The sequence below is a fragment of the Lissotriton vulgaris genome, chromosome 8, assembly GCF_964263255.1.
Source record: "Lissotriton vulgaris chromosome 8, aLisVul1.2, whole genome shotgun sequence".
Lineage (NCBI taxonomy): Eukaryota > Metazoa > Chordata > Amphibia > Caudata > Salamandridae > Lissotriton > Lissotriton vulgaris.
Genome location: NC_141696.1, coordinates 816,654,694 through 817,808,126, shown reverse-complemented (window position 1 = coordinate 817,808,126; position 1,153,433 = coordinate 816,654,694). Strand labels below are relative to the sequence as shown.

Sequence of the window (1,153,433 nt, the reverse complement as noted above, 5' to 3'; positions counted from 1 at the left end):
AGAAGGGCAAGACATTAGGCAGTTTGTGGTAAATCTTCTAAGGTGGGCCTTTCCAGAATCTCAGAGGCAGTGGGAAAGAGAGGTACAGAGGGCGCACCGGTTCCCTTTTACACAGAAGAAAGGTCAAGCTTCGGGGGTGTAGGGGGTGAGGGTCAGGGCGCACTACCTATCGCAATTCTTGTCAATATAGGGAACTTCTTACTGAGACAAGAGATTATAGACAAAGCAAGACCAGACAGCAGGCGATCATTTGAAGGTACCACGTTCTTTGCTAGACCTGATTTCTGTCATGTTACTGTTGAGCGGAGATGGATACTTAGACAGATGATAGCACCCTTCCAGGCCCTTGGCTAAGAGGCATTTCTCCTCTTTCCTGCAAGGCTCAAGGTAGTGGTAAAAAGGAAAGTATGGATGTTTTCCTCAGAAACCAAAGCCCAGCAATTTTTTGAAGAAATTAGGAAACAGAAAGGCGGGTAAGGGGCAGGTTCTACAGATGCTCTGATTTCTGTTCAAAATACTATGAAGTATATAGGTATATAGGTATAAGAATCTGGGGTAGCACAGCACAGGATGGTGGAAGGTGGGAGAGGGAAGCGAATTGCACAACTTAAGGCGACCACACATAGGTCTTGCGACCTATTTGCCTGTAAGGGGGAGGGGGAGGGGGGGAGCTAGGAGGGTGGGAATGGTTTGGGGGGCACAGGGGGGAAAGAGGGAGGAAACGGTACACAAAGTTATGGTGTCTGTTTGATGGCACAGCGCACTTGGATAGGTAACAAGTTACAAGATATACAGTACATGAAAGGTAATGCATGGTATCAACAGTTGTGGTTATTCCTCAATGAGCTAGTAGTATTATCTGTCGGATATAGGATGTATTTAGATGGCATGTAGAATAGCCTTGATCAATGTTTGTGGGCTTAATGAAATAAATAAGAGACTTAGAGTCACTGCACTTCTTAAAACACTGCGTTTGGACTTGGTTTGTCTACAAGAAACCCATATAGAGGGTACCAAAGCATATCTTCTGGAGCAGATGGGGTTTTCAGTTTTAGCGAAAACTAACCAAGGGACCAAAACTAGAGGGGTGACAGTGCTGGGTAGGAATAGAGATACAATAGTGAAAAGGAAAAAAGAAGATCAATGGGGGAGATGGGTGTTGTTGGAAATAATTTTTAAAGGGGAGACAATCACATTGGTTTCAATCTATGGGTCCACAGAGGACGACCCGGATGTCTTTCAGTATCTGGATGTTGAATTGGCACAGTGGCCTGAACCAATTATCTGTTGTGGTGATTTTAACTTGCATGATCCAGATAGTTCATTCTTGCAACCTGGGAGACAGTATCTAGGGAGGAAAAAGAAAACCTATAGAGCACTCTCAGATATGGCGTCTCATAACTCCTTGGAAGACCCATGGGTAAAGGGGCACCCAAATCTAGACGGTAGTACCTATTTTTCAGCCCCCACCAGGTATTGGTTAGACTTGATTATTTTTTAATCTCAAATAGTTTGATTGCTGGGTCAAAAATTGAAAGGCAACCCCGTATTATATCGGATCATAGCCCGTTAGTTTTGACACTAAGTTTGGGGCAGGCTCAAAGAAAAGAGGTGCAATGGACTTTTGAAAGGGCTCTGCTGCAGAATCATGAATATCTGGCATATATGTCCAAATGGATAAAGGATTTTTGGGATATAAATAGAGGGACAGCACCTCGAGGGGTAGTTTGGGAAACTTTCAAGGCTGGGGTCAGAGGGGAGACACTGAGTTTTGTACTGTCCACTCAAAAGAAGGAGAAGCTGAAGGCAGAAGAATTACGTAAAAATCTGATGAGAGCTGAGGAAGATTTAGCAGCAGCTATTCGACAGTATTCCCCGCTAGATCAGAATATGTTTAGGGTTATTGCGCTTAGAGCAGATGCCCTGGAAGGAATTGCCAAAAAAACAACTGAGAAATACCTGGCTAAAAAGGAGAATGCATACGAGCTTAGCGAAAGAGTGGGCCATATTCTAGCCCTTCGGACCAGGCAGAAGGGAGCGACATCTGATATTAAGGAAATCATGGATGCTCAGGGCAATTCTGTTACAGAAACAGATCAAGTAAGGGAAGTTTTCAGACAATTCTACTCAGATCTCTATACTTCAGATAATACTGGGCGTGTTGTGGAGATAGAAGGATATTTGAGGGAGGTGTTGCCCTCAGAGCTCCCTTTGGATGACAAGATGGGGTTAGAAGCTACATTTCAACTAGAGGAGCTGGCCTCGGCTCTGGGCAGCCTTCCCTCGGGGAAGGCGGCGGTCTGGATCAGATTCCGGTGGAATTTTTTAAAGTATTCCAAACAGCGCTCATAGGAGATATGTTTAACATCATGATGCTGGCACAGAAGGGTGAATCGATTCCCGAGTCCTGGGGAGGGGCTGACATCATTGTAATAGCAAAGAAAGGTAAACCTCTAACTGCTCCAGGCTCATACCGCCCAATTACATTGATGAATGCCGATGTAAAGGTGTACTCTAAAATGCTTGCTAAAAGATTATCAAGGGTCGTTGAGAGTCTGGTAAGCCCCTCCCAGCATGGGTTTATCCCAGGAAAAGGGACGAAACAGCATGTCAGGCAGGTGATTACTATGTTTGATGCAGCAGGTACCCTGGGAGACCCCATGGCAGCGCTATTTTTAGACGCAGAGAAGGCGTTTGACAGGGTCTCCTGGGGCTACTTATGGTCGGTTATGAGGTGGAGTGGCATAGGGGAGGGCTTCATAAAGGCCATACAGACTCTATATAAAAATCCGACGGCTAAGATTAGGGTCAACAGGGGACTTTTGACAGCAGTTAAGATCAGCAGAGGGACCAGGCAGGGCTGTCCGTCATCTCCCCTGTTATTCGCACTGTATTTGGATCCGTATCTGCACAGGTTAGAAAGGAACCCAGAGATTCCGGCAATGAATATAAATGGTTGCCTAATAAAAACGCTGGCATATGCGGTGATGTGGCCATTTTGACATCCAACCCCACAGTCGCTATTAGGGCAACGGAAATAGAGGCTCAATGTTTTGGACAGGTTTCGGGGTACAGTCTGAATAGTTCTAAAACACAGATTGTGAAAAACAGTTACTCTAGATGTAATGATGCTAGGGTTGTTGGGTCGGCGATATACTTGGGGGTGGCAATATCAGCAAATTTGGATGCGGTGGTAGGAAATAATATGGCTCCACTAATATCACGGGTAAAAGTAGATTTAGAGAGGATGAACAATTTACATTTGTCGCTGGTGGGCTGTACAAATATGATCAAGATGATGATTCTCCCCAAATTTCTTCACTTTTTTAGATCCTTACCTTTATTTTTTTAAGCCAGTTGGTTTAACGCACTGGAGGCAATCTGCAATAGGTTCATTTGGGCGCAGAGCAAGACTCGCAAGGCTTACAGGTTTATTTCCCTCCCGAGAGAGAGGGGTGGGTGGGGAGCCCCTGACTTCAGACTCTATTACATGGCAGCAGTGTTGCAATATATGCAGGGGTTAATAGGAGGGACTGACCTTGATTAAAGAGTTAACAATTTTCTACAGAAGTATATTCAGCAGTATTAGGGACAGAGGTGGGAAACTGTTTTTTAAACTGCATTGATTTTGGATTTTTTAAAAGAACAAGGTTCAAGACAATTACGGCCGCTGTCAAGGTCTGGAAGGCTTTCTTGAAGAAATCTAAGTTGGGGAGATACAATAGATATATCAGACTGTATAAAAGCAGGTCCTTCCCTCCAGCAATATTTGCAGATCAAACAATGTCAGAATGGGCGGTAAGGGGGATTGCCCAAATTGGTGATTTATTTAATTCTGAGGGGATGGTACAGTTTACAGATTTAAGAAATAAATATGGTATTGGTAATAGAGGTTTCTTTAACACCTTGGCTGCTAGAGGTTTTCCCCTGCGGTGCAGCATTCTCTGATTTCCCATTGTTCATGACGAGCTCAGCTTGTCATAAGCACACGACCAGTGTACTGCATGACGAGCTGAGCTCGTCATGAGCAGCGAAGGGGTTAAGTACCTCCAGATTAGGAGTTTTTTAAACAACAAACAGGGAGGGCCAGCTGGATTTAATAGGAATGAGATTTTGGAGAAAATAAGACTAACGGGGGATCGTACAATCCGGTCTTTCTGTGCAAGTTTGGTCAAAGGGAAAACTGATGATTTGGAAAAATATGGTAACAAATGGGCGGAGAAACTGGGTGGGGAAACAACCGGGTTTCAGGAATCATTACACTTAGGCCAAACAATTCTGTGCTCATCCCCCCTGCAGTCTCAACACTATAAAACCTTATACTCACTCTATTTTACTCCAGCCAGGATAGCAAAATGGGGCGGTACTACGGGTATCACCTGCCCCCGCTGTAATGCTTTTGAAGCTGATAGTGTGCACATTTTTGCTACTTGTCCCCAATTGCATACACTGGTCAGAGATATAGAGGGCTTTTTCGGTAGGTCATTGGGGATCCAAACTAAACTCACTCCATCTTGGATCCTTCTAGGGGTTGGGTTGGACGGGGATGACACACAGCGGGAATTCATGTTTGTAGCAATGGCAGTGTACAGACTAACTATAGCTAGGGCTTGGCTGGATAAAAACCCGCCGGCATTACAAACCTGGCTGGCTAATTTGCTGGCTCTATATAATATGGAGAAGAATATTTATGCACGGAAAGGTAGAAGAGGAAGGATCTTAAGTTTGAGAATATGGGATCCCATAAAGAGATGTAAGCTGGGACTGGGGTTATATAGAACTTGATGGCAGGAATGTATGTCTTTAATGAAATTATTATAATTTAGTTTGTTGGACTATGTAATGAAATGTACTGTATATATATATAAAGGATATGAATTAATGGAATATGAAGTAATCAATGATGAATAATGTACAATGTATAAAGTGTGCATAATTTGGAAAATAAAAATATATTTTTTAAAAAAGAGAGGAAAATAGTTTTAATTGACTGTCAATGTAGAGCATTGAGTTTTTTCTTTATTATTTTTTGTCATGTTTATAAGAAAAATACTTATTTAAAAACAAACCAAAAGCAGGATTTTCTACAAAAAAGAGTACAAGAAAGTGATTAAAGAACAGCACAGATAGGTGGCTAGACACAACCCTGTGATCTGCTATTAGAAGTATGAATTGTGAATGAACAGAGCTAAAAAAAAAAGCGTTGTCCTGTTTCTCGCGCCCATCCCTTGGGCCTGTGTATGACTTCCGGAAGCCTCCTGACAAACAGATTCTGCTAAAAAAAAAAAAAGCCTGAGTCAAATACCCAGAGCTGATGGATATGGCCAGGAAGTAGGTCTCTTCGGGCTTTTAAAAACAGGATAGAAAAGACGCAGAGGGAATCTGCAGCCTGACCAGAGACCGAACTCCATCAGGGCATTTCGACTCCTACCGGAAGTTAAAGAAGCTGAGCACGAAAGAAACCCGGATGTCAGCAAACAATTGCTGAAGTATTATGAGGCTTTCCTGGGCTCGTAACATTTACAACACTGGTGTAGGGATGACAATCCTGGCCAGCTAATCAGTGTTTCCTTCGCCACTGAAGCACGTTATGAAACATCAGTCTGAGGGGTGAGCTGCAATGCGCACATTGCCTTCTTGGAAACTGTATTTTTCCAAGCTTTATTGCCTGAAACTATCTCCACATGTGAAACAGTAAACCGTTATCATCTTTTCCATATGCGCTCACAATCACAGTGAGACCCGGTGCCTAGTAGTACGTTTCTAGAATGCATTGCTTAAGTCGGATTTGAGAAATTTGTATTTTACTTTCTTGCGTGATCTTTGCTTATGTTATGTAAAAACTCTTTATTTGGTAATATGACCTTAAAAAGAGTAACATAAATTAAAACCATGCAATGCCGTGGCAAGGATGCCATGGGCCCAAGAGCAGGTAAGGAAAGTAGACCCCCTATCTGCTACCTGGTTGGTATAGTACAGCAATAATCCGGCTTCAGTGTAGTAGTAGTAGTAAAAATACTTTATTGTATTGATCATTTGTTACAATAAAAAATGCAAGCATTGAAAAAAAGTTGTCAATAATTAAAAATGTCAATAATAAAATGTTACTATAAAGCCAATACACACTTCATAATACAACGATTCTGCAATAATCGGGCTTCAGTGGCCCCACAGGCCTCTGGGACTTGGACACCTGCTGTACCCTTGACAGAAAAGCTCCTGAAATCATACCAGGTAGACCTGAGATCTTTTTCTCACGTGAATAGATGGGTTATACCTAGGGCTTTGCTATGACTTCCGCTGTAATCCCGATGGGGCGAGTAAAAGGTTTTAGTGGTCTCATCGGAATTATGAGCACCTCTGTATCTCTGTGGCTCAGGAGAATTCCATCCAGTGGCTTTGCCTGCTGCAAGCTGGTGACGCCTCTAGGTGAAATACCCGGCAAGAAATTGCGTGGAATACTGCAGGAACATAGACTCCCACTTTTTTGTTGTTGCAAAAACGTTGACAGGCCTCCAACAGGGGCAGTGCTTCCACCACGCCAGCCGCAGACTGTCCTGCTGCTTGTGATGTGGGTAGTGCTTAATTTGTAAAATAAATAAGTGCCAAAGCCCATCTCTGGAGGGGACTGCACCCTGCCCCGCCCATTGCCCCTGCCAGCGCTGCAACTGACATAATCAACACAAGTACTAACCACAGGACTCCTACAAATATGACAATTCAAACTATTCCAGGCCACCAAAAACTATAATAATGGTGTAAGCAACAGGTGTTATTCATTTTTAATGTATATTAACATATTAAACACTGTTGTTGTGCTTATCTCAAAAGTTGACAGACAGTGCCACCATGTGGTGCACTGTTATTAGAGCCGGAGTAGAGAATTAAGTGCTGGTGCTGAGCACAGGAAACCACCAACTCAAATTAAGCACTGGTTGTGGGCTTTTAAAACAAAAGTATTTCTGGCAATACAGCAGTAGAAATCGCACAATACCATCCTGATGACCTGCCATGTCATGACAGATTGGTCGGGATTGTTTTTAAACATAAGCGCCAGATCGTGAGCTTGTTTTTGAAAATTTTAAAACACGAATGCCCTTGATGTGCTCCCAGCATTCAAGGTACATAGCTCATATTTTCCACTTCTGGAAAAAGGAGCATTAGAACACCTGCCTTAAAGAGAGAGCCTTTTAACAACATAGAGGTGTAGATGGCTGTCCTGCAGAGGCTTCCAGCTGAGAATAGGGCTCTGGCGGTGGAGCAGGCTGAGGCCCTGCTGGTGGAAATGAAGATGCCCCCGCCCCCTCTAAATGAGGCAGTTAACCATGAAAAGAGGTCGAACAAACATCTACTGATTTTTGACAAGTTTTTTGATAACGGAAGAAGTGAGAAAGATGCACTCACTTGCTTGTCGCACACAATGGAGACCAAGTGTGGAGCGGCATGGTTCCACCACATGTCTGTACAGGGTGCTCAAACAAATACCAAGTACAGCATTTGTTGGTGTGGATATAGGGGATGTATGACACAATCACACATGGTTTTACAACACATGCCATTACAAAGCGGGCAATACAGCAAACTCGTTGTTACCATGCATTCCATTATCACGCAAGCGCTTACAACCACTTGCCTTAGGGAAGCGCTGGGCTTTCAAATAGTATATATTACTATTCGAACTCCAATCATGCAACAGTAGGGAAGGTGTTGGATTTATAATCCAAGAAAACGTTCCCTAATGCAAGTCATTGTAATGACTTGCATGGTAAGGGAACACGTGGTAACAATGCGTTCGTTGTATTGCCCGCGTTGTAATGGTAGTGCGTAGTTCTGGCTGCGTCGTAAAGGCTGTTTCCCATATATAGGAGGTGGATGGTCCATTGTGTGTGGATGGATTCCTCAGTACAGTTTTTCCTCATTCTTTGAGTGGATGTTTACTGCCACAAACAAAGCGATAGAAAGAATGCTTGAATTTATCTCAGCCAAGGGTAAATATTCAGGGCCACATTCTAGTGCATTGTTTTTCACCCACTACGCCACGCTAGCCAGATATATGCCATAAGCAAATCACTCTCGGTCCTGCTCCAATAGAAACACTCCAGTCCAAACTGCCTGGTCTGGTTCCTTCCAGACGAGGACATATGTAACACCGGACTGGTTCTGACTTAAATATGTCTAACCACCGAGGTATAGCGTGGGTCGGACCCACATCTTGGCACATCCGTTGCACTTATAGCATCTGCTGCATCTTAGGACATTTACTGCAAAAAGCAGCAAGTGATGGAAGAAATACTTGAATTAATCTCAGCCTCGGGCAATTGCTCAGGGACGCATTCAAGTCCATCATTTTCCAGCCACTTAGCCACACTAAAGACCTGATACAGACAAATTAATATTGGTTCTGCTCCATGGGAACAATCCAGTCTGAACTGCCAGGACAGGTCATTTCCAGACAGGAACACAAGCAATCCCAGACTGTTCCAACCAACTTAGGTCTCACCAGTGATATATAACTTGAGTCATGTGACACAGTGAGCACGAGGCCCACATCGGGCCATACCTGCTGCACATAAGGCATCCACCACAACATACAATAAGGTGATGGAAGGAATGCTTGAATACATTTCAGCCTATGGAAAACAACTGGGCTGCATTCCAGTCCGTTAATTCTATTCCTTTAATAAGCAATGTTATTAGCATTTCAAAATAAATAAAACAGTAAGAAATAAGCACCAGGCCATTAAAAGATACCACAGTTAAATGCAACTATAATCTGAAGCATTGGAATGGCTATTTCTAGGACAAGGTAAGGGCTACACCATCTGGAACGACTATCCAAAGGGAAGTGGTTCCACCAGTGCTCCCATAACTCTACAAGTTTTTGAGTGGACCCACGAGCTTCAAATATGAGGCTCTCGAGCAACATACATCTATTCATTCCTCTGAGACAGCACCTCAAGGAAAGGAGATCTGTGGCTGTCCACTACTGAGTACAAACCAACCCATGGTTTATGCATAGGGGTTGGCATTCAAGTCTTCCAACACTTGTAAAAGAGCCTGCTAAGGAGTAGGTGGGACTGGCCATCAAAAAGAAAGCCTTCAATAAAGAAACCTAAAATAGGGAACCTAGAGTATGATCTGAAAAGAGGTGAACGGGGCACAGGAAAAGACCACTGCAGTGAGTTGTGGAAGATTTGACAAAAACAATGCTTATTAATAGCAGAGCTCCAAAAAAAGTCTGAGGCCTTGGCCAGAGGTGAGGCTTTTGCGGTTGCAAGGATGCAGCTGACTTCCCTTTGCATCATTGTTCCACATGAACTCATCATGGGGAAACAGACGGAACAATGAGAACATGCTTGAGGTGAGGGGAGAGGGTGGAACGCAGAGCATGCAGCCAACCCATACATAACTCCTATACCTCGCGTTTGGCGCGTTTTTGACAATTCTGTCCATTAGAATTGCACAAGTGATTTGTGGCACGTGGTCAGTTTTATCCACTCACGTATCGAACAGCGCAAAGATCATACATAAACAACTTACACGTACGTTTGTCTTACTGGAAGCAAAACTAAGTGAATGTGCCAAAGTACTGTGCATTGTCTGAAACCCACAAAGTGAATCATTTGTTTCCCTTAGCCAAGACTGGCTTGCATTGCTGTACTACAAAAAATAACTAGCACCTATTTATCACAATTGGGCACTCAACCTGAGCTTTAGCTCATCCATGTTATTATGGAAAGCAGACAGGCAGTGTTTGTATTTTAAGCCCTTAGCTACTGAAGCTTTTCTGGCCCAAAAGCTGAGCCTTTTTGTGATGCTCGGGGTGCTTTGCACTTACCCCATCATAACTATTTTCCTACAAAAGGTATCCACACCAAATTTGCATCCTTTTTCTCACATCTTGGGGATTCTAAAGGTATCCATGGTTTGTGGACTCCTCTGCGGAGAACTGAGAAAATAGCCAAACTATGGCAACACTTACTTTTTGATTAAGACGTACTGTGCAAGAAAGTGTATTTTGTTTCTGAAAATGGCATCAATTAAAGGTTTGCTGTGCTAAGATCACCATCGTCCCATTGTTTAGGATTAGGGAGAGTTATAATATATTACCAATGTTTTGCATTTTTCCAAGCGGTAGCTTGTTGTTCCTATTTTTATCTGGTTTCCACCTGATTTCAATTTGTGGTGTGAACAGATGTGAAATCCATAGGTGACTCCCGAAAACTATACATTTCTTAGATGAAATTCTGAATTCAGTAAAGGGTCATTTATGTTGATCACTCTTGAATTTAAAAAAGTGATGAAAATAAGTTGGAAATGTGCCAACATTTTAATCTATGTTTTGTTTCAATGGCTGATTTACATAAGTAATACATCGTTAGGTTCTTCAGACCCTTCTGTTCAATGCAATATAAGTTTGTTGTCCAAAAAACATGTCATATCCAGACCCAACAACTAAGCTGCAGCTTGTAATGCTTTTTAATTTTGTAACTACTATGCTTCAATTTGTATGGTAAAACATAATGAATGAAAAATGGGCATAATGGAAACCAGTGCCTTTTTCAAATGTGACCACTTTTCTGAATTGAGGAAAAGTTGTTATTTGTACAGCTCTGAATTTTGGTTCACCCATACTATCAAGTGATTCAGAGGGCATTTTGAAAAATCTGTCCTTTTTGCATACTAGGTTACATTTAGAAGCCAACAAGGGAAAAAAGTTACAGTGATAATAGCAAATATTAAATTATTCTGTTCACCCATACTATCAAGTGATTCAGAGGGCATTTTGAAAAATGTGTCCTTTTTGCATACTGGGTTACATTTAGAAGGCAACAAGGGAAAAAAGTAACAGTGATAATAGCAAATATTAAATTATTCTGTGTTCCCACACTTCTCTTGATAAATGGTACTCCACTTGAACATGTGGGCCCATCTGTGAGAAGTTGGCCTGGTATATGATGATCACTAATTCTAGTGAGCACCTTGCACCAATCCAAACGACCCTTATGATGATTGGTTGTAAGTCAACCTTATAGACCAGCTATCCTAGGGGTAGCATGGACAAAAGAAGTCTTAGGCTAAACTCAAGAGGGCATGTGAAGCCAGCTGTTTTACCATATGCAATCATTTTAACATCAAATGAAAGAACACCACACAAGTTATATATTATAAAATATATGTATTTATTTCTAGAATAATCCCCTATACTCTTTATGAGCACAGAAGCACAAGCGCTAAACAAAGAACTTAATATAAAATACAATAAGCTGCACAATTATGGATAGACAGGGTGGCCACTCCTTGACCACAAGGTAGATTCTTCAGTCTTCTACGTCGAGTAGGATGTCGAAGGGTCCAGAGATTCGTTTCAAATTTTCAGTCAGGATGATCTGATGTGCCATGGCACAGCTCCTACCTTTATTCCAAATCAAGGGGCTGGATCACCTGCTAGGTCCCTCCTATGGGTGGGACCCAGGAAGGGGGTGGTTACACCCCTTTCCCTTTGTCCAGTTTCAGGCCAGAACTGGGGCTGGAGTGCCCCAGCACCGGTTCGAACTGGACTTTGCATGGGACACCTTGTGTGCCCCAGGCAGTGTCTAGTTTCATTCAGCCATCCCTGCCCCAATCTACTATCTCCTGTCTGGGGTGGTGTAACACCTCCCTGTGACAGGAAACCTATTGTCCAGGCCTCCCCTGCCGGAGTTTCGGTCAGCAGCAGGATGCCAGACTCGTGTCTGTGGCAGCAGCATCCATTTTGTGATGCTGATGCTCTGGTTAGATTTAACCGCATTTAAGGAAAGTAACATGTCTTCTCCCTCTAGAAGGGTGGAATGCTACCCCCGTCGCCAGGACTGGCAAGGGGGTAGTATTCCAAAGCGTATGACACCTTACACAACACTTTTTAATAAAGCCAAACCAGAGATAGCATTTAACCGCGAGGTTCATAATGCACTTAAGAGTATATGGTATGGCAATATCCCAGAACAGCTATAAGGACATGGTTCCGAAAGCTGCAGCCAGGCTCAGCTCATGCTAGAGCACCATCTCACATAAAACCAAGCACTCTGCTTCCAGGATTGTTAAGGCCTGCCATAGGAGTGACTTATATGTGTATATGTGTCCAGATATAGGTTTAGATATAGGTATACTATATCTAAGCAAAGTGTGATTACACCACCTTGTCCCAGCTGAGTGATCAGCCAGTTGTGTCAGTTTGGATGGCCAGCCAGGGGTGGCAAAATATATGCTGCAGCCCCTGGTAGGCCTTGGATGCACCTATGCCCTGGGTACCTATAGTACACTGTACAGGGGCTGATAAGGTGACCCAATATCCAATTGGAGATGTACCTAGGGTACATGGAGTCCATTTTAAAGAGAGAGCAGATAGCCTGGGGCCCGGATTAGCAGGATCCCAGGCCAACTAAGTTGAAAACCAGCTAAACACTAGGCAACAAATCTGGGGTAACCATAGTCAGGTATCCACCTTCCTACACCATCGCTGACACGAAAGGCCCCAAAATGCACATGGAGATATGACATTTTCACCATGGAAATCCATTTGCACCACCCAGGCAAACCTACCAAACATAGACATTTCTGAAAACTAGATACCTAGGAGAGTCCAGGGTGGTGTGGCTTGCTGATGGATTTAATATGAATCCTCAGCTAGGGCCAGATGCGACAAACTTCCATTCACAAAAAGTGGTTGCAAATTGCACACCAACTTTTTGTGAATGGATTTAAATTTAGCATACCGACTGATTACTATTAAGTTGATTCCCAAAAATCACCATTTGCAGCAGGTCACAGAACCACCTGCCTAATTATTACTCATTAGCCAAGTCGAAATTTGTTACTCCTTGTGATTCCATTCTAAAACAGATTTTCTTTAAAGCAGCCTACAATTCTAAAAGGTATCGGTGCTACTTAAAAACAAGCATTGGCAAATCTGGCGCCTACTTACAGGCAATTATTTATTTGCCATAGTTTTTGCATAACATTATTGTTTGGGAATATGTCAGGCCCTCATCAATCTCAACAAAAAATCCTTAGCTACAGTTAAAAAATAGATTTTGAAGTCACTGATCACCACAGTACTCCCTGGCATTGAAGGAAACTCCTTAGAAAGTCAGTGAGTCTGACACTGTCTACGTGCCTCTTGCCTAAGAAAGAAAGAAAGAAAGAGACAAAAAAATATAGCAGGAAAGAGAGAAGGATAGAAAGAGAGCAGAAAACGGAGAAAGAAATAAAAAAGAGAAGGAAACAGAGAAGGAAAAAGAGAAGGAAGAAGGAAAGAGAAAAACAAAGAAAGAAGGAAAAAAGGAAAGAAAGTTGGAAAGAGAAGGAAAGAAAAAGGAAAAACAAAGAAAGAAAGAAAGAGACAAAATGGCAAGAAAGAAGAAAGGAGAAGGAAAGAAAAAAGGAAAACAAAGAAAGAAGGAAAGAAAGAAAAATGACAAAAAAGAAAAAGGAAGGAAAGAATGAAAGAGAAAGAATGAAATAAAGAAGGAAAGAGAAAGAGAGAGGGAAAGAAAGAGAAGGAAATAGAGCAAAGAAAGAAAGGCAAGAAAGAAAGAAAGAAAAAAGAACAAAAAGAAAGATAAAGAGAGAGAGAATGAAAGAGAGAAAGAAATAGAAAGTATAATGAATGAAAGGAGGAAAGGTAATTAAAACAGCATTGGCAGGAGATGGGATGTGAGAAAGATTGAACGGACATTAGAAGTGTCTTCCTAAAGTAATTATAAAGTAAAAACACTGGCATGAAAGGGAACTAGTTTGTGTGCACATGTGCTCCTCTTGAGAGAGAAAAATGTAGTCACTCAAAGTGAAGTTAACCAGTAGCTTAAGTAGGCTGACCCACTCCCCAGGCTATATTCTGTATAGAGAGGAAGCGGATTGTGAATGACCAATGGATGAAGAGAGGGATCTGAAAGCCCATATATGTAAGTACAGTATTCATATTTTAGTAAAATCAAAGGGTCTTGGCTAACGCAAGACCTAAAAAAAAGTATTCTGTTTTGGCAAACGTCAGTGGGAGCAGGCAGTTGTCCCCTTGACTGTTGCCTGCTCCCCCTGAGGCTACCACCCCGATTTCCAAAAGGGAAGGGGTCCCTTTGACGAGTCGGTAATTCTTTATTAGTTTGCGACCATAATTGTGGCCACAAACGGTTGAAACATACCAGATCAAATAGCAGTTTGGAAGGAATGCCGCTTTCACACCACTTACAACTTGAGATGATGTGTCACAAAACCCATTTTACGCGTCAAAAAAGATTTGGGCTTTGCACATGACAAAAATGGATTTTGCAGTCACAAAGTCCTTTTGTACATCTAACCCCATGTGATTAGATGCAAAAGATATGTGTGTATTCTTTGGACAAAGTTTAGCAGTTCTCTGCTGGCAGCAGTTTACATTTTCGGGGCCATATCAGAAAGAAATGAAGTATGTAAACGGGAAAGAGATAGTAGACTTAAAACTTTTAACATCACAAACAAACAGTCAAAAATTACTACAAAGGCTGAATTCTACAGGCTCGTTAGTAATCAATCTCACAAAAAGAATATTCATGACAACTGAGGGTACCATGTGAAAACACAGACTGCAAAAGCTTAAACTACTAAACTACGTCCTGCTCGAATATCGACCATACATAAATAAATTCTTACAAAATGTTTGACATCATTAACTCTGTATCAACCACTTGCCTCTAAGTATGGTTAGACTGGCATATAAAGCAAGTTTAGCAGGATTAAGTAATTAAATTGTGTCAACATTTTTGTGGGGAGATATTTGTTTTGATAATATTTTGACAGTGTATATTATATGTCTGCGTTACATTACTGCAGACTTTGGGAAAGATTTACAGCTCCCAAGTTTAGAGATGCTCGTCTCCTGCATCCCTTGAGGGAGCTGCTTTGGGGGGATAAAAAACTATTGTGGAAGTTCTGCTATGCTATGGCACAACAGTGGTCCTTCACTTATGCGCATCCCCTAGATAGTACCCCAAAGCGCAGATCTATCACCATGACATACATAAGTAATGTCCCCTACAGGCAGGGACGTTTGTCTTGTGTGTGGAGGACATTTGAAGTATTTTCTGTTTGGGCAGAACTACCATGGTTACAATGGCTTTCTTGGACAGTTCTGCCAGTTGCAATGAAGCTGCAATTAAGTCAGAAGTGCCACCATTAAGTGGACAACCCCTCCAACACTTTTCCATTGGTACCATGACTCTGAATGGGTACCACGACCAATGTCCCCTCTAATTCTGTTCTTCTGTGTGCAGCAATAAAGGTTCTCTGTGCACAGCAGCCAAAGCTGTGTGTGCCAAAGACATTTAAAAACTCACTATGCAAGCAATTGCAGCGTCTGAGCAACCAAAATCGGTTGGTTTTAACCACATCAAAGGCTCATTTTGACTCACTCTTAGTTGCATGTAATAACCATATTTACGTCAGATGCATTGTCATGTCCTTGTTCTAATGAGGACAGACACATGTGTTGTATCAAGAGCTTTATTCAATCCAACTTGCTCTCACCCTGTCCCTACACTAACCGCTCTTCATCCGGTACGACTCCTCCTCTTCCCCTCACCCTGCTAACTCCGCCCACCCCAACTACTAGACTGCTAACAATGCTATATCTCCCCATTTCTTAACAATAAAGAAAACAGTCTTTAGTCCATCTCTACAATGAGTCTCTTTGGTGGCTTGATATCTCGGCGAGGCCGCAAGGACCTGTCTGCATTCTGATCATCACCCAGCAGTTCGCTTGACTGACTTCTGCTCTCCGGGACACTACGGTCAGACTCCTCAGAGGTGGGCATGTCAGTCATATCTCTCAAGGGTCCACTCACGTCCCGAGGGCACCTCTTGAAGTGTGAAATGTTTCTCGTAATTCGGCGGTGATCCGATTCCGCTGTCAGCATGGTGCCATTCTGTTGGGTGACCAGCAGAGGTTCATTTCGGAATCGACAGTCTGTTTTCCGCTGTTGCTCCTGTTTGACAAGGACGTAATCTCCTTCATGTAGGGATGAAGACCGCGCTCTCCTCTTGGTATCTGCATACGACTTCATCTTTTCTTTGTTATGTTTGTCAGACACTGTTATCTCTTGGTGATTGCGAACTGGAGACACAGCTCGCAGGGCTCCTTCCTAGGTGGGGATGCGATTTCTCATCGGACGTCCTAGCATGAGTGTTGCCGGGCACTTTCCGGTGGTCGAGTGGGGAGTTGTCCTATAGGCTCGGAGGACCTCGTTGAGGGCTACCTGCAAGTCTCTCTTCTCAGCCGTGGCCTGCTGAAATGTCTTCTTGATAGTGGCCATAAATCTTTCAATGGTGCCATTCGCCTGAGGCCAGAGAGGCGTGATCCTCCTGTGATTGAAATCCATGTGTTTCGCAAATGCACTGAATTCCTGCCCATTGAAGGGGGGTCCATTGTCTGTTTTCACCTCTCTGGGGACGCCCCATTGCGCAAATACTTCATCAAGCACCTTGAGGGTGCTGGCTGCATTGGTGGATGGTACGAACCGAGCGATGGGATATCTAGAGTATTAATCAATTATGGCAACCACATACTTGCCAGAGGATAGTGGCCCATAGAAGTCCATGGCGAGTTCTTGCCACACTCCCTTAGGTAAGTCAGTCATTTGCAGGGGGGCTGGCGGGTCTCCTTTGTTGGTCAGCTGACACAGATGACAGTCTTTCAGGGTGGACTCTACCATTTGGTCAAGGAGAGGAAACCATACACGTTCCCTGAGGGCTCGCTTTGTTGCTACTATCCCTCGATGACCCTCATGTGCAAGATCAATGACACCTTGCCGCAATTGTTTGGGAACCACGATCCGTTGGTCTCTTAGTATTATTCCGTCTGCGGTGGCAGATAGTTCGTCACAGACGTGTCGGAATGCTTGCATTTCTTGTTTGCTCGCTAGGTTATTGTCTTCTTCTTGAGGATCATGTCTCCACCGATTGGATTGGATCCTGCGAAGCACTTTCTGCAGGATAGCATCTTGTGCCGTGGCTTCTCGGATAGCTTCCATCGGGATAGCGGGTGGCAATGCTCTGTCGGCCACAAAGTGGATGTATTCCTCGGCAATGGAAGGGCCAGAATCCGAAGATGCATGAGGATGACGAGACATATAGTCGGCCGAGTTTTCAGCCTTCCCGGGTTTGTGGACAATAGTAAAGGTATACTCCTGGAGTCTCAGGCCCCACCTCTCGATTCTCTGAGGCATTTTGGATCTGGGGTTGCCGTAGATGGTGACTAGCGCCTGGTGATCAGTGATCAAGGTAAAGTGCTTGCCGTAAATGAAAACATGAAAATGTTTACATGCCCACACCACAGCTAAGCTTTCCTTCTCGGGTTGCGAGTATGCCTTTTCAGGATCGGACAAGCTGCGACTGGCATATGCAACAATGCGCCGCTGGTCAGAGTCATCGTCATATTGTGCCAGAATAGCCCCCAGCCCCACGGGGCTAGCGTCGACAGGGATTTCCGTCTTCCGTCTCGGGTTGAAGTACGAGAGATTGTTAGCGGACTCCACTGCATGTTTGATCTCCCTGAACGCCTGTTCACACTGGGGGGTCCAGTCGAACGGCTGGCCTTGTTTAGTGAGGATGCGAAGGGGATGACTGATGGTCGCGTAATCCCGGATGTAGCGGGCACAGTAGCTGGCCATCCCTAGGAACGATCTTAGTTCACTTACATCCTGAGGGCTCTTGGTGTTATTCAGGGTTGCAATCTTGTCCGGATCAGGCTTCATTCCTGCGCTTGAGAATATGTGGCCGAAGAATTTTAAAGTGGACTGATGGAACTCACACTTATCTTTGTTTAATGTCAGGTTTGCGTCTAACAGGGCGTGACATCATGTTCACGGACATCAGAGCCATATACTAGGATGTCGTCACTGTAGTTTAGTGTATTGGGGATGTGTTGAATAATTTGCCGAATTGCCTCTTGAAAGATTTCTGCAGCCGATGACACCCCAAAGCTCAGTCTCTTGTATCTGAAAAGCCCTAGATGGGTTGCAAACGTTGTAATATAGCAGGACTTGGCATCCAACTCCAGCTGATGGTAGCCTTTGTTTAAATCCAATTTTGAGCACACCCTCGCCCCGTTCAGAGCAGAGATCATGTCGCTCAGGTGTGGCCCAGCATGACGTTCTCTTTCGATTGCGGTGTTGGGCAATCGCATGTCCACACACAATCTCACTTTGCCAGTGGTGCCTTTCTTGGGCACGATGACCACTGGTGAAACCCATGGGGTCGGGCCCTCCGTCCGTTCGATGATGTCAGCGGACAGGAGGTCATGAAGTTCATCCTTGACGGCTTTCTGGAGATGAAATGGAACCCGTCGAGGGTGTTGGGCTACTGGTCTGATCTGTTCATTGATGTGTAGATGTATTTGACAATCCTTCATCTTCCCTAGCCCTTTAAACAACCTGGGGAATTTGTTGACAATGTCTTGATTATCGTTGACTTTGAAGAGGATCTCCACAAGGCGGAGACGCTCTGCTGTTGGTAGGCTGAGTAGACAGTCAGCTTCCGGACCTTTGATGACGTGTATGACTGCTGGTATGGTGATGTCGCCATGTTTTAGTGTCGTGGGGAATTTTCCCAGGCATTGGAGTGGTCTTTTAGGCATCCAGGTAAAGACTCGGACTGGTGCATACGTCAATGGCGGCTTAGGGCTCATCCTCTCGTATTCCGTTACTGGGATATAGTTCAACGATGCCCCGCTGTCTAGCACGAACTTGGTGTCATGATTCCCCACCTTTATGTCTAGACGTGGATATTTTTTTAGTTGGTCAGGGTCCGCAATCATGTTCACATATTCAATGGTATGTACGGAGTCTCTGGACGATGATCTAGAGTCTCGGGATGGTGATCTACGTTCCCATCTGGATCTTCGCGATTCTCGGCTTGAATGAGATGAGCCTGAGGACACAGTGGATTTTCCTTGAACGGCCCTTATGTGGTGTTTTCTGGTGTTCGAGCAGGGCGACCTGGTCGGTTCACTTCGCCTCTCTTTTTGATAATCCCCACACATGGCTTCGAAGTGGTTCGTCCGCCCACACTTCCTACATCTCTGACCCATGGCAGGGCAGGCATCCACATGAGGGTAATCATACCCACATCTGTAGCATTTTCTTGTCCTTTCCGGTCTTCTTTCTCTCCGCCCCGGTTCTCGCCTTTTATTCTCCGAGCGTTTGATAAGACGATGGCTGCGACCTCCACTGCTTATCTTTTGAGCTTCTTCGACTGTTGCCCTTAGCTTGGACGCGACGTACATGTTCATGGCTCACATGGCGCCCAGTTTCAATTGTGGTGGCGTGTTCCTCGGCTTGGTCGTATATTCTCGTCATTTCTTCTATCTCATCTATGTTGTGAGGTTTTCTTAGCAGCCGCCTCCTAAGGGTTTCTGAGTGACACCCATCTATGATTTGCGATTTTATGGCAGCATCGGTTGAAAAGGTGTCAAATTCGCAATGCCTTGATAGCCGTCGCAGTCGGGTGATGAAGGCACTCATCGCCTCATCCTTTCCTTGGCGTGCTTGGTGAAATGCGTGACGCTCATAGTCCACATTTCTCTTATGGAGGAATTTCTTGTTCAGCGCTTCACGCACTTTGTCGTAGGTATCGGCGTCTGCAGGAGGAAGGTCCTTAATTATTTTGTTTATTTCTCTACCTGCTAGGTTGCGAAGTGCGATTAGCTTTTCTTTGTCAACGGTCACATTAGATCCCTCCATATAATTTTCGAAATCATCAAGCCATTCTTGCCACATGGGGCCCATGCCCCCTCCTGTGGTTAGTGTTAGGGGTTCCGGGGCCCGCAAGTGTGACCCTCCTGTCACAATGGGTTTGGCTTCATTTCGCTGTGGCGAATTGTCAGGAGTCTCCATGTTGGTGGTGCGCGCTTCCCGCCTTTTTATGCCGTGGACTAGTCTGCCCACTGATGCTTGAGGATGGCGCTCGCAGTCGTCTCTTCCCTAGATTCGTTTGGGCTTGCTCGTGCTTATTTATTAGTATTCTGGTTCCCTTGTGTTGTCTCACATTTGATAAAGGTCTCCCTGTACTCCGCGTGTCTCGTTTCCACGTGTTAGACACTCTGCCTGACTTTAGGATGGCCGCCCCACATTGACCAATGGGTCTGTCCTTAAGTCTGCCTGACTTCAAGATGGCCGCCGTAGTTGTCTGCATGCACTACTTTCTCCCTGCTCCCTCGGCCCAGCTCCTTCACTTTGGACTCACCGACGGTCGTTTTCAGGGGAAACACCTTCCGGATTCAGCTCCCTTTGGTCACCGCTGCACTCAGGTGAGGTTGGGGTGGGCTCCCGCCTTATTTTGCAGGGTCCCGCGCTCCTTCAGCGGCGCCGTGCCAAAGCTCACGCATCGGGCGTGAGGTTTTCCGACGTCGGACCTCACTCGGGCTCAGACTTCAACGCGCTCAGCAGCGCTTAGCAGTAGACCTTTGTGGGGGCAACAGACCTTCGTGGGGGCGATGTCCTCCACGCTGAGGCACTCTTCCTCCACTTTTGGGGCTTGGCAGAGTCGGAGTGGGCTCCCGACTTCTGCTTGTGCAGCGCTCCCCAGTTCTTGCACGCTTCACGCGTGAGCCGCGTTTCGGCGCGAACAGCGTCTCTTCTTCGAGCGAGTCAGCGCTCGGTGCTTCGGCTCCCTCTTGGGTCCCTCTCGACTATTGGAGGGATAGGGTCACCTGCTGCTAGCTTCTTTTCTCAGGCAGCAGCTTTGTCTCCCTGGGGCAGCGTTCTCTTCTCCTCGAGGCTGCCTGGAACAGGGCGCTCTTGTGCGGTATTGCAATTAGTGGGTTTGCCTGATCCCACCCTCGTCGCCAGTTGTCATGTCCTTGTTCTAATGAGGACAGACACATGTGTTGTATCAAGAGCTTTATTCAATCCAACTTGCTCTCACCCTGTCCCTACACTAACCGCTCTTCATCCGGTATGACTCCTCCTCTTCCCCTCACCCTGCTAACTCCGCCCACCCCAACTACTAGACTGCTAACAATGCTATATGCATTATACACTATCTTGATCATACCAGTACCCCATGACAGTCACTCCACCATCACCTGGATTTAAACAGGTACAGACATGACAAGAACTCAAATATTTGTACCATTAGGTACATTTAGTGTGAATAGTGTGGGAAAGCATTCAACAGAGCTCTCAAGTTTTGCCATGTCAGGCATGATTAACTGATCGAGTCATGTTTATTTCTTGCCATTGCATAACATGTATATTTTGCATCACATTATAACAACAAGACTACAAGTAGTAGAATGAAGATTGAAAAAAAGGATTGGATGAGCAAGCTATGCCTATTATTGGACAACAGGAGATGAGCTAACCATGCCCTGACTCTGTACGGCAACAGATATATACATCTGCTGCCTGGAGCCCAAAGATAACTCTGGGTCATTTGAGAAGTGCAACTTCATGCACACCAAGGACATGAAGGAGTGGAAAGTGGGGCTCTTCATGGCACACGCTTAGGATAACTGCTGAGTGCATCACAGCTGCAGGTCATTTCCTGATTCCTGGGCATCAATATCATCCTGGTATCTGATTTTCATAGCGATGCAACTGGATCTTGGCCCAGAGCCTCCTGCTTTCTAGCTAGAGTTTCCATCTTCTGGGATGGACACCACACAGTATGTTGTCTTCATACAGGCTATGCAGGCAATTTTATCCTCCAGCTTTCTTTGGTGCACCTGAAATTCCCAAGAGCCCTTGGGGCCTCTGACTAGGACTAGGCTTCTACCAGAGACTTCAACCCTGGCCAACCCTTCTCAGCCTCTTACAGACGCAGCTGTTGGGCTCTCCAAGGTTTCATCCATCACTGATCTGTTACAAAATGTGGCAAATTTCTGAAAGGTGAAGGCCATTTTGATATGATCCCAGTCCCATGCCCAATAGTTAATGGAGAAAGAGTTTCTTGCAGGGCTTTACCTTGTGTTAAGTACTTTGACAGCTTTGATGGGATTTTTGGCTCTTACTCAGACCACATTCAGATGGCCAATATTATCAACCATGGTGATAGTAATGAAACTGGTAAACTTGTTCCCCATACTAGAACAGATGTTGGGGTCATTTTGGCGGTGCAGAAACCAAGAGGTCTGGGCACTGTACCTGAGGTAGATCTGGAGAGTCCATCAGCACCTCCTAAGGAGGAGGTTGCCTCCTTCATGGCTGTGCTACACAAGATTGTGGTGATTATGGAATGCCTTTGCCTGTAGATGAAAACAAAGCTAATCACACAGAGATTCTGCAGCTTGCCTCCTCTGATGTGAATCTCTTGCTCCCTTTCTACAAGGCCTTCATAGATTTCATGGAGTAAACACGTTTCTACTCAGATAGTGAATCATCAGGTCACCCAACTTCATAATCCTTCACCTCAACTTTCTCTGCATCACTCGCAAACAGTCTTGTGGTGTAGGCTTCCACTTCTTCCTATCAGAATCCTGGCTCTTTTCTCTCTATTCTATGGGAGGGAATCTAAGAGGATTGAGGAAAGGAGGAAGGAGTTATTCTTTTCGGGGAGTCTTGCCCTTTTGCTACAAGAATGCAACTTGCCTACTGGCCTGTTACTTTCATGATCTTTAGGACATTGCACAAATGTTTTTCCTGAACCTCCCTGATCACCTTTTCGACCATCTTGCAGACTTGTTGCATGATAGTCAGGACACAGCTAAAGAGAAACAAACCTCTTCTGCTTTGACCAACATACTGTGGAATGGCTTGTGAGGTCCATGGCTTCTTTATTGTCATGCGCCACTTTGCCTGAATGCACTAATCTGGCTGGTAATGTCCAGTTGATTCTCATAAACATTCCCTTTGATGATGCTCATGTTTTTGGCAAGAAGGCTGACTTACCCTTGGAACATTTTAAACAGGGTTGTGTCATGGCCCAGTTATTCGCCTTGGCTTTCCCTGCTCTTCAGTTCCGCAGATAATACTGTAAGTTCGGGTGTTGCTCTCAATTTATACCCTTTTGGAAGCGCCAGGCCTCACAACCTGTGCAGTAGCAGTCCAACCAGTTTGTTCCACAATACAGAGGACATGGCAATGCCAAGGGTGTCAAAGAACAGCAGCAACAATCCTCCTCTGCAGAATTGCAAAACCACTTTAGATCGCCCTCGAGGGAACACATCTGGCATATAGGGTGCCATTTCACTTATATCATTATTGTCCATCTCTACAAAACATTGGTTCCTCCAGAGTGTCAAGCAAGGCACACCCTTCATTTTCTCTCCCATTATGCATTTCCTCCATCCCCTCAAAGGACCATGGTTTCACTCTCTCCATTACAATGTATTTTCTTTTCCTTTGGTACTGTCAACATTTCGTAGTGGTGGGCGAGCCAGTGGAGGCTTGAACCAGATGCCTGACTCTGGCTCACCTTGAGGTCCTCTTCAAACCTTAAGACCAACACAACCTGAGCTTTCATGTGGCTTCTGCCTGCCACCCACACTCTAAGCAAATGAGCCAAAAATTGAAGACAAACATTAACACTTGATGTAAAGTAGGAGAGAGAATAAGATTACTATCTAGTACCAGAATTGCAAACTGTGAAAACAAAAAACCTGGGATCAATCTTGGCTTCTATGTTTGACCAGATTGTGTGATCTTAAACAAATGTTTAATTTATGTGGCTCTCTTTTCTTCTTTATTTCATATGAGGGCATGCTGAAATATGTAAGCTTTGGATGTGTGCTGTACAAAACGTATCTTGTGTTTGATTTAATAGAATATAGGCTATATGTAGGGTGTAAATAACAACTGACATACCTCTTCACTAATAACATTGTTGCGATGGCAGGAGGCATAAATGTTTCTAAATTCATATTTAAAAAATTTCAATTTTATTAAATGCTTTTTAATGCAGTGATATATTCTGATGTACTAAAGTGGAACGCTTCCATATGTTAAAGAAATATGCTTTTTGGAATTTAGAAGATATCATCTCATATTTTTGCATGATGTTTGTTGCATAATTTACATGCCACACATTATTGGGACTTGGCTCATACACATGCTCTTAGAGTCAAGCCAAACACTTCCCTCGGACCGCCCTGTTAATTTTTGGACCCTCCCACCTCTAATACTTCACTCTCTATATCTCAACAGGTTTACATCTCCTTTGTTCCAAATGGCACAAGTGAGACCTTCACTCTATGCTTTACAGAGAGGCCAAAGATTGATTGAGCATTTTTTTCGGAACCCCTTATGGCCCAGTCAGAGGCACTAAGAGAAACTCACACTGCTTTCAGATGCAATTTCGGAGAGCTCAATCTTGCCCCATCATAAACCCCATCCACACCCTTAACTCACCCCAAAACTTGGAGGCAACTCAACTTGCATGATGCCGCTGTACAAGATCCATAAGCTGCATGAACAAATAAATTACTGCAACACAGCTGGGAAAATAAAATACTCCTAGGAAGCAGAATTACATATACAATAGAACATGAAGTCAAAAAGTGAAAGGAAACAGGGACTGCATTGCTGACCTCTATTACTTTAAGAAAACAAAAATGTTTGCAATATTAAGGGCATGAATATAGTAGTTGGGATGAACTCATTACGGCTTTCACTTGACCTTCCCCACTTATACCAGAGTCATGCAAAATGCACTTTGATTCCCAAAAGAACTGCTAAATATCCTATTAACTTTAGCAGACTCTCCTCAGCAACACTCACACAAAACTGCTTACCCTCCCACGATCCCCACAGCTGGGTCTCAACCAAAGGCCCATCAGCACAGTGCCCAATTACTTGCCTCCCATAGCTTAATATTTTTTTAACAAAAACACCCCAGCAGCAGTCTCAAGCTGGCATCGTGTGTAAAATCAGCAGGTTTCTGCATAAAATGCCCCGAGTGCTTTCATACTTCTCTTAAGAATTCTCATGGAGTGTGAGTGCCATCGTGCACCAAGAAAAACTTTCAAGACACTCGTTTTAAATGAACACTTGAATTCTCTCTTTCTGCATGTTCAGCATGCGCGCACCAAAAGAGAGCCTGCGCGCTTTTAAAAGGAAAGGTGCGAGCGCACGCGGGCGCACCCTAAAGGGAACATAGACCACGACTCTGAATGGGTATTTCGGATAACTGAGCCACCCAGGGCTTGCTGTAGAGAAAGGCGTAAATGTGAACTCTGTGAAAGTGGTACTACTTCAGTAGATGGGTGGCTGGGACATCAGTAGTTTTCTGGCAGATGTCTTGTTAACACCCCTTTCTAAATGGGGTCCAGTGCTTTAATTTTATCCAACTAGTCATTGACTAATAAACTAGTCAATGCACATTGAAAGTCATTTTATAAGATCTCTCATACATTGAAATAAATTAGATCCTTCACTGTTCTTCAGATTACTTTTACACTGTTGCTGGTAAGGAAATGAAACCTTTTATCAGCAGGATTATTCTGGATACAAAGACTTTTATTTAGGACACTGAAAACGCACATTCTCCATACAAAAGACTACAATTGTATTAGATTTGGACATAGTGACTTTATCCGTTCAAAAGTTAAATCCCTTTGTCCTATATTTACTGAAATATAATCTTATAAATACATTTCACCAAGCTTTTATAAGTGACCTAAAGAAATTTGAAATTCAGAATATGCGAAGTAGGAAAATAGATCACAGGAATCCCACCTGTAATGATTGTCTTTTCCTGAGAAGTCTACATGATGATTGTTTAATAGTAATGATAAAGGTAAGCAAGAGCGACATTTTTTGTCATCAAAAGAGAGAATTTAGTTAATAAGGCCCATCCTCAAATACAACGGACAAACTCCAGCACTATTTTTCCTTGGGAACCTTGAACCAGGATGCAACACACTCCCACAGAAAATAGCGGAGGTAGGAACTTAATAGAACACCCCACTGAAAATAATGTTAAAATAATTTTATTATTTTGACTCTTAAATTACATTCATTCTTTTAGCCTTGATTATACAAAATGTCCAAATATTTTATTTTAAAAATAGTTAACTTACATTCTTTAAAACTATATTACATGTTTAAACTTTTATTAAGAATTATTGGGGACGTAGTCACAGCGGGGACCCATGCGGACGAGTCAATTTTCAATTTTTAATTTTTTCAATTTCTTTATTGACCATTCAATTAATTAAAATCATTTCAGTAAAATATGCGTTGCTGTTTAGAACCCCCCCCCCCCACCCCACCCTCCATTCTCGTATATCTTCAAAGCTGCAATGGTCCCCCGGCATGCGTATGCTCAGAAGTCCATGTAATTTACACTTCCAGATTGAAAAGGGCAACAGATGGAGAGTAAGACCCTTTGAGGGTGAGGGTTGGTTACATGTCATAAAAAAATGAGGCATGTCTACCCAGGTTAGGCCTATACTATACTATCCTACTTGAGGCATAGCTCGTCCTAATAACCTGTAAATAGACTAGGATTATAAAAGTCCAAAATTAATTAAGCTGGTAGTCAAGCAAGCCCTTGCTATTCATACCTTCTAAGCCTAATAAAAACATACTGTACAACAACGTTAAAAAAGATAAAGTGCAAAATGCTAATTTATACTGCTATGTGCTATCCTATCACGGCCTGTTGTTCATCTGTAGCAGCTAAGTAAGTGCAAACCATTAGGTATTAGAGACTTAAAAGTCCAGTATTGTTCAACTAATGGTTGGTGGCCCTCGTTATACACCCACCTAGAACATGTTGGAAACCTTCCATGCTACCCCCTAAAAGGAATATAATGTGCTGTGCAAGTACAAATGTGCAATGTTTAGCCTGTCGAAGGACTAGAGTTTGTCTGTAGCAACTCATTGAGTGCTACTCCGGTTAAGTTTGTGAACTTCCCCAGTCTGGCTAGATTGTGTGCCATGATTTCAGTGAAGCACAGATCTGAAGGCTCCTTGCAAGTACTAACTCCCTTTGCCCTAAAAATAGGGAAAAGCAGGCGGTGTTGATCATCGAACAGTTTGAGGCAGCAGCACAGTAGATGCAGCCACATTGCTTGAGAGTATGAACATAGTCTGCACAACACAGTTTCCCCCTTGTTCGCCTATGCTGGATTAGAAATTGAGATTCGTAACACAGAGAGTCTCATGTAGAGTATTTTCCTGTGGACATGGGATATAAGTGCGTCGCGAAGATAAGGTTGAGCCTTCCCCAAGGTTTACGTCATATCCAGTGGCGATGTAATCGAACTGGGACAAAATGTTACAGAGTCTTTTTCAAACAAGGTTAGCAATACCTATCTATTCACCACTTTTTTCCAGGCGTAAAGAGGAATGTTGGGTAAATGCAGGCTTTCTGCTTCAGTCTTCAAGCTGCTGAGTGCCTGACCGAGCCCAGTGTGCTAGGAGGAGCCCTCTTCCTCAAAAGAGTTTCTCAATTGGTATTTGAGTGAGTCTTGTGGAGCTCTTGAGATCCTAATGAAGAACGTTATTAGGTCCTCCTGACTTGCCAAGTCCAGCCACCAAGGCCAAACTCCAGCCTCAACCTTGCTTTTCTGGTGTGCCATAGTGCTAGCAGCACTGACTTGTATGCCTTGGCCTGTGCGGCAATTATGGTGATGGTGTCATCCAGGGCTCCAGAAAATGCTAGATGACCATAGCTGATGGCCGGTATCAATTTTGCTTTTAGAACTGTCAGCGTTGGCTCAGTAGTTGGACTTGATAGGCCGCAGTTCAATTGGCTCAATGTATGGTTGACACAGTTGGCCTTTATGCTAAGGTGCTTTAGGTTGGTAGCCAAATTTGCCCTTTCTGAAAAACAGACCTCAGGAAGTTATAAGCTGTTGCTGTCCCAATTTGCAGATCTCCCAAATGCCAGTGAACTTGCCTTTTATGTGGGTATTTTCCTAATACTGCTACCTTGGTTTTACTCTAATTTACCCATAGGTGGTTCTCTTGGTTATAACGTTCAAGTGTGTTAAGGTCTCGCTGGAAGCCCACCCTGGTATGGTCCATTATTGCCATGTCGGACGCGTATTACAAAATGGGAAGTCTCGCACTGCCCGGCCTTGGAGCTACTAGGCTGGCACCTTGAAAGGAGTCTTCCAAATCTGCAGTGTAGAGGTTAAAAAGGAGGCTAGCTAAACACAGCCCTGTTTGAGCCCGTTGTGTGTAGCGACTCTTGAAGTTACTGTGTTTGGGCTTGTTTTGACCTGGACCCATGTCCCCTGTTTAATGATATTATTGCCTTCAGGAGCTTAGGCGGATTCCCCCATGCGGTCAATTTCCCCCATAGTCTACTGCTGATTCATTTTCTTTTACCCATGACTCCAGCAACTCTTTGAAGATGATTTGGGCACAAGCCTTTGCTTCTAAATTGAGAAGGGCAACAAGCTTGTAGTTTGCAGGGTTGGGAATGTCACCCTTTTGTGAATGGGAAAGAGTATGGACACCTCCAAGAGTGCGGTGTCATTTCAGTGATAAAAGCATTAAAAAGAAGGGTTAAAATTGATTCCCAGAAGACCTGTGCTGTTTTGAATTCTGGAAAAAGAACAATAGATGAACAGTATGCAGAACAATGTCATACATCCACCCCAGTACAGAGTTCTGGGCCCAAATCCATTGTTTTTTTGCTCACCATGCCACCCAAGTTTAGAGCCAGCCATACGCAAATCAGTTTTGACCCTGTGCCTCATGTGAACAGTCCAGACCCCAGACCGAACGGCCAAGCAGGGTCCTCCCTGGACCGGAAACAAGCATCCTTGGATCGGTTTCTGGGTATTACCCTTCATCAGCCAGGCTAGCTTGATTCCAGTGGCACAGTGAGCAAAGGACCCACGTCTGGGCCTACCCATCCCACTTAGGGTGAAAAGGTCTACGCAAACAAATGATGGACGGAAAGCTGAAAAATCATTCATTCAACCCCAGTCAAGAGATCTGGGTTAAATCCATCATTCTTTTGCTCACCATGCCACCCCAGCCATATGCAAATCAGTTTTGACCCTGTGCCTCATGGGAACAGTCCAGACTGAACTGCCAATCCAGGTCCTCCCTGGACAGGAAAAAAGCATCCTGGGACCAGTGTCTGGGTATTACCCTTCATCAGCCAGGCTAGCTTGATTCCAGTGGCACAGTGAGCAAGGGACCCACGTCTGGGTATACCCATCCTACTTAGGGTGAAAAGTGCTAAGCAAACAAATGATGAACGGAATGCTGAAAAATCATACATTCACCCCCAACCAAGAGATCTGGGTTGAATCCATCATTCTTTTGCTCACCATGCTACCCCAGTTTAGACCCAGCCATATGCAAATCAGTTTTGACCCTGTGCCTCATGGGAACAGTCCAGACTGAACTGCCAATCCAGGTCCTCCCTGGACTGGAAACAAGCATCCTGAGACCAGTTTCCGGGTATTACCCTTCATCAGCCAGGCTAGCTTGATTCCAGTGGCACAGTGAGCAAGGGACCCACGTCTGGGCATACCCATCCCACTTAGGGTAAAAAGTACTATGCAAAGATATGATGGATGAAATGCTGGAAAATCATACATTCACCCCCAGTCAAGAGATCTGGGTTAAATCCATCGTTCCTTTGCTCACCATGCCACCCCAGTTTAGACCCAGCCATATGCAAATCAGTTTTGACCCTGTGCCTCATGGGAACAGTCCGGACCGAACTGCCAATCAGGTCCTCCCTGGACCAGAAACAAGCATTCTGGGACCCGTTTCTGGGTATTACCCTTCATCAGCCAGGCTAGCTTGATTCCAGTGGCACAATGAGCAAGGGACCCATCTGTTCATACCCATCCCACTTAGGGTGAAAAGTGCTATGCAAACAAATGATGGACCGAATGCTGAAAAATCATACATTCACCCCAGTCAAGAGATCTGGGTTAAATCCATTGTTCTTTTGCTCACCATTTCACCCCAGTTTAGACCCAGCCATATGCAAATCAGTTTTGACGCTGGGTCTCATGGGAACAGTCCAGACTGAACTGCCAAGCCTCCTGGGACTGGTGTCTGGGTACTACCCTTCATCAGCCAGGCTAGCTTGATTCCAGTGGCACAGTGAGCAAGGGACCCGCGTCTGGGCATACCCATCCCACTTAAGGGTGAAAAGTGCTATGCAAAGATATGATGGACAGAATGTTGGAAAATCATACATTCACCACCAGTCAAGAGATCTGGGTTAAATCCATTGTTCTTTTGCTCACCATGCCACCCCAGTTTAGACCCAGCCATATGCAAATCAGTTTTGACCCTGTGCCTCATGGGAACAGTCCGGACCGAACTGCCAATCAGGTCCTCCCTGGACCAGAAACAAGCATTCTGGGACCCGTTTCTGGGTATTACCCTTCATCAGCCAGGCTAGCTTGATTCCAGTGGCACAATGAGCAAGGGACCCATCTGTTCATACCCATCCCACTTAGGGTGAAAAGTGCTATGCAAACAAATGATGGACCGAATGCTGAAAAATCATACATTCACCCCAGTCAAGAGATCTGGGTTAAATCCATCGTTCTTTTGCTCACCATTTCACCCCAGTTTAGACCCAGCCATATGCAAATCAGTTTTGACGCTGGGTCTCATGGGAACAGTCCAGACTGAACTGCCAAGCCTCCTGGGACTGGTGTCTGGGTACTACCCTTCATCAGCCAGGCTAGCTTGATTCCAGTGGCACAGTGAGCAAGGGACCCGCGTCTGGGCATACCCATCCCACTTAAGGGTGAAAAGTGCTATGCAAAGATATGATGGACAGAATGTTGGAAAATCATACATTCACCACCAGTCAAGAGATCTGGGTTAAATCCATTGTTCTTTTGCTCACCATGCCACCCCAGTTTATGTCAGGTTTTGCTTCGCGGAATCCAGATGCAGCGAGTAATGGCCCACCTCCTGATATCACCAACACTCCAAGGTATATATATACAGGGTTTTCGAGGAATCAGGCGAGGGAAGGAGTAGCATGGGAACAATAGGACCTGAAACAACAAAGACAGAGATATAAATAGTGCACACAATTGTCTACTCTCAATAATTCTCACTAGACTAAGATAGGCATACCTCTTTAAACCTACGTTGTCTCCCCGTATGATCAAGCTACGCCAGGCTCTGCATAGTCCATAAGTGTCCTTACAATACAGAACTCACACAGGTTAATACCCAGTTTACACTGCAAAACAACTGTATGTTAAGTATCCTGTAACCACTCATACATACCAAGATTCCTGAAATAGCAATCCTAACACAGCAATCAAAATATGAGTGGAATCTCAAATACCACTGGAAGACTCCTCCTTATCCAAGAAAAGGTAAAGTAATTGAATCCAGAAAGGTGCAACTTAATATATAGTTCTTGAGAAATGCCATAGCGCGATGTTTACTCAACACACATAATATGCTCAGTCTGAAAAGACCCCTCCAATGGGTTATGGAATAGCCAGTCCTTTCAAACATGGACAGGTGGGGTTAAAAAGTCAACACTCAGTTCAGCTCAGATAATCCAAGAAGCGAGACATACACAGTAACGCGTGGACAGGAATAGCCACAGCGCTCCGCTATGCTGCTTAGTCAACTCTTGTCAATAAACGGTAATGCGTGGCCAGGAGTTACCACTGCGCTACGCTAATGATACGGTCCAGAACCCAAGGCTCGTTAACTCCACAAGCAGACTTGTTTGAAGCACAAGCCTGGAAACGGTAATGTGCGGCTCACATTTGCTCACCGCTACATCCCGCTCACACAATACGATACAATGCCAACAACCTTGTCTGCCCGGTATCGATAGCACCTCAATACTCACAGAAACGCGAGGACAGAATATCCAGGAACAGGTACAGAACGGCTCCAGTAACAGCTGCAAGGACGCTCTCACTCAGCCGAGCGAGAACCGAACGTTCCAATCAGAATTACGCACAACGGCGTCGGCGCTATAGCGTCTAAAGTACTTCCTCCCACCAACGGCCTCATGGGAGTTGTAGTTTTATCACTAGGCAGGCGCCGCTAAGGATGAATCCTGACAGTAGGCCATCCCTCCTAGCACCTCCTAGGTCCAGTCTTTGTGGGATATCTTCTATGGAAGGAGTGCACAGCCAAAGGCGCATGAATGTTACCCAAGAGTCGTCCTCGGCGGTATACCCCTTGCAGGAGACCAGGTACCATAGACCTCCCCTCCTCACCCTGGAGTCCTTAATGCTCTTCACCTCATATTCCAGGTTCCCATCACACATCACTGGAGGGGGAGCATGCCGTCTCGCCGAAAGGGCAGACTTCAAGAGATTACAATGGAAAACGGGGTGTATCCGAAGAGTACCAGGCAATTTCAGTTTGTACGCCACAGGATTAATTTGCTTCAATACAGTGTCAGGGCCAATGTACCTAGGATGGAACACACTGCGCAACTTAAAGCAAATGTTCTTGGTGGACAGCCACACTTTGTCGCCCACTTGATATGTAGGACCATCCATTCGGTGAAGATCCTCCCACTTCTTGTAGCTCTGCTTGGCTTTTATCAGATGTCCCGCACCTTTCTGTGCAACCTGCGTAAGTTCTTTACTTGTTCCAGCACGGCAGGCTGAGAAACTACTTCCTCTGGAATACTGATGGGGAGGATTCTGGCATTGTACCCATAGTTCACCTCTTCCGATAGAAAGAGAAAATCACGAAGGCGGTGAGACTGATGGATCCCCTGGTGTTCAGGTGTTCGTCCCTGCCATAGTTCCAAGCCGTATCAGCCTCAACCCTGGCTACATGCAAATTGCTAAAGATATCCAGAGACTACCTGAGAAACCCTAAGATCTTGTATCGCTGAGGGTTATCAATACACCTGTTCTTTGGCTATAAGGAAAAAACAGCCCCCATCACCACATATGACACATGAAGAGTCAGTGACACTCTTGGGTCTCGAGGATGATTCCTGTCCCACACAAGTGCAACTGGACCATCACCACCCAGGATTGAGAAGGCATCAAACTAGGAAGAAGAGACGTGAAGCCGGGAATAACCTTCAGATCGCCTCCCCCTTCACAGAGATAACCTGCATGCTCACACTAATTGGCTTACCTGGTGGTAGCGGGTCCTCCACGTCCTTTGCCTGACTCGAAATAACATTACTGGGCTCCTAACAAATAAAAAATAACTGGAGGGTTGCAAAAGGATTAGTGGACAGACCCAACCCAGAGGGGCCCACTGGGACTGAGCCAGAAAGAGAAGCAAACCTAGAATCCCGAGAGCTAACCCCATCATTGTCGCCAGTAACCTACAGTTAATAGGTTCCTAAATGTTGTGTTGTTTTGATTTGTTTTGATGTTTGTGCTTCTGTTTTACTATTTCCCAGCACCAGAATGTAGACCATAGAAAGGTAAGCAAATACTAAGTGTGTCAGCTAACACTGACCCAATGGTGTTTGAATGGCAGGACAGGGCGCAACACTTCCGCCCTCTGTAACGGTGGCCATTGAAAAAGTGTGCTTCCCAATACTTCCCCCACCAATTCTTTCCGTCTGCATCCAACAAGACGAAGGGAGTGGCTATCCTATTCTTAGCAGGTGTTCCTTTCTGCCACAACTCGACCCGTAGGGATGGGAGAGCTGTCCTGGTAGGGGGATCGATAGGAGGCGAGACATTGATGATAGTCCCCGTCTCTGGACCTAATGACCAATTCTATGCTTGGTTGTTCCCTTTCCTGGAGCCCATGCCAGTGACATTCTGGTGCTGGGGGTGACTTTAATGTAGCAATGGACCCGGCCATATATAGATAGCATCCCACTTGACAGCTGATGACACCTCCACCCTCCCAAGTCCAGGGCCTTAAAGATCTAAAACTGATAGACGTGCAGTGCAGTCAACACATGGGAGCGAGGGATTATAATACTACTCGCATGTTCATAGATCCCACTCTAAGATTGATTATAGGTTTGTTTCTTCACCGGTCTTTCAAGGAAGAACTAGGGCGGGAGATAACAGAAGAGGAAATATTGATAGCTATAAAATCTCTTCCGCATAACAAGGCCCCAGGCCTTGATGGGTTTCCCAACTCCTTTCACAAGGCCTTCATCTGCCTACTCGCCCCACATCTCAAGAAGGTGTTCAACTCTTTCTTGGACACCCAGGAGGTGTTGCCCTCAATGATGGAATCCATTCTTACACTGATCCCCAAGTCGAGCAGAGATGTCCAGCTGTGCGGGTCATACTGCCCAATAGCATTACTAAATAGTGACGTAAAGATTTTTACAAAAAACTTGGCCCGCCGATTGGGCAAGGTATGGCTGCGTTTGGTGACTCTGTATCAAGCAGGCGTTTCCAGGAACAGACAAACGGGGAACAACATCAGGTTGGCCCTCAACGTTGTCGACAAAGCGGAGGTCATTGGAAAGGAGGTATTCCTGCTGTGCCTTGATGCAGAGAAATCCTTCACCTGTGTTGACTGGACATTCTTGGTGGAGACTCTTGATAAGACAACTATAGGACCGCGGATAAAGCGTTCATTTTAGCTAACTATGCTAGACTCTCAACAATGTTTAGGATAAATTCTCGCATATAGACTTGATTCCTCTCACAAGGAGCACCTGGCAGGGCTGCCACCTTTCGCCCCTGAACTTCTACCTCACAATGAAACCTTTATATCACAGGATCATACCCAACCCGCTGATCAAGGGCATTTCCACTAAACAGGGACCGCACAAGCTGGCACTCTTTGCGGATGATGTTTTATGTTTCTTGACAGACCCAGCAAAATCGCTACCTGCTCTCTTGAAAGACCTTGAGTGCTTTCAGAAGATGTTGGCCTTTATATGGGTACAGTTGGAACAGCCCCATATGGCTCATTCCTTGTTGATGAGGGGACCAGATGAAGGGGTCTAGGAGTGCCTGATATTTTCACTACAGCTTGCCAGTTTAACTTGGTCACCAGATGCAGATAAGCCCTGGTGCAGGATGGAACAAGAATGTAACCCAGTGGTCTATTACCACCTGCTTTGGCAGGCCAACTCAGGTGCATGGCCTAATCTTGACCCTGAGGTGGACCTCCACTTCTGGTTGAGGGCTCAGAGGACAAAGGCGATAACAACCCATCCCTTTATGTTGACCCCATCATCAGAAACCTGACTTCCCACCAGGAATCGCAGACAAATCTTTGGCTGCCCCCACCGGTGTGTGGCCTAACCTCGACCTTGAGGTGCACCACAAGGGTAACCCTCCACTGCTGGTTGATGGCTCAGAGGACAAAGATGATAACTACTTATTCCTCCACGCTGACCCCCATCATCAGGAACCTGAACTTCCCACCAGAGATTACAGATAAACATTATCAGACATGAGGATGGGGAACTGCTTTGCCTAAGACAGTTATACACAGAGGGGTTCCCTAAGGCTCGGGCCTGTGAGCTAATCATTTTCAGGTAGGCCCAGGGGACTTATACCCAATAACTCAGCTATTGCATTGGGCACGATCACCAAACGTCCACACATTAGGGGCATGCAGCACTATTAAATTTGAAGACATGTTTACCGAGGGGGATACCAGTGAAGTGTTGTCTCGCTTATACAGAGCGCTGGACAATCAAACCATGTAGGAAAGTAGGAAAGTGCCCCTTTTTGCATGGTTGCTCCCCACTTTTTGCCTGATGTTGCTGCTCCTTGACTGAGTGTGCCCAGTGTTCCTGCCAACCAGGTACAGAGGGCCTATGCTCTTTCCCTAAACCTGTACTGTGTACCCACAAATTGGCACCTCTCTGACCACATGTAAGTCCCTTGTAAAAGGTACCCTAGGTACCAAATGCCCTGGGACCATAGAAGGTCTCTAAGGGCTGCAGCACGTATTGTGCCACCCTTAGGGGTCCTGTACCTTAACACACAAAAACTGCCATTGCAGGCTGAGTTTTTGGTGCAGAGAAAAGTGAAGAGTCAACATGGCACACACCCCTGTGTGCCATGCCTACAACCCACTGCCTATGGCATAGGCCAGCCACCCCTCTGGCCGGATGCACTATGCCACTGGTGAGGGTACAGGTGCATGAGCCCTGTACCCCTACAGTGTCTAAGTCTATTCTTAGACATTGTAAGTGCAGTAAAGCTATAAAGAGTATATGGTCATTACGAACTCCCCAGCACCATAATAGCTTTACTGAAATCTGGGAAGTTTGGTATCAAACTTCTCAGCATATTAAACCCACAATGATGCCAGTGTGGGATTTAATGAAAAATGCACTCAGTGGGCATCTTAGAGATGCCCCCTAAAAAACAACCTAACTCTAGTGTCCTGACTGGCTGGCTGCTCATCAGCTGCCAACCACAGACATGTTTCTGGACCCCTGGGTCGAGAGCCTCCCGCTCTCAAGGTCTGGAAACAAAGCACATCATCGGCAGAGATGCCAAGCCCCCTCCCCCAGAATAGGCAGGGTCCATGAAGGGGAAGCTTCAAAGGCTTGCCACCTTGGTGAGCTGACCCAGCCATTTGCTGCTCCCAGCAACTGGCCCCCACCTGTTCTGACCCCCACTTTGGGAGAGAGAATCGGCAGGAAAACCAAGGCAGGAGGAGAGGTGTGCCCACCTTTGCCAACCCCACAACTCAGGTGAGGGAGGCAAGGTGAAGCACAACTCTCAATCCCTGCCATCTTGAAGATGGGGAGACCCAGCCAACCTGTGAGACTTATGCCACCCTCCAGTGGGGAAGGAAGGGACCCATTGGTCCCAACCTGTACCTACCTGAAATGCCCCTAAATCTAGTATTTAGGAGCAACCCCGAGCCATGCCTCATCGGACAAGAAGAGAGAAGGAGGACTGAAGAGCTGTGCTGAAGGAAGAAGAGGAGGACACCAACTGACTTGGCCCCAGCCCTACCTGCCTGTCCTGACCTCAACCTGCTCTAGCCGAATCCCAGTGTGTCCTGCAGCCAGCAGCCTCCCAGACCCGGAGAACCTGCCCTGTCTTCACTGAAATGATTTTGTCTCCCATGAGCACTGAATTTGCTCATCCAACAGGCTCAAGCTCTGTCCAAATCTGCGAGTCTGTGCCACTCTGCACCCGACGCCCACAGCCCGAGTTCGAGTGGTCCAACACCAAGAGGAGGTCTCCCCGGCGATCCTGACCTGAGATCTGGTGATCCCTGATCTACCTCTACTCCCAATCACGCCTGCAGTCTCTCTCTGGAGGACCCCCCCCCCGACCAGAGCCGGTAAGGAAATCCCGACTGCAAATGACACCGCTGCACCCAAATCTCCACGGCCTTGGGTAGCCCAACTGACAGTGTACTGGTATCCCACGACATCCCAACTTACCTCTCCAACCGTTGGTCGCGTCCAGAAGATCTTAGTGCCCTAGACTGCAGTGTTTGTTGAAACTGGAGAATCTTAATTGAAAACAACAGGGCACCCGACTCCAAAACAGCACCCGGCACCCGGGCGCCCCTGTGCCGCTGTGGGTGTACTTTGTGTGATCAAAAAACACAAGAGGGTCCCTAAACACACAATACTAGGAGGAGGAGGCAGGGAAAAACTATAATCATAAACGAGAAAACCTCCCCTAGAACACAATATACATATGGGTACTAACTCCAATTCTTTTCAAATATAAACATTGTCCCACACAGAGAATTTTATTTGAAAAGCATATGTCTATTTATTATTTTTTTCAAATATCATTAATAAGTCCAATAGCAATAAAGACTTGAACATATATAGACTCTATTTACATCACTATACATATATAATACAGCCCTCACACAACCTCAATACATCCAGCAATCTCATACCCATCCACACCAACATCAATAACAACACTAAACAATATTCAAAAACCAAAAATTACAAAAAAACAAACAGTTTACAATCATATATATACAGAAAAAGCAAGCAAAAGAAGCGCCGACGCACGTTTCGGAACAGGACCGATATCCACCAATCCTTCGTCAGGGCGCAATGAAAGTAAATATTTCTTTAATATCTTCTCCGGAATAGAGAGTATGACATTGAGTCCAATTAGGCAGTTTCATATAACATAGGTGGATTTTAAATCAGGGCTGTTTCTTCAATTCCTTTAACTGTATGCTTATATAGTATCACTGAATCAGTACTGGAGATACAATTAGTAATTCAAATTCAGATACATACACTCACAGGTGTAGAATGGTAAAATCATGAGAAATTTGTGATTATTGTACTTTGTGTGATATCTTGACCCTACTTTGCCCTGAGCTTAACTCTTGGAGATTTACTCCCTCAACCTTGTGGCCTGCTCGTGAGCAGCCACCAACCTAAGGATCCCTATCCCCCATTGGATAACATTGGGCCTCAGTACTCTGCACCCGGCCACCCTAGTGCCGCTGAGGGTGCTCTTGGAATGCATCCTTGACCCTGGGGGAACCCTTGATCTAACCACAGAAACCCAACTCCCAAAACCAAGTACTTACCTGTAAACCGATAACTTCATTTCCTCCCATAGGATTGCAAACTGCTTTTCTGTGAAAAAGTTCGAAGTAAGGAGTTGGAAATTCTATGAAAAGTCATACAAGTGTGCTTTTATACCAAATTGCAGTACTTCCTGTTATCCAGGAATTGTCCCTATGTGGTATCTAGGTACACCACACTGAGTAAGAAAAGTAATCTGAAAAGTAATCCAAGCACTACTCACAAAGTAATTACAATTCTTTATCAATATTTGACTTACCAGTAATCAAACCAATTGCATTCAACTGTATTTAACTGCATTATTCTTGCAAAGTACTATTACACTTACCTGTGCCAGGCCTTGCTTGGTTCTAGAAATTAAATACAACTAAATAATATTTTTATACAAAACACATTGGTCAGAGCACAGTCTTTGAGTGTGTGAAATCATTTCTTGCCTGAATGTGTACAATAAATGCTTAACACTACCCTCTGATAAAGCGTTACTGCTCGCCCACACTACCATAAGTAGAGAGTAAAGTATTATTTACTTTTACCTCTGTAAGCCTTTGGGTATCCAATGGAATCTGTGCACACTATACTTTACTTTGGTATAGTATATACAGAGCTAGCTTCCTACACACACCCACACTACAGCTTTCCTATATGCAAAAATGTGCCGCTGATCTCGTTAGGCACTGACTGTGGGAGATTGGCAAGAGAGAGACTGCACATTCCTCACTCTACCTCCAACACAGACAAATGTTTTTCAAGCAATGCTTCGCTACCTGACACCTGTTCAACTGAAAGCTATGGTGGACCCCCCGACACTTATTAGAGGGGTACTGGAGCAAGGGGGACATCCTTGTATGTGTGGTGGGAATTCCCGTACACACAGCCGTACTGGAGTCAGGTAAAGGAGGTTATTAGAGACATTACCAATGTATCCCTCCCCATGCGGCTGGGATAGCCCTGCTAGGAACGATAGACAAAGGGTGATTGTCCCCACTTTCCCCATCAGTAGTTAGCCTACTCAAACCATTGCTGCTGGAGGCTCGCCTGATAGTAGCACGGCATTGGCAAGCACCGACTCCATTAACCCTAGACATGTAGTGGACTAAAGTCTGGAACATTCATGCAATGAAAGACTGACTCCACTGGTACAAGACACCATGTCGAAATACGAGAAGATTTGGACTCCTTTTCAAAAATATATTAAATGTACCCGGGGAATCTCATGCCTACCTGACCTAATACGTTTGGGGATTGAACAGGCCCCTTGTGGCGATTAAAGGGAGCCCTGTGCCAGGAGGATATTGTGACTGGGGCTGAGGATATTGTGACTGGGGCTGCTTCATGGGGAATGTCTATGTGCTGCTCTTGTAAAGTGTAGTTCTGTGGCTGATGTTCGGGAAGGGGTCAGATCAGATTTATGAGTTGTTGTCTACAAGACATAAACAAAATGTGTTCCTAAGTAATATGTACCGGGAACTTGAAAATGTTAAACAGAGTAAAAAAAAACGGAATGATTAACATTAAACAGTACTTTTAATTAAATTTTCTACATATTGTTTAAAAATAAAAATGGTCATGAGGGCAGATTTATTTTATTTTATTTAAAAGTGTATATTTATAAAATAAATTGATATATTTAAATGATTTACTCGTTTAATAAACATTTATTGTGAAGCTTTAATGTGCTCTAATAATATATTAGTTCTAGGTTAAAAATATTTATTTTACATTTATACATTAAAATATTTGTACTGTTTAAAAAATATTTTTTTCTTATACTTTCCTTAATTAAGATCTCTGACATGGTGGCAGAGATCTTCACCTATGTGTCAAATGTTAGTAGGAGTAACTTTATACTTAATGTAAATTCAGTATAGGATGATTGCACCCCATGACGTGAGGGGGTGCAGATATGTAAGAATACATCTACACTCAGAAATGGGGAACAATAAAACAGTGCAGACTTAAGGCTAGGTGCAGGAGTAGATTTACACAGGAGTAAATATACATGTCTAAATATACCTTTGTCTATAGGGCCCAATGACTCTAGGCTTTGAACATTTGTGGGACAAAGATGCTGAAGACTTTGAATGAACAAAGGAACCCTTTACGTTGACTGTGAACTTTTGACAGTGTGTCAACAGAATATATATACTTATTTATTCATTGGTTAGGAAAATATACCCTCTTAACAATTAAATAAACTGGGCACTGAAAGAAGCCAGGATGCGGTGGCAAGACGGTGTTTACGTCCTTATATATAAAACTGTTTGAAGAAGGTACTATTGTCTTCTCCACATTTGCTTGACTTTCCTAATGTTACTTTCCATCACTTTATTGCTCCCCTCTCCCCAAGGGGATTGTGTGTCCTCCATTTAACCTTGTGTTGCACTCTGTGACTGTCCAAGCTTTGAGTCAAGTGCTGATGGGAATTTGTTGACAACTGCAAAGTGGAAGAATATGTGTGCATATCACACAACTACAAGAAAATTGTGACAGCCCATACCAATGCCCTGGAAGCAGAAACACCTTTGTAGTTTGAATGTAAACATTATGTCAGAGGGAGAGAAAATAAATAAGACATTCACTGTAATTCACCTCAAACAAATAAGCAGAAAAAGAAACCGCACTTTCTAATCCTGAGATTGACTCAATAGCACTTGAAGAGTAGAATGCCCCAAAAATTCTGCTATAAACATGTCTTAGACAGTTATTACATGAGAAAACCCCCAAAATCTAGTAATCTAAGGTGAATAGCACTTAACTGGAGCGAATGAACAACTAGGATGAGGAAAGCGAGGAAGAGAATGAATATCTGCATACTCGAGTGTACATTTATACTGGACTTTCTGGGGATCAGTTTTCATTCTTTCATAATATATATTCCACCTGCAGTTGGAGATGATTATAACAGAGGCATACCCATTAATAGTGCATCAGGGAGCGCCCAAGGGTTTGAGCACCCCAGTTAGGCTGTTTTTTTAATCAAACCAAGTGATAGGAAGATATTTTCCTTTCTTGCATTAGTGTCCTAAATCCCTTGCTATGCCAATGCCTTATAATATGCCAATACATTGACTGTGCAGGTTACCCCCAACCACACCCATACACAAGAGTAGTAACCGAAAGGAAGTAGGCAGGGTCACAAAGCTTTTAGGGCAGTGGTTCTTATCCTGTTGTCTGGGGAACCCTGGGAGTCCACGAAGCCTACTCAGGGGGTCCGTGACTGCTTAGAAAATTAAATAATATTAAAAGATTAATAAAGTTATATAAATAATGAAGATAAATGTACAATTTGAAATTTTTAAATGTCCTGTAAATGTGAAGAATTTTGAAACTGGAAGCTAAAAATTAAGTTAGAATCCACAGATTGATTTGTGGGAGCCGTGCAAGTGAATCCAACGGAATATAGTATGGACAATGAGTGGACTCAATTGAATTTTAAAAAGCTCCAATTGTCCTCAGAAGTGAAAAGATTAAGGACCAATGAACCAATGGCTTAGGGAATACTAGGGTACGCAATTCATAGTTGTTAGATCTGGGAGTCTCTAGTTGGCAATGGTTTTCACCTTTGTCCAAATAGGGACTCTTACTTGTAAGTCAGGAAAAGGGGATTACACTCCTTAATAACCCCTGCTCACCCCCTTGGTAGCTTGGCATGTGCAGACAGGCTTATCTCAGAGGCAGTGTGTTAAGCATTTGTGAATATAAACAGTAATACAGTGATAACATTACAGATGGACACAACACAGGTTTTATAAAAATAAGTATTCTTTATATAGACTTAAACACAAGACCACAAACGACAAAAATCCACAATACTACACTAAAAGTTGACTTAAAAGATGATTAAAGTTGCTTAGTTCAAGTTGATGTAAAATGCGACAAAGTTCTCAACAAAGTACCTGGATGCCCAACGTAAAGTAAACAAAGGGCTCGTAAAAGGGGAGATGCGTCGGTTCCGTGATCTGGGGGAACGGTTGCATCCTGCCTCAATGCTTGCGCAGAGTAGGGGACTCGTCGTGAGCCTTATCGGTGCGGAGGTGATGCTTAGATTCTCGGCCTGCGGGCCTGCTGCTGTGCGCAAGATGGAACCTTGATGCGATGCGATGAACCGGTTGCGATGCGAGAAGATGGCGCCCTTGATGCGTCGATTGCAGTGACGCCCTGGCAGCCTTGCGATGACTCTGTACTTTGGAGCCGCGACAGACCCTGCGACACGCTTCTCCGGTGATGCGATGGCGACTCTCACGATGGCGTCACTCTTCTCCGATGATGCAACAGCAGGCAGCTTCAATGAACACACGCATCCAGGGAGATGCGGCGAAGGCTCGCTTCTCCGGCGATGCCACGATTTCAGCTGCAGCAGCGACACGCTTCTTCTCGATGCGTCGCGCTTCCAGCTTCCAGCTTGCAAGTGTCTGGAGTCAGAATTCCCAGCAAGGAAATTCAGGGGGAGCTGGAGGTGAAGTCTTTTGTCCCTGAGACTTCAGCAGGAGGCAAGCACAGTTCAAGCCCTTGGAGAATATTCTGTAGATGAAAATCCTTACAAAGTTCCTTCTCCTTTCCCTTGGCAATGAAGCAACCACTGCAGGCCAGCCCAGCAAACTGCACACTGGCAGAGGGGCAGTCCAAACTCCTGCAGCTTCCTTGGTTCTTCTCCTTGTCAGAAAGGTTTCTTGTTCCAGAAGTGATCTAATTTCTTGGGATCAGGGTCCCAATATTTATACCACAAAATCCTTTGTTCTCTGAAGGCAGAGAGGCCTCTGCCTAGTCCAAACCAGTTCCTGAGCACTTTGTTTACATGACTCTCTTCTTCCTTTCACTGTGCAGGGCAGAGACATCAGCCGCCCCACAGGAGCTGAAGCTGATGGAGCGATGTGGAATTGCTAAATTTTGCGTACCCCTTGTGAAGTCATACTTTAATAACTATAATTTGTACTAATGGAATGCTATATGTGACTAACCAACATAGAATAAGGAACGCACCTACATAAATACACGCGAGAAACTAATTTTGCTTATGTTGCAATCATAATCAACTAATTATGTGATTTTGTCGTGTTCCAAACGGATGTACGTTGTTACAACGCATGCTTTTACCACGCATGCTGTAACAACGCAAGTTTTAAAATGCATTCCATTACAACGCATTACACTGGGGTGGTGCTGGATAGTGAATATTTTAATTTACTATTCCAACACCAGTCCCCGTGGACACTAGTGAAGGTGTTGGATAGTAAATTGAAACTATTCCCTATTCTAGAGCGCCCCCCAGTGTAATGCGTTGTAATGGTTTTTGTTTTAAAGTCTGCGTTGTAATAGCACTGCCTGCTAAAAGTTGCGTTATAAAGGTTGTTCCCCGTTCCGGACTAATGAGCAGCTTTAAGATAACGGAATGCAGCATAAATGTGCTTTTGTTTATGTGTTTTTATGACAAAACGCAAGTTAAAGTGAGTATATCGCGTTTTATGTGTGGCTATTTGCTAGGTAACTATTAACAGGGAAAACCTTAGTAAGGGGGAGGTAAACAGAAAGGTTAAATCACTTAAAATTAATGTTTCTTTGTGTTTGTTTCTATGATAGTTCCTATTTTTACTTGTGAGGCCTAAAAGAAAATGGAGTCACTCGATTATTGTGGTTAAATACAATAGTGGTTCTGTTGGGTAAGACAAATCACTTTGACAATGCTAATAAATGCAAATTAAAGTTTAGAAACTCTCTGAGACACATATGCAATGAGAAAATAAATGCTCAAGCACTCTACTGATAAAGTTCATATAGCCAAGTGATGATTTCATGTGATTTTATATCAGAATTCATTCATGTTACATCTGAATTGATTCATTCAATGATGACATTGGATTCATAATTAGACCGTCAATCACAAGTGAAAATTACGTGACAATTGGTGAAAGGTGCTCGGTGCATGAAGCAATGTACAGTGAAATAAAGTAATACATATATACAATTATATACAAGGGTTAAATTTGGCCAGAATCTATTTCACATCCAAGGAGTCCTAGTATTCATGTAATGGATCCTGGAGTTTCTGGACCACAGGTGAGCGTCGACGTTTCGACCCTAGTGCGCCCCAGTTGGTGGTCGCGGACGGTCTTTTTCAAGACAGGTGTGTGGGGGTAGACAGTCTGAAATGTATAAAGAGTGTGTGTTTCAGAGAGGTTTTCAGTGTGTACAGGGCGTTACACTTATAATGAGACGGTGAGCAGTGGATACTCACATGAAAATCAGTAGGACAGGTCTCTGCCTGATGGGGTGCCGCACGGTCAAATCTAGGTAGGGAGGAAGGGGAGATCAAGTCTTAGATCCTAGCCCATAGTGAGATCACGGTAGTTGAGCCCAGGATCGATTATTGTGGCTACAAAAGAAATACGAATGCGCGATTCTGAAAGCGAGCTGCTTGTGCCTGGAGTGACTATGGTTCAAGGACATGTTAGCCTGGAAGTGCAGATGGCTGCCAAAAGGATGAGCACAATGGTACAGAACGTGGGAACGAAAGTCAAAGTTACAAGTAGGGAACAGGACTAGGCCTGACTCTTGTTAAACAATGGACTCATTAGAAAACTGCGGACGGAAGGAAAAAATTAATTTGTGATGACAAGATGGTGTTCATCCACCCCAAAATTGTCCAATCAGGACTTGAATTCAGGTTGAAAGATACAATTTTAGACGGATAGAGCTAGTAAAAAAAGGTATAAAAAGTGCTGTTTTTACTGAAGAGAAGCGCTCTTTTCGATTTCATCCAGCGATGCTGCCGGAATGCTGTTTTTCCTGATATGTAAGATTTCAATAACTCTTAATTCTTTCCACAGGGAGATGCACCTTAGATTGAGAGCCTAGTTTGGGATGTTAGGAAAATTTATGATTATTTGGGAACTATCTGTCTTTTGCTAATTCTTGCTATACAAAACAAATGAAAATGTCTTTCTGTGAGTTTTTCTTACATAAATGAATCTAACTGTCCTGAATTTCAACCTGATATTAAATGTTGTATTTTTGAAATAATGAAATAAATAAAGTAAATAATCTTAGACATGCTGAATTTGCTCTTAATAAAAATTAGATGAATGGAGAATTAAGCTGGTCTTGAGTTTTCCTACGCCTAACTTTTTACTAGCAGATCCATTGATGTCAATGGTGGTGTGTCTAAACAAAAAAATCCGTATTAAAATGAAAACCATGGTAAATGTATTTTAAACTGCAGGTGTAAATAGTATAAATATTTAATTTTAGTTTTAGATACTCCACTATGATTCAGCAGCTCTTCTTTTGAATTTCACCAATCCATGAAGTAGAGTGTAAGTGGTTTTTTGATGATTTGCAGTGTTATGGGCCCCACTGTTTGAGAATATGTTAGAAATTGCACTTCAGGGAAAGGTGACATGGATTTAGAAATTATTTCCTGAGGAGCGATGCATTAGTAATTAGCTTGGTAGCAGAGCATTGGTTGCTATAGAATTAGCTAGGATTATGTATAAAGTACTAAAAAAGAGTTTTGATGTACAAAATTATGACTAACATCTGTTGAGTTCGTATTGCGTTATATGTACTCCTGAAAAGGCTTCCGAGTATTGCGTGAAGCTGGTGCCTCTGTCTGCAGGCAGAGGAAGTGTGACAAGAGAAGTCACACATCGCATAGTCTGTTTCAAAAAAGTAGTATCGTCGTATACTGCAGTGGTATCGTCGTATATCACTGTTTAGGGACACTACGTGTAAAAGGATAACTGTATAGCGAGGACAGTCTATAAAATCTTGGCCTTCAAGTATAGGGATCATTGCGTGTCCTGGTTTAAAACTTATCGCTGAGAGAGTAATAGGGCTTAACCAGAGCTTGTAAGAAGGGTAAAGGCAGAGGCAAGCGCTGCTTTATCGGCGAGTGTAAAATTCTGTGGTAGAGTAGAGGTAAAACGCTGTCTACTGGAAATACAGAATACTTGTATAATTGAGAAAACTATTACTTTGTTTAGCGAAACAGACGAATGAAGTTGTTTTAGTGTAAGTTACTAACTGATTTTGTCAAATATCTTGTAAATACGGCTTCTTGAAGAAAAAAAAAATCCTGTAATGGAGGGGTCAGTCGGCGCTGCACAAGCCGGAGCGCTGGTGACGTCAAAAGTGTTGCGCTGGGATTGGTCCTCGTGACCAAGACAGAGTAGGAGCTGATAGGTTCATCACGAAAAAGCAGCAGTATTATTGGTTAAGCACTAAGAAGACGTATCTTGTTCTAATTGGTGCATTTGTGTAAACCGCGCTGTGATAGGTTGGTGATTCGGAACAGCTACAGGGAAGTACGCGATCTTTTGAAAGACAGGGAATTTATCAAAAATTGATTACTATTACGGAGAAGAAAAGGAGAAACCTTCATGGTTTAAGAAGTTGAAGAGTGTATTTGTAAAGGATAAAGAAATTACCACAGGAGAGGGTAAAATACTTCTGCCACCAAAAACGCCTGCTTCTTATATGTTGTCGAAATATGGTTACCAAACTTGTGTTTGGTTAGAGAACTGGGTAAGGTTACTAAAAATGATGGTGTATTAGCTTTCCCAGAAGGAGGATCACTTGATTTGGCAGTTTTGAGAAATTTGAGAGAGACGATGATGAATCTTGACCCGAGACCTAGACCAACTCAATTTGAAGCTTTAGCTGAATGGGAGGATGAGATGCATGAATTGGAAAGTGAAAGATTGTTGGGACATATCAGACCTCAAGGTAGATTTAGAAATCTTTGGGGAGAGACACATGAGACTAGAATGCGCAGATGGAGAAATGCTAATATGTGTGATGGTATGTATCCAGTCAGATTAGTGAATGATTATGAAGGACGGAAAGGTACAGAAAAGAGAAAGAATGCAGAAACAGGGAATCAGAGCTTTGGTGAAAGTGAAACGGAGGATGCTGCATTGGAGGAAAAATTAAATAGAAGACCACCACCGTATCAACCAGGTTCTTTATGGACTACACCTAATGCTCCAACGGTAGAGGAGGGAATTAATATGACCCAAAAACAATTTTCTAATTTTAATGATGTACCTGAAAGAGTAGAAGTGAGATATAATCCAAGTACCTCAAGAACAGAACCAAGATTTACTGGTACCCCCAAGCAAAGTAATGAGCGAGGAAATGAAGATAGTGCAGAAAGGCAAGTTGAAGAACAAGTCAGTACTTCTGAGTATATAAGATCTACAAATGCATTGACAGAGCAGATACAGGAACTTACGAAAAACATGGAAGCAGTAACAGTTCCAGTAACAATAGGACCTCTAATTCCAGTATTTGAGAATCAAAGAATAAAAGAGCCAAGTTTGACAATTCCTTTACAACAGAGTTTACAGAAATTAAAAGGAAATATCTATCCTGATTTGTCAGAAATTAGACGAACCAACAATGTAAATCCACCTGAATTGACTTTTAATCAGAGTTTACCCTATATATATGCGACCGGAGCAGAATCTGATTCCGCTAAACCTGAAAAGAGCATATAGAGAAAACAGATTTGACACAGACACCTATAGGACCATCAGACCAGGAATTAAGTGATTGGATTAAAACTTTGAAACTAAAAGAGCATGAATCTGAAGTATTGGACGTACCAAAACTAAAAGTAGACATGGAAGAATTAATTATTGGGACAATTCGAACAGATAGATTAAAAACGTACCAAGATGATGAACTTATGTTCATGTGTAAAAGTATAGCTTGGAAAGCGAAATCAGTACATGATCAGCTGGAAAATCTGGCAAATGAATTTGAAATAGAACTTGCAAAGAATAAATCGCTGCAAAAATCCTATAGAGTAGACTTTTCAGAAAAGGACATTGAAAACATGAACACTGCAGGAAGATTAACGCAAATAAAATAATTAATTGTTTTGTTACGAAAATGGGGAGATGTGAATAAATGGAGACTAAGATGGTCAAAGAAGAAAGAAAAGACCAGTGACAAATCAACGTTAGCATTTCTAGTTAGGGAAAAGGAGACAGTTGCAAATGAGTTCCCTATGAGAGAAATACCAGGAGGAGGATATGTACATGTTCCATGGAGTAGACAGGATATATTATCCTTCACGAATGATTTTTCTAGATTGAGAGAAAATCCAGTAGAATGGTATCGACAAGTAGATAGATTTGTGAAAGTTTCAAAAGTATTATGGGTTGATCTGGATGGATTGTTTGACATAGTTGTGCCAGCAGATTTGTGGAAGGAGTGTAAAATCACTGTAGACTGTCCAAAAGAGGGATATCCTCGAGACAAGGTAACAGGTGCTCCGTCACCTGATGTGATGAGAAAATATGAACAAGTAATTGTATTCTTGAAGAATGAAATGCCACCAAAAGCGACAGATTGGGTAAAAATAGACAGAACCACACAGGGACCCAAGGAATCTGTACACTCATTTTATGAAAGACTGTTAGTTTTCAAACAATATAGTGGATATGAGGAGTTGAATGAAAGGGACATGAGTCATTTTATTTATAGATTTGTGTATGGATTAAGACCAGAAATTGAAGACATGATACGACATAATATGATAGGTTGGTAGTCAGGTACTGTAGACGAAGTTTTGAGAAAAGCAAAATATTGCAGTGAAGAGATCGATGCTAAACAAAAGAAGCTGAAGGAAAAGAATATGTGGGCACGAGTGAAGGTAGCAGAACACCAAGTGGCACAAATGGAAAATAAAAATAGTGATGTGAATCAAGGGAAACCGAAAGGAAATTTCCCAAAAACCAAAATTAGTAGGGACTATAGATGAACTTAAAAAGAAGTTTCCTTGTCATAATTGCGGCAGGATAGGGCATTGGAAGAACGAGTGTAAGTATCCACCAAGAGTTAATCCGGAAAATGCATCGTTAAATCCACAGGTACAGAATGAGGTAAATCAACAGCAACCGCGACAACAGCAGATAGTTAATCAGCAAAGTCAGGTGCCACAGCTGCCACTTCCACACAGTGTAAACCAAAAGAGATACAGTGCAGAGACAGGATTCAGCGGAGTCGAGCAGATAAATAGATCACCTAGAGTGAATGTGAGTCCTCAGTATTGGTTGCAAGCAGGGCCGGACTGGGAACGAAAACTGGCCCTGCCAAAGTGCTCGGCCAGCCACCATTGCGGGGTGACCGTGCTCTGTGCCAGGGCCGCTTCTCGGACGATTTTGTTACAGGGCCGATTTTGCAGCTATGCTGCAAAAACGGCCCTGTACAAAATCGGTCTCCAGGGGGCCTAAACCGGCCCCCACCCTTGCGGAGCACCAGGGGATTGCCCGGTGCCCGCAACGGCCAGTCCGGGCCTGGTTGCAAGAAGAAGGTGGGAGTGAGTCGGATGAAAGTTTCTGACGGTGCTTGAGAGAGGAAGAAGAGTGTGTGCTTGGAGCCACTCTTGAGGTAGATCAGTCTGGTCCATTTGTAAGCGGAAAGGTGAATGATGTAGAAATAACTTTCCTAGTGGACACTGGCGCTACCCGTTCTACTGTTATATCAGTGGATGTCCAAAATCTTCCTCTCTCAGGAGACTCCATCCAAGTTGTATGTGTTGCTAATAGACAGATTAAAACATCCTTGACACAACCAGTTGAAGTAGAGATTGGAAATTTCAAAGACATGCATCAATTTGTGGTGTGTGATAGTAGCCCTGTAAATTTGTTAGGACGAGATATTTTGTGTAAGATGAACTGTGCCATATACTGTTCACCAGATGGCATAGAATTGCAAACCCCAGATGAAGATAGTCTATACAAAATGACCATGTTTATGATTGAGGCAGAACAAAATAAATTGTTTCCTGTATTTGATCGGGAAAGGATACCGGATGAATTGAAAGAGGTAGTAACAGAGAGGGTGTGGGATTTCACGGGTGAAGATATTGGACTAATGAGAGATGTATATCCTGTAAAAGTCACTATAAAGGAAGGTGCAAGTTACCCGAAGGTTCCTCAGTACAAAATGACTACAGAAAGAATTGAAGGAATAACCCCAGTGATAGATAAAATGATTGAACAAGGCATACTAAGAGAAATAGAGAGTAGTCCTTGTAATTCGACAATAATGGGATTGAAAAAGCCAAATGGAACCTTTAGAATAGTACAAGATTTGAGAAAGGTTAACAAAATAGTTGAACAGCTAAAAACAAGTTTATGTGAAGCACCAGCTTTAGGGATGTCCGATTACGAGAAGGAATTTGAACTGTATTGTAGTGAACAAGAAGGATGGGCATTGTCAGTACTGATTCAGAGACATGGAAAACTGAGAAAACCTATTGCCTATTTCTCAGCAGTTTTGGACCCAGTTGCAAAAGCATTGCCAGGTTGTCTGAAAGCAGTAGCAGCCACAAGCGTTAGTCTAGAACAAAGTGAAGGAATAGTGATGGGATTTCCTGTAAGAGTGTATGTACCTCACTCTGTGGAGATTCTCCTCACTAGAACGAAAACTCAGTATTTGACCAACAATAGAATGACCAAATATGAAAAGGTAATTCATGGAGCAGAAAATGTAACAATTTCTAAATGCGTGAATGTGAATCCTTCCACATTGTTGCCTGACACAATGGAAACAGAAGTAAAAAATTAAGTTGATCACAAATGCTTAGATGTTCTTGAATATTGTACCAAGCCAAGAGCAGACATTAAAGATGAGCCATTGCCTGAATCTGATTATGTAATGTTTGTGGATGGTTCGTGTCTGAGAACAGATGAGGGTGCCTTGAGCGCAGTGTATGCTGTCTGTACGGTGGCAGATATATTGGAAGCTTCTTGTTTGAAAGGAATTCATTCTGCTCAGTTAGCAGAGTTGATTGCCCTGATTCGAGCATGTGAGTTGGGAAAGGAAATTAAAGTGACCATACCAGTGATAGTCAGTATGGCTTTGGAGTTGTTCATGACTATGGACAGCTGTGGTCCCAAAGAGGTTATATGACTTCTGCAGGAACACCCATACGTAATACTGAGTTTGTGCGAATGTTGCTTGATGCCATCCATCTGCCAGAGAAATTGGCTGTGGTAAAATGTACAGCACACAAAAAGGGGGATGACTATATCACCCGAGGTAACAGGTATGTAGACTCAATTGCTAAATACTGTGCCAAAAATCTTGCATCCATCAATAAGGAAAGAGCGAAAGAACATGTTCCAATTCCTTTGATGCTAACAACTGTAGTTGACACTTGTAAGGAAGTGAGGCAAATGCGGGAAGAAGCTGATGAGAAAGAGAAAAATGTCTGGTTAAAAGCAGGATGAAGACAAAGAGAGGAAGATGAGATCTGGGTTTACAAAGATGAAAGACCAGTAATGCCTGATAGCATGATCTCACATATGGCCCGGATGTACCATGGTCAGGCTCATATTGGAAGAGATGCCTTGCTTCCTTTATTTAGACAGGCGTGGTATAATCCCAAGTTTAAGATGATAGCTGAGAGCCTGTGTCATAGATGCTTGGTTTGTCAGCAATGTAATCCAAACAGAAGAACTATTGTGAGTTTGGGAACCATTGGATGGGAGGGAGGTCCATTTACAAGAATGCAGTTGGACTTCATTGAGTTGCCACCATGTAACAGACTCAGATATCTTTTGGTGATCATCTGTTTGTTCTTTCGATGGGTAGAAGCCTTTCCTACAAGGAGGAATGATGGGCTAACTGTTGCAAAACTACTTTTAAGGGAAATAATACCTAGGTTTGGTTTCGCAGTGACGATTGAAACTGATCGTGGCCCTCATTTCCAAAATGAGCTCATACAAATGGTATGTGAAGCATTGTACATTCGCCAGAGACTGCATTGTGCTTACCGACCTGAGGCTTCAGGAGTGGTAGAGCAAGTTAATGGAACAATAAAAAACAGAATTGCAAAGATGTGCTTAGCAACAGGATTAAAGTGGCCTGATGCCTTGCCACTTGTTTTGATGACCCTAAGAAGCATTCCTGACAGGAAAACTGGATAAAGTCCACATGCAATCTTGATGGGAAGGGTGATGAGACAAGCATATGTACCAGTTAGTAAATTGTTAACAGTTAATGATGACATCATACTGGATTACTGCAAAAACCTGTCTGACGTGGTAACTTCTGTGTTCCATCAGGTGGGAACTGAATCAAACACCAAAGAGAAAAGTCCAGCACATGATCTAGTCCCTGGAGACTGGGTGAGAATAAAGGTACACCATAGAAGAAACTGTTTGGTACCTTGTTGGCAGAGACCAAGACAAGTTGTTTTGGTTAGTACTACTGCAGTCTAATGTGCAGGAGTAAAGAGATGGGTACACGCAAGCCATACTGTTTGTGTGCCTGAACCTGAAAATTTAAACGAAGAAGGTGAAAGCACAACTGATTCGGATTCTGAAGGTGAACCAGAGAAAAGTCCAGATACTGAAGATCGACAGGAACGTCGATATCTGGAAGTATCAGATAATAGTTCAGCGTCTGAAGGAGAGGAAGAAAGTCTTGAAATACCAAATTCTGAAGATCAATCTGAAGATTGAGAATTGGTAGAGACTGATACCAGTAAGAACACTGAGCAAAGAGAAGATAAAACTGGTGAAGAGGAAACTCTTGAAAGACAGACTGGAAGCTCTGAAAGCAGGAACGAAAATCTTGAGACTGGGAAGAAGGAAACAGTTCATGAAGAAGATGAAATTCCGAGTACCAGCTATGGAGATGTTCCTAACAGAGTGAAAGAACTGTCGAAAGAGAAAACTGACCCTGAAAAGGAGAAAGACGCTGTGAAAATCATTATCAACGAAACTGTTGAAGACACTGAAAGTGAGACTGATGAGAGTGCAGATGAAACTCCATTAAGAAAGAGTTCAAGGAAAAGGGCTTGGAGAGTGGAGTATAACACCACGGAGCCTAAGACAAATAAATTTTGCAAAGGAGATAATTGGCCTAAAGGAAATGATGGACTGAGATTTAAACTGGTTAACAAAGAAAGACAACAAGAAGAGCAGGTCAATGAGATAACCAGTCAAAGAGAAGCATTGGGAAAGAAAATAGAAGTTGTGCAAAGGCCAAAGAGAGTAAGAAGACCAAATCAGAAGTACAAATCAGCTGAATGGACATATATTGTCCTACCTCCAATTGAAGAAGTGAACAGCAGTCAAGAAAACTTAAATTGCGCAAAGACAAATGGGAAAAGTGAGTAAAGAACTGTGCTACAAAGAAAAGTGGTAATTGATCAGGAGGGACAAAGTGGAAAGTGAATCTGAAATTCAGAAGGGGAAAAAGAAAAAGAGGCATTGTAAATAGAAAGAAAATTTTGTAAGTGACACTAGGTCGAAGAAAATTTTGTTAGAAAACTAAGATTTTGTAAGTGACACAAGGTCGAAGAAAACTTGTTAGAAGAAAAGAGGCTTATAGGTGACATAAGGTCAAAGAAAAACTTAGGAAAACGTGCTGTGTAAAAAAAAAAAGTTGTCTTACGATCATAAAACGAAATTTTCTATTTTTAGAAAATGGTGCAGGATGTACCTAATATGTACTAGTTTATTAATATTGATATGGATAATTTTAGCTATTATTATACCTTTCCAAAGTAATTTAGTGAAATTGAAACATAATGAGAGTTCATGTGAGAAATATGTGGAATCAAAACTGAATAAACAAAATGTATATAGGCCAGAGTTACATCAAGATAGTTCAATAAGTGATTTTACGAAAAACACATTTTCAAAATTGTTAACCGAGTATGTTAGGACAATGGACCCAGAGACTGCTATGTATGTGTGAAATTACCTGCATCTGTTTCTGAAGGGATGACATATCACCACCTTCCACTTACATATGGAGTCACGTGTAGTGTGATTGCAAGCTTGTTTTATCAGACAGGCAAATTGGAATACCATTATTCCAATTCAGATGAAGTGTTCGCAAAACTGAAAATAGATAGTGCACTGAATAAGAAAAAGCCTGCTACACTTTTTGGAGAATATTTTTTAGAAGTAGATGAGTTAAGTCACGATTATACGTTTAAAAATAATTTAACATGTAAAATGAGAGTAGAAGAAAAGGCGTTCTTAGATATGGTTGAAGAAAGACGCATTGCTTATAAACGTAAAGAAAAGATGAAGCATGAAAAAGCCAAATATTGGACATTTAATGACGAAAATATTGATGAAAGAAATGTGAATGTAGCAATAAACATAGACACTCCATTGTTAGGTAAAATTTGTAAAAGGAGAGACAATACCATGTATGACAATTATTTTGTGGGAGCAAGTCAATGTAAAGATACTTATCAAATCCAAGGGGGATGGGGATTTAAAGGAGGAAATTATCCTGTTTTTCCAGGTGTGTATTTTATCTGTGGGAACAAGGTGTATTATAGATTACCTGACTACTGGTACGGGACATGCTATGTGGGTTTGGTCTTTCCTAAAAAATTTCATGTAGATAGAGGTACTAATGGAATACATGAGATAGGTAAACCTTTAAGTCATAGAAAAAGAGAGAGTGTCATAGAAATAATAGGTGATGTTTTTGGAGCACTGATACCAGCAGTGGGAATATCTTTCAATGCAAAACTAATTCGAAAATTGTCAACAATAGTAGATCATTTGTCAGCAGACACAGCAGGGGGATTCCTAATGGTAAACACTGAAATGATTGCTATGAGAACTATGGCAATGCAAAATCGTCTTGCACTTGACATTATATTGGCAAAAGAAGGAGGAGATTGTGGGATCTTGAAGGTACAGCATTGCTATCCATACATTCCAGATAAAAGTCAAAACATTGAGAAATATATTACAAATATTACAGAATTGCACAGAGAAATTGAACGACTGGAGGTTGATGGTATTCTTGAACGACATGGGAAAAGTTTTACAGCAGTTAAACATTGGTTTCAAGAAATAGGTAGTTCAATTATAGGTAAAATACTAATTCCAGTAACAGTAATAGTATTAGTCATTTTAATGATTAGGTTATGTTGCATATGCAGGAGAAGATGGAATGTTAGCAAATAATTAAAGAAAAGGATACAAGAAAGACGAGAAAGAGAAAGAGTTCAAGTTCAAGTTCAGAGATTTGTATAGTGCACTACTCACCCAGAGGGTCTCAAGGCGCTTGGGGGAGGGGGGGGTACTTTACTTATCGAATATCCAAGTTTTTAGCTGCTTTCTGAAGGAGAGGTGGTTCTGTACAAGGCGGAGGTGGGTGGGGAGAGAATTCCAGGTTTTGGCCGCTAAGTAGGAGAAGGATCTTCCCCCCATGGTGGATCTATGGATGCGCGGAATTGCGGCGAGGGCTTGATTGGACGATCGTAGTTGGCGGGTGGGGGTGTAGATGGACAGTCGCGTGTTGAGGCATTCGGGTCCTAGTTCGTAGAGGGCTTTGTGTGCGTGGGTGAGGGGACGGAACGTTATTCTTTTGTTGACGGGGAGCCAGTGGAGGTCTTTCAGGTGACCGGAAATGTGAGCTTGACGGGGGATGTCCAGTATGAGTCTAGCTGAGGCGTTTTGGATGCGTTGGAGTTTTTTCTGTAGTTTGGCTGTGGTTCCGGCGTAAAGGGTGTTTCCGTAATCCAGACAGCTTGTGACCAGTGCATGGGTGACCGTCTTTCTCGTTTCGGTGGGGATCCAGCGGAAGATTTTTTTGAGCATGCGTAGGATGTTGAAGCATGAAGATGAGACGGTGTTCACTTGTCTGGTCATCGAGAGGGAGGAGTCAAGGATGAAGCCCAGGTTACGTGCGAGGTCCGTAGGTATGGGTGCGGTTCCCAGGGCCGGTGGCCACCATGAGTCGTCCCAGGCGGAGGGGGATGATCCTAAGATGAGGACTTCCGTTTTGTCCGAGTTCAGTTTTAAACGGCTGTTCTTCATCCACTCGGCTACTTCTTTCATTCCTTCGTGTAAGTTGGTTTTGGCGGTGTTTGGGTCTTTGGTGAGGGAGAGGATCAGCTGGGTGTCGTCTGCGTAGGAGATGATGTTGAGGTTGTGTTGGCGTGCGATGGATGCGAGGGGACTCATGTATATGTTGAAGAGGGTGGGACTGAGTGATGATCCTTGTGGTACGCCGCAGATGACTTCGGTGGCCTCTGATCTAAAAGGGGGGAGGCGGACTCTCTGGGTTCTTCCGGCGAGGAACGAGATGATCCAGTCCAATGCTTTTCCTTGTATTCTGATGTTGCTGAGGCGTTGTATGAGGGTGCTATGACAGACTGTATCGAAGGCTGCGGAGAGGTCAAGTAGGATGAGGGCAGCTGTTTCTCCGTTGTCCAGTAGAGTACGAATGTCGTCTGTTGCTGCGATGAGGGCGGTTTTGGTGCTGTGTTTGGCTCGGAAACCGGATTGTGAGGGGTCGAGGGAGTTGTTGGATTCAAGGAAGGCGGCGAGCTGACTGTTGACGGCTTTCTCAATAACTTTGGCGGGGAATGGGAGGAGCGATATGGGGCGGTAGTTCTTAAGTTCAGTGGGGTCTGCTGTGGGTTTCTTCAGAAGGGCGCTGAGTTCAGCGTGCTTCCAGCTTTCCGGGAAGGTGGCGGAGTTGAGGGAGCAGTTAATGACGTCTCGGAGATGGGGTGCGATGATGGAGTCTGCTTTGTTGAAAATGTGGTGGGGGCATGGGTCGGTTGGAGATCCTGAGTGGATGGAGTTCATCAGGCGGATGGTGTCTTCAGTGGTGATTGGGTTCCAGGCGCAAAGGTTGTTAGAGGGGGGTTTAAGTTCGGAGGTGGGTGGAGTGGACTGGTCTCCGGACTGGTTCTCAAAGCTGTTATGTATGTCGGCAATTTTGATGTAGAAGAAAGAGGCTAGGGAGTCGCAGAGGACTTGGGAGGGAGTGATGTTGTTGGTGCCGGCGGTGGGGTTGGTAAATTCTTTGACGATGTTGAATAGTTCTTTGCTGTTGTGGGCGTTGTTGTCGAGTCGATCCTTGAAAGCTGATTTCTTGGTGGATCGGATCAGTTGGTGGTGTTTGCGGGTGGCGTTCTTGAAGGTGGTCAGGTTGTCAGTGGTTGGGTTTTTTCTCCAGGCTTTCTCGAGGGTGCGACATAACTTCTTGGATTTTTTAAGGTCATCGTTGAACCAGGGGGCTTTTTTGCTACCTTGCTTGATTTGATGGTTTTTCAAGGGTGCTAGTTCGTCGGCGCTGTGGGTGATCCATTGTGTGAGGTTGGTGGCTGCTTGTTTTGGGTCCGATGTTTTGGCAGGAGGGTTTTGGTGAAGCGATGTGAAGAGCTGGTCGGTAGTAATTTTGTTCCAGTTTCTTCGGGGATTAGGTTGTGGGTCGCTGTCTTTTTGTAGTTGAAGTGAACGCAGCTGTGGTCCGTCCAGTGGAGAGCTGTGGTGTGATTGAAGGAGATGTGCTTGCTGGAGGTGAAGATTGGGTCGAGCGTGTGTCCGGCATAATGGGTGGGGGTATTGACAAGTTGTTCGAGTCCAAGGTTGTCCAGGTTGTCCAGAAGGGTGGAGGTGTTGAAGTCGTTTTTCTTTTCCAGGTGGTAGTTGAGGTCTCCCAGTAGAATGTAATCCTCGGAGGGGAGGGCGTGTGGGCTGATGAAGTCAGTGATGTCTTCGCTGAATTGTGTGCGGGGTCCTGGTGGTCTGTAGATGAGGGTGCCTCGGAGTGTGGTATTGGGGTCGATGTGAATCTGGAAGTGAAGGTGTTCGGCGGTAGAGAGGTGGTCGCCGAAACTGGTAGTGATGCGGATGGTGTTCTTATGGACGATGGCGATGCCTCCTCCTGTTTGGTTGGTTCGGTCTTTTCGGATGATCTTGTAGCTGTCCGGGATGGCTATGGCGATGTCGGGCGCTGATGACGCGTTCATCCAGGTTTCTGTAAGGAAGGCGACGTCCGGCGATGTAGTGTCGAGTAGGTTCCAGAGTTCGATGGCATGTCTGTGGACCGAGCGGGTGTTGAGCAGGATGCATTTCAGGTGATTAGTGTCGGGGCTCTGTTTGGAGTTTGTGGATTTGGTGTTGGTCCTGGTGCAGTTGAACTTGCAGGAGTGGCAGGTGAAGGGTCCGTGGGTGTGTCCTGGGGCGGCTTGGTAGCAGTTAGGTGGTCGGCCGGGGTTGAGGGCTGAGAGGGTTGAGGCGTCATAAGTTATGCGGGCGGAGTGGATTTTGCGGGGGCCAGGGGGTCGGGCGCTGGGCGCAGACGGGCGTAGACGGGCTTACCTTTGGCGCACCTTCGGCGCGCTTGGGGCGCGTCTGCTGCACGTGAACGCTGCACGCAAAAGCATCTGTCATAAGTGGAGAGTGGAGGGGGAGGGGTGAGGGAGGAGCAGCTGGGAGGCGGGAGCGGGGTGGAGAGGACGGGCTCCGAGGCACAACAACAACAAAATGGCTGCAAAAGCGAAACCGGAACAGGTTGGGGCACAGATAGGAGTTACGCTGTGGGCAGAGGCACTGGCACAATCAGGCGGTATGAATTACACTCAATCAGTCAATGCGAGCGCAACGCTACAAACTGGCTACACACTCTAAAGGCAAAGCGGGCAATTAATACAATGGTAAATACAACTAGAGAGGCAATGCGATATAAATGCAGCAAAGCAATGTGAGCAGCACAATGGCAGATGTAAGCAAAGAGGCAATGCGAGCAACGCAGGCACCAGACCGATTCAAATGCAGCAAAGTAAAGCCAGCAGTACAACGATACCCAGGAGAGACCAGGGGCCGTGGGGAGCGACCGCTTCTGATGGAATCAGGACGGTCACAGCGCTTCACAGGACGGGGCGAGCCTTGGCAGTCAGTGGGAGGGAGGAGCAGCTGGGAGGCGGGAGCGGGGTGGAGAGGACGGGCTCCGAGGCACAACAACAACAAAATGGCTGCAAAAGCGAAACCGGAACAGGTTGGGGCACAGATAGGAGTTACGCTGTGGGCAGAGGCACTGGCACAATCAGGCGGTATGAATTACAGTCAATCAGTCAATGCGAGCGCAACGCTACAAACTGGCTACACACTCTAAAGGCAAAGCGGGCAATTAATACAATGGTAAATACAACTAGAGAGGCAATGCAATATAAATGCAGCAAAGCAATGCGAGCAGCACAATGGCAGATGTAAGCAAAGAGGCAATGCGAGCAACGCAGGCACCAGACCGATTCAAATGCAGCAAAGTAAAGCCAGCAGTACAACAATACCCAGGAGAGACCAGGGGCCGTGGGGAGCGACCGCTTCTGATGGAATCAAGACGGTCACAGAGCTTCACAGGACGGGGCGAGCCTTGGCAGTCAGTGGGAGGGAGGAGCAGCTGGGAGGCGGGAGCGGGGTGGAGAGGACGGGCTCCGAGGCACAACAACAACAAAATGGCTGCAAAAGCGAAACCAGAACAGGTTGGAGCACAGATAGGAGTTACGCTGTGGGCAGAGGCACTGGCACAATCAGGCGGTATGAATTACACGCAATCAGTCAATGCGAGCGCAACGCTACAAACTGGCTACACGCTCTAAAGGCAAAGCGGGCAATTAATACAATGGTAAATACAACTAGAGAGGCAATGCGAAATAAATGCAGCAAAGCAGTGCGAGCAGCACAATGGCAGATGTAAGCAAAGAGGCAATGCGAGCAACGCAGGCACCAGACCGATTCAAATGCAGCAAAGTAAAGCCAGCAGCACAACGATACCCAGGAGAGACCAGGGGCCGTGGGGAGCGACCGCTTCTGATACTAAAGTTCTAAAATAAAAATTTTGCAAACATTTTGGGAGGTATTTGGTGATAAATCACCAAAGGGGGGAGTTGATGGAGCGAGGTGGAATTGCAAAATTTTGCGTACCCCTTGTGAAGTCATACTTCAATAACTATAATTCGTACTAATGGAATGCTATATGTGACTAACCAACATAGAATAAGAAACGCACCTACATAAATACACGCGGGAAACTAATTTTGCTTATGTTGCAATCGTAATCAACTAATTATGTGATTTTGTCGTGTTCCAAACTAATGAGCAGCTTTAAGATAACGGAATGCAGCATAAATGTGCTTTTGTTTATGTGTTTTTATGACAAAATGCGAGTTAAAGTGAGTATATCGCGTTTAATGTGTGGCTATTTGCTAGGTAACTATTAACAGGGAAAACCTTAGTAAGGGGGGAGGTAAACAGAAAGGTTAAATCACTTAAAATTAATGTTTATTTGTGTTTGTTTCTATGATAGTTCCCATTTTGACTCGTGAGGCCTAAAAGAAAATGGAGTCACTCTATTATTGTGGCCACAAAAGAAATACGCATGCGCGATTCTGAAAGCGAGCTGCTTGTGCCTGGAGTGACTGTGGTTCAAGGACATGTTAGCCTCGAAGTGCAGATGGCTGCCAAAAGGATGAGCACAATGGTACAGAATGTGGGAACGAAAGTCAAAGTTACAAGTAGGGAACAGGACTAGGCCAGACTCTTGTTAAACAATGGACCCATTAGAAAACTGCGGACGGAAGGAAAAATATAATTTGTGATGACGAGATGGTGTTCATCCACCCCAAAATTGTCCAATCAGGACTTGAATTCAGGTTGAAAGATAAATTTTAGACAGATAGAGTTAGTAAAAAAAGGTATAAAAAGTGCTGTTTTTATTGAAGAGGAGCGCTCTTTTCAATTTCATCCAGAGATGCTGCCGGAATGCTGGTTTTCCTGATATGTAAGGTTTCAATAACTCTTAATTCTTTCCACAGGGAGATGCACCTTAGATTGAGAGCCTAGTTAGGGATGTTAGGAAAATAGATGATTATTTGGGAACTATCTGTCTTTTGCTAATTCTTGCTATACAAAACAAATGAAAATGTCTTTCTGTGAGTTTTTCTTAAATAAATGAATCTAACTGTCCTGAATTTAAACCTTATATTAAATGTTGTATTTTTGAAATAATGAAATAAATAAAGTAAATAATCTTAAACATGCTGAATTTGCTCTTAATAAAAATTAGATGAATGGAGAATTAAGCTGGTCTTGAGTTTTCCTACGCCTAACTTTTTACTAGCAGATCCATTGATCTCAATGGTGGTGTGTCTAAACAAAAAATTCCGTATTAAAATGAAAACCATGGTAAATGCATTTTAAACTGCAGGTGTAAATAGTATAAATATTTAGTTTTAGATTTAGATACTCCACTATGATACAGCAGCTCTTCTTTTGAATTTCACTAATACATGAAGTAGAGTGTAAGTGGTTTTTGGATGATTTGCAGTGTTATGGGCCCCACTGTTTGAGAATATGTTAGAAATTGCACTTCAGGGAAAGGTGACATGGATTTAGAAATTATTTCCTGAGGAGCGCTGCATCAGAGCCAGCACAGGGGAGGGAAGATACAGCTCTGGAGCACTCAGTTGACATGATTTCTCCTCTTTTTTCACAGTGCAGGGCAGAGACATCAGACAAGCCACAAGGGGTGGAGCCAGCATTGTAGAGGGAAGGCCCAGCCCTAATCAGGTCCTAGATGCAGATCTCTCTATTCACCACCGGCAGCCCTAGCCTGTCTCCTGGAATCCCCCAGCCCTGTCACTCAAAAACCCAGACAAGGAGTACACAACCCAGCAGAGGCAGGCCTGGATAGTTAGGCAAGAAAATACCTACTTTCTAAAAGTGGTATTTTCAAACACAGAATAGTAAAACCAACTTCACTAAAAGATGTATTTTATTATTCTGAGTTCAGGCATACTTAATTCGAATTTCACTGTGTTCCCTGAGTCAGTTAGGATTATAAGAAGGTAATAATCTAACTGCCCATTCTGGCCTATGAGAACAGGTAGCCTTCAATAGTGAAAAACGAAAATGGCTGTAATTCACTATTAGAACATGCTACACACATCAGAGCATGTCCTACCTTATATTTACAATGCACCCTGCCCTTGGGCCTACCATAGGGGTGTTTAATATGAAGCAAAGGGAAGGTTTAGGGACTGGCAAGTGGGTGCACTTGGCCAAGTCGACATGGCAGTGCTAGACTGCACATAGGCCTTGCAATGGCAGGCCTGAGACACATTTTACAAGCTGCTTCTGTGCGTGGCACAACCAGTGCTGCAAGCTCACCAGCAGCATTTGCTTTACAAGCCCTGGGCACATATGGTGCACTGTACTAGGGTCTGACAAATAAATCAAATAACTCAATCATGGAATCCAATTAGTATATCAATTTAACATAGGGAGCACTTGCACTGTGGCACTGATTAGCAGTGGCACAGTGCCCAAAACATATAACCAGCAAAAACATATCAAAACAGAGGAGGCACTCCGCCAAAAATGGAAGGGAGACTCACGCCAATGATGTCAGGTCTAACAATAGTAATAAGAGTATACCAATATTTGGAGGCACAGGATATAATAAACCTTGAAGCTTTGTTGTTTTCACTGAGCAGCCTTATTGTATTTCTATGTATATTCACATTAAGAACAAAGAACATTAAAAGCCAAAATCTCTATGAAAAGATATTAAAATACATTTTATAACAAATATAAATGTAAAGCATAAACGAATAAAGTTCCTGGGTAAGATTGATGACCTCATAATATGTATTCCAAATCACAGGCATTGATTATTTTACCAACTCAATGATCAAACACGAAAGGTGTGCAAACGGGATTCAGGTTAGTGTCTGAAGACTACAAATCGACCAGCACAGCATGTGCTCAACGCCTCAACCAAATTCTATTTCAGGACAGGAGGCTCCGATTATGCTTATACTCATTTCTTTACTGACAAATAGCAGCCAATCACAGAACAGTAAAGAAAAAACAAAACTACGTTACCCATGAACCCAGGGTAACCATAGAGTACACCAATAGTATATAAACTGTCTCAGAGGTAACCACTTCCTCTTTCTTTGCTGCTCCGCAGCCAGTTAAGTGCATATTTGTTATTACATTGTTCTTTAACTTGTATTTTGCATGTAATTCATACCGCTTTGTATGCGCTGTGTGCTGTATTGCTTCAGCGCTTATCTCGCGCTCTTGCTGCCGTTTTGGTCGTTCGTTCATTTCTCGACCGGCGCGCGCGGTGGGAGCGTGTGTCACCTCCCTGGGTCGGGCACTTGCTGCCGTTTGTCCCGTTTCTGGTGGAGGGAGTTTGGGACGGTCCTGCCTCGCGCGCGTTAAGCGCGAGCAGGTTCCTTGGCTGTCGGGCGAGCCGAGTGACTGCGCATGCGCGACCTTTGTCACGCAGGGCTTCCCTCGCGCAGCTGTGTTTCTTGACATCGCAGCGCCGGCTCCTGACCGCGTCTGACGACGTTAACGCCCACTGCCTGTCAGCTGGTCCCGTTTGACACCGGAGCTTGCAAACACGGTCCCGGTTGATAATTAGCATAGGCTTTGCCTAGAGTGGTTGTATTTTTTGGTCAGCAAGCCTCCCTCCACGCTCTATATCTTGTTTATTACGCAGTTTTTTCTGCTTAAACTTGCTGACTGTGAGGTTTTTCACTCCCTCGGACTGTGTCACTGACATAACAGATTCCTTGTCACCTGGTGGGCTGTATTAACACGCTTCCTGTGTATCATGAGTGGCTCCTGTTATTATGAGGAGGAAGGTGACTATGAGGAGGAGGGGTCTGAATTTTTTGAGCAAGACCTTGTTGAGGCACTGGACAAAGGGGTTCAGCATTCTATGAACAAGGCGATGGCTCGCGCCATTACACCCCTGAAGCGCCATTTGACGCAATATGCGCAACAGCAAGGTTGGCTTCCTTCCAAGAAGTCCTCATCTCCTGGTAATCCCCATTCTTCTGATTTTCGAAGGCTAGCTCGGTCATTGTCCTCCAAGTCAAAGGCTGTCCCTGTAATTGTTGAGAGCGACGACCATGATGCTTCCTCCTCCTCCTCGGAGGTTTTGCCTCCTCCTCCCAAAAAACGTAAATGTAAAGAACATTTTGTTGACGCTTCCTCTCAGCCTCCTGTCTTGACTTTTGAGCCTGAGGATATTGTGCATCCTAATTCTTCTGCCTGGCTCCCCTCCCCGGCTGTGGCGGAGTATGTTCAGCAGTATATCCGACATCCTTTTGATAAGGACGTGCGTGCACGCCTTCGCTCGGAGTGTCCGCGGCCAGATTTAGCGGATAACCTGGCGGACACGCCTGAGGTCGACCCTACAATGCTGACATACATGAAGAAATTTTCTAAGGACCCCAAGAAGGGTCTGGACCGTTCCTGGCGGGCTTGCCAGGATAAAGTCTTGGACCTCCTAGGTCCTATCACTAAAATGTTAGATCTGGGCTTCCGTGCCAAGGAAGCATCTTCCACCGTTGATCCTGACGAGCTCATTGAGTGGGCCCAGCGGGCCGTCTGCTTTTTAGGGAACGCCAACTGTGCCCTCTCAAGTGAACGTCGACGTTCAATTCTGTTGAAACTGGACCCAAAATTGTCTGAACTTTCTTCTTCAGAGGCAGGGGCTGCTGCTCAAGGTCTTCTTTTCGGCCAGCCCTTCTTAAAGGAGCTCACACATTTTGTCAATACTTTTAGTAGTATTGACAAGGCACAGGCCACCTTAAAGCGGGCCATGCGTCCGGTTTTCAGCAAGGCCGGACGAAACAGGGGACGCTCGTCCGGCCGTGGTCAATACCAACCCAATCAACGTGGGTACCAGTCCCATAAGGGAGGCCAGCAGGATTCCGGTTATGCCCAGCGGTCTAACTTCTACCCTTCCAGGAAAGGACGTGGGCAGTACAGGAAAGGAGGTTCAGGCGGCAACTCCGGCGGATATCAAGATTCCGCCACTTCAGGTGAGGCTTCTTCCTGCATGCAGTGTTGTTCTGGGGGGCAGGATTCGCCATTTTCTAGACAATTGGCGCGCAATCTCAGGCGATGCTTGGGTACTGGAAACGGTTCAGGGATTCAAAATCGAATTCTATCATCCCATCCACCAGTCTCGTCCTCCCTTTCCTCTTCACTTCTCAAGGCAAAGTCAGGAGTTCATCACAGAGGAACTCAAGTCTCTGGTATTGAAGGGGGCCATTGTGCCGACAGTACGCCATCCTCAGGGGTTTGCCAGTTCGATTTTTCTGGTGGAGAAGAAGGGAGGGGGATCACGGTTGGTCCTCAATCTGAAGGATTTCAATGCGGGGGTAGTTTACAGGCACTTCAAGATGGAGGGCATCCATCTGTTGCGAGATCTCTTGAGGGAACGGGATTGGATGGTTCGTCTGGACCTCAAAGATGCTTATCTCTCGGTCCCGGTCTTCCGTCCCCATCGCCGTTTTCTGCAGTTTCAGTGGCTGGGGACTTGGTATCAGTATCAGGTCCTGCCCTTCGGCCTTTCGTCAGCACCGTGGTGCTTCACGAAACTGTTACGTCCTGTAGTGGAATCTCTCCGCAGTCGCGGGGTTCGGTTGATCATTTATTTGGACGACATCCTCCTTCTGGCGGATTGTCCGGTCAAACTAATGACTCATCTAGACTGGACCATAGACCTTCTTCGGTCACTCGGGTTTCTGGTGAATGTTCCCAAATCTGTTCTTCATCCTTCTCAGGTGATCGATTTCTTGGGGTTCAGAGTCAACTCCATCACTTGTCAACTTCTGCTTCCCCAACAAAAGATTCGATATATCAAGAGGGAATTGAATTCCATTATCTCGAGTCCGACTGTGTCTTTGAGGTTGTTAGCACGAGTAGTCGGTCTTTTGGCGTCTTCCCTGCAAGCGATATTTCCAGCCCCGCTACATTATCGGGCCCTTCAACGTCTGAAAATTCAACATCTTCAGCGAGGCCTACGGTACTCCGATTTGATTCCTCTCTCGGAGGAGGCCAGATTGGAGATGCAATGGTGGTTAGATCACATGGAGGCCTGGAACGGCAGGGCCCTTTTCGGCTCCTCTCCGGAGATTGTGATCGAATCGGATGCCAGTCGTTGGGGCTGGGGTGCTCGTTGCGGTCCAATCTCGACGGGGGGACGGTGGTCTCCGCAGGAACTTTCACTCCACATCAACTGTTTGGAGTTACTGGCGGGGTCGTTTGTGATCAAATGCCTGTCGCCTCTTCAGTCCCACTGCTGCATCCTTCTCCGGATGGACAATGTCTCCGCAGTGCGTTACATCAACAAACTGGGGGGGACTCGGTCGAGGTTGTTGGCAGAGATTGCCAAGGAATTCTGGCATTATTGCCTTCAGCACAAGATCACAGTTATTGCAGAGTACCTTCCCGGGTCTCGCAATCTTGTGGCGGACTGGAACTCCAGGTATCTAAAGGACTTCAGCGACTGGAGACTCCATCCTCGGGTGTTTCGCCAACTACTTCGCAGTTGGGGCCCGTGTCTGATCGACCTCTTTGCATCCCGTCTCAACACCCAACTTCCCCAGTTTTTCAGTTGGAGACCGGACCCGGAAGCTTTGGCCACCGATGCTTTCCTCCAGACGTGGCCGTCGACCCTCTGTTATGCGTTTCCCCCATTCATGATGCTCCCGAGAGTTCTGGCCTATGTAACGCGCTTTCAGGCGGAATTGATTCTGATTGCCCCTCTCTGGAGGGCTCAGCCGTGGTTCCCTGTTCTTCTGGAGATGGCATGCGACCTGCCCTTTCTTCTTCCTCAGAAGGCGAATCTCCTTCTAGATCCACTGCAGAATCCGCATCCCCTGGTTCAATCCGGATCCCTCCTTCTCCTGGCGTGGCGAATTTCGGGGAACGTTGGTCGGTGCCAGGCCTTTCTGCGGACGCTACCAGATTCCTCAGCAACGCCTGGGCCCCTAACACTCACAAGCGTTACAGAAGCTCCTGGAAACGTTGGAGTGATTGGTGTACTCAACGGCAAGTTGATCCCACATCGGCTGATATCTCTTTGATATGCAATTTTTTGTCTTCTCTGTCCTCTTCTTCGGGTTTGGCTTACTGCACAGTCAATAATTTTCGTTCCGCCATTTCGGCGGGTCATCTTCCTGTAGATGGGAAACCTGTTGGTGAACATCCTCTCGTGGCCAAGATTCTAAAAGGTATTCGTATGGCTACTCCACCTCGGCCTAAATATGTTTCCTTATGGGACGTTTCAGTGGTCTTACGTTTTCTGGAGGCTTGGCCGGTTAATTCCTTATTGACTCGTAAACAACTTTCGGCCAAGCTTACTATGTTATTGTGTTTGCTTTCCTGCAAACGAATCTCAGACGTCCGCGCTTTAGATCTCGCGGGTCGTAGCTTCACGCCTGAGGGTGTTTCCTTTCGCCTTTCCCGGCGCACTAAAACTAACACGGAGATCATTTCTTATCCTTCTTTTCCGGCTCGACCTTACCTTTGTGTGGTTCAATGTCTTAAAGATTATGAGGTGAGTACTTCTCTTCATCGATCTGATATGCAGGGCCAATTGTTGATTGACTTGCAAAAGCCCTTTCGCCCCGTTGCTCCAGCCACTTTGGCTCGTTGGGTGCGATGGCTCATGGGGGAAGCGGGCATTGATGTTTCTGTGTTTGGTGCTCACTCGGCTCGGGGAGCCATGGCCTCTAAGGCTTTTTCGTTGGGTGTCACTTTATGTGACATTATGAAAGCTGCTGACTGGTCCTCAGATTCTGTGTTTAAGACATTTTACTTCAAGCCTGTTCCTACTGTTGCTTCTGTTGGTGTGGAGGAGCTTTGAACAAGCATAATCGGAGCCTCCTGTCCTGAAATAGAATTCAAAATTTGCTAACATTCGTGACAAGAATTTTCAATTCTATTAAGGACAAGGAGGCGAGGATTATCCCACCCATTGTATATGCATGTATCTATTTATATTTTACTATGCAATGATTCATGGATCTTTCCTAATGTAATGTGATGATTACCTTGTTTTTCTCTACCCACCCTTTATTTGCTCATGATTACACGGAATGTGTATTACGGCTTTGTGTCTCTTTTCAGGCTCTGATCCCAAGTGAGGTTCCTCTGGCTCCGTCCTTGTGGAAGATATGCTGCGAATTTCTTCTCCTCGTTGGCCTGCTTCTGTTCCTGTGGCTTTTGGAAGTTCCTCCGCCTCCTCGTTCGGATTTTGGTCCTTTCGGATGATGTTCTTCTTGGATTTCTGATGTTTAACTTGTTCTGCCTAATGGATTTTGGACAAAGAAAGAGGAAGTGGTTACCTCTGAGACAGTTTATATACTATTGGTGTACTCTATGGTTACCCTGGGTTCATGGGTAACGTAGTTTTGTTTTTTCTTTACTGTTCTGTGATTGGCTGCTATTTGTCAGTAAAGAAATGAGTATAAGCATAATCCTCGCCTCCTTGTCCTTAATAGAATTGAAAATTCTTGTCACGAATGTTAGCAAATTTTGAATTATCTATCGAAATGGGCAAGCGTTCTGAGGTGTGGGATTAAAAAAAAAACACCCTTTAAATCAGTAAACTCTATGCTCCACCATTTTATCAGATGAAGAGTGTTTGTATTCTTTCTACAAATACGTTTCTCTCGTTGTGCTAGAAAAACTTGGTTGGCGAGTTTCTATTGTGTAAGGTCACACCCTAATTCGTATCGACCGCTGGCAAAGACGAGCAAGCACGAGCTTTGCGAGATGCGAGTGATTTAAAGTAAATACATAAAATCATACTTGTATCTACTTAGGAGAACTCCAGGAACGCACTCCAAGTTGGTAGTGAGGTTTAGAGACTGGTGCATATAACGGTGTTTGGTTTTTAAGACTCTTTGACCATTCTGGTGAGAGCACATTTTCCCGTTAGGGAACGGAAAGTGTTTTGTATCGATATTGCGTCTCTTTTTTTAAAATGTGTCGTTGCCTCTTACTGCAGGCTTTGACTCGTAAAAATGCTGCTATGGGTCACAAACTCTGCATAGTAACTGCACGGTGTCTGCCTAAGTGTTGCTAACGCCCATGTCAGGAAGCTCTTCCACAGCCGAACAGTAACAGTTGCATCTGAGGCTGCTACTGAAAAGTCTAAAACAAAGCGACAATGTGAAAACCACTCATCTTTGATAGGATCTCAAGGCTGATGTCTCAGCCAATGGCAGAGAAGGAGGGGCTGGCTTTCTTGTAATTCACTAGAGGCAACTTCCACGCCTTCTTAATAAATGTGGCGGCCATCTTGCAATTGCTATGTACACTGGTAGCGCCGGAGTTACTTAGAATTTGTAGTCCTAGGATGTTGTGCGTTATAAAGTACTGTATTCAGCTACATTTCCAAAGGACCGTCAATGTCATTAATAAAATAAGCACTGGCAGTGCCAATTGCTTTGGCTCTTGTATTTTGAAAAGCTGTAGGAAGCTTCAGTATGCACCAACACCAGTTGCTACAAGCGGTAAGGGTGTAGGTAACACTAAGTGTTAGATGTAAGTAGCACTGGTCGCAGTTTGTGACCAGTATTTTTGCAACAAGTGTGGTAATTTAAGAACCGCCCTTTGTAGAATAAGGTTGGTTGGCAGATTACCAATTCTTAGGGTTTTTCTTTTTCTGCATTTTTATATAGTGCAAATAGAGCAGTTTACATGAGTGCCATTTACATTACACAAAATCACATTCCTTTTTTTGTAGATACAGAGTGATTAAGTGATTTGCACATAGTCACAGGAAGTTGAGCTAACGCGGGGAATCCAACCTGGATCCCCAGTTCCAAAGTCAGAAGCTCTGACCATTACACCACATCCTCTCTCCTAGTGGGTTGCAATTCGACCTACCTCATGAATATTAATGTGGTAGGTCGCAAATTGTAGCCCACTAGGCCTTCACAGAGATTGTGTCCTGTTCGGGTCAGCAGACCAGCATGTTGTGATTGATTTTAAGCTGTAGGAGGTTTAATGAAAGTCCACAACTCCTGTACGACAAAGATTATATGCCCGTTACTTGAGATTTATAAAGTCCAAGCTAGGGCGGCTGCCACTTACGGGGCAGAACGCTGGGGCCACTGCTCGCCTAAATGCCTCCAACTTACGGAAAATGAGCTTATAAGAAACATTCTAGCTTTACCAACAAGAGCCCCTCTGGTCCCACTACGAATGGACTTGGGAATTCTCCCAATAGAAGATCTTATCTCGGCTAGGCCGCTGCTAAATTGGCGGCGACTGTGGAGCACACCGGAATTAAGGTATTATAGGGATGAACTGAAAGCGGTACTTTCAATGTTGGGGGCTGCAGGTCGTATACCATGGTTTTTGTTTATTAAGGACTCCTTCCGTGCCCTGGGCATGGAGGACCTATGGACCACGCCCGAGGAAGCATGTCCAGCTATCTCCAAAAGTCAATTAGCTAAGAGTGTGAGAGCTTATAGCCTCACAAGAGTAATACAGGGAGTAGCTACGACAAGCTTAACACAGGTGTTTTGGGATTTTAAGTCAGTTTATCAATTTGAATTGATTTTAGACCAGATTCCGCCACCGTTAGCAAGGAGGCTATACTTGCAATTCAGATACGGAACCCTCCCGCTTTATGCAGTAACTGATAAGTGGGCTGGACACACAGAGTCTCTCTGTCCAGGCTGCATGGTGGAGGAGGAACCTCTGACCCATGTAATATTCTTTTGCCCTGCGTATAAATCATCTAGGGCAAAGTGGATCATCCAATTGTGTAAGAACATGGGCATTAGAAACTATCGAGATCTTCTAGGGATTCTGAAATCTGATACTGCATTAGTACATGCTGTGGTGTGCTCAAAATTTCTCTTTACAATGTGGCTTAAACGTATGTTTTAGGTAAAGGAAGCTATATAGTTACTAGTGATTTCCTTCCTCTGGATACATATTTTATGTATTACGTTGGGATGTTTTGCTCTCTTTTAAAAATTATTGTTAGCTGATTTTTAGACTCTCTTTTTAACTTTTTATCTTAAATTATGTTTTTATATTGCCTTAACTACATGGTTGATTCACTGCACTCCTACTGCGACTCTTTGCACAATGTATGAATTTATAATGAAGTGAAACTGCAATTGACAATGCTGACACTGATTATGTTTTAATGTATTTTAAAAATTACTTTTGTGCTTTTTTGGCTGAAATAGCCGCAATAAAGCTTAATGAATGAATGATTGATTTTAATTAAAGCTTTTTTTTATCTAAACCGTTTTCTTTAGAAGAAAATGGAATGCGTTTGAAAAAACAATGAAAAGTGTAAGATTTATTTTTTAAGAATAGGCAGTACTCTTAAAAATGTTTTTGTCAACATTCACCAAGGGAAACGGGTCACTTAGGGACCCCTTCCCATTTGTGAATGGCTTGCCACCTCCTTTGAAGAGGTGGTGAAAGATTAATGTTTTGCGTCTGCAATTCAGTTGCAAAACATTAATACCAACCAATCTAATTCAATATTTGGAAGGGATGCCCTACACACACCCCTTCCAAATACCAAACCGTTATTTGTTTGCAAACCTAAATTGCGATTCTTAAACATGTTATTGAATTGCAATTTAGTTTTGTACATAAGAAAACGCTTTTTTTGCAGTTGCAAACAACCTGATTCTGTGAATTGGACCCTTTGTGACCACAAAAGCTCTTTGTACATCTGGCCCTTAATTTCTAGGTGGGGTTATACCAACAGCACTGCAGAGAGCCAAGGCAGAGATCTGGATTGGCTTTAAAAGCCAAAGCAGGAGCCAAGTCGTTAAAAGATGAAGACCTAGCAACGCATGTCATGGAAAAATATGATAAAGACTTTAAAATGAAACAAATATATTTTTCAACACTTCTCAGTGTCTCAATTACATACTGTTAGAAATTGTGTTAGTGGTTGAGGGGGTGATGCTCTTCCCAAGGAGCAGCCACAGTCCTTGTCAGAGTTTAGCCACAAGCAAATCCCAAATTAACTTGTGCTCAACCCTCTGGTAGGTTGTCACAGAGCAGTCAGGCTTAACTTGGAGGCAATGTGTAAAGTATTTATAAAGCACTTCATACAGTAATAAAGTGAAAACACTATACAAGAAAAATCCCACACAACTTTAGAAAAATAGAGTAGATTTTAATATGTAAATTAAGACTAAAACACCAAAAAGCCAATCAGTAGAACTGTAGATATGCAAGTTTAAAGATTTCAGTGAAAATAGCATCAAAAAGCACCAAGCACCAACTGTGGTTATCTGGTCGCTTTAGACAGGGACAAAGTGACAAGTTCAGGCTGACAGCGATGGATCAAGGGCCGGCTACTGAGACCCAGTTAGGCCAGATGAACACAGTACCTTAATCCTGATTGCAAAGAGATGCAGAGTCCCGCGTTGAGTATGCGTCACGCAGCAAAGGCCACGCGTGGTCCGGGCGAGGAGATGCATTGTACAGGGGTGGTTCGGGAGAGCTGCGAAGTGTGATGTACTTACGTGGAGATGCGTTGTGTCGTCTGCTTTCCAATGGGTAGTGTTGGGTGAGCGCTGTCCTTGCCTGGAGATACGTTGCTCAGCAGCAGTTCCAATAGGCTGCTATGGGCAGTGCGAAGTTCTTGTTTCGAGGAAGTCCATGCAGCAGATTTGAGGCATTGGTTCTGACGAGGATGCATCGAGCATCAGAGGTGATGCACCAGTTCTGCGGGAGATGCGCCACCACACGGAGGAGATGCATTGGTTCTGCTAAATCCACAGATGGGCTGGCAGAGCACTTTCAGGCTCATTTCCAAGGGTGCCAGACTAGGTTGGCACCACTTGAGAGGGCAGGACTCACAGATGGCAGAGTCCATGTGCTGGGTTCAAGGTTGTTGGAAGCCTTTTCTGTACCTGAGGCTTCTGATCAGGACGCCAGCCTGTGGAGTCACTCTAGGGAACTGGGTTTAGAGATGCAGGTCCAGTCATTCTGACCCTGGTAAAGGGCAACAGAGCAGCAGGTCAACATAGCAGGGCAGCAGTCTTTCTGGGCAGGGTTCCAGCAGAGTGGCAGTTCTTTCAGCAGCACAGCAGTCCTTCTTCCTGGCAGAGTCCACAGGTCAAGACGTGCACTGAAGAAGTGGATCTAAGGGTCCAATATTCATACCTGGTGCCCGCTTTGATGTCGAGAAATCTTCTGAAGGCTTCCAATCCCCTGAGGTGTTAGGCACCCATTCCTCCCTGTCCTGGCCCCAGATTGTCTAGAGTCACAAGAGACTAGTGACTGTCACAGGTATACTGTTGGACCCGGCCCTTTAGGCAGGTTCACCCGAGACTTTTTGCTTTTTCCTAGCCTGTTTCTGTGACCTGGTGTTGGTGATTTTAGGCCTCTGCGCACTTTTTCACTGTGGTACAGTATAAAGTGCTTGAGCTCTCTGTGTATGTGAGGTGAGTGACCTGCCCTCCCATAGGAATGAATGGGGAATATGTATGCCCATGGTAGTTCCTGATGTGTGGGGAGTGCAGGGTCGAGTTTGATATGTACGAACTTGTGAGATTGAATGCTGTGTAATGATATATGCGACATGACTGTGTCTAGTCTAGAAGTGCCACTTTTAGAAGTTGGCATATTTGTATAATTTGTGTCTGGCGTGTGATTGGCTGGTGAGCCTGGCCCAGGAGTGCCTGGGCCTGCTTGTGGATTGTACACAACCAGAATTTGAGTGGTAGCATAAAATCTTGTAGGAGCGAGATGAGTGTCCAGAAGCCAAGCCTCCTGTATCTCCCAAGCCCTGCTATAACCGGGAGCATTGTTCCACTCTCCAAGTCACAACAGCCCTAAGAGGAAAGGGGAACTTGAGAAAAGGAAAAAGAACATATGAAGAAAATGAATCCATGCAGAATGTCCACATGGAACCTGAATGTATTAACAACCTCCTAGCATCAGTAATCTCGAAAATACAAAAAAAAACACTGTTAATATTCCCTAGTATCTCTGTTGTTCCGTTTTTAAATGGTTCACACACAATGCTAAACTCTTACCCAAGATTTCCTTCTCTCCCCTCTGATAACACAGAGTACTCAAAAAGCAGTATGTCCAGAACATTCAAGAGCGATGACCCTAAAGAACAAAAGTGTAGGACAATTCTATTATATATACATGTATTATATATGTTTTCTTCTCTTCAACCCCGCCCCTTCCCAAAATGATGGCACCTTGACAAGTCTCCACTCACAAAGGATTACTTCACTCCTAAAAAATAGAGTAAAGACCAACCAAACTGATTAAACAAACATTGATTCTTAAAGGTTTCCAGACGGGAAAACAAAAAGTTAGTAATAAATGTTCCATACGCGAAAGTCTCTTGATATTAGTTTATGTTCAATAGACCCTTTACCAATGTAAAGTCTGCTATTTTTGTTTTGTACTTTTAGGTTCCAATATACAAGTGCTATAAATTCAAGGTTGATAGCCACAATGAAATGCCAGTATGGATCACCAGTGGACGGTAAGTACTTTCGTGCTAATAAATTGAAGAATGCGCTGATAGAGCAGAGGTTTTCCTCTTACTAATTGGCGACAATTTACAAAGAAAACAGTTTGTGACACTACTTTACATGGAGGATGACAAAACATGTGTTAAGCGCCACGTTTCTAGAAAATAACAAAACATAATTCTAATTTAGATACTTAGAATTGTAGCATTGTAAAAGCATGCAGAGTTTTTGAATGAGCTTTGTTTAAGCCCAGGCAGAGACCTCCGCTCCGCCCACGGAATGTGTGGAGATTTGTCTCCTCCGCATTCTGCGGAGGAGGCAAATCTCTGCACACTCCGCGGCAGGGTGGAGTTGGCCAGCCCGTGCCTCCACCTCCCCTATTAACAATTAATCATAAATAAGGTAAGTGGTTTTTATTTATTTTTATGTCATTTATAATTAATGGTTAATAGGGGGGGGTGGAAGCGGGTGGCGTAGCGGAGAAAAGCGGAGTTTGTTCTCACCTCCGTGGCACTCCATATAGCCCTGCTTCACACAGTTCGCCCCACATTTTATATTTAATAAATAAATGTGAATTTTAAAACTTTAATGACACTTGATCCTGTGACTAGATAATTTGATAACAACGATAATTAAAACATTCATATGTGGAAGCTAAACGTTTAACTTGCTAAATAGTACATTAAATTGTGTAACGTGTGCACTGAAAATGACAATAGAAAATTAAGTGCTACTCGATTTTAGTTAAATCTGTATTTTGTGAATCTATCTTATGATGTGCCTATAAAAAAGAGTACTCTAATAACGTATGTGCAAAGAAAACTCATATAATCTTTATGTGAGTAACAGTGACATTTTCAACATTTTATGAGTACCCCATACTTGCATGAATTAATTATGATATATTTGAAATGATACTAATGCCACTTGTGTTCTATCAATTGCTTCCTTAGACATCTCTAGCATAATTTGACTGAACTTGCATCAAAGACAGATACATGCTAGAATAGATGTTTGAGAACTAGCAGACGGAAAGAGAGAGCATGAACCTGTCTATTTTCTGAGTGTCACATTGTTCATATAACTAAACGTGTAATAGTTTCAGGAAACAACGTACCCTGGATCACTTAATTCTTCCAAATTGTATACTTTCTACCTACGACATCATCTCATCCTATTGAAGACGACCAATGGGACAGAGTGGTCTGACAAGTTTGGTGATGTCAAGGGTTGTCACCCTGGAACTAATGAAGTATAATTGCTCAAGACTTTTGAGCTGAAAAGGGATCTTCTGCATGATTTGTTGGTTCGCTTACTCACCCATTTTGCAGTATTGAGACTGACCGCTTGGACATCTAAAGACAATGCGAACGGTTACGTAATACTATGATCTGCTGCCGGCCGGTGTGCTAGTGTAGTGGAACTTTTTTCATCTGAAAGGTTTGCGCCATACTGCTGTGACTCTGACTTTACAGATTTCTTTCACGAACTGGAACTCGTCATTTGGAACTCACTGGACTCTCCTACAGGGTTTGTATGAGGCTCAACTGTTATCCCATTGATCTAAATATTATAGATGCCCATGATCTCCTATGGCTGAGGAAAATTCATATCAATGCCATCCTTGTATGTTGCAGGCTTTGGTTTTACTTATTAAATCTAACAATAATTATGGGTTTAGGATTCAGAATTTGTGTCATTTAAATGTTCTTTGCCCTTAAATCCGAAATACTAAACTTTGATATTTAACCTAAATCTGCAGATTTTATCTCATTATTTCCTTATTGGTAAATTACTTGACTAACATTTTCCTTTCTGTTCGATAAATTGGGTTTCTAAACCTTATGAACATAACATTTGAAAGCAGCAATTATCTTATTCCTGGTCCTCATTCAATAATTGCTTATCCTCCGAGCATTCCAGTCCCTTTTAGCATAGAACAAGATCCATCGGAGGACCAAGGAGATTTTTGACATGTAGCAAGAGGTTAAATAAAATAAGAATAGAATAGTTACATTTGAAAACCAAAAGGCCAAGCACGCCAACGCAACAACACGCCTTACCCAAGGTTGGAAGAATGGTTGCTGTTGGTGAATGTTTTTACATACTTTTGTTTTGCAGAAAAAATAACTGCAGAAACCACAAGATTCAAGAAGAAAGTAGCTGCCTCTAGTCACTTACTGGAGCAGGAAAATCCAGCAAAGAGTAAACCCAGGAAACAGAATTAGCCAAAAAAATAGACAAGGGAAGTAATATTATGTGTAGGATGGTAGGATCCTTGTGCATTGTTACCCCAACTTTTTGCTTGATATAATGCTGTTTCAGACTAGTCTGACTGGGATCGTGCTAATCAGGACCCCAGTCTCTCTGCTTTCTCCCCTAAATGATAATGGTAAGTACTTAGGTACATTCCAGATTGGATACTGTGGCACCCTTATCAGTCCCTAGTTTATGGTAGTAAGGTACCCAGGGCATGGGTACCCCAGAGATTCCCCATAGGCTGAAGCATGTATTATGCTACCTATGGGAGACCATTCAAACTATCTGTGTAGGCCTGCAATTGCAGCCTGTGTAAGCTGGTGCGAGCACCACTTGCAAAAGATATAGGTTTACCTATATCTAAGGTCACTGCACTTAAAAACTATAAGTCACCCCTAGAGCAGGCCTTTCAATCTTGAAGGCAGGGTGCTCGGTTCTAAGTGTGAGGTTGCTCCTGCATTAGCAGGACGCCACTACAACATACAGAGTCTATTCTACCGGGCTGTAAGTGAGACAGTCATATGCCATATAGAGGGGCACCACGTCATTACACAGTGAGCATCTCGAAACTGGCTGCAACGAATCCTATCATTATTGGTATCAAACATGTTGGAATCATACCCCACACCATAAACAGTGTGGGAGGTATGATTCCACGCACTGGAAAAGCCCTCCATTAGGCCCTCAGTACCCCCGGTACCAGTCTTCCAGACCCAGACAGCAAGCAAGGACTGCTGTCAGCCAGAGACACGTCTCTGCCCTCCTGCTGCTGAGTCAAGCTCGGGCGGGGGAAGGCAGAACAATATGTATCCTGTTACAGGGAGGTGTGACCACCTTCCAGACAGGATTTAGTGTATTGGGGCAGGGTGGGAGTGCTTGGCAGAGCCACATAGTCCATGTGCAGGGCACACTTGGTGCCCTCCATGCATATTCCATGAAACTGGACAAATGACAGGGGAGTATACTCCCCCTTGTCCAGCCCACCTTTGGGAGGAACCCCTGATTCATCCCAACCTTTTCCTTAGGGTATTTAAGGGCTTACCTGTGGGTGGGTCCCTAGATTCGTTGTGGGACAAGATTCATTTCCAACACCATTTCTTTGTCGAAAGTCTGGGCACTCTGGACTTCGCTGGATTTCGCTCTGGGCATCAAGGCTGCAACTAGGAAGACTCCTGCTTCTCCTGAGCTTGTCACCCTGCTCGTCTGCTGCAACATTCGTGCTTGTGCACCATACAAGAACCTTCCAAGGCCTGTGGGCATCCTAAACACCTGAAAGAATCTCCCTTAAATTGAAGGAGTCACTTCCCTGCTTCTGCAGGCACTGCAACTAAGCTGACCGGTCTGATGATTCCGAGCTTCCACAGACTCCAAAAAGCTCAGCAACACAGGAGGTGGTTCTTCACATCCCTCCAGGCCTGCCCTGTCCTCTCACCAAGTTTGAGGCCAGTATTCCTTACCGGAGCCAGGATAACCGAACCCCTGTGCAACGCATTGACGTGCAGTTGCAAAGGCTTGTTGGCTTCCTTCCACCAAGATCTTCGAGCTCCAAGTAGCCCCAACCTCAAGCAATTCCAGTGACCAAGATCTTCATCCATACTGCATGTCTTGCATCGTGGGCTTGCATCTTTGGTGAGCTGCTCACCAAAGTGAGCTGATGAGTGCCTCTTGCCTGTGGGTCCCCTTGAGGGTAATCTTCATATTCTTTGGGCTTCCCTAATTGCTCAGGGCCTGTCCGACCCCCCCCCCTGCTTGTGGTGAGTCTCCTGGACCTTGCTGGTCCTGACATTGCACCTTTCTCCACTGCCACGTTGGATGCAGTTGCCAAGGCTTTTTGGTGCGCCTGCTGGACACCGACCAATCAACTCTCGACATCCGATGTGAGACATCTCATGTACAGCTCCTGGTCTTCCACAGCATCGCCTGGTCCGCACATCTGCAGTTCTAAGGTCACCGTCAGCTCCCCTGTGCACCCAACATCGGTGGGCATTCGTCTTCCGTGTCTCCTGGTCACTCCTGAGTGGCACAGACTCTGTCCCCTCTGCTTGCAGGTTCTTCACAGCTTGAATCCACCTTTGGGTTCCACCGGACCCTTTCACCTTCTCCAGCAGCAGCATCTTTCTGAAGTCCTCCATTGGAATCAACAGCGGTTTCCGACGCCACTTCACACCTATGCACCTGGCTTCCCTGGGGCAGGTATCCTGGTTCCTAAGGTATCCACGGGTGGGGTGGCTCTCCAACCTTCTGTCTTACACAGGGGTTCTTCAGGGTCCTCTGGTAAGGGTCCTTCTTTAAAATTGCAACTGCGACTTACCCATTGACTTGTATTGATCACGCGGTCGTGTTCCCACTTATCACACAACCTCTGTGGGGCTCGTAGTTACCTACCTCAGGTGGTTCCTTGGGTCCCCAATTATTCTACGTCTTCTGTTTCTATTGAAAAATATTGTGTGTATCTCCAGCTAGGAGATACCTGTATGTGTTAGTGAGTGTTATATAATAAATACATATTTTTATGACTAAACTGTGTGGTTCCTTTTCACTTAATTTATATCAATAAGATTATTCTGGTAAAACAACCTGCTTTACACTCTTCTTCTGGACTAAGCCTGATGCTGCTCTCCACAGCGACCACTTAGAGAACTTTCTAAGGTTGTCTAAGACCACTAAAATCACCACAAGTGTTGTCTGGATTGATGCAGGGGGCCCACTAACATAAGTGGGCATCATATACCAAGCCAGCTTTTCACAGTAGGTGTATGGGCTTTTGCCAATGGGTCAATGAACGGATGGCATGCTAAGGTATTCCAATAATTGCAGGCAAGCGTGGGCTGCGAATTTCAGCGTTTGCGATGCAATGTAGGAAGGCAAATACCTACGCACAAAATAAGGAATCGCAAAATTTGCAATTCCTTATTTTGCGCAAGCATTTAGATAATCGCAATATGCGATTCCCTAAATGCTACGCTAGTAGGCATTGCAAATTGCGATATTGCCTTAAGGAATCGCAAATTACCACCAACTTCAAGTTGGTAGTAGTTTGCGATTTCCTTTGAAAAAGCCCTTTTTTGCTTTTTTACAAGTGCCATGTGGCACACAATCCTGGCCTTAGATCATGTATGTGCGCCACATGTGCATTCATGCACATTTCAGGGGTGCACCCTTGAAATTGCGCAGGCAATTTGCGAGTACCTGTTGGGTACTCCAAATTGCGTGCGCAATTCCTATTCATTCCTATGGGCCTCTAGGCACATAGGAAAGAATGGGAAGGTATTCATTGATTGCGAATAACAATTTGCAATTCGCTATTAAGGAATAACAAAAAATATTGCAATTCCTTCCTACACAGCATTTTGCAAACCCTTAATAGCGATTCTCTAAAAATCATTATTAAGGACTCGCTAAACTGCTTTTACCTACATCTGGCCCTATGTATTTTCTTGCTCAGTCATCCCGCGTGCCTCTGCTGGAATGGGGATTGCCGGTCTGGGTTTGGATGACAGAAGGCCGTGGAGCAGGAGGGCTCCAGTTAGTCTAGGTAGGGTCAGGAAAGGGCTGAATAGACCTGGACTGCAATGGAGGAAGGGGGAGGAGATTTCCTTGCTCCTCAAAGGGTCTGGTCTGCCTCTGACAATGCAGTCTCCACCTCCTGCCAGGAATTCACACCAGAGAAGGCAGAACTGGTTCTGGCTGGGCACAGACACCATCTGCCTAGAGGATCAAAGGATTTTTTAAGCTCTTCTGCCCGCAGCACTGGGGACTGTGTGTTTTGTGCTGTATCAGAGGAAAAGCAACTCAACGACGTCTACGATGCCACTGCCGACTCTGTGTCCTGAAGGCACCGCAGAGGGCACCACCGCAATGCCGCACCCCAACCTTGGTCTCACCGACGACGCCTGTCGACGCTGCCACCGAGCCGCTGCTTGCACTGCGACCTGTGGCCAACCCCCTCCACACCGCCTCGCTTCACAAGGACGCCTTGGCTTCCCCAACGCTGCCGCTCCAAGCCAAAATCGTCACCACTGCTTGCACCGCCTCGCTTCACGCCGAACCCTTGGCACCGCCAAGAGCACCGCTGCAACGCCGCACCGGGACCTCAGTCTCACCGATGACGGCTGTTGATGCCGCCATCGAGCCGCTGCTCGCACCGCGACCTGTGGGCACTGCACTCCGCACCGCCTTGCTTCACAAGGACACCTTGTCCTCCCCAATCCATGCCGAAATCGAGGCCGCTGCTTGCACCGTGGTTCGAGGGCACCGCTCATAAGACACACCAAGCACCGCCCTCATCCCGCACTGCAGCCTTGGCCCACCATCGACTCCCGCTCGTCAGCCAACGACAGCGCTTCAGCAACGACGACGAAACGGCTTAAACCGTGACCTACTAGCACCGTGACGAGCACTGCCTTCATCTCGCACCGGGACCCTGGTTTCACCGCCATCCGACTGTGCCACAGAGATGCTGCTCGCACCGTGACCTGGGGCAGCGCACAGCTGTACTTCGCACTGCAGCACCCGATGCCTGCCAACGCCAGCACTCCATCAGGAGTTGCAACGCGAGTGACTTTGAGGGCCTCAACTCCCGGCATTTCTCACAGGTACTATATTCCGACACCATAGCTGGCCCGCGACCAGCCAGAACTGTTGGATTTGTTCGTTCACAACGCCGTGGTAACCCCGGACGGAGCTATCGACATTCAGGAACTTTGTTTGAAACTTGTTTTGATAACTACAGACTTTTTTTTACATATAGTATTGTGGATTTTTGACGTTTTTGGTCTTGTTTTATTTATATAAAAATATTGAACATTTTTCTAAACTGGTGTGGTGTCTTTTTGTAGTGCGTACACTGTATTCCTGTGGGTTATGTGCAAATGCTTTACACACTGTGTTGGACCTGGGGTCACCAGACCACATAGGGTAGCCTGACACAGAGGGGGAAGGACTGATCCAAAGGCCAAAACTGTTTAGCTTGCGTCACACTCTCACAGGAGTCCAGCGTCCATCCACTCAAAAATGACACCACACCAGTTTTTCTAGAAAAGTAGAAAAGTTTATCTTTTCCTCTTAAGGTTTATTTTCAAGTGCGTTTTTCCTATTGATTCCTCACTCCACATTCAATACTCTTAACTTCTGTGGAAAAACACAGCATCAAATCATGTGATGCCAATGAATCTTATTTAGTCATATTATTACTCCATAGATGGGTTGCAGATCAGTTTCTATTCCAAAATCTATCTCATTCTCATAGAATATTAACTAAAGTTAAGTCTTGAGATTTTTAACAATAAGTCACCTATTAGTAATAATCAAGCAGAAAATAAATCATTCAGGGCCATATGTAGGTGGCCAAATACCGATCGGTAACACCGAAAATGGCTCATTTTCGGTATTACCGACAAATATGTAGCCATGTGAGATGTAGGTAATACCGAATAGGATCGATAATAACGAATCGGTAAAAACCTTCCGTCACCGAATCGGAATTACCGAAACAATGAGATCCGAATCGGTAGAAACGAATCGGTAAAACCCCCAAATATGCTATGTAGCAAACCCCGGTATTACCGAATTTGGCCAAAATCGGTGATAACGAATCGCTAATTACCACGTTTCTGGAGCATGTGGTAATCAGGAGGAGTCTATATAAACACACCCAAAATGCATCTGTATGACCACAATGGCAGGCCTCTATCTCATAGCAAGGCGCCTACGGCTGGGAGCAGCAGGAATGAGGATCTGGAGACGTGAGGAGCAGGTGTACAGAGTACGCATCACTCTGTTCCAGTTGACAGACGCTGAAATACACGAGAGATACAGATTGCACCCAGACACCATCCTGGAGCTAATACGGGACCTAACACCCTATCTGGAGCATCAGACACCAAGGGCCCACGCAATCCCCCCCATGTCCAAGTACTCTGCTGCCTGCACCTGCTAGCATCAGGAAGTTTCCAGGGTGTGATAGCAGCAGTGGGTGGAGTATCACAGAGCTGCCTCTCCCGGATCTTTAACACCTTCCTAGACGCCATGATGGACAGAATGGAACATTACATATCCTTCCCCAGTACGCAGGTGGAGCTGCAGAGAACCAAGCTGGAGTTCTATCAAATTGCCCACTTCCCCCACGTGATCGGCTGCATCGATGGGACCCACATTCCCATCTGCCCACCTGCAGCAAGTGAATACATTTACAGGAACCGCAAATCCACCCACTCAATCAATGTGCAGGTGATCTGCAATGCCAAACACATTATCACAGACATTGTGGCCAAATACCCCGGGAGTACCCACGATGCTTACATCTTCAGGAACAGTGGCATACATACACGTCTGCTTGCTGGTGAATTTGCCGACGGACACATACTAGGTAAGTAAATGTCACACACCCTGATGTACACCCTGCCACAAGCTGTTGGTCACACCAATCAATGCCACTTACTTCTCTTCATAGGTGACAGCGCATATGCCCTCCGGCCGTATCTCCTCACACCATATCTGAACCCAACCACCCGAAGGGAGAGGAGATACAATGTGGCACATAGGAGCACACGCAACGTGGTGGAGCGCACTTTTGGTATGCTCAAAAGCAGATTCCGTTGCCTCCACAAAACAGGAGGTGCGCGTCTGTACAGCCCCTTAAAATGTTGCAAGATTATTGCTACGTGTGCAATGCTACACAATCTGGCCACCAAAAAAGGAACTGCAGTGGAACTGACTGAGTCAGAGGACGAAGACGAGGACAACCCTCAGCCAGAGCCCAGCGCGGCTGGTGCTGCAATTGAACATGATGGGAGACATAGACGGGCAGAGATAACATCACACTACTTCTGAGTGAGTAACGACACTGAGGCATTTCCAATTACATGTACAGGTGTTTATTTGGCACACCTACAGCATTCTGAGCAATGTCCAATTGGACATGGGTTACATCACCCATCACATGCATGTGGACAGCCAGAGTCCTTCACTTCTTGCGTCCCCGTGCTGCACGTGCATGTTCCCCATCCACACTGACTTGTGAGTTGGACCATTCCTGTGCTGGGACAGTACGTCCACTACGCCTCCTGCACTCGGTGGGTGAGGGTGTGACGCTACCACGGCTGGAAGCCTCCTCACTGTCCCCCCCCCCTCCATATTTGAGGCATTAGCATTCTGCATGAGCTCTAGCACTGAGGTCATGGACACCATCCCCCTGGCCACATCCCTGCTGCAATGCGACATCTTCTCCTGCATGGCGATGGACCGGCGACACATCAGTGCTGTCGTACTGGCCAGCCGGTTCACCGACGAAGTATAGTCTTGGAGTCTCACTCTCAGTCGGCGCATGCCAACACGGTCCTGCTCCAGCTGGCTGCACAGGTTGTCCACCGAGGTTGCTACCCTCTCCATCCCTGCAGACATATTCTCCCCCATGGCACTGATACCCTCCTCCATCTTGTGCATATGTCTGTTAATGTCTGCCATCTCCCTCCATTGCAGGCGCTGGACCTTCAGCATCTTTCCTTCCAGTCCAGCAAACACACTGCCACCCTGCTCATATTCCACTGGACTGACCGGCCTTGCCCTGCGGCGTCGTGATGAGATGTTCGCACCCTCGGATGCTGAACCAGCCCGCTCCCTGTTGGATCTCTCTACAATGGGACTTTGTTGGCGCTGGCTGCCCTCCTCCTCCGACTCCTCCATCTGCTGGAGGGTGATCACGGCATGCCTCCTGCCTGACTGTGGTTGTGGTGGTGGTGGTGATGGTGGTGGTGGTGGTGTAGGTGAACGTCGCAATGGTGACTGAGTGAGAGGGGATTGCGGCCCTCCCTGGCGCTGTGGTGATGTCTGTGGTGAACGATTGGCTGGCTGCGATGGCGCAGAGCTGGTGTTCCCTGCAGCCATGCTGTCTTCATCGTGTTCACTCCCCTCTGGCCTGGCTGACCTGCCTCTGCTGCCCTCAGCTGCACTGCGAGATGACTCGCCTGAAATGACACAAATGTAAATTTTCTCAATGCTCTGTCTGCAATGCCATTGCATTAAAGTACATGCCAACAGTGCACAGTGGTTATCCTGACCTGTCCAATTATGTTACCATGCTATTGTGTTAGCTGCCCTGACAGTCCTGATCATGATTTCACACTGACTACATCACCCAGTATGCATTGCAGGTAAGCAGTAAGACATGGTGTGGAGTGGGAGCACTTTTACCACTATGGGGGTTGGGGTTTGGGAGGGGTTAGGGCAGCATGCTGGGCATGCTTCTTACCTTGTTTTCTAGCTGCTCTGGCGGAGCTGTCTGCGTCTCCTATGCCACTCACACTCTCCCGCTGGATGGTGGACTCCACCATCTGTTCCAGTGGTGTTGGTACTGGGGCTCGATTTTTTCCTCCTCCAGTTTTCCCTGCCAGCCTATGTCTCTCTGCCATCCTCTGTTTTGCAGTTTTTCTGAGGTCGTACCACCTCTTTCTGATGTCCTCTATGGTGCGCAGGGTCACACCTATGGCATTGATCTTGTCCCGAATGCCACTCCATATTTGCCTCTTCTGTGCATCTGGCACTTGGTGGGACTGGGCTCCAAACAGCTTGTGGTACACTTGGGTGACTTCCTCAATCAGGATCTCAAGCTCCTTGTCGCTGAACTTGAGTTTTCTTTTTCTATCACCTCCCTCCTTCTCCTTGTCCTGGCTTGCCATTGCAATGCTTGTTCTGTTTTTCTTCTCTTTTCTTTTTCTGGTCTATGTTGCTGCTGCCTCCTCAGCTCTCCTGCCTGCCTGTCTGCCTCACAGTGAGCTCCAGGCCCTGTGCACCTGGCTGGGTGTGGCAACTTCCTGTTTGGGAAGTAAATGGGTGTATCAGGATTGGCTGATTCACCAAAACGCTGTTTTTCGAATTACCGATTCGGTATTTCCGATTTTGGGTGTGGATTCGGTAACATCGAATCGGTATTAGCCTTTCGGTATGCATTTTTATTACCGATCTGGTCACAATCGGTATTTAATACCGATTAGGAACGAATCAGTAATGTTTAACGAATATTTACCTACATCACGTTTACCTCATTCTTAATACCGATTCGGTATGAATCGGTATTACGGAGTCGGTATTTGGAATTTACCTACATATGGCCCTCAGTAAGCTATATGCCAAAATTTGAGATAGGAGTTAATTTTCTTTAAAACACATCACTCTGATTCCAGTTATACATTACTTACAACTTGGCAGCCTAATCATAAATTAGGTCAAAGGAAAATTTACAAAACATGCATTTACACAAGTGAATTACAGTTCTACCCTCGTGAATGAGCTGCCTTAAGTTGGTTATTCCTCAATAGTTCAGTTCTATAATTAGCCTTTGGTTCGCTGAATCTTGGTGAAGATTGAGGAAAATCTCTTCTGTCTGTCTTGCCGATTACAGCTTCTCTGTTGAACCATACATTCTTTTAGCCCGGGCAAGAAGCCTCACAACACACCAGGCTCAGCAGAGGAATTTAATGAACCAAAATACCTTTCCCAACCCCGCAGCCAGAATCCCTGCTTACTGTACTTTTCTGGACGCTGCTTTATCCAAACCGGCCGTTATCTGGCGGCGGTGTTGTGAAGGGTGTTCCCTCGCGGTTCACAAATGAAATTTATGGCCCAGTTCCAAGGGGAGGAGGCGGCAGGCCTCTGGAGGCAGGGCTTTCGCTGAGGCAAGACGCTCAACACCGCCAGCTTCCTGTTTTGCTTCCGCGTTTCTCTCCTCCCACCTCAAGGAGAGCGGGCTCCTCCCTCGCTACCTTCCTCCGGACCCGCCTCTCTCCCTCCAGACGCTCCTTTAGTCAGCGCCAGCACAGGGGCCCCTTCCCTCTCCAGTCAGTGCTGCTCTCCTCGCAGGTTCCGGACCACAAATGGGGCCGGACACCAATTCCTGCTTCCTGCCGAAGCGATTGGGGTTCTGTCAGGCAGCCGCGGAGAGCTCTGATTCTTGAGCCCCGCGTCCCCGTCGACCTCCGGAGCTCCCACGGACCAACAACTTTGAGGCTATACCAGCACAGGGGGTCTACAGCAATGACGGGAGGGGGGGTAAGTTTCTTTCTCACCATCGGAAGATTCAGGCAGTGCCTTGAGGATTCGCTACTTCCAATTCCCCTTCAGTCCATGTCCTAACTGCCCCCCTTGAAAGTGGTCACACGTCTCTTCCACGTCAGGGGTTTCAGTTACCGATTTCTTCGCTTGGCCAGGTCAATAGGAGAGGGACAGCATCAGAAGTGGGGATTGCAGCCCCTAGAGGCAGTCAAACCCCGCACAGCGCGCCAACCTCCTCGCCCCACAGCCTTCACTCCAGCTTGGACAATCTCCACCTCAGTCGAATCTAAAATGGTCGCCCAGCATTCCAATATTTATAGCCCAGGACCAGAGGGCCTAGAGTGGACCAGAAGGTTCTGGAACCCCTCACTTTACCCAATGGCCCTAAGCCCTGAGGTAGCATTTGGCAGTTGGTAGGACTTCATTTTGTGACTCTGTATAGGCAAGATTGTGAAGGCACCAGTGTCATAAAAAAAAGGGGGTTAAGGCACAGTAACACCTAGCCCCAAGGACAACACCATAAAAAATGTAGTGGACATAAAAATGAAAGGTACTAGGAGGCAAAAAGGGACAAAATAAATAAAATAATAGGAGGGACCACCCAAAGGGCTGTCAGGTCTAACACACTGCCTCTAAGATGAGCCTGACTGCTCGTGCCAAACTATCAAGGGGGTGAGCAGGGGTTATTTTAGGAGTGTAATTCCCTTATCCTGACAAGAGTGGAGATTTTTGCCTGGCTTCCGCCCTTGCCCTAGCCTACCAGAAATCCTATTTCTAACATTGGTTGTCAGTGGTGAGGATAGGAATTGCGTTTGCACTTGACTTACAGTAATTGGTATGCACTGCTACCATATCGCAGACCATTACGTGCCACATACTAATTCTTTTTATTTTTGGCCTATTTTTTGATCTTGCCAGTTTGAAGTTGCTACTTCATCATGCCGGACTCAGGAACATCATCCGTTGCATCCCTGGAAATTGCCTTTGAGGAGGATAGGTTGGAACTCTACAATGTTAGGGAATTGAAATTCATTTGCAAGAGCCTAAAAGTCCAAGTCAGAGGCCTCACTAGGAAGGACGAGCTACGAAAGGCGCTGAGGGCCTGGGTAGCAGCTAGAGATGCAAGTGGGCAATCTGGCGATCTTAGTGGAGAGGCGGAGGGGCCTATTCCTAGGGTGGGTGTGCTTTTGGGAGGGGGGAACCCTTCCGGCCAGGCAGCAGTAGCCTGTCCCCAGAGGAGCTGGACGACAGGCGGGAAGCAAGGAAGTTCGAGTTGGAAAAACTCAGGCTGGAAATGGAGGAAAGGAAGATGATATTAGACCATGAACGAGGTCTTAAGGAGCTGGAGCTAAGAAGTAAGCCCGGCTCAGATGTTGGCAGCAACTCATCAAGACAGGCAGACAGAATCGTGCACATCACTAAGAATGCGGGCAAGGAAATCAAGAAGGGGATGACATACAAAGGTGGTTTCAGGGGTACGAGGCAGCAATCCACATGAATGGGGTCCCTGAGGAGAATTGGGGAGCAGGATTATGGCCCCTCTTCCCTGAAGAAGCGAGAGACACTTTAATAGCTTTGGGTAAGGGGTATCACCTCACCTATCCAGACATGAAGGACGCCCTCCTCACTAATTATGGTCCTACTCCTGAAAAGTACAGAGATCAGTTCAGGTCCAGTAATAAGTCTGATGCCAACACTTGGTTGGAATGTGTGGATGTGTTTTGGCGGTCACTGGATGGCTGGGTGAAGGGCTGTAATGTAACAGATTATCAGGAGCTCTCCAATTTGATTGCATGGGTGCACTTGTCCAGTCTACGTTTTGCAGATATGCGCCAGCACCTAGTTGATAGTAAGCTGACTGACCCTAGGAAGCTTGCTCTGGAGGCGGACCTCTGGGTGAGTACCAGGGTCCACAAGAACACGTTTGGGTGGGACTCAGCCAAAGGTGGGCAAGGTCCCCAGCAGAAAAGTGGGGGGGACAAGGGTACAGCACAGGAGTTCTCTAAAGCGCCCCAAACTAACACCCAGGGTAAAGGTTCCCATTTCCCCGGAGATAAGAAACAGGGGATTTCATCAGGAAAGCATGCTGAGACCAGCCCCACAAATGTTTTGCCTGTGACCAGGTGGGGCACATAAAGCGGGACCCCAGGTGCTCCCAGGGGGCACAGCTACCCGCTGGTGGGCAGTCCAAGGTGTTGGCTAGTGTAGCGCTTGGCGATGAGGAGGAGTACCCACAGGAGGGTGGGGACCCCGCAGAAATGACCCTTGTCTCACTAGGGGACAGCAAGATGGTCCCAGGGGCCTAGGTGCCCCCTAACACAAAGAAATACAGCACCTGGGTGACCATCAAAGGGAAAAGGGTAGAGGCTCCACGGGATACCGGCATCAGTGTGACCTCAGTTCGGTGTTACCTGGTCTCTGAGAGGCAGGTAGTCCCCAGGCATTCCACCAAGTAATTGCAGTCGACAATTCAGAGCACCAGTGTCTGGATCCCTTCGAGTGGGGAGGGGGGTCTCAGGTCCTTTGAGGGTAGTTCTGAGCCCTTTTATGCCTGTGGATTGTCTGCTCGGTAATGACCTGGAGCAGTCCTTGTGGAAGGATGTACAGCTCAGGTCCCACTTGAAGATGCTTGGGTTGCCGGAGTGGGCATGCGTGTCCACTCGGTCCATAGCGGCCAGAGAGGGTGATCACAGGGACCGGGAGCCTGAAACAGTGGGCCAGGTCCCTGCCAAGAGAAAGGGCCGGGGACGGAGAAAACCGGACCCTGAAGCTCCCACGGCCCGGGAGGAGCCGGACCTTGAGGGGGACGCCCTAGTGCCTACAGGGGAACAGGTAGCCAAACTGGGGGACATCTATGAGCTGACCCATTGGCAGCAAGAAGGGGGTCCCACCAGGGAGGAATTCTGCCAGGAGCAGAAAGAGTGCCTTTCTCTAGAGGGTCTGCGGCAGCAGGCCACAGCCCAGGCGACTGGTGATAAGTCCGGGTCACATTGGATCTACTGGGAGAATTATCTCCTATACAGCGAGCCTAAGGTCGCGGAACCTGGGTCCGCCCATGTGCTAGTGGTACCTCAGCGCTTCCGGACCTTCCTACTGGGTCTACCTCACGACGTGCCTTTGGCAGGACATTTGAGGCAGGACAAGGCCTTTGACAGGCTTGTCACCCACTTCTTCTGGCCTCAAATGTAAAGGCAGTTGGATGTGTATTGTCTGCAAGGGTAGGAGGAAGGTCAAAGCGCCTCTCCAACCATTCCCAGTTGTTGAAACACCCTTTGAAAGTGTAGGGATGGACATTGTGGGGCCACTGGATCCCAAGATAGCCATGGGCAACATGTACATCCTGGTCTTGGTCACCCTACCAAATAGGCTTTCGCACCAAAACTAGTACATGCGATCAGGTGTTTAGGCTTATGTTACTTATCTGGATATACGTGCAATTAAAAAAGCAAAAATGAAACGTAGCTTTTGTTGACCTCCATGCCACCGTTGACCTGGTACCACGGAAAATGCTTTGGTTAGTTCTAAAAGAAATGGAAACCCCATAACAACTGGTGAATCTGCTTGTAAGGATGCATGAGAACAACTACACACAGGTTAGACGGGGGAATTCCGGCAAATTAACTACCAAGATCTCAATTCAGCGAGCGGTATGCCAAGGCTGTGTCTTTGCGCCCACACTTTTCTCCCTCTATGTAAATGGGGTGGGCAACGATCTGCAGGATTGTGAAAGAGATTCTCCAATGTTAAATGGAGAAAAGGTATAAACCCTGCTGTTCGCTGACAACTCTTTACTTCTATCCAGGACCCCAATGGAACTCTAGAGGCTAATCAATACATTTCAGTGATTCTGTGAATCCAGGGGCCTGGAATTAAATGCAGAGAAGACAACATATATGGTATTTGATAAGGTCAGGGGGAAATTTAGACCAGTAAAGATAATGGGGAAACCACTTGAGAGAGTGTTTAAAGTTGATTATTTCGGATTAAGGTTAATCAAAACTCTGAGCTGGGATCCCCAAATTGTCAAAAGCCAACTAACTCTTTGCTATGAATCCAAATTCTTATTTCTTTATAAATAATGCGTTTTTAAAAGCAGTCTTGGTCTCGGCCAACTACTACTGCTCTGGAGATTTGCAGAATGAAAGCCAACATTTTTGCACTATATGGTGCAGAGTTATGGGGTCATGGTGACCTGCACAAGCTAGTGGTGAGTGAAAATACATTTGCTAGGTCCCTGATACCTGTCCCAGCCAGCACTCCATTGACTCCACTTTTCTTTGACCTAGGGTTGAAGAGATTTGGCGTTTTGGCCACAATTAAACCACTGATCTACTAACTACGTATTTGGTCCACTCTGGAGATAGGTCAATACAGTGAATCCTTGAAAGAAGTCTTAAATCTGAATGGTGCCAAATGGATCCCTTGGCTTTGCCATGTAAAATTCTGGTGTAGTTCGCTGGGGTTGACTAGTTTGTGGGAATGTCTGGAATGTAATAGTAAGAATGATTTTGCCACTGTGAAAGCTAAGTACGGGGCGTTCGTAGAAGAACAGTATGTGCCTAATAGACCAGCAGGGCGTCTGACTACTGAGTTTCTAAATATCAAACCCTTTCTTGAGTTTGAGCCATTTTATGACCAGATCTCATCACCTATGTCGAAAAGTCTCTATGTGAGATTCAGTTTTGGCTGTTTACCCTTAAGGTAATTTAGTGTATGGGAAACGAACACAGATACAACTGCACATTCAGCTTGTGGTTATGCACTGGAGACAATAGAACACATCCTTTTTTCTGTAATGAATATCATTCTCTTCGCAAAAGATGGATTTGCCCCATTTGTGGTAGATTAGGAACCTGACAATATAAGGTGGCACTAAGGATATTCAAATCTGACACTATACTACTCATTGTATTTGCCGTAAGCAGATTTCTGTTGAGCATCTGGTTCAGGCACCAGAAGTTCATGTCCCAGGTTGTTCATGAGATTCCAGCTTTAACTGGATTGTAAGTGTAGTCAGTCTTTTAATGATTGTCAACCTAGGATCTCCTATAGAGGAACGCTGATGCCATGGAATTCACTGCACTTTATGATTATGAGTCGCAGTTGTCTGAAGACAAATTGACTAATATTATATTAATATCTGATAGCACGGATTGACCATTATTGAGGCACTTAGTATTGATAGACTTGACAATGTAATACTGATATGTTTTTATCTATGGATGTTTTATATTGCTTCAAATGGAACATTGGTGACGTCAATGTATAGCAGATATATGAGCTGCATATTGACCGGAAAAAATCAAATAATTTTGTACTAGTCAATTTTTGATGTACCCTGATTGCATAGGTCTGAAATGTGAAGATGAAAGTCACCTTGCGCATACTGGTCAATAAGCAGATACTGCTTACGACAAATGTATTTTACTGCTGTGTATATTAAGGGCGTTTTAATATGAATATCAAAAAATCTTTTTATGTCTTAATGAATTTATTACTGTGCACTTTAATGGTTGTATGACCGAATAACGTTACATTGAAAATTAGATTGATCAAACAAACACATTTCTAGTTACCTTAAAAACAAAAACTGCTGATGTTTATTGTTGGTTGAGTGGCCCAGTAGTAGAGGCTGGTCAGTGCTACTTTTCTGAGGACTTCTGACTTGGTGCTGTTGAACACATGAACTCTGAAGAGCTTTAGCCCCACCGGGTGGATTAAGGAACACATTCTTGTTACATGCTCAGTGCTGAGAGATAATTCAGATAATTAAGGAGCAGATTCTGGAGGTGAGGGTGTATGACAGTGTAGGCAATTTAAGGCTACCAGAACAAGGTCTTCTATAAATCTGGTGAGAGAAAGCTGGGTCATGATTTAGTAGCCAAGTGCCTTGACCCTTTATTACTTTGAACCTCAGGATTTCCAAAATCATGAATCCACATTGTCATAGGCAAAGCCAGACTCAAATTAAAGCAGGCAACTCAGCAACTATCAGTATGCTTAAGGGCCGAGTCACAGGAGAAAAAAAGTCCAAGTTCCCAACATGAGGCTGAAAGTTCTAAAGTGATCATCTACACAGAGAGGCTACAACAAAGGAGCTCCGAGCTCCTACTGGACCCTGGTACCAGTAGACTTCAAGGTTGGGTACCTATGCGTTGGAGTCTGGATAAAACTATGTGCAGATCCTGGAGGCACTGTGTGTCAGACAAGCTAGAATAGATTTAATTAATTATAGATAAGAACATGTGAAGGAGGAGAAGAATTCATGAGGAGAGGGAAAAAAAGAAGCTGTAAGCGACATAAGTGACTATCCATTTCGTCCATTATCCATATAAAAAGTGATGTCAGTGGACTGGCAAATGAAAATAGAAGCAGGCTTGGGATATGATAGATGGGAGATGCTGCAGCTCCACAGATGGAGCAAGAAGAGCAGAACTGGCACACCATGAAGGAAAACAGTTATCTAATTTATCAACAAACCAACCTAATAGCAGTAATAATAATGATAATATTTGTTGACCTGACTGAAAGAAGAGGATTTAGCAATCTAATCAAAAGCAGGGAGAATCAGAAGCACATAACCTTAGCCACAACTGGGAGCCATTGTGGGAGGAGGAACTGTGAGAAATTAGAAAAGAGCCAGTTGCAATTGCTTAACAGCCCACCTTACATGGACTCCTCACCCAAATCAACAGTGGGAATATTTAGAAGCGAAGGACAAATGGAGGTGTACAGAGAATATATTAAATCCCATAACAAAAGAAGTTCTGAATTAGTCAAAAGCTGAAATGCCCATTATATAACCCTGGTCCATGATAAATATAATAACATAAGTAACAATGCCCGAAAAATATAAAGTAGAGAACCCAGAGATACTCTAGGGAATAAAGTACTAGTGTGGTTGCAATCTAGACTTAGAACTGCTCAGACCACAAGACATTCCAAAAATATGAAAGAGGCACCTAGATTAGTGTTGCTGTTCAGACCACCAGGACTGTTTTATAGTGGACTATGGGGAGAGCAACCTCCAACCCCACCTGACCTTGTTCAACAACTTAGCAACTAAGGGGGGTGGCCAACAGCATGGCGGCCTAGACACGTCCGACCAGAGCTTCGATGGCCTAACACAAATCCTGACAAAATCCTACCTCGCATAAGCAATCCGAGTGTAAGCCGAAGGTGACAAAACAGCAGAAACCACTAAGATGAAGAAACACCAGCTCTTACAGAAACAAAAGTGACAAAAGCATGAATAATAGAATTGAAAGGCAAGGGATGCCGCAAGTCAACCGGGGGACGGCCTGTGGAACACCGAACTAGCTGTGAGGAGGTGAGCCCAAGGGACTGTTGAGCAGGCGGGCTCTTCCACGATGCAAAGACGAACCAGGAGAGGAGCTCTCGGGTACCTGTAGTAAGTTGATTGTAACAATAAATCCAGAACAATCCAGTATGAGCTGAAGAGGTTTTTAATTGAGCATCCACCTTCTGATGATCAGCAGTATAACTGGAATCTAACGGACTTTCAGAACATGGAATAAACAAACATATTCAAAGAGATACAAGCCAATCACAAGGATGCATTTCAGAGAACATTCCAGGATGGAGTTAACAAGTACAATTCCAAGAGGAATTCTCAAACAATTAACATTCTATATAAAACACAATGTATCTTAATACTACAGATCTCCTTCCTTTATGAACAAAAAGAAAACACACAATAAAAACAAAGAATTATTTGAATAAAACAAAATCATCAAATTTCTTTGGTACATCTTTTCTATCTCTTGGAATGAACATACGTCATGAACAGGAGAATCGACATGTAACTGACCTGAAGAAATAATAGAAGCATCTGAAACATTAGAATCAATTACATCAGAATCATCAACAACATCATAACCTATTCCTTTTTCTAAAACAACAAAATCACTTGAAAAATCTGGATCCAATGACCATGCAAAACATTTATAAATAGATGCTTTAACTTTAGCAATTTTAGAAATATTCCACCAAGAACCATTATCCAAAAGAACAGACGTTTTTCCTACTTTAAGAACAACAAAAATATCTGAAAAGTTGGACTGACTTGTTTTACAAAGACAGGTAATTTAATTTTAACTTTATCTCCCACACGTATGGTAGAATTCCTCAAAGGAACAAAAGCATTAGAGCAATCAGAATTGTGTTTGGTTAATTTATAAATAGTATTCATGTCTGTTTGAAAATCAACATTTTTGCCCAAGAAAGAGACAATTCTTGTTGTGGTTTCCTGCCTTTAAGTGAAAGAAAAGGTGAAAATGTTGTGGTGCAATGTGGAGTACATAAATAAGACCAAACCAAATCTGCTACATGAGCTTTAACACCAATGCGAGCTTTAATTGCTAATTGTATACATTCAACTAATGTTTTATTACATCTCTCTACAAGACCATTCATATTAGGAGAATATAAAGCAGTTTTAATATGCTTGATGTTAGCTTTCTCAATAAAAGAATTAAAAATATATGAAGTAAATTGTGTTCCATTATCGGACACAAGAATAGAAGGTAAACCTCTTTTAAAAATTTCTTTAAGAAAATTCACAACAGAGAGAGAATCAGTTTGTGTTAACCATTTATATTCGACCCATTTTGAGAAGTAATCTATAGCTACAATAATATACATCCTTTGTGATGAAATTCCTTCATAAGGACCCAATATATCAATTGCTATTTTTTTTCCAAGGAGTGTCAGGAATTTCAACTTTCACTGAATGAGAATGTTGAGGTTTCAAAACTTTGTCAGAATTGGCACACAGCGAACATTTCATTACAAAATGAATTATACAATTATCCACATAAGGCCACCAAAAAATATCTCTGACTTTTTTAATCGTACTAGATTGACCCAAATGACCTAAATGAGCAATAGATATGATCTTTTGTCTAAGAGTATTTGGAGGAACAAAACAATCTCCTTTTAAAATCAAATTTTCATTAATCAAAAGTTTGTCTCTAATTTTCCAAAAAACAGCAAGATCTTTTGAAAGATTTCTCTCAAGTGGCCAACCATCCTTAATATATTTACGTTCCAAAATGAGATCTTCATCCAAATTCATCGCTTTTGACCACTCATCTTTTGAAATAAGATCTGACATAGAAAGAACCACGTCATCAACAGACGCCACCACACACTCATCAAAATATTCAGAATGATTAGTGAAATTAACCTCAGGTAATAATCGAGATAAACAATCTGCTCTTGTATTTTGAGATCCTGGAATATAAACAATTTGAAAATTATATTCATAAAGTTTTGCAAGTATCCGAACCAATCTAGCAGATGCTTTCCCTACTCCATTGTTTGACAACAAGGAAATTAAAGGTTTATGATCTGTTTTGATTTTAAAAGATGTCCCCCACAAATAAGTTTTTAAAATGTTCAACTGCCCAAGAACAACCTAAAGCTTCCCTTTCAATAGTAGAATATTTAGACTCAGCTTGAGATAAAGGTCTTGATGCAAAAGCAATAGTAACCTCATTGTTAGCTTTGATTTGACTCAATACGGCTCCAAGTCCAGTAGCACTTGCATCCACAGTAATCACATTAGGTGCAGATGGAGAAAAAGTAGATATAGGTTTACAGTCAACAATGGCAGATTTTATAGACATAACAGCTTGAGAATGTTCATTTGTCCATAAAAACGTGCATCCTTTTTTAAGTAACAATCTTAAAGGCAACACAATGTCAGAAAGATTTTGAACAAATCTAGAATAATATTCACACAAACCTAAGAAGGATTTAAGTTGATCTTTATCTTGAGGATTGTTCATATTCTTAATAGAAGAAAGAAGGTCTTTTTTTAGGAAAAAAATCTTTAGCATTAATCGTGTGTCCAAGATATTCAACGTCAGATGCAAAGAATTTGCATTTGTCCAAACGAATCGTCATACCTTTATCATCCAAGACAGATAAAACTTTATCAAGAGTTTCCTTATGTTTTCCCACAGAGTCAGAGAAAACTAAAATATCATCCTGAAATGCAACTACATTTTCAGTGTCTTTGAATAAGCAATTCATTAGCTTTTGAAATATTGAAGCTGCAGAAGAAAACCCAAAAGGCATCCTAATATATCTAAATGTACCATCAGGTGTGATAAAGGTTGTAATATCTCTAGAATCTTCAGTCAGTTCTACCTGATGGTAAGTGGACTTGAGATCTATGGTACTAAAAATATTTGCACCATCAGGTTTTGCTAATAAATCCTGTATCTTAGGCAAGGGATGACATTCCATGACAATTTGCTTATTCACAGACTTTAAATCCGTGCATATCCTAAGCTCGCCATTCCATTTTTTAACTAAAACAATGGGAGAAACCCATTCTGATGCACTAACAGGTTCAATAACCCCTTCACTGCATAATTTTTTTATCATTTCAGACAACTCATTTCTAACGGATAATGGTACATTTCTTAACTTATGCTTAGAGGATATAGCATCTTTCTTTAAAACTATTTTATGTGAAAACCCTTTCACTTTACCTAGTTCTTTTTTTAAAACATTTTTGTGTTTGTCAATAATATTTTGCAAAATACTGACATTAACTTTGCATTCATCTTTAACCCTTGTGTAAATCTTCAACAAAACACACCTGAGTTTTTGCATTGGGGCGTAAAGTAATATCAAATTTACCTTGATGTTTCCAACCTAATACTTGTAAACCATCAACAGCCACATAAACCTTTCCAAAAATGTTTTTTTGTTTAAATTTAATATCAGAAATGAAATAACCCAACATTTCAATTTCCTTACCACCAAAACCAAAAACTTGAATGTCATTGGGTTCTAAAGTTTTATTTACCCAAGACTTGTAAAAGAAAGAATCAGAAATAATTGTATAGGGAGAGCCGGAATCAGCCACGACCTCTATATCTTTGCCTTCAACAGAAATTGTACACATAGGAGGAATGTAAGGTTCAGAATCAATATCCTCATCATTGTGAGAAACTTGACCTAATCGATGAACCTCTGTAATAACGAGAATTTCATTCTCAAAGTTAGGTTCTGTAGGTATTTCTTCTTCAATATTTATGTCGGAAACAACAGATACTCTTTTATTAGATACACAATATGTCCCAAAATGGCCAATTTTCTTACACTTAAAACATTCTTTACCCCTAGCAGGACATTGTTTAAATTGAAAAGAATGTGTCTTAGAACCACAACGATTACAGAACAGTTTCCCAACATTAGAGTATTGCTTAAAATTATTTTGAGCACCTTTAGTGACATTTTATTTTTGACATTAACTTGAGACTTGACATTAGAATCTTTTAAGTTAACTGCAGCAACACCAGTGATACCTTTATCAACATATATGGTGTTAAATGATATAATGGAACGTTCCACGCTTTTTGCAATTTGAATAGTTTCCTGCAAAGTTGGATTACGTTGTCTAAGTAGTTGCTCTTGAATTTTCTCATTAGAACAACAAATAATTAATTGATCACAAATATATTTGTCAACTTGATCCCCAAAATCACATTCAGCAGCTAACACTCTTAGACATTCAACATAAGTATCAACTGGCTCATTAAGAAGTTGATTTCTTGTATAAAAATTATATCTTTCCATAACAATGTGAGGTTGTTCAGTAAATCTCTTTTTAAGTCTATCAATTGCTTCTGAAAAACAATCATAATCGCCACTGTCCATTCCAGAAGGAGTCGGGGAAGGTGGCAAGTGTATAAAAACATCCTCAGCATGACCCCCTAAAGTATTTAATAAAATAGCTTTTTTCTTGAAGAACTAAAATTGTCACCATCAATATCTAATAGATAGTTATTAAATTGCCTATACCATTTTCCCCATTTCATGCTAGGCTGATTTGGTCCGGAATAAAAGGGGGGTGGAGGAGTGCCACATACTGTACTCATAATATCTATAAATAAATATAAGTCAGAAGAAATAAAGAAATAGCACTTAAACACTTAAAATGTAATAATCCACATAAAAACAACAAATCAAAATAATTACCATATGCGAAGCAAAACACTTTTTAAATTGCCTGCGAAGAAAATAAAGGATTGTGAGTAAGTTGCCAAGGTAACTAAATGATGCACAAAATGGCCGCAAATGCGTGATGACCAAACACAACGTGATGACGATGTGCGCGTCCAAAGTATTTGAGGTGTGACCGAAGCGTGCCGGAATAACAGAGTAGAGGTCTTGAATGAAGGTAGAGAAGTGTTCTAATGGCCGAATACCTGAAGATTCGTGGATGGAAGGTGAGTTCATCGTCCAAAATAAACAGCTCAGGTTTCTGTTAGCGTGCTGGATGATCAATGCCTCGTTGCAATGGCAAATAGTTCCCCGCAAGAGCAGCTGCCAAGCGGCACCGATCACAACAATGCCAAAATCGCTGCTGTGACGTACCGCTTACTGCTACGGCAGTTTCCTTGCAATAAAAAAGCAGGTCCTCCAGCAAAACTATTTTCCTGTGAATTTCTGTTCCAAAGTACAATCAGCAGACAAAACCGAGAAAAACTGTAAAAACTGCTTCTCACATCGAAATGTCAATCTTTCTGACGATGAGATCCAAGTAACATTAATAGCTCCAATTTCTTCGCAAAAATAATTATGTAAAGCTGAACGAATTAAGGTAAATCCGAAAGCCTTACAAAAATGTAGAGTACACCGCAGGGAAGTTCATTTCCAATAAAATAGCATTTAATGATGACAAAAATTTCTTGCCAAATGTTCCTTGGATGAGAAAATAAATAAAACTTCCCAAAATCGATCTGTGGGTTCTCCATTACAAAGGAAAAAAATCCCAAAACATCGCCAATAATGTAGTAAGTTGATTGTAACAATAAATCCAGAACAATCCAGTATGAGCTCCACCTTCTGATGATCAGCAGTATAACTGAAATCTAGCTGGCTTTCAGAACATGGAATAAACAAACATATTCAAAGAGATACAAGGCAATCACAAGGATGCATTTCAGAGAACATTCCAGGATGGAGTTAACAAGTACAATTCCAAGAGGAATTCTCAAACAATTAACATTCTGTATAAAACACAATCTATCTTAATACTACAGTACCTCCTAGTCTGGAACACAGCCGGGACTTCGTCGCGATCCCCCCTGGAGAGAGCCATTGCCAGGAGGCCCAACACGGAGGATGAGCCGCGCGAGTCCGGAGGAACGGCGGGGAGAAGTTGAGAATGAGGCGAGGCCACAGCGAATCTCGGAGGGGCATACTCTTTGCCCCCGTGAGAAACAGACTGCCCGGTAGCTCGTAGAGTGAAGAGGTGAGCAGGAGGGGGGGAGGCAGTACATAGCGAGGATCGGCCTGACATTGCCAAACCAGGTATCCCTTCCCTCCTCCCCCCTGTTCACTGCCGGAAGGGGGGAGTGGGTGTCAGACCGGGTGGCTCACCGAACCGCAGAACTCCGGGAGAGTCCGGAAGCACTGTGGGGCCGAGAGGAAGACTCTGACCGTGGTCTAACGAGACAGAGGCCAGCACCAACTAATAGGGCAGGAGCGCCTGCACAGCCACAGGGGAGAGATTGACGATGGCGGACACACACCCGCTCCACAGAGCAGACCCGAAGGGCCAAAAGCACAAGCGGTGGGGGCTCAGAATTTGAAAATGGACCCCATGGGAAAGAGACCAGGGACTTCCCCCTGAAGCTGGGACGCAACTACAGATGAAAGGCCCCTAGCTTGAGAGACCACAAGTAGGCCCGGAGGGCCCCTGGGGGTCAAGTGGCACACTTCCTGGCAGAATAGTGTACCCCGTACTCACATGCCCAAGCAGCCTGGAGGGGCCCACTTGAACACAGGGCGGGGATCGTTTGTGAGCCTTGTCTGCTGTGTGGAAGCGGACCGAGTGTCCCTGTGAGTGAGCTGGGTGGAGCCCGGAGTGCCCCACCGCACCCCACAGAAGGAGACACCGGCCCACCTTCTGAGAAACCAAGTCAATTTTCACCTCTACGACCCTGACACTGTGACACCGCAGGAAGGACCGGGAAGCCCAGGGTATCGGGAGGGGGAGTCTCCTACCTGCTGGTGGGATTGCGGCCCTCAGGGCTGAAAACCACAGAATAACCAGCACAACTGAAGTGCAGCAAGACACAGTGGGCCTCGCCCATGGAATGGAGGTGAATCAAAGGACCACAAATCGAAGGGGGCACTAACAGGAAGGGACCATGACTACCGTTACAAACCCCTAGAACAGTGTCACCGCCCCCTCTCCCCTGAATTTAAGATACAGCCACAGAGGAAGTGAACAACGAGTCAACACTCTACCCCTCCTGGTTTGCCACCTCGCCAAAAGATATTGCCAATATGGATCGGGTCAACGGGGAACCAGGCGGCAGCCGCCAAACAGATTGGGACACAAAACCTTGCAGTGAAAGCAGTGTGCCTCTCAAGCGTATCCTAAACCCATCCACGGGAGCAGCACACATCCCATTACAGAGACAGAAAGGAAGACTACACTGCCTGCCTAACTAAGGGGAAACAGATTGCACTGCGACTAAGGTATTGCCCCCTGTGGACTCATGACAAATGCATCTACCTGGCCTTGGGTGCAGACACGCTTGATTCAGAGAAAGAAACCCCAACGTGAAAACAGAGAGAGCTGTGGATAGACCTGAGGTGAGATATCCTAGGAGACTAAAGGTCACAGCTGGACTCCTGACCAAGTGCACTCCCGGGAGCGGGTGAAATGCAAAAGCACTGAGTTGGGTCGAAAGAGAGGGGGGTGCCTGGGAGAAATGACTCAAGCAGCAACATCAGAAGGCCCCCTACAGGTCGGGGCCACCAGTGGATCCCTTCCCCCGAGCCACACCTACAGTCGCAGCCAACTGAAGAACTGTGGACGTCGAGCCCAATGGCAAAAGATAAGGAACCACAAAGACAGGGGAAAATGGACAAGTATGCAAAGGTAATGGGTCCTCCCTCAGGAACTGCAGTGGCGACGGTAGAGGTGCCCGACAATACAATACTACTACAAGCAATTCAATCTTCCAGAGAAGCTCTAGAGGGCAAGATTGACAAAATCCGTATTGATGTCACCCTGTTGAGGCAAGACCACTGTAACATCTCTAGCAGAGCAACAAATATCGGAAGTAGAGGACACTTCACACACCTTGCGAAAAGAGATTACGTCTTTATCGGCCACAATGAGGGAAGTCGGTAGGAATGTTGATGATGCAGAAAACCGCTTGCGCAGAAATAACTTGCGATTAATAATCTTTCCGGAAGCCATTGAGGAGTCAGAGGTGGGAAATTTTCTGCATAAGTGGCTTACAGACTCGCTCCCAAATGCACAGTTTTCGTGATTGAAAGAGCCCACTGGATGCTGAGTCTGAAACCCCCGGCAGGGGCACCTCCAAGACCTTTAATTGCGCATTTTCTGAACTATCAAGACCAGGACTTAATACTCTGCGAATTGAGGTGGATAAGAGAGATCCGACTTGACAACACCAAAATAATAGTGTTCCTGGACTACTCAAGTGAGGTGCAAAAATAACGGAGAACATTCGACTCGGTCAAAGAAAAACTTCAGAGTCTCCAGATTCAGTATATGTTACTCTTCCTGGTCAAATTAGGTAATGTTCCAAGCCAAAACGTTTCCCTTCAGAACACCAGAGGAGGCATGGAATTGGTTAGAAGAATGCCCTCTCAGACGACAACCAAGAAACCAGAAGGCTTTGCTGAAGGGGGGCCGTGCTTTGGAAAGTAGGCCCAGGTTACAAGGACTACAATCAAAACCTAGCTCTTGTCCTTCAGGCGAGTCAACTAGAGGCACCCCGTTCAAAGGAAGAAGAACCACATAAACCGCAATCCAGGCCTCAGACTCCAATGAAAACCAACCATGGGATCGATCCGGGGAATATCTTTCTGAAACCAGGCTGAGACGACAACTCACCCCGAATCCTACAGAATGGGAACTTTTGATTGACTCTGAAAGCGATCACCCGCTATTGCAAAACATTGCTCATCTGGAGGAACCAGATCCAGGCAAAACGGCGTACAAAATACCACCACATACGTGACAAGATGGAAGCAAAGAAGAATGAATCACTCTGGGCCAGCCAAAGGCAGAAGGGACAGTACGCTGCCTTCAGCTGCCTCACCCCCTTGTGTGTCTTTTTTCTTTCTGTTACTCTGTTTTCTTTTGTTTTTCTCTTTCTTGCTCCTCTTTCGTACAGAGACTCTTCTGATACAAAAGAGGGGACTCAAAGCAGAATCAAAAGTTGTTTTCCAGTTAAAGTTGATATGCACTGCAGAACTGTAGGGGTAGGAAGATAGGAACACATTAAAGTTTGAGGGAGGGAGGCGACAGGCCTCTCCAAACCATCCACGACACAGTTGGTCATGTTGACTAATTGGAGAAAGTGGGTGGAGGGAAAGTGTGGGGGGAAGGGCGGGGGGAAGTTGGGGAATTGGGAAACAGACTGATAGGCTAAAGTTGAATTCAGGCAGCAACACCAAACAAGAGCTCAATAGACAAATACAGCAAACGGGAAGCATACTAAAACATGTCATTAGATATCCAAGCAAGAAATCTAGTGATACAAGATCATGGTAGATACTCAGTCATGTCCTGGAACGTGAACGGACTGGGAAACAAGGGGAAGAGAGGCCTAGTAGCAGCATAAATTAAACGACTGAAGCCTGAGGTGATATTCCTCCAAGAGCCTCACTTGAAGGGAACACAGTGTAGATTCCTGGAACGGGGGCATATAAAAAGTTGGCACAAGCAGGTTGTTCCACAGGTGCCCGGGGAGTCGCAATTCTAATGAGGAAATCTCCACCATGTTGGTTAGAATGCACATGGATAGACCCCAATGGGACATATGTGGCGGTAAAGGTGATCTCGGACAGGCAAGATATCACACTGATTAGTGTTTACACAACCCCATGCCTGCAGCACACACTCTGGAAAAACTCACAGTCATTCTCTTGCAGGAAGACAGGTTTATTTGTCCACTTGATAGGGAGAGATTTCAATGATGTCATGGACCCCCAGATAGACCGCACCACATTGATTACTGGCACGCACAGAGACTCCCAGCTTAGACGACTCACCAATACGAATGGACTAACAGATCTCTGGTGAAGGCACAATCCCCAAACCAGGGCATATTCATACTACTCAGGGGTGCATAGAGTCTTCTCCAGAATAGATTATATTTTAGCCCTGGCCGGGGAAGTGACAGAGATAGACAAAGCAGAATACCTGGCTAGAGGCCTCTTTGACCACTCTCCCTTGTGGCTTACAGTGGGCAAGAGACAGCAGTCAACCTACTGGGCTGGAAGCTTAATGCATGGGAACTCAGAGATATCAAGGTAGCCCAAGAGATTAGAATAGATACGGAATTGTTTTTCAAGGAAAGCGTAGGCCCGTAGTGTCTGCAGTTACACATTTGGGAGGTGTATAAAACACTCTTGCGAGACAGGGCCCAGAACATAATTGCGCACAAAAGGAGAAGAGAGAAAGAAGAGATGTAGGAAATAGAATCACAGCTCCTCCAAATTGAAAGTTAAACATTAGCAATTGAGGACACTGCACTATTGCAGAAGATGCTAGTCTTCTGTAAGGAATATCAAGCCCTAGCCCAACGAGAGGCGCAAGTGGCAATTGAGGCCATGCACCAGTGCCTATAAGACGCGGGAGACAAATCAGGCAGACCGTTGGTGTGGCTAAGCAAAAAAGAAACTGAAGCACAATGGTTAACACTAATAGCTTTAGAAGGGGGACAACAGTATACAACACCCACCAACATAGCAAATGAATTTGCCCCCTTCTATGAGGCTCTCTATGTGGAACGCTCACTAGCAAAGGTTCCACAAATCGAAAGATATCTCTCAGAAATCAATATCCCTACCCTAGATAAATCAGTTGCCCAAACACTAAAACAGGATATAATACTAGTGGAAAATAGAGAAGCAATAGGCTCTCTGAAACCTGGGAAAGCCTCTGACCCCAACGGCATACTGTGTGAACTTTCAAGCAAAATGTGGATCTGCTAAGCCCCCACCTGCTCAGCGCATATCAGGAATCCAAAAAAACGGCCACCCTCCCACATGACCTCAGAAGTGGCACAATAGTAGTAATCCACAAATCGAGTAAGACACACAGGAGATGTAGTTCATATCGACTCATATCGCTACTAAACATAGAAAACTAAATCCTGGCACGCAGTCTAACCCATAGACTAACAACGGTAATAACTAACCTAATACATCAAGACCAGTCCGGTTTCATGCCTAAAAGGTCCACAAGATTAAATCTATGCCAATTACATAATTGGATAGAAGTGGCAAGCAATAGGACTGAACCGCACCTAATACTGTCATTAGATGCTGAAAAAGCTTTTGACACGGTACACTGACCCTTCCTGAAATTAACCCTCCCGAATTTTGGATTCGGGCCTACATTTTTGAATTGGATAGATCTCCTATATGGAAATCCAGTCACTCATGTGCGAGTGAGTGGGGCAATGTCAAGAGAGTTCCCTAATGCTCATGGTAACAGACAGGGGTACCTCTTATCCCCGCTGCTCTTTCCACTAGTATTAGAGCCTCTGGCATATATAATATGGACACACCCAGGGATATCTGGCTTTCCAGAGGATACACATAGGTCAGAAGACAAATGCATATCACTATATGCGGATGATGTCCTTCTCTACGTCACTAACCCCAGAGATACCCTCCCATGCATCTTTGACATATTTGAAAAGTACGGGAACATGCGGGCTATAAAATTAATTGGGAAAAATCCTATCTATACTCGGCAACTCAAAGTTTCGAATCAAGTGCTGCTCTTGGGCAACTCAAGATGGAAAAGGAAGGGATAAAATACTTGGGTATGTATGTCTCAGCAAATAAATCAGAAAGTCTTAGCATAACATATGCATTGCAGAATTTAACATAGATGTCGAGAGATAGAAATCCTTGCCCTTAACACTCCTCGGGAAGAAGGCAATGAATAAAATGATAACACAGCCAAAATTATTATATGTACTTCAAAATGCATATCACCCCTGCCCCAAAGAGGCTTTCTCCAAGGTAGATGGGACACTTAAAACGTTCCTGTGGAACGGCAGCACTCCAAGGGTGGCAATTACTACCCTGCAGCTAAACCAATATTATGGTGGTATATCTCTTCCAGACATTAGGGCTTACTACTGTGCGACACATTTAATAGTCTTTAGTGACTGGGAACACATGCCAGGAGATCACCACATAAGCACTGGAACGAAATCAATTCGAGACAAGCCCACATACCCACTACCTATATGGAGACAAAGGTGTTAAGCAACTGCTTGCAGCCACACAAGTCACGATAAATGCATGGAAGAGGGCAGAAAGGCAGATGAGATGGAACGACCGAGTAACAAAAGAAACACCACAATGGAAAGGGGCGAGACTGAGAGAATTTGCTAAATTAAAGGGTTTCAGAAGGTGGAATATGCTGAGCATCTCAAAAGTAGGGGACATATTAGAGAGTAAGGAACTTTCTACCTTTACGACTTTACAGAGGGAATATGAGCTGCACTGGAACCAATACTACAAATATCTACAGGTGGCCAACGCCTGGAGGATCCTAGGGGTAGACACAGAGAATATCCCAGAAAATGCTCCACTAGAAGGGAGATTGCTCATGGGAGAAATCAGGGAAAACGCTGTCTCGTGGACCTATAAAACTCTCATAAATAATAAGCCGTACAATCTGATAAAATTGAGGGCAAATTGGGAAGTAGAGGTGGGAACCATGGATAACCTTGATTGGGTGGCAGTGCTGATACATCCACGTGAGGTTGCCTTCAAGTCTCGTCTCCGCCTAATACTATTTTAAATAATACACAGGACATATTCTGACAGGGCCCATTTACATATAATGGGAAGGGCTGGCACACCCAAGTGCCACCGATGCAAATATGAAGAGAGTACCTTTATGCATACACTATGGGAATGCTCAGCGATACAAGACTATTGGAAGACCTTAACAAAAGAGCTTGGCGAAATACTTAGTAAAAGGGTACCCATGGACCCAAAATTCGTAATCCTGGGAGTATCCACAGAAATAGACCTCCCCAGAGTGTTACACTTTTCTAAACCTTTCGGCATACAACAGAGTATGCTGCCGATCCTACGAGGGGGAGCAGACCAGAATCCTCCGACTGACTTGGATCGAGTCCTACGAGGCAAACTACATTTCCCAGCAGCTTCGAGCCATACACCACTGATGCACAGTGATGACACTGTGAACCAAATGTTAAAAGATCCATTCGGGTCATCGTCACTTGCTGCGTATTCTGTGCTGATGCGGATGTATTTCACGGCATGTTAATCCTTCCTGGAGTCTGCAAGAAGGCGTTAAGGGTGATGCGGTCACCATTCTCGTTTTCTTTTCCTTGAACGTGAAATTGCTTTCATCCCTCATGAACGCTCCAGAAGCTATGACTCTTCAACTAGAATCCTAGAGCAGGAGAGGCTAATAATTAGAGGTGGTGGCTTCCCCAGAATAATCCCTAAGGTCTGTCCAGATCAAGTCTGATCAAAGGGGCTCTATATACAAAGGTTCAAGAGTTCATTTACGATAAGGCTGTACCTAATCGCATATCATTCAATGAAAAAGCAATGTGATATGATGAGAACTTCACTTACAGATATCAATACCTCTCAGATCAAAACTGACATTTTCATTATATTTTTAGGTCTCGTAGAGAGACCTAATGCCGTCCATCCACTTTTTACGATCCGGATTTTCAAAAGTTCACGTGAAATCACGTGACCACAAGCTCCTTCGTGCACAAGCTTGCATTTCCCCACAGGCTTCCCCATGCCAGCAGCATTTGCATCAAAGGCTTCCGCTGCCCCGCCCCCGCCGTCACTTATTCACGGCCTCAGGCCGTGACTGCAAAGGGTTCAGCTGCCCCGCCCCCTGCTTCACGGCGATCTGTTCCCCAGCACCTCCCCTCTCTCTCCCCTAATTATTCACTGCTGGCCGGCCGGCACATCTAGTTTTCCACGGCTTTCATTTTCCGCTTGTTTAATTTCATTTCGCGGCCGCGAATGCTTGTTATTTCTTTGTTGCCCGGCCAATGCTTGTTTTATATGGCGTGTGATTGTCTCCCAGCCATGTACATACCGGGCGAGCGCTTTTATTCCTCTGCATCAGACAGAATGGCTTTTCCCCGGCATGGGAATACGAGGCTTCAGAAAATCATGCATCTTTCAGCTTTAATTTCATCTCCAAATACTTTGCACTTGAAAACGTTTTAAGTCGCACTGCACAGGAACATGATCATTCTCTGGTTTTATTGTTTATTCAGTAATCCTGCTCCATATGCGCGTGTCTACAAGCTGATACCTTGTGACTAACAGTGGTAATAATAAATCATTGTTAAACACTGTATAATTGCGAGTGAAATAACAATCTCATATGGCGGGGGATCCGCCGTGAGCAGATTAACTAGTTTGGAGGGTTCCTGGGCTGACTATTTTAAATGATTATTTCTGCCTCTTGTTAGACTTTCTTTCGCGGCAGCCACGCGGCCAATGCTTGTCTATGTCTTGTCTCCTTTCTCTTCCTTCCTACGTAATCCTGGTCTTCTCAGGGATCTGTTTCCCCGCCCACTACTTCACACTCGCATTTCTCCTTCCTTCGTGCCCAGCCCCCCTCCCAGCGCTGCCTGGCCGGCACATCAAAGGCTGCTGCTCCCCTAATTAAATTTCTGAAAAGCAGTTTGCATTTGATTGTGCTTTTGTTTGTCAATGGCCCGAAACAGAATTGCCGCCCAGTGTTTCAGTCGTGGCTATTGGCATCAGGATAGCCGTTTTAACCAAAAATCCTACTTGATAAAATTCGATTATCAATATCAAATTGCATAATATCAATGAGAAACATTGTAACCCCAAAGTAATAGACGTTGTGTAGCAGGAGGGCATTGGCTGTAATGTAAGGACATAGTGATATTGTATGTGCACGTAGGGAAATACGTTCCTTAGTTTTTTTCTTCTTCAATGTAGACAGTTGTATAAAAATAAATATCTGAAATAATGTTCCAACATTATTGTAGAGTGGATGGAAGTAGCACAAAAGTGGCTGTATTTTGTTTTCCCGTTGATGCTGATGTCACAGTGAATGATGGGTTTTTTGTGGTTCATTTGCCACCAGTCTGGTTATTCCCAACAAGAGACCTCCTATAGCTAGACATTGTTTGAAGAGCGTAAAACCGGAAACACTTCTGAGTTCTAAGTCATTATTTATACACTGGTGCTTTGAGGAACTATCTAGCTCATTATTGAGTAACATCAATTACACTCGATTTATGCAGCTTCTTTCAATATAATGGTTTTGTAGTGGAGGCTAAGTGCTAATGCAGAGTCAGAGTTCTAACGCACAGTTTAAAGGCTTTTTTTCTGTCGGTTACAAACTAGTGGATAGGAGGTTCATATGACTGAAGAACGTACATTTTTCTCACGTAGTGCATTGCTTGATTGTTCTACATTGTTGACGAGGACTTCAGCTCCTTTACACAACTGTTACAGAAAGCATTTGTCAGTGAAACATTGAAAACAATAAAAGATGCAAATACACACCCTCACACCCGCACTCACCCTCACTCACCTTCACCCCTCACACACCCTCACCCTCACACAACCTCACTCACTCTCACACCCTCACCCTCACACACATCACTCACCCTCACACCCTCACCAACACTCACTCACCCTCACACACCCTCACCCTCACCCACCCTCACACTCTCAACCTCACCCTCACCCACCGTCACATCCTCACACACCCTCACTCACTTTAACACCCTCACCCTCACACCCTCACCCCCTCATCCTCACACACCCTCAAACCCACTCACACACCCTCACACCCTCACTCACCTTCACCCCTCACACACCCTCACTCACCTTCACCCCTCACACACCTTCACCCACCCTCACTCACCCCCTCACCCACCCTCACTCACCCTCACACATCCTCACACCCTCTCACCCTCTCACACCCTCACCCACCCTCACACCCTCACCCACCCTCACTCACCCTCACCCACCCTCACCATCACACACCCTCACTTCCTCACACCCTCACTCACACCCTCACCCTCACCCACCCTCACACCCTCACTCACCTTCACAGCCCCTCACCCACCTTCACACCCCCTCACCCTCACACCCTCAACCCCTCATCCTCACACACCCTCACACCCGCACCACCCTCACAACCCTCACCCCTCACACCCTCACTCACCATCACACCCCCTCACATACCCTCACTCACCATCACACCCCCTCACGCACCCTCTCACCTCACACACCCTTTCACCCTCACACACCCTCACACCCTCACTCACCTTCACCCCTCACACACCCTCACCCTCACACACCCTCACTCACCCTCACCCATCCTCACTCACCCTCACACACCCTCACTCACCCTCACTCACCCTCACTCACCCTCACACATCCTCACACCCTCTCACCCTCACACATCCTCACACCCTCTCACCCTCACACACCCTAACACACCCTCACCCCCCTCACTCACCCTCACACCTCCTCACCATCACACCCCCTCACATCCTCACACCCTCACTCACACCCTCACGCACCCTCACTCAACCTCACACCCTCACACCCCCTCTCACACCCTCACACACCCTTACCCTCACACCCTCACCCCCCTCACCCTCACACCCCCTCACCCGCACACACCCTCACACACCTTCACTCACCCTCACCCTCACACCCCCTCACCCTCACACACCCTCACCCTCACACACCCTCACTCACCCTCACACCCTCACCCTCACACCCCCTCACCCTCCCAACCCTCTCACCCTCACACACCATCACACCCTCGCCCTCACCCTCACACCCCCTCACACACCCTCACTCACCCTTACTCACTCACCCTCATACACCCTCATCAGCATAGCATAACAAAACATAGCATGGAATAACAAAAAAAGCATAGGATACACAACCTCACAACCCTCTCACCCTCACCCTCGCTCTAACACACTCACCCTCACTCACCCACCCACCCTCACCCACCCACCCTCACTCACTCACTCACTCACCCACCCTCACTCACCCATCCTCACTCACCCACCCTCCCTCACTTACCCACTCTCACCCACTCACCCACCCACCCTCACTCACCCTCACCAGCATAGCATAACAAAACATAGCATAGCATAACAAAACAAAGCATAGGATAGGAAAACATAGCATAGCATAACAAAGCATAGCATAACAAAACACAACAAAACATACCATAGCATAACAAAACATAGCATAACAAAACAAAGCATAGCAAAACAAAACATAGAATAGTATAACAAAGCATAGCATTGCAAAACAAAACATAGCAAAACACAACAAAGCATAGCATAACAAAGCATAGCATAACAAAGCATAGCATAACAAAACATAGCAAAACAAAACATAGCAAAACACAACAAACCATAGCATACATAACAAAACATAGCATAGCATAACAAAACACAACAAAGCATAGCATAGCATAACAAAACACAACATAGCATAGCATAACAAAACAAAGCATAGCATAACAAAACATAGAATAACAAAGCATAGCATAACAAAACATAGCATACCAAAACAAAGCATAGCATAACAAAGCATAGCATAACAAAACATCTCATAACAAAGCATAGCCTAGTAAAACACAACAAAACATAGCATAGCATAACAAAACACAACAAAACATAGCATGGCTTAACAAAACATATAATAGCATAGCAAAACACAGCATAGCATACCAAACACAACAAAACATAGCATAGCATAACAAATCATAGCATAGCAAAACAAAGCATAGCATAATAAAACACAACAAAACATAGCATAGCATAACAAAGCATAGCAGAGCAAAACATAGCATAACAAAGCATAGCATAGCATAACAAAACATAGCATATCATAACATAGCATAGCATAGCAAAACATAGCATAGCATAGCATAACAAAACATAGCATAGCATAACAAAACAGAATAGCATAGCATAACAAAACAAAACATAGGATAGCAAAACAAAACATAGCATAGCATACAGCACCACTCAGCACCACCACAGCATCACTCTGTGGCACCACAACATCCCTGAGCTCCACCACGGCATCAATCTGTGCAACCATTCAACAACAACTGGTTCACATATGTTATCTCAATGTTTCAAGCTTTATCACAAATGTAAGAAAAAGATGTTAATATTTGACATATGTTCTTGGATTTTCGTCACAATAAAATACACTGAACATAATCTTCACAAATGTTATTTACAAAAGTTTAAGCTATTGCCATTATAAATTACAATAACTTTTATTTAAGTATTAATTATTTTAAAAAATTATAAACCATTGTTATTTGTAATATCAAGACATGTAAGTCACGTAAATACAACACATATTGCATTACAAATGCTATAGATGTCACATTTGCAAAAGTTATAACTATTGGCATGGTAAATGACAAAGCTATTAATTTCGCTATTTTCAAAAACAAAACCTAAATAAAAAATTTGTCATTTACAATACCAATAGCTCAAATTTTCCTAATACGAGACCTATTGCATTGCAAATGCTTGTTTATACTTCCTATTGGAGCAATACTCTTGTGAGAATCTGCTGTTGTGAACCTTAAACAACAGTGTCTTATTACTACTAATGGACTATAAAGGGCATTGTTTTTTAATGCCTTATAAATCAGAATAATCATGATGTGGTGAGCCATGTAGAATCATATTTTTTCCTTTTCTTAGCAGGGGGATTTGGTGTGAACAATTTCAACCCCCCTGTGATGCAAGATCATTTTATATTTGTGGTGGTTAAGAATCAGGCATGATTATGTGTGAATGGTTACCTGGTTGTGTAAGTCATAGCTCTAAATGTGTTTTTCATTCATAGACAAATGATTTAAGAAAAGAGAGAGCTTTCAGATGTTGGAAGGAACTCGCCTACTGGAGTGATATACAGCTCAGCGTTATTTTCTTTTACAGGTATTTAGAGACCTATAAAAAATAGTAAAAAACATTCTTGTGATATCAATAGTATAGTGATACTGATTGCTTTTTTATGTTTGTTTAATTTATAGGTCTCCCTCCCCGCTGTCCCCTTCCTTTCCTTCCCTCGCTTAATCTCCTCTACCGTCTGTGCTATTATAGCTTCAGAGGGTGAGGCGATTGAGAGGTGGACCCACTTCAGTATCTAACCGATCCTGGGAGTTTGGAATAAAACCTTGACACAGAGCCAAGTTACTGTTAGCAAATTCAGGTCTAGTAGTGGCCAAGCGAGATGTGGCATGTCATTGGGGGACGAATAAACCGCCCATGCTGGAGAGGAGGGATCGACATTTATTTGGCCTGGGAAAAAACGACATACAAAGCCCGTAAATGCCCCAAGAAGTTAAAAAAATATGAAGTCTCCCTCCCGCTGTTCCCTTCCTTTCCTTTCCTTCCCTCGCTTAAGCTCCTCTACCGTCTGTGCTAGTATAGCTTCAGAGGGTGAGGCGATTGAGAGGTGGACCCACTTCAGTATCTAACCGATCCTGGGAGTTTGGAATAAAACCTTGACACAGAGCTAAGTTATTGTTAGCAAATTCAGGTCTAGTAGTGGGCAAGCGAGATGTGGCATGTCATTGGGGGACGAATAAACCACCCATGCTGGAGAGGGATGAACATATATATATGGCGGGGGGAAAAACGACATACAAAGCTCGTAGATGCCACATGAATTTAAATAAAATATGAAGTTCCTGAATACAACACTATAGGCTCCTAGACGGGTAGGAACAGGAGTTGACACAAGTTGAAACGTAAGACAATACAGAGTGGATAGGGGTGGGCGGGACAGAGAAGGGGAGTGTAGGGGTATTTACATCACTTTGTTGGATAAATGAAGAAACTGTAACAATGCCTTCTGTTGATTGTGTTACAAGAGACTTGCAAAAGTCAAATGTTTATACTATACCTGTAATGAAAATAATAAAAACTGTTTAAAAAAAAGAACTTAGCAAGTAGGGTGTGGCCTGAGCAGCAAGCAAGACAGTAGCAGATTTCTAGAGCTCAGTTCGGGTGCCCAGCTATGATCCCCCTAGATCTGCCATAATTCTGTTGGAGCCTGCTGCCTCTGCCCCCCTGGTTTTGGGAGTGAGCGATGCACCTTTCTACCAGCCGCAGGCCACGTACATGAGAGGAGGAGGAATGGGCGAGGACCTGATGCACTCACAGCCTCCCATGTCGGAGGGCGCATTGGCCAATACTTGCTACTTCGAGCGGTGCTGGTGGCTCTGGCCCCGGATCGCAGCTGCAGGCTGAGGACCTGTGAAGGCCTGAGCCTCGGACCACACTGACAACCCTGACCAAAGGGCCCCTGTCGGGGTTAGGGTGCATTGACCAGATGGGGCTGAGCCAGGCCCAGAAGCGGGGCCTCACGGCACTGGAGAGGGGGACATTGCAGTCCCCCTTGACATTAAGGGGCCTGGAGATAGCTGGCTGCTCTTCTCACCGCCGGCTTAATGATTGTGTTGGAGAAGATTTATGCCAGTCTGAGGGCCAGAGGGGGGCCCCCGCAATGCTGCACATCTGTGGACTGGACCAAGGTAAGGAGGCCATACTGTGGAAGCAGCTGGGGGGAATGTTGAACCCCACTGTATATGTGCTCTGCCACACTAAACCAGCACAATGGTGCCCTGAGGTAGGAGGCGGATGGACCGTGACTTAGCAACGGGGGCGGTCGGTCGGGGGGTGGGGGGTGGGGGGGGGTGGAGCGACAGACCATGGGGATGCAGGACCTTCTGGCTGGAGGCCCCCTTTTCCACCATGTAGGTGATGTGGCTGGCCCCCTGAAGGCCGCCTGCCTCAAGCGTCCTGCGGGGATGGATACAAGTATATGGGGGATCTCTTTATGCAGAGAGGACACCCAGTGAGAGGCTGGTACAAGGAGCATCTATGAGTAAGGGAGGTCACGGAAATCAGCAGCAAACCAAGATGGAAGAGTACACCACCCCTCATGGTGGCGGCTGGAAAAGCATACAGAGACAGAGACCTAGTGGGGGTGCTGTGGAGCCCTCTCTCAGGAACATTATGGCAAACATCCGTGGCATCTGGACAACACTAGAGTCCCTGGAGTCCAAAATAGATATTGTTGCTATGGAGGTTACTCTACTGCAAGCTGATTTGAGAGCAGATAATGAGCGAACTACGCAGGCTGAAAATGATTTGGCCCAGCTTCAAGAGGAGTCAAAAATCCCTCAAAGTCAAGGTTGACCAACTGCAGAAGGAGAGCACAGCGGTGCAGGCGTGATTGGAGAACAGTGAGGGCAGCTTACAACACAACAACATCCGTGTGGTAGAAATCCCTAACTGGGTGGAGGGGAGCTGTTCATGCAAGACTTCATACTCAATACGCTGAAGTCAAAGAGGCTGTCAAACTTTTTCTCAGTGGATTGGGCTCATAGGGCACTTGTACCTCCGCCGAGGCCTGGGGCACCTCTGAGAATGATCATTGCGTACATTTTTTATTACAGACAGGGTTGCGATTCTACAGGCCAACCACACCAGGGAAAAACTTCAGTTTGAAACCGCGATGATTCAAACCTATCCTGACTTCACCCTTAAGGTTCAGCAACAGAGAAGGAATTTCTGGAAGGTGAAGAAGAAGCTCTGAGAGAGGGACGTGAAGTACATAATGCTGTTCCCTGCTTACCTCAAGGTGCTTCATGAAGGCAAGTCTTTGACTTTTGGAACGCCTGAGGTGGTGAGGGGACGGTGCTTGGTGGTGAGGTGATGAGCTGAGAACACAAAGAGTGAACGTCAACCGGCAGATCTGAGACCAGATGTGTGAGGACGGGCTGAAAGAGTGGGTCCACCAAGGTGTGGCCAGTCGGAAGGTGGTAGGTTTGCAGTGTTGAGCCTGCCTGATGAGGACGGAGAAGTGGCTAAGGTCCAAGGAGAGGATACTGATGTGTTTCTGGAGGGGAATAGGACTGAGGAGGGCTCTCCACCCTCTACTCAGAGGGGTGGGGGTACAGGATACTACTGGGCACCCCTTGAGCATGATCTCCAAATGTTTGTTAGGATGCCTGTCCTGGCAATGGTGCAGACATATGACTGCCCTTTGTAAGTACTCTATAAGTTTGCTGTTCACTGCGGAGCAGGGGTATTGGTGTGGGCGCTACAGCTATAACTACCAACAGTGATTGTTGTTGTTGTGGAGCCCTGACTGGCCAGGAGAAGGGGCTCGTGTTAGTATGAGGGGTTTGCTGTTTTTGAGAAACAGGCACCATGTGAATTAAGGTTGGTGGACAGTTGGAAGCATGTTTTGCAGGGGAGGGGAGTATTCTGCACTCCTTACGGGACAATGGGGAGGCGGATGCCCCGGTACTTTGTGGACTTTCTTTTCAGTGCTTCAACGAGCTGTGCCCCTTTAATGGTGCGGGTGATACATTACCTTTTATGTCTTGCAATGTTAAGGGCCTGCGGAACAAGATTAAGAGAGGGGTTGTTATTCAGAGCCTGGGCTGTCATTGCCCAGGTGTTGTACTGCTCCAAGAAACTGAACTGAAGAGTACTGAAATTAAAATGTTAAGCAGACAGGGATATAGAACGGTGGCTCTCATGGTCTTCACCTCAGATTCAAGAGGGGTTGATATCAGGCGAAAAAAATGCACCCCATTCCCCCTGTAGCGGAACAGGTTGATGGCCATGGGAGGTATGTGGCCCGGATTGGTACATGGAATGGATTGACTCTAAATGTATGTGTGGTGTATGTCCCTTTTACATCTAAGTCGCAGACCCTAAGGGAGTTGGGGGAGGTCCTGCTTCAATTACTGGAAGGTGTTCTTTTGCTGAGGGGGGGGGCATATCCTTGATGCTGCAATTGACTCGGGCCCCCAGTGAGGGGGACCCTCAACATGGGGAATATTAGCTTTTCTAGATGCCATGGGTTTGCGAGACATTTGGTGGGCTCTTAACCCTGGCAAGAGGCGTTTCACCTATCACTCTGGGTATCACCACACCCTCACAAGAATTGAATACTTCCTCACCACTTGCACATCCTTGGCTTGTTTCCGTGAGGCCAGGACTATAGCATGCAGAATTTCAGGCCATGCATCCCTGTGGGTGGAGTTCCTGGGCCCTGTCTCAGGGACTAGGTGCAGATGGAAACTGGATCCCTGGTACCTGGAGAAGATCATGGATAATATTAGGAAAAGCACCCCAAACTGTACTTCCAGGAAATATGGGAACAGGGCATTCCAAGGTTACGCTGTGGGAGGCCTATATGGTAGTCCTCACAGGGCAGGCCATGTCACTGATAGCAGGGGGGATAAGGAGAAACAGAGAATGGGCTGACAGATTAGAGGGAGAAATACTGGACCTAGATACTAATGGGGGGGTCTCTTTATGCCAAAGCACCGACATAGGCTTCAGCTTAAGAGAAATGAATTTAGGGACAGGGCAGAGAACTCGGCTTGCAGCATTGCTCTGGCCATGCAGAGTAGAGTATAAGACGTTGGCGATAAAGCGAGACATCTACTAGCTTGTTTCGGCATGAGAGAGAGAGAGAGGAGTTGGGTCCATGAAGTACAGACAGTACCAGGGGAGGTGATCAGAGGTACAGGGGAAATTGCGGCTGAATTTGCGACCTACTATTCTTTCCTCTATAGTAAGTCCACCACAAGGTCGAATAGGGATATCATGGAGATCCTAAAAGACCTAAAGGTACAGGAGCTTACAGTGGAGGCGCAATGCAAGATGGAAGTGGATATTAGCAAAAAGGAGATTATACTAGCCATTTGAGAGGTCTAGACTGGGAAAGCCCAGGGCCCTAATGACCTACCAAGAGAGCTCTATCGGAAATTGTCAAGTGACCTGGCCCCACATCTCTGTAACACATTTTGGGCTGCTTGTCATTCCCTGCAATGAGCGGCTGGTGATTATCATAGTGATCCATAAAGAGGGTAGGTTGCACTCGAATTGTACCTCCTGTAGTCCAATCTTGCTCCTAAATATGGAGTGCAAAATTCTTGCAAAACTTCTGGCCACCCGGCTGTGCAGGGTAATACAGGCTCCGGTACACCCGGATCAATCGGGCTTTATGCCTTTTTGGAGGACATGCCTAAATTTGCAACAATTATGTGCCTGCACTGAGGGCATCAAGATGGGGACTGATCCAGCGGCAGTCCTGTCCCTTTACGCAGCCAAGGCTTTTGACACCTTATAGTGGGATTTCTGGTGGGTAATCTAAACAGATGGAGTTTGGCACTAATTACATAGGATGGATTAACCTGCTGTATTGTGAACCTCTAGCACATGTTAGAGTCCACAGAGTGTGATCTGGTCTGTTCATGCTGCATGGGGTACTTGGCAGAGGTGCCCACTGTCACCACTGTTATTCACCCTGGCACTGGAGCCCCTGGCATGCTGGGTGCGGACGGACCCACTGGTTAGCAGGCTGGACTGGGGAGGGGACTGAGACAATAGAATCTCCCTTTATTCTGATGATATCCTCCGGTATTTGACTAGTCTGCAGTGGCGGCTCACATAGGGAGTGCTGCGGGTTGGTGAGGCGGGGTGGGGAAGGGGCAGAGTGGGGGGCTGGTGGAGTCAGACATACGACCGCCAGGAGTAAAGTAAGTAAAAAATAAATAAACTATTTGCCTTGCGCTCACTGCATCGCAAACTTCGGCAATGCAGGGAGCGGAAGTTAATAGTTTTATTTATTTTTTTACTTATTTTAATCCTCACCGTCGTATTTCCAACTCCACTACCCCCCACCCTGCCCCTCCCCTGCCCCTCCCCTGCCTCACCGCCCGCAGCACTCTCTCTGCGAGCCTCCACTGCTAGTCTGGAATCTACCCTCCCCCGGCTCTAGCATATATTCCATCTCTATGGGACTTACGTGGACTTCCGAATCAATTGGGATAAATCCCTCTTTTAACCCCTATGTGCCTGGCCTATGGGATGGCACATCCCGAAGGCATAGTGGTGGAGGTAGTGGGCTTTAAGTATGTCGACTATTATGATATCAGGCAGTCTAAAGGCTCTCTCTCTCGGTCAATTTGCAATCTGTACTTGACCGATTCAAAGCTGATGTGCAACATTGGACGAAGCTGCCACTGTTGCTTCTAGGCAGGGCGGTTATGTATAAAATGGTGACTCTGCCAAAACTCCTCTATGTGCTGAAAAATTGGCAATATCGATTTCCACCCAAGTTCTATGGAAAGGTTACACAGATAGTTGGACAGCTTCAATGGCATGAAGGTCAACTAGGACAGCACTCCCTAATCTCGTGAGGGAGTGGTATTATGGGGACATTGCCCTCCCTGACATGGAGAAATATTACTGGGCTTCCCAATTAATACTTATGAATGAGTGAGTTTTTGCCCCTCAGGAGGCACCCTCAATAAGGGCGGATCATAAAGTATTAGGCTCGCAGGGCTACCTGAGAGCACTATATTGCAGTGGAGTCTGCAAGTCACTGACACCTCTGACGCAAACTATGGCCTCTGTATGGTGGGTGGCTTCTAAGTTTCTTGGTTGGCAGGGGAAACTCACATCAATGACTCCGCTCTGGGACTCTGACACGCTAGCGGAGGTTATGAAGCTCAAGGGGCCCTCTAGGTGGGGCTTAATCATGATCTCCGCTCTAGGGGATATGTGGATGGAGGGGCAGACTTTACGGGAGGAGCACAACATGGTATTTGGTGAGTTCCTCCATTACCATCAACTGTGGCACATCTTGCTGGTGCATATGGAACACAACTACTTACCTATAGTAAATTGATGCACAATGCTCCTGGCCCCTTGGTGAACCTACGAGAGGCCTGTGAGATGGATGTGAGATGGATGTAGGAACCATGGAGGATGAGGAATGGGAGCAGGCCCGGTTCTAGAGGGTGGGCCGGGTGGGCCAGGCCCACCCAAACATGAGCCTGGCCCACCCAAACACGAATCTTGGCCTTTGCAGTGACGTCAAGAAGGCAATAGAACATTTGCACTATAATTTAAAACGTTCCTCTGAACGTAATTTATCATCTGCTTCTAGGAGTTGCATGATTGGGCCTGGGCTCTCTCACAGGCACCCCAATCACGCATCTCCTTTGGAAAGGTGAGTTGTGTCCCCGCCCACTTGTGGTAGAATAGGGACATGGTGAAGGGGACAAATCCCTTCTTTGGCACCAGGTGACCTTTGTGCTGCATGGATATTTCCTTCTTTTCAGTGCTGGAGAAAAGGAGTTTGTTTATCCTGATTCACCTTTCCTGACCCCCTTCAGCTGCTTATCAGATCGGGCTGTGAGACAGATTTCCAACCCAGCGCAAGAGAATGTGTGGCTATTTCGTTTTTTAAAAAAACCCGCAAAGGCCCAACAAGATACATACTTCATGTATGCTCCGAGAATGTGTGGCTATTTTCATATTTTTAAAATCTGTGAGGGCCCAGCAAGACACATACTTTGTGTATGCCGTGTATATTTCTCTTAAATTACTTGTATCATTTTCATGACTGGCTCTGCCACAAATGCAAGACAACAGTGCAAATGCCCAGATAACTCTGGTGATTAATGGTCCTGCTGGATAGAAATCTTTTGTCTGTTTGTAGTTTTGGGATGCAGATAAACTGTAGTTTATGTGGATAGCTCAGTGGGTTACTGCCTTTGTCACAGAGATCCTTTTGTTACTTTAAGTTCAGAAGTTACAGATCTAACATAGGACAGTGACATATGAACTGTATTCTAAGAGCTGCATACAAACCTGAATGATATAATTAGAAAGTTTTTTGTGTATTGCGATATAGTTAGAATTTCCCCACTCTTTCATTATTCTAATATTGCTATAAAGAGTTCGTTTTGGCAGATGTACATTTTTTATCAGTAAAGACAAACCCTAACCACTGGGGTATGCTTTAAATCCTGAGTTTGTGCTTCTCCAGACCTATCCCTCTTAACACATACTGGCCACCAGTATGGCTGACATGTTTATCCTACACCTGGTAATCCTCATTGGCTTATGTGACATTCCCTATAGGCTGATTTACATATTTGTATGATTCATTGTCTCTGCATAATGTGTGAATTATATAAAGTACTGTGAAACCCTACACTATGAGTAGCAATATACCACAAATGAAAAGCATATGAGAGTGGCTACGGAGAGATGATGGGCACTGTTGGAGGGTGGCAATAAGGGCATCCGAGGAGGAAGTGAATATGGGGAGAGTCTATGCAGAGATGAGGGCACTGTTGGAGGGTAGCAGTGAGCTAATCAGAGGAGGAGGTCATGGAGGGCTAGGCAGCGATGAGGAGCACTTTTGGAGGGTGGTAGTGAGGGAGTCTGAGGAGGGAATCATGAGGGGGAGAGGCTACAGAGAGATGAGGGGCACTGTTGGAGAGTGGTAATGAGGACATCCAGGAAGGAGGTCAATAGGGGAGAGTCTAGGGAGAGATGAGGGGCACTGGTAGAGGGTGGTAGTGTGAGAGTCGGAGGAGGAGGTCATGAGGGAGAAAGGCTACGGAGAGATGACGGACATTGTTGGAGGGGTGTAGTAAAGAGAAAGAGGTCAATGGGGGGGCACCAATAAAGACTTCCACCCCAGCGCTAAAGCCAACCCTGTCATGGCCTTTCTGTTTTTGTTTATTAAATTAGCAGTCGGGTCATTAGGGCCACTGTGGAACATATTTTAAAGTGTGTGCTAATTATATTTACTGGTATATTTATTGTTTTAAGTTTGAGGGGGATTTTACTCATTTTTTTTACCAGGAATAATGAAAAAGGATCCGGATGGTGGCTGATATGGGGCTGGGGCCCAAGGTCAGCTGTGAGCTAAGGTGCACAAGAGATGGATGGTAGAAAATGGATAATCAGGGATGGAAGGGAGTGTGCTGCAGAGTCCGGGGTTAGGTGGCTTTAGTAATGAAGAGAGATTCTCCCTGAAGGCTGGCAACGAGGGAGGCTGAGTAGTGTTACTTGCCTGATACTCCCACCTCAGAAACCTCCTTTTCACATCAAAGGGACCTTACATGGGATGCATTTTAAAAAAGAAAAATGAAATGTCTGTTTCATTTTTGTTAAGAGCAGGCAGCAGTCCGTGGGACCACTGAATGCTCTTAAAAAATATTTTCACATCCTTTCACAAAGGGCAAGGGCTCCCCTGGTGACCCCTTCCTCTTTCAAGTAGATTACTACCTATTTGGAGTAGGAGGTAAACTGCAAGTGTTTTGTGATTTTAATTGTGGTCACAAAACAATGATGCAAACAAATGCGGCTCGCTATTAGGAAGGGACGAAGCTTGTTAATACCGTCTTGCACAATAGCGTTTGTACATGCGAGCAGGGCAGGGTCACATAGGCCCCTGGCAGGGTGGCATACTGACCAATCACAGCGCTGCTTAGAGCATTGTGATTGGCTTAGGGGAGGAAGCCTGGCTGCCTGCTTCCTGTTTTTTTTAATGAATATTATTAAATTGAACCCCTCCCCACCAGACCTCTGCGCGCGACCCCCCGCTAACCCACTATTCCTCTCCCCCCACTCCCTCACGCGAGTCACGACTGCCGCAGTGGCCCACCCGAATGCACTCTTGGCCCACCCAAATAAAAATTCCTGGAGCCGGGCCTGAATGGGAGGAACGATTCAGTAACCCACGGAGGTGGCCATTAGAGTGCATATTTGAATAGTGCAGTTGCGCTTAGTGCACAGATCCTACTAAGCAAAGGTGATTCTGCACAGGATAGGATTGGCTTCCTTCGATAGGTGTAACAGGGGATCTGGTTTACAGGGGGACTTCTTACACACCCTTTAGGACTACCCAAGGTTGAGGGGCTTCTGGGTTGGGGTTCGGGGGGTTCTTAGGCAGATCTCGGTTCTGAGGCCACAGTCAAAATGGTCCTTTTGAACGTTTGGGGAAAGATAATGTAGGCAAGTTCCCCAGACTCCTGCCCATGCTGGGATTCGCTGTGAAATGTAATTTTGTATGTTTGTGAGAAGCGGCCAAACCACTGAGTGTGGAACAGTGGCAAAGGGGCATGGAATGCTGCAGGGTGGCAGAGTGCCAGGTCTACGAGGGTAGAGGATGCCACGAAAAGTGGAAAACAATCAGGCAAATGTGGGGGAGCTACAGGGGCCTCCATCATGGTCCACTGGTGACAGAATGAGGGCATGCTGGTTATTGTACATCAGGAATGTAACATATCCTTTGTCTGTAAGGAGAGGTCTGGAGGGTTGGAGGGGCTCATCTAGGGCGGTTATGAGGTATATAGTTGTGGTTTCTTGCATGATACAAAGGTCTGACATGAGTTTTGGTTGTGTTTTTTCTTTTTACAAAATAAAATATGTTTAGGAAAAAAAAAGATTTTAGCAGGTAATCTTTATACCTGAAGATCATTCTGGATGTAAGTTCTAAAGATCCAGGCAGGTGTTGACCTGATTTAAATTGTTATTAAAAGGGTGAAATCAAAGAAGTCTTAAGGAGATACTGTACATGAAGATAAGTGGTTCCTACAGCTTGATCTTGATATGATGTCGAACAATTTTCAGGGCAAAGGTCAATCAGGACAGGTCAGTGTCCACTGAGCACAAGCACATAGCAACATTCATAACAATTCAAAGAGTACATTATTGAACAGTGCTCCAAGATATATTATGATTGATATATGATATTATTCCAAAATTCTATTTACGTCATTACAGGTGGTAAGTGAAATGGTGGCTCAGAGCACTAGAGTAGTGAATCACATTCATGACCTTTCTGTAGAGTTACCAAAGTGTTAAAAGCTGTCTGCACAGTGTTTTGATAGAACCAAAGATCAGTCTAAAATTAACTGGTCCAATTTCCTAAAATGGAAAAGAGTGTAGTCCGTCAACATCTTTGTTCACTTCAGTGCTCCACAAACAAGTCATAGACGCTATGGAAGGGCCCATTTTAAATCATCACATGGCAGTGTTTTTTTTTGTTCAAATATTTTGTTTTAGGGTTTTAGAAAATATACATCAGAATAAAAAGAGAAAAAAGTTAGGCAGCCATAGTGTGTTGCATCTACCATTAGCCAGGAACATCATCAAGGAAATCAAAACATATACAGGTATCATGTATTTTTTAGGTGCATTAAACATTGCTGACAGTAACGGAGAGGTGAGAATTATCAAAGGCAGGATACCGAGTCAATGAACCGGAGATATCCGTGGTCTTAAAACCAAGTCTTTCCTGTGAATTGAAGATATCCTGACTTCGGTATTGATAAAGCTACTCATGTTCACTATGGGAACTAATAAGTGCACAGCAGTAATAGAGAACGTTAAGGAAAAGAAGGTGAAGTAAGAGGAAAACAAAAAAGAAAATAAGAAAAGAAAAGAGAAGTCAATGGAACATCATGATGTCCAATTACTACCTTTGAGGTTATCTTCAACGGGCCTCCTGACATGAGATAAGTGCCGCCTAAGGCGGAGTGGGTATGGGGTATTATACATGGATAATGTATCAGATACTCACGGAGGTTTGAAGACAAGGGAGAAGGAGTCCATAGAGTGCCTCAGCTTTATATGGGATGAGTGCCATGGGGAGAGTTGTAGGGCTATGTTGTGTGCACCTCTTATCAAGGTTAACCATTCTTGCCACATCTTGAACAATATTATTTTCAAGTTCTTCCAGTTACACAAGATGATTTTGCACACCAGCGTAAGCATTGGATCAACCAGAAGGTGTGATCATTATCATTTTGTATCTGAGTGTCTAGGGAGCCCAGAAGCATGTATGAGAACGCCCTGATCGGATTCATGTGAACGGAGTGTCTAATGCACTCACAGATATTGTCCCAGAATGATTGGAGCATTTGGCAGTGAAATAGCATGTGTGCAAATCACCTACCTGCGTGTTACAGTTCCAGCAAAGAGGTGACTTAATCAGGTTAATCTTGTGTAATCTGGTTGGCATCCAGTAGGCTATATTGATGATCATGAACTTTGTTTGGGGGAGTGTAAGAGAGATTTTGTTCCTGTAGGGCATCATGTGTATTTGTTCCCAGTCATCCTTGATTAAATTAGAGTTGGTTTCTGCCTCGCATTTCCTCTAATTTTCCTTATGGGACTTACGAGGTTCTGGTAGGAATAGTTTGTATAATTTGGATACCATATGCCCCACCTTGTTAAGTTGGGATAGCTGGGACGGTAGTGAAGGGGCTGTCAGTATTATAGGTAGTTTAGAAATCTGAACTTTAAGCTTCAAGAATTTATAGAAATCTATTGCACTCAGTTTTTTCCCGTTTTGAGGATGGTGAAGGACTTGGGTGAGGTCTCGTCATACAGGTCTTTGATAAAGTTAATGCCTTTTTGTGACCACTCCTGCCAGAATATTAGTTGACCCTCTTTTTTTTATTTTGGGGTTGTGCCATAATGTCGTCATATTTGAAGTACAAATTTTAATGTTGGAGAGCGCCTCTAAGCGGGAAACTGCCTGCTTTGTATTTTGGATAATGTTATGTTATGTTATGTTAAACTCATTTATTACGCGCACAAATGCTCCAGCGACGGAGCGTCCTGGCGCCCGACAAGGTAGCAACACAACATTACTGGACATAACAAAGCAGAAAAGAGAATTTAAGGAAACAAGAAAGTTTTTTCAGCTCGACGAAAAGAGAGCAAATCCCCAAGGGCACGAATCGCAAGGGGGAGGGAATTCCACAACACTGCGGCGCGAACTTGAAAAGAGCGGCCGCCAGCCCTGCAACGCTTGAAACGGGGGACAACCGCAAGTTCTAGGTCCGAAGATCTTAAAGCACGGACCGGAACATAGCGGGACAGAAGGTTGGAAAGGATCAAAGCAGGGGATCCCTTGAGAATCTTGTAAGCTACACAAAGAACCTTGAACTGAATCCTTTGCGCAATCGGTAACCAATGCAGCGTGCGCAAGATGTTAGAAGTGGAACAAAATCTGGGTAGGCCCACAACAGCTCTCGCCGCAGCATTCTGTACACGCTGCAGGCGGGTGATTTCCGACTGATTTAATCCCGCTAAAAGGGAGCTGGCGTAGTCAAGCCGAGAAATCACAGTTGCCTGAATCACAAGTTGCCTGGTGGTGGCATCAAAAATTTTTAGTACAGGCCGTAGTCCACGTAAAATGCCAAAGCAGCAGGCCGCCGTGCGCTTAGTATGACAAACAAAGGTGAGAGTTGGATCGAGCCAAACCCCAAGGTTTTTTAACTCAGCGACCGGGGTTGGCGTAGGACCCAGATCCGACGGCCACCACCTGTCTCCCCAGAGTTCCGTTTGCTTGCCAAAGATCATAATCTCCGTCTTGCTTGCGTTCAGCTGGAGACAGTTGGAAGTCATCCAGCTGGCGACCGCCCGAAGTCCATTCTGGAATCTAGGGGCATCCACATCCGCATCCCCGCTGATCGTAACCGCTAACTGGGTGTCATCGGCATATGACACCATGGTCATACCCCAATGCCTGACAACCTCAGCCAGCGGTCTCACGTAAAGATTGAATAACGTGGGACTCAGCGAGGAGCCCTGGGTGACCCCCAGATCCAGTGGATGGAGTTTGGACTGATAAGGCGGGACGGCCACGCAAAAGGAACGGTTGGCAAGAAAAGAACGGAACCACTGGAGAGCAAGGCCAGTAACACCAGCTTCCTCCAGACGAAGCAGAAGGATAGGGTGGGACACGGTGTCAAAGGCGGCGCTCAGATCTAATAGCACCAGCGCCGCCGTTTGACCCGCATCAAGCACGGAGCGCAAATGCTCCACCATATACAGTAGAGCTGTCTCCGTGCTATGCCCTGGCCGGAATCCATTCTGCGTACTGTTTAAGATGTTGGCCTGAAGAAGATGGTCCGAGAGGACAGAGTTGACATGCGCCTCCGCAACTTTGGCAGGCCACGGGAGAAGTGAAATTGGGCGGTAGTTCTCGGGCTTACCGACGTCCAAAGTAGGTTTCTTAAGAATGGGCGTAACCACTGCCTGTTTCCACTTCACTGGAACCACGCCGGATGCTAATGAGGTGTTGATCAAAGAGCAAACCGGCGAGAGACCGTGAGATGTTAGGTCTCTAAACAGAGCTGGCCGTATAGGATCAGCCGGTGACCCTGACTTAACCTGCTGGGCCAGTTTACTGAAGCTTTCCGGTGTTAAACTCGGGAAAGAATGTAAAACATCCAGAGTTAGGGGCTTAAGAGGTCTACCGACAGAGGGTACAACCGAGGGAAAGGCGCTATAGATGGCGTGAACCTTTTCCAAAAAGAAAGCCGCCAAGGTTTCACAGTGTGAGATGGAACCCTGATGAGTCGCAACCACCTTTTTGGCAATAAGGTCTTTCAGGGCCTTAAAGATAGTTTTGGAGGGGTTAGTGCTGGTACGAAATTGCAAGGCGTAATAAGCCGCGCGGGTTCTGCAAACTGCTCGATGGTAAAGTTTTACAGTGGCCAAATACAAAACTTTTTTATCGCTGTTATAAGTTTTGCGCCATTCCCGCTCAGCACGCCTACAGGTGCTTTTAAGCACCCGCAGCGAGTCATCGTACCAAGGACTCGGGTCCCTTGACCCACATTTACACGAGACTATCGGAATGAGGGAGTCAAGGGCCCTAGAGACCCACTCACAAAAGCGATCGTAGCCCACATCCACGGTCTCAACTGGACCTAGCGGGTCAGTAGACAAAAGATGGAAAAAATCATCAAGTTTCAATTTATTCCAACGCCAATGTACTTGGAATGATTAAGAATTGAAGTGTTCCATGTCATGAATGTGGGTAGGGGGAAGCCCTTAATGAGGTTTTTTTCTACATCCAGCCACAGAGGTCGATAAACCGGGTTTTCAATAAACCAGGCTGCTCCTTGCTTTCATAGGAAAGGTGTTTGTTATACTCTAAAGTTTGGTAGACCCACCCCTCCTTTGCTTTTAGCCAGTTTGTGTTTCACCAGTGAGAGTCTTGGTTTCTTTCCTTGCCATAAAAGATTATTAAATACCTTGTCCACTTTCCAAAGGAAGACTTCTGATAACGTCATTGGAAGCATACTGCTTAAATAATTAATAAGGGGAGGTGATCATCATTTTAATTGCTTCTACTCTACATCACCAGAATATAAATTTGGTGACCAGCCAGTCAGTAGTTCAGTGATTTTCTTCAGTAAGATATTTTGTTCTTTTCTAGTGTAGTGATGAGGTTGTTAGTAAATTCCAGACCTAAGTATATAATTGTACCTGGTTGCCATGTCAGGCCCGTATCTCCTAATATTTCCCTGCTTCCCTGGTTGTTAAGTAACGTAACTTCTCTTTTATCTTTGTTTAGTGTGTACCCCGAAACCTCTGAGACTTCCTGTATCGACTCCATAAGAGCCAGGATAGCCATTTCAGCATGTTCTAAGACAACAAGGACATTGTCCGCATAAGCAGCTACTTTAAAAATCGTACTACCAAAATCTAGGCCTGTAATTTCACTATTCTCCGTTAAGTGCTGCAGGACTGGTTTGATCCCTAGCAGAAAGAGTGATGGGGAAAGAGGACATCCTTGTCTCATCCCTTGCTTAAGTGAGAAGTTAGAGGAGATTGCCCCCCGCTTTGACTTTAGCTGACGGATCTTTGAAAATCATACGTATTAAAGTATCCCCCAGGTTAAATTTTTCAAGCGTCATATGTAGAAAAACCCAGTTTACTTTATCAAACGCTTTGTCAGCACCAAGTGTGATGGCTACCGTCAGGGAATTGGATAAGTTTGCCTTTTCAATTGCATGGCAAAAGATCATTTTGTTATCCCTAGGCAGTCTGTGTTTAAGGAAGCCTACCTGGGACGGGTGGATACGTTTAGCAATGTGTTTTGTACCCGCTTAGCTAAATCATAGCGTATAGTTTACAGTCAATGTTTATTAGGGAGATCGGCCTAGAGTTTTTGGTGAGGAGAGAATCTTTACCTTCTTTGGGTATGACAGATATAATGGCTTCTGCTGGAGTGCCTGTTACTTGTCCGGTTGAGGCAAATTACCCATAAAGGAGACCTGCAGGCTATGTAACTCCAATAATGGTGACATCCTACACGTAATCTGTCTATGTGAATAGCTGCAACAAGCACGCCAACTGCTCCTTAAAGACCAATTCAAGCAGAAAGGGATTGGCACCAGAAGGCAAGTGGTGCTTGCCTGCCTCAATCCATTTAATACCAAACTAAACTGCAGACTTGTGAAATTTCTGACGGTGGCCGAACAGAGAATGCCAAAATTGGTGGAAATGCTATAGACTAAGGCCGATTAGCAGATGGCAAATAGGACTTAATGACATTTTATTGCACATGTCTGTCTAGCACCAGTGGGACAACTTTGTGTAAGCAGAGCCCATGTGGTAAACACAGTATATGGTGGAACAGGACAAGAGCAAATCGATACGGGGAGCAGCACTCTCCAGCAGTTAATGGGAAAAAAGTGTCCTTCAACCACTTTTACCGAGTTATCTTTTTAAATTGTAAGGAATTTCTATTTCGTGATCTATTTTAAGGGTTTTAAACAATGATGTTTTAAGAATTTTGTAATATTTGTTGCAATGGTTTTAATTAACTATGCAAATAATAAATAAACTTCAAACTTCATAAAGGTTTAGCAGTGGTTGTCTTAGCTGGTCAGCAAATGTTTTTAAAAAGGTGGCGTTATATCCGTCAGACCCTGGAGCCTTCCCTTCTTCGATAATCTTAATGGCATTATCAATTTCTTGTAAAGTAATAGGACCATTAATGGAGATCATTTCTTGATCACATAAGGTATTAAGCAATATCTCCTCTAGGTATCTCTTATTATTCAGCTGGTGTAGGTTGGTGTTAGATCCGTTTAATTTTTGGTAGAAGTCTTTAAATGTATCTGCAATCTTGTGTGGGTTAGTATGTATAATACCAGCATTTTCTTTAATGGGCGTTCGTAGCGTACTTTTGAATTTTGAATTTTAAATATGAATCTAGTGAATTCCCCGCTTTATTATCATCACATATCCGCAGTCTTTTGTGTTTGTTTATCCATACTCCTGCTTTGGTGCTGATTATTTTATTGTATTCATATTTTTTTGTTTAGCATTTTATTTAAAGTCAGAGGATCATTTTTTTTTTTGTCAAAGGAGTTTTTATTAAGTTTTTTAACAAAGACTCATGGCACAATCCGCCCAAAATCCCTCGCAGGGGAAATCTGGTCATTAGTCAAAGCAATCAAACATAAAAAGGAGGAACCCCAAAGCACAGATCAACGTACCCCAGTCCCAATTCGCAGCTCAACTTGAGGGATACAGATTCTAAATTTTATGGGTACTTCAGCGAAAACTTTCTCAGAGGAAGTGTCAATAGGAGTTCACGTTAGCCCCGTCGCCTTCTCTGCAAGAGACAGTGCTCCTCACGGGTCCATCCTTGGGCATAGTCCAGTGTGTGTGAATACAGAGGAATTTTCCCCTAGGGTCAAAGAAGAAGTCAAAGGTGGAAAGCGTACCAAGAGGTAAAACATTTCAACAGAACCACCCCCCACACCCCTCCAACCTCCCCCCCACCCCCTCCCTCCCCCCTGGTGGTGTCTATATCCTGACCTAGTGTCACCAATGTGGAGCCTACTTAGAGCTGGAAAAGATGTAGGGCCCGAACTGTAGGGGGACAAACTGCTGATGGCAACCCCCGGGAGAGAAAGGAAACCAACGGCCCCATCTAAATTCGAAGTTCTTAAAGTCTTTCTGGAAAATGTCCGACATGCGTTCTAGGCTGAGCAACCTCCAGAGCCGGGAGAGCCACAGGGACATTGCTGGCGCCTCTCTGTTCTTCCACGCCGCCGCTATAGTGATCTTGGCTGCCCCTATGCACAACCACATGATTCTCTTGTCCGCCCTAGTTTGATGTTCTAACATAGGATCACGGACGCCCAGAAGTGTTTCAGCCATGGATGTCGGGATAGGAAACCCCAATATGTCTTTCACCTGAGCTAAGATTTCCTCCCAAAATGGCCTGATGGACGGGCAATCCCACCAAATGTGTTAGAAGTCTCAAGCAATCCGCACCCTCGCCAGCACCTATCCGACGCACCTGGGAAGATTCAAGCTAGCTTGGATGGATATAAGTACCATTCCATCATTGTTTTCAAGTGTGCCTCTCGTAGATCTGTAGATTGATTAAATTTAAAGATGTCGGACCACAAATGGGCCCATTCTTTGTCAGAAATGTCCCCCTGAGCCAGCCCTTCCCATGTAGCCATGTACCTCGGTCGGGGAGAAAGTGCTGTGGACAGTAGGAGTTTGTATAGAGATGAAATTGCACCCTTCATGGATGAAGATTTAACAAGGAAGGACTCAAACTTAGTGAGGGATCGGGTAGCCCCCTCTCGAACCTGGGGGCCTATGGCCCAATGCAACAACTGGGCGTGGTGATAGCGTTCAGAGTCCCCTACCCCGAACTCTCTTTTGCAATTGTCAAATATAAGGGGGTCATAATTGTGGAACAAATGGGTCAGCGCAAGGCATCCCCCCTCCCTCCAGGCGTCACAGGGTCCCTCTTGGAGCGCTGGGGGAAACGCAAAATTGAAGTTTATGGGTGTAAAGGGCAAAGGGAAGGAAGACTAGCCCACCGGCGTCGCCACCGAGTCCCAGACTTTTAAGGTAGTACGAGTAGAGGTGCTAAGATAGGCATTTTTGTGTCTGTCTTGTCTCGCGCGCCAGATTAGGTCCCAGATCGTTCTCCCTGCTACGCTGCGATCCATATGGAGACAGTGTTTCTCAGACTTTTTCTGTGACCATTAGACTAAGATCCTGAGTTGTGCTGCCTTATAATAGAGTTGAATGTCAGGGAGACCTGCTCCACCCTCCCGCTGAGGGCGACGGAGCATAAAGAAGGAGAAACGTGCACGCCCCCCTTGCCAGATAAAGCGTAGGATCATTGCTTTCACGCGCCTAAAGAAATCCTTTTCTAAGTCTATGGGAAGCACCTGGAATAAATACAGCAATTTAGGAAGAAGGGTCATCTTTATGGCGTGGATATGACCTAGCCTGGAGAGAAAGAGCAGCTTCCACCTTGTCAGCTCTGCCTGAATGCGAGCAATAGTAGGGGGAAAGTTGGCCGCGTATAGCTTCTCCACCGTAGGCGTCAATTGCACGCCCAAATATTGAATGGAAGAGGGTGCCCATGCTAGAGGCGTAAGTGATTGAAGGTGAAGGGCCTCCGCTTCTGAGAGGGTGAGATTGAGTATATAAAATTTATCTAGATTAATCTTAAAGCCTGCCGCCTTTTCAAAGCGATCTAGCTCCTCCTGTAGGTGCGGGAGAGATACCGTCGGGTTGGACAGGGACAAGAGAACGTCGTCTGCAAATAAGGAGATCTTATGGGATTCTCCTGTGAAGGGGAGACCCTCAATCTCTGGATGTTTTCTGACAGCTATGGCTAATGGTTCTATACTGAGGGCGAACAACAGAGGGGACAAGGGGCATCCCTGTCTAGTTCCCCTGGAGTGGATGAAGGGGGAGGACTGAACGTCATTAACTGAGACTTTAGACCATGGGTGCCTATAGTTGGCCTGGAGCATGTTTATGAATTGAGGGGAAAAGCCAAACGCCAAGAGTGTGGCGAGGAGGAACTTCCAGTCGACGCGGTCAAATGCCTTTTCGGCGTCTAGTCCGACCAAGACTGCAGGTATCTAAAATTTGTTGGCCTTCTCAATTAAGTGGACAATGAGGCGGGTGTTGTTGTGAGTTTGGCGCCCCGCAATGAAGCCAGATTGATCTGGATGGATAAGAAGCGGCATGAGACCATTCAGTCTCTTAGCCAGAATAGAAGATTACAGCTTTGCGTCGATGTTTAAGAGGGCGATAGGCCTGTAGGAGGCGCATCGCGTGGGATCTTTCCCTGTCTTGGGAATCTCTGAGATCACTGCTTCAGCCATGGAGTCAGTCGTGTCCCCGTCCGCGGCCATTCGATTAAAAGGCCGAACCAAGTGGTGACCGATGTCGGCTGCGAATGTTTTGTAAAAAATTGCGGTGTAACCGTCAGTGCCCGGCGCTTTGTGGGGTTCCATAGCCTTGATAGCCGAGAGCACCTCGTCAAGTGTGACCAGAGCTTTAAGCTCTTCATTCCAAGCAGGAGAGATCTGTGGGATGGGCAGATCCCTAAGGAAGTCCTGTTGTTTGTCAGTGTCCAACTGGTCCACCGAGTATAGGGTCTTGTAAAACTCCCCAAAGAGGTCTGCCTTGTCCTCGTCTCTATGAACAATCACTCCCGAGGGATCTTGTATACCCCCTATATACTCCCGTTCCCTTTTATCTTTCAGTTGCCTCGCGAGGTGTTTCCCTATTTTATTGCCTTGAGTATAGGACAGATTGCGCAACTTGAGAAGAGTGAATTCTGCTCTATTGTTATAAATAGCTCGAAGTTTGCCCCTGATTGCCGTGAGTTTGCATAGGAGGATCATTTTTTAATACTTTTCCAGTTTAGATATATCCTTCTCCAAGTTCAGCAGTTTAGCATTTGCCTCTTTATTCATATTTTTATTACTACCCCTCTTATGGTGGATTTCAGCGCTTCCCATTTGGTGAGGTGCCATGTATCATTTTCTTTGGTTTCCTTTAGGAAATTTTTAATCTTCTATTCAATTATTATTTTATTTTGTGGAGTAGTGAGGACATCATCATTGAATCTTCATAAGGGATCTCTGAGTGGAGGGGTTGAGTTTGTAATAGTAAGTGTGATACATGAGTACTCAGAGATCTCCCTTGGTTCTATGGTCCTTGGGTCTATCCTGCTGGTAGAATTGCCTGAAATTAGAAAGTAGTCAATACGGGAGTGCGAATTGTGTGGAAAGGACTAGAAAGTGTAGTCTTTTTCTGTTGGGTTCTGTAGTCTCCATGCGTCTATCATGTTGTATTTACTACAGAGTTTCTTTAATGCTTTATGAGCTTTGTTTGGTCTAAATTAAAATGCAGACTTTCTGTCGAAGGTGGGATCAAAGGGGAGATTAGAACCACCAGCAACTATCAAGGTGTCGGAATCTGGGATCGATTTGATCTGTATCGCTAGGTCTTCCCAGAATTCCGGGTCATCACTTGTGGGAGCATATATGTTTGCTATTTATAAAGCAGGATTTTGCCTTTCTAATTTTGATATCACCGATCTACCTTGTTTAACAACAAAGAATGAGGTTATTTCTGTTCTAGCTTTCCTTGTCACCAGCGTTAGTACACCGTTTTTCTTTTCTACAGCTGCTGAGTAAATTATATATGTAAATTGATTGTTTTTTAGGGATTCCGCAAGTGTAGCATCCAGTTTTGTTTCTTGTAGAAGAATAATGTCCGCATTTTATTTATGAATGTAATCAAAGATCTTTTTTCTTTTAACTGGATGGTTCAGGTCCTTAACATTCAGTGATACTATTTTAATATTTTGTTGGGACTGATGTGTCATTGTTGTTGTTTAGCAAATATCGTGAACCTCATTTTTATGGCACTAGTCTTATTAGTCTGTTATCGTAGAGCCTTTTGGTGTCTGATGTAAGCTATTGTTCACTTCTGTATTCTGGCTAATGGTCGGCATTCGCCAGGGTCTAGTGTCAGACAATGTTTATGAAGGAGATCCCTCACCTCGGGTTTGCTTCTGGTTTAGTTGTGAAGCATGTATGTTCCATTGGCAAAAAGCAAAATATAGAAAAGAATTAAAGAAAATCAGGAGAACCGAAATAAGTAACAGTGGCAGTGTTTGAAAGTATATTGTATTACAACTATTACAGATGAAAGAATAATTACTATCTACAGGGCTCAGGAACTTCTGTGGGTCACCAGTAGCCATGTCATACACAAATATTTATATGTAGAAATGTGAAATGGAAAAAATATTGCAGACACATCAGACGTGCCCCCTCCCTGAACACCTTCAGGAAGACCCTCAAGACCTGGCTCATCGGCTGAACAGATCAGCAGACTTCCCCCCTCCACGCCTTGAGACCCTCACGGGTGAGTAGCACGCTTACAATTCTCTGATTGATTGATTGAACAAGAGCCAAAAAAATATGAAAGTGAGAAAACTGACTGACCATCTTCTGAAGAGCAAGTAATAGGATATGAATTTCTACCACTTGTACAGTGGAATCAACTACAACGTTAGCATGTGTGCAAATCAGCCCGAAGTCATTATCTTAAAAAAGTCCATACACCACAGTGCAAGCCATGGAGCTTTTTTATGTAGTTCAAACCATGGGCTGTGCACAGCCATCCATGTAGCACATGCTCTTTTATTTATGTATGGATAACATATTTGGAGTTTGTGGAATTTTTTGTGCATATTTTAGAAATTCTTGAGTTCAAAGTGTTGACCATTCTCAAACTTTACATCAGTGATGTATTTGTTTTTTCTGCAATACCCAGGGCCTGATTTAGATCTTGGCGGACTCTTTCTCCATCACAATGGTGACAGATATTCCGTCTGCCGAAATATAAATGGCATTATATCCTATGGGATTCATATTTCGGCGGTTAGGGTACCCATCACCGTTGTGATGGAGGAAACTGTCCGCCAAGATCTAAGTCCACCCTCAGTCAATCTCTCCTTTTTAACCTCGTACTCGCCCTATAATCCTGCAAAGAACAGGAAGAAAGGCTCTTAGTATATCGATACCAATCCAGATTTTTAATGTTATCATGGTCCCTCAAATTATATCCACCTCTGCTGAACCCTCGCTGTGTATGGAGCTTCTATCCTACTTTTCTGTTTAGTATTCTGTTTTTTCTTAGTTGCCTGAGCAGCCTTCTTTTTACCAGAATCCTCAGACTCATTTTTCTGTTTTGCGTTGCGTGTTTGTGGTTTGAGAACCTAAAGTATCCTGACTGACTGTGGTGTATCCTTCTGAAATAATTTTAGGAAGAACCCATTCAAGATCTTAAACAGGAAAAACAACCAATTGCTTGGCCAATGCCAGACCCCTGCTTCTCCTGCTATGTTACTAAAAACTATTGAAGAGACTTTCTTAAAATAGCCTATTCTTTTCCCACCTAAATTAAGAGCTTGTGCCGCTCCATACTCATTCTGTATTTGTTTTAACACCTCCAGTAACACCGTCAATGAGGGTGTGCCATGTGTAGTAGTTTAAATACTCACAAAGATTATTCCTCACATAGTACACTCTTCTATAGGTGGTATCATATTAGGTAGAACGCACATAGTTAACAGTCTATGTTTATCATGGGTTGTTGTACAAGGATAGAGAGCTTCCAACTGATTAATTTTGAGAGCAATACAAAATTGTCTGAGGACTAATTGCCAGCACTGCATGGTGTACATGTTGTACAGGACCAGGACCTATTGTCCCAGATGGTGTTGACTGTAAAATATACTATTGAAGTCACCAATAAATTGCCACTAACTAGTTTACAAAGTGTCTTAAATTTGGAGCAGGGAGATTTGCTCATTTAGGATGCAGGGATACCCAGCTAAAACTGGCCAAGGAGCCCCTTCATTACTTAAGAGACTCATTCTAATATTCTGAATTAGATGAGGTACTTGTCCATTAAACCATGCTTGATGTTCCTGATAGCATGGGATTTCCTAATTTTGGTAAGGTCGATAGTTTGCAGTTGTTGCTGCAGCTCTGTACGTATGAAGTTGCCCAATGTATGGGTCTACAGGATCTGACTCTATCCATGATTACAATATTTCATATTTACAATGAAAGTTCCTTTATTCCCAAATTAGGGAATTGTGTGTCATGCAAAATAACTCAAAGATAGGGCACACAGTTGCTACATTTTCTGATCTATTCAGAATACTGCCCAAGCGTTCTTATCTATGGACACTCTGGGATCACAGACTTGGGACCCAATTATGAGTTGGCGGTCTCGCAGCGGGCTGCTTTACCAGCCCATCGCTGTAAGACTGCCAAACCTGTACGCTGACAGCCTGCCGTATTCCGACTTGAAAACAGGTAGATGCAAAAACCACAGTTGATGGACAGAATGCAGAACAATGTCATACATTCACCCCAGTACAGAGATCTGGGCCTAAATCCATCGTTTTTTTGCACTCCACACCACCCCAGTTCCGACGTGGCCATATGCAAATCAGTCTGACCCTGTGCCTCATGGGAACAGTCCAGCCCGAACTGCCAAGCCATGCCGTCCCTGGACCGGAAACAAGCTTCCGAGGACTGGTTTGGGTATGCTCAGATGTGAGTTCCATGCACACCACTGGTTTCAAGAAAGCCGGGTGAAGACGGCTGGAATGCCAGAAACCGGTCCTCGGAAGCTTGTTTCCGGTCCAGGGAAGGCATGGCTTGGCAGTTTGGGCTGGACTGTTCCCATGAGGCACTGGGTCAGACTGATTTGCATATGGCCATGTCTGAACTGGGGTGGTGTGGAGTGCAATAAAACGATGGATTTGGGCCCAGATCTCTGTACTGGGGTGAATGTGTGACATTGTTCTGCATTCTGTCCATCACCTGTGGTTTTTGCAATTGAAAACAGGTAGGGCGGTCCTGCAGCAGCTTTCCCATGGTGGTGCCTTTCTAAGGTTCAAAGAAGAGCCTTTAGAAGGGCAGTGTCGTTGGAGCACCGAAGCAGGTTCCTGCATGGGACACAATGCACCATGATGTGCATTTTGTCCGGTTCAGGAACCGGGGATGCAGAAATACAGGGGGCACACCATGTGCCCCCCTGCATAAACCCTTGGTCCCAGAGGCAGCAGGGGGGCCTGCAAGGGTCCCCTGAGTTGCCTCACTTCCATCCTTCCATGGCGGGGCTCCCTGCCATGGAATGTGTTGCAGTGAATCAATTCGATATATGCTCAGCAGTGCTGCAGCAGCACGTCAGCATATTACTGCCTTTGACCACTGCGCACGGCTGCATAATCTAGGATTCCCGGTGGTTGCAGCAGTCCTGTGACGGTCCCACCGCTGCACTCAAAATACAGAAGTGCATGGACTGCAACCACAGGTTTGACGGTACCATTGACTGCCGAACACATAATCGGGCACTTAATCAGCATACCATCATGAGACAGAAAATCTCATGGACTGTTACCCACAAGCCCTCTGAACATTACATGTAGGGTGACCAACTGGCATGGGTGCAAATTCAGGATGGTGAGTGTAAAAATTCAGGACAAAGGGTCAAAATTAAGGACAAAAATTCAGGACAGGGGGTCAAAATTCAGGAGAAAACTTCGGGACAAAAGGTATGTTTTACAGACACATCAGAGGAGGTCCCACAATAGTATATACGTAATCCCATCTCTATTGCAAACCTATCCATCATGTATTCTTCCTACCATCATTTCACTCATCCATCCCTCCATCCACACTTTCACTCATCCATCCATCCACACTTTCACCCTACCCATCCATACACTCATCCATCCACTCTTCCACCCATCCATCCACTCATCCATCCAGCCATTTACCCTTTCACCCATACAGCCATCCTTTCACTAACTCATCCATCCACCCAGTCACTCATTCTTCCACCCATTCACCTTGTCAGTCATCCATCCTCCCTTTCTCTCCCCATTGACCCTTTCACTCAGCCATCCTTCCTTCCATCCATCCACCCATCCTTCTCCTCATCCACTCATGAATCCATCCATTGACCCTATTACTCATCCATCATTTCACTTATCCATCCACCCAGTTACTCGCCCATCATCCACCCTTTCACTCATCCATCCATCCTTTCACTCATCCATCCACCCATTTACCCATCCATCTACCCTTCCATCCATCTATTTACTTTTTCTCTCATCCACCCACTCACTCATACATCCATCCTTTCGCTCATTATCCATCCATTCATCCATTCACCCTTTCACTAATCCATCCATCCATGCCTTCACTTATTCACTCGCCCACCTTTTCATATTGATAAGGAGGTGAGCCTTTGTCTGCAGAGTTGCAGACAGAAAAGGTCCATCAAGAATTTCACCCTTGCAGTAGTTCCTAAAGCAAGGGGTGGGGTGAGGGTAGGGTTCACTATGCCCCTGCACATAGGCAGTTTAAAAAAATAGAAGTCATGAGTCATGCATGATGCACAGTGCTATGCCATGAGGTGACTGTGTCATGGTGTTGTTTCCAGGGCTTTCAGCTGGATGAAAAAAAAAGGGCGGGGGTCTCTCCAAAGGGACTGGTTGATGTAATTAAGGGCGTAGCTTAAAACACCTAAGCTAAAAATCTGTGCTTAGCATAGTGTGCTGCCAGACTGGTATTTTGTCTCTTCTGTCACTGCATCCAGATATATAACACCAGTAACGTTACACCTACAACAAGCCAGAACTATTGGCTTTGTCAATGGCTGTTAGTTACATAAAATAGCAAGCATTTGCAATGCAATAGGTCTCGCATTAAGAAAGTTTCAGCTATTGGTATTGTAAATGGCACATTTTGTACTAGGTTTTGTTTTTGAAAATAGCGAAATTAATAGCTTTGTCATTTACAATGCCAATAGTTATATCTTTCACAAATGTGACACCTATAGCATTTGTAATGCAATATGTGTTGTATTTATGGGACTTACATGTATTGATATTACAAATAACAATGGCTTTAATTTTTTTTCAATAATTAATACTTAAATAAAAGTTATTGTAATTTATAATGGCAATAGCTTAAAGTTTTGTAAACAACTTTTGTGAAGATTATGTTCAGTGTATTTTATTGTGACGAAAATCCAAGAACAGAAATGAAATATTAACATCTTTTTGTTACATTTGTAATAAAGCTTGAAACATTGAGAGAACATATTTGAACCAGGTGTTGTTGAATGGTTGCACAGATTGATGCTGTGGTGGCGCAGAGTGATGTTGCGATGGCGAACGAGTGATGCTGTGGCGTTCAGTGATGCTGTGGTAGCGCATAGTGGGGTTAGAGGGTGTGTGGGGATGTGAGGGGGTGATGGGGTGTGAGGGGGTGTGAGGGGTGGGTGAGGGTGTGAGGGGGTGTGAGGGTGGGTGAGAGCGTTTGTGAGGGTGAGAGGGTATTTGAGGGTGAGAGGGTGTCTGAGGGTGAGAGGGTGGGTGAGGGTGAGTGAGAGGGTGATTGAGGGTGAGGGAATGGGTGAGGGTGAGGGGGTGTGAGGGTGAGAGTGTGAAGGAGAGTGAGGGGATGTGAGGGTGAGGGTGTGTGAGAGTGAGGGGGTGTGAAAGTGAGGAGGTGTGAGGGTGAGAGGGGGTGTGAGGGTGAGAGGGGGTGTGAGGGTGAGGGGGTGTGAGGGTGAGGGTGTGTGAGGGTGAGGGTGTGTGGGGGTGTGAGGGTGAATGAGGGTGAGGGTGTGAGGGTGTGAAGGTGAGTGAGGGTTGTTGAGAGGGTGTGAGGGTGTGTGAGGGGCAGACATCATAAGACAGAGAGATGAGACTGCGTGGTGACTGCGTGGGTCAGTTTCAGAATCAGGAGGGGCAGAGTCAGCACAGTCTGCAAAGGATCAACGTGTCTAGAGGCAAAGCATAGCGGATGTAGCATTGCAGCTAGCAAGTCGAGTGTTTTCAAGCTGAGTGTCCCTAGAGAGATGGCAACACAGCAACTGCATTTGAGGATCAAGAATTAACCAGAGCCATTAAAGAGGTAAAAAGCTCCACGCCCCTCTAGTGCCCAGACAGGACCCAGCTGTGGAAGGATTAACTTCCCCTAAGGAGTCCGAGCAACAACGTGTTAAATACATCACTGCCGTGACTCAATGCCACCTAGTAGGTCCTTACATACTTATGTTTCTATATTGTATAGTAATTGCATTTATATAGCGCTTACTGCCTCTAACAAGGAGTCAACGAGCTTATATTTCCTTTTGTTTGACAAGGCTGTATCAACTGAACTGCGCAATTAGCATACTACACTTGTTATAAAAGCCACGGATCCGCCATGGAGATCTATACAAAGTATGTGCGTCTCGATTGTAACTGATTTCCGCCATCTTGAGCCAGCTACACCAATTCGTATATTAAGAGCACGAGGGACATGTAAGCAAACTATTGTCTTATATCGCTTCTCTAGCATGACTTTTTTTGCCCATCTGCCTTTATTTCGCGGCTCACCCAACTCCACATTTTTGTTTGATTTGCCCTTTGCTGAGAAAAAGAAAAGGCTTGGATTTTAGAAAGCAATCACTGCATCAGTCACAAAAAAACATATTTACTCAAAATAACCAGAACTCTCATTCCTTCGTACATTTTCCCATCAGCCCTCCTTTGCCGTTTTCACCTTGCCTGTTGGGAAACATTTTGCTGTAACCATCGTAAAGCATGGCGACCATCTTTTAGTGTAGATTTTACAATGTGTTAATTCCAAATGTAAATGTCCTGAGATTTAAATTTTTATAATGAACAGCTTTTTACATTTTTTGACACCACGACCTTTCACTACACTAGCCTGTCCATTTTCGAGGAACGATGCGTTGTATAATGATTTTATTGTTCCAAGTGGCACCCTCCGCGGTCCCGCCAGCCTATACTCCAAGCCCTGTAGTAGGTCTACTTCTGAACTCTGATAACACTACATCGTCCCTACTTTATAACTCGCCCACCCTGCTCGCTCAAGTCTATTAGAAGCGTCAGCGATCAGGTGAAGTGAAGCTCGGAGGGTTATGCAGGCTGACAGCGGGCCAGGGCCTCCACGCCTCCCAGCTGTTGGGCAACGTGCACCCCGAATCTAGCCTTCCCTCTGATCCCTTAGTGACACGAGGTGTTTGTCTTCGGGCAAATCTTTGTTAGCAGGTCGATAGGCAGAATAAGAGAGCCCTGTACTGTCAGGGAGAATAATTAATTGAGACGCTGGGGAGCTTTCTCCGCTTGCCGAGCTATCTCTCCACACCGGCTGGCTCGCCTTGTGCCGAGGCTTGGACGGCGGCTTACCAGCTCTGCTCAGTGGTCAATAAGGTTCACGTAAAGGAGTTTGCGTGACTAAAGAACCCTACCCCCCTCCCCCCTCACACGTTATCCAGCTCTGTTGTTCTACGTCGAACAAAGGACAACTTTACTTTACACTGAGACTGGCAGCACTAATGAAGAAAAAAAAACATTGACAACAAGCCTGTTGTGACAACCGCCCGTCATCTGTTTGGCGCACGTCCACCCCTATCTTATATGAGGCGCATCACAAAGCACACTGGTTCAGCAGCCATCGCAGCGAACACGGAAGACAGCGAAACAGAAAGCTGTGACTGAGAGGGCGGGGCTGGCCGCGCATGCGCGCTATCTGTTATGAAGAGGGAGCCCCGGCGCCAGCAGCTAAAGTCCCGGGCAACAGAAGGGGGCCCGGGTGAAGACCCGGTGAAGACCATGCTAGACTGACCCGCTGGCTGTCGAGGTAGAGAGGGACACGCGGAAAGAGCCCGGTGAGTGGGGGGGAAATGTGCGCGCGTGTGTCTGTGTGTGTGCGAGTGTGTCTGTGAGCGCGTGTGTCTGTCTGTGTGTGTGTCTGTCTGTGTGCGCGTGTCTGTTTGTGTGTGTGTGTGTGCGAGCGTGTGTTTCTGTGTGTATGTGTTATCCGTCTGTGCTTGTCAGCAAGTACTGAAAATGCCCTGTAGATTCATTCGTTTACTATAAAGCCGTAATGGAAAGTGTTTGAATTGAAACAACGTTGTGTACATTGTGGTAAATAAATTATTTACACTATCATAATTTCTATAAATACCAAAAGGGTCAAGCATAAGTGAGGAACAGAGTCCGTGGTGTTAGAGTCAATGGGCTTTATTTCATTAACTCGAGTTAAGGGAGAGCTCCTTCACCAAGCGGGTTCAGGAGTGGTCTGAACTTTATTCACAGAGTGCAATATTTATACATTCTTTGCATACATAGGGAGGAGCCCTCCAAGCAGAAGAGAAAAAAAGATATGAGCATGTAGGAGTTCACTTTAATGAGTCATAGGTGGGTGGGTGCATAGTGGGGGTTGCGTGGTCAGCTAAAACTCGCACTGCCTGTTTGCGCAACTTATCTGAGCTTTCCTGGAGGGCTGCATTCTACCTATCTGTTAGGGAGGGTCTTGGGTGTCAGGGTGACCAGTATGTCTGGTTTTATCTCTAGCCTGGGGCATGACCCAGATGGCTCTTATCTGTAGGAGAATGGTTGCTTCATACCAGTGGACTGGTGGGGCGGGTCGGTTAGGCCCTTCCTGTTCGTCCTTTGTGTAGCTGCCTTGGAGGTTTCCCTTGCCGTGAGCTCTGCTTATCTCTAAGTGGTGGCAGGAAAGCTGGGCCCTATCTCTGCAGATGCATTTCTGTGGGCCTCCTGCTCGAGGCCCAACTGTAGTCTGTTAGGTTAGCAGATAGCTCTTTTGCACACTGCTATCTTGTCACCCCAGGCTGGGCCTCTTCTTAGAATCGGCTCAACCACAAATATGCGAGGTCAGAGGAATGCAACTGCAGCCCCCAGGGTATCTGAAGGAGAGAAACTTACAGCAGAGGCTGGGCACTAAAATGGAGGAACAGGTTTACACAAAATGGCGAGGGTACATGCAGGGGACACGAAGGCCTTAGCGCCGTTAGATATTTCGTTTTCCTCATTCCCTCCTTGTCCCCTAGTGTACCCTCTAAGTCAAGTCCATTCTCATGAGGCTATCGATGTGATCTTGCACCATAATTTTCTCATTTTCTCTACTCTGAATATGTGGGCAGGGAACGCAAACAGTGGCACATAAGCCACAGATGGCCGGGCCACACTGAAGACATAAGCAGCAGCTGAAGATGATAAGCAATATCAACCCTAGGGCAGTCAATATTTTCCATCCCCATGCTGATACCAATCCCCAGAACCAGCTGGACCAGGTCCAAGTGCCAGGATCTTGGTGCAAATTTTCGGCAATCTTATGGAGCTTAGTTATGGCTGCATATACGGAGGGAGAATTATCCGGAATGAAAACGCAGCAACTAGAGCCAATCACCCTACAGGCCCCCTCTATCAGCCAGGATGACGTCAAGGACAAGGTGATTCTGAAGGGCAACCAGCCTTATGGCAGCCTGTTCCTGGGTTAAGTTCCCCAGGGCAGATGCTGTCTGATTCACCACTGCCTCCAGAGTCCTTGTCAACCTGCGTATGAGCTTACTGTTCTGGACGGGGCCTATGAAGAAGAAAAATCCTTTGTTGAAGTCTGTGTATTGTTCCCAGGTAGTCTCAGTCTGATCAACCCCAGAGGTGTCGATCCCCCTCTTATGCCTGATATGGGCTACTTGTAGATCTCGATGATAGGTGGATGGGGCCAAGAAGACAGGTGGTAACAGGAACGCTATATAACATGTTCCCCCCAAATTAAAAGGCAGACGCACATAGGCCGTCTGTCCGCAAATAAAATAGGTATGGCGAGATGCTTGGAAAGAGGATTTTCCTTTATCCTTAAAATCCACTACATCGTGACATTCGCTGTGCCCCACCTGGACTGTGCCCTTTTTCCGGACACACAAGTTACCCTTCACCGGTAGGACCGAGATAGAAGTTGGACCCACATTTTTCTTAGGCTTGACATTCAGCATTGCATAATGGAGGGACGCATTTCCTTGTTCGTACTCTTCACTTTCAAGGGTGGTCCCTCTCCCTTGTGGGTCTCCTTCATCATCTGGGTAACAAGCCTCATTCAGGACCATATTCAGGTTTCCCCACGGCCACTCCCCTTTACACAACTTATTATCTTCGGGACAGACTGTGGACGTGAAATTATAGAGTCCTGCACTTCTTAGGGCAGTCCAAGCTTCACATGTCCCATTATAAGAGAATGGGAGGGGGAAGAGGGGCATACCTCCCTTCACCTTTTGATGAGGTGGGAGTCGGACACATATCCAGCAGTTGGTCGCATTGCTAGTTTGGTGGGAATAATGCAGCATCTGTATGAAAGAATTGTTGCGCAGGGCCAGCCGATATATCAGTTCATGAGGTGGCAAATCACTATGTGTGTGCTCTTTGGTATCATTAAGTGAGGAATGCACAGGTGAAACAGCAGGAGGAAAAACAATATGCAGTATCCAGCCAACACTCATTATCACAATACAACTTAAAGACAGAAAGATCAGGAATACTATATATCTGCCACGCAGTATTTTGCAATATTTTTGTTTCATCTTAGTCTTTTTGCTCGTACTGTTCATGACCCATTGTAAGTCAGTAATCATGTTCAACCGTTTCACCACCGGGTGGACTTAGACAATCAAACATTAACCGACTTCCTAGCTCTTAGTTTAGAGGTATACTCTTGTTGGGTAGTGTTCTCTAGCAAAGGGGGCTCAAAGTCTATACTGTCTTTGTTTTTGGCAAAAGTTCCAGTATCTCCAAAGTACTTTTTACAGTGACTCGCGTGTAGCCACCCTTTTCTTCCCTCGACTTTGACGGCCGTCCTAGTCGTCAGCAGGACTAACTTTGGCGCCTTCCACCTGGGGTCCAGAGGGCTCGTCCGGTCGAAGTTCCTCACTAGCACCCAGTCCCCTGGGGCTATGGCATGGTCCTCGACCTTGGTGTTGTCAGGGAAGGCAGCGGCAACCTGTGAACGGCAAGAGAGTAGTGCAGACATCAAGGAAGCCAGGTAATCTGTAAGCATATTACTGTCAACATCAGTTATTTTCTTAGGCATCGGCGTACCCCACACATTCGGTGGTCTGCCAAAAAACACCACATATGGGGATAGGCCAGTTCTAGAATGAGCTACCATACGCATGTAGAAGAGGGCAACCGGTAAGGCCACCATCCAATCCACGCCCTTGTCTGCACAGATCTTGGCTAATTTTGTCTTGAGTGTCTGGTTGTGTCTCTCTACCAGACCTGCTGCTTGTGGGTGCCTCACACAATGGAACTTCCAGGTATATCCTAACAGAAGGGACACCTGCTTCATGAGTTTGGAAGAGAAGGGCTGGCCATTGTCTGAGTAAATGACACGGGGTAACCCGTATCGTGGGAAAAATTCCCTTACCAACTGTTTGGCAGTTGTTACTGCGGTGTAATCTGGGACGGGGTAAGCTTCTGTCCATCGAGTTAGGGCACACACCACTACCAGGACGTACTTGTAACCTCTGCATCTGTCCATTTGGATGTAATCCATCTGGAGAACCTCGAAAGGGTGGTCAGGGGGGTGGAATCCACCTTGCTCCACTGGGGTACCCTTTCCTGGATTGAACTGACTGCATATCATACATGTCTTTACTTTTTGTTTTGCTGCAGCACGTAAGTTTTTGTTGAACCATATTTTCTGCAGGCTGTCCAACATTCCCTTCTCTCCCAGGTGAGCTGGGCTATGCGCTGTATCTATTATCACCTGTACCATAGAATCAGGAAGAAACCATGTGGCTTTGCTTTTTATCATCCAACCCTGGTCAGTCTGGGCCCCTCCTTGTTCAGTCCATTTCTTTATTTCATCTGGTGTTGCATGGGTCTGTATGTCGTGTACATCTTTGGAGGGATCCCTGACTGCCATAGTGGTAGTCAGTAATGATGCCTGTGAGTGTGTTGTGTCAATTGGGGTCTGAGCTGTCTGTTTCGCAGTTCGGTCTGCCAGGTCATTGCCTTGGGAAATGACATCAGTAGCTTTGGTGTGTGCTTTGCATTTCAGGATAGCTATGGCTGCTGGTAGATGTATAGCTTCTAACAGGGCCTGTATGAGAGGGCCATGCTGTATCTTGGCCCCGTGCGAGGTCAAGAAACCTCTCTCCCTCCATAGCACTCCGAAGTCGTGGACAACACCGAAAGCATATTGTGAATCGGTGTAAATGTTAACCTTTAACTGTTTTGCTCGTTTACAGGCTTGCGTCAAAGCAATGAGTTCTGCTGCTTGCGCTGACAGGATATCTATTCTTTGTGTCTCTATGATCTCATGGTCAGTAGTCACGGCATATGCTGCCACCAGTTCTCCCGCCCCTGTCCTCATGCATGATCCATCTACATAAAACGTTATGTCAGGGTCTGGGAGTGCAACGTCTGTCAGGTCTTGTCTTGGTTTTGTCACTATATTTATTACTTCCACACAGTCATGCGGTGAGGTGTCATCTGTGTTTGAAGGTAAAAGAGTGGCAGGATTGAGTATGTTGCATCTTCTGATCTCTATGTGTGGTTGGAATAGTGTCAGCTCGTATCCTGTCAGTCTTGCTACAGTCAGGTGTTGCGTCTGTGTCCTATTCAGGAGAACTTCCACTGCGTGTGGTACTTGTACTGTCAGGGGGTGTCCCAGCACTATCGAGTCACTTTGTCTTATTGCCAAGGCTGTGGCCGCAACTGATTTCAGACATGCAGGCAAAGCCTGGGCTACTGGGTCCAGTGTACTAGAAAAATAAGCACAGGGCTTGTGTTTTCCTGCTTGGTCTTGTGTGAGGACAGATAATGCTGTTCCATCCCGCTCAGTCACGAACAGGGTGAACTTTTTATTGTAATCAGGAGTTGCTAAAACTGGCGCTTGACATAAGGCCCGCTTTAATTCTTCAAATGCCAGGGTGTGCTCTGGTGTCCAAGGGAGGACAGTAGAAGTGGCTGCCTCCTGTGTAGTCAACTGTATGAGGGGCTTGGCTATGTGAGCATACTGGGAAATCCATTGCCTGCAATAGGAGGTGAGGCCAATGAATGTGCGTACTTCCTTCTGTGTCTTGGGCTGTGTAAGGTTGGAAATCAATTGAATTCGTTCTTGTGTCAGCTGCCTACCCTCATTGGACAGCAAGTGCCCTAAGTAAGCCACTTGCTGTTCACAGAACTGTAACTTTGAAGGGGACACTTTGTGCCCCTTGTCAGCCAGAAAATGTAAGACTGTGAGGGATGGCTTTTCGCAGTCAGATTCTGATCTTGCTGTGATGAGAATGTCATCCACGTACTGTAGCAATGCTGTGTTGGTAGGCATACTAATACTGTCAAGTTGTCTCTTCAATGCCTGACTGTAAACACTTGGACTTTCTGTAAAACCTTGGGGTGCTCTCGTGAATTTAAAGCTTCGACCTTTTAGACTGAATCCGAAAAGGTATTGGCTGTCAGGATGTATAGGAATACTGAAGAATGCATTCTTCAGGTCAATGACCGTAAAGAATGTTACCTCAGCATCAATAGCAGTCAACAGTGAAGAAATGTCTGGGACCACTGGGTATTGTGGGACCACACATTTGTTCAATTCCCGAAGGTCAACCACTAGTCTGTAAACTGGGAGTGCTTGAGGGTCTGTGCGTTTAAGGACAGGAAGGACGGGTGAGTTACACACATTTGAGTCGGTCTCCACCACCACCCCCTGCTCAATGAGTTCTTGAATTATTTTCAATAAGGCTGTTTCGGCCTCAGGTGGGATCCTGTACTGTCGTATCCGGGGTAAGACTACTCCTGCCTTGAGAGTGACCTGGTGTGGTGTGATGTTCATGTAACCTACGTCAGTCGAACCTTGTGCCCATAGATGCTGTGGGACGTTCTTAAGCCTGGGATCAAAATCTCTTACTGTAAAGTGTCCTTTAAAATCACGCAGAAACAGTCTGACTCCTTCTGGTGAGCAACAGATAACTGCTCCCAGTTCCTTTAGTGTCTTTATACCGAGCAAATTTTCTGGACATGTTTTAGTCAGTAGTAGGTCTGTGATGCGTGTCAGTGGACCCACCCCAATTGAGACTGGTTCTGATACTTTGTTAATAATCGGCTTACCAGAAAATCCCAGGGATATATTCTGTGAGCCCGAGAGAGGTGCCGCTGGGACCTCATCATGACTGATTGTAGTCCTGCTCGCCCCTGTGTCAATTAGAAACTTTCTGTCCTGTCCCAATAACTGAGCTTGTACATAGGGACACTCTTGGTCCACTGGAACTGGGATAAGGGGCAAGCCATCTACCCTCTCGAGGCTGTTTCCTGAAAAAGATTGGTATTCTGGGTAGTCTGACTGTGTGTACTGATACATTTGAGGTGCAGCAGCAGCGGGCGTCTGGACCTGCTGTGGGGTGGGGGCTTGTGTCTGTTGAGTGTTGTTCTGTCTGGGTGTATAGGGCCGTTCCTTTGTTTTGCCTGTGGCTATATTGTGCTTTAGGACGGGGCATTCCTTTACAAAATGACCCTGTTGTTTACAATAATTGCAGGTCCCTTTATTGGGTGCTGTACCATTTTTGTTCGTCTGTGCAGGTACTGTTTGGGCAACTAGCACCTTCATTTTTGTATCCTTCATGCGCTTCTTTTCTTGTTCCTGCTCTTCCCTTATTCTATTTTGGTGGTATTGCAACATTTGTAACATTTGTGAGGGGCTATTTGCTTGCCAAGTACTTTCAACCTTCAGCACTCTATTCCTAATCTGAGGAAGGGCGTTATCTACCAATTTTGTCACAAAAAGGTGGGGATATGCCTCACTACCGTGTTTTAAACCACTGTTGACAGAGAAGCATTTCTCCAACCTAGTGTAGTAATCGCTTGTGTCTTCCTCTGGTTTCTGTTTACACGCTGAAATTGCATCCCAATCTTCCTTTTTAGTCGTCAACAGTCTTGGCAAAATTTGTATAAGGAGTTTGGGGAGTTCCTTAGCTTTATCACCAAGACCATCCCCTGGGGCCCTACCTGTATCTTCCGCTTCCAACTCTGTCCATTTCAGTATTTTATCTCCCACTTCCCAGTCTTTCTCTTTAAGTTTCTCGTAAATGCCTACTGGTAACAGTACCTTTAGTAGCTTTATGATGTCAGGATATGTATAGTCTCCTATGCGGAGGATGTCTTTTATTTCTCGATGGAACCCCCCCGGATCTTTATCATGGGAAGGTAACAGCTTCTTCATTTCCAATATTTCTAACTTTGTCAAAGGGGTGTAAACATATACCCGCTGGAAAGAGCCATCTGTCTTTTTTCTGGGGTGAACCTCTCGCAAAGGGTACTGAACAGAATGCGAGCCTCTGGGATGAGTGTCTTGTGGTAGTACTGAAGGGGACAGGAATTGTTCATAACGATGACGCAGGTCCAAAATGATGTTAATCAATTCCGGGCCCTGTGTCATCCATCTGTCCAGTATCACATTTTCCAAGAGTTTGTATAATTTACCAGGGTGGTGGTAATGACTCTCATACATAGTGATCAGGTGCTGGACCATGTAGATACTGGCCAGGCGTTGTTCGAGAGGGGTGAGATTCAAAAACATTTGGGACAGTATGTCAGGATTATATACATATTGTTGGGACATCCACTGGGTAGCGGACCGGGCCAACTCCTTCTCTTGTGACGTGAGGGGTGGCTCGTCATCTATCCAATTGTCTAGTGCCTTTTCAGTTCTTTGGAATAGGTCCTCAGGGGAACAACCCAGTTCTTTGACTAATCTCTTTTTCTGAGGACGGGGGCACCTTGCAACACTACCGTGCCGTGCCATGCCCTGGAAATTCATTTTGTCTATCATCTCGTTGTCATCCCCCTCCTCTGGCGCACCATCCCTGACATCATTCTTGGCTTCACGTATTGCTAGTATTTTCTTTTTAATCTGGTTTGTCATTTCTTCTGTCTGCTCTCCCTTATCATGTTTACCGTTATTGATGCTGTCGCTCCATTCTATCAAAGTAACCTCCACGTCCCCATCACCCTCATCAAGTTCCCTGATCAGACAGTTGGTAATAAAACGGAGGATGTTGTTCCTAGCCTTTACTTTTCTATTTGTCATGGCTCTAGCTACGCATTCATGGTTCTGCCCTGTTCTGATGAACTCGTACAAGGCATCTAAATGCGTATTTATATCTGGTAGTCCATCTAGTTCTGCGATGGCTTGCCTTAGTCGTATTGATATGGCACGCATTTGATCAGTAGTACCTGGTTGCAAATCATATATACATCTAGGGAGTTCGACATCATCCTTTATTTCCTTATTCCCCCCTTCTTCTGCCCCTCCGCTATGTTGTTGGTGATCCTGGGCCGGCGGGAGCATGACATCTGGTGGGGGTGGGGGAAATGGCAGATCAATATAAGCTGGGGGACGTTCTACTAGGTATGTATAAAGAAACGCATCAGGTGCCGTGGGTTTAGTTTTAGGGAGTACATCTTGGGAAGCTACCTCTGTAACTTCTTCTGAGAGGACGGGGTAAATATCAGCAACAAGAGCATTCCTCTCCCTATCCATTTGCTCTGCTCGAACCTGTTCACCCTCCTCTAGTAACTCTTTTTCTTTTGCCTGTTCTGACATTTTCCTGCTTTTCTCGACTTGGTTAAGTTCTTTCATGGCCCTCCTATTAGCCTCTTTGCGCCATAATTCAATGGCCTCTTTTTGCGAGGGTCTCGACTTCCTTTTCCATAATTGTTCCTCTACTCTCATAATACATTCCGAATCCCATGTGCCAGTAGCAGGCCATCTATGCATCGCCGCTAGATCCTTTGTGTAATCTACCCAGAGATCTAAATAAAGAATGGCATCTAGGCCATGTTTGTTATACATGAAATGGCCGGGGGTATCTCTTGGCGGGACATTAACTGGCTCTTCCAACAATCCCTTTTTAGTGCCTATCTTACGCAACTTTGAAAACAGCGGCATGCTGAAAATCTAATTAAAACAATTTCAAACTCAAAACATAAATGACATATCCTTATGCACTGGAATACAGTACAACTATACCGGTCTCGTGAAGGAGACACGTCTTTACCGTGTTCATTAAATGAACCCGTCTTTATGCGTTCTCAGTGGTACTCACCGGGAAGCAGAAGTTGAGGACCTGGTCATCGGACACTTGACGCTTGCGCAGGAATGGCGGATCTCTGAAGACCTCGGACTCGGCGCTCTCACTGGTTGGGCTCTGGGTCAGGACGCTCCGCAATCTTCCTCACCGCCTCGTGTGGATGTCTGGTCGCAGTCCGGCTCCTCCGTGGGCCTGAGGGAGTAGGCGGGCAGCCCCGCTGGCATGTACACTTGAAGTCCGTCGAGGCTGTAGAAGGGGCGGGGTTGGACCTACATCACCGGCGCGTGGGGAAGGGGATGCGTCCCTGTTCGGGCGCCAGAATTGTGGTAAATAAATTATTTACACTATCATAATTTCTATAAATACCAAAAGGGTCAAGCATAAATGAGGAACAGAGTCCGTGGTGTTAGAGTCAATGGGCTTTATTTCATTAACTTGAGTTAAGGGAGAGCTCCTTCACCAAGCGGGTTCAGGAGTGGTCTGAACTTTATTCACAGAGTGCAATATTTATACATTCTTTGCATACATAGGGAGGAGCCCTCCAAGCAGAAGAGAAAAAAAGATATGAGCATGTAGGAGTTCACTTTAATGAGTCATAGGTGGGTGGGTGCATATTGGGGGTTGCGTGGTCAGCTAAAACTCGCACTGCCTGTTTGCGCAACTTATCTGAGCTTTCCTGGAGGGCTGCATTCTACCTATCTGTTAGGGAGGGTCTTGGGTGTCAGGGTGACCAGTATGTCTGGTTTTATCTCTAGCCTGGGGCATGACCCAGATGGCTCTTATCTGTAGGAGAATGGTTGCTTCATACCAGTGGACTGGTGGGGCGGGTCGGTTAGGCCCTTCCTGTTCGTCCTTTGTGTAGCTGCCTTGGAGGTTTCCCTTGCCGTGAGCTCTGCTTATCTCTAAGTGGTGGCAGGAAGGCTGGGCCCTATCTCTGCAGATGCATTTCTGTGGGCCTCCTGCTCGAGGCCCAACTGTAGTCTGTTAGGTTAGCAGATAGCTCTTTTGCACACTGCTATCTTGTCACCCCAGGCTGGGCCTCTTCTTAGAATCGGCTCAACCACAAATATGCGAGGTCAGAGGAATGCAACTGCAGCCCCCAGGGTATCTGAAGGAGAGAAACTTACAACAGAGGCTGGGCACTAAAATGGAGGAACAGGTTTACACAAAATGGCGAGGGTACATGCAGGGGACACGAAGGCCTTAGCGCCGTTAGATATTTCGTTTTCCTCAACATTTCTAAGTACGGAAAATGGCATGTACAAGTATCCGTTTTATGTAAAACTGTAAGCATTTCATGTGTTTTCACGGGCGCGCTCACAACAGCAGAACGCCAGTGCCCAGCAGTACACGTGATTCGAAGGACAAAAGCAAAAGCGAAAGCGTGCACACACACTGAAATCTCCGATGGCCCTACGCAAGCGGCAGCAACAAAAGCGCGCACACACGATCAAATCTCAGACAGCAAAGCGCTTGCCCATCCCCTGTCTCAGATTCCCAAGAAGTGAGTCACAATAGATACTTCGCTGGACGCAGTGCTTCGCACTGCTTTCACCAGCTCGACCTAAAAATGAATATAATATTGAAAATGCACTTTTCTAAAATGATGAGACTGAAAGAACGCTAGCCACGTCTTTTTAACTTGTTTCACCAGCTTCTTTTCATGAACTGGATTCCGTAGCAGCATTGGAGTGTTTGCGCATTTTTCTTTTTTTTTTAATGCAGATTTATATAGCGCGAACTCGCCCCGAAGGTATTGGAGCGCTTTACATGAGCACCAGTTACGTTCCACAAGGACAAAGAGACATTAAGTGATTTGCCCAGAATCACAGGATGTGGACGCCACATCGAGGCTGGAACCCTGGTTTCCAGCACCAAAGTCAGCAATCTAGCTGACAGACCACATCCTCTCCCCTCATTTCGAGGACATTCCCTTCAATCAGGGGTATCAAAAATACAAGATTAGAGCAGGGAACAAATTAGCATCATCAGCACGACCTTAACTAAACTAAAGAAACAGGTGAACCTACCAACTCTGTGAACACTATCCCTAGTGCAATGAAATTCTTAAATACTGCACGTAACCCGTAACGTGCTACATCCAACTAAAAGTCTGTGACCTACTAACCCCTCCAGCCTCAAATGAATCCTCATGAAAGAAAACAAAACAGTGGCAGTGAAACCCATATTTATGTAATAAAATAAAACTTCCAGAAAAGACCAGCTTAACAGGTGCGTGAAAACCACTTACCACTGCATATTTGCAAGTGACACCCTGTGACTCAGACAAGACAGCCCATTAAACCAATATCCGATAATGTACTCACCGAATCTTGTGCTTCACTACACTTGTGACTCAAAATGTAGCGATACAACAAAGTCCAGTCTTATTCCTTCCATCTGACAGAATGCGCTGCCCTGGACCGTGGCAGGAGGAGGCCACTGCATGCAGTAACACTCCAAACTGGCCCATTGTCATTTTGTATGTGGCAATCAGCCGCAGACAGAATGACAATGGGCAGAGTGGGGCTGCCCTTGTGCTCTGTGGAGGAGTATGAGGTGGCCCCATTAGGGTGCTGAGGCTTCATGCAGGGAACAGTGCTGTTCCCTGCAGTACCCAAAATTACGGACAAAAGGCGTCCGTAAAAGGGATCCTCACGAACAACGGACGTGAGGTCCAAATTACGGACGGTCCGTGAAATTTACAGACGGTTGGTCACCCTAATTACATGATGAAGGTGCCTATTGGGCAACAATCAGTCCTGTAAGGCTCACAGGAATAGTCACTGTTGGTAGGTTACAAACTTCCTTTCACCAGGAATAAACATACTCAAGAATATGCACTAAGAATGTATGGTTATGAATTTTTATTGTTACTAGGAAAACAAATACAGTAGTGGTAATAATAGCAGGTAACAAACAGAATATTAGTAACAATTGCAGCAGTATAATGGAATGTTAGAGTATCCATGGATCTATTCTTCAACCCCTCCTCCTAATTAAGATAATCTCAGCACCAATAAGAGCTTGTATGAGCTTCTTAGGAGGTCTTGCCTTTTCATTTGCATACCATAGCAAGAACAATGGATTTACTGTTCCACATTAAGACAACTGTTGCTTCTGTCACTGCACTCAACACCTCTGGTGTCCCCAGACAAACCAATAAGGCCCACCTGGCTGCTTCAACCTTTGAAAAACTTTTCACTCCCTGGAAATGAAGATTCCTCTCTGCCTAACTTTTGTCTATATGCAGTTTAAATACTCCGTTTAGCTTATTGAATATTATTAAACTCAACAACCAATGCATGAGCCCTAATGCGCTTTTACCTCCCTATGCTTCCATGAAAGATAGCTGACTGTTTAAATTACATGTATCAATGATTACTGAAGCACTTAAAGCAAATATTAATCAATGTGAAACATTGTTGAAAGTTTGAAAAAACAAATGTTGACTATAAAAAAAGTCAAACAATACATACTTGCAAAATCAATTTATGAGATTGTTCTGAAACAATTCATAAATTGTATATTCGTGTAAGATGAATGATCAAACTTGGGGGTAGACTATAGTGGCATACAGTTCAATAGCATAGATTAGAGTGGCATAGAGTTGAGTGTTACATAGCGTAGAGTGTAGTACAGTAGAGTGGATTGGCTTAGAGTGTAGTGCTGTAGATTGGAGGGATATACAGTGTAATAGTGTATAGTAGATTGTCATAGAGTGTATTGTCGTAGAGTGGAGTGCTGTACAGTGGAGAGGCATAAAGTGCAGTGGCATACAGACAAATAGTATACAGTGGTGTAAACTGAAGTGGGATACAGTTGAGTGACACACAGTTGAATAGCAGAGAGTGTGGTGTTGTACAGTGGGATAGCATACAGCGGAGCAGCATAAGGTTTACGGGCGTACAGTGTAGCTGCATTCACAGGAGTGTCATAAAATGGAGTGGCTTAGAGTGCAATAGAGAAAAGTGTAATGGTGTAGAGTGGAATGGTGTAGAGTGGAATGGGGTAGAGTGGAATGGAGTAGTGTGGAGTGGCATACAGTGGATTACCATAGAATTAAGTGGTGTATACCTGAGTGATGTAGAGTGGAGTGGTGCATATTGGAGTGGCATAAAGCATAGTGGTATAGAGTGTAGTGGCAAACAGTGAAGTGTAGTAATTGAAACAGATGTAGCGAAAAATTGCGCTAACAGATGTAAATGTAATGTGACAGGAAAATAGATTATTTGGTGTAAACAGTCATTTTTGGTAGTATGCGTGAATAGTGTAAGTAGTGTTAATGTGAAAAAATGTTTTAATAGTTATATATTGTGCTGCAGTATACCATGGTATGTTTACAGTATACCACAGTACATGCGCGTGATAAGGCAGTATGTGATTGACTAATGTCTGTGTTTAACAAAGGTGAAAGGCAGCTCCGTCGATTTGAGCACATTTTGCGGGATTTTTATTTTTATTTTATTTTATAAAGTTTTATATAGCGCAAACAAGATCCCGAGGGATATCAGAGCACTTTACACAAGGATGAAAGGGAGAATAAGACTCCAGTAACGATATCAAGTAAAAGTACCAAACAGTTGTAGTCACAATAATCACAGACAAATGGTACACAGCGAGTAATAAAATTAACAGGTAAATAACAGGCTGCTACGGGGGGTGCACCTTACAACCGAAAGGAGCAGAAACACAAGTTGGTAAAAAAAAAAAGTTGTAAGGTCAATGCAACACATGTTGGTGCACTAGTTGAAGGATCAGTGGTTACAAGCAAATGCACATAGCCCAAATTAAGGTAAGAATTTGTTCATTAGGAATCTTTTGGCTTCTAGTTTGAAAGCAGTTATTGATGAGATTCTGCGCAATTCAGGAGGAAGAGAGTTCCAGATCTTTGAGGCAGCACCTGGGAAGGCTCTACGACAAGTTCTCTTTTTGTTCATGATACGTGGTTTCAGGAGGAAATTGTTAGCGCTTCTTGAGGCTCTTTCGTCACAGGATAATTCAAGCTTTTGTACTAGGTACCTGGGGGTGTTGGAGTGCAGGGCTTTGTGCGCTAGAACGACAATCTTTAACTGAATTCGAGCTTCGTTGGGCAACCATTTAAGAGATTTTAGGACTGGGGAAATGTGCTCATTTTGTTTGGTACCAGTAACTAGTCTGTCTGTAACGTTCAGTGCTGACCTTAGTGGAGCCAAGGTGTATTTGGGAAGGCCACAGAGCATAGCACTGCCATAATCTAGCCGTGGCAAGATCAGTGCTTGGACCGCCTGTTTGCAGTCATTTTGAAGAAGGAAGGGCTTGATATTTCTAAGTGTCCTCAGCAAGTGATTAGCTCCATTACATACATTGCTGATATGATTTTTCATATTCAGGTGCTTGTCCAAGGTGATTTCGAGAGATTTGGCAGAGTCTATGATGATGGTATTCTGCTTTTCACTGTGTTTTTGTTGTTTTTCCCTACCAAGTACAACTTTCATTAAAGTGTTAATAGGTAGAGAAATGTATTTATAATTTTCTATATATTTTTACAGCAATTTAGGAAGAACTGCACTTTAAAAAAAAAGTTTTTTAGGTATTACTGCGGTACTGTGTAGACTTTTTGCTGAAGACTTAAACGTTAAAAATGGACAATACATTGCAGAATAGTATATTTTTAAAATATAGGATACTACGGTGTATTTTAAATTTTTTAACATATTCATTTTTTTTACATTTATGTTTGGTATCACAGTACTCTTGAGGCAGTATTGCAGAACTCCATAAATTTTTTAAAAATATGTAGAAAATTATAATAATTTTACCTACTTATTACCACTTTAATAAAGTGGTGATATGTAGGCTAAAAATATCAAGTCTAATACTTACCTACATCTAAGCCGAAATACAGTACAAAGTTAGGGTGTACCTAAAAACAACATGGCTGATGTTAGCTATGGGGTTTCTGGTTGGCAGAATATGCACCCTGTACAAGCAAGAGATACAATCCTATCCAGGGTTAGTCACTACACAACCTACATTATCATGTTATCACCCTCTGGTAGCGTGCTACATAGCAATTAGACTTAACCTAGGAGGTAATAAGTAAAGTATTTGTGCAACACTTTAACTGTAAAACAGTGGTGGAGGCGACAGACATTAAGATTCCTCTGACTTTGTTTGCCTGCCTCTTGAGGGTCGTGGTGAAAACCAGGGGGCAGAAGATTCCCTATAGGAGGCCCAATTGCCCTCCTCTTGGTCAAAAGGCAAGGGGCCATCAATAGATGGGCACCGCGTACCCTTGGTGTCTTCTTGGCAGCATGATCTCCTTGAATGGGGGGTGGCGGAGGAGATGCATATGTGTTTTGCCAGTACTGATGAGGGTGCCTCGGATGCGATCGTGTTGTGGGGGTATCTTCTCAATAACTTTGCTGCTGAGGATGGGACTAGCTCGGGAGAGGGCTCTGATGTGAAGGCGTGATGTTTGTGTCCTTTGTTCCTAGGTAATGTGACTATGACAGACAAGCATGCATAATTGTACTATTCACTGTATATTTAGTTTGATGACTTGGCTTCGATGTGTTCTTGTCCCCTAGTCGTTATATGCGTCTGGTGTCTCAGTTCAGCTGTGTGAACCGCTATTCTAAATGTATTGTCATGACATGTGACTGGAATTTCTCTTCTTCTCAGAATGGAGCCATACACTGCTTGTGTGTTCACTGCTTATTGTTTTGTTACATAAAATCAATAAAAAGAGTTTTTTTAAAACTGTCTAACAGTGAAAACACCACAAAAAAACTCCACAACAGTTTAGAAAAATAAAGTGTGATTTTATAAATAAAACAAGATCAAAACGATAAGAATCTTTTCAGTAGAAGTTAAAGTATGAAGTTGTATGGAATCCAAAAGTCAGAAGAGTGCTTAGAGACAATAAGCTCTTAAGGGAATTATCAAGTTGCTATAAGCTAGGACAAAGTCTGGAGTCCAAGGCGACCGCAAGAGAGTGCAGGCTAGCAGCAGGGACCTCTTTGGATCAGCTGAACAAAAGTACTTTTGATCCAGATGATGTAATCGGTACGAGGGTTCGTACATCACGATGTGGACGCGATGCACAGATGTCTTCCAAGTAACTGTGGCGATGCGCCGAGTCCACTACACGGAATGGTGAGAGTGCACTGGTTCTGACCCACACTGCAGCAGAGTGGCACCAAATCCGATTCGGAAGTGTGAGTGTGGGTTGTTAAGCACCTTATAGCCTCTGTTTCAAGGGTCCAGGAGTGGGAAGGCACTACTTGGCAAGGCAGACTCACGGCTTTTGGAGTCCAGGTACAGATGCAGGTGGTTCAAGTCTTTGTTATCCCTGAGACTTGGGAACAGGAGGCAAGCCAGCAAGCCCTTGGAGTCACACTGGGTTCAAGTGATGCAGGTCCAGTCCATCTCACCCAGTCGGTTGAACAGCGGCAGCAGAGCAGCTCAGCATGGCAAAGCAGCGTTCAGCAAAGCAGCAGTCCAGCAGCATAGCAATCATTTTAACAGCACCACAACTCTTCATCCCGGTAGAGTGGTCACAGATCAAGAAGTGTACTGTCCTGATGGGGTCAGAGACCCAGTACTTGTAGCCAAATGTGCCTTTTAAATGGAGGAAATGAATTTAAATGTGGATGAATGTCGCACTCTCTCATCAAATTACTCAATGTTACGCGATATGTGTGCTGCTCTGTATTAATGCCTGCCAAGCATTATTGAATGAACTTTGAATTATGGCCTAACACCGCATGGACTGCTAGGACTACAGTGCGCACTACTTAAATGAAAATTCAAAATATTCGAACACCTTTTCCAATTAACCCAGATTGTATGCAATATAATAGCATTTATTTAGATCATCATTGAATCATAAACATAAACGCTGTTCATAGAATCACTTCATATATCAACAATATACATTATTTTTTGAATATTTCATGAACCACCACCCAATGCATTTCGGGACATCCTTGTCCCTTCGTCAGGGGTTCCAGTTGTCAGCTAAAAAGAACAAGGAAACAATATAAAACGATGCCCTGTCGCATATTATAAATCAAATCACAATTGTACATCAACTTTAAGTGTCAACATTATTAAAAAGGAAAAACATGTCTTCAATGTCATCAACAACTACATTGGCCACAGGTACAATCTCAAACAATGCATAAATGATCAAATGTAAACAGACGTATATGTACATATGTGAAAAATTCACCCATCAACCAATAACCAATTGCAAAAATGGTTGAAGCATACCTTGCAAATGTATGAGGAACTCTATCTGAAACGGAAATAAATCCAAACCGTCACTATAACTAATAGAAGTGAATTACTAGAACTGCTAAATAAATTAAATTAGATCCACGTGCTCACCTTAATGAACAAACATATGTCCTGGTTCAAAAACCAAATCACGTTATCAGATGACGATTCTGTAAAGGAACGAAGTATCCCCAATCAGTGACAACGTGATGATGTAATATTGCATATCGCTATTATATCAACCATGCGCTCACCTCTATATCGACTAAATGTCTCCAAACCGAGAATCAGTCATTTCAATACAATCATCGGTGCCTAAAAAAATAAAGGTAACATCAGTACCTTTGAAATATCAACCGGTCATCGAGCCACCACTCAAACTAACAAACCGAGCTTACCTGCAAGGCACGCCGAGTAGTTCCAAACTAACCCGCCTGGCTGTGTGATGCACTTCCGTGTCATCGCGTACAGCCTATAAACAAAACTACCGGGTGAACGGACAACATGGAAAACAGACTACGCCAGAAGAGTTCAAAAGCTCCGATTCCAAAAGTTATTGCCTGTACCTATATTCATATTTTAAACAATCGTATGAATGTGAGTGGATGGTATTTTAGATCTCCCGAAACTATTCACTGAAATCAGTCGTCACTAATATAAATCGTCAACCATGAAAGAGCGAGCATCCTGATTCAAACTGAGATAACTTTATGTGATGAACAAAGAATCACCATCGTGGCTGCGTAATGATAACAAAAAATTCAAACATAATAAAAAAATGAAATAAACTACATAAATGGACATAAGAAATATCTGCCTGCTATTTACAACTTATGATCATGGGAATAACATAGTGAATTACCTGCCTACTATTTACAACTGATACATTCACAGTGTATAGACTTTCATGCATCAATGTCATTGGTCAAGCCCTGTCCTTTGTAATTACCATGTGATGTGTGACCGCATGTGTTTGTTAGTGTATTTATGGGGTTCATAGAGGTTATTTGAGGCTGTCATCAAGCCTGTGTTTAAAGAAAACAGCTAAATTCAAATTTGTCGTTCAGCCCCCCTGGGGTCAAAGTTTGTAATTTTTTGATCCAGAAAGCCTCTCTCTGGAGAAGTGCCCGATCATTGTCTCTGCCTGCATAACAGGAAACTGCTTCAATAATCTGACATTTGATTTGTGCAATAGTATGTCTTTGTTCAATCCAGTGTACAGCCAATGGTGATGTGCGGTTTTGATTCCGTATGCGGCTCTTGTGTTCTGATACTCGTGTTTTAAATTTCCTTGTGGTTTTACCAACATATAGCAGTCCACATGGACATTTGATTGAGTATACAATAAATTCAGTGTTACAATCAGACGTATGGTATAGTGGTATTTTTTCGCCGGTCCTGGGGTGTAATAATGTGTTCCCTGGTATCACATTATTACAATTGTTACAATTCCAACATTTGGTAGTGCCACGAAAAGAACCACCTTTAAGTTTGGCTTTTACTGGCTTTGTGAGAAATTCTTTAAGATTTTGGGCTCTTGAGTATGCACATAGTGGTTTTTCAATGAACAAATTACCAAAATCAGGTTCCACTTCCAATAATTTCCATCTATGTAAGATAATCTTTTTGATATCTCTGGATGCTGAAGAATATTTTGAGACAAAAATCATTCTATTAGTGTTGGTTTTTTCTTTCTTGGTAAGCAACGAACTCCTTGTCATGTTATTGACCTTTGTGATTTGTCTGTCAAGTGTGGATTCTGGATACCCTCTTTGGATATACCTTGCCTTTTGTTCAAGTAATGATTCTGCACAATCTGTTTCATTAGAAGAGATACGTTTGATCCTCATGAATTGAGATGTGGGCAAATTGTCAATCAGATTTTTTGGGTGAAAACTGCTATATAAAAGTGCATTGTTTCTATCAGTTGATTTTTTGAATAGCTTGGTTTCTATGGCTAGATCATTCAGTTTTACCACAACATCCAAAAAAGAGATTTCATCATGACTGATCGTGGAAGTGAATTGTATCCTTGGATCTACTTGGTTAAGACGAGTGATGTTCTTCACAAGTGAATCTTCTGAACGTCGCCAAATTACAAAGATGTCGTCAATGTAACGTCGAAAAAACACCAGACCTTCTTGCCAAAGTGAATCCGTCAATATGTGATCATGTTCAAATTTCGCCATGAATGTATTGGCATACATGGGTGCCCCTGGAAAGCCCATAGATGTACCATTCATTTGATTATAGAATACATCTTGCCACTCAAAATAGCTATTCATTAGGCAGAATTCTAATAGTCGTAACACCAAACATTTTTGGCTGTCTGTTCCTTCTTCTTGGAGTAGTGCCCATTCAACTGCTTCCAATCCTGATTGATGTGGAATTGATGTATATAATGCCACGACGTCTATCGTGCATAATATCCAGTCATCATGAGTATTTGGGATCGCTGTTAGACTCCTCAAAAAATCCGAAGTAGGAGGAGGAGCCTAGCTGGCAACCGTTATGGCCGCCTGAACCCTCGGCTCCGCCGACTACTCCGCTTCCCTACCGAGCCGCTCTTCCTCCTGTGAGCTATCCTGTCTTCGTGAGGCAGTATCGGACTTGGGAAGCGACGCCGGTTCCAGCGATGTGCTCCCCGTCGGTCTTCCTGCGGTAGAAGTGTCTGAACGTCCTTGCTCTCTTGCTGGTGTTTGCCGACGGAGACGGTCCTTTGTTCTCGGAGGCGGCCGTTTTGCTCCGGATACCTTCGGCCATTGAGAGCGGGACGGAGACGGCCGGCGGGACGCGGCAGCTGTTCGAGATTCTCCGCAGCAGCGCGACACTTCTCCATCGGCTGCCCACGCTTCCACGGCTCCATCGCCCCATTGCAACAATTGTATCCGCTTCCCCGGATACCTCCGTCAGACCATTGTCTTCCAGCGACTTGAAGGGGGCCATTTTGGACGGAGTGCTCGGAGCTGGTAACTGTTGCGGGCACTTGTTACAATCGCCGCTGTCCTGCCACTGTGTATGGCGCTGGAATGAGGGGTGCTACCAGCGGCGGTTTTCTTTCAAGGGCGGCGGGGCTCCGCCCTCCCTATCAACTCGGCTGGCATAGAAGCAAGGGATTTAAAATGCTAAGTAACAGCAATGTTACTTAGCATTTTAAATCCGAACCGGAACCGCACTGCCGATCAAAGCCCCGGGCCATCTGTCATCTGACCTGCTGCCTGCCTGCCATCAGTTTAGCACGCACTCGAGCGAGCGTCACTGCAGCAGCAGGCAGGCCAGGCAGGAAATGGAGGCAGCGCGTGGAGTGATTTGTGACACATGCGCTTTGCGCATGTGTCACAAGTTAATGCTAAAAGAATGCCGGAGTGTAAACAACAGGCGCATTAGGTGCCAGCCCGGGAACATAAAGAATGGCCCTTTTGAGGCCCGCCCAGAAATGACGCAAAGCAGCCACATAAATTTACAGCAGCCTCGGGCGGGTACAGTGTAAGCCCGAGGCTCAGGCTGCATTGAAGTCTATGGTGTACTTGAAGGCTGGGGCATGATGACGAGTACACCCTCACCCCACCCTTTGATCAGTCGTCACTGGAGGGGGTGGGGTCATGCATAACTGACCCCAGCATTCTAAAAACGACTCATTTGGGAAAGGTAATTTTTTAAATTACAATAATCATTACACTGAATGATTATTGTATATAAATTTTTAACTTTATTTAGAAAAAAAAAAACGCTGGAAGCATTTTATTTATGTCACAGAGTCATGAGACTTAACTCATGACCCTGTGACGTGGTGTCACATGCTGCACAGAGTAGAGCTTTCACTTTCATCCTGAAAGTGAAAGCTTTACTGTTTCAGCTCTCTCTGAACCATTAGCTCTTGAACAACAAAAGGAGAAGCACAGCCAGCCAGCAACTAGCATCAACCGGCTGAGACCGAAGCTGCCTGATAACTGGGGTAAGTGTGAAGTATTAATTATTGTTCTTTTAAATTATTTTTGCAATATTTCCATTATTTAAATATACTACTTTATAATTATTTTAACATATAGCACACTATAGTCTAGTATCATGACTCATGAGTGCATTTAAATAAACTTGCAAGGGTTAATGTGTCTCATGCAGTGCACTTCATGCTAAATGCTATGTAATATGCAGATGACAGATTTTTATTTTATGAAACTAGATAAGTGGGTTACTGCTTTGAATACAGAGCTCATTTGGTTATGTACAGTCCATACATTTTAATCCTTCCCATATAGCACAGTGAGCTATAAACAACATGCAACTCTTCAACCTTGTAACCGTTACTTACTTTTGTTATTCAACCTGTACATTGATTTACACTCTTCATTTATTGTCAATATATGTGTACATGTGATCTAAAGCGCTTTGACACCCTACATGTGGATGAGTAGCACTATAAAAAGAAATAGAAACAAAATAGTGGTATTTAAATTTAAAATGTTTGCAAATACAAATTCAAAAGCAAGCGTCTTATGATGTGATAAGCTTTAAGCCTTTCTTTCTGCTCCATTGCTTCAAATCAATTACTATTTAAAGCAAGACTACTCACCCGTAGGGTCTCAAGGCGCTGTGTGTGGGGGGTTGAGGGGAGGGGATCTGCGATTGATTTGACGAGCCAAGTCTTGAGGTCCTTCCTTAATTGCGGACGTGATGGTGATTGCCTGAGGTGCAGAGGCAGGACGTTCCAGAAGTTTAGACAAGGATCTTTCTCCAGCACTGGTCTACAGATGTGTGATGGTGGCCTGCGCCAGTTGGGCGGAGTGGAGATGTCAGGGGAGAGTGTAGAAGCAGAAGTGGTGGTTGAGCTATGTATGTCTGGCGTTGTGGAGGGATTTGTAGGCATGAGTGAGGCGCTTGAGCTAAGGTAATTCTTTTGTTGAAAGATAGCAAGTGAAGGTCTCTCAGGGAATATATGACGTTATATCGCATGCCAACACAAAGAATGCCATTATAACGCGGTTGTAACAACACAAGTGCTGTTACAACGCATTACCATTGCAAAGCACACTTTTACCATGCATATGCCTTTACCACGGATGCCATTACAAGGCAAAGACATGCGTGGTAAAGGCATATACTTGGTAAAATTGGTTAAGGTAAGTAATTGTGTGTCTCTGTTTGTGTGTGTGTATATATATATATATATATATATATATATATATATATATATATATTAATACCCTCAGGCAACCCCAAAATTACCCTTCGTACCAGTGCCAATAGCCCTACCCCCTTAAAATTCTAAAATTACCCTTACCACCCTAATACCCATACCCCCTAAACCCTAAAATTACCCTCACCACCCCAAAACCCAAACCAACCCTGAACCCTAAAATTACCCTTACAACCCCAAACCCTAAAACTTTAAATTACCCTTGGCACCACAAAATCCAAATTTGTCCGAGCCCTAAAATTACCCTGTGCACCCTAAAATCCAAACCCACCCTAAATCCTAAAATGAACCTTGGCACCCCAAAACATATACCCATCCTGAACCCTAAAATTAACCTTGGCAACCCAAACCTATACCCCTAGACCTCAAAACCCAAACCCACCCTAAACCCTATACTTACCTTATACTTACATGTAAAACACATATGCTTTTACCATGCTTGCCTATACAAAGAAATTCATGTAAAGGCATGTGTGGTAAAAGTATATGCATTATAATGCTTTACATTGTAATGCTATGCATTGTAATAGCATTGCGATGTAATGGTACTTGCGTTGTGTTGGCATGCGTTGTATTGGATATTTCCCTTCTCAGGTGGCCGGTGATGTGGCTGCGGCGTGGGATGTTCAGGATGAGTTTGGCGGAGGTGTTCTTGATGTTCAGCAGTTTCTTATGGAGTTTCTGGGTGGTGCTGGATAGAGTGCTGACAAGCTCATGGGTGACAGTTTTGTTGTACTCACTGGGGACACACTGGAAGATTTCATGAAGTAGATGGAGCATGTGGAAATAGGAGGAATAAACAACATTGATTTGGTGGTTTATTGAGAGAGAGAAGTCCAGGAGGTTGCCAAGGTTTCGCACATAGTCAGTGGGCGTGTGGGGGAGGGGGGGTTCCAAGTGCTGCAGACCCCCTCTTCCTGGGCCACCAAGAGTCAACCAAGGCAGAGGGGGTGGCAACACTTGGGGGTGGATCCCAGGTTGAGGACTTAGGTCTTGTTTGAGTTAGTTAAGCTTGAGGCAGCTGTCCTTCATCCTGGTGGTGACTGCATTTATCCTGTTGTGGAAGTTGCTCTTGGCAGCTGTGGGTTCTTCTGTGAGGTAGAGAATCAGCTGGATGTTATCGGCGTAGGAGACAATGTTGAGTCTGTGGTTCTTGACGATGGCTGCAAATGGGGCCTGAAGAGCTTGGGGCTCAGGGAGGAGCCTTGAGACCCTTTGCAGCTGATCTCTGTGGGTTTTCAGTTGAATGGTGGAAGTCGTACTCTCTGTGTTCGGCCGGTGAGGAAGGAGCAGATCCATCTAGGGCTTTGTTCCGGATGCTGGCATCATGGAATCTTGTGCAGAGGGTGTGGTGGGAAACGGTGTTGAAGGCGGCTGAGAGGTCCAGCAGGAAGAGGGAAGCTGTTTCCCATTGGTCGAGGCATTTGCTTTTAGGTTTGAGGCTCCAGATATCTCCTTGGCCCTTTAACTTCGGCCTTTGTTATGGGCCCAGGTGAAATCTGATAAGCTGCTGCCCCCCTCCACTTGCACATTGCAGCTCGGAATGATAGCAGGCAACGTGCAGCAGCAGGCGCGGCTGAATGTGTCAGTTACAAATGGGGTTTTTGTTTGGCTACGGTATACACCTAAGCCAAGCAGTACCCACCACCACTCAGGTTAATTCAGATGCAAGATTACCTGTGCTCCTCGTCTGGTAGCTTGGCGCAGAGGAGGCTTATCAAAGAGGCAATGTGTAAAGTATTTCTGCAACGCATAGTAAAGTAACAGTGAAAGACAAAGCAAAACACTCCACACTAGTTCTAGAAAAATAGACCATCTTTATCTAATTAAAACCAGGCCTAAAGGACAGCAATTCAATAGTCTATCAAGAGTTATGCCAGTACTAGTAACGTTAATAGCTCATCACAGTGCTCAGGAAACTTTAAGGGAATTACAGTAATCCTCAAATGAGCCCACCGGCCTCCTCCGCCTCGAAAAGATTTTCAATGCAGTGGGGGTTGAAGTTAGCCTGCACAGGCCTTCGGGACAGTACCTGGGGCTTGGAGTCACTGCTCTCGTTGTCGGCGGTCTCGCATACGGGGTCCACGTGGTAGGAAGAGGAGTTGGGCTCTGGCTTGGCCGCTGGAGCACAGGCAGGTCTGTGGCCCCATACTGCTGTGTTGGTGGGCATCACACATGGTGCTCGTGTTGGTAAGAGGTACAGAGGCAGGCAGGACTGGTGTTCAGCCGCAGTAGATGCAGTCTTGTGAATCTTCGGCCCAAAGAGCCTGGAGAGAGCGAGCTCAGATCGTTGTGTTGCTAGGCAACCAGAATGCGCTCACGCCACTCGGTGCTCCCGGCGCTGACTGAGGGTAAAGGTCTACACCGCTGCGGTATCTTCAGAAACAGTAGTGTCGAGTACGACTAGTAGCAAAAGGTGACTGAGCGCCAACACAGCAGGCGCTAGACAATGTGAGTGTGTCTGGTGGCCCAATAACATACAAATAGCCCTGATTCTTCCATAACAGGAGGAAAGCTAACAAGTTCTTGGGAACTTGTAGGATATAGAGGCCCAGTTGTCCCTCATTGCAGAGGTAGCAGGGAGCAGGCCAACATAGCTGAGCAGAGTGCATAGGGAGTACAGCAAAGCAAGTGACAAAGGGGCAGTCCTTCCTAGCAGCGTTGTACATCATAGTTGCAGAGTCTCCTCCAGACCCCAAAGTGAACCAATTTGGGGATGTTACAGCGAGGTCCAGTACTAATACCAAAATGTCTTTGAAGTGGGGGAGACAACAAAAGACAGCTGTCTTTGATCCTCAAAAGTCCCCTGCCCTTTCTTCTCTGGCTCCAGGCACACTACAGGCGGTTATATAGCTATTTGTGTTGGAATAGGCATAGCCCTATTCAGGTGGAGGTGTCAGCCCCTCCCTCCTTCTATGTTTAATGAAGTCTTAGTGCAGTGCTATAATTTGACTTGATAATGTCAAAGCTTTCAAATGTTAAAAAGATACACTTTTTAAAATTTTGAAGAGCGTTCACTTTCACATTTGTAGTCCTGTCAAGTACCACTCATTAGTGGTCATACTAGTGCTGGTGTCCGCATCACCACACTAGAATGCTTTATTCATTCAAGCTATAGCACACCTGGGCCCTAACCACCTTGCATGCTTTCTGAGTAGCTGCATTTAGGCAGCAAGCACGCTGGCAGTACGTGCATCGTGGTCATGAAAAGCATGCAGTCTGTCCCACTTATTTTCTTGCCAAAATCACATTTCGGCACTGCCTGGAAAAAATAATCACCAATCTCTTGCCAAACTGCCTGCTTTCCAACAGTGTAAAACACTTTCTTCAGTTAGCGCAAGTCATAAACAAAAAAAATTCCTGACCCGGCTGGTAGAGAGTGCTCCACGTAGAACCAAGGGGTCGCCCTATGCCAACTGTTGTTTTCCAGAAAGGCGATGGACTATAGGCTACTTAGAGGTGGCAGTGGCCTTGGTGCTGAAAGTTTTCAACCTTGGGGTCTGGTTGCTGGAAATGATCACTGGCTTATCTGTCCTTTGACTCTCTAGCCCCCTGAATGTAGCCGGTGTAAAACCTTAACCCCTTCCATGCTGATGACGAACCCCAGCCGTCATGCACTACGGTGCTCGTGTGCTGATGACGGCTGGGGTTCGTCACGGCCCGCCCCTGTTCATGTTGTTTACAGCACACCAGAGGAATCGCGGCCGCATGGAAGGGGTTAACTCACCATCCCTCCTCTAGTCACATGAGGTGTTCCCATACCTCTGCTCACTACTTCAACAGGATTCTAGAGTTCGGGCCAGCGGCACAGGTGCTCACTGCAATGCACACATACTCAAACATACACACACATTTGTTCACATAGATTCATGTTTAAACATGGGCATGCACTTCTTTGCAGAAATATTCAACTCTACACAAAATTTCACACATCACCATGCTTGCAGAGACCCAGGAGCTCACTTGCACTCATGCACATTCCATTAAAAAACACCTGAATTTATTATTTTTATTTGTTTTGTGTAAAACATTATTATACAGGAAGCACATTGGCTTGAAACATTACATGAATGCAATGTAATTGCTGGTAATAATTATTGTTTTAATTCTTTTAGCACATGAAAAATTGGAGTTAAAACTGGTTTTATATAATCACATTCAAGATCAGTACTGAGAGATATCAAAAGAGGACAAGTGGTAGTTCTGACTCTGCTGTACCAGGACATTGATCAAAACTCAGCTTCGTGGTCCTTAATCTCAGGCCACAAGGTAGGACATGGTTCTCTGTTTACGGCAAACGTCCACATTCAGCTGCATATGGATGCCAACTGTGTGGTCTTTAGGTGTGGAGGACTGCCTGTTGGCTTATCCTAGCAGAACAGTTCAGAGAGTGTGAGCTTGTAGCGAGTTGAAAGTTCAAGGGAATCATTTTTTGTTTTTCATCATAAACTATGAAAATTCCCAAAATGTTGATTTTGAAATCTTTTAATTTGTTTTATACATTTTCATTTATCTAACTGTGGCCTGATAATCCCTTACTATCCCTTAACGCTTTTCACCCTTAAACCCTTTAAACCCCAAACTGCCCATATATTTTATCCTTTCTTCCTGCTTAAAAAAGTACTACTCTAATTCATTATAGCCCTCTACTACTACTTAGTGCTACCCTAAAATCTCCTAACTATCCCTTAAAGCTAACTATACTTGAATTGTTAAAATGCATTGCTAGTCTCCGGCCCCTTTACCCCACCTCATTTTAAATGCTCCTGTCTACTTTAGGAGGATGCCACTTACCCCTAATCCCAGTACACTCATCTTTGCTCTATAATGCATGGCATTTTACCATGTTTTAGGCCACTGTTTATTTTCATTCTAGTTTTTTCAGTCGACAATATTTTTTACAGCAATGTTTTTCAGCCTATTTTTTTGCACACAATATTTTTACTGCACACAGAGTATGTACAGTGAGTTGGATATATAAAATCGATCTAATGTGTTGTGACAGTTTTGCATGTTGTCCATTTAGTAATAGGATCACTGATAGGATTAGCACTGTCTATAGGCTGTAATTTTAGTCTGTCTTGTGTGTAAAATAGGTCATTTCATCAATGTGTAGAATATCAAAATGGTCTAACTGCAATGTTAAACTCTTAATTGAAAAAATATGCATTTATTTTGCTGTGTTGGGTACAGATGAGTACTGAATATACCAGAGATCTGCCTAGAACCCTTTTAAAGGGTATTGCTCATTCTTTTGAAGACATGTTTCAATATGTTTTGTATTATTTGCCATCTAAAGTCAAGTCAAAATTTATAAGTACACCCTTTAAATTCTAGGCAGATCACTGAATTGACATGCTCAAGCTTTTCAATCACCACTGGTGTTGTGCATGCTATGGCACCTAGCCTCGAAGCTCACACCATATTTTAATTATTAACAGGATCCCAGGAGAAATTCTGCAAAAATTTACAAGGATATACCGCTTGGGGAACAGCTGTACGTGCTGCTGCAGTTGCATTCCTGTCAGACTGAAGATGGATGTGGATGAATAATTGCTGTTACTTGTGTGTGCATGACAATTTATATTAGTGTTTATTTAGTATTTTGCGTAATATCGTTTTTGTGTCTTCAACCAAGGGAATTTTAAAAAACAGCCTAGGTTTTCTAATTCCAATATGATATATTGCTGGACACAATGAACACAGTTGACAGTTTACTCATAAACCCATTTTTGGGTTTGACACATGCAGATAAACTGCAAGTGAAAACATTAGGAGCTGATAAACCACAAATTAAAATTGAGCAGTCTACAAAAGATAGGGGAAAGGGGTACACACGTCGCTTTACCAGTACATGGTATGATAGGATTGAATGGCTTACTGGTAGCGCTTCTAAAAATGCTTTATTCTGTTTCCCATGCTTACTCTTTGGAGGTGAAGTTACCTGGACAAAAACAGGAGTTACTGACCTAAAGCATCTGGCTGAAAAAATAAAAAAACATGATTCCTGTAAATCCCATTTGACAAATATGTTAAAATTATCTCTTTTTGGAAAATCAGACATTGTACAGCAATTAAACGAAGCATACCGTGTGGGAGTAAGAAAACATAATGCAGAAGTGGATAAAAACCGATACATTTTATCAAAATTGATTGACTGTATTCGATTTTGTGGTGCCTTTGAATTAGCATTACGAGGCCATGATGAAACTGAAGAGTCTCTAAATCCTGGCGTGTTCAGGGGCCTTGTTGATTTTGTCTCCAGCATTGACAGTGCTATGGAAACACATTTAAAAACAGCCACCGTGTTTAAAGGCACTTCTAAAACTATTCAAAATGAATTGCTGGACTGTATGCTGGAAGTAATAAGAGACAATATTATACAGCAGTTGAGAACCACTGATTATGTAGCTATCCAAGCTGATGATACAACTGATGGCTCTACTAAGACACAGTCAGTTCTGGTCTTCCGCTACATTGATGGAAATTGCAAGGTAGCTGAAAGATTTTATTGTTTCACACATCTAAAAGACTCATCTGCAGAAACAATTGCCTCAGCCATTCTTAATGAATTAAACATTGTTTTCCCTGAGCAATGTGCTAAAGGAAAAGTAATTGCTCAAAGCTACGATGGTGCCAGCGTCATGCGTGGTGCAACAGGTGGGGTGCAAAAGAAAATCAGGGATGTTTACCCAAATGCACATTATATTCACTGCTATGCCCACCAACTTAACCTAATTATGGAACAGGCTTCCTCCAAAATATCTAGAGTTAAAATTTTCTTTTCAGAGATTGGTGGTATAACAGCATTTTTTGCACGTTCCCCGAAAAGGACGGAAATTCTTGAACAAATAGTTTCAAGAAGACTTCCAAGAGGGTCTGCAACTCGCTGGAACTTCAATATTCGAGCAATATTGCTAATTTATGAATTCAGAGAAGATCTTCTTGAATGCATGTCAACCATTGCAAACAGTGGTGATTTTGAGTCGAATACTATATGTGAAGCTAAGGGATTTAGTAGAACATTAGATGATAGAGAGTTTATATTCTTTCTGTTTCTTTTTTTCAAAATAATGCCCCAGGTAGACATTTTATATAATCAATTGCAAAAGCGAGACTTTGACACTGTGTCTGTCCAGAAAGCTACTACAGACTTTGTGACAAGCATCACCAAAGTACGAGAATCCATTGACAGTTTGGATTCTACACTGCCACAAGAATGTACATTTGTAAACCGGAGACTGCAAATAAATACTTTAACCCAAGAAGCAAAAGAAGTCTGTGACATTATTGTGGTCCATGCCAGAGAGCGCTTTGCTTTCACAAAGCATCTTGTAAGTGCAACACTATTGCGAAGTGACCTTTTTGAAAGCCATGACAAATCTTTCCCAGCTGAGGCACTCGCAGAAACGGTAGAAGCCTATCCTATGTTAGACAAAGCCAGATTGAGTACAGAACTTTCGGTCCTGTATGGAAGACGAGACTTCCGTCAAACTACTGGTGGTGCCATGGCTTTATTTAGCTTTTTATGTGAAAACAACTTAGAGAAATCCTTTTCTGAGACCATAAAGCTCTTAAGAGTTGTCATTACTACACCCATGACAACAGCAGAATCTGAGCGATGTTTTTCCACACTAAAGAGGGTAAAAACTTTTTTGCGAAACACTATGACTCAAGCTAGACTTAATGCTTTGGCTATGCTGTCAATGGAAAAAGAGCTAATAAAGGAAATACCAGAATTCAACAAAAGAACAATCGAAAAGTTTGTTCATATTAAAGATCGACGAGCAAACTTTCTATATAAATAGAAAATATGAACCTGATGTGTGATCATAGTTTCAGGTGTTTATAGCTCAGTTTGTTTTGTTTGATAACATTAGGAAGTACTGTTGGAAATGTTCTCATTCCATTTAATATTCATACAACTCCTGTACAGTTGATATGTATTTATATATGTGTGCTTATGTATCTGTGAATTTATATATATTTGTTTTCATATTTTAATATTATTTAAAATATTTTTGTTGTTAGTGTTTTGAGGGCATATGTCTTTATATGTACAACATTTAGTTATTTTCCTTATTTATTTTTATTTAACTGTTTTCTACTGTACTGACAGGGACAGGAACCCTTCTACCTGAGATTGACATGCAAAGTATTTAAATATTATTTTTATTTTGTCAATTGTGTTTAAAAATATATTGGTTTTGAAAGTTCTTAAAATGTACATTTATTTATTTCCATAATTTCTTTTTGTTTAACTTTTTCTGCTGTGCTGGCTGAAGGGCACAAGGACCTGAGAGTGGCATTCAAACAATTTACACAGTATTATTTAAAATAATTTTGTTTGTGTTTACAAATATCATATTGGTTTTGAAGGGATATTTCTTAAAATATACATTTATTTATTTTCATATTTTATTTTTATGTAGCCATTTTCTACTATACTGACTGCCACAAGGGCCTGGGAGTGGCATGCAAAGTATTTAAAAATAAAGTAAAACATTTGTACCTAGCCTGCTTATGCAAATAACGTTTTTGTTCTTTCTTTCTTAAATGAATGAAAGATTTTTAATGGATATTTCTTATATTATAAGCAATGCATATCACACTCATTTCCTAACTTATTTTTAATTAGTGGTTTTCTAAAATACTGATAGACCCAAGGGCTTCAGAGCGCTATATGAACTATTTTAAATACAATATTTACTTAATTATTTTGCAAAATTGAGTTGCTCAAAAATGCAAAGCTTTTGCTGACTTCCTAAAAATTAAATGTTTGTTTCAAATTGATATTTCTTATACATGTAGCTATTTAATATGTCATAAAGATTACTGGGCAATCAACGTTGAATAGCTGATGCAGAAAAGGAAATGGCCAGCCGTCATTTTTGGTAGGAACAAAATTACAAGAGTGTTTCTTTGTGGATGTGCAACCTGGCTTAGTACCCTGGCCCTCTTCAGAAGTCAGTCTTGCTTGGCAACACAGAAATTCTCTGAAATAATGTATGAGTTTTCTTTTATGAATGCCTAGAAGAACTGATTTTTCAGTCCATTTATCACAGAAATAGTGCGGAAAATTGCACCAAAAAATGCCAATTTTTTAAAAAAATCTTCGCGGGGGGAGAACCCCCCCACACCCCCCTTATTGCCGTCGGGCTCGCTCGCTTCGCACGCTCGCTCCCGTTCGTTGATGCCTACTTAAAGCCCCTCCAGGTTCAAATTCCACCAGCCGCCACTGGGTGCTACCCCAGTCCCCTCGCCCTGGCTGCACTCGCCGGAGTACCGGTGCGGTGATCGCCTGCTGGGAATGTATGCTGGCGGTTGGGCACGGGGATTGCACCTCGTCTGTGAGCACCGGGTTCAGGGAGCTGCTCCGTCATTCTCGCTCGAGACGCCCTTCCATATCGGAGATGTCCTGAGTGCCCTGGACGACTTGCGGGCTGCCCTGTGTTGCGATGCCCGGGACCTGGGGGGCCGACTAGACGCCATTCTGCCCCCGCACTTCTCGACTGGCCGAATTGGTGTTAGCGTGCAGAGCACTTCGCCACACCCTGGGTTCGACTGCTGCGAGCGGCCTCTCCAGAGTTGCATGGAGGCGTTGAAGGTGGGAGAGCCGCTCACCATCGCGACAGTGCCTGCCACAACAGTTGAGGAAAGTATACTTCCTGGCCTTGCATCGACGCCTGGGAGTCGCCCCTGGACGCCATGTTTGGTGCCTCCTTTTGGAACTGGTGGAATGTTTGGCACTCTTATTCTGGGCATGCTGCTTACGCCTTGGTTGTTCGCATCCGGAGGATTACTGCTGTGCGCTGCTTCGTTTGGTATACTTGTGGTTCAAATGGCTCTGCAAGGGATGGACATTGATGGACGGTGCGTTGTTTCGCAGTGGTCATCCCGGCTGCTTCTCCTGTTCCACAAGGCTTCTCCACTATTATACCTCACTGGAACACTGGACCGCAAGGGACAAGGTTGATGTTGCTTTTTCCCTTCTTACTCACTGCGGACTGCATTGCCGAGACTGTTAGGGATAGACGGGGGAGCTGAACGTTGGCTGTGTGTCGATTAGGGGTCGGGGGTGAGGCGGCCGATACTGTACATGATGGGTGTTATGGATATATACGATCGGCCCTCCTCCGGTAATTCTATGGGAGTTTTAGATTAGGATACTCCTTTCTTACTCTCTATATTTCAGGTCTTATTGTAATTTTTTCTTCTTTTTCTCTTCTTTCTTTCCTTGTTCTATATTTCGGGTTTATTGGGCGACAGACACACTGCTGGGGGGGGGGTAGGCCGTAGCCTCTGCATGCGTGTAGGGTGGGGGGATGGGTTTTTAGTTTCCTGGTTTCAGTTTCTATGGTGCCTTGTTTTTCTTCGTTTCGTTTCTTCTTCTTTATTCTGTCTTGGGTCCATGTTTGGGACTGCTAGCGGGCGGGTGACGGTGGACATTGACTAGGATGTTAGGTCTGATACCCCTGCTGCACACACTTTGAGCCGCCATGCCGCCTGGGGGGACTTGTCTTTTGGGTTGTTGGACTATGTGGTGAATTTGTCGCTAATGTTATGCTACGCCTGCACGGACTCTGCTTTCTTAGTCCATAGTTTATAATTTAAAATTAAACAACGGAAACGTCGCACTTTAATAGCTGCAACAAAAAACATTTAAAATTAACCTTCATTGCTCCTGAGACATGGTATCACGACGATCTACAGTGTAACTTTTAAATGCTTGCTTATGGTAATAATGTGTTACTGTGTCGCCCTATTGCACGCGCTGGTGCTTTAACAGTATCCGTGGCCGGCCTGATGGTTGTGGGCCCGTATTTGTTCTTTTACTAATGCACAATAAAGGTTTTCAAAATTTTTTTTTAAAAAATTAAAAAAAAATCCGAAGTATCCTCAATGTAGGTTGACCATTTCCGAACAAAGGATTGAAGAAAATGATCGATAAATCTGCCTGGAGTTTCAAAAATTGATCCGCAACCGGATACGATAGGTCGAAACGGTGGGTTATGTAGATGTTTATGAATCTTTGGCAGAAAGTAAATCCTAGGGCGTCTGGGATGAGTTTGGTGTAAATATTTTCTGGTCTTGTCATCAATCCAATTCAGTTTTTCTGCTTGTTCAAGTATTTTATCAAGAGTTTTAGAAATTTCAGTGGTTGGGTCTTGATCTAACTTTAGGTAAGTGTTTTCATCCGTGACGTGTTCAGTCCCTTTTCTCATGTAGAAGTCAACATCCATCATGACGAGACCTCCTCCTTTGTCAGCCTTCTGGAAAGTAATGGTTTTGTCTTGTGATAATTTTTGTAACGTGCTGTATTCCGCACGAGTCATGTTTCTCAGCTGTCTTTTATACTTCAATTTACTCAGATCTGTTTTCACCAAGGTCTCAAAATTGTCCAAAGTCTTGTGAGACACCGGTGCTTGAAATTTGCTTTTTGGTTTGAAAATGGTGCTGGATTCTTGTGGTACCGCGTTTTGGCATACATTAGTGAAGAAATGTCGCAATCGCAAAGTTCTCATGAATTTAAAAAAAGAAACTTCAGTCTCTAATTCTGTTGTGTGATATGTGCTCACGAACGAGGTACCTTTGTTTAAGACTTTCTCCTCAAATGTAGTTAACTTTTTCGTGGAAATGTTTATTACGAGGGTTTCCCTTGACTCCTCAATCCGGTCTTTTTTTCTATTTCTTTTTCCTTTCCCGCGTCTTGTCTTTTGTCTGAATGTTTTGATGTCGAGGGATCTGGTGGTTTGGTCAAATCCAGGCCTTCCTCTAAAAAAGCCACGGTTGGAATGCTTTCAGTAGGTGCATCTGCTTTATTGGTTGAAACTCCTCCTTGTTTCTGGGTGCCCGATTTTTGTTTCAAGTACGAGCTAGCAGACGGTCTGGATGTGTCAGTATCCTGATCTGACACTCCACTTTCTTCAGATGATTGTGTTTGCGGTTGAGGTTTCCTTTGAGTATATCTACGTTGGGCGTACACCTCTGCCCATGTGTAGGCTTCATTGAGCTTATAATCGATAGTGTCCCTTTTGAACTTTCTCAATTTAGTTTCTTGAAGCTCTTTCCCATATTTATCCAGCTTACTTTCCATTTCTGCCAAAAATGTTTCCCACGGTTCTGCTTCCATTCTTGTCGACAAATCCTCCTTAATGTGATAAATCTCTTCCTCAAGATCTTTAATGGTAGTAGATAGTTCTTCAATGAGCAATAAAATAAGATCCAGCGAACATTTATTTAAAATACTGTACCACTTTTCCATGAAGTTGATGTTGCTATGGAGTTTGAATAACATTGGCCTGATGGCCAGTCTCAAACCTCGCGGAATCCTTTTTACTCGATGGTATTGGATTAGAGTAGAAGCATGTAATCTTTGATTCAATTCACGACGAGTCAGATATTCTAGTTGACGTAACTGTTGCGTCACAGTTCCAATTTGGGCATCGAATTTTTTGCTTCCTTGATCAAATTATATATTTTGTCTGCCTCTTCAGATGTGTATGACTTGGTTGGTGCTCTATTTTCTGTTATTGAAGCTATACTTTCAAATGACATTTTTCTTGGTGCTGACAATCAGTATTTTAGCAGAAAGCAATGAATTTAAATGTGGATGAATGTCGCACTCTCTCATCAAATTACTCAATGTTACGCGATATGTGTGCTGCTCTGTATTAATGCCTGCCAAGCATTATTGAATGAACTTTGAATTATGGCCTAACACCGCATGGGCTGCTAGGACTACAGTGCGCACTACTTAAATGAAAATTCAAAATATTCGAACAACTTTTCCAATTAACCCAGATTGTATGCAATATAATAGCATTTATTTAGATCATCATTGAATCATAAACATAAACGCTGTTCATAGAATCACTTCATATATCAACAATATACATTATTTTTTGAATATTTCATGGACCACCACCCAATGCATTTCGGGACATCCTTGTCCCTTCGTCAGGGGTTCCAGTTGTCAGCTAAAAAGAACAAGGAAACAATATAAAACGATGCCCTGTCGCATATTATAAATCAAATCACAATTGTACATCAACTTTAAGTGTCAACATTATTAAAAAGGAAAAACATGTCTTCAATGTCATCAACAACTACATTGGTCACAGGTACAATCTCAAACAATGCATAAATGATCAAATGTAAACAGACGTATATGTACATATGTGAAAAATTCACCCATCAACCAATAACCAATTGCAAAAATGGTTGAAGCATACCTTGCAAATGTATGTACAAGGAAATTTAAAACACGAGTACCAGAACACAAGAGCCGCATACGGAATCAAAACCGCACATCACCATTGGCTGTACACTGGATTGAACAAAGACATACTATTGCACAAATCAAATGTCAGATTATTGAAGCAGTTTCCCGTTATGCAGGCAGAGACAATGATCAGGCACTTCTCCAGAGAGAGGCTTTCTGGATCAAAAAATTACAAACTTTGACCCCAGGGGGGCTGAACGACAAATTTGAATTTAGCTGTTTTCTTTAAACACAGGCTTGATGACAGCCTCAAATAACCTCTATGAACACCATAAATACACTAACAAACACATGCGGTCACACATCACATGGTAATTACAAAGGACAGGGCTTGACCAATGACATTGACGCATGAAAGTCTATACACTGTGAATGTATCAGTTGTAAATAGTAGGCAGGTAATTCACTATGTTATTCCCATGATCATAAGTTGTAAATAGCAGGCAGATATTTCTTATGTCCATTTATGTAGTTTATTTCATTTTTTTATTATGTGTGAATTTTTTGTTATCATTACGCAGCCACGATGGTGATTCTTTGTTCATCACATAAAGTTATCTCAGTTTGAATCAGGATGCTCGCTCTTTTATGGTTGACGATTTATATTAGTGACGACTGTTTTCAGTGAATAGTTTCGGGAGATCTAAAATACCATCCACTCACATTCATACGATTGTTTAAAATATTAATATAGGTACAGGCAATAACTTTTGGAATCAGAGCTTTTGAACTCTTCCGGCGTAGTCTGTTTTCCATGTTGTCCGTTCACCCGGTAGTTTTGTTTATAGGCTGTACGCGATGACACGGAAGTGCATCACACAGCCAGGCGGGTTAGTTTGGAACTACTCGGCGTGCCTTGCAGGTAAGCTCGGTTTGTTAGTTTGAGTGGTGGCTCGATGACCGGTTGATATTTCAAAGGTACTGATGTTACCTTTATTTTTTTAGACACCGATGATTGTATTGAAATGACTGATTCTCAGTTTGGAGACATTTAGTCGATATAGAGGTGAGCGCATGGTTGATATAATAGCGATATGCAATATTACATCATCACGTTGTCACTGATTGGGGATACTTCGTTCCTTTACAGAGTCGTCATCTGATAACGTGATTTGGTTTTTGAACCAGGACATATGTTTGTTCATTAAGGTGAGCACGTGGATCTAATTTAATTTATTTAGCAGTTCTAGTAATTCACTTCTATTAGTTATAGTGACGGTTTGGATTTATTTCCGTTTCAGATAGAGTTCCTCATACATTTGCAAGGTATGCTTCAACCATTTTTGCAATTGGTTATTGGTTGATGGGTGAATTTTTCACATATGTACATATACGTCTGTTTACATTTGATCATTTATGCATTGTTTGAGATTGTACCTGTGACCAATGTAGTTGTTGATGACATTGAAGACATGTTTTTCCTTTTTAATAATGTTGACACTTAAAGTTGATGTACAATTGTGATTTGATTTATAATATGCGACAGGGCATCGTTTTATATTGTTTCCTTGTTCTTTTTAGCTGACAACTGGAACCCCTGAGGAAGGGACAAGGATGTCCCGAAATGCATTGGGTGGTGGTTCATGAAATATTTAAAAAATAATGTATATTGTTGATATATGAAGTGATTCTATGAACAGCGTTTATGTTTATGATTCAATGATGATCTAAATAAATGCTATTATATTGCATACAATCTGGGTTAATTGGAAAAGTTGTTCGAATATTTTGAATTTTCATTTAAGTAGTGCGCACTGTAGTCCTAGCAGCCCATGCGGTGTTAGGCCATAATTCAAAGTTCATTCAATAATGCTTGGCAGGCATTAATACAGAGCAGCACACATATCGCGTAACATTGAGTAATTTGATGAGAGAGTGCGACATTCATCCACATTTAAATTCATTGCTTTCTGCTAAAATACTGATTGTCAGCACCAAGAAAAATGTCGTTTGAAAGTATAGCTTCAATAACAGAAAATAGAGCACCAACCAAGTCATACACATCTGAAGAGGCAGACAAAATATATAATTTGATCAAGGAAGCAAAAAAATTCGATGCCCAAATTGGAACTGTGACGCAACAGTTACGTCAACTAGAATATCTGACTCGTCGTGAATTGAATCAAAGATTACATGCTTCTACTCTAATCCAATACCATCGAGTAAAAAGGATTCCGCGAGGTTTGAGACTGGCCATCAGGCCAATGTTATTCAGACTCCATAGCAACATCAACTTCATGGAAAAGTGGTACAGTATTTTAAATAAATGTTCGCTGGATCTTATTTTATTGCTCATTGAAGAACTATCTACTACCATTAAAGATCTTGAGGAAGAGATTTATCACATTAAGGAGGATTTGTCGACAAGAATGGAAGCAGAACCGTGGGAAACATTTTTGGCAGAAATGGAAAGTAAGCTGGATAAATATGGGAAAGAGCTTCAAGAAACTAAATTGAGAAAGTTCAAAAGGGACACTATCGGTTATAAGCTCAATGAAGCCTACACATGGGCAGAGGTGTACGCCCAACGTAGATATACTCAAAGGAAACCTCAACCGCAAACACAATCATCTGAAGAAAGTGGAGTTTCAGATCAGGATACTGACACATCCAGACCGTCTGCTAGCTCGTACTTGAAATAAAAATCGGGCACCCAGAAACAAGGAGGAGTTTCAACCAACAAAGCAGATGCACCTACTGAAAGCATTCCAACCGTGGCTTTTTTAGAGGAAGGCCTGGATTTGCCCAAACCACCAGATCCCTCGACATCAAAACATTCAGACAAAAGACAAGACGCGGGAAAGGAAAAAGAAATAGAAAAAAAGACCGGATTGAGGAGTCAAGGGAAACCCTCGTAATAAACATTTCCACGAAAAAGTTAACTACATTTGAGGAGAAAGTCTTAAACAAAGGTACCTCGTTCGTGAGCACATATCACACAACAGAATTAGAGACTGAAGTTTCTTTTTTTAAATTCATGAGAACTTTGCGATTGCGACATTTCTTCACTAATGTATGCCAAAACGCTGTACCACAAGAATCCAGCACCATTTTCAAACCAAAAAGCAAATTTCAAGCACCGGTGTCTCACAAGATTTTGGACAATTTTGAGACCTTGGTGAAAACAGATCTGAGTAAATTGAAGTATAAAAGACAGCTGAGAAACATGACTCGTGCGGAATACAGCACGTTACAAAAATTATCACAAGACAAAACCATTACTTTCCAGAAGGCTGACAAAGGAGGAGGTCTCGTCATGATGGATGTTGACTTCTACATGAGAAAAGGGACTGAACACGTCACGGATGAAAACACTTACCTAAAGTTAGATCAAGACCCAACCACTGAAATTTCTCAAACTCTTGATAAAATACTTGAACAAGCAGAAAAACTGAATTGGATTGATGACAAGACCAGAAAATATTTACACCAAACTCATCCCAGACGCCCTAGGATTTACTTTCTGCCAAAGATTCATAAACATCTACATAACCCACTGTTTCGACCTATCGTATCCGGTTGCGGATCAATTTTTGAAACTCCAGGCAGATTTATCGATCATTTTCTTCAATCCTTTGTTCGGAAATGGTCAACCTACATTGAGGATACTTCGGATTTTTTGAGGAGTCTAACAGCGATCTCAAATACTCATGATGACTGGATATTATGCACGATAGACGTCGTGGCATTATATACATCAATTCCACATCAATCAAGATTGGAAGCAGTTGAATGGGCACTACTCCAAGAAGAAGGAACAGACAGCCAAAAATGTTTGGTGTTACAACTATTAGAATTCTGCCTAATGAATAGCTATTTTGAGTGGCAAGATGTATTCTATAATCAAATGAATGGTACATCTATGGGCTTTCCAGGGGCACCCATGTATGCCAATACATTCATGGCGAAATTTGAACATGATCACATATTGACGGATTCACTTTGGCAAGAAGGTCTGGTGTTTGTTCGACGTTACATTGACGACATCTTTGTAATTTGGCGACGTTCAGAAGATTCACTTGTGAAGAACATCACTCGTCTTAACCAAGTAGATCCAAGGATACAATTCACTTCCACGATCAGTCATGATGAAATCTCTTTTTTGGATGTTGTGGTAAAACTGAATGATCTAGTCATAGAAACCAAGCTATTCAAAAAATCAACTGATAGAAACAATGCACTTTTATATAGCAGTTTTCACCCAAAAAATCTGATTGACAATTTGCCCACATCTCAATTCATGAGGATCAAACGTATCTCTTCTAATGAAACAGATTGTGCAGAATCATTACTTGAACAAAAGGCAAGGTATATCCAAAGAGGGTATCCAGAATCCACACTTGACAGACAAATCACAAAGGTCAATAACATGACAAGGAGTTCGTTGCTTACCAAGAAAGAAAAAACCAACACTAATAGAATGATTTTTGTCTCAAAATATTCTTCAGCATCCAGAGATATCAAAAAGATTATCTTACATAGATGGGAATTATTGGAAGTGGAACCTGATTTTGGTAATTTGTTCATTGAAAAACCACTTTGTGCATACTCAAGAGCCCAAAATCATAAAGAATTTCTCACAAAGCCAGCAAAAGCCAAACTTAAAGGTGGTTCTTTTCGTGGCACTACCAAATGTTGGAATTGTAACAATTGTAATAATGTGATACCAGGGAACACATTATTACACCCCAGGACCGGCGAAAAAATACCACTATACCATACGTCTGATTGTAACACTGAATTTATTGTATACTCAATCAAATGTCCATGTGGACTGCTATATGTTGGTAAAACCACAAGGAAATTTAAAACACGAGTATCAGAACACAAGAGCCGCATACGGAATCAAAGCCGCACATCACCATTGGCTGTACACTGGATTGAACAAAGACATACTATTGCACAAATCAAATGTCAGATTATTGAAGCAGTTTCCCGTTATGCAGGCAGAGACAATGATCAGGCACTTCTCCAGAGAGAGGCTTTCTGGATCAAAAAATTACAAACTTTGACCCCAGGGGGGCTGAACGACAAATTTGAATTTAGCTGTTTTCTTTAAACACAGGCTTGATGACAGCCTCAAATAACCTCTATGAACCCCATAAATACACTAACAAACACATGCGGTCACACATCACATGGTAATTACAAAGGACAGGGCTTGACCAATGACATTGATGCATGAAAGTCTATACACTGTGAATGTATCAGTTGTAAATAGTAGGCAGGTAATTCACTATGTTATTCCCATGATCATAAGTTGTAAATAGCAGGCAGATATTTCTTATGTCCATTTATGTCGTTTATTTCATTTTTTTATTATGTTTGAATTTTTTGTTATCATTACGCAGCCACGATGGTGATTCTTTGTTCATCACATAAAGTTATCTCAGTTTGAATCAGGATGCTCGCTCTTTTATAGACGATTTATATTAGTGACGACTGTTTTCAGTGAATAGTTTCGGGAGATCTAAAATACCATCCACTCACATTCATACGATTGTTTAAAATATTAATATAGGTACAGGCAATAACTTTTGGAATCTGAGCTTTTGAACTCTTCCGGCGTAGTCTGTTTTCCATGTTGTCCGTTCACCCGGTAGTTTTGTTTATAGGCTGTACGCGATGACACGGAAGTGCATCACACAGCCAGGCGGGTTAGTTTGGAACTACTCGGCGTGCCTTGCAGGTAAGCTCGGTTTGTTAGTTTGAGTGGTGGCTCGATGACCGGTTGATATTTCAAAGGTACTGATGTTACCTTTAGTTTTTTTAGGCACCGATGATTGTATTGAAATGACTGATTCTCGGTTTGGAGACATTTAGTCGATATAGAGGTGAGCGCATGGTTGATATAATAGCGATATGCAATATTACATCATCACGTTGTCACTGATTGGGGATACTTCGTTCCTTTACAGAGTCGTCATCTGATAACGTGATTTGGTTTTTGAACCAGGACATATGTTTGTTCATTAAGGTGAGCATGTGGATCTAATTTAATTTATTTAGCAGTTCTAGTAATTCACTTCTATTAGTTATAGTGACGGTTTGGATTTATTTCCGTTTCAGATAGAGTTCCTCATACATTTGCAAGGTATGCTTCAACCATTTTTGCAATTGGTTATTGGTTGATGGGTGAATTTTTCACATATGTACATATACGTCTGTTTACATTTGATCATTTATGCATTGTTTGAGATTGTACCTGTGACCAATGTAGTTGTTGATGACATTGAAGACATGTTTTTCCTTTTTAATAATGCTGACACTTAAAGTTGATGTACAATTGTGATTTGATTTATAATATGCGACAGGGCATCGTTTTATATTGTTTCCTTGTTCTTTTTAGCTGACAACTGGAACCCCTGACGAAGGGACAAGGATGTCCCGAAATGCATTGGGTGGTGGTTCATGAAATATTCAAAAAATAATGTATATTGTTGATATATGAAGGGATTCTATGAACAGCGTTTATGTTTATGATTCAATGATGATCTAAATAAATGCTATTATATTGCATACAATCTGGGTTAATTGGAAAAGTTGTTCGAATATTTTGAATTTTCATTTAAGTAGTGCGCACTGTAGTCCTAGCAGCCCATGCGGTGTTAGGCCATAATTCAAAATTTTAAATGGAGGAGACAGCAAAGAAAGGTCTTTGAAGTACACACAGGTCCTTTCTTCCCAGCCCCGGCTCCAGACTATTAGTAGGGGGTAATCAGCCCTTTGTGTTGGGTCAGGCCACTAACTGTTGAAGTGTAAGTGTCCTCCATTCCTTCCCTTCCTGCCCATGAAAAGTCATCAGAATAGAGATGTATGGAGATGGGTACTCAGACACACTAAGCCTTCCTGTGTTTCTGGCTGTCTAGAGAGAATGCACAAACTGTACTCACCCCAGACATGTATTGGAGACAAGCTGCAAGGCACACAGAGCCATAAGAGCAAAGAAATGTCCACTTTCTAAAAAGTGGCAATTCTAAAATAGCAGTGCTAAAACAAACTTTTACTAATAAAGGTGAGTTATCATTGCCATTCCAAAGATATAAAACATGAAATAGCTACTCCTTTCTAATCAGGAATTCCAACATAATATTGTATTAGGGAATTCCCAATGTTAGTCTATGAGAGGAGCGGGTCTCTTGGTGGTGAAAAACTAGTTTAGCTGTCTGTCACTACCAGGACACGCAAACCATAAAATAACATGTCCTACCATTTATTTACACTGCACCCTGCTCTTAGGGTTTTCTAGGGCCTATTTTAGGGGTGACTTATAGGTAAGAAAAGGGGAGTTTACGGCTTAACAAGTATAATCCTGGCCCCTGATATACCTCTGTAAAAAATTGTTATCCAGAGATTTTCATTTTTGATTTGTGTTTTTGGATCATTAGAGAGGTAATTTAGCTTGGGTAGACATTGCTTTTCCGGGCCCAATTTTTCTGCACAAAATTTTTAAAAATGGCGGATGTGTTGCTGTGACAACATGATATTTCAGGAACCATGAGACAATTATGCTTCATTTTGGTGTCAAAGCATAAGTTTTGGGGGTCAAGTACTCTTATAGAGACACAAAAAAACTCCTCAGATCAACTCTTACGTCATTTTCCAAAATGGTGACTATGATAGCGGAATAAGAGACATATATAGACATTAAATAAATAATAACATTTTTAATCCTTTTATGTATACACCAAACAATGTTTAGGATCTGAATATGAAAAAAATTGCTTTTATCACTCCTGTTTTAAGCACATTTGCTAGGTGCACTTTATTTATTTGTTTCAGCAAGTGCACGTGATGCATTTGCAGAATGTTAAACAATTGAGAAGAGCATATTGAAAGGGACATCTTTTTGTAGCACAAGTTTTGCAAGTACATGTACGTATAAGTTCTGTGGGTAGAGGCTTTAGAAATTTTGTAGGTTTTAGCACCCCATCAATATTTTCCCAACCAAATTTACATGGATCTTTCTCTACATATCCATGATCCAAAACATTTACACATCTTTTGATCAAGGAGAACGCTCTTTTAATGTGTCCATACACAGAATATGACGTCGTAGGAAGGTCACTTAGCGGGACTGATCTCTTGAACTCACTGTACCGGAGATCGTTAAATGTGTGACAGTCAGAACTCATTTTCCACACATGCACAAGGTATTTTTCTATGCCTTTAAAGTCACATTTATCTTCTGTCCCAGCCAATCCTTTTAGAAACTTCACAGGCTCCGGTGTTAAAGCTCCAAGTTTGTTCCAATTTTGCTCATAGTGTCGTCACCCATACAAATATGTGCTTGATAAGAACATTGGGCATCTCTGGGTCAAGTTTCTTATGCAGAATATGAAGCGGAATTAAGTGTCTTTCCTCGCCTGTTCCATAATGTATCCATAACTCTGAAAATCCTTGACTTATGAACATTGCAACAAATCTAAATAGCACAATAATAACATCTCTGTCATTTGACAGTACAATGACTCAACTGGAACCGTTTAAAACAGCCTTTTCAACATGTGGTACAAGACGAAGGTCAGCTTCCTCCAATTCACTGTTAAGTTCTTGAGCATGGCCCATACCTTTTGAATATATCTCTGCAGGCGCCAACTCCTCATTGACAATCATCACACTTGCAATAATTGGAAATTCACTGAAGCATTAGCAATGTTTTGGCAAGTTTACATCTCCAAGCTCACCTTGTTCGATGTTGATAACTAGAATTTATAAAGTTGCATAGGTATAGGTGTTGAATTTTTGATGCGGGCAAGGTAAATTCTTCTGTTCGTAGACAATAGTCTAATTCTCTCACATTCTTTGACAGATACTTCAAGATAACTGCCAAAGACAATCTGCAGTTCTTGCAAGGTGCACACTGACTTTGATATCTATAGAACAGCCTGAACAACCTCTCCCAATTACTGCATAGATGACATCTTGACTATTTGCAATTTTAACATATAGTTCACAACTAAAGCAGTTTTTAATGAGGACACCTTTTTGAATTGAAATTCTACAGATGAAAGTTTTTGTTCGAGTTCCAGCACGAGTTTGTGCTTCACTGGTTTGGTTGCAGCACCTCCATCAAATAATGCGTTTTTTGGAAGAAGATCATGCGAAAGAATGTCCTTGATAAATTCACCCCTTTCTTTTGCTACATCCATCTCCCTTTGAGCTTGCGAAAATTGTTTTTTTGCCACCTGTTTTGTTGTTGCTGGTTGGACAAAACTCTATCTATGGAAATTAAAGCGTGAAAGTTTAACTTTAGTGATTATGTCAATCAGCGTTTTCTCTTTCAATACAAATCTCTCCTGTTTCAGTTATGCATATAGTTTCGATCCATGTTCCAGGACATCTAGTAGATGTGTGTTTATATCGTTATCCACATATTGTTCGGTTACGAAGTTTTGTAGTCAAACAGGCTCAGTCATTTCAAAGGGGTTTCCTTGCTGCTGCATGAAATGAAGAAGGCTGTCGACATGTTTATTAAAACGTTCCCCTCTCCTTCCCACAAGTTTGTGGTGAGGAACATTCTCACGATGGTCCACTAATTTTCAATTTGTCATCTATATGAAAACATTGCAAATAGAAAGGACTTCATGGTAAACTAGCAGCCATTGAGCAACATATTGGCTTTTACGTGTCTGACCAATTCCCTTGGAGCTTTTCTGTGATCTCTGGATCATCTGTTCCAGTTTCATATCTGGAGGCACAGCATTGAACCTTCTCTTCCACCACAAAGTGTCTTTGGATGGATTTTCTATAGCAGTATGGTTTTTCCACCCCTAGAAAGAAAGAGTTCTCCCAATTAATTTGAGGTCCAGAGGGGGGAGAGACAAATCAGGCAAACAACAAAAAGGACCTCTGTACGGACCTATATTACTTTTAACATTGAATGAATCTTAAACATTAGTCAGAAAGATGCCAGAAGGTAAGCTACACATTATTATCAAAACATATATATTTTATTAATCTTTTTTGTTTTCTAAGAAAAGTGTTTTTAAGGACATTTATAGTACTGTGCTTATCATTTTGGTCTCACAAGAGAAAATTCATTGTTTTTACATACATTTTTTCTTTTTTTAAAACATTCATATGCAAAAAAGGCGTGCCCTCTCATAAAAATTAGTCCTAAACATTCATACAAACATACTTACAAAGCAATCATACTGCTTCTATTGGTTCTGGCCTTCAGGAGAAATCAAAATCTCCGTGATAAACTGGTCCACAGTAGATGGAAAAATAAGGAAAGAAACAAACAGAGAACCATAGACGGCAACACACTACCAAAAGGCAACCACAAATGTGGCAACTGCCATGCATGTGACCAGATAATCCCAGGAGAGAAATGGGTTTATGGCCAAAAACAAGGAAGCTTAAAAGAAATGACCAACTGCAGAACTACAAACACCATATACCTTATCAAATGTCCGTGTGACATAGGATATATAGGTGAGACGTCCAGAGAATTCCGCACAAGATTCTCTGAACACAAATCTGCAATCAGAACCAAAAAAACAAATGCCCCCATGGTACCACATTGCATCCAATATGGTCACAATGAGAAAGATCTGCGATGGCAGATTCTAGAACGTGTTCACACACCCCCAGGAAAAGATGCGACGATTTTCCGCAAAAAACGAGAGACCTTTTGGATTCACTTTTTAGACGCAGTTCGTTTTGGACACAACGAAGAAATATCGTGGATAGTGACACTGTAAAGAAAATCACAACTCCTTCACAAAACAGGAGCCATTATCTTATATACACACCCTATATCACATAGAAGTGGAGTGATATTGTTTTTACCATACTGCAAACTTCCACAAAATCTGTGCTTGTAGAATACAGCTCACTTTGAATATACTGCTATGTCTTTTCGTCGTACTTCTCAGTTTAAAATTATACCATAAAAACCCATCTCAACATGGCAACCGTTTTATGTTAGGAATACCTCGAGTCCGTCATCTATGTTCAGCGATTTCGCAATACAAGCAAAACATGAGTCCTACCTTTGTGGTTATGAGCACCCACCTGTTCACAATCATAGGCTTGCTTTTAAAACTGACCCTTGAGGCAGTTTTCCCCCACTCAAGGAATGTGCCCCTAAAGGAACCCCGGCTACGGCTACAGCTACCTGCTCATAAGGTAAGACGATATCGTGAGTCAGCCCTTGAGCTGACTCACAGAGGATTGCTGCTCCTGACTAAACGCCAAGCGCTTTTTACCTGCAACAGACCGGCGCCTTCACCCGCCCGCCTCCCGCTCCTAAAACCACCATCAGAAGACGGCGAGCGGAGCGCGGTGCAGGGCGAGGAGACTACTACTCCCAGCAGCCCTAGCGGCACCGGCCGCGTCAGTTTCGCGCCAGGAGGCGCAGAAAAGCGGAGTCACCCCGGTCGAGGGGGTAGCCCTTGAGCTGACTCACAGAGGATTGCTGCTCCTGACTAAACGCCAAGCGCTTTTTACCTGCAACAGACCGGCGCCTTCACCCGCCCGCCTCCCGCTCCTAAAACCACCATCAGAAGACGGCGAGCGGAGTGCGGTGCAGGGCGAGGAGACTACTACTCCCAGCAGCCCTAGCGGCACCGGCCGCGTCAGTTTCGCGCCAGGAGGCGCAGAAAAGCGGAGTCACCCCGGTCGAGGGGGTAGCCCTTGAGCTGACTCACAGAGGATTGCTGCTCCTGACTAAACGCCAAGCGCTTTTTACCTGCAACAGACCGGCGCCTTCACCCGCCCGCCTCCCGCTCCTAAAACCACCATCAGAAGACGGCGAGCGGAGCGCGGTGCAGGGCGAGGAGACTACTACTCCCAGCAGCCCTAGCGGCACCGGCCGCGTCAGTTTCGCGCCAGGAGGCGCAGAAAAGCGGAGTCACCCCGGTCGAGGGGGTAGCCCTTGAGCTGACTCACAGAGGATTGCTGCTCCTGACTAAACGCCAAGCGCTTTTCACCTGCAACAGACCGGCGCCTTCACCCGCCCGCCTCCCGCTCCTAAAACCACCATCAGAAGACGGCGAGCGGAGCGCGGTGCAGGGCGAGGAGACTACTACTCCCAGCAGCCCTAGCGGCACCGGCCGCGTCAGTTTCGCGCCAGGAGGCGCAGAAAAGCGGAGTCACCCCGGTCGAGGGGGTAGCCCTTGAGCTGACTCACAGAGGATTGCTGCTCCTGACTAAACGCCAAGCGCTTTTTACCTGCAACAGACCGGCGCCTTCACCCGCCCGCCTCCCGCTCCTAAAACCACCATCAGAAGACGGCGAGCGGAGCGCGGTGCAGGGCGAGGAGACTACTACTCCCAGCAGCCCTAGCGGCACCGGCCGCGTCAGTTTCGCGCCAGGAGGCGCAGAAAAGCGGAGTCACCCCCGTCTCGCGGGACGCGAGCGGGACGCCGGGCTAAGCCCGGGCAAAGGGCGGGCCCTCTGTGGCCCTCAGTGGCCGAGGTAGGCCGGGCTGGGCCCGTTCCCTTATATTTATTCTTTTACACTGCTATTATCTACTTGCACCTGTGTCCATTTGAGTGGGAGGATAATTCGATGCAAGCACTGTGATAGCTATACTGCACCCTGGTCTTACCCGCTCTGCCTGGGTCTGACCTTATTCCAGACTTTTATTTGTTTAATATTGCTATATTTCTAGTTTTTTATGGTGGAAAATGTCTAAAACTCTACGATCTGGAAGGGTAGTGGGAGAAAAACCTGCCCGGAAATTAACTACCATCCGTACAAGAAACAAGTCAGTAAACAACCCACCTTTGAAGGGACAATGTCAGTTATCTGAACTCTGGGATTTATCTGGTATAAAAAAACCTAAAGGTGCAACTCTTCATAATCCAGATATTAAAGCCCTGGAAGTACACCTACCAACTACCTCTGAGGCCCAATCTCCCCTGGTCCAGCAGGGGGCCCCCCAAAGAATGGTAGGAGGGTCTCCCTTTCGGGACCCTACAGATGGGAAGTTGATGATTATAAGTGAGCCAGTGCACATACCATCGATATCTCAGGAACCCCTGAATGACAGGCCGGGGGATGACTCGACTGCATTATCCATTGATCTGGAACTATGGGGACGCTACGTAAGCCCTGCTAAAGTGGAATCCCTGGAGCAATTTAAAGTTCAGGGGGGTGCCACCCCATCAGGGTTAATGCTGTACAGTAGCACCCCGTCGCTAAATAGACATGAAATATCTGACTTGCTAAACTCCTCCAAGAGCCCTGACCTCAATCTCCTGGATAATATTTGCACTGCGGAAGCACGTGAAAAGCCGATCTCTGAGTCCATGATCGCGCTGGAACAACTTCTTGCTTCAATTTTGCTGCTTTTAGGGAAATTTGTTGGCAGCTCGGACTGTATCCTTGAATCAGTAACCCAAATTCTAAAGTTATTGCTGCAGAAAGTACCGGATTCGAGTAAGGCCTCCCCCCTCGAGCCTGGACAATCTGTATCCGAGGGGATAGTTAATGCTATTAGAAGCGAACTAGTTAGGGAAAATGAAGAGCCTGCTATTGTCCCTCTTAAGGAGGTGCCTCATACTGCAGCATCAAACTGTATCAAGAATATAGTCCTTGAGATAGAGGAGGAGGATAAGGTCTTGCCCGGCCCCAAAACGGCCCAGGAGTTATTTTCTATTTTCGTCCCGGATGGCGGAAAAGATCTCCTGGCCAACAAACTAGAGGTCAATGAAGAAAAGAGAAAACATGGTAAACAAAAAAGTACCAAAGCCAGTAAGAGGAAACCAATTCGAAAATATAGAAAGAAGAAGCAACGGAGGATCATCTTCCAAAAATGCACAGAGGCAAGGGAGAATGAAACAAGGAATGGGGAATCCTTATCCACTTCCTTAAAAGCGGACATAGATGTGAACTTAACCACTTCAACCTCAGTGGAGGAGGAAAATGAACAAGGCAGTCTGCCTTCCCAGGAAGATTCTCCACAAATTGGGGGCTTTCTCCCAGGCTCACCTTCTCGGAGTGCACTGGGAGGTCCAACCTCTTATCCATCCGGGACTTTAAACCCTTTGGCCCCCCCTTTTGTGGTAACAATTGACTCCGAAAATTCTCGCCCTCCGGCTCGGCCTGTAAGTAGGCCAAAGGCCCCTGTGGATGTGCGGGTACTAGATTTTGTTCCATTATTTGATACTGACCTCTTGCTAAATAGAGCCTGGCTTCTCAAGCGTTTTAGTGAGGTCGAATGTCTCTATCACATTCAGTCTAGAGACATAGAATAGGTGACTCTGTTGGGTGGAAGTCGGGTTTTGAGTATTCGGGTGAAATTTTATTCCCCTATCATAACAAATTTGATACTAGAGCAGGCTGAAAATTTTCAACGCTTAGGTATTGATATTCTCCCTATCTCTACCCAAGGCAAGCCAAACTCTTTTGATAAACAGGGGTTGAGGGGTGGTGAGCAAAACGGGGTAACCTCTCCTCTGAGAGACCTGAAAATTTGGGTTTCCAGGGGAAAACGTTCAGTATCGCACGTGAAGCCTCTTCCACTAGTTGAGAATTCCACACTCAATGATGACAATAACCGGTGGAATTGGCTCCATAGTGCACTATCAACAAAAATTAAGGATAACCCCAAATTGTTCCACCATCTTTAACCCAGCCTTAAACATAATTTCCTGGAACGCGGCCGGTTTCCATAGCAGCCCGGAGAAAATGACCTTTTTATCCACTCTGGAGGCTGATATACTGTGTATCCAGGAAACATGGTGCATAGATAGGTTAATGCCTTTAAAAGATTTCTATGTTTTGGAAATTCCGGCTGCGCCCTCTAAGAAAGGGCATGCTAGGGGGGGCCTCGCCTGTTTACTGTCAAATAAGTTTCAATGGAGATTTTCCCATTACATTGACTCCAGCAGACTTTTCCACACAATAACATTAGAAAATATATTTCTTGACAATGCAAAATACCCTATGGTAATTTTTAATGTGTATATTCCGCCTGAGGAATGTTTTAATGATAAATTGCAGCGGGTTCTCCAGTATATGGATAAGATAAAAAATTCACCTCCTTTTCCTGTAATTTTGCTGATTGGTGATTTGAATTGCAAAGTATCAAATGCTAGCCTAAAACTTTTCAGGGATAAAGCTAAGGAGGAAGCACATTGCATCCCCCAGACGCTTTTCCCTGAAAACTTACAGACAAATAAAAGGGGGAAGATCTTGTTAAAAGAACTAGCGATCGGGGATGGTATCATCTTAAATGGAAGATTGCCATCTGACGTCCCCGCAAATTATACCCATAAATCCCCCTTCGGGTCATCAATTTTGGACTATGCCATCGCCAGCTACAATCTGTTTCCCCAGATTCTTGACCTAAAGATCATCCCCACGACCCTGAGCGACCATAGTATATTGTTACTATCAATTTCGTTAAATTCTCAGAATACGGCATCCTGGTCGCTAAACAGCAAGGAGGCCACATTCCACTCGACATCTGGAAGATGCTTCTGGAATAATGCTGCTATTAATGGGGTGCAGGAGCTATTGACCGATACCCTTAAGGAAATAGAAGAGTGGAACGGAAATGAAATAGTTTGTTTTGAGGAATTCATGTTAAAGATTCTTTTGAATGCTAAAAAAACTGTCCCCCCTAGGAAAAAAGGAGAGGTAGTTCCTCTGACCCTCCGTAATTTAAATAGGGAATTAAACAAACTAATACGTGCACAGTACGTTGAAAGGGTACCAGAACGTGGGAAAAATATCGCTAGGTTAAGAAGAAAGAGAAGCAGACTCAAGCAAAAAATTAAACGGGACAGGGAGGATGAAGTATGGATCAAACTAAGGGAATCTGCAGCATATGGCAACATTAAAGACTTTTGGGCAATAATCGGGAAAGGATGTGGTACACGCCACTCCCCCACTCCCATAGCTATACCTGAAGATATATGGTCCTCTCATATCCGAGAATTATATGCAGGGAATGGGACTACAAGTGGGGATAACATTTTGTATGCTACCCCTGATGACTCGGTCTTCTTCCCATCTGAGAGGGAAATCGAGTTGGCTATAAAAAATATGCGTTCCTCTGGGGCCATGGGACCGGATGAGCTTCCGATGACGGTCCTAAAACAAGATCCTTTAACCTGGAGCAAAATCTTATTCCCCCTGTTTAGGGCATGCCACCTTTCCAAACGCGTCCCTGCATCGTGGAGAGGAAGCATTTTGGTCCCTATCTTCAAAAAGGGGGCAAGGGACAGCCCCAGTAACTATCGCATGATTGCGCTCCTCGACTCCATCGGAAAGGTCTTTGCGAAATGCCTCCTGAGTTCTCTTTCTGATTGGGTCGAGGAGCGAAATATCTTGCCGGTGGAACAGACTGGCTTCCGAAGGGAACATGGCACTCTGGACAACCTGACTGCCCTTCAGGTTATTACTGACAAATATGTCCAGGTGAGAGGGGGTGTCGTATACGCGGCCTTTATTGATTTCTCCACAGCGTTCGATAAAGTAGATCGGGGAACGCTGTGGAGAAAATTGGCGTCACTGGGTGTCCCTATTCCCCTGCTAGAATTGGTGCGGGCTCTGCACACTGAGACCTGGTGCAGGGTCCTAATGGGGGGTGAAAGGGGGCTTTCAGCCAAAATACCAGCCCAGAATGGCCTTAAACAGGGCTGCTTATTGGCGCCCCTCTTGTTTTCCCTGTATACAACTGACCTCCCTGCTGCTGTGTCTCACAGTGAGGGGATCGCACCGTTGATAGGAGGGGCGCCAATCGCCTGTCTGATGTATGCCGACGATGTGCTATTGCTTGACTTAACTCCTGTGGGTCTGGCAAATCGGCTTCAGGCTCTTCAGGACTTTGCTGGGGAGCATCATATGAAGATCAATATTAATAAAAGCAAGGTGATATGTATTGCTGGCAGGAAGAAATGCCGCTCGACAAACTTTGGTTGGGCTATGGGAGGGCATAGATTGGAGGTCGTAACCTGTTATACATTTTTAGGGAAAATATTCTCGGCCAATATGAGCGAGAATCTCCATATAGAGCATTGCTCTCGCAAAGCTCTTGCCCATGGCAATGGGTTAAAGTCCCTATATCTGGCAACGGGGAAAAGACATTTTTCTAGCCTTTTGGAAGTATTTAGAGCTAAAATCCCCGCAACCATCTTGTATGGTATAGAAATAATAGAGATAAAACTTTGGGACTTTTGCCACAAGATCGAGGGAAAACTCCTAAGATCCCTCTCGACTTTAAACAATGCCTGTCCACTGGCCGCCTGTAGGTTGGATTTTGGACTCAGGAGTGCCTGGGTTCAGGGGCTGTGCGCCTTAATAAGGTGGGTAGCCAGTTTGGCCAGAGCAAGAGAGGGAACTCTGCGAGTTTTGCTCAAAAACGAACTTTTGGGCAATTTTAAGGAGTTCTCCAAACTCGTTAGCAATTTTAGAGGGGCTGTGAAAACCCTTAGACTGGATGAAAGTGTGCTTTTCTCCTACTCTCCCATGCAGTTAAAGCAGGTCCTAAAGGAGGCTTCGTGGGAGTATTGTTTTCTATCTGACAAAAAAACAGTTGGAGATAAAAGGAATGTGGAGCCACTCATCTCCTCCTATAGGCTGAAACAGCCTCAACCGTATGCCCTGTGGAATTTACCACACGGGATACGTAGGTTCTGGTTTTTATTACGCTACGACTTAATCCCTCTTAATGTGCTGCTGTCCAAATGGCATGGTACTTCACCGTTGTGCAATTTATGTAAATTGAATAACCAGGACTTTATGCATGTACTTCTGATTTGTCCTATGTTACGTAGCTTGCGCAATCGATGGCTTAAAGTAATTTGTCTACGCCTCAGCATTGTCACTTTACAAGATTTTCTTCATGCACTTTATTGCCCACCGAATGAAATGTTTTGTGCCTATGTTTTTAACTTTTTTAAAGGATTTTTAGCTATTTATTAATGTTTCTGGAAGATTGTGCCGGCCCGGCCTAGTGGGATTGATGGTTTGCAGTGTAGCTTCTACGGTTCGAATATTATGTTTTTATGATTTTTGCACTTTTGATGATTTTGTTATTTTGTCTGTACATGTTTATGTGGCCCTCTTTGAGAGCCAAAACATAATAAATAAGTTTGAATTGAATTTGGGTAAGACGATATCGAAACCCCGCTCTGCTACCGCTAGCTTGTACCTCTGGCAACAATACTGGGTTTAGCAATAGCAATCCCTAAGTAAAATAGAGCCTGATAGCGGCACACTCGAAAATTTCTCTAAAAAAGCGCGAAAAGTTAACCCCTCGGTTTCTCGAACCTGACATTCAGGTCGAAATCTATACAGCTATTTCCAACATTGTGCCTCATTCCCGAAACTTTTATTTTAGGTCACTTCGCATATCCACATAACACGTCGAAAATGTGTTTCATACCAGGCTGAGCCGTTGGAACCCCTGATTACGGCACCTGACCTTTATTATCAGGTAAGACGCAAAACGAACCGGGCTGCCTACGCGTTATAACTGCATGCAATCGTATCGTCAGCCTTTTTTAATATAAAACATGCCCACTCACTGTGACTTCAAGGCATAAAACCCTTTCTAAGTTGGTTAAAAACAGTCAGGACGGGCCATCACTGTAAATAAATAAATACAATGGCCCCGAAAATAAAACACAAGGTCACTCAGCAAGGGTAGTCGTGAAATTTCAAACGCTGTATATCAAGAAATAATCACATGCTGTTTTGAAACCCTTGTTACCTCATTATAGGAAAACGGAAAAAAGGAAAGGCTGGCAAATTTTTAAACATTGAAAAGCTATCTTCAAATAACCAGGTACTGCTTATGTCATAGACTTCCTAGCAATCCCTCGGTCAGTAGGTATAACTGCATTCACTTACTAGCTCCTGCACTTATCCCTATACAGAGAACGATAGAGGTTCCCATCCAACCGGATCGCTACCTTAGAAAACTAAGAGTTTTCAGCTGCAAAATCAAGGTAACAAACGCGATAAACATAGTAAAATTTCACCACGAACCCCCCTTTGGAACTTTATAAATAATTTTCACAATTCATGTTCTTTCTCAGCTTATGCTCCAAAAGAACGCCCAGCATCTGCTCCTTAATACAACTTATGCTGAGACCATCTATACCATAGGTATACGCTTTTTCCGTATGTCTTTATGACACAACTGCACTTTAATTTCCAACTTATCAGCACTGCATGTTTTTCTGTGAATTAAATGCCAAAACACAGGGTGCACTCTATGATTGGGAAGCTGTTTATCTTGCTCCGTTTCTAATCTCCTCACACTGGTTGTTCTCGACTTGAACTCCTTTAGACCATGGCCATTCTTATGTCCATGGCTAACTATGAGCCCCTCCTTATTAAGAAAATGTACTCATGTATTTTGTAGATGCCAATTAGTTACATTGTCAAAAAGGTAAAACTGCGATGAGAAGTTGGAACTCATAAATGTTTTTCTCTCTATTTTCAGAAAATTGTATTGCGCCCTCGACCTTTCTAATAGTATCCATGTTGTGTTTATGTATATGTATATATTGTCTAAGGCCCTGAGGAAGGTGACACTCACCGAAACGTACGTCGGCCCAACACCTACTGATTTGGACACCTACTAGTTATTTCCAACCTAACTAGAGGAATTGTCCCAACACCATCTTATATAGCACACCTTAGAGTTGCCATTAATGTTAGTCTCATGTTCTGTATGTACTAGACCTTGTTGTTTATGTAGATAGGTATGTCTTTTTTAACCAATAGAAGCAGTATGATTGCTTTGTAAGTATGTTTGTATGAATGTTTAGGACTAATTTTTATGAGAGGGCACGCCTTTTTTGCATATGAATGTTTTAAAAAAAGAAAAAATGTATGTAAAAACAATGAATTTTCTCTTGTGAGACCAAAATGATAAGCACAGTACTATAAATGTCCTTAAAAACACTTTTCTTAGAAAACAAAAAAGATTAATAAAATATATATGTTTTGATAATAATGTGTAGCTTACCTTCTGGCATCTTTCTGACTAATGTTTAAGATTCATTCAATGTTAAAAGTAATATAGGTCCGTACAGAGGTCCTTTTTGTTGTTTGCCTGATTTTCCACCCCTAGATTCTTCACTCTTTCCAAATACCAGGACCCACGTTTTAAGTAGCTTATGCAATTGAATGTGCATAATCAGTGACTCCACAGTCTTCACATGCAGCTCCCAATCAACTTCCCAATCAGCATGTACCAGGTTTTTCACGAAAGCTATCATCTGTTAAACATTTCCCCATTATTGCAAAGTTCTGATTTTTCTTCACATTTTTGACAAACTCTACGAACTTGGTATTCAGGTTTTCTGATTTTGAACTGAGTGTATGGAACATTGCTTGGCTTTGCCTTATGTCTTTTGAATGAAGTGCACCCTGTGCCCTGTTCACTTCTGAAATAAGATGTGTAAAACCTAATTTGTCATTCTTGTTCCAGAAAGCATTCCAACGCAGTGTTTCTATAGCCTCAGATATGATGAGCATACCTTGTACCGAACAAACATAATGAGTTCCGCTCAATATTGACTGGACAGTTTTGCTTCCAAAGATTTCCCCCTCAATAAGTGCACTGTCTATGCCATATCCACTGAGACATTTTCCTGAACACCACAACAAACCTTTGTCATGTGGAAAACACCCATCATTGAATAAAGATCATCAAATTCTACTGGACTGCTCATAAAAATGTCATCTACAATACGGAAAACACCTTCATCGCAGCAAATTAGCCAGATAGGCTGGTCTTTAAGCTGAGCATGCACATTTTGAATTGTTTTTAGAGCTGTGTATACTGTTGCGTTGTTTGTGACTGGAGATGGTATTACGGGTTAAAACCCAACCTTCTTCAGTCAGATGGTATTCTGGGAGATCAGAGCATGAATTCCAGCCCACAGAGTAACTGGCTTTTCTTCATCCTTTAGTATGTGCCGAATAAGCAATATGATAAGTTCAGTTAAATCAACTTAGCGGACTGCAGCATCAGGTAGAAGAATATCCATGTCCTCAGCCACTTTGAAACTTTGTGGAAGACTGGGACGTGTTGATTGCTTGAAGTGATTTTGCACATTCTCACTATAAAAATCTCAATTTCATTCTTATGGATCAAAACAGATTCATATGTGTTGACCATTATTTCTCTGAACCCGTAGTCAGCACTCAAGAGTGGCTTTAAAACTTAATTTGTTTCTTCAAAGAACTCAAACTTAATTAAAGGCTGGTGGTTACATTGCTGCTGGGAGCTCATTGTACATTCATATTTTCGAATATATGCATGGCTGCAGTTCAGGGGGGGCATACAAATCTGCTACGAATAAATTCACCTCACTGTTTAGATCGCCTACTCAGCTGAAAACTTCATCTTGGAAGAAACTAGCTGCAGATTTGAGACTCACATACTCTGTAGTTTGTTCTTTCATCAATTTTTTGGGCACTTGTTCCGGACAAACCACATATTACACATTGAAGATCCTCTGCTTCCTGATTAGTTGTTGGAGGTAGACGAGGGGTAGCCATCGATCTTCTAGGTGGCTGGGCATTGGGTTTGGTTGTTGTCGCTTTCTCAAAAGACTCAGATTCTTGTTGTGATGCACTGGTTTCTGCTATTTTTTAAAAATTGTTTTCAGGCTTTTTTCCATTGTATATGACTTATAGCACTTATTACAATGATAAAATATTTGACCCTCTTCACCCAAAAGGTGCAATCTTTTGTGAACTTCGTCTTGCCGAATTTCTGCAGCATCTCGAACTTTCTTCTGTCCAGCCGCAGTTGATGTTATCTTTCCTTTCAGGTTAGTTTGGCATATGACACTTTATTCTTTGTTGAAGGCGTCTCCATATTTTGTCGTTAGCAACACTCTGTCGGGGGTAAAGATACTCTGCTACCACCTGCGTCGCTCATGTTTACGAATTTTAATCAATGGAAAATCTGAAACAAAATCAATATTAAAATGAGGTACTATAATGATGGCTAAAACACATCATTATAGAGCCACCGTTTTGGAAAAGGGTTGAAGGGTTGGTCTGAGGAGTTATTTTCTGTCTCTATATAAGACTTCTTGCCCCCAAAACCTATGTTTTGACACCAAAATGAAGTATATGGGTCTCATGGTTCCTCAGATATTACATCATCACTGCAACACAGCCACCATTTTTAAAAATGACGCCCAGACAAATTCAGCCCGGATTAGCAACGTCTACCCAAGTTAAATTACCAAGTCGAAGGGGTAGTAAACTAAACACACAGGCCCTGCGGTGGCAGGCCTTAGACATGGTTAAGGGGCTACTTATGTGGGTGGCACAATCAGTGCTGCAAGCCCACTAATAGCATTGAATTTACAGGCCCCAAGGACATGTAGTACACTTTACTAGAGACTTATAAGTAAATTAAATGTGCTATTTGGGGCTGAACCAATATTACCATGTTTAGGGGAGAGAGCACAAGCACTTTAGCACTGTTTAGCAGTGGTAAAGTGCTCAGAATCCTAAAGCCAGCAAAAACAAGGTCCGAAAAATGGAGGGAGGCACGCAAAAAGTTGGGGGAAGACCACCCCAAGGCTTCCAGCTTAAACAGCTGCCTTTAACTTTTGCAATAGCAGTCATTGGCCATTCACATAATGACTTGTCATCGCTATGTACCACTGTACTTCCAGAAAATACTACAAAAGTTTGCAAATATAGGGTGACAACAGAGATGATTAAGTTAGAATGCCTTAGAGCTTAACAAATACATACCCTACTTACCTGTAGTACCAGAAAGGATCATCTGCGCATCATAATGTGTAATCTTCCCGCATTTCATGTAAATCCATTAAGCCATTTTCACGTTTATGTTTAGTACAAAAGTCTATGGAAAGTACATGGATGGAAAAACAACTTTTAGGATCACCTTTTATCTTTACACTCCCTTTACCACACACCTACTCATCGGCCTATACAGCCCATCACACACCTACTCTCAAAGGTTGCAGGTTACAGGTAAGAAATAACATTTAAAAAGCCTTTGAAATTCACTAAAAAATACAAAGGTTACAGAAACGTTATAGTTAGGAAATCCCATTTTGGAAAAAAAGTAGAAATTCATTGAAAAAAACGAAAGTTACAGCGATGTTATATTTAAGAAATAGAATTTAACAAACATTAGATATTCACTGAAAAAGCCTAAGGTTACAGGAATGTTATAGGTAGGCTTAGATTTCACATGCACAAAACCATAGAAATTCAGCAGTTATAGTTACCTGAGCTAACTATAGCTTACGCCCCCACAATGCACTGCTAATGACCTAACATATTACATCACTCATGACATGGTCAGTGACATCATTGATGACATCTCAAATGACATCCCTGATGACATCATCCACAGAACTACTCACATACCCACTCATACACCCACACAATTACTCACACACCCATTCAACCACTCACACACCCACACAGCCACTCACATACCTACTCACAGATCCATACAACCACTCACACACACATACAACTACTCACATACCTACGTACAGACCTATACAACCACTCACACATACCCTAACACACACACAATCACTCACACACCCATATAACCACTCACGCACCCACTCACATACCCACACAGCTACTTGGACACCTACTCACACACCCATACAACCTCTCATATTCCCATACAACCACTCACACACCCATGCAACCACTCACAGACACACTCCTACACCCATACAACCACTCACACACCCAGAAAACGACTCACAAACAAATTCACAAACCCATACAGCCACTCACATACCCACTGACAAACGTATACAGCCACTCACGCACCCATTTACAGGTTCAGACAGCCGCTCACACACTGATAAAGACAGTCACACAGCCACTCAGATGACATAAATTAGAAATAGTATTGCTCATTAGTAGTAAGGAAAGAATAGCAATTTAACTTATGCAGTAGCTTAAGTCTCAGAAACGTTTAACCTCATCGATGCTTGAGATATTCTTCTCCTGTGCTGGGCCATAATAGAACTGGGTGTGGTCATGACGAGCTCAGCTCGTCATGAGCACACGAGCACCGTGCCTCATGACGCTCGTCATGAGCATCGAAGGGGTTAAAAAACACTTACACTCACTGGATGATGTCATCAGAACTGTCAATCGAGATATCATCAGTGATGCCACTGACCATGTCATGAGTATGTAATATGTGAGGTCACAAGTAGTTCATTGCGGGGGCATAAATTATAGTTAGCTCAGGTAACTATAACTGCTGAATTTCTATGGTTTTGTGTGTATGAAATCTGAGCCTAAATATAATGTCCATGTAGCCTTAGTTTTTTTCAGTGAATTTCTATTTCCTAACTATAATGTTCCTGTAACCTTTGTTTTTTTCTGTGAATATATATATTTATATATACAAATATTGCCTACTGGCAGTCACCAGTAGGTAATTATAGTTATGACCTAGTTTTCATAGGATTTTTTTTTTGTTTGTTTTGCTAATAACTTTTTCACTGTTAGACCAATCGTCACGATTGGTCAAGTGGGGACAGAGAAAAAAGGCCCAATGCAATTTCCCATAGGGATTTTAGACACTAAAACAGCCTGAATGGCTAAATGGAATTACACTTACTTTGGCATAAAGCTAGATTTTGGTCCAGAAAGATCACTTTTTGTAATTTGGTATAAATCTATTTAGTAGTTTTGGAGTTAGTAAAGAAAGAATATCTATAAATATCTTGGGACATGGAGGGTCCGCGGATCCGAGAAATCTCTTGCAGAGATCTTATTGGCTGCCAGCACTTCAACCGGGACGTGGTGGCAGCCATCTTGGGACTTGGGAATCGGACCGAATCCCAACAAAATGCAAAAAAGCACATACAAGGGGGCAGGGTAGGCCTGGTGGTGGGGTCTCACAGTGCCCCCGCATTGGGCCAAAAAAATGCTTTTTATTTTAATATGTTGTCACAAATTGATGGAAGATCCATGGCAATTCTTTTTAAAGCTTAGTCTCCAGCACTTGTTTTTTTTCTTATGCCCCCTAGGTGGGCAAGGTCTCGGGGGTTAATAAATATATTTGGGGGGAGGGGGCGTGAGGGGGCGTGCGTGGCCCGGATGATTATAAGAAGGGGCGGGGCCACGCATCCCCTCTCCCGGTTCAATTTTGGCCACGGGGACCCATCCTACAGGGCCTAACCTTTAAAATTAACTGGGAGAGGGCATGCGGATCCATCCCCCAGGACCCGGCTGATATCGAGAAGGGCTCCCCAATTAGGATGTCACCAATTATGTCAGATGGCCAGTCCATACAGAAGAGATTACGCTCGAACAAATCAATGATGCATTGCCTTTCATTGCAAATGCATTATAAAATAGATTGTAGTGCAATTACGCTATAAAAGTAGCTAGGAAATGTAAACTTACTGAGATGATAGTAAAGACCTTAATGATTTTTAATATGTAGAACAAATTTTGGTAAAATGGTTTTTAAGAATAATTTACATGTATGGATGTTGAAATTTTTTTGTGGCAGTAGACCATAGCTAACGCTAATCGATTTTATCAAATAATACATTGGTGAAACATGTATTATTCTTTTTTTATGAAATAATGATTTGATGCACTATAATTGAGTTAAATTAAGTTTAATTTATTTAGAGCTGATATATGCATTTTAAACTTTAAACATATCCTTTCTAGAGTTGCAATTTTCCCTTGGCAAGCATAATAATTCATTGAAATGTTTGCAAATGTAGCTTTATTTGTTCGGTGCATGTTTCAGTATACATACAAAGGACATTCTTTCGAAGTTCATGGGGTAATGGCTCGGTAGCAAAACCATCTCTCACCTGATGCCATAGTCTGGTAAATTGTATATTTCTTACTGTTGACAAACCTGTGAGGGCTCGAAAGTTGTTCTCATGAAGTGCTTGCGAAAGAATGCAGGAATAACTAAATGTATTTTGTGACAACATAAGTAAGCTAATCATACGATGGACTGGCTAGTAGAGTAACATCACGTCATTAAGGTATCATAAGGACTATAAAACTAGACATCCCAAAGGAGGGGCAATGCCATCACTTTTTCCCTTCTGACAAGGCATTGCTATTATTTTTGTTTGGGACGACGCATTGTTTTTTTCCTTTCTTTGGAAGAGAATGGTACTCTTTGCCTATGATTTTATGATCATGCATTAAATCCTATCTTAGACTGCCTTTTTGCTAATGCTGCTGCATTCATGCAGTCGACCTGGAATCTTTCTTTGCCAAAATAATTGATATTTGCTACATATTTTCTTTTTGCTAGTGCTCATGTACTTGCCCTTAGATTACCTTAAATGTGATTCTTTTACTCCTTTGCTTTGAATCTTAGGTAAGATCAAACTATTCATCTGGGTTTAATGGTGGTAGAAGCCTGTAATCTCGTATCTGAGATTTATTTAAAACCATCCTCTTTGGATTTGTACTTCTGACTTAATGTGTGGTCTAATACTAAAGGTTTTAATATTCTTCACTGCTATGCTTAAGAAATTGCTTATTCATATCAATTTTGGAACTTTGATACCATAACTAACTTTCTAAATTGCCTGAGTCTATTATTGTGCCCTGATGTTCTTTATTTGAAACTGTATTGAATTACTTTCTTAATCTTAATGCGTTGTAGGGAAAATCAGCAAATCTTTTCAGAATATCAAGTTCTGCTTTTTCTATTCTGTGTTGCAGTAGCAGAGCTTTTAGTTTGTATCATTCTGGTTAGACTTAATTTCTTTAGGAGACTGGGTCTCCCCATTTCAATACTTTACTTTTACAGTATGGTCCTCCTGACAGTAGTGTCTTTTAACCTTATTAGAAACTTGTGAGTTAGTCACCAATCAATGGTTCTCATTGGGTGGCTAACTTTGTGTTTTAGACATCCTAATTCCCACCCCACCTATCGGCTGAGAAAGATCCATCAGAGGACCATTTGCCTCTGTGGTTAGGGTAATACTCTAATCTGTTTAGCTGTAGGATGCCCAGTACTGTTAGAGGGATGTATGAGTAAGTAGTAAATTGAAAGTTAAAACTTGAAATATTTATAACGCTTACGCCAAATCAAATCTTTGGTAGTAGAGCTATGGTTTTGCCTAGAAAAGTGGTGTTTTAGGGTGCTAGAAAGGCAACAACATTATTGTTTAAGTCCAAAGAGCCCAAACATTTTTGTTTGGCAAAGAGAAAGATTGTTGGAGCGCTGATGGAGTATTCGGTATGATGAAGAGAACATGTAGCAGCAAAGGAGTGTGAGTATTAATATGGATGTGCATTGCTATTGCTTTTGCTAAGATTGCGTTTTTTGAAATGGCTGTGTTGTTCAGAGGAGTGAAGTAGTTAGAGTACACATGGTTAAAGTCTATGAACGATTGTGGCACTTGATGCAAAGCTGAAGTTGTAAACGGGTCCATTGTGACCTACGATCTCAAGATATTACCTATGGATTGTTTCAGTGTAGAAGACACTGAGTAAGTTGTCCCCTGTCTTCTGGTGTTGGTCATGAGACGTTGTTGACAACATCTTGTTTAAGCGTTCTTTGTGTATAGGTGGTAAATAGTTGGTATAATTCATCTCAGGTGCGCAGGGAATAACTGCATCAATTAGGATTAAATACCGCTGGTCGAGATTTCATTGAAGCGAATGACTGTAGAAAAGTTTAATTACCTTGTGAGCGAGTATTTCCGTTAGTGGAGCAGACAGTTTATTTGTTGCTTACTTTATATTGTGATTTTGCTTATAGTAAACGCACTGAAGAAAATTGTAAATGAGGGTGAGCTGCTGCAGAGAGCGAGATTGACGTCACAGTGTGTTGCGCTGGTATTGGTCGGTTGGTGTAAAGTCGCACTGGGGTTGGTTGACTACATTACAAAAGTTGTGCTGTTATTGGTTGAGATAGCCGCACAAGTGAATTGTGGGAAAAAATAAATTTCCTGGATTTTACGGAAAACATTTCTGAATACAGAACTGAATTAGAAGGACATTTTTTAAGCATTACGGAGAATGGTAAAGGAAAATGAGACTATATCTGTCAGAGCAAAGGTAGAAGCACTACCAGAGGGTGAGCCAGGACACACATTATTATGATAGACAGGGGATTACATCCATGTTTTTATCTTGAGTTTTGGCACAAACTTACTAAAGAAGATGAGGGTTTACAGTTTCCTCATGGGACATTGAATTTGAGAATTATTGAGAATTTAAGGAGGAAAATGTATGAAATCAAACCCCCTCTTATACTTAACATAGTGAAGCATTAAATACATGGAAACACATAGCACATCAAAAACAGAAGGAGAAGTATCTTGGGAGATATAGGAGAACTATGGATCATTACGCAGAAGCTAGATGGGATGCACAACAGAAACGGTGGAGAGCAGACATTGTACATGGTGCAAAATGGTCCTGTGTTAGAAGTCGAATGAGATGACAAGGGAAAGAGAAAAGAGAAAAAGAAGCATACAGAGACAGAGAATAATAACACAGGGAAACAAGAAGGAAACCGTGACATAGACAATGAACTTTTAAATGATGTATTGATAAATCGTCCACAACCTTACAGTGAGATTAAGAGTGAGGGTTTGATAAATGCTAGTACGGCTAAGATTCCGAACGCACCTTTAATTCATGACATACACTTGTTCCTCCTGTGAAAGGGAGGATAGAATTTATGGCTACAATTAATCCGATTGATTCAAATGCTCCAGACACTTTAACTGTACCTGTTACTATTGGACCTATTTCACCTCTTTACACATCTGGGTTACAGGTAAATACTGTTCATAATTTAGCTGTACCCACTGGGGTAAACAAAGCACAAACGAATCCAGTAGAATTGTCGACAAAATCATTGCTTCAGACACCTCTGGTTCCAATTCGAATCGATACTGCTACGGAAGCAAGAAATGTTGGTGACATTGCAAATCTGATTTTATGTGACCAGATGAGCAGGGTGTATCAGAGGTGTCTGCCTTTTATTGCCCTAGACCGAGTGGATCTCCTGAGATGACTTATCATGCTTCTGACAAGACCATGACAATGTGGAGTACAGTTCCAGATACATCTGCATTAAACATGCAACCTTGAACAAGTGCAAATTTGAGCAATGGATGCTTTAATTTCAATATTCTAAATAGCAATCAGGATTTACGCCTCAAGAATTTTAGGAATGGCTTAAATGCTATAGTACTCTGATTAAAAATCAATATGTTATGCATCAGTTTCAGCTTCAGTCTTGAGTTTAGATCCCGTTCCAGTAAAAGCACCAGTTTCTTTTTCCGCTCCAGCTTCGATTTCAATTCCAAGTTCAATTTAAAATTTAGTTCAGGAAAAAGCAAAGCAAATTGACATGAGTAGGCTAAAAGTGGAATTGGAAGAAATGATTTTGGGAACAATTAGTCCTTCATGATTAGATACATAGCAGGAGGAGAAACTATTGTTTCTCTGTAACGACATTACTCAACGAGCGAGATTAGCAGAAGACAAATTCACCGAATTGGCTCAAAAATATAATGTAGCTATAGAAAAGTCAATGGTTTTACAGAGATCATAAAGGTTAGACTTCAGAGACAAAGGGCCAGATGTATGAAAGCATTTTGGATTCGCAAACGGTGCGAAGCGAAAAATTTGGTCGTTTGTGAATGCAAAATGGCCTTTCCTTATGTATGAAAGGCTTTTGGATTTTCAATTTAGGTAATCGCTATTTTTAGCAATTACCTAAATTGCGAATGCAAATAGGGAATTGCAATTGCGATTCCCAAAGGCACATGTAAGAAGCCTTTCCTAAATGTGAACTGTGCATTTAGGAAACGCTATTACCATCAACTCCAAATTGATGGTAACCATGTTCAAGCTTTGAAAAATGCACAAAACTGCATTTTTCAAAGTGCCATGTAGTGCACACATGCCCCTAGGACATGTGTGCATCTTATATGTGCACCTTTTTTGTTAGGGTTGCTTCAGAGGGGCCTTAGGCCCCTGTGCACCCTTGTCTTTGGATTACCTCATTTGCGATTACCAATTAGGTAATCGCAATTTAGGTAATGCAAGACCATTCTCACCTATGGGCCTTGAGGCCCATAGGAACTAATAGAGTCGCCATTACAAATAGCGATTCCCTAATTGCAATTAGGGAGTCGCTATTTCCTGTCTATTTTGTTACATCACATTTTGCTATTACCAAATAGCGATTTCTTAAAAATCGCTTTTTGGTAATCGCAAAATTATATTTTCAAACATGTGGCCCAAAGACATTATGAACTTGAGAGCTCCTAGAATGAAGTTGCAGATTAAAGAACTGATGACATTGATTAAGAAATGGAGTGAGAGATAAAAATGGGAAGGCAGATGGAAGAAAGAAAGAAAGAAAGAAAGAAAGAAAGAAAGAAAGAAAGAAAGAAAGAAAGAAAGAAAAAGAGTTATGGTGCAGTCATTACCTGATGCCCTAGATGGAAATGAAGGGAAGAACCTGGTGGAAATGATGTTCTTGTACCATGGACAAGACCTGATATTTTGTCATCTATGAATAATTTTCCGAAATTGAGAGAAAATGTAGTGGAATGGTACAGACAGATTTAAAGATTTGTGAAAATTTCAAAACATTGTGGATCAATTTCAATACTCTGCTTCACACTGTGGTACTCAGTGATTTGTGGGCAGAATGTAAAGTTACTGTGGACTGGCCTGAGACAGAACCAGAAATAAATCCTATAACAGTAAGACCATCTCCAGTGATAATGAAGAAATAACAGCAAGTGATAAATCACTTGAAGACAAAGATTTCCCCTAAAGAGATTGATTGGCAACAGATAGACAGGACAACTCAGGAACTAAAAGAGACAGTACATGCCTACTATGAGAGATTGATACAGGCTTTCAAATAATATAGTGGTTTGGATAATGTCACTCAACATGATAAGGGACATTTTGTTTACAGATGTGGGCATGGGTTGAGACCTGAGATTTCTAACATGATTCAACAGCAATTGCTTTGTTGGCAAAGTAACCCATTAGACAAGATTTTGCGTTATGCAAAATATTGTGGGGATGAGATTGAGATGAAACACAAGAATTTTTTTTCAAACAGCGAGGCATCATCTCTTAGAGACCCCAGAAACTACTGAAACAAAAATAAAAAAAAGCAGTAAAACTAGTACAGAGCCCTTCTCAGCTATCAGAAATAAATATAACATATAGTCTCTTTTTCTTGGTACTTGCGCGCAGTATTCACGGTTATCAACCAGCTGGATCCAGCACTCCCCGCTGCAGCAATTTTATTGGATGCAGAAAAAGCATTTGATTCACTGGAATGGTCCTTCCTGCATGCAGTTTTATGGAAACTGGTAATCCTAACTCGCTTTTCCTGCCTTGTAAGTGTCCCAGGTGATTTGTTTCGAGGTCCCAAGTTTATTATTCTCGAAGAAAGTATCTGTTTCTGTCCTAAGTTCTTCTATTATTTGTGGATCTAATAATATAGAATGATCAACAGTCCATCTGGTTTGTGAATTGTTTTTTGTCGTTTGTAATGTAAGTTGGACTGCTGAATGGTCGGACAGGTGAGCCGGCAGGTGCTCTATTCTCCTGACATTTTCTAGTAGGCTTCTGTTTATTAAGAAGTAGTCAATTCTTGATTTGTGTCCTAATTTTTTATTGTGAAAAGTGAACGCCTGTCTTTTGTCACCTTTCTCTTTCCACATATCCATCAGATCCAAATCTTTTGTGTAGTGTCTTAGCCACTCCCTCATTTTTGGTAGGTTTGCTTGTCTTCCTGGAGGGGATCTGTCCACTTTAGGATCTATGATTATGTTATAGTCACCCCCTAATACTATTGGGGAGGTTGCTGATAGGAGCTGTGTGTAGAGCTTTTGAAGGGGGGTTGGGTCGTCTGTGTGGACCGTAATATCCTGCTACGGTATACAGATTATTAAATATTCTTACCCTAGTTATTGCCCATCTTCCTTTGTTGTCCACTTCTGTGTGTTCTATCTTGACTTTGAGCGATTTTTTAAAGATTATTGCTATGCCCTTAATATTACAATCTTGGTTAGTGCATACATAGGCATCAACCCAGCTCAGATTTTCCATTATTTGATCCCACTCTGATTTTAAAAGGTGCGTCTCCTGCAATATGAGGACCTCACTATCTATTGTCTTTAGATATTCAAGGATTCTCCTCCTTCTACTTTTGGTTCTGAGGCCATTGACGTTCCAAGAGAGTATACTAAATTCTTTGGAGTTTGTCTTCATCTTCCTATGTTACCTTTGGGGAACTCATGATTGAATTCATGTTTACAGGCACCGTAGACTCCTACTTTTTCATCGGTGAGGATATTTTTTCAGTTTTTTTCCCTATTTTGCTCCCCACCCGTGTTCTCTTTTTGTTTCGTTTTTTTGCTTTTTTGTGTACATTTCCGTTACCCTCCCTGAGGAAGCCTCCTTTCTTCTTTTTGGGCTCTATTATTCGCCCTCTTCGAGCTCCATACTTCGCCTAGTTCGAGTGCTTCACCTTCCTTGTTTCATGTTGTTTCATGTTGCGGTCCGCATTTGATCTTTCATTTGCTCCAGAAAATGTTTGACCTCCTTGGGGTCCCTGATGTTGTACATTTTGTGCCTCCACATGATCCTGAGAGCTGCAGGGAACTTCATTTGCACTGTAGCTCCGAGAGATTTTAGTTCCTGCATGTGCTGTCCCAGCTCCCACAGCCTGTCCTGGGTGGCTTTAGACATATCTGAGCGGATTCTGAAAGACCAATCGTCCTTATTGAAAGTACCTTTCCTTAAGGCCTCACTTAAGATTCTTTCTTTCAGGGTGTATGTTTTAAAATTAATTAAGATTTTCCTTGGTGTTTTCCTCTCTTTATTTTTGTCAAAGGGGTCGCGGTGCACCCTCTGTATGTCTTCTTCCAGTTCTGCAGCTTTTGCCCAAGGGAAGTAATCTTCAAGGAGTGACACTGTGAATTTTTTGATGTCCGTCCCTTCCTGATTCTCTGGAACGTTTAGGATTCTCAAAATGTTTCTTCTTGCCTGGTTTTCTAGCGATTCGAGTTTCTCTTTCATGGTTTTGTCATTATCTCTCAATGCTCTAATTTCCTTTTGGTTAGTCTCCATTTTCTTGCTGAGAGCTCCTACTTCTGCTTCGACTGCTGTCACAATTTCCCCTAGCGCATTTAATTTGCGATCTAGCGTCTCGCACACTTCCTGGATCTTGCTCTGATTGGCCTCCGAAACTACAAATTTCTCTCTCATTTCTCCAAGCATCTTTTCCATGAACTTCTCTGTTTGGCTTAGAGCAGGTTATTCTTGCGGGTCTTTTGAGGCATGATCTATGGGTTTTAGAATAACATCCCAAAAGGCTTCCAGCTTTGGCGCGTCTTTGATATCCATAAACAATCCGGTCAAAGACCTTGGGTCAATATACCTAAAAGACCTGGAGACCACAAGCTGCCAATACAGATTCTTGAGTACCTTTTTAGGAGGGAACCTAGTGTTTATGGGATCTTCCCACAGATCCCGCAAACCCAAATCAATCAAGAGGCCCCTGATGTGCCCTAACCACTTAATTGTATGTAGGTATCACTAGTAATTATATCAAGTAGGCCCCTTGAAAAAATTTCTAGTTCCGGGGTGGTCCAAATCCTCCTCCAGTATAAAACTGGTCGTAAAGATGCTATAAGCGCTATTGGGAACAACCCTAGAACATAAAAAAGAGGGTTCAGAGGGGTACTCTGGAGTAATTTTATTAAATTCCTTAAAAATGAGATTTCAGAGATTGACATCCCCCTGAGATTTTCAATTCCCCACATTTCAACCCCGTATAGAGCGGAACTGACCACTTTACCATTATAAACTGCTAATACCGGAGATATTGGTTTGGTAAGGGACTTAGAGTGTTCCAGACTCAGGGCCCCAGATAACTGCCTATGTTTTAAGGTGGCCAGCTCAATTTGTTATTTCCAGCACAAATTGTGCTGGATACAGACACCCCAGTAGGTAAATGCGTGGACCCTTTCCAGAGGCCTTGTTTATGGTCACAGTGCCCTTAAAAGATTTAGAGGCGTTAAAAGTCATAAACTTCGATTTCTGCACGTTTACTTCTAAACCCCGTGCTGTACAGAATTCTTCAAAGAGCCTCAAGCCATTTTGAAGCCCACTTGGGGTTTTTGCAACTAAAAGACAATCATCAGCGAACATTAAAATGGGAACTTTTGCTCCAGCAATGATTGGTGCGTCAATATTGGAGTCAATTAAAATTTTAGCCACATCGTTAATGTATAAGGAAAATAGAGTTGGCGCCAGGACGCAGCCCTGGCATACTCCAGTTTCCACTGGGAACTGCGGGGTAACATTCCCAGGACTCCCCCACCTGATCTGTGCATAATTTTGTTCGTGGAGTCTTTTTACCAGAAATAGGAGAGGCCCTGGCATACCCATGCCATTGAGGGCATTCCATAACATAGAACGTGGAACCCGGTCGAATGCCGCTCTTAAGTCTATAAAAGCGGCATATAGACTTCCATGTCCAAGTAACACTGTCTTCCAGTACAGCATTGCAAAATGCAGCACCTGGTCGACCGTGCTAATTGAAGTTCTAAACCCTGCCTGCAAATGGGATAAGATCTTATTGTCGCGTTCCCAGTCAAGAATTTTGTTTAAAATCAGCCTGCCAAATATTTTTTGAGAGGTGTCAATCAGGCTGATTGGGCGGTAATTTCCTGGCTAGGACTTATCGCCTTTTTTAAAAACGGGTATGATCTCCGCCCCGTTCAAAGAGCTTGGAATAGGGGCTCCCCTGGCGATCAAATTTAATAAAAGGAGTAGATAATGACCCCAGGAGTTCTTGTCTTGCAGAAATAGATCTGCGGGTATGCCATCAATGCCTGGCGCTCTACCAGCGACCACTAAATCTAAAGCACACTGAACATCTTTCAGGGTAAAAAGATCTTCAGTTAGGGGTTCAAGAGGGAGTTCCTCTATTGGTTGCGAGTCCTCACCCTTAGCATATTGTGGCTGAAAATGTTCTACCCACTTTTCTTGGGGGACCCAATTCTGCGGCTTATCCGGGTTGGCATCCACACCCCACTTATAGACATTCCAGAATCTTTGCGTGTCTTTGCAAGATCCTGCCTCCTTAAGGTCATTCCACCTTTTCTCACCCCAATCACGCTTGGCTCTTGAGACAGCATTTTTATAAGTCAGCCTGGCCGCCCTAATATTCTCAGTCAACTCAGTTTTGATTGCTTTTCCCAGGTCAAGGCGGGCTTTTGTGCATTCACCAGAGTACCACCATGATACCTCCTGTGCGCGGGAACCATTCCGCCTACATGGCTTAATAAAAAGACTCTTTAGTTCCCCAAAAAGAACCTCATGAATCCTAGTCCCTTCTTCTAGTTTTAAAAGGTTATTGTCCGGTTCAGATAACAACAATAAATCTAGTTTCGCCTGGTCAAGCTTGCTGTTTATAAAATCCACATTCTCTTTGTGAAGTGAAACTTTGGACCATCGGACATGTCGCATGTCATTAGATATCACAATATCATGGGAGGGAGTGACAACCATCATAACCCCAGAATGATCATGAGATTCCCAGTAGGTGAGATTCATAGACAGGGGATTGTGATCGCTCTCAACCCTATCTATAATCATCATGTCCTTGAGGAATCTCCACAGGCCCAGGTTAAGCAAAATATAATCTATTCTACTCTTGCGAGTACCACTTTTAAATGTGAATGCCCCAACCTTATCACCTGTGGTCCTTCCATTAATTGCTCCTAGACCTTTGTTTAGGCAGATGGAATTCATTTGGACCACTATATCTGTCCATTTGTTGACCGGTTCAATATCCAATTTGGGAATCCCCCACTCCCTGTCCTCCTCGTCCGATACGTTCCAGCTTCCTTTCAAAAGTGGTTCAAAGTTTACATTAAAATCCCCCCAACAATTACGTTAGAGGGCGAATATCGACTTTCCAATAATTCTTCCAGAAGCGATAGCACCTCAGATTTTCTACCCCCCCGTACTTCTCGCATATATGTTATAAACATAGACTGGTATTTGATTTGGAAACTTAAGACTTAATACCTTCAGATCCCTATGATTGGTGGATATAGTTTTTATTACTACCCAAAGGTCCTGCCTTACCCAAATCGTTAGTCCTCCGAATGGTCTCCCCCTCCCTTCCTTCTCTGCATGGATACTATAATTTAGATAACCTGGGAAATGCAATTCGTCCATTGACCAAGTTTCCTGAAATAGGCATATTTCATGTTCTCTGATAAATAGTGCCCACTCAGGTATCTCTAATTTAGACTTCAGGCCAGCTATGTTCCAAGAGAGAACGGACCCAGGTTTACCAGCACTAAGCACAGGGCTGGCTTGCCCTGCAAGCTCTAGGTTGGTGTTGGGGGGGATAACCTCAACAGAGGAGCAAGCTGGTAAGATTTGTTTTTTAGGAGGGTTTACTGTAATACTATTAAATTCCTGACCAATTATTTCACTATTAGCTACTTCGTTGGATATTTCTATTGGGACTTGCATTGAAGTCAATCATTGCAGTCTAGTCTCGAGCTTTCCCCATGGTAGGTCTAAGGTACCCCCTGGACAGGGTGCAGAGCATGTGAAAGGTAGGACCTGTACTAAGGTGTGTGTCATGTCCTGACTGTGAAATAATCTCCTTTTCGTTTTTCACTGTTGAAAGGCCATCTTGCCCATAGGACAGAATGGGAAGGCTGGGTAATATGTTTTCCAGCCTATCTTCCTAAAAGCTTAAGATGGAAAAGTGAAGTATAGTATGCCTGAACTCACAATGTAATAACACATCTTTTTACGTAGGTGGTTTTTGCATTGTGTGTTCAGAAGCCACTCTTTTAGAAGTGGCTGAATTTTTGTGCTCTGATATTTCTGTGTGTCTATGCCTGGCTGTGGATTGACTGTCTGGATTTGAAAGCGGTAGGATCTGGGGAATGTCTTGACCCAGGGGAGGAGGTGAGACAGCAACAGGCTGACCTGCATCTGGAGTGTAGGGGGAGGAGAAGCCCATAGAGCTGAAGGGTTGCTGCTATAAAACAATTGGCTCATCTCCTGCTGAGTGATTGAGAATCCATACCCCCACTAATCAAAGGAAGAAAGGTGTCACTGATAGGGAGGCACCCAGAACTGGTTTGAACAGGGGTCAGTGCCTCCTGAAACACAAAAATGTCAAAGTCATTGAGGGGTATAATTTTGAGAGCTGAAACCCCTGAACTTTGGAGAATGGCTTGATCAAGTGTGAACAAGACTGGAAGTACTTTGTGGTCAAGAGGACCTTTGCCAAGGAAGACACAACTGAATAGACTGAAGGATAGGACTGACCCTTGCTGTGTGATCTGGGGCTGGCCTGCAGTTTGCTGTTTCAACCAAGGAAAGGCAAAAGGGACTTTGCTGTGTGTTGTGTCCCTCTGCTTGAAGGACTTTGCTGTGTGTTGCGTCCTGAAGTAACTTATCCCCAAGGGCCTGAGGTGAGTTGGCTCCCTGTTGGGAAATACAGGAACACAAACGTTTCAGCGGCACTGTGTGTGCATGCTTGTTGTAGCCTGAGACCCTTGTAAGAACTGCCCTGTGATCGTAGGCACCTGGAGTCCAAGTGAGTCTCAGTGACGCTGTGTGCGTGTGCTTTGTGGAGCCTGAGACCTTCAGGAGGATCGGCCTGTGATCGGGGGCACCTGGAGTCCAAGCAAGGATCAGTGACGTGGTGTGCGTGTGCTTTGTGCAGCCTGAACCCCTTTGTGAGTATTGTCCAGTGATCGTGTGCACAGGAATCCAAGTGAGTCTCATCGCCGCTGTGTGCGGGTGCGTTGTGCACCGTGAGACCTTCGTGAGGATTTGCCTTGTTATCGTGTGCACCGGAATCCAAGTGAATATCATTGATGCTGTGTGCGTATGCGTTGTGCACTGTGAGACCTTCATGAGGATTTTCCTTGTCATCGTGTGCACTGGAATCCAAGTGAGGCTCATCGGTGCTGTGTGCGGGTTCATTGTGCACCCGGAGACCTTCTTGAGGATTTGCCTTGTTATCGTGTGCAGCGGAGCAAAGTGAGTCTCAGCAACGCTGTGCGCGTGATCTTCGTGCAGCCTGAGACCTGTGTGTGGAGTGCCCAGTGATCATGCACCCAGAGTGAAGGAAGACTCAGCGACGCTGTGTGAATGTGCTTTGTGGCAGCCTGAGATCTTTGTAACTGAAGCGGCCTGGACCGGCAGTCCCAGAGGAGCTGAGTTGCCGGCCTGAGCCGCTGTTGCCATTTCACATAGCTGCATTGGAGGCCCAGCCACTGGACTGGATGAAGAGAGGAGAGTGAGTTTGCGCCCCCAAGGTAACGTGTGTCAACTCCTGGGGTGGGGCGTGGGCTCGGAGGGAGACACTCTCGGCCTCTCTCTCGTGTTGGCAGCGCAAGCCTCTGCTTCGGCTCATGTTGCGGCCCGTATTGTCTACGGAGTGGCGGTACAAGGGCCGGAGTGCGAAGCTGCACTTTGGGATAACATTGTACTGTGCTGGGGGCAACTGTGAGAGGCTGACTGCAAGTCGGAAGGAGAGGCGGAGAGACTGCCTAAGGCCCAGTGATCGGGGCCTGAGTATCCTACGTAGTATTTCATTCCTGCAGAACGGAGTACCTGACTGTCGTATTACACATTGCATAATTTCTGCATAACGGAGAACCTGATTAGAGTATTACGCATTGCATTATTTCTGCATAACGAACTACCTGATTAGTGTATGACACATGGCATTTTATCTGCACAACGAACTACCTGATTGTCGTATGATGCATTGCCTTGTTTCTGCATAACAAACTACCTGATTAGCGTATTGCGCATTGCATTATTCCTGCATAATGAATTACCTGATTAGTGTATATGCCTTGCCTTATTTTTGTAGAACGACATCTGGTGGTGTATTACACTTTACATTATTATATCTTGCAAAGTGCCTGATTGTGGCGTTACGCTTTGCATCCTTTTCATTGCAGAGTGTCTGATTACTGCGTTACGCATTACAGTATTGTTACATTAATAAAAGTGCCTGATTCTAGCATTACGAACTGCATGACATGATATTAGGAGTACAGAAAAATGTTTAGATGTGCTCGTTTGACATCGCCAGAACTTACAAGGGCTGGCTGGCCTAACAACTGGCCAGGAGAAATAATACACAACCTCATAGGTTGGTTTTATATTATGTGGTCTTATCGTATATCTTTTTACATAAATTTTATACTAGTTTTATAAAACTTGTGTGGAGTCTGTTTGTGGTGTCATCATTGGATTATTGTGAGCATGGTTGCGAATACTTTACAAATTTGCCTTGAAGATAAGCCTGGCTACTCGTGCCAAGATACCGAGGGGGTGAGCGGGGCTATCTAAGAAGGTGACCTTCCTTTCCCTGATGTTGGAATGCGGGTCCCTACTTGACCTAAGGTACCTACCTCAGCCAACCAGGAATCCCGGGTCTAACACCCCAGTACAGAGATCTGGGCCTGAATCCATTGCTTTTTGCTCACCATGCCATTCCAGTTTGAACCCAGCCATATGCAAATCAGCCTTAACCTTGTGGCCAATGGGAATAGTTCAGCCCGTACTGCCAAACCAGGTGCTCCCTGGACTGGAAACAAACATCCTAAGACCGGTTTCGGGTTTGAACCTTCATCAGCCAGGATAACTTGACTCCAGTGACATGAAAAGCACGGGACCCACGTCTGGGCATACCTGTCCCACTCAGGGTGACAAATGCAAACAGAACAAGTGATGGACAGAATGCAGAACAATGTCATACATTCACCCCAATACAGCAGAGATCTGGGTCTAAATCCATTGTTTTTATGCTCACAATGCCATTCCAGTTTGAACCCAGCCATATGCAAATCAGTCTGGCAGTTCGGGCTGGACTGTTCCTATTGGGCCCAGGGTCAAGACTGATTTGCATATGGCTGGGTTTAAACTGGAATGGCATGGGGTGAAAAAAAACAATGGATTGAGGCCCAGATCTCAGTACTAGGGTAAATGTATGACATTGTTCTGCATTCTGTTCATCAATTGTTGTTTTTACATTTGTCACCCCGAGTGGGACGGGTATGCCCAGAAGTGGGTCCTGTGCTCTTCATGCCACTGGAGTCAAGCTATCCTGGCTGATGAAGGGTGAAACCCTGGAACTGGTCCTAGATGCTTGTTTCCAGTCCAGGGAGGACCTGGACTAGCAGTTCGGACTGGACTGTTCCTGTTGGGCGCAGGGTCAAGACTGATTTGCATATGGGTGGATTCAAACTGGAATGGCATGGGGAGCAAAAAAACAATGGATTTAGGCCCAGATCTATGTACTGGGGTGAATGTATGACATTGTTCTGCTTTCTGTAAATCAATTGTTGTTTTTGCATTTCCCTAAAGTATGTCATTGCAATGATATGCGTGGTAAAGGAATGCGTAGTAAAGAAGCATTCATTGTAAAGACTGCGGTGTAACGGCATGGGTAGTAAAGGCATGAATTTTTCTGACACAGAACCCCTTGCAGCAGCTCACCCTCCTTTCAGTTTTCACAAGTGAGTACTCTCAGCAATTTCCGCACCAACAAATGCAAGCACCTTCAACAACTAACTCTATCTGCTCCTCTAATGAAATTGAAGATTATTCATAAACACAAGAGACAGTCCGGAGCAACACTTTCTAAACTTTAAAAAATCAATTGATGGACAGAATGCAGAACAATGTGATACATTCACCACAATACAGAGATCTTGGCCAAAATCCATAGTTTTTTTACACACCATGCCATTCCAGTTTGGACCCAGCCATATGCAAACCAGTCTTGACCCTGCACCCAATGGTAACAGTCCAGCCTGAACCGCCAGACTGATTTCAAGCTAGCCTGGCTGATAAAGGGTGATGCCCTGAAACCGATCCCAGGATGCTTGTTTCCGATCCGGGGATGGCCTGGCTTGGCAGTTCGGGCTGGACTGTTCCATGAGGCACAGGTTTAAGACTGATTTGCATATAGCTGGGTCCAAACTGGGGTGGCGTGGTGAGCAAAAGAACAATGGATTAAACCCAGATCTTTGTGACTGGGGTGAATGTTTGAATTGTTCAGCATTCCATCCATCACTAAGTGGGATGGGTATGCCCAAACGTGGGTCCCGTGCTTACTGTGCCACTGGATTCAAGCTAGCCTGGCTGATGAAGAGTGATGACCTGAAACCGGTCCCAGGATGCTTGTTTCAGGTCCATCTGGGTCCAAATTGGAGTGGTGAGCAAAAGAACAATAGATTAAACCCAGATCTTTGTGACTGGGGGTGAATGTATGCATTGTTCAGCATTCCGTCCATCACTTGTTTCTTTTTGCTTTTGTTTCCCTAAGTAGGAAGGGTATGCCTAGACATGGGTCCCGTGCTCACTGCGCCACTGGATTCAAGCTAGCCTGGCTGATGAAGGGAGATGTCCTGAAACCGGTCCCAGGATGCTTGTTTCCAGTCCTGGGAGGACCTGGCTTGGCAGTTCGGGCTGGACTGTTCCCATGAGGCACAGGGTCAAGACTGATTTGCATATAGCTGGGTCCAAACTGGAGTGGCGTGGTGAGCAAAAGAACAATGGATTAAACCCAGATCTTTGTAACTGGGGGTGAATGTTTGCATTGTTCAGCATTCTGTCCATCACTTGTTTCTTCTTGCTTTTGTCGCCCTAAGTGAGAAGGGCATTCCCAGACATGGGTCCCGTGCTCACTGCACCAGTGGATTCAAGCTAGCCTGGCTGATAAAGGGTGATGCCCTGAAACCGGTCCCACAATGCTCGTTTCCGGTCCAGGGAGGAACAAACACACAGCAGAGGGTCCCTGAAATCTCAATGGGGAGGAAGAGAGCAGGGAAATAAACACAAGCAAAATACAAGAACTTCCTCCACTACCTATAACATTATTGGTGGTACATCCATAATATACATATAGTTGTCCCACAGACTTAAACCATCAAAACATATTATTTAGTCATATTTTATTGATATCCAAACAGTAGAAAGTTTACAGATAACATTTAAAAAGGTTTGTTGGCATTTCTCAGACATTTTTTCAAATAACCACAAACAGAGGCCCATAGTTAAACGGACAATGTATAATAAGCAAAACTACATATAATACAAAAGACCAATACTCACAAAGAATCAAACATGGAGCACGAAAACAGTGTAATACTATGATACAATAAAATAAAAATGCAAAAATGACTACACAAAAATAACAAAAATAACAAAAACTGGTCCCAGGATGCTTGTTTCCGGTCCAGGGGGGACCTGGCTTGGCAGTGCGGACTGGACTGTTCCCATGAGGCACTTGGTCAAGACTGATTTGCATATAGCTGGGTCCAAACTGGGGTGGCATGGTGAGCAAAAGAACAATGGATTAAACCCAGATCTTTGTGACTGGGGGTCAATGTTTGCATTGTTCAGCATTCCGTCCGTCACTTGTTTCTTTTTCCTTTTGTCGCCCTAAGTGGAAAGGGTATGCCCAGATGTTGGTCCCGTGCTCACTGCGCCACTGAATTCAAGCTAGTCTGGCTGATGAAGGGTGATGCCCTGAAACCGGTCCCAGGATGCTTGTTTCCGGTCCAGGGAGGACCTGGCTTCGCAGTTCGAGCTGGACTGTTCCCATGAGGCACAGGGTCATGACTGATTTGCATATAGCTGGGTCCAAACTGGGGTGGCGTCGTGAGCAAAAGAATGATGGATTAAACCCAGATCTTTGTGACAGGGGTGAATGTTTGCATTGTTCAGCATTCCGTCCATCACTTGTTTCTTTTTGCTATTGACACTTTCTAAACTATCCTGACATTTTCTTCAAATGAAACTTCGACCAGTGGGATCTCACTTGGATTGATACACATCTTTCCTATGCACTGAGATCAACTATACCAACCCCTTCTCATAATCACACAAAGCTAAAGTCCCTATCTTAATAGTGCTGTCAGCGAGGACTCACGACCAGCACCACAACACAGCAGACAACTACACCCAGTGTCTTCCACACTGACAACTTGACTTTTAGTCTTTCTATCCCTGGATCTTAGGGCACAACAGACCCAACAACCACTTCAACTTCTCTGCACTAACCGCCACATTCACACATCCACTTAAATTATCTACGCAGAACACCACACAGCCATTGCAAAATACTGCAATCTAAGCATAAGCAATTGCAACTTGCAACCATATTCTTACTCACACTCCTTCACTGCTACAATTTGTTTCTGAACCGCTGGAACTCCATCAATCCTACGACTGAACCATGGGTTTTTGGGATTTAGACTGGGCTTGGGCAATTTCTAAATAGGGCATCCTAACTCCCTCACTTCAGTGGGAAACTATTATATGTGCTACCAAGTTAAGCGGTCTAAAAGGGGGTGGTGATGGACGGAGCATCTGAACCAATCAAACACTCACACCCAGTAATCAGATCTGGGTTAAATCCATCACCGTTCTTTAGCCCACTCTGCCACCCCAGTTCAGACATGGCCATATGCAAATCAGTCTGACCCTGTGCCTCATGGGAACAGTCCAGCCTGAACTGCCAAGCCATGCCTTCCCTGGACCGGAAACAAGCTTCCTAGGACCGGTTTCTGGCATTACAGCCGTCTTCAGCCAGGCTTGCTTGAATCCAGTGGCAAAGTGAGCAAGGGACTCACATCTGAGCATACCCTGCCAACTTATGGAGAACAAAGCGGTCCAAAAGGGGTGGTGATGGACGGAGCATCTGAACCAATCAACACTCACACCCAGTCAACAGATCTGGGTTAAATCCATCACCGTTCTTTAGCCCACTCTGCCACCCTAGTTCAGACATGGCCATATGCAAATCACTCTGACCCTGTGCCTCATGGGAACAATCCAGCCCGATCTGCCAAGCCATGCCTTCCCTGGACCGGAAACAAGCTTCCTAGGACCAAGTGCTACCAAGTTGAGGCAGGACTTTGGGCAACACTCTTATCATTCATCCTTCGATGGACATTTTATTTTCTGACCGAGAGGTGATGGGAGTTAACATTACATCAATCAATTTCAAATAACAGTGCAACTCATCTGGCTACACAATAAGGAATCGGTATCTATAGTTATGAATTTAGCAATCAAGTTAAGGTAACCCGAATCTCAGCACCATGCTATAAAGATAACGAATAACAAATTGGAAATCCAACCTCCTAATGAAGTTTAGGCATACCAGTATTAAACAAACAAGCAATTCAGTCAAAGCAATACTAAAGACCAGCAATAATATCTGCTGCTCAGAGAAGAGCTTCTGGTCTTCTCTTCTATACATGATTAGAGTCTAGAATCATCTAAGTTAAAGTCCCAGTTAAGAGGAGGGTTGTTGAATCTAAAGAATCTTAAAAAATCAGGTAACTGCAGAAAAACAGAGAAATATGGAAAAGATCGAGAACTAAGGGAAGGTGTCAGCATTTCAGAAGCTCAGCCAACAGTCTTCTTGGGTCAAGGAATTTGAGTGTTTAGCCGAAGCCACACTCAACAAGAATTAAAGGGAATAAGCATAGAAGTCTAAACCTCTCAAAATCCAGGGGAAAGTGTGCTAAGGGTCTTGAAAGGTTCTGAAAGTGTTCTGTGTGAAAACTGGGTTATAACACACGAGTCTCTTTAGCAATACCCCTCTTCACACATCATCAGGGGTTCCATTGTCTTTTCCATTCTCACATTGTAAGAATAAACCTCTGCAAAGTATCCTACACTGGACACGGGAAAGACATTGTTCTTGCTCAACCAAGCTATGTTGTGAAAATGCTGAATAGACCTCTCAGTTACCACTCTGGCTTTCTATGTTCTTTCTTCAAGGTCTTCTTCTCAGGCTCTTTCTCTATCGCTAATACAGTATTCTCAACTAAGAATCCTGTGTGAATTGCACCTGGAAGACAAGTCATGTAAGCAGAAAATGGAAAACAGTATGTTATGCAGCATGGAAAACAGGCCTAGTAATGTCAATTTGAAATGTTAAATCAGTGGTGAACATTTAATATACACATGCACTTTCAACCACAAATAAATATGAATTGTCAGTACAGTAGAATCATATTACATGTGGCATCCAATAAAATCTTAAATGTAAATGTGTATGTATGTCTATTTTAATGCAATATATGAAATATTAGTGCAGATATTACATAATGTGCTATCGTTTTCTCATCAAGTCTCTAAAGAATTTATCATTTAATATGATTATGGCATACAGTACGAGTAAATTCTCTAATCCTACAGTGAATGCACCCCATTGATGATGTCAAGAGCAACACTTATATTAATCAGGAGCGGCCGGTGTTGGGGATGAGTGGTGAGGCGGGCAGGGAGGGGGCCTAGGGGGTCGCAGGGTGGGGAAACCCATTTAATATGATTATGGCATACAGTATGAGTAAATTCTCTAATCCTACAGTGAATGCACTTCAATGATGATGTCAAGTTCAACACTTAAAATAATCAGTTGTGGCCGGTATTGGGGGCGAGTAGTAGGGCGGGGAAAGGGCATAGGGAATAGCAGTGCGGGCAAAATTACAAAATGGAATAACTTACCTGCACCCAGCTGTGTCATGCTCGTCTGCTCCTCTTCTCCAGTCGGCACAGGCTCCCAGAATGCCCTACCGCCAATCCTGAAGCTGCTCTTACGCAGGAGAGCAGATTCACGATTGGCCTGAGCGCCCTCAAATTGCACTCCAGGACAGACTGTGAGTCTGTGCTTGCTCTCTCCAGCCCAGCTGTGTAGCTGGGTTGGAGAGAGTTTCGAGACGGCCGGGCAAACCGCCATGCGCAGTGAAAGGAGTTCACATACCACTTCCCTCAGTCCCTGTCACTCTTAGGCCCTGCCCCCAAAACTTGTCAGGAAAGGAAAAATAAAACATGTGTTTAATATTTTATTTTTCCTTTCCTACCCTTTTTTTGGGGGTGACACTCCTCCGCCATAGCGGAGGAGGCTGCCGCTAATATTAATGTCGTTAGACCACACAAGAAATATGTGCTAAGTGCACGTGCATGTAATGTATTTTTGATGTGTAAAGTTGTAGCCAAAATTAAGCTGTACCACCTGCAACAAACATCTGCCTGCACCCTCAAGGGCGTTCCAATAGGTTGTACACATACAATCACAGTAAAATTGCTGCTTTCCTCACATGAAATTACTGGTCACTTATTTCTCTTTAGAGATCCTAAGAAAGAAAGACAAGGAGCCGGTACGTTAAAAACTGTTTGCATAAAATCCTCTTTATCTTTTTATACCATAGTAGTCCTACCTCTGTTTGCTTTAATAATCGTCGAGGAATAGTTTACACAGCTCTGGAATACTGTAGAAGTAATTGTCATATTTTTTTTTGTTTTACGTTTATATTTAACAAATGTTGTTTTTACTTGCCTACACAAAAAAATGTAATTGTCATGTCCGTAAAATACTGCCCAAGATAGCCACCCTTAAAGACGGAAAATGAGATGTCTACAAAAATACCTCATGAGCCAACCCTCAACTTGGTCCACTTTTCACACAGTTGTCAAAAGCACCCTGAAACCTTCAGCCAATTTTAGCTTTGCAGCTAACAGCTGTTTTGCAAGTTGGAATTTCTAAGCTCATTATTACAATGCTGAAAAAACCTTTAAAAAATCCACATTGCAACCTACTGTTGCCTCAAAACAGACAGGACTGACTCAAGCTATCTGCGTGCCATGGGTCCAAATGACAGTTGCTCTGCTAAAACAGAAAGGGGCTTATTTACAATCCCCTTGCGCCGCCAGTACGTTACTTTTAATATGGGAAAACGTGACGTACGGCGGCGGAGCTTGTAAATAAGCCCCAAAATGTATAGTCTCGTTTTTCTTACTTTTAAACAACTATACAGACAGAAGAATCCAAATGCAAAATATCAGTGCCCAGTTGAGTCACTTTTCTATTCCTCGCGTGTTTGCACTGTACATACAGAAAACGTAGGTAATCACGCAATTAGACTAAGAAAACTGAGCACAATAAAAAAAAATAAAAGAGTTGAATCTTCTATTTCAATATGGCACTTGCATTACCTCAGCGTCTCGGGTTGGCCGTGGCATTCTAGTCTTCTTTCTACTTCTGGTGCTGAGGCTGGGGAGTGGCTGGGATTTCTTTTCTTTTTTTTTTCTCCTCTGCTGTGTGTGTGTCTATGTTTCCTAGAGGGGAAGGAGGGCTGAGGGCAGGAGCGGAGGGAGGCAGCTCGGTTCCTGCCAGTGGGAGCTGCAGCCGCAGCCTCACCATGACCATGGTGTAGCGTGGAGGCAGCTGAGGAGCAGCGCACAAAAGAGAAGCATTGCTCGGCTCAGTCAGCAGCGGGCACCCGCCGCCAATGAGGACTAGGGTGCTGTGAAGCAGGGTGGGGAGCTACTGCCGCCCCACGCCTCTTTTTTTTGGAATTGTTTAAACCGAAGAAGGGGGTCATGGCGAACGATTCGCCTGCGAAAAGTCTGGTGGACATAGACCTTTCTTCTTTGCGGGTGAGTGTGAGGGAGTCAGGAAACAAAAGAAGGGTGAAAGGGTTGTTTGGGATGAGACGTAGATGAATGGGGTTGAACGGGGCGGGCTTGGTCCCCCGGTTTAATGTGCGTTCACGTGCTAGCCGGGGAGTTCTCGGGGTGGTGGCAGCAGCTTCACCCAGAATCCGGTTTCAAGGCTGCCTTGTGACTGTTTTTTTTTCCTCCTGGTGGTTGGAGTTAAGACGTTTCTTTCTCCCTTTGTTTGCATGCATTCAGTGTTGGGGAAGGCTGCCAATTTTTCCTAAAAACAACCGTCCCTCCTGCCCGCAGACGTTAAGATTTAAAATGACACCTTTAAAACATATTCTGCTTTTGTTTGAGCCCCTTGTTGTCAGTGCGTTGTGAGGTGCAGCTGGCTTTTGAACTGGCACCCTTCCCCTTGTTTCAGTCTTGTGGCAGCTAGCCCCAGACAGCAGTAATGGGGAGCAACAGCTGCCTGCAAGAGCTCCCCCTGTATTCTTTGCCGACCCTCCCTAGCAGCCCACTGATTGCTGTTAACCCTCTCTGTTCCAGGACCCGGCTGGGATCTTTGAGCTGGTGGAAGTAGTTGGAAATGGCACCTATGGGCAGGTCTACAAGGTGAGTGCCAAGCTTGTTTGCTCTTCTTTTTCGTCCTCCTGGCAGTGAAGGGTGGGCCCTTTTGTCTGGATTTGTTTGACATCGAGAACAATAGACGGGCTACACTTGCACTTCAGGGAGAGCCCGTGCATCTAGAGTTGCTCGCTGCTGAGACTTGAAAATTTTGAGCCGAAAGTTGCTGTTTGAGCAGGAATGTAATTCCCACGCGTGGGACGCTGTTGGTTATTCTGACTGGTTAAGAGTTAAACAGTGCTCCAAGGTTTGAGACTCGATGTGTGCTTTCATCAGCTGTCTTGCTTTTATTGCGCTACATGATCAGTTAATGTAATCTTGTAATTTTTTCTTTGCATTATGGTACTTGAAGTTTTCTGTTCTTCGTAAATGCAGCTCTAGACATTGTGTAATGCATAGACAACATAGGACTTTGTGTTCTACTTTCTATATATTGTAATTACAAACCCTACCCCTTCTGAGGCGTTGATGCGCTTTTCGATGAGTAGTATGCTACTCTGGAACCCAAAAAGTATATTAGTGGTGAATTAGTATAGGGAAATAGGAAACTAATTTGAGCGGTAGAGATGCGAGTCTGTTAATTGGATTGAAAAGGATAGTGGGGGATTGAAGAGAGAAGGGACTAGAAAGTGTTTATTTGAAGATCATAGCAGTAGGAGGAGGTTTGGCATAAGTCAAGGAGAGATGGAGGGAAGAGTCTAGAAGTGGATTAGGGAGAGAGATGAGGTATCTATGAGTCTAGTAGGGATACATGAGGGAAGGGTTTAGAAAAGCTTGTTTGGAACATCTGAATACTAATAAAAAGGGGTTTGAGATGAGGCAAGAGTCTAGAAAGGCTTATTTTGGAGACCATAGAATAGAATTTGGGATGAGTCGGAATGGAGGTAGAGGATATATTGAGAGAGGTATAGGTTGAGAAATAGGGTAGTGCACTGGAGAGTAGTGGAATGAGGTTTGGGATGAGTCAGAGAGTGGATGTAGAGGATATATTGAGAGGTGTATAGGAAAGTGCATTGGAGATGCTGAGGTAGGAGTAAAGTAGTAAATATAAAGATACCCAAGTACATGGAAGGTGTATATGTATAAGGAAGGTAATATATCTAGATTTAAGTGGTATTTAGTAAACTCAGACTCGTGTTGTACTTTAAGCTAATGGATTTGTTTGTAATGAATGTTTTTCCTTTCAATAATTCAATAGTGAAGCAATTGTAGATAGTTATGTTGAAAATGTACTCACTTATGCGGTGACCTATATACATGTTAAACAATATAGCTATAAGTAATATGTACATTTTAAGTGGACCTAATGAATATATATATATGTGTATAAACATCAATCAATCAATCAAGACATTTATAGAGCGCGCTACTCACCTGTGAGTGTCTCAAGGCAGGGGGGGGGGGGGGGCGGTGCTGCTACTGCTCGAAGAGCCAGGTTTTGAGGTGTTTCCTGAAGGTGAGGTGGTCCTGGGTCAGTCGTAGGTGTTTGGGGAGGGAGTTCCAAGTCTTCGCTGCCAGGTAGGAGAACGATCTTCCTCCGGTGGTCGTTCTGCGTATTCGTGGCTGGTGGAGCGGAGCTGGCGGGTGGAGGTGTAGAACGAGAGTCGGCTGTTGAGGTATTCGGGGCCCATGTTGTGGAGCGCCTTGTGTGCGTGGGTGAGCAGCCTGAACGTGATCCTTTTGTTGACAGGGAGCCAGTGGAGGTTTCTCAGGTGGGCGGATATGTGGCTGTGGCGAGGGATGTCGAGGATGAGTCGTGCAGAGGCATTCTGTATGCGCTCGAGGCGATTCTGAAGTTTGGCAGTAGTTCCTGCGTAAAGGGCGTTCCCGTAGTCCAGTTGGCTGGTGACGAGGGCTTGGGTGACTGTTCTTCTGGTTTCGGTGGGGATCCATCGGAAGATCTTCCGGAGCATGCGCAGGGGGTTGAAGCATAAGGATGAGACGGCGTTGACTCGCTTGGTCATCGTGAGGGAGGAGTCCAGGATGAATCCCAGGTTGCATGCGTGGTCCGTGGGGGTCGGTGCGGTGCCCAGCGCCATGGCCCACCAGGAGTTGTCCCATGCTGAGGGGGATTGTCCGAGGATGAGGTCCTCCGTCTTGTCCGAGTTGAGCTTCAGACGGCTGTGCTTCATCCATTGCGCTACCTCTTTCATGCCTTCCTGAAGGCTGGTTTTGGCGAGGGCTGGGTCTTTGGTGAGGGAGAGTATCAGTTGTTTGTCGTCGGCGTAGGAGATGATGTTGGTGTTGTGTTTGCGTGCAATGGTGGCGAGGGGGCTCATGTAGACATTGAAGAGAGTTGGGCTGAGTGAGGATCCTTGGGGTACGCCGCAGATGATCTCGGTGGCCGCGGAGCGGAAGGGTGGGAGGTGGACTCTCTGGGTTCTGCCGTAGAGAAACGAGGTGACCCATTCCAGGGCCTTTCCTTGGATTCCGGTGTTGTCGAGGCGGTTTATTCGGGTGCTGTGCCAGACAGTATCAAAGGCTGCGGAGAGGTCTATTTACATATTTATACAAAGGAATAGACTTCTCTAGATACATACACATAAATGCTTATATACACAGGGATTTGCTTTACAGGTATGTTTGAGTATGGTGGTTATGTCCGGAAGAGCCAACTCTTGAGTAGGCTTCTGAAGATAAGATAGTTCTCCCTGGATCTTATGTTTTAGGGGGTAAAGAGTTCCATAGTTTGGCTGCTTGAACATAGGATAGCCACATATGTTTTTTTTCTTGTATGGTTGGATTTTGAGGTGATGTGCCAATCTAGAGCGGAGGTTCCTTTGTGGAATGTATTTGGTGATTTTATTCCGGAGGAAGAGAGGCCCTGTCACATGTATCACTTTTTGGGTGATGCAAAGCAACTTGAATATGGATCTTCTGGCAACCAGTAACCAATGTGAGGCTTTCAAGGCAGGGGAGATGTGGGCTTGTTGCTTTACACATAGGAGTAGTCGGGTAGCAGAGTTCTGAATATGTTATAGTCTTTTTGTAGTTGTTAAAGATGATCTGTAGTAGAGGCTATTGGTGTAACTGAGTTTGGACCGCACAATAGAGATAGTATCCTGGCCATTGTGCGGAAAACCCAGGTGGGGATAGGTGGCGTTGCAAGGTTTTTATAGTAATGAAGCTTGATCTTGCTAGTTTGACCACTTGGGAATTCATTGACAGCGTGGAGTCTATGGTAATTCTGAGATTTCTTACTTCCTTAGATACGCTAGACATGGACCATGGCAGTAAAAAGATGTTTGGGTTTTTGTACTTTGTTAATGCTAGATATAAAGTGTTGGTTCCCTGTTATTGTGTGACTGAACAACCGGAAGACACACCAAACTCTGTGGTGTCGACAGTTCATATACAGACATTAATTCCTAGGACCAAGAGCACACACGCACTTATTTTAGTTAAGATTTTTGGCCCAAAATGTTATGTATTAAAGGCAAATTAGTATTTGGAGGTGTGTGACTCATTTAAACTCATCTGAGTGACCTAGATCAATCGAGAAATGACGACTTTCTGTAAAAGGTGTGAGACTTGGTGTCTTCCGCTGAATGCGGTGCTGTTAAGTGGCAGCCGTCGTTGGCTCGATCAGCTACTATATTAAACGTATTGACTCGAATGCAGGTACAAGTGTTTTCACTTTTTCACAAGACTTTATCTGTATACAGGACTAGGGCTATGGGTCCTATGGTGCAAGGTCCGTATGCCGTGGCATCACATGTGCACACCAAATGCACGCATCCTTGTTTTTGTGTACACAAACATTACATCGTGGGAGGGCAGCACTGGGGGTAGTTGGGAGGGGGTGGGGAGGGGGGGTAAAGGCGCTACGTAGTGCTCGTTAGGGCAGCAAGAACAGCTGTCCTTGGAGGGGGTGTAGGTAAACACCAGAAAAGACAGGAAAGCCCCTCGCCTCCGTCTCGGCTTCTGTGGCCTTTCACAGCGGGTGGGGGAGGGCGGTAAGAGGTGTCTGTCTGGTCAAGAGCCTGCGCGCATCGTCTACATGACTAGACCCAGATACAGTCGTGACTAATGGGCCTTGTACAGTGTATTTCCTGTTGAAGAGAGCACAAACGCTGCAGTCTTGATGAGTAAGAGTTTTAGCAACGGATATGTTGACTTTCATAACTCTTTTAACCGGTATTAGTATAAATAACATTATAAACCATCAGCATAATTTGTTTTTGCATATTGCTTTCTTTACACTGCTTAGTGAGAAATTCAAAGCATGCATTTTTACAGTTTTGTGGGAGCATGTCCAGAAACGAAGTTGTTTGCGCTGCATTGATTTTCATTAACTCCCCGTATGTCTGTTCTTGTAAATAATGACAGCTATTTGTTGGTGTATTTGGACACCAAGTAGATGTATGGATTTACTGCGTCACCTGGCCTGCCTGAGAATGGCCATTCAAGTGTTGTTGGAATGCTGCTGAACTCTTCATGGTTGATGGATATGTCTTTCTTCTAACGGCTTGAGTCCTGCCGGGCAATTTTGAGTACAGTCAAAGGGCCACGTGTATGAAACTACTTTTCAGTCGCAAATGGTACTAATCGAAAAATGGCCTTTCCTTATGTATGAAGGGTTTTTAGTCGCAATTTAGGTAATTGCAATTTTTAGCGTTTACCTAAATTGCGAATGCAAATATGGAATTAAAATTTGTGAATCCCTAATGCACATTAAGAAGCCTTGAAACGCTATTACCATAAACTTCAAGTTGATGGTAAATGTGTGCAGACTTTGAAAAATGCACAAAACAGTATTTTTGAAAGTGCCATGGAGCCCACACATGCCTCTAGGGCCTGTGTTTGCTTTACATGTGCACACTTTTTTTTTCTGGGGTGCTTCGGGGGGGGGGCCTATGGCCCCCGGGCAGCCTTGGCTTGGCCTTAGCTAATCTGCGATTACCAATTAGGTAATCACTAATTAGCTAATGCAAAACCATTCGCACCTATCGGCCCATAGGAACTAATGGAGTAATATTACCTAATAGCAATTCACTATTTACCGAATCGCTATTGGGTAATATTAAAGAATTGCAAAATCTTTGGCGATTCCTACATACATAGCATTTTGCGATTACCAAATGGCGATTCGGTAAAAATTGCTATTTGAGCATCGCAAAATGCTTTTTCGATACATCTGGCCCCAAGGATAAAAAACTATGATCCTACAAGAAGCAGCGGAGATCCATATAGCTCGATCTTTATCACAGACCTGTGAGCTTGAACCAGAGGCTCCCTAACTTGGTCAGGGGATCCTTGAAATGGATGCAATTTGTGTTCTTTTAATCTTAAGTAGCTGCAATTAAGGAATGAGTCCATGAATGGCAACTTCTGGCCAAAACGTTGTTTTTAATTAGAACTCCATTATCATGTAGTTTTCCCATCTTAATCCCCCTACTAAGTCCAACCATCTGTTCTTCCACTGGGCTACTTCGGTGAGGCCTTCTCTAATCTCTGTGTGGGAGGAAAGGAAGCTTGTGTGAGAGTCTAGCCTGTTTGACAGGAGGAAGCAGTGCTTGCCGCTGCCTGGTACCCTTTTTCTGAGAGTAACTTTCAATAAACCGAGGTGGCCAGAAGGTTTGTAGCGTGTTTTGTCTTATCGATCCCAATAGTTGAATAGAAATAGGTTTTTAAGCGTATCACATTTTTCCCAAATTAAGTGGTGAAGGCGATTTGCAGTGCATTTGTGGTGAGTCTTGGTTCGGAAAGAAACGACTGGCATTGTGGCAGATTTATTAATCTTACTGAGTATTATATTGCTTTCAGCAGTAGTGGTTTGTCCGGCAATGGCCGCACCTCCCAGAGGTACCATGGCGCTTAATAAATATTCTCCCCTCCGTTTTACTCTGTTTTTCTACATGCCTAAGAACTCTTTATTTTTCGCCTTAACCCTTCCTCTCAAACACCTAACCATTTTGTATCTGGCCTGACCTTGGAACAATCGATCGATTTCCTGCTGCATAAGTAGCAATGAATGGGAATGCTGGCAGTCTTTATGCATGGTTGCCAAAATCTAGTATCTGGCCTCCAACCCAACTTTCCTCCAGTGCTCGTCATAAAAAGGTGTGAATCCAAAGCGCAATTCAATTCACATGCTTACCACTGTCTAGGTACATTCTAAGTGTCTGATCAACCACAGATTGATAAGGTGGGGGGACAAAAAAAACAGGAGGGTGTCACATGCTCTTTCATCCCACCCTCACCTCCTGGCTGTCCGGATGATTATTGGCCCATCTTTTCGCAGATGGGTCCTTTGCGCCGCTGGCAGGTCCTTATTTTTACAAACACAAATTTGAATTTTCATCAGCCCGTGATGTCTGCAGCATACAATCGGGGTGCTGGGGAGATGAAATACCAAGCAGAGGTGTGAAACACTCATTGTTCAAGAGGGAGGGTGAGTAGACTGAAAAGAGAACCAATGTATGACCGAATTCAGCACTTTGCTCAACCTCCACTTCAACTAAGGTCTGCTGCTATATTAAAATTGCTCTGGTTCACCTTAACTCCCCCGGCTACCTCACTCAGAAGCTTACAATCTCTGGCGGCTCTAGAAACACCAGAGGCACAAACAATCTTCTGCTGAAGCCTAGGAGATTCCGGAAGGAAAAAACTTATAAACGCTCCTTCTCAGGAATGGCACCCAGAATCTGGAACTCACTCCCTCCTGAAATCAGACTCATCTCCTCCACTATTCGTTTTAAGAAAGAAGTAAAAGCTATCCTCATGGCTAAATACACCTGAACTACCACTTCGGACTCTTAAAGAATTTGCACAGATCCCCTCTACCTGTTCGACCTCTCTGCTTATTTGTATTATCTGGTTTTACTGTCTTTGCTGACTTATTTGTATTATTTGTTTTATTGCCTTACACCTATTTGTACTGTTAGCTCTACCGACTTACCTGTATTGGCTATGATCATGTACCCTCTCTTTGTAAAGCGCTCTGATATCTGCAAAGATCTTGTTCGCGCTATATAAAACTTTCAAAATAAATAAATAAATAAATGTTGAGGGGAAGATATCTAGGAGTGCAAATTGCAAAGCTGTGGGGCCCGCCTGCTCGCCATAAGTGAATTGTTCAGACAGTTAATGACAGAGTTGAGACCTGCAGATACTGCTAATGATGACGGCCCTCCTGTGGATGTGACTACGAGATTATTAACGATGTTTGTATGAAATCATTTGGGGGATGATTGTCCTTTTGGATGCTAGAGACATCCGCAGTATTTTCCAAGGAGGATAAGGATGCTTGCTTGATCTTCCTACTTTGTAATTAATACTTGTTCTCGCCCACATTCGGTTTCCACGTTTTTATCAGTTCCCTCCCCACGAGCCGGGGCTGTCCAGATCTGCCGATTTGTAAATTTCCCCACGGAGTTTCGCGACGTTTTCTCCACGCCTGAATTTCCAGGCGTAAAGAATTGCCGAAGCAAGGTAGACTTGAGGCAGCGGGGTGACTGGGCTGAAGGGGGAGGGATAGAGTGGAAGCTGTCCAGGTAGGCTGCAGCGCTTCCGGCGATGACGCAGTTCGAGTCGGCTGAGTGGCAGACTATGCTGAGCAATGGGCGGTGGCAAAGTAAGGCTTTTCACAAAAGCGAGCCGCCCTGCGTCTGACTAGTGCCCACTGACCCAGTCCTGTCACTGACAGGTGCCCCTTACAAACCGGAAGAGGGCAGCTGGGACCTTGAAAGGGCGCAGAGGCCCCTGTGACGGGGCACATGGAGTCTAGTTTACTTGCCTCGTGTGATGTTAGACAAACCTTGAATTTGGGTGAAAGGGGTGCTTGAGGAAAGGTGTGCCTGCGAAACTCGGCGATTCACATTTACCTTTCTTTCTAAACAGTGGATTTTGAAAACAAACACTAGTGCATTTTGTAGTTCTTTTAAATATTTAGGCATTAAGTTAAGAACCAATACAATTGTTTTACTTTTCATTACTTGCAGAATTCTATTTTCTCTACATATATTTTTCCTTGTGGATGTTTTTCTCAGATTGCAGTAAGTTGTGTTTCCTAGTGTTGCATTATTTAATTCACTGTCTTGTAGTCTAGTGTTTTTACTTGGTTTGCAAACGTCGTGATGGGAATCCTTGCATCTTTGCTTTGAATGCCGCCAGGCTTCCGTAACGTGTGTGTTACACCTCTCGATGAAATTTATTTATTTTATAGCATTTGTAAGGCGCGCAGCTACCCACAAAGGGTTTCCCGGCGCCGAAAGGAGGATCACGAGCCCAGCTAACCAGAGAGGGAGTCCAGGGTACTTATAGGTCAAACAGCCAGGTCTTTACGCTTTTCCTAAAGATCCTGTAGTTTTCCTCTTTGCGTATTTGGATGGGCAGAGTGTTCCACAGGGTTGGAAAGAGAGAAGTGTTACGGGATTGGACCAACTATGTTTCCTAAACCACATGTCCTGGCACAGGGCGACATTCCTATAAAAGTTACGGATTTCCAATGAATAAATGTCAGTTGTTGTACTCTTGTACGTGCAAGGACGAGACTCGTTGGCTACTAGTTTAGACCGTTCCCTCAAGGGTTCACTAGTCTGTCTCCCCCCCCCCCCCCCCCCCCTCAGTTCTATAGTGCTTTACGTATAGCCAAACCATGGGGAGCTTGCCATCGAGTTTGTTTTTAGTTCCTTTGCACCTGTCGTTCTCACCCCTATAGTGGCAGACACCGGAAGTTTGTCCAGTCGCTAACCGACCCAGTTTATTTCTAGTCGAGGAGATTGTGGTCTGTTTTTAAAGTGCATTTTTTTCCAGAGTACATTACCAGTCAGGGGGCACACATGGGAGACGGGCGCCAGATGTGTATTTTTGTTTTGCCGTCTTGCTCAAGTTTAGATGCCTCGAAGGATCAACCGCTCTAGGATAAATCCTGCATTTCTAGCTGACCTTTGGCCTCTCACTAGGCTAACCCATTTAGCAATGATTTTTTTTCCTCGCCCTTGTGTTCAACAAATATGGTTTGCCTCATTAGCCCTGTCTCTGGCCCGGAGAACAAGCTGTTCACTTGATTGCTCACCCACCAGGGATGGCACTGCTAATAAAGCAAATCCCTCTTTGTCCTAATGAAGGATGTGTTTTAGGCATTTTTGTCTTAGTATTTACACAGAAACAGCCTTGAAAAGCACATTGCAATAAGCTCCCCAACACGTAGCAGGCGTTTCCCTCCATTAGTTGCAGTGAAGACATTAAGTGGCAATATCTAACCGCCTAATACTGTCGTCTGGCTCTTCCTGGAGATGCTCTCTGATAGCGCCTTACTCTTGTTTAAACGTTTGTCTAAGCTCTTGACGTTGTTTTTATCCACTCTTCTTTGGCCAGACTGTGCAAAAAACCCCATATTTCACCGTCTTGCCCTTGCAAGGGTGTTTTAACCAAAAATATAATTTTGCAGAAATAGTGTACTTGTGTACATCCTAAAGTTGGAGTGGTTTCTTAGACCGGTAAAACGGGGAATTGGTGGTACAAACTAACTTGTAGATGTCTGTTTATGTGTAAGTTTTGATATTTGGATGGTCCACTGTGGATCGAGAGATGCTAAGTATGTGGTCACCGAGTTCAGCAGCATGGGCCAAAAGTAAGCTAAAACAAATAGGGAACACCAAATGCTTAAAATAACTACAGTTAAAAAATATCATAGAAATCCTGAAAAAAAATACTTTAGATTATTTAAAGAGCCACAATAGACTGGTTTCATAAAGAGTTTGAGAGTAAAGTCGTACATTTCCTCCCATAGAAATACTTCTCTATTTTGATCACATTTCCAATTTACATACGATTCACCAAACAATTCAGAAATACTTGCGTGTGCCACATTTATGTATGCAGTCTTGTATGTGTAACTGTCACACAAACATCCTTTTGTATATTTACTTATTTCTTCACTCTCCCGTGGAGAAGCCGTTTCTACTGTCCACTCAAAATTGAGGCAGAGAGGAAGTTATCTTGCAATTCCCAACCCGGAAAACCACTTACCTCCTGCCTTTGACAAGAGCGAAATTGCCTGCAAGGGGTATGTGATTACCCACAAAAGTACACTGGCTTACCTCTTCAAAGAACACTCACCTTTTTATTATATGTAAAATCCACCTTATTTGTTGATTTTCAGTGCCTTTTGTTCTTTGAAAACAGTCCTGTTAATTGTCTGTACCCACTTAGATAGGCCTCAGTCAGCTTGGAGCAGCCTCTCAGAAAAACTTGATGAACTATACTTTGCCCCACTCGCGTTGTTCCCATGTCCGTGCCCCCTCATTTGTGGTACTCCCCAACTCTACCATCTTGACGATGGGCAGGCAACCACATTTGTTTGTGTCGACTTCGGAATGGTGTCTAGCAGGTTGTTTGTGCAAATTATTTATTTTTGTTCCTTGCTTATCCACGTTGACAGTATTTAAAAGCACTCTGCTTCACACAGCTATTTGCATTTGCTGTAAAAATGTTATTTGTTTCCTGTATATAATCATTTGAAACCACTAAGCTGAATGTATCGTTTTTTTTGCAAACCTGAGTTTGTGTAGTCTAAAATGTATACCTGTCAATTAACTCCAGTGAAGGAAAGACCGTTTTACTCCAGTTCTAAGATCAGCTCGTTAAATTATTTTTAAATTCTAGAAGAACTGCCTGCAGGAGTCTACTTGTGTTTGCCGCGACAATGTTTCAGAAGCACAAGGAAAGATTTGAGCTGGACCCTTTTTTTTTTTTTTTTTTTTTTGCTGCGGAGACAATAAGGCCTTTGAAACTGGGTTGAAGTTTCAGTAGCCCAGAGACTGCAGAGAATTCTTAATGTACATTTCTATACTTCTCGCTGTTTGTAGATTTTTCTTTTTGACCTGTCGAGCAACTGGCTGGTTTTGGATACATCTGGAATAGGTGTTTGTTACAATCACCAAGACCTTGTCTTTGGAAATGATGAGTTACGATATTTGTATATAGCCGTGATGAGTTTGGTTATTTAGTTGGCCAAGTCTTGACTCTTCATGGCTAGACACAATAGCTGCCCCTCTGACTGATCCAGGAAACTGAGTAATCTATGAGCAGTAGTTGAAAGTAGGCAGCACCTCTGCTCCCCAACTGTTTGCTTGGATGATGCAGTGCGTTGTTACTAGTTTTTGTATACTTTCTTTATCCTGTAGGTATAACTTAGAAACACTTTCAGCTTTTGGGTATTTTTTACGGTTGTTTCTGGGTTTCACGTTGACCAGCATTGAAGTTACACAACCTTTGCATTGCATCAGGTGAATGTGTGTAGTGGCCACTGGCTGTTGTAGAGATGGCCTCTGGTGCCAGCATACCTTGGTGGCATAATGCTCTGCAAGTGGTGCAATAACCCTGAATAGATGAGCATAAGTATTTTTCACTTAAGGATTGCTTTATGGTTATGTACACATGTATCAAAAGTCACTGGGTAGTGTTAGAAACGTATGCGCTAATACAAATAAGTTTATTTATTTTTATAACTCCACCTCCTACCAATATGTGGTATGGATACTTTGGAAAAGTCGTTTCTCTACTGGGACTTGTTGCTGTCACAACAGCTACCTTGCATTAAAGGTATCACCTCCTAACGTTTTGGTCAACATAGGACTCCTTGGTTGAAAATAAGCGGTTATGATTGTAGGGCACCGAATTAGAACTTTTTTTCATTGCAAGCTTGCAGCACTTAGCTGGGGAGGGAAACAGTGTCTAAATGCAGGCTGCAGTCTTGTAGTCTATTTCAGGCCGGTTGTTTGTGGTTCATCGTCTGCTGGTTCCTACGCCAGCACTGCAGGGCCTTGGACATCGAAGAACTATGCAGAATATGTGTGCAAGGATAAACATGCCACACTGATCTCAAACATTCACATTCATCACCCTGAAGGTTGTTTGCCTGTTGGAGAGACCAGCGACACTAGTGTATTTTTCTCCTGTGGCAAGGAAGGTTTTGGGGGGTCTTGTTAATTTGGTTTACCTCTCCTGTTTTTGTGGCAGCTTTAACATTGTTTTATCTGTTACTATGGACAACTACTTCAGTGTCTGGTAATTTTAAAGGTTGGTGCTTGCACTGTGTGCTGTGGTGTGTGTATGTGCAAACAAAACAGGTGATGGACCGAATGTGGATCAATGTCACACATTCACCCCAGTCAAAAGATCTGGGCCCAAATCCATCGTTTTTTTGCACTCCACACCACCCTGGGTTAGACAATGGCGATATGCAAATCAGCTCTGACCCTGTGCCCCATGGGAACAGTCCAGTCCGAACTACAAAAGCCATGTCCTTCCCAGAACGGAATCAAGCATCCGAGGACCGGACCGGTTTCGAGGTAACACCTCTCATCAGCCCGGCTAGCTTGACTCCAGTGGTGTGGAGTGCCTGGGACCCACGTCTGAGCATCCCCAGCGCACTTATGGCGGTATTGCAAACAAAACAGGTGATGGACCGAATGTGGATCAATGTCACACATTCACCCCAGTCAAAAGATCTGGGCCCAAATCCATCGTTTTTTTGCACTCCACACCACCCTGGGTTAGACAATGGCGATATGCAAATCAGCTCTGACCCTGTGCCCCATGGGAACAGTCCAGTCCGAACTACAAAAGCCATGTCCTTCCCAGAACGGAATCAAGCATCCGAGGACCGGACCGGTTTCGAGGTAACACTTCTCATCAGCCCGGCTAGCTTGACTCCAGTGGTGTGGAGTGCCTGGGACCCACGTCTGAGCGTCCCCAGCGAACTTATGGCGGTATTGCAAACAAAACAGGTGATGGACCGAATGTGGATCAATGTCACACATTCACCCCAGTCAAAAGATCTGGGCCCAAATCCATCGTTTTTTTGCACTCCACACCACCCTGGGTTAGACAATGGCGATATGCAAATCAGCTCTGACCCTGTGCCCCATGGGAACAGTCCAGTCCGAACTACAAAAGCCATGTCCTTCCCAGAACGGAATCAAGCATCCGAGGACCGGACCGGTTTCGAGGTAACACCTCTCATCAGCCCGGCTAGCTTGACTCCAGTGGTGTGTGTAAGTAGCAGTAATGTTACACTTGCCGTTTAAAATTAATATCCTAGTGGGCTCTATATGTGAAATGGAAGGGGTAAGTTATGGGCTGAACCTGTTTAAAAAAAACAAAAAAAAATACATACATCTGTATTTTAAAACAAAACGTAAATGTAAACAGCGAGGGACAGAAACCAGCAAAGGCTTTTGCTTGCACCCCCCCCCCCCCCCCAGCCCCCAGTTTCAGCCCAAGACACGGTTCCTGCTGTCCAGAAGGTGATATCCATTGTTAGATGGGTTTTAAGTTGGCTCCCATAAAAAGTAAAACGCCAAATATTCTTTTTCCATTGAATGCGAAGAACTCTCATCTAAGCAAGTCATACTTGACAGAACAGGGTTTCTTCTAAGTAATTGTTGCCCTATTGAACTGGGAAAAATCACCAGAAATTTAGAATTAAAATGTTTCTTCTCAGTCTGGTTCTGACCTTTGAACTTTCCCGACCCAGAGAAGAAACCTCTACACCAGTGGTTCCCAAACTGTGTGCCGTGGCTCCCTGGGGAGCAGTCAAACCTAGCCAGGGAAGCAGAGCACTAAGCATTTTAATGCATTTTAATGTTAAAGGGTCTGTTGTCTTCAGTTAAACTAATTAGACTTAAACACATGATGTTGATTTGTAAGTAACGTGCATACAGCTGTAAACTAGTGCTTAATTGATTGCATGTCCGGGGAGATGACCTCCATGTTTCACTAGATCCCGATGTTCCAACACTCCCAAAGTAAGCGGAAGATGCATGATTTATTTTGCTAGCCTCGTGAATAGTTTTATTTTTTTCCAAATGCATTTTACACCAATGCAAGTTATTAGGAAAGTTTGGTTGTCCTGCCTATTAAACACACTATTATGTATTATTAAGTATTGACATTTGTACTTGAATCCTAGATACTCCAGTACACATTTCTTTCAGAACACACACATTTCCAGACAGGCCTGCTCTCTCCTTCAGCACAGGGAAGTAAAACACCATATACGGCCTAATGCCAACATTTGGAAACAAGAAAGAGGGACATTTAAAAAAAATATATATCAGAGTAATTAATTTTGCTTGCATTGCTTTGGAGGCAATTTTAGGGAGTAGACAGCAAAAATAAAGCTGCATGTGGTTTAAAAAATGTTGAGTCACCCTGCGGAGACAGGTGTGTTGGCAGGTATGACATGGGTAGAAATCGAAGTGCATGCAAATATTTTTCAAGCACAGAAGCACTTTTGCAATGGGGGCCTACATGCATATGGGTGCTATCTAGGACTGTAAGTGGGATAAAAAGTTTGAGAGGGTACTCTAAAAAGGCATGGGCAAAGAAGTGTAACTAGGAATATTTTATTGGAGGAGCTGCCTTAGTAGTACGAAACACCCTTTGTATATGATTATAAAACCTTCATCAGCTTCATCTCAATTATATTCATGGAGAACAATGCAAATTCCAGAGGCCAGGATTACATACCCCCCCCCCCCCCCCTTTCCCAAAAAAGTAACAGTGGGGAGCCGCAGGCAATGGCCAATGGGCCAAGGGAGCCGCAGGTCGAAAAAGTTTGAGAACCACTGATCTACACCTATTAAGGCAAAAGCATACATTTTCTGTGACTCATTAGAAGTTATTAATTTGAATACGAAATTCGAAATTTGGTTATTCACTGCTCTTATTTCACAGCAGAGTAAATCAAATGATGTTTTTCATGGCTATGATATCACCAAGGGAAAACCTGTCCTGCTTGTTCTTTTCTCCTGACTCAACCAGGTCTTCAGAGAGCCAGGCAAAGAGAGATTGGTAGTCTTGCCTGTCTACTTCCTCCCCTCTGCAAAACTGAGGGAGGCAGGAAAATGTGTGAACAGTAATCTGGCACCCCCATCTTCTCTGACTTTCACAGATCTGGACAGACCTGCACTGAAAGGCAGTTCCAGGATGCGCTTGACTGTGCAGCACCATTGCTGTAGAGTGCTTCTTTGAATGTGGAGGTATAGGGAAAACACATAGGGTTGGGAGTCGGGGTGTAAGGACATGAGTTATGTTTGTGTTTAATATTTGGGTGTGGGAAAGGGGATGGTCACAGAATGATTTGATCAACATTCAACAGAGGGGTAAGGGGACTGAGGAAGGTGAGTTCATGTAGCAAATGATTCCCCTATTACTTTTCTGTCCTTCTCGATGTGCTTAACTTATTGTGCGTTATATCTGTAATGTTAGTCCCACATGCTCTTCGAAGTTTAGAGCACCATCTATGCTCTACAGCAAATAGTGAATGATGACAATCTGCATAAAAATATGTTCTGGATGCAAGCGGCATAACAAAAAGATGACCACAATCACTGCTGTTGATTCTGTAACAAAGCACGGAACAAGAATTTCTGATCTGTGTTCTCACTGGAGTAGAGGGAATGGCTCTGGCATCATGGAATGTGTGGTACTATGCCTCTGGGGGGGGGGGGGGGAGGATGAGTTAGAATCCATTGGTTTACAGTTGTGGGCTGGAATGGTGGCATAGGCCAGATTATGGTAGAAGGCCTATCACAAACGCTGAATTGGTGAGGACATGAACTGGTTCCAAATAGATTTTGACTGTAAACTGGAAGTTTGGAGTCATTGATTTTTGGTTTCTCTTTCTGCAAGGGATTTTTGAGCATGTCAGTAAAAGAGGCCTTAGAAATATTTATGGTGGACTCAAACGTTTTGGCTGCAGGCATACCGGAGAAATTGATTTCATGCTTTATTTTACGATTTATGTGCTCATAGTTGTGAAAAGAAATGGTTCTTCATTTTGTGGTTTAATTCCTCAAAATAAGCATATTGATCTGAAGGCACTTTGACAGAGCAAATCTAACTAAAATTGCCAATGGTAAATCACTGTAAATTCGCTTACAAAAAAAGTGGGCATCCTGACTACAGTAAACCCAAAATGCAGCCGTCACACGGACGACAGATGCCTTATGTGTAAGCACATGTTCACCACCCTTAAATGCCAACAATTATGCAAATTACAGAGGTCATTTGAGCAATAAAAATCGTACACAATTATCCACAACCATTCATAAAATTACTCTAATAAGAATGAAATCCATCCATAAATCCCAACCAGCCATGTACGATATATGTATCAGTAGCAAAAGTATAAATTTCAAACATGCATCCCTTCTCAACCATTGAAAAGGGGTCACAATTCACAAGTAAAGAATGGAACATGTTTGAATACATGTGAATTTCAAAAGCTACACAAATACTTTGCATGGCTAAGTTCGTAAACATACATTAGCATACAGATTTTCTCCACAAGCAAACTAAATTGATATTATCTACATCATATGATTGTACAACCATTCTCCAGAACGTCCAAAGGAGAAAATGTGTAACAGCATGAAAATGTGTACTTGATCAGAACCAGTCCTGCCAGTACAAAAACACAAATCCATGAAAAAATATAAACCAGCATTTGCAATGCAATAGGGCTCGCATTTACGAGAGTTTAAGCTACTTGCATTGTAAGTGACAATGCCTTTTATCTGTTTTGATAATTTAACACGTAAATAAAGGCATTGACATTTACAATGCCAGTAGCTCAATCTCTTGTAAATGCTACACCTATTTCATTTCAAGGAAGCAGCCGCCATTTTCCCGGGCTGCTTGGAAAGTAACAGTGCGCATGGCGCGCTGAATGTTGCAGGGAAGCATGTCATAACTGTAGTAGGAGAAACGCATTAAAGAAAATAGTGCTTACAGACTAAATAACAAAGGTTCAAGTGTAACACATATATACAAAGCATACATCAGCAAAGAATTCTACTATTCAAAAAAAAATACGGAAAAGGAAAAAAGATATGCATATACACACTACAAAAGCAAATTACAAAAAGCCCATGTATAAATTCAATTCGTACAAGATAAATAATTTGATCTGTAGACCTACAGAAACATTGGCGCTCAACGCAGTACACCAATGTTTCTGTATGTCTTCCGATCTAATTATTTAATCTACTAATACATTTTCTACGAATTGAATTTATACATGGGCTTTTTGTAATTTGCTTTTGTATTGTGTATATGCATATTTTTTTCCTTTTCCTGATTCTTTCTGTTTTGAATAGGATAAGTATTTTTTTCTGGTGTACGTTTTGTATATATAAGTGTTAAACTTGAACCTTTGTTAGGACTCCACTATTGTTTGCCCCTCGTTCAGTTCTAATGGGCTGCCCCTGTTGATAATTACAGACTAAATAAGAGTTACCGTGCAACAACAAAAGTAAAAGGGCCAGTCCTCGTGGGAGGTTACAGATTAAGGCAAGGCGGTACTAAGGAGGGACTATCAAGCATGTTAGCGAATCAGAAGCCAGCATTCACAAAGGACTATGATTCAAGCCAATGAAAAATATAGGTGGAGAGTGGGCGGAGCTTCAAGTCCATATTCGAATACAGCATGCCTCGCAGAGCAGCACATGCACTGCCCAGGCTCGACCTAAAAAGGATATGCATTGGTGAGTGCTTTACCTTTAGGTTTGTTTTCAAGGTGGATTGGAAGACTTTGCAGAGTATAATGGGATGGGGCTATACGTTGATATTATTTTTCTTACTCCAGAGTCCAGTTAGTTGGCACATCACCAAGTGGACATCTAATGGGGTCAGAGGGACATTTTGAAAAATGGTTTATCATGCTCACATATTGGTTTAGGAAAGGGTCCTTTATTGTAAATAATGCTGCAGGTCTTTCTGATCTCACAAAGAAAGAACTCAGGAGATCGAAAGCCCTTAATTCTATGAATTTTCAGTTTGCTTTGTCTTGGTGGATCAAAGCTTTCTGGGGCTAAGCTGTTAAACTGATGAGTTAACAAGCCACTGTTAACCGCGTTCAGCCTCCTTATACAGAAACCTGTGTTCTTGTTAGCTGAGAGCAGGGTCCTAACTAGGAAGATTAAAACAGAAAACTGATTTAACACTCGGATGGAAGATGGGACCGCTCTTGTTATTCCTTTATATTTCAGAGCTCTCTGTAACTGGTTACATGTTTCCATTTCCTAAATGTCTGTCTTTTTGTCCCCCCTCTATACATATGTAGACAATTCTGCAAAGGTCAATCACTGCCTTGGTAGAATACACAATAATAATTTATCAAAAACGAAACCGTGGAGAATTTAAATTGTTCCAAATGGTAACTCCATCATTATGAGCTTACCCAATCTTCTTCTGACTCACTAGCTGCATTGCATTCAAATATGAGAGATGAACGGATCAGAAGAATTGCCATACTATCCAAAGTGAAGGAGCCACTTTCTACTTGTCTTACATATCTTGGATCTCCCGAGTTGGGGAAACCTAATGTCATTCAATCAAACATGTGTCACTTAAGTTTAATTTTATAAAGCATGTAAGGTGTTTATCCCTCCCCCCATAAGTCTCTGTTTGGGCTTGATCTGAGGTAAACAAACTCTAGTATCGGTTTGTTTGTGGTGTAGGGAAACGGCTGTTGAAAAGGTTTGACATTTCCAAACGTCAACGAAGTTTGGGTTGTACTTGGACAGGTGTATGAGATGGAACTTGCTCTGGCTAAGGCCAGAGGGCCTCGCTCTTTGCTTAAATTTAATCGGATCTGGGCTAGCCTTTAATGGGATTAACAATGCACTGTCACTATATTATATATGCACTGTTATGGCTCCATCTTAGATTGAAAATTGCTGTTGCTTCTTACGTGTCATTTTTGATTGTTTTCCTCATATACTACCAGTTTTTCCTCATATACTACCAGTTTTCTTTTCCGGCTACAATGGAGTTAGTTATTGATTTGGAATCATGTGATGTTAACATTTCTAACGTTAGTACGAAATTTAGGTCTTGGTCTTGTTTTTGCTTTTTCTGATGATAGTACTGTATAGTGCTATACTAATGTCAAATTAAAAAAAAGAAAGAAAAGGTTTGGCATTGAAGACCAGCCACTCCAGTTCCTGCTGTTTTGACACAAATAAGTATATTGAGCATGATCTTGTATATTAAATATTCTTGCATTTTACACTGCTGTGGGCATTTGCAAGTGCACCACTCTCCCTACCTAACTACTTTAGAGTGAGCTTTTTAAGGAGTAACGAATGGGCACCCATAAAATGTCATGTACTAATTTCCATGAGTTGGGTAAATAATTATGGGAATTGCTTGGATGTTTTTAGGTATGTTGTTGAGGTTTTTAGTGGACAATATAAATACTTAAGTGGGCTTTTGGGGCAGACCATTGTTTAACTTTCTCGGCGGTCTCATTTACTTGCTTCTTACTTTCCTTCTCTTCTTGTTTGTTTCTCCCCAGACCATAGTTTATTTGCCATCGTTTTGATTGGATGACTTTTAGAGTTTCATAGCTCGCATCAGGGAATTGCTTTTAGCTCTCATGCCCCAAGACAGCCTTTAGCTGTCAGCAGGTGAAAGCCTTTTTTATGGATAGTACCAAAAACGTACAGTGAGCTTTAGAGACTGTCTGTTGCTTACCATTAATTGGCTTTGTCAGTCGCTTACCATTAATTGGCTTTATTGTCAGTCTCATATGCTTGCATTTTATTTGATGGCTTACCTTCCTCTTTTTCTATTGTCCTCCTATGGCCGATATCCTCTTTACCATCCTTTTGATTGGATGACATGGATCCTTCCACTGCTCACATTCAAGGAACTACGTTTTCCTTTTTTCAGCTCTCCATGAGTGTATGTTTTTTCTAGCTCCCTCCCTCGTGTGCTGAGTCCCTGCCCCAAACACTCTCACCCTGCTTGTACAGTGTTGCTCCCTCATTTCCCCCTCCACGCCCCCACCCAAACTGTTTCATAGTTTGTGTTCCATTTATGGGCTGAGACTCCAGCACCTCCATTGCTTCCTTGCTCCCACCTATTTGCGGTTGCTTGCCCATCCAATCTCCATTTAGCCCCCAGCTTTCTTTTTAACCTTATTATTATTCTTGGGGGGGGGCTGGCCCTGTCATTTGCTTTTACTTCACTACTTTATTTATTTTTCCTTCTTCCCCTTCTTAATCCAAAATGTGTCTGCCATATTGGATAGGTTAGTAAATAACAACAAAATAGTACCCACATAATTTCATGCGCATGCATGGCGATGTATGTGCACACCTATGAAATGATTGGTCACATAATAGCGCTCCTTTTTAATTTTTTAAAAAAATTGTATTTTATTTATTTTTGACGATGCAGAGCATTGGCAAACAGCATAGGAAAAAACAGTAGTTCAAAAAAGGTGAAACGTACTGCCTTTGCCAATGCTTGATTTTGTTTTATGCACTCAGTGAGTGCACGTGCATGTGTTCTTGCTCTAGCCCCTTTCCCTTGTCCACTGCTTCCCTCTTCACCCCTCATGTGGTCTGTGTTGCTCTCCCACTCTGTTCTTCAATTGCTTCCCACCACCCACATCCCCATACTGAGTTTCAATTTCTATAACTTATTCGAAGAGCCCGGTATCCACAATATTTTACAGGCAGCTTCTTTTCATAAAATGCCCACAAAAGCACATTTTTATATAATACTGTTCCAAGATGAGTGTCCTCCATCTTGAAATGATAAATTAAAACCATGGTGGCCACATCAACATATATATATATATGCACGTGCATACCTGGTGATGCTTATGCGTCAACATGCTGGACTGCCATAGGTATATAAATACAACCCCTTTTCCTCCTCTTTCCTTCTGCTATCATTCCAAATCCAAATAACTGACTAACCTATCCACCACTTAAAATGTACTTGCATGTTTCACTATACTAATTCAACACTAATCCTGTATGGGTCCCGGAGTAGCGTGCTACTCGTCGAAAAAAGCGCTTTGACGCCTCATCAGGGGTAGTAAGCGCTATATAAATGCAATTACAATACAATAGTGTGAAGATGCATACATTACGGCGCATATTGCTTTTTTCGCCTATGTTCAGCATTAGCCATAACCTTTTTATATTCCTATCGCTGTTGCTGAACCTCATCTGCAAAAATGTATTGGCAAAGAATTAAGGCAAATTAAGATGAGAGCACGGATAATAATGCCGAAAGTGGAATGAGCAGAAAAACACGTCTTTGAGATGTTGAGTATAACGGTTGAAAGTGTGATTTTAAGATAAATGTTCTAATTTTTTTTTTGTGAATTAATATGTGGAAACTGAAATAAAATTATTTTATGTTTACATTATAAAATAAAGTGGCACGATTTTGGCAGCGTGATTTCAATGCATGTTGATTTTATTGGACAGATTTTAACTGGGGTATTTCAGGGTGGTGTATCCTTCCTAATCTGCACAACGAATAAACCCACTGGGTGGTGTTCTTCGAGAGGAATAAATAACGTGTGTGCCTGCGATGAGCTGCGGGAGAAGTGCAGTTTTATAAATACAATAAACGACTCTGTTTACATGGATTGGTCACTTAAACAATTTGGTTGCTAACATAGTCTGCCGCATAGGTATGTTACACTCCTAGATGGTGTAGCATTTATTAAGTCCCATAGAAGCTGAAAGTAGTGGGCGGGGTTTGCGCACCAGGTTCACTTCATTATAACGGGACATGTATGTACATGTCCGCGAGCCCAGTGGTGAGGGCTGGGTCGTGCACGTGCGTGGCAGCCTGCGAGTGTAAATAACCTTGTCTCCTTCCACAGTTTGCCTTTATTTCACAAGTGACGTGTTTTCCTTCGCACGTGAGGGAGGGCTGTGTTTAGTTTCCTATGTTAATGAGGTTTCCGCGAGCCTCTCGAGCTGGCTTTGTGGTGTGTCAGTTTTGAAGAGAAATAGTGTTCTTTGTCGTCATGTGACGGCCTCTTGAAGCGAGGAGGGCTCCGCGTACAGTAGCCCTCAGTCCTTGAGACAGTGACACTTTTATCAGGGCCACGGAGTGAGGCTGGCGTTTGCAGCTTTATTCACTCGCCAGACATACAGGGCGCATTCATTTGACAGGATGCAGCTCGGTTTATGGTAGACCGAAGCGGCCCGGCCTTATACATCGACTCTAAAAAAACGTAAACTTGACTGGGTTTCTCTTGGCTGTAAATTTGGGCCCGGCCCTCGCTGTTCTATAAGTGTTACAAATTAGTAGTTTTTTTAAAATAAAGGGGGCAGTGTTTTTTTTCTTGTTTTTTAAATTAATGTAGTGATATCATACCTCTACAGTTTGGAGGGAGTGGAAACATGCGAATGATGGCGTTTTTCTGCCTTTTAGCGGTTACCTTTAGTAACTATCCACGGGCACATATTAAACATCACCATACATTTAGTACTTGCATGTATTTTATTTTACAGTGTTTAGAAATTCAGGAATGTTGCATGACGCATTATATATAAGCAAGTTGTTATTGTTATGATAGTATAAGCAGTAACGGCAAGGATGCCAAGGGCACACAAGCAAGCAAAAGGGTTGCCATCCCTTGGTTTGCTAGCAAGAAATACCCATAATGTTGGTACAAGGCCCCTGGATCCATCGGGCTCCGTTGCCACTGCACATGCTGTGCTGTTGATAGCTACTTCTTCGAGCAAGAATTTTGGTCAAACTGATGATTCAGCACGTTTTATATTTTACCACCATAACTGGGAAAAGGAATGTGTTGATTTGACTGTAGTGGGGGATTGGGGCAGGAGGGAGAACAATTTAAGATTGCATAGTAGGTGTAGGTGTAAAAATGCACGTTCACCCAGAAGGGTATCTTGGCACTGACATACCAGATGTTTATTCTGTTCAGCATTTAGCTGTGTGTGAACTTGTGAGAGAAAAAAGTGAATTTGCTTATATGGGCATGGAACCCAAAGGCTAACTTACAGGTCCTTAATTTCTTTTTTACGCGTTGTAACATGCCTACCACTCCATTTTCCCTCATAGTTGTCTTCGTGGTCAAAATAGTTTAGTGATTTAGCCACATGACGGTCAGTTTAGCTACTTATTGGTTCCCAGATTGGAAGAATTTTGGGCCAACCCTCCTAGCGGTAATTTCAAGATCTGCATTTTGACAGTGGAGACTAGTATCGCCATCTTCCTGGCATGGCATCTTTTGGTATTGAGGTAGAGGAATGTGTATTTTCATCATTTTACTTGTCTTCTATAACCCTACACATGCATTTTCTGATGTCTTGACTTTCGAAAGCTTCCTCAGTTTGCTTCTCCCCAAGGCCATTGCTCCACATTTTGCTGATTAATCCTTTGGATGTTTCAGTGGATGGGAAGCATTTGTTTCCATTATACTGCCTTTTATAGTCGCACATGAATGCAAGCAGTGGGGCACGTTTACCCCATTTTCTGATGGATCATTCTTCCAGCAGATTTCTTGCCTGTTGTATATCCCTTGGGTGTCCCACTGGATAGGGGAACTTCCACAGCTCTTGCATGCAGGTATGGGGCGCTTGACTGCATCTTGGTGCTGGAGGTGACTCAGTTGTAACATCAATGGAGCCCAATGCGCTAAACCCAGTGCTTCAGTTTTTTTTCTAAGACAATGCACAACATGAATTGAGGTAGTGCAGTCTGGTGCACTGGGATATTCAGTGGCAGATGAATCTGTCTGGTGGCTACTCTCCCTACCTGCAGATCGTTACCAAAGGTAGCTTCTTTCTGCTAATCAAAGTCTGATAGAAATAAAAACCTGTCTAACGACTGCTATTGCACTTCTGATGTACCAGTTCTACCGCAGTTTTTTTGACAGATGCAGTTCTCCAGAGTCTCATTACGCACAGTTTAAAAGATTCAGTTGTCAAATGCGAGTGCTGCTAATATTGTCAATCGCCCGTCACACCTTTCGAGCTATGTGGCGCACTTCAGAGACAAAAGTTCCTTAGCGAATCATGTCAAATATATGCCTAGCAGGCGCTGACCATCTCCTGATGCATGCGTTTAGTGATATGTGGTCTTTAATGACGATTAGCAAATTACTTCCAGAATGCCGTGCTTGGCTCCTTTGCTGTAGATCTGAAATGTTGCAGAGCTATTTCAAGAATGTATTTTTCTCCTGTGGGAAAGCTAGAGCTCTCAAAAAGGGAAAAAGTCAAAATTACTTGTCAATAAGTCCCTATAATGTTTATGCTTTTTTTTTTTTTTGCATTTCCATGGTAGTTTCTTGTAAATGTAATAACTTTAAAGTTGTTGGAAGTACTGTATTTTTTAAATGTCTGTGATGAAGTCCCTGCATACCAAAAGAAAGTCGCCCGAAAATCTTTTTATTATTGAGGCCACACATCATATCAATATCACCTGCTCACTGGTAACATCTTAACAACATTCTTTGCCACTTTGCTCTTTACCTTTTTCCCCATCCATAGAAACCTAGAAATATTTAAGTAAAAAAAAATTGAGTCCAGGACCTATGCAAGCAAATCTGCCACAGGTGCAATGCACCGTTTAGAGTCATTATTCATTCAAGGCAGTCACACTTTTCCCTCTTGAGTGTAATAACATGTCACATGTTACTGCTGCTTGACCCACTTTCTACTTTTTATTTTACTAGCTTTTGAAGTTTGGTCAATATTTCTAATCTTCGCTTCCCTCGGGTATGCTGGAATGTTCAGATCTCGGTATATACCACAATCATTACTTGATCTGTTTGTATTTGTGCTCTTTCTCCTAGCCTGAGGCAAGAGCACTATTTTTTGCAAACAATATTGGACTTGGCGATTTTCTGAAGCCCCAATCACCCATATTGGTTTTTACTAGGGGTCAACACAAGCATCTAAAAGTTTTCAGTCTTCATAACTTTCCTGGCCTGCGTTTATAGTCGCTTTTTTTCTATCAATTATAAAGCATACAGTTGGGCATTAGTAATGCATTTCAGTTCTGTAAACTGTCTCATTTGTTTTTTATATATAACTTGTTCCTCCCATACTTTAGACGTCATCACTGAAAGTTAGTTGAATTATTTTTGCCTGTATAACACGACCCATCAATTTAGTCGCCCCCCCATACACACATTGCATGTCTATATAACATACATATACTGGGGTCTGCGATCTGCTACCGTAGCTCCTGGTTGTCGTGGTCTCATTATTTCATTGGCTCGTGCTACCCAGATTTTGATCATTCATGGCAAATTTCATATAGGTTTCAGTTTTATGCCTCTTATGGATATGGCCTAACATAACTTACAGCACTGGTAATATCCCCTTGCACTCAATTTAAAGGTGAGCAAATTATTTACCAGGCTAAGAACGCCTTTCTCTACAATCTATTTATTTTAGTGGCGTTTAGGATCTTCTGTGACTAGGCTGATGACAGATGTTGTGACCATTTTCTAAGTTCTTGAAGTTTTATGGCACAGCCTTAATGAATTGGTAGAATTTGAGGAATGAGTTGAACGCTTTGTTTATTTTTTGTTATGCTGCTGTTTATTTTTACTTTCGAACATCGTGCTGCTGGCTGGGCAAACAAATATAATATTGGGGTTGGGGGGAACATATATGCTATAATCTTTAATTTGTTACTCTCAATTTACCTCTAAAGTGCTGCTGTTGGAGCGTAACATATTTTTCCTTTTTAGCTTATTTAGTCGCGTTTTGGATCTCCTGTTGTGGAAGAAGTGTGTGGGAGTTTTATATAGCTTGAACTTGAGGTGTTTATCTGACCAGCGAACCTAGTTTCCTCAAAGTACAGCGGTCTGCATTAATGGCATTCCTTGTTTAAGATGACCTTTTTGAAAAGTAACTTTCTGGAGCTTATTCATTGACCCAGCTCCTTAATGCATGAACATTTATTAGCGCTTTAGTTTGTTGACCTGTTTAATGAAAAGGCAGTTGCTTTCTTCTTTTGTGAAAATGTCTTTCTTATGTAAGGGAGTGATGTTTTGTTTTGTTGCTATAGTAGCCTCACACATTGTATCTTCCACCTGCCGTGGATAAGTGCGCCTGATGGGTTTTCCAGGTGTTGGTTAAGGAGATGGACCATATGAGTTGTTGGTTGGTAGAGTCGTGCAGTGGGGCAAAATTACTTCCAAGTAGCAATTGTTTGTGGGGTTTGTGTTTTGAAGACGTTTTGGGTTTCTGACGACTCGTGGAGGGTGGGAACAATTTAAGCCAACTTAATACAGAACCCATAAGTGTTCACTATCCAGTACAATGATTATTCTTTTCCATCAACCCTCTCCCGTCTCTTGGATTGGTCGTTCCCTTTATCCGGATGTGTCTGCCCATTCATTTAACTGCAGCTTGACAAGTGGTGGAATACTTTAATTGATAACACGAGCCGCCCCTACAGAGAGCTGATGCTGTATTGGCTAAGTGGGTTCAAACAATAATGTATCTGCAGAGAAAGACCCTTAATTGCATTTCCTTGTGCCTTTCCATGAAATTGATAGTGCTGTATATCATTAGTTACTGGACATCGTGCTGCTGACGTGCTTAAAACTGTAATGTATCGAGCTTTGTGGCCCAGACCTCTCTACTAACAAGCATTAGAAATGCAATAGGTCTCGCAGCATTAGAGTTAGTGCTTTTAGAATTGTTAATGGTTTTTTTTGTAAATCTTTAGCATGAGGTTGAGGGTGAGTGAGGGTGAGTGTGAGGGTGAGGGTGGGTGTGAGGGTGAGTGAGGGTGAGTGAGGGTGAGTGAGGGTGGGTGAGTGTGAGTGAGGGTGAGTGAGGGTGAGTGAGGGTGAGTGAGGGTGAGTGAGGGTGAGTGAGGGTGAGTGAGGGTGAGTGAGGGTGAGTGAGGGTGAGTGAGGGTGGGTGAGTGTGGGTGAGGGTGAGGGATTGAGGGTGAGGGGTTGAGGGTGAGGGAGGGTGAGGGGTTGAGGGTGAGTGAGGGTGAGGGGTTGAGGGTGAGTGAGGGTGAGGGGTTGAGGGTGAGTGAGGGTGAGGGGTTGAGGGTGAGTGAGGGTGAGGGGTTGAGGGTGAGTGAGGGTGAGGGGTTGAGGGTGAGTGAGGGTGAGTGGGGGTGGGGTGAGTGAGGGTGAGGGTGAGTGTGGGTGAGTGTGGGTGAGTGTGGGTGAGTGTGGGTGAGGGTGAGGGGTTGAGGGTGAGGGGTTTAGGGTGAGGGTGAGTGAAGGTGGGTGAGGGGTTGAGGGTGATTGAGGGTGAGGGGTTGAGGGTGAGTGAGGGTGAGGGGTTGAGGGTGAGTGAAGGTGAGGGGTTGAGGGTGAGTGAGGGTGAGGGGTTGAGGGTGAGTGAGGGTGAGGGGTTGAGGGTGAGTGAGGATGAGTGAGAGTGAGGGTGAGTGAGGGGTTGAGGGTGAGGGGTTGAGGGTGAGTGAGGGGTTGAGGGTGAGGGGTTGAGTGTGAGTGAGGGTGAGGGGTTGAGGGTGAGTGAGGGTGAGGTGTTGAGGGTGAGTGAGGGTGAGGGTAGGTGAGGGGTTGAGGGTGAGTGAGGGTGAGGGTGAGTGAGGGGTTGAGGGTGAGTGAGGGGTTGAGGGTGAGTGAGGGGTTGAGGGTGAGTGTGGGTGAGGGTGAGTGTGGGTGAGGGAGGGTGAGGGGTTGAGGGTGAGTGAGGGTGAGTGAGGGTGAGGGGGTGAGGGGTTGAGGGTGAGGTGTTGAGGGTGACATGGGCGTCCCAAAAGTGGGGACCCCGGTCAATTGCAGCCTCTTATGTGCCGTTGGAGGACGATGAAGGCATCCCACGGGACAGGTTGTTCAACGTCCTCAGCCCAAGAGGGTCAGCAGCTGTTTGCGCTCACACGTGGGAAATGGGGCCTCCTCTGCCACAAAACGCTTAGAAGATCAAACAAGCAGCTCAGCTAGTATTCTAGCACTGATCAGTACCTCATGTCAACACTTTGACTGCGGGTGACATGCCTGTCCGCCATCTTGAATTGTCGTGTATTCCGATGAGCTGCAATACAAGTACGCCTGCTTCTCGGGTCTACATCATAAAAGCATAACGTTCGTACTATCGGCAGGGCTCGGCACTACGTAATACATATGAGGCGAAACCTACTATTTTAACATAATGTATTTACTGTTATACCTAACAATTATTAACTAAGATCTTAAGAGTAATTTCAATGATTTAGTAACGTTTGTAGTACTTTACGCTAATGTGCTCAAGAAGTACCCCATTCTAAAATGGCCGCTAGATTTGCAGTTTTGGGTCATCAAACCCACGATAACCAACATCAAATTGGTTTCTATCTCAGTTAAGGCTCATTGAAGTACAACCTTTGTATTCCTAGTTAATATATGTTTATGCAATCAAGAGCATTTCGAAGCGGCCGTCACAGGTTATCAACTTCAACTTTAGCCTCTCCTCAACCGCGCCTTCCCTCTATCTGCAATCCATTCAGATCGAGTAAGACACAATCCATGTGGCTCGGGGAGTACTATAAAACTGAAAGCGTTTGTGATTGGCTGTGGTAGAGCGAGCGCTCACTGTCCGGCTATCCGATTTGCTGTCATTGTGCGTAATTAAATATGCTTTGCTACTGTGTTTGTGACTGGCTCAATATTCCATGAGCAGCTGTGCCATTAATACAAAACTTTTGAGGAAGGACTGATGAGTAATGGAGCCTGCCGTTAATAATCGCGCTCCTAATTTTGAAGGGATGTCCTCCCCTATAGGGGGTGGCCCGTGTGCCCTGTGCATGACAGTCCCTTCGCGCTATACCTGCCCCCGATGTAACGTGTCTTACTGTGGCTTGAGCTGTTACCGTGGCGTGCGGCATCGTACTTGTTCCGAGGCTTTCTACCGGGATGAGGTGCTTCGGGGACTACAGGAGGCAGCTAGGAGCGAAGGGCGAAAAGGGGATATAGAAGGTATATTAACAAGGTGGAGATGAGGGTGAGCGAGGAGGGGACGGGGGGCGGGGGGGGGGGAGGACTTTCACATCGAAGGGCGGTGGGGCCAGGGAGACGAGAAAGGAGCAGCGAATGGAAACTAGCGGCAGGCAGGCAGGGGAGGAGAGGAGGAGGGGGGAGGAGAGTAGGGGAGGCACGGCTCATGACGATAGCCGTGTTCGGGTAGTCAAGTAATGGCCGTCAGCCAGGCAGGATTAGATGAGGGCCGGGGGTGACATTCCTGTGCGGTTTGGGGTTTAATCGCGTCATTGTTGTCTCCATCGCGGCCATCAGAAGCACAGATATTTCTGCTCGCCATTGGAGCCGGCTCCGACATGGAGATCAAAGCAAGGTGGGGGGAGGAAGCAGAGGGGGCGCCCGAATGCAGCATTGTAACACGGCGGGCAGGGGAGGGGGCGGGGAGGGGCGGAGAGGGGAGAGGTGCGACACGGCAGGAAGACGGAAGGAAGAGAGGGGAGGGGGTGGAGAAATGTAAGTGCAGGGGAGAGTGGGTGTGGACGAATTTATTTGGCATGTCTGCAGAGCACATTACCTCCTGCACCTCGTGTATATGGAGAGTGCAATCTGTTGTCACTAAATGTGCTATTTGATGGTAAAAATGAAGTGTGCTGGGGAAACAAAAAAGAAGCCGGAGGGAAGAGGGGAGGGGGGAGGAGAGCGAAAGGATCGGAGACACGGCGGGTAAAATAAACAAAAAAAAAGCCGTAGGGGAGGGGGGAGGAGAAATGCGACACGGCGGGAAGGGGAGGGGGCGGAACGGGGGCGACACGATGGGTGATTGCCAGTGGTCCACAAAACCAGCCTCTCTTGAGTGGTAAAGATCTACGATGATCTTAAAGTACGGTATACACTGTGGTGTTTTGTGAGTTGATGCCAGATGAACTAGTCACAAGTGCTCCCATTCATTTTCTGCTCGTGTGCATTGTTGCAGTGAAGTCGCACAAGCTTATGCACGGAGGGCACTAAATAGCACGAGGGGCTGCATGAAAGATACATGTTTGCCTCAGTTATTTAAAACGCACAAACACCGAGTGCAACAGAAGGACAAAGAGGGAAAAAAACAGCTCAGTGCTGTGCCAGGCACGAAAGGCCCAATCATCTCCCCCCAGATAAATCTCACAGCTAACGCTAGTTAGTAAAGTCCTGCCGTGAGGGCTATTAAATGGTTCAGCATATTGGGTACTGTCCCAGGGCATCCTCTAACGTGAAATGTGCACAACTGCCTTCTTACTGGGATAATAAACATGGCCGACGCTTCTCACGTGCGCTTGGTGCCCTCAGCAACGTTACCCAAGGGCTCCTGCAACCAGCCGCATGCCAGAGACTGTTCGGTCGCGTTCATTAATTGGTGCGGGCGCAGTAGTATATTGCATGGCGGGATTACTGGCCGCTTTGTTTCCTGAGAGGTTGCGGCGGCTTTGTGTTGGAGGCCGCTCCATCGACGGGAGAAGGTATTTACCATGATTAGCAGTGTCTGAAGATTACAGGTTGGGCCCGTCGGTATCATGCTTTCGGGGCGAGCTTCAGTATGCCGTAAATGCAGGATCCAACCAAAGTGTACGTCTTGCCAGAGAGCTTAAGAACAGTTGTTTGCCATGGAGCCTGAGTCAGACCTCGGGAGGAGGAGAGGAGACCTAGCTAATAAAATACAGGCTTTCAAATCAGAGTGCAGGCATGATCTGCCAAAGACAGTGCAGGCATCTGTTGTCACTAAATCGGCGGGTAAAATAAACAAAAACAAAAAAAAAAGCCGGAGGGAAGAGAGGGGAGGGGGGAGGAGAAATGCGACACGGCGGGAAGGGGAGGGGGCGGAACGGGGGCGGAGAGGGGAGAGAGAGAGAGTAGGCAAGGGTAAACAAACACGGACGTGCACGCGCCCGTGACTTTTAAGGTCAATGCGCATGCGCATAAGCTTAATGCGCATGCGCATTGACCTTAAAAGTCACGGGCACTGCAAGGAATCGCCACGATTCCTTGCAGTTGGATAAAGAGTGGATGAGCCCCTATAGTCTCGCTTGCTCGATGCGCATGCGCATCGACAGGCGAGACCTAATAAACGTGTGACCTTCGTTCACTCCGCTGCAGCCAGTGGCGCATGGGCGCTGCAGCGCAGTTGTAGCTTTTGGTGTAGTTTTCAAGATGGATCAATGTGTATAATAGGCAATGAAGGAGAAAGAGGACTAGTGTCTTTCTCTCCTATCGCCGCACCTAAAACGTTAGCTGTCTCAGCAGTTTCACATATTCCAAGAAATTCATAGTATAAAAGCATACATTTATACATACATAGGCTTTCTGGGAGCCCTCTTCATCAGCATGTGGCATTCACATTGTACTCTGCCCACTATGGTATACAGTATGAGGGGAGTGGGTCGGCCCACTTCATCCTGCACTGTGAGTGACTGTATTTTGCCTGTTCAAATGTGTAAGAGGCTTCTGGAAAGGAGTACCCTTCATTGCCAGAGCCTGGTGTCTGCTTGATCTCTCCTTCGTTTTTATATTTTTTTCAGCATATTGCAAGGACTTGCAAATATATACAAAAAATTGCACGGTTAAGGCCAAACCTTTTCACTTTGTCAATGAATGTCCCATTTCTTTATAATGGCTTGCAGAAAGCGGTACTTCAGTCATGCATCTTTCTGTCATTTCTGAGCTTTTACTATTGCTGAATTTAGGATCCGGTGTTTTTTTTTTAATGAATTTTTCTGAGCAGTGAAAGTCCTTTAACCACCCTCGATAGCGTATTCCAAATACGTAGATCTCTAGAGTGTTTTCTCTGTTGTGAAAGTTCTTATTAAACCGTGGTACTCCGAGTTTATTTGAGTCAGTGGCATCATGAGTTTCTCAAGAATGTATGGCTTAAACCTCTCGTACTAGTGTTTTTGTCTAAAAAGACCCCTGTTTTACACATATGGATTACCAATACATTTTGTTCCAGTGGTCCGCGAAATATGGTCTGTTCTTGGATGGCCTGAAAATAGTTTAGCTATTATATTTAGATGTTTTATAGTTCATCCTCTCCATATTTAATGGAGATCCACAAATAACACTGCAGAAATACTCCGAGAACCTATAAATAGCCATCCATCTGTTTTCCTTTCTTTTTCCCCTGTGCTAATCGTCCAGTGTATCACTGGCAATACTTTGCCAACTGCTTGAAACATTAAGCCTTTGTTGTACAGTAGTGTGGTGTTTTTATCTGTAAGCCAGAGTGTCCACTCATCCATTTTAAAAGCAGAATAGATGAGGTTTAATTTGGATATAACTTGTTGTGGGCCTACTCACTGCAGCTATATGCAACTGTTTGGTGCGAACCTGCTGTGATCCATTATAGGTGTTGAGGATCTTAAGAATGGAAGTTTAACATTTTGGAATCATTAATTTTTTTGGGTTGTGGTAACGAAAAGGCATGTTCTTGATTAATTTGCGAAATCCCGTGCCTTCCTCAATCAGAAGGTAAGACTGAAGTTCGAACTGTCTTTTGCCTGTCGAGCGCAGGCTTTTTCAGAAACCAAAAATGAACACATATGCCTTCCCAGTTTGGAACCTTGGTGTGGCATCTGGGTCAGTCACCTGTTTAATGGTTAAGTTCGTGCTCGGGGAAGGGTGTGTGGTGTGTGTAAAGAAAATAATTTTGTTTCTTTGGATTCTCCTATTCAGTGAAGATCATCAATGACTTTGGTTGGACTTTGCTGCCGAAAAGTTGTGACAATTTTCAAGGTACTTCTGGCGGTGATTGGATTTGCAGTTTACCATTGATCATGTCACTTGCCCTCAGCCTTCATTTTCAACATTAATTGGTTGGTTATATTTTTTTGATCCAGCCCTCAGATGGCCTTTTCACAGCCTTCTGCATAGCACACTGGGGTATGTAATTTAGGATTTCAGAAATGCTTCAGTACATTATAGATGCCTGATCACCAATGGGCCAATCCATATGACCAGTGAGTTCAAGCTGTTCTTTTTTTGTATCTTCAATGCCAATATGAAGCATTTGATGGCAAAAGCTAGCGGCTGTGGAGAGCCATTAATAATTATCTATTTTTAGGAGCGATGATCTTTTTGGTTTGCAGGAGAGCAGGTTACATAATCAAATGAAAATCCTTTTTTGACTTAAAAATATTGATGTGTTTCTAAGTGTACATTTTATACTTCCTCGCATAGGAGCACACATTATTTAATGCCTGTAAGACTATTAAATCTACAGTTATTGTATAAACCAACACTTCAGTGTATTATCAAGCAGACTGTTCTCCTCCGTCAGGGATAAACTTTTTACTGGGCAAAGAGGCAGGGAGGGGCGGGGGGCGTGCGCGCGGTAGTCGGATGCTTGATGCATCAAAAATTAAATAAATAAATAAAACTTACCTTGCCTCCGCCAGGTCCCACGTCTTCTTTCCTGTTCGCCTGTGTCTTAGTCCAGGTCTGAACAGGAAGCAGGCAGCCAGGCTCCCACCCCTAAACCAACCACAACACTTCAATGGAGCATTGTGAGGGGTGGGCATGTTCTCCAAGCAGGCTGCAATGCAGCCTGCATAGAGAACAGCGAAGTGCGCATGACTGGTTTGGGCGGCCCGACCAAACAGTCATTGCGAACTCCGGATTGGGCAAACCACTCCTCCCCTCCCCTACCCTGCCCTGCTCGTAAGCAGAGCAGTCCTGCCCACCCGCCGGCAAAAAAACTCAAACAGTAATAACTAAAAGTTATTACCATTTTATGTTTTTGCTTCATGCACTGAGAAAGCAGTTGGGCGACGCTCCTCCTCCATAGAAGAGTAGCCGCCACTGCAAAGAAGGTACCCATTCATGCTTTCTACGCTCATCTGCTGGAGCTCATTAACAAAGTTACATAACATTTGTCACATGACTGGTATGTATATAACAGTTTTGCCATTGACTATGCCTATTAGCTGGTAACTGACTCCATGAACACACTGCCTCCCTTTTAACAGCTTTAATCTCCTCTACTCTGAACCCTTCCAGTTTCCATCCTCCCTCACTTTTTCATCCCTACGATAACTATTTTTGTCACCGTTACTTCTGTCAGCATGCAGCTATCCAGTTGGTGAAGAGGAGAAAGGAATGCAGATGTTAAACATCACAGCATGGTGCTGATTCCTTATGCCAGGCGAATGACCATGCAAGACCATATACTTGATTCACAGAAGTTTGGCTGTGACTAGATGCGAGTTACTCTTGTAGTTCTTCTAGGGATAATGCAGGAGGGTAAATCTACATGCAGATACCTCTGCCCCCTTTATTTATTTTGTCCTGCGCTTAGACTTATTTGTCAGTCTAAATGCAGTTCACAAACTCAGGAGATTTTGCTCCGTAGGAATATACTACCCGCCCCTTTGCTTTGGTAAGTCAGCATATTTAGCTCCAAATATTACCGTAAAGTTGTTACTAGTAACTTTCTGGCATATTGTAGGTGCACATCATCCATCAGTTGTTTGGCATAGGGTATGGGGAGAACTCTGCTTATGCTATGTAGAACTACACATTGAAAACAATAGAGAAATTCGCATCAACTGAAGGAATAAAAGACCTGACAAACATTACTCCTAGATTCACATAATTGAAGTCCACACCCAGGAGTTTAACCTCTTCAATTTGTGCTGCGAGACATTTTAGATCTAGCTGGCACCCAAATTTGTGTTGGGTGTTTGTGACATACAGTGTGTTGTGATGTCTTTGTTTTGTATTGTAGCATTTATATAGCGCTTGCTACCCCTATGTGTGGCACTGAAGCGCTTGCCTACACGAGTAGCATGCTGCACCAAGCTGGGAGTGTGGTTGAAAGGATGTTTTTGTTATAATCCTATGTGGGAAGTATTTCCATGTAGTGGAGTGCGATGATCATGAGGTGCGGTTATCGTGTTATGGTACGTAGTGGGTTGGGTCATGAAGTGTAAGAGATGGGCGTGCAGTTTTATGGTTTTCATTATGCTGTTAGCTTCAAACAGGTCTTCATGTCCTTCATGGGATTTCATAAGCTATAGTCTGCTTAACTTGTCACTGCATTGGGTTGTCCAGTTTGATATGTTGTGTATAGCTGTTGTCCTATGCTGGTGTGGATGGAGGGAAAGATAAGTGGGAGATTTGTAGGGATGGGCATTTTTATTATCATCCCAAATCTTAGTGTCTGTGTGAGATGTTTATAAGTGGTCAGATTGTATAGATATTTGGAACCTACAGTGAACAGACTATATTAAAGTCCTCAAATTGTCCAGTCTGTGACAGATCATGCCTGTTCATTTGGTGGTGATTGCTTTTTTGGCTGTACTTTGCTGGTGATGGACCGCCCTCATTGCAGATATGTATTATGTGAATTTAATAGGTATAAGTTACAATTTGTTGTTGACTGCTGCATATTCTGGTTTGAGGTGCCGGGTTTTTAGGAACCCGGTGGTGCCAGGGGTAACACCCGAAGACCTCTGAGTTCTCCCTGTTCCGGACCACAGAAACACAGAGTCTTCTAGGTGAAGTCAGAGATCGAGTTTTATTGGCTGCAACCAAGTAACATGTGTCCTAGAAGTACAACAGCACGGGTCGTAAGTTCTCAGGAGACTGTTCGTTTTTACAGAACCAGCCTTCTCCTTTTATACAAAAATGATAGCTGCAGGCAAGAATTCTTTAGTTTACAATACGGTCATATACATATTTTCAAAATAGAACAAAAAGCGAAGTCATGATGACCAACCCATATTTTAGATGTCCAGTTCGTGATGGATTACCCAGCCAGGCCCAGAACTCCCCATCAGATATCGATGAAACCCCAATAAAACAGGGCACCTCCTCGTCGTAAAACTGGCCATAAACAAGGGACATGGACAGGTGTATGTGTGTAGAAAACATGGCCTGTATGTAGTGAATGGTTTATGGCATGTTATGTATTGATGCTATCTGATTCGGCCACTGGGCGAGGAGCTGCCCTAACAGGTTTGGCTGGAGGCAGTGGAGTCAGTTTGGCCAGGTCATGGGGAAGTCAGCTAAGGTGGACGTGTCCTTTCAGATCAAACTCGGGCTCAATCAATTGACTATATGAGGGCAAGCCATAAGATGGATGCCGTTCACAAAATGGAGTCCGAGGGTTCAGAACGGAAACCAAGATTTAAGGGTGTTAGCATCACTCAATCATGACGCAAATGCATAGGGATAATGTCTTAATCATTACCGGTCTGCTGATACCAAATTCGTCATGGTACGATGACATTTTGTGACACGAGTGTTGGACCTTGGTACCATATCACAGCAGGGTCCAGAATTTCAGAACCACAGACCCTCCTTTTGCCCTCATATTAGGCAATAACTCATGCTAATCTGAGTCCAAATCTGTATTAATGAATTCATGGAGATGCTGCTGTAGCATCATTCTGTTGCTCAATTCGTCCCTCGACACAGGCTTCCTTACACATGAAGTAGCACAGAGGCCACATATTGCAGGAGCGCACTGTTCAAACAGGCAGAACATAAACAGAACGGCTAAGATCATCCCAATGAAGATCAGAGTCTTCCATCCCCAGGCAGAGATCAGTTCCCAGAACCACCCTAGCAGGGACCAATCCCCTTTTTCCACGTGAAGGGAATCGGAGATTTTGTGTAGTTTAGAGATGGCCTGGTACACTGTCGGAGCGTTATCAGGGATGAAAATGCAGCAACTGGATTGGATCACTCTGCATACACCACCACGGTCTGCAAGTATGATGTCTAGGGCAACCCTGTTCTGAAGGGTCATAAGTCGGTCCAATTGAAGTTCAGCCGTCAAGTTACTAAGGGCACCGGCCGTTTCGGTCACGGCGGATTCGACGACCCTCGATAACTGGCGAATGTTCCTGCTGTTGACCATAGGCCCCCAAAATGGCAGAAAACCCTTTGCGAAGTCTCCAAACTCTTGACCCGCAGTGTCGTCTTGACTCACGACACCCCTAACTGTCCTTGTCCGGTGGTAATCTGCCTTGGCCGTGTAGGTGGGTGGCAGCAGAAACAAGATAAAACATGTGCCAGAGAAGTCAGGGGGCAACCATGTGTATGCTCTGTCATGGCAGACGAAGTATGTACCCTTAGCCGCTAAGAATGGAGGGGAAGTTCGGGATGCAAACATGTACGTTTCCGTGCATACGCTCTTCCCCAACTGTGCTTTGGGATCCCTGCCAATTCCTTGCAGACATAGGTGACCTCGGTGGGGTACTATCCAAACCGGGGAGAATTTCTTTGTTGTCTGGCTCCTACTCAAGGGAATCCCATACTTGGTGATGTTCCATCTACTGTACGGGGTAAACTCATCCTTGGGAATCGTCCGAGAGGTGTCGATATCCCTGCTCATATTTCTTATTCCTGCCACTAGTGCCTTGTTGCTGGAATTGCTCCCTGTGGGACGCGGGGAATATGGTTCTATGGCAAACAGGAACATTGTCTGGAAAGCCCACAGAGAACCATAGTAACTGAAGGGCAGGACAAAGTAAGGGATGCCCTTATCGGTTGGTGCGGCATGAGTCCACATATCCAACAATTCGATGTGTTCATTATAGATTGGTGCTGGTGTAGGAGTTGGATGAATGGGTTATTTACAAATTCTAGTCTTCTGGCAGACTCGTGTTCTGGTAGGGGGTGAAAGGAGTGCGGGGAAATAGTAGGAGGAGGTGTGGGCTGAGTGTTTTGTACAAAGGTAACTTGAAACGTGAACAAAGTATAGCCAATCAAGAACATCTTTATGCTACACAACATAAAAATACATGTCATCAAGAATCTTTTTCTGGTTATCGTAGTGCATATTTTCCTCTTAAAGTTCGTGGGTCTAACAGGTCTCTCTACCCTCGGAAACTCCATCCTCTAGTTGCTGCCCGCGGTGGGAGATTGATTCTGCCAAGGAGTGCGCTCCGTTCAGTCCGGGGTAACTCCCTCAGACCGACAAGAACCGTTAACCTAAACGTCCCCAGCTGCACTCCCCAGACCTCAACCGCGGCCCTAGCAGCAAAACCGGATGGCGGTTCGAAAATCAAAAATGAGCTAGTTCCCTGGGCGAGAGAGCTGTAAAATCAAAAATAGTTCATGGGGAAAGGGGGGGGGGAGGGGGATCGTATCAATCTGTTTTTATTAGTTCTTTTCCTCTTGACCTCAGATTATATCGTTGTTTCCCAGGTACGGTGTGGTCTTCAAACAATGTTTCAGGTTCTGTAGTGTCCAACTGCATTGACGGGGGCACAAATCCTTGCAAAATACGATCACTTTCCTTTTCGGCACCAGTTCCTTTTAAATGTGCATCGCTGAAAGGGACGAAGCGTGGTATGGACTCGGTCTCGGAGTCAGCAATTCCTTTCTGGACCCACCGGTCATATGGAAGGGGCAGTGGGACCCGTTTACAGTGGGCGCCGTGCACCCAATGTTTTTTCCCGTGGACACGTACTGCAGAACTGGTAGATAGCAGGACCTGGAAAGGTCCGGTCCAACGAGGCTCCTCGTTCTTGGTTCGCCTGAAGTTCTGGACTAGGACCCAGGAGCCAGGTTCGATGGCGTGGCCTGGATCGTCAGACGCCGGTGGAGAGGAGCAGTGGACCTGTTGATGTAAAACATGCAGTTTAGTTGTCAATTCGTGCAAATATTCAAGCAGTGCTGGGTACTCTACATCACTTAGTCTCTTGGGCCTTGGCACACCCCAGATGTTGGCTGGGCGGCCAAACACAATCTCATGGGGGCTGAGTCCTAATCTGGGATGGACAGTCATTCTAGTTGATAGGAGTGCTAAAGGTAAGGCGTCAGGCCATTTGAGACCTGTACTGGCTTGAATTTTGGCCAACTTTAATTTTAGCGTGCCGTTGTAGCACTCAACTAATCCTGCCGATTGGGGGTGATTTGCAGCGTGAAACTTGTGGTGTATGCCTAGACATTCGCACACTCTCCTCATCACTCGTCCCACGAATTCACTTCCATTATCGCTCCAGACCACTCGAGGCATTCCAAATCTAGGGAAGAATTCCTTAACAAGGGCTTTGGCAGTTGACAAGGCAGTGTTGTCCTTAAGGGGATACGCTTCCACCCACCTGGAGAAGGCGCAAACAACAGCAAGCACATATTTCAGATTGTTGCACCTCTCCATGTGGATGAAATCGAGCTGCAAGACCTCGAACGGATACGTTGGAGGTGCAAAATGACCAGCTGGAGTTGGGGTTCCCCTACCTGGATTGTACTTCAAACACACCATACAGTTCCTGACCAAATTCTCTGCACATTTTGGGATACCACTATTCTGCCATACTGGGGCCAATAGTTTGCAGATTCCCTTTGCATTAATGTGAGCCATTCCATGGGCCATTGTCACCACTGCAAGCACATATGCATCGGGTAACAGCCATCGCTGATGTTCTGACAATTCGACCCAACAACCATTCGCGTCCAACCTACCCTTGCTTTCTCTCCATTCATTCACCTCTTTTTCAGTGGCATCAGTTTGTATAGACTTCACACTTTCAATAGTGTCCTCACACATACCTACATCGGTAATCCATCTTGCAGGACCTACAACATACATTTGACTCATTGTGTTCCTTGCAGTCTCTTTCGCAACTTCGTCCGCAAAGGCATTCCCGCGACCAACATCATCTTGAATCTTTCTGTGTGCACTGCATTTCACAATCGCAACCTGTAGGGGCAAGGTCAGTGACTCGAGAAGGTCGTTCACCAGCTGACCATGTTGGATTTTTGCACCGTGTGATGTCAGGAACCCACGTTCACGCCACAATCTTCCAAAACTGTGAGCTACGCCGAAGGCGTATTGGCTATCAGTATACACATTCACTCGCTTTCCTTTTGCCAACACACATGCTCTTGTAAGTGCAACTAACTCTGCTGCTTGTGCAGAATTATGGGGGATGCGAGCTGTCTCTACAATCGTGTGCAATGTTGTCACTGCATATGCTGCAGTTGTATCACCATTTGGCAACTTGAAGCATGAACCATCAACCCATAAAGTGTCATTACATTCAGGAAGGGGAGTGTCCTGCAAGTCTACTCTCCCTTTTGTCTCTTCTTCTGTCCTAAAACAGCAATCGTGCATTTCGACCTTATCTGTCTCTGTTGGAATGGGCAATAGCGTGGCGGGGTTGAGTGTATCGCACCTTTTTTATGTGAACGTGACTCGCTAATAGTGTCAGTTCATAGCTTGACAGTCGAGCACTAGTCAGACCCTCCAGCATTTCGCGATTTCGCGATTCACGAAAAAATCGCGAAATCAGCTGACTAGCACGATGCCCGCAATATTTACAATTATTGCCGCGATATTTACAGAAAAGCGTTAGTAAAACAAAATCCTTCTAATGGCTTTGCGCGCACAGGTCACTACGTGCCGCCGTTCAGCCGTCCAGTACCCCTTCCAGCAAGATCGAAGCATTTAGCCTACGTGGCTTTGATGTGCAAATGCGGCCCTTAACTTTGCCTACTGGCGCCTTGCTGCAGTCAGTCCTACATGAACAGGACTTTTGCTCGCATGATGCCAGAGACTCAGAGAGAGCGTCGGTCGGCTCAGGCAGGATGTTATCAATTTCCTGCCGCCCAGGCCCCCAGGAATTGCTGCTGACACCGAGCGCTAGTGATAATTTTAGGAGCATGGGAAGACGGCCGATCCTTCCTGACCTCTACATGTGCTGTAACCCTGCTGTGTGTGAGGGGGGAGGGGGCTGGGACACCTGGACACCGGGGTTTGTGTCTGGTAATAGTGAGTCTGACAGCAGGTGCTGAGTGTCTTTAAAAGGCACACAGCACGGCTCTCAGGAAAGTGGCGCCAATATGATGAGCTCCGTCACCAGCCGGGACAGTCTTTAGGTGGGAGGGGGGGGGGGGGGGATAGGTGTTAGAACCATACAGAGAAACGCTAATTGATCCAATTGTAAATTAACCATTGACTGGGTAGCTGAGACTTGAGTTTTTTTGGAGCCGTTTCCTCACAAGGATAGTTACTCAGACGAGTGCAAATCTTTGGGGTAAAAAACTAAGGACCGGAAGGTAGTGAAGTAAGGGGACCGGGTGAGGATAGATTGCGATGCCTAAGGGGGAACTTAAAATTGTAGGTTCACTATCGTGGTCTGTGGTAATTGTGATCACACGTAGCGCGCATATTCGGAAAACCATATTTTATGAGGATAACTGTGATGTATTGTTTTTCTCACAGAGATCCTTTTGTTTGCTTGTGGAACTTATGCAGCACGGTGCTGAATTCCTTTAGTATCCAGGAGTTTTCAAGCCACAATAAAAAATGTCAAGTTAACTGCTGAATAATGCTCCTTCTGTTGCAAGATCAGCACTTTGTCATGATAAAAAAGGGCAGAGGATTCCTGCTGCAAAGGACGTAAATCAAGTTACAAAGGCACTAAGATAGTGTCCTCCAATTTCCGGTACTTTGCTGCGGTTTCGAAATATTCTTAAAGTTTCTAATTGCTCTAATGGGGGTAATTTATGATATTCAGCTATTTACCTAGACTTCATTGCTTTATTTTGTTCAGGAGAAAGTGTCACTCAAAGTCGTTGAGTGTCACTCATATTTACACTGAAATTTATGAAAATGTCACACACAAGCAATCTGAAACCTTGGCAGCTATTTACCCAGCAACCGAACTTCAGAACTGCTGGGGATATTTTAAGGCCCCTTTTAGAACATTGGGTTTCAGAAAAGACGATAGTTTATTAGATGATTTTTCTTGCCTTTGTCCACTCACAAAGTGTATCTTAAATTCCCACACTTAATTTGCTGCATTACTTTCTGGTAAAGCGCCCTAGGAGCAAAGCAGGACTTCCTGCATGGGTCATATTTGTATTATAAATATATTTTCAATGTTAAAAAGGTTGATAGAAATCACTTTTTTAAAATAGACAAGTCTGGAGGCAGTGGTGCCCCTGCAGGGGTGCATACATGGGTGCTAGAAAACCCCAGGGGGAAATAAGCCCCCTTCTAATGAGGTGCAGATTGGAGCTGTGCTTCCGTAGAATCGCAGACACTTGCCTCTTACACAGTGGAATACTTGCAAAATCAGTTTACATTAATTTAATGCTGAAAAGTAATAATTCCGAGAAATATAAAGTGCCGCAATAATGCCGCTAAATTTCCATTTTTGTGCCGCTAAATTTCCATTTTTGTGCCGCTAAATTTGCAAATCTATGCCGCAATATCCTGGGGGGTCTGACTAGTTAAGTGCTGCGTCTTCGTTCTGTTTAGTAAAATGTCTACCGCATGTGGGACCATAACAGTCAGAGTGTTATTCATTACTAACCCAGCAGACTGTCGAATACAGACAGCTGCTGCAGCAGTGGCCCTCAAGCAACTTGGTAATGCCCTAGCTACAGGATCTAGAGTCGCTGAGAAATACGCACATGGGCGCTGTTTGTCCCCAAAGTGTTGCGTCAGGACTGATAATGCGCAACCTTCCTTCTCATGGACATATAATGTAAAGAGCTTACTGTAGTCGGGGTTGCCCAACACAGGAGCCGAACATAATGCATCACGCAACTCGTGGAAACTTGTCTGACAATCTTCAGACCAAGGCATAGGAATGGGTGTGACTTTACGGATTAGTGCCAGCAAAGGTTTGGCCAATAGTGAGAAGTTTGGTATCCATTGTCTACAGTACGATGTAATGCCCAAGAAAGCACGCACTTCTCTTTGTGTCCTTGGGACACTCAATTCTGCAATTGCCTGTATCCTTTCTGGGGTCAATCTCCTTCCCTCCTTCGATAAGATGTGACCTAAGTAGGTCACTTCTTGTCGACAAAATTGCAGTTTTGAAAGAGAGACTTAATGCTTCATGTCACATAAATGACGCAACAACGACAATGTGGCTTGCTTGCAAATCTCTTCAGTATCTGCAGCGATCAGCAGATCGTCTACATACTGAACCAGAGTCGCGCCATCACGTAGAACAATCGCGTCAAGTTGTGTTTTCAGAGCCTGACTGAATATCGATGGACTTTCACAATAGCCCTGAGGAGCGCGTTTGAAGCGGAAGCTTCGTCCTCCTAAATTGAAGCCAAAAATATCTCTGCTCTCCTCAGCGATCGGGATGCTGAAGAAAGCGTTCTTCAAATCAATCACCGAAAACCAAGTGGGTGAAGCTGGAACCATTGTCAGTAAGGCAGTTATGTCGGGGACAACCGGAAACTGTGGTACAACGATCTTATTCACTTCTCTGAGATCAATCACAAACCTGTACACAGGTGGCTGTGAAGGATCGGTACGCTTTAAGACAGGTAAAATAGGACTGTTACAAATGTTGCCTGTCATCTCTTCAATGACGTCTTTCTCCATTAGATCGTAAATGATCGCTAACAAAGCCTTTTCACATTCGCTAGAGATTTTATATTGGGGAATACGTGGCAACCTAACATTGGCTTTCAATGTTATGACATATGGTGCTATTTCCAAACGACCTACTTCATTAGAACCAGTAGCCCAAAGTATATCCGGAAGAGATGACAATTCAGTTGGAATATTCTCCTTTGACAAATACATTGAAGAAATAACTTTCCTACCTAGGGTAAGATGTACTCCAGAAGGGGAACAGTACAACGTCGCATATAATCTCTTTAACAAATCCAGACCTAACAAGTTTTCGCCGCAACCTGTTGTAAGAATGAGGGGTGCTTCTAATTCGCATGGGCCAACGGAAAGGGGCATGGGACTAGAGATCGGGTTTCTAACAGGGGCGCCAGAAAAACCTACTGAAACATTCATTTCGCCAGACAAAGGTGCGCCAGGAAGTTTTGAGTGCATAATCAAACTTTTTGTAGCACCAGTATCCAGCAGAAATGGCTCTGACACTCCTGATGTAATCACCTCGACATAAGGTCCATTCTGATCTACTGGAACTGAAACAACTCCCTCTCTTTGTCCATGGCTGTCCTAGCAGTTATTACCCTCATTCTCGTTTTCGGCGTAATAGTCATCAGCATAGTACTGAGCTGACCTGGAAGACGCATTATTCTGTTGATCAAAGCTATTCATGGAATTCTGAGGCGGAAAAGAAGTGGTATTCTGGGGGAAATTTCCACGGCCCCTACCCCTAGGAGCCTGTTGAACACCTCTACCTCTTGCACCGGAAACACCATTTAAACGTCGCGCCAGAGCTGGACAATTATTTTTGAAATGACCCTCTTCTTTGCAATAGACACATTGATTCGGGCCATACGGAAAACGCTGATGGGAAAACTCGTTTCCTTGCGCGTTTCTCGAATACTGCTGTGGTTGTTGATAATTGGGCTGACTAGGTGTGCGAGGCGGATAGGCTTGCTGGAGAAGAGCTTTAGTTTTTAAATCTTTAGTCTTTTTGTCTGCCTTATCTAGCTCGTCTTTGCGCCTGTTTTCGTAGTACTGGGCTGTGGCTAAAATCTGCGCTGACGTGGAAACAGCCCAAGCACTCTCTGAATCTTTCAATTTATTGCACAGTTCAGGAAGCAGATTATGTACAAATTTGTCTACAAACAATCTTTGGCCACCCTCGGTAGCCATATCCTGACCACTGTGATCGACCAAAGTCTCTTCAAATCTCGTGAAAAAGTCAGACACATTCTCATCTTTCTTTTGCTTGCACGCAGACAACTTGTCCCAATTCACACGCAATTCGGGCATTAAAGTTTTCATGTACGCGATGATTCTACCGGGAAGTTCGGCTACTAAAGGCTCAGGTTTAGAACCACCAACTTGTCTAGCATCTGTAGCAGTAATATTAGCCCATGTGTCACCTAGTTCTTGATCATGATCTGTGTGACGAATTTTACTCCATAAAGGATGCGGAACAACATTCCCAAACAACATGTCTACATCCGCTAAATTCATTATACATGAGCTTGCAGTCTGTGATAACTCCTTATAATACCCTGCAGGATTTTTACAGGGATCAGGTAGTGTCTGCTTGAGTGCTAAAACTTCAGATCTTTTCCAGGGGACATGTACCCATACACGCTGAAAATGCGGTGGAACGGTGGATGCGCATTCGCATCACCTTCCCTCCAAACTGGAGGAACTTCTCTCATAGCGTACTGTCGCGCCTTTTTCCTACCTGACAAATCATCCTCATACAGTGATCTAGAGACATTTCCCTTACTCCTATAAGATAACAACAAATCTATCGCTTTTTCAACATCGGCACCTACAATCATGCCTTCATAGAATTTAAAACGCATACGGAATAATTCCTGCATCTTGCGTTTGGGATCATTCGTCTCCAAATCTTCGCAAAGATATACACACATCTCTTCGAATACGTATCTCTGAGTGGGTGCATCCCATTGACGGAAAACTTCCATAACAGACTGAACGTCATATTTTACAGTATCAGTAACCCATTTTCGCGCTAACTCATTCAGCACTTCTCGTTCCTCGTAATCGGGCAGTTGACTACGCAACTGTCTACGTCCTTTTTTGGGGGTCGTTTTAGGCGACCCAAAGAAAGGTGAAAACAGACCAGTGACGGTACTCGCCACTCTGTCGAACAGAAGGAGAAGCTTGTGGAGAGGCAGATGTGCCGGAAAAGACAGGCTGATGTAAAGAGGAAGTCGAGGCAATAGCAGAAGAAGTCGAAGCAGTAGCAGAAGTAGTATTCGGATAAATAGTTGGAGCAGTAGGCAAAGTTGTAGAAGAAGCAGATGGAGTATGTAGCAAAGGCGGCGGCCCTTGAGAAGGCTGCGCCGGAGAAGTAGGAACCAGCTGAAGAGGAGCTGGTGTTTGTGCAAGAGCTGCATTTCGCGCGCCAGGGCGCGGTATAACAAAACGCTTCGGGGGTCCAGTAATACTCGATGTGTATGGGGGTGGTGAATTCAGTACATGGGACATTAATGGATCTTTCTCGGATGTTCCCTTTGAATCTTGTCCTTCATGGGGCAACATCGGGTAGCATTTATCTATCGCTAATTTCTTGCTTCTGAGCATTTGTTCACTTTCCTGCTCTTCCTTATTATCCCTGTATGCAACGGCGGCTTGCACCATTGACATACCTCTTTTATTCTTCTTTGCTAGTTTCATTTCTTTCTGTTTGGCTTCTTTGCGCCATAAGCGAAAAGAGTCAAACATCGCCGGCTGGGCTTTTTTCTTGAACAATTTTACCTCGAGGTTATCTAAAATTTCTGAGTCAAAGCTACCATATTGGGGCCATTTTAAAACACCATCTTTGCGGATGTACTTTATCCATACTTCATTATATGTGATAGGGCCTACTCCGTGCTTTATATATAACTCATATGTTGGAGTTCCAATCGGAGGAACCGGACACGAATCCTCTAATCTGGAGTCCTTACTACAACCAAGACAAAACAAGTTTCCAAGTCTGCTAAGACCAGGCATCTTTGCTCACTAGTCTAGCTTCAAACTTCAAGGGATTATCTATTTATGATATTCTTGTGAATACACAAATCCCTCGGTTTTGGCGCTTGCAAGCTCCAATACAAAACCGTATCTCGAGGATACCAAAAACTAAGAACCAAACTAAGGACTGGGAGACGCTCCACTTATACTTAACTGAAGTTATTGAAGATCGATGACGTCACTAGAAGACTCGTCTATCGTTTCGCTCTACCAAGGATCACTGGGTCCAAAACAGGGCGATAGTCAGGGCAGCAGTCCTTCATAGCCGTCGGGACGCGGGGAACCTCGCAGCAAAGACCTTCGGAACCACGTCGACATACAGGGGTCGCTGAAGTGGCTGGCCGTCCTCCGGAATTTTCACACGAAGCTCCTCACGAACATCTGGCTTGGACCGTCACCGCTTGATACCGCCCCATGTTGGGCGCCAACTGAGGTGCCGGGTTTTTAGGAACCCGGTGGTGCCAGGGGATAACACCCGAAGACCTCTGAGTTCTCCCTGTTCCGGACCACAGAAACACAGAGTCTTCTAGGTGAAGTCAGAGATCGAGTTTTATTGGCTGCAACCAAGTAACATGTGTCCTAGAAGTACAACCGCACGGGTCGTAAGTTCTCAGGAGACTGTTCGTTTTTACAGAACCAGCCTTCTCCTTTTATACAAAAATGATAGCTGCAGGCAAGAATTCTTTAGTTTACAATACGGTCATATACATATTTTCAAAATAGAACAAAAAGCGAAGTCATGATGACCAACCCATATTTTAGATGTCCAGTTCGTGATGGATTACCCAGCCAGGCCCAGAACTCCCATCAGATATCGATGAAACCCCAATAAAACAGGGCACCTCCTCGTCGTAAAACTGGCCATAAACAAGGGACATGGACAGGTGTATGTGTGTAGAAAACATGGCCTGTATGTAGTGAATGGTTTATGGCATGTTATGTATTGATGCTATCTGATTCGGCCACTGGGCGAGGAGCTGCCCTAACAGGTTTGGCTGGAGGCAGTGGAGTCAGTTTGGCCAGGTCATGGGGAAGTCAGCTAAGGTGGACGTGTCCTTTCAGATCAAACTCAGACTCAATCAATTGACTATATGAGGGCAAGCCATAAGATGGATGCCGTTCACAAAATGGAGTCCGAGGGTTCAGAACGGAAACCAAGATTTAAGGGTGTTAGCATCACTCAATCATGACGCAAATGCATAGAGATAATGTCTTAATCATTACCGGTCTGCTGATACCAAATTCGTCATGGTACGATGACATTTTGTGACACGAGTGTTGGACCTTGGTACCATATCACAGCAGGGTCCAGAATTTCAGAACCACAGGTTTTGGTAATATTGTGGGCAATAGCTGGTATATATTTAAGTACATAACTATATAATGCCACTGGGAACCATAGGTCAGCCTTTCTTTGCTTATGTGCTGTAATGAAAGCAGTTTTCTGGTAAGTTGTTTGTATTTGTTGGGTTGTATTTGTTGGGTTGTAAGTTGAGGATTGCTCTTGAGGGTGTGAATATTTTCTTGGCTCTGTTGCCGGAATGCAGGTGGTGCAGTTATGCTTATGGGAAATAGCCAATTTTCAATTCTCTTTGAAAGTGTATTTGCTGCTTGGTGCCTCTAATGCTGGCTGGTAGTGAGTTCTAGAGCATGGCGGCTTGTACTGAGAAAGCAGTGCCTACTTCTGATTTCTTATGATAAGTGGTGCAAGCCTGGAGCGCGGTGATCTGTTTGGTTAGTATTGCTTGAATTTAACTTGTAGTTATAGTGGTTCTTTTCCTTGGGAGGCTCTATGGACAGGTGGAGTTTTTCAACCATTGCACTACTAGCTATAGGTAGCTAGTGGTGCGATTTTAGTACTGAAGTCATGTGTTCTTAGGTGAAGATGGAGAAGAAACCTTGCATCAGCATTTTGGATGAGCTTTATTTTGTGTATACTTAATGCGGGTACGCCATTGTATAGGTTGTTGGCATAGTCCAGCTTGGAGATTACAAGCGTGAGAATGGCTTGTAATTTTATGTTGGTATCCAAGGTATGGGAAGATGAGACTGTGTTTTCATAGTGTAGGAGGAACCTCTTTGTGACCTTGTTAGCATGAGATATCAATGATGGTCTGAATCCATGGTTACTCCTGAATTTCTAACTTCTCAATGTTGAAGGGGCTTCAAGTTCCTTAGGCCATATGGTTGTAGGCTGGTGGTTTTGCCATTGCCTGCATGTCATAATCTCAGTCTCTTCTGTATTGAGCTTTAGATGGTTATTCATCATCCATGTGTTTATGGCATTGAGGAAGTCCGCAGTCTGTAGAGGTCTTTGGGGCTATCCACATTTTTAAATGATTTGAGTGCCATCTGCATAGTTGTAACAGGTGAGGTTGTAGTATTTAATATGATTTGGTATCGGTGTTTGGTAGATGTTCAATAATAGAGGGGATATGTTGGACCCTTTAGGAATTCTACAGTGTTGTATGTGAGGAGGTGACATGAAAGTGGGTAAGTAGATTACACTGTGTATGTCTGTGAGAAGACAGTCCATTTTAAAGCATTTTCACGGATTTTTGCTGGTGCGTGTGGTGGTGAGAAGTGTCAAATGCAGCTGATAAATCCAGAAGTAATATGGCAGCTATTCCCGTTTTCGTCCACTGTGAGTTTTAGATCATTTTAGATCATTGTAGATGGACATGAGGGCTGACTGTGCCTCTGCCTGCTCTGAAACCGGACTGTTGGTCTGACAGTAACCCATCCTGTTCGGTTAAGTGAGAGTTGTGTAAACACAGATTTCTCAAAAAATGTTTCAGGAGAATGATTAATTTGATAATGGACTGTAGTTTGCTGGATCAGATAAGTTGAGTTTTTTTCTTTTTAATGAGAGGCCTGATGTAGGAGGTGTTGAGGTCGGGTGGGACAAAACCTAGTTTCAGGGACTTGCTGAGTAGGCATCTGTGTTCTTTGCTTGCATAGGTTGAGCGAATTATATCTTTAAAGATTCTAGGTGGCACTGGGTCTGGTGATCCTGATGGTCTGGCTGAAATGCGAATATAGAGGAAATCTTTTTGTGGCATGGTTGTGAAGGTATGTTCTTTATGTGAACTTTTTTTGTTATCTTTTTGGCAAGCGCAGTGGAGATCAGTTGTCTAGGTTGTGTTTGTCTTCTGGCCACGTTTATTGAGGTTATTGCAAGGTGAGTGTTGAGTTGCTGGATGTCTAGTTTTTTCCATTGTCTGTACGAGTGTTTGTTGTTGTTGTTTGCTGTCTTTGAAGTGTAATTGATAAGGGTGCGCATCTTGAAGTGGATGATGATATGGTCACTCCCGCATAAAGAGGAGTTGTCTGTAACTCTGGTTTGTCCTAAGGGTGCTCATACCATATCTATCGTGTATTCTCAGCAGATTATTTGTTGTAGGTTGAAGGCTACAAAGTTGGTTGTGAAAAGCCCCATATTGACATCTAGAATGTATAGGTTTGGGTGGTGATTACATCAAGTAGGACATCTTTAAACTTGCCAATGCTGCATGGTGGTCTATATTTTAAGAGTAAGGAATAGATAATAGTGGAGTGGGGTGGCTTCTTATCAATGTTTTTAGATTTAGCCATCCTTGTGAGGTTACAAGAAGTCAAATCCAATAGTGCAGTTTACTTGTACCAATAAGAATATTCTCATCTGTGCATTAAAACTGAAAAGGATTTCTATATCTGTTCCAGGTGCACCTGCTTGGTAGGAAGCATCAATACGGTTATTTTTAAATTCTAAGCAAAGGTTGGTTTTTAATCAGCCATGGTTAGACTTGTTTTCATTTTTAAAATAAAACCAAATATTACCATTTTATTAGATTATCAAGGCCAGACCTATGTATAATCTTTGCCCATGCCTGTTATGTTGCCTTCCACCCCAGAAGGTTTGAGAAGTAATACATTGGGTAAACCTGACCTTATCTTTGCACTGGGAAAGTTTTTGTTTTCGAGACTGCATCAGACTGAATAAACTGGACAGTCCAGACACTGTTTTCACAAAGGGAAGATCTCCTTTTCGCCTTTCAGTGCTGCTCATTGTTTTCACCTTGGGAACTGGTACAATGTCACCCTCCTTCAATAGTGTGTGGCAGGCAGAAATACTGGTTCGGTTGTCTTTTGTCTTGTTACTTTCCTTACATAATTACTCAGCTCTTGCCCCTGAAATAAACGTTCCTATCTTCAGATTATGTATGATGAGTTGCACAGAATTAATTTCTAAAGTGGGATTCATTGATTTCCACGTGCAGGTAAATCTGCATACAACTGCCTGCATTTCTGGGGCCCCGTGCTGTATGAATGTTGAAATTCTTGCTAGGAGAGCGTGCTATCTGTTCTTGATAAAATTGTTACCTTCCAGTGCAGGTTTGTGGCTGAGGCGGGCCAATCTTTGTGTGCAAAGAACTGTATCGGAGGGAGAAATGAAGATCAGTCTGTTACTAGCGGCTTCTTTACTGATGCTGACTCTAACCATGAGCAAGACACACCAGAGCTATGGCTCCTAAACTGACAAATACACACACCCCTAAGTCTCTCTCTCCACCCAATTCACACCACCTACGCCATTCAAGTACCCACATGGTACGGTCTGTCCCAGCTACTCCCTTCTCCTTTGATGACCCACCCCTTTGAGCAAAAAAAAAAAAAAAGCACTTAAAAGTGAAAATGGCATACTATTTCTGTAAAACCTAGGGAAAAATGTACCAATTTTTGTAAAGTAATCTGGCCTAATTCTTTCTAGTTGGCAGGATTTTATGTTGGAAAAGACAATAGGTTGTATCATATACCTGGTTCTGTGGAAGTTTGGGGAATAAAAAAGCATGACAGAAAAGTTGAGCAGAAACATGGCCGAGCTTGTATGCATTTATGCATGCCTGTGTTTACGCACAATAGCATGTTAAAACCACAGCTTTTGGCTACGCCAATGCTGGTGGTCAGTGTGTATAGAAACCTTTAGATTTGACTATTGTGGTCTCTGATTAGCCTGAAAAGTGTGACTTAAGGTTGGGAAAGGAATGAAAAAGTAGTTTGACTAATCCAATGTAATATGGTTAGACGTTTATGGAACGCCTTCATTTTTAATATGTTGTACCTTTATTGTAGGTAGGGAAGGCGCAGCATTGTATTTGGTTCTTGCCTGATGGGAAGGCTTTGAGTAGGAATATGTGGGTATATTTGTGTGTGTTTCTTTTTTTTTTTTTTTTTTAATTCCTAGTGGATTTCAAGTCTCCCTTAAACATTTCTGCCAGGTGGGCATTATAATTTATGTCTCGGTGGTTTACGAATTGTCATCTCCACAGTAAGAAATTAAAATAAGGAGAAGTTGGGAGTTATTTGGGTTGCATTCAAGGGACATTTTAGACTGCGGATCTAGAGTTCCGGAGGGCTTTTTTAATGTGATCCAATAGGTAGGCTATTGGTCATTGGCTTGCAAGAAGGTTAATCTTGGTGGATGCTTGGGCAGATTGATATTTGATTGAGTGTTAAGGCACTTACTTCTGGGGATTGCTTTATCGGGCTGCATTGTGGGATCTGTGATCAGAGTACCTGTTGCATGGGGGTGTTCGAAGTAATTTGTGTGGAGGAATGGTTCTAAACATTGGCATGGTGTGTGCCTTTACTATTCGGGGGTAGGTGTTTGTAGTGAGATGTATCTGGGGTTGGGGAGATGCTGGTATGCTGGTGTAGGCCCCTGGCGGGTGGGGGGGGTGCTTGTTATAGTAGGAGATGCAGAGTTTATACTTTAAATGCTTCAGCTCATGAGGGTGGTACAGGTTAATTTTGGTGTCAGACAGTTATTTTGGATCGCGTATAAGAGATTAGTGCTCTGGTCATTCGTAATAATTACACCTTCATTTGAATCGTGTCAGTGGACGGCTGGGTTCTATGAAGTCAATTTTGGTGTAACTGCACTGAACGGGAATGTCTTTTGACCGAGAGAAGCTATATTAAAGGGCTGTGGTTGCTATCTGGAAGGCATTGGGTTTAGTTTTGACAATATCTTGGTTGGTGTTATGTTATGTGATGTTAAATTAGCTTATATAGCGCATGGCTGCCCCAGCAACAGGGCATCCCAGCGCTCGCAGACAGAACCAGGGGGGCACGACACAGCAGGGAGAGCAGCAGGATATGGTCACTTTCAGGAAAACAGGTGCGGCAGCCTCCCTAGATGGAGGCGAACAGACAGGTTTTAATCTGTTTCCGAAAGAGCCAGTGGTCTTGTGTGCAGCGCGCCTTAAGAGGGATAGAATTCCATAAGGCCGGGGCCAAGGAACTGAAGGAGTGGCCACCCGCTCTGCTCTTGCGCACCCTAACGGTGCAGGCAAGATGCAGGTCTGCAGAGCGCAAGGCACGTATAGGAACATAGAAGGTACAGAGTCCTTGCAGTATCTGGGGGCCTTGGCCATGAAGGATTTTGTGGTTTAGGCAAAGGGTCTTAAATTGGATTCTGTGTTTCATGGGCAACCAATGCAGACGGTGCAGAAGATGGGAGGTACGAAAGTATTTGGGTAGGGCACAGAGTGCGGGCAGCTGCATTTTGAGCCCTTTGAAGTCTTTTAATGACAGTTTTGTTAGTGCCCAGTAGTAGTCCATTACAGTAGTCCAGATGGGATAGAACCATTGATTGAATGATTACTTGGCGGGTAGGGGGTTTGAAAAATCCCAGAATGGGTTTGAGGCTGCGCAGACGGCCAAAACAGGTTCCAGCAACTTTTTTTGCATGAGGCTCGAATGAGAGGGAGTTGTCCATTAAGACCCCCAATTTCTTGACTACCTCTTTAGGTTTAGAGGGAGGACCCATTGTCGAAGGCCACCACTGGTGGTCCCACTTATGCAATTCAGGGCCAATCAGGAGCACTTGGGTCTTAGAGGAGTTGAGTTGGAGATAATTCTCCGTCATCCAGTCCGAGATGGCCAGAACATCTTCCTGGAATTTTAACTGGTCTAACCCGATGTTCTTAGAGAAGGTGAAAATCAGCTGCGTGTCGTCCGCATACGAGATCATTTTGATCTTCCGCTCTTTGGCCAGGAGGGCAAGAGGGCGGACGTACACGTTAAACAGCGTAGGGCTGAGGGTGGAGCCCTGAGGGACACCACAGTTGAGGGGGAACCTGCCAGACAGATATGGTGTGGTATGAATCTGGAAGGAACGGTCAGATAGAAAAGACGCAAACCAGGCCAGGGCCCCGCCACTGACCCCGATCTCCCCGAGGCGATGGAGCAAAATCTTGTGGGAGACCGTGTTGAACGCCGCGCTAAGGTCGAGCAGGATCAGCGCTGAGGTGTTCCCCAGGTCTAGTGATGCCCTTAGTTGTTTAGTACCTGCCAGCAGGGCGGACTCCGTGCTATGCTTAGCCCGGAAACCGTTTCGTGACTTGTCTAGAATCCCGTTGGCTTCCAGATATTTGGTCAGGGTGGAATTAACATGTGATTCCATCACCTTGGCCAGATACGGGAGGAGAGAAATGGGCCAGAAGTTCTCCGGCAGGGATGCATCCAGAGTGGGCTTCTTCAGCAAGGGGATAACCTTGGCATGTTTCCATGATAGAGGGATTATTGATGACTGGAGTGATCTGTTGATCAGTTCCCATCCCTCCAACAAGATGGAATCGTGGAATTGCCTAAAGGTGTCTGGTTTAACTGGATCATCAGGGGAGCCAGACTTCACCTTTGTGGCCAGAATTTCTAGATCTTGAAAAGACAAGGATGGGAGGGTTTGTAGGGAATAGGAAAGGTCAGATGGACAGGTGGATAAGCAAGGATTAGGAGTAGATCTCTTAATGTCCAATGAGTTGTAGATGCCCTGTCGGTATAGCAGTAATTTTATTCCTAATTTCTAACCAGACTACCTTGATTTCTTCTGTGTGGGTGGGTGATAATGGAGCAGTGGGTCGGAGGAAGGTGGTGTAATCAGTAGTCATGCTATCAGTGCTAAACTCGCTTGCCATGGTAGAAGCTTTTAGGACCTTTAGAGCACCAATGTGGCAGTGATATGCATGTTAGGAGCTGAGGATTGATCGTGACCTTACAGTTGTTTTGCAGTGATGAGTAACTCGCATTTCTGGTTATTGTAATCAGAGATAGTGTTTTCTCACAAGGCAATTTTATGTTCTTTGAGACTAAGAACAACAAACATTAGCAAAGACAAAAGATGTGGCCTCTGCAAGCTGTGCAATGATTTTTTTTGTGGGCTTATTCTACAAAAATGAAAAGAAGAAAATATATGGCCTGGTTTAGGTGGGCAACACATGCTTCTGTTAATTTTTTTTTTTTTTTTTTAATTGATGTTGTAGTTCATAATACTTAATCACCTAACGAAGAATTCAGATTGCAGGCAGCTTCAATGTTGCAGAAGCTGAAAACAATACCTTCTAACCGCCCCCCCCAAATAAAATTGCTGGTATTTAAGGTTAACAAACAAAATAAATTCAATTAAAAAGCACAATTTTAGCAGGCTTTGTCACTAAAGGTAAATAAACTATTGTTTGGGCAAACGTGACTGACCAACGTGCACATGCTTTGTGCAGTTCACTGAGAGTAGAGGAAACACATGGGTAAAATGGAGAACAAGAACAGTGGTACCTTCAAGATCATATAACTAAACTTTAAAATATTCTCGAAGGATCCGTTATTGTATTCCCCTATAACATCAATTATGAAAGGAACTGGCATTCCCATAATCAAAAATAATAATATATATAATGAAGGTGGCGCAGGCACAATGTATAAAGGTAAATGATCTTTGCCACTACTCCGGAACATCGAGTTCCGGAGTCATGCAATCCGAACGACGACTTGCCAGAAACGACTCAGCCTTAACCATGCATATGCGTGGTTTAGGCTGATTCAGTGTTCTGGCAGGGCAGAGTTCGGAAGAGTGTCGCTCAGGAACAAGTAAGAGGTTTGTAGTTAGTGTTTAGGGGGTGTGGGGTTAGTTTTCAGAGGGTGGAGGTTGGGTTAAGTTTTCAGGGGTGGAGAGGTTGGAGCTAGTGTTTTTAAGGGGGTACAGGGTTTGCGGTTAGTTTTTAGGGGTGTGGGGAGTTCGGGGTTAGTTTTCAGGAGTAGGGGGTTTGGGGTTAGTTTTCAGGGAGAGAGGGGTTGGGGTTAGTTTACAGGGGATTGTGTTAGTTTAAGAGGGTATTGGTGATCGTGTTTGTTTTTAGGGGGTTGGAGGTTGGGATTCGTTTTTAAGGGATGGGGTGGGTGGGGTAGTAGTTGGTATGCATTTTTGTAACCATGCATGCCTTTACCATGAAAAATCGTGGCAAATGAGTACGTGGTAAAAAAAGTGTGGTTTTGACTAGGTTGTGGTAGCGACTTTGTTAGGGTAGTCCTTTTTGTGGAAGTAGTTGTTCCAACATAAACCAAGTATAAATACAGAACCAAGGTGCTCCAGAAAAGTGTGAAACGGGTCAGTGCACACAAGCTATGTTAAAGCAGTGCTTAATTTGTAAAATAAGTGCCAGGGCCCCAACCAGGGAGCCACTGCAGCTTGCACCACCCATTGCCCAGTCATCACTGCCAATGACGGTACCAAAACAACTACTATCTGTGTCGCCTTGAAGTGCAACAGTTCTGATTATTTCAGGTCCCCAAAGCTAAAGGAATGGCTGGGGAGGCAGGTATTACAATTTTTGATGCATATTGTATTCATAAACAACTTTTGTTCTGCTCATCTCTAAATGAAAATGAGACAAAAAAATCTGTTTTAATAAAAGTCATTTATAAAGGTTTCTGAGTTTTACTATGAAGGTTCAGTGTTTGGGTAGTTTTTAGAATAGGCCAGAGGGGAAAGAATCTCTGAGGTGTTAAATTCATCTTGAAGTATGACATAATAAGCTCTTTGTTTTAGGTTTGGTGGCCACTAAAAGATAATATGAAAAAAGTAGATCCTTCTTGAGAAACCGATTCAAAATTAGACTGCAAGGAAAGGTACCAGTGTGTATTAGTACAAAGATAAAAAGGATAGTAAGATGTTATGCTAGGTGTATATGATATGCATCAGAGAGACCTTACCATTGCTTGATCTCACACTCTGGTGTAAAATCACCATTTGGTGCAACCTTTTTAGAAGCGCAACCACAGTTTTCAAAAGAGCACATTTGAATGCAAAATCATCCTTGGTGAAAAGACAGCAGGAATGTGGTATCACAGCTGAGTGCAGAATCATGTAGTTGGAGAGCGAAAATGGGGTAATAAGGTGTGACATTGGGTATAAAAGGTGTGCATCGATGGGGGCGTGGCCGAGAGCCGAGCATGGCGGACGCTTGCTGAGTTAGCTCCGTCCTCTGCCCGGTAAAACCAGCATACTATCCTGATACCCTGACGACCCGCCCGGGTCCGGAAAACTGCGGAGGCACTGCTGAGCGGACCGGTCGGAGTCTGGTGACCGAGGTGACACTCCGCACGTCGCCGACACATCCGACGCGGGGGAGGTCTGCTGGGAAGACCGGAGCCGCGGCCTCCAGTGGTGAGTGTGCCCGTACGGAGTGCGACCAGCCTGGGGGCGCCGAGCTGGAGGAAAGTGGAGTGGGCAAGGGACCGCCTACGGAGGACGAGCAGTGCCAACACCGCCCCCCGGGACCCCGTTGACACACTTGATGAGCCCCCCTGGTGCAACTTGCCGGAGTGACGCCGGGAGCTCTTCTGCCGCTTAGGGCCCACTGGAGGAAGGGAAACCGCGGACCTGCCAGACACGCAGCGGAGGGAGGCGGCCTGGCCGGGGACGAAGTGCAGCTGGACGGCGGAGAGGCCCGGCGGCCACAACTGAGGCCCGGCGGCCCCAACTGAAGTCCGCGCCATACTCGACTTGCGACGGCCCGGACGAAGAAGGCTGGGGCATCCTGCAGTACAGCTGTCACACGCTGTGATCCCCGAGGTGCAGGAGACGGCCCGGTGCTGTGCACGGCCCACACTGGAGGAATAGGGACACCGCCGCAGACGAGCAGAGCCTCGGACTTGCTGGGAACGTCACATTGTCGGAGAGGGGGCCCAGCCACTGCGGAGGCATCCGGCGGTAAGGCGGCCATATTGCCTACCGGCGGGGGACCTTCACTGCGACGCAGCACCTGGAGCACTACCCTGGTGACTCTGGCTGCAGCGCAGCTCACACCTCTGACGCCGGGAGTGCTGCACATTGCAGGGGTCACTGGAACAAGGGAGCCGATCGTTACGGCTGTGGGGAGCTGCAGGATCTGCGGGCGGAGGACCCACGCACACTGGCGTAAGTTCCCCTGAGCGCCTAACGGAGAGACTCTGGCAGGGGGTGGACACCGCAGGGGTGCAGCCAGTCTGTACGGACACGCCTGAGGAAGCGCTAACGAGGACACACTGGGCCCGCCGACCCTCTTCTGAGCAGTACCCTGATAAGGGAACGGACCTTGCTTAGCACACCTTACTGGACGCCGAGCAGCTGAATAACAGTGGCCTGGGGTGCACCCCCCCCCCCCCCCGAGCAGGGAAAGGCGATACCTTTGGGGGGCCAGGTGCGACAAGGAGGGAATACGCCGACTGTACGCAGGGAAGGGGACCCCCTGAGGTCACAACCACCGCCGCACTGTCGTCCAGAAACATGGGCAGGAACAGGACCAAGATGCCTGAGAGGGGCGCCGACCGGACTCTGCAGTCTACAGGCTCGGAAGACCCACTGGCCTCCTCAAACATCGAGATGGTGCCTCCGACGGGCAAGACTTCACAGGAGGCCAAACTGGACCTTATTCTGTCTGAGATAAGGGCTTCGAGAGAAGCGCTTGAAACGCGCATGGACAGTATGGCGACGGGTATGTCTCTACTACGCGCCGACCATAACAAGCTGGCGGAGAAGGTCACGGAACACAAACTGGCTCTGGACGACCTGATACCGCAGCAAACGGAGCAATCCACGAAAATGGAAAACATGGAGAAGCAGATGAAGCTGGTATGGGAGAGGATGGACGAAGCGGAAGGGCGGGCTCGCCGCAACAACGTGCGCATCCTAGGAATTCCGGAGCGCAGCGAGGGGAGGAACCCAACCCAGTTTGTTGAGGATTGGCTGAAGAAACTCGCGGGGCCACAGGAACTTACGCCACTCTACAGTGTGGAGAGGGCGCATAGGATACCGTCTAGACCACCAAAGCCGGGAGCACCACCTCGCCCCTTAATAGCCCGCCTGCTTAACTACAAAGACAGGGACATAGTCTTGAGAGTGGCACGAGAGAACGCGCCGATACGCTTTGAGGACAAAACTATCTCGATCTACCCAGACTTCACCCCGACGGTGCAAAGGGCCAGGTCAACGTTTATGGGTGTGAAGAGACGCCTGCGCGACAGGAATCCTAAATATGCCCTGCTGTTTCCAGCCCGCTTGAAAATAATTCATAACAACAAATCACTCTTCTTTGACACGGCTGAGGAGGCGGCGGAATGGATGGAAGTGACGCTGACGCCGCCCAACTCGCAAGATCCATTTGAGGAGGGTAGACAGAGGGAAGGACGCTCGAAGGGCGAGGAGCGGCAGCCTGGAGCGAGTGCCACACACGAGGAGGAGGCGGGCACGAGTGGTCCGGATCCCTTGGCTGGGATGCGGGTATCACAGGAGAGGTCCCTGCTGACAGAGGCCGCTTTGGCTGCACACAACGCGGATGGTGAGACGGTGCTGGATAGCGCCTCCGATTCCCGGACAGAGGTGTCTGGTTCTGCGGACAGCCTGCAACTGTTTCCGAAAATAACCGCACAAGAAGCTAACGATCTTTAAAGGGACTTCGGAAGACTCCGACTGGTAATGTACAGACTGCATGTGAGACTCTGGGCGGGTCGACTGGGGCCGGGGGTACGAACACCTGTCAGGGCACGCCGCAGGGATTCCAGCGGGGCCCAGACGAGGGAGAGCGGGCCCACACCCCCCAGGGCGCAGCAATGGTTCTGTTCAATTGGCACCCCAGTTGGGTGCAAATGTTTGGACCTCACAGTTCTTTGAATGGGGACCTTGATGTTTTGGGACTGTTTGTAATTAGGGCACTCATGGAAACCTTCGCAAGACTAATTGGAATAGGGTGGGACACGCTGAATATAATTGTCGCTAACAGTCATGGGGTCCCTTAGTGAATACAAAATGTGCACCTGGAATGTAAGAGGCATGGGCTCAATTCAAAAAAGGCATAGGGTGCTGGCACAGCTCAATAGGAGGCGTGTTGCTGTGGCATACTTACAGGAGACGCATTTGAATAGAGATGAAGGTGGGAAACTGCTAAAGAAATGGAAGGGGCAGCTGTTTGCTACTACTTACTCAGTGTTCTCCCGGGGGGCGGCGATATGGATCAGGAACTCTGTCCCTTTTAAGATACTGGAAGAAAGGATCGACCCAGAGGGAAGGTATGTGCTTATAAGGGGGTTGTTGGATGGTTCCCCTGTTGTGCTTGGTAGCGTGTATGCGCCAAATACGGGTCAGCCGGTTTTCTTGACCGCGCTTAACAGAGTATTAACTGAATGGTCGGAGAGTGTGTGGATTATTGGAGGGGACTTTAATGCAGTTCTAGACGTATCACTGGACAGATCGCACCCACCACTGCAGGCTACTGAAAGTAGAAGGCAGGCTGAAGCACTCTCGCAGTGGGCAATGGGCTGGGGGCTGGTGGATACTTGGCGATGCACGCACTTGACGGATAGAGAGTACACCTACTTCTCCCCTCCCCATGGTCTACACACGAGAATAGATCACATGTTCTGTAGCACAACATTGCTGGGGGGGGTAGTGGCCTCAGAACACATGGGCAAGACCCTTTCGGACCACAACCCAGTGGAAGTCACGCTGAGATGGGGCACGATACCCACACCGATACCGACATGGCGTATGTCCCCGGAACTGCTTGAAGACACTGTTTTTAAGGCAACTATAGCAGAGGCAATCACGCAACATTTCCATTTTAATGGCGGCACGGCTAGTACGCGTCAGATCGAATGGGATGCCTTTAAGGTGACCATAAGGGGGGATGCAATGAACACACGCTCGGGCATGAGACGCCTGGTCTTAGAGAAGCTTAATAAAGTGGAGGGCAGCCTGGCCATGCTGGAGAGGGAGGCTGCGGGCACGAACTTACCTTTTACACCTTTGCAGGAGGCGCACATTCAACACGCCGAGCTGTTGGAGGAACTGCGTGTCCTGGACTACAAGGAATATACATGTAGGCAACATGCCCACGCTGACAAATCTGGGCCCTTGCTGGCCCGATTGCTGCGGGATAGCCCTGCCCCCACTCCAATACTGGAGGTTCTGGACCAAACTGGGAGGCTGGTTGTGACACAGATCGGTATAAATACCGCCTTTCGTGACTATTACGAGTCACTGTATGGTCCACATCGACACATGTCGGACGAGGCATTCGAGGAGTTCATGACGGGACTGGAGCTACCGCAACTGGAACAGGCCCAGAGTGAGGACTTAGCGCGGCCCATAACGGTTGCGGAAATCAGGCAGGCAATACGGGCACTCCCGAGAAACAAAACCCCGGGTACCGATGGCCTACCGGCAGAATTTTACGGGGCGTTTATTGACCTGTTGGCCCCGCGGCTTTATGAGGTGTTTAACGAAGCAAAGAAAAGCAAAGGGTTACCGCAGTCCGCGCTGCAGGCCCTGATTGTCTCGTTGCCTAAGCCGGGCAGGGACTGTTTACGGCCAGCTAATTATAGACCGCTATCCCTATTGAACACCGATCACAAGGTGCTGAGCAAGGTGTTGGCACTGAGACTGGCACAACATATTCCGAGCCTGGTCCACCCGGACCAGTGCGGTTTCGTGCCCGGTCGAAGCACTGCAATGAATCTGAGGAGGCTCAGTCAGCTCATGTTACACGAGCGTTTACCTACGTCAGCTGAGGGCTGCATCTCATTGGACTTGCGTCAGGCATTTGACTCACTCCGGTGGGATTATATGTTTGCAGCACTGGCACGGTTTGGGCTCCCGGCTGGCTTTATTGATTGGATCCGATTACTGTACACTCATCCCACTGCTAGGGTCCGCACGAACAGATGCATATCGCCACAGTTGGACATAGCGAGGGGCACGAGGCAGGGTTGCCCTCTATCCCCGCTATTGTTTATACTGGCGCTAGAGCCACTGCTGTGCAAGCTTCGGCTTCGAGCGCAACATAGGGGCATCACGAGGGGAGGCGTAACTCATGTGGTGTCGGCCTACGCCGACGACATCATCCTTTATTTAAGAGACCTGCACGGTGATCTGGACCCCATTCCTGGGCTCTTTGAAGACTTCAGTGCACTCTCCGGCCTCACGATAAGCGAATCTAAGTCGTATGGGTACTGCTTTAATGCCCTCGACACGAGCGCCCCCTTACCATTTCCGCCCCACAGTTTTGAAATGGCGGAAACAACCTTTCGCTACCTGGGGATACAGATCTATAGGACGGCGGCAGATATGCTTGACGGTAATCTGGGCCGCGCTGTGGCAGCTCTGAGGTCGCAGGTACAATTCTGGACCACGCTGCCATTATCGGTGGCGGGCAGGGTGGCCATCTCTAAGATGGTAGTGCTCCCAAGACTTCTTTACTACTTTACGAACTTGCCCTTCTTGGCGACAGCTGCTGTATTCCGAACCTTGAACACCATGCTAACGGAGCTGGTCTGGGGACGGGGCAGACGGCGCATAAGCCTGGCGAAACTACAGCTGCCTACAACGGCTGGCGGGATGGGAGTCCCGGACTTCCTGGCATATTACTACGCATGCCAATTACAATGGCTGGCCTATTGGCTAGCGGGTCGCAACCTGCACGAAATAGGCATGTCCGAAGCGGATAGGGAGAGAGGAGTCATACACACCCTGTTGCTGCCTAACGCTGCGATCCCTGGGCAATCTCCCCCCCTGCTCAAGTTGGCCATTACCTGCTGGAGGCGGGCCGTACGATACTCGTCCCCGGCCTCTTCCTATGCCCCAACGATACCACTGCTGGGGATCCCGCTGGGGACAAGCGTATTGTCTACCAGGGCACTCGCTACGTGGACTGATGCCGGGGTAGCACAGGTGGGCGACCTATTTAGTGAGGGACATATGATGTTCTGTGAGGACTTTTGCACGGTGCACCATACGCCTGGGGGAATGTTCTTACTACATGCAGGGGTGCGCGACTACATCACACGGCACTGGGCACCGGACGGCATAGAACCAAATACAAATCCACTACACACGATGCAATACCTGATGGGTACAGGGAGCCATTTAACAAAATGGATTACAAGTGGTATACGTGAAGGGAGGGCGGTGTCGCTGCAGCCACTGCGCGAGGCGTGGGAGAGGGATGCAGGTCGAGTGTTTCGAGATAAAGAGTGGGAGCGGGCCCTTGCATTCCCCAGGAAAGTCTCGCGGAACCCAAAATTTAAATTCATCCAACTCATGATCCTACACCGCGCATACCTCACACCCCACCGATTGCATGTAATGTTCCCCAACACACTGGATTCATGCCCCCGGTGCGGCATGGAAGATGCGAGGATAATACACATGTTATGGGAGTGCCCGAAATTAGGTTATTTTTGGGCAACGGTACACACCGCCTTACACAGGGTGTCCCCCAACAGACAACACAACACTATATCCTCTAGCTTACTGGGACTGGGACCTGCAGAACGCAAGAAAAGTGTGGCCACAAGGTTTGTTGACCTAGCAATGCTACTGGCAAAACGTACCATTACTATGAGGTGGAAGTCGAGCAGGCCCCCTGACCCGGAGATGTGGAAGGCGGAGGTGGTGAGGTGGGGCAAGGCGGAGGGAATGGCAATACAGACCGAGGAGCGTAAAGGCTTGAGAAGGATTCCTATATCCCTCGAATGGAACACTATTATGTTATCTTTTGAACTGTTGGATGAGGATGATACCTCTGTGGGGTCGTCCTTGAGTGATTGAAAGGAGCTGATTGCTTTGGGGGTCACCGCTTCATTGGATTCCCCTGAGTACCCGAATGTCAAGTGACAGTGACCCACACAAAGACACAGGTGCACTGCACAGGAAGAACTCAAATTGGGCTGTGATGCCCTTTATATGGACCTTCATGGCATAGCGACAAAGGGGTGGATTAACAACGGATAGGGTACATACTGTACCGTCATGTCTGAACCCATACTATGCCTGAATAGGAGTGCCGGGGGAGGGATATTGGGAGGGGGGAGTTGGGGGGGTTGAGTTGGGAATAGTGTAACAGGTTGAAAATAGGAAAAGGCAATATGAGCGAGTACGGTACAACTGATGTATTTCAATGGGATGTAAGACAAGTGACTGCATGTACTGTAACGATTGTGCAATTTTACTATCCTGCAAATAAACAGTTTTAAAAAAAAAAAAAAAAAAAAAAAAGGTGTGCATCGATGTGACTGCACGCTTGGTTGACTGCACGTTGAAATACAAAATCACTCGGTGCAGAAGTGTGGAAACATTTAAAGAAGCGATATATGCATTTTGGTGCAATATAACCATTTTTGCAGCATCAACGTGAAAGTCAATACGCTATTAAGAGCACAACTGTGCCTTCTTGGCAGTGGATGGACTCCTTGCATTCTTTAGGCTGCCAGGTTACTTCATCAAATATGATAAGACAACTGAAATATATCTCTGGCTTGCTCCAAAATGCGAAAGACACATTTTGAAACAATTCTTGATAGGTGCTGGCTCACATCCACTCTATTGATGACATGAGCTGTGGCAGACATCTTAGACTATTTGTAGCATAAAAATGGACATGCTGTTATAGTAATGGCCGTACAGTTTGGGTCTCTGCTTGCCCACCATTTCACCTTACACTAGCATGCTGAGAGAACATTGTGACTTTTATACTAGTTAATTTCTCTGCCAAAGCGTTATCGCACCCATTTCTTGTCTTGTAAGCATTTTATGCCGGTCTTTCACAGTTTGCTCCTCTCTCCCACATTTGTTTTCTGAAGACATTGGTGTAGTCATAATGTCAGCAGTGAGACAGAGATACTACAAGACAAAGGAACAAGGGTGAAAGACTTACTGAAACGTTATTAGTCAGGTTAAGGGAATCGCATGGCTAAGGTAACCCCTGCTCACCCCCTTGGTAGCTTGGCACGAGCAGTCAGGCTTATCTCGGAGGCAATGTGTAAAGTATTTGTAAGAAATAGTCCATATTTATCTGAATAAAACAAGACCAAAATGACAAAAATCCAACATACACAAGTCAAGATATCTCTTTTAAATTACTAGGCAAGTTTTAGTCCATAGAAAAAATGGATGCATTTGTTTTAGCACAAAGTACCTTAGATGCGTCAAAAATCAAAGAATGTGCCAGGGCCTGGGGGCGTGAGGTGCTGGAAAAGCAAAGCAATGCGCCTGTTCCTTACTACACAGAGGATATGATGTATTGTGTCCTTACTACCACTGGAGGTGATGCCTCTGCTCCTTACTGCCACTGGATCTGGCACCACTTGGCAAGTCAGGACTCTGCAGAAGAGCCGAGGCACTGGTAGATGGAGTTTTTGCCCTGAGGCTGCTTAACAGGAGGCAAACACCCACACTACCCTTGGAGAACCTGGGAAGCAGGATGTAGAACACAAAGTTAAATCCTTTCACTTCCCAAACAGAGACAGCAGGCCAGCACAATAAAGCAACAGGCAGTATAGCAGTCCCTCCTACAGCATCCAGCTCTTCTTCCTGCAGAATGCCCTTAGTCCAGAAGTGTTCTGATTTTGAGGTGTCAGAGACCCAGTACTTCTACCCCTTTCTGCCTTTGAAGTAGGCAAATTTCAAAGGAAAGTCTTTGTAGTGCACAAGACCCTGCCTCTCCTGGCTCCGGACACACTGTAGGGGTGTGGAGACAGCTTTGCGTGAAGACAGGTACAGCCTAATTCAGGTGTCAATGACCACTCCTCCAAACACTCTAACTCAGGAAGGCCTATCAACCCGGTGATGGCACATTAGGATATGCAAGGCACACTCCTGCCCCTTTTGTGTGTCTGTCTAGAGTGAATTCACAAGAGCCCAGCCCCTTTTGTGTGTCTGTCTAGAGTGAATTCACAAGAGCCCAGCTGTCAGCCAATCCAGACATGTATTCTACAGACCGGAAAAGGCACAGAATGGTTAAGCAACAAAATGCCCACTTTCTAAATGTAAAAACAATTATTGATGGACAGAATGCAGAATAATGTCATACATTCAGAACAGAGATCTGGGTCTAAATCCATCCTTTTTTTGCTCACCATTCCAGTTTGAACCCAGCCATATGCAAATCAGTCTTGACCCTGCACCCAATGGGAACAGTCCAGCCCGAACTGCCAGGCCAGGTACTCCCTGGACTGGAACAGGCATCCTAGGACCGGTTTTAGGCTTCCAGCTCTATCAGCCAGTATAGCTTGACTCCAGTGGCATGGAGAGCACGGGACTCATGTCTGAGCATACCCATCCTATTCGGGGTGACCAATGCAAAAACAATTATTGATGGACAGAATGCAGAACAATGTCATACATTCACCCCAGTACAGTGATCTGGGCCTAAATCCATTGTTTTGCTCACCATGCCATTCCAGTTTGGACCCAGCCATATACAAATCAGTCTTGACCCTGCGCCCATTGGGAACAGTCCAGCCAAAATGATGGATTTAACCCAGATCTCTTGACTGGGATGAATGTTTTGATTTGTTCTGCATTCCGTCCATCAATTGTGTATCTTTCACTTTCTAAACGTGGCATTTTCAAACACGCAATCCAAAAGGCAACTTGACCAAAAGATGTATTTTTAAATTGTGATGTCAGAGACCCCAAACTCCAAATCTCTATCTGCTCCTAATGGGGAAATTATACTTAAATGATATTTCAAGGCAATTCACAGGTTAACCCTATGGGAGCGATAGGCCTTGCAATAGTGAAAAATGAAATTTACAGTATTTCACTATTAGGACATGTAAAACACAGTGGCAGCTGGCATGTACCATGAGTGGTGAGGCTGCTGGCACAGAAAAAAAATGCACTTACCTTCCTATGCAACATCCTCCAAGATTGGGTTTCTCACTTAGAGGCAGGCTCCAACTGGGACCCAGTCAACTCCCCTAAACAGTCCTGGCACCAGGTTTGGAGGGAGTGGCCTCCCAGTGCTCTTACAAACACTGGAGGCTTGCACTTTCTCTTACCCAGCTGTCATAGACTGCTGGGCTAGAGAGGTTCAAAATGCACTTGTCTGGCTGGCTGCCGCAAGACGGCCAGCCAAAGGGACGTGCACATTTTAAACTTAAGCGCACAGCTCCCTGCTGCCACCAAGCAGCAATGGCCCCGCCCTGTCCTGACTTTCAGTTCGGGAGGGGTTGGTTGATGAAAAATTAAAGGGTCATAAATAAACTTTATTGCCATTTTTATTTTTCAGCTCTGGCCTGGTTTCTTTTTGGGGCGACCTTCCTCTGCTCGAAAGGAGGAGCCGCCCCTGCCAGTACATGTCCTACCTTTTAAATACACTGCGCCCTGCCCATGGGCTGCCTTGGGCCTTCATTAGAGGGGACTTACATGTAGGAAAAGGGAATGATTGGGCTTGGCAAGTGAGTGCACTTGCCTGGTCGAAATGGCAGTTTAAACCTGCACTCCGAGACACTGCAGTGGCAGGCCTGAGACAGATTTGCGGGGCTACTCATGTGGGTGGCTCAATCAGTGCTGCAGGCTCACTAGTAGCATTTGATTTACAGGCCCATGGCACACCTGGTGCACTTTACTAATGACTTATTAGTAAATCAGACATGCCAATCCTAGATAAACCAATCACCAATACAATTTAGACATAGAGCTTATGCACTTTAGCACAGGTTAGCCGTGGTAAAGTGCCCAGAGTCTTAAAACCAATAAAAACTAGACACAAAAAATAGGAGCAAGAAGGCAAAATGTTTGGGGATAACCCTGCAGAAAGGGCTAGGTTCAACAGTCACCAGGTGTGATTCGAAGCCTATCCACATCCGTGCATCACCTTTCACCATGTACAACCTTGATGTATGAAGATCTTCTTTATAACTGCTATATTTTGCTATTTCTGCTTACTTCGGTCTCAATGGACTCAAACAGCCTTTCGGCAGCATACATAGGAGTTGAATGCAAAAAAACGAATTAAAGTGCGATTATGAAAGTTATCCTGTCTCAGATGATTCTGCACAAGCCCCTGCTGGTAAAACGTTCATGCGTGTATCTGGAGACGTTAGCTGACGTTGACGTAAACGCTTATAATTGAATTAGAGCAGCTTGTTGCTGGGCAGAATGTTGCTGCACGTGGGCTGGTACCTTTTGACTTGTCAACGTAATTCATTTGTAGACGTGCTCAAATACAATTAGCTTGACTGTAGGGGTACGCTCTGATAGCTCAGCTGTCCGAGGCGCCAGCTGCGGGGGTTGAGCAAACTGGAGGGGGTCAGGAGTTCATGCCCCTCTAGGTCACTGCTGCCTTTCATCCTTCCGCAGTGAGATAGGACAAGCCCAACGTACTGCGGGGTAGTGTAGGAATGTGAAACCTGATGTGCCCGCAATGGCGCAGGGGCCTGTCTAACAAACAATAATCGATGTGTGACCTCTACCGGGTGTCTTCTAATCTATCAGGTGGAGTTAGAAACATTTCAGCCCATGTGGTAAATGCTGTACAGTAGTTTATTTTTGCTAGAAACATGTTTTAAACGTAATTACCAAGTGTTTTGTGCATTTTACTTGGAGAACCCTCAAACTTTGACTACTTAAGGGTGTGCAAAATTAGCAGATTTTGCTTAATTGCACACAATTTTGAAAAACTATATGAAATACTAAACCCGAATCTGGTGCTGTATTTTAGAAAGAAATACCTATTTTAGACACAGGAACTCATTTTGTGTAAAAACGCACAACACTCCAAGCCCCGCAAACAGCAGCCACTTATGCGCTTACGCTATATTTTTTCATTAAATGGCATGTAATTGCGTACAATGGTGTTGTAGTAGAATTTGAAGACGTTTTGCATAATATTAAATTACACAAGAAACCAACATTTTGCCCAGGCCTGTCTATAATCGGAAACCTTGATGCTGGTTCCTATAAGTTTGTTAATTTTCTTGTAAATTTGATGTGTTCTAACACTCTCCCCTTGTATGCCTGCCATTCTGCGAGTATACATTTTGAAAGTGTTACCAATGAATTTGAATGTCTCTGACTTGCTAAGGAGAAAGGGTTGGCTTTACCAAATTTTGTGCAGTTATCTCCTGTTTTTTTTATATTTGGTTCTGTATTTTCAGTCATTACTCCGACCCTCCCCCCAATTCGCAATCCACTCCGCTACCTCAAGAGATCGAGATAACCAAGCAGTGCCTTTAACCTTTTATACAGATGCTATCTCCTTTAGACTATACCCAACAGGACAATTCGAATTGAGCTAAAGAGTACTTGTTGTGCACTTCTGCAAGCATCTGAAGAAGTTTCCCTAGGCTAGTGTTTGGACAAGCATCTATTGTTTGGACATTGTTCCTTTGAAGAGTCCCTTGCCGGGGGTTTGGATAAACTCCTGTATAAAATCTGTCTTTACTGTTGTGTGGATAGCGTTCTCTTGATGATCTTTCATGCTTGACTTTTGGACACGTTTCTGTAGATTTTTCTTGTCCTATGTTTAGACCAGATTCTCTTGAAGATCTTTCTTGTTTTAAAGTTTCTATACAGGTTCATTGTTGCCTGTTGTTTTGGAAACCGTCTGATGAAAATCTGTCTTTTCTGTTTGAATTGTGTTCTCTTGGAGAAAAAAAATTGCCTGGCATTTGGATAAGCTTCTGTAGGCGAGTTATTTTGCCAAATAAATGGACAAGCTACAGTAGACTTCTTTTCTTGTCTGTTTGGGAAGAATTTAGTAGAAGATATTTCCTGTCTGGTGTTTTAACTAAGTTTTTTAGAAAATCATTCTTGCCCTTGTGTACCAACAATTATCTGCTGAAGAGGGTTGGATCTCTTTGTGCCTGGAGGATAGCGCCTTTTGGGTCTGGTGACCAGACCCAGTAACCCCCTGATGAAAGATGTCTCTCTGTATACGTTTTCTAGGTCTTACCAGTAGATAGATGGCTTTTAGCTGTTGCTGAAGACCTATTGTGAGTATCCCCAATACTGAGTCAGCCCGATGCTTGTTGTTGGGCGACATTCTTCTCATTCAGTTGCTTGCTTATTAATTGATATCTTTCCTTTCTTTATGTGTTTGTCTGTTCCACGAAGCATAGCTTCTTTGCAATCCTTTTCATTCAATGGCTGGTATCCTTGCACGGCTGATATACATATTTTTTTCTTTTTATTTCAGTACTAATTGAAGTGCGTGCTATACATCGCACCCCTCTTCACATGACAACCTTCCACCCACACTCGCCTTGTGTGGTTCTTCCCGCTCTCTGCCCCAGGTCGTCCTTTGCTTCCCCTGTTCTCCTCCTTGTCCTGGCTCATCTTTATTACTTATTTTCTGACATCCTCAATGTTACTGGCCAAGCTCCTCTGTTTCTCCTCCTCCACTCCAGTCCCATTTGTTCAGGTCCTGCAAACTAGACAGTGCTGTTTACTGCAAGGGCTTAACAAGACCAATGAGGGGCATGGAGCTCACCCACTTGGTTGGTTTTCCTTGTCACTTTTATTTGCATGCTGCTTATTTGTGTCCCAGCTTGACATTCCGGTGTTTATCCCTCCAATGTAGCATTGGCATTTTACAATCTCCTTGACTGGCTGCCATTGCGGTTTCAACTGGTTGCTTTACAAGCACTATTCTTTACTGTTGTGTGAAGCACTCTAATGAGGTTCATGTATTTTATAACAGTCTTCCTTGTGTAAGTCTCTCCCCCTGCACTCGCTCTTGCTCTGTTGCCTGACTGCTTCACCGGCCCTCCTTCTTACTCGCATTTGTGTTTCTCCCGAATTCTTCCCTCGCATCTCACCCTCTGTGTTGCTTTTCACCTACTCTATGTTGCTGGTTGCCCCAACCCTTCTCTATATAACTTTTTTTAATACATTTTTTTAAAGAGTTTTATATAGTGCGAACTAGACCCAAAGATATCCGGTATCAGAGCGCTTTACATGAGCACCAGTTTTGTTACTGACGGACACATTCATTTTAGTTCAGCACGGGGCGATTACGTGATTTGCCCAGAATTGCAAGATGCTGAGCGTTTTTTGCTGAGACTCTCACCCGGTTTCCCAGCTTCGAGGTCGACTGCTCTAGTCGTAGGGCTACATCCTCTGTTTTGTCATTACTCCCCGCCCACCCCTGTGTTGCTTCAGCCCCTGCCCACTTGAAAAAAAAAATCATCATTTTGTAGGGTTGCTCATGCATGCCGGTGCGTATGCCTACAAAATGACTTAGTCAACCATGTCAAGTTTTTCTTTTTTTTACTTTAACTATGCTGCACAGCAGCATGGCTAAAAAAACATGGTCAGTGCCATAGGTGACAAAGGTGAGTCCAATTGTATTTCCAATTATTAAAAGTATTTTTTTTTTTACGTTTTTGGAGGACAGTTTGGTATTGGGCCCTTCCTTTCTTCATCATATTTTTTCTGCAGATTTTCTTCTGTTTCATTTACCACTTCAAGATGGTTGTCTGTGTCTTATTGGAACAGGTTTTGAGATGCATATACCCACTTATGTCATCAGCCTGCTGCAAGCATTGTGGTATTTTTTTGGGGTGGAGGGGAATGTTCAACTCCTTAATAGCCAGCATTGTTTTCTTTTTCCAGTGCTATTCCGTGTCGTCAAAGTTTCGATAAAGCCAAAAGACTTTATAAACCTTTTGGTTTTGCCAGTGCTTGGTTTTACTTTGATTACTTTGATTCTGTTTATTATAGCACACAGATGTCAAACAGTTGTACCATCTTTCAGTGCCTTGATGCCTATGGGTTTAGTCGCGCTCTATAAATCCATAACTCATTCATTCATTCACAGAATAGATGAAACATTTCTTTGTTGACACAGCCTTTGCCCAATGTTTTTCTTGTGAATGTAATAATTCGAATATTTTGATCCTAAATCTACACTAGAGGTTTTCAGCCCTTTTTAGGAAGCACATTTGGTGAATTTATTTTCACATTGTTACCTCTCCAGTGCATTTAAAGATATCTTTGTCAGAGTTTATTTTTATGGAGCTTTTGTGCTTAGTGGCCAAGATGATGACTGTACAATATGAAAACATGATCAGGCGAGTTTATTAGCTTTTCCAGACTTTGACAAAATTGTGATTCCAGTTCAATCACTCCCCCAATGCCTCACTTAAAATTGAACATCTGCCAACAGTGGGAGCTCTTATTAACTGGCTAACCCCAGCAGTAAGTGAAATATTGAAATTAAATAAGTATAAAAAACCTAGACTGAAACTCAACTTTTAAACTCATGCTAAAGTGGCGTTTGCGCATAAATAGCACAGTAGTGTTGCTGAGTGGTGTGAAGGCATTCTGTGGAATATGCTAAATGTTAACATTAAAAATGTGTTTCTCATTTAAAAAGGTAGTATATACAGACACATTAGTTCCCAGGAGTGGTGGTTTGGAAACTCTTGAGTAAATCCAAAGTAGGAAAAGAAGAAAATGAATCTAAAAAAAGGTGGACCAATATTTCCGTTGTTGTGTTTATGATAAAGGTGAATGTGTATTTCTTTTTAATCCTTTTTTCGATTTGTATTAACCATTCAATAATCATGTTGCGAGACCCAAGTGTTCTGGACCAATTATTATTCCTGCACACATACAGTAATATAGTTGAGAGATATATTTGTAAGATCTTGCCTCTGCCACCCCCTCAACATTTGGAGTAGTGCAACCCTCCTAAACTACGTTTTCCTCTGCCATACACCAATCTAAATTTCATTCCCATTTCAAGATGATGGATAGTTCTGTGCATCACCATTTTTTTCGTTTGGTCTCTTTTGATGGTGGTGTTTTTTGGTTTGCCAAGTGTGGCTCTAGCACGCTTATGGTGAACATATTGTATTGCGAACTTCCTTTAAGAGGGGTTGGGCAGTCCCTTTCAGCTTATGGCTTATTTTGCTCCAGGACCTTCAGTCATTGGCTTTAAATATTGTCAGCCACATATTGGATCAGCTCATGGGAGCTTTTTAGTCTATTTTTCCATTGAGACTACAGGTGTGTTCATACACCTCCATTGGAATGTATGAGATGATATTTTACATCCAAGTCAATCGGCGACCAATACGGTAGCACAGGGAATGAAGTGCTGTCAAAAGCATCAAAAAAACCAATACTTATGGAAATAAATGCTGCTATATTTTTCTGTAGATTTAATTTTTCAGATGCTTTTACCTGTCTTTGGTTTCCGGCAAAACCAAAATCTTTGTAAGCTGTGGACACTCGTTTTATGCATTACAGTGCTTGTTTGCCTCCATTTCTATTGCTTTAAAAAAAATCAACATATTTAACTAATAGCACATGTGCCATTTACCTTTTTAGGTCGAGCCTGATGTACGCAGCGTGGGAGATGGGCACGCGCAGAGCTTTTGGCGATTTGAGCAGGTGTACGCGCACGTACAGCCACGCGCTGTGCACATCTCCTGTCCCTCTTCTGAGGCAAGTCAGCCTCCTGCAATAGCGCGCGCACACACACACACACACACACACACACACACACACGCACACACACACCCCCTCCTTTTGTGGCTGCTACTGGCTCCGTCACGCTCAGGACTCCCCTGGTGTCTTCTCCTCCGCATCACCTGGCACAGCGGGGCTTCCCTCACTCATGGGAGCCCCACACTTGCATCGGCGGCCTTAGCCGCCACTTCTGCTCCTCCTCAAGTCTGCAGCCACCGCGGGGCTCTCCCTCGGGCATGGGAGCCCCGTGTCACCACTGCTCCTCTCGGAAACGCACTCCGTGGGCGCAGGCTTCCTGCAGAAGGCAGAAGTCCCGCCCCACGATAGGCTCGATGCTCCCGAACTTCCGATTTTCGGGCGGCGGCGGTGATACCTTAACTGCTCTTGTTATTTGAGGGTGAGCATCCTCTTTAGTTCTCCACATGTTTAATGCAAATCAAATAAGGAGAAGAAACGGTAAAAAAAACTAGCCAAGAACTATATAAAATCCATATTTTATTTCGCAAGCAGCTTATTGAAATTTCGTATGCAATTCCCTGATTCTCCAAAAATGCTTGAGACTTTTGTTAAAGATGGTGCCATGGTGAGTCGCTCGTCCATAATGCACTCTCTGCATCTTGTGCGTATCTGAGTTGCCCCTCAGAGTCGCTGGTAATGGATAGATGAGGTAGGGGCGTGCTCAAGGTCTTTAGGAGCGCCCATTTCCCTCGCTTAGCAGAACCGCAGATCTGAACGGCACAGCGCAGTGATATTCCGCGCCAGGATAACATTAATATCGAGAGCCTGGCGGAGCCCCGTGAGGTCGATTTGGAGGCAGCCGGAGGGAAGCTGCGGTCGAAACCTGTAACTGCCATTACATCCCGGGCACAATTTGTGGGTAGACGGCGTCCACCCACCTACCAAGAAGTTGGGCCCCACTAAAATTATCATGAATTTGTCCCGGTGTAGATTTCATTCACGGGGACACTTTCAGCAGTGCCTGCATGTTTTCTGCTTCGTTCCAAGCAGCAACGTGCAGGTTGGGCGGGATTTTTTTTATTTTAAATTCCAGCTGGCCCAAAACAAAGGGCAAAGTTAGGGGGCCTTCAGACTACATTTTGCTTGAGTATCCTGGCTGAGAGCTATGTGGAACCAGAGTTATTTTACCTTTATTATTACCTGAGATGTATTGGTGCCTTAATGCCATAGAATTTTAAAATACAGACTTTTGAAACAAATCAAAGCAGAACAGATTTACAGCACACAGATTCACAGCAGAGAAGGATGTGATAAAAACAGAAAAGTACCAATATGCAGCAGACCCGTTGTTAGCCTGCTGCAGCTGAGAGGCCATAGATTGTTTGGCCATGGAGCCTGGGTTTGGTCCCCTTCACGGAGATCTGGTATATGGCTGTCGGTAGTTGAGCGACAAGCGAAGAAATTTGGAGGCGATATTCTAGGTTAAAGGTTGCTGTGTTAGTGCTCGGGGGTCATAGGGGTTGTGTATGTGGGGGGGGGGAAGGGGGCGATGTTTATCCGATCAGGGCCTGACAGTTTTTCTATTAAGTAGGCCGATGAGATAGCTGGTGTGTTCAAGTGCCAGGTATAAATCTCTCTCAGTTGTATGTATGTATGTATGTATTGGCATACTTTAGCGCTATGTCTGTCACCCAACGGGTATCCTGGCGCTTAGACTATGATCATCCATACACAATGTTATCCGTTACTGTCCCACTTACTCTACTCTGGGAAAGAGGTGAGTTTTTAAGGTTACACATTTTTAAGGTTACACATTTCACGCGGCCCGGCCCTCGGCGCTCATTTCCTGCATCCTGACAGGCTGTCGCTCCAGCTCACATTCATCTCGGCTGTACAGCGCACTGAAGCCCGACGAGGCTCTGCACTTCGTGTTCAGATTCTTCTGCAGTGAGTGAGTTCATATCCTGTTTTAGCTGGTTGGGTATCTTGTATCACTACTTAATGGGACTGGTGATACTGGTGAGCTTTACTAGGAAGGGGGCACCGTGGAGCTCCAGGAATGGGATGAGAGCATCAAACAGCCTTCATAAAATGTGTGCTTGTTTACCCAGGTTGCCTCTATGTATTAGTGTGTCTGTCTCACGGGGTGCGTGTGTTTCTCAGCTTGTGTGTGCATGTGTGCCCGTTGGTAGTGTGGTTTCTATGTATGTCTGTATGCAGGGGTTAAAAGACATTGTCATTTACAACGCAATTACTTGATTAATGCTTCACGAAGGAAAAAGAATAAAACCATAACATTTTCAATGCCAATAGCTCATAAGTCATTGCGAGACCTATTGCATTGCAAATGCTTGTTTGACTTCTGGTTTAAGTAAACAGAATAATTGTCAATCACTTAAATACAAATACATGTACATTCTTCTGGTTGATTTTGGAAATGCTGTCCAGCATTACTCTGTTAGGAGTAGGGAGGGTATTTCTTTCTAGCCATGGAGTACAAGAATGATATTGAAGTTTTTCTACCCCAGCTTCTGAGTGCAACTATCTTTCCAGCGGTGCACTGTTGCATGTAGTGTCAACAGGAGTTAATCTGGCCTGCAGGGGCGACCGGGCTTATTAACATGGCATTGTCTGCTCCTTGATGCAGTGGATATTGGCCTTGCCTTTGGTATCTCCCCATGGCAAAAAAGAAAACATCCTTGATAGAAAGGATCGGAAAATTGGAAAAATAAGCATTGGGTTGTCCTTACCACTGCTTTGAGGATGAGCAAACCCAAATGTTTTTTAAATTGCGTTTCATTTTAGAATCAACTTTGCTTCCAATCGGTTCTTGTGAGAGTTAACAGTATTTCTAAATTAATAGTATATAAATAACAAGCATTTACAATGCAATGGTTTTGCCTTTGTTAAAGTTAGAGCTATTGGCATTGCTCTTGACATTTTTTTTTTTTTTTAACATAAATAAATGGCATTGTCATTTACAATGCCACTAGCTTTATCTCTCGCAAATGACACACACAAACACACACAGCCTCCCCACACACCCACACCCACACAGAGCCCCCCACACACACAGCCACACAGAGCCCCCCACACACACAGCCACACAGAGCCCCCCACACACACAGCCACACAAAGCCCCCCACACACACAGCCACACAAAGCCCCCCACACACACAGCCACACAAAGCACCCCACACATACAGCCACACAGAGCCCCCCACACACACAGCCACACAAAGCCCCCCACACACACAGCCACACAAAGCACCCCACACATACAGCCACACAAAGCACCCCACACACACAGCCACACAAAGCACCCCACACACACAGCCACACAGCACAAGCAGGCAACAGGGGCACACGGAGGCACAAGCAGGCAACAGGGGCACACGGAGGCACAAGCAGGCAACAGGGGCACACGGAGGCACAAGCAGGCAACAGGGGCACACGGAGGCACAATCAGGCAACAGGGGCACACGGAGGCACAAGCAGGCAACAGGGGCACACGGAGGACTGATGGAGGGCCCCTGACACGTAGGGGCACTCAGTGGATATCCCGCCCCACTCCATCGCGTCGCTGGGGCTGCGTTACACCAGCATCCAGTGTGTGCCATAACTCGAGCTGAGCATCACCACCGTTTCTACTCCCAGACATAGCTCACCTTTCTTTTCTCATGAGTTCGCCCTCTCCCTGTCCTCAGTCTTTCCTCACTGGCCCCTGCTGTCCTTTACACCTGTTCATTCATCTTCGCCCGTCCCCTCGCCCTCATTAGTACCTGCTCCCCATTTCATCCGTATTCTCACTCCTTTATCTCTTCCTACTGTCCTTTTTTATCAGTCTAAAATCTATCTCTTGCTCATTCGTCTCTGCACCCCGTTTATACGTCTGCCCTCCGCCTCTCTTATTAGTCCATGCTCTCTTTCACTCATCTGCCCGCAACTGCCCTACTAGTTTGTCCTCTCCTTTCACCAGCCGACCACTCTCCGCTCACACATCCCCGCTCTACCTCCCGCCTGTCGCCTCTCACTCACTAGCTCCTGCTCTCTTTTAACCAGTCTGTCCCCAGTCAGTCAGTCTACTCTCCCGTCAGTGTTCCCTGCTCGTTCCTCCTTTCATCCGCATATCTACTCTCCCCGCGCTCTTCTTCTTCACCGTGCCCTCTCCTGCTCACTAGCTCCCGTGAACCTTTCCCCCGTCTGCCACTCTCCCCACGCTGGTATTTTATATCCATTCACCATTCGACCCCCCCCCCGGACCCCTGCTTTCACTCGCATCCGTCTGTCCTGCCTCTTCCTCGTTGGTATCCGCTCTGCATTTCATCCGTCTGTCCCCGCTCCCACACTGCCTCCTGGCTGCGCTTCTCTCAGCAGGCCGTCCCTGCTCCACTCACTGGTCCTCTGCTCACCTTTTCACCCGCCTCTCCCCACTAGTCCGGGTTGAGATGGAGTTAAGCTGAACGCCATGCCGCTCCGAATGCTCAGCTTGAAATTACAAAAACTAAACATTGCCAACCTTACCTGGTAAAGCGCAACTTTCTTACAAATGGCAACAAGCGATGGTTGGAGCGGCACCGGCATTTGATTCGACCGTCCATGGAATTTCCGTCCTGCTGCTGATGCCGGGATGTGATGACGGTCTACGAGTGAAGTGGAGGGTAAATTTGATGCGGCTGCTGCGCTGCCTGTGAAGCGGAGTAGTGAAGTTCCATCGTCAGTAACTTTGAGACGGGCCGTAATCTTTTGAAGCAGTGAAGGTAGCGCTGGCGTAATGCTCTTTGTGCGCGGAACCGAGGAGGGATGGCGACAGCTAGTGAGGAGTGATTTGAACTGGTACCGTTTTGTGCAGGTATCCATAGGAACAAAAAAAAAACAAATCGACTCACCTGCACCTTGCGACGGCGGCACTTCTCCGGTCTCCCTCTTCGGCATGGGAGACCGGCAACGTCCTCCGCATCTCCCGGGGTTCCCTCCAGGCCACGGGAGCCCCGGCGACGGCGGCACTTCTCCGGTCTCCCTCTTCGGCATGGGAGACCGGCAACGTCCTCCGCATCTCCCGGGGTTCCCTCCAGGCCACGGGAGCCCCGCGGGCGCCGCCATACTTTTTGCCGTCTTCCTTCTTCCCCCGGGCTGCCGGGGGGCGGGCACTTCCGGCCGGCCGCGCTAGGATTGGCCGGCCGGCCAGTCACGGGGCGGGAAACGGGGGAGGAGAGACGCAGAAGTGCCGGCAATGCCGGAACAGATTCGGGGGCGTTCCCGGCTTTCGCCTGACGTCGCGTGACGTCGGCAAAAGCCAAAGAATGTCGGGAACGCCCCCGTGTCTGGTCCGGCATTGACGGACAGGCCCCTCGTCCAATGGCTAGGCTCCATTTACGGAGCCAGCCAATGAATGACGAGGGCCGACCCAAAGCACACTACAGTTCTCATCAGGTTTTCGCCTGCGCGAAAAAGATGCGCAGAGCGCATCTTTTTGGCGAGGCAAAACCTAAAAAGGTAATTTGTAGTAATCGTCTGTCGATCCGCCTCCACACCCCTGCTTTCTTAAACAACTGGTTTATAATGTATTTCGGTTAAATGGGGAGTCAGCCTGGGTGGGGATTGGGGATATCTGGCAATTAAATCAGCAGTATATGATGCCCAGTTGAAGATGCTAACCCATTAGTGAGCTCTGTAGCCCAGCCCCTCTACTTGGTTACTAATTTAGTAGTTAGCTGACACCTTTGACTGATTTTGAAAGAACTTGCAAATTGATGGAAACTATTAGCCTCTCTTAAAAATAAACTTTGAAAGCAGCTTCTTTTTCTAGGATACTCATGGTTTTAAGGGCATTCTCAAGAATCCATTGCACCTGGTCTCCACCCTCCTACACCTACAAGTCCGTTAGCGAGCCCATATTTGGGAGGGGGCAGGCTATGGCGCCCACAACCTCCTGTGCTTAATAGGAAATGGCACAGGCAGTTAGAAGGTGGTGCTGAACATCTATAATCTCTGAATCTGCAAGAGGAATTTTCACTGCTTTGCCATTCGACTCCTGTCTGATCGAGAAGTGGTCTAGTAAAGAGTGACCAATACTATTCAGCTGGTGTGTATGCGTCTGTGTGTGTTTTATCATTTTATTTATTTTTATAGCTGTCTGGCATGGTTGTCAGTCTAGTAATTTCTGAACACTTCTATGCAGAAATTGGTTGTCCTTGTGAAACTCCCGCGAAAAACAATAATAATGCACATTACAGTGGTTGCTTTCCTGTCCTTCACTTCCTATTGCTATACTTTTTTTAAATTATAGAGTTTTAGAAGACTACATCCCCCTCCATTTTTTTTTTTTTGTAAGAATCCTTATATCCACAACTCACACTTGTGTTTTGGTTCAGTGGCGAAATCCCTTCACTAGTGGCGGGGTATAAATGAACGGCCTGCTTGAGAGTGAGCACGGGTTCTCGCTCCTTCCAGTGCTAGTGCCTGTATGCCTTGTTTCATATTCAATTTATTCGGTGTTTTGGAATATTTCTTTGTAGCTTGTATTACACATAGAAGGTTGTTTGAAGTATATTAACTTCAAACATCTGGGATGTCTTTGGTTAATGTTGTTTTATGAGGAGATGGTAACAAAAAGCCAGTAGGCGATCCCCTTGTAATTTCTTGGGACATGGTGGCTGTACAGTTGAATGCTTTTTCCTTTTATCTTTTTTTCCCCGGGAAACACTTGTGTCAACATTTGAGAGTATGAATTTTGACTTGCATTCAATGTGTCATATATTTTGTGGCTCGGTGTATCACATTCAGGTTACACATAAAGGTCAACCATGGATAGTGCTTTTTTTTTGTTTTACAAGTATGCTTTGTTGGCATTTGTCTTTTTTTTCATGTTATTTTTCCTTTCCAAAAGTCTAATTACCATATTGCATTGATTGCTATATAAAACTTTATAAATAAATAAATTGCAGCCCAGCAGAAGCTTTGGTCAAGGTGTGGCAGGTTCCATGTGTTGCTTCCTGTCTCCCTTTTCAGCACTGATTAGCAGCATATATAAAGTGACCAAGTGACGCACTGGTTTTTGATTTAACATATCCATTCATTCTGGGAGTTAGTCATGGTTCTTTTAATTGAGCCAATTGGACCAACACACCTGATAATTATATGTAAAAGCAAACTCTGGAAAAGGAAAAGTGGTGTGTCAGGGTCATGGAGCTATTTGTCCAAACTATGCATATAGCATTAATATTGTTTATACTAAAGTATACAGTAGCCACAAATGTACCTCTTGTATAGAGCAACAGTTCATTTGCGCTTTCGAACAAGTGAGTAAATCTGTAAAAAAAAATGTTTTTAATTAAATACAGGTGTGTATGTAAGTCAGGAAAAGTTTTTTGTTTTTTTCCAGCTGATTTGTAGGATGGAGTTCTCATTCGGTCTCGATAGACAGGTTTGTTGGAAAACCTTATTTCCTTCTACATCCCTTGTCAGGGGTCAGTAAAATGTATTTTATGCATCCTATTAAAACAGAAATGCTAATGTCTTTGCTTATGAAATTAATAAAAATACTTTGAAATCAAAAAAATTGTTGTTTTACCCGAGCCAGCAAACCCATGGACTGTTACACAGCATTCTCTATTGGTCATGCGGTATCAGTTAAGTAGAGCAAACATCTATGTCACACGTGAATTTATTAAAGTATCCTTGACTGCAGGCTTCAAAGTCCTGTATGATGGCAGAAAATAGCGAGTGAATCAGAGTAGTTTACGTACTGTTTGATGTATGGACACATTTCTGGTTTTCCTGTATGTTTTTGGTGGAATCGTTACATGCTTAAGTTCTTCAGACTGTGTGTTTTTGGTCAAGCACCCTGGTGCTGCAATTGTTTGCACCAGATGCATTGAGAAACAAGCTTTTGCAAAGTTGATGGTTATTAGTTATTGATTGAATGTGCTAACCAGCGGCGGCTCCTCCGCAATGGATGCAGAACTTCGCCACACTGTCTCAGAACCAGCAGCTGAACAATAAACATTTTTTTGCGATGGGGAGTCTGATGCTGTCCCAGGATCTGCTGGGAGCAGGGGGAAGAGGAGCACCGAGACGTGAGTTGCCCGGCTACATCAGATACGTTTTATATATTAACCGCACCCCCGCAATGATTCCCCTCCCATGCCCCCTCTACCCGACCTACCACTTTTTATTTGTGTCCGCTGCCACTGCTGCTGACACATGCCGTGTTAGTACATTAGCAGAAAGACGCATATGAGGAAACTGGTAGGAGTGGACACTTCTCTCACCTATGTGAGAGATGAACAACTTCACTGAGCTGAGTCGGGACATGATTGACAAAGTTGCAGGCCAATGCTGAGTCTATTCAAAGAAGCTCAGTGGTTGAAAAGGGGCAATCCCAATATGCATTCTATGTATATTGTTAGTTAAAGGCAAGGCCACTGGGAATATGTGATTTTACGGTTGCTGTGTTTTGCATAATTCTGGATTTGGCACATAATTCATCATATTTTGCATAATCTGCAGTTCAATATAAAAAATTACTCTTGCTTAAACAGATCAAAAGTTACTGAAGACACGACAACGTGTTGCGGTACAATAGAAGACCCTGCACAAAGGTTGGCTGGTCATCTTACTGTTGCTTATAGCCGTATTTGGGTGTCAGGACTGGCACTATTGAGGTGACCTCTTTGCCCAGATAGCGTTAGCATGTGTAAAAATGTGAAGATAATGAGGTAATACTATCACAAAATGTGCACATTATGTAGGGTGATTTGCCCTTTCTTGCATAATTTAGTGAACCGTACCGCACAATTTGTTCCTCCTCTCCCCCGTTAATTCCAGTAGCTCCTGGTTAAAGATGTGTAATAAGTGACAAAAGTGTTTGGCCATATGGATATCCTTGATGGAAGAAATAAAAGCTGCATCAAGTTACTGAGTTTGGAATTAGGAGAAATGCGTTGTAATGGTGAAATTATATTAAACATCTCACACAGAACATTTTGATGTGGGTGGGTGAGTTTAAAGTGTCATCTGCAAGCCCAAATTACGTTGACATCCTTGAATTCCGAACTGTGTGGGTACTTTAGTATTAAAATGGCCTTTTCCAACTCCAATGCATTGACTTTCTATAGCCTATTCTGGAGTAGTTTTACAAATGCAAATTGCAAGGGTGCGTTTAGATTATGAAAGAATCACAAGGAACGTTTGGTTTTCAAGGGTGTAGGGAGAGGGATTTCTCCACAAGGCAAAAATGGTTAACTGTGGAATGGGGAGGGGGTGGGGGAGGAGCAAAAAATGCAGTTTCATCTTTTTTTTCCAACCTAAGGACCACCTGACTGTCAATCCACAGACTTGCAACAAGTGAAAACTAGAGTATTTCTAGAAATCTCTAGAAATTGTGGATTTGCAATTTACTCCTAGTGATTCCACGGATCCCCCAAAATGTCTAAGTTATAGATATAGGCTACACAAAATACTTTTTTGAATCTGACACTTAAACCCCAACCTGTCCTTCATTTAAATGCAAAATTGGAAGTGGTTTAAACAAACTATACCCCACTTATAGACACTGTTTAAGAACTGCATTTTAGTCTAGCTTATAAGCAGTATAGTGAAAGTACATGGCTTGCTTCCCCGAGGAAATCCTGAAAACACTGTAACTTAATAGTGCATTTTACACCTACTTTTTCAGTGAATTTGCTCATCCATCAATCTATCCTTCCCTCTGTTCTTCCTTCCTCCTCTCATCATCCTTCCTTTATCCCACCCACCCAACATTCCATTTATCCACCTCTCAATACTCTCCATCCATCTCCTCATCCTTCCTTCTATCCAACCTTTCATCCTTACATTTCGGCTTGAATCCTTCATTACTTCTTTCCATCCATACTTCTTTGATCTAATTATTGTCCTTATGCATCTCAGCCACCCATTATCCTTTACTTCAATTCCTCTTTCCATCCTTCTCTCCACCATTTCAGCCACCTCATTTACCGATCGATACTACTTCCCTCTGGTATCCATCAATTCATGCCTTTCTCCAACCATCACGCCCTTCTTTCGTTCTTAGTGTTGTTGCATTTGTTCTCTCTACAGCTCCATCATGCCTTTCCCGCTAATGTCTCTAATTCAAATCAAAGTAAACATAGACACAATTTTAACGGTGTCCTGTCAGACAACCGGCCAGTGTTTAACCTCCCCCCCCCTCTTGATTGGGTCACACATTTTGGAAGCATGTCAATGTCCTATATGAAGGTTAATGTATGGCTTCAACTGCGAAGAGAAAATATCCACCTTTATGTCCCACAGAGGCGTCTGTTAACTGTTTTGCACATACATTAAAATCTTCCAAAGGCTTCTTAGAATGCTAAATTCTGCACTAACAGGGAATAAGCCCATCTATCTGCAGAAACGGATCTCCGTGCCTTGCAGAAATTAAACTAGTAATGTGATCTGCGTCACTGTGTGAACTGTCCGTTTGTGTATAACACACACATGCTGTGCAGGGTGCGAATGTGTCACTGCGCAGAAATTCAGCGCACTCTTGTGTCAGAAGGCCTCATAGTACAGTCCGTAGCCATCCAGCAGGTGTTTTGAATTCGACGCACTGAGGGTTGAATGTGGTGTGCATGGCAGACGTCGGTGGAGGAGCTTGCTGCCTCGTCGGCTCAGTTTAAAGTTGTGTTGTTGCAGTTTGCCATCCATGCGTGCTCCCTGCTCCCGGACATGCCTGGGCCTGTTTTTGTTGCCTAACAGGATGTGTGTGGGCTCAGCTGTGTGCAGCTCTACACCTACCTGCCGCCGGAGCTTACATGGTTGATGCTAGTCCTGCCTTAGCTATTCTAACCAGTACGACTCCATGGAAATGTGTTTCCTTAACCGTTGTGGCGCCTGTAGGTACTATAACCACGTTGATGGCATAGGCGCTAGAAGTACAGGTGCAGCGACCCCAAAATAGCCATGCTGGAGTCCCGAAGTTGAATTGGCAGTAAAGATGCCATTCAATGTTGTATTCACCTTGTCTTATTTGCTGTACGTTCAAAGGTCGAATATCAGGGTATGTATTTTTTTGCTGCTTATTCTTTTAACAATGAAACTGAAATTTTCTTTCTCTGACTGCAAAGTGTCAGGATTTTGTAAAAATTACCCAGATCACAATTTTGACGAAGTACACAGAGACAGGAAGGAAAAGGCTGTAGAATGTGAAAAAAATAAATCGAACATTATTTAAATACCTCTAAATGAACGACACGCGTTTAAAAATAAATGCGGAATTAGGAAAGCACAAATTAAGCACTTTTTTGAAATTGTGAAGCATGCTTGAAACACAAATTTTAATAGGACCAAAAACAAAGCGAGACAGTTTTCTTGGTGAAGCTCAAATGATAAATATTAGCTAAAACTCAATTTCCACACATTATCGTTTGTGCGCTATGTAGTTTTTATCAGTAAAACTGGATATCCATGCAATTTTCGTGGTCATTACAATCAATGGCTGCTCCTCCGCTAAGGCAGAGGAGCGTCGCCCCACAGGAAAAATAAAAGAACAATGTTATCATCATGGTAATTTTTCACTATTGGCTCTTTAAATGTGCGGGCTGGGCTGTGCTGCACGCAGAGCAGGGAAGGAGTGGTAGGCACTTTCCAAGTGCGCATGATGGTTTGGCCGGCCGTCTTGGGCCTGTTCTCCACCGGCTGTAATACAAAGCCCGGGTGGAGAACATGCCCAGCCTCCCAGTCCCCGTCTGAGGACCGGACCACGGTGCTCGGCCAATCAGTGTTGCTGTAAGGCAGTGTTGTGATTGATCAGGTGAACCTGGGTGCTTCCTGCTTCGACGACGAAGACTGAAGAGTGCCGGCCGCCGGGAAGGTAAGTGGAATTTTCTCCGGCCCCCCCCTTGTTGTTTTTCATTTTTTTTTTTTAAACCCCTCTGGCTCACCACTATTCCCCGGTAGCAGCCGCTACTGATTGCAACAGAAAATGTGCGGTCTGTATAGAACTGTGCATTACCACACTAGTCTTCCAACATGCACCACCAGCTGCATACCGCACACTCTTGCCACTCTTTGCTTCTCTTGATTTTTGTGACACAATTGGATTTTTCACAATCCCTGTGGCTTCTGTTATATAACAATAATGGCAGAACTCCCCCTTGGGACGCTCTACAAATCAAATGAATGTATGTGAACATCGGGCCAGTATGTTGACAGCGTTGTAATGCTTGGGGGAGGGAACAAACTACAGCAGTCGAAAGTTGCTCAAAAGTGGCCATTTTGGTAAGCCCTTTTAAATATAAAGCTGTTTGATAGAAGGTTTTAAATGCTACAGCCTTAAATGCTATTCTTTTTGTTTTAAAATACATTTTGAAGAAGTATTAAAACACATGTGTATGCAGTTAATTCTGAAGTTTATATACTTTTGATTAAAGTCCAGCTAGTTTGTGAGTGTTGGTTCCCTGTGTCTGGAAGGTACTGTAGAGAGGATTGCACATTGGCGGCTGTGCCTTTTCGCATTTGGTTTATTTGCAGCACCGAACGTGGCCCCACGTTTTTAAAATTTTTTAAAAAATGTTTATTTACAAGAGTTTCGTAAATATACCTATTGCTTTGCAAATGCTTGTTTATAATGGATGCAGGCCTTCTGGAGCGAACATGGGGAGAAAAATACGCACACAACCACGCCATTACCCATTTTACTTTTATTGCCGACAGCTTTCATGAAGGAGGAAAACAAGTTTGTGCTTTTGCAAGGACATCAGTGACTATTGGAAGCTGAGATCGAAGTTATAAAAAGGCTATCCTGTTTTAGCTTTAAACCAAACTGAGAAAACTACACCGAAAGAGAAACAGCCCCATCGAAGTAAACTCCTAAACACTGATTAACACCTGAGTAACCACAATCTAAAATGTCTTTCAAGGAAAGGAACTTCATAAATAAATAAATAAATGTGAGCGAGAATGAGTAATTTGGTACCAACATTACTAGCTTCATTGTCCCTCATCTTTGCTTGCTTGCTTATTCGTTAGCAAATGTGGGCTTTCCTTCTTGCATTTTTCCCTTCCCTGGAGTGTGGACACATTACTGTATAGTATACTAACCTGGTCGCTTTTATCAGGCGCTACTTCAGGGGTGTGGAATTTAATAAAATATCTACTTGTCCGTGGAAAAAGGTTCCTTCATAAATCTACTTTTCCTGTAAAAAATATACTTGTCCCTTTGGTGCCATGTAGTGTGATGACCAATTATGGCAGCAATCTCATTACATAAGAGCTCGGATAATAGCCTCTCTGATTATGCCAGAGCTCATACCATAGCAGGGTTTGAATACTATCAATTTCCTTATTTTGCCACCTTTCTACAAATCTACATACTGCTGGAGGTAGCTGTCAGCAATAGTTCCCTGTGGTTGGAATGTCCTTCTGAGTCTGTGCAAACCTACTAGCTTGCATGTTTTATGTGTTTGCATCCGCTCGTCTCTAATATTTTTCCATATGGTGAAATGTTGAAAATTTCCTCCTGACCAGAGAAGAAGTCAAAATTCTTTCAGGGTTGGGGTACAAAAGTGGTTGGTGGGAAAGTAAACTTGTTTTACTGCTCAGCAGATTTTTGCATGAGCAAATCTACACATGTATATTTGCTTGTGTTGAAATGCAGTTAAGACTTTCTAGGAGTAGGATTTCCTGACCTACTTCTGTAAACTCTTGTGAATTCATGGAAGACTGAAATCTGCAGTATTGCAAGGACATACCATAGGTGCACTTTTGTGACTTTATTTAAGAATTGGGCCCCTATTGAGGCCTGGCATTAACCAAGACCTTTTTGTTTTTATTAAAACTCTATCATTTTCTATCTACTGGCGGTTTTCACTGTGAGTGACACCATTCTCCTGTTTCACAAGGAGCTTTTTGGCACCCATAGTAGTTTTGTTCAGTACCAGGAACCTCTGTGGGAGTTTTTGTTTTTTAAACCAAAAATATTTTAGCTTTTGCCAATGTTTGTCCTGATGAGGGCCTGGCAGATCCCACAAAAATGTTTTACAAAAACTATGTCAAAACAAGGCATGCACTGACAGAACCAAAAGGTTGACCACCAATGTCCTACCTATTGGCTTTGGCAATACTTGTTTATTTTCATGTTTCCTATCATTTTGTTAAAACTGGTTACACTGATTTTTTTCCATTATGATTATTTTTTGGAAATACTAGCATGCATTCACACATTTTACTAAATGATTTTTTAAAGAAATGGCAACTAAAATTTCACAGTAGTTAAGCAAAACGTTTTTTTCCTAGTTGCATTTTTTTAAGAACATTTTATTTTGAAAGCTAAGAATCGTCGACCTTGATTTCAAGCTTTTGCATATATCTACATTTAATCATAAAGCATATTGGAAGCATTATACGAATCCTCATATTGTTAAACTTTGCACACAGGTGTACACATTTTATACTGGAACCAATGTTTGTAGTTATGTCTAAACTTACATTTTCTTAGAGCTGTCACCCTACTAATAAAGGCTTTCTTATTAATGAACCATAAATGCAAGTTAGAACAACAATAACATATGGGAACAAATATTACCTTAACTGCAGATTGTGCCCTTCCCTGGTCCATAATGAGGTACTGTAAACTGGCAGCCAAAGGGATTGTGCTGCATGGGGTTGGGCCTACTTGTCCCAGTGACAAAATAAACATAAACTTGTTGCCCTTGGCCCAAACAATGTGTCCTGGGCGTTGGGCTATAGGAATTCCACACCCCTGTACTTTTTTCTTTTCATTTAAACACTCCATTGTGTATGGATTTTTCTGCTGTTAACAAAATGAGCTTCTCTTCCCAACTCCAAGCTGCTCTCGTGTCTGTGGGGTTTTCCACCATCCCCCTCTGTTATTAGTTTGCCTTCGCGTGCTCCCGTCTGCACTGTTTTCTCACCTGTGTGCTTCTCTGCCCCAGATTTCTCTGTTGAGCCCTTTGCGCTCTGCATTGCCCACCTCACAACTATTTACTCCACCTGACCCAGTTTGTATTGCTTCTCCTCTATCTGCACTCTGTTTCTTCAGCCTCCACCAGCCCACCGAGTTGCTTCTCTCCTCACTTGTTTTGCCGGTTTTGCTTCTTCGTCTCACTGCCCATGTTGCTTCTCCTACACTTGCTTTCCAAAAACGTTTTTTTTTGGTCGCACCATGTTGGATTGGAAAATTAAGTGTGCTACACCATTTTGTAGGCACTTCCTTGCAAGGCTTTTTTTCTTATTTATCCATGCTGCACAGCATGGCTGAAATATGTTGGCAAGGCCAGTGTAGGTCCTATTAGCTTTGCCAATTCTTGTTGTAGAAGTTTCTGCCCAGCAACTAGCTACTGTTAGCCAGGACAGAAGAGGACTTGGAGGGCAATAACGATGACGTTTGAGTCCATTCACTATGATCTCTGGCGACCATTTCTACATGCTTTTCAAGTTCTGATAGAAGATGATTCAGAATACATTCTCCCTAACGTAGGGTCTAATGTTTCCAACACCATCATTCACATCATTGCTCGGTCTTCAAAGGCTGGGGGGTATCTCTGGTTAAATGGATTATTTATGGCAACATTGCGAGTTGTGGATAGGTCTGCAAGAGTTTTTTTTGTTTTTGTTTTTTGCTTCTGTGAAGAATTGAGGGTATTCAACCCTCTGGTTAGCCTATAGCTAGGGGCCTCTTGCCTTCTGTTTTCACACTGCTCAAGATAATTACTAGATGCCCACATGAATAGCCATTTGAGTGACCCAATTGAACTGCAGTATTTTCTGCCTATTGGTTTAGAAGCTTCATACTCTAGTTTTTCGATTCTTTAAGCCAGTGTACCATATCTGGAAACTTTGCTGCTATTACCCACGTAGCCCAGGAGTCCTTGCTGCATTCCCTCCCAGATCGGCTTCTTATCAGTCTCTTTCAGGGCGGTTGTGATGAGGGAGTTAAATAAATAAAGAAAACACACTCCACGTCTGCCTGAATACACTTGCATAAGTTGCTTTTCAGGTACTGGGTGGTTTGTAGGTAAAGTTGACCTTTGAATAGTGTTGCAACATCGGGACCACTGTTGACTTCTGCAGGGGTTATATTGTAAAGTAAGTGGCTGATGCTTTGTTTTGTATTTATCTAGACTTAAGCGAGTGTTGGACTTTGGATGCTACTGTTGCCCAGTGACTCATTCTCCTCCAGTCTCTGCATTTCTGTTCGATTATCTTTCCTTCCCAGGCCAATGTAGCCATATCTATCTTCAGTCTTCATCTAGCTCAATACCGTCTGCCATTCATTTTTGCCGGAGCTGTGTGAGAGGGTCATCCATATTATGAATTAGTTTATTATAAATCAAGGAGATCGATTTCTCTGGGAGGTACCCGTCTAATACCCTAGATTCCAGTGGGGAGGACTTGGGAAGGGGGGGGGGGGGGGGGGAAGGAACTCACGGGGATAGCCGATCGCAAGCAGTGCCTTATTTGTATGTAGCGAAAGCGTTCTGTGTTGGCTAGTTCATGTTCTTGTAGGGATGTGAACGTTTTAATGTCTCCCTTGTCCCACATGTCCTGGATGCAGGAGATGCCTATCATATCCCATTTGTCGAAACCCATGTTTGCCGTAGGTTTCCCAATTTTGCAGACTCCCAAAGGGGGGGGATAGCCATTGTCAACTTGCCCACCCAGCCCAGAGATCTGGTGGCGGCATTGCAGACGGACACGGAGTGTCCTGTGGGGCCAGTTAAAGCTGGACGAACTGGTTTGGAATATAGAATTCTGTTATAATTACCCCCTGGGAGTAGCCACCTGTCCATTTGATAGCCGGGGTCGTCAGGGGTTCCATAGGTGCCATGATTGATGGCGGCCCAATAGTACTTCTTAATGTAGGAAGGGCGAGTCCTCCTTCGTACCACTTCAGAGTCTGTTTACTGAAGGCTATTCGCAGTGGCACAGCCCACAGGAGCTCCCTCTGAAGTAGCTCAATTTTTTTGAAATAGGTGGGTGGGAACGGCCTCCCAATGATTTCTGCAGGGTGTGGAGGAAGCGGGGGAGGGACATCATTTTAAAAAGGGCTGCCCTCCCCAATAGGGACAATGGGAGAGTTCGCCAATTGGCGATGTCTCTCTGGAAACGGTGGAGAGGGGGAAGGAGATTGTGATTGTTGCGAAGTACAGGATTCAAGGACACAAAGATCCCCCAAATACTTGAAACCCGAAGCACTAATTTGAATTGGGCTGTTGGAGGGCAGAGCGGGCACTCCCCCGTGAAGTGGATATAGGTGAGACTTGGTCCATTTGATTTTGAATCCTGAATACCTCCCAAAGATTGACAATATGTCCATTAGGACAATTAAAGATCTCCAAGGTTAGGTGAGGTATGGTAGGATATCGTCGGCGTACAGAGATATCCTGCCAACCAGCCGAATTCTCGGATCATTAGATCCTGTCAGATCCAGGCCGCTAGTGGCAAGGCAAATAGAAGAGGTGAGAGTGGGCAACCCTGACTGGTGCCAAGACTCAGGGCGAAGGTGTCTGATTGTTACTGACAACTACCTTAGCTAGAGGCGCCGCATACAGAAGGCGGACCCAGCGATGAAATCTGGGCTAAATCCCAGCTTTTGGAGTACAGCAAAGAGATCGGGCCATTCAACCATATCGAACGCCATCGTAGCGTCTAAAGAAATCAAAATTGCCGGTTCACGTATCGTGTTTGCTCTCCCAAGTACCCTGTGGACTCGGTGGAGGTTTAGTGCCGTGTTCCGGCATGGAATAAAGCCTGACTGATCAGGGTGTATAAGAGTTGATATGACCTTGACCAGGCGATTTTTGCGAGAACCTTCGCAAGGATTTTTGGTTCAGAGTTGAGAGGAGAAATGGGCCGATATGAAGTACAGTCAGTCTTCAGCCTGCCCTCCTTGTAGATAACGACAATGTTAGCTATGCGCTGGTCTAGTGGAAGTTCCCCCAGCTCCCTACTCTCCTCGAACATGACTTTAATGTGCACTGATAATTTATCCGAATAGAGTTTATATAATTCTATGGGTATACCAATAGGGCCAGAGGCTTTTCCAGATTGAAGCGATCTAACGGCATGGGCATTTTCATCCGTGGTTAGAGAGCTGTCCAGAAGTTGCTTATCTGCCAAGGTAAGGGCAGGCAATGTGATATCTTTTAGTAGGTCGGTGGAGTCCGCCTCTGCATAGGGCGTCCCCGCCCTATTAACCGCCTCGAAGTGTGTACAAAACGGGAAGCTATATCTTGGGGGTTTACTATGTCGGTGTTTAAGGCATCATGGAGGACCGGGACCAATCTACTCGCCCACTCCCGCTTATCTAACCAAGGTATCAATTTTCCCGCCTTGTCCCCCAAGTTCATACAGTTGCCCAAGCTTTTCCTGTCCCAGGATATGGGCTGCATCAGTAACAAGGGCTTCAGACGGTTTAAGCTGCAGTAAATGGAGCGATTCAGGGAGTCACTGTTTACCAGCTCTTCCTCCAGCCAAAGGATATCAGTTTCTATGTCAGTTACTGCTTTTTAAAAAATTTTATGGGCTGCTATTAAAGACAGAGCTTCCCCCCCCTTATCACCATCTTGAAGGCCTTCCAGAATGTTTGGCTAGAGGACACGGTGCCCACATTATCCGTAAAGTAGCTGTCTGTGGTGACCAGGATGTTCTTACGTATTTTGGGATTGCGTAGGTGCCAGGGGTTGATAGGGGCGATTCGACCCACTCGCGTGTGATCTAGAAGTAGGTGAGCCCATACCGGTGAATGGTCAGAGATTCCTTTAGCTAAGTGACGGACCTCCCGGATGTGACGTTTGAGAGCTAGGTACCAGGATGTGATCCAGGCGGTAGAAACTATGATGGCCCCCGTAGTGGAATGTGTATTGCTTTGTTTCAGGGTTGAAGGTGCGCCAGGTGTCAGGCCCATGGCCTCAAGGAAGTCTGGTAACCCACGGGAAGAGGGTCCTAATTCGCGAGGGGGATGTTGGTCGAGCGTTCCGGTGAACTGCAGTATGGAGGTCCTGGAACGTGGTCGATTTAAGCCCAGGAGGGTTATAGATGGAAAACAGCTTGAGGATCCGCCCCTCCCAGGAGCCAGATATGCCAACGTAGCAACCCCTGTCATCAGTCCAAGTGGAATTAATGCTAAGTGGGAACGTGTTCCTAACCATGATGCCCACCCCTCTGGAGCCAGCCGTGAATCCCGCATGTGCAGCTAGTTTGTATCCGTATCGATTCAATGCCTTACAGGTGTGCCCCATAAGGTGGGTTTCCTGAAGGAGCACGATATCCGGGCCCTGCTTCCTGATGTACTGCAGGACTACACTCCGTTTAATCTTGTACCCCAGCCCGTTCACATTCCAGCTTATTATTTTAATGCTTTTCCCCCAGTGTGTGTGTGTGTGTGTGTGTGTTTAAACCATGGTGAGTGTTTTGTACCTTTTGAATGCCCATGGTCATGCATCGATGATAAAACATAACAATAAGCTACCCCCTCCCCCCACCAACTCCCCTGCCAACAACCCCCCTCCCTGCCCTCTGGACTTAGACCTGCCCATCACAAACTGGCAGAGTGCCTGTCACCCAGTATACGAACACTAGAACATAACTAAAGGTAGAAAAGAGGAGTAAGGCCAACACTCTGTCTCCCCCCCACCCCCCCCCCCCCAACCGACCCCAAAATTACGTATCAAGTGTCCCCAAAAGGCCATAGTAAGCTTCCCTGGTTCGTTACTGTTCAAGGCAAGCTTATGTCCAACTATGGGGCCTCATGGGCCCCCCCTGGTACCTTAGTGTGTCCATATGGACGGCTAGTGCGCCCCTCAGAGTTCAATCTTGGTCCTGCAGATCTTGATCCTCGCCCCCTCTCCTCCCTCCGGGGCCACCGACGGGTCTACTTTCCAGCCAGTCCGAGGCCACTTCTGGATTATCGAAAAACCATGCCCTGCCCCAGCCTCCACTCGGAGGTGGGCCGGGAACATCATGGCGTACTTCAGTCCCTTGTCTCTGAGTTTCTTCTTGTCGGCCAGAAATGATTTGCGTTGTCTCTGAACCATTCTCGTGAAATCTGAAAAAAAGGAAAGGGTGGCGTTCTCATATCGCAAAGGGGGTGCAGACCGAGCGCTTTGCAGGATAGCGTCCCTGTCCTTAAAATTTAGGACTTGGGCTATCAAGGGGTGCTGAGGTGCGCCGGGCTTAAGTCGCCCACCTGGGACTCTGTGTGCACGTTCAATGGTGAAGACCCTTAGGTTTGAGGTGGTTGAGGATGAGGTCCTCGACAAACGGGTCAGGAGCTGGCCCTTCTGATTTTTCAGGCACCCCAAGGCAGCGGATGTTATTGCGTCTGGATCACCCTTCGTAATAGTCTAGTTTGCGTTCGGCTGTTGGACAGAATGATTTGAGATCCTGCACTTCTTGCTGGAGCTGCAACATGTCGTCCGTCAAGTTAGCCGTTTTGATATCCATGGATTTTACTTTTTCGTTGATTTTAGTAAGGTCGGCCCAAATAAGATTTACTTCGATGGAGATAGTGTCTAGAGAAGATTTGACCCCTCCTATGGATACCATGACATCATGCAGTGTCCGTTCCGAAGGTGCGCTCACGGAATCCTCCACTACCTGGGGGATTAGAGCGGGTGTCTGTCGGCGAGTCCTTCGGAAGGGTGTAGCGGTCCAGCTTGTTCGATTGGATCTGTCTCCTACCCTACCAAAGCCGACCTGCGGAGCGGGCGGTGTTGGACCCCCGCTCCGCAGGTCCAACGCCGACCGGCGACTTCTGGTCCTGGCCTCTGCACCTCCGGCCAGCCATTGCAGAACTCTAGCTCCCGGTCCGCAACGCTCGACCAGGCCCAGGTAAGCGGGCCCCTTATCTCCGGCCCCAGGTGGTGCTCAGGGGCGCAAGGCACAACCATCGGCTCCGCTTGCTCTCTGCTACAGATCAGGGACCTCTTGGGGCAGGATGGGTGACAGAATATTTAGTTAGGGGAACGGCACCGACAGAGCCGAGGTCTCAGGCAGCCATCTCGCTCTGGCGCTTGGCCACTCCCCCTATCTCCAGTCTTTAGTTCCACCATTGGACCACTGATTACACTTCCGGCGAACTGCACTTACCTTCACACTCCTCACTCTGCGAATGCCCGCTGCGCCACCTCGAGATTCTGGTATTTTAAGCACCTTGGATCTCTTCCAGAATAGTAACCGCCATTTAAGGCGGTGAGCCCCTTTCAGTCTTTCTGTTCTTTAAACGTCCCCTAGAACACCCCATAAACCCAGACTACTGACTTATATTCATCATCACTCGGGCAGTGTGTGCTAGCACTGTTCATCTGTATTTGAGTTAAAGTCAATATGGAGTTCTTCTTAAGTGTGTGTCTTTGCTTGTTTTACAATAAATTCACACTGTAGAATATCCTGCTCTTGATGTAACAATCTTTTTGACCATTAATAACTACAGAGCACTTCTGTTCGAGGGGCAAAGTAAATAAGTGCCACCTCTTCCGGTGATTGGATAGTATACACATTCGTAAATTACTCCCTTCTTCGCCCCCCTCGAAGGTGGAAAGATGCACGATATACTGCAATGTGGTGTCGGCAGACACATTCCCCTAAGTAGTAGTAATGTGCTGTCCTTTCGGAGACCAGCCGCCTGACCTGTACTTTTCAGCAGCTTACTGCTGTATTGAGATGGAAAGCCTGCCATTCTGTGCAGGAGACAGGCCATATAATGGCTGTCTGGAAGAGCTTCAGTGTGCTAGTAGGTCATTCTGAAATTGAGAAAAAGCTGTCTGAAAGACATGAAGAACGGATTTCAGGCCAAAGTATTAAAACATTAGTTTGATGTAGTTGAAACTTGGCTATTCCATTGTGAGTGATCAACTTCTGTTTTCATTTAATTTAATTATAAAGTTTTATATAGCGCGAACTAGATCCCAAAGGATATCAGAGCGCTTTACAGGTGAGGCCAAGAGTGTAATGACAACAACAAATTAGTAAAAGACAGGATCATACAGTAATACATGGGACTATAACAGATTCAACAATGGTATGTACATATTTTAGAGCCTACTCAATTTTGTGTTCTTGCTTCCATTTAATGTGGGACAGGTCTTGCTTTGACTGGTCTCATTACCTGCCCTTGACGCCTGGTAATTCAACACCACTGCTTAAGAAATCTGGAAGGGAAAGAGCGCTCACAAACCACCTGCTATCCCCCTTTTGCTGGATTAAAAATAAATATTTTCTAGCATGGTTGATTATATCCAACAGATTACTAGTGGCGGGATCATTCAGGGTTCCTTTGTATGAGATATGTTTGAAGTAATTTCTTTGCAGGAAAGAGGAACGACAATTCTTTTAGTGAGATGATTTTTCTCGCAAGGGATGATGCTGAGAAGCAGCCTTTTCCAGTTACTTAACACTTGGGTTCTTAGTGACAAAAGCGCATATAAGTCTTCTCCGAGTTAGTTGTACGAAGTTTTTCTTTTTTTTTCTGTGTGGGCATGTGACTTGGGTGTGTCTTACTCATCACTCTCTGAGAGCAAGTCATACTTGCACAAAAAGATTTTGTGAATGACACTCTGCCAGTTTGCACCTCCATGTGTGTACTGTCCCCCTGTTCTTGCCCTCGTGGTTCATGCCTACATGTTAAAGTCTTGATTGATCTTGAGAAGAAGATGGTAGATGAGCACTGTTTACCTTCAGGCGACAAACAGCCTTCAGAATTATCTGAAATTCAGTGTCCTATAAATTGTATGTTTGTGCTGGGATTGCCTGTTCATAGTGCTTATTGTGAGCTGGTGGTTGCAGGTGGGGCATCGGTACTTCTTTTTGGGGATGGACGCTTATGTTCTACTCATCAAACTTTGATTCAGAACAAGTACGAGGAAAATACGCAAAGTGCAAATGAGGAAAAATAGAATGTCGGAAAAACTGTCATGAAGGGAGAATGCAGGTATGAAAAAGAACCTGAATGAAGGTTATAAAAGGGCAGGGAGTGTATGGATGAATGGACCCGAGGCGGAATCAAGATTACGCAGTCTTGATATTTGGCACCCCGGACTTGGATTAGCCCAAACTGTTTCACCCTGGGCACCCTGGCTGGCGGTTCTTCCCCAGTTCCTCTATTTATCCACATGCACACCATACCTTGGGTGCATTATGTGATGTTTCATTAAATGAATTTTGCTCCAGTTTCCATACAGCACCTTTAATTCTGTAACCTGGTCCTGAAGATGACCTTAAATGACAACAGTTCGAAATGCTGTCGACCGCCAAGTGCAACTTTTGGCACATTTTTCTGGTTCATCAGTTTGTTAACCTCCTTCAGTCTTTGTAACAAATGAATTTGAACCCTTGAAGTTTATGTAATTGTTGACATTGTTTTTCTTGCGTCGTTTTCTGCTGTTTCACTTGTCACTTGCGCTGTTTACCTTGTTTCTCACGAGCACAGATGTGAACAAGATTTAACTACACTCACATTCAACTTAACTAGTGCTGATACTGCTCTTTTTCTAAATATAGACTGCTCCTTGTATTGCTCTAATAACCTTTCATGTCTCCCTGCCTCCTCCTTTCTGTAACTATTGTGCATGTTTTATATAACTGTCTTTGAATATTACCTGAGACATTATTTGTTAAATACTCTAACCAACCAAGTCTCAACTGGGTTTACAGGTGATCTCCTGTGGTTTGGAATTATATTCCATACTGATGCATAAACTGCTGTTGGCTCTTTGGTAATGCTTTTGTAGTGCGCCCTGTTTTCCTTAAAATAATTGTTTCACTCTGTAACCCATCTTGTCTTATTGCAAAAGCGTGAGCTTGCACCACAGTATTTAAGACTTTACATTATAAGCCTCAGTGCACATACTAAATATATCTAACTTGCAACATTTTGATCCTTCACTATCCCTCTTATTTCTCTGCTGAATGAGTTCCTACTAGTGGATGTAAGGTGACCTACAGGAAAAAAACATGTATTTTTCAGACACTTTGAAAGTCAAGAATACTCTGACTCTCTTTTACTGCTTCCTCCAGACCTCTTCCTATGTCTTTGCGTCTGATGTTTTGCTGGTATCTAGTTTCCTGTTTAAGGAACGATTTGGCCAAGTTAGACTTTGCTCATGTTTTCTCCACTTTTCCTCTCTTGCCAGTCTGAAACTGAAATTGATGTACTTTCCATGTCGATATTTAGATTTTTTTTAATTGATGCTCAATTTGTAATACATGCTCTATTCATATGGTGTTTTACTATCTGAAATCAGAATAGAGGTGTCCTGCTTTTTAAAAGGGAGGACACCCCTATTCTGGTTTCTAGTTCTTTGTGGTGGGGTAAAAAGTGTCCAAGCCCTATTGGAGTGTTCACCCGCAACAAACGTTTGGTATTTTTATTGACAGGAAGAGGGTGCAGGACCTTGCATATTGTTGTTTTACCCTTTGGTGTTTTACGATCTGTTATCTTAACTAAAGCATTTTTTAGCTATATTTTTTCAAACATTCGTGCTATTTTGCATACAATAATACATGTATTTTGGTGATTCCTGCATAGTATTTTTTGTTGCATTGACTCCATAAGTTTCTTGCTGCTCTTCAGGCTAGAAGGCACAATACTTCTCGGTGTAAGCCAGATGTTTTATTTTGTCTCCAGTGTCAGCAAATTAGAATGCGCTTGTATTTTCTTTCACACTTGATCCAGTGTTCATGGTACTACGGCGATAAACAAAAGTAATGCTCACTGAATTTCAAGTGAACATTAAACAAAAATTGCGCTTGTTAATAAAAAGTAAATAAAAAATTGACCTCTTCACTGCAGACGCCTCAGAGGCATGCTTTGGTTGGACCTCCAACTTCATTTTTTCACTGCACGCGATCGATCTAGCATGTAACATGAACTGCCTGCAGACAGGTGAAATTTCTCTTTTGCTCATCATGAGGTTTAATGTAGTTTTGTGATGCATCACATCTAAAAGCTTTGAAGCTTGCCGTTCACAGATTATGGACTGTGTCACAATGAGAGTTGTTCAGGCCAACCAGGCAGAGGCCTTGAGAGCATCTGAATGCTGCATGTCAGTGAGTGGGCGCCCAAGAGATTTTATTGCACTGATTATTACATAGACCGCATTATACCATTGGGAAATTTCTGCTAATTTGGGCCCTGGAAATGATGGCTTTGTAACAGCCATAAGCCAGTCTATTGAAACTAGAACACAGCATAGCAAACGCTTGAAGCATTTGGCACAGCAGGATGTACAGATTGGAATTATAGGAAAGGAAGGAATGCTAGATTATCTCATGAGTGTGAACCATAGAAGTGGAAATAACTGTAGTGAGGACTAGGCCTGGGCGTGAAATGCTGCTCTGCTTGTGGAATTTGTGGAGGTTTTCCCCACTCGGCAAGGCATGCAGAGTTCTGAAATACTTCCTCGCCCGCCAACGTTTAGTAAAATCGTACTTCAGACCATTTTCCGGTGAGATTTCTCAACAAGGGTGGTCGCTTATGGCTGCTACCGCTTCCATCGAGGAACCTTTAGTTCATGTTGAGGAAGCTGCCGCTTGAGTAGAACTGCTACTGGCTTGGCAGAAAGAAGCAGCGCTCTCTTGCACTGCTCATGGTGCAGTTCTCACTGATTTTCCAGGGTGGAACAAGCACTCTGCGTGAAAAATCTGCATGACCTAACACCCATTGCCGCTCGGAGAACTACACGTAGCGCAGCGGGGTCTTTTCGTCACTTCGTGGAGTTCTGTGAACTCCGCCCAGTCCTAGTGAGGTCACAACCGCCTTCCGCCATAAAAATTGGTCAAACACTGAGCGCCCTACACAGTTGTGATAAGCTCCCACTTTTAGGCTAGTAGCCTCTCCTATCCTTAAATGTAAACCCACACGGATCACTAAATTTTTGACTTTCTAGGCTTTAACTGAAATGTCTGTAGTTTGTTTTTGTAACTACTCCCTGAGGGCGATATGTCATGTAAAACTCTGTCTTGTCATTGGTCCCCTTTTGTGCAGCTATAGGATCAAATTATAATCGGGGATTCCTCCCCTTCTCTGCAAATTTGTGTTATATATTTTTAGGTCGAGCCTGGCGTAAGCAGCGTGAGCGCTGTCGCCAGCGAGCTCTATTGTTAGGGACTTGCCTTGGAAATAGGACAAGAGATGGGCACGCGCTGAGCTTTCCAGCGATTTCAGCAGGTGTACGCGCACGTACAGCCACGTGCCGTGCACATCTCCTGTCCCCCTTCCTTCAAGCCAGCATGCTGTTTCACTTTCAGTTATTTCTTCTAAAAAAAATTGTTGCCCCATCGTTGGAACGGCCCGCAACGGCGGGTCCGCTCAGGAAATACTTCTGTCCACTGTGCTGAAGGCACAACCATTAGACAAATGGAAAATCCCCCACTCACGCGTCTGCGGGGGGAACTCTTCAACAGCAACTGGCTGCTGCGCTTTACCGGAGCACTGCAGCTCCTCTCCCAGCACGACGCAGGGCTCTCTCCTTAGCACTGCGGGGCTCCCATGCCTATCAGCTAGTCTTCACCCGGGCCCCCTCCTGGGACCCGGGACTTCAGCTCCCGTACTTCCTCTTTGGCGCCGGTGTTCGAACCACGAAAGTTACAAATTGCGCGGGCAGCCCCCGCCCTCCAGGTCTCCTCCCAGCCCGGATACTGAGCTGCTTTCTGCACGACCTGAGACCCTGGAGCCTGACTGAGGCAGCCGGCACCGGAGCTAGATGAGGGGCTTCTGGGTCTGTGCACTCCTGCTGCTAGCGTCCCTCCTGCCCGGTCTGGCACACGGATCTCCCCACAGCACTGAAAGTGAGGACAGCGCCGAGGCGAGTGGGTGGTGTTTCGGGTGCTCCCGGGTCAGGGGAACCACACTTCGAGCACTGCCAGCCACCTGCAGCCAAGGGTGTAATGGGGGAGCGCCCGGGGTTTATAACTTTTTCGTGTTTCATGGTATCTGGGAGTGGAGCGCCGTCCCTTTGCAGATAGAGGTGCATGCTGCTTTGCTTTCGAGGTACAATCATATAGTTGAATCATTAAGCAGCCCCACCAAATATATATATTGTGTATATCACACTATTTGACACGTCACACGTTATTTTTCTGTTTTATGAACGTCACAAAGAGGTGTCTGTGGGCAAGAAGTACTCTTGCGTCGATTTTTATATGAAATACTAGCAGCCCGTCCCGACGTTGTCCGGGTATGAATTGCTGCCGGCCAGTAGTATATTGTTTTGTAGGATTTCATTCTGATAGCATTTCTTATGTGTGACAGTCCTGTGAAACGCTCCGATTCACAGTGCACTGCTGATGCACTTAAGAGTGCGGGTTCAGTAGTGTGTGAACCCGAGTTTCCCTACTTTATTATTCCCTGCAATATGATATAGCGCGAACTCGACAACATGGCATGAGCACAATTTACATTACAGAAGAACACATTAGTTTGTGGTAGGCAAGGGGAGACAAAGCGATTTGCCTGGAATCACAGGATGTTGAGCTGATGCCGAGATTCAAACGTAGCTCCCCAGCTCTAAAGTTCGCAATTCTAGAACATGTGGTGTGTCTTAAAGTGTATATCGGTGCTGGCCATCAATGAGAGAGACCTGTGCATTTTTCAAATGGGTGGGAAAAAATATGAGTATGTTGCTGGAGATGTTGGCCGCCGTGCCACCAATGTACTTACCGGGGGAGGGTAAACACCCATTATTCCGCAACTTTCTTTCCGCATACCATCACTCCGCATACTTTCATTACGAAAGTACCATTACTCCGCAATGCCATTATAACGCATGGCATTACATTTTATATGCTTTTACCACGCATACATTTACAATGAAATTCGTTGTAAATGCATGAATGGTAAAAGCATGTTTTTTAAAATATTTGGATAAGGTAAGTATGGGTATATGTTTTGGGGTACTGAGGTATGTTTTGGGGTGTTTGGGAATTTTAAGGGTTCAGATATAGTTTTGGGTTTTGGTGTACAGGGGTATTTTTAGGGTTCAGGGCTAGGTTTGGGTTTTGGGGTATAGGGGTATTTTTAGGGTTCAGGGGTAGGTTTGGGTTTTGGGGTACAGGGGTATTTTAAGGGTTATGGGGTAGGTTTGGGTTTTGGGGTACAGGGGTATTTTTAGGGTTCAGGGCTAGGTTTGGGTTTTGGGGTACAGGGGTATTTTTAGGGTTCAGGGCTAGGTTTGGGTTTTGGGGTACAGGGGTATTTTAGGGTTAGGTTTGGGGGTACAGGGTTATTTTTAGGGTTCAGGGCTAGGTTTGGTTTTTGAGGTACAGGGGTATTTATAGGGTTCAGGGCTAGGTTTGGGGGTACAGAAGTATTTTTAGGGTTTAGGGATAGTTATGGGTTTTGGGGTACAGGGTATATTTATAGGGTTATGATGGGTTAGTGTTTAAGGGTGTTGGGGTATTTTAAGGAGTAAGGGTGGGTTATGATTATGGGGTGCAGGGGTATTTAAAGGGAGCAGGATGGGATTAGCACACAATATGAGACATGGCATAAAGGGCGGAACGTACCACACGCCCCCAGCGTTTGTCACGCCCCCATCACATGCCCACAGCACAACGCAGACACGCCCACAAGGGACTACTTTGCTGGCACGGTTCTTTTACCTTTTAAATGTATATGGTGGGCGTCTGCATAGCCTATGTCCTTCTGCTGCAACTGCCCTTTCCAACGCTGTATTGGGTGTTGTGATTAGTGCTGTGGTTCCTGCGATTACCCGCCTCAAAGGTTTGGGCTCTCTCTTTATTATATTAGTATAGATTTACAAGCGGTCGGTAGTTGAGGGCTTGCGCATACCACGCTGGGTCCGCGTTTGCCGGACTGTGTCAGCACGCCGGCTTATTTGCCTTTATGTTCAACAGGCTGTGTCAGCATATACATTGGGTCTTGGTGGCAATGTTCACTAATTTATAGTGTATCTGGGCTAGTGCAAAGAAGCTAATGCTACTAGAACTGTAAAATATGCCAACAATTAGGGTTCAGTGGCTTCCTCGGGCCCAGTGCAACTCCTGTACAAAGGGAGGCTGCGCTGCTGGCTGACAGCGTGCACGTGAAAATCATTTTCCATCCGTCAAACCATTACTTAGCTCTACAAAGTAGTGGGGTTGTCATCCAACGTGATGTGATGTGTGACGATATTTTGATAAAGTTTGAGAAGTGTTGAATTATTGAATTGCTAGTTATGTATTGTCATGTTTATTTGAATGTTTTATGGTAATAAACATGACCTTTTTTTCACCCACAACACAGCTTGGAGTGCTCTATACATTATGCAAAACACATGCAGGGTGACTATTTTGGGTAGAATGCTGCTTTCCACCTACAGGCAGGGAGATGTTCAAATTTCGCTAACCAGTGTTTACAATATTGAAGTAAACTGTTAAAAGCGTTGGAAAAAATGCAGTGGCGACATTCAAACATTTATTTTTCCTCAATAAGGTCTTTGCAAATTATTGCAAAAGTCTTAGTAGAATCAGCCTAATAAAGATATAAGTCACTGTAAAGGGAGATATGGTAAACTTTAAACAATGGAATAAATTACATTAACGATTAATGGATAGCTTGTTGACCGTTTAAACTTTAACGGAGCTCTCATTGACCTGTTATTTGTCTAAGGCCAGAGGTAGTTGACTTAAAATGGAGAAGGCTAGTTTGTCTTTTCATATTGGAGACATCCATATGCCGGGCCTGTGACTGTCTCACAAGGACTTACACCAAGTACCACACTCCGCGCTCTGCCTGTGCCGGACCAGTGACCGAGTCTCACAGGGACTCTGGAACCACCCTCAGCGCTCTGCCTGCGCAGGGCCTATGGATGCCTCTCGCAAGGACTCACACCAGGAGCCACACTCTGCGCTATGCCTGCTCCAGCCTGTGACTGTCTCATAGGGACTCACACCAGGTACCACACTCAGCGCCCTGCCTGCAATAGGTCTTGCATTTGCAAAAGTTTAAGCTATTGGCATTGTTCATGACAATGCCTTTTTTATCTGTTTTGAAAAACAAACACATAATGCCATTTATTTATCACTTACAATGCCAAAAGCTCAAACTCTCACAAATGCGAGACCTATTGCATTGTAAATGCTTGATTTTGTTTGGTTTTAGCCACACGATTTGAACGTTCTACTACAGAAATGCTTGCCGCTAGAATGGCCTTTTTATTGCTGGTGCTATTGATATAACGAAGTCAATTCGTCATTGGCAGAGAGCTGCGGCTCACGAGACTATAAGGGTCTGTACAAGTGCCGCATTGTTTACTGGAGGCTCGTGGTGGCCGAGATCTCGAGCTCCCTGAACAGCACTTGGCTGTCTGTAGTGGACCGGGCACATCACCCAGAGCTGTGGCACGCGGCGCAGAGGCCTACACCTGACGCACAGCCCGCCATTGGTGACGAAATCTTTCTGATTTCATGAGGAAACCTTACGTACCATAGCAAAAAAAGGTTGTAGGATTAAAACAAATAACCTTTGGATCTTGTTTTTATTTTTATTAATTAAATGCTTCCGAGTCCACCATGGCCAATACTTAAGTGCAGTCATATTCGAGGGTATTTTCATGATAGCGAGTATTATCTCCCGTTTAATGCTTGTGCAGCCTATGTGCAGGAAAAAGCTAGGAGCCTTGGAGCAGAAGCTACTTTATTTATTCATTTATTTATTTTCTCTTTCTTACGTTGGGATCTGCTTGTGTGTGCCGTTTCCTGTGAGGTTCCTTGTAAGATTGTGCCCACTGCGCCAGGGCAGCTTTCACTTAGGTTTTTTTTGCTCTGTAAACGACAGTCTGGTTATTTACAACCGTGGCTTTAAAATGCCATAGAAAGAACGCCTCAAAAACACGATGGTGCTCAAAGAGAACACAGCTGAGGATTTGAGAAGAATTTCTGTCCGCTGGGATTCATAATAAAAGTCCAAGGGTAGGCTGTATCCGACCAGTGGGGGGGACCAGTGGTCCTGGGACCCGTGCCTAGGCCGCTCCGGGAGTTTTGCGGTCTAGTTGTTGTTTGCCTTGGCTGAGGGAACAGGGCTGGTCTTTTTGTAATCTGCACCCCCAGGCCAGACACCTGTGAGTTCATCTCAATGGAGACCGGCGCTTTCACCTGGTAATTGCAGCTGTGCTTTCATTTGAGGGCTCTCTTTGCTCTTAGTTACTCTGCTGTTGTCATGAACCAGCCTTTCTTTTCCAGAAACCTGGTGAGGCGACGTCTCCCCTGAGCGGATCTCTGTTTTGCCTGTGCTGTCGCCGCCTGAGGCTGCGTTGTCTGTTTTTTTCAAAACACAAGATGTGCGAGATCTGCGTGGAAAGCACACAAAACACAATATTCACCAATAGTGCCTGGAAGCATCCACGTATACTTATTTTAATTAAATGCAGCCCTGCAAACCGCTATCGTGTGTGGCCAGTGTGCGTTGGTGACTGTGATACAGCGGCCATGGTGTGAGATTCAATCACCTGCAAATTGCTCTTATTATCAATATTTTTCCTTCCTGATGAGCCTTTTTGCATAAACTACATATATCCAGAACTAGGGGTGGTCCAAGGTTTCCTTTGTCTTGACCGATGAAGTGTGGAGTCTGGGGCTACTGCTGTGGCACAGGCATGATTTTGAAACATGGCATTGACCCACTGGTTGCTCGGCTAACAATGAGTGGAGTACAGCCGCTAGCATGTTTTTTTTATACCAGAACTATTTTTTAAGGCGTTCTTTCTTATGTGTGGCTATGAAATGGGGGAGTTCCATGCATGGATTTTAAATTATCCAAATCTGGTGAAGGATGTCACGTTTTGGATTGCAGACTCCACCTGCTCTCTGTTCCTGGGTCTTTCCTGGGTGCTTTGCACTGTCCCTTTCAGCGTAGCATCTGGTGAACCAGAAGAACAAGACCTGGAGGAGCCAGTGAGAGCTCATGTTGCCAGAGCGCTTTTGTCATTTCGGGGAGACTCTATGCTAAAGAATGGACTACCCATATAAGAATGAAGACTTATTCCCCACTCCCCATTTAATATATTATTACAAGATATTAAACTTAACCAAGCCTGCACACAGACTTTAGGAATCCAGATCTCTTGTTCCATTCATGGAACCATCATGGAGAATTCCGTTTTTTTGTCCTTAATCTGCAAACATGCATGTGCTTTTTATTTTACCTTTCCCAGGACAGTCGTGAATAAGTTTGATAATTAAAGAGTGCCACCCGCTCATCAACTCTGCATTTCGTTCCGTGTGCTCTCCGACTGTTCTTTTGGGTGTCTTTTAGGATGCCTCAGTTTAATCAGAGCGGTACAAAAGGGTCTGGTGATGGATGGAGCATCTGAATCAATCAAACACTGGGGTGGCAGAGTGGGCTAAAGAACGGTGATGGATTAAACCCAGATCTTTTGACTGGATGTGAATGTTTGATTCAGATGCTCCGTCCATCACCACCCCCTTTTGTACCGCTTTTGGCCGCCACAAGTGTGGCAGAGTATGCTCAGACGGGAGTCCCTTGCTCACTTTGCCACTGGATTCAAGCAAGCCGGGCTGAAGACGGCTGGAATGCCAGAAACCGGTCCTCGGAAGCTTGTTTCCGGTCCAGGGAAGACATGGCTTGGCAGTTAGGGCTGGACTGTTCCCATGAGGCACAGGGTCAGACTGATTTGCATATAGCCATGTCTGAACTATGGGGTGGCAGAGTGGGCTAAAGAACGGTGATGGATTAAACCCAGATCTTTTGACTGGGTGTGAGTGTTTGATTCAGATGCTCCGTCCATCACCACCCCCTTTTGTACCATCAGTTTAATCAGATGCAAGATGCACAAAGTTACAAAAGGACCTCACTGGTTCTTGGTGCTTTCTAGAGAAGCAATTCTGACTGGTGCCCATTCCAGCAGTACAACGTTTTTTGCCATTAAATTAAAAAGAAATGTATATTTGATTGTGTACGGTTTTAAACCCAGTCTAGTGTTTGTGGTGCTGGATCTCTGTCCTGGTTTCATCTGTGTCAAAAGTGTGACTGGGATGAGTGTGCGGTGCATTGATGTCAGGAGGTTCTAAGGAGAGGCAGACCTCATTCAATTAAGTGTGGCCTTCATAGAGTCCCGCACTAAAGCAAGCCATTTTACATCTGGAACATTGCAGGCCCTCTTCTCATCCGATTCCCAATGGAACCAATCCATGAAATATGATGGTGAGGACTTGCCGCCATATTTGAGAAGAATAACGCCATCTCTTTCCTGAGAGCCATTGTCTATGATTCAATAGGAAAGCATTGGCATACCCCAGTGTACATGTCTCCTTTGAACAACTGGGCATGCAGTTTGGGAGCTGACGTCCGATGGGACCCTCTTTTCTTGCCGCTCGTGGTGGGAGTACTTTGTCTCTGAGACTAAACCTACTGAAGATCGTTTCCAGGGTCCATAAAGAAGTACTACAAAGGCATAACTTTTACATATGCCAAAAACTTTCCTCAAACTATATGCTACTTTGCTGTTTTTGAAACTTTGTATCTTAAACAATACACATATTGGAAAGGAAGTTGTATTTGTTGCCCTCCGGGAAGGAAGGAACACTTGTATTCACACCTTCCAAGACGTAGGAGTGCATTTGTGTACTGAAATGTTGTTATTCTGTTGATTACCCGTTCAACCCCCACCCCCTCAATAATTTGTTCTCATTTTGTTAGCCACGTTCTAAATGCTTTCAGGATTCTGTCTTTTGATGCAGTATTTCTTTTGTAAAGAACAAGGATCTCGTGGTCCTGACGGAGACTTATGAGTACGCTGTTGCTGGTCATTCTTGCTGAGGCTTCTATATTCCCTCTGTGTTCTGCTTATTTCCAGACTCGCTCATAAATGTATCTTATTTGGGATTGGAATCTAGTGACCCTGTTCTTTTTGTCTTCCTCTGACAATCACACAAGCACTGAGACAGGATATAACTCCAGAGCAAGAGTTGTTTTTGAGTTAATTGGTGATGTAATGAAAAGGGCAAAAACTGTTCCTCTTGTAGGGTTTGGACATAGGAGCTCATAGAGCGAGGGCTCACCTGCCCGAGATTTTACCATACTCACCTGGGCCCATAAATCAACATACACACTTTGAAAAGGTAAACCTACGCTTAACCAAATTTTGTTTAACCTTTCAGGACCCATACCATTTGACTTACCAATCCTAGTCACCGGTACCTAAAGTCCAAAGGGATCAAGGGTGTTAGCATAATAGGCAGTAAATAAACATTTGCACTCATATAATAACCACAAACTCGAAAAAGATTTAAATTCTTTATCTAATGTAAATTATTAAATGTCAGTGTTCATATTACATTAACTGAAACTTGATCAATCAAGAAAAATATGGTGAAGATAAGCTAGAATAATAAACTTTCATTAAGCATTGAAACATAGGGAGGGTGGAAAAAGGAAGAACAGTACAATGACTAACCTACATTTATTAAAATTACCTAGAATGGTGTGAAGACCAACCCTGGCCACGGGCTGGGGCAAAGGACAGAATCCCAAAGTGCAGGTGACAGCAGGAAAGAATAGATGCAAACCAGAATCAGGACAGGTACGGACCAAATTGGATCAGGACAGGACCACCTCAGGCTAAGACCGGCACCCACAGCTAACGTGCTACGCCTGCGTTGCACCTTCTCTGCAGCCAATTGGGTCTTCGAAATCTCCCTTCATAGTAACCCCAATTGGGTTATCGAATCTTCTGACAGAGTACTTCGCCAGCACTTCTGCTCTCTATCACCTATTGAGTGCGTTGGGTCAGTGACAGGTCAGCTATTCGGACAAGTCGGACAAATTAACTAACTAAGCCTACTCTAGTTATACTATTCTCCAGGGCAGTGTACCACCCCCCAATGTTGCAAGTGTAGGGATCCCCAATTTTTATTGGACAAAAGGATGTTGGACAAACAAACAGAGTTTTTGGTCAATGTGCAATCCCTTTTTTTTCTCAATTGAGTTTGACTCGTTTTCAGTCTTTTTAGACTGCATATATGCATTGTGGTGATAAATTGAAAATCATTACTGAATGTCTTTCCTTTTTTTTTCTTTCTTCAGGAAACAGTCTCTGCTTCAGTGTTTAGTCTTCCTCATAATATTTAACTATGTGCATAGCAATTTAGGCAATATTTCTTTGTTCTGAAAATTCATCTGGGACTCATCAATGACAGACAGGGCGCTGTAATTGGCATGCCAGGGCCTCCTGCATTCCGGTGCCACCTTTTGTAGTATTCCGTTTCGAGAACAGAATTCCGCGGTTTAGTTTTTCAGCCACACCAGTCCTTTGCCTCCTCCCCAACAGAATAGCCTGCAAGGCAGCCTTTGAGATGCTCCATTGTGTTAGCCCACCTGCAGGAGAACCTGTTATTTGCGTTTCTAAAAACCTGAAAAGCAGGAAGCCTCTATTCTCATTGAAGCAGGTTGGGCGCATGGCAGACACGTGCAGCTGTAAGGCTCTGTTGTGAGTCCAATGGACTGACTGTTTAGGGAAAGCACCAGTCGAGAGCTATCTGCCTTGTAAGAGGTACAGCCTTGTCTTTTCAGATTTATGTACCTTTTTACCTTCCTGGAAATTGGTTGTGCTAATTAGTGTTTTTAGCACCTCGGGACTCATACATGTGACCATCCGCCAAAGGCTCAACAAGAAGCCGAGGTCGTATTCTGGCCATGAGCACTTTTCTGAAGCGAGGTGCGCACTTTATCCCAAAAGAAGCACTTAGCCCTAGACATAAAGTGAAAGCACGAGTGCTGAGAGTTCTTTCAAACTCCCCAGATCCTTCTGTACAGTGCATTACAACAGCGCTGCAGGGACATGGCTTGTGAGTGTGTAAGAGTTGCCAATGCTTTACTGATTCATCGGTGTTATAATCTTTTTTCACAAGGATGTGTGTGAAAGCTTTACGGGTCTCTCTCTCCCTGCAGGCTGCAAAGCTCGTACGTGAACCTGTAGGCGTGTTCCATGTCCTGTCTGTAGTAACTGAGATTTGTTTTGCGCTGTGCTGCCATTGGTATGGCCTCGGGTGCATGATTACGCCCCGGCCTTTCCTAATAGAGCAGAGTATGAGGAAGTACATCCGGTTCCCACAAGGCCCATGTCATATAGCTGACAAATCGCTTCTGGCTTTGCCTCCCAAGTCTGTCTGTGCTGGCCCCTTGCAATCTCCGGCCGGTGATTGCCGACACTATATGTGAAATCAGTTGTCTGTCTTTTGTGTTACTGACTGGAATTACATATTGTGCTAGAAAGTAGTCTCGCTTCTATTTAGCATTCTGTGGAATTTACATCATTCCCTGTGTGACTGTCGCATGTCGCTCTTTTCTAGCGCTTTAAATCTTATTTCAGCTTAGTTTGCAAGCAGGATCAGGGTGTCTGTTTCTAGGAGAAGTGTGGATCAGCCACTGGGGTGTGTAATTGTAATATAAAACTCCACTTCGAATTGCCCTCGGGTTGTTGTACTTACGAGTGCTCCAAGTTGTAATTTCCCTACCAGAAAGGCTAGCTCCTCGTGCGGTGGGGGAAGTGCGCTTGTCTGTTTCATATTCTACAACTCCAATTCAAAGGCATATGGCGGTATTCAGGAGACATTTAAAGGCTTCAAAACTGCTGAAAGCCTGTATTTTAAGGTAAAACGTCGCTTCACAACTTCCGATAAGTGTATTAGTGTTTCTGAATGTGTCCACTCTCACATACAACAGAGGGACGTTGTGAGGTGGAGTAGATGTTAGGGAGCAACAGAGGGCGAGCACCGCTCTTTCTGTTGGACTCCAGGTTCCCAGAAGTCTGTAGGGAGATGGTGGCCCTGAGAGGAAACGGACTAGACAAGGTTCGCAATCTTCCCTGTGCGAGAAGATTGTTTCAATGCATGAAACTCACATCCACTGGCACTGCCTCAACCTCCTTTTCCCCTAAATGATATTCAACAATGCACAGACAAAAGAGTGAATGAACCCTTTTGGTACAAGTCAGATTTTGAGCTGTAGATCGAATGCATTGAATTGTGGGCCATGAAGGTCAAAGATCTGGTACATGCTCACTAATGTCAGCCAGTAAGGGAGAGGGGTTCAAGCATAAGCCCTTGATTGGCTTGAGCAGAGAGCACTGGTGAAAACCAAAAGGGAAGGTCCGATAGGAAAAGCGGAGGCTCAACATCCCATAAGCATTAGAAAAAGTGACTGCAGCGCAGCAAATTTAACCCTTGCATTTAGAGGCATGGTACCTGGCCACCTCATGGAACTTCCATTATTGGAATGCGAGGGACGAAGATGAAGCTTAGAAGAGGACCACACATTAGAGTGAAACCTTTGTTGTCCACACACATTGTCCTCCCAATAAGTTACTTGGATATTTTCACAGTCCGTACTGGGAGAAGTCACTATTATTACAGCAACTGTTTAGAAGATCCATTTATATCTTTCTGTCAAGGAATATGAGCTTTTGTTTAATTAAAAAAAATAATGTAAACTTTTAGAACAATAATATTAACATTTAAACATGAACATGTTGGATAGGTAAGCACACAATACTCTTTAGCTGTGTGGTATCTTGATCAATGCCACTAAGCCAACAAGCATTTGCAATGCAATAGGTCTCGCATTAAGAAAGTTTGAGCTATTGGTCTTGTAAATAACAATTTTTTTATTAATGTGTTGGTTTTGAAAATAACTAGATTAATAGCTTTGTCATTTACAATGCCAATAGTTATAACTTTCGCAAATGTGACACCTATAGCATTTGTAATGCAACATAATTTGTATTGAAGTGACTTAGATGTATTGATATTACAAATAACAATGGCTTTTAATTTTTTTAAATAATTAATACCTAAATAAAAGTGATTGTAATTTATAATGGCAATAGCTTAAACGTTTGTAAATAACTTTTGTGAAGATTATGTTCAGTGTATTTTATTGTGACGAAAATCCAAGAACAGAAGTGAAATATTAACATCTTTTTGTGACATTTGTAATAAAGCTTGATACATTGAGAGAACATATTTGAACCAGTTGTTAAATGGTTGCGCAGATTGATGCTGTGGTGGTGCTGGGGTGGTATTGCTGGGGTGGTGGTGGTGGTGCTGGGGTGGTGGTGGTGGTGCTGGGGTGGTGGTGGTGGTGCTGGGGTGGTGGTGCTGGGGTGGTGGTGCTGGGGTGGTGGTGCTGGGGTGGTGGTGCTGGGGTGGTGCTGTGTGGTGCTGGGGTGGTGCCGAGTGATGCTGGGGCGATGCAGAGGGCAGAAGGGCACAAAAAAACGAGTAACAGGGGGCAGAAGGGCGGAAAAACAAGGGAAAACGAGTCTAACAGGGGGCAGAAGGGCACAAAAAACGAGTCTAACAGGGGGCAGAAAAGCACAAACCAGAGATGAGGGTGGTCAACATTTACCTAAAGTTTCCTGTCTCCTGTGCAGATGAGACAAAAGGAGAGATGTGAACGGCCCTGAGAAGTACGCCCCCTGGACACCACACCATCTAGAAACCTCCCAGCATGTTTGGAACAGAAACATGCAGAAATAAAGGTTAGGCCCTGGCACGGAGGTTAACCAGTGTACGCAGAGGAAGGCTATCCCTGTGGTGGCTGCCACCGCCTCACAAACCCCTAATTCAAGGGTTATGAAAGAACTGACGTCAGCACAGCTCGGAGAGCCAAGTACCATCTGTGGTCTATGGCCCTGCGTACAGCTATTCTGCAACAAACAGGTGGCTTTTAGGAGGCTATGGGTGCTATGTGGGGTGTTTGGGGCGTTAGACCCGGGATGTCCGAGATTGAAGACTGTAATGTGTCAATTCCGTGACCCTTGGCGTTCTGGGCAACCTTTAACCGGCTCTCGTGTAGCTTCTTGAAAGCCAAATAGGAAGTACCGAAAGAATGTACTTTCTTGTCGGAGTTCCTTGAAATCTGCTGGCCAAGCACTTCATTTTACATCAGGCCGCTTCCTCGCTCTGTCAGTGTGTTCATGTCGCCCAGCAGCTCTGTGCCCGCACTTCAGAGCACACTTGGGTATGAGAGCTGCGGCACCTCCCCTCCCAGTTCTGCTCGTGGGAACCGAGACAGGTGGCCAGCAGCATCTTTAATATAAGAAAGGACATTCACACCGCACTGGCGCTAATGCCAGCTTCTTTTCCTTCCGACGATATTTAATTAAAAAAGCAAGAGAAAGTAAAGAAAAATAAACCGGTAATTCAAGCGCAGCCGAATTTTACAGTGGAAGTCCTGAAGCTGCCTGTTTGTGAGGTCACTCTACGTTTCAGCTGCTGGAAACTTACAACAATTTAACTGCCCAGAGCATATCTGTTGAGTAGGCGACTCCACTTAGCACCTCCACAATCTATTTTTAATGTGTCTTTTAAGTAGTGTATGCATGCGCTCTGCTGCAGTGTTGGCACCGCCGTAGGTAAAATAAACAAATAAGAAAAGTGCGGGGAGGAGCATAACAAGGCATAGGAAGGTGAAAAGCATGCCTCATTCAACTGTAAGGAGCATGAGACTCCCCCACACTCATCATTACGAAGGCAATATGTAGTAAGGGCGCTGGACAGTGTTGCTCTGTTAGCGAGCATGGGAAGTGAAGTGCTCCCAACTGAAGTTAAAAAGAACAAGCATGGAGAGAGAACTGTGGATCAGCGGTCAGAGCTTCTGACTCTGGAGCTGGGGCCGACTCTGGAACTGGGGACCAGTGTTCGAGCCTTGGCGTGGGCTCAACATCTGTAATTAGCGGATCTGGCACATTTTAAATTAAAAATAAATAAATAAACAACATCTCGGAAGGCGTGGGAGAGATAAAACGAGTTAGGTAAAAAAACATGTGACGGAAGTGACCGGCTCTTTGGAAAGTGAAAGCGCAAATCACATGCTGAATGTTGCAGAAAAGCATGTTGTGACAGCAATAGGAACAAGTAGATAAAAGAGCCTGGGGGGAGCGAGCGAGGGGAGGGAAAGCATATGGGGAGTAGATAAAGACAATGTTGTAGGGGGGGGGGGGAGAAATGCGAGACACGGCCTGGCGGCCGTGAAAAGTGTGAAGCGGGGGAGTGGATCCCTTGAAGTGAAGCTCTCGGAGGCAGGCGGCTCGGGAGAAAATGGTAAGCGCGTTCACAAGCACATGCACTCTATGTAATCCGCCTGGTGGTTTCAGAGCTTGTTTTGCCCTCAATACTCTTGTCCTATTTTCGCTTGCGCGATTAATAGGACGAGACCTTAAAAGTGCAATCAAGGCAGATTGCTGATTATTCTCTGGCACATTTTAAAGTAGCCAACTGGTTGGTATGAATTTCACACCCTGAATGTGATTGACACCAATCTGTGTAAAGTGTTACATAAAAGTAACATTAAAGTCATAAATAGTCCCTTTTCCATCCATGTCCATCTTGGTCCCTTTAATCCCTAGACCTTTTTTTTTAGTTTTTAACCAGAAGAACTCCATGTCTTTGTATTGTATTTGAATTGCTTTATATAGTTTGCAATATCTTATTTACCCTTTTATTAACAAAGCTCATCCTTTTATGTTTACACTGCTTCTTAGTACTTTAGCTTGTATCCATGTCAGTTTGCACATTGTTTTCTTGAAGAGCGTGAGGACAACTTTCCATCAAACAAATGCTAGTTTGATCACTGTGTCTTATGTTCTTATGCGCATGCCAGTGTTTCCTGTCCCAGCACTTGTGTGTAGTACCTCCTGTCTCCTTGTGACAGTGTTTGTGTCTCCATGTCTCACTATTTGGCCATCTGCTGTCCTATTCAACTTACTAGCAGACCGGAGAGAGTAACTATATAAGAGGCAAGTCTATTGGCGTGTGACCCAACATGCGGCCTATATTCTAATTTCACATTGAGTAACATTATAGTCTATTAGAACATTGGAATGTTGGGAGCTCCATTGCAGACAATGGAGTGCTCCCTGCTTCTACGGGCTGGTAAAGGCCCGCAGAGCAACATTCCAATGTTCTACAAAGGCTTCTCGAAGCTCGAAGGGATTTATATCCCCTCGAGCTTCGAGAACCCTTTGTTTAATTTGTTAGAACATTCTGCCCTCTAGTGGCAGAATGTTCTAATAGCCTTCGGCTCGGGCCTTTAACGATTCAGCTGGCCTTTAATAGCCGGTATAGCCCGCTACGGCGGGCTATAAGGGTATATTAAACAAGAGGTTTGTGTATAGCACACATCTCTAACATGCTTATTTCAAGATGCACTCCTATGTAATATTGAAGACAAAGGGAGCACAGTGAAATGCACGATTTGCCTAAGATCACATAGTTTGGTTATGCATTGGATCCAGGTTTATCCCAGATCTGCTGGCTTCACATTTTACACCCCATCTGCTAGATGGGTGTCTTTATTTCACCTGCTTTACATCAAAGGTTAGTGTTTTTGTTATTTTATTCTTGGTGCGTGAGGTTAGAGGGTGAGTGGCAGATGGAAGCCACATGGAAAGCTCTTTTGGGCTCGAGGGTCCAAGAGGACCTTGGACTGAGCCAGAGCCAGGCTTCTGTCTCGAGCCTTCTCCTTATTCCCTTCTCAATGTATTTACTGTCCTTGTGCCTGTACGTTCTCCAGCACAGGCCCTGGGTGTTTCCTGTCGCTACATTTGGGTCCCCCCCATTTGTCATTATTCTTTTGGGGTGGTGGAGGGGCAGTGGGGTGCCTCAGGGATCTTCTATGTCTTTGTACGTGCCTCTGCCTTTTCTATTGCATACTGTTTCGTCGCAGCGTCTGTCCTCGTTCTAGGCTTGATAAAATGTTCAACTCATGTGGGAAACTTACTACAATCAGAAGGTAAGTAGTTTTCTTCGGATCATCGGCGAACGGGGCCTGGTGCTACGTACGCAAATAATTCCGCTTAAACACCGATTTTCAATCGGTTTGAACAGTTTGGCACAAAGGCTCGAAAACATTTTTCCATGCCAGAGCGAACTAAATTCCCATGCTTGAAAGAAACCAGAGGCTCGTGCTCCTGTCCTTTTTGCATGAAGAACTAGGGTGCAAGTGAACTGTTTTTTATCTTCCCATACTGAATAAGTCTCGAGCCGGGTGTTTATGAATCTCGGTAATAGCTTGCCGGAAACCAGCAGCTCCCCTGTCAGCAGATAAACAGAGCGGCTGACACAAAAAAAAATGATTACGAGCGAAATCCGAACAGAAATCGGTGCACTCACCCATTTCCTGTTCACGTCAGAGGTGTGAATAACCCTCCACAAAGGGGCATGTGTGTCACGCCTGAGTCATGCTCGCCTCGAGTCACTGCTCTTGAGTCACCTGCCTCGATAGCGCTTTGTGACTGCAGCAGTTTCCCGCCTCGAGTCCCCTTCTCCTGGTCTTTCAACTAATATTAGTATGCAGCCCTCCCAGTGTCCCTCCGTGGGTCAGAAATGGATGTGCATTATGGGAGCTCTGACGTCGGCAGAATGCATGGTATATGCCAAACTCGGGGCTGCTGGAATTATACCCCTTGGGCGGACAAAATTATGAGGCATGGTTGACTAAATTATACAGAAAGAAAAGGGAAACTATGCAGTTTAACTGCTGCACTCTTTTCTGATAGGATTACTTCATTATTTTGGCATTTTTACACACGTTAAAACTGTCAGGGCACAGGCTTCACCACATTAGCACCAGTTAAAGGCCAAGATGCATCAATAAGCGACTGAACGATGGCCAGTCGACCCTAGAGAAGGCCGTTCCACAGTGTAGCAAAACGTGTTGCCATGTTTTAGTAACTTTTGATTCGTTTGAGTAAACCTTTTTTGTTAAAATCTGCAGATTATGCATTGTGTGACAAATGTGCCGAATCCAGAGTTATGCTTTAAACGCCACGGTGCAAAATCACAGAATTCCAATGACTCTGGCCAAAGAGTATAGGGAACCTGTTGAGATAATTTCCATTATAAAATGATAAATGTTTGAATAGTAGGCTGTTGATGTAAAGTAGCAAATTACAAAGCCTCTATTCTCAGTTTTACAATTCAAATTCAACCTCAAGATGTTCGTGCCTGCAACAGGTTAATACAGCAGATGCATAAGAGACACCTGAACATATAGTCCTGCGTTTACTTGAATTGTGGCTTGTGGTTCAAAACTTCGCTTCTAACAAGAATAGTGTTCATTTAGTGACCCACCTCTTACACTCAAAAATCCTCCTTTCGCATCGGTTCCTCTGCTCTTGTTAATTGGGTGCACCTGTTGCCTATCAGGAAATCTGACTTCTTCCTTCATGCCCCCAATATTATTGACTAAGACAGGGGTCTCCAAACCGGTCCTGGAGGGCCGGGTCCATGCCAGATTTTTTGGATATCCCCATTGAGATACATATAGTTATTTTTAAAATCTGGCATCTAAGAGGATGTGCCCTAGTTAGTCTTTCCAAACTCCTGTGTGCAAGGCAGAATTTTCTCTTGGAGAAAGTGCAATTTCATGGTCCGTCCTTTCCAAGCGGATAATGATTCGGTTTTTAAATAGATGATTGTGACAGTCTGTTAAGATTTTCTGAATCTTCGAATCCTTGGGAGGTGGGGAGAGGTGGCATGAGTTGGTAGTACTTCACGGAATTGAACCTGAAGTAGTAGGCCAGTAGTTTATTTTTTGACTACTTCGAGGAAGGCACGGCAGCAACATATATGTTTATGTATTGGTATAGTGTGATAGCTCCACTCTGCAACATCCATGCATTGACTCTCCAGTCCCTACAGGTATTGGACTGGTTCAGCTTCAGTGTTGCGTCTTTTTTCAATTGTTTCTATTCTTAAACATAGTGCTGGGTCTAGTTAGGGGCTTAGTGGACAAATGCGTCCATTGTAGGGGCTTGTGTTCGCCCTCATCATGGTCACAGGTTAAAATCCAGGCGGATCCACTCGGCCTTTCATCCTTCTGAGGTCGCTAAAATTAGTACCATTGAGTTGGGTAGGAATAAACATCTGTTACGTACCAAGAGTCCTACGGATGAACGTGCGCTTTACAAATACACGTTATGTAATTCTTAAATCTCAAGGGTTGGCAATGTTTATTGTTGCCTTTCTTTGTTGACTTGGCTTCTACATTTGGTTTTCACTTGTGTTTTACACTAGTTTTATACGTGGCTGTTTGTTTTTCTGGTCTTTACCACGGTTCTAGGACTGGTTTGACAGCACAACTGTGTATTAGACTTATGAATACCAATATTTAACATATAAATAGTTTGGGTTTTGGCTCTGCCCAAACGTGTATTACTCACGTCATGCTAGTGACTACTTGGTTTATTATTCACCTTTCAAGAAAAGGTGAAATGCATGAGAAACTATTCTACAACTGAAAAGTCCAGTTATCTCATTTAATTATTTATCTCCTATATACAATCTATACATTTTGTTTCCAGCACAGGCAAAGTCAATAGGGTAGGATTTAATGTGATAAAAAAAACTACATGCAATGTTTGTAAAATGTTGATAGCATTTGTACATGACAGTGTTACATGCATTGGCCCATTAAAGACACACCTATTGCCTTTACCAATGCTTTTCTTTCTTGATGCTTTAGTCCGGTTGATATTCCTTTTGCATCAGCTTAGATGTTTCAGTAACATTATTAAACCCTGACGATTTTAAAGCACACGTTGACTCATTGTTTGCTAACTTTTTCTTTTTTTTGTTTCTTGAATTGATCACACTTCTTGTGCAGTGTGAAATCACTGATTTCCGTTTTCTTTCTTTGCTATGTTCTGCTCTGTTTATAATCTGTTTTCAGATGTGTGGTGTGCAATTATTTTCAATGCCCTTTTGTTTGAAAGTTAAAAAACATGCTCACCTTTAGTTCACTTAAATTGTATGTTGCCCACTGTGAAGACATGGGAGAAATGTTGCTTCTGACAAACTCTGGCCCTCAAAAAGTAGATTACACCTGTCAAATAATAAGCACGTTCTCTGAACCTCTCAATGTTTTGTTGCCGCTTGGGTCAGTGATCATTCAGGAAGAGGATAATCACTACATTGAGCTTCTCCTTTCTGCTGGTGAGCCTGCTTGGGCCATACGCTTGCCAACTTAAGGCTCTCCATGTCCCAACTGTGGGCCTAATTACAATGTTGGTTGGAAAGCCTCCGACCGATGGACAGAGACTTTCCGACCAACATGGTAGGTTTAAACTCTGCCCGCCGCATTAGGTTGACGGCGGGCGGAGTTTGAACCGGCGGGGGAATCGGAGACTGTTTCAACAGGCTCCAGGAGCCTGTCGGTCAGTCTGAACTGTACCATAATCCCTTAAGGACGACGTTTCCGCCGCCAGGATTATGATGTCGGTTTCCGACAGCCAGTCTGTGTCGAACTTTCTGACTTGGATTGGCTGTCGGTAACACTTTGTGGGCCCCTAGCAGGACCCTTGCCCCCTGACCCTCCGCATTTGGGCCTGGGAGGGCACCTCAACATCCCTTCAATGTGTCACAGGCAAAGTGAGGTGCCTGCCACACGGTGCAGGGATGTGTACAAACTTCAATTTTTCAATGGGAGCTTGTGCTGTGGGCAGGTTCAGCCCACCGCGCAAGCTCTCAATGAAAAATGGAAGTTTGTGACCGCACCATGTGTGGTCACATCCTAATGGGGTTGTTGGTCGGGCAGTTCTATTGTAATTGGGCCCTTTGTGTTAACAGGCCTCTTAACCCTCAAGAGAAAGGTCTGTACCACCCAGCTCCACATCAACCTTGTATTCTTGACAGCCAATGAAGACCCAGACAATGGAGAGCATGAGCCATCTGATTCTTTATTTGGGGTGAATTAATGGATCCTAGGGAATAACTCCAGTAAGGTTTTTTTTTTTTTTTCTCCTCACCCTGCACAGTTTTATCATGTATGTGCCACAGCCTGAAATCTGTCAGTATTTGTCTTTGTTCTTTTGCTTTGCTATCTCAATAGCTCTATTCGAACCCCTGTGTCATCCTCGATCATGAACATAATCTTTTTATGGTGCTGGATCCTGAACCTGCTATTCTCTTGTGTTTGCTCTAAAGCAAGTCTTTTTTTGCTAGTACCGGTGAAAGAGGTGCTTAAGCTTGATATCTGCAACAAACTGCTGCATCTCTGGCATCAATTTTTCTTTAAAATATAATCCTAGCATGGCTGATGTGAGAATCATCAGCCCCCTCACCCCAGCCGGGTTCCCATCAGGAGGCATAATTTGACAAGATACTCTGTTCCCAGCATGCTCTTCACAGTTTGTGACTCCTGAGGCAGATGTCCCCGGGCCAACATTGTGTCCTCTGTAAGACGTGGGAACATTCCAAGTAGAAGATGGTGAGGTGCGTCAAAGACGAGCATTGGTCACAAAGAACCATAAAGTAGAAAAGATCGTTCTAGTGAAGGTATGTGGAAGTACGTTGGGAATTATTTTTTCATTTTCTCTGTGAATTTACTGTGTTAACAGTGTGTTACTCTTGGTTGGGCATCTTCAGTTACCCCATCTTCAGTTTTAATAGTACTTACAAGTACTACTGAAGTAATTTTACTTTTGTTCCACTTCATAGGAGAAAATCATCTATGCAGGGTATGTCCTCACCGATCGAGTCACCACTCGTTGGTTTGTAGACTGCTCAACATTGTGGGCCCAACTGATTTCGGCTATAGAAAGTCTTTCTTTACCCACTTTAATCTGGATATTTTTCTTCGATTCTCTGGTCGTTCTTTCATATCTGACTCTAACTCGTAGCAAAGGGCTTCAGGAGGGATGTAATGTGTACAACGCAGCTATCTAATTGCTTTCTTTTAATGCACAATTACGCAGCTGAAAATGTGAGCTTGTTCAAGACTAAAGGCACATAATTTACTGCAATATGCTTCCACTTTATTTCCCTCAAACCCCATTCCCAAATTGATCCGATGGTGTTGGTATATTGTGCGGCCAAACAAAGAAAATATTGGGGCACATTGAGACCTATGATTTTGAGTGTCAAATTTTCTATGAAGTTTTACTCTGATTCAATCTGGGAAAAACAGATTTTGTGTTGTCTACCTTTGACAAGACCCATTTGAAATGTGTATACCACGGTTTAAGTTTCCAGAAATCGCCTGAGAAGTTGGGTTTTTCCACCTCACCTCCTCCGTTCTCTAAAGCAAATTTTCTAAACCAGCTCCCGACTCTAAAGGAGATGCCTCTGCTTCTAGATGTTTTCACTGCTCTCCTCGATATTCATGACAGTATGAATCATTTTGGACTGTACTTGGCATGTGACGTTCAAGAATTTCAGAATTTAAGCTTTTTAGGGTGCATTTAGGTTCTCTGATTGTCTTTCTATTAAATGTATAATTATAGCCTTTAACTTTATAAGAAACCTATTTTTCCTACGGTTCTGCTTATTGGTTACTATCGTAGGGTAGGTGTATCTGAACTAAAGACCCCAGGCGCCCTTTCTGTCTGGAAAGAATACATTTTTTGAAACTGTGTTGTATACTTTGAAAAGTGAGTAGAAAGTGTTAACGCATTTGCTTACCTCTTGGACCTTACAAAAACAATTTAAAAAATCATAGTCTCGGCTTGTGCTGAAAATAATCACAACCCCTCTAATTTTGCTCATAGGAATGGAAAGTACATATAGTGGTTATGGGAGTGTAGCATGTAATGCCAGGTGAGAGCAACTGTTTGCAAAATGTCATTCCTTTTTTGAGCCTGACCTATCTGAGGTGGTATTGACCAGCGACTGCCATTACTTACTATTTTTTAAAAGAAACACAGAACCACTCTTCACTGCTAAACCTAAATTACCTTGATTGAAAGCAACAAGCCTATCTATAAACTGGCAGCTTTTTAGGATTTGCAAGTTTATGGCTTCCTGTTCGATTCTTCGCTGCTGTCTACTGAACCATTGGATACCTTCTCAGGTAATTTCTTTTGAAATGTATAGTTCTGAACGCAACTTATTTCAGCTTTATTTTTTCATGCGAGTACCAGGCAAATTCCAGTGATTAGCATATGCAAGCAAACATGCATGAAGCTATCATGCTACAAATTCCAATTAAATACCGTTATATAAGTAACTAGTCATTGATCGCATATTGTCTTTCATGAACTAGTTGCTCGCTTGTCAGGTCATTTTCCAAGCAGGCCTGGGCGGTAAACTTCGCTCCGCTTGCGAAGTTTACAGAGGTTTCCCCACTCCACAAAGAGCACGGAGTTTCGAAAAACTCCACTATGCAGAGTTTTTCCAGGAAATTCCCAACAAGATTTCTCAACGTGGTTGCAGCCGGCCGCCACTCGTGTTAAGAAACCTGCTCCTCGCCTTTGAGGAAGCTGCAGGTCCTGTGCTGTCATGTCACAGTGACCCAACTCTAATGCAAAGCCCTGCTTAGGAAGCATGAATAAAAGAGCTGGACACCAGCTGACTGGTGTGTGTGTGGGGTGGGGGGGGGAATAAAGGCTTCTGACACAAGCTGAATTCCTGACGATGGCACAACAGTTTATATCTCAGAATCCTGGCTGTTAACAGGTAACTTGACCTAAAGACCAGTGCTCTCTCAGTCCACTTGGATAACCCTGACCAGGCACCAGGGATGGAAAAAATTGTAATTTCCCCACTGTCCTTCTAAAAATTGTGAAAATGTAATGGAAAAAGTCACAGAATTACTATTAAAGAAATGTCACTGTCATTGTTTTAATTTTGCCCAGACGTATCGGGGATGCTCGCGGAAGAAAAGTGAAAGTCTTCCAGACTGTACTACAGTAGCAGTCTGCACCGTGGGTGAAGTTCTCTGTTAGCCACTGTAGGCAGGACTGGCTTGAGTGGCAAGGAATGGAGTAAGAGGAGAGGGCAAGGGAGCACCCAGCACTTCGTACTGGCAGTCAGATGGAGGGAAGGTCCAGGCGAAGTGACAAATTACCACATGCTAGCTAAGACGCCCTGTCTAACAGGCAGAAGATGTCCCTAGGCACGCAAATGTGAGATTTCATTTTTATATCCTCCTACGTTTTAAGTACTAAAGGATGTAACCGTGTAGCAGGATAGGGTTTTGTTGCGGACTAGCATTATGTTGAATTGGCGGGCCAAAGTATAGTGTTCAGTTACGATATTTGGAATACACTCGTCATGCAAGCATTGCTGACACTTAGTGAGTACATCCAGAACCACAAATAAAAAAGTTAAACAGACAAGCAAAAGTGAAAAAATACTTCCGAAAATGTACATGTCCTTACTTCATGTGTTTAGTTTATTCATGACATTTTAATTTTGAAAAACAGATTACTCCTGGCTCTTTGACCAACAGCAGGAGGGTTAGTCAGAAGCCACTTGTCAACACATTTCTGAATTCAGGAGCATCCTGAAATGATTACTAGTCGCAAATTTCATTTTTTTAAATATTTTCTGACGGAAGCTACCTGCCGTCCTTGCAGGAATGATGCGTTTGTAACCGTTGCAATTCAGATACCCTGACTTTGCATTTGAATGAGCACCTTTTTAAATGAGATAGTTTGTTGAAATCCATTTTAAAGCCGTCTCTTAATGTCAGTTTTCCAAATGCGGCGACGCAGAGTACAGGAAGTGTCAGCGATGAAGCTTGCCTGGTCTGGACAGGAAAGCATGTCCATGAGAACTGTCATAGTTTGCTGCAGGAAAGGAAGTGCAAAGCAGGGGCGCTGCGGATCGCGCTTTGTTGTGGGATTTCAAGCCTAATGGGAAACCCAGGCACTAACTAGTCAGTCTAAGGAATACCCCACAAACGTTCTGCTGGGATTTCCATGTTTGTCGTTCAACTTGTACAGCCGCAAACACTGCACGAAGGAAGGAACCGAACACTGCTTCTTAGAGGTGCAGCCCGGGGATCTGCGCGAGCGCTGCAGATCAGCGTGAGGCAATTAGTGGCTCAGCGACAAAGCCGTTAATTGGCTTAGACACACTGTGGCCTGTCTGAGATGCTTGTTTGTTCATACCTCGACTGCAGCGTTCAAGGCACAGGGGGGAAAGGTCGAGCGGCCCTTCGCGGCCTTGCCCGTGACGCACTCCTCAGTGCACGCCTTAAAGTAATAGCGGGTCGCGCTCTTCGTGTCTTTAGCGAGAAATGCTATTTTTAAACATTGTTTGCAAATAGGACAACATCTTAAAGTTAAGAAATTGTACTCATTTTCTTTTTAAAAGCGTCTGTTTTCTGTGTTTTTTGTCTTGTATTATTTGCCTTTCTTTAAGCTGTATTCTGTACTAATACTTAGTGCCCCGGCGTAAGGGAAGGGCAACTCCTCCTATTGTAATTGCATGTATATAGCACTTACAACCCCGACGAGGCGTTGAAGCGGGTTTTCGCCGAGAAGCATATGGACTAGAAGGGTTGGGGCCTGAGCTCGTCGTTAATTTCGCCTACAGACGTGTCCTATATTTTTAAAAACAGCAATTGATGGACAGAATGCAGAACAAAGTCATACATTCACCCCAGTACAGAGATCTGGGCGTAAATCCATCGTTTGTTTGCACTCCACTCCACACCACCCCAGTTCAGACATGGCCATGTGCAAATCACCCTTGACCCTGTGCCTCATGGGAACAGTCCAGCCCAAACTGCCAAGCCATGTCTTTCCTGGACCGGAATCAAGCATCCTAGGACCGGTTTCTGGCTATCAGCCGTCTTCAGCCAGGATAGCTTGACTCCAGTGGTGTGGAGAGCATGGGACTCACGTCTGAGCATACCCAGCCCACTCGGGGTGACAAATGCAAAAATAACAGTTGATGGACAGAATGCAGACCAATGTCATACATTCACCCCAGTACAGAGATCTGGGCCTAAATCCATCTTTTTTTGCACTCCACACCACCCCAGTTCAGACATGGCCATATGCAAATCAGCCTTGACCCTGTGCCTCATGGGAACAGTCCAGCCCGAACTGCCAAGCCATGTCTTTCCTGGACCGGAATCAAGCATCCTAGGACCGGTTTCTGGCTATCAGCCGTCTTTAGGCAGACACTTATGTGACTGGTTTTCAGCCCATGGTTGAGACTAAGCTGCAGCATTTTTTTTCAATTTCTTTCCCTGCTTCCATTTGGTTAAGCACAAGTAATTCATTTTTTCATATTTTGCAAGAATAGTTCAGATTTTAAAAGAAAAAGTACATTGTTATTGAAGGTATTGCAGAGGCAATGCGTCACAACAAAACCCCATCTCCGTCGGCCCAGGCTATTTCCCCGGGACCAGGCTGCAGCTTTTGAAGTTTCAGGAAGAAATAACTCTTTAGAGTACCTGGTGAAAGCTATCTAGCAATAGATTACATCAGCCTTGTTGGGGCAGCTTTCCTTGAAAATACTCTGATACTAAAGGCTACCAAGTTATGTTGAGGGCCCATTGGGCAGGAGAGTGGACGTCCTGCTCCTAGTTTTTATGGTATGTCTTGACAGCACAACTGTTGCCAGATAATTATGCGAGTATCACCCGGAGAGGGTTTTGGCTCTGCCCACAAGTTGAGAGCCAGGAGCACCTGTTTTGATAGGGCAGATGTTGATTACTTCCACAAGAAAGTGCTTGCCCTCCACACACCTTTAACCATTTTGTTTATCCAGCTGCCTGAGTTTGAACTTTTAGGGGCATGCTCTTGGAGTTGTAATTATATTAAAGTGTCTTAGATAACTAGACCGTTTATGACGTTTCTCTCAGTCAACAGCACAGACTGAAGGCGGACAGTCAACACAAATGGCTTTTTAGGTCTGGCTTGACAGTGTTTTCATAAGTTTGCCCTTTTGGCATTGCCAAAGCTTGTTTTAAAAAAGTGGTTGTCACCTGTCATGTTTATATTCATCAAGAGTAGAGGCAGGTGTGAGTTCTTTGATGGTTGCATTTGAAATTCCTTCTTTGCTAGGAGATTCTGAAGCGTGGAAGTTCCATGAAAGCCATTTGGCCTTGTGTGCTGTTGGTCAACGTGGAATCCTCACAGCTGCTATTTAGTTTTCATTTATTGCCTTACCACTGGTGGGCAGTGTGTTGAAGGCTGTGGATTCATACACAACATGTATTGAGAGAGGCTATTTCTCTCATAAGTTTTCTGCCTGAGAAACTGATAATTTCATTCAGTTGATTTGCCCCTTATGATGGGACTATTAAACTACTAATTTAAATTTGAACAAGTAATTTAATTTTAATTTGGTTTCGCCTGAAAATATTTGAAAAAGAAATGCATGATTTGCATGCGTCTTCCTTTAGGGTGTATTATTTTAGCAAGTCTGACTGCATGGTAAAGTATCGCTCATTTCCAGCACAATATCCAGTTAATTTGGCTCCTGGCCACATGCGACTCTTTTCTTGCACAGAGCAACACTGTCAGCTGTGGATAAAGCAGGTATTTCTGTTGCTGCAACTTCACATTTAATGTGTTTTTGGTCACAATGTAAGGAATCCTTTTGCTAAGATACTAGCAGTTGTATTAGATGCTTAGCGAGAATTCTATATTTTGCTACAAATAACGTTTTTAAAATTTAATTAATTGAACCTGACTCACTGGAGAGATTTAATTCAAAACCAGAATTTGTTTTCCAATATTAGGGCTATATTTGGTACTGCTTCCTGCTGTACTAAGTTACCGTTGCTCTTAAACATGTGGGTGAAAGCAGAATTCTCTATAACAGGAGCTGCTCACAGACGGTAATGCTTTGCCATTCTCCAATTAGCTTGATTAATGCTGTGATGGAGAATGTTGGAGGTGAAGAAAATGCATGAGATGGAAACAGGCGCTGCTGGAGACCTAAGTAGATCACGGCAAAGCTACTGCAAGGCTGAAATGTGCAGTGAACTTGGCCATAAAACACGCCCACTTTGCTCTGAATGTTCTTGTGTTCTGCCGAGGACCCCTTCTTAATCTTGTGTTGCAAGGCAGGAAAGATCCCCAGTATAATTTAATGTTACTTTCGGGAACATGTTGGGTCAGTCTAGCATGGTAACTTATGTAGTTTGCATACCTCTAACGGCGGGCTTTGTCAGACCCTTTTTGAGGGTACCTCAAGGTAGGGGGGGGGGGCCAAAGGTCCTCAACTGAGGTGGCTGAAGTGGTTTGCAACTAGTGTCTTGGGGTCTGTTCAATGACTGCGCTAATTGGCTAAGTACACCCTCTGACCTGGACTCTTAGGGTTGCTAGGGTGAGCAGTCAAGCGGCTTCTCAGGGAGGTAGTGTGAAAGAGCTAATAGCGCATTGTTCTGCCTCCCTTAGAAAAAGAAGTACTTTAATAACACAGCAAAAAATAAAATTGCACAGTTCATTGGGGCTCTGCTTCAGGACTGTGATTTCAACTACAATGTCTAGAAAAGCCTTTACAACCTCTGTGGCACTATCCCCCCATGCTAGAATCCTCTGTAGTGACTATAGAACTTCTAACAAAGTGAAAGCATGGATTAGCATAGGGTAAAGGTCTCTGTTCATGTATAATATTTCTTTGTGCAGTTCAACAGTTCATACTCAAAATGGGATTGTTCATGTAACAGTCACTGCTCCTACTGCAGAACATGTTCTGCGCCTGTAGCACAGGCTTTCCCGTGACCCCCTTTCCCTACGAATGTTGCTGCAGACATGCAATGCTGGTGGTTGTTCTCCTGCCTGGCGCTTTCAGTGGCATCTCTGCTGACCTGGATTGCGACAGTGACAGGGGTGTGGAATTTAATTAAAACTATCTACTTGTCCATGGGGCAGGTTGCTTCATAAATCTACTTGTCCTGTAACAAAATCCACTTGCCCACATGTACTGCAGTGACAAATTATGGCAGCAATCTCATTCTATAAGAGTTCTGATACAGCCTCCTTGATTATGCCAGGGCTCATACCATAGTAGTGTTTGAATACTTGCAATCCCCTTATGTTGCCGCATTTCCGCAGATCTACATACAGGGGCTGAAGGTAGTGGTAAGCAATAGTTCCAGGGTCAGAGGGCCCTTTGAGTCGGTGCAAACCTACTAACTTGCATGTTTTAAGGGTTTCAAAAACTCTTTTCTAATATTTTCCCATACAGAGCAATGTCGGAAATTTACTCCTGACCATGGCAGACGTAAACCTTCTACCAGGGTTTGGAAAAAAAGTGGTTGGACGAAAAGTGAACTTGCAAACACTCAAATTTTTGCACGAGCAAATCTACACATGTATATTTGCCCATACTGAAATGCAGTTCACAAATATTTTCTAGGAGTACTATTTATTGTCCTACTTCTGTAAATTCTTGGGAATTCACGAAAGCCGCATAGCTACCCTTAATGCAAGGACATGTACCTTGGGTGCACTTTTAGGGCTTTCTTTAATAATTGCGCCCCTAATATGGTCTGGCGTTGACATGACCTTTTGTGTTTCTTAAAGTGCTGTTACGGCTGGCTTCACTGTGAGTTGACAGCATTCTGTTCTTTCACAAGGAGCATATCGGCACACAGTATTTTTGTTCATTGCCAGTAACTACTGTTGCAGTGTGTGCTTTTTGAGACCAAAAAACTATTTTTGCTTTTGCCAATGTTTGTTATAATGGTGAGGGCCAAGCAGCTCGCACCCCAATAAGGGTTTACAAAAACCATGCAAAAAAAGTCACACATTGACATTACTAAAAAGCTGACCACTAATTTCAGACCCACTGGCTTTGCCAATGCTTGTTTGTTTTTGTTTCCCATAATCGTATTGAAACTGGTTACACTGATTTTCTGTTATGAATTGTTTTGGGAAACATTAGCATGCATCAACTCATGTTACTAAATGTTGATGCAAAGAAAGGGTACCTGAAACAACAGTAGTTAAGCTAATTTTTTTTTCCTGCTTTCATTTTTTAATGAACATTTTATTTTGAAAGCAAAGAATCATCAATCTTGCTCTCAGGCTTTTGCAAATATTTGCATCAAATCAGAGCGCATTCCGGGAGCAATATACATAGCCTCATTTTGCTAAACTTTGAAAACATGTGTACACTTTTTTGTACTGGAACGACTGTCAGCAATGTAGTCGTCGCTTAGAACATTTAGAGCGGTCACCCTAATAAATGCTTTCAATTAATGAGCCATACAAGTTTGAACAGCATTAACATATGGGCAAAAATATTATCTTAACTGCAGATAGTGTCCTTACCTGATCCATAATGTGGTACTGTAAACTGGCATTTGTGCTTTAGGGGGTTGGGCCTACTTGTCCCAAGGACAAAATAAACACTTGTTGCCCTTGACCCCAAACAATATGTCCTGGGTGTCGGGCTATAGGAATTCCACATCCCTACAGTGATTTCATTCTGGTCCTGTGATGGGTACGTAGCATGGCCGGCCTGCTTGGCTGGCACTCTTTTTGGCTGTTCCAACATCTGTGCAGTGATCACATGGGGTGTTTGCCAAGCATGTGCAGCCTCTGGGCTAGGACCAGGCTTCAGCTAAGGCAGTTCCCCTACTGGATTTGCTTGGAGTCAAGCAGTCCCAACAGGCTTCTGGGAAACTGAGTTGCTGGGCAGCACATGGTTACTTCTCGGCCTTGATTTCCTGAAGTGGTCTACTGCGGGCCTTGATGAAAGACTAGCAGAACCCTTACAACACGGATTGGTTCTGACTTTACTTTCAAGGACAGTAAGCAATGTCTGGTGTCCCGCTTTAAGGTAGTTTCTCCGATGTCATAAATATTAGGCCTTCAGATGTTTTGAGGGCACGCTTTGTGTGCCCCGCTGGGACACAGAACAGGTTCTGTACCTCGCATTATCAGTGACACGCCTCAGAGCGCGCACACACCAACACACACACACACACACACACACACACACACACACACACACCAACACACACACACACCAACACACACACACACCAACACACACACACACCAACACACACACACACACCAACACACACACACACCAACACACACACACACCAACACACACACACACACCAACACACACACACACACCAACACACACACACACCAACACACACACACACCAACACACACACACACCAACACACACACACACCAACACACACACACACCAACACACACACACACCAACACACACACACACCAACACACACACACACCAACACACACACACACCAACACACACACACCAACACACACACACCAACACACACACCAGCACGCACACCAGCACACACACACGCACACCAGCACACCAGCACACACGCACACCAGCACACACGCACACCAGCTCGCCCACCCCCAACACGCGCTCGCCCACCCCCAACACGCGCTCGCCCACCCCCAACACGCGCTCGCCCACCCCCAACACGCGCTCGCCCACCCCTAACACGCGCTCGCCCCAAACACGCGCACACACACCCTAGACTTGTGTATTGTGAGGACCAAAATAAAGTTGGGATATGTTAGAATTGGGGGTCTCTGGTTGACACAGGTATGCACTTGTGACAAACGGGGACCCTCTCCTCTAGTCAGGGCAAGGGAAATACCCTCCAAGAATAACCCCTGCTCACCCTTTAGGTTGCGTGGCACGAGCAGACCAGCTAATCCTCAGGGCGCAATAGTCAGTTAAGCATTTATGGTTACACACAGTAAAAACATTGACCTCCCACAAATGACACCAGGCTGTATTTTAAATAAAAATACGTATACTTTATGTAAAAGATAGGAGCTTTTCAGATTTATCACCAGACCTTAAATAACATGAAATTTAGGATGCATACAATACTTTTCCTCACCAGCTTGGAATGGATACTTTCTTGGCTATTTAATACTTCAATTCAGGTGTTTCTTAAGATACGGTTCTCTCAGCAAAGCGTCTTTAAATCAATAATCACGTTGTTTCAAAAATGCCCACAATACTTTTCTTCACCAGAGTGCTCTGGTGAATAGTGCTCTGCGCTGTTCTGATTCCCGGGTGGGGTCCTCTACTAATGAACAGGCAGGAGGCTTGTCAGTCGCCAAAATGGACCTTCTGGTCCACTGCGGCCCCTGGGGATTAGAAGCACAATGTACCTGATTGGGTTGCAGCAGTTGTAGGGCCAAAGCGGAGACGTTCCTTGTCCGTGCGGGGGTCCGGCTGGGGAAAAGAGCCGCAGCTCTGGGCGTCCAGGCGGGACCTCGGAGGGGCTCTGGGAAGGCCTGGGTCGTCGGCGATCCTTTGTGGTGGGCCAGGGATCTCTGAGGCGGCAATGCGGCAACGAGCGGCCTGTAAGCTTCAAGGGTACAGGGCGGCTCTCTAGTGCGGCGCGGCCTCAAGGGGAAACAATGCGCAGGCCACAAGGGTGGCGTACAAGCCGTATCTTCTAGGCTTTACGCTGCGGTCAGGTACAGGGTGCCGGCGTACGCTCGCGGCGTACAGGGGCACAGTACAATTTTCTACGCTTCCAGCGTATGCGGCGTACGTTCGGGCGTACAGGTCACAAGGCGATTGCTCATGCTTTAGGCGTAGGTGGCGTACCTTCGGAATACGTGCAGGGACTCGAGGCGTACTGTCACAGTACGCGATGCCGGTCGAGTCGCACTAGTAGAGCGGGGGCTTCAGGGGAGAGGTGCGGTGCAGGGCGTCTGGTACGCTCCAAGCGTACGAGTCGCACTTTGTCCTGCGAGGCGGCAAATCTCCGGTGGCGGCTGGGACACAGCGGCTCTGGGCGGCAGAAGGGACAACGCTGTGCGGAGCGGTCTGGCTTTGAGCTGTGCGTACTTCGGCTCGAGAATTTAGCGGAGACGCACGGTGCAGGCAGTACGGCACAAACTTGTCAGCGAGTTAGGGTCTCTGGGCAGCCCAAGAAGTGCGGGTCCAGTGTCGGGTCAGCGGAACAGGCTCGATGAATTTAGTGAAGGCAGCAGAAGAGCCCAGTGGTCCTGGGGCTCAGGTCAGGGGGCCAGCTCACTTCCAGGCCCTTGGAGATCAGCTAGGAAAACGCAAGTTTTTGTAGCAAGTAAAAATAAAAGCAAGGTCTTTTTAGTAGAGTTGCTTCCTCTCCTTTGGCAGCGAGGTTCCCAATGTTGGACAGTCCCCCAGGATAGGGACAGTCTTTCTCCTTCAGCTTCCTTTGGCTCCTTCTCCTCAGGCGTTCACAAGCAGGATCTGATTTCTTAGGAGCAGGGCTCCTACATTTATAGTCAGTTTCTTTTGTCTTTCCAGGCCAGGGGGGGGGGGCCTTTGCATAGTTCTTTTCAGTCCTGGAGCACTTTGTTTTGCAGACTCTGCCTTCGTCTTTCAGTGTGAGGGGCAGGGGCAGCAGACGCTCCGCAGGAGGTGGAGCCAGCATTGTGGTGGCAAAGCAAGCCCTATTCAGAGTCAAGGGGCACTCCCATCACCTGTCTTCCCTAGCCCTGTCACTCACACAACCCAGACAGCAGATACACATCCTGGCAGAGGAGGGCTGAAATGGTTAGGCAAGCAAATGCTAACTTTCTAAAAGTAGCATTTGCAAACGCAGGATATTAAAATAAACTTTACTAAAAGAAGTATTTTATTATTCTGAGTTCAGGCATACTAAACTTGACTTTCTAACATGCTCCCTGAGTCTGTTGGGATTATATAGTGTAATAATTCCAGCAGCCCATTCTGGCCCATGGAGAGTAGGTAGCCTTACAATAGTGAAAAACGAAATTGGCAGGAATTCACTATTAGGACATGCCACACACATCAGGGCTAGTCCTACCTTATGCTTACAATGCACCCTGCCCTAGGGCCTACCGTAGGGGTGACTCACATGAAGTAAAGGGAAGGTTTAGGGGCTGGCAAGTGTGTGCACTTGCCCAGCCAGCATGACAGTACCAGACTGCATGCAAGTTCTGCAGTGGCAGACCCTAGACATATTTTAAAAGGCTGCTTCTGTCGGTGGCACAACCGGCACTGCAGGCCCACTAGCAGTATTTGCCCTTACAAGCCCTGGCACTCCTGGTGCACTTTACTGGGGACTAACAGTAAGTCAAAAGAACCAATCATGGAAATCAATCACAGGTACACTTTACAATTGGAGCACTTGCACTGCGGCACGGATTGACCGTGGCGCAGTGCCCTGAGCAGCTAACACCAGCAAAACATCTGAGGCACATCAACAAAAAGTGGAAGGGAGACTCACGCCAAGGTGCCGGGTCTAACACGATTTTTTTTTCTTTCTAACACGATAGCAGCTTCACATATATTTGGGCACTCCGGGCTGGGGAGCATGTCGGTTTGCCTTGCAGGGACCATCCCTTCAAGCTATATAAAGCTATTTACGGACTCTTAAAAATAAATTCATTCAAATGTCCCAGTTATTTTATATCCACAAAAGGTGTTTTCTTTGCATTCTGATACTTATTCCTGATTTCATAATGAGATAAATGGAGACCAGTCCAGTAAGGCAAAAAGAAAAACCTGAACTTGTATATGGATACGGCATGCTTGCGTATGGATACGGCATGCTTGCGTATGGATACGGCATGCTTGCGTATGGATACGGCAAGCTTGCGTATGGATACGGCAAGCTTGCGTATGGATACGGCAAGCTTGCGCATGGATACGGCAAGCTTGCGCATGGATACGGCAAGCTTGCGCATGGATACGGCAAGCTTGCGTATGGGCATGGGCAACTTGCGTATGGGCATGGGCAACTTGCATGTATGCTTGGGTAACCTGCGTATGGGCATGGGAATCTTGAGTTTGGTTATAAATCGGTTAGCCTTACCGAGGAGCTCAGGGAGTCAAAATGGGTATAATTAACATGTCTCCCTCTGAACTGGTTGCCTCATCACCTATTTTCCTAATGTAAGGTTTGGTTGCCCACATAAGCACTGGGGAGGTTTTAGATAACTATAATTGAAATGAACGTTCACTTACTTGTGAAATATTGGTCTTTATTGAGTACAGATCTTTGCTCCATGACAGTGATGTTGTGGCTGAATGGTCCATCAGTCAGGAGTTGATGAGCCTCCTGTAGGAAAGAAAACAAAAAGGCTGTGTCTTCACCTTCCCTAGTTGAGGGGATTTTTTGGCTCCTGTATTTCGTGAATGTAGTCGAAACAGGAATTCAGAGTTGTATGCATGGTGCTGGAAAAAGCGCCAAGATTGTCCCTTTTTGCTTTATGGTTTACTTTTATGTCCACTTATGATCAAAACTTCATATTTTGATTTTAAAGTATTTAATAATTTGTAGTTTCCTCATCTCTGCTTCTGTGCTTGGGCAGCTGTCGTGCTTTATAAAAACGGTACATAACATTTAATGCCACCGTCTCCTCAGATGCAGATGAAGGTGATTTGTGACGCATTTCATCCCTGGTGTGTATGAAAATGTCAAGCCTAAACCTATAGCCCTGTGCTTAAGCTTGGGTGAGTGGGTCTGCTCCTAATAGACTGGGTCAAAGAAAAAAATGGGTTCCCTACATATGTATAATTTTAGGACCGGGACATGGCCAGAGATTAGAATTTTGTACACTACCCCTAGCAGATGCAATATGTGCGGTTTACACGGATGGCCTGCCGGTGGTGCTTAAGCCTAGCTGACGGCGAGCAGGAAGGGGGAGGGAGGAGCGACCCTCTTTGTTGCCTTTCTGGTTCATGTTTGGACTGACAATTGGATTTTCCCACCATCGGGCTAGCGGGCTTGGCTGTCTTCAGTGACCTCTGCACCTGGTGTTTTTGTGCCTGCCCTTTTCTGTGGCGTCCTTCCAGAGATCAACATTTTTCGCATCGTGTTAAAGTTTCTCATTACAGTTCCCCCGAGCTGCGCGGCAATCCTTTTTAGCGGCTCCTCTGGTTACCGCCTTTGCTGAACCAAGCAGAGACAATGGCTGTCTGCAGCTCAGAGGTCACGACTGCAGCTTTTGGGAAGATGGGCCCTTTCCCTGGCAGCCTCTGCACGAAACGCACGGCTTGAAGAAACAACGCTGCAAAGCATGGAGCAATATTTTCCCAAAATGGGGACCTAAACCCAGGCCTTAACTGGAATAGAGCGTGGATGTTGGTGTTTAAGCGCATCTATTGTTGGAAGACCTCACTGTCTTGATAAGTTTGCCTTATGAAATGAAAAGACATTGCCGAGGATTAAGCAATGCTCCGAGTCAGCAATTCCATGCCGCTGCCTGTGTAAGCTCCTCTTGTGAGCTTTGCAACAATGGATACAAGGGAAAGTGCTCGCTCTTGGCAGTGCTGGGCTCGGCACATTCCCAAGGATCATGAAGGGTTACTTTTACAGCACACCACGAAAAAAGCCATGCCAATCCCTGGCGCCCCCCATTCACAGCAGGGCCAGGCCTCTGAATTAATGTAGTTCTTCACCATTGTGCCTTTTCATGTTTTTTGCAGACTGCATTGAAGTTGGAACCAAACTTTTTTGTTTTTAAAGCGGTTACTCTCAGCTTTTTTTTTTGTTGCATTCCCAACCCCCAAGCATTTGTTAAACATCACGCAGTTCTACTTTGTTGTTGGTTTTGTGAATACATATAGTCTGAGTGGCCTGATGGATGTGTTTTGGTGATTTATTTTTTCCCCCTCTGCGCCTGGATACCTCATATGTTCATCATGAAATGGAAGTCCCTGAGCGATGGAATATGCACATGGCTTAATGCACAAATCCTTTTGCTCCAGTTTGCTGGACCAGTACGGTTAATGTAAAAGTAAAGAAACGACAGGTTTGACCATTTGAGTGCAGTAGAAGTTTTTTTGTATATTGATGAGCGCATGGAGGTTCTAGGTAATGTTCTAATCTAAACCATTCTGTTTTATACAAATACGAAAAATCTCACTTCTCAAAACAATTTCGTCTCAAGCACCCAAAAATGACCTTCTCCAGATTGTAACCCTCCATTACACAGTCCCACAAGACAGCTTTTCTTACGATTTCAACTCATTCCTTATAAGCAGCCTTAACAATGGAGGATTTGCAAAAAGTGAGCAATGTCAACATAGCGCAGTTTATCACCACATGCAGGCCTGGGGTCCCACACAGCCTCAGCTCTGCGTCATGTGGTTATTCCATGTTCTGTGTCATTCCGCTAAGACAAGACATGGTGAGTAAGGCATTGACGTGCCGATCAATATCTCTTACAGCTTGGTTCATTACGGTTCATTATTAGGGAATGCTAGCATTACAATAGCTTTATATAGTGCCAGACACCTGAAGCACTTTATCTTTAGCAAGATAAAAACAGAACAAAAGGAGGTAGAAGGCCAACGTAAGGCTCCACGACAAATACTGGTTAAGAGGTACAAGCAAAGATTAACGCAGAAACAGCTCTGACAATGTAATGGAATGTAGAGGGCCAAAGAGAGCGTCCTGTAGAGGAGCAAGTCACTGCAGAGAAAACCCTCTGAAGGCACCTGAGTTTTTTCCGCTTAAGCACTCATGTGAGTGCATATGCTATCCAGCTGTTTCCTTCACATGTTTCTCCCCCTTGCTCTTTGTACAGCTGTCTCTCGTCCATGTTCTTCTCTGCCTCCCCAGCTCTCTATTACTTTCTTCATTTTGGATTGATAAATTGGAAAAAAACAAAGGTGTCCAAGTCATTTTGTAGGTACTTGCATGCATTTGCATAAAGAATGATGTAGCTGCCAATGGACAGATTATCACGCTTTTATACATTGGACATGCCACACAGCATCAGCGATGCTGTACAAATTAACCAAAAGCCATTGGCTAAGCCAGTAGGTGGTCTAGGCAAAAAAGAAGCATAAAGATCCCTCTGCGCTTGCGCAGCCCAGAAAAATGCCTCTTTAGGCCCCTGATGGAGAAGGCATCCACACATGGCTCAGGTGTTTGACTAAACTTCTCGACTAGATAAACAAAATGGAGAAGGGGGCTGCTCCCTGGTGGTGAATTCCTTCACCTGAAACATAAGAGGTAGATGGCTCTTGGTTTCTGTCTGCCGACTAGAGATTTATGAAATGTAGATTCTCGTTGAGCCACACATTCTCATACCAAGAAATGGTTAAATGCACATGTTGAAGCATATTATTGTCTCTGTTGCTCGTCCTGGTGTCTGGTAGTGTCCCCAAGATTATGATGATTCTCACGACAAATGAAGGAAATTAGACCTTTACCTTTCAACACGTAACATTAAATGAGGCTATCAAAATGACTTGGTACAGTTAATTGGTTTTTTGATCAATTGTGCAGTGTTTGCAGATAAAACTTGTAGTTGTTGACTGCTGTTAAAGTAGCATTCCTTGCTTGTGACAGTGCCCATGTCCCCAGCCCTGTGCACGAGTTTTACTTCACTCTTTCACTAGATATACCAGGTAATTATTGTTGCCAAATCCCGAGCTAAGAGGTGGTGTACAGGTCATGTCCTGAAGTCCTGATTGCACAGCATCCGTTGTCTTGCTATGTTCTTCCTGCTAGAAACTTCTAAAGATCCTCTTCCATGTTGCCTGATATCAGATAGGAAGGGTGTGCGCATCCGGGAGAGGATTTTACTAGCATGAGTAGATCGTATATTCTTTGAGAAAATGTACCTCTTTTGGCCTCAAGGTACTAAGTGAAGAACCAGACCAAAACCGAGTGTTAATTTTTTGGCCACCAATTTATGGTTTGCTCTACTATTTTGTTGTAGAATTGGAAACATTTGTGGCATGTAGAACTTTTTATAAATATCACTTGAGTTTGCTTGGGTTTGATTATCTCATGCTAAACCACTCTTCTGGTGTGTGTGCAGTGTTAATCTTCTTGTGTACTTGAAGCTGGTGCAAAAATGACATCTGATTTGCTTTTGAGCTGGTGATTCGGCCAAAATAATTGATGCCACTGCTGTCTGCTGAATTCTGTTGCAGGGCTGTATAAAGATAAACAGCACTGTGGATGTTCTGCCATCATGCTATTTAGGATGGGGAAAAGGAGAAACCAAACTTGCAGCAATTTCCTGATCTGCTCCAGAACCGAATTCTCTATAGATTCAAAGAGCTAGAACCAGGGTCAGAATTATTCAGATGAACAATATACCCATTTTCTAATTACAAATTAAGGTAAAAAATTAGAACGTATGAAAATTCACGCTATTATGTTGGAAAACAAGGCGTATGTTTCCAGAATGCCCCCTAGCTTTATTTGAAATCTGAGCTGCTCTGCTGTTGTGGCATATGCCCCTCTGGGACACGTGTGACAATTGTGGTGCTGGTTGGTGCAGTTAAGTCAGATGAGCTTGAGTGGTGTTGTACTCAGTTGATTTACAAAAAAAAAAAAAAAAAAAAAATTAAGGACCTGTGTATGAGTCGTAGCATGCAGGATTCCAAACCTAACCTGCTTGGGAACAGAAATACTCACGGCTGCTTAAAAGGTTGCAACTGGGCAGGAGAATGTGTCTATATATGTTGTGCAGTCTAATACAGACTATCGTGATTAATGCATAGGGTAAACTGGCTGAACTTTTGAAAGGGAGCTAATGGGACCAGGTAGTTCATACAGATGACTAGCCAGTTATTTATTCGAGCCATGACCGTCACTTTAGTTAGGAGGAATGTGAGGGATACATACACTGTTGTATGAACCCTACCTACACATCATGTATATTTTGAAGTATAGCATTTTATTTTACACTCTGCACCAGTGACGCTGCAACATCTCACCGCTCTGCTGCCTTGTAGAGTGCAAACTGTGACTATCATGGTCTTTCTTGTAGAAATCGAGATAGCCTAAAGCCACCTCCTTTATTACTAATGTGATGCCTGCTGCTTGGCTGGTTCGACTGTACCGCCTGCTGCAGGAATAAGATAATGGATTCGTCTGATGAAAACTGGACTCGAGATTGCAGAGTTTGGATGAGCTCATCTTGCTGCATTTTGCAGGGTTTAGGTCATCCTCTTTTTAAAACCTCAGGGTGAGCTCATTTTGAGAGGGGGACTGCGTCAGAATAGATGGCGGCATCATAAGTGAAAAGAAGGAATGAAAATGTCACATTCTTCCTCTGCGATGCTCATCCCCCATATTTTTTTTAATATCCACTGTTCTGACTACCCTGAGCACCTAACACATGTATTTACTTTGAGCGAATCTTAGTGTATGTGATCGCAATTTTCCAATAACCGTATTGCAAACCGTGCTAGCGTGATATCAACTTGCCAGTACTACTATATAGCCTGTACTCCCTATGCTCTGTTCCCTCGTAAACAAGCATGTCCTCCTGCTACACCAAGTGAGGGTGAAGGCTAACACTGAGTTTTTAAGACTGCCCATCACAATCTCCGCATGCATCATCTGTTTGATGCCGCTAATTTTATTTCCCCACCTGCTCAGCTCGGGTATTCAAAGGTGACAAGATAACTTGCCTCTTCAACCAATGGATCATTCTTCCATTTCGTCATTTGCCTTCACTGCTTGTTTAATTTCATTTGTTCTTTTGTTTGTAATGGTATTCAGTGCATAGAGCACTTCCTGTTAATAGCTATAGTGTGTTACCAGCTGTGGGTATGCCATGTTTCTGCTGCCTGATCCATTGCATTAGTTAATGACTGGGTTGTTCTGCCCTAAGATTCCGCACAGAGTTGTATATGCCAGAAAAGAGTGTTCTTAATTTCTACAATGTGAGATTTTGTTACTCTATATTTCGGAATTACATTTATCAACTATTATAACTCAGATTAGAAATTAGGACTATGTGGGGTCAGTTAAGTGGTGAGGAAGGGAGAATTTCCCAAATAACATAAAGGCCCTGACGTGTTATATTGTGATGATTATTCATTTAGCTGTTAACACTGGGAAATGCGATTAAAGTTAAGTAGATGCAGGACAGTATATGTTCTACTGGTAGCCGTATTTGTTAGAAAAAATGCTAATCATTTGTATGAAGGCGTGTGAAATTACTATTCTTTTTTTATTTAGGCATAGTTTGTACAGCTATTAAATGGGTTTAATGTAATTTATTTTTGTTTGCGCTATTTTAAGTTCATATTTTAAAGTGAAAAAGCACACTTTGGCTTATTGCTCACTTTTCTCACTATTACAGGGCTTCAGATAACGCCGCCCCTCTTGGTAAAATTCTAGCCAGATGGCAACACCAATAACTACTGCCCAATGCATTGATAAAAAGAGCAGTATTGACAACCGGATTGTAATCGTTTTAATTCCAGAGTAGATAATAACATAAGCCCAATTTGGCTTTTTGTTTATATGTAATTAGTGATTTTATATAGCGCGGACATAGTAGCCTTTGGGTATCATGACGCTGTACAAGAGTAGCGTTACCAACAATCATCTTGAGGAATTATTTGGGTTACAGCAGAGGAAACGTGAAAAAGAGACAGAGTGCGTGGGAGATCATGGATTTGACCTAGTGTCTTTCAAACAGAAGGGTAATCTTCTGCAGGGGGAGACGCTTCAGTAATGGATGACAAAATGCATCTATGTCTGGAACTCTCGAATCTCCCTAAGAATGCGGGGTTTATTCCCACACGTGCTCCGAGTCTGTGAGTGAGTTTTTGCGGGAAGCCTGACACTGCACGCGCGCACCCCCTGACACTGCACGCACGCGCACACGGACTCCTCGTCCTCGAGACAGGAAGTTGGGTTTTGCATTATTTCCACATACTTGAACCGGCGCCCAGCACAAGTCGGCTGCTGCTCAGGAAGTCGTATATGTGTCTTTGGTGTTGCTTGTAAAATTACGGTTTTACAACCTGTTTTATGTTGTAACAGACACTTTCGGACACGCAGTCGTCTGAATGTATTTTATCATTGTAAGTCGAGGCGGGAGTGGGGTTCTGCCTCTCCCACCTGCTTGTGGGGTTGGCTGCTCTGTTTTCCTGACCTTGGTTTCGAAGTTGTTTTGAGACTGTTGCAGACAGGTGCCGAGAGTTGCGTTTTGTGTCCGGTTACTTTGATGGGCCTCTTCCGAAGGTAGTTTGTGGCGTAAGGACAAATAAATGGCTGTAGAGCCTTCAGTCCAGAAAGATGGAGCCACGAGCGAAATCCCCTGAGCCACTGCGAAGCAAGCAGACTGAGTATTGACTGCAAGCTGGAGTCGAGGGAAAACTGTGCCTAGCCCGACAGCTGCATGGTTTAACTTTTGAGCGCAGTGCCACATCAGCCTTGTTAAAACTCACTAAAGAGGAATAGTCGTAACTTCAACAGTCAACTGGAAGGAAACAGGCGATCTAAGTGGAAAACGCCACAATAGGCGATATTAAGGGTATAATTGTCAAAGTTTGGTGTAAGCGTGTTTTACTCTTACAGTACTCCTGGTTTACTCATGAATTTCAAGAATAAATCTTTGTCACTTGAGACCTCCGTGGAAATGCATGCAATCATGGGCCGAATCACAAAGATGTGTGTAGGAGTAGGTGTGGCCTTCTCTTGTAGTACTGGTTTCAAGAGTGAACTAGGAGCACTCTTGGCTTGACTTCGGACTCTCCTCCAAAATGCAAGAGTACTACAAGAGTAAGCCACAGCATAATCTTTGTTAATCCTGCTCAGAGAGTTTAGACTGGATCCTGAAATTTGAATGACCGGTTTCCCAGGAGGCTCCTCGAGGGTTGCTAACAGCACTCCTGGACATCTAAATTCGCATGTGGCAAGAGAAGCTGAGCGTGCTTTGGCACCGCCTTCCATCAGTTGATGGATCAGGCATGCTGGTGCCCTTTCAAAAATTGACGAGTGAGCATTTAGGTGTGCAGCTGCTTTCTGTTCTGAATTTGGTTGTGCTCAGCCTTGTACTGCAGGTAAACTGAGTTCTCTCTTTGTGAAGTCTCTTCTATCTCCAAGTAGTACACTGGCTGCAAAGAGTTCAAGGTGCATATTACTTGGCTTCGCTTTATCTCTACATTTCGCTTGACGTTGATTATTTTCAACTCTTCTCATTTGGGGCGTGCACTTACGTTTCGTCACCTGAACTGAAAGGCTAACTAGAAGCAGAGCGGCATGTCTGCAACATATAAAAATGGAGTTAAACATTAACTTCAACATAAATGGAAACCGTTTATCAGATAAGGCCAGGAAACGCAACGTGCAGGAGGGTAGCTTCAAAATGGATACTTGCCAAAAAGTGTATTATTGAAAATAATCTCATGGGAAATATCAGAGAGAAAGTTAAGATTTGAGTAAGCTCACTTGAGCAATTAAGGAAGGAAAATAAGGCGGTAGCCTGTTACAGCAGTTCTAATTACCGAGTTGGAGCAAAGAACAATAAGACTTAATGAGCTAGATCAATTGAATAATATGGTTATTAAGGTGTGTGTAATCTGCAATGCTACTTTCCTTCCTTCAAAGGATTGATGTACACGCACAACTCAATATTCAAAAGGAACTGTTCACTAAAAAAATCGTATGCTGTTAAACTTTCTATTGATGTGCTCCCGGGGTATCGCTCACCGGTCAAGAGCGTGAAGAAGCAAATTAAAATAAATTGCGCACCCACAATGGGGGGAGTCCCCCTGGGCACAATCCAACCCTGTGCAGGGTCTAATACGAATGTTCTTCAAAATAAACAAACTAATCCAAAGTTTGTGCTTTAAATGTCTTGTGCATTTCTCATCTTTTTTCCAAAGATAATCTGAATTTCATTTCAATCCATAATTGCGAATTGGCAACAAAATCATCCAAAAATGCATTAATACATCCTTCTCTGTTTTAAGTATCCCAATGCATTTCGGGCACTTCGCCCTTTATCAGGGGACAAATCTAAGATGTAAACGAAGTAAAATATAATGAGGAAGCCGTCCAATGGGTAATGAACGAATACAACAGTGTGGTAATATAGTTCCAAATAATCTGAGGTGTTATGTGGTGATTACATGCATGCAAGCAATCATTATGGTGACCAATCCGAAAAAGAATTGAAAAATGTGTAAAAAAACAGTGGCAAAAACCAAGTGTAATCATAAGTTGGTATATAAAGAGTACGAGGGAAGCATGCACAAGTTAATGACTATGCAACACCAATCGTAAAGTAGTTCATCATGGATGCCACTGTTTTTTTACACATTTTTCAATTATTTTTTTTCGGATTGGTCACCATAATGTTGCTTGGATGCATGTAATCACCACATTACACCTCCGATTATTTGGAACTATATTACCATACTCTTGTATTTGTTCATTACCCATCGGATGGCTTCCTCATTATATTTGACTTTGTTTACATCTTAGATTTCTCACCTGATAAAGGGCGAAATGCATTGGGATACTTAAAACGAAGAAGGATGTATTCATGCATTTTTGGATGATTTTGTTGCCAATTCACAATTATGGGCTGAAATGAAATTCATATTATCTTTGGAAAAAAGATGAGAAATACACCAGACATTTAAAGCACAAACTTTGGATTAGCGTGTTTATTTTGAAGTACATTCGTACTGGACCCTGCACAGGGTTGGATTGTGCCCATGGGAACCCACCCATTTTGGGTGTGCAGTTGTTTTCATTCCTTTACTTCCTTCCCATTTTTCATCCTCCCTTCCAGCCTCAGACCAGGATCCTCTCGCCCCCCCCCCTTCAGAGGTAGCATGAAATGTGGAATTCCTACTGGATTCCAATGCGTCCTTGAGCCCCCAGGTGTCCAAGGTTGCTGTCCCCTATTTCTACGATCTGTGCATCTTAAAAAAGATTCTACATTACGTTGAAAATAACCTAGATATCCCTGTGGTGCATGCATTCATGCACTCTAGATTAAGGTACTCCAACTCCATATACCTGGAGTTACCTGAAAAACATCTTCAACATTTACACCTAGTTCAGAATAAAGCAGCTTATCTCTTTACTATTAATCCGCATAAGACACCTATTAATCTGGTCATGAAGTCCCTGCAATGGCTGCCTATCCATGCAAGGACTGAGTTCATATCCTTAACAATTGCATTTAGAGCCATTCATTCCAGTTAGCCCATTTTGCTTACACACATACGCACGTTTTCCTTCTGTGGGAGCTTGTCATTTGCACAGATTCTCAAAACATGCTCGTAGTTCCTAAAACTTGTAACTCTGGTTTTGGAGATGGCTCTTGTCTAGCGGCAATCAAATTGGAATACTTTGCTTTTGGCCTTACACTTGGAAACTAACATGTGATTCTCGAAGCAAATATAAAAGCTACCTGTTCAATGCGTAGCTTCAGCCTCCCTAGTTGAAGATTGTGTAGCCTTGGAGATTCCCATCATAGAAAGTTTGTTTTTAGCCAGTGACAAGACACTTGCGTACGTGCGCGCAAGTAATACAAATAGCAAATATCCACCCCTCCATGCATTCCTCCTGTCCTCCCTCCTTCCATGCATTCCTTCCTCCCACCCGCCATCCCTTCCTCCCATCCATCAATACATCCCTCCATCCCAAGTATCTGAGGATGCAAATTTGCTGACATGATGCATAAAAGACAAAATAGTAAAAACAAAATAATGTTTCTGATTTTAAGGAGTTTTTCGATTTATTTAGTAAAGTGTGTGAATACTCTTAAGTTGACGGCTTCTCTTTTTTTATTATAATCCATTCACAGCTAATGCAAGAACAGCCAATTTAGGAAAAACATAGTGGTAGCGTTGGATAGTCCATCGTGAATCAAAAGTGAACAATTATTAAAACCTAAAGAAGTTCTGTCCTTTAGAGTTATGGAGTAACCGCAAGCAGGAAACAGATTTTGTATGCAGATGGCTTTGTGGAAAAGGAAAGGGTGAGGACTCACTTGCTGCAACAAAGCCTTTAATGACTTAGCTGGAGTCCATTGTCCCTTGTTATTGCATCTACCCTATGGCACCGGTGGTAAAAGTCGCACCAGAAAGGTACGAACAAAAAGATGATCCATTCCCTCCTTGGAAAAAAAATGTGGAAAGTAGTAACTACAAGACCCATTGTTTTGTGAGCAACCTGCTAAAAGCATTGTATGTATCTATCATTCACCACCCATATGTGTAGTACATTCTTAAACACATACTTTATTTTTCTACCCTGCCCAGTAAGTTATAATTTAATATATACATTTGTAATGTGGGATATATCCTCAATTGACGTGCTTAATTGGCAGATATTAAATTAATGCTACAAGTATTAGATCAAGAAATACATTCATAAAAACTGCTTTTAATAGTCCTTAATGGTATCAGTAAAAAGATCTCATCTCTGAAGGATAGAGAGGTATTAGCAAAAAGAGCTCATGCATGGATGGTTTTTGCAACGTAGGTCCTATTAAAACCCCCGAATTACCCGTACGGTGTGAACGGATTAGACGCAAAACTAAAGCTCTTGCGACTCCGGCTAGATCCATTTCCCATTCCGCTCTAATTTGCCAGCCTGGAAAAGTCAGAGCAATGACATTTCATGCCGTCTTTGTAAATATTGTAAAGAAGACATTTGTCCTATTGTTTGCTGTTGCCCTGCACTAAAGGAAAACTGCCATCACCTGAACAGCATATATACTCTCAACAACGGTAGAAAAGAGCATGAATTATGATGCTGCAGTGTTTCTGAAACCACCACCACCACCATTCAACATGGCAAAGAAGCAGAATATTGGTGATAGATGGACTGCATGGATCGATGCGTTTGATGATTTCATAGATGTCCTAGAAGTAGTCGATAAGAAACTCATCAAGTACCTAAAGAATCTTGCTGGTGATGGAGTACAACAAGTGATAAAAGAAAATCTCACAGACTGAGACAATTTCTTACCATCATATCAAGTAGCCAAGTTCAATCCAATGTCAAACGTCTACTATGAAAGGTACATTTTAAATCAAGTGAGGCAGTAAGTTGGTGAAACGATTGTTGAGTTTGCTGAGAGACTCAATGTGCTTATCAGACATTGTAAATGTAGTAAATTTAATGATGAAGATGCCATGTGCCTTAGTCATTTATGGCTGTCTTTTGGACTCGTTCTGAAGACTCATGCTAAGAGAGCTGCTCAGTTTAGAAAATGTGCTGATGGCTGCAAGATCCAATGAAAAAGCAGCTCTGCAGGCTGCTGACATGAAAGCCGGAACAGCCAAGAGTGAATCGGCACGAATCATGAAGAGCAAACACAAGCACAAAGTAGATACAGGTAAGTTGCCATCCTCAAAGAAACTAAACGAAATGTCCAGACATTGGACAGACGTGTAAAGGTTGCAGAAATGAAAACAACTATCTGACATGAGGGCCACTCTGTTGCCTACAAGCAGTAGGATACATTTATCTTGGCAATGAAATTAATAAAGTAAAAGAAATTGGGGCCTTTTTTGAGACTTCTAAACTTGTATGAACGTAAATTTCAGCATAAGATTCAACTTCACTATTGCTGAACTGGTAGGAATTGCCTAAAATGAAGATGGTAATTATGCCATTGATTTGTTACCTTGCCTCAAATTGTAAAGCACTCTGATATCCTTCGGGATCAAGTTCACGCTATATTAAACTTTATAAATAAATAAATAGTGGAAGAATAAAAAAGTTTACTGAGACAGTACTTTAAACTGAAGTCTATATGTACATATCGCCAAGCAGTTATAGCTGGGCACCAGGATGAAGGCTTATTTTTTTCTGGGACGTTTTTAAAGTACATGTCCATAGCTCAGGGGAAACTTGCAAAATGCGAAAGTAATTTTTACTGATAGGGATGTTAGTTGATAGTAGGAGGTATGAAATTAGGGAGTGGTTCCATCTTCTAATGGGCTCCTTTGAAATAAGTTTTAACTATCTTTTACTGGTACACTGAGAAATTATTTCATAATCGGCATGTGGACAGACTATATGCTTGACTATCTATTCCCAGGGTAGACATTAGGTGACATCACATTGTACTAGGATATGAACGTTTTTACAAAAGCATGATGCTGTTTAATTTATGTAAGGGGTTAATTAAGTGCAATAAGACCTATGTGATGAAAATACCACAGATTGAGTTTTATACTGTTTTTAAGTCTGCATTGTTGGAATAACACGAAGTGTAGTTTGCATTTAAGATGTCTGTTTTTAACTAAGTTTTAACTAGCTGAACAAAAAATTATTCATACATTCATAAAATATGTGCGCATGTCTGCCTAATGCCCAATCACTGTGTTCTAGAACGATACATACTAAAGGCTTATATAAAAACAATATTTAAGATAGACGACTGTGCCCTGCCCTCTTACCCTCTGTGTGTGTTGCTAGGAATGAAGGGACAGCATAGGATGTACACCAGTTGCGGTGGAAGGGATGGGACCTTGGAAACGTTTGTGTAGCCTGGCTGGACCGTGCTCCCCAGTGGGAGCATTTTTCGTTTGAAAGTACTCTGATGCTAACACATCACAGTTTTCGTGCAGCTTTTCGTCTAACATAATTAGGGAGAGAGTGAATCCTTGGGAAAAGTGACGTTAATAAATGAACCTCGGTTATATGGAAAAACCGCAAAGGGAAAAAAATAATTTCAGGGAAATTAAAAAGACCGATCTGAGTGTCTTTAGCTCGGAGTTTTTTATTATAGCTTTGATGGGTTTCAGATTGCAGCGTAAGGCTGCACGTTCTCCGTTTTACTTGATTTACAGAAAATAATGATTACTAGATAAGCTGCTGGAAAACATTACGAATACGTCATTTCCAAAAAATGTTGACCGTGTATGGTCACATAATCATCGATTTGAAGTTGATCTCCCCTACCCTGAGCCTGGGACCCACAGGAAGGTATTTTACGGCCTCGTCTTTCAGCCACTGCTGTTCAAGCTACTAGGAAAATGTGTTTTTGTGTGCTACTTTCAGAGACATGCATGCCTGGCCTGTGGCTTCTGAGACGTATCCCGTTTCCTCTCTTTCTTTTTCAGTTTTATTTCCCAAAGGAAACCTTCTGGAGAGTAGTAGGGGGGAGGGATACAAGAGAAGGGAGGACAAAGTGTAATGGCAATCTGGCCCTTCCATCTACTCGTTGTTTTGCTTTTAAGACTGAATGTAGTAACCGATCTTGGAGTTTTATTCACACAGATGTTTAAATTAGAAGATCTGGTGCAGCCCAGCTGTGGTTGCATGTTAGCCTTTGGGTGTTTTTTTTTCAGGGTGAGAGCCAAATTCACAGCATCCCTCCAGTTAGGGGCATGGACTGTCTTGTTGAGGACAGATTGTTTTAATTGTAACTTAATAGTGAATTGAGTTTTCTTGTAGAACTGAGCCATGCTGGGAGCTTAACCTTTGCATGGAGCTCTCTTAAAGATCTTTTGCTGCCTGATTGGGGAGTCCATGCTGCTGTTCTCCTAAATTTAAAAGGCGAGCACTAGTTATGTTCTGTATAGTCATCGCAGTATTCTTGCAGATTCCTCACAAGCTGGTCAGGCAACCAAGTGTCTTATCACCTCTGAAGCATAAAACATTCAGTTGGGCTGAGGCTACTATACAAGCAAAATGTTCTCTTTTGCTTTTATGCTCACCTCTGTTGTCTCCCTCCTTTTTTTCTTCCGGCTCCTTTGTTCTACCTTGCTTAGCAATAAGTTGGGCTAATTGTGGAAGGCAAACTTTTATTTACCTATGTTACAGCTAGTGACAAAATGTTACTTTGTGTTTTGGGTCTGATCAAAATGATGACTTTTTCTTGCAGCGTTCCACCGATGTCATTTATTCTTTAACATTTTATTTAAAATGATGAAGAAAACAAGATGGACACCTCTACTCCAAGTGACCCGATGGTTAGACCAAAACGCTGATTCTCACCAAAAGTATGGTAGTCATACATCCTGTCTCCTCTAAATCTCTAGCACTCAGTCAGCAGAGTCAGACCGTTTCCTATTGTTCATGTTTGAAATGAAGTGAATATTGCTGTAGTAGTAGGCAATTAAGTGTTAGAATAAAAGTCACCCATGGCGTTACATTGTTGATATGTCTTAGGGGCGAGTTAATTCCTTGTATTAATGATCATGCACTCCACAAAATAGAACAACCGAGAATTCTGGCAGTTATATCTGGTCTTGAAGAAGGCCATTGTACTAAAAATTCTCAATGCTCTCAACAACCTAAATGTCTCAACTTCCTTAAATACTTTAAATGCTCTAAATGTGGTAAAGGTGCTAAATGTTCTTAGACTAACAGTAAAAGGTTTTTAGTGGTATTTACTTCGAAATTATCAGTTTAACTAGTGTCTCTACAGAGGAACGCTTTCCTTGCTTTGGCATGTCTGTTAACATGGAGGGAGGGTGGGTTAGGGATGGGGAAGGGGACAAAGGGGTCTTACGTTATCTTTCTTGGTACATCTGGTGCTGATTTCTTTTCCTTCTTCCTCCTCTCTATTTTTTGATTTTCGCCATTGGACCACTCGCTTACCACAACGGTTCTAACAGCACTTATGAGTCAGGGAAGCCACCTTACAAGCAATCTGTACTACAATCACCGACACAGTCGCTGACATAAATCATAAGAGAATACTGCTCATCAGCAAAGGTACTGGTAATTGTAATGGATTTCTCGAAGCAACAAGAGGCTCTACGTTTGCAAAAAAACTATGTTTTGCCTATTGAAACTAAAGACATGATCTCTCCCAAATGACACACCCAACAGAAAATTAAAATAGTATCACTAAACGTTAAGGGCTTGAACCACCCTGTTAAATGAAAAATCTTGGACTATATCCGTAAGCAGAATGCGGATATTATTCTGCTTTAAGAAACAAAAATAGACGCTACTCTAACGGAATCCCGATGTAATAGTCAATTTATCGATGTTGCCTACTTAGCTTCCATAGGCAAGAAAAACAGAGTACCAACATTGATAACAAGGAAGACCAGGACAGAATTATCCTCATTCATGGATGATACACAAGGTTGATGGGTGATAGCAAAATTAGAAAGACAAAACTCGACACTATGCATAGCAAACATTGATGCCTCCACTGGTGATAACTCAGAGCAAGCAGCTCCATCGCACCCCACCTGCGCAACATCATCAATCTCTCCCTCGAGACCACAACCTTCCCAGAGATCTGGAAACACGCCTAGATCAACACCCTACTCAAAAAAACTAAGGCAGACCCAAGAGACCTCAAGAACTTTCGGCCCATCTCTCTGCTCCCCTTCCCGGCCAAGGTCATTGAGAAAACATCAACAGACAGCTAACCGGATACCTCGAAGAAAACAGAATCATGGACCCTTCCCAGTCAGGGTTCCGCAGCAACCACAGCACCGAGACTGCCCTCATCACCACCACCGACGACATCCGGACCCTACTGGACAATGGCGAGACCGCAGCACTCATCCTCCTAAACCTCTCTGCCGCCTTCAACACCGCCTGCCACCGCACACTACGCACACGCCTCCACACGCCGCATGGATCCGAGACAAGGCTCTGGATTGGACCACCTCCTTCCTCTCCGGCAGAACCCAGAGCGTCCGCATCCCCCCCACCCCCATTCCATTCCAAAGCCTCCGAGATCTGCGGCGTACCCCAGGGATCCTCCCTCAGCCCGACTCTGTTCAACATTTACATGGCCCGCTCGCACACGTAGCCCGACAGCACAACCTCAACATAATATCCTATGCGACAACACTCGGCTGATCCTCTCCCTCACCAAGGACCCCATAACTGCCAAAGCCAACCTCCACGAAGTAATTAAGGCCGTCGCCGACTGGATGAAGACCAGCCGTCTGAAGCTGAACTCTGACAAGACTGAGGTCCTCATCCTCTGCTCCAACCCTTCAGCCTGGGACGACTCCTGGTGATCAACGGCACTGGGGGCAGCCCCGACACCCACCGACCACACACGCACCCTGGGAATCATGCTCGACTGAACGCTCTGAATGACCAAGCAAGTCAACGAAGTCTCCTCCTCCTGCTTCAACACCCTCTTCATGCTCCGCAAGATCTACAGATGGATCCCGACAGATACAAGAAAGTCACCCAGGCCCTCGTCAGCAGCAGACTCGAGTACAGAAACGCCCTCTACGCTGGAGCCCCGACCAAGCTCATCAAACAACTACAAGCATCCAGAACGACTCGGCACGACTGATCCTCGACGTACCACACCACGGCCACATCACCCCCCCCACCTGAGAAACCTGCACTGGCTCCGTCAACAAGAGGATATCCTTCAAGCGCCTCACCCACACACACAAGGCACTCCACAAGACCGGCCCAGCCTACCTCAACAGACGGATCTCCTTCTACATCCCTAACCGCCAGCTACGCTCATCCAACCTCACTTACCACCTTCCCGCGCATCCGAAGAACCACCACCAATGGGAGTTCCTTCTCCCACCTCGCCGCCAAAACATGGAACACCCTCCCGCTGAGCCTATGACAGACCCAAGACCTGCTGACCTTCAGGAGGATACTCGAGACCTGGCTGTTCAATCAGTAGTGCCCCTGCAGCACCTAGAGACCCTCACGGGTATGTAGTGCGCTTTACAAGTGAATGATTGAACGTTTGAACGTTAAGGGCTTGAACCACCCTGTTACATGAAAAAAATCTTGGACTATATCCGTAAGCAGAATGCAGATATTATTCTGCTTTAAGAAACAAAAATAGAAGCTACTCTAACAGAATCCCTATGTAATAGTCAATTAATAGATGTTGCCTACTCAGCTTTCATAGGCAAGAAAAACTGAGTACTAACACTGATAACAAGGAAGGCCAGGACGGAATTATCCTCATTCATGGCTGATACACAAGGTAGATGGGTGTTAAACGCAAAATTAGAAAGACCAAACTCTACACTAAACATAGCAAACATTTATGCTTCCACATGTGAAAACTCCGTTATGGGAGGACATAGCGACACAAATCAAATTCATACCAGAAGCCAAGACCTTAATAGTTGCTAGGGATTTTAATCTCCCCCCTTGACCCCACGCTCAACAGAACGTCTGAATGCCAATTTATACCAAATAAATCTCTTAAGGCCTTAAAGAAACTCTGCATTAAATAGAACTTGATGGACACATAGAAGTTACAAAACCCAACAGAAAAAGACTACACCTTCAACTTCTTTCCTCACAATTCGTATTCCTGTATCGATTATTTTTTTATGTCAGGTAACTACTAACAGAATAGACCAAACAACCATTGAACTAAGAGTAATATTTGACCACGTCTGTATCACGCTTTATAACGGAATCAACCCCCCCACTTGGAGAGCCTTTATGGAGATTCGATGACTACGTTCTTAACTCTAAGTGAAAAAAGGTAATAATCGGAGAGGCGGTCAAAACATTCTATTAGAAAACAAAGAAAATGATACCGCACATCTCACCAGATGGGAAGCTCGGAAATCTGTAATCAGAGAAGGATTTCTTAAAATCAAATCAAACATGAATAAAGCTAGCGCCAAGCTATTGAATTTAGAGAGGGTAGTAACTGAATTGGAAAAACTGCATGGACTTAAGAATGACCCAATGAAATGTAAGCAAAAAATATGAATACAACAAAATTATCTGTACAAAAGCAGGTGTATGGATAAACAAACAGAAAAGCCTGAAATTATGCGAGGCAAATAAAGAGGGGAAGTCACTAGCCTCATACCTTAAGTAAAAGATACAAAAGTATGGTATTAACGCCATTAAAGATGATGAAGGTAATATACAAACTAACCCTGTTGGAAAGGGGATCTTAGGGCTGGCCGAGTGAGGTCGAGAGGCCTCCTGGCGAGGTTCCTCTCCTAAGATCGTACAGACGAGCAATCACCCCCCTACAGATGGACACCACACAAAGATAGGTTCTCAACGTTTTTATCAATACTTTTAGGCAGGTTATCATAACGATACAGGGATAACTGGATCCAGGGATCCTTTCAAGATTAGTCTCTAAGGGAAGGGGGTAGCGGGACAGTCTTGGTACCAGCCTGGTACAGGGATACCCTGCGCTCAGCTCTCAATCCTCGAGCTGGGGGGTTCTTCGGCATGGGCCGCGGCAGCGCCAGCAGGGCTCCAAGATGGTTTCACGAAGATGGGCCGCGTCAGCGCCAGCAGGGCTCCAGAGATGGTTTCACGAAGATGGGCCGCGGCAGCGCCAGCAGGGCTCCAGAGATGGTTTCACGAAGATGGGCTGCGGCAGCGCCAGCAGGGCTCCAGAGATGGTTTCACGAAGATGGGCCGCGGCAGCGCCAGCAGGGCTCCAGTGATGGTTTCACGAAGATGGGCCGCGGCAGCGCCAGCAGGGCTCCAAGGATAGTTCGGCGAAGATGAGCCGCGGCAGCGCCAGCAGGGCTCCAAGGTGGTTACGGGTTTCACGCGGATGAGTTAGTCTCGGTGTCTCTCGACTCCAGGATACAACTGCCGACCTGCTCCGGAGCTGCCCCAGTTATAGGTCTAGCGTCCCTTGATGTCCAGACCCACGCACTTGGGGGTCGGAGGGGCCGGGATGTGCGTGTCCAGACACTCAGCAGGGGGGTGGAGCCAGCGCCCTGGGAGGCTGGGGGCGATCGAAACCAGGCGTCGAGGGACGGTTGGAGGACCATCGAAACTCTTTCCCCCATTGATCCGTCAAGTGGTCTCTTTACCCCCTGGTCGGTTCGTGGTGCCTCGATGTCGGGGCTTCGCTGGGTCTGCGGCTGGGGTCGGGCCGAGGCCACGAGGCCTGGTCGTGGAGGGCCCAAGATGGAGTCTGTGTTTGAGATGGTGGTCCGGGATAGGGTTCGGACCAGCCGAGGGTGTTGAGGAGAGGTTGCCGAGTCCCAACGGGGGAGAGCTGGGGGCTGCCCGGAGGGGCGGCTCTCGTGGAGGGTGGATGGTGCTGCTCTCGGCCGGGGAACAGGGGTCGAGGGAGTCCGGGACCCGTCATGCGGGAGGAGTGGGACCACACCACGCCAGGAGGCCGGGTCCAACAAACCCACAAAAAATCGCCGGTACATTCAGGAACTTTATACGAAGCTAACCCCAATCTCCTGCAATCGAATAATAAGTATCTGGAAGAAATATCACTTAGCGCCCTTTCAGAGCAAGAAATGGCTTCAATTAATGGTCTAACCTACATGAAATCGAAAATGCCGTCAAGAACATCAAATCTGGGAAGGACCCATGGCCGGATGGCTACAATGCCACCTTCTATAAAACATTCATGGAACAGTTAAAATACCCGCTCCTAAACCCTATAAACAATATGCCTTCACTGGACAAGTATCTGGAACCCCAGTATAGGCCATTATGTCTGCAATTTCCATAGAAGGCAAAGATCCTCTTCTCACCAAAAACTACAGGCTGAGCTCCCTGATTAACGTTGACTGCAAGTTATATGCCTTGATATTAGCCAAATGGATACAAAAACACTTACCTAAGCGTATTCACCCAGATCAGGTAGGGTTCCTCAAACGTAGACTGCATGGCAAACAATTCTTGTATTATCGCTAGACAATCGAAAAAGCAAACTTATCTGGCTCTCCAACGGTAACCATAACACTTGACGCAGAGAAAGTAGACTGGATATTCCAGCGTATGACGCTAGAAAAGTTCAACCTGGGGAACACCTTAATTAACATGATTATGGCACTATACAATGGCCAATGAGCTAAAGTTAAGGCAGGGGGGCGATCTCCTCTAGCTTTTCGCTTAAAAAAGGGACGAGACAGGCATGCCCTCTCACCATCACTTTTTTTTACTGGCAATTGAACCATTCTTACAACACTTAAGAGAAAATAGGGATATAACAGGTCTTGCTTTTTTTAAGTTACTTAACAATCAAGTAGATAAAGGACTACTAGGAGACTCAGGATGAAAGTGGCAAACGGGCAAAGGAATACTAGGAGACTCAGGTTTAAAGTGGCAAACAGGCACGATTAAGTACTTGGGCCTGGAATTCACTAACAACCTCATTCCGAAACTAAAGGAGAATGAGAGCATATTAAAGGAAATCACAGAACTACTAAATGGTTGGTCACCAACATTTCTCTCCGGGTGGGGTAGAGTCTAAACAAAATGATGATTAGTCCCCTCCGGAATTATTTAATCAGCATGCTTCAAATGACATTATCAGATGAATTCATTTTGAAAATAGACAAGATCCTTAACAACTTCCTATGGCAATGGAAAAAGACAAGAATCTCATTAGAAAAACACAAATTGGCCAAGACCAAAGGAGGAGTGGGTCTCCCTAACGTAAAGGCATACCAGACAGCCTTCTTATGTAAGCAGGGAGCAGCCTGGTTTATTGATAACCCGACCTATCTACGCTAGAGGTAGAAAATAATCTGATTGTGGGGGATGGCAATGAACATCTCTTTTCTACCCTACTCCAAATACATCATACAAAACACATAACAGGCACTTTTCCGTTAAGAGAAACATTCCACCACTAAATTTAGCACCTCAAATATGGCAACACTTTGGCATAACCCTAAAATTAAAATAAAGGGCCAGACATTATACTGGCAAGTATGGTCAGAAAAAGGTATTAATCATTTCAAAGACCTGTATATTGACACTTCCCCATAGAAAGGACACTGGAGGCAATAGACTTATACATGTTTTTGAAGCTCAGGGTTCAGATTGCTAAACTGCCTATAACACTGGCAACCCCATCACAGATACCCAATCTAATTCAGCTTAACACATGATATGGTATCCAAAGTGTATAAACTAGCCCTTGCTGAGCCTCGCAAGTCATACAACTATAATGAAAAAAAATAGGAAACAGAAACTTTACTCTAACACTATCAAGCTGGACTGGGAGCTAAAACACAGGGCACCTTTCAGAAATAAAATATCGCCCAGACAAAATTCATGATCATTAACAGACCTTCCTGGACTTCAAACAGATTATATAAGATTAACTTTACCACATCTCCCCTCCGCTGTAGTTTTAATACGCAGGAAGGTGACCTTGCACACATGCTATTCCACTGTCACTTACTCCAATCTTTTTGGGAGAAGAACTTTGATTATATTAGGCACACCCTCCATGTCATGCAGACAAAGGAATTCTCGTACATAGTTCTGGGTTCACTTGACACTAAGTTACTTAATGAGAATGATTGTGACATACTTGATCTAATGCTTACTCTGGCTTGCAAAATGTATCTTATGTAACTGGAAGAACTGCAAGGCAATATCATTCAAGATGTGGCAGGAATGGTTAACCTTCTTAAGAGAAGCACACCACCTAACGCTACAACTCACCCCTTGGAGCTCACTCAATACAAAAATGTGGTGCTCTCTTGACTCCTCACCCCTTGTCTTCAAATCTCCATGAACAGCTGTTTTACTTCTCCGGTACAATAGTCCGTATCTAGTTTGTCTTACAAAATGTCAGTACATGTGCCAGGAGACCATTGGAAAATGCCCCTGAACTGGCATCTGAATGTTGAGGTTCCATTGGCGGTTTTTAGGTCTCGCCTGTCAATGCGCATGCTCATTGAGCTTGCGAGACTATAGGGGCTTAAACAGACTTTAACTAGACTGGCGATTTGATGCAGTGCATGTGCGCTTTTAGCTCAATGCGCAAGCGCAATGAGTTAAAATGCGCGTGCACAGCATCAAATCGCCAGCCATCTGTTGCCCAGCTTGGTGCCGCCAGCAGCTCTTCCCGCTCCGTCCCCTGCTGCATCAAAGGCTTGAATTTCGACAGGCCGTGTCGCATTTCTCCTCCCCCCCCCCCCCCCTCCCCACAGCAAATGCCAATTCTCTCGTATTCGGCCTCCCCCCCCCCCCCCCCCCCCCCCCACCCTTCCTCCTTCCTCCTTCCTCTTTCTTTTTCTTGATTTGCTTCCTGTCACGCTACACCCCTTACGCTTCCTCCCAGACCTCTTACATGAACTAACTTAACTTCCTACATCGACTAGACTCGGCGCCACGTTGCTATGTCTCCAATGTGTGCTTTCCTCCACATCGTGCAGCTTCTTTCATTTATTTTCAAGCAATCTCTCCATAAGTGCATGTATTTTTGCACCTGTCTTTGTTGTCTGCCTCTCTCCCCTCCCGTGTTGCTCTCTCTCGTCCATTTTCTTCTCTCTCATCCTGCGCTGCTCTTTCTGTCTCTCTCGTGTGTTTCTCTCCCCAACCCTGCACTCCCTGTTGCTCTCTGTATAGCTTTCCCTTGTTTTAGGACTTGAGCCCTACTGACACTATTCTCTCCTAGCTGATATTCCACGTCCGCATCCTGAAAGTCGTACATTTTCCACACATTGAGTAGTAGCAATTACGTCACTGTTATTTAGAGCAGCCTAAGTAACTACACTCTAGGTAGGTACGCAGGTAGTAGCCTCTTCAAAAAGCTTCTGAATGAGTGTGCATAACATGCTGCGTAAACCCAGCCTTTTTTCTGCTCCTCTTCAAAATGTTAATGGCTGCCAATGCCTTATGCCATTGAGGCACGCATCAAAGTTGTTTTGTCTCGAATAGTTCCTCAATGAGGGAGCATTTAGTATGTCCTATCATAAGTGTCCTAGTTTGCCCCCCCCCCTGCGGTTTCTAGGCACCATCATTGTGAGCATCATTTCCTGTCCTGTAGACTCTGTGCACTGGTACAGAACATCCGTACCCAGCTGCTGCATCTCAATCCGCAGTTGGGTCCTCGTAGGCTTGGCAAAGATGTTCATTACTAAGTGAGTCATGGCTGGTTCTGGGCATTGAATCAGAACGAGGCTTACACGAGGCTGGTGCCACTTTGGTATGCGCGATGGCATTTGTCTATCTTACAGACATCAAAGGTTGCTGCTCCCCGTCCGCCCCCCTTCCCCCCCAGTAATGCCGAGAGCTTGTTGTTTTGTATTCTCTTTAACTGACTCATGTTTTCCTCACGGTAAATGGAAAGTATCTGTCCAGTAACCTTTTCAGTTTAGATTTTGTCTTGTGGGCATCTTGAAATGTACGTGGACATTTTCCTTACGTCCAATTCCAAATTTGCCCGCACTCCAGAAATTCGATTTATCTTTGGTAAACACGGCGGACAGCAGGGTTCTGCTCAGCCCTACTATGGGACGTGAAGGGTTCGAAGCTGCAGCAGGACTGTGTCAGAAATAAACTGTATGTGAATTCACCTCACAGAATGAAACTTTCATTTACGTTAATGTCCATCGTGTTTTTACCCTCAAATGTTCATACGGAATACTGACACGTTAAGTAACCATGCCATCCTTGCGCCAGGCTGCTTTCCAAGTGTCATTCCCTGCTCTGCTCTTGCTACCAAGTATTTCTAATTTAACATTAAAAAAAATATTTTGGGGGTTTGCTTTTAATTCACCTTCCTGATAATTCAACACAACCATCCTATTTTCCAATGCCCCATGCTTTTAACAAATATTACCTTACAACGCGCCGCTGTGCTTTTGTTTGAAATGCTTGTTTATTTTGCTGCAAAATGCTTTAATTTTTGTCAACATTTTTACTACAAATTGCGTTGCGTTTGGCGATTATTCAAACATTTATGATTTTGTAAATATTATAGCTTCATTGAGTTAATTTTAGTAACTTTATTTAATGCAGTAGACTTGTGCAAGCAAATAATTCTTTCCCTAAGCGTCGGAGATGGGGAAACGCGTGTGTATTTTTTGTCTGCACAGAATGTTTAGTAAGGCCGAGGAAAGCTGACCGGTTTGAAAATCGTGATTCGCACACTCTTGGTGCCGGTCTGGCGTTTGTTGCTTCGAATAAATGATTTCCTGGCAGCTTTCCCGCTCCTCGTGCAGCAGGAATTTGTTGTAAGCAGTTAATTGATTTGTTTCCGGTGACAGCTTCAAATCATCGCTCCTTCTCTTCCTGATAACTGGAAATCAGTGGTAATGATGAACCATGTAGTTGGTGTCGGTATAGCGCTAGCCTGCTGTAGGGACTAGGTTTCTTAGCCTAATCAATCCATTTTTATTAGTACGAAGGTGGCGGCACTCATTTTACCCATCTCAGAAGAAGGAAAGGCAGCGTCGGCCCTGCAAGTATCTTGAACCTGAGACCTGCAGGATGCACACTTCTCTGCATCATATGCTGATTCCAGCGAGCTATCCTGGGGAAATAAACCACGCCAACAGTTGGCCAACTGCTTCTATATGGAACCCCCCACGCCTCGCACCAGACTTCATTGGAATGCGCTCCGTGCATTCTCCCCTCCCTTTCAGCCATTTTAGCCTCTTTCCCAGCTCCCAGCCGGACCCTCCTTTCTCACCTCCTCTTTCCGTCTTCGTCAGCAGAAAAGTCCCAGCAATGGCTCAGTTTTTCACCGTACTCGCACCACTGCAGAATACGCCATGAATTGACAGACTTGCACGCAGAAAACAGCATTATACTGGCCTGGGTTCTCATCAAGTATTTAACCAGAAAAGTCCCAGCAATGGCTCCGTTTTTCACCCTACTCGTCTCCTCTGTGCACAACCCTCACTCACCCACACTCACCCTCACCCCCCCTCACCCTCACCCTCACACATCCCCTCACACATCCCCTCACCCCCTCACATCCCCTCACATCCCCTCACCCCCTCACATCCCCTCACCCCCTCACATCCCCTCACCCCCTCACATCCCCTCACCCCCTCACATCCCCTCACCCCCTCACATCCCCTCACCCCCTCACATCCCCTTACCCCCGCACATCCCCTCACCCCCTCACATCCCCTCACCCCCTCACATCCCCTCACCCCCTCGCATCCCCTCGCATCCCCTCGCATCCCCTCGCATCCCCTCGCATCCCCTCGCATCCCCTCGCATCCCCTCGCATCCCCTCGCATCCCCTCGCATCCCCTCGCATCCCCTCGCATCCCCTCGCATCCCCTCGCATCCCCTCGCATCCCCTCGCATCCCCTCGCATCCCCTCGCATCCCCTCGCATCCCCTCGCATCCCCTCGCATCCCCTCGCATCCCCTCGCATCCCCTCGCATCCCCTCGCATCCCCTCGCATCCCCTCGCATCCCCTCGCATCCCCTCGCACCCCCTCACTCTCGCACCCCCTCACTCTCGCACCCCCTCACTCTCGCACCCCCTCACTCTCGCACCCCCTCACGTACCCCCTCACCCTCACGCTATCTATCGCCCTCACCGCATCACTCGGCGCCACCACCGCATCGCTCAGCGCCACCACCGCATCGCTCAGCGCCACCACCGCATCGCTCAGCGCCACCACCGCATCGCTCAGCGCCACCACCGCATCGCTCAGCGCCACCACCGCATCACTCAGCGCCACCACCGCATCACTCAGCGCCACCACCGCATCACTCAGCGCCACCACCGCATCACTCAGCGCCACCACCGCATCACTCAGCGCCACCACCGCATCACTCAGCGCCACCACCGCATCACTCAGCGCCACCACCGCATCACTCAGCGCCACCACCGCATCACTCAGCGCCACCACCGCATCACTAGTTCAAATATGTTCTCTCAATATTTCAAGCTTTATTGCAAATGTCACAAAAAATGTTAATATTTCACTTCTGTTATTGGATTTTCATCACAATAAAATGCACAAGTTATTTTCAAAAATTTAAGCTATTGACATTATAAATTACAATCACTTTTATTTAAGTATTAATTATTTAAAAAAATTAAAAGCCATTGTTATTTGTAATATCAATACATCTAAGTCACGTAAATACAAAACATGTTGCATTACAAATGCTATAGGTGTCACATTCGCGAAAGTTATAACTATTGGCATTGTAAATGACAAAGCTATCAATTTAGCTATTTTAAAAACCAACACATAAATAAAATAATTGTCATTTACAAGACCAATAGCTCCAACTTTTCTAATGCGAGACCTATTGCATTTCCAATGCTTGTTGTCTTTCTCTTTTTTTCCTTATTCATTTTCCTTTTATTTATCTTTTCCTTAGCTATTTGCTACAGTGTGACAACTATCAGTTCCCTTACAAATGTGGATGATCTTCTCAAAACTGAAATAAAAGAACAGTGAAATCAAAAAGAGGACTTTAACTTAAGACCTCGGATATCTCTGATTAAATATTTTGTACACATCATCCGCACTCAGCCCCTAATGTTAACATTTTCTTATGCTCTTACAGAATACAGGATAACTGCATACATCTTGAGTTCCTGGAAGATATCCCTGGTTAATGGGAACTGTAACATGCTATGTCGTTTTTATTTTGTTATATACTCTCTTAAAACCCTAATAAAAATACATATATGTGAGATTTTGGTGTGCGGTTTAGTATCAATTTACAAATTAATACAGCTAAGGGATCGAAAGCCTATGTGTTTATCACCCATCTCGCTGGCCCAACCTTCTTATAGTTGCACCTATGTGATACATAATACATTATCCTAGTCCTCTGACGTGAGGTTGTACTTTTTTTTTTATCGTCTTTGAACTGAATTCTGACTGGCCCACAGAGTTGCCCATCCAAAAGTTTACCAAGATGTGCAGTGGAGGCAGCGGGCCAACTTATGTCTGGTACAGTTTATGGAACTGCAGATGGCCTTATTTCCCTGCCTCTATTGCTATTCAGGAAAATCAGATGTTCTTGCCCACGACATTGTCTTATGAAAGGTTTCACTACGCCTGTATTTTTGTTTGTGGTATGTATTTATGTATATACGCATGGTATTTCTGTAAGGTGAACCTAGCTGAAAGAGTGCGGAGTCGTTATCGTAGGCAGAGATACAGTGAACAAGTGATTGGAGAGGTAGTGTAGCTAGGTTCTGAGAGCGGAATTTGACTTTTCCAGCATTGGGTCATTCTACAAAGTGGTAAGCCTTTAGCCCTTTCTTAATTCGGAGCTGGGTTGAGGCGTTCCTTTTGGGTACAGGGATGCAATTTCACATCCTGGTTGCATATATGAAAACACCTGTTACCTTGTCTTTTTTTTCCTTATTGCACGCAGCTGGTGCCCTGCCTGCGGGTATGCCCAGAGCCACCACAAATGGTTCCCATAAACATTGCTGTGAAGTCGAGATGGATTTATTTGAACTTACTTTAAGGTGCTAAAACTCGAAATGGCTATCCAAGTGGCAGGTCTGTTTTTAGGTCTCACCTGCCGATGCGCTTGCGCATTCGAGCTGGCGAGAGATTAAGGGGCTTATCCAGAGTTTAACCAGACTGGCGATTTGATGCAGTGCATGTGCGCTTTTAGCTCAATGCTCAAGCGCAATGACTTAAAATGCGCGTGCACAGCTTCAAATCATCAGCTTGGTGCCGCCAGCAGCTCTTCCCGCTCCGCCCCCTGCTGCATCAAAGGCTTTGCGCTCTGCCTCAGCCCAGCCATTCTCCTCCCCTAATTGCCCCCGGCTGCATCAAAGGCTTTTTCACGGCCGGATGGCCGTGCTTTCAGTTTCACGGCCGCCAGGCTGTGTCTCCTTTTTTTTTTTTTTTTAACTAGCAGTGGCTATTGACACATATGAATTTGGTTTCCTAGTCATTCTTTCCATTAGTTTACTTCTTGGTTTTATTTTATTTTACCCGTTGTTTGTCTTCTGCCAGCCTCCTTTTCTCTTCGCTACCCTTTTCTATGTTTTTTCATCTTTGTTTTCTCACTGTACTGCCTTTGTCCCATCTCTTTCTACTGTCTCTATCTCTTTTTTGCCCCTTCCCTTCTGTATGATGCATGTCTCTTTTCGGTATCGCACTTTGTCTGTCCTGCCCCACCCAGTCTCTCCCGTGGGTGCACTTACATTTCTCTATCATTTCTCATTGTCTCCACTCAGTGTCTTTATTGCTCTCTTTCTCTCGTGCGTTGATCTTCGTTTTTCTCATCCTCATTGCCTGTATGATGCATGTCTCTTTCCTACTCTGCCCTTAAAATATTGGAATTCAGAGTTCCCCATTCACTCTCCTAGTCTCTTTATTGCTGTCACACTATCTCTCGTTGCTATATTTCTCCCAGAGTATTCTATCTCTTGCCTGTGTCTGTTTGTGCACCCATGCTTTTATTGTCTGTATAGCTCTCCTCTCTTGGACTCAAACTTTACACTTCCTCTTGCCTCTCTCTCTCTCTGTCACTTTTACCCAATGATGCCCTCTTCTTTCTCTTTCGTTCTCCCTGTGTCTCACTGTACTGCCTTTTGCCCATCTCTTTTTTCAACTCGTCCATCTACTACCACTATCTCGTCTGTATCACGTACTTCCCAGTCCCTCATTTGCTAGCCCCATGCATTCATTTTTCCCCAACTTCTCGTTGTCTCCCTCCAGTTTGTCTTACTCTTTCTCTCCCTTTCATTCATATTGTCTGCTCTCGTCTTTCTCTCTTGCAATCTCTCTGGCCCACTCGTACCTTTTTCAGACTCACTATCTCTACTGTCTTCTGTCTCCCACTCTTTTTTTTTTCGGTCTCAGTATCCAGCTGTCTTTTGCAAAGTCCTACCTATCTGATTCCCTCTTCTATGCCTCACACTCTGCCATGCCTCACCTTGTCTTGCACACTCCATTCCCTTTTATCTGTCTCTCTTGACTATTTCTGTCATGCTTTCGGTTTCATTGTACTCTTCCTCTTTCTGACCCGTCTCTTGTCTCTTCCTCTATCGTTCAGCGACACTCAGGCCCTCTTCTGTCTGTTTTACCCCTTCAAGCTCTGCATCTCACTATTTTTTATCTTTCTACTGTCTCTATCTCTTTTTTGCCCCTTCCCTTCTGTATGATGCATGTCTCTTTTCTGTATCGCACTTTGTCTGTCCTGCCCCACCCAGTCTCTCCTGTGGGGGCACTTACATTTCTCTATCATTTCTCATTGTCTCCACTTAGTGTCTTTATTGCTCTCTTCCTCTCGTGCGTTGATCTTCGTTTTTCTCATCCTCATTGCCTGTCTGATGCATGTCTCTTTCCTACTCTGCCCTTAAAATATTGGAATTCCGAGTTCCCCATTCACTCTCCTAGTCTCTTTATTGCTGTCACTCTATCTCTCGTTGCTATATTTCTCCCAGAGTATTCTATCTCTTGTCTGTGTCTGTTTGTGCACCCATGCTGTTATTGTCTGTATAGCTCTCCTCTCTTGGACTCAAACTTTACACTTCCTCTTGCGCCTCTGTCACTTTCACCCAATGATGCCCTCTTCTTTCTCTTTCGTTCTCCCTGTGTCTCACTGTACTGCCTTTTGCCCATCTCTTTTTTTCAACTCGTCCATCTACTGCCACTATCTCGTCTGTATCGTGTACTTCCCAGTCCCTCATTTGCTAGCCCCATGCATTCATTTTTCCCCAACTTCTCGTTGTCTCCCTCCAGTTTGTCTTACTCTTTCTCTCCCTTTCATTCATATTGTCTGCTCTCGTCTTTCTCGCTCGCAATCTCTGGCCCACTCGTACCTTTTTCAGACTCGCTATCTCCTTCTTTCATAGCACCTACAATTTAGCTGCCACTGCCCTTCAGTCTCTCTGTGCCCCTCACTTCTGTTCTTGGATTTCGTCACAATAAAATACACTGAACATAATCTTCACAAAAGTTATTTACAAAAGTTTAAGGTATTGCCATTATAAATTACAATCACTTTTATTTAAGTATTATTTAACAAAAATTAAAAGCCATTGTTATTTGTAATATCAATACATCTAAGTCACGTAAATACAACATATGTTGCATTACACATGCTATAGGTGTCACATTTGCGAAAGTTATAACTACATTACAATTTGTAATATCAATACATGTACGTCAGGGAAATACTAAACATGTACATTTAATAATGCTATAGGTGTCGCATTTGCAATTTCTAACAAAATTCCCATTTATATTAACAAAATTAATACATTTGAAATTATAAAAACTTAAATTAAAAAAGTATTACATTTACAAGACCAATAAGTCAAACTTTTCTAATGCGAGACCTATTGCATTTCCAATGCTTGTTATCAGAAAGCAAACTTTGACTAAATCGACGATCTAAGGCAGCAAAGTTTTGATGTTTTTTTACTAACCGAGAAGCGTTGGCTCGCGATTCTGCTCAAATTGCAGCGAGCGCTTCAAAGGCATCTGCTCACTAGCCCCTGGGGCTCAGATGTCCCCTAGGTGGATTCCCATCTGTCTGTCACAAAGAAGGCTCAGCTCCAGTCTCGAGCATGCCTGGACTGAGCAGTACTACCAAATAACAATGCTAGGTTTTGTTGTCCGGTTGCTCTGACGATGTGTTACATATTGCTCAGGTTTTCCCTTAAAAATAATGCTAGAATACTTTTAGGCTTTGGAAGAGCTGTTTGGTAATAATTGGGCATCAAAAGAGTGCGGCATAACAGTGCAGTTAGTATACATTCCATTTGTACTTTTTCATCCCACATTTTGTAGCTGTTAAACTTGGCTTCCACCTGCTGTTTAAACTGAATTCAAGCTTCGATTGTATGTGGCTTGGTACCTTTTATCCGAGCCCAAGCACCAGCTATGCACCACCACAGCTCTTGTTCAATATTGAAGGCGTGGATAGACCTCAAAGACTGCTCCCGTGACTCTTTTGAACCTAAGGAACAAATGCGCATTGGCTCCTTCTGTGTCAGATCAGCATTTCAAACACTAATGGTACAAAATAAAATGACTTTGGTTACCAAAACAGTTATGCATTGCCAAAGGCTGTCTTTTGGGGGTGGAGGGGGGGGGGGGGGGCAGTGCGGATGGCTTTGTGGAATGTTTTTTTCTAGTTTAACAGCAATTAATGGTTGCCTCTTGGTGCTCACCTAGTGTCATTTTGCAAAACGAAGGTACTTTGGCAGCCGAATTCAATTTGTATCTGTTTTGCTGTCACATTTCCTTATGCTCTACAGGTGGTGTGCCACATAAATCCCTCTTTGTTGGTCTCAAACAATGTTTAGGATGAGTCCTACAAAAGTACTTGAAGTTCAGGCTTCTTTCATTGTACCAAAGTTGCAGCTTAGATGGCAGAACTGGTTGATTCTTTTGGGTAAAGGCCCCTGTCCTGAGGTACAAGCCTTGTGTACACCTCATGGCCATCTGCATATCACCTAGTGAGAAATGGGTGGGGCCTCCAGAATCTGTAATATCCAGTTCTGGCAAGTCTATGAGAGTGTAGACATCTGCAGCCCTATTAACTTTGACAAATCCCGGCCCTTTTTCGAGGATGCACTGGGATACCTCTCGATGCAAGTTGGTATAATTCCTCACTGGTGAGTACTCAGATGGAATATGTGTCTCCTACAGGAGGCATTTACATTCCAACTCCCTCCAATAAGTACCTGTTTGGCGTGGGGGTTAAACTGGGGTGAGGGCTTGCTTACGGGTACATGCTAAGAGAATATTGGTGCTCTCTCCTTGTTGGGGGCTGCCAGTCTGACAGTGTCCATTTGGTGTCTAAGGTTGGCACATTCAATGTAGTGTACCATCTGAAAATAACTAGAGCAGCAGTATCTTTGCTCTATTTTTTCTGGATCTCTTCTGCTGATATTGATTGCTTTAAGTACAGCTTTCTATACTGTGCGTTTGTACCTTGTTTTCATCAAGATTACCAATATGGCATTTAATTAACCTGCATTCTCCAGCAATAGAGATCATAGGCCAGCATGCTTGAATACAATGAGGTGGGTAGTACTCTATGGAGTGCTTTGTTAGCAATGCAATCTACTTTTTGTCACTGCTTTTCAACATTATTACAGAGGATTCCCAGCCTGATGACTGGGTCTGATACAAGTGTGTGAATCTATTAAAGATTCCGTAGTTGAAGAACTGTGGTTAGCAGTAAATTACTTTTTTCTGATTGTTTTCCTGAGTTCTCTTGTTTGCCAACTTGTTCATTTTTGCCACTGCTCCAAAGGTGCCTTTTGTTTGTGCAAGCATGCCATATCACAGCTCCTGTGTACCCCTTAAATATAAGGGGATCTGAGGGCAGAGGAAAAAGTGGGCTCTGAGTTTGCATCCTCCCAAAGAAACATCAAATTCACAAGTTGCAAATGCGACAATTTAGGACTGAAGATATTTAGTGTTCTTTTTCCTAAATGCCCTTTTATTGAGGGCCCTGGTATGCTGTAATGTCAAATATTGGACCTAAGAAATACAAAAAATTGTAAGGTATGGTCTCACCCACCACCCTGGATGTCATGCTTAATTATCGGCCACCCACACTTGTCAGAGAATCCTCTAGTGGAGAGCTGACTCTGGATGCACAGAGTACTTTTGCTGGGGAATAAGGAAAAGGGTCCAGAAAGAATAAAGATAAGAGTTACAAAAGCCTATCCTAAGGAGTTCCCTCTTATTGGCGGGATGACGAGGAGATTAGTAAAAGTAAATGGGATGCATAGGAGAGATTACTCCTTCATATAGTAGTTCAACATGTTTCAGCCCTCTGAATGGCCCCATACCGGGGTCCTAGGTTCTTTAATACAACACTTAGCATCATCTCACTCTTTCAGGGTTCCTTATCCCATTCTCACTGTCTTACATCTTTCTCTTCCTCCTCCTATCCTCCTTATGTTTTCTGTCTTTCACTGGGTGAAAGTCTGAGGAAAAATAAGTGCTGGTCCTAGTACTAAGGGCAGTGGGACCTACCTACATCCACTGGCTAAAATTAAGCACCATTTGTCCGATAAATCCACTCACGGTATTATGAATCATCCAGTTGACATTGTTTACAAACCTATGAATATCTTCAATAAAGCTATCTGTATATATAATATTTGTAAAGAACGAGAGAGCTGATGATAGCTACTCTTGGGCTTTAGACTCTGAGATGGGATTCATGATTGTTTGTTTACAAGAGGCGGAATCAATTGCAGGTTTGGAGGGCGACTTCTATATGTGGGGAGTTTACATATTACTGTTAAAATGTGAATCAAAAATGGCCGGCTGTCAGAAATTAAAGCAACGCCATTTGTTCAGGAAAAAAACAATTCTTGAAAGGGTGTCGTGCAGGAATGGTAGCACATTTCTCAAAACGCAGTGATGACCGTACATCTACCTAGTTTAGCTAAACAAACATCCGTCCGAAACTATTAATTTCGTCAGGAATGTTCACAGAATATTTCCTGTTTAGAATCGAGAATTCTATGAAACTCCTGATTAAATCTGTAAAGGGTTGCTTGTGGTGTTATTGTTTAGGGCTTACAAACTAGCCTGCATTTTGTGTTGCATTGTCCCTCCAACAATGACGTTATCTACTGTTCTTATCAATACTCACCTTCCGTTTAAAGAAACCAACTCTTGCCATAATTCAGAATGCAGACTTGGCTACGTCCAGGGAATGGGATATCTGACGTTTACTCTCGCTGTGAGCCACGAATGAAAGTAAGCAGATACCCTTGATCAAAATGAGAATGAGCGAGATATCCACCTGGTGGCTGAATTTTAAAGTGAGAAAACAGATAACCTTGAATCAGTACTGGCTTCCCTGCTTGTTCAAATGCTATGATCCTAGGTAAATATTATTTTACTTCTGAGTCTCTTTTTCCTTCATTATCACATATGAACGCACTTTGAAATACTTGTGTTCAGGATGTGCGCTGTACAAGTACCTTTTGTATTTTATTTAATAGACTGTAATGTTCCCCTATATATAATAAGTGTCTAGACCACGTTTAAGGGTTTACATGACCACTGACTTGCCTGTCAATTATCTAAAGGCATGGTCGTTTGGGGGTTGGGGTGGGCGCCATGAATATTTCTAGAAACTCACTTTTTATAAATGTCTGTATGTGCAGTTATGTGCTCTGATGTACTAATCTGAAACACTTCAGTTTGTTTTAAGAAAGACACTTTTTTAATGGATTGTATCCTATTTTTTACATTGTTTTTTGCACAATCTACATGCCAAACATTTTGATGGATCGGCTGGTGTACAGACTCTTAAACCAAGCCAGACCTGTAGTTCACCCTATTAATTTGCCTGTGTGTTCTCCTCTAATAACGACTCGGGCTTTGTACATTGGACCCTAAGTCACTTGATAAAATTATTTTCAATAGGCGAGAGTAGAAACACAGATCCCTGCCCACATGAAGTGATTTGACAACTCTACCATCAAGGCTTCTTTTAACAGAGGCAAAGAGGAGTGTGTGCAGTGAAAATACATTTAAAATAAGTGATGCCAGGGGTGGGACTCCAAGCTATTGTGTTGTATATGACCGGAGTCATGTGTTGCAAGGGAGAACTACCAGGGCGAACTGGCTGGGACTTAGTTTCACCCGGGATGTTTGTGGTGTAATAACCCCTGAAATGCATTCTTTCTTTAATTGTTGAGTCTGGGGGGCCCGGAGTTGGGCCTGCTGTTTCTGTGGATTTTTCTTGTCCTCATTTCACTAAAAGTTTTACTTTGTTCCCAAGTGATCTTAAATATATATAGTGACCAATTTACCAAAACAAAAGTAGTAAATCTGCCCACATAGATGTACTCATTGAATGGGTTCAATTGTACTAATTTTTTTAATTAACAAATATTGGCCATAGCAGGCTTGGAAAGCTGCGCCAATTTCAAGTTTCTAGGCACACTACTAGCAATCAAAAATCCCCAAAGTGATGTGATGAATGTTTGTAAATACAGTGGTAATCGCTCAGAGTAGCATTCAAACCCATTGTTTTTCACCCACTGTGCTACTCTAGAAAGAGGCTACCTAATGCAAACCAGTACTAACCCTGTATCTCATGCAGGGCCGGACTGGCTGTAACGGGCAATGGGCGTTTCTCCGGTGGGCCACGAGGGTGCGGGGGCTGGCTTTGGACCCCTGGTGGGCCGTCTTTGTTACCGGGGCCGGTTTTACAGTATAGCAAAACGAAAGGGGATGATCGACGGAGTGTTGAACATTGCAAGCACTCACCCCCAGTCAACTGATCTGGGTTTAATCCATCATCACTCTTTAGCTCACTCCGTCCACCCCAGTTCAGACATGGCCATATGCAAATCAGTATGACCCTGTGCCTCGTGGGAACAGTCCAGCCTGAACTGCCAAGCCATGTCTTCCCTGGACCAAAAGAAGCATCCTGGGACCGGTTTCTGGCTAATCAGCCGTCATCAGCCAAGCCAGCTTGAATCCAGTGGCAAAGTGAGTGAGGGACCCACGTCTGGGCATACCCTGCCAACTTAGGGTGAACAAAGTAAAACCAAAGGGGATGATGGATGGAGTGTTGAACATTGCAAGCACTCGCCCCCAGTCAACTGATCTGGGTTTAATCCATCATCTTTCTTTAGCTCACTCCGCCACCCCAGTTCAGACATGGGGGTGAGTGCCTGCAATGTTCAACACTTCGTCCATCATCCCCTTTGGTTTTGCTTTGTTCGCCCTAAATTGGCAGGGAAAATTGGATATTCCCACCAAGGAATTGCACTGACTAAGCTACACCGCTGAATAGGGTGCCAGTTTTCTTTGAGGTTTTTCAGTAACCACGTTGTCACTTAAAGGCTTTCGTTTAAAAGGAGTCCAGTTTGAGTGTTGTACTGCACATCTTCTGGCATTTATACATTTTTGTAAAAAAAAAAAAAAATTTGCAATGCCAATAGGTTGATGCTCTCAGAATAGCTTCTGAGATGTAAAAATACTCTCTCATTCATTCCATTCTATCCGGAAGTATATGCTTAGACAACCTCTTGATGCTTTTGGCAGTCTTGGTTAGTAGAATGTCTGGATAAGAGTGTCTTATCCAAGGTGAAAGGGGGCCCTCTATAGTGGAACACCACTCAAACACCTATGTGACAGAAGTCAGCGGGGTGCCTATTCTGAAATTGAGTATCTTGAGTCATTGTCAGTGTTGGCTGTGTTGGTTAGCAGCGAGACCCCTGCTGGCTTTTGTTTTCCTAGGGAAGAAGAGGGCTGTTGAGAGACACATTGAGGTTGTTTTTTTCTTTAGAGTATCCCATCAACAATGCAGGTGTAGTCTGGGGCACGTGTACTCAGAAATGGAGATCACGTTTGGTGTCCAATGCTAGCCCATTGAAAGACACCACATGGTAATTTCGCAGTTAGCTCGGGTGATTACAACACTACAGATAATAGGGTAACTACGCAACAGCTTCACTCGTGTCTCCATCATAAAATGCATCATTTTTAGGTCGAAGCCTACCAGACAGCAAAGCTGTCTGGTTTGCCAAAGACATCTTAGGGTCATTCAGAAAGCTTACCGGGGAATGCATTCAGCTCATTGCTCACCATTGGCTTTGTGGTTTGTAACTCACATTTTTTGGCTTTCGATTTGCTGGCTTTATTTGTTTTAGGCAGTCCAGGGTGAGTTTGTCCGTCCAGCCTTTTTCACACCAACTCGCCTTTTATTCTTCCAGGAGTGCTCCTTTCAGTCAACAGTCCTGTAAATCTTGTCACACTTGCTGTGCATTCAAAGACAGATGTCAGGCTCTGTCTTCAAAGGAAGCTTGATGTTTACTTTCGTTCTTTGACTTTAATGTGAGAGAATTTGTGTGACAATCTTGCTGGATACTGGGGATGGTAAGTTTTTTTCTACCACACAACAACATTTAAATAATCTGTTAAAGTATTTCAGAATATATTAGAATTAGGAACACAAATTAAGCACATTTGTTTGTGAAATGTGTTGGAAATATACTTTATTATGATCTAAACAAATCATTACACTAGTTGATGCCATTTTCACACATTATAGTCTGTGTGCTGTATGCTTTACACCACTCTGCACCACTGCACTCTACTCTGTACCACTCTACTCTATGCCAATGCACTCTTGCACTTTTCACTACTGCACACTACACAATTTAAGTCTAGGCCACTCCAATCTACTCAACACAACTCTACTCTGCACCACTGTACTCTACTCCAATCTGTACCACTGCACGTCATGCCACTCTAATCTACCCTGCACCACTTTACTCTGCACCACTTTACTCTGCACCACTTTACTCTATGCCATTACACTCTATGCCATGTCACTCTACCCTGCAACATTCCATGCCACTTAATCCTGCTGTGAAACAATGTACTCTACGCCATCACACTCTGTCACTGCACTCTACTGTAAGCCACTGCACTGCATGCCAATCTACTCTGCACCACTCTAATATGCACCACTGATCGCTGCTGCATTTACGCCGCTGCCCTGTACACCACTATACTCTGGAACATTCTACGCCAATGCACTCCACACCAGTCCACTCTACAATATGCCACACCACTGCACTCTACAGCACTCTGCACCACTGCACTCTACTCTTCTGCACCACTGTGCTCCATGCCACCGCACTCTACTTAACACCACTCTACGCCAATGCACTCTACAACTCTCTACTCTGCAGTACTGCACTCTACTTCACTTTACTATACACGCCTGCATTCCATGCAATGCATTCTGTGCCACTGCACTCCACTACACTCTGTACCACTGCACTCCGACACTCTACACTACTGCATTCTTCGGCACTGTACTCTGTGGGACTGTATTCTACTCTGCACCAATCTATGACATTCTACCTTGCTCCGCCCTGTTCCACTACACTCTATGGCACTGTACTATACTGTGCACCACTCCACCCTACAATGCAACTCTCTAATCTACGCCACTGCATTCTACACTGCTGCATTTTATGCTACTACACTCTGCAATTCTGTGCGCCAATGCACTTTAAATCCGTCAACTCTACGCCACTCTAATCTCTCCACTCTCTGCCACTTCACTCTACAGCACTCACTCACTCCCTGCCACTCTGCAACACTCCACTCTACACTAACTTTTAGCCATGCTGAACAGCGGCCATAGCATGGCTAAAACACATTGGTAAAGCCAAAATATGTTGCATAGGCAAGACCTATTTGCTTGTTAGTGTATACTTTTATTTGGAGCTGTTTTACCAAAGCTACCCTTTGTTAGTCAATTGATATCAGTCGTGATCTTGGGTATGGCGCACAGGTGCTGAAGATGAACGGACCTTAGAAGAATTGATCTCCTTGACCTTACCAGTGTCCTTTCTGGATAAAACTACCAACCCCCACCGTTACAGGACAATGGGGGAGAGAGATTGATAAACTGGTCGGACTGGCCTATAGTGCAAGCCGACCATTACTGATGGATTAGTCTGACAGGTCAGTGTGTGGGACCGTTTTCTGTCTGACTGCTGGGCTGGTTTTTACTGTTGATTGCCCTTATATTAAAACAAGTATTGCATGCAACAAGCTCAATTCCACCTACACATTGTGTCTGTGCAAGTTCAAAACTGCCACAGTTTTGCCCTGGGCGGCTTTTTTAGCCACCTAATTCACAAATGGGGGCCACTTCTAATGCATGTCATGGCCTATATTATCTGTCCCAGTCTAACATTGTTGATCAAGATAAAGCTATTAACAAAAATATTTTGTAATATCTTTTGTACTGAAAGAGCATAGTGTGTTGTAAGGGATTTATAGCTCTTGCTGTAGCCGTGATGTTTTACATTAATTATTTATTTTGTTGGAAGTTTGAAGCTCTTTTCTGGTGCAGCGCGCAAGGTCACGCATGATGGGCTCGTACCTACAGCCCAGAAATGGAAACTCTCACCTTTTTGGGCTTCCCACTTAGTCATTAGCAGTCCAGTAAGGACATAAAATGTTATACTCTAAAGTTCTTAGTTTGAGATACCCACAGTGTGCTACCTTCTCCTTCTATCTTCTAAAACTACTACAACTCCTCCTCTCCTGATAACATTCTTCTTACTGCCATAGAAGGACGAGCCACTGTCTTCAAAAGAGTAGACCATTTCCTTATTCCTGCGAACGATACTACTCTATCCAAAGTAATTTTGAGCATCTAAGATTATTAAATAATAATTTGGTTTGTATCTAGTCCTTCATACCACAGTTTAAGGGTTTCTAGGCACTCTGAAGAACTGGTGTTAAAGTTACTATGTTTAAGGGTGCGTACTTTATCAACTTTGGAAGAATGAAAGGTTAGTATGGCTTTGTGGATGATTTGTGACCTACAATTAATTCCACATGCAAGCAATGAGCTCGCTTAGCTTACCGAGATATCTTGAATGGAGTAGTTGCTTGCATTTAGTTCATAATAACAGTTAATAAAAAATAATAATAAAAAAATATAATATATATTCAACATCCATGTATAATATCCACAATGAGCACTTTTTCACATTCTTAAAAATAGTTGCACCTTAGACACGTTTGGCTCTTCTGCGCCGCTTGCTCAGATTTGTGGGTCAGATTATATGAACAGGACTCTCTGCTTTTCCAGATTCATTTGGCTTTACTACTTGACAGCGGAAGAAAAATAATCATTCTGAAATATCTGGGAATTAGTCTAAAAGCACTGAAGAAGAGGGAGGGATAAATATTAATAAGGCAAGTCGTGAATCTAGCAGGAGCCTATGACAAGCCAAGCAGTTAATGATGTTTGGGAAGGCAGTGAGATCACAGGTATTTCATTCATGAAAGAGCGCCATGGCTTCATGAGTATCAAGGGGCTGTGCGGAGGAGGGAGATGGCAGGAGGTGATCCACGCACGAATCCTCATTTGCTTCTCTTTAGGTTGCTCTTTATCATTTATTCGACATGGAGGGGGGCGTGGCTTGGACGCCGAGGAAGATGGCGGCTTAGAGCGTCTCTCCTCCCGTCACGAGCGTCCACATCCAGTTTTGGAACGCTTTTTCGGCTCTGCAGCGGGGATGTGACAGTAGAGTCAGGAACCGGACCACTTCCTGAATCTAAGAAGCCGTCCCGCGTGTCCGTAGCAGCAGCGGATCGTGCACTGTGATGAACGGAGCTCCGGACGCACATGGCGGCAGTGCGTGGTGAGGGGAAAACACGGAGTGAGAAGTGAACCCCCAGCGCGTCGATGCGGTGACCTGACACAACGAGAGGACCAGAGACAGAAGGAAAGAGTCCACGAAGGTGCGCTCGCTGAACAGAAGGCAGAATCACCGGTCGCGTGAGTACAGTGTGATCGGCCATGCCGGGGGCTTCCTCCGCCTTAACCAAGATGGCGGCCGCCACTCGGCAATGACTGGGAACCGAGGCAAAGTGACTCTCCTCATTAAACCTACCCAATTTAGCCTGCATGTAACATCGGGGGAGCGACTCTGGCACCTACCCCTACAGTATGGAAAACTTGCGCTCATTTCTATTCTGCCATAAGAAATTAGTGTAAACTAAGATGCATGCCTGCACTGTCGGCCACTAGACTGTATGAACTTGCAAAACGCTTGATCAGTGCTCTGCTCTTGATGGATGCGAGTTTGATGATGAGGGTGTGAAGCTGCTGTGCTGAATACCTGAATTGCTTGCCAGCAAAACGACACTCGGCTCCCTACTATACCAGTACTGCCCCGAAGGCTGTCAAGTGCCTACAACTCGGCTCTCTTTTTATTACACAGCAACCCACATGCGGTGTACCCCTCAATGACAGTGCTGTCCTTGCAGTGAGTTTCCAAGGTCATTGTACACACACCGTGCGCCTTTGGAATATATGAATGTGGTGCCCTGTACCTAAAATTCTATCTATGACGTGCTCCCAGTGTACTGAGATCTAGCTGGCTATCCTCTTGTATGGACTTCTGTTGTATATTCTACTCCACGATATTAACTACTCAGAAGAGGTTCTAGTAATCAGGATGGATACCAAAGACCAGGGTACCCTTAAAAGACTTAAATCGGATCACTCGAACCCGGGATCACCAAATAAGCCAAAGAAAGTTACCCCGGACGCACTTGACATGATACTGAATAGGCTAGATGAAGTGAAGGACCTAGCCAAAGCCACTAAGGAGGAAGTGGTAGCAATCCGTCAGGACATCAGAGATACTAATGCGCGCCTAACAGAAACAGAATCCCGAATCAGCCGCCTGGAGGACATAGAGGTTGAAACCACCAAGGCTCTGAAGCACCTACACATCTCCTGTGACCAGACAACTAGACGACTGGCCGAGTTGGAAGATAGGAATAGGAGGGGGAACCTACGCATCTTTGGAATTCCGGAAGGGTCCGAGGAGTCGGAAGGTTCATGCATTCAATTTTTGGAATCATGGTTCACTAAAGCCACGAACCTGACTTTTACCAACCCTCTTGAATTCGATAGGGCACACAGAGTACCAGGGAGAATCACTAAGACACAGAGAGGACCAAGGCCCATCGTATGTAAACCGTTACGCTACCAACATGTTGAGCAAATCCTGGCCTTCGTGAGGAAGCACAATCATATTTTGTGGAAGGATACCAAGGTCTACATTTCTCAAGACTACAGTAAGGAAACCGTAGAAATAAGGAAGGCCTTCCTTGCGCTACGCCAACAACTGTCAACGAAGGGATATCAATATGGCTTTGTGGGCCCAGCAAAGTACAGGGTGACAATACGTGGTTCGTCTTCCTACTTCACGGACCCCAGGAAACTCAGACGTATGCTTGAAGACGTGGAAGAACGGGACATGGAACGCGATATGGAAACTAATAACCCAGAAAGTCAAGCAGCCTCGGCCTCGGCGTCAGGTTACAGATGACCACATCTGAGGTTTAGTGCTCTCACTAGGATATCTCTGCTATGTTAATTCCACAAAGCCCAACGAGCTTTTCAAACTGCAAGTCCACCGTACTGTAAGGTTTCAAGTTGACGGATGCCTCGTTGCACCGAGAACTCTACGCTGCCTGAAAGGTGGCCCGAAGATCTGAACTAAGGTCCTGGAGTCTCCTTACTTTATTTCCCTAGGTTGTACTTGACGTGGCCTGTTGCTAGTGATCTAAACTTTTTGATTGGAGCTGGTCTGCCCTGTTTGATTAGAATGAGGAAGATACCGGTGTAAGATGTGTTAAGTCGTGTATGACTGAATCCAAAACCCGGTGCATTGGCAGGATTGATCAGATTAGACTGGTTTCGGACTGGCCGTGCTGGGGCTCTTTGTTTAAGGAACGATTACTGGCAGGTTTTCATTTTTGACTAGGTTCTTCACCACTGATGCATAAACCTAGATACCAATAACCATTAGGGGCCCTGTGCTGAGGGTATGAAGCTATAATACCTTCCAATAGGCTGTGTGGCTATATTGTCAAATTTTTGCTCGACAGCACCACTTTGATAGATATACTGTAGGTATATTGGTTTGTTTCTGATTTATCAAAAATGTGCAGAAGGAGCGTGTTACTATACCTAAGTTAGTTCTGCCACATCACTCCAATATTACACTGTTTGCATAATGTTGCATAATGTTTATCGGCACTCTACGTTGTGCATAGCTGTTCCAATGTTTATACATGACTAGTTCTAGACAGGAGGGTTACTGCGGTTTTCCTCACGTCGCCATGCTTCTGTATTACAGTTGGGGAGGGTGGGGTGGGGGGATGTGGGGTATTGGGGGGGGTGGGTGTTATGTTCTATGGTTTACATTTTTTGTACTTTCCTTTCTCTCTCCCTCTTATTCCTTTCCTCTTCTCTTTTCCTTGCTTTTTCTTTCCCCTCTGACCTGTCTCTTTGCTCTTATCTGGACAAGCTGTATCATGCATATGTTGTATTTGTATACCGGTACCCAGACTAGCCATGCCCCATCCCTGGGCGCCCAGATGATGGACCATGGTCTCCGCCTGTTATACTCCATAGGGGGCAAAGCAATGTGTTCCTTCCATTATGCGCTGTGTAACATGTCTTTCCAGGGCTCTCGTGGAGCACTCATGATACCTACACTGTTATAAATGTCAGTAACAACACTTTCCACTCCGCTTGGGACAACCTCACTTGATCGATTAAAGATTCTGTCTATGAATGTTAAAGGTTTAAATCAGCCCGTTAAAAAACAAAAGATATTAGACTATGTGCGCAGACAGAAGGGAGACATTGTACTGCTGCAAGAGACCAAACTGGATGTTAAACAATTTTACACTCAGCGCAATAAGTTTTTTTCAGAGGTTGTCGGTTCTGGTGCAGTTGGAAGAAAGAATGGTGTTCTGGTACTATTGTCAAGAAAGTCCAAGGTAGAATTACTGTCTTCCTCATCAGATGAAAAGGGTCGTTGGGTCACAGTGAAACTATCCAAAGATAATACAGAATTCTTTGTCACTAACGTTTATGCACCTAATATTAATGACTTAGAATTTTGGCGAGACTTAGCCAAACAGATTGCAACGATACCTGATACGGCGGTGCATATCCTTGGGGGTGATTTCAATCTTCCATTTGACCCGGCCTTAGACAGGGACTCAAAATGTGTATTCAAACCAAGCAGATCACATAATGCATTTATCAAATTATGCCAACAATTTCACTTAATTGACACATGGAGAATACAAAACCCTACTGATAGGGACTATACTTTCTACTCTTCCCCTCACGATTCGTTCTCCCGCATTGATTACATATTCATTACACAAAATGGCGTTGCAAGGATAGAGGATACTTCAATTGAACCTAGGGTTCTATCAGACCACTCATGCATATCTCTATCCATCACTAACATTAAACCGTCCCCTAAACAAACGTCCTGGAGACTCAATGAGGAAATCTTGAGTAAAGAACAAAACAGAACTCAAATTCTATCAGCCATTAGGTCTTATTTGGAGATTAATGCGAAAGGGGACACTTCGGACCTAGTACGTTGGGAGGCTTTGAAAAGTACAATTAGGGGTGTGTGTATCAAAATTCGTTCAGCAATGAACAGAGATTGTAATGCAAAGCTAGAAGGGTTAGAGACGGAAATAGCCATCCTAGAGAACAAACACCAAATGACGAGAGACCGGGAGACATTTAATACCATGACCAACAAAAAATACGAATATAACAAACTAGTAAGCGAAAGGGCGGGGGTGTGGCTAGACAGAAAGCGAAGGTTCAAGCTATGTGAATCTAATAAAGCCGGCAAGAGCCTGGCGGCATATTTGAAATTTAAGGTCCAAAGGAATGCTATTAATGTTATCAAGGACTCGGCGGGAGTTACTCACTCGGATCCCCAAAAAATAACCGAAGTCTTTAAAGACTTCTATAAGGACTTATACGCCAAAAACGAATTGGTGGATGAAGACAAAATTCAAGAATATCTTCAGGAGTGTGTATTACCAAAGTTAAAGCCTGAAGAACAACTCAGTCTCAATGAGCCGATCTCGGCTGCTGAGGTGGAAAAGGCGATTAGGGGACTGAAATGTGGGAAGGCACCGGGCCCGGATGGCTTTACTGCCAAATTTTACAAAACCTTTCAATCAGACTTGGTTGACCCTCTTCTGAGCCTCTTCCACGAATTTACTGAGTCGGGGGAAGTGAGGGGTACGTTAGCAGAAGCGACTATTGCAGTTCTCCCAAAGGACGGCAAAGACCCGTCGCTACCAAAAAACTATAGGCCGATTTCCCTGATTAATTTGGACTGTAAATTGTTGGCCATGATTCTATCAGCTCGCTTACAAAAGGTCCTCCCCACTCTTGTACACCCATCTCAGGCGGGCTTCCTAAAACATAGACTGTCTAGTGATAACACCAGGGTGTTAGCCCATGCCCTAGAAAAAGCAAAACTTCTGAATACTCCCACGGTAGCTGTCACGCTGGATGCAGAAAAAGCATTCGACAAGGTGGATTGGTCCTTCCTTAAGGCGGTGTTACACCATTTTAACTTAGGAGAAACGTTCACTAAACTCGTAATGGCTCTGTACGCCGGCCCCACTGCAAAAGTCAGAGCAGGTGGCTCCTTCTCATCCTCTTTCTGCCTGAAACAAGGGACGAGGCAAGGTTGCCCACTATCACCATCTTTGTTCTTACTGGCAATAGAACCCTTTTTGTGGCATATTAGACATAACAAAGCAATCGCTGGTATCCCATTTGATGACTGCACTGTAAAATTGACGGCCTACGCCGATGATGTGCTGATCTTAACGGAAAAAGCCGACGAGGCTATCCCGGCCTTGATGGACACAATCGAGGGGTTCTCTAGAGTTTCAGGATATAAACTGAATAAGGACAAAACAGAAGTCAAATTGTTAAACAATATCGGGAGTAAAGACATTCTAGGCTCCTCTGGCCTTACCTGGCAACCGAAAGCTTTTAAATATCTGGGCTTAGACTTTGAAAGGGATTTGATTACGACTCTGAAGTTAAATGAGGACTTAACATTAAAAAAGATATCTACATTGCTAGAAAGCTGGTCACCAAAATATCTATCCTGGTGGGGTAGGGCTGAGACCCTTAAAATGATGTGCACGCCCCTAGTTAACTATCTAGCCTGCATGCTCCCTATGACTTTTTCAGAAGAATTCATCAAGAAGGTGGACAGGTTGTTCGGAGAGTTCCTGTGGCGAGGGAAAAAAGCCAGGATATCACTAAAAAAGCTGCAGTTAGCAAAAGACAAAGGCGGCCTGGGCCTGCCCTCGTTCAGGAACTACCAAACAGCCTTCCTCTGTAAACAAGGGGCCCTTTGGCTAGTTGATGATACATCCTACACTCCAGTGTGGCTAAATATCGAAAAGTCGTTAATGGCGCGTGCACCCCTCTCGGCTCTCCTCACCATGGATTTGACCCATATACCTCACTCTAAATACATTCTACTAAATACTAGAAGAGCACTCCTCCGACTTGACCAATCCCATAAGACTGCTTCGGTGATTAAGAGATCTACTCTACTCTCATTATGGCATAACCCTATGCTCAGGATAGAGGGGAAGACCCTTTATTGGGAATTGTGGGCGACTAAGGGTATACATATAGTGAATGACCTCTATGAAAGTGGTAGGCCTCTACCCTTTTCGATATTGCAAGAGAGATTTGAATTGCCTCACATAGCAGCTTTCAATTTCAGGAATTGGTAAAATTCTATCTCCAAGCGTCTCCTTTCTACAGAGCCGCCTTGGCTGGTGAACCGCCTCCGGTTACTGTACCATGCTGGTCATTTTGTTTCTAGAGTATATAAACTGCTCCTCCCCCTGCCCAAGAAGCCACATAAGTTATCCGAAGTCAAGTGGGAATCAGAGCCTAACTCCACAGGAATAGTAATCGATTGGGAGGTCATACATAACACCGCACTAACAAACAAGGTCTCCCCGATCCTATGCCAAACGAAATATATGTTGTTGAACAGAGTGTTCTGGACCCCTCAGAAACTGTTTAAATGTAATCTGAGGGACACGCCTAATTGTTGGAACTGCCAAGAAGCGCCAGGTGACTTGGCACACATGCTTTTTATCTGTACCCTACTGCGTCCATTCTGGAACAAAGTATTTTCATATATCCAACAGATATTTGGAATAACTCCTACTCAAGAATTTATATATGTCATTCTGGGCCCTCTGGAGGAACAATTGCCAGAGACTCAGGCAGACAATTGCTTGATATCATGTTAACATTGGCGTGCAAGGTCATACTTTACAAGTGGAAAAATTTTGCTGAAGTCAACTTTAAAATGTGGCTGGAATGGCTTTCCTTTCTAAGAGGGGCAGACAATCCTGCGCTACAGTCAGCCACTTGGAAGCCTTCGAACAACAAACTCTGGTCATCCCTGGATGCGTCATCCTGCCACTTTGAACCCCCATGAGGCACGTCTCAATGGTCAACTTGTTCCATAGAATTGTTATTGAATTTTAGTGTGTTCAACCATATATGCTTACTGTATACTTCCTAATACATGCATGCCGAACCAGGTTTGGGTAAACTGGTTATGACCGCTCTATGGATACACCTGTCCTCTCTCTTCTCTACTCTCTTCTCTTCTCTTCTCTCTTTTTCCTCCTCTCCCTTTTTCTCTCCCATCTTTCTTCTATCTCCTCTTTGACTTGATTTGATTACTGTAAGTGTCTTGGTGCCATCATTCTGCTCATTTGTACCTTGGAAGAGTTATTGTATTGTCTTTATTTTCAGCTTTGTTCTTCAATAAAAAAGATTTGAATTAAAAAAAAAAAAAAAACATTTATTCGACATGGCAATCTGCATTACAGTTGTATACTTACTGAGGCCACCCCCTCATGCTGTCCTCCTCATACTCCGTGCTGGGGCATTGCACGAAATATGGATAACATTAACAAACGAAAATAGCATTGTGAACTTGGTCTGGTTTATTTAACATTTATGTACGTGTTTCAGTCGCTGTGTCACTTGGCCCGTTATCCCCATGCCCCCCCCCCCACCCCCAACAGTGCAGAACGCACCACCTTTCACTCTCCATATACACCTGTGTCCACTGTCCCTACAGAATCTACACAGCCATTGGTATGCTTTTAGGGTGGGGTGGGTTCATGAAGCCAGCAAGGGATCACAGTTGGGGCCATTGTTGCATCCTGTATTTGATATAATTCATTCTCTCCCTGGTTGCCATGCCACCTGCTGCTCCGCCTCCATGTGTGATGTCATAGTTTGTTCATGTGTACCTGAGGGATCAGTTGGAGAGAGTGGGCTGAGCAGCAGGAGGCGGCTCCTGCTGGGGCTTTGATATGGAGGTTACATGACATCTGTAACCTATAACAGACAATTTCATCATAAACCTAACCTGACCTACCTACAGAGCATCATCTTTGATTGTAAGAATGGCGACGATTGGAGAACTTCCCAAGCATGAAGATGTCAAGTCTACAAGAAACTAAGTGAACCTATTACCGAAACTAAGAGGAAATAGGTTAATGCCTTCAAGAAAGATGAGCGCCCTGGAAACCCCATCAGGGTCTGCAACATCTGACAGCCTGCAGTCTGCTCGACTGTGAACGGCGTTTTGGGACTTGCATTTTGTGAGTGAGCCTGCAGTCATCAGCCTTATTTAAGGGTCTGTGATTCTCTAGGACCTGTGTGCCAACCCAGGAGAACTTGGCATATTCAGCATTTCATTGTGTGGCAGTACATGCCGTAGAGGAATGAACTGGAGGCAAGAGGGCATTTACCTACGTGATTTTAAAGTGTTTGCTATCTATCGTGCAGCAAGTAAAATTGTACTGACAGTGAGTATAGGAGGCAAAACGCTCAAAGGGCAAGGATATTTCTTTGCATGCATGCCACCACTGCGAGTATGTTTATATGGGCGTTTTTAACCCCACCTCATGCTAAACGATTGGAGGGCAGCTGTTTTAACATTATCAGGACTGTTTGTGAAGCGTGTTGCCAAGGGAGGTGTGTGTACATGTGCGCGTGGAGTGTGCCGGCCAAGTGTAATGCTTTGGCGGGAAAGACTGAAACAATATACTATGGGAACACGACCATGTGTTGCGGCATTTGAATTCATACAGCCAAGGGATGTTGCGAGGCTGCCATGTGCGATTACCGTCAGTTACAGTGTGAGGACTTAGTGCGGCGTTCCAGTAGACTTGCAAACCTGCCGCGAGAGAGTGCTGCACCAGTTGAACAGGCCCTCGAGGCTTCCATGTGCCGCATTGGTGGAGCGTTTCAAGCCCTTGCGAAGTGCGGCATTTCAGAAGAGACGGAAGGCTGCCGTGCTCTCCTTCCAAGGATTCAAGCCGATTTTTGTGACGTCACAGTCGTAAAACTTTAGAGTGTGGATGGTGTCATGGCAACTGGACGAAGATTACATGCTTAATATTTGGGAAAGGAATGCCGGAACATGTACTCCCCTAGTGTGTTTTAGCAAGACTTTTATTTTCATGCATAGCATCCAGTGCACTGATTCTGATGCGTAACCACCAGGAAGTTCGTGTATGATGTCACTCATTTGAAGGATGAACGGTACTACCGGAGGCATCGGGTCAGTTTCAAGAAGCATTCGATTCACATGAGAGCACAGCAAAGTGCATTCTCTGCTAGTGGACTTCTTGCCTGCCTCCTGAAAGGAACTGGTAAGAAATCCCTCACCAGAGTTGACAACATTGTATTTCCTGCTGTGTTTAGGTTTTATGCCATGTTGGGTTGCCTGCCATTCGTTTGCTCAAGTTTAAGAGAATGCTACCATATAGAGTTTAAATGAAATTGTGAGTAGAAAGTTTTTAGCCAGGGGTGGCAAGTTGTGTAATGCTATGCTTAGGTTACTGATAATGTCTGTTGCCGTGAGTAATTTGTAGTTTTTGAAATTGCGTATGATGTGTCTGTCTGTGTCTGTCTGTCTCTGGTCCTGCATTGTTTACTGTTACAGTGAGAAGGTACCTTAGATTGGGATGAGTGGTTATAAGTTTATGTAGTGTCCTGTCATTTTAGGGACTAGCGAGGGTTCAAATATACCCGTTGCCTACTGCCTGAGTTCTTGAGGGAGGGCTGCTAGATACACATTTTCTTAGTTTATGTAGTACCCAATGTAAGGATGAGCGAGGGTTGTAGTTTCCCTCTGCCTACTGTTGTATAGTTGAAAGAGACCCTTTTATTTGTTCACAAGATGCCCTAAATTGATGTGTATGGGTTGAGATGCCCGTTGCTGACTTCTTGGACTAGGGTTGAAAGATGCCCATTATGTATGGTTGGGGGGTGGGGGGGGGGGGGGGGGGGGGGAGTGTTGTATCCTGTATTTGATTTAATGCATTTTCTCCCTGGTTGCCATGATACCTGCTGCTCCGCCTCGGTGTGTGATGTCATAGTATGTTTGTGTGCTTGAGGGATCAGTTGGAGACAGCGGGCTGAGCAGCAGGAGGCGGCTCCTGGTGGGGCATTGATTTGGCAGTTGCATGACATCTGTAACCTATAACTGAGACTATTATCTCCTAATAAATGTAATCACCAAAACCAACGTGACCTACCTACAGAGCATCATCTTTGATTGTAACAGCCATCCCTACCCATCTCTCCCAGGCCCCTAAGCGGTGTCTACTTGAAGTTATAGACACGAAGCGAGTCAGCCAGTTTATACATGTAACCATAGGAGATTAGCGGGGAGACTGGGGCATCTGTCCTCTCATCCTGGACTGTCTTCTATTTGGTCAATCGTTGCCAACCAGATTGTATCCCACGTGTTGCACTCTACCGTGTCGCTGCTTCTGCAGGGTTCGGAGTGTGCTGTTCTCAGCAGTGGCTCCTTTCCTCAATTCATTAACGGACAACCAGTGGCACCAGTAGGGCCTTCCAATTAGTTGCTGTCTTCCTCATTGCCAGTGCAAGGTCAACAAATCTATTTGTCACTTGGAGATTCTTAGACCTAAACATTATCCCCAAGAGGCAGTGAGCTGAATCACAGGCACATCAATTATGAGACGAGTCACTACCTCCTTCCAGTGGTCCCCAATTGGAGTCATTCTCGCACCATATGGTAAACGTCCTTCTCCCCTGTTTGGTAGCTAGGGCAGAGGTCAGTCAACCCCTTTTACATGCTACCAAGTCGCTTCGGAGATGAGCTTGGTGCAGGTAATTGAATTGGGTGAATTTAAACCTGGGGTTTCCTTGGACTTTTTTCCTGTATCACAATTATTTCTTCCATTCCTCTGAAGTGCATATATCTTAGGCCTGTCATCAGATGGCAGTTCTGTGAAACAGGGACAGGTTATGTCTAAGGGATCCCTAGTAATGGCCTGAGCTAATGCAGGCTGCATTTGGAGAGTGCTGATTACATATTTTGAAGGGTGTGACAATGGGAATACAATTGCTTTTTTCAAGAATAGGAAGACCTATTGGCTTTACCCATGCCAATTTCTCAATTAGCTCTCTTCTCCTGTTTAAATGTGGTTTGCCCTTTCCTTGTCAGTCTGGAGTGCTACTGCCCCCTTGAAGTGCATTTTCTTTATCTCATTCTTTCCCGTATTCTAGATGTGTTCATTTACTTTATCTTTTCAGCAGCTTTGTTTCCTGCTTTTGCCATGTTTTTGATGATCATGTAACTTTTGCATGCACCATTCTGGTCTTCCAATGTACCCCCAAAGCCACAGAAGTGTGCAGCACTCCGTGTCAGAAAATGAGATTTTCTAGTACACCAAAGGTCTGTAGACAGTTGGATTCCTAGGAACCTGTATTAGCATTAAGCAGTCAACCATCTTATTATTTCAAAATAGCATCCTGACTGAACCTGGCCCTGTCTAAAGCCACCAAGCTGACCTTCAGCACCGCACTGCTCACTAGGCCATGCACTGTGAACCCTTAAGTGTTCTTAAAGCCCTCAGTCTTGCTCTGCTCACCCATGCACTCATTTGCCCCCCGCCACCCTCTTCACCCAGGGCCCATCCCCTCCTCCGTGCACCCCTCGGGCACTCCTGTCCACTGGATCTCTACTTTACGTAAATCCACTTCTTATAACCAGTCAGCTAAGCTCTACGTACTGTCTGACTCAGTCAGTACCTTGCATACCCTAAGGCCACACTCTGCTACATATCCACAGGTTATAATACACTCTCAGCCGCATGTAGACTAACACGCCACAGTTGCACAATCGCATACATTTTTTCATCTTGCCCAGCTTACTTTTTTCAGTTTCATGTACGTAAGAATTTTTTGGGTTTATTTTATTTTCTTTTTCAACAAAATTTTTTATATTACTATTATGACCCACTTCTTTTTCGCCTTGTTCCGCTTTATTTCATTTTTTTAGTTTAACTTTGCACCGGAATATATTGTACCTCCACCATCTTCCTTCTTATGTATTTGAGGAGAACATTCCTGTACTTGAAAGGTGGTGGAACAATGGGTTTTATGCCTGAGCGGGTACATTCATTCAGGTTTGTGGCGGTGATGGAAGACCCATCTGACACTGCCTCGGACATATGGGATGAGAACATCGACCGTGTAGCTTACCAGCCTTCTTTCAGGGAGTGGTACAGAGAATGTAGCTATACCACGCTGGGAGACCTTGGAGGGGGTTCAGACGGATGGAAACTGCTCCTGGTAGGCCTTTATAGGAGGAATGGATGAAAGGGAGGATGTAGACCATCAGGGGACAGAAGGTTCAAGGATGTGATGAGGATACTTCCGTAGCTATAACATTACGGTACTTTCACATATCTTTCTTCTAAAGAAGGTTCCTGGGGCGCATGCTGAGTTCTAGCTGATCATATTCCCACCATGACTATCTCTATATTGCTATATGGAGATGTATAGAAAAGGGGGGTGCATACTGAGAAAGGAAGCGGGCTGTGGAGTGGACAAAGACTGGGAGTTGTCTTGAGGGGACATCATGGGGGTACACCACCACTACATTGAGATCTTTACATCGCCAACTCAACCACTACACTAGAGCCTCTACTTATCTGATACATTTTCTACCATTACAACGGGAGTCCCTGCATGGAGCATTACATTGCAGGTAAGTAATACTAATTATTAAAAACATTATGCTCTAATTTTTACCCTAAACTTTGTAGGTGTGTGTATATGTGTGTATGTATGTATATGTGTATGTATGTATATGTGTGTGTGTGTGTGTGTGTGTGTGTATATACCTATATCTCTTTTTATTTGTCGGCTGAAACAAAAGTCAGACGCGTTTCGCCTGTCCAGCAGGCTTGCTCACTTAGTGAGCAAGCCTGCTGGACAGGCGAAACTCGTCTAACGTTTGTTTCAGCCGACAAATAAAAAGATATTTGCCAAACGACACGGCGTCAACATTCCGTCTTTGGAAATACTTGCATGTTTATAGACCGGGCTTCGGAGGTCTACAAATGTCGACACGCCTCTTGTTCTGGAGCCAGAGGGTTCTCGGAAGCATTTGTTGAACAATGTGTGTGTGTATGTATATATATATATATATATATATATATATATATATGTGTGTATATATTTATACTACCTACTGGCGATAGCCAGTAGGTATATATAGTTAGGATTTTTTCTCTATGGAACTTTTGAAAATTCTATGTCTAATAACTTTGGCGTTTGTGGACGGAATTGGCTGAAATTTTCAGGAAAATGGCACATTTTGTTTCTGAGCAGCCCCTGAAAATTTGGGGGGGGTTCGTCAAGGGGGGGGCCGAGAAAAAAGGGGGGTCCCAAAACGCGTTTTTCCCATGTTAATTTCCATAGGGCGGTTGGCCTCACTTTTAGCCCGAACGGCTGAATGGATTTCCACGAAACTTGGCAAAATTGTAGGGACTGTTAGCCCGATGTGCCTTTGCTAGGTCTCAATATATGTGCTTCAGTGGATTTTGAGAAATTAACGTTTAAAACAAGATATATATCTGTAACAGCGCTCCGGGTAGCGCTCCGGTTCGCGAACTTTTCGCGTATCGGAACTTTGCGAAGCGAAGCTGATTGGCTCTCCGGTGTCTGTCAACATTCTAAACAGTCCGGAGCGGCCGCCATCTTGTCTCTCGGTAGGATCGAGAGACAAGAGGAGGCCAAAACAAACGGGGAAATGAAGGAAAGGGGGCAAGGTAGACCCCTTCTGACCCCCTAGGATTGATGAGGGGGATATTATAGAGCCACGCGGGGCCCCCCAAAAAAAAAAAATCCGATTTTTTTCGCCGTAGAGACGCGTCTTGGTACGCGAACCGGGCAGCTAACCGGGAAGCTAACCGGCAGTGTAACGGGAGTCTGAGGAGTAGCTGATTGGCTGTCAACATTGTAAACAGTCCGGAGCGGCCGCCATCTTGTCTCTCGGTAGGATCGAGAGACAAGAGGAGGCCAAAACAAAGGGGGAAATGAAGGAAAGAGGGCAAGGTAGACCCCTTCTGACCCCCTAGGATTGATGAGGGGGATATTATAAAGCCACGCGGGGCCAAAAAAAAAAAGAAATCCGATTTTTTCGCCGTAGAGACGCGTCTTGGTACGCGAACCGGGCAGCTAACCGGGAAGCTAACCGGCAGTGTAACGGGAGTCTGAGGAGAAGCTGATTGGCTGTTATCATTGTAAACAGTCTGGAGCGGCCGCCATCTTGTCTCTCTGTGGGATCGAGAGACAAGAGGTGGAAAAAAAAAAAGGTGTAAATGAATGAAAGGGGTAAGGCAGACCCCTCCTGAACCCCTAGGATTGATGAGGGGGCTATTAAAGTTCCCTGCGGGGAATAAGAAAAAAAAAATTGCGATTTTTCGCGGTAAAGGTGCTTCCTGGTACGTTAACCGGGCAGTTAACCGGCAGCGTAACGGGAGTCCGACATATTGTGTTTTTTGAACGTTTGTGCACGTGTGGATTTTGTCTAATTAAGGTTAAAAAAATATATATATATCTTTAAGCGTGTTCTGGCGCGCTTACGTTTTGGGTTTGGTTTGCGCTGCAGAGACGATACGTCACGGTTATGCGATGCATCATGAGGCGTCTCACGGGCTACGTGATACGTCACTTAATAAAGAATATATTTTACAGCTATAGATATTAGCTTTTAAAAAACCAATGAAATTCACAGAAAAAACCATAGGTTATAGACCATATATAGTTAGGAATTTGCATTTACAAAACCTTGAAAATTCAATGAAAAAACCATAGGTTATAGACCATATATAGTTAGGGATTAGCATTTAAAAAACCTTATTTTATTTGCACAAAACCATTGAAATTCCATATAGTTAGTTGCACTAACTATATATCGCGGACCCGCAATCCACTGCTAATGATGTCACATATTACATCATTCATGACATGGTCAGTGACATCACTGATGACATCACTGATGACATCTCAAATGACATCACTGATGACATCACTGACATCTCATTTGACATTACTGATTACATCACTGATGATATCATTTATGTGATAATACATCTTCAGACTCTAATATAACCATAGATACACTCAGTCTAAACAGGCACTCACAGACTGTCACACATCCATGGAGTTACTCACACACCTAGTCAGTCATGCAAAGAATCAATCACATCTCCATTTCCTCAACTATACAGTTATACACACCTTACTTATTCAAACATATACTAACACATATTTACTCTCTTATACAATCCTTGATACAAGTTCACAATGATTCATACAGCCACTCTCACATTCACTGGCTCTTATGTTCAGTTATTTATATATGTCAACTCTCACATGAAGTGTGTTTTACATATGTACTTACTTTGACATGTAGCACTGAGATATCCATTCACTCACCAATATACTCATGCACACAGTCAACTGTCCATACAGCTGTTTCTACATGCACTTTTGAACCCATACACCTAGGGAATCAACTGCTCACACATCTATGCACAGAGTTATACACCTCCCAGCCACCTACACACATACTCAGTCTCCCATACAAATACTTGGGCAACCATTCAATAACCCATATAGTTTCTGATATAGCTACTGATTTAAACATGCAGCAGTTTACAGAACAACATAAATAATGATTGCCAAATTAAGACACTTTAATCACTAACCCATGCACTCAGTGAGACACATTTAATCATTCTCTCATACAGTCAGTCATGCACCTACTAAATCCTTCATCCAGACACTTATACATCCACTCATTCTTCAATATGTAAGACATATTTTAACTTTACAGAAACATACAGTCACTGGGTGTTGTCATCAGTGATGTCATCAGTGATGTCATCAGTGATGTAATTTGAGATGTCATCAGTGATGTCATCAGTGATGTCACTGACCATGTCATGAATGATGTAATATGTGACATCATTAGCAGTGGATTGCGGGTCCGCGATATATAGTTAGTGCAACTAACTATATATGGAATTTCAATGGTTTTGTGCAAATAAAATAAGGTTTTTTAAATGCTAATCCCTAACTATATATGGTCTATAACCTATGGTTTTTTCATTGAATATATATATATATATATATATATATATATATATATATATATATAATATATATATATTTTCAAGTAGTAGTTCCGATAAATTTGTACTCAGGATATAGTTTACCCTGGTGTAGTGAACTGCAGTCCATCATGTGGATGGGAATGGTAAAGAGCAGCCCATTCTGGTGAGAGTAATGTACACACACACACACGAGTCCTTGCCTCAAATGCAAATTACCTGCCGTTTGTGAAACACTGAAATAATGCACTTTTTGTAAGATATAACCTACTAATATAAAAAGTAGAAGTATTTCAACAGAAACAAAACAAAATCTGACCTCAAGCCGCTGTACAAGTTTGTAGCAAAGGAAATGCAGTTTGCTCTTTCTGAAATGCCCCCAAAATTGGTCACTTTTTTTGTACTTTTGAACTCGACTTCTCTTCAAGGACCGCAGCTCTTTGAATCTGGTTTCCGTTTCCAAAGCAATTTATGGGAAAAATGAGCTATGACTTTGTTTGCTGTAACAGGATAGTATTGTTTTTTATCGTGCCCTTCGCAGGCTCGGGTTACTGGTTACAGACAAGTGCTGAGCGAGCAGAAACCGCGCTCCAGAGCCTCAGATATGCTGAACGCAGCTTCGGAGACGATTCCGCGGGTTGTGAAGTTGTTTACAGTAGGCTGGGGGAGTTTTGCCAGTTTTCAAGGACAAAAGCGTTTAGAAACCAACTGCTGGAGAACAAGTTAAACAGTGAGCCTTCATTGTGATGGGGAGGACAACCGGTAATTCATTTATGCACTTCCTTCTGTGTTAGATACTTTCACCATGCGGCACTGCAGTATTGCAGAGGTACAGCAGTAGCAAGTGGGTGTCTGGCACTGGGTGCAAAGAAACAATTTTACATAACCGTGAATATAGACTTCTTAAAGGCCGTCACTAATAGAGGATATAGCACAGTTATTATTCACCTTTCCAATTGCAAGGACCCAGATTGTATGTATTATCATTATCTGAGTTTCCAAGCTCATTGGCAAATGCACACAGAATACTTAGAAATATATCCAAATTTCCGTTAATGTTATCGTTCATACGATATATATTTCTCCATAGAATGATTTTATAAAATTGGTTCATAAGTGAACATTATTTGTTAATTGTGTGTAATTAACTCAACACTTTTCGGGTTTCAACTTTTCATCAGGAGTTGCATTCATTTATCTGTTTCTTCACTCTTGTTAAGAAATTTCCTGACAATAAATATTCACGAGCTTCTGTCACTGAGCCAACAGGCCTGTTTTCTGAATGTATCCACTGCAGGAATCCGTGTTTGACCTCATTGTCACAGGTTCGAATCCCAGCCGGTCCACTCAGCATTTTATCTTTCAATTAGATCGATAACTCCGAAAGATCTTATCGAAAGATGTCCGAACCAATACATTGCCGGTTGTATTGCCTCCAGGTACAGTTAGGTTGTAGGGTGGCACAGAGTGCCAGACCATGTTCTTTTTCCTTTTAGTGTACCTTCTCACAGTATAATACATGTGGCAGAGCTCTGTGGGGGTCCCAGTTTACCTCGCTCCTGCCCTCTTCCCCCATTTCATTGTCGGTCCTGCTTTGCTTGCCCCTCCCTGAAATCTGGTGTGGCAGTGGCACCCTGTGCCTGCCAGCGGCACAGGGTTTAGTTAGTGATGAATATGAACAGCAAACACCGTGCAGGGCCCTCAAACCCCGCCTCATGTACTTGTTTATTAGCGGCATGTTCTTATATTGCTGCTTCAGTAATGCTGCTGTTGTGCTACAGTTACTTGCCACATGCAGGTAAATGACTTGGCTTCAAGAATTGTGTGACTACTAGTAAGGTCCTTTATGTTCTTTTATTGGCGTGAGGTCTAGCCATGATCTCTTTATACACACTTTGCAGAATCATGTTCGAAGGAGGGCTTTGTCTGATGCATGTTTGAAATTACTGTTGTGGTGTCATAAATGTCAGTGACTAATAGGTGAGCGTTAGTTCGCACGCATGGGCCCTCCCTGACTATAGCCTGCTCAGCACTGGGCAAGTTTATCCATCATATTTACACAAGTTAGACCAGCATTTTCTTACCAGAGGCAACAGCAGTAGTTGTCTGGACTTGAATGCTGCAATTGCTATGATAGACTGGTAGGTCAAACTTATTGGGGAGACGTCGCTTTGGTTGAGAGACAGGATTAACAGGTTGACTCACTCCAAAGTGTTGCGAAACGGAGCTGCTAATACCTCTCTAAGCTGGCAGGTGTCTGAGGAGCTGGTTCAAACAAGTAGTTCTAATAACTGCAGTTTCAGCTCCAATTGTCTTAATTTTACAAATACCGTCGGCTCTGCCATGCCCTGCACAACCAGTCTAGTTTTGGCACTAATTTAGTGGACTGCTTGAGGCATGTGTGCTCCGTGAGGATTTTTACAGAGGGACAAATATCTCAACTTCATAAAATCTTGACCCATAATGTGCCCAACAAAGTGGGTCGTCGACTCTTCCACTGGGAGAATACCATAGGGGAGTTGAGGACTTGGATGAGAAGGCCCTGATGCACGACAGAGAATGTGGAATTAGGACTGGCTTCTAAGTTATCACGCTGAAGATCCCGCACAGGGACTCATTTAATCAGTCCAGGATTTACACAATGGTAAAAATGACCAGTGTGCTATGCCTTAGGAACTGTGGTGAAGAAGGCACATTAATTCATGCTCTGTGGTCCAGCCAAGTCTGTCAAAGGCATTAAGGACCAAGGTTGCACTCCCGGCAAAGACAGCCATGCTTGGTCTATTTCGTGCCGGGGATGGAAGTAACCCAGACATGCCAAAACCCTAGCTTCATTAGGGTCGGTTGCACAGAACTGGGGCATCCAAGTTGTCAGATTTCAACAACTAGTGTAAGAGTACAGATGTCCTGTAAATTGAAAGGGTGAATTAAGAGAGCATGGGCCGCCCAAAGAAACAAAAGATCAGGGAACAATCTGTGAGACACTTGTAGTTTTTCTGAGTGTTTTACTGGAATCTGGTCTTTCCTCCTTATTTTCTAGACTATTGTTTGTCCAGCGGTACGTTGTGAGGGTCACACAAGCCCTGTTGAATGAACAGCAGTAACAACAAGGTGATGGGAGGAATGCTTGAATTAATCTCAGCCACTGGCAGTCCCTCGGCCACGTTAAAGATCCTAGTTTGTCCCCCGTACCATTCTAGATAGAAACCAGCCCTATGCATGGTCTTACTCCAATAGGACCAGTCCAGTCCAGTCCAGCCCGACCTGCCCAGCCAGGTCCTGTCTAGATGGTAACACAATGAAACCCATACACTGGTATATGAGAAAGATCAAAGCTGTCTGGGAATGTGCTATGAGAAATGAATGCTAATGCATTTGATTTATTGCTCTGGCATAGGATAAAGCACGCATTATCCATTTTAGTTTGTGTTAATAAAAATAAGTTATAAAGAAATATTTTTATAATCTGTTAATCACAACAATTGTAAATTGTCCTTCGCTTGAGGAAGCAATTCTTTAACGGAGGGACAAGAAAAGGTTCAAAACAAAGATCCTCTAAGAAATGCGCTTTTTCTGACATTAACCTCAAAATTTGAATTCACTACTTTCTAAGATTCACTACTTTCTAAGATTCACTTGAGCTTCTTTTACGCAGTGTTCAACACCAGCTTGAAAAATTACGTATTTGATTAATCATTTTCTCCTTGTTTTGGTGCCCATCGTCTGTTAATGAAATCAAGATTGTGTTCCTACGCACCTGCCTATAGAGTTATCCTTCTTATTAAGTTCGTTTTTTGCAGCTATATGAAGTGATTTGGCACCCTTGCATTTGGTCAAGATTGTGACTTTTAAGAACCAGTAAAAAAAGATGTTGACACTGATCCATCTGCTAGCGGAAGGAGGCTGGATTTATGCTCCATGTTATATCTGTCACTGTGAACCATTTTGCAGCCAGTAATTGGGTATGGTTTTATTTAGGTTGAGGCAAAATTGCAATTATTATGGTACACTTTTCGGGACGCCAGGCTGCGCGCAACTGGCATTACGCAAAGTTCCTGGCAGCAAGCGTCCTGCGGAATTACGCGGGTCGGTGCTGCATTTGCAGCTAATTTAAAGCGTGGGGGTGCAGGAGTAATGCAAACCACCAGAATTTGAGTGGTTGCTTTTTGAGACACGTGTTTTGTGCGGGCACTTGTTTTTCTAAGTTGGAAATGCATCCTCTTAAACGAACTATCAGATTTTTTTCATTATGCACACTAAATCATATTTTTTTTGCGTAATATCCATTTTGCGTAGTAACGATAAACAAATTAAGCAAATTTCCCAACGCCTTACTTAATCTAAAGGTTTTAATGCAGCATTATGAACAGTGTGTTCACTTAAACAAAAAAAGCCTTTTTTCGCCAGTTTGATAGTGCAATGCTCTGCGAGCAGAGGGCCGAAGTTGTATAATTTACCTACTTATTGCCCCTTTGGCAAGAGGGATTCTGGGAACTGACATGTGGCGATGTGCCTGCCTGCCTTGGGTGTGGCTGTCCTTTGTCTCCTCTTCCCCCGGGGCAGAGCGCGGTATAATATTCTTCTGACGGACACTTCCTTGTTTGCTGATCGTACCCTGCAGAAGGCCTCCCGCTGGGATGTCTTAGGCACACATGAGGGGACATCTGGATCGGGTCGCCCTTGAACCCATCAGCTGCCGGTCTCCCATGGGGGGGCGCAGGACTAGAGGAGGAAGACGGTGCTGGGGAGCTCACGCCTGATTGCTGAAGTACCCCGTTACTAACATTTCTGCACCCTTTACTTTTCTTTACTTTTATTGTTGAGCATTTACAATGTATACGCATTGATGTAGTTCTGTAAGGTTTAACCCGAAAAGGGGTGCGGGCATCAAGAAATACCTGGATGTATTACACATTTTATCACCTATTAACCTACAACCCCGTACCGTTATACCGTTACTGAATGCACGGTCTAATACCAACTCCAGCGGATTAACAAAGGCACTACTCACCCATTCTTATGGACCGCCTTGGGTGGTCTGTTTTCGATATGCGCCCACTCCTGGGCTGGTGACAGACTGGGCAAAGAGGCAAAGCTAAAGGAAGAGTCGACAGAGCCTTGCTGTGCGAGAGATTTATCATCCTTGTAAATGTGAAGCATGCAACTTGAAAGCAGTTGTCGCAGATTGTGACGACTACTTTGCAGTTCACGCGTTTTGAACTTGGTGTTTTACCTGTAATATAACAGCACAGCAATATATTCTTACAATGCGACTGGTCACCGAATGGAATGAAATACTGTCCCGTTGGTTGAACCCTGTGATGAGCCGCGGAAACGGAGCGCCGGCCGGCCTGGGGCAGAGCTGGTGTGACCGTCCTGGACCTCAGCGGGGCCCCAGCGAGCCAAGCCTCGGCCTAAGTGCTGGCTATCAAACGACCGGTCTACGCTTGCCCAGCTGTCCGGGTTCTTTTCCATGAAGCCGGGCTCAGCTGGGAAGACCCTGACCGCAGTTTTCTTTAGATGTATATTTTGGTGTGATTTCTCATTCCCAGCATAACACTGGTTCCTAGTAAAGCGGGCAGATTGATTATTCACCCGGACGTTATCTTTCCCCGCGTGTGCTTTTAATTACCAGACCAGTCCATTATTGGACTAATGCTCTAGGTTTGGCATAACTGAACCGTTTGGCGTGAGTCCACGCGAGAAGTCATTTGTAAAAAGAAGGCCCATGATCGGAAATTCGGGGTCTCGGTGGTGTACCCCTCTCCGGTCACCACACCTTGAAAGTGTGTTGGCAGTTCAAATATTTAATTATGTTGCTGCTTTGTGAAGGGTGACATACTGCAATGAGTTATTTTTTTTTATAAAGTACTCTCCAACATGGCATTGACCACATAGCATCGTGGAGTATTATTTGTAAACATTGCTTATTTCATTGGTACACGTTTGACCTACCTCGCGCGGTGCTAGGTTAAGGACACAGTTTTCGAGGCTGTCATTGCACAACCGACTGTATTCTGGGAGTCGTAGTCTTGATGGGCAGCGACTGAAACATTTAGCACAACACAGCTGATAAAAATAGACCCGTGACAGAAAAGCCCAGGACTAAAAATGGGTTGACACACAGTTTAACGGCACTTTAAGTTATGCATGTTAAAAAGAAAGCACTGTCTGGTGGGGTCTCAGTTTTAGGAGCGAAGGGCACAAATCCTACACGTGGAATGAAACAATATTATCTACTTTAAGTAATTGCATATGTAAACGAATGCTGTTATTTTAGTAGTTTACCTCTGTGGCCTGCTCATAAATGGGCAGTGCACGTTGTGTATTTATTTAAACCCTGCCTTCTGGTGGCATAGTTGACAACCCCGAGTAGACGTCCCTGAGTGCAGCTGAGTGCATCGAAGGGCCGTGGACCGTGAACAAGCTGTTGAGCAGGCCACCACGCGCCATCCGGCGCTTCCCATGAGTGCGTCACGTGACCACTGACGGGCATCTTTCCTTTCCGATTGGCTTGCTTTCTAGGATTAGTCAACAGCAACTACATATGCTTATAGCCGTTGTTAAGGGCGTATATTTCATCTTTCTTAAAACTTTATCCTGCGACATGTGGGAAGCTAGCACCCTTAATGGCCCCGGTTTAGCTTTGCTGTCTATTTGCAAGACTAAAGCTCGGAATCTCGGCGTACATTTTTGTTGAGGGAGGTTTGTATTCCTCCAGTCTCCTCACACTGGCACAGATGATTCCCATGAGAATTTTGCTCCTTTCAAAACAACCCTGTCTGTAAGAGGACATAGTTGAGTCTAAACAATAGATTGTTGTGTTAGACGGCAGCGTGGATTTCCTTAATTATTTTTTCTTGCTTGTATCATTTTTTCGTTTGATTTTTTTATTTGTCCGTTTACAAGGGCCGATATGAAAGATTATACCCGTGTGAATTAGAAATGTCGTGCTCCTTCTAAAAAATTCACTAAAGCAGAATCGCTTTAATTGCCAATTAACCTATAGATAGACTTCTAGGTGCAGATTCTTACCTTAGAATTAACCCTGGGCATCAGACCGGATTGAGACATTTTTAGTGAGCAATACCCCGGTGTGGAAAGGTGGCGTCCTTCAGCTCCAGAAATGTTATCCACAGGGTCTACACTTCAAATGAAACCAGAGTTCTCGGGTTCGAGGACCTAGTCATAGGGTAAAGATACAGCATCCGATCAATGCGATCAGAGATTGCCTTCAGGAAATAAAAAATTCTTTCTTGAGTCCCCTCACTCACCAGGGTTTCCCCACGGTGACATGCTTCATCATTGGGGCCATCCCAGTTCTCTACGAACTGGGGCGTGCTTCGACTTGCGAAAATACGTAGGAGCACTTTAAGTGGAAGAATATGTGAAGTGCACAGTGTGGTGGAGTGGGTTAAAGTGATTAAAAATACCTTGTTAGTTCCGAGAATGGGCTGCTCATGGTCTAACATGTGGAAATAATATGACGATATGACATGGGTGGTGTATGATAGTTGGTCATGATTGCTTCATGCCCGAAACGTGATGGCAAACGCTATAGGTTGGAACGTAACATGTTTGATCCGATTCTCACGATTACAAACTACATTGACATGTAAATGTGGATAACGGATGTTGATATGAATATGCTGTTTGCCATCCTGACAATAAAGATTTAAAAAAAAAAAAAAAACCTTGTTAGTAGGCTAAAATACGTTACAATCGCTCCTAGGTTGGTATATCTAAAAGGGAGTGATACACGGAAAACACTAACTATAATGGGTTAGAAGTTCAGTGTAAGATAAACATGTTTCGAGCCTACCTCTAGCTCTTCGTTTGGCTGAACCAACAAGACCCCTACCTAAAATTCACCTACACAAATGTAAATGTAGAGTATTTATATAGCACACTTCTACCCGGAGGCCTCTTAGCGCTGTATTCATACCGCTGTGGAACCCATCCTGGCTTTCCTGTGAAATGTCCACTCCTGGGCACCCCCAAGGTGAAGCCAGCAAGCTATTGCCCAGAGTCACAGAGTGGGGCCCATGATTAGACTAGGCACCGAGGCGAGAATTATCAGGTCCGGGGAAATTGAGTCCAAGAGCCGCTGAGGCGGGAATTGAACTCTGGTCCCGGGCCAGACCTCTGCACCCGGGTCTGCCACTCTAACCATTGAGCCACGCGGAGTGATGCAGTGGCGTCCCCGGAGTGATGCGGTGGCGTCCCCGGAGTGATGCGGTGGCGTCCCCGGAGTGATGCGGTGGCGTCCCCGGAGTGATGCGGTGGCGTCCCCAGAGTGATGCGGTGGCGTCCCCAGAGTGATGCGGTGGCGTCCCCGAAGTCATGCGGTGCAGCAGCACAAAGACTGAAGCTAAGAACACGCAGGGTTGAGTGCTACAAAGCGCGTTCAATTTATCAAAGCACAGAATGATGGAGTCGGGGAAAAAGCAAGGGGAAACAGGAAAACACAGGGAGAGTGTATAATGATAGAGGCAGTGAGGGCTGGGGCTTGGACAGCAATCAAGTACAGGGTTGAGAAGGCACTGAATGGGAGAACACGGAAAACACCCAGGGCCAAGGAAAGAAGATGCATGCATACGGGAGAGCAGGTGGAGACCAGAGGGCAAGGAGTAGCAAGCAAAACAAGCTCTATGCATTGCTGTGGCGCCGGAACGCATTCCTTTGAAGTCTGATACGGGGATGGGGGAGCGGCAGCCTTTGAAGTCTGATTGGGGGGGTGCGGCAGCCTTTGAAGTCTGTTGCGAGGCTCAGACGAATAGTGGTGTGTGACGTGGCTGGTGCTGTGCACGCGCATGGACTGTGTCTAATCTGCCGTTTTGGTAGACTGTTCTTTTCCACTTACTATAATCTCGCCGGAGGAATGCGCAAGCGCATTGGCGAGACCTAAAAAGAGGGCTTCTAATAACAATAGAGAAGCCCTGCTAGAGTACAAAACTAGAAACACCCCCAAAACAAAAAGACCTATCTACCTTACCACATTTAACTTTGCGTCTGATAAAGTGACAAAGATGGTCAAAAAACACTGGCGCACACTTAACAGTGGGGGCCTGAACATACCATTGTTGTGTAAACAAAGGAGGGCGGACCTAGCAACACAAAAACCTCTACCTCCCTTCCCCTTTTGTAAATTATCCACACGGTCTATACAGATGTCACCCAGGTGCGCTGATGTCAGTTTTTTCTTTCCGTAGCAGCCTGCGCAGATCTGGGAAGAGCTACCCCGTAGTCTCTTTTTGACTACGCTTTTTTTGTCGTTTTGTCAGTCTTTTTGAGGTCTCACCTCCTGGTGCAGCAGAGATGTCCTCCAAGAAGGCCAGTTTAATCACTGTGGCGCCACCGACAGATGTCCATGAGGGACCCTCACCTTGTTTGTCTGTGGTGACCCGAAGGCCTGCCTCAACGTCCGCGCCATGCATCCGAAGGCCTTGAGGGAGCGATCCCTCAAGCTCCTGCCAGCTCAACTCTGCGACACTCAGGGTCATTGTCAAGAGGAAGAGCCCCAGAGCTTTGCAGAGTCTTAAGGTCGTTGTCCCACTCCAAGTCGTCGAGCCATTCACATAAGTCTCGGAGCCACAAGAAGAAAAATAAGTCAAAGCTCTTTGACTTCACCTTGTCAGTCGGCTGACCAGACGAGGGAGTGTCCCTCGAGACCTGACTCGGCGGTTGAGCCATCGCCTAGGCCGAATCCGCGCCTCCTTGCATTTCTGGAAGCGGGAGCACCCCCCTTCAAATATAGGAGTTTTATGAAGCTATGCTCCTCATATTTAAATGGCTGTTACCTCCGGTGCACCTTCGTGGCCCGTGGGTTTGGGAGGGGCGTTATTGGACCCACACCTGCAGCTCTGGCACCAGTCGGGCCCCAAGGATCCACAGTTCCTTTCCCAGCGCCGGTCCCAAGGCTGAGAATTGTGGCTCATTTCGCCTGATACTGCTGCTAAGTGCAAATTAGAAGATGTTGTTCGCCAGAATGCTTTCCTGTAGGCTACTGATGTAAGGCCCTCTCTAAATATTGGATTCTGGCCGCTTGCAGTATATCTGCTGTGGTGAGGTGAACGGGGATGCTGTGGAGGTAATTTCCATCACTTGTGGTTATTAATCCTTTAGGAAGAAGAATCCTCTACTGCAGGGGTCTCCAAACCGGTCCTGGAGGGCCGGATCCATGCCAGATTTTTGGGATATCCCCATTGAGATACATGTAGTAATTTTAAAAATCTGGCATGGATCCGGCCCTCCAGGACCGGTTTGGAGACCCCATCTCTACTGAGAAACCGATTATCAAAGAAACCTAGGACGTGATGGCAACAGCCAGCCAGCATAGTACTTGTAGAAGACACGCCTTCTGAAAAGCAGCGCGTTGACGGTATCCCTCAGTAGTTATCAGGTTTGACATACTCTGGTCGATGTCACTAGTTAAATAGCCATCTCAACTCTTCACCGCATTCTTACAGAGCAGTTAAAGACAAAATATACATTACAAGGCAGATGGAGTAGGGGTTCAGGGCCGACCTGGTCCACATAAGGCAAAGAAGTAGGCATAGTTTCCAGTGAGGCGCACGATTTCTTGGTGAGGTGCAGAGGGCAAGCTAATTTAGAATATGGAATAATTTTGTGAGGTCAGTTTCCTTTTCTGCTCTTTACTGATTAACAATGTTTCTGTCCAGTATTAATGATTTCCTAGTTTTTTATTTTTTTGGTATGCCGTCTAAAACCTTCAATTCTTAATGTAACACAATGTTCAGAGTTTATTGTGTTGCTGAAAGTGCATGAAGCAATCCGATTATCTCCATGAAAATGTCCACATGTGGTGGTGCATTTCCTTCACCTCTCGCTTAGTGGGTAAGACTGGTCATGGCGCACGGTCAGGTTTGGGTAATATGGATTTCAGGTGTCAGCAGGGCAGACCAAAGTAGTTTGAAAAACTAATACCTTTCTCGTGTGAATTGGTTTTGGGAGAGGGTAGAAAAAGGTTTGCATCTGCTGAGCGCAGGTTTCAGTAGAATGCAATGTGTCTGCAGCCATTGTGTGAGCTAAGCGCACTGCAGCTGATGCTATCCCTTTCAGACTCTTTAACCCCCCCCCCCCCCCCCCCCCCCCCGCTCCGCTAGACTCCCAGCTCTCCTTTTACCCTGGAGATGACGCGGTCTTGGCCCTACTTATGATCCCTACTAGGGTTTATTAAAGGGGTTTTCCAGAGTAAGATTGCTTGGATGGCATGAAAGCATGCTGTCAGTGAAAGAGACGCACCCAAAATTATGTTGGTTCTATTTTCACAGTCTAAATAAAAAATTCCAGGCAAGGCAAGTTCTGGAGCAGCCACATCAGCGCAGTAAAGATTTTTGGAAATGTTTAAAAGGAGGGCTTTATGCACCTTCTGGCAGTGTATCAAGAACTGCAAAAATAAATGGATCTTTATTCCTATTCCCTTTTCTCCTCTGACTTTCACAACTATGAATGCTGGTGCTGTGGGATGGGATGGGAAGGGTATGTGGTCGGAGTATTGGGGATGACTCACGGGAAGGGTCCACTGGTGGCAGTGGAAAATGGTGGTTCACTAGTCAAAGTTGATCGAGCCACAGCACAGTCTGGCCAGAGAGTGACATTACAGGGACTTCAGTGTGGACAGCAAGGTATGATTAATCCCCTAAAGCCATAATTACCACACAGAAGAGCATGAGCACCCGCTCAACCAGCTTTCCTCCTAGCATGTCCCGCAATTGCACTCTACCCACTACCCACCACCACCACCACCAACTCTGGGAGCCTAAATTCCACCACCTGGTTCACGGTTTACGGATAGCTTGTAAGACCCTTTGCCCTAGTCTACCCGATCAACATTGTAGCCTGTAAAATATAAAAGGGAGGTGCAAGTGTCAGTTATTTTGGTCAGCTCTTAGACTGTGGCTGATTGGCAAATGGTTCACGTTGTAAGCTTCAAAAATTCCTCTCCGCTCCCTCGCTACCAGGGGAATAGTTGCCTGAATAGAAAATGCCTGCTTCCAGAGCACCTAAATGATCCCAGAAGAATGTGTCACCGCATACATTCTCATTGGCACTGCAACCAGTCTAAAATAACTATGTGGTATTCCCTTGCATGCTAATGTAGATTTGTTTTTTTTGTGTATTGTTTTACAAGATAAAAATTGAGACTTGTCAAGTTAGTTATAGCTCTGCTTTATTTTAAACGTTTTCACAAGCTGACACCCTAGATTATCTGAAATGTTTTCTCACGATTTGGCCGTGTGCATGCAAGTTTGTGAATTATATATCCCTTTAACGACCAAACATTGGAATTAAATGTTTCTGCCGCAGCTGTTTGTGTTTTGACTGCTGTTTCCTTCCTGGGCCAGCACTAGTTTAGCCAATCAAGGAACCGCTTTTCATAGGACGTCATTGGTGAAAAACTGTGAACTGCTCCAAATAATTCCACATCTGTCTTCCAGCCTTTCATTGTAGGCCTATTAATGTTGACGTGTAGGGTGTCCACCTTAAAAGAATTAGCTTTGTTTGTTTTCCCACTCTGGAATCTCGGAGCTCGTAGGCCTGCAAGATTGCTGTTTGGTTTGAGCACCTGCTGCTGTGTTGCGTCTACTGCCTAAGTGACATTTTATAATTCAAACATTGTCTGGCCACCCTTTCGTTTTTTATTACTTAGATAAAAATGACATATTTTCATCAATAATATGACTACTAATCGGCAATATCCACCATAACTTTTTAGCATTTTTGTGGGCTTTAATGAATTGATGTACTCATTTATACATAAAACTGGAGCAAGCTCTTTTTTTTGCATTAATTTCCCAGCCCTCTGCATTTTTATCCAGCTGTATATTCCTTCAAATCCTAGCATACATTGCAGATTTCTTTGGGGAAAAAATACAAACAAATATTTAAGTAGCATTGCAAAAGCCCCTAATCCCCGTGACTGCCCACGTTTTTACCTCTTCCTCTCCCAGGAACTGCACTGTACAAAGGAAATTAGTCACGACTGTAGGCGGGGTTCAGTATGCAGTCACGGCCAAACCTCGGCATCTTTCCGATTTACTTCAAAATCGAACAGACTAAGCTCCTTTTTCCAGGGGCAGATGAGGGACGGGCGGTGCTGCAGAAGAAATTCATTTTAAAATGATTTGCTTTTGCGCTCCGGTTCCAGTTGTTGTCTTTGCAAATATATAGACACATTGTTGTGCATTCCTTTGTTCTTTTTCCATGCTTGCTTGTCGATCTATCCGCATCTTCCCGTGATTGGGGTAAATAACACAATTATAGTATTACATTTTATTGTTTATGTGGTTTACTTCACTTATCGGTGTCTTTATAACCAGACAATACTCTTGCAAAACCAGGGTGTGAACCTACCAAACCAGAGTGGCACCTCGAGGGCATACCGGTGCCGGATAAAATGTACTATTAAACAGTGTAACACTATTCTATGCAGTAGGTCTGTAAACAAAATCATATCCACATTATAAACGGATAGTCTGAAATGTTATATAACTCATTAGAGATGGGTGAGCCACTGAAAGTTCGAGCCTGAGGCGTGGCTCTGCTGAGCTCGAGGTCCGTTTGGAACCCCGAGCTCACAACGAGCCGAGTTTTCATGTGGCTTCTGCCTGCTTCCCACTCTACTCAGTATTTGGCATTATGGCCAGAGTTGCTCGCTATTTTTGGGCCTGGGGACCAGTATCGAGTCTGGCCTAGTCTCAAAATCCTGTGATTCTGGGCAAATCACTTTATCTGTCAGTGCCTTTAAAAAATGAATGCGACCTTGTGTAATCTAACGTGTTCTTATATAACGCCCTCCAATACCTACATGTCGAATTTGCGATATATAAAACAGCAGAAAAATGCACAATGAGGTAGAAACTACACCTTCGCTTAAAAAGGAGAGGGAAATAGATACCCATTTAGTGGTCAGTTTTTTCAAAGTGAAACCGGAGAACCTGGATAAATTGCGGCTTCCCTGCTTCAAGTGTGTGATCTTAGCCAACTATTCTATTTCACCAGAATTGCTTTTCCTGCATAATCGGGTATGAAAGCGCGTAAAAATACACGAGTACAGCTTACCAGATGTACAAAAACATATTGTATTTGATTTAATAGACTATAATATTGCTCAATAATGATCTGGGCCACATACAGGGTTCATTTGGCAACTGTCTTGCCTCTTCCTTCACTTATACCGCTGTCAACAGTGTGGGAAAGGGACAGGAATTGTTATAAGTTTATGTTTAAAAAACACTTTTAATAAGCACTTCTCAGTGCTGCGCTTCAATGGGAAGTATTAATGTAAAAAAACATTTTTTGTAGAGACTTTATCATATGTTACGTGATGTTTGTGGTATGTTTGTTGTATGATTTACTTAGCAAACATTTTCAAGGCTTGGCTCGTGCACAGGCTCTTTCTCAGAGCCAAGCCAGACCCATGGCTCGACTCTGGCTCGACTTTTCCACCTTTAATTTTTTTGGCTCACTCACCTCTGTAACTCTGTGAAGCACATTGAAATTCACCTTCTGTGTGTGTCACATATTCTTATATTGTTGTTTACTTTTTAAAGTTGTGTTACGGAGAGGCAGGAGAACGAGTGCTGTGAAAATGAGAGCACGTCAAACAGATCTGCAGGTCAAGTACATTGTGTCCACTGGGCCCTTGTGCATACATTCCTTCAAGTCCAAGTGAATTAAGCAGACCTAATATGGGTTAGGGTAATCTTGTTTATAAAAACAACAGACTAATGTCAAGGATGTTTAGTCACTGCTTGGCAGTTTTTGTGTAGAAAAATGGTAGAGTATATATTTGGGTTTCCAGCTATTTGAACACCGATGTGAGGTAACGTTATCTTGATTGACCTTCAATGGAAAAACAAAACCGAAAACAAACCATCTTGCATCACTTTTGAGGCTGAGTTAGACAAAATAAACGATTTAAGACTTTTCTCGTTCTGCAAGAGTTGTTTATTTTTCTGCCTCCTCAGTTTTTTGGTAGAAAATAAAGGTTTGATAGCCTCGTAGTCTTGTTAGGGGTTGTGATTGAGTCTATGCTTGCTGGCAAACCACATTTTAGTTAGGTTGTCAAGGTCTTTTTAGGCAGGCTTGTAAGTATTTCAAGGTTGAGTTCCATTCTTGGTGCAGTTCCTTGAAGCTGGCTGTGTTGTAGCTGTGCAATGGGAAGAGCTGGAGGAGGGATAATGTTTAGGAGAGGATGGGTGGAGGCATTGCACCAGAGTGACTTGGGCTAATTAATGATCAGTGTTGTGGCCCTTTGGACTGATTAGGGTGGAGGCAATATGTAACCACATCATGCTGAACTGGCAATTAATATGATTTTACCCGTAGCATACTGTCTGTTTACCTTAAAAGCTCAGTTGGAGAATGTTTTAAAGCAGAGGTCTTCCCACTTTGGAGTGCTGAGGTTTATCTGCATCATTGTGTGATGTAGAGTTGTTTTGGACTTACAGTTAGTAGTAGTTGTACTGTGAAATCATACAAGCATGTTTTTAGAAGTGCCCTGGAGGGAGGGAGTGCTCCAGGCACATATGGAAGGGAGAAACAAGAGCCCTGAGGGAGCGGACCCTGCTGGGAGGGGGTGCTAGGAGCCTAGCTAGATGGTGCGCTGCAGGGAGAGATGGGGCGCTGCTAAGTTAAGGAGAGGGAGCTCGAAGGGATGGAGAAGTGCATTAGACAGGAGAAAGGCAAGAGGGAGCGGTCTGTCTGAGAGAACAGAGTGAGGGAGGACAGAATGATCCTCGAGGAAGAATCATTGCAGGAACCTGGAAGGGAGTAAAGTTGAGTAGTACCAGGAGTGAGTGCTGTAGAACTAAAGAGGGAGGGAGAGCTCTAGGAGTAGGGTGGGTGGGTTGGGAAATGATGCACAGGAGGAAGCAACACAGGAGCTAGCAATGAGAGTGCTGCAGGAGCTGCAGTTGGGAGGCAGGAGGAATATCCCCACCTTTACCCCTCGTTCACCAGTACAACCATGTAGTAATGAGCGTGAGCAGTTTAACCCCATCGCCGCGGGGCTAATTCCCCCGCGGTGCGGGGGGGGAGGGGGGGCCGCGCACGGCGCCGCGGTGCTGATGACGAGCCCAGGCTCGTCATGCAGCACGGTGCTAGTGTGCTCATGACGAGCCTGGGCTCGTCATGAACCCGCCCGCGCAATGGAACGCTCAGCACAGCGGGGGAATTAGCCCCGCGTGTGAGCGTTCCACGGCTCATGACGAGCCCAGGCTCGTCATGAGCACACGAGCACCGTGCTGCATGACGAGCCTGGGCTCGTCATCAGCACTGAAGGGGTTAATCTACTTTCTTCCCTTATACACCCTTGTTCCCCCAAAATGTAATCCCCCCACTCAAGTCGGTTTGAAGGGCTGAGACTCCAAAATGTTTTGAGCAGGGGTGCTAGACACTTCAAAGTTTGAACACTCTTCTAAAGTTATTGATTTAAGTATTTGCTGGCGATAGGTTCCTGTTGTTGCGTGTTGCTTAAACCGGGACGGTCACTCCTGTAAGCAAAGGGATCTTGGTGTGAGGACAGTATAAGCCTGCTGTCCTCATCTCTCAACAACAGGATGCATGACATTTAGACCTATTCTCCTAGTTATACTGTAAGGGATATTAAAGAGGAAATGTATGCTGATGGCGAGAGGTTATGGGCAGAACACCATGTTTTTTTGAGTAAGATATTTTCTTCTACTCCCAGTACTAATCATGGTGGGCTTGATTTTAGTTTTTGTTTTACTGCACTACAGTGTGAGTAGTAAGTGTGGTCATGAGCCACAAAAGTAAGTTAACTTATTTGAGTATACCTGAAACTCCAAAAAGAAATCCCAAATCTTCATTTAACTTTTTTTTTTTATTTAAACTGGCTTCGTTCGACTTCATTAATTGATAGAGTATTACTGCGAGCTTGACTAACTGCGCGTGCACCAGCTAAATTTACAATCTATTTGAGCTTGCACTTTTTAGGCTGGAAACACTTTCTCTTATTTTCAATTAGCCTGCCTACAATAATTTGTTTGCTCATGGCGACTTTAATGGCAGCAATATTTCTGTCACATAAAATCCTTTGTGACAGCCCATATTAGTAGCTTATGGCCCATGAACTGTTTGCCGGTTTGAGAAGCTTATCCATGAGAGATAAGGCAATTAATTATCACTTTGTTTTGCTGGACAAGTGATCACCGCGTATTTTCAACATATGGTCTGTTGGACATAAAGCTAAGCGAGCTCAGAGTGCGTAATATCGTCAAGGCAAGTAAATACATTTCAGCCTTTACGCATTTTCATCGATTGCCTTTATTAGTGTTTTTTGGCACCTATTCATTGAAGATCAAAATGCCTGAGTTCGGAAAGAAAGTAAGTTTATCCTTTCCAAAAACATCCTTTCAGGAACTTCTTTCATTTGGTCATCTTGGTACCTGTGTGCTGATAGCAGCTCTGATGTTGATGCACCTTTCCTTTCGTAGAATGATATGATTTATATTCGAGAGTAATGATTTAGATTTGATTTTACTGCTTACATCAAAGCCCGTTGTGGCGCTGGGGATGGTTTTGGACATTTTTGTACGTTTGTGATTTTTTTAAAGTTTTATATTTTTAGAAGATGATATATGCGAAGGTGCCTGTGATGCCTCCGACCTTTTTACCTTCGGGTTTTCAGATAGTGTATTAATACACCTGTAACTAGAGTATAGTATAGCTATGCTGCCGAGTATGAGTTCTGCATTGTAGTGACAGACGTGGGAAGCGAAAGCAATGCACACGTTAGATTTACAAGATCTGTAGTATGATGCAGTAACATTGCGCATAATCTAGTTTCCTGTGCCTTTATAATGCTTGTAAAATCCAGACTACCAGATTCTTCAGGCTGTACCAAAGTTGAATTGCCCCACCCCTCCACTCCCTGCTATATCACCTCGCTCACTGGTCGCATGTGGCCCTTCTTTGTGATGTCATCACAGGATCAAAGGTTGTGTGGTGTCACTACAGGTAGCCCGAGTTTTTGGCAAAATAATGTCATTAACAAAACCATTGGTGTAGTAAGTGTCTGAGGTAAATACGAAAGAGTTCCTTCTCTTGAATGTTGTTTGTGGTCTTTTCATGGTCCCTATCGGTCAACTGTACTAAGATGACGACCAGAATAGGAAATTACTTTGATGTAAAATTCAGTGTGGACTGTTCAGGAAGTCTGCTGGTGTGGCGTTCTGTTTCTTAAACTTTTTAATCATTCTGCTCTTCCTCTTCTGTCCGCTAGGGTCGCCATGTCAAGACGGGGCAGCTGGCAGCCATCAAGGTCATGGATGTTACAGAGGTAAGCCAACAATTTCCTGTTTGTCTTATTGCGGTGAAAAATCAAAACTGGGGGAAGAGGGAGAGCTCTAGGTCTTTCTAGACACAAAAGTAATGCTATTGTTTGTTGTTTGTGAGACCAGTCACACAGTGATTTGTGATGCGTTGTCTTCATGATGAGACCACTTGAGTGGTGCATTCTGATGTCTCCACATGCTTTATTTTCTTTAAGTTTCACAAAGTGGCTGTTGCGATTCTAGGTACTTTAAAGTACTGAAGTGGTCTGGCAGATAGAGTATGTCTTCTGTATCAGAGCCCAGATTTTTTCATGCTCTCCTTGTTGTAAGATCTGCGGTTGTGGGTGGCAGGAGTTGTACACATTGCCCTGTATGTATATATGTCCTGTGTCTATAGCGCAAGCCCAGCAGAAAGTCCGTGAATCACTGTTCAGGGTCAGATGCGAAGACCCACTCAGCGTGGGATTGAAGGGGTATGTGGTTTACAAGGCCGAAAGCAGACTCTTGCTGCCTTATGATGTGATGTTCTTTAATGCGGCGAGTCTTCAACTCTTCACCAAATTGTGTCAGGATACAGGGATGTCGATTCTGATCCTTGATGCAAAGGCTGTGAAGGTTTGTTGTCTTGTGCTTTTTGTTTTCTTTTTGTTTTTTTTGCCCTCCAACTCCAGTCTGGTAATCTCTTGACGCTGGGTGTGCCACGAGCCACTGGACATGGGGAACTTGTCCCGTTTGTTTAGCCTCAGCACTCGCACGGCTTATTAATGGGGTATATATCTACAGAGGAGGGTGTCGGAGAAAGGATATAGAAACCTGGTTTATTGCTGAAATCAAGAACCATAATCTATTGGAGTGTAAAGTGATGTGGAGTGTCGTGAAGGGACTAAAGTGTCTTTGAATGGAAGGGAATAGAGTGGACTAAAGTTGTGTAGAGTGTTGTGGAGAAGCATGTATACTGTTGTGGAGTGGAATTGAGGGTGTTGCAAAGAGTGCTTTAGAATAGAGTGATATAGAACGTAGTAGATTGTCATGGAGTGACCGAGTGGAGTAGTGTAGGAGAATGGAATGGCGTAGAGTAGGGTGACCAGCTGGCATTGGTACAAATTCAGGACAGTTAGTGAAAAAATTCAGGACAAAGGATCAAAATTCAGGACAGAAGGTCAGGATCCAGGACAAAAATTCTGGACAAAAGGTAAGTTTTACAGACACATCGGTGGAAGTCGCACAATATTACATGAGTAAATAGACAACCAAAACAAGTAAAAGTCAAAATAAGTTTATTAGGTTGAGACAACCTTGAAATGCATCTATTGTGTGTGAGTGAAACTTAAATACCTGCGATTGCATATTCCCTCCCCAATAAAAAAAAAATCAAAAGCTGAAGGCTTCGCAGATCTTACACGCCCCCTCTCCCCCACTGAAAATAAACATCCGCTCAATCATCCCAAGAGGGGGTGGGGGGGTCGCACGGTAAACATGAAAATAATATCGGCACAAATGTATAAACTTTGCACTATTGGCGCAAACAAAATAAATAATAAAGGAGCATTTTATTCGTACCATTATTACTGTTTGTGTGACAGTTTAAGAGGCTAACAGTGGCTGTACCTGGGTAACATGCGCCAAAATTAAACTTCCACCTCCCCAGAGCTTGGCCCCTGGTGAGGTGACAGGAGCCCATAAACAAAAGCCGTTTGCCATGCCCTGGGCTCTGGCAGGAGTAGCCCCAGCAAATGCTGTCACTGAGCAGAGGGCCCATTATCATTCTGTATGTGATAATTAGGCCGACATACAGAATGATAATGGCTGATAGCAGTCTGTGCCACATCGGGGAGGGCTTCTGCGGGCCACTGATCACAGCAGGAGCGCTAACTGGTCCCTGCTGTGAGAGTTACAGAACTCTCAGGTTGCTTGCAGGGGGACAGCTCGCTCCAATGTCTGGAATTCTGGACAAAAGGCGTCTGTGAAAGAATTCTCACGTGCAACAAACAAGAGACCCAAATAACAGACAATCCGTGAAATTTACGGATGATTGGTCACCTTAGTTACAACCTCCTGTTTGTGAGGAGTACATTCCTGACAACCTCCCCCCAGACTCCTGTTTGTGAGGAGTACAGTCCTGTAGTTTACACACCCCCCCACCAAGGTTCCTGTGTGTGTGTAGAGTACAGTCCTGTAGTTACAACCTCCCCCCAGGCTCCAGTGTGTAAGGATTTAAGTCCTGTAGTTACAAGCTCCCCCCAGACTCCTGTGTGTGAAGAGTACAGTCCTGTAGTTGCAAGCTCTGCCCTGAGACTCCTGTGTGTGAGGAGTACAGTCCTGTAGTTACAACCTACCCCCAGGCTCCTGTGTGTAAGGATTAAAGTCCTGTAGTTACAAGCTCCCCTAGGCTCCAGTGTTTGAGGAATACAGTCCTGTAGCTACAAGTGCCACCCAAGGCTCCAATGTATTCTGTCAGTGTCTTCAGTTTATCAATTCAAACATGCTGACCTAGAGGAAAGACTATATACTTTAAAAAAAGGGAAATTATTAAAAAATAATGCTTTCATTTAGTCTTTACCTGGTTCAAAAAGTCTTTATGAATCTGTGGTCCATTTGGTGGTTTTGCAACTGTAGTGTTTCGTGAATTCTGATACTCTGTACCGGACAGTAACAGCCCATTTAAAGCACTGATCATATTACACTTTTTTTTCCTTTGGACATGAGAAAACGTAAGTGCAAAGTTTTCATGAAAATTAAATGTGGCTGTTTACGGTACTTCTCGGGGAGAAAATTCCATACCTCACCTCACGAGGACATTCCAGTCTGTCTACTTCATCTCAATTATCGAGTCTATATTTTTGAGGGATTATTTTAATTCCTGTCACTTAAGAGAGATCTTGAGGGACTGTAATCTTTTCAGATATAATGACACAATCTCCATTTACGGTAAGGTTGCTCAGTAGTTTGAGCCCCGGCAGCCAAGACCAGTACGTAACATAAAGGTCAAAAGTTAAAATGGTGACAGGGACTTGCTCAACCATTCAACCCTTCAATCTGAAGAGAACTATGGCCATTGCTTATGAGTCCCCTTTTGTGGTTACTACGAAATGTTTGAAGCAGTCTAGAGTAGTCATTGAAAAACCTAATAAATTCTGGGAATTGTAGTTTTGGTTCAGTTCAATCGCTCTATAAACAAACTAGAATGTGCTGGATTTGCTAATAATACATTTATGTTTACAGGCACTACACTAAAAAGAACACTTTGCAATATTTGAGAGAGACAGAGAGAGAGAGAGAGAGAGAGAGAGAGTGTGTGGCCGCGCAGGAAGCGTGATGGGAAAGAGATAGCTATAAAGTTTTTTTTTTTTTATACAAGCTCACTTTACAGCATGAGCTACGTAGGGGGTATTTCCAAACCATTGTTTTGTTCTGAGTGTTCAATTATTTTGCTTCATTAGTAGAACTGTTTAGCTCTATTCCTGATAAAGTGTCACTCAAACTGTCACAATGACGACATTCAAATATCACCCAATAAGCACTCTATTGGCTCAAACACTTAAAGGCTATTTTAAAATGAGCCTACTATTACATTCTGGGCTATTTTCTCCCTAATATATATTGCTAAATAGACACATCTTTCGGGAATAGTTGTGCTTGCAGCAAAAATAATCGCTAATTCTCTTACTCTGCACTTACATCTTCCTAGTGAATAAACGTAGATAGTACCTTTCGTAATGTTTTTATTCAATATGGCATCAGAACGTATCACCAAGGAGTTATTTTCTGTATGAGGGGAAAATTCGCTTCTGTGACTGTAAGATGTTACTTTTATGAACAGAACAGATAGGTTATTAATGGCAAAGAATCGTAATATAATAAGGATACTCGTATAGTGTGAGAGAAGGCCCAGAGATCAAAGTGATTATTTTCCAGGGTTTGGCTGGTTGCAAACTAAACCTTTGATGCTCTTATAAATGCTCTCACAGCAGGAGCGTGTGATGGCCCCTGCTGTGAGAGGTACAGAACTCTCAGTCTGCTTGCAGGGGGCAGCTCGTGCTAATGGCCGTAATTACGGACAAAAGGCGTCCGTGAAAGAATTCCTTACGGACAAAAAACAAGAGGCCCAAATTACGGGCAGTCCGTGAAATTTACGGACGTTTGGTCACCCTAGCATAGAGTGGAGTAGTGTAGAATCGAGTAGAATGGATTGTGAGTGAAGCGGCATACAGTGGAGGAGTGGAGTAGTGTGTCGTAAAATAGAGTGGAGTAAAGTGGCTTGGAGTCGTTGTGGTGTAGTGTTGCAGAGTGGGATAGAGTGGGGTGTAGCGGCGTAGAGTGTCAAAGAGTGGAGTGGAGTAGAGTTTAATGGAGTAGAGCGTATAGTCTTGTGGAGTAGAGTGAAATGGTGTAAAGTACAATGGTGCTGAGTAGATTGGCGTAGATGCATTGATTTTTAGTAAAGTGGGGCTGAGTCCATTGGCGTTGTTTCAGAGTGATGTGGAGGGGTGCAGGGTAGAGAGCAGAGGTGTAGAGTGCAGTAGCAGTTTTTAATGTAGGTGTGAGAACTTTAGAAAGCAAATTAAATGTACATTTTTTCTGCCCTTATTTAATGAACCTCCTGACCTTGAACGATTTAAATAGCTCACCATCCTCATGTAAAAAATAATTAATAATAAAAATGCTTTCCTGTGTGCAAAAATAGAAAGACTTCGAGTCAGGTGTCTTCAGCCTTTTGTTTCTTCAACTGCCTCTCACATTTTGTTTACAGCATAGGTTATAGATCATCCCACCTAAGCCATTGGCTCTCTTTTGCTTGATCTTGTGCGCATCTGCTGAAAAAAGTGCACTTCAGTTCCTGGGCATGATGGGCCAGTGTTTTACCAATGCTTTTTTCTTTACATTCTTTTTCCTTTTTAAGTCATCCTTGTGTATTTAAACTGTTTCCAGGTTACGGTAATTCAAATCCAGCAGTACCGTTACTTTTCACCAGTAAGACACATATTTTCATGTGACTTGTATTAAAACTAAAACAGGTCACCTGTTCTAAGAACACCTGCCTGCTAGAAAGCACCCGTAGTGTTTGTTCTATTATAATTATTGTCAGTCTCTCATTCACTGTTGCTCTGTAGCATACCCACTTTTAAGGTTGCAGAGAGACCATACCGAAGGCCAGTCACTTTCTGCTCCCCGTGTTGATTAACTTTGTACCTCTGTGATTCCGATTGTTTTTCTCCCCCGGTGTATTTTCAGCTCCCTGTTTATTTTCTGTATCCCCGTATTGTTTATTATTGTACCCCTGTGATTTTGTCGCCCCCGGCCCCTGCCGCGCTTCCCGCCACCTCCCCGCTCCCTGCCGCTGCCCCCTGCGGCCCGCCCCTTCCCTCTGCAGCCCTTCCCATTCGCCGCCCGCTCCCGCCTCCCAGCTGCCCCTCCCTCGCTCCGCCCCCCCACTCTCCACATATGGCAGAGTGACCAACGCGCAGCGGGCACGCCGAATGAGCGCCGAAGGTGCGCCAAAGGTAAGCCCGTCTGCGCCCGTCCGTGCCTGGACCGCGCTCAGTGCCAGGTCCCCTGGTTCCCGCAGACCCCAACCCACCCGCCGGACCTATGACGCCACCGAACTCTACGCACTCAACGCCGGTCGAATCCTGGGCTGCTACCGGGCCACCCCAAGACGCACCCACGGACCCTTCTGCTGCCACTCCTGCAAGTTCACCTGCATCCGGACCTGCACTACACCTGCATCGATCAAGCCGAACCACAGCAGCAACCACCTCAAGTGCATCCTGCTCCACACCCGCTCCATCCACAGACACGCCGTTGAGCTCTGGAACCTGCTCGACACCACATCCCCAGACGTCGCCTTCCTCACGGAAACCTGGATGAACGCTTCCTCAGCGCCCGCCATCGCCATCCCGGACGGCTACACGATCATCCGGAGGGACCGCGTCAACCAGACAGGAGGAGGCATCGCCATCATCCGCAGGAACACCATCCGCATCACGACCAACTCCGACGACACCCTCGCACCCGCCGAATACCTGCACTTCCAGATCCACATCTACCCCAAGACCACCCTCAGAGGCACCCTCATCTACAGACCCCTGGGACCACACACACAATTCAGCGAAGACATCGCCGACTTCATCAGCCCGCACGCCCTCCTCTCCGCTGACTACATCCTCCTCTGGGACCTCAACTTCCACCTGGAGAACAACGACCGCAACACCACCACCCTGCTGGACAACCTCGCCAACCTCGGTCTCAAGCAACTGGTGACCACCCCCACCCACTACGCCAAACACACTCGACCCTGTGTTCTCATCCAGCAAGGACATCACCTTCAGCCACGCCACAGGACTCCACTGGACGGACCACATCTGCGTCCACTTCAGAAGGACCACGATCCACCACCACCAGCAACAGGTTGCACGCAGAAGCTGGAACAAGATCGCAGCCGACCAGCTCGCGACCTCCCTGAGCATGAACCCTCCCACCACCACAACGAACCCTAGCCAGGCGGCCACCAACCTCGCCAAGTGGATCAACGACTGCGCAGACGACCTCGCCCCTCTGAAGACCCCGCCTAGCAGACCCGGCAGCAAGAAAGCCCCTTGGTTCACCGACGAACTCAAGAGCTCCATGAAGAACTGCCGAGACCTCGAGAAAGCCTGGCGCAGAGACCCAACACCGAACAACATGGCCGCCCTCAAGCTCGCCACCCGAAAACACCACCAACTGATCCACGCCACCAAGAAGTCTGCATTCAAGGAACGACTGGACAACAACGCACACAACAGCAAGGAACTCTTCAACATAGTCAAAGAGCTCTCCAACCCCAACGCCGGTAACAACGACATCACCCCGTCACAAGACCTCTGCAACTCCCTGGCCTCCTACTTCCACAACAAGATCGCGGACATACACAACCGCTTCAGCACCCAACCGACGCACGCCACGACTGAACCACCGCCCCCCACCACCACCCTCCGCGCCTGGACCCCGATCAGCACCAAAGACACCATCCGCACAATGAACTCGATCCACTCCGGATCTCCGACCGACCCCTGCCCTCACCACGTCTTCAACAAGGCCGACGCCGTCATCGCACCCCACCTGCGGGACATCATCAACACCTCCTTCGACACCGCAACCTTCCCGGAGAGCTGGAAGCACGCCGAACTCAGCGCCCTACTAAAGAAGCCATCAGCCGACCCCACCGACCTCAAGAACTACCGCCCCATCTCGTTGCTCCCGTTTCCTGCAAAAGTCATTGAAAAGACCGTCAACAAGGATCCCTCGACCTCTCTGTCTGGCTTCCGGGCCAACCACAGCACTGAGACCGCCCTGATCGCAGCCACCGATGATATCCGAGCCCTGCTCGACAACGGAGAAACAGCGGCCCTCATCCTCCTAAACCTCTCCGCGGCCTTCAACACTGTCTGCCACCGCACCCTAGTGCAGCGCCTCAGCAACGTCGGAATCCAGGAGAAGGCACTGGAATGGATCATCTCGTTCCTCGCAGGAAGAACACAGAGAGTCCGCCTCCCCCCGTTCAGATCGGAAGCCACCGAAGTCATCTGCGGCGTTCCTCAAGGCTCCTCGCTCAGCCCAACCCTCTTCAACGTCTACATGAGCCCCCTCGCGGCCATCGCACGCCAACACAACCTCAACATCATCTCCTACGCCGACGACCCCCAGCTGATCCTCTCCCTCACCAACGACCCCGCAACCGCCAGAGCCAACCTACACGAAGGGATGACAGAAGTAGCCAAGTGGATGATGAACAGCCGCCTGAAACTGAACTCTGACAAGATGGAAGTCCTCATCCTGGGATCCTCACCCTCTGCCTGGGACGACTCCTGGTGGCCCCCCGCCCTGGGCAGCGCACCCAAACCAACAGACCACGCACGCAACCTGGGCTTCATCCTGGACTCCTCCCTCTCCATGACCAGACAAGTCAACGCCGTCTCCTCATCGTGCTTCAACATCCTGCGCATGCTACGTAAGATCTTCCGGTGGATCCCCACCGAGACCAGGAAGACGGTCACCCAGGCCCTCGTCACCAGCCGACTGGACTACGGCAACTCCCTCTACGCCGGAACCACCACCAAACTCCAGAAGAGACTCCAGTGGATCCAGAACGCCTCAGCACGACTCATCCTGGACATCCCCCGTCGCAGCCACATCACCGAACACCTGAGAGATCTGCACTGGCTCCCGGTCAACAAGAGAATCACCTTCCGTCTCCTCACCCACGCACACAAAGCCCTGCACAACCAAGGACCAGCTTACCTCAACAGCCGCCTCAACTTCTACGCTCCCACACGCCAGCTTCGATCGACCAGCCACGCCCTCGCCGCCGCCCCCCGGATCCGAAGAGCCACCACAGGAGGAAGGTCCTTCTCCTACCTGGCCGCCAAGACTTGGAACTCCCTCCCGACCCACCTCCGCCTGACCCAGGACCACCTTGCCTTCAGGAAACAGCTCAAGACCTGGCTGTTCGAGCAGTAGTGGACCCCCCTCCCCTAAGCGCCTTGAGACCCTCCGGGTGAGTAGCTCGCTATATAAATGCCTTGATTGATTGATTGCTGGCGCACAACTGGCCCTTTTCGTTTTCACGTTCAATAGGAGGGTTCAATTTCGGGTCAGTGGCATTATATATATCTAAAAAAAATCAAGACAATTTTATAGATATTTTTCAGAAAAAAATGCACTATGTGCTACTAAAAGCCAAAAATCTGTCCCTGTTGGATGCCCACTCACTTTCCATTTCATGTAAGTCTTACAAGAAAAGCTCCTTCAGTCTTTGAATATCAACTACATAAAAGGCTGTTGAGTGGGTCGTGTTGCAGCTTTCGGCTGAATTTTCAATGATATATTTTTTTAATTTCAAATAAACAGTCCAGTAACTGTGATAGCCTATGTTTGCCAAACTTTTCTGTAGGGATGATTGATCCAAGTTGGCTCCAGCCACGTTTAATTTGTTCTGGGAGCTTGTCGTAAAAGAGCAACCTTAACTTGTCTCTTTGATAACGGCTCAGTCTCTCGAGAATCTCCTGTTACCTGTCCTGTTTAACACCTGTCTAACCACTTTCTTTGCAGTTTTCTGGGAGCTACCCACTGCATATCAATCCTCAACTAACACCACCCAAATTGTATACCTGGAGGTCTAGGTCAATAACAAAGCTAGGTCTCAGCAAAGTTGCATAAAATCGGTTGAATTAGACATGAAAGACCACTACTAGAAGCATAATGGCCCAAAGACATAAGTCATTTGGTTTAGTCCAACAAAGCAGCTATTTGTGTCACTCCATCTGGTTGGTCAGTATTCAACCTTAATTCATTTACTTTTTGGAAAAAAAAGCAATCCCGGGGTGTCAGAGTTATCTATTTAACGACATCTGATTTTCCCACTGCACTGTTTTTAAAAACAAAATGCGATTTCTATTTCCGTGTTATATGGCCTTTACTGTTGTGGAGGCATACATTCTTCCGTTTAGATTATACCTGCTCCCTCTGTTCAGACTTTCACCGGTTCCCTTTAAATCTGTTATTGGTCCAAAAATGCAGAAATGTATTAGGTGTATGGCTTGAGAAAGAAGCATCATCGTCCAAATGGTTTAATTGTCTATCCCGCCCTTCAATGGCTCAAGTCAAGGGCAGAAGTGTGGTGGACTACCGGTCTGGCATTTAGGTCTTCTTTGTGTATACCTTAAACATGTGAACAAATACTTATACCCCCTTCAATTTATGTTGAAAGTGCAATTAATCTCTAACTCAAAACATGGTGCAGTTATATTGCGGAGTGTGAAAAGCTTTCTTTGACCAAGCAGCCATGTGGAATGATCTCCTTTGAAATCCAGACAGCCCCTGTTGTTTCCACCTTCAGACATCTCTTCAGGCTCTCCTGTCCTAATCAACCTCTTTTAACACCAGTACCTTAAAGCTCTTCCATCTAATTTGTGCTACATAAGTGCCTATCACCAGGCTTGGTTGTGCAGTGTATAAAGAAAGGCAGCTGGGTATTGGATCAGCCACAGTGCTGAACTGAAGGCCGTTGTCTGCATCCCTAGTGAGGCAGGGAATTGTTGTGGGAAAGTGATTGACATTGAACATGGATGTCCAGTGTAGGTCCAAGAGGCCTGGATCCGTACCACATTTTAAGGCTAGGCACTGACCATATAAACGAAGTTCCTTTAGCTTAATAAAATAGAAATGTGTATTCTAGCATGGATCTGGCGCACCTGGACTCTCGCGGATAATCGTGACCTAATGGATTCCAGTGCATAGGGAGATGGGATGTGGGGTGACCGGTCACTCAGATTATGGGAGGGATACTGTGTGGGGGGAAAAATTCACTAAGTGCATTCAAGTAATTTCTTGGAGGGAGAGAGAAGTTCACATTTCCATGGGCAGACTATGAATGTGAGAAAGAACTGCTACCTAGGGCATGGCAGGGGAAAAGGATGCCTTCAGGCATCTGGCTATTTTTTTTCTTCAAAATCTGTTTATTGAATGTTTCTTCACAGATTACAAACATTGTATAAAAAAAACAAGAACCATAGTGCGTTCTGGCTTTCTCTACAGGTGCACGTACCAGTCCTTGGATAGCTAAAATAATCACTCCGTGTCACATTACATTGGTGAACAGTTCCTGCATCATCCCTCATGGTGGAGGTCTTGCACTAATTTGATAAGTAATCCTACTATCTCCCATACTGTACAAGCACAAACCCCCTGTAACTTCTGCAGAGGTGAACACCTTCGTTGGGTGATCCGGCTATTTTTTTAATCTGGTTTCCCTTAAGAGCCTAGTGTGCTACCGATGAATACCTCTGAAGGGTGAAGAGGGGGGACCTGAAGTTGCTTTTGAGCACCTCCCATCTGCTCTTATAGATGTGTCGCTTCCCAGAGCACCTTTGTTCACACAAACTGATGCTCAGGAAGAGCTACTTGTCCCAGATTGCATCAGAGGGTGAAGCTCTAGTCTAGAGTGTGCATCAACTCCACACCTCGGAAACTCAGGGTCCGATGTCTCATATAGGCCTATCTCCCTATTGAAAATGGATGACTGTGGTGCACAGACGATGTTACTGGGTTCCCGGAGGTGACTGGAGAACCTGATAAAATCTCACTGTGGGCAGACACTGTGCTGCTATACTTTAATGATTCAGGGATCAATATCCAGGCAGTCCTCTCGTTCTTCAGGATATTCGAAGGCTACTCGGGATATGGGATTAGTTGGGACAAATCAACCATGTTCCACTGGGAGGGTCCAGACGGGGTTTCTAGAGGATTTCAAACTTCAAGAGTACGGTTCACAGATGAAGGTAAATTTCTTAGAAGGAAATTTGGGTAGATTGATTGTGTTCAGGGTGGACGTGTACTGATGGGGTCGAGTGCCGTTAACACTTATGGGTAGGACTTTGCTGTTCAAAGTGATTACCCTGCCCAAGCTGCTGTATGCTCTTCAAAATACCCCATTTGAGATGTGGGCAACTTATTTTTACTAAGACCGACAAAGCACTCCAACAACTCCTAAGGAACGGGGAAGCCCCAAGGATAGCCCTGAGGATACTATGTGGATCCTGTTATAACAGGGGGATTGCCCTCCCAGACATCAGAACATACTATAGGGTGACAGTACTGCAGGGTATTAATGACTGAGGGTTTACGTCCCCAAGCAATCAGCGACCTGAGTTGAGCGGATGCAGATGGAGCCGGCCACTTACATCCATTACTCATATAATAAACTGAACAGGAAGCACCTGCCCAGGCAGACTAGGGAGACTCTATAAGCATGGGATGACGCCCACAGCTTGATCAGGTGGCATAGGAATATTACGTTAGTCACTCAGTTGTGGAAGGGGGCGGCTCTGAGGGAGGTCAGCAAACTAGCGGTGTGACTAAGAGATGTGGCCAAACTGTGGGGAGGGGCACAGATCCCAACTGTGGCAAGATGGAAAGAGGTAATGAATGTATATGGAAGCGGAGAGGGTGGAGTTTCAAAGCAAGGGGTGCCCTAAGAATGTTGAGAAAGTGTAGGGATCACGGAGAGAATACTATACAATTGATGTATTGCAGGAGCCGACCAAGAGCTGAACCTACAGTATAATCCCCCAGGGATGGGGTATGAGATGGGCAAACAGTGGGAGAGTCGTGAGGATGGGAGACTAGGCTGCAGGAGAGACTGTAGGGGCTTATAGAGGGGAGGGAGGAAGCTCTAAAGCTTAACTCATTTAATCGGACCACACTGTATGCTGTGTTGTGTGCTTTAAAATGAATAAAGTTTTTTTATTTTTTTTTAAATGTGCCTCAACTGTGCTGGCCTCTTTTCCACCCCCTCCCCACCCCCACCCCAAACCCTCTTTTCTTTACAAAGCAGCATTCACCTCTCCATTTGCCTATCCTTTCCCCTACTCTTGCCATTCCATGGTCCGCCTTCTAGGCAGGTGCCTAAGGAGTAAGAAGGTGATATACTTTAGCAGGTTGATGGGCCTTCTTGCCATCTGTGGGAACCATGAAGGTTCTTCTAGCATCGGAGCAGACAATGAGTCTGATCTTGACCTTGCTCTAGTCTAGAAGGATTAGGTGTTCACCTTTCAAGGTAGAATAAGGACAGATGTTCTGTACTCCTTGGTGACCAAAGTGTCAAGTCCATGCAGGAAAGTTACTTCTGCTGTGACAGCGATTACCGTCTGTTTCCACGGCCTTCTGTGACACGTGTGTGCATTTTATACATGAAAAAGTCGCCATAAAAGAGCAGCGCACCTTTTGGCACTCTCGAGATCTGTTTCTAATATTCAGGGAGGTTTTAAGTGATTTTTGCCTGGAATCAGTGGCATGTGTGGGTAGGCAAAACTGCTGTTTATGCCCTAGAGCCCTCATATCCATCCGTCTTGCAAGCAGATGAAAGAGTGAGGGTTCTAAAGAAGATAATGATCCGAGGATTAAGAGGGTTTAAAAGTTTCTGATGTTTAGCGGTTATTTTCTCTTGCTGTGTTTCACATCCGATGTCGCTTGACTTGAATTATGCAATTTGAAAAACTTTCGAACGCTGTTGACATCTCTCATTCCAACCCCACCGATTCGTAATGTGCTAAGTAACTAATCTGTGTACTTTTTTTAAAATACAGGCGTGTGATTTGTGTTAACAAATGAGGAATGGTATTTCAAATTGTATTAATAAAAATAGTAGAATACTTAATTCCCGTTAAATAATCCGTCCTTAAAATCGGTGTATACCAGCTGCCATCTGATTGTGCATGTGTTGAGCGCCGGTTTAGTATATGTAAATATATATTTTTCTAGATATAATGCTGTAGAAGTTCCAAGGATCTGTGGAGCACTTTACTGAAAGAATTGCTTAAAGTATCAGTGCGTATGTTTATAGTGTGCGGCAGTGGAAGATACATGGATTTGATCAGAAACTCATTCTCTTTGGGTTGAGTGTAAATACCAGGAGTAGAATTTCGGTCCATTGTTCCTAAGTCCTCAGAGTAGCCACTAAGCCATATGTCCACCTTCATGCTTTAACACTAACGTTCAAATCATACTGTAAAATTACCAAACCTTACGGATTAAACTCCATGAGTCTAGTTTCCAAGATTCAGCTTCATCAACATTTTCAAAATGCCTTCCCATGTGGTGGAAATATCTGGCACAGCCAGTAGGTTCCCTGATGGGCGAGACTAAATGCTTTGTTGTTCATGCTGAACAGGTTTTGCAAAAAAAGGCAAAATGGCTGCTGCCGACTAACTTATATGCATGCATGCTGCAACACGCATAAGTCACGGTGAGGAAGTAATTTTATCTTTTTTTTATTTACCATTCCAAGATGGCTGTTGTTTTTGTTGGAGTTGTTAAATAAATAATAGAAAAAGGATTAGCTCATAAGTAAAATGTAGTTGCTGGGCAGTCTGAAAAAATAAAATTAAGTTAAATAAAAAATGTAAAAAGGTGGGGGAACACAATGGAGGAGTGCGCTGGATGAAGAGCAAACAGTCCAGTAGGGAGGGGCGGGGGCAATGTAGGAATGGGGCAGGGTGAAAAACAAAAGAATCATTAAATAAGCAGAGTTGGTCACAAAAAGTAGGGCAAGTAACATGAGCTGGGGGAGGGAGAAGAGCAGCACATATTGGTGGGAATGTGAGAGGGATGGACTCCTATGGTGAAAGATTGTTCCTTGAATGCAGGCAGTGGAGGGATGCAAGTGATCCACGCAAAAGCTTGAAAAAAAGCTAGGAAAGATGTTGTGTAAGAAGCAAGGAAATGAGTAAGTCAACCAATCATGGGGGGTGGGCAGACTTAACCATTGTAAGTATTGGTGTTGTACTCAATAGTGCTTTCGATAATCGACAGCTAAAAGCGATCTGTAGAAGAGCCCTAAAGAGAATGTAGAGTTGATAACACTTCCTTGAGTAGAGTATTGCACTTGTCTCGCTTGAGGACTTCTGTTATGTAGTTCAGGCTATGAGGTTAAACCATCTTGATGGATGCCCATTCCTTTCTTTCCGAAACCCAACAGATATACAGATATAGATCCAGAAGTATGCTCCTTCTTTCATTTTCTCTTACAAATGTTCATGTGTGCAAAGGATAGGTCACCCCCTAAAACGACAGGGTTTATTCCTTTTAAGGACTGTTGCAAGCAGATGTCTGTGATCAATCCCCATGAGGTGTGCCTGGGTTTGACATGTGACTCAAAGACCTGTGACGACTGCACTCTCGTGAATCCAAAAGCCACCCAAGAATGCGATCTGAATCTCTGTGGCAAAGCACCAGAAGGATCCTTGCCTGTCTTGCTCCAAGTGGAAATCATGAGCGTGGGCCCGCTCCTGATATCGTTCCCATGCCTGACTTTCCTCAAGGTCAAAGACTTCGGGTGAATCAAAGAAGACACATAAGAAGTCCAGAAAGGACTTAGCCTTTTTCTACCCCTCTTGCTATCCAGAGAAGGGGCAAGGATGTCACCATGCCTCCAGGTCTCGCTCTCATTCTACCGAGAAGCGAGTTCCATCCTTTGTGTCAAGGCACCCTGAGTTCCCGGGTTCATCGGCAACGTCGCAGCAGGCCAAAACCTATTGGGTGGCTATGCTGTGCACTTTTGGCATGCTTCCAGCTACCTCTGGTGCACATTTGGGTCACAAGGGTTCGGCGGTATCTCCAGTTGAATTATCTCTAATTCCTACCAAAAGTGGTGAAGCCTTTGCGTGCTCGACAAGCCATCACCATCATGACCTTCTTTGCCATGCGTCATCCCTTGAAAGAGGAATAGATTCCTTCATTTGGACTTGAAGAGGCCACTCTGCTTTTATATTGTTTGCACCAAGGAACATCGGGTGGACTACTAGCTCTTTATGCGGTACTCTGGGCCAAAGTAGGGCAAAGCGGTGCAGAAAGGGACTCTCTCATGGATAGTCTCCGCATTAAAATCTGGTATACATTGGCTAAGAAGCAACCTCTGGAAGAACTAAGGGCTCACTCCACCAGGGCCAAGACAGCTACCACTGCATTGACATGTGGAGTGCCTGTCCTGAGTATCTGTTAAGAAGCTACATGGGCATCCGTACACATGTTTATGAAGCACTACTGCCTTGATGGCCAGGTCTTTCATGATGGGCATTTTGCCTGTTCGAGCCTGCAGGACTTTAGTCTTAGCCATTTCACAGACCCAGTACCGTGGTAGGTACTGCTTTGGTATCTATTCGAAAGGTGAGAAATCTGCAGTTAGAAGTAGCCATCAGAAGAACAAGTTACTTACCTTCAGTAATGTTCTTTCTTGTGGATAGACCACCGATTCCTCACTGCCCTCCCACCTCCCTATTCTGTGATATGGTCTCTGGTCTAAAAAGAAATTACGAATGTTTGTTTTTTTAAATTCACTGATGAGCTTTTTCCTCTGAGGGCGCGGACGAGTTCATGAAATAAACTTACGTCCGCGCTCATGGCTGGTGCGTATATGCAGCTCAGCGTTTCACTTCGGGGGAGGGGACGGGGGGAGGGGTGGGACGGTGTTGTTGCAAAGACTCATGGCACCACCTACCGATGAGCAGGAGTCTGCTTTTCAGTTTCTGGATCCAGTCCGGTGCCTGGGGATATTCACAAGAGGATGAATCGGCATTTAAATGAGTATCAAGCAGAAAGAGTGTACCAAAAATAATTAACTTGTTCTTTAGTCCTCCTGTTTGTTTTGCAGTTTGGTTGTCTTGTCTCCTCATCACTAGTGAATAAGTGCACTCTGGAACTGCACATACCACACTTGCGCTACCATTGCTAACAATGCTCTAGCACTCCCATATGCACCACTCTACTTGCTGGGTTCTGATGGGTTAAAGAAACCAACAATCATTCTAAAATGGCCCTAGATTCTGCATGTCTGACTTTAAAGCATCGTTTTGTGTGTTGTTGGGGAACGTTTCCGCTTTCTCACATTGACTGGGGTCGACTTTGTCGCTTGGGTAAATAAAGTTTGAGATGTTTTGGTCTGCTGATTAGCAAAGGAAGACCGATTTCGTTTGTTTGTCGCTGTCTATTCCTAAGAGCCTCTGCCTTCCTGAGTGTAATAATTTGTGCCCTGAGTGATCTTGCAATAGCCTGGGCAGTCTTAAAGAACACGTGTTCGTCAGACGTTGAATACCGCCTCCCCATCTCGCACGTACAGTAATCTTGGAGTTCCTGTATCTCCGCCAGCAACTTGAAAGTTGTTTGACTACTTGAACATGTCAACAGTGCCCCAAATAACACATAATTGTAGCGTTTCTACGTTTCCTCTCCCCTCTGGTATGTGCAGTGTACTTCCAGATCAGAGAAGTGTCAGATAGGTTTTTACTTTTTTAATCATCGGTAGAGTGGGTGATACAAGTTTGCTTTTTCTTCTAGAAGTTCTATTGAATTTTTAGTCCATGGTAAATGTGCTTAACAGGGAAGGCAGTCTTCCATGCTTTCAAGCACGTGCCTGCAGTAGTTGCCACCAAATACAGCTTGCCGATTTTGTTGCCCACGTGAATGAACAACATTACAATAAGAGCATGTACAATTTCTGCACTATTGGTTCTGCCGTAAAAGGATCACAGGCGCAGCGGGCAAGTAGGACAGAGCTCCTATGCGGCACACCATCATTGATGTATGTTGCATATGAGGCAGATATTTGTGTGCACTTGCCACACGTGCAGCAGCTGCTAGAATACTACGGAGTAACATTATCTGTACCTAGGGTGAAGCCACTGGCTGTGATGGCGGAGATGGTAGAGGTTTCCATAGCGGTCGAACAAAGGTCCCACCACATACACTTGTTAACAAACCACAAGCGCCAAGGACTCTTAACTGCACCCTGGCTCTAACTTGTTTTTTTGACAGAGTTCAGATCCTATGCTTGTAATAGTGCAGGGGATACAGTAAACTAGGAGTATAACAAGCACAATGCAAGAATACATTAAATAAAACAAGCCGTGACATTGGTAATTCTAAACATGGCAAAGAATATTCAATCTGTACCATTGAAAAGTTATAGGAGAGGAAATTGGAGCATTGCATAGGAAATAAGTGTACAAAAGGAGCTTGCCTTTGGAGAATTTTTTTAAACTACGTCATCAAAATCTACCGGTTTCTGAATATGTTTTGGAAATTTGTTAGTGTGCCTTGCTTTGATGGGCCTAGGATGAATCACCACTTTGGACCACAAGTGGACAAGGCTGGCACATGCTGATGATTTGACCCTCTGAGGAGAATTACCTTCACACTTGAAACCTTTTCTAAAACGGATGTCATTTAAGTAGGAGCAGGTGACGGCCCAAGTTTGAAGAGAGCTGCCAGTTTTGGAGAGCTTGTGGGAAAAAACATTTGGAGTTTGAGAAAATGTCTGGTTGGGAGCTTGTGTTTATGGTGGCTAAAGCAGTGTAAGTGTATGTTGGTTCTGATGTTGATCAATTTATGGAGAAAAGGACTTAGAGCAGGACTCCTGTTTATCAGGAACAGTGTTAACTTTGGTCCTTGGATAAAGGGGGCAGGCTCTATTGGTTCTTATTTCATTTTTCTAATGAAGTTCAAAGGATTTGGTGGGAGTATGCCATAAAGTTGCATCTTCCCCGACTGGATATGTTGCTCTGTGGTGTAGCCATGGTTTTTGATAACTTGTATTTGGGAGCAGTGTGCTGAGAAAATACATTTCTGTACAGTACTTTGCCTAGAATCATTGTAGTGGGTGTTAACTTCTTGCAGTTCTGCTCTAGGTTCTGCTCTAGGTCTAGGGCTTTTCACTTGGGTTGGCACGACTTCACACTTTCCTGACTAGAGAGGAGGGGGCATCCGATGGAACAGAAGCTGTATCGCTGGGTTTCTAGGCACCTGGCTTCTGCAAACTTGACTTCGAACAGATGGAATCACAATAGCGAAAGGAGAAAACATTCTTCTAGTTGCTATCGTTTTCAAACTAAATACCTATCCAACTAGTGCCACAACTGGAGACTGGTGAATGGAAGCGTAAATCTACTTAGAGAAACAGCCGCTAGACTTGTTTTCCTACCACAGCTTATACTTCGTGCTCCCAATTTGTTGAATTGTAACTGAGCAAGTTTTCATGCATTGAGAGAATGTACTTAAGTTCTTCCAAGCTCAGTCGTAAATATAGGACTGTAGCCAACTACAGGGTCTATATAAGTTTTACGTACAATTCAACTTAAGTTCCCATTTTGTTTTGCAAGTGTCAAGTTTCCTGCACTTACATGATGATCAGTTTCCACTCCTCTACCCACCAAACTGCACATGTAATAAATATACGTACAAAAAATTCAAAACCAATATTGTAGGATGGTAGTGATGGTTTAGACAGGTCGCACATCAAATTCTCCCAGAAGTACAAGGTTATATAGTTTCAATTTAGGGTATATAGAAATTACGGTGTCACTCAAGGTAACAGAAGCATCCCACTACCAAGGATGTCCGGTCAACAGGTGAAAATAACTGATGTTAAATGTCTTACAAATTGATTGTACCTCGGCACTCTAAGATTTACAGTTATGCAATTTGCAATGTAGTCAATGCGTATTTGCAAGATGGCCAGTGCTAAATGATTATATGACCAGTTTAACTCGTGCATAAAGAAACGTCATAATTGTTATTACAAGAAAAGAGAAGAGAACATCATGAAATTAAGCATTTGTCTTGTTCTATTTAATATCAAACATCAAGAAACTCTGGGCATTATACTCCAAGAGATCCAAAGACAGTACATGAGATGTTAGCAATGCACGTGATACATAGGATGTTAACAGTACATGTGATGTTTGCATTGGATGCACAATTTGCTCAATCTTTAAGCACTACAGAAAGACAGAAAGTGACTGCCACGTTGGGGGTCCTAATCCTAGGGCCCTCCAGGTCGTGATGGTCTGAAAACAGCCGAAGACAGCCGACACGTGTTTCGTTACTTTTCATGTAACTTTCTCAAGGCTCACTCTTGATATGTTTTAGAAGTAGATACAATTGTAGGCCGTGTGGGTATTTTCCTGGCTATGTTCTAATTCTGGAAATTCAGATCTGATAGTTCTTAAGTTATTTATCTACCCTCTTGGGATATATGGGGTACCATGGATTGTATGGCGTAATTTGATAAGGTCCGTCATAAAAACCTGGCATGAAAGTATTTCAGGCCTCGCCCCGTTTCGCTTTTCTGCCCACATCGAAGGATTGCCCTGGATGCTAGATATCACAATCCTCGCTTCTCAAGGACATATCAAAGTCCCGCTAGATATCACTCTCAAGGACATATCAAAGTCCCGTTGGATATCACAATCCTCGCTTCACAAGGACATATCAAAGTCCTTTATTGCTGTACCAAACACCAGTTTAATAGAAGTTATGGCTATTAGAAATGACCCTTACCTGGGTTGATAAGCGAAACGGGCGAGGCATGAAATACTTTCATGCCAGGTTTTTATGACGGCCCTTATCAAATTACGCCACAAATTAATTCTTGTTATATAATCATTTAGTACTGGCCATCTTGCATATGCGCATTGACTAAATTGCATAATTGTAAATCTTAGAGTTCCGAGGTAAAATTAATTTGTAAAACAAATATTGTATTTGGATAGTTTTCAGCCCCCTAAGTTAATAGATGGTAGAAGCCCATTTGGCAGAAATTGCAGAGGTGTATTGAGATAGTTCAGTACAAATTTTGCATGTGTCTAGTTGCCAATATTTTACTGTGTTTTCAAAACAGTTGAAGCTCTCTGTCAAGCTCTTTGGGGTACGTTGATTGACGGTAATCGTTAAATTATGCTATATATTTGCCATGGGATTTATGCTCTGACCCGATCACTTACCGACATTTGCCCCTTTGTTTCTCAGTAAAAGCAGTGCGGCGCATGCGTCTGGGTATTTCGGGTTGTTGCCTTGCTGAAAGGTGATCATTTGTTTCTGTTTCAGCTTTCTTGCAATTGACAGCAGGGCTTCCTCAGTTTATTTGTGTGTATTTGCTCCAGTTATATTTCCTTTTTTCTGAGAGTTAACTTAGTCTCTCTAAATTAGAGATGTCCTAGTAGAGGGATTCATCCACCAGATGTTTTTCTGTTGTATGATGTGTGGTGTTGGAATTGAGCCAAACATCACACACTGCATTTCGGCCAAAAAGAGTAACATTTTTTGTTTTGTTTTGACAGACTCCAAATTATCTCCGACATGGCTACTGAATCGCTATGGTTTTTTCCTTGCAAATTTCACCATACCATACATGCAAGCTCTGTGATGGGCATGGGCTATTGTTTGCTTTAGCACATTTTGAGCTGTCTTGGCCATAAAAGCCTTTTGCGCCTTCAAAGTTGCCTTTGACCTTTTGGTAACCTCTCGGGTCAGTCTCCTTTCTGCCAATGTCATCCACTTTAGAGGTATGCCTTCATCTAGGTGCGGGGTCTTTGTGGTACAATACACCTTTTACTTTTTGATAATTCTTGACTGTGCTGCAAGGGATATTAAAAACCTTTGAAACAGTTTATATCCATCCCTTGAACTGCTCCTTTCCCCAACCTTTGTCCTGTACTAAACTTGAAATCTCCTAAGTCCTCACGATTGAATCTTTTCTTCGCTTTAAAACACACTACCCAGCTGGGAAACCCCACTGTTCAATATATTCTGAAACCATGTCAATCACCACAGTCTAACAAAGGTAGACGCCAGTTAACACGGCCTGATAATTCATAAAATACTTTTTCACTCGGGAATCGTGTGACCGTTGTAGAAAAATATCTGAATTTATTTTCGTTCCAGGATATAAGGCAACAAAAGGTAATTTTGAAAGTGGCTGTAGACGCTCAATAGGCGCTGTATCTGTAAACATGGTTAAACATGCATGGTTGGCTTCAGTAATTAAATATTTAAATACATATATAAATGCATTTTCTCAAAGATGTCCTCTTGTCAAGGACCCTATGTCATCCCTATCGGGTCTCAGTTATCATTGGTCAGAGAAGATGCAAAAAGGTTACCCTTCCCAGGCTTTGCGACGGATCTGCATTTCAGAAACTAAAGAGAAACCAACTACATACAAGTTGGATGTGCTACGTAAGAGTATATATAGTATAGAACTACTGGATCTATAAGTATTAACTCAGTACAAATTTGTGTAGCATTTTTAACACTGAGACCGAACCTCCAGTAGGCTTCAGAATGTATGTGCGATGTGTGAATGCATTCAGACTGTCAGTAACTTTCTTTTATGTAAATAAAAAAGCCTACAATTTATCCAGTCCTAAAACCTGTTGATCAAGAAACCATCAGCATTTCATTGCGGGTGTAAAACAATAAAACAGTGGCAGAAATGCTTGAATTACACTGATCCAGTGGCGATTGGTAAGGGCCACCTTTCTGTCTATTGTTTCTTGCCTACCATCCCACTCTGGACATAGACCAGCCATATGCAAAGCAGTCTTGGCCTGTTCAAATAGGAAGACTACAGTGTGAACTGGCAGGCCAGTTGCCTTCAGAAGGGAACCCAAGCAACTGGCGATTTGGTTTTGGCCTACTTAGACCTCATCAGTAGGGTAACGCTTAGGTTTTTATGGCACAGTGAGCATGGGACCCACATCTGGGCATACCTGTCACACCAAAGGTGTTGACTACAACTAGCACACAAAAAAGGTTATGGCTATGCATTAAGACATGGAACTCATGTTGGCCGTTCAGAGAGCCATAATCTTAGCTCAGGTGATATGGGGCATTTCATAAAAGTAAGATAGGGATTCAGCAGTTGGGTTCTTCAGAATGCCCCTATGTATTTTCTATTTAAGAATCTGCTGACACTCCTTTTGAGACCTATAAATAAGTCCTAAAATGCAACGAAACGTTTGCATGAGAGGGTTTATATTTGCACATGCTCTCACCTGGAGATGAGCCATTTAGTCCTCATGGCCTTTAGAAGTCCCTTTAAAATTTGTTTGATAATTTTCAAAGATGCTGTTATCTAATTTTTGTTACGGTATTTAAAATATATAGGGAATGGGGCAGAGAAATATATCCTGGGACCTACGTATTCCAATTTTTCTTCCTTAGCCATATCTTTTCGCTATAATATTTAGAAGTATGTGCCAAATTGTGGATTAAAAGTACTTTGTCATGAGTATTGGGAGTACCCATTTGTGAGCGGTCCAACATCAGTTACTCACTTCCATGTGAGTATTAATCACTTCTACTCTAACGGCCTCCGATAATACATACATCTAGTGTTCCTTCAGTAATCACACGTATTTTCATGCTTTGGAATTTCTTCTCTCCCTTTACTCCCAAACGTTTCTTTTAGGGCTGGATCATGCTTTAGTCAATTCTTAATAAGTTGGACTCCCAAGTTTTGCTCATTCTGTCCAGTTGTGTTTTATATAATGCTAGTCACAGCATACATACTGAAAGGTTTTGAAGTTCAATCAAAATATTGAATATGCCCTTGTAATGGGTAAATATATATTTGCTTAAAAACACGACAAATCTGTCTAAAACTATGAGTAAATATACATGTGTTATGTCGTATTCCAGCCCTCACCTCTAATTTTGAAGTAAATATTTAAGTGACACCTTGTCTTACAAGGAGATTTGCTGAGTGTAGCTTTTAAAATCCGCCAGTAGCTAGGAGAAAACCTAAAGATTTGACCTTTAAACTCACAAGTCTTTGGATGGCTGCAAGGGGCATAGTCCTAGTCGAAGTTAATATGTATATGATATTTAATCAAATAAAGCTTGGAGGATCAGATGATGGATTTTCTGCAGTAGCATGATGCATTTTGAGGATCTCTGAATTAACTTTTGCATGTGTTGTTCTTGAGTATAGGTGCGTTTTCTGCAGTGTGAATCTCTTCTAGGTTTGTAAGCTGTACATTCTCACCAGTCAATCTTTCCTATTGTATTCTTATTCTTTTTGGGTGTCGACCAAAGGAGGAGCCATGCCAACCCCCTCCGATATTGAACATAAGTCAACAGTATGTGGTTGCCATCTTTAGATTCAAGTTGGAATCCATTGGACATTTATACTCTGTCACAAAGAGTCACCACTATGAATGTTTGGTGTCCCTTCTTTAACTTGTCACGACAGCATGTTATGTTGCTTTGTTTGCATTCTCACGGGATAACCCCTAGCCTTTGTGTAATATTTGACACTGCCTTTCCTGCAAGGAGGGTTCTTTCATTGAGTGCTATGCGAGTCTCCTTTTCTAAGATTCAAATCCAATAAGAAGATTGTTGGCCACCTCTCACAGCTTGGCCTTCCTCCGTCTTTTTCTGAGACTTTTGATCACAAGGTTCTTTTTAATCATTGCGCATTGTCTTAACCAAAAGCCGGCTTCTTTCCTCCACTCATTCTTAACTGATTCTCACCCCCTTAGCATATCCCATCAGTCTAGCAGACTGGTATGAAGATCAGGCCTCTCAGAATGCTGATGTGTCCTGTATTTCTTAGGTGGGCCGGGGTCTCGCTGATTCAGTTTTTTAACAATAGGCACAATATTCAGCATAGAGAGAGGGAAAGATGTCCGCTTGTGTAAATAACTCTTGAAAACCCAATTCTGCCCTAAGACTTGTGTGTCCATAAAACTGGACGTATCAAGCCTAAAAGGCAGCTTGCACGCCAAACCACCCCTCACCCCCTATTGTAAAGAAGTATGTTGTGAAACTGTACCATGTGATTTATTGGACTGTTTGTTCTACTGTCGCTCCATCAGAAAACAGACTCCTAGTACCCCCAGTCAGTCCACCTACATTTGTTTGTTATCTAGTCTATTTGCCTTCCATGATATATAGCACTATTGGCCTTTTGTACAACATTTCTGCTAGAAATGCCTTGCTGATCATACAAATAAATACGTAAAATAAATGATGCCATCTCAAAGGAATGAGTGAGGGGGGAAAAGATGAAAGGAGGAGGGACCATGAGCTGGCTAAGGCAAGAACATAGTAAATGGTGTGAGGATGGATCCCTTGTTGATGAAGTGATGCTCCCCAAAACACTGGTATCAAACTGGACAGGGCGAGAGTGAAGTACAGATAGTGCACCTTAGGCTTTAGATGGTAAAAGAAGCATGGTGTGGAGACTGATGCAGGTGGAAATTATTTGACAACGTGAGCAACTGTAGACTGACAAAGCTTTAGAGATTCATAGATTGTTGGTGTGTTAGAGCTACCACCCGGAGAGAGTCCAGGACACAGGAGGCTACTCTGTACCAGAACTTACTTGTTGCCTCTCCTGAAGTAATATGCTTTCCTGCAGGCCTGTTGTCTTATAAGACATGGCTCCAGTGGGAATCCACTTGGACAAAATGCGGACCTCCTTAACATCTGAATTCTCAAAATCTCTCCTTAAGAGGACATCTTGGTCATTTGGTCCATGGAGCATCACCGAATGCAGAGTCAAAAGGAACAGTCTGGGCACAGCAACTGCTGCCCATTTCTACTGCTCTGCACAGTGCATTTGATTACAAAAGTGCAAGAATCTAGAACTGAGATGGGTACAGACATATTGCCACTGACCGTGCTAGTTTGTTTGATAGTTAAGTGCTTTCATCCACACAGAGCGTTCCTGAGAAGTCTTTTTTGGGCCTTTAATTTTCTGTATAATTACAAGACAGCTGGAGTCTGCTGAATCTTATTATTGTGACAGCTGAGGGAAAAATCTATATTATTAGAATCTTCTTCCAGCCATATGTTTTTCTCCCTCTTTGCAAGCCATTAAGAGACACTGCTTAGGGCAAGAGTTGAGGCGAGAGAGCGGCAAAGTGATCAAACCACTGGGTACGTAAAGGGAGGAAATGATTTTGAAATAGCTTTGATCAATTTTTTATCATTGTAAGAAACTGAGAATCGTACATTACTGCTGAGCTCAGTGCAGACGGATATAACTTTTTTATTTTTGTGTGGAGTTGTGCTAAAGTAGCAACTCTTTTGAGGGACGATCACCTTAGCAGGTGCAGAGTTGAACAAGTAAGACCTTGAAAGACATTTGGATCCTGTCTTTATTATCACCAAGGTATATTCTGGTAAAATAACTCCGCAAATTCACGTTGTTGTTATTGATCAGATTTGAATTTAATCTGCACGTTGGCATCCCATCAAAGTTGTATCTGCTTTCAGTAACTATATCCATGTCTGTTTTTAGTCATTCTCATCTGACTGCAACTGGCCATATCAAGAAATCATTTAATGTCCAGTCTTGCATCTTGATTTTATACGTAGAACTCATGTTTACCAATATTTGTTTCATTTTCTTGGAGTTCGTGCAAGGATAGATTCTAGGTTTGCCCATCACATGCGCTCCTTGTCCGTGGGGCGTAAGCATGTTCATTCTGAAAATACCTTGCTAGATTCATCAGGATCTTTACATGGCTTTCCTGTTGATATAATCCTGCTATCCTGCTGTATGCATTGGTGTGTGTGGAGGCTTCCGCGTTGTAGGCAGCCCGCGCAGGGCCTGGTCTGCTCAGCAGGGAGACTGGTATTAGCTTGATCCTAGATCATCCTCCAGTCTGAGCATGCCTTAGAAAGCAGCCACCTAAAATGGTGTAGGGAGTAGGATTGAAAAACTATAGGAGAGGAGAGAGAGAGCGAGAGAGACCAGAATTTTGAAGTGACATAGCTCTCAAGGCCCAGATAATTGGACCCTCAAAGGTAATGCGGTACTCAACCCGTAAGCACTGGCCAATTTGACACCATCAAAGAGGCCTTCGTCAGCAAAAATGCTTTGGTGTGTAAGAACTAGCCAACACAACAATACAGTTAGTTAAAATAAACAACCATGTACCAAAGAAGAAAATCTGCTTACAAGCTTAATGTGAGACAGACCTAAAATGATCCTTGGCCATGCTTTTCGTCTCCCTCGAAATTCCAATGTTTGCTTAGTGCATCAGATGATGAGTAGGTAAATAAGTATGTACCATAAGTACATATCTCGTTTTAACAAGTACATTGCCTCTACAAGCAATCTCTCTGCTTTTGAATGCGGGACTCCCTAAACGTAGTCCGCCTATAACTTTTGTAGGTCCCTTTGTTGAGCCTTGCTTGAGGGGAATACATGTTGTCTTGCTGCTTAAAGCAAGAAATTAAGAACATGGATTTATTTTCTTATACATCTCATTTTTCGGGGGATATTACTTGTTTATATATCGCTTAAGTTTTCTTTTTTAAACCATGTCGTTTTTTTTCTGCTGCAAAGAGACCTGCAAAGGGACAAACTTTATAAATAGAAATCTCCAATTCTGGCCTGGGAAAGCACTGACGCTTGAGAATCCAGTCAGTGGCTCATTGCTGCGCAGTGACGTAATGTATTGCTCTCACTAGACAAAGGCAGTGTTAAAGGACGACCGTGAAGAGTCACATATGAAGGGTAGAGTTTCACTTATATGAGAAGGACTTCCGTTCTTGAGCATCGCAGTGGCGTTACAGGTTAAAGGTTACTATTTTGTACTGTGAAAACCACCAGACCGCTTACCACTTAACCAAGGTCGAATACTACCGCATGAATAGATGGGAGGTATTTACCTATAAATAAATACATACAAGAGGCCCTGGAGAAAATTCTTCCCCCTGTTTTCCGCTGGGTTTGTTTTCTGATAACAGCAAAAAACAAAAGATTTTATCTAATACAAATGTGTTTTTTCCACTGGGCCTGTGTGTACATTCCAACCTTGTATTTATTCTCCCTGCACTTCACTGTGGCCTCTTTCTGGGCTTGGCATAGAGAAGGGTCTTATGTAGGCTTTGACCACGTGCCTCCTGGTCTCTTTGGGGTCTGTCTCTGAGCTCTTCCTGAGTGCTTCCTGTAACTTCTGTTTATCCATGGATTTCTGTCTGCATCTCTGCTGTGCTCGAGTACTGTGCCCTATAGTACCGTTTTTTTGGACATCCCTGGATGCCCTCTTTACCCATGTCCAGGTTGTGAGGCCTAGTTGATTGTTTAACCCAAGTTCGGTCTGATCCCATGAAAGATTTCAAGTGTTTCCTCCTGGAGTGACTCATGAAGTACTGCCTTCCTCTTGGTCACACTTGAGAAGTAGCAAACACAACAAACTAAAACTTTTCAACCACTCACCCCCCCGTCAAGAGATGTGGGTTTGATCCATTGTTCTTTTGCTCACTACGCCACCCCAGTTTGGACCCAGCCAAATGAAAATCCGTCTTGACCCTACTCCTCATAGGAACAGTCCAGCCCGAACTGCCTAGCAAGGTACTCCTTGGATTGGAAACAGGCATCCTGGGACCGGTTTCAGGGTTTCACCCCTCATCAGCTAGGCTAGCTTGAATCCAGTGGTACAGCGAGCAAGGAACCCATATGCTTGCTGTGCCACTGGATTCAAGATAGCCTGGCTGATGAGGGATGATACCCCGAAACGGGTCCAGGGTGGGTCCAGACTGGGGTGTCATGCTGAGCAAAAGAACAATGGATTTAACCCAGATCCCTTGACTGGAGGCGAGTGTTTGAAACGTTTCAGCACTCCGTTGATCATCTTGGTGTGTAGGAAAGTAGGATCTGCTTTCATGGTTACCCCACTTTTTGCTGGTGTCAGTATACTTTTTTGATTAGTCTGGCTGGGATCCTGCTAATCAGGACCCCAGCCAGACTGTGTAAGCTGGTGCTAACACAATTTACAACAGATATAAGTTTCCTTATATCTGCGGTCAATACCCATAAAACCTATGTCACCCCTAAGGCAGTCCTTTCAATCCTGAAGGCAGGGGCCTGGGTAATAATTGTGAGGGCACACTGCATGAGTGGGACATCCCCTACAAACCCCGGAGTCTATTCTCCAGGCCTTGTAAGTGTGGTCAGCCATTTTGATACATATTGTGGCCGTGCGTCCTTATGCGATGCCTAACTATATATTGGCTGTGCCGAACCTTGGCATGTTTAGTATCAAAACCTGCTGGAATCAAACCAGAAACCTTTACTGGTGTTGCGGTATGATTCCATGCACTGGGGGGGCTCCTCCAGCAAGCCCCCAGTATTCCCGGTAACAGGCTTCCAGGGTCTGCCAGCAAACTAGTGTTGCTGCCGACCCCAGACACGATTCTGCCCTCTTGCTGCTGATCTAAGCTTGAGCAGGGGAAGGTAGAACAATGGGTTTCCTGTCACAGGAAGGTGTGACCATCAACCAGGCAGGACTTAAGTGTATTGGGCTGGGGGGGGGGGGGGCTTACCAGTGCCTCCAGACCGATTTGAAGGGTACATTTGGTGCCCTCCTTGCATACTCTAGTTAAAACCAGTTCTGGGAGTCCTTGGCTCCCGCCTGGCGCGAAACGGGACAAAGCACATGAGTATCCTCCCCTCTGGCCAGCCCCTCTGGGTGGGACCCCTGAGTCGCCCTAACCCCTTTCTTAGGGTATAAAAGGACTTACCTGTGGATGGGTCCTCATATTCGTTGTGGGACAAGACTCAAGCCTGAAACTGTGTCACTCTTTGACGGTCTGGACACTTGGACTTCTCCTGGAACTGAGACTGCATCATGGAAGACTCCTGCTGCTCCTGGTCTCGTTTTTCTGCAGGTTTTCTTCTGTGTCTGTGCTTCATGCAGGATCTTCAACAGACTGTGGGCATCAGGGTCACCCAAAGTAATTTCCTTTGGAGTGAAGGAGTCACTCCCCTGCATCTGCAGGCCCCGTAACAAAGCTGACATGTCTGCTGCTCCTGACATGCCATGGACTTCAAAAGGCCCAGCAACACAGGTGGTGGTTCTGCAACTCCCTCAAGGCCTGACCTGCCCTCTCTGTAATTTTGAGGCCAGTATCCCTCGTCGGAACCACTGGAAATGAACCCCTGTGCACTGCATTGACTTGCTGTTGCCAAGGCTTCTTCGCTCTGCACTCCAGAGATGTTCGAGCTACAAGAAGCTTTAAACTCCAGCATCTCTTCCTGCCAAGATCTTTGTCCCACCACATCTTTTGCACTGTGGACCTTAATCTTTGGTGTGAGCTGCTCGAGGTCCTCTTGCGACTACTGTGCCCTCGGCCTGTGGGTACTGTCAAGGGCTTTCTCTTTCTAAAGTGGGCTCCCCTGCTTGCTCTGGGCCTGCTCCGACTCTCCTGCACTTAATGAGTCCCTTGGACTTTGCTGATCAGAACGTTGCTAATTCATAATTTTCCATGTCTATTGCTGCTACCAAGGCTTGTTGCTGCTCCCACACACACAGCCCCCTGGTTCTTGACTTCTGATGTGGGACAGCTCGTGATCGGCTCCTCATCTTCCACAGCATTGCCTGGTCCTCACAGCTGCAGCTACAAGGCCACCGGCATCACTCCTGCATCTTCTCTCATCAGTGGTCATTGCTCTTCCGTGCCTCCTGGTCACCTCGAGTGGCATAGACTGCCCCCTCTGCTTGCAAGTTGTTCTTGTCAAGAATCCACCCTTCGATTCCACAGGACTCTTGTACAGTCTTCGCCAGGGGCATCTTTTCTGAATCCCTCTATTGTTGTCTACAGCGGTTTCTGACGTTACTTGGCACCTTTGCACCCGGGTTTCCCTTGTGTAGGTATCCTCGTTCCTGGGGTATCCACGGTTGGGGTGACTCTCCAACCTTCTGCCTTCCACAGGGTTCTTCAGGGTCATTGGGAAGGGTTCTCCTTCTTCAAAACTGCAAACGCGACTTTCCCGTTGTACGCAGCAGTGTTTCTACTCTGCACACAGCCTCCGTGGGGTTCCTGGGTACTTACGTTTGGTGGTTCCTTGTGTCCCCAGCTCTTCTGGTTCAAGTCTCGACTTTGTTGCAGTTCGCATTCCACTTTCTTAGTATATGGTTTGGTTTCCCCTGGATACCACTGTGTATTGTGCTTACTTACCGGTTTACAATTGAAGTATTGTGTGTATGTGTGTTGATATCTCCGGGTAGGAGATATACCAATGTGTTAGGGAGTGTTGTATAATAAGACCTATTTTTATAAATACACTATATTGTTATTTTTCATTTAATCTACACTATATGATTAGATCTGGTAAAACAAGCTGTTTTACACTCTTTCTGGACTAAGCCTGAAGGCTGCTTTCTACAACTACCACTTGGAAAGCTTTCTTTGGTGGTTTAAGATCACTAAAATAATCATAATGGTTGTGTGGATTAATGCAAGGTGCTTCACTTAAATAATTGTGCACCATATACTAAGCCAGTCTCCTACAGTGTGCTTGCACACTTAGAAGTGCCCACTATCCCCCTTTATGTGCCCCCCCCCCCCCTTCTCTGAGGTGCAGACCTCTAACCCTGGAAGATGCAAGTGTCAAATACTCCCACAAAGATTGTAGTAGCCTGCTAAGGACAGGTACTTGAGTATTTTAGCTTGCGAGATATTCAGTAGTATTCAGTCTGCACCACTTAGCAAGGCTTAGCTCAGGTGAAGACTTTTAATGAAAGTGGAACGTCATGATGTCAGAAGATTACCTCTGTGAGAATTGAACTCTGCTATTAAAATAAAAAGATGTTTACCTCAATAGAAATTGGCTGATGGAAAGAAATTAAAAATGCAAGTACAGAATCATCCATAATACTAAGGCTGTTGCGGAAGCAGACTTCTGTGATTAGTTCTGGCCTGCGTTAACTGGTGCTTCCACAGTCTGTGTTGCTTCATGCCTCATTGCAATCTGTTTAGGTTTTATTAATTTCTTCCATCACCCAGCACCCCCTTCTCCTTTCTGTCTCCGTCACCCCCACTGCCCTATGTTTTTCCAGTCTTCTCACCCTGTCTCGTATCCAGGATTTTAAGTGGGTTGAAATAACTGGGTGAAATTAAAGAGCCAGATGGGAGCCAGTCTCAGCACCTGTTTTGTAGGCAGGACTTGGCCCGCTTAAAGCCCTGCTTGTATCTTTGCTTATAGTACGGACAGGGCCGGTTTTAGCGACAATCCTTTTTGGCGCCCCCAGCCCCATGATCTATCTACTCCTCAGATTCTTTCACTGCAACGGGGCGCAGTGCCCCTCAATTCTCCAATCATAAGTTATTGTTAAACACAACACTCCTCCTAAGGTCAATGCCCCTCCTCAAAGGTCAGCGCCCTGTGCTGCCGCACCGGCCCAGAAAGCGCACCCTTCCTGCGCGCTGCTGCTTTGGACCAGCCCACCTTGGGGGCCACGCTGCTGTTGCTGACCAGAACCCACTGGGGGTGTCACCCTGAGGAGAGAAGTACAGCTGCGTACAGTAAACAAAGGCTGCACACACCGCCTCCCTTCCTGCCTGATAACTGTGACTGCCAGTGAGATCTCGCGGGAGAGGGGGAGGCGGCAGCAGTGATGCGCATCGGTGAGTCAGCTGTGTGCTCACCTCGCAGTCCAGATCTCAGTGAAATGTAATGTCACAGTGAGGAAGCAGCCTTCCTCGACTCGAGCACCTGCCATGCTTATTGACACATTCTGTCTTACGGAGCCGCGCGTGCCATATTCGGCATGAACGTCAAACACCACCGTAGCCACGCGTAAAATGTTTTCCAAATTAATGGGCAATTAAAACCAAGCCTCATTTTCACAGAATGTTTCCAGCTTAGACTAATTACTTTGTTTGTCCATCTGCAGCTCACCATTTTTTATTGTGCATTTGTTTTCTGTTTTTTTTTCGGGGAAACCTACATTTCTGGCTATCCAAAAAACACAAGGTTGAAGGGAAATGGGATGTAAATGTCACCTGCACTGTGAGATGACGGAATTCGCTCCATGACCCATCATATTGTTTAAATATTCAACAGAACAAAGTAGTCTTACTTCCCACAGGCTGGAATTCTGTAGCTGGAGGAGAACCATGCTCGTTGTATACTAGTGTTTAAATCGCAACATTTTGTGACATACACCCACACTAACTGTCCAGTTGAGATCAGTAACAACGTGCAGAGACCCCACGATGTAATCACTCTTTCTGTCTTGATCCTCATATGTGCTTCTGCTGTTTACATAGAGAAAGAGGCTGAGGAAATCTTAATAGAATGAGCTGAAAGTTCATTCCATAGGGGAACATGGGTGCTGGGGGCAAGCGCTGCAATGGAGGACATTGCTGGGGAAACACATATTTGGTAGTGGGAGCATCATTTTGTATGGGGTCATCGTTTCAGAAGAATATTGTGATAGGTTCTGTGACTGCAGGTACTGAGGTTGATTTGCTTTGCATGTTTTTTTTTTTTTTTTTGTCCCACAGGGTGAATCTTCTTGCCGAGCAGGCCAGGTGAGGCAGCGTTTTGCATCTCACCTTACTGAATCTTCCCCCGACCCTTCCCTCCCACTTACCCCTAGGTCTGCATCTTTCTCTTCACCAGCTCTTACCTTCTCCTCCAAGGGCCTTCGCCCCAGGTATTCAGGTGATTGGCCGTGCGATTGAAGTCTTTTTGGTGTCTTCCCTATTTGGGCATTTAAGTGACTGGAAAAGGCCGTGGACCAGAGCGCCTGTCTGTTACTCCTATGCCACCATAACCCAGCCTCACTTGCTCCTTGTTTGACTCCACATAAACATCCTTGGTGGGTTGCCAGTACCTGCAATAGGGTTGTTCCACTGTTTCACGCGTGGACTCAGTATAATCCTCCTCTGATGGATTTACTGTGTGCAATCAATCAATCAAAGCATTTGTAAAGCGCACTACTTACCCGTGAGGGTCTCAAGGTGCTGGGGGTAGGAGGTGCTGCTACTGCTCGAAAAGCTAGCCCCCGAGGAGTCTTCTGAAGGACAGCAGGTCTTGGGTCTGCCGTAGGTGGATGGGGAGGGTGTTCCAGGTCTTGGCGGTGAGGTGGGAGAATGACATTCCGCCGGAGGTCGCTCTTCGGATGCGGGGGACTGTGGTGAGGGTGGCGGAACGGAGCTGGTGGGTGGGGGTGTAGAAGCAGAGTCGTCTCTTGAGGTACACTGGTCCGGTGTTGTGGAGTGCCTTGTGTGTGTGGGTGAGGAGCTTGAAGGTGATCCTCTTGTTGACGGGGAGCCATGGCAGGTCTCTCAGGTGGGGTGTGATGTGGCTGCAGCGAGGGATGTCGAGGATCAGGTGCGGAGAGACGTTCTCGATGCGTTGAAGCCGTTTCAGGAGTTTGGCCGAGGCTCCTGCGTAGAGGGCGTTTCCGTAGCCCAACCTGCTGCTGACGAGGGCCTGAGTGGCCGTTCTTGTTTCGATGGGGATCCGCTTGTAGATCTTGCAGAGCATGCAGAGGGTGTTGAAGCAGGAGAAGGAGACGGCGTTGACCTGCTTAGTCATGGATAGGGTGGAGTCAAGGATGACCCCTAGGTTGCGTGTGTGGTCAGTGGGTGTTGGAGCTGTTCCCAGTGCGGTCGGCCTCCAGGAGTCGTCCCAGTTTGTTCGGTCTTGCCTTTTGTCACTTATAGGTGGACTTCACAAAATACTCTCTGGTGGCATAACCACACCTAAAGTCAAGTTGTCCTCTGTGACTCTTTGGTTGAGGCCAATAAGTAGTGCCTGATGTTTGACAGCGCCTGCATTAAGGATGGTCCTCTAAATGCTTTTGAGGGGACTTTTTGTGCACCCTTGGTACATTAAGCAGTGTATCCAGTGGGTTGGGGGTTATGGACACTATTGGGTGAACTCCTATATCGCAGTGAGCCCAACTGATGCACATCGCAGGCATTTTCTAAGTTAATGTCCGCCCTTAAAAATTTTAAGTACCTGAATGTTTAACTTAGTCTGCTCTCGCATTCTGCAACTACCTCATCCTTATGCACAGTGATGATTTATGCACCTTGCATTTACCAATAAATTCACACAGCATGCACCTCACCCAACATGTCTCAAATAGGCCAAATTTCCAAACATATTTTTGATCCATGTACTCCGAAGGGAGACCACAAACCTGATGCAGATCATATCAGTGCAATGAAATGCCCCAAAACCAGAAGAAAATCATGGCTGGGTTCAATGGTAGGGTACTTAATAAAATATTAATTTGTCCATGGGATAGTGTGCTTCATAAGTCTACTTGTCCAGTAAAAAAAAAATCACTTTTCCATTTGCTGCCACGTAATGCGGTGCCAAATTATGGCAGCAAACTCATTATTAAGAGTTCTGATAATAGCCTCTCTGGTTTTGCCAGTGCTCATACTATAGAAGGGTTTGATTACTACCAATTCCCATATTTTGCCACCTTTCCACAAATATACATATTGGGGTTGGAGGTAGCGGTAAGCAATAGTTCCAGGTTTGGAATGCCGTTTTGAGTCTGCAAACCTACTAACTTGCTTGTTTTCGGGGTTTTCACTAGCTCTCCTCTAATCTTTTCTAATACTGAGAAAGGTTGACTATTTGTTCCTGACCAGGGCAAAAGTAAAACTTCTTCCAGGGTTGGAGAAATAAGTGGATGGAGGGAAAGTGAAATTGTAAACACTCAACAGGTTTTCACATGAGCAAATCTACACATGCATTTGCTCGTGCTAAAATGCAGTTCACAAATATTTTCTAGGGGTATGATTTCCTGGCCTACTTCAGTAAATTCTTGGGAATTCATGAAAGCCGTATATCTGCCTTAATGCAAAGGCATATACTATGGGTGTACTTCTGTGAATTTCTTTAAGAATCTGGCCCCTAAATAGGGCAGGTTTTAGCCAAAACTTTATTGCTTCACTGTGAGTAACCACATTTTTCTGTTTCACAAGGAGCATACTGGCACACAAAGTAGTTTTGTTCAGTACCTGGAACTACTGTTGCACTGTGTACATTTTGAGACCGAAAACTATTTTTGACAATCTTAGTTATAATGGTGCGGGCCAGCAGATCCTACAACAAAGTTTTACAAACGCATGTCAAAACTACATACCCATTGACAAATTTAAAAGGCTTGGCCAATTCTTGTTTATTTTCATGTTACCCTACATTTTGTTACACTGGTTATCCACTGTGACTTTTTTGGGGAAATTATAGCATGCATCAACACATTTGACCAAATGATTCTTCAAATCTAAAATGTACGCATTGACTAAACCAAAAGGCTGATCACCAATGTCCGGCTTTTCCAGTGCTTGGTTTTTTTCATTTTTCGCATAATCTTGTTACACTGGTAATCCACTATGAAATTTCTGGGAAATTATAGCATGCATCAACACATTTTAATAAATGATGCTTCAAAGAATGTAAAATTTCACAGTGGTGTAACAAATGTTTTTTCCTAGTTGCATTTTTTGTGGAAGTTTTATTTTGAAAGCAAAAAATCATCGATCTTGCTTTCTAGCTTCTGCAAATATTTGCATCTAATCAGAGCATTGTGGGAGCGTTATGTGTAGCTTTTATATTGGTAAACCTGGCAAACGTGTGCGCACATTTTTATACTGTAACCACTGTCCGTAGTGCAGTCCAACCTTACATTTCCTTAGAGCGCTCTCCATAATAATTACGACTTTGCATTAATGTACCATTAATGAAAGTTCGAACAGCATTAACATTTGGGCACAAATATTACCGTAACTGTATACAATGCCCTTCCCTGATCCAAATGTGTGCATGTAAACTGGCAGCCAAAGGTTTGTTCTGCTAGTGGTTGGGCCTACTTGTCCAAGGACAAAATGAGCATGAATACTTGTTGTCCTTGTCCCCAAATAGTATGTCTTGAGCTATAGGAATTCAACACTCTTGTGGGTTTAAAAGCACTTTACAAATAATGCAGTCAGACCACCAGAAAGTGCTTTCGGCCTCACAATGGATAAGTAAGCACTGCGCATTAAAATTAATTGGATGAATGAAAAGAAAGGTGTAAGGTCTAGGACAAGGCGATTAAAGATGTATTTATGGGTGCAGTTATAGTCTTACACAGAGAGGATGCACGAATAGGGTTTTTATTTGTAATCATGAAATGCACTGCTTGTTAGGGTTCCTGGCGAAGACTTCGATCGAAAGCACTTTAGTGGTGAATAGTCTGGGACAACAGAGTTTGCAATAACAAGGAGGTTGTGTGACCAGTTGGGTGTGGTTATCATAATAAATGTAAGTTTCGTGTGGGTATACCGCATTCTTAGTCAACACTGGGCACCAAATTCCAGTAAGCGCAACCTGCAGATCTCTCATGGTGGTATTTGCTTCATTTGTCATTCTACTTGCATGGATCTAATTGCATAGATCTTTCCATGTCCATGCAACTGCTGGGGTACTGTACTAGTGCACTTATGCACCTCTACAAATAATAATCCTTTCCATTGGTTTTTAAAGCTTTGTTAAATTGAGTTTTACAACATGAAAACAGTGAACAAATGCAGCCCCTAAGCAGACGGCGTACTTTTCAGGCAATCATAGAAAGGATCAACTGTGGTTACAGATTGGTTCGTGTTCTCCTGTCTTTGTGCCTCTCTCCACCATCCCTGGCTTCATACTAAAATGTACGTATTTCCCAGCTGAGCCGTACCCATGACATGGCAATAGGCATCCCGGGTCATGATTGCCTATGGCCCCTCGTCATCTACTCCTTACCACGGAGGACATATTTTGGAAACGTTTGGGAAATCCCTCGCCTTATATACCTGCTCTACTGAAGGCATACACCAATCCGTATTGGCTTCCCATGTTTCCACTATCGGGGAATCTCTGGCCCACACCCTTGTATAATATCATGCCTTGCTACCTTTAGTGCACCATTGCAAAAGAGGAGTGAGCATCTTTCTTAAGTTGGCTCCTTCCAAATTCCCAGCATGACCACCTTGGGGGTGGGGGGGGGGGGGGGGGAGGGGGGGGGGGGGAGGGGTAAGCTCAAGTGAGTCACCAAGTGCCTGGGAAAGTCTGTGCTGCACCATCGTCCAAAATTGCTGAAGCCTTTTGCATTTACAGTGTGCAGGAGCGTATATCTGATTGTAGCTTCTCAGGCAGGCGCCATTAGTGGTTCTACCCATTGCATAGATCCTAGTTGTGATATATTGATCTCTGTGGAGGACTTTGTTGTATCAGTCAAATCAAAATCTGGTTATGATGGCCACCCCTCTGGACATCTGTATGCTGCTTTCTAGTCTGTCTTCCAGTCTACCTAGGTCTCTGTCCCATCTCTCATTCTCAGTGCAGTCAACGGGGGTAGGCTGTTGGTTAGCAGTGTTTTGTATTTCAGGTACATAGCATGGTGATTCAAAGAGGCCCTTAGTATCCTGGACTCGCATCCACTGTCTCTTGGGCCTGGCCAATGCAGCTCCTCAGAATGTGCTTCATTTGTAAGTAACGCAAATATTGACTTCCAGTCAGTTCATATTGTTACTGGAGGTCTGTGAATGGCTGCATTCTGCTTTCCCTCCATATGTCCCCCGGCTTGGAAATGCTCAACATGTCCTATTTCTTGTAGCCCTTGACCTCAGGTAGTGCTCCGAGGGCACCCATAATAGCTTGGTGTAGTGTCTGGGTCATACTACTATTATCTGCCATCAACGAGCACTTGCTTTGTTCAGCAAATGATCAGTCGTTAGGCACGATCAATTGGGTCACTCATTGGTAGAGGTGCAGGGTTAGTAACATTATACCCCCATCAAAGGGTTTTCTGGTTGATGTAGACAGCGCGATCTGTGGCGACCCCATCCCAGAACAACAACCTAGTTTTGGCCTCCACTAATCGAAAAAATACTCAGGGAAGTCGAAAAGCAAGTTTTGCCGGGTATAGAGAACCTCTAGCAAGAACACCATTTAACACCTTCCACGCTGCATGAATTTTCACGCTGTGCGGGAGTTTTATTAAGTAAGGCGCTCCCTGGCCGTCTTTAGCGCACGCCCACCGTGACGTCGGACGGCTGGTGGCCGTCTGAAGCACACAAGGGGTTAATAAAGCTCCGCCCGGCTCAGGAGCGACAATGGCAGCCGGCACCAATGACTAACAACCCCTCTATGCTCCTCCACCAGCCTGCCCAGGCTTTGTTAGAAAAAGTAGTAAGTCTAGTCTGTGGTCAGTAATCTCCTCCGATAGGTGTAATCCCTTTCGACCCAGGGAACCTGGCAGTGCAGTCCCGCCCTTTGCTGCCATTGTGTCAGAGGATAGGCAGCAGGCATTTCCCAGGAGATATGGACACCAGAGAAGTTGGCCAAGATCTTTTTGAGAGTTCTTGTGATTGATCTCTAAATGTGCCCAACATAACAGAATTTTCAGATTCAAATAGTGAATGATGTCCTCGCACTTATGATCTTTTCGGTGACCCCCTATCAAGGCATTGTGGCGAAGTCAATAAACTTCCGGCTCTAGGGTCTCTGCAAACAGTAGTGCGGAGAGTGTGCAACCCTCTGGGGCACCCCTGCACAGTACAGATTGCTTTGACAGCTGAAAATGGGCAGATAACACATGACTGTCATTAAAAATAAACAAGCATTTACAATGCAACGGTCTCGCCTTTGCAAAAGTTAGAGCTATTGGCATTGTATGTGGTGGTGGCTGTGGTGGATGTGGTGGTGGATGTGGTGGTGTTGGATGTAGTGGATGTGGTGGTGGATGTGGTGGTGGTGGTGGATGTGGTGGTGGTGGTGGTGCTTTTAATTACTTAAAGTCCTGCCATACATTGACAACAATGTGCGTGTCGAGTGGGATGTCCGCTGAAAGTTTACTTCCCAGACTATTAACAATAACAGAGCCTGTCGCCCTCATTGAAATAGGCACGTGCTGGTGGCAGTAACAAAGCCACCTGTCCATAAACACTTGAAAGCCACTGGTTTTAAACCCAACACATATTTAACCTCCCAGACACCTACAGCCATTAACCGTGCAATATTTACAGCAGCCTATTTTTCCATGATCTCAAGGGAGGGTTTGCCACAGAAAAGATTGTTTGTTTTCCCTATTGGTTTTTACCGTGTTGAGCAGTGAGCTAAGATGGGCCAAACTAAAAATACAAACGTTTGACCCAAGCAGCCATTAGGAACAGCTGGTTGTTGAAAAATAACTTCGCTCTGCAAAAAAAACACAAGACTTTTAATTTTCACCGCTGCCAACAAGTATGTAGCACTAAACCAGAGCAAGAAGGTGTGAGCTGGTGGGGAGTCAAGGCATGGTTTTCTTCTGAATATGAGAAAACCTACCAACTTGTGACTTAGGTGACTATCTCAACCTCTTCTCAGACCCCTTTCCACCTTGGAAACATTCAAACCCGGATTCCGGTAGATAAAAGATTAGAGTAACTGTCCATAGAGTGGGAAGGGAAATTGAACATTGTAGACATGCAGGGAAAGTGATTTTCCCAGGGGGAAGGTAGGTGAAAAAGTATTTCCAAATTTAGCTCCATTGCCGTAATGTGGGGTTATTTCCAAGGATGGAAGTGGTATGAAAAAATGTTGGGGTAAGAGGATGGGAGTCTCTTAAAGGGATGTGGTCTAGGAAGGGTAACTAGGAATCATTTCCAAGAGCATTGGGCTATGGAATTAAGACTGTGGCTTAACAAATGTAAACTAGACTCTGATGCTTCCCATGGAGAGCCACAATACCAGTATTGTGATGCCTCTGAGCTTCCATCTTTTGCAACCAAGCATATCTCAAAGTAACAGTCTGCCAGATAAAGCAAGCCAGACCCATTGGCATTGCCAATGTTTTCTTGCAGTTTGGAGATAAACGAGTAACAACAAAACCTCAGACACTCCCTATCAGCCCTTCACTCCCATTCATGCCACTTTCTCTACAGCCTCTGTTAGAGGCACCTTTTCTTCCTTGCATCTTTTTTTAATCCTCCACACCTCGGCTCTTTCCTCTTCACTCACTCCTCCTTATTGTACTTCCATTCACCACCTCCTCTTCAGCATCCGCCCACACCACAACGCATCCACTCACCTCTGAGCACTGAATTTTCTTTTAAAGTTCTCTGTCAATATTTTAACAGAAATGTGTACCTCCTACAAACACTTTTGCATAGAATCACAATTACAGCTGGCACACACAGCCATTGCCCAGTGTTACCTAAGAGAGGCCATAGCATGTGTTCTGAACACCTTTATGACCCAATGATAGCCACTGTGAGAAACTGGCACTGCCTTTAGCCTCAATTCCAGCGCTCTCAATTGGGGATTACTGTAACAATTTTTTTTACAATCACAAGAAATTGATTTGCGTTTTGCCTCGTAAGTTTAGAAAATGGACTCGGGCCCTGGTGGTACCTGTTACAAGCTCACTATTTAATTTCTGGTGGGTCTGTGACCCAGAGTGACCGGACTCACTAAAAGCCCGTGCTATACCCAGGGCTCGAGTCGGGGTACCACGCGGGTGGATGGCGTCCCCCTACTTATTTTACCAGGGGGACGCCATCCCCCCTGCTAAACAGCTGGACTTCACTATTTGGCCTCTCTGGGACATGGAGCTCAGCACCTTTCGTGACGTCACTTCCTGTTGTGACGTCACTTCCGGTGACAGCGTCCCCCCACTTCTTTTTGACGACTTGTGCCCTGGCTATACCCACGGTATAACACTGCATTAAGGAAACAGCAAATGTCACAATACATTCCCCGTTATATGCGTGGAAAACTGGCCCACTTTTCCAGGTGCACTGCTGGGAATGTGCGTGAATTCCCAAAATTCATACGTTTATACCCATGAGCGGAAATACTCCAGACGCAAAGCTCAGGTGTGGTGCATTAGAGTCACCCAGTCAATCCATTTCCCTGCATACCGCTAAACAACAATTCTAGGCCTGTCTCAAAAACAGACGTACATCTGCCATTTGGCATGGGTAGAGTTTACATCGGTATTGGTTCAGACTTTTCAAAATGTTTGCAACTTGAGCCTTGAAACCTACTTCAGTCGCAACCACCTTGGTGCATCTTCAAAAGGTTTTCTGAATTCCCTTATTCCCGACGATAATATACACGTACATTTACTAGCATGAGGAGAAAAAAAACACAGAACAACTGGAAACACAACGGCTAGCGTTTATCTCCCCCCTCTCCAAGGGATATATTTTCCACTGTAAAGAAACTTCACCGAACACATTTTTGGAGGTGCTCATATGTCACTCTGTAAAGGGATTTTCTCCTGCCCATAAGAGGAGTAAATGCCAATCTTTCAGGGCATGAAAAGTTCTTTATGTGGCTTGTGAATAGCCACAAGTGAGTACGTTTGTGGCTGTGACAACCATTCAACTCCCACAGCCAGATATTTACGCACATGGAAAGCTCTATGTAAGTACATGGTTCCTAAACATTATTTAATAAGTTCTCAGGAAACGAGCAGCTACCACAATCAAAACTCATTCGGTGCAACCAGATTTGATAACTAAATCAAAAAAAAAAAAAAAAAATCACATAGGCAATTCGTGACTAAAATAATCAAATGATGGCACGACTACACCCGTTTTGTCTGTAGTGTCGACAGCGAGCATCCCTAAATGCTACTTTTTGCCACAACACCCAATACAACAGACTTCTGCGACCACAAAATATAAAAGTGTATGCGCAAAGTCTGGCAGCTGGCTACTGGAAGAAAAGATTTAAGGGCAACCAGTAATAGACACCACCAGGGGGTCGGGTGGATTAAAAAGGTGAGAAAAAGAGCGTTCTAGGAGAAGAATGCGGGCGGGAGGTTCAGGGAGGGTAAGGCGCGCTCGGCTAGTGGTACCCCCTCGCCCTCACAAGGACATCCCGTTTCAATCACGAACAATGGTGTCGAATCAACAACGTATTAGCGTCGAGACTTACACCATGCAGGATAGACCATAAAGCAGCTTGTAATCACGAAATCAGACACGGGGAGATGAGGTGAGGTGCCCAAAATCACAGGCTGTTGAGGCAATGCCAGTACTCGAACCTGGTTCCCAGTTGCAAAGTCGGCAGCTGTGGCTCTATCTAACACCAAGATCTCTCCCTATCTAAAGAAAAAGTCACACCGATGACCAAGTGGGATAAAATAAGTAGAAGGCCTCTAAAACGGGTATGACCTAAGAGGTTTAGCCATTTTCATTTAATGCATTTTTATATAGCGCGGACTTTACCCAAAGGTGTCACAGCGCTTCACAATAGAACCAAGTACGTTACATGGGAAGAATATAAAAAATTTACACATTGCAGAAACAAGAACAGGTAAAATAAAATAATACATGGCAGTCACTCAAAAACACAAAAAAGCCATGAGCTAAAAGGTTTAGCTATGAATCATTTTCAAAAGACGTGTCTTATGTAATGAAGGGCATGGCCTAAAAAGTATACTTAAATCACAAATTCAATTGAAGCGCGTGACCACTGTTCTGTAGAGTCCAGTGTTTGACGAGCACGTGTTCTGCGCACTTTTATGACCCAATGTGACTGACTGACACCTTCAGACAAACGCTGTCTACAGCCTCCGCTCCAGCGCTTGCAACTATGCAAGTGATTAACAGCCACTCACAAAGAGAACTCGGAGATACAGAGACTCGGCTCCATACAAGAGCAACATGCTGCACGAGAAAAACTATAAAACAATATCCTGGAAAAAGCAAACAATCAAAGAATGCACGACCAAATAAAACAATTTAAACGTAAACAGGTCCTGCATCCTTGAGATGGAATTCCTTAACGTTTGTACAGTTATTGTTAAAAATAAATATCATGGGGTCTGCCTGTAGCATAAAGCTCACGAGGACCAGACAGGTGCCTGTTACAATGTTAGTTTTTAATGACTGGCGGGCTAAGAACCAGGGAGACCCACTCCACTTAAAGCCGTAGTCCCAACATTTCCTTTGAATTGACCTTTGAGTCTCAAAGAAGGGTAATGTGGAGTGATTCTGAATTGGAACCCGAATGAAATCCGTGGGGATTAAACATTATCAGAAAAGAACGGGTAATGGCACTATGACCACTCGCTGACTGTGTTTTACTTTTTACACACATTTTTGCGGAGGCTCCTTCCTTGTTCATGATTCCGGATGTGGGGAGTGTGTTTTTTCTCGAGGAAGGAGTAGCAGAAAGAGGTAAGGTATGAAAATATTCTTGATGCATGGCTCCAGCGGGTCAGGTTTAGAGTTGCACAACTCTTACTGCGTTCACTCGTGATACTTTGACGGGGCTTGCTGGGCTTGCTGGTGTGCTTCCCAGAGAGACAGGAGATTGGGAAACGCGCGCGGCCGGCGCCGATCGCTTTCCAGAGCGTGCGCGTGACATCTCCTGTCTCCTGGGAAGCAGACCCGGCAGCATTAGTATCGCGCCTGCGCGATGGCATATGGCTTCGCCATATGCATCGCAGGCGCGAGACCTAAAAAGTGCTGTGTTAGGAATAAAGTACCGTTGCCCAGCGTTGAAAAATACTGCACAAATTAAGCACTGGCTGTTTAGAGTGCGAGTGTGTATTAATACGTAACTGTGTAACATGTGCCTGTATTGGCATCTAGGGGTATTAGTAGGCACTCTGTGTGACTTGGCTACACAGGTCGCAAATGCTCCTATCCGCGTATCCAGCTGCAGTGTCTTCAGGAGACTTGGGTGACTGAACTCCAGTGAGATTTGCATCACAATGAATGGGCTAGAGCCCTTGAATACCCATGCACAATCTCACGTAATGGCCGTTTCAAATTAATTCAGTTTTTTATTCTGCACTGAGCCTCTCTCCAGCCCGAATTAACAAAGACTTTCATGGGGCTTCTTCCACCTGCTGCGCTGTCATTGGACCCCAGCGGACTTCTATTACATGATATGGGATTGCCCATCCTTGACGGTGGATTGGCCAATTATACTGGTCTATTTCGCCAACCCACATGGGAACACTTACTAATTATGTGACTTTTTTTTTTTTTTGTTACATGATTTTAAAATTAATTTTGGTACTCTTTAGAAAGATTTAGAGTATTTGAGCGTAGTCCAATTACTAATCATTTTTTGCCCGAGGCTGCAGATGTGTGTTAATGTTTAGAATTTTTTTTTTTTTAGGTGGGGGATAATGTGCGAATATATAAAATCGGATTTATACAACTGCGCCTATTATATATGCGATTTTAGATGCAAAGGAAATTAAAAATATGCTATCTTAAATGTTTTTCTTTGTAGTACATTGACATTATAGAATACGTTTAACAAAAACATATAAAGAAATAAATTAAAGTGCAGTGTGCAATGTTTGCAATGTTTATTTTGACACACTAGAGAGGATTCATCGGTGGCTGGTTGAAAGCTGGGCATGCAATGGCGAGCGTGTCAGGTGGTCTAATTAATGCTCGAAGAGCAGAACTGTCATTGTGAACACATCTTTTCAAAGAAAGACCAAATACTGTATTTTAACTGTTTTGGTATGTTTAGAGAAGCATCCTGCAAAGGATTTCAGCAATGTGAATTACGGGAAATACTTCAGTCAGGCCTCTTCTCTATGAAATGCCAGCTTTGAAACCTCTGACAATCAATCAGAAAGCTTAACCACCTAATTATTATATAAGCACATGTGCTATGTAAGCTACATGGATTAAAAATAACTGATATTGTACTATAATTCTATTATGGACTCCCCTCAATCTTAATGCCATTGGGTAGTACGATATCCGCCTTGGTTGCAGGAGTCCATGAATTACACCCGTAACTTGATGTTGGAGGCAGAGTGGCTTTAATATCACTCGATCTTTCTGACACTTTTTATACTGCCTTCCAGAACCTCATGCTGCTCTGTCTAAATGAAATTGTAATAAGAGGCAAGCACTGGCTTGCCTCCTAGCACGATCAATTAATGCAGTGAAAATCAAACACTAAGGATCCGAGGTCCTGAAGAAGCTGCCAATAGTGTTAGGCAGTGAAACATGTCGACCCTACTTTGGCACAGATGTACTAGGTTTTTAATATGTGCTAGTCAACACAATTTTTAAAGTTGAATAATGTTTTGTAGACTTGTTTTTAGAAGCAGTCTAACGATTCCTGCTTTACATTTCAAGGGCCCGCTTTAAGACCGTAAGTTGCTGCCGTAACCACGCATCTAGCAAACCTGTAGTACACCTAGAGCAACAGGGACTGTGCAAAAGTCACTCTATAAAATACCTTGTGACCTATACAGTTGAAATTACTCTACATCAAATCTGACAGTGATTTAGGTTGGGCTTCCATATGAGAAAAGGCGTGATGAGAAACCCAGGCCTAGCAAATGATCAATGTGTGTCCCCATTGGTCACTTCTGTGAAGTGTCTCATCCTAATAGCAATACCTGCTTTCCACTTTTTTGTCTCATTTTTTGCTAAGTAAGCGCTGAGATGCCCCCGCATGAGTCATAACATAAGGAAAGCAACATTCACCTTTGCAAACATCATAAATTGTATCTCACCATGCATTTAAAGACTAACATCCAAGCGGTTAAATTCACAATCTTTCTTTCAGTTGGGTAGTAAGGGACTCTTTACCTTCTGTCTAACCACTAAAATAAATATTACAAAAGCTAACCACCGTGATTAGGGCCAGCAGTGTTTTATTAATAGCAACGTGCTACCAAAATATTAACATAACGTTAGCATCAACCTTTTTAAGCACCCTTGCAGTTCGCTTTACGTCTACATTCCGTTTACTATGTAGTGCGAATGGTTGACCTTGAAAAACAGGACGCCGCTTCTCGGATTTCGTTCACATTGTTTAAAGGATGCTGGGGAGTTCCAAAAAATGAGCCACAGGGCAACCACTGCACTGACGGGTGAATTAAGGACTCTGTCTTGCAAATGTGGTGCATGTGAGCTTGGAAAAAGTAAATTACATGCTTTTGCAAGTGATGCCAAGTTTCCAGCGTATGTTGTCACTCTTGTAAGAAATACTGAAAATTCCTATAGACTTATGCATATTTCTGAAGGCTAGGATTAATATTTTTGGGATCTGTATTCTCTGGAAACATACAATAGTTGAGAGGCTGCATCTGCAGACCGGTGTGGTATGCCTGCTACTTCTTGATAGGTTACGAGTGGTAAAAAGAGTGAGCTGATATGCCTGTTAAATAGTTATTTCTGTGCAGGTTCCCGCAGTAACAGTATCGTAATGTGTTAGTGCATGTAGTGTTGTTTTAGGGGGTCGGACGGATTGACATGGAATGCTTATGGTTGATTGCAGTGTTTGCAAAACGCATGTGTCAGGCATATTGTCCCCAATGAATGATGTGCATAACTTGAAGCGCCCAGCTCAGTCTTTATTCTACTTTTTTTTAATGATAATTTCTTAGCCTACCTACAGTTCTAGAAATGTCACTACATAAAAAGTTATGTTTTTTTTGTTACCTCCGGCTTCCTCCTTTTCATGTCATGCCTGATCACTTCTAGATGGTCCACAAACGTCAATGGTCAGTATTTTCCGCCTTTCATTGACCACAGGGATTCGGTCATGTACAAAAAAATGATCTTGCATAGTATTTTTGTGATAAAGTAATGAAATGAGAAGTCTGCTGCATACTTTCTCATGTTTCAGCATCCTGCCAAAGGCTGCCAAGCGTCTCCCGTGAGGTTTGTGTGATAAGAATACTTTGGTTTGCTGATGAGACCCCCGACCCTCTTACTCAGAGGCCTCCTGTTAAAGCTAATTTCTCTTTGGAAATGTTAGGAACAGAAGAGGGAAAAAATGGCCTAGTCCAAGCACATCCTCTCTGCGGACCTTATTCTGTGCAGTCACATCTGCTGTCATTTTGTTTTCAGTGTATCAGTCATCGTCCCTTGCGAGGCAGAGTCCAAAGCGATGGCTTTTCCCAAGTCCTGTTTACAACAAGCATTTGCAATGCAATCGGACTCTCATTTGCAAGAGTTTAAGCTATTGGCATTGTAAATGACGATTCATTTTATTTATCTGTTTTGATAATTAACACATAAATAACAGGCATTGTTATTTACAATGCCAATACCTCAAACGTTTCTAAATGCGAGACCTATTTTATTTCAAAGAAGCGGCCTTCATTGTTTCGGGCTGCTTGGAAAGTAAAAGTGTGCATGGCGCACTGAATGTTGCAGGAAAGCATGTTGTGCCTGCAGTAGGAGAAACATATGGGCGGAGAGTGGGCGGAACTTCAAGTCCATACTCTAATACAGTATACCCACCAGAGCAGTGCATACGCTGCCAAGGGTCGACCCAAAAAGTGCTCTTTACGTGTCAAAACGTGGATGTCAGTTTAGGGTCAAAGAAGCGTTTGGTATAAACATGTTGGTGGGCCCCATCTTTCCACCAGTTACCTGAAAACTAGGAGATTGTTTCTGCCTCAGTTGGCTCCCCCGCTTCAGGATTTTGTGGACAGGGCTGCACATGTGGTACTCCACTTTTGTGTCTTTGGGATAGAGAGCCAGTCGGTCTTCAAGTCTTCTCTTTGGTAATTAGTGTGCTGCGTCTATCAATATATCACAAACAAGATATACCAGTGAGAGCCTGTATTTGTGCTGCTCTATGGTTTGCCGTAGCTGAATTTGTACAAAAGGGGGTGGTGATGGACAGAGCATCTGAACCAATCAAATACTCACACCCAGTCAACAGGTCTGGGTTTAATCCATCACCGTTCTTTAGCCCACTCTGCCACCCCAGTTCAGACATGGCCATATGCAAATCAGTCTGACCCTGTGCCTCATGGGAACAGTCCAGCCTTAACTGCCAAGCCATGCCTTTCCTGGACCGGAATCAAGCTTCCTAGGACCGTTTCTGGCATTTCAGCCGTCTTCAGCCAGGCTTGCTTGAATTCAGTGGCAAAGTGAGCAAGAGACTCAACGTCTGAGCATACCCTGCCAACTTATGGCGACAAAGCGGTACAAAAGGGGGTGGTGATGGACGGAGCGGTACAAAAGGGGGTGGTGATGGACGGAGCATCTGAACCAATCAAATACTCACACCCAGTAAACAGATCTGGGTTTAAACCATCACTGTTCTTTAGCCCACTCTGCCACCCCAGTTCAGACATGGCCATATGTAAATCAGTCTGACCCTGTGCCTCATGGGGAACAGTCCAGCCTGAACTGCCAAGCCATGCCTTTCCTGGACCGGAATCAAGCTTCCTAGGACCGGTTTCTGGCATTTCAGCCAGGCTTGCTTGAATCCAGTGGCAAAGTGAGCAAGGGACTCAACGTTTGAGCATACCCTGCCAACTTATGGCGACAAAGCGGTACAAAAGGGGGTGGTGGGAAGACATGGCTTGGCAGTTCGGGCTGGACTGTTCCCATGAGGCATAGGGTCAAGGCTGATTTGCATATGGTCATGTCTGAACTGGGGTGGTGTGGAGTGCAAAAAAACGATGGATTTAGGCCCAGATCTCTGTACTGGGGTGAATGTATGATATTCTGCATTCTGTCCATCAATTGTTGTTTTTATAGCTGAATTTGTGGCACTTGTAATTGTTATACCTTTGCTGTCTGGACTAGTATGATAAATGCCCAGTTTTCCCATACCTATCGAAATCTTTAGAATGTATGAGGACTGCAGAAATAGTTAGTTTACTATATTCGTGCTATCTCCTTGAAATGACTTCTGAGAAACCCGTATAAAATTTCCGAGATATGATGTTTTGTAGTAGAAGAGTGTAAAGCGGTGGTAAAAACGTGTCAGTTTAGATGGCAGCCAGTATTAGGTCAATAGCTATATTCTTACTACTTTCATTAAACTCAGTTATTGTGGTATGCTTTCATGTCAAATCAGCACTTGAAGGTGAAAATGTACTGCATTTTATCGGTAAATTGTGTTTTGCATTGTTATTGGCATAGATGATGAACTACATCTCCTGTTGCATTCTGAGTGTTTGTTTTGTGCCCAAATTCGTATTTCACCATTAAAAAGACACTGTTCATCAAATGCGGTCGTAAACTAGGTTGACTTTTCTTTAACACACTATTGAATTTACTATATTTCTTACAATCCAGTAGTTTGGACGTTGGCTTAGTTTGAGAACATCCTTTTTATATATAGTCATACGTAGCAGGCACAACATAAGCTGCAGTGTTGCAAGCTTCTGTCTCACACTCAGAACAGGTGTAGCACAGGCAGCAGTGGTGTAAGCGTCCCAGACACAGCAGGTGCAGCACAGGCAGCAGTGTTGCAAGCTTCCCTCACACACAGAACCGGTGCAGCGCAGGCAGCAAGTATACCTTACACATAGAACAAGTGCAGCGCAGGCAGCAGTGGTGCAAGTTTCCCCTCATATACTGAACAGAGATCGCAGTGGTGCAGGTTTCCCTCACACATAGAAAAGGTGCAGCGCATACAGCAGTGGTGTAAGCTTCCCCTGCACAGAGAACAGGCACAACATGGCAAAAAATATCTTTCCCCATATACTCTCATTTTGTTTTAATTGCTCGATCCACTATTTGTATACCGTTAAATTATATTTGTAATTAAATGCTTTTTGTTACTTTTTTCAGCCACTTCTCCGGGGTACCCCATCTTTCTAGAGCCCTTAATTGTTAGAATGCCATGGTTTCTTGGTCTACAGTTGGTTGGTCTTTTTCTGTCCCTTACCATATGTTCATTTTGTGATATGAATGTGGTCTTAATGGTGAGGAACATCTCTGATGCTCTAAGAAGTCCTTAAAATTCACATACATTACTTGAATGACTAGATTTTCTTGTAAACCACTTTTTTGGCATGTGCAAGTTACATTTTTGACAATAAACACCTGGAGATTGCAAGGGGCATTGACATGATCCAGTAAGCTTGAATGTATACCATACATGTTTACATTGAGTTTGGCGGTTGTAATGCTGTTAGCTTTCTTTTACCAACAAATCGTTTTTGAAAACTGAATTGCGTATGGGTGTTCAATTATGTGGTGCAAAACTAGCTAAAAAACATGGCCTATCGGTCCCTAATTCGTGCAGATGGTCAATTGACACATTTTTTAGAGACCGAGATTTGTTTTTCTTTATCAGACTTTAAGCCAGAGAGAGAACTATGAAGGACGAGTTAGAGAGGACAACGGCGTTGAAGAGAGCAGTGATGAGAAGGGCCTGTATTGGTTAGAGAGATGGGAAGTGTAGGGTGCTGGAAGGAAGAGTAGTAAGGTAACATCAAAAGTAGACATCCCTGGTATTCAAAAACATCACCACCTGGCAGCACTGGCAGCAGGCTCCTTTAAATAAAAAAAAAAACGGTTAAAAGTTGTTTTTTTTTAAAGTACAAGTTTAGCATTGCTGAATACTGTGTAAGGGTGGTGGCTTCAATGAATCAAAATATGTCAGAGAATAAAGGCAGTTGATGCAAGAGGGGCGGGTATCACTAGTGACGACTGGGGAATACCAGGGTGAACTGGCTGCGGATGGTGCACTGCTAAATAGGACACAAAAGTAGAATGTGGCTTTTAACCTGTTGCGTGCGTCGGACGGCCCCCGACCATCCGACGTCATAGTGGGCGTGTGTGGATGACGGCCGGGGACCATCCGAAACACGTCCACTAATTCCCCAGTACAGCGGCGGAATTTGCGCCGCGGTCAAGGGGTTAAGAAAAAAATAAAGGTCAGTGTTATAATTCAAGATGCCCTCTTAGTAAACAGCTAGCCAGTCACGCAGATTATAACATGGAGATGTATTGAAGCTGATATGTCTTAGTTACACCGTTAAGTATAAATAGCCCGACCAGTTGCAGCATTCTTACTGCTCAGTCCACTCTCTTCAACTGACATTCTTACCAACCAGGCACTCATCAACATTACACTAACCCTAACCCCACACACACACACAACCTGCCCCACACGCACACTCTGGGCAGCAGGGAACTGGGAAACTGTGGAGAGGATGCATTGTAACAGCACAGGCTACAACAGTCCTACGTGTAATTTCGGTGACACCCTCTTTCGGTGTCAAGTGTATTGATTTGGAATTGCAACAGAAAAACAGAAAAATGTCCTCCACCGTTTTCAAACCTGAACGATGAAGGCCCAGGTAAGTGGTGCAGCTTGGCATCCTCTTAAGCTCTTTCTCGATTGAGCAAAAGCGTGGTCATGATACTTAGAATAAATGCATGCTACATTGTGAATACGTGAGCAAATGGAGTTATTATTGCTTGTCACACAAACATCATTTATTGTTTCATACTCGCATGTTTTTAACCTGTTTTAAATTAATTTCCTGGGTGGGCGAATCTAGACCTATTGTGTAATCCTCTTCCTAAGACATGACCCGAATGACAAAACGATCTTGATCTGCAATTCAGTCACATAGATATGTCTGCTTATAAAAAAGAATATTTTTTCAAGCGTCTCACAGCAGCGAACCACTGCAAGAAAGGCACGGTTTGAATATTAGGTGCTTGCAGTCTCTCTCAAGCGGATTAACAAAAGTTGTGTGACGTTGAATTAAAAAATAACCTTATAAAGAGTGAAATGTGAAGAATGCTTTTCAGGGACATGCAAACACGTGTTGCTAATATCGTGATCTCTGCTCCGGCCTGTGAAGTTTGAGCTTCTGTTGCGACCAACAAATGGTTCTTGCTCCTGCAAGACAATGATTCGAGGAGCTTAAAACCAGATCACTGCTCAAAAGCCTACGCCTGTGTGCAGAGCAGGTTGATGCACAGCAATCAAATCCGTGAAGTGTGTTTTTCTCTTCCTGGTCCTCGCTGTCTCTCCTGTTGCACTACTGCATCCTTTGATCCAGTGATGGTAACAGAACTTTATGCCAGTTTTAAACATGTAGTGGGGGAGTTGCTTTAAGGATTCAGCAATTACAATACTGCTCTCAAACTATGGTATGTAAGTAGCTAAACTAAAGAAAGACACTATACTATGCATGTTCTGAACCAGCAGATGTTTTCTGTAATTTGATCTCAACGGGACCCCGCACATCCTTCTGTTCTGTGTATAGCGCCTCATGTTTGAGATGCTCCTGCTTCTCTTCGAAGTGCTGTATTTCATAATGGAGCTAGGTCTAAACTATATGTAGGGTCCCTGCAATTATGCAGCGGGAAGGACTATCTTAAGCGATAGGGTAAAATATATTCTGTGGGAAGAGGTAGATTATTATGTTGTGGAATAAGGTGTGTTTTATGACAGTACAGCTTTATTATTTTGTCATTTTTAGGTTCGTTATAAAGATAGCTTTAGCTGTGTTGCCTGCCTATTTTTTTCAAAATAATCATAATTAAACCACCTATGTGTATGCATGCATACATAGATGGTGCTTGCTCAGCCCTCTTTATCCATTGATCTGTACAAGTGTCATTCACATTTTACTTCCACGCTGTAGTATGGGCCGGTGCTTCCGCTTATTTCAGCCATTGAGTCTCTTCACTGAGAGTGATACTATATTGCATTTTTGCATGGGCAAATCCGCCTAAAAGGAAGTCCACGTCAGTGCTAAATCTCTGCTTTAAATTTTTTTTAATTAATGTATTTTTGCTATGGATCATTTCTTACTGATTTCTATTTGCAAACATATGCATGCGACCTTTAAACCGCTATATTTTTGTTATTTTTTTTAATTAATTTTACCTTTTTTTTTTTATCTCGGTTGAGTATCTTTGGAAAAAAGAAGTATGTAAAAAATGACCAACTAGCCAAGGCCAGGCTTGTTGGTTTTACAAATGCTTGTTAGATATATTCACACCGTATGGGCAAAGATTTCACCTGACACCTAAGTACTCCCACGTGTTCACTCCCTTCCTATCTGTTAATTTCTGATTGTAGAGTAAGAGAGGGGGACTAAAGTGAGGTGGCAGTGCATGTATATGGAGGTGAAGTTGTGTCTTCTGACAGCCATATGTTTTCTTTGGGTGTGGTGTATGTCCTTGTTGGTGTTCCCTAGCATTCTTTTGATGTGGCTTTGTGTGGGATTGGTGAAGGATTGCCTGAACGATTGTGGCACTGTTTTATGTATTGTGGAGTCCTGGTTGTCTATTGTCACACAGTGTTTGATGTATTGATGCACAGCAATGTGCTGAGGTAAAGTTGATATGCGGAATGTAGCAGTTTGTGAAATGGGTAGTAGTTGATTATCTCTGGAGCTCAGTGACAGTGGCCAAATTGAGGATTTATATGTTTTGAACTGGAGGTGTGCCTGAATGTAAGACAACATATTGCGGTGTCTTGCATTGATTGAAGTGTGTTATGGCCTGGAGTACACTGTTTTGGCTATTTTGGCATGTTTCGTAGGTGTAGATTGTGTAGTTGTGTAGTTAGTATGGCCAAAATGACATGGTGGTGTGATGAATTACATGTTGTGCTTCTTATTGCAGACAACATTGTGGGATGTCATGTTTTTATATTTGTAGTTCCAGTTTTGATGTGGTGTGATGTGTCTGGTGTGTGCAGTTTTATCTTTAGACTTTTTGGGGGCGTGGTGCCAGAGGTGAATTGGAGTGAGAGACAGATCACATCATCAGGGGACCCTACTATTAGAAGGTGGAAGCTCTGGGAAGTTGCCCACTTTGCCCGTGCCTTAACGTCTCTGATGGTGTGATGAGTTGTGTAGTTTGCTTTGGTATATTAGTGTTCTGGCCTAACTTGATGTGGCGTTGTGCTGTAGTTTAGTTTAGTTTGATTTGGTTTGGTGCAGGTGTTTTGATGATTTTATGGGATTTAAGTGCCTAGTGTGGTACTAGAACATTTAGAAAGAATGCAGTTGGGTTCAGCCCGGGTAAGTTTGATTTATTTTTGCATTCTGCAAGCTTATAATTTGGTTTTGGAGCAATTATGTGATGACATATACATTTACATTATTAGTGGTTATAACATTCTTTTTTTTTTTTAAATTTTTGAAAACCTTTATTGTGCATAAGTAAAAGAAGAAATACGGGCCCACAACCATCAGGCCGGCCTCGATACTTTTGATGCACATATGCGAGCATTAAGGTCCCTCTGCGGCAGCGAATGAAGAAATAGCAACAATCAATATACGTTACACTGTGCATAATCACGTCGTCGAGGAGAAGGAGAATTTAAGGTTAATTTTAAAAGTTTTTGCGGTATAAATATAAATCAGTGAAGAATAAGAGTTAAGGAGAACTGAGTCCGTACAGTAGCTTCACAACATGAGCAGGCGGCATAATCATTGGAAACATTAATGGAATGAGCACCTCAGGCAGTATGGCGGTACAAAGTCAAACATCAGGATCTTCAGCTAGCATTCGCGCACCACATACAGCGCCACCCCCTCCCTACTAACCCCTAACGCGGATCCAGAACAGAAACAGGTGAAGAAAGCGCAGAGAAATAGAAAAATAAGGCCCATAGAAACTAAATAAAGAAAACTAAATCTCGCCCTACACCAATGCGGAGGCTACGGCCTACCCCCCCCGGCAGAGTGTCTGTCGCCCATTAAAGAACCCGAAATATAGATCAAGAAAAGAAGAAAGGGAGAAGAAAAAGTGAAAGGAAGAAAAAAGAACCTTAAGGCTTGAAATATAGGGAGTGAGAAAAGAATAAACTAATCTACGACTCCCAAAAAATGATGAAAGGTGGGGAGGAGCCCTTCCAAAATCAGATCTCCCGAACTCACCCAGCCATGTGCAACTTCCACATCGTGTAGCAATAAATTCGGAAGACTTAGAGCCAAAAGAGTCAAATCAGCCATCCCTATATTCCCAGGTAAGCACATTAACCGCAACCCCACCAGCAAGAACAAAGAACAGGACATAGTAATTACAAACTGAAGTGGGGAAAAAGCAGCATATTCAACGCAATCAGCCTAACAAAATACAGTTCAGTCCGGGTCTCCGCCATCCGACCGAGCAAAACCCACGAGAAAACATCTTCAGCCCTGGCCTGAACGGCAAAATCCCGCCAGGCCTGGCCATCGCTGCAAGCACTCCCCAGGTAGAACAAAGGAGCAAGATGGCCGCTCTAGACAAGGAAGAAACAAAGGAGGAGGAAAGGAGCGTTCCCAGTCACCAACCAGTCCAGCATCCAAACTGATGAACTCCCCCTCCATTGCCGGAGGACACACACTCCACCATTGTAGGAAAAAGGCTCCGGAGGCAAAGACCACGAGGGGGATCAGCCGCTGGAAGATCGATAAGCGGAGCCACTGTGAAGGCAGAGTCACAGTTCTCAAAGTGGGGGGAAACATTGTAACGAGAGCCTCACCGAGAAGTAATCTCTCAACATTGTTGCCAGAAACACTGCGCATCTCCGTCCTCTCATGTTGCGACTTTATATCCATTCCAGAAATAGCTAAAGGTAGCAGGGGGTCAGCCAGCCTCGGTCGCGTTACGCCAGATGAAGTTCCCTCGATCTTCTCCGTCAGTTCTTGGACGTTTCGCCGCCATGTTGTCTCTAGGTCTGCAAGGGCAACCAGGATATCTCGATAAGTCAGGGTGCTCTGAGATAGCATCCGATCCGCACCGCGCGGCGATGCCCCCGGAGCCGCCTCCAGTACGGGAACAGGCAGGGCAGCACACAATAGGGATAGAGATAGGGGCGCAGCCACCGCTTCGTTCCGAAAGGCAGGCGCCATTACAACCACTTCAATGAGTCCGCAATAAGGGGAGGGGGGGTGCCTTCGCTGTCCAGAAAAACAAGCGTTTGAACCACCTTTAGAAACGCAGCCCACAGCCAGGGGGTCGCGCAGAACGAGAGTCTCCTCGCCTTTTGTCAGTGCGGGTGTTCAGCAGCCGAGAGTCGCCCCAAAATGGAGACTGTCCAGGCTACGAGTAGCATAGCGGAGGGAAGCGCCGTGTGATGGGCTCTAGTCGCACAAATACACACTCCTCAGCCAAGGGGAGTCCCACTGCATTGGGAGAGATCTACTCAGTCCATTTCCGAAATCGCCACGTTCCCGCAGCCTACGGCACCTCCCCCGCTCGTACTACCGGCTCCGTCTCGTGATGTCCAGCGGTGGCGATCGGCACAGGTTTACCGGGCAGCTCCGGAGGTCGACAAACTCCGCGAGTCCTGCACCAAAACAGACGGCGGAGGCCCCAAAAGAACGCAGTCGGCATCAGCGCGTTCATATCTCCATTCCAGCACGGTGTGAGCAAGGATTAATGTCAGGATATTATTGCAAAAGCAGATGGCTTACGGAGCCGGGAGCTCACACGTCCGTCCCGTCCGCCATCTTGGCTCCTCCCCGGTTATAACATTCTTAATGCGATGTTGTTTAATGTCTTTTCATAGATTATGCTTAGCTGTAATAATCCCATTTATTTTTTTAATGTTGTCTCTACACATTTGCTGTAAGCCGTAAATGAATAGAAGAGTAGCTACCTACTTGTTAAGCCATGGTAAATGGCCATCAGTCATTCCTTTTAGTTCTGTTGTTGGATTGGGAAAGTGGCTCCATTTTTTTGGGTATATATTTTGGTGTGTTTTACGTTGCAAAGATTGCCTCTTAAGAAGGTTTGCCAGGATAAGGTCACTTATGAAGCAATTGGCAAAACTAATGGACGCCTTCTTACAAAATGTCTATCTTTGTCATATTAAAAATAAAGTTATAGTAAAATGTGAAGGGCGGGGGTCGCACTATCCTTGCATTCGAGAGAGGGGTGGAATTACGTATTGTGAAAAGACCATTTAAGTAATGAAAAAATTACAAGCTAAAAATGAAAGGAGAAAACGTACAAGAAAAAAAACACTCATGAAATGCTGTTTTACGATCCAACATTTGTGTTCAGTATTCATAAATGAATTACGCAGGTCCACGAGTTGTGTAAGAACAGCTGGTGAGAAACGCATCTTGTAGTCTTCTAATAGGAAATAGAGGCATGTTAGATTGACTGTGAAACAGAAAGGGAGAACGTTGTACCACGAGTACTTATGTTCAGTCAAATTAGACATTGGAACGTTTCTGAAGGGCTGGGCAAATGCAGGTTTAGCCCAGCTTTGGAATAGGGAGAGCAGCGAGCAGTGTAAACAGTAGGCCAGTATGGCTGGCGTCAGGGGTGGGAAAACAAAGGAAAGACTAGTGGCATCCCTTTATATGCAGGGGGGTACGATGAGTTCATAAGGTAAAGTCAGACCAGATACACCCACTTGGGATCTCAACAGGATGAATAGTGAACTGTACTGAGGCAAAGCCATGGATGCCGTAATGCTAGAGCCCTACTTTATCACGGACTGTCTGTAGAGAGTGGGGAACGGACAAGCCTTTCTTTGTAGTAGAGGGAGCAGTAAGCAGTGTAAACTGTAAGTCAGTATGGCTGACGTCAGAGGTGGGAAACCATAGGAAGACCAGTGGCACCCCTTTACAGATGGGCTCATAAAGTAAAGTCAGACCAGATACACCCAATTGGAATCTCAAAAGCAAAATCAGTGAACTGTACTGAGGCAAAGCCATGGATGCCGTGATGCTGGAGCACTTCTTAATCATGGACTTTGTTTTGCGTGGCGAATGGACAGGTTTCTATTGAAACGTAGGTCTGATGGTGGTATCTGAGGCCAGTCGGGGCCCACATTCATATGTGCCTCCAGTGGTGCTGATAGAAAGGGCAGGACTCTATGCAGTTATGTTCATGCTCTAGTGCCTGGGACAATGAGTGGGGATTTAAATGCAGGTACCGTATGAGTCTTTGCTGGTGGATTCAGATGTGCCAGTCTTAGACGTTTCTTGTACAAATCAAAATGTTTTCAGGCGTGCTTGCCTAATAGTTTCGAGTGAGCCACAGCCAGCCTTCTGCTCCAGAAATGCACCTACAATAAAAGTAATCCTGACACCGGAAACAAGTAGTCCTAATGACATTATGTCGTATGGCCCTAAGTTTAAGAAGCTATAACACGGAGGGCGGGGGGGGGGGGGGGGGGGGGGGGGGTAGAATGAACTTCCAGTGAAACCAGCGGCTGTCAAGCATTTATGCCGAGTCTTTTTGGGGAGGAGTGGCTAAAAGGCACTAAATTAATAATTTGAGTTTACTGGTGTCATGGTCTCAAAGTAGCTAAGTAAAGTGAAAAAAGTAATTTTTGGGATCATAGTGAATGGTTTGGTACAGAGTTGTGGGTACTGGATGCAGTGAGATGCTATTGTGATATGCATGCCAGGCCTATTCTGGGACAGTGCTTCGGATATACCCATGTGAAGCCGGATGAGGACAAAATTAACGTTAAGAGACCCATGTTAGCAGAGCAGGAGACTGGAATCTATCCAAGTAGGAGGGAGAGGTGCCATGCGCCAGGGGTTTGGGATGGTTGTATGGAACTGACTCCAATCTGCAAATCCCTTCAACTTTTAATAGATACCATTCTGAGCGTGTTTGTTTGTGGCATCAGTATTTTATTTCACAGTGGGAGTCACTAGGATTCTTGCCTTGCGGTTTGAAATAGTGCTTGGCTTACATGGGAATACCACACATAGCAGTCTGCGATAGGAAGCAATGCATTGGTGGAGCTCTTTGAGACGGGAGCTCGGCGCTGGCTCATAACAGGGCCTTTCTATTCCTCAGAACATCATCACCATTCTCGACCTGGGCTCAGTCCAGGTTCTGCTTGGTTCCTATCCAAATGCAGGCACTAGTTTGCTGCAGATTTGCTCCCTGCTCAGATAGTTCTCCTGGCCTTTGGGAAGCACCCATGTGATTGTGCAGCACAATGGGTGTAGTAGACTACTACAGCTAAGTTATTTTTATGACCATTCAAGTAAAACACGTGACTAGATTTTTTAAATTAGGCAGGGAAATGGCAAGCTATTCTGAAAGCTATGTTTGGGGTTTGTAACCTGAATGTTGCTTTTGGTGTAGATTTGACCAACATGGCTTAGTCGATTGCCGTCCGTCATGATGCTTGCCATTTCTGATCTACAATGTATGTTTACAGATTAGCATTAAAGAAGTTGTCCTCCAAAATTACACCCATCTCCCGGAAACATGGCAGCGTGTCGGACTTTCAGAAACAGGAGGTCTTAACACGTTACCTCAATTCTGTTCATCTGTTCATCAGCTGGATTCTCATTGAAAAAAAGGACACCTTCAAATTAGAAGGCGCCGCCCATAAGGCTCTTCCCAGTGACTCCCCCAGGTACCAAGCTGAGAAAAATCTCTGACGCGGTCACCCTTTCTGCAAAGTACAATCTCTCTCCTTCTAGAAACACCTACCTTCAAGAAAGCTAAAACTCTAATAAATCATTCCTACTGTAGGGGTGGACCCACAGCCTGAACCTCCTTACCCCCGACCTTAGGAAAGTCTCTCTCCTAAAGCCCTTTCTAGAAGAAAATTAAAATATTTCTCTTCCAGCTCCACTCAAGCGGGATTTTCCGTTATGTCTTGACCTATTCCCAAACTTTAACTCGGGTGCCTTCAGAGGGTTTCCTCTGCAGTGACTTGCTCCTCAGCAGGACGCTCTCTTTGGCCCTCTCAATTCATTTTCATTGTCAGAGCTGTTTCTGCGTTAATCTTCGCTTGTACCTCTTAACCAGTAGTTGTCATGGAGCCTTACGTTGGCCTTCTACATCCTTTTGTTCTGTCTTTATCTTTAAGATAAAGTGCTTCAGGTGTCTGGCACTATATAAAGCTATTGTAATGCTAGCATTCCCTAATAATGAACCGTAATGAACCAAGCTGTCGGAGATATTGATCGGCACGTCAATGCCTTACTCACCATGTCTTGTCTTAGCGGAATGACACAGAACATGGAATAACCACATGACGCAGAGCTGAGGCTGTGTGGGACGCCAGGCCTGCATGTGGTGATAAAGGGCACTTTGTTGACTTTCCTCACTTTGTGCAAATCCTCCATTGTTAAGGCTGTTTATAAGGAATGAGTTGAAATTGTAAGAAAAGCTGTCCTGTGGGACTGTGTAATGGAGGGATACAATCTGGAGAAGCTCCTTTTTGGGTGCTTGTGTTGAAATTGTTTAGAGAAGCGAGATTTTGTCTTTGACCTTATGTACAAATATGCCTGGACATAGTTTTGTTTTTCTAATTGTAAGTCTTACGCAGGGGACCATAAATGGATGGAATGCGAACACGCATTTGTAATGCAAAAGGTCTGGCTTTGCAAATAATAATGCAACGCCAATAGCTAATACTTTCAGTAACTCGAGACCTAGTGCAAATGCTTGAGTAGTGATCCAGGAACCAGTATTGTATGTTTTAGTGCAGTACCCAAGCTGCTATTAAGGTCCCTAGTGAGCAAGGCACCAGCACTGCATGTCTAGGTGCAGTACCGCAAGATGCTCCTTGAGGTCCCTAGTGAGCAAGGCATCAGCACTGCTTATCTAGTTGCAAGCTGCACTTAGAGGTCCCTAGTGAGAAAGGAACCAGCACTGCATGTCTAGGTGCCGTACCGCAAGCTGCTCCTAGAGCTCCTTGGTGAGCAAGGCACCAGCACTGCTTGTCTAGGTGCAGTACCACAAGCTGCTCCTAGAGGTCCTTAGTGAGCATCATAAACCTCTGGTCACATATGGTACAGCACCCTGTAAAAGATACAGTAAATCCAATCTACCCATAATGCATTGCATGCAAGACAGTACCACGAGTACATTCAAATAGCCACGTCCATATATACAATTAGTAGCTTTGAAATGTGACAAAAGAATTATTATATTAATTCTGGATTAGATTATACTCTTTGTGGAATTTATGAAGGGAAATAGATAGAAAATGTAATATAAATGTGAGATGTGCTAGTGAGTAAAGTAACCACTGCCAGCCTAGTTTAGGACCAAGTGAGTGTCCTGTCTGCAGGCACTTAAGAAAATAGTGCCATGAGGCTGTAATTAAAACCTAGGTGTAACACGTAGCAGGGGAGGTCCTCATGGAGGTAAGAAGAGACCAGGTGGTACTAAGGAGGGACAACAAGCCTAATGACAAATGAAAAGCCATGATTTATAAAGGACAGGGACCGGGACAAGAGGCAATTAAAAATATGGGCAGAAAGTAGGTGTAATTTTATTCACTTATCCTAAATACAGCATGTCTCAAAGAGACCGTGCAAGCACTGCCCTGGCGAGACAAAGAAATGTACAAACAGGGCTGACAGTTGCACTTGAGCGTTGACCAAAACAATTGAAAAAAAAGCTGCTGCACTGAAGAATACTTTGTGTATACAGCATGAATGAGATAAAGAATTAAATGTGATGGCCAGGGCTCTCATCAGGAGGCAGCTGTCACCAGTCTATTTCTCAAGTTAGCACCACCGAAAACAAAACTAACTACTAACCTTGAAAGTGGGGAGAGGATGTGGCGTAATGGCCAGAGCTGCCAACTTCGGGGGGTGGGGGGGGTGGAAATCAGGTTTCAGTGTCTGCATCGGCTCAACATTCTGTGGTTCTGGGCAGATCACTTAATTTCTCCGTAAAAGACTGTATCCTTAACTGGTGATCATGAAAAGGTGTTGATGATTAAGTGCCAGTGCTGAGCACTGTAAACCACCGCTCAAATTAAGCACTGCTATATAGAGAGGAAAGACTAACCTACTCTAGTGAGTTAGTTGAGATGTGATTGACTGTGTCACAAGTCAGTGGTTGAAGGTATCTGAGCTGAAGGAGGCAGAACACAGCCCTTAGAGTATGTGAGGAATAAACATGTTTGCCATGAATGCTGCTAGTGCCACTGCACTCCAAACACTAAGAAGTCCGGATCTTTATTACCCAATGTAACTATTGCAAGCATAATTCTGTGCTCTCCATACTCATCCCTCATTGGCTGCTTTGATTGTAGCTTGTGATTTCTGCAGTAGTGAGAAGAGAATGAGTTGATTGACTGTTAATCTTTCGCATAAAATGAAAATATTTAAGTGGAAAATGTATAAATTAAAATAAATTGCAAAAACTACAGAAACATTGGGGCGTGATCTCGCTGCTGACACTGAGACGCACGCCATGGGAGTTCCGGTAAAGTGCTGCTTTTAGAAGCAATTATGTGCGGAGTTGGGGGCCGGCGGCCACCGTTTTTCGGAGTGTGGCAGCGATGAAAGGTGCAGAGCATCCCCTGGTGAGGTGGTGGCGCTGGGGCTGACAGGATCGCAGAGAAATTCCCGGTGCCCCTGGCCGCCCGCTGCTGATCGCGACGACCGCCATTTTGCGACACCTGGATCTGGTGCCAGAAACACGGTAGTCTGGTGCAGCTTGGAAATACCCTTGACCCCCCTTGGTGTCGCGATGTGTGGGCGAGAGTGAAGGGGCACGCCTGCGATTCCTGACTCACCAGAAACATCGGAGGCCGCCTGGGAGCCTCTCAAGCTGTCCAGCGATCCGCCATCTTGGGTGGGGGCCCGTCTCAAAAGTAACTGAGCCGGCCTGAGGCGGGCGGCGGATGGCATGAATAAGAAGCGGCACAGCGGTGAGTTGGGTAATAGCGGGGCAGGCGCTGGTGGGTGAAAGAACAGGCGACAGGACCTCATGGACTGAGAATCTGGCATTGCTCCCCCCAACCACCCCCCCCATCCCGATGCACTGTGACATTGGCGCGAAGAGGCCCTGCTGTGAGAGGAGGGGGAGAGCGGGACAGCTACCCCAGTGGGGGAAACGTAGAAGTGCGCCTGACTGTGCTCCTAGCAGCCTCTCACACACTGCCTATGGTTCGCCCTGAAGAGGAGCCCACCGGAGGCACTACACACTTCAATATGCCGCCGCTGCCCCAGCGTTGTCTTGTAGTAGGCCAGAATCAAAGTGGCCATGTTGAGAAAGCCTCACCTCTGTTGCTACTCGCCTTGTTGACTGGACTCCCCATACTGGCTCATAATCTCTCCTGTAGACAGGTAGGAGCTGCGGGTGAAGCGCAGAGTGCTGGAATGTGGTGATCCCGACCTTGATGTCTAGCTGCTGCAACCAGGCCTTGGCGCGCTGAAGCCTTGCTCATTAAGGTGGGGGAGGAAGGGCTTGCTGCTCATAAGCAGTGGACTGCTGCATTCATTTATAGACTGCGCTCTCCGCTCGGGTCCCTGCCCGCGCCTCTGGGCTGCCATTCGGATACCCTGGGCAGAGATCACTGGAGGACTTATCGGACACGCTGGTTTAAAGGCAACACTGCGCTGCCCCTGAGAGGCCTAATCTGCATCCTATTACCGAGGAGAAAGCATTGCGCTGCCCGGCAACCCCCTGACCTGGAGGTCCATCGGTGACTGCATGGATCGCACTCACCCGCTGTAATTCCTACGCTGCTCCAGCGACCCGCACACCCTGCGCTGCCATGGTGAGAAGGGCGCACTGCTCTTTCTAAGGATAACTCTTTCTACACCTGCAGACAGCCACGCGTGGAGGCCCACATGTGACTTTACCGGCCCGTATCAGATAAATCTGCCGCTGCCCCAAGAAGCTGACCTTTGGTCACAGGACCGGCCCTACTACATGGTCGCCTTCACGAGACAGCTTAACCAGGACCTCGCCGAGTGACCTCCTTGAAACCTTCCTGGACAGCACTGACAGTAACGACCGGGACAGATGGTGGGGCCCTGGTGCAGGGGCATGGGAATCGCAGATTGAGACCACCCTCCCTTGGGCCTTCGGAGATTGGGGTGGAGCTAGGACGACTATAGGAATCAAACTGGACTTGAGTGTTGGCGCCCACATTGAGGCTGGCCTCCATGAGCTGCTGCAAGAGACCGGGCCGCTGACGTTCCAGTGACTGCTTTTTCTACCAGGGGCATGCACGGAGAGAGCGAGGGGAGAGCGTTTTGCGGTTGGGCGGACCTGCGGTCTATCCCACAGATCCTTGCTGCCCCTCGCATCGGCTCCTTGGAGACCGCCTAAATCGCAAACATGACACGCACCAACAGAGGCAAGGATACCACGGTGCCGGAGCTGTGGGGCAAGGCGGGCTCCTCTGCCTCCGCGGAGGTGACCCTGCAGGCTGGTGGAGATTTGCCCCCGGTAACACAAGCATTCATGGCCTCCTTTGTCTGAATTGAAAACTGAAATCGGCTCCTTGCGTACTCAAGTACACTCCTGTGTTCGGGAGCTTAGTAAAGAGGTCACAGACCTTGGCGAGAGAGTGGATGGGCTGGAAAAGACGGACGCCCTCACGGAAGATCAAGAGCAACTTTGGCAGCGGCTGACCACCCTGGAAGACCAACACATTGAGTTGCAGCTGAAGCAGGAAGACTTGGAAAACCACAGCCGCCGGAACAATCTCCGTATCCGGGGGTTCCTCTTTGGGCCGAAGGGAAGGACATTGACATATGTGGCACAGATGCTCCACGAGGTCTGGGGGGGGATGACAACGCCTCTCTGCCCGCTTTGGACCGAGCTCACTGTGTATCCGGGCCCGTGGGTCGGCCACGCCTCCTCCCAGACATTTTAACCAGAGTCCACTTCTTCACAGAAAAAAAAGCTATTCTCCGGGTGGCGAGAGCTAAATATGATCTCGCATATGATGGGCACAAGATACAGATCTTCCAAGACCTAGCGCCCAACACCCTACGACGCCGTTGCGACTTCAGACCTGTAACAGACAAATTACGGAGCCTGGGAAACTCCTATCAGTGGGGCCATACTTTTGCCCTTATCTTCACCTGGGAGACCAGACGGAGAGTGGTACGATCCCATCAAGAAGCGGCTCAACTACTTCGACTTCCAACGTCACGCTCTGCCAGCCCCACCCGTCTCCCGCCTCCTGCACGAATATCTGCCAAGCCGACATGGTCCACCGTGCGTAGGCGCAGACGCTCACCGCCCCTGGATGACCAAACAGCTTCACAGGCTAAGCAGGACATTGAACATATCAAATCCTTGGAAGGTGACAAAGTAGAAGAACGCTCGGAACCCTCTACCCCTTAATGCACAGCTTCAGTGCCTGTAACAAACTAATTTGGCTTTGGAAGGCATGGCTCCCATTTGGCAGGTTACAATGTTCACCACTGCACTTTGGGCGCCACCCCAACTCCCACCTTGCAATGCAGCGGACGCTGGAGTCTCCCACCTGGATAAACTTGAGAGCAGCAGCAGATCTACCCCCATCTGTTCCTGAGAGAGTGACGTCTCTGGGCACACCCAAACTGCAGGCTGGCCCACGACTGGAACAGGACATTGTGGCCCGGTTCGCCAATGTTAATTGTTTACCTCTTTTTCCTCTTCTCTTTTCCTACTTGGCTACTTCTTTCTTCCTTCCTATACCTCTCGTCTGGGTATGGCGGGCAGGAGACTACAAGGTTATGGTGGATTTATATCCGTAGCGAGGACCCTTCCCTGAACCCTTCTTTTTGTGTCCTGATGGGTATGCGTGCTAGTGTGATGGCCTGGTCAGTGATTGGAAATATTTATGACTCTACCAGACCCTTTAAAGGTACTGTCCCTTAATGTCAAGGGGCTTAATTCCCCAAACAAGAGACAGCAACTGTGGCGCTATATACTACAACACAGCTAAGACATCATTTTCCTTCAAGAAACCCACCTGTTAAAGGTGGACACCCCCCGCATGGCACACCCTAAATATCCTCTTCAACTCTGGGCCACAGCTAATACAAAAACGCTGGGGTGGCTATCTTATGCAGAAAAGGCATCTGACAGGGAGAAACTAAAGTCTTACGCAGCCCAGAGGGGCATTTCATCCGAGTGGGAGTGGAGATTGGGAGATGCTCCCTCCCATTGTGTAATGTCTACGCACCAAATCAGATGCAGCACTCGTAGCTCCGAACCTTACTGCGGGAACAGGTGCCACAGGGCGATCCCTCTCTGATTCTGGGGGGAGATTTTAACCTGGTGTGGGATCCAACGCTGGACCGTAGTGAAGCTTCCTCGAACGGGTTCGGAGCCTTGTCCTCTGCTCTCCGGAAACGGATAGCGGGCCTGGGCCTGATAGATTTCTGGTGATATAATTCCCCTGAAGTGCGGGATTACTCGTATTACTGCATGTTCAACGTTCTTTTTCGCGTATCGATAATTTGTTTGTATCCCACGCCCTTATAGGGGACACGGTAGCGGCATCTCTATCCGACATCTCAATTTCCGATCATGCCCACGTTGAGCTTCTCATGCAGGATCCGACCGCTTGCCCCACCCGTATACTGTGGTGGCGCTTGCTGCCGCACATCCTGCGGGACCCAGCCAATGTGGAAACTCTACGGACTGCCATTGACTTATTTAGCGAGTAATGATCTGCCTGAAACCCCATTCCCGGTGGTGTGGGATGCCTTTAAGTCAACAATTTGCGGCTACATCACGTCGATGGCGATCGCACGGGCAGCCCATCGATTGGAGGATGAACTCTCCAAAGACATTAAGAGACTGGAGAAGCAGGATCAGGGGTGTTCGACATTTGCATGCCGACGGAGGCTTTCGAACCTCTGGGGTCCGCTTCGCTCACTGTGCCCCAACAAAGCTGAGCGGACCCTGCTCGCCCTCAAACACCAGTATTTCAAAGGGGGGATAAAGTGGGAAGATTACTGGCAAAACGTCTGAGGGTGAGAGCAGCGAAGGCCCACATATTGAACATTCAGTTGATGGAGGGAAGGAGGGTCACCACGGAAACAGCTAAATGTAAGGCTTTTAGGTCCTACTACACTGCTCTCTATACTGCAGATGAGCCTTCCCAAACTCAAATCGATAAGGTCCTAAATAATTGTCCTTGGACACCAATACTTCCACACCACGCCAAACAGTTGGACGGCCCCCTCCTGGCAGAGGAACTGACAGCAGCATTGAGAGACCTCCCCCTCGGGAAAACGCCAGGCCCGGATGGCTTGCCTTTGGCCTTTTATCGCATGTTCATAGTGAACTTCAACCATACCTACTACGGTCATACAACTCCTTCTCGAACACGGACGGTCCATTATCCGCTATGGGTATGGCGGAAATAGTCCTCATTCCCAAGCCTGGGAAAGATCCCACGCTGTGTGAGTCTTACCGCCCCATAGCATTGCTAAACACAGACCTAAACATTTACACCAAAATGCTGGCTAAGCGCCTAGAGCCGCACATGCCTGGCCTTGTAGAACCTGAGCAGGTTGGCTTCATTCTCAATAGGCAAGGGGCTGACAATGTGCGTAGAATTGCACACCTGGTAGGGAAAGCACATCTTTGGAATATACTTGCCTGCCTTTTGTCGCTTGACGCGGAGAAGGCGTTAGACCAGGTGGACTCTAGCTTTCTTTGCGCAGTGTTGCACCAGATCGGCTTGGGGCCTAATATGATCTCTGTGATCATGGCCCCCTATCACTCGCCACAAGAGAGGGTTCATGTAAATGGCCAGCTCACAGAACCGTTTTCCATACATAGGGGTACGCGGCAGGGTTGCTGTCCCCTCTGCTATTTGCCCTAGTGGTAGATCCTTTAGCAGAGCTGATCAGACATACACGGCCACACCTTTTGGGGGCCGCCAGAACAAAGTGACGCTCTTCGCAGATGATCTTATCCTCATGCTATCGCGCCCACATACGTCTCTCCCGGCGCTCCACGCCCTGTTACGGTCCTTTGAGAGAGCCTCGGGTCTTAAAATGAATCGCAGCAAATCTTGGGCTTTAAACCTTATGATTCCGGAAGAGGAGATAACGGCCTTAAAGACGCTGGCTCCGTATCAGTGGGCCTCGGATCATATCCGATATCTGGGACTACTATTAACTCCATTAGACACGTGGACACAGGTAAACTGGGGGAATGTAAAAAAACTGTCTTGGAGGATCTACAAAGATGGAAATCTCGAACTATCTCTTGGCTGGGTAGGCTTAATGCTGTCAAAATGTCGATACTCCCTAAAATTCTATACCTATTCCAGTGTCTACCCACCCCTATACCACAACACCGGATATAGGGCCTCCAAAAAGACATCACTAACTTTATTTGGGGTGGACTTAAACCGCAGTTTTCTCATAAAATCCTCATGCTGCCACGAGACGGGGGTTGGTGTGTCCTAACCTCCTGGAATACTACTGGTCCTCACTCCTCCGCTTTGTCTCGGAATGGACAACCACTGAAAGCGAGACTGTGTGGTTCCATATGGACAGGATGGTAACTGGATGTACCATCTGGGACCTTACGTGGCTTCACAGCGCGGCGCGTTCCGGTAGCGCCTATATTGCAGTTCCTACTAAGTCCTAGACATATGGGACAAGATAGCCATGCGTAAGGGACTGACGACCTTTCCCTCCCCACATACTCCCTTTGACAGTAACCCATTATTCCCTCCAGCCCTCCGCTCTCAAGCATATGCCAAATGGCAACAGGGGGAATGTAGAGTGTTTGTTGATCTGCACGAGTGGGGCACCCTTAAGACATTCGCCCAGTGCAGCGAAGAATTCAGTCTTCCACTGGGAGCGGGACTACAATACGCTCATCTGTGACACTGCGTATCTTCGCCAGAAATGCAGCAGGCGGCTATTCACTCCCTTTGAGCGGCTAGTCCCCTCATTTGACGACTCGAAAGCCTTATATCGCGGACATACCAGATCCTGCAGCATCCCCCAATGATAACCACACATTCATATTAATCACGCCTACACAATGGAATCGCCTATGACGCGACATTCCTAGGGTTCGAGGCATCCCACAGAGGGAAAATGCGTACTAAACTATGATGCAATGGTATTACACGCCCGTTCGGTTGCACAAAATGTTTCCCACTACGTCCCCCCTCGTGTTGGAGGTGTCTGACCGCGTCTGGCGACTTCTTTCACATTTGGTGGAGCTGCCCACTCCTGACACTGCTCTGGAAGGAAGTCCTTAGTCATATTTAAGAAGTACTGTGTTTCCCCCTGCCTGAATCTACAACCACGATCATACTGGGCCTTAAACCGGAGAACCTAGAAGCGCTCACTCGCAGTGACTGGAACATAGCACTTCACATGCTTGGGGCAGGTAAACAACTTATAGCACTATACTGGAAAAAAGCGAAGACTCCCCCGATTGTCGTCTGGTTGGTGCGCTTGTGGCATGTGATTGCTATGAAGCTCCTCACAGCAAGATTACATGCACGAGACAATCACTTCAACGCTGTTTGGCAACTATTAGTTCAATACCTCTGTAAAATAGAATATGCGCACCACTTACCCTCTAAGCTTAGAGCACTGCGACTCTTTGAGGAGGCCATACTCCCGGCCGACTGAAGCAGACTCCTCACATGATTAGACCAGTCGTCCCCGCCCCTCCCTCCAGCAAACGCCGAGATCTATATCCACCATACTTGCCACCATCACACGCCGCATCTCGTCTGCCCACTCATCCACACGCACAGCCTACCCTCTTCTACTAACTCTTACCTTTTCTTTTTTCGATCTTTCCCTATACATCTATCACTACTTGCACTATATGGGCCTCTAGTCCACGTTCTGAATGTCATTGGATTTCAACAGGTCCTGGGAACCCCCACAACAAACACATATAACTACATGTAATAGATTACGCTGCCGGCCCAGTAAGGGTTGTAGGCGACATGCTGTGTCTCTACCTGCCTGAATACTGCATCTCTCTACGCTGGGAGACACTTGACAATTCCGCACCCGGCCCTAAATGGGTTGTAGGCTTAACGCTGTGTTCATGTGGACCTATGTTATTTTTATTATTTTTTGCTTCAAAAATAAAAAGGCTTTGAGGGAAAAGAAACCTACAGAAACGTTGAGGATCAGAATGGAAGTCGTGAAAAGCAGCGCACTCTAAACTGTGCCGTTTTTGACTGTTGACCAGTGATCTTATAAATGACTTCTATATACTCCAACTTTCCTTTTTGTTTCTAGGCCTAACATGGATCTACTCGCACTTTCAATATTCTTTTAACGTATTCCCTACTCTTACCTATATACCCGACCTTTCTTTATTCAGTTATACTTCTACCTTTTTTTTTTATTTTCTAGCTCTTAACCCCTTCCATGCGGCCGCGATTCCCCTGGTGTGCTGTAAACAACACAAACAGGGGCGGGCCGTGACAAACCCCAGCCGTCATCAGCACACGAGCACCGTAGTGCATGACGGCTGGGGTTCGTCATCAGCATGGAAGGGGTTAAGAGTACTGACTCTCTGCATGAAAGTGTTGTACATTGGGGGGCGTGGCTTGGACGCCGAGGGTGATGGCGGCGTGAGCCCAGAGCTCCGTGCCTCTTCCTCTCGTTCATCCTGATTAAGACGGCGAGGAGCCCACGTGAACCCCGGAGCAGAGGGGGCGCATCGCGGAGGCCTGCGGGGCACAAACGGAGCCGCTGCGAGGGCTGTTTGGCAGAGTGCGGCCGCCGAACACCGGAGCGCCGCGTCTCCAAACAGTTTACAAGGAGGCCAGGGAGGCTAGCCGCCTGCCTCAGTCTATGCGAGAAGCAATAGTGGTGCCGCTCCTGAAATCGGGCAGGGAAAGCAACAGCCCCGCGTCTTACCGGCCGCTCTCTATGCTCACCACCGACTATAAAATCTTGAGCTCCATTCTGGCGGCGAGGCTCTTGCCGCACATGTCGGGTCTAATACACGAAGACCAGAACGGTTTCATACCGGCCCGCAACACCACGATTAACATTAGGCAACTTCTCCGCCTCATGGATGGTCTGGGTGAGGAGGACGGGACCGCGCTGGTCCCCTCAGTTGACATAGAAAAAGCTTTCGACAGCCTAGAGTGGGACTATTTTATCTATACACGGTTATGGAACGTTTCGGTCTAGGCGCCGGCTATATCCAGTGGACGCGGGTCCTTTACTCGGAGGCAGTGGCAAGAGTGAGAATCGGGACAACGGTATCCCACCAATATCCAGTGGAAAGAGGCACCCAACAGGGATGCTCCCTGTCCCCACTTCTGTTTGCGTTAGCAATTGAGCCCCTAGCGGCTGAAGCCCGAGCGGGACGGTATTTCGCTGGGGTGCGAGCCAGGGATGGGCAGCAGTTCATCTCACTGTATGCCGACGACTTATTGCTCTTCCTGAACAACGAGGTCGCGGAGTTAGAGGGTGCAGAAGCAATGCTGGAGCGGTTTGGAGAACTATCGGGGTTGAAGGTTAACTGGACCAAGACGAGCCTGTTCCCGCTGCGGGAGGGCACCGCTCGGCCGCACCACTGGCCGTCTATTGCCTGGGAACCTACCTGCATTAAATACCTTGGGGTCCACATCTATCACACGGCTGCGGACCTACTCGAGGGTAATTTAGGGCGCTGCGTGCGGGGGCTGAGGGGCTTCATGACCTTCTGGGCCACGCTGCCGCTCTCTGTAGCCGGCAGGATATCTTTATTGAAGATGGTTGCCCTCCCGCGATTGCTGTACTACTTCCGCACGCTCCCGGTATGGATACCTAGCTCCTTCTTCCGACAGCTCAGGTCCCAGATAACCGCGTTTGTGGGGAGCTGGACGATGCAGGGTGGCGCTGGCAACGCTCACCCACCCGAAAGACGAGGGGGGGCTCGCGGTGCCGGACTACGAGCTTTACTATCTAGCTGCCCAACTGCAGGTCTTCACGCAGGAGGTGGCGCGAGTATATAGGGGCCCGGAGGATGGAGGGCAAAAGGGCACGCCCGCCACATTTTGGCCTATATCACCCTACAGCAGCGGATTGACGGTGGAGACTTGACCCTGGAACAACGCACGTACCGTCAGTACTGGAACCGAGCGCAGAAGCGGGCGGGAATTCGACGCCCGTACGCCCCCGAGATTCCGCTGGGCATGCTGACGGCGTTGCCGCACGGAGGCAATTGGTCGCACCTGCAGCGTTGGGAAGATGCGGGCGTGCAGGTCGTCGGAGACCTTTACGAAAATGGAACGCTCCTCCCGTTCCAAGAACTGCAGGAACGCTTCGACCTCCCAAGGGGGGGATATCTTCTCCACGCGGCGGTGAGTGGGGCAATCCAAACACACTGGGGAACAGGGCTGGCGGAACCTGAGACGGCTGCGGCATGCCAATACACTATGATGGCAGCGGGTGCAGTCAAGGCAGTGACATGCCTGTACAATAGGATGTTGCGTGAAAATCTCCCACCCCTTGCGTCGCTGAAGGCCAAGTGGGAGGCTGACCTGGGCAAAGACATCCCTGACACGACATGGGCACAGCTCGTGCGCCGGGCCCGCAACAGTACGAGAAATGCTAGATTTCAGATTATCCACTACTATATACTACATAGGGCGTATATGACCCCGGGGAGGATTAAGAGGTACTTTGGAGCGGTGGAAGCGACGTGCCCTCGCTGTCTGGAGGAGGGGGCTGAACTGGTGCACATATTGTGGGCGTGCCCGGCCCTTCGGGACTACTGGCAGGCTATAGGGGAGACTCTGAACGAGGTGACTGACAGAACCGTCGATTTCGACCCGGCGGCGTGTATACTGCACTGGTTCCCTCACACCCCCAAAAACAAGCTCACTAGCAAATTCATTGGTATGGGGTTGATGGTGGCTAAGCGGGAGATAACCAGGCACTGGAAGGCGAGGGCGGGCCCAACCCCTAGACGATGGCTCAACGAATTCTTGAAATGGGCGGCCTGTGACAGCACACACAGATACCAGCTGGCGCGCAGGACTCCTAACCCAGGGGCGACCGAGGCAGCAACAGCATGGGAGGTGATGGTACAGGCCCTCAGATAGTGGGGTGGAAGAGGAGGAAGAGACCCTCGGCACGGGCAGGGAAGGTAGGACAAGCTGAGTGACCGACACATAATCATTGGCTATTGGAGACCAGGGAACACGCCCTTGGCGGGCATGAACGGACATTGCTGGAGGCCCTCGGGCAGATGGTGGTGGGGGGGGGTAGGGGAGTTCTCTAGTTTGAGGGGGGGGGAGGGTCATTTGCGCCAGTTAGGTGAGGAATAAAAGTAGTCATGCACACAATTCTATGGAACGGTACTCCTGCAACATTGGCATCTGGCATGGAGGGGCTGAGAACTTATTGCCGCCCGACCCCCGGGTTGTGGGCTTACAGGCTGTGTGTGATAGGGCAAGAAATGATACGCAACAGTGCCCTTAATAATATGATATATGTATGAGCTTTGGCCTGAGCTAAGTGTGACTACAATAAAAATTACTTTAAAAAAAATAAAAAAATGAAAGTGTTGTACATTGTATTTTCTTTATATGTATTGTTCGTGTCCCCTTTAAGTCCCGTTCAGAATGTGTGTGTGACATTCTAGGCTGACTCAGCTGATGTGTTCCAGACGAGACAGTTGATGTCTGGCTGGCTGGAGTGTAGGTCGTTATTCTGCTTTCTACCGAATAAAGCCACGTTTCCTGAATAAGTAACTTGTGTCGGTCTGCAATCTATCTACAACATTTTTGGCAACTTGGAACTACTGGCAGCCGGTCAGACGAGACTGACACTTCCACAGCTGAAATTGCTGAAGTGAACAACTTAAACCTACCTCCCAGAGAACAAACTCATATGGCGTGACGTTCTCCTGTGCCCACTACCGAAGGAAAGGTATTTTGGGTGGATCTTTATCTCAATATATTTGCGGAGACTGTTGGAGGGCTGGAGTAAGCTCGAGCTTGCTCGCGTGAGTGTTCCGCGAGAGGATTCTGTGCAGCTTCACGACGTACGTGTCGGCTTTGACGCACTATCTAAGGAAAGTACCTTAGCGTATGCAGTGTGCTTCTCGCATCTGCTTGTGACGTGTCAGTGTCTACTCTATGCGCTCACACGTCTTGCGTCTTGCACTTCCTAGATTCGAGTGTGCCAGCGCGAGTAGTGCTGCCGTTTCATGTGCGTTTCTTCATACGAACATTTCCCCCTCGTGGCCGCATTGGATTTGGATGTGAGCAGGTTAATGATAACAAAAAGCAATTGCCTCTGACACCATGAATTATACACTTGATTTTACCCAATGTCCTATTTTATTGACATTGTCAGCAATTAAAATTTTTTGTGTTTTCTTCAAAAAAGTTTTTTGATTGCACAATTGGGTGTTAGCACATTTGTTTAGGTCATCTCCTATGATAGAACACATTCAACATGTAACAAAAATTAAATAGATTTATTATGACATTTCATTACACAACGTTTAAACGATACTCGATATATCACAATAATAAAGAAAACTCTGATCTTAGTGTTATTGCTCATAAAGCACACAAAAAGTGTTTCAAATTTGTTGCTTTGCCAAGTTAGCTGAAGAAAGATCAGTCCTACTTTATCTCAATAGATTAACTGTCTTTGAGGTATGATTATTTTCCACAAAGAAACAATAAATTTAGTCCTGTATGAGGTCGGAGAAGTCTTTTAAGCTTTTTTTGGCCGTGGTGTGAAATACATCTCTCACTATATGTCCTATTAGTATGTTAGGTCATAAGGCATCTGATTCTCCTGGCCTGGATGGTAAGCCTACGCGTTTCGACCTTCTGTAAGATGACAGGAAGTAATTTTGCAAAGGTCTTCATCAGGGCTCATGGTTCTGTTTTGTAGGACATCATGCTACACCCTTTTGGTAGAACGATGGTTTCTCTTGTTCTCTTTTCTTTGTGTCTTTACATTACTTCGATCACTGCGCCCAGCCTCGTGGGTTTTTTTTCTTCCGGGAGTGACCCGCGTTTTGAAGTCTTTACCAGGGTTAATATGGAATGCGCTTGTAGTCTTTTTCTTCTTGCCGTGTGTTGTTGTTATCTCCGGCGGTTTTGAGATGGCGTTTCTTTGTTTCGCGGCGTTCCTCCGGTGCCAGGTTAATGATGACACGCTCATCTTTATTGTGACTCTTGGATCAGTAAGTTTACAGTGACTTTGCTCATCTTCATCACTTCTTGTCAACAGCTTTGTTGAGCCTTAGAAATTATTTTGTTTATTGTTCTTCCCATCCTGATGGTCGGATAACAATTGTCATGTACCAGTTTTCTTTTTCAACAACGCAATCACTCTGCATGTGGACTGTCATCTTCTAAGTGTTATTGACTGTTTTTGATTGTGTGTTTCTTATGATGGCTCAACAAGTGGTTGTAGCGCTGCCGCTAACATTTGTAAGTGAGCCGGGTACGCCATCTATCTTGTGGGAAGACTGGATAAAAATATTCGATAATTATATCGAAGCGTTAGATGGTCAAGAATTCTCGGCTAAGCAAAAAAAGGCTTTATTGCCAAGTGCTTTGGGGAAGGAGGGTCAGAGTTTTTCAGTACTTCCCCCAAGCGCTGCAATCTGGACAATCTTCAGTTGATTAATACAAGGAAGCTGTTACGAGACTGGAAATTAGATTCGCTAAGGAAGAGAACTTAGTCATGAATAGGTATAAGTTCTACATCAACAAGCAAAGAGGAGATGAGTCTATAGATGTTTTTGGACGCCTTCGTGAGTTGTCTGTTAAGTGTAATTTTGGGCAGATGACTGATGAGTTAATACGAGATCAACTCATCGTCCAGTGCAACAATAGAACAATCCAAGTGAGATTATGAGCAGCCAAGAATCCCCCACTGAAGTTCGCAATTGACTTAGCGAAAGTAGTGGAGGAATCTGAGAGGTACATGCGAGAATTACAAAAATGTAACACTCCGTGTCCGATTTCGGCGGTGTCTGAGCGGGTGTTGGATGAGTATGCTCATCTTGACGATAAAAGTGTGGCGTTTGTTTAGAGTAAAAGCAAGAATGTACAAAAGAAAACTTTTAATAGTAGAATGCCTGGTAAAATGTTGAGTATGAGATGTGGGAGTAATGCTCATACGTCCGAGGCGAGATTCTGTTACGCAAACAACAAAGAGTGCCTCAGTTGTGGCAAGATTGGCCATTTTTCAAGAATGTGTCGTAACAAGTTAAAGACAAAGGTTGCTGTGGTCGATGAGGGAACAGCTGATGTCAAGAGGGACAGAAATAAGATTTTGGTTGTTAAAGATTCATTTCCTGATGTTGTCACCTTTAATGAATTAAGAGAAAACAGGCCCACAGCCGAATTTGTCATTGATGGTCAGACTGTTAGTCTCATGGTACATACCGGATCGAGGTACACCATCATACCTGAGGATATGTTTGTGAGTGTGTGGGGTGATGTATCTTTGAATGATGTTGATATTTGTCCCACGAGCTACCAGGAACATACTATTGACTTGATAGGGTGTCTGGACTCTGATATTGTACTTAAAAACAGGTCTATTCATGGTAGAGTATATGTCGCTGTAGATGGCCCACCTATCTTGGGATGGATCCACCAATACGATCTCCACATCATGGTCAATCCCAGGGTTGCTGTACAAGTCATGGTGGTTGAGTATTCTGTTGATGATATTATCAAAGGTGAGGAGAGTGTGCTCAGGGAAGAGTTGGGTCCATTAAAAGGGTATGTCCACAAAATTCTGATCAAGAGCAATTCCACACCTGTTCAACATAAAGTACGGAGAATACCCATTGCTGTCAAGGATGAAGTGAGAGCGGTTTTGGATGAAATGTTACAGGGTGGAATTATTGAGCCTGTTGAGGCGTCACCATGGATTTCTCCAGTGGTCATCACCCAGAAATCAGATTAAAAAATTTGTTTCTGTGTGGACCTGCGTTCATTGAACACGTGTGTTGTTGCAGATGTGTTTCCGCTTCCCAATATTGGGGAGTTGGTGTCAACTTTGAATGGTGCGAAGTTCTTTAGCAAGCTGGATTTGAAGAGCGCTTACCACCAGGTTTTTCTGCATGAGGAGTCGAAACATTTGACAACTTTTATAACAAGTGAAGGCACGTTTCAATTCACCAAGCTTCCCTTTGGGTTGATATCAGCGGCCAGTGTGTTTCAGAGAATGGTCACGGAATTGTTCAAGGGTGTGAGAAAAGTTGTGTTTCAGGACGAGATCTTGATTTTTGGTGATGCTGTTGCTGAGCATAATCAAATTTTGAAGTTGGTGTTCAATAGGATTGGGGAGGCTGGTTTGACCCTGCGGAAGGACAAGTATTCGTTTCTGGTACAAAAGGTAGACTACTTAGGCTATGAAATATATTCAGAGGGCGTTAGACCGAAGAAGAATCTTTTGGAAGCGATGCAGTTGGCTCCATGTCCTTCCAATAAGGATCAATTGCGTTCCTTCATGGGACTAATTGAGTTTTATGCTAAATTAGTTATAATAAATTCAGACAAGACCGCTGTGTTGAGGGTTTTGCTTAAGAAGGGAGTGAGGTTTGTGTTGGAGGATACTCACTCTAGTTGCTTTAATGCCATCAAGAAAGAATTGTGTGAGGCGGGTGTGTTGGCGCCTTTCGATAGTGTTTGTCAATTCTGATGGTTGATGCTAGTTGTCTGGGCCTGGGGGCTGTCCTTTTGCAAAGGAATGTGCAAGGAGAAAGGACAGTTGCCTTTGCTTCTTGTCCGCTCACGGTGTGTGAGAAGAATTACTCCGGCATAGAGAAAGAGGTGTTGGCTGCTGCATGGGGTGTACATTATTTTAGGTCCTATTTGTGGGGGACGAAGTTTCAGTTGAGGACTGACCACAAGCCTTTGTTGAGTGTATTGTCTCCTGGAGGTACTGGTAAGGGTTCCCCTAGGTTTGCGAGGCTTGCTTCTAAGCTCCAGGAGTATCAATATGACATCTCATTTGTCCCAGGTTGGCGCAATGTGCAGGCTGATTGCCTTTCTCATCTCCCCATGACTGGTGCTAGCATTGATTTTGAGGATCTTGAGTGCCAGGATGTGAGTACTGTTGCTTACATTGATGATGATGTGCAATTATCTGGTGGTACTTTTATCAAGGAAGAGTGGTGTCTGGCTATGAGTAAGTATTTAGTGCTGAAGGAAGTTATTGACATGGTTAAACTAGGTGTAAAAAGGGAGAGTTGTGTTACACCTTCCATACGCCCTTTCATAAAGATTTTAGATGAGCTTTCATTGTATGGTGATGCAGTGCTTTTAAGAGGCGATAGATTTATTCCTCCTTTTGACTTGAGACATAATTATTAAGACTGGCTCATGAGTGGCACCTGGGTCAGACCTTTACTCAGCGTAGGATCAAGCCTGATTTCTGGTGGCCAGGTATTGACTCACAAACTGCTTCATGGGTTGAAGATTGCTGTACTTGTAGGGAGGGGAGAAAAGGTTAAAGGTTAAAGGTTGCTGGCAACCATAATGTTTATCACATTGAGTCCACGGATCAGGCTTGGCATAGTGTCTGCCTTGATTTTATTGGTCCCATGGACGAGTTGCCTATGTCTTGTCGCTTTGCAATTGTAGCTATAGATGTATTTTCAAAGTGGCTAGTGGTTGAATTTGTGAAAGAGATTACGACGGATTGTACCATTTTTTTTCCTCAAAAGGTTATTTTTGGATGAGGGTTTTCCATCTGTACTTATAACGGATAATGGCACACAGCTCACGTCCAATAAGATGCGATTGTTTTTATTCAGTTGTGGAATTTCACATTACCGCACCACTCTGTACAATCGGCAAGGGAATGGTTTGTGTGAAAGGGTCAACAGGGTGGTCAAAGGCATTATACATATGTCTTGTGCATCCAATTCTTTCTCTAATGAGGTTGTTCAAGAGATGGTGTGGGCGTATCGCACCTCTGCCCATGGGAAAGATGAAGAGTCCTTTTGAGTTTATGCGTGGGAGGCTTGCAAGCACGAAACTTACTCCTTCCTGGCTTAAAAATCAACAGTTGGGAGATGATATTCCCTCATCTTCTAGTTTCAAAGCGGGTAAGTTCGCTATTGGTGATTTGGTGAAGGTTAAGTCAGGTAGAGTAACTAGAGGTCTTGCCAAATTTAGAGGTCCTTTCCGCATTAAGAAAGTGTTTCAAAACTATGTTTTGTTGTGGAATGGTGAGAAATGGAATGTGCAGAGAGTGGCTCTTTATCAGAGGTTGGCGTCTGTTAAGTGTTCTGTTCCTCTTTTGAGTGACTGTGTTTCCAATGGTAAGGAGTGCATTCCCTTGCAAAACAATGGGTATATGTTTTCCTCTCCTGTGGAAGCGAGGGTTCCTATACTTTCAAATGTTTCTAATCACATGGAGGAGGGTGGTGGTGATGCTGATGGTCATGATAATGTTGTTAATGTTGATAATCTTGTTACCACTTGTACCAATGAACCGAGTGAGTTTGCTCAAGGTCATTCTGTTTCTCGTAGTTCCAGATGCTCACTTCTTCATAGGCTTCCTCTTTATTTAAGTGATTACATATGTTAGAGTTTGATCAACATGTCTCCCTAAGGGAAGGAGGTGTGTTGTACATTGTATCTTCTTTATATGTATTGTTCGTGTCCCCTTTAAGTGCCATTCAGAATATGTGTGTGACATTCTAGGCTGACTCGGCTGATGTGTTCCAGACGAGACAGTTGGTGTCTGGCTGGCTGGAGTGTAGGTCGTTGTTCTGCTTTCTCCCGAATAAAGCCACGTTTCCTGCATAAGTAACTTGTGTGGGTTTGCAATTTATCTACAACAGAAAGCTTCAGTGTCAATGAGTTGCTGTGCCCATTTGTGTTTATTGTCTCTTCCCTTAGCCACCCATTTCCTAACCCCACATTTCGCCTTCAAGCGCTTTAGCCCTTTATTTCAGTGCAGTTCCTCATAAGTTACATAGCTCGGTCTACTCGGGAGTATCATTTCTTTGAGAGTCCAAAATAATGCCATAACCAGGCAACAAAAATGTAAAAGATGTTCCTACCAGACAGGGCCCTCCTCTCTAGCATGTGAAATATTTACAAGGGTCCCTGGATCGCTTTGTAACATCTGCATTTAGTATGCGTTGATTGGTATTTATGTAGCGCAAACCTAGCTAATAAGGAACGGAGCACAGTATATTACGCAAGGGGTTGGGAGACGAGCTCCAAGATGTGTATATCAATTAGCTATTACTCAGATAAGTTTTAAACCCAGTTAGGCATAGGGAGACTGAGTGATTTGTTCTGAATCACACAATATTGAGTCTATCTCCGAGGATGGTATTTGAACCTGGGTCCCTGTTTCAAAATTGGTCGCTCACGCCGATAGGCCACATCTCCTTTTCAGGTTTTAGCCTCTTGGATTGTCTTATATTTCATTGACCAGAATTGATACGCGAGTCCGTGTAGACCACAGTCATGCTCCGTTGCAGTGTGGGTCATTCCTATTTTGTAAGTTTTATGAATGCACATAAAAATGCGCCTGGACCTATTTAGCTACTGTTTACAGTCTTGATGCGTTTATTGTAGCTGGCACCAGGATCTATTTTTGGTACTCTGTGGCACCTGTCGGAGTACAATGTACTCATATACCACTTTCCCTAAGCTTGTATAGGGGCCTTGATATTTCTCTTAAGGCTTTAGTGGCCTGCAAGTACTTTCTGTCTTGAGCACTGAAGACCATGCATTCTCTGCCGCCTCTTCACTTTCAGGCTGCTTTCCGGCTTCTGGGTTTATCAAATATAGTACAAGTTGTTAATGGGCAGAGAACAGTCTAAAGTGGTCTTTTTGCTTGCAGTGCTCCAGTTCATTTTGCCAGTTGAGTGGATACATTCTCATTCAGTGGCCACATTACACACCTCCCGGCAGCCCTTTTTGGAGCCATTTAACCATTGAAAAGAGGCACAGCGAAGTCTGCTTAGATCGATTTTCTGTTGTGATTACGTAGATTTTCACAGATTTTAGTTTCTCTGGGTTTACTCCTAATCTCATTTAAAAAAAAAATCTAACTGAACATTTACCTCTGCTCTTGACTGAGCGAGCTCTTTGAAAGATGTTTTACAGCCATACACATTTTGTCCTTCTTAGCACTCCTTAACCTAAGGGTCATTTAAGAAAGGTTTATTTTACTGTATGCTACACTTTTATTTTACCTTCTATAACATAAAAATCGATTAACAACGTCTCAGAAAGCAAACTGGTGGTCCGAAGTATCTCAAGAAATTAAGATTAGGCCTGGTACAGCAGAGAAAATGTGCGGTTACCTCTACATGTTGGAAACAAAGAAAAAATATATATCTTGACTATCGGTGGTGCTGGTTTTAAGTGAGCCCCTGCACACTAAAATTCAATCTATTTTTTTAAAATGACCAACAGATGCACACATTTAATTGACACTTTTTAAGGTCCTGTCTTTTCTATTTTTGTATGCCTATTCAGCCTAAATAGTGGAGACCTGGTCTTCATGACATGATTATAGTCTTCCTGGATCCTTTCCTCACAAAATGGTTCAAGTGCAGTCTAAGCTAGTATGGATAATGATTTACTGGTGCTGATTGGGGCATTAAATCAGTAGGATTTTGCCATCGTTTTCTGGGCCCTCATGAAGCACCAATTAAATCTTTTGGAATAAATATATTGAAATTTCCTGTGAAAGGCATGTTTAGTTGGGTGGCAGACAGCTTTGTCTAACGACGATTCAAGACCTTCGAAGATCTGAAATTGCTCCACCCTGGTCTCCTTACTCTTTAGTTTATATTCCACTCCCCCCCCCTCCCAAAAAAATCCTTTGGTGTGCAGAAAACACTGTATCGTTTGTTCTGGCCTGGACACTCTTAAAAAACAAGCACTGGAAATGCAATAGGTCTCGCATTAGAAAAGATGGAGCTATTGGTTTTGTAAATGACAATTTTTTTTATGTGTTGGTCTTGAAAATATCAAAATTAATAGCTTTGTCGTTTACAATGCCAATAGTTTTAACTTTTTGCAAACGTGACACCTATAGCATTTGTAATGTAATATGTGTTGTATTTACATGACTATAAAAAGAAACAGGCTTGTAAATACAAACGTTTAGTTTTGTGAAAATGCACTGCCATGCGACATGTGAACACATTTCATGCTGGCTAATTATTCTAATTTGTTTAAATATTTACAACACTTAATTCACCCTAGTAGCCTAACAAAGTCAGTACATGACGTGCCATTTTAGATTTCATAGGAGGACCGGGAAGAACTGTAAAGACTGCATGTGTGCCGCTCTGCGCAAGAGACACCCAGCCCGGTCACAAGGCCGAAGGAACTGCTGCAGAAAGAAGCGCCGCCCTGGCAGAAAACTTACCTGCACTTTGCAGTCGCAAACACACAGAAGTGACGGGAAAGTCACAAGTCTGTGACTGCAGACCAGGGAGGGTGGCGCGCAGTGGCGTAGCCCGTGGGTCACGGGCCCTATTGCAAGAAAAGAAAAGACTCCGTCGCCTCTGTTTGAACTTTGAAATACAGCAATCACATGAGTGCAGTGTGCCCCGGTGCCACTGCACCTGCCGCACAAATGGAAGCTATGCGACTGGTGGCACGGGCAGATCAGGAAACAGAACTGCATCAAATCTGTCAGTAACGTGACCTTGGTATTAATGAAAACTAAATTACTTCCTCGTATGCTGGCCCAGATCAGAGGAAAGACGGGAACGCTACTCTGAAGATTTCACGTGCACAATGGCTGACGTCGGAAATATTAACAAATGACCGTGCAGCTTAAGGCTTCTTCACAGCAAGGAATCACCACATTCATCCTTATTAGCATCGCTAAAGATAAACAGGTTTCTTAAGCTGCGGAGTGCATGACACCTTTCCGCTACAGCCTCGCCCTCTTAAACACACAGCACAGCATGTGATAGAGGTCCAATATATTTAACAGCGAAAGTTGTTTTCATTATCCAAAGAAAGCAATGATGAGTGCCGAATTAAGGTATTATTTGAAGGGAAGGCCATTTGTGTTTAATGTACAATTATATACAACAAGAAAAGTAAAATAAAGGGAGACACGGCCTGGCGGCCGTGAAACTGCAGGGAGAGAGAGGGGAGGTGCTGGCGGCTGGGGAGGGGGAGGAAAAATGTGAGCCTGGCGGCCGTGAAACTGCAGGGAGAGAGGGGAGGTGCTGGGGAGGGGGAGGAAAAATGCGAGCCTGGCGGCCGTGAAACTGCAGGGAGAGAGGGGAGGTGCTGGGGAGGGGGAGGAGAAATGCGAGCCTGGCTGTGTGCGGGGAGAGAGAGGGGAGGTGCTGGCGGCACCAAGCTGGGGAACAGATGGTGAAGACTGGCGATGTGCATGACACCTTCTGCGCTACAGCCTCGCCCTCTTAAACACACAGCACAGCACGTGATAGAGGTCCAATATATTTAACAGCGAAAGTTGTTTTCATTATCCAAAGAAAGCAATGATGAGTGCCGAATGAAGGTATTATTTGAAGGGAAGGCCATTTGTGTTTAATGTACAATTATATGACCTGGCTTACCATAAGATATACGAACTTTGGACCGCAATCACTTCAAGGAAAGCAGTGAAGTATGCTTCATCCAAAGAAAGCAATGATGAGTGCCGAATGAAGGTATTATTTGAAGGGAAGGCCATTTGTGTTTAATGTACAATTATATGACCTGGCTTACCATAAGATATACAAACTTTGGACCGCAATCACTTCAAGGAAAGCAGTGAAAGTATGCTTCAAACGCTTCTAACGGATACGCGAGATTTGAATAAACCAAGTGTGGTCCCACATTATCTAAAGTCTTCAGAACTTTGAAGATGCCTTTTGTGTCAAGATGTTGTTTTACGTAAAAATGCATGCAAGCACCTTTGCAGGGGCTGCTCGATTATACAGAGCAAATATAGACACAGGCGCTGGAGTGCTGTAGTTTATGAAGAAGTGCACTACTCTTTGAAACAAAGCAGAATTTGTGAGGTACTGCACAACACAAAGAAGCATGCAGAAATAAGTTGTGAAGTGCTGCTGAAAGAAAAAAAGTAGGGTGCAAGCAGAGGTAAAGTCTTCAGAGCTTTGAAGATGCCTTCTGCGTCAAGATGTTTTACGTAAAAATGCATGCAAGCACGTTTGCAGGGGCTGCTCGATTATACAGAGCAAATATAGACACAGGCGCTGGAGTGCTGCAGTTTATGAAGAAGTGCACTAATATTTGAAACAAAGCAGAATTCGTGAGGTACTGCACAACACAAAGAAGCATGCAGAAACAAGTTGTGAAGTGCTGCTGAAAGAAACAAAGTAGGGTGCAAGCAGAAGTTTGTGAATGGTCGCTATGATATTCCGTAGTAGCCAATATCATGCGGTGCTGCGGTATGATACAAAGTGTATAGGTAAAGGCGTTGGGTGCTAATCTATAAAGAGCAACGGGCAAGCACAAAGTGCTTGTAACGTTTCAGGGAGCTAGGCTCTTATTCTCCGTGGAGTCAAACTATACCTCTGTGAAACTGGGCGCAGAAATATGCAGCCTCCGAGATGCTACCACTACAGTAAACCTGCTGAAACGTTTCCAAGGAGCAGGGAACCTACTCGGATAATTAAGCATGCAGAATCTGTATGATCCACAGCAGGAAGCTGCTGCTCTGTAACATTAAAAATGCCTGCTGCTACCAGTCAACTAGCGCAGACCTGCGGTAACATGCAGAGCATGATGTCGTCATACACATGGAGAATAAATATGTTGTATGATGCACAGCTGGAATGAATGCTTCTCACTGAGCGTAGTTCTACTGTACGGTACAGAGCAGAATAGTTGTTGTCACGAGCAGAGCATGGATCTGTTGCCAAATAAACTGGGCATGCTGATCCGATGTGATATAGCAGTACACTGCTCCGTGAGTTGATGCAGGGCAACTGCTGCAGATAAAGAGAAAACGGTGGTGCTGTAAAATACAACAAGACAAGTAAAATAAAGGGAGACACGGCCTGTCGGCCGTAAAACTGCAGGGAGAGAGAGGGGAGGTGCTGGCGGCTGGGGAGGGGGAGGAGAAATGTGTGCGGGGAGAGAGAGGGGAGGTGCTGGCGGCACCAAGCTGGGGAACAGATGGCGAAGACTGGCGATTTGATGCTGTGCACGCGCATTTTAACTCATTGCGCTTGCGCATTGAGCTACAAGCGCACATGCACTGCATCAAATCGCCAGTAAATCGCTAGCTAGTTAAACCTTGTTTAAGCCCCTATAGTCTCGCTCCGCTCAATGTGCATGCGCATTGAGAGGCGAGACCTTAAAAAAGGAATTTTAAAAATGATCTTGCCAAATTTAACCAGGTTGGCTGTCTTGATGTTGATTGCAACAAGACTAAAGGTGTCGTCTTTGAAGGTTATAAGGTAAAAAAAAAGAAGTAAACGTGCATATTGGTCTTGATAGTATCAACTGTATTTTTTCTGATTGCTATCTTGTATATGGTTTGAAGAAGCAACCTGGTATAGGTTTCATCTGACACGTTTATAAACAAGTGCTTCCAGTCTAATTTTTGGCTTTAATTAAACTGGAAAGTCTAACATCTTATACCAGTGCTTAAGGTGATCAAAAGGTAAAAAACCTTTCAGCATTAAACTAAGCACACAAGATTAATTGGGATGCATTCTCCACCTTGGGAATCAGAATTCAAATTAAATTATCTGTCTGATCTAGCACAACATAAAAGCAAGCCTAGTGAACCTTGAATTTGGTTTACTTAAACAAGAGCTTCTAGTAAAGGAAAATGTTGTATCTCTCCATTATTTATCAATTGACAGTTACAAATATAATCGTGTCTTATATCCGTGAACATCAAGGCACAATAAATAGGAACATTTGGGGACATTTTTTGGGAACTTAATTGAATGAGCTGGACTTGGTTGACTCATGGGGGGGAACAGAAGCTGCACTCCATTAAGAAACCACTTAAACTCAACTCTGTTCATGCAGCTTTCACGAGGAAACTCGCGCACAAATACCTGATATTTGTCCAACTTTGCATAGATATAGAATCATTTATCTCAAGCCTGTGTTTAGATTCAAATTTAAAAATCCTGAATGGCGCTCTTCTGCTGTTTAAACGATCCATGCATACAGTTGACTTACAGGTTGATTATTTTTTTGATCACACCCGGAGAGCTTTTCATAGTCTATATTAGTTGTCAATTTTTTCTGTTTTTATGCTGTCTGTTTTGGTTCTTATTCGGGTTACCCAGTAGATTCAGTAAGTATTCTTTTGGTAATAAGTATTAGCTGTATGGTATCAGTGGTTAAAATGTAGAGCTGCGCTGATCGCGCATTTAACTGCATATTGTAATTCCCCACCCCCAACTGACCCCAGTGTATGCTGGGGTGGTAAAAAGGTTCGGCCGGGAGATGGAAAAAGGTAAAAATATTTAGAGCGCGAGTCATGTTATGTACAGCTCGCGCTTCATGTACCATTGACCACATCCTTGTAATGAGGTTCTGCTGCACCTGCCCTTTTATTCATTGGCCATTTCTGCCTGATCACCCACTTCGCGTGTGTCTTTGATGCGCTGGGAAGCGGTTGTCACACTTTGGACAGCAGCAGTAACAGATGCAGTCTGAGGGCAAAGGCAAGTCTCTTTCAAGCGCTGCGGCGGTGACGAGCCTTCTCCAGTATTATAGAGGCTTCCAAGAAGTGGACGTGCATTCATGGAAGTGAAAAACTGGACTTCTGTTTTAGCTGCCATTTTGAATTGGGGAATAAGCTTTATACAGTGTTGCATTGGCAATGTTTGTTTCAACGCCAAGTGCCAGTTATTGCTACTGTTCCCAGCTGGGGTTTCTCTTATGAGCAGCTTCTTTTAGACACATCTTGGCCAATTTTATTTAAAAAAAAAAAATGTTTTTAACCTCTTGGATGCTCATGGCGAGGTCAGCTCGTCATGAGCCTCGGCGCTCCGGTGCTCATGACGAGCTGAGCTCGTCATGACCGCGCCCGTTCTGTGGAACGCTTGCATGCTGGGCTGATTCCCCTGCTGTGCTGAAGGTTCCATTGGAACGGGCGCGGTTATGACGAGCTCAACTCGTCATGAGCACCGGAGCGCCGTGGCTCATGAAGAGCTTGACCTAGTCATGAGCATGGGGGCGCTGTACGCCCCTGCCCCCCAGCACAGCGGGGAAATCCCGCCAGCGGCGAAGGGGTTAAAAGGAGCAGTATTATTGCTAATCAGCCTAAAGGTCTATGTTTGCATGCCTAATCCCCCATAATTTCTAAATGGGGACAATAGTATTTTATTAGTGCTGATATTCGTTTTTAGTATAAATATTATTGATTTAGTAAGGTTGTTGGCTTTTTTGTTGCATTCATTTGCACAGGTTAATTTTTTACTAGGTGATTAGGGTTTTAGGACTATATTTTGTCAATTTGGATAGACCCAGAAACACAGGGTCAAAGACGTTTAGGGATTACCATTTGTTCTCTGTATGTGGTAGCCTAAGCTCTACAAAAGACCATGGTAGCCACAGCGCTACAAAAGGCTATGGTGTCCGTCGCGACACAGGAGGAGATGGTGTGCTTCTTAGCACAATAGAGAACCAGAATTCACAATGCCTGGATGTGTTTGACAATAATGATGATAATGACACAGGTTTGGACAAGTTTGTTGGGCTATATGATGACTTGCAAGAGTCTTCTGCTACCAGACCGGTAAAGGAACCTTTTGGCTAGGAAATGTTTAGCCCTAATTCAATCCAGCATACTTATAGTACCGAGTGGTGGCCACACTGCCATGTGGCAAAATACATTTCGCAGTGGACTAGGCGCCCCCTAGAATGACAACAACGCAATCTGATGTGGGCCGAGTGGCCCGGACCACTGCTGGACAATAAGGCAGGACAAACGCTTTACTTGGACCCAGAACTAATTATGTTCTTATTTAAGTCGGGTAAAGGCCCTCGGAAGGGCCTGGAATGGGTGCCTGAAGCAATGCCAGGGCCGATTACTTGATATCTTGGGCCCTCTGGCTCATATTTTGAATATGGTAGAGGAGTCTTGTATTAATGACTCTAATATATTCCAAGACTTTTTAGATGTTGGAGCCAGCGGGCTGTCTGCATGCTGGGAAATGCGAACGCTGGGCTCATAGCTGAAAGGAAGGCCATCCTTAGTATGAGCTTAAAGCTTGCTGATATAGCAAATAGAGAAGCCAAGGGTAAACTAGGAGACCTCCTGTTTGGTTAGGATTTCATAAAATTACTCAGCAAAAAAGTGTCAACCTTCACTACTATGAGCAAAGCTCAGTATAACCCACAACGTGTTTGGGTCACATGTTTTTAGAAGGGCTAAAAGGAGGGGACTGACTGTCGGCCGAGATGGAACAAGGTCGTCACATTTTAATGTGCAGAGCCAGAACAGTCAAGAAACCAGAGGCTACGGTTGAGGTTACCAGACCTTGCCAGGACACCACGCACAGATCGAGAGCAAGAAGGAGAAGAGTTAAATCGATAATCTCTGAAGATGGGTGGACCAATTTTTGCTGTATCTTCCCGAATAAAAGTAGCTGGAAGGTTGAGACGTTTTACTTTTCACTCGCAGATGGGTTTGAGAGGCAATCTCAGGTTTCAACATAGACTTTTGGGAGAATCCAATTCAGACTTCTGAACCCAGAGAGATTGTTTTCGACACCGAGAGAAAGGTTTTAGTGGACATGGAAGTGGCCCAATTGTTTCAAAAATTTGCGATAATAGAGGTGGTGGACACAAGATGGTTTTATGAACACAATTTTTCTGGTACAGAAAAAGGGCCAGGGATGGAGCCCAGGAATAAATGTAAGGGACCTCCACAGGTTCTTGGTCTATTGCCATTTCAAGATGGAGGGAATCCATCTTCTTTGCGATATCCTTCAGGAGGGATACTGCTTGATGAAACTAGATCTGAAGGATGCGTATTTTGACCATTCACGTGGCAGAAAGTTCCCAGAAGTATCTCCGCTTGATGTTTAGAGTATTAACATATCAATTTTGTTGTCTTCCATTTTGGCTTTCTTCCGCACTGTGGTGATTTACCAAGGTTCTCAGACCAGTGGTAGCCTTCTTGAGGGAGTGAGAAATTCGATTGATAATATATCTGGACTATATTTTGTTGATGAGCCAGGACAAATCATTGCTGTTGGTTTAGCTAATTGTGACAAAAGATCTCCACATTTACAATGAAATGTAGATTCTCCAAGAGGAGTCTGTCTTGATACCCAGCCAATCATTGGACTTTCTAGGTTTTCAGGTAGATACCCTACAAGCCCAGTGTCTTTTACTCCAGAAAAAGGGAAAGAAAGTAAGGAAAGAGGTAAGTTGTATCTTAGGGAAGGAAGGTTGAGACTCTTGAGAGACTTAGCAAGGACCGTTGGTCTACTTTCTTCTAACATAAAGGCTTTTCACCAGGTGCCCTATATTACAGGGCCCTCCAGAGGCTAAAGAAAGACACTTTATATCTAGGAGTATTGGGTTATCTGATTCTCAAGCAATATTGGCTATGAAACATGCTAAAAATACTGTCCTTGTTATGAATCATAAGAGCTTCACTACGGGTGTGGTTTAGCAACAGCATTGGTGGATGGTTTGTTTCAGGTATATTTGGGAGTCTCTTGGAGCTCAGGTGATTCTGTGGCCCTATGGAAGGGCCACACTTTGGGATATGTGAATGCCTTGAACTATACAATTGATCCAAATACACTTTTCAGAACTAATTTAATTTAACTCTGGGCATAGTAAAACATTTTTGAAGGTTAATTTAGGACCATGAGGTATCTGATTAAATTATACTCCTACCTTGTTTTTTTTTGGTCTGCTTCAGCCCATCCTCGAATCGCCACTTGTTTGTTTCTTCTGAAACCATCATTTTTTAACAGATAAAGCAGTAACGTGAAGAACATTATGACTGCTTTAAAACTAGATACATTCTTTTTTATTTTTTTAAAAAATATTTTACATTTATTTTTCATATAGTGCATCAATGACTTAAAGCACAACATAGGATACCGGAATACATCTCAAGTGCAAGAAAATGATTAACAGTAACCTTAACCATCAACCCCCGCTTCCCCAGACACCAGTCAGTTGGTACAGTTGCAAAATACAAGAAAAGCATAGTCAATTACATAATTTAACAGGACCACATCTACACCCATTATGCCATGTCTTGGGTCTGTCCCCCACCCTTTCGCAGTAACTCCAGGGTGTAATACTGCATACATCCGCTCCACACCTTACAAAACGTTTGGGAGCAACCCTTGTTGGCATATGTGACCTTTTCTCCCACCATATACATATCCATTCCCCACCGCCCCTCCTAAAATGTCGAGCTCTCACTCACTCCCCAGTCCTGGGCTATCTCTTTGCCACTGGAAGTCTTAGGCCACAGAACAGCATCTTGGCCCGTGGCAGGTCAAAGTCATTGGGGATCCACAGGAGGATACACTTAAGATCCAGTGTGATCGATTTTGTAAGGGCTTTACAGAGTTTCTCAAGCACTGCCATCCAGTAGCCCTAGATGAATGGGCATCCTCAAATGGTTTGGAAAAAGGAACGGTCTCCCTTGCGACACCTCAAACAGTGCGGGTCAGTGCAGTGAAGAATTTTAAATTGGATTAAACGTAGCCTCGATTGCATTACTATCTCCCTCAGGTGCCTCAAGGGTGCCTCCCAGTCTATATCCTCCAGGCCTCCTACATTCTCCACTCATTCTGCTCGCTGCCTAAGTAGAGTGTCTGGCATGTTGTTGAGAGTTTTGTAGGGTAGGTAGATCTTACTCTTTTCTAGCTCCTCTGTTAGCAACTGCCCTTCGAATTGGGCGAATTTTGGGATGCCCTTCATGCAGTTTTTCATTTGAGAGCTTGCTGCAGCACAGTTAAGTGGGACGATTATCAACCTTGCTGGTATAGACTGCATGCCAGCAACTTTGGTACTAAAGTAAGGGAACAAATACAGAAAACCTCTCGTTTGGGAATGTAGGCAGTTATACCTTTCACTATGCTACATCTTCTGTGGTCAACTCCTTTGACTTGAATTAAAGTCACAAACTGGTGGCCATCAAAGTCTACCCAGGGCCACTCCCCAATAAACTAGAATGTGGGAAATCTCAGCAGTTCCTTCAGCATTGCTGATTGGGTGCTTACATTAGCTACCCTCACTCATCTCATCATATCAAATCAACGAGGAAAGGGTGACCAGAGCATTGAAAGTTACATTTGGTTGTGATTGGGTGTACATGGAAGCTTGCACATTGTTCCCAACTATTATATGGGACTGGCCACTGCTAAAAGGGATATTCCATGGAAGGACAACGAGAGTCAGGGAGGCAATAATCTTTTGGCACTGGCATGGTTGGGTTGGCAACACATCATACTATAGATATCTGCTTTAGAGCATCAAAGCATAGTTTATTTATAATACCTAGGGGTGAAAACGTAGATTAATATAAACTAAGCCCACCCTGACAGTACCCATTTCCATTAAGTTCTGATTCCCAGCTCAGTGTGAAATCCCTTATAAATGACCCATTCACGTTGATGATCGCTTTCATGGGGCACTTAAAGGACTTTTGGAAGTGCCAAATTCATGGTTGTCTGGGATGAGAGAGCAGCAGTGGAACTTAAGAATTGTGGTAACTATTTCCGAGTAGCTCATAAGTGGAGTAGGGTTAGAAGGAATTTGTTTTCAGGCAACTCTTAACAAAATGTTTGTTCAGATTCAAAGAAACACAATAAATGTGACTGGAAGATTGTCTCTCATTGGCCCTTCTGCCTCCATATAGGTATGTCTGACCATATTTTTTGGTTAGTTTTTGTGACTTATCACCAGAGTGCTCTGTGCAGCACCCCAGAGTGCATTCGAATAATATGGCCGCCCTCTGACTACTTAAGGTGTATGAGTCTGCTTTTGGCTGAGGTTCAAGAAATCCCATTCTCCTTGGGCATTTTTTCTTAAGTCAAAAACACAGTAGACACTGTGGCAGTGCTCTGGTGTCTGCTATAGCTCCCCTGTCTTTGTTGCACAGAAAGATGAGGAGTACTGTCACACTATCCTTTTATAATAAACCTGCTGCTCTGAGAGACCAGCAATATGATACAATTCGCAGAAAAGACAGGATTTTTGACAAGGTCCTGCCTCCCTGCTGATGTTTATCCAGCTACTGTAGAGTGCTGCACAGATTAGTCATCTCAGCCACCTCCCTCTCCCTCCTCAGTGGTATTCTTTCCCTTCCTCGTCTATGAAATCCAGGCCCAGTCATGTCTTGCAGCACCAAAGACATTGCCACCCCTCATCGACTGTCCAGAGGAAGGGGTCCACGATTATCAGGAAGCCATCACCCAGCCTACCCGAACATGCTGGATAGATCAGCTAGAGGTTAAATCCAGACTGCTGTGACTTCCAGGCAGCCAGCCAACATTGTTCTTGTTTGACTTGCTTCATTATTCGAGACACCCTTACATCACAATAATTAAAATGTTGCATGAACAATACTTGTGCTCTATCACAGTTCCAAATGTAGGTTATGCAACCTTTTTTATCGTTAGTACATTTCTCATATAGGTGCAGTATGAATTTAAATAAAGCCCTCGTCTAGCTTAATTGACTTTTGTGTATTTGCCAATGTGGATACAATAATTATTATTGCGCACATAATACCCTCTTTGAAGTTCAGATTCTCAGCTCCTCCTTAGTTGACTTAATCAGAAATTATTCTAAAAGCAAGCAACGCCTCCAAATTTATAATCGTTTATGGATTTAGATGTTTTTTTTTGTAAGACACTTGTGAGTGCGAGGCTTCTTCCAGTACATTCGGGAGTTTGTAGTTAAGTTATTGGAGACATAGTGAGGAGTGGAACTCTACAGTAGGCAGGGCAGATCAAGTGATGTTTTTTAAGACGTGTGAAGAATGTAGGGACTAGGGACCCTCTAATGAGGGACGGTTCAAGCTGTGCAAGATTCGAGTACAAAGTGATAAGAGTGGCAGAACGTTAGTTTCTTTGGTACCCCCTCTAAGATCTTTGTCTAGGAAGATGTTCCTAAGAGTGAATCTAAGTATCTGCCGAGTTCTTTTCTTGATGTATGTGTCTTTTATATACACAAACTTAGCTATAGAATCGAATTTCTGAAGGTAATGAAGTAGGATTTCCCAAATCCTTTGTACCTCAAGGGGCAAACACTATTTCCGTTTGAAAGCTGTTTTAGGGTGTTCAAAATGTTTGCTATGGTGAAATTTATCACGTTGGGCCACTGGGTTTATGGCATGGCTGTGTGCACTAGACAGATGGCCTGGAACCGTGACTATAGAATAAGCCCATGTGAAACCCAACATGAAATACGGATTCATTAGGATACGAAGTTTTTAATAGACTTTACTAAGTTTCCATTGTATTGTCAGTTACCACCATGATAAAAACACAACACCTTGTGAACTTTAGTGATGATGTATTTCTCTTTGTGGAGAAACAGGCGCCGTTGCTATACTAAATAGAAAAATATGACCACAGTAAATTTAGTAAATGCATAACACTGGCTGGTATGCAGCCCACTTGACAGTTGACTCTGGGGCCTAAGTAGACTTATTTAAAGGAACATCATTTACATTCCTGCCACCGTCTTCTGCTGCAAGCCCCAGCCATAAACTAAGAATATATAACAGAAACTCGACCTCAATACATTTCAGTCCAGTTAGTCTAGTTAAACTCTGTATGCTGACCTTGAATTATTTGGCATTTTGCAGGCTTATACAAGACTTTTTTAAATAGAAGTCAACACCTCTGTTAGTATGTTGTAGCCTATGGTGTAGCTGAGATGTTGATGCCTAGAGCTCCTCTAAGCATATGAACAAGGAAGGTCTTGACCAGAAATCAACGTTTAAAAATTATAATGTACACCGTGCCTAAGACTCTAGAACTATTCTGCACATTCGTTCTTGCCAGTTGGCTTCGAACCCCATCCGCCATCGTGCATACCACAAGCACATACAGGAAACTTCCTAAGAATCAATGATTACACATTCACTGCCGAGGCTTCCATCGCATGTGCAGCGTCAGCAACTTAGCTTCACATTCTGAGAAATCACCCTGTAACCTACAAATGACCAGACTGCAATACCATAAAATGTTGCTAAACGATTGCGCCCAATATAAGGGTGGTGCCTTTATTTTCACAGTCGTACTCCATCAGAGAGTATGGATTTTTTTAAAACTAATCTTACTAAAATTCCATATGTTATCAGCTTTCTCTGGCATGTTCATTGTGATCGCTTGCTGGCTAGATTTTACTGTTCGGTGACAAACTTATTTTTTCTAAGCTCTTCTTTGTAGTAGTACATTAGTTGATGATCTAGGCGCAATTTAGGAGTTAATTGTCACAAGGAAATATTTTGCATGCATGCTGTGGTCAGGAATCGCTCCACAACACCATATTGATTTTCGTCGGAGGCTGACCCAGCCATTTAAGGAAGATAAGAAGTCTGTGTTAGTTGGTCTTTCTGCACAATTCTCGTTTCTTAACTGTACTAGCTTCAGTGTGTCTATTGTATTTCTTGGATATCTCTTCGGTTTCTGACTGCTTAACATTTAGAGTAACGTGAAAGAGTCTGACTTCATTGACTCCCACCTCCTCGAGCCTATTTGCTCTATAAAGCAATGGCCGCCCTTAGTTTGGCCTACGGTGATAGCCTCCCAGGACCATAGAGGTAGATGCCTAATGTCTCGTACATTCATCTCTATCTTGACTTTGCATAATGTTAACATAACATTGGGTTAACCTGCTGCTTGTGATGACCTTAAGGGATCAGTAGAATATCTAAAGATGCGCGTTACACTGAGCCTCATTGCTGGCTGGTCTTATTGAGATTCAATTGCATTGGAAGATTGTCCGCATGCAGTAAAAGTAGCCCTTTGGATTACAAGGCTCAGATTTATGGTTGGCGTGTTGCACTAGTAGTGCAGGGAAACTAAGAGGCATTGCATCAATAAAATTCAATGCATTTCTTTAATATATTGCTTGTGTGATCCACTCTGTATTATTAGTATACATAATTCAAAGATCCAACATATTTAACACAGGAGCATTCTGATACAGTTTTTTTTTTTATTCCTCCAGTTTTCCCCATATTAACTCATTGAGTAGCACCTTGTGAACTTTTTTTTGTCTTGATGCTATGTATGTATTAGCAGGGCCACCAGATATCTGTATATGTGAAGCTATTACTTTGTCATTTGTGTCTGCTAAATGCATGAGGCTTATTGTGTGGAGCTGTGGGATGTGTCAGTGACACCCAGAATATATAACCAATCCTAGTCTTTTCTGGGTGTTCATCAATTTGTGAAAATCCGGCTCTCAACGACACGCTATTTAACATAGCCATATTGGCTGCAGAAGCTTAAAACCCGTGCCTCAAGAGTTCATTCTTGGAAAGAAGACTTTATATCTTACTAAAAATGACTGTGCATTTCTATCCATCATTCTCTGTTGGACTTTCTAAAGTGGTAGAACCCAGATACTATTTTGTAAAGGTATTCAAATATATGTGGGTACTGCACATGTTCACACCCCTAGCTTGAAGAAACTTGCACACTTTTGTTTATTTTTGTTAGGAATAACTGGATGCAACAATGTGGCATGCATGTGATCTTGTAGGGCCAATGATTGAGTTACTTCAGACTGTGGCCCCTTGGTACCCCCTCCCATCATGACAAGGAATGTTCATTGTTTTCATAGGTACCTAGTCTGAAGACTCAAGCGAGTTTGGCGGTGTCTGGGTTTCACTGAGCATCAGCTGCCTAAGGCATAGGCATATGTGCACCACACCCTTAAACTTTTGAAGTGTACTTTTTAACCAGCCTCCCGCCCCCGCCCGTGCAACACAAGGCAGGTGAACACAAAGGGAATGATCACCTTGGGTTAAGTCTTCGCTGATGGATCATTGAGGAGTTACAGCATGTGTTATAACTCTGATTCTCGCCCCTTCTCCCCTGGTGCAAATGTTCATTTGTTTATTTTTGGATTATGTACTTAGGCATTTGCAGGCGCACAATGTCAAAATAGCTTTGCTGTTTTGGGGAGGAGCGAGCAGGATATAATAATGTTTTGGGGGTATTATGCAGCTTTGTGTGGAAGAGCAGGACAAAAATACAATCTCCAGTGGTATTTTTAGGATTAAATATTTTTTTATTGGTATCCAGAACAAGAGTTTTTTATAACTGCTACGGTATTCACTGACTGCACCAAGGTACGTAACAGCAATTCACAAAACCATGTGTCTGGATAGTCAATATAGTATATAAACGAACCACATCTACCCACTCTGATACCTTCAGTCTCTTCGCAATGACAAACCAACTTCATTCATTCCAAACATTCTGCGTAATATTAACGCGATGTGCCCATTGTTTATTTTTATAGTGAGGAGTAAGAAATGTGCTGAGCACTCCAAGTATCTACACAGCCATTCCTTTTTGAAGCAATAGCTGACTCCTTTGGTTTATTCTTTTTCCCCTTAAAAAAACCATTTGTCCCAATGTCGGGGACATCTTTTTCCTTGGTTGGGGAGGGATTGAGGGGCAGGTAGGAGGCTTCCCCCTCCTAATTCAAGAATCCGCTCGTATTCCCTTTTTCAAGTTTACTCCTTTTGCACCTTGGAACCTGGGATCCAAACTTTGCTTTTGCATGTAGCAAAAAATATGTAACAGTAGGCAAATTGCAGTGTTTCCACGTACCTCAATTTGTAAATTTGTGTAATGACATGCCATTTAAAAGTTGTACAGTTTGCCATCAAGTCAGATTAAAAAAAAAAAAATATATATATATATATATATATATATATATATATATATATATATATATATATATATATATCTATATCGCTTCAGTTGCACCAAACATAAACATTATTTTTCTATGGACAGGTTCTCAAATGTTATTGGTTCATGCTAATACAGAAATGTGACTGTACAGACTTAAAGCAGAGTTGAGATGAATTACCTTGAGGCATTTAATATGTGCTATTATAGCTAAGCTCTGTAGTAGTCTACAGCCCACAAAAGGTCAAACAGCTGGGTTAGCTGCTCTGGGATTTGAAGTTGAGAACCTGTGGGTTAAGTAGATCTTTGCAGAGGATTTGTTAACCTCCTGAATTGTATTACCAGAAAAAGGAGTTTCATCGCCATACTGAAATGCATTGGACTAAATTTATTACTTTAAGCATACTTTCTCTCGACACTGAGTTTACAACACACTTTCAGAGTGGCTTTACGATCCTGATGGATGTTTGCATAGTCGGAAAGTAGTTGGATAAGGACCATTAAATTAATTTACTCAAAAAAAAAACAAAAAAAAATTATTTACATCCTAAGTTTACTTATGTTGTGTTTGTTTCTAGACATTAATCCTGGGAAAAATTATTTTATGTTTCATTACACTGTTATCCGTTACTTTAGTACTCAGAACAGCCTCCTCCATTCCCTGGACTTCCAGTATATCCGTCCCACATCACTTTAAAAATATTGTATTAGTTGAATGTACAGCGCTGGTCATTGGGGAAATTCACATTCGCTCCTCCATAATCAACCTTGGGAAACCAGAGCATTTTAGAGGCCCTTTGGCCTTGAGTAGAATCGGTCCACGCAAGTAATGATAAAAATATATTTGGAAACCCTTTTTATAAAAGTGTCTTGGGGAATCAAGGAAAAAATTGAAATACTTCTCAGGCTGATTGCAGATTTAGAACCAGAAAAAAAGTGATCGGTTGTAAAAAGCCTGCCCTCTGAAAGGGTTCATACTTGCAAATGTATATCACTCATATAGGGATTAGTACTTTTCTTTTGTAAAAAGAAGTGCAAGTACTCTTGGAACATGAAGCTTGTTTAAAGCACTGCATATGTTCATCCAAAGTTTCATTTTCACTCAGTGGTCTTACATTTTTTTTTTTGTTCAAATTTTTTGGGGTTTTCAATTTTGTTTTTGTTTTTCTGAACGACCCCTGCCCCTAAATAAAATGTTTAGTTGGCTCCTGTAAATGAAAATGAGTGCATAGAATATCAGCCTTTGTTGCCAAAGCTTTGTTGCCTGCCCCTTGGTCATCCCTTTCCATCCTCCAAGTGGGTGGGGCCAGGCTTACGAGCGGTCTAGCCTCATCCCAACCTTTGATAAAAGAAGTGTAGTACTTTTATTTCCAGCCGCGCGATTGGAGTGACGGTCTTTTTCCATTTTTCTTCTAAAACAAACTTAAGTAGCGTCTAAGGACTTATGATGCAGATCTTTTCACAATGTGGTACCCCTCCGCTGGACTGTTGAAAAAGCCGCACTGTGCACCAGAAGCACTCCCAACCATTTATCAATGTACCAGCAGTGTTGACCTGGGCAAGCTGCAGCCACACTCATTGTTTTGAAGGGGTAAGGACATAGTATTTATCTTTCAAGTCCAGTGTGTCGCTTGTAAAGCTGGAATCTGGCAAGTTATTTACTAGAAAGCTACATTTCACAGAACTGCAAATCCTTGCAGTTTAGTAATGGAAGGATTACTCTTGTATGTTATTTGTGATCATGTGCTAGAGCATGTGTGGTGTTTGCACAATTGATCGAAGTCCCACTATAGACATATGTTCAATGACCACGGTTGATAGTATAAATGTGTGTGTATATATATGTATGTATGTGTGTATATATATATATATATATATATATATATATATATATATATATATTATACACCAAGTACTACGTTTAAGTTTCCTACATATATCTCCAATGCCCTACCCTATTTTTCACCCTGTACCTCTCTCAATATGTCTACTTCCACTCTCGGACTCATCCCAACCCCATTCTACTACCACGATCCACAAAATAACACTTTCTAGACTCTTCCCTCCTCTACCCCAGTGCCGGAGTAGCGTGCTACCTGCCAAAAAGCACTTTGACACCTTATCAGTGGTAGCAAGCGGTATATAAATGCAAACCCTTCCCTCTTCTATCCCTCCACTATCCTTTTTCTATCCAACTAACAAATTCACATGTCCACCGCTCCAATTCATGTAATATCTCCCTATACTAATTCACCACTAATCCTTTTTGGGTTTCGGAGTAGCGTGCTACTCGCCGAAAGAACGCTTTGACGTCTAACCCCTATATAAATGCAATTACAATTGCAAAGGCATGCTCTCCTTCCTTCAAATCCGGTGGAGTTCTTCTATGGGAATACGGTGCCTTTAAGTCGGAGACCACAAACAAGCACCATAGTCGCTAGAGCTGTATGATCACTATATAGAATAAACATTTTTTTCAGGCTCTTTGTTCCTAAAGCCACACTGGGGATACTTGCTCATTCTGGGGCAGAGCTAGAGGTATAAACCCAGTTTCTATGTACGTGGCGTTTTAAGTTGCACTTTTTCAACATTTTGGCATCAAATGGGTCGACTGCAGTGAACCAGAGACCATCGCTGCACTGTTTATATTGAGACATCAAACGGCTAGCTTGACTGTCCACCACCTCTGAGCGCCCATTAATACCAACAGACCCACGAACAGTGGACACATAGATGATTTAACCTCTCTGCCAAAGGGGGGCAGTGGCGCGCCTGGGTTCCATCCACAGGCCTTTATTTTCGGACTGCTGCATCGGTTGGTATATCTATCGTCCACTGTGTACAGCACTTTATCCCTGTTTTGTTGCCTGAGGCCTAAAACCGAATATTGTGCCTCCTGCATAACAGTTGTTTTTGTAGTTCCTCTCCCCTGCCACGGGTGCTCGCTTGCTGTTGCGCACCCGCGCTCTCAGACCAGAATAGTTAAAGCGCTCTTCTTGAACAAAGAAGTTTCGAGTTACTCGCTGCAAAGTTTTAGACGATGACGGAACGGATCGTGTTCCTTTGAAAGCAGCTCCGTGTTTTGGAAGTGTTCCCCTTTCTCTCTCTCTCTCTCTCCTCAGGACGGCGAATCATGGTCCAGTCTTCAAAGTTTGTTGTTCTTTCAGACGACTGATTGCAGTGCAACCGGCCTTCTGTGCTCTTATTAATTATTCCAGGGCTAGGCGGGAACGATTTGATACTTTTGGGACAGGGCTCGCTGTTGAAACGGATTAGAAATGTATGTTTTTTCACTTTTTACAATCCGTTCTGAATGTTGCTCCTTTTTTCGAGGCAAGTCATGTTACACCACTCCAGGTGTCAAAAATAATGCCGTACCCTCTTTTTTTGAGTCTCAAAAACTGAGAGCCTTAGCTGTCTGTCTGACTCTTGATGGTACCAGTCCACATAGGCATTCATACCAACCAGTGCTGAAGAGTAGGCGTTTGGCTAGCCCCTACAGCCATTGGGCGGCTGTTGAGATTTTTTATTAGTTGCTACTGGTTTGATTGCGTGCCCTTACACTATGTAATTTCTTGAAATTATACATGGTATACGTAGTTCCTGTGGTAAACTCCCAACTGTTCTGTCGCCTGTCCCTTGGCACTGTCTCTCTGCTCCACCCTCCCAATGCCCCCCACTTTTGCAATCCAGCATATTTGTGGTTTGGCTTTTCCAATGCTTGTTCGGTTGCTTTGCAGGACTGCTCCATGCAAGACTCATATGTCTGACAGCTTTGGGGGCAAAAAAACGGCAGAGCCAATAGCTTGGGGCTGAGAAGCTAAGTGTGACCCGTTGGTTTTTGCCAATGCATGTTTTGCCGTTTAGATTTAGCATAGAGTGTGCAAAATAAACTAAGATATATAGACAGTGACTTTAATATAGACCAGTTAGCTGTTTTTTCAACTCACTAGCTTTTATAAGTTCTCTGGGTGGTCAGGTTGTAAATGTTTACTTCTTACACCGTGTTTATCCTTGATCACTGCAGAAATGACCGATCTATGGGGTTGGAATTCCTAAAAAGATTACATATGCAACAGTGTTAAAGGGGCTTGTGGGAAGCAGGGCGGCATTCACAGTACTAGACTTGGCAGTGGTAACTACAGCTCTTCATTGGAAGAGTTCTAAATACCGGAAGAAACATACTTGTCTGGAAAACACACTTATCCTTCTTGCATGTCCTCCACCGAGAGTGGTCAGGACAGCTATCCCCAAATACTGGGCACCAAGTTCGAATTGTAGCGCATGGCTGACATTTTGTGATCTTGGGTGGAAGAAACACTCTGTTGATATCCAGATAATTTTCCTGGAAATTAGATCTTAACTCATGCTAGTTAATGCATGCTTTGAACCGCCTGTTTTCCAAGGACTTGATTCTCTTTCTCAATAGCAAATTCCACAGGTATTTACCCTCACACTTCACATTCAAGAATTCCATTTCCTCGCTGTTTTCTTTCATTTGGCGGCATAATAGTCCAGCTGGCTCCGAATTTATTTGAAGCATATGTTATTAGCTTTGCCCGTAGGTACAAACATTACAAACATTCCTTCACTTTATCATGGCATTACATATATCCGCTATTGAAAGCAAAACATAATTTACAATTGTGACACATGTGTCCAGTGTTCTAGACTCCTAATTTTTACCCTAATTAGTGGTGCTATAGATATGCTATGATGTCACGCTGTGTATGCTATAGCAAACCTTTCTGCTTGCTGTTCTAAGTAGCGTGTTAGTAAAGAGAATGAGCAGGGTGGAATCCTTGGATGCTAGGACGGTACTTGTTGATGGGGAAATATTGGCACCCTCCAGGAGCAAATGAATGAAACTCACCAGACATAGCAGGTTTACTCAGAAACAGAGTGAAATGTATTTATTGGTACCAAAAGCATGCATCATTGCTAATTAGCCAGGAAGAAGTCAGATCTGCCACCTTAGGAGCTCTCAGACCGCTTCTTCCCAGAATGACAGATTTCTAGGTGCTATATACCTAAAGTAATGCCATGTCAGCAGGACTAGAATAAGGCACCAAGCCAAATAAAGCCAAATATGGCTGACATGGATGTGCAATGTCTGCACCATGCAAAACAGCCACATATGGGGAGACCAGAAAGGCAGACTTTGCACTGTGTAACACTTGCCCAACCAGAATAAGAAATATCATGTAGTCAAGACAAGCAAGGTGACCTGTAAGGGGATACAGAATAGCTTGTTGAAGCTTGTCCAGTCAAGGTCAGATAGGAAGCCCTTTTGAGCTCCAGGCCTCATGTTATTGTGATCTTATATAATCATGATATCTTTTGAAGTGAATGCACATGAATTTATATGGATATTCATATATATTTTGTAACTATGTAATGTACCTTTGCTACCTCTTGTATTTTGTTTGCTCACAATTGTCACTACTGCCTCATGTAACTTAACGTTTGCTTTTGTAATTTGTTCACTTATAATTTTCTCCTCATGTCATTTACAATTTGAGGCAAAGGTAACAAAGCGCTCTGATATCCTTCGGGATCAAGTTTGCGCTATATAAAACTTCATAAATAAATAAGCATGAAACGGAAGGGCTGAGTTGTAACGTAGGTTAAACCGTGTAGCAAAGTCCAGGAAAGAGACTCCACAAGGTATATAGTTTGGCTGGTTCTAGGTGAAGGTGCCTTGTAGGGCAACGACCATCTGATCTACCTCACACACACACACACACACTGACTGCTCCTATGTCACTCCTTATCATAAAAGAGGGAGAAGGAAAAGATACGTAATCCATCCAGTTTCCTTGAAATATATATTCTCAAATCAATTGGGGGGGAGGAAGGATCACTTGTCCTGCTAACCTGGATTTACAGGTAAGTGGGATGTCCTTGGTAAAAACCCTCATACACGTGAGTTGGTGTTGTCTGGTAGCGGTATATCTTGGTTCTCCGCTGTTATTACTCTTGTGTCTGCATAATCACAGGGTTAGTAGATATGCAGCCTCCACCCAGAGGAAAAAACCCAAGGTAAAAGCAGTAGTGTCCAGTGAAAAAGTGATAGTGGTGACTTAAAAGTAACTCGGACAGCCAGTTTGCTATATTTAATTTTCTGGATTCGAGTTAGTGGTGAGAATATTTCTGGAAAAGCGTGACAAGACTTATTAGGATTCTCACGCTTCCCATATTCGTGGTTTTAAAAGGTTGACCTGTTTCTGCCCTGTTCGCCTCTCAAGGTCAGTGGGCTTTCTTCAGGACTGTGTGGTTGGTGATTAAAGGAGCGTATTAGTCCTTTAGTTTCTTTAAGGTCAAATTGTGCCTGCAAATACAAACGTACTGGGTAACTAATGGTGGAGAAGGAGGGGATAGTATATACATATTTATACATTGAAGTCCAACTTTTGGACTGTACTTAGGTTACAATACTCTGTCGATCACTACCTTAACAGTAGAAACCACATACTCAAATGGATGGCTAAAACTATAATCTTGGGTTTGATCTGCTTATTAATTCTTAATAGTATCTCAGTTTTATCAAATAGCTTAGATCAGAGGGTGCCGGTTAGATGTGGTTCCTATGTGAAGGGAATTCCATGTCTGCATATTATGGCATCTCTGTGCTGCTAAGTGTTAGTAAAGAATGCCTCATGCATAGTAAGTTTGTACAAGTTATCTGCATGCTGCGGTGACTTTCTCTATTCTGTTAATATATTGTTGGTCTTACCCGGGATAGTAATCGTAGCTCTTAATTTAATTTTGACGTTATTAATCAAGGCTGTGCCCCGGGGTGGGAGGGTCTCTCTAACAAACAGTTGCATGCATGTGCTTAGTCAATGGTTTTAGGACGTACCTGAGCGCGTTTTAGTACGCGCTTCCTCGGGTACCAAGGAGTCAAATGGGAGCGTGGCCCTTCACTAAAATAAATAAACAAATAAGTATGAAACGGAAGGGCTGTGGTGTAACGTAGGTTAAACCGTGTAGCAAAGTCCAGGAAAGAGACTCCACAAGGTATATAGTTTGGCTGGTGCTAGGTGAAGGTGCCTTGTAGGGCAACGACCATCTGATCTACCTCACACACACTGACTGCTCCTATGTCACACCAGTCCAGGCCTGGAAAGCACTCAGTTCATTGCTGTGCACCCATTAGCTATCCGACTTTGTTTTACTAGTACACCATCCCTGGTTCCCAGTGGCATCCCTGATGGATCACTGCCAGCACTGCACAGGATCACACGACTGCAAGAGACTAGTCCCAGAGCTAACCTCCTGCCAGCCACTTCTTAGCTTGTCTGATTTTTGGAGACTGAGACAAGAGTATGGAAGGACTGCCCCACTCACATTTTCACCCATCTGTTCAAAAACATCTGCACAACCATCGCGGGGCCCCTCGATTATGACTGCGTGGACAGATTTTGTGGGAACAAAACCACAGCATCTGTGTCTCACAATCTCCTCACTGCTTTGTTCCACCTCTTAATCTGTCCAGGCTGTGCAGCCTCTCCTGGCTCAGCAGTGATCTCTTGCCATCACAGAAGAATCAGATTGGTAAATAGCAAACTACTTTTACATAGATTTCTGTGTTCTATCAGTTTTCCTATCAAGTAGATTTTTTTCGAGATTGTCTGGTTTGCTGAATGGGCATAAGACTTATTGATCTAAGATCAGGGTAGATTCTGGACACGCTGCATGATGCTGAAGTATGGTCCCTTTAAGTGAGCCTATACTTTCAGGGCCTGTGTTAGGATTTCTGCTACTCTTGTCAGAGTTACATTTATTTTGGTTCTCTCGATAGCCCTCACACACAGGGAAGAAGATGTTACCTGCACGGGCAGTCCGGTGCCCCCTGCTGGAAGTGTTGTATACAGCCATCTTGAACCAGCTGTATCCTATATATTTTCTGCTATTTAGATCCGTGAGAAACTGAATGGAAAAAAGTACAAGAACAAGCACCTTGTAGTCAATGAGTAGCTTACGTTTCAAGAACGCGCAGGAAACAATAGACACCAAGTCCCTGATAAGAGTTGGATTGTTCAGCAGCGCTATTGTAAAGATTATTACTTTTTCCCAAGTGCAAACATTGCTTATTAAACACAGAAGGATAAAGTTCACTGTTGCAGAAGCAAGCTAAGTTATAAGATAAATGTATAGGAATAGCATGGATTTATCAAAATACTGTAAGTGTTTTGCAAAATACTGCATGCATACTACTTCCTATATGGACTCGGTTAGTTGAAAGTATTGAACAGTCATCCCCTTTTGGTGGGACAAACCTTTTGGTTGCACCTTGATTTGTACTGGGAAGCCTGAGCAGTTGGTCACCATGTGTAATGAACTCCTTCCTCTATGGTATTGAGGAGGACAGAATAGTATAGAGGGGTATCGTTGTACCAGAAGAGTTTTCTGGTGAACTCTTGGGCGATTCGAGGTGACTTGGAGGGCTAATGCTTTGTAACTCCAAAGTCCGGTTTAGGATTATGGAGTCGTGATCTCCAGGAGGATCCAGTTTTAGGCTGTATTCCAAGACGTGAATAAGGTGGTATGCACTCCTAAGTTTTACAAAATTAGTCCAATATAAACGACCTCTTATGTTTATTGCTTGCAGAACCAGGTTGTGCCTCGCCCTGAATGCACTGAGTTAAGTACATAACGTGGGGAGCGCAGATTCCACGCTCCACTCCCAGACGCACTGCATGAACTGGATACCAGATCCAACCAATTAAACATCCTTCAACTTTGTTCAAAATTTTCTGAATTAATCCGCGGTTTTTCAGAGTATTCTTGTTCTTTTGCATATCCACATACATAACACAATGTGTTCTGGAAACTTCTCGTATTTAAGTGTGCCCATCCGGACTTCTTCAAAAATATGATCCAAACACAACCAATAGTTCGGAGCAGCATTTCTTTATTTTAAACCCAATGCATTTCGGGCTGTGTCACCAGCCCTTCGTCGGGGGTCACTGCAAATCAATCAATTTAGGAAACCATCAGTACCAAGATATGCCGTTTAACATTATGCTAAATTTTTAACCTGTTGTAGTTCATTTTCACCTTCATATTATTTACAAAAATCTATTAAAGTGCTCGAATGTCACAATATATCCCCACCAACCAAAGACAAAACCGTAGTGCAACCCTCCTGTCCTTAATTTAATGATACCACCCTCCTTACACTCTGTGTGCTCTCGGCTAGATCACATTCACATTTCCCTTGTTAAATGCATGATTTATGTTCAACTCTTGACACGTACATCGCCAACATATCGTAATGGGCATGGACACCACCGTGGTCGACATAGGCACCAACCGCCCATGGACACAAAACAAATTCACAAACTGCAACAGCAGCAACCTCATCTACTTGATAACGTGTCCATGCCCATTACGATATGTTGGCATGACGACCAGGAGAATACGAACACGGATACAAGAGCATAAAAGTACAGTGCGATGCCGAAAACAGGCTACCCGCCTCACTGCACACTTCTTGGAGAAAGGACATGGCCCTGAAGACTTCTGCTGGACAGTCCTGGAACAACCGCATATTCCTGACTCGTGTGCTGACATTAGTCGCTTCTTGTTCAAAATTGAACAAAAATGGGTGTATCGCCTGAACAGCGCCAAGGAGGGCCTTAATGAGCCAATACCCTGGATGCCCCTCTGAATGGTGTCACTACATCTCCTACTGATACTATGAATCCGGACATGATAATACTCACGTTCATGCTAGGTATTCATAAGAACCAAACAGGCTTAGGTGGATGCTAGTTGTCCAACTCACCTTTAATCTTTAAATCTATGCCTCTGATACAGAAAGAAAAGCTCCTAAATAGCTATCACCTTAACAGCAATATGTGCTGGTGATAATAATTAACCTCTGGGCATGTTCCAGCATTATTAACAATTGTTGACACATAATAATAGCGTCACCTCTATGTGCAACGTCTGCCCAAGATCAACCTCCCTTATTTTTCCTTGTTATCCGGACATATCCTGCTTGGAACTACATGTCCCAACATTCCCTGCATCATGTGACCGCACTCGGTCACGTGATGCTGTCTGAGCAGAATACGAACTTACAAACAGGTTCCTCTGACAATCGCCGGTGCCCCCCCAGACAGTACGGATGACTGTCCGGAGACACCGACGGAAAGGTAAGCGGGACACAGCGCTCGCAGGCGCGTACGCTGACAGCCTGTTTACACTCACGCGGAGAGCGGCGCTGATTTCAAAGCGCACTCGTTCTCTGCTTTACCGCTAAGCTACAGTTCCTTTTACCTAACTTTTACCTAACTTTGACCACGCATCTGCTAAGACGAGGTTTGCGAACTAGCACCTGATCCCAACAGCATTAATTATAAAACTCATTCGATCTTCGTTTTTAACGCTAAGCCACATACCCCTTTCATAACCAAACGCATTAGTTTTGACACGATCTGCGGACCAGCATACGCGTTATTACCTGCTTCTAGCCATTACTCTGATCGTTGTAGCATAGCAACGGCGGGTTACCTGCAATAAAACTCACACAGCACGTAATGGGGGTTTCAAGTCTCCTTCTGCCTCCGTGTAAACTCTATTTCCTCCTTTTCCTTTGCTGAAACACCGCTAAAAGTGATTCATAATTATTTTTAGAGCGGTGCTCCTTTTACCTGCGCTGCAGCCAGGTGGGGTGAAGCCTCTCAACCATCATATATGGGTGAGTGTGTATACTGGAGCCTATGTCCTAGTATGAGTGGATGTGTCTCCATCACATTATGGTTTTTATTTAAAAACTATTTGAGTATGAATCATTCATGTTCTTTTGTTTCTCTGTTTGTTTGTCTTTCGGTCTGGATCCGATGCCACTGGATACTATGCATTAACAGTATACGGTTGAGTACACCTGGGATCCTCAGGTGATATTTTTTCATTATTATTCACAAAAGCAGTAGTGTATTTCCAACAAGGTCCTGAAGAATGCATTTGAAACTATGTTCTATGTAATGCAGAAACATGTTGACCATTATTAGGTGCGGCTATTATTTCAAACCCGCACTTACACCTGCCTTTTAATCTTAGGGATTGGGAGATTTTAATAAACTCTTTTTTCTACCCAGTTCACCTAATTTTATTATAACCCCTCACTTTTCACCCTAATCACCATACACTGCTTTTTTCAGTAGCCACTTCAATTAATTTCTGTACAGAACATACTACCCACTTGTCACATTTATCGGTCACGGTAACAGACCGGCCGTTTTGTCTCCTGGGTAAGGAGAACCCAAATGATGAGAGAGAGGGCGGTACAGTGTGGCTTCTGATGGGAACTATTTTCTCCATTTGCTCTTGAGCCTTGACTAGGCCTGCAGTTACTAGCATGCATGAAACTCTCACTGGTGTTTTTTGCGTAGTTCTGGTTTTGTGATCCAATCTGTCTGACTTACTATGATTTTGACCCCCAGGTATTACTTGTTGTTGTAGCATTGTGTTTGGGGCATATACCTGGTCGGTCGGTAAACCCGCCCTTAGACCCTCCCTCAAGTGTTTGCTGTTTGTAATACCATTTTCACCCTTTCCTTTATGGAAAGCGCTTGATAATTTATAATATAATAATATAAAAATCATTTTGATCTTATCTTACTTTTATTATCAATTCTGTTATTTGGCTTGGATATGGAACTAATTAAATAGAAAGATTTTACCAAAACTTAAATGAAACAAAATGAATTCAATTTTTCATTATTGAATACCTTGGAGTTAAGATTGTGATTATCTCCTGATTCTAATAATCGTCAGCCAAGATCTGTTGCACATGTTCTTGGGGGTGGAGGAAGAGAAAAGAAAAATCTCAATTAAGTGCTAAAAGGGAGCGAGGGTCTAGCCCTCTGCGTGTGATGATAAACAATAATTATTAAGTTAATTCTTGCTCCAGCAGTCCCAATTATTTATTTTATATATCAAGTTTTATATAGCGCACACTACACCTGGTGGTATCAGAGCGCTTTACAGACATATCACAGCAGCAATAACACGAGAAACAAATAGTTTGGAGGTAGTTAAGGTAGGGTGTTACGTAATTGGGGACAAGTGGACTCACAGAGCTGGCACCGCAGCAATTGCATAAGTTGCACATGGAGTAGGCGAAAATAAAAGAAGAATACAATATACAGTAGGATATTGGTTATTTCTTACAATTTACAAAGAAGGTTACTCCCTAACAAAATAACTGGACTTTTCCAGCTAAGTATACATTTGTGGGCGTTTATTATCGACCCAATTTTTACAAGAACATTTGCTGACACCTTATTAGTTGTTTATTAGAAAGGCCTACAACTTGGACTTCTTTTCCCAAGAGGGGCCGGTTGAGGGACTTCTGTCAGTCTGACTGAGGAATGTGTAGCACTTCGCCCTTGTCGTCTCTCCCGGTGTCCCAGAGCTTGGGTGATGGGCTGCTGATTCCCCCACCGAATCCAGCTGCACTGCCTGAATAAAGCGAGGCAGCACAACGGGTTACTCTTTAAAAAAACATAATTTCTGTTTGTATTCAATAAACGAATATTAAAGAAAAAAATGTAATTTCAATCCCTTGTGTCAAGAGAGGTCTGGTGGAAAGGTGAGCCTGCACCACACTGTGAATAGCTTGTGCGCTCGACTGTCCCTCTCTTAACAAGCATTGGCAAAGCAATAAGTAGCACCTGCAAAAGATATTGTCCTTGTCAACAGCTTCTATTGCAGCTCCTGAGCACCATGACTAAAAAATAATTTACAGCACTATGACGTGGTCAGTACGGTTTGTGTCATGGCGTTTTTCCCCCATGGTGGGTTGAAGTGGGCAACACAGAAAATGGGAGGGAGGTTGGAAGAGAATGGGCAACAAAGACAGCAGGAGGGTAGTGATATTGTAGAATATTACATCTAACCCTTGATGTAAATCCTGCTTGGATATTTTTGCTAATCACATTTCCTGGAAGTCGCAAAATGTGCGTTCTTAACTTTGCAAGAGTTTGTTTCTTTAAACGGAACAGGAGTGTTGCTGGGAACAGTAGATAACTAGAGGAACAATGCAACACAAAATGCAGACTATTTGTGTGTCCCATAAAATAACAACATAAGCAACTCTTTACAGATTTAATCAGGAGTTTCTTAGAATTCTCAATTCTAGAAAGGAAATATTCTGTGAACATTCCTGACAAAACTAACCGTTTCATAGGGTGTATGTTTAGCTAAGCTAGATAGATACATGTTCATCATTGCATTTTGAGAAACTTGCTGCCATTCCTGCAAGTCAACCTTTGAACGCTCATTTATTTCCGGGGCAAGTGGTGTTGCGTTAATTTGACAGTCTGCCGTTTTTGATTCACAGTTTGACAATAAGTATGTAAACTATCCCCACATATAGAAGTAACCCCTCAAACCTGCAATTGGTTCTGCCTCTTGTAAACAGCCATGAATCCCATCTTGGAGTCTAGACCCCAAGTGTAGTGCTCTTCAGCTCTCTTGTGCTTTACAAATATAATATATACAGATCAATCAATCAGGATTTATATAGCGCGGCTAATCACCTAATAGAGTATCCATGGGCTTGCAGGCCCTGGAGACTTATTCGAACAGCCAGGTCTTGAGAGCCATTCAGGTAGCTTTCTTGAAGATATTCATAGGTATGTGAACAGGATGATTCATAATGCATTGAGTGAATTTATCGGGCAATCAGTGCTTAATTTTAGCTGGTGAATGTAGGTATGGCCTTCTGTCCTTCGTTTTGGGGACCAGCACTTATTTTTCCTCATCAGACCTTCACCCAGTGCAAGTCAGAAAACACACACACAAGGAGGATAAAAGGATGAAGAGAAAGATGGACAATAGTGATAACGGGATGAAGCTGGGATGATCAGGAACCCTAAAAGAGTGAGATGGAGCACGATGAGGCCAGGTGGTGTATTAAAGAGGCATGGGGTGGAATGGTATTCAGCGCCTCTATCTTTGATAGCAATGTATGCTGGTTTCTAAACATATCTTTGGACACCAGCACTTATCATGTTACAAATTAAGCATTGAAGAAAAATAGTGTGGTTTTCTATGCTATCCATGTCGTTTGCAAGCCCACAAGCGTCAACCAATAGCTTTGTGCATATTTCTTTGATCATGGCTATTAGGCCCGAATTGGCGGTGAGAATAGTTTGCTGTGAGAATAGTTTCTGAAGACTGTTGGATTGCTTGCGTAGTCCCACAGACTGTGCTTATGCTTTGATAAAGTCTGTCCACCTGAAGTGAATTTGTGGAAATTGAGAAGTCTTCAGGAGTGTGTGTGAAATTTGAAGAGAAGTTGGAAAACCTAGAAATAAATATTTATATGCTTATGTTGGTAGAGGCTCAACGAGGGTTCCTTTGAAATAGATGCAGGAAATATCAGACGTTTGGTGAAGTTATGTTTTTTCCTAAAAAATAGTTTTGGTCGAAATCAGGGTGGCCGCCTTGCTTTGGAAGCATGGGGGGTATTTTGAGTGGTGTTTGTCTGCTGTTGACCTTGCTTTGACTAGAGTTACAGCTTTAACGTGCCTTGTCAAGAGTTGGAGGGGAAGTGCCAAAATATTTTTGGGGGCTTGGGCGACACATATCCTTGCAGGGGAGCTGGTAGGAAGTGCTGCTCATTGGATGAGGATAAAATAACATTTTATTGTAACGTGTTGATACTTGTGTTGCACTTTTTAAAATGGAGGCTGCAGTTAATTCAGGTGTTACGTTTTCCATGCTGTGCATATTGAGCTGGGACCTCAGTGATTGGAGCAAGTAGAGTGATGGTCACACAAGTTCAAACACAGCTAAATCCGGAAAAATCTGCTCTTTATTTTTTTTGTTTTTCTGTTTAGCGAATTTAATCTAAAATCTTGGCCAGATAAAATGCTCAGTTAGCCAAACTGTTATTGTAACTCATCTCTGCACAAAATAACGAATCCAGCTGTATTGGTTAGGCCAATGTTTGTGAACCAGTTGGAACTTTTGGGCAGTTGAAACCATTTAAAATACATTAGTCTTGGATGACATTAAAAAAAAGTTGAAGCCTTAATCTTACATTTTGCTTAATGTCTATGGTGCAATTTGTGGTCAGTGGTGGCACAATGATGCTACTTTTTTATGCTTCTCTCTGTGCACAGGAAGGTTTGTCAAACGGACTCCCTCACATTGTACAAAATGAAGTAAATGGTCTTGATTGGAAATTAGTCTGCATAGGTCTTTACTTCGCAGAGACCTTGAATCTAAGAATTTTTTGGGAGACCAGCTCATTGCAAATTTCTGTCAGTAAAATCTAGTGCCTTTTGTCTTGCTTGCAGTTTTGCGCACCATGCAAAGTAAAATAAATGTGTTTGGTTCCCTGCATAGGATGAAGAGGAAGAAATCAAACTGGAAATTAATATGTTGAAGAAATATTCCCATCATCGAAACATTGCTACTTACTATGGCGCGTTCATCAAGAAAAGTCCCCCAGGACACGATGACCAGCTCTGGGTAAGTAGGTTCTAGCAACAACACCTGTGCCTTTCGCATCCATATTTCCTCCTTACTTTTAAATTAATAAGAGAAGGCAGAAACGGCTGGTATGTGGAGACAGTACAAGATTTTCCTTTTTTCCGTAGCTAATGTCTAAAGAAGTGATATTTAAAGTATCCATGGAACAGATATTATCTAAATACTTTATTTACCCATTTGTGTACAGCTTTGGAACTAAAATCCACATCCTATATTATTGCATGGCCAACTGATATTAACAAGCATTTGCAATGCAATAGGTCTCTCATTTGTTAAAGTTAGAGCTGTTGGCGTTGAAAATAACCATTTTTTAAACTTTTTTTTTATTTGCAGTGGAGTTACTATATTTGCATAGCACTAGTGCCAATAGTATAAAAAAGAAAAAGTAAAAAACAATGTCATTTTCAATGCCACCAGCTCCTGCAGTAGAAATGCAATCGGTCTGGCATTTATTGAAGTTATTGGCATTATAAATGCCAATGTTTTTTATCTAGCCATGTTGCAGGATGCAGTACCATATGTGGCCAAAAGAGGTCCCATGGTACTGCACCCTGTAGAAGATATGGTAAATCCACCCTACCCATAATACACTGCAGGCAAGACAATACCACAAGTACATTTAAATAGCATGTCCATATATACAATTAGTAGCTTTGAAATGTGACAAAATAATTATTCTATTAATTCCGGATTTGGTTGTACTCTGTGGAGCTGATGAAGGGAAATTTGTAGAAGGTCTTTTATAAATGTGAGGTGTGCTAGTAGTGGTAAGGCTTGCAGTGGTAAAGTAACCACTGCAAGCCTTGCTTAGGGCCAAGTGTTTTTTTTGTAAAACATTTTTATTGGCATTTTTCATTATTACATACATCACATCTCATACAAACTATCATTCATAATATTCAGGCATCTCACATTCATACCGCTCACATTCAACCAATCAAAACATGTACTCGACACCTACTAGACAAAGATTTTTTGAAACAAACCAGTGGGAAGAGTACTAATTCTGCTGTGTTACTAGTAGTTTTTTACATATAATTCACAGCAATATACCTCAATACAAATTTTTGTGATAATGAAGTTCAAAATTTAGACAAAGTTCGAGTGTAAAGCAAAAAAAGTCAAGATGCACAAAATCCAATAGACACCAAGACATAAACAGCAGACCAAAGGCCTACGCGTTTCGAATCCTCAACATTCACAGGATTCTCATCAGGGCCAGTAAGCTCTGTGGGAAGAAGGAAAAACATATGTCTAGTTGCTAGTAACAAAGTATCAAGAATCAAAGAGAGTACTTCAACACCGAGGTACCCAATCAGCTTACCAAACAGTCTTTTGGCCAAACAAGATTGAGATCAATGAGCTGGGTTAATCACCTACAAAGGTGGAGAAAAAACAGAGAAGGAAAAGGGGGGAAAAACAAATTTGAACAGGAGTTTAGGACTTTCTGCATGTCAGCAGCAATTGTGAATCAAGGCATGACAACGAAGGTGTCTTACCTAAACATGCGGAAACCAGAGGTTAATTTAGCTGGTCTTGAATCTAATATTAAAAGAATGAAACGTGTCCTGGGACCTGCAAAACCAAACGTTAATGCTGTAAATACGAGTCCTTACGGTATGCAGGGCGCACTGCTGCTAATGAGGAAGAGGTATAGTCTTACCGGAGTTAGTCGAATCCCGGTAAAGCTGCCGATTTTTTGCAGTATATGGATTACGCCAACATGTAACAAGTTCGCCGAAGGCTTTACCCTAAACGGGGAACAGAGGGCGTGGTTAATGGAAGTTGCCGTTTGTACGCGAGCGGCCAAGATTGGGGGGGTTGCAGGGCTTTGTTCACAAAACAGGCGCTTACCGGTAGCGGGAAAGGCGTCCGGCAGCGTGAATTAATCTTCGTAAGTGATGCTGTGCATGTGCGGGCTAAAGCAGTCACGGAAGATGTGGTCCTCGGATCTGAAGACGACACGCATGCGCCAACCTTGTCGCAGGCATTATGGGAGATGTAGTCCCCAAGAAAATGAGGCTAAACATTAAAACGGCACAATGAAAGACACAAGTCTACTAACAAGCGCGCAGTAACCATGGCATAAATACCATGAGTTCTGTCGTCCCGTGGCGGACAACGGCATGGACCGAAGTTGTAATGCATAAGGGGTCAAATATTTTCGGAAATTAAGAGGCATGAATGTAAGGATTGGAAAAAGAAATGTGTAAGGTGGCCAAGAGACATATGATTAACTACATTAAGCTCAGAGTTAAGGTAGTCCACACCAGGGCGGTGGACTAGGGAGTCATTATAAGATTCAGAATTTCTAAAGTTTATAGATCTCAGATAATTCATTAAGGCCTTCCATACATTACAGCCGTATCAAACTTAACAATCAGATGGGCCTCCCTTTTAGATCATTTTAGGTCAAGGTCGCCTCCACGAGAATCCCTTTCCACTTTAGAAATCACTGTCCACTTAAGGTCACCAATTTGGTGCTTTAATCTTGTGATTTACAAGGGGTGCTGTTTCCACTTTGTTTTTAATTCTGGATTTATGTTGGGAAATTCTTTGTCGTATTTCCTGGTTGGTTTTGCCAATGTACAAGAGCCCACAAGGGCAAAGTACTCCATACACAACGTATTTGGATTTGCAATTACTGAAAGTGTTATGTTTCCATGAGATTCCTTTATGTTGAAAGAGTGAGCCTTCTACAGTATGTTCACAGCTTACGCAGGTACCACATTTGTGGTGCCCTACGATGGGATTTAAACCCATTATTTGTCTCAAGGTTGGTTGAACCTCCCTTGGGGTTACAGCTCTTACTAGATACTTTGTGATGTTACTTTCTTTTCTAAAGGGAAACAGTGGTGGTTCATTTAAGCTTTCACCCAGCTATCTCTCTCAGAAACTGTCTATCTCGGGAGGCAAGAGATCCACAAGAAGTGCAGAAAGCCTATTACTGAAGCCACACAGATTTTTTAAGGCGAAAACACTGTATTTTTGTACTGTGTACTGCTGCATTATGTTTTTATATCTCATACTGCTTGATATATAATACTATTGTGTACTGTTTTTGTATAAATTTTCACTGCTTGTAAAGCGCTCTGATATCCGCAAGGATCTGGTTCGCGCTCTATAAAACTTTCAAAATAAAATAAATAAATAAATCTATTATTGCCGAGAGTTTTGTCATACAATTGACCCCGGACTGGGACTGAAGACTGTGACACACAAGCATAGGGATTGAGGGCTGCTGAGCCCAGTCACCCCGTCCATTACTTAGCAATGATCCTCTCGGGTAACCGTCCCATATGCTGCTCGCCATGTCACACAGGGGATGCGAGGTGCAGTGTCTCCCCGCACACGAGTATGGAGGAGCTTGGAAGGATCAGCCTTAGTGTAACCGTGAATAAACTTGGGATGAAAAACCGGGGTGCACTGTGTCTTATGTTATAGTAGCGCGTATGGGAGCGCCTGAGGGAATGCGGGAAATCATAATGTTATCGCGCCACATCGGATTGGGGGAAGGGAGAAGGACAACACTAGGCGCTGCCTACGTTGGAGTGTGGGGACGGGTCTATGTCGGCCATTAGGTGCTTAGGGCCAAGTGTGTGTCCTGCCTAAAGCCCTTTATGAAAATAGTGCTCTGAGGCTGTAATTAATACCTAGGGAGTAACAATACATGTAACAGGGTGTGTCCTGATGGGAGGTTTAGAAGAAGAGATAAGGCAGTACGAAGGAGCTTCAACTAAGCCTATTGACCAATGAAAATCCACCATTTACAAAGGACAGAGACAGGAGCCAATTAAAAAGATAGGCGGAAAGTGGGCAGAGCTTTATGCCCATACCCTGAATACAGCATGTGTCAGACAGCGCAATATATTTGACCCACTTAGGTAGTTGTGATGTTTTCATATCTTCCTTTATTAGCTTGTTAAATACATTCTTATCACTGAACACCAAAAAGAATCTACATACTATTTGCTTTGCTTCCACCAAGGACTCTTCGAGAACCTAACTCATGACTTAACAAACGCAGTTGCAATCGTAGAGGTGTCCCAACTGCCATTAGGTTTTTCGCCTTTAATTAAAGACAAGGGGACCCCATAAGGTAACCAAGGACCTAGGGTATCAGTTTTGAAGAAAACAATGGTCCTTGCTAGAGGGAAAAATCAAAGCAAGCAATAAATATAGAACGGAATCAATTCTATATATTCTATCCAGCCGGATAGTACAACTTAATCAGGATTGTAGGATGCTGTCAAGGGACAAATGCAATATCCAGTGGAATACAGTCCTGTATCTGAAAATCACAACAATAGACAAGGAGTGACAAGGTGACAGTTTACATGAAAAACAAACCAAATACAAAAACAGTCCAGCAAAGCTGAGAGGGTTGCTTGTTCTTAATTGTACATGATAGGACAAGCATGATAAATAGCGAAAACCGTAACACATAATATTGAATTGTTTGTTTGCACGGTGTTTTTAAGATAGACTTTTTGATCCCATTCAAAGAATAACTGGAATCATCATCTGGACAGTGATACTGTCAGCCTGAATAATCAATTATAAACAACTAAAAAGCACATTGAAATAGGGAAGGAAAAAGGGGGGAAATAGAAATTTAAGAAATTACTGGGTTATTTCCCAAATGGCAAAATGCACGCAGAATTAATAAAACAGGCACTTTTAGTGGTCATGACACATGCCAAATAGTTGTGGTTGTTAATTAAGTAAAAGAGGACGAGAGTGGTTGTGGTTTGGCTTGGTCTGTTCTATGCCAGGTGTGCATGGAAAAACACGGAGCATGCAGGAGTGATAGTGGGAGGATGGCGGTAGGCATGGAAGAAGTCGCGCTAAAATGGGCATTTCTTTAATAATAAGGTGAAGAATGCGTGAGTGTAGCTGCGCTTAATAGGAATGAATTGCGTGTGCCATGTAGGTACCACATTCTCCACTTCCCGAGCTTAGTGCTATGTCAGACCACGCACCACTCTATAACCGACGACGACATCAAGAAATATCCTTGAAGGCCTCTCACTCTTCACGGACTCCTTAGAAACAGGAAGTGGTGCCACTATATCACTCACTGAACAACTAGAAAAATGTAAGAAAAAGTTTGTCAGATTACAACTCCTGATTTGTATGCTCACGGAATATCTACAAGCTAACATAATACCTGTTGGTCTGCAGATAAGCAATATACCGGGAGTTTTCACCGATAATCCCAAGTATATTAACAATTTTAGCTATATAGGCTCAAATTGTTCCAGACACTGGTTGGTTTTGGGAATTGACCCAGCCACAGAAGTATTGAAAACCCTTGAGCAAGAAATAAATGATCTAGAAAAGCAAATAAAAGACACTAGCCCAATTCCTGACTGTAAAAAACTACTTGAGCAGGTTCAAAAAACAACTGAAGATTTCTACAGACTAGAACAAAATAAAAAATCGCTTAAGGTCAAAAAATACATCAAATCATATGTACTAGAGAGAACATATCCCTACTTACAGAAAGACTTTTACACTAATCACTCATACTCCAACCCTCTGAACGCAAGACTTTGAGGTAGATTTAATAGGCACAACAATCTAGTAGGCTTCTCCGATACTTCCGCCGAATCTTCGGACTGTTCTGACCAGAAATGTGGCCCGTCGTTGGAGTCTTTCTCCGAGGCGAGGCAGAAATGCCTCGGAGAAAGCACAGTAATTTTTCGGATTGAGGGGCGTGTTTACGTTCTCTCCTCTTCCCATTGGCTGGAAGGTAAAATTCCAGCCAATGGGAAGAGGAGAGAAAGTAAATAGAAAGAAGCTTAAAAAAACGCCCCTGAATCTGAAAAAGACGGGGCTTGGACCGAGTGACGCCCCTCTCCTCCAATGGCTGGCCAGCATTTACTAGGCCAGTCAATGGAGAAGAGGCTAGTTCCAAGCCCCCTCTAAGAAACATTAAATCTTCTGGTTCCCCCCACTGCTACACAGTGCGACGGTCCCCGACCTAAAAAGGGCACATAGGGCAGGTGCTAGTGGCTTGGATGCGGACATCCTTGCAGAGTTGTCTTCCCAGCTAACTCATTTCCTGTGCTCATGGCACAGAAGAAAGAAGACCCTGTAACTACCAGACGGCACAAGATATCAAATGACTAGCACCAAGACACCCACGGTTATTTGTGCACTTAAGAAATGTATTTACATAACATCTGTTACAGGGCTATATAATACGGTAGGACTGTTCTAGAGAACCCTGTGCTTTGTATTGAACCTAAAATGTGCATTTCATCATTTTGTCTAAGGATTTCCTATTCCTGCAGGGGGTCTGATGATACATATGTTGCTTTGAAACATCTTCATAACGGTTTTGTACTCTGAGCTAGAACGCTTGCATCTTCAATTGTTTGTTGTGGTCCTCTCCTTGATGCACGTTGCTCAAAAGCAATCAACACTGGAACTCTGTAGAAGTACGAAATTAAGGGGTGGAAACTGCACATGGTACAAAGACGTGGTTTTGAATCGTCTTTGATATCTTCTCTAGGCTGTGCATGGCCTTTTGGGTCGAAACAAGCCTTCTGTATTGGCAGGTAGAATCTGAAAAGCAATAGCCATGTGCTTTGTAATATTTGACACCACAATTTGATTTATTTATGTCTTCCTCAGAGTATCGGCGTATCAGTTGATGGAGTGCTCATTTTATTTTGTCTATTTCAGTTATTGTTGAATCACACGAAGAGCTAGGCTGTTTATTGCTCTCTGTAGTGACCAACTGTCTGTCGCCCCTTCAACGTCTAAGACCTGTTGATCTCGTCCCTATACTTTTTTTAAACATAGAAATTTTCACAGTCTATACCTTAGCTGATCAGGTGTTGTTCAGTACTCTGTCAGGGATTTGTTGTCTCTGATATCTTGGCTACTGTAGATCTCTACCAGCCTGTCCTGTTTCCAGTGCCCTGCAACCCACTGTTTCTGATGTCGCGGTGAACATTATCTTGTTTCGGTGGTGTTGTTTGGCTGGACTATTCTGTTTTTGTAATATTTGCCTTTTCCAGTTGGATAACCAAGTCACCCCATTTGGGGCACTTATTTCTTCAAGACTAGTAAAGCCAAACACTGAAGATTTACCGTAGTACTTGGTGAGGCGTAAAACCGAGGATAAAAACATCACAGTAAACAGAATTCAAGCACCATGTGCAGCCAGTAGTAGGTATTCAAAGAATTACTTTTGACAAAAGGAAATTAAAAAGAACATTTAAATGTATGATGCACAACGAAAGCCAGAAATGCTGAGCACCTTCTGGGGCAGATGTGGCCTTCAGTATTTTATAGTGTTTTATGGTGTGTACATATTTGCCTTTTGATTTTCTAAACTAGACTGTAAAGCTTATGTTTTCTTGCATGGCTCTCTGGTGAAATCTCTGGGAACTTCACTGTTCGTGTGAGTCAACGGACGAGAGGTGCCAGATGAAAGCAGTCCAATTTAGCAACCTTTGAATGATGTGTTTGGCCCATTAGTTCCATTGTGTTTGGCCAGGAGTTCAACACTTGGGATCTCACTGAGCTTGAAGCTGCAAGGTTTTCAGTTTAAAAATAGCAAACAAATGCACTATCAAAACAAGGATCGCTCTCAAACAAAGTCAGTAGTGGACCTTAGGGATCCCAGCTCTATAACTATATTGAGGGTTGTATTTCGGCCTGATGATTGTGATCACACCTTTTGATTTTCTTTCTTATTTTTCCTTCCTTGAAAATATAACCCTAGTTGGAGTTTTAACTTATGAAATATGATGTACTATGCTGTTTTGTATCAGTTTTTTTTAACACCTAGCGACTCCCACAGTAAAAATTGATTTCACTCTTCCGGGAGAGTTAAGTGCTCAATTGAGTGCAGCAGTATTGGTTGTCTTGGAGCACCAGTGAACAGTATCACCCAAGATATGGCCTGGTAACTGCTCTCTTCCCCGTGACCCGAAGAACAGTTGCACAAGAAGCAGCTCTTCTACTCGCAGGGCAGACTGGCTTTCTGTCTCCCACAGATCACAACCACAAGGAGTTCAAGAATCCAATCTTGCTCCAAGACTAATGAAGAGCAACCACCGGCAAATGTTCTTCTTCTGGCTCGGGTACTGCCAAGATCTGGTGTGCTGGACCTTCTTTTTTTTGTGTCATAATTTTAGTAATTTTTCTTGTGGCATATTTGGTTTACATCAGGATATTACAATACTGTTGTGTGGGCCGGTCTGTTCCAAATGCCCTGTGCCGAAAGACATCCACATATTAGTGGAAGAATTAACACAATTCCATAATAATGATAATAAAAAACCTGCATCAAAATAAAAATAAAAAAACCATAATCAGGAAATACAATCAACGTTGCTAGTCTCCAGTGTTGCTGCTTTCCCCTCCAAGCGTTTCTCTGTGTGTTCTCCCCATCACACCTTAGCTTTCACTTATTATCTACAGAGTCTGGGTCACTGAAGATAGTTGGGCAGTCACAAAGTTAGGATGTTAGAAATGTGATTTTACTCGCTAACTCCCTTTCACCCAATCATTCGTTTTTAGCATTAATTATATTTCGCTCGCTCGGAGCTCAGTTGCTCTGTAAATCGTGTTCTTGATCTGTTCACAAATGTGAACCTGTGTCTCTGTTTCCAGTGGTAATTTCTCATTCTTAGCCCTCTAGCCAGTGCTGCTAGCAGCTTCTCTGGTCCAGGTGCTAATTCCTCATTCCTAGTTCTGCCAAGTATCACGCATCAGGCTAAGTTTAAGTTTATTATGCATAGTTAATTAAAACCAGTGCAAAGCGTAGTACAAAACAGTAGAAAAATGACTTTAAAATATCATTTAAAATTTGTACATTGTTATCGTCATTAAAAAGCATGCACAGAGGAACCCAGTCTGATTAGCCAGGAGCAATTGCCATTATGGCGGGGCAGCGTATTCCAGTGAGTCCTGTAGGCCGCCTATATGTTGTCTGTGTGAATGATCAGAAGTTTTTTATTTTGACAATTTTTGCTCGATCATTGCAAGGAACTTAACGTATCTGCAATTCAGTTTCGTGTTCGAAGGGTTCAGGCAGGCAAGGACCGCTTGCCTTCTCGTGCAAGTCCCTAGCTGCTTAAGCTGGGCCTTTAAGAGCTGTTGATGGGCTGGCCGTAGCTCTTCACAAAGGCAGGTCAGATGAAGTATATCGCCCTTGTCTGTGTTACAAAACGGACAAACCTCGTGGCCATTACTCTTGAGCCATGGTGGAAAATACTCTCTGCTGGGCAGAACCCCTAGTCTGTATTTCAAGAACTTCAGTTTTGTTGTCTTAGGATAACCCTGGCTGAAGTAAGGTTGTGGTGTCAGCGTTTTGTAAGAGTTTAATGACATCCAGGCATGGTTTCTTTTGGCGAATGTGGCCTTGTCCTCTAGTAAGGATAGTGTTAGACTAGTTTTTTGAATGGGTTGTGCCCAAGTTTCATGTCCCAAATCACAGTTAGATTAGTAGCCACCAGAGCTGTCTTCAGGTAGGATCTTGCCTGGGATATATCCCTATTTTGAATGTCTTGCCATAGCAGCAAGTATAGAGTGTTGGTAGGGGCCGAACAGAGTTTGTGGCAGCAGTTGATGTACGCTCCCTGTCTTGCAAGGGTTTGCTTTTGCAATCCAAATTCCAGCCTGAGTTGGGCCGGCGATGTGTAGGGCAGAAGGGAAAACATTGTTCTATAGGCTTTTGTCTGGATTGTGTCCAGGTTCCTGGAGTCTCACCCACGAAGCGCCTCGCTGCCATAACAGATAGAGGGGAGTAGCTTAGCCTGAATAACTCTCAGATAAGGGGTTAGAATTGGCCCCATCAGTTGATTGGCTATGTTTTTTAGTGTAACGGCGCTGCACGCCCCTCTCCTTTTTGCTTCCTGCTTTTGTTGTGCAAAGGTGCCATCTCTGTCAAAGAGAACTCCCAGGTATTTGTAAACAAGTGCCGACTCTATTTTTTGACCGCCTAGTGCCCATGATTTCTGAGGCTTCTTCTTGATGTTGATCGACATGGTGCGTGTCTTGCTCAGATTTATTTTGAGTTTGTATTCCGTGGCGTAGCTGTGCATTTGGATCAGAAGCTGCTGGAGGCCGGTGTAGGTATGGCTTAGTAGCACAACGTCGTCCGCATACAGCAGGTTGCTCAAGGTTTCCCCCCCCCAGCCTCGGGGAATAGGAGTTGCATATGTTGAGTGAGTCTGATAAATCTGCCATAAACAGATTAAATAGTATTGGGGCAAGCACGCACCCTTGCTTCAGGCTTTTGGTGGTACGAACTTTAGATGACAGGTGTGTGCCGCCTCCTAGCTTCACCTGCACCCAGGTATCTGAGTGTAGAAGCTTCAGCATGCTTAGAATCAGCTGCGATATTCCCCATTGTGCCAGTATCCCCCAAAGTCTGCCTCTCTCGATGTTATCAAACGCTGCACTGAAATCGATGTAGCACATATGCAGCGTCAGTTTTTTCATTTTTGCTGCATCGATCATTAGAGAGATGGACAGAATATTGGTAGCTGTTCCAGTATTTTTCCGGAAACCCGTCTGGTTCAATGGTATGATCTGATTTGAATCAGCCCATAGCGTAATTTCCTCTAGAAGAGTTCCTGCAAAATATCAGGCGTTGACTAACGCATTTCAGTGTGGTGCTCTCCATTACCGCACTGATATGCATTGACACGCTTATGCATGTTGTCTGTTCCTGAAGAGCAGCCTGCCTAAAACTTAAATGGCTACAACAAGGGGTGGTGAGGGACAGAGTCTCTGAATTAATCAGAAAGCTCTCACCCAGTCAAGAGATCAGGGCTAGATCCAACACCGTTTTTTAGCTCACTGCACCATCCCAGTTTCAGAACCTGGCTGTATGCAAATTAGTCTGTTCCTGTCCCAGTGCATGATGGGAACAGGGCAAACCAAAGTACAAAAGCCAATTCTTACACTGGGAAGGAAACAAGCTCCCGGGGACCGGTTTCTGGCATTACAGCCGTCTTCGGCCCGGTTTGCTTGAATCCTGGTGGTGTAATGAGCAAGGGTCTCACATCTGAGAATACCCTTCCACGCTTAGGGTGGACAAAAATATTTACAACAAGGGGTGGTGAGGGACAGAGTCTCTGAATTAAGCAGAAAGCTCTCACCCAGTCAAGAGATCAGGGCTAGATCCAACACCGTTTTTTAGCTCACTGCACCATCCCAGTTTCAGAACCTGGCTGTATGCAAATTAGTCTGTTCCTGTCCCAGTGCATGATGGGAACAGGGCAAACCAAAGTACAAAAGCCAATTCTTACACTGGGAAGGAAACAAGCTCCCGGGGACCGGTTTCTGGCATTACAGCCGTCTTTCGGCCCGGTTTGCTTGAATCCTGATTTGCATATAGCCAGGTTCTGAGCTGGGATGGGGCAGTGAGATAAATAACGGTGATGGATCAAGCCCTGATCTTTGGACTGGGTAAGAGTGGTCTGTTTAACTCAGACACTCTGTTCATCACCACCCCCTTTTTGTAAAACTTAAATGGGGCAGCTGGCAGCCCGCAGCCTATGGCGTGTGCGCTGTTCTACCAGGCTTGGGGCTTATAGCTGAGCTAAGGCTGCCCAGCGCATGCCGGTTCACACTCCCTGCTAAGACTATGTTTGAATTGGCAGGACTGTGCTTCATTTTTAATGTTCCCCACGGCATGGCTCTCACTTGTCAGTCTGACGTTACCGGGCCCAGTCAGGCCGTGTTACAGGTCGGCGCGTGGGGAACGTCACATCCTGCATGCTGGTGTGGGAGGCAGGAAGCTGAATTTGCGCGCCCGCAAACCAATCATAATCATGGCGCTCGCAGCATCCCACTGCAGCTGCTGGCACGGGCTGGGACCGCAGCGTGCTGTAAGCTGTGCTGCACCCGTGCCGAATGCAGTTATAAACGCAGCCGAGGGAGACGGAGAAGGAGTTAGTGACCCGGTTTGCAGCAGCTGCCAGGGGTGAGGACAGTTTATTACTGGAAGACGGGTCCCAGGGAAAGCCTGGAGACTAGGACTCACATCTCAATTAGGATAAGTGAGTGATGTAATATATATGCACAAAATTTTACTTCAACATTTAATTTTATCCGCTTTTATTTTACCACGTCATTGTGTTAATGTTGAATGAGTAGTACTGTATAACAACTGTCAGCCGTTTTCTGAGTGCTAAATGTCAACACAGATTAAAGACTTCCTGCCAGCTTCATGCAATCGTAGACTTACGCTGCTTACTTTGAGACGTAGTTTGAGCAAGGAAAGAATAGTCTACTCTGGACAGTCCCCACTCCATCTTTATCGGATTACGAACTGCTGAAATTAGATGGCTCTGCATTTTATTTGCTGACGATTCGCACTGTGGTCCGGGGCCATGAATAGGAGTGTATTTTACAAACAGGGAAGGGGCACGAGGCCGGCATGTTGGTAGTGCTATAAAATGTGGCCCACAGAGATACAAATACCTGGAGTTTCATGGTAAGCCTCAAAGTGTGCGATAACCATATCGCAAGTGTGATGTGGTTTCTGTGTCCTTGACCCTGAATAATACCCTTGTGGGTGGTGGTTTATTCATTAGAGATCTGCTAAAATAGTTACATGACTGCAAAAGATTGTCTTTAAAACTAAGAAAAGACTATCAGTGCAATGTGTGTTTGTCTGCAGCAGTTTAGAGTAAATCACTGCCAAGTTTTGCGCTGGTGTTTCTCATGCCTGTGACTGAGTGACGCCATAATCTCCTAGTTGCACTTGCTATGCTAAATGTCCTTTTTGGACTAGCTCAACTCATGAATGATCACATCAATGAGATCATCAGCAGTGCCTGCCTGCTCTCTGTTACTGAGAACTGCAGTCACGCAGTCTGTCTCTGGTTAGTGCCCTTCCTCTTGTTTTTGGTGCTTTGCAGACGTTTTAGGATCTTCCTAGAATTTCTTGTTGCTCAAATTGGAGTAAGTTCTGATATGTATAAGTTTCCTTTGTCTTCACTGCTTGATTTTACCCGCAAAAAAGTGTCACTCAGTCATTGAAATTTCACTCATATTTACTCTTAAATTAGGAAAATGTCAAACATAGCAATCTAAACCCTTGGCAGATATGAGACCGTGCTGCAGCTGTTTCTCTGGTCCCAGTGGTATTTTCCTCATTCTTGGTCCTCTAGCCAGTGCTGCAGCTGTGTCTGTTCTTGTGGTAATTCCTCATTCCTAGTTCTCTAGACAGTGCTGCAGCTGGGTCTCTGTTTTCAGTGGTAATTCCCCATTCTTAGTCCTCTTGCCAGTGCTGATAGATGCTTCTCTGGTACCAATGATAATTCCTCATTCTTAGTCCTCTAAACAGTGCTGCTACCTGCTTCTCTGATCAAATTGGTAATTCATCATTCTATGTCCTCTAGGTAGTACTGCAGCTGTGTCTGTTCACACACCTACTAGACTCCAAACGAAAACAGAGATAAAAGATGTCATTTGCAACTCCAATTGCTACAAACTCTGCCAAATGCCAGACCTATTGCATTGCAAACGCTTCTTGCTATTTTGTCTGGGGAAAGGTATGCGTGATGCAATAATTAAATTGTGTAAACCTAGGTTGTGAATTTTGTGCGCTTGTTCTAATAGATCCCAGGCACCTCTGCCATGTGGTATCCTTTAGTTCTACAGATACTTTCTCCTCCCAACAGCCCCTACATTCTGGGAATCCAATACCTGAACCATCATCCCGCAGGGCTCTGTAATTGTGTGAAATAGCCCATTCTGGCCCTGTTAATGTTATCAATTATAATGGGCAGCCACCTGTACAGGTCTCTTGTCTAAATTCCATAATTTCTCTACCACCCCTCCTTCTAAAATCCATAATTTCTCTACCACCCCTCCTAGTGTGGAGTATAGGAGAAACTGACCCGGGTCTAGTGTGCCTCCCTCCGTCACATCCACGAAGGTGCAAAGTATGCCCTCCACTATTATGTCTCCCCAAATCCTGTATCCAGCTGTGGACCAGGTCTCACTTGATTAACCTCTCTCAGCTGCCTGCACTGTGGGGGCGTCCAGAGAGGGAGGGTAGGTGCATAAGGCGTCCCCCCTTTACTGGGTGTATAGATTTCTTCTAGCAGCATGTCGCCATCTTCAATAAAGCACTGGGGAGAGCACGATATGTGGGGAGTCTAGGAACCATTCCAATAATGGAATGCCTCCGAAATCAAAAGGCAACTGGTGCCTCTCTGTATTGGAGGTGTCTAGCAACCATTGAAGCGGCCACTGAAGTTGAGTTTTGGCGTAATAAAGCTCATACTTGGGGGCACCCAACCCCCATTCTCAAGTGTAGCATATAAAGCACCCAGTTTAGCTCTATGCCTCCAATTAGCCCACATCAGTGATGCGAACAGTCATTGTATATCTTGTAAAAACGGTTTCTTTAATATCAATGGGAGTGCTGCAAGAAAATAAAGGAGTTGCCGAAGGACTACATTTTGGCAATATACACTTCTCCCTATGGGTGGTAGGGGTAACTGTGTCCAAAAGGGCAGCGACTGTCCAATTAACGTCAAGACCTTCTCCAAATTTCCCTCCACAAGATTGTGTTCCAAAGTACCTGTTCGTACCCCCCAAGTATTTGAATGTTTATATGAAATTTCTAAATAAATTTAAAACATTTTTTTTTAAAGTATTTGAATATTTAATACTTCCACTGTAGGGGGCTATCCTCGGCGGAGTGGCTTAAAGGCTCTGCATCTATAAAAAGGGAAATAAACATGAATGCGGTTGAATGCACTTAAAGCTGACATGTCCTCTGGTAGTATTGTGGAGTCTGCTTGTAAATAAATCCGGGTATCATCAGCATACATGAAAACTATGTTAGTGTGGTTGCTCACAAAATAGCCCTGTGTGTGTTTGCTCCCACAGCAAGCTAGCCAAGGGCTCCCAGTCCTGGGCGAACAGCAAGGGAGACAAAGGACAACCCTGCCTAGTGCCACGTTCAATAGCAAAACTATCCGAAATGATCCTTCCTGTACGGTATGCAGGATCTTCTTGATGCCAGACTATGTAAAAAGTGCTTAACACAAAGTTCTTCTATTTGTCCCCGATTGCAGGCCCTTTCAGGAATCCCGGACCACCTAGAGGACTGTCCTTTCCCAATAAGAGAGAAGTGCATCTTCCTCCATGGTTTTCCCAATCTTCCTAAGCAGTTAGTACTAGGTCAGACTAGTTTGGTCTGACCAAGAGTTTAATGCGATTCCTCCAAGACTGCGCCCATGGCAAGCAATGTTTTCAAGCAACCACCACAATCACAGGAAGAGGTGAATTTCACTGTATCAGAGGAAATCTGCTCCAGCAAAGGTAAGTACTGACAACCATGTTTTCCAAAAAAACACACACATTAAGACTGCTGTTAGGACAGGGCACGAGTCGGGGTACCACGCGGGTGGACGGCATCCCCCCACTTATTTCCGAGGGTTTTTCAGGGTGGACGCCGTCCACCCTGCTAAATCAAAACCGCGTCCACCATTAAAAAACGGGAGCGCGGCGCGCACAGAGTAAATAAAGCATTTCCGCATTTGTCCGTAATTTTAAACGGGCACAGTTTGCCCCCACCTCCCTTCTTGACTCCAAGGCAGTACAAAAGCTCAGACCCCCAGCAGCACTGTAGAGGCACAGCGGGATGGCAACCCTCACACCTCCAGCCCTTGATGAGCTGTTAAAAGGTGCTCGAAGGTGACTGAGAGGGAGGGGCTGTGGCTTCGGAGCAGCGACATCTATTCACATGCAAACAGCCCTGAATGCGTCTTGTATCTGCTATTTAGAGGGGGGCTCACACATTCCATTTCTACCCAGGGCCCCAAACATCCGAGACTCGGTCAGATTACACCCCGGATTACACCCAGGCACCACGTGGTTCTCTTCACATAGCTTAATTACTGTCACTAAATTGTAAGCAAACCTCGGTTCTTCTAACATGCAGGCTATAATGTAAGAAAATAAAGAAATGGCACAATCGCACCCACACTGACTAACAAAGTATGGAGGACAATCAGTTCAATCAGTTCTCTCGGAGTATCTCCTGTAAATACAGTACATCACAGTGGGGGATGGCATTTTGAACAGAGAGCCTGTCTTCTCGGTGTCTTGTGCAGGAGAGGAGCCCAAGATGATACTTGAATACTGCATGCCCACCCCTGTGTTCCCTCTCCTGTGATGGCTCCTGCCCTCCCCTCAGTGATGGCTCCTGTCCCCCCATGTTGTGGCTCCAGTCCACCCCCGCCTGTGATGGCTCTTGTCCCCCCCTGTGGTGGATCCTGTCTCCGCCCTGGGTGGCTTCTGTCCCAGTCCTGGAACGGCCCCTGCAGCAAGGGTGAAGTTCTTGATGGGCCTCTTCTCAAAAGGGCTCAGCTCAAAATTAATATGGAAAGGTGGGCGTGTAAGTAAGTGAAGGGATGTGTGAATGGCTGGATGAATTAGTGAAAGGGTGAATGGATGAATGAAAGATTGAATAAATGGATAATGAGAGAGGATAGATGGATTGATGAGTGAGGGGAACGATGGAGAGAAAATGTAAATAGCTGGATGTATGGGTGGAAGGGTAGCTGGATGATTGATGAGGGGAAAGATGGATGAGGGGAAGGATGAGGGACGGAGGGAAAGGATGGATAGATGAGGGGAAGGATAAATGGATGAGGGGAAGGATAAATGGATGAGGGGAAGGATGGATGGATGGAGGGGAAGGATGGATGGATGAAGGGCAGGATAAATGGATGGGATGGATGGATGGGTGAGGGGAAGGATGGATGAAAGGAGGATGGATGAGGGGAAGGATGAAGGATGGATGGATGAGGGGCAGGATGGATGGATGGGTGAGGGGAAGAATGATGGATGAGGAGAAGGATGGATGGATGGAGGGGAAGGATGGATGGATGAAGGGCAGGATAAATGGATGGATGGGTGAGGGGAAGGATGGGTGAGGGGAAGGATGGATGAAAGGATGGATGGATGACGGGAAAGGATGGATGATGAGGGGATGGATGGATAGATGGATGATGAGGGGATGGATGGATAGATGGATGATGAGGGGATGGATGGATGGATAGATGGATGATGAGGGGAAGGATGGATGGATGGATGATGAGGGGGTGGGTGAAAGGATGGATGATGATGAGGGGGTGGGTGAAAGGATGGATGATGAGGGGAAGGGTGGATGGATGGATGATGAGGGAATGGATGGATGATGAGGGGGTGGGTGAAAGGATGGAAGGATGGATGATGAGGGGAAGGATGGATGATGAGGGGAAGGATGGATGATGAGGGGAAGGATGGATGGATGGATGGATGATGAGGGGAAGGATGGATGGATGATGAGGGGAAGGATGGATGGATGATGAGGGGAAGGATGGATGGATGATGAGGGGAAGGATGGATGGATGGATGATGAGGGGAAAGGGATGGATGGATGGGTGATGAGGGAAAAGGGATGGATGGATGGGTGATGAGGGAAAAGGATGGATGGATGGATGGATGATGAGGGGAAGGATGGATGGATGGATGGATGGATGATGAGGGGAAGGATGGATGGATGGATGGATGGATGATGAGGGGAAGGATGGAAGGATGGATGGATGGATGGATGGATGGATGGATGGATGGATGATGAGGGGAAGGACAGATGGATGATGAGGGGAAGGACAGATGGATGGATGGATGGATGGATGGATGATGAGGGGAAGGATGGATGGATGATGAGGGAAAAGGATGGATGGATGATGAGGGGAAAGGATGGATGGATGATGAGGGGAAAGGATGGATGGATGATGAGGGGAAAAGATGGATGGGTGATGAGGGAAAAGGATGGATGATGAGGGGAAGGATGGATGGATGAGGGGAAGGACAGATGGATGGATGGATAGATAGATGATGAGGGAAAAGGATGGATGGATAGATGGATGATGAGGGGGAAGGATGGATGGATGATGAGGGGAAGGATGGACGGATGATGAGGGGAAGGATGGACGGATGATGAGGGGAAGGATGGATGGGTGATGAGGGGATGGATGGATGGATGATGAAGGGAAGGACGGATGGATGGATGGATGATGGGTGGGTGAAAGGATGGATGGATGGAGAGTGGGTGAAGGGATGGATGGGTGGGTAAAGGATGGATGGATGGAGACTGGGTGAAGGGATGGATGGATGGATAAGTGGGGGAAAGGATGTATGGATGGATGATGATGAGTGGGTGGGTGAAAGGATGGATGGATGGATGGATGGATGATGAGTGGGTGGGTGAAAGGATGGATGGATGAGTGGGTGGGTGGATGATGGATGGGTGAAAGGATGGATCAGTGGATTGGATGGTGGGTGGGTGAAAGGATGGATGAGTGGGTGCGTGGATGGTGGGTGGATGATGGGGGGTAGGTGGATGAGTGAAATGATGGATGGATTGATGGATTGATAAGTGGTGAATGAATGGACATATGAGTGAAAGGGTGGGTGTAAGGATGGATGAGTGAGTGAAAGGGAGGGTAGATGGACAAAAGGATGAATAGATGTGTGAAGGAGTGAAATGATAGATGGATGAGTGATAGGGGCAATGGATGGATTCATGAGTGGATGAGTAGATGGATGGGTGGGTGGGTGGATGGATGGATGGAAGGAAGGCTAAGTGAAAGGGTCGATGGAGAGAGAAAGGGAGGATGGATGGATGACTAAAAGAGTGGATGGGTGGAAGGATTAGTAAGTGAAAGGATGGCTGGATTGGTGAAAGGGTAAATGGCTGAATGGATGAGTGAATGGATGGATGGGATGAAAAGTGGATGGATAAGTGTACAGATGGGTAGGGTGAAAGGGTGGATAGATGGATGGATAATGGAGATGAGTGAAAGGATGGATGAGGGGATGGATGAAGGGATGGATGAGTGAAATGATACATGATGGATAGGTTTGCAAATGGTTGAATACTTTTGGAAATGGCTGGGCTTACTTATATACTATTGCGCGACCTCTGATGTGTCTGTAAAACGTACCTATTGTCCTGAAGTTTTGTCCTAAATTTTGACCTCCTGTCCTGAATTTGTGTCCTGAATTTTGACCCTTTGTCCTGAATTTTTACACTCACCGTCCTGAATTTGCACCAATGCCAGTTGGTCACCCTAATTCTTTGTGCGGTAGAACCGAGGCTCTTTAACACAGCAGCATGAGAGTGACGAGAGAGAAACCTGGCAGAGTGCTGCCAAAGAGCTCTCCCACTCAGAATATTTCATTATTCAAGTGATCGTGAACAATTAAGGGTAAACTGAGATGTGAAAAACTAAACACAATGCGATGTGGCTGCACGAGACTTGAGGAGTTAATTAAGTATTAGTACTAGCAGGTGTGCTGTAAGTTAAATTAAAACATTTTACATGCACTGTGCGCCTCGTGCGTGTAGAATCAGAGTACCACTAGACCCGGCCCTGCCAATTAAGTGCTGGCGCTAAGCACTGGCACAAATTAAGCCCTGCATTGAACAATTGACACCAGGCTACAAAATGTAAGTAGTATGATGGTGTACCCTTGTGTGTTCTTCCGTGTGTCGCTGTTTCCACATGGAATGTTTAATGATGACAGCAACGCCCCCTTCTAGTTTGTGTTGTCGGTCTGAATTGTATAATTTTGTGGAATGGGGAGGTGTAGGATGGCGCTGGATTGTTCATTTAAACATGACTCCATGATGACGTCTGACTTGGCATTACGTATGTCAGTATATTTTTAATTTAGGCTCAATCCTGTCAGTGTTTGGATAATTGCACTACTGGATAGGGGGGCACAAAGTTTTGCAAAGGTTCTGCCCGCTTTCTTCAAGGGGTCCCCACAAAATGACATCATGAGCTAGGCCCACCCCAATTTTATAGTAAGTAGTCTCTGTAAAGGGGGAAACAACCATTACAATGCATGAGTCATAATTGGCCCTTTTTTTTAGGAACTATCACAAAAATAAACAGTATTAATACAAAGTAAAGCAATGTTTATATTTTGTTGCACTGAAGTAAATGAAGGCAAATAAGTCAAACTAAAATATACCAAAACTAAATACATTTCCTAAAATAAATAGAAATAAATAAATCTGCTAAAATAAATACAATGGCCAGTTAATATATCTAAAATTTAGGCATTGACCCAAGTTAATGCCCCGGCAGCTCCATTGTCTTCAACCAAGATTCCCAATGTTAGACTAATGTTCTGATTTGTTACCTTTGCTGCAAATTGTAAAGCGTTCTGATATCCTTCAGGATCAAGTTCGCGCTATATAAAACTTTATAAATAAAATAAATAAATCTAGCCACAGCTAGAGAGAGGCAGCTGGGACAAAACTATGTAATACAGAGTCGCTAGTTTACAATAGGTGGGGAGATAACATATAACACTCATCGATAGAATAACGTGAATATGGAGCCCTAGTGTGTGTAATAGTCATTGTTGAGTGTGGGAAGCAGCCTCTCTGGGAACCTGTAATGTATACAAAATCTTGCAGTCAAACTTTCCTGTAGTGTTTTGAAAATGTGTTGATGTCACCTTCGCCAAACTTCATCCACATTTGGGCTGCTAATTCCTCCATACAGGGACCTTAAGTCACAGGCTTAAGTACCAAGCAGCTTCAATTGTTAAATTTTGCATTATATGCAAATGATAGATCTGCCTTACATGTGATGTCACTTCCTGTTGTAATGTCACTTCCTGTTGCGATGTCACTTCCTGTCGTGATGTCACTTCCTGTCGTGATGTCACTTCCTGTGACCAAGCCTACCTTGGAGAGTCCCCCCACTTCTTTTTTTAGGACTTGTGCCCTGTGTTAGGAAGGTTGTCCTGAGCTCAGAAAAGAAGGCTGTCATGTCCTCTGCTGACAAAACACACCCTGCAAGGAAATAGCCTTTTGTCCAGCCATGCACACACTGTTTTAAATGCTTGCCGTCGATTCATCTTTGAGGTAAAGAACTCATGTGATGCGCCCACCGCCCATGCTTGTCCAGTGCATGCGGATAGGTGTCGGTTCCAGACCTGCCAACTCTATTCCAGAGCTGCCAACTCGCACGGTGCCACTGTGTGACACACTATTTCGTCTCCTTTCAGATGGTCAATGAGTGAGGAGCCGATATCACACGGTGGCAGGAAAAATGAGCTGGAAACTACTGTAAACAATGGATTTTCAGAGGCAATAAGCAACCAATGTCCATAAAAGGTGTGAAAACACCCCAGGACATCTGTGAAAGTCTCGTTGACATTTCTTCTTTTGGAGGGTTGTTGGGGGGGGGGGGGGAGTCGTTGGGGGTCTTGGTGAGGGGCAGAGTACCTCTTAGCTGCTGCCTCCTTACACTGCGAAAATATTTTGTAAGTTGAAAGGTCTGTAGTTCCCAGCAAGAGGGTGGGGAATGAACGGACCTTTAAAGGGCAGTCTCCCCTGAAATCTAATTGCTTCCATCGCTGTTAGTGAACTCATAATCTGGTATGAGGCGGTACTAGACCCGATCACTCGGGTTGAGAGGGGGGGGGGGGGGGGTTACTTTGGTTGCTCTCTCCCACCCTCGTCAAAAGCCCTTAGCTTGCTGGCAGAGACCACAGAAAATACTCGGGGCACCTCCAGTGGACTTAGGTTGCAGAGTTCACTGGGGGGGGAGGTGACCGGGACTGATAAACAACTAACATGGCTGAGCAGCTATGACAGAGAAGGTTTACCACTTCACTGGCGGTGAGCATAGTCTATGGCAATTAGTTTGTCATAACAGGCAGAGTAATTCTAGGGCAGCGATTCAAGATTGTGGATCGATACTGGGCAGCGCTCGTGAAAAAAGCTGCTGTTGCTGGGTAAACAATAACGTGATTTTGTTTTCGTTTACACTTTTCTCTGCTGCGTAACCCGCGCCTCGTGGCACTTGGCGTGGCGATGGTTGCCCCCCTGCGCCTTGTAGTGTGTGGCCGAGGTGGCTACATCTCGTGTTCGGCTCCCTTGGAATGCCTTTGAACTCTCATGACAAAGCTTGTGTTTGTTCTAGTTTGGTGTCGGTGTTCGCGTCGCTGCGGAGACATGCGGTGGTTGCAGGACAGCTTTGCGTGTCCTGCCTGCAGATGAAAGAGAGCTGTGTGCGAAATCTGCCCGCAGTTAATCAAGGAGAGAAGCATGTGACTTACTGGCCTTTAAACCCAGCTTCTGCCCTGCGTCGTGAGGGCTGATGAATGACGTCCTGTTCACTTAATGAAATTATCTGGTTAATCAGCAGGCTTGCTTTTAAACTGCATTTCACCAGAAAGTCACCGTTTTGCTTAATAAACACTTCCTCCTGTTCACAAGAGATACACTGATAAAGGAACAGGTAAATAGTCTTCTAGGGTAAGTGACGTTATATCGACTGTCACGCCTCACTGACGTCATTTCGCGTTTATCTTTGCTTAGCAAAGTTGTTGTGTAGCACGTAGGCAGCACTCGTTCCAGGTTTATAGCCAGAAAAGGGACATGTATCTGAGTTTAAACGTACCCCCATGATGAGCGTTTTTAAGCCCCAGTCCCTGAGATGACCAACAGGGGGCATGCTGGTGACTTGAAGGTCTTTCCTCCATAAATGAACTAAAGTGAAAAGCAATTGCATTGATTTGGTTGTATGCTGACTAGGTACTGGCAAAGTGTACAGCTGACCCTCAATTTCCTTGCGGTACTCATGTCTGGAATATCAACATGCATCAAAGGTATCAAATTAATGGGGTGCAAGGAGGTACTAACCAGCATAAGCAGTATGAGCTTTACCCATCCTGTTCAGATCTCAAAGGCGAGACCTACTGACTTGACCAATGCTTCCAAGGAAAGGCCTCTCCCATTGGAAATGGCCTATTGTTAGTTGGTAACATCACTTCATGTTGTAGAGTAGACCATAATGAAAGTATTATCATGTATTCAGTATGGCTAACCCAGTCCTTTTCAAACGCTTTTCTCCCGATCTATCCGTACCCTGAAAAAACATATGCATTTTCTTCCCTGAAGTCATGAAGTGTGTGTTCTGGTTTCTTGCATACATGCTGTAGAAACTGCTATTTTAGCATATGGCAAACCTTTGTCATGTGGTGTACCCTTTCTTAATTTACTGAACAATGATTCCTGCAAGCCAGTGTTTCCTAACCTGTGGTCCAAGGACACTTGGGGGTTTGCAACTGTTTTACAAAATTAAATATTAAAATTGAGTTAACATTAATAAAGTATGATAACAAGTACATACAAATAAAGAAGCAAAATTGAAAATGTAAAATCGTTTTCTATATTTAATTGTGAATTAATTTTCTTTTTCAACATTTGAGCATTTCTTTGGTGCATACTTATTTTTCTATTTTTGTGTTTTGCTTTGCGGTTTAAAGTTGACAACAGCTGCTGTACTCCGTTTAATGTGTAACAGTTTCAAGTTCACTTTGAAGTTTAAAGCGTGACCTCGATGCCGATTAAAATATTAGCCCAAAGTGTATTTTTGCAGCATCAATGCGTATTCTTTATTTCCTTACACTTTAGTGAAACCTATTAAGAAAGTTAATTTTATCTAATAAAAACCCTTCATAAGAGTGCATTTTCTAACTAGTCCTGCAAGATACAGACGCTAGCCTGTAAGCTGTAAACAAACTGCATAATAATCTTCAAAGACTCAATGTCATAATCAAATGGAAACTAATGCAATGTTATGACAACAAATGTCTATTCTTTTAGAATTTTGGATGTTCAACTACAACTACTGAAATACTGCTTACTACAACTTAATGATAAGAACTGTTGAAACTACTTGGGTATTACTTTTAACCATCTGTGTTTTGTTATAAACTCTATCACGCACTGCATATATTGCTCAAGCATGAACTTCGTTGACTAACAGAAGCACTGTTTTCATATGCTGTGCACTCCCTATGATCAATTTAAGATAATTTTCCTACAAATCCTCTAATACTTGTCTTCTAAATATTCTCTTAACATCAGGAAATACCATCAGTGCCACTATAAGATGTCATCATTTGTGGCACACTTGAGTTTAGACAAATGTGCTTTTGATTCTTTATTTTTGGGTTTAAAGGTTCACCGCTACATAATCACGCAGGCACAATGTTTTTTGGAGGCAGTATACTCCTGTTTTCCTGCCTGCCTCTTTCAGCAACTTTCTTTAAATCTTTTTGGAAAAACATAAATCCCTTGAAGTCACTCCGGCTTCTGCCCCCCTCCCTTTCTGCATTTGATCACCAGCATGTTGGTTTGCTTTGCTAACTCTCTTGGGGTCACTTCTCTTGCTGTTTACAAAGTATTGATTGAATTCTTATTCGTTTTGCAGACTTGAGAAAGCCCTGGCATGATCTACCACAAAGGGCGAAACGTGTCGGCCATTTTCCTCACCAGTTCAGACATGGCTATATGCAAATCAGTCTGACCCTGTGCCTCATGGGAACAGTCCAGCCCGAACTGCCAAGCCATGCCTTTCCTGGACCGGAATTAAGCTTCCTAGGACCGGTTTCTGGCATTTCAGATGTCTACAGCCAGGCTTGCTTGAATCCAGTGGCAAAGTGAGCAAGGGACTCAACGTCTGAGCATACCCTGCCAACTTATGGCGACAAAGCGGTACAAAAGGGGATGTGGGAAAACATGGCTTGGCAGTTCGGGCTGGACTGTTCCCATGAGGCACAGGGTCAAGGCTGATTTGCATATGGCCATGTCTGAACTGGGGTGGCGTGGAGTGCAAAAAAATGATGGATTGAGGCCCAGATCTCTGTACTGGGGTGAATGTATGACATTGTTCTGCATTCTGTCCATCAATTGTTGTTTTTGTAGCTAAATCTGTGGCACTTGTAATTGTTATACCTTTTTTGTCTTTCTGCCGAATGATTTGCATATAGCCATGTCTGAACTGGGGTGGCAGAGTGGGCTAAAGAATGGTGATGGATTAAACCCAGATCTTTTGACTGGGTGTGAGTGTTTGATTGGTTCAGATGCTCCGTCCATTGCCACCCCCCTTTTGTACCACTGTTGGCCGCCATAAGTGTGGCAGGGTATGCTCAGACATGAGTCCCTTGCTCACTTTGCCACTGGATTCAAGCAAGCCGGGCTGAAGACGGCTGGAATGCCAGAAACCAGTACTCGGAAGCTTGTTTCCGGTCCAGGAAGGCATGGCTTGGCAGTTTGGGCTGGACTGTTCCCATGAGGCACAGGGCCAGACTGATTTGCATATAGCCATGTCTGAACTGGAGTGGCAGAGTGGGCTAAAGAACGGTGATGGATTAAACCCAGATATTTTGACTGGGTGTGAGTGTTTGATTGGTTCAGAAGCTCCGTCCATTACCACCCCCTTTTGTACCATATTGTATTCGCAGCATTGATTCAGCCTCCTTCATCCATTGGCTTCTTTGACTCCGGGATCTTCAGTCATTGGCATTGGCTTGAGACATTATCAAGCATATCTTGGAACAGAATATAGGAGTATTTTAGTCTCATTGTCTACTGGTTGTTTGGGTATATCTGTCCACCTCCTTTCGAACCGATAAGGGACTGTTTTACATCTGGAATAACACTCTTCCAACACATTTAATCAATTTTCTCATCAATACATTATACTTGTAAGCAGTCCTTTTTTTATTTAATTTGTCTTGCGCAGCAGCTGTTCTTTTTCTTTTTTTATTATTTTTCTCAGTGCTTTTGTATGGATGTCAAGCCTTTTGGCTTTAATAATGCTTGTTGTACTAAGCCTTGAGGAACAAACATCCTCACTCGCCATGGTAACCCTCAATGCCATCCTCTATTTAGATTGTTAGGTTTAGCTGATCAACAGGCTTAGCTGTTTGTCGTAGAAAAACCTGTTAACACTATGAAGACCTGAGGGCCTATTCACAAAGGTAAATCTACATGTGTAGCTTTACTAGTAGTACATTTACTCTTACATTTTTGAGTACCTTTGCTACTTTAGGCTATTTGCAAAATCGTAATGTAAAGTTACTCAAAAGATTAGACTTGCACGCCCCCATCTGCTGAAAAAGGAGGTGAAATCAAATTTGCGAGGACTAATTTACTACTGCCAAAAAGAAGCATTAATGAGTGCAGCACCACACCCCCAACCACTGATACTGCAACAGCCTTCCATAGAAAATAATGAAGGCAGAGACTTGAAATAGAATCCTATCGAAAATATTAAATTACATTCATTTACTTTCAATATTTAAAGATATAAATAAATGTAATGTATTTTTTAAAATTATCTAAAAATAAACCCTTTTTTTATATTAACATTTTTAAGAGCATTTTTTGAATGTGTAAATTAAGGTAGCACTATTTATTATTAAAATTAAATAACTTTTAATTTCATATATATCACTTTAAATGACTATTAGTGCATAAACCTATATTTTTTACCTAAGGTGTGCTTTTTTATTTAAAAAATGGTTAAAAAAGTAATTTAATAGATTTATGTGAATTAAATATTTAATTGAATATGGAGTTAATAGTGCTGTAGCATGTTTCTTTTGTTCCACATTTAATATAATATATGAAATTACTTTACATTAATATAAACCTGCCACCTTGGATGTTACAGCCAGGAACTTTGGGACATGGTTGGTGATATCTTACTGGCAGTCCCAGGAGCCTTACGGACATCCTTGTCCCAGACCATTTAGGACAGACGAGATGCATCCCAAATTTGTCAGGCACACTGGTCTAGACTCCGCTCTTTGTCTACGAAGGGCTATGGTGCCAAGCATGTTGCTCCAACGCCATACATGGATTTGATCCACAGTCCTTAGTGGAGCTGTTTGGGTAAAAGGCAAAGTCTGCCCTGATGGATTTTAGGGAGAGTCTAGCCACAGCTCTTGGCGCTTTTCAACACCAGTATTGACCCCCCCCCCCCACCCCGCCCCCCCTTTCCCTTTTTTGGGATACTTAGTGTATCAACTACGTCTGGCCCAGCCACTACACTACAGGCCTCCCAGCCCTTTCAAGGCTGGGCTGTATGCCTGAAAACGACTAGGTCAGCAGGTGCAATGCATGGCCCATTCCTCAGCCCCTCTGGCAACAACTGCAAACCCTTTAGTGTGCCCTTAGCAGCACACAGCCATCTGGTACAATGCATTGTCAGCCACTTCTTTCAGCGATGGCAGAGCATTACATCTGACCAGTGGGTCATTCAAATTGTTCAAAGGAGCTATGCCCTGCCATTCCTTTGAGCCACCACACCTGCCACCTGCCTCCTGCATTGGAGCAGCTTTTGGAGGACCATCTTCCATTTTGCACCAGGAGATGCAGGCTCTTTGGGCAAATGAGCCATCGAGGGGATACCATCCTTAGAAGTAAGTAGAGACTGGGTGTTATTCACACTAATTTCTTTTGTGGAAAAAGGATGGAGACCTTCATCCTATTGTAGTTCTGTTTCCTCAACGTCTTCCTGCAAGAGGACAAATTGAAGATGCTCATGCTGGCCCAAGTTCTTTCTGCCCTGGATCTTAGCGACTGGATAGTGGCATTAGACTTGTAGGAAGCCTGTTTTCATATTCTAGTTCTGCAGGCTTACAGGTACTAACTGTGCTTCAAAGTAGGCCATGAGCACTTTGAGTTTCCTCTGCTTCTTTTCCGGCTCACCAGTGCAGCTGAGGTGTTCACAAAAGTGATGGCAGTGGTGACTGCTAATTTTTTTGAAGGTTGGGGATACAATTATTCCTCTCTCATAACGACTGGCTATTGAAGGCATGCTCGCCACAGTTAGTTGCAGACCACTTCTAAATGACAGCAACCCTCTTGACATTGTTGGAGTTCTCAATCATCCTGCCAAAGTTGCACCGGACTCCTTTGCAGAGGCTTCCTTTCATCTGTACCCTATGCTGCTGCCTCTGCCCAGGGTCTCGGTGAGGATGGCTTTGACAATACCGACCATCACGTGGAAACACTGCTTTTGAGTTTTCTGGATTGTCTGGTGCATGAGGATATTCACAAGGTGAGGAATCTGCAGTTAGAGTATTCACCAGAAAGAGTGTTACTGAATGTAAGTAATTTGTTCTTCTGCTCTCCAAATAATTTGTTGTTCTTTCATACCACACAGTGCGAACATTTTAAATTATGGATTATTTTCTTGCTCCGCTTATTGCGGCACTTCACAAGAAAGGTTCACAGACGTTCCATTCGTTCTGCTGGAGTTGTTAATTGTTCACGTTTGCACCTCCGATAATTCTTTTCATGCTTCATCTTTTAAGTGTCACCTCACAGTCATATTGTCGAGGGACTTGAGTCCTCTCCGAAACAGCTTAGCTTATAGTCAGAGCTTGAAGCTGACCCTTCTTGCATTCATCTTGTTCTTGTCTAGGGAATGACTAAAGAACTCTGAAACTATGGAATCATTGGTGTTTCCCCCAGTTCTACAGTCTCCCCGGTGTATATCACCCCTTTTGAAGAAGATGTGAAAGATGTACTGCATATTCTTGTTGAGGTTTCTCCTACATGACTATCAGCTGGAAAACAGCAGTCCCACTAAATCACAACTGCTTAGAGCTCTTGCTCTTCACAAAATGGTAGATGTGCATCTTGTTGCTAAGGAAAATAAACTTTTTGATCTAGTGGAAGGATAAATGAACTTTGAACCATTAAAAAGTTTGAAATTCTCTTGCCAAATAATGAGTGGACTTGACTAGACATCCGCGGACTAAAGGAGGAGTTCTGACTCCGTTGCTAGGTGTGCAGAGTCTGCAATCTCAAGTTAAAAACCACACACATGGTGATTTCTTTTTTTTTACGTATGAGTACACTAGGAAGGTCCCTCTACCCCAAAAATAGAAGTGAATGGCAGCACTTGCCTTGACAAATTTATGCAGGTTGTTTTCCATTTTTTATTCCACCTGATGGGGGATCACCAATCAGCACAGTAAATGCATCACAGCACCCTGCACTTGCACCCCCGCTTTTCCAGGACCTACTAATGGCATCTGCAACCCAGAAGCGCAGCCATAAGCGTGCCAAAGGCAAGCCCGTCTGTGTGCCTGTCTCTTGTCCTGCTCCAGGAACCCTGGTCTGATCTTTGCCCAGCAATACTCCGCAGCTCTGCTTAGGTTGCTACACATATATGCCCCACAAGCACCAAAGACGCCTTCATCCCCACTCTACACCACACTCACAGCAAACCCGCACATCAACACACACTCGCATGCATGCTTTTCTACACACAACCGAAATATGGGACCGAGTGAGTAACACACCTAACCTCTTTACCACAGGAATCTGGCTCAACCCCTCATTAGCTCCTGACATCGCCACTGCAATCTAAGCGGGCTACAATATAGTTGACATGACCGCCTTCACAAGCCTAGAGGAGGACTTTGTCATTTACAAGGAATCCATTAAATGTACAACTTCCACAGAGAACGCCACCCCATTCATGGAACACCTACACTTCAAGGCGCAAATCCCAGAAAATCTCATCCTGAATGGAACCCTTGCCTAGTGACCACCCGGACAACAAGCCACATTTACCAATTCATCACCATCTTTGTTGCTCCGCACACCATCTAATTCAGAGCCTATATTCTCCTTAGTGACATCAACTTTCACCTGGAAGACCGAAACTGCCCCTGTTCCACAGCACTCCTCCAAAGCTTGAGCAACATTGGACTCACCCAGCTCATCCCATTACCAACACACCATAGGACACACAATGGACCTCATCTTTACCACAAGCCCTGGCATCAAGTACAACTCCAGCACACTGATCATATGGACTGACCACTCCAGCATCCACTTCCAAATTAACACACTTCAAGTCAACACCCCCACTAGGTTCAGCATTTCAAGCTGCAGTTGGGGAAAATCACAGAAGCAGACTGGCTCAGCACCCTCAGCATGGAATTTCTAGCCCCACTGACAGCCTCAGCAAGGACATCAACAACATCAACATCTGGATTAAGAATTGTGTTGACTCCCTCGCACCCATCAAACCCAGCAAGCATAGTAGATCATACAAGCAGGCCAGCTGGTACACCGAAGACCTCAGACATCAAACAACACTGCAAACAGCTAGAAAGGAAATGGCAAGAAAGCCACAACACGACTGACAGAGCTACCTACAAGGCTGCACTCAGAGGCTATCACCAGTAAATAAGACAAACCAAGAAAAAAGCAATGGTGTACCGCAACAAAGGAAGCTCCAACAGCTGCAAGGAGATCTTCTCGATCGTTAAGGATTTCCCTTCATCCTCAGCCACTGTCGTCAACATTGCTGCTTCCCAGCAATTCTGCAACAACCTGTCCAACTTCTTCCACAGCAAAATTACAAACATCTACAGCAACTTCACACACCAACGCAACCCCAGAGAACTGGTTGCTAACCTATAGACCACCAGCCAAGACGGCCACCAAGATGAGCAACCCTCATCAGAAATGACACAGCGGCACTCATGCAGACCATCCACTCGGGGGCTCCTAACTCACCTACAACCCAATCAGCACCCACAACATCAACACGTCCATCCCATCTGCCACTTTCCAGGTTAATGGAAACTTGCAGAAATCGGCGCCCTCCTCAAGAAACCCACAGTTGACCCGAATTATCTGAGCAACGTATGACCCATCTTCCAGCTTACCTATCTAACCAAAGTGAATGAGAAGGCCATCAACAAGCAACTTGCAACCCACCTCAAACTTCACCATCTTCTAGAGAACAGTCAATCAGGATTCAGAAAAAAACTGCACCAACAGCGCTTTCATTGCGGCCACTGATACATTCGAATCATCATGGACTGAGGAGAAACGGCTGCCCCCATCCTGCTTGACCTCTCTGCGGCCTTTGACACCATCTCCCTTTACACCTTTATCACCATATTGGCATACAAGGTTTGCTCTCAAGTTTAATCTGTTCCTTCCTCATAGGAAGAACCCAGAGGGTCCAGCTGCCACCCTTCACATCAAAGACCAATACTTTGATATGCAGTCCCACAGGGATCGTCCCTCACCCTTTTCAACTTGTATATGACACTGCTCGCAACATCATCCGTCTTCTCCTATGCCGATGACCCCCAACTCATCATCTCTTGAACAGACAAAACAACCACAGCCAGAACCAACTTTAACAACTGCATGAACATGGTAGAAAACTGAATGCGAAGCAACTTCCTGCAGCCCATCTCCGACAATAGAACTGATCTATGGCATTAAGACCTCCCTGTGGGACTCCACCTGGATGTCTGTTATAGCTAGGACTAACAAACACAGACTACACACGAAATATAGGGATGATCCTAGATAAAAACCTCAACATGATGGCTCAAGTCAATGCAGTGTGCATCTCCTGCTTCCACATCCTACCCATGGTGCAAACAATCTTCAGATGGTGTCCTCAGAACATCCGACAGATCATCACACATGCACTCATCACCAGAAAACTGGACTACGGCAACACTCTCTACGCGGGAATCTCCAAACAACTCTTACATGGACCAGAGCATCCAGAACACAACTGCAAGGCTCCCAAGCTGCAACCACGTCACATCGCATCTCTGGAAGCTTCCCTTGCTCCCCATTCCCAAGTGCAGCCAATTCAAATTTCTCACACACACACATACATACAAAGCCCTACGCAACACTGGACCAGAATGACGGAGCAGCCGCACCAGACACTTGCACTCTGCCTCACTCGCACACATTCCGCGCATCCGCAAAAGCAAAACTGAAGGTCTCTCATTCTCCTACATCACACCCAAGACATGTTGCAACCTCCCTCAACACATCGGAGCCTCCTCCTCTCTTCTTAAAATCCATAAGAAGCTGAAGACCTGGCTCTTCGTGTAAGGACCTTGGGGACCACAAACCTACACATCTTACAAAGTGCCTGGATGCCCTCTCAGGCGATTAGTGTGCTCTACAAATCAATTTAAGATGACATAACACCTAAATGTGATTATAGTTCCTCAAACAGTTTTAGACCGCAGAGACTGCCCACCCGAAATTGCGCTCATGTGTCTGGAATTTTCCTCGCAGGTAAATGCTTGAGTGGCCCAACTCTGTGATACTGATATCCTAATTTCTCTTGATCCAACTGACCTGCTAATCTAGCATGTGTGCTAAGGCGTAAAGCTGTCCACTGTGATTCTCTTGTCCAGGACCTGTTCTGTCAACCGGACAGGAGCATCAAGCATGCGTGAAGCAGTAGTGGCCGCATACCTATATTTTTCTTCATTGATAGTACTGCACAGACCTTTTTCAGCTTTAGGTGGAGTGCTGCATACAGATCCTACTCATGTAAAGTTCTGTTTAGTTGCTACACCCAGACTGTTGCTCTGATATTCCGTGTGCGTGTCGAGTGCATGCTTAGTTGGTGTAGATGGTAGCAAGACTTGCTGTTGTTAGTCTGAATATTGGGACCATTGAGATCTAGTTGGGATAACCTCTGGTTTGATACAACATAAAATTAATGATAAGAATCATCTTTCTCAGACTTTAGAAGTAGATTTCCTGCATTTTTGGAGCTGAAGAGGGGAGACCCAGGCATTGCAGTGAGGGAAGATGGAGACAGGAAGTTGGGACAGAAATGTTCTCTGCTTGGTTAAAGACGTGCACCCCTACCCGCACCCCTACCCTGAGTGCCCAACTGTACTATTGCCTCCATCTCTAATGCAGATTCTATTGTCATTAGTTTACACTGATCTTGCGTGTGCACTATGACATAGGCCTGTTTCACTGATTGTGGTCTTGTTAGACCGGAGTGATCCCCAAAGCGTTAAGCTCATAGAGGTGGAAGGAAATCACCTTCACCAAGAGTTAAGCAGCACAAGTGTGGTGGTGGCAGCATACTGGGCAGTTATTAGTAGGCGTGAACAGGTCCTTTCTTTATCCTACGTTAATGGACTGAGGGCTACAGATTCACGCACCTTTTTAAATGCTTCTCTGCTGTGTGCTTAACTAGCCCTTGGCCTACATCAGATGAATGTGGAGCTCTGCACAGTGTATGAATAATGACTCTGTCCTGGATAAATGTGTGTCTGAAGCGTACAGTACAGGGATAGGGCAGCACTGTGTACGGCATGTGGGATTAGTGCATGTACTGAGTGTACGTATGCTTGTGAGGACTACATGGCATGAAGGATGTAGTGCTGTGCTCGCACAATGGGAGCATGTGCTGGGTGTATGTGTGCGCTTGCGTGAGGTACAGTACATGAAGGGTGAAGTATTGTGCAGTGCACACAGTGAGTGTGCTGGAAGTGTGTGTGGTTGTAAATATCATACTCGTGCAATACAGGCTACAGTACTGAGCAGTCCACGCAGACTGTGTTTGCTGGATGTTTGTGTGCTTTTTAGTGCTGCAATACTGGAGAGTAAGTGTTCTGGTAAAGTACACTAAATGCAAGTGTGCCTAAAATGGTACACTACAAGGTGGACCCTGGGTTCCATTTTCGTAATCCAAGGCCTGTCTGGTGAAGACATGAGGAGGAGAGTAATATCACAGACACATTTGTGTATTGCTGCATTCCTGTGAGCTGGGTGGGACACACTGAAGGAAGGGGCTTTCACTGCACACTTCAAAAGGCTGCAGTTGACATCTAGGTGTGAACTCTGGTTACTCCCATGAATTGTGTTGTGGGTCAAATAGCTTGGTAGTCTTGCCTGCTGTTATAGACATCCTTTCAGGAAGAAAGAAGAAAATGAGACATTTACACTTCAGAGAAGCAGAACTTCAACATAAAACTTTAGAGACTTAGACACTAAACATCATTTGGTGTCTGGAAAAGAGCCATAAGAAGGGAGGTTGGGACCCCAACATCTGTCATCTTCCAGCTGGTGAAGAGGGAAGCTCTGCAAGACTTCTGCCTGTGACCAGGACCTGGGGCCATGGCCTGCGTGTCTCCCTGCTGGGTGAGGAGACATCACAGAGGGAAAGCCAAGATCTGCCCTAAAGCACCAGCCTGCTTGCCGAGACTGTGTGCCATGTGAGGAAGAGGAGAGCGCGGATAGAAGCGAGGTCCAAGATGGAGCCCTACCATGAGGACTCCCTGTGCATCTTATGAGGATTCAGCTGTGTACCGAAACGGGCAGTAGTCCGTGTGAAAGATTGTAATCGGCAACCCCCATATGCCAGGAGAGGGCGGCCGTGGACTGAGCGGAGCTGTGTAACAAGCGCTGTGCGGTAAGCACTAAGTCTGTACCTACCTTGTAACAGTGACCTTGTATACCAGAAGGGGTTACAGTGGAAATAATAGTGTGATCAGCGCACCAGGACTTGTAAACGCCTCAGTGGCAACCCCATTTGCTAGGAGTAGGCGCCCTGTTGTGGGAGATTGCCCCAGAGGAGTCTGTGTTGTGTCCAGAGGTACTGCAGCAACCCCATATGCTAGGAAGCTGCTGGTGCTAACTTGGCAAGGATTTCGCCCAGTACTTGAGTGAGGCTATGGCCAGCGGGCTGAACCCACTCAACAAGATATGCTGTGACTGACCCCCCAAGGGCCAAGAGCATGCCAAGGAAGATGATACATATTGCTAGACTCTAGACAGGACCTGAGGGTCTGCCATGCTGTTTTCTTCAGGGATGTAATCCAAGAGGAGGGGCTTCCTCCGCAACTTTTCTCCTGCGGACAGCTGCTACCTGTGACCTTAAAGGGATCACCGCAGCCATTGTAGTGCTAAGCCGCTTCCACACATAGGTAACCCACAAAGACCATGATGAAAGATTAACAGACTGTGTTTTACACTAAAACTGCACATTGAAAGAAGTGACGCGTGCTGATACAAACCCTATTACAAGATGCACATTGATGTGCGTGTTCCTGCACTTAGTGATTACCTGAGCAAACAAAATAGTGAAGTCGCACCTGAGGCAATTCTTGCCATAGGGTTTTCTGCACTATTAAATCACTGTACTAGGGTGGATCTGAAGGCACCGTGTTGGACAACTATTGCGAGGTGAGAACTGCCATCATTGTAGGACACTGTTGTGGGTGTGGGTACTATACAAATTGGTTTTACCAAGTAAAGTTATAAAACCCTGTAGATGAACCGCATTACTGTGTGTAGTATATCATTTTGCTGTGCTATTAAACTTTTTGTAAGACAAGCACTGGAGTGGACAGTTATTCTGTCGCATTGTCCCCCCGTCGAATGAAATTACTTTGTTTTAAATTTCAGTCCGCAAGACATCCTCTAACTCTGGTTTGAGGACAGTTTGCAAACGAACGGTCCAGATATCTCTAACTTTTTTTTTACCATTTTAAACACCGTTTACACTTTTTTTTCATAAGCAATTTTATTGGGTTTTAACAATATATCAGGGCCTTATCTGCCCACATACATACATAGGACATTGTAATGTAAATTCCCATAAACAACTGTAACACGAGAACTTGCACAGTCAGCCCATGGCCTCCCCCAACCATATGCTGCCAGTAAAGCCCTTATTCAAATACAGCATTAGCCCACATCTTAGTCTCTTGTGCGTGGGTCCATAGTGTTGTATTTTAGCATCCAGTTGGGATTCCATAGTATGAACTGGAACCAATACTATTCCCCTGTAATCTGCCCATTGCTGCCATATCTTCTGGTATTTTTGTGGGCATCCCTTAGCCTGGAACACCACCACCTCCAGCCCCATACAATGGTCTATCCCTTTCTTCCATGCTTCCACCAAAGGTGATGTTTTCTTTCCACAGTCTTGCTATGTCTCTTCACCAGCTAAAGTCCCCCAAAAACAGGCGCCGTTTATAGTGGTTCCTCCCTATTCCTCCGTGCTATGAAGGAGGAGCAATTTAGGCTGCAGTGGAATGTCCCCGGCAAGAATACCCCCAAGACAGGACGCCACCCCTGACCAGAAGCATGTTAATGCCACATAGCTCCAAACCATATTTATTTTATTTATTTATTTTGAAAGTTTTATATAGCGCGAACAAGATCTTTGCAGATATCAGAGCGCTTTACAGGGGGAGATGAAGTAATAGAATGTAATAGTTGAGGTAGTTAGGTACAAGGTGCATAGTTACATAGGTAGGTCAAAGAAAAGCCGGAGGTAGATCATAGGTGAGGTAGTGTCAGTACAAGGTACATAGTCAAACCGTTGCGCCAATAATATAAAAGTACAAAAGTAAGCATATACTTATTTAAGCGTGCTGCAAGTGTTTTTGGAGATAACATAAAGGTGGGCATAGTTGAGGTAGGTGCGTGCAGGATGTAAAGTCACACAGGTGCATCAGTAGTACAAAAGTAGGGATGGTTGAGGTGGTGTAGGTACAGTGTGCAAGTCAGACAGGTGCGTCAGTAGTACATCAAAATACAAAGAGGGAACATATACAATCAAATAAGTCATAATACCAGTTGTACAAGTAGTACAAAGAGGGAACATATACAATCAAATAAGTCATAATACAAATAGTACTAGTAGACCAAGGGGTCAGGCCTGTATTACGGAGCGGATTCACGAGAGCTACAGGATAATAGATCATGTGTATTTAGCCATGAGGATCGCTTTTACTTCTTTCTTAAACAGTTTGTTGGAGGAGATGAGCCTGGTTTCAGGAGGGAGTGAGTTCCAGATCCTGGGCGCCATTCCTGAAAAGGAGCGTTTATAGGTTTTTTTCCTTTCTGAATCTTCGAGGTTTCAGCAGAAGATTGTTTGTACTTCTAGTAGTTCTAGAGCCACCCGAGATTGTCAGCTTTTGAGTGAGGTAGCTGGGCGAGTTGTGGTGTACAGCCTTGTGAGTCATGCAGGCGATTTTCAGATGTATTCTGGCTTCAAAAGGCAGCCAGTTCAGGGATTTAAAGTCAGGGGAAATATGCGAGTGTTTTTTTGAGCCAGTGATGAGTCTCGCTGCAGCGTTAAGGGACGCTCTAAGGGGTGCCGTTGTTGTTAGTGGGAGCCCGCAGAGGGCGGTGCTTCCGTATTCTATGTGCGGGAAGACTATAGATTGTACTGCAGTTTGGAAGTCTTTGGCTGGAAGGAAGGCTTTAAGTTTCCTCAAGGTATTGATTTGGAAGTTCGCTCCTTTGGTTGCCTTGCTGATGTGCTGCTGCATGTTGAGATTGGCGTCAAGTGTTATGCCTAAGGATTTTGCTGAGTCTACGACGGTAGGTTGTACATTTAAAGCTGTTAACTGCTTAAGCCATGTTTGAGCCGTGGAGATTTTTGCGGGAGGAGAGATCAGGAGGAACTCAGTCTTCAGGGCATTGAGTTTGAGGTGATTCTCTGCAAGCCAGGACTGGGTGTTTCTGATTGTGGTGTTCAGAAGCATGATGTCCTTGGGGGATTGTATTTTGAGATAGAGTTGGGTGTCGTCGGCATACATGTGGAAGTGAACATTGGATGTCTGTAGCAAAGTAGTGAGAGGTTCCATAACTAGGTTGAACAGTGTAGGGGAGAGGGGTGATCCTTGTGGGACGCCTAGTGATACAGGTACCGGAGAAGACATCAGGTTGTTGCTTTTGAATCTTTGTGAGCGGTTGTGTAGAAAGGAGGTGAACCACTTGAGAACAGTCCCTGAAATGCCCATTCTTGTGTTTAACAGTTCGAGTAAGTTCTCATGTTTAACTGTGTCGAATGCTGAGGAGAGATCCAGAAGGATGAGGAGGCAGGTTTCGTTTTGGTCTAGGATTTGGAGGGCGTCGTCCACTATGTGCGTCATGGCTGTTTCGGTACTGTGCCCTGCACGGAAGCCTGATTGAGGAGCATTGAGGAGATCAAACTTGTCTATGTGTTTAGTCAGTTGTAGCTGTACGCATTTTTCCAACAGTTTGGCGAGGGTGGGAATATTTGTAATAGGGCGGTAGTTGTTTAGATCAGTGGGGTCTGCTGTTTAGTAGAGGTGTGACTTGTCCGACTTTGAGGGCATCAGGGATGGATCCTTGTTGAAGAGAGCTATTGATGATTTTAGTCCAGAGTGGGAGGAGCAAAGGGGTAAAGTCTTTTACAGCGCTTGCAGGAAGGGGGTCAGTTAGGTGATTGGATGGTTTCAGGGTGCTGAGCAATCTGCCAATTTCTTCTTCGGAGTAGGTGCTAAAGGATGACCATGTAGTGTTGTTCTTTGGTTCAGGCGCTGCTGTGAGTTGGGGGTTGGAGTAAAGGATTGCGTCATTGAGGAGATCGCTTCTTATGTTGTCGCTTTTTTGGTTAAAGAAAGCAGAGAATTCTTCACAGGAAGGTGTAATGCCCATGGTGCTGATTGTCTGGGGTTGTTCTTTGGATTGTGTTCTGATTAACTCAAACAATTTCCTTGGGCGGTTTTTTGCTTGGGCGAGCTGGAGGCTGAAGAAGTCTCTTTTTGAGCGTTTTATTTTCCTGAAGTAGGCATTTCTCTGCTTCTTCAGGCTTTTTAGGTGCAGTGCAGAGGGGTCTGACCTCCAAGTGCGCTCTGCCATTCGCATGGCCCGTCTATCCTCATTGAGGCTCCCGTCATACCATGGGTTGGAGATCTTGGACAAGACTCTTTTCAGTTGCATGGGTGCAGCCTCATTGATTATTGTGGACATAGCATTTAGATAGTGGTCAGTCAGGAGTTGAACGTCCGTAGCGCCGGACGGGGGAAGTAGTAGATTGCAGCTGTTAGGAAATCACTTTATATCTCCTGAAATAATTTTAGCACCGTGCCGCACATGACATCCCCTAGCATAGAAATTCCTATGGCGTGCTACTTTTGGCACCCTCTCAATAGGGCCACCTGTCGAAGAAAAAATGCCCTGCCACAGTAGTGTCCCTTGCGTTGGTCTCCCCCACCACCCCAGACGTCGGAGGGACCGTTTCCATTTGTGTATTACTACAAGAGTTGCCAGGGGAAGAGAACCCATCTCCCTCAGACTATAGAGAAGGTCAAGCAAGGAGGTGTCACCCATAACCCATTAACCCATTTTTCTGTGGCAAATGCTGAATCATCTTGGGCATTATACCACTGTCATTAATAATCAGTAAGTGGGAGGCAGCATAGTATGATAGCACATCAGCTGCAGCACTGCCCCCACAGTATGTGGACTGAAAACATGTCCAACGAGCAATACGTGACGCTCCACCCTGCCACAAAAATTGACTCAGAACTGTATTTACCTATTGAAACCATGATGGAGGAATAGGGGTAATTCTGGAGCTGGTATACCTTATCAGGTAGGGAAACTATTTCTAAAGTAGCCGATCTGCCGAACAGGTACAATGGTAATGGGGACCAAGCCTTCACTTATTCCTTAACTTGCAAGAGAAGTGTGGGACTCCATTCACGAAACAGTTGCGTCTAGAGAAACAAACCCCCCCCCTAAATATTTGAACCCATTAACAACTAGCATTAATCTTGATGCCCACTCCATGTTTCCAGCGTCCCCACCCACAGGAAATACCACTGATTTCCTAGTGTTCATGTACAGCCAGGAGGTCTCACCAAAATACTGCATAATCTGCAAGATGTGAGGTCCGGAGGTAGCCGGATTTGTAAAGAAGAATAGTACATAGTCAGCATACAGGACTGTCCTATTCGACAACCCTTTAGACCATTCAAATCCCCGTACCTGAGAGTCAATCCTCACCGAGTGGCACGTTGAGGTTCTGTGACAATTGTAAGTGGTGTTTTCGACTCGCACGAATATGGTCGAGTCTGGTATCTATGAACCGCAAATGACGAGTTTAGTAAGTGTGCGCAGTTTCGCTGTGCTAACTTAAACCGTTCGTTTGTTATGTGGGTTTTTCATCTGTACCCACGGGTTCCATCTTAGATACGGCATCCATTTTGTCTCTTGCCCTCAAGTAGCCAGCGAACGGACGTTGTCCGCTTCGCGACCCTGGGACTCCCAAGATATTTGCGGAAGACACATGTCCTTTGTAAGTGTCTTTATGACGAGGGGGATGCTACTGTAAAGCAGATGGCGCTGCCCGAGGCTCATCTTGCCGCACGGACTTATTGTCTCAGCCGTGCATCCCATTAGGCACGTCCCTTTGATGCCTGTATCTCGTGTTTTCCGATACCTCCCCTTTTACACCCTTTCCGATCTCCCCACTGTCTCCGTCTTCCTCTGCACCTGTCCTTGTTCCTATTTCGATCTGTTTTACTGCTGATTGGAATTCGCTAATGATGGGAAGATGGGTTTTTACAGTTGGGAACCGCCAAATGTTTCCGCACTTATGTTCCGGACCTCATGTATATCAAAGTGACCAAAGCGACCCCTCTGGGGGATAATGGTGGGAACCGGGTTGTAAACTTTTGTGTGCCATGTTGTCTAATGGGTAAAAACTGTATAAAAGGAGCGATCCACAGAACCAATTTGAAGCAGTCTCCCCGAACTACACTCGATGTACTTCCTGTGATTTCTGTGTTCCCTGCAGCAAATAAACCTCTAATCTTTGACGCCGAAGGAAGTGTCCCGTGTCTCTGTCATTCGTACGCCGGAGCAGGTTACCCACGAAGGTTTCAGGTGTTGTGCCCTGGCACCGCTGGGTCTTAAAGAACCCAGTCCTTCAGTTGGCGCCCAACGTGGGGCTGCATCAGTGGTACCGGTCCAAGCCCGACGATCGTGAGGAACTTCGTGTGAAATCTCCGAGGGAAGGTGCACTCCGCTTCATCGATCCTGTTGTCGAAACAAGTGGCCCGAAGACTTTTCCCGCGAAGATTCCCGCCTCCTGACGGCTGCGACGGACTGCTGCCCTGACTGTAGACCTGTTTTGGCGCCTGGCGTAGACCTTGGTATAGCGAGACGACTGACGGGCCTTCCTGGTGACGCCATCGATCTTTGAGTTAAGTATTTGTGGGTCGCTCCCAGAGTTCTTGGTTGTTGACACTTTAGCGAGTGTCCTTGTTGTTCACGCTGTGTGAGTGTTTTTGTCGGTGACACTTTGCTAGCGTACTTTGTTGTGTTATTTGACGACTGCAGCTGCCAAAAACCGAGGGTTTTGTTCTTTGCTGGGACTTGGTAAATCCCGTAACCCTTGAAGTTTGTGAAACTCGGCTAGTGTGCAAGATGCCTGGTCGCAGTACTTTGTTTAGTTGTTTCAGACCTTGTGGTATGGATTCCCGACTGGAGGACTCATGTCCGATACCTCCAGTTGGAACTCCCACTTATGAACTGTACAGTAAGCATGGGCTTGGCCCAATTACCTTTAACGATTATTGGATTAAATACACGAAGAAGGACGGCGACCTTCGTTGGCCACCTCATGGTAGCTTCGAGGCCCCGATCTTAGATAATCTCGAGATTAAATTGTTCGAAAGAAAGTCAAGGCCGGCCATGTTTGATGCCTTTCGGTTGTGGCGTAAGGAAGCCCGACAGAAAGACATCAGACAGACTAAACGTAATCAGCGAGATAATGTTGCTACCATAGTGAAGAAAGCAGAGCAATTTCAGCGTGATAAGGAGGTTAAGGATAAGGAAGTGTTTGATAGACTACAGCGTATGACCGTAGATAAATGTTATCCCGCTTTGCCTACGGAGTCGGAAAAGAAGGAAGAGGCAGTTGAGGATCCTTTAATGTCTTATCTTATGAAGTCGCCACCTCCGTACGTACAGGGTACCACAGCCCCTGTGATTCCCCCTGTACCTGTTCCTGCGCCTATTCTCCCTTTGCCTGTTCCTCAACCTGCACCCGTTCTTCCGACTGTTCCTGCTCCTTTGCTTGTTGCTATCCCTACTGCTCCTCCGCTTCCACATACTCCTGCTCCCGCTACTGCTCCCGCTACTGCTCCTGTTTTGCTAACTCCTGCTGCTGCTACTATTTCTACTCCTTCACTTGTTAGTTCTGTGTCCTATACTTCTCCCTCTACTCGTTCTCGTACTACTCCTCTTGCGGCTAGCTTCTTTCATTCGCTTGGACCTGTTCATGGGTCCGCTGGTTCCGACGGTCCTCAGAGACGTAGTCAGCTTCCTGGAAACAAAGAACGCGTTGCGCTATACAACATGGCGATGGGTTGGATGGTAAATCCTCTTAGAAGTCCACCCCGTGTTGTCCTCGAAACATTTTGTCAATTCAATATACCAACCCAGAGGTATGTGTTTAATGAAATGTGTAAGTTCCTTCATGATCAGATAGCGGCCGATGCGCCTGATGAGGTGCTGACCGCCCTGTCTGACCTTCAGCTTCAGTTCTCGAATGGACTGATAGTGGATACTAACGTCCGACGTGCTGTTGAGCGGTTACTATCTTTTCGCCCCGCTCCGATCCCTCATGCATTGTTTGTCGAGGATGTTGAACAACAGCCAGACGAGTCTGGCCAATATCCCAAGCGTGAAGTTCCACCGGTTTGGATACCACCTAATCCTAATGCTCAACCTCCGACGACAGTGGGGCATTTCCAGAGAATATGGATACATCTTCCATGGAAACGCTCGGAAGTGTTACAGGTGAAGCAATCTTTGCCTGACCCTCGCAAAAATCCTGCAGGGTATTACAAAGAATTATCGCAGCTCGTAGATGCTACAGTAATGAATCTAGCCGATATCGACATGTTGTTCGGCAATGTCGTACCGCAACCGGTATGGGCTAAGATTCGTCATGAAAACCATCCAAATGAATTAGGTGGTGCTTGGGCCGCTATTGTCGCGGCAGATGCCGGACAAACGGCTGCTGCTAAACCCGACCAGCTGATTGTTGATCTTCCTCAACGAATAATAGCGTTAATGAAAACTCTTATGCCAGCCATGAGGGTGAACTGGGACAAATTGTCAGCCTGTAAGCAAAAGAAGGACGAGAGTGTTTCCGACTTCTTCACGAGGTTTGAGGAGGCATTCGTTGACCATAGTGGACAGGATATGGGTACCGAGGGTGGTCAAAGATTGTTCGTGGATAAATTTGTTTCGAACTTACTGCCCGATTTGAGCAATAAATTGAGGAATTCAGAAAGTGCATGGGCCGTTTCTACTTCAGCTCAGATATTGGCTACGGCACAATATTATGAGAACAGAGAGAAAGAAGAGAGCGACCGTGCTGATAAAAAGACTAAAGAGCTAAAAACTAAAGTGTTGCTTCAGCAAGCGTATCCCCCACGTTCAAATCAGAATAATTCACAACAGAATAGATCGCAACCGCAATCAAACCGATCTCAAACTCGTTATGACTCCTCTTCCCAAAGATCTTCGTTAGGGTACAATCAATGTGCTTATTGTAGACAAGAGGGTCACATAAAATTCAATTGTCCTGTTCTAAATGAACGTAATAGTGGTAACTCGTCTAGAGGAGGTCGGGGTGGTTCGCAGCAGGCACCACGTGGTAGAGGTCGCGGTACTCAGAACGATCGCTCAGATAACTCATCAAATTCCGATAATTGTTTCGATCAACGTGGATCGTCGCAAGGACGATCTGCGCAGTACAATGTAGACGATTATTACGTCGATCAGGGAACTGACGACTGTAATTACTAGGACAGCCATAGACAAGGAGAGGGAGTGGTATCGGTTCCGGTTGATCAGAGAGGGCCTTACGTCGCAGTTGCTACATCGGGCGTCGTTGAGCCTTTTCTGTTGGACACTGGTGCAGCGAAAAGTTCCATTAAGCATTCGAAACTCCCTGGCGCACCTTTGTCTGGCTTAACAAGTGTTTCCGTTGGATTCTCTGGCGCCCCTGTTAGCAATCCAGTTTCGCGCCCTTTGCCCCTTAAAATTGTGCCACGTGAGCTAGAAGCTCCGTTGATTTTGACTACGGGTTGTGGCGAAAATCTTTTGGGCCTGGATTTGCTTAAACGTTTGTATGCGACTTTGTATTGTTCTCCTGCGGGTGTAAAGCTTACGTTAGGAGAGAGGGTTGTCTCTCCCATGTACTTGTCCCTCGATAAGCTCCCACCGGAATTGAGTTCTCTTCCTGCGTCTTTGTGGGCAACGGGTCCCAATGATGTGGGCCTACTTGATATCTCCCCATATGTTGTTCAGTTGAAATCTAATATGCGATTGCCACGTATTCCCCAATATCCTATCTCCCTTGATGGTGAACGAGCACTGTTAGCGATCATTTATGATCTGATCGAGAAGGATGTCATTGAAGAGACTAGGGGAAACGTGTGCAACAGTCCTGTACTACCCATTCTCAAACGGACTGATCCTTCAAAACCCCCTGTTTATCGCTTTGTTATCGATTTACGGGAGGTGAATAAAATTGTGGTTCCTCAATTCCCCGTTGTGCCTGACATCACGGTGCTACTGACTCTGATTCCAGCTTCTGCATCGTGGTTTTCGGTGATTGACTTGAAAAATGCGTTTTTCAGCATCCCGATTGCCGAGGAGAGCAGAGACCTTTTCGGGTTCTCTCTTGGTGGACGCAGCTTCCGGTTCAAACGCGCTCCTCAGGGCTACTGTGAAAGTCCATCTATTTACAGCCAAGCCTTGAAGGGTCAACTGGATGCGTTTAGGTTGCCGGCTGGTGCGGCCTTAATCCAATACGTCGACGACTTATTGGTGGCTGCTGATACTCAGGACATTTGCAAAATTGCTACGGTGTCGTTGCTGCAACATCTCTGTGAGCTGAATCATAAGGTGTCCCCTTCTAAACTCCAATATTGTTGTCAAGAAGTAACCTATCTAGGTCACTTATTGTCAAAGGAGGGAAGGAGGTTGACCCCAGAGAGAATTGCAGCAATTGCGCGCATGGTTTTCCAACAACCCAAAGAGATGTGCGTGCCTTTTTAGGTATCACGTCGTACTGCAGGCAATGGATTCCTAATTTTTCATTGCTAGCGAAACCATTGGTGGCTCTTACGTGCAAGGATGTTTCAACTCCTTTACCATGGACGGAAGAATGTCAGAAAAGTTTTTCTGAATTGCGTGATTCATTGTGTTCGGCTCCTGTGTTAGGTACTCCTGACTACAGTAAGCCGTTTACGTTATATGTGCACGAGAGGGAAGGTTGTGCTTTGAGTGTCTTAACGCAGCCTTTTGGTGGTAAACAGCGTCCATGCGCATATTTTTCCTCGACCTTGGACCCAGTAGCTAGAGCATTGCCGAGTTGTTTGAGAGCAACTGCGGCAGCTGCGGTCTCCATCCGACAATCAGCAGGATTGGTCATGGATAATATGCTTACGGTGATGGTTCCGCATGCAGTCGATACTCTTTTGAATCGTACGAAAACTCAGCACTTGACGAGTGCGAGGTTGTCTGGGTACGAGCTGACGTTGCTGGCAAGTCATATTCAGATAAAACGTTGTAATGTTCTGAACCCGGCAACTTTGTTACCAATTAGCACAGAGTCAGATGAAGTAGCAGAACATGATTGCTACTTGAGGACAGAGGAAGAAACAAAAGGTCGAGTGGACCTTAAAAACACCCCATTGGAAGATCCGGACGGTACATTGTATGTGGATGGGTCATGTTTTAAGTTGCCGAATGGCGATGTGACTACTGCTTATGCTGTTGTAACGTTGAATACTGTTGTTGAGACTGCAAGGTTGAATCAGAATTCTGCCCAGGCTGCAGAGCTGATTGCTCTTACTAGAGCGTGTGTGTTAGCGAAAGGGAAACGTGTGAATGTGTTTACCGACAGCCAATACGCATTTGGCGTCGCACATAGTTTTGGACGATTGTGGAGAGAGAGAGGTTTCTTGACGTCGCATGGTACGAAGATTCAGCATGGCCAGCTTGTGAATGATCTTTTGGATGCACTGACGCTGCCTAAGCAAGTTGCAATTGTTAAATGTAGTGCGCATCGTAAGGTGACGGATGATGTTGGTCGTGGTAATGCGTTTGCGGACGAGATTGCTAAGGAGACTGCCCGGAACCTTAGCACTCGAATGTATGTGACGAGTTCGGTTAGGTGGCCTACAGAATCGAGCATGTGTGAAGACACTATCGAAAGTGTGAAAGAAATTCAGAATGAGGCCACCGAGACTGAAAAGGCGAAGTGGAAAGAAAGTACGGGAAAGTTGGATGCGAATGGTTGTTGGATTGATTTGTCTGATCAGAAAAGATGGATGTTACCGGATGCGTATGTGCTGGCCGTTGTGACAATGGCGCATGGGTTAGCACATATTAGCGCGAAAGGTATTTGCAAATTATTGTCTCCTGTGTGGAAGAATGATGGTATCACGAAATGTGCTGAACGTCTGGTGAAGAATTGTATGGTGTGCATGATGTACAATCCTGGCAAAGGAACCCCAACTCCTCCTGGCAGTTTTGCTCCCCCTTCATGCCCCTTTGAGGTGATTCAATTGGACTTCATCCATATGGAGCGATGCAATAACCTGAAATACGTTTTAGTTGTGGTTTGCGCATTCTCCCGATGGATTGAGGCCTATCCTCTCAAAGACAATACTGCTTTGTCTACTGCGAAAATCCTGCTGAAGGAATATTTTCCTCCGTATGGAATGCCTAGAGTCGTGTGGTCAGATAACGGAAGTGAGTTTGTGGGTAGTGTGATGAAGAGTGTGTGTAAGGGCCTTGGAATTAATCAGAAATTCCACAGCGCCAATCATCCCCAGTCAGCTGGATTGGTTGAAGGGTATAACGGCACCCTCAAACTAAAGCTAGCGAAGATTCAGGCTACGACTGGTCTTTCGTGGCCTGACGCTTTACCTTTAGCATTACTGTCAACTAGGGCGACTGTACACTCCCGAGTAGGGCTTAGTCCCTATGAAATAGTGTTCGGCCGTCCTGCGAATGTGTGGGGGGTTCCTAGGCCAGGAATGTTCTGCGATCTTGAGTACCCAATGTTGATCGATTATCTTCATGACTTGACTGCTAAACTGAGGTTAATTCACCAACAGGTTTACGACGCATTGCCGACGCAGACGGAGGGTCCAGGCCACCAGCTCCAGCCCGGAGATTGGGTGGTGACGAGAAATTTTTCACGCAAGAATAACCTGGACCCGAGGTTTACTGGACCCTATCAGGTTCTCCTTGCCACGAGGACTGCTGTTCGTCTCGAGGGACGCAAGAATTGGGTGCATGCCACCCATACCAAAAAGGTCCCTATCCCTTTGCCGACAGACCCGTGGGTAAGGAGAGGCATTGCATCAACTGAAACCGAAGGATTGCCGGTGTTTGTACCTTTTAGCGACGCGCAGCCTGTTGGAGAATCCTCAGCGCAGCAGAAAGACACTGTTGAACAATTATCATTAAAAGACTCAAGACCAGAACACTCAACTGATCAGCGGGACGCTGTCTCTTCAACGGATCCTTTGTTTAACGAGCAGACACATCCTGGGAAAACTCGATACTTTCTACGATCTAGCACTAAAGACTAATAAAAGATCCTGCTTTGCTGTATTGACAACTGCATTATCCCGTTTTCCATGATCAGTTTGAACATTCGTACCACTGTAATTATTTTGTACATATATATTGAGTTTCATTCCTTATACTTTTTGCTTTCACAGCTGAGAGACTTTGTTTTTGCATATATATATATTGTGCATTAAAGGCCGTAGGGCCGCGCGCGTACTTCCTTCTGGATAGTAGGTCTTGACGCTAGGTTAAAGGCCGTCGGTTCCTGGGAACTCCTAGGGATTGACTATTGCTACACAGAACGAAGTGCGTCAAACGTTGCGGACGGTCGTAGGGAATGGCTTTCTCGAAGCTGAATGATTTGGAAGGAGCTCAGGCTCATAGATTCAAGTTGCAGCAACTCAGTCGTACCAAATGTTTTATATTTCAACTGTTTGTATTGTTTTTGACTGCTTCTGCATTATTGGCGGGTGGGGTGTATTATACGATGTCTTACTTCTTACTTTCTGCTACACCTACTCCTACTCCTGACCCTAAACTTACCTCCACTGTTTCCCCTCATTCCTTTCATATGTTACCGGAACACGAACAGGCTAGACGTGTAGAATTCCGCAACAATTCCTTTATTCAGCTCCTTCATCAGCATCAGTTAGTGGTTAACACTACTAATTGTTGGGTGTGTGGGTTGATGCCACATACTACGGATAAGGGAATTCCATATCTGGTGTTACCGTATAGTTCCCAAGGGTCAGCTCGAGCATTTCAAACAATGTTTCGAAGCGCACTGGGTTTCCACCCCATTCGAGAACCACGTTCCCCCTACTCTGGTCCTACCTCGTATCAAAAACCTTTGTCGATAGCAATAGAGGATTTAGATAGTGATATCTATGATCCCTCGCTTACTCCCGAAGAAGAGGTACAGGCCTATAGGGTCCTAAGTAGAGGTGAATATAGTGCGTTCACTAGCGAAAAGCAGCTTAAAAGCTCGCCTCCGATATGGGTCGTACCCCACACTGGTAATTTTTGTCTCATGGGTCGTGGCCGAAGATCGCAAGCCCGACTTGGAGCAAGTGCTTGCACTGAAAATTACATACTGCCGATGGTCTCGTCCCCTGTGTTTCTGGCTGCCAAGGGTACATACTTTATCTGCTATGATCGTGCATATGCATGGTTGCCCGCTGACTTCATGGGCTCATGCTTCATTGCAAATTTGTTGCCTCCGACGTTCACTGTAGATGCCGATTATCATAAGACTAGAGTTGTGCGAGGCGTAATTAGCGAAGAGGATACTGCCGGTCAAGAGGCAGGAGACTTTTTCAAGGGTTTCCTCCCGTTTTGGGGACCTATGGTTAATAGTAGGAACCTGAGACAGTTGACTCGAGTGGTAGAATCGACAGCTAATATTACTGCCAGTGCCCTTGGTAATATCACCACTGAACTTCAGGCGGATAGACTTATGACGTTACAAAACCGTATGGTTTTAGATGTCATCTTAGCAGATCGAGGTGGGGTATGTAAGGTGATCCATTCGAGCTGCTGCAGTTTCATTCCAGATAACGCTCCAACTGTCTATCAAGCCATCTCGAGGTTGCATAATGGTTACTGATCTCCGAATCCATACACGTGGATGTAGGGGATTGGACGCTACTTGGATGGTTTTGGGGCCTGATGTCGACTTGGGGTTGGAAGATTCTGATGATCATCGGAGTCGTTGTAGTGTTCCTGTTCACGTGTTGCCTTTGTGTGCAGTGTGGTCCTGCCTTATGTGGCCTCTGTGCTACAACGTGTATGAGACAACCACCTGTTACCAAGGGGACTCGGTTGGACAGAGCTATGCTACAGCAACATCTAGATGGTCTGATGAATATCGAATATGATTCCGACTAGTGCTTGCCTACATGAGGGCAAAAGGAGCGTCTGAGGTTCTGTGACAATTGTAAGTGGTGTTTTCGACTCGCACGAATATGGTCGAGTCTGGTATCTATGAACCGCAAATGACGAGTTTAGTAAGTGTGCGCAGTTTCGCTGTGCTAACTTAAACCGTTCGTTTGTTATGTGGGTTTTTCATCTGTACCCACGGGTTCCATCTTAGATACGGCATCCATTTTGTCTCTTGCCCTCAAGTAGCCAGCGAACGGACGTTGTCCGCTTCGCGACCCTGGGACTCCCAAGATATTTGCGGAAGACACATGTCCTTTGTAAGTGTCTTTATGACGAGGGGGATGCTACTGTAAAGCAGATGGCGCTGCCCGAGGCTCATCTTGCCGCACGGACTTATTGTCTCAGCCGTGCATCCCATTAGGCACGTCCCTTTGATGCCTGTATCTCGTGTTTTCCGATACCTCCCCTTTTACACCCTTTCCGATCTCCCCACTGTCTCCGTCTTCCTCTGCACCTGTCCTTGTTCCTATTTCGATCTGTTTTACTGCTGATTGGAATTCGCTAATGATGGGAAGATGGGTTTTTACAGTTGGGAACCGCCAAATGTTTCCGCACTTAAGTTCCGGACCTCATGTATATCAAAGTGACCAAAGCGACCCCTCTGGGGGATAATGGTGGGAACCGGGTTGTAAACTTTTGTGTGCCATGTTGTCTTATGGGTAAAAACTGTATAAAAGGAGCGATCCACAGAACCAATTTGAAGCAGTCTCCCCGAACTACACTCGATGTACTTCCTGTGATTTCTGTGTTCCCTGCAGCAAATAAACCTTGAATCTTTGACGCCGAAGGAAGTGTCCCGTGTCTCTGTCATTCGTACGCCGGAGCAGGTTACCCACGAAGGTTTCAGGTGTTGTGCCCTGGCACCGCTGGGTCTTAAAGAACCCAGTCCTTCAACGTTGGGGCATAAAGCCAGCCTGATCAGGGTGAACCTGGTCCTATATATTTTATTAGCCTATTGGCCAAGATTTTTGTGAGAAGTTTCAACTCTTATTTTGAGGAGTGCGATTGGATGGTACGATGAGTGTACTTCGGGCTGGTGGCCTGGCTTAAGGAAGTCTACTGTGAAAGAGGTGTGGCGCAACCGCCAGGGCAACTGACTCCGGAACCCGGGGGCTCACTGTTTGATCGCCAGGGCCGGTGGCAGATCAGCCCAGCACCATGTGACTCTGGGCAATAGCTCACTTCAACTTTCCGACAGCCCCCAGCACCTTGACACCTTTGGGTAATTGTTTGTGCTTCACAAATACTGGACATTTACAATTAGACTGTCAGCATTTCTCATCTTGCGGAAGTCTGGATTCCTTGAGCACTGATTAAATCCCCTCCAACAAGTGTTTACCCAGGTGCTGCCTATAGGATTTCAGAAACTCATTGGGGAAGCCATTAGGCCCCGCAGTTGACATATTTTTTTAACCCTACTTTTTAAAACCAATGAATGGATTTACACCAAACCAAGCAAAGGTCCTTCTTGAGTAAAGTTCTAGTTTTATGTCAAGATTGCAATAATTCTCTACAATGTTTTTTTTCTGAAGTAAAGATCAAAGCTGTCTATGTGAGTTAGACTTACCCTTTTTAAACCACTTTCTTTTGCCACCCAACGTGGATTTGCACTAATCTTTCCATGACAAACTCCAATCAAAATAAAATTTTTGGGAACTTTTTGTTCGAGGCATATGGGCTGCAGATGGTGCATTATGAATAGATCGCCATCTGGTGTTGGGCTCGGATGATTGCACTTGTTTTTCTCTTGGAGAAGTCTTTTGTCGTCACAAGACTGGTGACTCCTCCTTTGGGTGCTAGTGTGCATGGGCATCGGCTCCATCCTTAGATTGTTTTTTTCCGCCACCGGGTTCGGATGAGGATCGAAGCGCTCCAGATCGACTTTGAGAAAAAACGATATTTTGGCGCGTATTCCCTTTCCAATTCTACGGTATTGTTATCGAACGCGTTTTCATTTCCATTCCGACGCGTTTCGACTCTAACAATAAACATTTTCTTCTACGTCGACGAGACCGGGAGGCCTTTCTCGACGTAGTCCAGCCCGGAGCCCATCGAAAGGACTCCATTTAAGAGATGTCCAACGTGTGGTGCTAAGTTCCCCACACAAGGACCTCCACGAGGTGTGCAATCTCTGCCTATCGCCTGAACACGAATCCAGGGACTGCGAAGCCTGAGCAGCGTTCTCCTCCAAGTCGACTATTAGAAACCGTCGAGCCCGAAGACACAAGGTTTCAAGAATGCAGTCGGAGGCAATCCCGGAGCTGTTCGAAGACAAGCACCTCGAAGAAGAAGAAGAGGAACATGAAGAGTCGGGGTCGGAACGGGACGAGTCTCATGTCGAGGAAATCGACGTTCAACAAACCGTGAGTGACGACGTCCCCTTACCAAAAAACCGACCCCGTGTGGTACAGACCCTGCCTTCGAGCCCGGTCAGACCACCGAAAAAAGTTTCCGACGCCCCGCCTTCGGGCCCGGCAACGAAATCGAAACAGAAACAGAAACTCTCGGCCTCCCACCATGTCGAATCCGAGAAACGGTCGACATCAACACCGAAGCTCCATACAAAGGAAAGCTTGGCATCGAAACATTCCATGTCGAAGTCGAAACATGCTTCGACGTCGAAGACTTACTCGACACCGAAAAAATCGGAATCTAGCAAATTCTCGGTGCCAAAAACACAGAACATTGACGGTCAGAAGCAAATGCACCTTTCGGAACCATAGACTTCGGTACCGATACAGGAGCAGCAAACCGATCCAAAACAAAAGACTTTGTTTATCGATCCGCAAAGTGGTGACAAAATCACCGAAAAAGAGGAAGAATGAATTAATGACAAAGCTCTTCCTCCTAAAAAGAGAACAATGGGGACAAATACAACTCCTCCCCTTTCTCCTCAGCCTAGAGACATACCCTCTACTCCTATTCCTCACAATAGGACAGCTATTCCTCCACCTTCTACACCAAGACCATCTACACCTCAAACAGATGTAGACCGTGATGCAGGGGAGGGAGAACCTCATGGAGATGACGACACTATCCCAGATGAGGAAGACCCATGGGAAAATTATGATGCAGGGTCAGACGATGATAACGACCCACAATTATACCCCTCAAAACCTTTACCACCTGATGATAATACAGGTTTTGTGCAGTTAATTAATAGGGCACCTAAATACCATAAAGTAGATTTACATACAGAACCTCAAATAGAGGACTTCCTTTTAGAAACGCTACCTGCTGCACAAAGAACATCAGGCACACTACCTATGCTAAAGGGTCTTCTCAATCACACAACAGACGTATTCAAAGACCCTGTGAGGGCTAGGGTATACCCAAGAATTGATAATAAATATAAGGCAGCCCCAAAGGACCCAATATTTATCAAAGGACAAGTACAGCTGGACTCGCTTGTAGTTACAAACGCTCGTAAAAGAGCAAACCCATTATCTACAGGAGAAGCTCCTCCTCCTGATAAGGAGTCCAAGCTAATAGATGCATCAGGCAAAAGGGTAGCATCCCAAGCAGCAAACAGCTGGCGCATAGCTAATACACAAGCGCTACTGGCACGCTATGATAGAGCGCATTAGGATGAGTTAGAAAAAACTCATCACACATCTCCCTAAGGAACATCAAAAAAGGGCAGACCAGCTTATACAGGAAGGGAAGATAATAACTAACACTTCCATTAAGTGTGCATTAGACGCAGCAGACACTGCAGCAAGATACATCAACACCAGTGTCATGCTAAGAAGACATGCATGGCTTAGGGTCTCAGGGTTCAAACAAGAAGTACAAATTTCTTTATTGAACCAACCTTTTGACCAAAAAACACTTTTCGGCTCAGGAACAGATGAGACTTTAGAAAAGATGAAAAAGGACACAAACGGCTAAATCAATGGGAGCATTACAACAGCCAACTCAAAAGGGTTCCTTTCGTAGGTGCACCTATAGAGGGGGGTCAAAAAATACAAGCACAAGCCAACAATCTACCTCTTTTACACTAACATCACCCAGAGGTAATTCAAGAGGCAGTTACAGAGGTAACAACAACAAAGGTAGAGGTCGCGGAAATAACAACCGCAACTCCCCAACCCCAAAACAGTGACTTAATACAACTCCCCCCCCCCCCCCTCCCCCCCAGACCATATAACACCGGTCGGGGGACGTCTATCACAGTTCCTACCTGTCTGGGAAAACATCACATCAGACAGGTGGGTGAGACCGATTATCCAACATGGTTATTGCCTGGAACTCACAGCTACCCCACCAAACATCCCCCCCCGACAGCGTCCAATGAGTCAAGATCATCTAACATTGTTAAAACAAGAAGTACTATCACTGCTACAAAAGCATGCCATAGAGAAGGTTCCAAAACATCAGCAAGGGACAGGAGTATACTCTCTATACTGCCTAATCCCCAAAAAAGACGGGTCTCTAAGACCAATCTTAGACCTCAGACCTCTCAATGCATACATAAACTTGGAACATTTCCACATGGTCACGTTCCAACAAGTACTTCCTTTACTGAAGAAAGGGGACTTTCTTTCTACACTGGATCTAAAAGACGCTTACTTTCATATCCCAATTCACAAAGCCCACAGAAAATACCTCAGGTTTGTAGTACAAGGACAACATTATCAGTTCAAAGTCCTTCCATTTGGGGTCACAACAGCACCAAGAGTGTTCACAAAATGCCTAGCAGTAGTTGCAGCACACCTAAGAAGACAAGAAATACATGTCTTCCCTTACTTGGACGATTGGCTAATAAAAGCTAAGTCACTGGAAGAATGTCTTCAAAACACACAGAAGACCATTCAATTGCTGCACCAGCTAGGGTTTACGGTGAACTACACAAAATCACACCTACAACCAAACAAGATTCAACAATACCTAGGGGCTACTATAGACACAGAAAAAGCCAAAGTATACCCCAATCCAATCAGGATCCAAACAATGACCACGTTGATCCAAAAATTTCAACCACAACAATCGCTAACAGCTCGAGTGTTCATGCAGCTGTTAGGGATGATGTCCTCCTGCATACTGCTTATACCATATGCCAGACTACAAATGGGTCCACTGCAGGAGTGTCTAGCGACACAGTGGAATCAGGCTCAAGGTCAGATTACAGATCTGGTGTTGGTAGACGACCGCACACATCGCTCTCTGAAGTGGTGGAACACAAACATTTCCAAGGGACGGTCGTTCCTAGAACCGATTCCACAAGTAATAAAAGCGGATGCATCGCTCACCGGATGGGGAGCGCATATGGAGAAATATACAGTACAGGGAAAATTGAGTGTACAGCAAAAAAGACTGCACATCAATTATCTGGAACTACTAGCAGTGTTTCTAGCATTAAAAGCTTTCCAAATGCAAATCCTCAACAAAGCAGTCCTGATCAGAACAGACAACATGACTGCAATGTATTATATTCAAAAACAGGGGGGGGGACACCCTCTCCAACTATCCAGACTAGCACAGGACATTTGGAGATGGGCCATTCCTCAAAAGATCTATCTGTTAGCCGAACACCTACCAGGAGTTCAAAATCAGATAGCAGACATCCTAAGCAGAGAGTCAGAACAAATACACGAATGGGAACTGCACAACCAAATACTGCAGCCATTCTTCCAAAGATGGGGACAACCAGAGATAGATCTCTTTGCCACTCATCAGAACGCAAAATGCCAAAGCTTCGCATCCAGGTACCCACACCACCTGTCCCAGGGCAATGCGCTATGGATAAATTGGTCCAACAAATTTGCTTACACTTTTCCCCCTCTCCCGCTAATTCCATTAGTGGTTCGGAAACTGCAACAACATTCAATGACAATGATACTAGTAGCACCCACGTGGGCAAGACAGCCGTGGTTCACCACGCTACTGCAACTCTCTCAGGTGCCACATCCAAAACTGATATTACCCATGCACCTTACACAGAACCATGGAGAAATAATGCAGCCAGATCCCAAACAATTGAACCTAGCGATCTGGCTCCTGAGGTCATAGAATTTGGATTCTTAGACTTGCCTCCAGACTGTATGGAAATCATCAAGCAAGCAAGACGTCCTACCACCAGAGCATGCTATGCAGCAAAGTGGAAAAGGTTTGCTGTATACTGTAGCAGTAACAACATCAACCCTCTGGACGCATCCACTAAACAGATTATTTGCTATTTACTACACTTGCAGCAATGCAACCTTGCCTACACCTCTATTAGAGTACATCTTGCAGCTATAGCAGCGTACCTACAAAACAGACAACATATTTCCCTGTTTAAAGTACCAGCAATAAAAGCTTTTATGGAAGGCCTCAAGAGCCATTCCACCAAGACTACCGCCTGCCCCAGTCTGGAATCTCAACATAGTACTTACCAGACTAATGGGACCACCTTTCGAACCTATGCATAGGTGTGAAATACAATTCCTCACATGGAAGGTGGCATTTCTTATAGCTATTACTTCACTCAGAAGAGTAAGTGAACTGCAAGCATTTACAATACAAGAACCATTTATGCAGCTACACCAAAATAAAGTGGTTCTTAGAACAAACCCAAAATTCTTGCCTAAAGTAATTTCAGCATTCCACATCAATCAGCCAGTGGAACTACCAGTCTTCTTTCCAAAACCACAGACAGTAGCAGAAAGAGCCCTACATACATTAGATGTCAGAAGGGCAATATTGTGCTACATAGAAAGAACACAAACTTTCAGAAAGACAAAACAACTATTCGTAGTGTTTTCTCCTACACACAAGGGCAATCCTATCTCTAAAGCAGGATTGTAAAATGTATACAAATATGCTACTTAAAAGCAAAGAGGACATTAACTGTTCCTCCTAGAGCTCACTCTACACGTAAACTAGGAGCATCCATGGCAGTCTTAGGAAACATTTCCCTAGATGACATATGCAAAGCAGCTACCTGGGTTACACCGCATACCTTCACAAAACACTACTGTGTAGATGTGCAGGCAACACAACAAGCTAGAGTGGGACAAGCTGTACTAAAGGCTTTATTTCAGACTGTTGCAACAGACACTGGTGGCCACCGCTGGGGAGATAACTGCTGTATAGTCTATTCATAATCTACCATCTGCAGCCCATATGCCTCGAACGGAATATGCTACTTACCAGTATGCATCTGTTCTTGGCATAGAGGGCTGCAGAGTGGTACATGCCCTCCCAGCCTCCCTGGAAACCATTTTCTGTTCCAACACTATCTTATTTAGATACACTTACATGGGCATTTCTATCTGTATTCTATCATACTACTCCAGCTAACCCTACTATGGCAAAACAATCTAAGGATGGAGCCGATGCCCATGCGCACTAGCACCCAAAGGAGGAGTCACCAGTCTTGTGACGACAAAAGACTTCTCCAAGAGAAAAACAAGTGCAATCATCCGAGCCCAACACCAGATGGGGATCTATTCATAATGTACCACTCTGCAGCCGTCTATGCCAAGAACAGATGCATACTGGTTAGTAGCATATTCCTTTTTTGTGGATTTGTCAAATGATGCTAAAGTTAGTAGCCTAATAAAACGAGCATTGACAATGCCATTGCGTCTTTCATTAGATAAATGTTGTATAGGAATGTGATTTTTAAATTTTTTTTTAAAAAAACAAGTGCCACCCCCACCAATTTTCAATGCTCTTTACTACGAGCAAACAAATCAAAAATGAATTACCGATTTGTTTGGTATATTTATTTTTACCTTTTGCTTTAGAAATTCAACATATAAGCTTAAACGAGTTGTCCGAGGAAGACACTCAACATGTAACCACTACTAGACAAAAAAGAATATACATCACAAAATTCACGAAAAAAGTTTCAAAAAAGGGAACACACAATTAGTGTAATACATATTTCATAGTGAATGATCATTTAGCAACATTCATTTCATAGTGAATGATCATTTAACAACATTCATTAGATTGATCGGAACATTTGCTTATCCAAAAACAATATATATTCAATGAAGGAGACACGTTCTGGGAAAACAATGGAAGAATGCAGACAAATTAATCATATAGCCAGTGAAACCAAGAAAACAATTATGTATTCTCTGTACATTCCTCCAATGATGCCGACGCGTTTCGAGACCGTAAGACAAGTTAACGGACTCTCATCAGGGCTCATTCAATCTGGATCTAAAAGTGTGTGTTAAAAACAAAAGAGAGAGCGACATGTCACCAATGTATTCAGTACCCGGGTGACTGCCCCCACGGCCCCTCTAGGCCCTTTTAATACCTGAAAGTGGCTCCGGAGGCCTGATCTCGAGGATCTGTATGCACCAAACCTTGTAGCGGGACCGTGTTATCTGTAAGATAACATTGAGCTTAAAGTGCCGTCAGGCATTACATTTTATTTATTTTATTTTGAAAGTTTTATAGAGCGCGAACCAGATCCTTGCGGATATCAGAGCGCTTTACAAGCAGTGAAAATTTATACAAAAACAGTACACAATAGTATTATATATCAAGCAGTATGAGATATAAAAACATAATGCAGCAGTACACAGTACAAAAATACAGTGTTTTCGCCTTAAAAAATCTGTGTGGCTTCAGTAATAGGCTTTCTGCACTTCTTGTGGATCTCTTGCCTCCCGAGATAGACAGTTTCTGAGAGAGATAGCTGGGTGAAAGCTTAAATGAACCACCACTGTTTCCCTTTAGAAAAGAAAGTAACATCACAAAGTATCTAGTAAGAGCTGTAACCCCAAGGGAGGTTCAACCAACCTTGAGACAAATAATGGGTTTAAATCCCATCGTAGGGCACCACAAATGTGGTACCTGCGTAAGCTGTGAACATACTGTAGAAGGCTCACTCTTTCAACATAAAGGAATCTCATGGAAACATAACACTTTCAGTAATTGCAAATCCAAATACGTTGTGTATGGAGTACTTTGCCCTTGTGGGCTCTTGTACATTGGCAAAACCAACCAGGAAATACGACAAAGAATTTCCCAACATAAATCCAGAATTAAAAACAAAGTGGAAACAGCACCCCTTGTAAATCACAAGATTAAAGCACCAAATTGGTGACCTTAAGTGGACAGTGATTTCTAAAGTGGAAAGGGATTCTCGTGGAGGCGACCTTGACCTAAAATGATCTAAAAGGGAGGCCCATCTGATTGTTAAGTTTGATACGGCTGTAATGTATGGAAGGCCTTAATGAATTATCTGAGATCTATAAACTTTAGAAATTCTGAATCTTATAATGACTCCCTAGTCCACCGCCCTGGTGTGGACTACCTTAACTCTGAGCTTAATGTAGTTAATCATATGTCTCTTGGCCACCTTACACATTTCTTTTTCCAATCCTTACATTCATGCCTCTTAATTTCCGAAAATATTTGACCCCTTATGCATTACAACTTCGGTCCATGCCGTTGTCCGCCACGGGACGACAGAACTCATGGTATTTATGCCATGGTTACTGCGCGCTTGTTAGTAGACTTGTGTCTTTCATTGTGCCGTTTTAATGTTTAGCCTCATTTTCTTGGGGACTACATCTCCCATAATGCCTGCGACAAGGTTGGCGCATGCGTGTCGTCTTCAGATCCGAGGACCACATCTTCCGTGACTGCTTTAGCCCGCACATGCACAGCATCACTTACGAAGATTAATTCACGCTGCCGGACGCCTTTCCCGCTACCGGTAAGCGCCCGTTTTGTGAACAAAGCCCTGCAACCCCCCCAATCTTGGCCGCTCGCGTACAAACGGCAACTTCCATTAACCACGCCCTCTGTTCCCCGTTTAGGGTAAAGCTTTCGGCGAACTTGTTACATGTTGGCGTAATCCATATACTGCAAAAAATCGGCAGCTTTACCGGGATTCGACTAACTCCGGTAAGACTATACCTCTTCCTCATTAGCAGCAGTGCGCCCTGCATACCGTAAGGACTCGTATTTACAGCATTAACGTTTGGTTTTGCAGGTCCCAGGACACGTTTCATTCTTTTAATATTAGATTCAAGACCAGCTAAATTAACCTCTGGTTTCCGCATGTTTAGGTAAGACACCTTCGTTGTCATGCCTTGATTCACAATTGCTGCTGACATGCAGAAAGTCCTAAACTCCTGTTCAAATTTGTTTTTCCCCCCTTTTCCTTCTCTGTTTTTTCTCCACCTTTGTAGGTGATTAACCCAGCTCATTGATCTCAATCTTGTTTGGCCAAAAGACTGTTTGGTAAGCTGATTGGGTACCTCGGTGTTGAAGTACTCTCTTTGATTCTTGATACTTTGTTACTAGCAACTAGACATATGTTTTTCCTTCTTCCCACAGAGCTTACTGGCCCTGATGAGAATCCTGTGAATGTTGAGGATTCGAAACGCGTAGGCCTTTGGTCTGCTGTTTATGTCTTGGTGTCTATTGGATTTTGTGCATCTTGACTTTTTTTGCTTTACACTCGAACTTTGTCTAAATTTTGAACTTCATTATCACAAAAATTTGTATTGAGGTATATTGCTGTGAATTATATGTAAAAAACTACTAGTAACACAGCAGAATTAGTACTCTTCCCACTGGTTTGTTTCAAAAAATCTTTGTCTAGTAGGTGTCGAGTACATGTTTTGATTGGTTGAATGTGAGCGGTATGAATGTGAGACGCCTGAATATTATGAATGATAGTTTGTATGAGATGTGATGTATATATTGTTTGGAGCCGCTATGATTGATAGTGGTTCCTGCGCGTACGCATTTCCCACGGCACTTTGTATCTTGTCTTGCCCTGTTGATTTTTGTCTAAAAAAGACACCTGTTTTTTATTGGAATTGCCCTTCGGATCAGACCCAGAGGAGTCAGATGAGGAGGATGTTTCTGAAAAGGTCTTAAAACGATTCCGTGACCGACCCTGAAATTTATAGAGTGCGCCGCGCGAGTCAGCCTGAGTGTAATAGTCGTCCTTCAAGAAGGGGTATGCTTTTTCCAAACTGAAGGATTTGGCGTCTTTCTCGTACTGTGAGGTTTTGTTGTTAATTGTAATATCCCGGAAAGCCAGAATGGAAGAAATTCAAGAACTCACCAAAAGCATTTTGGACAGTACTGTAGTCCCTGATGCAAAATCCTTAATTGAAAAAATTGAAAAGGAAATTCTGGCTTTCAAAGTGCCGTGGGAAATGCGTACGCGCAGGAACCACTATCAATCATAGCGGCTCCAAACAATATTGTCAATTTATCTACTAAACAACTCACTCAGGACGAGGAATCTGTGCTTAATTTGGGGCTCAAATTTGTTCCTAGCCAACAGACTGATTATACTAAACTGAAGATGGAGATGATTGCCTTTTGCCGCAAAATACGCCTTCGGGCATTTTTTGCCAATCAGCCACCAACTGCAAATACTGAAACGACTGGGTTGAGAAACAAGTCAAATTTCATCCCAAACCAAAACATTCCCAAGCAAGTTCTTGCATATGAGCAAGTATTATTGTCCTCCATCAACAAATTTGAGAAACAAAAAAAGTATGTCCCTTCCAATGTGAGTAAAGGACAAAGACAAGCACTCAGGAATTTACAAGAAGATCATTCCGTCCTGATAAAACCAGCTGACAAAGGCGGGGCCGTGGTATTGTGGCCCAAAGACAAATACCTAACGGAAGGCCAACTGCAGGTTGACAATACAACATGGTATAGGAAACTGCAGGGAGACCCTGTTAAAGAAATTCAAGGATTGATAATGCAACTAATTCAGGATGGCAAAGACAGTGGGTTCGTAGGAGTAAAGGAAAGTGAATTTCTTGTGAAGAAGTTCCCTCGAACCCCTGTCTTGTACCTCCTCCCGAAGATCCATAAAAACTTGACTGACCCCCCGGGACGACCGATCGTCTCGGGGTGTGACTCGTGTTTGGAGCCTATCTCCAAATACATTGATTTTTTCCTAAAACCCTTTGTCAGTGGGGTAAGGTCCTACTTAAAGGACACTACGGATTTTCTAGCTAAAGTTGAGGGCACGGAATTCGATTCCGAATCTGAAATTATGGTCACAATGGACGTGACGTCCTTATACACACAGATCCCTCAAGACGAGGCGCTTGAGGTGATAGAGATGTATTTGGACACCAGAGAACGACCCCATAGAGTACCGACTCAATTCATTGTAAAACTGGCTGAATTGACATTGAAAAATAATTATTTCCGATTCAATGACCAATTCTACATGCAAATCAAAGGGACAGCCATGGGCTGTCCTTATGCGCCGGAGGTAGCCATTTTGTACATGGCACAATATGAACAAATGTTCATTGAAAACAATAATCCCTTCCAGAAACACATTAAGCAGTGGCTACGGTACATCGACGACGTGTGGCTCCTGTGGCAGGGGAGCCACGCCGAGTTGATGTCCTTCCACCATTGGCTTAATAATAAACACCAGGATATTAAATTCTCCCTTGAACAGAGCAAAACTGTGATGACGTTCTTGGACGTCCAAATCACCTGTCCAGAGGGGCGCCTTAAATCTTCACTCTATCGCAAAAAAACAGACAAAAACACCATCCTCCATCATCGGAGTGCCCACCCGCGCAACTTGAAAAGTAACCTACCATACGGACAACTACTCCGCATACGGAGAAATTGTTCAAGTCTGGAGGACTTTGACCATCACGCTGAAAAGTTCTGTGACGAAATGATCACTCGTGGGTACCCCAAAAAGATGCTCAAACACTCATATAAAAGGGCTCGGTATACACCAAGAGAATGTTTACTGCAGAACAAAACAAAAAATGAACTAGAACAGATGGTTTGTGTCACAACTTTTGGGCCAGACACACATCGGGTCAGACAAATGGTCCTAAAGAACTGGCACCTGTTGGAAGAACTGGAGTGTCCCTTTCCTAGGCCGATTTTTGCCTATAGAAAAAACAGGAGTATCGGCCAAAACTTGGTACGTGCCGACATTGCCATACCTAAACCCAAGCAAGACCTTTTATCCAAATGGGGCCTCAAACCAGTTGAGGGGCACCACAAATGTGGTAACTGCGTGTCCTGTGGGTCCTGCCTAGAAGGTTCTGAATTCCAACACAAGCAGGTAAAATGGACCAATAAAGGGTTCTCCAACTGTAGGACCAAAAATGTTGTGTACGCCATCACTTGCGGTTGCCCCAAATTGTATATAGGGAAGACTAACCAGCAAGTGAACACCAGGATAACACAGCATCGATCTCGTATCAAAAATAAAGTGCTCAGTGCCCCAATGGTCCAACACTTTATTGACAAATCACACACAGAAACTGATTTCTCTTGGACAGTGTTGTATACAATGCCCACCAAAAAAGGTCTTGTTGACATCGAGGAAACCCTCCTGCGCAAGGAGGCGTATTTAATTATGCGATTTAACAGTGCCCAAACTGGATTAAACACTATGTCTGAAGTATCGAGGCTTTAATCCTGTTTACCCTTTTTCAAACTACATGTCCCAGAATTCTATGCGCCAAATAAAGGTTTATAACTCCGCCCCAAACATGGCAGTACTGATTCGGAATCGAACCTGAAAGACTGACAACGGAGCGCCTACCGAGCTGGTGAGTGCTCCGCACAACACTCAATGGTTAGCTTTATATGCGCAAACGGAGACGTTAACTTATGAGTCTTCCGCCTTTGTTTGACAGGCTGCAGGCATAGACATGGGATAAAGTGCAACTCTGCCATAACCCGCTTGACCTTAACGCACGAAGGATTATTGATCTGATTGAGATCCCCAGAGACTGAAGCTAAGGTACACTCGCACTTAAAATTTAAAACTTACCCTGCGCGACGCCTGAATTGCAAACAGTATGACCTCTGGCAGGCTTTTAATACAATGCTACGCTCTCTTGCCTTCACCAGAACGAACAGCACGCCCATTTACCTGAGACCACTGAGAAAACGCTGAGTCTCCAGGTAGGCGGCTTCAAATCCAAAAAACTTTGGTTTTTGTAAATATCTTTTGCGCACCCTGAATGTGTGAGTTGGTGTAATAGCCTAATGCGGCTATTTTGGTTCGCACTCCACAGGTTCAAAGAAGGAACGACGGGACATTTGAAATAAGAAAGGGGCAGGGAATAATCCTGGTACTGTCCTAGGTATGAATACGATGATTTCTTTCTTGATGTTTCGCGGGTCCGCCCGCGTGTGTATTATAATGAACATGTAATGCCTGACGGCACTTTAAGCTCAATGTTATCTTACAGATAACACGGTCCCGCTACAAGGTTTGGTGCATACAGATCCTCGAGATCAGGCCTCCGGAGCCACTTTCAGGTATTAAAAGGGCCTAGAGGGGCAGTGGGGGCAGTCACCCGGGTACTGAATACATTGGTGACATGTCGCTCTCTCTTTTGTTTTTAACACACACTTTTAGATCCAGATTGAATGAGCCCTGATGAGAGTCCGTTAACTTGTCTTACGGTCTCGAAACGCGTCAGCATCATTGGAGGAATGTACAGAGAATACATAATTGTTTTCTTGGTTTCACTGGCTATATGATTAATTTGTCTGCATTCTTCCATTGTTTTCCCAGAACGTGTCTCCTTCATTGAATATATATTGTTTTTGGATAAGCAAATGTTCCGATCAATCTAATGAATGTTGTTAAATGATCATTCACTATGAAATGAATGTTGCTAAATGATCATTCACTATGAAATATGTATTACACTAATTGTGTGTTCCCTTTTTTGAAACTTTTTTCGTGAATTTTGTGATGTATATTCTTTTTTGTCTAGTAGTGGTTACATGTTGAGTGTCTTCCTCGGACAACTCGTTTAAGCTTATATGTTGAATTTCTAAAGCAAAAGGTAAAAATAAATATACCAAACAAATCGGTAATTCATTTTTGATTTGTTTGCTCGTAGTAAAGAGCATTGAAAATTGGTGGGGGTGGCACTTGTTTTTTTAAAAATTATACACGGTCCAGCCTACCCTACGTCCCGGGACCTATCTCCTTAACTTTCAATAGTATAGGAATGTGAAGCATTACAAGAAAAACAAGCATTTACAATGCAATGGTCTCGGCATCATTAAAGGTAGAGCTTTTGGCACTGCTTATGACATTTCTTTTCTTTTTTTTTTTTAAATCATAAATAAATGGCATTGTCATTTACAATGCCAATAGCTTAATCGCTCGCATATGCATGACCTATTGCATTTACACCCACACAGAGCCACAAACCCACAAAGAGCCACCCACACAGTCATGCACAGAGCCACCCACACACATCGAGCCACCTACTCAGAGCCACCCTCACACAGACAGAGCCACCCACACATAGTGCCACCTACAAAACAAGAAAAACTAGTGCAATCATGGGGCAGAACGCCTTCATCTGTCGAATCCCCCTCTCCCACCCGGCACCACCGCTCTTACCTGAACGGGCCGCTCCTGGTACCAGTGTCTGCCCAGCTAGTATCCACAGTACCAGTGTCTGCCCCGCCAGTACATTCAGTACCAGTGTATTCTCCGCCAATACCCTCAGTACCAGTGTTTGCCACACCATTACCTGTCTGCCAGGCGCGGTGCGTCCATTGGGGCGCGGGGGCGTAGCCCCCCGCCCGCAGCTCCCTCTGCATTTCTGTTGAAAGACGCCATGGCAGGAGAACTGACATTCCAATCATGTCAGTCAGCATGACATCACATCGCCCACCCCCTTCAGAGTCTGAAGGGGGTGGGCGGGGTGGCGTCATGTTGACTGACATGATGATGTCACCAGGGCAAGCAACACAAGTACGCATGAGTGGGGACGGAGGCTGAATTTTTTACCCGTGCCCACGCATGCGCACTTACGTTTGCGCTTTTTTGCGCATGTCCATTAGGAGCCCTTTGGGCTCCTAATGGGCGTGCTGTGGGCGAAGAGAAACCTGTGCCCCAAGCGCCAGGATTGGCTGCGAGGGCTGCCAGTCTCCATTTGTGCCGTGAGGCGCCAAGAGGTCGGGGAACAGAGGTGGCGTGGACACTGACCGGCGGTAACTGAGGTAAGTTTTGTTTTTTATATTTAGTATAATATAGTCAGCACCAGGCCAGGGCTCTATCCAGGAGCACATGCACATCACACGATTCCTGGCAATCAATGAAGTAGAGGAAATGGAGAGAATAGATAAGATAGGGTGGTAGTGAAAGAGATACACCGCAGCGACCCAGATAGGGGGAGTCAAGAAAATGGGGTGGGGAGGAGGGGGTTAATAGGGGATTGGAAGAACAGTGTATGTCCTCGGTGTTCAGTTTTTTTTCATCCCGTTGTTGCGGGCAAGCATCTCTTCTTTGTGCTCAGACGGGGTCACTCACGCATGCCCCCCCCCCCCCCCCCCCCCCCTTGCCATAAGATTTGCCGGGAGAGTGCCACTGCTGGGGGGCGAGGCTTTTCTGGCAGGAACCACACCACAGCCCTCGAGTTCCAGCACACCCCCAGCACACTGCAGCCCCCACCACCGGCAGTCAACTTCCACATCTGCTCACCTGGGTGTCACCTGCATCGCCTCTGGGCCCCCTCAGCGTGCTCCCCCAAAGTTCAGCAAGTCTGAGGGGGCAGCATGCCAGCAGAGGTTGGGGGCCACGGCACCCAAGAACTGCAGGCCTCCCAGAGTTGCTCTTATATCCACGGTGCTGCGAGGCCAACAAATGATGTATGGAACATTCTAGCGCGGCCCTTCTAATGGGGGAAAACCTCACGGAGCATTTTAATTCCCATTTCTCTTTTCACAGCAGAAAAGTAAATCTGTTTATACTGATAAAGTTAACTGTTCGTGCCCAGTTCATATAACTCACAATATTGATATTTTCAGGGAAAAAACGAACATTAGGTTAACGCAGGCCTGTAAATTTCCCAGATGGCTAGTTAAATTATGCAAACATCCATAATAAGGAAAGTAATGTGTGGAAATACGCTATGGGAAAATCACTGCATTTAAGCAGACCAGGAATCCATTAACTTAATTTTGCAAGTTCGTATTTTAATACTAATCATGCTAAATTCATGTGCCACTTTAGATAGCGCGTCTGTGTTTTCTGAGTGGGATGCTGCGCTCAGCCCCACGGATCTGTGGAAGGAAGGCGAGGATCCGTGGAGAGCTGACTGCGGAGTGCTCCGAAGGACTCAGTGACCCAGGGGCAGGGGCGTGCGGGCCCCGGGGGAGCTCGGCCGGCCAGTAAAGTGCGCACCGTCCCGGGGACTGTGAACTGAGGCTTCTCTGGCATCTGTGCCAGGTCCGCGGAGCTACACGAGTGCGTCTGGCATCTGTGCCAGGTCCGCGGAGGTATGCAAGTGCCTGGGAACCTCGGGAAGCTGTGGGTGGTCCCGGGAGAGTGGGGTGTTCGAGCCCTAAGGGGAGCTGTGTCTGTTTTAGGGTCTTTCGAGAGCTGTGGGTAGAGGCGCTTCAGAGAGTTGAAAGTGTCAGGGCGCTAGGGAGAGCTCCGAGAGCCAATGTCCTATCGGGTAACTGTGGGTTCCAGGGTCATCGGAGAAATGGGAGTGTCAGATTTCTAGAGCGGAGCAGTGGTTGCTAGGGCGCTGGGACACTGCGAGCGGCAGGGGCCACAGAAGATTGTCAGTGCCAGGGCCCCAAGAGAGCTGTGCGTGCCAGGGCTCTCAGAGAACTCTTAATGTCGCGACCCTCAGAGAACAGCCAGTGCCAGGGCCCTCAGAGAGCTATGAGTGCCTAGGCCCCAAGAGAGCTGGGAGTGTGAGGGTCCTCAACGAGTTGTGAGTGCTAGGGCCCTCAGAGAGCTGTTAGCGCTACGTTCCTCTAGCGCTTTGAGGGCAGGAGCCTCAGACAGCTTAGAGTACAAGAGTGTTAGAGAGCTGAAGCTTACACTCTCTGTGGAGAGGCGTGGATGCCCGGGCCACCGGAAGGAGGATAGTTCCAGGCTGCAAGTGTTGGGGTTGACCGATCCGGGTGCATTGTTCCTCGATTACTGTGTTGTTGGTGCCAAGGATGCTCTTGTAATAGTGAAAGCCCGCAACCTCGAACAGCGTCATTAAGTAAACAAGCAAAAAAAAAACAGGGGACACAAGCACGAAAAACGGCACACGGGAGGAAGGGAAACCAGACGTGCGGGCGGAGGGAAGGGGTTGCCAAACAGGGAGTCAGAGGCAAGAAACAACGACACAAACAGGGGGGGGGGGGGCACGAAGAAAGCACGCACGAAAAACGGCACACGGGAGGAAGGGAAACCAGAAGTGCGGGCGGAGTGAAGGGGTTGCCAAACAGGGAATCAGAGGCAAGAAACAACGACACAAACAGGGGGGAGGGGGGGCACGAAGAAAGCACGCACGAAAAACGGCACACGGGAGGAAGGGAAACCAGACGTGCGGGCGGTGGGAAGGGGTTGCCAAACAGGGAATCAGAGGCAAGAAACAACGACACAAACAGGGGGCGGGGGGGGGGCACAAAGAAAGGCACAAACAGGGGAGCAGAGGCTTACCTGATGTCCTCGGTTGACGCTGCTCGAGCAGCAAAATGGCGTCCGGCAGCTATGACATTTTTCGTATTCGGAGTTACTGCAGACTCGCTCGCTCGCTCTGAAGGCAAAGCCCTTAGCCTGTTGTTGGTGGCAAGGATGCTCGTGTAATAGTGAAAGCCCGCAACCTCGAACAGCGTCATTAAGTAAACAGGCAAAAAAAACGGGACACAAGCACGAAAAACGGCACACGGGAGGAAGGGAAACCAGTCGTGCGGGCGGAGGGAAGGGGTTGCCAAACAGGGACGGGAGGAAGGGAAACCAGACGAGCGGGCGGAGGGAAGGGGTTGCCAAACAGGGACAGCGGGAAACGAGGACAGCAGCCTACCTCATCACAAGAAGACTTAAAATGGCGGCCACAAGCTTCAGATTTTTTTTCGGAATTGGGGGCGTATTTTGCTGTTCTGAGTGACGGGCGACGTCACTGTCTAAAGAACAGCAAAAATGACGCCCCCAAATCCGAAAAAGACGGGGCTTCTTTGGAGTGACGCATCTCTCCTCCAATGGCTGGCCTCCGTTTAGGAAGCCAGCCAATGAAGGAGAGAGGGGGCACGGAGGCGGGACCTTCGCCGCTACTCAAACTCATTAAATCTCCGGCCTAAGACTGCGCAAGCGCAGCCTTTTAGGCCTTCGACCTAAAAAGAATGGGAATGGATATGCATTTGTGTGGAAGCAAAGAACTGTAGAATAATGGTGTAGGTTAAAATCAGGTGCCGTTTGCATTTTCAAGTCAGACCTAAAATTCCCTGTAGGTTAATGACTGCCCTCCTCCATCTGTGATCCTGCCTAAGAAAAACCCCAGGATGTAACTAGTTATCTAAGACACTTTAATAGCATGACAGTGGTGTGTGTGTGTGTGTGTGGTGTGTTGTGTGTTGTGTGTGTTGTGTGTGTTGTGTGTGTTGTGTGTGTTGTGTGTGTTGTGTGTGTTTGTTCTGTGTGTTGTGTTTGTTGTGTGTGTTTGTGGTGTGTGTGTGTCCCTAGAAGTTCAAGTTCAGACAGCTGGATATATATTCTACATTTTCACAGCTGTGTGGAAGACAGGCACTTTCTATGAAAGCCCACAACGTCTGCCCAGTGAAAACATGTGCTAGTGACTGCCAACATGAGGGTGGACCCAAAACCCCTTTCTAGTGATGCGCACATAATTGTCTGGTTACAATTGTTCCGTCCTTCCAGATCATAAAAGACTTGTCAGTGGACACTCTTGACATATTCATAAATACAGTCCCTATCACCAATTCGACAATATGACTATTGTTGTGTGAGGGAAGAGGCCAAGAGTCAAAAGAAGTGAAGCCTCTAGTGAGTTGTGATTCCTTTACCCTGCCTCCATAATGGTGGTAACCGCATATTATACTCTGTACACCTACATGTATAGTTCATGCCATTGTATTTTTTCATGTTTCCTTGTTTAACAAAAGGTATTTAACCAAAACCAGGATTCAAGGGGTTGAATGTGTGCACTGTGGTACAATCAGATTGAAGAAGCTTTGTGACTACTAGGAATGTTTTTCATGTGTACAGTAATTATTACATACAATCTGTGAGGCAGTAAAACGTATTGTTCGCCAGTAAATGTTGCTGTACTGTGATAAAGTAGAATTTGATATTTTAACTGTAGTAATTTGTGAATATGCATTTATTAGCACCGTTTCTGTAAATAACGGGTTAGTGGGCCTCATGTATTATTTCTTGTGCCTGGAAAAGTTTCATTGGTGATGAAAACGATGGTCTCTCTGGTGTTGTCCTCAGTTTTTAGACACTGATAGTTTAGCTCTTGCACAGCGTGAGCCAGGCACAGGATGAAAAGTTTCGAGAACCCAGAAGCAATGGCGTGCTCTTCCAGGGATTCACCAACCTATCGGTCCACAGAGGTTACTCCTCTGAATGGTGTGGTTGGGTCACCTGGTGAGGCAATCAGTAAATCATTACTAGCTTAATCCCGTCCTGACTGGAGGTAGATATGTTCCAGACATGAGTCAGTGGAAAGTTTGAGAGACTCTATTACATATTAATGAAAAAAGAAGTCGGTGGTAGAGTTTCAAGAAGTGGGCACTTTCTTTGTTCAAACATATTGTACCAGCTGGCCCTGCAGTGATTGAAATGTAATGAGGCTCTTACAAAGGCTATTTGTAGTTTTTTATATGGAGCAGAACCTGAGACATTAATCAAACCTAAATGAGTGAAGTAGCACAAGTGGCAGACCCTAAGCGGGTGGAATACCCTTTTTTCATGAACTGTCCATCACAAAATGTAAAAGTATTTGAAAGACATTTTCGAAGCCAGAGTTTGAAGGCATTCCCCTCCCTAACCATTGATGATGGTGCAGTGCAAAACTGGCTACACCTTTACACGTTACAATTACATAGCATGAACGTGCACTTAGCCAATGTTTCTTGCGTGTAACCACATTAAAAAGAGTGTTGTACTTGACATTTATTACTGCAGTGCGTTCACTGTAGGATTAGTGAATCAACTTGTACTGTGTGCCTTAACTGTATCAAATGATTTATACTTTTTGAAGACTTGGTGAATAAACCATCCTTACTTAGTAGATATGTAATCATAATAAAACAAATGTGATTTACATAATGTATACCTTAATCCATTAAATTACACGTTGGTACTGGAAAATTGGTCAACTCCCTCAAAGTGTTAACCTCTTTACAAAGGAGTTTCTCATCTGGTTAGCATTAAGCATCCTACCACCTCCATGCTTTTTGCCATACTGACGCAGAAAAATATTTTCCATACACAGAAAAACATTCCATGGTACACGGTCACATGTTATGTGGGGTTGGAGGTAGGGCTTTCTTAATGTAAAAAAATATTTTACATGTGCATTAAAAAAAACTTAATATGCAGACTTAACTTAACCCTAATCTTAAATCATTAGATCCCCCTACCCCCTCGAGAATTCTTCAAGTTTGTGGTTATGTAAGCAAATAAAGCGTCTATTTTCTTGGTTTGTGGAACCTAGCCGTTGAGATTTGTCAATAAAAAAAATGGGTAGTAACTGGACTAAAATTACTATAGTTTTACTATTTTTTTTGTTTGTGAATGAGGCTCATAGTAAATGAGAGCAGCGTGAAGAATGTCGGATCTGGGAAGTGTCTCTTTTCATCTTTCAAGTGCGTAATAGGAATTTCTCACCTTTGTTCTGCTATTAATGTGACTCCATGTGTGATATGAAATCCGATGCTCCTTCTGAATGGTGAGAATCTTGCCTTGGGAAACCTGGTTGGTTTCCTTTTGCTGTAAGTTTCATCAGATGATGCCAGGTTTTCATTGTCATGTCTCTCTGCTTTGCAGCTTGTTATGGAGTTCTGTGGCGCGGGTTCGATCACAGACCTTGTGAAAAACACAAAAGGGAACACTCTGAAAGAAGACTGGATTGCTTACATCTCTCGGGAGATCCTCAGGGTGAGTAGAAACAGTGGGGTTTGCTTATTGAAGCCTTTATCATGTTAGGTGTGCTTGTGTGGAAAGTCATAGAAAGATTTTTATTACATTTAAAGGAAAAACAAGAAACCAATAACCAGACAGGTCCATAGTGTAATAACATTGGTTACGATTGCAGTAGTTAAAGTTTCTAAAGTCATTAATGTAATCTAAAAAATCTTGTAATATAATAGCACATTTGCAATTGTTTCATGTTACTGGCTTCACTTACTGTGTTGTAAACTTAATATAAAGAATTATTGAAATAAATACAAAGTAAAATCTCTTGCAGCTGTTGCCAACTCCTGCTTTGACAAAAAAACTGAAAAATATCCTATAAAGGAATTATGAAAAAACAGTAGTATCTTAGATGTATGCACACATTTTAACATCCTTGAAAAACTGAATTATGAACCGTGACCTGAAGATTAGTGGTTTCTTCAGTTGGTGCATTAACCAACAGAACTAGAGGACTAGCTGCATCATAGGCTGCTAACACAATGCTTGCTCTTTCTGGAGCAGCACTTTTCTGTTGATGTCTCGGCACCATCACAATTAGACAGTTGTGAATTGTGTGAATGTTGCAAAGACGAAAGAGGGCAGCCCAAGCAGTGGTCGGTGGCAGCACCACTAGAGTGGTCACCGTGAACAGGATTATGGGGTAGAGTAGCCACCTAGTCCTATGTCCTGACAGACCATGCTGGCTTATTTTTTCTAAAAATGAGATGAAGCAAGATCTGCAGGCCCATAGAGCCCTGCCCAACCATGCTCCCTTATTAGGTTTAGAGCACAGGTTCCAAACAATAGGCCCCAGCAGCCCCCCATCCTGCTCGACTTTTGCAAGCATAATCACCAGTGAAATTACTATGGCGATTGTATCCAAGCCTTAATATTTGTTGGGAAGTGTACCAATTATACGAGTTTTTCAATAGCCTCTTCCCCTTCTGTATAAATTACCAGGAAGTTTTTATTAATCTACAGATTCAATCACGTTTATACATTCCTAATAGAAGGTTCATAAGGGTCACACAACTGCCCATCTCATCGTCCTGAAGGTGGTCCAACGGATGCATACACCAACAAGACCTAAACGTCGACAACCTCCGCCATTTCGTTATTGTTTAGTTCTCCTTTTGAAATTGTTTTCTGCTTTGTTCAGACTCACTGTTCTGTTTATGTATTTTTGATTTGGAATAGATGCTTGCAATAATGACTCAGAGGTACTAATAGCACAAAATGTCCTTGTAAACCTCGGTCATTTTTGTGTTTGCTTTAATCTTATTGTTCCCTTTATATTTATATTTCATAAATTTGAATAATGAAGAATTCACATCAGTTTCATCAGTATCTTTTGGGAAGAAATTGAAAACTGAAGTAGAGATTGTGCCAACTGCAGGTTACCAGCTGGAACCTTGATATATCATTGTATGACTGAACGTGCTTAAGTGAATCCCTTGTAGGCACTTTACCTGTTCATGCCACCCGTAACGGTGTGTGTGTAGGGGAGGTAGACTCAAACATTTCGCTCATGGGATCGGCATAGAAAAGTGTGAATACCAATGCTCTTTGATTTGTTGACTGAGCTATTCCAGAAGATAGGAGGTGCGAAGTCATAAATGAGATGGTTGCACTATGGTGCTAAGGTTCTCTGTCGCTTATTCCTTAATTCTTATGGTACATGGAAGGGACATTGCTTGTACCTCCATTTCTCAGACCCCAGAAGCTTCACTGCTCCCTTACTTAAGCTTTCACTTGGCAGAACACAGGGACACTTCGACAACTGTAAGGATTGTGAACTACTGTGACTTGACTTATCTCCTGATACCTTGCATATCTCATGGCATGGCAGTTCTTCAATGGGTACTCCGGAGATAAATCATACGTACAAACTGCTGAGAGCCTCAACTTTGCCTATTGCAGAAAACTCTAGGTGCTTATCTGATAATAGGAAAATACCTTAATCTCTCCAGTTATGCTTATTCAGTAAGCAATTAAACACGGTCATTGCCTTATGAGTGTATAGCAGAGTATTACATCACAAGCATAATACTGCACACATTATAAGTTAATAATAATTTCTCAAAACTTTATTGGTGGTAAATGCTAGCCATAGAATATATTTATACCTGGATCCTCATTTCCTTTGTACAAGCTTTAAGTGTATAGAATGCTAACCTTGCCTTCTTCATGTTATCTTCACCAGTGGCTTCAACTGAATTTGAGGGAATCTTAATGTAAATGTATTGCGATTTATATAGCGCACGTATCACCCGCAGGCATCAAGGCGCTTGCCTTGGGAACCCGTCCTGGTATTCCCCTGTGAGATAACCCCAGCAGGGTATCCACAAGGTGAAAGCCAGGCATCCCGCCGCGAGGGGCCGTAGTGGAGATTAAGCAAGCTACTGCCCAGAGTCGCAGAGTGTGAACCCATGAGTCGAGTAGGCACCGGAACGAGAATTATCGAGTCTGTGGAATTTTTGAGCCCAAGACCCGCCGAGGCGGGGAATTGAACCCTGGTCCAGGACTGATCTCAGCTTCCAGGTCTGCCGCCTCTAACCCCTGAGCCACACTTCTCCAATGCTTCTCTTAATGGTTAGCCATCAGAACCCATGTGCAGGTGGTAATTAATGCAGGAAGTTAGTTAAACTATAATTATTGTGATATTGCTGATCTCTTGGCAGGTGTCACTAAAATCGATAAATTCAGTCAGTCTGTGGCCATGATCACTTACTATTCCTTACATACAGAACTACACTGACCTGATTTCTTCTCACCTATCCGTTCATTTCCATTATAATTTGCAAAGACAATCCATATTGCCTCCTACATATTTTAGCTTTGATTACACCTGTTATCTACATGCCATAGAGAAGTATTTTATAAACCTATAAAACTAAACAAACCCTCTATTAAGGGTGAATTTAATACTATTTCCCAGGAGATGATTTGTGCCAGGTTTAGGACCTTGTCAGGGTACTCCTATTCTGCGTTTTGTAAAAAACAAACAAAAAAATATATATATAGATATATAGATATATAGATATATCATGTGATCAAGTGTGGGTTCCCCGGAAAAAAAGCGTCCTGCTGCTGCCCATTTTGGAATAAAAGCACATCTTCACTCTTTGTTGTGGTCTGTACCTGTTTTGTGCTGGTGTTCGTTGGAATCCCTGTGCTGCAGTACTGTGGACTTCAATATATATATATATATATATATATATATATCCCCTTCATTGGTTTGTTGTGAATTATCTGTCAATAAAACTGTTACAATCAACTGCACCATGTGTAGTTGCATATAAACTGCTGGAATTATTTTATGTATAAATTAAGACAAGATTAGGGAGCAGGTATACAAAAGTTTGGCTTTGTGATGACCAAATAGCGAATTTTGGAGATTCACTATTTGGTAATCGCAAAATTCCATGTACTAATTGACACATTTTGTGACTCCCAGTGGGTCGCAAGTAGACCTACCTCGTTAATATTCCTGAGGTAGGTCTTGGTTTGCAACCCATTGGAACTCGCTAAAATCACAGGGATGGTGGCCTGCTGGGGTCAGCAGACTACCATGTCTGTGATTGCTTTTAAATAAAGAAATGCGATTTTTTTTAATGCAGTCCGTTTTCCTTAAAGGAAAATGGAATGAGTTTCAAAAAGAAAAATGAAAAGTTTTAAGTTAATTTTTTAAGAGTCGGCAGTAGTCCGTGGGACCACTGCCTGCTCTTAAAAAAATGTTTTTGCATACATTCGCAAAGGGGAAGGGGTCCCTCGGGAAGCCCTTTCCATTTGCTAATAGGTTACCACATACTTGTAGTAGTTGGTAAAATGCAAATGTTTTGCAGTGTTATTTCGGCCGCAAAACATTCACACACACCACTGCGATTCGGTATTAGGAAGGGACCCCTAAGCACGCCCCTTCCAAATACTGAATCGCAAGCCTAATTTGCAGTTCGGTAATAGGTTACCGAATTGCAAATTGGCCTTCTGTATATTGGAAAAGGCATTTTTTGTTCGTAGATGGCAAATTTAAAAACCATTGTACATCTGGCCCTTGGCTTTAAAGTTTTTATAGGATTGTTTTTTCGAACCAAATAAAGATTTTTTGACTGACTAATTCTCTCACTGAATAAATCATAAATACTGCCTTTAATATTCCACACATATAAAATAAATCCCATGCGCACAGTGGATTAATCGCAGTCACTTATTGGTGCAATCCTACCTGCCTGCGTCTATTACTCTTGGAGAATGGTCAGCCATGCTCAAAATGCTGTGCACGTGGGATCCTGATGATTCCCCTGAGTACTAATTACTTCCGGGGCTACCCCTCAACCCTTTGCACTGAATTTGGGCCTGGTGTACCAGATACTTCCCCCGTCAGTGGGCGCTTCAAACCTCCCCCAGCATAAGCCTGAGAACCAGGCACCACTCACAAATGTAAGAGCTACTTGAGCAACAACTAACTGCATGAAGGTATCTCGGGTACCAGAAACTGAGCTCCAGGCTTCCAGCCCTCCATTGTCATGAACGGGAATCGCACACCCTCTCTTTTCCATCTCAGCTGACCCGGACAGTCCTGATCACTTAAGCACCAAGCTACCTGTTTATGATGGCATCACATAGAACATCCTCACTAAACAGATGTAGACCTACTGGTAAAGAGAAACCCCGAACTGGGTCAGTGTACGCACCTTACATATAAAAATACCGGGGGCCAAGTCCCGCGCTGCGTGGCAGCCCCCACAAAGGTTGAGGGGAGGGTTATGTGACTGTACGACCATGAAGTCCCATTGCCATGTGTGTGCGTGTTCTGAAAACAACCTCCAGCAAGGCTTGCAACAGATTGTGCATGGGGCAGTTGAGTAGTTCTGTGTTTCACTAGGCCCGTGCAAAATTTAAATGTCCTTTATTTTGGGGATTTCACATTACAAATGTGACCTGAAGTTTCGCCAGTTGTGTAATTACTCTGCCATTCGCGGCTAAGTTATAGCGCAGGATCGCTTGAAAGAACAACCAGAATGTGCAAAAATTGATGCAAGGACACATTTTGAGCTAAACTGTATGGCTAAACGACGCTGCAGTTCACGCCTGTCTACATGTCTGTATAGAGTCAGGAATGACAATAAAAGGAAGGATAAAAAAGAAAGATCTGTGGCAATGAGAACAGATCAATCACGGAGAAAAGCAAAATGTAGAACCCAGACAGTCAGGTCTATTCCACATAAGAAATCATCCCGAACGGAGAAAGAAGTCAAGGAGCTCCAGAAACTAGTAAGCGACCTGGCACAAGTCTCGATGAAAGTCTCACAGACAATTGGAAAAATTTGAGAGATGACGATAAGTACGCACACTAAAGTCTCTCACATCCAAAATCTTGTACTCCGGCCCAACAGACCAAACAGGACCAATCCCTTGGCAAATGAAGAAGCCTTGGCCTTACTCCAATCGTATGAACAACCGGCCCGGGGAAGAGAGGAGAATATCAAAATAGTACCTATCGACTCTAATAGAACGTCCAGAAAGAATGACAGGAAAGCAATCCACCACAACTTACGACATATCCAGGTAACCGCAACCGAATCCGATAATGGAAACCTCTCTAACTCACAGAAACCCCTAAATTGCCTACTACTTAACTGTCGTTCGGCAACTAAACATGCTTCAGACATAGCTGCCCTCATCATTAACAAGGAAATCGACCTGGCCATCCTCACGGAAACATGGCTCAGTGAATCATCATCTCCTAACATCGATCTCTTAGTACCACCACAATATAATATCGTTAGGTTAGACAGACCAAGGAAAGTGGGAGGAGGTATAGCTTGCATTCACCGGTCAGAGATCGAAGTCAGTCAATTCCAATCTGACCCCCTAGAATCTTGTGAATACCTTGGTCTTAATATAAGATCTACAAATAATCAAAGATGCAATATGCATGCGTTCTACCATCCACCTGGAGAGAACGCAAAGTTCACAGAGCAACTAATAGAGATCATAACGGCCAACACTAATTCGGATGCCAACAATATATTCCTAGGCGACTTCAACCTCCACTGGGACGACGGCAATGACAAACTGGTTAACTCGCTTAAAGACTTCCTGATTGAGCTAAACCTTACACAAGCTTGCACACAACCCACTCACTCACAAGGAGCGACCTTAGACTGGATTATTTCAAGAAATAAAGAGGCATCAATCCTCGCTATAGACCCGTGTGACTGGTCGGACCACCACGCTATAACATTCGCGATACCTACAATGAAAAAGGGCAGGACCATACAACCCCGCAAGTTCAAAAAACTGATTCGAGATACAAAAGAGGCCAATATTGAACTATTGGTTGAAAGATGCGAGAAAGACCTGAAACCACCTAACAGACAGAATGTTAATGAGTTGACGGATCACTACATAACCTCAATAGGAAACATCGTCAATGACACCATGCCACAAAAAATGAAGAGTCTCAGAGAAGCCAAAAAATCCTTGGTTTAGTGAATCACTGAACGAAGACAGGCGCAAACTGAGAATGGCCGAAAGGAAATGGAGGCAACATCCCTCCTCTCCTGAGCTGAAAGCCCTCAAATACCAGAAATCAATATAACAAAAAGATAATCCATTCCAAAAAAGAATTTATAAGAGCTGAACTGGACAATGCCATAAACAGACCACGAAAACTCTTTGAGATTCTAAAACAACAGTCAAATAAACTAACCAAAACGGTTCAAGAGAACTCAAAAACTCCCATAGGTTGCGAAGAATTCTCCACATTTTTCACGGAGAAAACCAAACTGCTGGAAACTGAGCTCACAAGTGCTGCGGTCAACCTCCTGACCCTTCCTTCTCCTAATAATGAGGCCAATGTGACAACAGAGGGTCTCCAAACAAAAAATAAGGCAAATTGGGACACTTTTGAATTATACGACCAGGAAAAGATCGCCAAAACGCTAGCGGAGCTCAGACCGAACAACCATTACCAAGACCCTCTACCGGCAAAGTGCGTAAGAGAAATCAGCCACACTCTAGTTCCGATCTGGACCGAGATAATAAATGCTTCACTGGCACAAGGGATCCTCCCTGACTGCCTAAAAACAGGTCAGGTTGTTCCCATCATCAAAAAACCGACAGCGGATGCAACAGACCCGAACAACTACAGACCAGTGACCAACATCCCTTTACTGGCCAAACTTATTGAGAAGTGCGTGCAGGGCCAACTGAGTCAACACATTGCGAAGTTCTCATTACTAGATGATTGCCAATCTGGATTCAGAACAGGGCATAGTACGGAAACTGCGATCCTGCATATTGTTGATGACGCCTTACAAGCCCTAGATCGAAATCAAGCATGCCTACTGATTCTCCTAGACCTGTCATCCGCATTTGACACGGTAAATCACGAAATGCTAATGACCAGGCTACAAGACAGGATGGGTTTGTCCGGAAACGTGCTGAAATGGTTCAATTCTTTCCTGCAGAATAGGACTCAACGATTCCTAGTCAACCAAGCAATCTCCTCCCCGCGCCCTAACGCAATCGGGGTCCCACAAGGTTCGTTATCCCCTGACCTATTCAACTTGTACGTGGAACCTCTCACGGAGATTCTTCGAAAATCACAGATATCATATCACATGTATGCAGATGACACGCAGATATACATAAAGATCGCCTTCCTTGATGACATTGACCTAATGAACGAGACACTAAAGAGACCTCTGCAATGGTTAACCACTAACCATCTAAAACTAAATGCCCATAAAATGGAATTCCTACTAATTTCACCGACAAGGAGCCTACCCGAGGTAAAGGAATGGACTAAACTGGTGACCGCGCTGAATTGCACCCAGACCCTAGTTAATTCAGCTAAATCACTAGGAATTACGTTAGATGAGAACCTAGACATGAAAGACCACATTAACTCAATGGCCAAGAGCGCCTGTTTCCACTTGAACTATTTAAGAAAACTGAAACCGTTTATCTCAGAGGCGGATCTAAAATTGGCTATCCAATCCCTAGTTATCTCGAGGATCGAATACGGCTGCACCACGTTGGCTAGCCTACCAAAAACATCCACAGCACCACTAAAAGCCTGTCTCAACGCAGCTGCAAGACTCATCAAGGGATCGAAGAAATTCGATCACATATCTCCTCACCTGAAAGCACTAAACTGGCTACCTTACGAGGCCGGAATTCAAATGAAGATGGCTTTTATAACTCACAAAGCGGTTCACTTCAACACGCCGAGATACCTAGCCAAGAAAATTAAGCTATCCGGAGGTAACAGACCAACTAGAAGCGTTAAGGAGTTGCTATTGAGGCCAGCCTTTTTCCGTAAGAAAAAGACCTATGACCGAGCGTTCTCTGGAGCCGCCCCTAGAGTCTGGAACTCACTACCTCCAAACATCAGGAAGATTCAAAATACTGTAACCTTCAAACGGGAACTGAAGAATCACATGATGAGTAAATACCTTACATAGAGAAGCCTATTGATCACTGATATGAACATTTACGCCAAAAAGGAGGATGGCCTTGCCAAGAATTTTCTGAAGATCAATATCCGACAAATGACTGATTTCACGTTCAAGACTTCGGCTATTCCCTTTACTACTACTTCACATCTATGTGATCTGATAACTGTATCCCACAGCCAAAACTATATAACCTCTACCTCACTTTGGCTTATCTCTGTGATCCTGGATACAGCTAAGCCTTATTCAACTCTTAATGCTAATTGCACATGTGATTGCACTGGTAATGCTATATAACCCTACCTCACCGAGCCTGGCTATATGCCTAAGACTCAAGCTAATACTTATTCACCTCGTAATGCTAACTGCACAGGCCTAAGAATATATATATCTAATCACCCTTATAGCCTATCGCCCTCTACCTCATATATGTTTGTTGTTATAATTGCTATTATAATGTCTATTTGTAATCTACCGTCAATGTTAAGCGCTCTGATACCCACGGGTCTTGTCCGCGCTATACAAAACACTATAAATAAATAAATAATAAATAAATAAATCCAGGTCCAGTTGGCTATTGGCTCACACATTTGGATCTGGCTACAAATGTATAAGTCTGTCATGCTTTTCTGGAGGGCCTCATGTAATCTCATTGCATCAAAATTGGAGTTAGGGTGTGATGTCTTTGTTGGTTAATGTGTAAATGCCTTCAACTATTAGATCCAGGTCTTAATGTCTATTTCTCGCTTTGTCTGAAATGCATTGCGTCTTGGTAATTAAATAAGGTGGTGCATCGGTGGTTCTGCTGCAGGCATCTGCCTGCCTTGGGTCAGGTTCCCTCTGTTCAGCACAGCGCATTCCGCCTGCACGGCAGCGGTTTGCTTTATGCAGCAGAACCTTTAACCTCGTTGTCTTTCTCTCTGCCCAGGGTTTGCAGCACCTCCACGCCCACCACGTGATTCACCGAGACATCAAAGGGCAGAATGTTTTGCTGACCGAAAACGCAGAGGTGAAGCTTGGTACGTAAAATTGCTTTAACGTGGTTTAGTGTTGAGTTTAAAACAATACTAATTGACGCCACTGCTAAAGGGACTTTAGTAACAAACTCCTAATCCGAATGAGCCAGTAGTCGAAGCAGGGGAAACTAAGCACCACTAGTTTTATCTGCATTGTTCGTTAGCTCTGTTACTTTTTGCAACCCGTTCTATGGTTGTTTCTGGTAAAGTTAAACTATGGTTCTTTCTTTATTATTCTTTGTTGCTCGATCCTGCCTTTGAAACTAGATGTCACTTCTGTCCCGGCTGAGCTTCGATGCATCGAAACTCTAATTCGCAAACTCGTGTTCGTCCTCCTCCCTCAAACCTATTCTCATCTCACCAACACCATGCCTCTTTCCACTGGCCCCTTTCACACATGCACTCAGTTGCTTACAGTCAGGGCCGGAATGGCCATAGCGGGCACCAGGCGTTTTCCCGCTAGGCCGCTAGGGTGGGGGGCGTTTTTGGGCCCCTGAGGGGGCGTTTTTGTAACCGGGGGTGAGCAATATCGGCCCCCTGTGAACAAAATCGGCCGAAACCGGCCCTCGCAAACTGCTCGGCTGCAACCCCCTCACTCCAGGGGGGCGGGGGGGGGGGGGGGCTGGGCTGAGCAGTTTGCCAGGGCCGGTTTCTGTTCCCAGTCCGGCCCTGCTTAGTTCCACTGGGGATTTACGTCAATGTCTTTTTTCCTTGGTTTCTGGAAGCAGTGACAGAAAAAATAATTTTTTCTGTTCTTCAAAACCTCGAACCATAAGATATTGACTTATAGATGTGACGCTTCCATTTATAAATATGTTCCTCAGTACACGATTCGTTTTTTTGCTGTTAAGTATTTTCAGAGGAAAGTGGTTTTGCAGGGAAGGCTTTCCCCTCTTGGATGGTCAATTTACTGTCTTGAGACAAGCCTCTCAGTCTGGTCCCTGATAACCCATGGCAGCGGGATTCTTTAGTTGTGGTAATTGAAGGCTTACTGCCTCAGTCCAGGTCCTTACGCACACTGTCCCCAGAGCTGGACTTTTCAACTACAAATGATAAATGCCTGTAAGTCCGAATTAGTGCAATGGAAGCAAAGCAAGACTACAACACCAAGCATGTCGTCTTGACACCCAAGTCCAAGACTAGAAGCTGTGTACATCGTTACTTTGAGGAAGGGTGTAACCCTATATAGTAGCTGTCTGCTACAATTTTATTTGCATTCTTAATCGGATAGAATGTGCCACCTATTCTCAGCCAGAATGTTACGGACTCAGTTTACCCCAAAACCCATTCTATTCACTGTCTTGCATATATTTGCACCATTGCTTGAAGATCTTGCACTTGACTTTGATTACTTGGTGGATCGTGTCAAAGAATGTCCTAAGGTTCTTGCTTATTATTTGCAGTTGATTTTGGTGTTAGTGCTCAGTTGGACAGGACGGTAGGCAGAAGAAACACGTTCATCGGAACACCCTACTGGATGGCACCTGAAGTCATTGCGTGCGATGAGAACCCAGATGCTACGTATGATTACAGGGTAAGCGTTCTGCTGAACTTCAAACTTTTCCCCAGGCGAGCACTGGACGTAAATGTGATTTTATTTGTGTGTGTGTGTGTGTGTGTGTGTATATGTATGTATGTATGTATATGTATGTATATATATATATATATATATATATATATATATATATATATATATATATATATATACAATTTCTTAGTGTGAGGAGGGCCTTTATTTACAAGAGGCAAAGTCTCGATTGGGTCATGATGCTCCTTCACTGCCTCAGCAACGATAATAGCAAGCATTGCTAAAGGTAGTTGGTCTCACTTTTTTCCCTATTAGCTTTGCCAGTTTTTTGCCAATGCTGTGTAGCATATATTAAAAAAAAAAAAAAAAAAAAAAAAAGTCCGGCATCATTCCATAGCCACTCACTTGAAGTTATCCAAGCTTACACCCCAGTTCCCCAGTTACCATGATGCATGAACAATCTGTGTCATCACACGGGCACCATTTTTTGTTGTTTATGTACCAGTTCCAGATAGCATTTGCCATTCACCTCCCTAAATAAAAAAAAATCACTTTAGTTGTACGAAAGCACATTTTGCAATGCTGAGCATTCTGGCAGGTGCCGGCTCGCAAACAAAATTACAAATAGGTAAAGGACAGCAATGGGTTTTAGGGAGCAGCAGAGGAGTGAGTGGGGGCAAGGGAGCAACTGTGGCAAGTGAGGCTGGGCCTGGAGGAGTCCAAAAGCCAGTTAAGGTGTCGGAAAAGCTATGAATAAGCTTGTGGGAAGGGATGAGTGAGCAATGTGGACACTGCATTTGTGGGTGTTTGTGGGGTAAGAGAAGGAGCGCACGAGGGAGGGAAATCGATAAAAAAACATGCATTCTGATGTCGTGCTGAAAGAAAAAAATACTTCCCTGAATGGGAGCAGTGGAAGAATACAAGCCATCCAATCAAAACAATGGGAAAGAGGCCATGCTCTAGGGGAGAACTAACTGCAAGAAGAGGAAGGCAAACCCTAGAATAAGAAGCAAGCAAGCTGTTACCAAATGTCTGTCTTTCACATTCCTTCAGTGGACACATTACAGTCATGACTCTGCCTGAAGAATGCAAATCAAGGTGGTCTGTGAGCCTGCAACATGATCTTCCTCACTTCCGTTTGCCAAATTTCAGTCCTTGGGCTGTGATTTGAGTTCCTATTTACGGAGTGAATTATTAGAACCCTGATTTTTTTTTCTACTCTTATTTCCTACCATGAAAATACACTGAAACCTGCCAAGTTAATTTTCAAAGAAATTGGAAGCTAAGCAAACAGTATTTGTGAAAAGGTTTTTTTTCCTAAGACCTTTCTTGTGAATGTTTGTATTGAGTTGTGTTCTGATGAACTTGTGCTCATATCCTACTCTGGTGCTATCCCTGAAATGTATCACTATGGAGGTGAGACAAGGTTTTACTATCGGTGAGAATGAGTGTATGGGGGTACAAGTGGATTCAGTGTGGGCACCAACGCATTATCTCTAGCGCACCACTGTGGGAACGGCGCTTCACCTGAAAGTCGAAGCAACGTTTCTGATCCTTTTGGACTATTTATCAGAACACATCTGCTGGTCTCTTTGTGTGGTACACACTGAAAATCGTAGTGAAATATAAAAAGTAGGTTGTGAATGGTCGTCTAGTTGATATGTTTCCCCAGAGCTCACTGCATACCCCTGTTTTGAGATGCAGGGACAACTGTGTGTGCATGCAGTCTGCCGTGAGTCTGTCTGGTTGGTGGAGGTGATAAGGGAGGACATGAACTGTCCAATCAGATCAGCTTGATATTCGAGAAAAAGATCACCTTGATCTCCTTGGAGAGAATCTCCAGAGAAAATGAATGGGCCCACTCGGACTCAGGTGTTCCAGCTCTTGGAGACATCAGACATCCAGTAGCACATTAATTTTATTTTATTATTTATTTTATTTTATTTTATTTATTTGAGAATTTTATAGAGCGCACAGCGGCCCCAACGGGGCGTCCCGGCGCTAGAACTCTGAAAAACAAAGGGAGGTCATAGGGGCAGATATCCAAATTTAGGAAGAGAATAGATGTGTTTTCAGGGATTTATGGAAGACCAATTCTGTCTGACAAGTGCGTAAGGCTAATGGAAGTTTGTTCCAGCATTGAGAGGTACAGACCTCAAAGGTTTTGCCACCAGCCCGAGATCGTTTAAATCGGGGGGTTTCCAGGAAATGGAGGGTATTGGACCGTAGAGTCCTGGAGTTGGCGTAGTGTCGAAGGATGTTTTTGAGGTGTGCCGATCCCTTGCCTTTTGAAGCTCGAAAGGCCAGAGTCATGGCCTTGAACATACATCTTTTTCTATGGGCAGCCAATGTAACTTGCGGAGATGAGGAGTAATATGGTGTCTGGCCGGGATTCTCTCAACCAGCCGTGCGGCAGCGTTTTGGACCGTCTGGAGTTTGTGGCAGAGGCCCGCTGTGATACCAAGGTAGAGAGCATTAGCATAGTCAAGATGGGATATGATCAGGGCCTGGATCACAGTCTTACGGCAGTCTGCCGGCAGATAGTTGATGAGGCGTTTTATGATTCTAATCTTGGCGAAACAGGAGGTTGCTACTGTTTGCACCTGATTTTTGAAGCTAAGTTGAGTGTCCCAGCGGACTCCGAGATTTCTCACCGAGTCTTTAGGGATCGGAGCTAGGCTCAAGTCTTCTGGCGACCATATACTGGAATCCAAGGGGTATGATGTATTGAAAAAAAGGATCTCTGTTTTTCCGGCGTTGAGCCGGAGGGAATTACATTTACATTTACATTTACAATTGGTATCCATCCAGCTCGAGATGTCCCGGAGACAGGATTTCAAAGGATCAAAAGCAGAGGCAGAGTGGGAATCGAAAGTGAAAAGAAGCTGGATGTCATCAGCGTAGGAGGTAGATTTGATCCCTGTCTGTGCAATCAGCTTGGCCAGAGGGGTGAAATACACGTTAAAAAGGAGCGGTCTCAGGGAAGAGCCCTGTGGGACTCCCCATTTGAGTGGTCTGGCCAGAGAAGAAAAAGGGGGTGTGAAGACCTGCTGTGTGCGGTCCGAAAGGTAGGATGAAAACCATTTCAGGACAGCGCCACCCAGCCCAAGGTCCTCCAGTCTTTCCAGCAGGATTTTGTGAGAGACGGTGTCGAATGCTGCCGCTAAATCCAGCAGCACCAACACCGCCCGCGATCCTTGGTCAAGCGTCCACCTCACCGAGTCGGCCAGTTCAATAAGGGCCGACTCGGTGCTGTGGCCCGACCTAAAGCCGTGCTGGGAGTCGTGGTGAAGACCATTGGTTTCAATGTATTTCGACAGCTGGGAGTGTGCCAGTCTTTCCAAGATCTTAGCTGGGGCAGGCAGGAGAGAAATAGGCCTGTAATTACTGGGATTGTCTGGATCTAGGTTGGGTTTCTTTAGGATGGGAACTAAGGAGGCATGTTTCCATTTGGCAGGGAAACAGCCTGTTCTGAGTGAATCATTCCAGATGAGATTGAGGTAGGGGTTAAGAAGGGATGCATGTTTTTTATATAGCTTGGCAGGCCAGGGGTCTTTTGGTGAGCCTGATTTGCATTTGGTTAGTTCGGCCAGAGAGTCTACTTCTGATATGGTGTCAAATTCGAATAGGGTGGGTAGCTGGGGCGAGAGGGTAGAGAGTTTCTTTTTTTGCCCTGCGGTTTTGGGGAGGGGGAAAGAGGAATAGATGGCCTCAATCTTATCTTCAAAGAATTTAGAGAGTTTGTCGCAAAGCGACTGGGAGGCGGGCTGAGTACGAGTCAGCGCAATAGGGTTTGTGAAGGATCTCACTATGTTGAAAATTTCCCTAGGGCCATTACTGGCAAGTTGGATTCGGGATGCCAGAAAATCACGTTTGTGTTTTTTAATCATTCTCCGATATTCTTTAAGGGCTGATTTGTAGGTAATTTTGCTGTCCAGGGACAAGTTGAGTCTCCAAAGGCGTTCGAGGGAGTTACAGGAGGCCTTTTTCTGCCGCAGCTCATCAGAGTACCATGGTGCGGAGGGTGTCGCCCTGTAGGTTTTTATGGGTTTGCTGGGAGCTAAGGCATCCAAGGCCTGAGTAATCCATGAGTCCAAATGATCGATCAATATGTCCGGATCGGACAACAGACAAGGAGGAACATTTTTGAGGTGTCCCAGGAGTAATTCAGGAGTGATGCAACTCCAGTTTCTACCCGATGATTTAGGGGTGATGGCGGGTCTAGCATGGCAGGGGATGTCCATCTCGAAAGGGATGAGGAAGTGGTCCGACCATATAACCGGGATGGGAGATGTAACTCGGATAGATGGTAGGTTGGAACAGATCAGATCCAGAGTATGACCGGCTTTATGGGTAGGTAGGGTAACTGTCTGGACAAGCTTACAGGCGGCTAGCGTCGAAGTGAAATTACTGCTGTGGGGGCAGGAATCGTTATCGACGTGGAGATTAAAGTCTCCTAGAACGGTGAAATTGGCGTATCGTGTGCTAAGCTGAGTGAGATAGTCTGCCAGAGCCAGTAAGTGAGAGACCTTGGAATGCGGGGGGCGGTAGATAAGAATTCCAGAACAAGAAGAGGATGGGGAGATTTGGACGTTGAAGGGGAGACCTTCAATGCTGTCAATTTGATCAAATGGGGGAAGGGAGACCGTCCATTTGGATTTATGAATTAACGCAACACCACCCCCGGATTTACCGTTGGGTCTGTTTGCACAGGTGATGTTGTAGCACTCCGGAAGTGCGAGGGTAATGACGGGATTCGTGGTGTCATTTAGCCATGTTTCGGTCAAAAAAAGCAGATCCCAGTCGTTGTCCCGAAGGGACTGCCAGATGTCAATGGCGTGTTTACTCGGGGATCTGCAGTTGATCAGAGCAGCTCGGAGGGTCCAGGGGGATGGTAGACCGCGTGAAGGAGGGGAACTCAGGACTACATTAATACATGTGATTTCAAAGGCAGAGCACAATACAAGTTCAGGCTTTTGTTTTCACGGATCAGTAAGTGAGTGGATGACTTAATTAGAAGAAAAAAAGAGTACCCCAGATAGAAACATGCCAAATGACTCGCTGCCCTGAAGGCCTGGCTCTCTGCTCTTTTTGAGCATGTTCTTTTTAACTCCAGTGTACCTCAGTCGTTTGGTGGGATATGGCTTCTTGGAGATTGTAGAAGTGATCGTAACCTTTGTTCTTTTTGTGGCGGGGGAGTTGCACATTCTCTTTATGTATGGGAACTTGATGTATACATGTGTGATGTCATTGCATTTCGAAGAGTTCTTGCTAACGTGCTTCTTCATTTTGCAGAGTGACCTCTGGTCTTGCGGAATTACAGCTATCGAAATGGCAGAAGGCGCCCCCCGTAAGTTACTCATTGCTATTTCTCATGACATTGACATGGAACCTAGGTTGGGCTTTTATTTTATGCAATGCTTCAGTATGGGATCAGTTTGTGAGATTTTGACTTTTACCGATGCTTGCGTAGTTGAAGTTTTTCAAGAGTAACTTGAATACACGTTCTGCCTTCTACGTCATATACGGTTGGTGGCAGAGCCCACGTCATCAGTGCTTCAGTCCTTCGCTTTTATGTAGCAGCACCCAGTAGCATTTTAGGTGCCGCAGATGTGATTATCCCCAGTTGGAATCCTGGTTAATAGAAGGAAAAACTAGTCTACAATGTGGTGTCCCTGGTTACTTCGGTGAAGCTGGCCTAACTTCTAGTAACTTAGAACTTGTTTAATTACCTATACCACTTAAGTGCCCTTGCGTAAATATTTTTCTGTGTTGTTCCCATTGGATTCGTAATATAACTTCTATGAATTTGATGACTGATTTAAAAAGACTAGCTCAATTTAGAAACATTTTTAATTGATGACCTTCTTTTGAAAGCTGAATTTACGTGTCTGCTAAAAACTTAATTGTATGTACTGACACTTTAAAAGTGTTTAGAACACGGTTTGTCGGATACAATTGTTTTTTTTATTCACACAACTAAAGTGAAGATACTGCAATAAACACAACCTAATTGGTGGGAACAATTATTTCTAGACTCTGCCTGCTCTGCCGTTGGCTTGCAGTTTCTTAGCGTGCTTTGTATTTAGGCAGTCCGTCCTGTTAAACAGGTAGCTTCTCTGTAAAATAACTACTGTGGTTTTGTATTATTTTCTTTTTAATTTTATGACTAAACTACAGAGGCAGGTAGTTGCTAGGAAGCTGTACAATGTTTGTCATGGTTGTTGGTCTGTCCCCCAGGGTACGATTGACATTGGGAGGCTAAAGCATGAAGTATGCAGTAGGATGTATTATTATAGATCACCATGGGGCAACATTCTCCATATATTTCAGGTCACAAATTGAAAATCGTTTTTTGAATCGACATTGTTTTACCTCTTTTTGATGGTGGTTTGTATCTGCACATCATTTTTTTTGTTTTAGGAACGTCACAGTATTTGTTATAACATAGTTGTAATGCTACTGCTCTAATGTTTGTTAATGTTGTCAACATTGCATTTTGTGCTTGTTCAGGAAAATAAACCATCTACTAGTGTAGCAGGCCATGTAGAATCATTCTTAACAGACGCCACACTGAAAAAGTATTTGATGGAGAAAGTGCGTTTAGCTGTGACTTGGTTACTACTCTTGACAATCCCAAAAAGGGACTTTTTCGCACTAAATATCTGACCCAAACATTTTAAGCGAACACTGCTAGAAGGGTGGGTTTGCTTTTGAGCTGATAAAACTGTGTACGCTCAGTGAATAGCTACACAAAATATAAAGATTGTAACACAACAGATTGTTATGCTGTGTTACACCATTCACAACTATTGGTAGTGTTACATTTCTTTGTGAACCTAATTATAGGTCCATACCCTCACAAAAGGAATCTAGTTGAGGAGGGCAAGCACAGAAGCATCTTAAATTGCCCACGCCCATCTACGCCGTGACTCCTTTATCACTTCCACACCCACTGCATATAACAAAAACACTGTTGTTCACCGACTGGCAACTGCCTCAGTGACTCCATCTACAATTAGATTCCACCTACTGCTATCACTGTTTCCATGACCTCATCAGGTGCAATGCATCGCAACACCCCTCCCTCTGGTTATGTGAGCACTGCCCACTCGTATAATTGGTCTGTTTGAAGCAATGCACTGTGTACGCGTTTTGCAAATGTGCTGGTCCGCTGTGGTGTTTACTGAGTTGTTACTCTTAATTTGATGTTGTATTTGTCCTGAGGGTTGGGAAGTCAGACACCGTACTGGGAAACACCTCTGTGCTGAGCTGTCGCTATTAAACTTGTGTGAACAACAATGAGCTTCTTAAAGAGATCAATGTGTTTACAAGTAGGAAGGTGTTATGTACGCCTGAACTAATTTAGGACGCCACAGCTTGTATATGTTTTGAAAACGTTGGTAGCGATTAAAAAATATGTAAAGCAATTCATGTTTTCTTTTTCAGCTCTCTGCGACATGCATCCAATGAGAGCCCTCTTCCTTATCCCAAGGAACCCTCCGCCGCGACTCAAGTCCAAGAAATGGTAGGGCCAAATCGTGGTCTGTGATGCCAACTAAACACACACAAATGATTTTTGTTCAAGTCCCATGTTTTGGATTCCTTTGGGATTTCTGCAATATTGCTCCATCACAAAATGTATTTCAAGCACATCCCACTTAATTATTTTCTTTCAGCTATCGATAGTAAGAGAAAGTTATTGATTTTGTTTCCTCTGTGCCGTGCTTTTTCAGAAATCATGTAAAATGAAATGCAAAGAGGGGGTGGGGGGTCACCTCCATTTTGGAAGCAATTTCTGACCCCGAGTATTGCTTCAGCACTGTGGAACTTCATCAAACCTCTTCAGCACAACAGTGAAGTTAAAAAACAGCAGCAGACCCCCCTCACATATCCCTTTTAGTTCATGGCAGTTGAAATATATGAAGATTAGTGTTTTCTGTGGGTTTAATGTTTGTCACAAAATTGTGCGAAATTCAAAGCTTCGTGAAGTTACAAAGTTTGTTAATGTATTTTGCACCATTTCACTGGCGAGGAGACTTTCTTCAAAAAGAAATAAATAAAAAGCTAAATTGATTGTTTTCCCAATGAACACGTTTTTCCTAGAAGAGTTTCCCTGGTAGAAAGGAGTTTTTGCTGGATTTTGATAGGTGTCAGTCTTTATTGCTCTCGGTGTAAGTCAAATAATTACAGATTTTTGTTTATTCCGCGTTTTTTCCACTGGAATCCAACATGTTGTGAAACCTTTGTGGAAAATCTGTTTTATGTGCAAGTTTTCTTTATCCACTGTAGAGTACACTTCCTCACTATCATCTGCATAGCCCACTACCCTCAAATTTTGTATCTAACCAGTTCTTTATCAACTCAGAAACGAAAGTGAATCTGTGGTTATTCACATCTTTACCGCACAAGTCCCATTTTGTATCTAACCAGTTCTTTATCAACTCAGAAACGAAAGTGAATCTGTGGTTATTCACATCTTTACCGCACAAGTCCCATTTTGTATCTAACCAGTTCTTTATCAACTCAGAAACGAAAGTGAATCTGTGGTTATTCACATCTTTACCGCTCGAGTCCCATCTTAACGAGCATCTAGCTGCCTTTGTGGAGAATTCAGGCTGTCTTGACCCTTCCCAGCATGGTTTCAGGAGGGAACATAGCACCGAGTCCGCCCTCACCCTGGTTCTCGATTCCATCCGTATGAGTGTGGATGAGGGCCGGACATCCCTCCTGATCCTTTTGGATCTCACAGCTGCCTTCGATACCCTATCTCCCCATGTTTTAACATCTCGACTGGGTGAGATTGGGGTCCGGGGGGCAGCCCTGGGCCTGCTCTCTTCCTTTCTCGAGCATAGGGAGCAGAGGGTAATGTTGGGAACATTTCTATCTCCATCCCTGTCTGTGCAATGTGGGGTCCCTCAAGGGTCGGCGCTTAGTCCCACCCTTTTTAACATCTATGTGACCCCCCTTGCCAGACTTATCAGATCTTTTGGGATGGAGGTAGTCTCCTACGCGGACGACACGCAGATCCTCGTGTCTCTCTCCCAGTCAATTGAGCTGACCGCCTCCAGATTCAGATCCTGTATGGAGGCCGTCGGCCAGTGGATGATATACAACTCACTCAAATTGAATGGGGAGAAGACCGAGGTGATGGTGTTTGGCGGAAGGGAAGATATCTGGTCCACGGAGTGGTGGCCTGACTCGCTTGGTCTGTGCCCCAAACCTACCTCTGTAGCTAAAAATCTTGGGGTAATGATTGACCCTACTCTTGACATGCGTCAGCAAGTCAACAGGACGGTATCGACCTGCTGGGGCATAATTCATGTTCTCAGGAAAATAAGGAACTATCTTTCCCAGCCGGCAAGAAGACAACTTGCTGTCGCCCTTCTGGGATCGCGTCTGGACTACTGCAATGCGCTGTATGCTGGACTTAATAAGAGTCAGATGCAGCGCCTGCAGGTAGTCCAGAATGCGGCAGCTAGATTTGTCCTCGATCTTCCCCGTCGCACTTCGGCCACGCTGGCCAGGAAGCAGCTACATTGGCTTCCGATTAAGGAGCGGATTGTTTTCAAGTCCATGTGTATGGTCTATAAAGCCTTGGCCAAAAGCAGCCCCACAGGGATCAGAACTATCCTGACATTCCACAACCCTGGCAGGAGCCTCCGCTCCTCTAATCATTTTTTCCTCCACATCCCACGAATTCGGAAAGCTAGATGGGGTGGTAAGGCTTTCTCCCTTCTGGCCCCCAAATGGTGGAATGATCTACCACTAGAACTTAGGTCCCTCCCTTCCCTCCAAACCTTCAGAGCAGCCCTTAAAACACGCCTCTTTGTCCAAGCGTACATGTAAGTGCATGACTGCCCGCTTTCTGATCTTTTTTGATAGGCGCCTTGACACCTTCGGGTTTTAGTTTTGCGCGGTACAAGATGCAAAATAAATAAATAAAATAAATACCGCAGAAAGACAATATTTTACCTTTGGCTTGAAAAGTTCAGAAGGTTGTTGTACTATAAAGGCAGTATTTAATGAGAATGTATTTTCCCAAATCAGTTATTTCTTCAAGATGTTCAATAATGAATGTGGAATGATTAAGCTAACCTCTGCCAGTTTCCCGCAGACCAAGTGCAGCTGTTTAAAAATATATGTATTTCTCCTGTGAATTTTATTTTAGGCCATGCACTTTACTTTATGCAGTAGGACTTATTACATTTGAGGGTACCTTGGTGCTTCAGTTGACCCCAAAAAGGACTGTTTTGAAACTTTACTAAAGGAACCCATCCTTGTCTCTGATAGATTCTGGTAAACTAAGAAAGTACTCAGAAGCTGGCCTTGAATGGACTATCCATAGGTTGGTCATGTTCTTGCACCCAGGGAGTTTCATATTGAGGCCAGGTGAAATTTTAATTACACTAGTGTAATCTTTCATATCTCCCATGGTGCACATTCTGTACTTTATGTATTTTCCCCCCAAAGTGGTTGCACTGTTTTACATAACATTTGGTCGCTGGGGAATCATTCAAGCAAAACATTTATCGTGAAAATTGTGTGTTTTGTGACCTCAACACGTTTGTCTGCTTGGATTAGTATCCAGGTTACATCTTGAGGTTTTTTTGTACTGGGGCTATGCCCAAGTGGATAACAGCCACTAAAAATACAGCAAAATGTCTGGCCATTTTTGGCAGTTTTTCCCACCCCATCATTTTACTGACATCGTTGTGACAGTGCCCCTGCTACATTGTGTATAAGATCTGTTGAAGTAAATAGAGGAAACGTGTTGAATTAAATGGCGAAAACATTTAGTAAGAATCGTCATCTAGAGAATGTTAAATTGGCTCATTTTGTACAGATTCAACTGCAGTGTCACAAAATGCAATGCGGAGAGCACTGTACCCTGTCATTCAAACTAACAATGTATCCAACAATGTTGACTGCTTTATAAAGTCGCCCTGTTGTAAACCAATTTATCGGTTTGCAGTGGTAAGAGTTATATTGACTCCATTAGGGAAGATATTGACTTGGAGAGTGTGACCATACATTGCAAAGCAGATTAGCATAAAGATAAGTGCAAACTATAGGATAGATATAAACAAATAAAATTGAAATATTGACATTACACGTGTTATGGGAATAGTAAACCCATAGGGAAAAAAACTTATCCCACAGCATCCAATGACTACTATACGTGCTCACAGAAATAAGTAGATAGTTGTACATTTGTCTTAATCTGGTGAGGCGATTCATTGAAACAGTAAACAAAATGCCCATAGTAACAGACGTGTGCCACACTGGGATATTTGATGGTTGAGGAATTCAGGACGTTTGCAACCTTTGAGCTACGTTGCTGAGTTTGGCAACTCGAGGCTTCTGTTCTAATTCTGCTTTCGGACCTGATCAAACTTCTGTTATTCTGTATACTTTATTTATAAATGCATTTCATCGTAGCACTAAACATTGCAGAGGCAGTAACTGGATTCAGAAATAAAGGGGGCACGCAGATTCAGGTAGTGTCTTCTTGCAAATAAAACAATGTTGGAGGATTTCTGGGGAAGAGAAAGACCAGGGAGTGAATGAGCGAGAAAGGTATGAAGTCAATCAAAGTAGATGGTTATGTGTGGAATTTGTCACCAGCAAATGTGGGTTTTTATGTAAAGTCATATTATTGCACAGTGCATAGCTTTAGAGGTAAGGCTGTCTCTGATAGGTGCTGCAACACCTTAGAATTACTTTCTAAATACCTACTTGATATGAAACATTTGTATGCCCAGTTTTTGGGGGGATTAACATCCAAGACCTCCAGCTGTGCTAGACAGATAGCATATAACCGAGATATGGAGGTTTTTAGGGGATTCAGTATGATGGTGGCTCCTGCCCCTTCGCTAGGGCAGCTGTGCGCTTTAGAAAACTTTTTTTTTAACAGACTAATGCCCCAATGCCATGAATATAGCTGAGCTGCATTCAACGTACAGCTTTACGCTCTCTTTATGTTTATCGCCAGGATTACCAAAGTAGCAGACTTATGGCTTTTATTTGGAGATTGTAGTCCATTAGAAACACAGATACAGCAAGACCCAGTAACATTCACTCACCAGGCTCAATGTCCAGTCAGAGATGGGGGGACAATTGGCTACATTTGCTGTGTTTTGATGTTAATCAAAAAGAACAGTTGATTAACAGAATGCAGAACAATGTCATACCTTCACCCCAGTACAGAGATCTGGGCTTAATTCCATCGATTTTTTTTCTCACCATGCCATTCCAGTTTGGACCCAGTCATATGCATACCTGTCGTGACCTAAAACCCCAGAAACCGGTCTTAGGTTGCTTGTTTCCAGTCCAGGGAGGACCTGGCTTGGCAGTCCGGGCTGGACTGTTCCCATGAGGCGGAGGGTCAAGGGGGATTTGCATATGTCCAGGTCTAAACTGTGGTGGCATGGTGATCAAAAGAATGATTGATTTAACCCAGATCTCTTGACGGGGGGTCAATGTTGTGATTTGTTCTGCATTCCGTCAATCAATATTGTCTTGTGTTTTGACGTTAGACACAGTCCTCCATCGATATAAATTGGACTCTCAAAGGGCCTTTCTATCTTATATGCTGGTGCATTACTGTGTTCATCTCACAGTGGACTGAAGGCCTCTTGGGTTGGCAGGGTTGTGCATACATGTTGTAGTGTTTTTCTTTTTGCTGTACATGTACAGACCTAGAAGATGTTCAAAATGGTATGCACAAAATATTAGAATGTTGTAGCACCATTTTGGGATACACTGTCCCCCCCCGCCCCCCTATCCAAAAAACAGTTATGCAGGTTTCCATGCTACATTTGATTTTAGAACTGTGTGCTTATGGCTAGTTTTTCTTTTGAGGTAGAAACTTTAACTAATCTGCCTTCAGACATTCTCTAACGGGCTGTACTAAATAGAGCAGCCAATGGAAAGTTTTCTCAGACTGCCAACATTTAGGGTTTTATACCTTGAAAATAGCAGATTGCAGTCAAGATTATCCGTGTGAGGGAGCACCCAGGGCACTCAGACCATCCACGGACCCGCAGATTCTGCTTCTTTGGACAGTTATTTAAGGCCGGCAGGCAGTTGAGCATTAAATGTGCACATTTTCAGAAAGGCAAGGACCTGAAATGTTGAAACAGTTTCAGAATCAGGGCAGTCACCTGCAGCCAACTGGATACTACCTGAGACCTGGGATTATCACCATTGTGTGGGCAGAGAAATCTGTCTTGGAAAGGTTTTATTCCGTTCTTTCAAGAGCAGTGAGATTAATTTGGAATTTCTCGCTAAATGGCCATTAAAAAAAACCTTTAACTAGAACATGTCTCCATAGAACCACTTGATGCCTCAATGGAGTGTTCAGTGTTGAGGCTGACATTAGATGGGTTATTTTACTAACTTATTTTACCAATAGGAATGTCCCTCCGATGTACTGGCAGAGTTGATACTGGTTACGAAGGTGTGAATTGCGAGGATCTGTAGGGGTGAAAGTTTCTCTTTGAGTTCTCAACATTTGAGTATGTCTCAATATAAAATGTTTTGTGGACTGGGCACCTCTTGTAGCTCTCACCTCTATCCATGCTCTATTGTATTCATTTTGATGGGGTAGCACATTTGTCATAGTTGCAGTAGTACCACATTCGTTAATTGACTATGGCAGAGTGGCTGGAATTTTATAGGCAGAATAGGCAATGTACACCTTTGTTTTTAAAGGTGTCATATGTTCAACTGGTAGATGTCAGATGTTCTCTTGTGTACACAAATTTGTGGACAGCCATTATTGCCTTGCCCATTTGCATAGCCACAGATGTGAATACCAGTTTTTACATTGATTTCTGAATTGTAATATATTTTAATCATCTTTTTTTCAGGTCAAAGAAGTTTTTTAGTTTCATCGAGGGCTGTTTAGTGAAAAACTACACGCAGCGTCCTCCCACGGAGCAGCTTTTGAAGCACCCTTTTATACGAGATCAGCCAAACGAAAGGCAGGTTCGAATTCAACTCAAAGACCATATTGATAGAACCAGGAAGAAGAGGGGGGAAAAAGGTATGGTGGTGACATTTTAAACCCAGCAAGTACTAAAGCTAATTTTTTAAACTAGAAATGCTTGAATAGTTTCTGACTTGAAAGTTTGAGTTTTACTTATTGCATTTCTTTGAATGTGTGACCAAACTCTGGGCAATACTTAGCGACCTCAAGGTGGATCCACCACTTATTACCTTCTTGCGAGAACTTTACTCGGATGCAACAGCATGTGTTAGATTTGGAGTCAACGGCGAGTTATCCCCATCTTTTTCCATCCAAAAAGGGGTAAGACAGGGATGTGTACTGGCTCCCTTCCTGGTCAACCTTTACACAAATGGACTCGAGCTAGCTATGCTAGAAGGGAGCCAGGACCTACCCCAGATCAATCACCGCCCTATACCAACGCTGCTGTATGCAGATGACTCGGTCATTATTGCCAGGACACTTATTCAATTACAAAAGCAACTTAACAAATACTGTTCTTTTATGGGCTCTCTTGGCCTAAAAATCAACATCAAAAAGACGTTCACCATGCACGTTGGCCCAAAAGTTAAGAACCCTAAACTAATATATGTGGAACAGTCAAGACTGGAAAAAACCTCTGCTTACCCATATCTAGGAATCTTGGTGGATGACTCCCTGAGCAGGCGGCAGGCCACGGATAGTAGAAAACTCCTTTCAGCGAGCAACAACCACTTTGACTTCCTTTTCTAGAAAACTTGGCAAACCAGCTCCCCCAGAACTCCTAAAAATTTACTATGCAAAATGCCACAGTGTGGCCACTTATGGCGCGGGCATCTGGGGATATGGCCCAATAGACCTTATTCAAACAGTAGAGAACAGGTTTGCCAAATATTTGTTGGCCCTCCCACAAAGCGCTCCAATTTATGCCTCCCATAATGAGTTAGGTATGGATTACATTACTGATTATATACGTTCCCAACCAATCCTATTATGGCAACGTATATGGTCAAAACCAGAGTGCCATCTAACTCGGTCACTAATCACGGACTGTATGGCTTTAACAAACCGGAGAAAGATTCCCTGGTTAGCTTATGTGGAGAACTTTTTCAAAGACCTTGGCCGTAGCTCATACTTTGATGATCCTCCTAGTGTGGAGGATATTTCGAGAAAAGAGTAAAAGAAAATAAGCATGGCCTATTTGAGAGAACTTCGTAGCTCAATTGAGATTGTAAAACCGCTCAATACTCAAATCCAAGCAATCCAACCTGTCAAACATCCAACCTTATCTATCGTATTATTTGTCTAATCACGAAAAATATCTTCTGACAAGATTTCGTTTTAACACCTTTTTTCGTTTAGTCTCATTTCCACGGATACAGAATTGGTCGAGCAATATTACGAACTGCCCATGTGATGAACTATCAACTCAGTCCATATTACATATTACTTTTTTCTGTACATATTATAAATCATCACGAAAAACTTGGATACTACCACTTCTTCGTTCCCTTGGTCTTAGGCCATGTCATCAAGCATATCTCGCTCTACAATTCTTGGACTCAACTCATTCCGCAAAATGCATAGCTACTTTTTTAAAAGCTGCTATCAAGATACGACAAACTCTTGATTGAAAATATGTGATTATGTTTTGGCAAAAATATTTTTATTTGTTCGTATTTATAATAATTTTTATTCTACTGTTATATAAATTTTACTTTTTATGGTTGCAAGCAAGTGGTAACTGAATAAAAGATTATGAAAGAAAGAATGTGTGACCAAATGATATTCCTAGATTTGCTGCAAATGTTTTAATTTTCTTCTAAGTTTATAGGTATTTTATTTATACATTTGCATAGCTCTCATACGGACTGGATCTCATGGACCTCGTACCACTGTACTGGGAATTTTGAGAAGTGTTACATTTAGATGCCTCTTAAAGCAAGAGAGCATTTAAAAATCTGAATCTGAAACATCATGAGGATACTATTCCTTCAATCCCATAAGATTGAAAATGTGTAGACTTTAGAAGAAAAATGTTTTTATTTAATTTAGTGAAAGATCATCTTTGCATAAAACACGCTTTAAAGTACACAAGTATCCACAAAACAAAAACAGTCTGGTGGGGTTGATTCAGAGGCATTGTTTGTCCTGACAGTCTTAAGGGATTGCAAATCTTTGGGTTGGGATGGCATCTTTATACCTTATTAGGTGACCCAGATGTTTGGGTTATTTTAAATGCAGGTTACCCACAGAAATGTACTATTCGGTACATTGCACTTAATGCCGGCAGTTGGCTTGGTCATCTTAATTTTTAGTACATGCACTAGGTCTCCTGGAAATACAGAAGAGCACATTTTATTTATATGCAAATCCCTTACTTATCGTCTGAATGTTGTCTCATAGATGACTTCAAGTTAGTTTGATGCTATTTGTAGGCCTTTTTAAAAATTGCAAAGGTAATAGTGTTTTTAAAAAAAGTCTTTTATTGGGTTTACAAATTTCATTGAAAACCATAAAAGTGCATATAAAAGTAGATGAGATCAATATATATATATATATAGAACATCACATTACAATGTTACAGAGTTTTAAAGAGAGGAACTTTAAAAAAAAAATGTGTACAAGTCAAGTTATAAGATAAAACAAAGTTCTTAGGGTGGTATAAACAAAACATGGCTTTATCCAAGAGAAGTTCTATGCTTGACACAGAACTTGAGGAAGTGGGCAATATTTTTTGCGTAGAATTCCTCTTCCAAAAATTGAAGGGCAAAAAAAGCAGGGCGGCATCTACGCAAACCCCACATTTTTAAGATTGGTATTATCCAAGTTTTCCTGGGCTCATTGTAAAATTTACAAAATAAAACAGTGTGTATCAAAGATTGGGGAGATACGTCGTCACAGGTACAGACCGAAAGGTTCTTGGACCAATCATTCATTTGTGGAAAGGTCACAAGTCGATGGAAATTGTTGAACCTAAAACGGGTCAGTAAGAATTTCTCGTAATTGCTCAGCTTATATGCTAGGTAGGGCTGCATAGAAAAAGTAATCTGAATAGTTAAAATGTGCTTTACTGAGTATTTTCCGACCTCAGTAATTAATCTTCGCTCTTCCAAATGTGACATACATAACTTTTTAAAAACCTTTCTTGATACCTTCGATATAGTTAATGGAAAATTATAGTTTTTTCCCAGGCCCAGGTCATAAAGAAAGTTTTTACATAAACAAGCCAACTAATCTTATGCCTGTTTTCAAGCAAAAGGCAATCGCGGAGAAGGGTTTGGGACAATTCGCTCTTTGGGGACGTCCAAACACGGTGCCATAAGAGGATCGGTTGAATTTTGATAGTATCTGATATATATACCATCCCCAGCTCTAAATGGCAACAATAAGTCGAGGAGCTCTGTGGTAGAGCCAGTAGGTATCTCCAGAAACTATTCTCGACTTTCTGGAGGGCGTCCACCTTTCCATGTCCCTAAACCCCTGCTCCATACATGCTACCCTGATGCATTTTGCTTGGAATATCTTAATCATTTCAGTTGCCGACCTTTTGCTTAACCTTTGTGCGAATGTTATTAGGGCAGTGGTTGCCCTAAGAAACAATAATTTTCTAGCCTCGATGGCCTTATTCCATGAAGACTTATCTATTAAAATCCCCAAATACGGATATGTTTGCTCTCTCCAACTTTTTGTTGTCAATAAAAATATCCCTTGTTTTCTTGAAGCCCTTTCCCGAATACATTACAAAGGTTTTCTTAATTTTAATTTTAAGATCCAGGCCAGCCATAAAACTGCGGTATCTTTCTACAACACGTTGGAGCTCCAGAGGGGTTCTAGCTAAAATCACGGCATCATCGGCGAACAGGAGGGCGGGTATTGGGCGAGATCTGATAAGAGGGCAGGTCCTGGCCCCCTTCCAATATAGCTGTTTCCAACCCATTGGTGTAAAGAGGAAGGGAGCCAGGACACAGCCCTGCCTAACCCACCTCTCCACACCAAATGGTGCCGCGAGTTCTCCCCTGAGCCCATACCTCACTCTTGTAGTCGCACCGGAATAGAGTTCACAGAGGAAATTGACCAATGGTAAGTCTATACCCATTTCCAAGTCGACGTAAGCCATGTACAGGTGTCCATTTTTTGCTCCAACATATTTCCCCATTAAAAGGGACAGGTTAAGAGCTTATTCCACTGTACCTAGTCCCTCTCTAAACCCATATTGAAGGTCGTAAACTATGTTGTGGTCTGCCCAGTTTTGGAGTCGTTCCAAAAGAATAGGACCCGCCACCTTACCAAGGGAATCAAGGAGGGAAATAGGACGGTAGCATGATGGACTATGCCGGTCACCCTTTTTGAAGATAGGAACAAGAATTGAGGCTGGCCATGAGTCAACTAGGCCTTTCGGCACAAGCGGCTTCGAGCACTTTAGTCAGAATAGGAGACCATAATTCCAGGTTAAATTTAAAGAGATCAACCGTAACCCCGTCAGGGCCCGGTGCTTTCCCTCCCTTGCTAGCTAGTAAGGCATCTTCCACTTCCAAAAGCGTAAAAGTAAGTGGAATTGGGGAAGATGTTTGTGTTAAGGTTGGTACCCGCCCATCGATTTCAATTGGGCCAGTGCGTTCATGTGAGTCTAAACTAAATATCTGGCTGAAATGCTTGATCCATGTCAAAGCATCAACAGCAACATCTGTTTTAGGATGTTTCTTCACACCTAGGAGAAAAGGGGTTCTGACAACTCTCCAAAAGCTAGCACTATCGTTCATAGTGCAACTTTTGTGCAGTTGGTTCCATAAGTCATTATTTAATTCCACCTTACGGGATTTTAGTGCCTTGTTATAGATCTTTCTAAGTTTGACAATTTCCTCTTTATCCCTGTGGGGTTTATGGAGTGCTGCTTTCAGACTAAAATAGGCCTTTGTGCATGCGTTGTTAAACCACCCTTTAACAGCTTTCCCTTTAGGTTTCAATTTCTGAAAAAGTACATCTTGTACTATTCTAGCGATGCTTGTATAGCTAGCCAGTATCTCTTCATGCAAGGTATCAGGGCTTAAGCATTTTTCAATTAAGGGCAACTCTTTCTTCACAACTTTAGATGTTATTACCGCTGGATCGATTTTCGTCCATTTTAGTAGAGAATGTGCCATTGATGGCATGTGTCTGAGATCGGTGCAGTCTACGAAAGGGTTAGTTTAGCCTTGTAGTAGTTCCACTTGAAGCAGTTTTGGTTTGTCCATAACTGAATGAAAAAGAGGCAATGGACATGTTGAAGGGGGAGCTTATGTACCCTCCGTTCTCAAGAGCTGAATGTGGGTCTATGGATCACATTGTGTGGAGGTCTGCTACATGAATATGGGCTGGACAATCTCCACTCGATTTTCCAAAGAACAAATCATTCAATACGCATTAAAGTTGGGATATTTTAAGATCCGTAATGCAGCAAAACTTCTCGAATGGCAAGGTTGAGATACAGTGGAACTTGTAAACCCTTGACCCAGTCCTGAGGCGGAAGCCGGGAGCTGGAGGTACTCGCTTGTTTTAAAATTGTTGACAAAACTCTATTCTTGCTCCTTGTGTGGTGTCACTATTTCGTGTTTTAATCAAAGCACACCTTAGCGCTTTCAGTCACTCTTGCGCACAGCTGATCCCAATAGCTGTTCGCGCCCTTCCTCGCTCTTTGCCAGCTGCCGCCATCACTACCGGCATGCGCGGTGACTCCGCCCCCTTTTGAGGCCACGCCCCCCTCCTTCACTTCACATAAAAATGTGCATGCATAGGACGTGCAGCGGACGAGCGCAGCGGGAGCGCCGTTGCGCGCCGAGGGCAAGCCCGTCTGCGCCCGTCCGCGCCAAGATCGCGCCAGGCGCAGGAAACCATGCCCTAATCCCCCCAAATATCAGGTATGCACCCAACGACCTCCTCCGACTCTGAGGCACTCCCTGCTGCTCCTGCAAGCTTGACCTATCAAAGGTAGTCGGTTCTGCCAGCTGCACTAAATGCCGCTGGTCACTCACCATCGACCACGACCAGCCAATTCCCTCCAAGTACCAGCGACCATTCTTCAAAGGTGGCCTGATAAATGCCCGGTCTATGTGCAAACATAGTCAAGACATTCATGACCTCATCATAGACTATGACCTTGACTGCCTCATGATCACCGAAACTTGGCTCACAGATGACAGCAACCCCGACATAGCCGTAGCCCTTCCCCAGGGTTACTCCTTCCACAGACAGGACAGACTGAAAGGAAGAGGAGGAGGTGTTGCAATTATTCTGAAGAACACCTTCAACTGTCACACCTTCTGCCTTGACCCACTTATCGACGCAGAGGGAATAGGCTTTTCCATCAAACTTAGCCAATCCTTTTCCCTCTCAGGTGGTCTGATTTACCGCCCACCCGGCAATGCTTCTAAATTTCTCGACTCCCTCAATGACGCTCTGGGACACTTCCTACTTCGTTACCCACACTTTACCCTTCTAGGAGACTTTAATTTGCACCTTGAACCCTCCGCCGACTCTCAAACGAGAAATTTTCTTCAGACACTTGAAATTTTCCATCTACAACAAAGTGTCACGTTGCCTACCCACTCACTAGGTCACACCCTAGATGGTGTTTGCTCCAATTTCCCTTCTCTCACCACCCTACCCCCCCTACCCCAGATATGGACTGATCACTGCCTGATCCCATTCCACATCTCTAGCTGCCACCCTCCAACCATCAATAAACTCAATCCTCATCATGGTCACTCTGCCAACTGGAAAACCGTCCAGAAAAATCTCATTCTTAATCCCATCTCCCTAACCAACTCCCCCTCTCTATCCGGAAACATCGAAAGAGATGCCGACCGCTTCCATAACTGACTATCACAAGAAATTACAAAACGGAGCCCCTCTAATCATCCTGATAGAATCCAGAAGAAAACTAAAAACAAAGCTCCCTGGTTCACACCTGACTTAGCCTCTGCACATCTACTCTGCAGGAAAGCTGAGCGTAAATGGCGTCGAACCTACGACAATGACGACCGCAGCGCCTACATACTTCAGAGGAAAAACTATCTCTCCGCCATCAAATCGGCCAAGAGAGCGTTCTATGTAAATGCCATCAAAGAAGCCAGCCAAAAACAAAAAACTTTATTTACGATAGTAAAGACCTTCACCCATCCCAAAGCTCTCCAACCCGAAATACCCCCATCCCAAGAGCTATGCGACAAGATCTCAGAATACTTTGACGAAAAAATTACCACCATCCAAAAGAACTCCCCCCCCCCCCCCCCCCCAAACCACCCACAAACTTCCCCATCCCGATCAACCTTGCTTGACTGCTGGCAGTCTTAAAAACTTCACCCCGGTCACTCTGGCCCAAACCAGAGAAACGATTCTTTCTTGCAAATCCGGCTCCCCCTCCGACCCCTGCCCCCCTAAGATTCTCCACCAAATCATCGAAGAGATTAACCCTATCGTCAATGACATTATCAACCTGTCTCTCAGTTCTGGATCTGTTCCTCGCTTATGGAAAAAGGGTGTTGTCAAACCACTTATGAAAAAAGCTAATAAATCCCCAGTGGACTTGACCAATCTCCGTCCTATCACCCTTCTCCCCGCTCTGGGAAAAATAACAGAACAGCTAGTCCATAAAGAACTTAAATCCTTTCTGGAAACCCACAACATACTCCATCCTCAGCAATCCGGGTTCCGGCCTAAACATTCAACCGAAACTGCCTTAATTGAACTGACCGACACCATCAAAACGCTGCAAGACCAAAGGAAGAAGGCCATTCTGATCCTTTTTGACCTCACGGCAGCGTTCGACACCATATCCCATTCCATCCTGATCAGCAAATTAATAGACATCGGCATCTCTGACTCAGCCCTATCATGGATCAGATCTTTTCTCAGCGATAGGTCCCAAACTGTCGCCCTGGGCCCTTTTCAATCTAATGAGAAAATGGTTTCTTCCGGAGTCCCCCAAGGGTCCATCCTAAGCCCCCTTCTTTTTAACATTTACCTCATCCCTCTCCTCACCCTGATAGAATCATTCGGCATAACTGTCACCTCATATGCCGATGATACTCAGTTGATCATCCCCCTAGACGACAACTCCAACAAGGCAGAGCTCAGTCTTAAACACTGCCTAACTGCTGTATTCCAATGGATGGACTCAAACCAGCTCCGTTGCAACTCAAATAAAACAGAGATCCTCCCCATCGGAAAGAACGCCTCTTTCTGTCCTGCCTTATGGTGGCCTGACAATTCTGCTGCCCCCCCCCCCCCCCCCCCCCCCCCCCCGACCGTCACTACTGCAAGAAACCTCGGGGTACTTTTTGACTCTGATCTTTCATTTGACCATCATGCCTCGACCGTGGCCGGCAAATGCTTCGGCATAATCAAAACCCTGAGAAAGTTCTTCGACTTTCTCCCCCTAGACTCTAGAAAAACGGTAACAGTAGCCCTCATGCTCTCGCGCGTGGACTACTGTAACGGCCTCCTGGCAGGAACCAAGAAGTCCACCCTCTCCAAACTCCAAAGTGTTTTACACACTGCCGCCCGCCTTGTCTTAAAATTACCTCGCAAATCCTCAATCTCTGCAGCCCTAAAGACCTTACATTGGCTTCCCCTGCACAAGAGAATACTCTTCAAGATTCTCATCGTTGCCTTTCGGGCCTTTAACAAAACAGGTCCCATCTATCTTACCAGACGCTTCCCACACTACAACCCGAGTCGTTCCTTCGCTCTGCCCAAGAAAATTTCATGACCTCCACCAGGTTCAACCTGAAGTCTAAAGGCGGTAAAACCCTAAGCACCCTGGCTATCAAAGCCTGGAACAGTATGCCCAGACACCTAAGACTTCAGACACTTGAGAAGCCTTTTAGAAAACTTCTCAAAACATGGATTTTCAATCTTCCCGACGATTGGACCAAAGCTTCCATCTAGCCTCCCCCCTACCACTCTTCGACCTGGCTTCAAGGACTTTCAGCACCATGATGCTCCTTCCGGAGCGAACGCCGCGCTCTATAAATACCCATCCAAATATCCAAAAAGTGGAATGTTGTTTTGGTATTGTAAAGTTGCTTATTTCTCAGTGGTCTTCAGCATTCTTTATTAGTACAGAGAAAAAAATAGATTTGCATTACTAGTTTCAAGGCAAGCCAGGTGGTTTATTGCTGATGGAATGTCACGTAATTTTCTGTAGCTTACGTATGGATTGATGTTGTCCTAAAGAAATTTGGGAAAACTCAGGACCAAGAAGGTTAGTAAGTGAATGATCTTTGAGTGTGTATTAATGCGTTTTCTGCAGGAAAAAGCACACACAAATGATGTTTCGGAACGTTTGAAAGGTATCTGCCTGTCTGGATCAACGTGGACCATAGAAAGTGCACTTGAATAAACTTGAGAGAAAAGATTAAAGAACTCTGCATCAGCTTATGAACGAGCAAGGACTTACGCTGTTGATGGCAGTGAAGCAACCCTCCAGCCGGCACTAGAGTGAGCGCAGACATTTTATAAAAAGTTCTGTAAATGTCACTTCAAACCTACTTAACAACCCTGGAAGTTCAGTGCCTTCCTTAGTCGATGAGCCTTTACCACCATGTTAGAATGGAGTATTTTTCACATCATATTTTGCATTTGATGTTTACCCAATAAAGAGAGGTTGGTGAAGTTTTAAACGTTTTTCTCATTGATTTTAGTCAAAATATTAGTTTCTTTGTTTCAGGCTAGTCAGATCAGATCAATTACAGAAACAATCAAAAGGATTGGTTACAACAGTCATAAAAAACAACTGTGTGTTCCATTCAGAATATGGTCCCTATTCTAATCTAAAGGACCTATCCTAACAAGAAACCAGACAGAGTTCCTTCTGGAAAAGAGCAAGTAGAATTTTGATGCAACGTTAGACAACTAATATGTCTACTTGCCATGCTTTTATCGAATTGTACCTATCCATTCTTCATATATGCCTGATCTCTTTCTGTCTAGGACCCTACTAAACTGTTTTGAATTTGTTTTATTCATTACTGTGAAGCTCTCTGATGCCCTATTTTGGGTTTTGTTCGCACTATACAAAACCCCAAAAATAAATAAATAAACTAAGAAAAGGTTCAAACTTTCTATAAAGGGTAGTTCTGGAGAGTCAGCTGAATACTCCAGACAGTTGCAGTATCAAATGTCTAAAGGAGCAAAAGAGTGTGAGAAATCACAGCAGTAGCTATGATGAGCATAAAGACAGTCTCAATCTTTGTAAGGAGAAGTCGAGAAAAGCACTGTCCACAATAGCTTATGGTCATTCAAGCTAGCACAATGAAGTGCTAGGGGGCATGGCAGGGTAGAAGTGGATAGAATGCATTGGCTCTATAGATAGGAATACATACTATTTAGAAAGGCCAATAAACATGTTGCAAAAATTGGTGAATACGTTCTCAGCAGCCAATGGAGGAAGATCTTCTGATTGTCTGTCGTTTTTGTCCTCTATTCCCACAAAAAATGTCCATGTCTACAGGAGGTTATTCAGAGGTGACTGCAAGGTATTACAAACATCTACATCTATGAAGGTTCTCATGGCTTTTGCAAGCCTACTCTGTTAGCTGTATGTTGTTCCATTGTGTAGCAGTGAGCTGCTCTGTGAAATGAAAGATATGAATTCTGGTATGTCTTGGTTAGATCACGAAATGTAAGCTACATTAAGCATTTTCTTTTCATAAATATGCTTGTTCATTATGAATATGTGACAAAGAAAAGCATTAACTGTAATGAAGTCCTATGGTGTGAGAAGAAGAGAAATACATTTTGCAGGAAACCGCACATTTCACAAAACGTTCAGGCTCTATGATTCAGTTATAACGTTAAATCACTATTTATGAAAGGCATTTATTTTCTTAAAGGGATAGAGAAGAATAAAAGAAGTGTGACCTAGCAGTTGGAGAACAATAGAAATTAGTTTTCTGCAAAAATGAAGCAGCATTTCCATTATTGCACGTTTAATAAAAGCACATTTCCTAACGTCTACTTTATTATGCATTCCAGTGTTGACGTTTTTAACACGTTTCTATATTATTGGGATATTTTTCATAAGACTTTTCAGTTTCCTCATTAGTCATCCTGAGGAACATTTTGTTTATGCATTTTTCAAATTGAAGATTTAAGCAAAAGTTATATATATATATATATATATATATATATATATATATATATATATATATATATATATATATATATATATATTACACTCTACACTCTTTATTGGGTTTTTAAACAAACTTAACCATAAAGTACAGGTACAATTGAATTCAGTGAGAGCTTGGCTCATATGACTAAAGGAATACAACTAAGATTCGTCCGGTGAGCACAGCAAGGATCATACGGTTCATTACTCATATTTGCATACTTGCAGGAGAGATTGTCAAGTGTACACAACAAGAAGGAGGATATATAACCTCTGGCAGTGGGGGGAAGGGATAGGTATAGGGGTGTGGCAATATCTTGCGAAGAAACTGCATGGAAAGCTAATGCATTGGGTATGAGACAGTATGAATGGCGTTGTATAACATATTACATATGAGCGAAGAGGAGTGAGGGAACAACAGATGCTGCCTGACGCGCTGGATGTGCAGCAGCCACTATGATGGGGGGGGGGGGGGGGGGGGGGGGAAGGTTATCGTTTATAGTGCAAAGCAAAAACTCTGAGAGAAGGATGGCCCAGTGGGTGGAAATGGGTTGTGTGCGGAGACCCTGTACCTCTTCGAAGCGTAGGGCAACTTCCTCGACTGCACCCTACATGTGGACTGCGCCGTGCAAGGTGTCTAAAGAGGGGGTCCCTTAGGAATGCCAGTGCAGGGCCAGAGTGCGCTCGGCGAGGAGAAGTAACAGGGTGGCGAAGCAAGTGCGCAGCTTATGGGACTTGTGCAGCCTGAAGATGCCGGGGAAACACGCCTCTCGTGTGGGTATCAGTGAGCTCCATGACTTGTCCTGATGTATCTTGCACTTTTTTCCTGAAGTAGTGTAGAGCTGGGCAGGATCATATGATGTGCTCTAGTTCAGTGCCTAGTGCCTGACAGTGCGGTCAGTGGGCATTTGCTTGGTGGAAGAAGCAAGTCATTTGGGCTGGGGTGAACTAGGTGTGGTGCAACTCAGAGTTGCAGGTTTTTTTAATCAAGAGTTACGGAATACTTTTTGTGGAAATCCAAGGGCAGTCTCCCACTCCTTATCGTGCAGTGCTCGCCCAAACTCCTTCTCCCATTTGTGCTGTAGGGTATCTAGGGGGTGTATCTTCAGCTCACAGATCGCTTTATTTGGCCAAGTGATAAGCTGACGGCCCGAACCCATAACCAGAGGGTGTGGTAAGGGGTTTGATTCAGTTCTTTCTCTTAGGGTACGGCATGAGTTGCCGGTGGATGAGGAAATGCCATGGGGGCAGACTATAATCTGCTACTAACTGGTCAAGTGTGAGGAGCTGGCCATCAAGAAACTGGTCCCCAAATGTGAGGATTGAGCGTTCCGTCCAGGGGGCTCAGTCAAGTCGAGTAATGTCCCAGATAATTTGGGAGATTCAATTAGTGGAAGTGCAGGCGCGTATACCGGGACTGTCGGGGACATACAATGTATTCTAGTCATGCAAGCCCGTGCCACTGCCACCCAGGCCCGGACTGGCCGTTGCGGGCACTGGGCAAACGCCCTGTGCGCCGTAAGGGTGGGGGCCGGTTTTGTTACAGGGCTGTTTATGCAGCATAGCTGCAAAATCGACCCTGCAACAAAATCTGCCGAAAACCACCCCTGGCAAAGAGCTCAGACCTCCCCCCCGGGAGCTGGCCGAGCACTTTGCCGGGGCTGGTTTTGGTTCCCAGTCCGGCCCTGCTGCCACCTGTAGGGTGGTGAGGGTGCTATTTGTGGAAGAAGGAGGTGGTGAATCGCACAGGTCTCTGCAACGGGACTACCGGCAGCTCAGTGCTACAACCATTATAGTGGTGCGCTCAGATAATACTCTTTGAATGATAGGACACCCATCCCACCGTGGACCATCAGGAGCTGCAGTTAAAGCTCTACTTTGCATCAACCCATGCCCCAGGAAGGATTGCCCAGCAGTGAGCTCTCTAAATGAGCGAGGTGGAATTACTGGAAGAATAGCAATGTAATAAAGCAAGTGGGGTAGGATGATCATTTTTGCTAGGGCTATTTTAGCTATAGGCGCCAGCGGCAGAGATCGCCAAATGCATTTGTGCCTTAACGCTTTACCGTGCCACCCGGAGTTTCCACTCAAATATATCTGCTGGAGAATGGTAGAGGCAAATGCCTAGGTAGCGTGTAGCTGTTGCTTGCTAATGAAGAGAGATTTTGCCTAAGCATATGGGCCTGGGCGGTTGGTTGGGGTGCAGTAGGTGAATGGCTGACTTGTCCCAATTCACTTGTGTTAGAACTGGGATTTCTGGTTGGCTAAGGCTTGTGCCTAAGCCAGGCAGAAACCACCATTCTAGTCAGGGCAAGGGGAGTCACACGCCAAGAATAACCCCTGCTCACCCCCTTGGTAGCTTGGCACGAGCAGACAGGCTTATCCCGGAAGCAATGTGTAAAGTATTTGCGCACGCACACAACAGCAACAACATCCTAGGCACACTACAAAAGGAACTCCATACAAGGTTATATATAAAAATAGCCTTTGTATTACCATAAACACATTAGATCATAATCACACAGTTACAATGTGCCAACTGGCACTGGGCAGTATTTACAGGGGATTATTTACACCAGGACAGGGCCCGTGGGCCACTATCAGAATCAGCACTTAGTAGAATTAGCACTTAGAATAACTGTAACACCAAATAAGAATTATAGACCACAACCAGTAACCACTGGTAAAAGGTAAGTACACACTACGCAATACTAATAACCATAGGCGTAGATCACGCAGGGACACAAACTCACTAGTATAAACTATACTAGGCAAAACACCCTCCTAAGCATGAAAACACATTTAGAAGTATCACAGGCATAAAGGCATTGCACATCACGCATAATTCACATTAGGCCTAACTAGTATAAATACAGTAGGCAATCTCCTCACTAGTCTAAACACATTAGACCTTACCCCCTAAACATAACTCACATTTAGGGGCGTAAATCATAGTGAAGCACAATCTCACTAACACAAACCTCCACAGGTAAAACCATCTCTAGAGGTATCAACACAGGGTGCTTAAAACTTACTAAATGCATTACATTTCCTAGCACCACATCACTCTAGCACATAAATCACATTAGGCAATTATCACAAACATAGTAGAAAATCACATTGCGCAAAAATCACATTTGGGCCTTGGGCCCTATCCACATACTGGCCATCCAAGAAGGGGCTCAAATACCTGTGTTCAGAATGTCAGGGCGCGCTGCCAACGCAGTGCCAGTCAGGGGTGCGCCACTGGCTCGAACCTAAACGTTGCAGCTGCCCACTACTTGCTGGGCAGCTGAGAACAAGAACAGAGCCTAAACGCTGCAGCTGGCACTAAGTGCTGCGCAGCTGTGGAAGCCAAAGTAGGGCTAAGGAGTGCGACTCACTCCTAGATACAATATGACCATGTCCCCAAAGAATTGCTCCTAAACGGTGCAGCTGCCCACTTCTAGCTGGGGAGTACACTGCGGCATGGGCCCTCACTGGCCCTCTGAGCAAACTGCGCCAAACGTTGGAGCCCTCAAGGCTCTGAAATCAACGGGGCCCAGGAGCACACTGGCTCCTTAGGAATAAAACTGTGCCACAGGTGGGAGCCCATCTGGCTCTGAAAGCATGAGGCAAAACTGGGGCCAAAAACACTGTTGGAGCCACCAAGGCTCTAGAAAAAAACATGCCCCCAAGCGAACTGAACAAAAATGGCGGGGAGGTGCGGGTCCCCGCTCTGGGACTCTACTAATAACATGGCCCCAAAGTTGGAGCCACGCACGGGCTCTAAAGATAGTTAATGCCCCCATCGACGCTGGAAATGAGCATGCCCACAAACGTTGGGAACCACACAGGCCCTCACTGGGCCAACCACGGGCCCCTCTGACCCAGGAACAACCATACTCCTCGTTGGAGTGGCCCACTGACACACAGGGCCGCTCTGACAGTGCCTAGCACCGGCACCACAAAAATCCATCTGCTCCCTCGTGGAGCAGAAACAGAAATGCCCCCATGCCACCGGCCCAGCACAAACTCACTGGGCTGCTCTCGGGGAAGGGACTCTGCTCGTGTTCTTCATTCCGGCCTCCGAATTTTTGCGGGACCAGCACCATCTCTTCTCTCTCGGGCGCTGTGGCGGTGTAGCAGGCGCGGCTCTCCCTCACTCTGGAGAGCCTCGCTGGCTGCGGCAGGACTTCCATCGGCATAGGGGAGCCAGGCAGTGTGCAGGGCTCCCATCGGCATAGGGGAGCCCTACGGGGCGGGTTCAAACTTCTTCGGCACTTCTCCCGGGCAGTGTGCAGAGCTCTCATCAGCATACGGGAGCCCTGCGGGCGGGTTCAAACTTCTTCTTCCCTTCCGGCTGCACTTCCGCTTCCGTCGCAGGCCCCGCTCACAACCAGGCAGGCCGCGGTGGTGGCGATCCCTGGTGCTTCCCGGCTGCAATGAGGGGTAGGCTCCCTCGATATCGAGAGCACACCGCAGGGTGGGCACCCGCTCTTGTTTTAGAACTGAAACACAAGTCGCGGGGTGGGCACCCGCGCATCTATAACAAAATTACAGGTCTCCCGCAGGGTGGGCACCTGCTTAATTAAAAATGCAGCATCACGGCGACATCCTCGTTTATGCAGCGCCATGCTGCCCAGACCACCCCTTCATCCCTCCTTGGGGAGTTGTAAAACACAGCGCTCACCAGGCGCTAAGAGGAGCGTCCTCCCAAGGTCCTAAGCAAACGCACAGGATTCAAAGAAAAAGGTCCTGGGGGCAAAGTGGAGCAAAGGGGACCCCACGCAAAAAGATCCTCCAGGCATCCAGGTCCATCAGCAGTCCAGGGTCTGGGCAAGACCCAGGGAGGCAAGCCTTCTCCTGGGCCCCAGCAGCAGCACGCCCCTGGTTGTTTCAAGTTAGGAAAAACAAGAACATTTTCATGGGGGTCACAGCCCCCTTTTTTTTGCTCTGCCCCTCTCTCCCTTTCACTGGCCAGGCTAGGGACATCAGACGCACCACAGGGGATGGAGCCGGCATTGTGGAGGGAAGGCCCAGCCCTATTCAGGTTCCAGGTGCAACTCCTCCCTGCCAGCAACATGCATATCTCTCCATTCACCACTGGGGCAGACCCATCCTGACTCCTGGAGCCAGGCACACCAGCCAGCTCCAGCCATCACAAGCCAGACAGCCAATTCACATTCACTGCACAGACCTGCCAACTTCTAGAAGTGGCACTTCCACACCAGATACAATAAAGCCGCACACATCATCGCGAAGCATTCAATCTCACGAGTTTGCACATACCAAACTCGACCCTGAACACCCCACACATCAGGAACTACCATGGTGACACATATTCCCCATGCATTCCTATGGGAGGGCAGGTCACACAACACACATACACAGAGAGCGCACGTACTTTACACTGGACCACAGTGAAAAAGTGCGCAGAGCCCTAAAATCACCAACACCAGGTTACAGAAATAGGCTAGGAAAAAAGCAAAAGGTTTCGGGGTGAACCTGCCAAAAGGGCCAGGCCAAACAACTTGCTAACCAGCAGCTAAGGCAAACTCGTCTAGTGTGTGTTGGAGTGGGGAAAGGTCCACGGTGATGTCTTTTAAGCAAATGAGGAGGTTGTCGGCATACAGTGATACTGCATGGGTCCGTCCTCTAGTGGTATGCCCCAGCTATCACATTTGTGTCGCAAGCGTATGGATGAGGCTCCATTGCAAAGGCAAAGAGCGGGGCGCAAGCCGCATGCCTCTGCTCACTTGGAAGGGGGTGGAAATAAGGTGCCCTAAATGTACTCTGGAGGTCGGTTTGGTGTAAAGAAGCAGTGGGCACTCTAGAAGCTGTCTGACCCGAAGTGGAGTCAAGACTAGGAAAATATGGGGCCATGCCAGAGAATCAAAGGCCCTCTCCAGGTCTAATATTCGGTATGCTGCTTTTGGGTAGCGTCCCTGGACGCGGTCCTGTATATGGAACAGGCAGCGGATGTTTTGGGAGGTACTGCACCCAGGGACAAACCCATTTTGGTCTATGTGGATGAGACCGGGGAGCACCTAAGGATAACAGTCCACCAGCACTTTGCCCAGTTTTCTATAATTGGTCCTTAGAATAGCAATGGGTCAGCATGATGTGGGTTGCGTTGGGTCCCTGCCCGGTTTTGGTATAGGACCGAGGAGTGATTCCCTAAGGGTTGAGGGAGTTGCCTGCTGTCTGGCTGCGTCATATAGGGCAGTCAGTTGGGGTGGTAGTTGTGAAGAGACAGCACTGTAATATTCAAGGGCATGCTGCGAAGTCCTAGCACTCCATTGCGGGCTAAGCCTCCAATCACCTGTATTACTATCTCAGCAGTTATTGTGACATTGAGTACAAATGTAGTTGCAGTGGGGATGGCGGAGCAGGGATTGAGTACAAATGTAGTTGCAGTGGGGATGGCGGAGAAGGGAAACATGGATTAGATGGGGCCTGAAACAGCTTGGAGTAAAAAGTATAAAAGAGGTGAAGTATGTCCTCTTGGGTGTAAACAGACGTGCACGCAGGCGTGGTCGGCTCAGTTATTGGGCATGGACTTGTATCTTGTTGTGCTAGCCAGGCCAAGGCCAGACAGATTTTTCCCCCTCTCTATGGACTTAAGCTGCATGGGCCGTGAAATGGAAGCAGCGGAGGCGCTCCAGGAGTGAAGTCTTTGTGACGGCTAGCTGCGGGGTCTTTGTTGGGTCCTGATCTGCGGTTTGGCTCAGCTATGCAAGGTGGGCCTCAACACCTCTAATTTCCGCAACGAGGGTCCTGCGTGCACCCACTATGTGCTGCAGCAATAACCACCTTGAATGCATCCCATTCCACCATCCTCATAGAGGCGGTGCCATGGTTCTCTTCAAAGTAACGACTGATAGACTGATATGATTACCCTGTTCCTCCCGGAATGCTGGTTCTTCCAGATGGTCGTGCTGGAGCTGCCAGATGGTCACAGACGGTCTTGGGAACACCAGACGAAGGTCAAGGCAGTGTGCGTCATGATCTGAGATCACATGACCTAAGTAGTACTAGTGATGCAGTAGGGGAATAAGGGAGGCCGAACATAGGAAGCGATCGAAGCGTACATGAAGCCTGTGGGGCACAGAATAAAACAAGTAGACTTTATAGGTTGGATTGAGTGTCCACCAAGCGTCCGGCAAAGACCAGCACTGCGTCCAATCATGCAGTCGTGCCGCTTGCATGTATGGAGGGCAGCCTGGAAGGGGTGTGTGTGATCGATCTAGGTGTATGTTCAAGGCATAATTGTAGTCTCCGCCACAGACAATTTCCTATAATTAAGTTGGAGATAACATACAGCTAATCTGAGAGCCTGTGTAATAGACCCTTAACCATTTTTGGTGTATTTAAGAGTAGGGGAGCAACACTTTCTACATAGGATCTATTTCTGGGTGTATAACAAAAACTTGCAATGCTGTTTGTGGAGTAGAGTGGTCATCTGCTAAAAAGAACCAGTGAGAATTCTGGGAAAGGAACAGCTTAAGGACTAAAACAGTACAAAAAAAGACATTTTTACAAGAGAGGTATTGATGAAGGACTCATGCAGCTGATTGGGTTGAGTACTGTCCAGTAAATTCAGAAGGGTAGAGCCCAAATAGGTCTGTTGCATTGTCAGTGCTTCGTAGCAAGTAGGATGGGAGTGGTCTCAGTGTTCTGTTGCATTTTTCAGTGCCCAAGAGAAAGGATCATTTATATATTTCGTGAATTTGTTTGTGTTTCTAAATGGAGAGCAGAAGTTTCAACTACATCCCCCACTGAGATATTGATGATCTACCTAGCAGGAAGAATGTAATTTAAAGTGGGACAGTGCCATCAAATATAATTAGATGTTTATGCTTTCAGGTGATTCTTCTCTCATTGCAATGCAGACTGAGGAACAATCTACAATTAGGTATCGATCATCAGCTTTGTATGCTCTCTTGTACTCTCCACATAAAACAGAATAGTTGTGAGTAACTGGCAATTGGTCTTGTAGGTTCTTCATGTTTCTTTTAGACACTCAAACTAAATTATTTGATTTTAAAAACGTGGGACCAACTTGACATGAAAACATGTTCTTAAAAACAAGGTGAGGCTGCTTTTTCTTTGACGTACAACCAATAGACCACCACAAAGCACCCAGATAAGTTGCACGCTGGGACCATTGCAATACCAGGAATTCCGCTCAGATGTCTTTTATACGAGATCTTTCCAAAACTTTTCCTTGGTCTATAGAAAGTATGTTTTTCTCTTAAAAAGCTCCTGGGTTTTGCCAGAACATGTTTGTTTTGTGTTCATCTTCAAAATGCATTTGCCTGATCCTGTTGGGATAACATCATTCTGAGGTCATACGCAAGAGTGCTCTACATCCAGCTATTGGTTGCTGTACTTAATAATGCTTGTATGTAGTAATTTCCCTCTTCTTTCAGTTGTTTGATAAGATATACAGTGCTATGGTCTCTCTTCACTCCTCTCTAACTTCAGTAGTTGAGTCTTTTTCTTATCACTGTTTGCTCCTTTTATAGATGAAACCGAATATGAATACAGCGGAAGTGAGGAAGAGGAGGAGGAAGTGCCTGAACAAGAAGGAGAGCCAAGGTAGTGTATGGTCCTTGCAAGTGAAGCCCGTTTACATGCTCTACCAACCCCGTTTATATTCCACTGCCCTAAAAAACACACGCCTTCGTTCTGATGCATGCTATTTGCAACGTTTTTGTAAGTGCACATAAACGGCAGTTGAATGGCACATAAAAATAAAATGTGATGTGTTGTCTGCTCATCCGTACATCTATACAAATCAAATGGTTGTGTTTGTTCGCTTGATGTATGGTGTTGCGCAGTGTTTCTTGATGTCCTTTTGTTTTGCATTAATGATAAAGTAGATTTCAGGTTTCAATAGATGGAATTAACTGAGAAATCGTACAGAAGGCCTATATTGATGCTTATGTATAAATGTAGATGCATTCAATATATGCCAGTAGTTGTGTTTCAAAAGCAGTTATGCCCACGCTTTTTTGACTGTGTTGTGAAAGAAATGTGATACTATTCGATCTCGGAAACTGAAAACTATAATCTGGCCCAGTAGATTTTTTTTTATTCTTCAATCTGAGATTTTTTAAAGTAATTTCGGACCCGAAGATATCAGTGCAGTGCATGAAATTCTATTTCTTATGTTGAGATGTCACTGGTGCCAAGGCAACATTCTGACTGGTGAAGCTATGCTACATGCTGCAGTTGCTGTTTAATGTTCTGGGAGTGCATTGTGTTGAAATGTTTGCTCTAGCATGCATGTCAGTTAAACCACACCACCTTTCTAATTAAAGGCGTGTGTTTGGTCTATAGGCCTTGATTACCAGTTCCAGAAAAGGACCCTGTATACCTTATGTTTTGGAAATAAATCTTGTTGTCGTTGGACTTTGGTGTGGGGATACTGGCTGCAATCTGAGACTGCAGCCCACAGTATCCCGACACCACCGGTGTGGTGGTTCCTCCCCACTCAGCTAGTGATTGAGTCCTAAAAACCGTCACAAAGACCACTCTGTGGCCAAGTACAGCACCCCTAGAGGCTAGCCCAGTTCACCTTCGATTCTTGCACCATCAACTTTTGAATAAAACAGCATGCCTCTAAGCACTGCTACTCCAAAGATGCAATATCTCTTCATGCTTCCTTTCATCACATACAATTGAGTTAGCCCAGCTTCAAAGATTGCACTCTGCATGTAGCACAGGCCTAACAATAGATTCCCAACATCTGTTTCTGAACTTTCAAATTATAGCCCTAAAAATAGACCTTGGTGAGTGAGGATTTGGTTGCTCCTTGAATCTGAATTAGAAGCTATGTTTAGTCACTTAGTAATTACGCAAGTATAGGGTTGGTTAATACGTGCACATTCGGCACACAAGAAGTGCTGTTCCTCTTTTTTAGTGTTTGCTTTACATTGAGCTTGCCCATTACTTGTGTTGGAATTTGTACACCGTGAATCTGCGTTGGTATACAATTTGCAACAGAACTGAGATACTTGGATTTTCCTTTACCTGCATACTTATAAATATAGAATATGTTCAACCGCATGTGCCAATTCCCTTCTCTGGACTGGAAATGAGCAAATGTAAATCTAGTTTGCACGTTTTTTAGTCCTGCGTGTACCATTGTATAAAGGTGCATTCAATTTGAGGCAGAATTTAAATCATCCAAATGTTTATTAATTTTTAATATGTTTGTTGTTTTTATAGTATAGATCATGCCTCACTGGAACTTAGAAGCGCTTTACATGTTAAGTTTATCTTGTACCCTCTTCATAGTGCTTTTTCCATCAGTCGTTACATACAATGTTACATACTTTATTAGTTTATGCACGTTGGCCAATTGCATCTAATGCAGGTGAGAGCCAGTGGTCATACTCAAGGCAGATGTGTAGCCCAGCCTTTTAGCACCAAACGTTGGTGTGTAAGTGGTCTTTCTTGTGTTACTGCTCCACAAGAAGGTAATCATATATACTGATTAAAATCCCTTGAACTCCATTTCCAAAGATATTGCAACTCAATAGGAGGTCTGACATATTCTGCAGGTCATTGTCTTTACAAGCTCACAAACTCTTAAGGTGACTTGTACTGAATTTGTTCAGAAAGTTCGGGAGGGGGATTTTATTTCTGATATCTTTGCTAGGAAATGGGTGTAGAACCACTTAACAAAAATAGCTATACCTATTAAAATACAAAGCATCCCTTATAGCAATGAAATAATAATGAAACTCCAGAACGCAGTCTGATCTTAACAGCACTTCTTATGAAGTTAATTATAGCGTAGCTAATGGGGAGCAAACCTAGTTGCTGCAAAAAGACCATCCATGCCTGCTATTGTCCAGTATTGGCTTGGTGTTGAATCTGGGCCAAAAAGGCAGCCTGTAGCACAGAATATAAGGTGCAAAAGAGCATAAAGCAAGTAGTGCATTGATTTGAGATGTTGTCACATGGACATTTGGGGAGATCTGTGACAGAAGCTTCGTGCAACAGTACTGCAACAGCAAAATGCGCAAATGAGTTAGCTAATATTTAAAATTAATGTTGTATATTTCAGTTAAGTGTCTATCCCCCTTGAAGTGGAAACTACCAGATCATTTTCTACTGACTTTATGGATTGGGCTGTATCAAGCTGAACCCTAAGGCGATAGTTACAATAAATTGAATCTGCAGATAGCACCCTCACCAGGTTGTGCCCCTGAAACATTGCCATGCCTGGAAGGCCCGTTTTCATGCCGGCACTGTCAGTTTCAGGCCTCTTATGTAAGTCATCCCATAGCTCCCCCTCTGGAACATACACTGAGAGGGTGGAAGACTTTGGTATGCAATATTCGATCTCTGCCAAAACATCACACAGAGGTATGGGATCTCATCTTCACTGTTCAGCCTGAGCTGAGTTTCCTGACCGAGACTTGGTTGAAGCCACACTCGGTCCCGACAATCACCCTGTGCATTCTAGAGGGATTTAAAATGGTGAGGCTGGACAGACCTGCTAAAACTGGAGGTGGTATTGCCATTATTTATAAAAGTGGGATTACAGTCTCCATACTGGATCAGAGTAGTACTGCCAGTATGGAAGTAATGGTCTTTAGGATCAATACTCCCACAAAGGCCTGCTGGAAAGGGGCACTGTATACTGTCCACCGGGTCCAATTGCTAATTTTGCCATCTCATTAATAGAAATACTGGCCCGCACATTAAATCCGGCAATGATTAGGTCTCGCTACGACGAACGCGCTGAAAGCGCGTTCTCGCAGCGAGAACTATAGTCGGCGCCTCAGCTCAAAAACCAGTGTTTCGACAAGACCTGGGCACGCGCAGCGTTTCCCCATAGGATAACGTTGTGCGCGCGGCCAGGTCTTGTCTCCACAGCACGGCATGGCAGACCGGATCGCGTTTTGCGCCTCTCTGGAATGCAGGGTAGTCTGCAGAGAGGCGAGCGGCGCTGATCAACAGCCATGTTTTGTTTTAGCTTATTTAAAACAGGCAATGTCTATTTTTATTTGGGATTTAAACTTTATTTTTAATGGTGAACTCAGCTTGTGCTATTTCAGCTCAACTGTTGCATAAATGAACAGAATATAAACTAAACACTTTTAATACATTGAAACGTTAAAAACGTGTACTCCTAATTTCCCCGGAGGAGTAGAAAGGTGATGGGTATTCTAGTCCGCTGAGATTTCTTACTGTCCAGGAAAACGTCACTTTCGCTTACCAGTGAAAAAGCATCAGTAGGTGCAAAGTCAGACTGATGTGGAGGTAAAACTGAATGAGGCTTACATTTCTGGCTCCTCATCTGTACGATTTGACATCAATATCCCGTATTCCCCAAAAAACGAAACCCTTTATCATTACAAATAATTAAAAATAATTTTTTTAAAAAGCAGCTCATCCAAATTTTTTGTATGGGAGATTGTCTTGGTAGAAATTAAAATGGGCATTAAGAAAATGATGACTGATAACCGGGTTAAGAAGACTGAAAAGTTGGTATATTGCGAGTCGCTTTGGTGGAACGCCTGCACGGAGGCAAACTAGCTACATTCACCCTTCAGCACCTTGTAGTTTAGCGATGTATCCCTCTATGGAAAGGGTAGTCTGCAGAAAATTAAGGCATCAATTTCCTGTAGTTGCAAGGATTAACGCGCTATGAAGATATTATTATTGTTATTATTGCCCTGTTCTCTGTATATTTGTAAAGCGCTCCGACACCCGCAAGGGTCATGTTTGCTCTATATAAAAAAACTATCAAAATAAAATAAAAATAAAGTAGGATGCAAAGGGAAACGGGTAATTTGATGGCTGGGGCGCAGGCTGATGGGGCAGATAACGCTGCCATTAACACAGCACACGTGCCAGTGTGACATGCAGGCATGACAGCATGCACCAGGACTGTGACATGAAATGCACCGCTCTTTAACATCTCCGAGCTTTCTGCGCGAGGAGGCACAAGGCCAGCATAGTATCTGAGAAAGTGCAAGCGAATTAACCCAAGTCTGAAATGCGTTTGTGCTTGTGCCAGGAGAAAGGGTTATCGGGTTATTCTCTTTTACAGGGAATCGAGTTTAATGTTTAGGCTCCGCGGTTCCCTTCACGCTGCTCAATCCGGTTTCAGCCACTCTGTGCTTTCTGCTGCATGCGGTAGGCTGCCACGGGTTGGACTGTCTCGCGCTTTACTTGGCAGAGTGACATGTTTGTGTAGAAAACGTGTCGCTCTGGTGCTGTTTGGACGTCTGAAGGCAATGGTCCATCTTTGGTGTAATCGTAATTAAAGAAGGACTGACAGAGTCACTAGATATGGGTGTGTATTCACATTGGAATGGTTGGTGTGAGTAGGTCGCCCCTGACTACATAATTCAGAAAAACCAAACAAGGCATAAGAACATAAAATGCATAATTCTGTGACTCAGATTCATGACGACGAATTGGGTGAGCTCCACATTTTTGTAGATTCACACAATCCATTTGGAGTTTGCATGGAAATCTACACAAAGGGAATGTTTCCAGGCGTACTCCCGGGTCCACCTGACGTAACATCTACTGGAATGTGCGTAAGGGGATTTCTCCAACCCACATGGTAAAAACGTTTCCCCCCTGTGGAAAATACCTATTCACCAATGCATTCATTGTATATAAAATGGCACCGTTTGCTTTCCAACCCTCATAAAACAACGTGGAAAACTATGTATGAGTGTGTTTCCTTGTGGGAAACTACCTGCAATTTGTTTTTGAATACCGATAAACTTTGGAGTCTGCATCAGAAGTAAATCACCTATCCCCAAAACTCTGTTTTACCATTTCATGTGAGGGTAAATCCTCAAAGTCTTTGTCTTGCATTCTGGGAATTGTCTGTTCCAGTCTAAAACCCAAACTACATGTCCCAGAAGGCAAATCAAAAACCTTGACTGGAGGAGCTACTAATACATGGACTTGGGGAACTTAAGAATGTAATATCCCTCATCTCGTTGGAATGACAACCTTCATGTCCCTGTCCCTATATACCTGCAGTAGGACCATCTGAAAACAAAGGTCTCCATCTTGATTCTCTGACTCAAGACTGGGTAATTTCTAATCCTAATTTCTTTGGTGGTCGCCAAGCCACACCTGTGTGTCAGCAAATGAGAAGAAGCAGTGGTCCGCATCAGTCTCCGTGTAAGAGCAAGGTCACCTGCGCTCACACTGCAGTGCCAGTGAAGGATCTGTGTCAATGCCCACATCAACAGGGTGTTTTGGAAAAAAACAATGCCCCGAACACCCACATGTCAGCATCAGAAAATAAGGGGTTCAATGCCCCATATCGGTGTTATGAAAGAAGCAAGGTTTCCGCCCACAGCACCCACTGAGAGGGGAAGAGCACTGATTTCACCTACATTGATCTGGAATGTAACTGGCTGTCTTGCCATTTAACATGGGCTGTGAAAAGGATACGCAGAGGGGACATTATACTGAGTTGTGAGCATGCGCCTAGCACAGCAAGGAGGGAACCAGAAGTAGCCTTAAAGGGATGGGCTTGGATTGGTGATCACAGAACTTGATTCCGTGGTCCACATGGAGCACAAGTGGAGCTTGGGAAGGAGAACCAATCCAATGCAGAATGCCTATGTCCTGAAAGCCGCTGGAACAACATGGCTGGCAAGGTCTTGTTGCTCATAAAATTAGACAATGAATAGCTGATGGCCAATACGCTTTCTGGGCGAGGAAATACTTGTGGTCTAGGACTGCTCCACTGACATGGTTTAGGACTGCTTAACAATGAACTCAAATGCGCAGTGGGTCTAGAAAGGCTGGCTTAGCCTAAACTCCTGCTAAACTAGTACGTGGAGGTAAGACTCTACAGCCCCTGTCCTTTCGCCTTACAAAGAAATGGTGTGACAGATCATCCTGCTCCTTTCATGTGGTGGCAACACCAGCTCTTTTGCTCCTAAATGGAAGAGGCTCAGTATCAACCTCAGAGGTTCTTGGAATGTTGATTGGCATAAAGTCAACTGCTGAAGCATTAGAACACAGCCGTTTTTCACCACTAAGAAGACAGATGTGCCAATGGCTACGGGAAGCTAATGAGGGAAGAGGCGAGACATACTATCTTCCATTTCAGTGGAGCGGGCCCTCCTGAGATTGTGCTGAGAAGAGCAGCTCATGCCCTTGGAAGCTAGGAGGTCTTCTCGACAGCCCTGGTTGGGGGATCACACTTGCTCTTCTCTTTTAAGCACCTCTTCTTTGCCTGAGGATGGAGACATCCTAGTCGCAATCTGGAGGAAAAGGATAGCCGACCCTTGAAAGACTAGATAACTCATCTCCTGGAAGAGAGATGGTGGTCTGAGCAGTACAGCTGGATGGCATTCTGAGACTTTGTCATGACCCTGCCAGCCAACTAGAGCATTGTGGCTAATGTGGCATAGGTTGTCAGGCTGAAGTACTGAATAAAATGAAAAACACCAAACGTTTTAAAAAAGATTTTAAAAAAGGCAGACATCTTTGCATGTAAAGTTTTATTTGTGTAGGGCCCCAAGTCTTCCTATACATAGTTTGCTTGAGAACCAGCAAAAAAGGCATAATTTGGTTAAAAAGCGAAGACTGCACTGGCATACCTATACCATACACGTTTTTATCACGTACTTGCCCATAGCATATAATTCTCCAGTGCTGACGTCAGAATGGGATCATCAGTGCTAGCATCATGAGCATAAATCCTCTTTCTCAGTTTCATGGCAGAGTTTACCTTTACCCTCTTGTAAATATTATGTACTTCTCAAATAACAGTATCATTATTTGTCACCCATCCTCACTTTACAGAACACACACACACAGCAGCTTTCTCATCGGTTAGTTAAGGGATAAACAGGATCACAGGTGCTTCTGGTATAGGGTGCCTCCTTTAGTTTTTGATATAGACTCCCGGCTCCCAAGAAAATACTCACGCCAGTTAAACATTCGATATCGATTCACTACTCCTTGCTCTGTTTATATGACTTAAACCTCGAAATCAGTCGGGCCTCTAGAGCTTTTTATACTGCAAGGTATTTGGCTGAACGATCACCGGGAGGATGAGATCCCAAATGTGCCCTGCCAAGATCTGAATCTGTGACGTTTGGATCCCACACATCTCTGTAGCCGACGCTCCGCAATAATCTATTTTATCAGCTAAAAAAACACCACAGCAGCTGAAACACGAGCAGCAGGAAGCAAGTCCTGGCGTTTCGTGTTAATGTAGATTACTGGCACCTGCTTTGCATAGCAAATCTTGTTTTGATATATTTCTTTTGAATTTTGATTTCTGCAAACACCTATCACGCTCACGCTATGAAAAGTATGAAAGGATAACATTTTCAGGGGTGGGTGGGAGGTTGTTGATAGGCAAATTTGGTGCGCACTCTCGCTGAACTGTTGCTCTGTTTGTGTATCCGGCCTGGATGTGTCAGCAGGTTAGCAAACTCTACTAATGCCTGAAGCCTGCTATTCCTAGGGCAGCGCTTTTAAACACCCCGCACCTTGTCTTGGGGCATCTTCATCCTGTGCCAGGTGTGCATGTTCAAAAGGTAAGCAGGGCCACACACCCAACCAACCACACACACACCCAAGCACACACACATATACAACCAGACACATACACACAACTAGACACACACAACCACACACACACAACCACACACACAACCACACACACAACCAACCACACACACACAACCAACCACACACACACAACCAACCACACACACACAACCAACCACACACACACAACCAACCACACGCACAACCACCACACACACACAACCAACCCCACACACAACCAACCCCACACACAACCAACCCCACACACAACCAACCCCACACACAACCAACCCCACACCCACGCAACCCCACACCCACGCAACCCCACACCCACGCAACCCCACACCCGCAACAACCCCGCACCCGCAACAACCCCGCCCCCGCAACAACCCCGCCCCCGCAACAACCCCGCCCCCGCAACAACCCCGCCCCCGCAACAACCCCGCCCCCGCAGCAACCCCGCCCCCGCAGCAACCCCGCCCCCGCAGCAACCCCGCCCCCGCAGCAACCCCGCAGCAACCCCGCACCCGCAGCAACCCCGCACCCGCAGCAACCCCGCACCCGCAGCAACCCCGCACCCGCAGCAACCCCGCACCCGCAGCAACCCCGCACCCGCAGCAACCCCGCACCCGCAGCAACCCCGCACCCGCAGCAACCCCGCACCCGCAGCAACCCCGCACCCGCAGCAACCCCGCACCCGCAACAACCCCGCACCCGCAACCCCACACACAACCACACACACAACCACACCGTCAGTACACACTTTCACAAGGCACAGACAACATCAGTCGTCAGTGCATGCTTTCACTGGGCACAAACACCACCAGCCGTCAGTGCACACTTTCACAAGGCACAGACAACATCAGTCGTCAGTGCATGCTTTCACTGGGCACAAACACCACCAGCCGTCAGTGCACACTTTCACCGGGCACAAACACCACCAGCCGTCAGTGCACGCTTCCACAAGGCACACACCACCAGACATCACTTCCCTAGCTGGGAATATTAAAAATGGGGTTCTAATTTGTAGAGGATGGATTTGTATTAAACACCTTCTACTGGGTCTACATGTTTCGTAAGCAGCCCCCACTGCTTTACTCGTCAGGACCTAAATTGATCCCTACTGCACTCTAAATCAAACAATATTATATGTATAGTTTGCCTATCTTCTTTAATCAGACTGCAAAAATAGGCTAGTCTGAAAAAATGGCGTAGATTCACCCTTTGATATGAAAAAAATCCTAATGGTATTCTAGAGAAAGAGGTTCATGGGCCCCATGAGCACACGCTCGAGGTCGGAGTCTTTTTTTCAATTTGAAACACTGAAGCTCCTTTCTTCTGCAGTGTGTATTACCTCTGAGTGGCTCCTTGATTTAGAAATCAAGGAGCTCTACAAATAAGAACCCCATTTTTAATATTCCCAGCTAGGGAAGTGAATAAAGTTTGTTTTTTCCACTAGCTGGGAATTTTTAGGTACCCTCAAACCAGCAATTCTTCACTGACCCTACCACTCACACTCACCTCACATAGACCTATTCTCAAAAAAAGCAAGTGCTCCCGCGTATTCGTAGGTAGCAGCACGCCCCGCAGAGAGACGGAAAGACCCCTATGTTGAAGCATGACACTATGGGATTCATAGTGTGTGAGGGGTATTTTAAAAAACACTAAGTGCTCCCTATATAGGAATTTTTCCATAATCACAATAAAAACTTTATTTTAAAACCAAACAAATAATATCACTTTAAGACAAAGAATCATATTCTTTATTTAATATTATACAGGAGGTAGATTCTACTTCTTATCCTCTGTACTCCCCCTTTTTTATTGTTGGGGGATTTTAACGTGCACCGTGATCGGCCGGATAATCCTGAGGCTCAGTCCTTTCTGGCGGACCTATCCCTATTTGGACTAGTGCAGCATAATAAGGGCCCTACCCATTGAGCCGGCCATACACTAGATATGATTCTTTCCAACCCTTCGAAGATTGTATGTAGCCCCCCCCCCATGCAGGTGAACTGGTCTGCCCACTCTGTTATTGAATTCTCCATGCAGGGCATGGTCAAATCCAGTAAATGGTCCCAAGTTCCATCCGTTTTGCGCAGACATTGGTACAAGAAGTCATTGGAAAGTTTCCAGGATGTACTAATCAAACCTCGAATTGCAGCCTCAGACAATATTGAGTTGGCTTTATCTAAGTATAATTTTGCTATCACCACTGTGGTCGACTCCATAGCTCCTATGAAACCATGTAGGCGGCGTCCTGCATAATCTCAGGAAGTTTGGTACACTGACCAACCACGCTCTCACAAACAAGCATGTAGAAAGTTAGAAAAGATCTGGAGAAAATCTCATTCTGAGGAGGTTAGAAACTGCTATTACATCGCCCTGGCCAGTTATCATAAAAACATCAAACTCGCCCGGAAAAACCATATTGCCTCACAATTAACTGAGGCGGGCAACTCCTCTAAGGTATTGTACCAGATCCTACAATCTTTAACTAAGCCTAAGGCGTGCAAGAGTCTTGGTCTGTCCTCGCAACAATTATTTGATGACATTTCTCTATATATCGCCAGCAAGATAGAGATGATCTATGATAAGATCACTAGGATGAGCAATCTTATGAGTTGTCCTTTGTTGTTATCGCAGAACCTTAGGGCCACTAATTCCATCCCGCTTACCGCGTTTCCTGCGGCTAGCCTGGATGAGGTTGAAGCATTATTTGGTCAAGTCAAGTCTGGCTCCCCCTCAGACCTTATCCCTGCAAGAGTTGTCCCTTCTTTGGGCAAGTTACTTGGTCCCATTATCCAGTCCCTTGTCAATCTCTCCCTCTCCGAGGGCCAGGTACCAAAGGAGTGGAAGATGGCTCAGGTGAGACCTATCCGCAAGAACTCTAGCATCCCTTGGACCGAATTGTCCAACCTCCGACCCATCTCTCTTCTTCCGTATTTGAGCAAGCTAACGGAGAAGCATGTCAACACTCATCTATCGAACTTTATTGAGCTAACTTGAGGTTTAGATCATTCGCAGTCCTGATTCAGGCCCAACTATAGCACCGAATCAGCACTCCTTTCGGTGACTGATAATATCAGAATGTCCCAGGATAAAGGGAATTCCTTGATTCTGGTGCTGTTGGACCTGTCTGCAGCGTTCAACACAATATCCCATGATATCTTGCTGAGCCGTCTGGAAGAGGTGGGGCTCGGGGTTTGGCGTTGTCTTGGATGAGGAGCTTCCTATCTGGCCGCACACAGTCAGTATGGGCTCATTCCGATCTGCACCTGTGGAGCTGACCAAGGGGGTGCCACAGGGCCCATGTTTGAGCACCACACTTTTCAACATTTATGTGGCCCCCCCTTGCCAGTCTCATGAGATCATATGGATTCATCCCTGTCATGTGCTGACGACACTCGGCTTCTCTTCCCATTTAAGACATTAACCATGGCGGTTAAACAGTCCTTTTCAGATGGCATGGGGGCTGTATCACAATGGATGGTCTCGAATTTCCTGCAGTGCAACGTAGGGAAAACAGAGGTGATGCTCTTTGGGGAAGCAACACTGTTGTGGACGCCCGACTGGTGGTCATTAGATCTGGGCCCCGTCCCCATCCCTAAGCAGGTGGTAAAAAACCTGGGTGTCCGTTTGGATCAAGGTTTATCCCTAAAAGAGCATCTCAACCAAGCAGCTGGCTCTTGTTTTCATGTAATTGGACTACTCCCAAGAGTGTTTCCATCACTACCGGATTCTACCAGAAAAACCCTTGTCAGGCTCTGGTGCTCAGTCGCCTGGATTTTTGTAATGGGCTTACTTAGCAGACTTCAGGTGGTCCAAAACACCGCTGCGAGGTCAGTCCTGAATGCACCACCTAGATCTACATCATGCCCCCTGCTGGATAAGCTCCATTGGCTACCTATCCGCCAACGGATCAAATTCAAAACCTGCTGTCGTTCACAAGAGTATACACAACCTGGGCCCTACGTACCTGTCTGAGAAGTTTGTCCCCTACGTCTCAGTACGTGCTCTCCGCTCTATCAATCAATCCCTTCTTCAAGTTCCCCCCATCAGAAGGGCTAGACTGGGTGGAAAGGCTCTTTCTTACCTTGGCTTCTGCCTTTGGAACAAACTCCCTGCCGCTCTAAGGTTATGATTTACAAAAAGGGGGGTGGTGATGAACAGAGTGTCTGAGTTAAACAGACCACTCTTACCCAGTCCAAAGATCAGGGCTTGATCCATCACCGTTATTTATCTCACTGCCCCATCCCAGCTCAGAACCTGGCTATATGCAAATCAGTCTGTCCCTGGCCCAGTGCATCATGGGAACAGGGCAGACTAAACTACCAAGCCAATTCTTCACCAGAAAGGAGACAAGCTACCGGGGACCGGTTTCTGGCATTTCAGCCTTCTTCGGCCCGGCTTGCTTGAATCCTGATGGAGCAGTGAGAAAGGGACTCATGTCTGAGTATACCCTGCCACACCTATAGTGGCCAAAAACGATTTACAAAAAGGGGGGTGGTGATGAACAGAGTGTCTGAGTTAAACAGACCACTCTTACCCAGTCCAAAGATCAGGGCTTGATCCATCACCGTTATTTATCTCACTGCCCCATCCCAGCTCAGAACCTGGCTATATGCAAATCAGTCTGTCCCTGGCCCAGTGCATCATGGGAACAGGGCAGACTAAACTACCAAGCCAATTCTTCACCAGAAAGGAGACAAGCTACCGGGGACCGGTTTCTGGCATTTCAGCCTTCTTCGGCCCGGCTTGCTTGAATCCTGATGGAGCAGTGAGAAAGGGACTCATGTCTGAGTATACCCTGCCACACCTATAGTGGCCAAAAACGATTTACAAAAAGGGGGGTGGTGATGAACAGAGTGTCTGAGTTAAACAGACCACTCTTACCCAGTCCAAAGATCAGGGCTTGATCCATCACCGTTATTTATCTCACTGCCCCATCCCAGCTCAGAACCTGGCTATATGCAAATCAGTCTGTCCCTGGCCCAGTGCATCATGGGAACAGGGCAGACTAAACTACCAAGCCAATTCTTCACCAGAAAGGAGACAAGCTACCGGGGACCGGTTTCTGGCATTTCAGCCTTCTTCGGCCCGGCTTGCTTGAATCCTGATGGAGCAGTGAGAAAGGGACTCATGTCTGAGTATACCCTGCCACACCTATAGTGGCCAAAAACGATTTACAAAAAGGGGGGTGGTGATGAACAGAGTGTCTGAGTTAAACAGACCACTCTTACCCAGTCCAAAGATCAGGGCTTGATCCATCACCGTTATTTATCTCACTGCCCCATCCCAGCTCAGAACCTGGCTATATGCAAATCAGTCTGTCCCTGGCCCAGTGCATCATGGGAACAGGGCAGACTAAACTACCAAGCCAATTCTTCACCAGAAAGGAGACAAGCTACCGGGGACCGGTTTCTGGCATTTCAGCCTTCTTCGGCCCGGCTTGCTTGAATCCTGATGGAGCAGTGAGAAAGGGACTCATGTCTGAGTATACCCTGCCACACCTATAGTGGCCAAAAACGATTTACAAAAAGGGGGGTGGTGATGAACAGAGTGTCTGAGTTAAACAGACCACTCTTACCCAGTCCAAAGATCAGGGCTTGATCCATCACCGTTATTTATCTCACTGCCCCATCCCAGCTCAGAACCTGGCTATATGCAAATCAGTCTGTCCCTGGCCCAGTGCATCATGGGAACAGGGCAGACTAAACTACCAAGCCAATTCTTCACCAGAAAGGAGACAAGCTACCGGGGACCGGTTTCTGGCATTTCAGCCTTCTTCGGCCCGGCTTGCTTGAATCCTGATGGAGCAGTGAGAAAGGGACTCATGTCTGAGTATACCCTGCCACACCTATAGTGGCCAAAAACGTAAATATTTTTGTCCACCCTAAGCGTGGAAGGGTATACTCAGATGTGAGTCCCTTGCTCATTGCACCATCAGGATTCAAGCAAGCCGGGCCGAAGACGGCTGAAATGCCAGAAACCGGTCCCCGGTAGCTTGTTTCCTTCCCAGTGTAAGAATTGGCTTTTGTAGTTTGGTTTGCCCTGTTCCCATCATGCACTGGGACAGGAACAGACTAATTTGCATACAGCCAGGTTCTGAAACTGGGATGGTGCAGTGAGCTAAAAAACGGTGTTGGATCTAGCCCTGATCTCTTGACTGGGTGAGAGTATTCTGTTTAATTCAGAGACTCTGTCCCTCACCACCCCTTGTTGTAAATATTTTTGTCCACCCTAAGCGTGGAAGGGTATACTCAGATGTGAGTCCCTTGCTCATTGCACCATCAGGATTCAAGCAAGCCGGGCCGAAGACGGCTGAAATGCCAGAAACCGGTCCCCGGTAGCTTGTTTCCTTCCCAGTGTAAGAATTGGCTTTTGTAGTTTGCTTTGCCCTGTTCCCATCATGCACTGGGACAGGAACAGACTAATTTGCATACAGCCAGGTTCTGAAACTGGGATGGTGCAGTGAGCTAAAAAACGGTGTTGGATCTAGCCCTGATCTCTTGACTGGGTGAGAGTATTCTGTTTAATTCAGAGACTCTGTCCCTCACCACCCCTTGTTGTAAATATTTTTGTCCACCCTAAGCGTGGAAGGGTATACTCAGATGTGAGTCCCTTGCTCATTGCACCATCAGGATTCAAGCAAGCCGGGCCGAAGACGGCTGAAATGCCAGAAACCGGTCCCCGGTAGCTTGTTTCCTTCCCAGTGTAAGAATTGGCTTTTGTAGTTTGGTTTGCCCTGTTCCCATCATGCACTGGGACAGGAACAGACTAATTTGCATACAGCCAGGTTCTGAAACTGGGATGGTGCAGTGAGCTAAAAAACGGTGTTGGATCTAGCCCTGATCTCTTGACTGGGTGAGAGTATTCTGTTTAATTCAGAGACTCTGTCCCTCACCACCCCTTGTTGTAAATATTTTTGTCCACCCTAAGCGTGGAAGGGTATACTCAGATGTGAGTCCCTTGCTCATTGCACCATCAGGATTCAAGCAAGCCGGGCCGAAGACGGCTGAAATGCCAGAAACCGGTCCCCGGTAGCTTGTTTCCTTCCCAGTGTAAGAATTGGCTTTTGTAGTTTGGTTTGCCCTGTTCCCATCATGCACTGGGACAGGAACAGACTAATTTGCATACAGCCAGGTTCTGAAACTGGGATGGTGCAGTGAGCTAAAAAACGGTGTTGGATCTAGCCCTGATCTCTTGACTGGGTGAGAGTATTCTGTTTAATTCAGAGACTCTGTCCCTCACCACCCCTTGTTGTAAATATTTTTGTCCACCCTAAGCGTGGAAGGGTATACTCAGATGTGAGTCCCTTGCTCATTGCACCATCAGGATTCAAGCAAGCCGGGCCGAAGACGGCTGAAATGCCAGAAACCGGTCCCCGGTAGCTTGTTTCCTTCCCAGTGTAAGAATTGGCTTTTGTAGTTTGGTTTGCCCTGTTCCCATCATGCACTGGGACAGGAACAGACTAATTTGCATACAGCCAGGTTCTGAAACTGGGATGGTGCAGTGAGCTAAAAAACGGTGTTGGATCTAGCCCTGATCTCTTGACTGGGTGAGAGTATTCTGTTTAATTCAGAGACTCTGTCCCTCACCACCCCTTGTTGTAAATATTTTTGTCCACCCTAAGCGTGGAAGGGTATACTCAGATGTGAGTCCCTTGCTCATTGCACCATCAGGATTCAAGCAAGCCGGGCCGAAGACGGCTGAAATGCCAGAAACCGGTCCCCGGTAGCTTGTTTCCTTCCCAGTGTAAGAATTGGCTTTTGTAGTTTGGTTTGCCCTGTTCCCATCATGCACTGGGACAGGAACAGACTAATTTGCATACAGCCAGGTTCTGAAACTGGGATGGTGCAGTGAGCTAAAAAACGGTGTTGGATCTAGCCCTGATCTCTTGACTGGGTGAGAGTATTCTGTTTAATTCAGAGACTCTGTCCCTCACCACCCCTTGTTGTAAATATTTTTGTCCACCCTAAGCGTGGAAGGGTATACTCAGATGTGAGTCCCTTGCTCATTGCACCATCAGGATTCAAGCAAGCCGGGCCGAAGACGGCTGAAATGCCAGAAACCGGTCCCCGGTAGCTTGTTTCCTTCCCAGTGTAAGAATTGGCTTTTGTAGTTTGGTTTGCCCTGTTCCCATCATGCACTGGGACAGGAACAGACTAATTTGCATACAGCCAGGTTCTGAAACTGGGATGGTGCAGTGAGCTAAAAAAACGGTGTTGGATCTAGCCCTGATCTCTTGACTGGGTGAGAGTATTCTGTTTAATTCAGAGACTCTGTCCCTCACCACCCCTTGTTGTAAATATGCTCTAAGGTTATGTACGGATAACTTTGCATTTAGGCAACTGTTAAAAACATTTTTGTTTCAAACTTGGCATCTCCCTAGGATCTCAGTACCATCCACGCATTTTCTGTTGTTTGAGCGCTGAGATACTCCTTCAGGAGTCGATTTTAGAGCTTTATAAACCCATAAATAAAGGTGTTTGGCTTTCTCTTTCCAGCTGGGGGGCTATACATGTCAGATTAGAGAATAGTTTAAGGGTTCCCAGCAAGGTGAATACTTTCTTCGCATAGGCCAACCAGGGAATCTGTCACATACTATCCAGAGCAAGACATTCCATTAAGAATACCTGCACCAGTCCCTCCTCCGGTTTAGACCAGGAGTTAATCCATAATGTCAAGGGTGCAAGGCCGATTGCATCCTCCATATGGGTTAGATCTGCCTGAGCCTGAGCTATGTATGAGGCAGTACCCAGAGGGACTGATAGTCTGCATAAGAAGCCGTTGTGATGTATCCAAATTGCAATAAACCCAGATTCCTGCTTGGTAAAGTCCTACAGACAAACATTTACTCTTTTAGAGCGGAAGCATTTCTCTGAGTGGTTTGTGAACTAATCTGTGGGAGAAGTGAAAAATCGCCTCTATTGCTCAGCTAAATTGCCTGAAACTGGGAGTTAGAAGCGGCGCCCAGTTTAATGTGGCATTAAAGAAAAATCCCAAATAATTAAAGGTCTTAATTTTTCTTTATTGGGTACCCCTCCCCCTTTATGGTAAGACTTACTTTTTGAGTTACAGTGGCTACTTCATGATAAATGTTTTTAAAACTGTCACGTTAATGTCCATATCTTCAAAGAAAGCCTGGAACAAGTCTTGTAGCACTTGTAGACCATTCGCTGCTCTTGCAATGAGGACCGCATTATCCGCATAAAGCAAGATTAGAATCTGGCAATTTCCCCATCTGGGGCAAGTCCATGCCCCTATCCAAGAGATATTGGTCTACTCAATTAATGGATATCAAAAATAGAAAAGGGGCCAAATGCAACCCTGTTGTATACCCCTATCTGTTTTAATAAGGGGGGGTGCATCTAACCTGTGGGTCATAGCGAATCTCAATGCAAGTGCCCTAAGGTAAACTCCTTAGCAGAGTAACAAATTCCTTTTCCGCCACCATAGTTTCCATTGAAGGTACAGGAGAGGTCCATGAACTCTAAGTGCAAGGCGCCTCCCCTGGCTCTGACGTATTTCACGGTAATAAGATGGAGGTTAAAGCAGGGCTAGACTGTGCCAATTCCTGAACGAAACACATACTGTATGTCTGAAAGAATATTATACTCTTTAGCTCAAGCAATCATTTGTAAAGAGCACTACATACCCGCGAGGGTCTCAAGGCGCTGTTGGGGGTGAGGGGGGGGGGGGGTTTAGCTACTGATCGAACAGCCAGGTCTTGAGTATCCTCCTGAAGGTCAGCAGGTCTTGGGTCTGTCGCAGGCTCAGTGGGAGGGTGTTCCATGGCTTGACGGCGAGGTGGGAGAAGGATCTCCCACCGGTTGTTCTTCGGATTCGCGGGAAGTGAGAGGTCGGCGGAGCGTAGCTGGCAGTTGGGGATGTAGAAGGAGAGCCGTCTGTTGAGGTAGGCTGGGACGGTCTTGTGGAGTGCCTTGTGTGCGTACGTGAGGAGCTTGAAGAATATCCTCTTGTTGACGGGGAGCCAGTGCAGGTTTCTCAGGTGGGGGGTGATGTGGCCGTGGCGTGGTACGTCGAGGATCAGTTGTGCCGAGGCATTTTGGATGTGTTTTAGTCGTTTGATTAGCTTGGTCGGGGCTCCCGCATAGAGGGCATTTCCATAGTCGAGTCTGCTGATGAGGGCCTGGGTGACTGTCTTTCTTGTATCTGTCGGGATCCATCTGTAGATCTTGCGGAGCATGCGGAGGGTGTTTGAGCTAGAGGAGGAGACGGTATTGACTTGCTTGGTCATTGAGAGCGTTGAGTCCAGGATGATTCCCAGGTTGCGTGCGTGGTCAGTGGGTGTTGGGGATGCCCCTAATGCCGTCGGCCACCAGGAGTCGTCCCAGGCTGAAGGGTTGGAGCCGAGGATGAGGACCTCAGTCTTGTCCGAGTTCAGCTTCAGACGGCTGGTCTTCATCCAGTCGGCGACAGCCTTCATTCCTTCGTGGAAGTTGGCTTTGGCGGTGATGGGGTCCTTGGTGAGGGAGAGGATCAGCTGAGTGTCATCGGCGTAGGAGATTATGTTGAGGTTGTGCTGTCTGGCTACGTGTGCGAGCGGGGCCATGTAAATGTTAAACAGCGTCGGGCTGAGGGAGGATCCCTGGGGTACGCCGCAGATGATTTTGGAGGCTTTAGAATGGAATGGGGGGAGGTGGACGCTCTGGCTTCTGCCGGAGAGGAAGGAGGTGGTCCAATCCAGAGCCTTGTCTTGAATCCCTGCGGCGTGGAGGCCTGTGTGGTGACGGACCATGTCGAAGGCGGCAGAGAGGTCTAGGAGGATGAGTGTTGCGGTCTCGCCGTTGTCCAGCAGAGTCCTGATGTCATCGGTGGCGGCAATGAGGGCAGTCTCTGTGTTGTGGTTGCTGCGGAACCCTTACTTGGAAGGCTTCAGGATTCGGTTTTCTTTAAGGTATTGGGTTAGCTGTCTGACGGTTTTCTTGATTACCTTGGCCGGGAAGGGGAGCAGAGGGATGGACCGGGCGTTCTTGAGGTCTCTTGGGTCTGCCTTAGGTTTTTTGAGTAGGGTGTTTATCTCGGCGTATTTTCAGATCTCTGGGAAGGTAGCGATCTCGAGGGAGAGATTGATGACGTTGCGCAGGTGGGGTGCGATGAAGCTGCTTGCTCTATTGAAGACGTGGTGCGGGCATTGGGACTGACGGAGAGCCGGAGTGGATTGTGCGTGTGGTCTTGATGGTGTCATCGATGCTCACTATGGCCCATTCTAGCAGGGGGTCGTGGTCGATGGTGTGCGGAGGGTCTGTTGTGTTGCTGTCTGTTGGGGCTGTCTGGGTGTTGAAGATGTTGCGGATGTCTGCTATCTTGCGCTGGAAGAAGGTGGCGAGGGAGTCGCACAGGGCTTGCGACGGCGGGATGTCGTTGGTGTTGGAGCTGGGTTTGGAGAGTTCCTTCACGATGTTGAAGAGCTCCTTGCTATTGTGTGCGTTGGTGTCGAGGCGGTCTTTGAAGGAGGTCCTCTTGGCCGCCCTGATGAGGTGGTGGTGGTTCAAATGGCGTCCTTGTGTGCTGCTTGGCTGTCCGGAGTTTGTTCACTATGCCATTTCTTCTCTAGTTTCCGGCAGGCTTGCTTGGAGGCTAGGATTTCTGGGGCCTCTTGCTGGTGTCTCTGAGGGGGGGGTTTCTTCAGCGGGGCGAGGGTGTTGGCACAGTCCTCGATCCAGCGTCTGAGGCTGTGGACGACGTCATTGAGGGTTCGGTGGGTGGGCTGAGAGCGAGATTTGCGTGTAGATGGTCTTCGGTGATGTTGCTCCAACATCCGTGGGGGATCTGTTGGCTGCGGTGGTGTGTGGTGGGCTTCTGGAAGGCGAAGTGGATGCAGCGGTGGTCGGTCCAGAGGAGTTTGGTGGTGTGGCTGACAGAGACGTGCGGGCTTGAGGAGAAGACGGGGTTGAGCGTGTGGCCGGCGGAGTGGGTGGGCGTTGTGACGAGTTGCTTTAGTCCGAGGTTGGTTAGGTTATCGATCAGGGTTGTGGAGTTGTTGTTGTTCTCAAGGTGAAAGTTCAGGATGGTCTTCAACCTTCCTAGGATGGGCCTCGGCTGACAAATGGGTGGAGATTATTGAATAATGGATCTGATAGACACATCTAGCTGCATATTCCTTATCTTGCGATCTTATGGTGCTAAACACCTCTGCCTTCTTTTAAATACCAGATCTGTTCGTAGATATGCCCAGGATATCTTCGATCTCCTTGTTACTGAAAAACCAGCATGTCTGATGCTGACAGAGACCTGGTTAGGCGAGTCATCCAATCCCGATATTGTTACAGCAATACCCCCAGGATATAACATTTTTAGGCAAGATAGATTGAAAGGAAGCGGTGGGGGGGTAGAACTCGTGGCTAATGAATCCTTTGCATGTTCCATCATTCCTATGGATGTCATCACGGGCTCTGAATCCCTTGCCTTTTCCATATCACTGACACAACAATCTTTTAAAGGGCTCCTAGTTTACAGGCCCCCTGGCCCTGCAGGGTCCTTCTTTGAGGAGCTCCAGTCGATAACTTTGACGCTGATCCTCAGAGCAGAACACTGTGTGCTTGCCGGTGATTTGAATTTCCATATGGATGAGAGTTCTGACCCTGATACTATGAAATTGATGGATATCATGACACCCTTAGGCCTAACCCCCTTTCTCTTTGGACCGACCCATGACAAGGGCCACACTCTAGATCAGATCTTCTCCACGTCCCCTATTGAAATGTCGGCATTGCTGCCGGTATTGTGGTCAGACCATTATCTGGCCAAATTCTATGTTCAGTGCATTAAGAAACCACCGAGCACTGTTCTGAAACACCAGGGACCAGTATCCAGGGCGTACCATCGGGTGACTCCAGAGATGCTGGCTCAGGCCTCTTTGGATCATCCTTTCCCTGTTACGGGCAGTCTGGAGAAAGACTTAGACTCCTTGCAGCTGTGGCTGATGGATAGGCTGAATGACCTAGCCCCTGTGATTCCCCCCCCGACTAACACCTAAACGGTCCTCTGCCCCTTGGTTCACCGAAGCACTGTCGCACTCCCAAGGCAATGCAAAGTGGCCGAAAGGGCCTGGCGATCGCAGTACGATGCCGATGCTAGGCTTGTCTACAGAACAACGGTTAACGCCTACCACCGGGAAATCCTCCAGGAAAAAAAAGGCTATTTCGCCAGGAGAATTGAGGCAGCAGCCAACTCCTGTAAGGAGATCTTTTCCATCGTTAGAGAATTTACGACTCCTAGGTCTAATTAGACTCAGATCGACCCCTCTAAGTCATGGGTGTCTGCCCTTGCCAATTTTTTCACCAACAAGATAAAGCTGATTCAGGACTCCTTCCCCATGAGGCAGACTGATGCTCCTCTTAGCCCCGCGGATGGGCCAGCTCCACTCATCCCCGCAGGTCCAGTCCTGCGGTGTTCCCGCCATTCTCGATATCCGCGTCCTTAGCACTCATGGCTAATCTTAAATCTGGCTCACCTTTGGATCCTTGCCCTGCCAAAATCCTGGCGAAAATGGCGGATATTGTAAATCCTTTGGCAACCCGCTTTTGAATCTATCGTTGAGTCAAGGGGTGGTCCCGCAGGCGTGGAAGCAGGCAATGGTCATTCCTCTTCTCAAAAAGCCCGGCCTTGCCCCAGGGAATCTCGCCAATTATAGGCCTATCTTGCTTCTTCCCGCACTGGCTAAGATCTTGGAGAAACATGTACATATCGTGCTCTCCAATTATTTGGAGTCCCACGATCTTCTACACTCCTCCCAATCTGGCTTCCGCCCCAATTTAAGGAACTGAGACGGCGTTGCTGGAGGTGTCTGAGGCCATTAAAGAGTCGCTGGATTCGGGAGGCAAAGTCATGCTCGTCATGCTTGATCTGTCGGCGGCTTTCGACACCGTCCCCCATGAGGGTCTCCTCGCCAGACTTTGAGATCGGTCTGAGGGGGGCGGTGCTCAGCTGGTTTAGATCCTTCTTAGCTGACCGCCGACAAACGGTCTGGGCCTCCTCGAGCTCCGCCGAGATGCCGCCATTGGGAGTCGGAGTCCCTCAGGGCTCCTTGTTGAGCCCGACTCTCTTTAACATCTTTATGACCCCTCTGGCGACATTGGTGGAGTCTTTCGGGGCCCAGAGCGTATCTTACGCCGACGATACCCAGCTCCTCTTTTCATGTCAGAAAGGAGTAGATTTTGACGGAGAGAGTATCCGTGAGTGCCTTGGGGCTGTTTTTAAATGGTTCCAGCTAAACAGCCTCAAGTGCAACTCAGATAAATCCGAGATACTCTTCTTCGGTTGCTTATCTGACCCAGAGTGGCATGAATGGTGGCCTGCTGACATGTTCCCTCCAGCACACTCGTCCCAGATAGCTAAGAATCTGGGAGTTAAGATTGACAATGGGCTGACATTAAAATCCCAGGTTCTGGCTCTCTCGGGAACCTGCTTTGGTCTCCTCAAAATGCTCCGGAAGTTCTTCCCCCTCCTCTCGGAAGAGCACAGGAGGACTACGGTCCAGGCATTAATTGGCTCAAGATTGGATTATTCCAACATCCTTTATCTTGGCCTGCCTGAGTATCTCCTGCAATGCTTGCAGGTGGTGCAGAACGCGGACGCGCGGGCTATCTTTGGCTTCCACAGACGTGCCAGAGTATCCAGCCTATTGCAGTCGCTACATTGGTTGCCCATCCGGAAGGGGATAGAGTTTAAGGCCTTGACACTGGCCCATAAGGCCCTGCATGCCAAGGGAGCTCAGTATCTTCAAAGGAGACTTGCCTTTTACCATCCGGCTCGCTCTCTGAGGTCTGAGTCTCTGTTTTTAGCCGAGGTCCCCCGAGTAAAAAAGGCGCACATTGGAGGCCGCTCTTTCAGGCTGCGAGCTCCGCAGCTCTGGAACTCTCTTCCACTGTCACTGCGCAGTACATCCAATCTTCTGGCCTTCAGGAAGGGCCTTAAAACTTGGCTCTTTGCCCGATAGTGTTCTTTCTCTCCAGTGCTGGATCTTTCTACTCATTGCAGTAGTTCTGTCCTATGTTGTCGATGTCTGTCTTTTCTGGTCACTAATTAAAGCGCCGGGACACTCCTTTGGAGTAGCCGAGCGCTATGAAAGACCAACCTAACATCTAACATCCTCCTCAGGTGCCAGCCTGGATTTGGAAGTTTTCACAGAAGTACCTCTGTGTGTTGGCAGAGGGTGGCTAGCGAGATCGTAGCGACGTCGTCTCCCGCGTGTGATGCCAACTGAGTCCCTATAAGCCCTCCCCCAACGTCAGTTACTTCTTTTCCGTGCTACCATGTGGATCCGCACTGCAGTTCCTCTAGCCGTCTCAGGGCTGAGGTTTTTTTTTTCTTCAAGAATTGGCAGGACCGACGCTAGCTTCTAAGCCGAAGTAAAAAATCCAGTCTCTATGACTTGGTTCAGAAGCTTGGTAAGCTGGGTGGCCATTATGTTGGGTACTAAGTGCCAGATATATGGTGGGCATGGGTCTGTTGGTGATCCCGATTTTGTGCTCGTAATTAGGATCGCCACTTTCTCCACCGAGAACAGTGGAAAGTTGCATAAGCCTGTTTGGTTGCATACAGTCTTTAGGACATTGTGTTCTAGGGCCACCAAGAAGGTTGAGTTAGGGGACGGACTAGTGGCCCCAAGATTTATAGCTGTGGGTGTTATAACGATTTTGTCGTAGATGACTTGTATTTTCTTTTGGGAGAAGCCAGCCATGTTATCACAGATTGTCGAGAGGATTGTCTTCAATTTCCTAGGGTGGGCATCCTCTGACAAATGGGTGGAGATTGTTAAATAATGGATCTGATAGACACATGTAGCTGCATATTCCTTATCTTAGAATCCTCCTCAGGCGCCAGCCTGGATCTTAAAGTTTTCCCAGAAGTACCTCCTGCGTGTTGGCAGAGGGTGGCTAGCGACATTGTAGCGACGTAGTCTTCCACGTGGGATGCCAACTGAGTCCATATAAACCCTCCCCCGACGTCTGTTCCTCCTTTTCCATGCCAACATGTGGATCCGCACTGCAGTTCTTCTAGCCGTCTTCGGCCTACTTAACATTTTTCATTCTTCAATGTCCCCGTGGTTCTAGCCATGTGAATCCTGTGGTCGACCAATGTCCACCACGGATCCTCACTCAGTTTGGATGTAGTGTATGGGAGAGCACCACGACTCAGGGTGCCACTCTTGTCAACAGCCCGACCAAAAGCATGCAGCGAACCTTGCATGAAGCTTGTGGCGGCGCGGATGTCACAGTATTTGACCTCAGTCCCCTTAGCATTCTAGTGAACAACCGCACGTCCGTTTTAGGAGCTGTTCCCGCGGGCATCATTCTCCCTCGACATCTGGAGGTAAGTGCCGGCGGTCGAAGTTGCGGCGCCTTCGTTGCCTACCACTGATCCCTATTCTTCTATTGAAGTGCCACGGCATGAGTTCGCTCCGCGTCTCCCCACATATCCTGGGGCCGAGGTGTCTTTGACCCAAAAAATAAGACAGTATTCTCAATATCTACATTCTGTTCTTGGGAATTCATCTCCTTCTGGAGCGCCCTCGGGCCGCACGGAAGGGCGGGAGGTCATGCCTGTGACTCTGCTGGTTGGTTATCCCCCAACTTCAGGTCTGCCTCTGGGGCTGGTCACAGCCCATTGCGACTCCCACCTTTGAGTCCCGTTTCTGGTCTGCCGACTCCAATGTCTGCCGGCTCCGATGGTGATCCCGTTGATGCCGATTGACTCTCCTTCCGATGTAGAGCTGTAGCCTTCTCTACTAAAAGCTTTGAGGTTCAGGCAGCTTTTGCCTCGCAGAATATTGATTTTCTTCCCCCTGTCCATCTGAAAAGGGAGGTCAGGAAATTTGACGATTGTGGTAGGCGTATTTGTTCTTGTTCTAGTGCCGCTTTATGCTCTCTGAACACTTCTTGTGTGCTCGCCCGCTTCTCCCACGCCTTTTGGGACTCTGTGGAGTGCCTCTTGCCTTCACTTGCAACGAAAGCCTGGACTGCTCTTGTTCCCATGGTAGAAGATGGGAAACAAGCTGCCACACTTCGCTTCTGCTGTGGTATGGATACTACTGATTCTGTTGGTCGGGCTACCGCCTCTTCCATTGTTCTACCTCGGCGTGCATGGTTGCGTACTTCCAGGTTTTCAAGGGCTATGCAAACTGCTTTGATCAATATGCCTTTTGATGGCACCTCCCTTTTTGGTGCACACGCAGACTCCGCTTTATGCTGGTTCAGGGATAGTCATGGTGGTACTGAGTCTTAACTTCAGGTATACACCCGGTGTGGTGTTCCTACTTTCTGCAGGTACCTTTTGTCTAGTTTATGATGTCAGTAACAGGTTTCATTTCCAGCCCTCTGGAACGTCTCTTACTTTACTGTCTCCTGGGAGTCTGTTCTTTGGCTTCTGTGCCACTTGAATTTTTCTACCAGAGTACTTACTCTGTGGCAGGTATTCTGTTTGTTGTGCGGTTTCACTACAGCCTTGTTCTCCCATTTCGGGGACCTTATTTGTATGTTTGGATGCATTTTTGTGAGCTACTTATGCACTTTGTACCCCTCATAGGGACTTGGCCTTCCTTTTTTCTCTGGCCTTATGTCCATATGGGCTATGCTGGTGTTCCTGACAGGCACCCTCTTTGGCCTAATTTCTTTTAATTTCCAGTGGCCTTTTTCTTTGTTTTACTCTCGGGAACGCATGGTTCTCATCCAGGGGATACTCATCAATAGTCATAATCTATGAATAATCCCCGCCCATGTGCGGGATCCCGGAGCATATAGAAAATACATATAAATATATATGTATAAATATGTGAAACATATAATTGCAGCCTAAAAAACATTTTCTTACTGGCAAAAAATGCCGCAAAATTACATAAATTAGTATACATACAGTAGTACCCTTCCAAACCCTAAGGAAGAAAGAGCAGAAAACATTTGTATACAACAATGCTTTATTGCCATAGGAAAACCTGTAATTGCAGGCATTTGCCAGTAGGCTGCAGTAGAGTATAAAGCAAACAGAGAAAACTGACACCTTGCCTTTAAGGCATTAGAGTAGGGGTACCGTGCCTTTAAGACCTGAAGGCAACCCCCTGCTCCCATGGTGCACCACAGGTGACAGTTGGGTCAGTTCTTTTTTCCGGCTCCTTCTGTGAGGATCCTGGAGCTTGAGCTCTTCAGTTTTTCAACTGAAATTGGTTTTTGAGAGAGTTTTTCTCAGATATTCGACATTTTTTGAATAAATAAGGCTTCTGATTTATTTTTCTGTGGTAACCCATAGGAATTTCCTGTCAGAATGCCTGCTCTTTTTAGGAAATGTCCTTCTTGTGACAAAAAGATGGCTAAGAATGATCCACACTCTGTGTGTATTGTGTGTCTTCCATCTTCACACATTCCTGATCAGTGCCATCATTGTAAAAAATTTAAAAGTCGGACTCTTCGCGACAGGGAGAGGATTCGACTTCATGCCATGCAGGAGATGGACAAGAGTCACCAGGTGGGTGCTTCCTCAGCCCCTAGATCGTCTCCTACAAGCAAGCATGCCCAGAAACGGCGTCATTCCACCTCTCCTGTCTCCAGAAAGAGGAATGAAGGTCGAAAATCTCCGTCGATGTCGAGGACGCCGTCGAAAAGGCCCAGATCATCTTCACGACGTCGAAGATCTCCGCCGCAGTCCAGTAAGTCGGCGTCGAGGCACCATGCTTCGGGCTTGAAGTCCATGGTTGCTACTACTTCTAAGTCTCCGTCGACGTCGAGGCTTCCGTCAACGTCGAGACACTCTCCGCCCTCCCGGGAGGGATCGGCGTCGAGAGCTAGGACGGCATCTAGGTCGCCGCTGGCAAGCGGGCCGCCGTCGAAAGGGACTGTCAGATCCCATCCTTCGATGTCAAGAAGGTAGACGCCGAGGCGACGTCAGGAAAGGTCGCCGTCGACTCGACGTCGAGGAAGATCATCGTCAAGACGACGCCAAACAACGCCGTCGACTCGATGTCATGAAGCACCTCAGCCTGATCGGCGTCGAGGAAGATCGACGTCGAGGTCTCCGGTTCGACGTCAAAGAAGATAGACGTCGAGGTCTCCGGATCGACGTCGAGGCTCTCAGTCGGTCTCTTCACGGCGTGATTCAAGACACCGCTCAACGCCGTTAGTCACCCAGACTTCTTCGACGTCGAGGATCTCTCCGTCGAGGGATAGAGTGACTGCAGAGGTGGAGTCACCGGGTTCAAAGTCTTCAGGAAGACAATCTTCATCTCCTGGCTTGAACATTGTGCAGGTTTCTCCAGAATCTACGCCCAAATCAGGGGGCAGCTTGATTTCTCATCCTCAGGGGGCTGTATCTGGACAGAGTAGTCCGGGCTCGAGCTACTCCCGCACATACTCACCTTCTAAGGCGAAGACTCCAAGATCTCCTCGAACCCCCAGGAGGTCACCCAGACCGAGATCGCGAGTCAGATCACGCTCTCCAGTGCGGTCAAAGACTCCTGCCAGATCTAAATCCCCAGTCAGGCCAAGACCAAGATCAAAATCTCCAGTCAGGCCAAGACCAAGATCGAAATCTCCAGTCAGGCCAAGACCAAGATCGAAATCTCCAGTCAGGCCGAGACCAAGATCCAAATCTCCAGTCAGGCCAAGACCAAGGTCTCCATCAAGACATCGGTCTAGATCTAGGGACAGTCACAACAGGAATCGTGACAGGTCCCATAGAAGGCGACGCACAAGGTCTTCCACAAGGTCGTCATCAACTAGGTCTTCTTACCGGGATTATTCTCCGACCTATTCCTCTACGCCACCTTCACGAGTCTCTCCGATTGATGACCTCGCTACTTTCTCAGATGTATTAGTGAGAGGAGCAACAAAGCTTAATATCACGCTGACCACTCCAGTGGTTCCCACTTCCGTGATCTTTGACACCCTCCGACATCGTACAGCGCCCAGGCCTCTACTTCCTCTGGTCCCTGGCCTCCTAGAACCAGCTATGGCTACATTCCTCACACCAGCAGTGGTGGGATCTGTTCCATCCCGAATAGCCAAAAAGTATAAGGCCCCGGCAGAGGATCCCTTGTTCCTTCGATCGGATCCCCCTGCGGATTCTATCATTGTGGCAGCTGCTATGAAGTCCCATGCAGGCTCTACGTCTTCCTCAGTACCACCTGAAAAAGATAGCAAGCTTATGGACTCTTTTGGAAGGAAGATATGCAACACCTCTTCTTCCTTTATGAAGGTGGCGAGTGCCTCTGCCTTACTTGGAAGGTACGACAGATCTCTGTGGGACTCCATGACTCGTTTTACAGACAAGCTCCCCAAGGAAGATCGCCAAGATTTCCTAGAGTCTTTGCAGGAGGGAGGCCTGGTAGCCAATCAGGTTATTAGTGCCGCAGTTGATGCCTCAGATCTTGCAGCTCATGGCTACTCAAGTGGCATTTGTTCCCGTCGGTCAGCCTGGCTCCGCCTAACAGGGCTCAAACCAGATGCCCAGAAGAACATTCTGAATTTGCCCTTCAATGGGAAAACCCTGTTTGGTCCACACGCGGACGACGAAATGTCCAAAATGAAAGCTGAAATGGACACAGTCAAAGCTGTGGGATTAGAGAAGCGCAAGGAGTTTAAGAAATGCTTTCGCCAAGGTGACCGCAAGGCCTTCCAACAGAGGGTTCAAACCCCTCAGTGGCAGACCCAGTCGCAACAGAAGACGCAGTTCCATCAGCGTCTTCCTGGCAGAGGAAGAGGTGGCAATACCAGACAGCAGTTCCACTCAAAGCAACCTCCTAAGCCCTGAGCCATTGCTTCCTCCAAGTCCGTTCACCACTCCGGTGGGAGGGAGTGTTTCTCATCATCTGACAGTGGCAATCCATTACAAAAGACAGATGGGTGCTGAGTATTGTGCAGCATGGTTACTTGCTGAGGTTCAAATCCCCTCCTCCTCAGCTGTTTCCCCAGTTGCAACATCTTCCACGGTACAAGACTCAATTGCTACGAGACGAAGTCTCCGTCCTCCTAGAGAAAATGGCCATGGAAGAAGTTCCCTTGATTCACAGAAATCAAGGAGTGTACTCTCGATATTTCCTGGTTCAAAAACGAGGATCTGTCAGAGAATACAGACCCATCCTAGACCTGCGAAGGTTAAACAAGTTCATACGAAAAGAAAAGTTCCATATGCTGGCCCTGCACCAGATCTTCCCACACCTACATCAGGGGGACTGGATGTGTGCCATCGACTTGCAGGACGCCTACTTCCACATACCAGTGTCCATCAAACATCGGAAGTTTCTAAGATTTCAGATCGGACGTCGTCACTACCAATATCGAGTTCTGCCGTTTGGCCTGAAATCTGCACCTCGGACATTCTCAAAATGCATGGCGGTGGTGGCTGCTTTTCTCCGCAAAAGAAAGATCTTTGTCTATCCATATCTAGACGATTGGTTGTTGAAGAGCTCCACGCCGTCTCTGCTTCAGAACCATCTCTCGTTCTGCCTCAAACTGATGAAGTCGTTGGGTCTTCACGTCAATCTGAAGAAATCAGTTCTCAACCCCTCCCAGCGGATCCACTACCTGGGTGCTTCTCTGGACTCACGTCAGGCAAGCGTGTGTCCTTCGGAAGAGAGGTTGTCATCTATGCTTCTGAAGGCTCGCCTTCTTCTGGACAATCAGGCCCCATCAGCCAGACAAGTGTCCTCTCTGCTGGGATTGATGGCATCATGCATTTACATTGTACCCAATGCTCGCCTTCACATGAGACCTCTGCAGCAAGCCCTCGAGGATCAGTGGTCTCAAAGATCGGATCAGTGGGAAGACCGAGTCATGCTTCCTCAAGGAGCCAGGGACTCGATCAGATGGTGGTTGAAACGATCCAACCTTCTACGAGGAGTTCCTTTTCATCGTCCTCCTCCATCTCAGTCAATCGTCACAGATGCCTCCCTACAAGGCTGGGGTGCTCACATGGACCAACTCCAAGTTCAAGGCCTTTGGTCCGAGGTAGAGCAAGGCTACCATATAAACTTCCTGGAGCTGCGAGCAGTCCATCTTGCTCTCAAGTCTCTTTATCCTGCCCTGCGCACCAAACACCTCCAGATTCAGACGGACAACACAACAACGATGTTCTATCTGAACAAGCAGGGAGGCACAAGGTCAAGAGTCTTGTCTCTGGAAGCACAAGCCATCTGGCACTGGCTCCTGGCAAGAGGCCTGTCCGTCGTGGCAGTTCATCTACCAGGCATTCAAAACGTCCAAGCAGACTGCCTCAGCAGAATCTTCGTCGAAGCGCACGATTGGGTGCTCAACGAGGAAGTGGCTCAAGAAGTTTTTCGGTGTTGGGGCGTACCAGACGTAGACCTGTTCGCAGACGCGGACAACGCAAAATGCCCCGTCTTCGCGTCCAGGTTCCCCCAACAGGGATCACTGAGGAATGGCCTTTTGATCAGCTGGTCTCAAACGTTACTCTACACCTTTCCCCCCCTGCCTCTGATCCCGGCAGTGATCCAGAAGTTCTACAGGACCAACACCAGAATGATCCTGATAGCACCAGAGTGGCCACGCCAGTGGTGGTACCCCGATCTCCTTCAGATGTCGGAAGTTCCTCACTGGCGCCTACCATGCCATCCAGACTTGCTGACCAAAGACCAGGGGAGGGTGTTGCACCCCAACCTTCCTTCCCTTCGCTTGACGGCATGGCTCCTGAGGTCATCCAGTATGGACATTTAGACCTTCCAGCAGACTGCATGACTATTCTTAAAGAATCAAAGCGACCCTCCACTAGGAAATCTTACGCTTTCAAGTGGAAGAGGTTTTTCTTATGGTGTCGTGAACATTTTCTTGACCCGATTCATGGCCAGGAGCAGGTGATTCTTCCATACCTTTTACATCTAGCAAGATCAGGCTTGAAATACCCCTCCATCAGGGTTCATTTAGCTGCCATCACAGCATATAGGAAGTCTCCCAATCGGACATCTTTCTTCCTTATGCCTGTAGTTAAGGATTTTCTAGAAGGCCTGAAAAAAGTCTTCCCACCGGTGAGGTCTCCCTCTCCTCCCTGGGAATTGAATATTGTGCTGACTAAGCTGATGAGTGCTCCTTTCGAGCCCATCCATAAAGCCTCTTTGCAGCACTTGACCTGGAAAGCTGCTTTTTTAGTGGCGATTACCTCTGCCCGTAGGGTCAGCGAAATCCAGGCCTTGTGTTGCAAGGAACCTTACACAGTTTTTCATGCCAATAGGGTGGTTTTAAGAACACACCCAAGTTTCCTTCCAAAGGTGGTTTCAGACTTTCGTATCAACCAGTCTATTACCTTACCTACCTTCTTTCCTAATCCTTCCACTCCCCCGGAGAGGTCATTACACTCCCTTGATCTCTGGAGGGTCCTGAAGTTTTACTTGTCAAAAACCCTGCATCTGAGAAAGTCTGACCGGCTTTTTGTTAACTATGGCAGTACTAATACTGGTCTGTCAGCTTCCAAACGGTCAATTTCTCGCTGGATTGTCTCCTGTATAGCTTTTGCTTATCAACTAGCTAACAAAACCTTGCAGGGTAGACCACATGCACATTCTACCAGAGGGAAAGCTTCCACTACAGCTCTCCTTCGTAATGTTCCTATCTCTGAAATTTGTAAAGCGGCAACTTGGCGGTCTGTCCATACCTTTACACGCCATTTTTGCCTGGACTCAGATACTCAGGCCGATGCCAGAGTAGGGCAGGCCTCTTTAAGGAACTTGTTTGCTTAAGATGTATTGTCAATATATGTCTTAACTTTTCCGTGAAGTTTTTACACTTCTTGCTCGTCCGCGAGACTTTAGGTATGAGCTTGCTAATCTATTCATAGATTATGACTATTGATGAGTATCCCCTGGATGAGAAGGATTAGTTACTTACCTGTAATCCTAGTTCTCATCCAGGGGTATACTCATCAAAGTCATAAGCTCCCGCCCACCTCCCCGGATGAGCAAAGTTACTAAGTTATGAGATGTTTTATTATGGATCTCCTCAGGTGTTATTCACCTCCAAAAAGAACTGACCCAACTGTCACCTGTGGTGCACCATGGGAGCAGGGGGTTGCCTTCAGGTCTTAAAGGCACGGTACCCCTACTCTAATGCCTTAAAGGCAAGGTGTCCGTTTTCTCTGTTTGCTTTATACTCTACTGCAGCCTACTGGCAAATGCCTGCAATTACAGGTTTTCCTATGGCAATAAAGCATTGTTGTATACAAATGTTTTCTGCTCTTTCTTCCTTAGGGTTTGGAAGGGTACTACTGTATGTATACTAATTTATGTAATTTTGCGGCATTTTTTGCCAGTAAGAAAATGTTTTTTAGGCTGCAATTATATGTTTCATATATTTATACATATATATTTATATGTATTTTCTATATGCTCCGGGATCCCGCACATGGGCGGGGATTATTCATAGATTATGACTTTGATGAGTATACCCCTGGATGAGAACTAGGATTACAGGTAAGTAACTAATCCATTCTCAAGTTATGTTCTCATTGGTTCAGCCTGGGTTCCACAATTTCAGCCTTGTTGTGCTCCTGTGACTGTTCGTCTCCAGCAGTCTAGTATTCTTGTGCCTGTTTTATATATTTCTGCCATCGCAATTATGGGGTTACTTTTGCTGCTTTTCTTTTCGGACCCCATACCTAGGACACCGTTCCCTTGCTTGTTTGGATCCATGACTGGTATCCTTTCACAAAAGCCCGGGTTTCATTTTTTTTTCTCCACCTTTCCTCCTTCCACTCCCATCTTCAACTTGTCCCCCCTTTTTCTATGGGAGAGTTCAAATTTCACCCTCCCTTCTTGGTGGGTGTATTTCATTACTTCTTTCTTGGGGTCTACCCTATCTTTTCTCACGTGTCATGAAGCGTTGGTCAGGTTTTTTGCCTCTACCTCAAGCTTGCATAAAGTGGACAGTGCCGGATTGTTATAATCAACTATCTATTGCCCTTAGTTTCCGTCAGCCCGGTTGTTTCACCCTTAGTCTTTTTCTTTTCCTTCATGGTGGACTTTACACAGACCTTTATTCTTTGCTTCTTCTGCTGCTGCCTGCTGGCATCCTTCCTCATTTGGTTGCATTGGTTCTTGGATGGTTGTCCTTGTTTTCCTGCAGTGGGCAATGCCCTCCACTTCCTACTCTTAGGTGGCATTGTGTGGCTGTTTTCCAGCCTTGTCTTTCTGTCTCCATCTCAGTTACGGTCGTAACTTCTTTACGATGGTAAGACATCTCTTTTCTCCCTTGATTACCTCTGTTCTTGGAGTGCCCTTCGTCCTGCACTTCTCTTCCGCCCGCTCACTGGCGAAGTACGTGGGTTACCTTCAGTGGAGTGGATATACTTTCGCTTATCCTGCATGACTCATTTCTCTGAGAAATTCTGTGTTTTTTCTATACATTTATCCTTATATACATTTCTTATCTCTGCATGTATATACCTATCTATTGACTGGATTTCTTGTAGATGTCTTTTACTTCTGATATGTGGGTGTTGTGCACATATGGTCATCTGACCTTCTGTACGGTGTATGTCACTGCATTTTACCTACGCCCTTCTTGGTGACCTGTTTCAGCCTTCTTGGTTGCACTTGTTTGTTTCCTTCCTTCTCTTCAGCGAGCATCTGTTACATTCTTTCAGAAGATGCCTTCAAGGTTCTCAATGTAAGTGTTTTTTTTTTGCCGGTCTTGTTGTTTCCTAGCAATGCTCTCCAGCATTCATTGTTTTTTTTCTCTTTTCTCCATTTTATCAATTGAGGTCTATTTTATCGGAATCTATTTCTCAGGATAGTTTCCACGATGATCAGCCAGTGCTTCTTATTCGTTGCATGTATTGCTGCCTCTGAGCACGCTATATATGCTCCTTCCATTTGTTTTTGGCCTGGACTCTGTGGACTATTGTCCTTGGTTCCTTTGCATTCCTCGATCTTAGTTTGCGTTCCCTTTTGGGCTCCCTCTTCTCCTGGTTCTATACAGTGTTCTTACGGTCTTGTAGCTTTCTACTTCGTATGGGGCACCATGGTCATTCTTGAAAATCAGTCCTCTCAGTGAGCATCTTGCTTCACCTGTCATTTTTGGATTGTCTGGTCCCTTTCTATCTTTTTGACCGGCTTCTCCTGTTGGGGATTTTGCAGCCCTCCTCCAAGGATGGTATTGCATGGGTATCTGATTCTAAGATAAGGAATCTGCAACCATATGTCTCTATCAGATGGAAAGTTACTTAACTTTGTAACACATTATCTGGTAGAGACAGGATCTATCCGCAGATTCCATATCGATCCTCCCCACTCTCCAAACTGAGGGCCCTGTTATCTCCTAGATTCCCTCTTTGCAGTCTACTTCTCTTATTTCATTCTGTATTTGTTGACATAAGATTTTCCCCTTTTTGGCACACTGTTTCCACAGGCTGTTTCTCGAAGTGGCTCCATGTTGTGAGCGCAAAAATAGTCACAAAAGAAACTGACATCCTGCGTAGGGGGAGGGCTTATATGGACTCCGTTGATGTCGCATCTAGGGGATAACCTCCCTACAGAGTAACTCTGCGCCTTCTGCCGATGCACAGAGGTACTGCTGGGAAAATTCCCAGATCCAGTCTGGCACCTTTTATTCTAAGATAAGGAATCTGCAGCTAGATCCTGTCTCTACCAGATAAGGCGTTATCGAAGGCAAGTAACTTGTCTGTTACCAGCAGCTCCGCTTTATTAAGGACGTCGTTCCTTTAGATCAATTATCAGAGAATACTGGGCGACTTATTACTTCCCAAAATCTGTCATTATCCTTGGTTTTTCCTGCTTCTAGGAGATCGTCCCAGGCCGTACATCTTTACTTCCTACTAGGACAGATTTACTCAATAGCCTTGCATTAGATACTCACAGTTTATCTCCAGGTTTCGATTGTAAGCCATATTTTAACTGCTAAGGACTGCGGAACAAGCGCAGTTAAACCACCTTTGGTATTTTGCCTTAAAGGTGCAGATTTGAAAACTAGCATTTTGGATATTGAAGTAGAAATTACATCATAATCTTTTAAATTGGTACATGGTGTTACCAGGTATGAGTGGCAAGTATAGAAGGATACTTGATTATTTTGTAGAACTTTGTGTAGGAAAGGGTGCTGGTCTATCTTGTCCCACTTTATCCTCATGCCCTTATTGTGTGTGTGCCTAATTGTCCCATCCTTTTTTTGGAGGCAGTCTTCTTTCAAGTTTAGATTCAGAGAAATGACCAGTGTATTATAATCACTAGTATACTTACATATCACTTAAACATTTTGGTGGAAGGTCATTGCAAACTAAGAGTCAATAGTACTACCACTTTGATTACCATTAAAAGTTTGTATGTGACACTCATCCCAGTTTTATTCCACCAGTAAAAACGAAATGATATTTCAAGATAACACAATTTAATGGCTCCCCATATGCTGAGTGACTAAAGTGAGTTAGAGGTTTTTGGCATGGAGTGAACCCACCCAGCATTCTGGTATAAAACAAATTCATTATAAGCATCATCTCTTTGGCCAGTCTTAGTTTTGACCCAATATGCCACTTTGCGCTTCAGGGAAAGTCCAGCCTCAGATATACTGGGAGCTATGGAAGGGACGTTCTCTAGTACAATCACATAAGGGGTACAGTTGTTTCTGTAGTTCAGTTTATAACTGAGCCAGAGAGCGTCTGGTGACTGATATCGAACTCCATTATAACAGAGCAATGTAAAACTTTTGTAATAACACAGGAAAATGTACATATAATGCTCATTCTTGTATGTATCATATGCTCAACAGTTTACGACTTTGCGAAAAAGTGACAAAATGCTTGACTTCATTTTAACCTTTGGTAATTACTCTAAGCGCATTCGATACAACTTTGAGCTAGTTTTAGCGAGTTTGTTCCGTTATAGAAGGGGACCAACCATAGGCAACCCACCGAGGGGCTGCTGTAACAGGAGCATTTCTGCTAAACTGATAGCTCACCACCTGTGGGAGTTGCCGAATGTCCTTGCAAATAGAATGGGACAGTTTAGGTGCTCCCCGTCAGCCCCCCAAGCGAGGGGTTGAGTTCAATGAATAAGCATCCTTTTTGCCATTGTTGGGAGTGAATGACTAAACATGACTAGGCCTGTGATTCATTGGTTTTCCTTGAAAAGCAGACCAGTGAGGTAGCTGCCTTGACTCTAAAGCCTTCCATATCTGGAAGCCTTTTTGTCCTATGTCACAGTGATTCATGCTCAAGGTTCAAGTGTTTCCAAGCAACTTGCATTCTTCGAGTTCAGACATCAATAAAAAAAACATTTACATATTTGTGTTTTTCACCGGTAATCTAGCATCCCCCTAGAAGTCTCTTCTCTTATATATTGGTACTTTCCAATGATTTGATCATCCGATAACAATATTAAAAGCCAATGCCTCTGGATTATATCTGAGTAGGAACTCCCCTTTCCTGTTGTGAACTTCTTTCTAGATTAGCCCTCTTTTTTTTAGGGACTCTGAAATAAGTTTTATCTCAATGTTTTTTTCCTTATAACTATTCGTTAGATTGTTTTATTCTGTGGTATGTATTGGTTTATAGCCATGCAACATGTGCAGTGATCTATTGGCTCTTTACCATGCGTGTGTTCCGAAAAAAAAGGAAAAAACATACAAAATGCAAAAGGCATCATTGTTGGCAAGGACTGAATGAATAGGGATTCTGACCTATCCTAACCCACCCCAGCAGGTTTGATGTTCACTGGAGGGCATAAAGGGAATTTTCTTACTGCAGTCTAGACTCTAGTTCTCACTGCACTCATTCCACGCCTTTTAAAGAGGCATTGGACAGCGTAAATTCTGGAAATGTTCTTAATGTTGCCTTCACAATTGGTTTTATGTACTTAATCTGTGCCATTTTATGTGTGAGTCGCAATGAACTATTTCAGTTAGATGAAGTAGATACTGGGAATTGTATACTTACTAAAAACCCTTCTAGAAGTGTTTCCTACTATTTTAACTGGCTTGCACAGTCCACTTCAATTACTATATGAATATTTGTGTTTGCAGTTCTATTGTCAATGTGCCTGGAGAGTCTACTCTTCGTCGGGATTTCCTACGACTACAGCAGGAAAATAAGGAGCGCTCGGAAGCCCTGCGGAGGCAGCAGTTGTTGCAGGAGCAACAGCTCCGAGAGCAGGAAGAGTACAAGCGGCAGCTCCTTGCGGAGCGTCAGAAGCGAATCGAGCAGCAGAAAGAGCAAAGAAGAAGACTCGAAGAGGTAGGTACCTGCACATGTAGTAGAAACATTGTGTTGGATTCTTGGGAGTAAACATGGTGGTAGCTACAGGAAAAAAATAGTGGTCCACTGAGGTGGATCGCCTGACTCAGAATGGAAGAAAAAAATTACTACTTTGATTTAATCTTACATTTTCTTAATATAAGCCCCAAAGCAACATTTATTTTTCATGGTTTTCACAGAGCACCTGGCGAATGATATCAAACCCAATTATAACAGAGCATTTTAAAACTGGTATGATACCAGGAACATGTACATGTGATGCTCATACCTGTATGTATGTATGTATCATAAGCTCAACAGTTTTCTAATTGCCAAAAGCAACCAATTCAGATTGAAATTAATTAAACCTTTGGTAATCATTCTAGGCACGTTGTATACCATTTTTAGCTAGTTTTAGCTAGTTTGTGCCATTACGGAATGGGACCAACCATAGGTAACCCAGCTGTGGGGCTGCTGTAATAGCATTTGTGCCCAACTGTTAGCTTTCCACCTCTCTGGGGTGAACACAGAAGCAGTTTAGCACATGGTGTGCTGCAGTCCAATTCACAGGCAAGTGCTTTCTCATGCTGGGGTTTTTTATGTGTTGAAAACCTGGAGTTTGAGCAGAAATCACTCCCTATTTAAGTGGTATGTCGTCTTAAGCGTCCTAAATGTTACTGCCTCAGACAGAATTGAAGAGGAAATACCTAGATGAATATCTAGGTTAACCCAGTGCACTACTACTGTGTCACATATTAGTGTACAATTGTCATTTTCTAACTGTCAAAGGTAAATCTGTGTTATAGTACAATCAATCAACAGTAATCAAAAAATTCATCAATGGCATCAAGAAACTGAAAAAAATAATCATAAGCTTCAGTAAATCAAGATCTGCGTAGTTTATTCCAACGATCTGGCTGATCAGATCCAAAGTAAAAGAACTGTTGCAGCTTGAGTTCAGCATGCAGATACAAGCTCCAATGTTCCCAATGCATTTCGGGCCATAAACAGTAGCCCTTCATCAGGGGAATCTGTAACAAGTGCATGCATTACAAAGGTGATCATCAACCATAAATACATACATACAGTTTAGCTGACATAGGCTCAAAAACATTAAATGGCCAAGAGCACCAATTCACCAACTCCAAGTCAACAGAAAATCAAGAAATAAGAAATAAAAGAAAGAAACAAGTGTGAAAACAATAACCAAAATGCGAACTCCGCAAGTGCTTAGTGCAAAGGAACTTAAAGGATACACACCCAAACTGATACGTTACACAAGTGTTGAGTGCAAGGAGACTTAAAAAGTAAGACGAGTGCCATACCCAAAGACCAACATAATTTCGATACCTGAAAGTAAAGTTGTGGGCACAGGCTGCCACAATCCAACCAGCCTCCAAAGACTGCCAAAATCCAAAGCCAGCCTTCAAGAGATTAAACTGGTAAAGTAACCATCGAAGGGTTAGCATCTAATAGCCTCAAGACGGGTTCTCCTAATTGGAGCGAACACAAAGGAACTAAAAGAAGAACTACCCTGTACCTTTGATTCACGCTGCCGCTCTGATATCGAGAATGCCTCCAAAGTCAAACACGAAACCATATGGACACGCGAGCACCTGAAAACCAGAGCGCCCGCATTAAACATTCTAAGGATACTGCGAGCAAAAATAACTGATAAGTATAATGATAAAGTGGGGATTCAAGCTTACCACTAACCGCGATAACAGTTCCTCAACAGCGCTTTCTCTACAGGAACACCGTCCACGTTAACCGCGCCACATTCGTAATCCTCGTTTAAACTCCCAAAAGTAGGTGTGCATAGAAAAAGGACTAATCGGTGTGACGCGAATGAAAACAGGAACCTCACCTACCAAATCGTCCAACATATTAAAGTAGCACGGAAAATCTCATTGTACTGCTAAAAGACCTATTTAATGCACAAAGCAAAAATAAAAATAAAAAACCGAAGGAATGATAAATCAAAGCATTCAATGGGTAACCAAAAGAGGTGAAAAGTGAAGACAAAGGGAGATGTCAACATGAATTAAAGATACAGACAGAATTGAGGCATTCTGTAAATTGAGAATTCCTTGAGCATTTCCTACAAATGACGCGTCTCTTGCCTGAGACCGATTGGTGCATATTTCTTCTGTGCGGTGACGAATGCCTCTGAGTTAGTGTGGCTTTTACTTCAGTTCCAATATTTCACCCAGCCCTCACATGGAGCAGTCCTCGTTCCCCTCTGCCTCTGTTTCAGACTGAAACTTGTACTGGGTGCTCAATGGAATTTCATTACAAGAAGTAATCAATGTTATTGTGTACGCGCACAGTCTATAAGGTACACTGGTATTCTCCTGGTTGTGTGTGTTTACAGTGTATGTACTCCGTTGTACACTGCTAAATGATAATTTTATGTGTACCCCAACTCGGGGGACGTCCCCTTGGCACAACAATATCCCTTGGCTGGGTTAAACAGTTTCAATAAAAGTTTAGCTCCAAAATTATCGTAATAATTTACATCTTCTGTCTATTTATTCATAAACACACTGGTATGTATGTTGCTCAAAGCGAGTACGTTTTTAAATCGTTCGGGAGACCCCGGTTCCATTGACTGCACCGTCTGCTCTTTTAGCCACGCCGATAACATTAGGGATCACAAAAGCATGCGATTTATCCCTCGCGTATCACTTCTGAGGAAGCCACTCGAAATTCATAGGCACATCTGTTTGAATGCAGTATTTATTCACCATCAAACACCTATATTGTTTAGTTCACCTCACTAAGTACAGCGCAGATTTCTAATGTTATGTTGAGCACTGGCTATGTACAGCACAAAAGTTAAACGGCCCACATGCTGTACGAAATTAACAAATGTTCACCACTGAACAAACTCATTGCTAATACAGAAGTTCTTTGTGCATTAAAACACACTCATTTATTCAGATACATGTTGCCTGATGAAGGGTACTACTACCCGAAATGCATTGGAAGGAAATATAACATGTTGGGAGTGAAGTAAACTCTCTTTGAGCAACATGCATACCAGTGTGTTTATGAATAAACAAACAGAAGATGCAAATTCTTACGATAATTTTGGAGCTAAAACTTTTATTGAAACTGTTTAACTAAGCCAAGGGACATTGTTGTGCCAAGGGGACGTCCCCCGAGTTAGGTTATGCATAAAATGTTTACTAGAAGTAACCCACCCCACCCCCTCGCTCTAGTGTCTCCTGATCATAATACGAGTCACACAGTCCTTGATTTTAATTGAAATTCTATTCCTCTATAATCTAATTACACTTCATTTTGAACGCTTCACGTGTTAATAGTTCTTAACTCGCTTACATGTTTTGCGACGAGAAAGATTGAATATTGCGAGGTACCCACAGAGATACAAATACAAGTATAGTGACGTCACTGCTCTACGATCTTCTGCCAATCGCTGTCACTGTAATGCACTTCACTGAATATGAACTAGAGAAAACAGTGCTATAGCTACCACAGAACCCAATGACAGACGGACACAGGGGATAAAAAACATGTATTGGCCTGGAACGTTTTTTAAGAAAAACCCCTCTGCAAGACTGCTGAGAGGTCATTAAATGGTGCAATCTGAGCAGAACGTTAAATTCATGATTTGAGAGGAGAAGAACCATATTGGCTTCATTAATAACGTAATTTGAGAGGTTAGCTGATAAGATCACATTTATTGTGACTACCCAAAACTAGTAGGGACAAAGCAAACCAGCATTGATGTAGCCAATGGACTTGACTTTTGTATGATGTATGAACTGGTCTTCCGCAGCCGTACAAATGTCAAACTCACTGTTCTGAAATGCAGACAAAAGCATCTAAAAAGCAGATGTTGTAGGAAAAAATTGTTTCTTTAGGTTTAACTTTGTTTTATTGATTTTCAAATCCAAAGTGCAATACAATAGCCTACCTACATCCACTGCACGGTGGGTAACACATAAGAAATAAAACAGGTCAGTGGGAGAACTGGGACATAGAAGGCAAGAAATAGAAGAGCAGTCAGAAAAAGGAAAACAATTGTTTGACGGAGCCTAAAGAGGATAAGGTAAAGCACCTAGGCGCATATTCGAGGGAAATTTCAACGGTGGACCCGCGATCTGTCAAACAGAGGAAGGGATCGTCTGCGTGTGGCGGAGTATGCAGAGATAGATTGGACAAGTTATTCTTTAAATTCACAGGATAGGAACTTTATACAAGGACAAGTTTTATCTAAACTTGGGAAAGTTTGGGTGGTCTCCGCCGTCTATTTTGGCATTCCCAGGAGTTCCCATAATTTGTGTAGACAATCTAGTCTCATTGGGACGGTATCAGTACCCCAACGGGAAAGCAGGACCTCTTTGGCTGCCCCCAGGGTTAGAGTAATGGTGCACCCTCGCATGGATTTCAGGGGGTAAGTCTTGTATTTGGAAGGCCCAGTAAAACATATCTAGGCAAGTCATGGCCATGTATCTCATCAATGTCTGCTAAAACCTCTGCCAAACTTTTTGGGATCTTGGGGCAGTGCCAGAGTAAATGCGTCAATGTGCCGGGTTAACAGCACTTCTTCCAGCAATCTGCATCACCACTGGATCACTACTGGGCCACTCTAGCAGGTGTGTAATACCAATAGTGTGCTATTTTAAGAAACATTTATTTGATTGATGTGCTACAGGCCGATGCATGTCCTCTGTCATGTCATTCCCTGTGAGTAAGTATGCATCCACACTCCAGCTCCCAACGCCACTGCGCTGGTGTTTTGGCGGGGTGATTTGCTTAATAGGGCGTAAATGTCCGACAGAATAAGTCTATCAGAGTGGCGTGTGAGAAGCCATTTTTCAAACGCAGTACGGGGCCTGCTGGCATGGTGGAGAATATGAGGTTGCATGATCCAATTATTGATGGCGAAGTATTGCCAGTAGGCAGTGGATGGAAGGCTGTAATTAGATTGGAGTTGTTTTAAACCCACAATACCATCCAAGTCGAAGAAGTCTCCCACCCTCTTATAATTCACTTCCTGCCAACTTCCTGCCAAAAAAGGAAGTTGGACCCTTGGGACGCCGGGGGAAAATCCAGGTTACCCGTAAGTGTAATCGGGGTGTAATACGGGAGGAGAGGTGTTATTGTTCCTGCACTCGGTCCCACACTCCCACCGTTGATCGTGTAACAGGAGATGCATAAATCCTAGGTAGTAGGACTTGGGGAGCAATAGCACCTTCCATATGTGTATCCCCACAACGGCTTGGTCTGTGAACCAACATTGCTTCTTAGGACTTGGTCTTGCCCATTTCACCAGGTAGCGAAGCCAAGCCACCTGTTATCGCATTAGGTGAGGTATACCCAAGGCCCCATCTGCCTGACTTGGGTAAGCTTTTTTTTGTCATTCCAGCCTTCTTCCCCACCCAGATGATATTATCTATTAGATGTTGTAATTTGCCCAATATGTATGCAGTAGGTTTACTGGGGCAATGTCTGCATGATTTTGAGGACCCTGGGAAGCAAAATCATCTTGACTGCAGAAAGTTTCCCTAGCTATGACAGGGTATATTTCTTCCAAGAGGACAATTCAGACCTGATGGTAGAGAGGAGAGTAGCGTAGTTTTCGTGTGCAGTGTGCCCTGTGTGGAGTGGCTCTGTAATCCCAGGTACCTAATTCAGGAAGAGGCGCTCATGCACAGCCTGATCCTCTTTAGGAATAGTGATGTTAAAGGGCTTGGGTTTTCTGGAAACTGATTTTGAAGCCAGATTTCTGCCCAAATTGCTCAATCTCGCGCACGAGCTGCGGTAGGTAGTGACACAAATAGCTGTGTCACCCCGATCCTGATGATGTCAGCTTACAAGGCCAACTTGTGGTCCCTGCCTTCCATTGGTATGCCTGCCATGTGAGGGTGATGTCAAACTCGCTCCGCAAAGGGTTCCATATACAGGGCGAATAATACTGGGGGCAGTGGGCACCCTTTTTGGGTGCCCCTTGCTATTTCAAAAGAGTGGGACATCAGCCCAATAATCCTGACCCTTGCCTGGGGATTCGCATACCTACACCCAATCCAGCGTCTAGACTGTGTCCCCAACCCAAATTTAGCAAGCATAAGTGGATGTATGGCCAGTGTACTCTGTCAAAGGCCTTCTCTGCATCAACGGATAGGATCCGTACAGGTAAGCATTCACATTGTGATTTGTCGAGGAGATGGCAGAGGCGTTTGGTGTTGTCACTGCAACCTCTCTTGAGTGTAAACCTGCTTTGATCAGGGTGAATAAGGCCCTGCATGTAGGGAGCTAGACGTGATGCCACTATACTAGTGAAGATTTTTGCATCTAAATTTAGTAGTGCTCGCTAGGACACAAAGTATGCTGGCTCTTTGCCAGACTTGGGAAGTAAAGTCAGGCAATAGTGGCTAGTTTCATAGTATCCATGAAGGCACTAGTGTCGCTAAAAGAATTGCAGAAATGGGCCAAGAGGGGCGCAACAGCGATTACAAATATTTTATAGAATTCTGATGTGAACCCATCCTGCCTTGGCGCTTTGCCCAGCAGCAGGCATTGCATGGCTGCAAGTACTTCAGTGGGTTGTATATCCTTATCCAGTTTGGAAGATTTGCTTTGAGGGAGCTGGGTAACAGGTGCCCGATATCTAGCATTTCTGCTGTATAAAAGAAGGAATAGAATCATTTGAACTCCTGCACAATTTGTGGATATTAATGGACTTGATCATCCTGCGACCCATCAATCTCTGCAACTGTTTGCTGTATAGTTTGGGCACGGAGCTGTAGAGCCAATAAACTGCCCACCCTGATACTCCCCAACATATTTGTTTTGTGCGCAGGAGCGTGTATTACGCCCTGTCCATATCTAGGGCCTTAAGTTTTTTGCATGCAGTTAGTTGGTGCCGCATCTGTAGGGACCCTGTGAGCATGTGGGCTTCCTCTATATCCCCCACTGAGTGCGCCAACCTGTCCAGTCGGGCTTCGGTGACTGTTAAAATCACCCCCCTCAGGAATATGTCTGTGTCTGTAGTAGCCGCCACCCGCCACACTGCGTCCTTAAGGAATGCCTCCTGATGCTTGTTTGGGGGCACGTACAGTGGCAATCATAAGTGTAGCCCCCACCTCAATTCGCAGGTGCAACAATCTGCCAGACAGCTCTTCCTGCATTTATAGTACTTTCCTCAGGAAGTGTGAAGCTATCCGTATAGCCACTCCTGCGCTCTTCTCTGGCTAAGAGGAAATGAACTGAGGATCAAACCAGCAGGACTGTAAACTGTTTCAGTCAGCACAAAGGTGTGTTTCCTGAGGCAGGCAGATGTCTCAGTTGGAATCTTTGAGGAGGTAGTGAAGCACTGTCCGCTTCACCGTGCATTAAGTCCCCGGACATTAGGGCTTAGGACTCCAACCACAAGATAGTCCAGAAGGCGCCCTTAAACTGTGCATGGCAGTGGGGTTGATGCCATGAACCTTCCTGCACATCTATAGCGATAGGATGTACAGTGCGTGCATGTCAAGATGATAGCTGTTGAGCAAGAGAGAAGAGAGAGAAACATATAACCAAGCAACTGAGGAGGTCCCCTCCTGGGAACGTAACAGTAAAGTACCCAAGGATGCATGTCCCCGATAGGGTCCAATCCAACAACTGGTACAGCGGGAGACTGGGAGCTCTACTGATATAGAGAAGCTCAGTGATGGGGCCAAAGTAGCCGAGCGCATCCCTTAATGTCCCTTGTAATCATGGCTGAGCCCGCCGCGAGGTCTTATGGAAAGGTTGGAGAACCACTGGGTCTACTTCTACCTTAGTCAGTCTCTGGGTCCGACACTGTGTCCTGTTGCTGCAATTGTGGCAGGGGAGCGGCTCTTTCTATACGACTTTCTGTAGCTGTAGGTTTGTGGACATGTTTCCTGGTGGGGCGAGAGGAGCAGTGTGCCCCCCCCGGCGCCTTTACAGATCTCGGTGAAGAAGGCGCGCCTTCCTCCTCCTCTGTTTTATCCTTTGCCAGCAATGAGTGGGCTTCCTCTAAGGTGCAGAAACTCAGATTCTCCTTGTTCCATAAGATTAATCTTAACGGGTGTCCACGCAGGAATTTTGTGATGGGGTGAAGCGTTCTGTGGCGCTGCAGCGTGACCAGGGAGAAGTCCTGATACCACATTTTTGCACCCTCAAAGTCAATTGCGATCTTGATAGAAAAGGCGCTTATACTTGCCAAGGGGGGCCGGTGATTCCAGACAGCTATGTCTTGCACTACTTTGTTGTGTTTGACTAGGGGATACTGCCTAGTCCTCGTGCTGAGTGTGTGATAGAATTGTGAGCCACAATTCACCCTCTTGTGGCAAGCTCTCCCTCTCCTTACCTATATTATATGACAGTCACCATGTGACCCTGCACAGGAAAAATAAACTAATAGATGGTAAAGATTCTGCATATTTATTCTTTCTGCCCATCTGGATCTTTCTTACAGAAAACCTATAAAGAGTTTTTTTTTTTGAGGTACTAACAGGTTCAGGTTTTAACGTCTTTATTTCGAAGATTTCTTCATAAAAGACAACAGATAAAAATACATACAAATTAACAACATCATGAATTTTACTATTAAAAATGGTTTATAAATAGCCATCAAGATACATTTATACAAATTGATTAAAAATTGATTAAATGGTGTGATATCACAAGACGTTTTACATAGGGCATTGAAAAGAAGAAAGGGATTTTACAAATCACAATACATACATTATAACAATGAAATGCTACACTAGTATATTCCCTCTTGTGCAAATACCATCATAGTGGACTTAACTATCTTCCTGACAGATGTCTAACCCTAATGGTCCACGCTCATCCAATATATTTCGCCAAACCTATGGAGATCCACTCAGCTGTATTGTGTCTCAGGGTTGACAGCGCTTCTTCTCACGCCCATGTGTTAATCCTTCTACAGATGGGTTTTAGCCATTTCCGACGCGGTGCACAGTATGCTGGACAGGCAAAAAGAAAATGACCTATAGTTTCCTTATGCTCGCTACACCAAGGGCAGTTCAAAGATGGTTTATTAAGCCATTTGTTGGTAAACTCTCTTATTGGCAGTGCGCCAACTCGAAATTGGTGGTAGAGTTTCCGATCTGCACTTTTGGTGATCTTGTCCCAGTATATTTCTACGTGGGAAACTACTTTATGCAGTAAAAAGGAACCAGTCAAGTTTTGGTTTTGTGAGAGCAAAACCAGATCTTTAACTGTGGCCCAAAACATAAGTTTAAATTCTTGTTTAGAAGGAAAGATCTGGTTGCCCGGATCTGACCACAGCATATGAAGACCCATCCTATGGAGAGTTTCTTTCACATTTTTAAACCAAGATAAATTCCCTGACATCGATCTCACTTCCAGAATTTAATTTGCAAACATAGAAAGTTCTGGGGTAGACCAAATTCGTCTCCAGAGGGCTACCATCCTATATTGGGCCTGATTTTTGATTGATTGGCAGCCCATATCTAACATAAGTGGGAGTGATGGAGTCGATAATGGGAGACCGACCAAACTACGGAGAAATTTATTCTGGATTTTATCTAGTGAGGCAAGATCTACATAGCCCCACAGATCCGAACCGTAGAGGATGGCAGAGCTAATTTTGGCATTGAATATTTTTAGTGCTGGCAAGACTCTATTGGTTTGGGAGCAACGTTGTTCTTTGACTAGGCAACCCGATAAACGGGCAAATTTTAAGTAAAGTGCCTCAATCTGCTCCTTCCAGCGCAATCTGTAGTCTATAACCACCCCTAGGTAGGTCATCACCCCTACTTGTTCCAGATTGGTACCATTCATAGTAACATGACCCCTTTGTGATCTATTCTTGGTCAGAACCATGAATTTGGTTTTCGAAACATTAATTTCAAGATCATTTATTGTACAAAACTCCACAAACTTATTTAATGCTGTCTGGAGACCCACCTGTGTTTTTGCCAAGATCAGGGTATCATCGGCAAAAATTAAAAGGGGGAATCTCGTAGCACCCAGAACTGGCGCATCTGTCTGGGTAGAAGAAAGAAACTGTACCACTTGATTAATAAAGAGCAGGAACAAGGTTTGTGCCAGGACACAGCCCTGTCTTACTCCATGGGTCACTGGGAAGGGGACTGTCACCTGGCCCTGTCGTCCCCATCTAACTCTAGCAAAGTTAGACTCATGAAGCCTGATGGTAAGCTCCAGTAATTCAGGTGGCATACCCATTCTCTTTAGAGCTTCCCATAATTTTTCTCTGGGAACCAGGTCGAACGCAGATTTAAGATCTACGAACGCTGCGTATATGGTACCTTCTCCTAGGTGCACTGTCTTCCAATAGATCATGATAAATCTAAGCACTTGGTCGACAGTGCTGATACTAGCCCTAAAACCAGCTTGTAACGGAGATAGACTATTTTCCTCACTTATCCAAGACTGGATTCTACCCAGCAGCATTCTGGCAATTACCTTCTGAAGGGCGTCAATAAGGCTTATAGGACGATAGTTCCCCGCAAGGGTCTTGTCACCTTTTTTAAATATAGGGAGAATTTCGGCACCTTTCCAAGAGTCTGAAATACTAGCTCCTCTAGCAATAGCATTGGCTAAAATGGTTATATAAGGGACCCTGTTTTTTGTATCCAGCTTGAAGAGATCAGCCGGAACACAATCCATACCTGGCGCTTTACCATTTTGTATCTGTTTTAGTGCAGTCTCTGTTTCACTTTCTGTAAAAACTATATTCTCACTAGTAAAGTCAAAGTCAAAGTCAAAAAGGCTTTATTTCGACATATAAACAATATCTTAAAAAGCGTACATACAATTAAAATTCATTTCAATGCATTTAAAGATAAAAACTGCAAGTTTATACTATAAATAAATTTCCTAAAATAAGCATGGTTTTTAAGCAGACTGTAATAAAAAACGTAATTAAACAATTTGTCTGAGTCTTTTTGACCGAATTCGCCATGCCCACCCAAGGTACTTCGAGGTGGCGCATGCGTAAAAGGTACGAGTGTCTGAAAGAAGAATCCTTAGAGCCACATTACAATGTCTAGTGCTCAGTGTGCGACACATGGGTTTTAGCCATTTTGACCGTGGGACTTTATATGCAGGACACTCAAATAAAAGGTGAGGGACAGATTCTTGGCGCTGTGGGCAGAAGGGACACCACGGAGCAGTCTGGTATGGAATTTTCCAATGACTAGTAAATTCCATTACGGGGAGAAGACCAGTTCTAAATTTAAAATACAGGGACCTTTCCCAAGGGGCTGAGATAATGTCCAAATACAGTTCTCTAATGGGGATATCTTTGGACTCCATGAAGTTTCTGGTCGACTTGCAAATCGAGGTGGAAGAATTCCTTCTATTTGTCACCCAGTTCCAATAAAGCTGTTTTATCGTTGATTTGGGCGGGGCTGTCTGTTGGTACCATGCTTCTTCCAGCCCCAGATTGGTGAGTAATGCTTTGATATCCGTTAGCCACTTTATTTTCGCCCAACCTGTCGATCTTAATATCTCCCGCAGTCCATCCGCATAACTTGAGAGTTCGGGGACTCTCCAGATGCGGGCCCACAGAAGCAAAGGGCGTAACTTTGCTAGATCTTCAATCGCCCGACAGCCCATGTCCAATTGCAGAGGCAAGATGGGGACAGAAGGGCCGAGGGACATCAAGCTTCTCAAGAAGATGTTCTCAGCTCGAGTAAGGTCTTTCAAGTTCGACATTCCCCACAGTTCCGCCCCGTACAAAGCGGCACTTACTCCTCTAGCCGAGTAGATGTCCAAAACTGCAGCTATGGGTTTGGTTGAGGCTGCTCTCTGCTCTTTCAGCAGGATCCCGGTTACTCTTTTTAGGTTTAACAACATTTTAGTCAGATGCTGGTCCCATTTCATGGAATCCACCAGCCTGATACCCAGATAATCGAAGGTCTTAGTCCTGTCCAGTGCCACGGAGCCCAATGTTGGCGGAGGGCCATGTTTTTGCGGAGGATTCAGGATGAGATACTTTGTTTTGTCTGTGTTTATACAGAGTCCTCTTTGTTTACAAAAATCGTCAAAGCCACAAAGAAGCTGTTGTAGGCCCATTGGCGACTTTGACAAGAGCAAAGTATCGTCCGCAAAAAGCAGGGTGGGAATAGAACGACCTGCCAGGCGAGGGGCATCTGCTGGTATCCTTGACAAGTGGTCCACCACCCCATTAACATAGAGCGAAAAGAGTGTTGGGGCAAGAACACACCCTTGCCGCACTCCTCTATTCACATCTATTCTTCGGGTCTTTTGACCATTAGGACCCCAGCGAATTTGGGCATAGTTGTTTTCGTAAAACTTCATGATCAAGTGAAGCAGGTAAGGTGGCAGGCCAAGATCACTAAGGACCTTCCATAAATTATTTCTAGGGACCAAATCGAAGGCCGTCCGGAGGTCGATAAAAGCAAGATATAATGTGCCCTTCCCAATCGTGACGACCTTCCAGTGAATCATAAATAGCCTTAACGATTGTTCAATTGTTCCTGTGCCAGTTCGGAACCCTGCCTGGAGATCCGAGAGTATCCTGTTTTCATCTGCCCATTGCTGTATTCTAGTTAGAAGGACCTTGCCTGCTACTTTTTGCGAACAGTCTATCAGGCTAATTGGCCTGTAGTTCGCTGGGTCTTCTCTTGAGCCTTTTTTGTGCAAGGGGACCACTTCGGCGGCCATCCAGGAGGCGGGCAGAGGAGCACCCGCCATGGCAGCGTTCAATACAGATGAAATCAACATACTCCAATCATCTAGGTCAACACGGAGCAGATCACCCGGAAGACCATCGGGGCCAGCCGCCTTACGCGGGACGAGAGATTTTATTGCACCTTCCGCTTCTTTCTTAGTAAACAGACCTTCCTCAGGTCTCTCCTCAACTCGAGAAAGCTGTGGTAATGCGAAATCCATCGCTTCAGCTGCAGTTGCTGTATACAATTTCGAAAAGTGTGTGTACCATAGGTCCTCGGTTATGTTACAGGTGATGACTGTATCAAGGGGTCTGTTTTTCTTGCGTACTAAGTCCCAGAAACCTTTTGCGTTTTTTCCGGCGCTGGCAATTCGGAGATCCTGCCAAAATTTATCTTCCCAGTCTCTCCTTGCTGTTTTAAGCTCCGTTTTATAGCTCTTCCGTTTAGTGGCTATTAGGGTTGCATCTCCACTTTTTACAGCCGATATCAGTGCTCTCTTCCTAGCACGACACTCCTTCGAGTACCATCCTGGTTTGCCCTGCCGGTTATCGCGGTTAGTGTTTCCCTTTTTTACTTTAGCCTTGAAAAGGTCCCCAATTGACAGCGAGACCTCACAGAACAACGCTGTAATCTGATTTGGGCAAATAGGCTCGCTATCTAAAATGGCACAGGCTGTAGAAGTAACAGCTCTGATACATGCCAGTTTCTCTTCATCTATTGCCACTTTGTCCCATTTCAGACGTCTTAAGCAGTTTGATGGAACCACCCCTCCCGATGGCCCTATCGCTAGTGTATCATGGTTTCCACTTGCTGGGGTAATCTCTTTCCACCAGTTTGATAGGGTCAAAGAAAGAGCATTATGGTCACTATCCAGGGAGGGTAGGACTATCATATCCTTCATGTGAGCCCACAAAGAAAAATTTAAAAGGATATAATCAATCCGGGATGAATGACCGACCCTATTATATGTGTGAGCCCCCGCTAAGTCTGATGGTGTCCTCCCATTGGCTGCTCTCAAGCCGTGCTCCAGGGTGAGGGAATTTAGCTGGATGATTCTGGGGGTCCAACTGTTTATGATGGGAAGATCAAGTGACGGGACACCTCTCCTAGAATCTTCATCATATAAATCCAGGGATTCATCGGGCAACAAAGGCTCGAATGTACAATTGAAATCCCCCATAACCAAAATTAAAGAATCGCTGCTACACTCACCAAGGGCTACCTCCAGGTCCGAGAGCGTTGGTGACAAGGCTCTCCCAGAGGCCCCTCGTGTGTAGATGTTAATAATCTCCAGTTTTTCAGCTCTCCTCGGACAAGTTACAGTGAGGCGCATCAAATCTGGAGATTTTTGGGGGTGATGGCGTACCCTCCATCCCAAAGAAATGTCTACCCAAACTAAGAGACCTCCATAGGGGCGACCTCTTCCCGAAGTTGGGGTTTCTGCCGGGACAAAAAAGGAGGCATGGCCCACTCGGTACCTTGGTTCTACGCACCACGTCTCTTGGAATGCACAGACTCAGTGGGGTTCGATGAGCGCCACCCAGTCCGGGACATCTAGCTTGCTGTTTAAGCCTGCCACGTTCCAACTAATGGTTTTCAAGAATACATGATGCTGGGGCTCATTGCAACCGCCATTCCCACCCTGTGGACCAGGAGTTTGAGCTCCAACCACTAACTCAATTTTATCTGACCCGTCGCCTAAAATAACGGGCAGAATTGAGTTAGGCGGGGATTGGGGCACAACATTATTGGACAAGGGTACCTCCCCAACTATGCATATTGTGTTGACCCTGGGGGGGGAGACATTGATTGCCACTAAATTATCAAGTCACCAGCCCCAACCCTGTGGAGTGGCTGCTTGAGTAGGAGTCCATACCCTTGCTCTGGGGTCCAAAGTTGGATAATGAGGGAACCATGCTCCTCTGCCCCCATCTTGAAGGGATTTGTTAGGCCCCATTAAAGGAGGGGGGTGATAGAAGTACCCCAAATCCCTAGTTTGTATGTCGCAGAAATTGTGATGCGACTGCTGGCTACAGATCATACCAGCTGCTCTGGGATCGTTGAAGTTGATCAACACACAGTCCCCGGTAATAACCTTACGTCTGTTGCCAATCCAACCCACGCGTCGGACGAAGGCTATTCTGCCATCAATGTGCCCTGGGAGGGGTCTATTAGCTTTTAGCCAGGAGAGCGTCTTGTGTTTAAGGTCAGAATATGACTCACAAGAACCCTCTTCAAGCTCGGGGACCCCTGTTAAAATAACCACATAAGGCTTACAGCCAGGGGGAAGGCTAGCATTTGGCGTGGGCCGTTTTACCCTGTCTTTAGCCGGAGATTTTACCGTGGTTTTTGCTGGAGGTTTGGGCACGGCCTGAGTAACGGGGGTTAGAGGAGATGGGGTTGTAACACCCTTACTTGCGGTCACTGTGTTTCCAGGTTCCTTAGTGTTGGGGACTATAAGCTTGGGATTCGCAGCAAATTTGACCTTAAGTGCCTTGGGAGCCTGGGTACTAGATTTGTTCATTGGACGGGCCAAACTAGACTCAGGAGTAGAAGTAGGTGGGGGGGGTATGGTTCCAGTGTTGGGTTGCTGCGATTGGGGAACCTTTACCATGGCGAGCGTTTTTTGGCAAGATGTGGGCTCAGGGAGGGCTGTAGAAATAGAGGGAACTAATGGGACAGCACCACTCCTTAGCCCTCCATTTTCTTCAACCTGGGACTTAGCGTGAAATTTGACTAATGATTTCACCGCATAAAAGTTGTCCAGCATTGACTGCTCAAGTGAGGCTAGTTTGCGAGTGAGGCCGTCAATCTTATCTACGAGAGGCATCACCACAGACTTAATAATGCTCTCAACTTGAGGGAAAATGCTAGTATCTATAGGAGCCATTTGACCGGGAATGCCCTCCAATGCAGGATCTCCGGTGTGGGATGCGTGAGGTTTTGGGTAAGGAACCTGATTCGAAATGGTGCCCCCTTTTGATACAATGTTCCTACTTACTTTACTGTGGGGCTTTAGAGAGCCTCCCCTGCGGGGGCTAGCGGGACGCTTTCTCTTCTTTTGTGGGACTGTGCCTAAAGCTGGGTTCCCTGCAGGTGCAGTTTGGGGGGCTACTACTCTAAGAGTGTTGATATCAGTATGTCCTACAGTGGATGGGGAATTCACAGCTTCACTAGAAGGCACAAGGGGGCTAGGGACTTCATGGATTTCGGGATTGCAATCTGGAGTTTGACCCCCTGGTGATGGGATACTAGGAACGGAGGAAATGGAGTGTGTCGGGTCAAGTACAATACTTGGTGCTGTGGTAGTTACCCTTTCTAGACTAGCCCTAATCCGACTCACTCTCTCGTCGATAGTTGGGGAATCAATTATCAACAAAGGGGTTAAGGGAATATGACCAGGGCTATCAGCTAGGGCAATGGCGCCCAGAGATGAGCGCTTGTTAGACATACTCAAAGAATCCCGGGATAACCTTCGTTCTGCCAAGATTATCTCCTTCTCAACTATGGAAACTGCTCGGGTTATGAACTGGTCCATAGTACCTAAAACAACGTCTCCTGCAGATTTCTTTGTCTTACAGGATCGAGTACCTGAAGCCATTGTCCTGGTTGCAGGGTATCCGCTTTACATAGCCAAGGGATGTAGCCCAGCCCGGCCTCCTCCGGCCCCGGACGGCCACAGACGGTCCCGCCCTTGTCCCGCCCTTGTCCCGCCCTTGTCCCGGGCTTCTCCCGGCGCGCTCCCGCACGCTCCCGCGCAGCGGGGGCGACTCTCTCCTTTTGAGTCTACAACTGTTAGTACGTGAGGTGATAGGCGGGGGGCGTGGCCAGCGGGGAGAGCAGCCCAGGTGTTGCAGGTTGGGCGCGCAGGGGCTCCTGGATGCTGGAGTCCCTGCCTATGCTCGCAGCCCCGCTGGTCGGCTCGCCTTTCCCCGCGCTCCTCCTCAGCAACCAGCAGTCACCAGCAGCAGATGGCGCGCTGCGGGACCCGCGAAGCGGGTCCGGCGAGGTGTTGGTCGGGAGGTGATGAGGGTCCGTTTCCCGCAAAGGACAGCAGAGAGTCCACACTCCTTCAAAATCCGGGTGAGATTAGGAAAAGGAACAGCTTCCAAGGGTCCCACAGGGGCGAGAGTGAAGCCCGGTTTTCACTCTGTTGGCGGGGGGCGTGGCCAGCGGGGAGAGCAGCCCAGGTGTTGCAGGTTGGGCGGGCAGGGGCTCCTGGATGCTGGAGTCCCTGCCTATGCTCGCAGCCCCGCTGGTCGGCTCGCCTTTCCCCGCGCTCCTCCTCAGCAACCAGCAGTCACCAGCAGCAGATGGCGCGCTGCGGGACCCGCGAAGCGGGTCCGGCGAGGTGTTGGTCGGGAGGTGATGAGGGTCCGTTTCCCGCAAAGGACAGCAGAGAGTCCACACTCCTTCAAAATCCGGGTGAGATTAGGAAAAGGAACAGCTTCCAAGGGTCTCACTAGTAGCTATAGAAGTGGAAAATGGGTTTCTCTCCCCTGAATTAATGTTGCCTTTCTCCTTGCCACAGAATTGGGATGAAAAAAATTTAACCCAATCATCTGCGGAAACGTGGTTGGCTGGGGTTTGCGAATCCCATGACCCTCCCCACTTCACTACCTGCCAAAATTTAAGTTGGTTAGTGGACAGACTAGCCTCGTATAGTTCTAGCCAACGTTGATCATCCCATGCGGTCCTTGCTTGGTTTAGCACTTTCTTATATTTGGCCCTCTCTATTTTAATTTCCAATGTTATCCTGGACTTAATGACAGCAAACCGAGAACTGTGTGCTGTATGACAGGTTTTATTGTACCATTTGGCGCCCAGGAGTTTTTTATCTATTTTCGACGAGCCACCCTGTTTAGTAAAGAAAGATTTAAGTTTGGAAAAAAGGACTCTTGGATTACAGTAATTTGGTCCATTGACCCAATTTTGTCCAACACTGATTTTGCTTTTTTGGTGGCAGTTTCAACCTCCATTGATATTTTTCCAATGGTATTGGGGGATTCCAGAATCCGATCCCAGCGTACCCTACGACAGTCATTTGTAAGAAATGTCTCAGCCGTAGTGTACCTTGAGGGATTCCTTACGGTCAAGCCACTTTCCACTTTCAGATTTATTGATAAAGGATTGTGGTCGCTTTCAGGTTATCTGTTATTTCCATATCCTCTAATAAGTACCAGTACTCTATTTTAATAAGGAAATCATCTATACGACTTGTACTATAGCCATTATCAAATGTGGCTTTTCCTGCTTTGTCCGAGTTAGACCTCCCGTTTGCTGCCCTAAAGTCCCACTCCAAACAAAACCCAAGCCATTGCAAGGCAGCATCAGTAACTTTTTTAATTGGTGGTAAGGCAAGGTTTGGAATATTCCACAATCGATCTGTATCGCCATAGCAATTATCTTCCATGACTGGTAAGGGTTCGAACGTACAATTTAAGTCCCCTGCCACTGTTACACACTTATCCCGTCCAATGCTGTTCAATAGGAATTCTAGGTCCTCAATAATTACGGGACTCTTGCCTCCTACTCGACCCCTTGCATATATGTTAATTAGAAACAAATCTCGATGGTTAGCTCTGCTAAGTTTGAGTCCCTGTAGATCGGCACTGGGGACAGATATCTCACGGATCCTGTAGCATAGTGATTGCTTTATCCAGATAACAAGACCCCCAGACGGGCGACCCTTTTGCCCTTTATGTGCTGGTTTGTAAAAGTTCATATAACCAAGACGGAAAATAGCATCAATTGACCAACTTTCCTGAAAAACAACCATATCAAATTGCTCAATAAAGACCCCCCCCATTCTACCAAGTCCACTTTCCCCTTCAACCCCGCAATGTTCCAAGACAATATCTTAAGGGCATTTACAAGAACTACCAGTTGCTCATCAGGTAAGGTTGCATTTCCCTCATTTTTCTCACATAATAAGGGAATGTTTATACAGTCCTCTTCCAAAATAGTAACATTAGGACCGTTTCTTGTTTGGTCACCCAAAGAATTTCCAGCATTATGATGATGATTATCGGTGCTAGAGACCACCGTCTGAATGCTTGTGGGATGAGGGGATTTTTTCCCAACAGAAGACCTATGCGCCCTGTAGCTCTGTTCCAGTGTCCCTCCATTATGTCAGTCTACACCATCCAACCCACACAACGGAGCAAACCGATTCGAAAGGTGGGGCATAAACATAGGGTAAGTAGCCATTTCTGGAGGGTATCTTCCTCTAAAACTAACATTTTGGTTGAAATGATTTTGTCGAGGAAGCTTTCTTCCCAGGCTGAGTTTGGGGTAGAAATAGTGCAGGGATAAAGTTTGAACGTCACCCACTCTTCCAAATCTTGGGTCTCTACTAATGAACTCAGCTACCCATGGCTCCCTAAAACTGATTACAACACAATCCCACTTTGAGGTCTTTTTTGCTATAACCTACCCAGTCTACTCTCCTAACAGTTAGGATTTCTGCTTTGGACATAGGCGGGAGTGGACGATTCTTATTTAACCAAAATTTTACTTTATTATGTAGATCAGTGTGTGTTTCCGCCCTACCCTCTCCCAATGAGGCCTCTCCTGTCAGGATTACGGTATATGGCAACGATTCAGGAGGGAGATTGACACATTTTTTCTTGGATGGAACAGTGAAGTAGTGTGGCTCACTGGTTAGAGGCGGCAGACCCGAGAGCAGAGGACGGCCCGGGACCAGGGTTCGATTCCCGGCGCAGCAGGTTTCTGGCCCAGGGTCAGCGGACTCGATAATTCTCTCGCCTCGGTGCCCACTCTGATCAGCGATCACACTCGGCAACTCTGGGCATTAGCTTGCCTCATCTTCACTAACGGCCCCACCAGACTGCCGGGGATGCCTGGTCTCACCCTGGAGATACCCATTAAGGGACCATCTCTCAGGGAAGCCAGGAAGGGTTTCGCAGCGGTCGAAGCGCCTTGGGACCCTCCGGGTAAGTAGTGCGCTGTATAAATGCCTATACATACATACATACATTTTCCTAGTCTGCATGTTTTGTATTGCTGGTCGGGATGGTTTAGATGAGCCTTTTGGGAATGCCTGTGGTTTGTTACCCGAATCAGTTTTATGGGGGATAGACAATACCGCAGCCTGTTTATTTACATCTGCGGCAGAATTCTGCTGGGGGACCTTCATTAAAGATGATGATACCTGATTTACAGTTTTGCCCTTATCTCCATTATTCGGCACTCTCTTTTGTACATTCATTTGTGCTGGGCCTTTGGAGCTGTTGGATTGTTGAAACTTTTTCAATATGTCAGAATTTTCCCTCACCAGCGTTTCTATGGAATCCATTTCAGCGCTGGGACGCTTACGGGCAGCCATGCGCTATATAAATCCCAAATTTCATTTCATTTCATTTTAACGTTTAACAATCTAGTCCGTTCAAATAAGGGCAAGAGGAGAGATTTAATTAACACCTCAATTTTATCTAGGAGTGTGTCTTCTACATTATTATTGGCTATGTTGTTGTTACTCACTACAGGATTTTGTGGTATCTCAGTTATATTATTTTGGGGCAGAGTCGCACTATTGGTTTTCTGAACCTTATTACCCCCCTTCTGGGACGAATCTACCCTTTTCCTTTTGTTTGATTTCTTCGTATTCCTGTTCTCCAGGGATGATAGTTGTAATTCAGACTCTGGGCTTTTAGTAGAGCTAGAGGAAATCGAAGTATCAGTCTCAGAATTGATAGAATTAAAATGCAGAGAACTACCTTCTAATATAGAATCTTGAGTGTTTTTATCAGCTCCCCCCTCTAGATCTGACTCATGGCCTGCAGGCACATTTTCTGTGGATATGTCATTACAGTCCGCAGACTCCAATTGTGTTAATGGAACAGGGGAAACAGCATCGCAAATTTTCCCTAGAGAAGAGCGCTTACCGTGACTAAGTCAAGAGATAAGCGTTTTTCTGCAAGAGCAATTTCTTTTTCTAAGATACACTTTGTACGTTTAAAAAATTGGTCAATAGGAGGAGCCAAGCCTGCAACCATGATGGCCGCCTGACTCCTCGGCTCCGCCGACCCGCCCGCTTTCTTTCCGAATCGCCGCTGATCCTTGCGTCCATCCTGCTGAAACGTCGGCGCTTCGGAACCGGGTGGTGATCCTGACTCTGATGGTGTGTTCCCCGCTGTGCATCTCGCGGCGGAACCGGAGATACGTCCCTGTCTCGATTCAGCGCGGCGCGTGAGAGACCGGGTCTTTGTTCCCGGAGACGGCTGTCCCAGGACTCGACAACAGCGTACGCTTGCAGTGGGAGGGACCGGCGGCTGGAGAGTTACTGTTGCTGTATTTGGATACAGTTTGCCGCCCGGCCCTGCACAACCCCACGCTCGCTTCCAGGGATTGTTGCTGACGCTTCATTGTATCCCTCACTTGACTTGGGACCGGCACTGGGTAGCCTATCTATTCCTCAGCGCTACGGTGGACGCCATCTTTCACCGGGCGCTCTGCACTCCAGCCTGCTGTTCTCGGAGGACTGAACGGGGTGCTGCATTGTAGCCGGGTCAGGGCGGCCGGAGACAGTTCTGCGGTAGTCGACCCCGCGGTGACTGTGCTTCGTGGCACTACTGCTGGCGCTTTGTTTTTGAGATGGGCACTGGCGGACATTTTCCAAGACGACGACATGGCGACGCCCTCTGGGTGCATGAATCTGCTGCTGAGGAACCCCTTGAGCTTGCTGCTGTTCTGGGCGCCCTGAGTGACCTACGATCCTTTATGCGTGCAAACGCCCGGGACCTGGAGGGCCGACTGGATGCTGCGGTACCTGGGGAGCCCCCGCTTTGCTGTATTGCTCGTCATGCTCTGTCCGCCTCGCCACACCCTGTGCTCGACGGTGGCTGCCAGTCTCTCCTGACGCATGTGGAAGCACGGGAGACTCAGGACGCGACGGCTGCCGTGCTACCCATTCAGGATGTGCTGGGATGTGAGGCACTAGAGCCTGTCCATCGGCTGGAGGTTTCTTTTTGGACGCCTTGCATTGTGCCTACCCCGTGGCCCCCCGGTGGGTCCCCTTGCTCTATCATGGGACTACTGCTATGGTCCTGGTCGGCCGACTTTCAGGTACTGCTGCTGTGTTTTCACCTTTATTGGGTAGCTTCCGACTGCTTGGCTTTACGTTGGACAAACCTTTGTGAGGGGTTTTTGACTCAGTTATGGTCCTTACATCTGCGATTCCCGTCTAAGATGGCTGCTGCTCGACTGGACCTCATTGACTGGCTGGATCGACAGGGACAAGGCTGAGGCTGTCTTCACTTCTTTATTGCGATCTGATGCTGACATTGTTGATGGTTATTCTGGACAGCTGGGGAGGTGAACGTTGTTACGGTGTCGGGTCGGGGTCCGGGGAGGGGTGGCCGAGGGTGACTACGTTGATTGTTTGCTCATTTTAACTGGCCCTCCTCCGGCCTTCTGTGAATTCTTTTCCTTCTTTCCTCTTCTTCTGTATTTCGGGTACTCTTTTTGGGCGACAGACACACTGCTAGGGGGGGGGGGTAGGCCGTAGCCTCTGCATGCGTGTTGGGTGGGGCGGGTGGGGGTGGGTCATCTTTTGTTCGTTTTAGTTCCTATGGGCCTTATTTTTTCTTCTTCTTCTTCTACTCTTTTCTCCTCCTTTTTCTCTGGGTCATTGGGTGGATCGCTGTGCTGTGGGTAGTGGCTGCAGTATGTTGTAATGTTTGCTCATTATTTCTCCTGTCCTGTTCATCTGCGGCCGATTGCTTAGCCGATACTGTTTGCTTAATGCCGATGCTGAAAGTTGCCCACTTATGTCCTAGACGGTCTATTTTGCCTCTGATCCTTCTTTGTTTCTTTTTTCGGACATACTAAAAACTTTAAAATTAAACCTTCACTTCTCCTACTTCCCGGTGGCGCAAATATTTCCAGTGTAACTCAGTTTAATCTTGCTTTGCGTTCATATGCTACCGGGTCGCCCAATAGCTTGCTACTGTGACTCAAATGCTGCCGAGGCCGGCCGGATGGTTGTAGGCCCGTATTTGTTTGATTTAATTGTGCAATAAAGGTTTTAAAAAAAAAAAGAAAAATTGGTCAATAGTACCAGTGAAAACTCCATTTGTGGTGGATACTTGAACTTGTCTTTCTTTACCAGAGCGTAGGGGCATATTGTTTAGATATACGTGACCACGCTACCAAAAGAAAAACAAGACAATGAACAATAAAGCTACTACTATGTATCATAAGATTATACAATACCAGATGACACAAAGGGAAGATAAAAGGGGGGTGGCCCGACCCGACCTCCGTCGACCTCGGACGGCCTCAGACGGGCCCCGCCCTTGTCCCGGGCTGCTCCCGCGCAGCGGGTCTCACTGGTTAGCTAAATACTATACAATGAGAGGGGGGAGGAGCATGCAGGGAGAGCGCCCCAGGTGCTTCCAATTGTGTCTGGCGGGCGCTCCTGCGACTTGAAGTCCTGCGCCCGCTCTCGCTCGCAGCCCCGCACACCAGAGTCACCCACAGAGACTTCCTCAGTTAATGGACGAGGTACTTGGCAGTCCGGCCTCACAGGTTCACGAAAGAGCTCCCACACAAAGCGGGACCCGCGAAGCGGGTTCCGCGAGCAGTAGACAGAAAGTTCACAAGAGGTAACTTGCAAAGGTGAGACCACAGGCGTCAGCACTCGAAAACAGTTCTCGTTTCTGTATCGTACATAGATTCATTATGTTTTGTGATTTCATAAGGACAATGATTGCCCGAGTGTTCATTGTCGTTATGAAATCATAAAACATAATGAATTTATGTACGATACAGAAACGAGATCCCAATGTGTATTTACATAATCTACATAATTTTGACAATACACCATGATCCGTTTTCTTTCCGTTTTATATACAAATAGAAATGGAAGTGATATTATTCTGATAATTCAAACTGTCAATGATTCCTTTATAATAACTGTAAAATGCAAAGTATAATTGCGTAACATCATTTAAAAACAGGATGATGTCTGTCACAGCTGATCTGTGTGTAAATATTTTAAAACTACACGTCCCAGAATTCATGGGAGTGACGTATACAGGAAACAGAATAAACAGTTGCAAAAAAAGTACTGCCACCTACCGTGAGCAAGGCCGCAAGGCTGAAATGCGTTGGTGTGTCAGACTGGGCACTGTTGAATAAATCTTAAAAACGAAGCTGCTGAGTGCGGCGTCCTTTGTCAAAAAAAATAGATAGATAGATAATGGGCTTTCAGTAAACTATTTTCTTAAATTGACCGGATAAACTATCTTTCACGTTTTGATTCTGTCCACCTCAGCATGGACAACAGTGGGCCTACCTGCTCCGGCGTTGGCTATTTTTACTAGGATTGACAGAATTTTGCCCGTCTCGGAGTTCAAATCCATCTCAGCCGTGGTCTAGTTTCATGCAAGGGTCTGCTTTCATTACATTTTTAATGTATTATTTCAATGTATTTTTTGCACGCCACATGTAGACGGCAATATTTTGACGTTTTACTACTTTTAAACTTGTAAAGCCTGATTTATGTTTGCAAAAATTTTTTTTTAATTTTTTATATATATATATATATATATATATATATACACACACACACACGCAGGCTTGCCAAGGCTAGCTCCATTGTCTTTGCCACTCTTCTTCTTTATCATTGCGCAATAGAAAATTGAGTGCAGGTATAAGAGATCATCCTGGGCTCAGCCCTTACCACCTGCGACCGTTTTTGCCTGGTTCTCATTGCAGGCACACAAAAGGGCGCGTCGTCGGACAAAAATCATTTTTTTTTTTCGTTGCCTCTAGTGGAAAATATGCACTCCCTCCGACACGGTTGCCCCTCGCATAGATTTTGGCTCTGGCACCCTTGTTTTTTGGCCCGGCGCCCCGAACAGAACATGCGCGCGCCCGGTGGCTGCCGGCCAGGAGCGTGCAGATGTTGCCGAGCCAGCTCGCGTAGCCAGACGTTCTTTTGTGGACTCTGTGTAGTCCCCTCGGTCGGGGCACCTGCCGTACCCGACACACCCCTCTTCGTCTAGTGTCTGTTATCATGAACGCAACTCCCGGGTCTTGGCTCTGACCATGTTTATAAAATAACGCGAGGACAATGGAGGAAAGCGGCCCGGGCTGGCACCGGGCCTAGAAGGTTCCACTGAGACGCGCTCTCAAGTCCAAGGTTTCCAACCCTCTGCGAAGGTGTAAATCTACCCGGCTTTAGCTTCAGAGGGCCCGTGAACCTACAAAATACAATTGTGTGTGCTCCTGGGCCCGAATCTTTTGTACCAGCTGCAACATTGATAGTTACGGCCCGGGCCTGGCAGCTTTCTGCTTCCGCAATCTTCGTTCCCACCCCAAACTTTATTCATACTTGGCTTATGAGTCGTTTTCCTCACACGGTCGACGAGTTAAGCAGAGAGGAAGAGACAAAGAAAAGCACACCACTGATTCATCCTCTCAGCAGACTTCATAAGGATGCGAGTTCGGAAGTTGTCGACTAAACACAGTTTATTTATTTGTGTTAAATGTGTGTGTGGTCACATTGCCCCCTGCTGGTCAGTACGACATAAGCAGGCAAGAATCCGGTACATGGACAGGCGGCAATAGTGAACTGTATGCAACATTGCACATTTTCTAACGGATTTTTTTTCTTCTGATCTTTGGCTCTACCTTTCTGTTGTCCTGCATTTTTGGAAAGGAAACAAAGCCTCTAGTAATACAAATTATATTTACCACATTGGTAACGTGGGGGTACCCCAAAATGTTAGGCACCGCAATATTTTCACTCGGAGACGGTGTTAAGCCTCAATGAGTCCCAACATTAAGACACTTCCCAATGTATCAAACTTCAGAAAATGCAATAAAATTACTTAATGGGACCCACTTAATTACTGAGCTCTAGATCAATAAAAATGTTATGGTTGTATTAAAGTAATAAAAAATGAAGCGGTACAGTCTGTACCACAAAGGCGCTCAATAAAAATATTTACAGAGAATGCAAAAATCTGAAATTATTTTAAGTCCCAAGTGGGCAGCAATTTGGGAGAGCAGTGGACAGCGTCCCTAGTAGAACAGGACACCTTCTGGCTCATCCCTAAAATCGAGGGTTTTTATACACTATTTTTTTCACTGCATACTTTTAAAATAACACTTTTCACACATATTGGCATCAAAAGCCACAGGTTTTATAGACACTTCTGAATTGGCACTTATGAAATATTTCAGTATTTTCAATATATGCCAGGCAGTCCGAGTCCTTAAATGGTTGGTGCGTGGGAAAGGAAAAATCCTCTGCCATGCCCACTACAACTTTGAAAATATGGCAAATTAGTTCACTTTTCTTTTTAAGACAATAAAACGTGTTTACAATAAGTCAAACTGGATATGTAAAACTACTTGACCCCATTTCCTTTGTCAAGAAACATATTGCGTTTCTCTTAAATCGCTCTTTCTACTTCCTTTCATTTGTTCATCTTTCCTCCTACAGAGTGTCTCAGCCATATGTTCTAAAAGAAAATCTACTTGGATGTGATGGAAAAATTAAACATTATGCAGATCTCGGACTATAGACAGCAGTGCTTCTGAAGTTTAATCTGTTCTCACGGGTTCAGACACCAGGCATTGGATTGCTCGCAGACCACAAGCATTACAAATTCAAATTCAAAATATCTTTATTCGATTGTTGTAGACAGTCATAAAAGTACAAGTAATTTACAATTTTACAATTTTAAAAATAGAATATAAAAATACAATAATTCATTGGATTCATAAGCAGAAAAGTGCAGTTACAATTAAAATATATTTGAAAAGTGTAGTTATGTGATCGTACGTTTCCTAATAGTCATCGCATTCTTTAGGAACAAAGTTACTGTTGCTACAGTTACATGATTATCTAGCGCTTGCATACTAATCATCGCCGCACAGCAATGACGAAATCCTAAAACTCTTACGAGTGGCAGTAAAACAATTTTCCTTATTTCATTGTATAATTTACAAAATAAGAATACATGAATGGTACTTTGGGGGGAGACATTATCACAGGGACAACATAATAGATCATGCGTCCAGCCATATGTTCTAAAAGAAAATCTACTTGGATGCGATGGGAAAATTAAACATTATGCAGATCTCGGACTATAGACAGCAGTGAAGTAGTGTGGCTCACTGGTTAGAGGCGGCAGACCCGAGAGCAGAGGACGGCCCGGGACCAGGGTTCGATTCCCGGCGCGGCAGGTTTCTGGACCAGGGTCAGCGGACTCGATAATTCTCTCGCCTCGGTGCCCACTCTGATCAGCGATCACACTCGGCAACTCTGGGCATTAGCTTGCCTCATCTTCACTAACGGCCCCACCAGACCGCCGGGGATGCCTGGTCTCACCCTGGAGATACCCATTAAGGGACCATCTCTCAGGGAAGCCAGGAAGGGTTTCGCAGCGGTCGAAGCGCCTTGGGACCCTCCGGGTAAGTAGTGCGCTATATAAATGCCTATACATTTACATTTACATTTACAGTGCTTCTGAAGTTTAATCTGTTCTCACAGGTTCAGACACCAGACATTGGATTGCTCGCAGACCACAAGCATTAAAATTACTCCAGCTGTAGAGATTCAGGACACATTCAACAATAGTGGTAATGCTATAAATGACTTTTATCAGAATAGAGGATGAAATGTTTTTCATCTGAGGCCTGAAGTATTAGCTATTGCCGCATTTTTACCATTGCACAAAGGAAATCACATTAGCAATTAGTGAACCAATCTCTGCATGAGTCATCACTTAAATGTCAGCTGCCATATATTATGGAAATGCAATAATTTTATCACCAAAGACCGCTTCTTATTAGTCTTGTAGTACACACTTTTTTTATTATTCGCATACAGGGTTTTTGTTTCTTAAATAAGCAGTTTTACACATGTGAAAACCATTTATTCATAATCAGAAGCTTTTTATTGTCAGTAAATAATTGTATCCCCAATTACTATTCTTCAGTTTCATTACATTTGTATTTGGCATTGAAATGTCAGCTTGTCATTTTTATCAAACACTTACGTATGCTGCTGCTACAAGTCGGATTCTGCCTCACATGTTCATGCATCAGTTACATGTCAGGGATGTCAACCATGAGAGAGTAGAAGCCACCATATGTCAGTTGTTGCCACTATGTGCCAAAGTCACCGTTATTCGAGGTTTGGGCACACCATGCCAGGCCCCCGTTTATGCCATGGTTGGCCGCCATGATACCAAAGGCAAGGGAGAAGAGCACAGCTTGTCCACTGGCAAGATGGCATTATACACCGTGATCACCACAATGCCAAGAGGCACAGTATTCCAGGGCTGCAGTTTTGGATGTGTGGCCACAATATGCCAGCCTGGGCCCTTTATGTACCAAGCAAAGCCCAATTTTATTTCAAGATGTGGTCACCATTATGTCATAACCACATAATGTTAATGGAGATCATGATAAACCAGTGCCCTCAATTTCACAAGTGGCAACTATTATACTGTGTAGTCATAAAATGCTAGTTGCCTGCGATGATCACCGTTATGTCGAGGGTAGACCCATAATTCCAACAGCTATAGCAATGTGCAAGGGCTACAGTTACTGCTTACAAGGATAAACCTCCTGTCAGTGGTGGGCACCAACATTTCAAGAGCATTAACAAAATGCAAGGGCGGCATTTATGTCAAGGGGGTCTGCCATTTCATCAGGGGTGACATAATTACAGGGATGTTGTGCCCATCAGAGGCAAACTTCCACACCCTCCTTGAAGAAGCAAACATTAGTGCCACAGCCCTGTTCACTCAAACCTGCAGGGAACACGACCAACATCACCAAACAGACATTTCCCTATCTCAAAATCGAGACAGCAGAATCATCAATCGTCCCGCTAAACATGCTGTCCACCAGTCTGGAAGGAGGTGAGAGCACCTTTCCTGAAAGACCAGCACATCACCACATTGAGCGGCTATAGGATTTCTCTGTGCACAAGAGATGCAGTATTCACTCTTGAGCACCTGTGAAGCTTTAATGCCAACTCCAGGAAGGCAGAGCCCATAGGAATAGGCAGGTGGGATGCTGGGGCCTTAGTATGAAGTGAGAGATTGTGGTGGAAGCTGGGCTCAGGGAGCAACAGTTTCCATAGATTTACTGAATGAATGGAAAAGAAATCCAACAAAAGGTGGTAAACCTTTCTAAATAGATTTCCGATAGATGCATCAAACTAGAAATTCCTCACCTCACATCCGCGCTAGTGGAATTCTGCACCTATGCTGGGATTTAAAAAAACCCATGTTACATGACGAGCTGGGCTCGTCATCAGCGTGCGAGGAGGCTACACCATGACGAGCCCAGCTCGTCATGAGCCTGGAAGGGGTTAAATACTCCCCAGACTGGATCTGAATAATATTTCTTCACCAGTGCACCCATGCATCACTAGGTGACGCTATGCAGTTTCGCTTTGGCTCCCTTCCACCTCGTAAGTGGCGAAGTGGAGCTGCGTATAAGTGCCCCTGCCACCTAAAATCTGTTCCTTTTGCACCTTTAGATGTGGATCCGGAACTCCGCTTCCAATTGTCAGTCTTCGATGACCCCTAAAACGAATTCCAGTGTGGTTGGGAACAATGTCCCCAAACAGAACTACAAGCTTCGAACCATGCCTTAACGGCAGAAATCCGATATCAGTAACGTATCCGAATGTGTTCCTCTGGCGCCTGGGCTTGGGTCATGTCTAGAAATCATGTGACAAATGTGCCTTCATGCACCTGAATTAAATCTGGGACTGGGCTGGAAAACTGTAAGTCGCCGAACACAAAAAGAAGTTGCAGCCTTCGCACAAGTCCCTTTCTAAGTTGCAGGCATGGAGTCCTTCCTGTTTTCCCTCAGGCACATGTTGTCTGTACCGCAAGGGACCCCTGTCTGGTTACTGCTGGCAGATATTTTCTCAAAACATTCTGACCCGTTGGGACCCGCTTTGGGCCCTCTAGCGACACTGGTACACACTTCCACTCCCACTGCAAGACCGGGGTCTGGGCCATCCATGTCCATGCCACTGCTAATGCCACTACTGCCGGATGAACATCCAGTACTGATACTGGTGTCTGGCACCAATCCGGAGTTGGCTCAATTTCAGCTGATATTGTGCTGTAAGTTTATACAAGTGCAAACAGTTGTCATACACCCGGGCTGTGACCCACTGCCTCTTCCAGAGAGTATATGACAGCAGAGCCTCCATCATGGTTATCTGCCAGATTAATCAAAGACCCGTTTTGCGAGTCTTTAATAGCGATTCATAAGGAATCGCTATTACAGACTCGCAAAACGGGATTCATGTAGAAATCGCAAAATAAAATGCGATTCCTACACATTCCTTATTTGCGATTAGCAAATTGCTAATCGCAAATAAGGAATAACTCCCCATTCATTCCTATGGGCGTCAAGGCCCATAGGAATGAATGGGGAGTTATTCCTTATTTGCGATTTTAGCAATTTGCTAATCGCAAATAAGGATGCGATTTCAAGGGTGCTAGGGGTGTCCAAAGGACACCCTGTAGCACCCCTGAAATGTAATCTACATTGGTGTTGCGCACACAGATGTCCAAAGGACATGTGTGTGTGCAACATGCAACATGGAGAAATACATTTTTCTAAGTTTTCGCTATTTACCACGAGGTTTGACCTCGCGGTAAATAGCGGCCCGAAATTGCGAATTCACAATTTATAAATGGTTGATGAATTGCATTTAAGGAATCTCAAATAGAGATTCCTTAAATGTAATTTCTCGCAATTTAGCGAAATCGCATTTACCGATTTTTGCATTTGGGATGATGAATCCCAAATGCAAAAATTGCGCTCGCAAAGGGCCAGATTCTCAGAATCTGGCCCTTTGCGAGCGCAATTAAGCTTCATGAATCTGGCTGTATGTCTCGGATTGAGATCAAGGGACAACCCAGGATGTGGATGAGGGTGGTGATGGGGATGGCTCTTCCCTCCTCCTCACTACACAGGCAATGCCTTTTATATGGATTTGCAAGAAGCAGTTGGCCCTGACACCTCTCCTGAGACAGGACTTGAGTCTTCACATAGGCACCCAATTGAAAAAACACCTAATTTGTAGTGGTGGTTAGGAGGGCAGCTGAGGTTCTGGATTTGAGTTTTAATTCGACACCTGAACAAATGTACTGACCGAAATTTTGCAGCATGGGCCAGCTACTTTTTAGCTCTTGCTCCCTTTTCAACAAGACCCTCACTTATTCCTTGATGACCACTTGGACACAGTCGTATTTATGCCCAATGGTAAATATGCAAGTAACAAGGTGTCTCAGGCTGGCTCCTGGCAAACTGAGCTTCATACCAAACATCCTACTCCATAGAACATTGTGATTCAGCACTCAACCAGTAAAGTGAATCCCAGTTCATTCAGTAGAACTCCCATGGTTTGCAAGTGTATATTTTCCTCTTCGAATCTGAAATTATGGTTGATTAATGTGGTTTGCTGACTGGGTTGTTATACACATGGCAAGTGAGTTCTTGCTGTTGGTCCTAAGGCCTCTTTTCTGATATGGTTCATGATGGACAAGCAGCAGCCAAATATGGTAAACGTGCTGGTCTAGACTACTGGGTAGAGCTGTTGGCACCAGTGTTGTGTTTTGTTGACACATGTGGATGTGATCCACAGGATTGTCCGGTGATATGCATGCCTCCCTCATGGATATGCTTTTTGATGTTTCTCACCTTTTCAGTGAGAATTCTGTGCTGGGGTGTTTTTAAGAAAGCAGAGCCACCGCACCCTCCTTGGATCTGTTGACCCTTGCAAAGCAGTGTCCACACCAATTTAGAAAGTTCACAGGATGCTCCACAGGGTTAATGTATAGGGAAGACAGCCTTTCGATTCTGGCATCAGTCATTCAGTCCTTTCGAGACCGTGGACTTGTGTTTGACAGCCAGCCTGCTGCAGCATCAGTCCTTATTTGTTTTCCCCTGCTGCAACACCCACTAAACCACTTTTTGCTCGTAGTGGTGTATTCCCACCCACGGAGAAGGAGGTAGGCTACATAATTTCTTTCCAGAGAGATTATCTGTTGCATCAGACAGATGAGTCTTGCAAATTGTTCAATTTGACTATGCCCTGTCTTTTTTTTTTTTTTTTGCCCCTCCAAATATTCCTCCCACTTCGGAGCGAACTTAAGAACTGCACCGGTTCTTTCTGCTGCAGGAGGTTCAAGTGTTACTGTTCAAGGGTGCTATTGCAAGGGTGCTGGTGTTGGAAAGAGGAGAGTTGTTAGTATCACTTTTTCCTTGGGCCAAAGTAGGACAAGAGTCACAGGCCTATTATGTACCTTCATCTTTTAAATGCCTTCCTGCAGATGGACAAATTCAAAATGCTTATGCTGTCCCACATCTTGCCTGTTGGGATGATGTCCTTGAACCTGCAGGACAGGTATTTTCATAAACCTTTCTTGGCGTCCCCCTATTTGCAGTTGAGGAGGCCATGAGCATTTTCAGTTTGCCGTCCTCTCCTTCTGCTTCACCAGTGTCCGTCTGGTGTTCACGTAAGTGATAGTGGTGGTCGCTGCCCTCTTTCAGAGTTGGTGATGCCAGTTTTCCCCTACTTTGGTGACTGACTAGGGATAGGTCTGAATCCATGTTTACTGCTAGGTTTCTAATTTCTCTTTGTTTTGGAGGGCTTTAAGTTCCTTAGGATATATGGCAGTAGTCTGGTACTTTCGCCGTTATCTGCAGGTCATAATCTGTCTTTTTGGTATGAAGCTTTAGATGGTTATTCATTGTCCATGTGTTTGACACAAAGGAAGTCAAGTTTTGAATTGTAGAGATCTTCGGTTCTAGATCAAAGATCCAAAGTCAGACCTGACTCATTCACAGATACTTCCATTCATGGGAGCTAGTCTAGATACAGCGCGGTACAGGGCCTTTCCTCTGCCACAATGTGTTCAGGACAATCTGGAGACAGCTTGGCTCCTGCATCGTCCTGATCACCTTCAGCAGTTGGCACATGTGGGATCTGCAATGGATTCTGAAGTTCCATAGGGCCCAGCATCAACGAAATATGACTGATCTCATCCAGAACTCTGAGGAGGTTGCTCACGATCTGCAGTGGTGGCTGCTTAAACACAATTGATGGAGCAGAAGAATGTTCTCCCTTCCCCACCCAAACCTAAAGGTGCTGTTTGACGCCTCCATGCTGGGTTAAGAAGGTCACCCGATGGCTGTGGAGATCAGAAGACTCTGATCTCTGATGAAAACCTGGCCCCTTATCTGTCTTGATTTGCAGGCAATTGGTCTGGTTCAGAAGGCCTTCCTGCCATCTGTCAAGGTGCAGGCAGTGAAGGTTCTCACTGTCATGTGGTATTGCAGCAAGCAGGGTGGCGTGGGGTCCTGTGCCAGAAGGCTCTGTGGCTCTAGAGTTGGTTGGAGCGCCAGGCAATTTCCATAGTTGCGCCTTACCTGGCAAAGTGCCTGAATGCCTGAGCAGACGAGCTAAGCATGCATAGTTTATCAGATCACAAGTGGAACCTACATCTTGAGGTGGCATGGGGCAGTGGGGAGAACCCTGGCTAGATCTTTTTGCCACTACCGAGAATGCACAGCCCAAGGTTTTGTGCCTTGCAGTTTCCACAAGAACACCTTTTAGTAGATGCGTTCCAGCTGGAATGGAACCCGAGAATCATGCACACCTTCCCGCACCTGCTTCTCCTGCGTCGGGTCTTGAAAAAGATAAAGAATGATCATTCCCAAATCATCCTCAAAGCTCTGGAGGGTAGGAGGGTGTGGTAACTGGAACCTTCGGGCATGAGCATCTGCCCTCCGTTCAGGCTACCACTTTGTGAGGATCTTCTGTCATAGCAACAGGGTCCTCCTTAGTCTGCACAAGCTACATTTCATCTGCTTCTGAAGTGGTGAATGTCATCCTTGCAGCTGTACCACCTTCCACAAAATCCAATTATGCAGGGACAAATTTGTGGCCTAGTGTAGAATTCGTGAGACCGATCCCTTATAAGGAAAGCTATTGGACGTCCTTTTTATAGGTTTTATCTTTGGCTCAGCAAGGCCTTGCAGTGGGCACTATTAACCCCTTGCTTGCGGCTTATTCCCCCGCTGTGCTGGAGGGAGGGGGGCGCGCACAGCACCTCTGTGCTCCTGGCGAGCTCAGCTCGTCATGAGCCACAGTGGTCGCATGCTGATGACGAGCTGAGCTCGTCACGGCCACACCCGTTTCTGTAGAACGCTCGCACAACAGGGGAATTAGCCCCGCATGTGAGCGTTCTAACAGTTATGACGAGCTCAGGTCGTCATGACCACATGGGAACCGTGGCTCATGACGAGCTGAGCTCGTCATGAGCATGGGAGGGGTTAAAGTTTCTTTGTTGGCCCTTCCCACCTTTGTATGTGTACCAGACCAATCATTGTCTTTAAATCATCTGTCGTGATGACATTTGTTAAAGGCTTGATGCACATGTTCCTTTCCAAGCCATTTGTGATGCCACAGTCGGACCTACATTTATTCTGGTCATTTCTCATGGGTATACCCTTCAGGCTGAAGCATAGCTGCTTGCCAAGTCTTCTAACTTTTAAGACTGTCTTCCTTATCTCGATTACGTTTGCTCATTGTATGAGTAAACTCCAGGTACATTAATGCAGCCTCTATACACCACCTTTTCCCCAGATATGATGGTGCTGGGGACGCTGGTGGCATTCTTGCCAAAAGTAGTGACACATTTTCAAGTTCAGCTGTCTATTGCTCTGCCAGTGTTCTTTGCTCCCCTTCAAATCTCAAATGAGGAAGAGTTGGGCTCTAAAAGGTCTGAGTTTTTAGGTCTCTTCTGCGATTGCGCATGCACTCTCACTTGCAAGACTATTGTGTATAACAAAGGGCTTTCAACCCACCCACTGCTTACAATTCATTGGCTTCTAGGTAACTCTTCTGTGCTGCCTCCTACTTCGCCAGTGCATTCCCAGCGTCACTTTCTTGCCTTCTGTAGGACATGGTCCAAGCACAGATTGAGTCAACTTAATGCCCGTCCGCTGCTCGTTCTAGGATTGAGGTACTATATCTCCTCACCCCTCCCCATGCATAGTGCTTCTTTCCCCTCCCGCCCACACTTTACTTTCTGCCATGTTTTGTGCAACATGGCTAAAAGCTCATTGACAAATCGAACAGATCACGTATAGGCGAGACCTATTGACTTTGACAATGCTTATTTACTTATAATATCAAGGAACCCCGTATGGTAGCTTTTTGTGGGGTGCCCTAGGGCAAAGAAAGGTAAGGCTGTGCAGAGGAGGTCTCTGTCCTGGTGGATAGTCCTTTGCATCAAATTCTGCTACACTCTGGTAAAGAAGTGGCCCCCTCAACGTCTGAGCACATTCTACGAGGGCTAGGGCTGCTACTACTGCATTGACTCTTGGACTGCCTCGACTCATGGACTGCCTCTTTTTGACATCTGCCAGGGTGCAACATGGGTGTCATTGCATATGTTTACGAAGAACTACTGCCTTGACAGCCTGGTCTGGGGGAAGGGCACTTTGCCCACTTGGTCCTGCACGACATTGTAGCCTAAATCCACTCCGCAGACCCTCTACCTGATGAGATACTGCTTTTGTATATGTTCTGTAATGAGGAATCTACAGTTAGATGTATCCATCAGAACAACTAGTTACTTTCCTTGTGTAAAGCTGTTTCTAGGGAGTACTCTAACCGCAGATTTCTCCCTTCCCGTTTACCTCCCCGTCTGTGGAATGGCTTCTTTTTAACACATTAAAAGGTCCCATGTTAGTATTCAGGACACTGGGGCAACAATTGTTCACACTCTGCTTTGAACAGGAGCAAAAATGCAAAACAGTCATCGCGTAGGTTGGCACTCATATGCAGCTTTACTCAGTCACTTCTGGGGCAATATGGAGCCAACGTGGAGCAGCACAGCGCTACCTAGTATGCAGGAGCACTACTTAAGTAAAGTTTTCTTGATTCAACCTAACACCTAGGGAGTATTCAAAGGTGAGGAATCCGTGGTTACATAGAATATCCACTTGAGAGTGCTGTACCGAAGGTAAACAACTTGTTCTTCATTAAGAAAACTACACCAGTGTATGCCAGATGGAAATATATTTCCCAAGTCATTTGCTTTTACTCCTCATTCATGAGTAGGTAAAAAGAAGAATACCAAAAAAAGAAATGATCAGTTTTGGGGCTACTAAGGGAAGAGCAGAGATCTTCAGCAGTGAAGCACAGAGAAAAACATGAGGAAGAAAGAAAGACGAGGGCTACAAAAGGTGTTAGTGGATGGATAGAACAAGGATGAAAGGAAGATAAATGGGTGCCGTTTTCCCCTTCCAATAAAGTAATCAAAGAATTATTCAGTGAAGGAGAATTACAAGCACAAATATCTATTTCCAACCAGCATTCTCTTCTTTTGCAAAGAGTTTTGGTCACTATCTGGGTCTGTTTGATCATTGAATGTTGCACTACTTATATATATAAAAAAAGGAAAAGTAGTGTCTTGACGTAGGAAAGCTTTGCGAAAGTTGTAAGTATTCCTTCTTGTTTCCACTTAGCAACAAAGACGTGAGCGCGAGGCTCGGCGACAGCAAGAGCGTGAGCAGAGGAGAAGAGAGCAAGAAGAAAAGAAAAGGATGGAAGAACTGGAGAAAAGACGCAAAGAGGAAGAGGAGCGGAGGAGAGCAGAAGAAGAAAAAAGGAGAGTGGAACGGGAACAGGTGGGTCCATTATAACCATATTGTAATCTTGCGTAAAATTATTTGGGGAGATTTCATTGTGGAATATATGTATTCTGTAGATTGCTTTAGAGTATTTTCACGGCTTTAGAAATAATCACTAGGTGAATAAATCTTGAACTGCGTGCACAATGATATTGAATGTGCCCAGTCAAGCCCCGAATAGATCTGGATTTAGTGAATTGGCCCAAGCTGGCATGTAACATTTTCATATTCCTTATAAGGTAACAGGTCAGGAATAAGACTTTCACTGGGTCTCTGTCTGTTTTATGTCATCTCGTTAAGAAAAGTATATACCTCACTGGCAGAAGGATAAATCTCTGCTTAGCTTTTATTTCGTTCATTCGCATCAGCCATTCGTTGTTTGCAATTTTCTTTGGTGTCAAGTCCATCTCTGGAACCCATGTGCCATGCCATGGAAGGTCCAGGAATTCTTCCCCGTTCATTTGGAGCCGGAAAGGTTTGGCACACATCATAGCTTTTCAGTATTTTTTGTACACCCTTTGGACTTTGTCTGCAGATACTTCTGTTTACATCTGTCTGCAAACATTTTCCCTTCTGCAGAGAACAATAAGAGATTAGTTGTAAACCTGCGTCAAAGAGTGTGCTCTACAAATCCATCCTAAAGAGGTTACTTTGCTAGAGGTGACACTACCAGCAAATCACTTTGGAACCAACCCAAAAAAAGTTTTGACATTTGAAAAAGAAACCTTTGAAATTGCGTTGGCTCCCTTTTGAGATGCCTCACGGTGGTATAGCGTGTATTATTCACATTGCCAGACTTGCTCAAAATCACTTCTTCATGTGTATTCATTTATTGTGGCTTTAGCATTTTTTACATATTGGAAGTTTCTCTTACTGAGTTTCTGACTTTTTATTGTAGTTTTTAAATAAGAAAACATTTGCTCTTATTATTTCCTGCTATATACTGTCCTCACCATCCTGGTCATCAGTCTTTTCTTGCCCATATTGAGGCTCAGAAGCCAGACTTCTGATATCCACTAGAAAACATAACCAGATCACACCCTCTCATAACAAACTACATTCACTTCCCACTAAAGCTACCAACACATTCAAAATCGGCAGCGTTTCCTAAGAAGCCAGCCATCTAAACTGATCCCCTCATCTCGCAAATCTGCTCAACTTCTCAGGCGACCAAAAAGGTCCCACAAACAAAGAATTATTTATATCTGTAAACACCTAAAATCAAGATCTCCCATAGGCGCTGAATGTAACTTTATCAGGTGAGACCGCATACTTCTGGAATTTGGCAACCAGCAGACTTCTGAACCATACATGTGTTCCTGTCATTCAGGAAACGACCAAAATCACACCTCTTTTGTATAAACCATATCTTCTCTCTGCATCTGGAGTCTCAGCCACAAATATGCTGTACTAACTTGTTAATTTGACTGTTCTAGGGTGGTCTATTTTTATTGTATTGTAAAGTGCACTGAGGCCTTATGGTTCAGGAGTACCATATTAAACTATGAAGCAAATACATTGGGTATGTTGCACTGCAGGAAAAGCAAAAATGATGTATTAAACACATTTGAGAGCCTAAAATGTAATTTCTCCCACAAATGAGGCGTTCAGCATACGTGTACCTGCCTAAGTTGATTAAACCTGTATCATTCAACAGCCTTAAACTTGTCAGGACTGACTCCTTGTGTATGCCTTTACACCATTAAGGAAGGTGGGGCATTGTCCTTGATCTTCAAGGGGATCAACGAGTGGACACTGGGGCGGGGTTTGTTCAGTGTTTTGCGCCCCAAAACATTTAGCAAGACTGACAAATTAGTACAAGCAAATGATAATCCCAGACCAGTAAAATCTCACCATTTGTCATCAAGTCTGTTACTTTGCTTCAATGTGTTGCTTTCTGAAATTTGCTTTGTTACCTTGTACCATGTTTAATTCTTCATTTGTTTAGTATGCTCACACCCTACTCACTTCCACCATTTATTAGTTGCGTAAAGAAAAACATAGATTTATTAAAAAATGTTTTTCTATTTTGGGCGGTGACAGTTGCTGGAGTATTTTTACAAAGAACTACCAGACTGTGACGCTATTCAGGAGTTCTGTAAACACTGGGGAGATGGTGAAGATTCACCAATATTCTGTGTTTGAGCGACTAGTCTGATTCGCACCATTGTCCTGCCATGCCTCTCCATTAAGGACCATTTCACACTCTCCCACCTTGTACATCGTTATCCACGACATCCCTTATACCACGCAACGTCGGTGACTGCTGTATTGCTTTCTCACTTCACTGTTAGGGTGAGAGTTCAGGCGTGGTTGCCGCTATGCCTGGTGAATTACCATGGAGGAGGAGGGAGTGGGGGCTGAGGTTTCTCGGATTCTCAAACCGCTTCCTAGTTAAGTAAATGTCCTGGAGGGAGTGTTGGAACAGAATACAATTTTGCTTGTGGATGCATATCAAACACAAGGGGTTACAGGGAGAAGTGGCTACATTCTGATTATGAAGTCCGTAAAACTTTACTTAAGATTCCTCCTCTATTGAACCCCATTAAGGTATCTCTGTGAAAATTATGATTGGCTATTTTGGGTGCTTTCATGTCACTGAATTGGCGCATGACAATCTTTTTTAAAAGTTGTAAGGTGCGAATTTATTATCAAGTATATAACCCTTTTCAGTGATCCAGTGAATTGAGCCTGTGTTGTGCAGGTTGATCTGCCATGTAATTCTGAAAAGGAATTTATTGCTGGGTAATTTTGACAGGAGTATATCAGACGACAGCTGGAAGAGGAGCAGCGGCACTTGGAAATTCTTCAGCAGCAGCTGCTCCAGGAGCAGGCCATGTTACTGGTAACACATTGTTATCTATGTTGTCCCTGTAGCTTGGAGGGTTTATGTGGCTGGCGTGTGCTAGGTATGCCTAGTGTCAGCCACAGCTGCACTGGCTGTAGGAGTATGAAGTCTTTGAAGGCTGTATCCAATGAACAGACTTACAGCCAGACATGATGCATGGAAGCCTTGCTTTTTTTCTTTTTCTTGTTCTCTGCTTTTTTTCTTTTGCCTTTGATAATCTTTACGTCCTGTCACATACTGCAGCAAGCCCTATTAAATCTCACCACTTCTTTGGATGTAACATTCGCGGCTTCGAGGGAAATGCACAAAATACCGCCCTTCATCTTAAGTGGCCAAATTTAGGGTTTGCGGTTCATTAATCCTTTTTGTGCCTTTGTTTTATTGCTGTCCACATGTGGTACTGACTTTCTTTACCAATGTCCAACACATCAGCAGCTGCCTTTAAGGGCAGCTACTCAAAGATAAAACTTCCATCAAATTTGTATAATGAAAACTATCATCCCCTGATTCCATAGGAGATGGGGGCTGTGGCATCCGTGGACATAGGTTTTCCTTATATCCTTGTAGAGAAATGAGCCTACTGAATTGGAGGTGGCACAAATTGCTACTTGTGGGCTTATACAATGTCTCGTTAGACATGGTCACTGATAAGCAGATTTCTCTTGCATTAGTTTTCATTACACGCAGGTTGTGTTTGGGACATGGGGAGAAGTTGAAAACTCAGAAGTCAAATTTAAACCACATTTAAATGGTCAAAACATTGAAGGCTTTTGGATGTCCCTTGCTTGAAGCTTGCTACTCTTGGAATGTCACTAAAGTCTTATCACCAGCTCCTCAGCAGTAAATAAGTAGGAGATGCCAAGATGAGGCTACATAGATTCAGAAGAGCCCATATAATTGTCTTTTGTCAGGCTTCTGCCTTCAACGTCTTCCTCTTTTGCCTTTATATCAGCCAAGGTTAACAGTGTTACCTCCTGCTCACGTTAAGATAACATGCCATTGCTACCCCTAGCCCTGGTAGAATGCGAGAGAAGCTGCTAGGACATAAACACCATTATTCACAACATAATAAATGACACCAACAGCACGTAGCTGAAATTAAGTTGAACTTTTATTGAATGAACCAGATGGCGTAACTTAAAAACGATCCATGTGTCAACAGTGGGTTCAGTGGACAGTTAAACCCTTCCCAAGAAAGCTAGAGCTGTCTTATTGGTAACCAAACCAATGCCACATTATTATGTACAGCTCATTAAATGTGTAGCGGGTTGCTTTGTTTCCAAAGCCCAGCTGCTGACAAGTCACAACGAAACCAAAACCATCCACAGCAGTTGTGCTGGATTCCAATTGTCCTTTGAATGATTTAGGAGAACTGCCACTTCATCTCATGCCCACAGTGACGACTCACTGTGACCTGAGAACATCCCTTTTCTCCTCAAGAATCCTGGAAGGCCCTTGTAGTTGTATAAAGTTTTAGGATCACCCTGTAAGACCTCGGTGTGACTCTGAAAGAAGTAAAAATTATCAGCAAACTATACTGTTCATAATGGTGGGTAGAGGAATGCTGACTGTAAAAGAGGTGCAGCCTTACTTGCTGGCCCTTATATATACCACCTGGTTGCACAACACCCCCATGACATTTGGGGGTGGTGGTACCACCTGTGTTTCTCATGGATATTCCGATGGACCGAATTGTTCCTCCCTGATTGGCAGGGTAAAAATGCTAAGATGTTGTCCCCTCTGTCTATTAGTCAGCAGTGGCTAGCTTCATCCCCACCTTTCAGTTTATCCTCAAAGGCAATGAGCTCCAATGCACTTCTGACAAACACTGCAGAAGGTGGAGGGTGATGGGAACATTACTCACTTAAGACTGGAGATGAGACATTAAAGGCAATTATGTACTGCACAAGATTTCAGCCTGCGCTCAGCAGCATGAACATCCCTCTCCCACTAACCGGAAGCACATTTTGTGATATGGGATGCAGTGATTTACGTTTTTGAAAAACAGAATTGTAAAATGTTTTTTAAAAGCTGAAAATACTGCATCAATCGACGATTGTTTTGGAGGCTTTCTAATACATCTTAAAATGAGTGTTAGCCGTTGGGTTAATATGCCTGTAACTCGAACACTAACCTTTTCTGTTTTATTTGGCATGTTCATATTGTCTACTGAGTTTGTCTGCTGAATTGCGAGTTTAAATCTGGAGATGTCTTGTATAAGTGTCTGCTGGTTCTCTCTAAGGAATACCGATGGAGGGAGATGGAGGAACACCGACAGGCTGAGCGACTGCAACGCCAGCTGCAGCAAGAGCAAGCTTACCTCCTCTCTCTACAGCACGATCACAGACCACAGCCACAACAGCAACCCCAGCCTCAGCAGGCACCACAGCCCCAGCCAGAGAGGACGAAGCCAATTTACTACACGCCTGAGCAAAAACCCATCTACGAACCCACAGAACGAATGCGGGAGGTGAGTATTCTGTTCATGTTTGTGAAAGAAAATGATTTTCAGTTGCAATACCCGTAACTTTGGTATTTCATGTGTTAGCCTTGGATGGGTTACAATTATTTCTATTTAATGTAGTTAGAACTAGGTGCTTGAATGGTGTTAGTTGTGAAGAAGCTTTCATTTGAGTATTTGTGTGTATTTGCACACCAGTACTTTTATATGCATTTGCTCTTATTTGTGTGTCTGTGTATGTTGGTGTTTGTTCAATGCAACTTTCTCACTGCTCCCGTGGTTGCTACTAATCACTATAGAGCTTTAGTGTTTCCGTATGGTAAGATGCGGGGTAGCAACTTTGAAGTAAAGTAAGTATCAAATAATGTCTAGAGATTAGAAAGTTTACAAAACCTGTATTCTGTAATTTTGGTTTGTGATGACCTGTTACGTTACGTTTTACGTTCTGAAGGCAAATTTATGTTCAACAACATTGGCACCGTTCCTTGCCCTCAACCCAAAACAGCTTTACTTGTTTCTCTTCATCTTTAGATTGCTACAAATGCCCTTGCACATTTTGTGTCCCAGACTCAGTACATTTGAAACATTTTCAATTAACACAATTCCGACCACAAGGTGACCCTTAAAGATTAAGATGGTTAAATACACTGTACTTCGTAAAGAGTATACAGTACTGTTAAAGTACTGCACCTTTCATGAGGCCAAACCCATTACTTAAAAAAAAGATCTCAATGTAAATTCTTTGGAGACTCCATATGAAAATATGATTAAGATGCTAAAACATTTTCATAAGAATACATTTGACCAGACAGCAACATAATTCAAACTCTCATGCTTTCTGTGATTATTTAGTAAGCTTAGGCAGCATCTGTATGCAAAATATAGTTGAACATGGTATTGCCTCTCTTAAGTTTAAAGTGCAAGGCCTGGGTTGCAATCCAAATGTATTTTGCTGACATTTTTAATTCAGGTTCTTTCTAATTAATATAACATTGCAATGACTGTAAAATAAAGCAGGATCTCAAATGTTGTAGTAATCCCTAAGCCAGGAAGTGATGCAACGGTCTGCTGAAGTTCTGAATCCTCCTGTTTACAGCTGTGCACTGTAGAATTCTTAAATGAAATCTGTTTCTGGTGGAGAGATTTTTTCTCTTTTATTAGTACTGCTATAGGAACAAGTAGGCTCCCAGGTCTCCACCATTAGACAACCTTCATTATAATCTAGGGCTCAAAACTTTAAGAAATCGCACTCCTTTTTGCCTCTGGCAGGATGGAAATGGGTAATGGCATGTAACAGTTCTCTACTTTCACCCTTGCTTTTTGACATTTTGAAACATTAGCAATTTTCATTGGATCAGAAAATAAAATGTCTGGTTGAAGGTGGGAAATTATTAACACAAACCTAGATCTAATGCTGATAATTTGATAACACTTGTCACATACCCATTGATGTTGTTACTGTTACAGTGTTACTCATAAACTTCTTTTATAGAAACTACAGATGCAAAGGAAACTGATATAGTTGTAGCATTTTGGAGCAAATTTGCACTGAAAACAGCAAAACAATATTTTTAAAGACAGAGGCGCGTACCACTGAATTACCGACAGATACTGAGGGAGCGGAAAACACTGGAGAAAAACAAAAGAATAAATAAAAATCACTGAGATGCAGTGGTGGAATATTAGCAACATTATATTGGGTAGACCATTCAAACAACAAACACTCCCATTAACCATTACAACAGATGAATCCCACACAGTTTGCGGAGCTCACAGGGGAGGACTTTACTTCATGGGCTTATGGAGCCTAAAAGAAACAGTACAGCAGATAAATATGTTGGAGCTCAGGGCTGACTTTGTAGCACTGGACCCTTCCAGATACATGTGGAGGGAAAGTCAGTTTGAACCCAAATAGACAACACAATCCCAGTGTTCTAAGATCACACGTGCTAACCAAATTAGCACAGGATATATGGAAATAGGCTCTAGAAAGGAATACAATGCTAATTGTGTTACCCCATCACAGGAACAGACCACAGAAGCAGACAGACATGTTCCACACAAGTGAGATCTAAAGCAATGTATGTTGAAGGGCATCTGTCAGAGGTTGGGCACACCAGACGCTTGTTTGCAACCCAGAAAAATACAAAAGCGTCACTTTCCAGATTTCACCACTAACAGTTGGTAGAGAATGTCTTGTTGATTTAATGGTTAGGCATTTTTACCAAAGCTTTACCTCGGACTTCAATTACACCACGTCATACAGAAATGCAAACATGCAAATATGAAATTAATCTTAATAGCCCCTGTGTGGGCCAGAATAACATGGTTCTCAGACCTAGTGGAAATATTGCAGAACTGGGTCATGAAGCTTCTGGAAAATCATGACCTACTAACACAGAAATCACAAGTGTTCCATCCGGAACCAGCTACCCTGCGTTTAACACAATGATTCCTGAAGGCATAGAGTTTGGTCATCTAGACCTACCACAAAGATCGATGGAGATATTTGAATTGGTCAGGAGATCTACCACAAGAAAGTTTTATACGGACAGGTGGAACAGGTTCATACAATGGTGTAACCCGATAGGCCTTGGTAGAAGCTGGACTCCAGATGCTACACTGATCCTGTATCTCATACATTTGCTAGATGAAGAGCTCTCCTACACCTCACTGAAGGTACACTTAGTTGGCTTAGTGAGGTATACAAACATAATAATTCTCAGACGCTTCTTATGCATACCAGTTATAATATGTTTTCTGGAAAGAGCAAAGAGAATAGATCCCTAAGGGACGTACCCATACCTACGTGGGACCTCAACTTCGTGCTGAAAGATATGAGGAAGCCACCTGTTGAACCCATGCATAATGCCGATCTCAAATATTCACCAATGAAAACAGTATTCTTAATAGCTATCACATCATTAAGGAGCATTATTGGAGTACAGCCCCTTAGAACACAGGAGCCACATCTACAGATACATAAGCAAAAAGTATTGATGAGAACAAATCCACAGTTTATCTGAAAGGTGGCATCACATTTTCATGTGAATCACGTGGCTTTCTTCCAATAATCTGAGACACAGGCTGCAGGAATCCTACATATACTGGATGTAAGATGGCCAATAATGAATTTCTTTCAGAAGGCAAGCCAAATTAGAAAGGGGCGGTCAATTTGTCATCTCCTTTGAACAAGCAAGCAATTGATCTTGGGTGAGAAAAGGGACTATTACAAGGTGGAGTTTGGAATTCAAGACTGCCACAAAACATCAGGAGTAACATTAGAGCGAGGCCAAGGGCCCATCTGACAATAAAAGGGAGCAACGTTTGCTTACCTGAGTAATGCATCATGAACTGACATTTGCATGGGCTGCACATGGTCTTCAGGTCCCACCTTCACAAAACATCACTGTGAGGACATTCAAATCAGTAAGGAGGCTCAGGTGGGACACAGAGTATTAAAACACCTGTTCAGAAGCACATACAACAATCCCAGCCTCTGGAGAGAAGATACTGCTAGAAAACCATCCCACAACATGTGAATCCAGAAAAGATTGATGCTGCAAAACGAAAAGGCTACTTTCTGGTAGTAATAGTTTTGCAACTTAATGAATTGTGTGAATTCACATGCGACCACCCCTCCTCCCCCATACCAGGTGCATTTGCAGCTGGGGGGGGGGGGGGGGGGGGTGAGGGAAATCAACAAACTGAAAAAAGCAACCCATACAAAGGGGAGAAAAAAAAGAACTTAAAGATGGTGACTACATTGAAGAGATTCTTGGGCACGGTATGGTGTGGAGTGTATTATGTCATCCGAGGAGGGACAAGGAACCAAATGGGTGATGACTCTACGATAACAAAAAGGAGGGAGAAATCCTTTAATCTACCAATTTTTGACCCAATTACTAAATGGCGAAATGATGCCCAGAATGTGAATCAAGAAAATTCTTGAAGCTGAAAAACTACTCCTACTACTACCTCTAAGAAACTGTTTCCCTACCCAGCATATACAGTGCTTAATATGGCCAGTGCTGATAGTTAGAACTTTTAGGAAAAGTTGCTTTTCTTTACAGGCCAAGGTTTTGCCCAGATTTGCAACTCAGTTGAATGCAGTACAAGGTTACCAGCAGACTAGTAGATTCATACAAACGTGCACAGAATTAAAGTGTATGATAAAGACAGGCACTGTAACATTCACATCAGTGACCCAAATCTGTTGCTGGAAGCTGCATCAACTTTTGGTAGAGATTCAAAAGAATCAACAAAGTCACAAAATCAAGTATTTTATAACTAGTATTTAACCAGAACCCAAAAACTTTTCACAGATGTGGAACCTTAAATCTATGAATCTGAAAATAAATTTGGAAAATTGGAGAATTGAAGGATTAAGCAAAGGTTCATGGTTGAGCACGGGCCAATGACTAGAAAAGGTTTTGGGGGCCAGCTGTGGCTAAGACTACCTTCAAGAATTTGATCTACCATAACATACTCACAGTTTTTGTTTATGGTGCTGTATTTGATTGGTTTAGAATGTTTGAGTTTGTTGAGCGGCACAGATGGCTGAATGGAGGCAGCTCAGTAGAGAGTATAGATATAGTTTATTGTAATCCTATTATGCTGCTGTAGCATGCCTGTTTGTTATCCAAAATCTGTTGGCTGTGAATAAGCAGTTTCCAGATATTATGATACCGTTTAAAGAAACCTCCTTATCCTTCACACCAAATGCTGTAATAGAATTGGTCCAGTAAATATCTCTCATATCTTTATTTGGTCTAGAAGAGCTGTTCTCTTAGTAATGTCGTACATAAGTTAACTTCCATCGCAGTGAGCCTACGATAAGCTAGATCTGGCAGCTGATCTGAGCTCTTCAGTGCAATCCCATTTAGAGTTTCCAGAAAGGCAAATTGTAGTTAAAAACTATTACTACGTCTTGAAAAGTTGCTCCACCCACAATATGTTGAATTGGTTAATCAATTCTCATTTAAGACAACCCACTTATTTATCTAGGATTGATGCTCTTACTTTGGTGCACACTGTCAGCCCTGCATTGCCGCTGGTGTTATTTATCAATCAGACCTTTTAGGCCTACCTGCGGATTATGAATAAATCCATGTGTTTATGGAAAGGGAATCTATTTGCAGCAGTGAGTACTCTGAGGATCTGTTGAGAGCCATGTTTTGGCTAATTGGGAAGTCTAGGCTTTATTTATTTTTTATTAAATTTTTCATTTTATCCTGCCTGGCCTAATTTTGCCCTTGTCCGATTATACAACTAAAAACACCCAATCAACAAACTCCTAGTGACTGACTTTATAAAAAAATCACAAGGAAAATATAATTTTTTAGTAACGATTTTGCATTTTGAACTCGAATTATTTAAGCAGCAAAAAATTGTGCTTCGTTTAAATATCCAAATCTTATGCATTTCTAAGGAACTTCATATAACAGTGCTTGGGTTACGAAAAGTAGCATCACGGTTCACTGTCTATTTGCTGCAAAAGAGGAAAGCTGAATTGTGCCCGAAGAACTGCAGAAAGGAAAGGCTATTGGTACCCTGTTTACTTTCTTTGCCGCTTACTTTTTGTCCTGGGATTGGAGATAAAAAGCCAATGCCAGGCACCTAAATCCATTACCGCAGCATGAGACTATGCGATTCTTGCAGTGGTGCCTAATGTGCTGGAATGCTTTTAGGGTAAGTGTGAAAAGTTAGGTACAGTTCATTTGTTTGGAAGGCCCAATGCTAAGTGGAAAACCCAGAAATTAAATATTCTCCATGGAGGCATTACTTCTCCCCAGTTGACCATCAGACGCGAGTTGCGTACTGTGAACTAGTTCTTAACATGGGAACCTGGAGGAACGACACCATCTTTAGGTTGACTCTGTGAACTGTAGACACCTCAATATACTTCTTGAGAGCAGGAAAGTCTCAGATGCGTAGAAGATGGTTTAGCCTTGATGTGGGTTGTCTGAGTTAGCCTGTCTCATAGGCATGTTTCCAATATTTGCTCGTATTCAATCTTTACTGCTAGCTCCCTGGTGTGAACTCACCATATTGTTTTTCGATTTAGCATTCATTCCTTTATTGACCCCTATGCTTGAATTATTTACCATGGTAAGACTGAGTCGTGTGTAACTTTGAAAACCGCAGTAAGCATTATTAACAGGCCTGCAGAGCAATACAGCGGTGTCTAGTAACACGTTTACCTCATTGTAAACTGACCAAACTCCAGCCAATGGATGAATGTGCTCTAAAAACCACTTCCCACAGACTCCACCTACATTTATTCTCTACTGCATGTTGTGTGACGGAGTCCCTTACCAGAGCTTTTGTTTTTTTATTTCTACAGAAATATTCAGCAGCCATCTTCTGTATCTCAGCATTTCAGGGTCAGATTACATTGATTTGCCTGCTTTTTGTCCCTTGGGATTTCTCACCGCTTCACGTTCTGCTGCAGCCAGAACCTATACCTATCTTTGTGCCTGATCACTATAGATTTTATCACTTGATTTTTTTCAAAATACCAGAATCCTTTTCTGAAGAGGACCTTGTACTTGAGACCTAATGAAAATGCATGCAGATGACCCCTTCATTGAGCTCTTGTAGTACCTGCACTTCAATCCTGTTTCAAAAGACTGTTTCATCTGCTGGACCTTTTATTCAAAGCCCCTAAAGCACAGGGAAACTGGGCACTTTTTCATCATCAGGGACACTTCCATGGATGCTGCTTTTAATTTTGTATGGAGTATTGCAGTAACTCCACCTTGAAAGGCACAGAAAAGTAAACCTGGTGTTTAACCTACTGCCTCTGCGCCCTGGTATGTCTTACACATCGCCTATATACACATACAAACTGATACTGCATCCAGATAAGACTAGATCGAAAATCTGGTTAGCAAGTCCCTGCTAGTACTTATTATGAGCAAGTGTTGCAGATTAGACCATACATATACCACATACAATGCGCAAACACTCACACTCTCCTCTACGGATACTATCTACCTACAGCCCATCTGAATGTGACAGAGGAACACCCCCACTCCCCCTCTTTACCCTCAACAGCACTTCACTAAGCCACACCTTCAACAAGCCACGTTTGTACTGTTTATTTTGCTTTGTGTGCATAATTTGCCATTAGTTGCCTGTAAACGTGTAATCGCCACAGAATTTGCTTATTTGTTTCTTCTGTAAATAACCACTCTCATTAATACACTCCAGGCAGAGGAAAGGTTTAGGAAAACGAACCAGAGCTCCCCAGAAGCGCAGACGAAACCAACAGCTGCCAAAGTGTTGGAGCCACCAGTGCCTTCAAGATCTGAGTCCTTTTCTAATGGAAACTCTGAAACTCCCCAGCCTGCGATGCAGAGGCCGCTTGAACCACAGGTACATTAACTACACTGCTGAAGCAGCGGGGAGAGTTCTTGGAGCAAGTATGGGGTGGTGAAATTTGTAAATGTGTTTGTTTGTGTATATATATTGAACCCCAACTCCACCTGATGGCACCCAAATGCCATTGATGTACAAACTGCAGTGCTTCTGCTGCACTGCCTCAATCTTCATTTCTCCCTCTAATTTCTCAAAACTGGGAATGACACTCAAAGAGCGTGTGATGTGTTTTTAATAGTGCAGAGCTGAACATTACTAACCTTTTTGCATTACGGCTAAAATTAGCCTTGATCACGTTGTTGGGGGGGGGAAGCAATTCAATTTGAAATCAAAACTAAAAAGTCCGTAATCGGCGCGATACAAGCAAAAAAATGTCAAAATATTTCAAGAGCACAGCTGCACAGCAGGTTAAATAAAAAATGTATCCGGAAACCTTTGCCTTCCAGCCAACTAGAATGAAGTAGTGGTGCTTTGATCTGGCTCCTAAAAATGATATTCCTTGTGGAAAACTTCATTAAAGGTATTATTTCTCAGGCCGGGCAAGAAAGGTTCTATAAACGTATTCCCAAGTCTAAGAATCTTTTACATATGTCATGAAGAAGAGAAGTTGGGATGGTTTTAGTTGCCAGTTGACCTGGGTTTTCGAAATATGAGCAGTTCCCATGATTGTGGTGTCATGCCTTTCTGACAGGCATACTGCCACTAGGAACTAGATGTGTGGCTAATTCCTGTTATACGTGATAGTCACAATTTACTGTGTACAAAGACTTCTGATTGGTGCCACTATTCTTAATCAAGAATTGTGAAAGATGTTGAACAATCAACCCCAGTACAGAAGGGTCACAAAATGATCCCTTTTATGACTGGGTAGTGTCTTAATAAATTAAGACTTGCAATTGTTGACCCCTGGCACTGAAGGTAACCACTAGTGTGCTAAATTGTTCTGCAAAAATGTGTAAAATAGAAAAATGACATACACAACACGAATAATTTCTAGTTTGGTATATTCATTGTCATATAACCAATGTTACTTCTAATAAAGCAATTTTCTTAACTTTTTTGTTTTTCAATAAGCTACCCATAACACATATATTACATATTAAAAACAAAAATAAATTACAAATGGCTAGGATATACAAATCCCAGTGTACATATACACAATGCATGAAACAATGAAAACAACATGTATCAAATTCCAAAGTTCAGAATATTCTTTATCCTCGTTGTCTATTTGGGGATAATAGACGCAGGTCATTAAACTATGCAGTCATTGAAATGGGCTGGAACAGAGTTCCATCAATGATGCTAGAAAGCTATTCCCCTTTCATACAATTTAGTGTGTCTTTTTATAATGCCACTTATTATTCTGACCTTTAAAGTGGCTCCATTTTGTTTCATGGCCTTGATCCATGCATAATGTTTTGCCTCCTCTTCCTCCACCTGTTAGAACGACTATTTCTCAGGCAATAGTTTCAACTAAGGAAATGTCGCCTATCTTAGCATTTGACAAGCTTACACCAGTGATCAAGCCTTTTCTGATCTCATTCCATGCTATGTAATAGTCGACCTTCGCGCCTTCTTATAATCTGCTTTGTGTCAAGGTTTTTAAGACTGGCCTCTTTTCCTCATCTGTCCACCAAACTCACTCTGAAATCTTGATAGAGACATGTTGTTGGCTCCGTGATGCTGTCTGAGGTTTCTGTGTATTTTAGAAATTCAGTTGATCCATTCACCAATTTTAGTTGTTAACAAGTGTGAACAGTATTTTGACAGTTCAAGGTTTGAAGAAATTATGCCCATATGTAGCTTATTTGGTTGGCAGTTCCCAAACTGCCTGAACTTATCCTCCCCCATTACTGACAGATGTTAAATTCTGGGCATAAACATTTGCATTTTCCGCACTGCTGATCTAAAATCAAAGTGTTTTACTGCATAGTAATGCTGCTTACCTTAAAATGGACAAATTTGAAGCCTTTACTCTGAAGTAGTTTTTAAAAGAGGATCCTTATTCATTTTGTGACCCTCCTTAAACATTCCTTGCATTTGTATTGGATATTTATAAAGTGCACAACTCATCCCCAGAGGGAGATCCCGGTGCTAAACTATTTTCAATACTGGTTCTGACCATGGGCCTAAAGTGAGTATAACCATGTCTTCAATTTCTTTAGCAATGGCAGCAAATTGGGCACAGTGCGTAAATCCATAGGCAGTTTATTCCAATGAGTGAAGGTTTTAAAGTTTAAATAACGGCAACACGTCTGGGATTTTTTCAGATTCTTTTTCAAGATATCAAAGCCTTGTTAGCTGATCGAAGTTTCCGTATAGGTTTGTGAAAATAGACTATGTTAGACAATAGTGTAGGGCCAATTCCATGGCGTGCTCTGTCTGTATGGCACGTTACCTTAAAGATGACCCGTTTACAGACTGGAAGCCAATGGAGCTGGACAAGGAAGGCTGATACTGAGCTCGTTTTGCTTTTATTACAAATGCTTGTAGCTGCTATATTTTGAATAGTCTGGAGCTGTGTGAACAAGTACTCAGCCATGCCTACATAAAATGCATTTCCATAATTATTCCTACTTTGGATGAGAGCTTGGATTAAGTTCCTTCTCCAAGCTACTGGAATTTATTTATTTATTTCTTGTATTTATAGAGCGCGACACTCATCCCATGGGATATCAAGGCGCTATAAGAAAAGGGGACTACTGAAACTGTGCGAAGGGAGTTAGTTTTTGGGGAAGAGGTGGGTTTTTAATTTTTGGCGGAATTGAAGGTAGTTTGTGGTGTGTCTAAGATCCATAGGTAACTCGTTCCATCTTTTAGCCGCCAGGTGTGAGAAGGCGCGTCCACCTGTCCTTGCCCTGTAAATGCGCTTGGGTTTCGCCAGGGCTGAATTGTTGGATCTTAGATTCCTGTTGGGGATATAGAATTCGATTTTTCCTTGCAGGATGGTAGGGCCTGTTTTGTGGAGGGCTTTGTGCGCGTGACAGAGTAGTTTGAAGGTGGCTCTCTGACGCATTGGTAGCCAGTGAAGTTTTTTTAGGCATGCGGATGCCGAATCTCGTTTGCCTTTGTTGCAGACCAGTTTGGCTGTCTGGTTTTGTAGGACCTGTAGGCGGGAGAACAGTTGCTCGTTCATCCCTTCAAATAAGGCATTGCCGTAATCCAGGCGGCTAACCAGGAGGGCCTGGGTGATTGTGCGGCGACAGTCCAGCGGTATCCAAGAGAAGATTTTGGCCAGGAGTTTGAGGATTGCAAAGCCTTTGCCCCAGAGTATGCGTACGTGGTCCTTCATGGACAGTGCATCGTCCATCATGATGCCAAGGTTTCTGGCGTACTGTTTCGGGATGGGGGCTGATCCCAGTCACGGTGGCCACCACGTATCAATCCATGATAGTTTGGCTCCTCCGAACAGTAATATCTCAGATTTTCCGGCATTGAGTTTTAGGCAGTGGTTAAGCATCCATTCTGCCATTTCGGAGAGGCAGCTGTGTAGTTTTTTCTTAGTTGTTTCCGACCCTTCGTCCATTGTCACCATCAGTTGTGTGTCGTCGGCATATGAGCATATGCCGATGCCCCACTTTCTTCCAATGTCGGCCAGAGATGAAACATAGACATTAAAGAGAGTGGGGCTTAGTGAGGCCCCTTGTGGGACCCCACAGCCGATGGGACGGGGTTTTGAATGGAATTGGCCCATGTGCACTGCTTGGGTGCGGTTGCTAAGGAATGATTTGATCCATCTTAACGCTGTAGATTGTACTCCTTTACTCCGGAGGATGTTTAGTAGGCAGTCGTGCGACACCGTGTCAAACGCTGCTGACAGGTCTAGCAGTATCAGAGCCACAGATCCCCCTTGATCTGTGATGCATCTGACGCTGTCCGACACTGCCAGCAACGTTGCTTCGGTGCTGTTGTTGGCTCTAAAGCCGGTCTGGGTGGGGTCCAGAAGTGAGTTGTCTTCCAAGTATCTGGATAGTTGTGTATTGACCATTTTCTCTAAAGCCTTGGAGAGATAGGGGAGCTGGGAAATTGGCCTATAATTCTCCGGGTTAAGGATGTCGGATCCGGCTTTTTTCAGGAGGGGGGTTACAGATGCGTGTTTCCAGGATTCTGGAAAGGACGCAGTAGTGAGGGACTGATTGAAAAGTTTGGTGATGAAAGGGCAGAGTGTCGGTGCAATTTCCGAAAACACAAAATGGGGACAAGGGTCAGCAGGAGAGCCGGATTTGATTGTTTTAAGAACCGATAACACCTCATCTTCGGAAAGTGGTTGAAAGTTAGTTAGACGTGGGGAATGGCCTGCGTCTGGATGGACGTTGTCTTTGTCAGATGTTGGCGAGTTTTCGTCAGGGTTGTCAGGTGGAATAGTGGAATGAGAGGGGGTGAAGGTAGAGTAAATTTTGTTAATCTTTTCGGAAAAGAAGGTGCTAATCCGTTCACATGCCTCAGTTGAGGGGGTGAGGGTTTGTGAGGTACTGGATGGATTACTAAGCTCCTTTACGATTTTGAACAGCTCTTTTGCGGAGTTGTGGTTTTCCTGGATTTGTTGCGTGAAGAAAGCTTTTTTTGCATCTCGAATGGCGAGAATGTATTGTTTCCGCTTGATGATATAATTTGCTCTAGTTTCTGAGTCTTTAGTTTGTCTCCATTGATGTTCAGTTTTTTGACATTCCCTTTTAAGGCTTTTGAGGAGGGGTGAGGTTCCGTGACGATTTGAACCCGTGTTTTCAACATTGTCGTAAATACATAATTTTGGTATCGGTGAACCGCAAATGATCCATTTAGCATATCCTGGTGTTTTCGCTATGCTACGAGCAAGAGCACTCCTGTTATGAACACATTTCTGATCTACCCATGGCATCCATCTTAGATCACGGAAGCCATTTTGTGTTTCTTGCCCTCACGTAGACAATGGACACGCAGTGACCCCTTTCACCTAAGGACACGTAAGCTTTAGCCGGAGATTCACCTTGCTAATGACACATGCACCTTAGAACAGAACACGCCATGGCTGCATGACTCGGCAGAAGCTGCCTCCTCTGCCCGAGGCCAGTCCTGCTATACTGGTTCTCGTGTTCGTTGGCCTGATCATGATTAGGCGGCCGAAGCTGGTAGCCTTGCCCATTTACGACCCACAAACATCTCTTATCCTGCTTTTCTATCTTCTGCACCTGGCTCTGCTCCTTTCCTTCTGGGCCTTTATTAGGGGGAGGTAACGAAATTTACGATGAGGCGGCCCGGGTCTTGAATGAAAAGTTGACATTGGATTATGATGGAACAGTGGGAACCCCTCGTTCGTAATGTTTTGACATCAGATATTGTTGACGATTCCTGTGCAACGCCAAATATTTATTGTTTAGGACACAAAGGTTTGGGAATGTACTAACATGTAAAGAATTTGCCTCAAGCCCAAATTTTAGTATATAAGGAGCAACCCTCTTTGTACAAATCGAACAGGCTCCTAGATTCTGCCCGTGTGTAGTTTCTGTGACTTCTGTGTCCCTGCAGTAATAAACCTTTGGTCTTTGACGCCACCATCGAGAAGCCCGTGTTTCTGTTTATTTGTGCACCGAGACAGGTAGAACTCCGGGGTCTTCGGGTGTTATCCCTGACACCTCTGGACGGAACCAAAAAGTCCAGAACTCCAGGGGGGTGTACCATTTTCCATCGGAATAGTTTCCGAAGGCTACATAGCAGTCCAAAACAAACCCCTCAAGATCTCGTTACTTGCTCTTTTAGGGTCAGAGCATTGTCAGTAAGAAAACCCAGATTTTTAATGATTTTTTGGGGGGGTTAAGTGCTTAACATTTTTGGCCACCATAAATTTTTCAGCACCTCCAAACATTTCAGATTTTTCTGCATATAATTTCAGACAGTGTGTGTGTATAGCCACTCTTTTACCTAGGAAAGGCACTCAACTAGATTATCCTTTATTTTAATACACTTATCGTCAATAGAGCTAATCAGTTGAGTGTCATGAGCATCGATTATGATCACAAAACCTTTTTTATTTTTTTTACAATGTTCGGTATTGGCACTTGATAAAAATTGACTAGAGTGGGGCTCAGAGAGGAGCCCTGAGGAGCTCCACAGTGCAAATCTTTGAGACTAGATCTGGAAGGCAGAAGCTGTACTGATTGCGATGTATTACATAGGAAAGAATAGAACCAATACTGAATGTAGACCAATTTCATGCAGCCTTCAAAGTAAATCAAGGCTGCTGATTAGTCTAATAGTATTAGTAACACTGATTTCTTTTGATCTACTAGAAACCTAAAGCTATCAGTCACTGCAAGTCAAGTAGTTCTGGTGCTATACTCTGCTCTGAATCCTGTTTGTACTGGATCTAGGATGTTATTACTCCCCAAATAATGAGTTAATTGGGTATTAACTAATATCTCCAATACTTTAACCTTATAAAGTGTCAATGAAATGGGGAGATTGTTTTGATAGTATTGAAACGCCCACTCATTCTTTCTTAGACAATAGCACAATTAAGGCATATTACCAGCTTGTTGGAAACTCTGCCTCCTTAAGAGATTTGTTTAACCCCTTCGATGCTCATGACGAGCTCAGCTCGTCTTGAGGCACAGTGGAGCTGTGCTCATGACGAGCTCAGCTCGTCATGAGCAATGGGATTTCCAACAAGACCAGCACCGGAGGGGAATACCATCAGCATCAATGGTGTTAAGAGAAATGTTACCTGAGGTGCAATTACGGGAATTACACGACTAGACAAAATAGAGGGAAGGATCCAAAGCTGAGTAAGACCTCAAAATTCCCATGATCATTTCCACCATTTCCACTGTTAGATCTGCAAACTCCCCATCCCCCCCCCCTCCCTCCCCCTTAATTGGAAGATGCTTACTGCGGTGATGTTTAATTCACTTTCTCGAAGTGTGATTGAGTCCCAAATGTTGAATAGATGGACATAATTTTATTATTGAAAATTGTGGACAAGTCCTCACAAAAAGAAGCAGAGGCTTCATTGAATTTTGATTTTGAATATTTTGCTGATTTTTTTTTCCTTCTCCTATGCGTTTTTTAGTTTTCTTTTTTCTAGATGTCTCTGAATGCACCGCAAATAAACAGAATTCAAGGGCTAATGGGTATTTTAGTTGCAAGCAGTGGCCCAATTGTTAAAACCTATCACTTTGAAAGATCCTTACAACTTTGAGTACTTGAAAGGTGGTTGTGCACTTGACATGTGGGCCTATTGGGCTTTGACTGGAGTGCAGGCCAAATTTTGCTGAGGATCCGACGTCTCGGATGTCTCATTACTTCATTGCGCATGTAAGTGGTACTTTGCACTGGACACAAAGTACATGAAACTACTTAATAGAGTTTTGGTCCAAACGCATGTCAATTGTGTGTGTATTAGACATTACTGATGACTTCCAAATGTCCTTTCAACCACATGTTAAGGCAGTTATGCTGACCTCCTTTCCAGCTATAGCATTAAATTCATTTCTATGTGTTTGCGCTTTCCATCACTACTGTCTGCCTGCTAGCGGTTTAATATATCCATTTTAGATTTTTTCAGAAAAACCTACATTGCAGTCCCCAAAAGGGCTGCGGGCTCAGAACTATTGTTTAATGTGAAGAGAAGACTTATTTTACCTTGTCCTTCACTCTCTTCATCAGTTATAAATACCCATCTGTGTTTAGGCTTTTGTCACACTACCGATTGTGTGGAAGGCAGGAATTGTTGCTTATAATGTGCTTCCTTCTCAAAGGCGTAAAGCCAAACACTTTTTTCCGCAAAGCCATTACCCATGGTGTGGCAGTCACTTAGTAGATTAAGAAATCTATCACCAAAATAAATAATAAGCATTGATTCCTCTTTCTGGCCTTGAAGGAGTCCTTGCCTTTTCTCCTGTGGAGGTTTGCTTAGATATGCAGCAGCAATAGTGCATCATTGTTCCCCCCCCCAGAAATAATGTAAAAATGTGTTTCCTCAGAATTTGGTATCGTTCATTTTGCCTTTTCCTTGTTCTGTAATTAATAGGTGGTACTGTTAACATAGTCAGTGGAGCTCATTATTTTAATTCTTGAAGAACTGAAGGCTGAGCATGCTCACCTACTTGTTAAAGAGAGCTCATAGTGAGTGTCTTATGCAAAGCGGTATCTCAGTACGCAGCACAATTTTGCAGGAAGGACATAAGGCTGCGAATGGATGCAACCCACAGCATTGTTTGCGTACTATCTTATCTTCTACTATCCGGGCAATTAATAGCTGCATCTTGTGTCTTTAAGACAGTCAGTGCTTTCTGTGCAGTGAAATGGGAAGGTTATTTAGGACATTGAAGGTTAATTTCAGTATAAAGAGAGGGGTTTCGTTTTTTTGATTACTCAAGCTATTTAAAAATCTTTGAATCTGTAAAACTGTACGTTTGTGGAACTCTTAGTTCTGCTCCGTGAAGCACAGTTATGTTGAAAATGTTGTGGCCACAATATACAGATTGCTCTACAATAGTGTTAAGCTAAAGCTGAAAAGACTTTTAAAGTCCTTCCTTTCCTCCTCCAACCCCCACCCCCCTGGCTGATTTTGATTTCCATGTTGTATCATTTTGGTTTTACTTAAAATGTGCATTTCCTTCTGAGATCTACTTTTTGATGCTCTTCTCTTTTCGGAAATGTGGATCCTAGCTGGTTCTACATCATCAATTCTAAATGGGATTGAGCATCAGTGTAGTTCGTACTAGCAATAAACTTGCCACACCAGTGATTCTTCCAGACAACTGCCAGTGACTTCCCTGGGGCTAGAGTAACAATTAGGGTGATACTGGTCGAGTTATAGGTGTGACCTTTTCTCCAACATTTCATCTTTGCCTATCCCTCATAGGGTCTTTCAAAATAGGAAGCCTGTAATCGAATTAAATTTACAAAAATATAAAGCTACTTTTCCAGCATTGTCATATTGACATTGGTATTGTAGAAATGCATAGGGTCTTTCTAAACAGGAAGCCTGTAATCGAGATACATTTACAAAAATATAAAGCTACTTTTCCAGCATTGTCATATTGACATTGGTATTGTAGAAATGCATAGGGTCTTTCTAAACAGGAAGCCTGTAATCGAGATACATTTACAACAATATATAGCTACGTTTCCAGCATTGCCATATTGACATCAATATTGCAGCTAATGCACAGGTAATCCACTTAAAAACTGTAGGTTGCACACTTTTCATTACACTACAAAGTGTCCCTTTTGTGTTGTCCAGTTTTGGGGGCCGAATAGATGGGGTGAACTCTGTTGTTTTGGTTGTGTATATACAGCAGCAAAGGTTTGCTAGTATGGGATACTGTATTCCATTTGCCCAGTTAATGTAAACATGTTTTCTAAAACAGCCAATTTAAACTACTCCAGTGGACTATGCTGCTGCATAATTACAATTTGAATGAATTTGTGGGACAGTCCAGTTTGCAATTGAGCATATGCAAAAACAAACACTCTATCCGTAGGGGCATATATTTTGCGCATTCATTAAGGCAAAAAGAGCGGTTTGCTTATTGGTCCTGATCCACATCCTGTATGTTTCTCTAAATAAGAGCTTTCAGTGTATTTTTGTTTACAATCTAATTTAAGAGTAATTCATTTTACATCTACTCTTAGAAAAGTGGCATTGTTCAGGTTCCTGTATCAGTCGAGGTTTTTGAATCTTTCTAGCCTACTGTTACTGCCTTCTTGGCTTTTTTATTTAAGTTTTCAAAATTCCTGATTTTTAAAAAAAAATAATGTAAACTGTTTAATAAAAAAAAAGGCCCCCATTTCCTGCTCTTTCACCACCCAAAGACAGAAATGTATGCCTCTGGCTTTTGAGCTGCAGGGCTTAGCCTCTTGTCACAGCAATAAGGTTGAATCCAACTTGCAATTCCCAAAAATTAGGCAATAAAAAATGATCAGACATTAATTCTATTAGAATAAAGATCGAATTAGCACTGTGAAAGCAAATGAAAGAAAAGGATGACCGATTTCTTTGAATTCACAAACAAAATAAAGCATCAGAAGTCCTTCAGCTTGCCAGTTAAGTACCAAAGCAATGATAGCTCTTGCACTTCCTAGCTAATGTTTAATATACTCGCCCATTCCAAGCAGCTGCATTACCATATGAAAGTTCACGATTGAGGGAGTTTAATATTGTAAATGTTTTTGACCTAGTGAATTCTAGGACTTTGATGCATTGTTTTAACATCTGTCCGTGCAAACCATTTCTGTATGTGTTCATATTTCTGTATATCTTCATTTGTATGCTTAGTGATATATATATATATATATATGTCTGTCTGTGTCTGTATATGTCCATATATATATATATATATATATATATATATATATATATATATATATATATATATATATATATATATATATATATATATATAATATTTGAGCCAAAGCTGCTGCTTCTCTGCTCACATATGCAGTACTTGTGGAATTTCATGCAACATTTCCAATGCAACGTTCTAACGTCATCTCCGTGACCATCCCTCCTACCCGTTTATCCTCTTGTTTCACGCTGACGTATAGCTGCATGGTAACCTGCTTTGAAGGTTTTTTTTCTCCTACCTGTAGATGTGCTGTGAAGTTTGAACCCAATGACCATGAACCGCATTGAATGTTTGTTTTGTTTTCTTGTAAGGTACAGTGGGCCCACCTGGCATCTCTCAAGAACAATGTTTCCCCTGTCTCGCGATCCCACTCCTTCAGTGACCCTACTCCTAAATTTGCACATCAACAGCTGCGCTCTCAGGACCCACAGCCACCTCCACGCAGTGAGGTGCTAAATCAGAGCTCTGAATCTAGGTCGGAGGTGCCTGACCCCACCCAAAAGGTGTGGGTAAGATCCGACAGTGAGGAGGTGCCTCCAAGGGTAAGAAGAAGCAAGACACTACTTTGTGCATTTTGAAAGGATGCTGTGGCGATGCCACTTTATTAAGCGTACTAAGTGACTAAAGCACAGGGAACATCAAATGTCTTTAGGAATTTTCCTTTTAAGGGGAACTATAATCACTTTTAGAACAAACCTTGTAAATTAAAAAAACAAATCTGAAAAGATGAACTGTAGGTTTTGAAAATGGTTTTATTTAATTAGTAAGAGCTCAAAAGTTAATTCCAATTTTAGTGAAAAAGGCAATCGATCCAGTGACCTGGTGCCACCATGTTTGGGAGCTTGCTGAAATTACCTTTACCAGCAAATTAGTAGATTTTAATTAGTAAACATATTGCTGGAGTCTTATTCGTACCAAATTGTGAATCTCAAAGACCGGAAGGAGGATGGAGTGCACAGAGAACATGCCATTAAACTATAAATAAGCTGTGTTTGCTGCGTTCAGTGGATATGCTCTTTGTCACAAGGTGGTTCTTAAAGTGATGGTGGATCCCCTTACAGAAAAATTCCTCCGAGAGATGACCGTGCTTTGTGTTCACTGACAACATGCGTAGAATTTATAGATTAAGATAGAAATGTGCAGAACAGTTAGTGTTTTGTTAGCGTGCAGAGCAAATCATTGATAAATCACCATTAATGCTTGAACATGAGCTAACTCATATTCACTTTTACTGGTAAATGTAAGTGCAATCCATAGCCATAAGATTACAGGTTGCCCCCTTACCCTATCTTTGTGCATTAGGTGCATAGACACCTGTGTCACATTAGGCTTCTGAACAAGCCCTACTGTGCAGAGGCCTTGGAAGATGATACTACTTTCAAGCTTGATGTGGGATGCTTCAGAGAGGATTTACTAGAACAATGGCAAGCCACAAGTGATATGTAAACACCCGAGTTGTAAAAGAACACCAATGTTAATCTAAAATGTCGATGGGGTGCTGAAAATTAGCCTGTGAAAATGAGAATAACTGCATCACAATGTCTTGGTGACCTGGAGAACTGAGGTTGCATTGATGACATATTCTGCAGTAAGACCATGTTAAACCTCATGCTCTTCATTAATGCACTGTGCAGTGGTTGGGCTTGCAAAGGAATTTAGTTCACTCGAAGAAAGATTCTGGTGTCAATCATAGGCTAAGTCTGTAAGATAAATAATGAGGTCTACTTAAAAACCTCCTTATCCACGCTATATACACCATCTTTAGATTGCTCTTAATTATGGTCATGTGTTTAGCCTTGCCAACATTGAAATAAACTTTTGGAGTCTCACAGCTCTCCCATCTTACCCTAGGTATTGCCTGACAATGCATCTGTAATATTTTATTGCTCAGTGCAAATATGGCAGTGCCAAGAAATAATACAGGGAGTCCAGTCTTGTAGTACCTTTTGCTTTTTTGATGAACTTTCTTTAATAACGGTCTGTTGAGGTAAGATTTTAATCCCCTCTTGGGAGAATGAGTAATGGAGGTAGGCAGGACAGTTGTAGAAACAAACATTGCCTTCTCCTGGCCAGTTTCTAATTGGATACTTTTCAAAGCAGCTACCGGTTCTTAATTGTTTGTTTTGACCCTTTAAATTCTGTTTACTCTGCTCTTTAGTCCCGCATTACCTGCACCATTGCTTAATTTGGGTTCCTTAATATCTCGCTCAAGTTTTTCTTATGTATGCTACTGTATCCCAGTACACTCCTTATATAAGGTACAGATTATATATGGTACATCCCATTTTTTTAGTGATGCTTTCCCACCAGGTACATTTGTCCTGAATGTCTTTAAAATTACTTCTGGCTATAGCATGACCAGTGAATTGAAAGCTTTCTGTGCATTTGGTGCAATGTGTTCTTTATGTTCAGAGCCCCTTTTATCATGAAGCTGAAAGACTAAGGACCTTATTACGAGTACGGGAGTCCTAGGACTGCCAAACCCGCGGTAGCAGTCTGACTGCCACCGCCCGACAGTCAGCCCAGCGTATTACGATGGTGGCAGTGGCAGCAGCACAAGACCACTGCCTCCACCGGGATCCAGGATCCTACGGAGGTGGTGGTGTGCAAAGGGGCTGTATATGCTGGAGGTGCTGATGCCGTCACAGCCGAGCATATTCCGACTCGCATTTCCATTGCCTATTTCATGGCAGAGACCCTGCCATGAAAAGGGCGGCGGAAAAGCTAATGGTGGTGCGTGTGGGGTGCATGTTGTGCCACCCAAGAAAAGCACCTAAGTTTGTGCACTGTGTGGCATGCACAACATGTTGCACACCACACCGTGCACAAACGTGCGCTAGGCGCTGTCACGGTGATGGTATGCGGTTTAGTCTCTCCTATGAGCCCAACTTACCCAGTGCCTCAGCACCGCCCGCGATTCAACTTTCAATCCGGCGGCGGGTTCACCATATCTTAGCGGACCTCCACGGTGCCGGTCCCAGAGGATGGCTGCCAAACTCGTAACAAGGCCCATAGTCTTTGCCTGATAGTTCTTAAACTGTTAAATGTACTGTAAACCTCATCAGTCTGCGCTAATAACACATATACTGCCACATGAAGAAGGCCACCATGCAAAACCTATCCGTTATTACTTCTTCTCTCCCATGTGGTTTACTTTTTCTTTTCAGCTTCTCCCTTTTGCTCATCTATTCTAAAGATATTTGATTCGTTTGTACTTACACAGTGAATACTTACCATGTTTTTGAAATATGTCTGGACAGTTCATTGCTTGTCCCAACTTAACATGATACTGAATATATTAATTTGTCTTATTGCCCATTGGCAACATACTGTAATTGTGCATCTTCTAAATGTGCACATTCCCTATCACCAACAATAAACATGACTTTTGCAGCATGCTGCAATACTTTACTGGTTATGCATTTCACATACAACAAATGAAAAATATCCATGCCTTGCTTATAAAAATAACGGAAACAGCCAGCCATCTTGCGCTATCCCAGTTGGACTGGATTCATTTTTAAGTAGAATGGCACACTCCTATCCCTGGAATATGCTCAAAATGCAGTGTACTTGGATATAGTTGTTATGTTCTATTTCACACTATATTGCAACCATATACTTTTTAAGAACAATGTAGTAAACAAAGGTGTGTAAATGTGCATCCTAATATTCTGTACAGTATGTACATTTTTAGACTGCACTGATAATTTGAGTCCTTTTGAATACAGAGGGGCCATTTAAACATACTTGGTGGAATTGTGTAATAACAAAACAGTTTTTATTTTCCTATGCAAGGTACCTGTAAGGACCACGTCACGGTCACCTGTGTTATCTCGTCGTGATTCACCTCTTCAGAACAATGTTGTGCAGCAAAACAATCAAGCAGGGCAAAGGAATTCCACAAGGTTGGTTTGTTAACTTTATCTGATCTTTACTACTATTCACTACTTTCTGTTCTGTAATGTTCTTTTCTTAGAAGGATATTAATTTTGAAATACAAAAGCTGCAACTCAGCTGGGAGGATGGTACCTTTCAAACTCAAATAACACTTTTCCAACCCATGCATCATGTGCCCTTCATCCCATTTAAAAGTCAAGCTGTAAGTGATTAAAGTTATCCACAATTCTAGAAATGTACTTACACGAGAGGAAAAAAAGCAGGTCATTGTAATGTTCCGTTTGTGGGGGAACCTTGGACTATTGATCATCTGGTGGTGTATCTATCCAGAAGGACATCAATGCTCTGGATCAGCTCTTATGTTCGGTTATCACACTCCCGCTCTTCACATCATAAACACGCTCAACCAGAGTTGGCTTCTTCCCTGACCTCAAAAGTTCCAGTCTTTACTGTTTCATTATAGAATGGAAATGCAGTATAGCCCAAGTCCCTCATCAACTAAGGACAAATCCAAACTGTTCTAAAAAGATTAACAACACTGAGCAGACCACATTAGGCCTTTTAAAATTCTCACTTAAATGTACCTGGGCATGTAGAACCCTTTCTGTCGATCAGTGGAGAGGATCTTTCAAAACTCTTAAGCTAATAGATACACATCTAGTCTAATAGTAACACCAGCAAATATATAGGCTGCATTTGGGCTAAGCAGTAGAAAGTTACTTTAATAGCCTGTAAAGAATTTAGGTCCCACTGAATCACCTGAAATTTGAAAATCGATGCTTTGCAAGACTTGTGCAAAAGGGGAGTCCAATATGTTCACAACCCTGTTAACTGTAGACTGTTAAGTAGTGGGGAGGCTATCTAATATTCTTTGGTATTGTGTGTTTGTTTTACACCAAGGACATTGGGTCTCCCCCAAGACCGAATGTTCACTTAAATATATATAGAATAGTGGAGGCTATAAGTGAGACTGTAGGTTATGGTGTATAAATAAACATGAATTCCCTTCCTTGGCTACATTTCCAGATTATCTGGGGTTACTTAATGTTACGTGTGTTTCCAATATTTTTAGGTCGAGGACCGAAGGCTGCGCTTGCGCAGTCTCCAGTGGGAGATTTCATGATTTGGAGTACGGGGCCGGAACCCGCCTCTCTCTTCCATTGGCTGGCTCCCTAAACGGAGGCCAGCCATTGGATGAGAGGGGCATCACTCAGTTCAAGCCCTGTCTCTTTCGGATTCGGGGGCGTGTTTTTTTGCGTTCTTTCGACTGTGGCGTCATCCGTCACTCAGAACGCCAAAAACACGCCCCCGAATTCGAAATTTTCGGAGTTGCGGCCGCCATTTTGCGTTTTTTTGCTGCCGCGTGTATTGGCCCCAGACCACAGAACCACCTCTGTGCTGCGCGCCCCCGGTGAAAGAGGCAATTGAGTCCCCGTGTTTGCACAGACTCGGCGGCTGCCAGAATCCCTTTAAGGCCAGTTGTTTGCCTTTGCCACCTTCCTCCCCTACCTTCTTCCCGTTCCCTCCTCTTCCTCCGACCATTGGCTAGGGGCGGGGGGGCAGGCCCAGGGCTCCTGCAGCTGGCTGCTCCAGCACGAAGGTAGTCTGACGAGTCTGGGAAGGGGACGGGGTGCTGGGATCCGTGATCTGTTCAGTCTCCGCGCCACCACGAATCTTTCTGGTACACCTCGGGTTTGCCTCCCCCTGTCCCCAGCCCTCCCCTCCCACGTGCACCCTTCCTGCTCCTCCTCCCTATCATGGTAGGCGATCACAGCAGCTTCAGCGGTGACCGTCCCGGACTCTCTCCCAGCTCCAAGACCGGGTTAAGTTGCAAAATGGTCCTACAAGCCGTGGGGAAGGTTTTGAGCTAAGCCGTTTTGTCTGTGGGAAGGCTTTTCTGTCCGACTGAACTAGCGATCTGTTAGGCAATGGTGTGTAGCTTCACAGAAAGGGCGTCAGGGGGCCAGACCGCTAAAGCTTCTAAAGCAGTCCAGAGGCATGGATCACCGTTTAACTTGGTGCGCTAGTTGCGTTCGATTATTCTGTGATTTGGAGGCTTTCCCAGGCACTATTTGGAGACAACACAGAAAGGCACCTTTTTGGCGTGTCTTGAGCCCATCTGCGGGGGGGGGGGGTTGTTGGGTTGGCGGTGGCGTTGTTGGGTTGGCGGTGGCGGTAATTGGCGGTAATGTGCAATTTTTCCACCGTGAGATCTAATTCTCTATTGAAGTTTAGTTCACAATACCAGTGTGCTAGGATGTTAGTCCCTCTCTTCTGGCTTCTCTGGGACTTCAGTCACAAACTTTATATCGCGTCTGAGTGTTTATTTTCTGGTTCTAGGTCTGTGCAGAAACTTTAGTCACTCGGTAAATGGTGGTCTCCTTTGGGAGTTTAAGTCGTGGTCTTGTGTTTGGAGTTTAGTGACTTAAGACTGTTGTTTACTTCTTCACTGGCCTGGGTTTAGCCTCTTGTTGTATTGCCAGCTATGAAGATAGTCCCTCAGTGTGTGCCTCTGGGAGATGGTCCATTGTCCTCAGTATGTGTATAAAGTTCAGTGCTTCAACTTGGTCTGTGTTGGGAGCTTAAATCCTCCCTTTCGGTGTCTGGAGTCGCCTCCACTACACACGGAAAGAGGAGTAAGTGCCTCAGTCTGGGGGGAGGGGGGTGGGGGAGGTTTATTTCCTCGATTTCAGTCTCTGCTGGACAATTCTTTCTGCGATTTTATCTCTGCGGACTCCAGTCCCTTGTTGCAGGTCTCTGCTGAGAGAGTTGGTCCAAATGGTAGAACTCAGTTTACAAACGGCCCTCGCCGTTGTAGGGATTGCATAGTGGCCATTCACAACCAGCGACCCTTCCTCCGCGTGATTGACATACATGGGTCGATATTTCCGGGGTTTTCCCACCTGCAGCCCTGTCCAAGCCCTCTACCCCGACAACAGAGGATGCCAGTGCCACTTGTGTGAAGGCCTGGCCTTTCACCACCACCCTCGTATCCCCATCCACCCCCATATTCTAAAGCTGCTTGTGTGATCTTACCATGTTGTCCGATCTATTGTGCGTTAAACACAATAGATGGCTTTACTTTGCAAGATGAGACAAACGAGAACAGCACCTACAAACAGCTCACCCTAGTTGTATGTTGGAGTGCTGCTATTTTGATGGCCTGTCTAAGGAATGTTCCATCCCTAGAACCTTAGCTTGCCCACTGTGCAGTGCGCCTGGGGCAGGGGGTGGATAACTCTTATGACAGTTGGCAGAGTTGCCCTTATTACAGAAATCACCCCGAAAGTATGGGCACCTTGTGCTATGAATAGATGCATATTCCTTAGAAATGCTGGGGTTGCATAATGATGCTTTATGCTATGGAAAATGAAAGTTGTGAAACCATTTAGTAGAAAATGTAAGCACTGTTAGCAATTGGTCAAGGGAAGCACTGGTGAAGAGATGTTCGTGGGGCATGCTTGATTGAGAAGTAAGAGGCAAATGTATGAATGAGGGAAATCTCAGAGCATTGAATAGATCTTATTGAAAAATACTGTGAGCTAGAGGTGCTTTTGGCAATTAATGGAGTTCTAAAGATATGTTTTAATCCGAGGAATACTATGTCATATTTACCTCCGTAACGGGCCATGTTGGTCTTTTGGGGATATTAATGGAGCCCAGTGTGGCGGGACGTTCATGTATGTGCTGGGTCTATGGGGCGATATTATGCATGTGAATGATGGCCATAAGATCCATAGGACCCTCTAAAAGATGCGGGTGTAACACACTAAGCATGCAAAGAGTTGATCTTGGGGTTTATGGTATTAGCAGGTGTTGTGATTTTTCTTATTGCAGCAGCAATGGAGGGATGCTCATAGCATATTCCACCAGGAGCCATGGAGGGATGTTTCTGTATCAAAGTGGTCTTGTAAAAATGAGTTCTGCCGAGGGACCACACTTGTGCTTTGGAGAATTGCCCTTCTTGGTAGGTTTTTCTAATCTCATAAGAATTCTCAGAGGCATGTTTGGGCTTTGGTGTGAGGTGAGTGACAGTTTTTCAAACACACGACTTCAAAAAAAATGCAGGGTAAGAGGAACAGAGGCCATGCAGAACAAATGACGCCAGTGCAGATTTGCAGAATGGCCAGGCAGGTTTGCTTCAAATACATCCCAGCAGCACGCACCTTTAAGGTGCAGAAAAATCAATTAAGAAATAGTATACCTGCTTATAAATATAACTAAAATATTTCAAAAACAGAGCTCCGGCAGTATCTTTGGAAAGCTGTCCTATTACCCACTGGGTTATGACTGCAAGTGTGGGCATGTACAGGAGAGGGGTCTAGAAGCCAAATTGTCGATTTGGGACTCAATCAGGTAACTTGTGTTCTCAATCCTGGTCTCACCACTTCAATAAAACTGCTATTCTGAGGAAATAACAATATCTTCCTGTACCCAAAATCATAAATAAACAGTGTAAGCATCGGCATATGTTCATTCATGTACACTTGCCAGGAATTCACAAAACGTGTGTGATATTTCAACCACGAATGTGGAAAAATGTGCAGCAGTACAACCCCCCCCCCCCCCCCCCCCCCCTTTCAACATGGGGTGGGAAGTGGACAGAACAATTAGATTTGTAAATTGGTCAACGGCCACATATCACATACTTGTATGTCTGTGGACATTACAAACTTCGATCCTAAACCTTTCCCACTCTGGACAAGATCGGTGATTTACTTCTACAACTCCCCTTTTAGGGTGGGAGTGAACCAGAACGCATCCTAACCAGCTACATCTGTGATTAATCCAGGAAATCGCAGCTAACTGGCCAACTGTACTCTAGTAGGTCCCAACAGAGGGCGCAGCCACACCACCGGCGTAAAACTACGTCCAACTATAACTCCTGTCAGGGTCGCGCACAAGCTAATAAGGACAAAACAGAGAGGCGCCAAACAACCAGAACAATGAGATCAGGTAGAGTCAGGCTACAACTAAAGCCTAAATCAAATGGCAAGCCTAAAGCACGGAAAAGGAAATTTGGAAACCTAGAACCAACGTCCTCACTAAATCTAAATAACTCTCAAGCCGTCAATCCATACAAACACAATAAAAACACCCAGGAGGATCCACATAAGTCTCTTATGGAAACACCATTCTCAAATCAAATTTCAACTTCAATTCCAATTCAGACGACAAATAAAAATGACCAGGCAAATATCCCCCTGAGATCACTCTGCCCAACTTTGGCCCCCCAGCGCTCAAACAGGCCTGCACAAATTGAATCATCGTTAATATCAAAGACCTCACCAACAACTCCGGAGAATCTTATAACCATCGACTGTCTCCCAGCAAAGAAAAGGACATGTACTTTTTAGCCCAAGATTTACACCAAATTTTTCTTTCTTAAAGACCCAGGGACAGCAATCTACTCTAAGACCGGGAACATTCGTGGCCTTCAAACTCCGCTCCTACAAGGTGAACCTCCTGTAGCCACACGGAAAAGAGCCACGACGGTCCACCCTAACCGGCCAACGTCTTCTTTCCATCCAGGAACGGGGCTGCCGCGGGTAAACACACACCGACATCACCTGATTTAAGAAAAACTGCAGCTTATACCATTCTAGCTGATCATAATCCTGCCACCCTCAACCCCTTGGGACTGGAATCTGACAGTAAAACTTCCTCGAAAGTTTGGAGCCCACCAATGAGTACCATACTCCTTGAACCGGTAACCGATGGATATCTGGTCAAGCAGAGCGAGATCCAACGCAGAAATCTCAGTCCACTGTCCTTAGGAAGCAAAAACGCGTCAATTGCAATCGAGGCCATGATACATAGAGTGGAGGCAAGAGATGATGCGCCCAATCTCCAGCCAGTCAGCAGTTCACCACTCGCAGTGAAGGTTACCCGCGCTGTATACACGGTTTCTCCAACGGACGCCAAAGGACAAGGAGGCGGGCCTCCCTTCCCCCACCTGCCGGGATCTCCTCCGACCCAGACCAAAGTACTTCACTCGAACCTGAGCAGCATCAGTGAACAAACATCTCCAAACACCATGGCCAGTATTACCAACGGCATCTCAACGCCTCACTTTATTGCCGTTCAACGATTCCCACCCCACAAAACTCCATCAACGATGACATGTCCTCAATAGCAGTCCAGGAGTGGGAGGAATTAGTCGCCACATATAACCTCAACCCTCCTGAAGGGAAACTGACTATTACCGCTTTGCCTAAAAAAGAAGGGCACACCAGCTTTGGCACACCAGCCCTCGATACTCCATGGATAACAATCCTAAATACCCTGCAATACTCGGCCACCGCTCTGGACTTCCAGTCACAAAAAATGGACTTACAACTTTCTGTCCTGCAATCAATGGCTGACTCCATCTCTTGGATTGATTGGAAAATCTCGGAATTGAACGGCCTCATAAGGCGAGGCCAAGACGCCGTCTTTGCAGCTCAACCGTCTCCGTCAAAACTGTCTTCCTATCACCCTCTTCTAGATAAGCTCTCATCTCGCCCATCGATGCTAGGGGTCCTGATAAGTGACTTAAAATCAACAGCCCTCCAAACCCTAAAGCCACAAACCCCTGACCCAATTCCAGCACCTTCTGTGATGACAACATGGCCAGTGACCAAGCCGCCGGGCGACCTGACCCCTGCTACCATCTTACCCTTAGTTCAAACATTATCTCCCGGATCACGGGAAACAGAGTCAACGTCTACCACTCGGATCATAGCAGATCCCCCCCTCACACTCCAATGCTAAGTCCCGGAGAAAGAATAAAAGGAAAGGTAGGAATCGGGCACTAACATGCGCCATGCATAAGGTTGAAGAATATTAGAGTTCCTCTCCCTCATCAGACACTGATACCCGGAGCTTGACAACCAATGTCCAGCCATCTCCACTGCACGACGTCCCACGTAGTACCACTTCAGTGTCTCCATCACAGAGTGCAAAATCAGGACACCAATCTACACAGAAATTGACACCTAAAAAATATAAACAGAAACTTTTACAATTCAAATCAATACAACTAGGCCAAAACACTGCTACTACAAAACCCAAACCAGCTGACAAGGCCTTAATAACAGAGACACCCCAACAGCCTACATCAAAACTAAACAGCACATTGGGATCTACGAGGTTAGGCAATGACCAAAGTGGGCTCTCCCCTGCCCCAGATACAACATCCCCAAGTTCCCAGACTGAACAGGTGCAACTGGAGAACAAGAGTCCAGCAATAGTCTCAGCAATAACGAAGCACTCGAGCATCCCAACCTCAATCTTTTTCATTCCTGAATATAGATCCAGAGGCAGGGACGAAATACTGAACAGGGGCAACATATTAAAACTCATGCACTCACTAACAAACCTTGCAAAAATCAGTTCCACTGACCTCCTGCAAGTTGGGTTTCAGTCCAACACCATCCCTCAATGCCCAGATATAACAAAAACAACTTGGAACTCTTCGGAGATAGCGCACAAAATAATGAAAGAAGCAGCCAGGTTTCAGCAATGGGGGATAGCCCTGAAGCTCTAAAAGCAACCCCGTTACCCGACTCCTCTTCTACCCCCTACCTAGTGGAGAAGTGTGGCTCAATGGTTAGAGCGGCAGACCCTGATGCAGAGGTCTAGCCCGGGACCAGGGTTCAATTCCCCGCCTCGGCGGGTCTTGGGCTCAAAAATTCCACAGACCTGATAATTCTCGCCTCGGTGCCTATTCTAATCATAGAGTCCCACTCTGCAACTCTAGGCAATAGCTTGCTTAATCTCCACAACGGCCCCCACAATGCTAAGGATGCCTGGCCTCCACCCTGGGGGTGCCCAGGAGTGGACGCCTCACAGGGAAAGCCAGGACGGGTTCCACAGCGGTATTCGTACAAGCGCCTTGAGACCCTTGCGGATGAGTAGTGCGCTATACACGTATCAATTTACTTGGCCACAGTCTCAAAAAGACATCAGCTCAGTACTAAAGGGAGCCAGGAGCAGTTCACCTGGGTCTCTCACCTGAACCACAAAAAGTCCTCGACTTGCACAAAATAAAAACCATGGCAGTCAACTCTTGTTTACAACTGACCTCAATTGGAAGTCAATTCAGCGCACAATCTTCATTGCAACTGCAGACAACTGACAAAAAGGGCAAGCTCTCTCCAATCATTCAGCGAGGGGTAGGGACATAAGAATTTGTTCCTGGAATATCAACGGCCTAGAAAGCAAAAAGAACGACCCTGAATTTTTACTATATCTAGTCACATTCGACCTCCTATTATTACAAGAAACCTGGGAAGACAAAGCATTCGACCTCCAGGGGTTCACGTCCTGCTTTATACCGGCAAACAAAAACTCAATCTTTGGACGCAGATCGCCTCTATATCAACAATAGGCAAAATCGAGGCAATGGACTTTCATATTTCTCCACCAAGTGTCATCCAGGTGGTAAAGCTCTCACTTAGGCAAAAAATGCAGCCCCAAGAAGCAATCATAATCAACACCTATGTTCATCCCCCCCCAAAAAAACAAGGTGGCAGAAGAGCTGGTGAAAATTCTAGAAAAAATAAGGGAAGCCAGAGTGTCTGATCTATTCATCGTGGCTGGTGACTTCAATACGCTCCTCATCAGCAATGATCAAGACAGCGACCTCATTCAAGAACTAAACACAGTGTGGGGCGTGCCGCCTCAAGGCGCCATAAAAAATAACAACCGAACGAAGCTCTCGAAAAAATTCCTACTCCATCTGGAACAACTCAATCTAAGGGCCTTAAACGGTCGTTACGCCGAAGACGACCCCCCAGTTGCCACCTTCCACACTAACTCGCAAACCTCGCACCTCGACTACATGTTCGTATCTTTGAATGTTATGTTGGGTTTCTTCCTTCAAAATAGGAGCGAGCAACTTCAGCGATCACTTGCCTCTAGTGGCCGAAGTAAGATCCAACTCGAAACTGGAAATTGCGCCCCTTACTGGCCCAGACACAGATGTTAGTTCAAACTTAAAGCGGCTACGGTGCAACTCCGGCAACATTGATTCCATCAGCCTCACTGCAAAAACCCTTTTTCCCCCAAATCTCTGGGTCCTCAACCAAGCTGTTGGACGTCTGGCAAAACTTCATTGATACAAAAAACAACTAAGGAGTGACTTATTGGAGCCTTGGACATACAAATAGAGTCAGACAACCCTGAGGACAAAACATTCTTCCACCTCCTAGTGATAAACCAATGCTGGAACCAGGCAAAAAGAAGAAAAATGTGAAAACACATACACCAGAAAAAAACAAACTGAGTTGTTAAGAAGAACCCTCACTCACCCTAGTGGTGACATGCTTCATCACGGGGTTCCAACTGGAGGAACCGAATGTCCCTCCAGTGTGCTTCGACGCCTGATTTAAAGCGGAGCGGGTTGTTGTGAGTTGGACTTGGTGTATGTGAATAAGTGCAAGTGAAAGTGAATTAAAAAATATTAGTTGTACCCAAAATCAATTTTATTCAGCGGTCAACCAATATTGTTAAAAACAATGTGTGGGATATTGAGGGTGGTTATATTATTGACCACTTTTGTCCCTTCAGTAATAGGTCGACATGTTTCAGCTGTCTCTTTATATTCTTGCAGCTTTCTTCAGGACCAGTGACGTAAAAAATCCCTGGTGGTCCTTGCTCGCTAAGGCATGTCCAACCAGTGGATATGTGTGAAAAATAGGCATAAAATGAGGGAATTACTGTAAGATACGGTTGCTGCAACCTAGTATTTCCAGGTGCGCAACGAAACTGTAATATAAAGCACAACATTAATGCATATTTTATAGAAACATTTGTATATTAGGCATACACTTTTCATTTGTAGTCCTTTTAGTTCCAGCACAATAAGTCACTATTTAGTGACCTACTCGTTAAGTACCCAAATACATTTCAAATAATGAAAATAGGAATCTGTAAGAGTGACTACTCCATATTTATGAGTAGTGCACGGAAGCTTATTTAGAAGAATAAGCCTTCCAGGTGAGTAAGTTCTCATCAATTTTGTTTAGTCCGTTTTAAAACTTAATTCACTTTAAACTGACTGTTTTGCATATTTCAAAGTCTCTTATCATAAAGAAAAAGGTGCATTTTCAGAAAGACCCGATTGAAATAAGTTTGGAAGCGAGTATAAACCCTCCAGGTCATGAAAACACGAACCTGGGCGTCAGTGACCCACAAATAAAACACATGGAGAAAAAACGGTTCGTCATACTTACAGCACCGATCTATAGTGCTGTCATCTATGGGCTTAGACGGGGGAGGCTATCTTCACGCTACTGCAACTGCGTGAAAGAAAATAGAGGGTGAAAGTTTTGTTAAATATATCGGCATTGGATTGGCGTCCCTGCCAACAACGCGCAAGCTAGCACCCTCGCCCTCACTTACTTTGCTTGTAGCGACTCGCCTCCTTACACCTATCGGATCCGCTGCCGCCGCCCGGAAACTGAAGCCACAAAGCCGTGGCTTCCGTATTAAGAGCGAGGTCAGGGGTTGGTCATGTGGTAGGCGTGCGCTACGTCTTAAAGAGATGCACTCTGTGGCTGCTCAGTGTGTTAAGGTAACGTAATGTTATTCTACTAGCATATGAAGAAATTTTAAAATGAAACACACAAGAGTCATTTACTCTCGTAAACAGTGCAAGGCTCGGACGGCACATCCCTTAGACAGAACATTGCCATATAGCCTAACTAACCAGGCAATATCTTATTTTACTCGTTTTATATTTTCTTTTACCAGCTCGAACTTTGTAGATCATGATTAAGTGCCGATGTAGCATGCCAGGAATAAAACTCAGAGGGGTAAAAAAATTGCGCGAGTTTTAGACATATGACAATAAAAAAGCTTTGGAAAAGGTAGCAAGTCGGCAAAAGACAACCACTTAAATTAGAAAGAGAAAAGAAAGGGAAAATGCTGCAATTACAAGTGTATAAGGAAGTGATCCTAATCTGGGGTCAGATCACAAGTAACGCATTTTGCTTTGTCCTTTCTAGTATGGAATTATATATCACAGCAAATCAGTTGTGCAATCTTTAAAGAGAGGTTATCTTCTCATCACTGTTCCCCAAGGAATATCATCATTAAGACCGGAAATGTGACTGGACAAACGATATATCCATCTTTGTTCTTTTTCGAACAAACTGGCCTCAGAGCCCTGAGCCAGTTGTTCAATCACTGTCCAATTCAACTCATCTGGCGTGTGTTTCAGCTGGAAAAAGTGAGATGTTAACTTGGTGTTGGTCTTGTGGCATCGGATATTGCTCCGGTGTTCACCAATTCTCAATTTCACTTTCCTCGTCGTCATACCGATGTATTTTAGCCCACAAGGGCAGATGATTAGGTAGATGACGTAGCATGAGTTACAATTTGTGTGGTTTCTTTGTTGCCACACCTTTCCTTCTTCCAAATTCAGAGATTTCGAGGCACTAGTCAGGGGGCACACAGCGCAACTTCCACATGGGTAGTGACCAGTTACCGGAGGTAAACCCCAAGCACTCAGAACGCCTTCAGCGTTGGTCTGTTCATGTTGTCTGGGGCGTGTATGCACCAAGGCATCTTTGAGACTCCTGGCACGTTTGAATGACATGAGGGGCTTCTCCCACTTATGATTTGTGCTCGTGAGTACTCGCCAATGCTTGTTTATACTGCGAGTGACTGCGTTCGATAACGGGTTAAATGTTGTCACACATGTGAGAGGGATTTCAGGAGATAATGCCCTGGGTTTAAAAAAACTTCATTGATGCCATGATGGGGAAAATGAGAAGTATGGTGTCCAAAAATCCTGGCCAAACAAAGGGGACTTCGGCCTGGAAACATCTAAACCCGGACATGAAAGCACAAAAACGAATAATAAATCAAACCTTGAGACTAATGAGGAAGGACCAGGCAAACCGCAGCTTGCAAATAGTTCTGCAGGAAGCTAAAAAACAACTCAAACGGACGAAATGGGAAAGCCAAAAGCAAAGAAATGAAGATTTTTGGGTAAAACTTGTCCACGAGGGGAAGCAGAAAAACAGCTCCAGGTTTTGGCAAATGGTAAAAAGGTTGCAGAACCCTGACCATTTAGGACAAAACTCACATATATCTGAGGAAGTATGGACAAAATACCTATTATCACACATCAACGATGATGACATTACAGGTGATACGGTAACAATGTCTCCTGGCACAATTCCTTTAAGGCCTGGAAATGAGGAACAACTCAATTATCACATGGTCGTGAGCATACAAGAAACATGGGAGTGTGAAGGAATAAGGCTAACGAAACCTGACCATCCAAAAAAGGAAGAAAGACCAGCAAAAGACGTCGAGCAAGAGCCAATGAAAATTATCCCAGCAGCATCAGTCAGCAAATAACAAAAGGGAGACCCAATGGAGCGCCAGGGCCGAACGGAATACCATCTATGCTGTACAAATCAGATGCAGATTTCCGGAGTGCATCTCTGGCACCAATATTCACCAACATAAATTTCACTTTGATGCTTCCTGACTCATGGCATGGATCCGTCATAAGTCCTATTTATAAACACGGGAACAAGAGTCATCCAAATAGTTACCGTCTTATTGCTTTGCTTGACGTAGAAGCAAAATACTTTGCAGGACTTATCCTGGAGGAATTATCATCATGGGCCTCTGAAAATGCCATCATCCCTCTCAATCAAACGGGTTTCTGCAAAGGCCAAGGGACCACAACTAACATCATGGCTCTGTCCCTCCTGATGGGTGCAGCAAAAGCAGCCAAGTCACCCTTATTCCTTACATTTATTGATTACACTGCCGCCTTCGATCACGTAGATCGCAACAAACTTTGGCAGAAACTCTACAGTTGGGGCATTCCGAAGCGCCTCTTAGACGTCCTAATACTGCTCCACTCCTATAACTGGATCAAAATCAAGCTTGGGGCTGGCACACACCTCTCGAAGCCGATCAGGACGACAAAGGGATTAAAACAGGGTTGCCTATTAGCGCCCATCTTATTTAATCTCTTTCTAGCGGACCTGCCTGCAGAACTTGACAAATGCCGCAATCATGCACCCAAGTTAGGGAAAATCACACTATCAAATCTGTTATACGCCGACGATCTAGTGCTGATAAGCCGTTCTCAAGTAGGCCTCCAGCACCTCCTAAACGCAACCTATGCCTTCTCAGCAAAGAACGCCCTCCAAATAAATCATCATAAGTCCAAGTCCATGACGGTTAATTACAGGGATAAACGGAATCCTTGCTGGTACCTGAATGGAGAAAAACGTGAAAGGGTAGCCTCATACAAATATCTGGGTGTCCTCTTGGACTCAAACAACAACTCTAGACCCCAACTCCACTCCATCCGAGGGAAAGCCACAATGACTTATCTGGCACTAAAATCTCTAAAGGCAAAACTCCCTGATCTCACACTAAAACCATTGCTTGAAATCTTCCGTGCGAAACTACAACCAACGCTCACGTATGGGAGTGAATCACTTCATGGGAAGAATGCCGTACTGCTGGACACAGTCATAGCCAGCTCTTATAGGGCTATTTTCAACCTTCCTACATACATCTCCCCTGCCCAGATTCGTTTGGAATTCGGCATTATCAAAAAAACTCTAGAAAGGTGGAGTGCGTATGTAGCATGCTGGCGCAAGATCCGCAATGCAGAGGCCGACTCCCTAAATGCCAACGTATGGGATGAGCTGCTACGGCACCGCACCTCGTTTTCCTAGAGTCTATCTTTTTGAATCAATTGAAGTCCTAGGTTTATCTGACACCTGGGAAACGTCTATAGACCTCCAGTCCTTTAAAAAACTGGCCAAAAAATCAGCACGCATTATCTCTGCGATTGAAGATAAGAAAGACTTCGCAAACAGAGTGCACGGATGGGCAACCCTGGGTGGATATGGTAAAATACAGCCACAAGCTTATCTTAACATCGGGATGAAAATACAAGTCAAAGAAAAGTTTTTAAAATTATGCCTTGGTGTAATCCCGATACTGCCACACCTGCCCCCTTGGGAGAGACCACCCGCCTCTCAACAGTGTCGTCTGTGCAAGTCTGGCAAAGAGGACATTGTCCACGTGATTTGTATATGCCCTAGGCTGAGTGACTTGAGGCGCAACCTTCTGCTTCCATCCTTTAAGTCACATGCTTTTCGGACCTGCAGGCAGTTATACTTTGCTTTACCTCTAGTAACACAAAATTTAACTGGCAGGTCGTGAAGTTCTTTGACTCAATAAGAAAAAGACTTGATATCGTTTGAAGTTCGTCATTAGCACCTGAGGACAACCTTGATCTGACCACTGCAAGCTATATTCTTTTTAATCCTAACTATAGATTGGTTTTAATGTCACTACTGGTGTTTTTATATTTTTGTAAAGATTTTAATTAATCATGTACAAATAAAAATATTACTTACTTACTTACATCCTAACATGGGGAAGGACTGGAGCATCTCCGCGGAGGGGTAGTCAGAGTACATTTCGATATGTATGCTAAATAGAATTAAGTGTTGGAGTAATAAGAGCCCACGAAACAAGTCATATGCCATTATCAGTAGTAAGCATGGAAGCCTATGCCTGGTGCAGCTTTTAAGGTGGAGGATGGCACCTTGTCTAAACCTGCTGTGTTCCAATCCATGACCAATCTTTTAACTAGTTTGAAGCAAATGAGCCATTTGTTAATTCAAGCCTCTGACATATCTGCAGGTGTTTGTAAAAATGAGAGAAGCTAGCGAGGTAATTTTTTTAACTGTATTGTTTTGATAAAATGATTAATTAATTTGTTAAGGACATTGATGCTGTATAATGAAATTGTAAAATTATTTTATGAATTGATTTTTAATAAAACATGTTTTGTGAGATTCCGTAAGAGTGATTTATCATAAAACATATATTTATTTTATATAAATAGCAGGAGTGGTTTGATATTGTAACTGTGGCACGGCATATTGTCGAGTTCCTTGCTCAATTGAAGTCACACTCTGGCGACTATTGGGTTGGAGTGCTACTGTTATTACTTTTTTGGTCCAGGGATGTTTTGTAGAACCAAACCTCCTGTGTTCCAATCCATGACCAATCTTTTAACTAGTTTTAAGCAAATGAGCAAATTGTTAATTCAAGCTTCTGGACTATCTGCGGGTGTTTGTAAAAAGAGAGAAGCTAGCCTGGTAAAATACAGATTTAGATCTAGAAGGAAATATTCTACTGTAACCCAAATGCAAAGTTGGAGGAATCTCTCAGCCAATGAATGAGTGAGGAGTCAACCAAAATAATGATTGATTTAAGCATCAACTTGTAAAATTTACGGTTTCTGAAGCCATAATGAACCAATGGACATTAAAAGGGAATCGGGGGGAGGAGGTTGCTCTACTTTTATTTTAAGTGTATTAGGCTGTGCGTTAAATCACAGTATGCTTCTTATGTGGCTCTGTGTGTGTGGGGGGGGCTCTGTGTGTGTGTGTGGGGGGGGGCTCTGTGTGTGTGGGGGGGTGGGGGTGTGTGTTGGGGGCTCTGTGTGTGTGTGGGGGGGGTGTGAGGGGGGCTCTGTGTGTGTGGGGGGGCTCTGTGTGTGTGTGTGAGGGGGCTCTGTGTGTGTGGGTAGGGGCTGTGTGTGTGTGTGTGTGTGTGGGGGCTCTGTGTGTGTGTGGGGGGGCTCTGTGTGTGTGTGTGTGTGTGTGTGTGTGTGTGGGTGGCTATGTGTGTGTGGCTCTGTGTGGGTATAAATGCAAATAGGTCATGCATTTGCGAGCGATTAACCTATTGGCATTGTAAATGACAATGCCATTTACTTAAGATTTAAAAAAAAAGTCAGGAGCAATGCCAATAGCTCTTCCTTTAATACTGCCGAGACCATTGCATTGTAAATGCTTGTTTTTAAATGGTTTATTTATTGGCATTTGCAAAGACATACAATGTCAAACTATAATGAACATACAGATCGTTGCACAACAGCACCCATCGTCCAGATAAGACTTTACAGTGTAATCCATAAATACAAATAATATTAGCACAGTTTATATAACCAGTTATTTAACTTCATGCGTGTTCAGGTATTCTATTAAGTATTTCCAATAATCTTTTGGTCTTGAACCTGCAGGTAATTCTTCTTCATATGTTTGCAGAGTGTCTTTACAGTACGCTAGATCTTGAATCCAATGCTTGACCCTTGGAGCCTTCTTGCTTCCCTAATTCAAAGATACTCTACGCTAGGCCATCAAAGCAATGGCACAAAATTTGCGTTTTACAGTACGTACATCTGGCACCAGACCCAAGAGGCATGTACGAACATCACATGCAATTACAGTTTCTACCATTTTCCCCAACATTTGCGCGATCTGTGCCCAATAGTTTGCCACCGCTACACAATGCCACGCTAGATGTATAAAATCTGCATTATCAACATTGCATCGTGGACACCTGGAGTCCATGCGTAATCCATATCGGCAAAGCCGCTTTTGTGTATGGTATGTCTGTAGGTATTTAAAATGCAATATACGCAGGTTCCCATTGGGCGTGAGTAAGCTTGTTAGTGCACAGGTTGCAGCCCATTTTTCCTCAGAAAAAGGAGTATCTAAGCATACATTCCACTTCTCCCGTGCCCTATGCATAGTGTCCGCTATGTCTTCCTGTAAGGTAACATACCGTTTAGAGACCATGTGATTAGGCATGGGCGGTGTGAGTAATAGCTGAAGTGAGGTCAATTGTTGTGGTTCCACAGGAAAGGTTGGGTAGAGCTTCTTTATCGCCCCCTGTAGTCTGTGATACGTGAACCTAAACATTAGTGTTTGATTGCTAATGAAGGAAAGGTCATCTGTCGATCTAAACACACTGTTGCTGTATAGATCCCCCATGGTGTCAATGCCCACCTGTTTGAGTAACCCCATACCCACCTCCTCCTGAGTAGCTGATATGACTGATGATGTAGTGGGAGTGTTGGACCGTATAGTGGAGTCTTTTGTGCCTTACAGGCCATTGTGCGCCAAGCAGCATTCGTGGTGTCTATGGTATTAATGTCTCGGTTGTGTAGCGGGGGCCTGGGGTGTGGTATAACTGCTGTTAGTGAAATCGGCAGTGCATCACCCTCTTCAATTGCAACATGAGTGAGGAAGGGAACTTTGTGATACCATAAGTGTGGAAATTGTGCTTGCGCACATAAGAAAAACAACAAAAAATCTGGGACTTTAAACCCACCTCGCGGGTAAAGTAACGTTGATGCACGCATTTCTATCCTGGCCTGTTTACCCGCCCATATCAGACGGAGCACCGTGGTGTTTATCCTGCGGAACACCTCCGCGGGTGGCTTAATGGGAACGTTCGTAAATAAATAAAGGAATTTAGGCAGAATAACCATTTGCACGATGGCCAACCGATCAGCTAGGGACAGTGGCATATGGTTCTGTCTCTACATCTTGTCTTCCAGCGTACTAACCGCCCTGCCATAGTTTGTACGAATGACTACTTCTGGGTCTCTATGAAACCAGACTCCCAAGTATTTCACTGGTTCTGATTGCCATTCTAATGGGTAATCAGTTGGATGTGGCTGAGTGGTGTCTGTCAGTGGTATTATTAGTGATTTGGACCAGTTGATTTTAAGTCCTGACTGTTGCCCAAATTTGATATACTCCCTCAATAAAGGGTTGAGATGCTGCGCTGGGTCCCTGACATACAAAATCATGTCATCGGCATATAGTGATATATGCAAGGGACATTGCAGGAATTGAAGTGCCGAATACTGGTGCCCCTGTCTGATTTTACAGGCTAGTGGCTCAAGTGCAATTGCAAATAACAGGGGGGACAGAGGGCATCCCTGCCGTGTCCCCCGTGTTATAGGTATGGCGTCGGATATGTATTTGTTGATCTTGATATGCGCCACTGGGGCTGAATACAATACTTGAACCCATTGTAAAAAAAATCGGGTGAAATCGCATACAACTCAAGACCGTATGCAAATATGGCCATTCTATCGAATCAAAGGCTTTAGCCGCGTCAAACAGTATCGCAGCAGCTTTGGTGCTAGAGATTATATAATGAGATAACACGAAGAGTGTTCGAGTATTATGAGCAGTTGATCTTGATGGGATGAAACCTGATTGATCGGGCAAGATCAGGTTGGGCATCAGTGGCTGTTACCGGGTGGCGAGTAGTTTGGACAAAATCTTTGTGTCTACGTTAATTAGGGACAGAGGTCTGTAAGAGTCACAGTACTCTGGGTCTTTATTGGGCTTCAAAAGGGCTATTAACATGGCTTCCCTCAATGTCTGTGGCAGTAACAGTTTATCATGTGCATCTACGTACATTTCCACCAGGAGTTGAGCCAACTGGTCAGCAAATAATTTATAAAATTCACAGTTAAACCCGTCAGGGCCCGGAGCTTTCCCATTGGGAAGGGATTTAATAATCTCAGTAACCTCTTCCACCGTTATCGGTAGCGACAGATATTCTCGTTGTGCATCGGATAGCCACGCTATTGATACGTCTTCCAGATAGTGTACGATTTCCTCCAGGGAAGCAGTGGGTTGCGAGGTGTACAACTCACCATAAGTGGGCATGAATTATTTTAGGATACCTTTGGCATCTCGGTGCAGGACTCCCCTCCCATCCCTAACCGCCTGTATCACATTTGGTGAGCGTCCAGCACATATTTTGTCTGCCAGTGCCTTTCCGGGCCTACCGCCTTCGCCGTAAGATCTTACTATCTTACGTTTTGTAACATATTTAAGTTCGTCTTCAGCGTATATTTGATATTCTGATAGCACCGACCTGATATCCCCTAAAATGTTTGCATCTTGTGTACGTTCATACTCACGTTCTAAAGTACGAAGCAGATCTTCGCGAAGGGATAGCTGAAGTCTAATATCTCTTAAAATACCAGCTGTAGTGCTTATGCAGACCCCCCTAATCGTGGCTTCAAAAGCTTCTCATAGTAGACCTGGATCGTCAGTAGTAGATGTATTTAGCTCAAAATATTCAGAAATGGCTTTACTAGCGGTGTCAGTGTAGACTGGGTCAAGTAGTGCTTTCGCATTGAACCTCCAGCTGTATGGGGGCGGAACATAGTGCGGAATGAATAGTGAGTAATACCGGGTTATGATCGGACAATGTCCTGGGTAGATGAGACGCAGACCTTGTCCAGTGTGACACATCACTAGTGCCCAGCCAATAGTCTATAGGAGACCAGCTGTTCTGTACGGCCGACATCTGCGTTGCCTCCATGTCTGTGGGGTGTCGTGCTCTCCAAAGGTCCACAAGCCGCATGTCTGCAACTATATCGTTCAGTTTGCACAGTGCTAGTTTGTGGGGTTCTGTCAACGCTCCAGATCTATCCAGGGCGTCATTTAGTGCAATATTAAAATTCCCTCCCCAAATCAATGGGATGTCAGGTAGGTCAACGATTTTAAGGCAGATATTTTGGTAGAAGGTAGGGTAGTCTATATTGGGACTGTGTATATTTTTAAAGCGAGCCTATGTCCTCTCCGAATTCTAATTACTATGACATAACAGCCCTCGACATCCGTACCGTAACTGTATCTTCTACTTGGAAATTCAAGCCCTTCCTGAACAGTATGAGGACCCCCCTGGAATAAGAGGAAATCTCAGAGCCATGTACGGATTCCACCCACCAGTGGCCAATACGATTATTTGCAGCAGGGGCAATGTGTGTCTCCTGTAAGAAGGCTATATCAATCTGCAGCCTATCAAATTAAGCTAGGATTTGACTTATCTTTTTTGGGTTCTTGGGACCTTTGACATTCCAAGTCAATAGATTTAAATGTCTAGGTAGTGGTTTCTCAGTGGACATGTCTAATTTGAGATACCTGTTGCAACCTGGTGTACCATTTGTCGCATGCACGCGACATATCTACTATGGACTATAATAATGATGCATATTGACTGTTCCTCAGGACTACAGTAGTGCGTCTTAAGTGCATTGATCCGTAAAAGCAATTCCCAACTCCTACCACCCACTTCAGCATCCCAATTATGCCAAAGACATACCCCCATACCAATAAAGAACATAATTAAACCCCAGTCGGGGGAACTCCCGTGTGGGGGGTCCACCAAATGCACACATCTGCATTCAACATAGTGAATGTGGACAGGTGTACAATAGGTATGCAGACTAAGAAAAAATCAGAACCCCCCCTTGAAACATAAGTGATACATCGAACTTGGCAGGTAGTATTTGCAGAACACCTCGACCGGTACCACCCTGAACAACCTACCATAATTACATTCAGACAGTAGTTTAAACAATAACAGTGAACACAAGTATCTAAACAAGTAATGTTGCAGTGATCCATACACGCAGGGCAATATACCCTCCCTCGTGAAACATCTCAAAAAGGATGTCTCTGAGTCACATGCCAACTTCAAAGGAGTGTTTCACAATCACAGTAACATATGTATGCAAAAATGTAGTGTGGCCGCACAGCAGTACGTCGTCTGGATGGACAGCATTTAGGCGTACAGTACCCTTTCATTCTAGGCCCTGTTGTCTCGTGCAGGCTACCTCCTCTGTGCGAAAACCAGTAAGTATTGCAAAAGATGGATTAAAACAACTACCAGAAGTTTGTGGGAGTGCCCTCTTAAACACATTGTACAGTAGTCGTGTAGTCCCAGGGGACTCAGTCTTCACCACAAATGATTGGATCAGCAATGCCACATATACTATAGCTGTAAAGTTCCCTCCAGCAATACGTTGCCCAATTGCCTGTTGGCTTACCAGTTTATGATGATCAGAGACACAAATGTCCTACCCTCTTGAGCAGTTTTCAGACCGAGTCCTGATTCTGCTCAGCACATTTCTGCTCTCGATGCCTTTGATGGAATTTCTTCAGAAAGTCTTGTGCGGATTTCGGAGTAGGAAGGATCGTGGAGTGGCCATCATGAGTCACCTTCAGCCGAGCTGGATAGAGCATAGCATACTCCACACCTAGCTCCCGCAGTTTCTTTTTAGCCGGATTGAACTCTTTGCGCGATAGTTGAACTGTCATAGTGAAGTCCGGGTAGAACTCCAGCGCGTTACCCTGATAATTTATTTGCTGCTTCTCGCGGGCCATCCTCAAAATCACATCACGGTCTCTATAATTAAGAAGGCGGGCGATGATTGGTCGCGGAGGCGCGCCTGGTTTTGGTCTCGGGCCAGGGATCTGTGGGCGCGCTCCACCAGCAACACTGAGGGAAGATGTTCTGTGCCAAAGATGTTGCGGATTAGTTCCTCCACGTAGGTTTCCCTCTTCCCCGTGTTTGTGGATTCTCGAATACCCGCGATCCTGATGTTATTACTGCGAGACCTCGCCTCCAAATCTTCCCCTTTGTTTTTTTAGAACATCCAAGACTTTTTCCATTTCTGTGCATTTCTTTGTTGTAGTATGTGACTCATCCTCTACTGCAGATATCCGGGTTTCCGCTTCAATGAGTCTTTCCCCATGTTTATCTAATTTCGCCGCCATGCTGTCGACTCTTTAGGTAATGGTGTTGAACTTTCCGTTTATATCCTGTAAGCTTTGTTGAATGGCTTTTAGCACTGCCTCCATGCTGTTAGGCGCCACTGTTTCGCCATCCGGTTCAGTATCTGATTGTGCAGTTGCTCCCTTAGTGTGCTTCTTTGCTTCAAACTTGAGCTTGGCCTGTTGCTTATCCGGTTTTCCCATTTTGCCCGCGTAGTGGTGCCACCAGCACAGAGAAGAAGAAGAGGAGCATCCACCTCAATAGAATGTATAGTGACGTAAGGTAAACACACTCCGGCCCTTACCCTCCACTGTTTGCTAGTCCGTGCAACCTCCAATGATCAACAATGCACACGTGCAGTCCGAGATATGGGCAACTCCACACACGTAGCCATGTGTGACAGCAATTAGGGCCCCCACGCCACAGAGGCAAGGCACACGACACCCTGGGGGTCCAAGCAGCAAATGAAACCACCACCCAAGTGTTAGCTCCTCATATGTATCTGCACTGAACGGCACAAACGCTCAAAGTGGGGCCCCTCCACTTGGCAAAAACAATTGATGCGGGCCGCTCCCTTCGCTGGTATATAGGCGGATAGACTAAATGAATTACACCTCTCACGGTCCCAGATGCCGCAGCCACACCGATGGGCGATCCGCCGCACACACACCACCTCCGCCTTCCAGCCACAACCCCATAAGTGCCCGGGCAGGAGCAATCCAGACAATGCAGGGCAGCACAGCGCAGACACATAGCCCCTGTTCAGGGCAATATCTTCAGCAAAGTTTACTTGTATGAGGAACACCACCTTATAAGGAGACGTTCCCGGCACTTGAAGCAGGGGGCATGCATTATTGCTTATGGCAGAAGCAGATCCACGCTGTGTCAGATACGATGGGAACGGCCGCCGTAAGAAGCAGCTGCCACTCTACATTGGATTCTCGCAGCTCCCCCTGTAGGTGATGAACGCCGCTGCAAACCTGCCCACATCTCGGGCCTCCAAGGATTCATACAGTGCCAGTGCCCATGCGGTCGACATCAGGAACACTGAAAGCACCTAGTCAGAGGCAGTCCCTGCCAGGCACGGCGCAACAGGACTAACAATGCCGGCAGGCACTGATCATCCGCCACATACGCCACAAGTATCTGCAATCGAAGGGAGATCTGCAATTAGGCCACCATCGCCGCTGCAGCTGCCATTTTGTATGGAGAAGCCGCCATCACACCGCTTGAAATCGGCACACTGTCACTCCCACCGATGTCCAATCCTCTATATGCCCCTCCTGGCGCCGTAGGTCATCCTAATCACTCACCTGTGCCTTCGCAGTTACAAGCATATAGTGTCCCTCACGCTCCAGTTCAGGAGCAACACAGCACACCGCCATTATACTTGACACTGCTGCGTCCTGCCCCCAGCGATCGCTCGCAATGTTGCTGGTGCCCCCACGCTGCACTGTACCACCTTCTCACCTCCCGCGAGGATCATAGATCTTCTGTTACTCACTGTTGGGAATGAATGCTGTGATCGCCACCATCCCGGGCTGCCGGGAGCAGCTCCTTAACACTGCGGCACAGCTGTGATCTGGGGAGCCGCCATTTTGCGCGCCTCTGGCTTACCACGTCCTCGGTGCTATCTTCCGACAAGGACTCTGCCCCTGCAGTCAGCTATGTCACTTTCCCTCGTAGCTCGGGATACTACGATGGTCCCGTGTGCTGGACTTGATTATCTTCAGGGCTGAAGCTAATATGCCGTCAGCGGAGCGCACCGATCTTCCGTGACTCCGGCTGCCGCCATGTTGCGCTACCGTGATCCTGGGACGCCGGGCAGCCGCTCGTGATTTCTCCGTCACATTAACCGCTTCAGGGCTCCTACGTCGCTCAGTTTATTGGCAAGTCGTTCCGATGTACATGTCTGCCAATTTTACGACGATAACTGCACCTGTCCGGCGGAGCTGTCTCAACAGGCACCGATTTCCGCTGTGCGCCCTCTAGCGCCCCCTAGCGTTTCCAATGGTTTTATGTTTGTAAGTCTACTACTGTCATTGTTTCTGCAAAGTGCTATTTCTCCAATCTGGGTTGCAGGGTCTGTGTGCAATGATTAAGTAGGGTAGCATAAGAATCTCCCAGAGACCTTAATCCTTTTGCTTTTATAGAAGAAACAGGTTGACAGTTAGTTAGTGGTAAATACAAATCATTTGGATTGGACTAAATGTAGTTCTAACCATATGGTTGGAAAATAGTGAGAAACGAGAAGTGAGATAAATTAAACAAAACTAAGAATATCTGGAGAGCGGTTGTAAGGGTTAGACTAAATGGGCAGTCTGAGATTTAATGTAGATGTAACTGATGTGTCTGGACTAAAGCTAGGTTTACAGTGTGCCCTGGGTTTAGTGTCAGGTGACAGTTGTTTTTTGGTTAGGATGAGAGACCATGTTGCAGAATGGTATAGGATTGAGATTATGAATACAAGGGGTTAACCTTAGCATTTAAGGATGAGGTGAAATAAACTCAAATCAAGTGGTTTGAATTAAGGTCCATTACAATGGGAATTAGCAATTCAGAAACCTTTTCAAAGCAAACTATTGATCTGAAAGAGACTGTTAGTTATAGATTCCTTACCTTAGAATTACCCCCAGGTGTCAGACTAGATCCGGAGAATTTTTTCTCAGCAGTACCCCTGCGCATCTGTCGACTATGAGTTCGGCGTCGTGCTCGCAGTATGATGTCATGGTGTATTCGGGCTGGACTGTTCCCATGAGGCTCAGGGTCAGACTGATTTGCATATGGCCATGTCTGAACTGGGGTGGCAGAGTGGGCTAAAGAACAGTGATGGATTAAACCCAGATCTGTTGACTGGGTGTGAGTGTTTGATTGGTTCAGATGCTCCGTCCATCCCCACCCCCTTTTGAACCACGGTGTCTATATAGACGCCACCTATATGCCCTGACGTTTTCTTTTTCCGCGCCCACCTAGCGCAGATCCGGAGAGAGCTTGCCCCTTAGTCATTTTTTTTACTAAACTTTTTCGACTTTTGTCGATGTCTTTTTCGAGTCTTCAACTCCTGGTACATGAGGAATGATACATCGTCGGACCGGCTTAAGCCTTGTGACTCCTGTCACAAACTCATGTCTGACGGATCTGCAGCGCGTGTGCCTCTAGTGCCTGGAGTACAACCACAACCCGACTGTCGGGTCATGAGTCTGAAGTCTTTGCTGGAGCTGTCCGGAAAGCTTTTGGAGGCCCAGCAGTCTGGTCCGTGTTGCTCCCGGTCTTGCTCGAGGGGAAGGTCTCGAGACCAGTCGCAGAGCCATCACACCTCGTCCAAGTCTTCGCACTTTTCGGGTAAGTCGAAGCATAAGAAGAAGGCGAAGAAGCACCATCGCTCTTCAGCTTCCCCCCGTTGGTCGGCTGACAGGACGCGGAGCGTCATCGCTCTAAGCCTCTGTCTCCAGTGCCTGACCCAGGGACGACTCTATACCTCCATCTGTATCCGAAGCCTTTCACCGTGAGTTTGGGGAGCCCGACTCGTCTTCGCGGGCCCCGCAGAGCCGGTTGGGGGCCCTAGGCCACCGATGCCTGTGGTTCCTGCGCCGGACAGCCCCTGTGGATCCAGTCCTGGATCCGGATCGACACCTCACTCACCTTTCCCGGCGACAACTGCCTCGGCGCTGACGGTGCCCCCGGCCGACACCGTCCGCATCTTCATCCCCGAGATGGACCTGGAGCTGGACTAACATTGAGCCGGACTCCGGAGGGTACTTTTGGTCCCTTTTTCATCCCAGGTGTTCCATAATTCCTTCAGGGTGGTGATGAGGACTGGGAGGGTTCGCTGGACCCGTTGGCAGACCAGCTGCAAGAACCGGACTGGAGAGAGGAATTGGATGACACAAGTGGTCTAGATACCTCTCCAGACCATGGCATGGTTTGTCCCCCTACCGTGGCTACAGAGGAGGGAGTGTCCTATGCTGTGGTTATGAGAAAGGCAGCTGAGGGCCTGGGCCTGCAGCTCCCTTCGGTGGCGGTCAGGACTAACCTCCTGACGGAGGCGCTTCAACTGGCAGCGACTTCATCTGAGGCCCTTTCGCCGTTCAATGAAGCGGTCCCTGATGTCGTTCTGAACTCCTGGTCCAAGCCCAGCTTAGGGGCTCCTGTGGAATGAACGATCGCCCAGCACCGGGCAACCCTGTTTTCCTCACCCACCACCCTTCCCCAGAGAGCTTGGTGGTCCAAACCTCTTCATCTAAGGGTGTATTCCCTTCTGCTCCCCCAGATAGGGAATCCAAGAGGCTGGATTATCTTGGAAAGCGCATGTTCTCTTCCTCCAGCTTGACATAGCTTTCTGTGAATACAGCATGCCTCTTGGGCTGATACTCCCATACCATCTGGCATACGGTTGCGCAGGTGCTGCCTCAGTGCCTGGAGGAGGCCTTGTCCGTTTTCTCCCAAGCAGTGGCGGATGGGAGAGATGCAGCCAAATTCTCGATTTGTTGTTGACTGGATACCACTGACTCACTGGGCAGAACGATTGTCACGTCGATAGCCCTTCGGCGCTACGCCTGGTTGAGGATGTCTGCTTTTTGGTGACAAGGCAGACTTGGTGCTGGAGCACTTTAAGGATTCTCGAGCTACGTCCCGGTCCTTGGGCCTCACAGCGACAACCCGTCCACCTTTCATGGCTATGGATGGGGCACCCAAACACGTCCAACCCAGATCAGCCACCGGTTCACTCAAACTACCCAGTTTCAGCGTGGCTGTGGGGCCCAGCGACAAGGGTCTGGGAGGCCAGCGGGCAGGCCAGTCTACTCTTCCCACCACTGCAGTTGCCTCCAAACCTTCCTAGTCCAACCTTCCAGGGCCATCAGAAGCTAGTGGACGACAGAATTCCCCATCATCTCCCCCTCTGGCAAACCATCACGTTGGACAGGTGGGCTTTGCAAATAGTCTGAAGAGGCTCCTCCCTCCCCTTCTAGACTACCCCTTTCTTCATGCCACTGTCTTTCGATTGTAAGTCGGAGGATCATTTGGCACTTCTCCGCCAGGGAGTTTTAGCTCTTTGCCAAGGGAGCTCTCAAGAGGGTTCCTATGCCAGAAGTAGGTCGTGGTTGTTGTTCCTGCTACTTTCTGGTGCCCAATAAGAAAAAAGGCCCGCGTCCTATTCTAGACCTCAGGCCCCTCAACTGCTTCCTCCCGAAGGAAAAGTTCAAAATCCTAACCCTGGACCAGGTCTTATCCGCTCTCGACCCTGGAGTGCAGGATGGTGGTATTGGAGTTGCATGGACGCCATTTTTCACATCCCTGTCCTGCTAGCCCACAGGCGCTACTTGGGATTCACGGTAGGCCACGAGCATTTTCAATTCACTGTGCTCCCCTTTGGCCTTACCAGTGCCTCTCTGGTGTTCACGAAAGTGATGGTGGTGGTCGCAGCTCATCTGCGCAGATTAGGGGTTCCAGTCTACCCCTATCTCGGCGACTGGCTCGCCCCAAGATGTCGTCTTCCACCTCAAGCCTACGGCGGATATCCTGCACTTGCTGGGGTTCACTATCAACGTGCCGAAGTCACACTGACCCCCTCTCAAACGCTCCCTTTCATTGGGGCGTTTTTGGACACATTACAGTTTCGGACCTATCCTCCAGAGCAGTGAGTCTGGGATATTCGGGCTATGATACCGAGGTTTCAGCCTCTATCCCGGATTTCAGTGAGAATGACCCTGAGGCTGCTGAACCTCATGGCCTCTTCCACCAGCAGGTTGCATCATGCCAGATGGCATATGTGGGCTCTGCTGTGAGACCTGAAGTTTCAGTGGGTGCAGCACCAGGGCAATCTTTCCGACTACGTCCATATCTCGGAGGGGACTGCTTAACAACTGCAGTGGTGGCTAACGAACCACGCTTGGGTCCGCAACAGATCCCTCTCCCTTCCCTAACCTGACCTTACAGTGGTGACAGATCCGTCATTCTTGGGATGGGGTGGCCATCTGGGAGTGGCGTAGATCAGAGGCGTCTGGTCTCTGCCAGAGTCTGGGCTCCAGATCAACCTGCTGGAGCTCCGGGTGATTAGTCTGGCACTGAAGGCATTCCTTCCCTCTGTCAAAGGGAAAGTGGTGCAGGTGTTCACAGACAACACCACCGCCATTTGGTACTGCAATAAACAGGGGCAGGCTGGGGTCATGGTCCCTGTGACAAGAGGCTCTTCGTCTCTGGACATGGCTGGAACATCTGGGCCTGACTCTGTGGCAAGTTCTCTGACCGCCAGGGAGGACGAACTCAGCCGCGAGTGCCTGGTGGATCACAAATTTTGTTCACTTGGAGGTGGTGCAAGGTCTCTTTCAGCAGTGGGGAGAGCCGTGGTTAGATCTGTTCGCCACTGAAGCGAACGCGCAATGTCAGCAATTCTGCGCTTTGGAATTTCCAAATCGGTACTTGCTCAGCGACTCTTTTCGTCACGAGCAGATCTGTGACCTCCTGTACGCCTTTCCGCCTGTCCCACTTCTGCCCAGAGTGCTAAAGAAGATCAAGCGTGACCGGGCCCAAGTCATTCTTATGGCTTCGAACTGCACACAAAGAGTCTGGTAACCAGAGCTTCTGAGCTTGGCCATCGATTCTCCCCTCAGACTGCCTCTTTGGGAGGATCGTCTGTCGCAGCAACAGGGTGGAGGGTTCTTCACCGAACCTGTCCAGCCTCCACATCCTTGTGTGGAGATTGAGTGGCGACAGTTGACAGCTTTTGACCTTCCTCCTGAAGTCTGTAACATTATCTTAGCAGCCCGTCCCCCCCCCCCCACTAAGAGGGTATACGCCTATTGATGAAATAAGTCTGTGGCATGGTGCACAGCAAAGGCTGTGGATTCCCTTTCTGCTCCTCTTTCTGAGATCCTATTGTACATACTTTCTTTTGCCCGGCAGGGCTCTGCCCTGGGCACTCTTAAGGGCTATCTTTCAGCCATCTCGGTTTCCTTCGGCTTCCATATCAGCCATCTTTGTTCAAGTCCCCTATTGTACAGAAAGTCCTCAATGGCATTATTCATCTCTTTCCTCCTTCTCCTTTCGTAATGCCCCAGTGGGACTTAAACCTGGTCTTAACCTACCTTATGTGCCCTCCCTTCGAGCCTTTTCACAACTGTCCTCTCAGGATCCTCACACTGAAGACAGCCTTCCTTGTTGCCATCACCTCTGTAAGCTACAAGCTCTTAAGCTCTTTATTCAAAGCCCCCTTTCTTCTCTGTGCATCCGGACAAAGTGGTGCTTAGGACAAGGCCTTTGTTCCTTCCCAAAGTGGTAAAGCCCTTTCTCATTGGACAAACCATTACTTTGACCACCTTTTTCCCACCTCTGCACCCTTCCAAGGAGGAGGAGAGACTTCACTGTCTGGACCCCAAGCTGCGCTATCTTTCTACCTTGATGGCACAAAAGATTTCCGGGTGGACAATCAACTCTTCGTTGGTTATGTGGGTGCCAAGAAAGGTTGGGCTGTTCAAAAGTGGACCATCTCTAGATGGGTTGTCCTTTGTATAAAAAGGTGCTACGCTTTGGCAAAGAAGGAACCTTCAGTGGGGCTCTGTGCTCATTCTACCAGAGCTACGGCGGCCACCACTACTCTTGCTTGTGGCGTTCCACTCCTTGACATCTGTCAGGCAGCCATGTGAGCATCCTTCCACACGTTCACTAGACATTACTTACTGCCTGGACAGCCCAGTCTGGAGTGACTGTTATTTTGCCTGTTCTGACCTCCAGGACTTTCTGGTGTGAACTTAGTTCGCAGACCCTCCTCTGGGGTTGGAATTGATTGGATAGGTAAGGAATCTAGAACAGTCTATTTTAGATGAACAAGTTACTTCCCTTCGGTAACGATGTATCTGTAAAAGACATATGTTAGATATAAATTTCTTACCCCTCCACCCATCCTCCCTGCTCTGTGAACTGACTTCTAGGGACAGGGACTCCCTTGCAGGGCCCTGGTTTGGTGCACCAGTGGTCAGTGTCTTGCATGACTGCGCTTCTGGTGTGAAAAGTCATTTCAGAACTGATGTCAGCAGGCAGGGACGGTGTCTAAATAGATACAGCAACATCATCCTGGAGAATACAACGCCGACAACGGACGTGGATTCAACCAATGCCACCTACCTATGCTCAGGGGTAGTGCTGATAAAAAAATTCTCCGGATCCAGTCTGACGCCTGGGGGTAATTTTAAGGTAAGGAACCTATAATTAACATATGTCTTACAGATGCATCGTTACCAAAGGTAAGTAACTTGTTCATTAAATTTATCCTCATTTCTCACTACTACATTCAGATTCTTTCCTAAGATGATCCCTCTATGAAGGACATCCTGCTCCTGGATTTCTCCCTTGGAATATATCCAACTTTTAATATTGGTAATAATTAATTGAACTCACTTGCATTTATATAAGCAAGTTTTAAAAGAGAAAAATATAAAAGTCAAAAATTAATAAAAACAATGGTTTCTATTCTTAAGAAAGAATGTGCAAGACTGATAGCTGACAAATTATTGGGATAAACCACTGAAGGATGTTAGAACGAAAATGGAAACCGCATGTCTGGATTTATTCTGTATAATATTTTAACGTGATAAACAGCTATAAGACTTAAGTATTATACGAAGGTGCGAAAGGAGTATTAATAATGTAAATTTCTTCTTTTGTGCGCAGACGTTTCTTAACATTTGCTCGAGCACATTGACTAACCTTATTTACACCATGACAAAATATTATTCAAGCATCTTTAACTGTTATGGTTCCTTCATTCACAAAAATAGACACTGGCTATTTTCCCCGCAAGAGCAACTATAGAGGCTAACTATAAGAAACTTTACAGATTTCATGTTATACCACATCAAAACCACACTCGGGAGAGCACAAAGATTTTGCTGTTGATGGAGGAGACACAAAACTGAAATTAAAGTAAATACTTTTTTAACCTTCCCATAAAGCTATCAAAAACTTGATCAAAGGACCCGAATAAAACATAACGTGCAGACCTCCAGGTTAGATTCTTTTGTTTCCACCACTGGGTTCTGAGGTGCATGAAGAGACCTCCTGAGAGGTTGTTAGTACACAAGTTACAAAAACATCTTGGGATTGTCGTAAGTTGACAGGGAAATAACTAATTGGTGCTTGAGCAAAGATTAGTTTTTATGTCTCGCCTAGGCAGCGGGCATGCGTTGCTCTAGGAGATGACCTTTAGAAATCGGTCATCTCCTTTTCAAGCACACTTGTGCTTGTGGTGGCATCCACCTAGCGGGAGCGAGCAGCGGCGCTCCAACCATATGTTTCTAATTAGCATGGCCTCTCGCTGCAGCTCCTGCTCCCGCTAGGGGTAATCTAGCACAAGCAGGTTCCACATGATGCGGCTGCCGTTGAAGATCAGGTCCTCCACGACGCACATGAAGGCTGAAGCTATGGGTGCAGCCCCCTCCTCAGAGCCGTGCTGCCTGCCCTTGCCTTTGACGAGGGCTCATGCCGCACTCCGATCTGTGCGCTCTGGGAAAGGGCAGGGAGCTGCGAGTAGACAGGATCAGGGCTCACACAAATTCTGCTTTCATTGGGTTTCCTGGGCTGGCTACATCGCCTGGCAATCATTGACAGCAGCTGCAGTCCCTCGGCACAGCCAGGCACTTACAAAACAGCCTTGTTTGCTTCTAGGAGGCTTACCCAAATCTCTGCTAAGCCACGCTAGTGCGAGCTCTATATTCCAATTATTTTAACCCCTCTGCCACGCGCCCAGATAATAGCTAAGCGCTCCATTCGCGGAAGGAGAGCAGCACCTTTTATCCTGTCTCACAGAGTACATCTGCCCATAATCTCTGCCCGTATTATTGTGACAAAGTTTTATGTCTAATCTTCTCAGTCTGACTGAACCGGACTAATATTTGAATACCGCTCGCTCCTTTCTCAGTTTGTTTATTCAGCTGAGATGGAATGGTGCTGACCAACCTGCATTACAACACCGGCCCACAGCTCCAACAATAAAGGGAAAATCAATGTAATTACAGCTGTGGTGCAAAGAACAGCAACACCATTTCATTTGAGACCCTAAAATTTGCAGCAAGACTCTCTCAGACGTCACTTTTCTGGGATTTAATTAGATCCTGCGCTCGGATAAAAGTCCACTCAAGAAAGACGGCTGGAGTTAATTTCTTGGTAAAATAAAAATGTCACAATTCTATTATAATTCTGCTCAAGAAACATGCGTCTGTGCTCTAATCTAACACCTCAAGCAGTGTGTTTCCACACGAGTTCGTGGGAATTGACGCCTCATCCCTATCCTCGGGGACAAAACCAGGCTGCGGCCCTGCCCTTCTGGAAGGCAAGTGGCAGAACAACTCCAACACTGGCGTTGCATAAGCCATCTTTGGGTAGTCACCTGTGCAGGACACTCATGTGGTCCACGTAGGGGAACAGCAAGAGTCCATCTGATATATTTAAAGCCTCACGAGAGTCAAGTCATCTTGGATATAAGATCTTTTTCTTTGTATGTCTATGCCTGCAAGTGTACGCATACATGTGTAAATATGTTCTTGCAGGTGTTTAAAGGGGGTGATGTGACTTCATATCACAAGGGCAGCCAGTTTGCAGTTGTGGGCGCCATTGAGTAAAGTGCATTTCGGGAGTTGTAGTCCTGCTTCCCGCCATCTGGACGAACACATGATGACTGGTTAAAAAACAGAAAGCGTAATTTTGGATAAGTGACTATTTGGTCACCATATGTGAGAGTGCAAGTGTTTGTTCATGTAGGTGCACATGGGTCCAGTTGTTTACATGTTTGTGCTGGTTGACTTGCCGCTGAAGGTTGGTAGGTCTTTGCAGGTGGCTATTAATATGTGCTGTTTATGCAGGATTTTATGTGCAAACATAATCTGTAGGGAAACTAGGATGGAGGAACCTGCTACTAAGGCTCAGCAATGGGACCTTACTGCTTACTTCCCTACTCCAAAAAGACACTAAGTAAATACGTTTTATACACATAACCATATTTCCTCAATGTAGAAAGTTTTAAAAATTATTGTATAGGTAAAGGGTTTTCCTTAGACAGGGACTGATACACAAGGGTAAATTGCCCTTTTGTGTACGTTTACAACTTTTTTGCTATTCACAAATTACAGGTTAATAAGTTTACAGCTACGGAGAGTCCGCAGTCAGGTGGAGAACTCTGCACCTAAAAAGATTGCCCTGTCCTATATTTTTATGTGCAGAGTTCTCCACCCGGACTGCAAAATCGCTGCAGTTGCAGCCCTGCCAAGTAACACGCATCAGGCTTTATACTAATGCATTTTAGTGTAGTGGTCCGCATTACTGCACTAAAATGCATAAGTCACGGATTTATATCGCTTCCTGACACTATTGGCGCTGCGTGGCGCAAACCAAGACAGATGTTAGAGCCGCACTTCATTTACGCAAAGCGGCGCAAGCCTGGTGTGTACAGTGCACACACTGCGTGCTGCCTATCCACAGCCTCCTGCATAAAAATTGGAAAGCATTGCAACTAACTTTCTTTTTCTAAATTTGAGTGGGAGTTTTCTGCAACAGCTATAACACCCACCTAAATTCCTTGCTCTGAGGTGAAATAATGTTAGAAGAGTGTTGCATAGGACATAAACAGGCAACTCTTTTCCTACTGCGACTGGTGGACTATTATTTTGCATGATGAAGTATTTTGGTAAAAATTTCAAACATTTAACAGTACTAGCGGTGGCTCTTTAAAAAAACTAACATCAAACGTTATTTAACCATGTTGCTATTAAATCCAGTGTCTTTTCCTCCTATCAAGAAATTACATTATCCTAAGCTTAAAAAAACGCAGCTACCATAGTTGGTAATGTGAAGATGGCCACCACATTGGTTTGTGATTGCACTCTTCGCTCCACTTTGGGAAAGCTAATTGGCTACTACATGTATATTAACTTACTGCCAATTTGTTCTTTTTAAAAAGATGGGTGGCAATGATTTTATATTGGGATTCTGGATGCAAGTGTGAATCTGTTACTGACAGTCTTTCATCGGTTTCCTTGATTCATTGGCGTGTAACAGGCATTGGACTGGGCAGCTGCATTTTGGAGACCTTTTGTCTACATGTGAGGAGAGTTGGACCTAATCCAGAGACAATCAGAGTCTACAGAAGCAAAACATGGGGGGGGGGGGGGGGCAGAAGAAAAACAAGCATTAGGATAGCCAAAAGGTCTCGCCCTTGGGACCTGCTGCATAACTATATATTTATAAGGTCCCAAAGGTGAGACCTATTGGCTATGCCAATGCTGGTTTGTCCTGGAGTGTTGTCTGTGAAAGTTACATCAGGACTATTTTTAAGTTCTAGGAAAGAGGTTCTCATAGGGATCAAATACTCTGCATAGGCTATCCTCTGAAAACACCTGAGTATTATAGGATAGTCAGGCTTTGTGGGATATCACAAACATATATAGTTACAATGTTGGGGCAGTAAGATGGAATGGTTTGATTTTTATTTTCTTAATAATCAACTTTTTTGAGTTTTGTTGTTGCAGAACAGGTGGGAAAAGTACTTCAATCAATAAGTCTCCATAATCTGAGGACAAATTAGTAAAAGCACAGCTATCACACTTATCCCAGTGTCCATAGGACCGCCAGTCCGATAGAGCTCCTGAATCTTTAGAGCAACCAGTCCATGCCCGCTTGCCCCCACGTTCGCTCCAAATCTTATGATATTTGGCAAGGCAGCCTCTGGCCTCATACATCGGTTTCTCTTGTTGGGCGCACCAGTCTACTCCTTGCCGCCATTGAGGGATTATTGGTGGCGCTGCGGACTTCTAAAGACCGGCTATATCCCTTTTGACTATCATGGTGGCCGTGTCTAGTAAGGCCCTATCTGCTCTTGTACCCCCAGCCATGCCCAACACTGCCAGTAATAGTAATGTCAGGGAAAGATCCCAGTACTGTGGCGAGCTCTGCAAACACCGCCTCCCAGGATCTTTGAATGATGAGTCTCCTCCAGACCATGCAATAAAGATTTGGAGTGGTTTGGGAGCATCTGAAGCATCTAGAATGAGACAGGTGGCCTGCTTTGTGCAGACAGTCTAGAGTGAGATCTGCACAGCGAAGATAATGTTTGGATCAGTGTTAGCCTAGAGGAGATCATAATGACCCTAGGTGCCATCAGGGCATCTCTCCAATCATTGTTTTTCAGAGGGCCAACCCACTCCTCCCAAAGCATTGATTTGGGAGACCCCTCCCTTCCCAAGGGGACCTAGTGTAATCTTGCCTCAAGGGGGCTAAACTCTAGATTATTTTAACTTTTTTTTTAAATAACTGGGTTAGATGATTACCCTCCTAGTCTACTTATAATCACAAGGAAAATCATTCACCCCCCATTCCTTCAGCTGGGCAGGTATTTGGATCCCCTGGATTGGTAATAGGAAGTAAGTAGTCTTGTTATAAGGACACAAACCATCACCCATGCAAAAGGGCATGTTTCATCACTGCCTGCCGCCTAGTCAGGGTTGCAAGTGTGTAAGAAATCCATAATTATTGAAAGGGTATCATCCTTATTTGGTCAGAGACCTACCAGTTGAAACTGGGTAGAGGTGAGTAGCATGAATTTTGTTCATAGACCCCTAAAACAACATGTATAAAAGCTGTACTATAGGTAGGTGAATTCATAACTATTACTGTGATATTTGTTCCTCCAATTACCTGTTTCTGCATGTAGAGTAGCTCAAAATTTCCGAAGCATTTGTCTGGAAACTAGGCTCAATAATTATTTTAATTTCTAACAACTACATTGGCTGTGTAGTATAGTAAAGGAAATAGACAACACTTGTGGTTATTGTTTCGAATGCCTGTAGCAGGAACAGAAACAATGAATTAAGGGGCTGTAGCATTGATGCAACGCCTTATGGCTGTCACTCTTGTATGACAATAAATTTCATCTAAATCCACGGAAAAAGTATTTTGCCTGTAAGTTCATTTACAGGTAACTAGGATTTAAATGGTGGTCAAACTCCATTAACCTTAATCCTCATCAAATCCATGGTACTCCAGTCCCCCCACATGCCACACTGGTGATATAAATGGTGTGTATTTTAAAAAGCAAAATTAATTTTGATTAACTATGTGAGCTCAGCTTTAGTTTTTTTTCTTCAAAATAGCAAGTGACTCTTGTCGTATCTACGCTTGTCTCTGAACCCTTGAAAAAAGGAAAACTCGGTTCCTTCAACGCATGCCTACTCTCCCATATGCTTTTTAGGATTCATTGGTTTTCATAAGGCACTACTGTTTTAGGAACAGATGAAGCTTTGAGACCTCTTGTTAATGCTCATTTACTAAATACTAGATCTGTTGTGTTTCTTTGAAATTCTAACTTTTAAGAACTAATTTGTAAAAATTACACATGCCTCACTAATAACCTTCTTTTTTTTTTTTTTCTTTTCATTTCAAATTAGCAATATAGAGCCCCGGCTACTGTGGGAAAGAGTTGAAAAGCTTGTACCCAGGCCCGGCAGTGGAAGCTCCTCTGGGTCAAGCAATTCCGGATCGCAGCCAGGATCGCACCCTGGTTCTCAAAGCGGATCTGGGGAACGGTTCAGAGTGAGATGTGAGAATTATTCGATTTATCCTCAAGTTAATTTATTTTTAATTCACTAGTGATGCAAATATAAAAGTAAATAGCTTAATGCAAATGTGTAGGAGCAAGTTCCCATTTGAAGACTGTTATCACAGCAGTCCTTGTTTTTGCCTCTTGTTTTTCTTATTTGTAATAGTCTATCTAAAACTCTTCTTTCTTGGTATGCAGTGTTATGGTGTGGTTGACTATAAAATAATAGTAAAAGTACTGTTCCCTCCTGGAAATAGTATCAAACGAAGTGCTGAACTACACAGTTGGTAAGTTAGACTGAAATTCTTTGGCAACTCTGATCAAATCACCAGTTGTGTAGAGCAGTAGTTCAGTTGACATTACCCCGAGGAGATATTGATCCCAATTCTTTCCTCTCCCTCAAACAACCACTGTTTCTTTGTTACTTCTTCTTTTGACAACAGCTGTGATAGCAGCATTGTACAAACAGTACATGCATTTTAGTCTTCCAATACCTTTTGGCTTTAAATAAAATGGTTGTGATGCAAGTATGGCAGCCACTCAATGCTAGCTTTATGATAGCAGAGTTGACAGCAGAAATGGTAGGCCTTGATAGCACAATAAATAAAATCATATTGTTGAATATTTGAGGTATTGCCAGAGATCTGTCTTCCTCTGTCCATTCATAATATGTTAAAGACTTGCATTATCAAAGTAGAAAGAAAGTGGTTAATTTTCTGACAGGCCATGAACAACTCCCGATTGAATTTGGAAAAAATGTATGTATCATTTTAAACCGTTCTATTTATCTTCATTGCAACATCTGGATATTTTGTAGCATCGTCTAAGTCGGAAGGTTCACCATCCCAACGACATGAGAATGCAACCAAAAAGTCAGAAGAGAAGAAAGAAATCTTCAGACCCATCAAATCTGCTGTTGTAAGATTATATGGCTATATTTCAACTTGTATTATATAGTTCTCCTTTTAACCACAAGTAGCATGAAATTCAGAACAAGAAGCCTTTAAGTTGCATTGGTAATTATAAGGGGGCTGCTTATCTACTCTATCTTGTCTTTGTGTGCTATTGCTATAGTCGTTGATTGCAATTCCTAAGCTATTAACAGCTACTTAAAAATTCCTTTGAAATCTTGATAGTCAATTGTTTTTTTTTGTTGTTTTTTTTTACCGAACATCTTTCACTACTTGGACCTTTGGAACCTTCAAATCACGAATGCTCTGATGAATGTTCTAGGGAGATGTGGTAAGCGGTGCTCTCATTTAAGATACAATATTTGAGTTATTGAAAAAAAATTCTATTGGTCATCATTATCTCATCAGATTGCAGAACCTGTCTTTGCCTTATCTGAGATGCCATGACCATGTAATGCTAACATAGCACTCATTCCTATTAACGGATGGGAAAAAAATAATGTTGGTTTTTCACATCTAATGAAACAATTGCTGCTAATATAATACACTACCCGTACTGTGTTGTGATGATTTGTTTGTGTGGCACTATTTTCAGTTGTTTTCTTTTGCCATAGCAAATTTGGAAATGGTTGTCTCACTTTCTTAGATAGCAGACATTTTTGCACTGGAACTAACAAGTCAAAATATAAACCATAGATGTGCATCGTGATAACTTCCAGACGCATGTGCTGTGCATTATCCAGTGGGTTGGTTTGGAAATGTTTATTTACAAAGTTTTTCCCGTAGGACTTTATCCAAGTGTAGCATTAGGACTATCTATAATATTGACCTAAGCCCACAATTCCCCCTAGCGTAGCCTACATTTTAGATTCTTTTTTTCAGCTAGTGCGTTCAAAGGTGCTCGAAGAGAGCTCCCAAATATTTGCTGAGTGGAAATCCGGAAAAATTATCAGAAGTGTGATTGGAGTTGATGCTGGATTGTGAATTCAGGTTTTCAATGGCTCTTCAACATAGTCAGGGACTGGTAAATATTACAATGGACGAAACTCCTCAACTCTATTTTGTAGAAAGAGCATGATCTTCAAGTCGTCAAGTTTTCCCTCAATTGTCAATGAACGTTCTCAATGACGAATACCTGGTATGCATTTTCTGTCTTCCTATAGACCATAAGTTGGCGGACTATTATGCTTGGTCTCTTTTCAAGCCAAAAACCCAAGTTCACAGAGCTAAGGTATTGCTGGCACACTGGGGCCAAAGTTGACATGTTGGGGAAGTCCAATTTTGAGAGGTAGAAAAAAGGTGGTCAGTCGAGCTGGGATATGGGTTTTTGGAGGAGGAGGAGGAGGAGGAGGTGGAGTTTGAGGTCTTGGAGAAAGCTCGAGGGAAACACCAAGTTGAATTGGATACCAGGAAAGTTTCCTTTCATACTTTTGAGGGCCATGGATCGTCTCATTTGAGGAGGTCCAACCTTAAGTCTCCAGTCCTCCAAACTAAAAAAAATTCTGAACCATCAAATTGAATACTATCCACATCTTTTCTAGTGAAATAAACTCATCGCATTGAGACAGTTGGTGCTGATAAACCTGGCAGTCAACGTAGTTGTAAAAAAATCACATCCTGCTATTCTCTGCTGATAAGCTGATACTTTTGGAATGGAAATGGAGCTGGAACAAGAAAAAAAACATACTTCTTAGTAGAGACTCTCAAGACCTTTCCATAGGAAGACTCTACTTTCCTATGTTAATAAGTACATTGCAGCAGAGTAGAGGGGGGTTTGTCCACACAGGCTATCTCTAAGGTGCTTAACTAACGATTGAGAAGAAGTAGTTTAAAGCATCATCCCTTATTCCACAGTATATCAAATCGCATGTGGGACCTGATTCTCTAGAGGTGTCTACAGAACAAAAAAGGCAACAATCCTCTGCCACAAAGCCTTTCCTTGGAAAGACAGTAAGAGGCTGGAGGCTGTAGGGAGGAAGGTGGGGAGAGCGTAAGCAACTGAGTTATGCATAGCTAGTTCGAGCACACCACTGAATGTATAAGCTCACCAGCACTGAGATGAAATTGAAAATGTAATTAAACTTCTCTCTGAAAGAGGGAAAAGCAGTAGTAGAAAAGGCAAGAAATATTGCCAGCTAATTCCTAAAGATAGTTTTGGACTCAGAAGGACTGCAAGCAGACAACTGTCAACGGGGCAGAGCTGTAAAGTCACACTTCATTGTGCATATTAGAGTTTATCCTCGTAGTGCAATCTAATGTAATAGTCCCGTCCTTCGCAAGAAATCAGTTACTTGACCCAGAAGTTGCCCACTTTGGAAAATATGAAATAGGCTAATAAAACTGTTAAGGTGATGGGAGCATTGCAGACAGTGAGAGGAACCTCAAACACAAGAGGACAAGGCAGAAAGCTGTGTGCACGACAGTATCGAAGGCATGTAGTAGTAGTGTATTTTGTAAAGCGCACAGCTGCCCCAACGGGGCGTCCCGGCGCTGTATAACGCTGTGGAACCCTTCCTGGCTCTCCCTGTGAGATGCCCTTCCTGGGTACCTCCAAGGTGAAGCCGGCATCCCAGTGTTGTAGGGGCTGTTGTGGAGATTAAGCAAGCTATTGCCCAGAGTTGCAGAGTGGGACCCATGATTAGAGTAGGCACCGAGGCGAGACATATCGTCTCCGCGGACATTGAGCCCAAGACCCTGCCGCGTCGGGACTTGAACCCTGGTCCCGGGCCTGATCTCTGCTTTAGAGTCTGCCGCTCTAACCAGTGAGCCACACTTCTCTGCATAATATATGGGCGTCATTTATCAAATATCACAATGGGAACCTAGTCCTTTTTTTCGTGAAAAGTGAAGGATCAGACCTCAAGAGGGTTTACCTCTACTTCAAAATTACCTTTGAACGCAGCTCCTTCAGCACACAGAAACAATAGGGGGCAGAATAAGTGACTTCAGCGCCAGGGAGTCCGTAACAGAAGGTGTTTGTTAAAACTAATCAGAAACGGTTATTGTTTGAGTTCCACCTACAATCCTGTCAAAGATACAAATGAAAAGAGTAAATACACATTCTCAAATAAGAGGTACAAGAAATCTAACAATGCAATAAAGGTTTCTATAAAGGAAAAAGACACCGGAATATGCTTTGTAAACTTTGATACCGTTTTTTTTTTTTTGCATAACTGTTATCAAAGAGGACAAACATATTATATTCTCTGCAGACTACTTCGCCATCTCAATCGAAGCTGAATTTAGTGTTAGCTGGGCTAATTAAATCACTGCTTGAGCTTATGCAAAAAGTGTCTCTGAATTCTATACCTTTCAAAACAGAATTCCTGATTGTCATTACTTCTTTAAGGAAAGCAAATCAGATATAAGCACTTACAGATCTCGAAACATATTTATACTGTCATAATGAGAACTCCCTTTTAATTTGTTCCCAAAGTGGTTTTATATTAGTCGAATCACAGATAACATAATATTTAGGTCCCGCCTGAGACAGCGTGTTCTGTCACTTGCGAGTCTATTTAAAAAAAAAAAAAAAAGTAAAATGGGCTTATAGCCAGTCTGTTCCTTACCTTTTGTTGTCTTCAACGTCACGCATTTCCTTGCTTCTCATTGGTCAGCGGTTCTTGTCTTCGGGTGGTTTCACTTTGTTTTTGTGCGTTTGTCCATACTGTGGAGCATGGCCATGTACAGCTTCCTGTCAGTGACCAGTGTCCTTCCATTGGCTGTGCATTTCTGGATGGAGATACTTTTTCTTTACAGTGGTAGCACTCCATGATGGTTTATGTGGTTGCAGGTTGACTACCCTCCTCCCCCGAACCTCTCCAGAGTCATTGTTTTCTTCCACCACATCCACACCTGCACCTTGCCCCATCCCCCCACCTAGTCGTGACTGCTTCACCTAAGTCCCTTCCCCTGTCATTGCTACTACCCCTCTCTTTAAAGGTCTGCACGTTCTACTGTTGTAAAATTGTTCTGTGAGATCACCACATAAAGCTGTTCCGTGCTCACAAAACAGTGAGCATTACAAAGCTTCGGCCTGGAGTCCTGTAGTCCCCGCCTGCCAGCATCTCATTGAAGCAGCCTTCATTGGAATCAATTCACATTGTGGGGAGCTTGAAACAGTCTGTTCGACAAGTTCCCAAGTTTGGAGAGTGCAAGGAGTAATTGGGGATATAAGGCAGCCCTGAGATGTCGTAGAGGAAAACATTCTATCAGCCCCCAGTTCGTCCATCAGAATAGTTTTAGGTTCAACTGAGATGTGGACATTGGTGGTGGTCCACACCGGGCTCTGTATCTCCACCCAGAAAATTTGAACCATGAGACATGACCACCATGTATGTGAAAACGTTCCCCTCTCACTGCAGCCCTTCCAGCACAAACCAGATCCCCCAAACATCTTGTACAAGCGAACAGGTGTTGGGTACCAACGGGCCAGTACTTTATAGGCATTCTCTTTATATTGGATGCAGCTAGATAATCGACCCCCTGTCTGCCAAATGCCCCCCAGGTGACAGATATTTCTGTAGCCAAATCCCTATCCCTCTGTAACACATAGGCATGTTTCCCTAAAGCTATATTCTTAAACAAAAACTTAAACAAAAACTCAACCGTTCCCTTCAGCTCACCTAATTTTAAGTCCATGGTCGTAAAAATGGTTAAAGACTGCAGTACTTTGATGGGAGTTCAAGCTTTATCCATCAATAGAGTACTTCTATAACTACTTCTAAGGAAGCATTCAACTGCCAGTTTGTTGTTGCTTCTGGCTAAACGCCTGGTTTAACAATGCATTTTCAGCGCGCATAATATCGACCGATTGAATGCTAGAGGTTTTCTATACACAGTTTGGAGATTTCGTTCCTGATAAGCTTGCTAGCCTATTGTTTCTGAGCCGAGTGGATTTTGCAAATGGAGCATTTTGAGTAGGCTGCCGCAGGATCGAATTTGCCTAAAAGGGTTTGGTTTCCAAAGGTTTTGAAACCATTACCCCTATCCTTTCCAAATGTGCAACTATGGGTGTTGGTTGAGCTCCCATTATTAAATACTCAATGTTGCCACAGAAATGGATAATTCTAATAAATACTTTTGACTCATCCTTTAACAAAGTTTTGGCAGACACATGCTTATCTTTAACACGCATCAGGATCCTATGGTTTTTCTGTGCTCTGGGTATTGGTGTAAAGTGTTTTTGCTTATGCAGCACTGTTGGAGAACTCTTGATGGCAAGGCACCAGTTACCCAAGTCGAAGGGAGGTGTGTCAACCAGCTCCTTGCCCTCCGGTCAGATGGCCCAAGGGCAATGCCCTCCTTCAGCTTTGGTCTTTTGGTCTTTTAGCTATTCCCCAAAAAGAGTGCGCATCTGTCTGGATACTCCTCCTGCTCTCAGGCTTCTTTATCACCTTGCTTTGCTAGTAGTTGTAGCATATTTCATGGTTTAAAGGGCAGTGTACAATTTAAAGGTTCAGATAAGCAGCAAGCAATGCAAACAGTACAGAGAAAACATGTAAATACAATCAAAGAAACTGTCTAGGGATTCTTGACCAAATCAAGGTTATTTAACACAATTGGCAGTCCTAAGTTCTACACAGTGGTACTCCAGAGATTGATAACCTCATGCACATAGACTACATTAGGTAAAATGCACCACTTCGTAGCACCCTTGTCCTGTTTACTGCCAGGGAGACACTCGTGCATGGATTATTTCTTTCCACCAAGGCATGGATCCGCTAGAAGCAGTGTTTGACTGTTTGGGTTCCAATTTTGGATCCATTCAGTTCAAGGTCGTGATTGGAGTCATTCTAACCTATATGGAAGTTATCACAATGCTTTAAATAATTTCAACCAAAGGGGTCTTAGTTTGGAATAGCATGATAGTCGTATGTCTTAAAGCACTTTGAAAGCCACTTCTGGTTTGTTTCCAAAACCACTCCCCAGCTTTTGTCCATTTGATGGTGGCTTTTCTGATTCTCTCGATCAGTAAGTGAGGTCTCCGTGATAACATTTTCTGTGCTTCATTTTATCTCTGATGATGCTAAACATACTCAAAGTTTTAGCAAAGAATTGTCATTGCTTGCTATAGAGGAGCCACTCGGAAGATAAGTGTTTATTTTAGCACATCTGCCCTTAGTTTAAGATAGAGAAGCAGGAGAATATTTGCCCAAATGTATCATTTAACTAGATTCTGCACAGTTTACTATCTAAATTGTCTAGGGCTGGCCTTATTTTGATTCAGGATGTGTTAAGCTGCAGACTAAGTTGCTAAGAAGGAGCAGGACAGATAACACACTCCTTTTAAAAAAAAAAAAGAATTAAACTTTATTTATTGATTATAATCACATTATTACATTACATGATTGGACAACATATTGCATATTTTCATCAAGATGTTACGGGTAAAACAGTAATTAAGAGTTGCTTATTACATATCTCCCATCAGTCTCTTGCCTTCGCATTTCCATTTCAGTTGTGAGTGACAAACCTAAATCCCCCCTATATTCGTTCCACTGAGACCACTTCTTATCCATTTTTTGGGGCATCCCGGAGTCTTGTAAACCTATCTCTGCCATCATGTATCTATCCATTTCTCTAGCCCACAGGGAGACCCACGGCAGGCGCCTGTGCCCCCAGCCCCTGGCCATTTCTCTCTTAACCAGTGTGTAACCCAGCGTTGTAAATTGCCTTTCGACTTCTGTCAGGTCAGTACTGTCCCAGATGTTCAATAACCCAAGCTGTGGTGTAAGTGTTATATCTTTCCCCAGGGCTGTATGCATATGAGACGTTGCTCCCTCCCAGATGGGGCGTATCTTGGGGCAGGACCATAATGTATGGTAAAACGTGGCTTGCTGCCCACACCCCCTCGCACATCTGTCATCTGGCCTGGATCTCATCCTGGCCAGTACTGTCCCTGTCATATATGATCGGTGGAGTATTCCAAGTTGGATTAGGCGAAACCTCAGGGTAATAGCTGCTTCATGTGGGGACATCAGCGCCGATTGCCAATCATCATCCTCTATAGGGCCTACGTCATCCTGCCATTTCTCCCTAAGCTTTTGGAAGGCGTCAGGGAGGTTGTTACTCAGCTTCTTGTAGGTTAGAGATATTGCCTTTGAGTTAAGAGGCCCCTCCAGCAGGTGATCGTCCAGGGGCGACGATTCCGGTATATCTTTAAAAGATGGGAAAGCTGCATGTAGCGCGTGTCAGATCTGTAGATATCTATATATTTCCTTCTGTGCAATCTGATATTTCGTCTGGAGTTCACTAAAAGTTAGTATAGCCCCCTTTTTAATCAGATCCCCCACTTTTGATAGACCAATTAGGTCCCATTTTTCGTATCCAGGCTGATAGCCTAGTCGTTCCAGCCGCTGAGCAAACCACAACGGCGTGGCCAGTGAGAGTGCCCGCCCATCCTATTTGAGAGGTAACCAGAAGGTAACACACTCTTGATTTGATGTCTGTTTAGTTCCACGTTTAACATGCTATCAGTGTACTATTTAATAATTGCTCGGGTTAAAGTTTAAACCTGCTCATACTGCACCATTGATTTGCAAGCTTTTTGTGCCATAATTGGAAAAATATTTTTGTTTTTCTTCGTTTACATGTTCTCAGAAAAGTTGACCAAATGCAGCAGTAATTAATGCACTGTTCCATTTTGTAGTTGCACTAAGGGTGATTGGATCATGGGTAGTTATTTGTATCACTCCTTTCTTTGATGCCAGTTCTGCTGTCTTGAAGTTTGTGTTTCTTATTTTTGCTTCTGTTTCCTAGGACTTGACGGAACTAGCAAAGGAACTGCGAGCTGTGGAGGATGTGCGGCCGCCTCACAAAGTGACCGATTACTCTTCATCTAGCGAAGATTCTGGCACAACAGATGAAGAGGATGATGACATGGAACAGGAAGGGGCAGATGAATCCACTTCTGGGCCGGAGGACACACAAGCACTGTGAGCAGATACTATTTGTAGTGAAAGCTTGAATTTAGAATGCTGCAATTTACGTTTGTATGAAGCTGGTATGAAAAGATGTAGTTTCTGTGTTTAAAATCCCCTGAAAGCAAGGATGCTTTCTAAACCAAAGGGAAGAGGTGAGTCTTAATTGACACCGGTTTCTTGTTCACTCCATAGGTCATCTTTAAATCTTAGCAACGGAGAGACCGAGTCGGTGAAGACCATGATTGTTCATGATGACGTAGAGAGTGAGCCAGCCATGACTCCTTCCAAGGAGGGCACGCTAATTGTTCGACAGGTACTGCCCATTATGTCACTTGCTTAGTGGCTCTTTGATTATTAACCCTTTCATTCATCCATGCTGTTTGTCTCTGCATTGTAACAATCGTCCATGTAATAATCAGGGTGACGCTTAGCAGCACATGCATTCGCATGTGGTGAGGGACGACCATGCCTATGCCGCTTATCACCTAGCTGTTTTGCATGCTTGTTGTGATCACCATTATAAAAACTAACTTTCAGAGTCCTTTAGCTTCTTTTGGAATTGGGGGTGGTATCCTGCAGACCAAACAGCAAGACGCTCAAACTGGGAAAATAATCAGGCTTTTGGTTTGTTTTTCAGACCCTCTCAGGTGCTTTGGCAATTTGGTTGTTAAAGACAATGCATCCCTTTGCATTTGACACTAACTTCTTTTTACTGAGTGCTTGGGAAACAATGGACCTTTTTTCAATAATTATGTGCAACTTTCTCCAAAGTTCAGTTTCTGAAGTGATTCAATCTTTAGTGCTTGCTAACTTGGGACTTTAAGACTTCATGCTTGATGTTCAAATAGCTAGGTAAGGGTTTCCAGATATTATCGTAGGCTGGCAAATCTGTCCAGTCTTAAGACTACCTATTAAAAAAGAAAGTATAAACTTAATTTGCTCTTTAGATATCAATTTGCCAACAAGGATATTTTGCATTTGGCAGCTTAACTTTAAGCAAAGTGTATTGCAATCAAAATATGATGCTAGCCAAAAGCAGTACTTTAAGAAAATGTTCTTTTGGCTCATCACCCTTTACCTTAAATTCTGGCATCGAGACATGAAGTAAGTTTTGGTAGTTGTGGCTGTCTTTACCTTTGTTTTCCTCAGAGAAGTATAAAATAAATAAATGAACCTGTAATAGGGTGGGAGGATTTAAGCAGCACTTGAGCAAGACAGGTGTGCCTGTTTTTTCTACAGACTACAGTTGACAAAAAGCGTGCCGGCCATCATGAGAGCAATGGCTTTGCTGGTCGCATTCACCTCTTGCCAGATCTCTTGCAGCAAAGTCATTCCTCCTCTACCACCACCACCTCCTCCCCATCCTCAAGCCAGCCGACACCCACCATGTCCCCACAGACACCCCAGGACAAGCTAACTACTAATGAGGTATGTCACACACCAAAGCTGGCAGCTTTCGTAGGAATATACCAGTGTTGCCTAATAGTTACTCTCCAGAGGACCTCTGGTCATTCTTCCACTGCTTTGTGCTGTCCCTTCACCCTAATAACACTTTTCTGTTCTGTAGGCATCCCTTAACCACTTAGATACTTGTAACGTGAACCTTTGCCAGCTGTTGTTCTGATGTCTTGTTCTTTTTCTTCAAGTAGTCCATAAACTTGCATGGCTTTGTTTTCTAAACCAAAACCGTCTGTCATTAGATCTGCCATTTAATTCATTTTTCTGTCCAATGTATTTTATGAAGATGTTGCCAGACAAGACCTAACTGAGAGATGCATTTCTTACTGGAAGCTTAAACCAACAATATATCATTTTAGCGTATGCTCCAGAGAGTTAAACTGTAGCTGCTCACAAAGTAGATGTTACTGATGTTTTGAAGTCTGCAAGAAATGGCAGACTGTTTCACAACAATTGACTTTCACTAGTTAAAGCCACAATAACTAAATAAACGTATTTGCCAAGCAAGAGAGAGTGCTGTTTATCAAAACGTTTTCAAATGATGGAGAGTGAAATGTTGGACTTGTGGGAAAGGGAAAAATTTAATGACTCCGAGGCACTTGTGTGCATTGGTGTACCCTTCTGAGCTCTTCAGACCCTTTTCCTTTAGTGATTTAATAATTTTGGGGATGCATCAGCTGCACTTGTAGATCTAGGGATTTATTGTTTGCAAGTCGTGTCACCTTTGCAATGCTTTTTTCCAATAACCTACCTTTACAATGAATCTTATAAATAAGTTGTGGTAGGGACATAAAATAAAAATCCATTGGAAATATTTTGTTAAATTAATAATATAAATATGATATATATATATATATATATATATACACACACACATATTTCATTTAATAGAAAAGACTAAAGGATGTCTTCATTTTCATCTTTTCAATTTAAAAATGATTATAATTTTTATCAAAATAAAATTAAATTACTTTTAATAATCAATACATGATTAAAAATATATATTTTTACTGTAACCGAGAACAATATTTGTTTGTGGCATGTATAGCTGGCGATACATAAGTTGTGCATACTTCTGCCATCTAGTGTTTGGCTGTGACATGTGCAGGTTGTTTCTCTTCAAAGAAGTCTTCCGAGTCATGAAGTATAGTCATGCCTGTGAGTGGATAATGCGCATGGGCTTCTGCTCCACTGTTATATTGTTTTTTTTCTGCCATCCGGGTCGGACGTGCTCCAGCGAGCTCCAGCTAAATGACCTGCATTGTTGTGTCCAGGCCTGTTCGGATCCTCTCCACTCGTCGGTATCGAGTATTCATCACGTTTCCTCCAGGGCTATTTTCAGGCAGTTCAGTCCACGAGCATGTCCTGTGATTAAAAATAACTCCATTTCGGATCAATGCCTCATGCCCGCCTCTATTAGCCACAGACAAAGCGAAGACACGCCAGATCTCTTCGGCGAACTGAATGTCGAAATTCACCCCGGCTGGAAACATTCAAATCTAATTCTGTGAGGATTCCGGCTCCGATTTGGAGGACAGCATGCCATTGCCTCCTCAGGGACAAGCATCGAAGACAGCAGCCATGAGTACAACCTCCCTCCTCCACCATCGCAAAGAGGCTAAGGACTTCCCTCTAAGGGGGGTCGGCCTTGAACCTTAAAGTCAGACACCAAGCTTCCTATCCATCACTGCCCTAAGGCCATGGTTGGCACAGACGCCAAGCTTCAGACTCATGGCCCAGCCTGCCACCGGCACCGAAGCATATCTTGAAGCAGTGCCAACTGGTGCTAGCATCAAAAACCTTGTCCAACCGAAAGCACTTGGTCTGATGTCAATCTGCTTTGAGACAAGATCCCTGGTGCTGACAGCACGCACCCGAATCATCCTCTGAGCCGAAGTGATCTTCCGTCGGTTCCGAAGACCAGAATCAGCCATCCTTCAGCAGCTGCAGGAGTAAATGGACGCTTGACAGGAGTGAATTCACATTCACCCACAGATGAGTGGAATCCACCAAAGTCCAGCACTGCTTCTCCAAAGCACAAGCTTACTTTCGAGGAAGCCATCAATCCCCCATCTCCACTTGGGTCCAAGGCTCAAAAGAGACCTGACAAGGCAACCAGTCCATTTCCTTTGCTTCGCCCTTTACCTCAATCTTCTCCTCCTTTTCCAGAATGGCCTCCTCTACCACCTTTTGACGCACTGCTTCTTTCACCACATGGTTTACCACACTCTCTGGTTTTGGGGGACTCAGTTTAGGCTCTCCTTAGGATCCTTATGACTAGCCCTTTGCGCCTCGTCTATAGGATGACACTTTGGGCGACTGACATTGAGCCCCCTGGAGATACTGATCCCGACCTCTACCCTGCCTGTCCCTCTTCACCCAATAACACGCTCAAGGGCATGCTCAAGCCTGCATCTGATTTCTTTAAGGAGCCACAAGGCGTCCCCTTTGGACCCTCCATACATCAGGGATCAATTACTACCAGACAACCTAGTAGTTCAGACAGCCTGTAAGCATGCAAATGCCCAGGGCATGTTGGACGTGTCTCCACCACTCTTGCTCTTGGTCTAAGGCAGGGCCCCCTGGGATGACATGTAGGAACTTCTCCAGCATCTGCTTGACCTATTCCGCAAATGAGGTCAGAACCTTGTGGCAGATGTTAAGCTAATCTGTTACTACCATTCACTGTGCCCCCAACGCTGCTGACGCAGCAGCTTGAGGGATCAGTTCCAGTGCCTTGATCCACAGACATGCATGGCTTCATGTCTGTGGCTTTAAGCAAGAAGTCCAGCAGCATTTGCTCATCCTACCCTTTAATGGGGAGTGCCTCTTCGGTCCCCAGGTTGAACAAATGCTGGAAAAAATCAAAAAAGGGCATGGATACTGCAGAGGTCATTGGTGCTTTGCAGACAACATCTACCAGTGGTTCTTTTTGGTGGTCCCAATACAGTGGAGAGGTTTGTGCACCACTGCCTCTCAAGGCACATCCACCCTCTAGCTGTGACTGTGCAAGGCATTGTCTGCTATCTGCTCCACCTGCAGACCTCAGGCCTCGCGTACACTTATGTCAGGCTTCACTTGACTGCAGTGATCGCTTATTTCCAGAACAGGGAACACGTCTCTGTTCAGGATCCCCAGCAATAAGGCCTTCATGGAGGTACTCAAGAGAGTCATCCCTCTTTGAGTCACACTGGCTCAGGTGTGGAAGCTTAATGTTGTCATTACGAGACTTATGGGCCCTCTGTTCCAACCCATACACTCTTGTTCCTTTAAATTCCTTTCTTGGAAGGCAGCTTTCCTGGTAGTCATCACCTCGCTCAGATGTGTCAGTGAGCTTCAGGTACTAACCCTGAAAGAACCTTTCTTTCAAGTTTATAGGGATAGGGTGGTCCTTAGACACCAATCCCAAATTACTCCCTAAGGTGGTCTCCTCTTTCCATCTTAACCAAACCATTGAACTTCGTGTTCTTCCCTTCCACAGGCACACTAGCTGAAAGGGCTCTCCATACCCTCAGTGTTAAAAAAGCACTTGTATTGTGTAGACCGATCAAAAGCTTTCCATAAAAGGCAACAGCTCTTTGTCTCCTTCTCCAAGCCATTCAAGGGCATGCTCTCTTCATAGCCCGGATAGCACTGTGGTTTGTCACTATGCCATTGCCAAGCAGCAGTTGCCAGTTCCTACCAGGCCCCTTTCTACCTATAAGAAAGGAGCCTCTATGGCCTTTTTACGTTATATTAATACCCCTATAGCAGACATCTGCAAAGAAGCTATATAATCTACCTTGATCACTACTGTGTGGAGGTTATAGCATGCTAACAAGCCAACGTTGGCCAAGCTGCATTTCGTACTCCTTTCCAGTCCTCTGCAACTTCTTCCGGCTAGACACTGCTTAGGGGAGAACTGGTTTAGTCTATTTACAGCTTGTGTATCTACAGTTACACATACCACAAATGGAAAATGTTACTCAACCTGCAGGCATCTGTTTCATGACTTGTAGGTCTGTTGATTCACATACGTCCTTGGAAGAGATTTTGATTTTTTTAATACACTGCTCAATTTAGGGCCTGGTGGGCGAGGAGAAAGTAGAAACATTGATGCTGCACTGTGGTTGATGTTGCCAGTCTCCTGCTGCTAGTATTGCACCTTGCAGCAGGGCCCAGCTAGTGGCATTGGAGAGACCATTTTCAATGATCACTTGCCTTCTTAAAGCAGCTGCATACTCTAATTTCTATTTGGTATTGCGCAGATAATATATGATGGTTCACCCCTGCATTCAATTATGCATAGACCTATTTGATTTGTTGAAATTATAAAATTGTTTACTATAAAAAAAAAAAGCGGTCAATGAAGTGTGATTTTGCTGTATGTCGATACTGTCTCCCAGTGGCATTTCCCTACTTCGTTATCTGTTCCTGCAAGCTGGAAACAAAGAGCAACACAACAGTAATGATTACAGTACTACTCATTATGCTCCCTTATATTAGTATCACAGAATCTGTTCATTAAAACCATGGGGTGTGGTATCATAGTCCTGTGGCTCCCGTTTGTCAGCTGTCTACACTGAATGGTTCTCTGAACCTGATACTGCAATTTCTGAAAGGTGGTATGATGCTGTATCCGACATAGGCATGCACACTTAGTGGTTAGCAACTTTGTCCATTATCGACCTTTGTTTCAAAAATCAGATCTGCAGTACCTTCATTATAGATTTTGCATCATTCAGGGGACATTTTGATTGTTATCAGCAGTTTTGTGACTGAAGTGGCTTAAGTAGACCAGAGCGCTTCAGTGGAACTTGTCTCTGTTTACATTAAATATCTGAAAAAAAATGTTCATGCCGGTTAACAAAACGATATGCAAAAAAAAAATAGGGAGACCATGTGGTTTAATGTAATTAGTGAGCTGAAAAGCGAACGGCTGGCAGTAGCAGTATGTAATTGTAGGACCTTCACAGAATCTTTTTCTTCAATAAGAAGCATAAAAAAGCAGGATCAGGGAACTAATATTTGGGGTGCACTGGAAGGGACTTTGAACAGGCTAACAGTAGTGCGGAGCTTTCGCTCACTTGCACAAGCATTGTTTTTTTTTTGTTTTTAAATAAATGAAAAATTAAGCAAGGGGTGTGGAGGGGAGACTTAGAAATGAATGAGTGGAGTGCAGAAATGCAACAACAACAAAAAAAAGTGCTTTGTCACATCAGCAGTGGAAGGATATATGTCTTGCGATCAGATTTTATGCAGCGGGGGGACAAACACAGAAATAGGTAAGAATTCCATCAAACAAGGAGCATGGAACTGAGACAGACAAGATAGCCATACTATCATGAATAAGGAGCTGACCAAAGCCCACTTTGTACATTGTGTTGTACACAATAGGTCTTCAATAATAGCGGTCCGTAGGTCGAGACAATTTTTTTTTATTCCTTCAGCAGTGGCTAGATACTGTAAAATATGCAAAATGATAAAGCACGTCTGCCAATTTTCCATTTCCCAAAGCAGCTTTTCCTAGCTGTCATCTGTGCAACCAAAATACTATGAATTTGGAGCTTTGTAAGGTGCCTTGGTGGTAGTGATTGATGAAGAAATGACATGGCGATTGGAAATCATTGCTTTGAGAATTTAACAAAAATATCTTGGACTATACTCTGTTTAGTACAAGTGGAACAAATAATTAAAAAGTAGAGTGTTGCTGTTGCGAGGGAGAGGGAGTGGATAAATGGGTTTATAATGTGCAAGTGTGAACAGAAACACATTGGAAGCACCACTAATGCAGCGCCTCTCCGGAAATAATTTCTAAAATCCTCACCACCTTTCCCTCAAGTCACAATTATCACATTTACTCATCAGTGGGGCCCATAACACTGATTTTGCTTACACACTTTCTCTCTACTCCATGGATTGGTGAGATTCAAAGGAGAGCGGCTGGATCATTGCAGAGTGTCTAAATTAAGCTAAACTATTTACAAATATACATCTGCAGTTTACATTCTTTACCATGGTTCTAGTGTTTAATCAATTTATTCAGACAAACCACCATTAATTTTCAATGGATCATGCTAGTAAAAAATGAGGCTAAGGATGAACAAGACTAGCTTAATTCTTCATTTTTCTACTTTTTATTTAGCAACGACTCATTGTCATGACTTATTTTTATTCACACGATTTAATATAACTGAATTCAAGTTTGTTAATTGTAAATCTCAAACATTTAATTTTGTTAAATGAAAGCTCAGAAATTGACATTTATTTAGAATTAAAAGGACACTTGTTATTTAGGTAAAGACATAGTTCCCAAGTTCATCATTCTATTTCCCTAACTATCAACCTTACCTAAAGACTCCGTTCCCATTCAAGCTAGTTCAAATATATCAAGAAAAACAGCAAAGTTCTTACGCATCAGGATTCAATCAACATTTCGGCAGCATGTCTGGATACATCAGGAAAATAAGGTTTTTTACTTCATCGGAACACCTTTTATACCCTTTTTACTAATTAAACTATCTAATTTTCTGAAACATTTAGGGTTTCAACACATTTGATTGGTTCTTCCAAGGGGTGGATGAGCATAACCTAATCATTTCATTATTCAACTTCCTCAGCATCATCAAAATTGAATATGGCTATTGTCTCTGTAAATGTTCATGTCACTTGTGTCCTCAAATTGCAATATTACCTTCAATTCCCATGATTTCACTACGGACTCCCATTTTGTTTGCAGCTATTCAGGGTTTCAGGGCACATTGTCCTTGACCCATCTTATTCGGCTAGAGGCTTTGCAAGCTTTGTCTGCAATTTTCATTCACAGCTCTGCACATGCGCAGTACACCTCAAGCTCGATTTTATGCAAACGTCCAATTTTCTACAGGCCCCAAAGGCCCATACGGGAACTATTATAGAAACAAACACAGATAGCTATTAGTTATTGAATTAAAAGCTATTTTGTTCACCTCCCCCTTTACTAATTTATCCCTGTTAGTTGTTACCTAGCAAATAAAGCCACAATTATGTGTAATTTGCTTACCCATCTTCCAGTTTTTGCCACAAATAGACAAACAGAAAGCACATTCATGCCGCTTTTGTATTAATTTAAAGCTGCTTATTAGTTTAGGACATGACGAAATAACTTTATTGGTAAATTATGGTTGCAACATAAGCAAAATTAGTTTCCCACGTGTACTTGTGTAGGTGCAAATTTACTCTAGGTTGATTAGCATATCAAACCACTCCATTAGTTCATGTTACTCTTAAGGGAGAGGAATTTCACGAGGGGTATACACAATTTTGTTTCTACCCTCGCTCCATCACCACAACTAATCGGAAATTATGAAACTGTGCTTAAGTTGCTCTTCTTACGATCCCACTTTTGTTAACTAAATATTTGTTACCATAGAAAGCTATCAAAAGCTTTCATCTCCTACTGTGTTATAGTTTTTTTTTTTTTTTGCATCGCTATGCTGCCATATTTCAATCGCACAGGTAGTGGCAAGTTATGCAAGAATAGAATGGCAGGTGGGCAAATTTTGAATGTTCCAGGGCAAGGGTTTATTATACAAATCAATTGTTAGTCAAGGGCAGGTTTTGGGGGATTAGCAGAGGTGTGTTTTTGAAGTCATGTGAGTTGCAGAGTTTGACAAGTGTTTCATGAAAGGTGTTTGCAATTCTTGTCAGATTAGTTTGATGGGGCTATGTAACAATTCCTCTAAAAAGGAAAAAATATCCTGAAGTTTGGGGGTCTAACATGACGTTGCGAAGCAGTATGCTGCAGTTTTGTTTTTAGGTACACTTCAGTCTGGTTTTAAATTAAATGCATGACAATGATGGCAGGTAGAGCGTGTTCCTATGTAAATATTAACAGTGGCACAAACAGATGATTGTATTTTGCATTATTGGTAGCCCTATATTAACGAAATGTTAATTTACGTTACAGACTCAATCTGCCAGTAGCACTCTCCAGAAACACAAATCTTCCTCCTCATTTACACCTTTCATTGACCCCAGATTACTGCAGATCTCTCCCTCTAGTGGCACAACTGTTACTTCTGTGGGTAAGTCCAGAAATGACCACCAAACCAATATTAAAAGATGTTGCAGTGCTTTTGTCATACATTTTTATTCCTGCACTAACACTGATATTTCTATAGAGGTTATTAATATTGTAAGTAAGAGTACCAAGCCCTCCAAAACACTGACCGACATTTATACTAGTGAGCTAAATCCATGAATAATGCTGGAATGCTGTAATAATGTTACAGCATTGCCCCCTCTTCATTTTAAAGTTATGTAGGAATAAATGAGCAATACGTTATGTTAACTTAACATTGCTGCTCATTTTCCTCTTCTCTAGTGGTAATCTATCAAGACTACTGTGGTGTTTTAAGACTGAGCACCAGGACCCTGCGGTTCTAGGCAGACTCAATGAGAGAATTACTTAACCATTTGGGGAGGTGTTAATTTGTGGTCATTAACGGTTAGGAGATAATAAGTTCAGTTGAATGTTGTACACTGATGAATAAAGACATCCGTTACGAGCTCTGTTTGTGGCCTGTTCTTTTTGCATGCTTCTGGGCTGGGGAGAACTCCACAACTGGCGACGAGAGAGGAATCTGTACCCCGAAGAAACAAGGCTGCTTTCTTTGAGAGTTTGTAACTCTATAGCAGACTACTTGTGTGTGCCACGTGTGCCTTTTCTATGACAAACCATTCAAATTTGGCGTGTGTGGAATCGAAGCCCTGCTCCAGCCCATATACTACCCTCAAAGAAGTCAAAGGCCCCGCAGAGGCGTATCCTCAAAAACCCACTGGTAAGGCCGAAAGATGAGATACTGCGTCACAGCCTAACACAGAGCCATCATCGATACAAAACAAAAATGCTAAAGGCAGTCACAGCCATATAAGACAAAAAGGAAAACTACGCTAAATGCAGCCTCAAACAGGTACAGTGCAAAAAGTTGAAAGCTTTAATAAACCAGTGTGAGAGTCGAAACCGAAACTTACTGTCAAAAAAGAAGATAGTGCCTGACGAAACAAAATAATCACAAGGCCAGTGCTTGCTAGGGGTACTGAACTAGAAAGGAAAACTGCCATCACCTGAACAGCATATACTCTCAACTGCAGTAGGAAAGAGCATGAAGTATGATGCTGCAGTGTTTCTGAAACCACCACCATTCAACATTGCAAAGAAGCAGAATATTGGTGATAGATGGACTGCATTTATCGAGGTGTTCGATGATTTCATAGATGTCCTAGAAGTAGTCTATAAGAAACTCATCAAGTACCTAAATAATCTTGCTGGTGATGGAGTAAAACAAGTGATAAAGAAAATCTCACAGACTGAGACAATTTCTTACCATCATATCAAGTAGCCAAGTTCAATCCAATGTCAAACATCTACTACGAAAGGTACATTTTAAATCAAGTGAGGCAGTAAGTTGGTGAAACAATTGTTGTTTGCTGAGAGACTCCATGTGCTTATCAAACATTGTAAATGTAGTAAATGTAATGATGAAGATGCCATATGCCTTAGTCATTTATGTCTGTCTTTCGGACTCTTTCTGAAGACGCATGCTAAGAGAGCTGCTCAGTTTAGAAAATGTGCTGATGGCTGCAAGAGCCAAGGAAAAAGCAGCTCGGCAAGCTGCTGACATGAAAGCTGTAACAGCAAAGAGTGAATCGGCACTAATCATGAAGAGCAAACACAAGCACAAAGTAGTACTGGTAAGTTTCCATCCTTAAAGAAACTAAACGAAATGTCCAGACATTAGACAGACGTGTAAAGGTTGCTTAAAGGAATACAACTTCAAAACTGTTACCAGACAAAAGAGAAACCATGTTCATCACAGCAAGATGAGAAAAAGAACACCAGAAAGTTCCAGAAGCATCCTCACCAATTCTACAAAGACAAAAAGCAACTTCATTTGCGACAGGTGGAAACTAAACTAAGTCAATAGTCATCAAGCTCATCCAGCAAAAGTGTTCAGACATCACATTCAAGCGAACTGTGAAGAGGGTGAATGTGCTATGATCAAATCCGCCAAAAAGCGACATGCTCAAGTGGGTCTTGCTACTTGCAAAGAAGACAAACAATTGACAAAAACAAGTGAGTCAATGAAAGGGACACTGCCCCAAGATCATATTGAAGGTCAACGGTTGCCTCATATCCTTTGTAATTGACAACAGTGCATCAATCAACATCATGCCAGTTGAACAGTTTAACAATTTGTCAAGCATACCACGACCAAATGTGTCAAACACAAAGGTGTTCACATGGGCTGCTTCAAAACCTTTGCAGAGTCATTGATCATTCATGGCGACCTTAAGCCCTAAAAAGACGTCTGTATAAGCCCCAATTCTCTTTCTTCAAGGTACTTTGTTCAGTGCATGTCTACTCCGTTTTGCAACTGCTTCTGACATGGGACTAATATCTATAAATTATATACACATACGCAGTTAAATTGTGAGTTGGTTCACGTCATTATTTCATGGCCTGGGAAAGCTCAAGACAATGAAGGTGCAACTTCATATCAATGAAGACATCCTGCCTATTTCACAACACCACCATAGAATAGCATTTCACCTGCAAGAAGCGTTGAAACAGAACATGAAGCACTGTTGAAGCACTACATCATTGAACGCTATTCTGGTTCTACACTATAGGTATCTCCCACAGTGGTAGTGCCAAAAAAGGAATATAGAGGTGCAATCCGCTTTTTCGTTGATAAGCGCCAGGACAACCAAGCACTAGAGAAAGAATGACATCCAGGTCCGCACATTGCAGACATGATCATGCAGCTGAACAGATCCAAAGTTTTCTCCCATCTTGAGTTGAACAAGGGATACCATCAACTCAAATTGGAAGAAAACTATAGGTACATTATCACTTTTTAAATCATGTTGGCTTCCTCAGAAAAAAAGGTTGAGTTTTTGAGTATCTGCTACAGAAATATTCCAAGAAGTTATACGTAGAATAATTCAACCTGTTAGGCATGCCTTCAATTACATTGATGATGTATTGGTGTGTGGAACACAAAAGGAGCATGATAAGACTCTCAAACAAGCCAATATGCACAGGCAGATTTTACACATATGGTGTGGACTTGTCCAATAATACGGACCTACTGGATGGCGGTCCTAGAGGAATTGAATAGAATAACGGGGTGGAGGATTGCCTTGGATATGCGTACTTGTCTCCTCAGTTTAATTCCCCGCGACCCTAAGCGCAAGACGGGCAGGCGGTTCCTGGTTCTGGGGCTTATATTAGCTAAGAGATGTATAGCGGTCCACTGGTTAACTCAACGGACCGCTGCTAGTAAACTGAAAAACAGATTTCAAGGAATGGGCACTGGCTGAGGAGGGGCATATGCGGAACACTAGAATAGATGATAAACTCCCCGAGGCGTGCTGGCATGGGTGATGATGGTACAAGAGATAGGGGAACTTGCCCCAAATTCCACAGGTAACATCACAAGACTAATATCACAATAGGGCTGTAACCTGCAGTCAGGAGGGAGGACAAGAGGACACCCAAAACTGATTTCAGGATAAATGGACTTTGAGATGGTTGGACCCGGTAGGGGTGAGGGATGTATCAAAATTATCCTTGAGTTTGTTCTTGGAATGTTCAATTGTGTAAACTGTTATCAGCAGGATATTTTGATGTATGCGAACATAGACTATATTCTTGAAATAAAAATAAAGAAATATTTTTTAAAAAGACTCTCAAACAAGTGTGCCAATTACTTACAAATACAGAGCTTACTCTAAGTGCAGAAAACCAAACTCCAGTTCTATGGGCACATATTCTCTGAGGGGGAATAACTCCTGACCCAGATAAAGTAAAAGCACTGTCAGCCACCCAACCCCCACAAGATGTCACAGTGCTATGATCTTTCTTGGGCATGGCTAGCTGTTCAAGGTACATTAGTGACTTTGCCACAGTGAGTGCCCCATTGAGAGACTGAACTAAAATAAATGCCCAGTTCTGATGGTCCGCTGAATGGGACCAAAGCTTCAAAAGGATAAAGCATGCATTAAAAATGCCACTCAGATGGCTTACTTTGATTCGACATTGTACACAGAACTTACTGCTGCTGCGAGCCCAGTAGGGCTAGGAGCAATCCTTCCTCAGCATAATGGACATCCAAATGCTCAAACACATTGTGGTGTATGCTAGCCAAAGTCTCTCTGACCCAGAATGTGACTGTTTTCAGCCAGAAAGGGAGAGTCTGGCTGTGATGTTGGCCTGCAAATGCTTTCATGTGTTTCTTTATGTAAAGCATTTTACGATTGTGACAGACCACCAAGCACTGCTCACCATATTTGAAAACCCAAAAGCTAACATGCCCCAGCGAATTGAGAGGTGGTGTTTGTGTTTAAAGGGATATGACTATACAATTGTGCATAAGTCAGACAATAACCAAAAATCTGAAAGAGACACGTTAGTGATAGATTCCTTACCTTAGAATATCCCCAGGCGTCAGACTGGATCCGGAAATTTTTGCGTAGCAATACCCCTGCGCGCTGGTAGGCGTCGTCTGCGGCTCCGCGTCCGTCATCGGCGTCGTGAGCGCCGGGATGACGTCGTCGGAGTATATAGACGGCGCCCATGCGCGCTGACGTCAGTTCTTCTTTTTTCCGCGCCAGCTAGCGCAGATCCGGAAGAAGCTCTACCCCCAGTCACTTTTTGACTGAAAACTTTTTTGATCTTTTTGATCCTCTATTTAGTCGATTCTCGACTATCGGTGCCAGGGATGCCCGGGTTCAAGCCTTGCTCGAAGTGCGGCCGACTCATGTCGGTCACGGACCCCCATCGCCGGTGCCTGAAGTGCTTAGGCCTCGACCACGACGATCGAACCTGCTCCGACTGCCGGGCCCTGACGTCGAAGGCTAGGCGGGAGCGGTCCCGCAAGCGTCTCGAGCTGAGGCAGTCGGCCCCGCGCCGCTCCAGGTCCCGGTCCCACGGGAGGTCGAGGGACAGGTCGCGAGGTCGGAGTCATCGACGTTCCGGGAGTGGACACCGATCGTCTGGTTCCAAGTCCTCAGGTAAGAGGCATGAGAGGTCGGAGCGACACCATCGATCCTCCGACCCGCCCCGTCGCTCGCACGATGCGACCGGGGACTCTGGCGACACCGCCCACGCGGCTCCGCGGGAGTCGCAAGCGTCGCCGCCTGCCCCACACCTTCGGGTCCCTGGGCACGGCGCGTCGCAGGAGGAGGTCGAGAGGTACCTCATGGCCATGAGGGCCCTCCCTCCTCAGTCGGTTCCCGTGGCGCCTTCGGGCCGATCGGCTCCGTCTGGATGTCCTTCCGGGTCGGGCGCTTCGGCCCCGACGACGTCGGGTACTTCGGGCCCGGCGCCGCTGGCGACTTCGGTCCCGGCGCCGCACGACCTCGCTGGATCCGGCTCCGGATCCGGGACCTCGCCGGTCGACCCTACGACCTCGCCGGCGCCGTCCCTTCAGGTGTCGTTCCCGGCGGCCGATGTGGTTGCCGCCCCCAATGCTTCCTACGGTCCTCCTCAGGAGTCGGAGGGGCGCCGCTGGGCGCCGATTCCGTCGGCCTTCGGAGAGTTCTATCTCCACGAGGAGGCCCTGGCTGTTAATCCTGGTCTCCAGGAGCCAGGTGACGAGGAGCAATGGGAGGGGTCCGAGGACCCTCTGGCACGTGATTGCCAGTCGACTCAGGACTGGACATATGAGCTTGGGGAGGCCAGTGGTATTGACACCTCGCCAGACACTTGATTTACGTCGCCCCCGACTGTGGCTTCGGAGGCGGGTTCTGCTTACAGTGTAGTGTTGACGAAGGCAGCTAAGGCCTTAAACCTTCAGCTCCCCGTCGCGGCCGTGAGGACTAATCTCCTCACTGAGGTCCTCAAACAGCAGTCCGGCTCCGCGGAGCCCCTCCTGCCGTTCAACGAGGCCTTGTGTGACGTTCTTCTGGGCACTTGGTCCAAGCCCGCCACAGGCCCCCCTGTGGACAGGAACGTGGCCAGACGCTACCGCCCGGCACCGGGCGACCCTTGCTTTTTGTCCACCCACCCCACCCCCGAGAGTCTGGTCATCCAGGCCTCCAACTCCCAGACCGCATTCCCGTCGGCCCCGCCCGACAGGGAATCCAAGAGATATGAGCAGTTCGGGAAGAAGGTCTTCTCGTCTGTGAGCCTAGGGCTACGGTCAGTGAACACCAACTGTCTCTTGGGCCGCTACACCCACACTCTGTGGGACACGGTTGCGGAGGTGCTGCCACAATGCCCTGAGGAGGTCAGGGCTAAACTCAGCCAAACCCTTGCGGACGGCCGAGATGCGGCACGTTTTTCTATTCGGTGTGGGCTGGATACCACGGACTCACTGGGCAGGGCGATGGCAACGACGGTGGCGGTTCGACGCCACGCCTGGTTGAGGTCCGCCAACTTCTCGGCCGATGTCCAGGCCACCCTCCTGGATATGCCGTTTGATGGCCGTCGCCTCTTCGGCGACAAGGCAGACCATGCGCTGGAACGTTTCAAGGACTCCAGGGCCACGGCCAAGTCCTTGGGCCTTACGGCCCCACGCCAGCAATCGGGTGCCTTTCGCTCCTTTCGTGGCCACGGAAGGGGCGCCCCACCACGGACCGCCAGCCACACGCCGCAAAATGTCCAGCAGCGCGGTGGCGGACGTGGGAACCGCCGCGGCGGTGGTCGGGGTCAGCGGTGAGGCCAGTCCACACCTCCCTCAGCAGCCCCTGCCTCAAAACCTTCCTAGTCCGAGTTTTCAGGCCCATGTGACGCCTGTGGGAGGCAGGGTTCGCCATCACCTCTCCCACTGGCATACAGTCACTTCGGACAGGTGGGTGCTGCAAATTGTCCGAAGGGGTTTCTCCCTCCCCTTCGAGTCTTCCCCTCCATCCATGCCACCTCAATACCACCGTGTGTCGGGGGATCACTTGCAACTTCTGCAAGGGGAAGTTTCGGCCCTCTTGGCCAAGAGGGCCATCGAGCGCGTTCCTGGGCCAGAAGTAGGACGTGGCTGTTACTCCCACTACTTTCTGGTACCCAAGAAGGGCAAAGGGGGCCTGCGCCCTATCTTGGATCTGCGGAACGTCAACGGCTTCCTCCGGACGGAGAAGTTCAAGATGCTCACTTTGGCTCAGGTCCTGGCTGCCCTGGACCCAGGAGACTGGATGGTAGCGTTGGACTTGCAGGACGCCTATTTCCACATCCCCGTCCTGCCGGCCCACCGGCGTTACCTGCGGTTCACGGTAGGCCTAGAGCACTTTCAGTTTACCGTGCTCCCCTTCGGCCTTACCAGCGCCCCACGGGTGTTCACGAAGGTGATGGCGGTGGTCGCAGCCCATCTGCGCAGGCAAGGGGTGTCAGTCTTCCCCTACCTCGACGACTGGTTGTTGAAGGCGGGCTCGCCCCAGACAGTCGTCAGCCACCTCCAGACTACGGCCGACCTCCTGCACTTGCTGGGGTTCTCCATCAATGTGCCGAAGTCACACCTGTGTCCCTCTCAGAAGCTCCTCTTCATCGGAGCGGTTCTCGACTCGGCGCAGTTTCGGGTTTACCCACCCGAGCAGCGGGTTCGGGATATTCAGGCTCTGATTCCTGTCTTCAGACCGTTATCCCGGGTCTCGGTCAGGTTGACGCTGCGGCTTCTGGGACTGATGGCCTCCTGCATCCTTCTGGTGCGTCACGCCAGGTGGCGGATGCGGGCTCTGCAGTGGGACCTGAAGTTTCAGTGGGCCCAGCATCAGGGCAACCTGTCCGATCATGTCCTGATCTCGGAGGGCACTGCGAAACAACTGCAGTGGTGGCTCACGGACCGCGACTGGGTCAGTGGCAGACCCCTCTCTCTACCCCAGCCGGAGCACGTAGTTGTGACGGACGCGTCCCTCCAGGGCTGGGGAGGCCACATGGGAGAGGCGGAGATCAGAGGCCTCTGGTCTCCGGCGGAGTCCCGGCTCCACATCAACCTTCTGGAGCTGCGGGCGATTCGTCTTGCACTGAAGGCATTCCTCCCCTCTGTCAGGGGGAGCGTGGTGCAAGTGTTCACCGACAACACCACCGCCATGTGGTACTGCAACAAACAGGGCGGTGTGGGGTCGTGGACCCTTTGCCAGGAGGCTCTGCGCCTCTGGCAGTGGCTGGAACATCAGGGCGTGACCCTGGTGGTTCAACACCTGGCAGGCTCTCTGAATGCCAGGGCGGACGAACTCAGCCGCCGGTGCATGATGGATCACGAATGGCGTCTGAACTCGGACGTGGCGCAAGGTCTCTTTCGACAGTGGGGAGAGCCTTGGTTAGATCTATTCGCCACAGAAGAGAACGCGCAATGTCAGCAGTTCTGCGCGTTGGAGTTTCGAAGGCGGCACTCGCTCGGAGACGCTTTTCGTCGCGAGTGGAGCTGCGGTCTGTTGTACGCCTTTCCGCCTATACCACTTCTGCCCAGAGTGCTGAAGAAGATCAGGCGCGACCGGGCCCAGGTCGTCCTTGTGGCTCCGGACTGGGCACGAAGATACTGGTATCCCGAGCTACTCAGCATGTCAGTCGATCCCCCGATTCGTCTGCCTCTTCGGGAGGACCTTCTGTCGCAGCAGCAGGGGACGGTCCTGCACCCGAACCTGTCCAGTCTCCACCTACAAGCTTGGAGATTGAGCGGCGGCAGTTGAGGCCATTTGACTTGCCTCCCGAAGTCTGTGACATCATTCTGGCAGCCAGGCGTCCCTCCACGAAGTCGGTATACGCCTGCCGGTGGAACAGATTTGTGGCATGGTGCGCAGCAAAGGCTGTGGATCCCCTCTCTGCACCCCTTTCGGAAGTGCTGCTCTTTCTTCTTTCCCTTGCCCAGCAGGGCTCTGCTCTGGGCACTCTTAAGGGGTACCTTTCTGCTCTTTCAGTCTTCTTGAGGCTACCAGATCAGCCTTCTTTATTCAAGTCCCCTATTGTGAGTAGATTTCTGAAGGGCATCACGCACATGTTTCCTCCTGTTCCCTTCGTGATGCCCCAGTGGGACTTGAATCTGGTTCTCACCTATCTGATGTGTGCTCCCTTTGAGCCGCTTCATAACTGCCCTCTTCGTCTCCTTACTCTAAAGACGGCCTTCCTGGTTGCCATCACCTCTGCCAGGAGGGTGAGTGAGCTCCAGGCTCTTTCTTCTTCTCCACCTTTCCTGTCTGTTCATCCTGATAAGGTGGTGTTACGTACACGACCTTCCTTTCTGCCCAAGGTTGTCACGGCCTTCCACATCGGGCAGTCCATCACTTTGCCCACCTTCTTTCCGCCTCCGCACCCCTCGAAAGAGGAGGAGAGGCTCCACTGTCTGGATCCAAAACGTGCGCTCTCCTACTACCAAGACCGCACACGCCAATTCCGGGTGGATGACCAACTCTTCGTTGGTTACGTGGGCGCGAAGAAGGGAAAGGCTGTACACAAGAGGACCATCTCCAGGTGGATCATCTTGTGCATCCAAGCATGCTACTCCATGGCGAGGAAGGAGCCCCCGGCTGGATTACGGGCTCACTCCACTCGGGCCACGGCAACGACAACTGCCCTGGGCCGCGGTGTCCCCCTGCAGGACATCTGTCAGGCAGCCACGTGGGCCTCGCTGCACACGTTCGCAAGACACTACTGCCTGGACAGTCAAGTCCGGAGGGATGGCTTCTTTGGCCGTTCCGTCCTCCAGGACTTTCTGGTGTGATATTGGTTCGCAGACCCACCACCGGGGTTGGTATTGCTGGGGTATCTATTCTAAGGTAAGGAATCTATCACTAACGGGTCTCTTTCAGATGCACAAGTTACTACTTGTGTAACGATATATCTGTAAGAGACATTAGTTAGTGATAGATTCCTTACCGCCCTCCCATCCTCCCCGTTCTGCGAACCGATATTTAGGGTTAAGGTCATCCCCTTTCAGGGCCCTAGTTTCATGGCACCAGTGTTAGTTCTATCATGGCTCTGCGTATCTGGCGCGGAAAAGCTGTGTTATCAGAACTGACGTCAGCGCGCATGGGCGCCGTCTATATACTCCGACGACGTCATCCCGGCGCTCACGACGCCGACGACGGACGCGGAGCCGCAGACGACGCCTACCAGCGCGCAGGGGGGGTATTGCTACGCAAAAATTTCCGGATCCAGTCTGACGCCTGGGGATATTCTAAGGTAAGGAATCTATCACTAACTAATGTCTCTTACAGATATATCGTTACACAAGTAGTAACTTGTGCCTCTGCAGATTAATTGTCATGTGTACCCTTGCATCACACAACTCGACATCGAAAACAGCAGAAGAGTACATCAACTTTATTGTAAGGTCTAGCACGCCAGCGGCCTAATCAATTGAACAGATCATTGCTGCTACGAATGCCTACAAAGACTTGCTTGCCCTTAAAGACATTATTACAGTGCAGTCATGGAGACAGTGTTCGACCTCTAAGTAATGTTGGCTGAATTTCAAATCTTTAAGAATATACAGGATGAACGGTCTGACATTAAAGAAGACATTGTTGTTCAGAGGCTCACGGATCGTCGTACAAGAGAGCCTCTGACAACAAGTCTTTGAACTCGCTCACGAAAGATATTGTGGCATTGTCACCACCAAAGGAGCCCTGAGAAATCGAGTGTGGTTCCTGTGTTTGGACAAGCAAGTTCTAAGGGAACTAAAGTGGTCCAGCATCCACTAACCAAGTCTGAACTTTCTGCACGTGCATGGAAAGAGTGGCCGTTGTTTTATATGGGACCCTAGCAAATAGACATAATCTCCTGGTAATCACTGACTAGAGCTCCTGTTTCCCTCTAGTGGAGCAAATCTCATAAACTACAAATAACAAGGTTTTTGAGCTGTTAGAAGACCTCTTTGCAGCATGAGTATCCCAGAATCCTTAAATTTGACGGTGGCCCACTGTTCAATAGCAAGGAGCTCAAGGAGTTTCTAACTAAGCTCAGTGTCAAGCACCAAAAGAGTAATCCCTTGTGGCCCCAAGCAAAAGGTGTTGTAGAGCTATTTATGGGCACCCTAAAGAGTGAACCAACGAGCAAAGATGGAGGAAATCGAGCTGAGTCAGACCGTATGTCAAGCCCTTGGTGCCTGTTTAAATCCTCACTCCACCACTGGTGAGAGTTCTGTCACCTTGCTGTTTGAGAGAGCTGTAAGAATTAAGATAACACAGTGGACCACGGAGCATACTCGGTGCGGACTAGGTTCGTGCTACTCACACCGCTCAAACGTCAAATGAAGACATGCTAATTAACGTCGGAGAACTCCAGCAATAGTCTTTGACGAAGTTGACTGGGTTCTTGTCGAACGAAAACGGAAGCAGAAAACAGATCCTCTGTTTGCTGCTAAACCTCAAAGTTGTGATGCGCAAAGGACATATGATAATAGTGCAACATCCCAGAAAAAGATCCATCTCAAGTAATTTGTCTAATTTCTGCCATATATCGCAACATTCATCGGCCCCTGTATTCCCAGATGAGGCTTCCTCACCTGACAGCCCAGATCAAACATCAGCTACTGTACCCTTGGTGTCCACTCTGGGCGCATTTCAACTACTCAGACCACACAATCTGGCTGAATAGTGTGAACACCTAAATAACTTATCCAATAAATATAAAATGCAGCTGCTCTGTTTACACCTTTTTACTTAACAAGTGGGAAGATAAAGTGACTTAAGACTATGACGTCCAAAAAAACTGCGGTCCTGGGCAGACTCCATGGCAGAATTACCTAACCATGTGGAGAGGTGTTAAGGTGTGGTCATTAACGGTTAGTAGAAAATGAGAAGTTTAATTGTATGCTGGTAAATAAAGACATCATTTATGAGCTTCGTGTGTGGCTTGTTTCATTTTGCATGTGCCTTGGCTGGGGAGGACACTACAACTACCTCAGTAATATTGCACCAATATAAGTTTGCCTTAATAGCATAAAAATGCCCTCATTGGATTGCCATAAGTTTTCTAATTGTCTGAATGTTTTTGGTAGTCTTTTGTTGGACTGTAGAGGCCCCGATATCCCTGCCCTAAAAAGGGGAGGAGTTAGCAAACTGTAAAGGATTGTCACAATTGTCACATCCTTCCAAGGACTAGATTCTTCTATTGTCTTTTCGGTTGTGCTGCTTTCGCAACAGGCGCTGGAAGGGTCGATGTAATGACCTTTGTAAAGGTCATCAATAGACCACTTTTAAGGGCAACACCTTTGCTATGTCCCAGTCATGTTGTTTGCTTTGTTATGGCATGGTTTATATATTTTCTGTGCACTTTTTTCCCTCCTCTTTCCTAATTTTCCAAACGTGAAGTAGAGATCAGTTGGTAACTAAAAATGGTTGCTTTTCTCTTTCAGGAGCGTACATGCGCACATTGGAAGCTAACCATAAAAATACTAATTTTATTTTAGTGGGATTTTCCAGTGACGCGCTCAGGCCTGATGCTATGAGGCAAGATCCTACGCGGAAAGGATCTGTCGTCAATGTTAATCCCACAAACACACGACCACAAAGCGATACTCCAGAGATTCGAAAATACAAGAAGCGATTCAATTCTGAAATCTTGTGTGCTGCGTTATGGGGTACGTAATTTCATTCATTTTCTGTACAGCCCATGATCCCTGTCCCTCCAGTTGATGTATTTTACACTTCATAATTTGTTTTTACGTTTTGGCTTGTATGAGGTCGTTCAGTGTCTGGTTTAACTGATTTTTAAAGTTTTCACACTATGTTGTGTAATTTTAGCAATCCGACCTTCCCGCTACAGACAGGTGCTTGATATTAAGAAATCACTTACATGAAGTATGTAATGCCTGTGCTTATCAAAAGGCTCTGGAAGCTTGCCAAAACGTGTACACAGCAGGTTGGTTGTGTAGGAGTGTATTGGATGCTTTGATCTTGCAGCCAAAGCGCTGATAATAGGACTTCGGCTTTTGCTCGGCTTTGGTTTTAAGTGATGCAAAGTAGGCTTGGGTGATATTTCCTTTGCATAAGTTACACAAAATGCCCAATGCAATTATGTGCCATATGGAATATGCTGGATTTGGCATTTTGTTGAGCAAAATGAGTCCGCACAACCATTTTTGGCCAGAGGTTGTATTTTGTGCTAAAAAAAAGTAGCTCAAAATCTCATGTGGTGCGAACTACAACCACTTGTTTGGTTTGTTCACCTTATTCACGTCCTCCCACTATAGGATTTATACCTGAACAAAATATATTATACACTATTTGATGTAATGGCATAACTTCAGACATTTCGCGTAAAAGTAGTAAAGTAAAATACTAGAAATTGCTCAAGATTAAGCTGTCCTAAATACATTTTTCCCTAAGACAAGTGCAAAGCAGAGGTATGGTGCACACAAATGTCACTGGTCTGTTGCTCACATCACAATATCCAACTAGATTCAAGATTTTTGTTCATTGGAGGCTCTTGAGTCTATATTTCCCTGTACTTCTCTCCAGTGTCATGACACTGGAACCTACAAATTATTGTTCCTGTGGACAATCAGTCAATGATAGTTAATACATATTACCACAATCACAATAAATGAAGGTTAGGAGGTGTCGGAAAGAGAAAAGGCATATAACATGAATTTGGTATGAAAATACGTTGCTTTATTTAATGTAAACCCATTATTTTAAATCCAGTGAATTGTGTCCAAAAAGATTGTGAAACCTATATTTCAAGGCTGTGACTCATTGTGACAAAAACAAGGTTTCGTCAAAAAGTACCCTGGTTCCGTGTCAGTAGGGTGTCCCTTGTTTCTTCCTACATGACTGGAACCTACAAAAGCATCTTAAAAAAAAAAACTTGGGCTTGTCCATATTGGATGAGCGTGGGTCTCAAATTATGCTGTACAGTTGTTTGCATGTGAGGAACTGTTCCCTTTTTTTTTTGATTCAGTTTTATGTAGACTTTTTTTTATTAATTGATTTTACTATACATAGATAATCTCAATGCTATAAAGTATGTTTCAGGGAAACAGAAAGGTTTGGGTCCTATCTCTGACTGGCCTAGACCACTCCAATATATTAAACAGAAAAAATGGCCAGACAGGTTTAGTTTTTTTGAATTTTTTATCACACCTAGCCAAGGAGTTCTAGGTGGTGCGACTATTTTATTTTAGTCTTTTTATCTTTTTCTGGAAAAACTTTGTACATTAAATTTCATATGTCACCAAAGTGACAGTCATTAAACAATAATAAACACATACAGATGTTAAAACATGAATATACACAAATGTAATACTGTGAATTGCAATAAACACCAAATACACATTTATGCAATGCCTCCAATTATTTCATTACTAAGGCACCAGTCCTTCAAATTAAATGCAGATAGACAGGCGGACAAAACAGTTAATTGGCAGTGCCTGCCTGTCTTACTGAGCCAGGGACTAGATTGCTGCCTGGGGTCACGCTACTAGGAGTAGAAGGTATGGTAATATTTAGTAACCCTAGAGGCACCCTTCTTTTCTTTCCCAGGCTCGGGGTCAACGTGTTTAGAACCACTGTGCAGTTTAAGGGTTCTCCTCAGGACACAGACTGGAGGTGGCCATAACTGTGTTTAGCATCACAGACCACTGTTGTAGAAAGTTGCCAACCGAGTGTAAGGATTCTTCGAGAATGGCCGAGGTGCAGGTCAGGCTACACGTCAGACGCCGTGTGAGAACGAACGGAGAGAGCAGCTGAATCTGCAAAAAAATGAACTAATCCTATTGAGAAGCACGCTTGAACAGAGGTTCCGGTGCCGAAGAGCGGCCGGCGCTCCTCCCCTCATTCCTGCACCTCGGCAATTCTCGAAGAACCTTTACACTCGGTTGGCAACTTTCTACAACAGTGGTCTGTGATGCTAAACACAGTTATGGCCCCCTCCAGTCCGTGTCCTGAGGAGAACGCCTAAACTGCACAGTGGTTCGAAACGCGTTGACCCCGAGCCTGGGAAAGAAAAGAAGGGTGCCTCTAGGGTTACTAAATATTACCATACCTTCTACCCCTAGTAGCGTGACCCCAGGCAGCAATCTAGTCCCTGGCTCAGTAAGACAGGCAGGCACTGCCAATAAAATGTTTTGCCCGCCTGGCTATCTGCATTTAATTTGAAGGACTGGTGCCTTAGTAATGAAATAATTGGAGGCATTGTATAAATGTGTATTTGGTGTATATTGCAATTCACAGTATTAATTTTGTGTATATTCATGTTTTACCATCTGTATGTGTTTATTATTGTTTGATGACTGTCCCTTTGGTGACATATGAAATTTAATGTACAAGGTTTTTCTAGAAAAAGATAAAAAGACTAAAATAAAATAGTCGCACCACCTAGAACTCCTTGGCTAGGTGTGATAAAAAATTCAATAAAACTAAACCTGTCTGGCCATTTTTTCTGTTTAATATAAAGTATGTTTCAGCATCTGTAACATTTTTAATTTAAATGGCATTATTACACAACTACCATAGACCATCAACTTTGGGAGGCGATTTCTCCAGGTCTAAAAATAGTGCTGCTCAAGTGGCACGGTCTAATATTAATAAGTGTCATCTCAAGTTGTTGATTACTGAAGATATACTTGCATTGGACTGTAGGAGTTGTAAATTGTATTTCTCTATTTATGAAGAAGTTTTTTCCATGACAAATTATAGATCTGGATCCTCTTACTAAGCTGCTTCTTTCGGAGAGCGGTGCCCATCTTGGTGCTGTTTCTAGAGCACTCCGAGAAGAAGTTAGTACCACGGCAGTGAGAGCACTCTCAGCTATTGGATCTTTCAGGGCCAGGAAGTTTTTAGCACTATTGCTTCTGTTTGATGCTGTTCTTTTTTAGGTGCAGTACCATGACTAGAGCAAGGTCAAGTGAATCCGTGTTGAATTTCAAAGTGAGGGCCATGGTTGTTGCAAGAGTTAATCAGCATTTTACTAACTTATGAATGTTAAGAGAGCCAGCTCATATAAACCTGTGACCAATGCCTCTTTCTAAATTGGCCTGTTTTGCTGATATTCATTGAGAAGTCTTCAGTGGTTCTAGTAGTGTCTGTTGGCTGTTAGTGAAACCTTTGACGATATCTCGGTCTCAGTAGTTAGTAGGGCAGAGTTCCATCAAGGCTTTTTTGGCTAATGTCCCCAGTTACGGTCTGGTACCAAATCCCTTTCTGCAAACATCATTTGCACCCTCCCAAGGTGTAGAAGAGTGTATAAGTAAATGTGAGGCCCCCAAATATAGAATTGCTACAGGTTATACACAACTACTACTCCTATTTCATTATGAAGTGTCAACAGACAGTGGATATATTTTTCCTTGCACAATACTCTAGGCCTACACAGCGAGTCCTGCTCGCAAATACAGCAGCATTTACTTGATCTAGCCTTGAAGAGCTAAAGACTTGCACCTGAAAAATATCAGTAGTGAGGGTTAAAAAAAATATATTGTCTGGTCAAGGTCCAGCCTTCGACTTATTGTGATATCAACATTGCTCAAATTCTAGCCTACAAGTGAATTTGAACTAGGAAATATTTTCTGCCCGTCAAAGGTTCTGGTTCTCCTAAAAGGTCCTGGACTGGGTTTTTGACTGCTATCTAGGCTAAAGAAGAGCAATTAATTGTTATTCCTCCGTTGATTTTGTACCAACATTCTATAATGCATGCAAATTGACTTCTAATAACCTCTGCCCTTCTCTTAGTATTTATTTTTGTTTAACTGTTTTCTCTAGCACTGTTTCTCCAGTCGCTTTACATAGTGAGCAACTAGTCATACATGGATGATTCTAGATGAACCGGAAGTAAGGGGGCGCGAAGATTTGGGAAGAGCGGTTCCACAATGGAAGTAACTAGAAAGATATAGAGCACCATCATTTGTCACATCCAAATCTATAAAAACGAATAGGAGTCTCAGTGCTGACATTAGTGTTTGTTAGATGTTTTTCTGGCCCCACTCGGTAACTACACTCAGTTAGGACATTAGTGGTTGTTTATCCATTCCTGGTCCGAAATCATTACAAATGTTAAAGGAACCCTGATCTGTCAAGTTAAGTCCTGAAGATGTGAGTCTTTGAGCCTTTTCGGAATGTCCATATGTTTGGCGCACCTCTCAGGTGGGGAGGTCCAGGAACTTGATTAAAGCTCTGCCTGTGAAGGATTTTCAGGGCTTGGGAAAATCTGAAGTTTGACATTTCCAAGATAAGGTAGCTCTTACTCTGTCTAGGTATCCTAAAATGGACAAGAGGTCAGCTAGGTAGCAATGTGTCTGGTATCTGTCAGTTCCTAAACTATCCTGGAATCTAGCCTATTGACATGGAGGGGGAGGGTTGTTCATTCAACTTTGAGAAGCAGCTAAGAGGTTATCTTTTGAAAAGTACCTTTTGACTGCAACAAAAGGATACAGCAGAAGGGACCTACTCCACTAAAGAGACAGAAGAAAGTATTTAAGGGCTTCACAGTGTGGTGCCCTAGCCAGTGACCTGAATCCATGTCTTAGCTTATTAAAACATGTTCTTTATTTACTTGCATAACCATTAGTCGAAACAAGATCTGTCAATCATCCGGTAAAACTTTTTTTAATTGCTAAAATATGGGCTGCGATTAACAAAATACTCTTTGGAAAGATTTTATTTTTACATCGTTGTACCCATTAAAAGAGCCAAGACAATCATTGATTCCTGTTCCCAAATGACCTGCTTACTCCAGTAACAATTTTTATATTTTATCATTAAGATTGTTAATGGAACAATAACGTTGGTTCACTCGAAGCCTGACAGACACCGCAGTTGTCTGGTTGCGAAAGACTTACTGGGGATTTATCAATAGCTAAACTGGAAGCATCCCCCATCTATTGCTTTCCATTAGCTGTTTCTTTTGTCCCTCTTATTTTCTTGCTTTATGTTCAATGCTTTTATATATTTTTTTTTAACTTTTCCATCTGGTCATTATGCCTGATACGGAGCATAGCCTGTTCACCATCTCCCTGGTTGGATCCTTTTTAATATTCCACAACTCAACTTTTCTGAAACTTTTTTTCTTTTTCTAAAAGCACTCCATGAGAATGCCTGCATTTCCCTCCTCTGTGTTTTTCCACTTCCCTCAGCACGTTTCTTTTCAGAAAATGTTCATAACCTTATAAAAATAAAATTTTCCACAACTGTGTCCATTCAGCTGCTCTTACATGTGCTTTCTTTTTTTCATACTGCTTTTCTCTCCAAACCGCTCTGCTAGTAGGCTTTTCCTCCACATTGCGCACTTAGGTTCAGTCGCTTTCATCCCCCACGTTTCTTTGACTGTTTACTTCCCTCTCGGGCTCCTCCATTTTCCTTCTCCCTTAATGGTGCACTCCATGTTGCTTTCCTCCCTGCACACCCCCTTGTTGCTTTCTCCCGCCCTTCGTATCGCTTCCCTCCCTGCACACCCCCTTGTTGCTTCCTTACACCCTTCATATGGTTTCCCCGCCCTCTGTGATTTCGCTCTCTAGGTTACTTTCCCCACCTGTGTGATTTTCCCTACCATGTTTTTTCCTCCCACCCCCATTACCTTTTTTTGCTTTACCAATCTATGTGGGATCTGTAACAAAAAGAAGAAAAATCCGTCATTTTGCAAGCTTGCGCACACCTACTAAATGATGCAGCAGGCTGTGTATGCTTCTTAACCCCCCCCCCCCCCCCCCCCCCCCACGTTTATCAAACATGCTAACAATCATGAGGCCAATGGGTCTCAAAGGCAAGGCCTAGTGGTTTTGCCAACGCTTGTTTTTAGTTGCCATGCCGTCCATTCAACTTAGTTGGGCTAAGATTCCTGTGCACAGAAATATTTGCCAGGTTATGTGACGGATCATTTACACTTCCTTCCATCCTGACTTTCAAATGCCTGTGCTCTGGTTTTTCGTTGATACAGGCGTCAATTTACTGGTTGGAACCGAAAGTGGCCTGATGCTGCTGGACAGGAGTGGCCAGGGGAAGGTTTACCCTCTCATAAATCGGAGACGATTTCAACAAATGGATGTACTAGAAGGTCTCAATATCTTGGTAACAATATCAGGTAAGGCATCCGTTTGAATACTTTTAAGCACTTATCACATTGCAGCAGGGTTTCTGCCAGGTGAAGATTCTGTAGACTTTTGTAACTTTTCTGTGGATTATAAGTAGAATCAATATTGCAGTCTCCAGGATGACAAAGACTGAGCGAAGGAATGAATGATTGAATGACCAACTTATATAGCGCAAACAAATACATGAAGGCATCAAGGCGATGCAATAATGATCAATTGTGTAACGGCTAGTAAAATGTTACATATCTGGCTTCTTTTTCCTCTGTCTAAAATAAATATTTTCTAAATTACTGCTTTCAGCCGTAGTTATCTAAAAACCTTGAGCATGCTTAACTCTCTATCAAAGCTTGAACAAAAGTGTCTTGAAACTGTAGACCCGCTCCCTTAAGCATTCCCAAATCTCATATCGATTTATCCTATGCAGAGATTAGTGTTCAGGGCTCATTCCTTCCTCAAGCATTTTCTGTTCTGTTTGCAGTTTCTCAAGATAACTCTTCTGGCCAATGTGTTGATTGATAGATAATCTTAAGTATTCTAATTTGAAGTAAATCACGTTGTGGTATATTCTGGTCTATGGGGGCAGGTCGCACCCCTCTCTGACATCCACAGGGTGGCGCTGGTCTCACTCAGGTCTGAGAGCAGACGTTCATCACTGTTCTGGTGGAGTTAGGCCCTCACACACCCACATTTTCTGCAGCACTCGTAGGCCTTGGAAAACTACGGATAAGGTTTGGAATAGCCAATAGGTCTTGCCTTTAGGAGGTGTAAGTAGTTTTGCTAAATATGAGGACTCCATAAGTAATACATTGCAAACTGTCCTGTAAATAAAAAAGAAGTCCCCATTTGTAGCAGTTTACTGTTTTAGTGTAGTATAGTTGAAGGCCTATTAAAGGGAGTGATACAGTTTCTGAAAATACCCACACAAACCCCCATGCTTGCTGTTATCTTACTGTTTTATTCATTAAGCGCAACACAGACCACCGATTTGCTTGTCTCAGGCTGGTTTGTTTTTAAGTCATACTGGTTCTATAGGATCGCCTTCAGGACCCCAATAACTGCATTTTTCACTGATGTGGCAAAGAGTGCAATCAATGTGACCCGGAGACCTGGCGACGATAACGTTACTCGAAAGTCATGTGAGGAATAGTGCTATATTTATGGAAGTAACAGCAAGGCAATGGGCATTCTGCCAACTCACTCTGCGGAGTGTCCACGAGACAACAAGGCTACATATAACCGTGGAATGATCCAACCAGTACAACTGGTCTAAAATGAGTGGGTAAACACCAGGTTTACCGGGTGAAGAGTAAGTCCGATGCCTTTTCTAAAAGCAAGGGGGATTCTGCTTCTCACAACCCACTGCCTCCGGGAAGCGAGCCCATCATGGACCACACACACAGCTCTATTCTGACATGACCATTACAAGTATTCAGGCAAATCACCCCACCCTGTCCACCTCACCCCCCCTCCCACGCTTTCGGTGAGGCCCGAGTGCTCAAAAGACGAACTGACAGCGCTATAAAAAAATAAAAACTCCGCAAACAGTGGTGGGTGGTCTATTTTCAGGCTAATATAAAGGAACACCCATAGTAGACGCTGGCTAGGTACCGGGGAACACGCACTTTCATATTTTGCTGCGGGCGCACCTCCTTACATAGTTCTTCGTAAGACAGTCATCCAGGCCAGGAAGCCTGGTCACGGTACCAGAATTGGCCCAAATGACGAAGCTCTGTAGGCGGGTAGTAGCACCGGGTCCTCCCTGGCTCCCGCTGTCAGTAACAGACTAGAAGCACCCTTGCTGGTGGTAAAATGGGAGGTTTCACTTTCACTGCAAAGTGTCAGCAGGAGGGACCGTCTGCCACACCCTCTTTTTCGCAGTGTGATTGGCAGCTGATCCCTGATGTTTCTAAACTACCTCCAATGCGCACTGGAGAGCTGCACTGCTCCTCTTTTCCACCTGTGTGCTGCACAGGCAAACTCAAAGTGCACTCTTCCAGACAGACATTTAAGCTAGCACGAACTGTTGAGGGGGAGGTCAGACCAAGCAAAGGAACTTTTGACAAAATATCCAATAGGATAGGTCTATCTGGCGCTACAGAGAACTCCCCGAAAAGTGAATTGCTTCAAGAGAATGAAGCTCGGCCTATGTTACCATACCAGCAAGAAACCTAATTCAAGTACTCACATGTCCCATTGGAATTGAATAACCCTAAGGCACACAGAATAGTCATTCGGCCAATGGTAAAGAGCGCACAAAACTATGATCCTTCGAGCGTGTGAGTTCGGAAAAGAGAAGTGACAGGATGATAAAAGGCACACCAGGAAAATGACCCCTGGGAAAAGGCTACATGATCACATAGTGATTGATGATGTTCTGGTGCTCGCAGCTTGGTGTCTGAGTCACGAAAGACAATCTAGAAAGTGCGTGCCTTTCATTAGTAATCGTTGCAAGTTAAGCGGCAACTGACTTAAAGTCAGGGCACAAGTCCTAAAAAAAAAAAAGTGGGGGGGGGGGGGACGCTGTCACAGGAAGTGACGTCACAACAGGAAGTGCCGTCACAACCGGAAGTGACGTCATGAAAGGTGGCTCCAAACTCGTTCCAGAGAGGCCAAAAAGGTGAAGTCCAGCTGTTTGGCAGGGGGGACGGCGTCCACCCTGTAACATACATGAGGGGACGCCGTCCACCCGCATGGTACCCAGACTCGAGCCCTGCTTAACCCCTTCCATGCTCATGACGAGCTCAGCTCGTCATGAGGCACAGTGGAGCTGTGCTGATGACGAGCTGAGCTCGTCATGAACAATGGAGCTCCATAATATTCAGCACAGGAGGGGAAAATGCGCAGCAGCAATGTGGTTAAAGTTAAAGTGCTAAGCATTTCAGAAATACCAATCTGTTTCTATATGCCACCGAGCAGCTATACACAAGCAAGTCAACGAGAGTGTTAAGAATTTACACACGATTTCTGCACTGCTTTCAGCAGTTTTGCACTTGGACAGTACGTAATGCGTGTACATGACTGCTCAGATCGCTCACGAAAACTGGTTGAGAGACCCTCATCCCAGTTATTGTTAAAGGAAATGGAAGCCCCTATAATTAATATAGGAGACAGCCCTCTCCAGCCTACTGTACGAATGAAGGGGCGGTACATTGTTGGGATTTGTTAAAAGCAGATGAACAGTTGTGCTGTTTCCCCCTCTTGTTTCTGGAACTGAAAACCAGTGCGGTCTCGAAAGTGAAAGCGACCGCTCTGGATTAATTAGTAACCTGATCCAGGAATGCAGCTGGCACACTGCGCACCGCTGCTTGCTCTGCTCACTCCCGACACCCATAGGCCATGGGAGTGAACGTTCACAGAAAAGGCGAGAGATACTCCAGCCTTTGGCCATTTGCGTGCTTTCATTTTTGAAAGCCACATGCAAAAGCCAATGCAATGTGTGGGAGGAGTCCGACCCAAAGAGAGAAGTTTCTTGTAAGTCTGGAGTGATTCCAAGAGGCCTTCTCTAGAGCAGCACGTGTGCTAGGCTCGACCTAAAAATGTGGATATGTAGTGTAAAGGATCATGTTAGTATTCCCCTCACTCCTGGCTCTGTTGTTGGGGTCTTTGCATTCTCAGTCCTCGTTATTGCCTTAGTACCCAGCTAGTCTCTGACCTGACATCATACACTTAATCTCCCCGACGGCCCCCAGCGTCTTGAGACCCTTAGGGGTGTGTAGTTTGCGCTTTACAAATACCGGATTTAAGGACTTAATACAATGTACACATTTTTTATGTGGTCTAAGCTTCACACCATTGAGGGTTTGCATCCAAAACTTATTTTACACCCTCTTACTGTTAACACAAACACTTGACTGGGTTGTGCAAATCTGTTTATTTAGAAGATGTGATAGAGCCATTTCTTGACAATAAGCTAACAGTACATTAAGTGAAAATATGCATGTCGGTCCTATATCACAATGCGTCTTTTTGAGGCTTCAATCGCTTGAGTCCAGTGCCCTCTACTGGTAAATCCTTGAGCATTTGAAAACATTGCCTTTGCCTTACCAGTCAATATTTTTTAGTTCCTCCATCGATCCGGCAAAGCCATCCACCTCTCGGCAAAAGGAGTCTGGTTTTAGACGGACTTACAGACTGCAGTTGGTCTTTTGGTAACAGCGCTTTATTTGTCAAAATTGTCTCACGATTTCACAATTTTTTTGTCAAATGAAAAAGCAGATTAACAAACATGTTGTGCCCTCCAACGGTTGGCTGTACTAGAGATGTAGTACACTTTAGGTCAACTTGAAGCAGCCAGGCTCGAACCATGGTCCATGCATACAGCGCTACCAGAAAGGACTAACTTGGTTCGGGGCAGCTGGATAAGCTGTAGAAACTGCAGTATGCTAGCTGGGGGGCATTTAATGCTAATTACATTTGTTACAAACAAAACTAGTTAAAAAATGATACAGCAATCTGCTTACAATTTCCTGGGATTCATCACCTTGCTTTCTGTTCAAAGGATTAGCTTATAAATGAGGGCTGCTGACTTTATATTTTTTTGTGCAGAGATGGGTGGAGATGTAAGGTCTCCCAGTTTTACGCACTAAGTACCAACGCTTGACTTGATTGAGAATGTTCTACTGATGTGGCAATCTAAGCAAGCTTGGAAGGGTGTCTGTTGCCACATGTTTGGCAAAAGCAGTAAACTCCAATAGATCTAAAAGTGGTACTCGAGGAATAGCCTAGACTGCTTTTTCCACTTTCCCACCCTAGCTTTTTTCCCCCTTCAGACGCCAGTTCCTGAATGGAGGGCACCCAAGTCTTCTGAAATGCAGGCGTCCAAGTCAATTTACTGCCGGTGCATTGGAAAGCATTCCACTTAAGGAATGTTTGATAGGCAAGCGAGGGGACCTCCATCCAAAGTTTGACTTGAAAACTGGTTACGAAATAAATCAGGGCCACTTTGACATATGCACTTTATGCCAGTGTATTCTGTGTCGGCGGATAGAAATAGATAGAATGATAAGTGCATGCTTTTTTAGATCTACCCCTCCCTCTCTTGAAAACAGAATTTTTTGTCTAAAACTCTATTCCAGGATGTGTGCTTTTCAATTCGGCTTCATGTTTTTCCTTATAACATTTCTTAAAATCATACTGGTGATTGTAGCACATGTCTGTGACCGTTGGACCTGCATTCTTCCCCATCTGTCCAACACCCCCTATTTACTTTTCATCTGCTACTTAACATGACCTGTCCTAATAGACCGAGCAGCTTACATTCAGCTTTGCACCTTTTATGCCTAATCGGAAATGCCGACGCCATCCTGCCTTCAGAACCCCAGAACCAAATAGCAGAACAGATGCATCAACACTTCACGTTAAATGGTCCACCTGATGCCCTGTAGTTCACTTGACACTGCCGCTCCCACAGCACTTGCATTTCAAGATCTATTTCTACGTCCCTTTTCTCAACAGGACACACTAGACTCCCCACCTGATGCCATCACACTTGCGACATTGCACCAAAGGCCAATAGTTAGGTAAGAGATTCTTGCACACAGGATATCCATACCTTCTCACCGACATATTTGTGATAATTAATAAAAAAACAATAAATATTCTATACACTAATGTCCACAGCAGTACATTAAAGTTAAAATTGGCTAATGCCTCCTAACTGAACAGTCTCTCTAGACCAAGCAGGGGACAAGGGTGTGCTGCAGCTACCATCTGTCGTGGAAGGAAGGGAAAGAGGGAAGCTACTGAGAACAGTAAAAGACCCATTACTCTGTCTCTCTAAATTGTAGGCCCTTAAGCAAACACAGCCAAGAAATACACGACATACTTGTGGACCAGAAACTGGTTGCGTTATTTTTTAGTGGAAACTTGGCTCAAAGAACAATCTGCTCTGGACATCTTGGAAGCACTGCCTGAAAGTTAAGCTATCCTTATGGTTGATAGATCCCGAGGGGGGGATATGGGGGGGGGGGGCTCGCCATGATATTTAGGAAAGAATTTCAGTTAAGGATGTCTAAATTGACAGTGCCCCCTACACTATCCACTACCCCAATTTCATTCTTCTGGGGGATTTGAATCTTCATTGGAAAGATAAAGAAAGTAGAGAAATCGAGGAGTTGACTCAAGGACTACATGCGATGGGTCTAAAACAATTGGTCCACACCCCTACACACAATAGGAGTCACACTTTAAACAATATTTTTACTAACGTTGCTCAGGTAAAAGCACTGTTGCCTGTGCCCGTAGTCTGGTCTGACCATTTTATCCTCTCTTTCAGGATTGTGAACCCAGAAATGTTCCCTGTAATCAGGGAAAGCGTCCTGCACCCATATTGGTCCGGAAAGGGGCTGCGTTAAGTCATGACACCTTTGGGGATAAGTTGGCTTCAAGCATTCCAGATTTAGGGACCGAAGTCCAGATTGCAGAGAACCAAGTCTCTCTATGGATTAAGGAGGCAGTGGACTCTATAATACCTTTGAAACCCTGTAAAAGTACCTGTATTACCCCTTCTGGGAAATGGTTATCTGAGGAATTGGCACTACTGAAAACTGATTGTAAGCGCTTTGAACGCCGGTGGAGGGGGAACTACCTAAATGAAAAAAGGTTGAAATATTTAGCTGCACTCAAGTCGTATCATCAACAAATCAGGAGATTACATAGGGAGTTTTATACTGAGCAAATTGAAGCAGCAAAAAAGGTACTGGCTGGAGGGAGCTCCTTTGGCTTCCTTGCGGCTAAGGCCTGGAGCAACCTGTTGATTTAAAGACGTGCCCATCGGAGATTCTGTTCTGAAAAAAACAAAAAACCTTGCTTTTTCAGCCCCCCCCAGGGGGCTGAAAGTACGCTTTTTACCTGTTCTTCTGGGGTCATAGGCTAGAGGGAGGGAGGGGGGTCCAGGCCAGCTGCCGTGGTGCTGATGGTGTTCTAGCGCAGGAACACTCAGTTGGAGTAACCAGGCACTCTATAAGCTGAATAATATTAATAACCAAAGAAACAGCAAAGGCCTAAGGCACATGCTCGCATCCTTAGAAACCATGCACTATATTGATCCGTGACAGGAGCTAAGTGGTCGTTACCCACTACGAACCATTACAAAACAATAATTTAGTCAATTCTTCGCTAGCCGACATTCCGTATGATTTATAACTGAACAGGTACCAAATGCAACGAAATACAATATGCACAGAGCACCTTCAGTCTGATAGGTGAGAGTGCCACAACCATATTGAGTATATGCTAAAGTGCTCCATAACCATAGAAATGGTTGAGGATGTGTTGTGACACCAACCTTTGTGTAAATCAAGAACCATTGGTTCGTAGATGCTGTTAGGGTTATCAGTACATAGTGGTTACAGGTTCATTCCAATGCGGAGCTGCTGCTTCTTTGGAGATTGTTTTTGCCCATTAGATTCATACTACTACCTTTCAGAATGGGATTGAATAGCAGGTGTTGGTTCTAGAAAGTGAATGTTCTTTATCCTTTCTCCATCATGCCCACCCGCTGAAGAGCTCTGTTAATTGTTTTGCAAATTTTGGAAGAATCGAAAACTTGTCAAGTAACATTGAAGCTAAAGAATGCGAACTTCTGGTATTGTTTCTTCTAACTGACGATCCTATTAGCCTATTTAACATGTACGCATTGACATTAAGGACCTGAAGTAATGACTATATGGCATTGATCTCCCCGATTGCTCCCTGGATGACTACCGTCTTAAGTGACTTTCCTAAACGGCACGTAATCCCTGTTTTTTTGCAGATCATAGAAGTATCATTTCAAAGTTTTGCAGACGGTTGCGTTAAAGACTGAGCTCTGTGCACCTTCATACTTTTGGAAGCTACCAACCTGGTTCTGATGCATAGTCCGGTGGTTCTTCAAAAATATTATCTGAAAGCAGCCTGTAGCTAGTGTTACCCTCTGCCCTATACTGCATATTGTGTCAGATAACCAACTCAATCTCCAGCCTAACCAGAAGTCATGGGTGCCAGCTTCATTCGGCAATATTATAAAATTGTGCTTTTCAACAATTAAAAACAAACAAACCCATATCTAAAATTATCATACACCGACGACCTTGCGAAAGAAAGGGTGTTGGTATGCATATATTATTTCCACCTCACACTTAAGGCATGAGCTACTTTTTCCTGAGATAAATACCAATTTCACATTACACTAATACAGTCCATGTGTTTTAAAAAAAATGCAACCACAGCAAACACTTTTGGCTTCATCAAGACCATATACCAAGTCCAGAGTTAGTCGAAGCGAACGTCCATATTTTCATTCTATCATTCAGGGTACCACTGAAATGATTCAGGCATTTTCTGTTGACTATGACATATGTTTGTGTTTTTTGTTTATGTATAAACCCTTCTTTAAACCATATTTGATTTGCTCCTTTATTATTATGAACCTTCTCCATTGTTCCGTGACACTACATTTTATTCAGCACTCTTTCCTCATTGGGATTCATTTTCTTTACCATTTCTGATTTGCTTTATTCCTTTAAGTTTCCATCGGAACTATCATTCTTTTTTTAATGATATATAAATTAAGCTGCCTTCCAAGACCCACTATTTTCTTGCCTTTGATTTATTCTCATGCTAAGCATGTTTCCTGACCGCCAACTCAATACCTAATGAAACCTCTATTTTGTTAAGACATCTAATATATACTGTCCGTACACCATTCATTCAGTGAGGCTTGTCTTTGGATCATTACTTCCAAAGCTCTCCCCGGTGTGAAGTTTCCCTGGTGTAGTTCTTTTTAATTCTTCTCATTCTTGTTGTACAGTCGACTAATAAGTACAGAGCTATAAAGATGATATGTATTGCTTCTATCGACTGAGTTCTGCTATTAATACTTTGACCATTGCTCAACAGATCATAAAATGCCCTTCAGGCTCATCTATGTTACTATCTATCCAACTTTGGCTATTGCTAGTCTGCCTTTTTCAGATGTCTCCGGAAACAAACCCACCCTTTATCTTCAGATGAGTTGCCTCTTTGCCCTGCCAAAAAGTTAAATGCTTCACCAAGCTATTCAGTCACTCATCTTGATCTGCTACTGCTTTCTGAGTAACAACACTAAAGTTCCAACATTTTGCACGAGTGGAGGACAAAGTTAATCTTTTATATAACCACCACCCCTTAAGCAATTGTCACAGTTTAATGCATGTTATTCTCATAGTAGTTGCTTTTTAAGCAATTTTTGAACCAGTTTATTGACTAAACAGGAACAAAGATAGGAACATTATTACACGTAGTTATTGTCCTGTAATTACAGCGTTACGTATTCTTCAGGATATTGAACCTCAATCAATAAATATCTTGCTTAAGTTCTGTGCATTCCATACAATATGTAAAAGAAAACTTACATTTGACATGTTATCCTTTCTGATGTGAAATTACGAAAAGGGCATGGGAACTCTTTCTAATATGAAAATCAAGAGCTTGACTTTAAGGAATATATTACGACTGTGCCTCTTGGAAATTATTTGTAATGGTAAATTGTAAAATGTTGTGCCAGGTTTGAGTTCTCTTCCTGTATGGAAAAAGCATGTAGTGTCATTCTTGGGAATTGTGCAGCATAAATATCTGCAAAGCTGTCTCAGGGTTTTCTCATTTCACCTTTCTCGTGACACCATCTTCAGGGGTTAGGATCCTTGTGGAGACACAACGTTCAAACTCACTTTGCCCCTTCCCAGTGGTGCATTGGTGTGTATTCTTGCACACCAAAAAAGTCTGAAATGTAAACAGGTCAGTAGGGTCTTAAACCAAATAGTTCTGTGTTTCCCGCCATTGAATGACATGAATGGATTATGTGAGATTCTATGGATAATGCCTATCAAAGCAACAAATATAGTTTTAAAGATGATCCTGTTTCACAAATAAGTGGTAAGATTGTGAACTTTTGAGTTCTTGTCAAATTTAGAGTGGACAAGTGTTTACAACTTCAGCATCCAATGCGTTTTTGAGTTCGGAAATGGTTGTGACGATTTTATCAGAGAATATCCTCCCTTTTCACTTTTTACTATTCTGATTTATCTCTAGGCAAGAAAAACAAATTGCGAGTGTACTACTTATCATGGTTGAGAAACAAAATTTTGCGCAACGATCCCGAAGTGGAGAAGAAACAGGGTTGGACTACTGTAGGTGACTTAGAAGGCTGTGTGCACTACAAAGTTGGTGAGTAATTACTACATTTATGAGTGAGCGGTACAAGTTAATGGTTTGGTAAAATGTGGACAGTTTTTAATTTGGGTTCAAGTGACTGTAAACCCAACCGGCTGAATTGTAAGTGTGGTTTGTTTGTAGCGCATGTTCTAATACAACTGTGTAGCATTGCCTTCTCTGGTTCCACTATGGGCTTGCCGGCTTCACAGGGAGGCTCACCATGGGCGCAACCTGCACCATAAGCATTGATCTCTTTGGAGAAAACCACACAGATCGCCCTGGTCATGTTTATCTGTAGAATGTTACTTATGTTGATAAAAGTTCCCTCAACTGAGCCGAAATGTATTTCCAATTTTTTTGTAGTTTTCAGTTGTTGGTGTTGAGGTTAAGGTATCTTGTGGTAGGAGTACTGAAAAGCATATCCATCAACAATTTTGCACATTATAAATAAAATAACCTTACATTGTGGCTAAACATTAAGTATACAGGGATTACCAATATCTACGTTAGCATGGTTCGGTGAATGGACTATTAGCAGACAATGACAATAAAAGATGTGCCCAAAGAAGCATGTTGTAAGAATTCTTTAGTTAGCCAAGTTATAGATGAAATCCTCTCCAGAAGTTTGGACTTTTGCTCATATTGTGAGCATTTAGTGTTTTCATCATGGTCACTACAATGTAATGGAAAGCTAGGTTAAATTTGAAGTGGCTTGATGTATGAGAAGTTTCCTCAAGCTTTGGATTTTTGTGATTAGTGAATAAGCTTATTGGGCTGAAATGTGGTTAGTGACCACAAGTGTGGTTCCCCGTTTCCATCTGTGGAATAATATCTTCGTTTGTGTCAAACATTTCAGAATTTGGATAGGATCTGGTATTTCTTTTATGTGGATGAAAGGATGTGGTGAGATTTTGAGTGACAGCAGGTTTAAGCAGATGATTCCTTGTACTCCTCTATTTTATGTGAGCGTAGAAAAACCCCTGTGAACCGTCTTTGAGTTTTTAATGCATAGAGAATGCAATGGCATTAGGACGGACTTATATACCCTGTTTCCTTTGCATTATGTCTAGGAATTAGAGGGCGAGAAGGATAAAAGGAGTAAAGCGGTGAGCTGATCCTACTTTGTTGTGTCTATTTTCATCTTGCACAAACTCCTTATTAAGTGTGGTCTTGTGTATGTTTTATTGGTAGTTTGGAAAGAATTAAGACAGCATGGATAAAAATTGACCATGCAGTTTTTAGAATGGTATTTTTAATTAATGTTACATTTTCAGTACACTACAGCTTGTGTGTGTTGACGAGATTTGCTAGAATTTCAAAAACTGATTCAAGCATCTTTCCCATTTAATCGTTTGTTGCAAGCCTGGGGTCCGTGCTTCAAACTTTTGATAATAGACTCATGTGGTGGGACTGGCTCATAAGTTTAGCCAACAGATCACATTTTAAGTGGCAGAGTTTAGTGGGTGCAACTAGGTTTACTTCTGAGTTCCTAGGGTGCTCTGTCACCTGAAAAGATCAACCTCATTCAGGTTGGGGTTAAAGTTTGAGAACCTGGCTTCCGTGATGATCAAGAGCACCAATGAGTGGGGTAAACTAATTTTTATTTAGTATGCAGTATGAGTAACATTTTGTAGAATGTGTCTTTTATTTTACCATTGGGTAGGAAACGGTTGGCGTTGCAGGGTTCCTATTAGTTGTAATTTAAAACCCTTCTCTAGTGCGATGAATGAGGAGGCGTGTTGATTTATTATATGAAATTAAAATAATATGTCACTGCTCAAGCCATTATTTTGTGTTTGCTACAGTGTGTTAAATGTGGGGGATTAAAGCATCATTAGGTTGGAGAACATTTACTCTCTGAATGCCAACATGAGCGGCTAATAAGCACACAAACGTTAGTTCAAAAAAAATCTACCTGGCAGGCTCAGGCGATGGATCAACCAATAAGCCTTCTGGCTAAGGTTTCTCAACAACTTGCTGAGAGGCAAGCAAAGCACTCTCGAAGGGCGTCTGATGGGCATCCTCTGGCTCACCCTTTAAAAGAATAAGTCATTACACTGAGCGAAGCAACCAGAAATGAGACTCTGCAAAGCAGCAGTACTCCAAACAACAATAGACAATAGATCGTAAAGGTTATATAAAACATTTGAAAGAAACTAGAACTGTAATAATTTCTTGGATTGAAAGTGTCAAAAAGTTAAATTTGAATGTGTCTAACTGCATATTTCTCACCTTAGAATATCCCTAGCTACCAGACTGGATCCAGAGAATTTTTCTAGCAATGGTGTTGCACGCCGGTAGTTGGCGGCATATGGCTCCTCAGGGACACCATACTGCACCGCAAGTGATTAAGCGAAGTCACGTTCAAGGGCCACCCCTGCACACTAATATCTGAAAGAAACACGTTAATGATAGATTCCTTACCTTAGAATATCCCCAGGCGTCAGACTGGATCCGGAAAATTTTGCGTAGCAATACCACTGCGCGCGCCGGCAGGCGTCGGCCGCGTCCGTCGTCCGCGTCGTTAGCGCCGGAATGACGTCGTCGGAGTACATAGACGCTGCCCATGCGCGCTGACGTCATTTTCCACGCCAGCTAGCGCAGATCCGGAGAAGCTCTACCCCTTAGTCTTTTTTGACTAAACTTTTTGATCATTTCTCTACTCAAGTCTTCGACTCCTACGGTGCCGGGATGCCTGGCTTTAAACCCTGTTCCAGGTGCGACCGGCTGATGTCGGTTACCTACCCCCATCGCCGGTGCCTCAAGTGTTTAGGCCTCGACCATGACGACCGCACCTTCTCCGACTGCCGGGCCCTGATGTCGAAAGCTAGGTGGGAGCGGTCCGGCAAGCGACTGGAACTCTGGCAGTCATCCCCGCGCCGCTCCAGGTCCTGGTCCCACAGGAGGTCGAGGAACGGGTCGTGGGGTCGGAACCCTCGCAGCTCCGGGAGTGGACATCGGTCGTCAGGATCCAAGTCCTCCGGTAAGAGGCATGAGAGGTCTGAGAGATGCCATCGTTCCTCCGACCCAGCCCGACGCTCGCGCAATACGACCGGGGGTTCGGGTGACACCACCCACGCGGCTCCGACGGAGTCGCGAACGTCGCCGCCTGCCCCACACCTTCGGGTCCCTGGGCATGACGCTACGCCTGAGGAGGTAGAGCGGTACCTCATGGCCATGAAGTCCCTCTCTCCTCAGCCGGGTTCCGTGGCGCCTCCTGGCCCAACGGCCCCGGCTGGAGGGCCTAGCGGGTCGGGTGCTTCGGCCCCGGCGCCGCCGGCGGCTTCAGTCCCGGCAACGCAGGCCCTCCCTGGATCCGCTTCCGGATCCGGGTCGTCGCCGGTCGACCTCACGACCTCACCGGCGCCGGCCCAGCAGGTGTCTCCTCCGGCGCCTGCTATGAGCGCCGTCCCTGATCGTACCCTCGGTCCGCTGGGCGCCGCTACCGACGGCCTTTGGGGATTTCTATTTCCATGAACTGGCCCCATCCGCTGACCCTGAACTATAGGAGATGGGTGACGAGGGTGCTTGGGAGGGGTCGGAGAACCCTCTGGCACGGGAGTGCCAGTCCCAACAGGACTGGGCATATGAGGTTGGGGAGGCCAGTGGAATTGACACTTCGCCAGACACTGGATTTGTCTCACCTCCAACCGTGGCTACGGAGGAGGGGTTGCTTATAGTGTAGTGTTGATGAGGGCAGCCAATGCCCTAAACATTGAGCTCTCTGTCGTGGCCGTGAGGACTAACCTCCTCACTGAGCTCCTTAAACCGCAGGCAAGCTCCAGTGAGCCTCCACTGCTGTTTAATGAGGCCTTGTGTGACGTTCTTGTGGGCATTTGGTCCAAGCCCGCCACAGGTCCGCCTGTGGATAGGAACGTGGCCAGACGCTACTGCCCGGCCCCGGGCAACCCATGCTTTGTGTCCACCCATCCCACCCCGAGAGCCTGGTCATCCAGGCCTGCACTTCCCAGACCGCATTCCCGACGGCCCCGCCCGATCGGGAATCCAAGAGGTACGAACAATTCGGGAAGAAGGTGTACTCGTCCCTGAGTTTGGGACTGCGGTCAGTCAATACCGCATGCCTCTTGGGCCGCTACACCCACAACCTGTGGGACACGGTCGCGGAAGTGCTGCCACAATGTCCGGAGGAGGCCCGGGCAAAATTCGCCCAAGCCCTTGCGGAGGGTCGAGATGCAGCACGGTATTCCATCCGGTGTGGGCTGGATACAACGGACTCACTGGGCAGGGCGTTGGCAACGACGGTGGCAGTTCGAGGCCATGCCTGGTTGAGGTCCGCCAATTTTTCGGCCGATGTCCAGGCTACCCTTCTGGATATGCCGTTCGATGGCCGTCGCCTCTTTAACGACAAGGCAGACCATGCGCTTGAGCGTTTTAAGGACTTCAGGGCTACGGCCAAGTCCTTGTGCCTCTCGACCCCACGCCAGCAAACGGGTGCCTTTCGCTGCTTTCGTGGCCAAGGAAGGGGTGCCCCCACCCGTGCCGCCAGCCACGCGCCGCAGAATGTTCAACAGCGCGGTGGCGGCTGTGGAAACCGCCGTAGCGGCGGTCGGGGACCACGGCGAGGCCAGTCCACACCTTCCCCCGTAGCACCTGCCTCAAAACCCTCCTAGTCCGTGCTTTCAGGCTCATGTGACGCCAGTGGGGGCAGGGTTCGCCATCACCTCTTCCACTGGCGCACTGTCACATCGGACAGCTAGGTGCTGCAAATCGTCCGAAGGGGCTACTCCCTCCCTTTCGAGGCGACCCCTCCAGCCATGCCACCGCAATTCCACTGCGTGTCGGGGGATCACTTGCAACTTCTGCAAGAGGAAGTCATGGCCCTCTTGGCCAAGGGGGCCATCAAGCGCGTTCCTGGGCTGGAAGTAGGGTGTGGTTGTTCATCCCACTACTTTCTGGTACCCAAGAAGGGCAAAGGGGGCCTACGCCCTATCTTGGACCTACGGAATGTCAACGGCTTCCTCCGACAGGAGAAGTTCAGGATGCTGACTCTGGCTCAGGTCCTAGCTGCCCTGGACCCCGGAGACTGGATGGTAGCGTTGGAATTGCAGGACACTTATTTTCACATCCCCGTCCTGCCGGCCCGTCCTGCCGGCCCACTGTCGTTACCTTCGGTTCACGGTAGGCCACGAGCACTTTCGATTTACCGTGCTCCCCTTCGGCCTTACCAGCTCCCCACGGGTGTTCACGAAAGTGATGGCGATGGTCGCAGCCCATCTGTGCAGGTTAGTGGTATCAGTCTTCCCCTACCTCACCGACTGGTTGTTGAAGGCGGGCTAGCCCCAGACAGTCGTCAGCCACCTTCAGACTACGGCCGATCTCCTGCACCTGCGGGGGTTTTCCATCAACGTGCCGAAGTCGCACCTGTGTCCCTCCCAGAAGCTCCTCTTCATCGGAGCAGTTCTGGACTCGGACAGTTTCGGGTTTATCCTCCCGAATAGCGGGTTCGGGATATTCAGGCTATGATTCTGATCTTTCAGCCTTTATCCCGAGGCTCGGTCAGGTTGACGCTGCGGACTCTGGGGCTGATGGCCTCCTGCATCCTTCTGGTGCATCACGCCCGGTGGCGGATGCGGGCTCTGCAGTGGGACCTGAAGTTTGTGGGCCCAGCATCAGGGCAACTTGTCCGACCATGTCTTGATCTCGGAGGGCACTGCAAGACAGTTGCAGTGGTGGCTCGCAGACCGCGATTGGTTCAGTGGCAGATCCCTCTCCCTACCGTACCCGAAGCACGTAGTTGTGACGGACGCGTCCCTCCTGTGCTGGGGGGGCCACATGGGAGAGGCGGAGATCAAAGGCCTCTGGTCTCCGGCGGAGTCCCAGCTCCACATCAACCTTCTGGAGCTGCGGGCGATCCGTCTTGCACTGAAGGCATTCCTCCTCTCTGTCCAGGGAGTGTAGTGCAGGTGATCACGGACAACACCACCGCCATGTGGTACTGCAACAAACAGGGCGGGTGGGGTTGTGGACCCTATGCCAGGAGGCTCTGCGCCTCTGGCAGTGGCTGGAACATCAGGGCGTGACCCTGGTGGTTCAACACCTGGCAGGTTCCCTGAATGCCAGGACAGACGAACTCAGCCGCCGGTGCATGAAGAGTCACGAATGGCGTCTGAACCCTGACGTGGCGCAAGGCCTCTTTCAGCAGTGGGGAGAGCCTTGGTTAGATCTATTCGCCACAGAAGAGAACGCGCAATGTCATCAGTTCTGCGCATTGGAGTTTCCAAGGCGGCACTCGCTCAGAGACACTTTTCGTTGCGAGTGTAGTTGCGGTCTATTGTACGCCTTTCCACCTATTCCACTTCTGCCCAGAGTGCTGAAGATCAGGCGCGATCGGGCCCAGGTTATCCTTGTGGCTCTGGACTGGGCAGGAGGATACTGGTATCCCGAGCTACTCAGCATGTCAGTCGATCCCCCGTTTCGTCTGCCTCTTCTGGAGGATCTTCTGTCGCAGCAGCAGCGGACGGTCCTCCACCCGAACCTGTCCAGTCTCCACCTACGAGCTTGGAGATTGAGCGGCGACAGTTGAGGCCATTTGACTTGCCTCCCGAAGTCCTTAATGTCATTCTGGCAGCCAGGCGTCCCTCCACGAAGTCGGTATACGCCTGCAGGTGGAACAGATTTGTGGCATGGTGCACAGCAAAGGCTGTGGATCCACTCTCTGCACCCCTTTCTGAGTTTCTCCTCTTCCTTCTTTCTCTTGCCCAGTAGGGCTCTGCTCTGGGCACTATCAAGGGCTACCTTTCTGCCCTTTCTGCCTTCTTAAGGCTACCTGATCAAGTCCCCAGTTGTAAATAGGTTTTTGAAGGGCATTCGTGATGCCCCAGTGGGACTTGAATCTTGTGCTTACCTACCTAATGTGTGCTCCCTTTGAGCCGCTGCATAACTGTCCTCTCCTTCTTCTTACCTTGAAGACTGCTTTCCTGGTTGCCATCACCTCTGCCAGGAGAGTGGGTGAGCTCCAGGCTCTTTCTTCTACACCTCCTTTCCTCTCTGTTCACCCGGACAAGGTTTTGTTGCGGACAAGACCCTCTTTCCTGCCCAAGGTTGTCACGGCCTTCCACATCAGGCAGTCCATTACCTTGCCCACCTTCTTTCCGCCTCCTCATCCCTCGAAAGAGGAAGAGAAGCTCCACCGTCTGGACCCAAAACGTGCGCTCTCTTACTATCTGAATCGCACACGCCAGTTCCGGGTGGATGACCAACTCTTTGTTGGTTACGTGGACGCTAAGAAGGGAAAGGCGGTGCACAAGCGGACCATCTCGCGGTGTATCATCTCGTGTATCCAGGCGTATTACTCCTTGGCTAAGAAGTAACCCCTGTTGGACTGAGGGCTCATTCCACTCGGGCAACGGCGACTACCACTGCCCTGGGCCGAGGAGTGCCCTTGCAGGACATTTGCCAGGCAGCTATGTGGGCCTCGCTGCGCACGTTTGCAAGACCCTGGACAGCCAAGTACGGAGGGATGGCTTCTTTGGCCGTTCCGTCCTCCAGGACTTTCTGGTGTGATTATTGGTTCGCATACCCACCACCGGGGTTGGTATTGCTGAGGTATGTATTCTAAGGTAAGGAATCTATCACTAACGTGTCTCTTTCAGATGCACAAGTTACTACTTGTGTAACGATATATCTGTAAGAGACATTAGTTAGTGATAGCCCCGACACTAGTTTTTCTCTAACTCTAACTGAAATACTTGCTCCCCATATGAAAGCAAGAGAACATTTCATTCTACTTGGAGATTTTAATTTCCACGCCGACACACCAGAGGACCCTGACACCAAGCTCCTACTAGCAGACCTCGCCCTTCTAGGTCTACATCTGCGGAACAGTGGTCCTACCCACAGGGGCGGCCACACCCTAGATCTTATCTTTTCTAATGACCCGTCTATATATTGCCATCCTCCTAAATCAGTACACTGGTCCGACCATAGCATGCTGGAATTCTCCTTCATACAGCTAACTAAACCTTCAGATCCTTCTGCTACTTTGAGTATTAAACGTAGACCATGGCATAAGATTACTCCAGAAGCATTTGCAGAAACCTGGAATACACCAACTCTCTCCGACTCTGACAATTCTGAGTCGGCCCTTGCCAAACTAAATACCACCCTCCTTGACACCATTAACCTTCTAACCCCACAAAAATTGGTTAAACAACCATCGACCAATAACAAAAAGGAAATCTGGTACACTGAAGCGTTAAAAATAGAAAAACAAAAGTGCAGAAAGCTAGAAAAACGATGGAGGAAGAATCACTCCAGTGAAAGCAAAGAGCTCTATCAACAAGCTGTCTCCTCCTATTACAAAAACATAAAAAAGGCAAGGAAAACCAGCCTTCAATTTCAAATAGATGAAGCAGATAATTCTACCAGAGAATTATACAAAATCCTGAGAAGTTTCACAAATCCTACAGCATGCGAAAGTCCTGATACCTTCTCCCAGGATCTGTGTAATAAGATCTCACAATTCTTTGAAGATAAAATTGACACCATCTATAACAAAATATTGGCCAAACATCCCAACAACACAGAGACGGCTGCCGCTCTCTGTCCACAAACTAATTCTGAGACCTTTACTGACATCCCAGAAATCTCCGAGGATGACACAAAATCTTTACTAAACACAATAAAAACAGGGTCCCCCCTTGACCTTCTCCCCCCTAGAGTGATGAACACGCTAAGCACTGCTCTCTGCCCCATTATCCAAAAAGTCTTGAACCTCTCCTACAAAGAAGGTAAACTCCCTCAGCAATGGAAAGAGGCAGTGGTGAATCCTATTCGGAAAAACTCCATCTCCCCTTGGACAGAGCTCTCCAACCTCCGTCCTATCTCTCTGCTGCCGCTCCTGAGTAAACTGGCCGAGAAGCATGTTAACACCCATCTGTCCAGTTTCATAGAGGCGACAGGGGGCCTGGACCACTCACAATCTGGGTTCAGGCCCAACTACAGCACCGAATCTGCACTCCTCTCCGTGACCGATAACATCAAGATGTCACAGGATAGAGGAGGCTCAATGATTCTGGTGCTGTTAGACCTGTCGGCCGCCTTTGATACTGTGTCCCACAAGATCCTCGTGAGCCGTTTAAAGGGAGTAGGCATAGGAGGACAGGCCCTTTCTTGGCTGGAGAGCTTTCTGTCCGGGCGCTCACAATCCGTCAGCCTGGGACCATATCGCTCCTCCTCAAGGATGCTCACGAAGGGGGTGCCACAGGGCTCATGCCTAAGCCCCACATTGTTTAATGTGTACGTGGCCCCCCTTGCTGAGATCGTGAGAAAATATGGATTCACCCCGGTGTCCTACGCTGACGACACCCAACTTCTCTACCCTTTCCATTCCCTAAACTCCAATGTTAGGGATAATTTTGCTGAAGGCATGAGGGCCATCTCCAACTGGATGGCTGCCAACCGTCTCCAATGCAACGTTGGAAAAACTGAATTAATGCTCTTTGGAAAAGCGTCCATACTATGGTCCCCTGACTGGTGGCCCTTAGATCTGGGACCAGTATCCACCCCAAAACTAACAGTAAAGAATCTGGGGGTGAAGTTAGATCAAAATCTAACCTTGAAGGAACATGTGAGTGCAGTTGCTGGGGCATGTTTCCACACAATTGGTCTGTTAAGACGAGTCTTCCCATACCTATCAGATAACTACAGAAAGACCCTTGTGCAGACAATGGTGATAAGCAAAATTGATTACTGCAACGGGCTCCTGATACAAGCCAACGAGGATGCCATAAACCGCCTCCAGGTAGTCCAAAACACAGCGGCAAGACTGATTTTGAATGCCCCCCCCAGAACCCCCTCCAAGCCTCTGCTGCAAGAACTTCACTGGTTGCCAATACGACAACGCATCAAATTTAAAATCTGCTGCATTGTTCACAAATGCCTGTTCGGGAAAGCCCCCAACTATCTGACCCAAAAGTTACCCCTCTACAAACCTGACAGAGCATTACGGTCAAGCAATCAATTGCTAATAAAAACTCCTCTGGTAAAAAAAACCAGACAAGGTGGCAGAGCCTTCTCTCTGGTAGGGCCTAACCTATGGAACAACCTACCCCCCTGCATTAGACAAACCCCCAACCACTCCTCCTTCAGGAAAAAATTAAAAACCAGCTTGTTCCTGGAAGAATAAATAACTATCAGTCGATAACTTCAACTTTTTGTAACACCTGATATGCCACATCGCGAGCAAAAGCGCAGAGATACCCCGTATGGGGTCGATTCTTGTGCTATACAAGAAATTAAAATAAAATGAATAAATAGATTCCTTACCACTCACCCATCCTCCCCGTTCTGCGAACCAATATCTAGGGTTAAGGTCATCCGCTTTCAGGGCCCTAGTTTCATGGCAACAGTGTTGGTTCTATCATAGCTCTGCATATCTGGCGCGAAAAGCTGTGTATCCGAACTGACATCAGCGCACATGGGCGGCGTCTATGTACTCCGACGTCATTCCGGCGCTAACGACGCTGACGACTGACGCGGAGCCGCGGATGCCGCCTACCGACGCGCAGGGGTATTGCTACTCAAAATTTTCCGGATCCAGTCTGACGCCTGGGGATATTCTAAGGTAAGGAATCTATCACCAACTAATGTCTCTTACAGATATATTGTTACACAAGTAGTAACTTGTGCGTCACTTAGTTTCTGTCCACGCCCTTTGATGTGGAATTGGAGTCTACTCCAACTTTGTCAGTCTTCCATCCTCCCAATTTGTTATGCCTCAGTGGGACTTGAACTTTGGATTGATATTTCCAACATGCACTCCCTTCAAACCGATACACTGCTGTTGGTAATAGCTTCTGACACGGAAAACTGACTTAAATCAGCATGTTATGCGAGCAAACTATAGACGCTTTCTATACAATAGCTACTTTCTGGACAAACTGGTACTGAGGTCCAGAGCATCTTTCCTACCGAAGGCTGGGTCTTCCTCTCATGGTAGCCAATTTATTACACCGCCAGTGTTTTTTTTTTTGTTTGTTATATCTCACCCCTCGAAAGAGAAGGGAAGGCTCGATTTACTAGATCCTTAGAGGGCTGTGACCTTTTATATAGCACAAACAACCTTTATGCAGAGGATCAGCTTTTTGTGATTTTCTCTGGGGAATAGAAAGGAAAGTCTGTACAACAGAGGAACCTATCAACAAGGAAAGTACTCACTATTAAAATCTATTATGTACTGGCCAAAAGCAGTCAGGCTCATTCCTCCAGGTCCTATGCTACAATGATGGCTTTGGTGCGAGGGGTGCCTGTTCCAGTCATCTACCAAGCTGTGCATACATTTATGAAACACTACTGCCTTGAAAGCCAGGACCTGTGAAGGCCACTTAATTAGCTTTGTTCACTTCCCAGATCCTTCCCTTGTTGAAGGTACTGCTGCGGCATCTATTCTAAAAGGTGAGGAGTCTGCACTTAGATTTATCCACCAAAAGAGCAAGTTAATTACCTTTAGTTCACTTTCTGTTCAAGGCATATGTGCTTGAGATACACATGTGGTGCATAAGTCCGACATCTAGTGTTGGGCACAAATTATTAGGAGTTCTTTTTCTTCGAAGTTCTAGTCACATGGTTGTGCTACTCCTGCTATTGGTGATACTGTGCATGGGAATCAACTCCATTGTTAGATTCTTTTTTTTCCCCATCGGGTTTGGATCTAATCTCTTTTGCTCTGGCTCGAGCCCCTTTCTGTCTCCCTTTGGTTTGCTAGTAGATCCTTCAAATCAACGATATTGGCTCGATTACGTAGTTACTCTTGCCTTTCGAGCAAAGAACATATTTGCTCATCGGGTTCTTTGACTCGTTTACACTGCCTACGGTCCACTTCTGGTCAGTCTTCTCCTACTTTGACAGAATTTTCAGAGAATGAGCTGCTGATGCAACGCACTCAGTTTCGTTTCTATCAGAAGTTCCACTCCAAGTACTCTCACATCAACCAACATTTAGTTTGTAATCTATGCCTCTCACCCGATCGAGAGGATACCTGTGTGGCCTACAAATGTTTTAGGTCCAAAACTGACACTTAGAGCTAGACATACCCATTGGCAATAAATGCTCCACAGGCAAGCAGATAACTCACTGGACATCTTCGGTCGACAGGAGGAAGAAAAGGCATTGGCAGCCCAAGAGGAATCCTTGTCCATATAAGATTATGATTCCGGTTCCGACATGGAACAAGATTCCTCCAGTCACCAGTCAGCTCAGAAACATCAGACCATGAGTACAACTGTCTGCGATCCAAAGAGCAAAGAATCGATTCCATCCGAAAAAACTGCTCACGATCCGCCACTGCAGAAAAGCCATCTCCCGCACCGACAAACAGGTTTGGAAGCTTTGGGCTCGGCACCGAAATCTCGGCCTACAGCAGGGCCCTCCACTTCCTCAAAGTCCGACTCGGCAACTCACTGAACTTCCACTTCGGTTTCAAAAGACAAAAGTAACGGTGCTTCAGATCCGACCACATCTGCACCAAAACATTCTTAGGCTTCAAAATGTTACACATTCGGACCGAAAACTCAACCCAAATGAATCCTTAATGTTATGCAGGGAAATGCTCGATCCAAGGCAAAAAGCATTGTAAATTCAACCCGAAGCTAAGAAGATAGTTCTTCAGCCGGCAAAGCATCACTCCTCTAAAAGATAATTAGCATTTGAAGAGGCAATAGACATTTCGGTGCAACCTCTCAAAAAAAAGAAAAGGGACATTGATACTAGCCCTTTACACATTCCAAAGCCTACATCACCAAACACTCCAACACCAGCCACACCACCACCTGATTCACCTCAAGATTCTGAAGCAAGCAACATGTCCCCTCATTTACCAATTATAGGATGATAACATACCAGTGGACACCCATCCTGGGGATGGTTATAACCTAGATCTGTAGGGAGATACAGACCCAGACCTTTTTTTCACAGTGTTCTGTCATTAGCACACAGAGGACACTTCTCACAGTATATAATCAGTCAGTGAGTCATGAGTACAATGGTCAAATCAACTATCACTTGGCGGAGTCCTCACAACAATGATAAATCTACTTTCCTTCCTATAACTAAGAATCCCTTCTTGCAGACCCCGATAAGCCTGCCAATCTCTCCATACCTTTCCCATTTGTGTGGGAAACCTCTACTCTCCTATATTGTATGTTCCGCTCGCCATCACCAATCCAAATCCGTTTCCCAATCAGCCACTGTTGGTGGAGAGTTGATTCTTCAGCAACGTGCTATATTAAGTTTTACTGCCACTGCGACCAGTGTCAACCAGAGCGTTTTATATCTAGGCCAAGCCGCTTCTTCCAGGTTAGGCAACAAGTACCATTTTGCTTCAAAGGGGACCTCCAACCCCACCACTTCTGATGTGGTCCTCCTGATCACCGCCCAGTATTAATTATGGATGGACATTCCCAGAGTAAACTATACGTCTCCTCTTATCCACAGCCTCTGTGTGTGTTTTCAGCTCGTCTCAGGCATATAGCAAAGGTTTGGAGTAGTATATTCTATGTAAAATCTTGAGCTTAATCAGCCGGAAACGGGAGCGTATGGCCACATTCCTCGGGCCCTGCATGGTTATTACCCAGCCCTAGTCACCCGACAGAGCCATAGCCATACCTGACGGCAACAAGATCACCTGCAGAGACCGCACCAACTGAGTCGGAGGAGGAATCACCATCGTCCACAAGAACAGCATCAGGGTCTCGACTATTACCGACGACGCGCTCAGCACAGCCGAACACATGCACTTCCACACCCACACAGACCCTAACTCCACCCTCAGAGGCACCCTCATCTACCGACCTCCCCGGACCCCGTCCCCAGTTCAGCGACTCCATCGCAGACTTCATCAGCACGCACACCCTGACCTCTACCGGCTACATCCTCCTTGGAGACCCGAACTTTCACCTTGAGAACAACTGCATAACCCTGATCGATAACCTCGCCTACCCCAGACTGAAGCAACTCGTCAGAACGCCCACCCACTCGCCGGCCACACGCTCAACCCCGTCTTCTCCTCAAGCCTACAAGTCTCTGTCAGCCACACCACCAAACTCCTCCGGACCGACCACCGCTGCATCTACTTCGCCTTCCAGAAACCCACCACACACCACCAAACCCAACAGATCCCCCGCCGCTGCTGGAGCAAAATCACCAAAGACCAACTACATGCCCACCTCGCTCTCAGCCCACCCACCGAAACCCTCCAACACAGACGATGCTGCCCACAGCCTCCGACACTGGATCAAAGGACTCCGCCAACACCCTCACCCCGCTGAAGAACCCCAAGAGACCTCAAGAACTTCCGGCCCATCTCTCTGCTCCCCTTCCCGGCCAAGGTCATCGAGAAAATCGTCAACAGACAGCAAACCAGATACCTTGAAGAAAACTGAATACTGTACCCTTTCCAGTCAGGGTTCCGCAGCAACCACAGCACTGAGACTGCCCTCATCGCTGCCACAGACGACATCAGGACCCTGCTGGACAACTGTGAGACCGCAGCCCTCATCCTCCTAGACCTCTCCGCCGCCTTCGACACCGTCTGCCACCGCACTCTACGCGCATGCCTCCACGCCGCAGGGATCCGAGACAAGGCTCTGGAATGGACCAACTCCTTCCTCTCCGGCAGAACCCAGAGCGTCTGCCTCCTCCATTCCGTTCCAAAACCTCTGAGATCTGTGGCGTACCCCAGGGATCCTGCCTCAACCCAACACTGTTCAACATTTACATGGTCCTGCTCGCACACGTCGCCCGACAGCACGACCTCAACATAATCTCCTACGCCGACGACACTCAACTGATCCTCTCCCTCACCAAGGACCCAATCACCGCCAAAGCCAACCTCCATGAAGGAATGAAGGCCTTCGCCGACTGAATGAAGATTAGATGTCTGAAGCTGAACTCGGCTCCAACCCTTCAGCCTAGGATGACTCCTGGTGGCCGACGGCACTGGGGGCAGCCCCAACACCCACCGACCACGCACGCAACCTGGGAATCATCCTCGACTCAACGCTCTCAATGACCATGCAAGTCAACGCCGTCTCCTCCTCCTGCTTCAAAACCCTCTGCATGCTCTGCAAGATCTACAGATGGATCCCGACCGGTACAAGACAGTCACCCAGGCCCTCGTCAGCAGCAGACTAGACTACAGAAACGCCTTCTACGCGGGAGCCCCGACCAAGCTCCTCAAACGGCGACAATGCATCCAAAACGCCTCGGCACAACTGATCCTCGACGTACCACGACGCGGCCACATCACCCCCCACTTGAGAAACCTATACTGGCTCCCCGTCAACAAGAGGATATCCTTCAAGCTCCTCATCCACGCACACAAAGCACTCCACAAGACCGGCCCAGCCTACCTCAACAGACTGCTCTCCTTCTACATCCCCAATCGCCAGCTACGCTCTGCCAACCTCTCACTCGCCACCGTCCTGCGCATCCGAAGAACAACCACCGGCGGGAGATCCTTCTTCCACCTCGCGGCGAAGACATGGAACGCCCTCTCACTGAGTCTACGACAGACCCAAGACCTACTGACCTTCAGGAGGATACTCAAGACCTGGCTTTTCTATCGGTAGTGCCCCACTCCCCAGCGCCTTGAGACCCTTGCTGGTATGTAGTGCGCTTTACAAATGATTGATTAATAGTCCTGTTGTAAAGTGGCAAATGTAAAGTATGCCAGTCCCTTCCACACGTCTCCCAATCTTTCTTGTCCAATCAGTTCCCATTTTTCAAATCCCACCAGTTCCCCCACTCCACATAGATCACCATCCCAGAGTGGTGTCATCTCTGTTAATCTGCCTCCCAGCCCAAGTATTTTATGGCCTCCCGCCCTGCCCTTACCACTGTTTGCATATGTACATGCAGGCCCTTGTCCTTCTGTCTACTATATAGTAGCTGGGGTATCACCTGGCACCCATGGCCATTCTATCTGCACGGTAGGCCGGGGTCTGTCAGGTACCTAAACACCCAACCGTGTACTGTAAAGAACTGAGCAGCTTAATAGTATTTCTTAATGTCTGGGACTGCCACTTAGAAGCTCAATAGTATTTCTTAATGTCTGGGACTGCCACTGAGACTTTTATCCCACACATCCATCACCACCAGTTGATGCCTCTGCCTATCATGATCTAATAGCCAGAGCTGCAGCTTTTCATTACGTTTCTTTACATAAAGACCCTCCCGAGGATAAAACTCTGTCCACTGCTCAAAGAGGCTCACAATATTTACCACTACTTCAAGGAATGCAGACAACATTATTAAGGACCTGTAAAGGCACAAATTAGAACACCATGAGTAGACAAAAATATAAGGCTGCACCATCGGATCCTATATACATTCGGGGGGAATGAACACCATACTCACTGGTAGTAGCTAATGCACACAAAAGAGCAAACTCACAAACAACTGGAGACGCACCTCTCCCAGAAAAGGAAGCACAACTGATTGTTGTTTCAGGCAAAATGATAGCAGGACAATCTGCTAATCAGTGGGATAAACAGTCAAGCTCTTTTAGCTCGTTATGACGGGCTTATTGGGATGAAATGAAGGGGCTCCTCCAACATCTCCCAGAAGAATACAAGAAAAGGGGGGTTAGGAAATTGTTAATTGTGTAAAGCTAATCACCAACAACTCAATAAAATATGCACTGCAGCTAGAGGCATAAACACCAGTATTCTTTTATGTAAATCTGCTTAGCTATGTGTCTCCAGCTTTAAACCTGAAGTGCAACAGGCAATTGTTATTCTCCCCTTTGAAAGGAGCACCTCTTTGGCCCTCAGGTAGACACATCCCTTGGAAAAAATGAAAGAGGACGCTGATGTCGCTAAGTCAATGGGAGTCTTACAAACTCACATATCGGGGTTCCTTCCTTAGGCCCAATTTCAAACACAGTACTAGGTCTCCCTCCACAGACACCGCAGAGCCTTCTTATGAAAATCAGGGACAGACCTCCACTGATAACACCTTTTACAGGGGAGCCTAATAAAGTAATAATACCCAGACCGTAAATACAAACACTGGCATGGGAAAACATCCCAACATATCAGTGGGTGTTGGACATTATCCAACATGGTAATTGCCTGGAGCTCCTCGCAAATCCTCCAAATTTACCACCTCTCCAAGTCAAACTATCCATACAGCACCAATTTCTCCTCCAACATCAGCTCTGTTACTCAAAGGGGCTATAGAACCAGTCCAAAAACAATATTTCGGAACAGGGGTATAATCACTATAATTCCTCATTCCCCAAAAAGATGCCTCACTTAGACCCATTCTCGACCTCAGACTACTACATCATTATATCCTATTGGAACACTTCCACGTGGCCACTCTCCAGGAAGTGATTCCACTATTATAAAAAGGCGACTTCTTTGCCACATTAGACCTGAAGGATGCATATTTTCACATACCTATACATCCCTCACACTGAAAATACCTACAGTTTGTCTTCCAAGGAAAACATTATCAATTCAAGGTTCTCCCCTTTACAGTCACCACTACATGATTGGTATTCACAGGTGAAACAAACATTTTATTTTTAAAATTATTTTTATTTAAAACCTTTATTGGAACAAACAAAGGCGAAGAAGGGTGAGCAGTTATTCCGGTACAAATCATTATGATCATGTAGACAATCGTTTCCTTTGGTTCACAGTAAGTTCAGAGTAAACAACTTGAGCGCCTAAGTAGAAAAGGCAAAGTGAAACAAAGCGAAGTCCACTCGCAGAGCCCAGTTGTCATCCAGGTCCATGGGATCAGGAAGGAAAATAAAACACTGTGAGATCAACATTAGTCTAGTGATCCCGGATGGCACAAGGGTGGAACAGATTTAAGGGCAATATTCCTTCACCCAGTCGCCCATAACCTCCCCAACACCCCCCCCCCCCCCCCCCTCTCCCCCTTGCTGCCGGGCCGAGCAAAAAGAACAAGGAAATAAAATTTGTGGGCTTTAGTCATGGGATAGTGTCGAAGCTACCCTACCTCTGTGTCGGGTCCTCATGTGCCGGGTTTCTTTGAGCAGGTGAGTCCACCTGATCTGTGTGTGTGGAAGTCAGGGTCTGCTGTGACAGCGGGGCGTCTAATCTCATCAGTTCCTGGATCATCACTCCCCAGGTCTGCAGAACCTCAGGTAATTTCCCGTCTCTCCTCGTATGCCTCTAATGCGCTTCTTCCGCCAAAGCCCATTCCCCCAGATCCACCCTCCTCCTCCCTGGCAATGGGCCCTGTGGGGACAGCCAGTGGATTGCAATACGGCGTCGAGCCGTGACTAGGCCCAATATAAGGAAACGCCTGCTCAATTTACGTTTAGGGTCCTTGGGGATCATGCCCAGGAGGCATGGGCGAGGGTCTAAATCAATTGCCCAACCTGTAATCCCTGTCGGTCTCCAGAACCGACCTCCAATAAGATTGGAGGATGGGGCACTTCCATACTATATGGACAAAGTCGGCTTGGGTAGTGCGACATTTCGGGCAGTGGGAGTCTCTAGTAGCATCAATAACCTGAAGCCGTTTGGGGGAGAGGTAGGTCATGTGCACAATATTATATTGAATTTGTTTAAAGCGGTTACTCACCAACACCTTCCGCACACTCTCATGTATTTTTTCCCATTCGCGGGAGGTGATTTCCTGCTGACACGCCTGCCGCCATTTGTCCTCTATTGTCAAAGGTCGTAATGTTTTGTCTTCCCGGAGAGACCTGTAGAGGTGGGTCACGAACTTCCGGCCACCCGCCATTGCTAGCATAGTGACTAAGGTATGGGCGTGAGTTGGGGCCTCTGGAAACGAGGGCCATAGCTGTCGCGCGGTAGCCGCAAGTTTAGCGTACTGAAAGAACTGTCCCGGACCGAGCTCAAATGTCGTGACCGCATCTTGGTATGTGATAAATTGTCCGTCTGGGTATAGGTCGGCTAACATCAAGCAACCCCCCTCCTGCCATTTTTCCGTGGACATGACCCTCGCAATCCGAGCAAAGGGTGGCATCAGCCACATATCCATGTCCGGGGCGAACGGAGTGCGTCCATTATGGCATCTCACCACCCGGTCCCAGATTGAGGCCCCCAGCCGCACCAATGGGGGAACACCATCCTGATGTCCCCCTTTCCGCCAGAGTAACGCTCCCAGCCGTTCAGTGCCACAGGCGCCCTCCAACAGGGTCCGCTCCCAGGAGGGGTCCGTGTCCAGCCATGAGATAGCATGCTGTAGCTGTGACGCAAAGTAATACAGCTCCAGATCGGGGACTTCCAGGCCCCCTGCGCCCCACCTACGCTCCAGGACTTCCAGACCTACTCTGCACCCTTTCCCATTCCACAGGAGAAGGATCAGGAGGGAGTCCAGTTCGCGGAAGACCCGATGCGGTATCTCGTTGAAGGAACCCTGCATTGTATACAGGCAGCGTAGGAGAACCACCATTTTTATTAAAGCGATCTTCCCCATGAGGGAGAGCTTCAGGGTGTTCCAAAAAGCTATGCTCCCCTTTAGATCCTGGAGTATCCGTCCCATGTTGTGGCGTTAAAACTCAAGCGGAGTCCGAGAAATCCGAATCCCCAGATAGCGGAGCGTGTCCTCCACCCAAGGGAGTCCCATCTCCGGGCGCTGGACCCCCTCCCAGTCCGCCCGTCCACCTATGGCATAAAGTTGGGATTTTGCCCGGTTCACCGCGAGGCCCGAGGCGGTCGCAAAGTGTGATAGTTCAGTCATCAGGATAGGGAGCGATTGCCCCGGTTGGTTCAGATAAACCAGGGCGTCGTCCGCATAAAGGGACACTATGTTCCATTGCCCCCACCCTGATACCCTGGCCCTGTAAAACTGAACGAAGATGGCATGCAAGCGGTTCCATTGCCAGGGCAAAGAGCAGGGGTGAGAGGGGGCACCCCTGACGTGTTCCTCTCGAAATTGGTATCTCCTCTGAGACCCATCGGCCCGTGCGAACTCTAGCCACCGGTCTGGTGTACAATAACTGAACCCACTTCACAAACCCCTCCCCAGGGCCCATTTTCAGAAACACTCTCCAGAGGTAGGCCCATCGGATAGAATAGAACGCTTGTTCGATGTCCAGGAAGACCAACGAATTATGCTCGGCTCGCCCCTCTAGGGTACGCATGACATGAGCCAGGCGGCGGATATTGCGCAGAGTGTTTCGGCCCGGGATAAACCCTGACTGATCGTCGTGGACCAAAAATCGGAGATGGGGAAGGAATCTGGAGGCCAGCACCTGGCTAATAATCTTCAGGTCCACGTTCAACATGGAAATGGGCCTATAGGACCCGGGAAGGGTGGGGTCCTTGCCTGGTTTGGGTATCATTACTATAGTCGCCGCCCTCATAGACTCTGGAAGTGAGCCACGAATATAGGCCTCCATCGCCACTGCTCGGAGTTTCGGGACCTGCACCCCTCTGAACTCCCTATAGAGTTCTGACGCCAACCCGTCCATCCCCGGGGACTTCGCCGTCTGTAGGCGGGCAATCGCCGCACGCAGTTAGTCCTTAAGGAGAGGGCCCCCTACGTCTTCCTGGCTATCTGTTTCCATCACGGGGAGCTCCACCCCATCAAGGTATATCTCTGTCTTGAGTGCCTGCGACTGGTTGAGATTCCGAGTATATCCCACTCAGATGGGCATGGAACACACCATTAATAGCCTGTTGGGTATACACCATGCGGCCCTTGTCGCCTTGTAGGGCCAAAATCGGGTGGGGTTGGGTTTCAGCCCGGATCAGGCGTGCCAGGAGTTTCCCGGCCTTGTCGCCCTCTGCGTACCACCGACGCCTACTAGCCGTCCTATTAAATTTACCTAGTGAGGCCCAGGCATCACCCAGCTGTTGCCGCGTGGCCATCCATTCGGGTCTCTGCTCTTTGTCAATGGGGAATTCCTTTTCCATCTTAGACAGGCGATCCTCGTGTTGGCAAAGTTCTCGATCCAGTACCCGCTTAACCCCTACCTCCGTAGATATACATGTCCCGCGGAGGACCACCTTCATGGCGTCCCTTTCGGTCGCCCTTGCGGTGGTTGAGCCCCAGTTTATCTCAAAATAAGCCTCTAGACCTTGCGCTATGGCCTCCTTATATGTGGGATCCTCAAGAGCGTCCGTGTTAAGTCTCCAGAGTGGGATCGGAGGCCTTGGGCCACCCAACGAATAAGTGAGCAAGAGCGGGAAATGATCAGACAGGTACCGTGCAAGATAAAGGACCTCTTCTACCCGGTCCAACACCATGCCCTGCAGGAAAAAATAATCCAGTCTACTGTGCGTATTGGCAGCAGGCGTGAAGCAGGAGTACACCTGGAGAGTGGGGTTGCGGTGTCTCCATAAGTCAGTTAGGTCATAACTTTGTAGCATCTGGGTCATTGCCTCCCGCATTTTTGGTTTAGTATCCGCCCTTGGGGGGCAGCGGTCCAGAGTCCCGCCTAGTGGGCAATTGAAGTCCTCTGCTATGATGAGCTCCGTTTCAGGGTCAATATCCAACTGTCCCAACACATCCCCCCTCGTCAGTATTAGGGGCATAAATATTTGAGGCATACACTACGCCCATCTAGGGTGCCAACCACTATTACAAACCTGCCCTCCTGGTCGAGCTTAGTGGATGTAGCTTTAAAGGGAGTCCCCGGTGCCACCCAGATTAGGGCCCCCCTGGCGAACTTTGAGTAGGACGTAGCAAAGAACTGTCCCCGCCATCTACGCTGAACATATTTAAGGCAATCCCCCCAAAGGTCCGTTTCCTGTAGGAAAGCAAAACTGACCCTGTAACGTCTGAGATATGTGGCTATTCTAATCCGCTTGATTCTATTGTTAAGCCCCCTAATATTCCAAGACAGAAATTTGTATTTGCTTATATCACCTGCCATGAGTTGACCCCGTTGTGTTGAAAGACGGTCCGTCATTGAACTGACGCGGCAAACCACATAAAGCAAAAACAGAACAGGGCCCGGCAGCAACCCTCCCCATCCCCAAACAAACAACCTCAACAATGTACACCCGCAGGCGGTAGTACCACATCTCCCAATCCGAACCCGGTCAGGAGACCGCGAACCCTGCCCCAAAAGAAAGCACCCCTCCCCTCTAACCCTCACAATTCAAGTCACAATTAGGAACTTAACAATAAACACTCTTCGTCTATGTGCAAACTGATCGTCTGTGTCCTTCACTCCCCACAGTTGGCAATGTTAATCTGAACACTGTAGTAGTAACGTGAAATAGACGACAAAAAGAAAATGGGGACCAGAGAATAAACTAGAAGAAAAACCCCTTCCTACACCCCATGAATGAGCCTTCAGCAAATTGTCTGGCGCCGACCGGCGCAGCCCAGCCTAGGCCTAGCCGCTCGTGGCGGCACGGTACAATTGGCCTCTTGCAATTGGAATTTATCACAACAAAGCAGTCACTGGAATCAACAGGTCCTCTGTGCCCCCCTTCTTCCAGTTCAACGGTCTTAGAGTTCCGGAAGGTAGCCCAGTTCCAGGACCTACAGGCGGTAGAATCTTCCCCCATTCAAGGAACTAAAGATATACTCACAATGTCAATGACCCCTCCACATCAGATACTGACCACCAGGTGTAGCCATCAGGTGGCTTGCGGCTGGCCAGTGGTCGGGTCGGCGGTACCCCCCTGGTCCGACTGTGTCTCCTGCACCAGGCAAAGTGGGGAGAACTGGTTCTGAGTCTGAATTTCCTCCATCTCCGCCCGGAGGGTACCATCCGCACCGTGATGCGTTCATTCTGTGTTGGGGAGCGCCCGCTCGGGGACTGACCTCCTCCCTCTCTGCGATGGCTCCGGCGCCTGGCATTCCGTCGTCTTTCCTCCTGCCAGCCTTGTGTGTGTCCGCGATCCTCCAGGCCCTGTGCGTCCATCCATTCTTCCACGTCCGCTGGTTGGTCAAAGAAATAAGTTCGGTCACTGTGTTGCACTCGCAGCCGGGCTGGAAAGAACAGGCTGTATTTTACCTCATGGGCCCGAAGTCGTCGTTTGACTTGCAAAAAAATCATTCAGCAGGTTTTGAACCTTCTTCGTGCAGTCTGGGAAGATGCAGATCTCTGTATTCTCATATTTAGGCGGTCCGGACTGCGAATATGCTGTAGGAGTATGTCTCGGTCCCTAAAATAAAAAAAACGGGCTATTATCGCCCGCGGCGGAGCTTCCCGTTTCGGCAGCGGCCCCAAAGTCCTGTGGGCCCTCTCAATAGCAAACATTTTGGACAGCCGTAGGCCCGAGAAGGACTTGCTAATCCAGTCCTCTAGAAAGAGGTCCGCCGCCGGCGCCTCTGATCGTTCGGGAAAACCCAAAAAGCGGAGGTTATTCCTCCGGGACCGGCCCTCTGCGTTTTCGCCCGATCCTCCAGCCTGGTCGCGCTCTCCTGGAGGGCCGCCACCGACTCCCTCAGTTGTCGGACCTCCGTTTGCAGTTCAGTGAGGCCCCCTTCTGTGGTGGTAACCCTGTCCGCCACCTTCCGGAGGTCGAGGCGTAGATGGTTAATATCCATGGCCATGCTGTCCATCTTCCCCTCTAGTGCCAGCCTGGAGTCTCGGATTGCCGCTAGGATATCAGCCTTGTCCTGTGCGGCCGCCTCGGGGCGGGGCTCCATCCCCTGGTCAAGGCCCTGACGCTCCGCCGTAGTGGGACCGGGGACCGTGTATTGTACTATCTTGTTTGCCGGGGTCCCTCTCGCCGGTCAGTCCTTTCCCATACTAGTCCCAGGGGTGCCTCCCAGAGGATAATACAGGGGGCCAGGTAAAGTCTGCGTTCCGCGACCTCAAACTCCCTCTGGGTGAGCCAGGGCACTGGCCCGTCGCGGTAAATGTCTGCTGCAGCACCGCACAGGTACGAAGCCCTCCGGTGGTATCAGAGTGCCGTCTCCTGGAGGGATGGGGGGGCCCGGTTCCCAGCCAGCCCTGCCGCAGCTCGCCGCCCCAGGGGCCCCTCGTAGTCTCAGGCGGCTAGTGAACCAACTCCAGGGACCGCAAAGAAGGGGCACGTCGGGGCTCCACACTCCCCCGTAGGAGGAAGGCCCCCCAGGGAAAGCAGGCGCAGCGAAACCGTCCGCAGGGCCGCAAGAAGGAAAGGCGAGCCTCCGCACCCTCAGGGCGCCGCAGCACTCACTGCAGGGCCTCGGTAGGTTGAGTTCCGCCGCCGCTGGGACTGACAGTCGCGGCCGGCTCCGTCAGTAATGCACAGGCCTCAGCTCACCGGCCTCGATTATTGGGCCCATCCTGGGGGTCAGGCGGCCCACTCCGCTCCGGGGCGCTCACCGCTCACTCTCCGCACCGTCAGGGGGTCAGCCGTCGATGGAGCAGATAATCACGGCAGGTCCCGGTCCAAGTTCCCCGGCATCCGTGCACCGCCAGGGAGTCAAAGGCCTCAATGCCTCGATTTAGGAGCCTGCCCCCGGGGTCAACGGCCCATCACACCGCCGCTCCGGTCGCTCACCGTCGCTGCCCATGGTCTCGGAGGTCGCGCGTCCCCACCACTGATCTGGGAGCCGCAGGGGGGAGGGGATGACTCTCCTCACTGCCGCCGGGCCGCACTCTCCACGGGGGCACTGAGGCACCTCACCACGCCGCAGCCGCCATTCCACAGGTACCACCGCGGTCAGGAAGAGCAGCCGTCTGGCAGACCCCCGCCATTTCCAGGGGCACCGCAGTCTGGAGCAGGCAGCCAACACGATCCAGGGGGGCACTACACCCCGGGAGTAACACTTAAATCAGCAAAAGTGCCAGGATTCTGTAGGATCTAGGGGACATCGGGCAGGAGCTAAACTACAGCACGTCTAGTCGGCCATTGCGCCAAGCCACGCCCCCCAGGCAAAACAAACATGTGTTTCTTTATGAGGTCTATTCGCTCATAAAAGCAAACAGCTCCCAACTTTGCAAATAGCATAAACACATGCTCACCCTATTACACGACTAGGGTTTGCCATCAATCTGCAAAAATCGCACCTTCAACCATCTCCACTGCAGCCCTATCTAGGAGCCATAATCAACTCTCACTTGGGACTAGCATATCCAAATTCAAACAGGATATAAAACATTGTGTCCGTAATCCAACACCTTCAACCTGGGACTCAAGTTGGATTCAAAATACTCCTGCAACTTTTAGGCATGATGACTTCCTGCATATCAATAGTTCCACATGCCCAGTTACATATGAGACCACTGCAAGAACGTCGGTCACGTCAATAGACATAGTCACTGGGTCAACTATGACTTTGCCTATAGATGCTTCGACCTAGTGTTGGTAGACTGCCGCACACAGCACTCACTGCAGTGGTGAAATCCACAAAATCTATCCAAAGGGCTCCCATTTCGAGTCCAGTCCCCAACCCATTCTTACAGCAGATGCTTAATTCATGGGTGTGGAACTCCAAACACAGCAGTCTCTATATCAGTTACCTAGAGCTCTAAGCTGTTCACCTAGCATTGAAAGCGTTCCTACCTTGAAAAAGGAGAAGTGGGGGGTCCATAGGGGTTAGTTTACCGACCCCCGACATCTCAAAACCCCAACCTATATCTAATGAAAATAACAGGAGATGTCTGGTCACAATGATAAATGTGTGCTGTTCTGAAGCTAAAGACACAAAGAGATCATGTAACAACAACATGAAATTACACTGGGCTGAGAAACTCCCATCAGCCCACCCTTATGGCGGAATATCATCACGTGGGATACGGATGGTGGATCCAAATCTCGCCCAACCCATCTAATGATGGTGCAGAGATGGATTTCCGAGATAGACCTCTAGCCACAGTGTATTTCAAGTGATGCTGATGGTGTGCAGTGCTGTGAAAAAAGTGAGTGAGTGAGAATATAAAATTGGCTACTAGAGCAGAAAATATGTTTAATGGGCACTGTCCTAGTGTCAAGATTAAAATGACGCCTGATAGTCCGAAAATATGACTACATAATGGCGCAGTGCAGTGGGGTCAACATGTTTCAGCTGTATGGAACAAACTGTCCAGCTTTCTTCAGGACCGAGTTCTAATAGCGACTGCAAAAGGATACTAGTGAGTTAAACGTGAAAATGATAATAAGAATACTGTGCAATATTGAATCAAAATACTACTACCAGGAACTTGGATCCCCAATGTAAGCTGGTGGAAAATGAATTATTTGTCCTTTCCTACAACATAACATAACATAACATGAGTATTTGTAAAGCGCACGTTCACCACTACGGGCCTCTTGGCGCTGAAATAACAGATGTTTGTTGTTACCCAACTCAATGGTACTCATTTTATCGACCCAAATGGATGAAAGGCTGAGTGGACCCGCCGGGATTTGAACCTGTGACCATGAGGTCGAACACAGGCCCCTGCAGTAGACGCATTAGTCCACTGAGCCACCAGACCCGGCTACAAGAGAGGGAAACCGTGCACAGAATATGTGATCTGATAAATTTGTCTACAGTGATCCCTAGGTGACAAAGAAAACAGTACAGACAACACATAAATAGCGAAGAAAAAGTCTCAACGCTTCACAGAAGGCTGCAGTCCTCCTGGCTTCTATGATGAAATTCACAATGATGTTTTTAAAGTATCATACTCACCCAGAATTATGTGGGAAGTACTTCAAATTTATCAGGTGGCGACACCCCTGGGGCTCCGGCGGTGCTTACGCATTTGCTGATGGCCTACCCGTCCTTTCCGGGTCCATCGGAGACTCCGGCCCAGCTGTAGGAGTACCTGTCAGCCATGGCACGTGTCTTTGGGCCGTCCGGCCCCGCCGTTGCGCCTTCGGGCCCGGCTGGGGGTCCTCGTTATTCGACGTCACCGGCTCTGGCCCAGACGTTGTAGACCACTCCAGTGTCAACCCCAAGGGATCCCCGTGGATCCAGGCCTGAATCCCCGTCCATGCCGGTTGGCCCTGTGCGACCTCCACCGGCATACACTGCGCCAACACTGGCTGCAAGCCCGGCGGACGCCATCCCCGGCGTGGGACAGGTGCCGGATGGGAGTCGACAGACGCTGTTTGGGAATTTCTTTCCCTTTGTCCACCCACCTCTGTATGTTCCACAGGCTATGGAGGACTGGGAGGTCTGAGAGGGGTCTGAGGACCCTCTCACAGCCCAATGCGAGTTAGACCCGGACTGGGATGAGGATCCGGGGGATGCAGGTGACCAGGATTATGCTCTGAAACCTGGCGCATTCTCCTTCTACTCTGGCTACGGAGGAGGGTGGATCATATTCTATGGTGTTGCGTAGTGCAGCACCTTAGAATATGATCCACAGGCATCATGTGTTTCTTACACACATTAGTTATAGGTTGTTAAGAATTACACAGTGATACTTGGCCGACCAGTAGTCTTTAGTACTGATCTAAAGAGCTGAGCCCACTTTTGCACAACTTCTAGGAGGATCTGCATAGACTGTGCAACAGGTCCAAAGGTATTTGCTTTTTCCCTGTATGTTCAGGGTCCAATGAAACTGGTTAAGCACAGCTTTTCTTTTACATTTGTGACTGTTCTTGTTTTATTGTGAGCATGAATAGTATTCATTCATGACATGTTGTCGGTACCCATGATACTCACTTGATCAAATTGTCGCTCTTTGCATTGTGGCATTAAATCAGAAGATATTTTAGTTCAGAAATGCTGATCATGACTGTAAAGGTGGTAATATCTGACCGAGACTACTAGCCGCAGATTCCTTAATTATCACCAGGCATGAGAGTGGATCCAGAAAACTTTTTGCCACAGCATCCCTGCTCGCCGGGGGAACGGCACCACGTGACTCCGCCCTGACGTCTATGTCCATGACATCAGCGAGGATACATAAGTCCCACCCCAGCGCGCCTATGTCAATTTTTTCTCTTTTTAGCGTGCAACGCGGATCTCGATTGTGTCCGGACCTGTTTTCTGGCCTACTATTCTATTACACGCTTTGGCGTTAAGTGGAAAAGTGTGCGAATGCATTCGGGCTTTAAGACTTGTACATCCTGTGCGAATCCCATGTCGGTGTCGGACCCTCACCCTATTTGCATAGGGTGCCTGGGTGAACACCACCACTCTGAGAGCTGCAACGCCTGCCAGCACCTTAAGCCGAAGTCACAGCGGGAGCGCCGGATGAAGTTGCTGTCGGTGCGCTTGTCCTGGTCGGTGTCATCCCTGAGTCCGTCCCCAAACTCTGAAGCAAGGAACTGCCGGTTTCGTCTGCGACAGTCTTTCGCCGCTGCCCCAAGGGCGTGGTTCGCTGACTGGTAGGTCCTTTTGTTTGTCTCCGAGGCCTTGTCCTCTTTTTGCGGTGGGGGCTTGCTCCCCCCCCGGGACATGCGCCTCCGCCTGTCTCCTTCCTACCTGCTGTTTCCTGGCGCAGAGGCGACTAGGGCCCAAAATACACAGTGGCGCTACAGGCTTCTTTGGCCCTTTCTCCACCTCCTAAGACGTCCTCGGAACCCTTGCCTCGCGCGGGGCCTTCCACGGAGTCACCAGAATTTCCGTCTCTCATGGTCATAGGAGGGTGGTGCCGTCGAGGTGAGGTACTTCGGGGCTCCCCTCTTTGGTGCCTGGTGTCCCTGCCTCGCAGCAAATCCCTACGAGGCTCCATGTGGCGTCGCAGACGACCGCCGTGACTCCGGGCTTGCCCCCGAGTCCCGCTCGGCCCTCTGAGCAGGCAGCTGCCTCACCAGAGGCTGAGCCGGTGCCGTTTCGGCACCAGGAGCCTTCCTCCCGGCTCTGGTGGAGTCACGGGTGGACGCAGGGACCTGTGATGCTTTCCCGAGTCCCCCTTGGTCCTCAGCACGGGCGGCTGCCCCGTCTGAGGCAGAGCCAGCGCCTTTTGGGCGCTGCTCCCTCGCTGTTCTGGTGTCGACCCGCCCCTCCCTCGAGGAGCGCACGTGGTGGCAGGAGTCGGCCCGGCGCCACGAGGGCCCCCTCCAGCACCGACTGACGTCAATCTGGCGCCGGTGGCGGACTCCACGGCGCCGCACCGGCATTAAGTTCTGGAGTCGTTCCCTGAGGTCACTTCTTCTCCAGAGATTGGCCATCTGTTGGTGTGTTCCTCTCCGTAAACAGGGCGCCGTATTGTTGCTTTTGCACCGGCATCTTCCAGGGAGGGCTCCTCGCAACCCCACAGCCTAAATCCTCGAACCCTTCTTTCCGTGGCTCACGGATGGTTATCCCCCTGGCCTCTCTGCCTCCTGGGGCTCCTTAGGTTCCCCGTTCATCTGTGGACCCCCCACTAGCGTCACTCCACAATTCTCTTATATGGGCTTGGGGGCGCCCTGCAACTGGTGATCCAGTGCCTCAGGCGCTTCTGCATCGCCACTGCCCTGCTCCGCATGACCCTGTCTATCTTTCCTTCCACCTTTCTACTCGAAGCTCTCTTCTGCGTAATGCCTTTTCGTGTTTGCCTGTAGTATTGTTTCCTCTGTCTCGGGAGGCCCGGTGGTTGGATTTAACGGGGCGTAATGTTTTCGCTTCTCCCATCGCTGCCTTGCGAGCGCTTAACACTTTGTGTGTGTTGCCCAGGGCTAAATCCAGTTTGTGCTGATCTGCGGGTCCATGTGTTGGATGGTAGGGAGTTGGCTGCGTTTATTCTTCGTGCGGGTTTGGATGTTGCTGATGCTCTCGCCAGCGCTATGACCACTTCTGTAGCTCTCTGTCGCCATGCCTGGCTATGTTATGCTGTTTTTCCTGAACATATCAGGGAACGCTTGGTTGATCTACCCCTTGACAGGGTCCTTCTGTTTAACACTCATGCGGACTCCGCCATTCAGCGTCTTCTTGCAGGGCTCCGTCTTTCTCCTCCTCCTCCTCCTCAGTAGGTGGTTTTGTTGATCCTCCTGGTCTTAGAGGGAGGTGTTATCCCACTGTTCCTGGAATCTGGTATTGGGGCGACTGTTACACTTTCTGTGAGGGATACTGTGTCCTGGGTTGGCCTACCTCTTCAGTTGGTTCAGCCCCCTTTTGACAAAGAGTGTTCTATTTGGCTGCTTAGTAAGCCTTCTGTGGTTTCTGCCTGTTTTTCTAATTTGTTCTTGAATATGGAATTTTCTTCCCTGGGAGTGGTTCCCATACTTCTTGGGCTGTGTCTTACCCTACGTGGGGTATTTATAGCTATTGTTTAGCCCTGTCTTACACTGGGAGGGTGTGGACTCCCCCTTGCGAATTCCCTGCCCTTCCTGGTGTTGCTGTATGCCACTGGTGCGTTTTCTTGGCGGCGGTGTGTTGCAGTGTTTTTTCCCTTTGTCTGCTGTTTGGCCTGGTCCTCTGTCTGGTGTCCAGAAGAGGTATTTTCCTGTGTTGACGACTTGGTTAGTTCTACTTGTTTCTCCTCTTGTTTTCTGGCTGGTTGCTGCAGGCACCCTGCTGTGCCCGCCTGTACATTGTGGTCTGGACGTTTAGTTTGGTGGCGCTTGTCAGCATCCAGCTGCGCCAGCCGTTTCTTCTGGTTCATGGCCAGGGGCTTTGGAGTGAGAACTGGCTCTCCTGCTTCTGCTTTTTCGGGAGTCTTATGGGGCTATGTTTTTTCTCTTCCACCTGCCTTATTACTGAGGCACTGTTCTGTCTGGCTTGTTGACGTCCAGCTGTGATGAGTTTGGCCGTCCTCTTCACTGGTTGTGTTCCTGGTGGAGGGCTCTTGCCCTCGTTTCTGGTCTTCTTGGAGTCTCTGGGCTACTCTTCTTCCTCCCCTGCGTTACCTGTACTGGGGGCTTTCGGGGGAGGTCCCTGGTACATTGGCTGCTGGCCTCCTTTCGCATTGCCTGTGCCTGGGGCTTCCGGCGGAGGTCCCTGGTACATTTGCTGCTGGTCTCCTTTCGTATTGCCTGTACCTGGGGCTTCCGATGACCCTCCTCCTTGGGTATGGCTAGAGTATCTATTCTACATTGAGGAATCTGTGGCTAGTAGTCTCGATCAGATGTACGAGCTACTTACCTTCGGTAACAATGTATCTGGTAGAGAGGATTCTAGCCGCAGATTCCTTCACGACCCACCCTTCCTCCCCGTTCTGCGAGGGCCCTCCTGGTTTTCTGCACTCGCCTGCCTCCGGGTGGTTGTCTTTTGCGAGTGCCCTCTCTTACTCCCTCCTCCGGCGGAATGCTTACCTTGTTGTTGCTCCATCGTTTACTTTTATAGGCACTCCTGCGCCCCTGCACCCTGGTCTCCAGTGGGGGGTGCGCTTGATCTTTTTCTTCCCCTTGTTGCTTGCACTTCTGTCTTTGGCAGTCCTTGGGGTTGAGGTGCCTTGGCTGGTCTCGACCTTAGCTTTTGGGAGACTTTCTCCCTTCTGGTATTGTCCAAGGTAGATTGGTCATTGGTCTCCGTTCTGACCTTGGTGTCCCTTTCTGTTCTGGGCGATGGCTGCAGACTTCTTGGTCTGCTGTGTATTTTTCACATGCTTCTGCCCCGGGGAGGCTGTTGTATTTGTTCGCAGGATTGCTTTCCAGTAGCAGTGCCCTGTTCTTTCGTTCCAGGTCTTGATGCCTCAGTACCTGGCTCTATTCTGGATGGTGCTGTTCCTCACCATTGTTTCTTCCCTTCTGTTAGCAGGGTTTTTGCATACTGTTCCAGTATTCTCACAGTTTTGTTAGTGATGGCTCAGCGTTGTGGCGCTGAAAAGTTCTCCGAAGAAAACTGACGTAGGGGCGCTGGGGTGGGACTTATGTATCCTCCCTAATGTCATGGACGCGGACGACGTCAGGGCGGAGTCCCGTGGTGCCGTTCCCCCGGAGCGCAGGGATGCTGTGGCAAAAAGTTTTCAGGATCCAGTCTTACGCCTAGGGATATTTCTACGTTAAGGAATCTGCGGCTAGAATCGTCTCTACCAGATACATTGTTACCAAAGGTAAGTAACTAGTACTTCTGGCATACTGTGTGCTGGGATGGTGTGATGGTGCCAAGATATGAATATAAATATGTTTTTATTAAAGTTCAAGCAGACTCTGAAGAGGGGAAACAGAGCAACTGAACAAATGTAATGTGTACGCCAGGATTAGATTATTGAACCCTGTCTCCTTACCCGAGGACAAGTTTATGGACTGGGCAAGGTAAAACCTTGTGCATTTGTAAATTATTTTTTATTGTTAGTTTTGTAAATGGCCTCTCCCAAAAATCATCATGACAAGAAATACAACTAACTATTTTACACGCATCCACAAGAATGATAAAATCAATGCACTGTTGCTGAAGCCGCTGTTTAACCCTCATAGTAGAGGTGATAAATGCCTGTGAGAAACATTCGTTCAGCTGAATTGTTACTTCAGCCAGTTAGGCTTCCTTATGTGGTATCTGCAGAGTCCATGTATGCTGGATTTAGGGCTTGCTGTAAATTGAACTGTCTCTTGCACCTACATGTGACACCCTGCATGGTATACTTTGTTGATTTGTTGTTTGCTATTTGTTGGACCCGGCCCTTTAGGCAGGTTCACCCTGAGACTTTTTGCTTTTTCCTAGCCTGTTTCTGTGACCTGGTGTTGGTGATTTTAGGTCTCTGCACACTTTTCACTGTGGTACTGTGTAAAGTGCTTGAGCTCTTTGTGTATGTGTGGTGAGTGACCTGCCCTCCCATAGGAATGAATGGGGAATATGTATGCCCATGGTAGTTCCTGATGTGTGGGGAGTGCAGGGTCGAGTTTGATATGTACGAACTCGTGAGATTGAAATCTGCGTAATGATATATGTGGCATGACTGTGTCTAGTGTAGAAGTGCCACTTTTAGAAGTTGGCAAATTTGTGTAATTTGTGTCTGGTGTGTGATTGGCTGGTGAGCCTGGTCCAGAAGTGCCTGGGCCTGCTTGTGGATTGACTGTCTTATTTGAGGGTGACAGGGGCTGGGGAGCCCCAGGAGGTTGTTTGAGTCAGCCCGTGGATGAAAGGCTGCATCTGCTGCCAGGGAAGTGGGAGGAGATAGCACCTGGGAGTGAAGAGGGCTGTGCCTGCCTGCCACAATGCTGGCTCCGCCTCCTGCTGGGCGACTGTCGCCTCTGCCCCTCACACTGAATGGAGTTCCTTATAACCAGTTCTAGCTGGTTCTCACACTGCCTGCACCCTTTAGACAAAGGATTTTGGGTATAAAAAGGGTGCTGTGACACTCTAAAAATGTTCTTATTTATAACTTGAATCTGCCAGGGCGTGCTGCTGCTTGGGCCCAGGGGAATCCCTGGGCCCTGCCCAGCCCCTGGACTCCTGAAGGACTTTGCTCTGCCCTGGGATCCTTTTGCCCTTCTTCCTATCCCCCCCCAGGACTTGCTGCATCCCCTGAAGAACTTCTGTGGACCCTTCTTGCTATAGGGGTCATTTCTAGGGGCCTGTGGGTGCTACCAGTGCCCCCAGCGCAATGGAAGCGCTTTATTTTGTCTCATAGCGCTTGAAAGCGTTTTTCTTCTGAAGGGCGAGCGTGTCGCCATCACGCATTTTGCGTGAGGGTTGGCAGGTGCCTACCCTGCGACTTTGCCTGTTGATGGGATCATTTAGCGAGTGCCCACCTCGCTTCTCTATTTTATTTTAATAGCGAGGGTGCCCACCCCTCGTTATGCCCCTTTGTTCACCGCCGCGGCCCGAGCTGTGTTTCATGGCCGCCGGAGAGAAGCTTGTCTCTAGAGCCGTGCAGCCATTGGTCGGCTGCAGGAGGCTCGTCCTGCGAGCCGCGTGGTGATTGGGCAGCGTGAGAGGAGCTGCCATGTCACGAGGCGCTTGTCTAAGAGACCGCGCTGGGATTGGCCCAGCGCTGGTGGTGCCCCGGGAAGAGAAGAGGAAGCGTGGCCTGATGCGGGGCTCCCGTGTGCTGAGGGAGCCCCAGAAAGAAAAGGAAGCTGAGCAGCATGAGGAGGGAGCCCTGGAGGAGCCGAGTAGTAGCGGAGGGGGCGCGGGGCACTTTGCCGGTGCCCGCCCCCGTCAAAGCCCGGTCGCAGCTGAGGCGGAGGGGGCCCGAGGCACATTGCCGGTGCCTGCCCCCGCCGCAGAGAGAAGAGACTCGATGCTCTCCTCGCCGCCCAAGACCCGGTAAGCGGAGACCCGGGCAGTTGGTGGCTGTAAGGTGCGGGCCCTCCGCTCCAAGCCCCGGGCGGCCCCGACAGTCAGTGGGCCGCTCCCACAAAGCTTTCCCTTGACGAGGGAGAGTGGGGGCCTTTGGTTGTTTCCCGCCTCCCGGGAGAGGCGCGTGGCGCCATTGTAGTTTCGGGTCCCCAGAGAGGGGAACTCCAACGGAGGAGCATACTATAGTGTGGTACTATTAGGGCGGTCCCAGTTGGCAGCGGGTCGCCCCAACGCAGTCCAGAGCCCCGAGAGGCTCCCCGAGGGCATGTTTTGTGACAGAGCCTGAGAGCTCCAACGTTTGGGGCACATGTTTTCAGAGCCTGTGTGGCTCCAGCAGTGGGCGCAGTTGGCGCCTAAGGGTCAGGGAGGACCCTGTCGCAGTTTGCTATTTCCCAGGTGCCCAGCAATTAGTGGGCAGCTGCACCGTTTAGGTTTTGGGATGTTCTCAGGTGCCCAGCAAGTAGTGGGCACCTGCAACGTTTAATTTTTGCGTCAGTGGCGCACCCCTGACTGGCGCTGCATGGCAGCGCGCCCTGAAATTCTGGACATAGGGCTCTTTAGTCCCTTTATTAGATGGGGGCTGGAATGTAAGTTTTGCGCAATGTGGTTACCTGCTATGTTTAGGATGGTAATTGCCTACTGTGTGTTTTTGCGCTATTGAGTTATGTTGGGGCACCTCTGAATGTTTTTATGAATCATGTGTCTTTCTTTCCCTGCACTGCACCTCTGAATGTTTTAGGCGTCATGTCTCCTAGCGCTGCACCTCTGAATGTGTTTGTGATGCATCATGTGCCTTGTTCTTAACACCGCTGAATGTGTAGGTTTATGCATCATGTGTTTCCCTTTACTACTCCTCTGAATGTATATTTATGCATCATGGGTAATGTGTTCTTTCCTAGACCCCTAAACGCTGTGTGATACTTAGGTGGTTGTCCGTACACCTCTGAATGTTTTTAGGCATCATGTGTTTTCCTTTATTACTCCTCTGAATGTGTTTCATGCATCATGGGTAATGTGTTCTTGTTGATACCCCTAAATGTATTTTATTCTTAGGTGGTTGTTCTTTTAGTACAAGTGGTCCTAGTGAGGTCCTGGTTCCTGTTACCAGTGGTTACTGGTTGTGTGCCATAGTTGCTAATTTGTGCTACTATGATTTTTATTCTTTATTATTCTTTATTCTAGAAGTGCTATTTCTGATTCTGACAGTGGCCCACGTGGCGCTGTCCTCTACATAATCCCTTGTGAATATTGCCCGTTCCAGTTGGCACAATGTACATGTGTGACTTCTATCTGATGTGTTTTTACAATACAAAAGTTATTTTATAATAACCTTGTGTGGAGTTCCTTTTGTGGTGTGCCTAGGATGTTGTTGCTGTTGTGTGCTGGCGCAAATGCTTTACACATTGCCTCCGAGTTTAGCCTTACTGCTCGTGCCAAGCTACCAGGGGGTGAGCAGGGGTTATCTTGGCGTGTGACTCCCTTGCCCTGACTAGAATGGTGGTTTCTGCCTAGCTTTGGCGTCAGCCTTAGCCAACCAGAAATAGCCAGTTCTAACACGATTCTAATAATTCTAACTATTCATTTCTGCTCAATGTGTGTATTTGTTTGCAGGTTCAGTAGTTTAAGAATCCTTTACAAAATAGAAATTACAAAAATAAAACACTACTAACCTCTGTGTCGAATGTTGAGAGTACATGCAAATGTTCCTATTCAGGTTTTACCCATTGACCATTTATGCATTTTATTTCAGTGAAATATGAAAGAATAAAGTTCCTGGTCATTGCATTGAAGAGTTCTGTGGAAGTCTATGCTTGGGCTCCAAAGCCCTATCACAAATTCATGGCTTTTAAGGTACATTTCCAGTTCATTGACTGTGTTCTTTGTCTCACATCATGAGATCTCATTACTGGAGACCTTAACATTTTCTTGAACAGCAAGCCCTTATTCTAAGGTAATTTGCCCTGCCTTTTATTCATGGTTTATGATATTCGCAGATGTTATGTTTTGAGTGGCTCAGTAGCCCATGGAGGACTGTGCGACAGTAAGCCTCAACTTTATGCTGCATTATCTGAAAACTATTTTTCTCGAGTTACACGACATTCTGGTTTGCATGACCTTAAGTGAAATGAAGCCACTAGCATTGGTGAAGGACTGGTAGTTCGAGGGCATTGGTGGACTTACCTTGGTCTAATTGTCATGTGTTCGCTGATAATGCAGAGCGCACCATGATTTGTAAGTAGAATCCCAACCATGCTGCTCCTGTACCCCCCTCTTTTTAATCTCAAATGTGGCTGTAACACCGATCTTTGCTGTGCTTGCCCTAAATGTAAACTCTAAGTTTCTTTATTGTTCGTTATTGGGTGCAAATGGAAGTCTGCATGTGTTTTTGCTTTCAAAAATGGGTGTGCAGGAAAGGGTTATTTTGCCAGTCTTGTTGGCTTGTTAACTGAAGCGGAAACTATAAAAGGTATTGAGTTGTTAGGGAAATAACAAACTACACAAAGTAGAACTTAACAATCACCCATCAATGCCCTTGTTATCGTAAATGCTTTCTGAACTTTAATAGGTAGTCAATGTTACTTTCTGTCATAATTTAATTGTATTCAATATAATTTTAAGACTAGTGCATACTACTTTGGAGTTCCCATAAAAGATTGTAACTTTGATACAACATCTGAAAAGTAGTTAAATCCAGTCCATTGAAAAATGTGAATCCCAATACATCAGACTAATTAACAGATATATTGAACTTGAATTTTTGAAGAATGATCTTATAATTTAAGTTTGGAGAGAGGTAATCTAATATTTTTTTTGTTATTGTGAGATAAAAACTTTCACTGATGTTTCTTACAAAGTGTTTTTTTTCTGTCTGCTTAAATGACAGATCGTTTAGCCAGCAATAATTATGTTTCCTTTTTTGAATCTGTATCAAAGGATCCTGACGGATATATTGAGTTTGTATTAAATTATGGCATGTTTTATTTTTATTCATCCTTCAGTCTTTTGGAGAGTTGATACACAGGCCATTGCTGGTAGACCTTACAGTGGAGGAAGGCCAAAGGCTAAAAGTCATCTATGGGTCTTGTGCTGGTTTCCATGCTGTGGACGTGGACTCAGGAGCCGTGTACGATATTTATCTGCCAACACATGTAAGAGCTCAACATGTAATGTTCTCTTGATGTTTTAAGTGTCAGTAATGCTTCGCTGTATGATATTTTTTCTTTAGTCGGTTACATTTTCTAGTTCGAATTATTCTTTTATTTTTCAACCAGAGCAAAAGCTGTAATGACTGCAGAAAAGTAACAACTTTAAAGATAAAGTACATTATTGGAAGTCTGTGTTTTCAAACATCTCTGTTCACTGAGCTCATACAAAATGTGTTTTTTGTTTAACTCTCAATTAGTGGAAAACACATTAAGTTCTGAAGTGAGATCCGATTATTGGCTTGTAAAGCGGCTGTTATTTTTGTTAAATTTACTGCTCTGTCAATGTATTTTACTTCTCAGCTCTGGATTCCATAATGCAAATGGAAATACAATAATTTACACTTACTTTGTGAACAAGGCACTAGTGTCGGCATGGCATTTGTGGTTCGCTATTCATTATCATGGTATGCAAGAAAAACAAAAGATCTGCCCAATTGTAAATTAATGGTTTGTCCAAAAAGAATATGCTCCCCACCCCTGTTCTCGTAAAAAAACTATTGCAACAGTCACTAAAAATATGAAGTTGGCTCAAAGCAATCTTTACTCAAATATTTAAATGATTCTGATGGCTATTGCATGTTCAAACCATTTTTTTTCCTGTCCAACTGTTCCGTTATTGCTTCTCAGAACGTTTTTGTTGTCCTTTTCTAGATACAGAGCAGCATCCAACCACATGCAATCATCATTCTACCCAACACAGATGGAATGGAGCTATTGGTTTGCTATGAAGATGAAGGAGTTTATGTTAACACTTACGGAAGGATCACCAAAGATGTGGTTCTGCAGTGGGGAGAGATGCCAACATCAGTTGGTACGTTTGCAGTTCTTTAGCTTGCGTGTAACCTATTGTGTAATGTTTAAACAGGTTTTTTTATAGTTACATTTTGCTGTGCGTCTATCTTTGTGATGGTGATGAGCTTAGGAAGTAGTAATAGCAGAGGTTCCATTTCATGTAAAAATAAAATCACTGAGGAAGTATATCCAATAGATTCTATTAACGTATATTAGAGGCAAACTTTTAAAATTATCTGTAGATTTGGAATTCAATCATATGGTCATCTTTACATAATTTGTTACCATGACTACAGTGCTTACCCATTTTTTCAAAGGATTAACCTGGAATCTGTATTTAAACGTTCATTGAAGTTAATGGTTCCGAGTTATTGAACTCTTGTGGGATTTTTGGAATTTTGTTATTTCACAAAATGCAATTCCGAGGCCCTTCAGTTGGCTCCGTGTATTTCAAAGACCATGATGTTTACTAAATTATTCCGATACCTCAATCAACTATTAATCCTTTTTATTGTTCAGATTTTTAGCAGCTGACTAGTGTGTGTTGGTGTTGTATCTCAGCCAGCACGTTATCACCTTTATTAACTAAGAATTCTGACCTTGCATTAAAAACAAGTATAGAATCCATGACTATATACAGGATTGTTAATCTCCAGTAGAAGTACATTTACATTTATTGAAGAAAAAAAAGTTTGTTGGAGCTGTTAATCTTTTTTCCTGTTTTTAATATGATTTTATACTAGTTTGATAGCCCTTGAATTCTCTGTGTACTTCAATTTCATTATTTTGTTTTTGAAGCTTACATTCGTTCAAACCAGATCATGGGCTGGGGAGAGAAGGCTATAGAGATTCGATCAGTGGAAACTGGGCACTTGGATGGTGTGTTTATGCACAAAAGGGCACAGAGGCTGAAGTTTTTATGTGAACGGAATGACAAGGTAGGTTTTCGTGAGATGTGATACCCTAAATGGCAACATTTTCTTGTGACTCAGGCAGTATTTTTGTTCTCATATCCATATCAAATAAGTGTGAAGTTACAAAATTAAAGGACCTTGAAATTAAACCAAAAATACTATGTGTAAACTTGAAAATCTTGGATCACAAATCTGTGTAATGTTGGTAGAATCACATTATAACTATATCATTATGTCAGATGAGTTTGTGATGTCTAGTTGTAGTACCACGTAGATCTTGCACACAGGTGGAAAAACCAATAAACCAATTGAACCTATATTAACTATCTTCTTTTCAATGTACCCTGTGCTTTTTTTAGTTCAGTCTTAATTTTAGGATTCAGCATAACAAAAAAATGTGTCTCCCAGCATTCTAGAAGGAACTCTAACTTCAGTGCTCTTATCTAAAGATAACTGCTTATACCTCCAGAATCACCTCAGCTCTATCATAATGTGCTTCTGCCTTAATGTGTCTCTTTTCTAGCTTATGAGCATTTTGGGCAGTTGTATGCTCACTCCATATATGGTGACAAAAAAGGTGAATCTGCCACCAAATTTGATCAGTTTGGTGTTGTACCTATAAGCAAGCCTCTGTTGAAGTTCTTAGTAGTGGCAGACAGTTTTATCATGCTTTTGTAGATCCAAAATCCTCAGTGTTCTAACTACGTACGTGTTGTGTATATTTTATTTAATCCACAATTTTCCTAGCACTTCCTTAACCCCATTGGGTAACGATGCACAGTTCCAAGCTAATCAAAACAAACCATGAAAAATTACCAAATCATTAGCAAGAAAAGGAAAAAACAATAAGAAAGCTGCAATATCATAGTAAAATAACCAAAAGAACAAAGGAGAAAAGGGAACATGATAAAAAATCATAAACTAAGACTAATGGCTTGATTAAGAGTGGAGGTATTATTTAACAATACTACAGGTCACGTTATTTATCAGGGTGCGATAAATAACACCTATTATGAGTGTATGGGTAATAACATGGATTTTGGTGTTCAACGTGCCAAAAGCTGCATGATAGGTTAAATACCGTATGTTTTCCCTTGTTAAATTTCAGCAGACCTACTAAAATGTCACAAATGTGGAGTTATTTGACGCATGTAACAATTATCAGATCTGTGAAATAAAACTAAACTCATTATTCCACCTGTGCGTAAACAGGGTTTTACATTCAGGACATAACTGAACGAGCCACTCATTATTTATCCGTAAGTGAATTGTAGTCTTAAGGTCATTAAAAATGACTGCCAAGACAAATGGATATCTACATTTCCTGACTGGAAGGACCAAGCAAGAGAAGCCCTCATAAAAGCTAACAAAGAGGGTTAATGTCTGGGGTAGCTGATGAAATATCTTACGGTTTGATGTGTTTAAGCTAGCAATTCGTAATCTCAATAAATTCTTGCTGCAGGGTGGTTTTAGAGCAGCCTGATATCTTGAGCTTGTTTTCCACATAGGCTGTGCCAGAAACAGGGCCTTATGTGCAATGCAGATAATTCTGCACAAAATGCGGATTGACATGGGGCTCTTGGCAGAACAACATTGTAGGTATGTGGTCAGATGTTTGTGAATCTGGATTGAAACACTGTTCTGCGTGAATGATAAAAAGAGGATGGTAAATTAGAAAGACTGGTATTCTCACTGTCAAATCGGAAGACCAATTAAATGATTGGAAAGTTGTACAATGCAGTTGGATACCAGGAAGAATTAAGATAGAAACCCAAACAGTTTACAGATGATACAAGTTCAGGGATGACATTTATTGAAGATAAAGAAGGCAACCAAGTCCGAACACCATGGCAAAGATGTGAAATACAATGATTGGCAAGTAGAGTTTTTGAAAGTTCATTTTGCAATCAGTACATTATCACTGGAAAATGTTAGAAGTAGAAGGCTGTTTTAAAGTAGAAGGGGTCTGTAATGCATAACGCCTTAAGGAAATTGGTTGCACTCCACCTACTGAATAATGGAAACACCTGAGCCTAGCCCCAGAATTTTAGCGTCTGAGCCTGGCCACAGATCCCCAATGGCACTATGTTGATCATATTTTACATACTCAAAAGCTTGGGAGCCCGGTTGAGGTCCTTTTTAATGACTGAGAGATTCATGGAGTGGCCAAGTGTATGTTGCCACTGATGACAAAATTGAACGTTAAAAGCAATTAACAAAATACAGTAGGATCCTAAACATTGTATATATTTATCTACTCACCAGAGTCCAGTCACATAAATACAGTATAGTTTTGAAAATTATAGAGTGCATGCTTACTACAGTGGATTCCACAGAAGAGGAGGGAAATCAAAAGATAGATGTCGGTGTGTCACATGGTAAGAATAGGCCTAGCAGAAGCAGCACCATTTACATGCTCACGTTTACGTTGCCTTCTCTTTTACACACTATGACTTTTGCATGCTTGTCAATGCAGGATAACATTCTCTGAATCTGTATTGCTTACATTTCAGCTTCGTAGGCACTCTATCATTACACCTTGAACATTCAGTACAAGGTATAAAGTTCACTGCGCAAATGTCAAACTTTTTTTGTCCGATTGGCGACACGGCTATTCAACTAGAATAAACAACTACAGCACAACCAGAGGTTGCGACATGGCCACCTGGGTTCTGTTGTTAAAAATAAACAGCCACTTCCATGTTTAGACGGAGGAGCACTCAGCTGGCACTGCAGGGTTACCACGTGTCAGGATTCCAGCTCAGCTGATTCATGTGAACCAACAAGAGGGATGGCCAGTTCTACTCCAAAATGGACAGTCTGATGACACTTACCCACAGGCAACGCAGAGTTAGTCCACCCTGCAGGGATTTGACAGATGACCCACCCTTGGCGAGACTAGGTTAGGGAGAGCTTGTTAGGAGTACATATAAAGCCCAGTACTTATATGCCTACATATATACACTGTCTTAGCACAATGGTGGAAGTATTTATCCTTTTCACTGTTCTTGTAAAGTTAATTACACTAATCTGTAGCTTTCTATGTATAACCGCATTACACGTATTTTATGCAAGAATCACACCGCTACAATAAATATTGCAAAGCCTTGCTGAGTATTTCATGTGTACTTCTTTGGGTATGCACAAGAGTCCAACTGGAAAGATTCTAGATAGGTTACCACTATTGGAGAGGGGGAGAAGCGGAGATTGTCTGTCATGTTCTGAAGTTACAGACACATCTGTTACCCTGTAAGTTGAGGGGTTTGGATGGTGCACTGTGAGCCAGCAGGACTTTAAGCCAACCTCTCTTGAGGGGGTGCAGGGAATCACTCGCACCATCGTACGATGTGATAAGAGAAATGTCTGATCAAAAGCATGGATATTCCTGTTGGGAGATCCTGTTGAGATGTTCCATCAAGGGTGCCTATGTGTTTGTGATGCTTAAGAGCAGAGGTCAGGAGATCGCTCAATAAATACATAGAATCAATGAACGAAGAAATATATATTGAGGGAATATTTTAGCATCTTGTGACGGAAACTCTACTGATGGGTGGTGGCTACAGCACCTCATGAGTATCTCAGTTAATGCCAAATGTCACCCTGCTTCAGTTTCTGCAAAACGTCTCTTGTAACGTGCATGATAATCCAACTCTTGAATTCCTCTCGAGCATCATTGCATCACTCTTTATAAGGTCTTTCATAACAAAGTCTTGTATTAACATAATACAGATACCATGATGCATCATGCTCTGCTAGCATCTCAAAATTACTGGTAGCCTTATCCTGTTTTCGTATGTTAGGTGCTCAAAATTAACCTCTTTATTATACATGTTTGTGAAACAAAAGGCTAAGTCTGGCATATCTCATTTGTGTAGATATGCTATGCCCCTGAATCATCAAGTTTGCTATGCATCTGCTTTGCGACACAGTTATCAGATAAAGAAACATGTTTAAATATTTCAAAATTGTTAATTTGATAAAATTATAATACTAAATTTGTAATCAGTTATACAACCTTTACCTCAACAATTTTTTTTTCTTGGTCAGGTTTTCTTTGCATCCGTAAGGTCCGGTGGGAGTAGCCAGGTTTATTTCATGACCTTGGGACGGAGTTCTCTTCTAAGCTGGTAAGAAGAGGAATGGAAACAGCGGGCACGTCGAAGTCCTCAGGATCTTCATAACTTGAATAATTTGCAACTGGAGTGCAACCTGCGCATTGATGCTACCCTTCACTTAAAGATGCACCTGGTCATCGGGAATCAATTTTTTTTTAATCGTTCAGGCTGCAATGCAGCTGGTGCTGTTGAGATGTTACTGTCAGGTGCTACAAGTGTTTTAGGTTTGGAATCACGCAAAGCAAAACAGAATATTTCTTTTTCATTTTCTTACCTCTGACCCTCAACTCTGGAAGTTTCTAGACTGTGAATGACACTGATGGTTAGCAAAGGAGTTATGGGAAAAGCATGCGGACCATGAATGGAACTTAAAAGCGCAGATGCTATGACCCGAGGAGCATGGGATTGAAGGTGAAAAGTAGAGTTTGCACGTGGGAACACGAGCAGAAGCCTGACATACTGTGTAAATTCTTGACATTTCTTTACTGTGATATGGCAAAGTGTGGACAAAAAGGAAGGCGGAGGTCAAGAAGTTAATATTTATAAATGTGAAAGAAAGAAAACTTTGGAAGACTCATATTTTTTTGAGTGAGAGAAAGATAATTTTGGGGTAGGAGGGTAAAAAGGTCCTTTTTGTATTTTTATTTTTTTGTTTTTTATTTTTTAGAAACCTGGTTAAAAAGCTGTGGGCCATTTTTCTGTAACACCAGGTTTTGCTAAAACTCATTCAGCAGTTTAAAATGTTAGTTGAATTTCTGCAAAAGGATTCTGTGTAGTTCAGAATTTGTTGTTACAGTATTAGCACTGCCTCGGTTAAAGGTTTAATTTTTATTTAAACCTGGAAGTGCAACAATCGTTTTAAAAAGCATGTCTGCACCAGGGAGTGGGAGAAAAACATCCAGACTATGCCTTTTTTTTGTGCCTACCTCATTGTTTTTAAAGCATAAAATAAGAGGTGGTTTTGTTTATACGTTTCTTGAGAACACAGATGTGTCATCTGAAAACCAAATCATCTAGAAGAAAATGCTCGACTGTTAAAACGCAGGAGAAGGGGGTAGCCATTGCGATCATAGAATGGCCTTATGATAGTGGCAAGATATTGACACATGAACTTTAAATGCTAACATGGATTGGGACAGAACCTCCTGTCTTGTTCCTAGCAAAACATCAACAGTGGCAGATTGATACATTTTGCCCCCCCAAAAAAACACAAAAAAATACAATAGAAATTTCATTCTAAGAAATTTGAATTGTGCAGCAAGACAGACGCTATGCTAGTTTTATGAACTGTTAAATGTTGTAGGAAGCTAGCGGGAATGCGGGGGTGAGGAATATTTCTTTTTAAAGAATGCAATGCACTAAAACTAAGAATGTAGTTAATACTGCTTACTTATAAAATCATACTTGTGTTTAGGTGGAAGATCCCAGTTCTGACTTTTTAAAAATACAAATAAAATGTTCCTTTTTTATTTTGTAAGAAGGTTTAGGCAATTGTGATAAATGTCTCGACAATAATACCTTTGTCTAATGGCTACATATTAATTTCTTGAGACTCTTTGACTGTGTAATCTATTGGTGATGTAATGATGCACATTGTCTTGATGATGCAGCCATTTTTCGTGGGGTACTTTGTTGACAGCTGCCTTAAGCTGTTCATTTTGTGAACAGTCTCAGTTTCCTTATACAGTCTTCTATTCTCATATGGACTTGGTATTCTGTTCTCCAGTCTGCATGGCATGATGATTTTTTCCCCCAATTTTTCAATCACCCAAAATTGATTTTTTTTGACTGGTCACGAGATTGCCAAAAAGAAAAATGCAACAAATGCACAAAGGTTTTCTGGTTGGCAGGACAGGGTATCAAAGTGGCTAGGAGTGTCTTCATGTCCAGCCTGCTTCAGATTTCAAAATTCGATTAATTTGCATAACTGTTTATACCAATTGAGTCCCTTTTATAAGTTATTTGTATTTGTGGATGATTCACCCCGTACACAAGGACTTAAATACGTTTTGATTTGTGAAAGCCTTAAAGTTACGTCAGAAAAGTACTTTGAAATTTTTTACTCCTAATTCTTTTGCTATTTCCCATCCAGCTGAAATAAATGTGGACATATTTGATCTAGCCTATGTTGGTAAGAGAGCATTATTGTCCTTAGCTTGTGAAAAGATAATGGACATAGAGAATGTTAACAAAGCTTTGGATTAATGATGGACCGTACTGCAGGTCTTCTCCATGTACAATAGGCCAATTTTGTTATGCTGTTTGATCTTGTATTGTACAAAGTAGCCTTCCAGTGGGACAGATGCCTGAAATATAGTTCTTCTCTTTTTTACTGCCTTGGAAGCGAGGACTCATTCTGCAGTTCAGGAATGGCCTCAATTTTCAGAGGTCCACATCTGCTGGTGAAGCTCCCAACTGGAGTAGGCAAGTTTTCCCAGCCACCCCCAACCACCTTGGGACAACTAATAACTGCTCCCATCTTCAAAAGTGCCAAGGTGTCAAAACTGCAAATTAGAACAGTATTACAAGAAAACCACTATATATTAAATGATGAAGACTTCTTTCAGAACCATGCTTTTTTAAGGGAGGCCCATTTCTAGGTTTAGTTACACTTAATTATTTTCTGTATTGTTAAGTTGAAGTAACCCTAACTGTATGACTGCAGTGTTGTTATTTTTTATCTTATGCACATAATATGTTGGAGAAAATGTTTACAGAAATTGTTTTGTTACACTAATGTGCATCACATATTTATGGGGTTTTTAAAGTGAGTTTTGTGTTCTATTTAGTTTTTCATATTAATAGCAGTACTTTACATTTTGTGATTAATAAACCCAAACTCTGATAAGATATTAAAATGACAAACTGCATTAAAAATTACTAATTTTTGAGCTGCAAAGCAGACTGGTGACAAGTAGACATGTTCAGCCTTCTTTCTACTTTATTTTTATTTGTTGCAGTGCTTTCTAACTTATGTCTCTTGTGTATTATGGAAATTCTGTTTCCCCCATATTTCCTCAAATAAAATCAAAACGACACCAGCTGGTGTGCAGTATTTTGTTTACAGCCTCTTGTGTTTCTAGTTGGAAAATTAGTTTGTCCTTCTAGCAGAGGTAAATTGTCCCTTCTGCCTTTTAGGTCTCGCCTGGCGTTAGCAAGGCACATGTGCTGCTCTCGCCATGCGGTGGCCTTTTTGAATCGATATGATTTCAGAAGGGTGCTTTAAACCACGCCTGTCTTTTCAGTTGGCTCGCGTCCTCTTTTATGCTAAACGAGGGCGCGTGCTTGGCAACCAGGGTTATTGGTTTCCGCCTTGTCCACTTTTAGGACGGCCTATCTGAACAGGCAGACTCCATCTTTGTTTCACCCGCTCCTCCCTCCCCATCCCAAAGCAAACTTCCCAGGAATCAGAGGGCTGTCCTTACTCCAGCACCACAGTCAGGACGTCACCAGGGTAGTAAGTTCAGCGCTCGGTATCACACACTCGACCTTCGCTGTAGAAAAACGGGTGATAACTCAGGGGTCAGGCCAAGGTACCGGTGAGTGATATTTTTGTATTTGCGTGTTGTTGTTTAACAATGTTCCTTTGTCTTCGGAGTATTTGAACGGGTAAGACGCAACTTAATCTGTTAATGCCTTTTGGGGTACCTCTTTCTATACCAATCTACCTTTCCTTCTCCATACTAGTTCCTTTTCCCCCCCACTCTTTTCTTTGGTCGAGGTGCCAGGGCATTTGGGTAATGCTTGGTAATGTTGGTTTATTAGGTCTGTTTTGACCGTGCAGGTCACACTAGATCTTATGTTCTCAACGTGAAAAGAGCATTACAAAATTATTATACAAAGGGACTTTGCCTCTGCACATATGTTCGTGGACAGAAGCACATGTTTGTATTTGGCACAAGTTGTGTGCTTCCACACAAAAAGTGCTTACCATCCAAGAGCTGGAATTATTGGTAATCAAGTTCTCAGAGCTCTTTATCAAGTCTAGCTGTTGTGTAACAACACTGCTTCACTTCTAACCCTAAAAAATCCTTACTGCCCCTTAAAGCTACCCTTCTCTAATCCTTCAATCCCCTTAATGCAACCCTTACCTAAACACAAAACACCATTATTACCACTTAATACTACCATCAATAAATCCTAAAACAAAAACCTTATTGCCCCTTGCAACTACCCTTCACTGAATCCTACAACCCATATGACGATTCCTTCCCTAAACCCTACGAACCCTTTAATATCGCTTAATTCTTCCATTCCCTGAAAACCCTTATTATCCTTTAATGCGGCCCTTTTCTTAACCCTAAAAGCCTCTTCCTGCACCTAATGCTACTCTTCCCTAAACCCTAAAAAATCCTTACTGCTCCTGAACGCTACGGATCCACGATTCCAAGAACTCCTTACCATTCTTAGAGCTTGCCTAAACCTTACAAACCCCATACTATCCCTTAGGGCTACCCTTCCCTCAACCACAGAAACATACTACCCTGCAACACTAACCATCCCTCAACCCCTTCCATGACTCAAAAAAAAAACCTTCCTACCACTTAACGCTACCCATCCCTAAATCCTTACTATCCCATCACCCTACACTTTGCTGAACCTTAAAAATGACTTGCTTCTTCATCACACGTAAAGCCCTGGGGACACCACACCGAAAAAACACTGGGACATGCTCTATAAACTCACCCGGCAACTGGATCCGTTCACCATGCAACAAAAGTCAAACGAGGAGCAGCCCTGCGACAAGGTTAACCCTTTGATGCTCTTATTTCCAATGCAATACGTCTCACATTTACGCAATTTTGAGCTATTGACATTGTAAATAACAATGCCTTTTATTTTTTATTTTTTTAAAACATAAATAAAAGGCATTATCATTTACATGCTGATCGCTCAAACTCACGTAAATGCGAGCCCTATTGCATTGCAAATGCGAGTTTTCTTTCCATGCTGCTTTCCTTCCTTACCGATCCCTAATTTCCTGGTTACTTTAATTATTGTACCATTTCCTTGTTTTTCCTTCCTTCGCTTTACATCTCAAGGTCTTATTTCTTCTTGCCCCTTTTTTCCACTTTTTCGGTCGAGCCTAAACAGCACTGGCGCTGTCAGGCGATCTGTTGTATGGACTGTGGGATCTGACCCACCCCACTGGTTTGATTGGCTTATGTCTGTCATAAAAGAAATGGTAGCCTGCAAATGATTAATAATTGCTGCATGTTAGTCCTGGCATCTTTGGCGTGGTTTCCCCTGTCTTTTTGGCCTCTACCTCCTGTATTTTTGATGTGCTGGATTTTGTTTTTGCTGGTTTAGATGCTTTGGACACTCTGCCACTGCTGATCAGTGCCAGAGTGTAAGTGCCCCCTGTGTAAATTGTTATGATGATTGGATATACATGATTGGCATATTTGTAACACCAAGAAGTCCCTAGTAAAGTTCACTGGGTGTGCCAGGGCTGGTGATGACAAATGCTACTAGTGGGCCTGCAGCACTGATTGTACCACCTACATAAGTAGCCCCAAAATGGTGTCTCAGGCCTGCCACTGCAGTGCCTGTGTGCAGTCTGTGAACTGCCATGTCCTCCTGGTCAGTGTCCCCACTGACCAGGGCTAACCCTTCCCTTTTTGTGCACATTGGTCACCCCTATGGAAAGCCCACGTTACCCCCCCCCCCAACCCACCTAGGCAGGGTGCAGTGTATGTGAAAGGTGGAGCATGTACGGGTGCAGGTGACATGCTCTGGTAGTGAATTACACCCATTTTCGTTTTTCACTATTGTAAGGCTATCTTGCTCCATAGGTTAACATGGGGGTTGCTGGCTACAGTGGCTACCAGTATTTCTTCCGATAGGAACAAGATAGGACATAAGAGTCTAGTATCCCTGAACTAAGAATTTAATAACACATCTTTTAGGAAAGGTTGTTTTTGAATCCTGTGTTTGAGAACAGCACTTTTAGAAAGTTGCTGTTATCTTGTCTGACCTTCCTGTGTGCCTTGGCCTGTTTGTGTATTGACTGTCTGGTTTGAGAGTGACAGGGGCTGGGGATTCCCCAGGAGGCTGGCTGAGTCAGCCCTAGGCTGAATGACTGCATTTGCAACTTGAGTGGTGGGAGGAGAAAGCACCTGGGCATGAATAGGGCTGTGCCTGCCTTCCACAATGCTGGCTCCACCTCCTGCTGGGCGGCTGACGACCCTGCCCCTCATTCTGAAAGGAATGAAGAAGCCAGGAAAACAAAGTGCTCAAGAAACACGATGAACTGGTTCAGACCAGGCTCAGGGCCCACATGCACAAAGAGAACAAAGACTTTTAGGGGTGTAAGTACAGGACCCCTGACAACAGAAAATTAGATCATCCTGAAATCAAGAAGGAACCTCTGCCAAGGAGAAAGCTGAAACTGAAGAAGTAAGATTGTCCAGCTGTTTCTCTGCTGGATTGCCCTGCTGTTGCTTTGCTGCCAAGGAGAGGGGAGGGACTTTGCTTTGTGCTGTGTCCCCTTGCTTGAAGGAATCTCCAAGGGCCTGAGAAGAGCTGGCTCCCTGTTTTTGAAGTCCCAGGAACAAAAGGACTACACCCCCAGCTTCCCCTGAGCTCTACTGAGAGTTCTGTCATTCGTAAAGTGCGTGGCCCATGTGTGGTGCCTCTGGAAGTTGTACCTGTGTTGGGAAGCTGGAAATAACGCTTTAAAGACTTTGCTACAGAAAATTTATCGCATTGCTCGCTGCGGAGCGCATCCCCGACAGTGTGAGGAAATTCCAGCCGCTACGAAGACCGAGATCGTCCCAGCGCCTGTTGCCGCTGCCAGAGACGTCGCATCCTTCGTTTGCGGGACGCACCAGACCGGTGGGGGAACACTAACATCGCTGCAAGTGTCGTCGCAGAGCCTGTCGTCGCTGGGTGAGATCGCCGCACCGCTTGCTTGCGGACCTCATCACGTTGCTGCGAACATCGTTGCAGAGCCATCGCATCGAGGAGTTGTGAGCGAGAGATCGCCGCTGGATCGCGCATCGTCGCCCCGGAGATCGTCGCAGCCCCTACGAGATAGTCGCATCGTGCTTTGTGAGAACAAACTTCCTATGGAACCTACGCACCGGAATCCATACAAGTGGCCTTCCTCCCCATACAGACCGGATTCGTCGCAACACGCCCTCTGCTGCAGCGGGGTTGTCGCATCGCCTCCCCAAGGTCTCAGGAGCAACGCATCGCTTGTTTTCCACTGCACCAGCTTCTGCTTTTGGAACTTTGTCGCATCCAAAGGTATTATTGACTAAACGTGACGCAACTGTGAACTTTTCACGTAACTGTGGATTCTTTTTATCGCAACCTTAAGAACTCTTTCACAATCATATTCTTGAACTGTGTATGTTGGATTTTTGTCATTTTGGTCTTGTGTAGTTTAGATTAAATATCTTTATTTTTCTAAACTGTTGTGGAGTCAGTTTGTGGTGTTTTCACTGTGTTACTGTGAGTGTTGGTACAAATACTTTACACATTGCCTTCTGATTAGCCTTGACTGCTCGTGCCAAGCAACCTAGAGGGTGAGCAGGGGTTATCTCAGAGGGTTTCCTCCTTACCCTGACTAGAAGCAAGGGTCCCTATTTGGACAGTGGTACCTACCTCTGACAACTAGAGACCCCCAGTTCAAACACTGCATGTCCCACCTTTTCTTTCAAGTTAACTCCCATGCAGTATTGCCGCTGGAAACTAGCAGCGGCGCGCACGCTGCTTACGTGCCTTGTTTTCAATTGTAATCCATTAATCTGACATCAGCGCAGCATCAGCAACACTGATTTCAGGGGAGTTGGTATGATTCCTTTTTTTTTGGTTTTCATTCCTCACCTGGTTTAATTTTGCTAGTGGCTCCACACAGCTTTTGGTTTCACAATCGCTTGACTATAACTTAAGACTACTATCGCTGACGTATGTATAGGAAAGCACCGCAAGTGACCTGACTGTTAGCCTGACACCCATACACGTCTGCGACAACACATTCTAACTCTGACTTCCATAAGGTACCTCCGCTAGTGCACCTTAATCCCCATCTGCAACCCACCCTTGTTTTCTACCACTGCAGCCCCGCACCTAACTGTTCAAGTGCACATCCAGCCTGCCCTGCACCCGCCCTCTACTATTCCACTACATGGACTGATCTGGTGTGCAGCTAATCCTCCTCACCCTTGTCACGGAGCAGCCCGACAGCTTCTAGCACAGGGGTACACTCACTATCTCAACGCACCTCACTTTTAATCTGCTGGGGCCCATCTTACTCCAAAACTGGGGATCCCTCCCAGCTCTGCCAGTGCATTCCAATCTTAGCCTGCAGCCCCAACTGGCATTTTAACATGAGGACCGTTCACAGCCTGTGCATGAACCCAACCCTGTCATGCTACTACTGAAGTATGTGCTCATTTACCACCTACAGACAGGTCACCAGGACTCTGCTGAGTGCACAGAACCTCTGATGCGTCCATGTCAAAAGGCTCTTCCATCTGGCCATTGGCTCATCCTTGTGACGTGATCTGGCGCTGGATCACCCAACCACCAAAACAAGTGCCAGCCAGCGCTTGCGGTCAGCACTGCATTTGGGACCGGCTAGTGGATCGGGTTCCCAGGTAACATGGTTGGGACCCCATTCATTCTGCTCCAGCTAGTTATATTTTGTCATTTGGCCTGTCTTCAAGGAGCCCGTGACCGTCCACCAGCCAAGGGCCTCCCTGAGGTGGGTACCTGGTGTGGGCCACAGGCAGAGTGTCCCTGGGTCCTCAGTGTGTTATTGCTCCCTGTCTTGGCCCAATGCTGATGACATGAACCACCTCACCATTACTCTTTTACAGACAGTTGTAGGAAAATCCACAGGCACATTAAGTAGGCCGCTGCATCGTAATGTGGGTTTTGAAGTCGATGGAAAAATATGTAAGAAAAAAATAATCAACATATATATTGAAAAGTTGTTGTGCCATTCTATCATACAAACATATACATCTGAAAGAAACAGGTTAGTGTTAGATTCCTTACCTTAGCATATCCCCAGGCGTCAGACTGGATCTGGAAAGTTTTGCGTAGCGGTACCCCTGCGCGTCGATAGGCGTCGTCTGCGGCTCCGCGTCAGTTGTCGGCGTCGTGGTCGCCGGGATGACGTCTAAGTACTTAGACGCCGCCCTCGCGCGCGGATGTCAGTTCTTTTTTCCGCGCAGCAAGCGCAGATCCGGGAAGAGCAGTACTCCTAGTCACTTTTTGTCTAACTTTTTTGATCTATTTTGGATCTTCTAGAGTCGATTCTCTACTCTGGTGCCGATAGGGATGCCCGGGTTCAAACCCTGCGATGACTGTAACCGACTGATGTCGGTTACCGACCCCCACCGTCGGTGCCTTTATTGCTTCAGGGCCGACCACGATGACAAGTCGTGCCCCGACTGCCGGGCCTTGATGTCGAAGGCTAGGTGGGAGCGGTTCCGTAAGCGCCTCGAGATTCGGCAGTCGGCCCTGCGGCGTTCGAGGTCCCGGTCCAGGAGGAGGTCGAGGGACCGGTCGCTGGACTGGTCGCGGGGCCACAGTCATCACAGCTCGGCGAGTCGACACCACTCGTCGGGCTCAAAGTCCTCAGGTAAGTCGAGGCACAAGAAGTCTAAGAAGCGACATCGCTCTTCTGACTCCCCCCCCACCCCCCGCCCCCCCACCACCTGATGCTCGCGCGGCCGGGGGTTATGGCGACAGCGCCCATGCGGCTCTGCCGTAGCCACAAGCGCCGCGCCCAGCTCCACACCCGTCGGTCCCTGGGCTGAACCCGACGCCGGAGGAGATCAGCGCCTTCCTCACGGCCATGAGGTTGCACTTCCCACCGTCGGGTCCCGCCGAGGTGCCTTCGGGCCCTGCGGACCCATCTTGTAGCCCAAGCGGGCCAGCAGCTTCGGCGCCGTCAGGTGATTCGGCCCCGGTGCCGTAGTCTACTTCGGTCCTGACGCCGCAGGGTTCCTCAGGATCCAGGCCTGGATCCTTGGTGACGCCGGTTGACTTTAAGACCCCTCCACTAACCTAGTTACCAAGGGTGTCTCCCCCGGCGCCATCCTCTGGCGGCGTCGTCCCCGATCTCCACTCCGGTCCAGATCCGACGCCGATCAGTGAACCCTTCACCGACGACCCGGCTCCATCATTTGTTCCTGACCTTCAGGAGATGGATGACAAGGGTGATTGGGATGAGTCTGAGGACCCTCTGGCACTGCAGTGCCAGTTGAGCCAGGACTGGGCAGACGAACTGGGGGAGGCCAGTGGTCTGGACACTTCGCCCAACACTTTTTGTCTCCCCTCCTACCGTGGCTACGGAGGAGGGGCTGCTTACAGCGTGGTGTTGACTAGGGTAGCCAAGGCCTTGGCTCTTGAGCTCCCAGTCGCGGCCGTGAGGACTAACCTCACTGAGGTGCTCAAACCGCAGGCAAGCTCCTCGGAGCCTCTCCTGCCATTCAACGAAGCCCTCACTGACGTTCTGTTGGGCACCTGGTCCAAGCGCTCTACTAACCTCCCTGTAAGTTGGAACGTGGCCCGAAGCCACCGCCTGGCTCTGGGTGACCCCAGTTTCCTGTCTGTTCACCCCACCCCTGATAGCCTGGTGATCCAGGCCTCAACTTCCCAGACCGCATTCCCGACTGCTCCTCCGGATCGGGAATCCAAAAGGTACGACCAGTTCGGTAAGAAGCTGTTCTAACTGAGTTTGGGGCTGCGGTCTGTCAACACCGCCTGCCTTTTGGGCCGTTACTCCCACTCTTTGTGGGATACTGTTGCGGTAGTGCTGCCACAGTGCCTGGCAGAGGTCTAGGCAAAGCTTACCCAAGCCCTTGCGGAGGGAATGGATGGAGCACGATATTCTATTCGGTGTGGACTGGATACCACGGACTCGCTAGGCAGGGCGATTGCAACAACGGTGGCTGTTCGCTGCCACGCCTGGCTGAGGTCCGACAACTTTTCAGGCGATGTCAAAGCTTCTCTTATGGACATGCCCTTTGATGGCTGTCGCCTCTTTGGCAACAAGGTGGACAACGCTCTGGAATGTTTCAAGAACTCCAGGGCTACGGCCAAGTCCTTGGGCCTCGGCCAACGCCAGCAGACTTCCGCCTTTCCTGGCCAAGGAAGGGGCGCCCCCACACGTCTAGCTAGCCACAGGCCGCAGAACCAACCTCAACGCGTTGGCGGACATGGTTACCGGCGTGGCGGTGCCGGGGGACATCGGCAAGGTCAATCTGCACCCGCCCGCGCAGCATCTGCCTCAAAATCCTCCTAGTCCGAGTTTTCAGGCCCATTCAACGCCAGTGGGGGGCAGGGTTCGCCATCACCTCCTCCACTGGCGCTCCATCACATCGGACAGGTGGGTGCTGCAAATCGTCCGAAGGGGCTACTCCCTCCCCTTCGAGGTGACCCCCTCCAGCCATGCCACCGCAGTACCACCGCATGTCGGGAAATCACTTGCAACTTCTGCAGGAGGAAGTTACGGCCCTCTTGGCCAAGGGGGCCGTCAAGCGCGTTCCTGGGCCAGAAGTAAGACGTGGTTGCTATTCCCACTACTTTCTGGTACCCAAGAAGGGCAAAGGGGGCCTACGCCCTATCTTGGATCTAGGGAGCGTCAACGGCTACCTCCGGAAGGAGAAGTTCAAGATACTGACATTGGCTCGGGTCCTAGCTGCCCTGGACCCAGAAGTCTGGATGGTAGCATTGGACTTGCAAGACGCGTATTTCCACATTCCCGTCCTGCCGGCCCACCGGCGTTACCTGCGGTTCACGGTAGGCCACTAGCATTTTCAGTTTACAGTGCTTCCGTTCGGCCTTACCAGCGCCCTACGGGTGTTCACGAAAGTGATGGCAGTGGTCGCAGCTCATCTGCGCAGATTAGGGGTTTCAGTCTTCCCCCTATCTCAACGATTGGTTGTTTAGGGGAGGGTTCGGCCCAAACAGTAGTCTCCCACCTCCAGACTACGGCCGACTGCCTGCACTCGCTGGGGTTCTCCATCAATGTGCCGAAGTCACACCTGTTCCCCTCGCAGAAGGTCCTTTTCATCTGAGTGGTTCTGGACTCAGCGCAGTTTCGGGTTTATCCCCCGAACAGCGGGTTTGGGATATTCAGATTCTGATTCTGGTCTTTCAGCCTTTATCCCGAGTCTCGGTCAGGTTGAGCTGCGGCTCCTGGGACTGATGGCCTCCTGCATCCTTCTGGTGCATCACATCCGGTGGCGGATGCGGGCTCTGCAGTGGGACCTGAAGTTTCAGTGGGCACAGCATCTGGGCAATCTGTCCGACTGCGTCTGGATCTCGGAGGGCACTGCAAAACAGTTGCAGTGGTGGCTCACGGACCGCGATTGGCTCAGCGGCAGATCTCTCTCCCTACCCCAACCCGGAGCACATAGTAGTGACGGATCTGTCGCTTCTGGGATGGGGGGCCACATGGGAGAGAGGGAGATCAGAGGCCTCTGGTCTCCGACGGAGTCCTGGCTCCACATCACCCTTCTGGAGCTGCTGGCGGTCCGGCTTGCACTGAATGCATTCCTTCCCTCTGTCCGGGGAAGTGTGGTGCAGGTGTTCACGGACAACACCACCGCCATGTGGTACTGCAACAAACAGGGCGGGGTGGGGTCGTGGACCCTTTGTCAGGAGGCTCTGCGCCTCTGGACATGGCTGGAACACCAGGGAGTCATCCTGGTGGTTCAGCACCCGGCAGGTTCCCTGAACGCCAGGGCGGACTAACTCACCCGCCAGTGCATGATGGATCACATATGGCGTCTGAACGACGTGGCGCAAGGTATCTTTCGGCAGTGAAGAGAGCCTTGGTTAGATCTGCGCCAGAACGCTCCTTAGCTGGAGCATCTGTGCGCCAAATAAAAACGCATAACATAACATAACATAACATAACATCTATTCGCCACCGAAGGGAACGCGCAATGTCATCAGTTCTGCGCGTTGGAATTTCCAAGGCGGCACTCGCTCGGAGACGCTTTTCGTCGCGAGTGGAGCTGCGGTCTGTTGTACGCCTTTCCGCTTATACCACTTCTGCCCAAAGTGCTGAAAAAGATCAGGCGCGACCGGGCCAAAGTCATCCTTGTGGCTCCGGACTGGGCACGAAGATTCTGGTATCCCGAGCTACTCAGCATGTCAGTCGATCCCCCGATTCTTCTGCCTCTTCAGGAGGACCTTCTGTCGCAGCAGCAGGGGACGGTCCTCCACCCGAACCTGTCCAGCCTCCACCTCCATGCGTGGAGATTGAACGGCAACAGTTGAGGCCATTTGACTTGCCTCCTGAAGTCTGTGATGTAATTCTGGCAGCCAGGCGTCCCTCCACAAAATTGGTATACGCCTGCAGGTGGAACAAATATGTAGCATGGTGCACAGCAAAGGCTGTGGATCCTCTCTCTGCCCCCCTTTCAGAGGTTCTCCTCTTCCTTCTTTTTCTTGCCCAGCAGGGCTCTGCACTCTTAAGGGCTACCTCTCTGTCAATTCTGCCTTCTTGAGGCTTCCTGATCAGCCTTCTCTTTTCAAGTCCCCTGTTGTAAATAGATTCCTGAAAGGCATAACGCATATGTTTCCTCCTGATCCTTTCGTGATGCCTCAGTGGGACTTGAACCTTGTTCTGACCTATCTGATGTGTGCTCCTTTCGAGCCGCTTCACAATTGCCCTCTTCGTCTTATGACTCTTAAGACTGCATTCCTGGTTGCCATCACCTCTGCCAGGAGAGTGAGTGAGTGAGCTCCAGGATCTATCTTCTAAGCCTCCTTTCTTTTCTGTCCATCCGGACAAAGTTGTGTTAAAGACACGTCCCTCTTTCCTGCCCAAGGTGGTTACAACCAATGTTGCCTCAAATTTTTTTCCTCTGTGTGCGGCAGTTCAGGGTCTCTGTGCGCTGCAACCATGGCTATGTGCGCCAGGAACCAAACCGCACGTGTCTGCGGCGCCAAATGGCACTCAAAAAGTTTACTTTAAAAAGTGAAAAGATAGTGCATTTTCACACATACAGCGCCACAATAAGGGTCTTAAGGGCAGTTTGCAAATTGGATAAGCACGCCATGACATGAATTGGTTACACTGGCAAGTACCCTTCAAGTTTAGAAAAGCACAAGACTTCAATGGTGGTACCATCATAAGATTTTAATAAATATTCTTAACTGGAGCACAGTTCATTGGGTGGGGAAATGTTGCGAGCCTATACAATATCGCATATACACAAGAAGGGAGAGGGCTGTTCAGACACGTCAAGTGGGATCACTAGATGGGTGACAGGGTTGCTTCTCCCGACGATCCTTGCCATTTTTCCAGTGCTGATAAACTCTGTCTAGGTCAACTTTCCCATTCAGGAGGTAGGCCTTTATCCTCATCAGCATGTCCAAATGCTTCTGCTCTAGTCTATTCCTCAATTTGCTCTTGATAGTATTCATGAGGCTGAATCCTCGTTCACAGTCTGCACTAGATGCTTGAAATGTTGCGCAGACAACAAGCTGAGACACCACACTATACTGAGCAGCATTGCGTACAGTGAAAGTCACCAGGTCTTGAAAGGTGGTAAATAACCCACCCTTAACATGTCTGCCACCACATATTTATAGTCTCTGTACTGTCGAACAACATCTTCTGGTGTTTCACAATCACCCAGGGCCAAGACATTTTTATACTTTTCAACAAGTCTTTCAATATTCTCAGTCCCAAAATCAAAATGCGATTGTGTGGCTATTGCCTGGATCTCAAAACTTGCCCATTCTTTTAGCTCACCTTCTGGGAACCTTTTTTGCATGTGCTCACAAAGAAGGGAAACAAAAGACAAAATAGGCCCACTGTCAAACTCTTGCCTTTCCTTGTACAACACCATCAGCTCTCTTACATTGCTGCTCCAAATACTGTTGCTTAATTTGGCCAATCTTTGCTCTTGCATACTGTACAGCTTCAACAGTAGTTAAAGAACTTTTTTGGAATAGTTTGCACAAAGATGCAAATTCACCCAGAATGTCATTAAGTACTGCAAGGGAAATATGGTAGTTGGAGTCCGATAGCTTTTTATAACAATATTTAGCAATTGGATCATTCTCCTCAACTTTCTCATGCTCAAAGTACTTAAGAACAGTCTCTTAATTACGAATTAGTGCACCAACAGCAAAATGCCTTGAAAGCCACCGGACTTCATTCAGTGGTCTAAAAGAGACAACTTCACATTCAGTGACCGATGCAATTTCATCCAGCTTGGACTTCCTTGCAGGAGATCTGGAGAACACAGTGTAGACCGTCCTCAATAATGTCTCCATCTCTTTAATCATTGGCATCATCAACTCCCAAATCTTCTCGATGGGCGACACAATGCTGTTTAACTAGATGAGGAATGGATTGGTTAAGGCAAGTAGCAACACCATTATTCTTCCCCAGCATCACAGATGCACCATCAGATGTGAACATGACCATTTTCATGAGGTCCAGTTCATTGGCAGTGTAGAATTCTTTCACGGCAGTAGTGATAGCCTCAGCATTACAGCTAGTCAGCTTCACTGTTTTGTGCGCAGTTGATGTTACAGGTCGGAACTTGAAGTACAGGATGAGCATTTTTGTAACAGAAATATCTGTGCTCTCATCAATTATCAAGGTGTGATACAAAGCTTGCCGAAGTTCTGTCATAGCTTCACAGTGTATCACGCTATTGATGGCCTCAAGGAACTCAAAGGCATAGTTCTTGCTCTTCCAGCTGTTTAGTGTCTTCACATACAAAGCTATTTGGTCATGGATGTCTTGTACAGATAACATTGAAGTGTTCATCTTGACTGCCAGCAACACGTTGTTGATGAGAATCTTTATCTCCTCAGGCATAGATCTTTGGCGTTCAACTACTTCCATTCTATTTGCTTTGTCAGTTTCTGTCAGCATTGCCCGCACTCCAAAACCAAACCGGGCAGCAGCACTTCTGTTTCTCAATATCACCATGGCAGACTTGTGCACTTTGCTAAGTAGATGGCGTTTCATGTAGTCCAGTTTCCAGCCATCACTCCATTTCTTCCCTGTGGAAAAGTCCCCAACAATCTTGGCTTCGGCACATGCTTTGCAAATCAAGCCCACGTCTGGACTGTATTGAAATAGTTCCCTGAGTTGCATGCGAACCTTGCTTCGTGACTTATGTGTCTCAGCCTCCACAATTTCCTTCATCCACTCTTTCTTGAATACAAGGCAACATTTCTTCCTTTGTGGTGAAGCACTGCACTCTCCCGAAGTTACAGCTTTGCGCTTGAACATTTCCGTACCCGCCGGTTTGAGCCTGCTGTCCCACAAAGCCTGCAAAATAAGGAAACATGGCTTACGTGGACGCCTAGCTCATGAATGCAATCTGTTATACTACAATGTACAAGACGCACCACAGTTTACCTCAACCCAACAATTACCTCTTCTGCCTGTACTCCGTCTGCCTGTGCAATTGTCTTTGTAGTACGGTCTCACGAACCTGCAAAAGAAATAGGGGTGCAGATTGTGAATCTATTTACCCAGCAACCCCCAACCCAACGAGGAACGTAAACAGAATTACCTTGTCTTTGTTGTACTCGGACCTGACCACTGTAATCCAAATACCTTACAGACTGGAAACCTACAAGTGAAGACCAGTATGTCAGCAAACGCCCGAAGAATTACAAACTATGCATGGGACCGGTCAAGGGGCCCAAAACGAAAAATGACCAAATAATTATCTGGGATTCCAGCCTAGGACAAACAGGGGTGTGCCCATGTGTTCCATTATCTTAAACTGGTCTATTAATCTGAATGCCAGGGGAAAGCGGCATCACAGAAGGTGTAACACAAAATACAAACTGTGCAAATGGTTGAGGTGGGTGAACAAGGTAACCCACAGGATGGCTGAGAAGCACACAATCCATCAAAAGATCCCACCTGAAGACGCTGCAGTGGTGCGCAAAAAATATGATTGACTACGTTCAAGCACTTTTCAGGCAACCATAAATATGTCAAGATAACTGAAGCATGATGGATCTGCTGCAGAGAGATCTAGGTTTTGCCTACTGGAAGTTGACTCATTAAGTAGCTGAGGAGGTTAAAATGCCTGATGAAAAGCTGGTGAACCATGCAGATCAAAAATCACATGTAATGTAACTTGGTCCATGCATTACTGCTTCTGTCAGAAAGCTCATTTTGTTACTTGCAGTTTATAACTTTAAATCCTAATATAGAACACTAACCTATTAACTACCAAACAGCTGCATTTCCATTAATTGCAATGACAGAAAACCTGCGACAGACCACCAACCGAGCGGAAGAGTAACAGCTTTTGATTGTAATAACTTAAGGGTGTTTTTGAACAGTAAATAAAACATTTGTAAAAACGCAGCCTTAAATTTAAAAATCTGCATCGAGAGGAATAAACTTCAATCTTGTTTTACTTGCAGAGATTTTTACATATTCCCCACATCTTCATTGCTTTGATTTTGTTCACAAGAAAATGTCACCCTTAGCCATCGAATGCTAATCATAAGTACATTGACATTATGAAAATGTCACATAAGCAATAGGAAACCTTGGTCCAGCCTGAGGCGCATGATAGTGGCATGTAATTGATGCAACAAACGTCATGTAAAAAAAATGGCAGACTCGTAATTCCAAAAATGGTTACCCTAAGGAGTGACATGATTTTGTTCTGCACACATACTGAAATTGTGGATTCAAAGCTGCTGTCAAATGAAGGAAAAAGGAAGCACTGTGAAATAAAATAACTGCCTAAGATCACACAGTGCCTCATCCATTCCTGTTTGGAAGCGGGGACCCCCAAGCAATTTGTACAACTTAAATTTCTTTTTAAAAACGCCTTTTTGCAGAGGCAATTTCAAGAGGGGGAACAGCCTGAAATAGGTCTATTGCCATGGACATGTATGCATACAGATGTGTATTATTTATTGGTACGCAAGGGCTTGTGGAAAGTGAGCACTCGGACAGTACTAAAATCCCTGCCCTTTTTTTCTTCCCTCTGTTACCCTCGCTGTCCCCGTGCTCTCTCTGCCAGGTCTCACCATCCTTTGTCCCACTCTTTTTTGGTGACCTTCTGCCCTCTGTCCCACTCATTTTTGGTGCCCTTCTGCACTCTGTCCCACTCGTTTTTGGTGCACTTCTGCCCTCTGCCCCACTCGTTTTTAGTGCCCTTCTGGCCTCTGCCCCACTAGTTTTTTGTGCCTTTATGCCCTTAGTCCCACTCGTTTTAGGTGCCCTTCTGCCCCACTCGTTTTAGGTGCCCTTCTGCCCTCTGCCCCACTCGTTTTTGGTACCCTTATGGCCTCTGCCCCACTCGTTTTTGGTACCCTTCTGCACTCTGCCCCACTCGTTTTTGGTACCCTTCTGGCCTCTGCCCCACTCGTTTTTGGTGCCCTTCTGGCCTCTGCCCCAATCGTTTTTGGTACCCTTCTGTCCCTTCTGGCCTCTGCCCCACTCGTTTTTGGTACCCTTCTGCACTCTGCCCCACTCGTTTTTGGTGCCCTTCTGGCCTCTGCCCCACTCGTTTTTGGTGCCCTTCTGTACTCTGTCCCACTTGTTGTTGTGCCTTTATACCCTTTGTCCCACTCGTTTTTGTGCCTTTATGCCCTCGGTCCCACTCTTTCTGCCTCTGCCCCACTCGTTTTTTGTGCCTTTATGTCCTGTGTCCCACTGGTTTGTTTGTGCCTTTATGTCCTGTGTCCCACTCGTTTTTGGTGCCTTTGTGTCCTGTGTCCCCCTCGTTTGTTTGTGCCTTTATGTCCTGTGTCCCACTCGTTTTTGTGCCTTTCTGCCCTCTTGCCTCCTGTTCCGCTCGTTTCCCCAACTGCTGTGGCCTTTTGTTTAAATATTGCTGACAATCAGAGCCCTGGCAGTTTCCAAACACAGCATGTACTTTAGCACACACTGTGTCTGGAAAGTGTCTACGCTTTCTTTAGGAAAGCGCGGGGCAGACTGTGGCATTCTTTTTAAGTATTGCTGTTAATCGGAGCCCGTGAAGGGGCTCTGATTGTCAGCAATATTTAAACAAAAGGCCACAGTCTGCCCCGCTCCCACACAGCCGCAATCGCCATAATCACCACAATCCCCACCAGCCCCCCCGCCTCCTTACCTGCAACTCCCCACGCCCGCTCCGCTGCCACCACTGGAAAAGTGCCTCTTTTTCGCGCCGCTCTCTTTTTAAAAGCGGCGGGCGGTGCGACTCTCTTGCGACGTCCTGTGTGAGCGCTCCACGCTAGGTGGTGCGCGCTGACGTCCGGGAAGGTGCGCACACGCGGCCTAGAGGGATTAGTGGTTACAACTTTTCACATCTGGCAGTCCATCACCTTGCCCACCTTCTTTCTGCCTCCGCATCCTTCCAAGGGGGAAGAGATGCTCCACCGTCTGGACCCAAAACGTGTGTTCTCCTTCTACCTTGATTGCACACGCCAATTCCGGGTGGACGACCAGCTCTTTGTTGGTTACGTGGGCCCTAAGAAGGAACGGGCAGTGCACAAACGGACTATCTCTCGGTGGGTCATGTTGTGCATCAAGGTCTGCTATTCCTTGGCTAGGAAGGAGCCCCCTGTTGGGCTGAGGGCCCATTCCCTCGGCGGCTACTACTGACCTGGGTCGGGGAGTCCCCTTGCAGGACATCTGTCAGGCAGCTACGTGGGCCTCACTGCACACATTCTCTAGACACTACTGCTTGGACAGCCAAGTCCGGAGAGATGGCTTTTTCAGCCGTTCCGTTCTCCAGGACTCTCTGGTGTGATCTTGGTTCGCAGACCCACCCCCGGGGTTGGTATTGCTGGAGTATCTATTCTAAGGTAAGGAATCTAACACTAACCTGTTTCTTTCAGATGCACAAGTTACTTACCTTCGGTAACAATGTATCTGTAAGAAACAGTAGTTAGTGTTAGATTCCTTACCGCCCCACCCATCCTCCCCGTTCTGCTAACCGACATCTAGGGTTAAGGTCATCCCTTTCAGGGCCCTAGTTTCATGGCACCAGTGTCGGTCTCTGTCATGGCTCTGCGTTTCTGGCGCGGAAAGCTATGTACAAGAACTGACGTCAGCGTGTGAAGGCGGCGTCTAAGTACTCAGACGTCATTCCCGGTGACCACGATGCCGACAACGGACGCGGAGCCGCAGACGACACCTATCGAAGAGCAGGGGTACTGCTACGCAAACCTTTTCGGATCCAGTCTGACGCCTGGGGATATTCTAAGGTAAGGAATCTAACACGAACTAATATTTCTTACAGATATAGCGTTACCGAAGGTAAGTAACTTGTGCTTTTAGCACATTAGCAAAGGCACATCACCGTTAAGTGTGGACAGGATGGTGAGACAGTTTTGTAGAGCACGACGACATGTTGAGGTAGTCATTCCCACACTGTGACTTGTTCAAGTAAACGGGTGCATAATGCTTTAACAAGGGCTATGGATTAGTTTACGCATTCCAGGGGTGCTTCAAGGAGGTGCAGCGCAGAGATAAGTTTATGAAGCTCTGTATGGTGAACAATACGAAAAGGCTGCATGGTTCATGAGCAAAGTTTCATGGTACACATGCCACACGGTGACACTCTAGTAAATGCACATATGTTCAGACCATGCCCCGTTTTTATTTCCTGTGGCTAGCCTGCTTGTAAGCAGTCTTCCACACCACAAATGACCTCCAGAACTGGACGCAATACTTAATAAGGTTTCCAGAATTGGCTAATATACTGAAATGGCGCCACCATAACTCTGTGTATTCATCATGGGATAAATTCAAATCTTTATACATTAATTGGTTGAATCCTCCCATGACTTGGCACAAAAGTAAGATGGGGCCTCCAGAACTTAGCATAGTACAGCGGTGAATGGCAGTGATACCTGCAGCAGTTATTGCCAGCGTTGCTTCTCGTAGGCAACGACTATAAGCGCAAAGTGCGTGTTTATGCACTACTTGCAGGTTTTCAAAACACAAAAATAATAAGCATTGTTATCTACAATGCCAATAGCTCAAACTCTTGCACATGCGAGACCTAGTGCATTGCAAATGCCTGTTAATATTATTCCCGTCAGATGTAAATCACTGATTTGGGCACAAGTATTTATTTATTTCCAAGGTTTTATATAGCGCTACTGGAACCGGGGGTATTAGAGCGCTTTACATGATAGGTAGGAGGAGGTGAGAATCAGGGAGGAAGGAGTGTAAAGAGTCAGACACCAGTGAGGTTACGCTCCCCAATATTTGTTGTAAAGGAGTATTTTCAGTCTCTTTTTGAAGAGAGGGTAGGAGGGGTTGCATCGAAGATCTTAGGGGTGAGAGTTCCAGATCGTGGGGGCGTTCCCAGAGAAAGCACGAGATTGGGTTTTTTTGTGCTCGAGTCCGGGAGGGATTAGGACAAGGGAGTTGGTGCTCCTCAGGGACCTGGAGCACCCCACTTTTTGCTGTTTCTCAGCCAGGTAGGAGGGGGTGCTTAGGTGAAGGGCTTTGTGCGTGATACATGCAATCTTGTAGGTGGATCTGCCTTCTATTGGGAGCCATTTGAGGTTTTTTAAGATCGGAGAGATGTGGTCGAATTTTTTACAATCAGAGATAAGTCTGGCTGCAAGGTTGAGGACAGATTTGAGCGGTGCTAGGTGGGCTTTAGGGGTGCCTGTGAGTCTGGCGTTACCATAGTCAATACGGGAAAGGACAAGCGATTGGACAACGGTTTTAAAGTCGTCTGCTGGTATGACAGGTTTGAGTTTTTTGAGGTGGTGGAGGGTGAAGAGGGCACCCTTGACGGCATTTTTGATGTGTGGGATGAGATTCATGCTATGGTCAATGCTGATGCCTAGGGATTTAACAGTATTCGAGGGGGAGAGGGGGCAGTTGAGAGCTGTAATATCCTTGGTCCAGAGGTGAATGCGGAGGGAGTTGTTTTTAGGAGTGAAAAGGATGATTTCTGGGTTTTTTGGGTTTAGTTTGAGATGATTAAGATGGAACCGAGCTTGTATTTTAATCAGGGTCTCGTTGAGGTGAAGGATGTCATTGCGAGATTTAATCCTGTAGTGTCATCCGCATAGAGGTGGTAGCATATTTTAGCTTGTTTAAGGATGAGGGTGAGAGGTTCCATGAATAGGTTAAATAAGGTAGGGGAGAGGATGGAGCCTTGCAGAACACCAAGTGAGACCGGTTCGGGCTTGGAGAGGCAGTGGCTGAGCTTAATTTGTTGGGATCTATTTTGAAGGAATGAGGAGAACCATTTGAGAACGGTGCCCTTGAGACCGAAGCGAACTTCGAGGGTGTTAAGAAGGGTGGGATGGGAGGAGGAGCTTCGCGCGCAACCAAGATGGCCGCGTGAGAACAGGGCTCCCGAGACCCTCGTAACCTCCCAAATATATCCTGTCATTTATCCTGTTCGCTGTTAACATTTTCGTGCAGATGAACCACGGGAGACGTGAATGCTGACATTTGTATCCCGATTGGACTCTGATTTGGAGCCTTCACGATCGTCTGACAGGACTTCCCGGTTCGGGGTCCTGTCAGACGATCATGAAGGCTCCAAACGACACGACCAAGCCATCGGCTGGTGCGTCTCATCTGATCACGGGGATATTACTCTCCGCCTCTATTGTTATAACCTCTTCCTGAACTATACGGAAATACGAGCCTCCTCACGATCGTATCTGCAATTGCGGCTCTCTACCCTGAACCGGTCGGCACTACCATGTGCAAGCCACCTATCGCTGCTATCATGGCTAGGACTAATTAGGCTTTATTTAGTCCTGATGATGATCCTTGTAACCTAACCTTTTAATGGGATCGAAACGCTGTCGACATTTACTACACCATATACTGTGTTTTGTAATAATTACTGTAATTCCAGTAATGGTGTGAATGAGAGTTCTGTTATTGGTATACTTACAGAATATAATAGCGTTTGCCTAAGAATCTTGCTTTACCTTCTGTCCTTTCTGCTACCTATGGCAATCTATAAATGTTTGGGTACAGGCTTGTGCCCATCTCTAAGAAATTGTTGAAGGTATTCTTTCTGTAAAATTCTGTTGAAAATTAAACATTGGACCACTGCCCGGCTGGGCAAGTCTAATATATAATATAGCCTCCATTGTGTCTATATTGAATCTTGTTTTGAAATCCCCCCTTGCATAAGACCACGGTTGTTCACACTGTCATGGTGCCCGGGGCGTAATTGAACAACATCGGCCTGGGATCGCGGAGGCGGCCGGTCCGGCTTCACTTTCACTTTCGTTGTTGGCACTTGGCTCGGAGCCCGGGCCTGGGGACGCTTCGTTGCAGCGAAAGCTCGTCCCCCCCCGGTGGGTGCTTGAGCGTACTGAACATTATACGAGGTGTTGGACTTTGACCTAGAGTGTATTTTCGCTTTCTTATAAGCCACATTGGCCGACTTCCCTAGCAGTTGGGTCTTGTTTACTGCTTACCGGACGGGACGTTTGTCCCCCCCCCCCCTCGCTCTTGATTTGGGCAGCAACTGGGCATTTTCCTGAAATGGAGAGCAAACCGGAGGGGGACAAACAGAAGTTGAAAACCACCAGACGGGGTGGATATACCCAAACCAATGTCACGGATCGATATGCTCAAGTTAAGGGGTCGCCCAGTGGACCAGGTAGGTCACTGGAGGAGGCGAAGGACTCGGCGGCTCTGGTAACTGAACCAACTTTACAGGACGTGATGGCCGCCATCAATGGTATCAGGTCTTCCCTTGGGAAGCAAATGGAGACGCTTGCCCATAAATTGGGTACAGTGATGATCAATGTGAATTTGATTCGCACGGACCTTACGAAAACTAATGAAAGGGTCAAATCATTGGACATAAAAACATCGAGTCTGATGAATGACGTCGTTGACCTGCAGACCGAGGTCCGTAACCTGAAGGCCTCGAATGACATTGTTATCCGTCGCCTAGAGGATTTTGAAGGGAGGGTCCGGCGGAACAATGTCCGTATAATTGGAGTTTCGGAAAAGGCGAAAGATCAAGCGGCTGACCTCTTCGTTGAGGACCTTATTGTCAATCATCTAGCGCCCAAGGGACTGAGCAAGTTCTTCACTGTGGAGTGGGCCCACAGGGTCCCGGGCGGCAGGCCGAAAGTGGGTAACCCGCCAAGGCTCATGATAGCGCGGATTTTCAACTTTCAGGACAGAGACGCTATCCTCCAGGCCTCTCGAGCGGGTGGACCCTTGGAATTCGAGAACTCATCCATCCGTTTCTACCCGGATTTCATGCAGACGATCCAGAAACAGAGGCTCAGTTTTCTAGGGGTGAAAAAGAGACTTCGTGATATGGGTCTCTAAAACGCCATGCTTTTCCTGGCCAAGTTGAGGATCGAGTAAGACGAACGAGTCTACTTCTTTGACAAGACCGAGGTGGTGGCGGACTGGTTGGACACTCTGCTGACCCAACAAGAACCATAGAGACAGTCTGGCGGACCGGAGAGAGGAGCTATGGAGCAGGAATTAGCTCCATCTGTCTGGTTTCTGGGGACACTAGGAGGCTTATTACTGTGGTGGTTCGAATCTTGATGTATGATTAATTGCAGATGGAATGGGGGGTGGCGGGGCTATCGGTGGGTCTCTCTCCTCCTCAGCTTTACTTTTTGTAGCTTAGTTTAGATGTGGGGGCGACAGGCACACTGCGAGTTGGGGTGGCTCTATAGACGTAAGCAGGGGTGGGTGGGGGGTATTGCAACAGGTTGTTTGGGGGGGTGTTGGTTTTCAGGTTACTGTTTTCGCAAGGCACTGTATTGCAAGACATGCTCATTGACGTGCTGGATTCAGACGGGGTTGGATCTTCTTTCTCTATCTGAAAGAGACACGTTAGTGATAGATTCCTTACCTTAGAATAGCCCCAGGCGTCCGACTGGATCCGGAAATTTTTACGTAGCAGTACCCTTGCGCGTCGGTAAGCGTCGTCTGCGGCTCTGCGTCCGTCGTCGGCACCATGGGTGCCGTGATGTCGTCTGAGTACTTAGACGCCGCCTCCGCGTGCTGACGTCAGTTCTTTTTTCCGCGCCAGCAAGCGCAGATCTGGAAAAAGCAGTAACCCTTAGTCATTTTTGACTAACTTTTTGGATCATTTTTGATCATCTTTTCGAAGTCGATCGACTCCGGACGGTGCCTAGGGATGCCTGGTTTTAAGCACTGCGAGGATTGCGACCGCACAATGTCGGTCACGGATCCTCACCGTCTGTGTCTTCTATGCCTCGGCGTCTACCATGACGACAAGACCTGCCCCGACTGCCGGGCCCTGTCTTCGAAAGCCAGGCGGGAGCGGTCCCGCAGGCGACTCGAACTCTGGCAGTCGGCCCCGCGCCACGGAACGTCCAGGTCCCACAGGAGGTCGAGGGACAGGTCGCGGGGTCGAAGCCATCACAGCTCCGAGAGTCGGCACCACTCCTCCGGGTCGAAGTCGTCGACAGGTAAGAAACACAAGAAGTCGAAGAGACGTCATCGCTCTTCTGACTCCCCCCGACGCTCGCACAACAAGGCCGGGGGGTTCGGGTGGCACTGCCCGCGCGGCTCCGTCGGAGTCGAGGGCGCTGCGTCCTGCTCCACACCCTCCGGTCCCTGGGCAAGATGCGACGCCGGAGGAGATCGAGTGCTTCCTCATGGCCATGAGGTCCATCTCTCCTTCGACGGGCTCCGCAGCGCCTTCGGGCCCGAGGCTTCGGCCCCGATGCAGTCGGGTGCTTCGGCCTCGACGCCGCTGACGCCTTCGGGCCCGGGGCCGCAGGGCCCCAGGGTCCCGACGCCGCCGCGCCTTCGGGCCCGGCGCAGCAGGGCCCCACTGGATCGGTTTCAGGATCCAGGTCGTCGCCGGTGGACCTAACGACCATCCCGGCGTCGGTCCGCCAGGTGTCACCTCCGGCGCCGTCCAAGGGTGGCGCTGTCCCCGATGCCTCCCTCGCTCCGGCGTCAAAACGGCACCGCTGGGTGCCGCTCCGGACCCCCTTGGGGAGTTTACCTTCTATAACCCGGCCTCATCGTTTGACGACCCTGACTATCAGGGGATGGGTGAAGAGGAGTATTGGGAGGGGTCTGAGGACCCTCTGACCCGAGAGTGTCAGTCTGAAGAGGACTGGACAGGTGGACTTGGGGATGCCAGTGGTCTGGACACATCTCCAGACACTGGTTTTGTCTCACGTCCTACCGTGGCTTCAGAGGAGGGGGCAACCTACAGTGTGGTGTTGATGAGGGCAGCCAAGGCCTTGGGCCTTGAGCTCCCCGTCGCGGCCGTGAGTACTAGCGTCCTCACTTAGGTCCTTAAACCGCAGTCATGCTCGGCCGAGCCTCTGCTGCTGTTTAATGAGGCCTTGTCCGACGTTCTTTTGGCCACTTGGTCCAGGCCCGCTACGGGGTCGCCCGTAGATAGGAATGTGGCCACCGCCCGGCCCCGGGCGACCCATGTTTGCTGTCCACCCACCCCACCCCCAAGAGCCTGGCCATCCAGGCATCCAATTCCCAGACCGCATTCCCGTCGGCTCCGCTGGACAGGGAATCCAAGAGGTATGAGCAGTACGGGAAAAAGATCTTCTCATCCCTGCTTGGGACTTCAGTCTTCCAACACCGCATGCCTCTTGGGCCACTACACCCACTCTTTGTGGGATACAGTTGCGGAAGTGCTGCCAGAGTGTCCGTTGGAGGTACGGGCCAAACTCGGCCAAGCCCTTGTGGAGGGCCGGGATGCAGCCAAATATTCAATACGGTGTGGGTTGGATACCACCAACTCACTAGGTAGAGCGATGGCAACGACGGTGGCGATTAGACGCCACGCCTGGTTGAGGTCAGCCAACTTTTCGGCCGTTGTCCAAAACACACTGATGGACATGCCGTTTGATGGCCGTCGCCTTTTTGGCGACAAGGCAGACCCCATGTGACGCCAGTGGGGGGCAGGGTTCGCCATCACCACTCTCACTGGCGCACTGTCACTTCGGACAGGTGGGTGCTGCAGATCGTCCGAAGGGGCTAGTGCCTCCCCTTCGATATGACCCCTCAAGCCATGCCACCGCAACACCGCGTATCGGGGGATCATTTGCGGCTTCTGCAGGAGGAAGTTTCGGCCCTCTTGGCCAAGGGGGCCATCGAGCGCGTTCCTGGGCCAGAAGTAGGATGTGGTTGCTACTCCCACTACTTTCTGGTACCCAAGAAAGGCAAAGGGGGCCTACGCCCTATCTTGGACCTACGGAACGTCAACGGCTTCCTCCGGAAGAAGTTCAAAATGCTGACTCTGATCTTAGCTGCCCTAGACCCAGGAGACTGGATGGTAGCATTGGACTTGCAGGATGCTTATTTCCACATCCCCGTCCTGCCGGCCCACCGGCGCTACCTGCAGTTCATGGTAGGACACGAGCACTTTCAGTTTACCGTGCTCCCCTTCGGCCTTGCCAGCGCCCCACGGGTGTTCACCAAGGTGATGGCGGTGGTCGCTGCTCATCTGCGCAGGTTGGGGGTTTCAGTCTTCCCCCTACCTCGACGACTGGTTGTTGAAGGCGGGCTCACCCCAGACAGTCGTCAGCCACCTCCAGACAACGGCAGACCTCTTGCACCAGCTGGGGTTCTCCATCAATGTGCCGATGTCACACCTGTGCCCCTCTCAGAAGCTCCTTTTCATCAAAGCGGTTCTCGACTCTGCGCAGTTTCGGGTTTACCCACCCGAACAGCGTTTCGGGATATACAGGCTCTGATTCTAATCTTTCAGCCTTTATCCCGAGTTTCGGTCAGGTTGACGCTGCGTCTTCTGGGGCTGATGGCTTCCTGCATCCTTCTGGTGCATCACGCCCGTTGACGGATGTGGGCTCTGCAGTGGGACCTGAAGTTTCAGTGGGCCCAGCATCAGGGCAACCTGTCCGACCATGTCCTGATCTCGGAGGGCACTGCGAGACCGCTGCAGTGGTGGCTCACGCGATTGGGTCAGCGGCAGATCCCTCTCCCTTTCCCAACCGGAGCACGTAGTTGTGACTGACGCGTCCCTCCAGGGCTGGGGAGGCCACATGGGAGAGGCGGAGATCAGAGGCCTCTGGTCTCCGGCGGAGTCCCTCCTCCATATCAACCTTTTGGAGCTGCGGGCGATTCGTCTTGCACTGAAGGCATTCCTCCCCTCTGTCCGGGGGAGTGTAGTGCAGGTGTTCACGGACAACCCCACCGCCATGTGGTACTTCAACAAACAGGGCGGGGTGGGGTCGTGGACCCTCTGCCAGGAGGCTCTGCGCCTCTGGCAATGGCTGGAACGTCAGGGCGTGACTCTGACGGTTCAACACCTGGCAGGTTCCCTGAACGCCAGGGCGGACGAACTCAGCCGTCGGTGCTCGATGGATCACGAATGGCGTCTGAACTCGGACGTGGCGCAAGGTCTCTTTCTGCGATGGGGAGAGCCTTGGTTAGATCTATTCGCCACAGAAGAGAACGCGCAATGTCATCAGTTCTGCGCGTTGGAGTTTCCAAGACGGCACTCGCACGGCGACGCCGTTCGGCGCGAGTGAAGTTGCGGTCTGTTATACGCCTTTCCGCCTATACCACTTCTGCCCAGAGTGCTGAAGAAGATCAGGCGCGACCGGGCCCAAGTCATCCTTGTGGCCCCGGACTGGGCTCGAAGGTACTGGTATCCCGAGCTACTCAGCATGTCAGTCGGTCCCCCGATCCGCCTGCCCCTTCAGGAGGACCTTCTGTCGCAGCAGCAGGGGACGGTTCTCCACCCGAACCTGTCCAGTCTCCACCTCCATGCTTGGAGATTGAGCGGCGGCAGTTGAGGCCATTTGACTTGCCTCCTGAAGTCTGTGATGTAATTCTGGCAGCCAGGCATCCCTCCACTAAGTCGGTATACGCCTGTCGGTGGAACAGATTTGTGGCATGGTGCACAGCAAAGGCTGTGGATCCACTCTCTGCCCCTCTTTCCGAGGTTCTTCTGTTTCTTCTCTCTCTTGCCCAGCAGGGCTCTGCTCTGGGCACTATCAAGGGCTACCTTTCTGCCCTTTCAGCCTTTTTAAGGCTTCCTGATCAGCCTTCTTTGTTCAAATCCCCGATTGTAACTCGATTCTTGAAGGGCATCACTCACATGTTTCCACCTGTTCCGTTTGTGATGCCTCAGTGGGATTTGAACCTGGTTCTGACCTTTCTGATGTGTGCTCCCTTTGAGCCCCTTCATTCTTGCCCTCTCCGTCTCCTGACCTTGAAGACGGCTTTCCTGGTCGCCATCACCTCTGCCAGGAGGGTGAGTGAGCTCCAGGCTCTTTCTGTCAAACCTCCTTTCTTGTCCATTCATCCTGACAAGGTGGTTTTGAGGACTAGACCTTCTTTCCTGCCCAAGGTTGTTTCGGCCTTTCACATCGGGCAGTCCATCACCCTCCCTTCCTTCTTCCCGCCTCCGCATCCTTCAAAGGATGAAGAGCGGCTCCATCGTCTGGACCCAAAACGTGCGCTTTCATTTTATATGGATCGCACACGCCAGTTCCGGGTGGATGACCAACTGTTTGTTGGCTACGTGGGTGCGAAGAAGGGACGGGCGGTCCATAAACGGACCATCTCTCGATGGGTCGTTCTCTGCATCAAAGCGTGCTACTCTTTGGCTCGGAAGGAGCCTCCTGTTGGGCTGAGGGCCCATTCCACTCGGGCCACGGCGGCTACTACTGCCTTGGGCCGGGGAGTCCCTTTGCAGGACATTTGCCAGGCGGCTACGTGGGCCTCGCTGCACACTTTCGCGAGGCACTACTGCCTGGACAGTCAAGTCCGGAGGGATGGCTTCTTTGGCCGTTCTGTCCTCCAGGACTTTCTGGTGTAGGAATGTATTGGTTCGCAGACCCACCACCGGGGTTGGTATTGCTGGGGTATCTATTCTAAGGTAAGGAATCTAACACTAACGTGTTTCTTTCAGATGAACAAGTTACTTACCTTCGGTAACGATATATCTGTAAGAAACATTAGTTAGTGTTAGATTCCTTACCGAACGGAGCGGAGGCGGCGTCTATATACTCCAGCGACGTCATCACGGCGCACGACGCCGACGTCGGACGCGGAGCCGCAGGGGACGCCTGCAGACGACGCCTACCGACGCGCAGGGGTACTGCTACGCAAAAGTTTCCGGATCCAGACTGACGCCTGGGGATATTCTAAGGTAAGGAATCTAACACTAGCTAATGTTTCTTACAGATATATCGTTACAGAAGGTAAGTAACTTGTTCCTTTGTTCAACTCCCTATTGTTAATCTGTTCTTGAAAGGCATCACACATACGTTCCCTCCTGTTCCCTTTGTGATGACTCAGTGGGACTTGAACTTGGTTCTTACTTTTCTGATGTGCGCTCCCTTCGAGCCACTTCACAACTGTCCACTCCGCCTTCTTACATTGAAGACTGCCTTCCTGGTAGCCATCACCTCTGCCAGGAGAGTGAGTGAGCTCCAGGCTCTATCCTATAAACCTCCTTTCCTTTCGGTCCATCCGGACAAGGTTGTGTTGCGGACAAGGCCCTCTTTCCTGCCCAAGGTAATCACAGCCTTCTACATCTGGCAATCCATCACCTTGCCCACCTTCTTTCCGCCTCCGCATCCCTCGAGAGGAAGAGAGGCTCCACCGTCTGGACCCAAAACGTGCACTCTCTTTCTATCTGGATCGCACACGCCAGTTCCGAGGGGATGACCAACTCTTTGTTGGTTACGTGGGCGCTAAGAAGGGGAAAGCGGTATACAAGCGGACCATCTCGCGGTGGATCATATTGTGCATCCGGGCGTGCTACTCCTTGGCTAAGGATGAACCCCTTGTTGGGCTGAGGGCTCATTCCACTCGAGCCACGGCTACTACTACTGCCTTGGGGCGAGGAGTGCCCTTGCAGGACATTTGCCAGGCAGTTACGTGGGCCTCGCTGCACACGTTTGCAAGACATTATTGCCTGGACAGCCAAGTCCGGAGGGATGGCTTCTTTGACCGTTCCGTCCTCCAGGACTTTCTGGTGTGATTATTGGTTCGCAGACCCACCACCGGGGTTGGTATTGCTGGGGTATCTATTCTAAGGTAAGGAATCTCACTAACGTGTCTCTTTCAGATTCACAAGTTATTACTTGTGTAACGATATATCTGTAAGAGACATTAGTTAGTGATAGATTCCTTACCGACTCACCCATCTTCCCCGTTCTGCGAACCTATATCTAGGGTTAAGGTCATCCCCTTTCAGGGCCCTAGTTTCAAGGCACCAGTGTTGGTTTTTGGCATAGTGCTTCGTTTCTGGCGTGGAAAAGCTGTGTCTAAGAACTGACTTCAGCACGCGGAGGCGGCGTCTAAGTACTCCGACGTCATCACGGCGCCGACGACGGACGCGGAGCCGCAGACGACGCCTACCGACGCGCAAGGATACCGCTACGCAAAACTTTCCGGATCCAGTCTGACGCCTGGGGATATTCTAAGGTAAGGAATCTATCACTAACTAATGTCTCTTACAGATATATTATTACACAAGTAGTAACTTGTGCTTCATGATGGGGGGTAGGGGGTTGAGGTTGATGAGCTGGAATGTTAACGGGTTAGACAAAATTAAGCGTGGGGTGGTATTCCAACTTTTAAAACGACATTCCCCTGATGTTGTGCTACTTCAGGAGACCCACTTGGTAGGAAATACTTGTCATGCCATGAACAGGAAGGGATATCGTCTTGTGGCACACGCTGGGTTCTCTTCCTGGTCCTGGGGGGTTGGAATCCCTACTAAGAACTCTCTCCCGCTTGAGGTGGACTCTACGGCCCTTGATGAAAGGGGGCAATATGTGGCTGTCTCGGGTCGGTGGGATGGCCGCACGCTTTCCCTGGTCTCTCTTTATTTTCCTCCTGGCCTGCAGTCTACAACCTTCGCTGACCTGGGACGGGTTCTACTTGATTTCCCCGGGGGTTTTTAATTCTGGGTGGTAATTTTTTTTTTCCAAAAAAACTGGTTTTATTGAATCGCAGAGATAAACATCCACAGCGCTCCGAACCCCGGAGGGACTGCGACGACAATCATGGGTCATGGTATGAGATAGATTTAATGAAATAGTGCCCGTCCCTCCCCCCCCCCCTAACCACCCGGCCACCCCCCCCGGTCCTGCAACCCTCCGTCTCCCAACACTGCCATGAAGAGCATACAATCCAACATAAAAATAATCGAGCCTCAATATGCCCCCTACATCTGCTCCTCCTCGCTCCTGGGTGGTGATTTTAATGCAGTGTTTTCTGGTATGCTTGATAGACATCCACCTAGAGACCTTAGGGGGGCGCATGGCTGGCTGTCTGACTTCATTGGTACAATAGGCCTGGTGGATTGCTGGAGACTGCTTCACTCTACTCAGCAGCAGTATACGTTTCACTCGAGCGCCCATGGTAGTCTCTCTAGGATAGACTATGTGTTGGTGTCGGCTGCACAGGCGTCCTATGTTGCGGAGGTCAGACATATGGCTCGGGGTATCTCCGATCACTCCCCGCTGTGGCATCGGTTTGAATTGGCGCCGGGCGACGTGTAGCCCCTATTAACCCTTGGTATCTTAGAAATCCTAAGACTCGCAGTGAGCTTGTAAAGGCTTTGGATCATTATTTCCGGGAGAATTAAGGTTCGGTTTCTTCCTCGATCTCGCTGTGGGAGGCTTTCAAGACTGTCCTTATGGGTCAAGCTCTATCTTTAATTGCTGGAGTTAAGAAACAGAAGGAAGAGGATGTGGTAAGAGTAGAGACGGAGATAGCTGATTTGGAGCTAGAACTAGAACAGGAGGTGACCCGCTCCAGACTGCATGTCCTGCAATTGAAGCAGCTGGAATATAGGACGTTGGTGACGGATGGTGCGAAGGCCCTTAGTCGGGAACAGCAGGAGCGTCTATATGATGTTGGGGACAAGGCGGGCAAATTGATTGCATGGTTGGATAGGAAGGATAGAGCTAGTCGTGTGGTGCCTGAAATCGAGGTGGAGAGTGGGGCGCTGATCACTGACCCACAAGGGATAGTGGCATGTTTTGCCGATCATTTTCGCACTGTTTACTCTTCCATGTCGAATAGGCCGGAGGAGGACTCTTGCTTACTGCTGCGAGGTATTGCACACCCGAGTGTTTCTGAGGCAAACCGAGACCTCATGGACTGTAAGATCAATGCGGATGAGGTAGCGTTAGCTATGCGGTCCCTACGCTCGGGTAAAGCAATGAGTCCCAATGGTCTCCCGATTGAGCTTTACAAGCTTCGACCGGACAAGATTGCTCCGTATTTGAGACATGTTCCTGGAGTCCCGGGATCGTGGTCTTCTCCCCCACGATCAGCGGTTGGCATCGATAGTGGTAATACATAAGAAAGGGAAACCGAGGAATAAGTGTGCTTCGTATTGACCGATTTCACTGTTAAATGCCAAACCTAAAATTCTAGCCAAGCTGCTGGCTAATAGATTGATCAAGGTCATTAGTGAGCTGCTCCATCCGGATCAGTCTGGTTTTATCCCGCACAGGATTACGGCGTTGAACCTTAGGCGTCTGCATGGGGCTCTCGCGAGGGCCGAGACGCTGCTTGAGCCAGCCATTTTGGCGTCGCTAGATGCCACTATGGCGTTCGATACGGTGGAATGGCCATATTTGTGGGCGGTGTTGACTAAATTTGGCTTCGGGTCGGATTTCATTGGCTGTGTGCGGCTTTTCTATGCAGACCCCCTTGCTCAGATAGTTGTTAATGGACGCTTCTCGGCACCATTTTGTCTCGGGCGGGGTACTCGCCAGGGTTGCCCGCTGTCTCCTCAAGTTTGCGTTGGCCCTAGAGCCTCTCGCAGCTTGGATCAGTTGGGAGCCTTCAATGAGGGGTATTCATTGGTCTCTACAGTTCGAAGACCACATCTCATTATATGCGGATGACATCTTGCTTTGCTTTACTTGACTTCTCCCAGGAAATCTCTATGTTCTTTGTGGTGATGCTCCTATCCTGCCACGTAACTGCCCCATCCAGATAGCGCAAGAGGGGTTTAAATATCATGAGATCTATGTTTCGATGGACCCCGTGGTTCGATATGAAAAGAACCTTCTCCCTCCTTTGAGTCAGTTGAAGCGAGATGTTGCGGGCTGGCGGAAGCTTCCACTGTCACCTCTTGGGCGAGCGGCTCTTTTTAAGATGATCCCTCGTTTTTTATATGCCCTTCAGAACACACTTGACATAGTTCCAGCCAGTTATTTTCGAGTAGTTGAGGGTCTGCAAAGGAAATTGTTGTGGGATGGCAGACCTCGTATTGCGCTTGCCAAATTAACGCCTCCGTGGTACGATGGGGGTATTGCTCTCCCCGTCATTAAAACATATTTTTGGGCATCGCAGTTAGGTGCCGTCAATCCGTCAATGGCCCTGAGTTAAATCCTGGTTTTGCCATGCATAGGTGTTTACTTCCCGGACGCAATTATACAGCACGTTATATTCAAAATCTGTGGTAAAGTCTCTGAAGGGGCCGACGAGAACGGCTGTGCGGATCTGGCAGGACACTACTAGCTCGTTAGGGTGGAAGGATCGTTTGACCTTGGCGACCCTGCTTTTCAGCTCCGATAGGTTTGGTAAATTGTGGAACACTAAGGGGTTTGGCAAGTGGGATCTCATTGGCATCTCCAGGGTGGGAGATCTCTGGGTTAAGGGACAGGTGAAATCATTTGCGGCCTTGCAGACTGAGTTTGAATTTGGAGAGAAGGAGTACTTCCGCTATGCTCAGGTGCGTCATGCATTGATGTCAGTCTTCCCGGAAGGGGAGGAGATACCGGAATCTACCCCGTTGGAGGACCGTGTGTTAGATGGCCATATTCCAGATAGCATCATCTCCCTGGTATATAAAAAACTGATTAACCACAGGGCAGACCTTCTGTCGCAATTACCAGATCAGTGGACCTGTGACGGCCTTGAGCTTGATGATGAAGACTGGCAATCGGCGATCTCCACCGAAGGAGGCTGCGATTCCGGCACGACTCAGATTAGTTCACCTCAAGTTATTGCATAGGTCTATGTCACAGGTCCCCGTCTGGTCCGGATGGGTTTTTCCGAGGAGGGTCTGTGTCAACGGGGTGTGGACAGTTTGGGACATTCCTCCACATCATCTGGGAGTGTCGGGAAGTCACTGACTATTGGAGTAAGATACACGAGGTGATGCAGGAGGTCACGGGAGTGGCTCTCTTGCCAGAGGCCAGGCGCTGCCTGTTGAGTATTTGGGAGCCCACGGATCATAATGTGGCACAGACCCAATGGGTGATCGCCAAACGGAATATTGCACAGTTGTGGGGGTCCCGGAGGCCTCCTACTCTTGAGAAGTGGATGGAAAACATGGATTGGTGCATGTTCAGGGAAAAAACTGTATATTTGGCTCGGGGTCGCCCTCGGAAGTGGCATAAAGTTTGGGGTCCCTGGAATCTATATAGAGGGGACATGTGTACCACCAGCGACTGCAGTCCTTGACGTCCCGCTTTCCCCCTGACCCCTTGTTAGTTCTTGATTGCTTTAATGTTATTGCTGCACCCTCTCTCCTCTCCCTTTACCCATCAGTGTGATGCTTATTGTAATGTCTACTAAAGTGTCGCTCCGCCCTCGTACAGTCTATGCACTTTTGTATTCTGTTGTTGCCTTGCTTTGTTTTTCAATAAAAAGAAATATTTAAAAAAAAAGAAGGGTGGGATGATGGACAGTATCAAAGGCAGTCGAGAGTTCAAAGAGGATTCACCTTTGTCTAAGGAGCGATGGATGTCATCTGTAATATTGAGCATGGCCGTTTCAGTACTGCATCCTTTTCTGAAACCAGATTGGAATATGTCTAGGAAATTGAATGAGGCGATATGGTTATCTGGTTGGGTCAGGACACAATGTTTCCAGGGCTTTAGAGAGGAAAGGTAGGTTAGAGATGGGGCGTAGGTTGTTAAGGTTGTTAGGGTCAGCTGAGGTGTTTTTTGAGGACGGGTGAGATTTGGCCTAGCTGAAGGGAGGCGGGAACAGAGCCTGTGGAAAGAGAGGAATTGATGATGTTGGTCCAGACTAGAGCAATGACATGTTTGAGTTCTTGGACCAGGTGTGCGGGAAGAGGATCTTTAGTGTGAGAGGAGGGTTTTAGCTTAGAGATGATATTGGTGACCGCGGATTTGGAAACGGGAGAATTCGCTCCAGGAGGCATGGTTTTTAGCCTGGTGTTGCTAGATTGTGTTTGAGTGCAGAGAAGTCCAGCAACCTTCTCTTTATAACTTGTCATTGAGAAGCATTCAGAGCTAAAAATGTAACCAATTCTTGAAAAAAACCAATCTTAAAGGCAATTTTGGTCAAGCTTTATTTCGGTCTGAGGCCATAAAAGCACATAAATAAGCAATGATAAAACATTAATATTCATAGTGCAATAAATATATGGTCTAAAAGCAAATACGCAGAAAAACAATATTTGAACTGTCTTGTGAACAGAGAATAAGGATTCAAAATAAATACAACATTGAAAATACACTTTTGATGCTTGTACGCAAATTAATAGAATAACACCAGATATTTAGCTGTTTAAGGCACTAAATTTGGCCCTTGTTGTCCACATAGCCAACAAGTAGCAGGAGAGTGCAAAAACCATTGGTTTACTACATTCGTTTTTAGGTCTCGCCTTTTCCATTCCGCAGGAATGGGAAATGGGGAGAATTCAAGTGCTCAAAATACTCGTCAAACTACCGCTTTTCCCGTGCATTTTTCTTCGTGTTCACGTGGCCACAGGCACGCGCTTTTGTGCCATAAACTTTTTTTCCCGAGCTGTTGTTTTTTTTCATTGGCTCTTCACTTTGTCCACGCCTCATTGAAGCTGCTCTCTCCGCCCACCTTCTCTCTGTCCTGCTCGTGCCTCTTGCTTATCTCACCGTAGCTTGACAACATTCAGACGTGCACTCTTTTTTTTTTTTTTTTTTTAAGCATACCACCCTGTCTTTCACTTGCAGAAACACGTACACCAAAACAAACAGCCCATAGACTGGCTCTGTATCCCATTCACGCACGGCAACACGCACAAGTGCGTGCCTCTTGCTTATTTTATCCCATTCACGCCTGACAACACGCACAAACATCCCACAGACTGTCTCTGTATCCCATTCACGCACGGCAACACGCACATGTGCGTGACTCTTGCTTATCTTATCCCATTCACGCCCGGCAACACGCACAACATGCACAAACAGCCCACAGACTCTCTCTCTGTTCCATTCACGCACTGCAACACACACACGTTGACCACATTTAGACGTGCATCTTCCAAGCATACCCCCCCTGCCTTACCTTCTCTCTCATTCATTCATCTGCACGTTTCTGCCTTTCACACAACACGCACAAACAACCCACCGACTGTCTCTGTATCCCATTCACGCACGGCAACACGAATACGTGCGTGCCTCTTGCTTATCTTATCCCATTCACGCACGGCAACACAAACACGTGCGTGCCTCTTGCTTATCTTATCCCATTCACGCCCGGGAACACGCACAACACACACAAACAGCCCACAGACTCTCTCTCTGTTCCATTCACGCACGGCAACACGCACACGTTGACAACATTTAGACGTGCATCTTCCAAGCATACCCCCCCTGTCTTACATTCTCTCTCATTCATTCATCTGCACGTTTCTGCCTTTCACACAACACGCACAAACAACCCACAGACTGTCTCTGTATCCCATTCACGCACGGCAACACGAACACGTGCGTGCCTCTTGCTTATCTTATCCCATTCACGCCCGGGAACACGTACAACATGCACAAACAGCCCACAGACTCTCTCTCTGTTCTATTCACGCACGGCAACACGCACACGTTGACAACATTTAGACGTGCATCTTCCAAGCATACCCCCCCTGTCTTACCTTCTCTCTCATTCATTCATCTGCACGTTTCTGACTTCCACTCGCGGAAAGACGCACAACAAACACAATCAGCCCACAGACTCTCTCTCTGTTCCATTCACGCACGGCAACACGCACACGTTGATAACATTTAGACGTGCATCTTCCATTCACGCACGGCAACACGAACACGTGCGTGCCTCTTGCTTATCTTATCCCATTCACGCCCAGGAACACGCAAAACACGCACAAACAGCCCACAGACTCTCTCTCTGTTCCATTCACGCACGGCAACACGCACACATTGACAACATTTAGACGTGCATCTTCCAAGCATACCCCCCCTGTCTTACCTTCTCTCTCATTCAATCATCTGCACGTTTCTGCCTTTCACACAACACGCACAAACAACCCACAGACTGTCTCTGTATCCCATTCATGCACGGCAACACTAACACGTGCGTGCCTCTTGCTTATCTTATCCCATTCACGCACGGCAACACGAACACTTGTGTGCCTCTTGCTTATCTTATCCCATTCACGCCCGGCAACACGCACAACACGCACAAACAGCCCACAGACTCTCTCTCTGTTCCATTCATGCACGGCAACATGCACACGTTGACAACATTTAGACGTGTATCTTCCAAGCATAGCCCCCCTGTCTTACCTTCTCTCTCATTCATTCATCTGCACGTTTCTGCCTTTCACACAACACCCACAAACAACCCACAGACTGTCTCTGTATCCCATTCACGCACGTTAACACGAACACGTGCGTGCCTCTTGCTTATCTTATCCCATTCACGCCAGGGAAAACGCACAAACAGCCCACAGACTCTATCTCTGTTCCATTCACGCACGGCAACACGCACACGTTGACAACATTTAGACGTGCATCTTCCAAGCATACCCCCCTGTCTTACCTTCTCTCTCATTCATTCATCTGCAAGTTTCTGCCTTTCACTCGCGGAAAGACGCACAACAAACACAATCAGACCACAGACTCTCTCTCCCATCCCCCCCCCCCACACTCCCAGTCTCTTGCACAGAAACACGCACACCATAGCTTGTCTCTCATTCATCGGCACGTTCTCCCACCCCACCTTCTACTTTTATTCCCACACGGCAAAACGCACACCATAGCTTCTTTCTCATTCATCTGCACGTCCCCCCCCTCCCACAAGCTCTCGCATTTACGCACGGAAACACGCACACTATAGCTTGTCTCTCATTTATCGGCACGTTCTCCCACCCCACATTCTACTTTTATGCCCGCTTTTTTCGCAATACATTTTAAAACACAACCAACAGTCTCCAGACTCTTTCACATTCATGCACGACATGTGCTTCTTCCTTTTCCCCTCTGTAAGGTGGGGAGGGGGGGCACACGCACAACAAACAGAACACAGACTTTCTCCCTTTCACGCACGGAAACACGCACACCATAGCTTCTTTCTCATTCATCTGCACGTTTCCCCCCACCTCCCACACGCTTTCCCATTTACGCACGTAAACACGCACAACATAGCTTCTCTCTCATTCCTCTTCACGTTCTCCCACCCCACCTTCTACTTTTATGCCCGCTTTTTTCGGAAAACATTTTAAAACGCAACCAACAGTCTCTAGACTCTCACATTCATGCACGACATGTGCTTCTTCCTTTTCCCCTCTGTAAGGTGGGGAGGGGTCAAGAGCAAAACGTCTGGGGCCTAACCACCCCAGGAGACTGGATTGCTTTCATCACAGTCGTAAAGATTCTAATCTGTTGTCGGTCATCCGCTGTGAAATGCAAATCTAAACTAAAGAGATTGAAAGTCGCCTTCTCCCTGAAAACCATAAAACAAGGGAAGCAACTTTAGAAACACTGTGAAAGCACCACGTTCTTTTACACATTCGATTACATGCAGGTAAAATGGTATTTTGATATTTGTACGTTTGTTAGTGCAAAGTTACACACCAAACACGCATAGCACCATCCGCAAGTGCCTGCTTAGGCAATGCACACACACCAACACTGCAAATGCCTAGAAATTTTACGTGTAAATGCTAATTTAAACTAAAGGGAGCGAAAATCGCCTTCTCATCGAATACCAAAAAATACACGGGAAGCAACTTTAGAAACACTGTGGAAAGCAACGCGTTCTTTTACCCAATCTATTACATGCAGGTCAAATGGTATTTTGTTATTCTTACGTTTGTTCGTGCAAGGTTACACAACAAACCTGCATAGCACCAGCCGTAAGTGCCTGCTTAGGCCATTCACACACACCAACACTGCAAATGCCTAGACATTTTACGTGTGCGGAGAAGGAAAAATACCACATTCAGTATGACATTAAAAACATGTACTAGGATTACGCGAAACACTTTGGTATTTGTATAATAGTGTTGTGAGTGCTGCTTTAACACGTAATCACACTTTTTATCACCATTTTTTGAAAAACGTCAATTGTGCAAATATTGTGGGACTATCCACAGCCCTCACTCCCACTGCACACAGGCCTGACTCACACATGCCTCAGACCACACTGTACAAAGTCTTCGATCGCACTGCATACAGCCGTCACTCACTGCATACAGCTGTCACTCAGTGTACACAGGCTTCACTCACACTGCACACAGGCCTCACTCACACTGCACACCGGCCTCACTCAGTGTACACAGCCTTCAATCACACTGCATACAGTCCGCAATCAGTGCATACTGCATACACTCAGTGCACACAGACATAACTCACAGTGCACACAGCTCTCACTCACCCTGCACACAGGCCTCACTCACACTGCAAACAGGTATTACTCAGTGCAAGCAGCCCTCACTCACTGCACACAGCACTCACTCACACTGCAACCAGGCCTCACTCACAATCCACAAAGGCCTCATTCAGTACATACAGCACACAGTCAGTGCACACAGCCCCTAACTCACAGTGCATACAGCCCTCAACTCACAGTGCATACAGCCCTCCGTCACACTGCACCAAGGCCTCACTTGCACTGCATACAGCCCTAACTTACACTACACACAGCCCTCACTCTGTGCCCACAACCATCACTCTCAGTGCACACAGCCCTCACTCAGTGCACACAGCCCTCAGTTACACTGCACCAAGGCCTCACTTGCACTGCATACAGCCCTTACTTACACTGCACACAGCCCTCACTCTGCGCACACAGCCATCACTCTCAGTGCACACAGCCCTCACTCAGTGCACACAGCCCTCACTCAGTGCACACAGCCCTCAGTCCGCTATTTGTTTGTGCTGTTACTAACCATCTACACATAACACCATCCCTCAGTATCAGTTTAGCACATGCATACACACTAACACTATACATCGTTTTGTATGACACTGAACTGATGGATAGATTCTAAAGTTACAATTACATTGAGATATTAGTGTTGCAAGTACAGGCCTCACTTAGTGCATACAGCCCTCACTTAGTGCACACATCTCTAACTCGCACTGCACACAGGCTTTACTCACACTGCACACAGGCCTCACTCAGTGCACTCAGCCTTCAATCACACTGCATACAATCTGTAAAGGCAACACTCTCTCTCTATCCCATTCACCCACAGCACACGCACAACAAACAGAACACAGACTTTCTCCCTTTCACGCACGGAAACACGCACACCATAGCTTCTTTCTCATTCATCTGCACGTTTCCCCCCACCTCCCACACGCTTTCCCATTTACGCACGTAAACACGCACAACATAGCTTCTCTCTCATTCCTCTTCACGTTCTCCCACCCCACCTTCTACTTTTATGCCCGCTTTTTTCGGAAAACATTTTAAAACGCAACCAACAGTCTCTAGACTCTCACATTCATGCACGACATGTGCTTCTTCCTTTTCCCCTCTGTAAGGTGGGGAGGGGGCAAGAGCAAAACGTCTGGGGCCTAACCACCCCAGGAGACTGGATTGCTTTCATCACAGTCGTAAAGATTCTAATCTGTTGTCGGCCATCCGCTGTGAAATGCAAATCTAAACTAAAGAGACCGAAAGTCGCCTTCTCCCTGAAAACCATAAAACAAGGGAAGCAACTTTAGAAACACTGTGAAAGCACCACGTTCTTTTACACATTCGATTACATGCAGGTAAAATGGTATTTTGATATTTGTACGTTTGTTAGTGCAAAGTTACACACCAAACACGCATAGCACCAGCCGCAAGTGCCTGCTTAGGCAATGCACACACACCAACACTGCAAATGCCTAGAAATTTTACGTGTAAATGCTAATTTAAACTAAAGGGAGCGAAAATCGCCTTCTCACCGAATACCATAAAATACACGGGAAGCAACTTTAGAAACACTGTGGAAAGCAACGCGTTCTTTTACCCAATCTATTACATTCAGGTCAAATGGTATTTTGTTATTCTTACGTTTGTTCGTGCAAGGTTACACAACAAACATGCATAGCACCAGCCGTAAGTGCCTGCTTAGGCCATTCACACACACCAACACTGCAAATGCCTAGACATTTTACGTGTGCGGAGAAAGAAAAATACCACATTCAGTATGACATAAACATGTACTAGGATTACGCGAAACACTTTGGTTTTTGTATAATAGTGTTGAGTGCTGCTTTAACACGTAATCACACTTTTTATCGCCATATTTTGAGAAACTTCAATCGTGCAAATATTGTGCAGACTATCCACAGCCCTCACTCCCACTGCACACAGGCCTGACTCACACATGCCTCAGACCACACTGCACAAAGTCTTCAATCGCACTGCATACAGGCATCACTCACTGCATACAGCCGTCACTCAGTGCACACATCCCTAACTCACACTGCACACAGGCTTCACTCACACTGCACACAGGCCTCACTCACTGCACTCAGCCTTCTATCACACTGCATACAGTCCTCACTCACTGCATACTGTACACACTCAGTGCATAATGCACACACTCAGTGCACACTGCCCTAAATCACAGTGCACACAGCACTCACTCAGTGCACACAGCATTCACTCACTGCACACAGCACTCATTCGCACTGCACAAAGGGATCACTCACACTGCAAACAGGCGTTACTCAGTGCAAGCAGCCCTCACTCAATGCACACAGCACTTAGTGCACACAGCACTCCCTCACACTGCACACAGGCATCACTCACACTGCACACTGGCCTCAATCAGTGTACACAGCCTTCAATCACACTGCATACAGTCCGCAATCAGTGCATACTGCACTCACTTGCACTGCACACAGGGATCACTCACACTGCAAACAGGCGTTACTCAGTGCAAGCAGCCCTCACTCAGTGCAAGCAACCCTCACTCAGTGCAAGCAACCCTCACTCAGTGCACACAGCACTTACTCACACTGCACACAGGCCTCACTCACACTGCACACAGGCCTCACTCTGTGCACTCTGCCTTCTATCACACAGCATACAGTCCGCACTCAGGGCATACTGTACACACTCAGTGCATACTGCACACACTCAGTGCACACTGCCCTAACTCACAGTGCACACAGCACTCACTCAGTGCACACAGCTCTCACTCAGTGCACACAGCTCTCACTCAGTGCACACAGCTCTCACTCAGTGCACACAGCACTCACTCAGTGCCCACAGCACTCACTCAGTGCCCACAGCTCTCACTCAGTGCACACACCTCTCACTCAGTGTACACACCTCTCACTCAGTGCAACACTGCACACCGGCCTCAATCAGTGTACACAGCCTTCAATCACACTGCATACAGTCCGCAATCAGTGCATACTGCACTCACTCACTGCACACAGCACTCACTTGCACTGCACACAGGGATCACTCACACTGCAAACAGGCGTTACTCAGTGCAAGCAGCCCTCACTCAGTGCACACAGCACTTACTCACACTGCACACAGGCCTCACTCACACTGCACACAGGCCTCACTCTGTGCACTCTGCCTTCTATCACACAGCATAGAGTCCGCACTCAGGACATACTGTATACACTCAGTGCATACTGCACACACTCAGTGCACACTGCCCTAAATCACAGTGCACACAGAACTCACTCCGTGCACACAGAACTCACTCCGTGCACACAGCTATCACTCAGTGCCCACAGCTCTCACTCAGTGCCCACAGCTCTCACTCAGTGTCCACAGCTCTCACTCAGTGCACACACCTCTCACTCAGTGCACACAGCTCTCACTCAGTGCACACAGCTCGGAGTCAGTGCACACAGCTCACTCTGAGCACACTGCTCTCAATCACCCTGCACACAGGCCTCACTGACACTACAAACAGGTGTTACTCAGCGCAAGCAGCTCTCACTCACTGCACACAGCTCTCACTCAGTGCACACAGCTCTCACTCACCCTACACACAGGCCTCACGCACACTGGTGTTACTCAGTGCAAGCAGCCCTCACTCACTGCACACAGCCCTCACTCACACTGCACACAGGCCTCACTCAGTGCACTCAGCCTTCTATCACACATCATACAGTCCGCACTCAGTGCATACTGTACACACTCAGTGCATACTGCACACACTCAGTACACACTGCCCTAACTCTGCACACAGCACTCACTTGCACTGCACACAGGGATCACTCACACAGCAAACAGGTGTTACTCAGTGCAAGCAGCCCTCACTCAGTGCACACAGCTCTCACTCTGTGCACAAAGCTCTCATTCACCCTGCACACAGGCCTCACTCACACTACAAACAGGCGTTACTCAGTGCACGCAGCCCTCACTCACTGCACCCAGCCCTCACTCACACTGCACACAGGCCCCACTCACACTGCACACAGGCCTCACTCACACTGCACACAGGCCTCACTCACACTGCACACAGGCCTCACTCAGTGCATACATCACACACACCAACACAGAAAATGCATAGACATTTTACGTGTGTGGATGAAGAAAAATACCACATTTAGTATGACACAAAAAAAAGTACTAGGATTACGCAAAACACTTTCATATTTGTATAATTGTGTTGTGAGTGCTGCTTTAACACTTGCTCACAATTTTTTTCTCCATATTTTGAGAAACTTCAATCGTGAAAATATTGAGGGACTATCCACAGCCCTCACTCCCACTGCACATAGGCCTCACTCAGTGCACACAGCTCTCACTCAGTGCCCACAGCTCTCACTCTGTGCCCACAGCTCTCACTCGGTGCCCACAGCTCTCACTCGGTGCCCACAGCTCTCACTCGGTGCCCACAGCTCTCACTCGGTGCCCACAGCTCTCACTCGGTGCCCACAGCTCTCACTCGGTGCCCACAGCTCTCACTCGGTGCCCACAGCTCTCACTCGGTGCCCACAGCTCTCACTCGGTGCCCACAGCTCTCACTCGGTGCCCACAGCTCTCACTCGGTGCCCACAGCTCTCACTCGGTGCCCACAGCTCTCACTCGGTGCACACACCTCTCACTCGGTGCCCACACCTCTCACTCGGTGCACACACCTCTCACTCGGTGCACACACCTCTCACTCGGTGCACACACCTCTCACTCAGTGCACACAGCTCTGACTCAGTGCACACAGCTCTCAATCACCCTGCACACAGGACTCACTCACACTACAAACAGGCGTTACTCAGTGCAAGCAGCCCTCACTCACTGCACACAGCACTCTCACACTGCACACAGGCCTCACTCACACTGCACACAGGCCTCACTCAGTGTACACAGCCTTCAAACACACTGCATACAGTACGCAATCAGTGCATACTGCACACACTTAGTGCACACAGACATAACTCACAGTGCACACAGCACTCACTCAGTGCACACAGCTCTCAATCACCCTGCACACAGGTCTCAATCACACTGCAAACAGGCGTTACTCAGTGCAAGCAGCCCTCACTCACTGCACACAGCACTCACTCACACTGCACACAGGCCTCACTCACACTGCACACAGGCCTCATTCAGTGCATACAGCACACACTCACTGCACACAGCCCCTAACTCAGTGCACACAACCCTCAGTCACACTGCACCAAGGCCTCACTTGCACTTCATACAGCCCTCACTTACACTACACACAGCCCTCACTCTGCGCCCACAACCATCACTCTCAGTGCACACAGCCCTCACTCAGTGCACACAGCCCTCAGTCTGCTAGTTGTTTGTGCACTTACTAACCATCTACACATAATACCATCTCTCAGTATCTGCTTAGCACATGCACACACACTAACACTATACATCGTTTTGTATGACACAGAACTGATGGATAGATTCTAAAGTTACAATTACTTTGAGTTATTAGTGTTGCAAGTGCTCCTTTATTATACTTGCATTTCTTGTGAAATAACTAGCTCTACATTTTAACGTCAATTTTAGGACTCTAAGGGTGCTATATTTTTACATTAACTTTAGCCGCACGTACCATTTTTCAACTTTATTTGCTTTACTAATTTTTTTTTTTAAAGTAACGTAGAAATATTAACATTTGGGAAATTTACGTTAGGAATGCTTATTGTTGTTGCTTGTTCGTTGCTGCGTGGGGGAAGACAGGTACATTAACAAGTGTTGCGTGAAGGACCCTGGAAAGTCGCTAGTGGCGCCACAATCGAAACCACATCTACATACACATTTAAATTTTCACACTTGGGAGTTAGACACATTATCTTTGGAGACATCTCCTGGGGGCAAGGCAAGGGGATTTACCTTTCTTCCTTTGTCCACTTTCAAACACCTTGCCGGCAATTTTCAGCAGTTCAGCCTATTTAAGATCAGGAAAGGGTCATTGGGAGCCATAGCCTTTTTCGTGTGCAGAAAGACAACAGTGCCCGACGGAACGACGCTGTATTTGCTCCGAAGACCAGCTAGTTCTTACGGACCAAACAGATAAAAATACAACAATACATAACACATGGACAAGCAGGAAGCAATATAAACAGAATTAAAAACAAGTGAAAAACACTCTAGTAAAATTAATCTAAACAGTTTATTAGTATACACTATATTTGTTAAAAAATGGGAAACAAACAGGACGAAAATCATATACAATCAATCATTAAAACATTCCAGTAAAAAAGGAGGTACAGGTTGAGGATTAAATTCACACAGTGATACAGAATTCTCCTCTATTCCTTGACCATGTATTCCTCCTTAGGCATCGACGCGTTTCGGTGGAGAGAAAGAAGCTTTTACCACCTTCATCAGGACATTTAAGATAGTTTCCCAATTAATTCTCGTTAAACCCTTAGGGTCGTATTAAGGGGTACTCCGCCTCCTTTCTACCCAAGGCAGAAGATATTCGTCCAGCGAAATATCTTCACACTTTCAATGTGTAAAAAGTGTCGAAACAAAACCGTTTTGTTGCTGAGGACCCCAAGCTACAGACACGCGGGACGCTTTATCCGGCGGCGCAAATAGGGAACGCACGTTTGAACTACGGCGGGTCCCGACTATTGAAAACTTCCAATGCACTTGTCTTCAAACTTACTTTGCCCGTTAAGGAAGTCAAAATAATTTTCAAACACAGAGACTCCGTTCTGCCGGGTTTAATTAACACTAACCTTTTGATAAAAAACTTTTCTATATTTGAGTTAAATATACCGCGTGTCAAGACTGACAATATCTAACGACTTCGACACTTTGCTGGACGAATATCTTCTGCCTTGGGTAGAAAGGAGGCTGAGTACCCCTTAATACGACCCTACATGGTCAAGGAATAGAGGAGAATTCTGTATCACTGTGTGAATTTAATCCTCAACCTGTACCTCCGTTTTTACTGGAATGTTTTAATGATTGATTGTATATGATTTTCGTCCTGTTTGTTTCCCATTTTTTAACAAATATAGTGTATACTAATAAACTGTTTAGATTAATTTTACTAGAGTGTTTTTCACTTGTTTTTAATTCTGTTTATATTGCTTCCTGCTTGTCCATGTGTTATGTATTGTTGTATTTTTATCTGTTTGGTCGTAAGAACTAGCTGTTCTATGTTCATTCGTCCAAAGGGAATTTCCTTTTTTGACTTATAGTCGTTCACGGAACCCCGTCCCTTTGGCCCTGGGGTCCCTCTCTCTTTTATTAGAGTTTGCTCCGAAGACTACATATTCAAAGACACTACGCGACAAATTTCTAATGTAAGTGCATTTGTAGTTATTTTCGTACAAGACTTTTTTTCAGCTTTTACTGACTTATTCGTCTCTACATTTCGGTATCTCTTTCTCCTCTCATCTTCTCACTTGCTACCTCTACACATTCTCCCCTGTATCTCTCCACTTTGTAAACTTCGGTTTCTTTAAGCTTCACTCTTTTCGGTCCCTTTCACTGCACTCTCTTACCATTTATTTTATGCTTTCTTTCTGTCACTCTTTTTCATGATTACTCTCTTATTCTCTCTTCCCCTCCTTTTCATGCTTCCTATAACTCCATTGCCAGATCCACAATAATGTTAAAAAAATGCGATTTCTTGACCTCACCCTAACTCTCTTGCTCCTACTCTACTTAGCATCAAATAAGGAGGTAATACATGTTTACAAATTATACTTTTTATTTTACAGATACAACAGAGACTGTTTTCCAAGCAATCTGTTCCAGTTGTGATCTGTAACTAACATATTATTTAGGTAAGTACATGGGGATGTTAATGTTGTCATCGAATTAACAATATTCCGTTCTTAGTTCTCTGCTCTCTCCTAAGGCACACACAGATCACACCACAGCGCCACATCTCACTAACGCTTTTGGCTGCAAAGAAACGCTTTTGGACAAACACTAGATCTCCACACCTAGTCGTCCCATGCTTCCACACACTTTCTTTCCTACTCCGCTGCTCATTCATTTTGTACAGGCAGCTCACACCACTTTGCCACATCTTCCAAACGATTTATCCTGCAAATTAACGGCTAATATTACCGAGCATTTTAAAGACATTTGTAACATGCATGCACAGCCCATCCTTCCTACTACGCTCTTCCCTCCTTTTTAACATAGAGTTCACACCACTTTGCAACATTTAAATAACGCTTTTGCATGGAAAGAAAGTTATTTATAACTGGCGGCTTTCATACTATAGACTTCCTCCAGCTGTACGTGTTGTTGCCTAGCACACTCTTTGTCACTACCTTTTATTCACACAGTATCTTGAGCCTATTCCGCTGCTCACTCCTAAGGCACACACAGATCTCACCACTTCGCCACATCTATAAAACGCTGTTGCATCGAAATTACGAATATTTTGCACAAAATCCACAACTTTGCCACACATCACACTACACCTACAGTACATCTCAACACACATTCGTTGCATGCACACACTTGTGATCCTACTCTGCTGCTCACTCATTTAGCGCAGGCAGCTCACACCACTTCGCCACATGTCTTGAACGATTTTGCCTGCAAATTAACTACTAAAATGCTAATGCTTTGTACATGCAATAATCCCTTGCATGCTTCGTCTAACTCCCTCGCCATATCAACAATAATTTTAAAAAATGCATTTTCTTTACCTCACCACAAATCGCTCGCTCGTACTCTACTTAGCATAAAATAAGGAGATAATACATGTTTACAAATTATACTTTTTCTTTTACAGACTGTTTTCAATTCATTCTGTTCAAGTTGTGATCTCTAACCAACATTTTAATTTAGGTAAGTACATGGGGATGTTAAGGTTCGCATCGAATTAACAGTATTCCGTTCTTAGTTCTCTGCTCCCTCCTAAGGCACACATAGATCACACCACATCGCCACATCTCACTAACGCTTTTGGCTGCAAAGAAACTCTTTTTGCCAAAATGATATTTGGGTACTATAGCATCCCTCTAGCTGTTTGTGTGCTCCACATCACAGAACACGTACACTCCATCTCAACACACAATCGTTCCATGCTTGCACACACTCTCGTTCCTACTCCGCTGCTCACTCATTTTGTACAGCCAGCTCACACCACTTTGCCACATCTTCGGAAGGATTTTTCATGCCAATTAACAGATAATATTCACGGGCATTTTAAACACAGTCCCATGCCTGCACAGCCCATCCTTCCGACTACGATCTTACCTCTTTTTTAACATAGAGCTCACACCACTTTGCTACATTTACCTAACTCTTTTGCATGGGAACAATTTTATTTATAACTGCCGCATTTAATAGTGTAGACTTCCTCCAGCTGTACGTCTTGTTTACTAGCACACCCTTCATCCCTACCTTTTATTCACACAGTATCTTGAGCCTATTCTGCTGCTCCCTCCTAAGGCACACACAGATCACACCACTTCGCCACATCTCTAAAACGCTGCTGCATTGAAATTAAAAAAAAATTGCCAAAAATATACAACTTTGCCACACATCACAGTACACCTACACTACAGCTCAAGACACATTCATCACATGCATGCACACACTCGTGATCCTACTCTGCTGCTCAATCATTTATCGCAGGCACCTCACACCCCTTAGCCACATCTCTTGAACGATTTTTGCAGGAAACTAAGTACTAACATGCCAATGATTTGACCATAGAAGCAGCTCCCTCCTTTTGCTAACACACAGGTCACACTACTTATAAACCTATCACTAACGCATTTCACTGCAAATGTAAACTATTTGGGCAAGTGCAATTTAAATACTATAGCCTGCCTACAGCTGTATTTCTTGTTGACTAACACACCTCTCACTAACTCTTTTGACAGCAAAGAAACGTTTTAAAATCTAATGCTATTTGGATACTAGAGCCTCCCTCCAGCAGTCCGTGTGCTACACACACTATCTAGTTTTTTTTTTTTTTTTAACGATATCCTTCCAACAGCTGTCCGTGTTGTTGACTACCACACTCTTAGTCCCTCCTTTCATTCGCACAGTATTCCGGCCTTAGTTATCTGCTCCCTCGTAAGGCACCCACACATCACACCACATCGCCACATCTCCCTAACGCTTTTGGATGCAAAGAAACGCTTTTGGAGTGAATGATATTTGGGTACTAGAGCCTCCCTCTAGCTGTCTGTGTGCTACACATCACAGAACACGTACACTACATCTCAACACACAATCGTCACATGCTTGCACACACTCTCGTTCATACTACGCTGCTCACTCATTTTTTACAGGCAGCTCACACCACTTCGCCACATCTTACAAACGATTTATCATGCTAATTAACGGCTAATATTACCGGCCTTTTTAAAGACATTTTTCCCATGCATGCACAGCCCATCCTTCCTACTCTTCCCTCGTTTTTAACATAAAGCTCACACCACTTTGCAACATTTAAATAACACTTTTGGCTGGAAACAATTTTCATTTTAACAGGCAGCTTTTATACTATCGACTTCCTACAGCTGTACGTGTTATTGACTAGCACACCCTTCGTCCCTACCTTTTATCCACACAGTATATTGAGCCTATTCCGCTGCTCCCTCCTAAGGCACACTCAGATCATGACATCACTTCGCCACATCTCTAAAACGCAGTTGCATCCAACTTAATAATAATTTTTAAACAATACACAACTTAGGGAAACACAGCACAGGTCCCATAACTGCACAGACTCTCGTTCAATGTCAGCTCCTCACTCCTTTTGCATAGGCAGCTCACACTACTTATCCACATCTCACACTATGCAAGTGCTATTTACACACAATTGTCCCCTCCCTGCACAGCCTTTCGTTGCTACTCCACTGCTCATCCTTTGCCACACAAATCTTACAACACTTTGCCAAATCTTAGTAACGATTTTGAAATTAAAATAACTGTTATTTATCACGTGCTATGTTCCCACTATAACCATCCTCATGCTAACTGTGTTGTTCACTCCCATACACTTTGCTCTACTTCCTTACAACAGTTCACTCCCACATTTAGCATGCATGATGCTATGCCTCGCTTCCTACTACCAACGTTAAATACTGTCACAGTTTAATTTGAGGGGGGGCATGCTCATACTGACAATGTAATTAAAAAATAAGAGTTGGGATATTGACTTTCATACTGATCATCTCTCTCGCATGCTACATCTCACCCACTTCCCCGCTCACTATCCGCCCTCACAACTTTCCTTTGTCTGAATGATGCATTTTTAAAAAACATTCAAAAAAACTTTCTCCAAAAAATGATCCCACTTACTTTAACTGGCTCTCTCACTTTCATGCTTCCGATCTTTCTCTTCCTACTTCTCAGGCTTCTTCTCTCTCACCCTCATTTTAGACAAAATAAATTCGAATCTCTACTTCACGCACTCTACTCATTATGCAGGGCAACAAGAATACACTCTACACATCACACACTTTCTCACTACAAAGTTGGTCATAAAACCAAAAACTGTCACACACACACAATCTATTATCATGCCCTCTGTCACACTCTGAGACATAAGGATACAACATTTCTAAGCTACTATTGCATTCCCTGTTTTGTTTTTGGATTTAAAGTGTTGTTTAGTGTTAAGCATATTCTAACAATTAACGTTACTCTCATTTCAGATTATTCTAGGGAGGTACAATCACTCACAAATCAAGGTAAATAATATTATTGTTTTCATTAAAAAAAGCAATAGTCATTTAAAAAGTACTTCGCCTTACTTAAGTGAATAGACTTTAGATTAATAAAGTACAGGGAGTAAACAATAACATGCATAGATGCTTAAAAGCCAGTTACCATCAAGCTAATACAAGATTTAATAGTACATCAAAAGGGAAGCAATGCTTACCAAATAGTACTTTTGCTATTTTGCACAATGTATGCAAACCAGTGAATACATGGAACTCCAACGATCTAAATTATATAATGGACCTTGGAGATGCTTTATATCTACAAATGCATTCTATTAACAAAGAAACACTTATGCATCCTGATGATTTGCCAAAATATATAGAGCACAATAATATTTTTATTCACTTACGCTACACAACCCTTACTATGGTAATGTCCTTAAACCTTTTGATAAAGACTATCCAGATATTAGCACTGCATTACATTTAGGTATTTCTAAGTACTGTGGAGTACTACTTTGTAGTATATGTAATTTCTATTTTCAGAAATATGCAAACATACTATGTATTTGATTCACATAGCAGGGACAATGAAGGCATGCCTCATTCAAATGGAACATGTGTAACTCTAGAAATAAAAACTTTTGAAGGACTTTTGGAATATGTTGTAAATCTAGCAAAAAATTTTAGAAATCCGTCTCAGGATTGCATACCATTTGAATTAACACCAATAGATATAAAAAAAAATTGAAACAAACATTCCAAAGAGCACTTAGAGTGCACAAGAAAAATAGTCATTTAACTCCAGTTACTGAAATCTTTGTACATACTACTCAAGTGACTGTCAATTCTATTTTTGAAGGGAGTTTAGTTTCTTCGGACGCTTTAGGTATTCAAAGTAAGGGACTAATAGCAATACTAGTAAGAAAAGTCATTTGCCAGGAACAAGTATTTCTATTCTGGGGACAAATAAACAGTCTCAAATCAACCCTGATAACTTGAGCCTTTCAGAACATAGTGTGAAAAAAAGGAAAAATACTACTGTTGCACTAGGAACCCTTGACAATGTTGGAAATAAAGGTATTGAAGAAAACAGACCAACTGTAAGTTTACCGCTGGTACAAAAACGCAAAGCAAATAAAGCAACTTTAGTTTCTTCGGACGCTTTAGGGACTCAAAAGTAAGGGGACTAATAGCAATACTAGTAAGGAAAGTCATTTGCCAGGAACAAGTACTTCTATTCTGGGGACAAATAAACACTCTCAAATCAACTTAGATAACCTGAGCCTTTCAGAACCTAGTGTGAAAAAAAGGGAAAATACTAATGTTGCACTAGGAGCCCTTGACAATCTTGGAAATAAAGGTGTTGAAGAAAACAGACCAACTGTAAGTTTAACACTGGTACAAAAACGCAAAGCAAATAAACAAATCCATTTAATTATTAATAAATTCCATCGTGAAATATTGCATGGCCCAGAGTATGTTTGTACTATTTGCAACCAGTTGTGGCATAAATACAATAAGTACTCGCACGGTTTGTGAAACAGAAATGTTTAAAAGGTGTGACATTAGTAGCAAGAAAACAAATTTAATTTGTATGACTTGCTATGCTTACATCAGAAAAGATAAAATACCACCATGTTCAGTTCTAAATGGCATGGCATTTCCAAATGTACCAATTGAATTAGAATTATACGATTTAGAAGAAAGATTAGTTTCTCCTAGGATACCTTTTTTACAAATTTGTAGTTTACCACGCGGATTTCAAAAATCATTATCAGGTGCTGTAGTTCATGTACCTGCAGATGTAATGACAACAGTTACCATTTTACCAAGGCAAATGAATGATGCCATGACCATCCCAGTAAAATTAAAAAGAGAATTAATGTATAAATCGCACACACATTATGAAAATATTAGACCAAACACCGTAAAACACCGTTAAAAAGGCAGCTACATGGCTAGCAACCAATAGTGTCTAGTTTAATGAATATGGTGTGACAATTAACCCTGACTGGCAGTATATACCTCCAGAAATCTACAATGTAACTGATAATTCAGAGACAAGCTATTCTTCAGATACATCTGACAACATGGAAGCAGGGAATTTAGATACTATGTTAACTAATGAAACAATTACCTGTAATAGGGTAAATGTATAAGTTTAGCTCCAGCTGAATATAATACACCAAGAGGTTTACATGAGGATAAAGATTCTGAATTTTTGGCTTTCCCTACAATTTATTGTGGGGAACGAAGGCCAAACAATAAGGAAAGACATATACCGGTACATTATAGTACTATTTGTCAATGGGAATTAAGAAGTCATGATAGAAGAGTAGCAAAAAGAATGACTAATGTTTTCTTTAAACTTAAAAAAATTACATATTAAGCAAATTCAAGGTAAAATTAATATTTCTATACGGACAAATTATACAGATGGTAAAAATATTACTGCTAAAGACATAAAATATAATATTGAAAATTTGTTCCAGTTTAATGAAGGTTATAAAGTTTTGAAAACTATACGCAGTTCACCTCCATATTGGGAAAGTTGTAAAAGAGACCTTTTTGCTATTATAAGACAACTTGGAATACCAACTTTTTTTAACTTTATCTGCTGCTGAAACAAAATGGCACCATTTAATAAATATATTATTGAGAGTTAAAAACTTAAATGAATGCACAGAAGAGGAAATCAATAACATGTCTTGGGAAACAAAATATCGATTAATACAAGAAGATCCTATTACATGTGCTAGACAGTTTGACTATCAAGTGAGGAAATTGTTTAATTGTGTTTTGATGAACGGGACAAATCCAATTGGGGAAATAGTTGACTACTTTTACAGAGTCGAATTCCAACAGAGAGGTTTTCCACATATACATGCATTACTATGGGTAAAAAATGGACCCCTCTATGGTGTGTCCCCATTGGAGGATGTCAATGTTTTTATTGAGCAATATATTCAATGTAATAAGTCAGATGACACTGTTTTACAGCCTTTAATAAATTTACAAAGGCATGGGCACACTAAAAATTGCCGTCAAAGATAAAAAAAATGTAAATATCAATACCCCAAATATCCTATGTCAAATACTCTCATATTAGAGCCATTGACACTTGAAGGGACAGATAGGCAATGGAAAGATAATCTAAAACATATCCATGAAGCAATGAATACTGCAACTTTTAGCACACTTTCTTTTGATGAATTTTTAGGTGTTATTAAGATGGATAATAAAGAATATATAACTTCTATACAAACCAGTTTAGAAAAGCCTACAATTTTTTAAAAAAGAACACCAGATGAATGCTTCATTAACTACAATAGTACGATTTTGAAAACTTGGCGAGCAAACATAGACTTGCAGTTTATACTAGATGCTTATGCTTGTGCGGTCTATATTATTTCATATATCAGCAAATCGCAAAGAGGAATTAGCAAACTTATTGCACAAGCTGCTAAAGAAGTGAAAAACAATAGTAATGTCAAAGACCAACTTAAACACATAGGGAACAAATTCCTCAACTGCACAGAAATTAGTGCTCAAGAAGCAGCATATCTCATTCTACAGATCCGATTACGGAAAAGTTCACGGGCATTTGTATTTATTAATACTAGCCGTCCAGAAAAAAGAACTTATTTAATGCGCGATATGGAAACTATTAATTCGCTGCCAGAAAATTCAACTGACATTCAATGTGAAAATATTATTGCTAAGTACTGCAAGAGGCCCAAAAAATTAGAAATGTGTACTTTAGCTGATTATGCTTCAAATTTTAACTCTGCCAGCAAAAAAAATATACCAGAGAAATAAATGATTTTGAAGATTTACTTGCTGAAAGAAACTTTTACAGCTCAGATGAGGAAGAAATAGAAAGTACTGGTGAGGCTGTAGGAATGCAGAATATAAATAGCAAGTATGCTTTAAGTAAGCGCAAACGGAGAAAAATTATACGCTATTGCAGATTTAACAAAGACAAGGAGCTTGAAGAATATTATAGAGAACTGTTAATGTTGCACTATTAATGGAGAGAAGAACATAAAATTATCGTAAACAATGACACTTACTATAAAAGGTATCCACAAGTTAAAAATGTTGTTGATTCACAAGTTAAAACCTATAACCATAATCACAGGGTGGTTAGAAACATTACGAATCAAGAGTGTAATGAACATATAATATCCCCTCCTCTATCACCTCTATTAATACCAACAGTAAATGTATGTGATGAAGGGAACAATAAAGAAAATCAACATCTAAATGATTTGTCATTAGATTTAGGAATTAGAACAATAACTGAAGAACCAAGCTTAACTAACTCCATTCTACCTGATGATAGATACCAAAATATAATGCACAACTTAACTGGTCAACAACTCAATTTTGTTTACCATCACTTGTATTTGTTAAAAACTAAACGTACTCCATGCTATACTTTCTGCACTGGAGGGGCTGGTGTTGGTAAAAGCTTTCTAATAACTGCACTACATCAAACATTACTACGCTACTATAATACAAAGGCAGGTGAAAATCCAGATAATATACATGTCTTACTTACTGCTCCAACAGGCAAAGCAGCACATAATATTCATGGGCAAACATTGCATAGTACTTTCAAAATACCTGTCTCACAAAGTTTAAATTATAAACCACTAAGTCATGAAAATAGAACTTCTCTTCAAATGCAAATGATGCATGTTAAAGTTCTTATTATACATGAAATTTCAATGGTGGGTCAAAATATGTTAAATTTTATACATAACAGACTACAAGAAATAAAATCGTCAAATGAACCTTTTGGAGGAATTTCAATTATAGCTATTGGTGACTTTTACCAATTGAAACCTGTTTGTGACAGATACATTTTTCAGGATTCTACTAATTTGTATGGCCCTTTAAGTATTAACTTATGGAAAGAACATTTTAAACTATTTGAATTAACGAAGATTATGCGTCAAAAAGAAGATTTCCAATTTGCAGAACTACTAAACAGATTAAGAGAAGGGAAGCATACTAAAGAAGATATTAGACTAATTAAGCAAAGAGAAATGCCACCTGATGAGAGTCTCTTAGAAACAATCCCATATATTATGTCTACTAATGTTGAAGTAAATAAAATTAACAGACTTGTTTTGGATAAACATAGCAAAGAATATCCAGTGTATATAACAGTAGCTAACAATACTGTGAGTTCAGATGTGTCAGAAAATGTAAAAAAAAACTATACTTAACCAATTGCCTAAGGATCCAACGAAAACTATGGGACTTGCACATACATTACACATTGCTTTACAGCTCCGTTATGATTTAACTTGCAATGTGGATGTAAATGATGGTTTAACTAACTGCGCAACTGGTATAGTACAATTTGTAGAAATTATTAACAATACACCATTTATTGTTTGGGTATCATTTGACAATATTAGTGTGGGGCAAAAAGCAAGGCAAGAATATAAGCATTTATATCATGCACAAATAGAAAAGTCATGGACACCAATACATGCTACAGCTAGACATTTCCAATATACAAAGAAATGTATTACTGTTATACACAAACAATTTCCTTTATGACAACATCAGCACGTACTATACATCGCACACAAGGGGACACTATAGAACCACTTTATATACTCTTTAATAACAGCAAAATTCATCATTTACATTATGTTGCTATAAGCAGAGCTAAATGTATACAGAACGTATACGTTCAAAATTTTGATGAAACTAAAATTATAATACACCCAAATGTTAATAAGGAAATGGAAAGATTAAGGACTGAAATGCAACTTGAAATAACTATTCCACAATTAGATACATACACGGCACATTTCAATATTATAACACACAATATACGATCACTTCAGAAGCATTTCACATCAATGATAGCTGATAGTAACATGATGCAAGCAGACATTATTTGCTTAACTGAAATCAACACGACAAGGAAGTCAACTGGAAATTATTTTACTGTAGAACAATATGATCATATTATATTTGATACATTTCATACATACAACACTAACCATGGGATGATACTGTACTACAAGAAAGATCTTTGTATATTACCTATTTATGAAACACACCAAGGAATAGACATTTTACATTTTACATTACAGATTAATAGCACAGATTACCTTATTATTATAGTCTACAAACCACCACATAAACTTATTACTGATCTTTTGGAATTTATTACCATTATCACTAATTTTTACCCAGAACACAAATTCATCATTATGGGAGATTTCAATGTGGATGTCTCTCAAAGCAATTCACAAACTAACAAACTAATTGGGTTCTTTGAGACAAAGTTGCAATGTACACAACTTATAGACACTTACACAACAGACTACCAATCTATCTTAGATCATATATATACCAATTACATACTTCAAAATTATGGTACATTAGAATGCTATTACAGTGATCATAAAGCACTATGGATTTGTATTTAACATTGTTTGTAACATATATTTCTATTTCAGATGTTGACTATAGAAGAAATCGCTAACATTACCACCAACGACAACAAACCTTATGAAAAACCCATCAGAGTTAATGTGATCAAGTGCTCAAGTAAAACCAATTACAAGAACGCCAAACAAGAAAATAAAGTTCTATTTTATTTGGCTCTAGCTGATAAAACTGGAACAATTAAAGCAACGTGCTGCCAAGAAAGTTTATATCAGCAGACACAAAACAACTGTGGGCTACTAATACGCAATTTTATAATTAAAAACACAATTCTTATTACAAAGCAAAGTTACAAAATTTGCTGCAATGCCTCTAAATCAATTGCTAATTCAAGAAGCTGAAAACATTTTGCAGCCTCCTGCACCATCTGCTTCTCCAATTAAAGAAATAAAGCGTGCAACTGTGAGAAGTGTGTGGGACCATTTCAGAAGTAAGTAGAGGTGTTTTGTACTGTGTGTCTCGCTGCTTGTGTTGTCAGTTAGTGTGTGTTGTGTTGTCTGTGCCATTGTCAATATTTATTTTGGCTTTGTCAGTGTGCTTGTGTGTGTGTGTGTGTGTGTGTGTGTGTGTGTGTGTACTATTTGGTGCTTAGATGTTAATTATTTTTGAGTGGGTGCAGTTGTGTGTGTGGTCTCTGTAACACATTAGATATGCTGTTATGTTTGTGAGGCTTTCTATCAATCATAAATGATCTCTACAGCAGCCAAATATTAACAATTAACATTGTGTGTAAATAGGTGTGAAAAATCTACACAGCATTTATAAATGTTAATTTGTTAGGTGTTTACAGATGAGCGCCCTACTGAGACATCAAAGTTCATCTTTTTTTAACATGCATGGGAAAAACGACGTTAGTTTGAAAAGAGCAATAGCCCTTAATCACTATGTCTTCAATGCTTGACCAATTATTAAGTCTGACTTCAGTGCTTTTGAAATTTAAACACAAATATTTTTTTGTAGGAAGAGGAAAGTAAACATGTGCTCATCAATGGACAAAATACAGTGATAAAATGTATTCCCTTAAAAGATTCCACTGATGACATCAAAGTCACATTATGGAGGGAAGCTACTCTATTCTCAATAAACATTGGAGAATATGTGATGTTAACTCATGTCACAGTACATGAATTTAATGGACAGAAAATATTGAACACGACAAGGCACAGTAAATTAAAAGTAAGGAACACACGCTCTCTCACGCACCCACTTACTCTATCACTTCCACACACACACACTCTCTCTCTTTCAAGAACACACTCTTTAACTATCCAACACACTATCTCTCTCCCACACACTATCTCTCTACAACACTCTCTCACACACACTATCTCTCTACAAGACTCTCTCTCTACAAGACTCTCTCTCTACAAGACTCTCTCTCTACAAGACTCTCTCTCTACAACAGCCTCTCTCTACAACAGCCTCTCTCTACAACACTCTCTCTGACACACACTGTAACCTTTAGAGGGAAAAAATAATAACTATGTCTTTATTTACTACAACAGATAACAACGCCACCACAAGAAACAATTGACGTGGAAATATATGGAGTGGAAAGCACAAACGGATATTGGAGCACTATAACAACCAAAATAACCAACACCGATATTTACCAATCGATGGACGTACAAAATCAAACACTTATACAGTAGTTTATGTTGGACGAAGAGGTGGATGACATTGGTGAAGCACTAATTCATTATTTGCCTCAAATATGTGAAGTTATATTTTGTAATGGCAAAATTACTAAAATTGTTAAAGAAAAGTCTGAGGAAGATTTAAGTTTATAATGAACAATCCTAAAAAAAAAAATGTACAAAGTTCAATAAATAAATATTGTTTTGTGTTTCCAAAAAATAAATATACTAATTTCAACATATCCACTTGCATGGTCATTTTCGTTGGGGGTGGGTATATTTTTTAGAAAAAATTTAAAATGTACCACAACATCATACATAACAATAGCAGTTGCAGCTACATTTCGCAAAGCACACAAACAAAACACTAACTATACAATAGTTGTCTGACATCACTACATGTTTCAACGCGGCACCTACAATAACAGGTATAAAAGCATGCTTTGTTGCTGTTCAGTAGTGCTGTTGTGTTGATTTATGAGGCTGTTGTGCTAAGTACGGCTGTCGTGGTGCAGAGTGATGCTGTGTTGGTGCTCAGTGGTACTGTGGGAGTGCAGAGTGATACTGTGGTGTTGCTGCGTGGTGCATTGGTGGGGCTTAGTGATGCTGTTGTTGTGATAAGTGCTACTGTTGTGGTGCTGAATTATGCTGTGGTGGTAATCAGTGAACACCAACACAGCAGCACTCATCACCACAACAACATTACTCAGCACCACACTAACATCACTCAGCAACACACCAGCATCACTCCACACCACCACAACAGCATTATTCAGCACCACCACAATATCACTATGCACCCACACAGCAGCACGCAACACCACCACAAGCACCACTCTACAACACCACCACAGCATCACTTAGCACCAACACAACACCATTCACAAGCAACATATTGACAATAGGCAACACTCACCACCCGTCTAAAATTAGACCGAACAAAGCAGCACTATTGCAAGCTTCTTTCATATATAGAGGCCACACAACACCATTGAAAACTTCCATAGAATACTGTCAGCAGCATTGCACCATTTTGAGTTGTGTGTCAAGTGAGCTCAGTGCACTGTTTTACAATACATTACACCAGTCACACACCACCAGCCATTAGTGCACGCTTTCACCAGGCACACACACCAACAGCCATCAATGCACGCTTTCACCAGGCATACACACACACCAACAGACATCAGTGCACGCTTTCACCAGGCACACACACACACCAACAGCCATCAGTGCACGCTTTCAACAGCCATACACACCACCGCCCGTAAATGCACACTATCACCACATGTTTTAACGTGGCACACACAATAACAGGTATAAAAGCATGCTTTGTTGCTGTACAGTAGTGCAGTACTGTTGATGAATGAGGCTGTTGTTGTGCTAAGTACGGCTGTGGTGATGCAGAGTTATGCTGTGTTGGTGCTCAGTGGTACTGTGGGGGTGCAGAGTGATAATGTGGTGTTGCTGCGTGGTGCATTGGTGGGGCTCAGTGATGCAGTTGTTGTGAAAAGTGCTACTGTTGTGGTGCTGAGTTATGCCGTGGTGGTAATGAGTGAACACCAACACAGCAGCACTCATCACCAGCAAAGCAGCACTCATCACCACAACACCATTACTCAGCACCACACTAACATCACTCGGCAACACACCAGCATCACTCCACACCACCACAACAGCATCATTCAGCAACAACACAATATCACTCTACAACGACACAGCAGCACTCATCACCACCGCAGCACCACTCATCACCACAACAGCATTACTCAGCAGACAAACGTCACACAAAAAGAACATGCACACTTTCATCAGGCACACACACCAACAGCTATCAATGCACTCTTTCACCAGGCATACACACACACCAACAGCCATCAGTGCACGCTTTCAACAGGCATACACACCACCGGCCGTAAGTGTACGCTTTCACCACATGTTTTAACGTAGCACACACAATTACAGGTATAAAAGCATGCTTTGTTGATGTGGAGTACTGCAGTAGTGTGGATGAATGAGGCTGTTGTTGTGCTAAGTACGGCTGTGGTGGTGTAGAGTGATGCTGTGTTGTTGCACAATGGTACTGTGGGGGTGCTGAGTGATAATGTGGTGTTGCTGCGTGTTGCATTGGTGTGGCACAGTGATGCAGTTGTTATGAGAAGTGCTACTCTTGGGGTGCAGAGTTATGCTGTGGTGGTAATCAGTGAACACCAACACAGCAGCACTCATCACCAGCACAGCACCACTCATCACCACAACAGCATTACTCAGCACCACACTAATATCACTCGCCAACACACCAGCATCACTCCACACCACCACAACAGCATCATTCAGCAACAACACAATATTACTCTGCAACGACACAGCAGCACTCATCCCCACCACAGCACCACTCATCCCCACCACAGCACCACTCATCCCCACCACAGCACCACTCATCACCGCAACAGCATTACTCAGCAGACAAACGTCACACAAAGAGAACATGAACAGTGCATACATACTACGTTTAAAAAAACAAAAAAAAAGTCACAAAACAAAAGGCCAATGCATAGCGGTGACACGAGCCACATACGGCCCAAACACGAGCCAAACACGAGCAGGGTGCAAGCTCAGGCAAAACTAGACTACAGGACCCGCATACCAGGACGACACAAGCAAACATGAGTCAATGCATGGCGAAGAGACGAGCTAAAAACGAGCCAGTGATAGCATGAAAAAGGACACTAAGCCGAGACGAGCCGGACACAAGCCAAGTGCGAGCCAAGTCCATAATTACATTAACATCACACAAAGTAACTGTATACAATTTACTGTACAAAATCACAAACGCACTCTTTCATTATATTTAAAAAAATAGCAATTACCTGTCGATCGTAGCAGCTCAGTCAGTGAAGTGTACAAATCAGACAAACGTCACGCAAAAAGAACAGAGACCGTGCATACATAATAAGTTTTATTAAAAATAGAAAACATCACAAAAAATAGGCCAATGCATAGTGGCGATACAAGCCAGATACGGGCCAGACACAAGCCAAACACAAGCCAGGTGCGAGATTAAAAAAAAAAACAGGGTGCGAGCTCAGGCCAAACTAGACTACAGGACCCGCATACCAGAATGACACGCGCAAACATAAGTCAATGCATGGAGAAGATATGAGATAAATACCAGCCAGTGATAGCATGAAAAAGCACACTAAGAAGAAACTAGCCGGACACAAGCCAAGTGCGAGCAAAGAAAGAGCCAAAGCCTCGATTACATTAACATCACACAAAGAAAATCTTTACAAAAAAGTGTACAAAATCACAAAGGCACTCTTTAATTATATTGAAAAAATATAGCAATTACCTGTCGATCGTAGCAGCTCAGTCAGTGAAATGTAGAGATCAGACAAACGACACACAAAGAGAACATAGACAGTGCATACATAATAAGTTTAACAAAAACAAGAAAACATCACAAAAAACACGGCAATGCATAGCGGAGACACAAGCCAGATACGGGCCAAACACGAGCCAAAGACGAGCCAGGTGGGAGATAAAAAAACAAACAGGGTGCGAGCTCAGGCGAAACTAGACTACAGGACCCGCATACCAGGACGACACAAGCAAACATGAGTCAATGCATGGCGAAGAGACGAGCTAAAGACGAGCCAGTGATAGCATGAAAAAGGACACTAAGCAGAGACGAGCCAGACACAAGCCAAGTGCGAGCTAAAAAAGAGCCAAGTCCATAATTACATTAAATTCACACAAAAAGGAAATGTATACAATTTAGTGTAAAACATCACAAAGGCACTCTTTAAATATATTTAAAAAAATGGCAATTACCTGTCGATCGTAGCAGCTCAGTCAGTGAAGTGTAGAGGTCAGACAAAGGTCAGACAAACGTCACACAAAAAGAACAGAGACAGTTCATACATAATATGTTTTACAAAAAAAATAAAACATCACAAAAAATAGTCCAATGCATAGCGGCGATACGAGCCAGATACTGGCCAGACACGAGCCAAACACAAGCCAGGTGCGAGATTAAAAAAAACAGGGTGCGAGCTCAGGCGAAACTAGACTACAGGACCCGCATACCAGGACGACACAAGCAAACATGAGTCAATGCATGGGGAAGAGAAGAGCTAAAGACAAGCCAGTGATAGCATGAAAAAGGACACTAAGCAGAGACGAGCCGGACACAAGCCAAGTGCGAGCCCAAAAAGAGCCAAGTCCATAATTACATTAAATTCACACAAAGGAAATGTATACAATTTAGTGTAAAACATCACAAAGGCACTCTTTAAATATATTAAAAAAATTGCAATTACCTGTCGATCGTAGCAGCTCAGTCAGTGAAGTGTAGAGATCAGACAAACGTCACACAATAAGAACAGAGACAGTGCATACATAATAAGTTTTACAAAAAAAAGAAAAAATCACAAAAAAAGGCCAATGCATAGCGGCGATACGAGCCAGATACGGGCCAGACACGAGCCAAACACAAGCCAGGTGCAAGATACAAAAAAAACCAGGGTGCGAGCTCAGGCAAAACTAGACTACAGGGCCCGCATACCACAACGACACGCGCAAACATAAGTCAATGCATGGCGAAGATACGAGATAAATACCAGCCAGTGATACCATGAAAAAGGACACTAAGAAGAAACAAGCCGGACACAAGCCAAGTGCACGCAAAGAAAGAGCCAAAGCCATGATTACATTAAAATCACACAAAGGAAATATATAAAAAAAAAATAACAAAATCACAAAGGCACTCTTTAATTATATTGAAAAAATATAGCAATTACCTGTCGATCGTAGCAGCTCAGTCTGTGAAGTGTAGAGATCAGACAAACGTCACACAAAGAGAAAATAGACAGTGCATACATACGAAGTTTTACAAAAAGAAGAAAACATCAAAAAATAAAAGGGCAATGCATATTGGCGACACGAGCCACATACGGGCCAGACACGAGCCAAACACGAGCCAAGCGCAAAATAACAAATAAAACAGGGTGCAAGGTAAGGCTAAACTAGACTACAGGACCCGGATACAAAGACGACACACGCAAACATCAGTCAATGCATGGCGACGATACCAAATAAACACAAGATACAATTTATAGGGGGCGTGGCCGAGCGCGAAGCGAGATGGCCGCTTAGGCTGTGAGCTCCGCTCGCCACGGCATTAATCCTGGAATTATCCTGCCTTCCCCCGCTTGCACCAGCTTGGCGCTGATCTTCTGCGGCGTCGGAAGTTCCGGGGAGTAACTGGCTGAAACCTTGGGGCTCGACGAGACCGGCATCCCCCTTCTCTGCTCTCTGCCGCTTGAGCCGTGACGGAGTCGGGCAGCATACCGAGGGGCCGGATGCGGACGCCGGCTGTCGATGGTACCGGAGACCGCGGCTGTGCAGGCCGGGACGTCCGGAAGTCTAACATGCTTCAGATGGCATTGGAGCTAAACAGATGAGCGCAGAGACCGAGCGCAACACCAGAAACAAACGCACACATTGAGGAGTCACTATATCGGCTTGTGAGGTCGTCCCTTTGTTCTCGAAGCTGCTTGTACAGCTTAACGACTCGGAGGTGAGACGCCTTTTTGGGGCGGACTTTGCGTTGTGTAACTTGTTTATTGGAGCAAGCCCTGTGCTTTGTGTGTCCTGGATCTCAGTGGTACGGGGACCGGTAATCCTTCATTGTCTATCCTGAGCATCACGGCCCGTGCCATGAAGCGCGACTATCGCCGGAGTCTCCCATGGAATGCTCGACGTTTATGTGCCCTGCCTGCGGCCGTGGTGGACATGGTGAAATGTATCCCACGACTATGTGCTTTGCCGGCCCCTGTTTGATGCATCCCCTAGGAGCTCTTTGGCTAGGGGGCACCGCGTCAGCATCTGGAGCTGTCTTGTGAGGGCGCTACTTTGCCGGGGGATGTGCTTGGTCTATCCTCGCAGGATGGAGCCCCCGATTCAACACATCCTGATGGCATTGGACTCCCTCCGTGCTGCTTGGGTAAGGGGAGCCGAAGACCTTGGTAGACGGCTGGACGCCATTATAGCTTCGCCGATGGATGGGAACCCTGATGATCGGATGGTGAGTGGGGCCGCAGACAGCGTTATGCAGGAGATGGGAGAAGTGACTATGCCTTCACGGGTGGTCCTGTTGGGGACCCTGGCCAGCAATGGAGGCGGCTTTGGGCTGGCCGACTGCTTGAGTGGGACTTTGGGACTTGCACCTATGCTGCAGGCGGATCGCTTTCTCGGAACGGCTCCTATGACCATCGAATCTGATTTGCCCTTATTGTGTTGCGACTTGGTGAGGTGGCCTGGCCTTTTGCTGATGTTCTTACACGTTTGGAAAGATTGTTTTCTCAGCCGCTGGATGGCGAGATCACCCGTGCGGCCGATTCTGCCTTCCTTGCCTTGCCACCCTGATCTTTTGAAGTGCTGCATTACTAACTTTCAGTGGCCACGCTTAGATGGAAGGGTCAAAATGGGTCAGGGGTGACCCCTTCTTCTGTGTTACAAGGACGGATCCTCGGTCGTCTAGTGTGTTGACCTTGCTTATTGCTTTATGTAGCGGCGCCGCCATTGCCTGTTAATGAACTGGCTTAACTATGATCGACCCTGAGCTATTTTGTGCGAGTGGGGGGACCCAGTGGCTACGTATCAACGGACGGTTCAAGCTGAGACAGGGGTGAACCCTTCCTCTATATATCGCAGGACAGATGCCCCGACATCCATCATGATGTGGACGCTTTGCTGGCCTATACTACGACGCCGCCATTGCTTGTCGACCTGTTAGTCTGTTTGTGATCGAGCCTGAGCTGTTTTGTGCGGGTGGGGTGGGGCGGGAGTCTGGTTGTGTTGATTTTCCCCCGTCTTTTCCCTTATGTGGGTGTTTCTGGGGCGACAGGCACGTTAGTTGGGGGGGAGGGCCGTAGCCTCTTCGACGTGCAGGGTGGGGGGGGCTGGGGCTTGATTTTCGTTTCTTTTTGTTTCTATGGCCTTTCTTTTTTCTTGTTCTTTCTCTTGTTTCTCTTTTTCTTTCTCATATGACTTGGATCAGACGGGGGGTCAGGGTTTGGTTCTTTCCGGGACGCTTTTTGCGCTTTGTGTCTATGTCTTTATTATATGGTTTATTGATTCTATGGCTAAGATATCTATTTTAATGCATAGTTACTGAATGATTGCATATTCTGCTTTTCCTTCCCTCCTATACTTCTGCTTGAGGGCGCATATCCTGTCTACGAATTATCCCATGTAATATATGCCTTTATGTAGGTCTTCGGATCCTTTCATTGATGCTATAGAATGAACCCTCTTACATCCTAGTATACTATAGACAAGCTAGTTCGTAACTCCTTAGGTGATATATTGATTGGGCGGGCGCTAACTGGGGCGACATGCACTTCCGCGCTAGTGTAACCTGCTTGTAATGACCTCCGCCAGTCTTTTGATAACGCTGTTCCACTTGTGGATACCCTGCTATGTGGCTCGCCCTCTCAGCTACCCGGTCTGACTTTAGGACGATTCGCCAAAATTATAAAATGAAACCCTCTTTATCCTTTTCCAGTAGTTCCTTGCCAGTACATCGTAGTGTTGTTATTTCTGTCATTTATTGCAGCGCGAGGTACCTTGGAATGTTTTACAGTGTCATAGCGGCCGGCCCGCAGTGGTTGTAGGCAGACGCTGTGTACTATGTTTACGATAAATAAAGGTTTTCAAAAAAAAAAAAAAAAAAAAGATACAATTTATAAAAAAAATAAATAGGAAAAACATACACAAACACGAACATTGCAATAAATTGTACGCAATGCAGAAAAGGCTAATAGTAGGCATGTACATTATTAAATCCACATTCCACAAAAAGAATAGATACAATAAGGAGACTTACCTGTATGTCGCTTCAAAACAGTCCGTGAAGTATACAAATGTCACAAGCGGTAGCCAAACAGGACCCGGAAAGTGAATAGCTGTAAATGCAAAACAAAAAATTAAAAAACATCTACAAAAAAAATAAAATACATTGCATCAACAGACAAAAGTTGGCCTTACCTGCAGAACTTCACAAAAGATATACGTAACTGACGTCAAAAACGTGCCCCAACCGTGACGTATTACATTCAAATACTCCCCGAAAAAAATTAGGATTAGCACTTTCGTAAAATAAATAAACTAATAAATTCAGAAAACATTTTTAATAAATAAAATTACAGATAAAAAGGAAAACACAAAGTAATACACAATACATTCTAAATCAATATAAAAATGTATTTAACCAAAAATTTACCGGTATGTTGCAGCAACTCGCCCATTGAAGTGGAGAAATATCACAATCAGTACACAAATATTAAACACTTACACATTTCTAAAACATTAAAAGTACATCTGAAACACAAACATTATTACATTAATTAAAACAAACATCATTTTAGCTTACCGTTCGAATTTCACAGAAAACCTCGGTAAGTGACTTTTACGGAGCCAAACAGGAACGGTACAGTGAAAAGCTGTAAATACAAAAAAATATATATAAAATTAACGTCTACAAAAGAAAGCAAAACACATTATATCAACAGACAAGTTTGTCTTCCCTCCAGAACTTCACAAAACATATCGGTAACTGATGTTTACGTGAAACATGTGCCCCACCCGTGACGTATTAAAATCAAGTACTCTCCGTATTCAATTATGAATCGCACTTTCATCAAACAAATAAAGGAGGAAGATCACAAAATTATAACAAATGCAATTACAGCTATAAGGCAACACAATAAATAATATACAATATAAAGAAATGGTCGAGAGAAAGAATTTTAAAATAAAAATTTACCTGTATGTCGCAGCAACTCGGAAATTAAAGTGTAGAAATAGCACAAACAAGACAAAAATATTACATACTCACAAATGTTAGAAATATCAAACATACAGCAGGAAAAATAACATTCTTACATTAAACAAACGCAATATCACACAACAACCAAATTTTACACTTACCTAGATGTCACAAGCGGTATACAAAAAGGACTCAAACAGTGAACAGCTAGAAATAAAAATAAAAAACACATGTAAATCATATACAAGGATCCAAAAAACACATTACATTAACTGACAAAACTTACTCTTACCTGTAGAAATTGGCGGAACATATCGGTAACTAACATCACAGCAGCAGAGACGGAGAAGTGACGAAAAGTCAGACGGTTGAAACAGAACACAAAGAAGGAATACTTAATTAAAAAAATCCCACAAAAACATTACATCAGAAACAAAAACATTACATTACATTCACAGAAAAGGTGTTCTTACCTGCATCACTTGCCAAAAGATATCGCCATCTGACCTTTACGTAAAAAACGTCCGCCCGGCCGCACGTATTCAGATAAAGTATTCGACATAATAAACGCGTGACAGCACTTTCGTTAGAAACAAAAAATATATATATATATATAAAAAAAACATACCACATAACGAATAAAGTAGCTCCTATTATATAAAAAAATATATAGACTTACACAAAAAATAAGTCACAAAATTAGCACAATAATAAAATAACTTACCTGACACTGCGAAATACCCTCAATTCTGAAGCACAACATGCATGCAATATTGCAGTCTATTATCGCATTCAAAATATATACGCAAAATAAATCACAAAGTACATCCTAATAAACAACTTCCCAATAAAATATGCATCAAAACACAACGCAAAAAAAAGAATTACACATTTATCAAATGAAGACCAATACTCTACATACGAAAAGGTAAATACTGTCCATAAATATCAAAAGGACATAACAAAGAATATAAACATAGAAATATAGTACATAAGAAAGTAATAAAAAATGGCACTTCAAATAATCATGTAAAATCAATAGCTAATCACAAAGTACAGTTCTCAAAATAACACTAATACTCTACATACGCAAAGGAAAATAATACCCATACATATCAAAAGTACATAAAAAACGGTATAAACATAGCCATATATTACATAAGTAAGTAATCAAAACATGGCACTTCTAAAAATCATGGTATTTCGAGAGATAATCACAAAGTACATACAACAAATATAACAAGGTTCGAAAATTTCGGATACACAACACATACAAAAAAGTACCTTGCTATATATTACATTTCAAAACATTACAATTAATAGCACATCCATAGTTTATAACAGTACTAAACTATATACTAAGTACATACGGTAACAAATAAAACAGGCGCCATACCAAAAAGTAAAGAATACATCCAAAAAATTAATAAATTTAATAAAAATATAAACACAAGCAATAATACATTCAGCTTACTGTAGGAAATATTATAAAATTTTAATCTTACCTGTCAAACAACGCTGCAACAAGAACGGAAGAAGAACACGCCTTTCCCGCACTAAGATTCACACCAATCTGGGAATTTCCCCGTTGACGCACGTCAAACGCAACGCTACGTCACCAAACGTAGCTCTGCGATTGGCTAGAAATTACGTCACAGTAAAAATAAAATAAAAACAAACAAAAGACTAGAACGCTAAATTCCCTTACGTAAGGAACGTAAAGGGAATACATAGCGTCCGCCATTTTGAAATAAAAAAAACAGTTTAAAAACATTAACCACACACATATAATACCAATAAAAATACACACATACACACACAAATTACATAAAAACATAAAATTAATACATGCTAAACACTCACACAACTTCAAATATGCTACATCACATACAAACATCACACCATAAGCATAACGCTACAACATACAATACACTCATAATTTTAAAGGAAAGCATTACACTTCACATAACAACACTATTACACACCACCACAACAACATAACAGCACAATTCTGCACCACCAAAGCAACACTCAGCAACAACACAGATACACTCAGGAACACCATAGCACCACTCTGCACCACAACAACATTACACGACACAAAACATCATAAGTCAGCACAACAACAGCACCACTCAGCTCCAACAAAGCACCACTCAGCAAAACAACAGCATCACTAAATGCAACTACAACATCACTTCACACCACCACAGCACTACTCAGCACCAGACGAGCATCACTCGGCAACACCCCGCCATCACTCAGCGCAACACTAGCAACACTCAGCACCACCACAGCATCACTCACCAACACCCAAAAAAACATCAGCACAACACCATCATCACTCAGCAACACACCAGCAATGCTCAGCACCACCACATTATCAATCAGCAGCCCAACATTAACACTCAGCGCCACAACAGCACCACCACACCACCACTCAACACCACCACACCACCACTCAACACCACCACAACAACACTCAGCATCACCACTGCATCACTAAGCACCAACAAACAGCACAGCACCACTCAACACCACAAAAGCAACACTGTACACCACCACAGCACCACTCAACAAAAAAACCATTACTCAGCAACAAACCAGCATAAGTCAGCACAACAACAGCACCACTCAGCTCCAAAAAAACCACTCAAGCGAAACAGCGTCACTAAATGCAACTACATCACTTCACACCACCACTGCACTACTCAGCACCATACAAGCATCACCCTGCAACACACCGCCATCACTCAGCGCAACACTCACCACCACCACAGCATCACTCACCACCACAGCATCACTCACCACCACCCAAAATAAAATCAACACAACACCATCATCACTCAGCAACACACCAGCAATGCTCAGCACCACCACATTATCAATCAGCAGGCCAATATTAACACTCAGCGCCACAACAACACCACCACAACACCACTCAGCACCACCACTGCATCACTAAGCAACAACTAACAAACAGCACAGCACCACTCAACAGCAAAAAAGCATCACTGTACACCACCACGGCACCACTCAACAAAAACAAAAATATTACTCAGCACCAAACCAGCATAAGTCAGCACAACAACAGCACCAATCAGCTCAAAATAAGCACCACTCAAGCAAAACAACAGCATCACTAAATGCAACTACAACATCACTTCACACCACCACTGCACTACTCAGCACCATACAAGCATCACCCTGCAAAACACCGCCATCACTCAGCGCAACACTTGCAACGCTCACCACCACCACAGCATTACTCAGCACCGCCCAAAAAAAAACACAACACCATCATCACTCAGCAACACACCAGCAATGCTCAGCACCACCACATTATCAATCAGCAGCCCAACATTAACACTCAGCACCACAACAGCACCACCACAACACCACTCAGCACCACCACTGCATCACTAAGCACCAACTAACAAACAGCACAGCACCACTCAACACCACAAAAGCGTCAATGTACACCACCACTCATCAAAAAAAAATACTCAGCGCCACCCCAGCATAAGTCAGCACAACAACAGCAACACTCAGCACCACTCAGCACCACACCAGCATCAAAAACTAACAAACCAGCATCACTCTACACCACCACAGCACCACTGAGCAACAGCACAGCAGAAATCACCACCACACCTCCATCACTAAGCCCAACACCACCATCACTCCACGACACACCACCATCACTCAATGCAACAACAGCAGCAGTCCGCAGCAACACAGCATCAGTCAGCAACACCCAGAAATAAAAATTAGTGTCACACCAGTATCATTCAGCACCAATGCAGCACAACTCAGTGCCACCACATTATCACTCAGCAGCAACACATTAACACTTAACACAAAAAAACACTACCACAGCACCACTCAACATCACTACAACACAAGTCAACACCACCACATCACTCCAAGCAAAAACGATCAACACTCAGCACCGCACCACCATCACCTGGCAACACCACACCACCACTCTGCCCCACTACAGCATCACTAAGCACCCCCACAACACCACTAAGCACCACCACAGCAACAATGAAGACAAGCCCAGCACCACTCATAAAATTACAACAGGCAAAAAACTCACACTCACACAACATCAAATCTGCTACATCACATACAAACATCACACAATAAGCATAACGCAACAACATACAATACACTCATAATGTTAAAAGAAAGCATTAGACTTCAACACAACAACACTATTACACACCACCACAACATCACAACAGCACAACTCAGCACCACCAAAGCAACACTAAGCAACAACACAGATACTCAGGAACACCTCCGCACCACTCAGCACCACCACAGCATTACACAACACAAAGCACCATAAGTCAGCACAAAACACCACTCACCTCCAACAGAGCACCACTCAGCTAAACAACAGCAACACTACATGCAACTACAACATCACTTCACAACACCACAGCACTAGTCAGCACCAAACTTACACAACACAAAACACCATAAGTCAGCACAACAACAACACCACTCAGCTCCAACAGAGCACCACTCAAAAAAAAACCGCATCACTAGATGCAACTAAAACATCAGTTCACACCACCACAGCACTACTCACCACCAGACGAGCATCACTCTGCAACACCCCGCCATCACTCAGCGCAACTCTAGCAACACTCAGCACCACCACAGCATCACTCACCACCACCCAAAACAAGCACTGGCGTTGCCAATAGGAATCGCAGTAGGAAAGTTGGAGCTATTACAATTCCAAATAACAATGACTTTTTTTTGTTTTCTTTTTCAAAACATAAAGGGCTATGTCATTTACAGAACCAATAGCTCCAACTTTCCTACTGCGAGACCTATTGGCAACGCCAGTGCTTGTTTTAATATCCTTAGGGCAGACTTGTATTCTCTAATCCCCAAATTGCAGCATAGTGGTAGAATCCATCAATGCCTACTAGTTAATTAGGCTGGGCAGAACAACATTACAAGTTCTAGAGACACCTTAAAGGCCCTGCAACCTGGGCATAGCTGCTGACCCGCCAGAGGGGATTCAACCCAATTGGTAGTGAATGGAGGGACAGGGTCCCATAACGAAATAGCAGGAACAAGCACCTCACTTGTGGGGGTTCGATCTCATCCATGAAATCTTATCTTGTGAATGAGCCTTTAATTAAGAGGAAGGCATTGGTCAGAGAGCTGTGCTGGGCATTTGAGTGCATTAAGGACTCAATGCTGCCAATATGCTAATTTAATATTTCTCTTAAAGACTTACCTACCGTCTCTTGGGGCACTCCATAATGATCGTAGCCCGATCTCCCCCAATGTGCCTTTAATATGCTTAATCCACAGTATATTACTTGAACACACCAGCTTAAGAATTTCTTCTAATCCATCTTGGTATGGGCGGAGCATCTCTGGAGTAGCCCAAATCCTCCAGAAGCGAATTGGGCGGAGACCAAATTTATCTGAAAGCGGTCTCAACCTAAAGTTAAGCATTAGTGGCCATGAATGCATACTTATAGGGACACCCACTAATGTGCGCATGAATCGTTTTTCCACCAATTCTAGTGAAGAGGTGTCTAGATGGCTCTGCACTATATGTTGTCGTGTAGTGTAGTTCCTATTTTCCCTATAGGCCCTGCGCATTGGAATAACAAACAGCAGTTTTGACGTAGAAGTGCGGTCTTCCAGGTCTCTACTGACTATGCTAAACTTAATTGGGTTTGTTACCAACTAGCTCAGAGGTCACTGGAAACTTTCTTGACTGAATAGGAAGTGATCAGCTTCCCTGGTACAGACAAGAAGTGATTCAGTTTTCCAACAACCGCATAAACATGACAACTTTGCTCCTTAGAAAAAGAGTCTATCTCTAGAGTTGTGTGAAACAATAGACAGTTATTTTACTCAGTCAGTTGTGCAGATTACTTTCACCAAGATGCAGAGAATAGAGAGACGGGCCTTTTCAATAAAAAGGTATTATTTATTGAACAGTCTTTCTTCTCATGCAAGAGAAATGAATTGCCACAATTGCAAGACTAGTTATTATAAAAAGTGCGTACAGTAAAATGAGGATTGTGAAATAATACTGTAAAAGCATTGATATGGTTTCTTAGCCATACAATGGTTAAAATGAATAAAATATATACATTCATATTTACATTTGACTAAATTACTCAACTGGTGCTTCTAACTACGCCTACCCCAGTGTACCTGACCTAAGCCTAATACTTGGGAGGGAGTAAGTAAGTAGCAGTTTTAGTTAAGTTGGTTTTGCCATGGTTTGCTTCAAGAATTCTCTCTAAGGGTTTAGTCAACACCATACCTCTGAAATAGAATGTTGGAGGTCTTGCATCTCCTTCCAGGACTCGATATCCCAGTCACTCGCAAGAGTAGGCTGGAAACGCCGGAGCTGGATTTTCTCGGCAAGAGAAAAGACAGCGTCTCTCTCAGCGCGTCGAGGAGGAGGAGGGGCAGCGTCCGTGGGCAGCTTGCATCTGCTGGGCTCTGTAAGGGACAGCTGTTCTGCTCCTGTATTCACCACACCATCGCTATCATCGATGTCGTTGAGGCAGCGTTTGCTTAAGGCAATGTTGGTAATATTTATACCTGAAAGGTGCCTTGTTTGACGTACGTTTTTGGACATAAGACGTCAAAGATGTCACTAGGAAGTGATCGTCTCTCAGTGCTCATTAGAGTTCTATTACTAATCAAAACATAGCAAGCGGGGCTTTCCTAGGTTGCTGAGTTTTATCTTGTTGAAGAACTCTGAGTGTAATCTAGGAATCTTAGATAGTGGCTTCTGCTGTGTCATCTGCTCTAATGAGCTGCAGAGGAAGAGATTCTGAAATGTGGCTCTGATCGTGTTAGGCCAGAGACGAGTTTCTGAAATAGCGCTCTTGATCGTTTATGCCATATTAGGGGTATAAATGGATTATAGCCGTATAGGGGCATAAGGTCACAGTATTGATCGGGGTCCTAGATTAGAACACGACACCCACTCCACGAATTTATGTCCATCAAATTACTAAAAACTATAGCAATAAGATGCATGTGTAACATTACCCACCCCAAAATACATATCTGCATTTGAAATGGCGTATTTGAAATACATTGAAATATTGGTACTGTACGTCTTTAAGCATAGAAATCATTCAAAATTATAGCATATGTAATCAGTGAACGATTTTGCGAAAAAATTACACATGAAATATCTCTTTATACAGAAAAGAAGGGCAAGATAATTTCATCACATAGAAATGCAATTGCTGTAACATGTGCTAGAGGCTGATGTAAAGTTATTATGTCTCTAGAAGTACCTAAAAATAGAAGTTCTGTTCTTTATGAATAGGTCTACTTTAAGCAAAGAATTTTTGTGCCAGAAAAAGGTAAATGTTTTCAAAAATGTTCACTTAAAAAAAAAAAAATTCGTGGTGAACTGGGGAATAGAGTTCAAACACTTTTCAGTAGTTTTTGTTGATCAAAACTGAAGGCCGAATTCAGAGTTCATGGGAACGCTGTGTGTCGGAATGCTTTTCAAAAATTATTGTTTCTGTTCGGGGGAGAACATCATATCAGACAGGCTCTCAAAGAATTGGTCTACAAAATCAGGTGACAGTTCGACCAAGTTCGATAGTGCTGTAACTTGGCAGGTGTGAGAATGATTGCTATCATCAAAGTCAGGATCAGCAATGCTCACAGAAGGTCGTACCTGGGTGATGTTGCTTTTATTTCTTGCTCCACTGTCACCACCTAGTCGTTGCACAGGAGTCTCAACGAATGCCGTCATCAGGATTGGTAGCCGCTGGGGACAACACAATGCGTGAGCCGTTATAGGACTTAGCAAAGTATCGATATCCATTGGTACTGCTGATGGAAGTGCAAGACAGATGTCCAACACACACTCATCTCCGCATACCATACATCGAAGCACAGGTAAGATGCAGGTCTGCCGTATAGGTCTGAATGAAAGAAACCAGGTCATGTTCAGATCTCTCAGCCAGGCCAATCCAAGGACTCTAGTTATTCGGCCCCGGTAGCGTATTGCTAGGATCGTTTCTTCCATCCCTGCCGGAGTCATGTCTGTGTTTTGGCTTGCCATATCGGAGCAGGAGGGTCAAAAATAAAATGCCTGCTACAAGTCCCATAATCAGGGGTATGCCGCCAAAGACTGAATGGACAAAATTAGGAATGATTCCTAGAATTGCTTTGAATGGTGTTAACAGTCCCGTAAAAATGGTCTTAAATACGCCTGGGATGCCACTGGCACTCGACATGTCAAGAATTTGGCTAAGCATTTCTGTGAAATGCACGGGGCAATTTGTTGATAAAAGGTCATGAATCTCTGATGTTGTCCATGCAACTTGGAGATCATACGTCTCTTTTGATTACGTGATGGGCACTGTTGTCTGCAAAAGCACAGACTTCATTCTGCTTAAAGTATCAATTTGTATAGAAGAGACATTCAAACGAGGCCATATGGGAGTCTCGGAGTCTCCAGGGCCGTTTGGAAACAATGCTTGCATACAGCATTTGACCATGGAAGTTACTTGTACGAGATATGCTTTCCCTGGCAAAAGGCCACAACAGCTGTGATCCGTTATTAGAATGTAACTCCCGTTCGAGAGTTGTTTAAAGAAAGGCTCTATCTGCGTTGCAGGTGTGACATGTTGGTGGCATGAAAGGTTGTTTGAATTTCCTTCACAGACTCCGTGTAAATTAATACCTTGGCACAAAAGTATACCGCTTAGTGAATGTTTGCATTTTTCACCACTAAGAAATACATTTTTGTTGCTGTCACTATAGCATGTGTGTGTGTATGGTAATTTCCATGCTGACTTAATGTATCCTTTACCCAAACATTCATACTGGCCAGTCGGTATGTATTCAAGGCAATTTTTAAATCGGAAAGTTGTTATCGGAATAGTGATAATCCTGTGTATTATCCATTCAATGACAGGACTTTCTGACATTGTCAAAGGTAATCTCTCAAGTTTTTCGATGCTCAGGATTGTATAGTCTGCTCCTTTCTGTGCCAAGCTGATTTGTTTATCAGTAAGGTTAAAGATGGAAAACAATGACGTTGTGTTGATTAAACACCATGGCACATAGCCTGAACGAAGATTTTGCAGCGTCCAGCCTAACTGTACAATAGAACGCAATTGTGACTGGCCATGCTGTAACATCAGCAAGTCTTTGTCTATTATATCTATGGCAGATGATACAATACTGTCCAGTGAATATATTCTGGAGGACAGAGTCATTAACCCATTGTCCACAACAGAAAGTGATTTTTCCAAATTAATACGATCAATTTCTCGTATTTTTTCAGCTGTTTCAATTTGTGTTACTTTCCAAGCCTCGTTGTAAGCCGCATATATACTGGTCGCTATGAAACACTTTTGACGCTGTTTGCGTGGTCCCAGAATGAAATCGCGCAAATCAGCACCATCTTTAAGTAAAGATAAGTGTTGCTTAATTTCTGCCAGTGTGGATGATTCTATCCATTCAAGGCACAGCTTCCCTACACTGTATGTTGTTACTATCCCTGGATGTTGTCTCTGGGAGTATCTAGGGTCTGGTCTGGTCATTGTTAACCCCTGTGTTTTATTCAGGAATCTATCTTGACAGTTGTTTGTGTCAGTAGGCCAGATTAACCACTTTTTCCTATCAGGATGTGTTCTGTTTAGAAGTAAAATTTTAGATACGTCTATTTCAATATCTGTTGTTGCATTATCAGGTATTGGCTTTGGAATAGACGGTTTGTTAAGGTCTTTAATCTTAGCTAGGCCAAGACCGGTTGTTTGGTGAATTGTGTCATTTAAGAACATTAATTGTTCTGGGATCATGCAGGCTCGAAATAATGCTTCTAGGCCTTGTACCTGCCAATTTTTTGTACCCCAGATTGTTTTTGTTTCAATGTTTTCTCCAGTAATCAAAACCAAAATTTCATCATTTTTTCATAAAATGCTTCTGAATATATCAATTTAGCATTAGTCAGCATTGTTTTCAACCCTGTTTTATCTAACAGCTTATAATAAAACGTTTCTGCATCACTGGTGTTAAACCCTGAGAAGTACTGAAATTTCTCATAGAATGTTTTAGAACTGCTTTTAGGTGGAGTAGCACAATGTTCCCATTGGTTATATTTAAAAACATTTCTAGGTTGTGCAGATTTATGTAAGTAATGATCTCCGTAATGTGAGAAGCAGTACATCTGTTCATAACTAGACGAACCTTGTAAATAATCATGTTCTGTAAATCTTGCTGACCACACTAAATCAGACATCATATTATTAATACTTTCAAAATCCCAATCATCAGAAAATGTACTTGGTTTTACAAAGTCACTTAGGGAAACCTTGAACTGGTGAGGATATTTCAGGATTTCGACCGGACCATATATTTCATAGTCAGTTTTGTCCCATACTACCCCGCCGGGTATTGGAATTGCTGTGACATTTACTGTTGACAGTTCTCTTTTCTTCACGTGGGATGATCTGTGTGGTTTGAGGACTAAGTTGTTGTTCTGACTTGCTGTGTCAATTGAACTGTATTTTCCTTCAATGAATTTTCCCAAACAAAGTACCATGATGAGCCAAAGCAGGAGGAAAAATACACCTAGACCAAACCAGAACTCTAACCATGGAGAGATAAGGTACATTTCCTTGAGTTGATGAAAGAGTTCTGTTGCTTTTTCTTTAAAAGTTTTTGTTTCTGGCATCACTTTGGCGTCGTTTTGATCTTCAGAAAAGGTATCTAATTGATGAAGTAGCCAGAGGCAGTTCTGTCAATTGTTGGAATTGTTCTTTCAATTTGTCTTACGGTAGCACATTCTGATGCCACGTCATTGTAGACTGGTGTTTCATGACTAACTGTTTCAATCTGTGTTTCAAGAGGCACGAGTTCCATGGCATTATTGCGTAGTCCCTCTGTGCACTGCAGGTTTATCAAATGCGATTAGTCTTTCAGTTTGAACCTCTTGAATTATTGCAAGTTTGGGTATTCTGTTTCTCGGGAGTCCACTGGGCCTACTGTTGATTATAGGCCACATGCTTGTGGTTTTACCAGGTCGATTGATACAACTCTGTTCTCCTTTTTACCAGCAAGGGGCGGTAGTACTACTGATATTGTTCCGTTGATTGCTAAGACAGGTGCTGCTTTTCTGTAAGAAGGCCCAAATTCCTTCTTCACCGCTATTTTTTCTCTGACTAGATCCCCAATCTTTGGAATCCAGACAGGCCTTGCTGAGGCTGGTGGTGCCTCGTCAGTGGTAGCTGGCTGTTGCTTTAACTTTATGTTGCTTAAGGATTTTCTTGTTTCATTCAAGTCCTGTAAAACAGCCTAACGGTCTTTGATGTCAAAGTCTTTATTCTTATCTTTTACCACTGATACCTGACTATCTAAGTCCTGAATGTACATTCTAGTTCCGAACAATAGTTCATATGGGCTGAAACCTTTTAAAGAATTTCTTGGCAAATTGTTAAGACTGAGCTGGACACTTATTAAATGTTTGACCCACCCATCACCCGAACCTAATACCTTCGCAGTTATAGATTGCTTTATGTCCCGTTTTTTTCTTTCCACTACACTGCTCCCTTCGGGGTGTGATGGACAAGAGTAACGCAAGCCCATGCTGGCCATGGCCTCCTTATAAGCTCGAGAGCTGAAAGCAGGACCCTGGTCAGAATGGAACATGGCAATTGCGTATGTGCCGATAAAGACTCGCAGATCTTTTATAACCGTTCTGGTGTCAGCCGAGCGCTGGGGCCACATTTTTTAAGTGAATTTTAGTCTTAATGATTAATAGGACTCTGGATGGCATGTAGACAGCATTACCCTGTCTCTAAACGGTAGCTGGGCAGCAGACTGGACTGGTTCACTACTGCGATCCCTGTCACAGTTGGGACAGTTCTTCACATATATTTGGTGTTGCACGTAAGCATGGGCGGAAAATCCGTTACGCTCGCGGATTTTGCGGATTTTTGGGAAATTCGCAATCCGCGAGATTTGCGAATTTCCCGCAAAATTCGCACGCAGCGGATTTTTTTTCGGCTCGCGTCGTTGGTGATACAATTTTTGCGGCGCGCGGCGTTTATCATCGTTTGCCGAGTTGTTTTTCTCGATATTTTGCGAGTGCTGCGCCATTTTGGATCTTGCTGTGTGATCCCGCGGGAATTTGCGAGCGCGATTACGTCATCGCGGCTTGCCAACTTGCACAGCGAGAGTTTGTCAATGCGAGTACGGCGAGATCACGTCTCGTGGTACTTCGCAATTGCGAGATTTGAGATGCGGCGAGCAGCAACAATCTCGCACAAGCGAAAATATAAAATTTGCAATTCTGCACAAGAAATCCACCAGCAAGCAGCATAAACCTTCTTGAAATGATGATTTTTATCTGAATAACTCCTTAGGTTGACATTTGCCTGCACTTTTTTAGCGAGGAGTCCATTTTGGGGAGGGGGGGAGGGGGGTGGGAGGAAGGAAGTGCCCCACAGTCTTCAACTTCCTGTTCCTGTCCAGCAGGCTCCTCCCAGTGCTTTGTCCATCTCCTGGTCACTTTTCATTTGGATCTGGAGCTGGAAGGATTACTTTTTGTGGATGCTGCTGGATATTTGGATTTGAGGCCTTTTTGACTTTCTTTGGATCACTGTTGGATTAGAAATTTTACAAGTAAGTTTGTTTGGGGCATTACAGTTGCTGCAACTAAAATTTTGGAATTTTCGATTTTTGGGCTGTTTTGGGGCCTTTTGCCCAGGGGTACTCAGTGGTGGGTGGACTGAGTCTTTCTGTGGGTTGTCTTGAACTTAAACATCATGGAGGGCATGGATGGATTGGGATTGTACTGATTTTTCAGTGATTTTCGTTTTTTGGGGCTGTACTTGTGGCCTTTTCACCAGGGGTATTTGAGTCTAGCATGGGCCTAGTCTTTCTGTGGGCTGTCTTGAACTTAAACATCATGGAGGGCATGGATGGAATGGGATTGTGCTGATTTTTCAGTGATTTTCGTTTTTTGGGGCTGTACTAGTGGACTTTTCACCAGGGGTATTTGAGTCTAGCATGGGCATAGTCTTTCTGTGGGTTGTCTTGAACTTACACATCATGGAGGGCATGGATGGAATGGGATTGTGCTGATTTTGCAGTGTTTTTCGATTTTTGGGGGTGTTCATGGGGAGGGACAGGCCATGTGGCTGGTGGCCATTTTGAGTGCTGCTACAGGCACTGGCCATGTGCTGGGAGGCAAGTGGCCATTTTGAATGCAGGCTTTGTTGTTAGGCCTGCAACCATTTTGCCTACTTTTCAACCTTTATGCCCAGGGGTAGTGAGTCTTGCATGGGCCTAGTCTTTCTGTGGGTTGTCTTGAATTTAAACATCATGGAGGGCATGGATGGATTGGGATTGTGCTGATTTTTCAGTGATTTTCGTTTTTTGGGGCTGTACTTGTGGCCTTTTCACCAGGGGTATTTGAGTCTAGCATGGGCCTAGTCTTTCTGTGGGTTGTCTTGAACTTAAACATCATAGAGGGCATGGATGGAATGGGATTGTGCTGATTTTGCAGTGTTTTTCGATTTTTGGGGGTGTTCATGGGGAGGGACAGGCCATGTGGCTGGTGGCCATTTTGAGTGCTGCTACAGGCACTGGCCATGTGCTGGGAGGCAAGTGGCCATTTTGAATGCAGGCTTTGTTGTTAGGCCTGCAACCATTTTGCCTACTTTTCGACCTTTATGCCCAGGGGTAGTGAGTCTTGCATGGGCCTAGTCTTTCTGTGGGTTGTCTTGAACTTAAACATCATGGAGGGCATGGATGGATTGGGATTGTGCTGATTTTTCAGTGATTTTCGTTTTTTGGGGCTGTACTTGTGGCCTTTTCAGCAGGGGTATTTGAGTCTAGCATGGGCCTAGTCTTTCTGTGGGCTGTCTTGAACTTGAACATCATGGAGGGCATGGATGGAATGGGATTGTGCTGATTTTTCAGTGATTTTCGTTTTTTGGGGCTGTACTTGTGGCCTTTTCACCAGGGGTATTTGAGTCTAGCATGGGCCTAGTCTTTCTGTGGGCTGTCTTGAACTTAAACATCATGGAGGGCATGGATGGAATGGGATTGTGCTGATTTTGCAGTGTTTTTCGATTTTTGGGGGTGTTCGTGGGGAGGGACAGGCCATGTGGCTGGTGGCCATTTTGAGTGCTGCTACAGGCACTGGCCATGTGCTGGGAGGCAAGTGGCCATTTTGAATGCAGGCTTTGTTGTTAGGCCTGCAACCATTTTGCCTACTTTTCAACCTTTATGCCCAGGGGTAGTGAGTCTTGCATGGGCCTAGTCTTTCTGTGGGTTGTCTTGAATGTAAACATCATGGAGGGCAAAGATGGATTGGGATTGTGCTGATTTTTCAGTGATTTTCGTTTTTTGGGGCTGTACTTGTGGCCTTTTCAGCAGGGGTATTTGAGTATAGCATGGGCCTAGTCTTTCTGTGGGCTGTCTTGAACTTAAACATCATGGAGGGCATGGATGGAATGGGATTGTGCTGATTTTTCAGTGATTTTCGTTTTTTGGGGCTGTACTTGTGGCCTTTTCACCAGGGGTATTTGAGTCTAGCATGGGCCTAGTCTTTCTGTGGGCTGTCTTGAACTTAAACATCATGGAGGGCATGGATGGAATGGGATTGTGCTGATTTTGCAGTCTTTTTCGATTTTTGGGGGTGTTCATGGGGAGGGACAGGCCATGTGGCTGGTGGCCATTTTGAGTGCTGCTACAGGCACTGGCCATGTGCTGGGAGGCAAGTGGCCATTTTGAATGCAGGCTTTGTTGTTAGGCCTGCAACCATTTTGCCTACTTTTCAACCTTTATGCCCATGGGTAGTGAGTCTTGCATGGGCCTAGTCTTTCTGTGGGTTGTCTTGAATTTAAACATCATGGAGGGCATGGATGGATTGGGATTGTGCTGATTTTTCAGTGATTTTCGTTTTTTGGGGCTGTACTTGTGGCCTTTTCACCAGGGGTCTTTGAGTCTAGCATGGGCCTAGTCTTTCTGTGGGCTGTCTTGAACTTAAACATCATGGAGGGCATGGATGGAATGGGATTGTTCAGATTTTTCAGTGATTTTCGTTTTTTGGGGCTGTACTTGTGGCCTTTTCACCAGGGGTATTTGAGTCTAGCATGGGCCTAGTCTTTCTGTGGGCTGTCTTGAACTTAAACATCATGGAGGGCATGGATGGAATGGGATTGTGCTGATTTTGCAGTGTTTTTCGATTTTTGGGGGTGTTCATGGGGAGGGACAGGCCATGTGGCTGGTGGCCATTTTGAGTGCTGCTACAGGCACTGGCCATGTGCTGGGAGGCAAGTGGCCATTTTGAATGCAGGCTTTGTTGTTAGGCCTGCAACCATTTTGCCTACTTTTCGACCTTTATGCCCAGGGGTAGTGAGTCTTGCATGGGCCTAGTCTTTCTGTGGGTTGTCTTGAACTTGAACTTAAACATCATGGAGGGCATGGATGGATTGGGATTGTGCTGATTTTTCAGTGATTTTGGTTTTTTGGGGCTGTACTTGTGGCCTTTTCACCAGGGGTATTTGAGTCTAGCATGGGCCTAGTCTTTCTGTGGGCTGTCTTGAACTTAAACATCATGGAGGGCATGGATGGAATGGGATTGTGCTGATTTTGCAGTGTTTTTCGATTTTTTTGGGGTGTATAACTCTACTGAACTGATGTTCCTCTGTCTTCCATTGTTTTTAGGTGCACAAGACTCAAGAGAACCACCAGTGCCAGGAAGAAGTCCTGCAGCGGTGTGTGTGTGAAGCATAACGTCACGCGACGTCACGTCTGGCCTCAGACAACTCTACAATTCGTGCAACTGCGGCCTGCTGTCTGACCTGCTCTGAAGAAGATGGCCCCAAAAAAAGGTGTCCGTAGCTCCTCTAGCAAGAAAGTTGCTAGTAAGGAGCAGAAGAAGCAAGTTACCAAGGAGGCTGGTGTGCCAACCGCCACGTTTTTTGGGAGCAAAAAAAAAGTACGCCTGCAGCAGCAGGATCTGCTGGGGACCAAGCTGGGAGCAGCACCCCCGCTCCATTGTGTTCAGTCCCTCCACCACCACGCCAACTTAAGTCAAAGCCCTTGGGTGCTTCAGAGGCAGTCAGTGTACTTCTCCAATCACCATCGACCAGTGATGTTGGCTCATCGCAAGAAAGTAGCAGCAATGTCCCTGAATCAACACAGGTTGTTGTAACTCATATGACAAGTGTTGAACAACCACAGCCGCAACAACAACACCATGTGCAAGTACAAGCCCAAGTACATGTGGAAGGAGAGGCAGCGCAAGGATATGCGCAAGCAGAGGTGCATGGAGGGTCACAAGTGCCCACAATAGTTGTTCCTCCCGAAGTAGGGGCACATCAGGAAATCGACAATCAAGCCGAGGTATCATTGGAAGCCACTCCTCCTGATGATCATTCATTGTCTTCCACATCCCTAGCAAGGAAAAGATCAAGGTTGGTGTCTACATCTTCTTCAAGCCCACCTCCTTCTGATGAAATGGATCCCAATTGGGAACCAGCACCACTGCCGTCTGAGAGTGAGGCACACCATGATCTGACAAAGGTACCTAAGCGTAAAAGGAAGGTTGTCGACAAACTCATACCTATGGAGTGTGATGAGGCTCAACAAGAAGTGACGCATACTGCTGCTGATGAAGCCCTTCACGACGACGATCCAGTCATCATAAAGGTCACTGCAGGCCCAGCGGGCATGCAGCAAAGAGACATTTTGACCCTATCCCGAGAAGCTGCTGAGCGTGATGATGATGTCGACGAGGAGCCAATGGAAATGGAAACACAACAATCATTACATTTTGAGTTAACTAGTACACCAACACCTACCGCTTCCATATTTCTTCCTCGCAAGAAGGGACCCACCTCGACCTCAATTCGTGGTGGTGAAAGTGCAAAACGTACTGAAGTTCGGCAATCCACATCCTCCACTTCATCTGGCATTAGCAGCAGGACTACCACCACCAGTATCGTCGCCTCCTCCGGCCCCCAAAGACATTTCAAGTCTCCAGTTTGGGACTTCTTTAGTGTTTGCCCAAGAATGGAAAACGTAGCCATTTGTAGCATTTGTAAGCTTCGAGTTAGTCGTGGTAAGTTTGGTAGCAACTATGGTACCGGAGGCCAGAGAGGTCATCTTAAGAGAGCGCACCCTGTCCAATGGTTTCCGCACCTAGAGGCGTTCAAGCAAGCCGGAATTGCACGTAATGAAAACGTTGATTTTTCATCTGATGATGACGAGGAGGGAGAAGACGATTCAAACACTTCACTTACACCCAGTACCCCTGTCAGCAGCACACCCCATGTGAGGCACACTAAGCGTGTGGGAGAGAGTGAGACATCAATGCGGAAAAGTTCATCAGCGAGCGTAACTGGGTCGAAGATATCATCATCATCCCGTAAATCCTTGGTCCAGGGCAACATTAAAAAGATGTTGTTTACAGAAGCGCAATCTGAACGCAACCACCCACTGACGCGTCTGTATAACACTAAGCTGGCTAAAATGCTAGCTCTGGACCTTCTCCCTTTTTCTTTTGTAGAAGGGGTTGGTTTTCTAGAATTAGTGGCAGAGCTCTGCCCAAAATGGAAGGTTCCTAGCCGGTTCTATTTTGCCCAGTGGCGCAGGCGCTGATTACATGTGCATCACTGCACACTGGGTCTCTCTTTCAGGGGCTAAAGCAAAGCTAAACGCAGGTGTTGACGCGGACATTGTTTTTAAAGCTGCTCGGAAACATGCAACACTAGCCATGTTTGGTTTGGAGAAACGTCACACAGCAGAAAACATTTTGGATGTCTTTAACACAAAGGTCCTTAACTGGCTGTCCCCACTAAAACGCCAGGTTGGTTATGTTTCCACGGGCAATGGCGCCAATATAGTTAAGGCCATGAGGGACGGTAACTATTTCAGAGTGCCGTGTTTGGCGCACTGTATAAACCTGGTTGTCCAAATATTCTTGGGTACTAAAGGCAGTGCAGAGTACAGCGTATTGCACACCTGCCGAAAAATGTGCAAGCATTTCAGCCATTCTTTTAAGGGCCGGAAGCAGCTGAGGAGCCTGCTATATCAACGTCAAATGCCAGTGAAAACACTCATCCAGGAGGTGGTAACACATTGGAACTCAACCTTCTACATGCTTGAGCGTCTGTATGAGCAGTATACGGTACTCGATCAATATTTCTTGACAGAGGGTACAGAGGACCTGAGGATGGGTGCGGCGCAATGGAACATAGTTCAAAGCCTGACACGCATGATTCGTCCTTTTGAGTTCTTCACGCGTGCAGTCAGCAAGGAGGACTATAATTTGGGAAAAGCTATCCCATTGTTGTACATGCTGGAGGACCAACTGAAGGAGGTGTGTTCTGTGTTTGAAAAAGATGTAAAAAACCAAGACTCTTTTCTTCTGGCTGAGAAATTATTAGAGCTCCTACAAGGTTATGAACGTCTTAAAACGATCCACTCAGAAGAGCATTACATTTGTGCTACTATTCTGGATCCACGCTACAAAAAGGCGCTAGCAGGCCAAGCATTCTTTCCTTTTGATGATGAACATGTTCCAAAGTACAAACATTGGCTAGCCTTGTCAGCCAAGAGGTTTGAAAGAGAACGGCTGAAAATTGAAGGAAATGGCAGTACATCAGCAGGCCATCCCCAGTCAAAACAATCCACTTCTGCACCTGTGGCTGTGGCACAAGTGACCTCTCAGCCGTTAAAGACACCGGCAACCGGATCATCTGCACCAGACACAACAGAAACATTGGAGGCTGAAGAGGATTGGCTAGCTCTGCGTGGGTTTGGTTCTCAAAAGGTCAGAGGCACAGCAAGAGCTAAGCAAAGTGGAGGAACCTTGGATGAGGACCTTGAGTCGATGGTGAAGGACTATCTGAATGACTCAACAGAGGTCTATGTTAATTCTGACCCATTGGCGTATTGGCATGGGAAAAAAGAATTGTGGCCACAGCTCACCAACCTGGCTTTAAACTACTTGTCTTGCCCACTCGCAAGCGTGTCTTCTGAACGTGTTTTCAGTGCTGCTGGTGGCATTGTAACTCCCAAACGGAGCCGCCTCTCGCCCAAAAATGTGGAGAGGTTAACAATGATCAAGATGAATCAGCACCTCATACCACCAGATTTCAGAGTACGAGAAATCGCGCCGGGTGAAGACGAGGTGGCCAGCAACATAGATGAGGGAATTTCTACTCTGTCAGGTGACACTGAGCTCACCCTGCCTGAATTCGCAGAGTATGATGACGAAGCCTTATTCTCATTCCTGGACCGTGATACTGAGCCCTGAAAATGAGACAACGAATCAATAACTTTCTTTTTCGTCCTTATTCACTTTTATTCCTGTGTGTCTGTCTTTCTTTGTTGTGCACAGTTAATATATTTCAAACTTTAATCAGATAATCACAAAAACAAGCCCATCAGCAGAACTGTCTTCACTGGTTTGCTAATTGATTTGAAGTTGCCGCAGTCTGCATTCCTCAGGTTCACAAGTTCAGAAGAACATGCTCCTCTATCCTCCTCCTTCAGACTCCTATTTCCATCAAACCAGAGGGCTGGTTTACGCCCAATGAAGAAAGACTCAGCACTTGTGGAGGTGTTGTTCTACCTCTTTGCAGGTGAGTTGACGGCTCTGGGACCATTGTTGGGAAGCTCTAATACCGGATAAAAGTGTTTTGGACCAAATCCGAGGCGCGAATTTTTTTGTGTTTTTGCTGACTTGCTTGCCTTTGAGGTGCTTTTAGGGGGGGTTCCGTCTGTTTGTGGGTGACTTTCGTGGTCTGGGAGCACTGGTGGGACACTCTAATCTTGATTGCATTTGCTTTTCAGGAAATCCGTGGTGGCAACCCCGACTTATGGCCTAGCTACGCAGCGCGTTTGGACCGAAGGCCGAGAAATATTGCAAGTATGAGATTTTGCTTTTGGCCTGTTTGGGGGTGTTATGCTTCTTGGCGGGTGGGTTGGCGGGTCTTGGGGCATTCCTGGGAAGGTCTAATACCGGCTAGAAGTGGTTGGGACAAAATCCAGGCCGAATTTTTTTTGGCTATTTCTGACATTTTGCTCAATGTAGCGTTTTCGGGGGCCTGTTTGGGGGGCTTCCTGGTGTTTGTGGGTGGGTTTCGGGGTCTGGGCGCACTGCTGGCTATATATATTTTACTTTGCAAGAGGTTTGAAGCAAATCCATGGTGGCAGAGGGGAGTTAGGGCCTAGCTGCAGAGCGTGCGCGGAGTGATTTGGGAAATTTGGGAAAAACTGACAAAGTCCCCATTTTTGTACTTTTGCTCTTTGGCTGTTTGGGGGTCTTCTACTCGTTTTCTCCTGGGTTGACGGCTCTGGGGCCATTGCTGGGAAGCTCTAATACCGGATAAAAGTGATTTGGACCAAATCCCAGGCGGACATTTTTTTGTGTTTTTGATGACTTGCTTGCCTTTGAGGTGCTTTTAGGGGGGGTTCCGTCTGTTTATGGGTGAGTTTCGTGGTCTGGGAGCACTGCTGGGACACTCTAATCTTGATTGCATTTGCTTTTCAGGAAATCCGTGGTGGCAACCCCGACTTATGGCCTAGCTACGCAGCACGTTTGGACCGAAGGCCGAGAAATATTGCAAGTATGAGATTTTGCTTTTGGCCTGTTTGGGGGTGTTATGCTTCTTGGCGGGTGGGTTGGCGGGTCTTGGGGCATTCCTGGGAAGGTCTAATACCGGGTAGAAGTGGTTGGGACAAAATCCTTGCGGAAAAGCCTTTTGGCACTTTTTGTAACTTAGGGTTCGTTAGGGTTAGCCCTAGCAGCAGGATTGCATGTGTTTCGGGGTGTTCTAGATTTTTGCAACTGAGTTCTGGGGTCTTAGAGCACTCGTGAGAATGTGTAATTTTGGTTGCAAGTCATTTGAAGAAAATCCATGGTGGGAAAGGGGGGATTTGGCATAGTTAAAGCCTTTGCCACTATTCTTAACTTAGGGTTCGTTAGGGTTAGCAGTATTTCTATTGCATGTGTTTGGGTGGGGGGTTTTCGAGTCTTGGAGCGATGCTGGCTATGGATACTTTTGCTTGGTTGCTTGCAAGTGGTTTGAATGCAATCCACGGTGGGTAAGGGGTAATTAGTAAGGGGGTACTTCGGCCTACTTTTACTTTCAAAGTAAGTTTTGTCACCAGTTTTCTGCTAGGCCTCGTTTTTTGAGATTTGATTGGGGGTCTTCTACATTTTTGCGACTGGCTTTAGTAAGGGTCTGGGTGGGAGCACTGCTGGGAAGATCTAATTTTGTTCTAAAACACAGTTTACAGTACACCTAGCTTGAGGGGAAAGATCCGCTACATTAATTTGCCCCTACTTATTTATCCTTCAAAAGGTGACTCAGACAGAGTACGCACTTTCAAAAATATTGTACTGTCTACTAGGAAAATCAAAGTGTGACTTTCTGCACTCCACAGCCTACATACCTTATATTTATTTATCAGTGGTGTTGTAATATTATATCACTTTCTGTTTTTCGTTGAATAATTACAGGCCGGGTTTCAGTCTCTGCAATGGGGAAAAAAGGATGGAGTCAGGCTTCACATTAGGGAGCCACAATTCAGCATCAGGCAGGCAGTGGACAGGGTGTCTTCTGGTGACCAACATTGATGGACGAAGCGTCGGCTGCAATGGAGGAGTGCCGCTAATAAGAGGATTTTTTTCTGCAGGCAACTTACTTACCACTTCCAACAGGACAACTACAACAACATAGATACAGTATCCCTTGCCTTTTTCTCTGACTGTGACTGCATTTCTTGGATCTCTCTCTGCTTCTAAATTGATCCCTTAACACATCACTTAGTCCACTCCACTATCACATCTGCACCACACATAGTCATTTGTAAGTACTCCTACGTAATTCGCAAGTCGCAGCACGCCCCATCCCGTAGAGGACTGGGATGGCCCCAATGATGAAGCATGTCACCAAGGGGCAACCCTGGTGAGTGAGGGGACACCTAGAAAAAAAGCAATTTCTCCTTTTCTATCTACTATACCTTCCAGACCAACCCCATTGAGTGTTGTTGTGAATGGATTTATAGTGACCAGCAAGGCTCTCAGGTATCTGGCTTCAGAGACCTTATGTTGAATATAGTTATCAATATTTCCACCCACGCCCTGTACTGTCGCATTCTTTCTTCCACAGTTGTCGAAAGTACTACTTACTTTTCACTGACATGCATGCAGTAGTGCATGCACTTTCAAAGATTGATGGATAGGTTTGTACCCAAAGAATTGTTTATGTTCAATTGTTTGTCTATGCTGTGCTTTTTTTACAGGGTGTCTTCTGGTGACCAACATCGATGGACGAAGCGTCGGCTGCAATGGAGGAGTGCCGCTAATAAGAGGATTTTTTTTCTGCAGGCAGCTTACTTACCACTTTCAACAGGACAACTACAACAACATACAGATACAGTATCCCTTGCCTTTTTCTCTGACTGTGACTGCATTTCTTGGATCTCTCTGCTTCTAAATTGATCCTTTAACACATCACTTAGTCCACTCCACTATCACATCTGCACCACACATAGTCATTTGTAAGTGCTCCTACGTAATTCGCAAGTCGCAGCATGCCCCAGCCCGTAGAGGACTGGGATGGCCCCAATGATGAAGCATGTCACCAAGGGGCAACCCTGGTGAGTGAGGGGACACCTAGAAAAAAAGCAATTTCTCCTTTTCTATCTACTATACCTTCCAGACCAACCCCATTGAGTGTTGTGAATGGATTTATAGTGACCAGCAAGGCTCTCAGGTATCTGGCTACAGAGACCTTATGTTGAATATAGTTATCAATATTTCCACCCACGCCCTGTACTGTCGCATTCTTTCTTCCACAGTTGTCAAAAGTACTACTTACTTTTCACTGACATGCATGCAGTAGTGCATGCACCTTCAAATATTGATGGATAGGTTTGTACCCAAAGATTTGTTTATGTTCACAATTGTTTGTCCATGCTGTGCTATTTTTTCTTGTCTCCCAAAACCTTTCCCAAAAACCCCCGTACCCATCCATTTTTCAAACCCTAACCCTGTTCCCCCGGGCTGTGTGGTTTTGATTGATGTGTGACTAAATTACATCAATAAATCCACACACTTGCTGGGGAGGATAAGGTGATAGCAACAGGCTGGTGAAGAAATCAGAGGATATATTCTTACTCTGCTTGACAAAGACCCATGGCTAATGTCAAAGAACTTCAACCGAATTAGTATTTATACTTTACCATTTGTTAGGCTACAATGTGGCACTGTTCTAGTGTACTTCTGTCACCTGCTATATTCTCTATTGTACCGTTGAATTGCTCAGGAGGACAAACCAGATTTAATTTTCTTTTTTTTCATAGGCATGCAACTGCCACTGTGTCACACCACTAGTACCACCGCTATGAGGAAATTTTATCCGACCAAGATTGCCAACCTTATTCGCTGTTTCCCGTGGAGCCAGCCCTGGGTCTAGCCCTACTTTCAAACACAAATTACAGGTAAGATAAGCGTTTGGTGGTTTAGGGGTATAATGGAGTATTAGTAGGAGAGACGAGAGACTGACGGTAGTACTACTAAAGTCCTAGGACTCTTGGATTCACTTCACTTACTCTGTGAGAGGCACTTAGTGTTGAAAACATTTGGGCATTTACACTTAAAGGAAGAAAATGGAACTAAACTTTCAGGAAAACAAAGTCACTGTTAAACCTCCACCCACCAGGCAAGCAGTAAGAAACGGGTATGCTCAGATAAAGTTTGAAAAAGTATATTCATATCCCTAACAAAATAAACTCCAGCAAGACCCTCCCTAACCCCAACGATTGTCCTTCAAAAGTCCCCAAAAACCCAACTCCCAATTCCCACCCCCCAAAAGTCTCTAAAAAAGGGGCAAGGGACACTATGGGTGGATGCTGTCTACTTTTTGGGCCAGGGCATCATGCTCCTGGCGGAGAAAGCCGTGCTCTACGCGGAGCCCCTCCAACACGTTTGAAAAGTGGTGGAGCTCCTGCTGGAGGCGGGACACCATCAGGGTACTGCGGCGCAGGCATGCCTTCACTGCCTTGCAGGTGCAACGGCTGTGAGAGGAAGCTGTTGTCCTTGCTACTCGGCGGTGGCGTTTGGCTTTGGCAGCCCGGCTCAGTCTGGGTGGACCACTGTGCTGGGTGGCAGCCCGTGGGGGCACGGAGGCCGATGCAGACGACGTTGTTGTTGTGGTCGACTGCACACTTTCTTCGTCCTCCAGGGCCACCAGCCGCCGATATTCGGCCACAGTGGCATCGATCCTCCGTTGCCGGGCCGCTCTAGCCAGCTCCTTCCTCCTTGTTCGTTTGGAAGGAGAATCTATATGAAGAAAGAAAGACATAGTCTGTAACCAATGCTCTTTAAGATTAACTCAATCATTCAGCAGAAATTTGTGTTGCAGTACAACTAGCAACTTGCAAGCGCATTACATAACTATTGAGGCCAGTATCTATCTAACCTCACACTTCTTCATCCTTGCTCTAACATTAGTGGGAGTTTAAGGAACAAATTCTACGAGCACTATGGACTTCCATTGGAGTCGACTATGAAAGTACACCAGTCTTATTCTTCTTCTTGTCTCTTGTTTAGGAAAATTGGTACGTTATCTTCTGCAAGCCGGCATAATGCCAGCGCAGTAAACTTGCACCCGAGAAAAAGAGACGCACGCCATGATGAGTGACCTAGACTTGCGTTGCGTTACTGTACCCGTCCAGTACATGCAGGTGGTGAAGCTCTTACTTTTCTATTACGGGTGGCACTGAGAATACTCTGTTACAACTCAAGGGCTACTGCTTAATTAATTTAACTTTCACCCTACAGTGGAAATGAGTACTAGAAATGGAAAATTGAAGAAGATAAATAATCTGATTATCTATCACTTCACATGGGATGTTTTTGCTTATATATGGGATGACTTTAGGTGCTTTGCTTTTTATTGAGTGACCAGTGATACATCCACACATGAATGACTGAGTACTACTAAACTTATTAAGAGAGGTAGGGAGTGGCCACCGTAATAACCGGATCTATGCTGTGCTTGCAATACAAACTACTGCTACTATTGATGGTAGTATTTGGACAAAATTAAAACTTCTTTTCCTTGCCTTTCCTACACTGGAACGGACGTGCGGGTGCAGTGTTACATGCTCTTCAAAGTTACACTTAGTTCATCCACTGACCGTCTACTCTCTCTAGATCATGGGTACTCACAAACTTTCTCTCAGGGGCTAAATTTACAGTGTAGTTTGTGGCCGAGGGCTGCACTGGTGGGGGCGGAGTCAGAGGGGGCGGGGCTAAAGCAAAACGAAAACTTGTGACCATGAGGTTGCACACAGGTCCCTGCAGCAGATGCCTTCATCCACTGAGCCAACAGACCCAGCATTTACATACATCTCTCACTCATGCTCTCCCTCCTGCCCTCCCTCTCCATCTCTCTCTCCCTCCTGCCCTCCCTCTCCCTCCCCCTCTGTCATCTCACTGTGTGTGTGTCTGTCTGTGTCAGCCTTCAGCCCGGGCTGAGACCGCTTCCTCAACGCGCACACACAGACAGCCACACCAAAGTACTTAACAGGTCTTTAAAAGACCATTAACATATTATTGAGGCTTTGTTTGTTGTAGCGCCCCTGCATCTCCACTCTGACAATCACTGCTTGCCCGGCCCCACAGAGCAGAGGCGTTGTTCTATTTCACCTCTTTGTGGCCCTGCATCTCCACTCTGCTCTGTGGGGGCCGGGGGAGCAGTGATTGTCTGCAAGGTCTGCACACCGCCAAGGAAGGCTTGCCGGGCCGCCACCGGCCCGCGGGCCGTACTATGAGTACCCCTGCTCTAGATACACATATGCTATCTAAGAGTCAGATAGTAGCATGATCCAGGTATATGGACACATACAGTTTCTGTGTCACCCACCCAGGCTGTTGTCCTTCCACCAATCATTGCTTCATCATTCACCCAGCCATGCATCTCATATTCTTTCCTTCCCAGCCACGTCTTCAATCTCAATAAGTAAGGAATATATAAGAGCTTACCTCTGCCCGCCACCACCACCGTCTGAACTCTCACAGCAGGCACTGGAACCGCCGCATCCTCCCCTGAGGAATTGCCCTCCGCCTCCGTGTCGAGCACCACCACCTCCGCGTTGGCCCCGCCACCAGATGTTCTACCTACAAAGTACATTTAAGAATGTTAGAATAAACCACTCACTAGTATTTGGTCTAGGAATGAAGACATGTGAAAACAATGTAATGCAGCACTTTTTGGCACAACTGATGAAGGCTGGCTTTTTAACACGCACCATTTTTTTCCACACAGACAGAAGATGGACTTCTAACAACAAGATCAAGTTGAAACAAGGTGAGAGCTCGGCTCGACCACAAGAAATGTCTTCAATTAATCGTCAGCACTAACCACTTTTACATTCTCAGTTAAACGTTTCGTTTTTTTATTATGACTTCATTTTAATAAATGTGTTTACTTTTAATAAAGCTTTTAAACTTAGAGAGACTCTGTGTTTTTTGGTCCAGAGTGACTAGAGTGACTGAGCGAAAGGCTTTGCAATTTTTGCAAGCATGAGTCCGTGCCTCTGACACTTCTTGACTCTGACTCCGTACTCTTCAGCTACGTTGGATAATAATCATCATTGGGGATCAATGATCGATGAATTCGGGAGGTAAATGACTGTGCCACACTATGTAGTCAGTCAGTAAGGACATTGGGGGTTCAAAGTCTGTTATCACAGAGGTATGTGGAAACTCTAACAGCGCCTATTATAATTGATAAGCAATGCACTATTTATTGTCCATAGTTCTGTTTCTGCAGAAGAATTGTCCGCGCCACTGTAGTGGTATGGATTGTTCTCCTATCTAAACCAAAAGGTAGTATCTTATTCTTTCTTGGTGGTCATTCACATTTTATAGTTGGGAATTTTCAAAGCAGATAGAACACTTCAAAAGACATTATGGACAATCCCAGAGGACTTCACTAAGTTGATAGAGCTATTGCTGACTAGAATGGGAGTTTCACCAACCGTGCAATCTTAGTTAGCTACACAGACAGACTAATAAGAATAATCTAGTAATACCACAGGGAGTCATAGTAGAGGCAGGATAAGAATTTAGATACAGTCTACAAGAAGATCAAAGACGATTTTGAAAAAATTAAATGAGGAACGCTAGGAAAAATAGGTACTAGTCTAAAATGAAAACTTACTGGGGCCAGCAAAGGAGCCCTCGCCTGAACGATCCTGGCCCTGTTCAACAGCATCCGCCGCCTGCTGCTCCTGTGTCCTCCCCTCGCCCCTGGGGGGAGCTGACGTACAACATGAAAGAAAGAACAGAAAACATGGATGATTGTTGCTTGTCAATGTCAACCAAATCAAACATTTCAAAAGAACAATAACAAAATATTTCCGCGAAATTATATTGATTAGGGTTAGTTTTCATTTATTTGCGGACCTGTGACTTCGAAAGTCACGTAACTCTCTAAACAAAGTACTGAAAGGTTCACCTAGGACTGGCAGGCAGCAGTCCGCTGGCAAGACGCAAAGTGACAGACAAACTCCATTGTGATTTCAGTCAGATCAGTGACAACACTAACAGTTGCCTGCTACATTACCAGTCATTTAAATAGTCAAACTATCAATCCACCGCCACTATTTTTCTTATTGTCAGGGGTACAAAGGAAGGGGCAGATTTAAGCCCCTTGCGGCTCTTTTGCTCCGTTCTTGCGTGACTTATGTGACGCAGCAGCTAAACAAAAAAGGGCGCCATGGTGCGGCGTATAATATTATAACAACGTGACGCATTTGGGAGATGCATCCCGTTATAAAGCCCTGCGCCATCAGGGGGCGTTCCGGCGCAAGGGAGGGCATTCCTGCGCTGGAACACATCCTAAAAGTGGCTGAGGGAAATCTACAAAATTTCAATCAGTCACCTTTAGGACAATGATGCGTCACACAAACCCTGCACCTGCTTGAAGCAGACGTACGGCTTGACCCAGCATTGGGGAGATAAGGTACCCCAGAGCATTGCTGGAGCTGCGCCATCGTTGCAACGCAACTCCAGCAGTAAAGCTTCGGTGACGTTTTGGGCCCATGGTGCGCCGCATTGCAAATACTTACAACAAGGGGTGGTGAGGGACAGAGTCTCTGAATTAAGCAGAAAGCTCTCACCCAGTCAAGAGATCAGGGCTAGATCCAACACCGTTTTTTAGCTCACTGCACCATCCCAGTTTCAGAACCTGGCTGTATGCAAATTAGTCTGTTCCTGTCCCAGTGCATGATGGGAACAGGGCAAACCAAACTACAAAAGCCAATTCTTACACTGGGAAGGAAACAAGCTCCCGGGGACCGGTTTCTGGCATTACAGCCGTCTTCGGCCCGGTTTGCTTGAATCCTGATGGTGCAATGAGCAAGGGTCTCACATCTGAGAATACCCTTCCACGCTTAGGGTGGACAAAAATATTTACAACAAGGGGTGGTGATGGACAGAGTCTCTGAATTAAGCAGAAAGCTCTCACCCAGTCAAGAGATCAGGGCTAGATCCAACACCGTTTTTTAGCTCACTGCACCATCCCAGTTTCAGAACCTGGCTGTATGCAAATTAGTCTGTTCCTGTCCCAGTGCATGATGGGAACAGGGCAAACCAAACTACAAAAGCCAATTCTTACACTGGGAAGGAAACAAGCTCCCGGGGACCGGTTTCTGGCATTACAGCCGTCTTCGGCCCGGTTTGCTTGAATCCTGATGGTGCAATGAGCAAGGGTCTCACATCTGAGAATACCCTTCCACGCTTAGGGTGGACAAAAATATTTACAACAAGGGGTGGTGAGGGACAGAGTCTCTGAATTAAGCAGAAAGCTCTCACCCAGTCAAGAGATCAGGGCTAGATCCAACACCGTTTTTTAGCTCACTGCACCATCCCAGTTTCAGAACCTGGCTGTATGCAAATTAGTCTGTTCCTGTCCCAGTGCATGATGGGAACAGGGCAAACCAAACTACAAAAGCCAATTCTTACACTGGGAAGGAAACAAGCTCCCGGGGACCGGTTTCTGGCATTACAGCCGTCTTCGGCCCGGTTTGCTTGAATCCTGATGGTGCAATGAGCAAGGGTCTCACATCTGAGAATACCCTTCCACGCTTAGGGTGGACAAAAATATTTACAACAAGGGGTGGTGATGGACAGAGTCTCTGAATTAAGCAGAAAGCTCTCACCCAGTCAAGAGATCAGGGCTAGATCCAACACCGTTTTTTAGCTCACTGCACCATCCCAGTTTCAGAACCTGGCTGTATGCAAATTAGTCTGTTCCTGTCCCAGTGCATGATGGGAACAGGGCAAACCAAACTACAAAAGCCAATTCTTACACTGGGAAGGAAACAAGCTCCCGGGGACCGGTTTCTGGCATTACAGCCGTCTTCGGCCCGGTTTGCTTGAATCCTGATGGTGCAATGAGCAAGGGTCTCACATCTGAGAATACCCTTCCACGCTTAGGGTGGACAAAAATATTTACAACAAGGGGTGGTGAGGGACAGAGTCTCTGAATTAAGCAGAAAGCTCTCACCCAGTCAAGAGATCAGGGCTAGATCCAACACCGTTTTTTAGCTCACTGCACCATCCCAGTTTCAGAACCTGGCTGTATGCAAATTAGTCTGTTCCTGTCCCAGTGCATGATGGGAACAGGGCAAACCAAACTACAAAAGCCAATTCTTACACTGGGAAGGAAACAAGCTCCCGGGGACCCTTTTCTAAATCGTTTTTGGCCACTATAGGTGTGGCAGGGTATACTCAGACATGAGTCCCTTTCTCACTGCTCCATCAGGATTCAAGCAAGCCGGGCCGAAGAAGGCTGAAATGCCAGAAACCGGTCCCCGGTAGCTTGTCTCCTTTCTGGTGAAGAATTGGCTTGGTAGTTTAGTCTGCCCTGTTCCCATGATGCACTGGGCCAGGGACAGACTGATTTGCATATAGCCGGGTTCTGAGCTGGGATGGGGCAGTGAGATAAATAACGGTGATGGATCAAGCCCTGATCTTTGGACTGGGTAAGAGTGGTCTGTTTAACTCAGACACTCTGTTCATCACCACCCCCTTTTCTAAATCGTTTTTGGCCACTATAGGTGTGGCAGGGTATACTCAGACATGAGTCCCTTTCTCACTGCTCCATCAGGATTCAAGCAAGCCGGGCCGAAGAAGGCTGAAATGCCAGAAACCGGTCCCCGGTAGCTTGTCTCCTTTCTGGTGAAGAATTGGCTTGGTAGTTTAGTCTGCCCTGTTCCCATGATGCACTGGGCCAGGGACAGACTGATTTGCATATAGCCGGGTTCTGAGCTGGGATGGGGCAGTGAGATAAATAACGGTGATGGATCAAGCCCTGATCTTTGGACTGGGTAAGAGTGGTCTGTTTAACTCAGACACTCTGTTCATCACCACCCCCTTTTCTAAATCGTTTTTGGCCACTATAGGTGTGGCAGGGTATACTCAGACATGAGTCCCTTTCTCACTGCTCCATCAGGATTCAAGCAAGCCGGGCCGAAGAAGGCTGAAATGCCAGAAACCGGTCCCCGGTAGCTTGTCTCCTTTCTGGTGAAGAATTGGCTTGGTAGTTTAGTCTGCCCTGTTCCCATGATGCACTGGGCCAGGGACAGACTGATTTGCATATAGCCGGGTTCTGAGCTGGGATGGGGCAGTGAGATAAATAACGGTGATGGATCAAGCCCTGATCTTTGGACTGGGTAAGAGTGGTCTGTTTAACTCAGACACTCTGTTCATCTCCACCCCCTTTTCTAAATCGCATTGCAAATACGGCGCACCATGTTTGGTGGTGGTAGCGGGCCGCACAATTAATGGCGCATCCCTGCTACTTTGCAGGGATGCGACGGTAATTACAATTCTGCCCCTTAGGGGCATACTTACTTACGCGTTCTGGCGCATCTCCAGAGATGCGCCAGATCAAATGAGTCACGCAAAACTACCCTTGCGACACGGCAGATGCGCCTCATTTACAATGCGGCGCGCCCTGGCGCACGGGTAGGCACTTGCGTGACGCATCTCGTCACGTAAGAGCGGCGCATCGCTGGAGTCACGTCGCCAACGCAATGCAACTCCAGTAATGCTCAGGGCCACCCAATACTTAACATGCTGTGTCAGTCCTTACGCCTGCTTCAAGCAGGCATAAGGAATTGAATTGACGTAGCAGCGTCGCAGAAGTGCCTGCGTTAAATCTTGTAGATTTCACGCAGGCAATTTTGCGAGGCGCACAGCCGCCGGACCGCCCACCCTGCGTACTAGGAACGCACCCATTGTGGTGCAGGCCCATGGCTTTATAACGTGACGCATCTCCCTAGATGCGTCATGCTGTAAATGACTCGCAGGGATGCGGCACGTTTACGCCGCTGTTGCGTCACGCAAGGCAACGTAAAAGTGGCGCAAGGGGCTTGTAAATGTAATCTGCCCCCTAGTGTCTAGCATTACGCAGTTCTGTAAAGTACACTCATACATAATAGTTACTCAGGCCAATGAGACCACAAAATAGAAAACAAATAAGCATAGTAGCAACGCCACTGAGAAGGAGAGCAGTGGACCTGAAATGCACAGAAGATTTTGAAATATAATTTAACTACAATGTAATCGTCATCAGCGGCATTATTGGCTTGCTCCATGTAAAAAACAAATATTTGCAAATTGCAATACAACAACACAGAGCAGGAGAAAACATCATAGTAGTGAGTGATGAAATGGCTACTACTACTCACCAAGCCGGGGGATCTCCAAGCCGAGCTGGTCCAGCAGGTCGCGCTCCCGGTCCAGGAGGTCCGTCCAGCAATGGGTGACCTGGCTGTAGGTGCGCTGGACCCCGTAGAGGTGGGATATGGCCCAGCACACCTTCTCCCACCGCTTCCGGCGCTCCCGGATGTTGTAGCCGCCGGCCGCGATCCTGCCGCCTCCCGCGATGGTCCTGGGCAGGCGGCGCTGGATGAAGTAGACCAGCGCGCCCACTTCCTCCGGGCTGAAGATCTCCCGTCGCATCACCTGCTCCCCCCTCAATCGACCGCATGGTGTCCTGGCACGGGGTCCAGGACTCCTCCTCCCCGCCGCCGCTGCCACCCTCAAGTGCCTGGGCAGCTTCACGGCGCCTGGCTTCACCATGGTCTGGGCAGGTAAGGTAGGAAGTAGAAAATTAAGAAGGAATAGGATAGGGAAGAAGAAAAGAAAAGTTTAAAAAAGTAGTTTAAAAGTAAAGAAAAATAGCAGAAAAGACAAAAATATACAGCTAGGAAAAGAGAGGGATAGATAAGAAGCAAAATCGTTAAAAAAAAAACTGAAAACAAGCAAAGGATGGCAAAGATAGCAAGATGATTAAACACCATGCCCAGACACAGGAAATGAATGAAAAACAAGATGGCCGGCGCCTGTTCACGAGCGCGAAAGTAAGTTCGCGCAAGATTTTCCTCGCGATCTCGTGCGAACTTGTACTCGCAATGCGCTTACTGCGCGAGATTATACATAGCGGGCGGAAACGGAAATACGTCACGCAAACAAAATGGCCGCGCCCGTACTCGACCTTGGGGTAAATTTGCGTGTTGCGCTGCAAGCGGCTCGCGAATACTGCAAAAAAACTCGCCAAACAAGCCGCAAAAAATATAAAGCAAAAGCTAAAGCAAAACGAAAACTTGTGACCATGAGGTTGCACACAGGTCCCTGCAGCAGATGCCTTCATCCACTGAGCCACCAGACCCAGCATTTACATACATCTCTCACTCATGCTCTCCCTCCTGCCCTCCCTCTCCATCTCTCTCTCCCTCCTGCCCTCCCTCTCCCTCCCCCTCTGTCATCTCACTGTGTGTGTGTCTGTCTGTGTCAGCCTTCAGCCCGGGCTGAGACAGCTTCCTCAACGCGCACACACAGACAGCCACACCAAAGTACTTAACAGGTCTTTAAAAGACCATTAACATATTATTGAGGCTTTGTTTGTTGTAGCGCCCCTGCATCTCCACCCTGACAATCACTGCTTGCCCGGCCCCACAGAGCAGAGGCTTTGTTCTATTTCACCTCTTTGTGGCCCTGCATCTCCACTCTGCTCTGTGGGGGCCGGGGGAGCAGTGATTGTCTGCAAGGTCTGCACACCGTCAAGGAAGGCTTGCCGGGCCGCCACCGGCCCGCGGGCCGTACTATGAGTACCCCTGCTCTAGATACACATATGCTATCTAAGAGTCAGATAGTAGCATGATCCAGGTATATGGACACATACAGTTTCTGTGTCACCCACCCAGGCTGTTGTCCTTCCACCAATCATTGCTTCATCATTCACCCAGCCATGCATCTCATATTCTTTCCTTCCCAGCCACGTCTTCAATCTCAATAAGTAAGGAATATATAAGAGCTTACCTCTGCCCGCTACCACCACCGTCTGAACTCTCACAGCCGGCACTGGAACCGCCGCATCCTCCCCTGAGGAATTGCCCTCCGCCTCCGTGTCGAGCACCACCACCTCCGCGTTGGCCCTGCCACCAGATGTTCCACCTACAAAGTACATTTAAGAATGTTAGAATAAACCACTCACTAGTATTTGGTCTAGGAATGAAGACATGTGAAAACAATGTAATGCAGCACTTTTTGGCACAACTGATGAAGGCTGGCTTTTTAACACGCACCATTTTTTTCCACACAGACAGAAGATGGACTTCTAACAACAAGATCAAGTTGAAACAAGGTGAGAGCTCGGCTTGACCACAAGAAATGTCTTCAATTAATCGTCAGCATTAACCACTTTTACATTCTCAGTTAAACGTTTCGTTTTTTTATTATGACTTCATTTTAATAAATGTGTTTACTTTTAATAAAGCTTTTAAACTTAGAGAGACTCTGTGTTTTTTGGTCCAGAGTGACTAGAGTGACTGAGCGAAAGGTTTTGCAATTTTTGCAAGCATGAGTCCGTGCCTCTGACACTTCTTGACTCTGACTCCGTACTCTTCAGCTACGTTGGATAATAATCATCATTGGGATCAATGATCGATGAATTCGGGAGGTAAATGACTGTGCCACACTATGTAGTCAGTCAGTAAGGACATTGGGGGTTCAAAGTCTGTTATCACAGAGGTATGTGGAAACTCTAACAGCGCCTATTATAATTGATAAGCAATGCACTATTTATTGTCCATAGTTCTGTTTCTGCAGAAGAATTGTCCGCGCCACTGTAGTGGTATGGATTGTTCTCCTATCCAAACCAAAAGGTAGTATCTTATTCTTTCTTGGTGGTCATTCACATTTTATAGTTGGGAATTTTCAAAGCAGATAGAACACTTCAAAAGACATTATGGACAATCCCAGAGGACTGCACTAAGTTGATAGAGCTATTGCTGACTAGAATGGTTGTTTCGCCAACCGTGCAATCTTAGTTAGCTACACAGACAGACTAATAAGAATAATCTAGTAATACCACAGGGAGTCATAGTAGAGGCAGGATAAGAATTTAGATACAGTCTACAAGAAGATCAAAGACGATTTTGAAAAAATTAAATGAGGAACGCTAGGAAAAATAGGTACTAGTCTAAAATGAAAACTTACTGGGGCCAGCAAAGAAGCCCTCGCCTGCACGATCCTGGCACTGTTCAACAGCATCCGCCGCCTGCTGCTCCTGTGTCCTCCCCTCGCCCCTGGGGGGAGCTGACGTACAACATGAAAGAAAGAACAGAAAACATGGATGATTGTTGCTTGTCAATGTCAACCAAATCAAACATTTCAAAAGAACAATAACAAAATATTTCCGCGAAATTATATTGATTAGGGTTAGTTTTCATTTATTTGCGGACCTGTGACTTCGAAAGTCACGTAACTCACTAAACAAAGTACTGAAAGGTTCACCTAGGACTGGCAGGCAGCAGTCCGCAGGCAAGACGCAAAGTGACAGACAAACTCCATTGTGATTTCAGTCAGATCAGTGACAACACTAACAGTTGCCTGCTACATTACCAGTCATTTAAATAGTCAAACTATCAATCCACCGCCACTATTTTTCTTATTGTCAGGGGTACAAAGGAAGGGGCAGATTTAAGCCCCTTGCGGCTCTTTTGCTCCGTTCTTGCGTGACTTTTGTGACGCAGCAGCTAAACAAAAAAGGGCGCCATGGTGCGGCGTATAATATTATAACAACGTGACGCATTTGGGAGATGCATCCCGTTATAAAGCCCTGCGCCATCAGGGGGCGTTCCGGCGCAAGGGAGGGCGTTCCGGCGCTGGAACACATCCTAAAAGTGGCTGAGGGAAATCTACAAAATTTCAATCAGTCACCTTTAGGACAATGATGCGTCACACAAACCCTGCACCTGCTTGAAGCAGACGTACGGCTTGACCCAGCATTGGGGAGATAGGGTACCCCAGAGCATTGCTGGAGCTGCGCCATCGTTGCGACACAACTCCAGCAGTAAAGCTTCGGTGACGTTTTGGGCCCATGGTGCGCCGCATTGCAAATACGGCGCACCATGTTTGGTGGTGGTAGCGGGCCGCACAATTAATGGCGCATCCCTGCTACTTTGCAGGGATGCGACGGTAATTGCAATTCTGCCCCTTAGGGGCATACTTACTTACGCGTTCTGGCGCATCTCCAGAGATGCGCCAGATCAAATGCGTCACGCAAAACTACCCTTGCGACACGGCAGATGCGCCTCATTTACAATGCGGCGTGCCCTGGCGCAAGGGTAGGCACTTGCGTGACGCATCTCGTCACATAAGAGCGGCGCATCGCTGGAGTCACGTCGCCAACGCAATGCAACTCCAGTAATGCTCAGGGCCACCCAATACTTAACATGCTGTGTCAGTCCTTAAGCCTGCTTCAAGCAGGCATAAGGAATTGAATTGACGTAGCAGCGTCGCAGAAGTGCCTGCGTTAAATCTTGTAGATTTCACGCAGGCAATTTTGCGAGGCGCACAGCTGCCGGACCGCCCACCCTGCGTACTAGGAACGCACCCATTGTGGTGCAGGCCCATGGCTTTATAACGTGACGCATCTCCCTAGATGCGTCATGCTGTAAATGACTCGCAGGGATGCGGCACGTTTACGCCGCTGTTGCGTCACGCAAGGCAACGTAAACGTGGCGCAAGGGGCTTGTAAATGTAATCTGCCCCCTAGTGTCTAGCATTACGCAGTTCTGTAAAGTACACTCATACATAATAGCTACTCAGGCCAATGAGACCACAAAATAGAAAACAAATAAGCATAGTAGCAACGCCACTGAGAAGGAGAGCAGTGGACCTGAAATGCACAGAAGATTTTGAAATATAATTTAACTACAATGTAATCGTCATCAGCGGCATTATTGGCTTGCTCCATGTAAAAAACAAATATTTGCAAATTGCAATACAACAACACAGAGCAGGAGAAAACATCATAGTAGTGAGTGATGAAATGGCTACTACTACTCACCAAGCCCGGGGATCTCCAAGCCGAGCTGGTCCAGCAGGTCGCGCTCCCGGTCCAGGAGGTCCGTCCAGCGATGGGTGACCTGGCTGTAGGTGCGCTGGACCCCGTAGAGGTGGGATATGGCCCAGCACACCTTCTCCCACCGCTTCCGGCGCTCCCGGATGTTGTAGCCGCCGGCCGCGATCCTGCCGCCTCCCGCGATGGTCCTGGGCAGGCGGCGCTGGACGAAGTAGACCAGCGCGCCCACTTCCTCCGGGCTGAAGATCTCCCGTCGCATCACCTGCTCCCCCCTCAATCGACCACATGGTGTCCTGGCACGGGGTCCAGGACTCCTCCTCCCCACCGCCGCTGCCGCCCTCAAGTGCCTGGGCAGCTTCACGGCGCCTGGCTTCACCATGGTCTGGGCAGGTAAGGTAGGAAGTAGAAAATTAAGAAGGAATAGGATAGGGAAGAAGAAAAGAAAAGAGTTTAAAAAAGTAGTTTAAAAGTAAAGAAAAATAGCAGAAAAGACAAAAATATACAGCTAGGAAAAGAGAGGGATAGATAAGAAGCAAAATCGTTAAAAAAAAAAACTGAAAACAAGCAAAGGATGGCAAAGATAGCAAGAGGATTAAACACCATGCCCAGACACAGGAAATGAATGAAAAACAAGATGGCCGGCGCCCGTTCACGAGCGCGAAAGTAAGTTCGCGCGAGATTTTCCTCGCGATCTCGTGCGAACTTGTACTCGCAATGCGCTTACTGCGCGAGATTATACATAGCGGGCGGAAACGGAAATACGTCACGCAAACAAAATGGCCGCGCCCGTACTCGACCTTGGGGTAAATTCGCGTGTTGCGCTGCAAGCGGCTCGCGAATACTGCAAAAAAACTCGCCAAACAACAAGCCGCAAAAAATATAAAGCTCATTCGCACGAATTGGCGGCTTCCGCGGACAGTTCAAATGCCCAACGGTGATTTGAAAGGTACCCGAAACCTTGGAGCAGCAGAGCAGGACCGGGAAAAGCGTGCCGGCGGCAAGCGACTGGTTGGGAACATCCAGGGGCTCGCATGCTGGCGTGTGGAGTACGGGCTCTCTACCTAACCAACGGAACCACACAGAAGTAGGCGAGCGTGTTTTAGCTTATAAAGGAGACCACAAGCTACACGACACGCACAGAGTTTGTTGCCCAAAGCAATACAAGCATGGCAGGAGATTTGGATTCTCGTCGTAAACAGACAGCTGATAAACTATTCTTCAATATGGCCAGTACCACAGCAGAACCAACCATGACCCCGACCAGCATTGGCCAAGAAATAACTCTACAAACAAAATTGAGTTTACTTGAGAAACTGCATAAAAGGGAACTATCGAAGTGGTGGGAGGCAGAGTCCCTATCCCGATATATTGAGGTCAAACGAGTACCTAGGGGCCTCAGAATCTTCACCATCCCCACCTATGAGGACCCAGACCCCGACATGATTAACGAATGGTCGGACAACACATCCTCCTGTTCGATAATAATGATGAGAATCTTGGTGAAATACGCCCTTAAGGACCGTGCTAAGCTCCTTGAAGACATAGATAAACTCATGGCAGAAATTGAACCCCTGATGACCAAAGAAGCATTGGAAGACCATCTCAAAAAGCTTAAAGGGAAAATGGATAAATTAGAAGAAGAAATTACTGCCAAAAAACAAAGGAAGTTCATAAGGGATTTTAAAGATTACCAGTCTGGGCGCACCTTGACTTTCCAAAAGAAATACGATCACTTATTCGATAAGAACACGGGACTAGCACTTACAGGTCAACAGAAATCTGGACCAAGTGCGGAGGTGGTGGAAAGTGACGTATCTGACGGTAACTTATCCGACGCCTCCAATTCTGGAATCCCTCAAGAACCTGCAGCGGCTGTAAAGAAAAGGGTGAATTTTTTAGCTCAATATCAGATGATGAGTCAGAACCGGACAGAGACTTTTCAGGGGGACAAGGGGAATCAAAGAGGTCGAGGACGTGGAAGCAGAGGAGGAACAGGAGGAACAAGAAAGCAAAGAGGAGGAGGATCAAACGTAACAGAAGCTCCAATGGGAATGTCTACAAGGAGCAAGAACACCAAATGAATAAAACAGTGGTGAACCTCTCACGCCATGTGCTAACTGAAGGTGAGAAAGAGATCTTGGCACTTGGCCTTTCTTTCTGTCCATCACAGAATATGAACTTTGCCCAGACTCGCATAGACTTGTTTTTATTTTCCAGAAAACTTAAATTAAAAAAGTGGTTCTGTACCAAAGTGAAGGACCCACCGGCCACAGGAGCCAGTAGCTCATTGAGTAACCTTGATGTAAATGATATTCTTTTTCTTGAGGAAATTCATGGTAGTAATGAAAATACGTTTGATGAACCTGAATGGGAAAGTTGGGGTTTGGACTTAGATAACAATCCGGGGTCCACATTTAAGCCCAAGAGTATATTTTTACCGACTATTCAATGTGATTCTATTGATGTGTTCGAACGTGGTGTACTTAAAGATCTTGTGAAGTTGAGATACAAGAAAATCCCTTATAACAACAAGAATCTAACCCAGACACAATTACTAGCCATTGATTCCCTTAAATCAGACAAGGAGATTGTTATAAGACAGTCTGATAAGGGGGGCAATGTGGTGGTACTAGATAAACAGAACTACATCAAGGAAGGCCTTAGACAACTACAGGATACTACCTGTTACTGCATCTGTGACAGGGATGATGTATTAAGATCAATAGGGAAGTTCAGAGATCTATTATTGGAATGGAGAGACAAGGGTTTAATTGAGATGGAGGAATACCAGTATCTATATTGTGCCCATCCCAAAGTCCCAATATTATACCTTCTCCCCAAACTCCACAAAGACCCAGATAATCCACCCGGTCGTCCGATCGTTTCCTCAATAGGATCCTGTCTTGAACATACATCGAAGTACATCGACCACTATTTAAGAACCTTTGTGGTGGGATTACCATCCTATGTTAAAGACACCACCCAATTCCTGAGCATAATCAATGGCATCCACTGGGAACGTGACTTTACTTTGGTCACTTTAGATGTGTGCAGTTTGTACACAAGTATACAACATGAATATGGGCTACAAGCGGTCAGACACTATCTGAACTCCAGGTCTATTTCCCTGCTATTGCATTCACAAATGCTTCTATCTATGATAGACTTTTGTCTGAACAATAATTTTTTTTATTTCAATGACATCATGTATCGCCAGTCGCAGGGCACGGCCATGGGAACCTGCTTCGCCCCCAGCTATGCGAATCTTTTCATGGGCTGGTGGGAGGAGCAGGTTGTCCAAGAGATGGCGGAATTCACCAATGTGTCCCTGTGGCTGCGATACATTGATGATATTTTTTTCATTTGGAATGGTGATGAGAAGTCGGCGAAACATTTTGTTGACAAACTTAATATCAATACACTCAATCTGACTCTGACTGAACACATCAGTAAGAAGAAGATGGAGTTTTTGGATGTAGAAGTAGAAGTGATCGACAATACCCTGACCACTAAACTGTTTAGAAAAAGTACAGCAGGGAACAGCCTTCTGAAAGCATCCAGTTGCCATCCCAAAAGCCTTGTGTACAGTATCCCCTATGGAGAACTTTTGCGTGCCAGGAGAAACTGTAGCACACAAGAGAGTTACAAAGCTGAAGAAACAATCATGTGCCAAAGGTTCAGACAAAGAGGTTATGGCAATAAAATTATTGCCAAAGCCATAGAACGTAGTAGCAGTAAATCCCGTGAGGAACTGTTAGTTCCTAAACCACCTCAAGAACAAACTGAAACCATCAGATTCATCACTACCTTTTCTGGCCAATCCCATGATGTCAGACAAGTACTTAAGAAACACTGGCATGTCTTAAATACGGATGATCACCTCAAAAAATATCTAGGTGATAACCCCCAGATAACATTTAGAAAGGGCAGATCATTACGTGACGAGCTCAGTAGCAATTATGTGACAGACACCAATCCCCCCACCCAAGCCACATCCAATGGATTCACATGCTGTAGGAGATGTAAGGCCTGCAGGTTCAGTACTAGTTGTAGATCTCTCATCATACCGGGTACATCGAGGGTATTTACCATTAAAAAGAGCTTATCCTGCAACACCCCCTACAGTATTTATCTGTTAATCTGCCCATGTAACAAGTGGTATGTGGGCAGTACCAAACATGAAGCCAAAAAGAGGGTGTTAGAACATCTGAGAGCGATTAGGAATCATACCAAGCAATATCCTGTCGCCAGGCACTTTTTTGACCACCACATGCAGGATGATACTAAGTTACGCATGGTGGTGATTGATTGTGTGGATCTGGGGGTACGGGGTGGTAACTGTGAGCTCTCCATGAGAAAACTTGAATCCAGATACATTATAGATTTTCAATGTCTGGCCCCTGTAGGATTGAATACCAGTGAGGAACTGGCTATACATTTACATGAAGAGTGATACACACATTACAATGAATTGTACTGTATATATGCTGTCTGTATTTTAAATCTTTTTATTTTAATTTCACTCACTTACACATGAAACCTTTTCTTTCACAGACGTTATGTGGCATTGCGTAATATCATGAGTTGATTGGATTTGGATACCATTTCGTTTTGAACAATTTGTGGAAATACAACATAAATGCCCACTTGGGCAAGGACTTTGAACTGTCACTGAAATGGCGCGAACAATGATCACTCACTGCGCATCTGGACTCTATAATCGTAACATCAGTGTATATATTATAAATGTTGTAATCTGACACTATTATTCATTTGCCCACTTGGGCAATGCTTGAGTTGCTATATAATTGCTACATGTCCGTATCGTGACAAACTGTTGTTTCCCACGTTGCCTAGCGACGATATCCAATCGCATGGGGTTTTACTTTAGACACATTCACAGCAGCCAATGAGCGCGGGGATTATGTTTCCAAGTAAACCACGTGATCGCGACCTTTCGCTATCACAAGATCTTTAGTATATTAGCTTATAATGATTGAATGATACTCAATAACAATCTGTACTGGACTATGTGGTTTTACTAGCGCATGAGGGAATTGCAACCCAATATCTTATCATTGGCTGAGATTTACTGAGCATACACTATGCAAGATTTATGTTTAACCCCTTACGCATACGATGCTTTGTTTTGTATGAATTACACTGTAGGATATATCTTTCAATGTATTTTATATATTATAAGATGGCGACTTTGTGTTAACGTCTGAGCACACTATAGTACACTGGGGGTGTGTTTTTCAGCATTTAAAAATGGCTGACTTTGTGTTGTTGACGAGCGTGAGCAAGCCTTATCGGCGAAACGCGTCGCACCTTATTCTACTGCCATTAAAACATTCTGCAACGAACTCTGAGCGTCCTGGCTTCCTTCAGAACTTGGAGGGGATTGGTATATATATATATATATATATATATATATATATATATATATATATATATATATATATATATTCACTTAAAAAAACATCGGTTTCAGGCTTTATATAGTTAGAAATTAGCATTTTAAAAACCTTGCAAATTCACTTAAAAAAACATAGGTTTGTGGCCTTATATAGTTCGGAATTAGCATTTAAAAAACCATTGAAATTGCTCCTATATAGTTAGTTGTACTAACTATATTTCGCGCACCCACAATCCACTGCTGATGTCACATATTACATCATTCATGACATGGTCAGTGACATCACTGATGACATCACTGATGGCATCTCAAATGACATCACTGATGAATTCTCATTTGACATCACTGAGTCGGGAGATACGATCATGGTACGCGTACCGTACCCGAAGGCTGCGCGTACCCCGCAATTTTATTGAATTTTTTTTAATTTATTTTTTGCCCTTGGGGGTCCTTTTGGGACCCCCTGAGAAGGGCTAGAGGTTTGGGGGTCTCTACCCTGCCCCCTTTTCGTGTTTTCCACTCTTGTTTTGGGCTCTCTTGTACCTCAGTTCTCCTGAACAACAAGATGGTGGCCAACACTTCCTGGTTTGGACAGTTTGCAATGTTGACAGTCGACTTCCAGCCAATCAGAAACTCGCTCACGCACTTACGGGTACGCGCACTTACTCGTACGGTGCGCGTACGGTGAGCGCATATAGATATATAATTTGCTCAAATTCAATTTTCTCAACAGGTACTGGAGGGGTTTTCACCAAATATAGAAAAGGCACTACTGCATACCTGTCCCTACCATTTTGCCAAGTTTGGTGTAATTCCGTTCAGCCGTTCGGGCTGAAGCCGTGTCTAAAGGTCCCATAGAAAATGCCATTTGAAAAATTTCAAATTCAATTTTCTCAAGAACAACTGGAGGGATTTTCACCAAACATAGCAAAGGCACATCTGCATATCAGGCCCTACCATTTTGCCAAGTTTGGTGTAATTCCATTCAGCCGTTAGGGCTGTAGCCGTGTCTAAAGGTCCCTATGGAAATTAACATGGGGAAAACATGTTTTGGGACCCCCCCTTTCGGCCCCCGCTTGGCGAATCCCCCAGAAACTTTCAGGGAAGGAGCGGAGCAGGCCAAAATTCTGGAAAATTACACACAGATTCCTCAATCCGCGCCAAAGTTATTCCCAATAGAATGTTGAGCGCATATAGATATATAATTTGCTCAAACTCAATTTCTCAACAACTACTGGAGGGATTTTCACCAAATATAGAAAAGGCACTACTGCATACCTGTCCCTACCATTTTGCCAAATTTGGAGTAATTCCGTTCAGCCGTTCGGGCGGTAGCCGTGTCTAAAGGTCCCATAGAAAATGCCATTTGAAAAATTTCAAATTCCATTTTCTCAAGAACTACTGGAGGGATTTACACCAAACATACAAAAGGCACTGCTGCATACCAGTCCCTACCATTTTGCCAAATCTGGTGTAATTCCATTCAGCCGTTCGAGCTGTAGCCTTGTCAGAATGTTCCTATGGAAATTACTATGGGGAAAACACGTTTTGGAACCCCCCTTTTTTCTCGGCTCCCGCTTGACGAATCCCCCCGAAACTTTCAGGGAAAGAGCGGAGCGCAGCGAGGCAAATGTAAGGAAAATTACAGGCAGATTCCTCAATCGGCGCCAAAGTTATTCCCAATAGAATGTTCGGAATTTCCAATGGTAACTAGGTCCTACCTATATATACCTACTGGCGACCGCCAGTAGGTAATTAAATATAAATATATATATATATATATATATATATATATATATATATTTATTTATTTATATATATATATATATATATATAGTCCACACAGAGTCCCGGACTCGTATTTTAGAGCAGTTGAAGGTGATATTCGTACGCCACTGTGGGATGGGAGGGCCCCCAGTATCGCACTGTAGAAATTGACAAAAGGCTGGTACGATGGAGGCATAGCACTCCCTGACCTACAGCGTTACTACTGAGTGGCGCAACTGGTGACCGTTAACCACTGGATATACCATTCCCTGGACGACGCGGCATATGCCCTTGATCGATATCAAACTGATCGTTCCGGATATCTGGGGGCCCTGTATACCACTGATCGGAAGAATATGGGGAGGTGCTTCGGACCTACTCAACACACACTGGATATTTGGCGTATAGTTAATTCCCGGCTGGGGTGGATGGGCATCCTCTTGCAGGCTACACCACTATGGATCACCCAGAAGCTGGGCATGCTGTGCTATCAGCCTGGGTTTGATAAATGGGACCTCATGGGGGGTCTCAGCGGTGAAAGACCTGGTTAAGAAGGGAGCAATACTTAAATTTGGTGACCTCCAGAGGCAATACCACCTGGCACAAGGAGAAATATACAGATATTTACAGATTAGACATGCAATACAGGCTGCCTTCCCGTCTCTCAAAGATATACCAGAATCATCCCCACTGGAAGACCGTTTGCTAGACCGGCCCCTCAGTTCGAAGGCAATATCTTTAACTTATAAGAAGTTGAGTAATAACCTGCCAGATTCCTTTCCGAAGCTCAGGGAGCGGTGGCACGACGACTTAGGTCCTATAGATGACGAGGACTGGCAATCAGTGCTTATGTCCCCTCGAGAAACAGCCATCGCACAGATTCAGGCTGATTCAGCTCAGGATACTCCACCAATCAAACATCACAGGGAAAGTTTTGGCAAGAATAGGAGCTAGACCTGACGACCTTTGTATGAAGGGGTGTGGTCAGCAGGCCACATTTTACCATACCCTGTGGAGTTGCCCAAAGATACGTGCCCTTTGGGAGGGAGCATCAGATCACATGCAAACAGATTTCAGAAAAAATATAGGATTAACACCACAACTGGAATTGTTGAACATATGGGAGGCGACTGATCTCACGGAAATTGAACAGCAATTTACAACACTGGGATACACGTTAGTGAAACAAGAGCTGGCTAGAGGGTGGGGGGGGGGGAGCGAGCCCACCACTTGTCATCCTCTGGGCTAAAGAAATGGACAGATACATGTTGGCAGAGACCGAGGTTTTTACGGCTCGGGGGTGCCTTAAGAAATGGGACAGAAAGTGGTTGCACTGGAATAAATATTGAGGGGACCCCTGTGTCGCCTACTGTTGAATAGATATGCATAGACAAGTGGGGCATGTTTAATATGCAATGAGAATTGATTGTCTGCTCGATTATCATGTTGATTATCTTGAAAGTGTCGTCCTTTCATGTATGGATGGCTATGATCGAAACCAAGAAACAAATTTAATGAAATATATATATATTAATAAAAAAAGGGAGAGGCTCCGAGAGTCTCTCTCCGAGCCCGCACCCCACCCCAGGCGGCGACACATGCTACCTGGGGGGTGCGACCTCACTCTCCACTCCTCTTTCCACGACTTGGACCTTTGATGCAACTTTGTGGATTCTGGGCAGTGGGACTCGGACCCTCCCCCGACGGGGTTGATTCGAGATCCTGCTGTGGCAACGGCAGGCTGGGTCGGCGGCTCAGCTCCTCTGGGGCTGCCGGTCCAGGCCGCTGGCGATACATAGGTCTCAGGCTGCAACAGGGCACAAGCACACAGCGTCGCTGAGACTCATTGAGCTATGGTTGTGCACGATCACAGGGCACTCCTCACAAAGGTCTCAGGCTGCACAAAGCACATGCACACAGCGTCACTGAGACTCACTTGGACTCCGGAGCACACAATTACAGGACAATCCTCACGAAGGGCTCAGGCTGCAAAAAGCATAAGCACACAGCGTTGCTGAGACTCTCCTGGAAACTTTTGTGTTCCTGAGTTTCTGCAACAGGGTGCCAGCTCACCTCAGGCCCTTGGGGATAAGTTACTTCCGTACACAGCAAAGTCCTTTCGAGCAGGGGGACACAGCAAACAGCAAAGTCCTTTTAGGCTCTCCTTGGTTAAAGCAGCAAACTGCAGGCCAGCCCCAGAACACACAGCAAGGGTCGGTCCTTTCCTTCAGTCTCTTCAGCTGTTTTTTCCTTGGCAGAGGTTCCTCTTGACCATGAAGTAGTTTCAATCCTTTTCAGTCTTTATCAATCCAATCCAATCCAATCCAATCCAATCCAATCCAATGTTCAGGAGCTTCAGTCTTTGTGTTCAGGGGGCACTGATCCCTGTACAAACCAGTTCTGGGTGTCTCCCTGCCAGTGACACCTTCTCCCTTTGATAGAGGGGGTCTGGATCCTTACTCATGCAGCAGGAGAAGGAGCCATTGTTTTATGGCAGCAACCCAGGCCTCTTCACCTCCAGGGGCTACTCCTCCCTCCTACACTCCAGATGCAGGTCATCCTGTTGCTGTCTCACCTTCTCCTGTGGGTCAAGACATTCCCCAGATCCTATTACTTTAGATCCAGACAGTCAATCCACAACTAGGCTTAAACACCCAGAAATGTTAGAGCACAAAAGCCCAGCTACTTCTCAAAGAGTGGTTTCTAAACCCGCAATGCAAATACCACCTACACAAAAACATGAGTTATTGAATTGTGAGTTCAGGCACACTAAACTTCACCTTTCCACCTTAAGCCTATGGGAAGATAGGCTGAAAAACATATCACACAGCCTCACCATTCTGTCCTATGTGCAAGATGGCCTTTCAACAGTGAAAAACTAAATGGAGAGTATTTCACGGTCAGGACATGGTTCACGCCTCAGTACATGTCCTACCTTTCACATGCACTTCGCCCTGCCCAGGGGGAACCTTGAACCTACCATAGAGGTGTCTGATGTGCATAGAAAGGGAAGGGTAAGGCCTGGCAAGTGGGTGTACTTGTCAGGACAACATGGCAGTTTAACAAACTGCGCGCAAGCCCTGCAATGGCAGGCCCGAATTCTCCCTTTAAGGCTACTTGTGTGGGTGGCGCAATTAGTGCTGCAGGCCCACTAGTAGCATTTGCATTACCAGCCCTGGCATACATAGTGCACTTTACTAGTAAGGCAAACATACCAATCATGGACAACCAATTAACATTACACTTTACACAGGCAGCACTTGCACTTTGACACAGATCAGCAGTGGCAAAGTGCCCAAAGCATCTAAGTTGGCAACACTATGTCATAAAAAAAGGTCTAGGAGGAAAGCAAAAAGTTTAGGGGCACTTTAGCCAAAAAGGGCCAAGTCCAACAGCTACCTTAGTCCTTTTTTGGACTTCCATTCTGTGATAGAGCCCCACCTGTTTTGCTGGTGTTGCCAGAAGCTGGAGCACATCTCCAGGGCTTGCCCAGACTGTACAGCAGTGAATCCCAAGGTGGTCCTAAAGTTCCTGGGTGCGATAAACTGGACGACTCTCCACAGCTACAGGCCCCAATCTCGATGAAAGATCGTACCCGCTCTTGGAAATTGTTCCCACCGGTAGTCGTCTTGCCCCAAATCATCCTCTGGTAAGTCCCAGAAGAAGAAGAAATCGAAGTCAAAATATTATTGGACTTTTCCAGTCAATTCATCAGGCATGGGTATGATGCCACAAATCAAGGCCCCACTCCCATACGTCAGCTGTGGAGCCTGAGTTTGGGTCCAGGAGTCGGAGCGACCCCACACAAGTTTAAAGAATTTTTAGAGGTCATGCACCTCACCTGTTGGCGGGCCGACCTCTCTGGAGGGCCTTCAGGCTCAACCGGTTCAGCAGGTGCCCCAACTGGATTCCCGCTGGTGGGTTCGCCATCAGCGCCAGTAGGCCCTTTGAATACGTTTCCAGATCAGCTCCGGTCGTAAGCCAGCGACTTTCTCTTAAGTCTGTTCCATTGGCATCAACCCCATTGTCGTACTCTACTCCGATATGGAGCCGAACCGGTGTTGCCTAAAGTAGACTTCAGTGCTGACCCGACTAAGACCATCTATGTCATAGACCAGCCCTGTGTTGCGGATCTGATGATCCTTATGGTGACCCTGACCCACTTGAACAGACCCTGTCTGAGGATAACTGGTATGAGGAACCAGCGGATGCCAGTTTTATGGACACTTATCCTGACACTGGCCTAGTCTCTCCTCCTAGTGTGACTACAGACGAAAAGGGTTTCTTTGCCATGTTAGTGAAGAGGGGGACCAAGGTTCTGGACCTTACACTGCCCTTGGTGCAGACAAGTCTAACAACTTGACAAAGGTGCTTCAACCCGGGGTGGCCCACACTGAACCTCTTCTTTTTAATGATGTCCTCACTGATGTCCTTCTTGGGGCCTGTGCACATTGTCTTCTGCCATCTCCCTACTCCTGGATGCCCACCCCACAGAACCTGGTTGTCTTTGCCTTCACTGCCAAGGTCAACCCTGACACATTCCCTACACCACCACCCTGTAGGGAATCCAAGAGGCTTGACACCTTGTGGAAGAGCATTTTCTCTTCCACCAGCCTTGTACTCCCACACAGTCTCGGACTCAGTTGCGCAAGTGCTACCTTTGGTCATAGAGGAGGCCAGAGCCATCCTGTTTCAAACTACTGCCAATGGCAGAGACGCAGCAAAGTCTTTGATAGGCTGCAGCCTGAAAACGCGTGGTAGAGCGATTGCTTGGTTGGTGGCACTTTGTCGTCATGCCTGGCTGAAATCAACTGGCTTTTCGAGGGGATGCCTAGGCATCCCTGATGGACCTGTGCTTCACTGGCACTCGCCTGTTAGATAATAAGGCAGATTTGGCATTCGAGAACTTTAAGAACAGCAGGTGAGGAATCTATGGCTAGAAGTCTCAATCAGATGAACAGGTTACTTACCTTTAGTAACACCGTATCTGATAGAAACTCTATCGAGCTGCAGATTACTTACTGACCTTCCCTGCGAACCATTTTTCTGCTTGAGAAAGGTCCCAGTAGGTTTTTGGTGGCCGCACACTAGTCCATCTGGTTCCTGCCATGGTTCTGTGCTTCTGGCATGGAAATGTCACAAAAAGTATCTGTCAATGAGCTGGGGTTGCACCTATATAGGCACTGCCCACATCACTTCTGGCATGGTCCACACCATCTAATGGCATGCAGAGATACTGCTCGAGATTTTCCGGCTTCAGTCTGACACCTGGGGAATATTCTAAATTAAAGAGTCTGTATCTGGAGTCTACTGCATACGGTGTTACTGAACGTAACTTGTTAGTCAATTTCTTTTGCTTCATCCTTGGAACATGGATCCTGATTTCTGCTCCCTTCTCCCTTTTTTCCCATTGGTTGACAAGTTTTTCAAAACAATTACAGTGTGCAAGGGAACAATCCCCCTTGCTAAAAGTACAGTGCTCAAGCCATGCAATGACTTTCATAAACATATGTCAGTGACAGACCTGCACAAGGTGTCTCTGGTGTTTGGAATAGAAGCACGACTTAGTCTTGTAAGTAATCTGCGATCATGCACCGCACTGGCGCTGGCACTGATTTCCTTTCTGGGTTCCAAGATTTGTGGCAGTCCCCTTTTTGTTGATGCCGGTTTTGACGTCGCTGGCTGCCAAGGTGGATCCTCTGTCGACTTTGGTCTCAGAACCCAAGCTAACTCCACCTAGACCCCAACTGAATTTGTGTTGTGATTCCACTCTACAAAAGGGGGTGGCAATGGACGGAGCATCTGAACCAATCAAACACTCACACCAAGTCAAAAGATCTGGGTTTAATCCATCACCGTTCTTTAGCCCACTCTGCCACCCCAGTTCAGACATGGCTATATGCAAATCAGTCTGACCCTGTGCCTCATGGGAACAGTCCAGCCCGAACTGCCAAGCCATGCCTTCCCTGGACTAGAAACAAGCTTCCGAGGACCGGTTTCTGGCATTCCAGCCGTCTTCAGCCCGGCTTGCTTGAATCCAGTAGCAAAGTGAGCAATGGACTCACGTCTGAGCATACCCTGCCACACTTATGGCGGCCAGAAGCTTATTTCGGTCCAGGGAAGACACAGCTTGGCAGTTCGCACTGGACTGTTCCCGTGAGGCACAGGGTCAGACCGATTTGTGTATAGCCATGTCTGAACTGGGGTGGCAGAGTGGGCTAAAGAACGGTGATGGATTAAACCCAAATCTTTTGACTGGGTGTGAGTGTTTGATTGATTCAGATGCTCCGTCCATCACCACCCCCTTTTGTACCGTGACTCCACTCTAGTGCACTTGGTTGCCATACAATCTGATTCAGTCAAAACTCTCCCGCTACCACAGAGCAATCATCAGTTACTCCAAGGACAGCAGAAGAGGCACTACATACCATTCAAACCTACCTGACATCACAGGATTTTGTGTTATATGACCTTCGACCCAGAAGACAGTACATGTACTATTACATGAATTTTAACCTTGATGAGATCACAGGAAGTAATACCACTGTCAAAGAAATATTGGCAAAGCCGATAGGTTTAAATCTTGCCCTGGCACAGCTTCAACCTCATCCAAACACGTACTGAATATATTTTCTAACGAGCAACAAGAGAAGCTTCCAAACCCTCATTACTGTCTTTACTATGTAGACATCTGAAGACATCAGGATATTCACTTCCAGTAATGTGATATACAAGAGCTCTCACAGTGCACCTACACCCTGATTTGAAGTGTGCCCTGGCTTTGCAGTACTGCGATGCCCACAATGCTCCTCTATCCTGATTTGCATAATACTCTATAGTTTCAGTCCTAAGACATCTTAGAGCTATTATAGTGCCTTACAGTGCACATTGCCACTGCAGTACTGAAGCATGCATTTATGTAAAGCAGTTTTCACCAAGTACATTCTATGTAACCTTGAGTTTGAGGGCGGCAGCTTTAAGGACTTGCTATATGGCAAAGAGGAGTGTGTGTATCTGTCAGGAGTAGTAACTAAACCTCTGGCAGTGGCAACCCCTTTAGGACGTCCCTATTTTCAGGGTAAGAATGAAGAGGGAAGTGACTTATTTAATCACGTAAGAGATGAGTTTATTTTATCTGGGGCCAAAACACAATAAAAGTTCAAATATGCACATTAGCATCAACACTTTTCCAAATGCCTAGAAATTAGTAAAATTTAGAATTTACTCTTAAAGTATAATAAGTTATCTACAGTAGCAATTTTATGGCATTTTTTTTACTACCTTTTGTGAATAGGACAATGGAATCCGGAAACATGAGCTCTTATTTCAACTTCCGCTTTTATTCTGTTCATGAAAAAATAAAATGTATTTTGTCACTCCTTGTATGAAAATCCACCGTGCACTGAAATGCATGCAGGGAAAAAGACCTAAATCTCATATTTTTTTTCCCTCAAAAGACGCCATCACCCGCAGGGTAATTCAGGCGATATACATAAAATTGCAATTTAAAACACATACTCAAACTGTGGTGTGTTTTTGGGTTTGACAAGATTGCTTCACACCAAAGGCAAAACCGCAGTTAGACAAAGCCTTCAGCTTCCTTCCACCCAAGATTGTTGAGTACATATTAGAAAAGGAGGACTTGCCCGTGGACAAAGATGCATGTAAGGCGTCAAACCACTTCTGGTGTAAGCAAAGCTCAGTTTCCCATGTTATATAACATTTTCATTCTTTTAGTACAGAGTGTCTTTATTATTCAAACAAAAGTACTAGGACTTTTTCGTGATTTATGCAACTTCCTGTCCCGGCTTCACTAATGACATTCATTGGGCAACAGCATCACGCATGTACTAAAAACAATAATATGTGTTCATTTAGATTAGATAGTGTTTGAGTTTTAGAAACTGGGCTTTCATATCCTGTTCCAAATTTTTGTAGAAACAAAATGAAATAAACAATAGAGGCTGTAAGAGATTTGAGAAATGCGAATAAAATGTTTTCCAACGGACTCTTTACGGGGGTCCAGTAGAATAAATAGCAAGGCCTCTGAGGTTCCTCAACAGAAAGGGGGGGGGCTAGATTGGGTGATGGTCAGGACGGAATTAAGCAGAGAAGTAAATGAGAATGGGGCCTGACAGAGCGGGTGGATGAAGCTGTAGACATGAAATAGAAGAAAGCCTACCAACGACAAGCAAGGGCAGCAGGCCACAGGTCGATGGCACGATCTTAAGGTCCTCTATGTTGGGGCACGGTGATAGGGCAAAGAGTCTCTCAACCAAGGAAACATTTGGAAGAGTCAACATTAGTTCTAATGGTACAGACGAGTGAAAGGGTAGATTTGCCAATGTCTCGCCATACCTCATGGATTGTTCAGTCTGTGGTAGAGCCGAGAGCTGGCTGTCTGGTTGCTGCATCTGAACTTAGACACTGAAGGGTCAACGAACATGCAGAATGTACAGAGAATGGTGTGTTGGGTTACGCAGATGAGAGGCAGAACAAGGAGTTTGGTATTTAATGCACTGCTGTGAGAAAGAGGTTTATTAGTAGGGGTGGATTGGTGTCCACCACTAGTAATAAAGTTACTATCTTGCTAAGTCCAGTCGAAGATTTCAGTAATTTAAACCTGAGCTCAACCCCTGGTGGCTATGTCACAGAGCACTTAACTTAGAGACACAGAACGGTCAATAAAGACACAGAATGGAAGGAGAATGGTGTGTTGGGTAAAGAAGATGAGAAACAGAAGACAAGGAGTTTGGTAAAATGTTTAATGCACTGCTGTGAGAAAGAGGTTTATTAGTTGGGGTGGATTGGTATCCACCACCAGTAATAAAGTCACTATCTTGATAGGTCCAGTCGAAGATTTCAGTAATTTAAACCTGAGCTCACTCCTGGTGGCTGTCACAAAGCGCACCGGCTTAGTTTAGAGAAAATGTGTAAAGCGCTTAGAAGGACCAAAACTGTTAACGTTGAAAAAACAGCACAATATAAATCCCACTCCAATTTAGAAAAATACAGTAAAATGTGAAACATAAAACTAAATCAAAATGACAAAAATCAAATGAGAACCAGGAGGTATGAATGTAAATTTTTTTTAAAGTGCAATTAACGCCAAATATCATAAAGAGCCGATGGTCGTCGTCTGTTGTGGTAGTCTTGGACCTAGGTGTGATTTGATAGTGACTGTGATCCAGCTAAGGTATGATAGACCAGGTCGATTGGCCCCACTAGTACTTGGAAGTAGGGGACACCCTGTATCTGGATTAATGCGGGGCAAGTACACTAAGCCCCAGGGACACTGAAAGCAAGATGTGACCTCCAACAGAGAAGGTAAGTTCAGTCCATTAACACTGGTGGTATGGCTGCAACTGTCGCCCACTGAACACTGAACATAAATCCGCCTCCTTACATTCCCACATTCGGAATCCATGAAACACATTCTGCCAACAAACCCCCCCCCCCCACTCCCCCTAACACTTGTGCCTGATGGAGGAGGCGTTGGCAGGAGGTGGAACAGTACAGTACCTGTCGATATGGAGTGCATTTTCACTAGCACAGTGGGAGACCTGCCCAGATAAAGAAAAGGCCCATAAGTAGCCGGAAGAGGCTGGGTTGGGCTACTTCCTTCATTTAGTTTTTTTGCCAGTATAGGTAATCGCAAAGTTGGGGGCCTAACACTGACCCTAAGGATATCCCTTTAGACTCATTCCTGGAATGCACAGTAGGGATTATCGCAAGAGAATGAGCTAGCAGACTTGGTGGCTTTCTGTTGAGGTTAACCATTCTTTCTACCTCAGACATAACTGCTGCTCAAACTGAGCGCAGCCAATTAGGGAAGCCTAATGCCTCCAGTATTGCCTCAATGTTTTATGAGGGTTAAGCTATTGAGAAGTCTCCTGCAATTGCTTTAGCACCTGCAGCCGAGTGGGAGAAAAGGGCAACCAGCCTTCAAAGCAATTGGACAATGCACATATTATTTCAGCATACATCTTCTCTTCTGCCTCCTTGGATGGTGGGCATATGAACCTTTCTGACTTAAAACCTAAATTTAAGGGATTGTTACAAGAAAGACTGTCCACTTCTTGATTGGCTAAGTAACATTTAAGGTTTTTTAGTACAACTTTCAGTTTTAGCTTCTACCGCAACACTTGAGACCACTGTCTTTCACTGCTCCTTCTACTTTGGTGAATGAACATCTGTCACGAGAGACCCCACCCTCCCACCTGGCAACCCCCTTACCCCCAACGAGAGCTCCATAACTCGGGGACAGTATTATGGATATAGGATACTATCAAATAAAAATTTAAATAGCGGTGGGGTGCCTATGGCTATTTGCTCAACCCAACCTACTACACTGGTTGTGTTTAATCTGCCCCCTGAGTCGCATGTTGTTATAATGTCAAATTTTCTGACCTTGCCATATAATGTTGTGGAGTCTATCACTTAAATGAAGAATAAGGTTGTCCACTGGTAAACTAGGCAATTAAATGTTAACATAAATTGTAATGAGACATGAAATAATATGTGTATGAAGAGTAGCTTGGATAGGTCCTGCACTAAAAACCTTTAGAGGAGACAGTATTATCATAAATGTCAGGCATCCCAAGATGTACAGCACACATTTTATCTTGTGCGACTCACAGGCTAGGTTACCTTGGCTTAACTAGTATTGTACTACAGTTTTCTTTGTTATAAACCTCTTCTATGCTACATAGACTTATTGAGCGCTGGTAGCAGATTCCAGTCTCTGGTTATGTTTAGTCAATGGATCAGTCTCAATTCTATTTCATCCGCTAACCGACATAAAACATCTAGATTGACAGGATGTCCCAAAGGGTCGTCTGAATAACGACAATATTCCATTTGATTCTAATGAAGAATGTTTTCTTTATCATTCATGGTTGGTTTGCATTTCTACTCTGTTTTAAATGAGATAAGCTGGAAAACTGCAGGTATTTCAGCCAAAATCAAAATCGATGATACAAGGGTATTTGACATTGTAATGTTGCAGGAGACTTTGGCTTCTGAAGAAATTTTTTCGTGAGGTCTTTAATTGCTACTATACATGTACCATACCTTTAACAACAGGTAGAGCCAAAGGTGGCCTATTCTATTGGTTTAGGGTATCATTAGAATGCCTTGATATGATTAGGAACATTTCGGAATACATTTATTTGTGTCTTTCCATTGGTGGTCGCCCAGGCGATGTCACAGATATTTTTGTTAATTTGGAAGGCTCATCAGGAATTCCCTCCTGAAGCCATAAAAGCCTTTACAGATAACCTCCCCTCGAAGGTTTGATGATGTGTGCTCCCAGGCCATTAAAAGCTTACACACGGCTCCTAATAGAAGCCATAGAAATGGGGAGGAAATTGCAAGGTGTATAGCTCAATAAAAAGTTATTCTCAAAAAGAAAGCAGATGATCTAAGGAAAGAGACATGGGAAAGTTTGATTGCTTCGTGTTGCCTTTAAGACACTGAGCTATTTGGGAACATTGTTATTTCTAGTCAATTTACTAATTACCAAACTCTGTCATTGGGAATGCACTTTACATCTGACCAATGGGTATCACACTTTTAAATGATTTATTGTTCTCCATGAAGATTTTAAGCGGTCTCGAAGAGACGCTTTCCCTTTATACCCACTAACTATTCAATTTTACCATCATATCATAACTTTTGCTATTTTGGAAGGTCCCTCAGGTAAAGCTCCATACACGGATGTGGTCCCTTAGGACCTAGTTAAATCTAATATTGAACTTCTGGGCACCAATGATTCTAAACGCTGTGAATGCAGTCTGTTGCAGTGCTTTGCCATCTTCGCGACAAGCATCAACAGTATGTAAAACAAGCATTTACAATGCAACGGTCTTGGCAATATTATAGGTAGAGCTATTGGAATTGCTCATTATTTTTTTATCTTTTTTTGTATCCCTAAATAAATGGCATTGTTATTTGTATTGGTATTAGCTTTATTTTTTGCATATGTGATACCTATTGCATTAGCTGAGAGAGAGTGAGGTAGTGAGATAGAGAGAGTGAGTGAGTTATTGAAATAGAGAGAGAGTGAGGTAGTGAGAGAGAGTGAGGTAGATAGAGAGTGATGTAGTGAGGGAGAGTGATGTTGTGAGGTCGTGAGATATAAGGATAGAGTGATGTTGTGATGTAGTGAGATAGAGAAAGAGATAGTGAAAGAGAGTGAAAGTGAGTTAGTGAGATAGAAGTGATGAGTGAGAGAGTGATTGAGGTAGTGAGTTAGAGAAAGAGAGTGGCGTTGTAATGTTGTGAGCTAGAGAGTGAGGTAGTGAGAGTGAGGTAGTGATGTTTTGAGAGAGAGAAGTTGTGAGATAGTGAGGTAGTGAGATAGAGTGGAGTAGAGAGTTATGTAGTGAGAGATAGGTAGATAGAGAGTGAGGTAGTGAGAGACTGAAAGTGATGTAGTGAAAGAGTGAGGTATAGGGATGTTCTGAGGTAGTGAGATAGAAACAGTGAGTGAGTTTGTGAGATAGTGAGATAGAGAGAGAGTGAGGTAGTGAAAGAGAGTGAAAGTGACTTAGTGAGATAGAAAGCGAGAGAGTGAGGTAGTGAGAGAGAGTGAGGTAGATAGAGTGAGGTAGTGAAAGAGTGAGTTAGTGATGGAGTATTTTTTGGTGGTTGTGAGATAGAAACAATGAGTGATGTTGTGACGTAGTGAGATAGAGAAGGATTGAAGTAGTGTAAGAGAGAGTGAAAGTGACCTAGTGAGATAGAAAGAGAGAGAGTTAGTGAGATAGAGTGATGTAGTGAGTTGGAGAGAGAGAGAGTGAACTTGTGAGCTAGTGAGATAGAGAGTGAGTCAGCGAGAGAGTGTTGTAGTTATTTTTTGAGTGAGTGACTTGTGTTATAGTTAGGTAGTGAGAGTGATATTGAAATAGAGTGATGTTATGGAGAGAGTTAGTGAGAGAGTGAGATAGTTTTATGGATATAATTTGAGTAGTGATGTAGTTATTTTTGTTTTTTGGAAGAGTGAAGTAGATATAGAGTGAGGTAGTGAGAGATAGAGAGAGTGAGGTAGTGATAGAATGAGGTAGTGAGGGTGAGAGTTGTTGTGCTGTATTGAGATCGAAACAGAGCGATGTTGTGAAGTAGTGAGCTAGAGAGAGTGAGGTAGTGTATGAGTGTGAAAGTGAGTTAGTGTATTTGAGAGAGAGAGAGAGAGAGTGCGGTAGTGAGATAGAGAGAGTGAAGTAGTGAGTTAGAGAGAGTGAAGTTGTGGGGTAGTGAGAGAGTGATGTAGTGAACTTTAGAGAGAGTGTGTCGTGATATAGTGAGAGAGAGACAGTGAGATAGAAATGGAGTGAGGTAGTATATAGAGAGAGTGTGAGGTAGTGAGATAGTGGTGGGGGAAGAGAGTGGTGTGGGGGAAGAGAGTGGTGTGGGGGAAGAGAGTGGTGTGGGGGAAGAGAGTGGTGTGGGGGAAGAGAGTGGTGTGGGGGAAGAGAGTGGTGTGGGGGACGAGAGTGGTGTGGGGGGACGAGAGTGGTGTGGGGGGACGAGAGTGGTGTGGGGGGACGAGAGTGGTGTGGGGGGACGAGAGTGGTGTGGGGGGACGAGAGTGGTGTGGGGGAAGAGTGGTGTGGGGGAAGAGAGTGGTGTGGGGGAAGAGAGTGGTGTGGGGAAGAGAGTGGTGTGGGGAAGAGAGTGATGTGGGGGGAAGAGTGTGCTGTGGGGGGAAGAGAGTGGGGTGGGGAAGAGAGTGGTGTGGGGGAAGAGAGTGGTGTGGGGAAAGAGTTGTCGTGGAAGAGAGTTGTGTGGTGGGGTAAGAGTGGTGGGGGAAGAGAGTGGAGTGGGGGGAAGAGAGTGGTGTGGGTGGACGAGAGTGGTGTGGGGGGAAGAGTGCTGTGGGGGGAAGAGAGTGCTGTGGGGGGAAGAGAGTGGGGTGGGGGAAGAGAGTGGTGTGGGGGAAGAGAGTGGTGTGGGGGAAAGAGAGTGGTGTGGGGGGAAGAGAGTGGTGTGGGGAAAGAGTGGTGTGGGGGAAGAGAGTGGTGTGTGGGAAGAGAGTGGTGTGTGGGAAGAGAGTGGTGTGTGGGAAGAGAGTGGTGTGTGGGAAGAGAGTGGTGTGTGGGAAGAGAGTGGTGTGTGGGAAGAGAGTGGTGGGGGGGAAGAGAGTGGTGGGGGGGAAGAGAGTGGTGTGGGGGAAGAGTGGTCGTGGAAGAAAGTTGTGTGTTAGAGTGGTGTGGGGGAAGAGTGGTGTGGGGGAAGAGTGGTGTGGGGGAAGAGTGGTGTGGGGGAAGAGAGTGGTGTGGGGGAAGAGAGTGGTGTGGGGGAAGAGAGTGGTGTGGGGGAAGAGTTGTCGTGGAAGAGAGTTGTGTGGTGGGGGAAGAGAGTGGAGTGGGGGGAAGAGTGGTGTGGGGGGAAGAGAGTGGTGTGGGGGGAAGAGAGTGGTGTGGGGGAAGAGAGTGGTGTGGGGGAAGAGTGTTGTGGGGGGAAGAGAGTGGTGTGGGGGGAGAGAGTGGTGTGGGGAAAGAGTGGTGTGGGGGGAAGAGAGTGGTGTGGGGGGAGAGAGTGGTGTGGGGAATGAGTGGTGTGGGGAAAGAGTGGTGTGGGGGAGAGAGTGGTGTGGGGGAAGAGAGTGGTGTGTGGGAAGAGAGTGGTGTGTGGGAGAGAGTGGGTGTGTGGGAAGAGAGTGGTGGTGGGGGAAGAGAGTGGTGGGGGAAGAGAGTGGTGGGGGGGAAGAGAGTGGTGGGGGGAAGAGAGTGGTGGGGGGAGAGAGTGGTGTGGGGGAGAGTGGTCGTGGAAGAAGTTGTGTGTTAGAGTGGTGTGGGGGAAGAGTGGTGTGGGGGAAGAGTGGTGTGGGGGAAGAGAGTGGTGTGGGGGAGAGAGTGGTGTGGGGGAGAGAGTGGTGGGGGGGGAAGAGAGTGGTGGGGGAAGAGAGTGGTGGGGGGAGAGGTGGTGGGGGGGAGGAGTGGTGGGGGGAGAGAGTGGTGGGGGGAAGAGTGTGGTGGGGGGAGAGAGTGGTGTGGGGGAGAGTGGTTGTGGAAGAAGTTGTGTGTTAGAGTGGTGTGGGGGAGAGAGTGGTGTGGGGGAGAGAGTGGTGTGGGGGAGGAGTGGTGTGGGGGAAGAGAGTGGTGTGGGGGAAGAGTTGTGTGGAGAGAGTTGTGTGGTGGGGGAAGAGTGGTGGGGAGAGAGTGGAGTGGGGGGAAGGTGGTGTGGGGGGAGAGAGTGGTGTGGGGGGAGGGTGGTTGTGGGGGAAGGGTGGGTGTGGGGGAGAGGTGGTGTGGGGGAAGGAGTGGTGTGGGGGAGAGGTGGTGTGGGGGAGAGTGGTGGGGGAGGGTTGTGTGGGGGAGAGTGGTGGGGGAGGAGTTGTGTGGGGGGGAAGAGGTGGGGTGGGGAGAGAGTGGTGTGGGGGGAGGAGGTGGTGTGGGGAGAGAGTGGTTTGGAGAGTTGTGTGGTGGGGGAGAGTGGTGGGGGAGTGAGTGGGTGGGGGGGAGAGTGGAGTGGGGGGAAGAGAGTGGAGTGGGGGGATGTGAGTGGTGTGGGGGAAGAGGTGGTGTTGGGGGAGAGGTGGTGTGGGGAGAGAGTGGTGTGGGGAGGGTGGTGTGGGTAGAGAGTGGTGTGGGGAGAGGGGTGTGGGGAGAGGGGGTGTGGGGAGGTGTTGTGGGGTAGAGAGTGGTGTGTGGGAAGGAGTGGTGTGTGGGAGAGGTGGTGTGTGGGAGGGTGGTGTGTGGGAGAGGTGGTGTGTGGGAGGAGTGGTGTAGATAGTGGTGTTTGTGTGAGAGTGGTGTTGGGGAGAGGTGGTGGGGGGAGAGTGGGTGGGGGAGAGTGTGGGTGTGGGGAGAGTGGTGTGGGGAAGGTGGTGTGGGGGAGGTGGTGTGGGGGGAGGTGGTGTGGGGGGGAGAGTGGTGTGGGGAGGAGGTGGTGTGGGGAGAGTGGTGTGGGGGGAGGAGTGGTGTGGGGGGAGGAGTGGTGTGGGGGGAAGAGGTTGGTGTGGGGGGAAGGGTGGTGTGGGGGAGGAGTGGTGTGGGGGGAGAGAGTGGTGTGGGGGAAGAGAGTGGTGTGGGGGAAGAGAGTGGTGTGGGGGAAGAGAGTGGTGTGGGGGAAGAGAGTGGTGTGGAGGAAGAGAGTGGTGTGGGGGAAGAGAGTGGTGTGGGGGAAGAGAGTTGTGTGGTGGGGAAGGGAGTGGTGTGGGGGGAAGAGAGTGGTGGGGGAAGTGAGTATTGTTTTTTGCATGTAATGTATACATATTTGGTAATATGTATTTATATAGTTTGAGTTTATGCATGTATGTTTATATGCATTTTTACTTTTGAAGTACACACATTTTTATTGGTAGTAAATAATGAGTAATGTAAAGCGTTCAACATTTTTTATTTTGTAAAATTATTATATACATTTGTAAACTTTATTTGAACATTTTAAATTTGCATTGCTGCTATGTTGTAATGACTTTTTTTGACGATTACTCTATTATTTCTAGAATGCATCCATTTCTAAATATAATTTTTATAGTTTGTGGCAATTTATGCAAGAGAGTTTCTGCAAAGTCATCGAAGTCTGTTGGTATATTGAAGTAGTCCATTATAATAGTATTTTCGATGTCCATGGATTTTAAAAGCTCAGTGTCTTTAATTTGTACTGTTATGGTACTTTTTCCCTGTGTAATATTTTCAATTCCATATATAGTAATAGTAATTTTTTCCAAAGGTGGTTCTATTACCTGCAAAGTAAAACATAATTGTTAATATAGGCATATAGTGTGCAATGTTAGTAAATTTTGTTATGGCAGTAGTACAGATGTTAAGTGATATGGAAAGTGATATATTTGAAGATAGAGAGTGAGGTAGTGAGATAGAGAGATATACCGTATTTCCCGGCGTATAAGACGACCTTTTAACCCCTTAAAATTTTCTGGGAAGTCGGGGGTCGTCTTATACGCCGGATACAAAAATTGGCGGTTTATTTCACATAGCGCGGACTTCACCCGAAGGTGTCAGACCGCTTCTCAGTTGAAAATGGTGGCGCTTAGGGAACTCCAGCACAACAACAAAGAACGTAGGCGATGGTGGCACTGTGCAACAACACAATATCAGCCCGTCGCCAGGCACTGAAAGCGGTCTTGAAAATAAATTACTTGTACAGTTACAGCCCGTCGCCAGCCAGAGGCAACTCAAACGCTGCGCAAGGTTTAAACTAAAACAAATGGCGTCGTGAGCCCTACCTAGACTGCAGCTGCACATCCCCCAGGCAGACGAGGCGCTCCTCCACGTGTGCTGATCTCTCTCTCCTTCCGTAATTCTTACGCTCATCGGAAGGAGAGGAGCGTCAGTACCACATGATCTCAGTCCATGGAGATAGAAAGGGGACTGTAGGACGTTAGGAAGTGGGGGTCGTCTTATACGGCGAATATAGCATGAAACCTACAGTTTGTCAATGAAAGTAGGGGGTCGTCTTATACGCCGGGTCGTCTTATACGCCGGAAAATACGGTAGACGTTTTTTATTTAGACGTAGATATTGATTGTGTGATGTTTTGAGATAGAGAGTGAGGTAGTGATACAGCGATGTAATGTTTTGAGCGAGAGATGTTGTAAGATAGTGAGATGAGTGGAGTATTGAGTTTTAGATATTAATGTAGTGATTGAGTGATTTAGAGAGCGAGTGATGTATATTTGTAGTTAGGTAGTGAGATAGAGAGAGTGAGTTAGATAGTGTGAATTTGTGTTGTATTGAGATTGAAAGTGTAACTTAGTGAGAGACAGTGATGTATTGAGAAAGTGAGTTAGTGAATTAGTGAGATAGTGATGTTGTGAGATACATAGAGTGTTGTAGTGATGTAGATAGAGTTATGTAGAGATAAAGAGTTAGTTATTGAGAGAGTTATTGATGTAGTGATAGAGTGAGATAGAGAGATGTAGTGAGAGAGAGTGAGGTAGTGATTGAGATATTGATAGAGATAGAGGGGTAGAGAGATAGGAAGTTATTTTTGATATAGAAAAGCAACCCAATACACATATAGACTTCGTCACATAGAGATAGATATATACTAAGTTATTTACGCACACCTATCAAATTACCTAGATATACATACCGAGCTAAGCACACATATATACAGAGTTATACAGATACATAGCCACCCACATACACATATAGAGCCACCCAAGATACATATTAAGTTATTGACTTAGAGAGAGTTATTGTTATACATATAAAGTCACCCAAAAACACACACACACAGGCATTTATGCAGCCATTGAGGTATGCATACATTGAGATACACACAAAGCCACACATACACAGAGTTACACTGGTATGTATATATTTTTTTACTTACTTCTATATGTGTATTTCGAGTAGTATTTAGCATTTTTTGATTATTAAATTCGTGGACGGTCAAGTGTGTCATTTTGACATAAGTTCCAAGTGTTATTGGGAATTCAGTTGCATTTCTCCACAGTGTTATTTTAACAGAGTCCGTCGTGTCAATAACTGTAATTGATTTTAATTTTGTTTCTTGTCCTGACACCAAAATGTGTTTTGTTTCTTCTTCCTGTAAAATATAAGACAAATATTATTTTTTGTTGTATATATATATAGTGTGAGTATAGCAGGCAGAGTGCGGGGCGGGCAGAGTGCGGGGCGGGCAGAGTGCGGGGCAGGCAGAGTGCGGGGCAGGCAGAGTGCGGGGCAGGCAGAGTGCGGGGCAGGCAGAGTGCGGGGCAGGCAGAGTGCGGGGCGGGCAGAGTGCGGGGCGGGCAGAGTGCGGGGCGGGCAGAGTGCGGGGCAGGCAGAGTGCGGGGCAGGCAGAGTGCGGGGCAGGCAGAGTGCGGGGCAGGCAGAGTGCGGGGCAGGCAGAGTGTTGAAAATAGTTGTGTGATGATAGACTTTGGTGAAGAGAGTCTTTAGTTAAGAGTGTTGTGAAGAGCGAATGTGTTGAAGACAGTGCGGTGTTGAGAGAGTATGGTGAATTAAGATTTGCTAATAAATAGTGTGTTGTGTAGATAGTTTTTTTAATAGACTGAGTGTGTGGGAAGAGAGTGTGTGTTGTACTTATTGCCTTACCTCAGATATTGTCCCGGATATGCTCATTAATGTCCGTAATTTGGCTTCTTTAATTGTTTTAATAGGGGATACTGGTGGAGCTGGTGGTTCAAGTATATTTTTTGCTTCTTGTATAATCTCACTTGGAAGAGTTAAAGGTATCATTCTTGATATTTTAGTATGTTTTGTTAACAGTACAACATTGTTTTTTGCTAGGAAATTCCTTATAATAATTCCATGTCCTTGTTTTGTTTGATTGTAAAAATCTTCATTATAGCATGTGGCTTTAATCGAACCACTTTCATCTGCTAGTGCAAGATGGTATAATATTTTGTTTTCTTGTTTAGCATTACGGTAATTTGTTATTTGAGAACAGGTTACAATATTTGCTCTTATTGCCTTCTGAAAAGGTTTGCTTTCATCTTGTTTTCCCATTTTAATGTCTTGTATCGAAATCATCTGAAATGAGAATAAATTGTGAGTATACATTCTGGATGTAAGTGTTGAAAATTTTTTTTTTTTCCAAAGTAACTGAATAAATTATACAACTGGCTTATTAAATAGATAGTTATGTAGTGAGAGAGTGAGGTAGTTAGAGAGTGAGGTATTGAAAGAGTGAGGTAGTGAAGGTGAGGAATGCTGTGAGATAGTGAGTTAGAAACAGAGTGATGTGAGATCGAGATATATTTTTTTGAAAGAGAGTGTAAGCTATTTAGTGTGATAGAGATATTGAAGTTGATATAGAGAGTTATGTAGTTTGTTAGAGAGAGAGTGAAGTTGTGATGTAGTGAGATAGAGTATGTGTTAGTGAGTGAGTGATGTAATGTACTTTTGCGCTTGTGAGTGGTGCTATATTGCGGTAGTGATAGTTATAAATTGATAGTGATGTAGTGGGATAGAGAGTGAGTTAGTGAGTTTGAGAGTAGAGTTGTGAGGTATTTTGTTAGAGAGTTATGTAGTGATAGAGTGAGTCAAGTAGATGTAGTGATATAATGAGGTATTGTGAGAGATAGTTACTGATGTAGTGTTATTGTGATGTTGCGATATAGAGAGAGTTGAGTAGTGAGGTAGAGAGTGAGGTAGAGAGAGTGATAAAGTTAAGTAGTGTGATAGACAGTTAGTATCTGAGAGCGAGTTAGTGAGAGAATGAAGTAGTAAGAGAGAGTTAAGTAGAGAGTGATGTAGTGATAGAGAGAGAGCTAACCACACACATACAGATCCACACACACACAGACAAAGTATATCACTCAGACACATATACAGAGCCAGATATATAGAGACAGGTATACACACAGAGAGCTATTAACACACATATACAGAGCTACAGACATACAGATACAGAGGCACTGACTTAGACATATTTAGTCACTTAACACACATACTGAGGTAGCCACATAAAGATACAGTTTTACCTATAGACATATTTACTTCTTTCTTATTAAATTGCTACCCATAAGGCTTTGTGATCACTATAATATGACTCTAATGTGCCATAGTGTGTTAAGTCTACATTAGTATAGATATGATCTAATGTTGACTTGTAATCTGTTGTATATTGTGTTATTTTTTGGTGACATTAAAATTCGTTTAGCATATATTGTAATAGTAGTGCTGTGTTTTGTGTTTCTTGTGTTAAATCTATGTTGAAGTCGCCCATTATTATGTAGTTATAGTTAGGGTAAAAGTTTAATATGCTATTTAAAATTTTGAAAAGTGTTTGTATCTTTACATGTGGAGGCTTGTATAGTATTACAAATAAGTAGTTGCAATTATAAAGATGTAGAGTAAAATGTATAATATCAATTTCGTGTTGTGTTTCATATATTGGTAGTAAGTCAATGCTTTTACGGTAGTAAATAGCTATTCCATGCTTAGTTATGTGATGGTGGAATTTATCAAATATTAAAAGATGGTACTGTTCTATTAAGAAAGTATTGCTATCTGATATTTTAGTCGTGTTTATTTCAGTTAAGCAAAGAATATCAGCATTCATTATATTTGTGTCTGATTTTAGTGCTGTGTAATTCTTTTGCAGTGATCGTATATTATGTACAATTATATTACAAAGTTGGTTATATGTATGTAATTGAGGGACTGATATTTGCAATTGCATATCTGTCCTTAATCTAGCCATTTCCTCATGTACTTTTGAATGTACAGCTATTTTGTCTGGCTGAAAGTTTTTAATATAGATGTTAGCTAATGATTTGGCTCTGCTTAAAGCTACATAATGCATATGATGTCTTTTGCTATTGTTAAAGTGTATGTAAAGTGGTTCAATTGTTTCTCCTTGTGTCGTGTGTATAGTACGTGCAGTTGATTGGCGTAGGGGGAATTGTTTGCGTATAATAGTAATACATTTTTGTGTATATTGGAAGTGCCGTGTTATAGCATGTATTGGTGTCCAATGAGGTAAAATGTTAGTTGTATATATGTGTTTATTTTCTAGCCTTGTACATTTACCAACATTTTCGTTATTAAAATTAATCCATATTACAGTAGGGGTGTTATTTATTGTTTCTACAAATTCAACTATACCTATAGCACCATTTGTTAAGCCATCATTAACATTAATATTGGATGTTATATCATATCTTAACTTTAAGGCAATATGTACAGTAAATGGCAGGCCCATTGTTTTAGTTGCGTTTGTAGGTAACTGAGCTAGTTTTTTTTTTTTTACTATTTCAGTTAAGTCAGCTGCTACTATATCTATAGCTGTTGCTGTGTATACAGGATAGTGCTTTATGTGTTCTAATAAAACTTCATTATTAATGTTATCAACTTGTTCGTTTGTTGGCATAATATAAGGTATACTTTTGCTAATGCTTAGTGGTGGTTCTACTTCTCTGTTTTTTATTTGTATGATATCTGCCTCATTTTGGTTACCTTCTCGTAATCTGTTTAGCAGTTCAGCAAAGGGCAAGTCATTTAGCTTTCTCATTATTTTTGTTAACTCATATAACTTAAAATTTTGTTGCCATAGATTTGTACTTATTGGTCTGTATGAATGGCTAGGGTTTTCAAATATGTACGTGTCAAAAACTGGCTTTAATTGATAAAAATCTCCAATTGCTAATATAGATACTCCACCAAAAGGCAAATTGGACATTTTTATTTTTTGTAACCTATTATGTATGAAATTGAATAAATTAGCTCCTACCATTGATATCTCATCAATTATTAGCAATTTAAGATGCATTAACTGGTTTTGTAGGGTACTCCTGTTCTCATGAGTTAGTGGTTTATGTGTTAGTGTTTGTGAAACTGGTATTTTAAATGTACTATGTAGTGTTTTACCATGAATGTTATGTGCTGCTTTGCCTGTAGGAGCTGTAAGCAATACATGTATGTTGTCTGGATTTTCTCCTGCTCTAGTATTGTAGTATCGTAGTAATGTTTGGTGAAGCGCTGTAATAAGGAAGCTTTTACCTACTCCTGCACCACCTGTAAAAAATGTGTAGCAGGGTGCTTCTTGTGTCTTTATCCAATTTAAGTGATGGTATATAAAGTTTAGTTGTTCATTAGTAAGATTTTGCATTATGCTGCAATACTGTTCATCTGGTATTAAATTATTGGTTAGTGTTTCTTCAATACTTGTACTTCTAATGCCTAAATCGAATGATAAGTCATATATTAATTGTTCATTAACTGGAACTTCAGGATATATGTTGTGATCTGTTTCTATATTTGTTGGGGGTACAACTAATGGTTCTAATGTAATTTGTTCATCTTCATTGTTTTTTAGTGTTTTATTATATCTATTATGATGGAAGTCAACAGTTCTTTTAATTTCTAGATACCGTTCATAATATGTATCTTTATGGCCAATTATAAGATGCTCTACTCTCCATGGGTAATAAAGCATTATTAATTCCCTATAATAATTTTCTGAGTCATTCTTTTGTTAAATCGACAATAGCGAATTATTTTTTGTTTTTTGCGTTTTATATAGGCATGTTCTATTTCTTCTTGTATATTAATCTCAAGTTCTTCCTCATCTGAGCTATAAACGTTATTTTCTGTGAGGAAATTGTCATGGTCTGTATCCTTTTTTTTTTCATCATACCTAGATGCATAGTCAGCTAATGTACGTTTCTAATTCTTCTGGTCTTTTGCTGTACTTAACTATAATATTTTCAAATTGTATTTTATTAGAAGTATCTGGTAATAAATTAATAGTTCCATGTCTTTTAATAAGTATGTACGCTTTTCTTGTGGGCTTGTATTAATTAATACAAAAGAGCGAGAACTTTTCCGTAAAGGAATTTGAAGTATAAGATAGGCTGCCTCTTGTGCACTTATTTCTGTACAGTTTAAGAATTTGTTACCTATATGCTTAAGTTGATCTTTTATACTAGGATTGTGATATACTTCTTTTGCAGCTTGTGCGATTATTTTGCTCATCCCACGTTGAGATTTACTAATATATGAAACAATATATACAGTACATGCATATGCATCTAAGATGTATTGTATATCTATATTTGCTTGCCAGGCTTCTAATATTGTTGGATTGTAGTTATTTATAAAGCATTCAGCTGGTGTTCTTTTTAGAAAAATTGTTTTTTTTCTATAATAGACTGTATACATAAAAGATACTGTTTTATATCTAGTTTCATTGTTTTTAAGAATTCATCAAAAGTATAACTTTGGAATTCTTGTGTGTTCATAGTTAGATGTATTAGTTCAATCTGTTGAAGGAGTTCTTGATTAGTTTTGTCTACTTCCAATTGTTCTAATATATAAGTTTCTGGCATGTGATATTTTGGGTACTGATATTTGCATGTCCTTTTATGCTTTATTCTACAATTTTTGGTATGGCCATGCCTTTGGAGGGGTATGAAAGGCTCTACATTTGGATCTTGTGACTTTGCACATGTTATATACTTATTTATAAAAGTAATTACTTCATTGAGCTCAGAATGTTCATATTGTGGGGCATTCTCTATCCATATTATTGCATGTATATGTGGTGATCCTCGTTGTTGGAATTCCACTCTATAAAAGTAATCTACAATTTTGCCAATTGGGTTACTTTCATGCAATAAAATACAATTAAATAGTTTTCTAACTTGGAAATCAAAATGCCTTGCACATGTAATTGGATTTTGTTGTATTAATGTGCATTTCGTTTCCCATGACATATTGTCAAATTCTTCTTTTGTGCATTCTTTCTTTTTTTCTGTCCATAACACTATATTAATTAAATGGTACCATTTTGTTTCTGCAGCTGATAAAGTTAGAAAAAAAGTGGGTATTCCTAATTGTCTAATAATAGCAAATAGGTCTTTTTTGCATTGCTCCCAATATGGTGGTGAACTGCGTATAGTTTTTAGTATTTTATACCCCTCATTAAATTGCAGAATACTGTTCAATTTTTCTTTTATGTCTTTTGCAGTTATAATCTTCCCATTATTAAAGTATTTCCTAAGCGAGATGTATATTTTGCTATGTATTTGTTTTTTACGTAATTTTGCCAATTTAAAGAAAACATTTGTTATTGACTTTGCTACTCTTTCATCAATACTTCTTAATTCCCATTGACATATTGTGCTATAATGTATTGGTACATGCCTTTCTTTATTAGTTGGTCTTCGCTTCCCACAAAATATTGTAGGGAAAGCTAAATATTCCGAATCTATATCCTCATATAGTCCTCTTGGTGTGTTATGTTCTGCTGGTGCTAAACTTATAATATTGCTGTTTTCTGTCGTTATTGTTTCATTAGTTAACATAGTATCTAAATTCCCGGCTGCAATGTTGCCTTCTGAATCAGATGTATTATTTTCATCAGAAGTGCCAGTACAAGGTGGCATATTTGGTGTCGTATATTCCCAATCTGGATTAATGGTAATTCCATACTCTTTGAACATACTGCTAGTACTTGCTAAGTATACAGCAGCATGTTTAACTTTATTTGGGCGAACATTTTCGAAATGGTATAAGATTTATAACTTAATTTTCTTTTTAATTTAATGGGAATTGTCATGTTATCATTTATTTGCCTTGGTAAAGCCGTTACAGTAGTCCTAACATCTGCAGGTACATTAACTACAGCACCTGAGAGCGATTTTTGGAATCCACGTGGTAGTGTTCTAATTTGTAAAAAAGGTATTCTTGGTGCTACTAATCTTTCTTCTAAATTATGCAAGTGTAAGGCTGCTGGGATCTCTGGAAATGACATCCCATTATAAACTGAAGAAGGTAGTACTTTGTTCATATTAATATAGCTGTAACATGTTTTACATATGTCATCTGTTTTGAATGTACTAATGTCACATGCTATGAATTTAGCTTTTTTTCTAAGATTGTTTGTTTTTTGCAAATGTTGCTTATACCACAATTGATTGCAAATTGTGCAAGCATACTCTGGACCATATGTAATTTGTGCTCTAAAGCTACTAATTATGTTATTTGTTGTTTGCACCCTTATATTAGTATTAGTGTTATGTGTATTTTCTTCTTCTTGAGTATGCTTTCTTTTTCTGTTATTTGGCTGAACTTGTATGCTTGTTTGTAATTCATCATTACAAGTAAATGCGTCTGTAAGCACATTGGTATTGCTACTAGTTAAGCTACAAGTTAAAATTCTTTGGCTATTGGTATTTACTGTGTTTATAACTGCATTTTCTACTTGTACATCTACTGTTGGCATATGTGTTAATGCATTAGCACAGATGTTCGTTTTATGGACATATATGTTTTTAATAGACTTCATTGTTCCTTTGCTGTGGTTTTTTAATGTTGACTTAAGAGATGCTTTTGTAATTGTGATTACTTTAACTGGAGTTAATTGTAAAGTAACACTTTGCGAATATGTTAGTTTTTCTTCACCAACTAACTTTTTAATGTATTCTAGCAGTCTATCAATAGATTCAAATTGTATAGCAATACATGCTCCATTAGGATGAGGTATTGCATTTTTATGTTGGCTATGTGAATTAAATATAAAATATACATTGCTATTTTTAAATACTGAAATTGTATATTTTTCTATACATATTAATGCACCAGTTTCTACATTAATTGTTGAAGTTAATGCTGCTTTAAATTTGGCATTTATAATCTGCTCTTTTTCATTTATTTTGTTGTTAATGCCTTTTGGGCATAGTTTCTGTGACTATTAATGTATTACTTTTAGTAATAGGGATATGTTGGCAATTATCAGTATATGTGTTGTTCTGTAAATTAATTTCAGATGTAGTATGTGGTTTTGAATGTATGTTTATGCTAATGTGGCTAAGTGTTTTTTTTAACTATATCTGCATATGTGTTAGCAGTACTACTACTTTGTTGTGTTGTATTGTTACATTCTGGCATATGTATGTTATTGCTGTTAGTTGTAGACTGTGTTGTAGGAGTTAAATGTGTATTTGGATATGGCGCAGTACTAATAGCATTATGTGATGTTGATGGCTGATCTAAACTTGACAAGATTCTGTTTTTAGATAGTTGAATGCTTTTTTTGGCTTCTTGTATTCGTGTTTGAAATGCAGGTGTGAAAAGATTGCTACATGCTTCAGTAGAATGCACATAAATATATTTAAGTGGTACTGTATTCCTATTTTTTTCATAACTGAGCATTGCTTTTTGTAGTGTATCTTTTTTAATTGTACTTATATCTATCGGAGTCAATTCGTATGCTACAACATTTGCATTCGGACGCTTAAGGCTATGTGCAAGATTAGTTATATAGTCTAAAACTGCATCAAATGGCATTTGTATAGTAATGCATGTCCCATTTGGGTGAGGCATTCCTGTGTTATCGCGGCTATGTGAATCAAATACAAAATAGGAATTGTTATTTTTTACAATGGATATAACATAAACATCCATGCAAAGTAAAACACCTGTATGCCAATCTAGTGCAGTTTTTAATGCTGTTTGCATATCTGGAGTTGATGGGTCGAAATGTGTTAAGATGTCCCCATATGAAGGTTTGTTAAGTTTAAGGGCATAAATAGATTTATTGTGTTGTATAAAATTAGGCAATTCGTCTGCATGCATATGTTGTTCTTTATTAATAAAATGCATATCTTTATATAAAGCATCACCTAAGTCCATAATGTAATGTAAATCTTCTTTGGTCCATGTCTTTGCAGCTTTGCAATAGTTGTGTATAATGGCAAATGTGCTGTTTGGCAAACATTGGTTACCTCTTGAATTGCCTGAAAATGTTACATGACCTTGATGATAATCTGCTTGCAGTATTTTTTTCATATTTATTGTAGTATAGGGAGCTTATTATAAAGTTGAAATATATATATATATATATATATATATATATATATATATATATATATATATATATATATATATATATAATCTGTTTTCAATTGTAACTATTTTTGGCAGTGATTGATAGAATGATTGTATTATACTTAATATATGTATACTCTAATCGCAACTGTGTTCTATTTTTACACCGATGGGATATTCCTTAAAATAATTAAGAGTTTTTGTGACTTTTTCTGCAGATCATTTGCTAAGGTATTGGAACATATGGTATTTAGTCAAAAATATTCTTTGCTTAGTTAAAAGATATTACTATAGCTGCTATTTTTATATATATATATAAATATATATATATATATATATATATATATATATATATATATATATATATATATATATATATATATATATATATAGCGAGATAACTTAGTCACTGTATCCCATAAATGTTATTTGTTATTAAAGGTATATCTAAATATGCTATATTATGCTTCTTCTTCCTTTTTTTTCTAAAGTATTTTTTAAATACTACTCGGCTATTTTGTATTTATAGTTTATGCTACCTTTCTAACTGTATAGTTAATGATATCTCTCTATCTATATATCTATATATCTATCTATATATCGATATTTATCTATATATATCTATATATATCCATATATATGTCCAACACAGGCTTCTATTCAATAGAACAGACGTCTCCGACACTCACAGGTTGCAGTGCACGTAGTTATTTTAATCAGCAGGAAAACAACGCGTTTCGCAATGTAGCTTGATCACGCTACATTGCGAAACGCGTTGTTTTCCTGCTGATTAAAATAACTACGTGCACTGCAACCTGTGAGTTTCGGAGACGTCTGTTCTATTGAATAGAAGCCTGTGTTGGAAATAGTGGGTGACCGGGAGCCCTACTCCGACCCACTCGTGAACGGGACTGGTAATATACCGGAATCGTGAGTCGATCTATATATATGTATCTATATATATCTATATTCACAGAAAAAACCATAGGTTATACTCCATATATAGTTAGGAATTAGCATTTACAAAACCTTGAAAATTCAATGAAAAAACCATTGGTTTTAGGCCATATATAGTTAGGGATTTGCATTTAGAAAACCTTATTTTACTCGCATAAAACCATTGAAATTCCATATATAGTTATAAGCGCTAACTATATATCGCGCACCCGCAATCCACTGCTGATGATGTCACATATTACATCATTCATGACATGGTTAGTGACATCACTGATGACATCACTGATGACATCTCAAATGACATCACTGATGACATCACTGATTACAACATCCAGTGACTGTATGTTTCTGTAAAGTTAAAATATGTTTTACATATTGAAGAATGAGTAGATATATAAGTGTCTGGATGAAGGATTTAGTAGGTGCATGACTGACTGTATGAGTGAGTGATTAAATGTGTCTCACTGAGGGCATGAGTTAGTGACTAAACTGTCTTAATTTGTACATCATTATATCTGTTGTTCTACAAACTGCTGCATATGTTGATCAGTAGCTATATGAGTAACTGTATGGGTTATTGATTGGTTGTCCAAGTATTTGTATGGGAAACTGAGTGTGTGTGTATGGGTGGCTGGGAGGTGTGTGACTCTGTACATAGATGTGTGAGTAGTTGATTCACTATATGTATAGATTCAAAACTGCATGTGGAAACAGCTGTATGGGCGGTTGACTGTGCATGAGTGTATTAGTGAGTGAATGGATATCTCAGTGCTACATGTCAAATTAAGTACATATGTAAAACACAGTACATGTGAGAGTTGACATCTATAAATAACTGCATAAGAGCTAGTGAATGTGTGAGTGGCTGTATGGATCATTGTGAACATGTATCAGAGATTGTATAAGAGAGTAAAGTAAATATGTGTTAGTATATGTTTGAATAAGTAAGGTGTGTATAACTGTATAGTTGAGAAAATGGAGGTGCGATTGATTTTTGGCATAACTGACTAGGTGTGTGAGTAACTCCATGGATGAGTGACTGTCTGTTTACACTGATTGTATCTAAGGTTATATTAGAGTCTGAAGAGGTTCATGGTATTATCACATGAATGATATCATCAGTGATGTGATCAGTCATGTCAAATGAGATGTTATCAGTGATGTCATCAGTGATGTCATTTGAGATGTCATCAGTGATGTCATCAGTGATGTCACTAACCATGTCATGAATGATGTAATATGTGACATCATCAGCAGTGGATTGCGGGTGCGCGATATATAGTTAGCGCTTATAACTATATATGGAATTTCAATGGTTTTATGCGAGTAAAATAAGGTTTTCTAAATGCAAATCCCTAACTATATATGGCCTAAAACCAATGGTTTTTTCATTGAATTTTCAAGGTTTTGTAAATGCAAATTCCTAACTATATATGGAGTATAACCTATGGTTTTTTTCTGTGAATTTCAATGTTTTTTTAATAGCAAACATCAAAAGCTGTCAAATGTCAAGTACGTGATAGGTAAAAACGTTTTCGTGTTTATGCACGCTGATGTGCTTTGAACGCTGCCCCCCCTCCCCACTCCCCTCTTTTCTCTTAGTAGTACTCTCTCTTTGCAGATAGTGAACGGTAGTTAACGCAGACCTTTACCCCTGTTGTAATCCGTCGTACCTGCTTGTCTCTCCATTTGATTGATTATTATCCAAGCATTTACTGTTTTACAATTGGTTCTCTTTGGATCATTCTCTATTTACAAACAAGCACAAAGTCACAATACTCTGTTTAGTCTTTGCAGATAGTGAAAAATCGTGTAAAAAAATAAAAGTAATCGAGCAAAATCAGTAGACCACTAATTCGATCTCTTTTTAACCTCGGTAAAATACAAACATTAGGAATAACCCTTCATGAGAAATACGAAAATAGTGAAATGAATTGAGCTCCACACCATGAGGGCTGCAAAACAGCTCGACTCCGCCACCCACACCGCCCAAAATAACGGCAAACCCTATGCAAATATTATAAATATACACAACACACCACCAAAGAAACAGAATAAAACATTTTATTAAATAACTATTTACATAACTATTTTATACTTTTTATTGCCCGATCCGGCTAGCTCAATCGATCGAGCATGAAACTCATGCACTGATAACAAGCGTTGAGAGTTTGTAGAATGATGGCTTCAGATTTTCCACATACGGTGTAGTGGCGCGAACTGGCAGGGGGCGTTTGGATTCTACCCCTTCTCCAAATAAGATTTTCATACGTGAATGTTCGTTCATGCTTTTTGTCCCTGAGTTGCTTCCATGTCACTGCCTTACATAAATGGCATAAGTCTTGGTTATTGAGTGCCATACTTCAGAATTCTAAGCAGTTCTTGTAACACTGTTTAAACCTTATTTGCACCTGCTGCAGCTTCACTATTCAAAGTAAGTGGGGTCCATTTGTGGACCTGACTGCATTAGAAAACAATGTGATACGGTGCCTCCCTAAACCGCTTGACGGAGGCCCCCGAGGGGCGGTGAGATGGCGCGGACTGAGAAGGGGCGCTTGGCTCCTGCCCCCTCCCCAAGTCGTGTTGCCCTGGTGAGGCCTGAGATCGCCCCCGGCATAGGCGGCCGGCTCCCGGGGTCCGGCGGAATTTTTTCCCTTTTGAAGAATCTTTCATTCTGGACCTTGTCCCACAATCCGTTTCACCTGAAGACACGCTGTCGTAGGGCGCCCCTTTACCGTTTTAGTTGCCATTCCGCCCGCTTTTGGTACTCTGTGCCTCTTCCGCCATTCAGCTGTTTACCGCTCGCTCTTGCGACTACAACGTCTCGCTCACCATGTAGTTGAGTTGCTCCCGCTCTTAAGATTTGACTGAACTTTTTGGACTGCTGAAAGCGGTGGAATTCCGACCGCTGGTTGGTGGAGACATTTTGACTATATTCTGCACCTGCATTGTCGCGTAATGCGTCATATGACGCGACGCGTTAGCGCACCCGGAAGTGCTCCGGTGCGCAAGGCGCAGCTTCCCGGAAACGATCCAGAGCGCGCCGCGCAGCGCGTAACGTAAGCATAACAGGTCATGTGACTTGTTAATAAAACTTTTCATTGGTTCATTTTACTTTTCTTTTCCTAATTATGTAAGACTAGGTCATGTGACCTAAAAATAACACTTTTCATTGGATTAAAACATTTTTTTTCCCCAAACGATGAAAGCCCCACCTTGTTTCTGGATGTTTCAGACTGAAGCTGGCGTCACCATGAGAGCACCACCATCTCGTAGCTCCGTCGTGGCCATTCCGCAAGCAATCATGGCAGCCGCTCCCCACCGGAAGCCTGCGGGAGTCGAGGGCCCCCAAGACTTTTGTACAATCTTCAAGGCTGAGGGGACGCTTTCGAGAATGGAACCCAAGCCCTGGCAGACAAGCGTCCGAGTTCCAAGGTGTCCCAGGGCCATTTTACTGGACCAGGCCCAAATCCGAAGAGCCGGCCGCCATTTTAAGAGTCCTGTGGCAGCCGCCTACCGCTGCACCGCAAGAGTGGGAACAACTCAACTACATGGTGAGCGAGACGCTGTAGCCGTAAGAGCGGGCGGTAAACAGCTGAATGGCGGATGAGGCACAGTGTAGCAAAAGCGGGCGGAATGGCGACTGAAACGATAAAGGGGCGCCCCACTACAGCAGACAAGCCTCCGCCATGTGCTTCAAAACTGCATATGTATCTCGTGATATCAAGGTTGGGCAACCAGTACAGAACAAGCAGTTACGAGTCCCATTTACACCGGCGCCATTTTGGGCGCGGCCGGGCAGGTCCAGGATCTACTGAAACATAAAAAATGAGGCTGACGTCTCTGAAGCAGTTCACGAACAGCAGGACATAGCAAATAAACATGAACTCTCTAAAGCTGTTAACTCACTGCAGAACAAAACAAGTGAACCTGAAACCTCTGGAATAATTGTCGCTCAAAAGAACAACACACAAAACTCTGTAGAGCCTGAAGAAAAAAAAACAGAAGGGCACTGTAGTTTCAGACACACTTAACACTAATGACGAAACAAAGATATCGTCTGTTTATAAAGCAGTTATCATCTTGACAGAATTGACAAAGAAGTGTACAGACACCAATGCATCAGCATTCTCGGAGATAACATCTTAAGGAACAAAGAAAGACCTGTTCACTCTTGACACCCCAGGTGCTGTGTATATTGCACTATAGTGCTGCATCGAGAAAACGGGCAACCCTATTGATGTGGATTTTTCATTATTGATTATTGTAAAGAAATGGCGACTCCCCCCTTTAGCAGATTAGCTAAATGTTTGCGTAATTTAGGCATAAAAGTTATATTATTGTTGTTGTTGTTGTTATCGTTATAGTTCTGGTTAATTTCAAAAAATGGTTAAATATATTTACAGTTTTTGTTGCGTTCGTTATATTTAAATATTAATAAAGTTTTAAAATGTAACTGTCTTGGAGTACTATATTTTTTTAAAAAATCGGGTGAATGGGGCCTTGAATCGGGTTATTGTCATGTGTGGGCTTTGCAAGTGTACTGCTACAAGATCGGACATTTCAAACTCAAATGCACATTCTTTTTCTTACCTTTCCGAAGCATGGAGCGCAATAGCAGGCAGAGAAAAGGTGATGCACGTGTTGAACACTGCCTGGCCTGCAAATTGCTGCCAGTGCCCCCCCGCCCGCTCCTGAAAGAGGGCACACACACACCGCCGCCCCGAGTACTTCACAAATCTTTAAAAGACCATGCGCTTGTTCAATGGGAAGTGGATAACATGGCTAAGAGCATTTGCTGACTAATGCATGAATATCGCTGACTTTTCAGCGATATTCATGCATTGCGGCCGTTTTTTATCACATTTGCGATAAACCTTGCTAATAGCAAGGTTTATGTGCGATAAAATTCGCCGAAGTGCGGCGATAATTATTGTCTCTAAACAAGTTAGAGACAAAAATTACCGCTAGTTGTTGGAAATATGCCCCCGGGTTTTTCCTTGCAGGAATCGGGAAGCGAAAGACTAGCACTGAAATCAGTAGTCTCACACCTGAATCGGGAGGGTTGGCATGTCTGGATACTCTACAGCTGGAGCCATAAACTACATCCGCAGGGCTAGGTGATAGCCTAGGTCCGGCCTGGACAATCGGACACAGAGGAAGAGAAGTGTCAGAGGGTGCGGTAGTGAATAGGGTGAAAGGGAGGTGTCGAACGGGCACAGGGTGTGATTCTCAGAGAAGAGCAGCGCAGATGGGGGAAGTATATGGCCCATGCATGAGAGAGAGAGCGGGGGTGACCATTGCGTGGGGGAGATGCGTGCGAGGGTGGGGAGCCATGCTGAGAATCGACGGCGTGCAGAGAGTGGCCCTGGTCAAGGCATCTAAAATGGCTGCCGTGCACGACAAAATTGTGGCATTGGACAAAAACGCAAGATGGCGCAGACAATGTTTATCAATAAGGATTCATTTATAACAAAATATTTACTCGCAGTGACAAAATGGTGTTCAACACTTCCTGATTTCCATTGAATCGAACGTTAACAAACGTCACGCAGCAAAAAAAAAAGCTCACGCACAGAGCGGTTTTTAGCCATGTTATCCAATGGAAGGTGGATAACATGGCTAAGAGCATTTGCTGGATAATGCATGAATATCGCTGACTTTTCAGCGATATTCATGCATTGTGGCCGATGTGCGGCGATAATTTTTGTCTCTAAACAATTAAAACGAAGCACAAAATGGCGAATTCCCGTTTCGCTACCAGTTTGCGGCCCAGTTCGCGGCCCGTGAAGCGCTTCTACCGTGAAAAATCAATTTTTTTTTATTTTCCCCACGGGACCCTTTAATAACCCCAACAACATTCCTAGGGGGTCAAGAGGGGTATACCTTGCCCCCTTTCAATAAATTCCCCCTTCGTTTTTCACCTCTTCTTCTCTCTCGATCCTACCGAGAGATAAGATGGCGGCCGCTCCGGACTATTTAGAATGTTGACAGACACCGGAGAGCCAATCAGCTTTCTGTTATCCAATGGAAGGTGGATAACATGGCTAAGAGCATTTGCTGGATAATGCATGAATATCGCGGACTTTTCAACGATATTCATGCATTGTGGCCGATGTGCGGCGATAATTTTTGTCTCTAAACAATTAAAACGAAGCACAAAATGGCGAATTCCCGTTTCGCTACCAGTTTGCGGCCCAGTTCGCGGCCCGGGAAACGCTTCTACCGTGAAAAATAATTTTTTTTTTATTTTCCCCACGGGACCCTTTAATAACCCCAACAACAATCCTAGGGGGTCAAGAGGGGTATACCTTGCCCCCTTTCAATAAATTCCCCCTTCGTTTTTCACCTCTTCTTCTCTCTCGATCCTACCGAGAGATAAGATGGCGGCCGCTCCGGACTATTTAGAATGTTGACAGACACCGGAGAGCCAATCAGCTTTCTGTTATCCAATGGAAGGTGGATAACATGGCTAAGAGCATTTGCTGGATAATGCATGAATATCGCTGACTTTTCAATGATATTCATGCATTGTGGCCGATGTGCGGCGATAATTTTTGTCTCTAAACAATTAAAACGAAGCACAAAATGGCGAATTCCCGTTTCGCTACCAGTTTGCGGCCCAGTTCGCGGCCCGGGAAACGCTTCTACCGTGAAAAATATTTTTTTTTTTATTTTCCCCACGGGACCCTTTAATAACCCCAACAACAATCCTAGGGGGTCAAGAGGGGTATACCTTGCACCCTTTCAATAAATTCCCCCTTCGTTTTTCACCTCTTCTCTCTCGATCCTACCGAGAGATAAGATGGCAGCCGCTCCGGACTGTTTAGAATGTTGACAGACACCGGAGAGCCAATCAGCTTTCTGCGCGCAAAGTTCCGTTTCGCGAAAAGTAAGCGGACCGGATCGCTGCCCGGAGCGCTGTTACAGATATATATCTTGTTTTGAACGTTAATTTCTCAAAAACTACTGGAGCACATATATTGAGACCTAGCAAAGGCACATCGGGCTAACAGTCCCTACAATTTTGCCAAGTTTCGTGCAAATCCATTCAGCCGTTCGAGCTAAAAGTGAGTCCAACCGCCCTATGGAAAAATGAATGGGAAAAACGCGTTTTGGGACCCCCCTTTTTTCTCAGGCCCCCCTTGACGAAACCCCCCCAAATTTTTAGGGGCTGCTCAGAAACAAAATGTGCCATTTTCCTGAAAATTTCAGCCGATTCGGTCCACAAACGCCAAAGTTATTAGGCATAGAATTTTCAGAAATCCCATAGGGAAAAAATCCTAACTATATATACCTACTGGCGATAGCCAGTAGGTAATATATATATCTATATATATATATCTATATATATATCTATATATATATATATATATATTTTGATATATATATATATATAGAGAGAGAGACAGTGATTTATATTCTGTCTTTTTATATGTATACTATACAGATGTTGTGCAACCCTTTTTGTACAAGTACTTAGTGAAACATACTAGTTATGTACTTTTACCTCGATGTTGTTTTTTGAAGGATTTCGCAGCGTTCGATATTTTAATGTCGAATTGTCAACCTATGAGAAATAGAAAAAAACATTAATTAGGAGTTAACATAAGACTATTTTTAAATTTGTATTATTTGCAAAATGTTTGTAAAGTAAATTTTTTAGTAAAGATATTTTGTACTTTTTGAGTAAGAGAAAGAAGAAGAGATAGATGTTGCAGGAAGGAGAGGGAGAGCAGGAAGGACAGGGCAAAATAGAGAGGTAGGTTGGGAAGGAAAAGAGGGAGGATGGAGAGAAAGTGTAGGAAGGAAAAGGAGTGTAGTATTTAGAGGGAAGGCAAGATGGAATGAGAGTTGGAGTGAAGGCAAGAGATAAAGAAAGGAAGAGAGGGCAGAAGGGAGAGGGGCCTCAAGAGAGAGGGAGAGCAAGAGAGAGAGTGAAGACAGGTGAGATAGAGAGGACAAGAGAGAGAAAGAGGCTAGGATGAAGTGAAGAGAGTGGGCAAGAGGGAGAGAGTGATGGAGACTGAGGACCATAGAAGAAGAGATGTAAGACAAGAGACTTTGGAGGAAGGGAGAGGAAAAGCATGAGAGAGAGAGGGGCTAGGAGGCCGATTGATTGTGAATGGAGAGGGAGGTGAAGAGTGTGGGCAGGAGCATTGAAAAGAGGAGGCAGGAGGGATTTAGAGTGTTGACAGGAGTGAGAGAGGGCAGAAGAGAGAGGAAGGCCAGTAAGGAAGGGGAGGACTGAAGAGAAGGGCAGAAGAGAGGAAGGGCTGTATTTTTGGAAAACATGCATGTTTAGAGAGTGTGTGTGCATAGAGCACATTAGAGTTAGTAGATTTAAAGTATAGTATTATTCTGTTTTTGTGTATATATAAGTGATAAAAATGTATGTGTCTGTGTGCAGAGATGGTGCACGTAGAGCGTGTATGTACATAAATGCAGGAATGTGTAGAGAGGGTGTGTGCCGAGATGTTTGTTTGGGTGTGTGCGCAGACGTGTGTAGAGAGTTGTGCAGAGTAGATGTGTGGAAGAGAGATGGAGAGGGAGTGTGTTAGAGTGTATAGGAGAGTGTGGATACAGAGTGTCGGTATGTAAAGTCTATTATTAGCATACAAGAAAGAAGAAAAAGTGGTGAAAAAGTTGACAGTGCCTCACGGAAGTAACACCATTGGAGTTTGCAGATTGGTTCTCACCTGCACTCCCTTTCTCATCATAGGCATTTGTCAACTTATAGTAGAAAGAGTATTCCAAAAAAAAAAAAGAGTGAAGACAGTAAAGAGTAGATAGTGTGAAGTATTTTAGAAGTTGTATTGAGATTATTAGAGCAGTGTATGTGATAAAGTAGGAAAGCATAGTACTAAAGCATTAAAGTGATTAAAGATTGTATTGTAATTCTAAGTGTTAAATGTGTGTTGGTGATTTTGTGTATTCTCGAGTATGTAAATGTGCATAATAGGTGCATTTGTGTTGAGAGCATATGAGTAGCGTGTGCAGGTCACACAGACCTCTCTTCACACACCCTCTCTACACATTCTTGCATTTCTGCACATGCCCTCTTAACATGTGCCATCTCTGCACACTGCCACTTAGCACACGCCCTTTTTACACATGCACTCTTTTTACATGCCCTCTTTACACACGGCCCTGTGCAGAGAGATCATATGGAGAAAGGCATATGTAGAGAGGCCGTGTGCCCTTTTTACACATGCACTCTTCTTACATGCCCTCTTTACACACGGCCCTGTGCAGAGAAACCATATGGAGAGAGGCATGTGTAGAGAGGCCGTGTGCTGAGTGGCTGTGTGCAGAGATGGCGCATGTAGAGAGGGCATGTGCAGAAATGCAAGAATGTGTAGAGAGGGTGTGTTTCGAGAGCTTTTTGGGTGTGTGCGCAGACGTGTGTAAAGAGTTGTGCAGAGAAGATGTGTGGAAGAGAGATGGAGAGGGAGTAGAAGGGAGAGAATGTTCGGGAGAGAGAGAGTACAGGAAGGAGAGAGATGAGATGGAGGGCAGGAAGGAAAGGGATGGCATGTTGGAGAAAGAGATGGAGATGTATTTTAGATGTTAAGAGAGGGCAAAGAGAGTGTAAGATAGAGAGTGAATACAAGAGAGAGAGAGCAAGAGGGGTAAAGATGGAGACTGAGGGCAAGAGAAAAAGTGATGAGATGGAAAGTAAGAGAGATAGTGGAGGAAGGGACAGTGAAAGCATGAGAGAGAGAGAGAGAGAGAGAGCAGGAGGGGGAATGGGTGCTGGATGGAGGGGGAGGGCAGGAGCAGGAGAGAGGGCAGAGCGTGATAGAGGGCAGAAGAGAGGTGGCAAGAAGGAGAAGAAATTGTAGAGAGAAGGGAGTTGGAGTGAGGGAAAGGGAGGGAGGAGTGAGTGAAAGAGAGAGGGCAAGAAAGAGAGGGAAGAATGTAGAGTGAGAGCAGGAGGGAGGTGGAGGGCATGAGAGAGGACAGGAGCAAGAGATAAAGAAGAAGAGATAGGTATTGCAGGAAGGAGAGGGAGGACTGAGAGGAGAGGGAGATGGGAGAGAGAAAAAGAGAGTGAGAGATGGGTGTGTGCCGAGATATTCGTTTGGGTGTGTGCGCAGACGTGTGTAGAGAGTTGTGCAGAGTAGATGTGTGGAAGAGAGATGGAGAGGGAGTGTGTTAGAGTGTATAGGAGAGTGTGGATACAGAGTGTCGGTATGTAAAGTCTATTATTAGCATACAAGAAAGAAGAAAAAGTGGTGAAAAAGTTGACAGTGCCTCACGGAAGTAACACCATTGGAGTTTGCAGATTGGTTCTCACCTGCACTCCCTTTCTCATCATAGGCACTTGTCAACTTATAGTAGAAAGAGTATCCCAAAAGGTAAAAAGAGAGTGAAGACAGTAAAGAGTAGATAATGTGAAGTATTTTAGAAGTTGTATTGAGATTATTAGAGCAGTGTATGTGGTAGAGTAAGTAGGAAAGCATAGTACTAAAGCATTAAAGTGATTAAAGATGGTATTGTAATTCTAAGTGTTAAATGTGTGTTGGTGATTTTGTGTATTCGAGTATGTAAATGTGCATAATAGGTGCATTTGTGTTGAGAGCATATGTGTAGAGTGTGCAGGTCACACAGACCTCTCTGCACACACCCTCTCTACACATTCTTGCATTTCTGCACATGCCCTCTTAACATGTGCCATCTCTGCACACTGCCACTTAGCACACGCCCTTTTTACACATACACTCTTTTTACATGCCCCCTTTACACACGGTCCTGTGCAGAGAAACCATATGGAGAGAGGCATGTGTAGAGAGGCCGTGTGCTGAGTGGCTGTGTGCAGAGATGGCGCATGTAGAGAGGGCATGTGCAGAAATGCAAGAATGTGTAGAGAGGGTGTGTTTCGAGAGCTTTTTGGTTGTGTGCGCAGACATGTGTAAAGAGTTGTGCAGAGAAGATGTGTGGAAGAGAGATGGAGAGGGAGTAGAAGGGAGAGAATGTTCAGGAGAGAGAGAGAGAGAGTGTACAGGAAGGAGAGAGATGAGATGGAGGGCAGGAAGGAAAGGGATGGCATGTTGGAGAAAGAGATGGAGATGGAGCACAAAAAAGAAGAATCGAGCAGGAAAAGGGGGGGAGGATGGAGTACGTGAAAGGGAGAGAGGGTAAGAAAGAGAGGGAAGAATGTAGAGTAAGAGCAGGAGGGAGGTGGGGGCATGAGAGAGGACAGGAGCAAGAGATAAAGAAGAAGAGATAGGTGTTGCAGGAAGGAGAGGGAGATGGGAGAGAGAAAAAGAGTGAGAGATAGGAATGGCAGGAATGAGAGAGGGTAGGATGAAGATGGAGAACACAAAAGAAGAATCGAGCAGGAAGAAGGGCAGGAGAGAGGGCAAAAGGGGGTGTTGGGTAAGAAGGAAAGGGAGGACAGGAGGGAGTAAAAAGGCATAAGAGAGAGAGGAAGGGTGTATGAGAGAGAAGGCAGGAGAGGGAGGGTGGGTGGGAGGGGGCGTTGGAGAGGAAGGGGAGGATAGAGGGGGAAGGCAAGAGAGAGCACAAGGAAAAGGGAGGGCAGGAGCAAGAATGAGGGAGGGAGAGAAATAGCAGCGGACGTCACGCTTTCTCCATAATGCAAGGACCAGCATTTAAGCCATTTTGTTTTTTTTTGCTCCAATTCTCTCTTTTTGTGTTTTCTTTCTGACCACTTTTCCTGGTATGCCAGTGCCCTGTGACCTCCGTTTGCAGTAGTGGCTGTCCTGCTTTCTTCGTGATGCAAGGACTGGCATTTAAGCTATTTTTTTTTGCTTACATTCTCTCTTTTTGTGTTTGCTTTCTATGTTTCCCTGTGTTCTGTGAGCTGTTTGTCCTGTCCGATTTGTCATCGTCACCATCCCATCGTGTATGGACCCCTTTTCCCGGTGTGGCCATATCCTGTGAGCTCCATGTGCAGTACCGAAAGTCCAGTGAACTTACCTAGGTAACTGCGGCGACTCTTAATTTTTTTTTTTTTACAGGTAGCAGCTCCATTCTCTTTTTTTTGTGCATTTTTATAATTTTTTATATTGTTTATCAGGTCCACCACACCAGTGCAACACTTATTCACAAACAACAGTTTAAATTTGCCTCCAGAAGAGAGAGGGGGGCAGGAGAGGGAGGAAGGAAGGGAGTATGGGGAGGAAGGATAGGATAGAGAGGAGGGGAATAGGGCAGAAGGGAAAGGCAGGGCAGAAGGAAGGTCAGGCTCCAAAAAAAAGGGAGGGAGAGCGCATATGGGAGAGGGGGCAGGAGGGAGGGCAGAGTAAAGAGAGCTGAGAGGAGAGGTACATGTGAGAAAGAAAAAGAGAGGGAGGGACAGGGATGGCAGGAATGAGAGAGGAAAGAAAGGAGAAAGACACAAGAATAGAGCAGGAAGAAGGGCAGGAGTGAGAGGGCAAAGGGGATTGGTGTGTAAGAAGGATAGGGAGTGCAGGAGTGAGAGAGATGGAGATGTAGAGCAGGAAGGAAAGAGAGGGAGAGGGATATACACGAGAGAGGAAGCAGGAGAGAGCGAGTGCACAAAGGAGAGAGATGGAAATGGAAGGCAGTAAGGAAATGGAGGGTATGTTGGAGAGAGAGAGATGGAGAGGGAGAGTAGAGAGAAAGAGAGGGCAGGAGAGAGAGAGGGCAAGACGAAGAGTAATGACAGGAGAGAGAGGATAGGAGAGAGAGGGCTACAGGGGAAGAGATGTACGGAAGAATAGAGAGGGCAAGAGGGGATGAGATGTAGATGGAAGACAATAGAGATGAAGGACGAACGGAGAGGGAAGGAATGAGGGAGAGAGGAAATAAGGGAGAGAGAGGGAGAGCAGTATTGTGTGGGAGGGCAGGAGGGAGTTCAGCAGCTGGAGAGAGGAAGTGATAGCTCTGAAAGGAAAGTGGCGGAAGGAGGGATGTATAGTGAGGATAGGAGGGAGAGAAGGAAGGAGATGGAGTGAAAGAGGAAGAGAGAGGACAGGAAAGAGAGGGCAGCATAGAGAAGGAGTTAAGAAAGGAGAAGCGGCAGCAAGGAGAGGGAGGGCAGGATGGAGTGGGAGGGAAGGAGGGAACATAGGAGAGAGAGAGAGAGCAGAAAGAGGGGAACAGTTAAGAGAGGGAGTGTATGATGGAGAAGGAGGGCAAGAGTAAGAGAGGACAGGAAGGTGAGAGGATGAGGGATGTAAAGGGGAGAGAGGAAGCAGGAGAGAGTGAGTGCAGGAAGGAAAGAGATGGAAATGGAAGGCATTAAGGAAAGGGAGGGTATGTTGGAGAGAGAGAAAGAGAGAGATGGAGAAGGAGAGTAGAGAGAAAGAGCTCAGGAGAGAGAGGTGTATGTATGTTGCGTTTTGTTGTAAGTAGATAACGGCATCTGCTGTAAGGACATGTGTGCAAAGTGTTGCGTACAAGTTTTCGTTTTGCTTGCGGCTAGTCCTCTGTCCCGAGTTTGACCTCACTAGTACAGCCCGTATTCACAAACAGTCTAAATGTTGTTCGAGAGAAATTGTGGGTGTAACAATGCAGTTGAGAATGCACAATACAGACAGCAAGTAATACAAAGAAGTATGCTTAAAGTCAAATAAATAAGCATTGTTAAATCTGAACGCACCGTGCCCAATTAACGAACTGTAAAGATGTGTAGGCGATGGTGTAGTCCTAACAAATGGTCCGATCTTTTTTTGCAACTCTGTAAGTAAAATATACAGTTATTAAAAGATGACGAATGCAAGTTAAAGAAGCAATACATTCCTTTAGCATGCTGTGGCAATGTAACATTAGCTAAGCCTTTGAACATCAGTCAGTAACGTGCTGAAATGACTCTATTGCAACACGCGGAGAATATGTTTTAATTCTGTGTTCAAGTATTACATAACTGAAAAAATGTTTGCACACGTACTTTAAAGTTGGAAAATTTGCTACTGATGCGCATCCTATTCCCTTTTATATTTTCGTGTTAATTCAAACAGATTTACAATAAGGGACAATATATAATTCTAAATGTATGATGTTACTTACAGTTGTGTAACAGATAGATGAGCTCTTGAAGTATACGTCCTGGCTTCCTTCCAAGAAATGTCTCGAATGTACGCTTGTGTGCTTCAAATAATGAAAAAGAAAAAAGTATGTCAGTTACTTGAATTAAATGAGTAAAGATTACTACATGTACTGTAGAAAAACAGCATGTACATAAGCTTTTACCATCATATCATAACTTTTGCTATTTTGGAAGGTCCCTCAGGAAAAGCTCCATACACGGATGTGGTCCCTTAGGACCTAGTTAAATCTAATATTGAACTTCTGGGCACCAATGATTCTAAACGCTGTGAATGCAGTCTGTTGCAGTGCTTTGCCATCTTCGCGACAAGCATCAACATTATGTAAAAAAAGGTAATCGACAAGATCTGCAGTGCAAAATATCAATTTTACTGCTGGACACAATGGTGAAAGTAGAGGGCTGAATAGTACTGCAACAAATTCTCTCATGTAGAGCTGAGTTTATTTTGCCTGAGGTCCAGTATGTTTTCAGGGAGGGGTTAGGACCAATGGAACAGTGTGTCAATCTTCACCTAATAGGGAGCAAGTACACTGAGGCTAAGGGGGAACTATGTTTGTATTGTCTCAGTAATGTGTTCGAAGGTGTGAATCGGTCTAAACTCTGAGGTCAATTAATTGTTTTAGGTCTAGATCAATATTTGGTTGATGTTCTTCAGGCATTTCACGCAGATGTTTCAGCCTAAGTCCGGTATGGTGAACTAGGGAAATGTACGAAATCTATTACCCTGGATTACGCTTTTCGACAGTGATGTATTTTAGCCTCCATTCTATTCCTGTTATACATAAATAAATCAAACTCCTTTCTTACACAGCATAGACAAGGCATGCTTCTGTTTAAAACTAAACCTGGACCAACACTCTTGTGCAGATGATTCTATTCTCATGTTGTATACTCCTAATGGCGTCACCCGCATAGCTGATGATTTTTTATTTTGTATGGATTGGATGAATTAGACCCAGAGACCAACCAGACTCAAACTTTTTAAATAGCCTGTAGCCCTGAGAATGTGAAGGCTAGACCCATACACATTAAAGGAATGAAAATTGGCAAAGTCTCTCGGTTTTCGTACTTGGGGGTAAAATATGATTCAGAGAGCTCATGATCCACTTGACTTAACCGTAAGCGGCAGAGATTTAGCAAGAATGTGGGCTGTGTGTTTAATCTTGCCCCAAATCGAGGTTGTAAACCTCTACCCCCAGTCCTACTTTGACAAACGGTGCCGGTATTTGGGGTCAGTCATGTATACGTCCTTCAAGCCAAAGATAATCACTTTTGCAGACATCTTTCAACCTTTCCTCCAATTAGTTCACCCTTTTTTATTTTTATATAGGAGAAATTGGGCCTTAGTGATGTAGAGGACTGTAAAGTTAACCCCTGTCCTCTTGTGGATATCTGTCTGGAATACATTCATGAGAACTTAAACCGATTACGGAAGACCATCTAGCGTGTGACTATGGCTTAAAAATTCATTGGCATCGAAATATTAAAACCGTAGTGGAAGAGGTAGACAGACCATCACTATTTTTGAATCCTCATTGAATTTCTAAAAAAGATAAATCTTGAGTAAAGAATATCTTTGAGGGGCACATGTGCTACTCAAGGGATGGGGTGGAACTAATTAAAGCTTCAATATTGCAAACTATTATGGACTTGGAAGCATATTTAGCACTAAAGCTTCATCCCTTAGAGAGAGCACACATAACTAGATTTATATCAATCTATCAATCAATCAATCAATCATGTGTAAAGTGCACTACATACCTGTGAGGGTTTCAAGGCGCTGAGGGGGTGCAGGGGGGGGGGTGCTGTTGCTACTGGTCGAAGAGCCAGGTCTTGAGTCATCTCCTGAAGGTCAGGAGGACTTCGGTTTGTCGTAGGTTGAGGGGGAGGGTGTTCCAGGTCTTGTTGGCACAGTGGGAGAAGGACCTGACTCCGGATGTGGCTCTACAGATGCGTGGGACCGTGGCCAGGGCGTGGTCAGCGGAGCGGAGTTTCCTGTTGGGTACGTAGAAGGAGAGTCTACTGTTGAGATAGGCTGGGACGGTTTTGTGGAGTGCCTTGTGTGCGTGAACCAGGTGCTTGAAGGAGATTCTTTTGTAGACGGGGAGCCAGTGCAGGTTCCTCAGGTGGGGGGTGATGTGGTCGCGTTGTGGATTAGGTGAGCGGAGGCATTCTGGATTCTTTATAGTCTGTTGATGACCTTGGACGAGGATCCGGCGTAGAGGGTGTTTCCGTAGTCGAGTCTGCTGCTGACTAGGGCCTGGGTGACTGTTTTCCTCGTGTTTGTCGGGATCCATCTGTAGATCTTGCGGAGGGTGTTGAAGCAGGTGGAGGAGACTGCGTTGACTTGTTTGGTCATGGTGAGTTTTGAGTCTAGGATGACTCCCAGGTTGCGTGCGTGGTCGGTAGGGGCCGGGGGGTTCCCAGTGATGTGGGCCACCAGGAGTCATCCCATGCTGAGGGGTTGGGCCCGACGATGAGGATCTCCGTCTTGTCTGAGTTCAGCTTAAGTCGGCTTTCCTTCATCCAGTCGGTGACGGCCTTCATTCCCTGGTGGAGGTTGGATTTGGTGGTGAGAGGGTCCTTAGTGAGGAAGAGGATCAGCTGTGTGTCATCGGCGTAGGAGATTATGTTGAGGTCGTGCTGTCGGGCGATGCGTGCTAGTGGTGCCATGTAGACGTTGAACAGCGTCGAGCTGAGGGAGGATACCTGTGGGACGCAGCAGATGATCTTGGCGGTTTCAGAACGGAACGGGGGGAGGCGGACTATCTGAGTTCTGCCGGTGAGGAAGGAGGTGGTCCAGTCCAAGGCCTTCTCTCGGATCCCTGCGTCGTGAAGGTGTGTGCGTAGTGTGCAGTGGCAGACGGTGTCAAAGGCGGCGGAGAGATCCAGGAGGATGAAGTCTGCCGTCTCGCCGTTGTCTAGAAGGATCCTGATGTTGTCTGTGGTGGCGATGAGGGCAGTCTCGGTGCTGTGGTTCCTGCGGAATCCTGATTGGGAGGGGTCCAGGATGTTGTTGTCTTCGAGGTGACGGGTGAGCTGGATGTTAACTATCTTCTCGATGACCTTTGCTGGGAATGGGAGCAGGGAGATGGGCCGGAAGTTCTTGAGGTCGCTTGGATCCGCCTTGGGTTTCTTCAGTAGGGCGTTGATCTCTGCATGTTTCCAGTTCTAAGGGAAGGTAGAGGTCTCGAAGGAGAGTTTGATGATGTTGCGCAGGTGGGGTGCAATGGAGCTGCCAGCTTTGTTGAAGATGTGGTGTGGGAGAGGGTCGGACGGGGATCCGGAGTGGGTTGTGCCCATGGTCTTGATTGTGCCCTTGATGCTCACGTTGGCCCAGGTTGTCAGGGAGTTGTGGTCGGTGGGGTGCGGTGGGTCCGGCGCGTTGAGTCCCACAGGGGTCATCCCGGGTTTGAAACTCATGGATGTCGGTGATTTTTCGGTGAAAGAAGGTGGCGAGGGAGTCGCACAGGGCTTGTGATGGCGGGATGGCGGAGCTGGGGTTGGAGAGTACCTTCACGATGTTGAAGAGCTCCTTGCTGTTGTGTGCATTGTTGTCAAGGCGGTCTGTGAAGGAGGTCCTTTTGGCGGTCCTGATGAGGTGGTGGTGGTTGCGGATGGCGTCTTTGTGGGCAGCGAGGCTGTCCAGCGTCTTGTCGCTGTGCCATGTGTTCTCCAATTTCCGGCAGGTGCGCTTCGAAGCGAGGAGTTCCGGGGTGAACCAGATGGCTCTTTTGCTGGTGTCTCTGTTAGTGGGCTTTTTCAATGGGGCTATGGTGTTGGCGCAGTCGTCCATCCAACGTCCGAGGGTGAGTGTACCATCGTCGGGGTTGGTGGGGTTGGTCGGAGGGTTGAGTGCGAGGCTTGTCTGTAGTTGTTCTTCAGTGACTTTGCCCCAGCAGCGGCGGGGGATCTGTAAGGTGCGGTGGTGTGTGAGGGGTTTTCGGAAGGAGAAGTGGATGCAGTGGTGGTCTGTACAGGTGAGTTCGGAGGCATGGCTGAAGGTGACGTGGGGGCTTGAGGAGAAGGTGGCATCAAGTGTGTGACCGGCGATGTGGGTCGGCGTCGTGACAAGCTGTTTTAGTCCGAGGTTGTCGATCAGGGTGGAAGAGTTGTTGTCGTTGTTGTTCTCCAGATGACAGTTCAGGTCTGCGAGGAGGATGTAGACGGTGGAGGTCAGCGTGTGCGTGCTGATGAGGTCCGCGATGGAGTCGCAGAATTGAGGCCGGGGTCCTGGCGGTCTGTAGATGAGGGTGCCTCTTAGGGTGGTCTTGGGGTCCGTGTGGATCTGGAAGTGCATGTGTTCGGCGGTGCTGAGGGTGTCGTTGGTGTTTGTTGAGACCCTGATGGTGTTTTTGTGGACGATGGCGATTCCTCCACGGCCCCGTTGGTGCGGTCTCTGTGGGTGATCTTGTACCCGTCGGGGATGGCTATGGCGATGTCTGGTCGAGGAGGCTTCGTTCATCCAGGTCTCAGTCAGGAAGGCGACGTCCGGGGATGCAGTGTCGAGTAGGTCCCAGATCTCGACGGCGTGTTTGCGTGCCGAGCGGGTGTTGATAAGGATGCATTTGAGCTGGTTGGGTTCCGTTGTGGTGGGTGTCTCAGTGCCTTTGAGGGAGGAGAAGCTGCAGTTCAGGCAGGTAAAAGGACCGTGGGTGCGCTTGGGGGCGGCCTTGCAGCAGGTGTGGGTCTTACCTGGGTTGAGAGCGATGAGGGTGTTGGTGTCGTAGCAGAGGCGGTCTTCGTGGCTGGTGCGGGGGTCAGGGGTTCTGGCACTGGGCGCGGTCCTGGCATGGACGGGCGCAGATGGGCTTGCCTTAGGTGCGCCTTCGGAGCACCAGCAGGGCGGCCGCTCAGCGGCTGCCATATGTGGGGAGGTGGGGAGGGAGGAGCAGCTGGGAAGTGGGAGGTGTGGGTCAGGGGCAGCGAATGGGCGTGGATGGGGCGGGCCGCAGGGGAAGCAGCGGCGAGACCGGGGCAGGGAAGCGTAGTGGGGCAACCGCGTGAAGGAGACAGGCAAGGGGCAAGGATCAAGATAGCACAGAAGTCAGCAAAAGGGGCAGAGAATCAAGAGGGGGCACAGCAGTCAGAAAACGGGGCACAGAATCAAGAGGGGGCACAGCAGTCATAAAAGGGGGCAAAGAATCAAGAGGGGGCACAGCAGTCAGCAAACGGGGCACAGAATCAAGAGGGGGCACAGTCGTCAGAAAACGGGGCACAGAATCAAGAGGGGGCACAGCAGTCAGAAAACGGGGCACAGAATCAAGAGGGGTCACAGCAGTCAGCAAACGGGCTACAGAATCAAAAAAGGGGGCACAGAAGCAAAACGGCGTGAGGGGGCAGGGGGGCACAGAAGAGGAGCGGGCAGACAGAGTTATAGGCACAACAGAGCAGATGCGAACCTAAGGCCACCACTGGCCACCAGGGATGAGGCGCAGGTGGAAGCCTGCGGGTGGAGGAGAGCCTCGACTTTGGCAGCAGCAGTAGTTGTCAGCGGGGGTGCAGGCGGAGCTGAAGCTGGGGGGAGTGAACTACCAGGCAAGGTCAAGGGTCGCTCTCCTCACCGCGCAGCGGGCGTCATATATGGGGAGGTGGGGAGGGAGGAGCAGCTGGGAGGCGGGAGGTGTGTCAGGGGCAGCGACTGGGCACGGAGGGGGCGGGCCGCAGGGGAAGCAGCGGCAGGCCGGGGGCAGGGAAGCTGAGCGGAGCGACCGCGAGGAGGAGACAGGCAAGGGGCAAGGATCAAGAGGGCACAGAATCAAGAGGGGGCACAGCAGTCAGAAAACAGGGCAGAGAATCAAGAGGGGGCACAGCAGTCAGAAAACGGGGCACAGAATCAGGCGGGGGCACAGGAGTCAGAAAACGGGGCACAGAATCTAGAGGGGGAACAGCAGTCAGCAAACTGGGTACAGAAGCAAAACGGCGAGCGGGGGCAGGGGGGCACAGAAGAGGAGCAGGCAGACCGAGTTATAGGCACAACAGAGCGGATGCGAACCTAAGGCCACCAGGGATGAGGCGCAGGTGGAAGCCTGCGGGTGGAGAAGGACTCTACTTCGGCAGCGGCAGTAGTCGTCAGCGGGGGTGCAGGCGGAGCTGCAGCGAGGGGGAGCAACCTACCAGGCAAGGTCAAGGGTCGCTCCATCTGTTTCTCCATCCTCCATCCTCCACTTTATTGCTTTTATTGTATTGCCTGTATTTTCATTGTTGTGTCTGTGACTGCTGTTGTCTGTCTTCCCCCGCTGCCTGTACGTGGTCCGTGCCCCTTTTTCTTCCCTCTGTTCCCCTCGCTGTCCCCGTGCTCTCTCTGTCTATCTTTCCTTCTGTACCCCTCGCTGCCCCCGTGTCTCTGCCCGGCTTTCCCCTCTGTTCCCCTCGCTGCCCTCGTGTCTCTTCCGGTTTTCCCTTCTGTTCCCCTCGCTGCCCCAGTACCTCTCTGCCCGTTCTGCCTTCTGTTCTTAGCTGCCCCTGTATTTCTGTGATTTGTATTTTGCCTCTGTGCCACTTGTTTTTCCGGTATTTCTGTGCCCTTTTGCCTTCTGTGCCACTCGCTTTTCCCTCGTTTTTGTGCCCATTTTGCCTTCTGTTCCACTCGTTTTTTGTGCCCGTCTGCCTTCCGTGCCACTCGTTTTTGTGCCCCTTTTGCCTTCTGTTCCACTCGTTTTTTGTGCCCTCTTGCCCTCTGTTCCATTTGTTTTTTTGTGCCCTTCTGCCCTCTGTGCCACTCGTTTTTCACTTGTTTTTGTGCCCCTTTTGCCTTCTGTTCCACCCGTTTTTATTGCTCTTCTGTGCCACTAGTTTTTCCTTTGTTTTTGTGCCCCTTTTGCCTTATGTTCCACTCGTTTTTTGTGCCCTTCTGCCCTCTGTTCCACTCATTTTTTTGTGCCCTTCTGCCCTCTGTGCCACTCGTTTTTCCCTCATTTCTGTGCCTCTTTTGCCTTCTGTTCTACTCATTTTTTTGTGCCATTTTGCCTTCTGTGCCACTTGTTTTTCCTCGATTTTGTGCCCCTTTTTAGGTCGAGCGTCAGCGAAAGACCTATTGTTTTCGCTTTCGGGGGAATTTGAGACAGCGTTCGGTTACACACCTCTGCTGTCTCAGATTTGCCCTCGAGGGCGCGCACGGCGCCGTGCACATTCCCTGCCTCCCATTCACAGCCTCTCTCAATCACACACAGCCACACTCACTCACGCATGCGCGCACACACACATACACCCACGCAGGCACAATGCATCGGAACACACACACGCAGGCATACGCACGCACACTGCATACACACACGTGCACACAGACACACATGCCGCCGTCTCCCCCCACCCCGCCCCACTTACCGCGTCAGCGGCCTCAGCCGCCACTCCTGACTTCTGCTGTGCGTCACGACTGCTCCTGGGCCATCCACTCCGTGGGTGCAGGCTTCGCGGAAGACGGAAGTCCCGCCCCAGGACAGGCGTGACGCTCTCGAACTTCCGGTTTCGGGATGCGCATGCTGAGGGCTTGTTTTGGTAAGTGTGCTTGTTTTCATACAAGGAAACAATAAGCGTAAAGACTACTCGTATATCTGCGGCCATCCTTCAGCATGCGTCTTACTGTAGTGACGTTTAATCCCCTGCAAACTGCCTCTATTCAGCGCTTAGTTCCTTGAAGCCCTGTCTAGAGAGATTTCCAGCTAGACCCGGCACACGACAAACGGCAGTCACGTGGAAGGCCCCCACTCTTCTTGAAATGAAAGCGGATGTGTTTCCATCCTAACACTGCAATGATTGCGATAATATTTACTAGGGAAGTCTTTCGCGGACAGGGCCCAGGCTTATTTTAAAGTCCGTAAAAAAATATATTTCCTTCAGTATTATTTCGTAGTGTTTTATAAATATTGGCCACGTTTGCAAACACCCCCGTCCCTGGCTCCTGCAGTACAGAACTATTCATATGAAAGAAAACATGAAAACAGAGAGATGAAAAGCCGTCATCTGTCTCTGCACCCCTGGCTCACCCCACTCATGGATTTGGGGGTGCATTTGACCTCACTAACTGACCTTGCTTTGTTCCCGGCCCGTGTTTACACCCCCGGGGCAGATTTATTGCCCGGGCTCCTTTTAACTCATTTATTGTGGCAAATGAGTTTATGTTTCAACAGACTCGCCGTCTCCTAATTCGACTTAATCTAAACACACTCCCATAACCATCACCGGAGCGCTTTAAAGGGGCAATGGGGTCGGCCATGCGTGGGGCAATAAAAGCCCTTCTCTGGCAGCCGCCCTTTCAAATAGAACTTTAAATGTACTTTAAATCGTGCCTCGGAAAACCATCCACCCACACTACTTTGTAAGACAATTTTTAATTTCTTTTCATGCCAGAATGCGCCACCTGTCGTCCGTTCCACACATATGACTTTATTAACCGTGTTATTGTTTTAACCGCAGGAATATATTTTTGTATCTGTAATAGAGCGTCATTAGTAAACCTGTTAACCTAAATGTCCATAAACCAGTTTTATTAAACAGAAAAACTCACTCATTAACCCCTTGTCCTGCTGGCAAAGCGAACCGAAGCTGAAAGATACGCGATTTCTTACCCATCTTAGCTTTGTCCCTGATGTGTTTGATACAACTCATTTGCATATGCTGTCTTTATTGCACTCTTTTTAAACAAACCCGTAACACGACTATGTTAAAGAGAGTCTCTCCAATGAGTAATGCCCATTTCTAAAAATGTAAACACCCCACAAATAACCACTTGTAGTTACTTTGGTATGGACACGCTTTGAAAACCCCATTCTCTCTTTTCTGTATTTGGGCGCTTTATAGAGCCTACCAGTGAAAGGTGAATCGCCTCTAGGCGTTTCTTGGCATCAAGTACATATCGATCTGCAGGTAAACCCATGTGCCTAAAGGAAGCTGCACGTATGCCTTTCTTTCGTTCCCATTAGCAGCTACAAACGGTGATATCACATTGGTGAGTGGCGCTCAGGAACACAAAAGTACTTTCTTGGCGCTCAGGAGGCGGAGTCAGACCAGGGTCGGGCAATGACAGGTGTGTGTTATATAGAAACACCACAGAGAAGTGAAATAGCCCACAGTTGATGTCAGGAAAGGCCATTATATTTCATTTCAGACCCCCCCTTTATTAGGTCGAGCCTTTACCATTCCGCAGGAATGGGAAATGGGGAGAATTCAAGTCGGCTATTTTCTCGTCAAACCAAAGGGCTTTCAGCCCGCGGTTTTCATGCAGTGCCCGTCAACATGCACGCGCATCGCATGCAAGCCCAGCCCAGTCCTCCCCTCATTCACGCCCACCCACCAGGCTCTCCCGCCCCCATCAGGCTTCTCTCCCAATCCGCATGCAAGCCCAGCCCAGTCCTCCCCTCATTCACGCCCACCCACCAGGCTCTCCCGCCCCCATCAGGCTTCTCTCCCAATCCGCCTGCAAGCCCAGCCCAGTCCTCCCCTCATTCACGCCCACCCACCAGGCTCTCCCGCCCCCATCAGGCTTCTCTCCCAATCCGCCTGCCTCCCCTCGCGCATTCACGCCTCCCACCAGGCTTTCCCGCCCCCATCCGGCGTTTCATTTTTTTTTTGTTTGTTTCTGGTGCACGTCGCGTTTCTCCTGTCCGAGTGCTCGTTTTGGCTTCCCAGGTTGTTTTTTACTGATATATTTGTCTCAACAAATCCCCTCCATTTTAACGGAAAGGTCTGGAATAGTTGTATGTCTGAGATATGCGGCTTTCGAGGGGAGGTTTATTCATGAGTTCTACAGTGTCTGGATGTTCAGACAACCGTTTTGGTGTTTGTTTATCCTGAGAAACCGCAGTGTATGCTGGTAACTTTAATATAACCTGGAGTTCACAGAGCGTAAAACGCTTGCGAGGTCGACTCGTCTCGTGCCTTTTATCATTCAGGCCACGGCGCATAAAGTGGAACTTTTGATTCAATAAACAATAAAAATCGTGACTTTTCCGTAATACATTTTGAACTTCAAGCATGCGTAATTACCATGTAAATCCCGACATTCTAAGTTTTAAAAGATCTTTTTGAAAAATAAAACATTTATTTTGAGCTAAGCACTAGCTATCATCTGCACTGTAGTCTATAAATACAGTCAGCTTTTCTTATCTCCCAATGGCAGCGACCTCTCCAAGTATCTGTACTACACGGCACGTCTGGCTTCTAGGAGACTTTTCGCAAATTAGAAAGTTCAGCTCTGTATAGATGCGAGATAATTGTTTTATTTCTGCCATTTACTTTAACAGTTGCATATACAAGTGTAAGACTCTAACGCCACCTGGAGCCGAAGTCAGAAAGAGAGAACTTTCTTTTCCGCCTTCATCCTTTATGTAGTCACATATTTAAAGCGGCAGTTCTTCGAAAATGATGCACTTTCTTGCCACCAGCACATCAAAGGGCTTCGCCCAGCGTGCGCTCAGCGGCTTCTCCTCCCCTAATTAATCATGGCTGGCCGGCCGTGCTTTCAGTTTCCCGGCCGCTCTTAACGCTTGTTTTTTTGTCCGGGACCCCTGCTGTTTCCGCCCTCTGACCACCGTCTGACAGAAGCACAGTATTTCCAATATAAATGCTGTGGTGCTGGACAACAGTTTGTTGTAATTTATACCTGTCCCGCTTCTTTTCATTAGAATTTTTTTTATTTACAGTCTCCTTCCTTCAGCACGTCGCAGTTTGTTTTCCTTGCACCGCCCCTTCTTACAGTCCCTTTAACCATTTTGGTACGGCAGCGATGGAGTTGCTCTGCCCCAACTAGCATGTTTTTGTTAAGCCTCCAAATGTGCAGCACAAACACGGCGTACAAAGAGATTAACGTGTTGCCTGGAGCACATTTCGGGAAGAACATTAAATGAAAGTTCAAACCCACTTTATGGTACCGTAACTTGCTTTCACTTGTTTTCTTTGTTTCCAGTGCTATTTTAGAGCTTTGTGCAAACTACACTTGCGGTTTTCACTCACACGTACTACCAGTATTTTGCTAGTAATAACTTTGAGGGAATAGCATATTTTTGTTTTCTAAATAGCATGCACAAAAGCAGTATAACTTCAATTTACATCAGTTATTTCCAATGATTGTGTCAATGTAAAAATCGCCGCTGCACACCCAGCATCAGGGCCGTGTGCCTCAGTGATGCAGGACCCGCCCCAGTAACTGAAATATGACGAAAGACTGAAAGGAGTAGCCACAAGCTGTGCTCTAGTTCTGCTCTCAAAAAATGAGCAAAGAAACAAGCAATTAAGAACATTTCACTCACTCACCCTCACTCACCCTCACTCACCCTCAACCCCTCACTCACCCTCACTCACCCTCACTCACCCTCACTCACCCTCACTCACCCTCACTCACCCTCACTCACCCTCACTCACCCTCACTCACCCTCACTCACCCTCACTCACCCTCACTCACCCTCACTCACCCTCACTCACCCTCACTCACCCTCACTCACCCTCACTCACCCTCACTCATCCTCACTCATCCTCACTCACCCTCACTCACCCTCACCCACCCTCAACCCCTCACCCTAACTCACACTCACTCCTCACTCACCCTCACTCATCCTCACTCACCCTCAACGCCTCACCCTCACCCACCCTCAACACCTCACCCAAACTCACACTCACCCTCACTCACGCTCACTCACTCTCACTCACCCTCAACACCTCAATCACCCTCAACACCTCACTCACCCTCAACACCTCACTCACCCTCAAACACCTCACTCACCCTCAACTCCAGTCACCCTCACACGCACTCACCCTCAACTCCTCACCCTCACACTCACACACTCACACCCCCTCACTCACACTCACACACACTCAATGACAATAACTCACACTCAGACTCACACACCCTCACGCTCACACACCCTCGCCATCACACCCCATCACCCTCACACCCCTCACTCACACTCACTCACACTCAATGACAATACCTCACACTCACCCTCACTCACCCTCAACGCCTCCACCTCAAATCCTCACCCGCACTCACCCTCAACACCTCAATCACCCTCAACACCTCACCCTCAACACCTCACCATCACTCACCCTCAACACCTCACTCACCCTCAACTCCTCACTCACCCTCAACACCTCACTCACCCTCACTCTCACTCATCCTTACTCACCCTCAACACCTCACCCTCATCTACGCAACGCCACTCATCTACTAAAAGACACTCAACTACGCAACGCCACTCAACTACGCAATGCCACTCAACTACGCAATGCCACTCAACTATGCAACGCCACTCAACTATGCAACGCCACTCAACTACGCAACGACACTCACACATGCAACACCACTCACACATGCAACGCCACTAAACAACGCAACACCACTCAACTACGCAACGACACTCAACTACGCAACGACACTCAACTACGCAACGACACTCAACTACGCAACAACACTCACACATGCAACGCCACTCACACATGCAACACCACTCACGCATGCAACGCCACTAAACAACGCAACACCACTCAACTACGCAACGCCACTCAACTACGCACACATGCAACGCCACTGCCACATGCAACGCCACTGCCACATGCAACGCCACTGCCACATGCAACGCCACTCACACTGCCAACGCCACTCACACTGCCAACGCCACTCACACAGGCAACACAAATCACACAGCCAACGCCTCACACACAGGCAACACCTCTCACACACGCAACGCCACTCACACACGCAACGCCACTCACACACGCAACGCCACTCACACACGCAATGCCACTCACACACGCAATGCCACTCACACACGCAACGCCACTCACACACGCAACGCCACTCACACACGCAACGCCACTCACACACGCAACGCCACTCACACACGCAACGCCACTCACACACGCAACGCCACTCACACACACAACGCCACTCACACACGAACAACACTCACGTTGCCAATTGATCGTGCAGTACGACAGGTGGAACTATTACAATGGCAAATAACAATGCCTTTCACTGTTGTTATCATTTAGAATACATAAAGGGCTTTGTCATTTACACAACCAATAGCTCAAACTTTCCTACTGCGAGACCTATTGGCAACGCCAGTGCTTGTTTATTAAGGGTTTTTGTATAGAGCTATACGGCTACTTTGTGTTATCTTTGTATTGTTTTGCACTATACTCGAGTGCATGAACAAATGTGTGCACAGAGGTTCCAATGCACCTGCCCTGTTTCTCCTATGACCCAGAATGCATCTTGACCCACCAACGACCACATATTTTAAAATCCACATTTTTACATTTTCAGTTTTTCTTTCAACTCAGTGACTTCGAAACATTCCTCAATTTACAACTTCTATTTTATTTCATGTACAATGTAATGCACTACTGACTCTCATAGCTTTATAAGTGGGTGCATATGTGTGCTGGCACACGTGCATGTTTTGTTTATGCCATGTCACTTAAAAATAACATGAAACTTCAAGCAAGTAAACCAGTAAACGTACATTCATTATTAAAGAGCAAAGTGCACATTCCATGTTATTACCACAGTTCAGTTCAAAATGAGAAAACACTGTTTCTTGATGCCCAGATGGCATGTAAAATAACATCACACAGAAAAAAAGAACCTTGTAGCTGGTCTCAAGGAGCCTCTATGTGATTTTATCTCACGGTACAGATTTAACCCCCATGTAACCTAATATTGTTTAAATATCTTTTGTATAGAGAGAGACGATTTATAATGCTAACATTGCAATGTGATCCTATATTGCCATCAGGAGACATCTTAAACTACATGCATTGTATATGTTAACAAAAGTCAGTGGTGACAATATAGGACCATTTTACACTTTACCCGTTAAGAATTTTGCTATACCAGGTTTATTGTTGGGCAGTTAGCTTTGCAAAAGGCAGTGCTTAATTCAGTAGCGGTCGGTGGTGGGAGTAGCTGCCGGGCGGTGATTTGGGGAGGGACAGGGTAGGGGTAGTAATCTATGGATTCCGGAGGATTACAGGTAAGTAAACATATAAATAAATAAAACGAATTTCGTTGCTGTTACGTTGACAGTTTCCTTGTCGCGCTTTGTCCCTCTCATGCCCCCGTCCCTGCCGCGCGACCTTCCCCATTTGCATAGCGTTACGTCACTGGCTCTGCCGGTGACAGTTGAGAGAGTTGACAGTTGACAGGAGAAGTGTGATCCATGTGGTGAGCCCTTGACCGGAGCGCTGCTGTTCCAACTGGTGTGTCGCTTTGCTACGAATAAAGCTTGGTTTAAATCTACATGCTTGTCTCATCTTTACAAACTTGGCGACGAGGACGGGGATCCGACACACTGAAGAACCCACGACTTGAGATTTGATCGAGTAAAGAAGAAGGCGGCGCAAGACATCGGATGAAGGGTATGGACGCATAAGAATAATTAATGAGTGAAGATTAAGCTGTCAACGGATTTGAGAAAAATATTGAACTTTTAAGTGCTTGAAAGTAACGGAGGTAGACCCGAAGCACAAATTGTGACGTCTGCACAACTGAGGTGAGATGAGCCGGGAATGCTGGTAGAGGTAGAGTGATCGGCGTGGGAATACAGTGGTGTCCCTGCACTGTGAAAAAAACTGTAATTGAGAAGACGCGGTAGCGTGTGAGGTAAAACTCGCCTCAGAGCTCCAGCACATATTTCCGAGTAACGTGATGACATCATTGACGTGTGGGGGCCATATTGAGTGAGGAAGTCTCCGTGTCAGTCACGTTAATGAGAAAGTAAGTGAGTTCAGTGAGATTTATAAGAAACTGACGTTTAGGGGCGATAGTGAGTGAAGTAGTCCTAGTCAATTTCAGTAGTGAGAAAAATTCTAACCTTGATTTCAACACTTAGAAAGCACTTTTCATCACCGCGCAGTTCGACATCAACTTAAATAGAAAGTGAAGAGAGATGAAACTTGTGTGGTAAATTTTATTGGTGCTAGAGTGTCGCAGAAGCATAAAGAATATTAAGTAACTTTGCGTTTATTGGGAGAGTTCAAAGGGAAAAAAAAGAAGGAAAGAAACAACATGAGAAATAGGAAATTAGGAAGCTATATCTAGGGAAACTTTTAAAAAAAGGATGGCAACAGGCAATATATACAATCTACCACCCCCACAATCATTCCTAAAAGGAAAAGAGGAACCTGAAATAAAATGGGAGGAATGGAAAGAATTCTTCAACAATTACATAACGACTTTTGACAAACCAGATGAGGTTCTACCAGCTGAAGAAAAGAAAAAGATACTACTACACTGTTTAGGGGCAGGTGGCCTAAAGGTGTACAACAACATCACAAAAAAAAACTCGTGGTGAAAATGAAGGAGATGTGTTCAAAAATGCAATGGAAGACTTAGACAATTATTACAAGCCAACTGTTTGTGCAGCAGTTAACAGATATAAATTTTATAGGCGAAAGCAAGGAATGGAAGAAAGTATAGAGGACTATGTATCCGCTTTAAAAAATGTGGCACTTAAATGCAAATTCGGAAACATGCATGATGACCCGATAAGGGACCAAATTGTAATGTGCGCGGCTAATCCCGACATACAAGACACATTATGGGCAAAAGGAGAGAAACCACTCAAGGAAGTTATTGAAATTGTAAAGAGGAAAGAATTAACGGGTCGTTGTGCCAAAGCAGTTATAAAAGAGGAAGAGAATAAAAAGGAGGAAACAGGAATAGTAGCCAAATTAAGCGGAAGAAGGAAGAAGCAATTACTATGGAAAAACGAAAAGGAAGAAGAGAGTAAAACAAAAAATGAAACTAGGAAGTACAAGGATCTGAGGTGCTTCAGATGTGGGAGCAAAAAACACTTGGCAGATAATTCGGAATGTCCTGTAAGGAACAGCAAATGTACCCAATGGTGACTGATAGGTCATTCTCAGAAGATGTGCTACAGGGGAGTTAAGGGGAAGATGAGTTATGTGGAAGAGAGCGAGGAGGAAAAATCAGAATCTTCGGATGAGTCTGAGTATAATCTATGTGTACTTATCATAACAGATGAAGATAACAATGACGAGGATGAAAAGATAGTAAGAAAACCGGTGTGTGCCATCACCATAGGTGGGGTGGTCATTGACATGGTCGCTGATTCTGGGTCAGATTTCACAATGGTCAGCAAGAAGGTGTGGCAGAGCAAATTGGCAAGAGAACTAGGAGAAGAGTTAATGGAAGCAAACGCAACCCCAAGAACATACACAGGTGAAATCATCGACCTTGTTGGATGCAGAGAAATGGAATTGAGTTTCCAAGGAAGAAATACCTGGAGTACAGTGTACATTTAAAAAAAGGGCCTTTCGGTACTGGGATGGAAGGAGCAAAGTAAATTAGAAATTACCCTAAATCCAAACAATTCTCAACCAGTGGGTTGGGTGGAAAAGAATGAAAAGGAAAAGTATTATCATTCCAGGATGTTGAGCAAAAAGACTTCACAGGTTAAAGACAATGATGCGTGGAAAAAAACAGCAAATAGAGCTGCAAGAACAAGTGAAGCTAATATAGAAATTAACAAAGGAAAACACGGAAACAAAATATGCAAGATCAAGAAAGATAAGGGTGTAAAAGTGGAAGAAAGTGTACTGGTTGAAAAAGGACAAAGTATACCAACACTATGCATGGAGGAAGAAGAGGTCGTGTGTCTAGATAGACTAGAGTGCGACAAAAAGATGGATTATTATGACTGGCTGTATTTGGGGGAGTCAGAGAAAGAGAGTGAAGAGACACAAGAACACTTGCCATGCCAACCCCCTAAGATCGATATCGGAATGGGCGCAACGCACAAAAAGTCCAGGAGAGGATACGGGTACAAAGATACTGAGGACTCGGGCAACTCTTTTTGCTCAATTCAGTTGTCAATGCAGAGGAAAGGAAGTGTCCATGAGGCAATTCGCAAGAATGTGATGGAACTTATGGACAGCAACATCACCGGAGATCCCAGTATTGAGTGCAGCAAGAGGACAGATGTATACGTTGGTATAGCGACCCGTCCCAAGAAGTATCCTAAAGAAGAGGATATCACAGACCAGTGCGAAGAGGAACATGCTGGCAAAAGAAGTCTCGTGAACAACAACTTGATGGACTACTATGAATGGGTGTGCAATGAGGAGTCACAGAACGGAAGAGAAAAAGCACAAATACATCTACAGCGTCCACACTCAGAAGTGGATATGGAAACTAAACGAATTCAAGCAGAGTCAGTGGAGAAGCACGAGTATATGAAATCAGAGGACTCAGCTGACACCTTTGACGAAGTTGAATCGTCCACGTTGAAGGAAGGTCATGACTTTGTAGTAGTCACCCCAGATGGTATGGACCCTATCCACAAGGACTGAACCAGTGATTCTTGGAACTGCGAACAACAAGAGATCCAGTTAGAGACCTAACATGAATGACTACGACAAGGAAGATTCAGGTCGCACGTTGTCACGATAAGTGGTGGTCAAGTCTATGAAGAACAAGGACTCTTTGTGTTATTTTAGTTCATGTTTTTCTTCTTCCCATAGGAAGGAGATGTGTTACGTTGACAGTTTCCTTGTCGCGCTTTGTCCCTCGCATGTCCCAGTCCCTGCCGCGCGACCTTCCCCATTTGCATAGCGTTACGTCACTGGCTCTGCCGGTGACAGTTGAGAGAGTTGACAGTTGACAGGAGAAGTGTGATCTATGTGGTGAGCCCTTGACCGGAGCGCTGCTGTTCCTACTGGTGTGTCGCTTCGCTACGAATAAAGCTTGGTTTAAATCTACATGCTTGTCTCATCTTTACAGTTGCGTGCACTGCATCCCCAAATGCGATGCAGTGCACGCAACAAAATTCGTTACTGGCTTAATTTGAGCCTGTGGTTTCTCGTGCTTGGCACTGGCACTTAATTGTCAACTCTGGGACTTATAACCGTCTGCCACATGGTGGCGCTGCCTGTCTAATTTGGGGATGGGGACAACAACAGTAGATTATTAATTAACTATCCATTAAAAATGACTAATACCTGCAGTCCAAGTCATTCTTATAGCTTTGGGTGGCCTTCAATAGTCTGAATTGTCAAACTTGTAGGAGTGTGATGGTTAGTAGTTGTGTTGATACTGTGATTGGGAGCGCTGGCTGGGACAATGGGTGGTGCAAGGTGCAGTGGCCTCCTGACGAGGGCCCTGGCACATGTTTTTTTACAAATTGAGCACTGGCAAATGGAATGCATTTTTTCAAACATAGCTATTTATTGAAAATATTAAAACATTGCACTATGTTGGCGAATTGTCTTTAGTAAAGGCGAAAGAAAAACAATTAATGATGTAGATAAAAAATGCAAAATTGTAAAAAAAAACACCCTTTACTTTGTTCCACATCTGTAGATGGAAGAGATCGTTGTAGTTCTGTGCAAGGTGCAACGGATGATGGGAACTGACTGCAATTTTGTGTCCCTTTCACAAAAAGAATATTAATTTAAAAAAATAGATAATGGTTGCACTCTTCAGGTTGTTATGAGGCCGACATCATAATGAGAACATAGCGACCCATCACCCATTTATTTTTATTTTACATGAATTAGTGAAACATTTATTTATATATATATATATATATATATATATATATATATATATATATATATATATATATATATATATATATATATACACACATATATATATATATATTCACTGAAAAAACCATAGGTTTCACACCAGTTATAGTTAGGAATTAGCATTTAAAAAACCTATTAAATTCACTGACAAAACCAGTTATAGTTAGCTGGAAATTTTACTGACATAAAACCATTGAAATTCACACGTTATAGTTAGTTGGACTCACTATAACTTGCGCGCCTGCAATGCACTGCTGATGACGTCACATATTACATCACTCATGACATGGTCAGTGACATCACTCATGACATCACTGATGACACCATCCAGTGAATGTGTGTCTTTCTGAAAAATAAATTTGTTTTATATATGTATTTGTAAAGGTCGATGGAAGAATAAATGTTTAAATAGGTGTGTAAATGGATGTTTTTTAAAAAAAAAATTGGTTGGTTAACTGGCTTATTAAGTGTATCTTAGTGAATACATATATTAGCGAGTTTTGTTTAAATATTTAAATGTTTGTATCAGTGTTTCCCTTTGTGTATAAGTGGCTGCAGGGGTTGGTGACTGACTCACTGTTTGTATGTGTTTTGAAGACAGCATATGTGCAGGACTGTATGGGTGGACGAGTGTGTATATGTGTGTGGTAGTGAGTGAATGACTGTCTCACTAGTGTCTTCATTAGTAACGACATATGTTTTAATCTAGTATATGTGAGTATTGATGTATATAAGTGAGTATAGTATATATAGTGAGAGATTGTAGGAGTTCCTGTTTAAATAAGTATGTGTTTCTATAAGTGATTGTTTAAGAGAGTAAGTATGTGTAAGTTTCCTTAGAAGTAAGGTGGTAGTGTGTGTATAAATGTATATGCAAATAAATGGATGTTCAATAGTTTATGTGCATGTGTGAGTATGTGTGTGAGTAACTTTTGGATGACTGCTGATGTGTAACAGGATGTATAGGTGTATCACTACATATGATGAGAGAGTATATATATGAGTGACTATATAGAACTGTTGGTGAATGAGTGGATGAGTATATAGATGGTGGAATTACTGAATTGGTTGTTGTTACTGGTTTGGGTATCTCCATTTTTTTTAACATGTTTGTTTCTATTTTTGAATATGTGTTTCAAGCGTTACATTACACTGAAATTAGGTCTGTCACTCTGTCACAAGGATGGTGTCATCAGTGATGTCATGAGTGATGTCACTGACCATGTCATGAGTGATGTAATATGTGACGTCATCAGCAGTGCATTGCAGGCGCGCAAGTTATAGTGAGTCCAACTAACTATAACGTGTGAATTTCAATGGTTTTATGTCAGTAAAATTTCCAGCTAACTATAACTGGTTTTGTCAGTGAATTTAATAGGTTTTTTAAATGCTAATTCCTAACTATAACTGGTGTGAAACCTATGGTTTTTTCAGTGAATTTCAAAGGTTTTTTAAATGCTAATTCCTAACTATAACTGGTGTGAAACCTGTGGTTTTTTCAGTGAATTTCAAAGGTTTTTTTAATGCTAATTCCTAACTATATAAGACCTGAAAGCCCACCAGGAATCTCCAGTATGCGCCAGGGGACTGCATTGCAGAGAGGTGTAATGAAGCCACAACCCTTTTTACACCTCTCTGCAACGCAGCCCCCGTGCATGTTTGAAGAGGGGAAACTAATTCCCCTTGCATACTGGGGGCCCCTGGGGGCCAATTAGCCCACCTGGAACCTCCAGTATGCGCCTGGGGCTGCATTGCAGAGGTGTAATGAGACTATGCCCCGTGTTACACCTCTCTGCAACGCAGCCCACTGCCGCGTTTGCAGAGGGCGAACTAATTCCCCTTGCATACTGGGGGTCCCTGGGGTCAACTAGTCCACCAGGAGCCTCCAGTATGCGCGAGGGAGCTGCATTGCAGAGAAGTGTAATGAGGCCACACCCTTGTTACACCTCTCTGCAATGCAGGCCACTGGCGCCTTTGCAGAGGGGGGACTAATTCCCCTTGCATACTGGGGGTCCCTGGATCATATCTGCCCAAACACCGATATTCCGAACGATTGTAAATGACTTTTCTTGAGAAACATTTGGATTTGGATTATCATGTCCTATACTTTGGAATTTTTGAAAGACTGACTTTGAGGATGCTATAAATTACTCAAGTCTGTCCAAATTGTGTGGGTAAAATTGATACCTAGTCACTTTTAATAAGAATATACTTATGTCTCGTCTAACATTTGGAAGAAATATCTAGTTATATGACAACGGGATACTGACATAACTTGAAGGAAATAAGAACGCCCTGAAGAAGTTCTGTTGTACAGAACGAAACGTTTCGGCTGGCTGTGGTACATAAACTTAAGGAAAATAAAAGCATTTGAATATACACCAAGATTCAACGCTTCAATAAGTACTCTAAGTGATATGATTTGATTGGGCTCATTGTGAAAGTGGTGCTGTGCCAAACTATGGAATATTCTCCACTACTCTCTACTACTTACTCTCTCCTACTCTCTACTACTCACTCTCTACTGCTCTCTACTACTCACTCTACTACTTATTCTCTACTACTCTCTACTACTCACTCTCTACTACTCACTCTCTACTACTCTCTACTACTCACTCTACTATTCACTCTACTACTCTCTACTACTCACTCTGCTACTCTCTCTACTGCTCTCTACTACTCTCTACTACTCACTCTCTACTCTCTATTACTCACTCTCTACTCTCTACCTCTCTACCTCTCTCTTCTCTCTCTACTAATCTCTACCTCTCTACCGCTACCTCTCTACCTCTCTACCTCTACACCTCTACCTCTCTACCTCTCTCTACACGCACACATATAGACATATATGCATATATATATGTGCATATGCATTTATATATATGTATGTGTATGTATAAAAAAAAACAACTAAACATTTTTTTTTCTAATCAGCTACTTTTAAAACTGTCATTCTTTTTCCCCATGGTACACTCCCCGGTACGCTCCCCGGTGCGCGTACCGGGCGCTCCCCCTCGCGAAAATCAAAAAAATAATAATTTTTTTTTTGCCCCGTGGGGCCCTTTTATGGCCCCCACATCAAACCTAGGGGGTCAAGGGGGGGTCTACTCTGCCCCCTTATGGTCATTTCCCCCTTTGTTTTGGCCACCTCTTGTGTCTCGATCCTACCGAGACACAAGATGGCGGCCGCTCTGGACTGTTTAGAATGTTTACAGACACCCCAGAGCCAATCAGCTTTCTGCGTGCAAGTCGCGTGGCGCGCCCGGTGCGCGTACCGGTGCGCTTACCGGAGCGCTGCTATAGATATATATATTTTTTTGAACCTTAATTACTCAAAATCCACTGGAGCACATATCTTGAGACATAGCAAAGGCACATCGGGCTACCAGTCCCTACAATTTTGCCAAGTTTGGTGGAAATCCATTCAGCCGTTCGGGCTAAAAGTGAAATCGACCGCCCTATGGAAATTAACATGGGGAAAACGCGTTTTGGGACCCCCCTTTTATCTCGGCCCCCGCTTGACGAATCCCCCCCAAACTTTCAGGGAAGGACCGGAACCCCGCGAGGCCATTTCGAGGAAATTTTCAGGCAGATTCGTCAACCGGCGCCAAAGTTATTCCAAATAGAATTTTCAGATTTAACATTGAAAAAAATCCTAACTATAACTACCTACTGGCGACCGCCAGTAGGTAATATATATACACACACACATATATATATATATATATATATATATATATAACACGAAAAAGTGGCGTGCTTCTGCCTCTTTCACGGCGGGCGCTCAACAGGATCGCCGATCCTTTAAATGAATCCGAAAACTGGTGTAGTCCTATTTGAAGAAACCAGAGTCGAGGCCCAAATATATTTTCAGTGCTCAAGGTTTTATTTGGCAAAGATTCAACAGCCCCAACGCGTTTCGAGGTAAGCCTACCTCTTGGTCACGGGTGGAGTAACATCAGTCCGCCATTCTTTTAAAGTAAACAACGAGATGCATTCCGTCATGCATCACGTGCACATAGACATTGAAAAAACACTACGATCAGGCTACAATGTATCAGTGAGTTTGTTTTCACCGTAGTTCCGTTTGATTGCTTCTATCTCAGCAAAATATATAACATGCATATTGGCATACAGCTACATGTGCAGGCAACTATTTACATCGTGTATCACATTTATCAAATTAACAAATAAATGTCAGAAAATACATAATGCCTGTTATGTGTAAGCTGTCTCGAAAAAAACTCTAGTTTTCGTAACTCTAGTCTAGTACATAATCAGAACCCCAATCTGCTGACATTTACGGTGCTAGACTGTGTTGAAAATAAAGAGAGAGGTGGGAACAGATGGCTAGAGTTACGAAAACTAGAGTCCAAATATATAATTAAATATAACGCCATTCAACCGATTGGGCACAACCTTGGAGAAGAACTAGCAGTACACCTGTATGAATAATTTGAATGAATTAATTAATTGTTGTCGCGTCTCTGTAGTAATATGGAAACTTTTAAAGAAAGGTGATTTTTAAATAGCACTTGTGAAGTTATTTGCACAGTAATTGGTGTGAGCACACAGGCTAAAATTGGATTGTTTCGTTTTTTTCAGGGAAGGACTTCACGCCCACTGGGGCAGGACTAGAAATATGACTCGACATTATGAACAGTATTATGAAGGTCAAAAGCCCACTTGGGCTGAGATTTTTTCGAGGGCCTGCTTCTCCCCCAGTTACGCCTGTTTACACATGGGCTACTGGGAGGAGCAGGTCCTCACACCCAACTTCGACACAATTATGAATTCCAAAGTAACAAGCATTTGCAATGCAATAGGTCTCGCATTTGCGAAAGTTTAACATATTGGCATTGTAATTGACAATGCCTTTTATTTACGTTTTAAAAACCAACACATAAATAAAAAACAGTGCCACTTACAATGCCAATGGCTCAAACTCTAACAACTGCGAGACCTATTGCATTGCAAATGCTTGTTCTTTCTGTTACCTTCGTTGTCCTTCACCGACCTCGCCGCTGCGTCCCCTACGGCCCGCCCCCCTGACGGCCCGCTGCCCCCGCCTCCCGCCTCCCAGCTGCTCCTCCTTCCCACCTCCCCATATATGCCGGCCGCGCAGCTGGCGCGCTGAAGGCAAGCCCTTCTGTGCCCGTCCGAGCCTGGACCGCGCCCAGCGGCAGAACCCCTGGCCCCCGCACCCACCATGACGACTGCCACCACTACAACGCCAGCACTCCGCGCGCTCTCAACACGAGACAGAGCCACACCTGCTTCGGGGCCGGCATGAAACGCACACAAGGGCCATTCTCCTGCCGGAACTGCAGCTATAGCAGCCTCAGAGCCGACGAAACACCTGCCAAGAAAGACCCCAACCACCTCCGATGCATGCTACTTAACACCCGCTCGCATGCAAGCATGCAGTCGAGCTCTGGGACCTGCTCGACAAAACATCCCCGGATGTCGCCTTCCTGACAGAGACCTGGTTTAACGACTCCTCCGCATCCGGCATCGCTATAGCCATCCCAGACGGCTACAAGATCACCCGCAGAGACTGCACCAACGGAGTCGGAGGAGGAATCTCCATCGTCCACAAGAACAGCATCAGGGTCTCGACTAGCACCGATGACACACTTAGCACCGCTGAACACATGCATTTTCAGATCCACACAGACTCTAACTCCTCCCTCAGAGGCACCCTCGTCTACCGACCCCCCGAACCCCACCCCCAGTTCATCAACTCCATCGCCGACTTGATCAGCACGTACGCCCTTACCTCCACCGACTACATCCTCCTCGGAGACCTGAACTTTCACCTTGAGAACAACAACGACAACAACTCCACAACCCTGATCCATAACCTCGCCAACCTCGGACTGAAGCAACTTGTCACAACGTCCACCCACACGCTCGACCCCGTCTTCTCCTCAAGCCTGCACGTCTCCGTCAGCCACAACACCAAACTCCACTGGACCGACCACCGCTGCATCCACTTCGCCTTCCAGAAGCCCACCACACACCACCGCACCCAACGGATCCCCCGCCGCTGCTGGAGCAAAATCACCGAAGACTAACTACACTCAAACCTTGCTCTCAGCCCACCCACCGAACCCTCCAAAACCGACAATGCTGTCCCCAGCCTCAGATGCTGGATCGAGGACTGCGCCAACGCCCTCACCCCGCTGAAGAAACCCCCCACAGAGACACCAGCAAGAGGGCCAGCTGGTCCACCCCAGAACTCCTAGCCTTCAAGCAAGCCTGCCGGAAACTAGAGAAGAAATGGCACAGTGAACAAACTCCGGACAGCCACGCAGCACACAAGGACGCCATCCGTAACCACCACCACCACCACCTCATCAGGGCGGCCAAGAGGACCTCCTTCATAGACCTCCTCAACAACAATGCACACAATTGCAAGTTTCTCTTCAACATCGTGAAGGAACTCTCCAACCCCAGCTCCAATACCAACGACATCCCACCGTCAAAAGCCCTGTGCGACTCCCTCGCCACCTGCTTCCACCGCAAGATAGCAGACATCCACGACAGCTTCAACACCCAGACAGCCCCAACAGACAGCAACACAACAGGTCCTCCGCACACCATCGACCACGACCCCCTGCTAGCCTAGGTCTGCGTGAGCATCGATGACACCATCAAGACCATGCGCACAATCCACACCGGCTCTCCGTCAGATCCATTCCCGCACCACATCTTCAACAGAGCAAGCAGCTGCATCGCACCCCACCTGCGCAACGGCATAAATCTCTCCCTCGAGACTGCGACCTTCCCAGAGATCTGGAAACACGCCAAGATCAACGCCCTACTCAAAAAACCCAAGGCAAACCCAAGAGACCTCAAGAACTTCCGGCCCATCTCTCTGCTCCCCTTCCCAGCCAAGGTCATCGAGAAAACCGTCAACAGACAGCTAAACCGATACATCGAAGAAAACAGAATCCTGGACCCTTCCCAGTCAGGGTTCTGCAGCAACCACAGCACGAGACTGCCCTCATCGCTGCCACCGATGACATCAGGACCCTGCTGGACAACGGCGAGACCGCAGCACTCATCCTCCTAGAGCGCTCTGCCGCCTTCAACACAGTCTGCCACCACACACTATGCGCACGCCTCCACGCCGCAGGGATCCGAGACAAGGCTCTGGGTTGGACCACCTCCTTCCTCTCCAGTAGAACCCAGAGCGTCCGCCTCCCCCCATTCCGTTCCAAAGCCTCCAAGATCATCTGCGGCGTACCTCGGGGATCCTCCCTCAGCCAAACGCTGTTCAAAGTTTACATGGTTCCGCTCACACACGTAGCCCGACAGCACAACCTCAGCATAATCTCCTACGTCGACGACACTCAGCTGATCCTCTCCCTCACCAAGGACCTAATCACCGCCAAAGCCAACCTCCATGAAGGAATGAAGGCCCTCGCCGACTGGATGAAGACCAGTCGTCTGAGGCTGAACTCGGACAAGACGGAGGTCCTCATCCTTGGATCCAACCCTTTAGCCTGGGACGACTCCTGGTGGCCAACGGCACTGGGGGCAGCCCCGACACCCACCGACCATGCACGCAACCTGAAAATCATCCTCAACTCAACGCTATCAATGACCAAGCAAGTCAACGCCGTCTCCTCCTCCTGATTCAACACCCTCCTCATGCTCTGCAAGATCTACAGATAGATCCCGACAGATACAAGAAAGACAATCACCCAGCCCTCAGCAGCAGACTCGACTACGGAAACACCCTCTATGCTGGAGCCCCGACCAAGCTCATCAAACGACAACAACACATCCAAAACGCCTCAGCACGACTGATCCTCGACATACCACGCCACGGCCACATCACCCCCCACCTGAGAAACCTGCACTGGCTCCCCGTCAACAAGAGGATATTCTTCAAGCTCCTCATGTACGCACACAAGGCACTCAACAAGACCGGCCCAGCCTACCTCAACAGATGGCTCTCCTTCTACATCCCCAACTGCCAGCTACTCTCCGCCTACCTCTCACTCGCCACCGTCCGGCGCATCCGAAGAACAACCACCGATGGGAGATCCTTCTCCCACCTCGCCGCCAAGACATGGAACACCCTCCCACTGAGCCTACGACAGACCCAAGACATGCTGACCTTCAGGAGGATACTCAAGAAGACCTGGCTGTTCGATCAGTAGTGCCCCCCCAGCGTCTTGAGACCCTTGTGGGTATGTAGTGCGCTTTACAAATGATTGATTGATTGACTGTTATATTTCTCTCCTGGTCAGTATGATACTGCTTCAATTGTGATATACCCTGTGCTGAAAACTCATGTTAGTTTGATAGATTTTTTCAATAAGCTTTATCATCAGTTCACACGTCAGTTCTTTATTTTGGTGTGTATGAGGAGTGTACCATGGTAATCCTAGTATCCTCCCACATCTAACACCAAATTCAGTTCGAGCAGGCATTGTACTCACAACACACACACAGAGACAGATGTCTGGTAGGACAAAATCAGGGTCCTTCAGCAACTAGAGAGACTATAGACACGACTTGTCCTAGCATCCTGGTTTCTCCCTTTAAAGTGTGTAAAACTGTGCTTCAGAAACAGCTGTTAGGCAGGATTTAATACTGTAATGTCTATAGGCGGGACACACCCCCCACCAAGCGTATTCTGTTGAGCACAGGGGAATCATGTCTAGGCCTTCAGGTCAGCATATTGTGTATTTCTCGGAGGATTTTGATACCTCATTCAAGGCTGAGCGCTGCCTGGGAGTAGAAGGTGAGCTAATGCGCATGAACCTCTTCAAAGCTCAAGCACATAAAGGATAATTTTCTAAAATTAACTTTTTTTTTAATATTAAATTCTAACCACATCAAATTGGATTATTAATAACTATTTAAAATAGTAATTTGGTTATTTTTAAATCTGGTCCCTGTTCTAAGTTAGCAATATTAGCATTTCAATCTGCACTCTGGGTTTTTACGTAGGACAGTTAGAGCTGCCACAGCAAAAATAGCATGTGAACAAAGTCATTGTAGGGGCATGTTAACATACTTTTTTTACACGTTCCATTTTAAAATGATGTGCATCCTACCTGTTGGGCTACAAGGCCTACATAGGGGTGACTTACTAATTTTTAAAAGAGACATTTTTGCCTTTCAAAGAGGGTTATATAGCCAGTTGCACTGCAGGTTTGAACTTTGGCAGTCAGGCTACAGTAGTAGGTCTGAAGCCATGTTTACTTTGACAAACTAGTGGATGGAACAAGTGCTGCCGTCCACAGGTGACATTTAACTTTCTAATCCATGGGTGCCATTTCTACACCATAAACTATGATCTTATATGAGAGTTACATTAGTCAATCAGCGAGTTACCGATTTTGACATGATTCAGGGATCAGAGCACATACACTGGGCACTGGACAGCAGTACCTCAGTGTGCATAGTCTGAAGACCACAAAAATAAATTAGCTAAATATGGGGGTCGTCAGCACAAATGCATTGTCTCATAACTGCATAGAGCGTAGAGGTGAACAGTCAACTCTACAAAATGGGAGAGGAAGCATGCTGTTATTCCATAATTCATGCACCTGTGTATTGTGAAAGTCTACTCTGATTGGTCCATAAGAACTTTCAGCAATATGGATATCATTAGAAAGTCCAGAAACATTTTGGTCAAACAAAGCAGGACAAGGAATTTAGAGTAGACACAGAAGATAATGAAGTGGTGTTGGGTGATCTTGCTTCTGAATTTTGACTTATGTGGATAGCCTCTATGAAAGTGGTAACTACATAAATAACAGTAGGTGGAATACTATTACCATATTGGCCTCTTCAAAGACCAGTCTAACTATTATATTTGCGTTGTCAGGTGTGCCAGCAATGCCAGGAAATGCCTGAAGTAGTACAAAATGAACTAAAGAAGGAAGTGAGAGGAGGAATAGTAGATCTCTTCACAAAGAAAGTTCACTTGATAGCCCACCTGTCTTTAACAGGCATTATTACAGTGAAAGTACGCACAGAGAATGAAGATTAACTGCTCAGTTACGTCAACATCGATCGAATAATGTGAGGCAGGCCCCTTTAAGCGTAGAGAATTGTAAAGCACCCATTCTGCCATTAATATGGCCTTACAACACTGTCTGAGGTAGGCTACCATCACAGCCTGCTCTCAAAGATTCTGTCAGACTTTAGTATGATATTAATGGGGGAGTAGTGGTGGTCTTCCTTAAGAAGCATCTGTCCCTTTAAAACACTGATTTTGTTTGAGTTGGATCATCAGCAGTATAGGTGTAGTCTGTAGTTTGGTGACTGCAATGCAGAACAGCAGCATAAAAGTCTGGTGCTTGGAAAATAATCTAAAACTATTTCTCCTATACATTAATAATCTAGACTGTAAAATTCAAGGGGATGGTTGGGAAACAAACTACTCACAAATTAAGGAATTCCCATGAAGAAAGTCAGACCAGAACAAAGGGAAATCAAGAAGGGAAATGTTAGCATCTCAGAAGCTCAATCAAGAGTCCTCTATGGATTGAGATTAAGTCTTAACCTAAGCAAGAATTAAAAGGGAAAGCATTGAGATCTAAACCAGATAGCTTTGTGTGCTTCACAAGAGCACATTGTTGTTGGCGGGTGACTACCTCCCTAACATGGAAATAAAAATATTTGAGTACTCTAGAAGAGTACTCAAATGTTCCTTTCCCTGCGAATGGAAGTTCAACATGTTGCAATCATGACACTCTTGATGGAAGTGGCCAACAACAGTCATCAATTCAATACTTATACAAGAAAGGGTATCTAAATAGATCTGCCTCTGCTTCCTTCACTATATGAAAGAACGTGAGGAGGTGACATGCGACAAATAAATAGGAAAGACTGACTACCCCATGCTGTCTCACCACAATTTGTTTTATATTGTGTGGTCCTGAGGAAGATGGTTTTCTATTCCTGATACCACCTAAACGTACATCAACTGTATTTTGGAAAACCCCAGCCCACAAAAAAATAAATCCCTGAATTCAATCTAAGATGTATGCGAGACTAGGCTGGGGAATGAATGCAAGATTGTAGTGTGAATGTGTCTGTGTGAGATATGAAGCAGAGAGTATATATGGGGCAATATTTGGTCAAATTTGGTGATGAAAAATGTGTAAACTTTACTGTACAATACAGTGTTTTTGTTATGTGTATATATGTAAATAATTTTTTGATAACATTGTAAATGATGTAATGATATCTGAAAGAAACACGTTAGTATTCGATTCCTTACCTTAGAATATCCCCAGGCGTCAGACTGGATCCGGAAATTTTTGCGTAGCAATACCCCTGCGCGTCGTTAGGCGTCGTCTCCGGCTCCGCGTCCGTCGTCAGTGTCGTCTGCACCCGAATGACGTCGTCGGAGTACTTAGACGCCGCCCATGCGCGCTGACGTCAGTTCTTTTTTTTTCCGCGCCAGCAAGTGCAGATCCGGAGAAGCTCTACCCCTTAGTCACTTTTTGACTAAAACCTTTTTGATCATTTTTGATCTTCTTCAAGTCGTTCTCGACTTCTCAGGTGCCGGTAGGGATGCCCGAGCTCAAACCCTGCTCGAAGTGTAGTCGACTGATGTCGAGTACCGACCCCCATCGCCGGTGTCTGCAGTGCCTAGGCCTCGACCACGACGACCGTTCCTGTTCTGACTGTCGAGCTCTGATGTCGAAGGCTAGGTGGGAGAGGTCCCGCAAGCGGCTCGAGCTCTGGCAGTCGGCACGCGCCATTTGAGGTCCCGGTCCCATGGGATGTCAAGGGATCGGTCGAGGGGACGGAGCCCTCGCAGCTCCGGAAGTCGGCATCGGTCTTCTGGTTCCTCCTCAGGTAAGAGGCATGTGGTAAATAAAGTTTACCTATGCGGTAAAGTTCAATAAAAATAGCTCAATCAAAAATGAGAGGCTGAGTCCGTGGCATCTGAGTTTATAAGGGTTTTATTCCATAAAATGGAATTGGTTCGAACCAGGTATCATGTTCCATCACCACGAAGGTTCAGGAAGGGATAGACAATGCTTTATTAACAGAGTACAATATATATAGTAAATGCATACAATGGTGATGGATACAGAAGGCGTAACAGCTGAAAGAAACGAGATAAGAACACATGTGCGTAACAGAAGGCGTGCACGAGGGCGTACACGGAGGTGTGTGCTAGAAACGTCACAGGAAAGTGTCATAAGTGGGTGGATTCATAGAGGAATCCTGCAGCGTCAGCAGAAATATATGGCAGAGATGCGCGCGCAGCAGCATGACGTATAATTGACGTGGAACTGGAGGGTGAAGGGGACTTGACATTTAGCACTATACATGGAGACAGAAGTCTGGCGTGTCAGAACAATCTAAACCCAAATCATATCTAATATCTTGTGTTTGAGGAACTGTATTATCTAGAAGGAAAGGTCTCTCGGGCAGAGGCTATTCTATACTGACTGCTAGTGCATGCATATGTGTCTACGTGTCTACGTGTAATGCGAGGGGCCATGGGTCTACCATGGTAACAAGAGCAATGAATTACATGCACAGAGACAGAAAGGCCGGGCCGTTTGCTCTGCGGCTGGGGAGATGTTTACCTAAATGACTAGACAGGAATGTATTTTCGAGGAGCGGAGCAGATAACTTGAAGGCTGAATACAGTCTTGGCAGGCAAGCAGGCCGAGCTGGGCACCGCTCGCCGCGCAGGGAGTAAGGTAAGGGTCATGGATGCAGATCCAGGCTGCAGCTTTCTGAGGCAGAAGGCAGGAAGGCAGAAAGGGCTCGATGGCAGAAATCAGGGCCTAACTCAACAGAGTCAGGAAAACGTGAAAGTGCACCATGTAAAGACGGTGGCACGGCATACTTAGGAACTGAATTTTCGATCCATCCATGGTGGATCTGAAATAGGACATGTTAACGTTGGACGCAAATGTATTTGCGTCTTCATAGCTGGTTGTGGAGGGAACATACATGTACTTGAAGCACGTACATGGAGCCGTTGGGGTCTACGTTAGGGGACACAATTGACCATAAAAATTCATATTACCTCATTCCCTCCTTGTCCCCTACGGACCCTTCATGATATATCAATCTTCATTAGTCTATCTATTTGTTCATATAACATCATTTGCTCTTCCTTTTTCGGGCGTGGCTTGGAACGGGGACTTGGATGGGGAATACATGATGTGGCACACAAGCCGCAAATCGCTGGCCCACACTGTAAACATAGGCAACAACTGAATACTATGAGAAGGGCTATTCCGAGGAAGGATAGGACTTTCCATCCCCAGGCTGATAACACGCTCCAGAACCAACCGGACCAAGTCCAGGTGCCTGGATTCTGGTGTATCTGACTTGCAATCTTGTGGAGACGGGTTATGGCTCTATATACTGATGGTGCATTTTCTGGAATGAAAACACAGCAGCTCGATCCGATGACTCTACAAGCTCCGCCCCTATCGGCCAGGATGACGTCAAGAACATGACGATTCTGAAGAACAACAATCCGCATAGCAGACTGCTCCTCTGTTAAGTTGCCTAGGGCGGAAGTAGTTTCATTCACTACTGCTTCGAGGGTTCTGGTTAATTTATGTATCAGTTTACTATTAAAGACAGCACCTAAATAGGGGAAGAAGCCTTTATTGAAGTCTGTATACTGCTCCCATGCTGTTTCAGTATAGTCGACAATCGGGAGATCTCTCTTGGGTCTATTGTGTACTAGATGGGAGTCCCTATGATAATCAGGAGGGGCTAGGAAAACAGGTGGTAGAAGGAATGCAATGTAACAAGTACCATCCCAATCTAGAGGTAAGCGTATATATGCTGTATGACCACAAATGAAATAGGAATGACGGGAAGCTTTGAATGTAGACTTGCCTTTATCACTGAATTCGATCACAGTAGTACATTCACTATGACCTAGGCATACTGAACCACTCTTTCTGACACATAATTCACCTTTGACTGGTAATACTGACATAGCGGGCAAGACTGGTTCGGCTTCGGACTGGACATTCAGAATCATGAGGTTAAGTGTAAAATTACCTAATCCATATACTTCGTTTTCTAGATCGGTCCCTGTCCTTTGGGGAAGACCCTCCTTGTCAGGGAAACATACTTTATGCAAAACTGTGTTCAGATTTCCCCATACCTAATTGCCCTGGAAAACTATGGAATCAGAATCTAAAGAATTTATTAAACTAAACCATGCACCACAGGAACCATTGTGTGTAAACGGATACGGAAAGAGGGGCAGAACTCCCTTGTATTTCTGATAGGGAGGGAGTCGGCCACATATCCAACAATTGGTAGCATTGCTGGTCTGATGGGAATGATGTAACATACTAATAAATGTATTGTTGCACAGCGCAAGTCGGTAAGATAACTCGTGCGGGGGCAATTCACTGAAAGTATGCACGACAGTGTCATTTGAGGAAGAATGTGCACGTGTGAAAATAGGAAAGTACATGTGTAATAATATGCTTGCAGCAATAATTATAAGACTCAGAAAAAACATAATCAATAATGTCACAATGCAGTGACTGCGGAGAGATTTACAATATTCATGTTTCTTGATCTGTTTCTGTCTATCTCTCTCTCTATTGGGGTCTAACTGGTACATGTCAGGAACCTGTCTAACCGCTTCACCTAGGGGAGGACTTAAACAATTAAACTGTCTGACTTGCTAGACCTCAACTTCATACGAAATTCTTGAGAAGGAGTTTTCTCTACCAGGGGGAGTTTAGTATCAGTCTCTGAAACGGGGCAGGGCTGGGAGTCTGTCTTTGGCGGCAGTCCATGGTATCTTTTTACATGACTCGAGTGGAGCCAGCCCTTGCGGCCCTCCACCTTCACTGCTGTCCTTGTTGTTAATAACACAAGCTTCGGCTCCTGCCAACGGGGCTCCAGTGGACTCCTCCTGTCGAAATTCCGGACGAGCACCAGATCCCCAGGGACGATCTCGTGTGGCTTCACCTCGGTGTTGTCGGGAAAGGCTGCTGCTACCTGTGAACGACATGATTGTAGTGCAGACATCAAGGAGGCAAGGTAATCTGTCAGCATATTACAGTCAGCGTCTGTGATCTTACGAGGCAGAGGCGTCCCCCACATATTCGGTGGCCTACCAAAGACCACCTCATACGGGGACAGCCCTGTTCTTGAATGTGCTATCATTCTCATGTAAAAGAGTGCAACTGGTAAAGCTACTATCCAGTCAACGCCTTTCTCTCTACATATCTTGGCAAGACGTGTTTTCAGGGTCTGATTATGTCTCTCTACGAGACCTGCTGCCTCGGGATGTCGGACACAGTGGAACTTCCACTGATATCCTAGCAGGAGTGATACCTGCTTCATAAGCTCGGACGAGAATGGCTGACCATTATCTGAGTACACGATACGGGGCAAACCATACCTGGGGAAAAATTCACGTACCAGCTGCTTGGCAGTGGTCGGAGCAGTGTAATCTGGGACTGGATATGCTTCTGTCCAACGGGAAAGTGCACATACAACTACGAGGACATATTTGAATCCTCGACAACGTTCCATCTGGATATAATCCATCTGGAGGACTTCAAAAGGGTGATCGGGAGGATGAAATCCACCTTGCTCTACAGGAATGCCTTTACCTGGGTTGAACTGACAACAGATCATGCAAGTACGCACTTTCTGTTTTGCTGCTGCTCGTAAATGCTTATTAAACCAAAGGTTTTGAATACTGTCTAACATGGCTTTTTCTCCTAAATGTGCAGGACTATGTACTGTGTTAACCTCTTCGCCGCTAATGACAAGGGTAACTCGTCATGCACTTTTCATTGATTTCAATGGAAATTCAATGAAAAGATAAATTTTGCCTTAGCAGCCAAGTGGTTAATGATAACTTGGACCATCGAGTCGGGGAGAAACCATGTGGCTTTCCCCTTCGTCATCCATCCCTGTACTGTCTGGATCCCTCCTAGTTCAATCCATTTCTTGATTTCGTCTGGTGTAGCATGTGTCTGTATGTCAATTACATCTAGGGCGGGATCCCTAACTGTCATGCAATGTGTCGGTGTCAGGACTACTGTCTTTGTCAGGTCAGTTGCGTGAGTCTGAGTCTGAGCTGTATGCTTGGCTGTTCGATCTGCCAGGTCGTTACCCTGGGAAATGGTATCTGTAACTTTCGTATGTGCTTTGCACTTCATGATGGATATCGCTGTAGGCAAATGTATTGCGTCTAACAGAGCTTGAATGAGGGGACCGTGCTGGATCTTGGCTCCGTGAGAGGTCAAGAAACCTCTCTCTCGCCAGAGTACACCGAAGTCGTGTACGACTCCGAAGGCATAACGGGAATCTGTGTAAATGTTAACTTTCTTGTTCTTGGCTTGTATGCAGGCTTGAGTCAGAGCAATGAGCTCTGCTGCTTGGGCTGACAATGTGTCAATGCGATGTGTTTCTATGACTTCAGTTTCTGTCGTTACTGCATATGCGGCCACTAACTCTCCTGTACTTGTTCTCAAACATGAACCATCCACATAAAGTGTCAGGTCTGGATCTGGTAATGCAATGTCTGTCAAGTCTTGTCTGGGCTTCGTCGTAATGGTAATGACTTCAACACAATCATGTGCCAAAGGGTCTGTCTCACTTAATGGTAAAAGTGTAGCTGGGTTCAATGTATTGCAACGTCTGATTTCTATGTGTGGCTGAAACAATGTCAATTCATAACCTGTCAGTCGTGCTATAGTCAAGTGCTGAGTCTGTGTTCTGTTTAAAAGGACTTCCACGGAATGTGGAACTTGTACTGTCAATTGGTGTCCTAACACTATGGAATCACTTTGTCTGATCGCTAGAGCTGTCGCTGCAACTGATTTCAAGCATGCAGGCAGAGCCTGGGCTACTGGATCCAATGTACTAGAAAAATATGTTTGTGTGAACCTGCCTGATCCTGGGTGAGTACTGACAATGCAGTACCTTCGCGTTCTGTGACAAAAAGTGTAAAAGGTTTACTGTAACATGGTGTCGCTAAAACAGGTGCTTGACATAAGGCTTTCTTTAAGTCGTCAAAGGCATGTGTATGTTCCTGAGTCCAAGGGAGGACAGTCGATGTCGCTGCCTCCTGAGTTGTCAACTGTATGAGTGGCTTGGCTAGAAATGCATACTGAGGGATCCATTGTCTACAGTAAGAAGTGAGGCCTATAAAGGCCCGTACCTCCTTTTGTGTCTTGGGTTGTGACATGTTTACAATTAACTGGATACGGTCAGGTGTTAGCTGCCTACCCCCTTTGGACAGCAAGTGCCCAAGGTATACCACTTGCTGAACACAGAATTGCAGCTTCGAAGGAGACACCTTGTGTCCCTTGTCAGATAGGAAATACAAAACTGTCAGTGATGCTTGTTCACATTCTGGTTCACTACGAGCGGTGATCAATAGATCATCGACGTACTGAAGTAGGGCAGTGTTGTCAGGCATGTGAATACTGTCAAGTTGTCTTTTCAATGCTTGGCTATAGATGCTGGGGCTTTCTGTGAATCCTTGAGGTGCGCGTGCAAATTTGAAGCTTCGGCCATTTAAACAGAATCCGAAAAGGTATTGGCTTTCCGGATCAATAGGTACACTAAAGAAGGCGTTCTTCAGATCAATTACAGTAAAGAACGTTGCCTCTGAATCAATAGCTGTCAATAATGAAGAGATATCTGGAACCACAGGGTACTGTGGTACAATGCATTTATTCAATTCTCGTAAATCGATCACTAATCGATAAACTGGAGGTGCATTTGGATCAGTACGTTTAAGAATTGGAATGATAGGGGAATTACATAGATTCGAGTCGGTTTCTACAACCACTCCTTGTGCAATGAGCTCGTCAATGATTTTCAGTAAAGCCACTACAGCATCTGGGGGTAACTTGTATTGTCGGATTCGTGGTAAAACAACACCTTGTTTCAGTGTAACTCGGTATGGTGTAATGTGCATACAACCTACATCAGTGGGGCCTTGTGCCCATAAATGTGCAGGAACATTCTGTAATCTGGAATCAATATCTCTCAACACATAGTGACCCTTAAAGTCACGCAAAAACAATCTTACTCCTTCCGGGGAACAACAAATTACAGCTCCTAGAGCTTTCAGTGTCTTGATACCTAATAAGTTTTCTGGACATGATTTCGTGAGCAATAAATCTGTAGTGCGGGACAACGGACCAACTGAAAGGGGAACTGGTTTCGATACTTCATTAACTATAGGCTTTCCTGAAAATCCAAGGGAAACATTCTGTGAGCCTGAGAGGGGTGCCCCTGGAACCTCGTCGTGACTGATTGTTGTCCTGCTTGCCCCTGTGTCAATCAAAAACTTTCTATCCTTTCCTAATACCTGACTATGTACATAAGGACCCTCTTGGTCTACAGGAACTTCAATAAGAGGCAAGCCAACCTCCCTCTCTAGGCTGTTTCATGTGTATCGCTGGTAATCGGGATAATCAGTTTGAGCATATTGGTACATCTGCTGTGTTGCATGTGGTGTTGCGGCAATCGGCTGTGGCTGTGGTACCGCTGCGGTCTGTACTGTCTGTTGTGGAGCATGCATAGGCTGTACATTCTGTGGAACGTGTTGTTGGGCCTGGTCCTGTCTAGGAGGACGCGGTCTCTCTTTAGTTTTGCCTGTAGATATATTGTGTTTCAAAACTGCACAATCGTCTACATAGTGACCTGGCTGTTTACAATAATTGCATGTCCCTTTAACAGGAGCTGCCGAATTATTGGACTATGTCATGCCCTTTTTCTGACCGTCAGCTGGAACTGACTGAGCAACGAGCATTTTCATTTTCGTGTCTTTCATACGTCTTTGTTCGTGATCATGTTCTTCCCTTATTCTGTTCTGGTGGTACTGTAACATCTGTAGCATTTGGGAAGGCGTGTTTGCTTGCCATGTGCTCTCGACTTTCAATACACGGTTCTTTTTTGGGGCAATGAATTCTCGACTAATTTAGATACAAAAAGGTGTGGGTATGACTCGCTACTTGCTTTCAGGCCACTATTAATAATGAAACATTTCTCAAATCGGGAATAAAAATCACTAGTGTCTTCGTCGGGTTTCTGTTTGCAGGCTGAGATTGCATCCCAATTCTCCTTTTTAGTTGCCAACAACCTTGGCAATACTTGTACTAATAATCCTGGTAGTGCTTTAGTTTTATCCCCAAGACCTAAACCTGGGGTTCGAGTCGTTTCTTCATTTTCTAAGGCAGCCCAATCAATCTTTTGGTCTCCCACCTCCCATTCTTTTTCTTTGAGTTTTTCATAAATACCGGCAGGCAATAAAACTTTCAATATTTTCATGATGTCGGGATAGGTGTAATCACCCATGAGTAACATGTCTTTTATTTCACGGTGAAAACCTGCAGGGTCTTTATCATGACTAGGCACTATTTTCTTCATTTCTAATAATTCCATTTTAGTTATGGGCGTGTATACATACACACGTGTAAGGGTATCATCAGCATTCCTGACTGGATGTACTTCTCGTAAGGGATTCTGTCTGTCTATGTAAAACATTTTCCTTTCTGGGGGTGGAGCTGAAACAAACTGTGGATTCAGGAAGGCACTGTATCTGTGCCGATGTTCTAAGATTACTTTAATTAAATCGGTACCTAGGCCTCTCCATTTATTCATGAGTAACTCTACTAGTACATCAGGTAGGGGACCTGGATCAGAATGTTGGCTCTTATACAACGTAAGGAGGTGTTGTATCATGTACATACCAGCTAGTCGCTGTTCATCTGGGGAAAGATTCAAAAATGTTTGTGCTACTGCGTCATCATTATATCTATCGGAATTGTCAGCCCATTGTACTGCTGACCTGGCTAATTCTTGTTCATCCATGGAATTGAGTACATGGTACCCCATTCGTTCTTGAAGTATTTTATCGGTAGCCTGAAATAGATGTTCAGGAGTCTTCGGATTTGACATAGCAGAGTGAAAAAGTCTCTTGCTTTCTGGGCGTATCGTTTTATAAAAAGATCTACCCTTTCCTACATATGCTACCGTACCTATGTCTTCTTCTAGCTCATCCTCCTCTGAGGATTTATTCTTGTCATTATCTGCCTCACTTTCAGCTTTCTCTCTTTCATGAAATACTGTTATTTCTTTACGGATTTTTCTGTACATGGCCTCTATACATTTCTGTCTATCATGTTTTCCGTCTGCAATATTCTGACCCCATGTAGTTAGTACCTCCATCTCTTCTTTATTTACACCCGGCAGGTCTCGTTCTCTTATGAAACAGTTTATGAGGAATCTTAAAATCATACTTTGAATGTCTACTTTCTGACGTGTCATGGCCTCGTGAATACATTCCTGACCCTCCCCAGTCTGAACAAAACGATATATCCTGTCTAGATAGTTTTGCATTCCTGGAAATAGAACTAAAAAGTTTGCAGCACGTCTTATACGTATTGAGGCTAATATCATGCAACCGTCTTTGCCTGGTACTGGATCATATCTACAGTCTGTAAGATACTCTTTAAGCTTTTCAATTGTGGCTGCTTTCGGAGTACGTTGCATTGCTAATTCTCTGATAGTTAATCGCTGTACTGGTGGCGGAGTACGGTAACCTCCTGATGCACCTCCTGAGGCGGAGGCTTGAGCATCACCTGTCTGTAGGGTCAGTGCTTGCTGTAACTGGGTTGGAAACTGGACTGTGTCAGGCCCAAAAGGATTAAATGGATGCAGTTGTTGAGTACCAGGGGGAACAACAGGAGCGGGTGCAGGAAGCAAACCTGAAGGGGTCAGCTGCTGCGGACCTGGGGGCAGACGATCGGCGGGGGGTACAGGTACAGGTGGGACATTGGTATATTCGGGAGCCACATCGTCTAAATAGGAAGAAAGGAAAATATCTGCTGCGGTCTTGTGACGTAATTTAGTCGGAACCAATGGAGGGGGCAGATCTTTCGGAATTTCCGGGGTCGCCTTAGGCAGGCCTTCGGCCAGTACTGGATATAATCCTGTCATAATTGCGTTGCTCTGTCTTTCGTGTTGTTCTATTCTGACTCTCTGTCCTTCTTCTAGTAATTCCTTTTCTTTAGCCTTTTCAGAATCCTCTCTACTTTTCTCTGATTTTCTGAGTGCTTTCTCTGACCGTCTGTGTTACTCTTTACGCCATAGCTCAATGGCATCTTTCTGTGACTGTCTGGCTTTCTTTTTCCATAATGCTTCCTCTACTCTCATGATGCACTCGGCATCCCATGTCCCTGTAGCGGGCCATCTCTGATTCTCTGCTAAGTCCTTAGTGTAGTCCACCCACAAGTCGAGATATAATACGGCATCTAAGCCGTGCTTGTGGTACATAAAATATCCGGGAGTGTCCCTGGGTGGGATGGGAACAGCTTCCTCGAGTATCCCTTTCCTAGTTCCTATCTGTCTCAGTTTAGGAAACAGTGGCATTCTGAACCTTGATACTTGATACTTACTCAAACTTGGACACAACTAACACAATAAACACAGTAATGAAGATCAAACAATCACTCATACCACGACATTAAAACACATTAAAACATTTCGGAACTTGATAGCTGGATACTTGATATACTGCTAAACAGTACAGATACACTGCTAAAACAGTGCAGACCGGGTCTGTGTACCCAAACCCGTCTTGACCGGACACAAATTAATGCACCCGTCTAGATGCGTCCCCAGCAACGGTACTCACCGGGAAGCACGGAACGGAAGGCCTCGGAAACTCGACACTGGACTGGACCGGACTGGACTCGACTCGACTCGTGACGTAAGTACTTCGGAACTGGTGGGCCTCTAGACACCTCGGACCTTGCTCTCTCGGCTGGGCTCTGGTCGGGATCCTCCGCACTCCTCACCGCCTCGTCTGGGTGTCGATCGCAGTCTGTCACCTCCGTTGGCCTGAGGGAGATACAGGAAATCCTGCGGGTACGCGTAGTTGTCCGTCACGGCTGTGGCAGGGGGCTAGGCCTGCAACGCACCGCCGGCGCGTAAGGTGGGGGAGGGGTCCCTCTTCGGGCGCCAAATTATGTGGTAAATAAAGTTTACCTATGCGGAATTTCTATGCGGTAAAGTTCAATAAAAATAGCTCAATCAAAAATGAGAGGCAGAGTCCGTGGCATCTGAGTTTATAAGGGTTTTATTCCATAAAATGGAATTGGTTCGAACCAGGTATCATGTTCCATCACCACGAAGGTTCAGGAAGGGATAGACAATGCTTTATTAACAGAGTACAATATATATAGTAAATGCATACAATGGTGATGGATACAGAAGGCGTAACAGCTGAAAGAAACGAGATAAGAACACATGTGCGTAACAGAAGGCGTGCACGAGGGCGTACACGGAGGTGTGTGCTAGAAACGTCACAGGAAAGTGTCATAAGTGGGTGGATTCATAGAGGAATCCTGCAGCGTCAGCAGAAATATATGGCAGAGATGCGCGCGCAGCAGCATGACGTGTAATTGACGTGGAACTGGAGGGTGAAGGGGACTTGACATTTAGCACTATACATGGAGACAGAACAACCTAAACCCAAATCATATCTAATATCTTGTGTTTGAGGAACTGTATTATCTAGAAGGAAAGGTCTCTCGGGCAGAGGCTATTCTATACTGACTGCTAGTGCATGCATATGTGTCTACGTGTCTACGTGTCTACGTGTAAACGTGTCTACGTGTAATGCGAGGGGCCATGGGTCTACCATGGTAACAAGAGCAATGAATTACATGCACAGAGACAGAAAGGCCGGGCCGTTTGCTCTGCGGCTGGGGAGATGTTTACCTAAATGACTAGACAGGAATGTATTTTCGAGGAGCGGAGCAGACAACTTGAAGGCTGAATACAGTCTTGGCAGGCAAGCAGGCCGAGCCGGGCACCGCTCGCCGCGCAGGGAGTAAGGTAAGGGTCATGGATGCAGATCCAGGCTGCAGCTTTCTGAGGCAGAAGGCAGGAAGGCAGAAAGGGCTCGATGGCAGAAATCAGGGCCTAACTCAACAGAGTCAGGAAAACGTGAAAGTGCACCATGTAAAGACGGTGGCACGGCATACTTAGGAACTGAATTTTCGATCCATCCATGGTGGATCTGAAATAGGACATGTTAACGTTGGACGCAAATGTATTTGCGTCTTCATAGCTGGTTGTGGAGGGAACATACATGTACTTGAAGCACGTACATGGAGCCGTTGGGGTCTACGTTAGGGGGACACAATTGACCATAAAAATTCATATTACCTCAGTAGTACAAAATGAACTAAAGAAGGAAGTGAGAGGAGGAATAGTAGATCTCTTCACAAAGAAAGTTCACTTGATAGCCCACCTGTCTTTAACAGGCATTATTACAGTGAAAGTACGCACAGAGAATGAAGATTAACTGCTCAGTTACGTCAACATCGATCGAATAATGTGAGGCAGGCACCTTTAAGTGTAGAGAATTGTAAAGCACCCATTCTGCCATTAATATGGCCTTACAACACTGTCTGAGGTAGGCTACCATCACAGCCTGCTCTCAAAGATTCTGTCAGACTTTAGTATGATATTAATGGGGGAGTAGTGGTGGTCTTCCTTAAGAAGCATCTGTCCCTTTAAAACACTGATTTGTTTGAGTTGGATCATCAGCAGTATAGGTGTAGTCTGTAGTTTGGTGACTGCAATGCAGAACAGCAGCATAAAAGTCTGGTGCTTGGAAAATAATCCAAAACTATTTCTCCTATACATTAATAATCTAGACTGTAAAATTCAAGGGGATGGTTGGGAAACAAACTACTCACAAATTAAGGAATTCCCATGAAGAAAGTCAGACCAGAACAAAGGGAAATCAAGAAGGGAAATGTTAGCATCTCAGAAGCTCAATCAAGAGTCCTCTATGGATTGAGATTAAGTGTTAACCTAAGCAAGAATTAAAAGGGAAAGCATTGAGATCTAAACCAGATAGCTTTGTGTGCTTCACAAGAGCACATTGTTGTTGGCGGGCGACTACCTCCCTAACATGGAAATAAAAATATTTGAGTACTCTAGAAGAGTACTCAAATGTTCCTTTCCCTGCGAATGGAAGTTCAACATGTTGCAATCATGACACTCTTGATGGAAGTGGCCAACAACAGTCATCAATTCAATACTTATACAAGAAAGGGTATCTAAATAGATCTGCCTCTGCTTCCTTCACTATATGAAAGAACGTGAGGAGGTGACATGCGACAAATAAATAGGAAAGACTGACTACCCCATGCTGTCTCACCAGAATTTGTTTTATATTGTGTGGTCCTGAGGAAGATGGTTTTCTATTCCTGATACCACCTAAACGTACATCAACTGTATTTTGGAAAACCCCAGCCCACAAAAAAACAAATCCCTGAATTCAATCTAAGATGTATGCGAGACTAGGCTGGGGAATGAATGCAAGATTGTAGTGTGAATGTGTCTGTGTGAGATATGAAGCAGAGAGTATATATGGGGCAATATTTGGTCAAATTTGGTGATGAAAAATGTGTAAACTTTACTGTACAATACAGTGTTTTTGTTATGTGTATATATGTAAATAATTTTTTGATAACATTGTAAATGATGTAATGATATCTGAAAGAAACACGTTAGTATTCGATTCCTTACCTTAGAATATCCCCAGGCGTCAGACCGGATCCGGAAATTTTTGCGTAGCAATACCCCTGCGCGTCGTTAGGCGTCGTCTCCGGCTCCGGGTCCGTCGTCAGTGTCGTCTGCGCCCGAATGACGTCGTCGGAGTACTTAGACGCCGCCCATGCGCGCTGACGTCAGTTCTTCTTTTTTCCGCGCCAGCTAGTGCAGATCCGGAGAAGCTCTACCCCTTAGTCACTTTTTGACTAAAACCTTTTTGATCATTTTTGATCTTCTTCAAGTCGTTCTCGACTTCTCAGGTGCCGGTAGGGATGCCCGGGCTCAAACCCTGCTCGAAGTGTAGTCGACTGATGTCGAGTACCGACCCCCATCGCCGGTGTCTGCAGTGCCTAGGCCTCGACCACGACGACCATTCCTGTTCCGACTGTCGAGCTCTGACGTCGAAGGCTAGGTGGGAGAGGTCCCGCAAGCGGCTCGAGCTCTGGCAGTCGGCACGCGCCATTTGAGGTCCCGGTCCCATGGGATGTCAAGGGATCGGTCGAGGGGACGGAGCCCTCGCAGCTCCGGAAGTCGGCATCGGTCTTCTGGTTCCTCCTCAGGTAAGAGGCATGAGAGGTCGGAGCAGCGTCATCGATCCTCCGACCGCCCCGACGCGGCCGGGGTTTTGGGTGGCACCACCGACGCGGCTCCGCAGCAGTCGCTAGCGCCGCATCCTGCCCCACACCTTCGGGTCCCTGAACAGGGTGCGACGCCGGAGGAGATCAAGCGGTACCTCATGGCCATGAGGTCGTTCTCTTCTCCACCGGACCCCACGGCGCCTTCGGGCCCGGTGGGTCCGGCTCCGGGGCCTGGCGGGTCGCGTGCCTCGGCACCGACGCCGCCGACGGCATCGGCCTCGCCGGATCCGGCTCCGGGTCGTCGACCTTACGACCTCACCGGCGCCGTCCCCAAGGGTGTCACCACCGGCGACGACTTCGGCCGACGCCGGCCCCAGTTCTTCTGTCAATCCCGTTCAGCCGTCGACACGGCCCCGTTTGGCGCCGTACGAGACGGCTTTCGGTACATTCTACTTCAATGAACGGGCCCCAATTGTTGATCCTGGCTACCAGGCATTGGGTGACGAAGAGGACTGGGAGGGGTCTGAGGACCCTATGACACAGGAGTGTCAGGACCAAGCGGACTGGACAGAGGAGCTTGGGGAAGCCAGCGGCCTGGATCTCTCTCCGGACACTGGTTTTGTCTCCCCCCCGACCGTGGCTACAGAGGAGGAGGCAGCCTGTAGCGTAGTTCTGATGCGGGCGGTACTCTATCCGGTGCGGACTGGATACCACCGATACGCTAGGCAGAGCAATGGTCACGACAGTGGCGGTCAGACGCCACGCCTGGCTACGGTGCGCCAATTTTTCGTCCGATGTCCAGGCCACGCTTCTGGACATGCCATTTGATGGCCGTCGCCTGTTTGGCGACCAGGCAGATCACGCGCTTGAGCGCTTTAAGGACTCCAGGGCTACGGCCAAGTCCTTGGGCCTCTCGGCCCGCACCACCAAATAGGTGCCTTTCGCTCCTTTCGTGGCCAAGGAAGGGGCGCCCCCACACGGACCATCAGCCACACGCCGCAGCAGAATGTCCAGCGCGGTGGCGGCCATGGAAACCGCCGGGGAGGCGGTCGGGGTCCAAGGTGAGGCCAGTCCGTTCCCGCAGCACCCGCCTCAAAACCTTCCTAATCCGAGTTTTCAGGCCCATGTGACGCCAGTGGGGGTCAGGGTCCGCCATCACCTCTTCCACTGGTGCACAGTCACATCGGGCAGGTGGGTGCAGCAAATCGTCCGAAGGGGCTACTCCCTCCCCTTCGAGTCAACCCCTCCAGCCATGCCACCGAAGTACCACCGCGTGTCGGGGGACCACTTGCAACTTCTGCAGGAGGAAGTTACGGCCCTCTTGGCCAAGGGGGCCATCGAGCGCGTTCCTGGGCCAGAAGTAGGGTGTGGTTGCTACTCCCACTACTTTCTGGTACCCAAGAAGGGCAAAGGGGGCTTACACCCTATCTTGGACCTACGGAGCGTCAACGGCTTCCTCCGGAAGGAGAAGTTCAAAATGTTGACTTTAGCTCAAGTCTTGGCTGCCCTAGACCCGCAAGACTGGATGGTGGCGTTGGACTTGCAGGACGCCTACTTTCACATCCCCGTCCTGCCGGCCCACCGACGTTACCTGCGGTTCACGGTAGGCCTCGAGCATTTTCAGTTCACCGTGCTCCCCTTTGGCCTTACCAGCGCCCCACGGGTGTTCACGAAAGTGATGGGGGTGGTCGCAGCTCATCTGCGCAGGTTAGGGGTTTCAGTCTTCCCCTACCTCGACGACTGGTTGTTGAAGGCGGGCTCGCCCCAAACAGTCGTCAACCACCTCCAGATTACGGCGGATCTCGTGCACCTGCTGGGGTTTTCCATCAACGTGCCGAAATCACACCTGTGCCCCTCACAAAAGCTCCTCTTCATCGGAGATGTTCTGGACTCGGCGCAGTTTCGGGTTTTTCCTCCCGAGCAGCGAGTCCGGGATATTCAGGCTTTGATTCCCATCTTCCAGCCGTTATCCCGGGTTTCGGTCAGGTTGACGCTGCGGCTCCTGGGGCTGATGGCTTCTTGCATCCTTCTGGTGCATCACGCCCGGTGGCGGATGCGGGCTCTGCAGTGGGACCTGAAGTTTCAGTGGGCCCAGCATCAGGGCAACCTGTCCGTCCATGTCCTGATCTCGGAGGGCACTGCGAAACAGTTGCAGTTGTGGCTCACGGACCGCGATTAGGTCAGCGGCAGATCCCTCTCCCTTACGCAACCGGAGCACGTAGTTGTGACGGACACGTCCCTCCAGGGCTGGGGAGGCCACATGGGAGAGGTGGAGATCAGAGGCCTCTGGTCTCCGGCGGAGTCCCAGCTCCATATCAACCTTCTAGAGCTGAGGGCGATTCGTCTAGCACTGAAAGCATTCCTCCCCTCTGTCCGGGGGAGTGTGGGGCAGGTGTTCACGGACAACACCACTGCCATGTGGTACTGCAACAAACAGGGCGGGGTGGGGTCCTGGACCCTCTGTCAAGAGGCTCTGAGGCTCTGGCAGTGGCTGGAACATCAGGGCGTGACCCTGGTGGTTCACCACCTGGCGGGTTCTCTGAACGCCAGGGCGGACGAACTCAGCCGACGGTGCTCGATCGATCACGAATGGCGTCTGAACTTGGACGTGGCACAAGACATCTTTCTGCAGTGGGGAGAGCCTTGGTTAGATCTATTCGCCACCGAAAAGAACGCGCAATGTCACTAGTTCTGCGCGTTGGAATTTCCAAGGCGGCACTCGCTCGGCGACGCATTTCGTCGCATGTGGAGTTGCGGTCTGTTATACACCTTTCCGCCTATACCACTTCTGCCCAGAGTGCTGAAGAAGATCAGGCGCAACCGTGCCAGGTCATCCTTGTGGCTCCGGACTGGGCTTGAAGGTTCTGGTATCTCGAGCTACTCAACATGTCAGTCGGTCCCCCGATCCGTCTGCCTCTTCAGGAGGACCTTCTGTCGCAGCAGCAGGGGACGGTCCTCCACCCGAGCCTGTCCAGTCTCCACCTCCATGCTTGGAGATTGAGCGGTGGCAGTTGAGGCCATTTGACTTGCCTCCTGAAGTTTGTAATGTTATTCTGGCAGCCAGGCGTCCCTCCACTAAGATGGTATACGCCTGCCGGTGGAACAAATTTGTGGCATGGTGCACAGCAAAGGCTGTGGATCCCCTTTCTGCCCCTCTTTCTGAAGTTCTTCTCTTCCTTCTTTCTCTTGCCCAGCAGGGCTCTGCTCTGGGCACTCTCAAGGGCTACCTTTCTGCCCTTTCGGCCTTCCTAAGGCTGGCTGATCAACCTTCTTTGTTCAAGTCCCCTATAGTGACTCGTTTTCTGAAGGGCATCACGCACATGTTTCCACCTGTCCCTTTTGTGATTCCTCAGTGGGACTTGAACCTAGTTCTTACTTTCCTGATGTGTGCTCTCTTCGAGCCACTTCACTCTTGTCCTCTCAGTCTTCTTACCTTGAAGACAGCTTTCCTGGTTGCCATCACCTCTGTCAGAAGGGTGAGTGAGCTCCAGGCTCTATCTTGCAAACCTCCCTTCCTGTCTGTGCATCCGGACAAAGTGGTGTTGCGTACCAAACCATCTTTCCTGCCCAAGGTAGTCTCTGCTTTCCACATCGGGCTGTCCATCACCTTACCCTCCTTCTTCCCGCCTCCGCATCCCTCAAATGATGAAGAGCGGCTCCATCGTCTGGACCCAAAACGTGCGCTTTCATTCTATGTGGATCGCACACGCCAGTTCCGGGTGGACGACCAACTCTTTGTTGGCTACGTGGGTGCGAAGAAGGGACGGGCGGTGCATAAACGGACCATCTCTCGGTGGGTCGTCTTATGCATCAAAGCGTGCTACTCCTTGGCTAGAAAGGAGCCTCCAGTTGGGCTGAGGGCCCATTCCGCTCGGGCCATGGCGGCTACTACTGCCCTGGTCCGGGGAGTCCCCCTGCAGGACATTTGCCAGGCGGCTACGTGGGCCTCGCTGCACACCTTTGCGAGGCACTACTGCCTGGACAGTTAAGTCCGGAGGGATGGCTTCTTTGGCCGTTCCGTCCTCCAGGACTTCCTGGTGTGAGTATTGATTTGCAGACCCGCCACCGGGGTTGGTATTGCTGGGGTATCTATTCTAAGGTAAGGAATCTAATACTAACGTGTTTCTTTCAGATGAACAAGTTACTTACCTTCGGTAACGATATATCTGTAAGAAACAGTAGTTAGTATTAGATTCCTTACCGCCCCACCCATCCTCCCCGTTCTGCGAACTGATACCTAGGGTTAAGGTTAATTCCCTTTCAGGGCCCTAGTTTCTTGGCACCAGTGTTGGTTCTAGCATGGCTCTGCGTATCTGGCGCGGAAAAGCTGTGGCTAAGAACTGACGTCTGCGCGCATGGGCGGCGTCTAAGTACTCCGACGACGTCACTCCGTCGCAGACGACGCCGACGACGGACGCGGAGCCGGAGACGACGCCTAACGACGCGCAGGGGTATTGCTACGCAAAAATTTCCGGATCCAGTCTGACGCCTGGGGATATTCTAAGGTAAGGAATCTAATACTAACTACTGTTTCTTACAGATATATCGTTACCGAAGGTAAGTAACTTGTTCATCTGTCTCAATAAAACAAATGAGTTTAGTAAATAAGTTATGAAAAAATTAGGATAAGTTACAATAAAACATATGGTTCCATAAAAACCCTATTGTATATGGCATTAGTTGGTGGTCGAGATGTCAGGCCCTAAGAGCCAATCTTGAAGATCTACAAGTCAAGTTGGAATTTCTATATACTCCTCCAAACCTCACTGAGTCCATTCAAATAGTGGGGAATCGAGGAAGTTGCCTGCAAGAATCCACAAGAAATCTGCATAGAGTATGCAGAAGGGGTTCAGCCCAGAAATCAGGAAAGAAGTTGTCTGAGTCACTAGTGGGATAAGAAGTCCCGAGCCCGCCAGTCCCTCCGCCCCCAAACCCCCCCCTGCCCGCCCACACCTGTTAAGTTACGGCAGGCACTGAAGCAGTATAAAAGAGCTAAGGTGGTAAAGTTTGATTAAAATAGTCAAGGATGTGCAGAGACAAAAGAGAGGGGGACTGCAAAGAGAAAGTAATGCTATATCGAGAAAAAGGAGTAGAGATAGCAAGAAAAGAGTATGGTAGTGAAAGATGTAAGGTAGAGGGAACGCGTAACGAGAGAGGAGGTGGAAAGGGTGCATCAGCTAATGAATGATCAGATAAATTTGGAGGTTAGTAAGTGAGACCGGTAGGTTAGAGAGAATTGAGGTAGTGAAATAGATGTGAGGAAAGAGAGAAACGAGTTAGAGAGGTGAGGTAGAAAGTGATGAGGTACAAAGAGGGCTGAGAAAGAGAGAAGTGAGGTGCAGGTAGCGGGAGATAGATGGAGAGTTAATATAAAGAGAGGGAAGTTTGAGAGAGGGAATAGATGGAGTGATAGCAAAAGGTGAGGAGCAGAGAAATGTGTGAAGCAGACAGGGAGTTGTAAAAGAGAGAGCGGATAAAGAGGTAGAAATTTGAAGGTAGGCTGAAAAAGGGGAGAATATATGCGAGAAGTGCACATAGATGGGGTAGAGAAAGGTGCATTGAAATGTGAGTTGGAGATAGCCAAGGAACACTGAGTTGAAATTTTTTACTTGGTATAATTATAGATCTATTTCTCTGCTTCCTATTTTTGCGAAAATGTTGGAGAAGCACGCGAACCAACAACTCAATGGCCTGCTCCACCCCTTACAATCTGGGTATCGAGCCAGTCATAGCACCAAGTGGGCACCTCTTGGTGTTACTGAACTCCAGAGGCATCAACTGGATAATGGTGGAGCCTCTGCACTGATTCTGTTAGATCTCAGTGCAGCATTTGATACAGGGAGCCATACTATGCCCCTCCAGAGTCTAGGTCTAGAGGGTCTGGGAATTAAAGATATTACCCTGTCTTGGTTAAAATATTTTTGGGAGGATTGTACCTTCCAGGTGCATACCAACCAACACAGATCAAAAACCCAACCCTTGGAGTCAGGTGTACCTCAGGGATCCATTCTGAGCCCTTCAACCTTTATGTTCGTCCATTAGCCGAGATAGTAGAAACTTGTGACCAAACTCTTCATATGTGCACGCTACACAAATTGTGGGATCTCTGTCATCTCTGGCGACAGAAAGCAGAGGCCCTTGACTCCTGTCTCTCGCAAGTCTCACTATGGATGGCGCTAATTCACTAAAATTGAATGGAGACAAGATGGGGGACTTGTTTGTGGGCAATCTCCCCAATCTTTGGAGCCCACACATATGGCCCACAACTACACTGGTTGCCCATTGAACGCCGGGTACAATTCAAGATGCTGTGCTACATGCACAAATGCCTGGCTAACACTGATACTGGTTACTTTTTACATTTGGTGTGTTGGTACAAACCTGGCCTTTCGCTGCATTCTAGCCATCTTAGACTGGCTGTAATTCCTAAAATTAGGAAATCTCGACATGGAGGTTGACTGTTTTCCATTTTGGGACTGAAATTGTGGCTTGATCTGCCTTTCGTATTGAGAGAATATAGTTCACTCTCCCTATTTCGTTAATTGCTAAAAACACGGTAGTTCTCATCCTCTGACCCCTCCTAATGGTCATAATGTTTCTATGATTTTTATGGCTTGTCCCATTTTCCATATTGAGCTCATAACTGGGAAACCTTCTTTTAGGTAGCCATGAGCTTTACAAAATACGTATAATAATAACAAATAGAGAGGCAGTTGGTTCACATACAGGCAGGTAGGGAGAGAGGTAAAGAGAGAGGTTTGAGATAGAAAACGGAAGGTGAAATATGGAGAGAGAAATAGAAAGGTTATATTTTAATGCAGTTGCAGACAACTGCCTGAGAGCCCAAGGGTTAAGGTTGGGTAAGTATGGCATGCTCGGTTGAAAAATGAAAAGAAATATTATCTGTATTTTTCCCGGGGGGTGGGGCGCTAGAAGGGGGATATCCAGGGCAATTGTGCACACCTCAAAATGGCTCTCTGTCCATACACCTTTCATGCAAAGGGTTCCCTCAACAAACGTTCTCAAATTCACTCACTTGACAATGATTTTCCTTCACTCAGAAGATCTCTTGTTTTCTCCAGATTATTACACATCACTATGTGATGGAGCAAGGATTCGCACGTAAAGCGACTTGCTCTCACTCATGAACCTCGTTCAAATTATAATCATATTAATCCAACTGTCCGTCTTGTATTTAGCATTTTCCCCAACACACGGGTGTCCCCAAGAGGCTTGCCTATGTGTCTTTTCATCCTCACAATGCTTGCACTAAAGAAATGGCCGCTTTGCTGAAATTCAGTCTGCGCATGCGTCGGTCATACCCATGTGATGTGACGCACTCGCATTCTGGAGGGAATCTGTTGCTCATGCGCACTGTTGCAAACATGGCCGCTTGTCTCTCACCACGCTCTATGCTTGCACTGCTGCTTTAGCCTATCTGTCTTTTCGCACTAAACTTTAATGCTATAGATGTTATAAAGTAAGGGGTGTGTAAAATGTTATCACGGTATACAGTGTGATCATTTTTATGTGTGATTTTAATTTGTTCTCGCTTACTTTTCATGTATCGCGTCTCTGGGGGCTGGGACATACATAACGGACGCCATGATGAGGCTCCTCTGAGTATTGCCATGTGACCTGGGAGAAACTCTACTGCGCAGAAGCTGAAACAAGCCAGCTGGCTCCTGAAGCCCAATGCGCCTGAGAACCCAGCACAAGACGATGAAATTCCACCTTGAAACTCAGAGACAATGTTGCTATACCCTGTACACTCGTATTTTCTACTGTATTCCTATGGATGGGAACGTGAACCCAAGGGGCGGATAAGCAAAATTTCAATATTTATGATGGGAACGTTGAATTCTAGGAGGTGACAATGACCGAGTCACCTCTCCTGACCAATCATAATGTGAGAAACTGTCACTTGCAACATTGATGGGTGGTCTAAGGGTCCCCAAACAGTATAATTGCCCTAGTGTAGCTTAGGAAAATTGTCCGACTTGTCCGAGTAGCAGACCTGTCACTGACCCTACGAACTCTATAGGTGCTCAATCTAGAGTGCTGCGGAGCACTCTGTCCATACTTTCCACAACCTCCTAGGGGTGGAAATAGTCTTAAGTGCTGGCGAAGCACTTTGCTGGGGAAATTCGAAAACCCAATCGGGGTTACTGGCGGATTACTTGCAGAGAGGGGTAACGCAGGCGTTGCATCCGAAGCTGTGGGTGTTGGTCGTACCTTGGTGAGCCCAGTCCTGACCCAAACCTGAGGGGTATCCTGTCCTGACTGCCCGTGAGCTGTACCTGCTCGCATTCTGGCATTCCTTTTCTGAGTGTCCTTGTCCCCGTCCTTCCAAACTGACCCATGGCCAGGGTTAGTCCTCATTCCTAATTAGGTAAATATTACTTTGTGGGTTTATGTCTTTCTCTCACTTACTCTCCTTTTCCTTAATAAAGCACTCTTGCCTGTGATATTGCCCTATCACCTTGAAATGCAAATTATATGCAATATTTTACTAGAATTGTTCCTCTTCTCTCCCCACCTGTAGGAGATTATCAAAACTGTCATATTTTATTAGCGTGTTCCCGTTTTCCCCTTTCCCTTAGCATGGTTGCAGTGAACTTAGTAAGAATAGCATGAGTAGCTTAGTCTAAATATAAATTTTAGGTCCCTCGCTTTAGTTTAAACTTGTGTTGAATAGTGTGTTCCCTAAATGCTCATATCCCATAGTGTTCACTTATACTCAAATGGTCCTTGCCCTAATTCATAGCTACATTTTGGTTGTGATCTTAATGCTTGATGTGTTATTTTGTATTTTGCTTATCTTGACATATTCACTTTGAAATCATTAGATAAACTTTTAAACCCCTCAGGTGTCTGTGGTTATTTTACAGATTACAGTGTGGAAAATGTATTTTGGTTTATAAAGTATATTCTTTCCTAGGAAATCTGTCACCTATTCCCTGATAGCTCCTGATCCGTCTGGAGTAATGTGCCTGTGGTAAGTCAGGTACATGAATAGTAAGTGGTGTAAGAGTCACCCCCCGAATTACTCATAGTGGCGTGCAGGAAATCACCCGGTTCACGCAAACTCAGTCTTGGTCTCTCGCGTCAGGGCCCAGTGCGCGGGGAAAATTGGTGAACTTGTGACCCGGGTGACCTGCGCGCTCTATCAGTAGTTTTCTGGTAGCAGAGGTAATGGTTAGGACTAGTTAAGATAGGTAGACAGGATAATTGATAAACAAAACCGTGAAAAATAAAATGTGCTGCTGATTTTCTACTGTATTGGTTCAAATATTTTGCAATGTTTTAAGGATTTATAGGTAAATGTATATGATTTTTTGCATTGCTGCTATAAGTGTTACATGTCGTATTAACAAAGAACTGTTTGTAAGCGTTCAGTGTAGTCCGAATCCCCGGGGAAGTATATAGCTAACGGTGAGTAGAATCCGGTTAGCTGGAAAAGTCACTTGTTTAGAGTCATTAGTGTAGGGTTAAGAATACCTGGAAGCACTAATTAGGATCTTTTTTCAACTGTATAACTGATAGCCACGAGTCCTTTGTATAAAACTTTCCTTGTGATATCACCTAGAAAGGGTCACATGTGGGAGGAGTAATAGGGTCTCCGAGGCTTGACTGGTAAGTAAGATAGTCCGCTGGTGAAATCCTGGCTCAGTACATATCCCAGACTGAAGTGGATGAGTCAGAAGAATAACGGGTTCTATATTACTAGTGTGAGAGGTTAGGCAAAGAAGTCTATCCAGAGTGAATGAAAAGTAGACAGAAGTGGTTTACTTGTAGTGAGAGGACATTTTTCTACCTATTTAGAACACTCAGACATAGTGGCAGACGTTGTGTGTTAGTAACTAAGTTTTGCACTCGCACTTTAGGAAAAGTTAAAAGTTTCCGTTACCTTGTGAGGGAGGGAGTCGGGCGGAAAGCTGCTCTGACGTCACTCCGTGCCGCGCTGGTATTGGTCAGAACAGCGGGTGTGTAGTGAAGCCGAATTTGTAAGGGAGGGGTGAGTGCCGGAGCGTGAGACTTGGTCTCGCGAAAGGCCGCGCACCCATTGGATAAGGATTTTTGTATTCACAGTGTTGATTGGTCTCTACAAAATAAGAGTCGCGCTAGCATTGGAAGTACCAAAGTAAACAAAATTAATCAGGCCGAGTTAGAAGCGAGCCTGGAAAGGCATATGTGGTATCCTGAGTTCTTACCTAATCCACAGAACTCAGGCTTCTATAAGGAACAGATTATACGAGGTAGACCGCACATGATGTATGGAATAAAAAGAAAAATGTCATTTGCCGACAAGGTAAAGAATTTCTTCAAAACAGATAAGCCCATTAGAACAAGAGAGGGTGTGATCATTCCTCCACCGAATACTCCTGCTTCCTTCATGATGTTTGAAAAAGGGTATCATACCTGTGTATGGCTAGAGAATTGGGCAAAGTATACTGCAAATGACGGAGTCCTAGCATTTCCTATTGATGGTACCTTTAATGGTAGGATCCTGTTTAACTTAAGGACCCGCATGAATGAATTGCATCCCAGACCCAGATTGACCCAGTACGAAGCCTTAGAAGAGTGGGAAATTGAGGCTTTGGAGAGAGATAGACCCCGGATGGACAAGGGAGTGAGCAAATGGTATCCGAGGGTCCATAGAGAAACCAAAGAGCAGAAAATGAAACATTGGAGACAAAGCATGATGGTGGAAGGGTTGTTTCCAATGATGGGGGTATTAGAACAAGGGAAAGGAAAAAGTAAAGAAAAAACTCATCACTCAATGCCCGTAGGGGACTCAGAAGATGAGCACCTAGTAGATTTATTGATGAAAAACCCCCCTCCCTATGTAGCCGAGTTAGAGCCTTTGAGTTCACCAAACCCGTTTGCCAAATATCCCAGATGTCGGAGGGATAGCGAGACAGATGGAACAGGTACAGACAGTAAAACCAGTGAAGGGGATGGGTTTTGCAGACCAAAATCCACGGTCCCGAATTATCAGCCGTTTGGAGAAGGACCACCACGATTGGTTACTCCAACTGCCCCAAGTATTTACCCTCCCTTGGTACCCCAAGTATTGCATGATAATTCCGCAGGAAAGGTTTTACGAGAACAAGAAAAAGAAGCCCTGGCCAGGCAGCGAGATGATTTAGTCCGGACCATAGCCCAGATACATCCCCATCCAGATTCCCTGACTATCCCAGTAACCATTGGACCCGCTATTCCTCTTTATAGGGATAACCTGGCTAGTCCTCGTCCTCCTGTTATCTCCCCAATAATGCCTACTCCTAGCATTCCACCCCCGAGAAAGGAAGTATTCATAGATGACGATCAAGAGAGTGAATGTGAATCAGTGGTTCTGATGGATTTGCCCATTAGAGAACCTAGGACTAGCATGTCGGGGGCAAGAAGTCAGAGTAGGCCAAAAGAGGTTTTGATTGAAGGTGCATCTGGGGTTAGGAGTGCCACAGTAGTATCACCAGAAGAATTAGACAGATGGACCAAGGAGTTGGAGAAAGAGACCACTCCCCAATCCAGACCGTTAGAGATCTATAAACTAAGGATAGAAATAGTAGAAATGATGGCTGGAAACGTAGGATTAGAGCGCTTAAACTCCTACAGTGAAGAAGAGTTACTGTTTATCAGTAAAAATCTTACCCGAAATGCTAGATTGCTCCATGAAAGATTAATGGACACAGCCACAGAAATCGGAATCGATGTCAGTCGCTCCAAAATCCTTCAGAAACCCTACAGAGTAGATTTTTCGGACAAAGACTTAGAGAGCTTGAATGTGGTAGGAAAACAGATCCAGATAAAGGAATTATTGAAACTCTTGCAGAAATGGGGAGATGTGGGGAAATGGAGAACTCGGTGGGCAAAGAAAAAGGAAGACAGCAGGGCTAAGTCTCAGGCTTCAGAATACGTGTTAAAAGAAGTAACCCCGACAGAAAAATTGTGTCCCATGAGAGAGGTCCCGAGAGGAAAATATGTCCATGTCCCTTGGTCCCGACAGGATATTGTGTCATTTACAAATGACTTCCCGAAATTACGGGAAAAGCCTGTTGATTGGTACAGACAGGTTGAACGCTTCATAAAGGTTCAGAAATGTCTTCTGAAAGACCTGGATGGGTTTTTCGACATTGTGGTGCCCGTAGATCTGTGGACCGAGTGTAAAATAGAAATTGATTGGCCCAGTGAAGAATATGCAAGAGATGAGAAAACAGGAGCTCCCTCACCTGAAGTAATGAGGAATTATGATCAGGTCATACAGTACCTCAAGAAAAAGGTGCCCACAAAAGAGACAGATTGGACCAGAATAGATAGAACCACCCAAGAACGTGATGAAACTGTCCATTCCTTTTATGAAAGGTTACTGCAAGTATTCAAGACTTACAGTGGTATCGATAATGTGGACATGAAAGACATGACCCATTTCAGTTACAGATTCGTGCTAGGATTAAGGCCTGAAATATCTCAATGGATTCGAGATAATAAAATAAGTTGGCAGGGAAAACTCATAGATGATGTCCTGTAATACGCAAAATACTGCGAAGATGAAATCGAAAATAAAAAGAAAGCCCTCAAGGAGAAAGTGATGTGGGCACAGGTGAAATTGGCTGAACAGCAAGAAAAACAGTTAAGTAAATTGAATTCCAATAATAATGCTCAGAATGCCACTGCTGGGGGAGGAGGGAAGCCCCGGGCAAAATTGAGTCGGGAAGAGGCTATGAAGAAGTTCCCCTGCCACGGGTGCGGCCAGTTAGGGCATTGGAGAGACGAGTGTCCACACCTGCAGGCCGGTAATGCCCCTATAAATGGTTTAAATCCACAGGTGCAGAAAGAGGGGACAAGAAAGAACCAGCAACAGGTAAAGCTACCTCCAGTACCTCGTGCTCCTAGACAGAATTATAAGAACCAGGGCCAGCAGAATGAAAGGGCGGAAATATGGGAGGGAGAGAATGGAAGCAATGCAGCAATTCTACAGTACCTGTTAAATGATTCTTTCCTCTGTGATGAACAAGATTGACGGGCCTGAGAGGGGAGGACAAGGAGTGCGTACTTGGCGCCTCCTTACCGGTAGACCAGACTGGACCATACATTGAAGGGAAGGTTGAAGGAAAAGACATCACCTTTCTGTTGGACACTGGTGCTACCCGGTCCACTGTGAGAACAGTGGATGTTCCTAACCTACCCCTCTCGGGAGAAGCTATCCAAGTAGTGGGTGTCTCAAATCAGATAATAAGTACTCCAGTAACTGAGCCTATGGAAATCTCCATAGAAAACTTTAAAGAAATGCACAGATTTGTGGTCTGTGATTCCAGTCCTGTGAACCTGTTAGGACGCGATTTGTTGTGCAAAATGAACTGCACCATCTTTTGCTCACCAAAAGGCGTCGAAGTTCAGACCCCCGATGAAGATGGTTTGTACAAACTAATGTTAGTAAGACCTGATGCTGACATTAAAACGTTGTCAATTGAAGACTTGCCTGAAGTGCTTCAGTTAAGAGTGGTACCAGAAGTGTGGGATTTCTCGGGAAAAGATGTAGGCTTAATGGCAAACGTGGACCCAGTTAAAATAGCAATAAAGACAAATGCAGTATATCCCAAAACAAGACAGTACAAAATGAGTGCAGAAGTAAAGGCAGGAGTCGCAACTGAAATTACCCGATTGCTCGAAGCAGAAATCATAGAAGAAGTAATGAGCAGTCCCTGCAATTCGCCTATCATTGGGATTAAAAAGCCTAGTGGGAAATACTGAGTAGTGCAGGACCTGCGCAAGGTAAACCAAATTGTTGTACCTTGCTGTCCCATCGTGCCCAACCCTGCAGTAATCTTGTATCAGATTCCTTGGAATGCGGAATGGTTCACTGTCATTGACCTGTGCCATGCATTCTTTTCCATCCCATTGCATCCAGAAAGCAAGTTCCTTTTTAGTTTTGAATTTGACAGCCATATCTATGTCTGGAATCGTGTCCCTCAGGGGTACACTGAAAGTCCTTCGATTTTCAACCAGATTCTAAAGAAATGTCTTGAGACCCTGATACTGCCCGGAAGTCCGTTTTGGTACAGTACATAGATGACCTATTAGTGGCATCTAAAACTCAAAATGACTGTGTCACCGACACCATCGCCTTGCTGAATCACCTAGGAAAGGGAGGACATAAAGTATCCCCTGACAAATTGCAGTTCTGTAAAAACTCAGTAAAATATCTGGGGCACCAGATAGAGAAAGGGATCCGAAAGGTCACCACAGAAAGGATCAAGATAATTAAAGCAATGGACCTACCCCGAACTCAGAAAGAGGTGAGGAAGTTTCTAGGAGTTGTGGGGTACTGCAGACAGTGGATTGTGGGATTCGCAAATCTAGCCAAACCTTTGATAAAAATGACCAAGAAAGGAGTGGAAGACCCAGTCAGTTGGGACAGTGAAAGCATGTCCGCATGGGTAACCTTGCGAAATTGTCTATGTACCGCACCTGCATTAGGTATGCCAGATTATTCCAAGCGTTTTGAATTATTTTGTGACACCAGAGAAAATTGTGCGCTCTCAGTCCTGACCCAGGAGCATGGGCTGGTCAGGCGTCCCGTAGCCTATTTCTCAGCCACTCTAGATCCGGTGGCTGCTGGATTGCCCGGATGCCTGAAAGCAGTAGCTGCTACTTGCGTCAGTCTGGAACAGAGTGAGAATATTGTCATGGGACATCCTGTCACCGTATATGTTCCACATTCTGTTGTAATTCTACTGACAAGAACCAAGACCCAGTATCTCACACCTAGTCGGCTGACTAAGTATGAGAGTATTTTGATTGGTGCTGAGAATGTAACAATTTCTCGGTGCAATGTCCTAAACCCTGCAACTCTGTTACCTGTTCCCCTGGACGTAGACGACGAGGGTGAAATGGAACATAACTGCATTGATCTAACAGAATTCAGCACTAAGCCCCGCCCTGACATCCGAGAAGTAGCATTACTTGATGGGGAACTTACAATGTTCGTGGACGGCTCATGTTTAAGACATGAGAGTGGTGGTCTGTGTGCTGCCTATGCTGTAGTCACATTGACAAACACCATAGAAGCCTCTTACCTAAGTGAAGTGAAATCTGCACAGGTAGCAGAGCTCATAGCCATGACAAGAGCCTGCAGGAGGGGTAAAAACAAAAGAATAACTGTTTATACCGACAGTCAGTACTGTTACGGGGTTGTTCATGACTTCGGCCAACTATGGTTACAAAGAGAATTCATGACTTCCTCAGGTACCCCTATCAGAAACGGAAAGGTGGTACAAGAATTATTGGAAGCTATTCAATTGCCCAAAGAATTGGCTGTGGTCAAGTGTGCGGCTCACAGATCAGGAAATGATGATGTGACAGCCGGGCACAGATACGCTGACCAAATCGCACAATTTTGTGCCGACACCAAATGTCCCTCCAAATTGGGTTGTGGGGAGGACACAGCTGCCAACTGATGTTGTTTGATAGTGTGTCAACGTGGGATGAATTAAAAGACTTACAACAGTCAACAGGCAGGGAAGAAAAAGCTAGATGGAGTGAAAATGAATGCAGAATGAGGAATGACGGTGTGGTGGTAGACAAAAATGGAGTGCCCGTGCTGCCCGACAGTCTGATAGATCCCATGGTCCGAATGATACATGAACCAACACATATGGGAAGGGATGCCATGTGTCGTGTGTTTGACAAGGTGTTCTATAATTCAAAGTTCAGGAACCAGGCGGAAAGGCTTTGCCAGAGGTGCCTAGTGTGTCAGCAATTCAATGCAGGAAAGAGGACTGTAGTGGAGCAGAGTACCATCGGAAAGGCAGTAGGTCCCTTTGTCAGAATGCAGGCAGACTTTATAACAATGCCCAAATGCAAGGGATATAGATATATCCTGGTCATAGTTTGTCTGTTCTCCCGGTGGGTGGAGGCCTACCCAGCTAAGAAAAATGATGCCCTAACTACAGCCAAGCTATTGCTCAGGGAGTTGATACCTAGGTATGGAATCCCTGAGACGATTGAAACGGACCAAGGTGGGCATTTTGCCAACGACGTCCTAGAAGAGCTCTGTAAGGCCTTTAAAATGAAGCAAAGACTGCACTGTGCCTACCATCCCGAGGCGTCTGGGGTGGTTGAACAGATAAATGGCACGATAAAGTCCAGGTTGGCGAAGATGTGTGATTCCACCAAAATGAACTGGACAGACACTTTGCCCCTTGTGCTGATGAGTCTGAGAAGTATTCCAAATCGAAAAACAGGCCTGAGCCCCCATGAGGTACTAATGGGGAGAGTGATGCGACAAGCATGGGTACCTGGACACAAACTGCTAAGCATTACTGATGATTTGGTGCTAGAATACTGCAAGCAGCTGGGTGACCAAGTGCGTTCTATCTCCCACCAGATTGGAGAGACAGAAGACGAATGGCCCAAGACTCCAGCACATAAGCTACGACCAGGCGATTGGGTGGTGTTAAAGAAACACACCCGGAAGAGTTGCCTTGGACCAAAGTGGGGAAAGCCAAGACAAGTGATCCTTGTCACCACTACTGCTGTAAAGTGTGCTGGTGTGCCGAAGTGGATCCATGCCAGCCACACAAAGCGGGTAACCGGAGAAAACGCGACTGAAGCTGAAGGCAGCGCCGCTGAGGAGACTCCCGAGGAGAGTCCGGATCTCGCTGACATCGAACTGCCGAGCACAAGTCGAGACGTTGAGTGGTACCCTGCCGACGACCAGGTTCATGATCCAATACAAACCAGGAAATATTCCTACCTAGACAGTGAGTGGGATAGTCCAGGTGAGACAGAACTAGAGGACGAAGGTCAGGTCAACGAGACTCACATCACACCTGATCAGGAAAGAGGCCAAGTAGGGACAGATCAAGACGTCGACACTCCACCTGAAACTCCGGAGTCTGGAAAGGGACAGGTAGTGGTCAAAGCTGAAGTTCATGCGGAAGAAAGTGAAGAGAACGAAGTGCATGAACCAGAGCAGATAGAAATAGATGAACGTGTTCAGGAATCAGAATCCAGTTCACCTGAAAGCAAAGAAAACCTACAAAGCGAACCTGAACAGGACCAGCTTGAGGACCAGGCAGAAGAAATAGATGAAAGACCTGGAACTAGTCAGACAGGGAGGGAAATAGACTCTGTTAAGCACAAGGAAAAAATTAAAAGAGTTCACGAGGAAGGCCAAGTGTCCTCGACCACTGAAAGTCACGGAAGCAAAAGTACACCCAGGTACGTCCAAAGGCTAAGACTTCGAATAAAAACAGTCGAGGAGAAACTGAAAGACCGTAAGAGGGCTGAAAGTGAAAGAAAAGCAGCCCGAGGCAAGTCTCTGAGAAAGAGCGACAGAGTGAAGAAACAGAATAGACTGTATCGGAGCCCCGAATGGACATACTTGGTGCTGGAAGAAATTGATGAGCCCAATCGCAGTGGCAAAAGTGACGAGGAGTCCATCACTGATCGGAGTTCGGACGAAGACCCTCCTTGAGACAAAACAGAGCGAAGCCTTGGTGTAAAGAAAAGAAGAGGGGTTGCAAAAGCCACCTGTAAGCTAAAATGTCTGATTCAAGCGTAGCTGGGAGATCCAGATTTGGGTGTTGTAAAACTTGCTGTAAAATATGCTTATGTAGTATAGCTATGCTAATAGTGATGTGGATAGGATTAACCGTCTTTATACCTTTTATGATAAGTAAAAATCCTAACCTGTCCTCTACTGAACCTGAAATATTAGACACAGACGTTGCACAGACTGCAGAAACACCACGAAGCTTAGAACGACATGACAATCCAGTTAGGCAAAGACACACACAACAGAATTTAGAAGCATCAGATGAGGGTGAACTGCACTTTCACAAAATGAAAAACAGGACGCATTTAAATGTTTTCGCTAACCTGTTAGTGCATTATGTAGAAGCTATGGAAATAGAAGACTGTTATGTCTGCATGAAGCTACCCACATCTGTAGCTGAAGGTTTGACATAGCACCACTTACCCCTAACCTACGGAATTTCCTGCAGTATATTAGCTAGCTTGTTTTATAGAAGCACTTTGCAGTACTACTATTCAAATGCTGACGTAGTATTTTCTGAACTTCCTATTAGAGGACATCTGAACCTTGTCCATGTTAAAAGCGAGGTAACCCGTTATATGGGTGAATATTTCCTGATTATAGGTGACATAGACTTAGATGAAGCACGACAAGAGAATCTGACATGTTCCTTGCAAGAGCAGGAAAAGATGTTTATAAAAATGGCAGACCGAAGGAGGGAAAAGTTTCAGAAAAAGGCAAATGATGAAAAGGATAGAGTCCCTAGGTGGGCCGAGCACATGGATAACACCTCACAAGGCGAAGCTAATCCTGCTTTGTTGCTGGATTTTGAACGGAAAGGAAAACTTTGTCTCCATAGAGAAAGGACAGAATATTATAACAATGTATTCATTGGTTCCAGCGAGTGTGAACATAATTATAAGGTAATTGGAGGTTGGGGTTTCAAAAATGGGTCAGAACCTGTGTTTCCCAGAATATATTATATATGTGGGAACAAGGCTTATTTCAAATTGCCGGATCACTGGTATGGAAGCTGCTACTTTGGCATTGTTTTCCCGAAAATATACCATGTGAATAATGCTGCTGGAAGCAATGATGAAGACACTAATGGCTTAGTGCGTAGAAAACGTGAAAGTGTAGGAGAAATCATAGGTGATATTTTTAGTGCACTGATACCTGGAATGGGGGTAGTTCTGAACACACACAGAATTTGCAAATTATCTACAGTAGTGGATCGGTTATCTACTGACACTGCTGCTGGATTCCTGCTGGTCAATACTGAAATGGTTGCGATCAGATCAATGGTTTTGCAGAATCGCCTTGCTCTTGACACCTTATTGGCAAAAGAGGGCGGAGTCTGTAGAATGCTGAAGGCGCAACATTGTTGCACCTACATACCTGATAAAAGTATCGAACTTAAAAGATATGTAAGAAATATAACTAATTTGGAAAAAGAGCTCAAACCATTAGAGGTTGACAGTGCCTGGACGAGACTGACTGGAGGTCTCTCCTCAATAGGTAGTTGGTTTTCTAACTTAGGTAGAAATCTTCTGTGGAAAATACTGATGCCAATAATCGGAATAGGTGTGGTTGTTCTGATCATATTCATCTGCTGTAAATGTCAAAAATGCAAAAAGAAGTCCACTGTAAATAAGAGAGGGGTGAAAAGAAACATTGATGAATTAGAATTGGAAGAATTGAGGAATGAAATATACAAAAAGGTAAAGAATCACCACTCTCATAGAGAAGCCGAAAGAAAAATCAACAATAAGTTCGTTGAGATAGAAATGAATGATATGGAAGAATGAGAGTTGGCATCTGTTTCCGTTATATAGTGATGATAGTAAATATCATCAAAGAGGGGATTGATGGAGCAAGGATTCGCACGTAAAGCGACTTGCTCTCACTCATGAACCTCGTTCAAATTATAATCATATTAATCCAACTGTCCGTCTTGTATTTAGCATTTTCCCCAACACACGGGTGTCCCCAAGAGGCTTGCCCATGTGTCTTTTCATCCTCACAATGCTTGCACTAAAGAAATGGCCGCTTCGCTGAAATTCAGTCTGCGCATGCGTCGGTCATACCCATGTGATGAGACGCACTCGCATTCTGGAGGGAATCTGTTGCTCATGCGCACTGTTGCAAACATGGCCGCTTGTCTCTCACCACGCTCTATGCTTGCAACTGCTGCTTTAGCCTATCTGTCTTTTTGCACTAAACTTTAATGCTATAGATGTTATAAAGTAAGGGGTGTGTAAAATTTTATCACGGTATACAGTGTGATCATTTTTATGTGTGATTTTAATTTGTTCTCGCTTACTTTTCATGTATCGCGTCTCTGGGGGCTGGGACATACATAACCAACGCCATGATGAGGCTCCTCTGAGTATTGCCATGTGACCTGGGAGAAACTCTACTGCGCAGAAGCTGAAACAAGCCAGCAGGCTCCTGAAGCCCAATGCGCCTGAGAACCCAGCACAAGACGATGAAATTCCACCTTGAAACTCAGAGACAATGTTGCTATACCCTGTACACTCGTATTTTCTACTGTATTCCTATGGATGGGAACGTGAACCCAAGGGGCGGATAAGCAAAATTTCAATATTTATGATGGGAACGTTGAATTCTAGGAGGTGACAATGACCGAGTCACCTCTCCTGACCAATCATAATGTGAGAAACTGTCACTTGCAACATTGATGGGTGGTCTAAGGGTCACAACAACAAATAATATCTGGGGGTCAAAGAATGGGTCAGTAAGTCAAGCAAGAAGGACCACTATACCAAATGCATGCAAAACAGTATCAGTGAGAAACAATAGTTAGTGAGCGGTCAAGTCAAGACTCAAGAGTATATGGAGAAAAATGTATTGTTCCCATCAGAAGCCACACTGTACCGCCCTTGTTGTCATCATTTGGGATCTCCTTACCCAGGAGACACGACGGCCGGTAAGTAGTTACCGTGACCGAGATGTGATGTTAGGGCAGAACAGAAGGGTATGATAGTGGCTAATGAAAAAAGCAGTGTCTGGTGATTGGAGTGAAAAAGTGAAGGGTAATAATAAAATTAGGTGAGTTGGGTGGAAAAGAGAAATTTATTAATATCCCCCAATCCCTAAGATAAAAAGGCAGGTGTGGGTGCAGGTTTTAAATAATAACCGCAGGTAAAAGGAGCACCGCTCTCTCCGTCGGTGTCTCCGGGCAGTCTTCAGTACAGCCAGGTGGGGTGAAGCCTCTCAACCTACATACACGGTATACGGTTGAGTACGCCTGGATGTCCAGGTGATATCTTTTCATTATTTATCGTATTTTTATTTACAAAGCAGTAGTGTATCTTTTAGGTCCTGAAGAATGCATTAGAAACTCCTTTCTTGTGAATGCAGAAACATGTCGACCACCAATAAGTGCGGTTATTATTTAAAACCTGCACCCACACCTGCCTTTTTATCTTAGGGATTGGGGGATATTAATAAATTTCTCTTTTCCACCCAACTCACCTAATTTTATTATTACCCTTCACTTTTTCACTCCAATCACCAGACACTGCTTTTTTCATTAGCCACTATCATACCCTTCTGTTCTGCCCTAACATCACATCTCGGTCACGGTAACTACTTACCGGCCGTCGTGTCTCCTGGGTAAGGAGATCCCAAATGATGACAACAAGGGCGGTACAGTGTGGCTTCTGATGGGAACAATACATTTTTCTCCATATACTCTTGAGTCTTGACTTGACCGCTCACTAACTATAATTTCTCACTGATACTGTTTTGCATGCATTTGGTATAGTGGTCCTTCTTGCTTGACTTACTGACCCATTCTTTGACCCCCAGATATTATTTGTTGTTGTGTATTGAGTCCGGGGCTTATATCTGGTCGGTCGGTAAACCTGCCCTTAGACCCTCCCTAACTTTTGTTGAACGTGGTCTAAGGGTCCCCAAACAGTATAATTGCCCTAGTGTAGCTTAGGAAAATTGTCCGACTTGTCCGAGTAGCAGACCTGTCACTGACCCTACGAACTCTATAGGTGCTCAATCTAGAGTGCTGAGGAGCACTCTGTCCATACTTTCCACAAACTCCTAGGGGTGGAAATAGTCTTAAGTGCTGGCGAAGCACTTTGCTGGGGAAATTTGAAAACCCAATCGGGGTTACAGGCGGATTACTTGCAGAGAGGGGTAACGCAGGCGTTGCATCCGAAGCTGTGGGTGTTGGTCGTACCTTGGTGAGCCCAGTCCTGACCCAAACCTGAGGGGTATCCTGTCCTGACTGCCCGTGAGCTGTACCTGCTCGCATTCTGGCATTCCTTTTCTGAGGGTCCTTGCCCCCGTCCTTCCAAACTGACCCGTGGCCAGGGTTAGTCCTCATTCCTAATTAGGTAAATATTACTTTGTGGGTTTATGTCTTTCTCTCACTTACTCTCCTTTTCCTTAATAAAGCACTCTTGCCTGTGATATTGCCCTATCACCTTGAAATGGAAATTATATGCAATATTTTACTAGAATTGTTCCTCTTCTCTCCCCACCTGTAGGAGATTATCAAAACTGTCATATTTTATTAGTGTGTTCCCGTTTTCCCCTTTCCCTTAGCATGGTTGCAGTGAACTTAGTAAGAATAGCATGAGTAGCTTAGTCTAAATATACATTTTAGGTCCCTCGCTTTAGTTTAAACTTGTGTTGAATAGTGTGTTCCCTAAATGCTCATATCCCATAGTGTTCACTTATACTCAAATGGTCCTTGCCCTAATTCATAGCTACATTTTGGTTGTGATCTTAATGCTTGATGTGTTATTTTGTATTTTGCTTATCTTGACATATTCACTTTGAAATCATTAGATAAACTTTTAAACCCATCAGGTGTCTGTGGTTATTTTACAGATTACAGTGTGGAAAATGTATTTTGGTTTATAAAGTATATTCTTTCCTAGGAAATCTGTCACCTATTCCCTGATAGCTCCTGATCCGTCTGGAGTAATGTGCCTGTGGTAAGTCAGGTACATGAATAGTAAGTGGTGTAAGAGTCATCCCCCGAATTACTCATAGTGGCGTGCAAGAAATCACCCGGTTCACGCAAACTCAGTCTTGGTCTCTCGCGTCAGGGCCCAGTGCGCGGGGAAAATTGGTGAACTTGTGACCCGGGTGACCTGCGCGCTCTATCAACTATGGACTGTATAAACATCAACTCCATTTTAAAATTTACAAAACAGTACCGATAGGTTGTGGCCCTTCATTTTGCTGTGTGCCAGTGACATTCGCAAATCAGGCACTAATCTTTCAAATGTGTTCAAAAACAAACTCTGTGTCGGGATGGTTATGTCCCAAGGATTGTGCATGGGGTTGATCCTCTGCCCACACTACCCTAACTTTAATTTTGCCTGGCATCATGCTAATCTAGCGGGTGCACAGATGTATAGGCCTACTCTTGACTATGCGACATCCAGGTTATATTCTGGGACCGAGAGAGACATACCAATCATGCCCTAGAAATAGACAGATGACCACTTTTCCTGTCCCGCGTTGAGCAAATTAAGTGGTGTGGGTAGCAAACCACGTTTTGTGAATCCTTTGTGTGAGCAGACTAGTTTATCTGTGATGATGAGAGTAGGACTTACTGGCCTATGTAATGTTCAGTTATGTAAAACCCAGAACCTTGTGCTGAAATCCTGTGTGCATATCAAGTGTATGTATAGTATGCGTATAATGCACGACTGGTAGTACGAAGTTTGAGTACATTCCCTGATGGGATCAAGCATGGATGCACTGGTGTGGTATGCCACAAGCTGGAGGATGGAGATAACTACACCAGACAGTGCTCTTGTATTGATTTTATTCATGTGGCTGGAGGATGGATATCCAGAAATTTAAGTGAGGAGACTGGAGGCAGGGCTACCTATAAAAAATTCTAAGGAGACTTTGTTAGCAAAGGGCCGATGATAAGTTCTTCTTGAGCGCTGCCATTTGGTGGGGCCTGAAGTGTGGGACTGCACTTTCTGTTGTTCATGGTGAAGTTTCTGGGTCAAGCCTGCCCTCTTGGCAATCCCTGATAGCTGCTCCAGGAAGGCTATCTACAACCATGTTGTGGAGAGTCATGCTTTTAGACTGCTCCAGTGCTACCTGCTGTGAGAAATCAAACTTTACACTGAGGCTGTGACTGCAGAGCACCCTCGAAAGGACACTTAAAAGGGAACCCCAAATTTGTTCTGAAATCTGAGACTGTGTTGGCACATACTCTGCCTAAAAAATGTGCATAAAGGTGGGATCTAAACAAACCCATTCTGTTCTAGTTTCACAATCATCATTACCAAGGAAGGCTTTGGAGAGTACTCTAAAGACAGCAGTCCGACAGTCCCCACACATGTCCCCTGATGTACCTACTTTGATCATTGCTTTTTATGATTTTAATGGAATTTTTTAACTCATTTTTAATTGTAGATGTATGATGTATAGTTGGTCTTATTTATCACACCGTATTATATGTTTTTTTAAAATATATGAATACTGGATGTATATGCTTTTATGATAAATTTTATCGAATAAAGCTCATACTACTACTACTAAGGACGGCTGCTTGACCATGCCTCATGTCTGCCTGATAGCTAGTCTTTCAGAGATAAGGGAGGAACGTCACCTGAGGTCTGCATTTTCTGCTAGAGGAGCTGGGGTTTTGCCTGATGTTTTGAAAACTGCCTGCCTTCTGAGATGCTGAGAGAAGGAACGTGTATGCCTCCAGCTGAAGGAGATGAGACTGTCCAAGAAAAAAAGGCAAGCATGTTACTAGATTGGGGGGAACCCAGAAAAAGTGGACTTCTCAAGCAAGTACACTAGGGTGACCTGTGCTGCAAATCCATCCCTGGTACTCCCTTCGCAGTTCCCATCAAAAACTGCACCCAAAGGCTGCTTTGACATAACCACCTGTGTGCCCACTGAAGGCTGCTATGGAAGTAAATTAACAGAAAGGCCGACCCACAATTACTTTCATAAGCAAGTCAAGTCAAGTCAAGTCAAAACCACTTATTCGATTAGTTAAAATCATAAAAGTATTCTAGACATATTTAAAACAATTAACACATGTTAAAATTAATTAATACAGTATTAAACATGGCATAGATTTAAGAGACAGTTTAAAAAAGAGTAATTACACAAAGTTCATTTCAGTTTGCGCTCAACAGTACAGTAGACAGAAATTAATTATCTTTCATCATTGGGAATCCAAGCTTGACCTTAGTCTCTTACATCTTACAGATGCAGCCAGGAAACTAGCAGTACAATACATAATTACAGGAGAATCCATCATCTGTAAATATAACAGTGCAGGCTTGTACTGCACAAAACCCATCTCCTTCAAAATTGGTTTTAGGTATCGAATCCGAGGTTCACAATAAAAAGAGCAAAAAAACAAGAAGTGCGCATTATCCTGGGAGGAGAAACCATCACATTTACATGGGGACGACTCCTCAAGCCTACACCAGTCTTTCTCGTCCCACAGGACCAAATAAATTTGATTGAAGCTGAACTTGGTCAGTAGCCACCTATGAAAAAAATTTGTGACCACTGCCAAGTAAGGAGCCAACTCAAGAGATGTAGTTATTATTACATGAGCCCTCACAGAGGGTTTGCAAAGCTCAACCGCTTCACGCTCGGCAACACATAGCCTAATAAAGTTAGTCTTAACCCACGTTAGATCTGCTTTACACAGGGATTCTGGGCTGTCAAAGATCTCAGGGCGTCCAGCTTCGCAGCCAAGGACTCAACATAGGACAGCCACTGAATATCCCTCCTGTGGTCTAGATTAAGAAAGTCTTTAATAATCCTATGGTTAAGGCTAAGGTTCGGATTTAGCCAGAGCTTGATCCACATCAGGAGCGGAGCCAGATTTATTATGTCTAAAATGTAGCCCAGGCCTAGCTCAAGGTGTAGGGAATAGGTAGCAGTTGACTGAGGTAGGCCCAGCAGAGATCGAAGGAATTTATTTTCCTCTATTTGGATACGGTCAGATTTTGCATACCCCCAGATTGCAGCCCCGTATCTAGCAATAGCGGCAGTCTTGGCTTTATAAATGGCCAAGATTGCCTCGGTTGGTTTTCCCCCTAATCTCTTTGCGAACCCCAGGATTGCAGAGGATGAGCTTCTCACCGCGTTTGCTTTAGATGTTAACTGCGGTGACCAAGTACCCCTTCGATCAAAAATAACCCCCAAGTAGGTAAAAACTTTGACACTTTTGATAACCTCACCGTCACAGAAGAAGGTTTTTTCTTTAATTTTACTACAACCTGCTGACATAGTGTGGGATTCACTCTTGTTAACCACCAAGTCGAGACTAGACATGAAATTTCCAAATGAATCAAGTAGCTTTTGTAGGGCAATTGGGGTCCTGGCTATTAGCACCGCATCATTGGCGTAGAGGAGCACCGGAATTGGTGCACCCCCCATGCTCGGGATATCCTGCGTGACTGCCGTTAGGTCGTCCTCCAATGAATTCACATATCACGTGAATAACATTGGGGCCAGTATACAGCCCTGACGGACCCCTCTGGTTGATCTGAAGCTTGCCGTACATTTACCATCTGTTGTCATTCTGATGCAGGCTCTCAGATCTTTGTGGAGCTCCGCCAGAAAATGTACCAAGGAGCTATCATGGCCCAACTTCAGGAGCATTGCCCACAGCCTAGATCTATTAACAAGATCAAAGGCTGTGGACAAGTCCATGAAGCCTAGGAATATCATTCCCTTTTTTGCCCTTGTATATTTGGAGATTATAAGGTGGAGGTTGAGGCATTGATCCTCTGTACTCCTCCCTGACCTGAATCCATATTGTGCCTGGGACAGAATATTATTCCCTTTGGCCCAAGATGCTATTCTCGCCAGGACAACCTTCCCTAAAATTGTGACCGAGGAGTCCAGCAAAGATATTGGTCTGTAGCATCTCGGGTCTCCTCTCTGCCCTTTTTTGAATATTGGTATTATCGTGGCTAAGGACCAGGTGTAAGGGAATCCAACTACTGCAGAAGCATTAAAAACTTTGGTCAAGATATAAGCCCAAAACAGCGGATTTGCCTTAAACATATCCGCTGGTACCCCATCGGGACCCGGGGCCTTTCGTCCTGCAGTGACCTCTATTGCTCTGAGCACCTCAGTTATGTCAAAACTCACAGGCTCCGGGGGGATATCAGAAGTAGGGACTACAAAGGGTTCCAGCACCATGTTGCTACCATAAATTATTTCAAAGTGACTAAGCCAATCTGCCTCGGATATATTAAGTTCCAGCACAGAATTTTGGTCACCTGAAAACAGAGGAGTATTAATAATTAACCAAAACTTTGCGCTGTTTTTTAAGGTGGCTTTGTCCATAAGTTCTGCCCAGGCATCGGACTTTAATTTATTTTTACGCGTTTTAATTGCAATAGAATAATCCTTTCTTAGTTGCGCAACTAGAGCTTTGTCCCTTGGGCGTGAATTGAGTGCTTTCTTAAGGCGGTTATGGGCTTTACTGCAGTTGTTATCAAACCAGCCCTTCACCGATTTCTGTTTACCCCCCTGACCTTTAGCTGTTAAGCTTATAGCCGCTGACCGCAAACCCCTTCAAAAGAGGATATAACCTCCTCGCTCCTAGCGAGGGGATTTACAAAAACATTCAAATCTTCAGCAGCCAAAGAAGTTAGGTTTAAGAAAAAGTCATCAGGAACTACCTTTTCCCATTTAATTCTTCTCCCCTGATCCTTAACCTTTAGTGACGATATAGCCTGGGGGGGTAACAAACGATTTTAGCAGCAAAGAGCTGTTTGCTAGCTCCATCCCCACAGGATTATGATCACTCATTGGCATAGCAATCGCATTATAGGAAAACACATACTTAAGAAAACCTGAAGAGACAAAGATAAAATCGGTTATCGAGTCACAGGCCCTTCCCGTGTATGTGGCAACCCGTGTACTGTTATCATAAAACTCTGCCTCATACAATTCATTTTCCATTAATAGATTTTCGAGGACCAATCCCTTCTGGGTATGTTCTAGATGAGGGGGGGAAACACTATCGGGCCCATCTTCATCCGTTAGAGCACAATTTAAACATAAATGTACATTAAAATCACCCAACAAAATAAAATGTCTTTCAGAGATAAGGGAGGAACGTCACCTGAGGTCTGCATTTTCTGCTAGAGGAGCTGCGGTTTTGCCTGATGTTTTGAAAACTGCCTGCCTTCTGAGATGCTGAGAGAAGGAACGTGTATGCCTCCAGCTGAAGGAGATGAGACTGTCCAAGAAAAAAAGGCCAGCATGTTACTAGAGTGGGGGGAACTCATAAAAAGTGGACTTCTCAAGCAAGTACACCAGGGTGACCTGTGCTGCAAATCCATCCCTGGTACTCCCTTCGCAGTTCCCATCAAAAACTGCACCCAAAGGCGGCTTTGACATAACCACCTGTGTGCCCACTGAAGGCTGCTATGGAAGTAAATTAACAGAAAGGCAGACCCACAATTACTTTCATAAGCATAAGGGACAACATATCTGTTACATTAAGATTAAGACAAAACCCTACACCTATACATAATTCAACATTGTATCCTGCTGCACTTCATGACAAGGCTAGACCTGGATGAAATTTAAATTAAGGCAGCATGTGGGATTTTATGATATGCTTGTTACATAAAATTCCAGAAATTACGTAATTCTGCCACTTTGCATAGTTATGTGCCATTCGCAGTAACAAGTAAAAATTTACTGCGAATGGTGCAACATATCATTATTTGTAGTAAAAATGTACGGCAAACATTGTTGTTCCTGGTTCTCTTGGTTAAATTGCATACTTGTGGCAAACATTTATGAAAGGGTGCATGTTGAGCAAAAACACAGAGCACAAAATAAAGGATTTACATTTAACATAATTATGTCTAATTTCCCATAAGTACACAAGTAAATGTATGCAAATTTCTCACACTCGCTAGCTAAGATTCCAAACCGGAGGCAAAATGTTTTTTTTTTATTATACATACAACAGACATATTGACAGTTGAAAAAGTTATTGATTTCAAAAAATCTATTCCACAATTAATACACACTGACTTCTCTAACAATTATTTGATAAAAAAATCTAAATACAAACTCCCTGAAAATCTGCTTACCCACATGCATTCCCAAAGTCACACAATAAATAGAGTCCTTAGACTTGTAATGATGCTAACGGATACTTTTGTGCATAAAGTTCATCAATATTGCTGGTCATGGCCAATGTGCATAAGTAGAACGTTAACACTTGTTTCGGTGGCTCAAAGCCATATATATCTATATTTACCTTCTCCGGAAACCTCCCGTTACTCTTGGGTTTCTGAAACCCTCCTTTAGGAGGGTCTCAGAAACGCAGCAGGTTCTAGGACTGAATACATTTTGTCACAAAATGCAATATCAGATTACTACAAAAAAATCACTTGCAATTAGGCATTGACCCGCTACACATTGTAGTAGACAAATAATCCTACTACGGATGGGTATAAATATCATTACACACACACAATTCATTAAGAGCAAGCTTGCACTATATATATGTATACCTTTCTATTCTAGAATGTAGCCATGAGATTTATAACCTTCGATTTATTCAATATAATCCTACATCATAGCTAATCAAATTCACACATCTCAAACGAATCTCCCTTTATTTCAAACTGTCTCTTTAACATAGTTGTATTTCTGACTCCAAACCTTGGCCAAAACATATCTGATTCCTGAAAAAGAGGTTATTGTATTTAATACCTTTTCAAAATAAGACTCCGTTAATTCCAATGATTTAATTAGAAAAATGTAGTTTGATCTCATTTAATATCTTCTTGAAAAATGTTCATCTTTCTTCTCAGCCCAATAAAATCCAATATTTTATACAAAAAGGTTTAGTAATAAAGTACTACCTGGAAATGTTAGTTTAGTTTGCATAAACAAAACTGTGAGTAACAAAAGTGATTATTCAATTACCATGTGCTAAGATAATAAAGAAACAGAAGCTTGTAAGAGTAATTTGGAAGCACGTATAAAAAGCATACTTAGATCAGAGACAGAAGGAAATCTGAAGGAGAGAGACCTACAGTTGCGAATAATACAGATAATGATTTAGGCTTCTGATTCACACAACATAGAGACAAAATTAGTGTTATGTAGGTTTACACTAATAATTTCTGCATTTTTTGATTCCCCCCTCCTGCCCTAGGAGTAGTCCTAGAAATCTACACAAATGGGAGATTTCATCTAAATTTATACTTTCAAAGTGTTGTTAATCAGCCATCATTTCAGAATGTGTCATTAAACAAGTCAGTCATACATAGATTAGATAGGGCTTACATTCACCCAAGCACACTTGCTTTTAAACAAGACATATTGTGGTTGCCTATTACTAATTTCCTAAATGCGTCTGCTCAATCCTTACTGAAGTAATTCACAAAGGGAGATGCTCTGGTTGAAGATAGTTTATTCTCAGGAGACAGCTTAAACAACCACCATCAACAGATCCTTGATCATAACTGTACACCCAAACCATACAGAACGTTGGGGCAAGCATGAACCATAACAATTCTATTGGAACATAGAGGAAGGAATGCAACAACATGGAGATAGGAATGCTACACACCTTCCCCCCTAAAAAAAACAAAAAAAAAAACATTAAAGAAAAAAAACTCAATGAACATAATAACGCAGCTTTACAGGAGTATGTTTAACCCGTACACTTTTCCTTAAAATAAGATCATCAGACACATCAGAATTCTGTACAACAATACTATCAACATTTTCGTTGTTAACAACTCTTGTAACATTATCTGGAGAGGAATTATCAAATACAGGAACAGGACAATCCAAATTCTGATTCTCACACCGAAAAGTATCCATCATGGGCGAGTAAGTCACATCATCCTTCTTGACAAGATTTTTTAATTTATTCTTAGAATGATTCACCAAAGAACCATTGTTAGACGTAAGTAATCAGGATGTGAATCTACATTTGAATTCAGACCTTTGCATAAAGAAACCCTTCTAAAATTCCATATTTTACCCCCCTGAACTCTAACAGCTTTGGAGAAGATTTCTGTAACTTTACACGGATCGGACCACTTGTTCCATTTATTGCCAAAAACCCTACCAAACTTGACACGCACAAAATCACCAACTTTGACCTTCCTACCACGATTATTCTGTGACAAGTAGCTGTTCTTCATTTTATCTTGATATTTCAAAACCCTGTCCCTTACCTTGGAAGGATCAAAAGAGGCCTCACAAGGAAACTTAACTTGCACTTCCAAGTCCACATCAACCCCAAGACCACCCTCAGAGGCACCCTCATCTACAGACCCCCTGGACAAAGCACACAATTCAGCGAAGACATCGCCGACTTCATCAGCCCACACGCCCTCTGCTCCGCTGACTACATCCTCCTAGGGGACCTCAACTTCCACCTTGAGAACAACAACGACCGCAACAGCACCACCCTGCTGGACAACCTCGCCAACCTGGGACTCAAGCAACTGGTGACCACCCCCACCCACTACGCCGGACACACACTCGACCCCGTCTTCTCATCCAGCAAGGACATCGCCTTCAGCCACGCCACCGGACTCCACTGGACGGACCACAGCTGCGTCCACTTCAGCTTCGCGAGGACCACGATCCACCACAACCAGCAACAGGCTGCACGCAGGAACTGGAGCAAGATCACAGCCGACCAGCTTGCGTCCTCCCTGAACATGAACCCTCCCACCAGCACAACGAACCCTAGCCAGGCGGCCACCAACCTCACGAAGTAGATCAGCGACTGCGCAGACGAGCTCGCCCCCCTGAGGACCCCGCCCAGCAGACCCGGCAGCAAGAAAGCCCCATGGTTCACCGACAAACTCAAGAGCTCCAAGAAGAACTGCCGAGCCCTCGAGAGAACCTGGCGCAGAGATCCAACACCAGACAACATGACTGCCCTCAAGCTCGCCACCCGAAAACACCACCAACTCATCCGCGCCACCAAGAAAAACGCCATTCACGGAACGACTGGACAACAACGCACACAACAGCAAAGAACTCTTCAACATCGTCAAAGAGCTCTCCAACCCCAACGCCGGAAACAACGACATCACCCCTTCGCAAGACCTCTGCAACTCCCTCGCCTCCTACTTCTACAACAAGATCGCGGACATACACAACAGATTCTCCACTCAACCGACGAACACCACGACCGAACCACCGCCCCCTCCACCACCCTCCGCGCCTGGACTCCGATCAGCACCGAAGACACCGTCCGCACGATGAACTCCATCCACTCCGGATCTCCGATCGACCCCTGCCCTCATCACGTCTTCAACAAGGCCGACGCTATCATCGCACCCCACCTGCGGGACATCATCAACACCTCCTTCGACACCGCTACCTTCCCGTAGAGCTGGAAGCACGCCGAACTCAGCGCTCTACTCAAGAAGCCATCGGCTGACCCCACCGACCTCAAGAACTACCGCCCCATCTCGCTGCTCCCGTTTCCTGCAAAAGTCATCGAGAAGACCGTCAACAAGCAGCTGGCAGCCTTCCTCGAGACAAACGGATCCCTCGACCCCTCGCAGTCTGGCTTCCGGGCCAACCACAGCACCGAGACCGCCCTGATCGCAGTCACCGATGACATCCGAGCGCTGCTCGACAACGGAGAAACAGCGGCCCTCATCCTCCTCGACCTCTCCGCGGCCTTCGACACCGTCTGCCATCGTACCCTAGTACAACGCCTCAGCAACGTCGGAGTCCAGGAGAAGGCACTGGAGTGGATCATCTCCTCCTCGCCGGAAGGACACAGAGAGTCCGCCTCCCCCCGTTCAGATCTGAAGCCATCCGAGGTCATCTGCGGCGTCCCTCAAGGCTCCTCGCTCAGTCCAACCCTCTTCAACATCTACATGAGCCCCCTTGCAGACATCGCACGCCAGCACAACCTCAACATTATCTCCTACGCCGACGACACCCAGCTGATCCTATCCCTGACCAACGACCCCGCCACCGCCAGAGCCAACCTTCACGAAGGGATGAAAGAGGTAGCCGAATGGATGAAGAACAGCCGCCTGAAACTGAACTCAGATAAGACGGAAGTCCTCATCCTGGGATCCTCACCCGCCGCTTGGGACGACTTCTGGTGGCCCCCCGCCCTAGGCAGCGCACCAAAACCAACAGACCACGCTCACAACCTGGGCTTCATCCTGGACTCCTCCCTCTCCATGACCAGACAAGTCAACGCCGTCTCCTCGTCGTGCTTCAACATCCTGCGCATGCTACGTAAGATCTTCAGGTGGATCCCCACCGAGACCAGGAAGACGGTCACCCAGGCCCTCGTCACTAGCCGTCTGGACTACGGCAACACCCTCTACGCCGTAACCACCGCCAAACTCCAGAAGAGACTCCAGCGGATCCAGAACGCCTCAGCACGACTCATCCTGGACATCCCCCGTCGCAGCCACATCTCCGGACACCTGAGAGATCTGCATTGGCTCCCGATCAACAAGAGAATCACCTTCCGTCTCCTCACCCACGCACACAAAGCCCTACACAGCCAAGGCCCAGGATACCTCAACAGCCGCCTCAACTTCTACGCTCCCAGACGCCAGCTTTGCTCGACCAGCCACGCCCTCGCCGCCGTCCCCCGCATCCATAGAGCCACCACAGGGGGACGGTCCTTCTCCTACCTCGCCGCCAAGACATGGAACTCCCTCCCCACCCACCTCCGCCTGACCCAGGACCACCTCGCCTTCAGGAAGCAACTCAAGACCTGGTTGTTCGAGCAGTAGCATTTCCCCCCCCCCCCCCCCCCCCCCCCTCAGCGCCTTGAGACCCTCTGGGTAAGTAGTGCGCTATATAAATACGATGATTGATTGATTGATTGAACTTTCAACCACCAGGGAAGAAGCTTTGAACCAGGTTTCCTACCTCTAAGCATCTCAAACGGAGATAAACCCGTAACAGAATTAGGAGAGGTACGATAAGATAATAATGTGGCACGCAAAGTCTTCTTCCAATCCAAATCACTTTTAATAGCCAACTGGATAGATTCTTTAATGACCCTATTGAAGCGCTCCGTTTGACCATTGGCCTGGGGATTATAATTCGACACCCTTTTGTGCACAATACCACACCTTCCAAGAAACAACACAAACTCTTTACTAATAAACTGCGGACCGTTGTCCAACACAATTTCTGCTGGAATGCCTTCCCTACAAAAAACTTTGTCCAAGAATTGAATCACCTGAGTAGAACCAACCTTGTCAACAATCTTCAGCTCTGGCCATTTCGAAAAGTAATCAATCAATACTAGAGCAAACACATCCTTGTGAGTTGATAAATCAAGAGGACCAATAATGTCAATCCCTAACTTTTTCCAGGGACAAGTGACAAACTCAATAGGGGAAACATCCACAGCCAAAGCTTTAACAGTTTTGTCACTTTTAGCATAAGGAGAACATGAACTGACCCATTTATCAACCATTTTGTCAATACCAGGCCACCAGCAGAACTCACGAATACGTCTCTTTGTACTAGACATCCCCATATGGCCTTCATGGGCCATGGTAATAATTTTTTCTCTCAATGCAATCGGAGGAACAATTTTGTCGCATATAATTATGAAACCCTGGTCAAACATAAGTTCGTCTTTCACCTTATAGAAGGATAATAAGTCACCAGACAAATTTCTTTCTTGGGGCCAGCCATGTTGTAAATAACCAACTACAAAGGATAAGCTAGTATCATTGCCCATTGCTTCTCTCCAAACGGTCTCAGAAATACCACCAGACAAACCTGCAATACTGCAACCATTACCATCATCAATGTTAAAAACAACATCGGAATCACTACCAAAACTGTCAATGCTGATAGAATTGACTAAGGGTAACCTGGACATGCAGTCAGCATGTACATTCAAACGACCAGGAACATACTCGACTATACACTGGAATTCCAGCAATTTTGCAGCCAATCGTGCCAAACGCGCAATTAAAGTCTGACCACCACCAGCTGCCAACATATTAATCAAAGGCTTGTGGTCAGTTCTTAGCCGAAACCTTGTTCCCCAAAGAAATTGTCTAAAGTGTTCAGCAGCCCAGGTACACGCCAATAATTCTTTCTCAATGGTAGAATAGTTGTATTCAGCGCCCCGCAAGGTTCTAGATGCATACAAAACCACATATTCTTCGCCTTTGTCTTTCTGCATTAAAACAGAACCCAAACCTACGTTGCTTGCATCAACACAAACTATGCATTCTTTACCAAGTTCAAATGGTCTTAGAAAAGGAGCATTGATAATTTCTTGTTTCAAAAAAACAAATGCAGATTGTTGATCATTGTTCCATACAAATTTAACATCTTTTTTTAACAACAATCTCAGAGCATGTACTTTTGAGGCATAATCTTGCACAAATTTACTATAAAATTCAGTGCGACCCAAAAATGATACTAATTGTTCCTTATTAGATGGTGCTGGTGCTTTAGAAATGCTTTGAATATGATTAAGTTTGGGTTTAATACCCTGAGAGGAGATCTCATGGCCAAGATATTCAACCTTGCTTTGTCTAAATTTGCATTTCGATAATTTTAACGTTAAGCCCTTTTCCTGAACACATTTTAAGACTCTTTCAAGATTCCTGTCATGGTCCTCAAATTTTTTTCCGTAAATCAGGATGTCATCCTGAAAGGCAATGGCACCCTCACAACCTTCTAATACAGTTTTCATGAGTCGTTGAAAAACAGATGCTGCACTAGCTAAGCCAAAAGGCATTCGGCAATATTGGAACATACCTTCCGGTGAAATGAATGTGGTTAAAAATTTTGACTCCTCATGTAAAACTACTTGGTGATAAGCACTAGCAAGGTCTAGTGTTGAAAATACGCAAGCACCTGACAAAGTGGAAAGGAGCTCATGAATATGGGGTAAGGGATGTCTATCAATCCAGATCTCCTTGTTTAAACTGCGAAGGTCTACACATAGACGAAGTTCGCCATTGCTCTTAAGGGATAAAACCACTGGCGAAACCCATGGTGATGATTCAACAGGTTCAATTATTTTCTTGGCAACAAGATCAGATAAAATAACTTTTAACTTGTCGCAATAAGCAAGAGGTACATTTCTGACCTTGTGTCGAATAGGAATGGCTGATTCTTTAAGGATAATGCGATGTTTGAAGTTAACAAAGACTCCCAATTCATCAGTGAAAATAGACGAAAATTTGTTCTTCATCTGGACAACAAAATCATTTTCAGGTGGTACTACATATACTGGTGGAGAAGCATTAGGATCAAGTTTAATGCCTAAATCATGTTGATGAGGCCAACATAAGAAAGATGCGCCTTTAGTGGCAACATACACTTTCCCTCTGGTTGCTCTGTCTTTAAATTTAATGTCAGCCCACATGTACCCCTCAAGATCAATTTTTTTTCCTGAGTACCCACCAGGATGTACATCAGGTGGTAATAATTTCGTTGTGCCCCAATATCTGTTGAAAACATTTTTGCCTATGATAGTGTACCAGGCACAAGAATCGATAAGCATAGAAATTTCTTCCCCATTGATAATAATGATATCAGAAGGAAAGCCCTTGCAAATTTAGCACACACAGAAATGGAAAAACAAGGAGAAATACAGATATTTCTCCTAGTTATGCCTTCCTTACGGCTCCCCTGGGGCGGCGTATGTTTTTGGTGCTGCCTCAGATTTACGATTTCTTGTAAATGGTGCAGTGTCAAAATTCCATGGATGTCGCTTGGAACGCCCCCAGCAACACCCATTGCCTGCCCCTTTAATGAAGAAAACTGCGTTAAAGAGGACAATATTTACGAGGCAGTATTCAGCCCCAAAAAAGTGGCTTAGTGCTGCCAGGTAAATATGGAGCAGGCTCCTGAACAATGGAAAGTCATAAAAAGTGATATCCCGACGGCACAAGGGGCCTCATAAATGAGGCCCCAAGTGTCTGGTCCTGACATTTTGTTCTGAAGCTCGCAGCCGGCGCTATTCAACGTTAATATCTTGAATGCCAAGGATTTGTCGTCTTGATCCCACCGCATCCCTCTTTAAACCACCACCAGACACCCCTTGCTCTTTTGTCTCACTCTTGTGGGTCCCATCTTTCTCCCTTTTGCCATGTTTTTTTTGGTCTTACTCCTTTATTCCTCTTTGAGAATGTTTCCCTCTCCTGCTCTGGGTCAAAGTTTGATGTAGAAAAATAAGTGTTGGTCCTGAAAAATGAAGGCGGTCTCGCACACCGGCTCATATTAAGCATTAGGGTCAGGCAGAAATGGTCAAGGTAGGACCCCAAAATGCATAGCGTTACGGCATCAGTGGTTTTCGAACCTACAAGGCATTAATATGTTCAGGCAAAGTTTACCTCTTGATAATAAACTGAACAAGGGAAGTGGGAGCAGGCGCAGGAGAAGAAAATGTATCTTGATTGCACCCAAAGTGAGGAGAATTTCTCTACTTTATGATTAAGACTCCTGTTTTTCAACTTTCACTGATTTTTACAGACCAATACAGACAGAAAACAGTGTGTTTTCTGTCTATTTAATTTTAAAAGCGTATAAAAACAGACAATTGTGCTTCTTTTAAGTGAATCTCAATGCTGTCTTTCATGAATTGTAGGCCGACTGCTGAGCAGATAGATAACACGGGGAATTAAAAACAGGATGAAATTTCCTTAAGTAATGGCATATGTCAACATACATTTGTGGTATAGTGCTATTTACCAGTGGTTGTATTGTTATGTTATATTTGGCAGCTTAAATAGCTAAAACATGACAGACATCATATTAAGAGTGAGTGTCTATCGGTGAAATAAATATGGAAATGTACAATATTACAACTTCATGTATTAGAGGACCACAAAATAAATATGGACAAATACTGATAAGATGGACAAAAAATAAATATGGTTAGATACAGACAGAAATGTTCAAAAAATAAATAGCATACACTGGGAGCCCTATTTACGATACATCTTGCCTTTTAAAAACTAAAGACTTTATTTATTTCCTAACTTGGATCATAATCTGCTCTTTTAACTTCAGCCATAGTTCTTTGTACAGTATCATGGAATCACCCCTGCTGCAGTGGATCTCTGGAAATGAAGGGGCAGATGTGCAACACTTTTCCTGCCCCCTAAGGAAGTCCTACATGTGGAAAAAGTTCATATGTACATGAAAGTCCCAGATCATGAGTCACAAAATCAGGCTCAGTGTGTCTTTCTGTGCACAAACTGCGTTTACCACACCGCATTTGCTCGCCCCAGGGCACTTTGGTATTACAGAAGGGGGCGCAGATGCTTGTGCATCCCCTTCAGTACTACCGATAGCGCTGGCGCACTTAAAGCATCAGCGTCTTTTCAGGGGGGCGTCTGCTCATTTGCATAGGGGCCTGCCCTATGCAAATGAGGGACTTCCTTTGCCCCTGCGCCCTATTACAGACGCGGGCGCAGAGGCAAAGAACTCTGCACTGTGAGTGCACCCCCTGGGAGCAGCCCTCTGGAGGCAGAAAGGCTGTCCTATGAACCCCCAGACATCCCCTTGAAGGTGGGTGCAGTCACTGATATGCACCCGCCTGCAAGAGGATCTCTAATCCCCTTCAAAAGTGCAGGCGCATTAATTGTAAAAGGACGCATTTTCATTGTTAGCTCCCTACGCACCTTTTAAAAGGTGCACCAGTCACAAACAATGAAAATGCGTAATACGACCCAGGAAGATCCCCAGCATCAACTGGCTTTTCTGCTGGCATGAATATCGGTGGTTGTAAAATTTGTGTGTGCATGGGAGCATCAAGAGCTGAACAACTCATATGTTGATGCCACCACCTAAGCTTTGTCTACTATCAAACATTTACTGTACTTTTTGTACCTTAACTAAATTTCCAAACAACTTTATTTGTGTAAATGGTGAATTTAGAAAGGTATGTTGACAAAAACACCACCACATTTTTAGGTCTGGCATTAGCCAAGCCCTTTTTCATTTCACTAAAATTATATATAAACCATTTACTGAAAGGGACTTTCAGACAGACTTTTTAATGAATGTGCCTGTTGTTGTGCTGTTCACGTTTTAATTACCCCCAAAACAGCATGCAATAAGGAGCAGTGGGTCAGCCTACTTCAGCCACAGGCTGTTTTTATTTATTTATTTATTTGTCCTCATTCGCCTTTAACCCTCTTGAAAAGAAACCAACCGCCATTCATAGCCCTACTGAACGCGTTCAGGAGTCTTTAGCAATTTATTGACTCAGACCAGGGTACGGTTAGTAGGCGGGAGGAATGTCAAGGGGTGAGGATGGGTTTTTTACTCCACCTCGGTCTTTACAGACCTGACGGACTATATCGATGACCTAGGAAACCAAAACAGTAGTCCAAGGAGTAACCAAGAGAGGCATAATCATCGGACCCCGGGCTCTCTATCTCCACTGTATCAGTAAATCCCCAAAATCAATCTTATTCTTCCTACAGGATCTAGCCATGTCCATCTTGGATACTTTGTATAGCGAGGACAGCCCTTCTGAGTGGGTTGGTGCTACTAAATCCACCCAATAGTTTTCTCCTAGCCATTAGGATTACATAAAAAAGTAGAGATCTGGCGGGACCCATGATGTAAGAAGTCTGAAGGTTCCCCTACTCGGAGGGGAACAAACCGATGCACAGCATGTAGACCTTGGTCTTATTCACTAAACATTTTTGATGAAAAACAGTCTGATTGTTGAATTATCAAGTGTTTTATTCTTCACGTGGTATGTTTGTATTCATCTGTGTATTATACATCAAAGGCAAGTTACTGGGTGATCCATAATTCAATCATTATAATCCAAAACACAAATTCCCGATGCATTTCGGGCAGACGCCCTTTCTCAAGGGAAATGCTCTACAAAAAAGAAACAAATTGAACCAAAATCAATAATATGCAGGCGGTTAAATATTCGACCGAATAGCAGCATGTTGAAGCCAGATTTAAGGTGACTAGACAGCAAGTGACGAAGGTTAAAAATGAAATGTGACTAAAAAATACACCGGAGAAGCCAAGTAAAGTATGGTAACCAGAAAGGTGCATGCAAACAAGAAACGGAAATGATAGCAGAAAGTTACACAAAAATAAACAGAGTTGCTAGACCCTAAAACGGGTAAGAACAAACATCAACTTGCTTGGTAGCGCTCAAGTGAACTTACTTGAAGTTGTTAGTAAAGTGCCTCGCGGCGTAACAGCGGTGTGATGATACCAATGTAAGAGGTTCAAACGTGTGTTTAAATAGTGTGTAAAACATAAAGGTAGGACCCAAGATGTGCAATTAGTGAACAGTGAAGAAGGACATCGAACAGAGGAAATCGGTCGCCATCTTAGAATGGGTGTAAGAACAAAAAATCAGTGCCATGAGGTACATTATATAAACAATAGTGGTAGACATAAAGTTCTTAATGAATCATAAGTAGCACAAAAATTCAATTCGGTCGTTCAGCCCATTTGGTACCATCGTGGAAAGGAAACGGATCCAAAAGTTCTCACGTTTTAGTAAAGTGTTCTTGTTGTTGTAAGTGACTGGTACTTGTTCCAAGATCAAAAATTTCAGTTGTGCAACTGTATGTCTGGATTCAGCAAAGTGAGAAGCAACTGTGGATTTCAGATTGTTGGTACGTATATTGCTTTTGTGTTCTAAAATCCTTGTGCGGATTTTTCGTTCTGTATGACCCACATAGCATTTTCCGCATGGACACTTCAATAGGTATATGACATTGTTTGAGTTGCAAGTGGCGTTTACTTTCAATTTGATTTGATGCCCTTTCATGGGGTGACAGATAACATTACCAGAGATGCAATTGTTGCAATTCGAGCAGTTGTAGCAAGGTCTCAGTCCTTTGTAGATCCTGGGTGTGTTATCAAGATTAGGTTTGGATATAATTTCCTTCAAATTTTTACCTCTTGTGAATGCGAAAATGGGTGGTTGGTTGAACAAACCCTTAAAATCAGGTTCAAGGGTGAGAATAGACCAGTGTTTACGAATGATGGCTTGAAAACGGTTGGATGTTTTTGAATATTTGGATACAACCACGATGCGTTCTGATTGTTCTTTGTGCTTGGGTTGCAACAAGGCGAGCCTACTTTTCTTGTCAGTTCTTGCCATGGCAAGATCCAGTATGGGTGTGGGATATCCTCGTGCTTTGAGTCTATCCAATGTGTGTTTCATCTGTGTTTTGCATTCATTCTCATCAGAAACTATTCGTTTGATCCGTAACAGTTGTGCGTAGGGTAGATTATTCTTGAGACCAGAACGGTGAAAACTGCTGTAGTGGAGGGTTGAGTTTCTGTCTGTAGGCTTACGGTATACCGTGGTGAACCAGTTGCCTTGACTCCTGTGAATTTCCACGTCTAGATAATGTATGAGACTATCACTGTGTTCCCATGTAAATTGGATTCTTTGATTGAACTGATTCCATGTTTCCAAAAAAGCATTCAAAGTGTCTGTGTTGCCCTCCCATAGGAGAAAAATGTCATCAATGAAGCGTAGGTAAAGACGTCCATGTTTTTGCCAACTGCTCTGAGTCATGATGTGAGATTCCTCGAATTGCTTCATATAAATGTTAGCATAGCAGGGAGCTGCCGAATTTCCCATGGCAGTGCCATTGAGTTGGAGCATCCACTTGTCTTTGATAGAAAAATAACTGTGATACAGTGTAAAGATAGTCAGTTGCATTAGGAATAGTTTGAAATCTGCATCAAGATCGGACGAGGATAAAACCTGTTCCACAGCTTCAATACCTCCATCATGTGGAATGGAGGTATACAGTGAACTGACGTCCACCGTACACATGATGAGTTGAGTATTCTTGTGCTGGTTCATGATGGATTCAATCTTGAGTAGGAAGTCAGTTGTGTCTTTGACATGTGATCTGGTGGCTAAGACAAATGGTTGCAGATATTTATCCAAGAATTTGCCGGTGTTTTCATGCAAGCTTCCTCTTGTCGACACGATGGGCCGAAAAGGGGGATGAGTGGGGTGCTTGTGCATCTTAGGCAACATGTAGAGAACCGGTGGTCTGGGGTTGGATGGTGTTAAAAATCTGCGGGTCTTGTCATCAATTGTACCTTGATCAAATGCAGCCTTAACAATGAGTGTAAGTTCTTGTGCGTACTCCTTGGTTGGATCTCCTGGTAGAGAATCATAGGTGTTTCTGTCATTGATATGAATTTCCACTTGTTGGTCATAAAAGGTGGTGTCCATAACGACTAGGGCACCACCTTTGTCTGCGTTCTGGCAGGTAATGGACGGGTCATCAGCCAATCTCTGGAGGATATTTCTTTCCTTCCGGGTTAAGTTCCCACGTTTTATGTTAGATTGAAAGGGCAAGTTCAAGATTTCCTGCTTGATCAAATTTTCAAAAGCGTCAATGATCTTATGACACTGTGGTGGTATAAATGTGCTATGAGGTCTCAGTCCTCTAAGCATGTCTTCTTCCTGTGTGGTAACAGGGTTGATGTTGGTGAAAAAATGTCTTAAACGTAAGTTGCGGGTCAATTTAAAAGCACTGACTTCCAGTTCCAAAGAGTTGATCGTGGTGGTTGGAACGAAGGATTGACCCTTTTGTAACGTGTTGATTTCATCTCTGGTAAGTACGGTGGAAGATATGTTGATAACCAGGTTATCTTGAGTATTTATCGTCTGCCCTTGGTTTTCTTTTTGGCTTGTTGAGGTGACTTTCCTGTTTCCTCTGCGGGTTTTTCCCCCCCTGGATCTTTCTGTTGGTCTGGACCCGACTCTAAAAAATGTACCGAGGAGTCTGTAGATGTACTCGGTGTTTGTGACCCAACGTCTGGTGTTGTGCGAGTTGGTCTGGATCTGCTGTCATCTTCTGAGGATGATGTTTCAGTGGTTGAGGCAGGGTTGTAGGGTTTGTTCGAGCGTCGGCGGGCATACACCTCTGCCCAGGTGTATACCTCGCCGAGCTTATAATCTATAGTATCCCTTTTAAACTTCCGTAGTTTTCTCTCCTCGAGGAATCTCACATCATGACTCAGAGCAGTTGGCAAAAACATGGACGTCTTTACCTACGCTTCATTGATGACATTTTTCTCCTATGGGAGGGCAACACAGACACTTTGAATGCTTTTTTGGAAACATGGAATCAGTTCAATCAAAGAATCCAATTTACATGGGAACACAGTGATAGTCTCATACATTATCTAGACGTGGAAATTCACAGGAGTCAAGGCAACTGGTTCACCACGGTATACCGTAAGCCTACAGACAGAAACTCAACCCTCCACTACAGCAGTTTTCACCGTTCTGGTCTCAAGAATAATCTACCCTACGCACAACTGTTACGGATCAAACGAATAGTTTCTGATGAGAATGAATGCAAAACACAGATGAAACACACATTGGATAGACTCAAAGCACGAGGATATCCCACACCCATACTGGATCTTGCCATGGCAAGAACTGACAAGAAAAGTAGGCTCGCCTTGTTGCAACCCAAGCACAAAGAACAATCAGAACGCATCGTGGTTGTATCCAAATATTCAAAAACATCCAACCGTTTTCAAGCCATCATTCGTAAACACTGGTCTATTCTCACCCTTGAACCTGATTTTAAGGGTTTGTTCAACCAACCACCCATTTTCGCATTCACAAGAGGTAGAAATTTGAAGGAAATTATATCCAAACCTAATCTTGATAACACACCCAGGATCTACAAAGGACTGAGACCTTGCTACAACTGCTCGAATTGCAACAATTGCATCTCTGGTAATGTTATCTGTCACCCCATGAAAGGGCATCAAATCAAATTGAAAGTAAACGCCACTTGCAACTCAAACAATGTCATATACCTATTGAAGTGTCCATGCGGAAAATGCTATGTGGGTCATACAGAACGAAAAATCCGCACAAGGATTTTAGAACACAAAAGCAATATACGTACCAACAATCTGAAATCCACAGTTGCTTCTCACTTTGCTGAATCCAGACATACAGTTGCACAACTGAAATTTTTGATCTTGGAACAAGTACCAGTCACTTACAACAACAAGAACACTTTACTAAAACGTGAGAACTTTTGGATCCGTTTTCTTTCCACGATGGTACCAAATGGGCTGAACGACCGAATTGAATTTTTGTGCTACTTATGATTCATTAAGAACTTTATGTCTATCACTATTGTTTATATAATGTACCTCATGGCACTGATTTTTTGTTCTTACACCCGTTCTAAGATGGCGACCGATTTCCTCTGTTCGATGTCCTTCTTCACTGTTCACTAATTGCACATCTTGGGTCCTACCTTTATGTTTTACACACTATTTAAACACACGTTTGAACCTCTTACATTGGTATCATCACACCGCTGTTACGCCGCGAGGCACTTTACTAACAACTTCAAGTAAGTTCACTTGAGCGCTACCAAGCAGGTTGATGTTTGTTCTTACCCGTTTTAGGGTCTAGCAACTCTGTTTATTTTTGTGTAACTTTCTGCTATCATTTCCGTTTCTTGTTTGCATGCACCTTTCTGGTTACCATACTTTACTTGGCTTCTCCGGTGTATTTTTTAGTCACATTTCATTTTTAACCTTCGTCACTTGCTGTCTAGTCACCTTAAATCTGGCTTCAACATGCTGCTATTCGGTCGAATATTTAACCGCCTGCATATTATTGATTTTGGTTCAATTTGTTTCTTTTTTGTAGAGCATTTCCCTTGAGAAAGGGCGTCTGCCCGAAATGCATCGGGAATTTGTGTTTTGGATTATAATGATTGAATTATGGATCACCCAGTAACTTGCCTTTGATGTATAATACACAGATGAATACAAACATACCACGTGAAGAATAAAACACTTGATAATTCAACAATCAGACTGTTTTTCATCAAAAATGTTTAGTGAATAAGACCAAGGTCTACATGCTGTGCATCGGTTTGTTCCCCTCCGAGTAGGGGAACCTTCAGACTTCTTAGCTCTTGTGCTTTCACTGTTTGGTCAGACAGTGTTTATCCGATTGCACGCTACAATCCATTACAACCGTATCAACTCAAGTTTACCCACGCTGTGCGAGTGCCCACTTAAACTAGGGACCCATGATGTAGTCATTGAGGCCAAAGATGATTAGAGGCAGACTGATATCCAGTGATACCTACAAGATGGACTCAAGCGTCTTCACATTTTCCCAAAAGGGGGGAATGGAAGGACAGTACTTAAACATATGAACATCTGATGCTTCAGGGAACCCACATTTGTTACAAACTTTCCCTATCTGAAATTTCGATAGCTTGAGAGGGGAAAGGTACGCTCTATGAGCCGTGAACAGATGATTCTGCTTCAACCAGGCAGGTTTAACTATTCTATGCAGGATACTAAATGAGTCCACCCAAACCAAATCACACTGAATATCCATCTGCTCTCCCCATAGCTCATCAGGGAGTTTGAAGACACCATCCATTTCCTCCTCAATCACCCAATACCACACTGAGACCTCCTTTTTACCCACCGGTCTCACCACTAACTGTTCTTCCAGTTCAAACCCGGCAAGCCCCCGGAGGAATGCGCCTCATACCGACCGTTATCCCTTATAAATGTAGATGCGAAGATATTTGTAAAAGTCATTGCCAACCGTATCAGTCCCCTTATACCGACATTGGTGGCTCCTGAACAGGCAGGATTTGTCCCTAACCACAGTTTGACCTATAACCTACGCACAGTGTTTGCAGCATTTCAACACACACGTCAGGAGGTTCCGGCAGTAGCGGTCTTCCTTGACATGGAAAAGGCATTCGATTCGGTCGAGTGGCCTTTTCTACGCGCAGTGTTGCTGACTGATAAACACACTTTACGACTCCCCGATGGCAAGAGTCCGCATAGGAGCGTTCACCACAGAACCCTTTAGTGTCGGGCGTGGGACCAGGCAGGGGTGCCCCCTCTCCCCCTTGCTCTACGCATTAGTTGCGGAGCCCCTCGCATGTGCCTTACGGGAATATCATGGACACCGCGGCATTCGATTCCCACAATACAATCTAATAGTGTCTACATATGCAGACGATATGCTGCTGTATGTACGTGACCCAGAGGCCAACCTATCGCGAGTACTGAGAGAAGTTGTGCTATTTGGCTCGCTCTCCGGTATCGGAGTGAACTGGAGCAAAACGGTTATGTTCCCTCTCACCCCAGCTACACGTAGGTTGGAATCAGACTACCCTATACAATGGACCACTGACTCGGTCAGATACCTTGGCATACGGCTACACACGGACGGGGAGGTGGTTCTACGCGAGAACTACGGAGTGGCCATCTCCAAGCTAGAGGAGAATATAGAGAAATGGATTACCCTTCCTCTCTCAATGTTGGGACGCATATCTCTACTAAAAATGATTGTCCTTCCTCGTTTTCTGTTTCTGTTTAATAATATCCCCATGGTATTGTCTAGCGCTTTTTTCAAGCAGTTGCACACATTGGTGTTGCGACTGGTATGGGCTGGTAAACAGCCTAGAGTTGCATGGAATATCCTTATAAGACCCTACGAAGACTGGGGTTTGCAAGCCCCGGACCTAGAATTATACTATCGCGCTGCACAGGGCGCACATGCGTACGGGTGGATGCACAGCCCTTCCAATGCTCCCCATATACTTTTAGAAGGAATAGTTGCAGATCCCACTCCACTACCTGCACTTATGGCTCGTCCCAGAGATAGACGTACGGGTTTACTTGCCTCATTGAATGCTGTGACACATGCCTGGCACTACCTGAAAGACGCACAGGCTTGCCCGCTGTTATATGCACCGGAGGCCAGGCTGGAATGGTGCATGTGGCTGGGGCCTTGTACAGACAAAAGCGTCCTGTCCTTCTTGGCGAAAATAAATATTACTACAATGGGCGATCTGTTCCTTAACGGAGCGGCTCGCACATGGGACAAAGTGGTAGCGGGGGATTGCCCGAGCGTGCCTCCACTGACAAGATTCCAGTTCCACCGAGTACGACTAGCCCTCCGGGCGCTACTTGGTGAAGATATGACAGAACCACCTACGATTCTTACAGACCAACATGTGGTCACGGCTAGGACACCAGCTCACCTAGTGTCACGGCTGTATAGTATCACACTGGGTGAGAAAACGACACATTATGCAAAACCTAGGTTGGAATGGCAGACAGACATCGAGATGGAACTAACGGACGATATATGACACTATTGCTGCGCTAATGTTAAAAAAGTTTCTCTTAATGGCAGACACCGCCTATTACAGTTTAAATTTCTGAACAGGGTGTATTACACACCCGAGCGACTGTTCCAATATGTTCTCCGTGACTCCCCGACCTGCGAGAGATGTCCGGAGCAAACTGCAAATGTTTTATATCTGGCCTGGATGTGTAGAAAGATAGCAGCTTTCTGGCTCGCAGTTTACGCAGAGATCAACAGGGTTACAGCTCTGTCTCTAACTCCCTCACCGTTGCTTGCATTGCTAGGCTATTCTAAAAACATCATCCCAGAGTTCCACAGGCTGGTAGATAAGGCATTTTTGGTAGCTAGACGATGCATAGCGATCCCCCGGCTGAAGGGACAGACACAACCTACACTGGACAGATGGTCCAAAGACATGTTGTTTTGTTGTACACAAACAGGACTGTATAGTGAGTTACTCCCACCTCGTAACCACCCTAAGAACTATTGGACACTGTACTTGGAAAGCCTGTCTGGGGCGGACGAGGTCGGACCTGACAGTGGAAGCTCAGACTGGGAAATGAACGAAGTACGTGAACGCATGACACAGCAGGGTGACCATGTGGTGAAATAGACATTATAAACAAAATCACTGGGAGGATGGACATGGGTACCAGGTTGTTGCTGAAGTTTGAGGCTAGTTATGGTGCCAATAAAATGTTGGGGGGGAGGGACGTCCATGGTGAGGGAATGTGCACTGTTGCTGTATAAGATATCTTTTAAGTTGTGCTTGTGACTATGTGTAAACACGATCTGTGCCACAGGTCCGCTGTTGGTAATATTAAGAATTGTGCCTGTATGCCAAACTGTATCCTTGATATCTCAGGATGTGATACCAGTTTCTTGCCAATTGTATGTATATGACTAGAAATGCCAATAAAATTGTTTAAAAAAAAACTGTTCTTCCAGTTTGCTGACCTTCCCCAAAGATGTATTATGCCTGGCCTGGGCCAGGGCCCAGCTTTTCATCTGGGTGTACTTAAATCTGGAAAGGCCAGTCCCCACTCTCTCGCGTAAGTCTTCCCAGGGGAGTAGAGATCCACCATTCATCAAATCTCCCCACATTGTTATCCCAGAGTCTCTCACTGGTTTGATCAATCTATCCTGGAAGCATGCGGGTGTGCCTGGGGAGTCCCACAGTGAGGCCAATTTAGAAAAGTAGCTGAGCCCCACATTTCTTCTTATTGTGGTCCAGTTTTTTACCATCGAATGGAGAACCTTTAATTTGACTTTTTTTAAAAAAATTTGGTCACCGAACTTAAACATAAATCCTTCCTCCGGTAGCCCTGCCCCCCTTAACATAGCCTGAAACATCTCTCCTCCCGCTGTACTAGTGGGCATTTTCAACAACATTCTTGAGTGTGAGAGCTGAAATGCCCAGGCATAGTATTGCAAGTCGGGCAACGACAAACAGCCTTTATCTCGCTTCCGCCTAAGCTTCTTCCATGCCAACCTAGTTGCTCTGTACTTCCAAATAAAGGAATTTAGTTCACGTTGGCATATCTATATCTGGTGCTTATCAAAAGACAGTGAGATGGTGTTGAAAAGAAATGTGAGCTTAGGCAAAATTTAAATTTTTACTAAGTTAATCCTCTGCAAGATGGATAAGGGGAGGTGAGCCCACAATTTCATCTGCTTTTGACAGTCTTTGAAGACTTGATCAAGATTCAATTCTGCAATTTTATCAACCTCCTGTATAATTCTAATCCCCATATATCGCATGGTAGACCCAATCTGGAGTTGTGTGTCTTTTATATTCCATGCCATTATTTCGGTTTTAGTAGCGTTTATTTCATAGCCCGAAACTTGGCCAAATTCCTCTGCACGTTTGATGACTGTGGAGAAGGCTGAATCCAGGTTGGCTGTTAGGATGAGGATGTCATCTACGTACAGGGCTACCCGCCTTTCCCATTCTCCAATTTAAAAGAAGTGATATTTCGGTCTTCCCTAAGTACCTGTGCAAATGGTTCGATGTACAGGTTAAAGAGCAGCGAGGAAAGCGGGCAGCCCTGTCTTGTACCCCTGGTGATCTTAAATATATCTGTCAGAATTCCTTTGACTAGTAGTCTAGCTGTCGGGTCCTTGAATATCAGTTTTATGAAGCGGCAAAATTTATCCCCCAGATTGAATTTCCTCATTACATCAGACAGATATGCCCGATTTACTCTGTCGAAGGCTTTGGTTGCGTCAAGGGTTAAAACAGCCAGAGGGAGTGTAAAAGTAGAGGCAATATCAATTGCGCCTACCAAATCGTAGGTAAGATCCACTAATTGGCGCCCTTTGACAAAGCCCTTTTGATCTGGGTGTATGATGCTATCAGCCACCCCCCAACCTATTTGCCAAGATGTTCGCAGAAAATTTATAGTCCTTATTGAGGAGTGAGATTGGGCGGTAAGACCCACAGTTAGTCGGGTCTTTACCAGGTTTCAAGATCAGTACGACCGTAGCCTCCCTCCACGAACTAGGGGGGTTTTATCCCTTTAAAAGTATGTTGTTATAAACTGTGACAGGTACTGGAATAATAATCTCTTTAAGGGAACAATATAACTCCCATGGAAGACCATCTGGGCCGGCCGCCTTCCCGCTTTTAGACTGGTCAATAACCCTTCTTACTTTCTCTTCTGTTATTTTCTGTTCCAGATCTGCTTTTTGATCATCCGTGATCGTAGGTAGGATGACCTTCTCCAACCACCTTTTCCTTTTAACGCTAACATCAATGATTGATTCATTATATATGTCTTGGAAAAAGTTGCGAAAAGCCAACCCAATATCTAGGTTGGAAGAGCGAGGTGGTATCTTGTCTCCTACCTCAATCTCTTTTATGTGATTACGCACCTGATCTGATTTTACTTTCCAGGCAAGTAACTTGCCAGCCCCTTCACCATATTCAAAATGGGAAATTTTGCTTACTTCCCATCTGCGAATAATTCTCTCTTGGGGAATGCACTCCAACTGTTTTTTAAGCGAGTCTATTTTTTCCAGATCTTCCTTTGGATCAATTCCTATTTGAGTGTTCAATTTCTGCTCTATATCGTTCTTTTCTGCTTCTAGGCCCATAGGAGCTTCCCTAAATTTCCGTTTTCTAAAGGTTGCTCTGTTGGTAATGCAGCCTCTCCAGAAAGCTTTCAGAGTGTCCCAGACATTTGGTTGTGTCTAAATTCACTGCTCAAAAATATTTAGTCCCAGAGAGGAAGAAGTTGATTTCATCATCCTCCAACAAAATGGTTCGATCGAAGGACCAAGATCTAGTCTGATGTTGCTGTATGAAAATTAAACCTAAAGAGATTGCAGAGTGGTCCGAAAGATGTGACGGCAAACATTCAATATCTTTCACTAGATCCTTAAGATTATAGCTGATCAAGGCATAGTCGATTCTAAACTTATGTTTATATTTCAGATTTCTGAACAAGACTCCCAGTTGATCCCTCGCCCATTCCCTCCATATATCAGAAAGACCAATCTGGTCCATTATTATCAAGAGCAGCTGCCGAGATTTGAAGGGACAACTGCCCTGGAGTTTGGCGATTTGTCCAGTTTAGGATTCAAGACTATGTTAAAATCGCCTACCTAGATTACAGGATCTGAGAAATCAATAATCTGGCGGCAAATGGTATTTAAACAAGAAGGATCGTCCTGATTTGGACCATAGTAACCCACTAAAGAGAGAAATATACCTCCTAAAGAGATCCTCAAAAAAAGCCATCTACCACTTTGATCTTCCCTATATTCCAATATTTGGGCTTTGGATTGTTTTTTAAATAAGAACAACACCCCTCTAATATTTGCCGTCTGATCAGTGCAGATAAAGACATCTACCCATTTGTGATTTTTTTTTAACATTTCTTTTCCCTCTGTTTTCAGAAGATGGGTTTCCTGAATGGCAATGACCTGCGCCGGAGAGTCTCGAAGGTACTGCAAAATTCTAGCTCTTCTACCCTTCGTGCGCAGGCCTTTGACATTCCAGAACAGAAAGTGGCGTGAGGTCATGATGATTCTTCCTTCACTTCGACAGGTATCCCGCTGACCATCCATCTCCCGCAACCTAATCCTAACCCTCTCTGAACCCAAACGGCCTCATAGACTCCATGTCGGAGAACACTGCTGAACTTTTGTCATATATAGTACTGGCAGAGTATCGGTAAATGAGGAATTTTTACCCTTAGCCCCCCTGTGCCCCCCCTCCTAACTCCCCCCGCCCTTTGGGATACCATCCCTTATTACTCTGGCCTGATGAATGACCAGGTTTACGTCCTGCAGCCGCTCTCCCCACCCCTTTCCCCTATATTGTGTTGTGTTGTGTCTGTGCCGATATGTTAAAAAAGATAGAGAGCCAAGAGCCATCCCACCTCATTGTGTATTAGTTTGTACTTTCATGTAGAAAATATAAAAAAGTATTCCCCCCTTTTTTCCTTTTTCCATACTCTTTTCTTCTTCATCCCTAAATCTGTGTTATATATATTATTATTTTTTCCCTCTCCTCTTTCCCTTTCCTTTCCCTCTCCTTTCCTCTCCTTTTTACAGTTTCCTTCCTTTATTTCCTCTCTCTCTTTTTTTGTTTATTATTTTTCACTTTTCACATTTCACTTACCCCCTTTCTACCCTTCATTTGGCGAAATACTACACTAATGGATCCTCAACCATCAAACATACATACAAAAAGATACAAAACAGATTAGGGGGTAGAGAGGGATTAAAGGGAAGGATTCAAAAAGCCTCGATCACCACAAAGTCAGATCTCAAATCATAGCAGATCGACCCTATCGGACCCAACTCATTCCTTCCCAGGAGATACATTACTTAGGGAGTCTAGTAGTTCGTCTGCCTCATATGGAGATCTGATATTGTACATCTTGTTATTGAACATAATTTTTAGAAAAGCGGGAAATTTCAGTTACACTGTAGCACCCGCCTTCTTAAATTTGTCCATCCTTTGTCCCAATTCCCACTGGCGCTCTAGTGTAACTTTGGATAGGTCCGATCGCACCTCAAATGAGAAGTCAGGGCCTCTTAAAGATTTGGCCTTCAGGGCCAAATTCAAAATCTTCTCCTTAATTGCATAGGTAACGAAATTAATGAGGATCTTCCTAGGTTTAGGTCTACTGGGATTGAGGCGAAAAGGGTCTCTGTGAATTCTCTGGATATCCTTCTCCAGAAAACCCACCGACTCCTCAAGATTTAAAGAATCCTTAAGCAGTGCAACAACAAAGGTCTTAATATTTGCCCCTTCCTTGCCCTCTGGAATCTTCAAAAGACGAAGATTATTTCTACTGGAATTGTTCTCAAGTGTCTCCATTCTGTCCCGTAGGGCATCTCCATCTCTACGTAGAGTTTGAATTTTTTTTTCTGCAGACCCTAGATTTGGATCTATGACAGAACTTTGACAGACAGAATTTTGACCTACACAAATATCGGCGTAATTATATCGATAGCAAAAATATCGACGCCCTATGTACAACATGGTAAGTACCAAAATATCGAAAAAATAATATCGATGTTAAAAATATCGTTGTTAAATATATCGATTTTTTAAAATTTAAAATAACATAAAAAATACTGAAAATAATACTTATTAATTACTTAAACATATTTAAATATATGTAATAATGGTAAAAAAATTAATAATACATATTTAATGTAAAAAATAATAATTAAAAATCATATATAATATATACTTACTTAACAATAATTACTATTCCCACTCCAGTGGGTGCAACAGTAGGGAAAACTGACCCTGAACCCTAAAAATATCCCTTTACCCAAAAACCTAAAACTGACCCTGAACCCTAAAAATACCCCTTTACCCAAAAACTGAAAACTAACCCTGAACCCAAAAAATACCCCTTTACCCAAGAACTGAAAACTGACCCTGAAGTGAACCCAAAAAATACCCTTTACCCAAAAACTGAAAACTGACCCTGAACCCTAAAAATACCCCTTTACCCAAAAACTAAAAACTGACCCTGAACCCCAAACATACCCCTTTACCCAAAAACTGAAAACTGACCCTGAACCCTAAAAATACCCCTTTACCCAAAAACTGAAAACTGACCCTGAACCCTAAAAATACCCCTTTACCCAAAAACTGAAAACTGACCCTGAACCCTAAAAATACCCCTTTACCCAAAAACAGAAAACTGACCCTGAATCCTAAAAATACCCCTTTACCACAAAAACCAAAACTGACCCAGAACACTAAAAATACCCCTTTACCCAAAAACCCCAAACTGACCCTGAACCCTAAAAATACTCCTTTACCCAAAATTAATTAATATTACAATTAAATTACTTCCCACCCTATTCCCCTATAAACCCACAACCCGCTCCAGTAGTAAAACATGTAATTTATTTAAAAAAAACATAAATTATCAATTAATTATTCTATTAATCAATTAAAATAATTCATTGCCAATTAATATTTAATAGCAAAATAAATAAAGCATTAAAAAATCATTATTTCATTACAAATAAATTACTTCCCACCCTATTCCCCTATAAACCCACAACCCGCTCCAGTAGTAAAACATATAATTTACTTAACAAAAACATAAATTATCAATTAATTAATCAATTAATCAATGAAAATAATTCAGTGCCAATTAATATTGAATTGCAAAACAAATTAATCATTAAAAAATAATTATTTAATTACAAATAAATTACTTCCCACCCAATTCCCCTATAAACCCACAACCCGCTCCAGTAGTAAAACATATAATTTACTTAAAAATATACATAAATTAACAGTTAATTAATCAATTAAAATAATTCATTGCCAAGTAATATTTAATTGAAAAATAAATTAATCATTGAAAAATAATTATTTAATTATAAATAAATTACTTCCCACCCTATTCCCCTATAAACCCACAACCCGCTCCAGTAGTAAAACATATAATTTACTTAAAAATATACATAAATTATCAATTAATTAATCAATTAATCAATTAAAATAATTAATTGCCAATTAATATTTAATTGCAAAATAAATTAATCATTAAAAAATAATTATTTAATTACAAATAAATTACTTCCCACCCTATTCCCCTAAAAACCCACAACCCGCTCTGGTAGTAAAACATATTATTTACTTTTATATATTTTTTATTTATAAAAACATATTAAACACATATTATAACAATTAATTTAAATACTTAACTAAAATTTCTAACACATATTAGTAAATCGAAATTACTTACATCGATATATATGCTATCGATATAAGTAATTTCGATATTACTTACCTTAGGGTCGATATTCTGGCCATCGATATTCTGTCCCATCGATATTAGCAACTCGATATAAGTGTAAGTCGAAATTAAAAAATCGATATTTTGACTGTTTACCCCTAGATTTGCCTTAAGCTCATCAACCGAGTTCTTCAAGAATTCAGTCCTTGAATTAAGTCGACTTTTTTTTCCAAGATTTCACATGCCGCTCTAATCTCGGTCTGGTTATCTGCTGACACTGCAAAACCTTGTTTTACTTTTTCTTTTAGAGAAGCAAAGAGAACTTCTATTGAGCTCTTAGCTGAACTCTCTACTCCCCCACTTTCAATCTGGCCCTGTTGCGTTGTCTGCTGTTGCATAGTTATCCCCAGGACTTCCAAGGGCCTGGGTGCTGAGGTTAGTGCTGAGGGTGACATAGAGATTTCAGGAGTGGTGGTGCTAAAGCTAGAGCTGGCAATCATAAGTGCGGACTTGGTAATGCTATTAGTGTTTTCGGGGGGCTCTTTAGAATCCATAATGGAAGAGATTTTAAGAGAAGTGATGGGGCCGTCGAAGGCGCCCCCCTGTTTTGAGATAGTCAAGATCTGGGACTGTACCCTGAAGAATGAGCGTAGGGATGGAGTGACTTTAACAGTATTAATTTTGGAGGGTGCTTTGGGAGAGCCTTTACTTCTAACCCCCTTTATACTCCTCTCCTTCACCTGGTAATTCTGAAAAGCAGCGTTATGACCAAGGTGAGTTTCTTCCTGTAGTTGACCCCCTGATATCTCTTTTGCCTCTGATATAGCTGTTACATCTTTCGGGGTGCACTGCTCTTTATGCTGCCCCTCAAGACTACCTGACTGTGCAGCTTGTCTGGTTGTGTATTTCCCCCGCTTCCCCTTCCTCCTAACCCCTTTCTTGCTCGTGCTGGTATTTACTAAAGGTGGGCCTGACTCTAACTTCTGCTCCTGCAAAGCTATTCGAGACCCCCCTTGCAGAGAGGGGGTCTTGCTCTTACCACCACCACCTCCACCGCCACCACCGCGGATGTCTTTGATGTCTTCGTTGTCCTCGATGTCCTCTTTGTCTTTGTCTTCAGGGCTGCAAGCCTTCGAGCCGACAGCTTGAGAGAAGAATGCGCTGATGCCGCCACAGATGCTTGTTTTGACACTGCCGCAATTCACCCGGAGGAGACCGCAGGCCGCAGCTCTGCGACCGCGTCTCAGCTCCAGGGCGGCTCCGGACCAGTGCGGCAAGAGGAGGAGACGCGGTGGACCCAAGGGCACCTCGAGATTGCTGACGCACATCAAGAAGGATCAGCATTAGGGGAAAAAAGGTAAAGCAGGACTACAGGGCTCGGCACACATCAGAATCGCCACTGAACCAGGGGAGGGAGAACGCTGGCTTGTTTCCTCCCCACAGGCTGTTTTTATTGTGAGCAGCGTCATTCTTCTCTTTCGCAGCAGCAATTTTCACACAAAGTTGTTCTCTTCAGTGCCAGGGACTAATTTGGTAATAATATGTGTTTTTGAGGCAAAAAATATAAAATTTAGGCATAAGGGTGGCAGCTGATGCCAGACCTATTGGCTTCATCATTGCATGTTTTTCGGGTGCATGAGATAGAATTTCTTCACATGGGAACTATTTTTCACACAAAGAAAACACATTGGAAGTAACTAGCAAAACACAAGTTTTCCTAATCTTAAGCCTGAAAAACAAGATGGTCTGCGCTCAAAAAAGAAAAAAGGGCGTATATTTGAAAATGTGCGAAGGTCATGGATTTCAGGAAGTGCGCCAGAGGGCTAACCGATTCTATGTCAGGACCAGAGTCACCGATTATGCTTCTCATTTCTTTACTGATAAATTTTCTCAGCGGCCAAGAAAAATACAGTAACCAAAAATACTTAATTTACCATGAATACACTTCGTGTATCTGACCTAGAGGAGGCCCTAGACCCTCCAAAAAATCAAGGAAAGAAAGTTATGCAGACGCCTCTTCTCAACCCAAACTTCTAACCTTTGAGCCAGCAGAGATAATTTATTCCAACTCCACCGCCTGGCTTCCGCCTCTAGAGGTGGCCGAGTATGTTCAAACTCACCTTAGGCAGGGGTTCGACAAAGATCTGAATGCCCAAGGCCTGACCTGGCAGATAAAATGGCAGACACGCCGGAGGTGGATCCTTTCATGCAAAAAGTATTCCAAGGATCCTAAAAAGGGCATTGACTGGGCATTGAGATCATGCCAGGATAAACTTTTAGACTTGACAGGCCCCCTCACTAAGAATTTGGAGTTGGGCTTTAGGGCCAAGGAGTCTTCTATGGCTTTTGATCCAGAGGAATTGATTGGATGAGTGCAGAGAGCGATTTGTCAGCTGGGAAACTCAATCCCAAATTGGCAGAGGTCGCCTCTTCAGAATCCGGTCCCCTGGCCCAGGGCCTGCTCTTTGGCCAATCCTTTCTCAGGGAGTTCAGGAAGTTTGTCGCCAGATTTAGATGTTTGGATAAGACTCAGGGATCTCTCAAATGTGCTTTCCGCCCCGGTTTTAGGCAAGGCCGGGCGATACCATGGGCGGTCGTTCAGCAGTTGTTTCAGCCAAGGCGCCCATGGGATCAGTACCAGCAACAACGAGGAGGTTATCAGGAGTTAGGTTACAATAGTAACTCATCCTTCTATCTGACGCGTCGAACCAAGAACAGATTCCGGAAAGGTAGATATGGAGGAAATCAGGGCAGCTAACAAGATTCCGGAAATTCAGGTGAGACTGATTACGTCTACGGAAGTAAGGTTGGGGGCAGGATACAGTGTTTGCTACACAATTGGCACACAATCTCGCAGATGCATGGATCTTATAGGCAGTGCAGGGTTACACGATAGAGCTTTACAATTCCCCATCTCAGGTTTTTCTTCCCCACCAGATGTATTTTTCTCATCAAGATCAGGCTTTTATCTCCGAAGAAATAGATTCTCTCTTAAAGAAAGGGGCCATGGTAGCCACGGATCCTTATCCCTGAGGATTCACCAGCAGCATCTTCCTATTCGAGAAGAAGTGGGGTGGTTCCAGGCTAGTTTCAAATCTAAAGGATTTCAATGGATGGGTATGTATATCGTCATTTCAAGATGGAGGGCATCCATTTTCTACGCAACCTCCTTCAGAAGGGGGAGAAGCGTATCTGTCTGTTCCCATTTACGAACCGCATCAATGTTTTCTTTAGTTCCAATGGCAGGAAGGGTGGTACGAATACAAAGTCCTTCCTTTCGGCCTCTCGTCAGCACCTTGGTGCTTTACTTAACTCCTGCGGCCAGTAGTGGAATCATTGAGAGCACAGGGTTAGTCTGATTATATTCTTGGATGACATCATCATCATAGCTCGTTATCCTCAATTAGTGATGACCCATCTGGAATTGGCAATCCATTTTTTACAGTGTCTCGGTTTTATTGTAAATCCCCAGAAATCAATCCTAATTCCAACTCAAACCATCGAATTTTGAGGTTTTCTGATCGACTCAGGGAGTTGTCAACTCCTCTTGCCAGCTCTGAAGATCAGGTCTATCAAGAGAGAGTTAAGATTGATTTTGCTCAAGCAGTGTGTGTCATTAAGATCTGTATCCCGGATCGCAAGGTGAGTGTAACTAAAACAAAAGGATTTTTTTTCCTTTCCCACAACCCAGTGGGTAATATCTAGGTCGCTTCATGAATCATCTTCCCAGGCTTAGTTAATGTTATCTCTAGAAACTGTAGGGTACTGATTGTGATTCTGGACCACATGGAGGCCTGGAACGGCCGAGCCCTCTTTGGATCGACCCCGGATGTAGTAATAGAATCTGATGCCAGCCGGTGGGGTTGGGGAGCCCGCTGCGGCCAGATTTCCAAGGGAGCTCGCTGGTCTCAGGAGGAACTTGCGTTGCAAATCAATTACCTGGAACTCCTGGCAGGCTCCTTTGCAATCTGCTGCCTTTCACTCCCAAAGACGAACTGTTGTATCCTGCTTCGCATGGACGTGTCTGCTGCATGCTATGTGAACAAGTTAGGGGGTTAAAAATTCACGATTGTAGCAGAGATTGCAAAGGTTTTTGGCAATTTTGTCTTCAAACAAAATTCCGGTGGTAGCGGAGTACCTTTCGGGCTGCAACAACAAGATAGCCGATTGGCACTCCCGTCACCTATGGGATTTCAGCGACTGGAGACTCCATCCTCGGGTTTTCCAGTCGCTGACCCATCTTTGGGGTCTTTGCCAGATAGATCTCTTTGCCTCTTGCCTCAACAAGCAACTCCCAGAATTTTACAGCTGGCGTCCGGATCCAGAGGCTCTTGCCATGGATGTGTTTCTACAGGACTGACCAACATCTTTGTGTTATGCCTTTCCAACATTCATGATCATTCCCAGAGTTCTGGTTCGAACCAGGCATCATCAATTAGAGTTGGTTCTGATCACTCCATTCTGGAGATGCTTTGTGCGGTGCAGATCCTTGTCTCACAACAGTGGAACCTGTTGTTGGATCCCCTGAAGGCTCTGCATCCTTTGATAGAATCAGGGCAACTCCTGCTGGTAGCGTGGTGGGTTTCAGGGACAGATGGAAGATCCCAGGTCTTTTGCGGGACGCTGACAGATTGATCAGCGAAGCATGGTCATCTAACACCCACAAGCGATATGCCTTGGCTTGGAAACAATGGTGTAGTTGGTGCTCTCAACGGGATGTGGATCCCGCAACAGCACCTGTCCCCTTCATTGTAAACTTTCTAGCTTCTATCGCGGCTTCGGGACTAGCCCATAGAACGGTGAATAATTTCTGGTCCTCCATCTCAGCAGGTCACTTGTCAGTGGATGGCAAACTGGCAGGAGAGCATCCTTTCATATGAAAATTGCTCAGGGGTATCCGGATGGTAAAACCACTTGTCCCAAGTATTCAGAATTATGGGATGTGTCCTCTGTTCTGAGATTCTAGGAGGCTTGGTCTTCCAATAAGTATTTATCAAGAAAAAAACTTTCTGCTAAATTGACTATGCTACTCTGGCTAGTATCTTGCAAAAGGGTCACAGATGTTCGTGCATTAGATCTTGCAGGTCGTAGATTTTCCCCAGAGGGTGTGACTTTTGCAATTACCAAACGTACTAAGTGTAATAACACTTCAATTGTTTACCCAGCTTTACCGAACAATCCTAAACTGTGTGTAGTACAGTGTATCAAAGACTATGAGGTGAGTACCGCAGAGTTTTGGCAAGACATGAGGTGTCAGTTGTTAATTGCGCTGCAAAAACACTTTCGCCCAGTGACTCCAGCTACCTTGTCTAGATGGATGCGATGGCTCGAAATTTGGAGCACATTCAGCTTGTGAAGCTATGGCATCTAATGCCTTCTCTGTAGGAGTCAGCCTAGCAGATATTACGAATGCCGATGATTGGTAAACGGAAACAATGTTTAAATCCTTTTACTATAAGCCTATTGTGAATGCGGCACTAGTAGTGGTGGCTAAGCTTTAAACAAGTATAATCAGAGCCTCCGGTCCTCACATAGAATTCAAATTTTGTGAACATACGTGACAAGAATTAAGGACACAGAGGCGAGGATTATCCCACCAAAAGACATGTATTGCATATTGTAAATTGCATTGTATGTTTTTTGCGTATCTTCATACTGCATATATGTTCTTATGTTTCCTTTCCCTTTCTGATGTATTTGTGCGATATCAGAGGGAGAACGATGGTACGGTCTTATCCTTTGCCTTTCAGTTGCTGATCTCAAGTAGAGCAGGATGGTCCGCGCTTTTTGGAAGGTCTTCGTAATTTCCAGGAGGTTAATGCGACACATTGGTTCAGGAACCAAGTCTTGTATAAGGAGCCCCGTTGGGCTGCAGGTTATCGCTGCTAGAAGAGATTATTCTACGTTCAAGATGGTTCTTCAGGATCAAGTTGTTGTTTATGGACTTAACTGTTTAATGTTTGTCAAAGAAAGAGGAAGATGTCATCAAGACTGGTGTTTATGTAGGGGATACTCTCTATGGTTGGTCATGTGACACGAAGTGTATTCATGGGAAATGAAGTATTTTTGGTTACTATATTTTTATTGGCTGCTGAGAAAATGTATCAGTAAATAAATGAGTAGCATAATCCTCGCCTCTGTGTCCTTAATAGATTTTAAAATTATTGTCACATATGTTCACAAATTTTGAATTCCACAACAATTTGAAATTCCCGGTGATTGTGCCTGGTCTCGAATGCACTTTCTATAAGCAGTTTGTTCATGATTTATGGGGTCAGGGCTTTAAGTGGGCCGGGTCTCACCGGGTTCTGAGCACCAGCAAGTTTTTAAAGGAGGCCTTGAAACGGGTTTCTGTCGGGCTCTGTTTTTGCCCTGTCACAGGCGGTCTGTTTTTTGCCAGACTGCAGTGACAGCAGGCACATCGATGTGGGTGTGATCAAACTGCTCACTTCTCACTAGAGGAAATGTTATGGCATGACGTCCTGCCAGGTGAGCGTTGTAGGGGATAGGAAATCCTGTTAAGAGAGTTATTTTCTCTCTGGATTTCCCTTCTCTTTTTGAAACTCAGGAGCAACAACATTGTCGTGGTGCCGGCAGGGCTTTAAATCATAGCTTTTTCAATATTATAAACAAGCCTTAGCTGCTGATTATTTATCTTATGCAAATAACAACCATTGACAAAGCCAATAGTCTTGACTTGTTCCAGGTATGATGTTACTTGTTGTATCATATATCTGGATGTAATGACAGGAACAGCAATATACAAGTCGGGCGGCACACTATGCTAAGAAGAGATTTTTAGCTAACGTGTTTTTAAGCCACGCCCTGAATTACACTGCCCACGCCCCATGAGAGACCCCCCAGTTTTTTCATCCCACTTAAAGCCCTGTATGGGGTGTCATACTCCCGAATTCCCCCCAGCAGAGAGACACGCCTACTTGAGGATTCAGGCTTTATGACTCTGACCTTTGTTAAGAAATCCACACCTTTTTTTAGATTTCCGATTGTTTTCTTGAACTGGAAGCTAAATTGTCACGCCATAACGTGACGTATTACATTTTATTTATTTATTTAATGCAAATTTATATAGAGCAAACTTTACCCAAAGGTGTCAGAGCTCTTTACAAAAGGACCAGTTACATTACATAAGGACTTTGGAGTACATGAGTTACATAAACGATACCATCAGAAAAACTCTAAGTTCACAAAAGAATGGTAGTAAGTACATATGTCTACTACAGATACTAGTGGTTAAAGTTGCATATATACAAGTTGAAAATTCACTCAAGGAAAAGATACAAACAGAAAAACTCTAAATTTACATAAGAATGGTAGTAAATACATACTTCTACCTCAGATACTAGTGGTTAGAGCTACATATATACAAGCCGCAAATCACTCAAGATTACATTTTAAAAAGCGATTAGGGTTGGACAATTATATATTACGTATTTATAGAGCATGACATCCTTGCCGTCCTTCTGTCAGGAGTTCAGGTGGTGTTGCACTTAGGGGTGGTGGTCTTGGGTCTGTAGGGATCCCAGAAGTGGGGGTGGGGATGGCCATAGGGGTAAAAGGCCGGGTGGTGGTAGGCGGAAGCAGCATGCTGGATCCCCGGGCTGATGTTGATGAGTAATATAGGCGGAAAGTATGCCTCACCTTCTCCCTGGAGTAGCAGCAAGCCCCTTATATCGTTAGTTAAAGCGTTCTAGGTCCGTTGGATTGATCCTGCCTTCATTAGGGCACAGCGTCAGACACCACAAGGCTCTAGGGTTACAAGGCTGGCGCCTCTCAGCAGTGGGTAGAGAGGCAGACCAGCTCCCGATTTGCATCTCCGTCCCAAGGGGCTGCCATCTTGAGGTCAGGCAACCAAATTCGCCCGTTTATATCCACTTTGCCTGCTTTCGTGATTGTCATCCTGGTGACCTGGTGAGTAGCCTCTGCTTTCCACCTTGGGGGGCACTCATCGGTGTAGTGTTCGGGTCCTCAGGACTCCTGCACTCGGCTCTACGTAGTTGGCTATTGTCATGGTAAGGTGACGCCCTCTGCTCTCTCTGGTCTCATTCCATTTTGCATGCCGGTCTGTTTCCCAGTCCTCACTTGTTTTCTCCTCGTCTGCCGTCTCAATGTTTCTTGCCGTCGTGGAGAGTCAGGGGTTTGTAGGGATTGCGACAGCTAGCTCCGGGGTTACTTGAGTCTCACTTGATTCAGGACACACTTCTGCCTTGATGCCTCATCCGGTCGCATCCCCCTCCTAATGTCAGGATCCTCCGGTCTTTCTCTGTTCCGTTGTGCAGTAACATTACAACCATTGTGATGATGTAGCGTGAGGTTTGCTAGAAGTCTATTAAGAGTGCCATTTGTCACTCTTACAGCAGAGCCCTCGTCTTTCACGTCCCTCGGTCATCTTGGTATTGCAAGTCAAAGTCAGCAATAACTGGGGTTAAGATGAATCCTCACGTGCGTGGGTCCAGGTGCCTCTGAAGTACTGTTTGCGACGCTCCCTGCCGCTATATTTTAAATGTTATGATCTAAAGAGCTTGTAGTTTTGCTTGGGAGAGAAAAGCTATCAATGACGGATTGTTGTGCATCCTATTAATTGCCACGAGATGGCGGACGTAAACAGGAAATTATCCCTTAGTAATGGACTATGGGGCATATTATCAAGAACAATGTTAAAATTATCGCCGCTTTAGCGGCAGATAACTTCAGCTAAAGCGGCGATAATGGGCTCGATAATATGCCCTGGAGAATTCCAATAGAAGCCCATGTTCACATCAGAACATGGATTTCTATTGGAATTCCCAAGGGCATATTATCAAGCCCATTATCGCCACTTTAGAGGCAGTTTTCTGCCGCTAAAGCGGAGATAAGTTTTTAACGCTGTTCTTGATAATATGCCCCTAAATTAGTTTCATCCTGGAAAGTTGTGAAGGAGTAGCACATCAGAACTATCTACAACTGTCAACTGGAATTTGTTTTCTTAATAAGCGACCATTCATATAAGCAGGGCATCAAACCAAAACTTGTAACTGCAATACTTAAGGAGTCGCACTGAAAATACCTTTCGGTTAATTCACAACACTTTTTTTACTAGTCAGAAAAATGTGGCATCTGCGCTTTACTTCTGAGCATGTGTTTTACCTGACAGTATGAAATTGGTTAAATCCCGACCTTCATTATAGCTATAGTTAGGTGATGGGAAAATAGCTGCTCCTTGGAGATGATGGGTCAAATGTAAGTTGAAAACATCCACAAGGTGATAATTTTGGGGTATTCACAAAAATTCCCAATAATAGTTTGTACCCTAAATACACACCATGATTTCTCCCCAAATCATTTTTCAGTGAAGTGCATTTGTGGTTTGAAGTGACGTCTGTTTTTTTCTATTTGGGTGGGCCAAGGGTGCATTCGGGTAGGCCACTGTGGGCGCACTTTGACGCTGCTGGAGGTAGCCCTAGATCACATCATATCTACTTGCAAACAGTCACCATGATACAATGGATCGATTCTGTGTGTATACAGAGCACGTGGAGTGTTATTTGAAAGTAAGAGCAATGTCTAGACCTAAGTGCAAACCCTCAAATTCCAACAGCCCGATTATCCACTTTTCTACCATCCCTCTCCGGTGCACCTTATCTCAAAGTTGACCATAGGCCCCAACCCCATATCAGCCACCACCCAGCTCCACTTTCATTATTCGTGATAAAAACATTAGTAAAATCACTTTAAAACTTAAAACATTGAATATAGCAGTAAATATAATTAGCACACACTTTAAAATATGTTTCATAGTTACCCTAATGACCTGACTGCTAATTAAATTAACAAAAACAGAAAGGCCAAGACAGGGCTGTGTTTAGCGCTAGTGTGAAAGTCTTTTTTGGCACCCCACCAATGACTTCTTTCTCCCCATATACCATTATTACCACCCTCCAACAGTGCCCTTCATCTCTCCACAGCCCTTCTCTCATACGTATTCCATTTGTTGTAGCTATTTGTTGCACTACTCAAATCAATGTAGGGTGTCACTGTACTTTACATCACGCACAAATTAAATGAAGACAATAAATCAGTCTATAGGGAATGTCACATAAGCCAATGAGGATTACAAGGTATAGGAATCACATGTCATCCATTTTGGTGGGCAGTAAAGTTTAAGAGGGTTTGGTCTGGAGAAGCACAGACTCAGGATTGAAAGAGCATACCCCAGTGGTTGGGGGGTTGGCTTTATTAATAAAATCTGCCCAAACAAACTCTTTTTAGCAGCATTAGAATAATGAAAGACTGGGGAAGTTCTAACTATATCGCACTACAACAAAAAAGTGAAGTTCTAACTATACCATTCAGGTTTGTATGCAGCTCTTGGATGACAGCTCATAGGTCACTGTCCTATGATACGATTGTAATTTCTGAACTGCAAGAAACACAAGAATCTCTATGACAAAGGCAGTAACCCACTGAGCTATCCACATGAAATACAGTTCATCTGCATTTCAAAACTACCAACAAACAAAGGATTTCTCTCCAAGAGGATCATTATTCACCAATTATCTAGACATTCTATTTTGTTTTCTTGCATCCATAGCCATGATAATGATGAAAAAGATGTAAATGAAGCATTCACAAAGTATGTGCCTTGCTGTGTCTTTGCAGATTTTAAAAATAAGAATAGTCACACATTTTCTTCCCTACTTGGTTCATAGAACTCTGCCTCACAGCCCAATCTGATAAGCAGGTCCGGAAAGGTGAATCAGGATAAACAAACTTATTTTCTCCAGCACTGAATAGAAAAGCAATGATCCATGCAGCTGGTGCTAAAGAAAAAATGTCTCCCCTTTGCCATGCCCCACTGTACCTGCACAACAAAGTCCACGTTTCTAAAAGGAGATGCATGATTGTGAGAAAGAGCCCAGCCTCAATCACTCAACTCCCAGGACAAGACGGAAAACAAAGTTCAGAGTAACGTTTAAAATTAAAGTGGCCGTTTTCTATTGGCCTTTAAGCCATCACTGTGAGGGCCAAGGCTCATGTTTAGGTGGGCCGGGCACACCCAGCCTACCCTCTAGAACCAGGCCTGCTCCTAGGGCACAAGTCCTAAAATAAAGGTGAGGGGCTAACCAAGTTAGGCAGTATGCAAGTGACATCATGGCGCAGGACATCGCACGTGGCATCACAACCCATGACATCATAAGAAATGATATCAGATCTTAAGATCCCATGCAAATGTTTTGCAGGTCTATCATGAGTACAATGACATTTAACAAATGAGATTTTGAGATAGAGTTGTGCCAAAAAAGTGACACAACTCCCAACGTTTATATTTGCTGCTTGAGTTCAAAATCCCTTAAAAAACAGAAGACACAAGGCATTTGGTAAAACAGGAATAGATTGCTTAATTAAAAAACATTACGGCCAGAGAAGAGTTACAGGCATGAGGTCTGAGGTCTGTCTTGATTTGCAATTGGTCTGTGTCCTTCTGTTACACAAATCAAGATGAGTTTTGAAAGTTTACTGCGTACCATAAATGGAGAGGATTGTTGGTTGCTGTCTTTGGAGTCATACATTACTTGCCTAATAGTTAACGCAGGTGGGTCTCGACCTTGCATGGACACAATGTGACCAGTGGATAAGTGGATAAGTTGTCCAGATGTCTGACATGGGGAGCACATCATCACAGCGTGTGCTAGGTCCTGATTGGCTATGTGTTCCTAACTCATGTGGAATCTGACTTTTTATGGTGTATTTAGGAGCGCGCGTACCTCCTCCGGCCATGTGTGCTTTATTGGGGCAATCTCCATGACCGTTGTAATGCCGCTGTGCCTATCTGTAGCATTGATCAAGAGTTTCTTACCTGAGTGTTTACCTGCCAGCTACGCACCCTCCCATCGTGACCTATCAATCAGAAACCACAGGTCTAGGTCTCAAAGCCTGCTTGACTACATATTTGCGAGTTGAGGTTGATGTGAAGTTCCCAATGGGTGATTACTTTAATAAGGACGAGATTTCATTTTTATCGATGAAGACATCGATTTCCATATTACCATTCCCCCCTAGTTGATTTTTCAACTACACTGTCTAACTCATGCATTTTGACCGTTACTTTATTTGGGGCCTGTTGTTCCTTATGCTCACTTTAGACTACTACTACCTTCCTAATAACTAGCATTCTTCCCAGTTCGATTTCCATATTAACTTATTTATTTTTTAACACTCTGCAACAAAGACATTGGCAACAAGGAAAACATTGGAAGTAAATCTGTTATGCTTAATTGGTTTGTTAAGTCTGCATTTTAAAATATCTTATGGGGTTAAGGCACTTGCTGCATAGATCTTTGTGTGATCAGTAAATCTCAGGGAATAAAAATCAATGGTAAGATATTTCTGTAGGTTAATGCACTTGTGGGAGAGATCTGTGTTTTGTTTAGTTCCAGTTTTGAATCAAAGTAGCATGGAAGGTTAATATCTCTCCAACTAAGCACATTATGTGACAGGTTGATGACGCATTCTTATTTTATGTAGATGGGTAAGTGGTTTACTACTTTTAACACAGAGATCCTTTTGTGATTTGCAGTTCATACATTGTAATCCTTCTAATAGAGCACAGTGAGCTATGAAGGACTAGTGAAAGGACTAGTGACTCCTACACCCTGTAATCACCACTGTCTTATGTAACACATCCTGTCCAATTATTTACATGCATATGATTTATTGTTATTGTATAATGTGTGCGTGTGATGTAAAGCACTCCCTCACCCTGGAAGGGGATGAGTAGCACTATAAAAGAAATAAAACACAAAATATGGGTATTTAAATTGTTATTTGTGTAAATACTGGTACAGACCAACACATCTGACATTCTTATACTTCTATACTTCATGCATATCTCTTCTATACAGGGACTGAGCAAAGTCAAAAGCGTGCCTGTCTTAAGTACCTGCGAAGTAATAACAAGCAGTGAGCCTTTGTTTCCCCTCCATTATATTTGCAGGTAGGTGTGAGGCTCATGATACCTCCCAGGCAGGATACTCGACCAAAAGAAGGCCTGATGGCCCATCAACTTCGGCCTTTGGTGTGGGCTCAGCTGAAATTTAAAATGACAAAGCCCCCTCTCCTGCACATTGCTGCTCAGAATGAAAGAAGACAACCTGCAGGCTCTGCTGAATGTGTCCCAGTGTTTGAAAATAACACCGGACGAGTTCAGCATAATTCTGTGGGTCCCAATTTCTTGGCAGTGGAGACAGCGTCCACCCTGTTCAAGAGAGTGGGTAGACGTAGTCTAACCACTTGTACCCTCAACTTTTGCCCTGAAGTCTCCACATGCAAAATTGAACCTTACCTTTGACCATCAGCC

The 1,153,433-nt window shown here is 44.8% G+C and overlaps 2 protein-coding genes and 2 pseudogenes across 4 annotated transcripts; all 4 read left to right on the top strand.

Annotated features, from left to right (window-relative positions):
* Window positions 1-51,890: 51,890 nt before the first annotated feature.
* On the top strand, window positions 51,891-53,271 carry LOC147698042 (uncharacterized; annotated as a pseudogene).
* Window positions 53,272-170,817: 117,546 nt separating this feature from the next.
* Window positions 170,818-172,596, top strand: LOC147698041 (zinc finger MYM-type protein 1-like). Its single transcript, XM_086936174.1, has one exon. The coding sequence runs from the start codon at window positions 170,818-170,820 to the stop codon at window positions 172,594-172,596; it is 1,779 nt and encodes a 592-aa protein (XP_086792300.1).
* A 52,611-nt stretch (window positions 172,597-225,207) lies between these two features.
* On the top strand, window positions 225,208-890,438 carry MAP4K4 (mitogen-activated protein kinase kinase kinase kinase 4). Of its 3 annotated transcripts, none has more exons than XM_086934708.1 (32): window positions 225,208-225,545; window positions 226,098-226,163; window positions 432,951-433,007; window positions 544,663-544,788; window positions 615,567-615,677; window positions 625,089-625,179; window positions 626,580-626,710; window positions 632,000-632,054; window positions 634,154-634,232; window positions 640,579-640,754; window positions 660,360-660,432; window positions 697,398-697,608; window positions 733,857-734,018; window positions 736,780-736,866; window positions 739,112-739,339; window positions 746,546-746,710; window positions 757,359-757,589; window positions 760,846-760,955; window positions 796,800-796,951; window positions 797,769-797,869; window positions 805,624-805,799; window positions 805,980-806,100; window positions 807,027-807,215; window positions 815,173-815,290; window positions 827,555-827,779; window positions 834,070-834,213; window positions 844,271-844,405; window positions 880,107-880,207; window positions 881,356-881,505; window positions 882,214-882,373; window positions 883,153-883,292; window positions 887,316-890,438. In XM_086934708.1, the coding sequence occupies exons 1-32, from the start codon at window positions 225,489-225,491 to the stop codon at window positions 887,397-887,399; spliced, it is 4,212 nt and encodes a 1,403-aa protein (XP_086790834.1). In that variant the 5' UTR covers window positions 225,208-225,488; the 3' UTR covers window positions 887,400-890,438. The 3 variants fall into 3 exon arrangements, with proteins under 3 accessions (XP_086790834.1, XP_086790835.1, XP_086790836.1); XM_086934709.1 differs by lacking the exon at window positions 807,027-807,215 and adding an exon at window positions 798,185-798,193 and having other exon boundaries at window positions 797,769-797,866; window positions 827,609-827,779; window positions 887,316-890,424; XM_086934710.1 differs by lacking the exons at window positions 757,359-757,589; window positions 807,027-807,215 and adding an exon at window positions 798,185-798,193 and having other exon boundaries at window positions 797,769-797,866; window positions 827,609-827,779; window positions 887,316-890,424.
* Window positions 890,439-1,058,815: 168,377 nt separating this feature from the next.
* LOC147698039 (uncharacterized) lies at window positions 1,058,816-1,059,787 on the top strand (annotated as a pseudogene).
* The last annotated feature ends 93,646 nt before the right edge of the window (window positions 1,059,788-1,153,433 follow it).

Bases quoted from the DNA above. Each gene is read 5' to 3' on its own strand.
- LOC147698041 (XM_086936174.1), top strand. From the start codon at position 170,818: ATGTTAAAATTATCTCTTTTTGGAAAATCAGACATTGTACAGCAATTA.
- MAP4K4 (XM_086934708.1), top strand. From the start codon at position 225,489: ATGGCGAACGATTCGCCTGCGAAAAGTCTGGTGGACATAGACCTTTCT. The intron at 544,789-615,566 runs GTAAGTAGGTTC...TCTGCTTTGCAG, and splicing joins GACACGATGACCAGCTCTGG to CTTGTTATGGAGTTCTGTGG. The intron at 880,208-881,355 runs GTACATTTCCAG...TTCATCCTTCAG, and splicing joins ACAAATTCATGGCTTTTAAG to TCTTTTGGAGAGTTGATACA.